At 39.7% G+C, this 1,039,336-nt stretch overlaps 3 protein-coding genes and 1 pseudogene across 5 annotated transcripts; 1 reads left to right on the plus strand and 3 right to left on the minus strand.

Moving 5' to 3' along the window:
- Positions 1-5,808: 5,808 nt before the first annotated feature.
- LOC306670429 (sperm motility kinase Z-like) lies at positions 5,809-6,886 on the minus strand (annotated as a pseudogene). Its single transcript has 2 exons — positions 6,838-6,886; positions 5,809-6,741 (listed from the first exon to the last, which is right to left on the minus strand). The product of its transcript is annotated as a sperm motility kinase Z-like (transcript).
- Positions 6,887-60,287: 53,401 nt separating this feature from the next.
- MRPL3 (mitochondrial ribosomal protein L3) lies at positions 60,288-103,624 on the minus strand. Of its 2 annotated transcripts, XM_079101324.1 has the most exons (10): positions 103,350-103,624; positions 102,225-102,409; positions 101,148-101,239; positions 99,926-100,024; positions 92,833-92,932; positions 90,591-90,651; positions 78,968-79,076; positions 69,062-69,139; positions 65,280-65,357; positions 60,288-60,756 (listed from the first exon to the last, which is right to left on the minus strand). In XM_079101324.1, exons 1-10 carry the CDS (start codon positions 103,448-103,450, stop codon positions 60,604-60,606), a joined length of 1,056 nt encoding a protein of 351 aa, XP_078957450.1. In that variant the 5' UTR covers positions 103,451-103,624; the 3' UTR covers positions 60,288-60,603. The 2 variants fall into 2 exon arrangements, with proteins under 2 accessions (XP_078957450.1, XP_078957451.1); XM_079101325.1 differs by lacking the exon at positions 102,225-102,409 and having other exon boundaries at positions 103,350-103,623.
- Positions 103,625-121,218: 17,594 nt separating this feature from the next.
- On the minus strand, positions 121,219-680,445 carry CPNE4 (copine 4). The gene is made up of 16 exons (XM_079101307.1): positions 680,387-680,445; positions 565,199-565,379; positions 345,047-345,226; positions 319,961-320,032; positions 316,814-316,888; positions 308,543-308,626; positions 305,447-305,536; positions 176,083-176,181; positions 169,355-169,441; positions 165,958-166,017; positions 153,154-153,287; positions 141,566-141,620; positions 138,452-138,503; positions 136,099-136,232; positions 128,260-128,496; positions 121,219-122,880 (listed from the first exon to the last, which is right to left on the minus strand). Exons 1-16 carry the CDS (start codon positions 680,437-680,439, stop codon positions 122,746-122,748), a joined length of 1,728 nt encoding a protein of 575 aa, XP_078957433.1. The 5' UTR covers positions 680,440-680,445; the 3' UTR covers positions 121,219-122,745.
- Positions 680,446-936,949: 256,504 nt separating this feature from the next.
- On the plus strand, positions 936,950-988,512 carry ACP3 (acid phosphatase 3). The gene is given in 14 exon segments (XM_079101330.1): positions 936,950-937,138; positions 950,816-950,831; positions 950,834-950,890; positions 950,893-950,909; positions 953,679-953,765; positions 954,458-954,610; positions 959,058-959,126; positions 959,128-959,157; positions 963,393-963,485; positions 965,258-965,390; positions 969,458-969,540; positions 971,772-971,875; positions 975,878-976,047; positions 987,957-988,512. Coding segments are annotated over 14 exon segments (1,251 nt in total). The 5' UTR covers positions 936,950-937,018; the 3' UTR covers positions 988,076-988,512.
- The last annotated feature ends 50,824 nt before the right edge of the window (positions 988,513-1,039,336 follow it).

Below are 1,039,336 nucleotides of genomic sequence, written 5' to 3' on the forward strand. Positions count from 1 at the left end.
AATTCAGGGCCACCATCCCAGATGAATACAGAGCATGTACCAGGCTCTCTGAGCTTCTGGTTTCTCATCAGCATAATAGATACATCATACTTAACCTCATGGGATTAATGGAAAGATTAAAATGAGTTACAGATGAAAGATACTAGAGTAGAAATTCCAAAAGTACTGCAAAGTTTGGCCTATGAATCCTATTTTTCTTTTATTTTTTTTCCACCTCTGAGAATATTTTTTTAAAGTTTGGATTGATTTCCACTATTTAATAACTGTTTTGCAATCTAGGCAAATGACTCATGGTGGAATTGCAGCTGCTTTACCTCCAAATTTTTTCGCAAATTTATCAATTTTTCTCCATCTTTACCATCACAACTTCAGTTCAAGCTATTGCCACCTGCCCTGATTCTCAGAAGAATAACAAAAGGCCTTAAAGTATCTTTTTGTCTGTATATTCTTTATATCATGTTTTTAATACACCTTCAAATATGAGAGGTAATGAATTCACAGTTGCTGATTATTTTGTTAGCTATTTTTTAGTTCCAGAATTCAAGGAGCATATCCTTGAAGGCATATCCTTGTGTGTTAGATGGGGAGGGAAGTTAGGCTGAGCTAGTGGTAGTTACCAACAAATTAGCAGATGAAGCAAATATGGCGGCCATTGGCTTCTCAGAGAAGAGATTGTACCAGCGTTAGGAGAGTTGGGAGAGGATCATGGATGAGCTGATGCTCAATGTTTGGAGCTGATGCTTTCACACAAGTCTTGATTTCTGCTAGATAATCAGGCTGAGGAGGGAATCATGAATTTGCAGTTTGAAAATCACCTTCTAGAAAATCAATTCTGGATTTAACAACCATGAACAGGAAAGAAGCTCAAATCAGGAGCACAGACCTGATTAACTGGTTGACAGTCCCCTGTCTTTGTCCCTGCAAGGTAGCTCTCCTTGCATTTTAACCAGGCACCATCTGGCCTTGATAAAACCCCATCGTGTCCCTTTCCAAGGCAAATTTCTGCAATGCCCAAGTCTTGTTTAGTGTTACTGGATGTTTAACGCTTTGCAGTATAGGAGAGTTCCAGTCTTTCAAGCAGGTGCTCTCAACCTAAATAACAAATGGAGAGAGATTCTTTAAAGATTAAAAAGTTTATTTGGAATTCCAAAGCATTGCAATCCACATAACTTAGTAAATTAATAGGAGTGCATTCAAAGAGGTTTAAGCAAGGGGACATTTTTAAAAGCCAAAATAAGGACAATTACATAAGTTGCTTTGAACTGAACATTCTTGGATAAAAAGATCAATAGCAAGGTTTGGATCAGTCCTATGCTGGATGACATCCTCATCAAAGTATTTTCTGTGTAAGGTTGTCATGGCTTTCGTGCAACATTGTGGATGTGGCAGTCTTGTTATCAGGCATAGGTGTGTGAAACCCTTCCTGACCTCCTGGTTTTATATAGATATTTATTGTTGGGGTTTGACAAAAGTGACTCCATTTTTACTCTCAAAATGTTCACAGGGTTGAAGAATTTGCTGCAGGTGACAGCATACCCTAGGGTGCTTGCTGAAAATGCAGGCAATCTAGGACTCAGCCAGGCTCCAGAATCTCTAGGATGGCTTCTGGAAACCTGTATTCCAAACCAATCTGATACTGTAAATTCCACACTTAAAATCCTCCAATGACTTCCTATTGCTTTTAGGAAAAACAAAAACACAAACAAAAAATCTGTGTATGTTTCCCTGGCCTAATGGTTTGACCCTTGACTACCTTTCTTTATGAGACTACCCTACCCCTCCACCTCTCAGCTCAGAGGCAAAATTGGCTCTTTCTGTCCCTTGTGGCAATCTCCTTCCTTCCACAGAAACTTTGCACATGCTCTTTCTCCTCCCTGGAATGAGTCCGTCTTCCCACCTTGGGTTTTAGAAATCAGTGAAGACCATTCTAATGAAAATAAACAGAAGTTATTTATTCAGAGTTTGCTGTAGCTCCCACCCTGGTGTACCTGCAATGAAGCTCTCACCAGACTCAAGCTAAAGCCACCATGCTCTTGGACCTGCAATAATGTAAATTAAATAATCCTCTACTTTTAAAATTATCCAGCCTCAAGTACTTTGTTATAGCAATGGAAAATGTACTAATACACTTAACAATGACTTCTAGAGAACAGAACATGGCAAAAGTGATGCTATATGACTTTCAAGAGTGGGTAAAAAAGCGATAGAGTTCCCTTTCTTTAGGATGTGCATCTTTGGTGCCCTGAGCTACCATGGAAGAAGTAGGGGTATTCTGAAGTTGTGTAGTGGAGAGAGCATGTGTAGAATCCACAGAGAGACTGAGAGAAATGTCTAAGCAACCCTAGCTGGGCTAGCTCTCATCAGTTTGAACCTTCCCAGTTCAGACATATGGATGAAGAGGCCTTTGAGATGACCCCATGATGACCAACAGCTGATCATAAATGCATTAGAGACCCTGAGAAAGAACCACCTATCTTCCTAGTCAACCTCCAGACCTGTGAAAGATGACGAAAATAAATGACAATTTTGGTTTATGCCACACATTTGAGCTAGTTTGTTACCCAGTGATGGATTAACTGCTACAGAATCCTTGACCACTGCTGAGAAGAAGAAGCAGCAGGCTAGACTAGCTGTGGAGATTGGATGCCACCTATGTGGGACCTCGCTGCCAGACACATCTGCAGCCTCGCTGGGTGGCATGTCATTCCACTGCCTCTGGCCTTGGAAGATCAGCCTGAAATTCTTCAAATGTAAATGTCTTCAAAATACTAAACCCCAAGCCGGGTGCAGTAGTGCATGCCTGTAACCCCAGTGGCTCAGGAGGCTGAGGCAGGAGGATTGTGAGTTCAAAGCCAGACTCAGCAACTTAGCAAGGCCCTAAGCAACTGAGACCCTGTCTTAAATAAAATACAAAAAAAAAAAAAAAAAAAAAAAAGGCTGGGGATGTGGTTCAGTGGTTGAATGCCTCTGAGTTCAGCCCCAGTACCAAAAAAAAAGTAAACCCCAATAATTAACACACAGACCTTGCTAAGCGCCTATTCCAGGGAGGGAAAAATTTCAATGATGTTTGATTACATGTGGTTAAAATTCTAATTCAGTCAAAAAGGATAGGTCTAGATACAAGTGTTTCCCCCTATAGATATTATCTCATCTTTCTCTCCCATGAGATTACTAGATCCCTTTTGGAATCTTCAGTAGTTGAAAAAATTAGCCTTGGTAAATTAAGGAAACTTAAAGGTTACTTGGTTCAATTCCCATGTTTACTGACAAGGAAACTGAGTCTCAGAAAGGAGAGGGAATGCCCCTGAGTTAATGGATGGTGGAGCAGGGGTTAGAGGCTAGAATGTTAGACTCCCGGGACAGTGTGCTCTCTAAGGTGCCAGAGTTTGCTCAGTTTGTTACAACCCTTATAAAACACTTCCAGGGCAACACTAAGCTGCACAAATATTAACATATTTAGTTCTCATGCTGATCCTAGGAGATAAGTGCTATTTTAACCCTCACTTTATAGTGAAAGAGAAAACAAGTGCAGACAGTTTAAATAATTGGCCAAGGTCAGTACCTTTTTCAGACTGTGGACCTTGGGCTTTGGAGGGCCCCACTCTGGCCTCCTCTGGCCTCTTCCCTGCAGGATGAAGGCTCAGTGGGGCCAAATTGTTGGTCTAACTGAAGGCCCTGTCCTCCGGCAGTCTACCTTTTAAACTGGAGCCAGATCCTCAGGACCCATTTTATGAGGACTAGGCAGACCTCTTGGGGTTCTGCAGATCCAATTTCAGGGCCCTCCTCTTTCTACAGCGGTAGTTTCCAAAGTGTGATCTCTGGATCAACAGTATCAGCCTCATCTAGAAACAGGTTAGAGATGTAAATTCATCCCAGACCCCCTGAATTGGAAATTCTGGAGTAGAGCCCAGTCATCTGTGTTTAACAAGACTTCCAGGAGATTCTCATGTGGCTAAAGTTTGGGAAACATTGTTCTTGAGTACAACTGCGAATCTGAATGTTCTCTAAGAACGCTGCAACCCTGGGGAGATCAGCATGCTGGAAACAGAAAGGAGAGACAATGGGAAATGGTAGTGTCCTGGCAGCTCAGGGGTTACAGCATTTCCCCAAGAGTCAGCCTTACTTTACCTGTATTGAAGCCCATTGGTGGTTATGTTTTGTCACCAGCTGGAATTCTTTATGATCCTTTGGATTCCCAAGGCTGTGTTCCATTTTGGTCTCTATTTCAGCACCTCTTGTAAAGGAACATGAGCCTCTTTCCTCTCCTTCCTCATTTGCAATGGAGAATATCTTTTAAGGAGGATGAATCAGATTTCCAGCATTTGGCCTTTCTTCCCCCCTCTGCTTTCCAGCATAGTAATCTGCATGCTAAATAGAGCCCAGAGGGAGCAAATTAAATGCATGGAGAAGTAATGCCATTAAGGCAAACAGGAGTCCCAACCAACCTCATATGCTTATAATTGAGATGTTATGCAATCTTAGCAAAAAATTGCAGACATCTAGTTTCCTTCATGGCCAAGCATGAACTCCTAAGACCCTTTAACATTTTCCAAAACCATAATGCTAAATCTAGGACTGTAATGGAACCCTGTGCTGTTAGAATATGAGCACACGCCCCAAGTTAAAGTGGTGGGAAGAGAAAGGTTTTCCTCCAAAGGCTTGCCCAAGAGAGCCACTCCTCCCAGCTGTCCCTCACTCCTCCAGGCTGTCTGCTCACTGCTCAGGACCCCTTGGAAACTCAGGGTGGCTGAAGGGCCCATCCCTGGCTCAGGACTCTCAGGACCCTGTGGAGCTGCTATAGAAAGGACAAAGGAGGACTGAACTCTCTGCACCATACAGTCAAACAACGGAGCAAGCATCAGTCCCCAAGTCCCTCTGGGGAAGGCACCCCTGCTACCTGGACTGCCATCGTGGTCTGTGACATGGGGCCTCCCTGTGCTATTCTGGGTGTCTCCGCAGGATGAACTCCTGCTGAGGGCTCTCCTGTCAATGGTTCCCTTCTGAAAATGGCCATCGGGCACCATTGGTGTCAGGTCACACACAAGGTCCGCCTTTCTGCCCCTGGAGCAGTTCAGTCTTGTCCCGTTGGAACACTTTGAGTCACGCGTTGCCATTGGGAGACCTCCGCAGGGCTCTGCAGTCACACATTCCGGCTAAGATGTTACTACCCGCTCTTCCTACGCTGCCAGGAGGAGGCCAAGGAATGAATATCCCATCATGGATGGGGCACCACATTTATGAGATTTGTGAGAAACGGAAACGGAAACGGATTGAGAATGCACTGGGAAGCATCTTTACCCCAGAAACACGGGAGAAAGAGCAGAGTCGTATGTAACTAATTAAAACAAATTTTTAAAAAGTGAAAAAAAAAAGAGCAGGGCAGGGCCAGGTGTCCTGCGTCTGTTCCGGGTGGGGCGGAGGGCCCATGGTTTCCAGATGGCTTCGGGTGTCCTTCCTGGAACCAGTGAGGCCGCGGCCACGGCAGGTCGCACCTCTCCCTGCAGCAGCTGGTCCTCCCAAGTGAGACCCGGTTGTCATCTGTCTATCCATGCGGATCAGGGAAGGGGCCAGAGTGAACCACCCCGTGGTGCCCAGGTGGACCTAACCACACCCAGCAAGTGTGGAAGGTGCCGATTTGTCCTTTGGAAATGACATGAATCAAGGCAAACGTGAACTCAAAGGCAGCACCGCCCCACCTACTTGGCTCTGCAGGCATCAGCTATGTGCTGGCCAGGAAGCCACCCTGGTCCTGAAGGTTCTTCTGTGGGCCTGCCCACCATTGGGTGAAGTCACTGGGTGAGGGGTGTGTCAATGTGGCTGGTGGTGTGTGACATCCTGGCCAGAAGCCACTCTGTTTTGGCGTCTGGGGCCGGTCCTGGGGGCCTGTATGCAGCAGCACAGCCCACCCAGACAGGTGGCCATTCTCGCCTCCAGCTCCTGGCAGTGTCACCGTTGGGCCAGGGGTCCCGGTGCCTGCGGGGTGTTGCTCGGTGGAGTGGGAGCTTGGTTCCAAGGCCAGGGTCTTGGGGGACTCGCTCTGTGCCTCCGGCCCACTGCTTCTAGACCAGCAGCTGGGCAGAGGAGCCACAGGGCTGGGAGCAGGGGTGCTGGCCGGCATGCCGCATGTGGGAACAGCAGGTATACTGGCTCTTCTGCTGTTCCTCTGCCCTGAGGGCTTGTACTCCTCAGGTGGCTGTTGCTCACGAGTCTAGAGGGGCCAAGAGCTAAAGGCAGGCCCACTGGGCCCAGAGTCAAGCTGGAAGGGACAGAGGAGGATGGGCAAGGCTCTGCCTGCAGCCGCCTAGGCTTGGCTTCACCTTGCAGCCGGCCCCCTGGGTTGTCTGGTGGTGTAGCAGAAGGTAGGTCACCATGGCCTTGGTCAAATTGGCCCGTGGACACTGACACCCAGGTTTCCTGCAGCCTGTAACCCAGGTCCAACATGGCCAGCAAGATGGAGGTGTCCGGGTGCTTGGGGGGTAGCTCAGCGGGAGGACTTGGCAAGCATTTCTCACCCTGGCTCAGACACTGGTGCTCCAGGATCTGCTCAAGCGTGGGCCTGGGCACCAGCTCCACCATCAGCATCCCAGAGATGAGGCTTCGTGCTTCAGCTAACAGGTGGGAGGGGAGGTCCTACCTGGCCTGCAGCACCTGCTTCTTGGCCTGTGCAAAGGTGGTCCCAGTAAACGGGGAGCATGAGGAACAGGAGGACACCCAGGCTCCAGACGTCCACCGCAGGGCCTTCTGTACTCCTCACACTGTTACAGCTTCAGGGCTCAGTAGGGCCAATGCCACAGAGCACGTCCAGCTTCTGTTCTGCTGTGAACCTGCAGAGCAGACCATAGCAGTAGCCCAGGATGCTGGCCACCTGCCTGAACCTGCAGGCCATGGCCTCCAGGATGTGTGCAGAGGCTGACCCCCCCAGTCACAAGCTCCATCACATAGGAAGTGAAAGCGGTGTCATGATTTCCAGCAACCACACCACGTGCGGGTGCTCCACACCCTTCATGATGTGCAGCTATAGGTATCAGTCTGCCTCAAATAAGGTTTTTCAGTAATGATCTGACTTTTGAATAACTCCCTGGATTATTGTACAATCGTGCAGTTGGAGTGGTCTGTCAAAGGTAAAGTAAGTGGAAAAAATTTGTATGTGCAGGTTTGTCTGTTTTAAAGGTTCCTGTCAGTCCTGGTTTTGTGATCCTTTCTCGTCTGTGTCTTTTGTATCTGTTACTGTATCATGTTATCTAAGACATGGGCCACACGGCATTGATCTTACAGGTCGTCTCTTGAGTGGAGAATTCTTGGCTGCATGGGCCACCTATAGGGACAGGCCTATCTAAGAGAAAGAGGGCTTACTGTAACACAGTCTGGCCTTTGAATGGTTTTTCTGGATTATTATACAATTCTGAAGTTGGAGTTAGTCCATCAGGGGTAAAGTATATGAGTGTGTGTACAGGCATTTGTGCAGTTGCATGATAAGGGACCTGAATCGTCAGGAACTAAGTTGAAGGTGCCAAAAGGCACTGACTCTGGTATGCAAGGACAGAAGGATATCAGAAGAAAGGGTTAAAAAAGGTTTAAGGGCTGGGGATATAGCTCAGTTGGTGGAGTGCTTGTCTCACATGGGTTCAATCCCCAGCACAAAAAAAAAAAAAAAAAAAAGCCCAGGAAAACTGCCTGGGTTGTAGAATGACCGAAGAGAACATGGCCTCTGCATGGTCTTCCTGCCCCTTTTGCTCCTGGGGGTGGATAGAGGCTGTGGCCTCAAAGGGTGTGGCAGTAGGTTTCAGCACTGTTAGTTATGACCTGGAGACCAGAATAGTCTCACCTGTTAAGAACTGACATAACACCCCATTTAGCTAGGGGATATTCACTGGGGCAAAGCAATTCATGCTGTAATAGTATGCCATCGAACTGAAGGCCTGGGGAGGCTGGCAGAATAAACAGCTGCACCCAGAAAAGAAAAAGACAGAAACTAAGGCCCACCCTTGTTTTGTAGGCAGCCTCTGCAAAGGGATCTTGAAGGAAGCCCAAAGGAAAGTATAGAAAGGGCCTCCTCCACTGCATATCAATATGCCTAGTATAAGAAAAAGGAGCCTCTGGGTACAATTGACAGCGGGGAACTAACTTAAAGTTGATGGCATCATGATAACGATAAGGCAGACAGGCCAGGCTCAAGCATGTCCTGTGCTATAACCCTGGAAGGGCCACGTGGGAGGGAGAAGATTAAGACACAGTTTTGTATATGCCAGATTGTCTGATCCCTGTCCTGGGATGAAATTTGTTGTGTAAATTAAATGCACTGATAACATTCATAAGGTCTGTTTCAAAATATAAATTTAAGAAAGGGTCCCAAACAAGAAAAGATAAAAGAAAGTTATTGGTATAGAAATATATTTTTGTATGGAAAATTAGAAGGTAAAAGAAATGTTTCTAGATGAGAAAGTATTTTGTCTGGTAAAGTAATATTCTTGGGAGAAAGTCCAAGATGAAAGAGGACAAAACTAAGGATGTAAAGTTGTGAATGTCTAAGTCGCAAAAGGTTTTCAGAAGTTAAAGCTCAAAAAGTTTGTGTTTGTGATTAAATTGACTATAATTATTACAGTCAAAATTATTTTAACTTTAATGTATTTATATGAAGCAAAGTCTAAAACAGTAATCTGCTCTTTCCTATCAAGATAATTTTCTTGTATTTGCTAGGTTTTATTATTTGGGGAAACTAAGTCTTAAAGCATTAGGGTTTGTACCTTTTTTAAAGTCTTAAATGATTACTTTGAAACTGGTTAAACAACTGTTACTTAGGCTATTGCACTATAGTTGACATCCTAAATATATGCAGCTAGGTATATGTATGCATCTGAGAACTATATCTGTCTAAGCCTTGTCTCAGTGTTATGTAAAAGTTTATACTATGAACGTTTATGTAATAAAAACAGCATGATATTTGGCACCAAAACGGACACATAGACCAATGGTACAGATAAAAGACATGGAGACAAACCCACATAAATACAGTTATCTCACACTACACAAAGGCACCAAAAACAATTACTGGAGAAAAGATAGCCTATTCAACAAATGGTGCTGGGAAAAATGGAAAGCCACATGTAACAAAGTGAAATTAAACCTTTATCTCTTACCCTGCATGAAACTCAACTCAAAGTGGATCAAAGACTTAGGTACTAGAACAGAAACCCTGTGACTACAAGAAGAAAAAGTAGGCCCAAATCTTCACCATGTCAGCCTAGGATCTGACTTCCTTAACAAGACCCCTAAAACACAAGAAGTTAAATCAAGAACTGTAAGGGATCCCACAGAAACCACACCAGATACAGGAAATCACATAAGGGAGTTTATTAAGCGAACAAAGTGTCTCCCTGCAGGGTAAGAAAGAAAATGAGAGGAAAAGAAAGGGAATGAGAAAGGGCACATGCTAGAGAGAGTGGAAAGCGAGGAGAATAGAGAAAGTGAGTAGGAGAGAGAGAAGCGTGAGAAAAGATGGCGGGGTAGCTACAGTAAAGCAGTTGAATTCTGCCAGGCTAACAGGGGACCAATATCGGAGAAGGACACTTGCAAGCTGACTGATGAACCAATAGTTAGCTAGGATGTTCACAGACAGTAGTTGGGAGGCAGGGAAATGGCTGCAACAGAAAGGGCGGGGGAGCAGCTTTGTACATTACATTCCCCCGTTTCTGTTTTTATAAGAAAATCTTTTGTTCTCTAGTTCTTTCCAAAGCCTTCTCTCTCCTTCCTGCCTAAGTGACTGGGGCTGGTTTTGCAGGTGAGATGTAAAAAGTCCGTTCTCCTTCCAGACTTCCAAAGGCAGATGGTTTTCATGAACTTCATTTCCTCGATTTGACTCATCCACTATTTCTACACTAACTGCCTGTCCCCAATTCTGACTTCATTCACCCCTCTAATTTTAGGAACTCCACTGCTGTAGGGAAAGGGGGTGATGACCGGTCTGGCTTCCTCAAGCTGGAAGGGGGCAGCGTGGGGCAAGCAGTTTGGAGTTCCCTTTTTAGAAATCTGGTCAATTGAGGGGTCCATGGTAGAAGTCTGGTTGGGAAGAGCAGGTTGTAAAGGCATCTGGGGATGGGTGCTTCTATGAGAGAAGAACAAAAGACATGAGTTCAGAAATGAGATACAATATAAATGTTGCAGAATCTGGAACATGCCAATGAATATCATAAAGATGACAGAGGTCAATAATTTCTCACCAAGGGGTGGAAGAACTGAGAAGTTGTTCCCATAACAAGGCCTAGCAAAGGCTGGAGAGGATAAGGCCTTTATTTGGGAACTTTAACATTGTCCAGGTTATCGGGAATGTAAACACAACATTTAGTAGAGATCTCTATACTTCTGTTACTAGCAAACATAGATTAAGCCTACCTGTGTCTGTAGGCCTTAAACTGACTAAAACTTCTGACTCTGGCAATTTCTCTTGATAGTTATTAGGCACATTTGCCTAAGAATCTCTCTTTTGTAGCTTTTAGTCTTTATTCTAGTGGGCTAACACAAGTGTACATCTTAAGTTACATTTAAGTATTATTTCTTTTAAATGAAATGATTTAATTTTAAATGAAATTATTAATTTTAAATGAAATGAATGATTACTTCCTCCACACCAGGGTATGCAGGACCTTGTGGCAGGGGGACTAGGCTGGGCCAGGGAATGGAAGCAGAAACAGCTGAGTTGAAGTTGGAGGAGGAGGAGGTATTAAGAGGGGGAGAAGAAGGACGTATTTGCAGGAAGAGCATAGAAGTGCAAGAAAGAAGAGACTGAAGATAAGGAATTCCTTTCCATCTGCCCACTTGCTCACAGAAGCTGTGTGCCACTACACAAACAAATTTTGGTGGCTTTAAGTTGAGGGTCGGGCAAAGGGTTCCCAGGGTTGAATCTGTCGGATTGGAGGACCCAGATTCCATGGTGGGGACTGATACAGCCGAGTCTGTGCCCCGGCATCCCAAGGCCACAAAGTAGTCGACTGGAGACGAGAAGGTGGCACATAGATGGTGTCGTCACACAAACATCCATGTGGGGCCAGGCAAAAGCCGAGAAGAGTTGAGGACCTGATATCAGGGTTTTCGATTGTGAATGCGAGTATGAGATGATCCTCAACTCTGAGAGAGAATCTCCACCATAAAATCAGGAATCCACCCAGCATATAAGACCAACTAAGGGGCCAGCTGTGGCTGGGGGTGAATCGGCCTACGGGACTCCGCCTGGGGGACTCACCAATCTGAAGTCTGGTGATGGATGCAGAGCAGAGCGTCCAGGCAGGATGGAAGGTGAGTCTGTGTCTGGGGGGCACTGGGGCTCAGATGGGGTTCCACTTGCTTAAGAGACAGTGGAAGAACCCATCCGAGTCATGGCACCAATGTAAGGGATCCCACGGAAACCACGCCGGATACAGGAAATCACATAAGGGAGTTTATTAAGCAAACAGAGTGTCTCCCTGCAGGGTAAGAGAGAAAATGAGAGGAAAAGAAAGGGAATGAGAAAGGGCATGCGCTAGAGGGAGTGTGAAAGCGAGGAGAATAGAGAAAGTGAGTAGGAGAGAGAGAAGCGTGAGAAAAGATGGCGGGGTAGCTACAGTAAAGCAGTTGAATTCTGCCAGGCTAACAGGGGACCAATATCGGAGAAGGACACTTGCAAGCTGACTGATGAACCAATAGCTAGCTAGGATGTTCACAGACTGACAAGTGGTTGGGAGGCGGGAAAATTGCTGCAACAGAAAGGGTGGGGGAGCAGTTTTGTACATTACAAGAACCAATAAATGGGATGGATTCAAATGAAAAATCTTCTCAGCAAAAGAATCAATAATGTGAAGAGAGAGCCTATAGAATGGGAGAAAATTTTTACCACATACACCTCAGATAAAGCATTAATCTCCACAATATATTAAGAAATAAAAAAAAAAACTTAATACACACACACACACACACACACACACACACACAAATAACCCAATCAATAAATGGGCTAAGGAACTGAACAGACACTTCACAGAAGATACACAATTGATCAACAAATAAGTGAAAAAATGTTCAACGTCTCTAGAAATTAGAGAAATGCAAATCAAAACTACTCTAAGATTTCTTCTCACTCTAGCCAGAATGGCAATTATCAAGAATACAAGCAACAATAAATGTTGGTGAAGATGTGGGAAAAGGTACACTCGTACATTGCTGGTGGGACTGCAGATTGCTGTGACCATTATGGAAAGCTGTATGGAAATTCCTCGGTAAACTTGGATTAGAACCACCCTTTGACCCAGCTATCCCACTCCTCCATTTATACCCAAAGGACTTAAAATCAGCATACTACAGTGACACAGCCACTTCAATGTTTATAGCAGCTCAACTGATAATAGCTAAACTATGAAACCAAACTAAACGCCATTCAACAGATGAATGGATAAAGAAACTGTGGTATATACATATATATATAAAATATATATGTATATATATAATATACATTTATGTACATATGTTTGTGTGTGTGTATATACATATATATATATGATGGAATATTACTCCACCTTAAAGAAGAATGAAACTATGACATTTGCTAGTACATGGATGAAGTTGGAGAATATCATGCTAAGTGAAATAAGCCAAACCCCAAAAGCCAGACTGAATGGTTTCTCTGATACAATAAGGCGAGGGAGGGCAAGGGAAAGGGAGAAATAAAGGTACTTGGGATTAGACAGAGGGTAGTGAAGGGAGGGGAAAGGGTATGTGAATAGGAAGGAGAGTAGAGTGAAACAGACATTATTACCTCATGTACATACATGATGGCATGATTCAACAGTATGTACAATCAGAAAAATGAGAAACTATACTCCACTTATGTATGATTTATCAAAAGGCATAAATGCATTCTACTGTCATGTATAACTAATTAGAACAAATAAAAAAGAGTGATCAAAAAAAGAAAGTTTATATAATTTTATGGGCAAGATAACCAATAAGTGCTCTCCTTTATACATTGTGTCTGACATAAAAGGGTCACACGGTCATTTGAAGATCTGTTTGCTTTGACAAAGTCAATTTCTGTTCATTAACACAGTTTCCTAAATGTATAAGAGTCAAGGCTGTCCTTCAATTTTTGCTAACTCATGCAGGCCTGTGATTATTGTTACCATACACTCTGGATTCTAAATTGTACTTTAAAAGTTAAACTTAGCTGAATGTAAAGCTTAGGAGAGCACTTTGCCACAGTTGGTGTTTTCCAAACTAACATTATCTGTAGCAAAAATCTTGGATTTGTATAGAAGTAACAAATTTGGTGGGTATTTATTCATGTCATTTGATGTTTTATAGTTGGATAAAGTAACCTTGTCAATAAGTCATATACACAATTTTGTGTTACTCTTCACACTGGCCTTGAAATTTAAATGTATTTTTGGAATACAATAAACAGAACCTGATCTGTTGAAAGGTAACATTGTAAAAAAAATGTAAGCTTTCTGCCACTTTTTCTACAAAAAGAAAGTTAACAGCTCTCTGAGCCTTTCTTTGATTCATGTTCAGACTTATGTTGTCTTGTGTTATTTGTGAAGAGCCCCACCTTACCTGAGATAAGGCTCTGCCTCCCACCTTCCTTCATCTTAAATGGCTACAAAATAGGCTAGACTTCAGCTCATTTAAAGTTATGTTCAAAAGATTGATTCTTGTTGTAAAGATTACTATGATCTCAAACAGGGGATATAATGTATACCTAAGTAAAGGTTCAAGATTATAAAAGTCATTTTTCTTGGTTCATAGCCATTACACAAACTGAATATGTTTTTGCTTTGTTAATTTCATTTTGTATTTTCCTTGTAAACTTTATAACTATTGCCTGTTAGCATTTTGCAGGGGTACTGCTTCTTAAAAAAAGGGGGGGGGGGCAAGGAAAAAGCAACCAACATTTTGGCCCTTGTCCTCTAAGGTCATCCAGGCCCCAGAGAACAACAGGACTACCCTCTGGGCCCTGCAACTCTGATGAGTCACCCAATCAGCTGATAAGTGAGATTGAGAGGACCCTAGAGAACAGGAAACCAACCAGTGCACATTCTGCAAAGAGGAAGGTCATTGGAGATGGAAGTATCCCTGATGCTTCCAAGAGAAGCCACATATGGTCAGCAGGACTCTGACCCATCCTGGCAGATGGCACCACTGGTAGAAAAAAGATAAAGGAGCCAAGAGGCTTTGCACATGTTCTCAAGAGTGATCTCTGAGGAATCTCAGTTGACTCTTAAAAAAAGATAGGAACAAGGTCAGTTTTGACCCACTTGGTCTTAAACACCTGGAAGAAGAATATAGCCTACATGTACATTTAAAGGGAAAAACAATGCTTTTTAAAATGTAACTTAAGATGTATGCTTGTGTCAGCCTTACCAAAGGTAAGTAAAGCTGGAGAATATAAAGGAAGGGCTCTTGTGTGAGAGTGCCTAATAATAATGATCACAGAGGACTCTAGAGTCACAAATTTTGATTCTGATCTCATAGACCTACAAATCTTCCTAACTCCTACATTGATAAACTAGATCTGTTTTTCACTGATAAGATTGTGAGTTACTGTCCTCATGGTTTTCAGAGACTGGCTGAAATACTAATTGCTTTTGTGCTGATTGTTTACACAAAAGTAATGCTTTGCTGTCTTATTATTGTCTTAGCATGATCCCTGTCCTATATATGCCTTGTCCAGTCACCTGCCATCTGCCACTGTGGACCTCTGAACTGCTCTGATGCTGAATACCCTGTTCATGTTCCACCTGATAGAGAACAAGGACTTTGGGTTACGTACCCCAATTTTGCCCCCTTTCAGCAGGAATAGGTTTGAAGATGTCATCACCCATTTTTCCATAGAAATGGAACGTAGACATTGACAGTGGGGAAATGTAATGGTGGTCCACTTTATGCTTTGAATATAGCCCTTGCTGCTCTGCCACTACAACTTATTTTTTAAATGGACATGTTTCTTTCTCTTCCTTTCTCCCTGCTCCTCCCTAATCTCTCCCCCTCCCTAATCTCATGTGAAGCAGGATTACCTTTTTTCCCCATCCTAGGCAAAGTTGTCTGTCCCTGAGTGCACATCCACCATAGGAATAAAGTAATCCAGACTTTGGGGATGGTACCAGAAGATCTCAGAAATGACTGTCTCCCAAAGTAACAGTGCTTTACAATTCCAGACAGGGAACACATGGAATATAGCCTTCGAGTCACCTCTTTAAAACTTCCTGTTCCTGCTGATGAGGAGAATCACAGCCTCTGGGACAGGAGTCCCCTGTGTTTCTCCTTTGCTTGCAAAGCAATAAGCCTTCTTTTTCCTTTTTCTCATTGCCAATCCAATGTGTCCACATTTTTGGATTGGAACTGGGGACAAGAAATGATGTTTTGGCAATAATACCACTCTATGCAGAGGAAATAATAAAAGTAATCACGAAGAGGTATGAGAGTGAAATGTGTCTGGGAAAGGGAAGAATTCTGTCTGCCTCCAGCCAAGGATAAATAAAGAGAGGCTGGGTATGATGCTAAGAGGTTTTGGATACAAATGTAATATTTAAGCCTTCTTATATTGAAAGGAGGGAGATCTTGAAGAGTTTTGAGCTGGAAAGTAATATAGTCAGAGCAGGAAACTGGGAGGTTTAATCTGTCTGAATACTGAGACCTGAAGGTAAGACTGTGCTAAGGAAGAACACTGCAAAACAGCTGGAATATTTTTAGTCAGGTGTTAAAGAATACTCTTCAAAAGGTTACATACATGACCTTCGTATAAAAATCAAATAATCATATCAAAGATTTTTTTTTTGCTCTCCTTAGGGAACTAGTAACATGATAAACCTAATTCAAATGATGATTTGAAGAACAGACTTACATAGACAAAAAATGCTGAAATGAATTTATTAATAAATGTGAAATTGGTTAATATCCCTCAGATGATAAGCTATAAATTTGTGTGTTATCTTTCCTCCAAATGGAAATCAGTTGCCTCAAAAACAGTCAAATTTTGCATTTCTCAAGCATCATTTGCATCGCTTCCAGATAAAAATCATTTGCATTGCTATAAATTTTCTACAAGTGAACCAGTAACAAGTAAAATGGCCTGATCAATAGAAAATCAATCAAAGGTTCTACTCTGAATATTGCACCAAGAAAACACTCAATAATCTCTTCTTCCTTTTTTCAAGTTTAGGATGCTTTTTCTTTGTGATTATAAATTATCTGCAAAGATACTTCATCATCCCAGAAAAGACTGTTCTCAAAAGATTTGGCCTGATTATTTAATAGATGCAGAGAGAGTATCGAATAATTGCATGAACTTCCATGAATTTGCTTGCAAATCTACAGCCATGTACTACTGATCAACTATATGATGCAGGAATCTCAAGTTGAACTTGGAAATTTCATGGTATTTTCTCTTCTGCCCTAAAGTATGGAAATGAAGAATCAAGCTTCTCTGCCAGGGAAGGCCCCAAGGCCCCAAGTTTGATCCACAGCACTGAAAAAAAAACAAAAATGAAAATAGGAACAGACAAACAAAAAAGCCCAACCAACCAACCAACCAAACAAACAAACAACATTAAAAAAAAAAAACAAAAAAAAAAAAAAAACAAAAAAACAAGCGAGAGAAGAGAGTGTCTCTACACATCCAGGTCTCCAAGGGCACCCCTTCCAAGGGTGTGGGTCCCTGGCTCCCAGATCGCTCATGCTCTTCCCTGGCTCAGGGGAAGTTTCTCCTCTTGCTACTTTTCTAGGGACTCTGTCCTCTGCCTCTCTCAGACTGGGCTCTTCGTTGAGTTCAAGAATTTCAAACAATCAAGAAGGGCTTTCCACTTCAAGCATATTTTTTTTCTCCCCCTAAAGCACTAAGACAAGAAATATTAACCACCTGGATACCAGGTTAGAACTGGAGGACAGTGGATTTAGGAAGCCCACATATTGATATCTCAATAAATAATCCTGCGCATGGGCTACCCGGGTCAGTACAATTGTGTTAATAGTCCCATCACATCCGTTTTTGACTGTAAAAAGAAGGCATTTACATAAAGACTAAATAATAATTAAATTGCGTCTTGAGTCCAGGGGAAACAATGTCCTCTTAGAGATCCCAAAGCAGCCCCTTTGGGACAGTCTATGGAAGCACCCAGAGCCCCAGTGAGTTCGCTCCTAAGACGATGCCATATGCCTCCAGACAGGGAGCATGAATAAGCAACGGCAAGGGGGTACTGAAAAGAGACCTGGGACCTGGCCGTGTGAAGTGTCGGTAAAGGTCTTGTAGCCATCTAATAATTTCACAACGACTGCTGACGCCAGCACAGCGTTTGCCACTGGGCCTGTGCTTGAAAAAGGGAAAATCTATGTGCATCAAAGGAAGTGTGGTTTGAGCTCTCTCTGAAGCTACACTGATGTCTCTTTTATTCCAGCTCCATCTGTACCCACCTTGCTGTGAAACAGCGTAATTACCCGTGGGTTTCAGAGAGCGGTGATAATTTCCCGCTTTTTCTCAACTCATTTCAGTCAAAATTTTAGCTTGAAATGTTTTCCTTCTCCCTTTGGCAGTAGCTCTCGGGAGTGAATTTTGCTGGAAGCCTTCTATTTTCATCACTCTGATTGCTTTATTTATGTTGCAAATCACTGATTTGATGTTTGGGAAATTGCCATGTTTGGGGCAGCAAAGCTTTTAGTTAATGGATTGATGATTTTTAAACTTGTTTGTAAAATAAATTAAAAAAAATCCTTAAAATTCCAATTCATCATTCCTTATGTTCAGGAGAGCAATAAACAGTAACCCCCCCCCCTTTTTTTTAAATTATTTACTTCAATGCTTGGCATTTAATCAATACTGAAGACCCTATTTATCTAATCTTTATTTAAGAACATCTTGGCACTTGCCTTAATAACCAGGTTTTGTTGTGGGAGAAGAGATGTCTCCAGAGAAGGGTTCAAGGAGTTCCTACAGAAGAGAAGGAATTCAGCTCAGGACCAGCAGGGCTCTTGGCGAGGTGTGGAAAAGACAAAGGCATAGAGGTTTATTTAGGAAGATAGATACACATTCAAGGAGAATGCAGCTATCGGCTATTGGTTATCGGCTGTCGCTAGAGTGAGAAGCAGCCCTGGCTTGGGCTGGGGGTCCTGTATTTATAGAAGGGCTATATCAGGGGCCAGATGGAGGTGCATCCAGGGTGGAGCTGCACAATTTCATGTCAGTTTTCCCTGCACTTGCATATTTCCCTCATTTTATAAGGGCATGTTGCTCAAGATTTACAACTGTGATTTCTGCATCTCAGTGGCTTGTGGGTGTTTCCTTTAAGATTCAGCATCTCTCTCTCTCTCTCTCTCTCTTTCTCTCTCTCTCTCTCTCTCTCTCTGTCCTAAATTCCTATCTCCGTTGTATAAAGCTTCTTCTCTCCAAACTTTTAGCATCTGCTTCCTGAATATCTGATCTTGTCGAATGGAATCCTCTCTTTGGCACTTCCTGTCTGGAAGATGACCAGGGCTACCTCCTCTGAATTGTTGGCAGTGGACAGCATAGAGCATTGTATCATAAAGCCATGTATTCTGGAATGAAATAGAAATCAACCTGCCTGCTGGTCTTGTCTTGACTCTGCCCTGTCTTGTTAAAGTCAACTTGTCTTGGCTTTTCTTGGAATCCATTTGTCTATCAATGAATTAGGGAAGTTGGTTTAAATTATTATAAACTATTTTGTTTGTTGTATTTAAAGTAACAGAGTTCTTCAAATAAAATTTTATTTGACATTCTGAAATATCTTGGTTTTCTATTGCTGTCTAACAGATCATCCCAAAACTTAATGGCTTAAAGCAAAAATAGTAATTTTTTATCTTCCAAAGTTTCCATGAATTGGGAATTTGGGGGTGATCTGGGTAGGTGAGGGGCAAGAATATGCTGCCCAACCACCAGGCATTTTGGCATAAAGATGATTTTAAGTAGAAGGTGATTGAAAAGAAGCAGGTACAAGAGACGCTCTCTGCCCTCTCCGGTTTGCCTAGAAGCGACACATAAATTTACAAAGGTGTTCCCCTCCCCTCTTTACCGGGAAGAACAAAGGCTGATCATTGGAAGTGGGTTTAGACCCTTATCACTCTGGAGAAGGCATCAGAGAAATCTATATAACAAATTTTCAAAGATGCATTTATCTACCATTAATTTTCCATAAATTTGTCTTCCCACAATTTGCACCCCAAAAACTTGAGGTCTTATTCCCTTGTCTTCTCTTCTCTAAACTGTAGCATTCTTTGATGAAGATGATATAAGCTGGAGTCCTAAGTCAGCTCTTTGGGAATTACTGCCCCTTGGGTATCTTCCATGTAAATATGAAGTATAGATGTTAGCACATTCCCATTTGTTCTTCTCTTGTTAATCTCTCTTTTGTTATAGGGGTCTTAGCTAAGAACTCAGAATGGAACAGGGGAAGTTATTTTTTCCTCCCCTATAAAGTGGAAGTCAGATGTCAGCATCTTATAGGGTGAAAGAGACCTGCCCGCAGAGCCAAGTTGGCCATGGGGAATCTGCAACCACTGGTTCTTTGTGATCCAGCAGAAAGCATTTTAATCAAGTCACCCTAGTAGCAAGCAGCAGTTTATTAGAAGGGAAAGGAAAAGGGAAAAAAAGAGACACCCTTAAGAGAGAAAAGGAGAGAGAGAGAGTGAGTCCTCTCAGAGAGCAAAGGGACAATGCAAATGCACCTCTTGCATCCTCTGTTTTTACTGGGGATCCCAGGAAAGTTTCCAGAGAATTTCACCAGGTTCATTTCTTGACTCTGACTGACAGCAGAATTGCATCAGACCTCCAGGTCCCCACAGGCACTCGAGTGAAATACACCATGGGGGAATTTTACTATTATGAAGACAGGTTAAGGATCCAAGGCAGCTCTGTGTCACTTGGCCTGTGCACTGTTTTTATATTTTTTATGGTTGGTGGACTTTGTTTCTTCATGAGTCCTGGTCTGTACTTTGGTCTGTACAAAGGTCAAAAGGCCCCCTGTACTCCTCTTATCAGCAGGGAAGAGTTCTGAGACCTGCATTTTTCCTCTCACAGAAATTGGATTGTTTACTGTGGAATCTGTTAGGTCGGAATTTGGGCGACTATATGAGGGAGAGCAGAGCAACTAAGGCAGAGGACAGTGTGCCACATGGCAACCAATCAAATGGGCAGGATAACTCCACTGACCCCTACCTCCACCTATCACTCAGCAGGACCCGCCCCCAACCCCTTGCCCATTCTGGCCTATAAAAACCCTGGGCAGCCAGGGCCACATTTGATTTTCTCAGGCTCTCTACCCTGACTTGTACCCTGGGGGGTTGGGAATTTCGCCCGAGAGCCAAATTCCAATAAAGCTTGCTTGGGCTGCTTTCTGTCCGATATTATTTGACCACTAGCCATGATCCCGAGCTTACAAAATGTAATACATCCTATTGACTTAAGTCAGGGCAGGACCAGGGTGGCCTTTGGTAAATTGCTTTTTAAAATAAAGTGTGTTGGGGTTCAGCAGAGTAAGCCCAGTTTATAGAGTTATCCCCCAGACTCATGTTCCTGCTGCTCATGTTGGTTTGCTACCTATCAAGCTGGGGTTATTGTCAACTGAGGGCTTGACAGGGCCAGAAAGACAGGAGGACTCCACTTACCCAGCTGGCAAGATGATGCTGAGCACATCTCCCCTTTCCCTAAGCCCACGTGGAGGGGTAGAGATTTTCTTCTAATCATCCCCTGATGCAACTGATCTTTGTCAGTGCCTTGGAGGCATCTGTGTCCCCCCCCCAGCAGTATAAGACTTTCGCTTTCTAGGAGAGAATGGTGCAAGGAGAACAGCTCTATTCTAGACAGTGAAACCAGCTCAGAGAGGTGTGCCGCCATGTTTCTGCTGACTTTGCAACCAGGCTCATGAGACTGGACTTCATTCTCATATCCATACATTACAACGATGGTTGATTCTAGGGGTCAGCGTCGTCGAACTAAGGAATACACAGAGAGCTGGAAAGTATTCCTGGGAATGTCTGTGAAGAGTTGTGGAAAATAATACTCCTAAAAGACAGCTCCCCAAGAAAAACAGAGGGACAGCGTGGCTCAGGAGGAGGAGGGGAAGTTGGTCAAACCTTAAACCTCTCCTAGTGCACCTTTCCCAATAAATTGTCTAATAAACTTAGATCTTTCCCCATCACAAATCAGCCCTAAATGAAGGCACAGCAAATAATGAAACTCTGGGAAACAATGGATCCCAGAATAAGAACAATGAGTTTCAATCTTTTCAACCACTCTTCTAAGTTAAAGTTTTAACCTGTGCAACTAGCTCCTGATGGTCAAAACCGCATGTACACAGCTTCCAATGATTACATCCCTCCATAACTTATGGCCACTTTCCCCATTCAGAAAATGGGCCCCAACAGTATCCGAGTCTGCACAGGAATAAAGGCTTCTCTGAATACGTCAAGGTCTGCCTCCCATCGCCTCCCATCCTTTTGAGCTTACAGTCTGTGAGGGTGTTTAAAGGAGAGACTGGCATTTGAATCAGTGTATTAATTAGGAAGGATCTGCCTTTATCCAGGGGCTGGGACAGAATCAATGGACAGAGGAAAGGTGAATTCACTTCCTCTCCTGGAACTGAGATGCCCATTTCTCCTGTCCTGGGTGTCAGAATGCCAGGTTCTTGGGCCTTTCAGACTCTAGGACTTGACACCAGTGCTCCCCAGTTCTCAGGCCTTGGGTCTTGGGCTGAGACTTACAGACACTACCAGTTTCCCTGATTTTCAGATTTTGAACTTGAGCTGAACTACATCATCAGCTTGCAGATAGAATATCGCTGGACTTCTTCAGCTTCTGGGATCACAAGAGCCAATTCCCCAAATAAATCCTCTCTTCTATATCTGTCTATCACTTACCTATGAATCATCCACCTACTATTGAGGGAGATGTAGAAGGGCCTTGGCAGCCAGGCCAAGATGGTGAGTGAGGAGGTCAGGGACAGGGTCAGAACAAAGGAGCATGGAGAGGATCTTTTACTGAGTTCAACTTCCTGCTTGGTGAAAGTGTTTGTAGACACAAGCAGGGGACCCAACCAGATAGACATGTCCACACTCACACTCCTAAGCAGGGGATCCAGTAGATAAACTAAAATACATGTGTGGACACAAGAGGCACCAATCAATAAAAATGAGAAGAGCGTAGACCAAGAGTGTAATGTACAAAGCTGTTCCCCTGCCCTTTCTGTTGCAGCCATTGCCCCGCCTCCCAACTACTGTCAGTCTGTGAACATCCTAGCTAGCTATTGGTTCAATAGTCAGCTTGCAAATATCCTTCTCCGATATTGGTACCCTGTTAGCCTGGCGGAATTCAACTGCTTCACAGTAGCTACCCCGCCATCTTTTCTCTTGCTTTTTCTCTCCTACTCACTTGCTTTCTCTCTCCTCCTCGCTTTTCCACTCTCTCTAGTGCGTGCCCTTTCTCTTCCTCTCATTTTCTCTCTTACCCTGCAGGGAGACACTTTGTTTGCTTAATAAACTCCCTTATGTGATTTCCTGTGCCCGGTGTGGTTTTCATGGGATTTCTTACAAAAAGGAAATAAGGGAAGGAGGAAATTCCAGACACCATAAGAAGAACAGGCCAAAACTCCACCACCAGACTCCTGGCCAGGGCCCCTTCTCTTTGGAGAAGTCTGTTACTGTCATTTTTACAATGAACCTGCTGCTTGCTGCTACTCTGTATCCTGTTCTTCAATTCTTTGCTGAGAGAAGACAATGAACCCAGCACCCCCAGATGGTAACACTATCGTCTATCTCCTATGAGTTCTCTGGACCTCCCTGATGTATATATACATCACTGGGTAAATTTGGGGCATTTTCTGCCCTGAAACTCTGAGAAAATTGGGATCTACATGATGGGCAGAGGAGGCAATTCTTTGTTTAGATATCCCATTAGTTTGCTGTTTTGTTTTAGAAAAGTCCTTATCTGATTCATGGGGCTTGCAAATATTTATCTTCCTGCACATCTCACTATGAGCCTCTGGTATCCCTTTTCTAGTTGACTTAGGGAAAGAGAAAATTGTGAAGGATTTCGAATTCTTGAAGAGGAAATGTAATCTACTGTAAGGCCCCCCAAAAAGGAAACCCCAACTCTGTCCCATGGATGGACGGCAACCCCAATCAACCGCAGGAGGCGTCACTTGATGCAAACCGCAAGAGGTGTTTATTCCAGCGCGCTGGGACCCAACTCGAGGAGTCGAGTCCCTAGCAGAAAATCTTGTAGGTTTATAAAGGCAGAAACCACACATCGGGAGGGGTCGCACATGAAAGGGAAAAGGGGGACAAAGCTGCCGGGAAATTTCAAAGGGGGGTCTGGGTTTGCTGATAACATACAACATGTTTCACAGTGTTTTACAACAGGGCGTAGATTCTGGTCAATAGTTTCTGGTAATCATTCTGTTTGATCACTGTCTGGCTATCTGGCTCAATTTACCCTTTTATTCTCTGTTTGGGGCTATTTCTTGGAACAGCTTTAAGGAATTTGTTCCCATTCCTGGGAGGGTGACCTTAGGGAGTTGAGATGACTGGGAAGGTGACCTCAGACAGCTTAAAAAAAATGTCCATTCTTTCACTACCATCTGCTAGGCACCTTCTCTGTTCCATTTATGATGGTTTTTCTGTTGCCAAAATCTCAGTCCTCATTCCTGATGTCAATCCAATAATGAGGATGCGATTTTGAGAAAAAGGAAAAAGAAGGTTTATTGCTTTGCTAGCAAAGGAGAAACACAGGGGGACTCCTTCACCAAAGGCTGTGATTCTCCCCATCAGCAGGAACAGGGGGCTACATTCTGCTGAAGTTGTAATTCACTTGTTAATTCGAGAGATAGTCATTTCTGAGATCTTCTGGTACCATCCCCAAAGTCTGGGTTACTTTGTTCCTATGGTGGCTGTGCACTCAGGGAGAGATAGCTCTGCCTAGGATGGGGGAGAAAGGTACTCCTGCTTTCCCTGAGATTAGGGAGGGGCAGAGATTAGGGAGGAGCAGGGAGAGAGGAAGAGAAAGAAACATGTCCATTTAAAAAATAAGTTGTAGTGGTAGAGCAGCAAGGGCTATATTCAAAGCATAAAGTGGACCACTGTTACATTTCCTCTTTAGAACTCTCTTGTGAGTTCAGGATAGGAAGGAGACAGGCATCAAGAAGTGGCTCACCTGATGGATGCTGGGGGTAGGCTTTGGACCCAAGTTTGTCTTGCCTTTCCATTATGGACTGCTGCTCCCTATACCTTGGGAAATTAAATTAAAAGGTGGATTAGGCTAGTGTTTACTGTGAGCAGTGGGGTGTAAAAGAACCCAGGGGCCCATCACAGCTGCTTCTCCTCTCCCAGGCCTCTGTCACTGCAGAGACTGGCAACCAGGGGAGAGGTTCTGCTTTGAGGGGGGGGGGGGGGTGACCCAAGAAGGTCAAGCCCTTTCCCCACGCCCCTGCCCCCAGCAGCACAGAATCACTGAGCAAGTTCACTTCTAGGCAGGGTTGGGAGGGCCTCCTTGTCTGGCTTGGAAGGCCTTTTGGGGGATGTGGTCTCACTGGTGGACAGTTAATAACTTCCCCTAGCTTTCCTCCCTCCAGGTGGCTCCTCTACAGAGGTTTTCATTAGCATGCAGAGCTTAATCTCATTAAGTATTGATGTCAGCAGCATTTATTTTTACTGCAGTTGGAGAAGGGAAAAGGTTAGGTTCTTGTGGAGCCCATTCATATGCATGACTCCCTCCAGCCCCAGCAGCTCTTTCTTAGGCTCCCCCTCTCTTCTCAAAAGCACTGGGAAACCTTGAAGGCTGCAGCCTAAGAAAAGGGGGAGGAGGCACCAGCCCTGGGCCTAGAGGATCCTCCTCCCTTCCTCCTACTCTTTGCACACACACTCACATGTCCCAGGGTGGGTCAGCTCCTCTCCTTTTAGTAGGTTAAGAGATTCGTTGGGAGGAAGTCCTGGCTCTGCAGGTCTTGGATCCTTGCTCTGCTAGTGCAGAGACGGTAGCGTAGACATGAGCAGAGGCCGCACAGCTTTGTCTCCAATCAATCTGACCCAACACCACCAGGATGTCTCATGTTCTCCAATACCCTGGCCTCCCCTTATCTGGGGGTGTTGAAGCCAGAATTGGGGACAGGCAGTTAGTGTAGAAATAGGGGATGGGGCAAATTGAGGAATTGGAGGCCTCTGGAAGTTGGAGTCTGCCCCTGGGAGAAAGGAATGTCAAGGATCTCCAGAGCCCATTGATTACCAAATTTACCTGCCCTTATCAAGGACGGAAGGGAAGGAGCTGCTAATTAAGGCCCTCTGGGCCTTTACCTGGCTGAATCACTTTGGCCCTCCTCCTGCCCCACCGCTTCTCACTTTATGCATCTCACCTGCAAAACCAGGCCTAGTCACAGGCAGGAAGGAGAGATAAGCGGGGAGAGAACTGGAGAACAAGAGACCTTAACCTATAAGAGATGTAGGGTGCGCTCACTTCTTGGGACTTCAGAACATCAGCCATGGCCCCCTTCTCTCCCTTTGGAGAAGTCTGTACTATTACTACTTTTAAATAAAACCTGCTCGATATGCTTGCCTTGGAGAGCTTCTCTAGTGTTCAAACTTCAACAATAGAGGGAGCAGAACTCGTCACCGGTAAACGATGGTATCAGTGTCACACAAGAAATCCCCGCCCCCCCCCCCCAAAGGGTCCAGAGGAGTACCTACCTGAACAGAAGGGGGAGGTTGACTCAGGACTACTGGGTTTTTGGCATAAATGACAGAAAAGAATTTCAGTATGCCCCAGTTAGAGGCACAGGCAGAGGTTTATTTAGGAAAGCAGAGGCAAGTTCAAGGGAGAATGTGGGCTAGCTTGAGAGTGAGTAGTGGCATCTCATCGGTGTGCGGTGTTGATGTTCACGGAGGGATGGTTGCTGGAGGCTGGACTAGGGGTGGAGTTGGGGCAAAGGAAAGCAACTGCGCCAGTTTCCCTTTTTGTGGACGTGGGCATGGTCAAGGGTGCTGGCCAAGAGCACAGAGCTAGGTTGCTCAGGAGTTGCAACTGCTGGTGGTGTCCTCTATTTCAGTGAGTATGTAACTCTTATGTATGAAGCGGATTAGACCACGACACTTTGTTGCCAAGGGAATAGATATAATATTATTAATAATAATTACCATTATATATGCCAGACACTTCACCTGCATTAACTAATTTTAGTTCACACAATTACTCTCTAAAGGAGAGATTTTTATCTGCTTTTCAAAGATGTAAAGATTCAGTCCTTTACTTGAGGTCACCAACTGGAAAGCAAAGGATTCCTACGAGGTTTGCCCTCTGTACTGTGTGTCTTCCTGTCTGTCCACACGAGACCAGGAAAGAGATGAGAGAGGTGGATTTTCCTGCAGCAGATGCTGAGCTGGACTTTGGAGCACAGCATGCTTATTAAAGATGAATACCTCTAGAAGACAGGGGCAGAAAGAGGGATGGGACAGAGGAAGGTGAACAGAGATGCAGATTGACGAGGCTTTGGAAAGCCCTATGGGGCACTGTGGACCATCTGTGACATCAAAATTGGGTGTAGGCAATAAAGAAACAGTTTTTGGTATGGTAAAACTGAACCTATGTTATCATGGGATAAAGATTCAGGGATGTAGTCTCAGGAACTATATTTGGCTCAGTATCAGAAACCATTCTTTTTCCCAAATCACTTTGGGATTGGATTTTGCTCTCCCACAAACAAACTGACCCTGGAGGTCATGAGTATGAGATTTCTGCACATGAGTCTGTGATATCACAAGAGCTCTTTCCTCTTCTTTAGTGTAACAACTCCCTCTTTGACCAAATCCTCGTCAGGCTTCTTTAAGCCCTTTTTGACTGGGCTTCGATTTGGGTCCCCATCCTATCTTTGATGTGCCCAGTTCAGTCTGTAATGTATAAAGCTGCTCCCCTGCCCATTAGGTGCAGCCATTTCCCCACCTCCCAACCACTTGTCAGTCTGTGAACATCCTAGCTAGCTATTGGTTCATCAGTCAGCTTGCAAGTGTCCTTCTCTGATATTGGTCCCGTTAGCCCGGCGGAATTCAACTGTTTTACTGTAGCTTCCCCGCCCTCTTTTTCCATTCTTCTGTCTGTCCTACTCACTTTTCTCTATCCTCCTGGCTTTCCACTCTCTCTAGCTCACGCCCTTTCTTTTCTTTTCTATTTTCCTCTCATTTTCTCTCTTACCCTGCAGGGAGACACTCTGATTGCTTAATAAATTTCCTTATGTGATTTCCTGTGTCCGGCGTGCTTTTCGTGGGATTTCTTACATCTGGTGCCATGACTTGGGATGGGTCCTTCCACTGTCATGAGTGGAACCTCATCCAAGCCCCAGTGCCCCCCGGACATGGCTCCACCTTCCATTCTGCCTGGTAGCTCTGCTCTGCATTTATCACCGGACTTCAGGTTGGTAAGTATGCTGGTTTATCTGCTGGGTTGATTCCTGATTTTATGGTGGAGATCTCTCTCAGGGTTGAGGCTCATCTCGTTCACACTCGAAAACCCTGATATCAGGTCCTCAACTCTTCTCGGCTTTTGCCTGGCCCTGCATGCTTGTGTGACGACACAATCAATGTGCTGCCCCTCATCTCCAGCCCAGTACTCTGGCCTCGGGACGCCCTGGCCACAGACTTGGCTGCATCAGTCCCACCATGGAATCTGGGTCCTCCAATGTGGCAGGTTCCACCCTGGGAACCCCTGGTACTTAAAGCCATCAAAATCCGTTTGTGTAGTGGCACACAGCTTCTGTGAGCGAGCGGGCAGATGGAAAGGGATTCCTTATTTTCAAGTCTTTTCTTTCTCACTTCTTGGCTCTTCCTGCAGGCTCAAGCGCCTCCAAACCTAAATTAAGAGGAACATTTTAGCCTCTTTCAGATTCAGATCTCAGTCAAGGCTTACATTGAAATGTAAATGGAAAAGGCGCTGTGGGAAACCAGTCTGAAGCCCAAGGAAAAAAAGTGTCCGTTTTAAATTTCTCCTGGGCTACAACTCAGAATTCTTTTCTCCCTTTCACCTTTACTTTCCTTCTCATTTTCTCATGCTTTAATTAATGACCATTATCATTTTTCTTCTAGGACTTTTGTTTTTCTTAAATGCTATATTTTTGAGCTCAAAATTTTGATCCTACATACCTAGGTTAATGATTTTTGATCAGTTTTTTTTATCCAACTCTAGAGTTATTTTTGAACATCCGTTAGATTGCAATGGAGATAAATATTACAAGGCCTTTGCTTTTGTGTTAAATATAAGCGCACATAAAAATTAAAATTTAAAAAATGGATCAAATATTTTTAATTCACGTGATTTAAAAAGGTTCAATTTAAATTGGGTAAACTAATAGAAGTAAAATGTCCTTAAAATTAACTCACAAGTCTCTAGGTGGTCAAACTAATAAAATGTTAATGTTTATAAAATGTCTAACATCAATTTTTCTAGGACTTTTCTTCAACAGGAAAGAGACGGCAAATACTGTTGGTACACTTGTCTGATATCTTGGTTTTTCTACAATAAGATGAGTGAATTAGAGTCGACATGTATGGGATTACTCGAATGTGTTTGTTAGAGACATCTGATTAATTTATAAAGTTATTCCATGGAGTAACATACTTAAAAACATTATTCTTTGTATATTAAATGTGTTCATAGTTTCCAGGTATACAAGCCTTTAGAGCAGAAAATTTATCAAGCTGCTGCTCTCCAAATTAAACTTGTCTGTAATGGTAAACCTAACATTTAATGTTCTATTATAGGACCTGTCATCAATAGGGTAAAATGACATTTAAGAAAGAGTGTAATGCGCAGTAGCAAAAATGGGACAACAGTGACTGAGATTGGGGTCTCTGATGACCTCATGGCTGTGGCATGCCTGGTGCCTGGGAGTGCTCCTGTGCAGGGGCACAGGATGCCTAACTGCTGTGGCAGTGCATTGATCTCAGGCACACAGCTCCTGGGCAGGAAGGAATTCTTTTGCTAGGTAACCAGTGTTTCATCAGCTCCCTTCTCTGGTTCCTGCCCACCTACAGTAACTTTGGAACCTAACATTGCACATATATAAAGATTGCTGACATAACTCTTTAGATCTGCATTTCCATCAGAGAACAGAGCTCCATCTGATCTCAGCTTAATCTTCAAAATCTGTGTTTATAACCCTTTATTTTCTAATACTCCTTTGCCCCTCACTGAAAAGCCCCACGTTACCTGAGATAAGGCTCTGCCTCACAACCCTGCTACACATTACAATGGCTCCAAAGTAAGCCTGACTTTAACTCATTTAAAGTTGTGTTCAAAAGTTTGATGTTTGTTGTAAAGATTACTGTGATCTCAAACAGGAACTCAGCCAAAATTCAAGATAGCTATTGCACAAACTGAATGTTTTACTGTTGGTGATTCCATTTTGTATTTTCCTTGTAAACTCTAATTGTTGCCTGATCAATATTTTGCAGAAGTATTGCTTCAAGAGCGAACATCATAAATTAACTTGGAATAGTAAACCATAACCTATAGGACAAATAATGTAAACCCCAATTAGATAAAAGGGGGTAAATAACTATAAAGTTATAGACATTGAAGCTAAAGCCCAGTACTCTTACTTTATGACTGGTGAGATTGGCTTGCTTGATGGTTAAGATCAAACTTAGAGATTGAGATTAAACACAGAGGTCAAGAAAAGTCCATATTTGGGTCTTGCCCTCAAAGTCAGCCTGAACCCAGGGAACAAGAGGACTTCTCCAAGGAGCTTTGCAACTCTGGGTCACACAACCTCCTGACCAAGGAGATTGATGAGACCACTAGAGAATGAAAAAATCACTCAGTGCATCTGCTGCAGAGGAGGGTCATGGAAAAAGGGAGACATCCCTGGTGCTTTCAAGGAAAGCCACCTCATGGAGGAGACCCTGCCTAACCAATGGCACTAATGGAGCTAAGACGCTGCTCTTAAGTTCTCTATGAGTGAACCCTGTGGGAACTCAGCTGACTCTTTAACAGACAGGAACAGGTCACTTTGACCAGCTTGATCTTAAACACCTAGCAAAACAGTTAAAACCAAATATAGCCATTCTTGGGCATTTCAAAGATATAATACTTAAATGTAACTTAAGATGTACACTTGTGTTAGCCCACTAGAATAAAGACTAAAAGCTACAAAAGAGAGATTCTTAGGCAAATGTGCCTAATAACTATCAAGAGAAACTGACAGAGTCAGAAGTTTTTAGTCAGTTTAAGGCCTACAGACACAGGTAGGCTTAATCTATGTTTGCTAGTATCTCTACTAAATGTTGTGTTTACATTCCTGATAACCTGGACAATGTTAAAGTTCCCAAATAAAGGCCTTGTCCTCTCCAGCCTTTGCTAGGCCTTTTCAGTTCTTCCACCCCCTGGTGAGGGATTATTGACTTCTGTCACTTTCATGATAGTCATTGGCATGTTCCAGATTCTGCAACATTTATATTTTATCAATCTCATTTCAGTGCTCATGTCTTTTGTTCTTCTCTCATAGAAGCACCCATCCCCAGATGCCTTTACAACCTGCTCTTCCCAACCGGCCTTCTACCATGAACCCCTCAATTGACCTGATTTCTAAAAAGGGAACTCCAAACTGCTTGCCCCACGCTGCCCCCTTCCAGCTCGAAGAAGCCAGATCGGTCATCACTTCTTTTCCCTACAGCAGTGAAGGAGTTCTTAGTGTTAGAGGGTGAATGAAGTCAGAATTGGGGACAGGCAGTTAGTGTAGAAATAGTGGATGAGTCAAATCGAGGAAATGAAGTCCATGAAAACCATCTGCCTTTGGAAGTCTGGAAGGAGAATGGACTTTTTACATCTCACTTGCAAAACCAACCCCAGTAACTTAGGCAGGAAGGAGAGAGAAGGCTTCAAAAAGAACTGGAGAGCAAACGATTTTCTTATAAAAAAAGAAATGGGGGAATGTAATATATAAAGCTGCTCCCCCACCCTTTCTGTTGCAGCCATTTTCCCCGCCTCCCAACCACTTGTCAATCTGTGAACATCCTGGCTAGCTATTGGTTCACCAGTCAGCTTGCAAGTATCCTTCTCTGATATTGGTCCCCTGTTAGCCCTGAGGAATTCAACTGTTTTACTGTAGCTTCCCCGCCATCTTTTTCCATTCTACTGTCTGTCCTACTCACTTTTCTCTATCCTCCTGGCTTTCCACTCTCTCTAGTGTGCGCCCTTTCTTTTCCTTTCTATTTTCCTCTCATTTTCTCTCTTACCCTGCAGGGAGACACTCTGATTGCTTAATAAATTTCCTTATGTGATTTCCTGTGTCCGGCATGGTTTTCATGGGATTCCTTACACAGTCCTTAGCAAGAATCTTGCTAGTCAGTTTGGAGAGAATCCCTTGATATCTGATCAAGTTCTCACCCCACCTTCAATGCCTCAGTCTTAGGCCCATTTAACAAGAATCCTCCTACCTTGCTGCTTTTGGTTAGTGAGTTTCTACCCATGGATCCTTCCTCCTGCTCCTTGGCTGGAATTCCCATGTGCCCTGCTGTATTTGGAGTTACGTCAGTTCTCTCTCCACTACTGCAATAGTTTTGAATAAAGTTTTTCTTATTGTTTTAATAAGCGTTAAAATATTTTTTTTTTCCTTGAACAGCTCCTAGTCTCTGTTGTCAAAGTCCCCTTGATTTCTGCTGAAGCTCCATCTATTACATTCATATTTCAGGAAGGATGTAGAAGCAAAGGAGAAGGGTTAAGAAACTGTGTGCTCCACTGAACCAGGCTCCTTGAAGAACACAACCAAACACACCTGCCGATATTTTATAGTCACTGCCAATTGCAAAGGAGGCAGGGAAATCCAATATTTTTTAGTTGTGTGATTTTTACCTCTAAATTGGTGTGCTGTTAGTGACAAAGAAGAGAGCTGATGTTGGGGAGGCTGCCAGTGGTCCCTGACACAGACCTGGACCCAGATATACCCATGTACTTGGTCTATTTACAGTTTACACATGTTGAAATCTTCTAAATTTATACTTTTAGAGGGAAAAATCCTTCTAACTCATGAAATATCTTCCCCCCCCCCCCAATGTTTTCAAAGCAATTAAAAAAAAATTTCAGTACTGGGGATTGAACCCAGGGATGCATTACTACTGAGTTACATCCTCAGCCCTTTTTAATTTTTATTTTGAAACAGAGTCTCACTAAGTTTCTGAGGATGGCCACTAATTTGTGTTCCTCTTTCTTCAGCCTTCTGGGTCCCTGGGATTACAGGCATGCACCACCGCACCTGGCTTCAATTCAGTTTTAAATAATGGTTTGTACAGAGGGATCTTGCTACTCCTCATTTTGAAGTGATGTGTGCACTGTTAAAGTGTGGTCTCAAGACAGCTCTTCCAGGTCACTAAGTGGTTTGTCTCATCTTTTGCTTGTCTAATATTTTAGAAGAGGGTACAGTTCTGACTTTAAAGAGTGTGGGTTCTGGAGTCTGCTTGAGTTTCAATCCAACTGTGTCACCAATAACTTTGTAAATTGGGGTAAATTACTTAAGCTTCAGGCCCCTCATTTACGCAGTGGGGAAATATAAGACCTTCATTGTGCAATCATCGAGATGAAATGAGGTGACTCATATTGACATGCTCTCCATATGAGGAATGTCACAGAGGGAAACTGGTTAGGGAAAGTGTGTTTGTGTTCCATTTTCTTTCTAAAGCAGCCAGGATCTAGTGTTCAGACATTTGCGCCTTCTCTTTTCAACAGCATTTTAACAGCATTTTCAATAGTATTTGCAAGTTATACATGGATGTTTGTTGTGATACAAACCAAATAGCCTTTCCTTTGCCTTTGATTCTGCTCTTGTTGCAAATAGCACTGTTTGAAACAGAATGATATCGTATGATTTAGGACAGCATCTACTTTTGTATTTGGAAATTGTAAACAAAGAACAAAGGACAATGTTATTACTTATTCTGCATTTGTAGCATGTCCATTGCTGGTGGCTATGCAGATTTAGGGCATGCAGTCTCTATGTAAAAACTTCTACATTCTCAACTGTGAACTCTATAATTGCCTGAACTATAAATAATTCCTTCTGTGAAAGGAGTGATACAAAAATGTGTTTTGCAGTTTATCAAGTAATAATTTTATAATTAAAATTTTGTTTAGCAAATTATTTAATAATTCTTTAGTAATCATTCTTGTAGCTACTTCATGGTAATCTTAAAAGCTCAATATGGTGACATTTAATTTTATAAAATAGAGAAAAACCGGTACTCTACATAAATGATCTTCCTTAACTCTTTTGTTTGGGGGAGATACCAGGGATTGAACTCAGGGGCACTCAACCAATGAGCCACATTCCCAGCCCTATTTTGTATTTTATTTCAAGACAGGGTCTCACTGAGTTGCTTAGCACCTTGCTTTTGGTGAGGCTGGCTTTGAACTCTAGATCCTCCTGCCTCAGCCTCCTGAGTCACTGGGATTACAGGAATGTGCCACCACAACTGGCCTTCTTTAACTTTTACCACAAGTGAAGGGAGAAGATATCAGTCTTCCCAGCCTCTGGGATCATCATGACACAGAGGCACAGAGAGGTGAAGTTACTTGCCCAAGGTCTCACAGAATTGTGATTTGAAAACAGATTAATCTGAGGATACAACCCAGTTCTGTGTACAGCAGCATACCACTTCTGATTTCACCGGGGCCTGTCTCAGCTTCCTCCCTCTTAATCCACTTTTGCCCTGGGGCTTCTCCAACCCCCTTGACGTGCTTTTTTATCATATTTTTAACGTGTGGGTAAATGTAAAGGGTGATTTCTAAGAAGAAAGCAGGACTCTCTCTCCCTCTTGTGTTTTCACTCTCTCCACCCACCTCTTACACACACTGATGATTGTTATGGGTGAGTTTTTCTTTTTGCATGCTGATAAAATTATGTAAAAGAACAGAGAAAATTTTTTTTTAAAGAAGTACAGTCAATTCTTGTTATTTGTCGCGTTCATGGTCCACAAAACCGTCGATCCTCCTACTTCAGCCTCCCGAGATGGGATTAGAGGCGAGAGCCACCAAGCCCAGCCATGTATTTCTGTTTAAAGAAAAGTTGGTTCATTAATGTTGAACTCACAGTCAATGGCACTATAACTCATGCCTGTATTAAACTAACATACGTATTTCTTTCTCTGAGGCACATCAGCAGCTATCTTAGACCGAGGACCACTGGAGAGCATTTAAGCACACTGCTTGGGGCCAATTTCTACAGCAGCATCACGGAGAAAAGCACATACACGTGGAAATGTCCTAAATCGAATGGAAACAGCCTTGTTCCCAGAATGAGGGCGGAATGAGGCGGCAGAGCACCCCCTAGCTCGACCTCAGGGTTTTGCGCTGGGAATGTGCGCACCTGGTGAGGCAAGGCTTTTGCTTTGCTGCTGGGGAGGCACGCTTCAGCAGTGACCTTGAAAGCCTGTGACTATCGGCCTTGAGGTTGCCTTGACATTTGGTGCACATGCAACGACAAGTAACAGAATCTTTGGATAGTGAGAATCAACCGTCAGGTCCGAGTTTTCACATTAGCCACTTTGCATCAAGAGTTGGCATCTTTTATCCAAATTTTATTTCTACCATCTGTGACATTGTTCGGTCCCTTCTTCCTGGATTCCCCCCTATCATGACCTTACCTAGACTGCAGGTCAGGAAGGAACTGGGATGAGCAGACCAGGAGCAAAGCCAGAGTGGAGGATGCTGGGCAATCAGGCTTTTGCTTTTGTTTTTCAGAAGAAACTACATATTAATCATATTTTCTGCAGGCTAACAACTAAAGAGGCATAAGACAAATATTCGAGATACAGCATTAATAGAAAAGGGAACATAATGAATGTATCCTTCCCCAGGCTTGTGTGGACGGAAAAGAAAAATGAAAAGCTCCCAGAGTGTGAAGCCATGCGGTGCCCCAGGGGAGTCTCAGATCTTAGAGCCAACAATTCTTCATCTGTTTTTTAAAGAAGTCTATATTATTTGCCAGATTTGGTGGTGCTGGCCTATAATCCCAGCAACTCGGTGCCTCAATTAAGTCACTCTGCAGATATTTATGGGTGGTGCCGGGCATCTAGGGCAGGGCACAAGACAAAGTCCCTGGAGGAGCCCTCGATGTACAAGGAAGCAACAATGTCACCCAAGAAGGGCATGATGAAAATAAAAACTGGTTAAGTGCTGGAGAGCCAGGAAGCCGGAGCCCCGTCCAATGGTGTGTCAGGCACCAGCTCTCTGCAGAGGCGATGGTGGGGAACTGTAGACCTCTCTGACTAGTTTTCTAATAAGGAAACTGGTGCAAAAGAAAGACAGACACATTAACCATTGGTGGAGGCAAACAAACAAACAAAGAAACAACAACAACAACAAAAAAAAACCCAAAAAAAAGTGGGCATATCATTTTTTTTCCTTTCTATTCTCCATTTTACAAATTTTCTATAATTTAATTTACAAATAATAACTTTTATTGGCATCAGATCTGCTATTTTGCCGCCGCCATTATTCTGCCTCCCCCACATCACTTTTAAACACAGATTGTTAGCCCGCGAACCTCCTAGTCAGTCATTTATCTGTTGCTATTAGCCAGCAAAATTCCACTACTTAAGAATAGCTCCCCCGCCATTTTCTCTCTCTCTCCTCCTGTCTTTCACTCTCTCTCCTCCTCACTCTTGCTCCCTCTCTTGTGCGTGCTCTCTCTCTTTCTCTCTCTTACCCTGGGTCCAGACACTCTGCCTGTCCACTTAATAGAATCTCTTGCGTGAGTTCCGGCGTCCAGAGTGGTTTCTGGGTGCTTTCAACTTTAATATTGAGACAGGATTTGGCTTACGTTGCTGAGCTGGCCTTGCACTTGTAAGCCTCCTGCCTAGGCATCCTGCATGGATGGGATTACAGGTGAGCACCACAGAACCCAGCAATCATGACTTAAAGAAAAAGAGAGAGAATTGTTTGTTGAAAGACCTAACCCACCTCTTAGGCATAGCATGGCTGCCACACTCTGGAAGATTTTTGTTTTCCTTTCTTTTCCATCCACACTAGTCTGGGGATGGAGTAGGTCTCAGACAAGAAACATTTTTATTTGGTTGAAAACTTTGATCCTGGGGCACCTGTCGGACAACACTGGAGTGGGGTGAACTCAGTGATCATCTCAGAAAAGAAAAGGGCTTTCTGGGAAAGGTTTCAGCCCCTGCTGCTTCCGGGGCCTTCTCAACAGTCCTCTGGCAGTGTGAACTCACCTGGCCTTCCCCTCCCTCCAGCCCGGGCTTTATGTCTGTTGGAGTGAATGCCGGAAGTTGGCACAGGCCCTGACATTTCAGGAAAGGTCTCCTATCCCCGAAGGCATTCCCTGAAAACTTTGCCTACTCCCCAAGTGCCCCCAATCCAAAGAAATGCTAGTTTGTAGGTGAGGGCATTGGAGTTCATTTGAAGCCTTGCAGCTTCTGCCTTTTCTTGGGTGGAGACGCCCTGTCACCGGGGACAGGGCCGGAGTGGAGAGGCAGGAAGCCTGGCAGAGCTGGCTGGAATGGCCTCCTCGCCACTGCATGCGGATTCACCTTTCTGTGTCCAGCCTTTACTCGTGAGCTCCAGGGCAGGTTGCTCACCAGCATCCTCTACTTTTGACCCCCCTGGGCAGGATGCTTCTGGATTGTTCCTGCTGCAACTTGTGGAAGCCAGAGCCAGGAGAAAGGGAGTGCCTCCCTGGGTTGGTTTTCTAGGGTTGCTCCAACAAATTATCACACACAATCCTAGGGCACAAAAGTCTGAATCAAGGTATTGGCAGAGCTGGGCTTCCTCTGGAAACTCTGGGTGATGTGTTCCTTGCCTCTTCTGGCTTCTGGCAGCTGCCCACATTCCTTGGCTTGTGGCTGCATTGTTCCAATCTTGCCTTTGAGGTCATTTGCCTTCTCCTCTACAGTCTGTGAGCTCTCTGCCTTCTTAGCAAAATACACATGATTACATTTCAGACCTTCCTGGATAATCCTCAAATTCCTTCATTCAATCACATCTGCAGAAGTCTTTTTGCCATGAGAGGTAGTGTTCACGGTCCCAGGGTTTAAGGCATGCACATCTTTTCTGGGCCGTTATTCTGCCTACCACCCTCCCTGTTGTGGTGTGGAGAAGAGGGCTCTCCCCAAAGCACCTGTGTTAATTTGGGAATATTCCGAGGTAAAATGATTAGAATATGTAATCAGTCCATTCTAGCTTGAATGGACTGGCAGGGTAGCAACCGTAGGCAGGTGGGTGGTGGCTGGAGGAGGTGGTTGTGCCCTGGAGGATTCACCTTCACTGAAGTCCTTCTGCTTTCTCTCTCTGCCTCTCAGCTGGCAAGAGCTCAGCAGCGCTCCTCCACCAAGCCCTTCTGCCACCACGTTCTACCTCATCTTGGGCCCAGAGCGACAGGGTCAGCTGACCACAGACTGAACCTCTGAAACCATGGGTCAAAACAAACCTTTTCTCCTCTAAGTCGTTCCTGGCAGGTATTTTGGTCACAGCAATGCAAGGCGGACTAGCATACTCCATGAGAAAGAAGGCTTCCCACGGCTTCCCAGGGGCTCCTACTCGTGCTCTGAGACTTGCACTTCAGACAGCTGCTTCCCTGCTGCCTCTGCAGTCCCCGAGGGACTGGGGAGCTGGAAGGAAAGTGTCTTGGGAAAGACTCCACCATGGCCTCAAATAGGAGAAGCAGAGATATTTTAAGTCATGGAAGAGACGGGATGAAGGATGAGGCAGAGGACAGTGGGTCAGGAGAGGAAAGAGTCCATGCCCGCATAGTTGTCTGGAGTGATAATTCTGGAGGAATAGCCAGATTCGATCACTATGGGATTCTCCTCCCCTGCACGCAAAACTCGCTGGTATTGCTTTTATCTTAAATAAACCCCATTTAAAAAATATTGTAGAAGGACTTAGAAATGCAGCAACTCGGATGTGGATCATGCCCCAACAAGGGATTTGTGCCTATTTCTACCAGAGGCATTTAAATGGCAGTGTCTTCCCCCGGAAGTTAATTCTTCCTCGGCTGATGTTCCCCACTCCTGCCTCCTCTTTGCTTTGTTTTTTCCCCTCACATTCCTCAGTTCCATCTCAAATTCTTCTCCCCAGCCCTAGATTTTGACACTGCTCAGTCTCACCACCAGGAAAATATCCTGCCCTATGTGTCCCATGAGTCTCCCAGGTAGGTTCGTGGACTTACACGGAGTGATTTTCTCCAGGGATGCTCGGTGGCTGAGGGCAGGCCGTGGGAGATGAGGAGCCTGGCTTTCCTTTCAGTAAGATCAAGGCACGCCAGGTGAGAAGGATGGGAGGGGGTGCACAGAGAAGTGTGCAGGGCAGGAATCTGGAGGTCTGTTCAGCAATTGTGTCTTGAGTGGCCACTACGCGTGCCAGGAGGATCCCAGGACTGAGCTGGCTCAGAAGGGGGGAATAGGCCAGGCCACGGTTGGAAGGGACGAGGCAGCAGCATTGCTCACTGAGCCTGGGGTAGGGATGTTTGTCCTTCCATGCTCATGTTTTATCTGTGTTCCAATGTGATTATAGAGTAGTTTTGTTCTGGTCTTGACCCTTCCAGGTCACGGGCTAACCTTCACTGACATTGCTGCTCTGGGAAAGTGTTGTCCTTGATGGGAGAACAACAAGGCCAGGTGACAGCGCTGGGCCAGCTTCCCAGTGAAGGGAACAGTTTTTCTCTCTCTCACCCCAGACAGTTGACCAAACATTAAGCAAAAGAAAATTCCAGCTTTAAGTAAACTGGCCGTGCATGTCTGACATTCAGGAGAAACACAAAGAGTCAGGGTTAACAAATTCCCTAGGCTCCCAACAGCGGACATACAATGCCTTTTGAAGAGTAATTAAAATTTCATGTTAAAGCCATTTGAATGCAAGAGCAATGAAAGCATTCAAATTTCTCTTACTATAGGTACAGTCCAAAGACACATGGTCCCTGAATCTGACCTACTTTAGAACTGTGATAATCTTTGGGGGGCGGTTATCTGGAGGATGCTAAATAATTTACTTTTAAATTCCATTACAGTGTTTTGTTTTGTTTTCTTTTTAATAACAACCTACTTTCTATTTTCATGACCTTGAATGTATTGGTTTTCTTCTTCACCCACATGACTCTATTTTAGCAAATAAATACTTCTGGAAAAAACACGATTCTCATATCATGCTATTTAGGAGACAATTAAATAATGAAAAGATGATGCTGAAAGGAAGAAATGGAGGTCCCAGCATCATCTGCATCGTGAAGTGAGAGGGAGCAAGGCCTCTGATCGTCAGTTCCTAGACTTCCTGCTTGGATTGGACAGCCGATGCCTCCTCTCGGTCCCCAGAGAGTAAGCTCTGTGTTACAGAGACATTTTCTGCCTGTGTCATTGCTGGGTCCGTAGCAACTAGTAGAGTGTTCAGTGAACTATAGGGACTTAATAAATGAATAAATAAATTACTTTTTTTGGTAAATAGAGAAACTAAGCACTTTTCTAGAAAGGCAGTGTTTTGGAGCTGCGAATTTTAGAATTTTAGACCCTGTTGTTCAAAATGCTGTCTGTGGACTAACAGCGTCAGCATCACCTGGGAGCTTGTTGGAAAAGCAGAATCTCAAGATCCACACAGAATTACTGAGTCAGAATATGCGTTTTAACAAGATTCCCAAGTGATCCATGGGGATGTTGAAATTGGATAAGTGCTGCTGTAGACATCAGCTGTTTCTCAATCTTGGCTGCCTAACCATGGGAAGATTTAAAAACTCATGAAGACTTAAGCCCCATCTCCAGGGAGTCTGATGGGCAGTGAGGACTGAGGACCATTGACAGTAGGCGCGTGTGATCTTGAGTGAGTTGTTTAACCCCTCCCTGTTTGTTTTCTTTTCTGTTAAATGGGGTATGTCGATACCCCTCAGTCCAAGACCATCGGCAATACACGGTCACTAAACAAAATTCTTTTGGTGGCTTGCGACACAGCACATCCCAAGGGGTCAGGGGCATCTCAGAAACAGCGATTTAGGAGGGGGTTATAGGATTTGAACTTGTGTTAGGGAACTTGGGAAATAATTAAAAAAAGTGTGGTTTTGCCCTGGATTGGGTGCAGTCTGCAAGTGAACAATTTTATTATACCTCAATAATTTGTATGTAGGAGGTGAGAGGAATAAAGCAGGGTAAAAGCTATAATTTATGAAGAAGTAGTCCCCGTATGAACTAGGAGAGGGAGACGCTTGGTCATTTTTATGGTTTGAGTTGTGTTCTCATTTGGTCTGTGTTTGGACACAGCTTCAAGTGGTCTCGTTTTGTGTTGCTCCATCACGATCATAGAGTAGCTCTGTCTACTGCCGAGTGCAAGAAATGATGTCCAGTATAGAATGATCAATGGATAGTTAACTTTTTTTGCACTAAGTTTTAGAACTCCAGTGTACATTTTATGCCGACCTCACGTCCCAATTCAGACCAACCGTGTGTCAGGTGTTCAGGAGTCACACATGGCTGGTAGCTACCATAAAGCACAACCACGGAAAATTGGCTGAAGATTAAATTTGGAAGCAAAGTAATTATCCTTTGGCCTGAATCCATAGATGTGAGCTACTGTCATTGTCACTGATGCAATAAATGATAGGAATCTCATCTAGGGCAGTGCTGGAATCTCACCTGCAGCAGGGAGGCAACTACCAGAGCATTCCTAAAAGAGTCCAGAGGAAGTTTTGTGCTGTTAGGAAGTAGTAGTTCCATAAATATTCATTAAACATGTTAGCTGTGTTAATTCTTCTATATCCTTATTGAGTTTGGTCTGTCTTCCATCAATTTATTTTAACATACCTGATACAAAAATGTTAAAAGGTCCTACTTATGGAAATTTTACTTATGGACCGATGATTTTTCTTTGTAATTCCATGTGTACTCTTTACATATTTTGAAGTTAAATTTTTAGATGCTGTCGGGGGCCGCTGCCCTGTAGGGCCCACAGTGGTGGCTGGCCTCACCCTATGGTGCCGAGAAGCCCAGCTGCAAGTGCTTTCTATTGGCTGACTGATCTCCTCCGCGTCCGTGCTTAGCTCGTGATCAGTACAGGTCCTCATTACCCACCATTAAGTCTCCACGAGCCAAATGCCTGACCCGTTAAGGTGATTGGCTGTTATATTCCATAAAGCTGCGTATTTTGCACAGCGGAAAAGAGCAAGAGCAAGGCAAGGAGGGCAGGCAGCAGCTGCGGGACGAGAAAAGAGGAGAGGCGGCCTCGGCGCGACGAGAGAGGAAGAAGAGAGAAGTGACAGCTGCACGAGAGAAAAGAAGGAGAGAGAAAACTGCACAACAAGAGAAGAAGGAGAGAGAGAGCTGCACGACAAGAGAAGAAGAAGAAGACGGCGGCGGTGGAGGAGGAGGAAGAACCAGGCACTCGGCTCAGAAGCTCTCCCATAAAAATAAAGACCTTAAAACTTCATTTAGAGCCGAGTCTTCATTGTACTCGCTGGACGAGACAGATGCATACCATTTCATAATATTTATATTTTCTTTGTAGTTTTTTCTTTTTTACCATTAGTGTCCCTCTCTATTCCTATTAATGGTCTTTGCCTTGTGGTGTTGGTAGTGTTACACTAGATTTGTTTTTGTTAATGCTTTCTTGGTATACATATTGTTTCTTTCAAAAAAATTTAAACCTTCTTTGTTTCATCTCATAATCTCTATATTTTAGAGACAAACTTAATCCTCTGGCATTTATTGTAGTTTACATAATTTTCTCAATAGTATCTTCTGCTTTATTAATTTTCCTTTTAATCATCTAATGCTTATAGCAAGTATTAAAATTTTCATTTCTAGTAGTTTAAATGAATTCTTCTTCATAATAATTCATTCTTGTTTCCTTTCTACGTAGCTCTATTTTGTAATATCTTGCCACATTGAATGGACTTTATAGTTCTAGTCACCTCTTTCGGAATATGTTCTAGTTTGTTCCTATTGCTATAGAAAAATACCTAAGATTGAGTAATTTATAAAAAACAAATTTATTTTCTCACAGTTCTGGAAGTGGGAAAACCCAGATCAAGGTGTCAGTAGATTTGGTGCCTGGTGAAGGGGCGGGGCTCTCTTCTTCCAAAATGGTGCTTCCTGTTGGGTTGTCAAATAGGGGGAGGGGGAATACTCTGTTGCCTCCCTTTTATAAGGGTGCTGATCTCATATAAGGATTCTGCCTTCATAACTTAATCTCCTCTTGCGTTAGGTAGCTTTATATCGCTGTGACCAAAATATCTGACAATAACAACTTAAAGGAGGAAAATCACATTTGAGCTCATGGTTTAAGAGCTTCCAGTCCATAGTCAGCTGACTCCATTGCCTGGGGCCTGAGGTGAGGCAGAACATTATGGAGGAAGGGCCTGGCAGAGGAAGGCTTCTCAGGTCATGGCAGCCAGGAAGGAGAAAGAGAAAGGAAGGGGCAGGCAAGATATAGTCTCCAAGGGCATGACCCCTGTTACCTAAATCCTCCAAACATACTCTGTGTACCTATAGTTTCCACCACCTCCCAGTAGTCCATTCAGTTATCCATAGATTAATCCACTGATGAGGTCAGAGCCCTGACGATCCAATATTTCCCAAGAGTCCCACCTCTGATATTCCTTCACTGGAGACCAAACCTTCAACACAGGAGTCTTTGGGAACATTTCATATCCAACCCATAACACCTCCTAAAGATTCACTTCTCAATATGATCACATTGGCAATTAAGTTGTAACATATGAATTTGGGGGGAGCAGGTTGAGATCATAGCAATACCCTAAACTCATTTATTTTAAGATCTTTGTATATTTTAATTTTATTTTGGAGGTATTTGTTCTGATTATTGATTGTATTGGCTCTTAACATTTCTTATTCTGTTTTGGAATTTTAATTTCAAATAGAAAATTGTTCTCATAAATCTAAAGCATTTTTATTCATAAGGGATGAATCCTCTGAAAGAGAAATTAGGAATACTACCCCTTTCAGAATAACCTAAAAAAAAAAAAAAAAAAAAAAAAAAAAAAAACTTGGGAATCAATCTAACAAAAGAGGTGAAAGACCAAAGATCTCCCATGTTCTTGGAGAGGCAAAATTAATATTGTCAAAATGGCCATAGTACCAAAAGCACTATACAAATTTAATGCAGTTCCTTAAAATCCCAATGGTGTTCCTCATAGAAATAGAGAAAGCAATCATGAAATTCATTTGGAAGAATAAGAGACCCAGAATAGCTAAAGCAATCTTTAACATGAACAGGGCAGCAGGTGGTATCACAATACAAGAAATTCAACTATACTACAGAACAATAGTAACAAAAATGGCATGGAATTGGCACCAAAATAGAGAAGTAGACCAATGGTACAGAATAGAGGACACAGAAACAAATCCACATGAGTACAGTTATCTCATACTAGACAAAAGTGCCAAAAACATACAATGGAGAAAAGATAGCCTGTTCAATAAATGTTGCTGGGAAAACTGGAAATCCATATGAAGCAAAATGGAATTAAACCCCTATCTCTCACTCTGCACAAAACTCAAAATGGATCAAGGACCTTGGAATTGGACCAGAGATCCTGCATCTAATAGAAGAAAAATTAGGTCCAAATCTTCATCATGTTGGCTTAGGAAGAGACTTCCTTAACATGATTCCTAAAGCATAAGAAATAAAAGCAGAATCAGTAATTGGGATAGATTCAAACTAAAACCTTTTTCTCAGCAAAGGAAACAATCAACAATGTGAAGAGAGAGCCTACAGAAGGGGAGAAAATCTTTGCCACACACACCTCAGATAGAGCACACCAGAATCTATAAAGAACTCAAAAAACTTTACACCAAGAATACAAATAACCAATAAATAAATGGGCTAAGGAAATGAGCAGACACTTCACAGAAGAATTTCTATAATCAATAGATATATTGAAAAAATATTCAACATCTTTAGTAATAAGAGAAATGCAAATCAAAACTATCCTAAGAATTCATCTCACCCCAATTAGAATGACTATTATCAAGAATACAAGCAACAATAGGTGTTGGTGTGGATGTGGGGGAAAAGGTACACTCATACATTGCTGGTGCAGTTGCAAGTTGGTGCAGTCACTCTGGAAAGCAGTATGGAGATTCCTCAGAAAACTTGGAATGGACCCACCATTTGACCCAGCTATCCCACTCCTTGGCCTATACCCAAAGGACTTAAAATCAGCATACTACAGTGATGCAGCCACATCAATGTTTATAGCTGCTCAATTCACAATAGCTAGATTGTGGAACCAAACTAGATGCCCTTCAATAAATGAATGATAAAGAAACTGTGGTATATACACAATCGAATATTATTCAGCCACAAAGAAGAATAAAATTATGGTATTTGCAGGTAAATGGATGGAGTTGGAGAATATCACGCTAAGTGAGATAAGCCAATCCCAAGAAACCAAAGGCCAAATGTTTTCTCTTATAAGTGGATGGTGATACATAACAGGGGGTGGGAGGGAGGCAAGAATGGAGGAAGGATGGATTGAACAGAGGAAAATGAGGAGTGGGGAGGGACCAGGGGAAGGAAAGATAATAGAATAAGACAAACATTATTACCCTGTGTACATGTATGATTACAGAAACTGTGTGACTCTACTTTGTGTACAACCAGAGAAATGAAAGTTGTACCCCATTTGCGTACAATGAAGCAAAAGGAAAAAGAAAAAAAAGAAAAGGGAATGATGTTCCATGTATAATACTGAATGTAAAAAATACATGAAATTGTATCTATCAGATAACCCTCAAAACATGAAATAAATGAAAGGAAATGAAGATATATATATATATATATATATATACATATATATGTAATATATATAAAAAGTACAAATATATATAGTTTTAATATTTTATACTTATGTATACATATAGACAGACACACATATATATTATTGGAAAGTATTTAATTGAGAGCAGTAATTAGTTCATGATAATTACAGGTGGTTTTTATTTCCTTTTGTGCTACAATCCTGTTTTCCAACTTTGCTAATCTTGCATGTACATTTACCTCTCTCATTTGAAATAAAGTTAATTTCATTTTAGAAAAAATCTATTTTGTTTATTTACTCCTAAAAACATATTTCCTCTTTTTTTTTTAACATCAGTGCTTATCCGTCCTCATGTGATGATTCTGTAGTTATTTCTACTTGACTCCTGGGCCTTCAGCAGAATGGTCTTAGATCCTTGACCTTTGATGATGATGCAGACTTTGCAAATGCAGTTACTGAGCCCGTAGTAAGTTGGTTTATCTTTTGGTTGCGACTTTTAGATTCTGATATCTTACATCCGCAGGCCAGCAAAGGCCCGCACAGCAGCACAGTAGTTCATTCTCGTCTGTATTTGATACAGATATTGAAATGTGATAGTCTCCTGAACTTCTGGATTCATGTGACTAGTTGCCTTTGGCTTCCCTCTTGTTGGAAGCATGTTCATCCCTTCGAACCCACCGCTTCCATTTTCTTTCTTAACCATGTCATACGAATCTTGGGCTTCAGTTTGTTCTCTGATTCATGGTTTTGTCTTCCTCTTCTATTTCATCTTGAGAAACATAGCTATGTCTATTTATGTTTTTTTTTTGTGTATCATTATTATGATTTAGACAGAGGAGGTATAAAGAAGAATGATCTTATTGACTTTGTTGGCCCCAAATCCCAACTTGCCATTTTTAGAATTGCTTTCTGCTGTGTAACCCTATGGACACGAGCTCTTGGAGGGCAAGGGCTGTGAGTAACATGTCTTGGTCTCCCCAGAGTTAGCACAGAATCCAGGACATGGCTGAGGCTTCTCCACATATGCTGGTTTAACTGAATGTGTTGAACTCAGCGCCAGCCTTCTGTATTTTGGTAGTAGGGATTGAACCCAGGGGTGCTTAACCACCTATGTGGAGTCACATCCTCAGCCCTTTTTTGTATTTTATTTAGAGACAGCACCTCACTGAGTTGCTGAGGCTGGCTGTGAACTTGCAATCCTCCTGTCTCAGCCTCCTGAGCTGCTGGGATTACAGGCGTACACCACTGCACCAGGCACCAGCCTTCTCTTGAAGACTCATGTTTTGAGAATCTGTCACCAAAGTCCTTTTCAAAAGCCTCTCTTCAGAGAGATAATATGTTCTTATTTATTTCTTCATCCCATAGATAGGACTCTTTTCAGTTCTATATTTGTGCATTAAAAACAGGACCAAATTGGTCTCAAATGAAATCTCACAGACCCCAGACTTTACATAAAGGATCACAGAAGAGGCATCAGGTGGAACTATGCTATGCACTTATTTTCCTCCCCAACACCTACATTTCCTTGCACGCTCCGGCTCCAGGCTCCTGGGGCTCTCTCCTGACCAACACCTCTGCCAGTCCTTCTCTGACTTGGAATTTGATGAGCTCGGAAGATAAAGCTGTGCCATTCTACCATTCAAGGAACTTTAGATTAGCTATTACATCTGCGAAATTTCTGAGATAAACTTTGAGGAACAGTTTTCTTTGCCACCATTCCATTATCCTCTCTGACCTGCCTGTGAGCCCCTGGGTCGTCCACCACTTCCCATTTCCATTCTTCCATACAAAAGTCTTGATCTCAACACCATCAATAAAAGAAAGCTTAAAGTCTACCACTTAGTTGAGGTCTAACACACATAAGTGCACGAATTTCAAGTGAAGCGCTTCGTACACTTTTCACATAAATGTACACACTCACAGGCGTCGCGCCCCCATCAGGAGCGCAGCATTCTCCTGATCACCTCCGGTTGCGTGGGGTCCTTCCCAGGCCACATCCTCTCCTTCCACCGTGGAGGTAAACTGCCAGCCTCGATTTTGATATCTAGCTCTCTATATTAGTTTTGCTTACTCTTGAGTTTCATAGAAATGGAAACATGACTATGTATCCCTAAAAAATTGCCTGGAAATAATTTCAAACTCACAGATAAGTTGCAGTTGTGGTACAAAGAACATCCAAAGCCTTTTACCCATATTTATCTACCAGTGAAATTTTGTCCCCATTCGCTTTACCAGCTGTCTATCATCTGTCTACGAATCTATCATCTATAAGATTTTCTTTTCTGTAACTACAGCAGGTTATTACAATTTAAGCCAACTTAACATTTTATCTGAAGTTCATATTCAACTGGCCCACTACAGGATCTAGTCCACCTTCAGGTGTATATTTAGTTGTATGGCTCTTTAATATCTTTCATTTTGGTATATATGTCTTTCATAAAAGTTGTTTTTTTAAAAATTTTTATAGACTGAATTTTGATTCATTGTACACAAATTGGATAAAACTTTTTGTTTCTATGGTTGTGCACGATGTAGATTCATATCATTCATGTAGTCATACATGTACATAGGGTCATGATGTCTGTCTCACTCCACCATCTTTCATACCCCTGCCCCCTCCTCCCTCTCATTTCCCTCCACCTAATCTAAAGTTCCCCCATTTTTCTCTCACCCCCATCCCCACCCCCATTATGTATTATCATCGACTTATCAGGGAAAACATTCGACCTTTGGTTTTGGGGGATTGGCTTATTTCACTTAGCATGATATTCTCCAACTCCATCCATCTATCTGCAAATGACACAATATTACTCTTCTTTGTGACTGAATAATATGCCATTGTGTATGTATACACCACAGTTTCTTTATCCATTCATCTTTTGAAGGGCAACTAGGTTGGTTCCACAATCTAGCTATTGTGAATTGAGCTGCTATAAACATTGATGTGCCTGTGTTACTGTAGTATGCTAAGTTTAAGCCCTTTGGGTATAGACCGAGGAGTGGGATAACTAGGTTAAAAGATGGGTCCATTCCAAGTTTTCTGAGGAATTTTCATACTGCTTTCCAGAGTGACTGCACCAATTTGCAACTCCACCAGCAATGTATGAGTGTGCCTTTTCCCCCACATCCTCATCAACACCTATTGTTGCTTGTGTTCTTGATAATAGCCATTCTAATTGAAGTAAGATGAAATCTTAGAGTTGTTTTAATTTGCATTTCTCTTATGACTAGAGATGGTGAACACTTTTTTTTAATTACCTGTATATCTTCTTCTGTAAAGTGTTCAGTTCCTTGGCCCATTTATTGATTGGGTTCTTTGTATTTTTGGTGTAAAGTTTTGAAAGTTCTTTATAATTTTGGAGATTAGTGCTCTATCTGAAGGGTGTATGGAAAATATTTTCTCCCACTCTGTAGGCTCTCTTTTCACATTATTGATGTATCCTTTGCTGAGAAGAAGCTTTTTAGTTTGAATCCATCCCATTTATTGATTCTTGCTTTGTTTGCTTATACTTTGGGAGTCTTGTTAAGGAAGTCTGGTCCTAAGTCTACGTGATGAAGATTCAGGCCTACTTTGTCTTCTATTTGGTGCAGGGTCTCTGGTCTAATTTTTAAGAACTTAATTCATTTTGAGTTGAGTTTTGTGCAGGGTGAGAGATAGGGGTTTAATTTCATTTTACTGCATATGGATTTCCAGTTTTCCCAGCACCATTTGTTGAACAGGCTATCTTTTCTCCATTGTACGTTTTAGGCTCATTTGTCTAGTATGAGGTAACTGTATTTTGTGGGTTTGTCTCTTTGTCTTCTATTCTGTCTGCTTGTCTATTTTGGTGCCATTACCATGCTATTTTTGTTACTATTGCTCTGTAGTATAGTTTAAGTTCTGGTATTATGATACCTCCTGCTTCACTCTTTCTGCTCAGGATTGCTTTGGCTATTCAAGGTCTCTTACTCTTCCAGGCATTGGGATTTTAATTGGAATTGCATTGAATCTGTATAGCACTTTTGGTAGTATGACCATTTGACAATATTAATTCTGCCTATCCAAGCACATGGGAGATCTTTCCATCTTCTAAAGTTTTCATTAATTTCTTTCTTTAGTGTTCTGTAGTTCTCATTGTAGAGGTCTTTCACCTCTTTGTTAGATTGATTACCAAGTATTTTTATGTTTTTGAGGCTATTGTGAATGGAGTGATTTTCCTAATTTCTCTTTCAGAGGATTTCATCACTTATGAATAGAAATGAATTAGATTTATGCATATTGATTTTATATCCTGCTACTTTGCTGAATTCATTTCTTAGTTCTAGAAGTTTTCTGGTGGAGTGTTTTGGATCCTCTAAAAATAGAATCATGTCATTGGCAAATAATGATAGCATGAGTTCTTCTTTTCCTAGTCTTATCTCTTTGATTTCTTTGGTCTGTCTAATTGCTCTGGCTAGTGTTTCAAAGATAATGTTGAATAGAAGTGGTGAAAGAGGGCATCCCTGCCTTGTTCTAATTTTTAGAGGGAATTCTTTCAGTGTTTCTCCATTTAGAATGATGTTGGCTGTGGGCTTAGCATAGATAGCCTTTACAAGGTTGAGGTATGTTTCTACTATCCCTATTTTTTCTAGTGTTTTGAGCATGGGGTGTTGGATTTTGTCAAACATTTTCTCTGTGTCTATGGAAATAATCATATAATTCTTAACTTTATTGATGTGATGAATTACATTTATTAATTTCTGAATGTTGAACCAACCTTGCATCCCTGGGATTAACCCCACTTGATCATGGTGTACTATCTTTTTAATGTTTTTATATGTGATTTGCCAGAATTTTGTTAAGGATTTTTGCATCTATGTTCATCACGGATATGGGTCTAAAATTTTCCTTGATGCCTCTTTGTCTGGTTTTGGTATCAGAGTGATTCAAGCCTCATAGAATGAGTTTGGAAGGGTTCCCTCCTTTTCTATTTTCATGGAATACTTTGAGGAGTATTGATACTAGTTCTTCTTTAAAGGTCTTGTAGAATTCGATTGAGAATTCACCTGGTCCTGGGCTTTTCTTGGTTGGTAGACTTTTGATGATTTCTTCTAATTTGGTGCTAGAAATTGATCTGCTTAAATTGTGTATGTCTTCCTGATTTAGTTGAGAAGGATCATTTGTCTCTAGAAATTTGTTAATGTCTTTGATATTTTCTATATTGCTGGAGTATAGATTTTCAAAGTAGCTTCTAATTATGTATTTCAATTGTGCCTGCCATGATCTTTCCTTTTTCATCACAAATTCTAGTAATTCGAGTTTTCTCTCTCTTCTTTGTTAGTGTGACTAAGGGCTTATCAATTTTGTTTACTTTTTCAAAGAACCAACTTTTTGTTTTGTCAATTTTTAAAATTTATTTTTATTGTAAACAAATGGGATACATCTTGTTTGTCTGTTTGCACATGAAGTAGAGGAATACCATTTGTGTAATCATACATTTACATAGGGTAATGGTTTGATTCATTCTGTTATTTTTTCCTCCCCCCACCCCCCACATATCTTTTCCCTCTATACAGTCCCTCCTTGTTTTGTCAATTTTTTGAATTGTTTCTCTTGTTTCAATTTCATTGATTTCAGCTCTGATTTTAATTATTTCCTGTCTTCCACTACTTTTGGTGTTGTTCTTTTCTTCTTTTTCTAGGGCTGTGAGATGTAATGTTAGGTCATTTAGTTTTTGACTTTTTATTCTTTTAATGTATGAGCTCACTGCAATGAACTTAGTACTGTTTTCAAAGTGTCCCAGAGATTTTGATATGTTGTGTCATTGTTTTTGTTTATCTCTATGAATTTTTTTATTTCTTTCCTGATGTCTTCTGTTATCATTGCATCATTCAAAGCATATTATTTAGTCTCCAGGTGTTGGAGTAGTTTTTGTTTATTTTATTATTGATTTCTAATTGTATTTCATTATGGTCTGATAGAATACAGGTAGTAGCTCTATTTTTTTGTATTTACTAATGACTTCTTTGTGGCATAGCTTATGGTCTATTTTGGAGAAGGATCCATGAGCTGCTGAGAAGAAAGTGTATTCGCTTGATGATGGATAAAATACTCTATACATGTCCATTGTCTATATCATTGATTATATTAATTCTATAGTTTCTTTGTTCAGTTTTTGTTTGGAGGATCTATCCAGTGGTGAGAGCAGTGTGTTAAAGTCCCCCAGTATTAATGTGTTTTGGTCTATTTGATTCTTGAAATTGAGAAGGGTTTGTTTGATGTACATAGATGCTCCATTGTTTGGGGCATAAATATTTAAAATCATTATGTCTTGCTGGCTTATGGTTCCCTGAAGCAGTATGAAATGTTTTTCTTTATCCCTTCTGATTAGCTTAGGTTTGAAGTCCACTTTATCTGATATGAGGATGGAGATCCCTGCTTTTTTACTAAGTTCATGTGCATGGTATGTTTTCCCCATCCTTTCACCTTTAGTTTGTGGATGTCTTTTTCTATGACATGAGTCTCTTGAAGGCAGCATATTATTGGGTCTTTCTTTTTAATCCAATTTGCCAGTCTATGTCTTTTGCTTAATGAGTTTAGGCCATTAACATTCAGGGTTGTTGTTGTGATATGATTTGTATTCCTGGTCATTTCGGTTTATTTTTGGTTTTTAACTTGACTTGGTTTCTCCTTTTATTGTTTTTTTCTTTAGGGTAGTTTCTCCCTTTGCTGACTTGTATTGTTGTTTTTCACTTCCTTCTCATGAAATATTTTTCTGAGAATTTTCTGTAGTGCAGGCTTTCTAAGTTCTTTTAACTTTTGTTTATTGTGGAAAGATTTTATTTCATCATCAAATCTTAAGGTTAGTTTTGCTGGGTATAGAATTCTTGGTTGGCATTCGTGTTCTTTCAGAGCTTGAAATATATTGTTCTAGGCCCTTCTAGCTTTTAGGGTCTGGGCTGAGAAATATATCTGTACTGGTTTCCCCTTATACGTAATCTGATACTTTTCTCTCACAGCCTTTCAAATCCTATATTTATTTTTTATGTGAAGTATTTTCATTATAATGTGCCTTGGTGTGGACACATTGTAATTTTTTGCATTTGGTGTTCTGTAAACCTCTTGCATTTAATTTTCCATTTCATTCTTCAGGTTTGGGAAATTTTCTGATATTATTTCGTTAAACAGGTTGTTCATTCCTTTGGTTTGTATCTCTGTGCCTCCCTCAACCCCAAGAATTCTTAAATTTGTTCTTTTCATGATAATTCTCAGAGGTTCCATTCATGATTTCTTACCTTCTTCTCAGTTTGGTCAACTTTATTTTCAAGATTCAATATTTTGTCTTCATTATTCCAACTTCCACGAGATCTATTCTGTTGGTGATGCTTTCTTTTGGGTTTTTTATTTGGTTTATTGTTTCTTTCAAGTATTTCTGTTTGGAGTTTTTTCAGAATCTCTATCTCTTTATTGAAGTGCTCTTTTGTTTCCTGCATTTGCTCTTTTAAATGTTTATTGGAGTGATTATGCATTGCCTGCATTTGCTCTCTTATCTCATCTTTTGTTTCACAGATCATTTTAATTATGCAAATTCTAAACTCTTTTTCTGTCATTCCTACCACCATGGTGTCATTAGATTCTATCAAAATAGCATCTTGGTTTGTTAGGGACACTTTCTTCCTGTTTCTTCATATTGTTTCTGTATATTCCCCTCTAGCAGTGAAGATCTGAGGTATTGCAGCTTCCCCGCTCTAGGTTTGTTGTAACCTGTACATTTCCATTACCTTTCCTTTGAGGGGGAGATCAATATTAGCAGTATCCAATACAAACAATAGGCAGTCCTAAACCAGATAGCCCCTATGAAGACATTAATAGTATTGTAAAAAAACATATAGGATGAGTTCAGTTATTATCTAACAGTATAGCCAATAGGCTTGCAATGAGTTCTACAACTTCTAATGGTGGATGAAGTGCATGGGGAAGGGCATAGGATGTAACTGTTAATGGGATAAGAAGTGAGTATACAGAGGTCCCAGATCAAGGGAAGAGTGAGAGCAGGATCAAAAGAAGTTGGTCTTTAGTATGAAAAATGGGAGAAAGAGACTCTGAGGAAATAGGTAAATACAAGGAAAGTAGAATAAGAAAAAAAAAAAAGAAAAAAAATGTCTATGGTTCATAGTCATCCACCACTCAAATCACCCAGTCCTCAATATCTGGATGCGAATGTGGTACCTGTCAGTCTCCTGCAGGTGTCTCAGGAAGGGAGTTGTCACATCCAAAGATGGTGGCCATGCCCTCAGGGATAATTCAAAATGTCTACACCAGGCTCCAAACTTGTTGGGGCATCCATGACTCAGGCGGGTGCTGAGGCAGGGATTCAGAAATGGTGGCGGGTGGGTGGTTGCGGTCTGGGGTCTGGAAGCAGAAAGCTGATGTTTTTGAAGAGTACATTCTCTTTCTGGTGGGATCTACCAATGTTTCTAATGGTAGATTTAGGTGATGCATTCCCAAGTGGGATATTACATAAGTGAGTTATCTCTTCGGTGGATCATATTTGGTGACATATGGCAGTTGTCCGTTCCTCACAGGTCATGCTAATTTTGACCACCTGGTAGTCACACTATGGTTAGTACTTCTCCCTTTTAATAATAAGCAATTTGTGGGGAGACATGTTAAGACCTTACAAATAGATGTGCTGCTTCCCAATAAAACTCACCTGTCCTTTCCGCTCAATTTAGTATCCATTGATGTTTCTTGTCTGAACCAATGTTTACCATGATGGTTGAAAAATGACACAAAGTTATTAATAACTCTGAATTTTCCAACTCTAGTGCTCCTTTGATATATATCCAACTACTGTAGCCAGCGGCCCTCCTTCTCCCTCATTGAGTTGTTACTATAGGTATAGGCCCATGGATTTCCATTTTCTGTTAAAATTAGTAAGCTGACTTTTAAAAGTATGTTTCCGGATTTGTTCGAATTTAAAAATCTACTTATTATTGCCTGTACCACATGAGATTTGTTCATTCTTACAGCGGTGTCTGGTTTACAGTCTAGAAAGATGAGTCTTCCTCCTATGGCTTTATTACTCTGGATGAATTTTACATTTCACCATTTTAATAAAATCATACTCCCACGCTTTTCATTCTCACTACTTCCCTCAATGCTGGTGGGATTAGATTACAATGGATCTGCAGTGAATCTACAAACTTACAATGGGCCATTTTTATAACATGTAGTCTTTTCACCAGCAGCAAGTTTGCTTTCCATTTATTCAAGTTTCAAGCTGACCAATAACATTTCTAATGGGCATAGATTCTGTAAAAAGCAGAGTATACAGATGTGCTATTTCTCTGTGGGATTCTAGAATGACTAAACCTTCACAAGGACATCACTGTGGTTCTGCCATCAACCAAGAGCAAAGCAAGTGAAATAATCAAGGAAATGGAAAAAGAAAACTAAAAGGTTTTTTAATATGTTCGTTTTATTCACCAAATAGACCTTCTGGAGTTCCTACATATCACCTGCCAGGCACTGTGGTAGACAAAGGGACATGAGTGGAAAACCAGATCAGAGAAAAGCAAACAAGATAATCAGACAGACAGAAGAATAGAAATAGGAAGCCACACCAGGGCTGAAGTGCTGACTGGAAAATGAGTCTGATGATGTGATTTGATAAAATGAAATACTGTTAATTCATGATGTGTTAATGTACAGGCTGGGGAGATTTGTTTTTATTTATGCTAGATAGGAGCACATAAAGCAGAAAAAAGGTATGTCTGACTTTTTACCTCATCACGAGTGCTTCCCTCTTTAAATCCAGCCCCACTGAACAGAACTGCCTGCAAAGGGCAGAGTCGTCCAGTGGTACCATTGGAGGGTGTGCAGACCTTTGCTTTCTGCGCTCTGCAGTGAACAATTAAGATCACCAGATAACACTGGCTGCACAAGGAATGGGTCTCAGGTGCGCTCAGCTCCTTTCTTAGCCTTTATCAGCTTTTCAGCACCTTTGGGAATCTGTCAAGTCTGTTTAGAGACTTCAGTTTGTGTTACTGTAAATGCTGGCAGAATCGGGGGCCCTGGGATGTGGTCGGGATCACTCGCATGTCAGATAGGCTGCAGCCTTCAGGTGCAAGCCTCGTGCGTCTGGGAGGGAGAGGTGGCCTGTGTAACAGCTCTGCAGTGCCAGTTCTGGGCTTCCTCCCTTCACCCTCCCTTCATCCTAACTCTACCTCCTGTGCTCTCCCAACTTCTCCATTTGTCATCAGTGAACAGTAATATAATGAACATTTATTATGTCCACATCGTTCTGGATAAATGGAAGGGAAATAAAGGAAATCTAAGTGGAACCTAGGACTCAGTTCCAGTTTCAAATTAGTCACTCACAAAAGCCTCCATCCCTGCCTTCCTCCCCAGTCTTTCCTTTCTTTTGAAAGATAGCATGACCTACCATAAAAGCCACATACGTGGCAAGACTGTATATACCTGAAAATATACACAACTAATTATTTTATTGCTGTGCAATAAAGATAGGAAAGATGGAGTAGGGAGAGATCCTGAGTCCACAAACCAGGCTAGAAATAGTTTACAGTTTTGGGGAGTAAGGAAGACATATAAAGGGTTCAGTGTCACTTGATTTGAGCAAGCATGTTCTGACAGGAGGGACAAGGATCTTCCAACTCTTCTCCCTGGTGGGACTGTCATGCAGCCCCCTGGGTACTGAATGTCCTCTGCAGCAGGGCCGTGACAACCCCTGCCCTCTCTTGACTTCACACAGATACACACAGTTGTGGTTGTCGAGTGTTGGTGCTGCTGCAGAACTGCCCCACGAAACACCCATCGACAGCAGGCGAATCCTCAACCTTCTTCCTCTTTGAGGATGGTGAAGAGTACTGACAGACATAGATTTCACCCAACTATAAACAGGAATGTCGTGAACCAGTTCCACATTCCAGTGGTCAATTGCCCCACATTCAAGTCCGTTCTTCCTCACATTCTCTTGGGAGTCTAGGTCCATCCCAGCCCTTCAAGATTCTGGAAATAATGGTCTGGGGTCTTAGAAATTGTGGCGTTGTGGCATGCAGCCAGAGTGGACAACTTTGCTAGGTGAATGTTAAGACTTGCCTTTGTGAACCTGTGTGTCCCATGTGCTCCCTTCCTTTGTCCTCTTGTTTGGGTGGGTCTAGCTCTGAAGAGGGTCAGCTCTGGTAAACCAATCTTGCAGCTCCCTTTCCACTGTAGGTGATGGGAAGGAGGTGGGAAGTGGAGAATGTAACTTTCATGATTCTTTCAGATGCATGAAGAACTCCAGGAAAATGTGCCTAAGCCATGTCTACTGGTGTAGCCCTGGGGCAGGAGACTCCTATCTCCCCACAGCTGAAGAAAGGGCTTTTCTCAGTGGTTGTTCACCAGAATGAGTAGAAAATCTGTGCAAATGGAAGCTGGGGCTCTGCCCTGAATGGGTGACTTGGAATGCAAAGGTGACCTTCAGTTCTTTTTCTAGATTAGCCACTTGCTGTATATTTGGAAAAATCACATAATCTCTAAGTCTCAATGTGCTCATCTATAAAAGAGATAACAACTACGGAGCAGGGTAGCTGGGGATTACATGAGCAACTACATACAAAACATTCGATACAGTGAGTACACCATAAATGCCAAGTGGGTTAACTCCTACCTTCAGGTCATAAGGGAGGGCCCGACTGAGGCCTGGGAGGGAGGATTCAATGCTTGAGTCAACTCTGAGGATCTGCTGGTGTAACTTCACACCAGCTTTTCTTAAGATGTCTAAAGCATGTTGGCTACAAAAAGAAAACAGTAGTCTTGATCTAGCCTAATTAATAGAAAAAGGAGTCAAGTTACAGAGATTATTTTTCAATTTTTCCTAAACTTTTGACACTTGCTGCAAGTGCAGGACAAGAAAAATAAATAAGAGTAAATAAAAGATAATGCTAACTTTGAAACTTCAGGCAAGTTAAGATTGCTTGTTTCATTGGTGATTTTATCATTGATTCAAGATATTGAAGTATAGATTAACACATTTCTAAAGCAACCAAAACCAATACAACACATATTTAGGTATGAGATTAAATAACACTTCAAAATAAAAAGGTTTTATCAGCCACTAACAAAACCTTAAAAAAAAAAAAAACAAAAACTAGCCTAGTCCCTTTCCTCTGCTTGTTTTGTTCTAACACACTTGGTGATACCTAACACTGGTTTAGTTTTATAGGATGTTGAGCATTTTCCCAAGAGAATATTCTCACACAAATATAAAAACACCTTAAATGCAAAGTACAATATACCTAAAAAATGTTACTCATTACATTTTTATAAAAATTTCTCCAGTTTGAGTTGCTTTAGGGAGATTCCCAATGAACTGGCCTGGGTTCCACAAATGACTTGTCTATCTGTACAGCATGTTGATTTAGGTGGGTGGTCTGTACATTGGTATTACCTGAGGAGGTTTAAAAACCAGAATCTGGATCCCTCCCCAAGATTCTGGAAATACTGGCCTGCAGTTTCAAAAGCCTGTGAGGTCTTAATTTGCAACCAGTGAACTGTGCCAGGTGAAGGTACCACTGTGGAGATTACCTGTGCCTGGTGTGTTCCCTTTGTCTTCTCTTGACCTCATCATAAATGTGTATCTTAATGGCTCCTGGTCAACAGAAACTTGGTCCTCTCTTTGTGGTATGTGGTGTCTAAAAGAGGGTTTTAGATCAAGTCAATCTCATAGCAGAGCCTTCCTCACTGCTTACTGGCCAGGGAAAGAGAAAGGAGCCAGGTGAGGAGATGCTGACTGTTTGGTATGCAGGAAACTTAAGTTTTTATACAACAGATCTTTTCCCTTCAGTGCTGGGACTAAACTCTGGATCTTGCACACACTAGGCCAATGCTCTACCAACTAAGCTGCCCCACCAGCCATCTTACTTGCTCACTCTTGCTGATATATATATATAAATATAAATATATATATATATATATTTTTGGTCTATTCCCTCAGCTTTGATTCATGTTTTCCTAAATATTGATTCCCTCTGTGGATATTGTCACCTGTTCTTTCATTGTTGGTGATATTTTAGCAGCAGGCTGGCTGTTATTAGCAACCTGTTAAACTGGGGGAGGGGAAGATCCACAGAGCAGTGAGGTATCAGACAGTTAGCAGAATAAAATGGACAGTCAGCCAATGGCTTTGATGCCATCTTTGCTTCATCATTTTAACACCACTGCTTTAGATGCTCACAGAATCCATTTATTATTGTTCCCTTCTGACACAGTCCCATTAATATAGTCATCCATGTTTCTTTGTCAGGAGTTTTGTGATAGAGTGTTTAGTTAGTTCCTTCCCAAATAAAGCAAATTCAGTGCAATGTCAGAACTTGATGGATGCCTTATCTTTTCTTTTTCTTCTTCAAAACAACAAACAAACTTTCTAAATGCCCTAAAATATACTTGGTGCTTAGTCTGCTTCTGGAGAATCACGATCACAACCATCACTTCCTCATGCACCTCCTATGCCAAGATTCTTTTGCCAGTTAAAAATCAGATTTGCTTTTTTGATGATACGAACTGCATTCATTAAGATTAATTTGGCCCATCTAACTTGAGCAGACCACCTCATTAATCTAAAAAGAATAAAAAACAACGCGTGACACAGACTGCTGTAAGTTCTTTGCAAATATCACCTAAAAGTAGAAAAGCAAATGAAATTGAGGCTGGCAACCCTGCGTACTCACATCTCCAGCTTTCTGGGGGACAAGGACACTATGAATACTCTCATTTCAGGGAATCCTAGGAAATTGCTGGAGGCAGAAACCGAATGGCAGTCATGGTCTGTCTGGTAAGGCATGCCTTCAGAGACTGTCATATACAACAATAAAACTGGAATGGTTTGTTGTGACCCCCTGGACAGTGTCTGTTCTGTTGTGAAGATCTTCCTATACAGAAAACAGGTAGCCATGAAATGGCACATATCTGCCCAAGGCAGCCTTGGAGCCTGGCAACCTACTTCTGCCTGCCCATCTTCAAATGTTTCTTGGTTCAGCAGTTTAGCAAAACAGGTATCAGCAACATGTCCTACCTCATCACTAAACTGCTCCACTCTAAATCTATTTATAAAAACATGGTAAGTAGCACAAGTCCACTGTCGCAGCTACAGTTCTACAAAAGTGGGGAGAACTTCCAAAGAGGAATTCAGGCAAAACAGGTAGCAGTGGACATTTTTGGAGTAATGTACAGTCTACCAAGTAAATCAGCTATGGAGAAGCAAACAAGGTAGATGGTGGGAGGACATCACACTGTAGAGTAGGAGGCAATTTTCCAAGACTGGATGTCATAAGAAGCTGAGGTTGTATTTCTACTTTGAGTAATACAAACATTTAAAGGTACTCACAGTATTTGTCCCCGGTCCCAACAATAGATGCAGGTCAGTAATCTGAATGGGGCTCTTTCCTCCCACACTGGGTTTTCACTGCAACACAGTGATTTAGGATGAAGGTCCAGCTTTGCTGGAAACAGGAAGGGCTCTCATTTTGACACATCTGTTTTCAAAGACTGGTTCTTTCAACTACTGAAACAATCAAAACAAAATAAGCTGCTGAATGTGAATACTCCTGCAGACTGGTGGAATTTACTTTGCATATCAGGAACCCTTAATTGCTTGTGTGTGATTGTGTTCTAACACTCTTTACACTAAAAAAACAAAAACAGGCCACAGTTCAGGTTTCATTTAAATTTACTTCTGGGAACAAGCCTTGGAAGTCATCCTTAGATTCTAGTCCTTGTTTGCACTTTAGTATTCAAGTTTTCAAAAAGCACCCCTATTGACTTTGAAATGCTTCTTAGAATGTAAATATACCCTTACATTTGTCATGTGTAAGAAATGCTTTCACTGAGAGTTTAGTGTGACAACTGACATTATCAGATTCACCACTGCCCGTGCCCTTGTGGAGAAAGGACAAATCAATATTAGCATTTAGGTTTCTGCTACCCCAGCAGGTAGTGGAGGCAGGAAGTTCCTGGAAAGGAAGGATTATGAATACTTAGTTTAACTTTAAAGCAGGCGTCTGATCTCTTGGTTTGCCCGAAGCCTACGAAATTATATAAGGTTCAGCATTTTCCCTATTTTATTATTTGCAGTTAACACTAAGTATGTTGGAACAAATGTCTAATTGAATGAAGTTCAGTTACAAAAAGGTTCCCCACTTCAAGACAAAATCTGAGGTCATAAATTAGGTTCAAGTGCAAATCAGAACTTGACCTGAGAGGGCTCTACCACTGAGAAATGAATTGTCTCTACATTCCAAATTGCTCAAGAGAAGGTATCCAGCATTGCCCGTGCTCAAAAGAGGTAAGCAGGCCAGTGCTGGTACTATGTATTCCCTATCCATAGTCGTGATTTATAACAGAATTGTTTCTTTAATGTAAATAAAAATCTCATTTTCTCCCTTTAAGGCTCTAAAATGTATAAGAAAAACAAAAATGAGTTTTAGGAAAAAAATTTTTTTTAATCCAAATAGGTCACACCATAGTCCCCATATGTTTTTCTGTTTCATAATCATCCCTTCACAAACAATGACAAACCTTTAATGAAAGTTAAATTTATAAACACCTTAAGACAGCTCAGGAAATATGTAAAAAAAAAGGAAGTCCGCAAATTAAAAATATTTTGCTAATATACAAACTGTCAATTTGGCAAATGCAAGCTACTTAACTGGTTTATTTAATGTGCGGGAATTTTTCTAACAAAACTCAGTTGGGGTAGGTGATACAAGTATGCCCTTTGACAGGTACAGTATTGTTGAGACTATGAAAGAAATATATAACATTATTGTTCTGGCTCATTAAGGTTCACAGACTATGAAAGGTTCTGCCAAGTCCAATGGGTTAGGAAAACGTAATAGAAGGTGCACTGGGCTGACACACATCTTCATCATACAAATCTTCTGGTAGTTCTTCTTCATCTCCATCAGGAAAATACGTAGGGAATGGTAGATTTTTACTGAAATCCTTATAGGCAGGCAGATGAGAATCTCTGACCTGGGGGAGAAGGCAAAAATCTTAGTAAGTGCTACCAATTAAGCTACTTAAAGGTAGTCTAATGGGGATGTAGCTCAGGGGTAGAGTGTTGCCTAGCATCAGCAAAGACCTGCCTTTGGTCCTCAGTACTATGGGGAGGTGAGAGGAAGTAGCCTATTTTATCTATTATTTATAACCAAAGATTATTGGTTCCTACATTTTTTCTATCAAATGACAAGTATTACATATGCAGAGTAAAAAGAACTCAGTTAATGCATTCTTTTTAATTCCAATAAATTTGGTTAGTTCAGTGACTTTAGAAAACAATCTCACTCCAGTTAATCAGCTACCTCATCAGAATAAAATCACCTATTATCAATTTTTATTTTATCATAACATAAATTAACTGTCCAACTGTCAAATCATATTTTAAAATTACTACTCAAATACAAATTAAATCCAGGTTCACTTTTCAAATATAAAGAGATGATACAAACTATAAACATGGTACCTAACAATTATCCATTTTAGTATTTTCTTATCTATTTTTCTAACTTTATTTTCTACATTTTATAAATTTTTTGAGCTGAGATTTAAAAACAAATTTTACTAGCATTTATGTTAATCTTAACTCTAAGAACAATTAAAAACATTACCTTCTATTTAGGAAATTAGCTTACATTTAGTAAACAGCATTCTTATTGAGAAGTTAAAGAGAATAATATTTAGTAAAAACAATAATAAACCAATAAGTCTTTATAATAGCTGTTAACTCTGTATGTTCTTAAAAAATCCTAATTATGTTTGTGATTTCATAGCCCAGGGAATTTAGCATTGATATTGATATGATCTCAAATGTTTGGTTTTATTTTTAGAAAAATTATTGGGTTCTTCAAAGCTTCTGACTCATTCCATAGCCTTTACTGAGAAAGAAATTTTTAAAAAATGTAATTATATACACAAAATAAAATAAAGCACATTCATTTTGGCAATAAGAAATGAATAATTTAGTTGAAGTAACTACACAACTGCTCAGAACAACGAAGTATAGAAAAATTGGTGTATTTTAATCTCTTACTAAAATTTTTCCAAGAAATGATCAGTAAAGTTGCCCAGAAGAAAATAAACTTGTTTATTATTTTCCAATTCACTAATTTTGGGTTGGGCCTTAAGTAGGAAAAAAATCCAGTGATACTTAAACTTTCTGTGCTTATTTGATACATAAAAATTATCATAAATGATCCAAACAGTTAATTTTCTATCGTAACCGGGGAATATTTGGGACAACAAAAGCACTGATAATATATTTTAAGTGTAAACGCTATAGTACTATCACTCATTGATCTGAAACATAATGTCTCATCTACATATTTTTGTCTTGGTGATTCTAAAGTTAAAAGCCAAGTCTGCAGTCAATCTTTAACAAGTGTGTAAGACTGTATGGTATGTGTTTTTCTATAATTTTACCTTGGCTTTATTATCTCCCTGCCTTCACCAAGAGTCCTTCAACTATCTACCCCATTCATTTTATATTTCTGTCTTCTGGCAACCTAGTTCACATCCTTTAAAACCATGCGTATATGAAAATAAACCCAAATTCTGTATTAGGACATAAGATCAAACATAAATAAGTAGTATTTAATAACATATACCACATTATGCTGTAAACAATACTTCTTTAGGTTCTCTTAATACATTTAGTGAATCCAAACAGCAAATAGAAAGCACTCATGCTAATTAAATAGGGTGGTCATTCCTAAGACTATCTTTATTAACTTTAGGTTCTCAATGTGTCTGCCTCCAGCCAATGGCTCAATCCCCATTTGCAAGGGAGGCTCATTCACCTGCTCTCACTGGAAGAATGGAAACAATGGAGTGAAAAGATTCACGAAGCAGTTGATATTTAAAAAGCAAACCCACCAGACACTCCCCTAAACCCACATCTTAAACTTTGGGACAGACATTTGTTTAAGGTTACAAAAGACAGTTATTTAGGCACCATATATTCAAAGTTTATTTTTCTTATTTTTTATTTTGTTTAATTGAAAGAGGGTTGTTGGTAATATACTCAATAGTGTGTTACTATAGACTAGACATTTCTCTGATGTTCTAATTTCTCAAAATACATTTAGACTCTTCTTTCTAGTCTTCAGTGTGCCTACTGAATATCTTCCATAAGAACAAACCATCATCGGTTAATAGAGAGGATAGAGTTCTTTGAAGCAATCATTTATTAACATGGATAGTAAGTATGAATAATAAGTATTGCTGGTTATAAACCATTTATAACAACCAGATCACAATAGCATTGTATACTCTACACTTTTTCAAGAAAATTGACTTATTCTTTCTGCTGGTGCCAAAGGGGTTATGCAGCCTAAGAAGTCCCAGCAGGGCTAAGGGTCAGCTAGAAAACCAGTGGAGAACCTGGTGTGTAGTCAATGGGCAAAAAAGGAAGCTCTGACAACATTTAAAGATTAATCTGCTATTCAGTATGATTCTATTGTGGAAAGAAATCTTTTTTTTTCCTCCTGTATTAAATAAGCTGTGGTATTCATATCCAGTAACGAATCTGGAATGTGGTGTAGAGAGTGGTGACAGAATGGGAGAGCAGTGACTGAGACTGGGGGTCTCTGATGACCTCATGGCTGTGGTATGCGTGGTATGCCTGGTACCTGGGAACGTTTCTATGCAAAGACATAGGATGCCTAGCTGTTTTGTTAATACTCTGCATGAGGAGGCTCTATGCAAGAATCCTATCAGCTTTGACCTTGATTTCAGGCACAGAGCTCCTGGGAACAGAGGAATTCTCATACTAGACAACCACAATGTTTCACCAGCTCTGCTACTCTTAAGCCTACCCACTTAAGTAACTTTAAATAATGGACCTTCTTGATAAATGTTTTTAAGTTTCTGTAACTTTCTGAGTACAAAGAATAATGCATGCATAGTCTTTAACCTGATAAGGAGACAAATATAAATAAAGATTGCTGGCCTACCTCTTTAGATCTGCTTCTCTCTTTAAAGAGCAGCACACTACCTGATCCCAGCTTTAATCTTCAAAATTTGAGTGTGTGAGTCTTTGTTTTCTAACTCTTCATCGCTCCTCGCCAGAACCACAAGTTTGGCTGCATAGGACGTGGCAATGTGAGCTAGGGATACACTGAATTTATGAAGTCTAGAATGTTATGTATGACTGGATTGCTAGGGCCTGGAAGCTTACTGCGAAATATGAAAACTTAGGCGGGAAAAAAAACTTGTAGAAATTCATCAAATACATTTCTTTCTTTAAAATAAATGAGAATAATCCAAGTAAGAAGAGAAGTATTTCAGAAAAGGAGTTTTAAAAGGCAAAACTTTTTAATTATTGTAAGACTTAAAAATATATATTTTATGCTATTAATGGAACCTACTTTAGTAATGACAGAATACATAATGAAACGCCCAATTTATGAAAACTGAGGTTTATCTGGGCACTGTGGCACATGCCTATAATTCCAGATACTAGGTTGACAGAAGTAAGAGCATTCCAAGTTTGAATCCAGCCTGGACAACTTAGTGAGACCCTGTCTCAAAATTAAAGAAAAAAAAAAAAATAAATAAATAAATAAAATAAAAAGGACTGGTCATATAGATGTTCAATCACCAGTATCACCAAAAAAAAAAAAAAAAAAAAAAAAAAAACAACAACAACAACAAAAAACCTCAACAAATTAACCCTGAGGTTTCATTTTTCTTTTTGTGGCTACTGTTAGAAAATCAATGAAGAATTGTACTTCTGGGATTAGCTGACATCACTTCTACTACAAATATATTTTCAGACCGGAAGACTCAAAACTCAGAAGTGATAGAATTTGTATTACATTGGCCTAAATCCCAGATGGAATAATTATTTTGCATTTTATTTGATGGGAATAAGTCCCTGAGAGTTTAAGAATTTTTTCCTTCAAATCCATCTGCACAACATGTTTGTTTTCTTTCTTTCCTTTTTGAATTTTTCTAAAATAAAAATACTAAAATATTTTAGGAAAACACTTAATGGTGTAATCAGCAGTGCTAGCACTAACAATAAAATGTCATTTTTGAAAATGTTCACTTGAGCCACCTTTCTGAATGGACTCTGAAATTCTCACCTCACACATTTCCAGTTTTTCTGTCAAAGTAAAAAAAAACAACAATAACAACAACAAAAACCAAACCAAACCAAACCCTTTTTTTTTGGGGGGGTGAGGTGGGGGAAAAGTCAGAAATACATTGCTATTTTGGCAACTGTTTAATCCCAATATCTTCTTTATAGTTCAAAAGATCCTTCTGTCTACTGGCTCTACCTCCTTCACAGTTCTTGTTTTTACAGGCACAGGACTTAAGATTACTTTGTAGTACATTTTTTTCCCTCCCTCTCCTCGGGTACTATTAAGAAGCAGAGGAAATTTGGAAAACAAAACAAAACAAACAAACAAACAAAAAAACACCCCTCTACTTGGGCCAAAGGAGAATTTATGGCATATCTATGAACAAGAAAAAATACATATAGTTATACATACCTTTACTAAACAATTTGTATGTCCAGGTACAGAGCCATTTACATAGATTATATTATGTTTTGTGTTTATTCTCCACACCTAAAATATAAAATGAAATCAACCTTTAAGAGTTAAAAATTTAACCAGGCTGCCTTGCCAGGGACAAGAGAGAGACATTTTGACCATTTCTGCATTTGAACTCTCCAGGCACACAATAAGATGAAGGCTCAAGGAAGGCACAGGTGGCTCACCCTAAATAAGCACACTTCTTGCAAGACATTTGTGAGGTCATATACTGGGTTCCCTCCAACCTCACCTCTGTGGTTCAAGCGGGGAGAGACGTGCTTGCTACTAGCATTTTTTAGCTGATAGACTTTCTAGGTTACAAGGTATTGGGTGGTTTGGTTTAGAGAAGGCCCCTTGATATTTGGAGGAGCCTTCAGGCCATTTCCTGGAAGAATCTGGAGGACCTTTTGCCAAGTTTCTAGTAATCTGTCCCAGAAGCTAAGGATCAGAATTTCCTGACTGTAGTAAAGGCAAGGATCCCTAAGGAGTTACACCTTCAGTGTGAGCCTCACAGACTGAAGAAAGCAGCAGTGGGTTCCTGAACAGAGAAGACGGGTTTTTTTGTTTGTTTGTTTGTATTTTTCATGAGGGGTTGGGGGCTATCTATTGAGTTGTTCTAAGGAGGGACAGATTGCCAGATGCTATTTTTATGGACTGGAACTCCTTGGATTTTTTTTTTTTTCTTGCATCACTGGAGAATTTCATATTTTTGTAAGATATGCAGATACTTTTTTTTTTTTTTTTGCGATGCTGGGGATTGAACCCAGGGCCTTGTGCTTGCGAGGCAGGCACTCTACCAACTGAGCTATAGCCCCAGCCCAGATACATATTTTTTTAAAGGACAATCTATAGGTCTGGATTTCCATGGAGATTTGGTTTTTGCTGTTAGCTGGGTTAAAGAGTTAACCCTGCATAAGTGTGGTAATAAAATATCATTCAAGTTTTGAAAAAAAAAAAAGTTAAAAATTTGAGAATATGCTTATATTAAAATAAGCATTATGTTATAAAAGCTGAGAAAGTAGCCTATGAAAGTGTAATAATATTAGCACATCAAATGTTGAGTAAGAACTGAAAAACTTCAAATGCTATCTGATGATTTATAATATAAGATCATAACAGATATGTCTTATAGAAGAAATAGAAAACTCTCATTTAAAATAGAAATTTGGTCAGATGTAGTGGTGCACACCTGTAATCCCAGCCATTCACAAGGATGAAGCAGGAGGCTCACAAGTTCAAAGCCAGTCTCAGCGACTTACTGAGATCTTAAGGAACTTAATAAAACCCTGTCTCAAAATAAAAAAAAACAAAAAGGGCTGGGGATGTAGTGCAGTGGTAATGAGTCCCTGGGTTAAATCTTGAGTACCAAAAAACAAAACAAAACAAAGCAAAACAACAACAAAAAAAGACATTTGACTGAATGATCAAGACTACTTGAATATCTCAATGCACTCTGTTGGAACCATTAAGAACAGCAAAGTGAAAATTCAATTTTGTTTTTAGTTAATACTAGCCTGCTGCAACCAGAAACTAGGAGTTCACAACTCACTAGATCTAATTTCTAAAATAAGTGGGATGAGCAACAGCCTTTAAAAAGATCTTCACAATGACTTTATGGCATTTGTGGGTACATGGATGGATTTGGAGACTCGTAGCAAGTGAAATAAGCCAGTCCCCAAAAGTCAAAAATTGAAGGTTTTCTTCAATATTTAAAAGCTAATCCAAAATAAGAGGGAGAGATTAAAAAAAATAGAAAATCAGCAGAGTAGATGAAGGGGAATGAGTGAAAGGGAGAAGGGATGGGATTGGGAAAGAGTGGAATTAATCTGACCTAACTTTGCTGTGGACATAAATGAATATACCCCAGTGAATCTCACCATCATGTACATCCACATACACTCATTAAAAGAAAAAAAAAAAAAAAACTATAATTAAATAGCAGAGAGACCTTGGAGGGAAGGGAACAGGGGGTGAGAGGAAGAAGGGAAAGAGGAAATATTGGGGACTGAATCAGAACGATGCTTTTATAATTAAGTCATAGTACATTGTTTTGTCCTGTATAACTAAAAAAACCCAATAAACAAAAGATCTTCAGGTGGAGAAAAAAATTACATGAATAGAAAAGAATGACTGATCAAGAAATGATACTGAGAGGAAATCAAATTTTACCCACACCTGATACATAACAATGGCTCAGTGTTAAATACTATAGAAACTAAAATCACTCACACACACGTGCATACACAGTGACAAACCGATGGGCTTTGGTAAGTATAAAAGTAAAAGAAGAGAATAAACGTCTTAGATTTATCTGATGGTTAATTTTAGGTGTCAATGTGGAGTACTAAGAGAACTGGTAAACCATTACTTTTGGGTTTATTTGTGAAGATGTTTCCAAAGATTTGTGTGTAAGTGGGTGGACCAAGTATGGAAGATCCTCCTGCCCAACATAGGTGAGCACCATCCAAATGGCTGCATACCCACCCCATCCCTCTCCAGACCAAAAAAAGGCAGAGAAAAATATTTCCTCTCTCCTACAGCTGGGACACTGCCTGTACGTCAGAACCCAGAGCTTGTATCAGCACCACTGCCACTCCTTCACGTCTCCCTGCCTAATTCTCAGGCTTTCTGTCTCAGATTGAGGTTCCACCACTGGGTTCCCTGGTTCTGAGGCTTTGCCTGGTTCTGAACTAAGCCAGGCTACAGGATCCCAACAGCTCGACCTTGCAGCTGGCCTGTTGTAGGACTTTTCAGACTCAATAATCATGAGAGTCAATTCCCCTCGAATATCCTTTTATGAATGTATCCCATCACTTATCTATCAGTCTATCTAACCATTCATCCATCCATCTCTCTCAGGAGAACCCTATACAGTTTAGTTATATAAAATTTGAGAACAAATTCATACATAAGAAGTATGTAGAACAGAGACTGGAAGAACGTGTACTGGTTAGTGATTACCTTTGGGTGTTGTTTCTGTGGGTGCTTATTTTCTTTGTACTTTCCATGTTTTGAAATATATGTGCATACATATATAAACAGTAATTGTTTGTTTTAATAAAAATTAAACTATATAGCACCCACTATAGTACAACTCATAATCATTTAGATATTACATACACTTATCAAGTTCGCAGAGAACATAACTTCCCCTCTTTAAAATACACAAAGACACATACACACATATAAATGTATTTCTTCGCAATCCTTTTTCGGTACTATTTTTTCCCCTCTATTTTGATTGTCTCCTTACTCAAAACCATCCATCTACCCACACTTCTGACATATAATCTGAGACAACCTGGTATATAACCTCACCCTTTTTGGTGATTATATAATAATAACATAGCAAAATGTTAATAATAACATAAATAATAACATAGCAAAGTGTAGGAAGTTTTTGCTCATTTCTTTATAAAAAGAGAGTATTAAACCTAATTTTCTGATTCTTACTCTTTTTTCATGCAATATCTTATGGAAATCTTCCAGGTCAAATAGCAGGTCATTGATTTTTTTCTGTTTAATGACTGTATAGTCTATGGCTTGGATGTTAAATGAATAAATACTACCAGTAGTACTACCATGACAACCCACGCCCACACAACTCAATCATACATCCTCCACCTCTTAATAAAACCTACTGTAGTATGCAGTATGCAAATACACATTAAATACGTACTCTGATGCCTCTGCGTTTACTTAATCTGTTCTTAAAGGGAGTCATTTTACAAACTTACTTTCAGTCCATATGATGTCCTATCTACGTTTCCCATTTGTCCAGGCATTTTAGTTCCAGGCCAGACTCTGGCAATATCCTAAATGAGAGAAACAAAGTTTTTGATTTCAAACAGTATTGATCAAATCATAATGTAAACAAAGACCAGGAATTATTACATTTTATTTTTTCTCCTATTCTGATAGGCCTAGTAAGGAACTGATAGAGACTGAAATGTACTTACTATTAGAGGATTTCCATTCCAAATTTGATTATACTGACAAGTATGTACTAAGGAACAGAATTAGGAGATGAATTCAATCATTAGAATAGTAACCTAATACTGATTAAGTAGAGATAAATAAATAAATAAATGATGAAAAAAAAAAAATAAAGGACATAAACACACATCAAATCACTACTCAAAGAAAAAGAAAAAGTCTGCCTGTCCTTTTTCAGGTAATCTTCTGTGACTGACTTAATGGATTTCATCCGCACCACTGCTGCTGGAACGGTCCTACCCCTCCTTGCTTTTGATGTCGCTTTCCTTACCAAAATGCTTCAAGGACAGAATTAGTTACTGGAATAGCTTGTCTTGGTTGTCTCTGATTCATATAAATCAAACAACTTCACACAGACTCTGATAATGGATAATAATTATACATCTAAGGAAACAAATTTGAATTACAGCTAAAATGGAAAGCTTCTCATGACATGAATTCTTAGACTATAAATATACTTCCATCAGCTACTCTCACAGGAACAGGTAAAACTCCCAATGGAAGTGACTCATCATAGTATTAGAGTTGGTTACTATGTAACCAACATAGCTCAAAAGACAATTCTGAGTATAACAGACCAAATATTACTTGTTTATTCTACATATATATGCTTTGATGAGCACTGTACTTAACGTTACTAAAAAAGGACTAATTCAGCCTCCCTAGTAAAATTTATACTCTCACTGAAAGTATAACCTCATTCTTAGGATTATAAAGTCATTTATTGGCTAATCCTTAAGAAAAAGTACATAAATAGTACAGTATTCCTGATAAATAACTCACTTTAGTCATAAGAGTAGGTTCCTCTATATGCCTAATTTTTTAAAGAGCTTTATTGAGGTATAATTCACATACTGCACATTTCACCCTTTAAAACTGTACAATTTGATGTTTTTAGCATATTCAGAGTTGTATATTACTCCAATCAATTTTAGAACATTTTCATTAACCCAAAACAAAAATTTCATACCTATTAGTGGCCACAGCCTTGTGCAATCACTGACCTAATTTTGTCTTCATAGATTTGCTAAGGTTGGATAGTTTATATAAGTGGAATCATAAAATAATGCAGTCTGACTTCTTCAACTTGGCATGTTTTCAAGGTTCATTCATGATACAGTATGCATCAATGCTTCATTCCATTCCATTGCTAAATAATATTCTATTGTATAGATAAACCAATTTAAATTATACATTCATCAAGTGATGAATATTTGGACTGTTTCTACTTTTGGAGAATTATGAATACTGATACTATGAATATTCACATATAAATTCAGTGTGTATGTTTTCATTTCTCTTGATATAAACTTTAGGAGTAAAAGTGCTAGGTCATCATGAAGCCAGCACTCCAATGAATGTTCAAAGATATGCTACACACAGAGGAACCCAAAAATGAAGCCCAAAGTTCCCAAAGAGATGAAGATCACTAGAAGAGCAACCATCAAAATGAAATCAAAACAGAATTAAGTACAGCAAACAAACCAAAATGGCAAGAAACAATAAACGTGTATCCGTAACACTGAATGTAAATGTCTCAATTCCCCCATTAAAAGACATAGATTAGCAGAATGGATTAAAAAGCAAGATCTAATTATATGCTCTTTGCAAGAGACTCAAATTATAGGCAAAGAAGCCCACAGGCTAAAAGTAAAAGGATGCCAAAAAAAAAAAAAAAAAAAAAAAAAAATCCATGCAGTGGAGTATGAAAACAAGCAGGGATAACTATTCTTATATTGGACAAATTACAATAAAAAAATCAGAAATGCTGATTATGTCTATAATCCCAGTGACTCGGAAGGCTAAGGCAGGAGGATCTTAAGTTTGAGGTAGCCTCAGCAACTTAGCAAGGCCCTAAACAACTTAGCAAGATCCTGTTTCAAAAAATAAAAAGGATTAGGGATGTGGCTTAGTGGTTAAATGTCCCTGGGTTTAATCCTCAGTATCACCCCCCAAAAAAATTAATCAGAAGAGACAAAGAGGAAAGTTACATATAGGTAAAAGGAACAATCCAACAAGAAGATATAATGATAGCAAATATATATGCCCAAAATATCAGTGTACCTAATTATATATATATAAAATGTACTTCTTGACATTAAATTCTAGATAGATCCCGATACAATAATATAGGGTGATTTCAGCACATCCTTATCATCAATGGAGAGGTCATCCAAACAAAATCAATAAAGATATTTCCAAACTAAACAACACTATAAATCAAATGGAACTAACAGACATCTACAGAACATTTCACCGTAAAACAAAGAAAGAATTTACTTTCTTCTCAGTAGCTCATGGAATTTTTCCAAAACAGACCATATTTTAAGACACAGTGAAAGTCTTAGAAGATACAAAAAAAAAAAAAAAAAAAAAATCAATATAATTGCATGCACTCTGTCAGTTAATAAATGGAATGAAACTAGAAATTGACAGCAAGAAAAGTACAAGAAACCACATAAAAATAGAGATTGAACAATACTCTTTTAAATGAAGAATGGATCTTTGAAGAAATGAAAGAAGAAATCAAGAATTCCTTGAAACAAGGAGAATAGAGATATAACATATCAAAATCTCTGGGACAGTGTGAAAGCAGTTCTAAGAGGAAAATTTATAGCACTATGTGCCTACATTGGGTAAGAAAAAAACAAACAAACAAACAAAAAAAGCGGATCCCAAATAAATAAGCTTATATTTCACCTCAAGGCCTTAGAAAAGGAACAAACTAATTTTTAAACTAGTAGAAGATGGAAAATAATAAATATCAGAGCCAAAATTAATGAAATTGAGAATAAAAAATATAGAGGACCAGTGCATCAGAGTTGGTTCTCTGAAAAGATAAAATTGATAAATCCTTAACCAAGAGCAAAGATCCAAATAAACAAAATTAGAAGTAAAAAAGGAGGTATCATCACAGATACTTCTGAAATAGAGGATCATTAGAAATTATTTAGAAAATTTATACTCCAATAAACTGAAAAGTCTAGTAGACAACTGACAAATTTCTAGACACATATGATTTGTTCAAATTGAACCTGGAAGATACAGAAAACCTAAAGAGACAAATACCAAGTAATGAAATTGAAGCAGCAATTAAAAGCCTTCTGAAAATGAAAAGCTCAGGATCAGCTAGATTCTCAGATGAGTTCTACCACAGCTTTAAAGAAGAACTAGCATAACTTTTTCTCAAATTATTTATGAAATTGAAAGAGAAGGAACACTCCCAAATACATTTACTAAGCCAGTATAACCCTGATACCAAAAACAGACAAAGGCAATTCAAGGAAAGAAAACTACAGACCAATATTCCTGATGCACACACATGTAAAAAAGCCTTAATAAAATAGTGGCAAACCACATTCAAAAACATTGATTAGATAATATACCATGATCTAGTGGGTTTCATCCCAGGGATGCAAGGTTGTTTCAATATACGCGAATTAAAAAAATAGAATTCTCTACATAAAGAAATTAAGGACACGAATCATATGATCATTTCCATAGATGATAAAATTCAGCACTTATTTATGTTAAAACCATGAAGACCAAGGACAGAAGGAACTAACTCCAACATTATAAAGGCATCATATGACAAACTCAAAGCCAATATAACAGTGAATGGAGAAAAACTGAAAGTGTTTCCTCTAAAATCAGGAACAAGACAAGGATTTTCACTCACTACTCTTGTTTCATATAGTTCTTGATACTCTAGACAGAGCAATCAGGCAAGAAAATAAAATGGATACAAATAGGAAGAGAAGAAGTCAAACTATCTCTGCTGATGACATGATCCTATATCTAATGACTCAGAAAAACTACCGAAAGACTTCTAGAGATGAGAAATGAATTAAGCAAAGTAGAAGGATCAACATTCATAAATCAATAGTTTTCCTATTCTCTAACAATGATTCTGCTGAGAAAGAAATCAGGAAAACTATTCCATTTACAATATTCTAAAAGAAGAAGAAGAAGAAGAAAGTTTCAGAATTAATCTAACCATGGAGGTGAAAGATTTCTACAATGAAAATTACAGAACAGTGAAGAAGATCTCAAAAGATGGAAAGACCTCCACCTTCTTACATGGGCAGAATTATTGTCAAAATGACCATACTACCAATAGCAACTTACAGATTCAAGGGGATCCCCATCAAAATACCAATGACATTCTTCACAGAACTAGAAAACAAAAACAAACAAAAAAGCAAACAAAAAACCCCAAATGGTCCTAAAATTCATTTGGAAAAATGAGAAACTCAAAATGGCCAAAGCAATCCAGACCAAGAAGAGCAATGCAGGAGGCATCACAACGCCTGATCTTAAATTATACTAAAGAGCTATAATAACAAAAGCAGCATGGTATTGGTACCAAAACTCACATGAAGATCAATGCAACACAATAGAAGACACAGAGACAAACCCACATACTTATAGTCATCTGATACTTGACAAAGGTTCCAAAAATATATGTTGGAGAAAAGGCAACCATTTTAACAAATGGTGCTGGGAAAACTGAATATTCATACGTAGAAGAATGAAATAAGATCCCTAAAAAAAAAAAAAAAAAAAAAAAAATCCCTATATGTAATCCTGTACAAAAGTGAAATCAAAGTGGATCACAGACTTAGCCATTAGACCAGAAACTTGGCAACTGCTGTAAGAAAACACAGGATCAACAATCAGATAGGTACTGACTTCCTTAAAACTCCTAAAGCTCAAGAATAAAACCAAGAATAAATAAGTATAATGCCGTCGAATTAAAAAAAGCCTCTGTACGGCAAAAACAAAACAAAACAAAACAACAAAAAAACCAAGAGCATGAAGAGTGTTCACAGAATGGGAGAAAATCTTGGCCAACTACTTCTCTGACAGGGGATTAACATTTGGAACATATAAAGAACTCAAAACACCTAACACCAAAAAACCAAATAACCCAATCAATATAAGGGCAAAACCCCCAAACAAACAAAAAACAAAACAAAAAGCCCCACAAAAAAACCCTAAACAGACATTTCTTTAAAAAAGAAACACAAATGGCCAAACACGTACAAAAAAATGTTTGACATCTCTAGCAATCAAATAAATGCAAATCAACACTACTTTAAGATTTCATCTCACTCTAGTCAGAATGGAATACAAATAATAATAAATGCTGGTGAGAATGTGGGGGAAAGGTAGACTTATATATTGCTGGTGGGACTGCAAATTAGTACAACTACTCTGAAAAACAATATAGAGATTTCTCAAAAAACAAGGAATGGATTCAGCTATCCCACTCCTTGGTATTAATTGAAAAGAACTAAAATCAGAATACAGTAAGATATAGCTATTTCAATGTTCAATGTTTATAGCAGCACAATTCACAATAGCCAAATTGTGGAATCAGCCCAGATGCCCATCAATAGGTGAATGGATTAAGAAAATGTGGTATATATACATAATGGAGTTTTACTCAGCCATAGAGAAGAACAATATTGTGGCTTGCCATGGATGGAATAAGAACATCATGCTAAGTAAAATAGGCCAGACTCAGAAAATCAAGGCTCAAACGTTTTCTCTTTTAACTGGAAGCTAGAGTAAAATATGGGAAAAAAAGGAGAGGGGAGTGGATATCATAAAGGAATTTTCAGTGGAGTAGAAGGAGACTGAGAGGGAGGGAGGAGGGATGGGAAAGGGGAGGAAATGGGGAATGAATTTAACAAAATTACGTTATGTGCGTAAATAAATATAACGCAATGAATTCCGTCTTTATATATAGAAAGGATCAATCGAAAATAAATAAATGAGTTGGGCATGGTGGTGCACTCCTTATAGACCGATGACTCGGGAGGCTGAAGCAGGACTGCAAGTTCAAGGCCAGCCTCAGCAACTCAGCGGTGCCCTAAGCAATTTAGTGAGATTCTGTCTCAAAATAAAAAATAAAAAGGACAGGGGATGTGGATCAGTGATTAAATATACCCCTGAATTCAACTGCCGGAATCAACAAACAAGCAAGCAAATGAGTTAAAGGAAGATTAGTAGAGGAAGGAGACCAGGGGGAGGAAGGAGGGTGGGAAAAGAGGTGGGGAATCAGGAGTAAAATGGAGTAAATCGGATTCCATGTAAGTATGATTTTGTCAAAATGAACCCAACTACTATGTATAACTGTAAGGCTCTTAAAAAAATGCTAGGTCATATAATAACTCTATATTTAACCTTCCTAACAAGTGGTAATTTATTTTCTTACATTCCTGTGCATTCCTGAATTCAATGTATGAGGGTTGCAATTTCTCTACATCCTTGTGCTAACATTTGTTATTATAGGTCTTTTAAATTATAGCTATCCCGGGATATAAAGTTGTAATCTCACTGTAGTTTTGATTTCATTTTCCTATTGTTTAAAGATGTTGAACATATTTTCACATCTTATTGGCCAATTATGTATCTTCTGTGACGAAATGTCTATTCAAGTCCTTTGCCCATCTTTTAATTGGGTTACCTCTGGACTATTGGTTATAAGAGTTCCTTATATATTTGGATACAAGTATTATCAGATACATGATGTACACAACTCTTTTATTCCATTCTGTGAGCTGCCTTTTCATTTTCTTGATGGTATGATTTGCAGCACATTTTAATTTTGGTGATGAAATCTAATATATTTTCCTTCATTTGCTTGTACTTATGGTCTTGTATCTAAGGTTTTGCCTATTTCAGGGTCATGAATATTTACCTGTCTTTTCAAAACTGTTTTATGGTTTTAGCTCTTAAATTTATGTCTTTGAGCTACCTAATTTTTACATGTATAATTTTATGATTTCAATTTACAGAGTGGCAACATGAAAAGAATTCTCATACTTTTTAACCCTAATTTACCATTTGTTTATACTGTCCTATTTTGCTTTACTATCTACTCTCTCTGTATATATTTCCCTGTCATTTGAAATTAGGTGACAAACACCAAGCTCATTTATTTGTATTTCCTAAGAACAAAGACATTCTTTTTTTTTTTTTTTTGGCGGTACTGGAGATCAAACTCAGGGCCTTGTGCCTGCAAGACAAGCACTCTACCAGCTGAGCTATCTCCCCAGCCCCAAAGACATTCTTTTATGTAACCATAGTGCAATTATAAAACTCAGAAAAGTAAACACTATGGTCATGTCTATTCTAATTTTGCTATCTGTTCCAATAATGTTCTTCATCTCACTATGTTGCCTATGTTTGGTTTTGAACTCATAAACCTCTTACCTCAGCCTCCTGAGAGGCTGGGATTATAGGCATGTCCCACTGGGCCTGGCTCAATAATGTTTATAAGCTATTGTTTTCCAGTTAAAGATTCACTTTGGAATTACAAATTGCACTTAGTTGTCCTGTCTCTTGCCTCTTCAAATCTGGAACAGCTCCTCAGCCTTTCCTTGTCTTTCATGACCTTGAACATTATTAAAGGCCATAAGCCAATTATATTTTGTAGAATATTGCTCACTTTGGGTTTGTCTGATGTTTTCTGACAATCAGATTCGGGTGGACGCATTTTGGTGGGAATCAACAAAGACATGATGGTGTGTTCATTTCTAGGAAACTTATCAGGAGTTATGGTTTGTCCAACTATGGTGATGTATAACTAATTACCTAGTTAAGAATGTTAGGTAGGTTAATCCTTTCCAAGGTTATTAGTTTTGAGACTATGTAAATACCTAGTCCCATTAAGCTTTCACCATTTGTTTTAGCATCTACATATATCTGGCTGAATCAATTATTTCTATAATGACTGGCAAAAATTGATACTCTAACCATATTATTATTCCTACTATGTTAGCTGGCATGACACTGTAAGAAAGAGCATTCCTCATTTATCCTATTATTTATTTACCTATTCATTCATTTGGTTACTATCAGTGTGGACTCATGAACTCATAAACTCTAATTTTATTTGATGGATTCTTTTACTATATTTCTTTTAGTTTTAAGCCCAAACAGTTCCAGTTTGCCAAATAGTAGCCTGTTTAGGCTGGCTTCTATGTCCTTTCTGTGTGTCTATCATTGTTAAGCACTTTTTTTTTTGGACAAGATGTTTTGGGTTTGTCTTGTGTTCTTCCAGTCCCAGGCATTATTAAATAAGTCAGTTATTCAAGGACAGTGGGGAAAAGTGTTTAGAAATCAAGATTTGAGCCCTAGGTATACTCATTGCAATGGAATACCTTTGCTTTTAGATCATTCTAGCAGAAAGAGCTAAGATATAAATAACAGAATCACATCTATTTCTTTTTCTTTACATACACAGAGAGTAAATAAATATATAATGATACCTATAATCTAAAATTGAATTTGAAATTCAACACTATAGGGTTCACTCTAATTACCCCCTTTTCATGCCTTAAATGACCACCTTTAATATACTGAAAGAAACCTGGTTCCTATATCAATATATTTACTTAACTGCTCAATCATTCAATTCACAGAAAATTGCTTCAGAATTGCTAATTGATACCACAGCAAAAAACAAACCTAATCAGAATTTAATATTTTACAGAGTACATTTTAAAATTTAGACTAAAGGTATATACCAAACTACTATGCTCAAAAGTAATTGAGTTAATAGGATTTTTTTCCTCCTCCCTCTTCAGTGTAGTTGTTATTCATTTGAAACACTTAAGTCCATCTTCTGGTTATGTTTCCTCTTCTATTTCCCCTCTTAAGGTCTACCCAGGGAAGTGTCATTCCTGCCACTCCTAGGCCCTTCCATACTACTTCTATCCATCCCTGTAGCTTCCAATTTATCTTTAGTTCCTAGTTTATCTTCCTGGCCCTTCTTTTTGCAAAAATAGAAATTCCTAGTAAGTAGGATTGATTTGACAAGTATAAATGCATGTGTGGTTTTATTAAATACTGTCACATTTTCCTTCTTAAAGGCTGCATTGTTTTGTAGTCCCATCAGGGATGTATGACAGTATCTGTTTTCTTACATTCTTGTTAACGTATTTTAACATGTTTCATTAGACAATATGACAAAAATTAAGCAGCTTGATAATACAATCTGCTATGTGAGAACACAGTATCTCAGGGTAGCTTTAAAAGAAACAGAATATATCACCAACATTTAGAGGCTGACCTTGAATGACTCTGGGGCTCCAAAGAAGAACAAAATCCCCTTAGGTACTTTATGCTATACCTCTCAGAGAACGAGACTGAATTAGCAATATAAAGAGTATTTTCCCAGTTTCTTCTCTCTTATTACTTATTTCTCCATGTATTCTTTATGGCTTTTCTCCTCACCATGGTACTGTCCTTGACAATCTTTCCCAACTGTTTTCTTTAAGGTGAAAACAATTGTGTGGAGGAAGCAGTGACACCAGTTAGGAAGGCATCCTTATTTCTGCAGCTGGCTTCAACATCTCATACAGAACACATGGAAGGGAATGGGAAAGTAGAGAGGAAGGTATTGATAGTACTGGTCATAAGTATGGGGAACAAAATGAAATAATTCAAGTTTGTCTCTGGAAAATAAGTGAGGCCAGGATCCATAAAAGGGTGACCCACAAAAAGGTAACTCCACCTGGAGTCAGATTAAAATTATGTGACTTGATCTAAAGCAAAGACTGAGCACCATATGTACATTAAATAACATTAATAAGAGCAGTTACATTAAAAAGGACACCACTCGTTATACTCACACCAGTTGAAATAGCTCCAGGTCTCCTATGGGTTTTCGTTTGACCATGAGTGGCAGGCTGGCCTTTAAATCCCCATCTTTTCATGACACCTTGAAAACCTTTACCAATACTGAACAAAACAAACATTAGAATTTACATAAGAACAGAGTGTAAAACATTCCCAATTGTACACTTTCTTGATAGAACCTTAGAGTTTGAACAAAGCTTCTTATCTAAATAACTAGAAAAGGCTACTCTACAAGCAAAACTGCAAATGAACATTCTTTATCACTGACATAGTTTGTACCCTCTCCTGCAGTCTAATTCTATATAAAATGATTAATTTAAGATTATGAGACAACAGCAAGCTAAGCACAGCAAGTTTTATCTGAACAATGAATTTTACCATCATAATCCTGTGAAGATGATAAAGTAAAAGCGATGAAGTTCTAGAAGTTTCAATGTCTATTATACACACGGCAAGCAGCCATTAAGATGAACCCCATGAGTACCTCCTGGTACTCATGCCGTCACTTAATTCTCTTCCCCCTGAATCTGGGTAGATCTAGCGACTCATTTCTAATGAATAAAATATGGCTAAAGTGATGAGATGTCATTTCTGAGATTTGTTTACAAAGAGACTGCAGCTTCCATCTTGGTAGCTCTTGCTTGTTAAGTTGTGAAGGAAGCTAACTGCCATCACCTAAGAGAGATGTGGGACAAGTATGGTTTCAGCCAACAACTGAGGACCCCAAGGCCTGCCAACTACCATGTTAGTAAGCTTGGAAGCAGATTCTCCCTGAGTCGAACCCTGAGATGATAGCAGCCCTGGCTAACTCCTTGATTGTACCCTTGTGAGAGACAATAACAGAGACACCAAGGTAAGCTGTACTAGGATTTCTGACCACAGAAACTATGAGGTAATATTTATTATTTTAAGCTATTAGGTTTTATGGTTATATATTAGATAGCAATAGATAACTAATATAATAAAGCACTAAATAAAAAAATGAAAATGCTCTAAATGTTAAGGCTGTTGGTCTTAGGGTTAAACAGGAAACCAATGGAGAGACTCAGAGAACAAAATTTCTTATTAAAAACTCATTTTTAAATGTAATTATTTTATTTCCAAATTCTGTTAGCTAGAGAAACATTATGAGATGCAGGTAGAGAGTAAACAATACTTAAGTTCAAGAATTATTAAAGTGTATCTCTCAATGTCAAATGCGTCAATACAAATGATACAATGCCAGAGCTAGAAGGAACCACAGACTGTACCAGAAATGTTTTTATATACTCTGAAGATGAAGATTTTTTTTTTCACCTTTCATTATATATGTCAACATATTTTTAATGCAGTGCTCTTCAATCTCACCAAAGTTAGCTATGATTAAAGGCCTATTACAAAAAGGACCAAAAGAAAAAGATAATGAAAACCATGCTATGCTATGCATTTGTTAACAGACTTATCAGAGGATGGACTGAAGAAAGCCCACATGGATAAAACGGTCTGCTTTACATAAGCCAAGAATTCAACATGAAACAATTACAAACTATGTGTAGAACCCAATAGGTACACATTATCAAATAACACATCAAAAGTTGTTTGTTTATAAATGTAGCTTACACCACTTTCTTTGTCAGTCAACTAAACACACTCTGAAACTATGCATATTTTTTTAAACTAAAAAAATTCAAAATAATGCTTATTTCTGATTAAAGACCGAAAGTAGAAATGTAACAGATATTCAACAAAAAACAATATAATTTTATAAAGAGATTAACATGTAAGAAGAGAACCCAGAGAACCCATGGTAATTAAACAATTTACTGAAATTATGCTTCAGAAATTTAACAAATATTTCTAACAATGAATTCTGAGAGCACACCTGGAAAGTAAAAAGCTTGGTAACTAAAAAAACAAACCAAAAAACTAAAGAGTCATTGGACCTATGCTATCATTTGGCAAATAACACTTAAAAAAAAAGAAAAAGTAGAGAGCAATACCATTCTAAAATGAACATTTAAAAAAAAAAAAAAGCCACATTTGAATACTGGTCACTCTTGCTAGAAAGTTTGCTAGTTTCTCTGAGTTCTCAAACTGGTTATTTCTTACTTGGAAAGATAGCATGAATGCAATAAAATGCATGCCGGGTAAATTACAGAAGAAACAGCTCATTTTAAGAGTAAATGATAATAAGATGAAAGTGGCATCCTAAAAAAGTACTAATTATCTGTCGGCTAATTACAGATTGTTTTTCAATCTAGTTCTAGGATACATCATGTAGTTATAATGTGTACAATGGGAACCTCTTCAGTAGATAACCTTTAACCAAAGGGCAAAACACAAATGACATGACAAATTACTGGTTTAATTCAGTGTAGGGAGAACAGAGTGCACCTGTTGATCCATGGGTGGTACAGGTATCTATACTATTATTTCTCTCAATTGCCACCCAACTTAAGAACAAAAATAAAACAGAAATAAGAAATGAATTAAGCTATATTTAGCATTCCCAGGCACAATACAAGTATAACATTTTCAAATGTCATTTAGAATAAACTCTTCATTTTACTGAAAATTACATACAACACATACTATCTTCCTCTTTACCAACTGCAGTTTTTAATTAATGGCTGCAGAAATAAATCAAATGAATGAAAATTTAGATTTAAAAGAACACAATGTTAGAAATCTCAACTTTGGTGAGATTTATCTGAAGAGGAGGAAAACATTTAAAATGTATTTTTGAGCAACTATACTTGTTAAACCAAAAATTAATAAAAAAAGAATCAGAAGAAGCATTTAATTTAGAAAAATTTATTGCCCTTGCTTCTCAGCCCATTTCTCCTTAGTATACTTTAAATCCAAGTATCGGGCATTATTTATTTCCATTTCTAGCCTAGAAAAGTTAGCATAAAATCTGTCACAGGGAAGATTAGTTCCCTTTCTTTTGTCCTATAGTCTCCAAATGTTGTAAAGGGGTATGCCTTTTGGTTTAAAAACATGGCATGAAGTAAAGGGGAGGAGTGCCTTAAATGTATGACCATAAGAATCTTCCAGAAGGGAATGCATAATTTAATGTTTCCCAATGCAGACTATAAATCTCTAGAAATTACTACTAAGGAAATTTCATTCCTTAGTCATATTGTGACAAATACCCACACATCAACAGCAAACACATACGTTTTGATACAAATCCAACGTGTTCTTTACTTTGTGGGACAATACCTTTCATTGCATGATTCTGGATATACTTGTGTACAGGAACAAAATAAGATGTCCATGAGGTGAGCAGTGAGCATACACATGCTCCAACACACATCCAAGTCCTCGGAGAAGGCACTCAGAAACTCCCATCTGGGAGTCTCCTCCTCACCACCGGCTTCTCCTATCTCCCTTCTCCTCGTATCCCTCTCCCTCTTTCGGAAGAAACTGCTTCTCCTCCATCTACTACCTGCCCTCTGAGTATGTCTGCCTCTCCAATTACTGTTTGGAAATCACTGAGATTAATTCCCTAATCCAAAATGCAAACCTTCTATTAAAATAATTTATATCATGAAACTTTTAAGACATATTAAGGAGCAGAGAGTAGTACAATGAACTCCTACACATTCATTATCCACTGTCAATTACTGCCTCAAGGCCTATCATATTTCATCTATTCTTCTCCTGCAACTCCAATTTTGAAGCAAATTTCAGATAATCTATCATTTCATTCACGAATATTTCACTATGGAGCTCTAAAAGATAACGATTCATTTAAAGAACAAAACCACAATGCCATTATCACCTTAAAAATTAGTAATTGTATTTAATATGAAGCCAGTGTCACTTTCGTGGCCTCTTTTAAAATAGAATCTTTCCACAGGGTTGTCCTCTACCTCTCCTCTTCTGATCCCCAGCCCCACGGTCACCATTTGCTCTCTATTTTTCTGCTTCCTTATGCTCTTTGAAAAGTCACTTTCCCCTTATTGCTACTTGAAAAGATGATCTCAGAATCCTGCCTCTGATACTCTTTTCACTGTGGGTCAAACCAAGGGTTGTCAGACTGACTGCCCTGGCTATCTGTTTCACTGGAACACAGAAATGCACATTCACTGACACAATGTCTAGATGTGCTTTAGAACTCTAACGGCAAAATTGGTAGTTAGAACATAAATTACAATGTCTGTAAACCTGAATATTAATCTGGCTTTTAAGTTTGTTGACCCCTGAAGCTATTACTAACAAGGTGGAGTTCCACCAATCTATCCCTCTGACAAGAATTCTGCTACCATTCCATTCCACACATGTACCAAGTATATCTAATCAGAAGTGCCTCAGTCATTCAATTTCTGTGTTTCAGAAACAACCCAAACATCTCCCCTTCTCATGCTATCCTTCTTCACAACCACTGGAATGAATTTCCCGAGATGATTATCTTATCACATAGGTCTGTCCTCTGTTTTGTAAACTGAAACAGTACCAGGTTGGTGGTGGACACTATAATCCCAGGTACTCTGGAGGCTGAGGAGGAGGAGGATGGCAAATTTGAGGCCAGTGTGCGTAATTTAGTGAAACCCTGACTCAAAAATTAAAAAGAGCTGGGAGTTTTGTTCAGTGGTAGAGCATGACCACCCTGTCTGGCAGCATTTTATCTCTGTCAGTAACTTCTCATTTAACAATACACTCATGTTATCTACTTAATTTCATCTCCATGTATTTCAAAGATATATAGTGTCTCTACCTAAAATTCCTGTAAAGTCCGAGTCTTACTTCTACCCAATTCAGTGTTGCTGTGTAAACTTATTTGATCAGCGATGAACAGCTCTTGAATCCACAAGTGAGTCATGGCGAAATTTTCCAGTTGCTTTGTGTTCCAGTCACATTTAGTTAGAAGCTGGCATGGAATATTTCTGTGGCTTAACTTTCTAGGAAAGTTTGTGACAGAATGACCTGAAATGCAAGTATTTGGATTCTGTCCCCAAACTGTAAAACTCCCATCAATACTGGGGAACACTTTTATCAATCAGAGTCTGCTTCAAGTACATTGCCTATAGGTTTTCTGATGTTATAACTGCTCATCTGAAAGTACAAAGGGCCAAATGTGCAGTGGTTCCTTTGATTTCCTGGCTGTCCTAAATAAACTCAGAACATAATATGTGCTACTCTGAGTGCAGTCTGCTTTTCATTGAATAACCAATTCCTTAATATCATGAAAGGACAAAAATTTTCTGAAGAAATTCAGCCACAGAGCACAGAAAATGACATTGCCCCATGCTATGAAACTGTTACATTATTTCTTCATTAATAATTGATAATTGATAAGGATGACGTATGTGACTTGGAAAACTAAGGGATTTTTTTTATTTTTTGGAAACAGATTTTTAGAATTGAAAGAAACCTTAGAAACTATTTAACACTCTCCCTAAGGTCAAAGACAATGAATTTAAATCCGGACAAGTTAAACCACTTGCCCAAGATCAAATCCCTGGCAATGAGAACATCTGGTCATACTTTGAACCCAGGTCATAATGTCCCTTGAGAAACAGATTAGAACACAAATATAAAAATATCCCAGCAACATGAAGCTATTTCAAGGGTATCCTCATTAGTCTAAAAATTCTAGATGTAATAGATGGTGTGTGATTTTTAAAATCACCTCGTGTTTTATAAAGTTACTACATTGCTATATACAGTCTGATGTGAGAAGGTAATACGTGATGTATGAGAAAACACCAGAATTTAATTCCTAATGCCTTCATGTTTTCTGTTAATTAAAAAAGTATTTCCTATTGAGAACACATAAAACTTTCCTTATAAAATTTAAGCAAATTAAAAACAAGTGATAGTGGCCAATAATCCTGAGCATTTATTATCTGCCAAGCCTTGAACCAAGAACTTACCATGCATGATCTCAATCAGATATTAAAAGATTGTGAAATAGGTGCTATCATTATTCTTATGTTAAAGATGAAGTAATAAAGAAGTGAAGAAAGCTGGCTAGGTCACAGAGTTACTTAAAGGTTAATTCTTTTAGCTACTACAATAGATTGCCTCCTACTTATTAGGTCTTTAATTTGTTGACCTTGAGGGGGAAAAAACTGTTGCTCTGTAGAGTTAAGCAGGAAAGAAATTAAAGATACTTACTCTAAAAAATATTTAAGTGACAATACAACAAAATGTCACTCTAAAACATTACTCTCCAAACTCTAGCTTTTATCTCAAAACAGACATTTACTTTCACTGATTGAAGAGGGAATATATTTCAAAGAGATTATCTCTCTAAAAATCTAATCACTTATTTTGAAAATTGTTTCACTCATATTTTTATAGACTTACTACTCTGAATGGCTAGTAAACATTTACTAAAATTAAAATAAAACTAAAAATGTACAGTACCAGTCAGTAATTACATATTGAAGGCAGCACATACCTTGTTTCATTCAGAGTTCACAGCAAATATCTACAGGCAGAAGAACAAGCCAGTTGGGAGGGTTTCTGATGGTTTGTAGGCAGACTTCCTGAATGATACACACAAAACCCAGGGAGTTCTTGCCTTAAAAAGTCCCCTGACTTTTTAACCACCTTTATGGCTTTGATGGGTAACAAGACTTCTTTATCCATTTTGATATTTTAATGAAAAAGTCCAAACTAAATGAATCTCAATAAATGTGCAAAGGTCCCGTGGTATCAGTTAATCTCACCTACCCCATCTCCCTTAATTTTTACTACACAGGAGAACACTATCAAGATGAATAGCTATTTTTCTATTTTGATATCAAAGGGCAATGAGAATTTAAAGGGCACCAATCCCTTTAAAATAGTAAGATTACACTGGGTGCAGTGGCACATGCCTGTAATCCCAGGGACTTTCAAGTTCAAAGTCAGCCTCAGCAACTTAGTGAGGCCCTAAGTAACTCAGCGAGATCCTATCTCTAAATAAAATATAAAAAGGGCTGGGGATGTAGCTCAGTGGTTAAGCAGTTCTGGGTTTAATCCCAGTACCCCACCCCCCCCCCCAAAAAAAAAAAAAAAAACAGATTATATCTGAAAATACATGGATTGTTCCAATCAGCCCGGGCTTGTAGACAAGATCTTTACTTTATCCTTCTTCCACAAAGAAAAACAGCCATTTAAGTAATGGAATAAGCTACTTCTGATTTCAATATTTAAATAATAAATAAAAGAATTCCAGACAACCAGGAAAAATTTACTTCAGGCATGGCACTGTCATGAATTCAAAGTTTAGTAAGACGCCAGCTGGGAAAGTGCCCCGTACTGTGTCCACTGTTAGGGATGCATCACCAGCATTTCTGTCCTTCAAGTCCTTTGAGACAAAGACATAACATTTTCCCCCCAAAAAAGCAGAATGCGTTTTTAGTTTTATCTGTTCTTTACTTCATTCTTTTCTCATTTCTTCTTTTTTTGAAACTACAAATTATAATAAGCACTGCTAGAACACAATAGGAAAAAATGGGCTAAATGTCCTATGCTGGGAATAGAATCAACAGCCATACCTCATCTCAACCACTATTTATATTTGTTTACTACCTATAGCTATTGCCGCCTCAAAACTGAGATTAAAAAGGGGGATATTAAGACTCCAAACTATCTTCTAATTCAGAAAGTACCATGAAATATATTATTACTTCTATTAGAAGATACAATGAAATATATTATTACTATTACAGAAAAAGAAAATAAACTTTAAAAGTATACTGAGGTGGGGGATGGAGGATATGTACATGTGAGATTAAAAATTTTACTAAGTATGAATTACGTACAACAGTCACAGTTCAAAGACTGGGCATTATTATCTATTAACAGTATGATAAAAATATATAAAACTATTCTGCTAGATGGTTTTACATATTAGATGTAAAAATTTTTTCCCATACGATCAAAATTCAACCTGTATTCTCTGACCCTTTATAGGTATAAAAGCTTTTCTGGTATTAAAGCCAAAATTAAAATGAATTCTAGTAAATACATATACACCTCACATCCCAAAATGATACTGATAAATGTACCTATTTATACAGAGAACTATAACTGAATTGAGTAAATTATCTTCAAGAAAAAGCTGCTACTGTTGGCCATTGATCCTGTTTAAAAAAAAAAATGCAGAAAATTTCTTTCCTGAGGTAAACAGATTCTATACTAATATACTAACACTAATTTTTTTTGGAAGCAGAGTATTTTCTCCTTTCAACATTTTAAAACTGAGGATAATAGCTTAAAAAAAAAGCTGAAAGTCAAAATATAAGTAGAGATTAATAATTAAAAATTTTTCTAATGAAAAGGAGATAATGAAGCCTATAAGCAAATAATTTTCAATTTTATGCTAAACTGTAAGAAGTATACAGGCAATGTTATTTGAAATTGGATAAATTTAACTTGTGTGTTTTAAACACATTTGAATGTTACAACTTGACCAGAGTTAAGGAAAGAAAGGCATTTTGAATTCTGTGCTGGGTAAAGAAGTGAGGAAGAAAAGCTGTTTAACTGATGAGCTCAACAATTTTCTAGGCCAGTGGTTCTCAAAGTGTGCTCCTGGATTAGCAGCATCTGCATCACCTGGGAACTTGTAAGAACTGTCAGAAGTTCTGTGGAGAGGCCCATCAGTCTCCTTAACAAGCCCTTCAAGAGATTCTAAAGCCCACTCGAGTGAGAAAACCACTGCTTCAGCCTGTAAGTTCACGTCCCCTCATCACCCCTCCCCAACCACGACACTGTACAAATTTTTCCTCTAGTGTATTTGCACTTGTAACAAGATTAATAATCAAGAGGATGAAGCTTAGGTGTCTCAAAATTTTAAAGCCAAGGAAGATGAGGTAGAAAACCTCTGGCCCTAAATGAGTCACAGTGGTGAAGAACTGAGAAGACACAGAGCCTATAGAAGAAAAGCGAACAAATGCATATAAAAGGACGTTGGCATGGGGGCACATGCTACAATCCAGGAAAGTGGGTGGCAAGGAGGCAACAGTAAGTAACTAGGACTGTGTGCAGCTCAGGAGCCAATGCCACAGAGGAATTCAAATCAAGCTCCACATGAGAACAAGGTATCCTCTACGTTTACAAGCACTTGAAAGCATCTTAAATGTAACAACATACCAGCTATAAGAGCTGTAGTCACTGGAAACATTTAGCAAAAAATCCAATTCAATCTGACCCCAGTAAATGCAACATGAAGGTATGTACACTAGAATACAATGTACTTCTATGTGGGGTAACTCTCCCAACACACTGTTAAAGTTAAACAAAATACTGTACTGAAGCCAAAGCAATAGTGAGGATCTTCTCATATGTGTGTAGAGGGTCCTCCCTTCTCCAGAGTTGATTATTACTATTTAAATCCCTGGGCTATTCTTTCAGCTCTTAGCAGCTCTTTAGTCTGGCGACTGGGACACAACTTTATACACTTTTATTTTCCAGGAATACAAAAGAACTTTCCCTTTCACTCTGTACTCACAATAGGGCTAAAGTTTTGAAAATAACTTTTAAAATAAAAGAAACCAAGGAAACTCAATAGCAACATATGAGATGAAATATTTTCCTGAACATAGGCATTTGTCAAGGTAGGCTCTAATTCAAGCTGCCCACAAATCCAGCCATGAGACATCTGCTAACAAAAGCTCCTAACTTTGCATGGCTTCTCAGAAGATCCCATATACCCTGTAAAACATATAATGAAATTCACACAACACGAACTATGTGTAAACTAACAGAATTATTGTGATGTACTTTATACACTAATTCAGAATTTAAAAAGTAAAATAATCTGTGCCAGGCATGGTAGCCCACACCTGTAATCCCAGCAATTTGGGAGACAAAGGAAGGAGGATTGCAAGTTCAAAGCTAGCCTTAGCAATTTAGCAAAACTCTCAAAACAGAAGGGGCTGGAGCATGGCTTAGTGGATTAATGCCCCTGGGTTCAATCCCCAATACCCCCCCCCCCCCCCCCCCCCCCAAAAAAAAAGTAAACTAATCTAACCAGGTGTGGTGGCACATGCCTATAATCTAAGTGACTCAAGGAGGTAGTAGGATCACTTGGAGGTCAGTTTCCTTGGCAACTTATGGCGACCCTGTCTCAAAACAATAAGGGTTGGAGATGGTAGAGCACCACTAGGTTCAATCCTAGTTCCGTAAAATATAAATAAATTAAGAAATCTAATAAAAATCATCTGATTTACAACAGACACCTCAACTAGCCAAATCAAAGCTCTAGAGCATCAATATTTCAAGTTCTTGAAAAGGAAAGCAGAACAAAGTTACCAAGAAACATGTGATTTCTTGGGACAAGACCATGACAATTAGGAAGGGAAAAAAAAAAAAAAAAAAAAAAAGGAACAGGTTCATATATCTCTCTAAAAAGATAACTCACCCTTCCAATCTATCCTGCTTCATTTCTAAATAGCTGAACTGAGGTAAAGTAAAGGTATTAGCAGCTCTGGTAATGGCCCATATTGAAAATAGATGATGATGGTGTGGAAATGAAGAATATATCTGATCCTTGGAGAAAAGCTTTCTGTTGGGACTCCAATACCACAAAAAAAAAACCAAGAATACCCAAAGCAAAACATAACAACAAAAATCTGTTCAACCACTGTGATCGCAAGACAACTCCTGATCACCTGTTTTTTTCAAAGGGTTTCTAAGTCAGAATATCCTTACGGATGTCATTCGACAATGAGGCACAGAAGGGACATGATGACCTATGTGAGGGAAGAGAGGAATAGACAACAGCTAATGCCTGGAGTTTTATTTACTCTAGGTCATTTGAATTCCAGCAACTTATACAGAATAATTTCTATAGAAACATATATAAGAGCTTGGTTGTTTCCTCCCATAGTGAAGTAACATTAACTAATTTTTGAAAAGTTCTAAAATTTGTGAAAAGATCTAGGTGTTTCTTGGAGCTCTTCTAGTCAGTACTAAGCCATCTGGTAGGAATGTTAAGATATGAAAAAGCTACAGTACCAAAGATACCACTGTCCAGTCTAAATATGACTCAAAGTCAACATTTGTTAGTGACAACTAAATGTTATGTCTACCAAATTAGACTCTTGTTAACATATTTAAAAAGTTTTGTTTTCAAAGAAATATCACTTTTATATCACTGAGGAACAAAATGCTGCTGAGAAGATTAAGATGTGATGTTACTTCTTCTAGTTTCTGATAAGCTTTAAACACAGTTACAAAGTATTTTTTAGTTATTCTGGGAGACACTTAAATGCAACAACCACTTTTTGCAAACAGTATAAAATGTCACTCAGTTAATTATTTCCTATAATTGGTAACAATAATCTCAAAAGAATTCAATCAGCATTGCTCAGGTGTATTTCACCATCAAACTGTACATTGTCTTTGGTTTTCAAGATAGAAGTGGGCTCAACTCACAAACAATCTAAGCAATGTGACTGTCCTCTTAGCTTTATTTCAAGAAGAATACATCTCATCTAAAAGCTGGGCTCTGATGTGAACTCTTCACATACAATTAATTCAGTGCAATTTCAAAACCTGTACAGTGATATTGAAGACTGAAATTATGAGGATTTAGCCTTTATTCACTGACTTGGAAGACTGTACCTTCACTCCCCCTATTCGTTTTTAATATAGGAAGAAAAAGAAGTAAAAGAGACTGCTATGAGGACCTACGTTTTGGCTGTGACATCCACATACTGTCCTGGACGAAAGTGAGCAGCATAAAGAGGAGTGCCTTTGTGAAAAGAAAATGAAAAATCAACATGAAATGTGTTAGTTTGGAAACTTTTAAAACAAAGTACAGCCAGGAAGCCTCCTAGCTATTAGATTTCAAAAAAAGAGGAAAGTCTCTTCTACAATTATAAATGTTAAAAATATCCAAACAATGAAACTATTCAACAAACATATCTTTTAGTTGGCTAAGTGCAGGCTTAAGAACATGGTGGCCCAGCAAGAGGGACATGGTGCTGGAGTCACAGTCACAGGCCAAAGTGGAAGTGGTCAAAATGAGAATTTCCATGACTGCTGGTGAACACACGAGTTTGAAAATTCTTGGTTGTTTTGGTAAATAAGTATAAGGAACTAGGATATATTATCTATTTCACAGAAAGAAAATAAGAAAAGAACTAAAAACATATTGGGGCTTGATCAAGTCTTTAATCACCCATTGGATAAAAATAAAAACTTTACCTGAACCCAGGACCCTTATGCTAGGTAATGATTATGTATGTATGTATGTATAATATCCATAAAAAGCCCATACGTATCAGACTTTTGGTGTACTGATTATTGTTTCAATAAAATACAGTTCTCCCAGCATGTGCCCCAATATCTGGAATAGCAAAAAATTTGTCACTATAGGTATTCCTAACTCTATATAGAAACATTTACAAAATGTCTATACACATTTAGTTATATGTAAATAATATACATTTAGTTATATGTAAATAAAATCTTACTTTAAATATACTTGGGAAATAAGTTACTAAGTAAATTAAAATTCTGTGATAAAAGCTTCCACAATATTTTATTTATATAAATCAAACATTAACATTTATGAAAACTATTTAATTTGGTAATTATTAAAAATACTTATAGGGCATTTACAAACATATACAACTAGAAATGCAAAAGTATTAAAGATGGCCCCTAACCTTAAGAAATTTATCATCTTGCTAAAGAATCAACAAGATGCCATCAAAAAAAGAAATAAAAACAAACAAAAAACCCAGGAACCAATGTAGTAGACAATGTAACTGAAAGCTAATTTCAGTTAAGTTTGTTTAATAGTAGTAAAGTACAATGGAATTTCAGAGGGTAGTTTTCTTTAAGGTAGGACATAACCTGGATTTATATGGGAAAAGAAAGACTTTGAATTGAGAAAAAATAGGAGTTTAATCAATCCACATTGCTTACATATATTAAAACATCACAATGTACCCCACTAAGATATGGTTAATCATCTGTCAATCAAAAATAATATTAGTTTAAAAAAAGGAAAATTGGGGCCATTCCAAGAATATTACATAAAGTACATTTCCATGAAGCTGAACAACTTGAACCGCTATTTGATCATTTTTGACCCACAAAAACAATAATTTCATAAGGTTAGAGCAACAGCAAAAGTTGGTGTGGACTCAATTTTTATCTCTACCTTAAATGTACACAAAGGATTTAAGAAAATTAGATGTGTTAATGCCAAAGAGAATTATTTAAAACCATTTCAGAACAAATTGTCTATACATTATTTTAGAACTATCCTTTTATTTTTTAAGTGGAAAATGCTCATTTTTATACTATTCTATTCTACCCTATTTTTATACTCATTAGTTTAATTCCATTTACTTTTTGCCTTCAAGTTATAAAACTTAAAAATGTCTACAATCTTGTTAGAACTCACATTCAAAAAATCAGGGAACTTTTCTGAAGTTCAGAAGTTGTATTTTGTTAACTATGGTGACCAATAAGATCATATGTCAATTTCTAATTTTTGACACTCCATGGATCAGGAACTTTGGAAACTTTAAATAAGAATCTTAATGTCAAAGGTCACTCTCCTGTTTCAGGCTACATTTTCTCACTAAAGGAGAGCCTAGTTATTCTTCACCTAACAGAATGCCAGCTTGCAATGAACCTTGAATTTTAAAACTTAGTGTATTTATTTGAAAGTGGCTTTTTCAAATAAGAAACTCTACACTAAAAACAAAAGAGCTCCTCCCTCTCTCAGAAAACAAAGGGTCCCCCACAGTTTTCTCCACTTAGACAAGGATCTGTTTGTTCCTAGTGATTAAATCAGATACCATTTAAAGTGTTTGGGACTTTGTATTTTAGATTCAGCTTTATTGAAATAACTGACATTAAACAAGTCATATAATTGGGTATTTTTACCTCCCTCCTCTCCCCGACCTCAGATTACCTGGTTTAATTACAGCATTATCTGTTACATGAAAGATTTTAGTTTTCTGTTTTGGTGGCAATCCAAGTTCTCGGTAAAATTCCAATACAGATGTAGGTTTCTAGAGGAAAAGCAGTGCATATTAGTAACATATTAAATATGAAAAGTGGAGATGAATGCATAGAGATCCAAGTCAAGTTACTAACATGTCAAGAAAAAAAAAATGAAAGCACACAATTTCCCTATTGAACAAAGAACACCCACTTCCCTTCATTCTAAGGGAGGTGAGATTTAGGTCTATGATCCATTATAACTCTAGAAACAAATAATCCAACTGCTTAGGATCCAACCATCTGTACGTTTCAAAACTAGTATGCTGTAAAGATCTTTGTTCTGTAGGAAAAGAAAGAGAGTTGTGCCCTGCTCATATTCGATTTTTTAAAGACAAGATCTCCCTAAATTGCTCTGGCTGGCCTTGAACTTGTGATCCTCCAGCCTCAGCCTCTTGAGTAACAGAGAATACACATGTGTATCACCACAACTAGTTCTGCTCATATTTGAATTTCTGACTAGAGACTGTATCAAGGACCCCAACCCCAGGAAATCAGCTATTTGTCTACTCTGCACCTGTTCTAAAACAACTGGAAGAAAACACAATAAGTCACATTTAAATGTAAAATTAAATTTGGGACAACTTCAAAGTAAGTCCCAAATGTGGTCTGACCAAACACATTTCCCTGGCTAAATCTTTCTTGCACACTCCAAGGCAATTAAGTCTGTTATGGTTTAGGTATGTGGTGTCCCCCAAAAGTTTATATGTGAGACATGCAAGAAAGTTTACAGATGAAATGACTGGGTTATAAGAGGCTTAATTAATATGATCAGTGAATTAATCACCTGATAGGGATTAACTGAGTAGAGGAGGGGTCACTGGGGGCATGCCTTTGGAGTTTATATTTTGTCATGGTGAGGAGAGTTCTCTTTCTGCTTCCTGGTGCCATGCTCCCAACTGTTTTGTGCCACCACACTCTTCCACCATGATGTTCTGCCATACTTTGAGCCCAGAGCAATGGAGTCAGCCATCTATGGACTGAGACCTCTGAAACTGTAATCTCCTCTAATTGTTCTTGTAGGTCTTTTGGTTGCGCAGCAAAAAAGGTGACTAAAAACAATGACACATCCTCTTTGAAAATCTCCAGCACTGTTCCTTAATTCTCTTCCCTCTGAGCTGTTCCATAAGAAGAATCAAGAGAACTTCTTCAAATAAGTCAAACTCCCTGCCCCAGAATTACTGTACTGCTATCCTCCTACCCCACTCCTTGTTGCACATGAAATGCATTTGGGTGAGCTTTTAGAAAATGTCACAGTCCTCTGCTTGGAGACTAACTTCACTGCTCTACAGTGGAACGTAGGCACCAGTAATTTTTTATAGTACCTCATATAAGCTATAACAACCCAAGGTTGATAATCATATTGAAAAATGGACAAATTGTCTATGCTCTTATTAAAAGCATGGGTTCCCATCTCCTCACTCATTCTGTATTTCCTCCTGAAATGGTCTCACTCTTTTCTAAATCAACTTCTCCCTTTCTACTGGAACGTTCCTATTAATGTATGAACATGTCACAATAACCCAAATATTAGAAAAAAAAAAAAACCTTTTCCTTGACCATATATTCTTCAGGTAATTTTTCTGTTCCTGCTTACAGCAAAGATCCTCAAACAACTTGCTGAATCTACTTTCTCTCTATCTATCCTCTGACCCCACTTTAATTAGGTGCTCTCAGCCTCTAACATTCAATAGAAAGAAGCTTGCAAGGTAATCAATGATCTCCACACGGTCAAATACACTGGTCAATATTCAAATTCAATGGCCAATACTGATCAGGGATAGTCAGTAACAGGTGACTACTCCCTCCATGAAAGACTTTCACCTGGCTTATAGTCATTACGCTTCTAGTTCTCATACATGTAAATGTCTTCACATTTCTAACTTAATTTCAAATTCTGTTCTGAACTATTAATTCACATGTCCAATTGCATTATCGCTACTTCAACATCAAACAGCAATTCAAAGTTAACAACTAAAATTGACTCAACTTCCTCCCAAGATTGCTCTCCCTTAGTCTTCCAAATCTCAGTAAATGCCAACATCTGTTGTTTGGGTCAAATTTTGTGGTTACCCTTGGCTCTTTTTCACATGACATGTCCTATCTATTAGCAATCCCTATAGGTTCTATTTAAAAATACAGCCCACACCAATGACTTCCTACCTCCCCTCCCCTTCATACCACAATCTTTTGCTGGTCCATGTTTCCATACTCCTGATTCCCTGGTCCATTCTCAATTCACAGGGTGCCATGATCATTTTAAAACTTAAGCTGAATCATGTCTGTATTGTGCCTTCCACCTCAATGCAGAATCAAGTCCTAAGACCCTGGTTTATAAGGTTCTACACAATGACCTCATCTTCTACTCTCCTCTTGGCTCACCCTGCTTCAGAAGAAATGAACTCCCTTACTGATCTGAAAGCATCCAACACTGACCCCCAGGTCCTTTATGTACATGATTTTCCCTGCCTGCCTGAGCTTTACTACCAGAATTTTAGGTGACTTGCTCCATACTTGTCTTCCTCTAAATATCAATTTGCCTTTCCTGAATTACACTATCTAAAATGGCACCATTTTTGTCACTTGCCACCCACTCAGTTGATTTTATTAACCTTCAAAGATTTTAAATAAAGATTTTATTTAATCTTCAAAATGACACACTTTTAAAAATTGTTTTATCCTCTATAGAACAGCTTCCCAATCCCACCAATATGTAAGCTTCCTGAAGGCAGAGACTTGTTTTAGTTGTTGCTATATCACCAGCTTCTGGTAGATCTTATTGTCTGCTCCTCTCAACCCTAACTTTCCCCCTGCTACTGGGAATATAACTAAAATCAATAACCCAGAAAATAAAACTTAATGGACATCTCATTTACTTATAATAATGTTCCAGTTTTCCAACCTTCCCTTAATTAATTTGAAACTCTTGATATAGACTGCTATGGTTTGCCTAAAAACGTCATACCATTTTATGTTTTCTGACATAACGAGTGCCTCCTTCATCAGAATATAACCACCACGGGTATATCTATCTCCCTGCTGTTTCCTCTTCCTCAACTTTCCCTCTAATTATAAAAGGACCTGCAGGCTCCACTATGGACTATGGTATGCTATGTATCCATACCTGTGTCTGTCTCTGCCACTCTTGACTTGTAATATCCTTCCCACCCTGCACCTCCAAACGAAGCTCATTAAAACTATGTTAACTGTTTCTCATCCCAGCTCCAGTTAAAGTTCCTGTCTAAATCCTTCTCTGAACAGCCTTGCTAGAATGTATTGCTCCCTGTCCATACCAACCTAGAACCTGCATATATTATTTTTCGAATCACTATCACTTATCTACTTATATGTCTGTTTGCCTGTCTGCTGGCCTGTGAGTACCTAGATGATTTTATTATCTGCATCTCTAACTTTAGATCCAAGCACGCACCGACAGGTTAGACAACAAAGTATACCAAAAAGTTTGTGAGAAAAATTATTTCCTTGACTTAAGAACTAAGGTAACATCTACTTATTATGATTTTTCAATTTTAACAAAATTAAATAGTTTAATTTTTTTGTTAAAATCTTAATATTACAAAACTAATTAGGTCTCAGTCATGAGAAAAATGCTCAAGTTAAGTTGAAACCAGAAACATTTCTTTTTTCTTTCCTCTTTTTAAAGTTTCCAAATAAGTGATTTCAAAAGGCAATTTAAAAGACTGGCAGCATCGTCACACTTGAATAATCCCCATTGATGAGATCACATGTCCCCCCCCTTCAACGTTCTCTGTAATTATCCTTCCCACAATGAAAATGCTTCTCTGCTCTTAAGATGAACTGATTAGATCAACGTGTGAAACCACTTAACTTCCTTATTCAAAAACAGTATCTACCATATTAGTTTTTATTTATAAGATACAAAAATAGCAAAAGCAAAGTAGTCTACTTCCTTAAAGGCACAATTCCTAAAACAGTTCTAGCTCTATTATAAATGAAACTGATGTGTTAAACTTGTTTTTGAGTGCTTAACTATTTGATATTTTATATTCATAGACCTTGCTTTATAATCTATTGATTATAGAGGTATAATCAATCTATTTGCACCTTTATTTTACTTTATAGAATCTATTTGCATAAAATATGTAAAAGAATGGTTATATACTTTAAAAATCTCTTGTTTTCAAATAAAATTATTTTATTTATAAAGAATTCTGAAACTTTATATTCACATCCCATCCTAAAGAAAGGTCACTTATAGAAAAGCTTTTTCTTAATATTGTAATAAATGTCCTCTGGATCTATAAAAACTATATATTGAAGAAATCACATAAGGTCCTTTGTGGTGCTTCCTATACTGAAGAAGTGAACAGTTTTGAAAGTTCATGTAAGGAGAGGGGCAAAATATACAACACAAGAATACCAACATCCCAGTCACCATGCTGTGAAGAAGATAAAGCTATAAGAACCATGAGAAAATATATGGGGACCAAGCCTTGAGTATGAAACTACAGTATCATTTCTGTAGTATTTTAATTACTAATACATTATCTATACCAATACTACTAATATTATTTCATAAAATCTTATCTATAACACGTCTTCAAAACTAAGTAAGATAGAATAAATTAAACTGAGCTCCCAATCATATTTACTTTGGAACTTTTTTTTTTCCCCTGAGAACTAAAATTCAAAGAACCAATGTGAGACTTCCACAATTAGAAGAGGATTTAGAGATCAAGTCCTATTTCTTGCTTTATTGGAAAGAAAAGGGATGTTCAAAAGATGAGTGAAGTGAGCTAATGACAGAATGCAGGACTGGAACTCAAGTTTACATCCACTGGTTTTCCCACTATCTCCTACTTTGAAGGAAGCAATGGTCACAAATCTGTTGAAGCAGAATAAATGATCCCAACCCAGTGTTTGACTTCTAGAGTGAGGCCATAAAGTTATGAATTTACAAAATTGATAATGAAAAAAATTATACTAATTAGTATAATTTTTGTAATAACTACTACAAGACAAAAACAAAGTAAAATCAATTAGAAAGCAGTAGTATTATGTCAAACCAAAGAATTATTCACATGATGCCTGATATACATTTATACAACTAAAAAATCCGAACACTTGATATTTTTAAAGCTTCCGCAAATATCTCATTGCGCTACTAATTGAAACCTAAGTTTAATATAATTAACAGTCAAGAATTAGTAGCAGAATAGATATTACCACAAAACTCAAATTTTAAAAAATGGACTATGCTACCATAATACGCAAAAACACCTAACTTCTCTAACACGCAACAGGCCAGTTTAATAAGACTCAACTGCTACCTAAGTATTTTTCATGTGCACCCACTCCTTTTTCTTTTTTTTTTTTTTTTAAGAGTACCAGAGATTGCACTCAGGGGCACTCAACCACCGAGCCACATTCCCAGCCCTATTTTGTATTTTATTTACAGATAGGGTCTCACTGAGTTGCTTAGCACCTCGCTTTTGCTGAGGCTGGCTTTGAAAGTGAGATCCTCCTGCCTCAGCCTCCTGAGCTGCTGGGATTACAACCGTGTGCCACCACGTCCAGTTTACCCGGTCCTTTTGAACCAAGGCATTTTCACTGAAAGGAACACATTCTAAAGGACTGGGTGAGTCAAACTGTCCTAGTTTCTTAAAACAACTTCCTAAAAGTACTCCCTAAAACTAGACTCTTCTAATTGTAGTTAACCAAGATAACAAAATTTGATCACATTACTTTCTTGGTTAAAAAATTCAGCAAGTTCCTTGAAGTCTAAACTCCTTCACACTCATCTTGACAGCTACCTTGCCACTCTTGTTCACTGGCCCACGCCTGTATCTGCACCCACACACTAAGATGCACTCATATCATGCTTCTCTTCCTAAGTACACATGACCCACTTGTCTCTGGAGAAACCACTCCCACTAGCATGCCTTCAGCATTATTTTCCTTTCTGGTTTTCTCCATGTGAAACCACTTGAGATTTTCCCTAATAGCTATCTCCAGTTCTGTGCTCCTTGAGTTTATAATATTGTACTGAACTGGCTAATTTATTTTTTCATCTCTCTTACCAAGAAATAGTTAAATACATAGAATTCTGGAATCTGTCACTATTCCTCTTATTAATGGGTTGCCCTCAGTGGTTTATTTAACTGCTTTAGCCTAAGAGGCTGAAAAGGTTACTTAAGATAATGAATGTAAAAAACTTAATGCTTATGTAACTAGCACATAATAAATGCTCAATAAAAGTTAACTACGACAAGGAAATAGTGGGCAAACAAACATTTGCTAGTACCCTGTTCGTCCACCTTCATTTCATAAACAAGTTATAATGAAAAAGTGTTTGCTTAGAGATAAGCAGTATGTTCCAGTAAATCTAAAGATGTTCTGTTAGTGAAAACCATCACTATCTAGAAAGGTCACACAACAGAGATTACTAACTGGGCAGGTTTTTTTTCTAATTTAAACTATAGCCAACATTCTATTAGTTTTCTACTTAGAAAAAAATGTTTTATTAAAAAAAATCTGATGAGGGTCCCTATACAGCTTTCTCCCAAGAACTGAAAGTTCCTTCTAAAAGACAAAAAAGGAAGTCTCACATGCTGTTGGTGTCAAATGCTGTCAATTTTCAAGTGTATAGCAGAATAAAACAACAAAATAACCTAATGTATTGAGTGCCTGTTATATTTCACACAAATTTGAAAAACCTCATTTAATCCTTGTGACAAACATTATCAGTTAGGCAGTTTTTTATCTCCATTTTACAGATGTACAAATACTAAGCTTGGAGAGGTAAATCACTTGTTCCAGATGAAGGGGGAGGGACCATTAACTAATTCAAATTCCCTCAGACTTCTGAGCAAAATGGACCCGTTAAACTGCTTCCCCCCAAACACACAATTTTCCTCATAGAAAATGCAAATTTGTGGCTATAGAGTGATCTCAAAACATGAAAGCATTTAGATCCAAAATTAATGAAATGTACTAGTCTAGGAAGGAAAATATATCCTTACATGGAAGCGTGATACAGTTTTTCCTCCTACAGTTAGGGCTGCGGTTTTTCCATTATGGTTTTCTTTTGAAGTATATTTTAGAACATGGCAATCTTGTACCTTAAAAAAAAAAAAAAAAAAAAAAGTGTCAAAATACATTTTAACATAACACACCAGCCACATTGAGGATCTAGGATAATTATGAATTCCCCAAAGTTATTTAATTCATCATCCCTCTAATGCCAAACACAATTTTAAAAAATATACAACTAAACTTTTAAAAAACTGCCAAATACAACAAACAGAAAAGCACATAAAATATAAATACATAATGAAATGAATCCTTATAAAGATAATATAGAACCAGTACTGAGGTCAAGAAGTAGGATCCCTAAAGCTTCTGTGTCTCTCCCAATCATCTCCCTCCCTTTTCACTCTACAGCAGGGGTTCCCAAGGTGTAGTCCCCAGACAACTCACAACAATTAGGAACCTGCTAAAAGTGCAGACTCTCCAACTCCAATTCAGACCCATTGCTGTATAAGACCTCCAGATGAATCTGAGGCTCGCTACAATTTCAGAAGCAGTGCTCTAGAAATAACTATTTTTTTTTTTTTTTTTGGTGGTGCTGGAGATCGAACCCAGGGCCTTAGTGCTTGCAAGGCAAGCACTCTATCAACTGAGCTATCTCCCCAGACCTAGAAATAACTCTTGACATTTATGAATCACTTTGGTCTATAATTACTATCTCTGGGAGCACTGCCTAATAATAAATCTAGTGTTGTCTGTTTCAGACTGTATACACTCTCATGTCTTCTGTCACTCAAAATCATTTTGTAAGGCTCATCTGTGTTGTGTGCAACTCTATGATATTCATTTGCATTGCTGTATAGCATTTTTATTTTGTGACTATGCAATGATTAACTTACCCATTCTACTGCTAATGGACATTTGGGATACTTCCAATAATGAATTAAACTGGTAGGTCTGTGAGAAGCTAGGTTTGCACTTTATCTCCAGTGAACAGCTCCAGTTATCCCAATATCAGTATCCAGTCACTGCTCAGGCAAGACTCAAAAATTCCTTAAACCATCATAAATAAAGTTCTTTAATATTATCAATGTTTGACATTATTCTTTTCTTTACCACACAGTTACATATTTCAGAATACAAAAAATGCCCATGAAAGTTTGAACAAAGACATCTTGACATACTAAAATCACTTATAAGCTGTTTCTTTCTTACCTGAAGTAATGTGACTGCATGTTTCTGACCATCCTTAGTCCACAGAGGCATCATACCCAGTTTCACAGCAATAAGGCCAACTCTAGAAGAACCTAGAAATTAAAACGAAAATTTTCAACATTTGTCAATATGGTCTAATAGTCTTTCCAAAAATCTGGTTTTGATATAAGGAGCAGGCATATAAAAAATATGCTAGCATATTCATGAGGTAAAACAAGATTGACCCTTACAGATGCAATAGATGCCAGACTTTTAACTATGCCTGGTATAATATATTGGTATTCAATAAATATTTGTAAAATGAACAAATGTAAGAAAATTGTACTAAATGAAAAAAATATGTAGGCTGGAACATTCCAGTTTTTAAACAATTGCATATACATAGGGCACATAAATCCATCATTATGCTTATGTAGTATCAAGTCATGATCAACTTTATTAACTAAAAAACATCTACCACTTAAATTCTAAGAAGTTATGTTACAACTAGTCATATTACTAAAATATGTTAACTTCCATCTCAACGCTTACATTTGTTGCATAAATTGGCAAGTTGCTCCTCTAAGAACTTCTGGCTACTATACAATTCAACTGTCACAATGTACTCAAGCAGAGACCACCCACTCAATGGGAAAGGCCTTACTCTTCTTGGTCCGGCTACACACGGGCTTAATATCCCACCAGATACAAAGAGCTAGAGCTAATTTTGGGGTCATTTTTGGCAAACCCAGAGTGTCAGAACATTCCAACTGAAAACATCTTTGTGACACATTTCAATTTTTACATCATTTTCTTCCACCCTTTCTTTACTGGTTCATTTTATATTCTTTTTATCTGAAGAAAATGAGAATGTACGCACAATGAGTCTCCTTTCACCTCAAAACAGTTTCTCAAGGAGGTGTTTCACTAACAGATTAGGAAGCTAGAAATAAAGTTGCAAAACAAATCACAATGAAACACACAAACTAAAGATGTGAAAATTAATTCAAGACATGAAAAATTTATCCAGTGGTCCCTATAATTTTAAAGATATCTAGCCACTCAGAAATTAGAACTCATCAAATAAAAAAGAATCACCTGGTTCCCAAGGATGTATAGGCCATGGTTCATCTTTCAGAGGACTCAGTTTACTTGCTAATTGGGCTTTATTTTCTTCAGAGACCAACTGCTTAACAAATGAGGCATTTTCTTCAGAAAGATGCTCATACCACCAAGTACTACTCTTGCCATGGAGACTTCTAACAAAAAGCCAGATGTTTGTTCTGTAAAAATGAAAAATAATCTAAATCACGGTTTCCCCCATTTAAGGTAAGGGAGGCCACATGCTAGAAAATGTAGTCACAGCCTGAGGAAAGGGTTTGAATTGTGTATCCCCCCTCCCCATAATCTTTATGATCAAAATGGAGCTCACATCTTACCATAAATGGTTTCCCTGGAGGAAAATTTCTTAATCTCCTCTGGGATAAACCAATTCCTAACAAAGTAGTTCTACCTAGACACGTGAAGTCACTAATCCATTTGATGTGTATTTTAATAGTTTTTATATCCAGTAGAGGTGGCAAGATGCAGCAATGGCATGGCCCAGACTCACAGACATGGAGAAACTGGGCGTCACAAAGTTAAAAGACCCCAAAAGACAAAGCCTCTGAACAGGTGAACATATCATGAAAGGCCTTAGTGGGTGAAGGTCTGGAAGGAGGTGTGTTATTCTTACATGGAGGCAGGCCAGAATAGAAGTAAAGCTTTTGGCAATCTATTACCTTTTGTAGTCAAGTAGAGCCAAGCTAGAGTCGCGATTTTCCACTATATGTTGAATGACTCTGGGCAAGTTGCTTTCCCTTTCTAAGTTTCAGTTTTATCCGTAAGCCGTGGGATAGTTTGCTGCTCACATAAGGCTACATGGTACACTACAATGAACACAGCGACTGGCACACATTACATGCTCATTTGTTAGAAGATATTATTGCCACCAATAATATTCGCCGCTAGTAGCCGGTTCATAAGCACAGGGAAAAAAATCACACCTCCAATCCCCTAGGAGATGCTAAGTTAACGCTCTTTATTATTCTGTGCCTCACGTCTGGACTGAGCGCGTTGCTCCTCTAGCCAGGGCAGGCCCCTCCGCGCCAGGCCATGACACTGCTCAAGGACGCTGTTGTGCAGCTGCACCACCCCCACACCCCTTCCCTTGCTGGTACCTACCTATACCCCAAGCTCAGGTTAGCACCCAGGCCGCCGCCGCCGCCGCTGGCGCAGTCCAGCACCTGGGCGCCGGCCTGAGCCAGCAGCCTCCAACCTGGCATGAAGCGGCCGAAGAGCACTCGTTTCCCGACACCTCCGAGCGCCCCGCCACTGTATTTTAAAAGCGTCCACACTCAAGCACCATGCGTTCGTAGCTGCCCTGGGGTTGGAGGAGCCGTCACAGCTACTGTCCGCTAATGTCCTAGGTGACGAAAAGAGAACCACGGAGCCACTTCCGGTCGGGAGGCACTTCCGGTCCGTTTCTCAATGAGTTCCGGGCACTCGGGTCAACCCCCAGAACTAGGGTTCCTCTTCGACAATAGTTCTGAACTATTGGGTCTGAATAGAGTGCGGTGCAGAAGGAATAGACTCACGTATCCGGGGCGGGGGAGAGGAAGTATGTTTAGAATTTAACTTTTAGAGGAATGAGAAGAACAAAGGACAGACTTTCCGAGGAACTAAAGAACGAGAAATCACTTCTAATAGTGCTCGCTGTGGGACAACACATTGTGCTAAGCAGTGCTTTGATAATCTTGTATTGGTTAATCCTCAAAACACTTCTAAAAGGAAGTTGTTATTTTTATATTATAGATGAAGGGACACAAATTTAAAATTTAGGTGCGGGTCCAGAACAACACATCTGGCAGATGGGCAGAGTTGACACTAAACCAGGGCTGGCATATGTTAACAATAGAATATGACCAAAGTGAAGTTGTGCGACTTCAGGGCTGGGTCATAAAACCTATTGCTACTTTTTTCTTAGTCTTTTGGACTACTCCCCTGGGGAAAATCAGTGTTCATGTTCTACAGACACTCAGACAGCTCTGTAGAGAGGCCTGTATGGAAGGGAACCCCCTTGTGAACCATGTGTGAGCCATGTAGGAAGTGGATCCACCAGCCCCAGGCAACCTTTCAGATGACTGCACCTCATGAAAGCCCTTCAGCCTGAACCATCAGCCAAGAAGTTCATGAATTCCCAACCAGGCACAATTGCTTGAGAAAATTAATGCTTAATACTGTTGTCACTAAATTTTAGGGTGATTAAAGAGGGATTAGGGTGATTAAGAGGGAGCTAATGTAACTTCTGCACAAACCAATCTCTGGGTTCAGGATCTAGCCTAGTCAGTATGGATATACATTGGATATTCATTCTATTATACTGTAGTCAGGTTCCTTATTTGTCAGATGAGTGTAGAAATTAAGAAATACCTTAAAAGTTTAGCTTTTTCAGTCTCCTCTTTTTTTTTTTTTTTTTAAATTAGAGATCTGGACAGTCTGTCTTGCAAGGTTCAGGCAAGGATTAGTTTGTAGCTACTACTTGAACTTCAGTAAGTCTCAAAATCTTTGCCTTTCCATTCCATCCTTTGCTGTTGCAGTTACCTTGGAAATTTATCAATGACACTTTAGACCATGGAGAAAGTGTATGTCTCTTCACCCTACTCATTCTGTCTTCACAGTTACTTAAGAAAGGACCTTCATTCAATAAACATGTATTGAAATGTGTTACATTCAATAAGTTGAGAATGAAAAGACTTCCCTACTACTGACAATAGCTAGCATTTCTTGTGCAGACAATGTGTTGTAACATGTGCTCAGTGTTATGGTAGCCCATCATTCAGATACCACTGGGAGAATACATGAAATCATACAAAGTTAAGATTAACAGTATGTTATAGTAAGAAGGAGCATGCACCTAGGGATGTCGCTATGTGAGTGAGTTGGGAGGGGCTTTTATAAGATTTGGACATATGCTGGGTGATGATCATGGTACCAACAGGGAAAGAGAAACTTGTTTTGAAATGGATGCTATCAAGAAACAGTGGTAAGTTCAGCAATTAAGCATCTCAATCTTTGTTCTGGAGACAAGAAAACCAGAATGGAATTGAATAGATAAAGAATGTGCAATTACTCAGAAGAAAGAATTGGTAATCATTTTGTAGCAGTAGTGTGGTATAGTATGTTAGAAATATTATGTTGATATTCTATTATAAACACTACATTATTGTTGCTAACAGGATTCATTTTCACTCTCTTGGTATATTTTCTCAATCTTCATAATAACCCCATGTGATAATACTATAAGTATGTCAACTTTACTATTGAGAAAATAGGCAGGAATAGATTACCTAACTTAGATAAGGTCATCCAGATAGTGTTAGAGCAAAGATTTAAATCTGGGCAATGTGATAATAGAACTTGTGCTCTAGAAATTTTGTTTCTCTATAACTAATATGTTGCCATCCTTGCCTTGAAACTTCTAAGAATAAAGAGGAAAACTGGTAAGTTAATATATCAAACATAATGGCCATAAAGATTGATGAGGCAGCCATTCCATATAACATTTGCCTCTATTACCAAATCTCTCCTGGTCCAGAATGGTGACCTTGAAGAAATGAAACTCACTGTTGAACTGAATCAAAGCAAACCTTGATTTGTCTGCTGTCATGAAGTACATGTCTCCTGATTGCCACGTGGGGCTGTGAGGTGTCATCATATTTTATTTAGTCCCTGTAGTATGCTTCTAACTGATGAGTACTAGTCTTAGTTGCTGAAGAACACAGCCTAAGCTTCCCTAGTATACATAGTGCCTGATCTGGAGCTTCCCATCATTTCTAGAAATTGCCTTAGACTCTGGGACCACTTTGCCTCTCTAGGACTTCAATTGTTCATCGGAACTGTGTTAGATTTCTGTTGCTGTGGCTCACATATCTGATAATGACAATTTAGAGGAGAACATTTTATTTTTGGCTCACAGTTTCAGAAGTTCAGGTCATGGTTGGCTGACTCCACACCTCTGGGTGAGGTGAGGTGGAGCATTTTAGCAAAAGGGCATGGCAGAGGAAAGCTGCTCAGCTTATGGCAGCCAGGAAGCAGAGAGAGCATGCAAGTCATCAGGGACAAAATATAAAACCCATGGGACTGCCCCTGTGACCTCCTTCCTCCAGCCACACCCTACTTACCAATGGTTGCCACCCAGTAATCCATCAAATTACTAATCCATCAAATGGGTTAATACACTGATTAAGTTATAGACGTGTGGGACAATAGAAAGGCCCAGGGATGTAGTGGCTTCTAGACAGATTTTCCCCTAGGCCTTCCAGAATGGAATGTGACCCTGCTGACATCTTCACAGTAGCCCAGTAAAACCCATGTCAGAATTTTTACCTCTAGAATTGGAAGATAATGTTTATATTGTTTAAGTCACTTAGTTTTGGGTCATTTGTTATAGCAGCAAGATAAAACTAATATCGACCATTAAACCCAAAGTTCAAAATGTAACAGCCTTGATTTTGAGATGTGACATCAAGATCAAAACTTAACTCTTCTATATTCGAGTTTCCTTTTCAAGTTCTGAGAAGAATAGTTCTTAGTAACGAGGCTCATATCCATTAATAATCCAAATTCATTGCTGTTTGCATGATTTAAAAATATATTTAAAATATTTATTGAACATCAATATGAAATATATAGTTCTCAATAGTAGGTGCTTAACAAAATATTGGTTGAATAATCAAATGAATTTGAATCACACTGTACTAAATGTGGGAAATGTTAAAATAATCATGATAACACCAGTTATTTATTGGGCACTTTATATGTCAGGCACTTGGCTCAGAATAGACACAAAGTTTCTCCTGATGATGATGGATATGTTCACCATTTTACATATGTGATTACCCATAACTCATAGAGTAAGTCACTTTCCTACTCAGTTAATAAACTAGCCCAGCTGGAATTGAAAAATAATTATGTGTGACTCTAAAATCCCCAATTATTCTGTGATTTTGCTTCTACTCAAAAACATCAAGACAAAAACCCTCAGTGCTCAAGGAACTCACAGGGTAGCAGGGAAGACAGAGGAGGTAAACAGAGAAAATGGCAAAGGCAGAACAAAGCACCTGGACTTGATACTTATAGATGAGGTAGCATAATTATTCTTTGAGGGAAGGGGATGATTGCCTAGGCATAGAGTGGAAAAAGAGCATTGTAAGTAAAAGGAACACATTCGCAGCAAATATTGCAAAGGAATAAAGCACTCCAAACTTTTGGGCATGGGACAATCACCATTTTATTTTCTGTGTGGATTCTCTTTGCCAGGAATTCAGAAAGGACACAGTGTTTCTGCTTGGTGATGCCTGGTGCCTTACCTGAAATGACTTAAAGATGGGGATGGTATCAGCTGGAGGCCAAAATCATCTGTAGGCTTATTGACTCTGTGTCTGGTGATAGATGCTGGCTTTCAACTGATACTGGCAACCGCATGTGGTCTCTGCACGTAGATGCTGGCTGCTTGAGCTCCCTCACAACGTGGCTTCCAAGAGCAAGCATCCCAAGAGAATGTGTGTGGACTGTGTTACCTTTTATGACCAAGCCCTGGAAGTCACATATCACTTCATAACAATCACAAACAGGCCCAGTTTTGAGGTGAAGGGACACAGACTCAACTGACTGTGAAGGTGGCAAAGACACATTGTAAGAAGAGCATGTGGGATGGAAGATGTTGTTGCCCTATTTAGAACCACTAATATCATGTGTATGTCCATGTGAAGGAAGGGAGTTGCACTTAGGTAGCAGGATTGTACTACCAGCAGAGTTATCCCATGAAATAGCTTCCGATTATGCCTGGCTGGCTCAAAGGAGAGAAAATAAGATTTTTTTTTCTATGTTTTCTTTTGTTCCTAAGTGCAGTTTCTGGACAAATATCTAGTATCTCCTCCATTCAGAGAGGCAAAGTTCAGACCTGAAGAATTTCATGTATCTGAAGACTTGTACATGCCCAGAGGACATGAGGACTTGACTATGACCCAACATGCACAACCCAGTCTGGGACAAAAGGAGACAGTCACCATCAAACAGGATGAACTGCTGACCTTAAGCTCACTTCCAACTGTGCCTGTGCACCCCAGAGGCAAGGACTGGGCAGATAAGGTGGGTCTAGGAGAAAAAATGGGCAAACTGTAAAGGGCAGGGAGGGCACTGCCAGGCTGCTCAGGGGTCATGCAGTGACAATGGTTCCTCCATCTGTGGTATTTAGACTCCAAACAGGCCTAGCAGGATCGTCATGGCAACTTGCCCATCTGCACTGCTGAGCTGAGACAGGATTCCCTTAGTAACTGAGGAGCCAGGGAGACGATGCTTAAAATAATCTTTTATGCCCAGGCAAAAATGGCTTTGCTGTTTTATTAACCATGAAGCATCATGGGGCACGGCTTTCACTCTCACTTTATTTCAAAATGGGACAAAATGGCTTTTTAAAGCAGAAATTTCCAACCAGGGGCTAAACGCTGTCTTCACTCCACAAAGCATACATCCCACAGAAGCCAATAAGCATTACACCTGAGTTTCTGAGAGTTGCTGCTGGTCACTATTATATAAATTACTTTCAAATAGAACAGGCGATCTCTGGCTGAAATCACTGGGCTTCATCTAATCTCTTTTCTATTTCCTATTGAAGTCCCAGCAGTCTCTCAGTAGGGAAAATAGTTATGCTTGACAAGAGTTTAACACTTGGGTCATTTGGCCTGACAGTTCCTTGCATCTGATGGTCCTCCCTGCTCATACATTCTCTCCGATTTTCCCTCATCTGCAAGGCCTACCTCCTGCATGAGGACTGCCTCGTAATACATAACCCTGGCTCCCAATTCCTCTCCTCTCTTACCTCTTATTGTATGTGTATACATATTCTTACATGGCATCATTGTCTTTTATCATAGGTAGAGCAAAGACTTGAGTTTATAAACTATGTCTTCTCAATAAGAATTTAAATTCTTTATAGGCAGAGTCATATATTTCCTAAGCTCTCCCAGAAACCATACATTTATAACAGCTCCAGAAATACTTGGAAATCTTAATTGTGATGGTTGCACAACTTTGTGAATACCCTAAAAACTGCATGTTGAAAGGATGACTTTTAAAAAATTTTAAGAATTTGTTCTTTTTAGTTATACATGACAGTAGAATGTATTTTGACACAATACCTGAAATATAATGTCCCCAAAGGATGACTTTTATGATATGCAAATTATATATCCACAAAAACATCAGAAATATCTAGAAATTGTGAAATATTGAGAAAGTCATCAGAATTACCATACCTTATCTTCACTTTTGCTGACTTTTTCGTATTAGAAATGCAACATATGCATATGTAAATGGAACATATGCAAAATAAATGTTTTCATTGTTTAAAAATAGTCTTATAAGCATCAACATTAACACCACCACCAAGGAGGCAGGGTTATTTTTCTAGATCAGGTGCAGTATGCTAAGCACACTTCCCTTGCTTCCTTCAGTCTCTTTCTTGCTCCTTGGAATTCACAATTTCCAGTCTAGGATCATTGCAGAGAATGATAGGTATGAATGCAGACTTTGCCTTAAAAGGAAACAGGTCTTTTGAGTGAGCCCATCTTGATGGGAATAATAATTTGTTTGAGAGAATATGTACTCACTGGCAAAGAAATTGATTATACTTCAACAGTAGTAATAATAGTAATAGAACTACTCGTACAATTTTTGAGTCTTTTATATAGTGTCTACTCTTATATTAAGTGCATTGCAAATATTATTTAATTTAATTCTCACAACCATCTATGAGGGAACTACTGAGGCTAGAGATGCTAGGTAAATTGTCCAAGGCCACAGATCTAGTAAATGTTCTTAAGAAAGCTAAATATGCAATATGTCCTAATTTAGAATCCAGGTCCCCTAGTTCCTTATCACACTTTTTCCTACTTTGCATGATGCTCAGCCTTTGATTTTTCTATTTCAGACAACTGAAAGCAGCAGTTATTTATAAAATAGCTCTTTGCTTAAGTTATAGCCAGCAGAAAAGGGGAAAAATGATTTTAAAAATGAAATATCAACTAGATTGGAAATATCTGAATGCAAAATGCCATTATGAATCAGTAAGTCCTTCTGTAAAAGGAAGTTTGGGACCTGATTATATGAGAAACTAAAATGTATCAGACATTGATTCTTAGAGAAATAGACTTGGTCACCTCAACTGGACTTTCTCCTTTGATCTCAGGGGACAGTCCCATCACTGGGCACTTGGGAGGTCTCAAAAAGTAGAAAAGTGCTGATTATAATGGATATTCCATAGATTCTAAAACAGAGTAGCTTTTCCTAAGGAGGAAAAAGAAGCCAGTTTGTGGGACAAGAAGATGTTTTCCATTAAACTTTCCTTAGGTCTATCCCTCAGATTTGCAACAAATTCAGAAAAAAACTTAATCACTATGTCCTTCCTGCTTCTGAGAATATGAGAGTTCTGTTTTGAATGTCTCCATTGTTTCATGCATATGTGTGAATTATCTCATTTCAGAACCTGAAATTTAATAAAATGTAACATGCCATCACATAATGGACACCAAGGGACAATAGCAAGGAGTGGTCAGTGGAGAATATTGGGGAGGAACACTGGGCTCCCAAATGTGGAAGAGAGAAGGACACTAAACTGACCTGTCCTTTTGACATCTCCCTGAAGTAGCAACATGAATAATTGCTTCCAGGTTAGAAGGAATGGTCTGTATCTCCTCTACTTCATTTCCAGCTCATATGAGAAAATGAAATAGATGTTGGTTAATGGGCTGTATACTTGTTTCATATACCCACGAACACATTCTGTGCTCCAAATCTTATGTTCTCTCTGCCGTCTATGTGTTATCTGATATCTATGTGCTAAACCCTATGGGGAACTAACTCAAAGATGAGCCTGTTCTCTACGGTCCTGAGCAGAACACTTATAATAAAATATTAATAGATAACTAGTATCATTATATTAATTTAGGGACTTCTCATCCAACAAAGGTTCAGGGGGCAGGAATGAATGCAAGGGAATGGGAATTCTATGTGGCTGATGAAGCTGGAAGAGGAATGGCTATAAGGAGGGGGAATGGACATTTCTCCAGAGGAGGTGAGCAGAAATGGTACCCCTCCTCTACCCCAGTCCTCGATATTTCCTCTCTGCCCAGGGCCAAGCTGTATCAGTCAGAAATCTTTGGTTATAAGTCACAAAAGTCCAACTTAAATTGGATTAAGCAAAAAGAAACTGTATAGGCCTATGTAGCTGAAATTTTTTGTAGGTAAGACTGGATCCAGAGCTGATGGAGACTACCGGGATGTTATTTTACTCTCTTTTTTCTTCTTTCTTCTCTAGTTCTGTTTTCTTCTATTTCAGGCTCAGACCTATGAGGCAGCGGGATGGCACTTTGCACCTGCAGATTTATGTCCTCACAGTGTAGGAATTATCTTCTGAGATAATTCCTTCTGAGATAACTGAAGAAGTTATCTTCTGAGAACCCCAGCAAAAGTCCTGGGTTTGGATTATCTGACCAGTCTCAGGTCTCAGCCCTACCTCTGAACCAGTCACTGTGCTGAGGGTCATTAAATAATATAGGATTTTTGCATTTCTCTCAATCCTATGCATTTTTTTTGACCAAGCTTTTGTCTCCTAAGCCATCTCACTTGCCCATTTATGCTTTAAATAACAACTTATAGATCCCTTACGATTTGCCACTCCTTGATCTAAATGCATTAAAGCTGTTATCTCAAGTTCTCACAAGAATTCTAAGAGGTAGGTAGTATTGTCTCCATTTTACAGATGAAAAGTTTGAGGGTCAAAGAAGCTAAGTCAACTTACATTTTCTGGGAAACATGTTTCAACCGGACACAAAAACTCTTGCTCATAACCATAATTCTGCCTTCTTATGGGAGTTAGGGCAACTTTTTGTTCATTCATGTTAGAATGAATAAATGCACTTCCTAGAATGGTCTGCAATCTGCAGAATGACAGCTCAGCTGAGCTCATTTTGAACCAAAGGTTTTAAACAAAGAGGCAGAACGTAATGGTAATTTCTGGACTGTGGCTGAATTTAATGTTATTTCTAGCCACTTTCAATTCATTTGCTTCATATTAAATTCTAAATGAATTAGTTTAGATTATAAAATTATTTTCTCAGCCTAATTCAGTTCCTGTGGGTATACATATTTTTAATATTCCTCACTCCAGTCCACCTGGGTTTGACATTTAGTGCTCTGATTGTTTTCCACGATGTGAGGATTACAATCCCAGTGGATCCTACTGTTGCCATGGATTTACCTTTGTGTTGTTAATGAATGCAGGAAGTCCGTTTTAGCATTTTTATGTTACTTGGAAAAAATCGTTCATTTTGCAAGAGGAAAGAAAAAAACTTCCTTTTGAAATGTACCAAACTTTTAAATCACCAGCAAAACAAATGGTTTCTTAGAAATCTTACTTCAAGATCAGAATGGGAGCAATAATGGAGAAAATGGTGTCTACTCATCTTTTAGTGAGCCACAAATTCAGTTTTGCTGTTAATTTAAAAAAAGCAAAAACCAATGACTATATGTGCATAGATGCATAAGAGGACACTGTATCCTCAAGGAAACCAACGTAGTTTTGAATCTCTTTTCTTCATAAATTCCTGGGTGAGACTAGAGAAATTATTCCAGAGATGGAAGCTGCATTTACTTTTCTGGTGAAGAGCATCTTTGTTCCATGAACCAGGCTACAGTTTTAGGAGCCTGCTGTGTTCTCAGAAGTGAACCTGATAAGAATCAAATGGCGGCTTGATGTGTCTCTATGAATTCACACTGGGCTTTTAAAATTAAAAACCTGTGTAAGTTTAATCCAAAAGAATATGCTTATAAAACATCAGTGTTCTTGAGTGAGTTTCAGAATTATATTATCCCTTTTAAAGATGCAGAAAGATAAGGGTCTCATGAAATTACAAATCCCATATATATATATATATATATATGTATATGTATATATATGTACATGTGTATATATATATGTATATATTTGGTGATGATCTGTATAACTGCAAATGGCAGAAGAACTTTTAAACTAAATAGTATGAGGAAAGCATGGGTGTATTTTGATACTGAAGAATGAATTTGGGATAAATGTGTTTTTGGCAAATATGAAAATTTTTAAAATTTTTTAATGAAACATTTTATAACTTATGATTTAAAGCAAATACAGTGTCCAGTTTGAAGTCTATCTCTTTTGTATCATAGTTTGCTTGGTTCACTACCAAGGTTTCAGGAAAAACTTTTTTAAACACTACTGTCTGATCTTGGCACTATTTGGGGGAATTAAGCAAGAATACTGTCTATGGTGGGGACAGGTGTAGTGGATAGTAAATTGTAGTTCAAAAGAAAAGTGGAGACTCCTGGCAATCTGTTAATGAGATACAAGGGCAGGAGGTGATTAGCAGAAGAACCTGGAGCCACATAAAAAACAAAAGCTGAGAGTGGATTTGCAAAGGGAACTAGATGAGTGACTGGTTTGTCTGCTAATTTAATGAACTGGGGTCTGAGAACATTTTATTGTGTGTGTTTTTTAATTGAGATGATAGTCACATAACATATACAACAAAATTACCCACTTAAAAGTAGAAATTCAGTGGCATTTAATGCATTCACCGTAAGAACCCAGAAACCACTCCGGACACGCGCATTCACATAAGACCGTTTAATAAGCAAACAGGCAGAGTGTCTCCCTGCAGGGTAAGAGAGAAAATGAGAGGAAAAGAGAGAGAGAGTGTGTGCCCAAGTCAGAGAGTAAAAGCCAGGAGGAGAGAGCATGAAAGCGAGGAAGAGAGAGAGAGAGAAAATGGCGGGGGAGTCATTCTTAAGCAGTGGAATTCCGCGGGATAACAGGGGACCAATAACGGAGAAGGATACTTGTAAGCTGACTGATGAACCAATAGCTAGCTAGGATGTTCACAGACTGACAAGCTAGGTTGTAAGTTGGGAGGCGGGGAAATGACTGCACCGTAAAGGGCGGGGGAGCAGCTTTATATTCATAATGTTGTAAACCACCTCCTCCATCTGGTTCCAAAATCATTTTCATTACCCTGTGGGGTCTTCGATGGAGGGCTATAGAAATTTCAGGGATGAATTGTGTGATTACATCACGTAAACCTTGGAAACTGGTGACATTCTCTTAAATTATGTTTGTTGTACTTAAAAGTGTTTGCCCAGAAATCTTTGTGCTAAACAGAATTTTGATGTAAGACAAGTTAGTGCACCAGATTTTGGTTAGCAGCTTAATTTCTTAGAAGACTGCAGTGAGGTTTTATGTTACAACTGGCTTTCTTCTCATAGCTTCTCTTACTGATCTTTCCTTCATGCTCTAATCACGTATAAAGGACCAATGTAGAAAGATAAAACAAGGCTCTGCTCTTTGGAGGAATATAATGTTCTAGCTGGGGAGAGGTTTCGACAGAGGTATACACGGGTGAAAGAGGAACCCATGGGAGGAATACTTGGCCAAGTCTGGGACAGAGGAGGTTCAGGAGGGCTTCTGAGATGAGTTGACACCTGAGCTGAGACTTCAAAGCTAAGTAGTCGTTAACTGGGTGAAGCGGTGGTGTTTTAGTCAGCTTTTTGTCACTGACTGAAATGCCTGACAAGAACAACACAGAGGAGGAAAAGTTTATTTTGGCTCATGGTTTTAGGGGTTCAGTCCATAGTCAGCTGACTCCATAGCTCTGAGCCTGAGATGAAGCAGAACATCATGGCAGAAAGGTGTGGAGGATGAAAGCAGCTCAGGACATGGCAACCAGGAAAGAGAGAGAGAGAGGGGGGGGGGGGGAGAGGAGAGACATTATCCACCCCAAGGGCACATCCCTAGTGACCTACTGCCTCCAGGCATACCCTATCTGTGCACAGGTACTACTTAGTTAATCCATTAGTGGATTAACCCACTAATCAGTCCACACCTCTCATAATCCTATCATTTTACCTCTGAAAATCCCTGCATTGTCTTACACATGGGATTTTAGGGGACACCTCATATCTAAACCATAATGAAGCCTTGTTCAGCAAATGTCATGCTAAGAGGCTGGCGCATAGCAGTGTTGGGTAGAGTAGTTAGAGGTAGGCAGAAAAAGTGGGCAAAGATCAGATGATGAAAATCACATGCATGTTTGGTTGAAGGTCAAGAGTTGGGACTTCATTCTGAAGTTGGTGGGGAGCCACTGAAGGAGAGAGGCTCCGATTTGTTTCTAGGCAGGGAGAAACAGAGATGCTCAGATTTTTTTCACCCATGGTAGCAGAAAGGAGAGCAGATTGGGTAAAAGCAACATAGATTAGGCAGCAGTAAGACAAAAGGTGATAAGGGTTAAACTAAGTTGGGGCAGTGTCTAAAAAGAGAAGTATAAAAAATGATGACCATAATAATCGTAAATTTCTCAATGTATGGAATACTCGCCATATGCTGGTGTCCTGTGTCAGCACAAAGTGACGGAGACAAGTGCATACCTCACAAACTCAGCAGAGCCTTTATTCAGCGGTGGAATCAGGCCCTGGGGGCTCACTTCTAGGTAGAAAATGGCCTTGGTTACAGGGCAGGTATGGGCTTATATCGACTACACACTGGGAGATGACTTGACCATGGAGACTTTATCAGAACATATCAGTCTGGGTACTCAGGAAATAGTTTGTGAGAATTTGAAAAATTTGTTTTTACTGGGCCAGGATGGAGGGTCTGGAGTTCGGCATTCAGCGCTTATGTCTTTTCCTCCAGGGTCTATAGTACTGTCACTGGGAAAGGATTTATTTGGGGAAGGATCAATGTTTTGGATTCTTCCTGACACTGCCATTTTAGGGTTGATGGATAGCTCCTTCCCGGGGATTGTCTTGTCCTTGGGTGATGTTCGTTTCCTTCCCAGGGATCCACCTGTCATGGGGAAAGGATGCTTTGGGGAAGGATCAGTGTTATCACTGGTTCTCCTTCTTCCTCCCTCCCTCTTCCCAGGCCACTGTATTAGGGGGTGTCATTTCCATATCCTCCATCATGGATGTTGAACTGTGTAACCAGATTCTCTTCAGGTGTGAAGAATTGATTCCTCCAGGTACTGAGACATAGAATGAGCTCTTTTGAAGTTTCCTCAGTTCAAGAGAGATGCCTTACCCTAAACAAACCTTGAGACATCTGCTGGCTGGTCTGTGAGGGGCATTTAGGCTTGGTCCCTTTTCCCCAACTAGGGGTGACATTGAAGGGCCACCCTGCTTCAAAGCTCCTTGTGGTCTCTTTCCCTTCTATTTCCTTGATAATCTGCCTGCACCCTGATCTTGGTCTTAGAGTTTGCTTTTCAGGGAACCCATTGTGCTAGATGCTCGCACACATTATTTCAATCCCTCAGAGCAATAGAAAAAAAATGTTTTTTTCTTCATTCAACAGATGAATAAATTGAGGCTCATAGGTATCATCCCACTCTTAAGTAGCAGGCATTGGATTTGCCTCCAATTTGCTCTTTCTTGGCATTTCTGCAGTACCATTCTTAGCAAGAGCTGAGTAGGATGGAAAATGGAAGTATTCAAACCAATTTGGGATAAGCTTTCCTGGGCAGAGCTTTGAAATCAGCAGGTACTTTTTAATACCACTCCTTGACCTCAGCTATATTCTTCTTCTATTTTCAGTGGAAACCCATTCACAGTTCTTCAACACCGCATGTTTGCTTTGAGAATCATCCAGCAATTTCTTCCATCTCTTCCGGAGTGGGAAGAATGGCACCACAAATCCATCTAAGCCCAATGCCTGGAACCCAGTTCTGTCCCACCACGCAAGGGACTTTGTAGATGTAGTTATGGTTACAGATCTCAGGATAGTGAATCTTGGTTTATCAGAGTGTCCAATCTAATCAGAAGAACCTTTGAAAGCATAGGACTTTCTTGGACTGGAAACAGAAAGATGCAGTGGCAGAAGTCAGAGAGATCCAATGTTTGAGAAGGACTTGACTGCAGAAGACATGTTTGGGTAACCCTAAGATGGCGGCTGGCGTTGAGCCAACAGGTGGCGCATAACTACTGTTAACACGGCGTGATCTACTTTTACCTGATTAGTTAATGTCTCCTCTGCGCTAGTGGTCAACAGATATTTCTCATTCTTTCTTGATTGGTACCGTGGGGCGTGCTTCAATTGTGCTAATCCTAAGCTGATTGGCTGCCTTAGGTATATAAGACACACACCTATAGGAAGCACAGCAGATAAGCAGCACCTCAGGTTGTAGATCGCAGAACTAAGCCACACCTCTAGATCCCTGGGTGGAAGATAAGCAGCACCTCAGATCACAGATCGCAGATCGCAGTATGCGAGCTGCACCGTAGACACACCTTTAGTACGTACTTCTAGCACATACCTTTAGGACACAGGATGTAGGATGCACCTTTAAGAAGAAGCAGCAGAACTTTAAGAAGAAGTAGCATCTCTGAAAGTGTAGCCTCTCCGATAAGCAAAGACTCTCCTTTAAGCAAAGCCTTTTCTTCCTCTCTCTCTTCTTCCAAAACTTCCTCTAAAACCAAGTAAGCCTCTCTCTATATATAAACTAACGAACAAGCAAGAAAGCAGCGCACTAAAGAGAAAGATAATAGAAGTAGCTCAGTTTCCAGTCCACCTCCAATAAATGCCCGTGCAATTGTTGCTGCAGGTGGTAACAATATCAGCGCGATTGTTGCCGTGGGCGGCGACACTTGACCCACCAACGCTGGAGGGCGCCAGGTTAACCACCTGTGAAGGAATATGGGAAGCTTCTCAAGAACACGATATTGCCCTCAGCTGACAGCCAGCAAGGACGCGAGACCTCAGTTCCACGGCCACAACTGAGGGCCTGAAGAGGCTTGGAAGCAGATCTTTTTAGGGCATGGAGAGAGAAGTGCAACCCTACTGACATGCTGATTTCAGCCTATGAGACCTTCCCTAGAGGACTCAACTGAGTATTTTGGATTTTTGACCCACAGAATCTGTGAGATAATAAACAAGTGTTGCTTTAAGCCACTAAGTTTGTGGTAATGTGCTATGCAGAAATAACACACGCTTCATCAAGTAGTCTACAGCAAGTGGTTCTCAAAGTGTGTTCCCTCGAGGTTCCTGACACCCTTTCAGGAAATCTGTGAGCTGAACCTATTTTTGTAATAACACTGAAATGTTTTTTGCCTTTTCCAGTATACTGACGTTTGCACTATAGTGCAGAAGTAATGGTAGGTAAAACTTCTGGAATCTTAGCTCACACCAGAAAGTGGGCATCACACTATGCTAGGGACCATCATATTTTTCATAGTAACTCATGCAGTTTCACTTGATGGAGCAGAAAAATTCTTAATTTCATTAAATCTTGACCTGTGAGTCAGCATGCTTTTTATATGCTGGGTGACAGGTTGCAAAAACACCAGTAAAGTGCTTTTGCTGCATTTCAATCTAAAATTGTTATTCCAAGGAACAGCACGTGTGTCATTGTGTTTTGAGATGAACTAACTGCTTTCCCCCCCACAGAACATCATTACACCTGTCCTACAAAAACAAACGAGCAAACAAACAAAAAACAGCAACTAAAAACTGACAGAGCAGAGACACTCAGGCCTGAGTATTTGGGAGATATTTTCTTGAAAATGAGTGAAGTGAGCCTGTCACTTCAAGAAAAACATCTGGCAGTATTTGTTGCTGCCAAAGATAACATCTGAACTTTCTAGAAAAGATTAGAATTTTGGAAAACCAAATCTGCCTCCAAAATTTAGCAGATTCTCAATACTTAAAAGACTAGTTGATTTTAAATGGCAATAAAGCATGATTTTTTTTTTGATGTTGTAGACAGTATAAGTATTTGGAGTATCTAATACATCTGAGTGGTTCAATATTTTCCAAATGACTGTGACACAATGTTAAACAAAATCCTACATGGGTTAATGAAGAGTTGAAAATGCCAGAGAAGTTTTATTGATGATTTCATAATCCACATTCAAAAAATAACTGCTTGTTAAATTTGGAGGCAGTAAAAAAAATAAGTACAATTATCTGAAGATGCTAAAAACAACCTTTTCTTTTCCAGCTATGTAACCATGTGAGATCGGATTTTCAACACTGCATTTCAACCAAAACTTCTTGCACCTGTTGACCAACCCCTCCCCAGTCCCACCCCTTCCCAGCCTCTGGGCACCACTTTTCTACTCTCTACTTCTATGAGATCAACTCTTTTAGATTCCATATAGAAGTGAGATCATGCAGTAGTTGTCTTTCTGTGCCTAGCTTATTTCACTTAACATAATGTTCTCTGTGCTCATCCAGGTTGTCTCAAATGACTTTCATTTTTTGTGGCTATATAGTATTCCATTATAGAAATGATAGATGTTGAAAGTGATAGGTATGTGAATTACCCTCATTTGATCATTACACGTTATATACATGTATGGAAACATCACTCTGCACCCCATTAACATGTATAATTATTGTGTGTCAATTGAAAATAAAACTTAAAAAACAATCTCACAACAGGTTGAGCATGGAGAAGATTTGAGAATTCAGCTGTCTTGTATGATTCAAGACCCTGAAGATTTGTAAAATTATAAGACAATGCTGTTCTCACTATTCTTTTGAAAATAGTTTTTCTATTAAAATATTTTATTTTTCTCTTGAAAAGATATTTTTATTAAGATATCTTTTTTGTGTTAACATTTTCAGTTTCAATTTCTAATACATCAAATATCAATAGATACAAACCACAGAAAATAAAATCTTCTTAGAGTCCTCAAGAATTCTAAAGAGTGCATGGTATCCATTGAGAACTGATGGAGAGTGGGCCACATGTGGACATAACTCAGAGTTTCCAAATTTGCACCCCTTAAGTCCAGAGCTATTTCACACGACTCATACTTTGGCCCTTGCAGGAATTTAAAAAAATTTGAACTTGATTGTATTTTTGTATTTGCAAATTAACAAGTTTTATGTGAAATAACAGATTCTTCATTTATTTTGAAACATTAGATGGACTAACCGTGTGAGGTCCACACCCTCGTATGGCCCTTGGGACTGTGTAGCAGCTGCCCTCCTCTGGACAAAGGCTTTCCAGCCCCTCCATCCCTCCCACTCGTCTCATCAGTTCCTGTGTCATCACATGGCTTGCTCAGCTCCTGGAAGCCTCTGTATTTGTAGTGTCTGATTTATACAGTATTGTCAGAGGCAAGAAAGGTGGGAAGAGCTGTACTGTGAGAATCTCCTACTGCTCCCAGGGGGATATTGTACATTACAAGATGCCAAGGACCCACAACAGAAAGCTGAGATCATCAGATGAGGCCAATATTTCTGAATTTGGGGCAGGAACCAAAAGACTGACACCTTGATCCTAGAGTACCCTGACTCCCAAACTGTGAGAAAAAAATTTCTGCTCTTTAACCCATCCAGTTTGTGATATTTTATTATAGCAATCTGAGCTAAGACACCCTTCAATAATTATTAGATATTATATTTATGATTCCTTTGAGCCAAACTTCGAGTCTGGCTTTGAAAAAGGTAGTAAACTGCCTTAAGGATTTGCCAAGCAAACTGGAGTCAGTCTTTACCATCTCATCTCACAGATCCTGAGTATTCTGACATAAACGTGGAGATCTCAAGAGATGTTTGAGAATGACATGGTGTTTGTGGAAAGTCACAGACACTAAACCTGTTAAGTCTATAATGGATTAGAGATTGATCATAGGGTACATTAACATCATCCCTGCATTCGTTAAACATCTGTTGAGTGCTTATAATGCAGCAGGTACATAAACATGGAAGTTCATGCTCTGGTTTGGTGTTAGAAATGACCATCAGATATGTCTGTATTAAAACCTGAATATTTTAATTCCTGTTATCAGCAATGATCCACATGTTTCCATGGGACTGTGAAAGAGCTATTCCTAATCTAAGGCAGCCTCACCTACATGAAACAAATTATTGTTAGGAAATTGCCTTGAGAAACAAGACCACAACTCTTAGAAAATTTTCTGTAAGTACCCAATTTATTCATAAAACAATACAGTTTAAATATTTATGATTTTCTTCAGTCATACACTTTTTTCCATCATTCCCAAAATGTTGTGCATTTGGTCGACATGTATTTGCAAGATTAGGATCTATAATTAGAACTCTGGAAATCATACAAGACTTATTATCTTCTTATTCATCTTGCTCTCCCTCAAACACACAACAAACGCATTTATTTTATCTTGTGATGTACTTCATCTCTCTGATGAAAAAAATTCCTCTTTGTGCCTTTTATGCTTTCTGAGGGAAGATTAGACAAGTGAAACATTCATTGTTTTGTTTCAAGACGAACCAACATACTCAAACAGAACACTTCCATCCTACACAACAATTCCAGGCATTTCTGTGTGTAGAGATTGCTCCCAGGAGTGATAAAAAGAGGCAAAAAAGAAGCCCCACATTAAGCTCAAAGACCAATTTCTGGGGATATTAAGTATTGCATGTCCACTTGCTATGGACAAGATTCCATCCTTGTGGCTGCAATGAAGACTCTGAGGTTGCTCATTCCCAGGGACAGACATAAAAATGGAACCATTCATGCAGTGGAAAGTGTTGCCTCTTTGAAGAGAGCAGGAACAAGCCAGGGGGAGCATTCCCTAGTCTTGTTTAAGGAAGAGGTATGACTACAAAGCAGTGAGACTGATTTGAGATGTGCAGCTTCTGGAATCAGTCTCGTTACTTTCTACTCTCACCTCCCAGACAGGTGGGACTCTGTGCTATTGGCAGAGAAGGGGTGCCATTCTCGAGCAGACTGGTGAGAGCTGCCCTATTTGGGATGGTCTCTATTAGGACACCCTACAGTCTAGAACCTCACTCGCCTTAGGCATTGGCATTACTTGGGACCTTGCGGAATCTTGGGCTCCACACAGACTTACTTCATTAAAATCTGAATTTTAATAAGACTCTCTGGAGATTTGTGTGCATGGTGAAATGTGAGAGGTGCCAGGCTGCATGCCCAGACCCAGTTTAAAAAGACTATCTCTAGGTGGGTAAACTTCATTAGTTAGAGAGACCATTCTCAGCAGGGAGAAATTATAGATAACAACTGCAAAAACAGTGTGAGGGTTTTTTATTATTATTATGATTATTTTAAACATGCAAAATACAGTCCATGCATCTGCCATTTTGAAAAGTCTCTCATCTTGTGACAGATAAAACCAAAATTTGTTTTGGCTATCGACGTTCAATAAATGTTTCAAAATGCTTTACAGTGTAAAGATAATAAGAAATTTAGCAAAATTTGAACAAACCTGTATAAAAAACGGATACATATACCATTTTATTTCAAGGCGACATGCTGTAAAGAGTAAGTTATTATTATCTGTATTTCTTTGTAAAAAGTCTTTAACAATACAAGGGCTTAACAGATCCAGGCCGTGGGGCTACACATGCAAAAAAAAATTGTCAGTTAGTTGAAAATCACCAAAACGTGCTATTTTAAAATGTGTATTATTTTTTTTTAATACAGGTGGAGTAGAAGTATTAAATATTAGCAGGAGTAATATTTCAGAACTCTGTAAAAGTGTGTGGAGTTCATGGTGCTAGTGTCCTGGAAGACTCATATACTTCTGATGAACATTTTGGTTTAATTCCTTTGCCATTGTAATAGTCCACAACTTGGTTTGGGACTTCAGCCAACACACTCTTTGCAAGGGCAGCTGGAGATGCCTGCAGAGAAGAAGAAATTACCATGACTTTGGTTCTTGGTCACTCAGACCTAGTCTCAAAGTGTTGAGTCCTTCCCTGAGCAGCTAGTCCCTCCCTCCATCCATCCATCCATCCATCCATTCATCCATATCTGTTGGGAGTCTACTCCAAGCAAGAGTTGTCAGATTATTGGCAAATAGATCTTTAATTTCATCTTTCTATTTTTTACACTCATCTCTCAAAATATAAAACTCTTCACATTTGATGACAGGGGAAATTTGGCAGAATGAATTGTTCTGCCGTTTTGATTCTGATTTGCATTCAATTCTAGACACTTATTTATGTTCTGTGCACTGTGCTAGGGTTTATGGATCTATGATTCTTGCATTCAGGAAAGCTGTAATTGTGTGAGGGGAGCGTCACATCATAAAAATTAACCCTGCTGGGAGGTAGAATGGGACACAGGACACAGACCAGTAGCATCACATTACATGGGAGCTGATCAGCAATGTAGACTCTCAGACCCAACCCAGAGCTCCTGAGTCATAATCTGCATTTTAATATGATGCTCTGGTGGTTCTCATGTATATTAAAATTTGAGAAGTGCTGCTATAGGAAGTCATATACTGTGAACAGAGTACAGGGAACAAAGAGACTAAGTTATCTTGGAGGAAATAACAGCAGGCTTCCAAAAGGAGGTGGTATTTAAGTTAGATATGTTTTTAAAATGTAAAGAAAGGGTTAAGGGAATAGCATTTAATCATCCTAGGGACAATGACTCATCTGATGGGGAAGAAGAGTCTGTGTGTGTGTGTGTGTGAGTGTGTTTGTGTGTGTGTGTGTGTGTGTGTGTGTGTGAGCTGGGGATTCAGGATTAGTGGGCCTTGAGTTAAAAAATGAGCTTGGAGTCAGGATCTTGAATACCACTCTAATTTATGGTAATTCTATTGGCGTTATGGATCTGCTGTAGGATTTGGAGGCTGGGGCGCAGGACAATGTGATCTACAGTGATGACTCTACAGCATAAAAGTACTGAGATAAATAGCAGGCAAGGACCCTGGAGTCGAGTAGGACTGGATTCTATTCCTGGTGCTGGCGTTTTGTGCCATCTTCGCAAATCCTGGGCAAGAAACTTTAATTGCCTCCTATTAGTGAAGAGGTTGAAAGTTTGGGCAGAGTGACTAGTCAACAAGTGTTCAGAATTCCCAAGTAAAGAGGACTGGCCTAAGTCCCCAGGTGACTACATTGCTATTTCTTGTTTCTTTCCTGTATAGTTTGCCACTTAGTCATTCATCTTGCTAAACTCCAGTGCTCTCTGAGGTAAAAAAGGAAGGAAAGAGAATTCATTTTATCAAAGAGAGTCTCAAAAGAAGACGCAACTGTTTGGGAAAAATCTAAAAACACCAAGGAGTTTTTTCTAAAGCTACCTGTTGCATTTTGAAGATGTTCACGGCGTGTGGAAAATTTGACCTCCCCAGACTCTTTAACTTCACAAACAACTGCTCAGGATTATGTGTTAGATCATGGTCCACGTGTACACTAGGGTGGATACAGAAGTCATTACTGACCTCTCCTTGACCATCTCTCACGTAAAGTTTAGTAAGCCAAATACATGATCTCACAGCCTGTTCTGTGTTTGGGGATGGTTATGTGACCCAATTTCACCATTCGAGAGATGAATGGAAATTTCCTAGAGCATGTTTCTTGGAACTCTTTTCTTCTTGGTTAAAGGGGACAGACATGGTTGTCTCAAGTTCTCATTCCCATTCCTTTCTCTCTTGAATTAGATTGTGTTTATCATTGAGGGATCATGAAAGGAAATCATGAAGTGCTGACCCTCATACTACTGAGTCACTGAAAAAAAAATTGCCCACAGCTACCAGCCCTAACTTCTAGTTATACAAGAAAAAATATGTTTGCTCCATCTTGACACTGTTGGCACTTTGGACTGGATAAGTCTTTGTGAGGGACTGTCCTATATATTGCAGGATATTTACCAGCATCCTTAGCTTCTATCTACTAGGTGCAGATGGCACTTCACATTGGTCACTGTTGAAAATGTCTCCTGATACTGGGCGAAATGTCTCCTGGGTTGTTTTGTCACCTCTGGCTAAAACCCACTCATTGATTCCACTATAAGATGGATTCACTATTTCTTGCAGCCAAAATATTCCTAAAAGGGGCTGTCAAATGGAACCTTCTGTGATGATGGAAATATTCTATCTGTGCTGTCCAGTATGGGAGTCACTAGACACAGGCGACTACTGAGCCTTTGAAATGTGGCTCATGTGACTGAAGAACTGAGTTTTTAAAGTTTTATTTAATTTTAATAAATTTAAATTTAAATAGCTACATGTGGCCAGTGGCTACTCTATTGGAAAGCATAGTTCTTAAGTGATCGTTTTTGCATATCTGTGCTAGTGACAAGCACAGAAGGCTGTGGGGACATTAGCTGGATAGGGTAAGGGCAAACAGGTGAAATCAGCTGGTAATAACAGTAATAAAAAATGTGTACACTAACCCCCTCCAGGCACTGTGCTAAGCTCTGTATAGACTCCTACCTTTAGTCTTCCAATGTGTGCCACATTTGCCTCATTTTACAGATGAAAGTTTGTGGCACAGAGAGTTTCAATAACTTTCCTAGAACCACAAAGCTTGGAAACCATGTCTTCTATCCTTTACAGTTCTGACTTTTCAGGCGAAGCAGAAAAAGAGAGGCAACTCAAGAGTTACTGGCTTATATGAAATGACATCAGCTCCTCACCTTCCCATTTATTGAACTCTGAGCAGATTAGTTTGTATAATGAAATGATTTTCAAAATCTAATTCGAAATCCATGAAGATAAGGCAGGTGAATATGCTCCTGGTCCTCCCCTTAGTCACCCCAGAGCCACGGGGGATACTACGCAGCACCCCTCTTCCTTGCCATGCTTAGGACACTTCCTGTTGACAGAGCATCTCCAACTCCTGGCTCACCAAGGCTCTGCCCTTCCCCAGATAGCAGCTTGAGCTCTCAGGCTTTCCTCATGGTACCGTCTCTCTGCTCAGAGGTCCCACAGAAACATTTTTAGCACTTCTCAACCACCCATAGGTCGCTTCATGTGTTGTCATCTTTGTTTCCATCATATAACTTTCCAGAAAATTCCTTGAGACCAGGATCCATGGTTTTATCATCTCACTGTGATCTCAGTGTCTAGTGTGTGCTATGCACAGTTGTCCCTCCATGAGCATTGCTTGGGGAAGAGGATGGAGGCTTGGGGTAGGGTAGCTCTTTTGAAGGCTCCATGGCATTGTTCTTGCACATATGTGTGTTTGCACACATGTGCACATGTGGTGGGAAAGGGTGGTTTGGGAAAGTTCAGGAGCCTCCTAGGGTGTGAGATTTCTGATCTCTCTTTACTCAGGCAAAGTTATGAATGTTAGGTCACTCCTTGCTGTCCACATGCAGACAACGTGAGTGCGTGGAGAGCCGTTTTCATTTAGTGAATGAATTTATTTGTAAATCTCCTCCTTGGGAAAGAGGAAGATGGCATATGGTGGCACTATTAACATGTCTGTTGCCCCAGGAATTTGTGGGGGAGATGAACTGCAACTGCTGTTACTTAAAAACTCTCTCTGCACTCCAGTCTGCAGCCAGGGATTGATCTGCTCCTTTAATGAAGCCTCCTTAAAAGGAGACTGGTAATTGTGTGCCAGTACGGTCATGAAGAATCTCATCATTCAAGGTGCCCTCGAGGGTGCGGTGACTTCCCTGTGAGGTCCTGACAGGTCATGAAATCTAGGGTTCAGGTCAGGCCGTGGGGCTGGAAATTTATCTGAATACTCACTGTAAAGCCCAACCCAAGGAGACGGCAGAACGAGCAGCCATTTCTGAAGAGCACATGCACCCAGGATCAGTATAGCTGGGGTCCCAAGTGTGAACCCAAATTGAAACTATGCCTGAAAATGAGTTTTTGACCCAAGGAAAGGGCTCTTCCAAATAGGCATCAGGAGGGAAAGATTGGAGGAGATGCCAAGGTACATGTGTTTCCTCACCCCTACCTAAATAGCTGACAAGACTCAGTCCTGTGAAGGCAGGGGCTACAGCAGAAGCTAACAAAGATGCCCCTTGCAGGGACTCTTGAGATATGGGAACACAGACTTCCCTGAATTAATGGTCCAGGTGACAGAGAACACACTGCATGTTGGTAAAGGAGGGGATATTTTTTTTCTTGCTCAAGAAGACTAGGAAGCACTTCAGGACACCAGGAATTTGGTGATTCCCTCCTGCTGGGGCAGCTCAGGTGTGGTGGCTGATATGGCTGGCAACACCAGCAGGGCAGAAGGCAAGGTTGTTGTGGGCAGCCAGAGCCACAGGTATGCTCTGCTCTTGGGTCACTTCACAGAAGGATTGTCTGTGACCACCCACCCCTATGGACTCTCAGACACAGTTGGAGAAGGCTTGAGAGGAACTTCCCATAAATTAGAGAAGGGACCCCTCTGGGTGATCCTAGCTCTATAGGTGTAGGGGTTTGTGGCAATTTTGAATGCATTCCTTTCTTCCAGGACTTAATAATTATCCAAAATTCAGAAATGCAGGATTGTTACTGTGTAATAGGCCAGGTTCAGGGATGTTGGGGGATGTGATACTGCTTTACTACTTATTATTGATAAAGATCCAAGACTATAAAGTTAGATATTAATTTGTAGAAAACTAAAAGGATGCAATTTCTATCAATTAGAGAAGGTCATTCAAAGATTATGGTTTGTTTCTTCCTTTCTCCTTCCTTCCTTTTTCTTTTCTTTTTTAGCTCTGTTGATCATTAACAAGTCTACTTGAGCAAATTTATTCTATCACTTCCCCCTCACTGATCATACTCAACTGCTTTATACATTTCTTTGAGCTAACTTTGTCATCTTGTGCATGAACATGTTAAATAAATCATTGATACTGCTTATTATATATTTACAGTGGATTTAGGTTTCTATCAAAACATACTTGAGCAAAGCAAAACAGACTTGTGCTAGGGCATGTGGCTTGACAAGCAAGACCCAGGCTGATTTTCAGCTTATCCTTGCTACTTAGTTGGCCACCCTTGAGCAGCTGCCCAACTGTGCCTGGCAGCAACGGGTGCAGCAGGTGCTAGAGACCCTAAATTGTATGAATGCGGGCAAGCATCAGTAACATTTTGGCTACCATAGTTAGCACGACTTCTTGTCTATGAATCAATTTACACTTCTTACTCCAAAGTCATGCTCTACGTATCCTTGCTGTGGGAGATGGCCTGGCCCAGGCGGGGATAGCTGGCGTTTGCTTCAAGAATGGCAGACCACGACAAACACTGGTGAACACATGTGGGAGGTAAGCACGCTTTGGTTCTCTACTCCCACAGGAAGTGCCCCCATGACATATATGCGTACGTGTTTGAAGTTCCTGAAGGGCACAAACTGGACGATGTCTCGAAGGACAGGCTCTCCCTTGGGCGACCTCAGAATGCCATCGTCACCATCCAGCATCTGCATGTCACTGAAGTCAGCATTCCCCACTCCGACGATGATGACCGACATGGGGAGGTGGGAGGCGTGGACAATGGCCTCCCTGGTGTCAGCCATGTCTGTGATGACACCGTCCGTCAGGATCAGCAGGATGAAGTATTGCTGCAGTCAGATACCAGGTGATGGGGGTGGGAGGGAGGGGGAGACAAGGACAGTACAATACCAGTTAGGCACTGGGGTGCTTCATTGCTCAGTGACCACAGCAGCAGTGATGACGGCTATTTTTTGAGTGCCTCTTTGGGGCAGCCCTGAAGTCTTAAGGTTATGGTGCATGGAGCTTACAAATGGTTATAGTAATTATACCTTAATTATAATAACCACCTTCCTGGCAGGTACCAAGCACAGTGTAGTACAAAGGGCGGGAGACAGAAATTCAGGAGAGTGTCTTCAAAGCCTCATTCTTCTAGACCCCAGGAAAATTCCTTATTGCCTCTAGGTTCCAGCATCTTCATTTCACAAAGAAGGAATGGGATGAGATCATGTATGTAGTCCTCTTCAGTTGGAAAATTTTTAAGAATCTAAAGCCATGCTGTCTAATACAATAGACACTAGCTCCATGAGACTACTGAGCCCTGGGAATGTGGGTAGGGCAATGGAAGTCCTGAATTTTAAAATTTTAATGAATTTAAATTTCAGGTTGAAAATTGATATCCAATTCAGTTATTGGCCACTTTTTAAGTGTGTTTGGGATAACTCAGGTACATGAATCTATATTTTCAGCTATCAACTTAATAATATCTAAATGAAGATCAAATATTTGTGATAACTCAGCACCCAAACTGAGATGCCATCGTATAAAATATGCACAGACTTTTTAAAAGTTAAGTACAAAAAAAGGAACAAAATATTTAATTCATAATTTTTATATGGAATAGATGCTTAAGATGACAATATGTTGGCTCTTTTGGATTCTAAATAGAGCATATTATTAAAATGTATTTCTCTATTTTTTTCTTTCAATTTTTAATGTGGCTACTGGAGAAATTTAAATTGTATCTATGATTTGCAATGTATTTCTATTGGAGGCACTGGTCTAATGCCCACCAGGAGGGGTCAGGGTCATGAGCCTGAAGGTCATGAGCCAAGGACACGGCCTTTCTCTAGGCACTCATGCAGAAGGTTGCTGTGTTCCTTTGGCTTCCTGCTCTAGGTCCTGCTTTAAGACCTGGCTGCTGGCCTGCAGCCTCCCTGACCCTTTTTATCTGGAGAAGCTCAGCTGAGAAGGATATTGGAGGAAAGGTTCTGCACCCATCAGCACAGAGAGAGCTTGGGAAGTGTGTTAGTCTGGAGAAAAAAAGATTCATTGGAGGTAAGAGGCCCCTTGCTGACCTTTACTGATGGGAGAGGTTAGGGAAGAAGATCAGTGAGATGTGGCTCCTGCCACACTCAAGAGAACTTCCAATATAATGCCTGCAATATGCTCAGCATTTTCAGGGAATAAAGGTAAAAAGAGCAAAACATTCTGGGCTGGGGGCATGGCATAGTGGTAGAGCACTTGCCTAGTGTGCATGAGGTCCCGAGTTTGACTCCCAACATTGAAAGAAAAACTAAATTGTCACATTTCAAAGGAGAAAGTCTGGATACAGAAGACATTTTGAAAACATCTCATTTGGAGACTCACACACTCCAAAGGTTGCAAATAGGTTGGCATAGTTAAAGAGTTTCCTCTTTTCTCTTTTTCTGTATACCTGAAAATGTTTTCTTAAACACAAAAATATGAACTAGAGATAAATGAAATTCATACTCTGATGAAGACAGCCACATGCCCTGAATACTTTCTGTATAATTTGAAGCCAAGACCAATTTTGTTCCATGTCTACTCACTAACCACCCACCCCTAGTCCTAGCCTAGTCCCCAATTTACAAATTCATTTGAGTTATACATTTTCACCCATATCTATGCTCTTCTAATATGCTCACAAGGAAGCTGGCCTGGGAGTTTAGAGGAGGGTTTTTGTAGGATGATGGGATGGAGGAGCTAGGGAGGTGCAGAAAGGGGACAGAGGCAATTTGGGCAGTTTGGGGATGAGGAAGGTGTATGCAACACACCAGAATGATGTCAGCCTTGCCCGGTGCATCTTGGCAGGCGAAGGCAGATGGCACACGTGAAAAGAGGCTGCTTCTGACTCATAAGCAGGGGCCCTTGAGTGAATCTCCTGTGTCTTCTCCATTCTCTGCCCTCCCCTGACACCTGTCTTATCTGAGCTTCGCTAGTTAAGGAGATGGATCTCCCCTCCCTGGTTCATGCCTCAAGGAAAAATAACAACAATCCCTGACGACACACACCACAGCGAGGAGCTTCAGAGCTGTAATGGTCCAGAGCAGGGGTTGGGAAAACTGTTTTCTGTAAAAGGATATTAAACATTTCAGGCTTTGCAGCCATTATGGTTTCTACTGCAACTAGCTGATGTTGCCGCTGTAGTGTAAAGATGGCCACAGACAGAATCTAGAACAAATAGTGGCTGCATACCAACAAAGTTTTAAAATAAAGCTTTATTTATTTATGGACACTGAAATTCAAATGTCATTATTTTCATATGTCACCAAATATTTTCTCATGCTTTCATTCAACCATTAAAAAAATATAAAAATCATTCTTAGCTGGCAAGCCATTGAAAAACAGGCTTTGGGGTATTTCTTTTGACCCTTGATACAGAGCAGTGTTTCTTAGTCTGGTTCTATGGACTCCTGAAAGACTTTAAGCAGTTTTTGAACTTCAGGTAAATTATATTTTGATTTTTTACTAATCTTTAACTGAAATTTATCATTTTTTCAGTTATAAATGGAATCAGCAAATCAGATTAATATCAGTTGGACTTCTGACTTAGTCACCAATGAAAATCACAGATGTTTTCTTATTACATTACAGATATAATATAGATATTTCATTGTATCAATTATATCCATTACTACTCAGAAATTATGGAATTATTAGACTAGCTACTGGTTCTCATAATTTAACATGTAAATAAAAGTCTGTTTATCACTATATTTACAATGCTTCCATGTTACATTTAAAAACAAGTTTTCTAACTGCATTTCAATATAGTTCTTTATAATTTATTTTGTGTACTTACAACACTTTTGAGAAAGGGGTCTATTGGCTTTGAAGCAAAAAAGTTTGAGAACCCCTGGTCTCAAGAGATTGCCAGGATTCTAGAATCTGACCATTCTAAAGATAATAATCTACAGACTGCTGCATTAAAACCCTGATGGAAATTTCCACTAAAGCTAGCAGTAAGAGTTTCTTCCAAAGTCAAGTTGGGAAAATGCTCATGGATGAAGTATTAGAGCCTTTGAATATACCTGAGATCATATTTAGATAAAGTGGGGATTTTTATTTTCTAGAAGAGTTTCACAAAAATCAGGCAGAAAATCCTTTAACAATTGCCTCCCTGGAACAGTTTGCCTGAGAGATTCTGCTCATGACCCTAAGAAATCTTTGATAACAAGGGACTCCGGACCACAGACTGTTCAAAGAACAGCAGAAACCTCTAGAAAGAAGCACCTGTTCCTGGCCTGGAGGGGTAATTTATCTGGTGAAATGTGGATTGGACACTTCTTGCATATGGTCCCATCTCTTGACCTGTCCTTTCCGAGCAGACCCACCACCCCTGAAGAAATGAGTGATGACCAAAAACCCATGTGGTTTATTCCAGCTCCAAGTCCAGGCCTCGGTCAGTGCTGTTCTTTTTTACTCTTGCGTGTCCTGGTGTACCAGAGGAGAGGGTATCATGCAGGTTTTAAACTGAGCTCCAGGGAGCTCTAGGGATGTTTTAGATACTACTTTGAATAAAGGGGATCAAAGAGACAGACAAATTTTCACCTTACCCCTTAACCAGATTTGGCAAGAATAGTATTTGTTTTTTTTTTTTTTTTTTTTTTAAATCTGTTTTATGTGTTGGTTTTCCAAGCAAGGTATCATTTGAAGAATGGGTTTTGGTGCTAATAGTAAAAAATAAAATGAAAAACTGATTCTGTCCAACACTTATCCCTAAGTCTTGCATCTATGAAGATTACATTTGCACCAAGGCCTCTGTGATTGAGGGAGAGGGGAGGGCTTGCAGGGTCCGTGTATTAGTGGAGATGTCGCTATGCAATGTTAAGAAGCATCAGTGGTTTCTCAGGAGAAGTGGAAACATGAGCAGGGAGGAGGCATGGTTTTCTGAGCTTTCACATTCAGAAGAAACCTGACCTGCATCAAGCCTTACGCATCTCTGTTAGTTGAGATCCCTGCTTACAGAGGGGCTCTGCCCATGTTAAAGGCCAGCATGTCTCTGGTCACTTACCATTTTGAACACATTATCCAAGGAAACACAAGCTCTGCCTCACAGGGGTCAGAAATAAACTGTGTAGGGTCTCCAGGCCCCTGAGTGGTAAGACAATTGATTAGTGATTTCAAAAAAATGGTATAATGATCATGGTAGGTGAGAGGAGATTCACACAGATCAGCCCCTTTGTTTCTTATGGACAACTCTGCTCACGTCATGGATGTTGGGTAGGGCACTAAAACTGGGGTCAACTATATGAATAAAAGGGTATTTTAAAAACTTACTAGTCTAAAAGTAAAACTTTTACATATAGTAATTGCTGTGTGTCACTACGTGACTCATGACTGCAAGAGCTGAAGATGCTACTGAGATGATGGGAAGAGACAGTGGACTGAACCAAAGGCACGCAGTGACTATCATTCCTCCAAAGGAAATGATATGAAGTATAGATATATGATATGAAATACAGAAGGTACGAACAAATTTTACTAAAGAAAATTTAAAGCACTTTTATCATATACTTCAGAAAAGTAATTTTACATTGGTTTCATATTCATCCTTTATTAACCATGTGCTACGTGTAGGCATTATTTAGTGGACTGGGGAACTATAAGTGGACAAGGTCTTCTCATTTCAGAGCCTCTGTACAAGAATAGAAGAGCTGTAAAATACTCAAGTAAACAGACATACCTAAAGTATTCCAGATAAGAGATAGTGCTACAAACAAAAGCAAAGCTGGGACATGATAGGGATGGGTGAATTGGCTATGGGAGGGACTTTCAGAAGAGTTGATAGAGGAGCAGAGACCTAATGAAGGCAGAGAATGGCTCATGTGGAGGTTGAGGGTAAGAGAAACTTCAGCAGGGAAAAGCAAGAGAAAAGGCCTGGAGCTGGGAATGTGTTTGGTGTGTTTAAAGAGCAGCAAGAAGGCCGGTGTGACCAGAATTGGGGGCAAAAGAGAGTGTGAGGAGAGTTAAGATCAAGAGGTAGGCAGGCAGTAGGTCACACAAAGCCTTCCAGCTCGTATTAGGGGATTTAAATGTTATTCTAAGCATGATAAGAAGACATTGGAGAATTTAAAGCAAAGCAGTAACATGACACTAATTATGTTTTAAAAAGCTGGGTCTAGTTTGTGTGTGAAGCATAGATTGCAATGGGAGAAAGATGAAGAAGGGAGACCAATCAGGAGATTTTTGCCTCTTTTCAGGTAGAGAAAGTTGGTGACCAAGAGTAGCTATGAAGGTAATGAGAAGTGGCAGCATTTGGGATATATTTTGAAAATAGAGTGTTATAATTAGATGATAGATTGGATAGTGGGTGTGTGGCAGCCAGGCTTCAAGATGGCACCCAACAATTCTCAATTCCTGGTTAATGTCTTTATATAGTTTTTCTGACACTGAATTGGAAAGCCCCAGGTAACCAATAGGGAATTATGGAAATGAAGGAATGCTACATCTTAGGCTAAATCATAAGATACAGTGTGACTTTTGCTTTACTCCTTCTTGGGTCACTAGCAGCCCTTGCAGTGAAGCCCTGAAGCCTCTGGCCAAGGATGAACAGCAACACGACAGTCAGGTGAGTGAACCACCTGGGTAGCAGAACTTTCATTCCCAGGTCAGCCTTCAAATGACTCCATCCCTGGCCAACTACAACCTCAATCAGGTCGATTGTGCCTGAATCTCTGACCCACAGAAAATGCATGAGATAATAAATGCTTTTTTGCTGTCTTAAACTGACAAGTGTTGAGACAAATACTCATGCAGCAAAAAAGTAACTAAGACCGGATATGAGGGAAAGAAAAAATGAAAAACTACTTCAAGATTTTGACTTAGTGAATGATGGAATTATAGAGACTGGGAAGTCAGAGTTGGTATGAGGGAGATGGTCAAAAATTCTGATTTGGATATGCTACATGTGTGCTATTGATATCCAGATAGAGATGTTAATAAACAGTTGAATGTATGAATTCAAAGTTCAGAGACAGGCGGGGTTGTAGATACACAATTGGGAAACAGCATATATATGGTAAATAAGGCCATGACAAGGAACAGATCACCACAGACTAACCGAAGAGGTTCAAAGCCTGAATTCTGGAGGTCTAACATGTGGAAGTCAAGAGAAGGAGATAGGGGCAGGAAGAGATACTAACAAAGAGTGGTCAGTGAGATAAGAGGAAGACCAGTGGAACATGGTATTCTGAAAGCCAAGGTATTTCAAGGGGAATGTGATCACTTGGATCCAAAACCACTGATAGTTCAAGATGAAGACAGATTTGGCCAATGTGTTTGGTAAGACAGAGGTGCTTTTCACTTTGACAAGTTTTACTGGAATACTGGAGAAGGAAGTGACTGGTACGGATGGAGGGACTAATGAAAAAAGAGATGGCAGCGGTGAGTATTGTCAACTTCTTCAGTGAATTTTGCTCTGAGAGGCATAAAGGTAGGGACAGTTGCTGAAGGATGAAGTGGGGTCATAGGAAAGATAATTAATAAACAGGAGGCACTATGGAATGCTTACTTGCTAATGGGAATGAGTCCACAGTAGAAAGGAAAAAGTAAATGACAATCAGAAAGAGTGGGAATTTATTGAGTCAATGTCCTTGGATAATTGAGAGGGTATGTGCCCAAGTACACAAAAGCAAAGGTTGGCATTTGGTAGGAGTGTGGTCTTCAACCCATCTGAACACGAGGGAAGGCTTGGAACATGGGAACAGTGCAAGTGGGTTCCATAAGTTAATGTAAGAAGATGAGGGAGTACAATCTCATTTTCTTTATGCAAATGTAGCATCCTGGAACCCAGGATGGAATTACACCGAGAATTTCAGACATCAGTATTATTCTACTAAATCTGAAGAAAAGTCATAAAGCTGAAGTCAAATATGTTAATATCATTTAAAATAATAAATGCAAAAGTTATTACGGTAATATGTTTACTTCTAGGATATTAGGGAAAAGGCTCAAATTCCTTTTGGCCCTGTAGTCTTAGTTCGCATTTTTCTTAAGGCAAAAAAAAAAAAAAAAGAGAGAATCTGAAACAAATCTTCATTGCACTTTGCCACTAAGAGGTAGAATCACCTACTGTTTTAATTTCTTAGAATGAGTTCATTGGACAGCAAGCTTATTTTGGAATCCCCCCCTCCCCACCCCCAGGACAGGAGGTGGGTATGACATCTTGCAGTGAGTACAGTAGCTTCCATTGTTGAGAGTCTCCTGTGTTCAGGCAATACACATTTGATATGTGCCATCTCTAAGCAGAGATGGGTTTGATCATCCCCATCTTTTAGATGAGGAGATTGAAAATAGGGAAGGTTAAGTCACTTGTCCAAATTCACACAGGTAGAAAATCTGGGATTTATTGTCAAACTGGGCGGGGTTGAGGATCCACATGAGGAAGGGTAAACTCCTGGGAGCAGGTGGACTGCCCCTCTCCTTACCGAAGCCTCCTTGGTGTTGGTCTCTTCCGAAGCCGACTTGGCGACCTTCTGAATGATGGGGGCGATGTTGGTGGGACCATAGAGCTGGAGCTTAGGAAGGCAGCTCTGATAGGCTTCCACAACTCCTTGGATTCCTAAGGTGGAATAAATTGGCAAAGATCAACAGTTTCATAAAAATATGGAACTGTTCCATATTTTTCATCATATTTACACACACACACAAACACACACACACAGCATTAAATTCCTCCAAATAGTTCTTGTCAACACCACATTTATGTTCTTAAGGTAAAAAGGAATACTGGTCACTGTTGTTGCTGTCTCTTCTCATACTGAAATCATTTTCTTCTTTGAAGGGTAAAGGTCAAAAGTTACTTTATGGTATGTACCAACGGGGCCACCTAAAGGAGTATGTGTACATATGACCAGCTCTCCAGACATAATTCCTTATGGGCAAGAATGGTGACTTACTCATTTTCATATTCCCACAAGGAGCTCGAGGCAGGGTGCATGTGGTGAGTGCTCACCAAGTGTGTGATAAATGAGCAACATGGTTGTTATATTCATGTCCTGGTGATTGTAGCTCAGATGAATGTTGTTCATCATTATGGTCAACCTCTCATTGAAAGGGGTGCTTTCACCCTGAGACCATGTGAGCCCAGGAAATAGTAAAGGATGGGATTCTGTTGGGAGAGGCAACCCTGCCTGTGCAGCTTCTCCAGCATGGGATGAGTCTCATCACATTTCTTGTTGCAATCCTGATTCTATGGTAAGAGTACGATCACGAATAACTTGTATTCACATAGATCTCCTTGGTGTCTGTGCCTGTGTTCCTTCTTGTTCTCCTTTGTTCCAGCTCATCCTCCTGTCCCTTTCTACCCTGAAACAGCACACTGCTCCTGATTTTGGCCAGAGGGATTCACATAAGTTCTCCTCAGATTGTTCTTCATAGCCACCAAGCACTGTGCATCAGCTTTTGCCTATTTTTGGATGAAAGTTCTGTTCTGTTCCATCTTATACTCATGCTTTCAATCTTATTTAAAAAAACTCTTGCACCTGTTTTCCCTGCCCCAGATACAGACTTCTGTTATTTCAACGACAGAGACCAAATTATTATGCAGCTTGGTTATGAAGTTAAGTGATACTGAATGGAAGTTCCTTATGTTTTTTGGTTCTCAAGCCTTTGCCTTGGGCTAGGGATATAGCTCAGTGGTAAAATACTTGCCTAGCATCTGCCAAGGCCCTGGGTTCAATCCCCAGGACTGCAAAACAATCATGTTTTTGCTCAAGATAAGAAAGTTTGATTTTTCTTTAAGCAATAACAGGCAGATAGATTCTAAAAGTATGACACAAGTAAACAGTAGGATATGTGTTTCATTCTGCCTTGGTGGAAAACCCCTCTTACAGTTAAAGAATGGGAATGACTGGTGAAGAGGGACCTAAATCATAACAAATGGCAGCAGGTGAGGAATCCCTGGAGGGAATAGCAGAGTGAAGATCAGATCTCAGAGGTTACTATGATACTGATATTATATTTTTGGGCAGTGAGTGTGAAGTGTGTGAAAGAAGCTTCTGGATGCTCTTCACACTCCACTGGATCTGAATTAACCCTGGTGCAGCCCCTTTCCTCCTTCACAAGGAGAAGGAAAGAAATATGGACATTTCTACTCTAAGAATGTCTTAAGATCGTCATAGCAATGCTTATACTGGGTTCTGTTTGTTATTCAGAAAACAGGAAGAACAATGCTAGAATGAGATTTATGATCATAATAATCATTATAGTTTCAACCTCATTATTTTGTGGAATCTTGTTGAGGAACTTCTGGATGGGGATAATGAAATATGGACCAGACAGAGCCCTTGAGAAACTTTTTGACTCAAAACCATGAAATTACTCGTTCAGAATCACTGAGGCCTTGCCCCTTGCCAACATGTCCACAGGGTCAAGTGATGTCCATCACCCCCTCCTTATAACATAGAGAAGAAGTTGTGAAAAGCAAACACTTGAAAATGTGCAAAGCAGAAACAGGGATATCTCGTCACTGCCCACCAGGTGAAATCCTCCCCCCTTTTTTTGTTTTTAGCCAGAGGAATCCAGGATTGAGATCGATATTCTTGCTACAAACTCAAGGTCTCTCATGCATTCTGTTGTGTCCAGTTCTTATTTCTTTCTGCTCTATTATTGTTGTTTTCTGCTGCTTTTAGAGAAGCATGGTATATTTGGATCCAGAAAGCTCACTTTTCTGCTGCAGACCGTCATAACTGATGTGCTACCACAGTGGAGAAAAAGTAAAATGGGAAAGGTGTAAAGGGAAAGCAAAAAGACTCTGGCTTCTTTTACGCTGGGATTTACCTGCACATTCTGGGTTATCTTCATTAAAGTTGATTGCAAAGTCATGAGAGACCTAGACACCAATTAACATTTAAAAAAAAAAAAAAAAAAAAAAGGAAGAAAGAGAATTACAACTTTAATCCAGTAAGGAGGCACTGGGGTTTAGAGTTTGCAAACAAATGCCCTTACATTCATTATGTGTTAAGCAGCAGGAACCATTTTAAGCCTTTACACAATCAATCTGAGACGGAGGGTGAATTCTAAGCTCCCTGTGGAGTTGAGGTGACAGGAAGATTTTCCAGAATCAGATAAATGCTGGCTTGAGGGGGAAATAAGGCACATAAAAAAATCCGAGAAAAGATTTCAGAAAAATGTAACTCCAACTAGTTTTTAGTTAGAACCGGCCAGAGACTGGAGGCTTAAATCTTGGTAAGTTCTATTTGAACCTAGTGATATTAAAAAAAAAAAAAAAAAAAGACAACTCCATTTGCCCAAGCTGTCTGCTCAACAGGGTGATACTTACAAAGACCCAGTTAAGCTGTGACATTTAAGAATCATTCTAACGTAATATGCAGAAATATAGGGCAGGAGGATTTTTCATAAACATACAGGTAAAATATACTATGTTCTAGTCTTGAAAAATGAAAAAAGGAATATACCTTGTAATCTTCCAACACAAATCCCTCTACCTGGCAGGACCTATGCATAAGGTCAAATAGTATATAGTTTACATAAATCTGATTAAAGAAATGGGATGTTTTGGCATCTGGACATTTTTTATTGAATCACTTGAAATTTCTCTGATAATTCCATTTCTTTTCTTTTCCTTTCCTCCCCCCCGCCCCCATCTCTCTTCTTTGTCAGAGAATTCCATTTCAAAGGCTATTTCTAAGCACTGGCTCACTTGGGTGTCTTAAAAGACACCTTCTAAGGCACGTCCTGTCATAGGTGATGGCATTGGTGCCTAGCTCACAGTCCCTTGTCCTTAGTTTTTCCAAGCAAGTTAGCTGACTTCCAATCATTACCTGCTTTATTTACTTTAGGTTTTTCTCTAGCCTCCAGAGCCTGCTTTGCCTGCCCAAGTGACCGACTAAAAGTGTTGAGGAAAATGTCCCTTAGGAGCAGCACTTTCAGTGATTGGCATAAGATGATATATAAACACGAGCTCCTCTATCTCTTGTGGGCTGTGTGTGCTCCACATTGTCTCCCAGGGTATGCCAGCAGGATGAAACTCCAGTTGTCCTCAGTGGTAACTGGCTTGACCATATGCCCTATATTGATTTCCTCGTTTCCTCACTCTGTTGAGGTTTCTTCCACCTCTCAAATAAACTACTTGCATCCAAATCCATGTCTCCAGTTCTGTTCCTGGGGGAGTACAAATGAAGACAGAGGTGCTTGTGTCTCAGTTTCAATGCACATTCTGAGTTTTTCCTAAGGAAGACAGAATGGCCTCGTAAAACTCTCTGGGGGGCACATTGGTTGCTCAGGTCTTTAGTATCTATCTGGACCAGAAGGGAAATGAGGAATGGAAAGAGGGTATTTGCATGGCTTTCTGGGACTAGAAGTGGGGAAACATGAGAGATGCCTTTTGGGACAGCATGATGAGCAAGGTACCTGGGAGGAGGGATGAAGCCAAGAGATCAAGTACATGTGAGGAATTCAGAAAATAGCAAGAAGGGTAAGTTAATCCAGGAAGAAAACCAGGAAGAGGTCATGGAAGACACAAGGAAGGTCTGGAACAAGCTGCGCTGTATGGCTGTCAGTCCTGCTGGCCAAGTCACTGGATGACTACCTGGTATGGGTGGGGTGGAGGAGGCTAATGCACCTCTCATCATTGGGCTGGTGGTTCTTGGTGTGCATTACAATTTTGAGGACTAGCATCTCCGTGAAATAGGTAGGTGCCCAACTGCCCATGTTCTGGAACTGACACCCCATCTGAAGGGGTTGTGTCTGCTCAGATCCGGGTTATTCTCACATAGATCATCTGATAAATTTAATCATTCTCAGACTTTTCAGTTTTTCAAAGATCTACTCTTTTATATAAAATTACTTAATTCTTTAATAAACAAGCATGTTAGAAATACTTTTTGGCTTAAGTGATGTCCTTCCTACAGGTCACCCAGTCAATAACTTCTATATTATTCTTTCCCATGTGCTCTAATTTCTAACAAATCCTTCTTGAATTTTGTAGCTATGCCTAGCAGGGAGCCCAGTGTGGAATACAAAGCAAATAAGAAGGGGGACAGGAGACCTGCCACTCCACTCACCGCTTACCCTAGCAGTCACAGGGAGATTGGCTCTTTCAAAAAAGGACACAGAAAGGAAAAACTTTTCACCTGACAGTTCTGCAGAAGGAGCAAGCATTGGCATAAACCTCCTGACCTGCGGCTCTGATGGCGCTGATGACTGGGAAGTGTTGCTTGCACTTAGCTTGGACTTGAGAGGAATTGGTGAGGTGGATGCTGGGGCAAGGATACGCTGCCTCCTGGGCCTTTCCTGCACAGGAGGGATGATTTCTCTGTGGACAGTGTCCCACAGGAGCATCTGGTAGACCACAGTAAGTGCCTTAACTCCCTTGTAGCAGACACCTTTCTACACATCATCTTTACCTCCTTTGTGTCTTTGAGCAATAAGTATCAAAACCAAATAGAAATCCAATGTCCTCATAAGAACTTTCCAGTTTTGTAACTGTTCACACCACAATGCTCCTCTCTTCAGCACCTCTTTGTATCTCACATATAAGACTGGTACTCAGAGACGTGGAATGAAGAAGTGGGTAGACTTCATTTCTATAGAATTTCACAGGTGGCATTGTCAATAGATTTTTTTTTTTTCCCTGAGAGATCTGGATAGGCTTTGAGCCCTTGGAGCTGACAAAGAAGAGAGATTGTTTTCTCAATATATACAGAAAGTTAAACAGGAAAACCCTTTGCCTGGACCATTAGAAGACGTACCCAGAATACATGGGATTCCATCAAAGACAGGTCCTAAGAGCTAATTTCACTGATTATGAAGACCGTTTCCAACTCTTTGGGCCCTACTAACGTAGTTGTGTCAACAGCTCAAAGAGTGGGACTACTGTAAAGAAAATCCAAATCACCTGTGACTAGAGCAAAGTCATTTTAACTCACTCACCGTATACTCTGGTGGTATCCGGGCGCCAAACCCAAAGGCTGGAAACATTTTGTCACTGAAATTAAAATTAAAAAAAAAGAAAAGAAAAAAAATTGCTTCATTTGTTCATCTAATGAGGAAGAGAAACATGAACCTGCATATAACCTCATTAGGATGTGTTCTATGCCAAGTGCTGACTCATGCTTCTGAATTTTGTGGGACTGGGAGATAGCAATACAGGGATAATTAACATCAAGCAATAATCCTCTAAATTCATTTCAATCCTTAGTCTATAATTTCTTTCTTTCACTTTTTGCTAGATTTGATATTGAAAACTAAAGTAATCCCAAAATTTATACGCATCTCTATCCCTGTCCTTTCTGTTTCCTTTGAAAAGTGATCATGGATTAGGTAACTTCCACAGTTGACTATATTAGGAATATATATATATATATATATATATATATATATTCTCTTAAAAAATTCATATATAGGAATATATATAAATGTACATTTTATATATATATATATATATACATATATATATACTTTTAAAAATGTTAACTGTGGGGTTATTACTTTCATTTTGCACATGGAAAAACACCATGAAAGGTAATGTGACTTGCCCAAGATCGTATGCTAATTAGAGTCAGTGTTCAAATACAGAGGGGCATGAATCCAAGGGGATATTAAAAAGCAGTGGGAAGCTGGTCAATCTTGCTACTTGAGGGATTCACTTACCCCCTTATCACATTCAAGCAGTAATACATCATTTACATATCTTTTCTTATTTCCTAAACTCAAAGGACCTTACCTTTTGTATTAGTGTCTTTATATCTCCACTGCCCTCTGTCCCTAACTGTCCTCTGCCCTGCCTTTATCATTCTGCCTGCCATAGAAGTGCTCAATGACTAGATAATCCATTAATTTAAATCATTAAGATGTGGCTACATACCTCAATACTGTAAAGGCTATCTATGCTGAGTCCAAGGCCAACATCATTATAAATGGAGAAAAATTGAAAGTATTCCCTCTGAAAACTGGAACAAGACAGGGATGCCCTCTTTCACCACTTCTATTCGACATAGTTCTTAAAACTCTAGCCAGAGCAATGAGATGAAAGAAATTAAAAAGATACCACAAGGAAAAGAAGAACTCAAACTATCACTATTTGTTGATGACATGATTCTACATTTAGAGGATCCAAAATATTCCACCAGAAAACTTATAGAACTAATAAATGAATTCAGCAAAGTAGCAGGATATAAAATCAACACTCATAAAGCTAATGCATTTGTATTCATAAGTGATGAATCCTCTGAGAGAGAAATTAGGAAAACTACTCCATTCACAACAGCCTAAAAAAATACTTGGGAATCAACCTAATAAAAGAGGTAAAAGACCTCTACAATGAAAACTACAGAACACTAAAGAAAGAAATTAAAGACAACCTTAGATGATGGAAAGACCTATCATGTTCTTGGATATGCAGAATTAATATTGTCAAAATGGCCATACTACCTAAAGTGCTATACAGATTCAATGAAACTCTAATGAAAATCCCAATGACATACCTCATAAAAATAGAGAAAGCAATCATGAAATTCATTTGGAAAAATAAGAGACCCAGAATAGCTAAAGCAATCCTTAGCAGGGAGTGTTGAGAACAGGGTGACATCTGTGCAGCCATCTTGTATAAACAAGCCATTTCGTGAACTGGCCTGTAAAACCTCCCCCAGGAAAGGGCGTGCAAACACTAAGGAATGAGGAATCACCAGGATGCGGGCAGCTACGACAGCACCCTCAAGAGCCAATACAGGACAAACAGGACATGCTGGGCCCCCGGGGTTATCAAGGCTGTTAAGAGATACCTGTCTGAGGAATGTGCAGCTGCCGGGGAACCTTATCTATCAAGGACAGTGGGGACTAGCCCCGACTCATCTCCTGCATAGTTCACCCCTTCCCTCCTCCCTTCTTCCTCCAGGACCTTTCAGTTTTGGCGGGACCCAATGAGATTCAGATAAAGTGGTGGGACCCAACCAAAGAGGACAGATGTTTAGCTCTTCAAATGTTAACCAATAATATACAGGTCCTTGTGTGTGAATGCTTGAAAATCTCTTAAATAGAGTGCTTTCTCACCCCTCGGGGCCGCTCCCCACTCAGGCATTGTAGTGGTCTGAGAGGCTGGTCACGGTCCTGGCTCGAGCTTGCTTTAAATAAAACCTTGTTGTGTGATTTGCATTACCGTGTGTGCGCTTTGACTCTCTGGGGATCGGTCGATGTTGGACCCCAACAGAAGAGTGAAGCAGGAGGTACCACAATATCAGAACTTAAACTATACTACAGGGCAATAGTAACAAAAACAACTAGTACTGGTTCCAAAATAGGCAGGTAGATCAATGGTACAGGATAGAGGACACAGAGACAAACCCACATAAGTACAGTTATCTCATACTAGACAAAGGAGCCAAAAACATACAGTGGAGAAAGATAGCCTCTATAACAAATGGTGGTGGGAAAACTGGAAATCCATATGTAGTAAAGTGAAATTAAAACCCTATCTCTCACCCTGCACAAAACTCAACTCAAAATGAATCAAGGACCTAGGAATTAGACCAGAGACCCTGTGCCAAATAGAAGAAAAAGTAGGCCCAAATCTTCTTCATGTCAGCTTAGGACCAGACTTCCTTAACAAGATTCCCAAAGCACAAGAAATGAAATCAAGAATCAATAAATGGGATGAATTCAAACTAAAAAGCTTTTTCTCAGCAAAGGAAACAATAATGGGAAGAGAGAGCCTATAGAATGGGAGAAAATCTTTTCCACATGCACTTCAGATAGAGCACTAATTTCCAGAATTTATAAAGAACTCAAAAAACTTAACACCAAAAATAAAAATAACCCAATCAATAAATGGGCTATGGTACAGAACAGACACTTCACAGAAGATCTACAATCAATCAACAAATAAATAAAAAAAGTTCAACATCTCTAGTTATTAGAGAAATACAAATCAAAACTACCCTAAGATTCCATCTCACCCCAATTAGAATGCCGATTATCAAGAATACAAGCCACAATAGGTGTTGGAGAGGATGTGGGGAAAAAGGTACACTCATACATTGCTGGTGGAGCTGCAAATTAGTGCAGCCACTCTGGAAAGCAGTATGGAGATTCCTTAGAAAACTTGGAATGGACCCACCATTTGAACCAGTTATCCCACTTCTTGGCCTATATAACCAAAGGACTTAAAATCAGCATACTAAAGTGACACAGTCACATCAATGTTTATAGCAACTCAATTCACAATAGCTAATTTGTGGAACCAATCTAGATGCCCTTCAATAGAGAAATGGATAAAGAAACTGTGGTATATACATACAAGGGAATATTACTAAACCATAAAGAAGAATAAAATTACAACATTTACAGGTAAATGGATGGAGTTGGAGAATATCATGCTAAGCGAGATAAGCCAATCCCATAAAACCAAAGGTCAAGTGTTTTCTCTTATAAGTGGTTGCTGATACATAATATGGGGACAGCGGGTTAAGGAAAGAATGGAGGAATTTTAGACTGTGCAGAGGGTAATGAGGGGAGGGGAGGGGGCAGGCAGTGGGAAAGATGGTGGAATGAGTCTGACATCATTACACTATGTACACGTATGATTCATGAATGGTGTGACTCTACATCATGCACAACCAGAGAAATGGAGAGTTGTACTCCATTTGTGGACAATGAATCAAAATGCATTCTGCTATCATATATAACTATTAGAACAAGCAATAATTTTTTTTAAATGTATGGGAGAAAACAAAACAAAAACAAAAACAAAAAGATGTGGCTATCTAAAGAAGGGAGAATTCTTGTGAAAATTCATGAGTCACATATGTGACCTGGGTTTGGTTTCTTTTAAGCACACTGGAATTTCTCTCCCAATTATTCATTCATGTATATTGTTTCTTAACTCTGACTTTCACTGTAGTATATGTAAGAGAATGGTGAAGAGAAGATTTAACGTTAATTGACACACACGTATCTGCATGATATTAGGATATCTGCATGCTTATTTAATTCTCACACAACCTTGGAAGTTCCACCTAATTATTATTCCCATTTTACAGATGATTAAATGGATCGACAGGAAAGCTAAATGGCCCACAGGGATTACCAGGGAGTACTGTGTGATTCCAAGGTTCCTGCCTTTTCTGTTATACCATTGTAATTTAGTGGTTATATATAGTATTAAACAGGATTTCCTCTGGAATTTCAGTAACTGGGTCCCTTACTAGTCAGTGTGCTCTCAGGCAGGTATTGCAATGGGGCTCTGGAATGTTGCTCCTGACAGAAGGCAAGTCCTGCTTATGCCTTTACCTTCGATGTCCTCTCCCATTAAAAACATGTCAGAGGTTTGTTCTAAAAGCAATTCCTACACCTAAGCTCTTGGTAGAATTAGTCAAGGAGAAAAAGAAATTCATAATAGGGCTCACTTCTGAATAACTTCTGTAAGTAAAAGGGGACATCATCCTTTCCCCCCAGCCTGGGTGACTTGGACAAAGTCAGAGTAGCAAAGTTGAATTCTCACCCATTACTGCCTGATTTGGAAGTCTTTAGTAATCAATGATGGCTTTGACAGAATGTTGCCAAACACCTCCAACTTGACAAATTTTGGGTTAGAGATACAAGGAAGCCAGAATTCTTTGAAATCAGTCTAACTTCTGGAGGGATCCACCAGCTGCCCCTTTTTCTCATTGCCGTATCAATTCAGACTGTGCAGTGCATTGTATCTAGCATGAATTAGAGAAAGCATTAACACTGATAAACAGAGATTTCCAACAGCTTATGAGAAGGATTATCCACAGCTCTGAGAAAATATTCTTCTGGTCCTTGAAAATAATGAAATGCTTTGCCTTAGTAATTCCTCAACCAAAACAAGAGCCATGAGAGCCAGGAAAAACTTTTCAGTTACATTTGAAAGAAGACTTTCCTGGGTGGAGGATGAGTTCTTCCAATTCAGAGATGGCTCAGAATCAAAACCCAGAAACCTGGGAGGCTGTGCAGCCTTTATTTTCTTCTTTGATGAGTTTAGGAGGGGTGAGATCTAATATTCTGTCCATTTCTAAATCACTGACCCAGTGTCCCAGCCTTGATGATGTTCCTTTCATACCTTCTAAGCTACCCCTGGGGACTTGCAGTTTGCTGAGTGTGATGCACTGTTATGTAATTGAGTTTCAAGAGTAGGAAGGCAGAGAAAAAACCTCACCTACAAGGGGAATAATTAATGAGTCAGGAGGGATAAATCCTCTGAAGTTAGTCACCACAAGACCTCTAACTAATAAACATACTAAAGAAAAAAATTCAAGCTTAAGCACAATAGATTCCCATTCTCCCTGTTTAAAAATAAAACCAGGCAGAAAGGAGACTTATGCAAGAAGGAAACACACAAAGGAAAGCATCAGCATGCCCACACTTCAAAGAGCTCAGGATGAGATCTATTCTGCATTAAGCATAAGGGTCATTTAATAACAATTAGGAAAATGTCCACCAAAGCCTGCCAGTCTGGAAAGTCAGGAGCCTACTGCCACATTGGTAAAGGCAGTGCTTCTTATTGTCAGAGTAAAAGAATATAAAGTATGATCAAAGAGCCCAGGTTCTTCCATGATGAGCTGTCCTGAACCTACCATGGAGCGACCATGGTCAAATAACCTCCAGATTCATTTGTAACCACCATTTTTACTCTCACTCTGAAGGAAAGCATCGAAATAAACAAGAGGTTAATCGATGTAAAGACAGATTACTTGATCTACAAAGAAAAGGAGACTAACTCAAAGCACTGTGCATCTCAGTGAACCTCCACATTTAGTAAAGACTATTCTCTCAAAACGAAGGTGCATGGAAATGCAAAGTCCTTCTGAGGATATGAGAAATAGCTTTTTTTTTTTTTTAAAGGGAAATTGGTATTCTGTTCTTCTACTTCCATGCATATTCTCTGCTGAAATTGATCTTCTGTGATGGAGAGACCTGTTTTCCATTCACACCTTTCCTTTCACAATCACCCTTTCTCTTTACCTATTCTGAATCTTAACCACCATGGTGCATAGCTTCAGATACACACTCTGCAGCATCAAATAAGGGAACAGTTCTAAACATGAATAATTCTCTAGGAAACAGTCTTTTTGCAAATCAGGTGATTGCCAATTTTTGCTTTAAAAATTTTTAGGAAGTGCTGTGTCAGCTGATAGATCGTAAAAAATATATTTTAATGATGGATCATTACATGATTTGAGGGTTATATAATTTAGAATTGAAAGAATTGAGTAAGACTGCTGATCAAACTTTCTCTATTTCCATATATTGTTTATAAGAACAAATTTTCTCAGTATTCATGTTAACAAATACAAAAAAATGGATTAAATTGACACTAGTTTCTCCTATCTAGTAATAAATAACTCTTATCCAAAGATATGTAAGCTAATTGAACCCCGCCCCCCACTGTCTCTTCTATTCAGAGTCAATTTACAATAAGTTTTTACTTCTTGTAAGTATTCTAATTAAATACTGAAATTCTTGTAAATATTCTAATTAAATACTGAAATTCCCAATAGATGTATGTTATTTTGATCAATTATTCACTAATGATAAATTGTAGTAAAAATTCAATCTAGAAGATATTTTTAAATACTCTGAATATTTTCATCATAGAAAAATCGAAATTAGGGGCTGGGGCTGTAGCTCAGTGGCAGGGCGCTTGCCTAGCATGTGTGAGGCATTGGGTTTGATTTTCAGCACCACATAAAAATAAACAAATAAAATAAAGACATGCTGTCTATCTTCAACTACAAAAAAAGTTTTTTAAAAAGAAAAATTGAAATTAAAAATGAAATCTATACAACTTTCATATTTTTATTACAGAAATATATGATACAGTGATCAATAAAAGGATTTCAAACCAAATTTATTAAGATACACTAGGATAAAATTATGTGGGAGAAGAGAATGGAAAATAAATCAATAAAAAAAAACAATTAAAATTCTCAAGTGAAACTGAAGAGCTCATTCAGTATATATTAAAGAGATAATGGTGGATATCAAAGAGCTATGACAGCTGGATTCTACTGGATAGTCACAAGAGCTACATAGGAGTTTACTTTTTATCATGTATAATTAACAAGAACAAATAAAAATATATAATACAAAAGTTTACTTTTAAATATCTATATTTACAATACGATAAAATTTTCATGCTTCATCAGTATGTAAACTCATGATGAAAAATGTTACATTTCAATAAAAATGCTTGAGGATTATGCATTTTTATAAAATTCTTTTCAGTGGCAAATGAGTAAAAAGAAATAAACATCATTGGTTCACGATGAATTTAGAACTGACACTACCATCCTTTCTCCTTTTGTGTTCAGGGCATTTTTTAAAAAATAAATTTAGGGAGTTAAAGATAATGCTTTCCACAGGCAGAACCTGTGCTGGCTAGCCACCGCATAGTGGATCTTTATAACTGCTCTGCAAAGGAAGTTAGATACACCTTCAATTTGCAATCAAAGAGACCAAGGCCCAAAGAGGTAGCAGAGTGAGGATTTGAATCCAGTTCTGCCTGTCACCAGTACCCCGTGATCTTTCTATCACTTCTGTTGACTGTCCTCTGTAGGAGGCTGATCTGATCTAATGATTCAGAATATTACGTTCATCTATCTTCTGATAACACAAAGGGGCGAAAGTGACAGAATTGTGATCAGCTAAGGACCACCATCTTTAGGAGTCACACCTTGGCCCTGCTTCTTCCTGCAATGATAGAGCTAAGCCTTTCCTCCTTCTGCCTTTCCCAACCTTTCATAGGGCAAGGTTGCCTTGGCCACGTTGGGCTGTGACGTATTTACATGACTTTCTCTCCCATGAGACTATAAGCTACCCGTGGGGACAGGAGGTGGTGGGGGGATCATGCTTTATTAAGTTTCTATCTTTATAGCACCATCTGAGGTGCCTGGCACTTAGTAGATGCTGTAAAGGAAGGTCCTCAACCATTTCACCTGACATATCAGTTATTTTGAGGCTTTCCAATTGGTTTCAATGTGCTGCCAAAGCCGAGAACCTCTGACAGAGTGGAAAAGGTACAGCGGTGATATGAACTCACCTTCTGATCACTAACCCAACACTCTACACTTGAAAATCCCTGTTAGATTGGGTTTCAGTTTTAACCTTGTCTCTACACAGTACCCTGGATGCTGTGGAGGAAAACTCTTGCTCAGTTTTTGATATCCCCTTCCCATTCTGAGAACATTTATAAGTGTTCTTTATAATGTTCTTTAAAATGGCAATCTGTACTTCCAATAAATGTATTCAAATACCAGATTTCCATACTCTTTTCATGGCAGATAGGCCAGTCTTTTAATGAGAGGACATTTCAGGTTGTTAGATACTCACATTCTTGCTGGTCCCTAGGAGTGGATGTCACCTTGGTCTTGAACAGTGCAGAGACAAGGATTCTTATAGGAGCTGGGAAAGTGCCCCACCAGCAGGGAGTGCATGAACTTGTGTGGGCCTGTGAGTGTGTGTGTGCATGCACGTGTGTGCTTGTGCGTGCGCACATGCACAAGTGTCTGTACGTGGGGAGGCAAGACAGAGGCAGGGACAACAGATCAAACAGGCAGGCAGGATTGTCTTTTGGACTTGAAGACAGCTATTTGTGTGGAGGCTCCCTTTAACGCCACCCTGAGAAGAGCTTTATGCATCTTTCAAGCTGTTCTACTTCATGGATCACCTCATAATGACCTGGTAGCAATGACTGTACAAGGCAGAAAGAAAACCCATAGCTGTCAGAGGCGGGGAGGAATTTCTAAGGCTCATGGGGATTAAAAACCTCTGTGTTGTTTCAGGAGGGGGAACGATGCCTTCTGTCAGTTTTTATTCAAGTGTTTCTTTATGGGCACCAACCTCACTGACTTTGATGAGAGAATAAATTAATTCCGGGGCCCTGACTTGAAATTTCCTGACTCTGCCTGTCTATTGTCTATCCACCCACACAAAGAAGAAGCTGCGGAACCTTGTCAGTTTTCAAGAGAGCGGTTTGCATTACACATTTTTCCAGGGAGTCTTTTATGAGAGCGTTGAGGTTTTTCAATCTTATTTTTTTTTTCCCTCAGCATTTGCCCATTTTAATGTTAAGCCACCTTATTTATATCTTTATACAAAAAAGAAAGAAAGAAACAAAGAAAAAGAAAAGACTCCACTGAGCTGCACAGAGTTGATTTTCTGGGCTAGTTGGAGTAGGGACTTATCCTATTAAAATTTTTAAAGAAATTATTTATGGCGAATTTTCATGTAACTCCTAAGATATCTTATTTTTATACTGAATCTGCATTTTTGAAGTGATACAAAACACTCCCCAGACTTTGTCTAGCTCATGTTCTAAAGGGATAAAAGTTTTAAAAGATGCACATGTCGCTATCTGTATTTTGCATGTGAGATAACCAGGAAAAGGAGGCGCTCAGCAAGGAGCTTCCAATAAATGCTCCTAATAATAGATGAACATCTGCATTATCCAATAAATCTGCTGCAGAACCACCATGAGAGTGCTGAGCGTTGGCATCTTAAATTCTGGACGACTTATGAGTCTTCTCTTTGGAATTCATTCTTGGACTGCCTTCTCTGCAGATTCAGTCTTCTCTTTTTTTCTATTAAGCATTTACTGTATGATACATATGTTGAAAGATTTTTACCTATTTTATCTTGTAACCTTTTTCAAAGTGGCATTTCACTCTGTTGCCCAGACTGGTCTTAAATTCCTGAGCTCAAGTGGTCTTCCTGCCTCAGCCTTCTGAGTAGCTGGGACTACAGATGTGCACCACAGAGCCCGGAAAAAATTGCCTTTTTTATGTGCATTTCAAGATTTAAAACTTAGGAATCTTGAAAACAATTCCTCCTTCCTGTCTTCCCTTTTAACATGGACACACATTTTTACACCACATTATTATTATTATTGCACACCATTATTACACCAGATTATCGGTGTGTCTGTGTGTGGGAGCGGAAGAATGGAGGCAGTGACTGTTTTTGTATCTTGGGGAAGTCTGAAGAAGTTTCTGATATAGTGGATATTAATATCATTCTTTCCTCTCCCTGGTAGAAACCTCCATCTGATACAAACCTCTCTAGGAATCTTATGTGTTTGGAGCCTGAAGATGAGAGCTGAAACTCAAGTTATCTTCACAGTCAATACCTCAAGGTTAAGTATAAGAAGTGGCACTTCAACAAGGTAATTTAAAATGACTATTGCCTTCTGCCCTAGATCTAAAGGAGGGGAAATGTCAGCGAGGGCCCGGATGTTTAAAGCTCTTTGATTTTACAGGGTCTGTGTATTCATTCCCCAACTGCTTTCCTGCCCCGTTTGAGTTTAGGCTGATGATCAAGCAGAATCCAGACACAATAGCAGTCAGGAGACTGATGGGTCAATTTCCAGAACCCGTCCTGTTTCTTTTCCTGTGCATTCTGGTCACTGGGATGTGTGTACAGCAGGTTTTTAAAATATGGTTATCACGAATTACAAAACTTGAAAGAACACAAATTATGCCCTCCTGTATGATTTCTCTGAAACCTGAAGGATAGAGTTGCTTCCTTTATTTTCCATACTTTTAAAGGTCAATTAGTCACTGCTCATTACTAACTAGATTTGTTTTATAATCACACCAGGGAATAGACTGAGATTTATACATATTTATATTTACATTGGTTCTCCCTCCAACAGCCTTCTTAAACAAACAGCTGAGCTCCTTCACCTCTGTCTGGAAACACTGAAACAGCAGAATAAATCCAGTTTCATGTAATTTATGTAAATCACTTCTTACAGGGAATCCTCTTGGTGGAAAAGGTCAATATTTACCATCAAGGAGAAAGAAATAATGCTGATCCAATCACAAACCTTGTTTTCCATCTGTATGTGCAAACACACGCACACTTGCACAGTCGCACATGTGCGCCCAGGCAGACTCACGCCCCTGCTAAGTTACTGGTTGCTTTTGAAGTCAGTGAAACATAGTGATGATGAACTTAGACATGGGTTGAGTTAGGTCTGGTTTGCATCCTGCCTCTGGCCATGAGATGGTGTACAAATTACTTAATCTCCTTGTGTAGTTTTCTAACTTTTAAAAATGACTAAAGGGTTCAAGCAAGGATTAGATATAACAACATCTTAGTAAAATCATGTGTTGAAACTCCAAAGTACGCACAAATCATACAGGAATTTTGTTAAGATGCAAATTCTATTTTGGTAGTTCAGGAATGATTCTGGTTCATGAAAAAACTTTATGAGTAGTAAACTACATACTAAGACATCATAAAATGCAGACTCAAATCGCTATCTGGTGATCTTGCAAGGCAATGAAGAGAAGAAAGCTGAGAAAAGATTTTGTTTGGTGACAAAAATCAGCATGGCACTAACTCAGTTCCTCTAGATGTAGAAAGGATGAAGTATTTGGGATGAGATTTTATTCCGTTCTTTCATGAGGCTCTGTATGAAGAATTACTAGACTTAATTTCCATTCTTTTGCTAAGGCCCATCAAGGGTCATCTGAACCCACTCGAGATATGAAGTCTCTTACCTGTCATAGTCTTGGCAAATCTCCCCAACAGCCACCAAGGCCTTCAGGTATTCGTTGGGTTGGTAAGGGTGGATATAGTGCAAAGAGCAGCTGTTCCTGGGGTCCCCATTTGAGGCAGTGAAATCTATAGCTACCTGGAAAAGAAACATAGAAAAATAAGTGGAGTTCCAATGAATGCATCTCCCAGGAATTGTGATTAGTCATGAGAGGCATATGGAAAAAAAAAAGTAGCACATTATATACCATGCCAATAAGAAAAGTATGAAAAGGAATTAATTAGCATCTTGAAAAACCACTAATTTGGTGGAGGTCATTTCTGCAGTTTTTAATACTCCAATACTTTCTCTTCTTCCTGTCCAAAATGGAACCTGAGATTAACATATAGGTGAGAAAGCCTAGACACTCTTGATTCATGTCACCAGGCAGCAAATATAAGGGTAGGATGTCTGTCTTCCAATTTCACAATTCACTAAGAAAAGACTTCTATGCTTCTTGGGCTGAACAATTCTATCTCGAGGAATAGGTAAGATTCCTTAAAGCCAAATTCTGTGTTGGAAGTACAGCTTTCCATAACAAAGCCGTCGTATTTTAGTGAGTGGCCAGTTTCAGATATGCATTGAAGTGGATATAACAATTTTTCTGCAAGAAGCAACCCTATATAAGGCACTCAAGTTTTTGATTCCCATTTATGCAAGAACTTCTACCTGTAACAGAAGGCACCTGAATATTTGGTATTGGTGAGTGGGAAGAAGAGAATGTAAACTTTGTCTTGTTACCAAGTAGTCCCTATACTTCAGCTTCTTAAACTTTTCTGATTCCCGACTCATAATCATCCAAATAAAAGTTACTCACCAAACACTTCTGAACAACAATAAATGCTTAAGTTGGAAGGTGTTAAAACCAGAAGGAACATTTCCTCTGATTTCTAACAGTACCACCATCTAAATAAATATCAACCCAGCCCCTCCCCTCCAAAATGCTCAAACCTGCATAAACGTGGGGAGTGGGGGTTAAAAAGAGGAGTCTTAGGGAAGGAAGTAAATGTTCATTGTTGCAGCTTTTCTTTCCTTCCAAGCACAGTAGAATATACCCTCTGTCTTATGACAAGAAGGCTTGAATTTCTTATATGATCTCCAGGAACAAAAGATGGGAAATGTTATTTGAATTATATTTGGTTAATTTCATTATAACAAGTAAGTGAAATGTCCCATTGGATTTTTAAAAATGGGATATTACTTCTGGAAGGATGAAGAAAAGACAACATGTGCTTTCTCTTTGCTTCTTAAAGAATAAATTTGATGGGAAAAAATATTGCCCATGTTGGATATTGTGATGCTGCATTCAGATCAAAATGACTAGAAAAGAAAAGCAATCTGCTAATAGTAACTCACTCACAACCTCTTTTTCTTTCTTTCGTGAAGTTGTTTTTTCACCACTAATTTGTTTTTCCTTGTCTTCCTCACCCTTCTATCGGGCTATTTTGAAAATTAATTTGGTACGATTCCAACTCTGCTTTCAGAATAGCCAGGTATTTTCAACAAAGGATGCCTACTGACCAAATGCGAGTACTAACTGTGTGAAAAGTCATGCGAAAGAAAACCGCAGTTCCACTCAAGATGGCTTACAGAGGGAAGAAGACAGGAATAACTTCTGTTAAAACCCTTCTCGGTGCCAGGCACTGTGCTTTACAAGCATTATGTTATTTCATTTTCATAGAAACCCTGTGAGGTAGAGATTGCTATTCCTTTTTATGGATGACACTGTTGCTCAAAAGTGAAGTTCGCACACTTAATAGGGGGTGAGTTGAGTTTAAACCCAAACCTTTATGGCTCCAAAATCTATTCTTTACTATTATAGCATCATACACCCCAAAGAACATGTAAATCTGAGACTGACCACAGCAGGAAGAGACCAATGAAAAATGGAGGTGTTTGGGCTGGAGGTAGGGAGACCAGCTCGGAGGCTGATCTAAGGAATGACTTCGACAGAACAGTTGCAAAAGGTAGAGAAAAGATGATCAATATGTGAGAGCATGACTGCGGGTGACCCAGAGGGCCAATAAAATGCCCTGTCTTCTGAGATGGCTTTCATACTCAGGGTAAGAGCCGATCTACTGGAAAAAAAATAAAGGGAGACTAGAGGTGAAGACCCCTTGAATCGAGGACTGTGATGAAAAGCTAACAATGGAGAGGAAACTAGTTGTATTCTGTGCATAAGAAGGAGGTATAAATCACCCGAGGATCCACCCCGAGGCCGACCAGACAGAGGTCAAGATTCAAGCAGATGATTCCAGGAGAAGGTCTCTAAGAGGAACAATTGAGAAACGCTTGAGAGACAGCGTCTGACGCAGTCACGCTCTGGGGCGCCCAGAGCACTGAGTTCAACAGGCACTGTTTTCACACATTTACTTTTGAGGAGACACGTGTAGGAGTGCACCTTGCACACATGTGTATAGTGTTTAAAAGGTAAAAGTACGCACCTACAGAAAAGGGGAGGGAAACCAGCAGAGCAGTGGAAGGGGATCCAGGTGGAGGGAGGAGGGGAGGGAAAGGGGAGCTTCTGGGGATGAAATTAACCAAATTATACTTTGTGCACGTGCAAATATACCAGAGCAAACCCAGTTTTGTGTTTAATTATAATGCACTAATTAAAAAAAAAAATAGAAGTGAGACCAGTAGAGTAGAGGCAGAGGATCAGGGAGAGGGAGGACTGGTGGTAGGGGAGGGAGGTACTGAAGAATGAAACGGGTCAAATTATGTTATGTGCTCATGAGGATATGGCACAGGGAATCCCACTGTTGCATATAATTATAATGCACCCATAAAAAAGATAAAAGCATGATATTCTCCAATTCCATCCGTTTATTTGCAAATGCCATAATATTATTATTCTTTATGGCTGAATAGTATTCCATTGTGTATATATACCAGAGTTTCTTTATCCATTCATCTGTTGAAGGGCATCTAGGTGAACATAGCCAAGCCCAAAAAACCGAAGGCCGAATGTTTTCCCTGGTAAGTGTAGATGATATATAATGGGGGTAGGGGTGGGGAATGAGAGAATAATTGGGGAACTTTAGAATATGTAGAAGAAAATGAGAGGGAGGGGGTATGAAAAATGGTGGAATGTGACAGACATCATTGTCCTGTGTATATGTATGATCACACGAATGGTATGAATCTGCATTGTGCACAACCATAGCAATGAAATGATGTACCCCATTTGTGTACAATGAATCAAAATGCAGTCTGTAAAAAATTAAAAGCCAAATAAAAATAATAAAAAAAAGAAAAAAAAAAAGGTACAAGCAGTTGAGAAGGCCAGGAGTAAAGCTACTCCTTTCTCTCCTACTAAGGAAAGGAAAGCATTTTAAGCTCTGAGAAATTCTAGAAAATATGGAGATGTTGTGGGGATACTATCTTGATGCTACTCTGATTTATCTGAAAAAGCAAACCACTGGCAAATGTTGACGTTTTATTACTACGTTTATTCTTTATGGTGCTGGGGATGGAACCTAGGGCCTCACACGTGCTAGGCAAGCGCTGTACCTTGAGCCACACCCCAGCCCTGAGACTTTACATTTAATAACGAGGGTCTTGTGGCTCACCTTGCTCCTGACGCCCTCAATCATGGGTCACCACATCCTCATCTCTGAAGACATCCTACCTGTGTTTCTTCATTTTTTTTTAAATCAATTAGCCCTAGAATATATTTTGACATTATGCATACATGGAGTATAACTTCTATAACTTCCCATTCTTGTGGTTGTACATGATGTGGAGTTACACTGGTCGTGTATTCATATAGGCACATAGGAGAGTTATGTCTGATTCATTCTACTGTCTTTCCTATTCCCATCCCCCCTCCCTTCCCTTCATTCCCCTTTGTCTAATTCAGTGGATTTCTATTCTTCCTTCCTCACTCCCTTATTGTGTTAGCATCCGCATATCAGAAAGAACATTCAGCCTTTGGTTCTTTGGGATTGGCTTATTTCACTTGGCATGATAATCTCCAGTTTCATCCATTTACCAGCAAATGCCATAATTTCATTCTTCTTTATGACTAATATTCCATTGTGTATATGTACCGCATCATTTGTTGAAGGGCACCTAGGTTGGTTCCATAGTTTAGCTGTTGTGAATTGAGCTGCTATAAACATGGATGTGAACACTTCACTACAGTATGCTGATTTTAAGTCCTTTCTACCTGTGTTTCTTGATATCAAAACTGACAATGGGCTCCATGTATTGATGACCTGCCTGAGACTCCTGAAGGGTCAAGGATATTACATGATGACAGATGGGCTGGTGTCTTCGTAGAGAATCAGAGAATGAAACCAGGTATTATAGACCAGGGGGGAAAATCCATATGGAAAAGTGGCAACTAAAGAAGCACAGTTGCTCCTTATTCTCCCTAGGCATGGGCAAGATCTTCCAAGCATGCAGCCACCTGGGGCCAGCCAGCTGAGCCTAGGTGTATCAGTTGGTTGAGGATGTTAAGATATCCGGAGGTCTGGATAAGCATGCATATGTTTTTCAAGAATATATTTAAAAATAATTTTTAACAACATATCTTAGAACTGGGACTAGGTAAATCGAAAGAGGTGGCTAGGATGTAAAACCCAAGGAGACACTCATTGTCAGCTGACCAGGCCATCCAGAGACTGAATGCCTCTTTGAATTTTGTAGCCCTCTCTTGCCTCCTGCTCCCGCTCCTGGCTATGGAATGTCATTTCATTTCTATCAAATCTTCATCCTCAGACTTGGAATAAGCTCTTAATTTTTAACTAGGGTGGGACAGAGATGATGTTGAGATGGAGGAATGTAATTGAAGGCATTAAGGGTAGAAGTGAGAAGGATCTGGTGATATATTTAATGTGACGTTGGATGACATTTAGGGAAAAGGGGCAGATTTTGGAAGGCATAGAGGATGACGATACCACTTGAGGATCATGGAAGAAGTGAAGCCAGATTTAGAAGATCAGTATCGGTGGCCTGTTCTTGGCGGTGCTGTGTAGACTTACAAGTGTGGCTGCTGGAAGCTTCCCTTTCTCCCTGCAGGAGGCCTCGAGGTTTCCAGTGTCCCCATGGGAATGGACCCTGTGTCTACAGCACTTGGAGAGGCTGTTCCAGCTCAGGAGATTCTGAAATAGGTCTGGGGGAGGTATCAACTTTAAAAATTAACTGACGAAAAAGCAAATAAAACACTGATCTTTACCTCTTAGTCCTTTCTGTAATTTCCCATGGCTCATTAAAAAATATTTTCTCATGTGACTCAATTAAAAAAGAACAGTTTTAAGTTCAGGGCAGCTAAAAGATTTTTCTTTTTCCGGCAAGTGATAGTTTCTAAAATCTCTTTCATGAAGCCGGAGGTAAAATATCTATCTTCAGGAGGCAGCCTTCTCCCAGGAATTCTCTGTGCTCTTTAAAGTTAGCATTCGTGGAAAGAGAACGGAGTGAAAGGTTAGATTTATTTTAGAAAGCAACAGGGAGGCAGTGAACGATGGGATTAAGTTGAGAATAAAAGCAAGAAAATGACTGAAAAATGCCAGTTTTGTGGAGGTGGCTACTGACGCTCAGACTTGAGAGCTGGAGAGGCTGCAGAATCACCACATTTTCATTTTGTGATATGAAGCATTTATGAAAACCTGTGGTTCTCGTATGTGCTCCAATCTTCTCAGCGGGCAGCCCAGGAACAGGAGCTCATTGCTTTTTCCTTCTGCTCAGGAGGCCACTCTCATTATTAAGGAAAGCTGTGGAGCAGTTTTGCCAAACCTTGTAAAGAAAGTAAAATGCTCCCTTCATGCCACCAAGTCCTCGGTGCATGGAGCCGTTCCTGGGAAAAGGCTGTAAGGAATGACGAGCGTCTTTCAAAACCCTGCTCCTCAGATCCTTTGCCTTCATGTGACTAATGGGTCATTTGGGAGCCTGTTAATGTTTTTTAGGGCAGACACTGTGAAGCAACCTCTATTAGTTGCTAAATCTCTTATAACGTGCAGTCAACCTTTAAGACATCATATTCTGGGGTATCTTTTTAAAAATAAGTTTGTACACAATTTGGACTCACACAAAGAGCCTTGCAGGTGGAGATATTATTTACTTTGAGCCATGTGTTAGCTTTTTATCGCTGTGGCCAAAATACCCAAGACCAATCTAGAGAAGAAAATGTTTATTTTGGGCTCATGGTTTCAGAGGTTCAGTCTCTGGTCAGCTGGTTCCATTGCTGCGGGCTGAATATGGGGCAGAACACCATGGCAGAAGGGCATGGTGGAGGAAAGCTGCTCATCTCATAGTGAGCAGGAAGCAGAGAGAGGAAAGGAGAGGAGCCAAAGGGAAGATGAATCATTCCAGTGAACTTCCCCAGTGACTCACCTCCTCCAGTCACGCCCCACCTGACTATAATTACTACCCAGTCAGTCCATTCAAACTAAGATGGACTGACCAGATCATACTTCTCATAATCAAATCATTTAACCATTGAATTTACCACTGAACATCTCATATTCTAACCACAATAGGCCGTTTTTTAAATGATAGGCTAAATTCTTATTTTAATAAGAATTTATTTCCACAAGAATTTCCACAAGAATTTATAAGGAGGCTAGAAAATAGGAAAATAGAGACCTCTGAGTTCATCTGGTTCATTTCCTGCCTCTTCAGCCCATTGTGTCCTGGCTTCACCTACAGGCTCAGGAGGGCAGGACTCTCCTGTACTTCTGAGAGTCCATCAGTGGTTAATCTGGGATATAAAAGAAAGATTTGAAAACTTATACTGGGACATGGTGTGGACATGAGATGCCCTTAATGTGTTAGGGTTAAAAAAGATTTCCCAAAAGAGCCTTTAATATGTAATCTGAATTTTAGGCCTGAAGGTCAGATGGGAGAAGCCACATTTAGCTTGTTCTATTACATCACATTATATTATTAAATGAAGACAGAGATCATGGAAATAGTATCATTTTTGAATTTTTAGAAATTGTAAATGGGACAAATGTCACCCATAAGTAAGAAAAAAAATTACCATTCAGGATTCTACTAACAGGGTAAGTTTTCTTTCTTTTCCTTTTCTTTTCTAGCTATTTCACACATATTGTCTTCATTGATTTTGTGCTGCTGTAAACAGAATAACATAGACTGGGTAATTTGCAATTAACAGATTTATTTGGCTCATGGATCTAGAAGTTGGAAAGTCTAAGAGCACAGTAGTGAAGCCGTTGTGCTGCACCATGCCTGGACAAAAAGCAGAAGAGCAAGGGAATGTGAAAGCCAGCAGAGACCGATCTCTCAGACTCAGGCCCTTTTACAATCAATATTCAAGACAGTGGAGCTGGCATGACCAGAACACCTTCCATTCAACCCCACCACCCAACACTGTTGCTTTGGGAATTAAGTTTCTAACACATGCTATTTTGGAGACATACTCAAATTTTAGTTTGTGTACTATAGTGTGTACAATATTACATAGCAGTCATCACAGAACAGCTCTTCTTTATATTTTTTTCACTTAACACTATATCATAACCATTTCCTCATGTTATTACCTAATCCTTGTAATTATAATTAAAATGACTTTATCATAGTCCATTTAAAGAAAGCACAATAGTACTATAATTCACAGTCATTATCTTTTTTAAAAAAAATTTTTAGTTGTCAATGGGCCTTTATTTTATTTATTTATATGCAGTGCTGAGAATCAAACCCAGTGCCTCATACACACTAGGTAAGTGCTCTGCCACTGAGCCATGCCTACAGCCCGCCATTATCTTATTGTTGGACATTTAAGTTGCTCACAGCTTGTCTCTGTGAAAAACATCTGTTACAATGAAGATTTTTGTGCATCTGAAAAAGCAATATCTTTCAAAGGAAACCTTTAATTCTTCTACCATTTTTTTCCCCCAAATACCTTATGGCGTCTGTCTCTTCTGTGCGGTCTATAATTTTGTACCTTGTGTGTGAAATTCTAGTATCTGATTTTATTTTTAGCTGTGGTGCCATGTGCCGAACCCAATCTCCTTCCCTGTAGTCTCCATTTCACCTGACTCACTCTCCCAAGTTGGAGATTTGACATTGCTCTAGAGTTCTTATGACCCAAGGATTCACATGACGTAGGAAAGTTGTCCTCAGGGGTGCCCTTGATGTCCCAAAATTGCATGCAAAATTGGGTGTGTGCATTTTCTAGCAAGAGGATGCAGGTGGGGTATCAGATTCTCAAGCGTCTAGGTGGCCAAAAATAATGAGAATCATTGTCCAGGACTCTTTAGCATCTTTTCTCTTTTCCTTCACTGTGCACTCTCCTTGTTGAGGTCAGATTCGTGCCTGAAACCTTCTCCTTTTGAATCCTCAAACTGCCATCCTGCTTCTCCCTCTTGCCTTCCCTTTGCCTTCGCCTTTCTTGAACTAGCAGTGAGACCTGCTGTATTCACGTCCTTGCCTTCTGTTTACACCCTAACTCCAGGGTCTCAGCTATCTCATTCTGCTGAAATTGTTCTCCTGTTCTTTAGATGCCGTGTGTCATCTCATCGTATAACCCAGTCATGGCTTGCTATTCTTTAGCACATTGGGATTATTGCCCTTGATTTTTCTTATAACTTTTTCCTCCTGGGCATCTGAGTTACTGGTTCCTCCTAGACCTTCTGCTCCACTGGCATCTCTTCTCTTTCTGCTTTCCCCCGACCCCCGCCATCAGACGGAGGTCCTTTACAATTTCCTGTTATTAAGTCCCTTGTCTTCTGCATTCTTCTTCTGGCCATTTCATCCAGACTCATGTATGTACAGTTCCACCTCCTTCCTGAAACCTAGGTCCATATTTGTAAGTACCATCTGCACTGGGATACCCGAAAGTACCTCTAACGTGTTCAAAACCAAATTCATCTTCTAGCTCCTCTGACTTGTATGTGTACATGAATAAGACTGCCATGTTCTGTCACTAAGGCAAAAAAAAATCTGTGCTCCATCCTGGACTCGTCACGCTCCTTGGCTTTCAGTCTCCTCATTGTATGATAGATCCGGGGCTTACCGTCTCCCTTTCCATGATACCTCTTCCTTTGGTGCCATACTGCTTTAGCCTTTCCCCCCTAACCAACACCAGGCCTGTTGTGGTGGGCTTGAATCTCTTCTTGCTTCATCTCTCATGCTCCCTTGACCATCACCAACACTTTTTATCAAACACTCCTAGATTTACTTCTCTAAAACATTTGCCAGTTGCTTCAATACTGTGTTCACCATCCTTCTGAACATTCCATTAGCTACCAAATGACCTCAAAATTCAAATCCCCTCAAGTTCTGAGCCCAAGATGCTTCCCAACATTCCCCTAAATATATCCTGCTTGTTCATATTAACCCAAGTAAGGTTTTGGTATTTGTCTTGGAATATATAAGTGCATAAATGCTTAAGTTCATGAAGATGCTTTTAAAAAAAGCCTGGTATCATGTTTACCTATCCAATTTGTTTCTTTCCCTACAATTTACCTTCCCTTGAAGGTTTAGGGTTTGATTGGTTACAATTCAACAGAAGTATTCTGAACAGCCTTGCATCTAAAGACAAGGATGTCTCATCCTTAAATAGTCATAAGTTGAACTAGAAGCACCAATATCTACGGGAGAGGCAAGGGCTTTCTTTTAACCCCTGCATGTCCTATGTGCTGGTCAGAGTCTCTACAGGAAACAAACCACCCACTCAAAATAGATGATTGAGGACAATTAAGGTGAAACCAACCAGAAAGGTTAGGAAGGAGCAATGATGAAAACTCAGCAATTATTAGAACTATCTGCAGGACAGGGAAACTGATGGGAACTGTTATCTTCTTCAGGGGAAAAAGGCTACTTCCAAACCACAGCTTGGCAGGCAGAAAGCTGGGGGAAGGACTATTCCCAGTTGTCTCTCCTATTTGATCTCCGATTGGTTGCCTCTTGCTTGTCAAACCTGACCAAAGGCTAAGAGCAGGAGAGACTGGGAATTATATCCAGAGTTCAGCCTCCTGGGGCAGAGACAGAAGAGGTGGAGGAGGAGCAAACATCCAGAACGACATGTTACCTCTAACCCCTGAAGGTCTTCCTCCAGGAAGACAGAAAGTTTGTCGTGGCTAAAGCTACTGCGTTTGCTCAGGAGCCGTGAATTGTATCATGTGCCAATGGGAATTTTTGGCTCAAGAAGAATCAGAGGACCCAGAGTGTTGGCACATGCCTACAATCCCAGCAACCTGGGAGGCTGAGGTAGGAGGATTGCAAGTTCCAGGCTAGCCTCAGCAACTTGGTGAGACCCTGTCTCAAAACAAAAATAAATAAATAAACAAACAAATAAATAAATAAATAAGGATGTAGCTCAGTGGTAAAGCGCCACTCTGGGTTCAATTCCCAGTAGAAAATAACAACGACAACCTAGAGGTATAATCACAGCACAGCAATCCTCTCTCTCTCTCTCTCTCTCTCTCTCTCTCTCTCTCTCTCTCTCTCTCTCTCTCTCTCTCCTCTGCCCATTTCCATGCTAGGAAGCCCTCTTCTCCTCACTTCTCCTTTCTGCCATTTCCTTTCATGTTGCCAGATGGCTTCAGTAGAATTACAGGGAAGAAAACAAACACTCTAGACCAAATTAAATATGTTGATTTCTACTGTTTGCATTATAATTTATGTTAGATTGTACTGCTTGAGCAATAAGATTTATTATGAGAAAGCAGACTTTATTTTGGAGGAAAATGACATTGAGGTGGGTAGTATGTTTCCTTTCATAGGACACTCAACATAGAATACCTAGCAATCCTCTTTTGAGTCTCCAGCCTGGATGAAAAGTTTTATGGGAGGAACTATTGATGACTTGTCTCCTTTTTCTCAAAATTTATCTGCACATTCTTCTCCTCTTTTCATTCCTTGCTCCAGACTGCTCTCTCCACTCAACTGCCCCTCGGGTCCCTCAGTTGGCACTTGAAGAGATGAGAATCCAGGACTGGGCGTACTGTTGGGGGCAAACACTGAGGTGGTACCTTCTCATTTGGGGACAGTCAGCAAAGTGAGAAAGGAGAGAACAAAGGAGGAAGGGCAATATACTACATAAGGCAGGTCACAGGTATATCCAAGACTCAGGGTATGGAGCTGGGAACTCTTTGGGATTAAACTTCAGGGGTTTTGGGGGGTGCTGATTCCTTGCAGCACAATTCCAAGGGCAAAACATGTCCTTGAAGGTTGAATAAAGAGTTCTTCAAGAGCACAGGAGCTATAGAACCTAAAACAAACTGAAATCAATAGAGCTTTCCCCGAAAACCTATAAATAGTTTTCTGAAATCATTCCTTTGCCTAATATCTTGGGAAACTATTTCCTGGAGTTGTCCTTCATGACCTTGCTTCCTTCCCTACTTCCATTTGTATAGACCTGGAACTGCAGTGAACCTACAGAAAAGATGGGTGTGTGTATGTGTGCCCACAGGGAACATGTTCACTACCTTCCATATGTGCCTGTGTGCATGTAGGAGGGATGGGCTGCTGGATCTTAGATAAGGACCAAATAATTAGCTCCTTTAAAGTATTCAAGAGTAAGTGAGGGCTGGAGTTGTAGCTCAGTGGTAGAGCGCTTGCCTAGCCCATGTGAGGCATGGGTTTGATCCTCAGCACCACATATGAATAAATGAATAAATAAAATAAAGGTATTGTGTCCATCTACAACTTAAAACATTAAAAAAAAAAAAAAAAAAAGAGTAAGTGAGCAGTGCCCTGAGTTTAGTCAGGTCATAGGTAGATTTTTCTAAGCAGAACAGATAAGCATCTAGCTAGGAAGAAGCTGGTCTATCAAATGACCATGTGTCCCATCCTATGTGATTTCCTCTTTTAGTCCTTTGAACACCACTATCTTTGATCTCAGGAATGTATTGGTTTCCTTGACTCTCTTGGGCCCAAAACTGTACAAAAAATTTAAACCCATTTTCCACACCTTCCTCACATGTCTGAGGCAGTCTAGGGAACTAAATGCGAGTGCTTCTGTAAGTTGAGAAACGAACACTGTACAAATCGCATCTTATTTATATTCAGGTTGCTTTCCCATGGGTTTTAGCTCATCTATATTTTGCCATCTGGTTCCAGAGATTTTTCTTTCTGGAGGTTACATCTGCCCCAGCCTAGGAATATTTTAAATATGAAGTTAATGAAAGCAAGTTGTTCCTGGGCAGATGGTCTTACAACCTTGACCTCGAACTACCTTTAAAAAGACCCAGCCCACTATCCATACACATCAGAAGTATGTGAACCCCATGAACTCACAGGTTACAATTAGAAGATCATCAATTCACCTGTTGAGACTAGATGCTCATCCTATTTCTCAGGCTGATTTCAACCGAGTTCCCCAATCTTTGGAATTCACCTTTCCATTGACTGATGAGCCTTTTGTGCGAATCCTCAGGTATGACACTGGTGCTTGAGTTCTGGTCACTTGACACAACTTAGGCATCTGCCTTAGTTCAGTGAAACTTACTAGCGTGACTCACTTCCTACCCATCCTTCTCCCCAAGTGTCAAAATCTGGCAACCTACATACCACTTTATTCCTCATACGGTTACTGTGGGAAGGAAAAGCATTAGAAAGGTTCCTCAAATCACCTGAGGTTGCATGGCAAGAATCGTCCTAGGATGCCAAGAACCATATGCCCTGGAGAAAACAGGAGCATGAACTCGTTTGTAAAACATGATTCCACACCCTCCATCAGCAAGGAGACTTGAACAAAGTTGACCCTGGGTTTTAATAGACTTTTGTATCTTAATAGCCCTAAACCAGTACCAATTCCCTTTCTTTACCCCAAAGAAGAATGAATAAGCAATCAACTTACTGTAAACTGGATTTGACAGCCACCCATGATGTAGTCCAAGAAGGAGTGCATCTTGTGGATCTGCATAGAAGGAGGGGAAACCAGCTTAAAAACAGCACCATCTTTTTCCTTGCAGTTTGAAGGCCTAAACTTTAGGGATAGGCTGCTAAACCAGAAGAAAGAGCAAAAAGAAATCTGTGGGAAGCAAATGGGTCAGTTGATACTGTTCCATTCGAAGGGAGAAAGAAAGCAAGGTCATACTCATGAGCCTATGAGGGCTGCAAACCTCCATCCCCTATTCTTTTCTTTTGGTTTGTGTATGATTTTAATCAACTTCTGCCTCTGGGGTGAAACCAAAACTATATTTTTTAAAGGTTACTACTGTTTTGGAATCAATAATGTCTCATACTTGGTTTCAGTTTTTCTTCCCTGTGCCTAAGTCCCAGTCCTGATAACATTCTTAATGTTCAGGTAATCGAGATTGGTGGCTTGACAAGATTCAATTAACTGAGAAGGCTTTTATTAACAATTTCCTGTTAATTAAACCCCTTTCCTGCCATAAACAACGACAACAATGACTATCATTTATTGAGTACTTAGTGTGTACTAGGCACTCAACATCTTTTATTTCCTTTCATTCTTAGTATAGTCCTATGGAGATTATACTATTATTATTATTTTTTTATTATTAGACCCATTTTATAGATGAGGAAACTTAAGGCTAAGACCATATAGCTAGTAGGTGGTGGGCTTGGGATTCACCTTATGCAAGTCTGGACTGCATCATTCATCCTTTTGACTCCTGTGCTAGAACTCAGCAGGACTGTTGCTTCTGGCCAGCTACCATCATTTGTGTTCTCATGGGCTTTATTGACTTCTGGTCTTAAAGTTTGCTCCTTTAAGATTCTACTGCCTTACTCTTGGTAAGTACCCACTAGGCTCTAGGTGTTAGGGACATGGTGATGGTTGGTAGCTGCAGTCAGGGACCTTATAGAATGGATCCTTTTACCCAGACAGCCAATAACTGATTTTCTTCCTTTACTTCTCAGATTCCATTTGATGCTGAGGGAAGTTTCTCAGAGACTAACAAAATCCTGTGTAGGTCTCTGTAGATCCCACCTCTAGGTGGCACACACCTATCTATGGGCAGACTTTTCCCAGGGTTGATGTTCACTGAGTCCTCTGTAGAGTGCCTGCTCTGGGCTTTCTTATGGCTATGCTTTGTCTGACAAAGAATCAAGGAAGTAAGAACCTGGGCATGACTGAATATGGTGGCATCTGAGTGCTGTAGTGTCAGATCAACTTGTGGAAGATCAGAACAGATAATATACAGTCACCTTAAGGAGAGTGATAACCACTGAATTGGTTCATCTGTATTTTTCTCCTGCTTCTCTGTGCACAGGCATTGTCACTTGGCTGCTTTGAGTGTACCCAGGATTTGATTTGTATAGGTATGATTTCATGAATGACATAGAGACTTTGTAAGAGTTTGTCACTCACAGTTCCCCAAAGGGTAGAAGGTATGTTGTACCACAAAGGAGGGCCACGTGGGCAACACCAGGGTCAGTCAGGGAGCAGAAAGAGTGAGATGAAAGATTGGATAAAAGACTTCATTGTGGGGCTGGGGCTATAGCTCAGTTGGTAGAGTGCTTGCTTTGCTAGAACAAGGCACTGGGTTCTAATCCCCAGCACCGCAAAAAAAAAAAAAAAAAAAAAAAAAGGAGAGAGAGATTCATTCTTCATTGTGATTTTTCACTGGATGAGGCAGAGTTGCATAGTTTGAATCTTTCCAGGAGACTTTGAACTACAGGTTGTCTCTAGTTATCCGGCACCTGTCCCTGTGGTGATATAATGCACGGGGGTAAGCATGACATGTAAGAGTTCGCTAAGGAGGGTGGTTGAGAGTATGGACCCCAGACTGGTTAGTTTGCATGTCAAAGGCATGTTAGGCAGCAGGCGGTGTGCTGTGTCTAGGAATTAGCTAAACCTGAGAGAAGCAGTTCCTCCTTGGATCCATCCACAAGGCCCCAAGATGCCAAAGCAAAAAAAAATAAATAAATAAAAAATAAAATAAAAAAACACCAGTAAAACAATGACTCCAGGTGTCATTAGTTCCAGTGATAGGGGTGGCATGTGACCTCAACCAGACCAATCAACCTTTTCCTTTACTATCTTGTTATATAAGGATGTGGTCCTGCAGCATTTGGCTGCCAGGAAAAGACCATTTCAGGAGAAGCAACCTGATATACACACAATCTCTCATTTGTAAGGATTCATCTTGTTATGTTTCTTACTCCATGAGGTTCTGAAAGTGATATGCATTCAGTGGAAATCATACTTTGAGTTTTGACATTTTCTGGGCTTAGGGATATGCAGTATGATGTTCTCTCAGTGCTGGGTAGCAGCAGAGAGCCACAGCAGTTGGCCACAGGACCATGAGGGTAAACAACCAATATTCTACAGTGTACTATGTTATTAAGCTATATTTGATAGTTTATGTGTATTAAGTATTAAATGCATTTTTGACTTCTGTTATTTTCAACTTACTATGAGTTTTTTGGGGACATAACCCCATTATAAATTGAGGAGCATCTGTGTGTGAGTGTGTGTGTGTGTTCATGTGCATATAGTAGAGTCAGGCAGACATGGGTTAACATCTCCATTCCTAAATTTACCACTTGCGTGACTCTGGGCTACTCGTATTACTTCAGTTGAAAGGCTTGTGATGAAAGTTAAACAGGCTTTATTGAAGTTACTCTCACATATTAAGTACCAAACTAGCAGCAGAATCATTCTTGGATGTAACTTAAGAGATTTAGTTATTAGCATCTGGAATTTTCTGCAGAGTTGAGCCTCTTTAGGAGGAATTTCTTTAATCATCTTCCATTGTCCTTTTTACATGGTCTCTTTAAGCATGAATGAGGTAGCACATATAAAGCACTGAACACTGTGACGGAACATAGTAAGTGCCCTATGGATACTGGCTGTCTATTTGAGTAACTTTCTGAACAGAGAGGAGCCTGACCAGTGACCAGGGTTCTCTTGGCTTTGGGGGCAGGACTGTCCTTGGGGGTGGGAATAGTGACATTGGCACCTATGATTTTTTCCAAGGTACCTACGATTACATTTCTTTTTGTATATCCATTAAGATTGACTTTCTGATTTTTGTCTTTTTTTCATATTTTTATTGGTGCATTACAGTTGTGCATAAAGGTGGGATTTTTTTACATATTTGTACATACACAACATATAACAAAATAACGCAGTCACTATCATTCCTCAGAATTTCCCCTTTCCTTCTCCTTGTCTTAAAAAAGATCCCTTCATTGTGACACACTCTCCCTCTGACCACACAGCCTGTACTCTTCCTTCCAGACCACCCTAACTTCACACTCCTGGAAGAGGGCTGCATACGTACCTTGCACTGATTCAGAATCACAATGCCTGAGTTCTTGTAATTCTTCTTCTTGGCTTTGTACTTGGGATTGATGCATTCCCACTGCACCTGCAACGAGAAGGCCACAGCCTGAGAGGCTGCTCAGGAGGAAGTCAAGTCATTTAATGAGGCTGAGATGTTGGGTGCTTCTGTGGACACACAGGTGGAGGACTGATAAGTGGTCTCTAGGAGGTAACACTTGCATTGAAGGGAGCAGTAAAGGGGAGTGACAGAGTGAGACTCCAGTATTACTGCCTGGTTCAAATTCCAGCTCCTTCATTTCCCAGCTGTGTGACCTTTAGCAAATCACTTGATTCCTCTATGCCAACATCTCCTCTGTAAAATGGAGCTTATAATGATATCTATCTCATTGGATTATTGTGATCTTTGCCTGATTAATCTATGTAATAATTATAGACCAGTGCCTGGCACACATAAATGCTTAGTATTCATAGGGTTAAATTAAGCAGCAGAGAAAATAAGAGATCTGCAGACACACAGTTGAGTGATGCTCAAGAGCTAAATCTGGGAATTGGCTTAAAAAATAGGAAAAGTGAGGGGCATGGAATGTGGGCCACAGATGTTAGAGAGAACACAGATGAGTTTAAACAAGACTTCACTGAAGACAGAAATAGTGGAATCATGTATGTTACAATAGTGGCATAAGTGATCTCCAGAAGGACTCCTCCAAGGGATAAGATTGGCTGGTACCTGAGAAGTTAGCTGGGAATTAAGGGGAAATCTAGAAGAATAGTTCTCAACCTTTCCAGCCTACAGATTTCATGGAACAAAAATCAACCATGAGACACACATTCGAGAATTATTAAATGGTCCAGCCCACCATCCTATGGGAGGTGGATCCTGAGATTTCCACCAAGGAGACAAAATTCCACTCCTTGACAATCAGAAGTGTCTGAGAATGAAGTAGTTTATGAGGCAGATGTGAGAGGTACAGACTGACACTGTAGTGTCCCCCAGTGATCCACTCTTCTTGGTGTCTGTGCATTCCTATAATTCCCTCCCAGAATGAGGCTGACCTTAGTCATGTGACTTATTTTGATCAGTGGGACATTAGTAAATGTGATATAAGCAGAGGGCCAAAAAGCATCTGTGTCTTGCTTCTGGGAAGTTTTTCCACTGTGTAGAAGAGCTTATGCTGGTCTCCTGGAGGATGATAGAATGCACAGAGGTTCCAGCCATCTCAGCGACTGAGGCGCAAATGCCAGTCCCATGTGGAGCAGAGAGGAAGTGCCTCAGGTAAACTCGACCAAAATTGCCAGCCCAGAAAAGGGTGAGGAAATAATGATTGTTCTTTTCATCCAGGAAGTTTTGAGGTCATTTGTTATCCAGTTACAGAGAATGAGGTGGTTTCTCAACACTGGGGAAGTTCTGGCAGGGACTGTAAACATATAACAGTTTGGAAGATAGGAATCCTGAACTGGCTAAGTGTCTCTATGACTCCTTTCAAATCTGGGATTTGTCAACGGAAGAAAGAAAAGAGTCAGAATGGAATCTGAGATCAGAAGATATCCAGCACTGTGTTTTGCTAACGCCCACGGCTCTCCACCATCATCAGGGGTCTCTTTTTTTCCCCTTGTTATAGGTTTTCTTTTCATTCACTGGGCGTCACTTGAGAAGCGAGGCTACTAGCCCACTTCAAAGTATATTTGGTATTTACAGACAAAGCCTCACAAGTCCCTCCCAAATTCATCAAAAATGAAATTGCTTTTTTCTTTCAAAGCTTCCTCTGATATTACAGTATGAACAACTGGCTTAGGGATTTAATCACCAATTGGAAAGAAAAGATCCTAAAATTAGCTATGCGGATTCTTTTGTCATTTTCAATAATAGCTATTAACCTCAATTTCTTCCATCAAGTAGGACATAGCAAATGGAAATGTGAATGAGCTAATCATTCTGAGTTCTATATTTTTTTAAAATTAGAGAATTATAATTATACATGGTGTTTGGGTTCATTTTGACAAAATCATACATGCAAGGAATTTGATTTCAATCCCCATTCTCCCCTCTACTTCCTCTCCTCCCTCCTTCTATTCTTCCTCTACTCAACTGATCTTCCTTTCACTCCTTTATTTATTTATTTATTTACTTATTTTGGTGTTTTATACATATGCATACAGGTGCAATTCCCTTTGGTACATTTATATAACAGGATTTTGCTAAATTCATTCTGTATTTGGGGCCTGCCCTTTTCCTTCCTTCCTACCTCTCTGTCATTCTCCTTCTACTCCATTGATCTTTCCTTTATCTTAAGGATATTGGATCCCCTCCCCACTGCCTTCTTTCCCTTAATTTGCTCTTGTTTCCACATATGAAAGAAAACATTTGAACCTTGATTTTCTGGGTCTGCCTTATTTCACTAAGCACAATTTTCTCCATTTCCATCCATTTACCAGCAAATCCTGTTACTTCATTCTTCATGGCTGAGTAAAATTCCATTGTGTATATATACCACATTTTCTTGCCATTCTTCGACTGACAGGCATCTTGGTTGATTCTATAATCTGGGTGTTGTGAATTGTGAATTGAAGTGGTGGAATCACTATAATATGCTGATTTTAGTTCTTCTGGATGAATACCAAGGAGTGGGATAGCTGGGTCATGTGGTGGTTCATTTCTAGTTTTTTAAGAATTCTCCACATTGCTTTCCATAGTGGTTGTAGTAATTTGCAGTACCACCAACAATGTATGAGCATACCTTTTCCTCCACAACCTCATCAGCATTTATTGTTAATTGTGTTCTTGATAATTGCCATTCTTACTAGAGTGAGATGAAATCTTAGATTCTGCATTCTATTAAGAATTATAATGCTCATCCATGAAAAGTGCACTCATTTTTATCTTAGGCCAAGATAAGCTGGTAGTGTAGGACGGGTTAGCTGAGCCAGACAGGGGCTTCCAAGGAAGCAGAATCAAAACCTGCAGGTACCTGGGACCTTTGTACCTGTTGGGGGGTAGGGGAGTCTACTGCATTGTCTGGGGATGAAACTGTCGTGTAACTATGGGTTTTCCACTTTACTTCTACAATCCCATTTAATTCTTCTCGCAACCACTTTTATGAGCCCAACACGAGGCTCACAGAAGAGAAGCAACTTGCCTGGGTCATGCAGGTGGTGACTGCTGGCTCTGGGATTCACATCCACATCCATGTCACTCCAAATCCTGGCCTCCTGACCCCAATGTCTCCTCTAGGAGGGTCTCATGGGGCCTCCCCCATTTGGGCTTGAAAAATTTCCCCTGGGCTACTTCAACCTAAGGGTGCTTATGAAGGGTACTCAAGGATTAATCAAGATCAATCAAGAAAAAGTCACCCCGTACCACCAGAGCCGTGGCCCACACAGGAAGCTCGAGTGAATGATGCTGCCTTCTTTTTCTCCCTGATGCTGCTCGCTCAGGTTCCTCAGGGCTTGAGCCTCCTCTGTCCTCTCTTCTTTCTTCTCTCCTGGTTATTCATCCCTTCTGTCAACTTTAAATAGCCCTCCTTTGTCGGCAGCTCCTAAAATTCACTTACAGGCCAGTTTCTCCCTTGAGTCCCAGCTTTTCCAGAACCTAATTCTCTAATTTTCTTCACAAACTGGACATCCCTGCCACACATCTTCCTAATTTCAGGATCATGCATCTTTACATTATCCTTTTTCTCCTTCCCTTTCTCCCCTGGTATCCCATTCCTCAACAAATTTTATGGTTCCCATCTCCAAAATGTGTCTTAAATCTCTCTACTTTTCTCTATCTCCATTACCATTTATTCAGCCCTGACAGCCTCCTAACAGATCTCCCTGCCTCGCTTCTGTGCCACTCTTTAATTGATTATCTACACAGTAGACGGAACAATCTTTCAAAAAATTAAAACCAGTCATGCCACCTCTAACTTAAAATCCTTTGAAGTGCTATCCACTAGAACTGTCTGTAATGATGGGACTATTTTGCATTTGCACATCCAAGATTGTAGCTGCCAGTCACATGAGGCTTTTGAACACTTGAAATGTGGCTACTATGACTGATGAATTGAAATTTTAATTAATCGAAATTTAAATAACCACATGTGTTAGAGAGCATAACGTCAGTGTGCCCTCACAGCAATCAGAAGAATCTACCAGAACTTGGTTTTCCTGGCCTCTGCCCTGATTTGACCACAGCTCACGCATGGCTCCCTCACTCTCTCTACTCCAGATACACAGGATTCTTTCCATGTGCTCGACCACACCAAGATCTTTCCTGCCTCCACATTTCACAGTGCTCTGCCCTCTGCCTGCACTGCCTTTTTCTCACTTGATACATGGCTTGCTTCTCTTCATACTTAAAGGACCTCAATTTCAATGTCGCCTTTTCAGATTGTATTACACACTTTTGTATCTAAACTGGTTTTTTAAATAAATTTGCCACAAATTTTAATTGCATCTTATTTATTTTTTTGTGGATGTGATTTGCATGTGTTTATGTTCCACTCCGACTCCCACTAGTCTGTAAGCTTCAGAGACAATGTCAAGGTGGTCAGTCAGGGGATAACTAGAGCCTACCACAGTTACTGGAGTTTAGGTATTTCCCAGTAAGTATTGTAAAATCAATAAAGAATAGTTCCCACTCTGCAAATGTGTCAAAACATGGGGTGGGTGGCTGAACTACAATTTTCTGGTATCTCAGTGATATATTGAAGTGTAGTAGCATCGGGTCCATTTCTTCAGTGGGACTTAAAGATTTACTTCTGTTTGAAAGCATAGGCTTTAGTGGTTTTTAAACATGATATATTGTTATAATCCTACTTTTAAAACCCTTTTAGGAGCCCAAAGATGAAATGTTTCCCATATTTATTGATTTGACTATTTCTATTTATAGAGGCAAACGAGGCAGAACTTTATAAAACCCCTTAGAACTCTAGCAGGTGGTATTGATAAACTGTCATTGGTTTATTAGCTCAGCAGGGCCTGGTACAGCCATACATTAATTGGAGTAACAATTTCTCTGGTAATGTTCCTTATTATCCTGAGAGTGACTTATAACGTAGTGTTGATTGTAATTGTGGCCCTGAAACTCTGCAAGCCTACTTGTGGGAGGTCTCTGCATGTTTGACAAGTTTCTTGCAATGTATGGGACGCAAGAACATACATGGGAGCCATTGCAGGAGCTCAGTGGAAAGCTGCCCTTGAGTTTCCAGAGCCAAGGTATGCATTCGAGAAGTGGGCTCATTCAGGTTCAACTTCTAATTCCAAAGGACATCAGTCAATTTTCATCAAATCTGATTTTATCCTGGCCTTACATCTGAAAAAGGGGACTCAAAAAATTAACTGGGGTAGAGTGCTTGCCTAGTATGTGTGAGACTGTGGGTTCAATTCCAAGCATTGCCTCCCAACCCACCCACCCCCCTCTCCCCAAAAAGGAAGAACAATGAGTTGGGGAATCATCTCTAATCAGGACTTCTGACCTGTCAGTCATGTGGTCTTAACTCTAAGGAAGAGCCCTTTCTCACAGTCACTGAGCTCTGTGCTCTGATGCTACTCCTTTCTGCTCTGTTAGGTCAGTAGACTTAGTGTAAGAATGGCAGGTGTCTTGGGTTGAGTTCCCCCAGCAGTAAACTCTTAGGCAATGATGTAAGTGAAAACAGGTCATCTGGCAGGTAATACCAGGACACACCTACACAGAGGGGAATTAGAGGAGGTAGCCATGGACAGGTATACCATCAAGTCAGTTACACTGTGGGCACCTAGGGTGTTTCCTGCTGAGGAACTCTGGAAAACCACATAGAGCGCATGCCTCCGAGTTTTGCTCCCTGAAGGGCAAGAGAGTTGGGATATTTACACCCCAGTTCCCATTAGCTGTTTGTGGAGGGCTTCCAGAAGGTGTTAGATCTCCCGCCATACTTTCTGCCTGCTTCGGGCCTGGGCAAAGCAGGTTACAGCAGTCAGAGAAAGCCCTCCGGCAAAGAGATTCAGGTACTATAGCTGGAATATGGGAGACACACACTGGATAGTTACGAGAAGTTGCATGGTTAGGGCCCAAGCCACACTAATTAATTGATGTTTAAGATGCGTGTGTCTGAGAGAAATAAAGAGGGATTTATCTTTCTATGTGGTGCAATGTGTCTCTGTGTTGTGTGGCAGTGTTTGGGTGCATGTCTTGATATCAAGTGTGTAATAATGAAATTAAGGAAACTGGGCCTGGTACTGAAAATTTGGAGGATTTAAATAATTTCTTCAAAGCATTGAATGTGTTATCAGTACCACCAAATCATGGATATGTAGAAAAGGAAAGAATAATGTTATTAGTAGGTATTTTGGAAGTGTGGGCTATGGGATAGGTGCTCTGCTAATGTATGACATGGATTGTCATCTTTAATTTTCACAAAATTCTACAAGAGAGGTACAATTATCACCCTCATTTTTTTTCCATGTGAGAAGAAAGAGGCACAGAGAGATTAAGTCACTTTTCCAAGATTACCCAGCTAAAGGAAGTGAGAAATTCTGTCATTTAACCTGTTCATGGAGAAAATGTACCCTTTAGGGGCAGTGTCTTGACCAAGGTCACACAATGCTTTAGGTTGGGTTAGTTATAGACTCAAATTCTATCACATTCCCTTTTCATCAGACTTAATCATACTTGGATGCCTTGTCTCTGGCATGTTCATTTGTAGTGGAGTGCCAAGGAAACATCACAGACGGTGTCTGGGGCCACACCCCAGGTGGTTTGCCACGTACCTGTTTCCCTTCCATCGCGCCTCTCATCTCCTTGAATGTCGAGGTGAATTCTCCAATGAAGTCATGCTTGCCGTTGGAGTCCCAGTCCCAGACTATGCACTGCAAGAGACAGAAGAGTTATTCTTCTTATTATTTTTAAATTAAGAATGTTTCCACAACAACAGAAGGAAGGGTGAACTTTATGAGGAAGAGTAGATGAAAGACATTTGTTCTCGAACCAAAGCTCAGCAGCAGGGAGCATGTGGGGTATCATATCTCATTGGATTCCACAGCCTTTTACTTGTTTTTATCCTAACCTCTCCATACAGCTCTATGATGCAGCAACATCTGCAATAATTTGTCCCCTCTTTCAGATCAGTCAGGAAGATACAAAGAGGTAAGTGACTTGCTAAAGGAATCATCTAGTGAAATGAAAACTCAGGACTTGAAGACAGGTCCTGCCTCTAACCCTGATGCTCTTTTCCCTATCATAGACAGCCCCTGGGTTACAGCTGGGCCGGGATGCCCGAGTGCTTCCACAGTGGGAGCTTCTGCTAGTAATATGAATGGGCCCATGCTAATCACATTTTTCTCTTTCCGTATAATTTTTTTTTTGTCTGATGGCAAAAGAGAATTGCCAACAAAAATGAGTAAGATGGAAAAACAGTGAAGCCTATATAACTGCACCCACAAGAAGAATGGATGAAAGATGGGGACCCATAAGCTATATTGGTAAATATGCATCCATCACACACAAGAGGCAATTGTTCACTTCTAACGAGAGGGCTCCTTCTAACTCTGTTAAGGCTAAATCCTGGGAGTCCAAGCAACACTTTGTAGAGTGACTAGATCAAATCAGCAGAGATTCCTTGCTTGGTCTACATGAAGACAAAGGTCCCTACGTTTTTCAAGAGTGGTGGCTGGACTAAAGTCTCAAGCGCTTAGATATCACTTCTACATTTTAAGACAATGATGTGCAGCAAAGAAGTCTCAGACTTCAAATGGGATAAAGGCAGCAAGGGGGAACTTTTACATACAGTCTTCCCCACAATATCAGGGTTCAAAGAGGCAATTTTGTCTTTTTCTCAAGGATGCACATCCTATTGTCCAGTCCTGCCTGAAAGACCTAATTATAAATCTGTTCCCAGATCATGTGGGATGCCCCACAGACCTACAATAAAGTCTGTTCAAAATGAAACAGAAAAATTTCCCCTAAAGCTATTTCCACTCATTTATTTTCTGCCACAGTGAATTGTACCAACACTCATCTCATGGCTACCAACAGAAAACTGGCATCGTTCCCAATAATCCTCTTTCCCCTCACTCTCACACATTGGGTCCTCTCCATTCTGTCTCCTAAATATGGCTTGACTGCATCCTTCTCTTCGTTCCTACTGTTCCTTTTTAATCTGTGTTACAACAAACTCCTGGTTGGTCTCTTCGCCTCTCTTGGACATTCTCTGCCTACAATCCACTGATTATGTTAGTTACCTGCCTCAAATAAAAATGAAGATAAGCTAATAGGTCTTCAAAGACATATCATAGTCTGACTTCCTCAACAGTCCCAAATTGACTCTTTATAAACCATGCTTACAATATTTTAAAGCATTTTTTAAAAATATGAGGTTAGTAGGAATAAAAAGCTGGGACTTTTCTTTTTCTTAAAGAGAAATGCATTTCTTGACTGTTTCTCTCTTTAAATGTAGAGAATTTGTTAGACAATTATTTCTTAGAAAACATTAATAAACCCTTTGGTGAGGAAAGAATGCACTAGAATAAGTCAGAATGGAAGAGATTAAGATGAGCGGAGTTAAACGGCTTTGCTAAAAATCAGTAATGGCTAAGTTGAGTATTTTCTCTGATAACTTTGAGACCCAGGGGTGGGGGTTAAGATGAAATCAGTCTGGATCTTGAATGTGCCCCAAGGGTCATGTGTTGGAGGCCTGGTCCCCAGCCTGTGGTGCTGTTGGGGTGGTGGAACCTTTAGAAGTAGGGCCCAGAAGAAGAAAGTTAGGTCAGTGGGGGCATGCCTTTGAAGGGAATATTGGGACTCTAGCCTCTCCTCTTCTGTTCTCTTTGCTTCTGGGTTGCCATGAGTTCAACAGGCCTTCCCTACCATGTGCTCCTGCCATGGTATGCTGCCTTGACATAAGCCCAAAACTCATGGGCTAACTGACTGTGACTGAAAGCTTCAAAACTGTGAGCCAGAATAAACCTTTCCTCTTACAAAGTTGATTATTTCAGGTATTTTGTCACAGTAATAGATAGTTGACTAATACATGGATTCAGCATCAGAATGGAAGGAGGTGAGAGATAGGTAAGAAACTTTAAAACTGTGATGTCTAATTTTCTTCTCTATCCCCACCACTTACTTCCCCCCTCCTATTAACCCTGAGATACCAGTAAGAGTGCAGTACAAAAGAATATTATGCTGATTGTGACTTGGAGAATAAATGGGAGGACCATGTTCATATTTTGGGGACAAGCAGTTCAGAGGACTGTGCGAGATGACCCACAGCAAGACAGAATTGAGTGAGGCTGAGGACTGCGGCGGAGCAAGAGCTCAACAGCTGATTCCTAGGAGTGGAACACCACAGAATGGCTGTGGAGGGCTGTCAGCTTCTGTTGTAACACTGAATTAAAATTCAAGTTCTTTCATTAAGAATTTAAGAAAAGTTTGACAGTAGAAAATCGCATAATTACAATTAACATTCAGTTACAATCATTACTCAATTTAAACTAATTTTTTGGTCATTATATGTTTATTCAATTGGCAGATGCTAAAAGCAAATTATTGCCATGTGAAGTTCTCAAAATTCTTTTGGTTAAAAAATTACTCTTGAGCTTATAAAATTTGCTAATAGTGCTGTGACTAAATATATCTGGTTTTCTTTCCAATTGCATAATAGGATTGCATTTCTTTGTCTCCTCAGATTTTGAGGTAGCCCATATAACTTGTATGGGCTGGTGAAATATAAGGAAAAGCTATTTGAACACTTTCAGAAGGAGGTTTTGAGAGCTGGAGCATGATTTACAAGTTTTATCTTTCCCTGTGCCTTGGTGATCAACAACATAGCAGCCTTTCTGTCAACCCTATGAGAGGGTAACATTCAGCAGAGCTCTCAGATGACCCATGATGGACATATGCATATTTAAGAAACAAATATCTGTACTACAACATAACCTACTCTAAGAATCATTTAAATATTTAAAGCATTGTCATATGAAAAGATATTACAATTTACTTTGTCTGACTCCACAACCGGGAAAAACAGAATTTTGAGAGGAGGTTACAAAACAATAGCAAAGAAACATTTACTATAATTAAATCTGTTAAAAAACAAAATAATATAAAAGAGTATGTTTTATTGCTGAAACTGTTCAAGTGTAAGCTGCAGGACCACAAGCATAATGAAGAAAGTCAAGTGCAGAAAATCTAAAGGACTTTATGGAACATTGATGTATTTGAATTTCCTTCTAAGTTGGAAGTGCTGAGATTAGTTCCAGTTGCACAGGGTTCAAAATAAAGTCAATGAAAGGATTAGTTCAATTTGGTTGAAAGGCAAAGCAATGCAATGTGGCTTTGGTAGGAATTGTGAGACCCTCTTTTTAATTCAAGGTAGAATGAAGTTCCACCTTTCTTTCCAATGGACAGTGGAACAAATCGATGATTTGGTCATTTGGATATGCCTCACAAGCATATCCTCCTTACTGATCTTGCTACTCACATTATGTAGAACAAGAAACAGAAGAGAGCTTGCTGGGCCTGGACATAGAAAGAAGGGCGGTTTCTAAGATCTTTCCCTTAAGGCTCGAAATTTTGCTCATAATAAATCCAGCCCACAGAATGCTTCAGTCTGACACTCAGAGACTTTCTCTTCTACAAATAAAAAGGCAAAGTAGGCAGATGCAAATAAGAGCAAGGAAGTGGAAGCAGCCTTAAAAAACATTCCCCTGCATTGAAAGAGCAGTAGTCCTCTTCTTTAGGGGAAGGGGCATAAACCACATGGAAGTCCTTCTTTGCCTTAGATTCTCCACTGTGCTTAGATTAGTTACCCTCCCTTCTTCACCTGTCGGGATGTTTGTAATGTGCTCTTTAGGTGGGAAGAAAGGAAGGGACCACTGAACCTCCCTGAGCTGAAAGATGAGTTGTGCTTGACACATCTCACATCAGGTCTTTCCAGCCAGGCACCACAGCTTACGCGGGCCCTGCTTCTTCAATCAGCTGGCATTTCTCATTATGGCAGTTGCAGAATTTCATTTTGACCTTTCTCAGTAGGGATCCCAAAGGGAAGAAGGCATGGTGAAGCAGACAAATAAAAACACCGTCTTCCCTTTCTCCCTGCCACGAGGCTGGATTATGAGCCCTGATGAGGCTGACAGAACGTATCTTGGCAAAAAGAAAACAGATCAACCACTCTGTAGAAAAACTGAGACAGAGAGAGAGTTCCTGGTGTGAATCCACAAGGAGGCCTTGACATATCTGTGAGAGCTCAGCATCTCCAAGCTTCCTACACACCAGAAAGCCTTCTCAAGTTCTTACATCTCACAAAGGAGTTTATGCACAGAATTTTAAAATGTCTAAGCTTGACAGATGGTCTGGTCAACTGCCTCAAAGGAAACCCATGGCAGAGACATGACTTCTGCAAGTTCATCCAGTACAGTGGGGACCAAAACCCAGGTCTCCTGCCTCCCTGACTTCACCAGTACCACACAAAGGTGTAACAAAAATCCAAGAATTCTTACCACGTGTCAGATACTGTTCTTATCCTTTCAGATATATCAAAGCTGGATATCTGCATGTAGGAAAATGAAATGGAATATTTATCTCATCTTATAACAGAAACCAGCTCATCATGGATCAAAGACTTACTCCTAAGACCTGTAGCTACAGAACTCCAAGAAGAAAACACAGGGGAGTGCCTTCTTGCCATTGGTCTTGGCAATAATTTCACGGATATGACAGTAAAAGCACACAGGTAACAAAAGGAAAAGTAGGCAAGGAGAACTACATCAAACTAAAAATCTTCTGCACAGGAAAGGAAATAACCAACAGAATGCAAAGGTAACCTATGGAATAGGAGGAAATATTTGCAAACCATAGATCTCCTAAATGGTTCATTTCTTAAGTAAAAAACTCCTACAACTTAATAGCAAAGCAAGGAAACACTCAATAATTTGATTTTTAAATGGGCAAAGGATTTGGATATATATAGGTACATAAAAGATTTTCAGATCATTAATTATCAAAGAAATGTGAATTAAATTATAATAAGATATCACCTCATACTTGTTAGGATGGTTATTATAAACACACACACATAAAAATAGGTACTGATGGGGATTCAAAGAAATTGGAACCTTGTTGGTGGGAGCGTAAAATGATGCACCAGTTATGAAAAACAATTGAAGGATTCTTCGAAATTTAAAAATTGAAACCCAATATTATCCAGCAATACTACTTCTGAGTTTTTATCAAAAAGATCTGAAATCAGGTTCTTGAGGGGATAACTAATAGCCAAGATATGGAAATAATCTTAATGTCCACTGATGAATGAATGAATAAATGAAGAAAACATGGCATATGCATAAAAAGGAATGTTATTCAGCCTTAAAAAGATGGGAAGACTGTCATTTTTGACAGAAAGGATAAAACTGGAGGACATTATATTAAGTGAAATAAGCCAGTCATGGGACAAATAATAAGTGATTCCACTCACATGCACAATAGACAAACTCTTATAAGCAGAGAATACAGTAGTGGTTTCCAGGAGCTGGAGATGGGGAATTGGTGAGTTATTGTTCAATGGGTATAAAGTTCTGTTACACTAGATGAATAAATTCCAGAGAACTAATGTACAATATAGTGCCTATACTTCACAATACAGTATTGTAGATGTGAGATCATTAAGTGGGTAGATCTCATGCTGTTTTTACTACACACACAAAACAACAATAACCCCCTCCCCTCTCCCCCCCCCCCCCCCCCCGCAGAATTAAAAGGACACAAGAAAACTTTGGAAAAATCTGTGGCCCTGACTGTGGTGCTGGTATCATGATTGTTTACGTGTGTCCACACTCACCGAATTGTGCACACTAAATACATGCAGTTCTTTATAAAACAACTCTACCTCAATAGAGATGTGAAAAAATATATTCTCCTCAATAGTTTAGGTGGACTGGATACAATCCATTGTAAAGAAAGCCTTAAGAGGAGATGTGAGGCTTCCCTAAATAAAATAAAATTTTGCTTGTGAACTGAAATATCTGCTTCTACCCTAAACTTTCTAGCTTGTTCCCACAATCACATTAGCCGATTCCTTGAACCAAATCTCTTTCTCTCTCTCTCTCTATATATATATTTATGTGTGTGTGTGTGTGTGTGTGTGTGTGTGTGTGTGTGTGTATCTCCATCCTCCTGGTTGTGGTTCCTGGGTGGAGAACTGACTGATAAAATGAAAGAAGGTCCAGAGGACAAATGATGGGGTTGTTAGTGTCTTAACCCAATGGGTGAATTAATCCCCTGATAGGGATTAACTGAGTGGTAACAAAGTGGTGGGATGTGGCTGGAGGAGGTGGAAATTAGGTTGTGGCTTTGGGGTATGTATTTGTGTCTGGCCAGTGGAGTCTTTTCTGCTTCCTGATCATCATGTGAGCTGGTTCCCTATGCTATACTCTTCTGCCGTGATATCCTGCCTCACTTTGAGCCCCAAGGAATGGAGCCTACAGTCTATGGATTTAGGCCCCTGAAACTGTGAGCCCCCAAATAAACTTTTCCTCCCCTAAAATTGTTCTGGGTCAGATCTTTTAGTCACAGCAGCTAAAAAGCTGACTAAAACATCTTCACAATACCTGTACCACTCAGGAACTATAGTTATCACCTTCCCTTAACAGATGAGGATATGGAGAGACAGGGAGGTTAATTAACTGCTGCTGTCATAGAATATTCAGCGTGTTTAAACTGCAACAGATTTTGACTTCAGGGTTCCCAGGGTCTGAGTCTGGTCCAGTTTGTGTGGGGAAGATATGAGCTGTCCAACCCATGGCCATAAAACAACCTAACTGCCTCCATTGCAGCACAATCCTCATAAAGGATATTTATTTTTCTTACTGGGTTTAAAACCATTTTTTAAAAACATTGCAGCTTGTCATCGGTCCAGGTAAAGCAAGAATCAGTCAAATGTCTCCAGGTTCCCTAGTCATGCCATCCCCTAAGCTCCCTCTGCAGTCTCTTTATATTGACTTTATCTTCAACTTTGACAATTGGCCTACAATTAGATATCTACAACTTAAAAGAAATTTATGAGAACTGAGAATTTTTTTTTAAAATCAGGATTTAACATAGTTTTTGGGTGCAAGAAAGAACTCAGTTACAGGTTTAATGGGTGAATTTTGGAAAAGGCCTTTCTTCATTTAATTGAGGAGTATTTGGCTCTGCAAAGATGCCTTGAGAAGGGAAGGTATTGTAATAATCTGGTTAATTATTATTAAAGGAAGCAAACAGTTGTAGACATGGTCACAGGTCCAGGATTGCAGAAATGGAAGTCTTGACACAGTTTTAGTGATTATAGACACAGGCTGCTTGGACCTGGGAAGCAGGAGACCTGAGCTCTAGTCTCAGATCTTGGAGACCTTGGTGAATTTCTAAACCTCTTTGTGCCTCAGTTTCCTCCTCTATAAAATGGATGTCTTGGAGTAAAAATTGGAATGTGTGCTTTCTAAGATCTTTTCCAAATCCCAAACTCCTCAGTACATGGCATTGTATTATTGCATTATTATCCCCTTTTAAATCTTCAGTTCCAAAGTCTGAGATTATCAAATTAAATCAATAAAATTGTTAACTGTCATGTTCTGAATATGAGGTGTTCCCCCCCACATTCCTGTGTTAATGCAGAATTGTTCCGAGGTCCAATGATTGGATTGCAAGAGCTGTAATTAAATCATTCCCATCCTAGTTTGAATGGACTAGCTGGGTAGTAACTGCAGGTAGGAGTTGGGTCACTGGGGCCTGTCTTGGAAGGGCTCATTTTTCCCGGGGTTCCTTGCCTCTCTCTTTATGCTTCCTTGCTGACATGAGTGAAGCAGTTCTCTGTCTCATCCTTCTGCCTTGATGTTCTGCCTCATCTCAGGCCCAGAGCAATGGAGTTGACCAATATGGACTGAACCTTTGAAAATGTGAGCCAGAATAAACTTTTCTTCCTCTAAGTTGTTCTTGTCAAATATTTTGGTCACAGAGACAAAAAACTTGACTAACACATTCATTATCAATACCCAATCAACACGGCACTACTCCCTTTGTTTTCTTTTATTACGTATCTTTATAGCCCTTGAACAACTAGAAAGAGACTTGTTTATTGTTCCGTGGTGAGCCTCACAAGAACTCCATGAGATGGGAAGGTCCAGTTTTATAGGTCATGATTCTTAAACATAGTGAAGCCACTGGAGGTCACTTATCCCAAAACACAGAGCCAGCAAAAGTTGAATCGGATTGTGCACCTGGCTTTATTTCTTTACATCTGAGGACCTTTCCATTCTCAGCTTATTTTTGCTGGGTACCTTTCTAGTGGTGGGTCTTTTCCTTTTTCCTTTTTCCTTTTTGTAAATTCATTCAAGGATATCTGACCTCTCTCAGGGTATGAATATGGAATTTTACGTTTTAAAATTTCTCTGTGATAAGATGCACTCTAAAATTTTCCAGAGTGATTAATTTAGAAAGAGCCTTACTAACTCATTTAAAGGAGGAATTGCAAATCCAGAGTATCAACATTAAAATGTGAACAGGGTCAGTAATGTGAGAACCAAAACATGTCCCCATATTGCTCAGTGTAGATCATCCTTCTAATTGCAGTTTTGGGGAAATTAAGAAATATCCTATCAATTTTATGGAGTTTTTAGGACAAAACATAAATCTTATTTCTGCCTATTATTAGGGATTTATGAGAATTGCATCCATAATTTAGTATTTAGGATGACTTCTTTTTTGCAAAAATTCAAAGATAAACTTTGACACAAAATATAGTGGTTTACATATGGCCAAAAATATCTATGAAAAGAATATCAAATACTTGTATCATGGTAGAGGGCAGACTCTGGGAAATTCTGTAGAAATTTATGTAGGAAATTATTTGGGACCCAAAAGAATGGGAGAGTTTCTCAAACTAAGATTGTATAGATACAGCAGCAGAAATGGCAGGCAGGCTGGGGTCTCAGTCATGTCTGTCTCAGGGATTTGCCTTCATTGGAGTGGTGGACAGGACTTCTAGAAACCTCTCTATGTAAGAGCCCCAGGTCTTCTGCAGGACTCATCCCAATATGAGGTGAGAGCAGGCTGAGGAGATGGGACCCTGAATGAAGAATTGGATGCTGGCAGGGAGAGAATCTGATGACAATTATTTGGGTTGGTACCCAGGCTCTGCCCCATGGGCTTATGTCTCAGTTATAGGGGGCTACAAATAAAAAGGCAGCTAAAAAGATCTTTTTCCACAAAATATCAGGTTTCACATGGGTAAGAAAATAGAAGGGGAGTCTTTGATGCACCTAGAGCCCAGGATGCAAGTTTGAGCATCTAAAGGGCTGAGGTGCATCTCCATGCAGTGGGGGTGTTGCTTAGAGGCAGAAGATGCAGAGGAGGCGGGGGCAGTAGTACCAGGGACGTCTGGAAGTCACACGGGGCATGCAAATTCATACACTTAGGTATCCATGCAGCAAGGCAGCAGCAACAGAGTAAATGATGCTGAAATCATTGGAATGCAGGTAATATGATTCCTCCAGGTTTGCGGGTTAATGCTTCAGGTGAGTTTCTGATACAAATAAAGTGGGGAAGAACCCTCAGCTGGCTTCAATTGTAGTAGAAGTAGGAGACAAGCCCAAGGTGAGGGGCATGGCCCATGAAACAGAGTAGGTGAAGTGATTTGTGGATGATATGGGCAAAAAATATGTTTGACATTTGCAAAGAAACAATGGAAAGCTTGACTTTAAAGAGGGGTTGGAAGTCCTGCTTCAGTAGATGGGGCAAGACCAAGTGGAATGTGGGTTCTACCACTAACCTTTGTTTTAAGGTTTATTCTAAATATTATACTTGTTCCTATGTTTTAATTCCAGGCAGACACTGCAAGGGAGTTTGTGTACAGTCATCCACCAGCAATTTTCCCTTCCTGGCCTGCTCTCACTGGCTGATCCCTGCCTCAAGAGGAAGCATGGAGCATCTAGGGCATGAGATTTCAAAACTGTTGGGGAGAGCTCTGTGCTCTTGTGGGGTTAAACCACCTTCCTTACTAGCAACATGCATCCAGACCCATGAAGCTTCTTCCAATCCTGAAACTCAGCTCATGTCTGCAGTGGGAGGGGCTACGTATTGAAGGATAAGCTCCCTTCACAAACTAGAGGCAGCACCATTTATCTTATAGCTTGCTCTGTCCATAAATTCTGGAATCTCTGGCTGTGGAATTTGCTACTTAAAAAAAAATTCTGCTCCCAATTTATACTTTGCATTTATCTTACGAGGTTTTCATTAACGGGACAAAACTTCCTTTTCCAAATTTAGAGAATTGGTGAAAGATGTCAGCCCCTCCAGGAGAGGGAATATTTTTTATGGTGAGAGGGAACTCAGAAGTGGTCTGGTATGGTGGAAATAGCAGCACTTTGAGTCATTCAGAATTCCACACCTCCTCCTCCTTTTCACCAGATAACTGTGTAATCATCTCCAACTCGCTTTGCCTCTGTCTACCCTGTTTCTTTGTCTCTGGGGTGGGGAAGACAGTCCTTTCTACTAACAAGGATTTGTTACACACACACACACACACACACACACACACAGAGTTTATCAGTTGCAATGGATTAGGAATTGTGCTAGCAATGGGGGTCTTCCCTTAAGATGCTGATGATAGAGTGCAGGAACTAGATATGTAAATAAATAAGAATGATGCAGAGTGGAAATAGTAAAAATGGAAGGTTGCACCAAAGGTGATCTGGGAATATTCACCACAGATAGTCAGGGAAGGCTTCTGAGAGCAAATAAGAAAATAGCACCCGGTAAATGGCATATGCAAATAAAACATTTCTCCTCTTATTTACACAGAAGAACAAATGACTAATATCAGACCTTCTCCTGAGCATAAGGTAAGGACAAATAGAGCAGAAGGACATGCTGGGTACCTGAGGGGCAATTGGATTATGCAGAGATACTTTCTCTTCTCTTCAGTTTACATATGAGCCTCCACAGAACTGGAAGGTAATTTTCCCAGGTGACTCTCTCCTCTCCCCTCTGATTATGTGCCCCAGAGATGGTGCCAGCATCTTAAAGCACTTCTCTATAGGATCTCGTGCTGTGCCATGATAAATGCCCCAGCAGATGAGGATAAGAACATTATGGAGAGCTGGGCATGGTGGCCCATGCCTGTAATCCCAGTGGCTTGGGAGCCTGAGGCAGGAGGATCACAAGTTCAAAGTCAGCCTCAGCAATTTAGCAAGGCCCTAAGCAACTTAGCAGGAAAAGTCTGACTTGGTCTCCTCTACCTTGCTTATAGTGAAGTTAATTAATAAACCTTTCTCATTCCTAGTGAGTTCAAAGAGGAGAAATAGTCATAATATAGACGTAGTGAGAGGAAGCTAATACAAAAAGCATAAATGGCTTGCTTTAAGGGCAAGTGGCTCAATTAATACCAGGCAAAAGCTGGGAATAGTGGCCAAAGGAAACAATAATGAATGGGAAAGGCTTAAAAAGAGATAACCAGAGATTGCTCACTGTCAGGCGTCTATCATCCGCCATTTGCCTGCCTCTCCTATCCATCACCCAACGCTCGAGGTTCACTTCCCGATCGTCGGACAACAGTCAGCAAACTGATCACCAATTGCCAGTGGAGCACCAGCTGCCTGCTGCTGCCTGGAAGGTCACTGTTACAGTACCTGAGGTTTGATTACACGTGGCTGTCGCCATTTTGAGACAATAGCCAGGCCCCGTAGGACCCCTGGCCGGACTGACTGAGTCCTGTCTCCAGGATCCCTCAGCCCAACCAATCACTCCCTGCCTCTGGGCCCCTCACATCGACTGACTGCTCCCTGCTGCCAGGACCCCCAGACCAACTGACTGTGCCCTATCACTGGGACTCCAGACGGACTGATTGCGCCCAGCCTCCTGGATCCCACAACCACACCAAACACACGGGACCTCCAGGACCCCTGCCGGACCAACTGCATCCCATCTCCAGGACCTCCAGCTGACCACGTCCACCCCTGAGCTGCAGCTCCCCATTTGCCAACACATTTCGAAGCCAGAGTGGCCATCTTGAATAATCCTGGAAGCCTTAGCTCTGATCTTTGGATGGGGCAAATCCCATCCTGAGACGCCTGCTGGAGGCTTGAAGCTCATTGTCAGGTACCTCTCCTGCATCAGGCTACTGAACACTGGGAGGTTTCATTAGTATATGACTGTTATACAGTAGATTTTCTTTTTTCTCCTTTTTAAAAAATTTAAGTTTTTATTTCTTTACTTTTCTTGCTTTCTTTTCCTTTTGTTTACCTGTTCCCTCAGAGTCTCTTTCTCCCTTTTTTGCATGCTAACATCCGATTTCTTTTGATTACACTCTCACCCTTTCTATTTTCTAGAACTTCTGATATTCTTTTCTTATCCCATTAACAGCCACATTCTACATCCCTCTGCATCCTCTTTGTCCTCCATTAGAAACTGCAGACCTTATTGTAAACCTGTTTGTTTTACTGAAGATAATATTTGAACTCACTTTGTTTATTATGACAATTTTGTTATTATCCCCATAGGGGCTATTTGGTCTAGGATTGCATAGTGTCTGATTTGGGCACTGCTAATATTGATCTCCCCTTAAAGAAAAGGTTTTGGAAACCTATAGGATCACTATAAGCCTATAGGGGGAAATCTGCAATACCCCAGATCTGCAGTGCTAGAGGGGAAGATACATGAACAACATGAAAAAACAGGGGAAGAAAATGATCCAAACAAATCTAGATTCTATAGTAATAGAATCCAATGACAGTATGGTAGACGAAATGTCAGAAAAGGACTTCAGATTATACATGACTAAGATGATTCGCGAAGCAAAGGATGAGATAAGAGAGCAAATGCAGGCAATGAATGAAGAGATAACCATATCAGACAAAGAGGAACCTAGAGATCCTACATACTGGCTGTCCTCACAAAGGACAGCACAACTGGACTGAGTACGAAGGTGCTGCAACCTGCTTTAACTCTGAATCTGAAAATAAAGTTCCTATAACTGTTGGGTCTCACAAAAGCCCAGAACAACAATCTAAATGAGAAAGTGCAGAAACCTCACAAGTCAACCTTCCCAGCCCATATGTAGCCCAGTGACAAGTGTTTATACAATATGATTGATTACCCTGCAATTTGCTTTGTCAATCAGTCACAGAGTTAATTACACGTTATTCTTGGGCACTGTTATACATGATGGTATGGCAAACAGTGCTAAATTTAATGGTCCTTAGCATTCAGTTCTTAAATTGATGACACAGCCACATTGGTATTGATGAACATGGACCTTCTCCATCAAGGATAATTTATGTCACTCAGTGTAATGGGCTATCCCATTCCCCTTTTTGCCAAGCCATTATTCACATTGATAGAGGCAATGAATCTGTCAATAAAGGAGGAATAAATATACTTTGTTTTGTACTTTAAACAATTCCTCTGTAAATGCTGATCATGAGGAAATAATGGGTTTTATATCACTGACATAGAGCTTAAAGGAAATATGAGGATCAGTATAGAATATACCAAAATGGAAGAAGATGAATTTAGGAGGCAACCTGCACCACTGTGGCCTCTCCAGGAGATTGGATTGTGCTGTCTGCCTTTCTAGAACACTCTCGATTTCCTCCACTCTATCTATCTGAAGGGCTCTACTCACATGTCAGACATTGTTTTAGGTGGCATCTCTTCTAAGAAGCCTTTCCTGACTTTCTGGACTGGGTATGATGGCTATCTTAGTTTGTGCCCTCCAGAAGCCAACCTGAGATGAGGTCTCCTGTGAGAGCGTTCCCAGGAATACCTGATAGGGCAGGGCAGAATTGGGACCAGAGAAGGGAAGAGGGAAAAGGTAGGATAGCAATTAAAAAGTCACTAGAATTTTGCCAGAGATATCTGAAAACCATGTAATCACATATCAAAATTGGAAAGAGTTAGACTTCAGTGTGTGCCAGTCACAGATTAAGAGCTGCCCCAAGCACTTTAAGACATGCAGTGAAAACAATCTGACCAGCCTCGAGACAGTCCTCCAACAGAGACCGGGGAGCTGGGTGTTGACAGAGAAAAGAAATCAGGAGGTGGTGTACCCCCAACTTGTTAAAAAATACAATATGATGTGGGTGGGACAGATTGGTATTTTCTGCTACACTGGCCCTGAAAACCATTCTCCTACATGCTCTAAGAGAGCATTCACCATGCTGTATTGTAATTGCTTTGTCCATTGTCTCTCCAGTGATTTGCAGGCTTAATGATGGCAGAAGCTGTGATTTGTTTACTGTTTTATTGCTGGTGAGGAACAATTTGGCCCCTTAGTATTCAAAAATTTTTTTTGTGAAAGGAGGGGGAAAAGTAAGGAAGAAAGGAAAGAAGGAAGTTTAAAGGAAGGATTACACGCGTATAATGCCCTGCACACAAAAAGGAAAGCAAGTCTCTTTGAAGTACTATTTCTAAAGGAATTATGCAGACATCGCTGCACTCATTCTGAGCATGGGAACCTTGGCTCGAAAAGTTGGACGATGTCCATCCTGCCCAGGAGTTCATTTTTAATCATCCATTAGAGGCTCTTAAATCAACTGGATGAGAGGAAAATAGTCAAACTCATGGTTTGGAGTTAAAGCTGGAGTCATTTTACTATACGGTTAACCTGAAGGAAACACACACACACACACACACACACACACACACACACACACACACACACTATGGCATCAAAGTTTCTATTAATTCTCACCTCCTTTTATTAAGATTTATAAATCCTTAGCTATCTTGGCTAGATAACCAACTTTCAACTTTGTCCCAATCAGATACAGATAGTGGGTTTGTTTGTTTGTTTGTTTTAATTTTTATTTGTTCTTTTTAGTTATACATGACAGTAGTGTATTTTGACATATTATATATAAATGTAGTATAACTTCCCATTCTTGTGGTTGTACATGAAGTGGAGTTACACTGGTCGTGTATTCATATATGAACATAGAAAGTCATGTCCAATTCATCCTACTGTCTTCCCTGTTCCCAACCCCTCTCCACCCCTTCATTCCCCTTTGTCAAATCCAAACTATTTCTATTCTTCCCTCCCTGTCCTTATTGTCTGTTAGCATCTGCATATCAGAGAGAATGTTTAGCTTTTGATTTTTGGGGGCATTGCTTATGTCATTTAGCATGATACACTTCAGTTCCATCCATTTACCAGCAAATACCATAATTTCTGTCTTCTTTATGGCTAAGTAATATTCATTGTGCATATATACCACATTTTTTTATCCATTCATCTTTGAAGGGCACCTAGCTAGCTGTTGTGAATTGAGCTATTATAAACATTGATGTGGTCGCATCACTATAGTATGCTGATTTTAAGTCCTCGGATATATACCAAGGAGTGGGACAACTGGTCAAATGATGGTTCCATTCCAAGTTTTCTGAGGAATCTTCATACTGCTTTCCTGAGTGTTTGCACCAATTTGCAGTCCCACCAGCAATGTATGAGTGTGCCTTTTCCACCATATCCCTGCCAACACTTATTGTTGCTTGTATTCTTGATAATTGCCACTCTGACTGGAGTGAGATAGAATCTCAGGTTAGTTTTGATTTGCATTTCTCTAATTGCTAGAGATGTTGAACATCTTTTCTGTATTTGTTGACCTTCTTCTGTGAAGTTTCTGTTCAGTTCAGATTGTTTTAATCTTCATTCATTCCTTTACATGCATTATTTATATATTTTAAAAACTGAATTCTCAGTGGCTTAGTTAAATGTAGATCTATTTCCCAGTCAAGGAAAATCAAATTAATTGGACAGCCTTCATACTATGATTTGAAGATCCAGTCTTCCAACACCCTCTAGCTTCCTCATTCCATCATCTTGATGGATAGGAAAAGATAATGAAGAAAGCATACCTCATTTTCAACTAGTTCAGTCCAGAGGTGAAGCACATCACACTCCTTGGTGGTAACTAGTCACATGGCTAGTCCATTCAACAGTGACCCTACCTTACACAAATCTAGTAGATAGCTAATCAACTCTGCCAGTCATCCAACAAGTATTTTTACTAAGCACCTAGAATTCACAAAGGTCCATGGTAGCTGTTGGTAATAAAATAAAAAGTGAAGTAGAAGTGGTGATACCCCATAGACTAACTCACGGTTTTTAGAGGAGATAGAAATTAATCAAATAATCATGAAAACATAATCCCAAATGTGTATTGAAGGAAAAATACAGGGAGACAAGTGTATAACAAGCTAGATCTAGCTTGAGTACCCAAGGAAGCGGCATTTGAACAGATATCTAAAATTTGAGGAAAGATACACTGGAAAAGTTGAAAAGAAAAAAACATTCCAGGCCGAAGGAACAGCAGGTGTCACAGCCTTGGAACTAGAGGGAATAGGAAAGACTGACTCTGTGGTTGAGCCCTGGCAGTGAGAGGGGAAGGGAGGAAATGAGGCTAGAGAAGTAAGCAGAGGCTTTCAGAGACCCGTGAGCATGGTGAGGACTTGAATCTTCTTCCTAGTTCTGTGGGTTTCTGACTGTGTGAGTTCTGCAACGTTCTGGTTGCACACCAATCTATGGAGGGTGTTTACATACACGTATTTATACAATCTTTTCAATACATGCCCTCAATTCTCCACTATTATGAACCTCCTTGACACACTTTCTTTAAGGATAGTTGACTTCAATGGATGTTTTCTCTCCTACCCACCCCCACCTCCACCTCCATCTCAACAGGCATGACCAGGCAGGTCCCCAGACAAGCTCTGGGTTCTCCTACCACAGTACACACAGCATACATTTGCCATTCCTTGTACCTCGAAGATTTATCACCCTCTCACACCTCAGGATCAATTGCAATCATCTTCCAAAACTAAGCTTCCCCATTCAGCTCCACTACACATCTTTAATTGAATTTTCCCAAACTCCCCACCAAACCAGGTGCCATCTATTCTAATCCCACAGTACTCCATGTTAATGCAACCTTGCGTGTGGCACTGACTTAAATTGTACGGCTGGTTTATTAGGGCTGATTTTTTCCTACTGTATTTTAACATTTGAAAGAAAGGGACAGCTTTCACTTTCATATCCTCTGTGCTTTGCCATTATACAGCACATGGTAGACACTCAGTAATATTATGTAAATAAGTGAAAAAATAAATTTATTTCTCAAACTTTGTTTTGCAAGATACTAACTCATAAAATGTTTATCTAAATGCAAACACACATGAGTGTGCACACACATGTACACACACACACACACACACACACACACACGAACACACACAAAGTTAAGTTCCTTGGTCAAAAAAGTAAGAAAATATTGTATATTATGCCCTAATCTTGAAAAAAAAAAATACTCGCAATGCATATTAACAGAACCTGACAGCCACATCAATGTTCATAGCTGCTCAATTCACAATAGCCAGATTGTGGAACAACCTAGATGCCCTTCAATTGATGAATGGATAAAGAAACTGTGGTATATATATACAATGGAATATTACTCAGGCATAAAGAATGATAAAATTATGGCATTTGCAGGCAAATGGATGAAATTGGAGAATATCATGCTAAGTGAGATAAGTCAATCTCAAAAAACCAAAGGACGAATGATATCACTAATAAGTGGATGATGACACATATGGGGGGAGGGAGGGGTTAGAGTTACAGTTAGGGAGGGGGGCAAGAATGGAGGAAGGAAGGACTGTATAGAGGGAAAAGAGGGGTGGGAGGGGTGGGGGGAAGGGAAAAAATAACAGAATGAATCAAACAACATTATCTTATGTAAATTTATGATTACACAAATGGTATGCCTTTATGCCATGTACAAACAGAGAAACAACATGTATCCCATTGTTTACAATAAAATTTTATAAAAACAAAAACAAAAACAACAACGACAACAAAAAACAGAACCTGGGCCAAAATAAAGCAGAGGCAAATAAGGTGAAAAATTTGTGGAAAGTCCCTTTTGGCTTCCTGCACTTGCAGGACTCTCAGAATGAACACCTCCTTAAACCCTGTTTTCCTGGTAGATAGTTTATTTCACCCTCATAATGTGCCCTGCACATGAGCATTTCGGAATCTTTCATGAGAATTTCCTGCAATTAGAGAAAATGACTTAGCTTCTGTTATCCCAGGGTAACCCAAGCTTATTTGAGGATCCACTTCTATTTTTTTTCATTAAGACCTACTAACCTCCCATAGAACTGGTGTTCTATAAAATAGACCATAGACCTAATGCTCTGGGAAGTGAATTTTTAAAATGCTTTGCTACTACTATACATATGGATTAACAAATTTTGATTTTTTGATGTTGCAAATGATAACCTCGATGTGGAGAATGGAATTTAGATGGAACCTTGGGTTCATTTATCAAAACCCACTTTTGAAAACACGCTGAATGTTATGACTGCCAGAATAAATGTCTAATTAGATTCCAGTACTTTTGCTGGCCTCCCAAAGTAGTTATTGATGAGGCTGTTATAAGGAGGGCCATTCCCATCAGTGAGTGGATGGGTTTACACTTCCAGGTAAAAAAGATCTCTTTCATCTCCCCAAAGACAATAAAGCTATTGGTCTGTCCAGTCATGGAAACTGAATGAGAAGGAAAGTCCAATTACTTGGGTAATAAGCCTGATAAGATAGGTCAGTGACCCTGCTTAACACTGTCAAAATCGGAGCTCTGTGCTTGTCCATCTTGTGAATGTGTGTCTGACTCTATCTGGATGGAGAGAAGGGGATGTCTTCCTGACTGATTCATAGAATCGAGTTCTTCTATCTCTCAGGAAAGTGTTCAGCCCCAAAGTCTCTCCATAGTAATTATTGTTTAGAAGTGGAGAATTGCTTCTTTTTTAAAAAATAAATAAATAAAGTGTCACTGGTAGCGATTTTTGGCAAACAACTTTGGGTAATTTTTTGTTTTACTCATTTCATCCAGGAGCTTCCAAGCTGTTTTTGTCATCTTAGATAAATAAGCATCATAACTCAGTGAGATTGGTGCTGAATGGCTGAATCTAAGCAGAAAGGCTAAGTGATATATATAAAAAAAAAAAAAAAAAAAAAAAGAAGCAGAGCTTCTAGTAACACAGAGGCACCCCCCCCAAAAAAAAAAAAAACTAAATAAAACATTTTTAAATAGAAATATTGGATTATCCTAGACGTGGCTTCTAGTTATTTAGAAAATGGTTAGAATAAATCTACGTAAGACTCCAGTCAGCTTTAAGTGAGGAGCCAGGATCCAGACTTGGATCAGATGTAATTTAAAAATAAAAAAAAGCTGTAAGTGATAGAATCCCAAGGTTAGGAAAGTCCTGAACTTCAAAGGTCAGATGCTAATATGCTCAAGGATAAGTTAAATATACAGCAAAGCAAGCCAAAGAAACAGACTCTAGAACAGAGCAGGAACCAAAATCAATAGTAGTGATAAAACAGGGGTCTTGAGCAATTTTTGTTGATCTGACTGAAATGCCTAAGTTTCTTTTTTTTTTTTTTATTTATTTATTTATTTATTTTTTTATTGTAAACAAATGGGATACATGTTGTTTCTCTGTACATGGCGTAAAGGCATACCATTTGTGTGATCATAAATTTACATAGAGCAATGTTGTTTGATTCATTCTGTTATTTTTTTCCCTTCCCCCCACCCCTCCCACCCCTCTTTACCCTCTATACAGTAGTTCCTTCCTCTATACTTGCCCCCCTCCCTAACCCTAACTCTAACCCTTCCCTCCCCCCCATTATGTGTCAACCTCCACTTATTAGCGATATCATTCGTCCTTTGGCTTTTTGAGATTGGCTTATCTCACTTAGCATGATATTCTCCAATTTCATCCATTTGCCTGCAAATGTCATAATTTTATCATTCTTTATGGCTGAGTAATATTCCATAGTATATATATACCACAGTTTCTTTATCCACTCATCAATTGAAGGGCATCTAGGTTGGTTCCACAGTCTGGCTATTGTGAATTGAGCAGCTATGAACATTGATGTGGCTGTATTTCTGTAGTATGCAGATTTTAAGTCCTTTGGGTATAGGCCAAGGAGTGGGATAGCTGGGTCAAATGGTGGTTCCATTCCAAGTTTTCTAAGGAATCTCCACACTGCTTTCCATAGCGGCTGCACTAATTTGCAGCCCCACCAGCAGTGTATGAGTGTACCTTTCTCCCCACATCCTCGCCAACACCTGTTGTTGCTCGTATTCTTGATAATCGCCATTCTAATTGGGGTGAGATGGAACCTTAGGGTGGTTTTGATTTGCATTTCTCTTATTACTAGAGATGTTGAACATTTTTCCATATGTTTGTTGATTGCTTGTAGATCTTCTTCTGTGAAGTGTCTATTCATTTCCTTAGCCCATTTGTTGACTGGACTGTTTGAATTCTTGGAGTAGAGTTTTTTGAGTTCTTTATAGATTCTGGAGATTAGTGCTCTATCTGAAGTATGATTGGCAAAGATATTCTCCCACTCTGTAGGCTCTTTCTTCGCATTGCTGATAGTTTCCTTTGCTGAGAGAAAGCTTTTTAGTTTGAATCTATCCCAGTGGTTGATTCTAGCTTTTATTTCTTGTGCTATGGGAGTCCTGTTAAGGAAGTCTGGTCCTAGACCAACAAGATGAAGATTTGGACCTACTTTTTCTTCTATAATCTGCAGGGTCTCTGGTCTGATTCCGAGGTCCTTAATCCATTTTGAGTTTAGTTTCGTGCATGGTGAGAGATATGGGTTTAGTTTCATTCTGTTGCATATGGATTTCCAATTCTCCCAGCACCATTTGTTGAAGAGGCTATCTTTTCTCCATTGCATATTTTTGGCCCCTTTGTCTAGTATGAGAAAATTGTATTTATTTGGGTTTGTGTCCGTGTCCTCTATTCTGTACCATTGATCTACCTTTCTATTTTGGTACCAATACCATGCCGTTTTTGTTACTATTGCTTTGTAGTAGAGTTGAAGATCTGGTATTGCAATACCCCCTGTTTCACTCTTCCTGCTAAGGATTGCTTTAGCTATTCTGGGTTTCTTATTCTTCCAGATGAATTTCATAATTGCCTGCTCTATTTCTGTAAGGTACGTCATTGGGATTTTAATTGGAATTGCATTGAATTTGTATAGCACTTTAGGTAGTATGGCCATTTTGACAATATTAATTCTTCCTATCCAAGAACATGGAAGATCTTTCCATCTTCTAAGGTGTTCTTTAATTTCTTTCTTTAGTGTTGTATAGTTCTCATTGTAGAGGTCTTTCACCTCTTTTGTGAGATTGATTCCCAAGTATTTTATTTTTTTCGAGGCTATTGTGAATGGGGTAGTTTTCCTAATTTCTCTTTCTGAAGATTCATCACTTATGTATAAAAATGCGTTGGATTTATGGGCATTGATCTTGTAACCTGCTACTTTACTGAAATCACTTATGAGTTCTAAGAGTTTTCTGGTGGAATTTCCAGGTTCCTCTAAATATATAATCATGTCATCAGCGAACAGGGATAGTTTGAGTTCTTCTTTCCCAATTCGTATCCCTTTAATTTCTTTGGTTTGTCTAATTGCTCTGGCCAGAGTCTCAAGAACGATGTTGAATAGAAGTGGTGAAAGAGGGCATCCCTGCCTTGTTCCAGTTTTTAGGGGGAATGCTTTCAGCTTTTCACCATTTAGAATGATATTAGCCATGGGCTTAGCATAAATGGCCTTTACAATATTAAGGAATGTTCCCACTATCCCTATTTTTTCTAGTGTTTTGAGCATGAAGGGGTGCTGTATTTTATCAAATGCTTTTTCTGCGTCTATTGAAATAATCATGTGATTCTTGACTTTAAGTCTATTAATATGGTGAATTACGTTTATTGATTTCCTGATGTTGAACCAACCTTGCATCCCTGGGATGAAACCCACTTGATCATGGTGCACTATCTTTTTAATATGTTTTTGTATGCGATTTGCTAAAATTTTGTTGAGAATTTTTGCGTCGATGTTCATTAAGGATATTGGTCTGAAATTTTCTTTCCTTGATGAGTCTCTGTCTGGTTTAGGTATCAGTGTGATATTGGCTTCATAGAATGAGTTTGGGAGGGTTCCCTCCTCTTCTATTTTATGGAATACTTTGAGAAGTATTGGAATGAGCTCTTCCTTAAAGGTTTTGTAGAACTCGGCTGAGAACCCATCTGGTCCCGGACTTTTCTTTGTTGGTAGGCTTTTGATGACTTCTTCTATTTCAGTACTTGAAATTGGTCTATTTAAATTGTTTATGTCCTCCTCATTCAGTTTAGGCAATTCATATGTCTCTAGAAACCTGTTGATGTCTTCGAAATTTTCTATTTTGTTGGAGTATAGATTTTCAAAATAGCTTCTAATTATGTTTTGTATTTCCATCCTGTCTGTAGTGATATTTCCTTGTTCATTCCGAATTTTAGTGATTTGGGTTTTCTCTCGTCTTCTCTTTGTTAGTGTGGCTAAAGGTTTATCAATTTTGTTTATTTTTTCGAAGAACCAACTATTTATTTTGTCAATTTTTTGTATTGTTTCTTTTGTTTCAATTTCATTGATTTCAGCTCTGAGTTTAACAATTTCCTGTCTTCTACTACTTTTGGTGCTGTTCTGTTCTTCTTTTTCTAAGGCTTTGAGCTGTAGTGTTAGGTTGTTTATTTGTTGAGTTTTACTTCTTTTATTAAATGCGCTCCATGAAATAAATTTCCCTCTAAGTACTGCTTTCATAGTGTCCCAGAGGTTTTGATATGATGTTTCTTTGTTCTCATTTACCTCTAAGAATTTTTTAATTTCCTTCCTAATATCTTCTGTTATCCATTCATCATATAATAGCATATTGTTTAATCTCCAGATGTTGGAATAGTTTCTGTGTTTTACTCTTTCATTTATTTCTAACTTCAATCCATTATGATGTGATAGAATACATGGTAGTGTCTCTATCTTCTTGTATTTGCTAACATTAGCTTTGTGGCATAATATATGGTCTATTTTAGAGAAGGATCCATGTGCTGCTGAGAAGAAAGTGTATTCACTCTTGGTTGGATGGAATATTCTATAAATGTCCGTTAAGTCTAAATTATTGATTGTGTTGTTGAGATCTATGGTTTCTTTGCTCAATTTTTGTCTGGAAGATCTGTCCAGTGGTGAGAGCGGCGTGTTAAAATCACCTAGTATTATTGTGTTGTGGTCTATTTGGTTTCTGAAATTGAGAAGGATTTGTTTGACATACATAGATGAGCCACTGTTTGGGGCATAGATGTTTATGATTGTTATATCTTGCTGATTTATGCTTCCCTTAAGCAGTATGAAATGACCTTCTTTATCCCTTCTGACTAACTTTGGCTTGAAGTCCACATTATCGGAAATGAGGATGGATACTCCAGCTTTTTTGCTGAGTCCATGTGCATGGTATGTTTTTCCCCATCCTTTCACCTTTAATCTATGGGTATCTTTTTCTATGAGGTGAGTCTCTTGCAGGCAACATATTGTTGGATCTTTCTTTTTAATCCAGTCTGCCAGTCTATGTCTTTTGATTGATGAATTCAGGCCATTAACGTTCAGGGTTATTATAGAGAAATGATTTGGTTTCCCGGTCATTTGGTTCATTTTTAAAATTTTGTTTATTTATTTGTTTGACACAACTTGTTTCCTCCTTTATTTGACAATTCCTTTAGGATAATTCCTCCCTTTGCTGATTTGCTTCTTTGTTTTTCATCTCTTCCTCATGGAATATTTTGTTGAGAATGTTCTGTAATGCTGGCTTTCTTTTTGTAAATTCTTTTAGCTTTTGTTTATCATGGAAGGATTTTATTTCATCGTCAAATTTGAAGGTAAGTTTTGCTGGGTATAAGATTCTTGGTTGGCATCCATTTTCTTTCAGGGCTTGAAAAATGTTGTTCCAGGCCCTTCTAGCTTTTAGGGTCTGGATTGAAAAATCTGCTGATATGCGTATTGGTTTCCCCCTGAATGTAATTTGGTTCTTTTCTCTCACAGCCTTTAAAATTCTGTCTTTATTTTGTATGTTAGGTATTTTCATTATAATGTGCCTTGGTGTGGGTCTGTTGTAATTTTGTGTATTTGGAGTCCTGTAAGCCTCTTGAACTTGATTTTCCATTTCATTCTTCAGATTTGGGAAATTTTCTGATATTATTTCATTGAATAGGTTGTTCATTCCTTTGGCTTGTTTCTCTAGGCCTTCCTCAATCCCAATAATTCTTAAATTTGGCCTTTTCATGATATCCCATAGTTCTTGTAGATTCTGTTCATGATTTCTTACCATCTTCTCTGTTTGTTCAGCTTTGTTTTCAAGGTTAAATATTTTGTCTTCAATGTCTGAGGTTCTGTCTTCCAGGTGTTCTATCCTATTGGATATGCTTTCTATGGAGTTCTTAATTTGGTTTATTGTTTCCTTCATGTCAAGGATTTCTGTTTGGTTTTTTTTCAATATCTCTAACTCTTTATTGAAATGATCTTTTGCTTCCTGTATTTGCTCTTTTAACTGTCGATTGGTGCGATCAATCAATGCTTGCATTTGCTCTTTCATCTCATCATTCAATGCTTGCATTTGCTCTTTCATCTCCTCGTTTGCTTCTCTGATCATTTTAATTATGTACATTCTGAACTCCTTTTCTGTCATTTCTTCTGCCATGCTGTCATTGGGTTTTATTGATGTAACATCTAGATTTGTTTGCAGCATTTTCTTTCCTTGTTTTCTCATGTTGTTCAGATATCAGTGGACCGCTGAGATATTGCAGATTTCCTCTGTTGATTTACAATGACCCTGAAGATTTCTATATATATCCCCTCTTAGCCTTCAGTAGGCTGAAGTCTTGGAGGAGGTTGATAATGCGGTGCTCCACAAGGAAGCTGCCTCTCTAGGAGTGGTGGCCTTCAGGTGGGGTATATTCCCTGCTAGTGGGCAGAGGTGCCTCCACTTGTTGACCAATGGTCATCCAAAGGGGACCTAGGCTGTGGGCTGAGGCAAGGCCTGTTTGGGCCTGAGCCTCTGGTTTTACCGTCCTTGTGGGAAACCTCACCCAGCAGGGAAGACTCACCCGGTGGGGAGGTCTCGCTGGTCAGTTTCCTCCTAGAGGTTCCCCTCAATTTACATCTACTGCCTGGGCTGGGCTGCCTTCCTCTGCAAAGTTTCCAGGGGCCCGGCCCTACCTCCTGGGCCTGGGAGCCTCACCCTTCGCAGATGAATCTCCTTAGGCTGCCCCTCCTCAGAGAATTTGCCCATAGGCCTGGAACCTTCGCTCCGCCCTAAGCCTGTCTCTGTGCGGCTCTTCCACCCAGAAGCCTCCTAGATCCTGGGACCCTGTTCTGCACCTAATCGCCTGGCTGCGTGGCCCCTCCTCTGAGCAGCCACCTGTGGCCCCGAACAATCGCTCTGAGTCCCAGAGACCCGCCACAGGCCTCTTCCTCCAGACAGCCGCCCAGTATGCCGGTGCGGTCACTAGGAGTCCAAGAAACTCACTTCGTGCCTCCTCCTCCCACCAACCACCCGTAGCCCGGGGCAATCAATCACTCCGAGTCGAAGTGACCCTGCCCGTTCCTCCTCCTTCTCCAGATAACCCCCCGGGTGTTCAGGAGCAGTCCCTCTGAGTGGCTCTGAATCCACGTGACCCGCTGCACGGGTCCTCTGGGCACCACCCGGAGCTCTGGTGTGGTCCCTCAAGACCAAGCGTCCCACCACGCTTCTCCTCCAGGCAGCCCCCCTGTGTTCAGGAGCTGTCACTTTAAGACCAAACAACTCACCACTCGCCTTCTCCTCTGAGCAGCCGCCTGGAGCGCTAATGCAGTCACTGCGAGTCCAAAGGACCCGCCGCGCTCCTTCTCCTCCTTCTCCTACTCCTCCGGGCAGGCCCCGGGGTTCAGAAGTGGTCAGGGTCCAAACAGCTCGCCACGCAGCCCCTTCTCTGGCAACCGCCTGTAGTTCCCGTATAGTCACCCGAATCCAAGCGGCCGCTCCTCTTCCTCCTCGTCCTCAGGGCAGGCCCCGGGGTTCAGAAGCGTCGTTCTGATTCCAAACAGCTCGCCGCGCGGCTTCTCCTCTGGCAACCGCCTGCAGCTCTGGCGCAGTCTCTCCGAATCCAAGTGGCCACGCTCCTCTTCTCCTCCTCAGGGCAGGCCCCGGTGTCCTGAGTCCACACAGTTCTCCTCGCCACTCCTCCCCCGGGCAGCCGCCGGAGCCCCAGTGGCTGCTCCGAGTCCCAGCGCTGTGCCAAGCGGCCTCCTCTATGGCGCTCCAGCGGGGGGAGGGGCGTCTCGCCGGCAGTTCTACTTCACAAAGTTTCCTGCGTTCCGGGACCCCCGTCCCATCCGGGATGCCCCCCCAGGGGGTGAGAGTCACCCGGCTACTTTGAGTTGGTCCCAAGCGTCTCAATATCTCCTCTCTTGAATCCTGAGTTCTGGAGCAACACGTAATGCCCTAAGTTTCTTTGATATTGTCAGATGGATGGATGGATGGATGGATGGATGGATGGATGGATGGATGAATGGATGGATGGTTGGTCTGATTTGATCATTCACTATTGGCTTGGACATGGCAATAGTGTTTTAGTGTGTGTGTAGTAGGCGTTACTGGGGATCAAACCCAAGGGTGCTTTACCACTGAGTTACATCCCCAGCTCTTTTTCTTTTAAATTATGAGACAGGGTCTCCCTGAGTTGCTGAGGCTGGCCTTTATCTTGCCATCCTTTTGTCTCAGCCTCCTGAGTCTCTGGAATTGCAGGTGTACACCACCACACTGAGGCAAACTTTTATGTGGTTTGTATGATTGGTTAGGAGTGACTAATTTCCCCCATGCTTCTAGGTTCTGATTTGCTCCCCCCTTTTTTTTAAACCTCTAAATCCTGAATACCTATAATGGTGGCATCAGGCAATAACTAAACAAGAGAAGCAAATAGATGAGCTTATGTTAGAAGCACACAGTAATCAAGTTGCCTGGCTGTGCCAAAATTTCCTCCTGGCTGCAAATTAATCCAACATTGCAGTTTGTGGTTTCCAGACTGATTAAGCCATACAAATGGAATCATCTGTTCTTTTCCAGTCTTCAAACTTATTCCTTCACAAGGACCCAAAGGGAGGTTGTCCCCAGACGTCAAATTACAGCAATCAATACACCAGGAGCAGTGTGGCTCATCAGAAACGGAGGCACAGGCATTTTGCTAAAAGAAACAATGATCGAACAATGGTTAACTATTATGGGTTCAGAGAATCCAGGTGTTTATTAGAGGTCAAGAAAGTGGAACTCTTCACAGCCAAGTTCTAAACTATCTCTTGGCCCTCAAATCCACTCTTTCCTGTGATTCCCATCTAGGTGAATGGTTTCCCAAGCCAGAATTTTGAGGGTAATACTCAGTGTCTTCTTCCCTTTCTTCTCTGTCAGCCCCAACATTAACTTGGTGATTGAGACCTATAATTTCAACTTTCTTAATACTTCGATAATCTTTCCAGTGTCACAGATTTACCTAAAGACCCCATTGGACTTCAACTCCCCTTGTCCCCTTATTTGTTCTCTACTTAACAACTAGAATGACCTTTCTTAAATTGCTGTCTGATTATGCCTGTCCTCTGCTTAAAATATTTTGCATCTCTGAATTGTCTGTAGACAACTAATCCAACAAAGGAATTTTGTACAGTGCTCCGGGGCTTGGTAAATATTGAAGTGGATTGACTTCACAAAAACATGGTGCAATAGTGGTCTGTCTCAACTGACATGTAATCAATTTCCAGAAAGTTGTACAAAGTATAGAAGATACTCAATATAAGTTATTCAGTGGTGAATAAATAGACAATGTGGAGCACAGACAAGCACAGAATCTTCCAAGAGATCAAAGTTTAAATCTCAACTTTACCACTTTCTTACAACCTCAGGAAAGTTACTTAACATCCTTGGACTTCAATTTCCTTTGAAATGTGGTTACCAAATCCGACCTTAAGGGTTTGACATGAGGATTAAAAGAGACACTTAGAGGACTTAGCTGATGACTTCCTGGCACAGAAATGATTCAAACACTGACTATATTAGCAACGGAGAAATTGAGGGGCCAAATGGAACTTACCTATTAACCATCGCCTATACAGGGTAACTTACAAGGCAATTAGGGAGTCGTGACCTCTAACCTCTAAGACTGGAAGCCTTCATTAAACACTTCATCCCCATTCAGTCAGTCAAAGGGCATTTGCTGAGTGCTCATCATTTAATGGTAGTTCACCTTTTTTCAACAGGGTTAGGAAATCTTTCTCTCATATCAAAACAGATTTTACAATTTTAAAAGTTTAATTTACCAGGAATGGTGGTGCACGCCTGTCATCCCACCAGCTTGGGAGGCTGAGACACGAGGATCACAAGTTCAAAGTCAGCCTCAGCAATGGCCAGGCACTAAGCAACTCAGTGAGAGCCTGTCTCTAAATAAAATGCAAAAAAGGGCTGGGGATGTGGCTCAGTGGTTGAGTGCTTCTGAGTTCAATCCCTGGTACCAATGACAACAAAAAAAAAAGTTAATTTGATGTTTCCAGAGGAGAGATCAACACCAGTTGAAGTTAGCTCTACTTTAAGTAGAAATGAAATAAGGTAATTCTAGAAATTGCTGCCTAGTAGAATTTACCTTGTTGCGTCTCACCACCCAGAAAGGAAGCAATGACGGGAGAGTAGGGGTTTAGGGGCACGTGGTTCTATTAATAAGAAGTGTGGTGCAGTGGTCATACCCAGTTGATTGTGATCCTGCTGCCAGGTGGGAATGACACTCCTTAAGGAAAGGGAAGTCACGATTTTTTTCAATTATTTTAAGAATAGGACAAGAACTTGAAAGCTATTGGATCTATCCTTTCTATCTCTGGATGAGATAATCTTGAGCCCCTGGAAAGTGAAAAATTCTCCCCACACAAGGTAGTGGTCATTCTGAAATCAACACCACCCCCTTCTGAGGATTACACAGAACAACTGTTCATGCAACTCAGAATACTGAGATGGTTTTCTCCAAAATGCCATCTTCCCTGCATCTTTCCAATATGAGATGTGGATAGACTTCCGTTTCATTTCATAGCACACATTGTGGACACTGTGTCCCAGATTCTTGAGCTCAAGAAGTCTTATAACTCTGAGGTTATGAGGCCATAACCTAAACTAGATTCTAAATGAAATGGGGATTTCTATATCAGATCCTACTGAGACTCCAAAATATTTGGAGAGATTTATTACTTAGCATTTGGGAAAAGCACTCCAAGACCCTTGCACAAAAATGCCTTTACACTTTGGTTTTATTCACTCATTCATTTATCAAAACAATGCTTATTGGGTTCCTATTACGTACCCACTTTAGTTTCACATTTTTTCTTATGTGATTAATGTCTGATTTCCCCACTGGACTGTAAGATTTTACAAGGAAAGATCGATCCACCTATCTTTCTTGTCTTTTTCTTTATTGCTCTGAGTGCTATACTTATGTATCTTTGTTCCTCTAGGTCACGTAGCTCATTTCCTGATGCAGTGGAGGGGTTCAATAAAGGTTTAATAACAAATGAAAAGTATAAAGTGTGGGGGAGGAGATTCACAATAATTTTTCTGCTTTCTGCTATAGATTAAATTGATCCAAGTAAGTCAAAGAAATACACTGAGAGGTGGAGACATAGATAGAGACAGAGAGATGGAGAAGAGGAAGGAGAAAGTTAAGGATGAAGGAAAAAAACCTCCTCATAGCTGTGCTTCCTCGGATGTTCAAAGCAGCATGCATCATATCCCAACAGCCGACTAGACTGACTCATATTATTGATTATCTATGAAATAACTAGTGATCGTATTCACATTTGCAATTCATATCAGGATGTTTTCTTGGTCCATCCATCTGCCAGTCCCCAGATCAAATATCAGGTTCTCAGATAGGTCTCACACCTGCAAATTTAGTAGAAAAGCACAGGACTAGGTGAGCCAGTGCAGAGTGACTCGGACCATGAAGCTAGAGATTTCTCTGAAAGCTTGAGGCAGATGTCACTGTCAATGCCCACCTCCTCACTCGGCCCACAAAACCACAGGAGTCTCAATCTTCCTAAAGAGTAGCAGGTGTGAAGTTAAAAAGGTTTGGACAAGCATCTGGGAGGCTTTGAAGCTGATCTGAACTAACCGAGTCTTCCAAGGCCATAAATCTCCAACGAAAGCTTCCAAGAGTGACGCACTTCATTGTGGAGTATCTCTGAGCTTGGCTGCACGAGCCAAGAAAAGCACCAAAGTGTGAACTATCAAAATAATCCTTCCCTCCTGGGCACCTGTCAGTCTAGATATCGTGAGTGTAACATGTCAGGATTCTGGGTGCCTATTTACAACCATTGTACATGAAATGATCATTAAGTAGCCAGGATGGCGCCTTGAATGTGGTTTCTGTCTGATTTTTATTGAGTTGAGGAAGACCTTGTGAGCCAGGATATAATTGTAATTACTAACATCATAGTCACAGACCATGGGACTCCTGGATTTTCTATCCAGTGTTTCTCAGTGTCTAGAGACCACATGCATCTGAACTAGCAAATTTCTTACTTCAAAGGCAAATTCTTAGAAATAAATAAAATAAGTTTTTAATTTGTTGTTTTTAGATATACATGACAGTAGGGTGTATTTTGACATATTATGCATACATCAGGTGATATGTGAATGCTAACCCATAATGAGGAAGGATAGGGAGGGGAAGAGTAGAAGTTCATTCGTTCGATTAGACAAAGGGGAATGAAGGGAAGCGGGGTGGGGGATGGGAATAGGAAAGACCATAGACTGACTCAAACACAACTTTCCTATGCTCATGTATGAGTACACAACCTGTATTACTTCATATCATGTTCAACCTCAAGAATAGGATAAAGTAAAATTTTTTAAATGTAAATTCTTGCGACCCATCTGAGACAATTGAATCAGAATATCTGAATTCGGGCCTGGGAAGCTAAAATTTTGCAAGCTCTTCTTAGGCATACTACATTTCTAAGCCTCAAAATTTTGATTACTATTTCTCCAATGCAAGATAGTCATTTTCAGATGAGGGCTGAAGCCCAGAGAGGTGAGATAACCTGCCCAGGTTATTAACATCAAAGGTCACACGGGGACTTAAGCTTGGGCCTTCCCAGGTCTGTATTTCCTCTCCATAACTTTTTTTTTTTTTTTTGGTTCTGGGGATTGAACCCAGGGGTCCTCAACCACGGAGCCACATCTCTAGCCTCCAGCCCCTTTTATTTTGAGACAGGGTCAAAAGGACTGGGGATGGAGCTCAGTTGGTAGAGTGCTTGCCTCACATGTGCACAAGGCCCTGGGTTCAATCTCCAGCAACAAATATTAAAAAAAAAAAAAAAAACAACAAAAAAAGGACTAGGAATGTGGCTCAGTGGAAAAAGCACCCTGGGTTCAATTCCTGGTACGAAGTGGATTGTTTATGAAGTCGATGGTGGCCTAGAAGGGTCATATGCTCTGCTTGTGATAGCTACCCATACCTTCTCCAAGTTCTGTGTGGCCAGAACAACTACTGGAATCATTTTGGAGGGGAACATGGAAAGTCTGACTTATTAATGTGAGTTTCTTCTGTGTGAACACTGAGACTGCCATGTGATACTCTAACATGGTTGCCTATAGAAATTGGGGCCCTGTGATTAGGTGAGGGGTCTTCTTTGAAGTGTGAGGAACATTATTTCAAGTATCCCTCATGGAATAGAAATCACGTCCTTAGAGTTGTGAAAGAGAGGATTCTGTACCTCTGTATGGACGTCTCTCTGTGAGGCTTAGACTAGGATGGCAAAGGCATCATCGTTCACCCCCCACACACTAACTCTTGCCCGTCTTGTTATCTTTGTCCATGGCAGACATCATCAATCAAGCACAGTCGTTCCTCACTGATAAAACCTTAGCCTCTTCATTCCAGCATTCCAATCACTGTCTATTGATCAGAGCTGGAATAAAAATTAATACTGATTTCATGCTGTTGTTCTCAATTCTGATGCGTCAGGATGCATGCATGTTTGTGAAGGACAGTGACCGCGGTATGGGTGCGGGGTGGGGTGGGGGGGCGCCGCCATCATCTCATGCACTGGGTCAGAGCTGCAAGTGTGGAGAGTGAGCCTTATCTCTCAAATCAGATCATCTTAGCTCCCTACGACCTTTGGGTTTATTTTCTTTGTTCTCCCTAGTCTTCTAGTGATATTTGGTTTGAATGGTCTGGTCTTGTCACAGCTGGGCCACCGAGTACCTAGAAGAGTCTATGGTTGGGTCAGAGTTAACTGAGAAACTGGGTTACCTTGAAAACAAAGTACAGTGACTGCTAATTAGGAAGTCTAGGTCCTATGGTTCAGCAGCTCTCTCTTGCTGCAAAATTCTTCCTCCTACTGATGATGTTAGTGATCTTGAGTGCTATTTTATTAAAGAAGGCAGCTTTCCTTTTTGCCACTTTGCTACTACTATTAAGAACTCATAATGAGACAGCCGGAAACTACTTCATTCACAGAAATTTCCATCCTGGCTTTCTCTCACCTCCCTTTTTTTTAAAACAAAGCCATACATTTTCCATGGCAGGTCCTTTAAGTTTTATATGTTGCTAAAGTCACATGATCAGGAAGCAATTGCCAAAGTCACCTGATGATGACTCAAGGCCCCCATATCCCATGAACAAAATGCTGATGATTTCCTCAGCCCAAGTTTCTAAGACAGCCACAGGAATCTTGTCTTCTTTTCCTTCTGTCTTTACCTAGAAGCGTAGCTTTTAAGAGGCTCTATGCTGCTTTGATCTATGAAGTGCAGCAAATTGGCAATCATGGGCTTTGAGAAATGTTGTTCATATTTGCGAACAGTCACCTTGGCAGGCAGGTATGTGCTTTGTAAACTAAGTGTTCCTTTGACGTGTGACTCGAAAAGGAATCTGTAAGCAACCTTAGGCAGGTGCTCTTGGAAAGTTATAGTTTGGCATGTAATGTAGTTCAGATGAAAGATTTGAATACATAGTCATGGCTAAACAGACCATCGCTGTCCTCTTGTCTCTCTGGTCGTGTGCAAATCAATTGCTTGGCAGTTTCTTTGTTATCCCACTAATTGAGGGCATCCGATTGGTTCTTTTGGCCCTGAGTCAGATTCTTCTTTTTTTAAAATTTTTATTTATTTTTTAATTATTTTTTTATTTTGACAGACTGCATTTTGATTCATTGTACACAGATGGGGTACATCTTTTCATTTCTATGGTTGTGCACAATGTAGATTCATACCATTCATATAATCATACATGTACATTGGGTAATGATGTCTGTCTCATTCCATGATCTTTCATACCCCCGCCCCCTCCTCCCTCTCATTTTCTTCTACGTAATCTAAAGTTCCTCCATTCTTCTCTCACCCCAGACCCCCTCACTCCCATGATATATCATCATCCACTTATGAGGCAAAACATTCGGCTTTTGGTGTTTTGGGGATTGACTTATTTCACTTAGCATGATATTCTCCAATTCCATCCATTAATCTGCAAATGCCATAATATTCTTCTTCTTTATGACTGAATAATATTCCATTGTGTATACATACCACAGTTTCTTATCCATTCTTCTGTTGAAGGGCATACAGACTGCATTTTGATTCATTGTACACAAATGGGGTACAACTTTTCATTTCTATGGTTATACACGATGTAGATTCACACCAGTTGTGTAATCATACATGTACATAGGGTAATGATGTCTCTCATTCCATGATCTTTCATACCCCCGCCCCCCCCCCATTTCCCTCTACGTAATCTAAAGTTCCTCCATTCTTCTCTCACCCCACACTCCCACCCCCATTATGTATCATCATCAACTTATTAGGGAAAACATTCGGCCTTTAGGTTTTTGGGATTGGCTTACTTCACTTAGCATGATATTCTCCAATTCCATCCATTTACCTGCAAATGCCATAATTTTATTCTTCTTTTTGGCTGAATAATATTCCATTGTGTATATATACCACGGTTTCTTTATCCATTCATCTGTTGAAGGGCAACTAGGTTGGTTCCACAATCTAGCTATTGTGAATTGAGCTGCTATAAACATTGATGTGACTGCATCACTGTAGTATGCTGATTTTAAGTCCTTTGGGTATAAAGTGAGGAGTAGAATAACTGGGTCAAAAGATGGGTCCATTCCAAATTTAAGACAGGATTCTTAAAATTTTTTTCTTCAAAACCCAAGCATCATCCCAAACAAAAGCAAGGAGGGAATAAAGGCATACTGTTTAAAATTTATTTTTAACAGAAATATAACTATCAGTAAGCATTACTGGGTATATAGTCAAAGGAATTAAACTCAGTATGTTTAAGAGATATCTTCAGTCTTTTTTCTTTTTGATACTGGAGATTTAACTCTAAGCACTCAACCACTGAACCACATCCCCAGCCATTTCATATTTTTTATTTTTATTTTGAGACAGGGTCCACTAAGTTGCTTAGGGTCTTGCTAAGTTGCCGAGGCTGGCCTTGAATTTGAGATCCTCCTGCCTCCACCTCCTGAACCTCTGGGATTACAGGTGTGCACCACTGCGTCTGGCACATCTGTAGTCTTATGTTTATCGCAGCACTATTCACAATTGCCAAGACATAAAATCAACCAAGGTATCCATCAATGAATGATGGATAAAGAGAATATAAGATGTATATTGTGTCTACTAAAAATAAAAATACCATATAGAATACCAAATAGCAGGATAGAAGATACAGAGATAAACCCACATAAATACAGTTATCTCATACTAGACAAAGGAGCCAAAAAAATACAGTGGAGAAAAGATAGCCTTCTTAACAGGTGGGGCTGGGAAAACTGGAAATCCATGTGCAGTAAAATGAAATTAAACCCCTATCTCTCACCCTTCACAAAACTCAACTCAAAATGGATCGAGGACTTAGGAATTAGACCAGAGACCCTGCACCAAACAGAAGACAATGTAGGCCTGAATCTTCATCATGTTGGCTTAGGATCTGACTTCCTTAACAAGTCTCCCAAAGCACAAGAAATGAAATCAAGAATCAATAAATGGGATGGATTCAAACTAAAAAGTTTTTCTTAGCAAAGGATACAATCAATAATGTGAAAAGAGAGCCTACAGAGTGGGAGAAAATCTTTTTCACCCACACTTCAGATAGAACACTTATCTCCAAAATTTATAAAGAACTTAAAAAACTTTACACCAAAAATATAAAGAACCCAATCAATAAATGGGCCAAGGAAATGGGCAGGCACTTCACAGAAGAAGATATACAGGTGATCAACAAATATGTGAAAAAGTGTTCAACATCTCTAGTAATTAGAGAAATGCAAATTAAAACAACTCTTAAGACTTCATTTTACTCCAATTAGAATGGCTATTATCAAGTACACAATAATAGATGTTGGTGCGAAGGTGGAGGAAAAGGCACACTCATACGTTGCTGGTGGAGTTGCAAATTAGTGCAACAACTCTGGAAAGCAGTATGAAGATTCCTCAGAAAACTTGGAATGGACCCACCTTTTGACCCAGTTATTCCACTCCTTGGCTTATAACCAAAGGACTTAAAATCAGCATACTACAGTAATGCAGTCACATCAATGTTTATAGCAGCTCAATTCACAATAGCTAGATTGTGGAACCAACCTAGTTGCCCTTCAACAGATGAATGGATAAAGAAACTGTGGTATATATACACAATGGAATATCATTCAGTCATAAAGAAGAATAATATTATGGCATTTGCAGATAAATGGATGGAATTGGAGAATATCATGCTAAGTGAAATAAGCCAATCCCAAAAAACCAAAGGATGAATGTTTTCCCTGATAAGTGAATGATGATATATCATGGGGATGGGGAGAAGAGGGCTGAGAGAAGAATGGAGGAACTTTAGATTACGTAGAGGGAAATGAGAGGGGGGAGGCAGAGGGGGTAAAATAGATGGTGGAATGAGACAGACATCATTACCCTATGTACATGTATAATTACATGAATGGTATGAATCTACATTGTGCACAACCATAGAAATGAAAAGTTGTACCCCATTTGTGTACAATGAATCAAAATGCAGTCTGTAAAAATAAATAAAAAATGCATTTTCAATTGCATAACAACTGTTCTATCTGAATAACCTACTTGTACCTTGAAATCAGCATGAGCAAACCCAAATTTATTACTTTGGCTCCAAAATCAGCAATCCTGTTGATTTGCATATTTTAATTAATGGCACTTGTAGTATTTGACTTTTCTGGAATTAAATCTCTGATATATCTTTGAAAAAAATCAAAAATATATTTAAAAAGAAAATTTAAAATGTATTTAAAATGAAAAAATATTTTTAAAAAGAAACATGTAATTCATTTTCCAAAATTTTTTTTTGGTTTTGAACTTAAGGGTTTGGTGAATTGGCATTGGACTGGCTGACCTGGTGCTTTTTTGATTCCTCCCTATCCCAGCCTGGAGAAACATGGATTCACTTTTGTTCAAAAGGGTAGTCTTTGGGATTTTATTGTTTTCATTCCAGGGAAGTTGGCATAAGGTGGATCAAAGGGGAAAAGAATAAAAGAGAACCTTCCTATGAAGGTGTAGAATCTATTTGATCCATGTCTGTACATAATTGCTACCATTTTCTATTCTTTCAGCCTAACATTTGTTCTTGGCATGTGCAAGGCAGGCTGAGAGGAACCGTGCTATCTATGAGAGAGTTTATATACATAGTCACCCCCCTCAAGAAGCTACCATCTAGTAGAGAAGACAAACATATACTTAGTCCTAAAATGGAGGTGGAGTTGTGTGAGAACTCCTTAGGAATTGCAGAGAAAAGTTTGAGTGAAATTAAAGGAGAGGGGTATGTCCTCATTAGACACAAGCACAGGAAGTATTTTTTATTTGTCCCTAACTTTTGCTGGGAAGAAAGCATTTGTTTAACTAATATTTGATGAATGCAATTGAGAGGGAATATAGGTGGCTTCCTGGAGGAAGTCATTTTTGGAAGGGGATGTGAAAGGAAGTGTGGAGTAAACTCCACACTTGATAGAGAGGAAGCAGGAGAAAGTTCTGTGTAGGAAACTGAAGGAACTTGGGAGGAACTTAGGGGGTGGTGGTGGTGGGGTAGCCTGTCAGAGGACAAGGGAAGGACAAAGAAGAGGGAAAAAGAATCAATGTACATTGACGGCATTCATCTGGGCTTCTTCCTAGATTTGACTCCCAGTCAGATAACTAGAAATATAATTCTATTCCCATCCTGAAGTAACCAGAGGTAGGATACAGCCTCTTGTTCCCAAGTTATGGGGATACTGCATTGTTCTCATGTGTAATGGAGACTCCCTGAGCTTCTAAAGCTCACTCATCTTAGGTCAGTGTCTCAGTATTAGCATGCACACAAATCACCCAGAGTGTTTCTCAAAACACAGATTTCTGGGTTCCCCCCACAAAGCCTTTGATACAGCAAGTTTGGGGTAAGGTCTGAGCATCTACATTTCTAACAAGTTCTAAAGTGATAATGAAGCTTTAGTCCTGAGAGCATAGTTTGAGAATGTTTTCACTATTTCCCAAGACATGGAGAAATCAAATGTCATAAGTTGGTAGTGATGAGCAGAGCTTTTAAAAATGTTTATTGAAGGCAGCTGTTTCAAAGATACTGGTGTTAAGTGATATAAGACCCCTGGAATAAAATGTCATTAATTTTCCAATATATAAGTGATTATGTTCTTCATGTCCCATTTGTTAATCAGGTGTTTGGGACTCAGAATATTATTTTCCTGAGAGCAACAATGTGTAAATAGAATTTAGGCCTCCAGTCCACCACAAAAGCCCAGGTCATCTTGAATATATTCAAAGCTCAGTTCTGCAATAGATAGTCACAGAAAACAACACCACGGCAGTACCACTAGTTAAATCAAATATAGTCTTGAAAGTGAGTACTTCACTCTGTTCAACAGACGATCCTTAGAACTTATATGACTACTAAATTTTTTATCAATTTAATTGAATTTTAACACATTAGGAATCCATTAACTAAATGACCCTTAATCAAAGAGTGTAGAATAGCATAGAATGAATTATATAATAATGAAATGGTACATCAATGAGTTCTTAAAACATTCATGTTTATGAAAATGCAAGGACAAAGATGTTCACATCAGTATTATTTGTAATATACCCAAATTAGATACATCAAAATTTTCAATAGCAACATGAATAATATGATTTATTTGGACAATGAAATGAATTGCTGTTGCTCAGTAATGAAAATGAATGGCACATAGCAACATGAGTAATAAACATGATATCACAAAAAGCTCTATGTATTTTTAAGTAAGAATTTGTTTTATAGATCACGTTTGCTATATTTCACAGGAAATTTGGGTCACATAGGCATCTCAGGCTCTGTTGTGGCACTGACATTGAGCCCTTTTCTGGACAAGAGGCTTCAGAGTGTGTTTCCCCCACCATCCCCTTCTGAGCGGTTGTCTCCACCTACGTCACCATATGGTGCATCACACCCATACTCCCTGGACTGCAGATGAAGACAAGTAGTGGGCGGCTTGTCTAAGGACAACCAAACTGAAGGATGGATGGAGTCTATGAGGTGACTCCATGTCATGGACAATGGAGATCAAATGGGCAAACGTGAGACAAAGAAAAAGAATAAAATAGTTGGTTGCAGACATAGGAGCTTGAAGGGCACAGGGAGAACAGCTGAGTTGTCATCATGGTGAAGCATGAGAAAAAAGCAGAAATGCCTGCTGTTTAGGAGGTTGACCAGATGGCCCAGTTGCCAGGGTAGCCCTGATTTGTGAATGTTTCTTAGGGTCTTGGACTGCTTAGCAAGTTCTGTGAAGACCTGGCTGTTTAGCTGTTCCTGGAATCTTGGCAGTGTGGCAAAATTCCCATTTTCGCCTTTTTCAGGTGAATTTTTACATAACATTCCCAAACTCGAAGTAACCCAAATTTCTTTTAATAGAAATAGCTTGACCAACACAAATTCCCATGTAAAGTCCCCTGTGGCAGATTTGACACACAGTTGATGCTGCTGAGTGTCTTTATTTGCCAGTCTTCATTTCAGGTCTCTGTATACTCAGGGTCATTGTTCAGAATTGCAGAATTGGGATAGTACTTCTCTCCTTCCCCTTCTGATCCCTCTCAACAGATGGATCAGTCAGGTAAAAGCTGCACAACTTTGAATTTGTCAGAACTGAAGGCGCATAAAAATGCAAGGAATTAAGGAACAGACAGAACATAAAAGAGAAAGAAAGAGTGAGAGAGTCAGGGAGATCAGCTCTCACCACAAAGAAAAGTGTGAAACCTTTGATGAGCTACATCTATAAATAATTAGTTTTGCCAACTTCAGTAAGGCTTTGGACAAATTGTCCAGGTCCATCAGGAATATTGAGGGCTAGGGATGTGCTGCCAACAAGCTCAGCTGTAACATAAGCTAGAGGTCAGTGAGTTTCAGATAGCCTGTGCTTCTGTGTTGTAGATTTATGGAGTCTGAACACTATTTGAATGAATGCCCCAAGGAGGCTGGTATTCTTAGATTCATTAAATGGGAATTTATCATGCTTTGTCTCAAGTTGATTATAGAAATCTTATATCTTATGCTCAATGGCAATTTTTAGATAGCTCCACCCTGGATCTCCTTAAAGATAAGAAAACTAGGGTTATAGAGGGAGAAATCATTTAACAAACACCACAAAACTTATTTGATTTTAAAAACTTGCTCTCTCTGCTTGTAGCTCAGAGTCAGCAAAAACTTCATCTTACTGACCTATTTAATCATGTATTTGTGGTGTCATTTATAATAGCTTCTGTGCTGACACATATCTCACTTGATCCTTTCAGTAACCTCTTCCTTTCAATAACCTCTTCTCAACAATCCAGGCAGATGGGCAGAAGTAGTTCCATTTTACCAAAAAAAAAAAAAAAGGCTAAAGCTCAGAAGGATGATACCACTATATTTGGAAAACTGGATACTCTGACTTCTAATTCATATGCCTTTCCAATGGATAATATATTTGTAAACAATTTGTAGACTAAAAATTGTAATAGATATGCTTGTATTTATCATAAACCACACCACATCCCCTGGAGTCTAGCAAAGTTCCACGTACTTTCAGTTCTGTGCACAGCACTTTATAACTACAGATATTCTCAGATTAAGTCAGAATTTCCAGTGGGTTATAAATAAGTTTCTTTTGAATGGTAGTAACTTTCTTTGGTTTCCTGTAAACCATTTTCTTCATGGAATCAAAGGTTTTCGTTCTGATTTTTTGCTTGATCATTGTGACCACTTTCTTTAAAGGCCTCTGCCTGACACCATCATTAACCCACCACTGTTCAAGCTGTTCATTCATTCATCTATTCAACATGTACATACACAACTTTCTGTGTAATCATTATGCACCAGATAACTGTGTTAAATACTCATGGTACACAGACAGTAAGGCATTGTACCTATTTTCCAGGAGCTTAAAATTTCATGTGTGCGGGGAAAGTGAGGTTGGGGTATGGGAGATATCACTCTGAAATTGGGTATCAGTTAAATCCTGGAATCTGGACTGTCAAGCTAAGTGAAATAAGCCAATCCCCCCAAAACCAAAGGTAGAATAACCTATGATATGTGGATGGTAACCCACAATAAGGGAGGGGGAGGAGAGGAATAAGAATTCAGTGAATTACACAAAGGGAAATGAAGGGAAGGGCAGGGATCGGAATAGGAAAGACAGCGGAATAAATCGGACAAACTTTCCTATATACACATATGAATATATATGTATATTCACAACAGTGAAACTCCACATTATATAAATCCACAAGACTGGGATCCCAAATAGAATAAGATATATTCCATGTTTGTATATAAATATACTAAAATAGATTCTACTGTCATGTATAACTCAAAAGAACAGATAAAAAATTAAAAAAGAGATAAATATTGGAGATGAAAAGGATTTCTCAATGGGGTGCACAAGAGGAGATATTGGATAACCAGGGTATGGGAGGGTGAGTGTCATTGTGGTTTGGGAGACACAGGCAGCACTAACAGCATGGAAAGGGACGATTCTGAAGATACATTTAACTCACTTTTAGAACTGATTTTTTAATTGACAAATAATAATTGGGTATTTTTATGGAGGTATAATGTGATATTTTGATCTATGCATAAATTGTAGAAAAATTCAATCAAGCTAATTAACTTATTCATCCCCTATGGTTTTTCTGTGGAAGAATGTTAAAAATCTATTCTTTTAGCAATTTGAAATGTATTATTATTAACAGTGGTCACCACGTACACAACACTTATTTCTTTGCTTACTATCCTATGTGCTTGAGAGAACTATATTAGTCCCTTAGTTTTCCACCTGCATGTTCTACAGTAACTGGGGCTTTTTACAGCACTTCTAAGATATTCTTGGAAAGAGAATGCAGTCATGGTAGAATATATTTTCTCTGCATCTGCTCCAGACTTCCAGGAACATGTTTTATTTCCACCAGAGATTAGGTGTTCAAGTCTGAGACATTTCTTAAAGACTTTTCCAGTGCATAAAATACACATCAAACCCATATATGTTCAGGAGGGTTCACCGTCGGGGTGGCAGGAAGCAGGAGCCCCTGTCCCTAAGGAAGAAAACACCATTGGCCTACAACCCCTGGCTGGTTGAACAATAGAGTGCTTATGTAACCCAGGGTTTAAGGACCATCTGCACTCAGAGCGATGTTAGTGTGGGGACAATGGAAATGTCTCATGGGAAGCATTATGATGTGAGCTTTGAGAAACAAACAGTGTGACCTAAACGAGAAGAAAATGTCGTGGATGAGGTTGTGAGGCGGTTGCCCATGGAAAGGGAGAAAAATGATCTAATGGAACAGGGAGTATGATTGCGAGAGACTAATGTTGGGGAAAGGGGTGTAATTGTAAGTACAATGGGGAGAGGAATTAAAGAGACCAGGGTAGAAGATCTTTGGAATGAACATTCCAAAATGTTTGGGAAAATCCTCTAGTCCCCACAATAGTGCACAAAGCCCTGCACTAGGTAGCCCACCATCCGCGCCTGACAGTGTCACTTACTGCCTGGTTACTCACTCTGTTCCTTACTCTTCCTTGTTTGGAATGTGTCTACCTTAGGGACTTTGTACTTGGGTTTGCTCTGCTTAAAACACCTTTCTCACAGATTTTGGCACGGCTGTTCCCTTCTCTCCTGATGTGTGCTAATATGACACTTTCTTAGGAGAACTTTTCCTGTCCACCCTATGGATAATCATTTTCTTATCTGCTCTCTTCATTTCTCTTGCCTGTTTATTTTTTTTTCATGAGAATTATCACCATCTTATACGCCAAAGAGTCTGCTTAATTATTTGGTTTTTGTAGGTTTCCCTTATCAGAATTAAAAAAAAAAAAAAATGAAGGGAGGATTTTTTTGTTATTGTTAACTGCTACATCCTCAGTGTTTAAAAATGTCTGAACTTAATAAATATGTTCAACAGAATTTTGTTGATGAAAGGAAGTAAGTGGGAAGGAAAGAAAGAAAGGAAAGAGAGGAAGAAAGGCTGTGAGTATTTTCACTTGGTAAGAAAGCTTGACAAGGGAAATGCATGGAACATTTTTGGAGCTGCTGATTTCTGCCTTCCTTCTTCCTAAGACCCCCCACTAAGGAGGAGCTTAATCTGTGGTTAATTTGCTCCTCTCCTCATTTCCCATTTGTGGGAGAGGTTGATAGGTTGTTGACTGGCAAAATGTCTACAAAGATGAAGGGAAGAAGGAATGAAGAGAAGGGGGACAAAGGGAAAGAAAGTGGGTGTTATAGGAAGAGTATTGCATATAATGTCTGCTTTTAAGACGCAGCTCTGCCACTCACTAGCAGTGTGACTTTAGCAAAGTCATTTCCTTTCTCTAGGTCTCAATCTCTTCAATTGTAAAAAGAGACCACGGATAGCCAATGTCAGGGAAGACTGTTATTGGGCACATAGGCTACTCCTATCCCTTTGCAGACTCAGCAGCACACATCAGTACTTCACAGGGCTCTTCCTCATTGAACTTGGACATGACCTCAGCACACTGCTCAACACGGCGGCCAGTGTAGTCCACTATACTGACTTGGAACTCTCACAGTGGAGTTGACATCACTGGATCCTTGGGTAGAGCATCTCAGCTCTCTTCCCATTTATTGAGCTTATTACATGTCAAAATATGGGGAGAAGGTATGAAGAATGAGACAGTACCTCAATGTTCATGGGAGTGGGGAGAAGAAAATCAGAGGAAAAACAGAATCAAAATCAGGTGAACTGGATGTGGGAAAAACACCCAAGCATTCTACAGACAGGTCAGCAAGATTCTCAGTACTAAAGCTTGCATGTGTTGTGAGGTTACTTCAAGGAGACAGCTGATAGGAGAGGACTGTAGTACAATGCATCTCAAACACAGTGCATCTGAATCAGCTAAGGCTTTTTAAAAATGGAGATTTCCGGGCCTCATTCCAAGAATTTCTGATTCAGTATATCTGGGATCGTGGCTTGAGAGTCTACATTTCTTACAGGTGCCAGGTGCTGCTGGTGATGACATGTTGGCACTTTGTCAGTGTCAGGAGTGGGAAGGGATAGAGAGAAAAGCATCACGGTGGTTTGGGCAAGAACTGTCTCCAGTAACCCCGAGTGGAGATCCTGATCATCACTCTGAATCTGCTACTACCACATTAAGAAGGAAAGGTGGGTTGGGACAGGGGTAAAGGAAGAGGAGAGGAAAACAGCATAAGATCAGCACTATCCCCAGAGTCTTTGGAACCTCTTAGAATCACTTTCCAATTCATGTGGAGTCTAAAATTACCAAAAAGGAAATGTACGTGGTCTTTAAAATCTAGCAATTCCCCCAGCAAATGTTAAATGTATGCATCACAATCACATACAGCACGTGGCTTGTGGCATGCAGTATGTATTCATGTGACGACCCTGCCGCAGGGAGACACACCTTGAAAGTGGTAACGGGAACTCTGGCCAGCGGGGGTCCCTGCCCAGGATCCACTTCTAAGATCACATGCTGGGTAGTACAATTGTCATGCTTCATCCCCCCCCCCCCCCAATGAGTCACTTCCTGAAATCACTTCCTAGAGCCATGGTTGACAGAGCTGTGGGAGAAGATGAGCTTTCTTTGTGTGGCCAGGTGCTCTGAGAAAGGGAAACCTCTGTGGACAGTTCCTTGGGAATGAGAAGGGGCTCCGCAGCAGGGAGGGCTCTGAAAGCCTGTGTGACTACAGGATGAAGCTGACCACTGTGGACAGGGAAGCTCCTGGCAGAGGGACTGACCAAGTGGTGTGGGTGGTCTTGCTATGATGTTTGCAGTCAGCCAACATCCCTCAGCCATGAGAACCACAACATGGCAGGTACTGTTGAAGAGACGTGAAGGGCAGAGAGCCAGAAGATGATTGACAATGATGGAACTCTAGTCTCTGTGCCTGCGGTGAAATGCACACAGAAGCCTATTCAATTCTCCAGTCTATGAACTCTTCATCTTACAGGTTCAGAGTAGCTAAGAAACTCGTTCAGATTCACTAGCCTGAAATACGTTCAAAGTGTGTTTAATTTCAAAGCTAATTTCTATTTTATCATGCCAGTCTTTCTCAACCTTGCCTGATAATAAGAATCTCTTGAGGTCGTTTGATTATTCATGTAGTTTACCAAGGCTCCTGCTGAGAGTTAGAAAATCAGAATTTCTAAATGAGGAGCCCAGGAATCTGCATGTTGAATAGACACAGTCTAGGTAGTTCTTACAATCGAATCGTTTAGGGAAACCCTGCAATCTATCTTATTGTCTTGACAAGTGGCAGGAGGTTGGAGAGGGAGGTGGGAGGGATGGAGAGACCAAGGGTAGGCTTGACTGTGATTGCAGGAGGAGTAACATCTTCAATCTTTGATCAGCATTTATGTCCAGAGTCCATAGTTGTAGAGTTCTGCCTCACCATAAAATTTTCCTCTTGGACAAAAGCAGTGAATGGCCATTCTGCCATGTTCCCTGGGGTGTGAGCAGCTCAGGAGAGTTTCAGCCAGGACCCGGATGCATGTGGTTATACTGCTCTGATTACATAATGTGTTGGAGATGATTTTCATAATACTCATAGGTGAAAAGAATTGCAAAAGAATTTCTGGGACAGCAGCCAACTATCATGTCCCTGTTTTCAGAACACAAACATTACTGTAATTGTTTGGCTGATTAAAAACATAATGATGATGATGTATTACGAGAAAGTGATTTAAAGAGATTTCTTGGAATAAGAAATTGTGTTAAAGGTTTTAAAGGTTTTAAATTGGCAAAATTGTGTGAGGGTAAATCCTGTTTCTTTCTGCACATTGGACCACTTTTCCTGAGCTCTTTGGGTCCTAGGTTACCTGCCCCTTCCAGATCAGATATACGCTCATGTTTTGGCCTTCAGTGAGGATAACATCTATGGTAGGCAGAATAATTACTTTTCAAGTACATCCCATTTCTTAAAATCCCTGGAACCTGTGAATATGTTACCTTACATGGCAAAATGGACTTTGCAGATGTGATTAAGTATCTTGAGATAGGAATATTATCCTGGATTATCCAAATGGCCCAGTATAAGCATAAGAGACCTTATAAGAGGGAGGTGGTAGGGTAGAGTCAGAGAAGTTGTCATGATAGGAGCCGAAGTCGGAATGACAGCTTGGGGGTTGGGGGGTGGTCAGAAGCTAAGGGCTTGGAAAACCTCCTAGATATGGAAGAGGAAAATAAATTTGATTTCTCCCTAGAGCCTCCAGAAGGAATGCAGCTCTGTTAATACTTACTTTAGCCTACAGAAGCTCACTTTGGATTCTGACCTCCAGAACTATAAGATAAATAAACACATACTATTTCAACCCACCAACTTTGTGATAATTTGTTACAGCAGCAATAGGCAACGCAAACATCATTACCAAGTGGCTTTGTTATTACCACTTTGTGGCCAAGTGGGATCTTTAGGAAGATCCAGTACGGGGTCTCATTAAGACTCAAAGTCAATGGTGTTGACCCTGAGTTAAAACTAGCACTGGGCAGATAAGCCCTAATTTATTCCCTTCCCTTCTTAATTTAAGGGCAAGGAGTTTCCGTTCCTTACAATTGCCAGTGAGAGTGTGTCATCTCTATGCCTTTCCTGTGGTTGCTTTCTCTCACCTCTCTTTAATCTGCCACTTCAGGTGTCTTCTAGGCCACTGTCCCTAAGAAATTGCCACTTTCATGGCTAGCTTCAGAGATCTTCCTGTTGACACTTCTAGTCTGTAAATCTTATTCTGAGGAAATGAGCATAAATATTTCATAGAAATTCTGTCCTTAAATGACACACGCCTTGGTGTCACATTCCAATATCTCCTTCCCTAACAGTAGTCACCAGACTTCTGCTGAGGCCTATGTCTCGTGATTCCATGTCCCAGAGAATGTTTTTTATTTGTAGCATTGGCCTGGCTGTGTTTTGGTTTCTGGCTTCACACTCTCAGGAAGCTCCTCTAACCTCACTTCTTTACTCTCCATTTTTGTTTGAGAGAGTACAGTCACGCCCTACAGAGAAGGTGATTTCACTTGCTCTACACACTTGGAAGAGTGGCAGCTTGAGTTTGCTCAGCTTGTGAATAAATTAGAACATCCATCGCCCATGCAGGACCTTAAGATTGTTATGCTATGAAACATATATCATGGATCTTGTCCTAAAGCGTGCCTCATTTGGAGGTCTTGACATACAGACATAAGCAGTTGTCAGCTGATCCATCGTAGCTGAGAGAGACTTAACAAATGGGGGCAGGTGACCAGTGTGGAACAGTTTAGGAACTCTCCATTTTGGATAAATCATTTGACATATGGAACTTGAATTCTTGGAATATATATGGTAATACCCATGGAAAGGGAGATGTTGGTTTGTATATGCAAGCAGATCAGCCGATTCTATAACATAAGGAGGCATAATTATGGGAAGGGGGACACTTTACAAGGCAGGTGAGAAGTGATTGTCTTCTGCACAGTGACAAGGGGGAGATGGTCTGCAATCCTCCAGGGGGTTTGCTTCTTTCCACAATGCTGAAGGTTCTCAGTCCCAGAACACAGATTCTCATTGTGGCTCAAGTTGGGTTGTGATTTGCTTACCACACTGACAGATGTCCGGAATAGACAGGAGGGTGCTACAAATCTTCCATAAACCCAGACCACGTGCTACACTTCATAGAGGACAATAGTTACAAGGATAGAGGAGAGACAGGTATTTAATGAAGACTCCAAAGAGTTAATGCAGTAATTCTCGGTCTGCAAAGTCTATAGAGTTCCTATTTCTACACTCTTGCCACATAATCATCTCTATTTTTATATCAGCTTTTTATGTCACTAAACTCTACTGTGAGGATATATTTAAACTTAAAAAATAAACCTGAACTTTTATTTTTATGCAGCAAGACAGATGGAGTGTGCTGCAATGAAACCTATCATAGGATGATGATTTTTGTTTAGGTTATAAAAAGTTGTGATGGCTACTGTGAATAAACAACTTTACAACTTCTCCCCACCCCACCCACCCCTCGAAAAAATCTCATGTGCAATTCTGGGCCATCAAGAGCTCCTCTTGCTGGGCTTGGGGCTATTAGCATTCACAGAGAATTTCTCAAAGCACTCCTCTAAAGGACAGTCATACTGCCCCTAACTTCAGCCCCTTCCTCCTCTAGCCTTCCCTCTTGAAATTGATTATGCCTTAAAAATGTATATACTCTGCTGAGTCAAGGCCCAAGTTATCCAAATTGTGCTACGGATGGGTGTGATCTGTGAGTGGACAGCACTGTAGTTATGGGTGTTTTAGAAAGGCCGTCTCTGTCCTCATTCCAGATCTACTGAACCAAAGCATTCCTTTGAAGACGATCCCCAGGTAATACGTCCATGCCCACTAAAGTTTCAGAGTCAGTGGTCTGGGATATCAGTTGGTTGAATTAGAAAGGCCTGTCTCCAATATTGAAATCTATTTGCTGAGCCTACTCATTCATATAACAGGTGATGACCATAAACTCTACATTCAGCACTGACCTCGGACCCCTGGATAAAAGGTAAAGAGGGTATAGCTATTTTTCTTTCCAGTTGCCCTGGCATTTGTTCAATCCTTTCCTCACTACCCTCCTTAATTTGGGGCACCTGGCTTTGTTTTACTCTGCTACAAAAGTCCTGCTGGGTTCGGCTGGTCAGTTTGGATTGCTGTTCCCTTTGTTCTGCTGTGAGTCCATCTGGATTTTCTAATTCTCATTGGAGACATCTTTCTGGCCTCTGCTACTTGTCTCGTATATCAAGTGTGTTGAGGCTGCTCCAACACCGGCTTTCTTCCCTGTGGCCATGTCCCATGGATACATCTGCCTTTGGAACAGAGTTTGTTTGCTCATGTCATGCACATTACCCTAGTTGCTTTTAAGATCTGTGTCCAGGTTTCTAGGAATTGTGGCTGCCCCTGGAGACTTCCAGAGTCATAACTTGGGGAGAAGTGACTTGTCCTTCATAGAGGAAAACAAAAGGCTTATTTCCTCACCACAAAAATATCCCCTTCCCCCAGAGCCTTCTTTTGTCCCTTCTTAATGGTCTCTTTTTAACAGCAGGTCAATGAGCCACACGTAGAATAACAAACAGCTGTGTTTCCTAGAAAGGTTGTTAACTTTCCATATTTTTCCCATTCTCTTTCATCAGTGATAGGACCTAGATACACATAATTCAACCCCAACACTAAATAGATTTAATTAAGTTGAGAAAATTAGAATTGAACCTGCAGATCTTCATGTGGAACTTTTTTTTTTTTAAAGAAAACAAACATCATTTGTGCTTTCTTAAATGAAGTAACATTTTCCCTTAGACTGAATTCATTTAAAACACACTCTTCCTCCCTACTTTACCTTATAGCACTCTATCATCTTATCTGATGCTGCAACAACTCTGAGGTTCATAGGGTGTGCCATTGTTACTTGGACTTCAGAGACACATTGCTTGTGCACAGAAGCTCATAAGAACATTCTTAAAACAGTGTCTTTGGCTTCTGGTCCTTACCCTCTACCTGCAGGAGTGGTCTAGTTAAAGATGATGTCCCATTCAATATGGTTTGCCATTTCTTTTCTGACAGGATTCTGACTGAAAAACTAATTATTAAGCCTCTCTCTGTCTCTTCACCTTGTGGGGATCTCATGTCTACTTGCTCTCAAATCTCCCCTTTCCTCCAACCACACAAAAAAGTGCATTGAACCCCCTCAAATCATTTAGGGGACCATGGAACCATAATTTTAAGAAACATTCAAATTCTATGGAATAAGAACATTCTATTCTTTATTTCCTTGTATCTCTTTCAATAAATGTTTATTAAGCCCTACGATGCATCAGAAATTATATTACCATATTGCATTGGCTCTATTAGTACTGATTGAAGGAAGCACCATTATTTCAGCTCTCCCAATGAAATTAAGAACATGCAAGATAGGGAGTTGTAACAAGAGTCTTCTGTGTTAGCCTCGGATTCCATGGAGTTACCCTCTGAGGGTATGAGTAAATGAGAAAAAGGCCTGCCATGCAGAGAGGAAGAGCAGGAAAAGGTACATAGCTCAATTCTGGCATTGATTGGAGGGAAAAAAAGAAAAATCTCTTATGAGAACTTGAGCTAAATCTGATATTCAGGGGTCCAGCCTGGATTCACAATAATAGGCACTCACAAAGCCTCAAGCTGAGAATTTAATTTTAAGGAGTCTCAGACTAGTCATTCCTTAGGTGAGTGGAAGAAACAAATGTAAATCCTTGGAAGAGTTTGATATGTTCCTCTGTTGACCAATATGGTAGGCCTTAGACACGTGGCTATTTACATTTAAAACAATGAAAATTAAATGCAATTTAAAATTCAAACATTTGGTTGCAACAGCCACATTTCCAGTGCTCAGGAGCCATCTATGGCTGGTGACGACCACGTTGGACAGAACAGACATAGATGTCCACTATTAGAAAGTGTCCTTCTGAATGACACCAACACAATAGTAACTGACTGATGACTGATTTCCAAGACATAAAAATGTGAACTAAATATGTGTTAGGGCCAATAAAATAAAGTAACACAAAGGTTGGGAGACAAAAGTTTCCCTTGAGGTCTTGGCAGATGTGAGAATCAGGCTGCCTGAGGGTCACCTGGGACTGAGTCAAGGCCTCCAGAAGTTCTCGAGTCATGTATTACTCTTCAGCTTTCTGAGCTGCTCCAGCTCTCAGGAGCCACTTGGGCTGAGAACTTTCTGTGTGTGACTAACTGGGGAATTAGCACAAAATCTCATTACTTGCATGACCTTCCAGGCCCCTTGTTCTGTGGAAATTAGAACTGAATGCAGAATGACACATTTTTCTGATATCTTTTTTCCACAACATGGCTACCTTTAACCTTTTGAAATTAAATTCATTTTTTATAATGTTACTGTGTAATCATTAGAGTAATATAATAATTTTCTGAGTCCCAACAGAAGATAGAACCAGTGGGAGATCCCCAAGTAAAAGCTTTTAAAGAGTGATTTTCCACGTCTCTAGCTTTCCCTCAGCCTCCATCCTTTGACATATCTCTGATGAGTTTTGGTTTTGATTAAGAGTTTGGTATATAATAGTTTTATGTGGGGAAATGTGTGGAGTTACAGTATGTCTAGAAGATTTAGCTCCTGTTTTGAGTTTGCAGGTTCAAAACTACAGAAAGACTTAACACAGAATTAAATTCAATGGTGGGATGTTTTACTTCAAGAGAAATTGCTTTGTGACTCTGTATAATTTTAACTGCTACTTGTTTCTCTCCTAGTCCAATGTATTGCCCTTCACAGAAAAACTAAAATTATTAACACTATTCTTTTTCTTCAGTTCATAATAAGGGATAATTGAAGAATGATCTCCATCATAAGTGTGTTTTAATGAAAGAATTGTCCCCATAATACTTACTAGTCCCTCGAATGTGATAAAGTATTGAAGCAGTAATATTTTGTATGTGAAAGAGGTGGGAGGGGTATTCGTGAGGCAAGAGGTTGTAAATGAATGGAAGAGTAATGGAAGGAGATCTTAGATTTATTGAGTGCTTACTAAGGGCAAGTTTGGTGGTATATGCTTTATATACAATTTTCACATTTTCTCATACGACTCTATGAGTGAGGAAATAAAAACTCAGAGAGGCTAACTACCTTGCCCACAGTCACTTAGTAACAGAGTCAGAATTTTGCCAACATTACTCTGCTAAAATTACTCTTGTCAAAGACCCCACAATGATAAATTCAATGGACAGTTGGCAGTCCTTATCTTGATGGGCCAAGCAGCAACATTTGATGTGTTTGATCATGCCCTCCTCCTTAATAGATGATCTATACACTTCTAGGGCATCAACACCATCTTGAACTTCTTCCAGTTTTACTAGACACATATGTTTCTATGATTGTTCCAACCATATCTCCTTGAACCCATAGTAAGGATGCTCTAGGTCTTAGTCTTTGAATACCTTTTCTTCTCCTGTGAAGCTCAGGTTTTCTCAATCTCAACATCACTGACATTTTGGCTCAGATAATTTTAGGTTGTGTGGGGTTATCCTCTGCATCCTAAGTATCTGGCAGCATCCTTAACATCTACCCACTTGATACAAAGTAGCACCCACCTCGGTTACCCCAGTTCAGAACCATAGTCTGTGGTGGTCTCATATAGCCAAGATTTCCCCAGATTCTGTCTTCAGTCCAGACCTGTCTCTTGAACTCTGGTTACTGTGGGTATTTGGGTCTCCTTTCAAGTCTTCTCTCCCAATCTTGCTTCACTGCAGTCTTCCCTATCTTAGTTCATGGCATCCTCACATTTCAGTTGTTCAGGCTAAAAATTCTCTTTCCCAAACTCCACATCCAATCCTTAAAATATGGCCACAACTCCATCCAATTCAATTCCAACTCAACATCATTATTTCTTAGTCTATTCCATCATCATTTCTTTCTTAAATTATTGCCACAGTCTCTTGTCTGGTTGGTCTCTTTGATTCGACCTTGGCCCCTGTATAACTTCATTCACCTTCCTACCTCACCCATTGTATATTTTCTTTAATAGTTGCTCAAATGGTGTGTGTAGGGGGAGGGGACAAGGTGACAATGATCATTAGAGCAAACTATTCCACCATCTTGATTTACCCCTTCTCCCTTGATGTCTAGCTACCCATTCTTCTCAAATATATAGGTAATCATTAAGAAAATTCACCTGTGATTAGGGCTAGGTTATAGAGCAAATCTCCAAAAAACCAAAGAATTAGTATAATGCAGACCACGTCCTATGGCCTACACTATTAAGCTCAAAATTAAAAAAAAAAAATCAACAAGATCTCCGAATACTCAACTTAATTTTTTTAAAAACAGGACAGAGCAAACCCAAAGGAAGTAGAAAGAAGGAAAAAATTGTCAGATGCTTTTAGTTCACTTCCTCTTTTGTAACACTATTTTTTTCAGAGACACAGATTTATTTAGGAAAGCAGATACACATCAAGGAAGAACGAGGGCCATCTCCATAGGGAGAGATAGCCTATAACATTATTTTTAATGTTAATGCACTCAATGTTTAACTCTATTATTGTAGTTATTATTCACTTATGATGATCATTCACTTATAAATATGAAAACACATAATTATTTCCACAGAAAAAAATTAAAAATAGAATTGTGAGGCTAAAAAATTTTGCTCATGCTTAAGGGCTTTGATATATTTGGGGATTAGGATGGTTAGTCATACTGACTTCAATTTGTGTTGAGATTATTCCCCAAGCCTAGGTAAATTTAAGAAGGATTTACTCCTATCCTTGGTCTCCCTCTTCTTGTGGTGTAACAATGCATCCTCAGTATCAAGATGCAAATTTATGCCTTGGATACTGGAAACATTTAGTATCTCATGAACTCCGTATACACTGAGCACTCCTTAACTGACTTACTGCTGTCAGAATATAGAAATGCCAAGATTGGCAAACAGTTGGCCAAAACTTTATCAATAGAAAATCTAGATGAGAAAGAGTTCTTTACTTTGAAACATTTCCCCAGATATAGCTGTCAGAATCAATGAAGAAAGTAAGTAATCATATTCACTTATTATCGCAAACCAATTTTGTAGCACTTCAGTCAGCAAAACAATTCTCAGGACAATTAAACCTGAGTCTGCAGTGATGGGGTCAGTAATATTTGCTAATTTCACAGTCAGTTCTTATTTGCTTACCTCCATTCTTGAGGTGAATATTTTAGATGGGGTAAATATTATTACCTCTGTGTTAAGCCTACTCAGACCTTTAATACTGCTTTTCTTGAGCCCAGTAATACTTTTTTCTGGAAGTGAGAATAGGAAAGAGAAGGTAAAGGTGAAACAATGTGCTTTCTGAATTTCATGACTCTATGAGAAACTGAGAACCCTAGCTCAGTTTTAAAAGAGACTATTTTTGAGTTTTGTGTCATGGCTTTGTAAACTGAAATCATCCAAAGTGAAGAGTAAGGGGAGTTGGCATCCTTTCTCTTGGTCTAGAAAATTCCTGGACACTTAGAAATATCTGGAAAAATCAACTGACAACAATCAAATGATACTCAGATTTGGTTACATATAAGCTTTTAAGATTCAAATTATTTTATTGGTAGGTTATTTTTTGAAAAACTTGATAATGAGAACTCTTCAAAAAGTGACTTATTGTTTAGTCATAAAAAGAAAAAAAAGAATTTCTGTTTTTGGAATACTCTTGTATGATTTCTCTTGAAGAACTGTTATCTGTATATTCCATGATTTCTCTCACATTAGGATCCAGTAACCTTTTCTTCCCATTTAAAGTGGATTATTGAAGAACCGAAGTTGTCAAATGTCTAAGAAAGCCTGCTGGTCTTAGAATGACCTGCAACCTTCATGAACAGAGGTCTCCTCCTAACTTTGTTAAACTATCCTCATAATTGATTCAGACACAATTACTTTTGGACTAGCTCCCAAAGTACCCCAATCAATTTTAGAAAACCTGTTCTAGACCACCATCTTTTAACTTCTCTAAATATTCTTCTAAAGTGTACAAACACCTTTTCACTGAATGAATTGTTGTGTAAGATATTAGATCAATATATTTAGACCTGTGTTATCTAGTGGTAGCCACTAGCCACATGTAAGTTTAAATGCTATTTAAATGTGAACTCATTAAAATTAAATACAATTTAAAACTCTGTTCCTGATGGTAGAGTGAAACAGACATCATTACCTCATGTACTTATCTGACCGCATGACCAATGTGATCCTACAATATGTATAATCATTGCATTCTACTGTCATGTACAACAAATTAGAACAAATAAAAAATATTTTAAAAACCCTATTTCTGTCTTATCACTAGCCAACAAGTACTCAGTCCCAACACCTGTCTAGTGGCTACCCTACTGGACAGAACCAATACTGAACATTCTGTAGAATGCACAAAAGGACATTACAGATAGTTCTACTGGGAAGTGTTTCCCATCAATCTGATATCATGCAAAAAGAGTAAATCGTATCACAAACCCTATGATATTTGAGGGTATTATGTATTTATAACCCTAGGATAGTCAAAATCTTATTTGAATTTGGGTAGAAAACACAAATATCTTGGAAGACCAGAAAGGTAGTATGCATACGCAAAGCATCCCATTGTAAGATTATAAAGAAACTTTATGCCCCCTTTGCATTGGAGTATATAATAAATATGTAACATCCAGAGAAATACCTGCCTGCATCTGGCAGTATCTCTCCTGGATCCTGCATTTTTAAGTCAGGCCTGTGACAACATTCGGCTTTACTTAAATAAAACCTTGGACCTTGAAAAGTGTTAGTTTTCCTTGTCTTCCTGGTAAAACAAAAGACTTGAAATTCAAACCTACTTGTGAAATCCCCAAAAACAATTTCATGCATTAGTGGCCATTTAATGGCTGCATGAAATCAAGGTATACAACTGTGGCATTGTCTGTCCAATTGATTCTCAAACATTAGCACACATAAAATTATGGGGAGGCCTGAATTCCTGCTTTTAGGTGTGGGATAGAGCATGAAATGTTATATTTCTACCAAGTTCCTAGGTGATGCTGATACTGCTAGTTAGAGGACTGAGAAATACTAGTGTATGTAATTGCTATTAGTTCTTTTCAATGTAGGCCATTTTCTGTGCCTGGTTTTTAGATGTGAATCTTATTTATGCTCTTGGGAGAACAAGCCATCCTGGCAAGCAGTAAAAGATCCCAAAGTCAGTTTCATCCTCTGGGTCTTAGGAGAATAGAAGAGGCCTTAAGGATACTATGGAGTCTGGACAAAATTATCAGGAGTCAGCAGAGTATAATCACGGAAGGTAAAGGAAAGCTGGGCACAATCTAAAGGCTTGATGGCTTTCCAATAACGAGCAGGAGTAAAGAAACAGCAAGTCATTTTTCTAGCTTTCGATAACTCAATTGCAATCAACAAAAGACAGTTTTCAGGTAAGGAAGAAGAGACCCAGAACAACATTAACAGGAAAACCTCTGATGAATTGAGATTGGGATTGATTGCCACGAGAGATGGTGGAGGTGCCAAATAATGTCTGCTTAGAGGAGAAAATGGGAAAGCTGGAAGACTGAAATCATTCTGGGGAGAAGTTCTCCAGGCTGACAGGACAAAACATGTAGTAAATTATATTTCTGTTATTGCCTCTATCCATCTGTGTTGTCTAGATGAATATTGAACCTACCCTGAAATGGCACTAGGCCTTCAGAACTAAGAGCTGGAGTTATCTCTTCAGGAGTCCTCTTGGTTACGATTACAATTAACACCTCCTCATCTTTGAGATTGAGCCATTTATTCTTGGAAACCCTGAGACTCATTTTAGGAGTGGCAGGTGCTTCAGAGAACACACTTGTATTTCACTTCATTGGTGTCTGGCCCACAAAGCATCTTAATGAATGATCTATCATTTGGTCTATTCCAAGGAACTTAGCTCCAGCTTCTTTATTATTTACTACATGCTGAATATGTAGCCTGCCTTTCCCCTTTAATCCTTAACATTCTAGGATGTGGGAACTCTTTATATCCATTTTATTAATGATGGTGATCCAGAGAAGTATCTTCCCTAGAGTCACATGAGTTTTAAAAGATTCAGTTTCAAGTATTCAGTCTTTAAAGTATACAATAAATTCAGTTTTCATTCTTTGAAGTCTCAATTTTGTGGCACATGTCTGCCTACCTAACTCTGGGACCTTGACTCTAAAGAAAGCACTTTTGAGACCACAGATTCATAACAGAAATCCAAAATGATTTTTAGACTTTCTTACTGACTTTAAAAAAAAAAATGTCATTGAGAGGTGGGAGGGGGCGGGCATTGCCATTGTAAATTGTAGGTTGTACAATTTAAGCACAGAAAAGATTTTTTTTTTTTTTTTTTTCAGAATCGTGAGAGGAACTCACATCTTGACCTTGGAGAGGGACTCAGGTAACTCAAGGATCTGCCCCAAAAGGACTTTCTTTCCAACAGTTGCAGGGGATCCAATTTCTGATGCAAGGGTTACTTTGCACAGAAAGTGGTTAGAATCTCACTATATGTGACTCATTCTGGACACAAACTCTAAGAAAAGGTGACAAACTATAAACAAATAGGAGAAAACTAATAGGGAATTTGTCATTGCATATCAGTCTAGGGTACTGAAGGGTTCGGTTATATTTCTCAAAACATACAATACTCCAAAAGGAAATGCTCTACAAGGCATTTTTTCCCCTTTTCATATCAACATATTTCTTACTGTAAAGTGAATCAAAAGGAAAATAAATTTTTTTTGATAACTTTCACACTGCAACCACCTATTTCATTAAACAAAGAAAATTCTTTCCTTTACATATTACCATAGCAGAAAACCTCACAGGGTCAAATTCTGTCCTAGGAAACCTCCTCTGAAAACCTCTTCCACATCTCCCAGGTCCAACAGAGGTCACAGGGCTAAATTTAGAGATTCCTCCTGAAGGTAGTCATAGTGGATACACTAGGAACCCATCTCAACCCTGGGACATTACTAATCTTTGAAATTTTCATTGGCAATTTGGAGCCAAAGTTAATGGATGGATTGAACAAAAAGACACACATGAGTACGTCAGGATGGAGAAAGTGATGGGCAGCCACCTGAGTACCATCTCTGGGCTCCATTGCTGCTTAGCAATATCTTTGTTACCTTGGAAATCATCGTTGAAGATGCAGAGCTTTGGTACACAGATGGCAGGTGCCTAAAAGATACTCAGTTAGTTGCTTAAACATTTAAAATGGAGATGGTTGTCAAATTCTGGTTTTGATCCCCGATTACAATTTCTTCATGTAGATGACTGAGGCTGTTTTAGATGTGTTAGATGAATGAGAGAACGAATGGATGAATGAGAGAATGAATAAATGAATGAAACAACCCTGTGAAATACAGGCTTATTTTTATTATTTCCACTTGCTTAATGAACAAAGCAAAGCTCCAAAAGGGTGATACTAAACTGACCCAGTCGTCTGTAAGTAGGTGGTAGAACCAGGCAGGTCTGCCTGCCTGCTATTCTAGTTTGGAAAGAAAACCTTAGTAGAGTAAAACAGCAGGTAGTTTGGCAAGAATGGAAGCTAAGCATTTTCTTCCTTCACTCTGTGTTCCTGGATTTGGGTTGGTGATGGGTTTTCAAATCCTGGAACCGGGAAACATATGGACAACAGCTGCTAGGATGGCTGTGCCCAAGCGAAAAATTGATAAAGCAGCAGCTTTGGCACGCAGTTCCACGGCAGAATGAAAGAAGGTCATATTGAATGGCTTCTCTAAACTCCAAGCTCCATTAATATCGAACCATTCAACTGTCTGCAGTCTGCAGTCCGGTGTCTTCACAGCTCCGACAGATGGTTCCCACACAGCCTCCTTCTCCCGCGTAACAGCTACGCACAGAACCTACTGTCACCACCGAAAAGATGCAGGCCCCACAATGCATCAGGTCTGAATTCAGAAGCCACTCACGAATAGCATGAGTGAAAACCCAGCACTGGCAGGAGAGGGAAGTGCCCTAGAATTAGTTTTGTGTTGTGGTACACTCTATGGCCAGTTGGTTGCAACAAAGACAAAGCTAGAACTTTCTTTATTCTCAGGTCCAGGCTGGGCTTTCAATTTCCTCGCCTTTCAGTGTTAATGATGGGATGCAGGGAAAGTTGCTTAATCCTACTGAATCTCAATTCCTCATTCTCAAAATGGGTACAAATATATCAATTCCTCCAAGGTTTGGGGGAAGATGAAATGTGAGATATTTTTGTATGTAACATGCTGAGAGAGTGCCTAGCTCCTGGTAGGTGTTCAAATTCTTTCATTAGAAACAAAGGTGAGGGTGGATCTCCTAAAAATCAAAGGGAGATCAGTAGAGGAAAAGGACTTGGGGGGTGGGGGAGGAAGGGGGGGGGGAGCTGGGGAGTGATTTTGGCCGAATTCTATTGTTACATTATGTGCATGTATGAATATGTAACAACAAATTCCATCAATATGTACAAGTACAATGCACCAATTAAAAAATGAGGAAAGAAAAACATCTTTTCTAATACAGTTCTTTTATTAGAAAATAAAGTGCGTAAAACCAAGTGGGCACAAGAGATCATCCACTGTGTATTAGGGTCATTGCTAGGTGACAATTTACCACCGAAGAATACCCATCTGTTATCTCACAATTTCTGTGGGTCAGGAGTCCGACATACCTTACCCAGATTCTCTGTTCAGGGTCTCACAAGGCTGAAATCTAGTTGTTGGCTCCCAGATTACCATCTGCATGCTTGACCGGGAAAGGATCTACTTTCAAACTCCCTCAGGTTTTTGGCCATAGTATTCACTGCAGCTTGCTTCTTAAAAGCCAGCAGCAGAGAGACAGAGTCTGCTGGTTGGAATCTCTAACTTTAGGGAAGACTCAGGCTGTCTTTTAATGGTCTTACATGATTAGGTCAGGCCACCAATACAGTTTCTCTTGGATTAAGTCAAAGTCGATTGATTAGAGATCTTAACTACATCTTCACCTTCACTGTCTAAGGTAACATAAACACAAGAATGATATCCCATCTCCTCTGTCAAATCTACTGGCTAGAAGGTCAGAGGTCCTGCTGATAGTCAAAGGGAGGGAATTACACAAAGATACGGAGACTACAAGGTAGGAATCATGAGGGTACTAGGGTGTATGCACCACAATTGTGAGGAAGGAAGGAATTATCAGCACGTTCATTTATATTCATTGTTGCTACATCCTTTAAAAATTCTATTACTGTATCAAATTTAAAATATACAAGCAATATAGGAATATATAATAAAATACTGTAATCCATTCTAAGCAATGGCTTTCTTTCCTACTTTCTCTTTTTTTAGATTTATTTTTAATTTTTATTGGTGTATTATACCTATATATAACACTGAGATTTATTATGCCATACTCATACATGGACATAAGCACAATTCAATCACATTCGCCAGCGTCTTTCTTTCCAAACTTCTCTTCCCAATTCTGCAAGTTATTTATGAAATCCCATGCAGATTGCTTAATCTGTATCTTCCTTCCTTCATCCGTAAAATGGGAATAACCATTCCTGCCCTGACTACCTCCTGGGCGAGGCTCTGAAGAGGAAATGTTGAGAAGTGCTAGGAAATGGTAGAATACATACAACGTAGATAGAAAAGAAAAAAAAAATATTTTCGATCATTTTTAAAAGAAAGAAAAAAACTCTCTAAGGTACCTTCTCCTTTCTTCCCTTACATAATTTCTCCCACATAGATGCAGTGTCCTCCTGAGGTATTAAAAACACTTTACGTCTCCTGGGCTTTTGTAACAAGCTTAGAACAACTCTTGAGGTTCTGTTTCCTGGCTGCTCAAAGCTGAGGGCACTTCACCTGAAACACGATAGGTGCTATTAAGCCACTGAAGGTTGTTGGCACTTCTCTTCTTCTGTCCTTCATTCACTGAGGATGGTTGATTCAAAGAATCTGCCAGTTGGTTTTTCTCTTGCCTTGGGACATGGATAGCACCTCCTCCTCCACTGAGCCCTGGCATCAAAATGGTAGCTCTAAGGAGGCAAAGTGCCCTGATGGAAGGGCCCAGGGGTTTTAGGAAGCTTTTAGGAGGCACCCTATGGACTTTAGAATCAACCAGATTTTGGCTTCAGGTTTTATCCCCAAGAGGTTTGTGAATTCTCAGGAGCTTACTCTACTCACTCAGCTTTGGCTTCATTGTTAATTTTGTTGCATGGATTTGAGGGGTTACTAGAACATCCCTGTGCATGGTACGACATTTAGTGAACTTCTACCTACTTGTTGAGAGTAGCCTCTCCCAGTTGTTACAACCAAAAATGTCTCCATACACTGCCAAAGGTCCCCAAGTAAGGAAGTGCCTGACATCGTTTCTGGTATACATCGGGGGTAGGATAATGACTTCATGGTTTTTGTTTTTTCTGTAAATCCATATTCAAGTCTTGTTCTGACTTCTAATCAGCCTTGTGGTCCAGGGAAAGTCATTTCTCTTTTCTGATTCTCTGGTTTTCCCCGACACCCCGACTCAGGGAAGATTAAGTGGTTGGAATCCCTGAAGGACTCTATCATGTGGTTCTGAGGAATCCCAGGCTTCACATCCCTGCACCACTGTGCACAGTTTCACAGCATCTGGGAGAACTCTTGCAGGTTTTCCATGTAGTCTGACTGGCTTTGGAGTGAGCACTTGCATCATCATTCCTAGCTCACTCGTTTTTAAGAGTAGTCGATGAATCGTTGGCCATGGGCTTTGCAAAGTTAGATGCTATAGCTACAGTCCCAAATATATACTTAAAAACTGTGGTATAGGTTGTCTTTGTCTTTTTTCTTTTTCTTTTTTTGTGGTGCTGGGGATTGAACCCACGGTCTTGTGCATGCAAGGCAAGCACTCTACCAACTGAGCTACATCTCCCGACCTAGGTTGTCTTTCTGAAAAGAACAACCCAGGAATGTGGTATATGACAAACTCATTTTCGGAAAATAATGGAAATTGAAAGGGATGGCAGCCTTTCTGTTTGTTTGAGTTCATATCACCAAGTAGTCACTCTATTGCCAGGTTGCTTTAAGCCTACATAGACACTGGAATTTAAGAGATGATAAGCCAGATTGATCCATAGTCTATTCCTAACTTTTTATAATGTCACCATACAAAAATAGAATATGCTTGCCCATCACCAGCAAAACCCGCTGGGACTTTAAAAATAGTTGTTTCAATTCTGAATGTTTAAGTAAGAACCAAAAAGGTCTAAGCAAATATAACAAATTGGCACACATATTAAAAATGTGTGTGAATTTCAAACCAGCGTTTTCATTTTTCCTTATTGCAAATGTAGCACATCAGTAAGGTAGAAAGATTTTTAAAACAATCCTAAAAAACAAGTAGCTTTATGATTTAACCACCAAGAAATGTATACTGTTTCCTGTGTGTTTGCATTATACACATGAGCACTTAGATGTATGTCTGCACACATGCTTTCCATCTATTGATTCTTACATTTATTACGCAGCTCAGCTCTCTCCTCTGAGAGTCAAATTCATGTAGCCAACTGCCATGTTGTCTAGCTGCACTGGTTGGCCCAGGACTGAGTGGTGTCCTGAGACATGGGACTTCCTGTGCTGAATGTGAGATAATCCTGGGTCAATGTGCCCACTGAATAGTCCATAAGCGCCTTAAATTCAGTAAGGACAAAACTGAGCTCATCTTTCCCATCCCAAACCTCCTGCTATTTCAGTGGCCTCATCTTAAGGTATGATACCATCTTCCATCCATGTGACCAAGCCAAGAATCAAGGACTAAGTTTTGAGTCTTCCCTCTTTCTCTCTCCATATGCAGCAGGAATCTGGCACCAAGTTCTGGTCATCCCACCTGGCTTATTGCTATGACTTCTAACCAGATCTCCTACTTCATTCAGTCTTATTCTCATTCAACACAAGTTCCATGAAACATGCACAGCATCGTTCCCAAGGATTCAAACATTGTCACATCACTCTCCTGCATAGAACCCATCATTGCAGCCTGTTGCTCTTGAGATAAAAATATGAGCTCCTTAGCATGACCCACAAGGCTCCTTAGCAAGACCCACAGTCTTGGTCATCTCTTATCCTTCCCTGAGGCCTCTTTCTCAACACATTAAAATGCCACATCATTGAGCCTATTAATCACAAACTTCTAGGGCTCTGCAGATACTTTCCAGAACCTAGTTCAGATACTACATTCTCCTAGGAAGCCTACTTTGAAGCCAACATACGTTATGCTCTTTCTAAGAAGTTTATGTGACTTATACATCAGAAGAATTTTGAGGACTAGTTGGCTGAAAAAAGTCTTAGGAAACTTACTGGAAACTCTTATTTCAGTCTGGCTGGTTGTTTTCTTAATACTCTTAAGAAAAATATCCCAACAAGGAGGCCAACTGTGGTGATACACACCTGTAATCCCAGCTACTTGGGAGGCTGAGGAAGGAGGTTCTCCAATGTGAGGCTAGCCTGGACAACATAGCAAGACCCTGTCTCTTATAAGAAAAATAATGGGGCTAGTGCTGTAGCTCAGTAGTAGAGCACATACCCAAGGACCTCAGTTCAATCTCAGCATCTCCCTGTCTCCCCAGACCCCAAGGGATTGTTTTTTCTCAGTCTATTAAATTAAGCAGTGGTCCTTCATTTCAACTAACATTAGAATCACCTTGGAAGCTTTTAAAAATTTCTGATACTTTGACCCTTTACCCAGAAATTATGTTTGTTTGAGGTGGGGTCTAGTAATGAATACTTTTAAGGCTCCCCAGGTGATTTTAATATGTATCCTAGGATGAGAACCACAACATTAGCTATGTCACTGCAGTCCTGCCTGGTATGTATACAGATCTTTTCTTCCCAGCCTAATATTGCCTATGGGCTTCCTCACTTATTGTTAATGACACACCAACCTGAAAGTCCCCCCCCACCCCCAGGGAGAAACTTTCCTACCTGTGCATTGGGGGCCAGCTTTAGTCACAATAAAATGATACTTTGATAGCCATGTTTCTGAATTGTGTCCCTATTTCCCTATCAGTCCAAATTCAGGAAGGGACACAATGCATTTTAACCCTTCAGTCACAACAAAGAGGAAGAGACTAAAGATGCAATTGACTAAAGTAGTGGTTCTTATCTAGGGACAATTCTACCCCACTGGGGACCTTTGGCAGTGTATGGAGAAATTTTTGGTTGTAACAACTGGGAGATGCTACTCTCAACAAGTAGGCAGAAGTTCACTAAATGTCCTACCATGCACAGGGATGTTATAGACTGTCCTAGGATGCACAGGTCCATCCCCACCCCATGCCTCCGGCTGCTGCAAAGAATTATCCAGCTGAAAATGTCAGTAGTGTTGAAGTTGAGAAGCCCTGATTGAGACGTGACTCCAAAGCTTCCTTCTAGCTTTAAAATGCATTTGTCAATGACTAGCTAGGAAAGAGTCCTTGAACGATATGAGAGACTGGTGTGAAGTAGGCAGATGAATGTTGGTTTGGGAAAGAAAGAAAGAGTGGTTGCAGACATAAAGCAATTTTCAGGTGGAGGTGGGTGAGCTGAGGGAAACATGCTGTGGAGGTTGTCTCTTAATTAGTTCTACAGTATTTATTCTCTTACATGAACTCTGGACCAGCAGCATCAGAAGCATCCAAGAACCTGTTAGAAATGCAAATCCTCAGGCCTCACCCTCCATCTACTGCATCATGAACTCTGGGGATGGGACCCAGCAATCTGTTTACACAAGCCCTCCAGGAGATTCTGATGTGGCTGACATTGATGAGACTGTACTAGATCACATGCGGACCTTGTCCTGATGTCTGTTGTGGTTTGCCACATTGCATGCCCTCAGGAGTCACTTTCATTATTGGGAGTATCAGGGTTGAGGGAACTGTAAGAGAGTTTATGAAGAGAGCCAGCTGGTCTGCAGGGGAGATGAGCTGGAGGTAATGCTTCCCGACAAGTCCATTTAGTGATTTTATTCTTTCATGGGATAGCTGTCATAAAGTGTTTTAAATGCCAGTGCAATCAGGCATGGGTGGTCAACAATGGTAATGTCGGGCAGAGATTTTATTGCCAAGGGAAAGGCAAGGGGGAGGGGATGTAAGTCAATTGCTGGAAAAGTTCGGAGGATCAGAATTTAGAGGATGGCCCTTTCTTTTCTTACACACTTGGAGACTTAATTGAATCCTGTTTGTCTCCCTCACCCCTACCTCCCTCTTGTGATTTATTCCTTTGAAAATCTCATGGCTTAAAGGTAAGCCAGGATTTATCATTCTTAGCTCTGGACTTGGTCCTTGCTATTTCAGAGACTGTTCAAAGGAAGTCAAGTACTAACCCACGAAGTTATGCCAGTGAAATGAAAGGGACTTGACATTTGGAAAATCCACACAGCTGCTTTCTTTCCTTTTTCTTTTCTAAGAAAAATTTAGTCCCCTTTGTCCTCTGAAATCTCTGCTGTGAAAGCCAGCTATGACCAAGATTCTGTTTCTTCTTTTTGTGACTTTCCTTCTGGCCCCTCATTCCCAAAGGGATGTTTTTCTTGTTGGCTTCTTCCGCATCAAGACTCTTCCCTTCTGTCCTTTATTTCTTGTAACCTGGGGTTGGTGGAGGGAAATAAATTTTGACCTAAGGGGAAAAACTGTAAGGGGGATATGCTGATAAAGAGGCTCAATGGGGGTGTTCTCAAAGAGAAACAAAGAGGGGAAAAAGTTTCCATGATGAATCTAGACCCTGCCTTCAATGAAAGGAGGTGTCCCGACCAGTAATGATGTGATGGAAATATTAAACTGATGAGTAGATCATTATATGCAAGGGTAAGGATAAGTAGAAGACAGGGGTATTTTTCCAGGGGTCTAAATAGCAAAACCTGGCAGGGATGTCTTCATAAGATCTGGCTGATGTAACTGTGAGCTTGTGCACATAACCATCCATCCATCCATCCTCTAAGCAGATATTTATTAAGAGCTATTACATACATGCCAAGCACTGTTTTAGAGCTGAAGATGTACAGGTGAATTAGATAGTCCAGTTCCTTTCCCTTAGGCCTTGGAACTTACATTTCAGTAGAGGAGACAAACCATAAACATGTAAACAAATAAACAAGATGATTACAGATGATGGTAAGGGCTGTGAGGGAGATGAATAGGGTGGTAAATTAGAGAGTAACTGGAGAAACACAAGTATGAACGATCTCTGGGAAGACACCTCTGAGTGACTGAGTTTTGAGCTGACAATCTGAAGGTTAGAAATGTGCCAACTATACAGGGATGGGGAGAAGGTGTAAGGGACAGACAGGAACTTCAAGCTTACAGTGGGATCTAGAAATGTGAGCTGAGTGGGCTATTTCAGCCTGCCAGGAGAATTATCTACAATTCGGAATTCAGTCCAAGAGTAAAACTGCAGGTCCTTTCAATGCCACACTGAAACTGTTTCACAGGCCCTTTCAAGGATGACGTATTTTCCTGCCAGAATGTACCATTGCTTTGTTCTGCTTTTTACCATTTGTTAATCAGACTCTGTAAAATTATGCATGTTAAACTATATGTTCATATATATATATATATATGTATATAATATGGTTATATAACGTAATGATTTTTGTCTGAAAGCAAAGATAACCCTGAAGTTTATGGTGTGTTACCCTGAAGGACAGGAACCAGTTTTGTATCTAGAAATCTTAGTCCTATTTAAAAGAGAAAACGACTATATAGACTGAATGCCTCAAAAACTCTCTGAGAACAGTTTTATCATCTCATTGGTTTTCTAATTAATTAATGAGTTGAATAAAATTTTTGACACATGTTCATTTGGTAGCCCAGTGAGAGTCATGCTTTTTAACTTTTTTGAAAATTATACTTTGACAAGACTAACTATGGCACAACTCAGGAGTCTACAGCCCACAATTAGCTTTAATGAATCCATGAAGGCCTAGAATTTTCTGCATTTTAAGAATACATATCTTATGAATCTAATCTGATTCTCCAGATTCTTGAGATTCTGAGTCAAAACTGCTGACCAGAGTGGAATCTCTCAAGGCTCCTTATAGGCCTTTGCCCTGAAATGTCCATGCTCACCCAGGTAGTATTTTGGTTGCTAATTCTGCTTCATAAGTGTCAAGATACAGGAAAATGTTCATGGTATGAAGCATGGGGATTATAGTTTTTGTAAATCCATGTGAAGTGTATTGGCTTCCTGGCTGGGGCACCTGCCTCTTGCATGAGTTGATTCTTTCCAGTCTCATCAAATCTGAGTGATGGACAGAGCTGAGTTCCTGTATTAGTAAAGAAGTTGGAGACCAGGTCAAGTGAAAGGGGAAACATCTAGCACAAGCATGAGCAGCTTCTGCAGGCAACTGGAGATGGCATTTCTCCATCTCTTGCTTTCCATCCTTCAAATAGTGTGGGGTAGAGGTGGGAGTGGTCATTACACTAATTTTCTTCTCTTTACTGAGATTGTCCAAAAATCATTTGTGCTCTTTTGCAGCAAGTTCAAGGTTACATATAAGAAGGTAATTCACATGCTCTCTAAAAGAAAATAATTTCCTAAGAAGCAACTTGCTCTTCCTTGACATTTGTTTCATGTACTCCACACAAACAAAACCCTGTCCTTCTGCAGCCCCTTTCTGGAAGCCCAAGCATTTTTCAGACAGATGGGGTCTCCTGAGGAAATGCTGATACCTCCTCCTGATCCTCAGGAAGGTCTCTAGGTTTTTCTCCCAGTCTCCCAAGAAAGGGTTATTTCTCTTGGCTTCAAGGACTTTCTGTTTTTTAAAGCTGAACTTCTCATGTTCAGCTCTGAGGAGCTGAGAAAACTCTCTTCATGTTTTTTTTGATGATTTTATTGAAAATAAATACTTTGCAGAAAGAAATGCCCAAAATAGATGGATTGGGATATTTTTTTCAAGTACCCTGTGTAATGTTTAAAATGTGGGAGAGAAGCTGCATGCTCTGCAGATGCTGAATCAATGCAAAGGCCTCTTGGGAAGTCAACCCAGTTTGTGAAGATCCTCCTATTGATAAGGCTACATTAAAAACAACTTTTCCAAATGTGCAGAGATAAAAATCAAGATCTCGAAGCAATGTTTTCAGTTTCAGTGTTAAAAAAGTGGCACAATAAATAATGAAATAGCTCACATAAACACAAGTAAGTAAAAAAGAAAAAAAAAGGTCAATAAATAAATGCAAATAAGAGCAATCAGCATAGCCAGTGTCAAATAGTATGGGGCACTATTTGAACAAAACTATGAGTCCCACCAGTTTGAGTTATTCTACAAAACTGTATTAGGGAATTCTCAAAATTTCCACTCAGAATATTCCTCCCATTCATCATTAATCTTCATCCAACTCCCCATTTTTTCTTAAGCATCTTCCCAAGAACTGGTTACTTACCAATTTTCAGTGCAGAACTGGACCATAAGTATGGTTAAATAATGTGAGGAAACTGCTTCCAATCACAGGGATGGAGATTTGTTCAGATGCATGTTCTCTCTACTGGGGAGATGTTCATCTAAATGACAAGAGGACTCCCACCCTACTTTCATCTAGAGAGCTCCTCAGGGGACTGACTAATGTTCATTTGGTGCTCCTAATTCAGAATTGAAAGTTGTTTTCCAAAGGTGATTTCTTAAAAAAACGATTTTGAACCAAAGACTGACAGGCAGACTCTCTGTCTTGACAGCTAAATACACAGCATGACCATGGACAAATTTCACAATAAAATTGTCCAGATTGTGCCACCTCTTCTGTGTTCTTTTTTCATAATGCTTGGGCAAGGAAGGACCTCCCCCGCCACCCACAAAGATCTCTGAAACTGAGGAACTGAGAATCAGAAGGAATCTCTCAGGAGTTGTCATACCCCTATGCTAGGTTACTGAGAGAACAGGAGCCATCAGAGGTACAGCCACCAGATTGAGACAGAAGTCACACATTCCTTCGTACAGGGTCAGGTAGCCTCACAAGGGGCAAGTTTCAAGTCATATTAACAGGAAATATTTTTATTTATTTACTTTTTATGGTGGTAAAAGGTACATAACAAAAAATTTACCATTTTAACCATTCTTAAGTATACTCTGTGGCACTCAATGTATTCACAATGCGTGGAAACATTACCATGCCTATTACCAGAACTTTCCATTTTCCTCACTGAAATTCTATATCCATTAATGCATTAAAAACTCCCAAGATTCTTTTCAATCTAAGACCAGCTTGTTTGGTTTCCTGGAAAAAAAAGCAAAACAACAGTACTTGCTTTGGCAAAGTATGCTCTCTTTTTAGATGTTGAGGAAATCAGACCTGATTCTCACAGTCTGACCCCATTTGTAGAAGACTATTTTGTCCCCTTTGGAGTCACTGAGGACTGGAAGAAGAAGGTCCTCGCTAGTAGCAGCGTCTTGGCACACGAAGGGGTGGGATTTTCCTTGATAAGTGAAAAGGATGGTGTTTTTGGAGAAAAGGGATGGGAAGCTGAAAATAAGAAGGAGGCTTGAAGAGAAAGGGGAGAGATAGGGAGAGAAGTGACCGGGCTATATGTGGGTGGGGTCACTCTTCAGAACAGTTCAAAGAGAGAATATTTCTATCATCACAGAAAGACTTATTGGACAGTGCTAGTGTGGAGTTTAGGTTCTAAAGTCAGACAGACTTGACTATGCTCATGCCACTTATAAACTCTGTGAATTCAGTTATTTCACCTGAGTCTCAGTTTTGTCATCTGCAAAATGGGATCATAAAAGTCTCTCTCTGTGGAAGAGGCAGCTAGCTGATCGCACACACATACACAATCTGTTTTTTTTTTTTTTTGGGGGGGGTGGTTGTTTGTTTTTGTTTTTCCTTTGTGGGCATCCACATAGACCAAATTTCGCAGTTCCACTTGCAGCTATGTGGCTATGTGACTGATTTCTGGTCACTGGAAATATAGGCAGCGATGCCAATACTGTTTTCAGCACTAAAACTCCTAGAGAGGCCCTCCTCCACATTTTTCCCTTCTGCCTGTTGGATGCAAACAAAACCGAGGCCCTAAGGTATGGACGAGACACAAGACAAAAGAAAGCTGGGTTTTTGAACCACTCATAAAGGAGAGGCAGACATTGATTTGGAAATTTTACCTTGGATTGTTATGTAAGCAATGAACAAACTTCTATTATGGGGGCTCTTTTTTTTTAATGGCAGAATTGTTTAATTTACAATAATTAGACAGTTCAATGAGGAAATTGAAGCATAGTGCCTAACCCAGTTCCTGATACCTGATAAAAAGCTCAGTAGAATTCAGAGCAGAGACCATGCAGCATGAGAGTCCTGAGTTTAAACTCTGACTGTGCTAACTTGGCTGTGTAATCCTAAGCAACTTTCCAAAATACAGAATCTTGAATTCCTGTAAAATAAGGGGATAATATTAATGAAAAGAATTATTAAAATGAAGAGAATATGTAGTTTTCCTCTCAGTTCAGAAACCTCCTTGGTTCCTGCATGATTTAACATTCTTTAAGTCAGTCTGCTCTTCCAAGCAGCAATATTGATCATAAGATCTCAGGAGAGGTGGCCTGATGGCCTCAGGGGTGCCATTTACTTAAGTGGAGTCAAGAATTCCTGTGCCATAGTTGATCCAATATAGAGACACTTTGATGAGTCTGCAATCCTCTTGTGAATTCCTGGACGTTTAAGCAGAGTGAACTATGGACAGGCATAAAACCAGCAGCCCCCGATTCCAGAAGATTGAAAAGAAAGCACTTGGATTTCAATAGATCTCAAGAAAACTTAAGAAGACCATAAACCATCCAATTTTCCCCCTTCACAATTATAAGGTAGTAGAGAGGGAAATAAAATTGCTTTCAATTGTCTGAGAATCAGGTTCTCTATTACAGGTGTTTCCAACAATCCTGGAAATAGTTGCTAATGGACTCCTCAATTCCAACTGCCTGTGTTTTGCACCAAGAATCAGCAATTGTTGAAATAACCCATGGGTTATCTAATGATTGAAGCCCCTTCTATGAATTTGGGGGATGATAGGACTGAGCCACTGTCAGGGATTGAGATCTGGGCGTAGGAACTGGGATGGGTTTCTTCCTTTCTAAACAGTAAGAACCAGAAGATTTGTTAGAGAAAATAAGCATGAAAGAGGAAGGAAACAAACATAGCAACTAAATCTAAATGATCAGAGAAGAATGAAGGAACTTTGGATGGTGTAGAGGAAAATGGGGTGGGAGGGGTGGGGGATGGAAAGAGTAGAATGAAACAGACGGTATTACCCTCTGTATATGTACAATTATGTGAATGGTGTGAATCTACATGTGTACAACCATAGAAACGAAAAGTTGTACCCCATTTGTGTACAATGAATCAAAATGCAGTCTGTAGAAGTAAAAAAAATTTTAAAAAAATCTAAATGATCAGAGACAAAATTATAGGCACATAGGGATCCAGAAGTTAAGAATGTATAGGGCTGGGAGCAAAGAGGGCAAGATTCAAGGCAAAGAACACACTCGAGGAGTCAAATCCACTTGGTGGTTGTGCATCAGTCTGGTTCAGAGTGTCCAAACCAAAAACCATGCATTTGTGGAGAAAATGTGATTTTAATTCAAGAGGGCCTGGTCACACATGGGAAAGGAAAACCATGGAGAACTGGATGTAATTAAAGGAGAAAGGCTAAGGATTTTGTATTAGGGCAAGAACAGAGTACACATATGCAAATACTTAAGATGGTAAGATGAGAAAAAAAGATGCTGAACTACCTAAGGGAGGTACCTGCAGTAAGTTGGTTAGGCCTGCAGAATCAGTAAGAGGACAACATTGCTCAACGCATGCAAACACCTTGCACCAGCTTCTTTGATGAGAGTTGTTCAAAAGAGGATGCCAGGGTCACTGGTCTGGGATTTTGATTCAATTGGGCACTTTTCTGATTGACCAGGGGTCCAATTTGGGAATGACAGAAAGCAACTCATGCATGTGGCTGTTTTAAGTCAGTCAGGCATGGCAGCTCAAGAGGAAAGGCAGAAAGACAAGCAAGATAAATTGTGAGTGAAAATGTCATTTGTTGATTGCTAACCTGTATTGGTCTTTATGGGTTCCTGGGTTTTACTTGCTTCTACTTTGGTTTTAGGGAGCTGCTTCTCTTTCCCTTCTGCTACTTCCTTCTGCCTGGTTGTGTCTTATTTGTCCCACTCCACCGTAATCTCACTTAATAACCCTGACCTCTTCCCTGCGTGAGGCACAGGGGCCAGGGGACACAGAAGCAACTGTTCCCTGCCAACTTAGTTCCCTCTTCAAGACATCCAGCTTCAATCAACCTTATTCAGAGAATGCCAGATAGACTCTGTATAGGGGAGTCGCCAAATTACCTGTGTGGTTCGCATGTTAGAGGAGGAGATGGAAAATGGCCCTGTGATATATATATGATGAAATGGTCTCAGGGTGCTTGCATGGTGTTCTGACAGGAATATTCCCCCAGTACTGGGCACAATTAGGGTGCTAATCAATGCTTACTAATGGTGCCCTCTCACCTTCTTCAAGACCCCGGCACGCCATCTGGAAGAATCTATTTTAAACACCAGCATTGAATCCTAAAAATATGTACTGGTTGTTAACAATGTGTTGATTAAATCAAAGGGAACAATTAAGACTGTATTTCATTCAGTCTCAGAGGTACATGCTTTCTTAAGAATCACACATTCATAAGAAAGCATTATGTTAGTTTTATTGACACCACTTCTTTCCTTTATGTTTCATCAAATAATTAATAGTGTCTCAGACTTTCTGTAGTATGTTACATACAGACAATTTTCTCTGTTAAATGTTAGGATGACAGTAAATAAAACATTTTGGTCGAAAGAGTCATGGGATATACTTATCAGGATGATTTATTTTCTAGAAAGTGAAATACAACAAAATTGAGGTGCCACAACCTGATAAAAAGAGCATTAAATCTGGAGTTTGACAACGCGGGTTTTTAAGCCTCAGTTTCCAAATCTATAATATGAAGATAATGGAAATTACATCACAGTGTGGTTGGAAGTAAATGAAATCATGATTTTGATAAAGGCTTTATTAACTCTGATATTTATTGACTCTGATATATAATGTCATTAAATTGTTAACATTAAATGTAACCCTAAATCTATATATGAAGTTGTGTCATGTCTTTTACGTAGTTTAGAAGACATTTTGCAAGGTGTGATTTCTTTACAGGGTTGCCATAACAAATAAGAATCCTCTCTGAATGTTGAAGGTATTTAAGTGTGTCTATATAAAATCACAGGAATTTCAGGCTCAGTAGACATGGCTGAGAAAACACGAAACCCTGACACCTTCAGAATCACTTAAAAAAACTATTCTCTGTCATTGTAGGACTTTTGATGAATAAGACAAGGAAGCCCTCTCTCTCCACTACTCCTTAACACTCTAGTGGGTGTACTTGCCCACGCAATTAGAGAAAAGAAATAACTAGAGCCATTAGAGGTAAGTAAGTAGGGAAAAAAATCTTGGAAAGACCCCCAAATTAATAGAAAAATTATGATAAACACTAAGAGAACTTAATGAAATAGCTGTTTAAGAAAACAAAATTTGGTGACCTCTATGTATGCAAACGATAGAGGGTCTAATGGAAGACTCCACTTATAATAGCAGAATAAATAAATAAACAAACAAATAAGTAAAATAACTGGTCAGAAGCTTAAAACTTAATGTTCTAAACCTGTAAGAGAGAAACATCAAGTACTTTTGCAACACACAAAGACATGCTTGGACAAATGGAAAGACATGCTATTTTTGGGGTAGAAAGACAGTATTAAAAATAGGAAATTCTGTCTAATTTAAAAATTTATTTTTTTTTTTGAGATTTTGGACATCTTATCCACCAACATTTATTTATTTTTTTTTATATTTTATTGTAAACAAATGGGATACATGTTGTTTCTCTGTATGTACATGGCGTAAAGGCATACCATTTGTGTAATCAGAAATGTATATAGGGTAATGTTGTTTGATTCATTGTTATTTTTTCCCTTCCCCCCACCCCTCCCACCCCTCTTTTCCCTCTATACAGTGCTTCCTTCCTCCATACTTGCCCCCTCCCTAACCCTAACTCTAACCCTAACACTAACCCTTCCCTCCCCCCCATTATGTGTCATCATCCACTTATTAGCGATATCATTCGTCCTTTGGCTTTTGAGATTGGGCTTATCTCACTTAGCATGATATTCTCCAGTTTAATGCAATCTCAATGAAAATACCATCAGGACTTTTTTTTTTCTCCTAGATAAGGTATTTATAAAGCAAAAGAGATATAAGACACAGGTCACATGTCCAGGAAAATGCTTAAAAGACAGGGAACACAGAAGTGGAAGGGATTAGTTTTCCAAGGTATTAAAATACACTATAAGATGATTACCAACAAGAAAAGGAATAAAAGGTGGAAGGAACAGGAACAGAAGCTACCTTTCCTAAATATACTTTGGTAGTTTTGTCGTTGGAACCATGTTACCAGTTTTTTAATTATGAAAAAAATTAAATTAGAATAAAAATTGCCCCCAGATGAAAACAAAATGAAAGAAATGAATCTGACAGTTCTGTGAACTAGAATATTAAATGGGAAGGAATTAAAACATGAGTCAATATCTGTGGAAAGATATATACTATGGATAAAATTGCAAAATTTCATAATTCATGAATTTCAAAAATGCCTTCCATAAAGCAAGGAAACTATTAAGCACTTATACCAGATTTATGTCAAGAGAACTCAAGGGTCAACGTAAAGGGGTTTTCATTGGTCAAATAAGGAACAATTCAATATTTCGTAGAAATAATAATAACTGAAGTAGATTGAAACACTCATAAAAAAAAACATGAATTCAGTCGACAAATGGGCTAAGGAAATGAATAGACACTTCACAGAAGAAGATCTACAAGCAATCAACAAACATATGGAAAAATGTTCAACATCTCTAGTAATAAGAGAAATGCAAATCAAAATCACCCAAAGATTCCATCTCACCCCAATTAGAATGGCGATTATCAAGAATACGAGCAACAACAGGTGTTGGTGAGGATGTGGGGAGAAAGGTACACTCATACATTGCTGGTGGAGCTGCAAATTAGTGCAGCCACTCTGGAAAGCAGTGTGGAGATTCCTTAGAAAACTTGGAATGGACCCTCCATTTGACCCAGCTATCCCACTCCTTGGCCTATACCCAAAGGACTTAAAATCAGCATACTACAGAGATACAGCCACATCAATGTTCATAGCTGCTCAATTCACAATAGCCAGACTGTGGAACCAACCTAGATGTCCTTCAATTGATGAGTGGATAAAGAAACTGTGGTATATATATACAATGGAATATTACTCAGCCATAAAGAATGATAAAATTATGGCATTTGCAGGCAAATGGATGAAATTGGAGAATATCATGCTAAGTGAGATAAGCCAATCTCAAAAAGCCAAAGGACGAATGATATCGCTAATAAGTGGAGGATGACACATAATGGGGGGGAGGGAAGGGTTAGTATTAGGGTTAGAGTTAGGGTTAGGGAGGGGGGCGAGTATGGAGGAAGGAACTACTGTATAGAGGGTAAAGAGGGGTGGGAGGGGTGGGGGAAGGGAAAAAATAACAATGAATCAAACAACATTACTATGTAAATTTATGATTACACAAATGGTATGCCTCTACGCCATGTACAAACAGAGAAACAATATGTATCCCATTTGTTTACAAAAAAAAAAAAAAGAAATAAAAAAAGAAAAAAAAACAAAAACAAAAACATGAATTCTTAATAATACTAGGGCACTGTTGCCAGAAGACAGACCCTGAATCTGATCAAGTCTCAACTGCCATTTTTTGGGAAACAGAGACTGTGAGAAATTTACAAGACAAACCAACCTGGTTTCTTCATTAAGGAAACTGCAAAAGAAGAAAGTTAAAAGAGGGACAGACAACTAACCAATAAAAAAATACTTCTGAGACATATTCGAATTCAGTACCAGGACCTTGTTTAAATCCTAACTTAAAAACAAACAGACAAAACCAATTAAAAAATGAGAGAATCAGGTAAATCTAAATAGTGGCAGAATTTAAGGACATTTATTTAATATTTTCAGGTATGATAATGGTTTTGAGTCTATGTCTATAGAGATTCTTTATCCTTTTAGCAATACATACTGAAGCATTTTTTATTGAGATTTGTTTCAAAATGATCCAGTAGTGGGGAGAGAGATGGGAATTGACTGCTCGGGGAGTAGGTGACATAAATGTCAATAATGCAGCAGTTGAGAAACTCCGACCCATCCTTTATTCCTTCCCTCTTCCTTCTCTCCCTCTCTTTTGTCTCCTTCCATTATTCTCTCTCTGTCTTCCTCTCTCACTCTTTATTTTCTGCCTTTCTACTCTGTCTCTGTTTATCGGTCTGTTCATCAGCCTACTCACCCACCCATGTCCTTTATTGCCCCTTGTTCTTATAGAGACATTAGGACATCCAAAAGGCTGCAAACTGCTCTTTTTTATGCATTTTTATTTATTCAGTTACAGAAAACCTTTTAGCCACTTAATAACTCCCCATGACAAAACTGATCCATGGCTAAAGGAGGTATTCTTTTACTTCTGACCAAAAGCGGGCATTTATCTCCCTGGGAACAGGATAGTGCTGCTCAGAGTACAGGTGAAAATTTCCATGCCATGCCTAAAGCTGTAGCTCTTGGCCATCTTGCATAGGATCATCCACCTGAAACTCAAATGGCCAGGAGTTTCAATTTTGGCATAAAACAGTTTCCAGCAGGAGTCAAGTCTCGAGCTACCTTGGCTTTTACAGGTGATATCAGATGGAATTGACTTGCTTCTCAGGAATATGGAAGTAAATGTGTCCATTGAGAGTTCAATCCAGGGATTCACACACAATGGGTTCAAGCAAAGACACATAAAGTCATCTTAAAGAGACTAGGAATAACCAACCAGATGAGATTCTAACCTGGTTGAAACATGGACAAATCAAAAGAACTTTATCCATTGGAACAAGGACTGTGGGGTGAAAGGAGTGAGGAGAATGTAAAGTTACAAAGGCAAACGTCTCACACTTTCTGGGGAACAGGTGCCCTTAAAGGTCAATGTGAGTGTTTACTCTGCCTGATGGACCATTATTCCCATAGTGGAGGTAGATGCCCTGGCTTTCCAAATCTGAAGTCATGGACAGTCTCAATTATCTAACATCCCTGGGTGCATATTCAGGCTCTAAGAGTCACCTTCTGACAATTGTCTTCCGTATGATTTTCCCACAACAAAATGCCAGGTGGAGCTGATTGATTACCGAGTCTGCTTGATAGTCATGTTTGTCAATGAACATTAATCAACTGTTTTTTCTGGCTTATAGTCTCCAGTGAGTTACTTAATTATCATGAACTGATAGTATCAACTCTGGCATTAGCAGCCTGGAGGTTCTGGACTTCCAAGGTAACTGGATCATGAACCTTAATGGGGAATATCTCCTGGAGTCTGCTGCTGGTGTAGCCCTTCGTCTTTCTTTGGTAATTACCGACCTTCCCAATGCATCTTTTCTTCCAACTTCTGCGTTCTCATAGTGCTCAAAAAAATGTTTTTTGGTACTTTGAAAAAATACCCACAGTCCTATCAAAAAGAGGGGTCTATCTCCTCATCCTTGAATCTGGAATAACCACATGACTTGCTTTGGTTTATGGACTATGGAGAAAGTGACCCGTATAAGTTCTGAGCCTAAACTTCCAACAGGTCTTGCAGCTTCTGTTTTGTCTTCTTGGAACCCAAAGGTCACTGCATGAATAAGTCCAAGCTAGCCTGTAGGATGATCTACCAGTCATTTCAGATGTCAGCCAGCCAACCCCTAGAAGCACAGCCAACCTGCTCATGGGCAGTGATTGCAAATGCCTGAGAGTCCAAGCAAGAACACCTGAGAACCACTTAGATGGGTTCAGTCTAGTTTGCTGAAGCACAGAATCATAAGCTAAACAAATGACTATTATTTTAAACTACTAAATTGTGGGCTAGCATGCTACATGACAATAGACAATTGATACGGAAATATTTTTTTAAAAATAACTCCTAAGTATAATCAGAAGTTATTGTCACAGTTTTGTTTCTGAGAAGCCATAGGTTTTATCTTTTGATATACCACAATTAGGATTTACTTTATTAGATCATTGTATAAGCTTCAATGGTTTTAACAGAAAAATAACCTCTCTTTCCTCCATTAAGATACTAAAAGGTGGAAGCATGGGTGAATGAAGCAGAAAATTTGGGGTGTGCCAACATTTATATGAGGAGAAAAAGGAAGGTTATTATTTTAAAATTGAGTTAGGTTTCTGACCTTGAGCCGGCGGTCTGGATCTCCACTGCATAGAGAATTTACTGATACTTTGAATGATTTCCAGGCTGGGCTTAAGTTATTCATCACAACCTGGGAAAAGAAAGAGAGGCCTGGTGAGGAGGGGAGCGCATGAGGGACATTTTTACATTTCAGCATGTAAACTGCTGGAGAAACCATTGTGATGCTTATGAAAAGGACAGTTGTCTGGAACAGGTCGGTGCCTGAAGGAAATTTGGAGTAACAGATCTTTAAGGGTGCCCGCTAAGCAGGTCATTTATGGGCAGAACTCCTCTGGTCACTGGCCTGGCTGTTTCATGAATAATGACAATAATGTCATCCAGCGTTTGGATACTAAGGTTGATCCCTGCCATATCAAAAGGACTAGGATTAAGGAGGTGAGGCTGCTTCTGACCATTGGTGAAGGACCCCCAGTTCTGTAAGACTGCCAGGCCTGTGGCATACATTTCTTTCTCTTGGTATAGGCAGAGGTAAAGATTTGGTAAAAGTGAAGGTTATGCAGGACAATTCTGCTTCTAAAGAATTGGATGATGTTTGAGTCATGTCAGATTGTAAGAGAAGTTTCTAGAAGAAAAATCCTAGGAACATTCTGACATAGCTCATCACCATCTCAACTAGAATATACCAAAAAGGCACAACCAGGTGGTTCTTCAGATTATAAAATCTACAACATGGTAACAAGCATTTCAAAGCAGCTAATAATCATGAACTTAGCTAAACCCCACCCAAAAGCTCATAAAAACAAAGTCAAATCCTGCCATCATGATGGTACAAAAACATTCCGTTTGGTTCAGCATGCAAAAGGGGCTGCTCCATATCTACTTTAGGGTGGGGTTCCCAGACCAGGTGCTATATCCCCTGGGGACTGAAAATGGAAAAGCCTCTGCTCCACCCAGTCCCACTTGTACTCTGCTGGGCAGGTCTCTTAGGTGATTCCGATGCATAAAGTTTGAGAACCACTGTTCTAGGGGATGTACACATAAAGTTAAATGAAGCTGTCATACTGATTTTTCTTCCTATGAAGTTTATAGTTAGTGGAAGTCTTAGGGTTTAAAAAAAATTCTCTATCCAAATAACATATTTTGTAAATGGTTCCTTCTTTCTTCTACTGGATTCCTTAATATAATATGAATTATTGATTAGCTCCTGGGCTCATTATTAAATTTATTTTAATGCATTAGAGAAATCATGTTCCTGTGTGACTTTGTCTTGTCTCCTGATACCCTGAGGATGATCAAAGTGATAGTGAGAAGGAAAATTAGATAAAATTGTTTGGGTTCATTTCAGTTTCTCACCTTTTTAATAAAAATGCAGAAGTGAGCATGTCTCATGGCAGCAGTTTTGAAAAAAGTCATTAGTAGATCGGAATTTCAGCTAGAAAGTTCATCTCAAATTTAAAATCTGTGTATGTGCTTATGTACATGTGTGCCTGTCTGCACATAATGTGTGCCTTCCCTAAGAGAATAGTAATCCCGGGAATTTATTTTCTATCTACTGAGTAAGCAAGAGGAAAGATCAATGTTATGTTACTTGGCCTATTGAAAGTTCTATAATCAAAATATCTCATGAGACTCCATGAATCCTTCAGTTTTAAGGTAAGGGGGTAGTTCTAGAGATTCTTGGGAAAAGGAGAATTTACCAATATCAATCATGCTATCAGGAGAAGGAGGATCTTGTGAGAGAAGAAATTTAATAATATGGTAGACATGTACTTTCTCCCTGGTTGAAGCCCCTATTCATGATTAAATCAAAAGCATGAATGAATAAATACCACTACTGACTCCATCCAAAGTTTACTTCTCCCCAAAGTTCATGTCCCCAAAGAAATCTTTGTGTATGAAAGGGGCTCTGATAGGTGGTGGTGGTGAAGGATCACTTTTGGCAACTGTGTGAGCCGTACTTTAGTCCCTTCTCCAGGGGTTAAGTTCCACAGAATCTCATTGTTCTACAACACGGAGCAGACATATTATTTTTATCCAACTCTGCTCATTTTTTTACTTTTATTAAATATATTTTACTAGATGCTAATGATATAATAGATGATATCCATAGCCATCCAAGATTATTTAATTCTTGTCCCCTAAGAACAACAGGAAAATCCCCCTAATAAGACCTGCAACTCTGTTACTTCAGGAAAACAGAGTTGGATTTACAGTTTGGGGGTGGTGAGACTGGTACTCGCACCATATCCCATGAAGATCATGGGTTTCTTCTTTGTTTACCCTGCCACTGGTATACACACACAAGAAGATCTTCTCTGAGTTCCAAGTTGTTCACCACAATTGTTCCATTTCCTTCTTAGTGAGGCACTATAGAATCCCTTCTGGACTGGCTTGTAAGTCAAAAACAACAAATGGAGAATGGGATTGGTTACTACCTGTGCATATGAGATGGTGTAGTAGGGATTAGGCTCACGAGGGATGAGCTTTAGGGTTGTTTGCACAAAGAAGAGGGAAGGTGGGTAAGAAGTAATATAGCTTGACCAAGTGGTCCTTGGGATAGGGCTGCTATTCACATGGCAGGTCTGACATCAGTCCAGGGGAGGTACTTTCCCTGGTGAAGTAGATTGACTTCCAAAACTTCAGTGCAGCTCAGAGCTGAACAACCTCAGTGAAAACTTTATCTCTGCCCCTTGCTAACTGTAAGACCTGGAAAAATGATAAAACCTCCCCCAAGTTTGGTTTGTTCACCTATAAAGTAGGAGTAATAATAATAATTCTATCAAGGGATTATTGTGAGAAGTAAGTAAAATAATGCATGTAAATCACTTAATACAATGCTTGGTACCTAGCCATCCTCATTAAATGTTAACTAGTTTTCATATTTTGCTAATAAGTTGCTGGCTATCTCTGTTGAAGATCAATAATGGAAAATCGGGGCTATAGGGGCTCTTCTCACTGAACACAAAAATTGAGAATAAAGAAACCAAACTAAAAAGGCAGAGACATCTTGGGGGCATTGCAGTCTCCAGGTCTCAGTGCATATTTACAGAGAGTAAGACATAGAAGGTGCTTCTCAAAACAGTCAATTTATCGTCTTAGGATGAAACAGCATAGCTGGAGATGACTCTTCTTACCTCAGTTCGGTGCACAAGCTGCTGGGTTGCATCGTCATTCATACGAAAAATTTCCAGAAATGGGTCAGATTTACTGAAGAAATCCTAAAATAGATCAATAGCAACGAAAATTTTTTTTTTTTTGCTCTTCATTTATTCTATCTCTGAACAGTTAGAGAGATTAGCCACCTGAACTCCTCCCTGATATTCTACTGTCCACATGTGGAATGGGGGCCAGCTCCTCATCTCTTCCCGAATCCTGCTCCTGTCCCACCCACGCTCTCCTCTCCTTGCCCTGTGACAGTGCACAATGCCTTCTCTTGCTTTGTTCTTTATCCTTGTGATCCGCTCCTGGCTAGAATAAGCTGCATCTGAACTCCAAGTCCTTTGTGAAATAAGTTCTTGGTTGAAATCCAAAGTAATCTTCAAAGATCAATGCACACCCCAGTTCCTTGAGAAGCAACGTATTTGTTGTTTTAAACACATTCATCATCGTTCTCATAAAGTCTACGTCTGATGACTACAATATCTGCATCACCTGTGGGTCTGTTTCTATTATCCGCTTTTGTGGTATGCTTCATTTTTGATTAAATGCACACTGTGTGAGAAAGGTTATAAAGATTTTAGATGAGTCTTTAGTTTCTAGGAAGCTATTGGAATGTGGGGGAGTCCCTTGAATCCAATCAGGATTAAACTATTCAGAGGTTGGATTTCTTCAGAAGTCCTTAATAAAAGGCCCAATCTATTTCTGATTCCTTTTCTCCTTAGGTGTGGTCTTAGAGTGTGCTAAATGAGTACCTGAATGTTTGTGAGAGCTGTTCCACCTTGGTAAGTCCTTAGTGCTGGCTTTGGCTGTGAACCTCTCCAGGTCTCTCTTATCCCCATTTGCCTCCTGGTTCTAGATTTTGGTTCAGTTTCTCTCTATGCTGCTATTTACTAATTAGTGAATGTCTTAGGAGGATAATCCACTCAGATGATTGAGCTACAGCCTCTCTGAAGCGTCTCTTAATTGCCCTAAACTTCAGTTATTCTTTCCCAGTCCCAGTTTCTCTGTTTCTTAGTAGGTATTTTCTGGTAGACTTCCCAAACTCTAAATCCACAGTGCTTTAGGAATCAGACGTGGATGGAAAGTCTGCACAGAATGTCTGAATCCCTTTGATGACTTTCTCCAGAATCTTGGCCCCTCAAATCTGTACTATCTCACGACCCTCAAACAGATGTCTCTTGTGTCTTTTCTAATGCATAAAGTTGTTTTCAGTGGGAGAATGATGTAAAGCAAACAAATAACCCCATCAATAAATGGGCTAAGGAAATGAGCAGACACTTCACAGAAGAAGATCCACAAGCAATCAACAGATATGTGAAAAATGTTCAACATCTCTAGTAATAAGAAAGATACAAATCAAAACTACTCTAAGATTTCATCTCACCCCAATTAGAATGTCTATTATCAAGAATACAGGCAATGATAGGTATTGGCAAGGATGTGGGGAAAAAGGTTCACTAATACATTGCTTGTAGGATTGCAAATTGGTGCAGCCACTCTGGAAAGCAGTGTGGAGATTCCTTAGAAAACTTGGAATGGAGTCTCTACCTGACCCAGCTGTCCCACTCCATGGCCTATACCCAAAGGACTTAAAATCAGCATACTACAGTGACACAGCTACATCAATGTTTATAGCAGCTCAATTCACAATAGCTAGATTGTGGAACCAACCTAGATGCCCTTCAATAGATGAATGAATAAAGAAACTGTGGTATATATACACAATGGAATATTATTCATTCATAAAGAAGAATAAAATTACGGCATTTGCAGGTAAACGGATGGAGTTGGAGAGTATTATACTAAATGAAGTAAGCCAATCCTAAAAAACCAAAGTCCAAATGATTTCTCTGATAAGTGGATGATGATACATAATGAGGGGTGGGAAGGAGGCAAGAATGGAGGGAGGATGGATTGTGTAGAGGAAAATGAGAGGTGGGGAGGGGGTGAGGAAGGAAAAATAGTAGAGTGAGACAGACATCATTACCCTGTGTACATGTATGATTACACAAATGGTGTGACTCTGCTTCATGTACAACCAGAGAAAATATGGTTGTGTCCCATTTATGTACAATGAATCAAAATAAAAAAAGTTAAAAAAAAAAAAAAAACCAGGTGTGCTGGCAAACGCCTGTAATCCCAGGGGCTCAGAAGACTGAGCAGGAGGATTGTGAGTTCAAAGCCAGCCTCAGCAACAGCAAGGAGCTAAGCAACTCAGTGAGACCCTGACTCTAAATAAATACAAAAATAGGGCTGGGGATGTGACTCAGTAATTTGGTGCCTCTGATTACAATCCCCAGTACCAAAAAAAAAAACAAAAAAAACAGTGCTTCTTAATTGCAGGCAGAACCTATCTACATCCTTTCCTCCTTGTAACTTTATTTTTTACTCAATGGGTTATAAATTTTGAGAGAGGAGGAATGAGGTTTTACTTTGCTTCATATTTCTGTTACTTCCTCAGCATCTTCCAGAACATTTGGATTTTAGCACTTCATGGTATGTATTGGCTGAATGAATGAATACATAAACGAATGGATGAAGGACACAAATATGTGGTGTAGGATAGCAAGCTATTTGTGCAATTGCCTTATTTATCAGACTCTTATTACATATTTCACCGGGTGTTGTTTTAGAAATCTAAACTGGAACAAAACAGAATTAAGTCTATATTTGCCTTAACAGTTATCTTTTATCCCTAAAAGTTAATAAGCTAGAGTCAAATTCATAATTTCCTTTGGTGCAATTTTTTGGCTTCTACTTCTAAGTATTTCCTCACAATCCATGTCTTTGCCAGCCATCCTAGTCTTGAGATCAGCAAAATATCTGCAGGTTGTATTGTAAAACTTTCATGCTTAATTTAAGATATAAGGAGAGCTAGACCCTTCTCTCAGTCCTGCAAATACCATCCAGTTTGGTGGTAAGACAGGTATTCAAACCAACATAACCCAGGGCTAATAATGAATAAATCAATGAACAAGGAATCTTTATGGAAGAGAAGAGAGCTAATGAATTTTGGCTGGAGAAGATGGTTGTAAGGAAGATACATTAGAGAGAGAACAGCCTGAGTGAAAGTGTGAGAGTGTAAACAGTGAGAGTGATACATCAAGTCCCTTAACTTGACTGCAGCCCAAGAACACGGTGGGGAGGAGCTGGGGGCAACGTTGGCCTATCGAGGAAGCAGGCAGCCCTCTAAGGAGTCTAAGCAGGAACACAATATGATTGGCTCTGTAGGGGAGAATATCAGCCCAGGATATTCCAGAAAGAGAAGAGGTGGAAGGTGGGGGTTACTATCTTCTCTTTTGCTTTCCTCTTTACCCAAGAGGAACTGAACACCAGGCTGCACAATACCTAGTTGTATCCTTCTGTTCTGCTTCTGAAAGTACCAGAAGATCACAGCCTTTCTCTTGTCAAGAACACACAATGTCTGTGTCCATCATAAGCCTGCTCTGTAAACCTAGTGTCCTCCCTGAAATGCTCCATTTCTTTCCCAGACATTCTTCCAGCTGCTTTCTTTGCTATGAATTTGTTGAGACATTTGCCTATTTGTTTCAACACTCATCTTAAAAAATTGGAACTCCCCCTTCTCTCCCCTCCCTAGTGGCTGTGGGCCACCCTTGCTTGTTCCTGTGTGCCCCTAGGCTCCCTCTCCAGCAGTTTTGTATCCATGAATAATGTTGGATCCTCTGGGGATGTGTTTATTAATTATACTTAAAAACTGCTGACCCCAATGGAAGAACTCTATCCATTATTTTACTTTTTCCTTGTTATAGAGAATTTAAACTTTTGCTACCATTTTTATTTAAAATTGTAGCATACAGAAAAATAGAAAGAGGACAAAAATGGAAAGAAGGAAAAAAAAATGACCCATAACCCCACTTGTAATTCCATAAACATCAACAGGTATTTTTGTAAATCTTTTTCTAGAATCTAGACATTATTTTCTCGCTTCCTTTTAAAATATACACATATATCTGTAGTCATACTCTATAATTCAATATCCCGTTTCTTCCACTTGTTAGTATTTTGAAATGCTCTGATTTATTTCACATTCTTTTAAAATTACTATTTAGGGTTAGCATACAGTCTATCTTCAAATAACTGAAAATCCAATATGCAGTCATTGGCTTTAACAATGCTTTAAAATACCAACTCCCTTCCAAGTTTTCTAAGGAATCTCCATACCTCTTTTCACAGCCACTTAGATTTTCAGTTAGTTGAAGACTGAGACTATATCTGATCTTTATTTTTTTTGTCTTATAGTACGCTCTCCTGACAACTCCATGCTAACCTAAATAGTAATTTTAAAAGAATGTGAAATAAAATAGAGCATTTCAATATACCAGCTATCCCACTCCTTAGCCTATACCCAAAGGACTTAAAATCAGCACACTACAGTGATGCAGCCACAGCAATGTTCATAGCTGCTCAATTCACAATAGCTAGATTATGGAACCAACCTAGATGTCCTTCAACTGATGAATGAATAAAGAAACTGTGGTATATATACACAATGGAATATTACTCAGCCATAAAGAAGAATAAAATTATGACATTTGCAGGTAAATGGATGCAGTTGGAGAATATCATGCTAAGTGAGATAAGGCTTTCCCAGAAAAACAAAAGATGGAATGATCTCTCTGATAAGCGGATGATGATACAATAATGTGGGGTGGGAGGGAGGCAAGAATGGAGGAAGGATGGATTATATAGTGGAAAAAGAGGGGTGAGGAGGGGATGGGGGAAAGGAAAAATAACAGAATGAGAGAAACATCATTACCCTATGTACATGTATGATTACACAAATGGTGCTACTCTACTTTGTGTACACCCAGAGAAACAACAGTTGTACCCAATTTGTGTACAATGAATCAAAATAAAAAAAATTAATAATTAAAAATAAAATTCCAACACTCCACATATAATCTGGCTGTCCTTAGGCAAGATATTAACTTCTCCAAATCTCAGTTTCCCATCCATTAGTGGAAAGAGTATCACCCTTTGCCTTGGCAGGGTGAGAGAAGAGAAAAGATGGTACTTGTGAGTCCAGTGCATGGCCCGTGCTAAGTAAGCACTTGAAAATGTTGGCTGCTATGATTATTATCAACAGAAGATTGAGTGCATGAAGATCCTTTTTAAAGAACTATATAAATACCAGGATGATCACTATTAAGGAGGCATCTGATTCCTGGAAAACCACTCAAAAATATCTGCTCAAAAATATCAAGTGTACGTTCCAGATATTTGTAGCTTTTAAATAACAATTCTAGGTCTAATCGTATGGTCACTTTAATCTGGAATTCTCAGCTTTCTTTGCTTGATCATCAGCCATAAGATGGTCCTTGGACCATCTTAAGTCAAATACAATGGTCTGTGTAATGAACATGAATGAATTAGGCTTTTTACTGCAGTTTTTGCTATGGGGATATTCTTCAATATTCTGAAGGCCATATTACTCTGCCCTATAGTCCAATGTGGAAGAAATTTAGTTAAAGTGAAAGGGTTTAACAGTGATCACCTGGAAATAGGAAGGGACTGGGGCACAGAAAAGGTTAGATAATAGGTTCCAAAATACAGATAGGTGGAGGCACTAATTCTGGTGTTCTACAGCTGAGTAGGGTAACTGTGCACTTAATTATATATTCAAAATAACTAGAAGTGCCCAAAAGTTCCTAACACAGAGAAATGAAAAATGTTTGAGGAGATGAAAAATCTGGGCTGGGTTTATGACTCATTTGTAACCAACAAATAGTATAAACCAGTTGTTAATGTAAGTTACTGGGCTCGCGGTGGTTTTCTATGTGTCCTTGGGTGATCATCAGACCTAACTGAGCCTTTGCTTCCTGCAGAGGTTGTGTGAGGTCATCTTTATGGCCTCCTCTTGATCCTCCATTCTTTGCCCTCTTTCCACCTGAGTCTGTTCACGTTTCAATCCAAACTGGAGCAAAGTACCTCTACTTTGTTCTCTGGATTCCTAAGGAATCTGCATAAGACACAGTCACATTTCAAAGGAACTGGGATCTGCAGTACTGGGTCATTGAGGCTCCGCAGTGACCCAGGACCCTGGACAATCAGTGCTGTTAATGGTGGGAATGGTCATTTAGGACCACATTAAGTGCTATGGAGGCTCATTCAGCTCTGTGAGCAAGTGTTCATTTGACTAAAGGGAAACTGTTCAAACACAATGGGTCCCTTCCAAACTCTCAAGTCCCCTTGCACTGTAATGTAAGTCAGTTAGAGGACAAATAGAGGTACTTAAGAGACTACATAAATGGACAGAAACCATTAAAAGCCATTAAGTGAGTAGCTTAAAATTGTTACCTACTGACCCAATGGCTCATAATGGCACCCAGGGTAGACATGGCAGATCAGTTCTGTGAACTCTTCTGAAATGTAGGTAGATGATACAGGAGAAGGAATACAATAGTGGAAAGGGAGTGAGGGTTTAAAAGCTCGCTGCCAGCTGACCATGCAACCTACAGACCTCAGCAACTATCTCGTGCAAATGCCAAAAGATAGCAGTTTCTAAAGATTTCACACAGTCTGCTCAGGACATTAAAATATCAAAATGTGTTAAGTTTATAAGGGTAAAGTATTTCTGATGTTCCCAGGCAGAATCAATTACTTTTGCCTGGACACTCCTTTTATACATTGATGATCATATTCTAACGTGGCAGTAACATTTTTGTTTTTTAATTTATGTTTTACATAGATGATGAATTCCAGGTGGTGGTGGGAGAATGGCGTTTCTTTTTGAGTATGCATTTTCCCCAGGACTTCGTGCATAATAAACTCCTAACACAGTTTGGCAAATGAATGATGAATGAGTGAATAAATCAGCAAATAAGAGAGTGAACCAGTGAATGCATAATGGGCTGAGTACCTTTTCTAGGTGGAAAGTGAACGAAATAGGCCAAGATACAAGCTGCTGCTTAAGACGTTAAACAGTTCTTGGAGAGATTACTTTACTGCTTCAGGTCTAAAGCCATAAATCAGTCTTTCAAGAAAGTGCTATGGCATCCCTAAATCCCCAATTGTTTAGTCATACTCTAGGAAAATGGCGATCTATGAGAATATATTTATTGATGTGATGTGATTTTTCTCTTAAGGACATATATTTGGTGGGAAATCATAGATATCACGTGGTAAGGTTGGGGAGGACCCCTCCACCTCTGTTTATGGTGTGGATGGCTGCAATTTAAGGTGTGTGTGTGTGTGCACGTGTGTGGTGTAAGCATGTGACTGACATGGCCTGTGATTGGGTGGAAGTTGCATTAGAAAGAGTGCAGTCGGAAATTAAACTGACATGGGATTGAATCTTCAGTTTTACCACTTACTAGCAAGATCATGAAAATGTGCCTTGCAGACCTCCAACTGTAGGGAAAATACCTGTAGGGAAAATAATTCCAGGCCATTGATCTCTGATATCCATCCCTGCATTTGCACTGTGAACAAGCTTCCTAAGGCAGCTCCTGGCCAGTAACCAAGGGCACAGGGATGCTAACTAAGGCAGGTCCCTTTCTGGAAGTAGCTGACTGTGGCCCTAGGACTTCCTGACTGCCTTGCTGAAACTTCCTGTCTGCCTGGTGTTCCCGACTTCCACCTGCATTTTCCTTCCTCTTTCCTCCATTCAGCATCAGACTTTCATCGTGGCCTATTGGTTTTCCCTACCTGTCTCTGTATGTTCCCCACACAGGCATTTCTACCATTAAAACCCTTGCCTATTTAATCCTGTGTTGGTGTCTGCTACTCAGAAGATCTGGAATAACATACAGCCTGACCTTAGGCAAGTTATTTTATCTTTGAAAATCTTCCCTCTCCTGAAAAAGTGTTAATAATATTTGTTACATGGAAGTTATGCAAATGACTAAATAAGACAATGTATGTAAAGCTCTTAACCCTGTATCTGGCAAACACAGGTACTTAATAAATGTCACTTTTCTTCCCTCTCTTAGAATATTCCTGACAATGGGGTTAAATCATATTTTCCTGTGCACATCTGACCTGTGGCATCTGGAAATAAATGAAGTCTTTGTGTAATGAGATTATCCTGTTTTAATTACAGTTCCATCCCCTTCTCATTAACTGCTTCTCAATTTGGGGAGAGAGACTTACTTTGAAGACCTCGCTGAAATCTTTGATCTGTTTAATAATGTGGGTTGAAAGGGAAAAATAGCTTCGGGGAGAAATCTGATTAAACTGTGTGTGCTAGCTTTATTAGTTCCCTCAATAAGGTTAATGCCAAACACTTTACCTTGTCATCCAGTTTTCGTGCATTGAATGCCAGTTCCACATAGTCATCATTGCCAGATAATTCTTCAGCGATCACCTAGAGGAAAAAGCACACATCAGCTGCAGTGGAGGATCCACCTGTTAGCCCAGGAACCCACGGGCAAATTTAACTCATGCTTGGTCTGAAAATCAACAAGAACAGACGTTGGGCAAGGAGTTTTTCTATAACTCTGGTAAAGGTGGTTTTCCCTTCGACACCTAGAAATGGTGTTGAAGGGAAATTCCTGGAAAAGACAGCAGTAGACAACTAGATTACATTTATGCTGAGTCTGAGACCCATACTGGAGGAAGAAATATCAGGGATAGCAATTTGGAAGAGCTTCTTTCTTTAAAGGCTTCTTCCTAGATTTGACTCCCAGTCAGATAACTAGAAATATAATTCTATTCCCATCCTGAAGTAACCAGAGGTAGGATACAGCCTCTTGTTCCCAAGTTATGGGGATACTGCATTGTTCTCATGTGTAATGGAGACTCCCTGAGCTTCTAAAGCTCACTCATCTTAGGTCAGTGTCTCAGTATTAGCATGCACACAAATCACCCAGAGTGTTTCTCAAAACACAGATTTCTGGGTTCCCCCCACAAAGCCTTTGATACAGCAAGTTTGGGGTAAGGTCTGAGCATCTACATTTCTAACAAGTTCTAAAGTGATAATGAAGCTTTAGTCCTGAGAGCATAGTTTGAGAACGTTTTCACTATTTCCCAAGACATGGAGAAATCAAATGTCATAAGTTGGTTGTGATGAGCAGAGCTTTTAAAAATGTTTATTGAAGGCAGCTGTTTCAAAGATACTGGTGTTAAGTGATATAAGACCCCTGGAATAAAATGTCATTAATTTTCCAATATATAAGTGATTATGTTCTTCATGTCCCATTTGTTAATCAGGTGTTTGGGACTCAGAATATTATTTTCCTGAGAGCAACAATGTGTAAATAGAATTTAGGCCTCCAGTCCACCACAAAAGCCCAGGTCATCTTGATATATTCAAAGCTCAGTTCTGCAATAGATAGTCACAGAAAACAACACCACGGCAGTACCACTAGTTAAATCAAATATAGTCTTGAAAGTGAGTACTTCACTCTGTTCAACAGACGATCCTTAGAACTTATATGACTACTAAATTTTTTATCAATTTAATTGAATTTTAACACATTAGGAATCCATTAACTAAATGACCCTTAATCAAAGAGTGTAGAATAGCATAGAATGAATTATATAATAATGAAATGGTACATCAATGAGTTCTTAAAACATTCATGTTTATGAAAATGCAAGGACAAAGATGTTCACATCAGTATTATTTGTAATATACCCAAATTAGATACATCAAAATTTTCAATAGCAACATGAATAATATGATTTATTTGGACAATGAAATGAATTGCTGTTGCTCAGTAATGAAAATGAATGGCACATAGCAACATGAGTAATAAACATGATATCACAAAAAGCTCTATGTTTTTAAGTAAGAATTTGTTTTATAGATCACGTTTGCTATATTTCACAGGAAATTTGGGTCACATAGGCATCTCAGGCTCTGTTGTGGCACTGACATTGAGCCCTTTTCTGGACAAGAGGCTTCAGAGTGTGTTTCCCCCACCATCCCCTTCTGAGCGGTTGTCTCCACCTACGTCACCATATGGTGCATCACACCCATACCCTGGACTGCAGATGAAGACAAGTAGTGGGCGGCTTGTCTAAGGACAACCAAACTGAAGGATGGATGGAGTCTATGAGGTGACTCCATGTCATGGACAATGGAGATCAAATGGGCAAACGTGAGACAAAGAAAAAGAATAAAATAGTTGGTTGCAGACATAGGAGCTTGAAGGGCACAGGGAGAACAGCTGAGTTGTCATCATGGTGAAGCATGAGAAAAAAGCAGAAATGCCTGCTGTTTAGGAGGTTGACCAGATGGCCCAGTTGCCAGGGTAGCCCTGATTTGTGAATGTTTCTTAGGGTCTTGGACTGCTTAGCAAGTTCTGTGAAGACCTGACTGTTTAGCTGTTCCTGGAATCTTGGCAGTGCGGCAAAATTCCCATTTTTGCCTTTTTCAGGTGAATTTTTACATAACATTCCCAAAGTCGAAGTAACCCAAATTTCTTTTAATAGAAATAGCTTGACCAACACAAATTCCCATGGAAAGTCCCCTGTGGCAGATTTGACACACAGTTGATGCTGCTGAGTGTCTTTATTTGCCAGTCTTCATTTCAGGACTCTGTATACTCAGGGTCATTGTTCAGAATTGCAGAATTGGGATAGTACTTCTCTCCTTTCCCTTCTGATCCCTCTCAACAGATGGATCAGTCAGGTAAAAGCTGCACAACTTTGAATTTGTCAGAACTGAAGGCGCATAAAAATGCAAGGAATTAAGGAACAGACAGAACATAAAAGAGAAAGAAAGAGTGAGAGAGTCAGGGAGATCAGCTCTCACCACAAAGAAAAGTGTGAAACCTTTGATGAGCTACATCTATAAATAATTAGTTTTGCCAACTTCAATAAGGCTTTGGCCAAATTGTCCAGGTCCATCAGGAATATTGAGGGCTAGGGACGTGCTGCCAACAAGCTCAGCTGTAACATAAGCTAGAGGTCAGTGAGTTTCAGATAACCTGTGCTTGTGTGATGTAGATTTATGGAGTCTGAACACTATTTGAATGAATGCCCCAAGGAGGCTGGTATTCTTTGATTCATTAAATGGGAATTTATCATGCTTTGTCTCAAGTTGATTATAGAAATCTTATATCTTATGCTCAATGGCAATTTTTAGATAGCTCCACCCTGGATCTCCTTAAAGATAAGAAAACTAGGGTTATAGAGGGAGAAATCATTTAACAAACACCACAAAACTTATTTGTGATAGCATTGGTTTTAAAAACTTGCTCTCTCTGCTTGTAGCTCAGAGTCAGTAAAAACTTCATCTTACTGACCTATTTAATCATGTATTTGTGGTGTCATTTATAATAGCTTCTGTGCTGACACATATCTCACTTGATCCTTTCAGTAACCTCTTCCTTTCAATAACCTCTTCTCAACAATCCAGGCAGATGGGCAGAAGTAGTTCCATTTTACCAAAAATAAAAAAGGCCAAAGCTCAGAAGGATGATACCACTATATTTGGAAAACTGAATACTCTGACTTCTAATTCATATGCCTTTCCAATGGATAATATTTTTGTAAACAATTTGTAGACTAAAAATTGCAATAGATATGCTTGTATTTATCATAAACCACACCACATCCCCTGGAGTCTAGCAAAGGTCCACGTACTTTCAGTTCTGTGCACAGCACTTTATAACTACAGATATTCTCAGATTAAGTCAGAATTTCTAGTGGGTTATAAATAAGTTTCTTTTGAAAGGTAGTAACTTTCTTTGGTTTCCTGTAAACCATTTTCTTCATGGAATCAAAGGTTTTCATTCTGATTTTTTGCTTGATCATTGTGACCACTTTCTTTAAAGGCCTCTGCCTGACACCACCATTAACCTACCACTGTTCAAGCTGTTCATTCATTCATCTATTCAACATGTACATACACAACTTTCTGTGTAATCATTATGCACCAGATAATTGTGTTAAATACTCATGGTACACAGGCAGTAAGGCATTGTACCTATTTTCCAGGAGCTTAAAATTTCATGTGTGCGGGGGAAGTGAGGTTGGGGTATGGGAGATATCACTCTGAAATTGGGTATCAGTTAAATCCTGGAATCTGGACTGCCAAGCTAAATGAAATAAGCCAATCCCCCCAAAACCAAAGGTAGAATAACCTATGATATGTGGATGGTAACCCACAATAAGGGAGGGGGAGGAGAGGAATAAGAATTCAGTGAATTACACAAAGGGAAATGAAGGGAAGGGCAGGAATCGGAATAGGAAAGACAGCGGAATAAATCGGACAAACTTTCCTATATACACATATGAATATATATGTATATTCACAACAGTGAAACTCCACATTATATAAATCCACAAGACTGGGATCCCAAATAGAATAAGATATACTCCATGTTTGTATATAAATATACTAAAATAGATTCTACTGTCATGTATAACTCAAAAGAACAGATAAAAAATTAAAAAAGAGATAAATATTGGAGATGAAAGGGATTTCTCAATGGGGTGCACAAGAGGAGAGATATTGGATAACCAGGGTATGGGAGGGTGAGTGTCATTGTGGTTTGGGAGACACAGGCAGCACTAACAGCATGGAAAGGGACGATTCTGAAGATACATTTAACTCACTTTTAGAACTGATTTTTTAATTGACAAATAATAATTGGGTATTTTTATGGAGGTATACTGTGATATTTTGATCTATGCATAAATTGTAGAAAAATTCAATCAAGCTAATTAACTTATTCATCCCCTATGGTTTTTCTGTGGAAGAATGTTAAAAATCTATTCCTTTAGCAATTTGAAATGTATTATTATTAACAGTGGTCACCACGTACACAATACTTATTTCTTTGCTTACTATCCTATGTGCTTGAGAGAACTATATTAGTCCCTTAGTTTTCCACCTGCATGTTCTACAGTAACTGGGGCTTTTTACAGCACTTCTAAGATATTCTTGGAAAGAGAATGCAGTCATGGTAGAATATATTTTCTCTGCATCTGCTCCAGGCTTCCAGGAACATGTTTTATTTCCACCAGAGATTAGGTGTTCAAGTCTGAGACATTTCTTAAAGACTTTCCCAGTGCATAAAATACACATCAAACCCATATATGTTCAGGAAGGTTCACCGTCGGGGTGGCAGGAAGCAGGAGCCCCTGTCCCTAAGGAAGAAAACACTATTGGCCTACAACCCCTGGCTGGTTGAACAATAGAGTGCTTATGTAACCCAGGGTTTAAGGACCATCTGCACTCAGAGCGATGTTAGTGTGGGGACAATGGAAATGTCTCATGGGAAGCATTATGATGTGAGCTTTGAGAAACAAACAGTGTGACCTAAACGAGAAGAAAATGTTGTGGATGAGGTTGTGAGGTGGTTGCCCATGGAAAGGGAGAAAAATGATCTAATGGAACAGGGAGTATGATTGCGAGAGACTAATGTTGGGGAAAGGGGTGTAATTGTAAGTACAATGGGGAGAGGAATTAAAGAGACCAGGGTAGAAGATCTTTGGAATGAACATTCCAAAATGTTTGGGAAAATCCTCGAGTCCCCACAATAGTGCACAAAGCCCTGCACTAGGTAGCCCACCATCCGCGCCTGACAGTGTCACTTACTGCCTGGTTACTCATTCTGTTCTCAACATGGCAGCCTCCTTACTCTTCCTTGTTTGGAATGTGTCTACCTTAGGGACTTTGTACTTGGGTTTGCTCTGCTTAGAACACCTTTCTCACAGATTTTGGCACGGCTGTTCCCTTCTCTCCTGATGTGTGCTAATATGACACTTTCTTAGGAGAACTTTTCCTGTCCACCCTATGGATAATTATTTTCTTATCTGCTCTCTTCATTTCTCTTGCCTGCTTATTTTTTTTTCATGAGAATTATCACCATCTTATACGCCAAAGAGTCTGCTTAATTATTTGGTTTTTGTAGGTTTCCCTTATCAGAATTAAAAAAAAAAAAAATGAAGGGAGGATTTTTTTGTTATTGTTAACTGCTACATCCTCAGTGTTTAAAAATGTCTGAACTTAACAAATATGTTCAACAGAATTTTGTTGATGAAAGGAAGTAAGCGGGAAGGAAAGAAAGAAAGGAAAGAGAGGAAGAAAGGCTGTGAGTATTTTCACTTGGTAAGAAAGCTTGACAAGGGAAATGCATGGAACATTTTTGGAGCTGCTGATTTCTGCCTTCCTTCTTCCTAAGACCCCCCACTAAGGAGGAGCTTAATCTGTGGTTAATTTGCTCCTCTCCTCATTTCCCATTTGTGGGAGAGGTTGATAGGTTGTTGACTGGCAAAATGTCTACAAAGATGAAGGGAAGAAGGAATGAAGAGAAGGGGGACAAAGGGAAAGAAAGTGGGTGTTATAGGAAGAGTATTGCATATAATGTCTGCTTTTAAGACGCAGCTCTGCCACTCACTAGCAGTGTGACTTTAGCAAAGTCATTTCCTTTCTCTAGGTCTCAATCTCTTCAATTGTAAAAAGAGACCACGGATAGCCAATGTCAGGGAAGACTGTTATTGGGCACATAGGCTACTCCTATCCCTTTGCAGACTCAGCAGCACACATCAGTACTTCACAGGGCTCTTCCTCATTGAACTTGGACATGACCTCAGCACACTGCTCAACACGGCGGCCAGTGGAGTCCACTATACTGACTTGGAACTCTCACAGTGGAGTTGACATCACTGGATCCTTGGGTAGAGCATCTCAGCTCTCTTCCCATTTATTGAGCTTATTACATGTCAAAATATGGGGAGAAGGTATGAAGAATGAGACAGTACCTCAATGTTCATGGGAGTGGGGAGAAGAAAATCAGAGGAAAAACAGAATCAAAATCAGGTGAACTGGATGTGGGAAAAACACCCAAGCATTCTACAGACAGGTCAGCAAGATTCTCAGTACTAAAGCTTGATGTGTTGTGAGGTTACTTTAAGGAGACAGCTGATAGGAGAGGACTGTAGTACAATGCATCTCAAACACAGTGCATCTGAATCAGCTAAGGCTTTTTAAAAATGGAGATTTCTGGGCCTCATTCCAAGAATTTCTGATTCAGTATATCTGGGATCGTGGCTTGAGAGTCTACATTTCTTACAGGTGCCAGGTGCTGCTGGTGATGACATGTTGGCACTTTGTCAGTGTCAGGAGTGGGAAGGCATAGAGAAAAAAGCATCACGGTGGTTTGGGCAAGAACTGTCTCCAGTAACCCCGAGTGGAGATCCTGATCATCACTCTGAATCTGCTACTACCACATTAAGAAGGAAAGGTGGGTTGGGACAGGGGTAAAGGAAGAGGAGAGGAAAACAGCATAAGATCAGCACTATCCCCAGAGTCTTTGGAGCCTCTTAGAATCACTTTCCAATTCATGTCGAGTCTAAAATTACCAAAAAGGAAATGTACGTGGTCTTTAAAATCTAGCAATTCCCCCAGCAAATGTTAAATGTATGCATCACAATCATATACAGCACGTGGCTTGTGGCATGCAGCATGTATTCATGTGACGACCCTGCCACAGGGAGACACACCTTGAAAGTGGGGGTCCCTGCCCAGGATCCACTTCTAAGCTCACATGCTGGGTAGTACAATTGTCATGCTTCATCCCCCCCCCCCCCAATGAGTCACTTCCTGGAATCACTTCCTAGAGCCATGGTTGACAGAGCTGTGGGAGAAGATGAGCTTTCTTTGTGTGGCCAGGTGCTCTGAGAAAGGGAAACCTCTGTGGACAGTTCCTTGGGAATGAGAAGGGGCTCCGCAGCAGGGAGGGCTCTGAAAGCCTGTGTGACTACAGGATGAAGCTGACCACTGTGGACAGGGAAGCTCCTGGCAGAGGGACTGACCAAGTGGTGTGGGTGGTCTTGCTATGATGTTTGCAGTCAGCCAACATCCCTCAGCCATGAGAACCACAACATGGCAGGTACTGTTGAAGAGACGTGAAGGGCAGAGAGCCAGAAGATGATTGACAATGATGGAACTCTAGTCTCTGTGCCTGCGGTGAAATGCACACAGAAGCCTATTCAATTCTCCAGTCTATGAACTCTTCATCTTACAGGTTCAGAGTAGCTAAGAAACTCGTTCAGATTCACTAGCCTGAAATACGTTCAAAGTGTGCTTAATTTCAAAGCTAATTTCTATTTTATCATGCCAGTCTTTCTCAACCTTGCCTGATAATAAGAATCTCTTGAGGTCGTTTGATTATTCATGTAGTTTACCAAGGCTCCTGCTGAGAGTTAGAAAATCAGAATTTCTAAATGAGGAGCCCAGGAATCTGCATGTTGAATAGATACAGCCTAGGTAGTTCTTACAATCGAATCGTTTAGGGAAACCCTGCAATCTATCTTATTGTCTTGACAAGTGGCAGGAGGTTGGAGAGGGAGGTGGGAGGGATGGAGAGACCAAGGGTAGGCTTGACTGTGATTGCAGGAGGAGTAACATCTTCAATCTTTGATCAGCATTTATGTCCAGAGTCCATAGTTGTAGAGTTCTGCCTCACCATAAAATTTTCCTCTTGGACAAAAGCAGTGAATGGCCATTCTGCCATGTTCCCTGGGGTGTGAGCAGCTCAGGAGAGTTTCAGCCAGGACCCGGATGCATGTGGTTATACTGCTCTGATTACATAATGTGTTGGAGATGATTTTCATAATACTCATAGGTGAAAAGAATTGCAAAAGAATTTCTGGGACAGCAGCCAACTATCATGTCCCTGTTTTGAGAACACAAACATTACTGTAATTGTTTGGCTGATTAAAAACATAATGATGATGATGTATTACGAGAAAGTGATTTAAAGAGATTTCTTGGAATAAGAAATTGTGTTAAAGGTTTTAAAGGTTTTAAATTGGCAAAATTGTGTGAGGGTAAATCCTGTTTCTTTCTGCACATTGGACCACTTTTCCTGAGCTCTTTGGGTCCTAGGTTACCTGCCCCTTCCAGATCAGATATACGCTCATGTTTTGGCCTTCAGTGAGGATAACATCTATGGTAGGCAGAATAATTACTTTTCAAGTACATCCCATTTCTTAAAATCCCTGGAACCTGTGAATATGTTACCTTACATGGCAAAATGGACTTTGCAGATGTGATTAAGTATCTTGAGATAGGAATATTATCCTGGATTATCCAAATGGCCCAGTATAAGCATAAGAGCTTATAAGAGGGAGGTGGTAGGGAAGAGTCAGAGAAGTTGTCATGATAGGAGCCGAAGTCGGAATGACAGCTTGGGGGTTGGGGGGTGGTCAGAAGCTAAGGGCTTGGAAAACCTCCTAGATATGGAAGAGGAAAATAAATTTGATTTCTCCCTAGAGCCTCCAGAAGGAATGCAGCTCTGTTAATACTTACTTTAGCCTACAGAAGCTCACTTTGGATTCTGACCTCCAGAACTATAAGATAAATAAACACATACTATTTCAACCCACCAACTTTGTGATAATTTGTTACAGCAGCAATAGGCAACGCAAACATCATTACCAAGTGGCTTTGTTATTACCACTTTGTGGCCAAGTGGGATCTTTAGGAAGATCCAGTACGGGGTCTCATTAAGACTCAAAGTCAATGGTGTTGACCCTGAGTTAAAACTAGCACTGGGCAGATAAGCCCTAATTTATTCCCTTCCCTTCTTAATTTAAGGGCAAGGAGTTTCCGTTCCTTACAATTGCCAGTGAGAGTGTGTCATCTCTATGTCTTTCCTGTGGTTGCTTTCTCTCACCTCTCTTTATCTGCCACTTCAGGTGTCTTCTAGGCCACTGTCCCTAAGAAATTGCCACTTTCATGGCTAGCTTCAGAGATCTTCCCTGTTGACACTTCTAGTCTGTAAATCTTATTCTGAGGAAATGAGCATAAATATTTCATAGAAATTCTGTCCTTAAATGACACACGCCTTGGTGTCACATTCCAATATCTCCTTCCCTAACAGTAGTCACCAGACTTCTGCTGAGGCCTATGTCTCGTGATTCCACGTCCCAGAGAATGTTTTTTATTTGTAGCATTGGCCTGGCTGTGTTTTGGTTTCTGGCTTCACACTCTCAGGAAGCTCCTCTAACCTCACTTCTTTACTCTCCATTTTTGTTTGAGAGAGTACAGTCACGCCCTACAGAGAAGGTGATTTCACTTGCTCTACACATTTGGAAGAGTGGCAGCTTGAGTTTGCTCAGCTTGTGAATAAATTAGAACATCCATCGCCCATGCAGGACCTTAAGATTGTTATGCTATGAAACATATATCATGGATCTTGTCCTAAAGCGTGCCTCATTTGGAGGTCTTGACATACAGACATAAGCATTGTCAGCTGATCCATCGTAGCTGAGAGAGACTTAACAAATGGGGGCAGGTGACCAGTGTGGAACAGTTTAGGAACTCTCCATTTTGGATAAATCATTTGACATATGGAACTTGAATTCTTGGAATATATATGGTAATACCCATGGAAAGGGAGATGTTGGTTTGTATATGCAAGCAGATCAGCCGATTCTATAACATAAGGAGGCATAATTATGGGAAGGGGGACACTTTACAAGGCAGGTGAGAAGTGATTGTCTTCTGCACAGTGACAAGGGGGAGATGGTCTGCAATCCTCCAGGGGGTTTGCTTCTTTCCACAATGCTGAAGGTTCTCAGTCCCAGAACACAGATTCTCATTGTGGCTCAAGTTGGGTTGTGATTTGCTTACCACACTGACAGATGTCCGGAATAGACAGGAGGGTGCTACAAATCTTCCATAAACCCAGACCACGTGCTACACTTCATAGAGGACAATAGTTACAAGGATAGAGGAGAGACAGGTATTTAATGAAGACTCCAAAGAGTTAATGCAGTAATTCTCGGTCTGCAAAGTCTATAGAGTTCCTATTTCTACACTCTTGCCACATAATCATCTCTATTTTTATATCAGCTTTTTATGTCACTAAACTCTACTGTGAGGATATATTTAAACTTAAAAATAAACCTGAACTTTTATTTTTATGCAGCAAGACAGATGGAGTGTGCTGCAATGAAACCTATCATAGGATGATGATTTTTGTTTAGGTTATAAAAAGTTGTGATGGCTACTGTGAATAAACAATTTTACAACTTCTCCCCACCCCACCCACCCCTCGAAAAAATCTCATGTGCAATTCTGGGCCATCAAGAGCTCCTCTTGCTGGGCTTGGGGCTATTAGCATTCACAGAGAATTTCTCAAAGCACTCCTCTAAAGGACAGTCATACTGCCCCTAACTTCAGCCCCTTCCTCCTCTAGCCTTCCCTCTTGAAATTGATTATGCCTTAAAAATGTATATACTCTGCTGAGTCAAGGCCCAAGTTATCCAAATTGTGCTACGGATGGGTGTGATCTGTGAGTGGACAGCACTGTAGTTATGGGTGTTTTAGAAAGGCCGTCTCTGTCCTCATTCCAGATCTACTGAACCAAAGCATTCCTTTGAAGACGATCCCCAGGTAATACGTCCATGCCCACTAAAGTTTCAGAGCAGTGGTCTGGGATATCAGTTGGTTGAATTAGAAAGGCCTGTCTCCAATATTGAAATCTATTTGCTGAGCCTACTCATTCATATAACAGGTGATGACCATAAACTCTACATTCAGCACTGACCTCGGACCCCTGGATAAAAGGTAAAGAGGGTATAGCTATTTTTCTTTCCAGTTGCCCTGGCATTTGTTCAATCCTTTCCTCACTACCCTCCTTAATTTGGGGCACCTGGCTTTGTTTTACTCTGCTACAAAAGTCCTGCTGGGTTCGGCTGGTCAGTTTGGATTGCTGTTCCCTTTGTTCTGCTGTGAGTCCATCTGGATTTTCTAATTCTCATTGGAGACATCTTTCTGGCCTCTGCTACTTGTCTCGTATATCAAGTGTGTTGAGGCTGCTCCAACACCGGTTTTCTTCCCTGTGGCCATGTCCCATGGATACATCTGCCTTTGGAACAGAGTTTGTTTGCTCATGTCATGCACATTACCCTAGTTGCTTTTAAGATCTGTGTCCAGGTTTCTAGGTATTGTGGCTGCCCCTGGAGATTTCCAGAGTCATAACTTGGGGAGAAGTGACTTGTCCTTCATAGAGGAAAACAAAAGGCCTTATTTCCTCACCACAAAAATATCCCCCTCCCCCAGAGCCTTCTTTTGTCCCTTCTTAATGGTCTCTTTTTAACAGCAGGTCAATGAGCCACACGTAGAATAACAAACAGCTGTGTTTCCTAGAAAGGTTGTTAACTTTCCATATTTTTCCCATTCTCTTTCATCAGTGATAGGACCTAGATACACATAATTCAACCCCAACACTAAATAGATTTAATTAAGTTGAGAAAATTAGAATTGAACCTGCAGATCTTCATGTGGAACTTTTTTTTAAAAAGAAAACAAACATCATTTGTGCTTTCTAAATTGAAGTAACATTTTCCCTTAGACTGAATTCATTTAAAACACACTCTTCCTCCCTACTTTACCTTATAGCACTCTATCATCTTATCTGATGCTGCAACAACTCTGAGGTTCATAGGATGTGCCATTGTTACTTGGACTTCAGAGACACATTGCTTGTGCACAGAAGCTCATAAGAACATTCTTAAAACAGTGTCTTTAGCTTCTGGTCCTTACCCTCTACCTGCAGGAGTGGTCTAGTTAAAGATGATGTCCCATTCAATATGGTTTGCCATTTCTTTTCTGACAGGATTCTGACTGAAAAACTAATTATTAAGCCTCTCTCTATCTCTTCACCTTGTGGGGATCTCATGTCTACTTGCTCTCAAATCTCCCCTTTCCTCCAACCACACAAAAAAGTGCATTGAACCCCCTCAAATCATTTAGGGGACCATGGAACCATAATTTTAAGAAACATTCAAATTCTATGGAATAAGAACATTCTGTTCTTTATTTCCTTGTATCTCTTTCAATAAATGTTTATTAAGCCCTACGATGCATCAGAAATTATATTACCATATTGCATTGGCTCTATTAGTACTGATTGAAGGAAGCACCATTATTTCAGCTCTCCCAATGAAATTAAGAACATGCAAGATAGGGAGTTGTAATAAGAGTCTTCTGTGTTAGCCTGGGATTCCATGGAGTTACCCTCTGAGGGTATGAGTAAATGAGAAAAAGGCCTGCCATGCAGAGAGGAAGAGCAGGAAAAGGTACATAGCTCAATTCTGGCATTGATTGGAGGGAAAAAAAGAAAAATCTCTTATGAGAACTTGAGCTAAATCTGATACTCAGGGGTCCAGCCTGGATTCACAATAATAGGCACTCACAAAGCCTCAAGCTGAGAATTTAATTTTAAGGAGTCTCAGACTAGTCATTCCTTAGGTGAGTGGAAGAAACAAATGTAAATCCTTGGAAGAGTTTGATATGTTCCTCTGTTGACCAATATGGTAGGCCTTAGACACGTGGCTATTTACATTTAAAACAATGAAAATTAAATGCAATTTAAAATTCAAACATTTGGTTGCAACAGCCACATTTCCAGTGCTCAGGAGCCATCTATGGCTGGTGATGACCACGTTGGACAGAACAGACATAGATGTCCACTATTAGAAAGTGTCCTTCTGAATGACACCAACACAATAGTAACTGACTGATGACTGATTTCCAAGACATAAAAATGTGAACTAAATATGTGTTAGGGCCAATAAAATAAAGTAACACAAAGGTTGAGAGACAAAAGTTTCCCTTGAGGTCTTGGCAGATGTGAGAATCAGGCTGCCTGAGGGTCACCTGGGACTGAGTCAAGGCCTCCAGAAGTTCTCGAGTCATGTGTTACTCTTCAGCCTTCTGAGCTGCTCCAGCTCTCAGGAGCCACTTGGGCTGAGAGCTTTCTGTGTGTGACTAACTGGGGAATTAGCACAAAATCTCATTACTTGCATGACCTTCCAGGCCCCTTGTTCTGTGGAAATTAGAACTGAATGCAGAATGACACATTTTTCTGATATCTTTTTTCCACAACATGGCTACCTTTAACCTTTTGAAATTAAATTCATTTTTTATAATGTTACTGTGTAATCATTAGAGTAATATAATAATTTTCTGAGTCCCAACAGAAGATAGAACCAGTGGGAGATCCCCAAGTAAAAGCTTTTAAAGAGTGATTTTCCACGTCTCTAGCTTTCCCTCAGCTCCATCCTTTGACATATCTCTGATGAGTTTTGGTTTTGATTAAGAGTTTGGTATATAATAGTTTTATGTGGGGAAATGTGTGGAGTTACAGTATGTCTAGAAGATTTAGCTCCTGTTTTGAGTTTGCAGGTTCAAAACTACAGAAAGACTTAACACAGAATTAAATTCAATGGTGGGATGTTTTACTTCAAGAGAAATTGCTTTGTGACTCTGTATAATTTTAACTGCTACTTGTTTCTCTCCTAGTCCAATGTATTGCCCTTCACAGAAAAACTAAAATTATTAACACTATTCTTTTTCTTCAGTTCATAATAAGGGATAATTGAAGAATGATCTCCATCATAAGTGTGTTTTAATGAAAGAATTGTCCCCATAATACTTACTAGTCCCTCGAATGTGATAAAGTATTGAAGCAGTAATATTTTGTATGTGAAAGAGGTGGGAGGGGTATTCGTGAGGCAAGAGGTTGTAAATGAATGGAAGAGTAATGGAAGGAGATCTTAGATTTATTGAGTGCTTACTAAGGGCAAGTTTGGTGGTATATGCTTTATATACAGTTTTCACATTTTCTCATACGACTCTATGAGTGAGGAGATAAAAACTCAGAGAGGCTAACTACCTTGCCCACAGTCACTTAGTAACAGAGTCAGAATTTTGCCAACATTACTCTGCTAAAATTACTCTTGTCAAAGACCCCACAATGATAAATTCAATGGACAGTTGGCAGTCCTTATCTTGATGGGCCAAGCAGCAATATTTGATGTGTTTGATCATGCCCTCCTCCTTAATAGATGATCTATACACTTCTAGGGCATTAACACCATCTTGAACTTCTTCCAGTTTTACTAGACACATATGTTTCTATGATTGTTCCAACCATATCTCCTTGAACCCATAGTAAGGATGCTCTAGGTCTTAGTCTTTGAATACCTTTTCTTCTCCTGTGAAGCTCAGGTTTTCTCAATCTCAATATCACTGACATTTTGGCTCAGATAATTTTAGGTTGTGTGGGGTTATCCTCTGCATCCTAAGTATCTGGCAGCATCCTTAACATCTACCCACTTGATACAAAGTAGCACCCACCTCGGTTACCCCAGTTCAGAACCATAGTCTGTGGTGGTCTCATATAGCCAAGATTTCCCCAGATTCTGTCTTCAGTCCAGACCTGTCTCTTGAACTCTGGTTACTGTGGGTATTTGGGTCTCCTTTCAAGTCTTCTCTCCCAATCTTGCTTCACTGCAGTCTTCCCTATCTTAGTTCATGGCATCCTCACATTTCAGTTGTTCAGGCTAAAATTCTCTTTCCCAAACTCCACATCCAATCCTTAAAATATGGCCACAACTCCATCCAATTCAATTCCAACTCAACATCATTATTTCTTAGTCTATTCCATCATCATTTCTTTCTTAAATTATTGCCATAGTCTCTTGTCTGGTTGGTCTCTTTGATTCGACCTTGGCCCCTGTATAACTTCATTCACCTTCCTACCTCACCCATTGTATATTTTCTTTAATAGTTGCTCAAATGGTGTGTGTAGGGGGAGGGGACAAGGTGACAATGATCATTAGAGCAAACTATTCCACCATCTTGATTTACCCCTTCTCCCTTGATGTCTAGCTACCCATTCTTCTCAAATATATAGGTAATCATTAAGAAAATTCACCTGTGATTAGGGCTAGGTTATAGAGCAAATCTCCAAAAAGCCAAAGAATTAGTATAATGCAGACCATGTCCTATGGCTACACTATTAAGCTCAAAATTAAAAAAAAAAAAAATCAACAAGATCTCCGAATACTCAACTTAATTTTTTTAAAAACAGGACAGAGCAAACCCAAAGGAAGTAGAAAGAAGGAAAAAATTGTCAGATGCTTTTAGTTCACTTCCTCTTTTGTAACACTATTTTTTTCAGAGACACAGATTTATTTAGGAAAGCAGATACACATCAAGGAAGAACGAGGGCCATCTCCATAGGGAGAGATAGCCTATAACATTATTTTAATGTTAATGCACTCAATGTTTAACTCTATTATTGTAGTTATTATTCACTTATGATGATCATTCACTTATAAATATGAAAACACATAATTATTTCCACAGAAAAAAATTAAAAATAGAATTGTGAGGCTAAAAATTTTGCTCATGCTTAAGGGCTTTGATATATTTGGGGATTAGGATGGTTAGTCATACTGACTTCAATTTGTGTTGAGATTATTCCCCAAGCCTAGGTAAATTTAAGAAGGATTTACTCCTATCCTTGGTCTCCCTCTTCTTGTGGTGTAACAATGCATCCTCAGTATCAAGATGCAAATTTATGCCTTGGATACTGGAGACATTTAGTATCTCATGAACTCCGTATACACTGAGCACTCCTTAACTGACTTACTGCTGTGAGAATATAGAAATGCCAAGATTGGCAAACAGTTGGCCAAAACTTTATCAATAGAAAATCTAGATGAGAAAGAGTTCTTTACTTTGAAACATTTCCCCAGATATAGCTGTCAGAATCAATGAAGAAAGTAAGTAATCATATTCACTTATTATCGCAAACCAATTTTGTAGCACTTCAGTCAGCAAAACAATTCTCAGGATAATTAAACCTGAGTCTGCAGTGATGGGGTCAGTAATATTTGCTAATTTCACAGTCAGTTCTTATTTGCTTACCTCCATTCTTGAGGTGAATATTTTAGATGGGGTAAATATTATTACCTCTGTGTTAAGCCTACTCAGACCTTTAATACTGCTTTTCTTGAGCCCAGTAATACTTTTTTCTGGAAGTGAGAATAGGAAAGAGAAGGTAAAGGTGAAACAATGTGCTTTCTGAATTCCATGACTCTATGGGAAACTGAGAACCCTAGCTCAGTTTTAAAAGAGACTAGTTTTGAGTTTTGTGTCATGGCTTTGTAAACTGAAATCATCCAAAGTGAAGAGTAAGGGGAGTTGGCATCCTTTCTCTTGGTCTAGAAAATTCCTGGACACTTAGAAATATCTGGAAAAATCAACTGACAACAATCAAATGATACTCAGATTTGGTTACATATAAGCTTTTAAGATTCAAATTATTTTATTGGTAGGTTATTTTTTGAAAAACTTGATAATGAGAACTCTTCAAAAAGTGACTTATTGTTTAGTCATAAAAGAAAAAAAAGAATTTCTGTTTTTGGAATACTCTTGTATGATTTCTCTTGAAGAACTGTTATCTGTATATTCCATGATTTCTCTCACATTAGGATCCAGTAACCTTTTCTTCCCATTTAAAGTGGATTATTGAAGAACCGAAGTTGTCAAATGTCTAAGAAAGCCTGCTGGTCTTAGAATGACCTGCAACCTTCATGAACAGAGGTCTCCTCCTAACTTTGTTAAACTATCCTCATAATTGATTCAGACACAGTTACTTTTGGACTAGCTCCCAAAGTACCCCAATCAATTTTAGAAAACCTGTTCTAGACCACCATCTTTTAACTTCTCTAAATATTCTTCTAAAGTGTACAAACACCTTTTCACTGAATGAATTGTTGTGTAAGATATTAGATCAATATATTTAGACCTGTGTTATCTAGTGGTAGCCACTAGCCACATGTAAGTTTAAATGCTATTTAAATGTGAACTCATTAAAATTAAATACAATTTAAAACTCTGTTCCTGATGGTAGAGTGAAACAGACATCATTACCTCATGTACTTATCTGACCGCATGACCAATGTGATCCTACAATATGTATAATCATTGCATTCTACTGTCATGTACAACAAATTAGAACAAATAAAAAATATTTAAAAAACCCTATTTCTGTCTTATCACTAGCCAACAAGTACTCAGTCCCAATACCTGTCTAGTGGCTACCCTACTGGACAGAACCAATACTGAACATTCTGTAGAATGCACAAAAGGACATTACAGATAGTTCTACTGGGAAGTGTTTCCCATCAATCTGATATCATGCAAAAAGAGTAAATCATATCACAAACCCTATGATATTTGAGGGTATTATGTATTTATAACCCTAGGATAGTCAAAATCTTATTTGAATTTGGGTAGAAAACACAAATATCTTGGAAGACCAGAAAGGTAGTATGCATACGCAAAGCATCCCATTGTAAGATTATAGAGAAACTTTATGCCCCCTTTGCATTGGAGTATATAATAAATATGCAACATCCAGAGAAATACCTGCCTGCATCTGGCAGTATCTCTTCTGGATCCTGCATTTTTAAGTCAGGCCTGTGACAACATTTGGCTTTACTTAAATAAAACCTTGGACCTTGAAAAGTGTTAGTTTTCCTTGTCTTCCTGGTAAAACAAAAGACTTGAAATTCAAACCTACTTGTGAAATCCCCAAAAACAATTTCATGCATTAGTGGCCATTTAAAGGCTGCATGAAATCAAGGTATACAACTGTGGCATTGTCTGTCCAATTGATTCTCAAACATTAGCACACATAAAATTATGGGGAGGCCTGAATTCCTGCTTTTAGGTGTGGGATAGAGCATGAAATGTTATATTTCTACCAAGTTCCTAGGTGATGCTGATACTGCTAGTTAGAGGACTGAGAAATACTAGTGTATGTAATTGCTATTAGTTCTTTTCAATGTAGGCCATTTTCTGTGCCTGGTTTTTAGATGTGAATCTTATTTATGCTCTTGGGAGAACAAGCCATCCCGGCAAGCAGTAAAAGATCCCAAAGTCAGTTTCATCCTCTGGGTCTTAGGAGAATAGAAGAGGCCTTAAGGATACTATGGAGTCTGGACAAAATTATCAGGAGTCAGCAGAGTATAATCACGGAAGGTAAAGGAAAGCTGGGCACAATCTAAAGCCTTGATGGCTTTCCAATAACGAGCAGGAGTAAAGAAACAGCAAGTCATTTTTCTAGCTTTCGATAACTCAATTGCAATCAACAAAAGACAGTTTTCAGGTAAGGAAGAAGAGACCCAGAACAACATTAACAGGAAAACCTCTGATGAATTGAGATTGGGATTGATTGCCATGAGAGATGGTGGAGGTGCCAAATAATGTCTGCTTAGAGGAGAAAATGGGAAAGCTGGAAGACTGAAATCATTCTGGAGAGAAGTTCTCCAGGCTGACAGGACAAAACATGTAGTAAATTATATTTCTGTTATTGCCTCTATCCATCTGTGTTGTCCAGATGAATATTGAACCTACCCTGAAATGGCACTGGGCCTTCAGAACTAAGAGCTGGAGTTATCTCTTCAGGAGTCCTCTTGGTTACGATTACAATTAACACCTCCTCATCTTTGAGATTGAGCCATTTATTCTTGGAAACCCTGAGACTCATTTTAGGAGTGGCAGGTGCTTCAGAGAACACACTTGTATTTCACTTCATTGGTGTCTGGCCCACAAAGCATCTTAATGAATGATCTATCATTTGGTCTATTCCAAGGAACTTAGCTCCAGCTTCTTTATTATTTACTACATGCTGAATATGTAGCCTGCCTTTCCCCTTTAATCCTTAAAATTCTAGGATGTGGGAACTCTTTATATCCATTTTATTAATGATGGTGATCCAGAGAAGTATCTTCCCTAGAGTCACATGAGTTTTAAAAGATTCAGTTTCAAGTATTCAGTCTTTAAAGTATACAATAAATTCAGTTTTCATTCTTTGAAGTCTCAATTTTGTGGCACATGTCTGCCTACCTAACTCTGGAACCTTGACTCTAAAGAAAGCACTTTTGAGACCACAGATTCATAACAGAAATCCAAAATGATTTTTAGACTTTCTTACTGACTTTAAAAAAAAATGTCATTGAGAGGTGGGAGGGGGCGGGCATTGCCATTGTAAATTATAGGTTGTACAATTTAAGCACAGAAAAGATTTTTTTTTTTTTTTTTTCCAGAATCGTGAGAGGAACTCACATCTTGACCTTAGAGAGGGACTCAGGTAACTCAAGGATCTGCCCCAAAAGGACTTTCTTTCCAACAGTTGCAGGGGATCCAATTTCTGATGCAAGGGTTACTTTGCACAGAAAGTGGTTAGAATCTCACTATATGTGACTCATTCTGGACACAAACTCTAAGAAAAGGTGACAAACTATAAACAAATAGGAGAAAACTAATAGGGAATTTGTCATTGCATATCAGTCTAGGGTACTGAAGGGTTCGGTTATATTTCTCAAAACATACAATACTCCAAAAGGAAATGCTCTACAAGGCATTTTTTCCCCTTTTCATATCAACATATTTCTTACTGTAAAGTGAATCAAAAGGAAAATAAATTTTTTTTGATAACTTTCACACTGCAACCACCTATTTCATTAAACAAAGAAAATTCTTTCCTTTACATATTACCATAGCAGAAAACCTCACAGGGTCAAATTCTGTCCTAGGAAACCTCCTTTGAAAACCTCTTCCACATCTCCCAGGTCCAACAGAGGTCACAGGGCTAAATTTAGAGATTCCTCCTGAAGGTAGTCATAGTGGATACAACACTAGGAACCCATCTCAACCCTGGGACATTACTAATCTTTGAAATTTTCATTGGCAATTTGGAGCCAAAGTTAATGGATGGATTGAACAAAAAGACACACATGAGTACGTCAGGATGGAGAAAGTGATGGGCAGCCACCTGAGTACCATCTCTGGGCTCCATTGCTGCTTAGCAATATCTTTGTTACCTTGGAAATCATCGTTGAAGATGCAGAGCTTTGGTACACAGATGGCAGGTGCCTAAAAGATACTCAGTTAGCTGCTTAAACATTTAAAATGGAGATGGTTGTCAAATTCTGGTTTTGATCCCCGATTACAATTTCTTCATGTAGATGACTGAGGCTGTTTTAGATGTGTTAGATGAATGAGAGAACGAATGGATGAATGAGAGAATGAATAAATGAATGAAACAACCCTGTGAAATACAGGCTTATTATTATTATTTCCACTTGCTTAATGAACAAAGCAAAGCTCCAAAAGGGTGATACTAAACTGACCCAGTCGTCTGTAAGTAGGTGGTAGAACCAGGCAGGTCTGCCTGCCTGCTATTCTAGTTTGGAAAGAAAACCTTAGTAGAGTAAAACAGCAGGTAGTTTGGCAAGAATGGAAGCTAAGCATTTTCCTCCTTCACTCTGTGTTCCTGGATTTGGGTTGGTGATGGGTTTTCAAATCCTGGAACCGGGAAACATATGGACAACAGCTGCTAGGATGGCTGTGCCCAAGCGAAAAATTGATAAAGCAGCAGCTTTGGCACGCAGTTCCACGGCAGAATGAAAGAAGGTCATATTGAATGGCTTCTCTAAACTCCAAGCTCCATTAATATCGAACCATTCAACTATCTGCAGTCTGCAGTCCGGTGTCTTCACAGCCCCGACAGATGGTTCCCACACAGCCTCCTTCTCCCGCGTAACAGCTACGCACAGAACCTACTGTCACCACCGAAAAGATGCAGGCCCCACAATGCATCAGGTCTGAATTCAGAAGCCACTCACGAATAGCATGAGTGAAAACCCAGCACTGGCAGGAGAGGGAAGTGCCCTAGAATTAGTTTTGTGTTGTGGTACACTCTATGGCCAGTTGGTTGCAACAAAGACAAAGCTAGAACTTTCTTTTCTCAGGTCCAGGCTGGGCTTTCAATTTCCTCGCCTTTCAGTGTTAATGATGGGATGCAGGGAAAAGTTGCTTAATCCTACTGAATCTCAATTCCTCATTCTCAAAATGGGTACAAATATATCAATTCCTCCAAAGGTTTGGGGGAAGATGAAATGTGAGATATTTTGTATGTAACATGCTGAGAGAGTGCCTAGCTCCTGGTAGGTGTTCAAATTCTTTCATTAGAAACAAAGGTGAGGGTGGATCTCCTAAAAATCAAAGGGAGATCAGTATAGGAAAGGACTTGGGGGGTGGGGGAGGAAGGGGGGGGGGAAGCTTGGGGAGTGATTTTGGGCCGAATTCTATTGTTACATTATGTGCATGTATGAATATGTAACAACAAATTCCATCAATATGTACAAGTACAATGCAACCAATTAAAAAATGAGGAAAGAAAAACATCTTTCTAATACAGTTCTTTTATTAGAAAATAAAGTGCGTAAAACCAAGTGGGCACAAGAGATCATCCACTGTGTATTAGGGTCATTGCTAGGTGACAATTTACCACCGAAGAATACCCATCTGTTTATCTCACAATTCTGTGGGTCAGGAGTCCGACATACCTTACCCAGATTCTCTGTTCAGGGTCTCACCACAGGCTGAAATCTAGTTGTTGGCTCCCAGATTACCATCTGCATGCTTGGACCGGGGAAAGGATCTACTTTCAACTCCCTCAGGTTTTTGGCCATAGTATTCACTGCAGCTTGCTTCTTAAAAGCCAGCAGCAGAGAGACAGAGTCTGCTGGTTGGAATCTCTAACTTTAGGAAGACTCAGGCTGTCTTTAATGGTCTTACATGATTAGGTCAGGCCACCAATACAGTTTCTCTTGGATTAAGTCAAAGTCGATTGATTAGAGATCTTAACTACATCTTCACCTTCACGGTCTAAGGTAACATAAACACAAGAATGATATCCCATCTCCTCTGTCAAATCTACTGGCTAGAAGGTCAGAGTCCTGCTGATAGTCAAAGGGAGGGAATTACACAAAGATACGGAGACTACAAGGTAGGAATCATGAGGGTACTAGGGTGTATGCACCACAATTGTGAGGAAGGAAGGAATTATCAGCACGTTCATTTATATTCATTGTTGCTACATCCTTTAAAAATTCTATTACTGTATCAAATTTAAAATATACAAGCAATATAGGGAATATATAATAAAATACTGTAATCCATTCTAAGCAATGGCTTTCTTTCCTACTTTCTCTTTTTTTAGATTTATTTTTAATTTTATTGGTGTATTATACCTATATATAACACTGAGATTTATTATGCCATACTCATACATGGACATAAGCACAATTCAATCACATTCGCCAGCGTCTTTCTTTCCAAACTTCTCTTCCCAATTCTGCAAGTTATTTATGAAATCCCATGCAGATTGCTTAATCTGTATCTTCCTTCCTTCATCCGTAAAATGGGAATAACCATTCCTGCCCTGACTACCTCCTGGGCGAGGCTCTGAAGAGGAAATGTTGAGAAGTGCTAGGAAATGGTAGAATACATACACGTAGATAGAAAAGAAAAAAAAAAATATTTTCGATCATTTTTAAAAGAAAGAAAAAAACTCTCTAAGGTACCTTCTCCTTTCTTCCCTTACATAATTTCTCCCACATAGATGCAGTTCCTCCTGATGTATTAAAAACACTTTACGTCTCCTGGGCTTTTGTAACAAGCTTAGAACAACTCTTGAGGTTCTGTTCCTGGCTGCTCAAAGCTGAGGGCACTTCACCTGAAACACGATAGGTGCTATTAAGCCACTGAAGGTTGTTGGCACTTCTCTTCTTCTGTCCTTCATTCCTGAGGATGGTTGATTCAAAGAATCTGCCAGTTGGTTTTTCTCTTGCCTTGGGACATGGATAGCACCTCCTCCTCCACTGAGCCCTGGCATCAAAATGGTAGCTCTAAGGAGGCAAAGTGCCCTGATGGAAGGGCCCAGGGGTTTTAGGAAGCTTTAGGAGGCACCCTATGGACTTTAGAATCAACCAGATTTTGGCTTCAGGTTTTATCCCCAAGAGGTTTGTGAATTCTTAGGAGCTTACTCTACTCACTCAGCTTTGGCTTCATTGTTAATTTTGTTGCATGGATTTGAGGGGTTACTAGAACATCCCTGTGCATGGTACGACATTTAGTGACTTCTACCTACTGTTGAGAGTAGCCTCTCCCAGTTGTTACAACCAAAAATGCCATCATCATAAAAATTGTCTCCATACACTGCCAAAGGTCCCAAGTAGGAAGTGCCTGACATCGTTTCTGTATACATCGGGGGTAGGATAATGACTTCATGGTTTTGTGTTTTTCTGTAAATCCATATTCAAGGTCTTGTTCTGACTTCTAATCAGCCTTGTGGTCCAGGGAGGAAAGTCATTTTCTCTTTTCTGATTCTCTGGTTTTCCCCGACACCCCGACTCAGGGAGATTAAGTGGTTGGAATCCCTGAAGGACTCTCATCATGTGGTTCTGAGGATCCCAGGCTTCACATCCCTGCACCACTGTGCACAGTTTCACAGCATCTGGGAGAACTCTTGCAGGTTTTCCATGTAGTCTGACTGCTTTGGAGTGAGCACTTGCATCATCATTCCTAGCTCACTCGTTTTTAAGAGTAGTCGATGAATCGTTGGCCATGGCTTTGCAAGTTAGATGCTATAGCTACAGTCCAATATATACTTAAAACTGTGGTATAGGTTGTCTTTGTCTTTTTTCTTTTTCTTTTTTTGTGGTGCTGGGGATTGAACCCACGGTCTTGTGCATGCAAGGCAAGCACTCTACCAACTGAGCTACATCTCCCGACCTAGTTGTCTTTCTGAAAAGAACAACCCAGGATGTGGTATATGACAAACTCATTTTCGGAAAATAATGGAAATTGAAAGGGATGGCAGCCTTTCTGTTTGTTTGAGTTCATATCACCAAGTAGTCACTCTATTGCCAGGTTGCTTTAAGCCTACATAGACACTGGAATTTAAGAGATGATAAGCCAGATTGATCCATAGTCTATTCCTACTTTTTATAATGTCCCATACAAAAATAGAATTGCTTGCACCATCACCAGCAAAACCCGCTGGGACTTTAAAAATAGTTGTTTCAATTCTGAATGTTTAAGTAAGACCAAAAAGGTCTAAGCAAATATAACAAATTGGCACACATATTAAAAATGGTGTGTGAATTTCAACCAGCGTTTTCATTTTCCTTATTGCAAATGTAGCACATCAGTAAGGTAGAAAGATTTTTAAAACAATCCTAAAAAACAAGTGCTTTATGATTTAACCACCAGAAATGTCTACTGTTTCCCTGTGTGTTTGCATTATACACATGAGCACTTAGATGTATGTCTGCACACATGCTTCCATCTATTGATCTTACATTTATTACGCAGCTCAGCTCTCTCCTCTGAGAGTCAAATTCATGTAGCCAACTGCCATGTTGTCTAGCTGCACTGGTTGGCCCAGGACTGAGTGGTGTCCTGAGACATGGGCTTCCTGTGCTGAATGTGAGATAATCCTGGTCAATGTGCCCACTGAATAGTCCATAAGCGCCTTAAATTCAGTAAGGACAAAACTGAGCTCATCTTTTCCATCCCAAACCTCCTGCTATTTCAGTGGCCTCATCTTAGGTATGATACCATCTTCCATCCATGTGACCAAGCCAAGAATCAAGGACTAAGTTTTGAGTCTTCCCTCTTTCTCTCTCCATATGCAGCAGGAATCTGGCACCAAGTTCTGGTCATCCCACCTGGCTTATTGCTATGACTTCTAACCAGATCTCCTACTTCATTCAGTCTTATTCTCATTCAACACAAGTTCCATGAAACATGCACAGCATCGTTCCCAAGGATTCAAACATTAGTCACATCACTCTCCTGCATAGAACCCATCATTGCAGCCTGTTGCTCTTGAGATAAAAATATGAGCTCCTTAGCATGACCCACAAGGCTCCTTAGCAAGACCCACAGTCTTGGTCATCTCTATCCTTCCCTGAGGCCTCTTTCTCAACACATTAAAATGCCACATCATTGAGCTATTAATCACAAACTTCTAGGGCTCTGCAGATACTTTCCAGAACCTAGTTCAGATACTACATTCTCCTAGGAAGCCTACTTTGAAGCCAACATACGTTATGCTCTTTCTAAGAAGTTTATGTGACTTATACATCAGAAGAATTTTGAGGACTAGTTGGCTGAAAAAAGTCTTAGGAAACTTACTGGAAACTCTTATTTCAGTCTGGCTGGTTGTTTTCTTAATACTCTTAAGAAAAATATCCCAACAAGGAGGCCAACTGTGGTGATACACACCTGTAATCCCAGCTACTTGGGAGGCTGAGGAAGGAGGTTCTCCAATGTGAGGCTAGCCTGGACACATAGCAAGACCCTGTCTCTTATAAGAAAAATAATGGGGGCTAGTGCTGTAGCTCAGTAGTAGAGCACATACCCAAGGACCTCAGTTCAATCTCAGCATCTCCCTGTCTCCCCAGACCCCAAGGGATTGTTTTTTCTCAGTCTATTAAATTAAGCAGTGGTCCTTCATTTCAACTAACATTAGAATCACCTTGGAAGCTTTTAAAAATTTCTGATACTTTGACCCTTTACCCAGAAATTATGTTTGTTTGAGGTGGGGTCTAGTAATGAATATTTTTAAGGCTCCCCAGGTGATTTTAATATGTCTCTAGGATGAGAAACCACAACATTAGCTATGTCACTGCAGTCCTGCCTGGTATGTATACAGATCTTTTCTTCCCAGCCTAATATTGCCTATGGGCTTCCTCACTTATTGTTAATGACACACCAACCTGAAAGTCCCCCCCCACCCCCAGGGAGAAACTTTCCTACCTGTGCATTGGGGGGCCAGCTTTAGTCACAATAAAATGATACTTTGATAGCCATGTTTCTGAATTGTGTCCTATTTCCCTATCAGGTCCAAATTCAGGAAGGGACACAATGCATTTTAACCCTTCAGTCACAACAAAGAGGAAGAGACTAAAGATGCAATTGACTAAAGTAGTGGTTCTTATCTAGGGACAATTCTACCCCACTGGGGACCTTTGGCAGTGTATGGAGAAATTTTGGTTGTAACAACTGGGAGATGCTACTCTCACAAGTAGGTAGAAGTTCACTAAATGTCCTACCATGCACAGGGATGTTATAGACTGTCCTAGGATGCACAGGTCCATCCCCACCCCATGCCTCCGGCTGCTGCAAAGAATTATCCAGCTGAAAATGTCAGTAGTGTTGAAGTTGAGAAGCCCTGATTGAGACGTGACTCCAAAGCTTCCTTCTAGCTTTAAAATGCATTTGTCAATGACTAGCTAGGAAAGAGTCCTTGAACGATATGAGAGACTGGTGTGAAGTAGGCAGATGAATGTTGGTTTGGGAAAGAAAGAAAGAGTGTTGCAGACATAAAGCAATTTTCAGGTGGAGGTGGGTGAGCTGAGGGAAACATGCTGTGGAGGTTGTCTCTTAATTAGTTCTACAGTATTTATTCTCTTACATGAACTCTGGACCAGCAGCATCAGAAGCATCCAAGAACCTGTTAGAAATGCAAATCCTCAGGCCTCACCCTCCATCTACTGCATCATGAACTCTGGGGATGGGACCCAGCAATCGTTTACACAAGCCCTCCAGGAGATTCTGATGTGGCTGACATTGATGAGACTGTACTAGATCACATGCGGACCTTGTCCTGATGTCTGTTGTGGTTTGCCACATTGCATGCCCTCAGGAGTCACTTTCATTATTGGGAGTATCAGGGTTGAGGGAACTGTAGAGAGTTTATGAAGAGAGCCAGCTGGTCTGCAGGGGAGATGAGCTGGAGGTAATGCTTCCCGACAAGTCCATTTAGTGATTTTATTCTTTCATGGGATAGCTGTCATAAAGTGTTTTAAATGCCAGTGCAATCAGGCATGGGTGGTCAACAATGGTAATGTCGGGCAGAGATTTTATTGCCAAGGGAAAGGCAAGGGGGAGGGGATGTAAGTCAATTGCTGGAAAAGTTCGGAGGATCAGAATTAGAGGATGGCCCTTCTTTTCTTACACACTTGGAGACTTAATTGAATCCTGTTTGTCTCCCTCACCCTACCTCCCTCTTGTGATTTATTCCTTTGAAACTTCATGGCTTAAAGGTAAGCCAGGATTTATCATTCTTAGCTCTGGACTTGGTCCTTGCTATTTCAGAGACTGTTCAAAGGAAGTCAAGTACTAACCCCACGAAGTTATGCCAGTGAAATGAAAGGGACTTGACATTTGGAAAATCCACACAGCTGCTTTCTTTCCTGTTTCTTTCTAAGAAAAATTTAGTCCCCTTTGTCCTCTGAAATCTCTGCTGTGCAAGCCAGCTATGAACCAAGATTCTGTTTCTTCCTTCTTTTGTGACTTTCCTTCTGGCCCCTCATTCCCAAAGGGATGTTTTTCTTGTTGGCTTCTTCCGCATCAAGACTCTTCCCTTCTGTCCTTTATTTCTTGTAACCTGGGGTTGGTGGAGGGAAAATAAATTTTGACCTAAGGGGAAAAACTGTAAGGGGGATATGCTGATAAAGAGGCTCAATGGGGGTGTTCTCAAGAGAAACAAAGAGGGGAAAAAGTTTCCATGATGAATCTAGACCCTGCCTTCAATGAAAGGAGGTGTCCCGACCAGTAATGATTGATGGAAATATTAAACTGATGAGTAGATCATTATATGCAAGGGTAAGGATAAGTAGAAGACAGGGGTATTTTTCCAGGGGTCTAAATAGCAAAACCTGGCAGGGATGTCTTCATAAGATCTGGCTGATGTAACTGTGAGCTTGTGCACATAACCATCCATCCATCCATCCTCTAAGCAGATATTTATTAAGAGCTATTACATACATGCCAAGCACTGTTTTAGAGCTGAAGATGTACAGGTGAATTAGATAGTCCAGTTCCTTTCCCTTAGGCCTTGGAACTTACATTTCAGTAGAGGAGACAACCATAACATGTAAACAAATAAACAAGATGATTACAGATGATGGTAAGGGCTGTGAGGGAGATGAATAGGGGTGGTAAATTAGAGAGTAACTGGAGAAACGCAAGTATGAACGATCTCTGGGAAGACACCTCTGAGTGACTGAGTTTTGAGCTGACAATCTGAAGGTTAGAAATGTGCCAACTATACAGGGATGGGGGAGAAGGTGTAAGGGACAGACAGGACCTTCAAGCTTACAGTGGGGATCTAGAAATGTGAGCTTGAGTGGGCTATTTCAGCCTGCCAGGAGAATTATCTACAATCCGGAATTCAGTCCAAGAGTAAAACTGCAGGTCCTTTCAATGCCACACTGAAACTGTTTCACAGGCCCTTTCAAGGATGACGTATTTTCCTGCCAGAATGTACCATTGCTTTGTTCTGCTTTTACCATTTGTTAATCAGACTCTGTAAAATTATGCATGTTAAACTATATGTTCATATATATATATATATATGTATATAATATGGTTATATACGTAATGATTTTTGTCTGAAAGCAAAGATAACCCTGAAGTTTATGGTGTGTTACCCTGAAGGACAGGAACCAGTTTTGTATCTAGAAATCTTAGTCCTATTTAAAAGAGAAAACGACTATATAGACTGAATGCCTCAAAAACTCTCTGAGAACAGTTTTATCATCTCATTGGTTTTCTAATTAATTAATGAGTTGAATAAAATTTTGACACATGTTCATTTGGTAGCCCAGTGAGAGTCATGCTTTTTAACTTTTTTGAAAATTATACTTTGACAAGACTAACTATGGCACAACTCAGGAGTCTACAGCCCACAATTAGCTTTAATGAATCCATGAAGGCCTAGAATTTTCTGCATTTTAAGAATACATATCTTATGAATCTAATCTGATTCTCCAGATTCTTGAGATTCTGAGTCAAAACTGCTGACCAGAGTGGAATCTCTCAAGGCTCCTTATAGGCCTTTGCCCTGAAATGTCCATGCTCACCCAGGTAGTATTTTGGTTGCTAATTCTGCTTCATAAGTGTCAAGATACAGGAAAATGTTCATGGTATGAAGCATGGGGATTATAGTTTTTGTAAATCCATGTGAAGTGTATTGGCTTCCTGGCTGGGGCAACCTGCCTCTTGCATGAGTTGATTCTTTCCAGTCTCATCAAATCTGAGTGATGGACAGAGCTGAGTTCCTGTATTAGTAAAGAAGTTGGAGACCAGGTCAAGTGAAAGGGGGAAACATCTAGCACAAGCATGAGCAGCTTCTGCAGGCAACTGGAGATGGCATTTCTCCATCTCTTGCTTTCCATCCTTCAAATAGTGTGGGGTAGAGGTGGGAGTGGTCATTACACTAACTTTCTTCTCTTTACTGAGATTGTCCAAAAATCATTTGTGCTCTTTTGCAGCAAGTTCAAGGTTACATATAAGAAGGTAATTCACATGCTCTCTAAAAGAAAATAATTTCCTAAGAAGCAACTTGCTCTTCCTTGACATTTGTTTCATGTACTCCACACAAACAAAACCCTGTCCTTCTGCAACCCCTTTCTGGAAGCCCAAGCATTTTTCAGACAGATGGGGTCTCCTGAGGAAATGCTGATACCTCCTCCTGATCCTCAGGAAGGTCTCTAGGTTTTTCTCCCAGTCTCCCAAGAAAGGGTTATTTCTCTTGGCTTCAAGGACTTTCTGTTTTTTAAAGCTGAACTTCTCATGTTCAGCTCTGAGGAGCTGAGAAAAACTCTCTTCATGTTTTTTTTGATGATTTTATTGAAAATAAATACTTTGCAGAAAGAAATGCCCAAAATAGATGGATTGGGATATTTTTTTCAAGTACCCTGTGTAATGTTTAAAAATGTGGGAGAGAAGCTGCATGCTCTGCAGATGCTGAATCAATGCAAAGGCCTCTTGGGAAGTCAACCCAGTTTGTGAAGATCCTCCTATTGATAAGGCTACATTAAAAACAACTTTTCCAAATGTGCAGAGATAAAAATCAAGATCTCGAAGCAATGTTTTCAGTTTCAGTGTTAAAAAAGTGGCACAATAAATAATGAAATAGCTCACATAAACACAAGTAAGTAAAAAAGAAAAAAAAAAGGTCAATAAATAAATGCAAATAAGAGCACATCAGCATAGCCAGTGTCAAATAGTATGGGGCACTATTTGACAAAACTATGAGTCCCACCAGTTTGAGTTATTCTACAAAACTGTATAGGGAATTCTCAAAATTTCCACTCAGAATATTCCTCCCATTCATCATTAATCTTCATCCAACTCCCCATTTTTTCTTAAGCATCTTCCCAAGAACTGGTTACTTACCAATTTTCAGTGCAGAACTGGACCATAAGTATGGTTAAATAATGTGAGGAAACTGCTTCCAATCACAGGGATGGAGATTTGTTCAGATGCATGTTCTCTCTACTGGGGAGATGTTCATCTAAATGACAAGAGGACTCCCACCCTACTTTCATCTAGAGAGCTCCTCAGGGGACTGACTAATGTTCATTTGGTGCTCCTAATTCAGAATTGAAAGTTGTTTTCCAAAGGTGATTTCTTAAAAAAACGATTTTGAACCAAAGACTGACAGGCAGACTCTCTGTCTTGACAGCTAAATACACAGCATGACCATGGACAAATTTCACAATAAATTGTCCAGATTGTGCCACCTCTTCTGTGTTCTTTTTCATAATGCTTGGCAAGGAAGGACCCTCCCCCGCCACCCACAAAGATCTCTGAACTGAGGAACTGAGAATCAGAAGGAATCTCTCAGGAGTTGTCATACCCCTATGCTAGGTTACTGAGAGAACAGGAGCCATCAGAGGTACAGCCACCAGATTGAGACAGAAGTCACACATTCCTTCGTACAGGGTCAGGTAGCCTCACAAGGGGCAAGTTTCAAGTCATATTAACAGGAAATATTTTATTTATTTACTTTTTATGGTGGTAAAAGGTACATAACAAAAAATTTAACCATTTTAACCATTCTTAAGTATACTCTGTGGCACTCATGTATTCACAATGCGTGGAAACATTACCATGCCTATTACCAGAACTTTCCATTTTCCTCACTGAAATTCTATATCCATTAATGCATTAAAACTCCCAAGATTCTTTTCAATCTAAGACCAGCTTGTTTGGTTTCCTGGAAAAAAAAAGCAAAACAACAGTACTTGCTTTGGCAAAGTATGCTCTCTTTTTAGATGTTGAGGAAATCAGACCTGATTCTCACAGTCTGACCCCCATTTGTAGAAGACTATTTTTGTCCCCTTTGGAGTCACTGAGGACTGGAAGAAGAAGGTCCTCGCTAGTAGCAGCGTCTTGGCACACGAAGGGGTGGGATTTTCCTTGATAAGTGAAAAGGATGGTGTTTTTGGAGAAAAGGGATGGGAAGCTGAAAATAAGAAGGAGGCTTGAAGAGAAAGGGGAGAGATAGGGAGAGAAGTGACCGTGGCTATATGTGGGTGGGGTCACTCTTCAGAACAGTTCAAAGAGAGAATATTTCTATCATCACAGAAAGACTTATTGGACAGTGCTAGTGTGGAGTTTAGGTTCTAAAGTCAGACAGACTTGACTATGCTCATGCCACTTATAAACTCTGTGAATTCAGTTATTTCACCTGAGTCTCAGTTTTGTCATCTGCAAAATGGGATCATAAAAGTCTCTCTCTGTGGAAGAGGCAGCTAGCTGATCGCACACACATACACAATCTGTTTTTTTTTTTTTTTTTGGGGGGGGGTGGTTGTTTGTTTTTGTTTTTCCTTTGTGGGCATCCACATAGACCAAATTTCGCAGTTCCACTTGCAGCTATGTGGCTATGTGACTGATTTCTGGTCACTGGAAATATAGGCAGCGATGCCAATACTGTTTTCAGCACTAAAACTCCTAGAGAGGCCCTCCTCCACATTTTTCCCTTCTGCCTGTTGGATGCAAACAAAACCGAGGCCCTAAGGTATGGACGAGACACAAGACAAAAGAAAGCTGGGTTTTTGAACCACTCATAAAGGAGAGGCAGACACTGATTTGGAAATTTTACCTTGGATTGTTATGTAAGCAATGAACAAACTTCTATTATGGGGGCTCTTTTTTTTTTAATGGCAGAATTGTTTAATTTACAATAATTAGACAGTTCAATGAGGAAATTGAAGCATAGTGCCTAACCCAGTTCCTGATACCTGATAAAAAGCTCAGTAGAATTCAGAGCAGAGACCATGCAGCATGAGAGTCCTGGGTTTAAACTCTGACTGTGCTAACTTGGCTGTGTAATCCTAAGCAACTTTCCAAAATACAGAATCTTGAATTCCTGTAAAATAAGGGGATAATATTAATGAAAAGAATTATTAAAATGAAGAGAATATGTAGTTTTCCTCTCAGGTTCAGAAACCTCCTTGGTTCCTGCATGATTAACATTCTTTAAGTCAGTCTGCTCTTCCAAGCAGCAATATTGATCATAAGATCTCAGGAGAGGTGGCCTGATGGCCTCAGGGGTGCCATTTACTTAAGTGGAGTCAAGAATTCCTGTGCCATAGTTGATCCAATATAGAGACACTTTGATGAGTCTGCAATCCTCTTGTGAATTCCTGGACGTTTAAGCAGAGTGAACTATGGACAGGCATAAAACCAGCAGCCCCCGATTCCAGAAGATTGAAAAGAAAGCACTTGGATTTCAATAGATCTCAAGAAAACTTAAGAAGACCATAAACCATCCAATTTTCCCCCTTCACAATTATAAGGTAGTAGAGAGGGAAATAAAATTGCTTTCAATTGTCTGAGAATCAGGTTCTCTATTACAGGTGTTTCCAACAATCCTGGAAATAGTTGCTAATGGTCTCCTCAATTCCAACTGCCTGTGTTTTGCACCAAGAATCAGCAATTGTTGAAATAACCCATGGGTTATCTAATGATTGAAGCCCCTTCTATGGATTTGGGGGATGATAGGACTGAGCCACTGTCAGGGATTGAGATCTGGGCGTAGGAACTGGGATGGGTTTCTTCCTTTCTAAACAGTAAGAACCAGAAGATTTGTTAGAGAAAATAAGCATGAAAGAGGAAGGAAACAAACATAGCAACTAAATCTAAATGATCAGAGAAGAATGAAGGAACTTTGGATGGTGTAGAGGAAAATGGGGTGGGAGGGGTGGGGGATGGAAGGAGTAGAATGAAACAGACGGTATTACCCTCTGTATATGTACAATTATGTGAATGGTGTGAATCTACATGTGTACAACCATAGAAACGAAAAGTTGTACCCCATTTGTGTACAATGAATCAAAATGCAGTCTGTAGAAGTAAAAAAAAATTTTAAAAAATCTAAATGATCAGAGACAAAATTATAGGCACATAGGGATCCAGAAGTTAAGAATGTATAGGTCTGGGAGCAAAGAGGGCAAGATTCAAGGCAAAGAACACACTCGAGGAGTCAAATCCACTTGGTGGTTGTGCATCAGTCTGGTTCAGAGTGTCCAAACCAAAAACCATGCATTTGTGGAGAAAATGTGATTTTAATTCAAGAGGGCCTGGTCACACATGGGAAAGGAAAACCATGGAGAACTGGATGTAATTAAAGGAGAAAAGCTAAGGATTTTGTATTAGGGCAAGAACAGAGTACACATATGCAAATACCTAAGATGGTAAGATGAGAAAAAAAGATGCTGAACTACCTAAGGGAGGTACCTGCAGTAAGTTGGTTAGGCCTGCAGAATCAGTAAGAGGACAACATTGCTCAACGCATGCAAACACCTTGCACCAGCTTCATTGATGAGAGTTGTTCAAAAGAGGATGCCAGGGTCACTGGTCTGGGATTTTGATTCAATAGGGCACTTTTCTGATTGACCAGGGGTCCAATTTGGGAATGACAGAAAGCAACTCATGCATGTGGCTGTTTTAAGTCAGTCAGGCATGGCAGCTCAAGAGGAAAGGCAGAAAGACAAGCAAGATAAATTGTGAGTGAAAATGTCATTTGTTGATTGCTAACCTGTATTGGTCTTTATGGGTTCCTGGGTTTTACTTGCTTCTACTTTGGTTTTAGGGAGCTGCTTCTCTTTCCCTTCTGCTACTTCCTTCTGCCTGGTTGTGTCTTATTTGTCCCACTCCACCATGATCTCACTTAATAACCCTGACCTCTTCCCCGCGTGAGGCACAGGGGCCAGGGGACACAGAAGCAACTGTTCCCTGCCAACTTAGTTCCCTCTTCAAGACATCCAGCTTCAATCAACCTTATTCAGAGAATGCCAGATAGACTCTGTATAGGGGAGTCGCCAAATTACCTGTGTGGTTCGCATGTTAGAGGAGGAGATGGAAAATGGCCCTGTGATATATATATGATGAAATGGTCTCAGGGTGCTTGCATGGTGTTCTGACAGGAATATTCCCCCAGTACTGGGCACAATTAGGGTGCTAATCAATGCTTACTAATGGTGCCCTCTCACCTTCTTCAAGACCCCGGCACGCCATCTGGAAGAATCTATTTTAAACACCAGCATTGAATCCTAAAAATATGTACTGGTTGTTAACAATGTGTTTGATTAAATCAAAGGGAACAATTAAGACTGTATTTCATTCAGTCTCAGAGGTACATGCTTTCTTAAGAATCACACATTCATAAGAAAGCATTATGTTAGTTTTATTGACACCACTTCTTTCCTTTATGTTCATCAAATAATTAATAGTGTCCTCAGACTTTCTGTAGTATGTTACATACAGACAATTTTCTCTGTTAAATGTTAGGATGACAGTAAATAAAACATTTTGGTCGAAAGAGTCATGGGATATACTTATCAGGATGATTTATTTTCTAGAAAGTGAAATACAACAAAATTGAGGTGCCACAACCTGATAAAAAGAGCATTAAATCTGGAGTTTGACAACGCGGGTTTTTAAGCCTCAGTTTCCAAATCTATAATATGAAGATAATGGAAATTACATCACAGTGTGGTTGGAAGTAAATGAAATCATGATTTTGATAAAGGCTTTATTAACTCTGGTATTTATTGACTCTGATATATAATGTCATTAAATTGTTAACATTAAATGTAACCCTAAATCTATATATGAAGTTGTGTCATGTCTTTTACGTAGTTTAGAAGACATTTTGCAAGGTGTGATTTCTTTACAGGGTTGCCATAACAAATAAGAATCCTCTCTGAATGTTGAAGGTATTTAAGTGTGTCTATATAAAATCACAGGAATTTCAGGCTCAGTAGACATGGCTGAGAAAACACGAAACCCTGACACCTTCAGAATCACTTAAAAAAACTATTCTCTGTCATTGTAGGACTTTTGATGAATAAGACAAGGAAGCCCTCTCTCTCCACTACTCCTTAACACTCTAGTGGGTGTACTTGCCCACGCAATTAGAGAAAAGAAATAACTAGAGCCATTAGAGGTAAGTAAGTAGGGAAAAAAATCTTGGAAAGACCCCCAAATTAATAGAAAAATTATGATAAACACTAGAGAACTTAATGAAATAGCTGTTTAAGAAAACAAAATTTGGTGACCTCTATGTATGCAAACGATAGAGGGTCTAATGGAAGACTCCACTTATAATAGCAGAATAAATAAATAAACAAACAAATAAGTAAATAACTGGTCAGAAGCTTAAAACTTAATGTTCTAAACCTGTAAGAGAGAAACATCAAGTACTTTTGCAACACACAAAGACATGCTTGGACAAATGGAAAGACATGCTATTTTTGGGGTAGAAAGACAGTATTAAAAATAGGAAATTCTGTCTAATTTAAAAATTTATTTTTTTTTTTGAGATTTTGGACATCTTATCCACCAACATTTATTTATTTTTTTTTATATTTTATTGTAAACAAATGGGATACATGTTGTTTCTCTGTATGTACATGGCGTAAAGGCATACCATTTGTGTAATCAGAAATGTATAAGGGTAATGTTGTTTGATTCATTGTTATTTTTCCCTTCCCCCCACCCCTCCCACCCCTCTTTTCCCTCTATACAGTGCTTCCTTCCTCCATACTTGCCCCCTCCCTAACCCTAACTCTAACCCTAACACTAACCCTTCCCTCCCCCCCATTATGTGTCATCATCCACTTATTAGCGATATCATTCGTCCTTTGGCTTTTTGAGATTGGCTTATCTCACTTAGCATGATATTCTCCAGTTTAATGCAATCTCAATGAAAATACCATCAGGACTTTTTTTTTTCTCCTAGATAAGGTATTTATAAAGCAAAAGAGATATAAGACACAGGTCACATGTCCAGGAAAATGCTTAAAAGACAGGGAACACAGAAGTGGAAGGGATTAGTTTTCCAAGGTATTAAAATACACTATAAGATGATTACCAACAAGAAAAGGAATAAAAGGTGGAAGGAACAGGAACAGAAGCTACCTTTCCTAATATACTTTGGTAGTTTTGTCGTTGGAACCATGTTACCAGTTTTTTAATTATGAAAAAAAATTAAATAGAATAAAAATTGCCCCCAGATGAAAACAAAATGAAAGAAATGAATCTGACAGTTCTGTGAACTAGAATATTAATGGGAAGGAATTAAAACATGAGTCAATATCTGTGGAAAGATATATACTATGGATAAAATTGCAAAAATTTCATAATTCATGAATTTCAAAAATGCCTTCCATAAAGCAAGGAAACTATTAAGCACTTATACCAGATTTATGTCAAGAGAACTCAAGGGTCAACGTAAAGGGGTTTTCATTGGTCAAATAAGGAACAATTCAATATTTCGTAGAAATAATAATAACTGAGTAGATTGAAACACTCATAAAAAAAAAACATGAATTCAGTCGACAAATGGGCTAAGGAAATGAATAGACACTTCACAGAAGAAGATCTACAAGCAATCAACAAACATATGGAAAAATGTTCAACATCTCTAGTAATAAGAGAAATGCAAATCAAAATCACCCAAAGATTCCATCTCACCCCAATTAGAATGGCGATTATCAAGAATACGAGCAACAACAGGTGTTGGTGAGGATGTGGGGAGAAAGGTACACTCATACATTGCTGGTGGAGCTGCAAATTAGTGCAGCCACTCTGGAAAGCAGTGTGGAGATTCCTTAGAAAACTTGGAATGGACCCTCCATTTGACCCAGCTATCCCAACTCCTTGGCCTATACCCAAAGGACTTAAAATCAGCATACTACAGAGATACAGCCACATCAATGTTCATAGCTGCTCAATTCACAATAGCCAGACTGTGGAACCAACCTAGATGTCCTTCAATTGATGAGTGGATAAAGAAACTGTGGTATATATATATACAATGGAATATTACTCAGCCATAAAGAATGATAAAATTATGGCATTTGCAGGCAAATGGATGAAATTGGAGAATATCATGCTAAGTGAGATAAGCCAATCTCAAAAAGCCAAAGGACGAATGATATCGCTAATAAGTGGAGGATGACACATAAGGGGGGGGAGGGAAGGGTTAGTGTTAGGGTTAGAGTTAGGGTTAGGGAGGGGGCAAGTATGGAGGAAGGAACTACTGTATAGAGGGTAAAGAGGGGTGGGAGGGGTGGGGGAAGGGAAAAAATAACAGAATGAATCAAACAACATTACTATGTAAATTTATGATTACACAAATGGTATGCCTCTACGCCATGTACAAACAGAGAAACAACATGTATCCCATTTGTTTACAATAAAAAAAAAAGAAATAAAAAAAGAAAAAAAAACAAAAACAAAAACATGAATTCTTAATAATACTAGGGCACTGTTGCCAGAAGACAGACCCTGAATCTGATCAAGTCTCAACTGCCATTTTTTGGGAAACAGAGATTGTGAGAAATTTACAAGACAAACCAACCTGGTTTCTTCATTAAGGAAACTGCAAAAGAAGAAAGTTAAAAGAGGGACAGACAACTAACCAATAAAAAAATACTTCTGAGACATATTCGAATTCAGTACCAGGACCTTGTTTAAATCCTAACTTAAAAACAAACAGACAAAACCAATTAAAAAATGAGAGAATCAGGTAAATCTAAATAGTGGCAGAATTTAAGGACATTTATTTAATATTTTCAGGTATGATAATGGTTTTGAGTCTATGTCTATAGAGATTCTTTATCCTTTTAGCAATACATACTGAAGCATTTTTTATTGAGATTTGTTTCAAAATGATCCAGTAGTGGGGAGAGAGATGGGAATTGACTGCTCGGGGAGTAGGTGACATAAATGGTCAATAATGCAGCAGTTGAGAAACTCCGACCCATCCTTTATTTCCTTCCCTCTTCCTTCTCTCCCTCTCTTTTGTCTCCTTCCATTATTCCTCTCTCTGTCTTCCTCTCTCACTCTTTATTTTCTGCCTTTCTACTCTGTCTCTGTTTATCGGTCTGTTCATCAGCCTACTCACCCACCCATGTCCTTTATTGCCCCTTGTTCTTATAGAGACATTAGGACATCCAAAAGGCTGCAAACTGCTCTTTTTATGCATTTTTATTTATTCAGTTACAGAAAACCTTTTAGCCACTTAATAACTCCCCATGACAAAACTGATCCATGGCTAAAGGAGGTATTCTTTTACTTCTGACCAAAAGCGGGCATTATCTCCCTGGGAACAGGATAGTGCTGCTCAGAGTACAGGTGAAAATTTCCATGCCATGCCTAAAGCTGTAGCTCTTGGCCATCTTGCATAGGATCATCCACCTGAAACTCAAATGGCCAGGAGTTTCAATTTTGGCATAAAACAGTTTCCAGCAGGAGTCAAGTCTCGAGCTACCTTGGCTTTTACAGGTGATATCAGATGGAATTGACTTGCTTCTCAGGAATATGAAGTAAATGGTCCATTGAGAGTTCAATCCAGGGATTCACACACAATGGGTTCAAGCAAAGACACATAAAGTCATCTTAAAGAGACTAGGAATAACCAACCAGATTGAGATTCTAACCTGGTTGAAACATGGACAAATCAAAAGAACTTTATCCATTGGAACAAGGACTGTGGGGTGAAAGGAGTGAGGAGAATGTAAAGTTACAAAGGCAAACGTCTCACACTTTCTGGGGAACAGGTGCCCTTAAAGGTCAATGTGAGTGTTTACTCTGCCTGATGGACCATTATTCCCATAGTGGAGGTAGATGCCCTGGCTTTCCAAATCTGAAGTCATGGACAGTCTCAATTATCTAACATCCCTGGGTGCATATTCAGGCTCTAAGAGTCACCTTCTGACAATTGTCTTCCGTATGATTTTCCCACAACAAAATGCCAGGTGGAGCTGATTGATTACCGAGTCTGCTTGATAGTCATGTTTGTCAATGAACATTAATCAACTGTTTTTTCTGGCTTATAGTCTCCAGTGAGTTACTTAATTATCATGAACTGATAGTATCAACTCTGGCATTAGCAGCCTGGAGGTTCTGGACTTCCAAGGTAACTGGATCATGAACCTTAATGGGGAATATCTCCTGGAGTCTGCTGCTGGTGTAGCCCTTCGTCTTTCTTTGGTAATTACCGACCTTCCAATGCATCTTTTCTTCCAACTTCTGCGTTCTCATAGTGCTCAAAAAATGTTTTTGGTACTTTGAAAAAATACCCACAGTCCTATCAAAAAGAGGGGTCTATCTCCTCATCCTTGAATCTGGAATAACCACATTGACTTGCTTGGTTTATGGACTATGGAGAAAGTGACCCGTATAAGTTCTGAGCCTAAACTTCCAACAGGTCTTGCAGCTTCTGTTTTGTCTTCTTGGAACCCAAAGGTCACTGCATGAATAAGTCCAGCTAGCCTGTAGGATGATCTACCAGTCATTTCAGATGTCAGCCAGCCAACCCCTAGAAGCACAGCCAACCTGCTCATGGGCAGTGATTGCAAATGCCTGAGAGTCCAAGCAAGAACACCTGAGAACCACTTAGATGGGTTCAGTCTAGTTTGCTTGAAGCACAGAATCATAAGCTAAACAAATGACTATTATTTTAAACTACTAAATTGTGGGCTAGCATGCTACATGACAATAGACAATTGATCGGAAATATTTTTTTAAAAATAACTCCTAAGTATAATCAGAAGTTATTGTCACAGTTTTGTTTCTGAGAAGCCATAGGTTTTATCTTTTGATATACCACAATTAGGATTTACTTTATTAGATCATTGTATAAGCTTCAATGGGTTTTAACAGAAAAATAACCTCTCTTTCCTCCATTAAGATACTAAAAGGTGGAAGCATGGGTGAATGAAGCAGAAAATTTGGGGTGTGCCAACATTTATATGAGGAGAAAAAGGAAGGTTATTATTTTAAAATTGAGTTAGGTTTCTGACCTTGAGCCGGCGGTCTGGATCTCCACTGCATAGAGAATTTACTGATACTTTGAATGATTTCCAGGCTGGGCTTAAGTTATTCATCACAACCTGGGAAAAGAAAGAGAGGCCTGGTGAGGAGGGGAGCGCATGAGGGACATTTTTACATTTCAGCATGTAAACTGCTGGAGAAACCATTGTGATGCTTATGAAAAGGACAGTTGTCTGGAACAGGTCGGTGCCTGAAGGAAAATTTGGAGTAACAGATCTTTTAAGGGTGCCCGCTAAGCAGGTCATTATGGGCAGAACTCCTCTGGTCACTGGCCTGGCTGTTTCATGAATAATGACAATAATGTCATCCAGCGTTTGGATACTAAGGTTGATCCCTGCCATATCAAAAGGACTAGGATTAAGGAGGTGAGGCTGCTTCTGACCATTGGTGAAGGACCCCCAGTTCTGTAAGACTGCCAGGCCTGTGGCATACATTTCTTTCTCTTGGTATAGGCAGAGGTAAAGATTTGGTAAAAGTGAAGGTTATGCAGGACAATTCTGCTTCTAAAGAATTGGATGATGTTTTGAGTCATGTCAGATTGTAAGAGAAGTTTCTAGAAGAAAAATCCTAGGAACATTCTGACATAGCTCATCACCATCTCAACTAGAATATACCAAAAAGGCACAACCAGGTGGTTCTTCAGATTATAAAATCTACAACATGGTAAAAGCATTTTCAAAGCAGCTAATAATCATGAACTTAGCTAAACCCCACCCAAAAGCTCATAAAAACAAAGTCAAATCCTGCCATCATGATGGTACAAAAACATTCCGTTTGGTTCAGCATGCAAAAGGGGCTGCTCCATATCTACTTTAGGGTGGGGTTTCCCAGACCAGGTGCTATATCCCCTGGGGACTGAAAATGGAAAAGCCTCTGCTCCACCCAGTCCCCACTTGTACTCTGCTGGCAGGTCTCTTAGGTGATTCCGATGCATAAAGTTTGAGAACCACTGTTCTAGGGGATGTACACATAAGTTAAATGAAGCTGTCATACTGATTTTTCTTCCTATGAAGTTTATAGTTAGTGGAAGTCTTAGGGTTTAAAAAAAATTCTCTATCCAAATAACATATTTTGTAAATGGTTCCTTCTTTCTTCTACTGGATTCCTTTAATATAATATGAATTATTGATTAGCTCCTGGGCTCATTATTAAATTTATTTAATGCATTAGAGAAATCATGTTCCTGTGTGACTTTGTCTTGTCTCCTGATACCCTGAGGATGATCAAAGTGATAGTGAGAAGGAAAATTAGATAAAATTGTTTGGGTTCATTTCAGTTTTCTCACCTTTTAATAAAAAATGCAGAAGTGAGCATGTCTCATGGCAGCAGTTTTGAAAAAAGTCATTAGTAGATCGGAATTTCAGCTAGAAAGTTCATCTCAAATTTAAAAATCTGTGTATGTGCTTATGTACATGTGTGCCTGTCTGCACATAATGTGTGCCTTCCCTAAGAGAATAGTAATCCCGGGAATTTATTTTCTATCTACTGAGTAAGCAAGAGGAAAGATCATGTTATGTTACTTGGCCTATTGAAAGTTCTATAATCAAAATATCTCATGAGACTCCATGAATCCTTCAGTTTTAAGGTAAGGGGGGTAGTTCTAGAGATTCTTGGGAAAAGGAGAATTTACCAATACAATCATGCTATCAGGAGAAGGAGGATCTTGTGAGAGAAGAAATTTAATAATATGGTAGACATGTACTTTCTCCCTGGTTGAAGCCCCTATTCATGATTAAATCAAAAGCATGAATGAATAAATACCACTACTGACTCCATCCAAAGTTTACTTCTCCCCAAAGTTCATGTCCCCAAAGAAATCTTTGTGGTATGAAAGGGGCTCTGATAGGTGGTGGTGTGAAGGATCACTTTTGGCAACTGTGTGAGCCGTACTTTAGTCCCTTCTCCAGGGGTTAAGTTCCACAGAATCTCATTGTTCTACAACACGGAGCAGACATATTATTTTTATCCAACTCTGCTCATTTTTTTACTTTTATTAAATATATTTTACTAGATGCTAATGATATAATAGATGATATCCATAGCCATCCAAGATTATTTAATTCTTGTCCCCTAAGAACAACAGGAAAATCCCCCTAATAAGACCTGCAACTCTGTTACTTCAGGAAAACAGAGTTGGATTTACAGTTTGGGGGTGGTGAGACTGGTACTCGCACCATATCCCATGAAGATCATGGGTTTCTTCTTTGTTTACCCTGCCACTGGTATACACACACAAGAAGATCTTCTCTGAGTTCCAAGTTGTTCACCACAATTGTTCCATTTCCTTCTTAGTGAGGCACTATAGAATCCCTTCTGACTGGCTTGTAAGTCAAAAAACAACAAATGGAGAATGGGATTGGTTACTACCTGTGCATATGAGATGGTGTAGTAGGGATTAGGCTCACGAGGGATGAGCTTTAGGGTTGTTTGCACAAAGAAGAGGGAAGGTGGGTAAGAAGTAATATAGCTTGACCAAGTGGTCCTTGGATAGGGCTGCTATTCACATGGCAGGTCTGACATCAGTCCAGGGGAGGTACTTTCCCTGGTGAAGTAGATTGACTTCCAAAACTTCAGTGCAGCTCAGAGCTGAACAACCTCAGTGAAAACTTTATCTCTGCCCCTTGCTAACTGTAAGACCTGGAAAAATGATAAAACCTCCCCCAAGTTTGGTTTGTTCACCTATAAAGTAGGAGTAATAATAATAATTCTATCAAGGGATTATTGTGAGAAGTAAGTAAAATAATGCATGTAAATCACTTAATACAATGCTTGGTACCTAGCCATCCTCATTAAATGTTAACTAGTTTTCATATTTTGCTAATAAGTTGCTGGCTATCTCTGTTGAAGATCAATAATGGAAAATCGGGGCTATAGGGGCTCTTCTCACTGAACACAAAAATTGAGAATAAAGAAACCAAACTAAAAAGGCAGAGACATCTTGGGGGCATTGCAGTCTCCAGGTCTCAGTGCATATTTACAGAGAGTAAGACATAGAAGGTGCTTCTCAAAACAGTCAATTTATCGTCTTAGGATGAAACAGCATAGCTGGAGATGACTCTTCTTACCTCAGTTCGGTGCACAAGCTGCTGGGTTGCATCGTCATTCATACGAAAAATTTCCAGAAATGGGTCAGATTTACTGAAGAAATCCTAAAATAGATCAATAGCAACGAAAATTTTTTTTTTTTGCTCTTCATTTATTCTATCTCTGAACAGTTAGAGAGATTAGCCACCTGAACTCCTCCCTGATATTCTACTGTCCACATGTGGAATGGGGGCCAGCTCCTCATCTCTTCCCGAATCCTGCTCCTGTCCCACCCACGCTCTCCTCTCCTTGCCCTGTGACAGTGCACAATGCCTTCTCTTGCTTTGTTCTTTATCCTTGTGATCCGCTCCTGGCTAGAATAAGCTGCATCTGAACTCCAAGTCCTTTGTGAAATAAGTTCTTGGTTGAAATCCAAAGTAATCTTCAAAGATCAATGCACACCCCAGTTCCTTGAGAAGCAACGTATTTGTTGTTTTAAAACACATTCATCATCGTTCTCATAAAGTCTACGTCTGATGACTACAATATCTGCATCACCTGTGGGTCCTGTTTCTATTATCCGCTTTTGTGGTATGCTTCATTTTTGATTAAATGCACACTGTGTGAGAAAGGTTATAAAGATTTTAGATGAGTCTTTAGTTTCTAGGAAGCTATTGGAATGTGGGGGAGTCCCTTGAATCCAATCAGGATTAAACTATTCAGAGGTTGGATTTCTTCAGAAGTCCTTAATAAAAGGCCCAATCTATTTCTGATTCCTTTTCTCCTTAGGTGTGGTCTTAGAGTGTGCTAAATGAGTACCTGAATGTTTGTGAGAGCTGTTCCACCTTGGTAAGTCCTTAGTGCTGGCTTTGGCTGTGAACCTCTCCAGGTCTCTCTTATCCCCATTTGCCTCCTGGTTCTAGATTTGGTTCAGTTTCTCTCTATGCTGCTATTTACTAATTAGTGAATGTCTTAGGAGGATAATCCACTCAGATGATTGAGCTACAGCCTCTCTGAAGCGTCTCTTAATTGCCCTAAACTTCAGTTATTCTTTCCCAGTCCCAGTTTCTCTGTTTCTTAGTAGGTATTTTCTGGTAGACTTCCCAAACTCTAAATCCACAGTGCTTTAGGAATCAGACGTGGATGGAAAGTCTGCACAGAATGTCTGAATCCCTTTGATGACTTTCTCCAGAATCTTGGCCCCTCAAATCTGTACTATCTCACGACCCTCAAACAGATGTCTCTTGTGTCTTTTCTAATGCATAAAGTTGTTTTCAGTGGGAGAATGATGTAAAGCAAACAAATAACCCCATCAATAAATGGGCTAAGGAAATGAGCAGACACTTCACAGAAGAAGATCCACAAGCAATCAACAGATATGTGAAAAAATGTTCAACATCTCTAGTAATAAGAAAGATACAAATCAAAACTACTCTAAGATTTCATCTCACCCCAATTAGAATGTCTATTATCAAGAATACAGGCAATGATAGGTATTGGCAAGGATGTGGGGAAAAAGGTTCACTAATACATTGCTTGTAGGATTGCAAATTGGTGCAGCCACTCTGGAAAGCAGTGTGGAGATTCCTTAGAAAACTTGGAATGGAGTCTCTACCTGACCCAGCTGTCCCACTCCATGGCCTATACCCAAAGGACTTAAAATCAGCATACTACAGTGACACAGCTACATCAATGTTTATAGCAGCTCAATTCACAATAGCTAGATTGTGGAACCAACCTAGATGCCCTTCAATAGATGAATGAATAAAGAAACTGTGGTATATACACAATGGAATATTATTCATTCATAAAGAAGAATAAAATTACGGCATTTGCAGGTAAACGGATGGAGTTGGAGAGTATTATACTAAATGAAGTAAGCCAATCCTAAAAAACCAAAGTCCAAATGATTTCTCTGATAAGTGGATGATGATACATAATGAGGGGTGGGAAGGAGGCAAGAATGGAGGGAGGATGGATGTGTAGAGGAAAATGAGAGGTGGGGAGGGGGTGAGGAAGGAAAAATAGTAGAGTGAGACAGACATCATTACCCTGTGTACATGTATGATTACACAAATGGTGTGACTCTGCTTCATGTACAACCAGAGAAAATATGGTTGTGTCCCATTTATGTACAATGAATCAAAATAAAAAAAGTTAAAAAAAAAAAAAAACCAGGTGTGCTGGCAAACGCCTGTAATCCCAGGGGCTCAGAAGACTGAGCAGGAGGATTGTGAGTTCAAAGCCAGCCTCAGCAACAGCAAGGAGCTAAGCAACTCAGTGAGACCCTGACTCTAAATAAATACAAAAATAGGGCTGGGGATGTGACTCAGTAATTTGGTGCCTCTGATTACAATCCCCAGTACCAAAAAAAAAAAACAAAAAAAACAGTGCTTCTTAATTGCAGGCAGAACCTATCTACATCCTTTCCTCCTTGTAACTTTATTTTTTACTCAATGGGTTATAAATTTTGAGAGAGGAGGAATGAGGTTTTACTTTGCTTCATATTTCTGTTACTTCCTCAGCATCTTCCAGAACATTTGGATTTTAGCACTTCATGGTATGTATTGGCTGAATGAATGAATACATAAACGAATGGATGAAGGACACAAATATGTGGTGTAGGATAGCAAGCTATTTGTGCAATTGCCTTATTTATCAGACTCTTATTACATATTTCACCGGGTGTTGTTTTAGAAATCTAAACTGGAACAAAACAGAATTAAGTCTATATTTGCCTTAACAGTTATCTTTTATCCCTAAAAGTTAATAAGCTAGAGTCAAATTCATAATTTCCTTTGGTGCAATTTTTTGGCTTCTACTTCTAAGTATTTCCTCACAATCCATGTCTTTGCCAGCCATCCTAGTCTTGAGATCAGCAAAATATCTGCAGGTTGTATTGTAAAACTTTCATGCTTAATTTAAGATATAAGGAGAGCTAGACCCTTCTCTCAGTCCTGCAAATACCATCCAGTTTGGTGGTAAGACAGGTATTCAAACCAACATAACCCAGGGCTAATAATGAATAAATCAATGAACAAGGAATCTTTATGGAAGAGAAGAGAGCTAATGAATTTTGGCTGGAGAAGATGGTTGTAAGGAAGATACATTAGAGAGAGAACAGCCTGAGTGAAAGTGTGAGAGTGTAAACAGTGAGAGTGATACATCAAGTCCCTTAACTTGACTGCAGCCCAAGAACACGGTGGGGAGGAGCTGGGGGCAACGTTGGCCTATCGAGGAAGCAGGCAGCCCTCTAAGGAGTCTAAGCAGGAACACAATATGATTGGCTCTGTAGGGGAGAATATCAGCCCAGGATATTCCAGAAAGAGAAGAGGTGGAAGGTGGGGGTTACTATCTTCTCTTTGCTTTCCTCTTTACCCAAGAGGAACTGAACACCAGGCTGCACAATACCTAGTTGTATCCTTCTGTTCTGCTTCTGAAAGTACCAGAAGATCACAGCCTTTCTCTTGTCAAGAACACACAATGTCTGTGTCCATCATAAGCCTGCTCTGTAAACCTAGTGTCCTCCCTGAAATGCTCCATTTCTTTCCCAGACATTCTTCCAGCTGCTTTCTTTGCTATGAATTTGTTGAGACATTTGCCTATTTGTTTCAACACTCATCTTAAAAAATTGGAACTCCCCCTTCTCTCCCCTCCCTAGTGGCTGTGGGCCACCCTTGCTTGTTCCTGTGTGCCCCTAGGCTCCCTCTCCAGCAGTTTTGTATCCATGAATAATGTTGGATCCTCTGGGGATGTGTTTATTAATTATACTTAAAAACTGCTGACCCCAATGGAAGAACTCTATCCATTATTTTACTTTTTCCTTGTTATAGAGAATTTAAACTTTTGCTACCATTTTTATTTAAAATTGTAGCATACAGAAAAATAGAAAGAGGACAAAAATGGAAAGAAGGAAAAAAAAATGACCCATAACCCCACTTGTAATTCCATAAACATCAACAGGTATTTTTGTAAATCTTTTTCTAGAATCTAGACATTATTTTCTCGCTTCCTTTTAAAATATACACATATATCTGTAGTCATACTCTATAATTCAATATCCCGTTTCTTCCACTTGTTAGTATTTTGAAATGCTCTGATTTATTTCACATTCTTTTAAAATTACTATTTAGGGTTAGCATACAGTCTATCTTCAAATAACTGAAAATCCAATATGCAGTCATTGGCTTTAACAATGCTTTAAAATACCAACTCCCTTCCAAGTTTTCTAAGGAATCTCCATACCTCTTTTCACAGCCACTTAGATTTTCAGTTAGTTGAAGACTGAGACTATATCTGATCTTTATTTTTTTGTCTTATAGTACGCTCTCCTGACAACTCCATGCTAACCTAAATAGTAATTTTAAAAGAATGTGAAATAAAATAGAGCATTTCAATATACCAGCTATCCCACTCCTTAGCCTATACCCAAAGGACTTAAAATCAGCACACTACAGTGATGCAGCCACAGCAATGTTCATAGCTGCTCAATTCACAATAGCTAGATTATGGAACCAACCTAGATGTCCTTCAACTGATGAATGAATAAAGAAACTGTGGTATATATACACAATGGAATATTACTCAGCCATAAAGAAGAATAAAATTATGACATTTGCAGGTAAATGGATGCAGTTGGAGAATATCATGCTAAGTGAGATAAGGCTTTCCCAGAAAACAAAAGATGGAATGATCTCTCTGATAAGCGGATGATGATACAATAATGTGGGGTGGGAGGGAGGCAAGAATGGAGGAAGGATGGATTATATAGTGGAAAAAGAGGGGTGAGGAGGGGATGGGGGAAAGGAAAAATAACAGAATGAGAGAAACATCATTACCCTATGTACATGTATGATTACACAAATGGTGCTACTCTACTTTGTGTACACCCAGAGAAACAACAGTTGTACCCAATTTGTGTACAATGAATCAAAATAAAAAAAATTAATAATTAAAAATAAAATTCCAACACTCCACATATAATCTGGCTGTCCTTAGGCAAGATATTTAACTTCTCCAAATCTCAGTTTCCCATCCATTAGTGGAAAGAGTATCACCCTTTGCCTTGGCAGGGTGAGAGAAGAAAAGATGGTACTTGTGAGTCCAGTGCATGGCCCGTGCTAAGTAAGCACTTGAAAATGTTGGCTGCTATGATTATTATCAACAGAAGATTGAGTGCATGAAGATCCTTTTTAAAGAACTATATAAATACCAGGATGATCACTATTAAGGAGGCATCTGATTCCTGGAAAACCACTCAAAAATATCTGCTCAAAAATATCAAGTGTACGTTCCAGATATTTGTAGCTTTTAAATAACAATTCTAGGTCTAATCGTATGGTCACTTTAATCTGGAATTCTCAGCTTTCTTTGCTTGATCATCAGCCATAAGATGGTCCTTGGACCATCTTAAGTCAAATACAATGGTCTGTGTAATGAACATGAATGAATTAGGCTTTTTACTGCAGTTTTGCTATGGGGATATTCTTCAATATTCTGAAGGCCATATTACTCTGCCCTATAGTCCAATGTGGAAGAAATTTAGTTAAAGTGAAAGGGTTTAACAGTGATCACCTGGAAATAGGAAGGGACTGGGGCACAGAAAAGGTTAGATAATAGGTTCCAAAATACAGATAGGTGGAGGCACTAATTCTGGTGTTCTACAGCTGAGTAGGGTAACTGTGCACTTAATTATATATTCAAAATAACTAGAAGTGCCCAAAAGTTCCTAACACAGAGAAATGAAAAATGTTTGAGGAGATGAAAAATCTGGGCTGGGTTTATGACTCATTTGTAACCAACAAATAGTATAAACCAGTTGTTAATGTAAGTTACTGGGCTCGCGGTGGTTTTCTATGTGTCCTTGGGTGATCATCAGACCTAACTGAGCCTTTGCTTCCTGCAGAGGTTGTGTGAGGTCATCTTTATGGCCTCCTCTTGATCCTCCATTCTTTGCCCTCTTTCCACCTGAGTCTGTTCACGTTTCAATCCAAACTGGAGCAAAGTACCTCTACTTTGTTCTCTGGATTCCTAAGGAATCTGCATAAGACACAGTCACATTTCAAAGGAACTGGGATCTGCAGTACTGGGTCATTGAGGCTCCGCAGTGACCCAGGACCCTGGACAATCAGTGCTGTTAATGGTGGGAATGGTCATTTAGGACCACATTAAGTGCTATGGAGGGCTCATTCAGCTCTGTGAGCAAGTGTTCATTTGACTAAAGGGAAACTGTTCAAACACAATGGGTCCCTTCCAAACTCTCAAGTCCCCTTGCACTGTAATGTAAGTCAGTTAGAGGACAAATTAGAGGTACTTAAGAGACTACTAAATGGACAGAAACCATTAAAAGCCATTAAGTGAGTAGCTTAAAATTGTTACCTACTGACCCAATGGCTCATAATGGCACCAGGGTAGACATGGCAGATCAGTTCTGTGAACTCTTCTGAAATGTAGGTAGATGATACAGGAGAAGGAATACAATAGTGGAAAGGGAGTGAGGGTTAAAAGCTCGCTGCCAGCTGACCATGCAACCTACAGACCTCAGCACCTATCTCGTGCAAATGCCAAAAGATAGCAGTTTCTAAAGATTTCACACAGTCTGCTCAGGACATTAAAAATATCAAAATGTGTTAAGTTTATAAGGGTAAAGTATTTTCTGATGTTCCCAGGCAGAATCAATTACTTTTGCCTGGACACTCCTTTTATACATTGATGATCATATTCTAACGTGGCAGTAACATTTTTGTTTTTTAAATTTATGTTTTACATAGATGATGAATTCCAGGTGGTGGTGGGAGAATGGCGTTTCTTTTTGAGTATGCATTTTCCCCAGGACTTCGTGCATAATAAACTCCTAACACAGTTTGGCAAATGAATGATGAATGAGTGAATAAATCAGCAAATAAGAGAGTGAACCAGTGAATGCATAAATGGGCTGAGTACCTTTTCTAGGTGGAAAGTGAACGAAATAGGCCAAGATACAAGCTGCTGCTTAAGACGTTAAACAGTTCTTGGAGAGATTACTTTACTGCTTTCAGTCTAAAGCCATAAATCAGTCTTCAAGAAAGTGCTATGGCATCCCTAAATCCCCAATTGTTTAGTCATACTCTAGGAAAATGGAGATCTATGAGAATATATTTATTGATGTGATGTGATTTTTCTCTTAAGGACATATATTTGGTGGGAAATCATAGATATCACGTGGTAAGGTTGGGGAGGACACCTCCACCTCTGTTTATGGTGTGGAGGCTGCAATTTAAGGTGTGTGTGTGTGTGCACGTGTGTGTGTGTAAGCATGTGACTGACATGGCCTGTGATTGGGTGGAAGTTGCATTAGAAAGAGTGCAGTCGGAAATTAAACTGACATGGGATTGAATCTTCAGTTTTACCACTTACTAGCAAGATCATGAAAATGTGCCTTGCAGACCTCCAACTGTAGGGAAAATACCTGTAGGGAAAATAATTCCAGGCCATTGATCTCTGATATCCATCCCTGCATTTGCACTGTGAACAAGCTTCCTAAGGCAGCTCCTGGCCAGTAACCAAGGGCACAGGGATGCTAACTAAGGCAGGTCCCTTTCTGGAAGTAGCTGACTGTGGCCCTAGGACTTCCTGACTGCCTTGCTGAAACTTCCTGTCTGCCTGGTGTTCCCGACTTCCACCTGCATTTTCCTTCCTCTTTCCTCCATTCAGCATCAGACTTTCATCGTGGCCTATTGGTTTTCCCTACCTGTCTCTGTATGTTCCCCACACAGGCATTTCTACCATTAAAACCCTTGCCTATTTAATCCTGTGTTGGTGTCTGCTACTCAGAAGATCTGGAATAACATACAGCCTGACCTTAGGCAAGTTATTTTATCTTTGAAAATCTTCCCTCTCCTGAAAAAGTGTTAATAATATTTGTTACATGGAAGTTATGCAAATGACTAAATAAGACAATGTATGTAAAGCTCTTAACCCTGTATCTGGCAAACACAGGTACTTAATAAATGTCACTTTTCTTCCCTCTCTTAGAATATTCCTGACAATGGGGTTAAATCATATTTTCCTGTGCACATCTGACCTGTGGCATCTGGAAATAAATGAAGTCTTTGTGTAATGAGATTATCCTGTTTTAATTACAGTTCCATCCCCTTCTCATTAACTGCTTCTCAATTTGGGGAGAGAGACTTACTTTGAAGACCTCGCTGAAATCTTTGATCTGTTTAATAATGTGGGTTGAAAGGGAAAAATAGCTTCGGGGAGAAATCTGATTAAACTGTGTGTGCTAGCTTTATTAGTTCCCTCAATAAGGTTAATGCCAAACACTTTACCTTGTCATCCAGTTTTCGTGCATTGAATGCCAGTTCCACATAGTCATCATTGCCAGATAATTCTTCAGCGATCACCTAGAGGAAAAAGCACACATCAGCTGCAGTGGAGGATCCACCTGTTAGCCCAGGAACCCACGGGCAAATTTAACTCATGCTTGGTCTGAAAATCAACAAGAACAGACGTTGGGCAAGGAGTTTTTCTATAACTCTGGTAAAGGTGGTTTTCCCTTCGACACCTAGAAATGGTGTCGAAGGGAAATTCCTGGAAAAGACAGCAGTAGACAACTAGATTACATTTATGCTGAGTCTGAGACCCATACTGGAGGAAGAAATATCAGGGATAGCAATTTGGAAGAGCTTCTTTCTTTAAAGGTCATTTGGCATTGTATGGTACCTCCATATATAGTGATATGTATATTTTTCTCTTTGGGGAGTTATGAAGAAGGAAGGGCAATCATATTTCTCTACTATTCGGAGTCAGATCAACAAGGGAGGAAGGGATAAATTTGTCTTTGTGTCCGTTGCAGACCCTGATCGTCAAAGACATGTTCTAATTCCTATTTTTCACGAGATTGTCCCTGGGCTTTCTGAAATGAAAAGAAAAAGAAAAAGAAAGAAAAAATGAAAGAAAGAAAGAAAGAAAGAAAGAAAGAAAGAAAGAAAGAAAGAAAGAAAGAAAGGAAGGAAGGAAGGAAGGAAGGAAGGAAGGAAGGAGGGGAGGAGGGAAGGAGGGAAGGAGGGAAGGAAGGAAGGAGGGAAGGAAGGAAGGAGGGAAGGAGGGAAGGAAGGAAGGAGGGAAGGAGGGAGAGATGGGAAGGAAAGGAAGGGAGAGACGGGAAGGAAGAAAGAGGAAGGGGAAGGGAAGAGGAAGCAGAAGGGGAGGGAAGAGGAAGGGGAAGGGGAGGGGAAGGAAGAGGAAGGAAAATAAAGAGAAAGAAACAACTACACTTTGACAAAGATTTGCAAAAATGAGAATATACTCCTGTCCAATCGGCTCTTTCATAATGTCACTTTCCAATACCTACTAGCCCGTGACTCTCAAAATCTTAGAGCAGAAGTTGGCGAAAAAAGTCAAGAGAAAAGCAGTAACAAAAAAGGCAACAAAAATCTGGGGGCCAGGCTGGTTGCATATGACATTTATATGCTAGGATTCCACATGTACTCAGGAGCCACAGCACAAAATCATCCTTATCAAATTGGTTATTTTGAGACACTGAGATTTAATTCGATTTTAACTCCATTTTATCTGAGCTCAACTTTTCCATTAGGACTTGCTCTGAATACTGACTGGGAGCCTCTGGAAAACGTGAAGTTATTCACATCTAAAATTAAGGCTAAAAATGTTGTTGAGAGTAAAAGGAATGGACCCCAAAAAGTGTGAGCAACTAAAAGTTGGAAACACAAGTTTATGGGTATACAAGAAAAACTCAGGTATATGGGGAAAGTCTCAAGTCATACAGGAAAAACTCCAGAACTGCTTGGTAAGTTGGGAATCATATCTATATTTTTATTTGGTTCACTTTTGTCCCTTACCACCCTTTACCTTTTGCACTCTATCTGAGTGGTGTTCCTTACCTATTTTGTGGTCACAGATACTTTTGGGAAGCCGATCAAGGTTCTGATCTTTTCTATCTGCAGAGACCTCAAAAATTTCACACATTTTTTAGGTGTTTTCCAGGAGCTACTAAAGCCAATGTTTTAGGCTTAAAAAAGATTCCAAGATTAAAGGAACTATTTAAATGTTTAAAATTAAGAAAACGATTAAGTTTTTCTGGGATTTATGGAGGAAGAACATCTTCAAGACATCTTAGAGAATAGGTGGGAAGATGAGGTTTATTCTTCAGGGAAAGAACCACAGCAAATTTTATACCTGGGTTCACTGGGTTTGCAGCCTTTGGGAGTGAACCCTTGGCTTTTTAGAGCATTACTGAGCTCTTCAAAGACCATTTGATTCATTATCCATTATAGCAGAAAGAAGCTTTGACTCGACAGTGTCATTTAAAATATTCAAGTCACAGGGGTTGGGGGTGTAGTTTGGAGGTACAGTGTGTGTTTAGCATGTATGAAACTTGGGTTCAACCTGCAGTACCAAAAATAAATTAATTAAATATTCAAGCAACAAACTCAGTTAAAAGTTCTTAACATAATAACCACAATTCATAAAGGGACCCTTTTGAATTTTTCCCTTTTAAAAAACTGCTTTCTTCTTTCAGAAAATGAGCAAGTCACTCTCAAGTTAAAAAGCAGTAATCGAAATAAGTCAGGAGCTTTGCCTCCTTGCAATTTGCCTTCCTGGCAATTTAGATTTTCTTAGTACTTTTTTTGACCTTTCTCTTTCTTTTTATCCACACAGTTAAATGGTTAGACAACTTTCTCTACTTTTCTCAAAGACTCAAATATAAGATGTCAAAGTTTCAAATTTCAGGAGTGCTATATGAAAATTCCCACTACTATTTAGAAATACTTTCAGCATTTTACAAAAGAACATTCTGCATTGATAAAAATATCCTATAATTTGCACTATCCAATAAAGTAGCTGCCAATCAAATGTAACTATTGAGCATTGATATATGGCTAGTGTGACTAAGGAACTGAAATAGTAGCATTTATTTAATTTTAAATAATTTGTTTGTTTAAATGATCACTTCTAGCAGCTACAGAATCAGATTGGACAAATTAGCTCTAAACTATAATATCAAAGAGGGTGTTAAATGCTGGGCTATCTGCTTCTCAGGCAACAAATCCAATCTTGGACTAAATGCTACGAAACACAAAGCACAAATTTTAATTCTAAATCGAGGGCAGGGGTGGGTAGCTTTGATGATTTGAAAACCCAAGACAATTCCATATTATTACTGTGTTCAGCAGTATCAACTTTCTCCTCTACTAAAACCTGTATGGCAATTGCAGAAGTGCTTAGGAGAAGTGAGTAACCTCATTTTCAAATCCTTTTTCTTCCCCATTTCCCCTAAGGGTAGAAGGATCAAAACTGCACTGTCAGGAAGGAGAAAGAAGAAAAAAAGAAAAAGGTAACTTAGATAGCTCAGCAGTTGTAGCCTCAAATGCCCAGTAGGCAGAGGGTCTATTTCCCAAGTGTTCGGTTTGCTTGGGCAAACCTGGGCCTGGGGCTGCCCAGGGAGCTCTCACCGTGATGGAAGACTTCCCTGCTGTGTTCCCGTGCTTCAGCAAGGATTTGGACAGCTTTCTCTGGGAAACAATCTGCACAAAAGGAAACAAAATGAGAGATGCTAGTCATGGAACTGCAGGTCTATTTAAAAATTTTTTCCCTTACAAAATTCTGCATTCACAGCTCTACTTGAAATTATGCTATTGATGTCCATTTATATTCCAAGGTTCTTCCATGAGTTTCTTTTAATACAGGTTACTCCTTTCTTTTTTTCTTTCTTTTTTTCACCCATTGTGGTAGGTAGGCATCTTCTATTTAAGATGGTCCCCAAAGATCCTAGCTTCCTGGTATTTATGTTATTGTGTAATCCCCTTCCCTTGAATGTGGGATGGATCCACTGACTTGCCTCTAATGAACAAAATGTCACCAAAATAATGCTATACCACTTCTGAGATTGGGTTATACGATGCCCATGACTTCCATCTTTCTCATTCCATTCTCTCTCTCTCTCTCTCTCTCTCATCTCTCTGAGACTTTGTTCTAGGGGAAGCATGCTGGAAGTAAGTTAGTCCTATAGAGAGACTTGTGTGGAAAGGAAACGATGTCCCCAACCAACAGCCTGTGAGAACTTGAGGCTGCCAACAGCTATATGCACAAACTAGGATGGAGATCTACCCCTAAATTGAGCCTAGAGATAACTAACTGCACATTATTTGCAGATCTAGAGGCCCAGGAAAACTGTATCCTGATTTTTTTATTTGTTCTAACTAGTTATAAGTGATAGCAGAATGCATTTTGACACATCATATGTAAATGGAGTATAATTTCTCCTTCTTCTGGTTGTATGTGATGTGGAATTATGCCGGTCGTGCTTGATGCACAGAAATTGTGAGATAGTAAATGCTTATTTTTTTAAGCTATGAAGTTTTGGTGTATTTTTTTCAGTAATAGAAAATAATACATAGTCACAGGAAAATTGGAGAGAAAATCATCATGCCAGGCAGGGAAACACACCCATTCAATATTTTCATACTACACATTTTTGTCTCCGTGTTAGAGCAGCGAAAACATCAAGAGCATTTAAGTGCCAATTGCAGAAAGCCCAGAAAACCTGCCTAGGTCAAGCTGACTTAAGGATCTGAAGAAGAAGAAATTTTTGTATAAAAAGTCACCTGGTGATGATATGATGATGATGATGATGAAGACGATGATGAAGATAATGACAACCTCCATGGTAACAATGACGACCTCTATTTAAGGAGTACATATGGCAGATGTTTTATTCAACTCCACAAATATTTGCGCAGTCTCTCCGGTGTGCTAGACTTGATGCAAGACACTTAGTGTGGAAGCAAACTCAGATGCACCATCTGGCCTCATGGAGCTAATAGTTTCTCTCTATGGGTCTTTCATTAAGTGGATTGGGAAGACACATGAATAAATGACAAAGTAAGGTTCACCTGGAAGCAGGAGCCAGGCCAACGTCTGAATAAAATGAGGCAACATATCCCATTTCCAAAGTAGAATAGAAATATTTCTTTCTATTGTCTTGGTGTTTCATTGCTTACCTACCCATGACTTCACTGATGCCAACAACCATCTCTGTACTGTCATATCCCATTCATGAGCTTGCCAGGTTTGGGTCGACTATTTTATAAGCCATCTTACAAGATCCACATTATCATTCCTCAAGGAAGGACTTAGCCTGAGAACCTGGATGGCATAGTTCACTCTCCTCTTATCTAGAAACACCAACTTTTCCGTTTACAGGGTGGGAAGAGAATGCTACCATGACCAGCTCCTGCCATTTGCAAGTGCTAGGAAGATAAGCAAGTTACCCAGGACATATTCCTTCTTTGGAAATGGCTATACAAGTGGCTAAACAAACTTGCTTTGTAGTCTCCAAGCCTCCATCTCAACTCTAAAGAATGAGTAAATAATGAGGGTTTCAAACCTTTCATTGCAATAATGATGGACAAGCACAGGGCTGCCATTGGTGTTGCCAAAATAGCAGAGATGCCCAGCTGGAGCCGTGATCTATGGAGAAAAGCCTCTTTGTTGCAAATCTCGCTTATCATGTATGCTTTGTTGCTTCTGAGCTGCACCAGCCTGAAAAAGACCTTAGGTCTTGTGAGAGAATGAGGAGAGTGACAAGGACTCACCCTGACCTCAGCTGACATAAGAGGCCAACAAATAGTAAGGTCTGCCTGGCATCAAGGTTAAAGGGGATGCATTTGTCAGAAATCTTCTAATTTGATTCTTTTCATGCTGTACTAGGGTCGCAGCTGCAAACCTCAGCATTCAGCAAGAGGGCAAAGTGTAGAGGGAGCAAATAGAAGTTGAAGCATTCTTTTTAGCAAGGTTGGACCAGAGGGACATTAGGACCTGGAGGTCCCTGATCTATATCCCACATAGACTTGGGGATGGAGGCAGGTCTTCTCCCATGGACAACAGCTTCTGATAGCATAGATCCTCTTTTTTTCTTTTTTTCAGAAAAGCTCAGAGTTTCACTTAAAAGATGTAATGAAAGCCAGTATTTAAAAAAAAAAAAAAAAAAAAAAAAAACACTTTTTTTAAAGTCAATATTTTAACAAGTATATATTCAACTGTTTTTTTCCCCCAAAGTCTTCAAAATAATTAGATTAGAAAATGATTTTTCATGAGGCTATTGTTAATAAAAATATCTTCAGAATGCTTTTTGTGGAATTGCTTTACAACTGTTGCAATAACATATTTATTGAACACCTTCTATGTGCCAGGGACAGGGTGACAGAAACTGATTGAAAACCTCTTTACAAACTTCACAGTCACATCTCTATTAGCTTGAACTGGTATTTCCCAACTGTATTATAGAAACATTCACTTTTTTAAAAAGGTGAGTACTTATTAAATGAATAGTCTTTGTGTAAATAAAATTGGAGCACATAGAATTAAAACAAGCTTAACATCTCAACGGCAGGATCTTGCAGAGCTTTGGTTGTAAATCCCCCCTGGGGACATGTATGTATGTACATTCCGTACGAGCATTTGACCTCAGGAACTTTCTGTCAAGGAGCATCTCCTGTATTCTGTGAACTAGAATTACACTTACTATGACCACCATCACAGAGAACAACTAAGAGGTCCTGGTAGCTCATTGTGGCAGACAGGAAACCCGCCCAGAACCTCTCAGGCCTTCCTCTTACAGAGCTGGTCTGGTTTCCAACAGTTTTCTCTGGTATCCATGCTTCTTGTTACAGGCAGAGCAAACTGGAAGTGAGGTTTTGGGGGAGATTAACATCCCTTGGGAACAGACTTCGACCAATGATTGATGGGTTCTGGAGAATAGATACCCCAGTACCTATGTTCTAAGACTTGAAGTGTTTGTTCTCTGCAGATGCCCAGATTTTTGCTCACAGGGGTGATTCGTTAAGTAACGTACCTCTTATTTTATTGACTACTTTCTCTTTTTCCATCTCATTTCTCTGCTTTTCTCCTGCCATTTCCTTCACCTTTCCAGTGATCTACCTACCCTCCAAGGCTTGTCTGTTTCTGGGGAACACAACCAAGACCCTTGCTCTCTGTGTCAGAGAATACATGGGACATTCCTCATGTGACAACATTTCTTGTCATTTCATGAACAAACTCTCTTCTTCCCAAGCAACTGGGATGAAGGAAGCGAGGCTTAGAGAAGTTTAGGAGTTTGTTTCAGGGACTACAGTGTCATGCACTGAATCGTGTCCCTCCCCAAATTCATACATTGGAGCCCTAACCTTCAAAGTGACTATTTGGAGATGGTGCCTTTAAGGAGATGATTAATGTTAAACAAGATCATAAGGGCAGGGTTCTAACCTGATAGAATTAGTGGCCTTATAGGAAGAGGAAGATGCATGACACACGAATGAGCTCTCTTTTCTTCCCCTCCTCACCACCTTCCTTCTCCCTCCCCCGCTTTCTACTTCCTCCCTCCTCTCCCCTCCACCCCCGCCCTTCTTCCTTCATTCTCTGTCCCCCTCTCCCTCCCTCTTTCTTCCGCTCCCTCCCCCTCTCAGGGTGCACTAAGCTAGGAAAAGAAACCTCAAAAGATGCCACCAGGGGTGGCACAGACCTGTAACCCCAGCTAATCAAGGCTGAGGCATGAGGGTCACAAGTTCAAGGCCAGCCTGGGCAAAATTAAAAAAAGAAACAAATAAAAACAAATATTTAAAGGGTTGGAAATGTAGATTCCCCCCTGGATTCAATCCCCTCACCGCTCCGAAGAAGGAGGAGGAGGAGGAGGAGGAGGAGGAGGAGGAGGAGGAGGAGGAGGAGGAGGAAAGACAATTCTGATAGCACTTGATCTGGGACTTCAAGCCTCCAAGGCCGTGAGAATATAGATTTCTGCTGTTTGGTCACCCAATCTTGGGTATTTTGTGGCAGCAGCCTGAGTTGACTCACACGCCCAGCCTGCAGGAGCTGAAGCCAAGATCCACTCCCTCATTTTTACTGAACACCTATTATGTGCTGGGTGTTGAGATTGAAGTGATGACACAGAGCAGTCAGGGACATTGCCTCCCAGAGATAGGTCAGGTTCCAACTTGGAAAGGAGAAGCAAGGTGGTGCCCTGGCCTAACCCACCCAGAAGATCAGGGAAGGCATTTCTACCGGAACTGCCTGAGTCCTGAAGTCTCATGGAAGAGCACTGAATAGTCAAAGAAGGATAGGAGGAGGCTCTGCTTACAAGAGCTGCAGGCACAGAGGGAAACAGGAGCACGAGGAGCAGGGAGCACATGAGGGACAGAGAGGAGACCCTTGATTTATTCTGAGACCAGCCTCTCCACTCTGTCGAACTCTGCAATGTGGTTCTGATGAGCTAAAGCTGACAAAACTCACATCTTCCCTGGGATATCAAAGCTTTAATCCCTGAAACCGGCGTATAAAACCTATGTGGCAAAACAGAAAAGGTCTTTGCAGCTGTGATGAGGTTAAGGATCCTGAGACAGGAAACTGTGCTGCTCCCAGTGTCCTAAGTGCCCTTATAAGAGGGACCCGGGGAGGTAATGTAAAGCTGCTCCCCTGCCCATCAGGTACAACTATTTTCCCTGCCTCCCAACCACTTGTCAATCTGTGAACATCCTGGCTAGCTATTGGTTCATCAGTCAGTTTGCAAGTATCCTTCTCTGATATTGGTCCCGTTAGCCCTGAGGTGGGTGATCTGGCATGATATCATAGGTAGTGATATCCACGGTAATCTATTGGCTTGGTCTTCCTGTCTTCAGCTTTCTATTAAGCAGGGTTCTAATTACTTCAAGTAATTAAAGGCCTTTACCCTTTCTCTGACTTCATTCGCAAGAGATGGAGTGAAGAGAGAGCTTCCGAGGGGGAGGGAGGGATTTAAGGATGGCGCGTGCAGTAATTATCCACCGTGGCCTCAGCTCTAGGGTTAAGCCTCACCACCACTGCAAATGATCCGGCTCTGTGATTAGTCAAGAGGCCACCTGCCCCCTCACTCCAGCCACCCTCTGTCTGCTCCCCGAGTCAAGCCAGGAAAAAGAGGAAAGGACGCTTCTCTAAGGTGCCCAGTGTCCACCCAGAGCGTTTTGTCAGGTGAGGGGCACATGGCAGTTTTTGACGACGACCTTTGGTGGCTTGTGCCTTGTCTACAGGGAGGCTGGTAACCAAATATCAGCAGTCCACAGAGCAGAGGGGCAGTGAGGGGATTCGCTGACCATTTTTAAATGGAAAGAGCTAACTCTGACTTTGAGGAAGACCAAGTATTTTCATTATTACCAGTTAAAGATCTGGCAGCTGTTGGAGAGTCATCATCAATACTGCTTTGGGAGCGCTTGTTATGTAGTAGCTACGGCTCTCAAGTGCTTTACCTGCATGGATTCATTCAACCCTCATGGCAGGATCATCATACGGCCATGTGCAGATGAGAGATGAGAGGTGCAGAGAATGTATTCGTTCGCTAAGTCTGCCAATAACAGACTACCACAAACTGGGCAGTTAAGGACAACAGAAATGTACTCTCGGGATTCTGGAGACCAAATGCCTGAAATCAAGGCATTAGCAGGGCAAACTCTCTCCAGAGGAGATTCCAAATCTTGTCTCTTCCAGATTCTGGAAGCTGCCCTCTCTGTTTTGCTTGCGACGGTCTCATTCTACCTCTATCTTCCCGTGGCCATTCATCCTCTGTCTGTGTCTCTCCTCCATGCGTCTCTTATTATAAGGACACTTGTTGCTGGATTTGGGTCCCACCTGGTTAATCTACGATGATCTCCTCATCTTGAGATCTCTCTTTTCAATGGGTAAAGACTTTCTCCAAATAAGGTCACAGTCACAGGTTCTGGTTCTCAGGCATGGACACACCTTTTTGGAGGCCAGCACTTAGTCCATGACAGAAAGTCTAGGTGACATGCTCAAGTTTTACACCAGCAAGCAGCAGAGCTGGGGTTTGAATCCAGATGGTCTAGCTCCAGACTGCCAAACTCTCCTGCCTCCCATAAATGACAGAAGTGGGACTTGACCCAGGCCCTGGACTAAATCCTACCAGGTGTGCAAAGTGATCCAAACTTATACTTGGCCTCAAGAAGGGGGAGAATTTCATTTCATGTAGGCTGCTGCCATGTTCACCCAGCTGGACCCCTATCTTCCCTCATGCTACATAACCTAGATTAAGAATCACATGCAAGGTTGGCCCTGGAGTGGGCCTTGGACAGCTAAATCTCTGGGCACTTCGGTTTCCTCACCTGTGAAATGGTGATAATATCATCTTCCACTTGTGTTTACCATGCACAGTATGAGTATTAAAATGGCAGCATTAGGCATACACGGGTACTTAGGAAATGCTACTTTCTTCCTCTTTTCTCTCCCGTGGAATCAGTCCCCACTTGGAGATAGTTACAGGGATCTATTGACTTGGATTGGGATATTGGCAATGAAGGGGTTAAGATACTGGAGATATTTAAGACGCTGAATTGATGGGACTTCATGATTGACTGATGGGCAGGGGTGGAGAGTGGGATGAATGCCGGAAGTTTCCCAGGTCCCAGAGCTCTGGCATCTGGCAGGATGGAGGCACCGTTCTCTGAGTGGGGCACACTGGAGGAGAGGCCAATGGAAGGGCTGTGGGAAAAGCAAGAGGAAATGGCGTGCTTGGGTCGAAGCGCTGGATTGGAGATTTGGTTTGGATCTGTGAGTTATCCAAGTGGAGCTAAGATCCAGTTACTGCTGTATCCATGAGTTTCGGGTTCAGAAGAGAGTCCTGACTTGGGGTTCTCTAAAGCATGGATGATTAGTGGAAGGGCAGGGGTGGTAGGGAGTCTATGAGGGAAAAAATAGAAGCAGGTCTGAGAGTGAGGCCGACTTCCAGGCCGAGGCCCACTTTAGTGTCTCGGTGCCTGACTGTCACCTCAGCCCCGGAACAAGCCCTCTGGGTGTGGGGGGCCCTACTTCCAGGGCCATGAGGCGACTGAGCATGAGGGGGGATTCAGTCCTCCGTGTCCTTCCTGTTCATCTGGGGCTAGAGCAGGCTCTGTGGGGGGACATCCAATTCGGGACCAGGGCTGTCTTCCTGTCTGTGTGGCGACTGAAGCTTTGACCAAATTATGCTACGTACTCATATGAACATACCACAGTGAATTCCACCTTTATCTACATCCATTTAATAAAGCAATGAATAAATGGATAGAAGAGAGACCAGTGGAACAGAGGAAGGGGAAAGGAGAGGAAAGAGGGGAAGGAAAAAGGGAAGTACTAGGGACAAAAATGAAGCAAATTATGTTCTATGTATGTCAAATAGAAAAAAAAAAGACACACAATGCAAAGTTGGAGGTGTTACTGAGGATACAGCTAATACCTCTGCACTGTGCACCATACTAGGCTGGGTTAAGTTGCTAGAGTGTTTCTATACAAATATATGAATATTTAGCAATTTGTATAAAAGACCTTAAAAGGCTTACATGGACTTCAGTTAATAATAATGTATTGATGTCAGTTTATTAATTTAAATAATTTGGAATGCCAGATGCTAATAATAGGGAAAACTGCATATGGAGGGGGCATACATTAAACTTTCCATACTATATGTTCAATTTTCCTGCAAATGTGAAACTTTTCTTTAAAAAATAGAATAAAATCCTTTTTTTAGCATTGGAAAAAAAAGGTGTACCCAAATATTCCACTGTTAACTTATTCTAAAAAATAATAATATTCCACGTCAGTGGGGCAGAAGGTGTATTCAATAGGCTCATCAAAAAGTTTATAATTCTTGAAAACTGGAAATGTTCACAGTAGGAGACATATTACATGAATTTTGCTATTATGGAATACCATGTAGCCCTTAAAACAAATAATGCAGAAGAAGTATATGCATGAACATTGAAAGTTGCTTACTATATATTTTTGTTTAAAAAGCAAACAATAAAAGCATGAATAAATAAGTGACCATATGTTTATTTTAAAAAGAAGTATATGTAAAAATAAAGTGAAAAAAAGGAGTATATGTATCTGTATCATAAGAAAAAAATCTGTAGGATTATGCACCAGAGTGTTTAGTAGTCATCTCTCAATGGTGGGATTAGGGGTGATTTTATTTTTTCTTTATATTTCTAAATAGTTTTTGCAACAATCCCATATTGCCTGCACATACAGAAAACCAACAAAGCCATTTCCTGAAAGACATGCAATGGAGGGATGGAAAGTCTGGCTTGGCTCAAACTCATGTCATATGGAGGAAACCCTGGAGTGTGAGGAAGAGGAGCCAGACCTGTGGCCCCTGAAGCTCCACAGAATGAAGGGAGGGTCTTGGGAGCAAGAGATTGCAGCAGCTGTCACAGTCCAATGTCTTTTGAGCTTGGGGACCTGAAGACATAAGACCCCACCCTGTGGACCCTGACGATGCAGGCTTGACAGATGTGCTTCCCAGTGACCAGCCATTCTTTGTATCTTGTGTTAAAAGTGCTGGTAAAAATGTTGTTGCAAACTGGCCAAGGCACAGGATTGCTTAAAAGTCAGAAAGTCTGGATTTAACTTGGGGTTTCCCCACTTGAAAATGATGTGCGCCTCATATACCAAAGGACTTAAAGTCAGCATAATACAGTGATGCAGTCACATCAATGTTCACATCAGCTGAATTTACAATAGTTAAACTATGGAATCAACCTAGGTGACTTTCAACAGATAACTGGATAAAGAAAATGTGGTATATACACAATGGAATATTATTCAGCCATAAAGAAGAATGAAATTATAGCATTTGCTGGTGAATAGATAAAACTGGAGACTATTATGCTAAGTGAAATAAGACAATCCCCCCAAAAATCAAAGGTCAAATGTTCTTTCTGATATGCAGATGCTAACACACAATAAGGGAGTGGGGAGGGAGGAATAGACGTTCACTGGATCAGACAAAGGAGAATGAAAGGAAGGGAGAGGTGATGGGAATAGGAGACAATAGAATGAATCAGACATGACTTTCCTATGTTCTTATATGAATACATGACCAGTGTAACTCCACATCATCTACAACCACAAGAATGGGAAGTTATACTTCATGTATGTATAATATGTCAAAATGAATTCTATGGTCATGTGTAACTAAAAAGAGCAAATGAAAAATTTTTAAAAAGAAAATGGTGTCTACCTAAGTAACTGGAAGTAAATTATCTCAAGATTTAGGTGACTAGCAGAAAAATGAGAAAATAATGGCACTTACCCCTTGGGGGTTTTGTGAGAATTAATTCAGATAATTGGCTCAAAGCTTTCAGCAGAGGGTCTGGCAGTAGTATTCCATTATTATTATTATTATTATTATTATTATTAATATTAGAGTCATCATCATGATGCAATAAGTGCATTATTCATGAATTAGATGAATGAAAGAATACATATCACAGACATATTATTGTTGTCCTCAATGGCTAATGAGCAAAATAGATTCATGTGAAGAGAAGAACAAGACCTAACTGCTATGAGTTGCTTAGATTATTTGCTCCAGAAGTATTTCGGATAAACATTCATAAATGGATGGCCACTTGCAAATGGGTGTCACAGATCCTTCTGAGCTGAGAGAAAGACTTTCCAGATCGAGGCATCGATTTAACACCTTGTGGGGAAGGATGCTTCATGCTGGACCTCTTGAAAGCAGTTATTTAATGATGGCATTTAGGAGGAATCACTACTCTGCTTTTCAGATCTACAAAGGGTTGTGAGAATGCACTTTGACAAGCAATGTGGTGTAATGGGAAGGCAGGTGTTCAGATCAGATTAATTTGAATTGCAGGTCTGCAACTTGCAGTCAGTGTGATCTAGGGGGAATCCATTGCGTTCTCGGACTTTATCTCCTAATCAAGTGGAGTTGCCTCATTTAACAAGTATCTGGAATGCAACAAGGTCCCTGAAAATCAGTCTCCTCTGTTCAAATGACCACTGATGAGGAAGTCGGTTGGAAGAGAAGACTTGGGGGTTCTGAAAGGGCATCTTCTCATTGAGCATATGAAACAGAGGCCCAGAGGCAGTGCAGCTCAGGAAGAGCCGCTGAGTGCTCTGTGAAGCCAAAGGCCTGGTGTTGAACTTCTGCTGTGCCACTGGCTTGTCATCTTAGCTTATTGAGGATGGTGTTGGTATGGTTGATAGCACCAAGCTCACAATACCTGACCTGTGAGCAACTCTTAGTGGAGCCGCCCTAGGTGACCCTTCTAGAAGGGGCGACACTCCTGTGCTCAGACAGAGGTGTTTAAGCAGGAGCCAGGAGTGCCAGAGAGCAGTACAGGGACTCCTGCACTGGTTGGGTAAAGTCAGCACTACTTTGTCTTCTTCCTCATTTCAAGCTTTCCTGAATCCACTGGGGCCCTGTCAGCACATTAACACCAGCTCTCCTGGTTTGAATCTCAGTGGGGAGAGAGAGGTTTGGAGGATTTCTGCTCCTTTGTTTCTGATGACTGGCGAGGGGGGGTGCCTGACTTGAGTCTCCTCTGGACACCTGCACCAGGAAGAGGGACTGAGGCACAGGGATCAGCTCCCTTGGGCCCCCCTCAGGGCTGGGCTCAGGAGTAGGTACCTTTGCTGATCTGCGTTGGTGTACGGAGGAGTCTCAGGCTCCTGTTCCATCTAAAACAAAGTTAATTAATTCAAACCTGGCCTCATTTTGTCCTTGGATCTGAAACCAAGACTCTTGGGAATGATTTTGTAAACTAAGCAGTTATTGTTTTTCTCCATCTAAACTTCATTAAGATAATTCAAGACACAAATAATCTCTTTCTGAATTTAGGCTTAAGCTGGTCCTAGGCTTTGGGGGGATCGCGGAACCTCTTTGCAGATTCAGTGGTTCTCCCCTAACTTCTCTGTTATTAGTGCTCCATGCCCTCCGAGGTCTCTTCTGTCATCAAAAATAATATTACAGAAAATGAGAATCAGATTAGCCACGCCGACTCTCCTCCCCGTGGGCAAGGAGTGAACACTGAGGCTTTATCCGAAGTATCTGCAAAATGGCTTTTCGAAAACCTCAGCAAATCCCTCACCCAAAAGGATTCCTCACAAATTTCCCAGATTGAAATGCCTTGCAGGTTTTCAAAGTTCTAAAGTTGAAGAATTTATACAATGCATGTATGCCTTACTCCTTCATTTGAGGGTGAGTGTTTTGAAGTCAGTCACACGGGCCTTATTATGATGTTTTTACTACAATTTTTTTTCTGAGCTTAGATGTGATAAAATGTCCTATGGAGAAACACAGATGTGACCCTACAAATCACCCATAAACCTACAACTTAGATGTCATCACTATGAACATAAAAACAGCCTTCTAGGCCTTTGACCTTTGAAGAAGTAAGTATTTTAATAGTTGGTACCATGTGTTTCTGCCCTTTTAGAAGACTATTTTATATTCACAAAAGTTTATGGTTATTACTCACTAAATTTCATATACAGCCTAAACAAACAAAAGTAATTCAGAAATCTTCACAATGTAGTAAACATTATAAGTAGTTGAACAATCTTATTTTCAGTAAATAGAAAGATTGGGTAGAGAATTGGTTTGGGATCAAATTCATTATTTGATGACTAGGCTTTTTGGTTAATGAACTTCTGCAAATATGGCACATTGATATAGTTCCTTCATGGTACTGTAGGGTCTCTGCCCTAGGGCTGGGACAAGGACAGGATATTTTTATCTAAGACAGGTGGGATACTGGTCGTTGAGTAGGTGCAGCCAGACTGCATTTGTAGAGAGAGGTGAGACAAGGCTGCTCGGTGGGAAGGGTGTGAGCCAACACTGTGGAGACAGGGATCCAGGTTGGATTTACATCCAGGAGTTCTGAGCTGGGTGGAAGTGAGATTGGAATGAAAGTTGGTTGGAAACAAGATAAGTGGGAGCTATGATGGGAGTCTCAGGCAGCTGCCTTTAATCCCAGGTGGCTTGTGTGGGGTAGGCTGGGGACCAAGTATCCTGCACCAGCCTGGCTTAGAAGGTTAAGAACAAGGCAAATACTGAGAGCTGCATTTTAGCATTGACATAGTAGGTCCTTCAGTGCCAGCTCTCTTGCCCTCCTCCCCTGCACCAATATGAGGCTAAGAGAGAGATTGTATAACTGCCCAAGCATGTGAAATAGGGCCTAAAAACAGGGCCCATTTAAATTGCTACTGAATGTATCTTTTCACAACTCTCTTTGAAATCAAATAGGGGCAAGGATTGCTTTCCCTAGGGGGAGTGCTGAGGTAGGAGGATACCATCTGTGATTGGATGACATCTGTTTTTTAGCCTGAGGGAAATGCTAAGTATCCTCATGTTAAATCATAGATGAGAAGGGATGGAGGGGTGGGGAGCATCCTGAAAAGGAATGGGAATATAGGAAAAGATGCTTTATTTTAGAAAGGTAAAAGGTAAGAGATGGATGAGAAGCACTAATTATTAGATCTGAAAGGAATTCAGAGATGAACTCATCTACGGGTAAGGCGACCATATCACAAAGAGGTTAAGTAAATTGTCCAAAGCCACATAGGGAGTTGGTGGTAGATCCAAGATGTAGGACTCAGGACTCCAGTTCAGAGAGTCTAAAGGAAATTTAAAGGTATAAAAGGAGAACTTCAGGGAAAGCAGAGAGAGTTTCCTGGGATCTGATCATAAGAGGATTCTTTGCCTGCCAAAGGTAGCAAAGCCAAAGGTAAGAATATTCTTCTTGGAGAACTGGGGAACTGGTCACCTTCAACTACTCTATACCACCTGTCCATGAGCAGGAGAGTAGAAAGTAGCACTTCTTCCTGGGATCCCCGGGCTTAGCCATAGGAGTGGAGATGATGTGGTTTACTTATGATATCATTCATCACACATGTGACTGTTGCTTGCAGTGATTCTGCAAAGTCAGGGAAAGCTTTACATATGAGAAGCTGGAAGGAAATGAGTTGCCTGCTATGATGTGTAAATTTGACTTCCCTGGACCATCAATTTCAAGCCATGAGGGTATTAGATATCATACAACAAAATGCTAACCTTGGAATCTTGCTGTGGGCATTACATCGAATTTAGATAGTACTCTTGGCATCATTATACCCCCAGTGCCCACCAATTGGGGTCATATTGACCCTAAACCAAAGTCCCATTGATCATGACAGCATGCAATCTGCTAGTCCTTTTAATGGCCCCTGGGTTGACATAATCCTAACATTCATCTGCGTCAGGAAAGAAACCAATGGTCTGGATAATAGGTGCATCCAGCTACATTTAATGGAATGGGAAAACAAACCTGGGCAATCAAGATTTCCCTCAAGAACATACGCTTCAAGCCCTTGCAGGACTGTAAACTTTATGAAGCATTTTTCCCCTGCCTTTAGAAGTTTTCTTAGTCCTCCTTAATTGCTCCAGAAAATTTCCTAAATCATTAGTTCTTTTCAAATGAAAACAAGATACTGAGTCCACCGTTCATTAGTAGGCCCAGGGGTTTCCAAAATATGGTCTCTGGTCCAGCAGAATCAGCATCACCTGGGAATTCAGAAATACAAAGATGGAGTCCTTCAGCAGATCTTCTGAATCAGAAACTCTGGGGGCAGACCCAGCACTCTGTAGTACAATGTTTCCACGTGATCCTGAGGCGTGCTAGAGTTTAAGAACCACTGCCTGGAGGGAAGATGGTATGTGAACCCTCCTTCATGAATAAGGGTCAGAGTTGCTCCAGACCGCCTGATTCCTCCAAGGGTTGCAGATTTCTCTGCTCCACTTAACATGACAGAAAGCAGGAAGATCTTGGTTTTAACAGGTGTCCTCAGAACTTTGTAGAAAATACACTAAGGAACAGCCCCAGGGCAAAGAAGAAAAGGTTTATATAGTTGTAACTATCCCTTGAACTTTGGAGAAGAGAAAGTACCTCCAAGAAAAGCAGTGTTGAAGCTCTGGGGCTACTACTGGTCTTAGATAATGGGTTCATTTGACACGGTTGAGGTTGAAAGGAAGGTCAGGAGGGGACACTTCCTAGACACTGAGTTCGAAAGGTCCTGGTTTGGGGAGGTTGACAGTTACACTGATACTTTTTAAGAAGCCACATCATATTTTTAAAGCAAATTCAGAATACAAACCCTGAGGGAAGATAACCAAGGCTATTTCTCGGCAAGAAGATGTTAGGTTGCCTCTATTATTTCTGTATAAAACAAAACCAAAAAAGAAAAATCAAGGGAACAAAATCAATAAAACATGAGCAAGGTCAACGCCAATTCAGCTTTGCATTAAAAATGCTACTTTGTAATTTACACTGGTTAGTGATAAACTATGGGAATAAATGAAAAAGCTCATGGGGGGCTTTGGAGCTGGGCAGATCTACATTGGCGTTCCAGTTCTGCTGCTTTCTAGCTAGTGATGTTGGATAGCTTATCTAAGTAGCCATGGAAAGTCATTATTTTTATTATTTATGACTCAACCTCCACTGGTTTTGGTGGATAACGGAGTGTGACATCTTGGGAATGTACAGAGGAGTTAATGAAAGAGAGGCTGAAGGCGGCATCTTAAAGTTTGGCGCCCGTTCTGGAGAGCCAGCAGTCTCCTCTCTCCTTGGCATGCCCACTGTGGGGTGTGGCGCAAGAGGGGCTTACCAGCTGCCTCCTTTTGGGCAACAGAAATCCAAGGAGGGCCTCTGCGCTCACTCAGAAGGAGGACACAGCTTTCTGAGCACCCTGTGTCCCCAGCGTCACCCCCCTCATCCATCTGCTGAGAATGTGGAGTTCTGCCTCCAGTCTTCTCGAGGACACCGACCTGCGTTTGCTTCATTTGGCATTTTCCGCTCAGTGCGGAGTGGCTTGCTGTGCTCGTACCCAGCGTCACGGCCAACTCCAGTTTCTAGCACGCCTAGGGCTGCTCTTTTCCTTTCCTAAGCCAAGAGCCCTGCTGTTCCACAGGGCAGAGGGAGGCTGGGACAAACAGATGAACAGAGCCAGCACCTTAGACACCGGAGGCAGGCGGGCTCTGCACGTGCGACTTCCTGCCTGGTTGGGCGGATTCACCAATTCACCTTCGCTCACCTTTGGGGCCTTTTTTTAACGGCAAGATAAAGATTGGAATAGCTGCCCAAATTATTTCAGAGACCTGATTTACGAACACTGTTACATCAAAATCATCTCAGAAGAGCAACTATTGGGACAGACACCTGCAGGAGCGCACGCTTACACTTTGAATCGCTTGGACTAAATAAAACACTCCACAAATTCGAGGCAAAATTCCAAGTTGTGTTTTACTGATTGCCCCGGAGGTGGGTGCTCCTTCCTGATCTTTTCACCTTTTTTCTGTCCACCTTGGCTCTGAAGATAATGCTGACTCTTCTTACAATTTCCTGGATTCTCACCACCTTGACAAGAACTTCCACAAGGGCCTCAGGTAACACGGAGTGCTCCCTCATGTCAAGGACCCTGCCAAGCACTTTCTATGCACTATTCCACTGCATATCCCTGAGGTCATTGCTATTATGATCCCCGTTTTGCAAATGAAGAAACCAAGGCTTCAGGAGAGGCAGGAATTTGCCTCTGGACCAACAACTTGAGAGAACTGAGCAGGGATGTGACCTCAGATCATCAGGCTCCGTAGTGTTTTCCCTTGCGTGTTATGGAACAGCCTCAGACCCTGACCCTGCCCGTCCCAGGCCACACCCTGCCTACCTGCACACAGGAGAAGGAATCTTCCCTCACCACTACGGTTAGGAGGAAGGGAAATGTTGACGGTTTTTCATCTGCTTGACCATACTACAGAGAACAGCAATTTAGAGAAAGAAGAAAAATTCCTACTTATGCTCAAGTGTTACAGCCTGTGAAACCCTGAAGGGTACAGGAGTCTGCACGCTCACTAAGCTTCCAGGACAAGTGCATTTGCCTGGTGTGTTTTTCACCCTCTTACCTGAAACTGAAGAGAGATGGCCTCACCTACTCAATGATTTTTAAAGACCCACTGTTTTTCCACATATGTTATGTTCAATAGGTTTCCTTCCAAAAATAAAAATAAAAGGACCACATTTGTGTGCATCTGTGGGGTGTCAGATCCTAAATCAATATGATCTACTTCAGATCCATGTGGTCAGCTGCCAACTGGAAACCTCCTCTGATTTCTAGGCAAACATCCTGAGCGTAACAGGTAGGTATCACCTGCTGTTTCTCACCCCCACTCCCATACGATTTCCCTGAGGGACCACCCAAGGGTTCCTCCAGGTACCTAAGCCAGACCCCTGCAAACACCTCCTCCCCCACCTGGTCTTCCAGGTTTGTTGATTCTGCTCTTGAACAGAACAGACTCTCCTCTGGAACTTCCCTGCCTCCACACCTGCCCTCACCCGTCGGCCCTTCATGGGAACGCCAAAGTGCTCTTTGCACCTGTAAAACACACATCCCATTTTGTCCTGGCCCCAGTGACCAGGGCCTCAGTGTATCAGTCCCAAGCTCTGCAAATGTGAATGCCTCATGGTCTGGCTCCTCCTTTCCAATCTGGCGTCCTCTATCCTCTTCCCGCACTCCCTGGACCACCCATCCATGCTGTCAAAGAGTGCTCTGCCGTTGCCTTCATGCCCCTGTGTCTTGTGTCTTTGCATTTTGTTTTGCATGCCAGTCATTCTCCCCCAGAGTCCTGTTTCTTTTCTCTGCTGGTGAATTCCTATTCATTCTTCAGGATCCAAGTCCAGAGTCCTCTTTAGTTGTGAGACCTTGCTGGGTCCCTCTAGGCAGAAGTAGGTCTCCCCCCCGCCCCCCACAGCTCCTAGAATGCATTTCAATTGTAGTGCTAAGTAATATGCCCTTTGATTATTTATTTACAGTTCTGTGTCTCCCAACTAATTATAAGCTCCTCGGGGGCAGGACCTCTGTCTTTCATCTTTTTGTCTCTAGCACCTAACACAGTACTTGGCATATCCAGGGCACTTGGTGAATGCTTGTTGAAAGGATGAATAAATAAAACTTAATCATGGTTAAAAAAAAAAAAAAAAAAAGTTACATGATCTTCCTTGAACCAGTCATGACAGTCATAAAGATGGAATATTCTCATTGAATTAAATTAGTTCCCAACCTTGAAGTGTGGGAAAGGCAATTCCACCAATCAGTTGGTCAACGAAATGAAAACATTGTTGCCAATCAATATGCACAATATCCAGAGAGGCCGGCATATAACTTGGAGGTAGAGTGGTGTGACTTTGTAAAAATGGCTCCGGCTACACCAGAGTCTAACATAGGGCTCATTTGCTTCGTCTAAGCTACAACCTTAAGACTTCTCAGACCAAGTAGCCTCTTCACATTTCCTTCTCTAGGTCATGTCAGAAGACAGTTCTGAATTAAGAATCAAAAGTTCCTACACGTGTGGCTCAGTGGAAGCACGCTCGCCTAGCACAGGTGAAGCCCTGGGTTCCATCGTTAGCAACACATAAAAATAAATAAAGATCTTGTGCCTACCTACAACTAAATATATATATATATATATATTTTTTTTTTTTAAAGTTCCTACATGCCATAAACATACATTGGAGAAAAGATAGCCTCTTCAACAAATGGTGCTGGGAAAACTGGAAACCCATATATAGCAGAACGAAATTTAACCCCTATCTCTCACCCTGTGCAAAACTCAACTCACAGTGGAGCAAGGACCCAGGCATTAGACCAGAGACCCTGCACCTACTAGAAGAAAAAGTAGGCCTAACTCTCCATCATGTCAACTTAGGAACTGAATTCCTCAACAAGACTCCTAAAGCAAAGGAGTGAAATCAAAATTCAATAAATGGGATGGTATCAAACTAAAAATCTTCACAGCAAAGGAAACATCAGGAATGTGAAGAGAGAGCCTACAGAATGGGAGAAAATCTTTTTCACCTGCATCTCAGATACAGCATTAATCTTCAGGATATATAAAGAACTCAAAAAACTTAACACCAAAACAAACAAACAAACAAACAAAAAATCCAACCCAGTCAATAAATGGGTAAAGGAACTGGACAGGGACTTCACAGAAGAGGAAATATGAATGGTCAACAAATATTTGAAAAAATGTTCACTATCTCTAGCAATTAGAGAATTGCAAATTAAAACTACACTGAGATTTCATCTCACTCCAGCGAGAATGGCAATTATCAAGGATACCAGCACCAATAAATGTTGGTGAGGATGTGGGGAAAAGGTACACTCGTACATTGCTGATGGAACTGGAAATTGGTACAACCACTCTGGAAAGCAGTATGGAGATTCCTCAGGAAACTGGGAACAGAATCACCATTTGATTCAGTTATTCCACTCCTTGGTTTATACCCAAAGGACTTAAAATCAGCAATACTACAGTGATGCAGCCACAACAATGTTTATAGCAGCTCAATTGACAATAGCTAAGCTATGGAACCAACTTAGGTGCTCTTCAACAGATGAGTGGATAAAGAAAATGTGATATATATATATATATATATATATATATATATATATATATATATATACAATGGAATATTACTCAGCCATAAAGAAGAATGATATTATGGTATTTGCTGGTAAATGGATGGAACTATAGATTATCATGCTAGGTGAGATAAGCCAATCCCCCCAAACCAAAGGCCAACTGTACTCTCTGATATGTGGATGCTAAAACACAATAGGGTGGGTGGAAGCATAGAAGTTCATTGAATTAGACAAAAGGGAATGAAGGGAAGGGAGGGGGTATAGGAATAGGAAAGACCATAGAATGAATGTCACATGACTTTCCTATGTTCATATATGAATACACAACCAATGAAACTCCACATTATGTACAACCACAGAATGGAATTGGATGTTATATTTAATGTATGTATAAAATGTCAAAATATACTCTACTGTCATATATATCTAAAAAGCAAATAATTTTAAAAAGAAAGAAAAGCAGCAGTGGAAAAACATCACTACCCTCTTCCTGGTATTAGCAGGAAAGCTTTAAATTTCTTAGCACTAAGTATGGTTTTGACTGTAGGTTGTGTAGATGTTCTTCATCACATTGAAGAAATCAGTTTCTATGATTATCTGGCTGAGATGTTCTGTTATGAACGGGTGTTGAATTTTACCAAATGCTGTCCTGCATATATTGATAGGATCCTGTGGTTTTTCTTCTTTTGCTTGATAATGTGATGGATTATATTCATTGATTTTCAAATGTTGAACAGGACTTGCATTCTTGGAATAAATCCCACTTGATCATGGTACATAATTATTGTTATTAAAAAGAAAAGAATCAAAATTCCTGACTACTAGTCTTGGCTCTGTCAAGACACTGAATCTTTCTGATCCTCGGTTTTCTTAACTATAAACTGTAACAATGACACTTGCCCTCTCAACACTGTCAAGAAGGTCAAATAAGAGTCTCAGCATGGAAACTCTTTCCAAAGTCTCAAAACATATTTAGAAGGACTGTTTGCAATTTCCTGCTCAGTGCTCACTTTTACATGATCTTGATAGATTAAGAAAATTAACTGGTTTTTCTCATCTGTAGAAGCTAGACCAAAATAAGGGGGGAAAAAAGGAAGAAAATTGTGTATGTGTGTGTGTGGGAGGGAATTCCATGAAAATAGTAGAGGAAGGGGAGCGAGGGGAAGGGAGGAGGGAATGGAAAGGTAGGAGCAGTAGAAAGGAACTCTCCTATGTACTTGTATGCATAGACTACAGTGAGTTTCATCTTTATGCATATTCATAATGTACTAATTTAAATAAGAGAATCTCCATACTGCTTTCCACAGTGGCTGCACCAATTTGCAACCCCACCATCAATATATGAGTGTATATTTTCTCACTCTGGAAAGCAGTACGGAGGTTCCTTAGAAAACTTGGAATGGAATCACAGTTTTGACTCAGCTATCCCACTCCTTGGCCTATATGCAAAGGACTTAAAATCAGCAATATTAGAGTGACGCAGCTACATCAATGTTTATAGCAGCTCAATTCACAATAGCTAGATTGTGGAACCAACCTAGATGCCCTTCGACAGATGAATGGATACAGAAACTGTGGTATATATACACAATGGAATATTATTCAGCCATAAAGAAGTATAAAATTATGGCATTTTCAGGTAAATGGATGGATTTGGAGAATATCATCCTAAGTGAAATAAACCAATTCCAAAAAACCAAAGGCCAAATGATTTCTCTGATAAGTGGATGCTGATATATAAGGGGTGGTGGGGGAGGTAAGAATGGAGGAAGGATGGATTGCATAGAGGAAAATGAGGGGGAGAAAGGGGGTGGGGGAAAGAAAAGATAATAGAATGAGACAAACATCATTACCTTGTTTACATGTATGATCACACAAACTGTGTGACTCTACTTTGTGTACAAACAGAGAAATGAAAGTTGTACCCCATTTCTGTACAATGAATCAAAATTTTAAAAATAAATAAATAGGAGAAAAATCAAGAGAGTAGATGAAAGGGAACAGGAGGAGAGAGCAGGGAGAGAAAAGGGAAGTAATGGAAAGTGAATTGGAGCAAATTATATTCCATGCTTGTATGATTATGAACCTAATATTATGTATAACTATAATGAGCTAATAAAAAAAATTGACAAAAAAAAAAAAAAAAAAGAACATTAACTGGAAAACCCAGTGTCCCTCTGTTTGCCCCACGCCAGCCAGCCTGGTCTTGTTTCGGTTTCTCATATCAATCATGATGCTTTCAGCTGAAGGAATGGAATGTCACAGCCAGATGGCTTCAACAGCAGAACAGTTCACTCTCCCAGAACAAGGAGCCCGTGGTTGGAAGGGCTCCGGGTGCCGCAGGTCAGGCCTGGGCTTCCAGATCCCTCCCTGGGCTCTGATCCTGCTCAGGGAGGATCCCATCCTCCGCCTCACTGCGAGATGGCTGCTGTGGTTCCTGCAGCAGAGCCATTTCTTCATGGGTCTCTAACCTACGGACTTTTCAAGGAAAACCCTCAAGTTTTATTGATTAGAACTCACCATAAGTGCACCCATTAGCCAATCTCTGGCAAGGAAGGATGGAATCTGTGATTGACTGAGTTATGCAGGACTTGTTTACATTTTTTTATTCTTACAGACTGCATTTTGATTCTTGTAGACAAACGGGGCACATCATTTTGTTTCTATGGTTGTACACGATGTAGAGTCATATCATTTGTGTAATCATACATGTACATGGGGTAATGGTATCTGTCTCGTTCCATGATTTTTCATACCCTCCTCCCTCTCATTTCCCTCTATGTAATCTAAAGTCTTGAGCCAGAGATGGGGCAATTTTCTACAAGACTATGTGGTAGAAAATGATCTCAAAATGATCAGGAGCTGACTGCTAAGAGAACAGTTTCCTGGGTATGATACAGGCAAAATACAGGTGCTATTGGCTCTGCTCATGTCACCAGGCCCAATGAATCTGGGTGCACATGACTGCCCACATAGTCAGCCAGGACTGTTCCTACCCTGGGAATCCTCCGTCAAGGACAGATGACAGCATGCATAGCCCCAAGGTTACACATGCCCTGATTTCCTCATCCTAGGACGAGATAATTCCCTGGGGTTTGCTCTGCCCTGGCTCCTGGAATCTCCTCAGCAGAATTCAGCTCCAGTTGGCCATCATAGCATCTGGCTTGACCATACACCCGGACTGGCTGCCTTTCTTTCCCTGTCTCGCTTTTCTAGACATTTAGGGTGTTTCTTTCCCCTCTTTTGACTTCCAATCTCAGAGCTGGCTTCTTGGGAAAATCAAACAAAGATGCTCTGCACCATATGTCAGACTCCTTCCTGAATCCTGAGGCTTTGTGTATAATGTTCCCATCTGCTCAGAATGCGTTTCCTCTTTCTTCTCACCTGCCGTTCTCTCACGCTCCCTTCACGTTTCAGTGTAAATGTCACTTTCGTTGGGAGGCCTTCTTTGACCTCCTTTCAGCTGGGGCCAGTCTCCCAAGGATCACTCTCCTGTCCTGCACTTGACCATGCTACGAGAGCTGCAGTTTAGTCGTCTGCATTATGAGTTGCTTTCCATCTTGAATCCAGCTTGGCTGTGAGCTGTTTGAGGATGTGGACAATGTTTTTTGGCTCACCAACATATTGCTGGCATTTAGCACAATGTCTGGTACAAAAGAGCGAGCCAAAGACTTGTTGGCTTTTGGAAAGATGATCCTTTTCAAAGAGAGACTAAAGATGTAAGTTTGGGGGTCAATCATATATTAAAATCACCTATTAAAATTATTAAAGTTTTGGATGGAAAATATTAAAGCTATGACTTCTACATAGATCTACATTTAGTTCTTGTGACAAAATATAACGTTTCTCTAGGAGGGATGCCTACTGTCTGAGGGAGAATTTTGGTGTGGCTCATTTATATCTAAAGAAGATATTAGCCAGGTGCAGTGGTGCGTGCCTGTAATCCTACCAGCTTGGGAGGCTGAAGCAGGAGAATTGCAAATTCAAAGCCAATTTCATCAACTTAGTGAGGCACTAAGCAACTCAGTGAGACCCTATCTCTAAATAAAATACAAAAAAAGACTAGGTTTATACCCAAAGGACTTAAAAATCAGCATACTACAGGGATGCAGCCACATAGCAGCTCAGTTCACAATAGCTAGATTGTGGAACCAACCTAGATGCCCTTCAAAAGATGAATGATAAAGAAACTGTGGTGTATATGCACAATGGAATATTATTCAGCCATAGAGAAGAATAATAGTATGGCATTTACAGATAAATGGATGGAATTGGAGAATATCATGCTAAGTGAAATAAACCAATCCCAAAAAACCAAAGGCAGAATGTTTTCCCTGATAAGTAGATGATGATATATAATGAGGGTGGCAGGGGGTGAGGGTGAGAGAAGAATGAAGAAACTTTAGATTATGTAGATGGAAATGAGAGGGGGGTATCAAAAATGGTGGAATGAAACAAACATGTATTATTACACAAATGTTATGAATCTACATTGTGCACAACCGTAGAAACGAAAAGATGTACCCCATTTGTGTACAATGAATCAAAATGTAGTCTGTAAAAATTAAAAAATAATTTTAAAAAAAGGGCTGGGGATGTGGTTCAGTGGTGGAGAGTCCCTGAGTTCAATCCCTGGTACCCTCCTCTAATTATATTTATAGAAGATATCATTTTAATCACATTTTAGCTTTTTAAAATAGGAGCAGGATTCCACCCTAAATCCATACATACACTGTATGTACCTGGCAAATAGAACTATTTGCCACCAACTCTTCTCAATATTCATTAGGGAGAGTATATTAATGGAGAATATGCTAGGTTCTCTGTTTCTCTCTCTGTACCCCCCCAGCTATATTTCTATATTGGGATTTTGGCTTTCATTAAAGAAACAAGGAACAATCCTATTGAATCAATCTCTGTATTCACTGGAAAAGAGCAACCGAGGACACTGTCCATTTTGTCACTCAGTACTCACATGGGAGAAACTTAGTGGTAAGTGGCCTGAGTACAAACTAGCACATCAACTCCTATCCTTGCCATATCTTTACCAGGTGGGTTCTATCTTACAAATCCCTAAGCTAGACTCTTCCTTCAGTGGGGCGGGGGAGTGAATCTAGATTTTGTGGGGTTTCAGCCTTATACAATTCCAAATCCCTCCGTGAGAAAAAATAATGACAAAACTACCAACAAAAATGAAACGCAGAGCCTTGGAAGGTGCCCATGTGACTGAGGGGCACTGATTTCACTGGACCTTGATTCAGTGAAACTGGTCTCTTCCTGCTGCCTGCCCTGGATATGCCTGTCCTGATCCCTAGGATTTGTTCACGTGCTTTATTACTCGGAAAGCCTCCCTCCTCCTTCTTCTTCAATCTGGGGCCATATTGTTTCAAAGTTGGCTTCCACAGTGCCTTCTTTGACTCTTGCCAGCTGAGAAGATCTCTCTTCCTAAAGGCCCTCGACCCCAGGCATGGAGCCCAGGATATTTTGTCATGAATTGCTCCATTTGAAGCACACATATCATGCCTTCTCCAACTAATTTGTCCACTTTCTGGGAATGTTGACTGCTTCTTTTTGTTTTTCTGTTTTTCCATTTAGATCCCACGTCAACACTTACCACAGTTCTGGGTTTAGCAGGAAGGGAAGGGAAAAAAGGGAAAGAAAATGAAATGAAATGGTTTGGAGTCAAGCAGGAGCGTGGGGCCCTGGCTCTGCTATTTATGAGTGCAGGGTCTTCAGCAAGTCTCTTAACCTCTCTGAGTCTGATTTCTCATTGATTAAATGGACATAATAATATTTATTTCACATTAGTGTTAGGATTAAATTAAAGCATCTATTCATTTGCCAAGTATTCATTTAGCCCCTACTTTGGCACCAGAGACTTGGAAAAAACATGAATGAGAAACACTTCCTGTGAGAGCGTTTTCACAGTTGAGTTGGGAGGTGGAAATTGGTAAGAGGACAGAGTAAGGCTGTGACAGACACATGAACAGAGCATGGAGCCGCACATATAGTAAGTAGCTAAATGAATTTGAATAAAGGACCGAAATAATGAGGGCATTCAGTGGAAAAAGTTTTTAATTTTGCAAAATAGGTTTGTAGGATCATCCCTACATAGATGGATATGAAGACAATACCCGGGATGTCGTGAGATGCTAAATGTTAAAAAAAAAAAAGTAAAAAGAAAGCCAAGATTAGACAAGGGCGGGGGGGAGGAACAAAGTCCAAAGGAGCCAAGGAGGAAGCAGCGATCTCCGTGGCCTCACCTGGCCCAGCGTGCACTCCATGCCTCCTAGGAAGTCAGCCTCCTTCAGCCCATTATGGTTGCTGCTGATGTCATGGACTTCAAACCGCAGGCGCTGAACCTCTTCAAAGTAAAAGTCCACAGTAAACAGTTTTGAGTACACTGGGTTTATGCAGGTACGGATCACCTCTGTCCTGTCAACCTGCAAGGAGAAAGAAAGAAAAACTCTATCAGGGATTAGGGCTTTTTTCTTTTTATCCTTCAAACAAATTAACCTTGTAGTGCGTCCTCTTCTTTCAAACCATCAATTATGGTCACAAAGTCACCAGAGTTGGCATTTTGAAAGTTCACATTTTGGCTACCTGCTGAAAATGAGCCAAGGTTCAAGGTAGAAAATCTTATTAGACATAATAAAGAATCTGAAGTTTGTATTTGCAGATTTAGTACATATTATATTATCAGGTTACAGGGCAAGATGGATCAATCATTGGCTACCTGGACCATTTATGCAGAAGAGTTCGAGGGCACATCTGAGCTCAGGGAGGAAAGAAATCTGTGATCTGTTAGTGATGTCTGATGGGCACAATAAAGGAAAAATGGCAGGGTAGGTGTCTCATTGTAGGCGACTCTAGTAGGAATGTCCTAACTAATGAAGTAGAAAGGCCGTGAGGGGAGTGTGAAGATAACACTGCCTCTGGTTTCAAGTATGCCCTTACTTGGGTACATAATGTCTACTCATTTCAAATTCCTTAGACATCAGTTTCTTCATAAGCAAAATAAAAATTAGAAGATTAGAGGATGAAAAGTCACTTCCTGCTCTAACATTTCATGAGCTGTGACTCCTTCATCTTCTGTGATAACTTCTGTGATAACTCGTGTTCTCTTCTTCCAGATCCACATCTGCCACCTTGATCCTACTCTGAGACCCAGGAGGCTGACCTCTATGGGCTGAATTTCCTGGGCTCTCTTGTCCTCTGGGTTCTGGTTGGAGACAGCAGAAGATGAGAGACTGGGAGGACAGGGAGGAGCAGGCACCCCTCCACACATGGACACTGCTAGCAGACTGCCTTCCACCAAGGGAGCATTTGCTGGACTTGGTTGCACAGTCCTCCCCCCCTCTCTCCACCCTTCAGATTGAGGGGTGGCCATGACTTTCTGTTGTTGCTATCCCTGAGGTTTCCAATGCCTCACTTGTCTTCGTTGGCTCCCTGCCCCTGTCCCCATGAAGAATTCCTCCGTAGGGAGTTTAACCTAAAGGGTTAAGCCATCTGTTTTCTGCTGGGATCCTTACCACTAAGGTTCTTTTCCTCTGTATGTTACACATAAAAATACACAAAACCATTTATATTCTAAGAGACCTTTAAGGACCAAGTGATAGAAAATCCAAGATCCTATTGCGTCATTCAACTGGAGACACCCATCCTGTATAGTTTACCAATCAGCTGGAACGTGTATATTCTATTGGCTTTCAAAAGGAAATGGAGTTTCTTGGATACTTCCCAAGTGCCATTTGTTAGCATACCTATGAAGTCATTTCTCTTACTTTCAAATGAGTAAAGGGAAACAGTCTCCCAATAAAATAAATAGAAGGCAGTCCTTGACCAATCATACATTCCCATGTTGCCCAGTGAAGAAAATCAGAGCCTCCAGCCTCCCCCAACACTCTGAAGCACAATGTTTTCATTCTGACTCTGGCCATTCTCATTGGTATGTAGAGCTCTGTGAGAAGGAACTGTCCTTTAAAGAAACACCTGGGGGGCAGGTGGGAAGAGACAACCCAGGTTCTAAGGAGAAGAACATAGTTCCTATTATGTCCCTATCCAAACCAGGCAGACAGAAAACCACCTCCAGTCTGAAATCCATTCTCCAGCCTACTGTTGATTAGGATTTTGAGTTACTGTTCATAGCAATAGTTATTAACTATCCTGGCTTCCCATGAAGACCCAGGCTCTCTCTTTTAGCTAATTTTTATATTCATATATAAAATTATGTATAAATATATAATATTAATTTGGTGGGGGCGGGGCTAGTCCCAATTATGCTTCTGGCTGTGTGAGTACCAGGATTTACTGCATTAACATAAGTATTTTTTTCAGTTGTTTGGAGAAGGCAGTTTTAAATAATGGTATACATCAGAGGTCACAAACTCATAGTCCACAAGTATAAGTCGACTTAGAAGTATCTCATTTACCTTAAATAGTTTTTTCTTAATTTGCCAACACATAAAGGGGTGTTTCAATAGCCCTACCTTTGGAAATAAAGAAGAATATCTGGCAACTTGGGCTACAATCCTACAGGGCGACAATTGGTGACCACCCCACTCAGATAGAACAGCCACTCTGTAGTTTCCTAGTTCCTTCCAGACCCTTCTCTCTCATTGAACTCCCCCACATTCCCCCGAGGCATTTTTGCACAGCTGGTCCAAATGAATGGAATAATGAGTCAAATAAGAGATTTAATTATATTCATGTGGTGCCTTTTGATAGAGGATTTCAAAATAACCCCCAAGAAATAAGTTATAAGTGGATTTGACATCCTCAGGACACAGAAAATATATCTTCTCTCCTTGTGACTGACAGAAGAGAGTCCTGGGAAGTTTCAAATGATAAGAGGTAGGAGATAGAAACTACAGTCTTTGTTACTCTGCTGTAACTACCCCCAAATGGCACAAATACATGATGTGCACCAATTCTGCTGCTATCCTTGATTTTCAAAAGGCATTCCCACATAAATATAAAGTTCAGGTTGTCATCAAGCCTCATGCTATCCAAGGTGAGTTGCCGGCATGTAGGTTTTTTGTTGTTGTTGTTGTTTTTGCTTTTATTATTATTATTATTATTATTATTATTATTATTTAGGAAATGAGAAGATGGAAAGAAATTAAGCAATACACATTTGTATTACCAAGACAGACAATATCCAAGGATAATCTCTGGCCAGTAAGAACCCTAAGAGCGTAAGTGCTCAGGAAAAGAACAAGTGCCAAGGAAAGGAGAAGGAAGGGACTTGGGATACCATGAGCATATTAAGATGTTTCAAAGTGTTCCACATTCCTGTCATTAGGGGAGATGCCCTGTCTTTCACTGCAGGCTGAAGCCAGGTTTTGTTGAATGACAGACGAGGACGGCTCATATTTCTCATTGAGAGGTCTCAAGGTCAAGACAGTTCCTTTCAAAAGATCTTCCACTTAACTGGTGCTACCAGCTGCAGCAGAATCAACCGGAGGAGCTTTCTTTCTTTCTGGTCTTTTTTTATTGGTGCATTATAATTATATAAAATAGTGGAATTCATTATTACCGCTTCAGACATGCACACAATATAACAATAGAATTTCGTTAATTTCATTCCCCAGTACCTCAACTTTTCCTTTCCTCCTCTCTTGGGGGAATTTTCTTTAAAAATCAATTCCTGCTGGGGGTGGGCATGATGGCACATGCCTGTAATTTCAGTGGCTTGGGAGGCTGAGGCAGGAGGATCATGAGTTCAAAGCCAGCCTCAGTGACTTAGCAAGGCCCTAAGTAACTTAGTGAGACTCTGTCTCTAAATAAAATATAAAAAGGACTGGGGATGTGGCTCAGTGGTTAAGTGCCCTGGGTTCAATCCCTGGTATCAACAAATAAAAATGAAAATCGATTCCTGTTTTCACCCCCAGATGATTCTATTCAGTGAGTGTTTTAGTTGGCTAGGCATCGCTGTGACCAGGATCTTACAAGAAAAACTCAGAGGAGGAAAAGTTTATTTTGGCTCATAGTTTCAGACATTCCCTCTGCCACTGGGCCAGAGGGGGCGCAGAACATGATGGAGGAAGGCTGTGGCAGAGGAAAGCATCTCAAGGCAGGACAACAGGAAGCCGAGAGAGCGCTACCCACCAGGACAAAATACAAACCCTAAAAGCACATGCCCAGTGACCTACTTCCTCCAGCCACATCCCACCTACCTACTATTATTACCCAGTTAATCCATATCAGTGGGTTAATCCACCGATTAGGTTCCGACTCTCATATTCTACTCATTTCACCTCCGAACCTCCTTGTATTGACTCACACATGAGCTTTTGGGGTATAGCTCATATCTAAACCACAACAGTGAGTGAGTATAGGGTAGGGATATCAGTCTAGGAAAAATAAGAAACTGTGGGGTCTACCCCTTGCTCCTGTGTGAGGTGAGGGTTTTTTGGTTTTTGTTTTTTGGTCAAAGTTTATTTTAATCTTGCTGGCCCTCTGTTACCCAGTCTGCAAAAACCATGAAGCATATCTCTTCTCTTTCTTAGTCATAATGAATGAGATGTTCACTTTGCTTTATAGTTTGCAGAACATGCTTGTATCCATTTAAAAAGTTTAATTCTTAGAACATTCATGTGGTGTACCTTTATATTATTTTACATATAAAAATTCAAGGTCAGCACAAGGCACTGGATGTCAGAGTGTGCCCTTGAACTCAGGCTTCTGACCTTGAAGCCTGGCTGTTCCCCTTAATTCCTATTTATTCATAAACATCCTTAGAAAGAGAGGGGGCTGAAGTAGCAGTGTTATGGTGGGATGGTGATAGAAGCTATCATTGAATATTGCTTTGGGTGAGATGCTGTTTTACAAAATTTATTTAAAATATTTTTGGTACAGTGAGAACATTTATGATAACTAATACTTTCAGAAGACACTCACTGAAAAAATACGATAGTATTGAAGTATAACTGACATAACCTACACTTTTAAAAATTCAATATATTTTGATATGTGTGCATGAAACCATCACCACAATCAAGACAGTGAACATATCCAACCCCCTCTCCCAAGTTTCTTTGCTCTTGTTTATAACCCCTTGCTCTGGCCCAACTCCCCCATTCGCAAGAAACTATTGATTTGCTTTCCGCCACTATAGATTATTGTTGATATTCTCTGTATCATTGTATCAATGGTACCTCGTGTATAGTCCTGTTTTGCTTTCACTCAATGTAATTATTTTGAGATTTATCCATTGTAGTATATCTACAGTTCATCACTTTTATTGCTGAGTAGTATTTCACTGATGGACATTTGGGTTGCTTCCAGATTTTGCCTATTACATGTAAAGTTACTGTGTATATTCACCTATAAGCCTTTGCATAGACATATATTTCCTCTTCTCTTGGGTAAATTCCTAGGAGTGACCTAAGTGTGTTTAACTTTTTAGGTTCTGATAGGGATGAGATGGTATCATGGTGGTTTTAATTTGTATTTTCCTAAAACCAATAATGTTAAGAATCTTTTCATATGCCTATTTGCCATCTGTATATCTTAATGATGAACTGGCTATTCAAATCTTTTGACAGGCACTTAATTTTCATCCTTATGGTGACACTACCAAGTAGGTACTTGTTTATCTCCTCCTACTGGGAGATAAAAATACTCCATAACTTTTCCAATTTGAAAGTAGCTGAGGTGGATTTGAACCAAGCAGTTTCACTCCACAGCCTACTTGATTAATCCCCAGGTTATATCATCATGCAAATTTGAAGCTTTTCCTCGTAAACCCTGATGTTCAAAGTAACACATAAGAGAGCAAACAAAATGTGGAGCTGTAGGGGAAAGTCAATGAGCAAGACTGCAGTTGTGTCTCTGGAGATCTGGCTTGTCCACTGGACACGTTGGAAATAGTGAGGCCCTGAACGCTGCCCACAGAAATTAGGTGGTGTGTTGGACAAGGTCCCTGGGCCACCAATGACCAGTTCAAGACCAGGCACACAATGGGCACTACCCTCTAGGACTCTCAAGGGCTGGCTCTGCCACAGGTGAAGTGGTAAGAGAAATGAGGGCTAAATAATGCAATGCTATTAATGGGGAGGCACTGGAGGGAGGAGCCAGAAATTGGTGCCAGTCACTGGACACTCTGAGATTTCCTGGAGAAGTACAGACCCTCATCCCAAGGGTCCCAGGGTCCTGGTGAAGAATGCTATCACAGGCCAGAGAAATATGCCCAGGCCCTCCAGGCAGGATCATAATTAGATATTCCTTCAAACTGATATTCTTCAAGCATTTCTTCAATATATATTTAGTAAGGGTGGAAAACTAATTTTCCCTGAATAAAGAACAGATAACTTTATGTTAAAAAATAAAGGATTTATTACAGGCAATTTTTCAAATCATATAACTTCCAAGAAGACCTATGAAACCATATAAAGCTTAGATAATAAATCACTGAGCCAGCAGAAAAAAAATTACTCAATTTCTGGATTTCATCTGTGTGTGGCACTATGTGACACACAGAGTTCAGACGTTTAGCCTCCACAAGAGTGAGAGAATAATTTTTTATTGTTTAAGCCACCCGGTTTGTGGTACTTAGTTATAGCAGCTCTAGCAAACTCATGTACCTCCTGCCTCTCATGAAACATCCAGCCAGGAACCTCTCAGGGACCTATCTCCAAAAAGGCATTCTTGGCCCACCATGGAGTAAACCCCTCAAGCACTCTAGATGAGACTAAACCCAATTCAATTCATTGAGCCCTCTCTTGATCCTGCAGTGTACTTAACCTGGTTCTCCATAACAGGGCTGCTGGTGCCAGTGGGGTTCCCTATTTTGGAGCCCTAGGATCAGCCCACTGGAGGACCTGGAGCTCATCATTCCTTTCACCCCTAGACAGAGTCTGGGGCTTGTGTGGTCCAAAGCAAGCAGCAGAAATGCACCACCCTGCCTGAGCATGTTGTTCAGAAGTTAATGAAATGAACACCGCCCTGTTGGTGCCTTTAGAGAGTTCTCCAGAGCCAGCCATGCGTTCTAAGTCTTCTACTTCCTTCAATGACTTTCCTAATCCCTCTAGGCTGCTGTCTCCATCCACGCAGAGGCTGAGCCAATCCTGACTGGACTGGCAGATAGGCATGGGTCTCAAATATGTCTTCCAGTGCTGGATGCATCATGTCCTCTGCAGGGGTTCCTTCCCCCCGGTGTGAGCATTCAGCTTGTAAGACTGAGGTTCCTGATTTCTGCTCCATTTTTCTACCTTAAGCCCAAGACATTTAGTTTTGGGTTCCTACCACAGACCCAGTGCTGTATGCTAGGACTTTCCAAAATGTTTTGCATGATCTAGATGGTAGCCACCAGTCACTTGTGGCTATTTAGCACTTGAAATGTGGCTAGTTGGACTGAGGAACTGAATTTTAAATTTTAATTTCAATAGCCACACATGGACAGCACTGTTTTAGCCTTTGTCCACTCTATGTCCCTGCAATGAAATCTTGTATGGTATGCACATGATTATTTAAATAGTCTGGAGATTCCTAGCTGATTTTAATATGTACCAGTACTTCTCAAACTTTGATGCATATTGAAACCACCTGGGAATCTCCAGACCCCAAAAGAATTAGAATCTCTGTGGGTGGAACATAGGCATTGGCATCTTAAAAATCTACCCAGATGGGCTGGGGAGATAGCTCAGCTGGTAGAGTGCTTGCCTCGCAAGCACAAGGCCCTGAGTTGGATCCCTGGTACTGAAAAAAAAAAATCTACCCAGATGATTCCAGGGCATAGTTAAGTTTAGAACTGGTGACATTATTATTACTAACTGTTATGACTCAGCTCCAAGTAGATGGCGGCCAGGAACCTGAGCCGTACCCCAATCTCTGAACCACATTGTGTCCTGCATCTTTGGAAGTTGTCATTTTGCTGCTCACCTCAACACTGGACATGATGACTGAATGACATGACCACATAATGGAAAAGGTTGGTTTGTTTGGATGTTTTATCTAACTAAGGACTTCATTAGCTGGCCCACACCCTTCTTGAGAATTAGTAACTGTGGTGCATCTCCTTTGCATCTCCAGATATTTCTACTCCGCTGTGTCCCAGATGACTGGCCTGCAGGGATTGTTTTATTCAGGTTTCATTGCCAGTTCTCCCTCCTTCAGTCAATGGGGAGGCACAGGAGATCAGAGGTGCGGAAAGAGAGACGCTGGTGTAATTTTCTCTCTCTCTCCCTGCCCCATGTTATAATTTCGGCAGTGACTATGTCCCTCCACTTACAGACCTTCCTAGCTGCCTTTTCTGCAAAGTTCCAGCTCTTGCTAAGTTCCAGGATATCACCTCTGCCTGCCCACCAGACCCCACTAAGAGCAGAATCCCACTGTTGCTAGTCCCGGGGCATCTTAGCATCCCCCAATGATCCCTTCGATCTTGCCCATGTATCTATATGGGGGCACTTCACCAACATCTTTTTTCCTGATAGAACCTTGACTGTTTCTGTGATGTTCTTTAAAATACTCTCAGATATTAAAAAAAAAAAAAAAAAAAAGACAAACTAGAAAAGTCTTCTATATCCCAAGGCAGATGAAATTGTGTCTAGTGTGGTCACCTGTGATTAATGAATTATATATAGGCTTTTAAGATTTTGAAATCTGGCAAATCATATGTGATTCCTGTGGCAAATTCCCCTTTGCAAGAGCACCCTATTCCTCAGCCATGTTAATGACTCATAAGGCACACCTACTGAGTACCAGACACTTCCAAACACTTCACTTGACATCCCAACAGCCGTAAATTACCACTATTCCTATTTTACACATGAGGAAACTTAGGCTCATGTGCCTCTTCCCCAAAGTCAGTCAGCTATAAAGTGATGGAAACAATCAGGATTTCCCATAAAGCTCTTTCCTGGGACATGGCACCTCTCCTGAAGAGGACAAGCCTACTCAGCTAACATCTCACCAGAATGATTTCAGGCAAGGCCACTCTGAACACGCAGCACTCTTAAAGCTTTTTGAGAGAACACCAATCTGTAACACCCTCAGCTGCACAATAGAACCTGAAAAGTCTTTTCAGTGTGACTATTGAATATCCAACAAAGCCTTTCCCAGTCTCCAAACTTTCTCTTCTTCCTCCTGTTATGTTTTGTTCCTCAAGTTCTTTCTGCTGAGCTAGAGTCCGTTTAGAAGGGCTCAGAAGAAATCTTGAGGTTCAGTCCTAAATCAAATGCCTTATAAGCCAAGCAGAGCTCACCAGGATTAGGAGCGGGAAGGTGTTGGATTGCAGCCACTCTAAGTTGTAGTCAGATCCTAAGCATACAGGAGCTTGGAGGCCAATATCACATGAATATAAAGCAGTTTGCACTTCACCCAGATGTTGGTTATTGATAGGATGTTCCTACCATCTCTCCTCCCTGTCACAGCTGCAGAGTTCTCCAGAGAGGTCGTCCAAGGATGGAGAGCCTTGGTTTTCTTAATAATTTATGTTTGAAAATAGTGCCGAGAAACTCATCTGCAGGATGCTGCATGTGCGTCCCAAGTCTGCCATCTCCCCAGCCAGCAGGCTGTGCAGGTGAGCTGCCTGAGGCCTCTCAGTCCTCCTCACCATAGGTGTCCCCATGCAGGGACAAAGTGATGGGAGTTATCACATGGCTTGGGATCAGCTTCCCTAGGTTCCAACTTGCCCTCTCTTGATTCCTTCAGAATATTCAGTGGCCATTCTGCATATGAGTCAATCCCCAATTGTCCAAAGGATCCAAGTGGACCTTCTCAAAGGCCATAGGGAAGGGAGGGAGGAGCACATCGGCCTTACGCCCACTGCTTTCCCCCCCAGCACTCTGTCGTTCATGAGGGAGTGCTCACCTCTCCCTGACACTTTTCTTCTATCAGGAAAAAAAAGGTAGATCTAACTGCATGTGCTGACAGCAATCATCTTAGGTTTTACCTTCTCAGAGTTTATCAAGCCTGGGAATGGCAGCAGGTTCGTCCTGCCTTTCGGTTCTGAGTGACAGAAGGTTCTCTTGGCTGCCTCTAACCTTGTGGGAAGAATGCTCACCTTAGCAAGGCCTGCCCTGCAGGCAGGAGGGGGATGAGTGGCTCTTTCATCACATATCTGTCATTCCTCATCTCCTCCTGTATTTTGAGGGAAACCGAGGTCCACGGGTGTTAAAATGATGTTCTCAAATTTCTGTGGATACACACTAGCAGTTGATTGCTGGATCTAGCTTGGTCCCGATTCCTGGTGCAGTTCTTCATGCCACCACCCAAAGTCCAGGACATCCTACGTGTGTGCCTACAAGATTCAGGGCTCATACATACATATATCGATATTCAGCCTTTATGTGTGTATACGTGGTTGTGTCAGTGAAGCCTAATCCCTTCCAACACTGGAAGCAAATTCTAAAAACCAAAACAAAACGAGCACGAACAAACACAAGAGAATAACAAAATTCCATTCAGGAGGCAATCCCATGCAAAGATGCCATGATGGAAACTGGGATCTCAGGGACAGGACTGGCCCAGCTCCTTACTACTTAGGCATCAGTGAAGAGGACCTGAGGCTCAGCCAGCCTGGCACGGCCAGCTAACAGCAGCCCATCGCACATCACTGCCCGTCCTCTGTGTGGGATGATTCATACTCTGAGATAGCATTTCTTTTCAGTTCATGAAAATTGGCTCTACAAGTAGCTCCTGGAAGTATCTTCCCACTGAATCCTTTTCTTAGAAAGTTATAATGCAGAGTACATATTAAAGACTCTAAAGAAGTCACACAGCCAATAAATGTGTTAGCTCCTCTAATATTTTCCAAACTTTCTACGTTTTCCTTTTCTATCTCATGAAGTATGCATACATGAGTATGTGCCAAATATATTATAAAGTATTAAAAAATTAGACCTCTCCATTAAATGTCTTAAAGACACTTTCTTTGAGAACAAGAAATGTCCAAATACACATGGGGAAAGTTGATTTACATGCAACATACTTTATGCAAAGTAACATAAATATGTACATACTGTGTGTTTGGTATTTGTATATCAAATTAGTAAAGGAATTTTTAACTCATGAATGTGTTTGATATTTTGTACAATTTCCATAGGCCCTGCCTCTATTCTTTCTTGATGTCTCTCTCGACCACTTCTCTCCCCTAACATCTTACTAAAATGTTAAGCTTTATCTGAAGCCAGACCCATGTGACCACAAATTCTTATTATCATGAAACCCTAGCTCAGGGGCTAGAAGACAGAATGGCAGAGATGCCTAGGTTTCTTTCAGACTGGGGTGGATTCCAATATGTGGCACAGGTCTCCTGCCTTCTCTCCGTGTCAAGTGAGGCCACACGGCTTTGTTAGGCCTTGCCCAGACACAGATCTAGGGTGTCACCTCTGTGATAGTCACAAACTACATAACACACCTGGACTTTCTTCCCACAGGTGGCTCAGAACCCAATACTTACTCCTTTTGCTCCAATTTCCAGACATTTTGTTCAATCATTTTCCAAGTTCCTGAAAGAGTTCCTTTGGAAATGAAAGAATTTATAATACTTTACAACAGTTGCTAATTTAAAAGTTGAAACTGACTACATAAGGGTAGGGGTAGATACCCAGAATTAGGAGTCGCACTTTCTTTCTTGAATCCTGATTGTGGGAACCTTGTGTCTACCCTGCAGTAGGCTGAGTGATAGAAGGTTCTATTCCACATACCACAAAGCTTTCCAAATATAGACTCCCCCCCCCCCTCCTATTTTTGCTTCTTCCTATGTAAACATCAGAGAGAGTTCCTGACAAATGAAAAGCATTGGCAAACAGGATATTAATCTGAATGGATTTTCAATTTGTGGATGACCACTTGGGTAGAAGGAATCATTGTGGCAATTACCCTAAGATTGTTGTTTCTAGATAACGTCTTTATTATAAGATGTGAACACCCTTTCAAGTGTTTTTCTCCTTCCCATTCTTAATTCTACTTCCTCTGTCTTTAATACATGCATACATGTGGCAATAGACCTCTTTTATGAAGGAACAAGACTTAGAGGCATCTCCCACCGCCACTAATTCTGTAGTACACTGAGGAGCTCATGCTACCAGGTCCTTCTTAAGGTACAACCACCACCAGTGGGTTATGGCCAAATCTCTAAGAGGCAAAATTTCCCCTCATCAACAGCACCATTACAATAATCATCAAGCAATCAATATTTATTACACACACACATTTCACAAGCACTGGGGCTCTGCAAACTCATGATTACAAAGCAGCAGCAAATCAATACTAGCTAGAGAGTTTTGAGAGCTTCTGCTAAATCCTCAAGGTTCATTGTCATTTTGAAGCTATAAAACAGGTCTTCTATGTTGACCCCTTGCTCAAGAGATTAAAGAGTTCAGGAAATATCATCTAAAATATATTGCTTCCTTGTTACAACATCAGTGATCTCAGTCCCTTAACTTGGCCTTCCAGAAGATTCTTTTCTTTGAAGAGCAACCAAAACTTTATTTTCTTATTTTTTAATCCAGCTAATGTAAACATTTGCAAAATGTTTCTGATCAGCAGTCTGTACTAATTTCCATGTCGTCACTTATTCACCGAAGGAAGATTTAAGCGAGTGCCCGTGATTTTCCCAGCACTGACTAAGCCCCAGGAGTTCAGCATTAAACTTGATACATTGCCATGCATCCCAAATCATGGAGTCCAATGTGTGACGTCCTACTCAAGGTTCCTATTTATTCTGCTGAAAACCTCGGATGCACCTGAAAGACAGTCTTGCGTGGCGGTGGCTGTTGGGCACATGGGTGCCTTGCTCAGAGAGAGACAGAGACACATTCTCATCCGCCCCAGCTCAGAGAGAGACAGAGACACATTCTCATCTTCAGATGTACAATGTGTGTGACAAATACAAGTGGCTCTTCACTGTGGCCATAAATAGCAGTTCTGCAAGCCCATCATATACAATTTACCTCATTCTGGCTGCTGTTCTGGGAGTTGGGCGGGCTGTGTTTTGTACTTGTACAATAAGACATCAGGTTCTTTAGGCATTAACAGGCAGAGACCAAAAGCAAGCAGATGCTGACCCCATAAAGAGAAGAAAAAAGAAAGAAAGAAGACACAGGCAGGAAGAAGAGATTCAAGCAACAGGTTAGGGAAGGTGAAGGGAGCAAGACTGTAGACATTTTTCCCCCTCATTCTGCCCCCGCCTCATACACCGTTTTACAGTCTAGATTGTTAACTTCCTCATCAGTCATTGGTTGGATTGGCCTGTGAACTTCCACTACTTAGGAATAGTTCCACTTATCAGGGAAAACATTTGGCTTTGGTTTTTTTGGGATTGGCTTATTTCACTCAGCATGATATTCTTCAATTCCATCCATTTATCTGCAAATGCCATAATATCAAATGTTTTCCCTGATAAGTGGATGATGATATTTAATGGGGGCGGGGGGTGGGTGGTGAGAGAAGAATGGAGGAACTTTAGATTACGTAGAGGGAAATGAGAGAGGGGGGGTATGAAAGATGGTGGAATGCGACAGACATCATTCCCCTATGTACATGTATGATCACACGAATGGTATGAATCCACATCGTGCACAACCATAGAAACAAAATGATGTACCCCCGTTTGTGTACAATGAATCAAAAAGAAGTCTGTAAAAAATAATTAATATATCAAAGAAAAATATTTCCCCTGCCATTTGCTTGCTCTTGTCTCACTCTCTCTCTTTTGCCCTTTAGGGCAGACGCTCTGTCTGTCTGCTATTAAAATCTCTTGTTCCCACATCTAGAGTGGTTTTCTGGGTGCTTTCAGAAGGAACGAGGAACGAACTAAAATTCTTAGGGTTCCTTCCAAACTTGGAATTTTAACTGTATAACTGAATCCAAAGATGATTTCTTAAAACATACTGGCTCTGGGAGCTAGAGAGTGGATCGTTTTTAATTACCCACTGGATATGTCTAGGGGTTATGGATTGTCTATGGCTCATTTTCAGTTCCTGATTTTGCTTGGTCCCATGTGAACCATCTTTCTTGGTCCAATGCACATGTGCAAACTCACAGACAAAATAAAATATGTGCATTAGTCCAACTTTTTATTTGCTCTGTTTTTTCATATTTTGGCTTCCGAGGGCCTTGCTGTTCCTGGAGAATTTGCCCCGTCAGGGCCAGCCAATGCTAGTGATATAATTATCTTTGTGTGTGACTTTCATATGCAAACCAATGACGTAGAGCCCATACCCAAACCACCTTCTTTATCCAGCTTTTACCCTCAGGCCCACTGTTCTCCTGCCCCAGTTACCCCAAGGCCAGGGAAGGAAAAACAGTCCTTTGGCCCTAGAGCCCTCTGAAATTACTCAAACGAATCCTACACCTCCCTACTCTGCCTCACCTATTCCTTCCCACAAAAAATGACAATAAAACTCTTGCTCCTGTCTCCCCTTCTCCCTCTGCCTCCTGACTGACCCTGGTGGATCTGCATGGTGTGCCCTGCTTCCTGTTTCTAGGGAACTGAGAATAAAAATAAATTTCTTCTTTCATAACAGTTTCCATGTCTGCATGTTTTACCATACCTGATTAAAAAAAAAAAATTCTGGGTAGCCTTAAAAGAATCTGACTACAGGAAGGTAGATAGTTTGATAGAGAAGGAACAACTACAATAGGAATTCCTTGGTGGACTCAGATTTTGTTTCCCTGCCCCCTGTGGTTACTAAAGAAAGAAGCTTATGTTTATTGAGCATCTACTACATGCTACCTTAATTACCTTATGCCACTTACGTTTTAGAACTCAACACCATTGCCAAGGTAGATACAATCAATGACTTCATTTTAAAAGCAAAGAAAATGATACTTGAGGAAGTTAAGAGACCTGCCCAGGTTACACATTCAGCTCCTTGCACTGCTGAACCTGGAGTCGGGTTTTCTGCTCCAGCCTTTATTTGCTTTATCCGTCATACCCCAGTACCTCTCTCCACATCAACCATGAATGTCAAAGTTGCCTGCCCTGATTCTGCTTCAAGATAGCAAGCACAGTCAGGATAGGAAGGGATTCTTCTTATCTCCCACCCACGGAGCCAAAGGAATTCTTGAGAGGAAGCATATTTACACCTGATGAATGGAAGAAGCACATTTATATCCAAGTCATAGGAGGATAAGTCTCCAAGGTAGTGAGGCTCAAACTGTCCCTGTACGTCAGATGGAGCTGGCCTGTGGCTGATGGGAGCCGTGTTCCTGCTCTGGTCTCAGGAGAGGAGAGCTAAATGCCTTAGCTCAGCTCTGCATGTTGGCCTCATCCGAGGCTTCTTCTTGGATTGCTTTGTTTTCTCTGTGTAGGGCAGTTCACTCAATCTCATGGTTGTAAATAAATGCACAAACTGATGACTTCCAGACTGGTCTCTCAGGCCCGGATGTCTTCCCTAGCAGCTACCTATCTCTTAACAGAGCTGTCTCTACCCTGTACACAGGTTCTGCCCAACGAGAGAAACGAGCTGAGGAGGAAAACCCTGCCTGGGAGGAATGGTTTTTACTTGAAATAAACTTGGAGACGTTCTTATCTAGATGCCTTGTCACAGCCAGGGAGGTTTTGTTGAAGAGCAATGAAGAGAGGGCTGGCAGTCCCCACGTCACTCAGCAACAAGCCACCTGGTAGAGCAGCCAGATGTTCTAACAGAGAGGACCAGGAGGAGGAAGGGCCAAGAAGACCCCTCCAGGATGCTCATCCCCAGGGACCAGGAAGGCTACAACCTGCATGCCCCACTCAGGAACAATCAGAGCAGGACAGGGGCAGCCCCAAAAGCACCCCCAAGGCACTCAACACAGACACCAGCAAAACAGGGAGGCCTTGCTAGCTTCCCTACCTCAGGGGGAAAAGTAAGACTTCATACCAAACACTGGCTAAAATATAAGCTCTGGTGGCCTGGGCTTGCCTCCCAGGAAGTCAGGGCCTTACAAAAAAACAAGTCACGTCCGACGGTAGGCACCCTCTTCTGACTGGGCTGGAAAGAGAATCTGAGAGCCACTGTCCTGTTGCTGAACACTTGTCACAGGATGGTGTGAGAATGAGCCCGGAAAGGGAGCTTGAAGCATGCACCAGACTGTCCACCGTCCCTCTGACATTTTGTGGGCACCAAAACCTTACATGTCAAGACAGCTCCTGGGAAGCCCTCTGTCCTAAGCTCCCACGGCTGCCCCATCCCAGCCAATGCCCACACCATTCCAGCTGCTAAAGAAAAACCTGGGGGCTGGATGGGAGACCTTCTCTCCTCACATGCCAAATCCAACATGTGGACACATCCTGTCTTCTCTTCAAAGTAGACACTGAATCTGGTCACTTCTCACCTTCCTCACTGCTGCCACTCCCCCCCACCCCTCAGATTATTAGGATACCCACTTAACCATCATTTTCCTTTACCTCCCCGTCCCTCATAATCTAGTCTCATCACAGTGATCCTGTTACAACTCAAGTCAGATGATAATTCTTCTCTTTAAAATCTTCCAACAGTTTCTCGTGTTACTCAGAATTTCCAGTGTGGTCCTTCAAGTCTGACCCTCGTGCCCACCAGACCCACCTTGCCATCCTGACATACTGGAACGTAATCCGACCCTTGCCCCCATTCGCTCTGCCCTCCTTGCTCTTCCTCTGAAAGCCCAAAGTGCACTCTGACCTCAGGGCCTTTGCCTTTGTTATTGCCTCTGCCAGGAATGCTCTTGCTCCAGATATTCACATAACACCTGCTTTGGCTTAAATAATGTCCCCCAAAGTTCATGTTTTGGAAACTTCATTCCCACCACAACACTATTGGGAGATAGGGCTTAATAAGAGAAGTTTGGGTCATGGGGGCTGTGCACGGATTCATGTTGTTTCAATGGCGGTGGTTAGTTGTCATGAAAGTGGGCTTATTATTAAAGCGAATTTGGTTGGGTGTAGTGGTACATGCCGGTAATTCCAGCGGCTCAGGAGGCTGAGGCAGGAGGATCGAAAATTCAAAGCCAGCCTCAGTAACTGAGAGGACCAAAGCAACTTAGTGAAGATCCTGTCTCAAAAAAAAAAAAAAAAAAAAAAGGAAAAAAAAAAGACTGGGGATGGGGATGTGGCTCAATGCCCCAGTACTGAAAAAAATAAAGGGGGATGTAACTCAGTGGCAAAGCACCCCTGGATTTAATCCTGGTACCTCCACCCCCCCAAAAAAAGTGAGTATGACCTACTCTTGTTCTCTTGCTCTCACTCTTTCTTGCCCTTCTCCCTTCCACCGGGGATGATTTGGCTCAAAGGCCCTCACCAGATGCCAGTACCGTGCCCTTGCACTTCCCACCCTCCAGAACTGTGGACAGAGTAAACTTCCACTCTTTTGAAACTATTCAGTCTCAGGTTGTGTTAGTCAGTTTTCCAGCCGTGGCTTACCTGCCCTCAGTTACCACCCAGTTAGTCCATTCAAACTAGGAGGCAGGATTAAGTTGTAGCTCTCATAATCTGATCATTCCACTTCTGAGTATCAGTACATAACACAGGAGCTTTGCAGGGTGCGGGGGGCAGCTCATTTCCACACTGTAACACAGGACTTGTTATAGCAAAAGGAAACAGACCAAGACAGGACCTGCTCTCACTTCTGTCACATCTGTACCCTGACTCTTCTCATGGAAGCTCTGTGATGCTCATTCTTCTAATAGTTCTCATTTCCAGTTGTTGCTTCAATTTTTCTCCTTAGCACTTATCACTATCTAATATATTATAAATTCTACTAATTTTCTTGGTTTATTGTTTGTATATCCCAGTGGGATATAAAAAGTACATGAAGACAGTATTTAAAACAGTTAACATAACCTAGATGCCCTTCAACAGATGACTGGATAAAGAAAATGTATGTGGTGTGTGTGTGTATGAATATTACTCAGCTTTAAAGAAGAATGAAATTATGGCATTTGCTGGTAAATGGATGGAATTAGAGAATATCATGCTAAGTGAAATAGGCCAAAAATCACAATGGGGGTGGAGAGGGAAGAACAGAGTTACTTTATATTAGGTAGAGGGGAGTGAAGGGCAGGAAGGGGTATGGAGGTAGGAAGGAGAGTAGACTGAAACAGACATTACTAGCTCATGTACATGTACGACTGCATGACTGATGTGATCCTGCAATACGTACAAATCAGAAAAATGAGATTATACTCCATTTATGTATGATCTATCAAAATGTATAAGTGCATTCTACTGTTATGTATAACTAATTAGAACAAATAAAATAAAATAATTTAAAAAATAAAAAATAAAAGACTTAGCAAGTGAGTCAGTGAAGGCATCACCCAATCAAAGCGAATGCTGGCCCAGTCAGAATGGATAGTTGCCTTAAGCAACCAAGATGAGTAAACTGGGGTGAACTGACTGAATATCAGATCCACGTTTATATCCAAAAATCTTACAGTTGGAATGAGGTAGGGTGAGAGCAGAGGATTCCAAAGTTCTCATGTGAGGAGGAAGGAAAAAAATCAGGGAAGTTTTCTGAAAATCTTTTTTTTTTTTTTTTAAATTGGAGTAGGGGTGGAAGCAGGGACAAAAAGCATACTGGGCATGGGCAGAGGCAGAGAGTAGGAAGGCAAGCAGGAGTCTTGGCAGACACTCCTGGTTGTGTACCCAATAACCATTCCTCATTCTTCTTACTGCTGATCCGGTCTCCCCTAGGGAGACTCACTATCCCAGCTTCTCTCAAAGCCAGGGCCTGTTCATACAACCCTGTCCTGGCCAGTGGAATTGGAGAAGATAGCTACTGGAAGCTTCTGGAAATAAACATTTCCTTCCTTCATAAGGAAAGGGTACAAGGGTACACGTTTTTGCCCTCCCTTCCTTAGGACTTTGTCGTGTGAGGATGTGATGTTTGAAGGTGAACCTTCACCTTGAGGGGTGTAATGTTTAATTCTGTGTTTATTTGCCTGGGCCACAGGGTGCCCAGATTTATGATTAAGCATTTTTTTCTGGAGTGTCCATGAGGTTACTGGATGAAATGAATATTGGAAACGGTAGAATAAGTAAAGCCAATCACCTTCTCCAGTGTCGCAGGCTTCATCCAATTCCTTGATGGCTCAAGGGAACACACAGCCTGAGTAAGACAGAATTCAATCTTGGTGTGTCTTCAGCTGAGACATTGTTCTTCCGGCGTGAACTCAGGCTTGGACTAAAACTTGCATCCCAGGATCTCTGGGTTCTTGGGTCTTTGGGCTCTGACTGCGACTAACACGGTCGAGTCCTACTTGCCAGGTCTTTAATGTGGACTGGAAGGACCCCATCATCTGTCCTGGGTCTCCAATTGCCAACTGAAGATCTTGGGACTTCTTGGTCACCATGATTTCATGAATCGATTCCTTATAAAAATCTCAGTGTATGTGTGTACTTACATAATACGTGTGTGTGCGCGCACACACACACACACACACATGTATAGATATATATAATATATACACACAAAGATAAAAGAAGTATATGTAAAAATAAAGTGAAAAAAAGGAGTATATGTATCTGTATCATAAGAAAAAAATCTGTAGGATTATGCACCAGAGTGTTTAGTAGTCATCTCTCAATGGTGGGATTAGGGTGATTTTATTTTTTCTTTATATTTCTAAATAGTTTTTGCAAATCCCATATTGCCTGCACATACAGAAAACCAACAAAGCCATTTCCTGAAAGACATGCAATGGAGGGATGGAAAGTCTGGCTTGGCTCAAACTCATGTCATATGGAGGAAACCCTGAGTGTGAGGAAGAGGAGCCAGACCTGTGGCCCCTGAAGCTCCACAGAATGAAGGGAGGGTCTTGGGAGCAAGAGATTGCAGCAGCCACAGTCCAATGTCTTTTGAGCTTGGGGACCTGAAGACATAAGACCCCACCCTGTGGACCCTGACGATGCAGGCTTGACAGAGTGCTTCCCAGTGACCAGCCATTCTTGTATCTTGTGTTAAAAGTGCTGGTAAAAATGTTGTTGCAAACTGGCCAAGGCACAGGATTGCTTAAAAGTCAGAAAGTCTGGATTTAACTTGGGTTTCCCCACTTGAAAATGATGTGCGCCTCATATACCAAAGGACTTAAAGTCAGCATAATACAGTGATGCAGTCACATCAATGTTCACATCAGCTGAATTTACAATAGTTAAACTATGGAATCAACCTAGGTGACTTTCAACAGATAACTGGATAAAGAAAATGTGGTATATACACAATGGAATATTATTCAGCCATAAAGAAGAATGAAATTATAGCATTTGCTGGTGAATAGATAAAACTGGAGACTATTATGCTAAGTGAAATAAGACAATCCCCCCAAAAATCAAAGGTCAAATGTTCTTTCTGATATGCAGATGCTAACACACAATAAGGGAGTGGGGAGGGAGGAATAGAAGTTCACTGGATCAGACAAAGGAGAATGAAAGGAAGGGAGAGGTGATGGGAATAGGAGACAATAGAATGAATCAGACATGACTTTCCTATGTTCTTATATGAATACATGACCAGTGTAACTCCACATCATCTACAACCACAAGAATGGGAAGTTATACTTCATGTATGTATAATATGTCAAAATGAATTCTATGGTCATGTGTAACTAAAAAGAGCAAATGAAAAATTTTTAAAAAGAAAATGGTGTCTACCTAAGTAACTGGAAGTAAATTATCTCAAGATTTAGGTGACTAGCAGAAAAATGAGAAAATAATGGCACTTACCCTTGGGGGTTTTGTGAGAATTAATTCAGATAATTGGCTCAAAGCTTTCAGCAGAGGGTCTGGCAGTAGTATTCCATTATTATTATTATTATTATTAATTATTAGAGTCATCATCATGATGCAATAAGTGCATTATTCATGAATTAGATGAATGAAAGAATACATATCACAGACATATTATTGTTGTCCTCAATGGCTAATGAGCAAAATAGATTCATGTGAAGAGAAGAACAGACCTAACTGCTATGAGTTGCTTAGATATTTGCTCCAGAAGTATTTCGGATAAACATTCATAATGGATGGCCACTTGCAAATGGGTGTCACAGATCCTTCTGAGCTGAGAGAAAGACTTTCCAGATCGAGGCATCGATTTAACACCTGTGGGGAAGGATGCTTCATGCTGGACCTCTTGAAAGCAGTTATTTAATGATGGCATTTAGGAGGAATCACTACTCTGCTTTTCAGATCTACAAAGGGTTGTGAGAATGCACTTTGACAAGCAATGTGGTGTAATGGGAAGGCAGGTGTTCAGATCAGATTAATTTGAATTGCAGGTCTGCAACTTGCAGTCAGTGTGATCTAGGGGGAATCCATTGCGTTCTCGGACTTTATCTCCTAATCAAGTGGAGTTGCCTCATTTAACAAGTATCTGGAATGCAACAAGGTCCCTGAAAATCAGTCTCCTCTGTTCAAATGACCACTGATGAGGAAGTCGGTTGGAAGAGAAGACTTGGGGGTTCTGAAAGGGCATCTTCTCATTGAGCATATGAAACAGAGGCCCAGAGGCAGTGCAGCTCAGGAAGAGCCGCTGAGTGCTCTGTGAAGCCAAAGGCCTGGTGTTGAACTTCTGCTGTGCCACTGGCTTGTCATCTTAGCTTATTGAGGATGGTGTTGGTATGGTTGATAGCACCAAGCTCACAATACCTGACCTGTGAGCAACTCTTAGTGGAGCCGCCCTAGGTGACCCTTCTAGAAGGGGCGACACTCCTGTGCTCAGACAGAGGTGTTTAAGCAGGAGCCAGGAGTGCCAGAGAGCAGTACAGGGACTCCTGATGGTGTGGGTAAAGTCAGCACTACTTTGTCTTCTTCCTCATTTCAAGCTTTCCTGAATCCACTGGGGCCCTGTCAGCACATTAACACCAGCTCTCCTGGTTTGAATCTCAGTGGGGAGAGAGAGTTTGGAGGATTTCTGCTCCTTTGTTTCTGATGACTGGCGAGGGGGGGTGCCTGACTTGAGTCTCCTCTGGACACCTGCACCAGGAAGAGGGACTGAGGCACAGGGATCAGCTCCCTTGGGCCCCCCTCAGGGCTGGGCTCAGGAGTAGGTACCTTTGCTGATCTGCGTTGGTGTACGGAGGAGTCTCAGGCTCCTGTTCCATCTAAAACAAAGTTAATTAATTCAAACCTGGCCTCATTTTGTCCTTGGATCTGAAACCAAGACTCTTGGGAATGATTTTGTAAACTAAGCAGTTATTGTTTTTCTCCATCTAAACTTCATTAAGATAATTCAAGACACAAATAATCTCTGAATTTAGGCTTAAGCTGGTCCTAGGCTTTGGGGGGATCGCGGAACCTCTTTGCAGATTCAGTGGTTCTCCCCTAACTTCTCTGTTATTAGTGCTCCATGCCCTCCGAGGTCTCTTCTGTCATCAAAAATAATATTAAGAAAATGAGAATCAGATTAGCCACGCCGACTCTCCTCCCCGTGGGCAAGGAGTGAACACTGAGGCTTTATCCGAAGTATCTGCAAAATGGCTTTTCGAAAACCTCAGCAAATCCCTCACCCAAAAGGATTCCTCACAAATTTCCCAGATTGAAATGCCTTGCAGGTTTTCAAAGTTCTAAAGTTGAAGAATTTATACAATGCATGTATGCCTTACTCCTTCATTTGAGGGTGAGTGTTTTGAAGTCAGTCACACGGGCCTTATTATGATGTTTTTACTACAATTTTTTTCTGAGCTTAGATGTGATAAAATGTCCTATGGAGAAACACAGATGTGACCCTACAAATCACCCATAAACCTACAACTTAGATGTCATCACTATGAACATAAAAACAGCCTTCTAGGCCTTTGACCTTTGAAGAAGTAAGTATTTTAATAGTTGGTACCATGTGTTTCTGCCCTTTTAGAAGACTTTTATATTCACAAAAGTTTATGGTTATTACTCACTAAATTTCATATACAGCCTAAACAAACAAAAGTAATTCAGAAATCTTCACAATGTAGTAAACATTATAAGTAGTTGAACAATCTTATTTCAGTAAATAGAAAGATTGGGTAGAGAATTGGTTTGGGATCAAATTCATTATTTGATGACTAGGCTTTTTGGTTAATGAACTTCTGCAAATATGGCACATTGATATAGTTCCTTCATGGTACTGTAGGGTCTCTGCCTAGGGCTGGGACAAGGACAGGATATTTTTATCTAAGACAGGTGGGATACTGGTCGTTGAGTAGGTGCAGCCAGACTGCATTTGTAGAGAGAGGTGAGACAAGGCTGCTCGGTGGGAAGGGTGTGAGCCAACACTGTGGAGACAGGGATCCAGGTTGGATTTACATCCAGGAGTTCTGAGCTGGGTGGAAGTGAGATTGGAATGAAAGTTGGTTGGAAACAAGATAAGTGGGAGCTATGATGGGAGTCTCAGGCAGCTGCCTTTAATCCCAGGTGGCTTGTGTGGGGTAGGCTGGGGACCAAGTATCCTGCACCAGCCTGGCTTAGAAGGTTAAGAACAAGGCAAATACTGAGAGCTGCATTTTAGCATTGACATAGTAGGTCCTTCAGTGCCAGCTCTCTTGCCCTCCTCCCCTGCACCAATATGAGGCTAAGAGAGAGATTGTATAACTGCCCAAGCATGTGAAATAGGGCCTAAAAACAGGGCCCATTTAAATTGCTACTGAATGTATCTTTTCACAACTCTCTTTGAAATCAAATAGGGGCAAGGATTGCTTTCCCTAGGGGGAGTGCTGAGGTAGGAGGATACCATCTGTGATTGGATGACATCTGTTTTTTAGCCTGAGGGAAATGCTAAGTATCCTCATGTTAAATCATAGATGAGAAGGGATGGAGGGGTGGGGAGCATCCTGAAAAGGAATGGGAATATAGGAAAAGATGCTTTATTTTAGAAAGGTAAAAGGTAAGAGATGGATGAGAAGCACTAATTATTAGATCTGAAAGGAATTCAGAGATGAACTCATCTACGGGTAAGGGACCATATCACAAAGAGGTTAAGTAAATTGTCCAAAGCCACATAGGGAGTTGGTGGTAGATCCAAGATGTAGGACTCAGGACTCCAGTTCAGAGAGTCTAAAGGAAATTTAAAGGTATAAAAGGAGAACTTCAGGGAAAGCAGAGAGAGTTTCCTGGGATCTGATCATAAGAGGATTCTTTGCCTGCCAAAGGTAGCAAAGCCAAAGGTAAGAATATTCTTCTTGGAGAACTGGGGAACTGGTCACCTTCAACTACTCTATACCACCTGTCCATGAGCAGGAGAGTAGAAAGTAGCACTTCTTCCTGGGATCCCCGGGCTTAGCCATAGGAGTGGAGATGATGTGGTTTACTTATGATATCATTCATCACACATGTGACTGTTGCTTGCAGTGATTCTGCAAAGTCAGGGAAAGCTTTACATATGAGAAGCTGGAAGGAAATGAGTTGCCTGCTATGATGTGTAAATTTGACTTCCCTGGACCATCAATTTCAAGCCATGAGGGTATTAGATATCATACAACAAAATGCTAACCTTGGAATCTTGCTGTGGGCATTACATCGAATTTAGATAGTACTCTTGGCATCATTATACCCCCAGTGCCCACCAATTGGGGTCATATTGACCCTAAACCAAAGTCCCATTGATCATGACAGCATGCAATCTGCTAGTCCTTTTAATGGCCCCTGGGTTGACATAATCCTAACATTCATCTGCGTCAGGAAAGAAACCAATGGTCTGGATAATAGGTGCATCCAGCTACATTTAATGGGGGAAAACAAACCTGGGCAATCAAGATTTCCCTCAAGAACATAAGCTTCAAGCCCTTGCAGGACTGTAAACTTTATGAAGCATTTTTCCCCTGCCTTTAGAAGTTTTCTTAGTCCTCCTTAATTGCTCCAGAAAATTTCCTAAATCATTAGTTCTTTTCAAATGAAAACAAGATACTGAGTCCACCGTTCATTAGTAGGCCCAGGGGTTTCCAAAATATGGTCTCTGGTCCAGCAGAATCAGCATCACCTGGGAATTCAGAAATACAAAGATGGAGTCCTTCAGCAGATCTTCTGAATCAGAAACTCTGGGGGCAGACCCAGCACTCTGTAGTACAATGTTTCCACGTGATCCTGAGGCGTGCTAGAGTTTAAGAACCACTGCCTGGAGGGAAGATGGTATGTGAACCCTCCTTCATGAATAAGGGTCAGAGTTGCTCCAGACCGCCTGATTCCTCCAAGGGTTGCAGATTTCTCTGCTCCACTTAACATGACAGAAAGCAGGAAGATCTTGGTTTTAACAGGTGTCCTCAGAACTTTGTAGAAAATACACTAAGGAACAGCCCCAGGGCAAAGAAGAAAAGGTTTATATAGTTGTAACTATCCCTTGAACTTGGAGAAGAGAAAGTACCTCCAAGAAAAGCAGTGTTGAAGCTCTGGGGCTACTACTGGTCTTAGATAATGGGTTCATTTGACACGGTTGAGGTTGAAAGGAAGGTCAGGAGGGGACACTTCCTAGACACTGAGTTCGAAAGGTCCTGGTTTGGGGAGGTTGACAGTTACACTGATACTTTTTAAGAAGCCACATCATATTTTTAAAGCAAATTCAGAATACAAACCCTGAGGGAAGATAACCAAGGCTATTTCTCGGCAAGAAGATGTTAGGTTGCCTCTATTATTTCTGTATAAAACAAAACCAAAAAAGAAAAATCAAGGGAACAAAATCAATAAAACATGAGCAAGGTCAACGCCAATTCAGCTTTGCATTAAAAATGCTACTTTGTAATTTACACTGGTTAGTGATAAACTATGGGAATAAATGAAAAAGCTCATGGGGGCTTTGGAGCTGGGCAGATCTACATTGGCGTTCCAGTTCTGCTGCTTTCTAGCTAGTGATGTTGGATAGCTTATCTAAGTAGCCATGGAAAGTCATTATTTTTATTATTTATGACTCAACCTCCACTGGTTGGTGGATAACGGAGTGTGACATCTTGGGAATGTACAGAGGAGTTAATGAAAGAGAGGCTGAAGGCGGCGTCTTAAAGTTTGGCGCCCGTTCTGGAGAGCCAGCAGTCTCCTCTCTCCTTGGCATGCCCACTGTGGGGTGTGGCGCAAGAGGGGCTTACCAGCTGCCTCCTTTGGGCAACAGAAATCCAAGGAGGGCCTCTGCGCTCACTCAGAAGGAGGACACAGCTTTCTGAGCACCCTGTGTCCCCAGCGTCACCCCCCTCATCCATCTGCTGAGAATGTGGAGTTCTGCCTCCAGTCTTCGAGGACACCGACCTGCGTTTGCTTCATTTGGCATTTTCCGCTCAGTGCGGAGTGGCTTGCTGTGCTCGTACCCAGCGTCACGGCCAACTCCAGTTTCTAGCACGCCTAGGGCTGCTCTTTTCCTTTCCTAAGCCAAGAGCCCTGCTGTTCCACAGGGCAGAGGGAGGCTGGGACAAACAGATGAACAGAGCCAGCACCTTAGACACCGGAGGCAGGCGGGCTCTGCACGTGCGACTTCCTGCCTGGTTGGGCGGATTCACCAATTCACCTTCGCTCACCTTTGGGGCCTTTTTTAACGGCAAGATAAAGATTGGAATAGCTGCCCAAATTATTTCAGAGACCTGATTTACGAACACTGTTACATCAAAATCATCTCAGAAGAGCAACTATTGGGACAGACACCTGCAGGAGCGCACGCTTACACTTTGAATCGCTTGGACTAAATAAAACACTCCACAAATTCGAGGCAAAATTCCAAGTTGTGTTTTACTGATTGCCCCGGAGGTGGGTGCTCCTTCCTGATCTTTTCACCTTTTTTCTGTCCACCTTGGCTCTGAAGATAATGCTGACTCTTCTTACAATTTCCTGGATTCTCACCACCTTGACAAGACTTCCACAAGGGCCTCAGGTAACACGGAGTGCTCCCTCATGTCAAGGACCCTGCCAAGCACTTTCTATGCACTATTCCACTGCATATCCCTGAGGTCATTGCTATTATGATCCCCGTTTTGCAAATGAAGAAACCAAGGCTTCAGGAGAGGCAGGAATTTGCCTCTGGACCAACAACTTGAGAGAACTGAGCAGGGATGTGACCTCAGATCATCAGGCTCCGTAGTGTTTTCCCTTGCGTGTTATGGAACAGCCTCAGACCCTGACCCTGCCCGTCCCAGGCCACACCCTGCCTACCTGCACACAGGAGAAGGAATCTTCCCTCACCACTACGGTTAGGAGGAAGGGAAATGTTGACGGTTTTTCATCTGCTTGACCATACTACAGAGAACAGCAATTTAGAGAAAGAAGAAAAATTCCTACTTATGCTCAAGTGTTACAGCCTGTGAAACCCTGAAGGGTACAGGAGTCTGCACGCTCACTAAGCTTCCAGGACAAGTGCATTTGCCTGGTGTGTTTTTCACCCTCTTACCTGAAACTGAAGAGAGATGGCCTCACCTACTCAATGATTTTTAAAGACCCACTGTTTTTCCACATATGTTATGTTCAATAGGTTTCCTTCCAAAAATAAAAATAAAAGGACCACATTTGTGTGCATCTGTGGGGTGTCAGATCCTAAATCAATATGATCTACTTCAGATCCATGTGGTCAGCTGCCAACTGGAAACCTCCTCTGATTTCTAGGCAAACATCCTGAGCGTAACAGGTAGGTATCACCTGCTGTTTCTCACCCCCACTCCCATACGATTTCCCTGAGGGACCACCCAAGGGTTCCTCCAGGTACCTAAGCCAGACCCCTGCAAACACCTCCTCCCCCACCTGGTCTTCCAGGTTTGTTGATTCTGTTCTTGAACAGAACAGACTCTCCTCTGGAACTTCCCTGCCTCCACACCTGCCCTCACCCGTCGGCCCTTCATGGGAACGCCAAAGTGCTCTTTGCACCTGTAAAACACACATCCCATTTTGTCCTGGCCCCAGTGACCAGGGCCTCAGTGTATCAGTCCCAAGCTCTGCAAATGTGAATGCCTCATGGTCTGGCTCCTCCTTTCCAATCTGGCGTCCTCTATCCTCTTCCCGCACTCCCTGGACCACCCATCCATGCTGTCAAAGAGTGCTCTGCCGTTGCCTTCATGCCCCTGTGTCTTGTGTCTTTGCATTTTGTTTTGCATGCCAGTCATTCTCCCCCAGAGTCCTGTTTCTTTTCTCTGCTGGTGAATTCCTATTCATTCTTCAGGATCCAAGTCCAGAGTCCTCTTTAGTTGTGAGACCTTGCTGGGTCCCTCTAGGCAGAAGTAGGTCTCCCCCCCGCCCCCCACAGCTCCTAGAATGCATTTCAATTGTAGTGCTAAGTAATATGCCCTTTGATTATTTATTTACAGTTCTGTGTCTCCCAACTAATTATAAGCTCCTCGGGGGCAGGACCTCTGTCTTTCATCTTTTTGTCTCTAGCACCTAACACAGTACTTGGCATATCCAGGGCACTTGGTGAATGCTTGTTGAAAGGATGAATAAATAAAACTTAATCATGGTTAAAAAAAAAAAAAAAAAGTTACATGATCTTCCTTGAACCAGTCATGACAGTCATAAAGATGGAATATTCTCATTGAATTAAATTAGTTCCCAACCTTGAAGTGTGGGAAAGGCAATTCCACCAATCAGTTGGTCAACGAAATGAAAACATTGTTGCCAATCAATATGCACAATATCCAGAGAGGCCGGCATATAACTTGGAGGTAGAGTGGTGTGACTTTGTAAAAATGGCTCCGGCTACACCAGAGTCTAACATAGGGCTCATTTGCTTCGTCTAAGCTACAACCTTAAGACTTCTCAGACCAAGTAGCCTCTTCACATTTCCTTCTCTAGGTCATGTCAGAAGACAGTTCTGAATTAAGAATCAAAAGTTCCTACACGTGTGGCTCAGTGGAAGCACGCTCGCCTAGCACAGGTGAAGCCCTGGGTTCCATCGTTAGCAACACATAAAAATAAATAAAGATCTTGTGCCTACCTACAACTAAATATATATATATATATATTTTTTTTTTTAAAGTTCCTACATGCCATAAACATACATTGGAGAAAAGATAGCCTCTTCAACAAATGGTGCTGGGAAAACTGGAAACCCATATATAGCAGAACGAAATTTAACCCCTATCTCACCCTGTGCAAAACTCAACTCACAGTGGAGCAAGGACCCAGGCATTAGACCAGAGACCCTGCACCTACTAGAGAAAAAGTAGGCCTAACTCTCCATCATGTCAACTTAGGAACTGAATTCCTCAACAAGACTCCTAAAGCAAAGGAGTGAAATCAAAATTCAATAAATGGGATGGTATCAAACTAAAAATCTTCACAGCAAAGGAAACATCAGGAATGTGAAGAGAGAGCCTACAGAATGGGAGAAAATCTTTTTCACCTGCATCTCAGATACAGCATTAATCTTCAGGATATATAAAGAACTCAAAAAACTTAACACCAAAACAAACAAACAAAAAAAAAAATCCAACCCAGTCAATAAATGGGTAAAGGAACTGGACAGGGACTTCACAGAAGAGGAAATATGAATGGTCAACAAATATTTGAAAAAATGTTCACTATCTCTAGCAATTAGAGAATTGCAAATTAAAACTACACTGAGATTTCATCTCACTCCAGCGAGAATGGCAATTATCAAGGATACCAGCACCAATAAATGTTGGTGAGGATGTGGGGAAAAGGTACACTCGTACATTGCTGATGGAACTGGAAATTGGTACAACCACTCTGGAAAGCAGTATGGAGATTCCTCAGGAAACTGGGAACAGAATCACCATTTGATTCAGTTATTCCACTCCTTGGTTTATACCCAAAGGACTTAAAATCAGCAATACTACAGTGATGCAGCCACAACAATGTTTATAGCAGCTCAATTGACAATAGCTAAGCTATGGAACCAACTTAGGTGCTCTTCAACAGATGAGTGGATAAAGAAAATGTGATATATATATATCTATTATAATATATATATATATATATATACAATGGAATATTACTCAGCCATAAAGAAGAATGATATTATGGTATTGCTGGTAAATGGATGGAACTATAGATTATCATGCTAGGTGAGATAAGCCAATCCCCCCAAACCAAAGGCCAAACTGTATCTCTGATATGTGGATGCTAAAACACAATAGGGTGGGTGGAAGCATAGAAGTTCATTGAATTAGACAAAAGGGAATGAAGGGAAGGGAGGGGGTATAGGAATAGGAAAGACCATAGAATGAATGTCACATGACTTTCCTATGTTCATATATGAATACACAACCAATGAAACTCCACATTATGTACAACCACAGAATGGAATTGGATGTTATATTTAATGTATGTATAAAATGTCAAAATATACTCTACTGTCATATATCTAAAAAGCAAATAATTTTAAAAAGAAAGAAAAGCAGCAGTGGAAAAACATCACTACCCTCTTCCTGGTATTAGCAGGAAAGCTTTAAATTTCTTAGACTAAGTATGGTTTTGACTGTAGGTTGTGTAGATGTTCTTCATCACATTGAAGAAATCAGTTTCTATGATTATCTGGCTGAGATGTTCTGTTATGAACGGGTGTTGAATTTTACCAAATGCTGTCCTGCATATATTGATAGGATCCTGTGGTTTTTCTTTTTGCTTGATAATGTGATGGATTATATTCATTGATTTTCAAATGTTGAACAGGACTTGCATTCTTGGAATAAATCCCACTTGATCATGGTACATAATTATTGTTATTAAAAAGAAAAGAATCAAAATTCCTGACTACAGTCTTGGCTCTGTCAAGACACTGAATCTTTCTGATCCTCGGTTTTCTTAACTATAAACTGTAACAATGACACTTGCCCTCTCAACACTGTCAAGAAGGTCAAATAAGAGTCTCAGCATGGAAACTCTTTCCAAAGTCTCAAAACATATTTAGAAGGACTGTTTGCAATTTCCTGCTCAGTGCTCACTTTTACATGATCTTGATAGATTAAGAAAATTAACTGGTTTTTCTCATCTGTAGAAGCTAGACCAAAATAAGGGGGGAAAAAAGGAAGAAAATTGTGTATGTGTGTGTGTGGGAGGGAATTCCATGAAAATAGTAGAGGAAGGGGAGCGAGGGGAAGGGAGGAGGGAATGGAAAGGTAGGAGCAGTAGAAAGGAACTCTCCTATGTACTTGTATGCATAGACTACAGTGAGTTTCATCTTTATGCATATTCATAATGTACTAATTTAAATAAGAGAATCTCCATACTGCTTTCCACAGTGGCTGCACCAATTTGCAACCCCACCATCAATATATGAGTGTATATTTTCTCACTCTGGAAAGCAGTACGGAGGTTCCTTAGAAAACTTGGAATGGAATCACAGTTTTGACTCAGCTATCCCACTCCTTGGCCTATATGCAAAGGACTTAAAATCAGCAATATTAGAGTGATGCAGCTACATCAATGTTTATAGCAGCTCAATTCACAATAGCTAGATTGTGGAACCAACCTAGATGCCCTTCGACAGATGAATGGATACAGAAACTGTGGTATATATACACAATGGAATATTATTCAGCCATAAAGAAGAATAAAATTATGGCATTTTCAGGTAAATGGATGGATTTGGAGAATATCATCCTAAGTGAAATAAACCAATTCCAAAAAACCAAAGGCCAAATGATTTCTCTGATAAGTGGATGCTGATATATAAGGGGTGGTGGGGGAGGTAAGAATGGAGGAAGGATGGATTGCATAGAGGAAAATGAGGGGGAGAAAGGGGGTGGGGGAAAGAAAAGATAATAGAATGAGACAAACATCATTACCTTGTTTACATGTATGATCACACAAACTGTGTGACTCTACTTTGTGTACAAACAGAGAAATGAAAGTTGTACCCCATTTCTGTACAATGAATCAAAATTTTAAAAATAAATAAATAGGAGAAAAATCAAGAGAGTAGATGAAAGGGAACAGGAGGAGAGAGCAGGGAGAGAAAAGGGAAGTAATGGAAAGTGAATTGGAGCAAATTATATTCCATGCTTGTATGATTATGAACCTAATATTATGTATAACTATAATGAGCTAATAAAAAATTGACAAAAAAAAAAAAAAAAAAAGAACATTAACTGGAAAACCCAGTGTCCCTCTGTTTGCCCCACCAGCCAGCCTGGTCTTGTTTCGGTTTCCATATCAATCATGATGCTTTCAGCTGAAGGAATGGAATGTCACAGCCAGATGGCTTCAACAGCAGAACAGTTCACTCTCCCAGAACAAGGAGCCCGTGGTTGGAAGGGCTCCGGGTGCGCAGGTCAGGCCTGGGCTTCCAGATCCTCCCTGGGCTCTGATCCTGCTCAGGGAGGATCCCATCCTCCGCCTCACTGCGAGATGGCTGCTGTGGTTCCTGCAGCAGAGCCATTTCTTCAGGGTCTCTAACCTAGGGACTTTTCAAGGAAAACCCTCAAGTTTTATTGATTAGAACTCACCAAGTGCACCCATTAGCCAATCTGGCAAGGAGGATGGAATCTGTGATTGACTGAGTTATGCAGGACTTGTTTACATTTTTTTATTCTTACAGACTGCATTTTGATTCTTGTAGACAAACGGGGCACATCATTTTGTTTCTATGGTTGTACACGATGTAGAGTCATATCATTTGTGTAATCATACATGTACATGGGGTAATGGTATCTGTCTCGTTCCATGATTTTTCATACCCTCCTCCTCTCATTTCCCTCTATGTAATCTAAAGTCTTGAGCCAGAGATGGGGCAATTTTCTACAAGACTATGTGGTAGAAAATGATCTCAAAATGATCAGGAGCTGACTGCTAAGAGAACAGTTTCCTGGGTATGATACAGGCAAAATACAGGTGCTATTGGCTCTGCTCATGTCACCAGGCCAATGAATCTGGGTGCACATGACTGCCCACATAGTCAGCCAGGACTGTTCCTACCCTGGGAATCCTCGTCAAGGACAGATGACAGCATGCATAGCCCAAGGTTACACATGCCCTGATTTCCTCATCCTAGGACGAGATAATTCCCTGGGGTTTGCTCTGCCCTGGCTCCTGGAATCTCCTCAGCAGAATTCAGCTCCAGTTGGCCATCATAGCATCTGGCTTGACCATACACCCGGACTGGCTGCCTTTCTTTCCCTGTCTCGCTTTTCTAGACATTTAGGGTGTTTCTTTCCCCTCTTTTGACTTCCAATCTCAGAGCTGGCTTCTTGGGAAAATCAAACAAAGATGCTCTGCACCATATGTCAGACTCCTTCCTGAATCCTGAGGCTTTGTGTATAATGTTCCCATCTGCTCAGAATGCGTTTCCTCTTTCTTCTCACCTGCCGTTCTCTCACGCTCCCTTCACGTTTCAGTGTAAATGTCACTTTCCGTTGGGAGGCCTTCTTTGACTCCTTTCAGCTGGGGCCAGTCTCCCAAGGATCACTCTCCTGTCCTGCACTTGACCATGCTACGAGAGCTGCAGTTTAGTCGTGCATTATGAGTTGCTTTCCATCTTGAATCCAGCTTGGCTGTGAGCTGTTTGAGGATGTGGACAATGTTTTTTGGCTCACCAACATATTGCTGGCATTTAGCACAATGTCTGGTACAAAAGAGCGAGCCAAAGACTTGTTGGCTTTTGGAAAGATGATCCTTTTCAAAGAGAGACTAAAGATGTAAGTTTGGGGGTCAATCATATATTAAAATCACCTATTAAAATTATTAAAGTTTTGGATGGAAAATATTAAAGCTATGACTTCTACATAGATCTACATTTAGTTCTTGTGACAAAATATAACGTTTCTCTAGGAGGGATGCCTACTGTCTGAGGGAGAATTTGGTGTGGCTCATTATATCTAAAGAAGATATTAGCAGGTGCAGTGGTGCGTGCCTGTAATCCTACCAGCTTGGGAGGCTGAAGCAGGAGAATTGCAAATTCAAAGCCAATTTCATCAACTTAGTGAGGCACTAAGCAACTCAGTGAGACCCTATCTCTAAATAAAATACAAAAAAAGACTAGGTTTATACCCAAAGGACTTAAAATCAGCATACTACAGGGATGCAGCCATCATAGCAGCTCAGTCACATAGCTAGATTGTGGAACAACCTAGATGCCCTTCAAAAGATGAATGATAAAGAAACTGTGGTGTATATGCACAATGGAATATTATTCAGCCATAGAGAAGAATAATAGTATGGCATTTACAGATAAATGGATGGAATTGGAGAATATCATGCTAAGTGAAAAAACCAATCCCAAAAAACCAAAGGCAGAATTTTTCCCTGATAAGTAGATGATGATATATAATGAGGGTGGCAGGGGGTGAGGGTGAGAGAAGAATGAAGAAACTTTAGATTATGTAGATGGAAATGAGAGGGGGGTATCAAAAATGGTGGAATGAAACAAACATGTATTATTACACAAATGTTATGAATCTACATTGTGCACAACCGTAGAAACGAAAAGATGTACCCCATTTGTGTACAATGAATCAAATGTAGTCTGTAAAAATTAAAATAATTTTAAAAAAGGGCTGGGGATGTGGTTCGGTGGAGAGTCCCTGAGTTCAATCCCTGGTACCCTCCTCTAATTATATTTATAGAAGATATCATTTAATCACATTTTAGCTTTTTAAAATAGGAGCAGGATTCCACCCTAAATCCATACATACACTGTATGTACCTGGCAAATAGAACTATTTGCCACCAACTCTTCTCAATATTCATTAGGGAGAGTATATTAATGGAGAATATGCTAGGTTTCTCTGTTTCTCTCTCTACCCCCCCAGCTATTTCTATTGGGATTTTGGCTTTCATTAAAGAACAAGGAACAATCCTATTGAATCAATCTCTGTATTCACTGGAAAAGAGCAACCGAGGACACTGTCCATTTTGTCACTCAGTACTCACATGGGAGAAACTTAGTGGTAAGTGGCCTGAGTACAAACTAGCACATCAACTCCTATCCTTGCCATATCTTTACCAGGTGGGTTCTATCTTACAAATCCCTAAGCTAGACTCTTCCTTCAGTGGGGCGGGGGAGTGAATCTAGATTTTGTGGGGTTTCAGCCTTATACAATTCCAAATCCCTCCGTGAGAAAAAATAATGACAAAACTACCAACAAAAATGAAACGCAGAGCCTTGGAAGGTGCCCATGTGACTGAGGGGCACTGATTTCACTGGACCTTGATTCAGTGAAACTGGTCTCTTCCTGCTGCCTGCCCTGGATATGCCTGTCCTGATCCCTAGGATTTGTTCACGTGCTTTATTACTCGGAAAGCCTCCCTCCTCCTTCTTCTTCAATCTGGGGCCATATTGTTTCAAAGTTGGCTTCCACAGTGCCTTCTTTGACTCTTGCCAGCTGAGAAGATCTCTCTTCCTAAAGGCCCTCGACCCCAGGCATGGAGCCCAGGATATTTTGTCATGAATTGCTCCATTTGAAGCACACATATCATGCCTTCTCCAACTAATTTGTCCACTTTCTGGGAATGTTGACTGCTTCTTTTTGTTTTTCTGTTTTTCCATTTAGATCCCACGTCAACACTTACCACAGTTCTGGGTTTAGCAGGAAGGGAAGGGAAAAAGGGAAAGAAAATGAAATGAAATGGTTTGGAGTCAAGCAGGAGCGTGGGGCCCTGGCTCTGCTATTTATGAGTGCAGGGTCTTCAGCAAGTCTCTTAACCTCTCTGAGTCTGATTTCTCATTGATTAAATGGACATAATAATATTTATTTCACATTAGTTTAGGATTAAATTAAAGCATCTATTCATTTGCCAAGTATTCATTTAGCCCCTACTTTGGCACCAGAGACTTGGAAAAAACATGAATGAGAAACACTTCCTGTGAGAGCGTTTTCACAGTTGAGTTGGGAGGTGGAAATTGGTAAGAGGACAGAGTAAGGCTGTGACAGACATGAACAGAGCATGGAGCCGCACATATAGTAAGTAGCTAAATGAATTTGAATAAAGGACCGAAATAATGAGGGCATTCAGTGGAAAAAGTTTTTAATTTTGCAAAATAGGTTTGTAGGATCATCCCTACATAGATGGATATGAAGACAATACCCGGGATGTCGTGAGATGCTAAATGTTAAAAAAAAAAAGTAAAAGAAAGCCAAGATTAGACAAGGGCGGGGGGAGGAACAAAGTCCAAAGGAGCCAAGGAGGAAGCAGCGATCTCCGTGGCCTCACCTGGCCCAGCGTGCACTCCATGCCTCCTAGGAAGTCAGCCTCCTTCAGCCCATTATGGTTGCTGCTGATGTCATGGACTTCAAACCGCAGGCGCTGAACCTCTTCAAAGTAAAAGTCCACAGTAAACAGTTTTGAGTACACTGGGTTTATGCAGGTACGGATCACCTCTGTCCTGTCAACCTGCAAGGAGAAAGAAAGAAAAACTCTATCAGGGATTAGGGCTTTTTTCTTTTTATCCTTCAAACAAATTAACCTTGTAGTGCGTCCTCTTCTTTCAAACCATCAATTATGGTCACAAAGTCACCAGAGTTGGCATTTTGAAAGTTCACATTTTGGCTACCTGCTGAAAATGAGCCAAGGTTCAAGGTAGAAAATCTTATTAGACATAATAGAATCTGAAGTTTGTATTTGCAGATTTAGTACATATTATATTATCAGGTTACAGGGCAAGATGGATCAATCATTGGCTACCTGGACCATTTATGCAGAAGAGTTCGAGGGCACATCTGAGCTCAGGGAGGAAAGAAATCTGTGATCTGTTAGTGATGTCTGATGGGCACAATAAAGGAAAAATGGCAGGGTAGGTGTCTCATTGTAGGCGACTCTAGTAGGAATGTCCTAACTAATGAAGTAGAAAGGCCGTGAGGGGAGTGTGAAGATAACACTGCCTCTGGTTTCAAGTATGCCCTTACTTGGGTACATAATGTCTACTCATTTCAATTCCTTAGACATCTTCATAAGCAAAATAAAAATTAGAAGATTAGAGGATGAAAAGTCACTTCCTGCTCTAACATTTCATGAGCTGTGACTCCTTCATCTTCTGTGATAACTTCTGTGATAACTCGTGTTCTCTTCTTCCAGATCCACATCTGCCACCTTGATCCTACTCTGAGACCCAGGAGGCTGACCTCTATGGGCTGAATTTCCTGGGCTCTCTTGTCCTCTGGGTTCTGGTTGGAGACAGCAGAAGATGAGAGACTGGGAGGACAGGGAGGAGCAGGCACCCCTCCACACATGGACACTGCTAGCAGACTGCCTTCCACCAAGGGAGCATTGCTGGACTTGGTTGCACAGTCCTCCCCCCCTCTCTCCACCCTTCAGATTGAGGGGTGGCCATGACTTTCTGTTGTTGCTATCCCTGAGGTTTCCAATGCCTCACTTGTCTTCGTTGGCTCCCTGCCCCTGTCCCCATGAAGAATTCCTCCGTAGGGAGTTTAACCTAAAGGGTTAAGCCATCTGTTTTCTGCTGGGATCCTTACCACTAAGGTTCTTTTCCTCTGTATGTACACATAAAAATACACAAAACCATTTATATTCTAAGAGACCTTAAGGACCAAGTGATAGAAAATCCAAGATCCTATTGCGTCATTCAACTGGAGACACCCATCCTGTATAGTTTACCAATCAGCTGGAACGTGTATATTCTATTGGCTTTCAAAAGGAAATGGAGTTTCTTGGATACTTCCCAAGTGCCATTTGTTAGCATACCTATGAAGTCATTTCTCTTACTTTCAAATGAGTAAAGGGAAACAGTCTCCCAATAAAATAAATAGAAGGCAGTCCTTGACCAATCATACATTCCCATGTTGCCCAGTGAAGAAAATCAGAGCCTCCAGCCTCCCCCAACACTCTGAAGCACAATGTTTTCATTCTGACTCTGGCCATTCTCATTGGTATGTAGAGCTCTGTGAGAAGGAACTGTCCTTTAAAGAAACACCTGGGGGGCAGGTGGGAAGAGACAACCCAGGTTCTAAGGAGAAGAACATAGTTCCTATTATGTCCCTATCCAAACCAGGCAGACAGAAAACCACCTCCAGTCTGAAATCCATTCTCCAGCCTACTGTTGATTAGGATTTTGAGTTACTGTTCATAGCAATAGTTATTAACTATCCTGGCTTCCCATGAAGACCCAGGCTCTCTCTTTTAGCTAATTTTTATATTCATATATAAAATTATGTATAAATAATATTTTAATTTGGTGGGGGCGGGGCTAGTCCCAATTATGCTTCTGGCTGTGTGAGTACCAGGATTTACTGCATTAACATAAGTATTTTTTTCAGTTGTTTGGAGAAGGCAGTTTTAAATAATGGTATACATCAGAGGTCACAAACTCATAGTCCACAAGTAAGTCGACTTAGAAGTATCTCATTTACCTTAAATAGTTTTTTCTTAATTTCCAACACATAAAGGGGTGTTTCAATAGCCCTACCTTTGGAAATAAGAAATATCTGGACTTGGGCTACAATCCTACAGGGCGACAATTGGTGACCACCCCACTCAGATAGAACAGCCACTCTGTAGTTTCCTAGTTCCTTCCAGACCCTTCTCTCTCATTGAACTCCCCCACATTCCCCGAGGCATTTTTGCACAGCTGGTCCAAATGAATGGAATAATGAGTCAAATAAGAGATTTAATTATATTCATGTGGTGCCTTTTGATAGAGGATTTCAAAATAACCCCCAAGAAATAAGTTATAAGTGGATTTGACATCCTCAGGACACAGAAAATATATCTTCTCTCCTTGTGACTGACAGAAGAGAGTCCTGGGAAGTTTCAAATGATAAGAGGTAGGAGATAGAAACTACAGTCTTTGTTACTCTGCTGTAACTACCCCCAAATGGCACAAATACATGATGTGCACCAATTCTGCTGCTATCCTTGATTTTCAAAAGGCATTCCCACATAAATATAAAGTTCAGGTTGTCATCAAGCCTCATGCTATCCAAGGTGAGTTGCCGGCATGTAGGTTTTTTGTTGTTGTTGTGTTTTTGCTATTTTATTATTAATTATTATTATTATTTAGGAAATGAGAAGATGGAAAGAAATTAAGCAATACACATTTGTATTACCAAGACAGACAATATCCAAGGATAATCTCTGGCCAGTAAGAACCCTAAGAGCGTAAGTGCTCAGGAAAAGAACAAGTGCCAAGGAAAGGAGAAGGAAGGGACTTGGGATACCATGAGCATATTAAGATGTTTCAAAGTGTTCCACATTCCTGTCATTAGGGGAGATGCCCTGTCTTTCACTGCAGGCTGAAGCCAGGTTTTGTTGAATGACAGACGAGGACGGCTCATATTCTCATTGAGAGGTCTCAAGGTCAAGACAGTTCCTTTCAAAGATCTTCCACTTAACTGGTGCTACCAGCTGCAGCAGAATCAACCGGAGGAGCTTTCTTTCTTTCTGGTCTTTTTTTTATTGGTGCATTATAATTATATAAAATTGAATTCATTATTACCGCTTCAGACAGCACACAATATACAATAGAATTTCGTTAATTTCATTCCCCAGTACCTCAACTTTTCCTTTCCTCCTCTCTTGGGGGAATTTTCTTTAAAAATCATTCCTGCTGGGGGCATGATGGCACATGCCTGTAATTTCAGTGGCTGGGAGCTGAGCAGGAGGATCATGAGTTCAAAGCCAGCCTCAGTGACTTAGCAAGGCCCTAAGTAACTTAGTGAGACTCTGTCTCTAAATAAATATAAAAGGACTGGGGATGTGGCTCAGTGGTTAAGTGCCCTGGGTTCAATCCCTGGTATCAACAAATAAAAATGAAATCGATTCCTGTTTTCACCCCCCGATGATTCTATCAGTGAGTGTTTTAGTTGGCTAGGCATCGCTGTGACCAGGATCTTACAAGAAAACTCAGAGGAGGAAAAGTTTATTTTGGCTCATAGTTTCAGACATTCCCCTGCCACTGGGCCAGAGGGGGCGCAGAACATGATGGAGGGGCTGTGGCAGAGGAAAGCATCTCAAGGCAGGACAACAGGAAGCCGAGAGCGCTACCCACCAGGACAAAATACAAACCCTAAAAGCACATGCCCAGTGACCTACTTCCTCCAGCCACATCCCACCTACCTACTATTATTACCCAGTTAATCCATATCAGTGGGTTAATCCACCGATTAGGTTCCGACTCTCATATTCTACTCATTTCACCTCCGAACCTCCTTGTATTGACTCCACATGAGCTTTGGGGTATAGCTCATATCTAAACCACAACAGTGAGTGAGTATAGGGTAGGGATATCAGTCTAGGAAAAATAAGAAACTGTGGGGTCTACCCCTTGCTCCTGTGTGAGGTGAGGGTTTTTTGGTTTTTGTTTTTTGGTCAAAGTTTATTTTAATCTTGCTGGCCCTCTGTTACCCAGTCTGCAAAAACCATGAAGCATATCTCTTCTCTTTCTTAGTCATAATGAATGAGATGTTCACTTTGCTTTATAGTTTGCAGAACATGCTTGTATCCATTTAAAAAGTTTAATTCTTAGAACATTCATGTGGTGTACCTTATATTATTTTACATATAAAAATTCAAGGTCAGCACAAGGCACTGGATGTCAGAGTGTGCCCTTGAACTCAGGCTTCTGACCTTGAAGCCTGGCTGTTCCCCTTAATTCCTATTTATTCATAAACATCCTTAGAAAGAGAGGGGCTGAAGTAGCAGTGTTATGGTGGGATGGTGATGATAGCTATCATTGAATATTGCTTTGGGTGAGATGCTGTTTTACAAAATTATTTAAAATATTTTTGGTACAGTGAGAACATTTATGATAACTAATACTTTCAGAAGACACTCACTGAAAAAATACGATAGTATTGAGTATAACTGACATAACCTACACTTTTAAAAATTCAATATATTTTGATATGTGTGCATGAAACCATCACCACAATCAAGACAGTGAACATATCCAACCCCCTCCCCAAGTTTCTTTGCTCTTGTTTATAACCCCTTGCTCTGGCCCAACTCCCCCATTCGCAAGAAACTATTGATTTGCTTTCCGCCACTATAGATTATTGTTGATATTCTCTGTATCATTGTATCAATGGTACCTCGTGATAGTCCTGTTTTGCTTTCACTCAATGTAATTATTTTGAGATTTATCCATTGTAGTATATCTACAGTTCATCACTTTTATTGCTGAGTAGTATTTCACTGATGGACATTTGGGTTGCTTTCCAGATTTTGCCTATTACATGTAAAGTTACTGTGTATATTCACCTATAAGCCTTTGCATAGACATATTTCCTCTTCTCTTGGGTAAATTCCTAGGAGTGACCTAAGTGTGTTTAACTTTTTAGGTTCTGATAGGGATGAGATGGTATCATGGTGGTTTTAATTTGTATTCCTAAAACCAATAATGTTAAGAATCTTTTCATATGCTATTTGCCATCTGTATATCTTAATGATGAACTGGCTATTCAAATCTTTTGACAGGCACTTAATTTTCATCCTTATGGTGACACTACCAAGTAGGTACTTGTTTATCTCCTCTACTGGGAGATAAAAATACTCCATAACTTTTCCAATTTGAAAGTAGCTGAGGTGGATTTGAACCAAGCAGTTTCACTCCACAGCCTACTTGATAATCCCCAGGTTATATCATCATGCAAATTTGAAGCTTTTCCTCGTAAACCCTGATGTTCAAAGTAACACATAAGAGAGCAACAAAATGTGGAGCTGTAGGGGAAAGTCAATGAGCAAGACTGCAGTTGTGTCTCTGGAGATCTGGCTTGTCCACTGGACCACGTTGGAAATAGTGAGGCCCTGAACGCTGGCCCACAGAAATTAGGTGGTGTGTTGGACAAGGTCCCTGGGCCACCAATGACCAGTTCAAGACCAGGCACACAATGGCACTACCCTCTAGGACTCTCAAGGGATGGCTCTGCACAGGTGAAGTGGTAAGAGAATGAGGGCTAAATAATGCAATGCTATTAATGGGGAGGCACTGGAGGGAGGAGCCAGAAATTGGTGCCAGTCACTGGACACTCTGAGATTTCCTGGAGAAGTACAGACCCTCATCCCAAGGGTCCCAGGGTCCTGGTGAAGAATGCTATCACAGGCCAGAGAATATGCCCAGGCCCTCCAGGCAGGATCATAATTAGATATTCCTTCAAACTGATATTCTTCAAGCATTTCTTCAATATATATTTAGTAAGGGTGGAAAACTATTTCCTGAATAAAGAACAGATAACTTTATGTTAAAAATAAAGGATTTATTACAGGCAATTTTTCAAATCATATCACTTCCAAGAAGACCTATGAAACCATATAAAGCTTAGATAATAAATCACTGAGCCAGCAGAAAAAAATTACTCAATTTCTGGATTCATCTGTGTGTGGCACTATGTGACACACAGAGTTCAGACGTTTAGCCTCCACAAGAGTGAGAGAATAATTTTTTATTGTTTAAGCCACCCGGTTTGTGGTACTTAGTTATAGCAGCTCTAGCAAACTCATGTACCTCCTGCCTCTCATGAAACATCCAGCCAGGAACCTCTCAGGGACCTATCTCCAAAAAGGCATTCTTGGCCACCATGGAGTAAACCCCTCAAGCACTTAGATGAGACTAAACCCAATTCAATTCATTGAGCCCTCTCTTGACCTGCAGTGTACTTAACCTGGTTCTCCATAACAGGGCTGCTGGTGCCAGTGGGGTTCCCTATTTTGGAGCCCTAGGATCAGCCCACTGGAGGACCTGGAGCTCATCATTCCTTTCACCCCTAGACAGAGTCTGGGGCTTGTGTGGTCCAAAGCAAGCAGCAGAAATGCACCACCCTGCCTGAGCATGTTGTTCAGAAGTTAATGAAATGAACACCGCCCTGTTGGTGCCTTTTAGAGAGTTCTCCAGAGCCAGCCATGCGTTCTAGTCTTCTACTTCCTTCAATGACTTTCCTAATCCCTCTAGGCTGCTGTCTCCATCCACGCAGAGGCTGAGCCAATCCTGACTGGACTGGCAGATAGGCATGGGGTCTCAATATGTCTTCCAGTGCTGGATGCATCAGTCCTCTGCAGGGGTTCCTTCCCCCCGGTGTGAGCATTCAGCTTGTAAGACTGAGGTTCCTGATTTCGGCTCCATTTTTCTACCTTAAGCCCAAGACATTTAGTTTTGGGTTCCTACCACAGACCCAGTGCTGTATGCTAGGACTTTCCAAAATGTTTTGCATGATCTAGATGGTAGCCACCAGTCACTTGTGGCTATTTAGCACTTGAAATGTGGCTAGTTGGACTGAGGAACTGAATTTTAAATTTTAATTTCAATAGCCACACATGGACAGCACTGTTTTAGCCTTTGTCCACTCTATGTCCCTGCAATGAAATCTTGTATTGGTATGCACATGATTATTTAAATAGTCTGGAGATTCCTAGCTGATTTTAATATGTACCAGTACTTCTCAAACTTTGATGCATATTGAAACCACCTGGGAATCTCCAGACCCCAAAAGAATTAGAATCTCTGTGGGTGGAACATAGGCATTGGCATCTTAAAAATCTACCCAGATGGGCTGGGGAGATAGCTCAGCTTGGTAGAGTGCTTGCCTCGCAAGCACAAGGCCCTGAGTGGATCCCTGGTACTGAAAAAAAAAAATCTACCCAGATGATTCCAGGGCATAGTTAAGTTTAGAACTGGTGACATTATTATTACTAAACTGTTATGACTCAGCTCCAAGTAGATGGCGGCCAGGAACCTGAGCCGTACCCCAATCTCTGAACCACATTGTGTCCTGCATCTTTGGAAGTTGTCATTTTGCTGCTCACCTCAACACTGGACATGATGACTGAATGACATGACCACATAATGGAAAAGGTTGGTTTGGTTTGGATGTTTTATCTAACTAAGGACTTCATTAGCTGGCCCACACCCTTCTTGAGAATTAGTAACTGTGGTGCATCTCCTTTGCATCTCCAGATATTTCTACTCCGCTGTGTCCCAGATGACTGGCCTGCAGGGATTGTTTTATTCAGGTTTCATTGCCAGTTCTCCCTCCTTCAGTCAATGGGGAGGCACAGGAGATCAGAGGTGCGGAAAGAGAGACGCTGGTGTAATTTTCTCTCTCTCTCCCTGCCCCATGTTATAATTTCGGCAGTGACTATGTCCCTTCCACTTACAGACCTTCCTAGCTGCCTTTTCTGCAAAGTTCCAGCTCTTGCTAAGTTCCAGGATATCACCTCTGCCTGCCCACCAGACCCCACTAAGAGCAGAATCCCACTGTTGCTAGTCCCGGGGCATCTTAGCATCCCCCAATGATCCCTTCGATCTTGCCCATGTATCTATATGGGGGCACTTCACCAACATCTTTTTTCCTGATAGAACCTTGACTGTTTCTGTGATGTTCTTTAAAATACTCTCAGATATTAAAAAAAAAAAAAAAAAAAAGACAAACTAGAAAGTCTTCTATATCCCAAGGCAGATGAAATTGTGTCTAGTGTGGTCACCTGTGATTAATGAATTATATATAGGCTTTTAAGATTTTGAAATCTGGCAAATCATATGTGATTCCTGTGGCAAATTCCCCTTTGCAAGAGCACCCTATTCCTCAGCCATGTTAATGACTCATAAGGCACACCTACTGAGTACCAGACACTTCCAAACACTTCACTTGACATCCCAACAGCCGTAAATTACCACTATTCCTATTTTACACATGAGGAAACTTAGGCTCATGTGCCTCTTCCCCAAAGTCAGTCAGCTATAAAGTGATGGAAACATCAGGATTCCCATAAAGCTCTTTCCTGGGACATGGCACCTCTCCTGAAGAGGACAAGCCTACTCAGCTAACATCTCACCAGAATGATTTCAGGCAAGGCCACTCTGAACACGCAGCACTCTTAAAGCTTTTTGAGAGAACACCAATCTGTAACACCCTCAGCTGCACAATAGAACCTGAAAAGTCTTTTCAGTGTGACTATTGAATATCCAACAAAGCCTTTCCCAGTTCTCCAAACTTTCTCTTCTTCCTCCTGTTATGTTTTGTTCCTCAAGTTCTTTCTGCTGAGCTAGAGTCCGTTTAGAAGGCTCAGAAGAAATCTTGAGGTTCAGTCCTAAATCAAATGCCTTATAAGCCAAGCAGAGCTCACCAGGATTAGGAGCGGGAAGGTGTTGGATTGCAGCCACTCTAAGTTGTAGTCAGATCCTAAGCATACAGGAGCTTGGAGGCCAATATCACATGAATATAAAGCAGTTTGCACTTCACCCAGATGTTGGTTATTGATAGGATGTTCCTACCATCTCTCCTCCCTGTCAACAGCTGCAGAGTTCTCCAGAGAGGTCGTCCAAGGATGGAGAGCCTTGGTTTTCTTAATAATTTATGTTTGAAAATAGTGCCGAGAAACTCATCTGCAGGATGCTGCATGTGCGTCCCAAGTCTGCCATCTCCCCAGCCAGCAGGCTGTGCAGGTGAGCTGCCTGAGGCCTCTCAGTCCTCCTCACCATAGGTGTCCCCATGCAGGGACAAAGTGATGGGAGTTATCACATGGCTTGGGATCAGCTTCCCTAGGTTCCAACTTGCCCTCTCTTGATTCCTTCAGAATATTCAGTGGCCATTCTGCATATGAGTCAATCCCCAATTGTCCAAAGGATCCAAGTGGACCTTCTCAAAGGCCATAGGGAAGGGAGGGAGGAGCACATCGGCCTTACGCCCACTGCTTTCCCCCCCCAGCACTCTGTCGTTCATGAGGGAGTGCTCACCTCTCCCTGACACTTTTCTTCTATCAGGAAAAAAAAGGTAGATCTAACTGCATGTGCTGACAGCAATCATCTTAGGTTTTACCTTCTCAGAGTTTATCAAGCCTGGGAATGGCAGCAGGTTCGTCCTGCCTTTCGGTTCTGAGTGACAGAAGGTTCTCTTGGCTGCCTCTAAACCTTGTGGGAAGAATGCTCACCTTAGCAAGGCCTGCCCTGCAGGCAGGAGGGGGATGAGTGGCTCTTTCATCACATATCTGTCATTCCTCATCTCCTCCTGTATTTTGAGGAAACCGAGGTCCACGGGTGTTAAAATGATGTTCTCAAATTTCTGTGGATACACACTAGCAGTTGATTGCTGGATCTAGCTTGGTCCCGATTCCTGGTGCAGTTCTTCATGCCACCACCCAAAGTCCAGGACATCCTACGTGTGTGCCTACAAGATTCAGGGCTCATACATACATATATCGATATTCAGCCTTTATGTGTGTATACGTGGTTGTGTCAGTGAAGCCTAATCCCTTCCAACACTGGAAGCAAATTCTAAAAACCAAAAACAAAACGAGCACGAACAAACACAAGAGAATAACAAAATTCCATTCAGGAGGCAATCCCATGCAAAGATGCCATGATGGAAACTGGGATCTCAGGGACAGGACTGGCCCAGCTCCTTACTACTTAGGCATCAGTGAAGAGGACCTGAGGCTCAGCCAGCCTGGCACGGCCAGCTAACAGCAGCCCATCGCACATCACTGCCCGTCCTCTGTGTGGGATGATTCATACTCTGAGATAGCATTTCTTTTCAGTTCATGAAAATTGGCTCTACAAGTAGCTCCTGGAAGTATCTTCCCACTGAATCCTTTTCTTAGAAAGTTATAATGCAGAGTACATATTAAAGACTCTAAAGAAGTCACACAGCCAATAAATGTGTTAGCTCCTCTAATATTTTCCAAACTTTCTACGTTTTCCTTTTCTATCTCATGAAGTATGCATACATGAGTATGTGCCAATATATTATAAAGTATTAAAAATTAGACCTCTCCATTAAATGTCTTAAAGACACTTTCTTTGAGAACAAGAAATGTCCAAATACACATGGGGAAAGTTGATTTACATGCAACATACTTTATGCAAAGTAACATAAATATGTACATACTGTGTGTTTGGTATTTGTATATCAAATTAGTAAAGGAATTTTTAACTCATGAATGTGTTTGATATTTTGTACAATTTCCATAGGCCCTGCCTCTATTCTTTCTTGATGTCTCTCTCGACCACTTCTCTCCCCTAACATCTTACTAAAATGTTAAGCTTTTATCTGAAGCCAGACCCATGTGACCACAAATTCTTATTATCATGAAACCCTAGCTCAGGGGCTAGAAGACAGAATGGCAGAGATGCCTAGGTTTCTTTTCAGACTGGGGTGGATTCCAATATGTGGCACAGGTCTCCTGCCTTCTCTCCGTGTCAAGTGAGGCCACACGGCTTTGTTAGGCCTTGCCCAGACACAGATCTAGGGTGTCACCTCTGTGATAGTCACAAACTACATAACACACCTGGACTTTCTTCCCACAGTGGCTCAGAACCCAATACTTACTCCTTTTGCTCCATTTCCAGACATTTTGTTCATCATTTTCCAAGTTCCTGAAAGAGTTCCTTTGGAAATGAAAGAATTTATAATACTTTACAACAGTTGCTAATTTAAAAGTTGAAACTGACTACATAAGGGTAGGGGGTAGATACCCAGAATTTAGGAGTCGCACTTTCTTTCTTGAATCCTGATTGTGGGAACCTTGTGTCTACCCTGCAGTAGGCTGAGTGATAGAAGGTTCTATTCCACATACCACAAAGCTTTCCAAATATAGACTCCCCCCCCCCCTCCTATTTTTGCTTCTTCCTATGTAAACATCAGAGAGAGTTCCTGACAAATGAAAAGCATTGGCAAACAGGATATTAATCTGAATGGATTTTCAATTTGTGGATGACCACTTGGGTAGAATGAATCATTGTGGCAATTACCCTAAGATTGTTGTTTCTAGATAACGTCTTTATTATAAGATGTGAACACCCTTTCAAGTGTTTTTCTCCTTCCCATTCTTAATTCTACTTCCTCTGTCTTTAATACATGCATACATGTGGCAATAGACCTCTTTTATGAAGGAACAAGACTTAGAGGCATCTCCCACCGCCACTAATTCTGTTAGTACACTGAGGAGCTCATGCTACCAGGTCCTTCTTAAGGTACAACCACCACCAGTGGGTATGGCCAAATCTCTAAGAGGCAAAATTTCCCCTCATCAACAGCACCATTACAATAATCATCAAGCAATCAATATTTATTACACACACACATTTCACAAGCACTGGGGCTCTGCAAACTCATGATTACAAAGCAGCAGCAAATCAATACTAGCTAGAGAGTTTTGAGAGCTTCTGCTAAATCCTCAAGGTTCATTGTCATTTTGAAGCTATAAAACAGGTCTTCTATGTTGACCCCTTGCTCAAGAGATTAAAGAGTTCAGGAAATATCATCTAAAATATATTGCTTCCTTGTTACAACATCAGTGATCTCAGTCCCTTAACTTGGCCTTCCAGAAGATTCTTTTTCTTTGAAGAGCAACCAAAACTTTATTTTCTTATTTTTTAATCCAGCTAATGTAAACATTTTGCAAAATGTTTCTGATCAGCAGTCTGTACTAATTTCCATGTCGTCACTTATTCACCGAAGGAAGATTTAAGGAGTGCCCGTGATTTTCCCAGCACTGACTAAGCCCCAGGAGTTCAGCATTAAACTTGATACATTGCCATGCATCCCAAATCATGGAGTCCAATGTGTGACGTCCTACTCAAGGTCCTATTTATTCTGCTGAAAACCTCGGATGCACCTGAAAGACAGTCTTGCGTGGCGGTGGCTGTTGGGCACATGGGTGCCTTGCTCAGAGAGAGACAGAGACACATTCTCATCCGCCCCAGCTCAGAGAGAGACAGAGACACATTCTCATCTTCAGATGTACAATGTGTGTGACAAATACAAGTGGCTCTTCACTGTGGCCATAAATAGCAGTTCTGCAAGCCCATCATATACAATTTACCTCATCTGGCTGCTGTTCTGGGAGTTGGGCGGGCTGTGTTTTGTACTTGTACAATAAGACATCAGGTTCTTTAGGCATTAACAGGCAGAGACCAAAAGCAAGCAGATGCTGACCCCATAAAGAGAAGAAAAAAGAAAGAAAGAAGACACAGGCAGGAAGAAGAGATTCAAGCAACAGGTTAGGGAAGGTGAAGGGAGCAAGACTGTAGACATTTTTCCCCCTCATTCTGCCCCCGCCTCATACACCGTTTTACAGTCTAGATTGTTAACTTCCTCATCAGTCATTGGTTGGATTGGCCTGTGAACTTCCACTACTTAGGAATAGTTCCACTTATCAGGGAAAACATTTGGCTTTGGTTTTTTGGGATTGGCTTATTTCACTCAGCATGATATTCTTCAATTCCATCCATTTATCTGCAAATGCCATAATATCAAATGTTTTCCCTGATAAGTGGATGATGATATTTAATGGGGGCGGGGGGTGGGTGGTGAGAGAAGAATGGAGGAACTTTAGATTACGTAGAGGGAAATGAGAGAGGGGGGTATGAAAGATGGTGGAATGCGACAGACATCATTCCCCTATGTACATGTATGATCACACGAATGGTATGAATCCACATCGTGCACAACCATAGAAACAAAATGATGTACCCCGTTTGTGTACAATGAATCAAAAAGAAGTCTGTAAAAAATAAATTAATATATCAAAAGAAAAATATTTCCCCTGCCATTTGCTTGCTCTTGCTCTCACTCTCTCTCTTTTGCCCTTTAGGGCAGACGCTCTGTCTGTCTGCTTATTAAAATCTCTTGTTCCCACATCTAGAGTGGTTTTCTGGGTGCTTTCAGAAGGAACGAGGAACGAACTAAAATTCTTAGGGTTCCTTCCAAAACTTGGAATTTTAACTGTATAACTGAATCCAAAGATGATTTCTTAAAACATACTGGCTCTGGGAGCTAGAGAGTGGATCGTTTTTAATTACCCACTGGATATGTCTAGGGGTTATGGATTGTCTATGGCTCATTTTCAGTTCCTGATTTTGCTTGGTCCCATGTGAACCATCTTTCTTGGTCCAATGCACATGTGCAAACTCACAGACAAAATAAAATATGTGCATTAGTCCAACTTTTTTATTTGCTCTGTTTTTTCATATTTTGGCTTCCGAGGGCCTTGCTGTTCCTGGAGAATTTGCCCCGTCAGGGCCAGCCAATTGCTAGTGATATAATTATCTTTGTGTGTGACTTTCATATGCAAACCAAATGACGTAGAGCCCATACCCAAACCACCTTCTTTATCCAGCTTTTACCCTCAGGCCACTGTTCTCCTGCCCCAGTTACCCCAAGGCCAGGGAAGGAAAAACAGTCCTTTGGCCCTAGAGCCCTCTGAAATTACTCAAACGAATCCTACACCTCCCTACTCTGCCTCACCTATTCCTTCCCACAAAAAATGACAATAAAAACTCTTGCTCCTGTCTCCCCTTCTCCCTCTGCCTCCTGACTGACCCTGGTGGATCTGCATGGTGTGCCCTGCTTCCTGTTTCTAGGGAACTGAGAATAAAAATAAATTTCTTCTTTCATAACAGTTTCCATGTCTGCATGTTTTACCATACCTGATTAAAAAAAAAAAAATTCTGGGTAGCCTTAAAAGAATCTGACTACAGGAAGGTAGATAGTTTGATAGAGAAGGAACAACTACAATAGGAATTCCTTGGTGGACTCAGATTTTGTTTCCCTGCCCTCTGTGGTTACTAAAGAAAGAAGCTTATGTTTATTGAGCATCTACTACATGCTACCTTAATTACCTTATGCCACTTACGTTTTAGAACTCAACACCATTGCAAGGTAGATACAATCAATGACTTCATTTTAAAAGCAAAGAAAATGATACTTGAGGAAGTTAAGAGACCTGCCCAGGTTACACATTCAGCTCCTTGCACTGCTGAACCTGGAGTCGGGTTTTCTGCTCCAGCCTTTATTTGCTTTATCCGTCATACCCCAGTACCTCTCTCCACATCAACCATGAATGTCAAAGTTGCCTGCCCTGATTCTGCTTCAAGATAGCAAGCACAGTCAGGATAGGAAGGGATTCTTCTTATCTCCCACCCACGGAGCCAAAGGAATTCTTGAGAGGAAGCATATTTACACCTGATGAATGGAAGAAGCACATTTATATCCAAGTCATAGGAGGATAAGTCTCACAAGGTAGTGAGGCTCAAACTGTCCCTGTACGTCAGATGGAGCTGGCCTGTGGCTGATGGAGCCGTGTTCCTGGCTCTGGTCTCAGGAGAGGAGAGCTAAATGCCTTAGCTCAGCTCTGCATGTTGGCCTCATCCGAGGCTTCTTCTTGGATTGCTTTTGTTTTCTCTGTGTAGGGCAGTTCACTCAATCTCATGGTTGTAAATAAAATGCACAAACTGATGACTTCCAGACTGGTCTCTCAGGCCCGGATGTCTTCCCTAGCAGCTACCTATCTCTTAACAGAGCTGTCTCTACCCTGTACACAGGTTCTGCCCAACGAGAGAAACGAGCTGAGGAGGAAAACCCTGCCTGGGAGGAATGGTTTTTACTTGAAATAAAACTTGGAGACGTTCTTATCTAGATGCCTTGTCACAGCCAGGGAGGTTTTGTTGAAGAGCAATGAAGAGAGGGCTGGCAGTCCCACGTCACTCAGCAACAAGCCACCTGGTAGAGCAGCCAGATGTTCTAACAGAGAGGACCAGGAGGAGGAAGGGCCAAGAAGACCCCTCCAGGATGCTCATCCCCAGGGACCAGGAAGGCTACAACCTGCATGCCCCACTCAGGAACAATCAGAGCAGGACAGGGGCAGCCCCAAAAGCACCCCCAAGGCACTCAACACAGACCACCAGCAAAACAGGGAGGCCTTGCTAGCTTCCCTACCTCAGGGGGAAAAGTAAGACTTCATACCAAACACTGGCTAAAATATAAGCTCTGGTGGCCTGGGCTTGCCTCCCAGGAAGTCAGGGCCTTACAAATAAAACAAGTCACGTCCGACGGTAGGCACCCTCTTCTGACTGGGCTGGAAAGAGAATCTGAGAGCCACTGTCCTGTTGCTGAACACTTGTCACAGGATGGTGTGAGAATGAGCCCGGAAAGGGAGCTTGAAGCATGCACCAGACTGTCCACCGTCCCTCTGACATTTTGTGGGCACCAAAACCTTACATGTCAAGACAGCTCCTGGGAAGCCCTCTGTCCTAAGCTCCCACGGCTGCCCCATCCCAGCCAATGCCCACACCATTCCAGCTGCTAAAGTAAAAACCTGGGGGCTGGATGGGAGACCTTCTCTCCTCACATGCCAAATCCAACATGTGGACACATCCTGTCTTCTCTTCAAAGTAGACACTGAATCTGGTCACTTCTCACCTTCCTCACTGCTGCCACTGTCCCCCCACCCCTCAGATTATTAGGATACCCACTTAACCATCATTTTCCTTTACCTCCCCGTCCCTCATAATCTAGTCTCATCACAGTGATCCTGTTACAACTCAAGTCAGATGATAATTCTTCTCTTTAAAATCTTCCAACAGTTTCTCGTGTTACTCAGAATTTCCAGTGTGGTCCTTCAAGTCTGACCCTCGTGCCCACCAGACCCACCTTGCCATCCTGACATACTGGAACGTAATCCGACCCTTGCCCCCATTCGCTCTGCCCTCCTTGCTCTTCCTCTGAAAGCCCAAAGTGCACTCTGACCTCAGGGCCTTTGCCTTTGTTATTGCCTCTGCCAGGAATGCTCTTGCTCCAGATATTCACATAACACCTGCTTTGGCTTAAATAATGTCCCCCAAAGTTCATGTTTTGGAAACTTCATTCCCACCACAACACTATTGGGAGATAGGGCTTAATAAGAGAAGTTTGGGTCATGGGGGCTGTGCACGGATTCATGTTGTTTCAATGGCGGTGGTTAGTTGTCATGAAAGTGGGCTTATTATTAAAGCGAATTTGGTTGGGTGTAGTGGTACATGCCGGTAATTCCAGCGGCTCAGGAGGCTGAGGCAGGAGGATCGAAAATTCAAAGCCAGCCTCAGTAACTGAGAGGACCAAAGCAACTTAGTGAAGATCCTGTCTAAAAAAAAAAAAAAAAAAAAAAAAGGAAAAAAAAAAGACTGGGGATGGGGATGTGGCTCAATGCCCCAGTACTGAAAAAAATAAAGGGGGATGTAACTCAGTGGCAAAGCACCCCTGGATTTAATCCTGGGTACCTCCACCCCCCCAAAAAAAGTGAGTATGACCTACTCTTGTTCTCTTGCTCTCACTCTTTCTTGCCCTTCTCCCTTCCACCGTGGGATGATTTGGCTCAAAGGCCCTCACCAGATGCCAGTACCGTGCCCTTGCACTTCCCACCCTCCAGAACTGTGGACAGAGTAAACTTCCACTCTTTTGAAACTATTCAGTCTCAGGTTGTGTTAGTCAGTTTTCCAGCCGTGGCTTACCTGCCCTCAGTTACCACCCAGTTAGTCCATTCAAACTAGGAGGCAGGATTAAGTTGTAGCTCTCATAATCTGATCATTCCACTTCTGAGTATCAGTACATAACACAGGAGCTTTGCAGGGTGCGGGGGGCAGCTCATTTCCACACTGTAACACAGGACTTGTTATAGCAAAAGGAAACAGACCAAGACAGGACCTGCTCTCACTTCTGTCACATCTGTACCCTGACTCTTCTCATGGAAGCTCTGTGATGCTCATTCTTCTAATAGTTCTCATTTCCAGTTGTTGCTTCAATTTTTCTCCTTAGCACTTATCACTATCTAATATATTATAAATTCTACTAATTTTCTTGGTTTATTGTTTGTATATCCCAGTGGGATATAAAAAGTACATGAAGACAGTATTTAAAACAGTTAACATAACCTAGATGCCCTTCAACAGATGACTGGATAAAGAAAATGTAGTATGTGTGTGTGTGTGTGTATGAATATTACTCAGCTTTAAAGAAGAATGAAATTATGGCATTTGCTGGTAAATGGATGGAATTAGAGAATATCATGCTAAGTGAAATAGGCCAAAAATCACAATGGGGGTGGAGAGGGAAGAACAGAGTTACTTTATATTAGGTAGAGGGGAGTGAAGGGCAGGAAGGGGTATGGAGGTAGGAAGGAGAGTAGACTGAAACAGACATTACTAGCTCATGTACATGTACGACTGCATGACTGATGTGATCCTGCAATACGTACAAATCAGAAAAATGAGATTATACTCCATTTATGTATGATCTATCAAAATGTATAAGTGCATTCTACTGTTATGTATAACTAATTAGAACAAATAAAATAAAATAATTTAAAAAATAAAAAATAAAAGACTTAGCAAGTGAGTCAGTGAAGGCATCACCCAATCAAAGCGAATGCTGGCCCAGTCAGAATGGATAGTTGCCTTAAGCAACCAAGATGAGTAAACTGGGGTGAACTGACTGAATATCAGATCCACGTTTATATCCAAAAATCTTACAGTTGGAATGAGGTAGGGTGAGAGCAGAGGATTCCAAAGTTCTCATGTGAGGAGGAAGGAAAAAAATCAGGGAAGTTTTCTGAAAATCTTTTTTTTTTTTTTTTTAAATTGGAGTAGGGGGTGGAAGCAGGGGACAAAAAGCATACTGGCATGGGACAGAGTTGGTATTTTATTCCTGAATAAGAGAGACACATGTGTCTGAGTAGGAAGGCAAGCAGGAGTCTTGGCAGACACTCCTGGTTGTGTACCCAATAACCATTCTCTCATTCTTCTTACTGCTGATCCGGTCTCCCCCTAGGGAGACTCACTATCCCAGCTTCTCTCAAAGCCAGGGCCTGTTCATACAACCCTGTCCTGGCCAGTGGAATTGGAGAAGATAGCTACTGGAAGCTTCTGGAAATAAACATTTCCTTCCTTCATAAGGAAAGGGTACAAGGGTACACGTTTTTGCCCTCCCTTCCTTAGGACTTTGTCGTGTGAGGATGTGATGTTTGAAGGTGAACCTTCACCTTGAGGGGTGTAATGTTTAATTCTGTGTTTATTTGCCTGGGCCACAGGGTGCCCAGATTTATGATTAAGCATTTTTTTTCTGGAGTGTCCATGAGGTTACTGGATGAAATGAATATTGGAAACGGTAGAATAAGTAAAGCCAATCACCTTCTCCAGTGTCGCAGGCTTCATCCAATTCCTTGATGGCTCAAAGGGAACACACAGCCTGAGTAAGACAGAATTCACTCTTGGTGTGTCTTCAGCTGAGACATTGTTCTTCCGGCCTCTGAACTCAGGCTTGGACTAAAACTTGCATCCCAGGATCTCTGGGTTCTTGGGTCTTTGGGCTCTGACTGCGACTAACACTGTCGAGTCTCCTACTTGCCAGGTCTTTAATGTGGACTGGAAGGACCCCATCATCTGTCCTGGGTCTCCAATTGCCAACTGAAGATCTTGGGACTTCTTGGTCACCATGATTTCATGAATCGATTCCTTATAATAAATCTCAGTGTATGTGTGTACTTACATAATACGTGTGTGTGCGCGCACACACACACACACACACATGTATAGATATATATAATATATACACACAAAGATGTGTACATGCATACCATATCCTCATTGAATAGGAGTCATTTTTCTTTATGTTCATTAAGCAGTAATGTACATTAGCTCGATAACTAGCTACTAAGTTATCCTTAAGAAAGGTTAAACAGTGGGATTTTATAGGACACATTCTGAATGCAACTAAATAAAAAAAGAAATGAAAAATTTTTAAATTTTTACTTCAATGAAAATGTTTACTTATTTTGAAATTTTAAAACAAACTTTCTTAAAAATTATTGTTTTAAAGAAACAATAAAAGTGGAAACTTCAAATCATCTTGTAAGGCAACTGAAGAAATGCTTCCCAGAAGAACCTATGGGACTCAGTGACAATTCTTCTCTTTGGAAAAAGTATAGCCTTAAATGTCTTTACTACTAAAGAATAAAAAGTGAAATCATGGCAAATTAGAACCTAGAATTATACAACAAACCAGAAGAAACTGTGAAGAATTAATAAAGATAAAAGGTTATATCAACAAAATAAAATAAACACAAACAAATATTAAAAGGATAAATAAATCCAGGAGGTGGTTCTTTGAAAAACAAAATAAAATAGACCAACATTTAGCAGTCTGATAATAGATAAAAGAGAACAATCACAGATGCAGGAAGGTTTGAAAAATATGCTAATTATTTTTCAAAGGGAAATTTTTTTTTTAGCAAAATATAAATTACTCAAACTTATCTAAGAAGTAGAAAGTGTGGACAGACTTAAGTTTGAGTGTCTGCAACTATAGACAAAGCGATAAAGGTCATTAGATCTACCACTGCAGTTCACAGCTAAGACTTACCTAACCTTTACAGAACAGATAATTATGTTATTTCAATTGTTCCAGGCCATAGGGAAAGTTAGACAGCTCACCAATTAATTTCATGGTACAGCACAAATGTATTGGCAAAACTTGACAAAGAACAGTAGAAAAATAGAAAAGTATATACCAACATCATTTAGTAATATAGATATAAAAATTCTAAATAAAACATCGGCTGAAGAATCTGGCAGTGCATACAAAATACACTATGATCAAATAGAGTTTATTCCAGTAATATAAACAGAGTTAAATATAAGGAAATTTCCATGTGATCATATCTATAGATGTTGAAAACGATACGGAGTAAATTAGGGATGATGAGAAACCACTCAAAATAACCAAGAGCAAATCAAATCTAAGTGGAATAAATAAAGCAACAAAACGATTGTAATTAAAATCAGTAATAGAGTCAGATTGGATAAGAGTGCCTATTAATATTATGGTTTAGTATTGTCTAGAAAGTCATTTGAAAGCAATATGACGAGAAAATTAAAAGAGAACTGGCAGATAATTAGAAAATATAGCTAAAGTGCCTTTTTTTTCTTTTGCTAATTATAGGATTGTAAATCTCTAAAGAACACTCAAATAAAGTCAACCAGTATTGCAAATTAAAACTACACTGTGATTTCATCTTATTCCAGTCAGAATGGCAATTATCAAGAATCCAAGTAACAATAAATGTTGGTGAAGATGTGGGGAAAAGGTGCACTCATACACTGCTGATGGGACTGAAATTGGTTCAACCACTCTGGAAAGCAGTATAGAGATTCCTCAGAAAACTTGAAATGGAACCACCATTTGACCCAGCTATCCCACTTATCAGTATATACCAAAAGGACTTAAAGTCAGCATACTACGTTGACAAAACCACATCAATGTTTATAGCAGCTCAGTTCACAATAGCTAAGCTATGGAACCACCTAGGTGCTCTTTGACAGATGAGTGGATAAAGAAATTGTGGTATATAAGCACAATGGAATATTACTCAGCCATAAAGAAGAATGAAATTATTGCATTTGTGAGTAAATGGATGGAACTGAAGACTAACATGCTAGGTGAAATAAGTCAATCCCCAAAACAAAGGCTGAATGTTCTCTCTGATATGCAGACACTAACACGCTATAAGCAGGGTGGGGAGGGAAGAATAGAAGTTCATTGAATTAGACAAAGGGAAATGAAGGGAAGTGGGACTAGGAATAGGGAAGAGAGTAGAATGAACTGGACATATTGACCAGGTAATTCCACATCCTATACAACCACAAGGATGGGAAGTTATATTCCATGTATGTGTATGTCAAAATACATCCTACTATCATGTATAACTAAAAAGAACAAATAAAAAAAGTCTACCAGAATTAACAAAAAACAATTGTAAGGGTGTTTGAAAATAAAATAAAAGGATTAAATAGAATTTTAAAAAGCTATTGGTATTTATTTTAATACCAAGTACAGCAATAAGTCCATCAAAGATGGAAATAGGGAAGCAGTATGCTTATTAATATCAAGAAGATATTTTTAATCTCACAAGTACATTTATTTTTTTACTTCAACTTTTTATTTTGAGTTAATGGTAGATTTTCATTCAACGGTAAGAAATGACACAAAGAGATCCCTTCTACGCTTTACTCAGTTTCCCCCAAAAGCAGCCACTGGCAGGAGCACAGGCTAGCATCAGAACCAGGAAACCGATATTCGGACAGCATATCCGGTGGACCCCTCAGCTGCACCCTCACATCTCCACCCTCTTCTTATCTGAGGCGTCTACTTATTTGTTCTCCACATTCTCCATGTTATTTAGACTGACAAGTACAGTATGTTTGCTTTGGGGATTGATTTTTTTTCTCACACAGCATAATTCTCTGGGGATTGATCCAGGTGAATGTGAGTGTGTATATCAGCAGTTTGTTCTTTATCACTAAGAAAAATGCCACAATATGCAGGCACCACAGTATAACCATTTATCCGTTGAAAAACATCTGTTTCCATTTTTGCACTATTTTAGATAAAATGTTATAAACATTTGTTTACAACAAGACTTGTAAACACAAATCTTAGTTTCTCTGGGATCAGTGCCCAGGAGTACAATTGCTGAGTCACATGGCAGTTGTGTGTTAATTTTTACAGATGCTGACAGACTGTTTTGGAGTGGGCCCTTCCATTTTGCATTTCCATTAGCAAAATGTGAGTCATTCGGTTTCTGAAAATCCCCTGTCGCTTCTGTTGTGTCATTTAAAACTTTTTTAGCTATTCTGATAGTATGTAGTGATAGCTCATTGTGGTTTTAATTTTCATATCCCTAGTCACTGGTGATGTCCCGAGTAGCCAACACCCTTCATGTGCTTAGTTGCTGTCTGTATGTCCTCTTTGGTGAACTGTCTCCTCCTATATTGGGTTGATTTTCTAATTGGATTGTTGTTGACTGTTGAGATTTGAAAAATTTTAAATATATTCAAGATATTCGTACTGGGTTGGATATACTCTTTGCAAATATCTTTCCTCATCGTTTGCAGTTTCTTTCTTCATCCTCTTAAAAGGGTCTTCGGCAGACCAAAGTTTTTAATTTGGAGGAATGACAGTTTATCAGTGTTTTGCTCTCATGGATTGTTCTTTTTTTGGTGTCAAGTTGAAACTTTGGATCCCCAAAATTTCCTTCTAATTTTTTTTTCTAAAAGTTTTATAGTTTTAGGTTGTACATGGTATAATTGTAGCTGTGTTACATCTGTGATTTTTCTGAGTTAATTTTTTAATAAGATGTAAGACTTTGATCAAAACTATTTTTGTTGTTGTTTTAATATGCATCTCTGCTTGCGCCAGAAATACTATCTGAATTGATTTTGTACCTTTGTCAAAAGTCAGTTGGTGGAAATTCATACGTAGCAAAATGAAATTAAACTTCTATCTTTCGCCCTGTACAAAATTCAACTCAAAGTGGATCAAGGACTGAGGCACAAGAACTGAGACCCTGCACCTAATAGAAGGAAAAGTAGGCCCAAATCTCCACCATGTTGGCAGAAATTGACTTCTTTAACAAGATTCCTGAAGTGCAAGAAATAAAATCAAGACTCAATAAATGGGATGGTATCAAACTAAAAATCTTCTTACCAGGAAAGGAAACAATCAATAATATGAAGAGAGAGCCTACAGAGTGGAAGAAAATCTTTACCACCTGCACTTCAGATATAGCATTAATCTCCAGGATATACAAAGAACTCAAAAAACTTAACACCAAAAAACCAAATAACCCAATCAATAAATGGGCTAGGGAACTGAACAGGCACTTTACAGAAGAAATACAATCAATCAACAAACATATGAAATATGTTTATCATTTCTTGCAATTAGGGAAATTCAAATCAAAACTGCTCTAAGATTTCATCTTACTGCAGTCAGAATGGTAATTATCAAGAATACAAGCAACAATAAATGTTGGTGAGGATGTGGGGAAAAAGGTTCACTCACACATTGCTGGTGGGACTGCAGATTGATGCAACCACTCTGGAAAGCAGTATGGAGGTTCCTTAGAAAACTTGAATGGAACCACCATGTGACCCAGTTATCCTGCTCCTCAGTATATACCCAAAGGAATTAAAATCAGCATACTACAAGTGATGCAGCCATATTAAAGTTATAGCAGCTCAATTCACAATAGCTAAGCTATGGAACCTACCTAGGTGTTCTTCAGCAAATGAATGGATAAAGAAATTGTGGCATATGTACACAATGGGTATATTACTCAGCCATAAAGAAGAATGAAATTATAGCATTTGCCAGTAAATGGATAGAACCAAAGATTATCATGCTAAGCAGAATAAATCAATCCCAAAGAACCAAAGTCTGAATGTTTTCTCTGATCTGTGGATGCTAGTTTACAGTGGGGTTGGGGCTAGGGAAGAATAGAGGTACTTTGGATTAGACAGAGGAGAGTGAAGGGAGTGGAGGGGTTGTGGAGGTCGGAATGACAGAATGAATTGGAGGACATCATTATCCTATGTGCATACATGGTTGACTACACTACTGGTGTAAGTACATCATGTACAACCAGACGAATGAGAAATTATACTCCATTTATGTATGATGTGTCAAAATGAATGCATTCTACTGTCACGTATAACTAATTAGTACAACCAAAAAAATCAGTTGAAAAAAAAGTTGGGCATATTTCCGTGGTTATGTCTGGGGTTCTTTGTTCTTTTCCACTGTGTTATGAATCTGCTCCCTGGTCAGAACTACACAATTCTTATTCCTGTAGTTGTATGAGAAAGTCTTGAAATCAGGTAGACTTGTTCCTCCCATCTAGTCTTCATTTTCGAAGTTGTTTTAGTTATTCTAGTTCTTCTATCATTTAGAACAATCTTGTCCACATCTACAAAAAAAGTCTTGCATATATTTTGAAAGGAATTGTGTTAAATTTGCTTATCAATTTGGAGAGATTTGACCTCTTTATTATGTTGAGTCTTTTAATCCATGAAAATGGCATGTTCTCCATACACTTAAATCTTCAATTTCTCTCATTTTCTTTGTATGGTTTTCAGCATACACATTCTGTTCATGTTTTGTTAGATTTATAGCTAAGTATCTCAGGGTTGCCCCTCATTGACTTTCTCTTTGCTTTTCTATTTTTATTTTATTCATTTCTGATTTTATCTTTTTTTATTATTGCTTTCCTTGCTTTGGATTTATTTTGATATTCTTTTGTAAGTTCTTGAGGTGGGAGTTTAAGTTATTGACTTGAGACTTTTCCTTTCTTCCAATATATAGTTTAGTGGTCTAAATATTCAATTCAGTCCTTCCAAAGGACACGCTGCATGTTTTAATGTTACATTTTCATTTTTATTTAATCCAATGTATCTTTTTATTTTCTTCGCGATTGGATTGGTATCAGGATAATACAAATTTCCGCCCATGGATTATTTGTAAGTGTGTTGTTTGTTTTTCAGTGCTTCTTCCTGTTGTCTGTCTGTTATTGCTTTCTAGTTTGATTTGATTGTGGCTGGAGAACAAAGTCTTCTTTCAATTCTTCTAAATTTGTTGAAGTTTGTTTTAAGGCCCAGAATATGGTCTCAGTATATGTTGTGTGGACAGTTGTAAAGACACTTGTATATTTTGCTCTTGGGTGGAGTGTTCCATTAATATCAATGAGATCCTGTCTGTTGATGATGTTGAATTCTTCCGTACCTTTGCTGGTTTTCCATCTCATTATCTATTAATTACTGAATGATGGTCTTGAAGTCTCCAGTTATAATCATGAATTCATCTATTACTCCTTTCAGTTTTTTTTCTGATTTTTCACATTATACTTTGAAGTTCTGTTGGTTCAAAGTCATTATGTCTTGTGGTGAATTGACATTCTTATCACTATATAGCAGTCCTCTCTGTCAATTTTCTTGGCTCTAAAGTGTATTTTATCTGATATTAATGTAGTCACTTTAGTTTTTCTTTGATTAATACTTGCTTGATACATCTCTTTTCACTCTTTTACTTTTAAGCCATTCTATTATTATACTCAAAGTAAGATTCTTACAGACAGCATGTAGGTAGGTCATGTTCATTAATTCAACCTGTCAATCCTTCTCTTTCAATGAGTATATTTAAACTATTTGTATTTATTGTAATTATTGGTACATTGGAATTTAAGCTTGCTAGTTTGTGGTTTTCCTAGTTGATCTCTGTTTTATTTTTCCTGACTTCCAGTGAGTTGCTTGAACTTTTTTTTTTTTTTTTGCTACAGGGGATTGAACTTGGGGCACTCGGCCACTAGGTCACATCCCCAGCTCTATTTTGTATTTTATTTAGAGACAGGGTCTCACCGAGTTGCTTAGTGCCTTGCTTTTGCTGAGGCTGGCTTTGAACTCATGATCCTCCTGTCTTAGCCTCCTGAGCTGCTGGGATTACAGGTGTGTGCCTCTGCACCCAGCTGCTTGAACATTTTGTAAGAATGCTATTTTGACTCATCTGTGTTTTCTGGTGCAATTCTTTGAATAGCATTTTTAGCAATTGCTTTAGGTATTATATCATATATACATAACCTATCACAATCTACTGGTATTACCCTTTTACCAGATCAAATGACAAGACAGAAATTTCACTTTCCTCTGTGTCCTTTGTCATCCTGTCCATAGTATAATTATCTTAAATATTTTCTATGTACTTAAAAACCATATCAGAGATATTCATAAGTTTTGCCTCAACCATCAGACACAATGTAGAATTCAAGAGGAAGAGTAAAACCTATTGTATTGTAGAGTATAGTTTGTGTAACTATTGTATTATAGTTTATAGTTTGCTTTCTTCCCAATGCGCCAAGCTTCTTTATTTTTTACTTTCCTTCTATTCAGAGATCTTTTAGCCCCGTTTTAAGGGCTACTGGTAATGTATTCTCTTAATTTTCCTTATTTGAGAATGACTTTATTACCTCTTCATTTATGGACATTTTCCCTAGGTATAGAATTCTAGGATTATAGGTTTCAGCCCTTTTTCTCAGAACTTGAGCAATATTGTGTCACTTCCTTTTCTAAGTCTTTTGAAGATAAATTGTTGTTATTTAAATTATTGTTGCCTTATAGGTGAGGTATCACTTTTCTCCAGCTGCTTTGAGATTTTTCTTCATTTTCTTTGCTTTTCAAAAGATTAACTCTGATGTCTCTTGTCAATAATTTATTTGGGTTTATCGCATTTGGAGTTCATTTAGCTTCTTGAATTTGTAGGTTTATATCTCTCTAAATTTTCTGCCTTGTTCTCAAGTACTTTTTCAGTTCTGGGTATTTCTCCTCTCCTTTGGCTCTGATAAAACCAATGCTATATCTTTTGTTACATTTTCACTGGTTCCTGAAGCTTTATTAATTTTTTCAATCTATTTTTCTTTCTATTTATCAGTCTGGGTAATTTCTGGTGTTCTGTTTTCCAGTTCACTGATTCTTTCATCTGTTCCTTCCATCCTGCTGCTGAACTCATCCACTGAGCTTTTTATCTCAGTTGGTACATCTTTTAGTTCTGGAATTCCCCTTTGGTTCTTCTTTAGATCTTTATTTCTTTGCGTAGGCTTTTAATCTTTTTATTGTTTTAAGTGTATTTGTAATTGCTCTTTGAAGTTTTTTTAATTATGGCTGTTTTAAAGTCATTGCCAGACAATTTCAGCATCTCTGCGATTTTAATACTGGTATCCATTACTTATCTTTTTAAAATTTGGTTTGAGATCCTCTGGTTTTTGGTATGACAAATGAAACTGGATATTTATCTACTATGTTATGAGACTCTGGATCTAGTTTATAATATTTTGTTTCACTGTTTTAAACTTTTTTTCCTGACACAACTGTGACAGGTGGTGGGCACTGCCTCATTACTGCCAGGTAGAGGGAGAAGTCCAGATCTCTCTCTTGTTCACTACTGACACCACTAACTGTGGGTTCCTTATTATTGTTGGACAGGGATGGAAGTTCTGGCTGTCTACCTGGTCTTCACTGACACTATGGTGGGTTGGCCTTATTGCCACTGGGAAATGGTTACATTCCTGACCCCATACTGGCCTTTTCTGACACCACCCCAGTAGGGAAGAGGAAGGTGCCTATCCTTTTCCACTGTGGGAGGTGGAAGTCTACAGTTAAAAAAAAAATCTGGACACTAAATATTAAACAAACATAAGTCTCTAAAAGTTGAAAAGTAAAAGGCAGATTGCACCTGAAAAAAATCAACCACCTGGAAACACTGAAGTATGTAGACAAAAAAGTTTATTCTCCCTACCCAAAGGACCAGGAAATTGGCAACCAAGCAAGAGAGAATAGTTACAGACAATATCCACTTTTCTTCAGCTGAACACCACAGGAAAAAAAAGGCTATATCCTTTCTGTGCCAGCAAAAGCCAGGTGGGCAGCCTTGACTTCTACCTTCCCAAGGCTGCATTGAGCTTCCCCAACAATCCCTGTAGGATGGTGTCAGAGACTCTGAATAGCAATCTGATAATAGCTCCCAACTGCAGTGGGATTGAAGACCTGTGTTAAGTGCTTAAACAACTTATAGGGAAGATAGGAAAAAAGTACCTCTATGTCTTCTTGAAAGTGTAAGTCTCTCTTGCAATTAATTTTAATGTAATAGATAACAATAGTTTAGTAAAGAAAAGTATATAACTTTTGAAAGAACAGTGTGCATTTAGAGTTTTGAATGGGAAAATTTTGTGCCATAGTATGACAATTTTCCCATAACTAATCCGTGAATTGAATGCAATTCTAATATGAATCTCTATAGGTCTTAGGGGAGTTAACATAATGGTCATAGAATTCATACTGAATAAGAAATGCCCAAGTCTGCTCAAGAAAAATATGGTAACAAAATACCAGGAGAAATTTCCTTTATCAGATATCAGAGTATATTACAAAACTAATGTTGCTGAAATAAAAATGGTCTTAGTATTAGAATAAACTGATATGATAATGAAATAGAGAGTTTGGAAAATTTTGCCAACACTTATGGTAATTTATTCATAAAAGTCCATTTCAGTGGAAAGAAATGAATTATGTAATAAACCTTCAACTAATAGCCTGAGTAAAATGTAGAACCATTTCTTACACCATATTAAAATTTAACAATAATGTCTAGAGAGATTAAATTCTTAATTGTGATGAAAAAGTAAAATAATAGAAAATATTTCAGGAAAATCTATGTAATTCCACATGTTTAATTTAGGAGAGAAGAAATCCTGCTTAATTAAGAGGTTCTAGAATGTAGACCTATTTGACTATATAAAATATAAAAAGATTGTTTGACCAAAAAATATCATAAGGAAAGTCAACAAATAAATTATAGATTTAGAAGAAATTTAAATGCCAGATAATTCAGATGATGAAAAGTTAATACCAGTCATGTGTAATGAAATGTTGCAAATTGTTATGAGAAAAGCAAACAAACCAGCAGAAAGTTTGATAATAGTTTCATTTCTGGTATTTCCCAGAAATGAAAATCCAAATGGTCCACATATTTTAGAGTGCTCAAATTCATGAGTGTTCAAGAAAACTGAAACTGAAACAAGAACAAGATACATAGCCCTTGATTTCCACCAGGCTGGTTAAAATTCGAAGAGAAGAAGTACCCATTCTGCTTGAGGTATGGCAGCAAAGAGCCCTCACACACTGTTGGTTGGGAGTGTGAATATTATGGCCTCTCAGGGCAAGCTATTAAACAATGATGATTTTAAAAATTTAATATAAATATGCCCCTGGATCTATAATTCTATACCCGAGAATATATCCTTAAGAATAAAAACACCAGTATGTAAGAAAATATCAACAAAGCTGTGAACTGTAGCACCAAGCTGGGCATTGGCAGGACAATGAACTGTAGTTCATCCACACCATGTGATATTATGTAGCCATTTGAAAGAATAAACTAAGGCCATATGAACTGACTTAAATGGACTTTCACAAGGTAGAAGAAACATGCCATGCGTAATGTGTCCCCAGCATGGAAATCAATGACCAGTGTCCACATCACTGTGTTTATCAATACCTGTAGAAGACCACATGAGTAAAGAAGAAAACCTTGGTTATATTCTGAGTTATTTACATTGAAATAAGAATAAACACTGAGGGAGAGGAAGATAAAGGTGGAACCAAGCAAGAAAGTACAAGAATAAAAGAGAGTGCTCTTTTTTTTGGCAGGGAGTTCTGGACTATTGAAATCAGGAGCACTTGACACTGAGCCAAATCCCCAGCTCTAGTTTGTATCTTATTTAAAGACAGGGTCTCATTGAGTTGCTTAGTGCCTTACTTTGGCTGAGGCTGGCTTTGAACTGGAGATTCTCCTGCCTCAGCCTCCCGAGCCACTGGGATTATGGGCGTGTTCCACCATGCCCAGGGAGTGTGCTCTTAAGAGAGGTGAGGATAGAGCCACACTTAAGTATTTATGCAACATGATGTGCTTGTGTGTGCATGTGAGTATTGTGCATTTGAAAAAAGTTTTAAAATTAAATGTATACCTTAAGTCACCACCAAATATACCCTCCCAGAAGTCAAACACAACTCACTTTTCCTCCCATGTTGAACTAGATTCTGATTCTTTGTATGAGTTCTATTGCATTAGTTGATATACATTTAGAGACCATGCTGTGTTAAAAATATGTAACTTTGAAGACAAAAATAGTTTCCAGCAACAAGAATTTAAGTGAACTTGTATAAGATAGGTGCTCCTGTGGTATGAAGCTATGGGCCATGGCTTTAAACTGCATACACAAAGATACGCTAGGGCATCCCAGTGAACTCATATGGCATATGGACAACACCAGACACTTTCACGAAAAACAAAACAAAACAAACAAACAAACAAACAAAAAAAAAAACGGAGATATTTGGTATCTGCTGGACATCTTGGAAACTACTAGCTTGAAGTTATTCACATTTTCAGTATTACATTCTGGTAATACATCTTTTCAATGACATGCTATCCCTATGAAGCTAGATTTTTGACAGTTTAAATGTGGAAGAAAAAATGAGGATAATGGGGTCCAGTATGACCTCAGAGTCCGGAAGTTGTACAATGTTCAATAGGCATACATGTTCCATTATTAAGTATGATTATTAAGGAGCAAAATTAAATTTAATTTTTTTTCTTTTAAATTTAGGTATACAAGTTTTTCAAATGGCTTGGTCAATTATTTGAATTTTACTTAGTAGATGAAATAGGTAGGTATTTCTTTAAGCCCAGATACATGTAAGAAAATTATTGAGCAAGCACGTCATCTGTTTTAGGATAATACTAACTTAACCCCTGACTGAGGGAAAAAAGAGGTCATTCCACAGGGGAAGAGGTGATGATTATAGGTACTGAGATCGTGATGTGGACCTATAACAGATGACCTTGCTTAAATAAAATAAACTCTTTCCTCCTTATATGTAAAAAACAAAATCAAAATCCTAAAAGTGCTACCACTGACTTCATTCATATTTACTCCAAGGGATTAATTGATATTCCATCCACTGTCTCCATTACAACCTGCAGGGATGAAAGAACACAAAACAATTACAAATCGATTACTGTTACACTGGGTTTTCAAGAGCCATAAATCTGAGAGCTGCTTTACAGGGAGACGCAGTAAGTTTGACAAGTTTCTTAATAATCAGACGCCAGGCATCAGACCTAGTCTGAATCTGCACATTCTAGTGTTGATTACTTCCTTTGTGTGTTTCACAATGGGAATTGTTAAATACAGAGGCCACATGTCTACCTCATTATATTATTATTAAATAAATCATCTTAGGATCATCCGCCCCATTGCATTAGGCTGGAGATGGCCATGGTTGCTCGTATTTTGAAGTTTGTTACAAGGGAGACTCTCTAATCTAAAGTCAGAGTGCAAAACTACTCTGTCACATCTAGGAGAAATTCTTGAGAGTGTGCTTCTATAAAGTCTCCGTTGCCTTCTGAGAGAACTCCAATAAACCCATCTCAATCTTCCTGATCCAATTATATGTCACCAGGAATGCTTTCAAGGGCACTGTACCTTGTGCCAAGTGTGATGCTAGGTTTTGTGGGTGGCTATAGTCAGTGGGCAAAAAGGAACAGAAAGCTTTGGCACTTAAAACCCTTGACATCTCACTTGCCAAACACAAGAAGTGTTGATGTAGTCTTAGTGATTGGGTCCTCAAATCCTCCTTTGTGCTGAAGTGTTAATGAGCTAAAGATTAACTATATTTTACCCACTCAGCAGCCCCTTATCAGGTGCTGAGAAAAGACTAGGTGTTTCTCAAGAGCATCTGTTCTTCTTAGTTAACATTCTTATTTTCACTTTATGAAATGTAAAGCTTCATGGTCCACCATGACCTCACGGGAGCCCACCTAGACAGGGGCCTCACCATCCAGAGCCAGAATCAGAGAGAACCTTCATGATTGGAGCTTCTTGTCCTTTGCTACCACCCCAGTCATTCCAAAGTGACTCCACCTAGAAAATGGAATTCCATTATCACAGACCCATGCTCTGCCTTGGAAGATGGAAAAGATAAATGGTTCAAGGCAGTGGATTTACCTCAGGGGCCAAGTTTGGCCTGGAGATTGAAAGAGAGGGCCATCTCACTGGAGAAAGCCACCCTGTAGGGGACCCCATTTGACACTGAGCTATCAGTGACAGTTCTCAGGGATTTGGTAAGTTCAAAACAAAGGCCTGAGTTTGAGGCTGAGGATCAGGAACTGAAACATACCCAACTCAGAGAGATTCAAGCAGGTTGGGCTACCAATGGGAATCTAGTCAGACCTCGTTACATGATGGAGATGCCTGCAAGTAGGAAGAGCCAAGCAAAAAGGAGGGGAAAAAAATCAGAAATGATGGTCTTAGCATAGGTCACTGGGCAGTAAGAAGCAGGTTAGATGAATGCACCAAAGACTCTGCACTTGGCTGGGCCTACGGACAACAAGTGGGTTTTGGAGACAGAGCCTGAAGTTACCAGGGTAGGTTTGTATTAGGGTAGGTTTGATGCCCCAAACTCTCTGCCAAGATGATCCTCATCAGAATCTTTACTACAACCCAGTCTTCCTCACAAAACATGTTACTAAAAGTCCAGAAATTTGAGTTCTTGAAACCTTCCATTCTCATGTTTACTGTGGCAATGCCAAGTTACCAGTTCTTTCTCATTCCCTTGCCTAATGGTAGAATCCATTGTCCTTCCTCCTGCCACTCAGATAAGCAAATGAACATGGAACTCTTGACCCAAGCAAGAAAGAAGGTAGATTAAATCCCTAAGAAGCTATTTAATATGGAAAAGAAAAAGCAAGAGAGGGAAGAAAATGTGACACCGTGATCAAGTGTCCATGCTGTATTTGTGGGGCTACGTCAACTGCATTGTATTGCTGAGATAAAGAATAGAGAATTGCTTAAGGGCTTAAGGAAAGTTTATAAGCTCTTTAAAACATATCTATAGGGAAGTTCTTTAAGGAAGCAATTAGCATTAATGAGGAATCAGAAACTTCCAGGACTATCCCTCTTGCAAATGTGAATAAATCTATAAGGTAGTTCACAAGCTAATAACAGTACTTTAGTGTACCTTAAGTGTTGTAGAGGGCAGAAGGTCATTGATACCATGACAATATCAGGCATCCATTTCACAGGACAGACTCTAGAGAACTTTGCCTCTTCTAAAATAGCACTTCCTCTATCCCAAAGAAAATGCCCTGGTCACTGTGACTTGTTAGGATACCCACTCATCCACGACTCTTACTAACATCTTTAATGCATCTTGGTCAGAGTGCAAATAGTATGAATTTCTTTTTAAGGAGTCAATTCCATCAATCCTGGAACTGCCACCATAGCTATTACCTCAAGAGCAATTTTACTGAAATAAAATGCATGATGACAAGGCTTGCCTATGTTATGACTGTAGAGTGTGTCTGGACTATGAGAGGAAAGGGGACTGACATTATTTGAGACTTTATTTCATGTTTTTGTAATTTAATCTTCATAGCATCTCCATTAAGGTGGAAATCCTTCCCACTATTTCATAGATGAAGGAAAGGAGGTTCAGGCAGGATGTTTATGTCACTGTGGGTATGTCCTTGAAAGGTATAACCTGCCTCTGAACCCTGCTTATCTCTTCCTTTCTGCTTCCTGGCTGCCATGAAGTGTGCAGCTCCATTCTGTTAAACGCTCCCTGCCATGATGTCCTGCCTTGCCACAGACCCATAGAAACAGAGTCAAGCAACCATGGACAGAAGCCTCTGAAACCATGTGCCAAAATAAATCTTTTCTCCTTTAAGTTATTTTTCTCAGGTATTTTGTCACAGTAATGGAAATCTGACTAACACAGTGGCTAACTTTCCTCCAAATGTACCAGAAAGCCTGAACCTCCTTCCATTTAATTTCCCCAAATCACCTGAATCACCCTCAAATTATGGAGTGCATGCCCATTTGCTTTTCTTATGGGATAGGATAAATCATTTTTTTTTTTTACAAGGATGATTTGCTAAGCAAAGCTTTGGAAGTTCTCATTTGCTGAACAACCAGAAGTTTCATACCCAGGAAAACAAATATGTGACAATTTTTTTTTTTTTTTTTTTTACTTTTAAAAAGGCAATTTGGAAATGTACAATTATAGCAGCCCTTTTTCACAGATGGAAATGACCAGTTCTGTCCACTGATGTCTTGGGGCAGGGCGATTGGGATAAAGTGATGGTGAGTGAGATGGGGCATATGAGCTTAGTCACAGCATTGGCACCTTCCTTGATGAGATGATGCCTAGGTGATTTCACTCTGGGATTGAAGCTGAGCCTTCAGGGTTTGAGAGAGGATAGAACTGTTATGCCTGAGACCTGGAGTAAGGCATGCTTCTTTCTCCAAAAACAGAGAAAATAGGAAGAGGAAGACAGGGCAAGGAAGGAACAGCACATGAACTAATGAAAGGCCTCTCTTGCCTCATTTTCTACCTCCAACTTTTAATCATGTTACCAAAGTCATAAAGTGCTTGAGAAAAATATAAATTTTCTAATGGAAATTCATGAAAAGGCTGAGCATATTGCCTGGGATGACAGAAGGATGGTATAAGAAAAAGACTGGGGGGCACAGAAGCCCCATCTGTCATCCATAAGAAAGTATGCTTCTGAAAACTTTTATTGACTGGCAGGTGGTGAGGAGGACTCTAGACTCCCACAGGCCACAAGACAACCTGGGTGATTTTTAAGCAGACACCTGAGGCAGGGGACACTGCCCTTAGTGCCTTTACAATTCTGTGCTCTTGCTGTTTCTAATTCCACTTGCTTTTCTTGGGATCCCAGGACTTTCAGCCCCCTATCCCACCCCACGTGATGTCTCAGGTTAACTTTCCATAACACTGTGAAGGGAAAAAAGCAAAAATAAATTCTCTAGCCAAGAAGAGATGAAGATCTGTATTAGCATTGCTTTAATGCTCACAAGAACAAATAAGGCTGGTTTTTTTTTTTTTTTTTTTTTTTTTTTTTTTTTTTTTTTTTTTTTGAGCAGAAATAAATGGCTGGGTTACATTTTATACTCCATTAATTAGGGAGCAAAAATGATAGTATTCAAATGCAGCTCCCTGCTTGGCAAAACAGAAGGGGCGATCCATCATGATGCTCATTTTATTAAGGATCTTTCCAGCAACTCTGGTGCTCCCTTCAAAAGGGAACTCATATTTAACATAAATGACTCCTGTCTCTTCCATCAAACACTCATTCTCCCCCTGTGGTTAAATTTGCTACTTATCCTCAGTAAGGAAAGCTTTAGTTGCCTTGAAACTGCCCTTTCTCTCAGTATGCTGAATATTAAGGAATATCCAAGAAGACAGTATCTAAATCTATTTTATAACCTTTCTAAAATCCATTTAGTGCACCTAAGTGGATACTCAAATTAATAACTACTGATTATTTTCCTGGTTCCATGCTACGTATTTTATATACCTGATCTCATTCAATCATCACAAGAGCCCCAGATGAAGGTAATTTTATTCCTAACTTGAAGATGAAGGAACTGAGGGTCATAGTGCTTACAATACCCAGTTCACTCATTTATTTATTCCTTCAATGACTGTTTATAGAGTGCCTACTCTGAGTCAGGCACCAGTCTTGTTGCTGAAGTCACAATAGTGAATATAACAGAAAAAGTCCTTAGACTCTTAGAATTTATATCTGAGGGTGATGCAGACAATGAACTAAACATGTAAGGTATACAATATGTTGATTGATTACATTATTATAGAGAAAAGTAAGGCACGAATAGGGAATAGGAAGCATTAAAGAAATCACGATTTTATGTGGGATGGACAGGAAAGACACGTAGTGAGCTAAAGAGCTTGCAAATTCTTCGACACTCTTATTAAAAGAAGGGGTCTATTTACACCTTTCCCTTGAATCTGGGTTGTTCTGTGTCTTCTTTAGCCAACAACATTTGCCAGAAATTATGCTATGAATATTTGCAGGTCTAGCTTTAAGAGGACAGGGAACTTCCACTTTGGTGTCTTGGAGCTCTGAGCTGCCAAACCAAAAGTTTTACTACTTTAAGATGCCATGCTATGAGGAAGCCCACGTTATACACAGAGAGAAGTATACAGAGCAGGAGAGAAAGAGAATGAACCCCTGCCATGTTGACCTCTGTTCGAGCCATCCCAGCTGAGGCCCCAGACATCAGGACCAAAAGACAAGTTGTCCTCTCTGTGCCCTGTGTGGTTTCCTGACCCACAGAATCCCAAGCTTTAACAATAATAAATTATCATTTAAAGCACTGATTTTTGAGGCAGTTCATCACACAGTGACCGATGATCAGAACAGAAGGTAGCTTATCAACATGCACGTTTTAACTTTTTTCTCAGGGATTAACAACTTCAAAGGCACGTGCAGGGGTTAATCAGAAAAGAAGACAGCTAACATCTGGATGGTATTAAGCAAGAACTAGATAACCACTCCTAGAAATGAAAAAGTCTGATAAATACAGCTTCATTCCTTTTTGCTGGAAGTCTCAGGTCCCATAAAAGAATATCAGATGGTTTCCCTGTACTTGGTATATGTATATATTACTTTTTCCTTGACCAACTTACCACCACACAGAGGTTTATTAAGGCCTTCTTGTAATTACAAGTTAAAGCTTGTATATGCCAAGGCAGGAAAAAAAAAGTCAGTACCACATAAGTGACTAGGCCAACCCCACAGAATTCCTATGGGGAAGGAGGTAAGAAAGTATATATATAGTATATATAAAGTATGTATGTATATAAAGTATGAAGGAGGTAAGAAAGTATATATATAGTATATATAAAGTAAGTATGTATATATATAAAGTATGTATATATAGTATATATAAAGTATGTATGTATAAAGTATGTATAGTATATATAAAGTATATATATAAAGTATATATAAAGTATATATAGTATATATAAAGTATATATAGTATATATAAAGTATGTATATATATAGTATATATAAAGTATATATAGTATATATAAAGTATATATAAAGTATAGTATATATAAAGTATATATAAAATGGTTTTGTTTAGGAAAAAAATAATAATTGATTCTATATAGGACGTGACCATTTAGGATCTCCTTTAGAGAGAATAACATACAATCACCCAAGAAGGTCTGGGTTGTTGCATGTGTTTAATTATGAAAAAAGTGCCAGCATTTGATTCTCTTGTACAATGCATTTCTTCCCTTTAAACTGGACATGTAGTAAAGTATTATGTTGAATGTGGTTTAGAAACTGACTTAATAACATAACATGAATCACAGATGCTACATTTAACCTTTGTTTGATGGAGCTGATCTGCTGTTCATACCTCTCAAGTGTCTGTTATGATAAACCTGTCCAGGGCTCACTGTGCTTATGTGTAGTTATAATAAATTAGATTGTCATTCCCCCAGATCTTCCATTTATTTCTAAAGATGTCTCATTGTAATTTAGCTCAAGTTAATGATAACTGTAAATGCAATATTACTAGCTATTATTTCATACTTTAAAATAGTACCTAAGTGGATGATGTTCTCTGGTATGAAGTCCTAGCCCAGCTAATAAGGAGATTTTGATGGAGGAAACAAAAAGGCCTCAGGAAATTGTGCCTCTGTCTCTCTGATCAAATAATGTTTACCTCTGAGACTCTGCCTGTCTCAGGCAGGCAAAGGACCTAAAGGAAATTATTTGCTAACCCCAAGAAAGAACTAAGTGCTCACCTACAATGCGTATGGTCTATACTTTTTGGAGGAAAATTTAGCAATATGTAACAGAAACCTTAACCATTGTATGTGCTCTTCAATTTAATATGACAGAATTTTTCTTAAGAAATGTTCAAAGCAGGATATTTTCTGTAATAGAAAAAAGGAAACAACTGAAACGACCAACAATATGGAACTGATGATATAATGAGAGTACAACCATTATTGTTCCTAGCAGAAACTTACATGGTGCATGCAATGTGCCAGACTCTGAAAGTTATCAATTTTAATATAATTAATCTTTACTAAAACCCTATGAGGTAATATTATTATGCTCAATGTTTCACAGATGAGTAAATAAATCACAAGGTTTCTATAACTTGCACAGTCACATGACTTCTACAGGACTGACCTGGCATTTGATCAGGCATTTGAAGTCAGTGCTCTTGACCTCTATTTCTGCTGTCTAATACCAGTGGAATAATCTTCAGTAAGTATGACAGATGGTAGGGATACATATTATGTCATAGAAAATGTTTAAAATTTGTGGGTGAATGAAAAAGCAGGTTATAAAATAGGTTGAAGAGTTTGACCCTGGCTGGTGGTGTTTGTTTGTTTTGTCTTTCTGGTTCTAGGGATTTGGTACTGAACTGTACATCCCTAGCCCTTTCAATTTTTATTTTGAGATGGAGTCTCACTTAGTTGCTTAGGCCTTCCCTAAGTTGCTAGTCTCAAACTTGCAATCCTTCTGCCTCAGCCCCCTGAGTGACCCTGGTTTTATAGAAGAAAAAGAATATATTTCTAGAAAGAAAACTTAAAGTTCTATCACGATATATCAAACTATTATAGATATATTAACAAATAACCATGGTTGTTTGGGAGTAGCATCTTTAGATGCTTCTGAATCTTTTTTTTTTTTTTTCCCATCTCGTAGTTCTCATCCTGTTACAAAAACCATGCGTTCAAATTTTAACCCTTCTTAGAAATCAAAGTAGTAATTTAAATATGAGAAATAATATTATAAGTATGCACGCAAATATACACATATACAGTTGGAACCAGGAAATCTAATGCTAGTCACATTGTGGTGAAAACAGTACATTTCTGCATTGCTGCCACCAGTATAAATTTCTACAACCCTCTAGAGAAAGTGATCTGGCACTTTAAATCAAGAGCCAGGAAAATGTTCATGTTCCACTATCCCGTAGTCCCACTTTTGGAAATCATCTTGTCATGGAAATTCGAAAAGAAGAAAACTGCCCCCTGTGTGTAGTAAGAACTACATAGCTGAACTACTTACTCATGCCCATGGCTGGAAGAAGTCTGAGCTGGGCAGGGTTACCAGTTCCCATCTGCACAGCCTTTGCAAGGTTCGTGAGGAAATCAGTGATTACAGACATGTCGAAGAGCACTGAGATCGCTTAACCAAGGCCTCATGTGAGTGTCCCAGGAATCCCTTCAACCAAGATATGCACCCAGGAAAATGTAGAAGAGATCTAAATTCAGGACGCCAATCCTCCAGGATGGTCAAGGAGAATGAGTCCTATCTGGCTTATGATAGGGAAGGGGTCTTGACAGCCTTGGTCCTCAGGGAGTTCATTTGTTTGGGCTCAGAGCTAGATTTATAGGACTGCTACTCTGTACACTGTAGCTCAGAGGATGATCTCTGGTGTTCGCTTGCCAGCATTTGGACCCTGGCCCTGCCACTTATCAGTTGCCTGGCTTTGGGTAAGCTCCCTGACTTAGGTCCAATTACACCAAGTTTCAATTTTCTCATCTATAAAATGAAATTACAAATCATAATACCTACCATGCAGCACTATTTCGAGGATTAAATAATGCAGTTGACATATCAGACACCTGGTAAGTACTCAAAAACTGTCACCCTTTATTTATTATTAATTCATCATTATTATAAATTCCCATGGTGGAATTCTTCCAGGATTCTAGAGGGGAAGTTTAGTCAAAGATACTCATTATGGTACTATTGATAATAGCATACATGGAGTGCTGGTAAATTTGTAACATTTGCCAATTTTCATGTTTTCATGGTATAAATACCCCCACCATAGTCAATTCCCAGTTACTAATTTGAAGTCACTGAACTTGGAGTAGGGAAGAGAAATACATACTTGGCTCCCAAGAGCTGGTACAAGCTGGCTTCAGCATGCCACTAGGAAGAGACTTAACTATTTGCCAAAGCAGAATAACCAGTAGAATGTCCTTTGATGACGTAATATGATGAAAACTAGAATTGTAAAGACTAGATGCAAAACTCAAAATAAAAGAAAACTCTCATATCATGAGGTGGTGGGTCACGTGTTCCTTATCTTGCAATCATGAAAACATGATGCACAGTTTTCAATTTTGCTGGTTTTCTATATTCATGATCCATTTTTACCATTGCTGTTAATGCTCTCTCTCTCTCTTTCTCTCTCTCTCTTGTTCCAGGAAGCTGTTAATAAATCCATGATGCTCTCTGTAAGTGATTCTGTTTGAAACTCAAGGATAAAGCCACCTCAAATGCTGCTAACACTGGGAGAGGACAGAAAAGGAGGAGTACAAAATGAAAACAGTCAGATTTGTTGTTGAAGCAGCGCTGCAAGTAAAATTTTCCCTGCATTTGGATGCCTGCTAATATTGTATGCAAAATAAATCATAACAGAATCATCAAATTAGAATCTAAACTTGGGCATTAATGCATGTGCGCAAAGAAGAGGAAAAATTTCTCCCTGTTCTGTTTTGGTCTTTGGTCTGCATCTGATGTGTAACGTTCTGATTATGGGGTAGAGCAGACTCACGGAGGGCGAAGTGCTCAGTGTGAGTGAGTAAGTGTGTGTATGTATGTGTATGTGCACACATAAGGGATGAGGTCAAACAACTACAAGACCAATCGGAACAGCAGAGATGAGAACTAGCCAATTCCTAAAACGGTAGACTTCCTGGTTTCTCCTTCTTTTAACTCCTCTAAGGCTCATTTTTCTTGTAAAAACATTTTTCTCCTGCTTTGTTAACCTTATGCAGAAGCAACTTCTTGACAAGGTGACCCATCTAGCCCAGACCATCTCCCAAGAATATGCAAAAGCCATTCTCCTCCTTCACTCACAACGTGACTCTCCCGAGACCCATAAGGAAGGAATCACCCATGACGATGTCAAAGTTCCCTCCCTCTATACCCATCTCAAGCCACGACCACCAGGACTAGGAGCCTAAAACACCTCCCACCTCCTGTTCCTCTTCCAGATCTCTGACAGGGGATCCCCTACTCTGCCCTTCTCAGAAGGAAGTAGCCAGATAAAATGACATTTCCCCAACTCATACTCCTTACAGAGTCTGGAATGAAGGATATGGACAATAGGCCCCAGGGAACTTCCCGTACTGTTCCCCTACCTGCCCTCCTGCCCTGCCCTAAATGAGCCCACCACCAAAATTCCTTCCATGACCTGGCCCTGCTAAACCCTATAAAACCCAGACCCTTGTCGCAGCCTGCCACCAATTTCCCTCTCAAAACTGTGGCCCTCCACTGCTTAATCCCTGGTCCGTTGAGGTCTGCCTCCATTTCCTTTACCTTTTTGTGCTCTCTTTCATGTGCTTTCACAGATACTACCGTGTTCTCTGTTTAGATATTTAGGAAAAGATCTTTCATCACTTTGGTTTACTCTCTACCCAGGAGTAGTAAACCATATTGCAACTTATATAACTTGTATTTAGAGCTGGCCCCTTTCATAAAAAGAAAAACAAAAAACAAAACTGAAGACAAAGCATTCCAGATGACTCATTGCCAAACAAACAGGATTCCATAAGAAGGACTGGACGTGTCCAAATCCCATAAATGGTTTTTTTGGCATTTTTTTCATATCAACATCCCAGTTGGCTCCCTTCAGTCTATGTAGGGCACTGATGGGGGTGTTGGGGAGATAGCTGGGACCCTTTTCCCTTTTGGGCAAGGAGAAAGCACTGCCTATGCTTTGTCGTACATTAAAAAAAAAAAAAAAAAAAGTCATACACAATTTTTCTCTCTGTTTTATCAGGAAATATTTCTTCAAAACAACAGCTTCACATCCAATCTGCCTACCCAAAAGATAGCTTCGAGCTAGAAAGACTTTTAATTCCCCAAATCCTCTGTCCCCAAACACCCATACTCGGGCTTCATGCTTTTGATTTTGTTTTTAGAAGAAATGGGTTTCTAGGATCTGCATCTCAGAAGTCAAGTACCCTTAGCGAACAGAACCTGCGCCTAGTGTTCTATCTGGAATCCAAGCATCTTGCTTACAGAGTATCTTGGTCTCAGATTTTCTGATATCTTGCTGCTTTATATCTTCATTCGAGTCTAGCTCAGAGGAACGGGGGTGGGGGGAAGGAAAAGTCCCTTGATGCAGCCAGGTGCTGGGATATCTGGGGTCTGAAGCTTGGTGGAGGAGGAGCTGATATTTATTGTTGAAATCAGGCTTAGCCAGCTTTTCATGAACCCAAAGTCCCACTGTTCTCTTGCTCCCACCGTATCTGCAGAAAACCAAGAGCATGTTTTCAGGAACATTAGCATCCACTCATTCCAGAACCAATTCTGATTCCTGGTGACTTGTACAGATCACCAAAGATGCCCATAAAGAGAGATTCTGATAGAGCCCAAGAATTTCAATTTCTCATGTTGCAAGGAGAGGTGGAAATAAATTCAGACCCCTAGGCAGGCTAAACTGGATACACCAAAGATAAGAAAAAAAATCCTATTATAAATGTAATATCTTGAGCCCAGAACGAACCCATCCATGGGGATAGAAATTGAATCAGAAATCCTCCGTTGTGTAAATGCCCTTCGTGTTGATCTTTTCTTTCCATCCAGTGCTGTTTTTGTATCAAACAGAATCTCTCAATTAAAAAAAAAAAATTGCAGCACTTAAAAGACCTTTCACTGACTGAAATTTGGCTAACACTGTGCAAAACCTACTTGTATCAGAAGGGTTCAAAGGGATGTTTGCCGAACAACTCCCTCTCAAGAAGGATGGGAATGGCTCCCTCTAATCAACTGCAGGAAGGCCTAGGAACAGCGGAATTGATTTGTTTCTGCTGTTGTGGATGATTTTTGCCTTGGTTTTTATTCTCAGCACCAGGAATTCAATGCCATACTTCCCTGCAGTAAAACCAGATTGGACATGAATACTGAATGAGACCCCTGGAAAGGGATTTAGGCCCCAAACTAGGCCATGGTTCAAGAGAAAGGGTACCTCCAACCCCCTCAAAGCTGTTTTCTTATTCAAAGAAAATTCTAAGCGCGTTGCATCTTACGCTAGAAAAAAGATGTTTTGAATATTTCATAGCCCCAAGGACTAGACAAAAATTATTATAAATTATATTTTAATGTAATATTAAAATTGCAGCTTGAGGGTGTGGTTTTTCATCAAATGTCTGCGAGCCTTGATCCTCATCCAAGCTCATGTTCATCCTCTGGTGCTATTGGAAACTACCACATTCTGTTTCCTATGCGATTTTCCGGTGCTTATGGATTTCCCAGTGGTAGGTGAGATCGCTTGCTTTACTTCAACAATATTCCTTGAATATGCATCCTCAGAAGGAAAACTCAGAGATAGGGTTTGGGAAGCTCTAAACTCAATTTCCTACACAAGTGAAAATAGAGACATACAACTGGTGGTTATTTCCCTCCAGGTTGTGGGAAGATGTGAAAACAAACAAACAAAAAAACAAACAAAAAAACTCAAGTGCCAGGTTCCCTTCCTCTGACAAACTATGAGACATGGCCATCTGTACGTGAGAGTGTATGCTTGTGAGAAGAATATATGTGTATTAAATGGAACAGCTAACTTTGTAAACAAGATGGCTAACTGCTGGTTGGTCTGCACTGAAGAGGAAAGATTCAGACTCTTTCCTATTCATTAGTAAGGAGCTTAGACCTGAATGATGTCCAGAGGGAATTGAGTACTTGAGACTCCAAACCACCTGTTTGAGGAGGGGCAATAAAACCCTTCTCCTCAGGTGGTCATGGAACAGCTGGAAAAAAAAAAAAAAAAAAAAGAAAGACAAAACACAAGAGTAGGATAGATTGCATGTTGAAGGAAACTCTTTCTTCGCTCCTATCTTCTTACTTCGACTTCAAGGAGGGGGAAAGTTGTTTCCCTCCCCACTTTGAGTTAAACTCTGAACATTATGTGTCTGCCCTATCTTATAGCCCCTTATAAAAAGTCAAATAATTAGAATTACATTATAAGATGAACCTTGCTTATTTATTTATTTTGGCTAAGAGGGCCAAAGCTAAGGCTTCAATTTATTCTCAGAGTTAAATTGTTCTTGGCCTAGGCCCCAAAACACTCAAGAGAAGCTAGCACAGTTCATGACGCACTCACTTCAGTAACAAAGCAAGAACCTTAAGCCTTCAAGTGACTTCAAGTTATTCAACGTCTGGAACATGAGGTTTTGTTTGTTTTCACGATATGAAATGTTTTTTGTGCCCCGACCCAGGCAGCATGTGGACTCACAAGCAGTTGTTGAATTCCTAGTTTGTGGTAATGTATTACAAATCTGAAAAGATTCCTGTTGCCCTGGAATTATTGAAAGCTGAGGACACAAATATCAAGTACCCCATATTTTAAAGGGAAGAGTAAATTTGGGGACAAGCAACCTCTTTGAGGATACAACCCAATCTATAATCACAGCCTCCAACAAAAGCTAAATACTAGGGCCGGAGTTGTGGCTCAGTAGGAAAGCGCTTGCGTAGCATGTGTGAGGCACTGGGTTTGATTCTCAGCACCACATATAAATAAATGAATAAAATAAATATCTAAAAAATATATTTAAAAAAAGCTAAATAAAGGGAAGGGTGCTGTGGTAACTTCCCATTCCCTTCAACAGGACAGACTCTAGCAGAGGAGTTGCAGGAGAGCCCTCAACAGAGAAGGCTGGGGCTGGTGGGAAGGGGAGAGGAGTGTTAAGTGTCATCCTGTGTGGCTGAGCACCTGCTTATGCATCTGGGCTTGCTAAATTTCTTTGGTGTCTATTTAAGCAGGAAGGAAAGAGAGTTGGAGGGGAAATCCAGGACATGGAGGACCTCCACCATTACATAAAGATGGTGGCAGAGGTGAGTGACTGTCCTGTTGGTCAAGTGGCTGTCCTAGGAGACAGACAGCATTGAGCTGTCTTGTGTATATTCCCACGTTGAGGGCTGACACCTGGAGGAAGTGAAGTTGGGATGGTGGGCGGAGGACAGGGCTCCTCTACCCAGGGCCTACAAACACCCGATTACCTGTAAGTGTGAAAAGGCAACTTCTGGAGTGGATATTCTGAGATCTCTGCCTCCCGAGAACCAGTTTAGGCTGTGTTCTTGCCACCGAACATTCTCATCTTGGCAAACCTCCCTGACCTGCCTCCCTCACTGGGTTGTATGCTGTGATCTGGATCCATGAATCCAAACTGCACAGAATGCACATCACTTGAAAGCCGAGCACTGGAGTTGTCACCTGGAAAAATATGGAGCGGCCACATACCTTTTCAAAAGTTGGTGTTTTCGTTTTATTGACTGAATCAAAATACACAAAAATCTGTTCATAAAAGTAATAGTTAAATGCAATGTCCAATGACCAATATAGACCTTGATTATACATATGTGTTGATTATACATTGTATATTGACATACATGTTCAAGTTTTGCCTCCACTGAGTTTTAAGCTCCATGAAAATGGGAAGTGGCCTGACTTCTGTATCCCAATGCTATCCTAATATCTAGTGAAGATTCTTCCTCATAATAGATGCTCAATAAATATTTGTTGGAAAAACAACAAATAGATCTGTAAAATGTCAGAAATGGACATGTGCATATTATAAGGTATATAGTATGTATATATATATATATAACCAGGGTTGAAGAAATTTGGTTCTGGAATCTTATCGATTTTTCAAAATCTCCATTCTAATCCTAGGGTGATACTATCCAACGTGGCTTCATGTGCTCCTGCATACTTAGAGATGAGCACTGGGCTTTATTTTTCCAGCACACAATCATTCTTTTCCATGGCCTACAGTAAGTTCAACTGATTTTAAGAGAGTTATAGCCCGTTTCTGAGCCATCACCAACACTCCTCATCATCAGTAGGCACATGAACAGGCTACAGATGGAGGGAGACTCTGGTGAAGTTCCTTGAAGGAGATGTCCTAGGAGGTTAAGCAGGTTTCTTATCCCTCAGAGTGGGTTTCCCTGTTCTATCACAGGAGTTGGGCCACTATGCATAGGAACATCCTAATTGCATTGCCACTGCAATTGAGAGGAAGAAATGTCAAAGAAAAGAAGAATACTTGGTCTATACGTATATCACACCAAAAAATTGTCCAGGGTAATGTAGGTGATGAACAGATGCATGTTATGTGAATGGATGGATGGAATACATTTTATTAAAGTTACCGCTGCTAGTGAGAAGCTAGTGAGACCTCAAGCATCTTTCCACATGTGGGTAAACATTGTGGAATCTCTGCTGGTGTCCACAGAGCATGTGAACTATGGGGTGACATCTCTGCATTAGTCACATGTCAGGAAGTTCCACCTGGGGTTCCTCGACAGCCTCAGAATCACAAAATGCATTTCCTCCTCTAGTAGATTCATCAGACAGCCACAAATGCCATAATTTCCCACTGAAATAGAAATTATTGATGTGAAGTCACCTGGTCCTTCCACTCTGATTTGTGAAACACAGATGGTCTGGTAATGCCCTGTCAGTCGAAAGGAATGAGCGCAGTGGGGAAGGATGTTTATCCCAGATCTCACTGTGCATGATGCATTAGGACATTTCTTCCATTTATGTTCCTGTTGGCATCCTACTTGTGATTTCTGGGCTTCATCATTCATGTGTATAGGAAAGCCTGAACTCAGAGCTGCCCAGTGAAGGCAGGGCTGCCCTTGGATTCATGTGCTCCTGCTTATACCATGAACAGGCAACCATGAAGGACAGTGTTTTCTCAAGTCCTAACAAGTGATCACTTGTCTAAAGGTGTATTTAAACCTTTTTAGGATGTATTCAGTCTTTTGGACCTAACTCAGGATAAATTTTCAAGGGTGTCTAGTACTGCTTAAGCAGTACTAGAATCCAGTGTAGGCAAGAGATCCTTGACTCTCAATTTGGGAATCTCATAAGTCTGAAAGAACAAGTCATGGTTTGTTAAGCCAGCATCGTAATCTTTATACAGAAAATATAGGGAACTTTAAGGAGGATTCCGTAGCTGTTGTCAGCAAGGACACACTTGTTCTCTTTTAATATACAAATTAATGTTTGTTTTTTAGAATGATATCTAGCACATGATTATTAATGATTTGGAAAAGACTGAAATGTGAAAAAACAAGCTCAATCATGAACCCACAGTCACTACAGAATTTTGATATCTTTTATATCAACTATTTTATAAAATCCCCTTAAGCGAGGAATGCTATTCAGCTCTTGATTTTTAATAGTTGTACAATCTTGTGTTATGGTTTGGATACGAGGTATCCCCAAAAAGCTCACATGTGAGAAAATGGAACATTCAGAAGTGAAATGTTTAGATTGAGAGTTGGAAACTAATCAGTGCCTTAATCCATTGATAACAGATTAACCAGGTGGCAACTGTAGGCAGGTAGGGTGTAGCTGGGGGAGGTAGGTCACTGGGGACCTCTGATATATATATAATTTGTCCCTGGTGAGGGACCTTCTCTCTGCTTCCTAACCATGCCCCGGGCTGTTTTCCCCTGCCATGCCCTTCTGCCATTATGTTTTGCCTCCCCTTGGGCCTGGAACCTTGGGGTTAGCCAGGTATGGACTGCAACCTCTGAAACTCTGAGCCAAAATAAATTTTTCCTCCTTTTAATTGTTCTTGTCAGGGTTTTTGGTCACAGTGACTCAAAAGCTAACTAAAACATCTTACATACTGTTTTCCTTCTTCAGGTTCTAATGTGAACATTTTAATTCACTGTGAACATTTTAAATATTCAAAATGGCTAATATTCTGTTATGTGGCTTAACCAAATTTACATAGCAATTTTATATTGCTCGACATTTTTAGTCACTTCCAAATGACTCCTCTTTTAAAAGAATGGTGTGATGCATGCCCAGTATTTTCCCACATTTTGGGATTATTTCATTGGAAATAATTCTCTGAAGCATAATTATTGGCTCATAAACATGTAGCCAAACAACTTTCCAAATAGTCACACAGGTCAATGTTTATATCTCAACCTGCAAAACATGGGAATATGGGGCCTGAAGTCCTTCTGCTTTCAACAGTTATAGAGAAAGGGAAATATTTTTTCCCTCCTCCTCCTTATTCCCCCCCCCCCCCTTTTTTTTTTTTTGTACCAGGGATAAACACAGGTATAGAACCCAGGGGTGCTTAAGCACTGAGCCACATCCCTAGCCTGAAAATTTCTTTCTTAAAGTATTAAGCAAGGAAGATACGTTGAATAATTCACATCCACATATTTACTCAGAAGTGTATTTCTCTTTCAAATGTTGTCACTGATACATCATGGAGAGGTGTGGTAAAGAGGGAAATAAAATGCCTTTTCTTGAAAAGGATTGCATCCAGTAATGAAGTGCACTGAATGAAATGGTTTACCTTGAATATTTCTTGAAAACATTTTTTTACTAAAATAAGGAATATTTGTAAAATCTCTGAAACCATATTAGTGTAACTTCACACATTTGATATTTTTAGGATAATTCTGATTTCATGTGACTTTTAGTCCTTTCAGTGAGAGAAGTCTGTCAAATTTATAACTAATGGGGATTTTAAAAACATTTATAAGAGTAGTTCTATAAATTCAGAAAATTGAATAACCTACTCTCTTTCAGGATAAGTCCATTATACCACGACAACTTAAAATCAGAACACATGGTCTTACCAGCGATCACAGCAGCATGAGCAAACCTATCAGATGAAAATTGCCTTTTTGCTTGGATTTTTGTCCCTGAAACTAGTGGGCTACCTTTCAGGTTAGTTTTTGTAAACAAGTAATTCATGAAGGGTGGAACTGTTCTGAACTTAATAAACTGATAACTCAGTCAACCCACACTTGAAGTTGTTATTCTGAGGGTGAGTGACTTCATTGGAATTTGGATGGCAGAAGATAGCACACCTTATGAGAAAGATGCAGATGAATTTCATGCACAAAGACATAGTCTTTACTTAGTCTTCCAGGAAATTCCAAACTTTACAGGGAATAAGAGGTCTAAAAATATCTCTTCTGAGCATGTTAATGACTTTATCTTGCATTGGTCTTTCAGCGAGCATGTGAGATAGGTTTTGCTTCCTCTGTTTTTCAGAGAGGAAACTGAGGGTGGGGATCACCAGATACTAGATTGTCTGTCCAAAAGATATTCTTCTGCTCCTCCTTGCTACCAGGGTATTCTTCCCCTCCTCCTTGCTATCAGGGCTCCAGCTTTGTCCAGCAGGCAGGGTGGTCATGGAAAGGGGGTCCCCCTCCCAGAAGTGAACCATGAGAATCTCCAAATGATAATATCATTCTCTTTGGCCAGTGGTTGCTTCAGAGGTGAGCCTCTATCTAGTTTTAGTCACAAATACAGTGGGGTCAGTCTGGTGAGGAACTTTTACTCTGGAAAACAAAAACTAAAACAGATAATCAAATAGAAAGGACCTCTTTTCTTCTGGTGGACATGGGAAAATAACACCTTGTGTTGTGACTACCTTCTTACTACTATGCAGAATTAGTGTGAATGTAAAAGCCAGCATGTCTGGGGTGGAGGAGCAAACAGATGAAAGAACTTTGGTTCACAGTAACATTAATAATTAATAATAAACACTTAAATATTCTATTACTTGCAGTCAAAATCATTCTAGCTGGGAGAGTGACCAAGATAAGATTTAAACCCAAGCCTGATGGACCACCAAGTCCAAGAAATGACCCAGTTCATGGTGGCCCCTGGAAACTCTTCTCTTTGGTGTTTGAGGGACAGCTACCAAGAATAGGGGGAAACCAAGCTAAAGAGACCCCATGCCACCCCTCCTGGTCCCCGGTACTGCCACTGTCCCTGCTTTAGCTCAGAGATTCTGAGTTAGTTATTGCTCCTAAAATGCTTCTCCTAATTAAAAATAATAGAAAACCACAGTGCTTTGAAAATAATTTTATTTTTCATGTCAACTCTAAGCCAGTAGTTGTCTTTTGCTTGAAAGAATCTCTCTTAAAATCTTGGTCTACTGTTTGCTTCAACTATTTTTAGTTGATTCAGGATGGGGCAAAAAGGAAGGAAAGATGAAACCCAAAGGCAATTCAGAAACTGTTCTTTACTTGACCTACTCTGATTTTTTTTTTCTTACCTAGATCTTGGTTTCCCCAGACTATACAATAAGTAGCCAAATCAGCTTGTTTTCTATCCTAGTTTTTTTTTCTTTTGCTTCTGTCACTTTTCGCTCATAGGGATGACCCTGAAGAGGAGTTGGATGGCCCTGGGTCCTGCAGGAGGGAAGAGAAAGGCGGTTGATACTGAGGTTATAAGGCAGGAGAATTTGTGACTAACAGCTCAGAGCATAGATACAATATGATTCTTCTTAAGACAAGTTTCAGTGATCATTTTGTTGTTGTTTCAGGAAATTAACCATCTCTGGTGGGAAAGCATTTCATTCATATATAATGAATGCTAAAAAGATGTTAGGGAATGTGAATGGGGAGAGAAGAAAGGGGAATGGGAGGAGGAGAGGAAGGCACTCTTGTTTCCACTCTCTTCATCAGCTCAAATGCCTGTTTTAGTCAACATTTTCATGGCTGTGACCAAAAGACCCGACAAGAACAATTAGAGGAGGAAAAGTTTATTTGGGGGCTTATGGTTTCAGAGGTCTCAGTCCATAGAAGGCCAGTTCCATTCCTCAGGGTTTAAGGTGAGGCAGAACATCATGGTGGAAGAGTGTGGTGGAGGAAAGTGGCTCAGGGCATTGTACCAAGAAGCAGAGAGAGAGTTCCACTCAACATTGACAAAATATGTACCCTAAAGGCACACCCTCAGGAACCCATCTCCTCCAGCCACACCCCACCAGCCTACAGTTACCATCTAGTTAATCCCTATCAGTGGATTAACATGCCGATTAGGTTAAGACTCTCACAACCCAACCATTTCATCTCTAAGCTTCTCGCATTGTCTCACTCATGAGCTTTTGGGGGAACACTTAATACCGAAACCATAACAATGCTATTGAATGCGTACTTGGACATGGAAGTATGGAAGGTTGTTACCTGATTTCTAGTGAAGCATTCTGGGATACAGGTGAGAGATGCAGGGGAGAGATAGGAAGGATAACAGAATGTATCTAAGCCTAGAATCTTCAGGTACTACCTTCTGAGGGTTAGCGTTCCTTCTGTCAGCTTGCACAAGACTAGAGAACAAATTGGGGGGAAAAATCCAGAAATCTTACAGCTGTAAAACAAGGAGAGTTCAGGTCTATCCAATTTCCTTTTATTCTGTATTTGTCTCAAACTGCAATCTGAAGTTTCAGAACTAAAAGGGGCAAGGAAACAGTGCAAATGTTATGGCTTCTCTGCATTTGGGAGAGATGCCTTCATGAACAAAGCACAACCTGAAAATCAATGCATAGCAAATGCACCTGTCTAAACAGGCCATGAGCTTCCTAAACCTTCATGCACAAATGTGATTCAGTGGTAGATAAGGCAACGCACCCAGGCTCTGGGTCCAGGTATCCTCTTTTTGGCCTCAATACCCTTTTTCATGCTTACCCCTACTCCTCCCTGGCTTATTCTGAAATTATTTTCTGATACGGTCTCTGTCTCACTCCTATTCCTACTTCCCACTGGTTTTCCAATGTTTTCAAACCAAGTAAGCATTTTATTCAGGTAATGATGGTACATTCTCTCTCTCTCTCAGCAGAGCAGCAAGGGTTATTCAAAGCATAAAGTGGACCACTGTTACATTTCTCCACTGTCAATTTCTACATTCCATTTCTATGGAAAAATGGGCAATGGCATCTCCAGACTACTTCCTGCTTGGTTCCTGAAGTAACTAGAAGTCCTTGTTTTCTCTCAGGTGGGAGCATGCATGGATACATTGTCTTTTAATATATTTGCCTTGGACCTGATATCAGTGCCTCCTTCAATGAGATTGTCTTCCTTTTCATAGGTCAGAAAGCCAAAGTTCAAAGATTTCAAGAAAGTTTCTCAGAATTTCACTGAAAGAACAGTCCATGGAGTCCAGAACCTGTGCTCTTTTCATAACCTGAGCACCCTTCAAAGCCCTGATGGGATGCTCTGCAAAAGGAGAGGGAGGAGGTTGAAAGCATCTTTCCTGAACATTCACCTCAGCATCCTGTCACCACCCACAAGGGATAAGGAGAGAGTGTGATAATGGGAACTTTATTTCAGACAAAACCATTCCAGCTTCAAATTGATGTATTGAAGCCAAGCAAGAGAAGTACCCCTAGAGATAAAGCAGATGCCAATTTGGGGAAGGCCCTGAACAAAAGCACTTAGACTGGAAGCAATCAGCATTTCCAAAAGCCAACATTTTTTTAGACAAACCATTGAAAATGGGGCTTGCCGCATGTAATACATGGCATCTATTGCATCTTTTTGGACAATGCCTTTAGTTCTTCAGGAACTGACAGTTGACTAAAGGCCTTTCTTTGGGGAGAAAATTGCGCCCCTCCTTGCCCTCTGCCTGCCACACAAATATTTAGGGAGACCTGATAAACATTAAGAAACACAATGAAGCAAGTGTATAGACTGAACTAAGAAGTGACAGGGTGATTCATTGAGTTTTATATCAGTAATTCTTGCCCCTATACCTCGTAGCTCAGGAAGGCTAGCTAGAGGTTGCTGTATTTTCATATTTTCTGGCTAGGGATTCATGTTATCCCTGTCCTCAGACATACAGCCCTTGGACTATATCCCACCCGCAGACTTTGCCTTATCCTAGAAGATTCAAATTGCACACATTAATCTTCCTGAAAAGGAATTCATATTACAGTTAAAATGCATCTTTAATATGGAAGTGCTAGTACCTTATGCAGTTCTGTTGATGCAACATCCCTTCAGCACCCCTAGAGAATCTCAAATTCCTCAAGAACAAGTTGTGGAACAAGAACTAAGGATGTGGAATGAAGGCACCCACCATCTGTTCTTGGGTGAGGCTGAAAGGAACCACATAGAGATCTCCTCTTGAGCTGTTCTGGAAGGAAGCTCATTCCCCTTCCTCATAGCACTTTGAGGAATCATCAAAGCACCGTCGATGTAGTGATGATGCATTGAGGGAATTTCAAAGCTCTGTTTTCAGGGGAGGGTCTCACATTGACTCTGTATGATTCTGTCTCAGTTGTCAAAACCAAAGTCCTCCAGCATGATGGAGCTTTGCTCCCCAGTGACTGTTTATCCATCTTCACAGACTGCTCTGTGCCCAGGAAGCCTGCTTTGGTCTTTCTCTGTTCTCTGGGGGTAGAATCTGAGTCTGAACTCCAAAATCAGGCTTCTCCCCTGGAATCAATGACAGCTTTACCTTTGGCAACTGGAGCTCCTCATGTTGTTTACTCCTATCCTTCTCCCAGGGACATTACACTGACTCATGCTGGACCTTCCAAAAACCAGCTCCTTGCCTGATACCAACCAGATACCATCACCCCTCCTCCCATCGTATGGCCCTTCCAGAAGCAAATGACTAGTTCGGGTCTCATGAGAAGCAGCCTGTCCAGGGCAGAGCATGAGTTTGGAGTAAGGTTCAAAACCTGATCTGGCACTTACGAGTGATGTGACATTGGGAAAAATCATAGAATCTTGAACCTCAGCTTCCTCATCTGCAGAGTGGGGATTACAATCTCTACCATCACAGGAAATAGATGGAAAGTGCAGTTTCTGGAATAAGAAGGGGACAGAAATGGCAGATCTTCTATTCCTCTCCATAGTCAGCTTGTCTGTTTCAGTATTTTTGTGTGATATATCGGAACTTATTTCTTTTGTAGAATGTGCCTGCCTCTGAGCAAGACGGGAACATTTCCAGGGTGGCCAAATCCTGTGCACAACAGGATCTAGATGGTTTATCCCCTTTCTAGATTATCTTTCCTCTTGTGAGCTGGGGCCTAGCCCTGAGGATGCACTGGCAAGTCATAGAGATGGACGACCATTCACAGCCAGGGCCCAGGGAGAAGCTCCCCAGAGAAAAACTAAAGAAGCTAAGATCAGTCCACAGAACCAAAGCGGGAGGTATGGAGCCAGTACCTAGAGGCATAGCCTGAGATCAGTGGGGAATGACAGGGCCTTTTTGCTCAGGTGTCTACTAAAATTACCGAAACAAGCCTGGTTGGATATTTTTCCGAGGTGGGAGTGGAGTGTAACAATTTACCCTGTCTGTTGGATAAAATGAAGTTGGGTCTAATTTTGGTTCCACTCTTACCAAGAACTCAAAGTCCCTGACTGAGAAGCAAAACAACATTTTCCCTGGTATTTAACATAAATTGTCTAGCTATGGCTGGAAGAAGGCAGTTCTCAGAACAAATATCCTGAAAGAGCAGAAAATCTGTTGAGAGAGACATTTTTGTCCTGCCTCCCATAAGAAAGGATTTCATCTTGAGTTTAGCAGAGTTAAAACTTCAAACTTTATCCCAGGTATTAGAATATTAAGTGAAAAAGACCAGGAAAGAAAAATAACCAATGAAAAACAAGCAAAGGCCATTTGGAATCTTAATGGCTGAGCAACATACAGGATCCTTCTAAATAAAAGACCTGAAGTGACTGAAATTCAAAGCATCTTCAGACAAGATATGCAGAGCAGTTCATAGTCAAGTTGAACAAAGCCAAAGAAACACACTCATTGGATAAGAACACACTGGAGGAAGTTCACTGCACATTCTTCACAAGTAATACTTCCCCTCTGAGTCATGACTGGCTGAAAAAATCAACATTTTGGCTGGACACAGTGGTGCATGCCTGCAATCTCAGCAGCTCAGGAGGCTGAGGCAGGAGGATCATAAGTTCAAAGCCAGCCTTGGCAATTTAGTGAGGCCCTAGGCAACTTAGTAAAACCTTGTTTCTAAATAAAATATAAAAAAGGGCTGGGGATGTGGCTCAGTGGTTAAGTACCCCTGGGTTCTATCCCTAGTACTTAAAAAAAAAAAAAAAAATCAACATTTTGGGTTTATATGCCAAGTGAGACTCCTATGAAATATATCACCTTAAAAACTTTTGGGGGCTGGGGAGATAGCTCAGTCGGTAGAGTGCTTGCCTTGCAAGCACATAGCTCTGGGTTCGATCCCCAGCACCGCTTAAAAAAAAAAAAAAAAACAAAAAACAACTTTTGGGCTTCTCATTGAAGTCAGGGGGCCTGGTTAAAGTTTCAGCCCTTTTAGACACTCACGACTTGTTTCATAGCTAAGGAGTTTATTCTTTTAAAGTCCTCTTTTCCTCCCTCAGAGCCCTCCGAAAGACCTCACCACGCTTTCCCTAATATGGGAGCTTCGTAAAGCACAGGTGGGATTTTCAGATCTCCTCCTCCTCTCTGGCACAGAGTGGGTGCTCAGTAGTGGTCTGTGAAATGACTGAGTGAATGAGGAAGCACAGGAAGGAGAACAAGGGCTTTGAAATTGTGTGTTTTAAAGATATATTTCTGATATATAGATAGATAGATATAAAGATATATTTATACACACACACACACACACACACACATATATACATATATTTCTGCCATTCTTTATTTGCTCCATTCAGTATGTTTTAAGCATCTTCGGAACCCTAAGAACTGCAAACCAAAGAGCTCAGACTCTGCAGTATGTGAAAGGAATGATCAGTTTGATTGATTCTGATCAAAACCATAACAAAAATTGTATTAGTGGAAGAAGTCCAACACAAAATGTTTTCATGTATCAGCATAGTTTCACCTCTACTAAGATTTAATGCTCACTAAAAACATTTTACAAATACTTTATAATTATATCCAATTACATCAACGTGTTTAATAATTTAATCCATATCCTTATGCATGTGTTTTAGTCAGCTTTTTTGCCACTGTGACTAAAGGACCCAGCCAGAACAATTGTAGAGGAGGAAGAGTTTATTTGAAAGCTCATGGTTTCAGAGGTCTCAGTCCATGAAAGGTTGTCTCCATTCCTTGGGGCTCAAGGTGAGGCTGAACATCATGGCAGGAGAGGGTGGCAGAGGGAAGCAGTTCATGTCATGGTGATCAGGAAACAGAGAGAGACTCTGCTTATCAGATATAAATACACAAAACCACACACCAGCTTCCACCTTCTCCAACCACATCAGACCACTTCAGTCATTCCTCAGTTAATCCCTATCAGGGGATTAAATCATTAATTGGGTGAAGACTCTTACCACCCAATCATTTCTCCCCTCTTCATGCATTGTCTCACACATGAGCTTTTGGGGGACACCTCACATCCAAACCGTAACAGCATGCAATACCCTTGGACACATCTGAATAGATTTGTTTCATCTAGTTTAAACAATACATAGGCATGCAGTAGAATTCACTGTTCCTAGTTGTTTTGAAAATTAATTTCATTCCAAAGATGCTACACATGCTTTCTGGAATTAGGCAACTGGACCCAAAATGTTCTGTTGAAGAATATAATTTGTGAGAAAAGAGATGGCAGCTAGAGGGTAAAAGTCCTAGGCAGAGAAAGATGAATGGAAATGCAGATCCCTTGGGTAGTTTTCTGTTCTTGTTATTTCATGCACTGCTGAAATTCTCCCTAGAAGAAAATGGTAAAATCCATTTCTCTCAATGGAAGTGAGCCTTCAAGGTTTTAACAGATATAGGAACCTCCCTTTGGAGGCTGCTAGGTGTTTGATCTCATGCTGTTGACCTTAGATAAGTGGGTGATGATAAGCAAAAGGCTTGAGGCCAACTCTGGGATGCTCAATTATAGTTTCCAAGGAAACAATCTCCTTATGGTCTAGGGGTCCTGGCTGGGAGAGGAAAGTATGATGCACACTGCTTAGCTCCAGTCATCCTTGGTGACAATCTCACTAAGAACCCATAAGGCAGAGGAACAGAGGCCACTTCTCTAAAGCTGAAAATCAGAATGACAAATGCAGTCTACAGAATTAAGACTTGTGGCCTTTTCTCTAATTCCTTTGTCTCATGATAAAAATGTAACCTCCATTTCATAAGCAAGTGCTTATAATCCTCTCAGTCACCCAATGAGATTGACCTAGTAGTGAATAACAAGCATTCCTTTGGCTGTCCCACACCTGAACTCCCTTTCTATGTTCGGCAACCCACAAATCTTGTTGGGAGCTTTCCCAGCTTCCTTTGAAGGTCAAAGTGGGCATGAGACCAGGGTTCTGCTAATCGAATGACCTGGGCTCAATTTTTGTCTCAGGTTCAAGTAGACTTCCCTTTCCTCTGGAGGTGATGGCAGTAGCAGTGGTCACAATATGGAATTTCCAGCACATACTAGCAATGATGCAAAGCAGAGTGTCTAATGCTTCATGACTGTGATTTCTTTATGATACCACTTCTGCAATCTGATTACAGAAATTGTTGGGTGCCTTAGCTGGGTTTCTCAGCTCTTCAATTTCTCTGAGTAAGAATACGAACATTCCCTAAGTAAGATCAAAGTTTAATCAAAGCCAACACCATCTACTTTCAAGGTCTGTGCTCTTAAACCTAATGTAGTGGTCCTACAATAGCAGAGTCTCTTCACCTAGCAGCTTCCATTAGGGCCAGGAAAGAGGCATAAAGCTTGATGGAAGGCAAGTTAATGCATTTAGGCAAAGACATTTCCTCTTGCTTCTAGCACTCTGGCCAGACATTCTGGTTAAAGGACAAGTGAGCTGACTCCAGTGATCTCCTAACCCACAGACTTGTCCAGGAAAAGCAGAAATCACTTTTTACTTCAGATAGTCCAACATGATTTAGTTCTGCCCATTCAACTAATGTATGGTGAGAAGTCCTGGAGTTTCAACTCAATAAGAAAGCAATTGATATTCTCAGAGAATTTTTGCTCAGCAATATGGATTTTTAAAATAAACTCTATTGGTGTGAAAGTTTTAAGGTTTCATCTTTCATTGGTGCTGGTATTTCAGACAAGGAATATACATTTAAATTATATATTTAATAAATCCTCAATGTCATGAACTGCCAGGTTTGGAATGTTCTTAAAAATGATCTGGTCCATCCACATGACCAATATCAAGCTCCTGACCAGTGAGCTTCCTGCCTGGCATTTTTAATGATGGAGTCAAATTACTACCTGAACCACTGTTCCATGTTTGAATGTTTCTGATTACCATACAGGTTTTCCTTTTAATAAGTTCATATAGATTTCTAGGTGATTCCTTCTTCAATGGTTCCTACACCTGTACTTTGTAGGAAAAAAAAGTATATTAAACTAGCTTTTCACACAGTAGCTTTAATAGACTTTTTGGTACCCCCTGCTCTAGTCCACCTGATTTCTCCTACAGTTAGAGTAGACAGCCTCAAGCCCTGTTGAATTTCTTTCTCTTTTCAGCCTCTGAATCCTCTCTGAAGTTATGGGAGCCCATGTAAGAAGACAACCGGAAAGTGGGTGAATTGTCATTCCTAGGAGGAATCGTAAACCAGTGAAAGTCCAGAACTGATGGTTGAATGTCTCAGACTTTGGAGAGAAAATTTTGAGGTACATTCTACACAGCTGCTCAGAAGTCTCCAATGGGATGGGCCCCAGTTGCCCACGGTGATAATAACCTTCTACTGTCTTTCATTCTTCTGTCTCACTTTCCCCCTTCCTTCATTCTTATTTCCTGGCATCACCTCCCCAGTCAAACATCTTCATTCAAATCTTTGTCTTCGGCTCTACTTAAAGAAGAACCAAAACTACGACAGCATTCACCATTGATGTATTTGGTTTGGGGATAAGAAAATAAAATAGAATTACAGTAACTTGTGATGTACTCTACATCTGTCTCTGCATTTGGCTTCTTCACATGAAGACCACAGAAAGACCTTGGGCTTGGAGACAAAGGGCCCATGTTTAAGTTCAAGTTATGCCTCTTATTAGCTTTATGGTCAGAGTATTTAACTTCTTAAAGCCTCGATGTCCTTATTTGTCAAATGAAGATAGTAAATCCCAACAGACTTAGTGTGAGGATTAAATAGCAGACATAAAGTATAATTCCACAAGAATGACTTGTTTTTTAAATTTTACCTCTGAGAAATAGATAATTCCCATTCTACAGTGGAGTCAAATGGGGTTCAGGGGGATTAAGAAACTTGGCTTTCCTCCTTAGCCCCTTCTGGTTATACCCACATCTTTGTTGTCCGTACGTAAGCCAGACACAGTCCTACCTGACTTTCTTTGTTCTCCAACCCCTGTAACTCTCCTCCCAGATTCTTGCTTGACTAACTCCTTCATGTCTCTACTTATTTTTCACTTCCTATATGATTCCCACCCTGACCACTGCTTATTACAGTCTTCTTTCCCATTGCTTCTTCATTCTCCAGAGCTTCTATTTCTATTCTGTCTTATTTTTGCCTTGGTGTTTCTCTTCCTTTAGCTTAATGCCTATTTTAAAAATATTTCTTTCAAGTTTCTTTTGGATTGTGCTGATACTTCTAGTTCTTTGGGTACAAATTTGACAGTGTGTTACATCTGCCAACTCTCTCTCATGCTGTCTTATCTCCCATGTTTTGTAATTTTTACTGTGAGCTCATCTTCAGGAGGAATTGTGTTCCTTGTGAATCTGAGTGTTTTGGATTTGGTGCAGTCCCTAATGGATGGGTTTTAAGTTTGCTTCTGCCAAAACCCTAAAGGAGCCATAAATTTTAAACTGCTTGTTTTACATGTTGATGTCTTTTGCATGTTTAAAGTAAATCGGAATCATTAACTATTTTGAGAGGACTCTTTTTATTTGCAACTTTAGTATATGACCAGTTTTCTGGATTCTTCTCCAGGTTCTCTTTTTTCATTCTCTAATCAAAGTACTCCCAGATACATGTAGGAACTGAACTGCAAGGTCCAGAGCCTCTTCTCTTATTCTATATGTGAGCTAAAACACTACCTCCCCTGGTCTTAGAGCTGAGGGTTAGGCCTTAAAGCAATATGAACTGATCATCAACAGCTTCTGCCCAACACTCTTGATTTATTCCCTTCTTTGTTTCTGGCACTGCAATTGCCTGGTCTTTCTTACAAGATCAGCTCTGTATTTACTTTATACTTTCTGTTATATTTCATCTATGGTTTCTTTGTGTTAGGAGGATAGGGTTCTCTCTGCATAAGATCAACTTGCCAGAGTTATTGGAAGTCTCTAAGTACTTTCCTTATGTAATCCCTTATCAGAAATGAAACATGCTCTAGACAAGATGAAAATTCATATGCTATGGTTTGAACATGTCCCTCCAAAATTCATGTGTTGGAAACTTAATCCTAATGCAATGATGTTAGGAGGTGACTGTGGGAAGGCTCTGTCTTCATGAATAGATTGATGTTGCCAAAAAGGTTTGTAGCATCTTTTCTGCCATGTGTGGGCCAAAAGTTCATCTCTCTGATCCTTCTACCTTCTGCCATGTGAGGGTATAGTAAAACATATCAACCTCAGATGCCAACCTCTTCATCTTGAACTTTCTAGTCTCTCGAACTATGAGAGAATAAATTTCTGTTCTTCATAAATTACCCAATCTCAGGTATTGTGTTATAGTGGCAAAAAAAAAAAAAAAAAAAAAAAAAAAAAAGGGAATAAGACACCATGCCAGAACTTAAAAAATAACAAAAAAGACACTGGTTTTCGCTCCCTCCCTCTCTCTCTCTCTCTCTCTCTCTCTCTCTCTCTCTCTCTCTCTGTGTGTGTGTGTGTGTGTGTGTGTGTGTATGTGTACTGGACATTGAATCCAGGATCTCATGCATGCTAGGCAAATGCTCTACTGCTGATCTACATTCCTCCAAACACTGATGTTGACAACTGACATTTATGGAGAATTTGTTTTGTGATAGATAAATGTTAGAATGTGTATAATCATCCAAGCAACTCTGAGCTACACACTACTATGCCTATTTTTCTTTTAAAAATTTGTTCTTTTTCGATATACATGACAATAGAGTGTATTTTGACATATTATACATACAAAAAGTATAATTTATTCTAATTAGGATTTCATTATTGTGGTTGTACATGATGTGGAGTTTCACTGGTCACATATTCATAAATGAACATAGAAAAGTTATGTCCAATTCATTCTTCCTAATCCTTTCTCCCCTCCCTTTCCTTCATTCCTCTTTGTCTAATCCAATAAATTTCTATTCTTCTCTCCTCCCTCCTTATTGTGTTAGTATCCACATATCAGAGAGAATATTCATATTATGCCTATTTTTGAGAAGAAGAAAGTGAAGTAGGAGTAACTTTCCAAGGTCACATAGCTGGTTAGTGATTGAGGAACCTAGAATAAGGTAGTGCTGAGCTGCTGGGGCATATATCCTGGCTCCATCATATTCAACGTGTATTACATCGGGCAAGGTATCTCTTAAAGTACATATGACACTAATAATGTCCATTGTGAAGATTTTTTTCAATGTGAAAATATTTTTAGAAAGTACCTAGTACAGTGCTTGACCCCTAGTATGCCCTATAAATGTTAGGTATTGTTACACAGCACCCATTTAGAAATCATATTTGTTTTGCACAGAGAAGAAAGAAAATTTTCATTTTGGACATGAAGGGATGGTGCTTTGCTTCGTTCATCACATCCTGAGAAGTTAGCACCAGCATGCGTTCTCTCTGACTGCCAGGCGGTTCCCTGCACACCTTCTGTGAGCACATCAGTTATTACTGACTTGAACTTCTGCTCTCTATTTGTATCCTCATACATTTTAATTTCAGATTTCTTGCTAATTGATGCACCCATCATGCTCCAACTCATTTCTTAATATACCAAAGTCATTTGTAAGATTTCTCCAGGGTCTCCAGAATTAAGTTTGTACAGATACCTTGGAAGGACTGATTTGCCAAGTTGGTCCAGACTTTGAGGAAGGAAAAGAGAAGGGAATGTCACAGATTAGGCTTTCCACAAATAGATACTGAAGTGGGTTTAGGTATAACAATGTTTATTAGGGATTAGTGTCTGTGAGAAGGAGGAGAGGAAATGCAATTCAGTAAGGGGAGGCGGAACTGCAATGTAGGGCTTGGCCAATGTAAGTCTTGGCCAATCTGGTGGAAGAGATCTTGAGCAAATATGGCTGGTCAGAGCTGTCCTGGTCTGGGTCACTCAGTCACTGGATGCCCCAGGAACATGGTTTAATTTATTCTGCCACCAAATCTATATTGAATGTAAATTCCATTTCTCCAACCTGTGTCAATAGTAATATCTTTTCAAAATCTGTCTTTTAAGTCCATAAAAATCTTTCCCCTCAGTTTTAAAATTGTAATCCATTGATTAAGGAGGCTAAATTTTTTCTGTGTAACTCTTAGTCAGTTGACTTTTTTCTTTTTGAAATTATATATTCATATTATTTGCCCCTTTTTTCCATTAGGGCATTTTTATTATTCTAATTAATCTGCATAATTCCTTTTCTTTCATTTTTCAAATATTTTAAATTTTAAAAAAATTTTAATTTGTTCTAATTAGTTATACATGATAGTAGTATGCATTTACGCATTTGATAAATCATACATAAATGGAGTATAATTTCTCATTTTTCTGATTGTACATATTGTAGGATCACGTCAGTCATGCAGTCATATATGTATGTGAGGTTTTCCTTATGTAACAAGAAGTCTTAATCTGTTCCAAACACTTGCAATTGCTCATTTTCCTTTCTTTTCTCTGTCTGTGCTGGGCCTTTTACCCATGCTAGGCATGCTTGGGTGAGGTAATCTGCAGTCCAGGCAGACCCTGAAGGATCTGACAGCTGAAAGCTCTCTGATGTCCATCCTCCTGCAGTTGGACATCAGCCTTCCTTGAAAGGGGAACTGGGTAGTTCATCTCTGGATGGAGAGATGAAGCTACACATGAGATTTCATTAGTTTTCTAATGGAAACTTTAGGTCATTATCAAGATGATTGCTTTCCCCCTCCCTGTCCTCTTGTATGAAATTTAACATGGTAGCTAAACTCTCCCACATTTGGTTATGAGTTCCTGGAGGGCAGGATCTGGGAATGATGCATCCATAGACTCCAAAGCACATTTCATGATCCCTTTGGATCCCTTTGGATCATGAAAGTGGAGCTGATTTTTGTTAAATTAAAAAAAATTAGGTGAGAACTACACTAGGAACCATAGAGAAAAGAACAGTTCACTATGTAATTTTTGAGGCATTATTTACTTTAAAAAAAGTTAATTAGCATCTACATCATGCCAGCTAACAAAATGAATGGCAAATGTATTACAATTATAAATATAAAAATTGAAACCATATATCTAAGATAATATAGCTAAATAGGTCTCTGATTTTGAGGTATTCATATTTTAGAAGCAATGGAGGAAACCATGAACTAAATTCATAGCATACTTATATAATTTTAAATTTTCCATGTGTAAGAAAAACTTTTAAAGACAAATGAGCAATTGGAATTAAAGATTGAAAGGCGTGAGGCTGTGGATGTAGCTCAGTGGTAGAGTGCTTGCCTAGCACCCTCCAAAAAAAGGATAAACAAGAAACTGGAAGAGTGTAAGAGATCAAGTCTTATTACTACATAAGTTAATTATGCAAATTGATTGGAATAATAAGAATACCCTAATGAATAAAAGGGCAAATAATATGAATGTAAAATTTCAAAAAGGAAAATATCAACTGACTAAGAATTACACAGAAAAAATTTAACCTCCTAATAATCAATGGATTACAATTGTAAAACTAAGGGGAAAGTTTTTCAAGTCCCAAGAGACAGATTTTGAAAAGACATTACTGTTGACAAAGGTTGGAGAGATGGAATTTACATCTAACATAGATTTGGTGACAGAATAAATTTACACAACTCTTCTTGAGGTCATTTTGGCCATATGTGTAAAAAGTTTTTGATCCAACCATTCTATTTTGAACATTTTCTCATTTTCTCTACATAAATTATCTGAGACATAAACAATGATAAATAGCAATAGGAGAATCCAGATTAAATAAATTATAGTTGATTCACTTACCATCCAGCTATTAAAAATCACACTGTTAAAAGAGTATTTCGTGACATTAGAAAATTCTCAGGTTAAAATGTTAAGTGGGAAAAGTCAAATATAAATGGTGTGAGTCTAAACTTACTTATAAATATATTTATCTATACATATACACACAGGCATACATGCTAAGTGAATATAAATTAACAAATCATGTGTCTGAATGATGATAATTATGGCTTTTCCTTATTTTTAATTTCAAAATGTTCATACTGTGCACATATTAATTTGGTATTCAGAGAACTCAACCAAATACACATTCTCTCTCTCTCTCTGTGTCTCTCTCTCTCACGCATATACACATACATACACACATTCACATACTTTTAAATAAGTGACTAGTAACAGAAGAGAGTTCAGCTTAGTCCTGCCCTGCCCTGACCATGTATCTTAGGCAGCTCTCTCTACATCCCTGAAGAAAGGATACCTTAACCCTCTCACCTTCTTCAAAGTAATTAAGATAACTATTTTTATATTGAGAATGTACAAATTGCTCTGGAGTGTAATAAAGATGAATTTGGAATTGTACACATTTGAATCTAAATCCCAGATCAGGCAATTGTGTGTCTTGGGCAATTCCCTTGCACTTAAATAGACTCCCTTTGCAAAATGAGGTTATAAATACCCACCTATAGTATTGTGGTAAGAACAGCACAGTGTACCATTTAAAACACAAACTTGGGAACCATATTGGCTTGGTTTAAATCCTAGCTCTGCTACCACTTGCTATGGAAATATAACCAAGTTATTTAACCTTTATTTGACTGGGCACTGTGTCCATGTCTGCTTTCATTTTCTAATCCTTTCTCCTTCTAACTACCTTGTCTTGTCAAATTTCCAAGTGGAGATTTTGTAACATGAAACTCAACTCACTGTGAATCAAAGACTTGGGCACTAGAACGAGACCCTGGGACTACTAGAAGAAAAAGTAGGCCCAAATCTTCACCATGTTGGCCTAGGATCTGACTTTATTAACAAGTCTCCTAAAGCGCAAGATGTTAAATCAAGAATCAGTAAATGGGTGTGAAAAATGGTGGAATGAAACAGACATCATTACCCTATGTACATGTATGATTACATGAATGGTATGACTCTACATCTTGTACAATCATAAAAATGAAATGATGTACCCCATTTGTGTATAATGAATCAAAATGCAGTCTCTAATATAAAAATGAATAAGTAAAAAAAAGATAACCTGCATTCTCCCTTGATTGTACATTGCTTTCCCAAATAAATCTCTTGTCTGTGCCTTGGGGAAAAAAGAAGAATCAATAAATGGGATGGATTCAAACTAAAAAGCTTCTTCTCAGCAAAAGAAACAATGAATAATGTGAAGAGAGAGCTTACAGATTCAGAAAAAATCTCTACCACGTGCACCTCAGATAAATCATTAATCTCTAGGATATATAAAAAATCAAAAACTTAACATCAAAAAAAATCCAATCAATAAATGGGCTAAGGAACTGAACAGGCACTTCACAGAAGAAGATAAATAATCAATCAATAAACATATGAAAAAATGTTCAATATCTCTAGCAATTAGAGAAATACAAATCAAAACTACTCTAAGATTTCATCTCACTTCAGTTAGAATGGCAATCATCAAGAATACAACAACAACAATAAATGTTGAAGAGGATGTGAAGAGAAAGGTACACTCATCCATTGCTGGTGGGCCTGCAAATTGGTGCAACCACTCTGGAAAGCAGTATGGAGATTCCTCAGAAAACCTGAAATGAAACCACCATTTGACCCAGTTATCCCACTCCTCAGTTTGTACCCAAAGAACTTAAAACCAGCATACTACAGTGATACATCAATGTATATAGCAGCTTAATTCACAATAGCTAAACTATGGAACCAAACTAGATGCCCTTCAACAAATGAATGGATAAAGAAAATGTGGTATATATACATGATGGAATATTACTCAGCTTTAAAGAAGAATACAATTCTGGCATTTGTTGGTAAATGGATGGAGTTAGAGAATATCATGCTAAGTGAAATAAGCCAAGCCCCAAAATCCAAAAGCCAAATGTTTTCTCTGATATTCGGAAGCTAATTCACAATAAGGAGGTGGGAATAGGGAAGAATAGAGTTACTTTATATTAGGTAGAGGGGAGTGAAGAAAGGGGTGGGGTATGGGGGAAGGAATGATAGTAGAGAGAAATAGACATTATTACCTCATGTACACGTATGACTGCATGACCGATGTGATCCTATAATATGTGTAATCAGAAAAATGAGAGATTACACTCCATTTATGTGTGCTCTCTCAAAATGTATAAATGCTCTATATTGTCATATACAACTAATTAGAACACATAAAGTAAAAAATTTAAAAAAAATAGAGCAAATTAGAAGCATGCTTGTTCTTCTCCCCAGTTCCACATACCCCTCCCAATTTAGGCAGCCTGGCAGTATGACATCAACTTGTACTCATACATGTCCACTCTGGCAGTCCAGGGTCCTTTCTCCTGTTCCCACCAACCAGAGAGAGGACTTATGTATACTTCTCCATGAGTTGGTTTGACCTTAGTGATAAGCTATGCTAACCCCTGTGCATAAAATAAGTAAATACCCATATCTTGCTGTCACAGTTTTAGGAACACAAAGACATCTGAGAATTAGTTCAGCCAAACCTCACCTTTCCCTGGGTGTTTCTGTGTTCTGAAGCTGTCTGGTTACCCCTCACACTAAAATAGCTGGTTTCATTCGCCACTCACTCCTTGCCTGCCTCTAAGTGACATTGTTCTTAACAGAATGTCAAATTTAGAATGTCAAATTTCTCCAACACAGGTCAAGACGAGGGCTATTTTGGAAAGTTAGATGCTCCCTCTGACTAGAAATTCTTTTCTTCATTTTGCTAATTCCAATTTGTCTTCTAAGATTGCTGACCTTTTCTAGATATCTTTTTCTGGCTCAATTAAGTGCTCCTCAGCTTCCATCATCAGAACTTACCTTACTGGTAACACTTGGAATAATTCTCTGTCACAACAGGCCATGAGTTTCCTCATGGTGATGGCTTGGTATATAGTAGGTATCTAATCAATGTTTGATGGATGAATGAATGAAAAAAATGGACTTCCCAGAAAGATCAGATACATAACTTAATATAAAGGTAATAGAAAAAGTCTTGGGCACAGGAAAATCCCACAGCTCAGACACTGTCTTGGTCTGTTTCTCCAGGGAGTCGAAGAAGAGTTCTCCATCTTTAAGAACTGAGCATATAGCTCACCTCCTTTGGTAAAGGCATCCAACCATCTCCTTTTATTTTATATTTTATCAGATAAGGAATACATGATTATTGCAGGAGTAAAAAATAAAACAAATAATCCAACCTCTGCTAGCATTTTTAAAATCAAATTCTTCCTGAAACCTGACTGCTAGGAGACATTTTTCACATGGGACTTTTGAGGCAGCATAGAGTAAACAAAACTCTCAATCAGAAGTATACGGAAAATAAGGTAAACAGTTCCACATGTCTAGTTTTCTTTTAGCAACCATCAATAAGTACAACTTACAGACGGTAAATATGTGAGGCACTAAATAATTTTTAAAACCTGTTTCCATGTTAGTGATATTTCTACCACAATATGAAGGTGTTTAATGCCACAGAGCTGTACACTTGAAGATGGTTAATATGGTAAATTTTATGCTATATATATATTTTACCATATATATATATATATATATATATATATGTATTACACACACTCACACACGTGTAATTTCTGGTGATCCTTTGGAATTAGTCTGAATTAAGATAGCAATGCTAATACTCAGTGGCCCAAGAGTAGCCTCTTGGAATGAAGATTTGTGTCCTTGGCCTAAGAGGAAATGAAATGGCCCCTAAGAATATCTATCACAAAGAGTCATCTTCTAACTTTTTTGTTCATATGCCCCCCCAAAAGAATTTAAAAATCTACATACCCATTTAAACACTCCTTGGCTGGCATCTAAAATATTTCATCGCAGGTTTTCAAAGCTCCAAAGAACATAATATTTAACGTATTTTAATTCTACCATCTTAAATCTGTTCGAGATCGTAAGAGGTGGCAATTTGCTGTCACTGTGATTTAATGTGATCATCTATTGAAAAAAATACAGTCAAGCTAATTTTTAACAAATTTTATGACCTTCCTTTTCTCCCTTCAAATTGTATTTCCATTTTACTTCCCTTATAGGATTTTAGCCTAAAGAAATATAATTTTATACTTTAAAATGTTGTATTGATCAGTCTCTCATATCTCTCTGTGACAAAAATGTCTGTAAATGTAAAGATTTTTAAAAATACCACACACTTGTTACCCTAAGTTAAAGACTTTATTTGAATTAAACTATCATTACAATTATGAGTGAAAAATTTATCAAAACCATAGATTATGTTCAAAATTTTGATAAGTAATTCTTGATGCTAAAATTATAATTCAAAATCGTGTCTTCATGAGATGACTGGCTGCTCTTCCTACAAATCGCTTCATGTATCATGAATGAAAATAACCAACCGCTAGAAAAAATGAGAGTCAGCCATAATTTCATTTCCATTTTTCATTTTTATAAATGCTGAGAACTGAGAAACTTTTCCTTGTAAACAAATAGACACAAATGGAAATTTGGTAATAAGGGTGTCACTCAACTTTTTGTACTCCCTCCAAGTTGTATGTCAAAATCATGTAGTGATTTATCATCAAAAATTATTTCTAATCATCCAGCAGCTGACAAGCTAATTAGGTCCGCCTTCAATTTTGTGGAAAGCACTAAACTGGAAAAACTGGCTTTTGGGAAGATTTATTGATTACTGAGTCAAGTTAGCCATCCATTTTCTCAACGCCTACGCTATTTAAATGTGCCCTTGTTTCATCTGGGAGGTTTTTGTAAACCACAGGGTAGGAAGCATCCCAGTGCTGACAAATTCCCTTTATTCTACAAAGTGGGAAAGCTGTACTGTTCTTAGTTCAATCTCAGTAAACGGTTCAGACAGAACCTGAAGAGTTCCACCTTTGGAAAATCGTCATGCTTCCTCAGCAGTGTGTGTCCCTAAGACTGAAGACTGCTGTTCTAAGTCAACTAAGGCACAGGCCACTTAGGTCTGGGAAAGGCACCAAGCACGGTGGTGCACTTCTGTAACCCCATGAGAGGCTGAGGCAGGAGGATTGCAAGCTTGAGGTAACTTAGTGAGACCCTGTCTCAAAATAAAATCAAAAGGGCTGGGGATGTAGCTCCATGGCAAAGCATCCCTGGGTTCAATCCTAATACCACCAAGAAGAGAGAGAGAGAGGAAAAGAGAGGGAGAGAGAGTGTTTGGTAAAGGAGATGAAGAGATTAATTACTGATATAACTTCTGGAATAGAGAAACTCGAGAGAGAGAGAGAGAGAGAGAGAGAGAGAGAGAGAGATTGAGATTGGGAAAGGAGATGAATTACTGATATAACTCTCTGGGATAGAAAAACTCATCAGGATTCTTTGAGAAGCCCCTTCCCCATGGCCACAGGTGACCTGGGTCCATTTGGATGCCTGATTTCTTCTGTCTTGGGTCATCTACAGCCATGCTATGTTTTCTCTACTATTTCATCCATTAATCCTGTAACAACAGGAGTCATTTTTATTATTAAGAAAGATATGATTAGAGATATCATTAAGTTATTTGGGATATCGAACTATAATTATTTCAGTAACAAAACTGGCAATTTTCTGCTTGACTCAGAATTAAAGGAAAGAAGGAACGGAAGGTATGGAGGTATTCCCTGCCAGGGAGAACCAGCCTAGGGTGAGAGGCAGGGAGGATTGATGATAATGATTTACCTGGTAGATTCACCTTTGGCTGTCGTAACATAAAAGGATTCAGGGCTGTTGTTATTGAAAAATTTATTCTTGCCCCCACCTCCACACCATCTATATCTGTTTCCATTCAATTTCCTTCTTAAGAGAAAAATCAATCAACAAGAATTCATATACAATGAACTGTTTGGTTCTGTATCTTTCTACTTCAGATTCTTTTCTTTCTTTTTTTCAGTAAAGATATTTTAATACCATGAAGAGGTATTCTGCACAGAGCCATTATTCTCAATTCTAATTCACTTCAAAAGTACTCGTTTGCCCTAAATTTTACCATACCCTCAAAACTGTCCCCACATTTGCTCTTGAGGAAATCTCACCCTGTGGCTTGAAATACCAAAGATATTTAATGTAAACTTATGTACTTCTCTGCATAGCCCTAATCTTTTTTTCTAAATTTCTAGTATGACTGTATGATTGATGATCAGACAACAAAACCTGAAATCTCACATATGTCTTCAACATCATACACTGGAAACACAATTTTTGTTTATTCCACTCCTCCACCTCCCCCCAAAACTTGGTCTCTTCTCAGGATCCAGTTTCTATAACTGTCACAATACACACTAAGCTAATTCAACCAAAAATCTATCAGTCACCCGTCTTTTCCCATACCCTCAAATGCAAATGAACATTTCAGGCAATGTTGTGAAAGACGATGCCTTCACAACTTTCCACACAGCAACCACTTCTTGCTCACGAGTTAAGCCTCTGGGGATATGTTCCACAGCTTTTTGATAGATTCCCTCTTTCTTGCCTCCCTCTGTCCTTTCCATCCATTCTCTACACAGGAGCCAGAAGAGGGGCACTCTAACCATGGAAAGCGTACCATGTCACCCCCTTGCTTACAATTCTTCATGGTGCCCCATTGCTCTTAAAATACATTCCAAGCTTCTCACCATAGCCCCTAAGAGTCTGTATCAGTGATTTTTAACCTGTGATTAGAATCACCTGGAGAAGCTGAAAATAACAACAAGAGCAGCAGCAACAGTAACAACAACAAAAACCAAACATCAAGGCCTGGGCTCCACCTGAGACTAACCAATCATTATCTCTACAGGTGGAGCAACTTCTGATATGCAGAAATATACCTGACATGATCAGACCTCCCTCCCCTGCTCTGGGGGTTTCTCCAATCACTGTCTCACAACTCAAACATGCTGAGCTACTTCTTTTGTTTGTTTTCTCTTCAGCGTGCTAGATTTGTGACTGCCCCAGGACTCCTGTTTCCTCTTTCTGGAATGCGTTATTTCCCAAACTGCCACATCGACGGGCCCCTTCCTCATTCGGTCTCACCTCAAATATCATATTTTCCAAGAGGGGAGGGTGGCTGAGAAGAAGACAACAGATTTGCACATCTTCAAGTTTATACATGTGAGATCAGAGTCCGCCACTCAGGAGTCCCCTCTTGTATGTGCCAGTCACTAACACCCCACGTCCCGTTCCTGGGGTCAGTAGTTGGCCTTTGATTTCCTTTCCTATGCGTGGAAGACTCTGATACCAGGGTCTCTGCATTTGAGTGTGATGCTTGTGTCCTATAAAAGCAAGCCTGGAATGAAAACTTGGGGAATAAAATCCAGCCACACCCCAAGCCAGTTCCCTGCCACAGGGTATCTTCAGCCCAGAAGAAAGGGTGTGTTTCTCAAATTCAACCACTAGAGGGGGCATTTTTTTTCATTTCTGCAGAGGTACCATCTGTGGTGGCAGTAGTCCTGCAAGTACTATTATTTTTGTTTGTTATCTGTCTTTGTTTTTTTTTTTTTTTTTTTTTTTAAGATGACAACATTGCTCAAAGAGGGGAAGTACCCTGTCCCAATATAAATTCTTCCAGGTAACCAGAAATCTGTTAGTGAGTTGATGAAAGAAGTTCAGAACTTTTCTCATGATCACTTGAAAATAAATCTGCCTCTTGCTTTGGGATGATCCCTGGTTTGTAACCAAAGCCTTCAGGCTACTGGTTGGGTCCACAATTTCTAAGTGAGAGGCATAAAAACCAAAGCACAGAACGGAACATTAATATAGCCTCCAACTCCACAGGGTTCTTTTAAACTACCAGGGTTCCTTCTCCTTTCTTGGAAAGTGAGGGGGTGGACTCCACACCAGGTAAGTTGGGCTCTAATATCTTTGACTTAAGGAAGAGACAGAGAGGCTTTAAAATGGAGCACCTTCTTTACTTTTTCTTCACAGCTGACCAACATCATGTGAATCAAAGCCATCTTGTGAGAAAAGTTCTGCCACATTAAGTCATTCTGGAATCATCTTCAGCTTCGTGAACTATATAAGAAGGTTATTTAGACACTACTGACCTCCCCTTTTAGCAAGCTTGCTGTTGTACTAAAACCCTAACTTGGAGTTGTCCAGGTGTCTTGTCCCCAGGAACATATAGATACACTCATTGATTCTGTATAGAGACACTCAGGTCAACAGCACACAATGACCCCATAGCTTCCAATAAAGAGGACATGTTTTCCAAGTCTTATGCCTGTTGTCTCTCTGGAGGAAATAATGAAAGTTGGAAGAAGGATGGAATTAAAAAATATTTTCTCTAAATCAGTTCAAACTAAGTCATTGCTATATACCATCTGCCCTTCCTCCCCAGGCTGCCCCCTCTACTCCCCCAGACCCTCCCTCAGTAAATGGATTTAACCTCATTTGCTGCTCTCTAGGGAGAATGCATTCAACCACAAGCTTCCCAAGGTGCTTCCTTTCCTGGTACAAAAAACTGAAAATGTCATCGCATTTGCAAATGAACAGAAACCTCCCACTCAAAGAGCATCAGAGCCACTGTGGCTCACTGAAGCAGACGGCAGGAGCCTTCCTCTGGCTGCTGTAACTTTATGTTAGAATAATACACAAATATTCTTTTCATCTAATGATGTCCAGCAAGTTTAACTTTCTTTGCAAAGATAACAACTTTTTACCTCTAACCAGAAGACTGCTCTCTCTTTCTTTGGAAAGGGGCAGAATGGTTCCTATTCACTCCCCACGGGGGGCCCGTCACCTCCAACCTCCAGACATGTCTCCACTTCAGCTTCACCTGAACTGAATAATTCAACTCCACAGGCCACAGTGGGTTGGGTATTCTTGAACTATGGAAGTCTGAATTCTGGAGAGACAGTCTGGCCCCTCCCAGTCCATCTTTTCTGGCCTTCCCACTTATCAAGGAGAGGTGAGCTGAAAACAAAACACTTTCTGACCTTCATGAGTTGCAATGACCCAGGGCTTTGATATATTTTAAAATTTCATATTTAAATCTGATTTAATATTTCCTGAACAAGGGTCTCAAGGTCTGGTAAGACGAGGTATTTGGGTAAGGCAGTGTAGGGTTTTTCCAATTTCCTGGGCACTTGTCTTTCATTTCTTGAGCTTGAATGAACCATCATGGTGCCTAGCTTCATGCTACTGGCTAAATCCAGACTAGTAGTTCATTCTATCATAGAGAGCTCAGTCTGTGTTGCTCGGACATACCACATCACTGCCTTTTACATTCAAACTCACTGGATGAACAGGGTAGAGAGAACTGACTCAGAAAATAAAATTGCCTAGAGTCTTAGTCAGCTCAAGCTGCTATAACAAAATGCCAAGATAGGGGTTTAAACAATTGAAATTTATTTTCTCACAATCTGGGGGATGGAAAGTCCATGATCCAAAATCCAACCTGTCAATTTGGTTCCTGGTAAGGGTTCTCCTTCTGGTTTAGAGACCTACTTCTTGCTGTGTTCTCATATTACTAAGAGAGCTCAGAGTTTGTTCCTTTTCTCATAAGGGGCAACAACCCCATCAGATTAGGGACCCACCGTTATGACCTCACTCAACTTTCACAACTTTCTCACAGGTATTATCTTCAAATACCTTATATTTGGGGTAAAGGCTTTAACATATGAATTTTAAAGGGATATATTTGGTTTATAACATACAGTGAATGGAGAATTCAAGAAAATATGACCTCAGATGCTCTACCTCTGCAGTAATTATAAGAATACTCTTCAAAGGCATCGTTCCTAGACTTCTGCCAACAAAAATATATCTGTGGAGATGCTGACAATACTCATTCAATAACTATCAATAACCACCTACTTTCCTTCATGACACAGATGTTATAGAGACAGACAATTGCAAACAAAAAAATAACGGTCTGTTTGATGTTAAAGATGCATACAGAGTGATGTGCAAATTAATGCCCAGGGACATCAAGTACCCAGCCTAAGAAGGGCCGATGATAGGATGCTTCCCAGAAGAAGTGATCATTGAGTTTGATGGCACAGTTTTTTGGGGTGTGTGGGAGTCTGAGGAGGAAATTCTTCAACCTTCCAATTTTCTCTCAACTAAATAAGTGTTGAGAAGCAAGAAGGCAGTTACTTCTTATTTTCTTCTCAGTCTTATCAAATAATTAGTTGAAGTGTGACACACAAATGAACATAAAGTTGTGTCAGGTCAGTGATATTTTGGTAACACGACATTAGTGATAATGGTATCATAACTCAAATCACGCAAAGAAAAGCAATTGCTTAAAAGTTTGTATTTTTCTTTCTGTTTCTTTTTTAAACCAGATCTCCAAAAGAAATTAATAAGATAAAATTGTTCAAGGTTTAACTCGATCACACTTTGGAATTTAAATTGAACTTGCGTGCCCCACATTCAATTAAAGAGACTTCTCTCCAAACTCTCCTGAAAAGGCATTTCTAAAGGGCTTCAGATATATTTATTCACTTTCTGGAGTTTTGAAGACTGACTCTCAAGTAGAAAATGTCATGAATGTGACTTTAGGTGTGTTTTTAACTTTTTAAAGTTGTCTTGAGAGAGATTTGATATAACTGAGTTTGAAAAACAACAATTAAAAACAAAAACCAGAGGACTGGACCAGGACTTTTTCTCAAAGTAAAAATAAATCATTAAAGGTTAGACGTGTGTCTTTAAGTCCAAGACAAGGAGCAGAGATGCAATACCAGATGGGACCATCATGATAAACTCATCCAAGGCAGGCACCCAAAAAATCAGGTTAGGCTCATAATCCTGCCCTGTTACACTGAGCCCGTTCTTTAGGCAAGACTAACTGCTGCAGTATTACATTTTATTTTATTTTATTTTTTTAAAGTTTTTGTTGCTACTCTCTTTGGTCTCTGAATTTAATTATGAAAGAAACTGGAATAATCTTCTTTAGCAATGTCTTGCCTTTCCTCCATCCCTTGGCTCAGGTCCTATGACTGAGGTTTCATCACTAGCACTACAGGGGCATCAGTCACTGCTTTAAATGATAGCCTGGAACTCTCTTCACCTAGTACTGGTAACACACATGGGGAGTGATAATTCAGTGGCTTGCATGTGTAGAAAATCCTAGGTTAGTGAAGAAGAGGACAAAGTGCCAGCAGCTAGGGTTACCACCTTCTCTCTACCATCAAAGAACAAATTCAAGATCTTGGAATGGAGCAACCTTTCGTCTTCAAGAACCTTCAACATTAGGTCAGAGTCTCCATAAGAACCGTTTACATTACTCTTGTGTGGTTATTTACTTTATATATCTCCTCCTCCTGGAAATCTTCCTAACCACCCAAGAGAGTTCATGCCCCCACGTAACCCTTCAGATTATCATTGCAGCTCTTGTAATGCTTGTAATAATTCATAATTACAGACCCATTTACAGGATTCAACCTCTGTTACATAGCAAGCTGCTTAAAAACCTATATATCCTCATTATTTTTTGGCAAATGCCTAACATAGAGTGGTTGTTTAATAAATATTTACTGATGATTTGATGGATATATACATGGTAAAAAGGTGTTGCTTTGAGGGTTGTAGTCTAACAATGAAAATTTTTAAAAAGTTGTATAGAACTGACTATTCTGCTAATTCTGTCACATTCTGTCAATCTACTACGAGTGGAAAAGGAGGAATCAATAGTATTTTGATTTTAAATGTACCAATAAGTCAAATTCATAGATGCTCAGAATATCAGGGTTGGACTGGTTCTGAACTATTACTTGCCAAAATACTTAATGGGTGAGAAAACAGGGTATCATTCCATTCTGTTCAGTGCAATAAATTTTGTGGGATACTGAGTCTGTGTGAGACCCTCCCACTGTGTGTCTCCTACTGATGTTGCCTGTGAGCATGTTGGGAAGGCTGGGTTGGAGATAATCTAGAAAAGTAATTTTAAGGTTACAGTTGTGAAGGCTTTGAATGTTATACAGAGTGCGGCCCTAAGTTCATAATGAAGATTTTAAACAAGTGAGTGGTAGAATCATATATATGTTCTTGGGCACCCATGATAGCAAGGGAAGAAGGCCAAGGTCAAGGGTGGACATATCTAGTAGGAACTATTCAGTCCTCTATGAGAAACATCAAATGCTTGGTGAGAGTGAAAAGAAAAAAGAACATAGGATTGAGAGCTATTTTAAGGATGAACACATCAGATCATTATATCAAGAAATCATCTAGAAAGATTCCCAAAGAACTCCCATGTTAGTTGTAAAAAAAGGAAAGTAGATATGACAAAAGGGACAGAGTTTAATGCACCAGCAGGGGCTTATGTCAAGTACAGTAAGCATCCAGAACCCTGTACTATGATGTGGAACATGAACATATACTTCCTCAGGTGGCACTTGCAGGTGGTCTCCATCATTGTGTTCAAAGGGCCTGGAAGAAATGACCTGTTTCTATTAGTAATGCCCCAAGCAGGCCAATCAATCAGTACTCAGGCAGTGCCTTGAATTTTGTTAAAAGCTCATGCTGCTTTCCTGATTGAAATGGGGTCAGGTTTATTTTTGTACTTCGCTGCACTTTCCAATGAATTCCTTTCCAATCACTCCAGACCATATATGCCACTGCCAAAGAGCTGACTCTATAAAATTCAGGCAAAAATGTTGCCCTGTAACCCTAAACGAAGCAAAAGTGGAATCAAACTCAAATGCCTCATCTGTTAAGGTCTCTAACAAAGTCCTATGTCACCGGAAGACAAACCGGGGGCTAGAGAGCTCTGGGTCATTACTTCTCACTGAAGGCATGACTCCACCATAGATTAACTCTTTCAAAAACAGGGAATCATAGTGCTAAACTTTCCCGGGCATAAAAGGTAATGCACTGAATAAGTATTTTTCAGACTTCCAAGTGTTGATAAAAATTTGGTAAATGCTCATTATCAGGATGTATTCTGGGTATATTGACTAGTGGAAGCAATCCCAAGGTATGCTAGGAATTAAATAAGAACTAAGCCAGAAGCCAGCTGGAATGTAGAGAAGGGGGCACATTGCTAGGATTCCCAGCTGAGATGGCAATAATTCATCTTCCAGGTCAAGTAAATTGGTAAATAAATAAATAAATAGGATGAGAGAAGTTCAGGGAAGAGATAAAAGAAGGGCACACTTCATGCCAAACTTTATAGAAATAATTATACAAAGTGAAAGAGAAAAAGAATAATATAGAAAATGGCTCAGAAGGGCTCGAGTCCTTCTGAGCATCAGTTGGACAATTGGTTGAAGTAGGGTATAAGAGTTCCTTTCCAATGGACACCAGGGAATCAAAGCCTTTAGAAACCCAGGGTGTCCAAGACAGAAAAAAACCAAGTGTACTAAGGGCTATCATTCAAATGCCTTGAACCTCTCCTGGGTGTAGAACAGCAGACTATCAGAAACTCTTCAGATTTGCACAACAGAAACAACAACAACAACAACAAAGTGTTCACAAAGTGCCCAGCTGCTCCTTCTGGGATCCAAAATTGCAGTAAAGTGGGGCAGTCAGCAGATACTGGATATGCATTGAACTTGGGATGGGCTAGGATAGTGCTGTGATTAAATGGAAAGACCTAAGTCACAAGCACTGAAGTTTTCCCAGCAAGCCTGTGAATGACAGATCTAAGATGAACCCCTTAGCAGCATCCCCAAACCACAAAGTGCTCCAAGAGGGAAAACCTGAAATCTCCCCCCAAACTGTTAATGTATCCAAGGACTCAGAACAGAATCAAGCAGTAAATATAGAACATTTATGGACATGGAGAGAGATGTTATTTCTCCCCCAATAATTTTCAAAGAGAGACCAGGTCATGATAATAGAAAGCTCAAAATTACTGTATGACAGGTCAGCAGCCTGCAGAAACAATCGTCCCTGAATCAGCAGGCACTTCAAGCTGTTGCCTTGGGTTTTAAGATCCTGGTCTCATACTGAAAATGTGAATGAATTGAGGAATGGGATTGTAAGTTTTTCAAGTACTTTGTTGGAGCATTTTCTAAATTATAGATCCAATTTGGTTCTCAAGGAAGTAGTGAGAAAAAAAAATATAAGAAGTGCTTTTAAGTCAGACAAATTTTAATTCAAATCCTGGCTCTACCATTAGCTAGATGGGTAACCTTGCACCGGGAAAGCTGAATAATCATTCAGAGGCTGGGATTTTCACTTGAATACATGCATAACTGTACCACTTGAAGATGCCATGAGAAGATATAAGTATCATGGCTGGCATAGTGCCTGGCACGTGGTAGGTAGTAGAAAATGTTGACTCTCTGCCTCCTCTCTCTCCAGTTTTCAACTATGATCAGTCCCAATCAAATTTAGTTCCTTGTCTTCTCAGAGAACAAAGTAAAAAGAAAGTTGGGAGATAATTGTTAATATCAGGTATTTCACACTGAAAATACACTGGGCATGTAGATTCATTCTCCTTAAAGGAAAGGATTGGACAAGAGTACGCCAAGGGCTTTGTCATCTGGGAATCTCTCCTGAGTAAAGAATTTAAAATATGAGGAAAACTCTATCCATTAAAAAAAATGTTCAACTAACCTTGCTAAGCACCTATTCTGTGCTAGGTACCATTATGGGCACCGGAGACAAATAGATGACTTTCCACCTTCTTGAAGCCTATACATAAGTGGGGAGAACCTATTGTGTTTGGAGAGGTTTACTGCAGCATGATTTCTAATGATAAGAAACTAGAAACAACGTTAGTGTTTAGCAAGAGGGAAACGGTTAAGTAAATTACATACTTCTAATTGCCAGAATATAATGCAGTCATCAAAATGACAGCTAGAGAGTAGACACCATAAATAAGAATTGCTTCTTGGGCTGGGAGTATAGCTTAGTGGTACAGTACTTGCCTATTATGCATGAAGCCCTGGGTTCAAACTAGTAAAACACACACACACACACACACACACACACATAAACACACACACACACACACATACAGAGAGACAAAGAGAGAGAGAATCAATGAAAGAAAAATAATTAATAAATTGATAAATTTAATAAGAGGTTAAGGTTCTTGTTAAGGTTTGACTCCATCTCTGAGCATCTGGGTTTATAAATATGGTTCCTGGTACAGTAAATATTTTTTTTTCTTAATTTATTTTTATTATAAAAAACGGGATACATCTTGTTTCTCTGTTTGTACATGAAGTAGAGGCATACCATTTGTGTAATCATACATGTACATAGGATAATAGTGTTTGATTCATTCTGTTATTTTTTCCTTCCCCCCACCCCTCCCACACCTCTTTTCCCTCTATACAGTCCTTCCTTCCTCTATTCTTGCCCCACTCCCACCACCCATTATGTGTCATCATCCGCTTATCAGCGGGATCATTCGTCCTTTGGTTTTTTGAGATTGGCTTATCTCCAATTTCGTCCATTTGCCTGCAAATACCATAATTTTATTATTCTTTATGGCTGAGTAATATTCCATTGTATAAATATACCACAGTTTCTTTATCCATTCATCGACTGAAGGGCATCTAGGTTGGTTCCACAATCTGGCTATTGTGAATTGAGCAGCTATGAACATTGATGTGGCTGTATCTCTGTAGTATGCTAATTTTAAGTCCTTTGGGAATAGGCCAAGGAGTGGGATAGCTGGGTCAAATGGCGGTTCCATTCCAAGCTTCTAAAGAATCTCCACACTGCTTTCCAGAGTGGCTGCACTAATTTGCAAACCCACCAGCAATGTATGAGTGTATCTTTTCTCCCACATCCTCGCCAACACCTATTGTTGCTTGTGTTCTTGATAATCACCATTCTAATCAGGGTGAGATGGAATCTTAGGGTGGTTTTGATTTGCATTTCTCTTATTACTAAAAATAGTGAACATTTTTTCATATGTTTGTTGATTGCTTGTAGATCTTCTTCTGTGAAGTGTCTATTCATTTCCTTAGCCCATTTGTTGATTGGGTTATTTGTATTCTTGGTGTAGAGTTTTTTGAGTTCTTTATATATTCTGGAAATTAGTGCTCTATCTGAAGTATGAGTAGCAAAGATTTTCTCCCACTCTGTAGGTTCTCTCTTTGCATTGCTGATAGTTTCCTTTGCTGAGAGAAAGCTATTTAGTTTGAATCTATCCCAGTTATTGATTCTTGCTTTTATGTCTTGTGCTATGGGAGACCTGTTAAGGAAGTCATGGTGAAGATTTAGACCTACTTTTTCTTCTATAAGATGAAGGGTCTCTGGTCTGATTTCAAGGTCCTTGATCCATTTTCAGTTGAGTTTTGTGCAGGGTGAGAGATAAGGGTTTAGTTTCATTTGATTGCATATGGATTTCCAGTTTTCCCAGCACCATTTATTGAAGAGTCTATCTTTTCTCCATTGCATATTTTTGGCACCTTTGTCTAGTATAAGAAAATTGTATTTATTTGGGTTTGTGTCCGTGTCCTCTATTCTGTATCTTGATCTACCTGTCTATTTTGGTACCAATACCATGCCATTTTTGTTACTATTGCTTTGTAATATGGTTGAAGTTCTGGTATTGTGATACCCCCTGATTCACTCTTCCTGCTAAGGATTGCTTTAGCTATTCTGGGTTTCTTATTCTTCCAGATGAATTTCATGAGTGCTTGCTCTATTTCTGTGAGGTACATTATTGGAATTTTAATTGGAATTGCATTGAATCTGTATAGTGCTTTTGGTAGTATGGCCATTTTGACAATATTAATTCTGCCTATCCATGAACATGGGAGATCTTTCCATCTTCTAAGGTTTTCTTTAATTTCTTTCTTTAGTGTTCTGTAGTTCTCATTGTAGAGGTCTTTCACCTCTTTTGTGAGATTGATTCCCAAGCATTTTATTTTTTCGATGCTATTGTGAATGGGGTAGTTTTCCTAACTTCTCTTTGTGAAGATTCATCATTTATGAATAAATATGCATTAAATTTATGAGCATTGATCTTATATCCTGCTACTTTACTGAATCCACTTATGAGTTCTAAAAGTTTTCTGGTGGAATTTCCTGGTTCCTCTAAATATAGAATCATGTCATCAGCAAATAGGGGTAGTTTGAGTTCTTCTTTTCCTATTCATATCCCTTTAATTTCTTTGGTCTGTCTAATTGCTCTGGCTAGAGTTTCAAGGACAATATTGAATAGAAGTGTTGAAAGAGGGCATCCCTGCCTTGTCCCGGTTTTTAGGGGGAATGCTTTCAGTTTTTTACCATTTAGAATGATATTGGCCATGAGCTTAGTGTAGATGGCATGTACAATGTTAAGGAATGTTCCTACTGTCCCTAATTTTTCTAGTGTTTTGAGCATGAAGGGATGCTGTATTTTATCAAATGCTTTTTCTGCATCTATCAAAATAATCATGTGATTCTTAACTTTAAGTCTGTTGATATGGTGAATGACATTTATTGATTTCTGGATGTGGAACCAACCTTGCATCCCTGGGATAAAACCCACTTGATCGTGGTGCACTATCTTTTTAATGTTTTTGTATGTGATTTGCTAAAATTTTGTTGAGAATTTTTGCATTGATATTCATTAAGGATATTGGTCTGAAATTTTCTTTCCTCGATGTCTCTGTCTGGTTTAGGTATCAGGGTGATACTGGCTTCATAGAATGAGTTTGGAGGGTTCCCTCCTCTTCTATTTCATGAAATACTTTGAGAAGTATTGGAATGAGCTCTTCTTTAAAGGTTTTGCAGAACTCGGCTGAGAACTCAGCTTTTGATGACTTCTTCTAATTCATTACTTGAAATTGACCTCTTTAAATCGTGTATGTCCTCCTGGTTCAGTTTAGGTAATTCATATGTCTCTAGAAACCTGTTGATGTCTTTGAGATTTTCGGTTTTGTTGGAGTATAGATTTTCAAAATAGCTTCTAATTTTGTTTTGTATTTCACTTGTGTCTGTTGTGATATTTCCTTGTTCATTCCGAATTTTAGTAATTTGAGTTTTCTCTCTCCTTCTCTTTGTTAGTGTGGCTAAGAGTATATCAATTTTGTTTATTTTTTTCAATGAACCAACTATTTATTTTGTCAATTTTTTCTATTGTTTCTTTTGTTTCAATTTCATTGATTTCAGCTCTGATTTAAACTATTTTCTGTCTTCTACTACTTTTGGTGTTGCTCTGTTCTTTTTCTAAGACTTTGAGCTGTAGTGTTAGGTCATTTATTTGTTGATTTTTTCTTCTTTTATTGAATGAGCTCCATGAAATAAATTTTCCTCTAATTAGTGCTTTCATAGTGTCCCAGAGATTTTGATATGATATATCTTTGTTCTCGTTTACCTCTAAGAATTTTTTTTATTTCCCTCCTGATGTCTTCTGTTATCCATTCATAATACAATAGCATATTATTTAAATCTAGGTAGTGGAGTAGTTTCTGTTTTTTATTCTGTCATTTATTTCTAATTTCAATCCATTATGATCTTATAGAATACAAGGTAGTATCTCTATCTTCTTGTATTTGCTAACATTAGCTTTGTGGCATAAAATATGATCTATTTTAGAGAAGGATTCATGTGCTGCTGAGAAGAAAGTGTATTTGCTCTTGGTTGGATGGTATATTATTTATATGTCCATTAAGTCTAAATTATTGAGGGTGTTATTAAGATCTATGGTTTCTTTGTTCAATTTTTGTTTGGAAGATCTATCCAGTTGTGAGAGAGGTGTGTTAAAATCACCCAGTATTATTGTGTTGTGGTTTATTTGATTTCTGGAATTGAGAAGGATTCCTTTGACGTACATGGATGAGCCACTGTTTGGGGCATAGATATTTATGATTGTTACATCTTGCTGATTTATGCTTCCCTTAAGCAGTATGAAATGTCCTTCTTTATCCCTTCTGACTAACTTTGGTTTGAAGTTCACATTATCTGATATGAAGATGGATACTCCGGCTTTTTTGCTGTGTCCATGCACGTGGTTTGTTTTTTCCCACCCTTTCACCTTTAGTCTGTGGGTATATCTTTCTATGAGATGAGTCTCTTGCAGGCAGCATTGTTGGATCTTTCTTTTTAATCCAGTCTGCCAGTCTATGTCTTTTGATTGATGAGTTCAGGTCATTAACATTCAGGATTATAATTGAGATATGATTTCTATTCCTGGTCATTTGGCTCATTTTTGTTTTTTTTGACATGACTTGGTTTCTCCTTTATTTGGCTGTTCCTCCCTTTGCTTATTTGCATCATTGTTTTTCATCTCTTCCTCATGGAATGTTTTGCTAAAAATGTTCTGTAATGCTGGCTTTCTTTTTGTAAATTCTTTTAGCTTTTGTTTATCATGGAAGGATTTTATTTCATCATCAAATCTGAAGGTAAGTTTTGCTGGGTATAAGATTCTTGGTTGGCATCCATTTTCTTTCAGAGCTTGAAAAATATTGTTCCAGGCCCTTCTAGCTTTTAGGGTCTAGTTGAAAAATCTGCTGATATCCTTATTGGTTTCCCCCTGAATGTAATTTGATTTTTTTCTCTTAAAATTCTGTCTTTATTTTGTATGTTAGGTATTTTCATTATAATGTGCCTTGGTGTGGGTCTATTGTAATTTTATATATTTGGAGTCCTATCAGCCTCTTGTATTTGATTTTTCATTTCATTCTTCAGATTTGGGAAATTTTCTGATACTATTTCATTGAATAGATTGTTCACTCCTTTGGTTTGTTTCTCTAAGCCTTCCTCAATCCCAATAATTCTTGAATTTGGCCTTTTCATGATATCCCATAATTCTTGTAGATTCTGTTCATGATTTCTTACCATCTTCTCTGTTTGGTCAACTTCATTTTCAAGATTAAATATATTGTCTTCAATATCTGCAGTTCTGTCTTCCAGTTGTTCTATCCTATTGGTTATGCTTTCTATGGAGTTTTTAATTTGGTTTATTGTTTCCCTCATTTCAAGGATTTCTGGTTTTTTTTTTTCAGTATCTCTAACTCTTTATTGAAATGATCTTTTGTTTCCTGCATTTGCTCTTTTAACTGTTGAGTGGTGCAATCATTCAAAGCCTGCATTTGCTCTTTCATCTCATCATTTGCTTCTCTGATCATTTTAATTATGTACATTCTGAACTCCCTTTCTGTCATTTCTTCTCCCATGCTGTCATTGGACTTTATTGCTGTACCATGTAGGTTTGTTCGGGACATTTTCTTCCCTTGTTTTCTCATATTGCTCAGGTATCTACCCCTCTAGTAGTGAAATGCTGAGATATTGCAGATTTCCTCTATTGTAATCCCTGTAGATTTCCAATAACTCACCTCCTAGCCTTCAGGAATCTGAAGTCTTGGAGGAACTTGATAGTGCAGTGCTCCACAAGGAAGCTGCCTCTCTAGGGGTGGTGGCTTTCAGGTGGAGTATATTCCCTGCTAGTGGGCAGAGGTGCCTCCAGCCAAAGGGGGTCTAGACTGTGGACTGGGGCATGTCTGGTCTGGGCCCCTGTCTCTGGTTCTACTGCCCTGGTGGGAAATCTTTACCCAGCGGGGAAGACTCACCCGGTGGGAAAGTTTCACTGGGCAGCTGTCCTTTGAGAAGTTCCCTTCAGTCCAGAAGTATTGCCTGGGCTGGGCAGCCCTCCTCTGTGACGTTCCCAGGGGTCTGTACCTACCACCTGGGCTGGGGAGCCTGGCCCTGCAAGGGACTCTTTTGCTGAGCGGCCTTCCTCTGCTATAGTCCTTGGGGAGCAGACCTACCACCCAGGCCTGGGACCCTCACTCTGTGTAGAAGCCTCTTGCTGGGCAGTCCTCCTCTACAATGCTCCCGGTTTTCTGGGTTCACCACTCCAGCGGGGGAGTTTCACTGGGCCACTCTACTCCATGAAGTTCCCTGTGTTCCGGGACTACTGCCTCATCCAGGGATCCTCCCCCAGTGGGAGAGACTCACCCGGTGCCTCTGTGTTGGTCCCGAGTCTCTCAATACCTCCTCTTCTTAATTCCTAAGTCCTGTCAAAGGGCCTCCAGTCTCCTGTAGGTGTCTCAGGAAGGAAGCCACCCTTCCCATGATGATGGCCACACCCTCAGGAATAATTCAAAATGCCTGCACCAGCCTCCAAAGTAGCTGGGGAGCCCCAGCGAGGGTGTGCTGAGTCAGCACAGAGGCAAGTGCAGTGTTCCTCAGCAGGCAGGCTTAGCGATGGCGTCCGACCTCGGTGTGGAGGTTGGACAGGCTGGTTTGCCCGCTGCCTTGCTCCACAATGGTGATCGGCCAGGCTTGGGAGTCGGGCGGGCACAGTAAATATTAATTCTTCTTTCATATCATGTATTCCTCACAATACCTAGAGTCAGTTAGTCTAAGTCTCTGTTTCTCATACCCACATAAATCATTTTTTGAGGTGGGGTACCAGGGATTGAACTTAGGGGCACTTAACCACTGAGCCACACCGCCAACCCTATTTTGTATTTTATTTAGAGACAGGGTCTCACTGAGTTGCTTAGTGCCTTGCTTTTTCTGAGGCTAGCTTTGAACTCTGGATCCTCCTGCCTCAGCCTCATAAGCCACTGGGATTCCCCATAAATCATTGTTAATTAATCAACTCCAACAGAGAAGCAGTTGGTTGAAATCAACTTCTATCCACTAAAGGTTTGTGATTCTCCTTTTCTACTATCAGGTATAAATTCTGAGAGTTAATATTACTTCTGCCTTCTCTGTCCATTCACATTGGATTTTATCATTACTAGAATTTATATTCTGTAGAACCCATCTACTATAAGCAGAGCCCAAATGAAATTGAATTACAGGAATGGATTTAATGTCAAGGAGTTGGTAAAACTCAAAATACAAATTGTAAATATTTGTGGAATATGTGATTTGAAAACTACTCATAAATCCAGTTATATTTCCCCCAAGTATGACTTCAGCCTGTGAATAAATGCCTAGCATAGAGCTATATTATCAGGTTTCCCTACATAACCTGATCCATAGAGCAAGCAAAATAGTCAACCAAGACCAAGGACAAGTGATTGCAAAAATAGATTTATTCACTCCCTCTCTCAGTGTCCAGTCTCCTTTACAGTATGAATTTTCAACTCATCTCATGAAAAGGCCTAGTATATTTCCCTATCCTTTGTATCTGGACTGGCTTTATAACTTGCTTTAAATAATGGAATGTAGTAGAAGTTAGTGTGCCAGTCCAAAGCACAAGCCAGGAGTAGCTTGAATGCTTCTGATCCATCTCTTGGAACTGTGATACTTCCATGTGCCTAAGCCGTGGGTAACCAGTAGGAGAAGGAGCTTGTGACCAGTTATCCCCATTGCCCTTGCCATTTGCCAGGATTTACATGCAGTTGAACACAAATGCACAAGACATTCCATCTAAGACCAGAAGAACTGCATGGTTAAGTACAGCATAAACTGCTGACCCACATAATAGTGAGTTAAAGAAACAGTAGTTGTCTTTAGATGGTTTACTATTTAAGGAAAATACTTAGAAACGGATTAGATTTTAAAATGAGCAGATCCTGAGTCCTTCCCAGGTTCATTTGTTGCAAGTGCAGCCAAGAGAATTCTCATTGCCCATTCTGTGATTTTCCTATCCTCATTCTGATCTAATCAGTCTGTGACTGAATCACAAGCTACCTGCTGCAAAACCGGAAAAAGTGCATAGTGCATTCCCCCTGGAAGGGCCATTTCTTGCTTTCCTTGTTGCTCTGGGGAGATGCAGGAGATACATCATTCTGGATAGCTAATTGGAAATAAAATTTTGCAGAAATAAATGTGGTAGGGAGCTTTTATACTTTCCAAGTATTTGTGGAAAGATGAAGAAGTGAATGAGAAATAAATTAGCATCAGTAAAATGAAAAGCAGGTGATTTCATCAACTTTTATACTTATAATTGAGGATTGTTTTTGTCCCTGGGCCAGTGGGTTGTTCTAGCTATCTATAGCTTTCCAAAAAGAAAAAGTAAAAAAAAAAGGCATCATTGTTATCTCACAGTTCCTCCTGTATGTGGGGTAACTGGCTTAGCCAGCTGATGCTCACTGAGGGTCTCATGAAGTTGTAGCCAGATGGTGGCAGGAGGTGGAGTCTCCTTGAAGACTTCCTCACTCACGTGTCTGGGGTTGATGCTGGCTCTCAGCCAGAACACCTGCGAGTTGCCTCTTCATGTGACCCACAGCAGGGACTTGGTACCAGAAGCAAATGTTCTACGATAGATCCAGGCAGAAGCTGTTCTTCATTGCTTCATAAGTCAGAATGTCTGTTGGCTAAAGAAGTCACAGGGGCATAAAGGTATCCCCAGATGCAAGAAAAGGGAACAGAGACTCTACTGCTTCTACCTATGACTATGGAAGGTCACACTTTAAGAGCATGTGGAATACAAGACATTATTATGGCCTTCTTTGGAAAATATATTCTACCAGATGTGCATATAAATAATGGGAAATTGCAAAATTCTAGTCATTTAACTTTTATGAACATGCATCTGGAATCATGCTGGCTAATGATTTAGCTATTAAATACTGTTTGGCCATATTGAAGCAGGTCTTGGATATAATTAGATACTTGAAACTTTATCTGAGTCTTCCTAAATGCATCTTGGCAGTTAATGAGGATTTTTCTGTTGGCTGGATGCCATCCTTCTACATATAACTAAATGGCATTTAATTTAAAATATGAACTTCACCTTAAAATATTAATTAGAATATAGCAGTTTTACAGTTATTAGCTTAGAGCAAGAAAACAGAGTCAACTTGGTCTGCTGATGTTAAGACCCAGGTGTGGGAAAATAGTGAAAATTCAAAAAAATTCATAGACATTTTAAAAAGTGACAAATTATAACAAAGCTATTCCCTCATTCTCTTACTCTGAATTTTAAAAGGTGATCTACTCTATGTCCTTTGTAGGGTCAAGAGAGACAGGGCAGAATGCAAGCCTTCTTGGAGTTGTTTCCAAAATGATGATGACGATGATGATGATGATAATAATAATAATAATAATAATAATAATAAGGTCTATGTAGAGAAATGGGGGAGGAGGGAAGAAATTTGTGATTCTCAAAATTTGTTCAACAAAATTAAAAAATTCTATTTTATTTAGTCCACATGTGTACATGCATATGCATATATTTTGCGGGGGGTACCAAGGATTGAACTTGGGGCACTCGACCACTGAGCCACATCCCCGGCCCTATTTCATATTTTATTTAGAGACAGGGTCTCACTGAGTTGCTTAGCATCTGGTTTTTGCTAAGGCTGGCTTTGAATTTGTGATCCTTCTGCCTCCGCCTCCTGAGCTGCTGGGATTACAGGCATGAACCATGGTGCCCAGCTCTATAGAAATTTTGAAAATCAGATTTTGTATATTCATTGGTAAAATTTTAAATTTTCTGTGCATCTGAATCCCAAAGTTACTTTTCACATCTGAGTTTTAGATACATGCATGTTTGATTTTAATTACACATATTTAAAGAAACTGTTCAACAGAAGCAAGAGGTAAGGTTCTTCTTACCTACACTAGAGGTTTCCCAGATTATGAGGAAAAGAGAAGAGAAAAAGGAAGGTGTGTATAACTCCAGACCAAGGGGACCTCTATTCCTCACACTGATGGAAAATTCAGAGAGGTGTGGAAGAATTTAGAGATTAAGAATTAGTATTCTATGCTGGCAGTGCCCTGGGAGGTTGAGCACACAGCTCATTTTTAGGGAGAACTTGCTACGGTGGGTTTAGTTAAGGAGGCAATGGAAGCATTGAATAAAAGTTTTTGTTGTTTGTATGTTTGTTTTGTTTTTGTCCCAGATCAAACACAGAAACCTGATTAAGACATGAGTCCTGAGCCCAGGGCCTCTCTGGGGCAACTTCATAGGTTTCCAATATAACGTCTTAAAATGTGTATTGCATATGTCATTTTACACCTTTTAAAAAACAGTTTGTCTTGGAGCTATGTAGGTCACTACACACTACCTCTGCTGCATATTCTTTCACAGTGTGGGTATGAAATAGAATATATTTTCTTCTTGATGAACATTTATTTTCCCACATTTTTTTTCTCTTAAAAAAATGTGGCAGTGAATAATCATATGGCAACCTCCCTGTAATCATGTGCATTTAGTCCTTTAAGGTGGGCAAAGACGTGAAATCTAAGAATCACAGGGGATTTTTTTTAATTTCAACGATGTATAATTATCCTATGAAGTGAATACGATCATTAATGTTAATCTGAAAAACCTGAGACAAGTTATTTCCTCATTATTACTTTCTATTATGACTTCAATATATTTTTAAAATTTATGCTGCATTTTTAAAGCAAAGGAAATAGTGTAGAATGTTCAAATATATCTTCCATGAGAACAAGAACGTTGCCACTTTTCTCTTTATGTGATTAGAATGGTGTGTGACACATGATAGAAGAGATTTTTTTTCAGGATTGGTTGAATAGATGATTGAATGATTATAAAGGAGAAATTTACCTTTCTGAAATCTTCATTGAAATGTGAATTTCTGCCCAGGTTGCTGAAAGCTGGAAAGAGTATTTCTCCTATCCTAGCAAACAGAAAGAGCAGATAATCTAAAAATGCACAACTTTTCTTAAACCCACCATAGGACTGAGGTCACAGGTCATCATCAGCCTGAAATCTAAGGAAAGACAAGTGTCTGCAAGGAGAGATAGGGTTCAAGCACTAGCACATCAGTAGGAAAAATAACCAGAAGAACACAGGTAAAGTCAGGTGTGTTGGCACATGCCTGTAATTCCAGCAGCTTGGGAGGTTGAGGCAGGAGGATGACAGGTTCAAAGCTAGTGTCAGCCACTTAGCGAGGCACTAAGCCAACTAGTGAAATTCTGTCTCAAAATTAAAAAAAAAAAAAAATTACAAAGGAACTGGGGATGTGGCTCAGTGGTTAAGTCTCCCTGGATTCAATCCCCAGTACCAAAAAAAGAAAGAAAGAAAGAAAGAAAAAACAAGAACCACACAGTTAAAATTTTAATGAATTACCAAACACATGTGTGGACTTGGGAAAGATTAAGAACATGGTACCCCATGAAGCACAGATAGAAGCAGAGTTCACACCCATTCAAAGGTTCTTTTCCTGAGCCGTTGTTGGTTGCTCACGAAAATAACAGAAGGTAGCTAGGATGAGGAAGCTCCCTTCAGTGATCCAAGCCTGGAGGAGAGGACTCAGCACTGTGAGAAAGGCATGAATCCCCACCGGAAACTTCTCTTCAATGAAAAGGGGCAAGCCCTGTTACCCTCAAGACCCTTCTTCCAATGGGGTTAGAAGAAGGAAAAATTTTGAAAGCAAACAACAAAACCACCCCCCTAATATCTATCTTTGGAAAAGGTATCCTGGGACAGGATCATTAGCAGTCTCTCACTACTGAGTGGGGCGTGATTCCTGCCAACAGCCCACTTCTGAGAACCAGGAATCTGGTCTGCTTTGACTGAGGCTGGACTGACAATTGAGAACCATTTCTCCCCAAACAGATTAGCAATTACAGGTAACATGCAAAAGCCATCCTTCACTGGGGAGAGGAAAGACCATGCAGGGGATCCTCTTTGAGGGAGAGATGGAAGGGAAAAATGAAGGCTGAGGACGAAGGAGAAAGAAAACCCTCAGGCACACCAACCTCTGCTAGCTATAAGATAAGGCTAGGGGGATTTGAAGCCAGTGGTGACCATAGCAACAACACTGAAACCCAGACCAACTTCTACCTAGGAAGGACTTCCCTCTCCACACTAAATGCATAGCAACGGAGGAGGCATGCGCAGGTATCAATACTCTGTCCTTCAGAGCCTACTGTCCCACACATGGTGGCTATCATTCAGGTAGAAACTACGAAACACATTACAAAGAAAAATGTAATCCACTGTTAAGAGACACACTGATCAAAGTACCAGACTGAGAGATGACCCAATATTAGGACTATTCATTAGAAAAGGGATTGAAAATAACAATTGACTGATATTTTAAGGACTCTAATGGAAGAGATGGACAATGTGCATGAGTAAGGCATTTCGACAGAGGGATAGAAACTATGAGTCAAATAGAAATTTTATAAATAAAAACCACCATCACAGACAGGAGGAATGGCTTTGATGATGTCATGTACTGACTTGATGCTGAACTTGAAGATAGATCAATAGAAACGACTCAAACTGAACACACACAGAGGAAAAAAAAATAGATAAAAGAGAATTCTTCATTTAAAAATGGTCATCAAAATTGGTGACAAGCCTATTTTACTCTACTTCATTTGAACTTTTTTTTAAAAAAAGCTCACTTATATAATATTTAAGATATTTTAGGTAAAATTATTTCATGTGTCATTTGTGAAATTAGAAGAAAACAGTAAAGAAATCTTCTGGGAAGAAACTGATTGAATCAACTTAGTATTGAGTTTCCTAGAATCCAGAATAAGAAAGAAACATGATAATTTGCCAGTGTGAAATATGAAATTGCAGGGAATAAATTTCTTTTTTGCCTAATGTTTTCAGATTAGTGGAGGGCAGGGCACTATCATTAAAGTGTGTAATTTTTTTCTAGAAGGAAAGATGTTTCCTCCAGAAAAAAATGAATTTCTTCATTCTGAACGGACAGAACTTGAATCTTGGGTAAAAGTAAAAGTAACTTGTAATCTTTCCAGTGGTGCAAATCATCTTTCCAGAGAGTGTATGCATGTACCCATGTGCACGCATGTGCATGTGTGTGAGGGGGGCGGTTAATATGCTAGGTTACAGAGCAAAGGGAGACTAAAGTTGAAGGAGGAATTTATGCTGCTAATCACTTAATGTTTCAATAGGGAAATTATTTTGGATCATCTTGGTGGCCCAAAGCAATTACAAGGATCCTAAAAAGTAGAGGAGGGAGGAAGAAGAGTAGGTCAGAGTACTTTGCTCCAACTCAACATTAGGAGAAGGAAGCCATGAACGCAGTATGCAGGAAGCGCCCCCTGACTCCCGAAGCTGGAAAAGATTAGGAAATGGAGTTTTCCTTAGATCTTCCAGAGTGGACACCGCTCTGCTAACACCCTCATTCCACCCAGTGAGACTTGAATCACACATATAATGTACAGAATGTAAAATAATCCATTTGCGTTATTGCAGATTTTGGGGAATTTGTTATAATAGCAGGAGAAAATAAATATATCCTCTCCCCTCATCCACAGAGCTTCAATAAATACCTAGAGAAAGGTGAGGGTTTCTGTATAAAGGGTCAAATCACAACTGTGTGGTACAAAAATCAGATAGGATTGAAATTAAAATACACTAGGGCTAACGAAAATCCAATAAAACATGTGCTAATAAGAAATCAGATGTGGCCAAATAAATCATAAGCTACAATGTTTACTTATACAAGTGAGAACAGGCCATATCACCTGATAGATTAGAATAGAGATTCGCAGACCCTAATACAAAAAGGCAAGAAACAACTTCAATTGGACCATTCTGAAAAAACAAACAGTTTCTTAAGGGTCATCAAATAATTATCTTCTTGGTCTAATGAATCAAGATTTTAGATTTCATTCTTTCATTGCCCTACGATCATCATCCTGTCTAATGTGAGTGTACACACACACACACACACACGCACACACACACATGCACGCACACACACACATTGAAAAGGAGTCATGGGAACAGGGAGAAGACAGTGGAGAAGAAGGAGGAAGTGAAGAAGGGGAGGAGTAAGAGGAGGAGAAGGAGAGACAGGGTGACAAGGTAAAAATACATAAAGATGTTACTACGTTAGAGGTGAGACCTGAAACCATAAAACTCTTAGGAGAAGACTGAAGAAAAGTTTCTTGGCAATGGATATTTTTTTGGATACAACAACAAAAACATAGGTAGTAAAAGCGAAAATAAGTAAGAGGGACTATCTAAAACCAAAAGGCTTCTGCACAACAAAGGCAGTTAATAAAATTAAAGGATGGTGCATAATGGACCAAATGGAACAAAATAGTTGTAAACCACTTATCTGAGAAGGGGTTAGTACCCAAAATACACAAGGAACTCTTAACTCATGTAACTCAAGAGCAAAGCAAAAAACCAGAACAGAACAAAATCTGACTGAGACATGGCAATGGACATTTTTACAGAAAAGATATAAGACTGATCAAAAGACATCTGAAAATGCACTCAATGTCACAATCTTCAGGAAAATGCAAATCAGAATCCCAAGAAGATAGCCATATACCTGTTAGCATGGCCATTAGCAAAAAACAAAACAAGCAAAAAACAGAAGCCAGCAAGTGCTGAAGAGGATGTGGAGACAAGAGAACCCTTATACATGGTGGGTGGGAACATAAGTGGGCTCAGCCTTCATGGAAAACAGGATGGAGGTTCCTCAAAAGACTAGATGTACCATGAGTCAGCAAGCCCACCACTGGGTGGCATCCAAAGGAACTGAAATCAGCATCTGGTGGAGAAATATGCATTTTCATGTTTATTGCAGCATTACTCACCATAACCCAGACTTGGAAACAACCTCAACATACATCCAATGAATGGGAAAAGTAAAAGTGGGGTGTGTTTGCTTATGTACATATGTCAGAGAAAGACAAATACTGTATGACCTCACTTACATGTGGAATCTAAAAGAGTCGCGTTCATAGAAGCAGAGAGTGGAATGCTGGTGGCCAGGGGCTAGGAGGAGGAGACAGGGAGAGGTGTCCCTAAAGGGCATAAAATTCCAGTCACATAAGATAAGTAGACAGCATGGTAGCACAGCACCTGTAACTAGCAACACTATCTTGTGTACTTAAAACTTGGTAAAAGGGTAGCTCTTAGGCTGAGTATTCTTATGGCAAACACAAAAATTAATCATAATAAAGGAGGTGGGAGGGACCTGGGAGGTGATGGATATTCATGACCCTGATGGTGGTGATGGTCTCACAGGTTGTATGCTTTTGCCCAAACTCATCAAGCAGTATACATTAAACATATGCAGCTTTTTGTATGTAAATCATACCTTAATACAGTGGAGTAAAGTCTATAACAAGATGATCAGACCTGGAAATAAATTAAATATGTTGGGCTGGAACACTGGCACGGAAAGAGAAATAACAGGAGACAACTCAATGATGGGCTCATGTCCAGCTGGAGGATCTCCTAGGACAGACTGGACTGGCTACTGTCCATTCCAAACTGTTCCCCAGAAGTCCACTTTTCCATGTTTTCTTTCTGTCCCAATGCTGCCTCTAATTCTTTCTCTGAGAGTGTTTTTCAAATTAGCCTTTATATAAAAGTTCTTAGTCCTCTGAGTGTCCCAGAGGGAGGTTATTATGTAGATTTTCTCGAGTTAACAATTACTATAGAGAATCAAATGCACACATTCCGAAATAAAGAGGACACCATTCCAAAATAAAGAGGACAAGGGATGCCTGAGGTCATGTCAGCACTGTGTTAAAAAGCTTAGATATTAAATGTATCGTCTCATTGAATCCCCTCATTTTTTATATGGTAGATGTAAGTTTCCAGGTCAGAAAACTGAGTCTCAAGGAGGTTAAGCATCTTGATCAAGGTCACACAGCTATCAGTTGGCAAAAGTAGAGACCTGGTTTTACAGAAGGCTGTGTTGAAGGGTGCTTGATATTCAGGTATGGGAGAGTGAGCTGTCTAAGAAGGAAGTCTGGAAATCAATAGCGCTCACTAGGAATTTCAGTGTGCTGCCTGCCTGGTCATCTTTGGGGCTATAAAGAACAGATGAGAGCATTTTATTCCTCTGCCCTTGCAGTCTAAATCATCTAGGACCACAGTCAGAATCCAGCGTTTGTGGTTCCCTGAGAGGAAATAAACAAGATAGAAATTAAACTGGCCAAATTGAAAGGAAAAAACCATGAAGTTTGGGGAGTACAGTTCTATTAAAAGAATCAATAAAGTTATAAATATTAAGATGAAAGCAAAGAGATTTAATGTGGAGAGGGGAGCGGAGGTGCAAAACAAATACTCAGGAAGGGGGGAAAAAGTCAAAGATAAATATTTAGCTTGTATTTGCTTAATGCAAAGCAAGGTGAATCTCCAGTCAAGGTAGAAATCTGTGCTCAGGGACAAAAACGAAGATAACAGAGCCTGCTGTTTTGTCAATTGGCCCAAAGCACACTTTCCACCTCTTCAGATAGAAACAGAAGAATCTGAGCTTTTCTAAGCTCTGCCCTGAGACCAACAGCCCAGGTGAAAAATATCAAATGTCATGGGCATGTGTGCCTGAGAATATGCACCATCTTTGATTCATTCTATCCTACAACACACATTGAGCACTTACTGAGTTCCAAGCACCACTGGCACCACTAGTAACCTCCAGGATTGTATCATACAGCTCTTGCCCTAGAAGAGCTCAGAGGCCAGGAAAAGCAGACAAGTATTGAGAGCATTTTCAGCACTTGCGAATCCAATGGATATGATATAGATACAGTAGTATCTGAACCTATGATGTGATCTATTCAAAATAGGCACTTTATTGCAGAAGAGTCTTTATTGCTGAAATTCTTCCCAAAGAGGAAACCATTTGAGCTGGATATGGAAAGATACATGGGAGTTCACCAGAGAGAATAAAAGAGAGAATAAATATTTTAGGCAGTAATTTCACATCTGAGACTATACACTACAAAGGTAGTTTTTAGAATAAATGCAAATGAATATTTAGAGCAAATTCATTTTAAGGAAATCTGGAAGTAATCTGCATGTTTGACCACTGAAAGAGTTTTAAAATTTTCTTTATGTTGATTCAATTGTCTATTTAGTTATACATGGTCATTTCATGTCATTTAACCCAATAGAATTTCAACCTAATGAAATTTCTTTCAATGAAAATAGGAGAAAATCTGTGAAAAATATGTAGAACTGGAGAAAAGAAGCCATTAAATAATGGGAACCAAAATTTAAAAAGCAAAAGTTCCATGTATGATATAAATTCAAACATGTAAAATATGTTTCCAAATTTATAAAGATTAAAAAGAAAGGAGAGATGAAAGTGGTTACAATGGAATAGCAGATGCAATGAGAATATTAATATAGATTCAAAAAAATAAATATAATGCACACAGGTATATAAACATGCATGTAGAGTACATGAGACAAGGAGATACTATGGTAAAAAAATTTAAAAAGTGGCTTATTGGGTTATCTAATATATCCCATTGTATCTAAGTATGAAAGAAATATTTCATTTCTCCAGGGGGAAGAGAAATTTATCAGTCCTATTCCTAAAGAGAATTATCAAACAGTGGCACTTGAAGGAAGTATTTGTATGCTGGGAAGCACTGGGTTCTGGCATGAGAACTCTCAGAACACATATTTCTGCTGCTGTCACACTATCTGAGTCTAAGATGTGATGTGCTTAATTACACCTGACATAACATGGCATTGAAAATCTTGTGGTGGGAATACGGGGACACTTAAATTTTTCTGTTATCTTGGATCTCCGTGTCTTTGGCGAAAGCTTCTAAGTGTGCTACCTCTTCTGGGCTGATTTCTGTCTGACTGATAAATGGCAAGTGTTTAGGTCAAGGTACCAACTTGATATGCCCCTGTATCCAGTGATCTGCAGTGTTCGTACACCCCAAACTGTATTATAACCATCTGCCGCACGTACCGGAGATTCCTCTATACAAGGGTATATGCTGGAGTTGTAGGGTACACCAGGTATCCTCCATCAGTGAGACAGACAAGGCTATTCCTCAAAAACAAACAGATCCCCAATCTCAAAGGCTCAAAATGCCTAGAGTACATTCTTGTTCTTGTTACATGGACAACATGGCGGGTGAGAGGGTCTCAAGGAAATCAGACTAACAGAGTGGCCATTATCTCAAACATTAACAGCTACTGTTCAGAGGAAAAGACAGCACTCTGGACAGCACTCTGGATAGTGTTTCCCAGATCTGGTAGTAATTCATCAGCCAGAGTTCATCTGCCAGAGTTACAGTCACAAAGCCCACCAATAATAGGGCCCAGGAAATGCAGTTCTACTGTGTTTCTAGTAGGTAGAGAACTGGAAATAATTGACAAACATCATTAACGACTTCTACATGATTCTTTCTTTCTGCACTGTTTATTTTTAACTGAGGCATGAAATACTGAGATGAGATTTTTAGCAATGCCTTCAAATGTCATCTCAGCGAGACAATCTGCCAGAGCACAGGGCATCAACAATCAAGAGGAGGTCTAAAGAAGAGCAACACAATTTTAAGAGACTGGTGGGTCTTGTGGATAAAGAAAGATTAGAAGAATTAAATATGTATCGTTTGGCTGAGCAGACCCAGTTGGGAGCCACGGTGGGTGGCAGAGGTGGACATAGTTGCAATCTAAAAATATCCATAAGATATAAAGATCTGAAGGAAGAATTATTTAGCATGAAAATCAGAAAGTAACCACAGATATTCTAGAGAAAGATATGAGGTATTAGGCTCTGGGATCATGAAACTGGACAAACTGATAACATTGTAAATAAAATGAGAATTTCATGGAGAATGTGGTGGGTGGCAGGGCCCAAAGGCTGAGAACTGGCAAAGGGGTCGACTTCAGGGATGCAGATGAAGAGCCCCTGGGATAAACCAGATCTCCTGAGTTCATGCTGGAGAATCATGTTTGCTAGCCAGAGTCCGGCTTGAGGAAGCAGGACAGAAGCGAATACATCTTCTTGATGATATTTCTTAGAGCTTAGTGCAAGTGAAATTTAATTAAACCATGGAACACTGAATAATGAGCTCTCCTTCTCTTCCATTATGGGAAGATTTCAGTACCTATCTGTAGAGAATACCTGGAGTATGTTTGGAAAAAGTTCCTAAAATTCAGCATAATTACAGTTACTTAAGGTGCTTCCATAGGTATTTTAATAGTTTTTCAAACTTAGAGCCATAGTTTTTAATATTCCAGGACTAACCTGGATACTTAGGTACTGACAGATTTTCTTAGACCTTCATACCAACATGGACACTTCAGAGGTAGCAGAATTTAGGTCTGTCTTCTCTTTCCTGCAGTTATTTCCCTTTTTGACAGCATTACTCTCACATCTGAGGTTTGCCTGATTCATTTGGAAACATTTTAAACTGAAATTTCTTTGGAAGTTATTAGTACGAGGAGAGTTGTCATTTACTGTTTTTCCTCACCTATTTTAGAAACAGGAAACATGAGGTTCTTTTTCTTTCAGATGAAAACAAGATGCTTTCAGAGTCAATAGAGTCTAATCCCCATCCCCTTGTGGAATCAACTCTCTTCTGAAGAAGATACAACTAAACTGACATGAAATTTTCTGGTCTTTGGATTTCTAGATGAAGAGGAACTCTGCACAAAGAAGTCAGCAAGGACAGACCCAACATCCTGAGCATTGCCAGGCATGTGCTCAGAGCCAGAGGGAGTGACTTGCATTATGTAATTTTTAAATTATCGATCCCTTCATCCACACTATTTTCCAAGAAGAACTTTACCTTCCTAATACCAATACCCTATACTCTCAGCCCACCTCATACCAGCCTCATGACCAGAGGTTGATGGTTAAATTCTTTTTTCAAATCCAGTGTATGGAGGTATAATTTATATATAGCAAACTGCACCCTTTAAAGTGCATTGTTTAATGGGTTTGGGTAAGTGTGTATACCTAAGTAGTCACTACCCAAAGCAGATAAAGAACAGTTTCACCCTTTCTTTAGGAAGAAGTCTTTCTGCCGATTGGAAATACTTACATTTGCCTAATGTGGGAGGAAAGGGCATTGTCAGTCAAAATCAGCAATGTCAGGAAGGGGGAAGGATGTGAGGGGTTATTTTTACTGGAACTGTATCTCACTGCATCTGAATAGGTTATAAGGCCTGTGGGAAAAAAGAAGTCAAGCAGGGTTGGGGGTGGGTGGATCAGGAATGTGGCCATGGAGGTGGTCATCATTTGCAGTTTGCAGAATTAAATGAATAGTTGTAGCAGGTTTCATTAAGGAAGGTAGACTTGAAAGAGAAGAGGGAGTTACCGGAGTTGTCCTGGGTGGGTGCAGGGGCAGAGTTTAAGGAAAAGGAAACAGTCAACAGCAAAGGCCCTGAGGCAGAAATGTGCCTGGTATATTCAGGAACCAGTAAGGAAGCCCATGTGGATGGATCTCAGTGAAGGCAAAGAGGAGAAAAGAACAGAGAAGTTATGGAGGCGCCAAACCATGTTGGGTCAACCCTGCTGCTGAGGGACTCTGGTGAGCAGTGTGTGTGAGCGAGCCTAGGGCCAATTTTCCAGGAAAAAGTGGGAGGTATGTATCAGTCTTGGTTCAAGATCCAAAACAAGGGAGCAAAAAGAGCCAGCAGAGAATGAATGACGGAAGAGGGGGGCCCGAAGAGCACAGAAGTTCCAGCAAAGCTAGGAGACATAAAATGGTGTTGCTGATGTTTGCATTAGAAGTTAAAGAAAGAAACACTCCCTGGTCACTGAAAAGGGATGCAGAAAGGTCCCTTCTCACATAAGAAGCATTTTTACCACATACCCTAGAAGAATATAAATAAAAGAAACACCACCTACCCACATCTGAAAGGTTGCCAACTCCTGCTTTGTAAAAATCCCAGGATCTCTTCAGCAAGGGGTTACATTCTAATCTTAAAATGCACAATATCCGTGTACACAATTGCAACCACTTAGGTCTCCTAAGCCTTTGAGCCACAACTCCATTTTCAAATGAATACCCCAAGTCCACTTAAAAAAAAAAAAAAACAAAAACAAAAAACCAGACATCAGATGAGTGAATCAAAAGGCAAAAAGCTCTCAATGCCATGCTGTCAGTGTCAAGAAATTGATTTCTTTTCAGTGAAACATGATTTTGCATTATTAGTTGAATATATTAAAATGCCCCAGGATTTATGTTCTTTCCCCAACACGGGCTTAGGTAACTCCCATTAGTAGCAGCAGGAATGGGAACAGCCCACACAGGGAAAAAAAAATAGAAACTTCACAGGGTAAGGCTCCAATAAGCAGCAGACACCCAACAGAGGTCATCTGTGGACACTATGAGTTATGCTGGCCTGAGCCTTAGTTTCTCTATCTGGCAACTGTGTGTGAATTCTTGTGCTCTTCCATCCACAAAACATAGGACAGGGACCAGTTAAGGCTCATACTAATAGTTTCAAATGCACCGATCACATATATGTGCCCCGTGGTAGTCTAAGTTCTCACTACTCAAAGTGAGGCCAGCAGCATCCACATCACCTGGGAACCTGTTAGAAATGCAGAACCTCGGGCGCTCTATGACTCACCTGTTGAATCAGAGCCTATATTTTAACAAGACCTCTCTGTCTTCTACACTAAAGTCTGAGAAAAGCAGCACCTGGCTAAATTTATTTAAAACCCAATTTAACATTTGCAGCAACTCTACGTGATAGATAATCTCAACCCCATTTTACTGATTAACCTGTTGAGACTGAACCCACAATTCAAGTAATTGGCAAAACTAGGTTCAGACTCAGAAATACGCGATTCCAAGAAACACGTGCTCTTGCGGTCATACGTCATGACCACATAATACATGTAACCAAGAGAACCAGGCTGAGAGAGAAAACGGGAGAAATATTTGTACTTTACCTCCCCATCATCCTCAAAATAAAAGAGGCCACCATTAGCATGGAGGAAAAGCCATTTACATGTATAAGAACACAGAGATCTCAACACAGGCCAGATCTAGTAGAAGGAATTAAAACTGAAGAGGAAAAGTCAGTGTTCTGAAGACCACAAACCAGGACCCTTCTCCAATGTGTCCTGTACAGTAAAAAACCTTGTGTACACACACACACACACACACACACACACACGCACTTTCCTTAAAACCAAACCCTGCTTGGCATGAATATGTATAATTAGATGTTCCTTGGAAGTGAGAAGTAGTAATTAATTCAGTGTTAAACATCACAATCTATTACTTGAACTCCATGGCAACCATGGTTGCCAATAGAGAGAAAACAAAAATTTTGGAGCCTATTTTTAAATAATTACATTGAAATTTTTGAAAATGTGTATAAGCTGACACTTTCTATTTTTAGGCTAAAACAATAGGCATTGGCTCAGGGAGTAGAGAAGGATGCTAAGAAATAAAGACAAAAGGAAAGGAAATTTCATCTGTAACAATCCAAGTAGTTAGGTGGACAGTAGGATTCTGACCCTTCCCCAAAGCACAGAACCCAGCTGCTCACTCTGGGAGAGAACATTGTTTTTTAAGGCCAAAAAAAAAGTATATTAATAATCTCTTGAGAGACTTGGTCTTTGCAACCAAACTGGACTGGATCTGAGTCCCAGCTCTGTTTACTTAGACAATTTTCTTGATCCCTGAGTCTCAGCTACTCCGTCTGTTACAATAGGGGGAAAATAGAAACCTCATAAAGTTCTAAAAAAGAGTCAATGTGAAATGCTCAATATGGGATGCTGTTGCTTGGGTTCCCCTGGAAGCAGATTCTGACTTTAGCATCTGGGGCCTTAATATCTGTGGAAGGGAAGAGAAGGGAAGGAAGCAGGACCCGGCTGAAGGAGAAGTCACACAGAGATAAGGACTCCACAACAGCCTTGGCGGTCCTGGGGGAAGCTCTGGAGCTAATATGGCTTGAGAGCTGCTTGACAGTGGACTGAAGTGGCCAGGACATTTACCCCACCTGTCAGTCAATACATGTGGGCTGCCCATGGAAGGACATGACCCGGTGCCAGGGGGCTACCTGTAGCTGAGGCAATCAATCCCCGAAGGGCTGCCAGTTGACAGGGTTCTCAACTGCTGGGCCACACGTCCTTTGAAATGCTGCATCGCTCTATCCATCACATACAATTCAAATAATGTTTGCCTTATTTTCTTTAGGTATTTAGTCCTTACAAACATTTCTTACTAGTAAAGATTCTGGTATCCAGAAAAATCCCATTATGGTTCTAGGCTCTGAAGTCCACACCGATTTAAGCTTCCCAGAAATTCTGAGGTAGTGTTTATTTCGATTTGACAATTGAAAAAAATAAATGCAGAAAGTAAGTAGAAATAGCCAGTTGTGGCCAGCAGTCGAGGGTGGAAGGACATTATATTGGACAGGTTTTCAATGTACCTCTTGCCACACCATGCCTGTGTTTGTCCAACATCAACTCAATCTATCAACAATCCAGCAACAGGGGTCTTGGGGACTGTGTTCCCTTTCTTCCCATTTGTTGGGAAAGGTGACTCATATTTTGCCAACTCACTTAACCTTTATGTCACAATGTTCTCACATTTTAAAGTGTAATCAACCCATGTCTCGCCCCCAACCCTGCAGAGAACTGCAGGAGGAGGAGGAGGGAGGATTACTGGATCTTCAGAGTCCCTTTTGTCTTGAGAATTCCCCTCTGATAGTGTAAGACATTAATTGATGGGGTGTAATATACTCTGAGACCAGCTTAGAATCAAGATCTAGATCAGTTATGGTCTCTGGGTTATAAGCAATAGAAACCAGATTTGCCTAATCTGCACCAAAGGGCATTTGTGTGAATTTAGGGAATCCATGGAAGGCCAGAGGACTGGGTTGGGGAACTGGCAGAACCACACATCCCCAGAGAGCCAGCAAACAAGAAGCCAGCCATTTCTTTTTGGGGAGAGATCTGGACAGATGTCCATTCTGTGGATGAAGGCAGAGTAATGAATGACTCCCAAATACCCCCTCCCTCTCCATCCTCCAGAGAGGACAGAAGAGCCTGATCCTGCAGGTTTCCATGGTAGATAAGGGCACATGGAATTTTTCTCTCACTCTGGCTTCACAGACTAGGGGAGAGTTCATTTCATAAAAGGAAATGGAGATGTGTTAGGGAGGAGAATGCAGCTGTGCACTACCATGAACACTTCCACACTTACAGCCACAGCTTGCTTATTCATGTTTTTTTAATAATTTCATTGTTTCATTTTTTATTTGTTCTAGTTAGTTTTACATGACAGTAGAATGCACTTTGACACATCATACATAAATGGAGTATAATTTCTCATTCTTCTGGGTGTACGTGATATAGAATCATACCAGTCATGTAGTCATATATGGGGTATTAATGTCTGGTTCCTTTTACTTTTCTTCCTACCACCATATCCCCTCCCCTCCTTTCATTCCCCTCTACCTAATCTAAAGTAAATCTATTTTTTTCCCCTTATTGTGAAATTAGCACCTGCATATCAGAGAAAACATTCAGTCTTTGGTTTTTGGGGATTGGCTTATTTCACTTAGCATGATATTCTCCATCTCCATCCATTTACCAGCAAATGCCATAATTTCATTCCTCTTTATGGCTGAGTAATAGTCCATTGTGTATATATATACCACTCTTCTTTATCCATTCATCTGTTGAAGGGCACCTAGGTTGGTTCCATAGGTTAGTTACTGTGAGTTGAGTTACTATAAACATTGATATGACTGTGTCACTGTAGTATGCAGAGTTTAAGTCCTTTGGTATAGACCAAGTCAAATGGTGGTTTCATTCCACATTTCTGAGGAATCTCCATACCACTTTCCATAATGGTTGCAACAATTTGCAGTCCAACCAACAAAGTATGAGTGTACCTTTTCCCCTACATCCTGGCCAACACCTATTGTTGCTTGTATTCTTGATATTTGCAATTCTGACTGAAGAAATATGATTGATCAACAAATATATGAAAAAATGTTCAACATCTTTAACAATTAGAGAAATGCAAACCAAAACTACTCTAAGATTTCAGCTCATTTACTTTTATGCTCACAAACCAAATCAGCTTATGTTTTGCATTCCTATGCTGCTCAAATCCTTTCAGAACCCCACTTTTTACCAGAACTTTATGTTTCCTCCAAGGTTCTTATGCCTCCCATTTATATTTGATAGGCAGATTCCTCTGGAAAATTGGAAAACGTGATACAATCCTGAACATCTCTTTAAGGGATTGCCTATTTCTCATTATCATAACAATGTGATGTTAAATACCACTTCCAGGAAGTAAGAAGAACTTGGTCAATATTCCAGTACCATGGGAAAATTAATATTTTACTTGTACTCCTAATATCTCAGATAGGGGAAGCAAATTAATTCTAAACTTTAATAAATTTAGAGAAACTGGATTTACCAGTCAATGGAGTTCAGGCATGAGCCAGCAATGTGGAATAAAGCTTTTCTTTCAAGTTCTAAAGCAAATTACTTAGATTTTTAATCTCTAGACAGACTATAACAAAAGGTATTTGGTTATACCTTCATGGGAGTCATTCCTGAGTCTCTCTGTAGGTTTCAAAATTTGGAATTTGGTTCTTCACACACACACACACACACACACACACACACACAATTCCCCAAGAGGCTTTTTATTTTGTCTGTAAGGTGGTTGGCCTGATCCTTGGAACATCAGAGACCACTGACTATAACCCAGCCTTAGCTCAGATAGATCACTTTCCAAAGTGATGAATGAATAACAGAAAATAATCATTTTCTCCCTTTTCTCTTTAAATATCCACTCCTCTCCATATCCTGGGTAATTCAGAATTCATTAACCAGGAGGAGAGAATTTGACCATGAGTTTGCTGTTGAGTTATCAAAATCGATGTCCTTGTCTGCTTTGGGAAGCTGCCTGGCTTCTGCACCTATGCAGGGAACTAAATGCCTGCCCAGCTGCCCTTTGCAGAGTCAGCAGGTATTCAGGTCGCAGAGATGTAACACATCCAGGTCACCGCCTCTCTCCTGCAGTCCCAGAAAAAATCCATCTACCTCAGATCATTTGGACAGTATCCCTGTTCCATATACTTAAACTTGTTATTTTTATCCAGTACAGGATTTCTAAAATAATTTCCCTATTCCTATACATCCCAAGTTTTCTGATACAGGACAATGAAGAAGGAAATTAAGATTTACTGAAAGCTTCCTGTGTACCTTGCACAGCAATAGATGCTTCGTTAATTATCCACATAACTATGCAGGAGGCTGTATGATAGGCTGCTGGGCTATTTTCACTGAAGCAATGTTTGGAAAAGTTAGTAACCTGCCTGAGATCCCAAAGCCTGGAAGTGGCAGAGCTGCATTTGACATTGTTTGGCATTGTTCAATGCCCTTGAACCTTCCACTGTGGCTCTGCCCTGGAGCCACAAGCTTGGCAGTGCCACTGTCCAGAAATTGGCCTTTGGAGTTTGTCACATTGATACAGATACCAACACCCTGAGCTGTTAGGACTGAAATGTACCACATGTTCTGAATATAGGCAGGGTCAGGACTTTCATTTTCACTAAGCTCGTGGCAATTAAAAACCTTCCTGAAAGCAAATGATGGAGGATGAGTTTTGGAGTATCATCGAGGTAACTTCTGGTGAATACGAAAATAACTGGAGTTGTAAAATCATGTTGTAACCACAGTCTCCTTTAAGGCCAGGTATAAAGGCCAAGTTGCTTCCATCATTGCATTATTGCAAAAATATTCACAGCATATATTTTAGAGTTTAAATAAGATGATACATCAAAACAATATTGTCTCCAATCTGGTATTGAGTATAGGAAGTCAGGTATTTCTTCTCTTATTTAATGAAAAAGAAATAAAAATATTGGTGTGCACACTGAAACTTGGACTGAGAATATAAGATTTTGGTTCAGAAAATATTTCATGATCACTTGCATAGACACCTAGCCCAGAGATTACAATAAATTCTTGTTAAATGAATGAATGAGAGCTTGTTTTCTTAACCAGAGGGCAGAAGACAGAACCTAACACTAAGAATCTTTAATACATAATACAATACATAAGCTCTCTGTTCTGAAGACAGAAACCTTAATAGCTAACTAGTTGGGCAAACCATTTAAACTCTCTTGGCTTCAGTACTTTAGATGTTAAATAAGAGCATGTGCAAACCCCCATCTAACCCTGACTCCATGATTCTATAAAATCAAAACTCGAAGTTCTTCAGTTCATTCTCTCTGCTATTTTTAGCATAATGGTAACTTAAAAAGAGATACAGAACTCAACGATTAGAGAAAGAAATATGGCCACTATGGAAATCAATATGAAGGGTCCTCAAAAGGGCTAGGAATGGAACAACCATAGTATCTAGCTACCCACTCCTTAGTATTGTTCCAAAAGAAATAGCATATTATGGTGATGCAGGTATCCCCATGTTTATGGCAGCACAATTCACAAACTAGGGACCCTGTCTAGGATGAATGGATTGAGAAAATGTACTATACATACACAACTGGGTTTTACTCAGTCGTGAGGAACAAAATCATGTCATTTGGCGACATAAAAGGATGGAACTGGAAAACATCATGCGAAGCAGAATAAGACAGATTCAGAAAGTCAAGGGTTGTACGTTTTCGGTCACATGAAGCCAGAGAGACAAAAAGGAATGAAAAAGGGATCTTTCAAAAACAGAATGGAGATCTGTAAAGTATGGGACTAGAGGGAGGGAGCTGGTAAGGGGAAGGAAAGGCACTAGGGAATGAAATTGGCCAATTTATGTTATGTGCATGTAAAAATATATCACAATGAATTCCACTATAATGTGCAATTATAATGCACCATTTAAAAAAACAAAGCTATCTTCTGGTCACAGAGGCACACACCTGTAATCCCAGCTACTTGGAAGAGTAAGGCAGAAGGATTGCAAGTTCAAGGCCAGCCTGGGCAATTTAATTGAAACTCATCTTAAAATTAAAAAGTGCTGGGGATGTAGTTCAGAGGTAGAATGTCCCCTGATTCAATTCCCAACACTGGGAGGAGGGTGGAGGGATGGGGAGAACTAGCCATCACTTGAAAGGCATCTTACCTAAAGACCCTTCAAAGATCATCAAAAGATAGAATTTTAGTCTTTATTGGATGCCACTGACATTTGCAAATACAACATGACCTGTTGCCTAATCTCACCCTTTTTGTTGGGTATGGTGGAAAACAGGGTAGGATTGATAAACTTAATACTAGTCAGGGATCTGCAGGTCTTTTAACATCTTTGGGTCCCAGTTTTATCATACTTAAGTAAATCTGCATAAACTTCTCTCAGGGGCAAAACCAAGTCGTGTAAGGGAAAATGGATTAAGCCTGGGAACACTTCAGGAGAAAACCTGTTTGAGTGTCTGAGTCAAATGACTTTGCTGAAGCAGGACCCTATCAGGGACCATGAAGTGTCCTCAGTAGTTTGTGGTATCATAGTGACGAGTTGCCCAAAGGTAATTCAAAGAGAGAAATGGAGACTGTGTGAGAAATTATTATATTAAATCCTTAAAAATGAGCCTGAAAGATAACAGCAAAATGTTGATGAAACCATTTTCACTGTTTCAAGGTCTAATCAACAAATAAAAAAAGTCATAACTTGTGTGAGTAACCAAATCTAAAGACAGAACTTTGCCTGAAGAAGTATATGAGAGTAAAGAAATTGACAAGAAGCATTCTTTTCTCACCAGCATCAGCTGCTCAGGGCCCTACCCCCATTTGCACTGAAGAGTGTAATGTGCGTATTAGCACAAAGTTCAGCATAAGGTAGGGGATAGCTACTCAGTGGAGCCTCAGGTGAGGAGTGGTTGCAAGATCCTTTCCTGGCTGGTGACTGCAGATTCAGGTTGCCAGAAGAGGGCTCATCAAGGTCCCTGGGCTTCATAAAGGTTAGATCAGCGAACTCTTGCTCATTCATTCAATATTGCCCAGTCTCAAAGGGCAAACCTGAGGGTCATCTGCCCTTAGCATGGCAGAGGGCTCTGACTCAGAGCCCAGAACCTATGCCCCAAGTCTCAGTGAAGGCTTTCATAAAAATGAAGAGTTCTTCAAAAGCTTTGAGAGAATTTGTGTTGAATTTGTTTTTTTTTTTTTTTTTTTCATTCCTGAAGGAAAAAAATACTTGAATTCATATTTTTGGACACTAGAATTTAATAAAATCTCAAATCCACAGTGTAGAGACAGACACATAACAGATACTCAATACAAATCCCGGATTTCATATATAAATAAACAAATAAATAAATAAATGAGGTTAGTGAATACTTCAGGGATTTGGAATAGGACAGAAGGAGAGACCATGGGTTCTGGAATATAGTCCTATAAATCTTTATTTTCTCCCCCTGAAGCTGGGGGAGGCGAAGCCTGTTTTACAGGGTGGTGGTGAGTGGAGATGAAGTAGCGCGCAGGCGCACACGTGCCTGCGAGCACAGCGGAGCGCTTGGTCTTCGGGAGACAGTCCAGATGCGTGTTGTTTGGGCCCTTGGTGACCTAATGGAGCCTGAGGAAACCTAGGGAACTTTTGGCGAAGACAACACAGAAGCAAAGGATGCAAACTAAGCTACCTGAGGATGGGCAGGGGACAGCTGGGAAAAGAGGAGCTTTGGGGATCATTTTGTAATTGAGAAAGATGAAAGCCACAGTCACAGAAATTCAGGGCAGTTTGGAAGGAAATTTAGAAAAGTCTCATTTTTCTGTTCAGAGATTTCCACCTCCCTGAGTCATCCACATCCCCACCACAACCCCAGCCCACCTCTGAGGCCACTTCTCACCCCGTCTCTTTTACCATTTGGGTCAAAATAAGAGAAAAGTAGCCAAATGGAGCTGGTCACTTTCTCAGAGAAAATTTCAAAGCAGCTTTTAGATTCAATACGTGCAGGGCCTCTACAGTTTCCCTGTGGGTGAACACCTCTGCGACAGATCACTCAGAACAGAGGAACTTCACGTAAAGGAAGAATTTTTTTGTCACCTCTTCTTTGAGCTCCCATTCTTTCCTAAACCTCTTCATAATTGTTTTCATCCAATAGGATCCTTCTGTGAGCTCTCAACAGCTGCCACAGATGGTTGTATGTACTCTGAAGTCATAACGTGTTATATCTCACATTAAAAGAGAAGAATTTGAATTAGCCTAAGAAATCTTCTTATTGGATTCAAACCAATGTATCTAAAACTTCAGTCTCAGAGACGTGTATTTGAAAGAATAAAGGAAAATGTCTGATAGGATCATCACTTTAAAGAAAAGCACCATTATGCCCTTTCAGTTCCCAATTGCTTTTGTGCTCAAAGACACTGGATTACCTAAAATGTGCTGTACTATACAATCAGATGCTATATTGTAAAGATGATCGACTTGCAGCATACTACTGTGACACAGCCTCATCAATGTTTATAGCAGCTCAATTCACAATAGCTAAACTATGGAACCAACTGAGGTGACCTTCCCCAGATAAAGACCCAGTGGAATATTACTCAGTCATGAAGAAGAATGAAATTATGACATTTGGCAAATGGATGGAACTGGAGACTATCATGCTAAATGAAATAAGCCAATCCCCAAAATCCAAACACTGACTCTTCTCTCTGATGCTAATGTACAATAAGGAGTGGGGGAGGGGAGAATAGAAGTTCACTGGATTAGACAAAGGAGAATGAAGGGAAGGGAGGAGGGTTGGAAATAGGAAAAATTGTAGAATGAATCAGACATAACTTTCCTATGTTCATATATGAATACACAACAGTGTAACTCCATATCAAGTACAACTACAAGAATGGGAAGTTATACTCCATGCCAAAATATATTCCACTGTCATGTATAATTAAAAAGAACAAATAAAAAATTAAATAAAATAAATGATCGATTTATTCCAAAATCTCATTGGCTGCACCAGAAATGGAAACCTGCCTCACTACACATGTAACTTAAATGTGCACATACTCAAGGATAAAACACTATAGTAAAACAAGTAGACAAAGTAATACAAAGTAACCAGTATGGAGGCTGCTGTGACAGTCTCACAGTCTCACCTACAGTACAAACCTCTCACTTTAATTCTACAGAAAAAAGACAACAGTGGACAAATGGAATATAGCCAGTAGCACTGCAAGACACAAAGCATGTTGCAATTTAAACACAATAACCATAACACCAAACACCCTGCAAAATAGAAATGAGTGACTCAAATCCACTAGAAAATTTTTATATTTTTACCACAATGACTATTATGTTTTCGAGCACTTCATTTTTCAGTCTTGAGCCTTTTTAAAAAATATATCATAAGGAAGAATGTTAAATTGAGACTGAAATGAAGGAAGTATGCTTTTGAAGTTAGATTTGTGATAGAAACAAATGGGGAATTAATATGAAAAAAGAAAGGATCAAACATGGACAGACATAGATGGGGCAAGGTATAAGTACAGGGTGGCTCTAAGAACAAGCCCTGCAGGAGTCATATTGTCACCGTGGTTCCTTGTATGATTTTCCTAGGATGATAACATGAGAGGTTCCAGGATGATTCTTTGAGACAATCATTATGCTCTCCACAGAGGTAAATTAATGACTCCTTCCTCCAAGGAGCTCATATTTCAATGCAGAGAAACAGAAGCAACAACTAAAATTAACCTAATGCAGTAAGTTATATATATATATATATATATATATATATATATCCATCCCCTATATATATATCCTATGTATGTCCTATATATAGTGATATATATATATGACTATATATATAGTGATAGTATCCCTCTTCAGTCTAGAACAAACCAATATACCATTGTACTGATTACATTCTAAATGTGATTAATTAATCTAATTTTCTGATTGTACGATTCTTAAATTTTATTCCCCTCACTGTTCTTTACTTTTTCTTGAAGGTATAATTTACCTCCAATAAAACACAGATTTAAAGAGTACAATTCAATGAGTGTTAGCAAATGTATATACTAATATAACCAAGAGCATAACCAAAATATAGAACATTTCCATCATCTAAGCATGCTATCCCCTCTACTAATTTATATCCCTTTAACTCAGTTTTGCTTGGTTTTGGATCATGTACATGGAATCATACAGCATATACTTTTAAAATATTTGACTTTCTTTAGTAAAAGAAAGCCTGTGAGCTTTACCCATGTCACTGTATGCATTCTACTTTGTTCTTTTAATTGCTGAGTGGTGTTCCATTGTATGCATATTCTAAAATGTGTTTATTCTCAAGTTGAAGGCCATTTGGATTGTTTCCAGTTTGGCTGTTGTAAGGAAAGTTGTCATGAGCATTCTTCTATGAGTCCTTGTGTGGATATGTTTCTTTATTTTGGATGAATGCGAAGGAAGGGAATTGTTGAGTTTACACCTTGTCTCCTTGAAGGCTTATTTTAATTTTTCTCTTATTGGTTTGGACCCTATCTTTGAATGCTTTTGCTAAAATGTTTGATTAATGATATTTCTTGAGAAATGGTATATTTCTTGAGAACTTATGCAGCATAACTTTGTTTCTCTCATCCCTGTTAATGCCATTGCTCCAGAACAGATTGTATCAACATTCATTTGGAATTCTACACCAGCAGGTAGGGACAGTATCTGTATCAGGACCTCAATGCCTGGCACACAGACAAATAAAAGTGAATACTTGTCATTCAAAATGTATGCTTTTGCTGAACTGTCCAAACTGACATTTCACTGGTATAGTTTATTCACTTTTATTCACAACCCAATCTCATTAGCACAAGATGAAAAGTTATAAGAGCCAGGAATTAACATCCAAATTCCCAACGGACCTGATGAGGCATCTAATGCAAGAAAAGAGGCCCAGAATATCAACTATACAATTCTATAAAATGGCACTGTAACTACATTATTTAAAAAAAGTCAAACAAATTAATGAGTGAAGAGCCCAGTGGGACACTGTTTGACAAATGCTGAAGATACAAAGATAGAATAAATCATAAGTGACACCACTTTACAAGTGGAATGGGAGAAATTGATTGGATTTATGTGTCAGCTGTCATTGAAATAACTTGATACATATCACTGCCATCCAGACTGTTTATCAGCAAAACATGGTGTTGCATTTCAGTTAGACCACTAGGTGACAATTTTTAGAGTCGAAAATTAGCAAGATCCTATGTGCATGCAAACACAGAGACACACACATACCACCTTGAAAAGAAGTGATGGTCATCATCTAAGCTTACTTGGTTACACAGGCAAAATCCAAGTATTTTACAGATTATTTTTTCTTCTGAATTAACTAAGTATTTGGAGCTTAGAAGAGGTACCTCATGAAAACAGAAGGAAGATCAGCAGAGTTGAGAAAGGGAGCTGGGGAGGGAGGAGGGGGCATAAAGGGGAAGCACTAGGGAGTGAATTGATCAAATTATGTTATGTGCATGTATAAATCTATCATGAATCCACATTAAATATTAACATACTGTACCAAAAAAGACCATCCCCCCCCCCCAAAAAAAAAAAAAAACATATATATCATTGTATAAACCTCAGTCAGTAAACCAACATGCCATCCCTTCAAAGGGAGGCCCTGGTGGCCTCCACTGAAAGGGAAGGAGGAGAGCGGAAGAGAAGCGTGTGAACACACATATACGTGACCACCCCAGAGCAGGCCTGGAAAAAGGACAACAGAAATTGTTTATCCTGGGTGGCATGTCTTGTGTTGCCAGGAAAGGCAACACAGAAGCTGTCTCACATCTGAGCTACCTCATTAGAACCCATACCTGCTGGATGACCTATTAGCTCACCAGAACTGACCAGGCCCAAATCCTGTGCCTTCTGACCCCAAGGTCTGTTGATTCTGTCCCACTCAGCAGCATGACTTTGGCATTTGGTACACACCAAAATTATTTGCTGGAAAAAAAAGCTGTCATATCCATTCTCAGAAAGTGCTTCAAGACCACATCTGACCTAGACAGGAACTCAAGATCTAACTGTATCTACCATGATTTCATTCTGCCTGAAGGGGAGACTTCCCCGATGCGGACAGGGGTTATCAGATTTGATGTTCTCCAGCCCAGTCCTCTCTCTTGTTCTGCTTACTGCCTTTGGAGTCGTAGCCACCATGACCCAGGAGAGAACAGGTGTTAATTGGAGCAAACTAAACTTTCTTCTGGAAACTCTAGGAGCCTAGTCATGCTATATGAACCATATAGTGTTCAAAAACTGCTCATGAATCGCATCCTCCAATTAACAAAAATCAATAATGTTGTGATCAATACTGATGTAAAAAATATGGTTGCTGAAGGGCCAAACACTGGCTTTGAATCCATGCCTTTGCTACACAGGGATCCCTTCCCAGATATTTCATCCTGCACTGTCCTCTCCTTGATGAAGTCTCTCACATTCTGTACCCAATTTGTCAAGAAATTTTTCACCACTGGGGACAGTGGTGTGTGCCTGTAATCCCAGTGGCTCCAGAGGCTGAGGCCCTCAGCAATTTTGCGAGATCCTGTCTCAAAATAAAAAAATAAAAAGGGCTGGGTATGCTGCTCAGTGGTGAAGTGCTCCTAGGTTCAAAAATAAGAAAAGAAGAAATTTTTTAACTACCATATAAATCCAGAACATGACTTTTCATCCAAACTTTTATTCACCTCCACCCTGGTCTAAGTCACTGTCATTCTTGCCTGTATTACTACAACGCACTACGACTTGATCATCCTGCTTTCATCCATAATTCTCCCAGTTTATTGTCTACCCAGCTGACAGTGTGATTCCTGTGGAAGACGAGATCGTTGCCACTCTGCTACCTTCCAGACACTTCACATCTTTGCACTCTCCATTCCAGCTACTCAGGCCTCTCTGATATTCTGGAACATTCCAAGCATACTCCTCCCTTGGGACTGTGATGGAAGTTCCCTTTCCTTGCTCTTACTCACGACCTTCAAATCTTTACTCCAATGTCACCCTCTCACTGAAGCCTGCCTTGACCACTGTCATCAAATCCCAATACCTTGCTTCCCCATCTTCTGTATCTCAAAGTCCTGATCACATTCTAGCTTTCTATACTTATTTATTTATCATAGATTAGTTATTGTCTCTCTTCTCTAACTAGGTCCACAAAGGCCACCCCCTATGAATTCTTATCTATTTTCTTTATTGATATATCCCAAAAGTGTCTAATGTCTACTATACAGTAGGAATAAATAATTGTGGAAGAAATGAATAACCTTATATCAAAGGTATCTGGGAGTGAAGATCTTCCTTGAGGTAAGCTTCAGTAAGGAAAAATTTACAAAACACACAGGAAGATATTGCTAGAATTATTGTTCCAGGTCAAACTTTAAATTCCAGGTAGAACTCCAAGTAGAAGTCAGTCTCACATGGGCTTGGAGGAAGGTTTTTCAAGGAAGAAAACCCACAATTTACTTGGCAGGTCAACTAGTATATAACATTGCTGGAATCGCCTCAAAATCCAGAACAATGAGCTTTTCTTTACTGTGCGGGAAAAAGCATTCTCATGTTCTGGCATTGCTATTTTTCAAATGTAGTGTCTAAGGCACAGGATGAATGCTGAGAATTCCTTAAGGAAGGGCTCATACATCACATCGTTCAAGCATTAACACTGTTCTAAGAATTTATGAATCACACCTGCAACAGCATGCTTCCCTACATCGATCTTTCCCATACCACTAATGGTTGTACATAGATGTTGCTTTTTCTTTAAAGTCACACATGAATAATTACATATATATAATATAATATGTATATAATGCTGAAACTTTGCATAACTACCACTGATGAAAAGGCTTTTCCACTTGCCATAAAGAGAACAATAAACACACATACACACACACACACACACACACATAACAAAAAGTTGTAAAAGTGTTAAAGTACATCTAGATACTGTTGCCAGGCCAATGCTCTGAGTCAGAGGTATATTCTTGTTGAAAACCGAGAGCACAAAATGTTCAAAAGGGATGAAAACATATAACTCCCAACTACCTTTTTGCCATCATCAGGATAGAAAGGAGTGAGATTCAATATGTCTGGGTTTCTCCTAAAATCTTCTGCTGTGTCACTGGCACCATATGGCAGTTAGCGTGCCCTTCGCTGTCCAACATCTGGATTTAAATGCTGACCACCTTGCTTACTGACTCTGTCACCCTGAGCCAGAGGCAATCTCCCCAAGTCACATTTTCCTTCTTCTGCGACGTGAGACCAGAAGTGCCTCCGTTATAGACAGATCTGACAATCACAGGACAACATGTGGAAACACACAAAGCAAGCATTTTGACGTTAATCCCCTTCTCAGTCAAAAAAGATTCTTGGCCATTAATTTCAATGACCCAAATCCTCCCTGATCAGTCAGGCTATCCTGAGTCTTCACTGTCAAGAGTTCGAGGTTTTCTCGTGCACAACCATAGAGAGGAAAAGTTGTACCCCATTTGTGTGCAATGGATCAAAATGCAGTCTGAAAAATAAAAATAAAAAATAAAAAAGAGTTCAAGGTTTTCTTTAATGTGTTTATGGTTTATACTTTGTAATCACCACATATTAGATGTCATCATAGTTTTATAGGGGTTTGTGGTGGATATTCTTAAATGGCAAGTGTTGTGGACTGAATGTTTGTGTCCTGCTGAAATGCATATGCTAAAATCAACCTTAAATGTGATGGAGAGGGTAAGGAATGAGGGAGAGCTGTTAGATTTCCTGAATTTTTACAGGAGAACCATGGAGTTAGTGTACTCTTCTTCAAGCTAAGAGAAGAACACCAGGAAGGTCCACCTCCTGGGTTTTGAAAGGGGAAACCACGGCCTTGCTTTCAACAAGCCAGTCTCTTCCCAGAGGTGTGCAGCAGAGTCCTGGGGACATGGAGGAGGCCTTAGAGGACTGGAGGGCAAAAACGGAGACAAAGAGGGTTTCTCTGGCCACTTAGGGATGTTCAGATTTTGCTTTGGAATTTGGACTCACTTGGATTCTTTACCTCTTTCTTTTTTCCCATTTCTTCCTTTTAAAATAGAAATGTCTTCCTTCCTACCTCTGCCCACTATTGTATCTTGGAAGTATTTATTCTGATTTCACAGGTTCAAAGTTGGAGAGAAATCTGCCTCAGGATGAATTGTATCTTGAGACTTGCCTCTATCTGATTTAGGTGAAATTAGATGAGACTTTGAATTTTAGACTTTGGAGTTGATATGTCTGGAGCTGTTTGGACGTAACCAATGTATTTTGCATGTGAGAAGTATGTGAATTTGAGGGGTCAAATGCAGAATACTATAAATTGAATTTTGGGGTCTTTTCAAAATGTATATGTTGAACCAGGCATGGTGGCTCTGGAGTCTGAGGCAGGAGGATTGCTGGTTCGAAGCCAGCCTCATCAACTTAGTGAGGCTGTAAGCAACCTAGGGGGACCCTGTCTCAAAATAAGAAATAAAAAGGACTGGGGATGTGGCTCAGTGGTTAAGCACCCTTGGGTTCAATCCCTGGTACCAAAAAAAAAAAAAAAAAGAAAGAAAAAAAATTATATGTTGCAATCCTAACTACCAAAGTATTAGGAAGTAGGGCTCTTTATAAATGATTCATGAAGGCATAGCCCTCAGGAATAGAACTAATGTCCTTCTAAAAGAAACCTCAGAGGGCTTCCTTGCACCTTGAGAACTCAGCAAGAAGGTGCCCTCTGTGATCCAGAGTGCTCCCTCATCAGGCACTGAATCTACTATTATCTTGACCTTGGGCTTTCCAGTCCACAGAACCGTGAGAAATAAATTTCTGCTGTTGACAGGCCACCCGGTTTACAGTATTTTGGTATATCCTCATGAATGCACAGAGACAGCACGCCTAGCCAGTTTTGAATGGACAGTGGCAGTAAGGACAGGAGCTGGATGAAATTTCTTTGGGAACAGAATGATCCTCAATTTCTATAGCTAGAAATGCATCTACACCCGGGAGCGCTGGCCGAGAATCAAGATGTAAAACTTGGTTTGGGCTGACTGACTCAAGGAAAATTCATCGAAATTGGGGAGATTTACAAAGGTCACCACTGACTCATCAAGAACACCCAGCATTTCCAATTATCCCCTGTAACCCACATTTTGCCATGCACCCTCCTTCATGCATCCTGGCAGGAGGAAATGGACATTCCAAGTAAATTTCCCCATCTGTGCAAAAGCAGGGGCAAAACTGAGGGCTAATGTTGTCTTTATATTTACATAGCTGTTAAAGTAGTCAATTAAAATTATTTAAATAATTCAGTGGAAAGAAGAAATATCTGCAAATTAAGAAAGACACAATTACTCCTTCTTGAAACACCTATTTTATAATTCCATATTTTGAAAAGATAAGAGGACAATAAATATTTATATGCTTCACGTTTTTAAAAGAAGCAAAAGCGAGGGAGAAAAATACACACTACAGTGAAAGCCTGTGGTTTAAATTCCCTTTTTAGATTTTACAATAACCTTTATCTTCCTGCATTTTCTCCCTTTATTAGTATCACGGGACAGCCAGTCTTAATTATCTCCTTCTAAATTATGTTTCTTGTTTCTTTTGCTTGGTTCATTTACTTGTTTATTCCTTTAGATGTGGATTGATGTGGGCAGAGCGGAAGAGTGGAGACAAGGAGGTTTTTTCCCTGGGTCACCTTTTATGAAACAAGTTACATTTTATTTTCTTATTTAGATTCCAAGAGAGAGTTTGTTGGGACTGAAGGTGTGGGTGGCAGAGAAATTCTTCTTTGAAGGAGAAAGGGCTTATTCATTCAGTAATTATATCTGTTAGTGAAGAAAGAACGAATCAGTAAGTAAGCAAGGACCCTGGGACAATTAACTATTTAGAGGTGAAAAAAAATTAAGTTACATCACCTCTCACCACAGAATATAAATAAATTCAAAACGGGCTGACATTTAAATATAAAACAAGTAAAATGGAAGAAGAAAAAAATGCTTATCTGATCTTAGGACATAAAAACAAAAAGTCACAGTAAAAAAAAAAACAGCTCTATATTTACAAAAAATAATAAAATTGCAAAGACAAAAAAACTGGTGAAATTACTTGACAATAAAGAAATTATAAACAAACAGAAAATGTAAATATATGAAGTGTTCATTTTAAATATTATGAACTACATTTTGGTATCATTTGAAATTTGCCAAAGGACATAAACAAGTAACTAAAAGAAGAAGTAAAAATTAATAATACACACAGAAAACAAATTATATCTCACTAGGAATAAAAGTATAAGGATAGGTTCATGTAATGGTTAAGATGGTAATGAGCACATTATTCCAGTCTACTTCTGTTAATTTCAACTAAAATTCTGGATCTACATAAAACAAATTTCTAGAAGATTCTGAAAGATGGACTCAAGAAATTTATTGGGTCATTGGCAAAGGAAGATTTGGTTGTGAGTTTCTTACATATTTTTGTTTCATATATATTTTGATCTAGGTGCTGCAGCTGCCTTGAAATTACCAAAGGGTATGGAAAAAAACAATCCAGGGAAGTCTGCTTCCTCTTTCCATAGGACTGAGATGGGGAGGCTCTGCAGGGAGGACCCTCTTACCCCACCTGCCTCATTAACACCTCAGAAGAAGCAATTTCCCTTTCATTCCTCCTCAACACAGCTATGTCATAAAGATGGTGCCCTTTCCTTCCCGGTCCTCAATGGCTGTACCCTCCAATGGGTCTATGCAATGGAGTACTTCCAACCCATCCCCAACTGCAGGGGGCAAATGCCAGTAAAATAGAGGTGACCCTCCAGCTTCCCCTGGCAGAGTGGAGTGGAACTCTATAGGATGATCCAGCCCTTCAAGAGCCAATGTAAACAGGGATAGCATCTCTCCACCTCCCTTCTGGATCCTTCTTCCCTCAGCTGGACGGTGGGGAAAGGATCATTGAGAAGAGGAAATTAGAGGAAGGAATCCTTCAATCTGTATGTGAAATCCTATACATATACAGTGGTCCATGCATGAAAATGAGCACAATCAATACAGCAAAAACGTTAGAGCTAGATTATACATAAAACATCACCCAGGCATCAGATTGGTCTCTGGGTACTGCACAAGTTGGGTAGAGCAGAATAACACTTTAAAGGCTTTGAAAATAAAACTGACATTTAAGCCACAGTCCTTATGATCATAGATACAAAATTTATCAACAAAATATCATAAATATATAATGGGAGTAATGTACCATGACCAAGTGGGGTTTATTCCAGGATGAAAGTTGGTTCAATGCTCAAAAATCAATGAATGCAATTTGCCATACTTAGAGTCTAAAGAAAAAAGTCCATATGAGCATATTAACTGAAGCAGAAAAATCTGATAAAATTTAATATCCATTCAACACTAAAAATGCTCACCAAGGTAGAAATAGAAGGGAATTTCCTCAACATGACAAAGAGCATCTATTAAACCACCTACGGGTGACATTCTATATAATGGTGACAGACTAGCTTCTTTCTCTCTAGGATCAGAAGCAAGATGAGATGGCTACTATCAACATTCCCACCCAACAAAGCACTGGGTGTTCTAGCCAGAGCCACAGCGTGAGCAGAAGAAAGACAGTAGGAAGGGACAAATACATTTTTTTCCTTCATGACTAGGTTAGGCCAAGAATTCTTAAACATGAACACAAAAGCAGGATCCATAATAGAAATAATTGATAAATGAGACTTTATTAAAGCAAATATCTATCTAGCTATAGATAAATAGATAGATAGGTAGACAGATGGATAGATAGCAGATTGATATTTGTTCTGCTAATGGCACTGTTAGAATTAAAAGACAATCTCCAGACAGGGAGAAAATATATGTAAACCACATGTCCAACAAAGGACCTGTACCCGGAATAAAGAATCCTCTAAACTCAGTAGTAAGAAATCAAGCTATTCAATTTTTAAATGGGTAAAATACTTGAACATAGACTTTCATTGTGAACGAGCACTTGAGAAAAGGGTCAACATCACTGGACATTAGAGAGATAAAGACAAGGTGAGGTATCACTGCACACCTATTAGAATTGCTAGAATAGCAAAATATTGGCAATGCCAATGAGACAACAGAACAACTGGATCTCTCAGACACTGTCAGAACAAATGCAAAATGGTACCATCTTTGCAGGAAATCATGTGGCCCTTTCTTATAAATCAATCCATTATATAACTGAGCAAACCCACTTCTGAAGGTTTGCATGAGAGAAAGAAAAACTTATATGTACACAAAAATCTGTATATAAGTGTTAGTAGCCACAAACTGGAAACAACCCAAATGTCCTGCACCAGGTAAATAAACTGTTAGATATCCATGCCATGAACTATTACACAACAATAAAAAAGGATAAACTATTGATATATAATAACTTGGGATGGGGGGGGAAATCCAGTCTAATGTGGGTTACATAATGAATGAATTCATGTTACTTTATAAACAGCAGAACTATAGTGACAGAGAACAGATGTGTGTTTGCCGGAGTTATAGATGGGAGTTGGAAGCAGCAATAACAAGACAGTACAGGAAGTTTTTGTGGAGGGTGATGGAACAGCTTTCTGCTCTGCCTATGGTGGTGACTGTACAAATCTATGCAGATAATAAAAATCATAGGACCACATATTGTTCCCCAACACCAAGGGGGAATAAAGGAAATAAGAAAACAAGAGGAAAAATGGAAGTGAGTGGGAAACCTGGTAAAATCCAAATAATGTCTGTCATTTCAGTTTGTACCAAAGTCAAATTTTGGTCTTGATTAAGTGCTAAGGTTATGTATCTATGATATTATTTTTAAGAGAAACAGAATGAAGCACACATAGGAACTCTCTGCACTATATTTTTAAGAGCGTTATCGAAGTAAAATATATACAACATAAAATTAGCTCTTTTTCAGTATATAAAAGTTTATAGAACTTGCAAAACCATCATCACAATTTTTAAACATTTTTATCACCCCCAAAGATATCACCTTCTCGTTTAGTATCTCCTTCCCATCCTCAGTTCCAGGCTACTTTCTGTTCCTGTTGATACGCACTTTCTAGTCTCTGTACCATTTTTTCAACTTCTATATTAGTCCAAAATTATTTCAAAATAAAGGTGTTCAAATTAATTTTAAAAATTGATGAACTTAAGACTTATTTTACTAAGAAATCTGACAAAATCTTCAGATATTCATATCAAGACTTTCTAGGCATATTTAAGGGCTTCATATACAATGTATATTTGAAAAAAACACAAAATACAGGATTTTGATGTACTTTTGTTAATGCTTAGAAGCACTAATCTTATTAGAACATGGAAGATAATTCAACACAGAACAGAGAAAATTCAGTTATTGCTGGTGACATATTTACCCCACAGGGACCAATAAGAAATAAACAACCTGCAAAGCATTTAACAAGCTTCTTTCCATAGGTGATATAACAAAAAATAATTCCTACAAACTTTGAAAATCAATGGTAATATAAGGAGAACAGATGAAAATTTCAGAGTAAAATTACAATAATGATCATTTGATTAACATGGAAGTGTTTAAGACTTTTACCAAAAGAAAATTTAGGTAAAAGAAAAATCATTATAAGATTCTCATGGAACTAAATAAATAAATAAAAACTCAGGCGATAGGACATTATGAAAGTACTTCAAAACTGCTATAAATTACAAAGTTATTATATGTTTGTTTGCATATGTACAAAGGCCATCAAAGCAACAAGACAAGTATTTGTGTTAGTCTATAAATTTTGTAAATAAAACATGATGATTTAAAACAAGCAATTTCAGAATGGAAATTTAAATAAGATCAAATAGATAAAATATATTCTTAGTTTGCAAAAAAAAACTAATATATTTTAAAATAAAGCAATTTGAACATAACATTAACCTTGTAGAGAGTGGGTTGAAAAAATTTTAAGTCCACATAATGGTTTTTAAGCTAATATTTAGAAGTCATATTGGTAGAGATGGCATAAATTCATTGAAAGATGCTTAAAACATAATGCTAAATGAATTTTAAAACCAGAATACAAGATTATACATATGTATACACTATCTATAAAGGTATTTACATTTTATATAATTTCTACTAGCTAACATATGTTTAATAAGATAAATATTTACAAATAGATTATGTAATCTGTACAGTATATTTTTATGCATCAATGTTATAATGTCTATTACATATTTATACATCAATATAATATTGATAGTGACTATTTTGGATTAGCAGTTACCTGTAGTTTGTGCTTTATATTTTCGTCACAGATTAGAGACATATTTGTATGTAACATATGTAAGCATGTAATTATGATCAGGAAAAGATCATTGGCTGGAGTGAGGAGATCTGGTTTCTTTGTTGTCACTACCATGTAACTTGAAGCAGATTAGGAAATCCTACTTCTTAATTCTGTCACTCATCCATGGAGGAGTTAGATCATGCCATTTTAAACTTCCTGTAGCGCTGTATTTGACAGCTCAATTACCCAGCATGCGTGAGGCACTATACAATACAAGACAGATAAGGCAGGCTTAATCTCAAGGACCTGAATGCCTAGTCAGAAGGAAACAATCACACACATAGACGAACACACATGAATACACGTGTCATGTGGGCAATCTGGGTGGCTGCCACCAGGGGCTCTGTTGGTGAAGGGTGAAGTGGCACCTGGCAGGGCGAGTGGAAACATTTTCATGAAGGAGTTAGCGTAATCAGCCTTATCTCTTCCACTCCCAGTTCAGCTGATTTTCTCCTCTATAATTTTCTCAATTGGTTTCCAATTTTATTACATTAGTCGCTTGGATCATTATTAGTTTTTATTTCAGTTTCCTCTACGGTAAGCCCTGTCAGCAGCCAAAGAGTGACACAGAACTAGTGAATTGGAATCCAAAAGAACAAATCAACACTCAGTTAACAAATATGTTGGCTAAATGCCGGACTCAAGTAGGAAACAGTCAGCCAAAATATTTATCAACAGGATTTGAATTCTACAGTTTGATTTAAATTTCTGCTCAGTTGAGTGTGTGGTATATCTAGATGGTTAACTCTAGATTTCTAACCACAAGGCCATCAAAGCGGCAAGACAAATATTTGTGCTAGTGCCACAGTTGCTAACTTCAGATGATACGGCGTTTGAACACATTCAGACAGCACTCTAAGTCCTTGGCAGCCCTTAAAGAAGTCTCTTAGGGTATTTATTATTTGTTATTAACTAGGTTTTTTTAAAATTATATAGTTTCAGCTGAATATTCTTGCATCCCCTGTTGGGCTTTTAGAACAAAAATCCTGACTTGTTAAGGATTGTACCATGGTAGGAAACGCACTTGGAATTGTTTTGCAATACTAACAACACAAGCAGGCATTCACACCACCTCAGGGGGACTCGAGTGGATGTAGGGCCCCCTGCTATGGCATCTCCTTGGGGAGACTTCTTCAGGAGTGGAGTGACTTCCTCTAACCTTTATTTCTCTCTCTGAAGCCTCCCCTGCCTGTACCCACCCACACATTTCTCCAGAACATAATTCTTCCCCAGACCATCACTGCTTCTTAAGGAGGAAAAATACTGTCCTTTCAGTTCCAGAAACAAATGTCGCCCCATCACCATAATGAGGTTGAAACTACTGAGCTACTGCAGAAACAGAGGGGTTACACATTCAATATCAATTTTTTGTGTATCAACCTCTGGTTATGGAGGAAAATATAGAGAATCAAGTTTTGGCTTAGATTCCCATGGAGAAATGATTTGTTCCCTCCCAAAGGAGTATAAACTGCCCCTCCTCTCACTGACACGAGGCAAAGAAATTCCTGAATAGGAAAAGAGCATAGGTTATTTGGATGTAAACACAGTGTTTAAAGAATAGGGCCAAATTACATCACTAAGCAAATATAGAAATCTTCCATCATTCTAATGGACATGGAGTGGGACCACCCAGACCTCCCATCCTGCTTATTGTCCCAGCAGATGCAAGTGCTCTGAGGAGACACCCTGAGATGTCCTTAGATGGCACATCTCATCACCTGAGGATCACCTAGTTGCAAAGTTAGCGATAAACTATAGAGAAGGAAATACATTATAAGAAGCTGAAGGTGGTTTCCCGCCATGTTGGAAGGACTTGAGAGTTCCGCCTGGGTTAGGGAAGCCGGGAGAGGTGGGAAAGAGAAACATGGGTGCTGAAACAAAAGATGAGGCCTGATCCCTGCCACTCTCTTCAGGAATAGGTGGAACAGAAACCTTAGATGGGCTTGGGCTTGGGGCTCTCCCAGAGTGGCCAGGCCAACTGGTCTATCGTAACAGGACAGAAATGATAGAATGGCATAATGAAGGAGAGGACAGGAATGAGAAAACACATCTCAGCTTTCCAGGGGCCGAATGTGATCTGTGCAAATTTCCATAAAGCCATCGAGGTGACGGAAACCCGTACATGGAATAAGGGGGACAGAGAGAGGAAATTGGCAGGGATCATGGACATCACAGCAGGTCCTGGAGTTCTACCAATGACCAGAAGGGTTCGTTTCCAAGAACACTTGGTACAGTGTATTCAAGTATCCACTCAGAGGTGGTCAGCATATGTGAGAGCTGAGCAGCCTTCCTCTGATGTAGAGTTACACAAGTGCCTTCTGAAACTAAGCGTGTTGGAAAGAGGACAGAAAGATGAGGCTCCTTGGAAGAGGGGGATCACTTGGATAAGAAGTGTGAATTTAAAACTGACTCCATTCAAGTCCTAAACTGACTATTTACACCCAAATGATTACATTAACCTGGAAGAATCTGTAGTGAAAGGAAAGCGACATAGTTACTTCCAACAGGCAAGTTGGGTCTTCATCACCACTATGAAGAAATTGGGACTCAGAAACAGGTTATGTCATGTTGTAGAAAACAAAGCCGTATCTTTCCACACCTGAATTATCACTGAAATACTGAAGACATGTATAAACAAATGTGTGTGTGTGTGTGTGTGTGTGTGTGTGTGTATGTATACACATAAAACATTATGTTCTGGTAGACATATACCTGAAAAGGGTCGCAGGATAAAAAGAACCAGTAAGCATGTTTACTCAGGGGGCAAATAAGATATGTAAGAACAAAGCTTAAAAATCTAAACCCTGAATCCTATACTGGCTCGTGTAGGGAGCCCTATACCCCTCCCACAAATATGCAATGGTACCTTGGCCTACCTTTAAGGATCTTAGCATCTCAATTTGCCCATTGGCAAAAGTAAGTAAAAGTCAACAATATTCATCACAAAACATATTAAGAAAATGCTAAAAGACAATAATTAGATTCAGAGAAAACAAATCTTTTCTCTTCCATTCCCATTTCCCTATACCATGCCTGAGAGATTCTGAGAGATTTCTGGAAGGCAGTGGCGGGTGGAGGGTGCGGGATTGTTGGCAGAAGTCCAGACAATCAGCAAATTATTTATGCAAAAACTGAGTGGGACAGGGCTTGCTATTTGAATTATGCATGCTTCTGTTTTATCAAATCCATTCCACCCCCACACATATTATAGAAGTTGTCATCTCTTATTTACACACCGCAGGGTACATTGCTTAAATAAAGAGGGCAAAGCGATTTGGTGCACATAGGGGGAAAAGAAAGAGTGTTTACATTGAAAGTATGAGTGTTCATTAATCAATTCAACACATTTTAGATACATTTGAAAAAGACGAAGAAATGTGTGTTGACAATGTCCACAGTGAAAAGCAGCTATTTTCTCTTTTGCTACTCAGCAGGCTGTTTGGACCGGCAGCACACTATTTCTACACTGTCCTTGGAAATTTTTGCACTAGTTCCTGATTTTGATTTCCCTGGTCTCGGTTTCATCATGTGCAAAGTGGGGACAATGAGACCTGTCTTGCAGGAGTGCTGTGAAGATGAAATAACACACATCTGGGACTATAGAAGACCTGTCCCCTCTGACCCTGGGTCAAAGGGGACCCTCCGTCTATTTTCCCAGCCCTGTATTCTTAGAGGAATCTAAGGGGATTTTCCCATGAAGCCTACAAACATGGATTGTTTTTCCCTGACCTGATCTGAACACAGCCTTAACACGCACTGACGAATATCCCTGAAATAGAGCAGTTGGAAAATGTGGAAAACATAGGGGAAATGAGCAGCAAAGAAGTAATATAAAGGTGTGGGGGGAAAGCTAGTTAAACAGAAGTTGTTTTCCCCTCCATTTCCTTATCTTTGATTATGGCCTTTGTACAACACCCCTGCACAACGTCCCCTGTGTGGTCCCCATCTGTTTTCCAAACACAGCACAAGCAAATGTCTGCTCACTTTCTGAGGCCTCCATCACATTTAATTTGAGGCTTTAAGACAGATAAAAGCAACTCCTTCCTCTATGAATGAGTCCAAGATTTTTTTCTTTCTCCCTCCATGCTTTGTTCTCATTGCTTATCTCGAGTCCATTCATATGAACCAGACTATGAGCTCTTGAAATCAACCTGCCATTCTAATACTATCTGTTAACACATTATTTCTGTTACTCTATGCCAAACAAATAGTTTTAATAGATAATAACTAATATTCATGCCAGCTGTCAGTTTATGCATTACTATTATTCACTTTGCATGGATAGCTAATGGAGGCTCTGGAAGGATTGATGTACTGAAGGTCAATAGAGATATGAAGGAAAAGAATAGTATTTCAATCCAGGTTGTTAGTTCACAGGCCTAAGCTCTTCATAATTGTGCTACGGAGTTCATATCTCATGACTCTTTCCACAATAGAGACCCTCATGATGCTGGGTATCCAGTAGAAGCTCATTCATGATGGTTGCCTGATTTCAACCTTGGAAGAATGAACAAAATAAAATATGGGAAATATAATCACTTCCTCTTCCATTGTTTATTTTTAAATGTCAGAATCTATATGCATGCTATAGTTTGGATCTGGAACATCTCTCAAGGCCCATGTTTTAAAGGCTTTGTCCTCAGCGTGGCACTACTAGAAGGTGGTAGAAACATCTAAGCAGTGGGGCCTCACAGGGGTCTGAGGTCATTGTGGGTGTGCCCTTGAAGGGGACTGTGGGACGCCCTCTTTCTCTTTGCTTTCTGGCTGTCATGAGTCATGCGCTTCTTCTGCCATGTGCTCCTTCCACAGGCCTAAAAGCAATGGGGATGGTGGATTATGGATTGAAACCTCCAAAACCGTGATCCAGAGTTAACCTTTCCTCCATATGAGTTTATTATCTCCTGAATTGTGCTGCAGTAGTGGAAAGCTGACTGACAATGTGTAACCACATGGCATCTTCTCTGACTTCGACCTCTTCTCTCTTTTGAAGTTCTTTAGAAATGGCTCCCATTAGACCCCTTTTAAAGCACTTTCTGTGTACTATACAAGCCACACTCTTGAAAAAGCACAGATTCTTTGAGTTGTGGCTTTCCTCTCGTCTGCAACCTCACTTTATGCTTTCACGATATAATAATCATTTGCCTTATTAGTTCATTCATACTGCATTTCAACATCAGGGGAGACAAAAAGATGATTTGGGAAAACACCCAAAGAACAAGAAAAATAGACTCAATGTCTATTCTGTTTATGTGTACTCAACAGAATAGACTTGCTGGGACGTCTTATAGCATTGACTTAAATACTGAATCCTCACTACATATGACTGTAGCCTGTGGAAATGAAAGCTGAATATAGCCAAGAAGCAAAGAGGAAGTAACCCCCACCAACTTATATTGAATATTAATTCTTTGCCAGGAATCACGCTCAACCATTGGAATATATTACCCCACTTTACCTTCCCAACAACCCAACTTTATCTTATTAACTCCATTTCACAAACAGGCCACCAAGGTTTAAAGGAGATAAATATCTTACTCAAGGTTGCATCCAAGCAGCAGACCCAGTACTCAAACCCAGTTCTCTCTGCTATCAGTTTTTGTTCTGTGCTGTAGAGTTCTGCCTTCCAAAGTTCACAATGCTCCCCCATTTCATGATAGTCAAATCTTCTGAAGGCTAAAGTTAACAGTAACATAATTCTGTTAATCGACTTAACTTCAGCATGAAGAACACATTATACTTTTGAGAACTTACAATAGTCAAGAGGGGAAATGGAATGCAATCCAAGTCAGTTAATGGTATTTTTCTGCTACTTTCATGTTCTGTCTTTAACAGAATAGACATGCATTAAAAGTTGATTGATTGATTGATTGATTAAATGTATGAATGAATAATCAGTGAAATAGAAATTTGACCTAGGAATAAAATTGTTGGTCCATAATCTTTCTGATTCCTAAGGCTATGTAGATGTTGTCCAGTTATTCTCTAACATTTAATGTGGCAGAGATTGGACACTAGCTTGATTTTGAGTTCCTTTTAGGACAAAAAAACCTTTTTGGATGTATAGAACCTTTGTATTGTGACAAAAATTTAGTCTCAATGAGTTGAGGACTTAATCTCCTTTATTTTTCACTGAAATGGGTTAAACCTTTTCAGTTTGGATCATTAAGTCTATTCGAGTTCTGAAAAGTTAACTGAAATTAAATTAAGTACTTGAACCTGATAGCATAGAGGTCAACAGCATGGGGACTGGGGCCAAAGTGCTTACATTCTGATTTTTACCAGTTGTGCAATTGGGACACAACACTTAACCTCTCGGTGCTATTTCCTGGAGGCAAAATGGAGAAAATAAAGTACTTAGCTCATCAAGTTACGGAAATGAGTTAATATATGCACAACACTTATTGTTCTTGACACTAAGTAAGTCTGTCTTCTTCAAGAACAACTAGTACAGTTTTCAAAATCCAAGAAGTATTTATTTAGTACAAATCCTCTAGAATGTGAGCTTGTATCTTCTGCTCTACTGCATTTCCTTCCTTCCTTCCAACACTCATGAAAGAATAAATTAACAGAAATCACTGCATGTCTAGCTTCCTGAATATTTCCTTTCCCCTGCATTTGTTATGCTTCATTGTCAGAATTCTATCAGTAAAATCACTGTCTGGCTCCAGCTTCCTCAGCACAACCTGCAACCCCTTATGCCCACTCTTTTTTTTTTTTTTTTCTTAATTCTTTTTGTTATGAAAGGCATATCTATTTTTTTAATTGGAAGCAATGAGAATATTTAGGAAGAAGTGATCCTTTTTATAGTATTAGTTTTTTGCCTTTCCTTATACGTGTTCTTTTTTTTTGCATTTTTTTGTTCTTTTTAGGTATATATGACAGTAGAGTGTACTTTGACATATTATACATACATGGAGTATGACTTATTCTAATTAGGATCCCATTATTGTGGTTGAACATTATGTGGAGTTACACTGGCCATAGATGAGCATAGGAAAGTTATGTCTGATTCATTCTACTGTCCTTCCTATTGCCACCCCCCTCCCTTCCCTTCATTCCCCTTTCTTTAATCTCACAAGCCTCTGTTCTCCCCCCAACCCAACCCCCCTTATTGTGTGTCAGCATCCATGTAACAGAGAGAAGATAAGGCCTTTGGGTTTTTGGTTTGTTTGTTTGTTTGTTTTTTGTTCTTAAACTATTGAAAAGGAAAATCAGCATTGAGTGGTGCTAAGGGCCAAGTTTCAGGAGGTATAAAAAGGTGAATAAAGTATACACACACACACACACACACACACACACACACACACCCCTATCAGGTAATGAACCAGACTAGAACTCTTTAAAAATATTTACAGAAGGAATGGCAAAGACAGAATGAACCATCTTCTTCATGAGCCAACGCCCACATAATGAAAGAATGAAAGCTTGGTTTTGGGGTTCAGACCCTGGTAGAAAAGTGAGAAAACATTTCCCTATGTCTATTGGCTGACCCCACTTGTGGCCTCTGCATGTGGCTGCTCCAGCTTCCCCACAGCATGACAGTTAAATTCCCAGAGTGAATTGCCCCAGAAAACCAGGCCGATGTGGGATCTCCTCCCATGATCTTGCTTCGACAATCCCGAAACGTCACACTTGCTGTCATCTCAGCTGACAGCTCGGCTCTGCCCTGGGATAGCTGGCCACCTGTGCTTTGCTTTGCCCATGGCGCCTGTTCTGCTCCGTGTCAGTTTTCTATCATGCAAGTTCCATACATGTGCCCATCATCTCCCTGTTTCTTCTCCAGTTTAAAAAAAAAAAAAAATCAAATTCCCATTATTTCCATATATTTGGTTATAAATAGTATACCTAGTTCCAGAAACTAATGTTTCCCAAAACTCCAACAATACTAGGCATATATGATTAATTACCATTGAATGCACTGCTGCCCCTGTCTACTTAGAAAATCTGATTATTTTCTGACTTAAAGCAGAACTAGAAAGAGAACTGGGGGGTCAGTAGTAGTTATTCTCAAGGATGCTGCTAACCAGGTATTAAAATGCCAAAATGATAGGGGTTCACTCAAATCTCACCTAGCCTGAGTCTGTCCAGGTGGGTGCAATGAGTGTTAATAACCAGCTCAGGAGCAAGGACATTACAAGTCTGCTGTAGAGAGCCCATTGTTTAACAAATGGCACTATTTCAAGAGTACAAAAGGATTTAAATGGTGTGAGAAAACAGATGTTCACTGCAGCAGATGGGCTATTAAACAAGTTGTAAGAAAGAAAATCTTAATTTTTAAGACCATGGTCTTAAAAATAGAATTTTTACTTGATTATTGAACACTGTTTGGAATATACCAAAAATAATAAAGGAGGAAACGGAAACCTCCATTTGTTCATAACCTGGAGACAAGAGTATACACATTTTAGTGAACTTTTCCTTCTGGGAATTTTGTGTATAATACAACATACTTTTTTTTTTTCATAATTTTAACAGAAACTGGATCATATTACCCCTACAGTGTTCTTCTTTTTAAAGTGACATTATTTCATGAGTTATGTCATGAAATTTTGTTTTGCAAATCACGTTGTTAGTGAATGAGCATTACTGACTTTTTTTCTTTTTCCTTTTTTGTTTTCTTTTCCCTCTCTTTTTTTTAATTTTTATTTTTATTTTTTTCGGTGGTACTGGGGATTGAACCTAGGGCCTCAATGTGTACTAGGCAAATGCTTTACCACTGAACTATACCCACTGCCTGCATTATTGAATTGAATGAATATAATTTATACAATCACTTCCCTATTGTAGTACATGCAGGTTGCTATCACTGTTTTCATATTTTCACTATTCTAAACAGCATTGAGAGGAGTAACCTCCTTTATACATAAGGTATACATATTCATTAGCTCCGGCAATCATAAGGGGTTCAGAACATCTCTCCCTTGCATTCTCAACAATACTGGATATTATAATTTGTAAAAACCTAGGTAATTAAGATAATTGAAAAATTGTATCCTTTTAAAATTCACACTTATTTGATTATTAATAGAGTAGAGCACTTTTATGTATTTAGCAGTCACTTAAGAGTTTGCGTTAGGAATCATCGTGGGACTATTCATAGCTTGTGCACATTTATCTGTTGGGGTCTGATAATATTGGAGGCATGGATTTATATATCAGTCAGGAATCATAATCTTAAGCAGAGAGAGACAGAGAGAGGAAAAAAGGACTATGTTAAAACGACTTGAGTTAGTTTACAGGGTCTTTAAGAAGGCTGGAAAACAAATCTTGAGGCTAAGCAGACAGGAGAAATGACTAATGATTCCCTTTTCAACTAATTCTGGGGATGAAATTACCAACCTGATGACAACTGCCACTTCTGAGGAAGAATCCCTTGTCCCCTGTGCCTCATCTGACTATCTTCTGAGTCAAATCCAGCCCTGGCCTAAGTAACCCAGAGCCTGAGACTAATGGGAAAAAGAAGACTGTAGTCCTTTGCCCAACCTCATAAGACGCGCATTTCTTAAATATAGAAAGGAGCTTGGAAGGCTGGTAGCTAGAACAAATAGGAAGAGTCTGCTGTGCTTGGAGGGCAGATTGTACCCCTTCACCCTCGGCTGGGCCCACAATAATAAGATGAATAGAAATCAGTGATGTGGGTTCACCCGAAGGCAAAATTACCTGCAAGGATGATATCATTCATGACTCATTATAGCCATTAACTGAGCAGAAGTTCCTTCTGGGCAGCCCACCTGAATCCCCCAAGGATGGTCCTTGTGGAACAGATGAGTAAGAAGCACAAATCCAGAGGAAACACAATGCCACAAATGCTTCTCTTGAGAAAAGGTCTCTTGTGGCTCCAGACAACTTTCTCAACCATGCAGGCCAGCAGGCCGCTAAGTCTGCCAACGTGGCCAGATGTGCACAGCTGAGAACACACATTCATGCTACCAACAGAGTTGTGGGATTTGTCATTTGTTGTGAGACCAGGAGCCCCACTGGAAATAAAAACCCACCCCATAAAGACAAACGATTAATTTGCTTTTCCTCTTACCCTCTGGCTTCTAACTGGCTTTGGCTGTGAATGGGGACACCATCAAGGGGCTGGAGGAAAGGAGGAGGTGAGGTCAGTGCTGATTCTCCCACTCCTTCCTGCATTTCTCTGTCCAGCGGCCTCTCCCACACAGCCTGTCTCCAGTTCCTAGTAAGCACTCATTCCTTTGCTCCTCCAGGCCCCAGAGTGTTATTAGTGTCACTACCACTTGCCTTGACAGTACCGTCTCTGTGAACTCTATCCAAATTTCCCATTTGACATGTCACCTCTCTTCCCATGACCTTCACTGCTCTATCAACTAATAATGTAAGAATATATGTTATTCAAGAAATAAGCTATTTTTCTTTCAAAATTCTATTACCATGTCTGCAATTATTTTTAATGCCTGTATAGATGGACTAGCAGATACAATGCAATAAACCTACATAGCAGTTGTACAGAAATGCTTTGCCGAACGACTTCCTAAAAATCAAGAGATTAAGGGAATGAGGAGGGACACTTGCTTGATTTGTTTATTCTTACCCAAGACTTTTGGTTTTATAGGCTAAGTACCACACTCCATGACAGTATCAACACGGCCATTTTTCAGTATGTCCGTGGGTGGCCCGAGGCCCTGGTCACAATAGAAGTTGCCAGGCAGCACTGTGTCTCTCTAGGGGTGATGAGAATGGATACTGGGACCTCTGCACCTCTGTCTTCTCCCATGGCTGACTACCACTGACAGGCCCACCAGACCACAGGAGAGTTCTGTGATAGCAAAGAGCAGGTACGCTGATGCTTTAGAGGTAATCTCCCCACACTGATAAAAGGAGCAAGCCAAGGAAGGAGCAACAGAAACGCAGGACCCAGAAGAAGAAGGAGACAAGGAAGAGAAACAAATGCTATTGCAGAGTCTTAACATTTTTGAAGAGTATGAAACACAGGACGTGAAAGCATGTCAACTTGGCACTCAGCCTGGGCTAGAAGGACAGCGATCACTTATGAGTCATGTTATATAGGACATGTTCTCTGTAAGTAAGCCTTTCTGAGCCTCTAGTTCCCCATCTGGAAACTGAAAAACCACCACCTACATCACAAGATTTTCTGAAAAGGTTATTTTAAATAATATATTAGATGCCAATACAATGGCTGACACATAAAAGATGCTTGGTATCTACTGTCACTCAGATATCAGCTGGGATCTCACTGCCCATAAAAATCGAGGGTTCTAAGTCCATATACTATAAATGCTAAAGATCCCACCACATTTTCTAACTTGTGTGTGTTTGTGTGTGCTCATGGTGCTCAAGGTATAGGGACAGGGAAGAGATTTTCCTCAAAGTAGATTACAAAACAATGTAGCCTCTTTTCTACTAACTCATTCTCAATTTTGGAAGAAAACAAGCACATGTCAATAAAAAGGAATACTATTCTCATTAAAATAAACTTTCCAGTTATTTCCACATCTTTGGGTATATACTGTTTTTTTTTTTTTTCTTTTTAAATATTTTTTATTAGTTGTGATGAATCTTTATTTTTTAAAATTTATTTATATCTGGTGCTCAGAATGGCACCTAGGGGCCTCACCACCTGCTAGGCCAGCGCTTGTACACTGAGCCACGACCCCAGCCCATGGGTATCTCTTGTCAACACAAGTCAAATTCCTTATCAAGGCTGCCTCTCACTTTTTCTTTCTTTCTTCCTTTTCCTTTCCTTTCCTTCCTTTCCTTTCCTTTCCTTCCTTCCTTCCCTTTCCTTTCCCGTCTCCCTTTCTTTCCTCTCTCTCTCTCTTTCTGTTCTGAGCCAGGGTCTCGCCACGTTACCATGTTAGCCAGGCTAGTCTGGACCTCCTGGGTTCCCTCCTCATACTCCCAAAAGGCATGTGGCACCATGTTCTACCACTTCTCTTATTTGTCAAGGAGTCTTCCCAGCCCACACCCCAACCTTTCTACAAGCACGTCTGGGAGCAGGGGGACACTCATGTGCTCCGGGCAGCAGGGAAGAACTGTCTGGTCACGTGCCACCCTTTGTGGTCTCTGCAGAACTTGAGGCTGAGAGCAGCTCTTCTCACCCAGGATTAGGGAGTGGGTGTTTGACTTTGGTGCATCTGCTGCTCTGCACAGCTGGTGTCACCTGTGGCACCTTAGATTCCTAAACTCTCTCCCTCCTCCTCATCCTACTAAGGACTTCCATGTTCCCTTCTTGTCATGCGCACCTCCCCTATGCTCAGAATGTGGGTCTTCTCTATACCAAGGTTCAGAATAAAATACTACCATCACTGCCAGACAGACTGATATGTAAGGAAAGATTCTACAATTTAGGAGATCCTTTTACTCTTCAAGGGCAGTAAAAGTTGCACATTAACTCTGTTATTGCTTTATGGCTTTAATAATTCCACATTTCCTTGAGGCAAGGGTTTCTTCTAGGTGAATACTGAGGTCACAAGCAAATAAGAAAAGGAGAAAGTATATTAATATATTCCAAAATATTCTCATGCTGCCAATATCTCCTTGGTTGTGTCTTATTTCATTCATTCCCCACTCTTCTGCCCACTTCATCTCATCAATGAATGACAATTGTCATTTAAGAGAGCATTAGCTCTAAGCAGACTTCCTTTCAAGCCTACGCCCTGTGAGCAAAAATGACAAACACAGAGACAAAAACTTGTTGTTAAATATGCTACAGGAAAGGGGGAAGAATACCAAGCCAATGAGGTGCAGTTTGCCAAGGAGGCTTCTAAATCTGTTCTGCTGTGAAATCAAACCGGGACACTGGGAACTTCACATCTTGGCCACTTTCTTAGGCAATTAGTAATTAAAAGTGCATCAAAAAAAAAAAAAAAAAAAAAACCAAAAAAAAAAAAAAAAATCCCAGAAAATTTGTGCCCAACCTCTCTTTGGCTCATCTGAACACAGAAATACTTGTGAAATGCAAAATTCTTTAATCACTCTAAATTGCCCAAGCACAAACCAGGCCAAGAGCATCAATTGCTTCCGAAATAAGATGCAGGTGTTCTGGAAAAAAAAAAAATCTACACACTGTCTGCTCATTTCAAGCTCCTCTTTGTTTGCTGCACCCAGAGGAGAGGGAGGATGGAAGGGGTATTTTCCATCACAGTTTTAATAGTGGAATGACATGGGGGTGAGTCAAAGGGAAAAGAAAAAGGAAAAATTAAAAGAAAGAAAGGAAGGGGAAGAAACAAACAGGTGCCATCCACCTCTGCTCTTTGTTTTAGCTGCCCAACCAAAGTTGGAGGAGCAGCCGCCCATCCTCAGGGACACTCTGACCACAACCCGAGTGGTGGGTTTTATCGTGGCCCCCATTTTCCACCTGGCCTGAATGCATGTGCTCTGCTGAATGATTCTGAAGTTCCTCCCACTAGAAGTAGAGTGTATTTCTCCACACCTTGACTTTGTATTTCTCCACACCTTGGCTCAGAATGAAGCAGGAGGGACAGTGTGTTGGTTCTGAGCCCAGGTCCTAACAGGTCTGTGTGATTCTGAAACTTTTGTCATCACCACAGGTAGAATATGGCCTGGCCATCCCTCTGGTCCCAAGAGCAGGATAATCACCTAACAGAGCTGTCACGGCCCAAGAGAATGTGAAGGAGGCCAGCCTCAAGCATTGATGCTCTCCAACCAGACACCTGAGGCTAAATAATGCCCTCTCTATTCCCAGCCCACAGTGTCTGTGGTTATGGGTTCCACAGGACCATTGTAGCAGTAGCATACTGATACACAAACTGGGCATAAAGAGCTAGGTGGACCCCATTCTTAGTTTGTTGCTACAAATGTATCCTTCAGTGTGAATATTTGTGCTAATTCTACTGCATATTAATACTAGAGTATCACTTTGGTTACAGCAGTCTGCCCAATCCATCCTGTTTTCCTGAATTTTAAAACACTTCTTAGATTTTTTGGCTAAGATCCAGGATTCCTCTCATTAACTTAATGCTACCTAGATCTTAAGGTGGTACCCACTTTGAACAGAATGCTTTCTAAGAGTCCTTGATGTAGGTTTATAATATCACCAGGAAATATACACCTTGCCCCACAGGAACTAGGCCTATGGGAACTGCCAATCTTCTGCTGTCAGGGAGTGCATAATAAGGCAGACTCTGACTTCCAATTCAGACTTACTAACTCTGTTTCCTTGAATGAGATACACAGTGTCTCTGGACCTCAATTATTTGATATATAAAATGGGACCCTGTAGGGCAGTTAAAGAATGCAGATTATCCAGCATGGTTCCTGACAGATGCCAATAGCAGACAGTCAATAAATGGTTATTTCTTCCCTGCTTCAACCCTTATGTAAGGAGAAACGGCTATGTGGGAGAATAGCTATACATGATTATGATTATTTAATAAGGACTTACAGAACTCCTGATATTTGTCATCCACAGAACATTACTAGAAACGCAATATAAGTGAAACATAGTCCTTTGCTTCAATGAACTGAAGACACTCTAGGTGCTATTTCAAGTGCTTCACAGGTATCATCTTATTTATCCTCCATTTGTGGAGTGGTTAACCTGACCCAAACTACACATCCAGGAGACAGCAGAGCAAGAATTCAAACCTGGTCTAATTCCAGAGTGCATATTTTTAACCATTCTGCTATGATAATAGCTGTTAAAATTAAATATGTCCATGCCCCAAGATAATATTTTACCTTCTTTCACTTCTCCATGTACTTGTTGATGAGACAACATAAGAACCTTTGCTGCAGAGTAAGAACTTTGATTCAGCATAAGAAACTTCACTGCAGAATAATTTATGATATTGATAAACTGTAACAAGATAATGATCTGATGAGGGAATGTATTTATTATGTACATTGCATGATATCATTTGTTAGTATTTAAAATTCCTTTAGGTTCATGTAGATATGACACAAAAATATATAAAAAGTCACCAAATAGTTAATCGCATGGGAAGTGACCAGGAAAGAAGGTGGGTGATTCAGGATTTAGACATTATTGGTAATGTTTAAAACTTTAAAAATGAGACTGTATTTGTATATTACTTGTTCAATTAAAACTTAGTATTTTTTTCTCCTTAACAGAAAACTAAATGAGAAACTCCAAAGGCTAATTAAAGAATATTCTCTGAAATTAGCACCAACTGTATAAAAGTTGGGCAAAGAAACTATAACAAGATGAAAAAAAAAAAATTGGACTAGAAAAAAAATAAAACATAGGTAGGGTTATTACCCTACAAACAAATCATAAACACAGACAGGGAGTTAACAGTCAGCACATAGAGGTTTTGACTTCCACTCTCACATTAATGAAGACTGGCATGATAGACCTTACAGTTATTCCTTGGGAATTGGTGATGGAAGAAAAGAAAAACAGATATTCCTGTGCTGAATAATTTTACTAAACCTCCAAACAACCAGCAGAAAACAGGATTAGAAAAAGGAAGGCAGAGAAATCCAGTGGAACAAAGAGAACTGGTTTCTCTTCCTGGCTTTCCCTCATTTCAGTCACCACTTCCAAACACAGACTTGTGTACACGGAAGGGCCTTGGGAACCATATAGCTTTGTTACTTCACAGACAAGGAAACAGAGACATGGGCAGGGAAAGTGGGTTGCCCAAGATCTCTTGTTAGCAGAGATCGAACTAGTACTCTCTTATCATTGCATGATGATGATTCCTCCATTTACAAGTGAAATGGAGTCCTAATAACACCTGTCTACACCATGACACACATCTGTATAAGGCACTCTGACCTATGCAAAGGGGAAGATGCTAAGCCTGAATATTTTATTAAGCAAAACCTACTCTCAAGACACACTGGAGAATCAAGGCATATCCCTTAATTTGCTCATTCATGAATTAATTTTTTTTTATTGTAAATAAATGGGGTACAACTTGTTTCTCTGGTTGTACATGAAGTAAAAGCATACCATTTGTGTAATCATACACTTACATAGGGTAATGATGTTTGATTCATTCTGTTATGTTCTCTTCACCCCACCCCTCCCACCCCTCTTTTCCCTCTATAAAGTCCCTCCTTCCTCCATTCTTGCCTCCCTCCCACCCCCATTATGTGTCATCATCCACTTATCAGCGAGATCATTCATCCTTTGGTTTTTTGAGATTGGCTTATTTCACTTAGCATGATATTTTCCAACTTCATCCATTTGCCTGCAAATGCCATAATTTTATTCTTCTTTATGGCTGAATAATATTCCATTGTATATATATATATATATATACATCACAGTTTCTTTATCCATTCACCAATTGAAGGGTATCTAGTTTGGTTCCACAATCTGGCTATTGTGAATTGAGCAGCTATGAACATTGATGTGGCTGCATCACTGTAGTATGCTGATTTTAAGCCCTTTGGGTATAGGCCAAGGAGTGGGATAGCTGGGTCAAATGATGGTTCCATTCCAAGTTTTCTAAGGAATCTCCACACTGCTGTCCACAGTGGCTGCACTAATTTGCAATCCCACTAGCAATGCATGAATGTACCTTCTTCCCCACATCCTCGCCAACACCTGTTGTTGCTTGTACTCTTGATAATCGCCATTTTAATTGGGGTAAGATGGAATCTTAGGGTAGTTTTGATTTGCATTTTTCTTATTACTAAAGATGTTGAATATTTTTTCATATATCTGTTGATTGCTTGTAGATCTTCTTCTATGAAGTGTCTGTTCATCTCCTTAGCCCATTTGTTGACTGGGTTATTTGTATTCTTGGTGTAGAGTTTTTTGAGTTCTTTATATATTTTGGAAATTAGTGCTCTATCTGAAGTATGAGTGGCAAAGATATTCTCCCACTCTGTAGGCTCTCTCTTCACATTGCTGATAGTTTCCTTTGCTGAGAGAAAGCTTTTTTGTTTGAATCTATACCAGTTATTGATTCTTGCTTTTATTTCTTGGACTATGGGAGTCCTGTTTAGGAAGTCTGATCCTAGGCTGACAGGTTGAAGATTTGGACCTACGTTTTCTTCTATAAGATGCAGAGTCTCTGGTCTGATTCCAAGGTCCTTGATCCATTTTGAGTTGAGTTTTGTGCAGGGTGAGAGATAGGGGTTTCGTTTCATTCTGTTGCATATGGATTTCCAGTTTTCCTAGCACCATTTGTTGAAGAGGCTATCTTTCTCCATTGCGTATTTTTGGCACTTTTGTCTAGTATGAGAAAACTGTATTTATTTGGGTTTGTCTCTGTGTCGTCTATTTTGTACCATTGATCTACCTGTCTATTTTGGAGCCAATACCATACTGTTTTTGTTACTATTGCTTTGTAGTATAGTTGAAGTTCTGATATTGCAATACCCCTTGCTTCACTCTTCCTGCTAAGGATTGCTTTAGCTATTCTGGGTTTCTTATTCTTCCAGATGGATTTCATGATTGTTTGCTCTATTTCTGTAAGATACATCATTGGGATTTTAATTGGAATTGCATTGAATGTGAATAGCACTTTTGGTAGTATGGCCATTTTGACAATATTAATTCTGCCTATCCAAGAACATGGGAGATCTTTCCATCTTCTAAGGTTTTCTTTAATTTCTTTCTTTAGTGTACTGTAGTTCTCATTGTAGAGGTCTTTCACCTCTTTTGTGAGATTGATTCCCAAGAATTTTATTTTTTTCGAGGCTATTGTGAATGGGGTAGTTTTCCTGATTATTCTTTCCAAAGATTAATCACTTATGTATAAAAATGCATTAGATTTATGTGCATTGATCTTATATCCCGCTACTTTACTGAATTCACCTATGAGTTCTAAAAGTTTTCTGGTGGAATTTCCTGGTTCCTCTAAGTATATAATCATATCATCAGCAAATAGGGATAGTTTGAGTTCTTCTTTTCCTATTTGTATCCCTTTAATTTCTTTGGTCTTTCTAATTGCTCTGGCTAGAGTTTCAAGGATGATATTGAATAGAAGTGGTGAAAGAGGGCATCCCTGTCTTGTTCCAGTTTTTAGGGGGAATGCTTTCAGTTTTTCACCATTTAGAATGATATTAGCCATGGGTTTAGCATAAATGGCCTTTACAATGTTAAGGAATGTTCCTACTATCTCTATTTTTTCTAGTGTTTTGAGCTTGAAGGGGTGCTGTATTTTATCGAATGCTTTTTCTGCATCTATTGAAATGATCATGTGATTCTTAACTTTAAGTCTGTTGATATGGTGAATGACATTTATTGATTTCTGGATGTTGAATCAACCTTGCATCCCTGGGATAAAACCCACTTGATTGTGGTGCACTATCTTTTTAATATGTTTTTGTATGCGATTTGCTAAAATTTTGTTGAGAATTTTTGCGTTGATATTCATTAAGGATATTGGTCTGAAATTTTCTTTCCTCAATGTGTCTCTCTGTGTGGCTTAGGTATCAGGGTGATATTGGCTTCATAGAATGAGTTTGGGAGGGTTCCCTCCTCTTCTATTTCATGAAATACTTTGAGAAGTATTGGAATGAGCTCTTCTTTAAAGGTTTTCTACAACTTGACTGAGAACCCATCTGGTCCTGGACTTTTCTTTGTTGGTAGGCTTTTGATGACTTCTTCTATTTCATTACTTGAAATTGATCTATTTAAATTGTGTATGTCCTTCTGATTCAGTTTGGGTGAATCATATGTCTCTAGAAACCTGTTGATATCTTCAAGATTTTTTAAAAGAAAGATCCAACAATATGCTGCCTGCAAGGGACTCATCTTATAGAAAGAGATACACACAGACTAAAGTTGAAAGGATGGGAAAAAATATACCATGCACATGGACTCAGCAAAAAAGCCGGAGTATCCATCCTCATATCAGACAATGTGGACTTCAAGCCAAAGTTAGTCAGAAGAGATAAAGAAGGACATTTCACACTGCTTAAGGGAAGCATAAATCAGCAAGACATAACAATCATAAATATATATGCCCCAAACAGTGGTTTGTCCATGTTCATCAAACAAATTCTTCTCAATTCCAGGAATCAAATAGACTACTACACAATAATACTAGGTGACTTTAACACACCTCTCTCACCACTGGACAGATCATCCAAACAAAAATTGAACAAAAAAACCCCATAGTTCTCAATAACACAATCAATAATTTAGACTTAATGGACATATATAGAATATTCCGTCCAACAAAGAGTGAATATACTTTCTTCTCAGCAGCACATGGATCCTTCTCTAAAATAGACCATATATTATGCCATAAAGCTACTGTTAGTAAATACAAGACAATAGAGATACTACCTTGTATTCTATTAGATCATAATCAATTGAAATTAGAAATAAATGACACAATAAAAAACAGAAACTACTCCAACACCTGGAGATTAAATAATATGTGATTGAATGACACATGGATAACAGAAGACATCAGGGGGGAAATTAAAAAATTCTTAGAGGTAAATGAGAACAAAGATATAACATATCAAAATCTCTGAGACAGGGGGGCATTTCAAGATGGCGGACTAGAGGGTGGGTGCATTTCATGTTGCTCCAGGACTCAGGATTCAAGAAAAGAAGATATTGAGAGACTTGGGACCAACTCAAAGCCACCAGGTGAGTCTCTCCCATTGGGGAAGTGTCCCGGAGGGGGCGGTAGCCCCAGAACGCAGGGAACTTTGTGAGGTAGAGTTGCCCAACGAGAAACCCCTCACCCTGCTGGAGCAGTGAATTCGGACAACTGGGAGCATCGTAAAGGAGGCTGCTCAGCACGATCCTGTGACTCGGAGCAACCCACCGGGGCTCCGAGCAGCTGCCCAGAGGAGGAGGTGTGTGGCGGGCTGTTTGGACTCAGAGCGAATACCCCTGAACACCGGGGGGCTGCCCGCAGGAGGAGGAGGAGTGCAGTGGGTCGCTTGGACTTGGAGTGACTGTACCAGGGCTACAGGCAGTTGATGGGAGGAGGAGGTGCACAGTGAGTTGCTTGGACGCCTAGAGACCGCACTGGAACACTGGGTGGCTGCCTGGAAGAAGAGGCATGCGGCAGGTCGCTGGGACTCCGAGTGAGTGTACGGGGATCCAGGTGGCTGCTCAGAGGAAGGGCCGCATAGCCAGGTGATTAGGTGCAGAGCAGGGTACCAGGACCTAGGCGGCTTCTTGGTAGAAGAGCCTCACAGAGACAAGCTGAGGGGCGGAGCGAAGGTTCCAGGACTGTGGGCAGATTCTCTGAGGAGGGGCAGCCTAAGGAGACTCGTCTGCGAAGGGCGAGGCTCCCAGGCCCAGGAGGTAGGTCCAGGCCCCTGGGAACATTGCAGAGGAAGGCAGCCCAGCTCAGGCGGTAGTTGTGGATTGAGGGGAACCTCTAGGTGGGGAACTGACAAGTGAGACCTCCCCACTGGGTGAGTCTTTCCTGCTGAGTGAGGTTTTCCCACAAGGATGGTAAAACCAGAGACACAGGCCCAAACAGGCCTTGCTTCAGCCCTCAGCCTAGTTCCCCTTTGGATGACCATTGGTCAACAAGTGAAGGCACCTCTGCCCAATAGCAGGGAATATACCCCACCTGAAGGCCACCACCCCTAGAGAGGCAGCTTCCTTGTGGAGCACCGCATTATCAACTTCCTCCAAGACTTCAGGCTACTGAAGGCTAAGAGGGGATATATTAGAAATCTTCAGGGACATTGTAAGTCAATAGAGGAAATCTGCAATATCTCAGCGGTCCACTGATACCTGAACAACATGAGAAAACAAGGGAAGAAACGCCCCAAACAAATCTAGATGTTACATCAATAAAATCCAATGACAGCATGGCAGAAGAAATGACAGAAAGAGAGTTCAGAATGTACATAATTAAAATGATCAGGGAAGCAAATGATGAGATGAAAGAGCAAATGCAGGCATTGAATGATGAGATGAAAGAGCAAATGCAGGCATTGAATGATTGCACCAATCGACAGTTAAAAGAGCAAATACAGGAAGCAAAAGATCATTTCAATAAAGAGTTAGAGATATTGAAAAAAAACCAAACAGAAATCCTTGAAATGAAGGAAACAATAAACCAAGTTAAAAAACTCCATAGAAAGCACAACCAATAGGATAGAACACCTGGAAGACAACCTCAGATATTGAAGAAAAAATATTTAACCTTGAAAACAAAGTTGACCAAACAGAGAAGATGGTAAGAAATCATGAACAGAATCTCCAAGAAATATGGGATATCATTAAAAGGCCAAATTTAAGAATTATTGGGATTGAGGAAGGCTTAGAGAAACAAACCAAAGGAAAGAACAATCTATTCAATGAAATACTATCAGAAAATTTCCCAAATCTGAAGAATGAAATGGAAAATCAAGTTCAAGAGGCTTATAGGACTCCAAATACACAAAATTACAGCAGACCCACACCAAGGCACATTATAATGAAAATACCTAACATAGAAAATAAAGACAGAATTATAAAGGCTGTGAGAGAAAAGAACCAAATTACATTCAGGAGAAAACCAATATGGATTATCAGCAGATTTTTCAATCTAGACCCTAAAAGCTAGAAGGGCCTGGAACAACATTTTTCAAGTCCTGAAAGAAAATGGAAGCCAACCAAGAATCTTACACCCAGCAAAACTTACCTTCAAATTTGAAGATGAAATAAAATCCTTCCTTGATAAACAAAAGCTAAAAGAATTTACAAAAAGAAAGCCAGCATTACAGAACATTCTCAGCAAAATATTCCATGAAGAAGAGATGAGAAACAAAGAGGCAAATCAGCAAAGGGAGGAATTATCCTAAAGGAATTGTTAAATAAAGGAGGAACCAAGTCATGTCAAATAAATAAATAAATATAATTTAAAAAATGAAGCAAATGACTGGGAATACAAATCATATCTCAGTAGTAACCCTGAATGTTAATGGCCTGAACTCATCAATCAAAACACATAGACTGGCAGATTGGATTACAAAGAAAGATCCAACAATATGTTGCCTGCAAGAGACTCACCTAATAGAAAGAGATACCCATAGACTAAAGGTGAAAAGATGGGGAAAAACATACCATGCACATGGACTCAGGTAAAAAGCTGGGGTATCCATCCTCATTTCAGATAATGTGGACTCAAGCCAAAGTTAGTCAGAAGGGATAAAGAAGGACATTTCATACTGCTTAAGGGAAGCATAAATCAGCAAGACATAACAATCATAAACATCTATGCCCCAAACAGTGGCTCATCCATGTATGTCAAACAAATCCTTCTCAATTTCTGAAACCAAATGGACCATAACACAATAATACTAGGTGATTTTAACACGCCGCTCTCACCACTAGACAGATCTTCCAAACAAAAATTGAACAAAGAAACCATAGATCTCAATAACACAATCATAATTTAGACTTAACGGACATTTATAGAATATACCATCCAACCAAGAGCGAATACACTTTCTTCTCAGCAGCACATGGATCCTTCTCTAAAATAGACCATATATTATGCCACAAAGCTAATGTTAGCAAATACAAGAAGATAGAGACACTACCTTGTGTCCTATCAGATCATAATGGATTGAAATTAGAAATAAATGAAAGAGTAAAAAACAGAAACTACTCCAACACCTGGAGATTAAACAATATGCTATTATATGATGAATGGATAACAGAAGATATTAGGAAGGAAATTAAAAAATTCTTAGGGGTAAATGAGAAGAAAGAAACATCATATCAAAATCTCTGGGACACTATGAAAGCAGTACTTAGAGGAAAATTTATTTCATGGCACGCATTCAATAAAAGAAGTAAAATTCAACAAATAATAAATGACCTAACACTACAGCTCAAAGCCCTAGAAAAAGAACAGACCAACACCAAAAGTAGTAGAAGACAGGAAATAGTTAAACTCAGAGCTGAAATCAACGAAATTGAAACAAAAGAAACAATACAAAAAATTGGCAAAATAAATAGTTGGTTCTTCGAAAAAATAAACAAAATTGATAAACCTTTAGCCACACTAACAAAGAGAATATGAGAGAAAATCGAAATCACTAAAATCTGAATGAACAAGGAAATATCCACAACAGACACGATTGAATACAAAACGTAATTATAAGCTATTTTGAAAATCTATACTCCAACAAAACAGAAAATTTCGAAGACATCAACAGGTTTCTAGAGACATATGAATTACCTAAACTGAACCAGAAGGACATACACAATTTAAATAGACCAATTTCAAGTAATGAAATAGAAGAAGTCATCAAAAGCCTACCAACAAAGAAAAGTCCAGGACCAGATGGGTTCTCAGCCGAGTTCTACAAAACTTTTAAAGAAGAGCTCATTCCAATATTTCTCAAAGTATTCTATGAAGGAGAAGAGGAGGGAACCCTCCCAAACTCATTCTATGAAGCCAATATCACCCTGATACCTAAACCAGACAGAGACACATCAAGGAAAGAAAATTTCAGACCAATATCCTTAATGAACATCGACTCAAACATTCTCAACAAAATTTTAGTAAATCGCAATAAAAAACATATTAAAAAGATAGTGCACCATGATCAAGTGGGTTTCATCCCAGGGATGCAAGGTTGGTTCAACATCCGGAAATCAATAAATGTCATTCACCATATCAATAGACTTAAAGTTAAGAATCACATGATTATTTCAATAGATGCAGAAAAAGCATTTGATAAAAATACAGCATCCCTTCATGCTCAAAACACTAGAAAAAATAGGGATAGTGGGAACATTCCTTAACATTGTAAAGGCCATCTACGCTAAGCCCATGGCTAATATCTTTCTAAATGGTGAAAAACTGAAAGCATTCCCCCTAAAAACTGGAACAAGGCAGGGATGCCCTCTTTCACCACTTCTATTCAATATCGTCCTTGAAACTCTAGCCAGAGCAATTAGAAAGACCAAAGAAATTAAAGGGATACAAATAGGAGTTGAGTCATTCACTGTTGGACAGGAAATGTTTCCTCGTTTGCAGTGCTCCTAAAAACAAGTTGGTGGAACCCTAGGGTTGTCTGGCTGAGCCACAGGATTCAGTGGAAAGATCAATGAACTGGAACTTAGAAAACCTGATTAGCTTGACTTTGGGAACACTTCTCCGTTCATCTGAGCTTTACTCTATTTTACGGAAAAGGTTTGGTTATTTAGATATCGAGAACTTCAGATAGAATATTCTATGGAATTCGGGCTGGTTGACTTCAGGACAAGATGTTCTTTCTGATCCCTATTTTCTGGGGAAGGGTCAGTGAAGGAAATACTCTGCAGGATAGCAAACAGAAACGCTGGTGTGGCTCTCCACGCCTCCCAACCTCTCTGCTACTCAAACAGTTACACTCCTGAGCTGATTATGTTGTAGAATCCACTGAGAAATCCAATACAGCTCTCATTTCTCCTAACAACACAGCAATTTCCAGCAGGTGTTAGGTGGTTAAAAAAATTAAAGAATAGTGAACAAACTCACACCAGATGTAGCCCATATAAATACTACCACACAGGTGTTGGAAGGGGAGTAAGTTCTCCAAATTATGCAAATCAATCTCTTTTCTTGATACCCTCAACTTTTTAGAACAGTTATACAGGGATTTAAAAATTAATTTTAAAATTTCAACTGTCTGTCTTTGTGAGTTAATTCACACAATTGTATCTTCAAATTCCTGTCACATTCTTGAAGTTGAGAAAATTAAAGGTCTATTAATTGTTCTCAGAGGAAGAAATTGCATCACACAGATATTGTAAAAACATCATGTCCACCCCAGCTTCCTACTCTCCTCAACCCTGTCACCACATCTATTAATAACAACACAGTTGAGTCTCTCCTTAGGTATATTGTTCTGTCTTCTGATGGATTCCAATGAATTACTGCCCAAAATAAAAGCAGCCCCAGAGAAACGACAATAGAGAAGCACAGACTATCTGTGCAGTACTTTAGATTGGAGAGGTTGATTGTATTCACAAAGAGGCAGTGTTTGATATTTACTGGGGACACCAGGAGTGATCTTTTCTTCCTTGTCATCCATGGAGACCATTTTTCAAATGGGCATAGAAGGAATCCTAAGGTAATAGCAGAGGACTCTAAAAGTTTTATCAAAGGGCTTTTAGATCTTGTCAAAGGCCATCACATCGATGAAACACTAGAAACCATCTCTGTCAAGCTCTTCTTAAGGCTATGGCAACTTAAAGCCCATAAGCCCCTAAACTATCACAAAGAGTTTTAACAGCAAATGGGTAAATTATATGGAAGACTTGTGACTGTAAAGCAATGTCCCATTCACAAGCCACCCAAATCTATCTTTATAATACTGCTATTTGCTACCAGTCAACTCTTCACAAAAGGTTGCTGATGTTTTTAGCGTGAGTAACCCTTTCCCCATTAAGAAATGTTTCTCAACCATGGCAGCAAATTAGAATCACCTAGGAAGCTTTAAAAGAAGAGTGGTCATAGCTGAATGCTTCCCAAAGCTGTGGCCACTTCAAGGCCATGAATCATCACATAACAGTCACACAGTTTAGCAGCAAAGGTGTAAATTACAGCCATCAGACCAAAATCTGTATCTCCTGGGGATAAGGACCAAGATATTAGTATTTTTACAAAGTTCTCTAGGTGATTCTAATGTGCAACTAATGTTGAGGCTAACTATCTAAAGAAGCTGGTGGGAGATCCAAACACTAACCATTTCCTACTTACTAAGGACAAGTTTACACAAGACAAATGACATTAGTACCAGAAATCATAAATGAGATTCAAACCAAGAGCGGCCATACATTCTACTTTGTCCATACACCAAATCCTGGTGTCTGCATGTGGTTCCATGTAATAATTAAGAGTACACTCTTTCATTTTCACATACACATGGTTTTGATGATAATTTATATGGTAGCCTCATTCATGAACCTAGCCAGAAAGCAGACACAAATCTCTGCTGGGCTCCTTATCTCACCCACCCTTCACACCGTGGCACTTCAGTGGTCCTCAGGATGATTTCTGCACATCAGAAAGTCCCAGGAGAGGGGGTAAGTCTACCAACATCCAGGCTACACCCAGGCTACTAAAATAGAACCCCTGGGGGCAGAACTTATGTGTTAGTATTTTTTATTAATTTCTCTAAGTAATTTGAATGTATAACCAAGATTGCAAAATGATGCTGTCCAAGTGATTCCAATTAGCACACTGAACTCTGTGCACTTCAGATTACAGAAATCTTTGGATTCTATGATTCTGCCGATGCTCAAAGTCTTTAATTTCTCAAGGACCTTATAATGGAAGGGAGTTCTTATGATAGTATTTAATGTGAAAAGATGCAATGGGAGGCACTGACCCTACTTGAAAATATTGCAATGCTATCGACCTAATGGAACCTTGGCCAAAAACTAATAACTATTTCAATGCAAAACCATCCGAGAATGGCTCCACCATTCCAGATTTTCTCACTCCATAATAACCCCTCAATTCCTTTTTCTTTATTTCAAACAAATCACTTTCTCCTGGGGTTCCTCTGTCTTTCATGTAATTAGAATTAGGAGAACCTCAAAGGCATTATTTTGACTAAAGTACTTGGGTCTTCGTTTATCAGTGTCTTTAAAATTATTTTGGTGTTAGCCCTTCAGTGTCTTTAAAGTCATGTTGGTACATCACTCCACAAACATGACAAGTGCTGGAATTACATTTGGGAGAGAATAATGGTCATGAAGAAGACCCAAACCAGCAGAGTTAGTAGCTGCTGATGCTGTAGATCTATAAAAGTAAAAGTACTTCTAAGTTCAATGACTATGTTTTGAAAACAGGTTAGATATTTACTGAAGATTACTGGTTGCCCAAAACCCAAGGAGAGGAGGAATAAGACACACTCAAAAATGCCAAAAACTTAATTGAAATTATTTTAATGAACACTATAAAACAAAAGAAAGAAATGCCAGGATCTGGAATGAGAAAGATTGAGACAAACTCAACATAGTCCCCAGCATCCTGTCCCTGGGATATCTACTGCTCAGAGAATTAAGACCTGTGAGAACTATTTTCTTTCCATACTGAGGCACATTTCAATAAGGCACTTATTGGAAACACTGGGCATGTTTGAAAGCATACAGGATTTTAGGTCAGGCAGACCAAGGTTTTAATCCTAGGTCTAGGTAATGTGACAAGTCAATCAAACTCAGATTCTTGGTTTCTCTTTCTTTAAATGAAGGTTATATTGCTTATACCACAGAAGCATTTGGAAGATGCTAGGAGAATAAAATGACTAGTATCTTCAGTGTGTCAAGCAATGAAAACAGACAATAACACAAATAAAGTGCAGTGCTAAGCACACAGAGATACTCAAATTTGACATATGAGTCCTGACTTGAAGTACATAATGCCTGTTTAGTATTGCCTTTAAACCCAAAGAAGAAACCCTGTCCAATTTCTGGACATAAGCAGCATTAACTAGGCTGGTACTTCCAATATATGAATCCCATGTCTAGTATGCCCTGCTCTCTCAACACAGATTTTCTATCAACCTCATATAAAAGTGAGGCTAGGTCTAATTCTTAAGAACAATCACAAGTATTTTAACATTTACATTCATCTTAGCCTTTATGGAACATACACACACCAAGTAACCATTTGCAGAAAACTTGGTGGTCACTGGAATCAGGTGATCATGGTACATTACTTATTCACATCCATCTGATTCAGTTCAACGAAAGGTTATTCGGCATTTACGCCTCACTAAAAATTAGCTGATTTCAGAGTTTATAGAGTAAACACTTAGGACTGAGTTTGATTATTCTGCAGAAAACTCTCCTGATTCAAAACTCTCCTGATTGAAGTCAGTCAGTCACCTTCTATTACTCTCAGTTTGAGGTATCCCATCTCGTTAGAGAGAAATAAGAGTTTAGAAGTTGAAGACTTGAGAAAAATACTACATGTCCTTTAAGATGATTAACAAAGGAGTATCAAAAGCATAGAAAATGGGCAAACTTTGGCCAGAAAATGCATGAAAGGATAAAATCATAAAGCTAGTCTAGAATTTTCCAGCATAGAGGAAGTTATACTTCATGCTAAAGAAGAAAAATAAGTACACCAATATTTAGACATCACCACACTACTCAGGATTAAGCAGTATTTATTCAAGTCTCACTAGACACAAGTTTCCTGGGAACTCTTTCCTTTGCAATTTTTTCATATACACCCTCTCTTTGAACAACATTGCCCAAATGTATAGCTTCCAGTAAACATTTTGGTAAGTTATAAACCTATGTTTGCAGCCCAGAGATGTCTCCATACTGTAGAAGTCTAGTCAAGCTGTCTTCCAGATGTTTTTGCTATCTCAAATGCCTCATGAACCCTAGCCTGACTCTTGAGGGTAATGTGACTCCATCTTCTCAGCCAAAATTCTCAGGCACCTTTGATTCCTTCCTCTTCTCTACTGTCCTTGTCAAGCTAGACCCCTAACCTGTTAATTCATGCACAACATTTTCTAAACTTATCACATCCTTTCTGCACTACGGTTATTGTTCTAGTATAGTCTGCCACGTTGTGTTATCTAAATATCCCACTGTTTGGGGGCTATGCCATGCAGACTACACCAAGATGGCACCTGGCAGCCAGCCAGAAGTTGTTTGGATCGCATCGGCGGTGAGGAGCTCGGTTAATATAAGCACCAGGTGATGCGTGCACAGGTGTTTCTGAGGGCTCCTGCTCGGGCCTGATCGTTTCAACTGGTGTGGACCCGCCCTCCACCTCCTGGAGGGAACATAAGCGGGCAGTAGGCAGAAGGAAGGAAGAAGCAGCAAGCAGAGAGACGAAGCAGCTAGCAGAGAGAAGAAAGATGCAGCAGATAGCAGTAGGCAGCGGCAGAAGGTAGATCATAGAGCGGAGAACTGAGAACACACCTCTAGGTCGTAGATCACAGATAGATAGCACCTAGTTCACAGGATGCAGGACACACCTCTAAGAAGAAGCAGCAGAACTCTAAGAAGAAATAGATCTGTGATAAGCAAGTTTCTCTTCCTTTAAGCAAAGTCTCTCTTCCTGATAAGCGTAGAAGCCCATCTTTCTCTAAAAACTTCCTCTATAAGCAAAGCCTATCTTTCTCTCAAAGTCTCTCTTTCCTCTATAAATTAATGAATATAGGAAAAGTAGTTTATTTCCAGTTCCCCTCCGATAAATACCCGCACATTTGTTGCCACGGGTGGCAACATCCCACCAAGTTCTTCAGTGGTTCCTTACCTCTGGTCCCTGACTGTGATTTACCATGTATATCACCACTAATTGATCTGTGGACAACCCTGAAATTTTCATTCAACTCTAATCCAAACAAATATTGATGACTTCCTAAAGACTTGTATAATGTCTCCCACTATCTGGCCTCAAGTCTGCTTGTACTGGCTCATTCCCTCTAGTACCAGAAAAATCATTGTCTTTTAAACCATTCATGCCCTTTAAAGCTCTTACATTTAAAAAAAAAATGCATGCTAATCCTTTAAACAATGCTCTTCTCCTTCTGTTTTGAATGGTGAACACCCACTGCATCCTTTAAGACTCCTCTCAGTCCTCACCTTCTCTGTGAGGCTTTCTCTAGCTCTTCCAGGCAACTTTTCAATCAATCCTTAAGTTCCCATATAACCACCCTTATAATTATACTCATCATCCTAAATAATAATTATTTATTTATGGGCCTGAGCCCCCTCTAGACTGGGGCTGTTTCCAAATGAGGACTGTGTCTTATTCATCTTGTGGTCCTAATATCCACCAACCAGCACCAATCAAGCATAGCAAAGAGCCCAGTACTGACTGGGATTCTAATACACATCTGTAGATGGAAAAGCAACGTATTAGGTTGTCACAGCTTGGGTTCTTCCAGAAGCAAAACTGGAAACAGATTCTACAGTGCATAGGTGTTTACTGGAATATGACTCTGAATCGGTACATGTGGAAGGGAATAACAGAAATCAGGAGTGGGTGAGAAAAATGTCATACTGGGATGTGGGCCTGGTGACAAGCCACTGATGCTTCTATGAAGAGGTCCTAAATGGTCCTTTGGAGGTTGTCTCAAGTTGGGTCAATATGTGCATGCTCACATCGAAAGGGCATGACCTTTGGGTGACAAAGGCCTCTGCAGTTGAGGCAATCCCTGAAGGAGCTGAGAGCTAGGGTCATCTGCTGACAGCACTGTCAAACACCGAGGCATCAAGTTCTTCCTTGTATGGGATTCAGATGGCATGTCACAGGGTACACCAGAGTCTTCACTCATTTAGTTATAATTAGATGAGTTTGGGAACTGCAATTAATTGACAGTGGCAGAGTCCCCCATGAGAGTGGTGTAAACTCATTGGAGGTTGTTGCTTTTCTTTTAAACAGTAATTCTGGGAGGTCATTTGGTGTCCAGAATTCAAGGGCTGAGGTCTCCAACATCTTCTGGGCGTTTCTTTCATGGTTGAAGAATGACAGTGGAGCTTCACCCATTGTGTGCACATTCCAGGAAGCAGGACTGAGAGACCAGGAAGGAAAGGAAGCCAAGGTTCTTCAGAAACCCCTCACCAGACTTCCGCTCATATCTTACCAGTGGGAACACTATTACATGGTCAGCTCTCGATGCAAGGAAGGTTGGAAATGGTCATTTTATAAATGGATATAACTGTCCCTTCATCACATGCATAGTTCTGTTAGTAAGAAAGGAAATAATCAATATTATATAGGAACTCAGAATTTCTGCCATGTAAGTTTAGGAATCCAGGTGCTAAAGAAAAACAAGTGACATGGAATAGGATTGGATAACATGGAGACAGGACAGATTCATAAAGTCATGGCTGTTTTGTAAAGTGGCTGTTTCCCACTTAGCATAGCAAAATTACACAACTTAATAAACCCTGCCCGAGGGGATTAAGGAAAGAGGGTGGCATAGAGCCTGAGAATGCAGAAAACAGACTGCTAGAACCAAGAATTAAAGTCGCCTTGAATTAAAGAGGGCAAAGAAAGGAACGACACAGAAAGGGCAAAACAGGAAGAAGAAACCACTTAGAAAAGACAAAACACCAAGCATTAAACACAAAGCACAAACATTTCAGCAACACTCCTTAGAACAACAAGCGCAAAGTCAAAAAAGGCAGCCCGTGTTGCCGGTCATGTTGAGAGCTTGTTGCCAGCGTTCACAAAGGAAACTAAAGGTCACATTCTGAAGACAAAAATAGGTTTCCTTGCTGTGGGGACTGAGATGAAAAGAGGGCTAAGACCCTTCGGGGGAGCTGACTCTCCCCACCATCTTCTTGGAACAGCTATTACAAGAGCGGGTAAGAAAAGCTACCATAACATAAAGCACCAGGAGCTGATAAACTCAGCGTCCCTGAATTCAGAATCCTGCAACCAAGGAGCAAGTAAATGCTAAACAGCTCTTGAGGACGAGGTAAGAACGAAGCCATGGTGTAGCCAATGGGTGGTCAATATCCACTCCACAGCTGAGATGGAAAGGAAACAGGAAAGATGGCTGAACCACCATGAATTTTCACTGCAGTCATCAGGAAAAGCTGGGGTTTGAGGTCACCTCAAGAGGTCAACTAATCCAGACCTCGTGCGAATGGAGGTCCCACCCATGCTCAGAAAAGTCTGACAACACAACTTTCTCGGCTCGCTTCATCACCCATTACTTTATCACTGATTTTCATTTGGGGAAGGTAGGGTCCGTGCGGTGGACAAGATATTGAATATTTCACCAAGGATCCTGAGTTTTAATTCTGGATCTGCCCCTAACCAGCTTTATAACTTTGGAAATAATTTCCCTTCTCTGGATCTCATTTTCCCATTTGTAAAATGAGAGATGGATCATCTGTCTCTAGGTTCCCTTCAGCCTCCGTGTGGATGGATAACGAAGGAGGTATTTCCGATGCAATACACCTTCATAATAATACAATACAATAATTCTCCAGAACAAAACTTTACCTCAAAAGCACCCTGAAATGGGCATCACTAATTCCTTTAGTCTTCATTTTTTTTAATTTATACCCATAAAAATAATATCAGTGACATTTTAATAATGAAATCTTTGAAAGATATAGGATTTAACAGTTTGTAGGAATGAATTTATATAAGCCATCTCCCTTACCTTCACAATTCAGGTGTAGGAAGGTGACCAAGATGTAAATTGGCTCCTAAGGTCCCTTCTTCTTTCAGAGTGTTTGGTCCCTAGTTTTTATCCTGACCCATGAATACCTGAATTAAATGCTTTCTTTCCTAACTTCCTATTACAATTATGTGTGAGGCCTCTCTCAGTTCTGGTAGAAGCAATATTATGACTTCCAGAAAGAGAGGCAAAACTGCAAACTCCTTTCTTCCTTCCTCATTCCTACTAGTTGAAATGCACTTCTATTGGCTTAAGTAAATAATTTACACCTATTTGGCTTAAATAACTAATTTTGGGGGGGTGGGGGCAAGCACTGGCAATTGAACCCAAGGGTGCTTAACCACTGAGCCACATCCCCAGTCTTTTTTTAATATTTTATTTAGACACAGTATCTTGCTAAGTTGCTAAGGCTGGCTTTCAATTTGCAATCCTCCTGCTTCAGCCTTCAAAGCCACTGGCATTCCAGGCAAGTGCCACTGTGCCCAGCCCTAAATAATTAATATTTTAATTACATCACTGGGACCCAGATAAGTCTGAACTGAATAAGGAATTATGAACTTTATATTACAGATTTAATAATTTGTTGAAAACTTCACTAGAGCTAACAATTTGAACACTGGACAATTTTAAACACGTAAACCCAAGACACTTTCCATTTCTTTGCAAATAGATAAAAGTAAACTTAGCACATATAAAGTGAAAGACAACCCTCTAACACAGGACTAGAACATCTCAGGAATGGCTGCTGTACCCTCCAGGTGAAAAAGCATCTCTCTGAGAAGTTAAAGAGGGCAATCGAGAATGAAGTTGAAGATAACAGATAATCCTCTATGAAGGATTCTCATTCTACTTGAAGAATCTAAGTGTTGACTTGGAAACGAGAACACCCTATCAGAAATACGTGGTAAATTAAAACAAAACAAAACCACCCACATTTTACTAAGATGCATTTCAAAGGCTTTGAGACATAAACTAGGGCTTCAAGAAGAAATTTTCAGGAAAGAGGAAAAGAAGGGTTCCTTTCCCTCCCCCAACCTCTCCACGCCAGCTCCCCTCTGGGGTGGGGGTGGGGGTGCCTGGATAAACCTTATCACTTCCACAAAGTGAAGGCGTGAAGAGGCCGGTCTTGCTTCTCTCTGCACTCAGGGACTCCACAGGTTTCACAGTGTTGCTTTCTAGAACGGTGTTCTGACGGCCCCTCGCAGCTGAAGCTTAAGGAACAGGAAATCTTATTCCAGAATGGGTTATATCAGGACTATTAATTTCCTTTGTCATTTCAGATAAAACTTTGCCACCTCTCTCATGGTAATGATGTTCTCCTCTGAGAAGCAGATGAATGGCACCCATAAAGCTCAAAATAGCTGGGAGAGTCCATTCACAATGAAGAGCAGAGGCGACTGAAGCCCATCAGTTAGCACAGCTTTACATAATTCAACAAAAACCTGCCGGCCGTGTATCCTCCACTTCTGCATATTTTATAGTAATGGAATATTTTTAGACAAAATCATAAATAAAAGATGCTGCTGGGTCTTTGAACAAGGCATTGTATGTGCTATATTTTATTGTGGTTTTATCTTTTTATAGCACAATCATAGCTACACAGATGATTAGACTTGTATGATGGGAAAAGAAAAGCGAGAGAAGACTATTCTAAGATCCATCGGAAAGTTTCCCGCTTTAATTAAATCGCTCACACATACTTTGATTCACATTTATTGAGAGCCTGTGGTAGACCAGGCGTCTGTCTGGCACCAGCAGCACAGTGAAAGCAAGGTACATGTGGACCTTCCTCTTTTGGGGCTGGTAGTTTGAAGGTGAATATAGATAACTAACCACCAACAGTAAAAATAATGTCAGCTCCTATGACATGAGAAGTATAAGGGAACATGCACAGTACTCCTGAACTTGGTAAGAAAGGAAGAACAAAATTTGTGAGAGGGACTTAGGGAAGTTTTCTCAAGAAAATGACAGCTAAATTACAACCTTCTTACCATGAGTGGTAGATGCCCAGAATGATGGAAATGGGGTCTTCAGCAGAATGAACAACAGGAGGGTTTTGGTGAGATGATGTCAGGATACCATACTGGGTCCCCCATGGCTGCCTTACCCCAAAAGGGAAAACAGCACTTAACTAATAATTTGTGTAGGCATTCGGTTGTTAAATGTTCACTGAGCATCTACTATGTGCCATATGCTGTACTACAGTTCTAAAGCTCAAGAGGATGAATAAAACAGAATCCTTACTCTCAATGAACAACCAGTCATGTGCGCAAAGCAGTCCTTCCATCAATTGATGATATGAGGGCTTTAGTTGCTAATAATCAGGCATGGATGGAGCATAGTGCAGTCAATAAAGGACAAATAGTTATAATTCCAGAAGGACAGGATAAGAAGGTGATGAACAACAGGATGGAGGGATAGAGGAAGGATGTCAAGGAGAAGAGAAAAGTCTAATAAATTTCACATGAAAAGTTAAGTAGGCGGAGACTGCACTTTTTTCTCTTTTAAACCAGTCAACTTCTAAAACTTCATTAGCTTTGTTGGAAGCACATTGTTCTCCCCAACCAACTTCTTTTAGATGTTCTGAAAAAGGGATGCTAATTAATTATGGTGCTACCAGAAGGTTTCTATTTAGAAATCATTTGACTCAGGGGTAGCAGGCATCGCATTAAAACCATGTTAGAGAGGTATAGGGAGCCACCCTCTGGGGAGGTGGGATCGTTCAGCCTGGAGAAGGAAAAAGTTGAAATGTAATTCAATAACTGCCTTCTAGGAGATCCAAATATTTGTTCAATGCCCTCTATAAAGAGGTCCTATTGATGTTAGCATGATAGAGGATAGGGAAAGACCATAGATTGGAAGACCAGCATTAAATCACTTCAATAATTCAGGGAGAACATTCTAAATATATAGTGTTGGGGGCAAAGGAGATATGGAGGAAGAATACTATAGAGACATAAAACGATCCCTGGATAAAATAGTAATACAAGGCAGAAAGACCCAGCAACATTTAAAATATTTTATAACTTGTTTCTTTCCAGTCAAGGGTGTTAATGGTCTTACAACTCCATAAAAACAGAACAGAAGGTTATGCTCCCTGTGTCCTAGAAGGTCAACTGGGTTGGAAGATAAGACTCTGTTAGGGTTTGTCCCAATTAAAAGAGTTGATGGTGACTGAAATAAGATATTCCAAGAAAGGTTAAAGAGTCTCATTGGAGATATTTAAAAATAGAATTGTATTATCAGATGTCCGCAATGAGAATGATCTTCAGAATTTTGAAAACATCTTTCCAGTTACTTGGAATCCATCAGAGACAACTGTCACCTGTAAAAATATTTTTTCTGATCACCCCCCCTACCATAACCTCAGGCTGAGTAACATGCAGAAGCTACACCAGATTGCATTTTTAAAGATGGCTGCACCGATATATATATATTCCACCCCACATGCTCTTCTTACAATGTGATATTGACACTTCTCCAGTAAGGGATCTTTGTTTCCCTACTCTAAGCTGCATGGACTTTTATAATTGCCTTAAACAAAACAGCAGGACAGGAGAACCTGATTTCTGTGATGTTAGGGTTCTTGAAAGAAACAGAATCAATTGTGTGTGTGTGTGTGTGTGTGTGTGTGTGTGTGTGTGGTTGTGCGCGCGCCGCGCGCGACATATTCATTATAAGGAATTAGCTCATCTGATTATGTGAGCTGGAGATCAAGGCAGTCAGTGGTGCAGTACTAGTCTGAAACTGAAGACTTAAGACCTGGGGAAACCAATAGTGAAGTTCCAGACTGAGACTGACTGGATCAAAACCTGAGAAGAGCTAGTGTTTCAGTTCAAATCCAAAGACAAGAAAAAGTTGACGTCTCAATTTTAAGGCAGAATAACTTCTCTTACTTAAGGGAAGGTCAACTTTTTTGTTCTATCAGGCTCTGACTGATCAGACGAGACTCATCCAAATTAGGAAGGGGAGTTTGCTTTACTAAGTCTTCCAACTTAAATGTTAGTCTCATCCAAAAATACTCTCACAAAACACCCAGAATAACATGTGACTGAATATCTGGGCACCCTGTGCCTTAGTCAAGTTGACACTTAAAATCAACTATCACATGAGAATAGGCAATACAATTTTCTGCCTTGTTCTCCCTCCCCTTCACCAATAATTTCCTGGGGAATCCAACTGCCATATTGTGAGGCAGCGCAGACCAGATGAAGAAGGCTCATGTAGATGCTTTGAGCAACATCACCAGTCTATGCTCTTAGTAACTACATCACACACTGAGGGACGAGTGAATGAGACTTCAGATAATTTCATCACTCAACCTTCAAATTTTCTAGCAAACTTTCCAGATATCATAAGGAAGGACAGACTATCTTTGATGTGCTTTGTCTTGATTCTTGAACAAGAAGAGTGACATGATTTTCCTTCCTTTAAAGCACCAAGGTATGAAGGAAAGTTTTGCACAGTAACAGAAAATGAATAGAGATGCTATCTTATACAGTCCTATAACATCAAGTTTTAATAAAATCATAACTCATCACATTATGTTGTCTCTCCATTTGCTTTAACTATCGCAACACTGGGAATTCTCATAGGGCTGAGATTAGGCCTTTTTTTTTTTTTCTGTATATCTCTGGGCAATTGATACATATTTGCTGGGAAAATGAATTTCCAGAAGATTCATCTCATTCCGCTCTCTCTACCCATGACACCCTCCACCCTGTACAACTCAAAGATCTACGTAAAAAACACAAATTAATATTTACTGAGCTTTTATTCAACATCAGAGCTGTCGTAAGGGTTTTCTATGCCTAAACTGATTAATACACACATCAGCCCTAGTCATGCGAGGGAGATTCTTTACTTAAGAAGCTGAAGGAACTGAGTCGCCGAGGCAACGACTCTTGCTCACACAGTCAGTAGCTGAGTCAAGATAAAAGCTTAGGTAGATTCAGACTTCCAGAGTCTATTGTGGCCTGGGCTTTAAACACTTTAATATTAAAGATCCACAGGGTAAAATCTCAGACAAAAATAGGAAGTCCACTCTTGCCTACCTAGAACTGCTGGTAATAAGAGGATAAAATCTAATTATTTAAGCATTAGTGAATAGTAAATGCTGGGAACTTGCCTGTCTTGTACAATGAACTGCACGTGGCTCACGCCTCTGACTAGGAGAGCGTCTTGGGAAGGTAGATGGGCATAGGGATTATTAAAGTCTTGTTTCTTGTTTCCCAAGCCTGCCCTTCTACATTATTTTATGATGCTGGAGCTGAGACCCAAAGTCACTTTTGCTTTGGCACTGGATCCCTGGTAGGCTCTGCCAGTGGAGGTCACTAGGTATAATGGCCAGAGGAGGATTGTTCTTCGCTCTGATGTTTCTTCCTGCACCCATGAGCACTATCAAACTTCCTCCAGCAACACTTCACCCAGAAATGGCGCTTTGTTCCCCTGGGAGCTGCTGATTCTGCTTTGCAGAGGACCAGCCTCCTTGCCCTCCTTCAGAGACACAGTGCAGTCCCCTTCTCAAAGGTATGAGTTTTCATTAATAATTCCAACTTTTTTGCTTTTTACTTTCAGCCCCAAGGGCAGAAGCTGCTTCCTACAACTGCTATCTTTGTTGATACTTGATATCTCCTGTTTCCCTTTTCACATCTTTAATTCTTTAATTCCTAGTAAAGAATGCATTTTTATCAAATTTTTTTTTCTCTTAAAATAATGTGCTGTTTGTTTTCTGACTGGACTCTGATGGATATGGTGGAAATGGAAATGATTTCCTCTGGTACAAAGACAGGTTCTGAGATTCAGCCAGAGAAACCTATCTTCAGGACACTGGAATACTTCTTAGAATGGATGTCTCATCTGCATATCCTAATCTTTTAGATCAAAGAGGACCTCTCTGGCTCTGTGACTAGGCCTCCAGAGCACACAGAGGCACCTGCTGCTCCTGGAGCTGAACCAACAGAGGACAAAATTCTGTTGCATGGGAAACACTTAATGCATCTGTGTGCTTCCTTCATGGCCCGAAGTACCTCTGAAACACTGCCTTCTGGGCTGAGTGCTGGGAATTCAGTAATGAAGATGCCCAGTTTCTGCCCTCTTTGGAGGCTGACTGAACTATACATAGGCCATCTCTATGCAGCTTGGCAAGTGCTATGAGGTATGCACTGGGTATACCTGCAAGGTGATGGTGATCCTTGCGCCTTCTCCCTGCCTCCTCAGCTTCCTCTTTCACTACCCAGTCCCTTTTTTCTCCTCTCAGGCCATTGTTGAGGGAATGGCTGGCCCATCAGGCTGTGGGAACATGAGTGATAAGTAGGTATTGACTCTATCCAAATAATTTCTGTCTACTGGGGCTTTGGCATCCATAGTACAGGGGTTAATAGTGTGAAATGTACCATTTCATCATTTAATCTTGATTTTAAAAAAACTACTTTAATAGCTTATGGCCTAGGATTCATTTATTCATTCATTCAATTTTTATTTCACAAGTGTTTGTTGAACACCATCCACTAGGCACTGGGCTAAACACTGGGACTCAGACAAGGAATGAATTATGGTCTCAGCCCTCAGGATGCTATGGTACACTTATAAATGGATGTTTTGAGAAATTACACACCTTTTCCTTTCCCAGGGTACACAGGCTGCTGTAGAGCTGGAGGTAACCAGACCTGCTTCATTGGCTGCATAACCTTGATAAAATCACAAGGTCTCTCTGAGCTTCGGTTTCTTTAGCTATAATGAAAGTAATACCACGATGTGGCAGGATGTTGTGGAGATGAGATGAACATATATTTATGAAAGTACCACATTCAGAGTGGATTGAATTCAAAAGAAAATGATGCTAATTCATTTCCCTTGTTATATTTAATATGCTCACTTAATTTACAAAGTTGTTCCACTGAAATGATTGAAATGCAACTTTATGGTAAATAATTACATTCAAAAATTCACGTCTGGAGTTCCTTGAAACAATGGGAGAAATTGGTAATGATTCTGGTTTTAAACTCAAACAAAAAAGGAAAATTACCTGTAAATTATTGATGAAGGTTTCTCACATACCTATCTCCAATGTTAGACCCACACTTTCAACAGAACATATTGTGAGATCTTTAAATGACATTTAAGGCTTCTTCTATCTGGTCTTGCATAAGAATATTTGACAACACACTCCTTAATTGTCAAAGAGAACATGTTAAATGGACATTGGGTTAGTCAGCTTTTTGTTGCTGTGACCAAAATACCTCACACAGGCAACTTAAAGGAGGAAAGGTTTATTGGGGCTCACAGTGTCACAGATTTCATTCCATGATCAGCTGGTTCCATTGCTTTGGGCCCGAGGCAAGGCAGAACATCATGGTGGGATGGCATGGCAGAGGAAAGCTGCTCAGCTCTTGGCAGCCAGGAAGGAGGAAAGGGGTTGGGGAGGAGACACACCTGGGGATAAGAAAAACTCTTGCAAGGTCTGCTCCCAGTCACCTACTTCTCCCAACCATGCCACACCACCTATGATTTCCAGCACCCCCAGGAGTCCATTCAGCTCTCGGTGGATCAATCAATTGATGAGGTCAGAGCCTCCATGACCCACTTACTTCTCAAAGTCCAACCTCTAAATATCGCTGCACTGGGGACCAAGCTTTCAGTAATTTGGGAGACACTGAAGATGCAGACCACAACAGACATTGTTCCTATTATATGAATAAGAACACTGGAGGCTGAGATGTGGAGCAACCTGCCCAGACTTAATTAATGAGTATGTAGAAGACTTAAGATTCCACCTTTAGACTGTTAAACCCTGAAATCCTTGGCTTTTCTTCACAGTATATGGCATCTAACACAAAAGGCACTAAATAAATACTTTATAACTTAAAAAAAAAAGATTAAAGGAAGAACAGTACATCTGAAAAAGATAATATATTTAAGAAAACATTTTACCTTTTATCATTTAGAAATTTTACTGGGGTTTTGAATAGGCCCTTGGGTTTTTGTTGGTTGATATATCTATCAGTACAATTACAGTTAAAAATACAAATAAGCTACCTTTTCTATAATTAAACAAAGTTCCACATTGATCAACAAATACCAAAAGCAAATAATATTCATCTAACTTATACAGTATTCCAAGTACAACCAAGTGGAAGGCATGCCCTTTATTTTTTTTGTGAGAGCTGTTTATCGTGAGACATTGTTTTTCTATTACTCGCTGTGGGTTCATGTGTGTGTGTGTTCATCAATTCTACTAAAGGTTAATCTGTGTGGTAACTGACAAAACATGGCAGAGACTAATGAAATGTAAGCATAACACCACCAATCAGAAAGGACAGCGAGGGACAACACAGCAAGTGCTACCTAAATCCCAGTCCAGCACCAGGCGGAAGGTGCTCTGGCAGAAGCAAGGGGTACCACTTTTACACAAGCCATCTGAGTGGCATTGTCCCCCAGGCTAAAAGGGTGTTGCTGTTTGTAAGCCTACAGTAGACACTCTATGTTTGTCCCCTTGACTCTGAAAACATCCTTCTCCCTTGCCTTCCTCTGCTTTAGGAGTTTCAAAGCCAATCACTAATCTCCCTGCCTTCCTTGCAGCTAGTCGTAATCAAGGATGCAGTGGCCATCAAGTGATCATCGAGTATAAGCAGAAGTCAACTGATCAGTGTTCTGGAGACAAAACCTTGTCCATTAAAAAAGGGTCCAGACATGAATGGTATAGCTTTCTGCCCGTTCCCATGGTTTTCTGCCTGTAATGTAAATACAATATTGAGTGATTCAGCAACCATATTATGTCCACAGGGCAACAACTCTGAAGACAAAAAGGCAACATGTTAGCTAAGGATGGGGTAAAAAAATGCTAAAAACAAAACCAAAAAAAACCGAGATGGTGATATAGAGCAAGTGACCGAAGACTAGGAACTTCTTATGAGAACACTTAATGCTATTTGTTTAAGATCCTTTAACCCAGTTTTCTGCACAGCTGTGTTGTGAAGTCACTATGGGTGATTATTATAACTATTAAGTAATACTTATAAGTCAAGAATAACATTTTGAATAGAAACATATCAATAACAATATAAATAATAAGAGTGGAGAACTGAAAAATAAGAGTATTGGCAAAATGAACTTGGTAGCTAAAATTAAAAGTGCATCCAATCATGACTCTAGAGATGAAATAGTTTAGAAAGAGAACAATTGTTGGGGTGAGGACACAGAATGGAAAGCAATGGAAACAAAAATCCTTAAATTGTTTATCAAAAAATAGGATACTCAAGTGCTCCGTGAATATATGAAATTGTTCATCTTCTTATTTGTAAAGAACATATAGACTAAAACCCTAATGGAGCTGGGCATGTTGGTGCAACCTCTAATGCAAGTAACCCAAGAGGTTGAGACAGGAGGATGGCAAGTTTGATGTTAACCTCAGAAATTTAGTGAGACCCTCTGCAATTTAGTGAGACCCTGTCTCGAAATAAAAGAAATAAATTAATAAAAAGGACTGGGGATGTAGCTCAGTGGTAAAGTGCCCCAGGGTTCAATCCCCAGTACAAAACCAAACCAAAGCAAACCACCCCAATGGGAGAAGCCAGGGGTGTAGCATAGTGGTAGAGAATTTGCCTACCATGCATAAGACCCTGGGACCTACTCCAGCACTGCAGAAGAAAAGAAATCCTAGTGGAAACCACTACAGACCCACCACAATGACTAAGATGAACAATATAGATAATGCCAAATTTCAGGGGTCCCAGGAGTAACCATAAGTCACATATTACTGAATGTATCTTGGTATAAACATTCTAGAAAATTATTTGGAAATATCAAACAATGCTAAGCATATCCTCATTATATCATTCAGCAATCATACTCCTAAGTATTTATGCAAAAGAATAAAAAGGATCTATAGGAATGATTGTAACAACATTATTTCTAATAGCCATAAACTGGAAACAACCCAAATGTACATCAGCAAAATAGTACATTAAGTGCAGTATGGCCGTACAATGGAACAGTATGCAGCAATGAAAATGAATGGACTGGACTACATGGAATAAAATGAATCCCACAAATAAAATGTCAAATAAAAAATAAAAATAAAAAAAATGAAATAAAATGTCAAATAAAAGGTGCAACAAACTAAATGGTATATACTATATGATGTATGTTTTATAAAAAGCACAAAATATTCAAGACCATCTATTCTATTAAAAGTAAAAGACTCTTTACTTCTGGCCCAGATGGAAAGTCTAGTAAGCAGAAGTGGGCACGAGAGTGATTTCGGGAGTGCTGTTGATGTTCTGCTTCTTAATATGGATGCTGGTTTTATAATCATATTCATTTCCTGGAAATGTATTGAGCTGTACAGTTAGGGATTATAGGATAAAAAGTTAATCAAAAAATATTTATCAGAACACATTAATCTAAAGGAAGATTTGGGCAACATTTCTCACCAATAAGATGATTCAAATGAAAAGACATATTTTCAACCCATTTGCTATCAAGAAGTAAGACAGTCAGTTAAGAGAAGTGCTCCAACTAGTCAGGCAAGCCTCCAAACCCCAAAGACAGCAAGAGGGAACCTCATTCATCCATACGGTCAAGTACTTACCTAATGCCAACATGGGGCCAGGAACGGTTCCAGAGACAGGAAAGTCGGTGACAAAGGCCTTGACCTCCTGGAGTTACCTTGACCCACCCTTAGTTCCAAAATAAAGGACTCCTGGGAAAATGACCTTTTAATTCTGGAAGTTTCCATCAAAAGTACAATGGAAACTGTTTCCTTTTGCTTTGACTCTCTGCATCTGTTTCACTCAGAAAGTCCACGAACAACTATGAGCAGTGGGTGAGGGTGGCTGGGTTGAGAGACACCTGAGGATGTCTGCTGGAGCTTACCAGTGGACTTACTCAAAGTCTACAAAGTGGGTGAGATTGTCTGAAAGAGGCAGATGTGTTGACGTGCACGGACAGAGTGACTGTGGAACACTGCGGGAGATGCGCAAGTGAGTGTGTGCCTGACGGGGCTGAATCTTGTGAGCAACCTAAGTCTGCTTCCATTAAGGAGCTCTCCTTAAGCCTCTCCATCCTTCCCCAGTGTCTCGTGATGTAAAAGAAGTCAGCTGTCTCACCTGACACGACCGTGTTCTGTCTTCTGTGGTGAATTCGCAGGGAAAGGTCTGCATAGAAGCGATCTGATTTAATTCAGGCTCCAGGCTGCATCTACTCAAAGGATCGGACCCTCAAAATGGCAGTTCCTCCTGCAATGTCCCCTTCTCTCCCCACTGAGAGCCGTTGAGCACCATCTGTGCTAAAGAGGCTCGGTGACTCAAAACCCACTGGGGTCCCCAAGATGACTGTGACTCCCTTTCTCAAAAGAGCTTTAAAAATAGAAGGTATTCTCTTCTGGGGTTAAGGCTTAGGTAGAGCTTTTCCAAGAAGATGTGGTCCCTTTATAAGATTCTATCAAGAACCAATCATCATCAGAATTCTTACTGGGGACAGGGCTTCACCTCCTGCTGAGGTCAGACTTTTGCAGAGTTTGTCCTTTTAAACAAGGTCGTTCCTGGCCTTGCATACCAGGCAGACTCATTACCTACGGCCTGGTTCAATGGGTATCTCCTCTATCAAACCTCCCCTGGCTCCTCTTCTCAATCTGGAGTTGAATATACTTTCCTCTGACTTCTCCATCCAAACGTTTAAAGACGATTTTAGTTTACACATCTCTCTGTCCCTTGAGGACCCAAACTGTTCATTCCCATATCAAGTGACAAGGAAGGTACATGGCATACTGTTGGGATTCAAAAACTGTGTTGTTGAGTGAATGGTAATGACCAGATGATACTTGCAAAATGAGACTTTTGGAAAATGATGACTTTTCCCCAAAATACAACTAACCAGAACCTGGCTTAAGAAATGAGTCAGAAATGAAGGGATCCACCTTACCTTAAGAATTAGAAATATTCCCTTGACTTGTTTCCTTGTAAAAACACTGCCCTGTCTGATGGACTCAGGGTATTTTTTCAGGTAAGAGGGTATTAAGTAACAGATGTGCAGGATAAGCAAGTCCATGGATCTAACTAATGTACAGCATGACTATCAGGGATAAAATTGTACTATACTTGGGAGACATGAGAAATAAGTAGATTGTAACTGCTCTTGCCACACACACAAAAAGGGTCACTATGTAAGATGATGTATGTTAACTTGCCAGAATGTACTAACCTTTTAAATATGCATATATGTATATAACGTTGTGTTGTATACCTTAAATGTATACACAAATTTTATTTTTAAAGAGCTCTCAATAGAGGAGGTGAGTAGAGACTTGACTAACTTCCAAAGACTTCATGAGATTTTTCTGTCTAAATGATCAGGGAGATTCAGTGTTAAACAAAAAGGAGAAAATTTAACTTATAGAATGTATATAAATCAAACACCATAAATAACCATTCTGGGAAATAAAAGCCACTTTAGACACAAAACTATTGTTATGATCTATTTTTTAAATTTTCTTTGCTAAGCCAAGAGCCTGGCCCATTGTTAAGATGTTTTTGAAGTGTAACAGCTTAACTTGTGGGTTTCATGCCACAAGAGAAACATGGCTGCTGAGATCTGGGACCAACTGGCTGCCATCATCCTGGCCTTGTGCTGCTCACAGCTGGCCTGGCCCCACAGCTCAGCTCAGCTTTGTCCTGTGGAAGAAGGATAATGTCCCCAGCACACTGGAGTAGGACAAGGTTACTCTGTGTCCACCATGGAGCTAGGGGAAAACTAGACTCTACCATAGTCATGTCTGAACTAGACAAAAACATAAACACTGTCCAAGCCACAAAAATGTCCAAACTTCTCCCTATCTTGAAATCCACTCCTTTTCCCTCAGTCCTGGCCTGTTTTCTCCTCCTGATAATATTTACAAAGGTTCTCAATCACAGGAATGTCTTAGCTTCCCGATGACATCCAATCCAGAATAAAGCCACCCTTCCTCAAACCCTTCCTAAGAGACCTATCCATAAGCCAGCTTCTGTGTGTCTCTTACTAAGGTGCCTCACAGTTCCCCCTGGGGTGCACCTGCCCCGTGGCAATGAGCTATGACAAACAGGACTTACTCCACTCTAGGCGTGTCCTTGAGGGGAGGGGGGGGTCTCTAGATGAAAGGTTTGGGCCATTCTCTAGTCATTGTTCGCTTGAGTATAAACTAACTTCTCTGGGATGCTGGAGTTCACATCAAGGTATTAAGCTCTTTTCCATAAACTCTACAAGTCTGCTATTATTATAATATTTTGTTTTGCTGTCCCACCACTGTTGAAAAGAGCAGTTTAGAAATTTTCAGGGAAAATGACAAGAAATATACATTGTTTTAAGGAACAAGAAAAGGGAGGAACAATGGAATTTCTGTTTCCTTACTCTCCTCACATAAGAGAAACAGTCATGTATATGGCGGAGCTCCATGGAGCAGTGGTCACTCTTACTCCAGGGAAGCAACATATTTCCTAGCATCCTTGACTCGTTGCCGGAATTTCCACCAGTTCTCTCCACACAAAGGTTTCTCCACGAGCTGTCACAATATTGTTCTTCCCACAAAGAATAACAGAGTGGTTTTTTTTCTTCTCAGTTCTTCATGTGTTGTATAATATGACAGGTTATTAAATCAATTTCTCTTCCTCTCTTTAAATAAAGCAAAGCATCAAGCACCGCAATCCTTCAGAATTAAAGATGACAACCTAGAGATGTTTGGATTCATTCTTTAGCTCAAACACACACAGTCCCAACCCACATGGCTCATGCAAAACCACACACACTGTATATAAGGATATGAATTAGTTAGGTTTAAATTATGCTAGCATTTTTATAATATCATTGTTATATTAATAATATGCTTATTAATATAAAGACGATTTTTGAACGAGTAGGACAGAAATGCAATTAGAATCACTTAAATGAATGTAAGTCATGCCCAACCATGGAAATATGCATTCTGTGACTGGGGTAGGAATTGGCAAAGAGTTTGGGGGCCTATACATTACACTTTAAATTTTTTAAATGTTCTTTAAAGAACTGCCTCTATTGCATTGCATATATTGCTGGTAAAATATATTGGTGTCATCACTCCTGATAAGCATTTGTGTAATTTTTTAAAGTTTTTAAAAAGTGCATACCTTGAGAAACTAACACTCCCCCTAAGAAGATAATCATGGGTTCACATAAAATATTAATGATAATATTGATGGTTAACTGCTAGGCAATGTTCAGTGCTAGGCACTATCATGTGATTCATTTTTAGAACAACTCTATCTTGTAAGTAATTTTGTGTCCCATTATATGGATGAGAAAATGGAGATAATTTATATGTATAAGATTTTAGAACTGGCAATCAGTAGAGCTAGAATTCAAATGTAGACAGTCTGTGACAGAATTACACTGTACCAGTACACGGCACTGTCTTCCAACATTAGAAGCATGCTCACTGTAGAATTACTGCTACAACCCCAAACTGGAGACAACCCATTCCTCCCCAGTACTACCCACCCTCATTCACACTCTTGTTGATACCTCTAGAATAATTCTTGACTTTTCACCTTTTCACATCCCCTACTTCCAATCCGTTGGCAAAGTCTAAGGGGTCTACTTTTAAAATGAAGTTCATTTGCACATACTCTCCTCTTCCCTATGGTGACTCTCTGATCCAAACAGCCTCATCAGGCCAAGTGTAGCAGCCTCCTGAGTCCTCTCTAGGATCCACACTTGTCTCTGTACACTGGGGTGAGCAGACAGTGTTATTTTATTTTATTTGGTACCAGGGGCGCTTAACCCTTGAGCAACATCCCAGACATTTTATTATTCTTTTTTATTACTTTGAGACAGGGTCTCACTAAATTGCATAGGGTCCTGCTAAGTGGCTGAGACTGGCCTCAAACTTGCAATCATCCTGTCTCAGCCTCCTGAGCTCCTGGGATGATAGGTGTTCATCACTGTACCCTGAAACAGTGTTACTTTTAACAATGTAAATCATTTCCCTGTTCTAAGCCCTCCAATGACCTTGGAAGCATGTCATATATGGAATATCATATATGGAATAAAACCCCCAAACCCTACCATTGCCCACAGACATGACTCTCAACTGCCTCTTCAAAATCATTTCTTCTTATTCTGAACTTCTGATTTCATTGCCCTCCAGTCACCCTACCTCCCAGCCCTTCTTTGTTGTTGTTATTATTATTATGATTAAAACACTTAACATGAATTTTAACCTCTTGAGCTTTCAAGTATATGGTACTATTAACTAAAAGTGCAGTGTTGCACAGCAGGTCTCTAGGATTTAGTCCTCAGGCAGCACTGAAACTTCATTCCTTACATAGTCAAGCAAGTACCTTGCCTTGGCCTTTTTGTTTCCCTGTGTTGGAACATCTTTCCCTATATCTAGATGGCTCAGTCCTTACCCATTCAGTCTCCCGTATAAGTATTATCCCTTTGGTCCCTGAGCAAACTTTTTTTTACTATTCTCACCTATCATTCCTTCCTCCCTACATCATTTTTCTTCGTCGCACTTGCTATCATGGAGTAGATGATACACTTAGTATTTATATTCTGTACTCCCCACTAGCAGAAAAGCTGAGACCATGTTATTCCCCACTGTATTCCCAGCCCCAAGAAAAGTGACACTTAATAAATGTTTGCTGAGTGAATCAAAAGAATGAACCATTTACACATGCACTGTGAGTGGGCTGGTCGGTGAATCGTGGCTTACACACACATAGCACAATCTGCTTTGTGTCACTGAATTGTACCAATTCTTTATTGGAATTATAAAATGTTGTTGGAAAAATCTCAAGGCAGTAGATGGAGAGTAGACAAGGAAAGGACCAAATATCAAAGAGATGGAGATGATTGTGTTTAGATTTAGCACATTCCACAGCCATACTCTGCAAGGGGGCAGGACATGATATAGTGGGTACCAGCAGGAGAAGGTTCACAGTATAACCAAGAGATCTGAAATCCAAAGTCAGGATTCTAGAGACACTTTCCACCTACACTGCCCATGTGATCTTGGAAGGGTTAATAGGCCATTGCTGAATTGTTCCCTCATTTATAAACTGGAGATGGAAAATATAGTACTGACCTCAATAGGGCTATTATGAGGAATCATTGAAAAATACAGATGTGGAAGGGTTACACAGATACTAGTTGCTTTTATTTCTCGTTCTTTATTATGTCTAGTGACAATAGCGTATATATGCACTTTCTTAAAACTGGTATTCAAAATCAAGAGAGACTTCAATTCATCTTCCCTTCCTGTTGTACTTCTTCAGGCTATGCATGACCTAGATTTAACATTCAGGATAGAAAATGTTTCTTTTTGCCAATTCCTACAATTGCATCTTTCGAAGTTTCAAGAGAGTTTCTTTAACAGGAGGTTTAAATGTGCATACATTCTTCCTATCATCCTTTAAAAAAAAAAACAACTTTATTTTATTTATTTATTTTTATGCAGTGCTTAGGATGGAACCAGGCATCTCACATGTGGTAGGCAAGTGCTCTACCCACTGAGCCACAACTCCAGCCCTCTCCTACTGTCCTTAGAGGTAATCGAGGATCATATGGTAATGAGATGGGCTACTGAGATAGCTCATGTTTCCAGCTCCAGTTCATGGCTTAGCTATGTGGCAAAAAGTAGGCCAAGAAGTTCTTTCTATGAAAATCCAGGTCCAAATCCTCACCCTGAGACTGTCACGTGTGGAAGGCCACATGTAGGTGACCCAATAGAAAAATCCAAGTCTCACCTAATTGTGTGAGTGAAAATGGCTTCAGAAAATTTAAATCGCCCCAGCCTTGTAGTCCTCCCAACTGAGGCCCTAGACAACTTGCTACAGGAATAGGCCAGCCCATCCCATCTGGGCCCTGACTAAAGTCCTGATACAGAAGCCATGTGTTTAATTAAGTGGTTGTTTCAAGCTGCTACGTTTTGGGGGTAATTGTTATAGAATGGTAATAACTGCAACAAAACAGGGATGAAACAAACCTTCAAGAGGGAAAGGCTAAAGTAAGTTCCCTCAGTGTACTACCCAGTTTCTCAGAAGTTGTTTTGAAAAAGCTAACATTTGACCAAAGTAGGGGAAAAAGTTGTCAAACTTTCTTCGTTTGATATACTGTGATCTTTCAACAAAACCTAGTCTGCACACTCAAAAAGAAAATATCTAGGATTTAAATTCTCAGATGAGAGAAAGTGCTTGAAATATTGAATATTTGAAAACAGACTATCCAAGATACGGAGTTGAACATTTCTGAGCTTGAATCAAGATAAAATATTTAATTAGCCTATAAACTGACCTTGAGAACATCTGGAGTTTCCAGGAGGAAAGAATTTTCTTGTCACTTCTCTTCTAATTCTGCCAAACAGTAGGGGCTGATGTTGGCACGGAGACAAAAATGGGAAGGGGAGGCTATCAGTGTGGCCTCCCTGAGATTCCGAGTTTATAGATTAGAGAACACAGACAAGTGGAACAAACTTGCTCCAATCATATCCACCCTCTTCAAGATGCAGAGAGTGACGAGGACAAGGAGATGTAGATAATTCCCCACTAGGGGAACAGAAACAGATCAATCAAAGTGGTTAAGTCAGAGACTTGGAAGACACTTGGAGACCTGTTAAATTTTCCTACTTAACATTCTTAGAATGCATTTTGATACATCATAAGTTAACGAAGGACAACTTCTCACTCTTCTAGTTCTACATGTTGTAGAATGACATCAGTCGTGTAAACATATATGCACGTAAGGTAATCATGTCCAGTTCATTCTGTATCTCACTCCAGTCAGAAAAGCCATTATCAAAAATACAAGCAATAATAAATGTTCTTGAAGACATGGGGGAACAAAGGTCTACTCACACACTGCTGGTGGGACTGCAAATTGGTGCAACCATTGAAGTTCTTATGTTGTACACAGACAAGTAGAACTATGAATACTTCAGCTGGGGCAGCAGACCAACAACTTGACTCTGGCACTAAACACATAATTATAGGCATCACATGAAAACTTGTTCCATATCTAGGCACTAAGTAATTGCAACCACATTAGTTTTGTGTACATTTCTTTCTTTCTTTTATTTTTATTTGTTCTTTTTAGTTATATATGATTTCTTTTGAACATAATAGCATTCAACATTTTTTTCAAGTGCTTACTATATGTCAGGTATAATGATAAGTAATTCTTAAGCATCATCTCATTTCATCCTCACGATAAACCATGGAATAGGTTCGATTGTTACTTTCATGTTATAGATTATAAAAAAGCAAAGGGAAATTGAGGCATTTGCATAACCTTATACAGATAGACCAAATGGTCTGATTCCAGAGCCTACACTATCAGTCATTTCATCAACCTGCCAGTCAACTATTCAATCTTCACAACCATTTATAGATGAGATAGTATGAGAGGCTCAGAGATGATAAGTGACTCTCTCAAGTCACACAGTTAACCCAGGGTGAACCTCTGATCAAGCTCACTCAAGATCTAACCTCAGACTAACCTCGGATCAAGCCAAGGCTGCTCTGATAAACTTCCTAAATTTACTGGCAGAGTAATTTCAAATTGAATTGAAATCTGGCGGGCCCTGCCACAGACAGTTTAGTTTGATTATGGGATGAACTGGCTCGGGTTTTATTTTTCTTCTTATGGTACTCTTTCTCTGGGTTCTCAGATTTTTTTTTTAGAGAAACTATTTTTTTCTTGTAAGCCAAAATCTTATATAGAACCTCAACATTCTTCATAGAATGATACTTTATTAATGTAACTTTGAATTTCTAACACTTGCTATAGTGTCAATCAATCAGTACAATCTGAAAACGAGCGGTTTCTAATGTGTTGCAATCTGAGCATATGTGTTGCCACATCTCCAGTTAGCTGATCTGTGACGAGGGTGCCAAGAACACACAATGGGGAAAAATAATCTCTTCAATAAATGATGTAAGGGAAACTGGATATCCACAAGCAGAAGAATAAAACTGGGGCCTTATTTCACACCATAACTAAAATCTCATAATGGATTAAAGACTTAAACATAAGACCTGAAAGTATAAAAAGACTAGAAGAAAACATAAGAGCATTGATCTGGGCTATGAAATTTTGAATATGACACCAAAATCCAAGGCAACCAAAGCAAAAACAGACAAGTGGGCCTGTATCAAATTAAAAAGTTTCAGAACAAGAAAGGAAAGAGTCAGTGCAAAGGGAAACTTACAGAATGGAAGAAAATATTTCTAAAACATACCTGACAAAAAACGAATTTCCAAAATATATTGGGAACTTCCAAATTCTGTAGCAAGAAACTGAAAACCAAAACAATAGACCAAACCAAATAATAGCCTGATTTTAAAAAATGGGCAAAGTACTTGTTTAGACAGTTTTCCAAAGAAGATATAAGAACTGTGAGCAGGCATATGAGAAGGTACTCGACATCTTTAACAATCAGGGAAACACAAATCAAAACCATATTGAGGTATTGCCTAACACCTATTAGGATGACTACTATAAAAAAAGAGAAAGATATTGTGCACTGTTGGTGGGATTGTAAAATGCTGTAGTCACTATGGAAAAAATTATTGGAGGTTCCTTGAAATTACAAATAGAACTTTCAAATGGCCCAACAGTTCCACTTCCATGTATACATTCAAAAGAAGTGAAATCAGGATCTAGAAGAAATATTGATACTTGGGTGTTCACTGCAGCATTATTTACAATAACGAGATAGATATAGATACAACTTAAATGTCCATTGACAGATAAATGAAAAAAAGAAAATGGAGTACAAACCTACATCATTATAAAGAAAGGACCTTTCAGCATTTGCATCCTGGAAGGTATTATGGACCTTATGCTGAGGGAAGTAATCAGTGACAGAAGAACAACTGATCACTGCATGACTTATATGAGGATTTCAAATAGTCCAATAAAGACAAGAAAATAATATTTATTAGACAATAAAATAATAGTTATCAGGGGGTGGGAGAAGAAGAAATGGGGAGCTGTTTTTCAATGTACATAAAATTAGTTACACAAAATGAGGAAGTTCCAGAGATGTGCTGTGCCATGCAATACCTATAGTTACACAAGATATTATGTATCTAAAATTTTGACTTTAAAATATTGTTGAGAGGGTGGATCTCATGTTAAGAGTTCTTACCACAACAAACAAAATCAAAGGGACATGAGGAAACATGGAGTCGATGTGCGTATTTACCACTTGGATTGTAGTAATATTAAAATGAGTACATACATCTAAACTCACCAATTTTATACATTAATTATATGAAATATAATGAATGATAAAAAAATTCATGATTTTTGTTTAACAATTATATCTAGTAAAGCTGGGGGTGGGGAGAAATTCAAGCATGTGTGTTGTTTTCTGTTACAAATTTCAAGAACTAAAATATATTTTAGAACATATTCATTCTTAGTTGAGATAGTGATTTCACAGGTGAATACATTTGTCAAAACTCATCAACATTTAAAATCTATACATTCGGGCTTGGGTTGTGGTTCAGTGGTAGAGTGCTCACCTACCACGCGTGAAGCCCTGAGTTCAGTCCTCAGCACCACATAAAAATAAAGGTATTGTGTCTACCTATAATTAAAACAAAATATTTTTAAATGGATATATTTAATGCATCTTCCATGTAAATTAGAACACTAGCGTTGACAAAAAGCAAACAATTACATTTACATGTATATTTCTATTTCAAACAAATATTTGCACTATCTCTGAAGTAACAAAGTTTTCTGCAGAACACTGTTGGGAAACACTGAAATTCAAGCAAGACTTTGGGTGACTCAAAATAGAAAGCTAAGAATTGTCTGTGTCCTGAAGTTCAAATAAAGACATTGAAGAACTCCAATTTTCATTCTAGGAAATTCAACTTCTAAAAGCCTACCTAACCCCAGAGAGCCAACAATGAAAATTTGCAACCCCATGGACAGTCAGTTGATTTTGTAGGAGACAGAGACAAAAACTAAGTGAATGTCAGCTGGGTTTCAGCAAATAATTTACTGTTTTCCTCATGGTCTCAAGGAAAGAACCGAGGAGTAGAATAAACTCAATAAACTCAGATCCTAGGGTGGAGAAGAAAAGAGACCAGGGGGCCTCTTTCTCTCCAAAACTGACCACAGCTACAGGGCTCTCTGTGTTTCACTCTCTCCCAATGGAAAAAAGAGAGAGAAAGGGAGAGAGAAGAGGAAAATGTATAAGTTAGGATAAAAAAGGACTTATGATAGAAAAATTAAAGCTCATAGAACCTGGTTAGGAGCTATTTACTCCACAGTCCTTGTCCCTGAGTTGCAGGAAATATAGTAACTGTTCAACATAGTCACAATTGCTGTATGCACAATTTAAATACAAACTGAAGCTCTTTTAAATGACACTTCTTGCCTCAGGCACCAATAATCCCACTTCCGTGAAAGGGATAAGTCCAGCAGGATAAATGCATTCTATAAGAGAACAGGATGGTCCTTGAGAGTCCAAGTGTCTCTGGAGGTGAACATGGGGACATGGACCAGGAAAATGGCATCTACCTAACCACTCAATGGTGAGCATCCTCCACCGTGCCAGGTGCTATGGTGGACACTGAGATGCAAAACTGAGATGCACTTTACCATCCCAGAATTCACTTCCCCGGCGACCTCCAGATCAATTTCCACTCCTCTGCCACTAGCTGTGGAATTCTTAAATCATCTTAGTCCTCAGAAAAGTTGGAGACTGAACAACATATCTTTATTTAGAAAGTATTTTTCTCAAAAAAAAAAAAAATAACATGAGCAATAATACGTTCAATAATAGCAGCACTTAGGAGCACTTTCTAAGTATACTACTTGTACTGACTTAACCCTAATTAAGTAGGTAACATTATAATACCCATTTTACAGAGGGAACAGAGGCACAGACAAGTTTGATTGATTTTCCCATTCACATAGTTAATAATGGTTTGATACCATCTGGTGGCACATTATAAGAAGCATGGGCGCCTTAGCTTATTTTGCCACCCTAAGATCAGGGGCCTTCACCATCAGCACTGAGATCTTCTCCTAATTATCTTAAAAAATTAAACATAACTTTTCTCTACAAAATATTCAGGAATCCTTAATCTAAAATCCATAGCCAGGAAAATGAATTTCTTTTTCTTTACTTTAGGAAAGATGAAGGAGTCCAAAGATAAGCTTGATAGAAATGAATGTTCTCTATGAGAGAAGGCAGATTCTTAAAGCGTAGGAATACCAACACCATCTACAGCTGATCAATATTTAGTGCATGATTTAGATGAGGACAATGACAAAAAGCAACAATTTGAATGCCTATCTTTATAGGAGAAGAAAACATGTTAATTTTAAAGACTAGGGGCATTTGGGTTATTATATCTCCACAAAGAAGAAGATGAGAGGGGTGGAGTGTTGTATAGCTAACATGGGCACTGGAGACACAAACATCTGAGTTCAAATTCGAATACACTTCTAATCTTTTGACCTTGAGCATGTACTTTTCCTGTGTCAGTTTTCCCACCTGTTAAATGGGCAAACATAGTCCATCATATAACCTTCTCATAAGGATTGCATGAATGTGTATGTAAAGACTCACCACATGGTGCACAGAAAACACTAAACTAATGGTACCCAGTATTCTCAGAGGAGGGCCGCAAAGGCTAGTGAGAGCACAATTTGTGGAGTCAGACTGAGTTCAATTTGCCATAGTCCCTCCACTTTCTAATTGTGTGACCCTCAAGCAAGTTACATAACTTCTCTGTTCCTTGATACGATCCATAATTTTTCTTTGTCAATTGTACTTGCATAAAGATGGGAAAAATAAGATAGAGAGAGCCCAATTTGTAAGGTTGCTTTGATAATAAAATATGATCATACATATAAAGTGTTTAGGAGAATCCCTGATACATTGTATAAATAAATACTCTCAATATATTTAAGATATCATTAATACTAAATCACTTTCATCATTAATTTAAAAAGATAAAGCAGACTGAAAAAACAAATGAAAGATCATTTTCTGAAGGGTAATTATTCATAGTGAGTCCAGTTAAACATTACAGGCACCCTTTGAGATGTCAAAAATATATCAAGGTGGAAACAGCGGCCTTCTAGTTCTTTCCTCAACCTGTAATTCCATCATTAAAATGAACAGCATGTGCACATAACTATATCAAGATACACTATGAAACTCCTTGGTGACCAAAGCTCATTTGAATGCCCAGAATTCAGTTTGCCAGTTCTTTGGGCTAAGGAGGCTGGGAGGCCAACCTCACGGTGATTTTCTCTCTGTAGGTGACCAGATATTATCCTTTCAGCTGATAAAAGTATCTTCAGAATAGACATGAGCAGTGACAGCCAACACAGATTACAGTTTAAATGCTTTTTTCTCATTCATAGCCTGAATTCCCCATATTGTAAGATTCCACTTTCAGATATCATGACCTTAACAATTTTGAGGTTTTAATTATAAGACAGCCAATTAGTCACACACTATACAACCCCAAAACTCTTTTTTCCCTTTGTCCAAGTGTATCACTTATAGGTAGAACCTCATGGATCTGTCAGTCTGATCACAGGAACATGAGCTCAGGCCATGGGAGGACAGATCCTTTCTCTTTCCTTCCTAACTTCTTTGCTTTCTTTTCTATTCAGTGCTCAGAGTAAGAATTCTATTATCACTAAAATCAACTTTCTTTTACATTTTCTTAAAGAGAAGAACTTAGTAAGGATGTGTTAAGGGGGAGGTGGAAAGCAACATCAAAGTTTTCCCAAATGGGAGTTTGATGCAAAACCACAGTGGAAACTTTGTGAATAACTGCAGAAAACTGTTTTGCAGAAAACTGTTTTTTTTTTTTTTTTTTTTTTTTTTAATCATCTGTCATGGTAGGTGTTAGCCATCCAAATGTTGCAAGTCAACAAGGTGTGAACAGAAAATCTTTTGAGAAAGGAGCTTGTCTGTGATATCCAGAGGGAATGCTTTAATTGACTTAATTTTCATTTTTCAGCACTCATCTGAGTCCAAAACAGAGAGGTTAACTGTGTTTCAAAGACCTGGCTACAGTGGTGCAGAAGTATATTCTAAACCCAATGCCTCCAGGGCCCATCCAAGTGGACAAATGAGTAAGGTGGGCTGCCTAGTGGGAACTCAGAGACAATCCCCTTACTCTCCTAAAGAGGGAAGCAGGTAACTATCTTCAGCTCATTGTTGCCAAAGGATTAAGTCTCAAGTTGCCAAATTTTCTGGTTACTCAAGGAAACCAGAAATCTATAGTTTCATGAAAAAACACCTAATCTTTTAGTGTTGGTAATCAATTCAAAACTTGTTAGAACACAATGAAAAATCAGACGAAATATGTCTACAGGCCAGAGAGAGAGGCCTCTGGTAAAATGTGAAGAGCAAGGATTTTGAAATCAACTAGAGTGCAGCTTTACTACTGACTAGTTACATGACTAGGGTAATTTATTAACTCAGCCCAAGCTATGGTTTCTTTATCTTGTTAGTAAAACTTATACTGCAGAGTATGATGATTAGAAAGAGTACATAGGAAAAATATACATAGGTATAGTAATATATATACATCTATATCTATATCTATATCTATAAGTTAACTGGCATGAACACTGATTACTTAAAAGTTATTGCTTCAATATTTATATTGCCTATCCCATTTTTATAAAAATTCTTGACTTTGGAGAATGGAAAATTGAGTATCTGGAGTACAAGTAAAACTACTCTTTTGTGTTCTGCTGCCCAGGACACATACTTCCTCTTCTGTTGTGCCAGCAGGGATGCTAAGTCATCCAGCAACCAATCCCTACATCTGGATAGGTGGGAACCGAGTGGGAGGAAAGAAGGTAGAGAGTAATAAAGATAGGGAAGAGTGGCTGATTTTTATCTCCAACCCACAGAAAGGTAACCTCGGCACCCTCAAGCTGGTCTATCCACCAAACATTCAGGGATAGGAAGAAATTTAAAGCAAGACCTTGCTTTGAGCTCTTTCTCAAGGTCACTTGACTGTTGGACCTTCTGGCCCTCTGTCTCTAAGATGGAGTGAATTCTGCAGTCATTAAGAAAACAAGTCATGCTTTGTATGTGGTGTTCAATATGGTCTCTGGTTGCTTTCAACGTCTTTGCGGCCTTTGCTCAGGGCTGTTATGAGCAGCAAATAAAATAATGTAGGTAGATAAACTCTTTGAATATGAGGTGCTCTATGAATATACTATTATAAATAATAATCATCTTGTATCAGAACCCATTGATAATTGATGTGTTATACATAATCACACTAATTACTCACCAAAGCCCATGATTCATCAAAACTTGTTTTCACATGGAATTGATCCAAAGGTAATTAGTTCTCAAAATTACTTCGAGCTTCCTAGGAAGGAGCTCAATAATTGTGTGTTAAAATTAAATGGAAAAAGATAGAATTAATGGCAATGAGAGCAACATCCTAAAAGTCCATAGTATGATTTGAAATTTCCCAATGAGGACAAGTACTCTGCCATTCACAGACTGTGCCAAGGCCCACAGACCATGAGCCTGGCTCTGCTCCATGGATAACATCCAACCATGGCTGGTGGACAGAATAAAAGTCTTTAGTCACAAATATTTCCTTTTAAATCTCTGAGAAGTTTACATTTATCCCACTTGGTTAAGATGCTTAATTCCAGTTCCTAATGAACTTTCTACTTCTCACGAGAAGATAGAAAACATTCTAAAATTATCATTGTGCTTAACTGTCATCATATACTGTTATCATTATATAACAAGAAGTGAGTACAGGGAAGATTTTTAAAAATGGGTATGATCCTAAATTATGGAAATTAATGAGTAGGTCTGAAACTCTCAGTTTGGAATGTATTTCTATACTGCAAGTTTTCTGTTCTGTCAATAAAAAATTATGGCCATCACCAAAGACTTAATGGAAGTTTTCACCCAATAAAAATATCAGCCCATCCCATTTCCATATTCGGGAAGAAAAACAAAAGCATCTTCTCTGAAGTTTGGGTCCTCAGACACGTAAACATAATGCTGATCTGCAAAGAGCAATCATGTGCTGAGGTTCACAACAATTGATTTCCAATAGTTCAATTGCACACTGGCTCATTCTCCTTGACCCTTAATACTGTTACCAGCATAAAAGGTCAGATCAATGTGTTCTCCTCCTGTGGGAAGCCAGCTGAAGTGGTTATAACCACTACAGTAGTGACATGAGTTGTATCCCAGGGCATCAGAAGGCCCCGTCTCTGCTGGAGTTCCACTAGGAAAACATAGTCTAGCAAGTAACAAACAAGGTATGTCAGTTTTTAGCTAAATCTTCCCCTCAAAATCTAAGCTGTAAAATTAAAAGGTAACATTTTTACAAAATGTATACATGGTAACATTTTTATAAATTATTTTCCTTCTTCTCCCCACCCCAGCCAAATGCCACAACACACCAAAAATGCCCTGGAATCACATTAGCTATTGAGATTCATGTCAATTTAAATAAATGAATTAAAATTAAATGACCAAGAATTTATTTTTTAGTTGCAGGAGTCACCTTTCAGGTGCTCAGCTACCACATGTGGTTAGTGTCTTCCTAACGGGACAGCACAGGTCTAGAACATGTCCATCACTGTGGAGAGTTCTGCTGGACAGTGCTGATCTACACAAAGACTTTCTTTGGCCAAACTTTAAAATCCTCTCTAACAGATAAAGTCTCCTGGCTTTTCCCTCTCTCTTGCACTGACACTTCTCAAGGATCTCTTTATTAAGCAAATCAGTTTAGCCTCAGTTTTTTTTACCCCTATTTAGTTAATTTTCAGATTCCCCATAACAAAGTTACTGAGGAAACTGATACAGACAGATGAATTCTCTTATGTAAGGTTTTCTCTCAATTCTGTAATTCTGTATAGAGAAAAATCTCTCTAGAAATCACTGGGAGGAGCTGTTATCAACAAACATAATTTTAAAAAAAGAAAATCTCTCTAAAAATAGAAATGTTTTCTAGGAGGTGTATACAGAATAATGCATACATCAATTAATCTAGTCCCTGTGCACTATGAATTGTGGTAGCTATATGGTTTAAATAGACTGACTGGTGCTTCCAGCACAGGTGTGGGGTGATAAAGATCACTCACTGAGCTTGCATCAAAAAGTAGGAGTTGTCACTAAATAAAAATGCACTACTTGATTACTCAACAAATGACTCTCCAAATTACAGTGAGTTGTTAGAAGATTTAGGTATTGGTCGTTTACCTCTTTGCTTTCAAATGCATTCTGTATCTTTTTCCTGCAAACTTTGCCAACTGGCTTTCAGCCAAGTTTGCCCAATGGAAGGCACTTTTGGGAGATGAGACAGCAAGGAAAATGGAGATGCCAGGGCATCCCCACCTGCCTTCAAGCACTTCCGACCCTATCTGCATCTTTTCTATCTTTCCCCCTCCATGGATCCAGCTTCTGCTAGATGACCAGCTCTTGGGTTCTGGCATGACCAGCCCCTCATTTTGTCCCTTTTGTTTATTGGTGTGCTGGCACATCTTTAACAACTGACTTTCTCTCTCTCAGGGGGAAATGAAAGCCTGACTGAAATGTTTGCCAATGCTTATGGTATAAATATACCCTGGTTTGCAAAATTCCTGAATATGTAAAAATGGGATCTCAGGAGACTATCTAGCATAATTACTAATTCAAAAGGAATATAATAACTAAAGGAAATAATAGCTTCCTATTGTTAATCTCTGAGATCCCTCATCATTCCTATTTAGTTTCAACTCTTTTGTTGCTAGTTGCCCAAATTAAATTCTTTGTAAGAGCTACCAGGCATGGGCTCTGTTTTCCTGACTAACCAAACATACATCCTTAAGAGAGTAAAAATTGCTAGGAAAGTGTTGCTCAAACTATCGGACTATAAATCAGCCATATGATGGAGCATGTGAGAAATTAAGGTGATGTTATTGACTATAAAGCGTAAGAGGTCCTACGAGAAAGAAGCAGTGAACCATTTTACATTTTGAAATAAGTTTCTATTTTATTGTGAAGTTTATGGATCGGTAGTTGTGTGTAGACCACACTTTGGGTAATGCAATAGGGTACTTAGAAAAAGCAATTTGGCAATGTGTATCAAAAGCCTTGAAAGTGTCCTATCTTTTATCCTGCCAGTTCTACTGTACTAGACTCTCTTGTAGGAATTCATCCAAAAAGAAGGGGAAAATCTTATGCACAAAGATGTTCATGGCAGTAGTAGTTAAAATCAGATATTTTTGGAAGCAATTTCAAAGTGAAAAACTTGGAAGATAAGTCAATCCATTTGATGGAATACTATGTGCTTTAAACTCTATAATTATCAATATTGTACTACTATGTAAAATGCATACACTACTGGCAATAAAATAAGGGAAGAAAATTTTATATGCATAAGAATCATATAATAGTACATATGCCAGAAGGAAAAGACTGAAAAGAAACATATACAACTAATAGTCAAATTATGAAGTAAAGGAAGCATTAGGAGGCAAATACTTTCCCCTGATGTTCAGAGTGATTTTTTTAAAATTGTGAGCTGTGCAGTTAATTTTGTTAAATTAAAATTGAAAAAAATAGCCACCAACAAAGTCAATGAGAATATTTAGAAGTGAAAAAAGATATTACATATTAAGATACCTGTGGATCACTCTTTTGTTTAATATATAAACCTGGACCAGCCTGGAGTTAAGATCAAAACTCTGCCTGTCATAGATTCTATATGCACACTGCCTCCTCACCTGAATTTCATCTGCTCACCAACAGCTATCAGAACTCACTTTCAGAGAAGTGGCTAATGTCACATGTATGTGTAGGTAAATGTGCTGCCTCTCAAGTGGAGTCTTTGGATCCTCTTTCTATCATAGATGAACTGCCCTTAGAGGACCTTCCAGCTGCTTATAAACAGAGGAGAGAAGTAGTGAAGGTCTGAAGAGCTGCTCTGGAGGGATCCATCTACTCTTGCTCTGCTCAGCATGGTTCAGACCCCTTATCCAAATTCCACTGAGGGCCTGGTTTCCTTAGGAAGGGTTACACCTGCTTGCTCTGCTTTACCCTCGTCTCCTGATCACCCCATCTACCTTAGATCAGACCTTTAAAAACACTGTTGATTTAGACCAGGTACATAGCAGCAAAATCCAATTTATTTTGATTTATAAATACGCAAATAAAATCCAACTGCAGAATTCAACCTGCAATACTTCCACACAAACCATCAAGGATGAAACACCAGTATCCACCATGAGCACAAAGTAACAATAAAACTATCACTTCCTGAAACTTGACTTCCTGGGTTTAAATATTAGACTTTCCATTTAGAAGCAGAATGGTCTTGAGCAAATCCTTAATCTTTCCATCTTTCAGTTTTCTCATCTGTAAACTGTGGAAAATATCTCAGAGGATTGTTGTGAGGACTAAATTAGTTATTTCACACACAGCATTTAGAAAAATTACAGGTACTTGATAAGCATCTGAAAACGTTTAACTAATATTGTTTTAAGCTTCCACTCAAAAGAATAAATATTGTGTGATGTGTCCTTTGTGAGGCAGTCCCTCCTGCCCTTCTCTAGGTACTACCAGGTCTACATAAGCATTAGTCAGAGAAGCATCTGCCAAATATAGCACAGTTGATAGGCCCACTGCATTTCCCATAATTTTTCTCCATTGAGCTCCCCATGGTTTGGAATCTACCTAGCAAAAAAAAAAAAAAAAAAAATTTACCAAAAAAAACTTGAGATAAGATACCAAGTCATCATTTGACAATTTGGGAGCCCACCGCAATACCATTTCATTCATGCCATTCGCAGTACCATTTCATTCATGCCATTAACCAAGTAAGCTGTCAAGCACAAGCACAGCAAAGGGTATGTATTAAGACACTGACTGGATATCCTACTGGTGAGTCTTTGAGAATGTCTGAATGTGGTCTGCCCACCTTCCAAAGCCAGTTAAAACCGCTGGCCAGTGATATGAATTTATAGGCATCCTGCTCCCATTTCTGCCACCCGAATCTCTCTACTCATGATTTCCACAGGCAGTATTCCTCTCTCCCCAGTTCCCAACAACTCAGCCCCACCAACCCATGGGGCTTAGAAGGAGTCACTCCTTCTGTCCTAAGGACTGTGTTTCATCACCATTTTTGAGTTTCCATGTGGCTCTCTTGAATTCCTGGTTGTAGATCAGCAATCCTCCTTAGAACTTATGTTTCTCCATGGACAATTCATCCGGTACCTGCTCCCCTCCTGCCATCCTATTTGGGCTTGATCAGAAGACTAACCACTGGTCATGCTCCTTAGTCTTCATTCAGGACAGCTACCCTGGACAGCAAATACCCCAGCCCAGATCTCAGGACCAGAGCTTGCTCCCTGCCCCAACTGCAAACTAGTAGCTAGGGCTGACTTGCTCATACCAGTCCTCTTAGTTCCCTCTCTCAATTCAGGACCTACAGGAAAACCAAACCAAACCAAACCAAACCAAACACAATCCTTTACTGTGCTAATTCCATCTGAGTAGTCACTTCTCTCCTAATGCCCCATATTTGTTTCCTCAGAGCTACCATTCCCAGAATTGTAATTAAATCTAATGTAAATTCTGCCTTAGCCACAAGCCTTTATCTCTGGAACCAATTTTTAGAACATCAACTTTCTCATCCTGGCCCAGCCTGGGGACTGTTCCTGTCCTGCTTGCTGCGGATTACCATTTGCCAATGACTGTGCACGAGACAAAGAATGTATTATGATTACATCTTGGAAATTGACAGAACACCCTAAAAGTATTATGCTCATAAATTAAGGGTAAATGTCCAAATATCCACAGTCAAAACAGTTACATCAGAACATCATGCTAGAAACAGAAACATAATTGTATTTCTTTGTAAGGATTCTTCCTCTTATCAGAATAAAACACTTTAAGACAGAAAATATAAAAAATTTGTTTTGAACCAATCATCCAGGTGTTTTGTTTGTTTGGCTGGACACGCCTACCTCAAACCACTGTCCATGCGACTGCATCTTGAGGATGACGCAGGGGTCTGGTTTGGAAAGAGCATCTCTGTCGGAGATGCCTTTGCACGCCACACGCAGCTCAACTTTGGTCAGGCAGGGGCTGTTAAAGATTCCCAGCGTGTTGGCTGCTGACTCATAAATGTTGCTCATCTTCTTCATTCTGTTTGGGGCAAGAAAAGGAAGAAAAAGAGTATGTGCCGATCAATGGGATATTTGCAAAGAAGGAAGTCTCCCAATTGCCATTTAGGAAATTTTCAACGGACAGTTTCAAAGACTGAAGGTATTTATTATCTCACTTTCCAGAGGAGTGGCACAGTGTCAGGGAAACAAAAAATAAAAACAAACACATAAACAAAAAAAAAATTTAAAAAAAAACATAAAAACCAGATGACAGCACACTTGGCGAAGGACCCTATTCTCCTGTATGATTTGCATAGATTTGTAGAGTAAACTTTCAGTCTGTGACATAAAATTAATGAATTAGTGCAATAGACTGCAAGCTGTAATCCAATTCTATATTAAATAGATGGCTTGTGTGAAAATTTACAGAGTTGTTGGCTATTCAATTTAAACAAGTTTTTATGACTCCCTAAAAATTCAACTCCTCCTATGTGATAAAACAGAGAAGAATATTGTCCTACCTGAAAAAAAAACAGTCCAAATGTCCCACTCCTAACTCTTGGCCTACCTTGTCAAGAAGTCTGCAGCATGCCAGATCCAAGAGAGCTACCACATCTGATTTTCCATTACAAGTGCCTAAGTTCATTCTCAGCTTTCCCTTTTAAGTTCCAACTTGGCACATCAGGACTCAGAATCCAAAGGGGGCAATGAAGTAAGAAGAAATACAGGAAGACTCTAATTCTGAACTTGGAAACAGTAGCCACAGATAAATAAATACTGGCCGGCCCCTGCCCACCCCATATGATACAATTTACAATAACACTTAGCTTATCTAAAGCACAGGGCCGCAGGGATTCACCAGAGTATACTAATGCTGTTCTCCTCTCTGAAGAGAACGAGACCTGCAAGGACACTGGAAGTTTCTCTCAGGAATAAAATTCAACATCCTTCTTATAAAATTCTATATTTTCATAGATTGATTAGGAAAATCATCAGTGACTTCCTCAACTTCAGATGGCATTTGTTTTAGTTAGCCCTTGTGATGCTGTGACCAAAATACCTGAAAAGAACAATTTAGAGAGGAGAAAATTTATCTGGGGGCTCACAGTTTCAGAGGTCTCAGTCTATAGATGGCTGACTCCATTGCTTGGTGCCCATGGTGGGGCAGTGCATTAAAGAGGAAAGGCCCAGGGGAGGAAAACTATTGGAGGTCAGAAAGTGGGGGTGGGAGGGACACAGGGAAGAGGCACCCTTTCAGGACAAGCCTTCAGTGACCCACTTCCTCCAGTCCTGCCCCACTTGCCTAGAGTTACCACCCAGTCATTCAAATTAGGTCAGACTGATTAGATTACAGCTCTCACAATCCAATCACTTTATCTCTGAACATTCCAGCATTAACACAGGAGCTGTGTGTGTGTGGGGGGGGGGATACCTCACATTCAAATCATAATAGCATTTGTGGTTTTGAGAAAAATTACTTTATCTAAAGGCTGTAGATGACAAACTCAATATCATAGTGAATGGGGGAAAAACTGAAAGCATTTCCTTTAAAATTTGGTATAAGACAAGGATGTCCATTCTCACTACTCTTATTCAATATAGTACTGGAAATTCTAGCCAGAGCAATTAAGCAAGAGGAAATAAAGGAATAATAACAGGATAGGAAGAAGTCAAACTATCACTGTTGGTCAATGACATGATCCTATAATTAGAAGATTCAAACGCTCCATTAGAAGATTGCTAGAGCTAATAAACAAAGTAGCAAGTTACAAAATCAGTGAATATCAATAGCTTTCCCATATACCAATAATGAATTTGCAGAGAAAGAAATAAAGGGAATAAAACTAGGAATAAATCTAACCAAGGATATAGTTTCAATGAAAACTATAGAACACTGAAGAAAGAAAATAATGGAAAGACATCCCATGTTCATAAATAGGCAGAATTAATATTGTTAAAATGGCTATAAAACCAAAAGCAATATACCAATTCAGTGCAACTCCCACCAAAAATACCAACGACATTCTTCATAGAACTTGAAAAAACGGTTCTAAAATCTGTTTGGAGGAATTAAAGACCCAGACTAGACAAAGAAATTCTAAGCCAAAAAAGCAAGACTGAAAGCATCACAATACTCGACTTCAAATTATACTACAGAGCTATAGTAACAAAAACTGCATGGTAGTGGCATAAAAACAGGGACATAGACCAATGGAATAGAAGACACAAAGACAAATTCACACAGATACAGTCATCTGATCTTGACAGAGTTGCCAAAAACACACATAAGAGAAAGGATAGCCTTGTAAACAAATGGTGCTGAGAAAACTGGTTATTCATATGTAGAAGAATAAAACTAGATTCTTATCCCTTAAGTGGCACAGAAGTGAACTACAGATGAATCAAAGACCTAGGAATTAGTCCATAAACTTTGAAACTCCTAAAAGACAACATGCAGGGGAAGGCAATAACTTTCTCAATAGAAAGCCTAATGCTCAGAAAATAATGCCAAGAGTTAACAAATATGACAACATCAAATAAAGAAGCTTCTGCACAGCAAAAGGAACAATTAGAAATGTGAAGAAAAAATCTTCAAAATGGGAAAAAAATCTTTGCTAGCTACTCTTCTGACAGAGGATTAATATCTAGGATATATAAAGAACTAAAAAAGCAAATAATCCAGTTAATAAATGGACAAGTGAATTAGACACTTCTCAAAAGAAATACAAATGACTAACAAATATATGAAAAAATGTTCAACATCATTAGTAATTAGGGAAATGCAAATCAAAACTACACTGCAATCATCAAGAAAACAAACAGTAATAAATCCTGGAAAAGATGTGGAGAAAAAGGAACACTTTTACACTGTTGGTGGGATTGTGAATTAGTACAACCACCACGGAAATCAGTATCCAGGTTCCTCAAAAGACTAGAAATGGAACCACCATATGATACAGCTATATCACTCCTCAGTGTTTAACCTAAAGAATAAAGTTATCATACTATAGTGATAGATGCATATTGATGTTAATAGTAGAACAATTCACAATAGGAAAACTCTGGAACCAACCTAGGTGTCCATCAATGGATGAATAGATAAAGAAAATGTGGTATATATACACAATGGAGTTTTATTCAGACATAAAGAAGAATGAATGAAACAGTCATTTCCTGTCATTTACAGGAAAATGGATGGAATTTGAGAACATTATGTTAAGTGAAAGAAATCAAATTCAGAAAGTCAGGAGTTTTCTCTCAATATGTAGAAGCTGGAGAGGAAAATAGAAAAGAAAGGTGGGACATGCAATCTCATGAAGATTGAAGGGAGATCAGTGGAGTAGAGAAAGGAGACCAGGGGATGGAGGAAAGAAAGGAAAAGGGGAAATGCTAGAGAATAATAGGGGCCATATTATATTGTTATGTTGTGTGCAAATATGTAACAATGAATCCTACTACTATGTATAATTATAATGCACTGATATAAAATGGGGGAAAAAAGAAATTTCTTTATCTATAAAGTGGGGCAACTCCTCTACCTCTTTTTCCCTTCCTCCACAAATATTTTGTTTCTCAGTGGTGCTCAGCACCATACCAGTTCAAATGAGTACACCATGCCACTTCTTTTATAGGGTGATGGCTGTGCCTTATTATCTCTCTCTCTCTCTCTTCTCTCACACACACACACATGCACGAACACACACACATATTGCATACATTTATATATTATCTGTGGTTGTTTTCACTTTCTGGCTGAATTGAGGAGTTGCAACCAAGATTCCATGGCCCACAGAGCCTAAAATGTTTGCTGACCCCAGTTCTAAAATATTAGGTAAGGTGAATATGTCATTGAGAGGAGTTGCAATTCTATCTTAGTTAAGTGCTGTGGAATTCATGTGAGGATGAGAGTGGCTTTATCTTCAACCAAACTGAACATGAAGAAGGACTTTGGGACATGGTTTTTACAAATTAGAAAATCCAAGCTCAGAGAGCATTGGTGGTCCCCATGTCACAGAAGTATTCCAGTAGCAGAGCTGGGGTTGCCATGGTTGTTTTTATCTCCCAGCCCAGTGCTATTTTTACCCACGTTAAACCTTCAGCCTGAGAGATGTTCAAATCTCCCAAGGAACAGGGGATACGACAACAACCTTGATTTATTTCAACTTCCACACAGAGTCATACTTTCTTTCTATTTTTAAATAAATGTTATTCAAATATAAAAAGGCACAAATCATAAATCTACAGCTTAATAAGTTATTGTCCCTCTATTTTTATAAGTTGTGAGCAATACAGGAGACAAAGCAAACATGAGATGGAATTTATAATAAAGCAAAGAGAGGGGAGGGAAGGGGATCAACTAGGAAGATGGCTTGTGTTGGAAGTGTTCTGTGGACTCTCTTCATTAACTTTTTAATAAGAACAGCTTATTCTTCCACCAGTGTCTTCCTGCACTGTTTACCCAGTGCATTGGCCAATTCCTTGGAGTCTGAATTGCTCTTCTGCATTCAGAAAGTTCTCCTATCTCTAGGAAACACCCTCTCTCTCCTATCTGTCCCTACCCTTGTAGGCTTGTGTCCATGCCAATCACCTTCTAGAGGACACGAGCTCTTTCTACCTAATGGGGAATCTTCTCCAACGCCAGTCATAATTGTGAGGCATAGTGCCAAAAAGTCTGTGTCAAGGAGACACATAGAGCCACGTTCAAATCCTGGCTCCTACACTGACTAAACATGTGACACTGAGCAGGGTACTTGACCTGTTTAATAGTAATACCTACCATGAAGACCTGTTGTGAAGAATACATAAAAAATATAAATAATGTGACTAATGCAATGCTGGGTATATAGTCAATGCTCCCAAAGTGGCAGTTATTATTATTACAAACTGACTTTGCTTAAGATGAAAGCATTCATCTCCCACTGCCAACTAGAAATCTCCGCCATGTCTCACCATTACTTTAAGACCAAAGTTCCACTTGCTCTTTAAATGCCTTCTGCCTTTGATGCTCACACAATCTAGTTATACCACCTTCTCCCTAGGAACCTACATTCACTTCTCAAATCAGCAGTTTATGTGAAGATTCATATACATGAGCCAGTGCCTCTCACAGGTTCACAAGCAGACAGTAAAGCAAGGGTACCTGTTCTGCTAATATTGGGAAGATGCCTTATCAACATCCTGGGATAGGGATGGGTAATGTGTTTCAATCAGTATTCTTCTGGAAGCATCATCTGGCTCCCTGGGAATCACATATTGCATATATATGCATATAGCAGTCCTCTCTTGGTCCATATGACAGATGGTCACACATCACGTGTGGAATTCATAAGGTGTCTGATGGGACCTGAAAGAGTCCCTAAATGCAGAAGGATCATCTCATCTTCCCTCAAATATTCATTTTCAAGTTTAACAACATGTTTACTTCATGTGTACCTGGTGAAATGGACTTCAGATGATAGTATCTAGTTTTAACTATCACTCCTCTACAACTGGATAATTGCAAAGAAATCTCTTATCAAATATAATACAATAACACAGACAAGAAAACACCATGAAATGCCAGAGAGGACATGTCTGAGGTTTCCATCAGACATTTTACTTGCTTTAAAACTGGGGTAATTTAATCACATTTGACAAAAGTTGCCTGAAACAATTGAAAAGTATCAAGGCTTCTTAAAACACAGAGTGACACAATCATTAATCGTATATTTTCCATTAAGCATATGTAGTGCCATGAATTATTGGTTAATGATAGGAAATTTAAAAGTTTATAAATGGGTCAACAAATGAACTGGTTGCACAGGCTCAGAGATTTTTTTTTTCAATCAATGGAAAACATAATCCAGAAAGTCTATGGATCAGCCCTTTAAGCAGTGGAAAACAGAAATGAACACAATCAAATAGACTAGACGCCCACTACAGATAAGTCTGTCACCCATATGATGATGGTTATACCCGAAGAGGGAAAAATGTTTGTGCTTGTATAAGGTCATTAGGTTGGTCAATAATGGAGGAATGGTCCTCCCCTCCCCATTGATTCTACTTCCTTTCTTCTGCTCAAGGTCCTAAAAGATTGACTTCCATTGATTACCAGCACTTTGTTGGCAAGTTTCCTGTTGGGTTTGGCTAAAGGGATGCCAACTTGGAAAAAGGAAGGAAAGAGAAGACAGCATACTTCTTCCCAGCTCCTGCCCTGGTCCTTCACAGAAGCCAAGTAACTATTCCCAAGGCTTTAGCTCTCCCTGAGTCATAGCAACATCCTCCCCTTCCTCCTTCAGCCTCCAAGGTAGTAATAGTGTCTCGCCAGTATTAAGATGGGCCTCCCGAATTAGAGATCCAGATGCACTTGACTGATTGAACAGAAGAGAGAAAGGAAATGAGGGAAGTAAGGTGGTGGGCTCCCCTGGAGTCTGGCATCAGTCTTGTTGTATGAAGGGCTCTGGAACATAATTTCTTCTGCAGGATTGATTCCACCTTAAGGAAAGGGGTTCAGCCTCTTCTAGCCCCATGTGGCTCAGTTGTGCAAGGAATGGGAAAACATAAATCCAAATCTGGTACTCCTTCCCCTGATGAGAACAATCAGGAATGCTCTGGAAAAAGAGTAAGCATGAGCCATTAGAAGTCAACCCTCACTGACCTTGGTGGATGGATGCAGTAATCAGATAAAAGGCATCTGAGTGGAGTATTAACAGAGTTTACTTCATCTCAGGGGTTAGTCTCTGGGAACCTTCCATTGGTCTCCTTAACTCTGACCCTATCACTATAAACAACCTCTTATGAAAAACTTTATTCAACAAAGATGATTCTATTTCCTCCCTGAAAGAGACCCAAACTAGAGAACTAAAGTTGGAACAAAAATCAGGAGTGATGTGGTAGACAGAGCTGAGATGGCCTCATCCTGTCTATGTGCCCTGTGTAACCCCCTTCCTTGAATGTGAATGACGCCTGTGACCTGCTTTTGCCAAATAAAATGTGACAAAAGTAATGGAGTGTCTCCTTGGCGGTTGTGATACACTAGAGTAACAGCATCTTGCTGAGGGTCTCTCCCTCCATCACTTTGAAGGAGTGGCCACGTTGGGGAAGCCAGGAACAGGGAGTGGCCCTTAGTCAATAGCCAACAAGAAACTGAGACCCTCAGTCCCAGAGGCTGAAAGGAAATGAATCCCATCAACAAACACATATGTTCACTTGGAAGTAAATCATTTCTCCTCAAGCCTCAGATGATACACCAGTCTGGGCTAATTTGTAACCTGGAATCCGGTAAGACCTTCAAACAATAAATGCAGCTAACCTGTGACCCTCAGAAGCTGGGGATAAGAGGTGTGTGCTGTTTTAAGATGCTGATTTTATGACAATGTTGTTATGCAGCAGTAGATAACTAACAAAAACAGATTCAAGAGGTACCCTGGGGTACACACACACATATGCTTATATGTGCATGCATGTGAGTACATATACCCACATACATTCCTTTAAGTCAGGGACTATGTCTTATAACTTATTGTATACCTAATAGTGTTGATCTGATACTACTTGCAGACTGGTGATGGAACCAACCAACCTAAACCTTCATCTCCAGAGGGATAGGGTACAGGAAAGAAATAAAAGCTACTGGAGATAAAATTCCTAACTTCTTGTGATTATACTCAAGGTCTCTGACTTAGCTCCCTGTCCATGTATAAACGAAAACCCCAGTCAGATATATTGGAGCTCATGAGTTGCTGTGCCTGCCCAGAGGGCACAGCCATCCTGCCCTTGACTTTGGAGGTGGTACGTAGGCCAGAGAATTCAAATTGTTTGGCTTTGGCCCAGCTGAAGCTCACTGCTGAAAAGGGATCACAAAATATGGCTCTGCCAACGAGTGATCGGCCACCTCCATGGCTCCAGATAAGTGGAGTAAACAAGTAATTTCACACTCTGTTAGAGAACAGGATTAATATGGCCAGATTATCAATACATTTTCCATGGCCTATTTAAATCCTCTTTGTTGCCTCTCATACAATACCCTGATTTTACAGAGACTAATGTCTGCCGAGAATTATTTTGATGAAAACTGACTTTTGGCCAATTTTAGAAGTAAATTATAATTGTCCTTTCACTCAGATAATTTAAATTATAAAAAAAAAAACCACCACTTCAGCATATCCACACTCTCTAACGGGACAAATGGATCCTGAAACTTAATTAGTTTCTGAATGAGTTGCAAACACCACCAAGACAATAGAGGGCTCAAGAGGGAAGGAAATCAGCTTCACAGGGGAACCAACTGAGCACAGCTTGTCTTAGAACTGTTAAGAATAAGTGCATAATCACTGTTCTGCCTGCCTTGGCATTACTCAGCCTTCTTAAATGTCGCAGTACATCCAGGGAGGGCTCATGCGCTGGATGTCTCCATCACACCACGATTTCTATCCCCATTCAAAAAATATGGACAAGGAATCTGCCTTGTGTCTGGTGCTATGCTGGTTGGTAGAGATGCTGTGCTGGATAGGGGAGGCACTGAATATCCCCACTCACTCTTTCAAAGATAAAGTAGGTGTTAGTCCACTGGTACCGAGTAGATCAACATCCCTTGATGTTAGACCAAGAGTAGATCTACTCTTAAGTTTATTCTTAGGTGGCGAGTACTAAGCTGGACACCATAGGGATGGCTGTACCAAAAGACGAGATGTGCACCTACCTAATGATTCATATTCCAGAGCAGAGCTTCTCAGAGCTGACTGTGATCATAAACCACCTGGGTAGTATCTGTACAGCAGTACCTGTTTCAAGGGTCTCAAGTGGGCCTGAGGTTCTGCTCCCAGATGTTGATGCTACTGACCTGTGGACCCCACCTTGGATAGCAAGGTGAGTATAAACCAAGTGTTAGGGGTAGATGTGGCTTGTTGATAGCTCCCAGAAAAACGCTCCCCAGACACGAGATCTCACAAAAGGGACTTTATTTTATGCGGACAATTCACGTCCGCTCGGGAAAAAGAAAGAAGAAAGAGGGAACATGGCGCATGGCTTCTCCCAGATATTGGAATTTCGCGGGCTGGGAGGAACCAATCTGGAGGAGAATTCTTGCAGACTGACTGATGGACCAATAACATGTTAGAACGTAAAGTGGGAGGCAGGAGGATGAGGCAGTGTAAGCCGGAAATTTCTGTAATGTAAGAGGCAGGAAGAACGCAGACTGACAGCTGATGGGGAGGCCAGAAATTCCTGTAAAGGGAGAGGCGGGCAGAATGCAGATTGACAGGTGGTTGGGAGGCAGGAAATTCCTGTAACGGGAGAGAAAGGTGGCTTTATACCTTACACCAAGCATCTGTACAACAAGGACAACTGGTCCAGTGGTTGCTTATTCTGGTATCCAACACTCACACCTGAGATGCAGGAAGACACAGGAGATGAGTGTGGATCTGGCATCGGAGCATCTGGGTTAGAATCCCAACTCTAGAACTCAGTTGTTGTGTGACCCTGGGCAACTGACTTGATTTTTATTTAATTTAATTTATAGTTTTATTTTTTGGTACCGGGAATTGAACCCAGGGGCGCTTTACCACTGAGTCACTTACCCAGCCCCTTTTATTTTTTATTTTGAGACAGGGTCTTGCTAAGTTGCTGAGGGCCTCTCTAAGTTGCTGAGGCTGGTCTTGAAGGATTATGGAAACTAATATTACTATAAGACAATTCCCCAAGAAAATGGAAGGACAGTGTGGCTTGGGAATAGGATGGGGAAACTAGCCAAGCATTAAGCGCCCAGTAAATCCTTTCCTCATAACAAGGGCCCTGAAGGAAAGGGGCGGATTACTGAATGCTGGGCCCTGGACTTTAACCTTTCCCATTGCAAATTAGTCCTAAATGGAGGCACAGCAAGTATCGAAACCCTGAGGAACAATGGATCCCAGAGAAAGAAAAGCAATGGACAAGATTTGAGTACTCATCCCTCCAGATCTGGACTCCTATCCCCCCAGATAACAATGAATTTCAACCTTTTTACAACTGCCTTCCTAAGTTAAAGTTTTAACCTGCACTAGACCCTGATTGTCCAAACTGCACGTCCTCAGTCCCCATTGAAACTATAAAACCCAGACTCCTTCTGTTATGTGGGAGCCATCTTCATACCCAGAAAAATGGGCCCTCCCATGCCTGATTGATTAACTTCACTGCAGAATAAAGGAAAGCTTGCTGATCTGAGGTTTACTCCCGTCTCCTGCCTCTGTCATTTCTAGGCCCTGAGCTTTCACTCCTGATCCTCCTGACTCAGCCTCTTGAGTCACTGGGATTGCAGGCATGCACCACTGTACCTAGTTGGGCAACTGGAATATGTGCATCAACTTTACATTTTAAAAATGGAGATAATTATAGTTCCTACTTTGTAGAAGTGTCTTCAAAATTAAATGAATGAATCCACATAAAGTTCTCAGAAGAGTTCTGGGGCCATAGGGAATACTTAATAAATGCAAACAGTGTTTGTTGTTGTTTTAGATTATACCACTAAGTTCATGTAACATTTATCAAGCTCTTACATATCTGCAAAGCAGGTGACGTTAAGTCATCAGAGCTTCAGAATAATCCTGCAGTGGGTTCTATTCAGATGCTCATTTCACAGCAAGGAACTGTACCTTAGAAAAGGGCGACAACTGCAGGTAGCCATCCAGCCACCAAGTGATGAAACAAAGACTCAAACCCCAGGAACTTCAGGTCTTTAACCACTCTGCTACTCTGTCTCCCAAAAGCTAGCTGCTTAGGAAGACTCAAAAAAAAAAAAGTGGCAGTGGGAACTCAAACCACATCTCCCCAAAATTGACTCACACCCATGAATATCATATGTCGGCTACCTCTCCTGTCTCCATTTTCACCCCAAAACTTCCAGCACTCTTTTCTCTCTGTCCTCTAGACTTTCAGTCCCCCTCCCTTTTCAAATTAATCCTTTATGAATCCATTTGCCCTCCAGATTCCCTTCTTCTCGCATCTTTGGTCTTCACTCACCCAGTATAACCCCCCTCATCTCTCCATTAAGTGGTGTGAACACTGGCTCTTTCAAGAGGGCAGGTAAGGGAGAAAAGTGTGAATTTTTATATTCTGTCCTCATTGAGCATATCATGCTTCATTCATCTTTTTAAAAAATATTTTTCTTTCCTAATCAGTACTATCAACTACCTAATAACAAACTGCAGAAACACTGCTTCATTTAATGCATATACAACCTCTTGAGATGAGCATTGGCAGCTCTATGTCACAGATGTCCAATATGAGGTTCACAGTGGTGAAATAATTTGCCCCCGTGTCACAGTTGGTAAGTGACAGAGCCAAGAACAAAGCCTGGGTCTAGCAACCTCCAAAACCCATGATTTTGACCATTTCTTATGAAATGATTTATCATTTGCTTAACAATTTCTTTTTAGCTCATGCAAAGGCAACCTTCAACCCTATTTCAGTCTTAAATCTCTAGGTGTGGTGTGTGCATTAATGAGATTCTGCTTTAACAGTCCTTCACAATTCATTTCTCTTCTATCCCTTTACTCCCAAGGCAGCTTAAGTCACTTCTGAACTCTTTTTGTAAATATAGGTGCATCAACAAGTTCAGGGGGCTGGGAACTCAGTGTCCCTACTCTGATTATTTCAAACACTGAGTTACAGATAAGTTACAGATGGTGGAGCTATAACATCTGACAAACACAGCATTACAAACCATATGAATCGCAAAAGAATATGACTTTAATAAAGAATATAGCAAGATGTTGAATTGACACCATGAAAATTATCATATGCATTCAAAAGTTACCATATGCCCTATGAGAACGTTTCTTTCTGGAATATACCACATCCGAATCACTCAGACACAATGAATTATTATTTCAAGCATTTCCTGAACTTTCTTATCTGTGACCACAAAGAGACCAAAAGAAAAAACACAAAAAATCCAGCAGAGATTCCATCTCCTAAAAAAAACAGCATTCTTGGGAAAATGTGCTTAAGATCTATTGATGTTCATAGGAACTTCCGGGCTCACAATTTTGGCTTTAATAGTGAGTCATAAGGATGAGATTTTTCTAGAAAGCAATTATGTCCATTGCATCACATTTATATTAATTTTATAGCACTCAAATGTCACCCATTTTTAGGAGAAGAACTGCATGTATAAATTTAACCAGATAATTATAAAGGCTGACAGAAACTTTTAAAAGTAAAACAGGAACTAAATATCAAGGGGAAAGATATGAATGACTTTCTCCTCCCTGCCGCAGCCCCTCCTTTCCCATTATATCAAAGGCAACTAGAGTTCCTGAATGAGAGAGAAAAAGCAAATTCAGATAATGGTTGATTATTTTGGCACCTGAAATAATTTCCTCCCTTTTCTCAGGCGACTAAATTTACCCAGTAGAAAGATCAAATTCCAGCTTTCCTTTGCTCTGTTATTTTCCCTTTTTAATATAATCACAGGTTGGGTCCTTCTACTAATGTCATGTTAACAGGAAGCAAGGGCTTCACAAAATGGATTTTGTGCTTCTCGTCTCGTACACGTGGCTAAACTTAAAAATTAAATAAAAGAGCAAGATTATTTTTATGTTCAACAAGAGAAGCTACAGACACCATATGAAGCCAGAAGCCAATTTCCTTGAGAAAGCATGATAACTGATCTACTTATGGGTCTCGTTCTACTCCTACACCTTCTTCCTTTAAGACTTGCTTTGCCTGCTTTTAATTACATCCTGGGGTTATCAGGCTTTTGCTCAGTAGGCAGGAGATGACAAGGTGTGTTTGGGGAAAAAAGAGGGGGTAGGGGAGAGAAGAGAACAAAATGTAAGAGAAGTACCTGTTTGGAACATAGAGCACAATCTCTAGTTCAGCACTGCCCACGACACACATGTGATGATGGAAATACTCTGTATCGGTGCTGGCCAATAAGTGACTTTTGAATACTTGAATTGCAGCTAGTACAGCTGAGGAAATAACTTTTAATTTAAATTTAAATCGCCACCTGTGGCTGGTTACAATTGTATTAAACAAGCACGAGCATACCATTTTGGACTACTGTTCATAACATTTTTCTTTGTTTTTCATAAAGAACAAAGAAATTTGCTAAAACAGAATGGTCTTTTTTTTATAAGAGAAATATGTCATGCCACTGTTTGGTGGAGATTGTTTGGTGCAGAAGTGCTAAAAGGACTTAACAGGCCAGGCATGGGCATAATCCTTGAGGCCTAGGATGCAGAGGTAGGAGGACCACAAGTTTGAGTCCAACCTCGGCAATTTAGTGAGGCCCTAAGCAACTTAGAAAGACCCTGACTCAAAATAAAACATTAAAAGGGCTGAGGATATGACTCAGTGGTTAAGCACCCCTGGGTTCAATCCCCAGTACCAAAATAATAAAAAATAATTAAAGGAATGAAGATGTCCAAGGGAAGTTCATAAACTTTTCCTTACCTGCTCTCACCAGTTGATTGGTAGTGATTGCCCAAAGTCCTATGTGCAGAGACAGTGTGAGAAAGAGTGACGTGATGAACTTGCAATGGCTGTCACCGCATCCATGGAAACGAGTGACAGTTCATGAAGACTTTGGGGGTAACACTAGAGTGAAGTTCTCCTTAGAGTGTCTTCCTAATGTAGCATTAATTTATGCCTAATGTATAATGATATTTCTACCAAAGATTTCAAAAGAGCAGAACCTAAGATTCATCCTCACTAGAACAGTTATGGATGAAAAAACCAAGAGGAGATCAGAATCTAGGCTGAAGTAGCATGTGTACTGGGTGTGGGGCAAAACGTGTTAGAGGTCAGCATCCTGTCGTATTGACCATGTGACCCATCATGGACACAGGAGTGATACTGCCACCTCCTCCCACCCCTGATTTTCTGAGTACCAGAATACTAGGTAGAGCTGGCGGTAGAGTTACTTTCATGTAATGGTGTAAGAAATTCATATTCGGGCTGGGGCTGGGGCTTAGTGGTAGAGCACTTGCCTAATGTGTGAGGCACCGAGTTCGATTCTCAGCACCACATATAAATAAGTGAATAAAATAAGTTCCCTCAACATCTAAGAAAAATATTAGGAAAAAATATTTAAAAAAATAAAAGAAATATACATTCATTGGACAGGTTGGGGGAAAATAGGTAGGAAAAAATGGGGCCCTCCCATGACCACAGAGAAACATTGGGGGCCTCTAGCCACAGGAAAGGATATCAGTTGAATGGATCAAGTTGGTCTCCCTAGGCAAGATTTTATGGGAGATATTATCATACAGGGAAGAAATTTGGCCAATGTTATACATGTGGCACCTGAAAAGTTGGCGAATTTCTAATCCTCATCAAATGTGAGCAAAATTCTAATATAAAAAAACCAGCAGTCTCCAATATGGGCAGAGATAGATGAAAAGAACAAGTGCCAGACATTAAATACGAATGGCAACAGTAATATCAACTATAATGAGTGTTTGGGGATATTTATGTGTCTGTCCCTATACTAAACATTTTTTGCTGGGCTATCACATTTAATCTTTCAAGAGTTATGGGAAGTAGTTCTATTCTTTCAGTTGAGTAAATAAGGAAAATGGGATTCAGAAAAATCTAAGTGCATGGCAAGTCACATATTCAAAAAACAAAGGAGGCAGGATTCAGTCAAATTCTGTAAATTCAGAAGTCAGAAATGTTATCTGTAATGTTGTTCTGCTTTCTCTTGCACCCCTAAAGATCTAGGTTCTGTTTCTAGTTCTATTTGAGCCCCTTAATGCTGGAAGTCCCAGAATGTTATATCTCATTCATTCATTCATAAAATATTTATTGGACACTTCAAGTATGTGCTGGGAACCACGCTGAGTGCTGGGAGATACAGAGATGAAAGGAGGGAGGCTGCCTTCCCCCTGCTCTCTGGCTGAGGGGGAAAATGACAGGCGACCAAATATTTACAATAGATTAATTTTGCTTGTTCTGCTGTCTGCTGTATTCCCATTAAAACAGGCACTGAGGGACTCAGAAATTGGTGATAGCAAGGAAAATAAATGCGTGGGATTCCTCTGTTCTCCGTGGAGCAATATGCTATAGAACTATTGTTCTGTGAGGTGCTAACAGATATCCTCCTTCTAAAATCTACCATAAAGCAGATTTGTTTACAGCAGGACATTTCAGAGTCCTCAGGATGTGAAAATGCTCTGTGAATCTCCAAAAAGGAGGCATGATATAGAATATTTCCCAACCTTATATAATCACAGAAAAAAATTCATAGGACACATTAAAATATAAATGATTACCAAAGAAAATAAAAGCTCTAGAAAAATGGCAGAAGTTAAAGGGCAAGAGATAGGTGCATGCTATATTTGAGGATATTTTGTTTCCCATGTAAAATTTTGGGAACAGAGAGAAAAATAATCCCAGAAGAAATACAATATGGGAACTGCCATCTTTTACTATGAAGAATGGATACTGAGGTCCTGGCTAAGTCAGAGAGCTCCAGCCCTGCATGGAGACCTGCCCTAAGCACATGCCTGCTGGGCTCAGCAATGGAAGCCAGGGGTTCCATATCAAGGTGACGTTCAGATAATCAACTGAGATTGAAGATGCTAGCAGAGTGGACGGTGAGGAGCATTAATGATAACGCCACTAAGCCTGTCAACTGGCAAATGCCAGTCTGGATAGATTTCTTCCCAATCCTGAATGAGCAAACAGAAAACAACAGCAGCAACATGTGTTCGAAGAAAAGGATGAAGATAACTAAGCTCTGATCAATTCCCATGATGGGATGCCACATGCCAATGAAGTAAAGGACCCTTCAAAACACACATCAACATGGATGACTCTCTTCTACACAGTGTTGAACCAACAATATGCCAGATACCAAAGGGTATATGCAGTGCTATCCCAATTATTATGAATTACAAAAAAGTTAATTATAGTTGATAGAAGTCAGAATAGCAGTTATCTTTTATGTAGGCAATGATGGGAGGGACAAAAGAGAGGCACCATGGTTCAGAAATAGTCTATATCTTGCTTGGGAGCGTTTGCTGTGTAAAAGTTCACCACGCTGTAGATGTACCGGGTGTGCACGCTTCTGTACGTTTGTTATACTTGGATAACTTTTTACTTAAAATAAATAATAGATGGTGGAAAAAAAGGTCATTATCATATCTAATGTGTTAGTAATCATAAAGAAGTTGAAACTCCCTTACTGAATCACTTAGGAAAGGAGTGAGTGAGTGGATTTATGGATAAAGAAAAAGTAGAATTAATAATAGTAATAGTAATTAGACAAATAGAAGCTATGAGGGGAAAAGACCTTAAATGAGATAATGAAAGTCATTTCTTTCATTTCTCCCGACCTGGACCTCATTGCAATGCAGGTGCCAGGTGCTCAGGAATATTTGCCAAATCGCTCAACTCAAATTTGATCAGGTGATTCTGATCCAATTTAGGTACCCCCATCTGTGGGTACCTAAATTCTACAGGCTAAAACACACATTTCTCAGCCTAGAATCACCAGGTTTCTTTTATCTACCATTATGCTCCAGTCACATAAAATTGTTTTATTCTTATTACCTCTTTTCACACTTTCAAGTCTTTCTTGTTCCTCTCCTAAAATGCTCAGAAAAAAATACATACTTTTTTTCACATGAAAAATTCCTACTCATTTATTTTTCCTTCATGGCCCCTGACAAAGTTTCAAAATGTCCCTCGAACAGCTCTTTTTCAGTGCTTCATTTGTGCTCCTATAGCCCGGTTTAGAATTCTCTCACATCAACTATGACATATATGAAATGACTACTAGCTTAAGAGTCTGCAAAGTCCTGGGGGGTGGGGATCAAGGACTGCAACAAACACTCAAAGTGGAACAGACTGGGATTGGAGTCTCCTAAACCAAATGATGACTGACCTCCTGGGTACAAGGCCCTTTAACAGGTAGCTCCCATTGTGGAAGAATAAATCTCCAGAATCCAAAGGAGGACTGGGGAGACATCCAGATCCTCAAAATGTCAGATGACTTAGAAACATAACCAGTATGAGCTAAGCTATCGTCTCAGAACCAAATATGACATCTGGGTTAGACTCCATGCATTCTCACCAAGAATTCTCTTCCATTTCCCCTCACTCTGCCCTGCTTTATGCTTCTCACTGGTACTGCCTCAAACACAGACATAGAGTAAATGTCTGAGGAAAGGGAGATCTCTAAAGGTCTGGAGCTCTCACAGTGGGACTGAGTAAGCAGGAGTTGTCCCAAAAGCCAGAACAGAGGCTTCCTTTCCATGCCTGATAGACCGACATTGTTGACCCCACATAGTTGACGCTCTCAGGCTGTGTCAAAGGGTGAGGATTTCAACAGTGACAGCATTGTCTCTGCACCTCAGAAACTCAATTCCCTGAGAAGAAAGTATGCCTGGAATAGATCATTGATGCTCTCCTAATTCTATTATCAAATAAATTTGAACACGTGGTCACATTCCCTAACTCCCAGGTCCCTCAGATCCTGGTCTTCCTTTTTTGTCTATTTTGCTGGAAGCTAAAAGCTGAGGCAGCAATCAAGGTAAATTCTCATAATCATAGCCCACTGAAAAGAGATGCTGATGGTCAGGAATACTCTCCTTTTATCCTTAAGACCCCTAAAATTCATCTTGTCAAATAATTATTGAGTACACCATATGCCTAATACTCCATTGCATGCTAAAAGGGGTGCGGAAGTAATGAGATGTGGTCTTTGAAGAGCTTTCACTGTGACTGCCTACAAGGAATATTTACTCAAGAAAAGTACAAGAGTGAGATATTTAAGTGTGTAGGATTTTGAATCTGACAGCCTGGGGTTTGCATTCAGAATCCACAATTTACTAACTCCAACTGCAGGCAAGATGTATTTCAGCTTCCTCTTCTGCAAATGGAACTGATAATAGTATCTACCTTGACACCATTGAGAGGATCCGTGAGCAATAATGCAGGCATAGACCACAGAGTTAGTATGAAGCAATCATGATGTTACCCAGGCTGATACGAGAGAGAGTTCTGAGTGGAATCTGATGAATTATCAATGTATTTCTAAAGATGAATTAAGTGATCCTATAGCGTAGACAACACAGAGATACTTCCATCCTAATTATGGCAAAAGGAGAAAAAAGCCAAGCAGCCTTCCTTATGCCAAAACAGGTACTTTATGCTTTACATTGAACTGTCAATACCTAGCGGTGAAATGGAAAAGGCGAGTCTTAAGTTAAGCCCAAGAGCCTGGTCTGAATTTGAAGAGGCCAAGAAAAGAGGATAGAAAATGCCAATCTGTTTGGCCAGGCATCAAAAAATGACAAAAATGTAAATCCACATGCTGTGCCTAAAGGTCACAAGTGACTTACGCATCACTGGGTGGGGAATGGTAGAATGAAAAGGGCAGTAGAGACCCAGGAACTTTGAGATCTAGTTGTGCCATGACTTTTCTGAGGTTTTCATTCCAAAGAAGATGATAATAGCTGCCTCTTGGGGTTATTATGAGAATTAGAGAAAATAATAGCACAATATAAAAAACCAAGCATAATAATCAATACAGCAGATTCTCTAAAAATGTTATTTATGTTTTTATTTCTCCTGTCCTATGGTCCTGAATATAGCAAACATAGAGAGATCTCCATGATAAATTTTCAGATCATTTGAGATAGTTATGACTTAAGGATAAATCATTAGCATAAATTAAGACTCTAAATTAAAAATCCATTCATGTTAAAAGTTATTCATATATTTTATTTGAGCCAAACACTTTAGAACAGATAGGTTCAATTTAAGTTTAACTGGTTCATTGGATGTATGGGGCTTCATTGCTAGTTTTGTAAAGAAATTAACTTGTAGGGTGGATTAAAAAAATTAGCTTCAGTCTTAATTGAAGGTCAGAGTTTAGTTTAACTAAAAATTCTGTTATAAATAACTTTTTCTTTATAAAAGTTCTCTTTCATTTCCATAGTTGGGCCAAAGAAGCAGAGGTGTTAAAATATGAATATGCATGTGTATGTGCATCTGTTTGTATTGTAAAATCCTCTCAGCAAACATTTCATCTGCTCACTCAGCACAAGGAAAGTTAGGCAAAGCCATGTGATTCCTAGTTATGAAAAGTAATGGGCTCAGGGAGAAGGACAGAAAAGCCCGTTTTAATCCCTCTAGCCATCCTTTCCTGTGCCAGCTTGACCAAAGAGGAAGTTGAAATAGTGAAGCAAAATCAATGCACCTGGAATCAGCTGGCTAGTGAAAGACTGCAGCTCTAGGGAAAAATATCTGGACTTAAAAAGGATTTTGTTTATGAGAAAAAAACTTGGGCTTCGTGGTTACTGCAGTAGATATGTTTTGGTCAGCTTTTTCACCATTGTGACACAAAGACCCGACAAGGACAATGTTAGAGGTGAAAAAGTTTATCATGGTTTTGGAGGTCTCAGTCCATAGACGGCCAACTCCATTGCTCTGTGCCTGTGATGGGGCAAAACATCATGGGGAAGAGTGTGGTGGAGGAAAGCAGGTCAAGACATGATAATCAGGACACAGAGAGACTCCTCACCAGGGATAACATAGGTAATCCAAAGGTACCCCAGCAACTTATCACCTCCAGCCATACCCTACCTGCCAAAGTTACCACCCAGTTAATCTACTCAAGGGGACTAATGCACTGATCAGGTTAAGGCTCTCATAACCCAATCATCTCACCTCTAAACTTCCTCACACTGTCTCACATATGAACTTCGGAAGGACACGTCATATCTAAACCATAACACTAACCTATCCTGATCAAGACAATAGCCAGAGCCATTTCTTTTCTTGAATCAAACAAAACGTGTGTTGGACGGGGTTTTACCAGCTCTGATTGCTAGACCTATCTCTTAGACCTAGGTGAGGGTCTTCCATTATACATCATCTATAATTACAATTGAATGTCCCATCAATGGTTATTGATGGTTATTCCTAGAATGACTTTTATGTGGAGGGGACCCTGGAAATTCAATGCTTACCTTTTGTTAATCCATGCTTCAAATTTTTCTGTGATCTGTGATTTTTCTATAAAAAGCTACCAAGTACCTGTCATCCCACTATCACAAATATCTACACCATCTTCCCATGGATATTGCCTAATGTGCCATACATAGTCAAACCTGTCTCTAAATCCAATTTTATTTTATAACATTTTTTTCAGAAACCAGAAAAGTCAAGTTTGTGATTTAAAAATAAAAAAGACTGAACTTGAGGGAAACAAAACTATTTATAATTTTACAGCCCAGAGAAAAACCACCATTATTCCTTGAGTATATTTTATTATAGCTTTTTTATGTTTATCATTTTAAATAGAACCAGGATTTGTTCATAGTTTTCTGTACTGCTTTTTAACCTAATGATATATTAAAGAGTATATCTCAGTATCATTGGCTTTTTCTGTAAACATGTTTTAATGACTAATATTCCATAATACTGACATGTTAAATTTATTCTATTCATCTCTATGGTGTGTTGTTGTTATTTAAATATACTTTAATGGGTATACACATCATTTATATCTGAGTGCTCTAAAGATCACCTTTAGTGCAGATATCAAATCGAAATATTATAAATTACCAGTTCCTTAAAGCAATAGGACACCTTTGCTTTGTACTTATCAATGGGGATAAGAAGCCATCTGGCCTGTGAGAAACCAGCGGAAATTCAGAATTCAAAAACCCTAACAGGACCAAAGGGAGGTCTTGGGAGAAAAGATGTCCCAGGCAGGTGAAAGGTTCATGCTAGTTAAGCATCAAGTCCCAGGGAAAATGGTTTCCAGTTCACCTCCAGTCTTTCTTTCTAATCCTCCTTTTTCCACCAAGAGTAAGGCCCAGGAGTAAAGGACAAAGGGACAGAGGGGTCAACTGGATGAATTTCGTCTTCTTTCACTTCAAAAGACCAAAGCAACCCTCCTGATTCTTCTGTGGTGCAGTTCAATTCAACAGAGTGGAAGACTAGAGATGTATTTGGGTCAAGATCACACTGTGACAGTGTTTATTTACAGGGTCTTTCCTATTAGACATTTCCTGGAGACATATCAGGCACACCGAAGGAAAAACAGTCCTAAACCATTGCATCAGATACAGCTAACAACAGTAACCACATGACACATTTTGTCTCCCTTATAGCTGCTAAATCCCCATTTGTTCCTTTCCTTGGACAATCATTCAAATTCATCCTCTACACCAATGTCCAACCTTAACAGATAGGGCAGAGAATAAAAGGATGTGAAGGAAAAGGCAAGAGAGGTAGACACTTGAGTCTACCACTTAATTCAGTCATGAACTTAGTTCAAACACTTCACTAAGTATCAACATCACCACACACACACACACAAATAGATTGAAAAGTAAAAGGTTCTGAATATGAAGAAATGACCAAATTATCTTCAAATGTGCAGATCAGTGGTTTTCAAAACCTTGCTCTACCTGGGAATCATTTGGGTAATCTTTATGAAAATACTTACACCTGCATTTCACCCCAGACATTCTAACTTTATTGGAGATTTGAGCAGTTGATATCTTTTAAGAACTCCTTAGGTGACTCTAATCAAATATTAACCAAAATTTAGAAACCACAAATGTAGTAACTTATGTTACAGAAGGATGTGTCTAGACCACTTATATTGTTTTCATTCCCTGGAAAGGATAAGAATGGTGTCATGTGCTCTATTTGGGGGCTATATTGAAGACTAAGTCCTTGAACAAATGCATGTACCAGTCATGATAGAACGCTTGATGACTTAGGTGTCTTTGGGGTTCACACAGCAGGATCATAGTTACAACACCCCTATGCTCCCTTTTGGCTCCCACCTGAGGTCAGTCTTCCCTGGCTTTCACCATGACCTTGTTGGTGTCAACCATGAAGCATAGTCAAGTCAGCCCCAGATGCTATTTTTCTGACACAAACACCAAGTGCAAGATTTTCTCTTCACATGGAACTTTTCTGTGAATTCATCTTCACCAGGAATAGGTATTCTGATTTGGGGTGATGAATTATCATGTAGTTCTGTGCTTATTGAGAGTTTCATGGAACCTAAAGACATGTGACCTATCTTCCACCTTCCAGAACAGGTAAGTGAGAAAGTTAGAAACAGGGTTGGTCCTTTCCCATTTGCACATGGAATTAAGAAGAGACAATAATGACCTTCAGGCCATGGGAAATTTTACCTCCATATGTCTCAGTAACTGAGATTTGCTCAGTTCTGATGGGTTTTAATAGCAAATCATTCTTTAAGGAAAAAGGGAAAATAATTAGTTATCATAGTGAAGGATTAGTAGAAAATATATGGGTTCCTTCTACACACATTTAAAGCTTATTATAACCAAGTTAAAATAAAATATGAGGTACTTAAGGTAATAATAAGATGATCAACTTGAATGAGCTGTTGGGATCTTTTCATTAGAATTAACCGTGACAAAAATATACAGGTATGGATTAGAGGGATTAAAAAAAATCATATATGGTGAAAAACCTCCAAGGGGAGAGAAAACAAATGGAGAAAAACTTTTAACTATTTCAGCTGCTTCTCCTCCAAGTTAGCATGTGACAAATACTGTAAAAACAAAAATGGGGGCTGTGGTTGTGGCTCAGTAGTAGAGCTCTTGCCTAGTATGTGTGAGGCACTGGGTTTGATTCTCATTACCACATATAAATAAATGAATAAAAGTCTATCAACTGCTGAAAAAAAATTAAAAAGACAATAGCTAACAAATATTTGTTGATCAAAGCAGAATTAGTGGAACAGCTGCATCAAGAATTTAAAATGGATAATAACAATACTTGCAAACATACTTGAACATAATGATATGAACTATATGAAATATGAAAATAATTATAATGAAAAGGAAGAATTAGAGATCTTAGAGACAAAAGAAGACAAAAGTATCAGTAAAATAAGAGAAAATTTTCAAGGAAGGAAAGGAGGAGGAGACCCAGAGAAAGAAAGATAACCTGATAATGTTCCATCCACACACCTTCCTCCAGGGAAGTACAAGCTCACTGTAGGTTCAGTTATTGTTTTTATTATTTTAAAATTTTTTATTTATTCCAATTAGCCATACATGACAGTAGAATGCATTTATGCATTTTGATAAATCATACATAAATGGAGTATAATCTCTCACCCCTCTGATTGTACACAATCTGAGCAGGATCACATGAGTCATGCAGTCATACATGCACATGAGATAATAATGTCTGTTTCACTCTACTATCCTTCCTAGCCCCATAGCACTTCCCCTCCCTTCACTCCCCTCTACCTAATCTAGAGTAAGTAATCTTTCCTAGCGTCCCTCCCTCCTTATTGTGAATTAGCATCTGAGGTTTGGCTTATTTTGCTTAGCATGGTATTCTTCAACTCCATTCACTTACTTGGAAAGCCACATGTAACAAAGTGAAATTAAACTTTTATCTCTCACCCTGCATGAAACTCAAAGTGGATCAAAGATTTAGGCACTAGCACAGAGACCTTGCACCTACTAGAAGCAAAAGTAGGCCCAAATCTTCACCATTTCAGCCTAGGATCTGACTTCCTTAACAAGACCCCTAAAACACAAGAAGTTAAATCAAGAATCAATAAGTGGGATGGATTTAAACTAAAAAGTTTCTTCTCAGCAAAAGAAACAATCAATACTATGATAAGAGAGTTTACAGATTGGGAGAAAATCTTTACCACATGCATCTCAGATAAAGCGTTAATCTCCAGGATATATAAGGTACTCAGAAAACATAACACCAAAAAGACAAATAACCCAATCAATAAATGGGCTAAGGAACTGAACACACACTTCAAAGAAGATATACAATTGATCAACAAATATGTGAAAAAATGTTCATCATCTCTACCAATTAGAGAAATGCAAGTCAAAACTACTCTAAGATTTCATCTCACTCTAATCAGAATGGCAATTATCAAGAACACAAGCAACAATAAGTGTTGGTGAGGATGTGGGGAAAAAGGTTCACTCACACATTGCTAGTGGGAATGCAAATTGGTGCAGGCACTCTGGAAAGCAGTATGGAGATTCCTCAGAAAACTTGGAATGGAACCACTGTTTGACCCAGCTATCCCACTCCTCAGTTTATAGGCAAAAGAAAATAAGCATACTACAGAGGTGCAGCCACATCAATGTGTATAGCAGCTCAACTCATAATAGCTAAACAATGGAACCAACCTAGCTTCAGTTATTTTAAGTGGCGATGAATTATTTTAAAGTTTGTCTCTGCAAACCTCACTATGCAAAATGTCAGAGACTGTTAATTTCATTCTTTCAAACTCTCAATTTTGAGTGAGAAATTTTCCATTTCTCTCCTCCTATCTCTAAGCCTCCTGTAATAGACTGGAGAAGGACTTGGGTCAGGGCCTGAAGGATGGGACACAACTATTAAAGAAAGAGGAAAAGAGAATGCCAGGGAGATGGAAGAGCTTGGGCAAAGGAGCGGGGTCTGAGGATGGGATGGTGGGAGGAGAGGGCCAGCTCTGAGTTAGTTTGTGGTTAGAGCATAGAGTGTGGGGAAGAAGAGGAAGCAGGCTGGACCCACAGACTCTGCACACCTTGTGACTAACAATCGCTAGCGCCATTCACTCACCATCTAGTAGGTTTCATCAACTTTGCTTCATGGTTTCATCTCAACTTCACAGGTAGTTATCATCATTGTCATTTATAGCTGTAAAGTTGAGGCTCAAAGGATCTTGGTTTGCTTGGTTTTTGATTGTTTTGCCTTTCAGAGGACCTAGAGGCTATTTTTGAATGTCAAAAAATATTTCCAACTCTGTTGGCCAAAATACAGAAGTAATCATTTTATAATCACCTTTTATAACCCCCCCGTGGATCCCAGGCACTTTGAGGATTAAGAATAGATTTCTTAGCTTGGCACATATCTTCTCCCACCACACCCATCTCCACAAGAGCCTTTCACACCTACACTGTTAATTTCCCACACACTCTGGTGGCTCAATCACTATTCTTACATGACATCTCATTGTCACTCCCATTATTTATGTGGTTCCTATCCCAGAGTAGGTGCTCTTGAAGGTCAAGAGTGTGTCTTATTGTATTTTTATCTCATTGCCTGGTACCTGACTCAAAATGAGGGCTCAGCCAATGTGTGTTACTGAATGGATAAATGAATGAATGTTATCTATCAAAGAAATCACCTGGGTGATCACCTATGAAACAATTTTCCAACCACATTCAGCTGGACCAGTTCATCCTCTGATCTAGTCATTAACCGGATTCCATTTTTCTTCAACTGTTCTTATTTCCCCACTTACCAACCATGACTTTCTGGTTTTATCTTATTAGGAGGAGGTAGAGACAGTGAGGTTGTGTTGAGAGAACATTCATTCAAGGACAACCTTGCACATAGACCAGGAAAGTATTTTCCTTTTCTTTTTTATTTGCATTATTGATATCATTAGCTATCTATGTAAAAATCATGCAAGAAACACTGGATATATGCATAGGATAAAACTCTAAAAGAAAACATACTGCAATGTTAATACTTATTTAAGAGTAATGGGATTATAGGGATTTTAATTTTTAGTATTGCACAGTTTAGTATTTTCTAAATTGTAGGTAATGAACATGCATATATTATTTTTGTTACAAAATCAATAGGGATTATGTTTTAAAATCATTAAGCAAAGTGAATAGATGTGAGCTCTTGTATAATAGTGGATGTTCAAAATCTAAAACAAGCATGTATTCATTATACAAAACATACTATATCAGAGCATTTAAAATTTTTAACAGTCTGATTTTCTTATTAAAAATGCAGATATAATTGGAAATTGTATTTAACAAAAAAGCTTTGTGATTCATTCTATAAACCTGCTTGCCCACGAAATCTTAGAATTTCATCCTGAAAGCAGTCCGAACCTGTTCAAAGAGCAAGCATTTTAAGCCTGTGAACTCACTGCCCTCTTCCTTGTCATTCAGCAATACAAGTCCCCATCTATTACAGGTAGGATTCTGAATAGGCATCAACAGCCTGGCAATGCCTGGCTATAAAAATCGTTCCCAAGTCTGCCTCAAGACCTGAAGCTATACCCAAGTGAGTGTGCCTGAGACATCCCGGGGGCAAAACCGTATTCTGCCCATGCCTTCACCTGGTCATACTTGGGCAAAGAAGTGGCAGTCTGAGGTTGGGATGGAGATAGAGGAGGTCCTCTATGGGGGGTTATCTATGGGGAAGAAAAGGGAGCAGACTGGTCCAGTAGACTACGTACACCTTGCAACTAACAATAGCTAGTGCCAAACATCCTGGAGTGACCACTCTGCTGTCCACTTTCAAGCCAGGCCACACTGGGACAGATGGAGGAATGTTAGGTCACCTGACATAAGCCAGGGGAACCTGTCATTTAGGTACTTTCATTGACTTGGACAAAACCGGAAGGGAATGAACAGCAGCTAGCTGCTCTGCCAATCAAAGCCTGCCTTCTAGTGTGACAGGGAGTAATGAGGTGCTGGTTCTGGTCCAGCAAGAGGGCCACTCCTAGGATTAGCTGAGGGGAAGCAGAGCTAAAAGGTCTTTCAAACAACGGCTGCCAAGAAAGTCACCTGCTTTCTAGGTTGTCCATCAAAGAGGTCCTGAAGGGAGAAGCAACTCCTCCAGCCTCTGGGCTGATTAAAATTTTCAGTTCAGCCAGATTTGGATGTAATATATTCTACCATACTCTCCTTTGCTCACCAATTGGCAGCACCCAACTCATCCTCACACACCTAGATTTGCTGTGTTCTGAAAGACACCAATGAGCTGAGGGGTACGTTTGATGGATGCTCATTCATTTATGCCAGAAAAGCAGCATAGACATCACCTTGGGGCAAACACCAAGGCACCCACAGACCAGAGATCTCAGGTAAAAATCAGGATTCAAATGATCTTTGGTAGCACCTAGATGTCCAAGCTCCTACACATCAACATTCTATGAGTTCAGAGGTATTCACTGAGAATTGAACAAAAGAAAGTCTTTGCCCTCCTACAGTGTTAAAGCACCGAGTTTGATGCATGGTAGGGAGGAAGCAGTCAATGAGCATTTACTGAAGTAATCAATAAAGCAACTATAACCTTGATTCTGTTGTTAGTGCATTATTTTCTTCAAGTAAAGCATTGGTTAGCATCAGCAAGAAGCCAACCTTGACATTCAAAGTCAGGTTAAATGTCCCAGCCTCCTCCTTTTCCTTTCTTTCTTTTCAGTGCACCCTTAGCACACTTATTTACTCTCTCCCTACAACAGCACAAACCATCTTGTCTGATAATTAACTGTTCACTAGTCTCTTTCCCTTTCTCCCACTTTCAGACAAACTGCTTGAGAGAGGAACTTTGAATGCTCCTTCATATAGACCCAACATCTCCTTCAAGTCTTAGCATGTGGTAGACTCTCAAGAACTATTCATTAAGTGTATAAATAACAAAGAGCACCCACAAGATGGTTTGGAGATGCACAGCAGGATCAGTTCCAATCAAACCCAAGACTCAGTAAGATTTTTCTGGCACTCTTCCACTGACTGTTAATAGTGCTCCTTTCTGCTCTTTTTGCATAACAGTGATAATAATTATCATGCATAATATAGAGAGAGCCTTAATATGAGGTTGGAGTGGTGCTAAGCATTTGAATCAATTTCTTCCAATTCACAGCAGACTAAGTACCAAGTACAGATATGACAGTTTATTCTTAACCCCCTTTCCATGGCTCTGAATTCTACTGCATATCACCTTTCCCATTCCATTCCTCTCTTATTCCTATTTAACCCATGGTTATGGGAGCTGGGTTAGGGATGACACTAATACAAGTTCCAGGGGCTACTAGGTAGCTCCTATCATGACCCTGGTCCCAATTAAAGGGATAAGTAATTAAGGAATGGGTTCGCACCCTCTAAAATTTTTCCATTCCCTTCTATTCTTGCCATCTCTTTCATGGGAACCCTCTTCAGTTTGTGGACCTGCTGATGATAATCTGCTCTGAACTACTGCTAGAAATTGCAGAGAAAATCAAAGTGGTTCTTTATGATATGATGGACAAATTAAACTCTAAACCATAATTTTAGTCAGCTTTTTCATCACTGTGACTAAAAGACCTGACCGGAACAATTTTAGAGGAGGAAAAGTTTATTTAAGGGCTCACAGTTTCAGAAGTCTCCCTCCATAGACAGAAGACTCCATTTTGGGGACTCAAGGTGAGGCTGAAATCATGGTGGAAGAGTGTGGTTGAGTGAAGCAGCTCACGTGATGATCAGAAAGCAGAGAGAGAGAGAGATCCCTGCTTACCAGGTACAAGTATATACCCCAAAGCCATGCCCAATTCCCACCTCCTTCAGCCACATCCTACCACTTCAGCTACCACTCAGTTAATCCCTATTAGTGGATTAATTCACTGATTGGATTAAGACTCTCACAGTTCAATCATTTCTCCTCTGAACCTTCTTGCATTGTCTCACACATGAGCTTTGAGGGACATCTCACATCTAAACCATAACAGCCAGGAAGATGGTTTGCAAGAAATCTATAGTGGCATCCAAAGCCCACCAGGTAGGTAGAGACTGCAGTTTTGTCCTGCGTCTCATTTCTACCTCTTTTCCACACCTGTAAATGCTGTTTCTCTGCACATTCTACCTCCCTTATCAAAACTAATCCCTTCTATGTCCCATTGTCTCCTGCCTAGCTAGCATTTTGGAAAACTCACCAACTAATTAGCCTTTCCATCAAACACTTGACAGGGACATCTAATATTTAACTGACCACTCCTGGAGATGCCAAGCCTCTCTGTCATTGAATGAATCAGCATCAATGTTACTGGCTGCCAATGAAGTCCTTGTAGCAGGGAAACACTCATCACGGGAAATGTTATTCTCTGGTGTCTCCATGGGCACCTCCTGTAAGATGTACATGTTGCACAGGTCCTCTTGGCTACCAGTGCTATTGTAAAGGTGTTGTGGAGAATTTGTGGTGCACCTGACATGCACCACTCTGGAAGTTCTTGCCAGTGCCTTCATTTAACTCAATAGTTGTGCAAAAACATTAAGTCTTTTCAAAGGGTGTTAATAAGAGATAGAGGAAAGAACCTTCACTTTCTAGTCAGAAAGGTTCATCTTGACATCTAACCTGTTGACTCAGAAAGCAGATGGCACATTCAAATTAGAACAAGTGTAGAGGAACACCAAGGGATACTGCAGTAACTCTTTGGTACAAAGAGATAATAGAAGGAGCTAGAACACACACACACAGAGGGAGGGAGGGAAGGAGGGAGTGGGGGAGGGAGAGAGAGAGAAAAAGAGAGAGAGGAAGGAAGGAAGGAAGGAAGGAAGGAAGGAAGGAAGGAAGGAAGGAAGGAAGGAAGGAAGGAAGGAATAGTGAGTGAATGAGTGAGTTATGTAGAAGTGGGTGTCTTGAGATCAGTAACATAGCCAGCCCAGGGTGACTTCTCAAGGAAATGTATACCCTGACCTCATCCTTTTATTTTTTGATCTCCTGCTGGGGCTCCCAATTAAAAAAACATTTAGAAGACAAAGCATTTATTTATTGGTGTGATTAATATAAGTTGGTTCTTTAATTGTGATAATAAACCTAAGGATTCCTCACTGCAGAATTTTTGGTGGTACATTTTACAGAGGCTGCAATGTGAATGATGTCCTCTGGAGTCCTACAATATGGCAGCCCTATTTAGCACCTTGTCCCATACTTGGCACAGCAAGTGCTGAGTGAATAGGAACTCCCTTCCCTCTTACAACTGGGACAAACTCAGTTGACGGTTCCCAATTATATGTGGGTCTTTGGGCTCCTCACATACAGAAACATAAAGAACAGAGATGCACCCTTTAGATGACCTCTTTCCCTTAAGTAGCAAAGGGCTTACATCATGATGAGGAGTTCTCAAACTTGACTCCTATATTTGCAGAATTTTCAGAAACAGGTGTTTTCAAAATTCTACTTTCTGTATCATATGCCTTTGCCTCCCCCAAGGTGAGATGAGGCAGATTAACTGCTGCAAGGTGAGAAAGAATGAGCTCATACACAGGATGCTAAGGGTGTTGATTAGAAATATTTCCAATCAACACATGGGCCAATACTTCATACAGGAAATATCACTACCTGATATTTTAGCAAAAGCAACTTACACTTACTCACTCCCCATAAATTTCAGGGAAGTTCAATCATGGTGGGAAGGACAGCCAATGAAACTTGCTCCACTGATTACACTGGTAGAATCTTTTTGCAATGTGCTTCTGTAATTCAACCACCACTGGACAAAATCCAGTCTCAGGGTAGCACCAAATGTCTCAAGAAAGGAAATTGAGACAGTAAAGAAGAAATCTAGGGGCTCATTTAATTAAAAAATCAGGAAGGAAACAGAAGGGCGGGGGAAGTGTTAGGGGAGTGATACTGGCCAAATTATATTGTTATATTGCGTGCCTGTACAAATATGTAATAACAAATCCCACCATTATGTACAAATAAAATGCACCAATAAAGAGGAGGGAAAAATCAGGGAGGAAGTGAGCTCTCCACAAGAAGGTGAAGAGTTAATTATATTTTTCATTAATGATACTCTTTTTTGCCAGGCACGGTGGTTCATGCCTATAATCCCAGCAACTCTGGAGGCTGAGGGAGGAGAATTGCTAGTTCAAAGCCAGCCTCAGCAATGGCAAGGTGCTAAGCAACTCAGTGAGACCCCGTCTCTAAATAAAATACAAAATAGAGCTGGGATGTGGCTCAGTGGTTGAGTGCTCCTGAGTTCAATCCCTGGTATGCAAAAAACAAACAAACAAACCAGAAAAACACTCTTTTCCAAGAACAATTGTATCCAAAAGAGATCAACCTTCATTCCTATTTATCTCAATGGTTAGCATAGTATCTGTGGACCCAGTGACTGTACTTCAGGACCTCCACCAATGTTCAGGTCCATATGACTTCTGAGGACCTCTTCAATTTTGAGAGATGAAGAATTTCAGTCTTACCCTCTAATCATAAACAGCGTTAATTTCCCCACTCCCATTTCATCTCCACCTTTATTTTGTTCTAACATTTTTGCAAATGGAAAAAAGCCTTCCAAGAAATACAATCTAAAGTCAGCTGGAACATTTTTTGTCACTAAGATAAATGCAGGGTATAGTGAACAAAGAGCTCACACAATCGTTTAATCTTAGAAATCACTTTACTACTCTATGCTTCAAATTGTGTATCCATGCAAATGGGTTTGGATAAGCACTATAAGGTATTTACTAATTCTAACATCCTGTGACACTAAGAAAAAAAAATTCTCTTGGTTCTTACATGTCAAAGCTTATTGGCTTTTAAAATCTACTTTTTTCTTCTATTATCTTGTCACCGTGCTACAAGTGAGCACCAATCAGATGTAGCTATAGTCACTACAATAAAAAGACAACATCTCCAATGTAAACGGGACAGGGAAAGTCAAAAGGCTTTCTGAATGACGTGGCTGTGAATATCAGAAAGAGCTCACATGACAGATAATGAGTTTGGACAGGAGTACAAAAGATCTCTAAGCCAGAGGTCAGCAGTGTCAACAGGAATGCATACATGCCAATCTGAAAGGCTCGTTACCATAATCACACTATAAGGGTTCTATATGACAGATTAAGCTACCAAGTACCTCAGTGTCAAAGCAAGATCTAAACTGAATTCCCTTCCATTAAGTCCACAAATATCTATTGAGCTCCTGCTTTAAATCATGTTCTAGGTGTTACTGATAAATTAGAGAGCAAGACTGATATGGGGCCCACCCTCATGGAAAAGATGGACATTAAATACAGAGTATAAGTTTACAAATGTATACCTACACACTTGAATATGAAGAAAGGTAAATACTGTGATGAGCTATTGTAAGAAGAATATCTTTTGAGGTCAGAGAAGAATTGTCCAAGGAAGAGATAGTTAAGTTGAACCTGGTAGCTAAGGAGAAGTCAGTCACATAAAAAGTTGCTAGGAGAACATCTAAGCAGAGGGAAGATATATGCAAAGACTCCAAGCTTCCTGGTGTTTGAAGTTGGTCATTGTGGCTGAGACATAGACAGCAAAAAGAATATGAAGACTGAGAGGAAGTAGAGAGTCAGGTTATGTCTTACAGATTATGTTGAAGGTTTTGGATTTTCAAAGCAATGGCAGGTGACTTGTCACCATGCAGGTTCACAGAGTTACTCTTAAATTCTGTAAAGAATGGATTGGGGAAGAGCAAACACAGAGTGAACAGTGAGGAGGGCATTATAGCAATCAAAACAGAAAATAACGAAAGCTTGGATTGAGGTAATAGAAGAAGGAGAGAAATGGGCATAGTTGAGAAGTATTCTAGGACAGTGACAAGCTTTGTGAAAAGTGGGAAATAGGATCAGAAAATGAAGGTGATGGCAAAATGATGCTAATGTTCACAGCATGAGAAGAGACACTGGGGAGGAAGAGATACAGAAACCAGAGATGGAAATCCAGCATTCTGTTCTGATAGAACTATGTTAAGTGCTGCTATGAAGTAATTTAAGATAAAGGCTTAAAAGTGACTATTTGAATTTAGGCAGACCATTGGTCACTTTAACAAGATGAGCGTGGAGAGAGTAAGGGGTGCAGAATCTGGTTGAGGGCCCAGTTCGTGGCTGGTGTTCATGAACTGGTGATGATACCATTCTTTCTCCAGAACTCTTGAGCTAGCTCTTTGACTGTGAGCATGTAATTAGGCTTATTTGGGTTACAATCAGGGGCCCGAAACAGGTGGAAAGAAGAGCAAGGAAGTTGAGAGGGTTTGCAAAAGAGAGAGAGAAATTAAAATGAAGGCCCCTGGCATACAATATGGATAGGATTGAAATGAAACTATCTAAGTTTCATTCATGAAGGGGCAGATGGAGAAACTGGAGAACTCAATAGCCTGGACAGATGAACAAGGTCACAGAATCATTGTGTAGAGGCCACCAAGCAGGGGGGATGGTTGAATTAGCAATACTGGACATGAGGCACATCGTACTTGTGACTGTCAAGAGCAGGAAAGACAGATGGGATAAATGAGATGGAAAAGAGCAAACTGTCCTTAAAAATAGGAAAGAGACCAGGAAATGAGAGAGCAGAGTCTTCTTTGGGGTGTCCAAATAGATGTCAACTTTTCTAGGATGAGAGCAGAAGGTGAGGAGTTGAGGAAGACTGAGCCCAGCCTTCAGTGATTGAAAGGGGGTGACCAGGAGTTAAGCAGAGAGAATAGTATAACATAGCTTTAAGAAATGGCCTCTTTTGATGAGTCAATAAGGAAGGTACTATCCTAGCGCTTTAATCAGATGTCTTTCTAGGCAAGGTGGAGGACAGAATATTGGCAGAAGTTAAAGATTTAGAGAAGTTCATTGTTCAGAAAATTCTGGGGAACACCAACTTGAAGTCCTGTGTGTGTGTGTGTGTGTGTGTGTGTGTGTGTGTGTGTGTGTGTTTTGAGAGGGGATGTGTGGATTGATTGCGGGGTGTGACTTGCCCTTCATGTATTAAGAAAACCCAGGGATGATCAAGGCTAGACAGCCAATGCACAGTCCAGGACTATGAGTCCCCTGTTTTGCTTTGTTTGTTTTGTTTGGACAGAAATAATGTTCAGGGCTTCTGATGTGATCATGGCTGCTTAAGTCAACACTTTTACTCCTCTCCTCATGAAAATCATATAAAAGTAACAAAGAGAATAAAAAGAAAACTGTCAAATTCCATTTTTAGTGAGACCAGGAGACAGATTGAATCCTCAGAGCCTCAAAACATATAAAAGAGCTGCCAAAGCTGCTGAGAGCAAAGCAGAAGCTGTTCTGGGAAGGGGGACAAAAATGAATAAACAGAGTGATGAGAGAACTCAGCATTGACAGCTTTCAGAAGGGATCAGCGAAATTCACTTTAAAGTAAAGGCTTCACCTGAAGGGCAAAAGGTGTACTTCTCCTTTACAACAGTGATGTGGGTGGGGTGACCAGGGGTGCCAGCAGAAGTCCTGCTCTTCTCAGTCTGGCTCCAAGAAGATGAGAGGGGTTGAGAAGCACCAGGATGAGTCACTCTGTGCAGTAACAGAAAAGGAAAGAACTTTGGGCTGGGATGCTTATAAATTTACCCTGAACCCTCGCCACCTCAAATAAAAATTTCCTGTGCATAACTTATTCAGGAAAATCCAATTTGTTCATGGAAGAGGAACAAAAAGTGAACTGGCAGAGACAAGATGCAAAGAAAATATTTATTTTAAATGTGGAAAAGAGCATAAAAACACAGACAATGCATAATTATTGGAGACTACCAAGGGCTCAGGAAAGTCGTGATGAAAATATTTTATCACACGTTTTTTTAATTTAATGAAATGATCCTATCTACTAAGGGAGACCATAGAGCAGAAAGATAAAGTATCAGAAAGAAGATAGGAAAACCAAGAAGAAAAGGAAAGAGTAGAAGCCAGGAAGCAAACAGAAATCACAGACGAAGGTGAAATTTGAAAGGATATTCAAGAGTAGACATCACAGGAACCACAGGTGGAGATCAGAAATGAGAAAAAGGAGGAAAGGGGCATATAAATAAAGAGAAAGAAGGACTAGATAGGTGACCAAAAATGTAAGAAAAAAAAGCAGTGGGGTCTAACCTGTGAACTCAGATTTCCCAATGAATAAAACTAAATGAACCAAATAATGTAATAAAAGAAAATAGAAAACATAATCAAGAAAACTTTCCTGAAATAAATGCATTAAACAAGCTTATTGAAAGGGTACTATACATATATACAGGAAACTTATTCAAAAACAGTCAGTTCTAAGACCCTCCTGTTAAAGTTTATCACACTTCAAAGAATTATTTGAGCAACTATGCAAAACCATGAGAGATAAATCAGATCAGCATCAAATTTTGCTTTGGAGAAATTCCACACCAGAAGACAATATAGAAATGCTTACAAGGTTTTCAAAGAGTGAAATAATGAGCTGGGGATTTAAAAGTGCAGTCCAGCTGTCCTTCATATAAAAAGTCCACTGACCGATGTTTTTGAATTTACAGGAATGAAGGGTATATTGTACTTATGAGCCTTTCTTAAGAAAATACAAAAAAAAAAAAAAAAGAAGAAAATACAAGAGAACAAACTTCAGTCAATTTGAGATGACTGAGGAAACTAAGGCAAAGGAAGAGTGTACCAAATGTACCCGACTTTCAACCAAGACTAAAATCAACATGAGCTTTAGGGTAGCAGGGCATAATGAACGTGTGTTCATATCTTGATCAAGTGCATGCTCAAATAGTAGAAATTAGAGAGGGAAAGGAGGAGAACATTTAAGAGATGGAGCGAGATTGATGAGTGAGTTCTCACACAAAGCATCTAACAGCCACGTCATATTATTTAAATCTGATAAATCAAATACTGCAAATGGAGTCATATTTAGCAGCCGAAGTTAATCAGCAAGACACATACTATTGATTAAAATCAGATGGTAAATGAGAGGGAGAAAAAGAGGGAAAAACTGAGGGCTTCCTGATCACTACTAATTGATTCTGGTCTGATACATAGAAGATGAACTGCTGCATAAATTTATAATTATCAAGATATTATGAGAATAACAATATGGATCCTCCTAAATATCACAACTCTCAGGAGGGAAAGGAAAGGATCACATTGTAAACATGCTTTTAAAACTTGACAAAATATCAATTGGGAATATATGGAGACAACTAAAAATAATCTCAAAAGATAGCACCAAGCTTAATGGGCAAACTCAGGGGACATCTCACTGAAGTTGGGAATAAGACAGTGATGTTCACTGTCACAAGTGCTCTGTAAGGGATTATGAAATTCAAACTGCATCAGAATGCCTGTCAAGTTACCAGAAACAAAAACAAAAGGTCTGTTGTCAATGCTGTGGAAATGCAAGTTGGTTCAAGGTTTACCCTGGGAGACTTAGCAATGTCATTCAAAATTGCAAAGGTATAAACCCTTTGACCCAGCAATTGTACTTTTCCATATCTATGTACACAATTATTCATTGCAGCATTACTTGAAGGAACTAAATACTACAAATAACCTAAAAGTTCATCAGTAGACAACTGGTAAAATAAGTTAATGATATATCCAAATAATAGAATACCATGCAAAAGAAAAAGCATGAAACAGGAATGTATGTCTGTGTTGATATGGAGTGATCTTTAGGATGTACTGTTTTTAAGTGGGAAAAAAAAAAAAAAAAAAGAGCCTCTAACCAGTGTGTAGAAAATGCTGTCTTTTATGTAAAGGGGAGGTAATTAAAGAACGTGTATTTATATTTGCTTGCACATTCATAAAGAAACTCTAAGAGAATTTTTAGGAAATTACTAAATGTAAAAATTTCGGGAAATGTTTGAAAGAGCGGGGTAGATGGATAGAGTAAACTAGGATTGTCCTGACTTGACCCAGATGGTCTTGGTTTATACCTGTTGTTCAAGTTAAATTACTGATAATGTCCCTTTCATCTTCAAAACTTTCTCAATCTGGATAATAAATTATAGGTTTAATAATTAATTCATACAAGAGCTGGAGCTAGTGGTAGCAAACACTTACATTACTCTTATTTTGTATCCGGCACAGTTCTAAAGACTTGATATGCATTTAAGCTGCACAGTTCATCCTCTGGACTACTGCTTTTATAGTGAGTGGCTCATTCCATCATGGTTTCAAATTGGCAGGATTGGGCAAAATAATAATAAAATCAATAATAGAAAATAATAGTAACTACCTTTCATAGGGTACCTATTGTAAACTCTTTGCATTTTGAATGCATAATCTCATCATCTAATCTGATTAATAATTCTTCTAGGTAGGTTTTAAAAGTATTCTCAGTTTATAGGTGAGGAGACTGAAGTGCAGAGTGGAAGTAACTAACTTGTCCAAAGTAACACACCAGGCTGAAGTTTTCGCCCAGGTTTTCCTGTCCCCAAGACATGTGTGCATGCAGTGTGCTTGTGTGTGTGTGTGTGTGTGTGTGTGTGTGTGTGTTTGAATCCCATACTTAAAGTTTAATATGAGCAATAATAGTTTGAATTGGCAAGTTTAATTTCTCATAACTCAATTATGAAATCAAGAGATTATGGTGTTTTATAGAAAAAAAGGAAAAATAGGTAGATTTATGCTTTTGATGAAACATTGCTTCCAGCACTCATAAATAATGTGTGAATCTTCTAGATTAATTATGGTTATCAAAAAATATCCATGATGAATACTACAGTATAATACCATCTATGTAACTCACACACACAGGAAAAGAGAATAAAAGGGGACTGTGACCTTCTCTGAGTTGAAGAATTATGAGCAACTTTGTTTTTGTCTTTATTTTTTTTTTAGAATTATTTCATTTTTTTTACATTGACCATGTGTTTACCTTTTGTAGTTCAAAAAGAAAAATGCTATTTATTTTTAAAGGAAAATATAAGGACCTCACTCTGATACACATGGTCTTGCTGGCTTATAGTTAAAAATAAATAAAACAGAAATGACTAGATCAAAATCAGTGGAATGTATCTTGCTTCCAATCTACCCAGAACTCTCCCTTGAAGTTGAATAAAGCCACAGTTTGATTCTCTAATGAGATGGGTCTCTTCCAGGTCAACTGTAGGATAAGGAAAACTTGTTGTTGATTTAGAGGAAAGGGGCAGTGGATATCAGGCAGGCAGGTAGGTCTCGTGAAAATGAACAAATGTTTACAAGGACAGATGAAGACACCTACATCTTCCTCATATCCAAGCTGACCCTTCTCAGAAGACTGACGGAGAGCAAATGACTCACATCAAGCTTTCCTGAATATTCTCAATAATGCATCAAGCTAATTTGTCTTTGGAGATGGTGTTAAAACTAGAGCTGTTGCCATGGACTCTGAGGAGGAGAATGGAGCTTAATAAAACATGAAGGAAGTGGAGACAAAATTAAGATTTATGGAAGACCTATGATGTTCCAAGCCCTATCAGGCATTAATGATTTTCTTTTAATCTTGATAATACCTAGTGAGTGGAATGTGGAAGCTGGCTTGTCCTGGCTCCCAGCACCAACTGCTAAATTTTCAGAAACCTTGCAAGTTGGCTATTAAGCAAGATTATTATTAAAATTAGATTATATAGATTTTAAATTGTATTAAAAATAAAGGTAATAAATATTCAAAGGTCATCACTTCTTAAAAGATTTACTACATTTTACCTTTATTTGTGCTCTTAAGATTACTTACATCCGTTGTACAGGTAGAGGGAGGAAATGCTGTTATCATACTTCAGTGCTACATGGGTGGCTTGAAATCACCCACAGTGGGAATATTAATACCACAGAAGTTAGAAAACATTACAAATCAGAGTTCTTTTTTGTTGTTGTTGTTTTGTTTTTTGTTTTTTTAGAGCTAGTTGTTAAACATTTAGCAGCATAACACCAGGCACACCTCTAATAAAAATTAGATCTTATTACCCAACTACACCTGAGAAAACTAAGGCCCAAAGAGAAGCCATATTTGAAAAAAAAAAAAAATAAGCAGTCCATCTGTTGCTAATGTTACTTTAATGCAAAATGCTATAAAGGTGATTTGATGAAAGGGTGAAGAGAGTTAAAACTTCTGATTCAGAAGATAGAATATTTTAAAAAGCAAGATTAAGTCAATGACTATCAGAGTCCCTTGATCATCCTGGCACATAATTAGGTGTTCACTTCAAAAAACCAAATGCTGAATGTTCTCTCTGATATGTGGATGCTAACCCATAATGGGTGGGCAGGGGTGGGGTGGAGAAAAGAAGATCAGTGGATTAGAAAAAGGGGAATGAAGGGAAGGGAGGGGGCATATGAACAGGAAAGAGTGGAATGAATCTGACTTAACTTTCCTATGTACATATGTGAATACACCACAGTGAATCTCAGCATTGTGTACATCCACAAACCTGGGATTCTAATTAGAATAAGACATATTCCATGCTTGTATAAATATATATATCAAAGTAGATCCTACCATCATGCATAACTAAAAAGAACAAATTTTAAAAAATAAACTCATAAAGAGAAAAGAAGACAAAAATAGGTGCACAGTAAAAATTACCCTCTGTGATTTACAGATGTTTTGTTTACTCTTAATGTTTGTAAATATAATCATATCTTGTTTGAACAAGAAAAGACATTTGTTAACATTAAAATCTAATACAGGTAAAATTTCGTTATAATAAGCACTAAAAGAGTTCCTAAATTCTCCTATATTACTAGAATGTTATATACTAAGTATTGCTTTATTTTCTTCCTTTAAAAAAATTTATGGCAATAAAATGGATAACCACACCTTAAACATTTTAACAAAAGTCCTAGGAAAATATGAAATAATTCCAAGTAGTTGACAAAAATTCTACTTTCATACTTTCTAGTATTCATGAGTCCTTAGTGAAGGAAATGAAAAAAGTAGTCTATCAATTAAGAAAATCAACACATTTATTGAATACCTATTTACAAGGTACTTACTGCCTCCTCCCAGCTCAAGATATAACACCTGTAATAGAAAAATTTAAAAGCATATTACCTGCCGGACATGGTGGTGCACACCTGTAATCCCAGTGGTTCGGGAGGCTGAGGCAGGAGGATGGCGAGTTCAAAGCCAGCCTCAGCAACAGCAAGGTGCTAAGCAACTCAGTGAGACCCTGTCTCTAAATAAAATACAAAATAGGTCTGGGGATGTGGCTCAGTGGTCGAGTGCCCCCGGGTTCAATCCCTGGTATGTCCCCCCCGCCCCGGCAAAAAAAAAAAAAAAAGAAAAGGAAAGGAAAAAGCATATTACCTATCTATGAAAGTTAGGTAATGTGCCTTTTTGTGAACAAAGATGGAAAGGTTCAAGAACCAAAGTCAAAACCATCTATAATCTTGCCGTCCAAAATCCACCACTGCTAAAAAGTTGACATAATTCCTTCTAACCTGTGTGCCCATGAACACACATTTGCAATTCATTATTTCATTTTGCTGGGCTGGACCTGGATTGTATCCTAATTCCTCTGACTGGAGTCCCATGTCACTGAGCAGCTTGAAAATCTTTTACCTCTACCTAAAGAAACTCCCTAAGCGCACAACCAATCTCCATCCACAGAAATTTCCTCCCCTAGCCTATTATCTTTTTCTGTGGCCGAAAGGTTCATTTGAATAATATCTTTTAATATCTATAAAGCATAAAGCAGTTTCATACCCAGAGGAAAAGAAAAAGAAACAACAGTTGTCTTGTTGATAAAATGATTTCTGGGATCTCTTTCTGCCAATCCAGGCAGAGTGCAGGCTCAGGGCTGAGGGTGCAGGCTAGATTATCATCCTGGCTCTGCTACCACTTAGTTGTGCGTTTCTGGAAAATTACTTACCCTCTCTGTGCCTCCATGTCCAGAGCTATAAGTGGAAACCACAAGCCCACGATCACTTACTGGAAACCCTTGGGGTCAGATGTGTTATGAAAGTCTATAATCTGTGGAATTTACAAAGGTAACAAAGTGGATATAAAGTATAATTTCATACACCACAAAAGGCATTATATCATCTACTGTATTTTTTTCATGTCCCTCAGAAGGGTCTGGGGCAGCACGGGGCACTTAGACACATTTATATTGCTACATCAAAATGTGTGGATATACACATTAGGTGATGCAAATAAAGCCTATAAATAGCATCCTGTCATTTCAGGTCAGATTTTTCCAACAAATGAGATCACAAGTCTGGTCAAGTTTGACTGAAAATGAGTTTGGAAAAAATCTTTTGGTTTCAGGATTTTAGAAATTTCAGAATAAGGGACTGTGGGCCTGTAATACCTCCTAAGGTCATCATACATGAGAAGAGTGCTCACCTGTCACAGGGCCCGGTGCAGACACAAGAGCTCAGTTTTAATGTTACCACAGCAATAAAACCAAAGAGTTATTACTATTGCTCACACTGCTGTTATTTATTGTTACTATTATTTCTTATTCAAATGCAACCTTACATTTTTTCCTCTCCATTGCCACTGTTATTTGCATTAATTCTTATCTTCATCATTTCTTGGGCTCCTGAACTCCTCTAGAGGCCTCCTAATCCAGTTCCCAGTCTGCAGGCTTTCTCCCATTAGCACAGGGTCATTCTCAAAACACCAAAGTGACCTCGAATCTACCCTGCTTACTTACTCCCTTACCGTGGCTTCCTGTCACTGAGGTGAGTGACATGAAGTCTAAGTTGTTTGGTATGATCTACAAAACATTCTTTCTTCATCTAACACATTCCTTCTTGTCCTTCACATCCAGTGATACTTGTCACGGTCTTTCAGACACACCCACTGATTCCCATTTCCTGCCTTTGCAGTTTTTCCTTCACCTGTCATTCTAGCCACTGGTGAGTCCAAAATTAGCATCTGAAGTTCCCCTTGGCAGCCTTTCCCGCTGCCCTCAGGTACCCATCACACAACACACACCCTGCACCATTGTCCTCTCTGTTCACTCTGCCACACACCATTTTAATTCTACCACCATGGTTATTACTGTGGGTTGGAACTTGTTTGTTTCTAAGTCTTCCTTTTTGAAGACAAGGACCATTTTTCCCACACCAGGTCTCTAGCACCTAGCCATTATCAGTACTAACAATGTGTAGAGAACTGAATTCCAGGCCTAACCCCGTATTATAAGGTTAACTGGGTGCCAAAATTTTATCTCCTGAACATAGCAAAGCTGAACTCCCTTCCTCCCCTGAACTAGAAAAGGGTCTGTATAGGAAAGCCCAGAGAAGACAATTGAGTGTCACTCCTTCTGCAGTAGAAGGTGACAAATGACTCCAAGGTATGGGCACTTTGAGGTAGGAAGGGACAGGCTGGCTCTGTTCTCAATTAAAATTAGTGTTAGGGTTAGGGTTAGGGTTAGGGAGGGGGGCAAGTATGGAGGAAGGAAGCACTGTATAGAGGGAAAAGAGGGGTGGGAGGGGTGGGGGTAAGGGGGAAAAAAAAAAAGAATCCAGCCTTTAGACACCCAAGATTTTAGCCCACTAATAACTGTGTTGGATTTCTGATCTATAAAACTATTGGAAAATACATTTTTTCAAACCTCTAAGTTTACGAAAATGTATTACAGCCGTTACACAGAAAACTAATGCACCTCGGATGGGTGCTTACCTACAACTGAAATTTGCTTACCATGTTCTCAGTAATTAATTATATTATTCAATCTGTCAAAAAAAAAAATTCAGAAAAGCAGGTGATAAATGGCTGAGAAGCCACAGGGTACCATGTGACTTTAAGGTCTTCCCTGCCCATAGGTTGCTCCTGGCTATGAATATTGTTAATATTTTCCTCTCCACAATAGCAGAAGAAGCAGGGCAGATGTCATGGCTAGGACTTTCCTCAGGCCCTCAGCTGGCCACCTGCCATGATGCCAAAGTCCCAAACATGGAGCAGCTGCCATTCCTCTCCTTCCCTTCAGATGACACAGGAGAAAAGGAGCCATTTCCAGTCTGACTGTGTCAACTTAGTGGGTTTGTGTGGTGGAAATGGTGAGATTTAAATGAAACCAATTTACATCTTAATTTGTTTCCTCCTAAGATAGTGTTTTTCAGAGATGAATATTTCAGTGCTAGAAATGTTATAATCCTTCCAAAAGCTCCAAATGCCAATATGCATCTAATGATGAGAGACGATGCTTGGCACTTCTCCCTGATGTGTCAATGGAAAGTAGGAAATGAGGAAATTAAGTAAAATCCACATATGTGCACACACAGGGCTGGCAGATGTTTCTCCGTGGACAGCTTTATGGAATAAAGAGTGTTCTTACAGTCCCTAGTTCCAAACATGGGGAATAAATTCTTACATAAGTACATGCTTGAATGGAACATGTGTTGGATGTAGTCAGGCTGAGTTTTAGCCTTGTCCCTGCTCCTGACACATGACCCACAGGTTGCTCTTATGCATAATGGGAAAGAAAACAGTGTTCAGTCAATTATGTTCATGCCACCCTCAATACCAGATAATCTTATATAACTTAGTCCTCCCAAAACCAGGTGATGAAGATGACATTAATTCCATTTTGCCAATGAGGCTCAGAGATGACAAGACTTGTCCGGTACCACACTGTGATGACCATGGAGGTGTGCTACTCAAATCTTCCTGGAAAAGAACCTGTTGCAGGAAGTATCATTGGTGGACAACCTCCAGCTGCCATACCTTCAAATCCACAGTAGCAGTCATCACTTGAGGCCACACTCTTTCAGGGTCACTCCCAGCCAATGACAGAATGGATTGGGTGTTAGAGATGAGCCATTCCAACACAATGCAGATGCCACTGAAGAGCAGTCTCTGCTCTTGAGCTCCTCATTGCTTAGCTGGACGTTCTCAGAGCTGCACTGAAGTCTGAGGTCCTTCCTTCCTTTCTTTTCCTAAGTGGTGGGCCTGCATCACAACCTGAAAGCTCTTCCTCTTCTACTCTCTTCTCCCTGCCTGCATTTATTCTTTCCAGTCATTTTCCCCAAATTAACCTCTTGAATATATAATTCTATATGCCTTTCAAAAGCCTATGCTCTTCCCCAAAAAAGCGGATGCTTTCTGGAAGACCCAATCTGACACACACAGTGAATATGACCACTGAGTCAAGTCTTATGAAGGTTAAAATAAGATAGAAATGAGATAATGAGGGAAGTGATATTTAAAGGTGAAACATCTAAGGCATTCATTTAATAAACATTTATTCATTACCTACTATTTGCTAGATTCTGAGTCAGGAAAAAATAAAAACATCTGCTACCCTAATGACGGTTCAATAAATTCTAGAAGTTCTACCTTATGAAATAAAAAGAGAGGATCATATTGTTATTTATGCTTTTGTAAGGCAGCATTCCCTGGCCAATATATTTAAAAATTAAAAGTAATCCACCCCTCCAGGACTCACTTGCTACTACTTTCCTTCTCTGCTTTATTTTCTATTACAATACTTACTGCCTTTTAACATAGTATATAGTTTACGTATAGTTTACGTAGTTATTCTGTTTATTGTATATCCCTCCATTAAAGTTCTAACTATGAGAGTGTTCCATTGAAAAGAACACCATGTATTCATCCTTTCCCCTCCTGAAGGGCATTAGGGTCGTAGGCACCATTATAAACAACGAACACTTTGATATGTGCCCCCTTGAACATATGTTAGTTTCTCTACAGCATACACAGTTGATTCTTGTATTTGCAGTAGTTATGTTCAACATAGTCACTGTAAACACTAAGTTAGCTATACTGAACCATCTCTGCTAGGGGAAATATGGGGTTAGCACCTGGCAAACCTCTTTTTTTTTTTTTTTTTTAAAGAAAATTTCTGTTGGAAGTTTTATTGGAGATACATCAATATTACAGGTTAATCTAAGGAAAATTAACATCATTAAAGTATCTCTTCTTTTATATGTTTAAGAAATGTTTTGCAATCTTTTTTTCATTTTTTTTTTTATTTTTACAGACTGCATTTTGATAGTACACAAATGGGGTACAACTTTTCATTTCTATGAATGTATACAATGTAGATTCATACCATTCATGTAAACATACATGTACACAGGGTAATGATGTCTGTCTCATTCCACCATATTTCATACCCCGCCCCCTGCCCCTCTCATTTCCCTCTACATAATCTAAAGTTCCTCCATTCTTCTCTTAACCCCCTATCCCACCACCCCCATTATGTATCATCATCCACTTATCAGGGAAAACATTCGGCCTTGGTTGTTTGGGATTGGCTTATTTCACTTAGCATGATATTCTCCAAGTCCATCCATTTACCTGCATTTACATTTTGGGATTAAATTTATTCCTAGGTCTTATACAATTTTGTATTATAATTTGTATGCTTACTTATAACCTTTTCTAATTGTTGCTCTATGGTTTCTTACTGAATTTTTTGTGTTAATGATTTATCTTGAAATACTCTGAACTCTCTTATGATTTTAATTATTTCTGATGAATTCTATTGGTTTTATCCCATATAGATGTGGCAGAAAGTATTAATTATAGTCACATATCCATTGCCACATTCTATTTGGACAGGGACATTCTTTACACAAATCAGTTTTAGGTGAGCACATGTCCACCAGCTAGAGATTATCATTCTAAGTGAAATAAGCTAGTCTCCAAACCTAAAGACCAAATGTTTTTTTCTGACATGTGGAAGCCATTCCACAATTAGAGGCAGGAATTTAAAAAAGAAGAGAAGTTCAGTGAAGTAGACAAAAGGGACTGGAGGGATGGAATAGGGAAAGAGTGAAATGAATCTGACCTAACATTCCTATGTATGTATATGAATATACCACAGCGAATCTCATCAATTTGTACATCCACAAGAAATTAAAAAATAAATTATGGGTAAATGGCAGAAAGATCAATAGAGTAGAGAGGAGTGTGCAGGGGGTGGAGGGAAGGGAGGGGAAGGGGAAGGGGAAATACCGGAGACTGAATAAGAAGAGATATATTCCATGCTTTTATAATTATGCCAAAATTAATTCTACCATCATATATAACTAAAAAAGAACCAATTTTTTAAAAGTGGCATAACCTATCTCCCTTGTAATCACATGATTAAGGGCTGGACTTTTTTGGTTTTGCCATTTATTTATTTGATACCACAGACTGAACCCAGGGCCTCACACAGACTAAGTTCATGCTCTACCACTGAGCCATAGCCCCAGTCCCAGCTTTTTGTTTTTAAGTAGTAAAGGCCAGGATCTCCAGTACAAGGTGGAATAGCAGCGGTGAAGGTGAACATCCTTGTCTAATATTTGACTAAATGAGACTATCTCTAAATTTGTGTCAAGATGAAATTTGCCATAGCATCTAGATAGATTTATTTGCTCATATTGTAGAATGTTCCTTTTTTCTTAGTAGGTGAAGACAGTTTCTGTTTGTTTTGGTTTTTATCATAAGGGCTACATTGCAGCCAATGCTACTTCTGTGATGTATTGCACATGTATTGCCTATATGTTCATGGTGGCCTTCTACATTTCCCTGAGCTGCCTCTTTCTTCTCTCTCTTGGTTGGTACTCCAACTTTCTGAATTTCCCTTCCATTCCTGGGCTTAAGTGAAATGCTGCACAACAGGGCTTAGAACCTGGCTTCTGGTGCAGTTACCAAGCTTCTAGATATATAGAAGCATTAGATCTCGGTGGAATGAACATTGGCCAATAGGAAACAAGAGTCAGGAGGGAACTAGAAAGATACATTTCCTCTCCTTTTGCCCTTCTATGTGGGCAGTCTCCTTTCATCTTGGAGATGTTCCCATCAGTTGAGGGAAAAGGACAGAGGATCTGACACTGAATGTCTCTACCACTGCTTAGAACTGGTGGCCTATGTAACCATGCAGTTATTTCACATTTTTCCTCACCTTATATTGCCTGTTTTCCTCAAACTCACTACTGGGACTTGTACTTCTCAAAATGTCAACAGGTCATCCATGTCTCTGACTGTTTTCCAGTTGAAATAGCCTGGGGTCCTCAGGATAAAATGTATTTTACCTATTAAGACAATGTTAACACTTTTCTATTTTAATCCTATTCAGAGATTACTAAGGCTATGTATATATTGATACACCAATTTATTCTTCACTCCTCATACATTTTAATGTATAAACTCTTCATACATTTTAAAAATAAAATATTTTTAAAAATACATACGTTTTAAAAATATTTTTAAATGCTAGTATTTTTTTAAATGCTGGCATGTTTTAGGACTTATTCATTTATGACCCTAAATGAGATTAGTCATTAGAATTCTTTTATTTTACTGTATCTGGTTTTAATAACTAGTTAATACCCATCTATAAAATGAGCTAGTGGTTTTTACATTTATTTTCTGTTCTCTGAAATATATGTAATTATCAGTTCAGTGAGGCTTGATGAAACTCACTTTCAAGTTTTATTGGCCAGATGTAGTTCGTATATTTTAGAGATATGGGATTGATTGGGCATAATTCTGATGACCAAGTCAATTTCTTTAATGTATATTGGCTCTCCGAGGTTTTCTGTCTCTATCAGTCAATTAAATCTTACATATAAAAATGAATTACATAAACATGTAGGCTGAAAATTACATAAAAATGTAGGCTGAAATGTGCAGAATAGCAAGCATACCTGTGTCCTGTGATCCAGTAAAATCATAATTTTGTGTAGTTTTTAACTGAAATTAACATAAATGTACAGAAATTTTGTATGGGTGGAAGATCAATAAAATATTTATTATAAAACCAATAATTTGAAAACTATATAAATATCAAAAAGCAGGATTGTTTAAAAGTACATTATATCTACCCAATTTAACACTTATGTAGCCGATAAAAGCTATATTCTTTTTCTTTCTTTCTTTTTGTTGGGCGGGAACCAGGGATGGAACGGATTGAACCAGGGTGCTTAACCACTGAGCCACAACCCAGTCCTTTTTATTTTTTATTTAGAGTTAGGGTCTCACGAAGTTGCTTAGTGCCTCACTAAGTTGCTGAGGCTGGCTTTGAATTTGCGATCCTTCTGCCTCAGTCACCCAAGCCACTGGGATTACAGGCATGAACCACCATGGCTGGTTAAAGTTATATTCTTGAAGAGTATTTAGAGATTATGAGAAAATACTTGGTGTGGGAAAATATCTGTATTTCTATTACTTAATTTTGTTTGTAAGTAGAGAGGGACAGAAAGGCAAAAGACGGAGCAGGGAGGTAGAGAAGAAGGGGACAGGGAGGGGAGAGGAGGGAGAAAATCAAAGACTTCAAAGTTTTAACCTTGTAGTCTTCACAAAATTTTTACATTTTTTAAATGTTACTTTTGTCATTAAGAACAAAACATGTTACACACATTTTTTTTTCAAGCATTTTTAAAGTCAGCACTATTTTCTACAATGCGATAGGGCCACACTGATCTAGGATGGATGTTAGATCATCTGCTTGCAAGGCATTCTCTCCCAGTTCAGGGCCATGTCCTACTTAGACTGAGCTGGGATGCAAAAGAGCCCCACACTGGAATGCTGGAGAAACTGTTGACATCCACAACTGCTATCAGAGCACATCCCACTGGAGCCCAACTCTTGTAGGAATACCTCTAGGGCACCCTCCAAACTGCAAAACAGCAGCCCATACCAAAGAATAATATCCATGCCTGATCCTGGGACAAATATAATAGCTTCGCAAATGGAGTCAAGGGGATATTGAAAAAGAAAATCCTCCCCAGTGTACGCCAACCTGGCTTATGCTCCATTCCACACCAGGTTCTGGGGAGGGAGACCCGTGCAAAAAAAAAAGATAAAGAAGAGTATATATACATAGGGCCCTGGGCTACCAGCTTTGTTATCAAGCTGTTGAATGAGAGATCATTTGCCCAGGCGAGTGTATATGTAACTGAAAATGTATGTATTTATGAGTTCATTCTAGTGCACACTTTTAAGTGAGGCTGAACAAACCCCTGAAGGGGAAGTGATCTATCCCAGGTGGCGGGACTCCTCTGACCTTCCAGATCCCTCACTTAGACATTCACTCCCCTGGTATTTGTCAGAATGCTGCTAACTGTGGGAGGCATCTTTGCTCCACAGAGGAGCAAAGATCGGTTGCACACAGCCCCTCACTTCAGGGAATCTATTCTAGAAGATTTCTGAAGTAAAATGATTCTAACTTGGTCGTCTGTGCCAGAAGGTGGACATGCCAAAAGACAGCTAGAGATTATTAAAAGCCAGAAAGTTGGAAGTTTCATTTTATCCATGTAGAAATGGAAGCTTCTAAACAAGGCACTTTTGGTTTGGGGGAGAAAAACATGTGCTAGGGGCAGTAATTTGCTGAAGGAGGAAAAAAGACTACTTCAGAATTCCACAGAAAGTGATGTGGGTAGAATAAGCAAATAATGGAACCTCAGAAAAAGAACATGGGCTGTCTCAGAGCCTGAGGAGGACTAGCAAAGTCCTAAAAGTATAATTTGGTAAGAATAACAATGAGTAACTTTATAGAGTGATTTCTAGATTCCAAGCATTCTATGGGGCATGTAAAATACTTCATCTCATGTATACCTGCAGCTCGATGAGGCAAATATAGATGAGCAATAAGAAACTCAGAGATGAAGTGGCTTTCCCCCAGTTCTTGCCCTTACTGAGAATGAGAGCCAGTATTTGAATCCAGGAAGCCTGATGAGAAATCCATTTTTGTACACCACACAGAGGTCTCAGTGCAGTCCTTAGACCAGCTGCATCACCATCATGTGGGAGCTTGCTAGAAATGCTCGTTTCCAGGCACCCACCCCAGACCTGCTAATTCGGAAACTGTGGCAACAGGTCCTGGGAGCTGCTTTAGCAGACCTTCCAAGGGACTCTGATGCACTTGATGTTTGAGGAACACTCACTATTCTAGACTCTTAGAAATAAGCGATCTGGAGTGATGTCCCAACTCGACTGCAACTCTACCTGCATGGTCTTGACAATTTATGTACCTTTCTAAGCTTCAATTCTCCTATATAGGAAATGGAGTTAATAATAAGGACCCTGTACTCCCCAATTCTGGAAGGTTTTCATAATTAATAAAATGCAAGTGAGGTATCCAAAGCAGTGAAGGACCATAAATTACCCTTGGAGTTCAATTGCAGGCTGCACAATGATCACAGGCTGTGAATCAGGCAAAAGCCCTTTAATCTAAACCAAAAGACCAACAATTTAGAAAACAAGATTGGAGGAATTTGGGGTAATGAGTCTCGAAGTCCAGAGGAACTGGTTATGACTAAGCAATGAAGAGACCATAACCACCAAAATAATAGGAAAATGAGTCAGCAAACATTATGTCAGCAGGGGACAGGGATATTAGGTAGCAGGGGACAGGGAAGAGGCAAGCTAATTCTAATCAAAACCCATGAGAGAAAACTCAGCAGCATGAATTACTTAGGATCAGGATTCAAACACCATATCTTCAGAACAGACGACCAATCACCCAGGCCAGCATGCCTGAACTGAACAGAGGTGGCACCAAGATAGAGATACCAGTTTCTTGAATGCTCTTACCAATAGCCATTGTGTAATTGTCAACACACACCACCAGTCTACCGAAAAGTGGGAAAATCGAAAAAACCTGTTTAAAAAAAACACACCTACATTTTAGTCTAGCTTATTTGTGCAACTGATTTTGACACTGAAACACAAAGATGCCTCTCTGGAAAACAACAGAAGGTAGCAACCACCTGGTTGCAATTTAGGATGATCCCATTTTATTCCCCTGACTCACCCCACTCTCAGCTGTCCACTCACATGCAAAGTCGCATACATTAAGACATAATACAGTGCCCTGAAATACAATGACATGAAGCTATGAATATGAATGTCCAACAGAACTTTCTTTCTTTTCAATGAATAACCCAAGTATTTTAAAAAGTATATCATCCAAATACTAAAACCCTATCACAAATTCAAGTAATATGCCATACTGCTGAGTACTTCTAAAGAGTCTAGTTATTAAAATGACTCAAGAATAGCCTTGAAAAGAGAAGAATTATGAGCCCTATAGTGCACTGTGTTATGCATATGAGACAGAGAGAGACATTTATGCTAAGTAGCATATAATGGATATATAATCATATTATTCCACAAACCCTTATTGCTTGGAAAATGTTGATAATATCTTCTGACAATGTTTATTTTCATGATATATTTATCTTACTTTTCAATACAGAGTTGATTTTTAAAAATTCAATCTCATTACCAATAATTTATATCATGAGAACAAGATGTGAAACTTATAGTAAAAACTTTGCAGATAGGTGAGACAAACTTAGATATCATTAAAAAGAAGGGTCAGAAATATTCCATGACTGTTCTAAGACCACAGAAGTGGTCAGAGGCAGAGTTTCATTCTCCCCTACATAAAAATGGAATTAATAATAAGGACACTAACAATGACCAATCCTGGAGGGTTTTCAAGTAATAATATGGGATAAATGTAAGTAAAATAGCTAGAGAGTGAAGGTTCCATAAATTAAACCTGTAGCTAATTCCCTGGCTAAACGCCTCATCTTTGCACCCTGGTCTTCGCCCAGGGTACTTTCCTCCATATAAAATATTTGTGCAGAAAGAAGAAAAACAAACAAAAAATGGAAGTAAAAACTCTCTAGTCATCTCATAGAATAATGTTTTGTATTGGAATTTTAATCTTATATCCTAGAGGATTGAATTTCAGTAGCTCCTCTGTGAATGCAAGCAGGTCACATGATCACTCTGACCTTAGTTTCATCACTAGTTACAAAGTAGTAACTCTGGTTACCTCCCAGTGATGCTGTGAGAACACACCTGAGTGACAATGGCTGATGCAGGAATCCACACAAAGCAGTGCTCAGCAAATGGGCAAGATCTTAAGGCCAAAGTACAGGAGTTAGGTCACCTACATGTGTGTACACTGTTAGAGTCCTTCAGTGAGTAACCTCTGGTTGAAAGAAAAAGTCATTGGAATATTCATTAAATATATTCTGCCATTACAAACGGTCCTCCAAACATATTAGTCCTTCAAAAGTATTCTCTTATGCCTTCTCAGCCACCTATTCCTCACTCTTATGGTACAAATCATAAGATTTGATTAAAGGCAAAATGCATAGAGTTGAAGGGGACTCATGACCCCTCATTGGAATCCTCAAACTATGGCCCTAAAGAAAGAGCAGCTGGTGCCTTCACCTGAGTAGAGATTACAGAGGTGACCACACCAAGAGTCACACAAACTCATCATCACCAATTTCCCATTTATCTCTCCCTTATACCTATCCAAGTTCTACCCATTCTACTTCCAAAATGTTCCTCAACTCATCTCCATTCCAACTGACCAAATCTAGAGTATCTCACTTATTAGTCATTCATTCATTCACCTAGCAAGTTTCTTGGGGTTCCTCTTACATATTAGGCATGGTAACTGGTACCAATGTTGGGATGGGGGACATTCGTTGATAAATATCCTCTGTAGGAGATGTTCCACAGGAGAAGCTCACTTTGGCTACCGTAGGTCACTTGGCACTATTCTCACTGGTGTAATCCATCCTTGATAGACAGCATTATTATCTTCCAACTCAAAGAAAATAATTAAAGGTACTGGCCTCTTTAAAGTTATCAAAATTCCATACAGATGCCATCATCCATACCTTTGCTGTTCCCCTTTGATGAGACTTCTCTTGTAACCTGGAAAACTCTTTTGCATTCCTCAAGGTTCTGCCTCTTCCAGTGGTCCCATAGCAAGTTGTGCATGCTTCCATTACAGTAATTTCTGTTTTCTCCATACCTAACAAGCACCTAGTGCTCAGCAGGTGCTCAGTCAAGAGTAGATGATATGACATCTTTCCTTTCCTCTGAAGTATTTATGTTTCCATGACCACTGTAATGGCCAGATCTGACAGTTATAATCAGTTCATTGTTTTATTTTCATTCGACATTTGTTTGGTCTTCTCTTAGCTCCTCTGGGTCCTGTTTATATGCTATGAACAACAACAAAAATGTGCTCAGATGCCCCTGTGAAAAGATCATCTTTCTGAGTGATAGCCACCGAGGAAAACAGAATGGATATGTCTCAAATATCCCTTCTTTCTTTTCTATTCACTCAATGAACAATATTTATTAGGTGCTACTCTAAGATCTTAAGCATTGGTAATTGAAAGTTTACCTAACCCATGGAATCTTAAACAAATGGATGAGCTTGTGGTAAGGAAAGCGTGTGGAGCCTCTTAAACTACATTAAAAAGAACCCCCAGTGTGTAAAGATTTTTTTCCTATGAGAGGGAAGGACTTTAGCAGATTCTCAGAGTCTCTAATTCAAAATATTCGCTATTATAAACTGCTCCAAATCCTGGTCAGAATAACATATATTTATACCCAAATTCTAAGAATTGCTATTTGTTATATAAAAGAAATCTTTAATTTTTACAAAACACCTTGTTCAAGCATCAAGAGATGCACCATGGTGTTAATTTACAAGCAGACTCTAAGTGTTTGCAGCCTTTTCTTAAAAGGGTATTTGTCTCTCCTATCTCAGGGTATAATAAACTCTACAAGGACACTGGAGCCTGTTTCCTGATTGTTTCTTCTCCTTGCAGACCAAGAGCAGCACTCTGAACACAGTGGGGACCCTGTAACTTACTAATCATCTCAGCACACTTCAGAGCACACGTGTGAGGAGGAGCAAAGTGGCTTATTAAGATGAAAGTGACCCCAAAATACAAATACAATTATTAAAATCTCTTCATTTCCTTTTGTTATTTCTAGTTCTAAAATCACATGGGCATGCTTAATAAGCACCATGTCAAAGAGAAAAGAAAAAAAAAAAGAAAGAAAAGAGCAAGCACTTTGGAATCAGACCTGAGGAACTGGGTTTCATGCTTTTCTCCAATTATTAGTTATGTGATCATGGAATGTTCTTTACCTCTGTATTCTATCTATAAAATGGATTTTTATTAGGGGCTGGAGGTATAGCTTAGTGGTAAAGTGCTTGTCTAGTATGTGTACGGCCCTGCGTTCAATCCCTGGCACTACAAATGCCTAGCAAAGTGCCTGCCCCATAATAGATACTTATGGTCATGATTGGTGCTGCTCACTAAGGATTTCTAGTTCTTCCTTCTTCCAGTCAAACTTCCTTTTCCTTTTCAAGTTGGATGGAGGACCACGTAACATGTTTTTGTCATTGCAGTGGTTTGGATATGAGGTGTTCCCCCAAAGCATCTGTGGTCATACAGGAGTATTCAGAGCTGAAATGATTACATTGTGAGAGCCCTAACCTAATCAGCCCATATTAGTTTGAATGGACTAATTGGGTGGTAACTACAGGTAGGTGGGGTGTGACTGGAGGAGACACACTACTCTTACATGCACAGGCTAGACCTGCAGTCATAAGATGGGTTGGGGGGAATAAACTTTTCTTAAGTCACTGATATTTGGGGCCTAGTTGTTACTGTGGCAATTAAATCCCAATTCTGAACAATACTGTGCTTAGTGAATATCAGTTCTCTGTCTCCATTAAATCTCACTAGGTGTGCATCAGGTTTGCATTTTTTGTTCTTAAAAACTGGCCTAACATCAGAATTTACTCTAACATGAATACAATAATTAACTTGCTTTCTTAATGCATTTGGGCAAGAAGAATATAATTTTTAGAGTTTCTTAAAATTAAACTTTTATTCAAAGACATGTTGAGGTGATGAGAGTTAGATTCTTTCCTCAAGTTGCACTTCCTAGATTCTGTGGAGATTTTTCTCTTTACCACCTTCTCTACTTCCACAAATCAAAATGTCTTCAGTACTCAACAGTTCCACATTAGGACCAACTATCTAACTAGAACATTTATCACAGAAGACTGAAGTTGTATGTGTAGGTAACGGTTAATGAAGGGTTGGTAACTTCCCATGTTGATGTGGATATAGGATGAATGGAAAGAATCAATTTGAGAGGGTTAGAACATTTTCCAATTATATATTGATACTTAACAAACTTCCCCCAAACTTAGTGGATTAAAATAACAACTATTTTACATCTGATAATTTTGGTAAATCAGGAATCCATGAAGGGCTCTGCTGGATGGTTCTTCTGTTCCATGTAACATGGATGAGATCACTCAGTCCTGTCCATTTGGCAGCTGACTGGTCTGGAGAGTCCAAGATAGTTTCATTCATATGTCTGGCCCCTTGGTGGGCTACCTGGAAGGTGGGTCTATAAACTAGCTGTGTCTATAAACTGGAATACCAAGATGGTAGCCTGAAGGCACACGGATTTCTGACAGGATAGATCAAGGTTCACAGAGAAAGATTCTAAGATTAATCTGCAAGGCTTCTTATGACTTATACTCAGAAGTTCTATATCGTTTCTGCAGCATTTTTTTGGTCAAAAAGGACCAACTGGGTTATATCCAAGTGAAATGGAAGGAAGAGCAAACCTATGCCTCAATAGGAAGACAAAGCATTTTCAGCCATCTTTCTTTTACCATGGAACAGCAATCTCTTGACTGCTTCTCTCATTCTCTAAGACATTATTTGATCCCAAAACCTCTGCCACTACATTAAGCTTAGAGAAGAAAGCATTAATTAATAATTCCCTTGTAAGTTTAAATATCTTCCTTTTGGCCAAAGAGGGTTATCTGGATTCATTTACAAAACTCTACTGTGCTGAATACCTTCTTTGCCCCTTCAATTGCATTCTCTACTCTTGCTATATTCCTGAAAAGTCTGAGCTACATGAGTTACATTGGTACATCATTTGCCCTTAGGTTTGTAGTTAGGTTCAGTCAATAAGAGGCACTGGCAGGGAAGTAAAGACAAGAAGAGAATGAGTAAGGGCATATCCCCCCATTTTTTGGATCATTATGGTTGCTCATGTGCTTATAGCTGAGCTGAGGACACAGCTCCTATCAGGCAGGCCTCTCTAGAGTGACATCTATTTTCTCTTATCCCAATAAACTGTCTTGCCCCTTGTCCCTTCAGGCTGAAGTGTGATTTGCAGTTGTTCCCTCTATATTAGCTCAGTGCCCAGCACTTGGTAAATGTTTAATGAATGCTTTAGGAAGAATAGTTGAATGAAGGGATAAAAGAAAGAATTGCAAAGGACATGTATTTAAGAGAAGAAAAACTATATAACAACCAATTCTCAGAGTTAAGATTGAGGAAACTTCTGGTTTTCCTATCCCAGGAAGGATAAGACACAAGAAAAACACAAAAAAAGAAATACCTATCCTTCCAGAGGATAGTAAATTCCATTCTCTCAGAAACTTTGAAGCCAAGAAAAATATTAAAGGTTATACACTGACACTCTTCTGGCATGCCAAGTTCTCTCTGCCTCTAACAAGTATATGCTCCAGTATGAGAGAGAAGTCTATAGCTCTCTGATGAATCCCCCAAGTTCAGCTGGCCAACTTGGGAGCCTTATCATGGCATTCCAAGTCACAGTTCCTGTCTGAGGAAAAGTAAGTACTCTGAGGAAAAGTAAGTCCCCAGAGCTAGAATGAATGTCAACCCACAGTGATCATTTATTTCCTTTTAAATAGATAAGATGTCATCACTGAGAACACGGAAGTCTGGTTTTTCCTACTAGAATTCCAAAGAACAAACATTGGGCACCACAGGAAGCTGCCGCTTTAATAGAGCAAAGAACATTCCTCATGTTTGAGAAGAATTCTCTATCAGTGTCAATGTGCTAAGAAATCATATCTGTAGCTCAGACCAGGACTTATAGAGGGTGGCAAAGAGAGGAGGCCCAAAGGTACTGAAGATACAAGTCTTAAACAGTTCTCCTTCTGAAGGTAGCTCTAGACTGGACCAGGATGCCTGCCCTCGCTTCCTAGGTGATCTTGGAAAGCTACTCATATTTTCCAGAATTCTTTCTCCTCCTCCATAAATAGAAAGATGGGATTAGATGTTCCCCATGAACTCACCCCAGACCTACCAGTCTGAGATCACAGGTCTCAAAAAAAGCCTGGCCTCTGTGCACTAATACAATAAGTTTGACTCTTAATCCTTACGAGAAAACTGAAAATGTTTTCCTATCCTTTTGAAAATAGAACTGAGGCATAACAAAGTTCTACAACCCAGGTTGTCTCCCATTTCATTTCCAGCCAATGTACACACACTCCTTAACTCACCTCTTGGCTTCAAAATCCCACTGGTTCCAACAGAAAAGTGTGATGTAGCACAAATTCAGTGCTTCTGGTGACTTGGAGAAAAGTCATTACATAAAGCTGATCAATAGTATCACAGTCACATGAAAAGCTACTAATTTCTGGAATTCAAGAGAAGAAAAGGGAGGCTGGAAAGTCTCAGATGTGTTCAAGATTTCTAGGCGATCTTGAAAAATTGTCTGTCCTCCCAAAGTTCTATCTAGTCTCTGTTCTATAGCCTTTCTTGTTTTTCTTCTTTTTCCCCAGAGTCTATCTAAGAGTAGGACAGAAAATAAATACAAATTTTTTACACAACAAGAATATAATAATCATAACAGAAATAGTGATGATGATGATAGTGGTGATGGTGATGGTGATGATGATGATGATGATGATATTTATGCAACCACCAGTAGGAATTAGGCATGAATCTAAGGGCTTTAAAATATTAATTAATTTATTTTTCAGTACAGCCCCAGATGATAGATGCTATTGTCATCCTTGCTGGCAGACAAGGAAGCTGAGGATCAAAAAGGTTAAGTAATTTTCTCAAGGTCTCCCAGCAGAGATGGTGGCAGAGCTGGTACTCAGACTTATGCAATTTGATTTCAGCATTTATGTCTTCCACTCATATGCTGAATGGCTTCCCCTACATGGGGATGTACTGATGCCAAAGAAACCTGAAAGTATGCTCGGAACAGTTTTTAAAGTGGAGGAATGAGCATGAATTTTTATTTCTAAGCCCAATTTAATCTGTTGAATCAATTTAACAATTACCTGGGAATACTAGGGATGTCAAAAACATTTATCTTGTTAAAAAAAAAAAATGGTCCACTAAGCATAGCATTGATTTTTTTTTTTAAAGAATTGAGTACAGATTAGCAAGATATCACACCACAAAAATCTAAATTCCTAGGCTCCTTACCCCCACTCTTCAAAATATGTTATCCCAAACTGCAGGGCTGGGCCAGTTGCTCTGAATCACCATAGCAACCAGCATCAGTGGAGATGCCCCCATAGAAACAGTCAGGGGAAGGGCTGTCTTTAGAATCCCATTGTTGTAGAAAGTGGATATTTGAAGAGAAACTGCCCTACTGAAGACCTTTCGTTTTAGGAAGAGGAACAACTTTGCTTTTGCCAGAACTTTCTGTTCTCAGATCTTAATACAAGTTGTTTCTTTTTCTGTCCCTGGAAGAGATTTATGTAAGTCCTTAATTTCTGCTTTCTTTCACAATTGCACATTACAAAATCTACTATGCATATATATGTGTGTGCATATACATGTGTAAACATACCTGCATTTATTCATGCATAGGTGCTTATATGTATAAACACATACACAGTAAACACATATGCGTCTAGATAGATAATATATCCTTACATACCTAACATACAAACACGTATTCACTAACTTCCCAATTTCTCATCATTGGACTCTCAGCTTAAATAGCTCTGACAGATGACCTGCTCATCTGGAAACAGATTTAGCTGAGAAAGGACACCAAGCAGTATCTCTCCCCCTCTCTCTCTCTTTCTTGCCTCTAATGAGCAAAGGGCCTACTCAGATGTGATCTGATTCATTAAGGGCAAAAAAGGTCTCTGCTTGCTCATCCCCTGACCCCATGCTATGTCAACAGGGCCAGCCAGGCCTGTCTGCCAGTTGTTTCCCCATCACTTCACACTGTTTAAAAGGGATGCAAGGGAGAGAAATAAAGATAGGGAACAGGTATTTTTTCTTTCTTCAAAAGTTGTATCATTAATTTTTAGCAGTGGCTTTGAAACCATCATCAAATTGAGATTGGGGTCTTAGAGAAGTTGGAAAAATCTTTGCTGCAATAGGGAACTGCCATCAAATTTTACTAGGCTCTGGAGGTTGAATGAAATGGATTTTAAGTGTCCCTTTCAATTCTAAGTCTACAAGTCAAAAAAAAAATCTTGGCTAAGGTCATGAGGACAAATAATAAATGATAGGGGAGTCAGCCTGTGGGAAATACAGACATGAATGCACAGGTTTTTGTGGTGTGGTAGAAAAAGCCCTAGTTGGTGAGTTTGGAGGCTCTGCCCCTCACTTGAATGAGGGCTACAGTTTGGATCTGAAATACCCCCCAAATGTCCACATGTTAAAGTCCCTGAATTAATTGGCACTGTTGAAGGTGATGGAAACGTTAAGAGGTAAGGTCCAATGAAAGGTCTTCTGGTATTGGCATCATGCCCCTGAAGGGAACAGTGGGATCTCAGTTCTTCCTCTTTCTCCCCTTCCTGGTCCAGTCGTGAGGTAAATGGTTTACTATACCATGCTCTCCTGCCATGAGGTACAGCCCCCGACCAAAGGCGCAAGGCAGCAGGGCCAAGCGAGCCTGGACTGAAACCTCCAACACTGTGAGCCAAAGTAACTCTTTATAAGTTGGCTATTTCAGGTATTTTGCTACAGTGATGAAGAACGGACTAACCCAGTGAGTCATGTGGGCATGAGAATGACTTCCCTGAGATGCTCAGGCCCAACTTCGAGAAGAAGCATTGAGTTCAATTACCCCAAGTCCTCTTCCATTGCTTCTGTGCAAACATTTGATTCTAAAACTACCACAAGCCTCAGTGCTGCTGGCTCCAACCTCCAGTTTGCCTCCTATCTGGGGAAATCTACTCACACTACTTCTGCAGGTACCGAGTGCTTCCACTGCACAAATAAACACTCTGACGCCTGCATCCACTGAGGGGAAATGGAAGTACCCCTGAAAGGAATGAGGTAGCCTTGCACCCATCATGATCCGAAGGCACTTTGTAAAGCAAGGGAATCATGTTCCAAGTGCTTCTGTTGTTTATGCAAGTTGTTAGTTACAAGCACATTTCTGCACGCATGGTCAGGCCTGTCCAGTGTGCACAGAGCTTAGCCAACAAACATACCAGGTTGTGAGGAAATGGCATACAAAAAAGGATAATCACCACAGCATGGCCTGTAACAGTGAAATCAATAAACATAAATTTAAAATGAGATGATTTAAATGTCCACTGAAAGAGGGCAGATTAAACAGATTATAACACATCCATCCTATACTGCTGTGACAAAGAGTGAAGTAAATTTCTAAGCCAAAAAAAAAAAAGAGTCAGTAGTCCCTAATAGTCTTTTTTTTTTTTTTTTTTTAAACAAAGGAAGGTTCTCTCATTCTTTTCTCTCACCCCTCTCCTTCTCTTATACTGCAGTGTTCTGTCCTCACAGAACCTCTGAAGGGTCCTAATCAACTGGTATGAGCTCATATCTGGGGAAGAAACCTGAGGTAGAAGGAAGATTTCCTTCTGAACAATTTAAGTATTTTTCAATACTACGATCATGGTTTACTTTTTCAATTAAAACATCTGCCTCATATAAGAACAAGCAAATCAAAATCCAACAATGAGCCAGGCACGGTGGCATACTCCTGTAATCCCAGCAGCTCCGGAGGCTGAGGCAGGAGGATCACAAGCTCAAAGTCAACCTTAGCAAGTTAGTGAGGCCCTAAGCAACTTAGTGAGAACCTGTCTCAAAATAAAACATAAAAAGAGCTGAGGATGTGGCTCAGTGGTTAAGCACCTCTGGATTCAATCCCTGGTTTTGGAAAAAAAACAAAAAACAAAAACCATGACAACAGAAAACTTCCTTACTTTCTTAACATTTACCTAGCTACTTTTCCTTGAAAAGATCACACTATGAGGCAATGTGGGTTTGAGGCCAAGAGAAGAAAAGCTTTTTGGCTTTGTTTGTTTGTTGTGGTGGTTTTTAAGAGAGTGAAGAGGGAAAGCAAAAGGGAAGAAGAGAAAAAAGCAAGTCTCTTCCAAACTAGCCTTCTGTTGAAAAATTATGTCTAGCATCAGACTGTGCAATACTCATGAGGAAAGGCAATTAAGGGAAGCTCAGAGGGGGGAAATCATACACATGATCAAGGAAATTACTTAGGGCCAAAGGAAATGACCTGACTGTATCATGACTGGGGAAGGATTTGGCAGTTGGCTCCTGGGTATCCAAAAGGGATAAATGTTCAACAATTAAAATCACTAAACACTAAAACATTAATAGATGTTAAAGTAAAAATATCAATCTTGATTTATCCATTTTAGGTGAAACAGGCTTTGTAAAATTGTAAATCAAATATAAACTATTTCTACTGAGCAGATATGGAAGTATCTCAGCGTTAAAGGGGTAAAAGTAGAAGAGATTCAGAGAAAGATCCTAAAGATCAGCATCTCCTCTTCCACACAAGAAACTGACAGCAGCAGAGATGGATGAAAAAGCACAAATTTCCCCCAAAGTTACACTTAATTTGTTTATTAAGCAGAACAACTCACTGAGAAGAAATCTTTACAACTTAGTGGGTTAATGATCAGTCCAAGCAAGACACCATTTTGTTGTTACAGTAATAAATGGCACACAGTCATAATTAGCTATCACAACACTTTTCTCCTTTCAGGACTGTGAAAAATAGCACAAGATTGAAGAAGTTCGCATCTCAATTAGAGCATGCAAAAGTGGCATCTTATGCTGAAAATCCAGTAAATTCATATTTGACATTCCCCCGAAGAAGACTATACTTAATCCGTTTCCACCACCTCCCCAGGCACGCTGACGGAAACTGGGGCTGCACTATTGAGTTTGGGGCATCTCCGCTAGATGGTTCCTTTTAAAATAGAAGAAAGGATTTTGAATGTTTTCACCATAAAGAAATGACAAACGTTTGAGAGGAGAGAGAGGTGCTCACCCTGACTTGAATGTGACATAGTGTACATAGGTATTGAAATGTCACATGGTATTCCATAAAGGTATCCAATTTTTATGTATCAATTTAAAAACTCCATTTATGGTTTCTAAGAGCTCTGCAAACCTGCTAAATCTATCTCATTGTCTTCATTTACCAACGTATCCTACAAGATAAATTGACTTACTACTAAAGCTTTATCATTCAGATCTCTTAACAGATTAACTATTTTAAACTAATTAAAAATTCTGGTTTATATAATTTAGTAAAAGCACTTAGATACAAATATATTTGTCACAAGAGATAAGCTAATGAAAATATCAGAATTCAAAAGAGCCCAGTTTGTAGCTATTCACTATAGTTTTCCATGCACTGAATGCAAACATATATAGGTCCTTTAACTTGCAAAAATGAAGTGCTAGATTTAGAAACTAAAGCCACATGAAAGAAGTAATGTGTTTCTCAGATGCAATTATTATTTGCTGAATTATTATAAGCAAGTTTTCCTTCTCCTTATCCCTTTACGAAGACTAGAAATTCTGGCTAACAAAGGGTCCTAACTTTTACTTTATTATTCATGTACTTTATTGCTGAGATGATTGATATACTACATTATTGGTATTTATTTGTATGAGTCTTACTTATACATAAAAAAGGACATGTTTGGGATGTGGGTGTAGTTCAGAGGTAAAGTGCTTGCCTAGCAAGGGCCTGAGTTCAATCCTAGTATCACGCATGCAAACACACAAACACACACACACATACACACACACACAGAGAAAACAAAAAGCACATGTTGATAGAGGAAAGACCAAAATTCATTTCATATAACATTCAGTAAATTAGTAAATTTTGACTTGGCTTGTAATAAAACTATTTACTGTGTATATATTTATATGTAAATATACACACACACAATCTAGAAACATTCTACCCACACTATCTTTATGAATGCTCTGAAATTTATGCTTCTGTTAGAGTGATAGACGATGCTGACTTGAGCAAAGGAAACCTTCCAAATAAAAGAAAAAGATGAGAGAATGATTTCCTGTATCTTTAATGGCCTCATCATGCTTCTTTTATAACCATTTCATCACTTTTTTTTCTACAAATTAAAACTAGAAAATACCAAAATACCTCAATATTGAATAATATTTTGGTAAATTTTAGATTTTTCAGATTAACAATCCTTGAACTGTAAATACCTACATTCTCAGGTACTTGAATTCAGAGTGTTAGGAATTAACTCTGGTTAACTCTAAATTTGTCTAAATTTATATTTTAAAAAGAGATAGTTATTTTTCTCCACCAGTAGGATGATTCTTACAACATATATAATTTTGCACTGCAATTTAAAACACAAAACCTGGCAGGACTAATTTACATTTATATCATCCTGAGAGTGTTTAATTGCTAGAATGCCACATTGCATCTTTAAAATATGTACATATTATAACTATCTTGATGTGGAACTACTAGAAAAAACTTACATTAGATACACTAATTTATTGGAAAAGAGCTCTTTAAAGTTCACAATATGCACTAAATTCTAGGAATTCCAAAGTCTTCACTTAAATATTTACCCAGTTATAATTAGTTCAGTGATTCAAAACCAATACCTTGTATGTGAGTGGAACCTAATTCATAGCATGGTAGGCGGTCACTAAGCCCTACAGTGAGTACCAAATCCTGCTAAGGCACCCAGAAGCACCTTGCTCTGTTGACTGATGGAAGATCTGGCTGCTCCTGGGTGGATCTCAGCATCCAACACCATCTCTTTTCAAAGCACTGCTTCATGTCTCCAACCATAAAATAACTAGACAGACAATTTTTCCTTTCAGTGGTGATTCAGAGAGATTGTGTTTCTTTCAGGGGCTACACAAATGGAAATTGACTAAGCCAGACTCCACAAAGATCTCCTAACCCCTCCACCTGTGGTTATTCTGCTTAACTGTACTGTCTAGATAAACCTAGATGGTGCTGTTCCCCATCACTAAAGTAAAACTGAGTGAGGGTTTCCTGTGATTTTAATCTTCAAAAGCAGCAATATTGGGGCTGGGGATATGGCTCAGTTGGTAGAGTGACCCTGGGTTCAATCTCCAGTACCACAAATTAAAAAAAAAAAAAAAATCAGCAATGTTTGTACATACAAAATATACACAGGCATAAGACATCTGTGAATATTAGAGCTTAAATGAACCTTACGAGAGGAACTAACATTCATTTAACTATACTACCCTGCCTTTCTCACAGTAATTGATGCCAAACTAGCTTCTGCTATGGGAAATTCTTCCATGTACAGCCATGACTACTGAGTGTTTCTTGAGTTACCACAGATGTCAGAGCCTGCCCGTGTCCCCTTAAGCCTGAACTATTTCTGTGCACACCAGCCAACCTTTCAACAGTCACCACCTACATCCCTCTGCTTGAGAGCTCACTCTAGACATTGGATCCTGCTCTGCTCACATGCATGGAAGGTTATAGTTCTGTGGAATAAAGAACCAATGACTGACAGGAGTTACTGGTTTAACATGCCAGCTTCCTCTGTTTTCTAATGTGATAGCTCTCAGATCCATCTTCTACATTGTTTCTGAGAGTTCTCCAGTGGGATTAAGTTCCAACTGTTCATTGCAAATTTTCCTGCTAATGTACATTTTATTAGTTTCCTTCACTTCCCTGTTTCACTTCCCCACCTTCCCACCAGTATTTCCTGGGATCACCACTGTTGTAGTTTGGGCTGCTATAGCAAATCATCCTACACTGGGTGACTTACAAACAACAGAAATTTACTTCTCACGGTTCTGGAGACTGGAAGTCTGAGATCAGGGTGCCGGCACGGTTGGTTTCTGGTGAGAGTCCTCTTCTGAGTTGCATATGTCCAACTTCACATTGTATACTTATGTGGCAAAAAGGGAGCTAGAGAGCTCTCTGTGGTGACATTCATTAGTGCACTAATCCCAATGATGATGGTTCTCACCCTCATGACCTAAATTACCTTCCAAAGTCTCCACCTCCTAATCACCACATGGAGGGGTAGGATATCAACATGTGAATTTGTGGGAATACACATTCAGTCCATAACAACCTCTCAGATTACTTGCACCCAACTCTTTGTCTTCGAATCTGTTCATGGTGCCCCAACTTAAGACACTGTTTTAACTATGTGTTAGTCTTTAAATTTAGTCCATTTTCTGTTTTAATTAATCCTCACAACAATTTCACAAGTACTTTTAATAATCATTTTACAGATGCAGAACATGAAACTTACAGATCATCTTCTGAAGAGCCAGAATACAAAAACAGAGCTGGAGAGAGCTCAAGGTCTTTTTTAACTACAGAGAATCATTAAGTCCTTTATCAGTGCTACCTTACAGGTTTACATACAAAACTTCTGCAGAATACCTTGAATCACTTTGTAATCAGTAGAATTCAGTGGCCAATAGAAACTAAATAAGTCCAAGACTTGCAAATACCCAGGTTAGGTAAGTGACTCTAAGAGAATACTAGGTTTGCTATGGTTAGGATATGAGGTGTCCCATGAAAGTTCCAGTGTTAGTGCTGGAATGTTCAAAGATGAGATGATTAGATTGTAAGAGCTGCAATCTAATCAGTTCATCCTGCTTTGAATAGACTGGGTGGTAACTGTAGGCAGGGAGGGTGTTATGAAAGGAGATGGGTCACTGAGGGAGTTCCCTGGAAGGGCTCATCTTCCCTGTAGCCCCTTTCCCCTTCCCTCTCTCTATTTCCTGGCTGCCATAAGGGGAGCAGCTTCCCTCTGCTAAACCCTTCCATCACCATGTGCTGTCTCACCTTGGGCCCAGAGCAATGGACTCTGTGACCATGGACTAAACCTCTGCAACTGTGAACCAAAATAAACTCTGGTTGCTCTGCTGCAGGAACAATTCCAAAACCAGCTTAGCACATTGTGGGCATAACATAAACCACCTGTTAGAAATAAAGGCATTTTTATCTATTAAAAAATGCAGAGTTTGAAAAAATAAGAATTCTGGTAACTTATAAATTCAAGAACTTGAGAATCTAATAAGCTAATTAATAAGCTAATTAGAAGTAAGACCAAATGTTACCTCTGGGGAAATACTAACTGAAAAGAGGAAGCAGGAAAGCCTCTTGGGTACATTTGATCTGGGAAGAGTTGTATACTTAAGTCAACAATAATCTGTGCATTTTGTTGCAAATATGCTATGCCTATTAAAACAGTCATTCTGGTGGGGGGTGGGAGATACAGAACCAGGTGGGTCCCAAGTGTCAGCAATGCTATTGCTATTGGTCTGATCCCACTTTGAGATCCTGACTAGTGTCAGGGTGACTTACAGTCGATTTGCTATGCTTACCCAGTCCCCATAATGTGCCACACAGGGCTGGGCCTTATAGGTGCTAAACATCATACCCATGACCAAGGGCCCAATGGCATATACTTCTTTAAGGCAGTCACAGTCCACTGCAGTCAAATAATTAGCATAACAATTTAATTTACTGATCACAAACATCTCAGTGAGTCTCTGCTGTGTGCCATAAGCAAGTGACCAAAACCTGAACAAGTTCAGGAAGATACCTGTGAGATCACAGGTCTCCTGAGGTAGGTAGATATTAGATCATGAAGTGCGTCAATGTTTACTCATCCCAAATGAGACAAATGCTACAAAAGCAGGGTGAAGTTGAGTTGCTGGAAGAAGGTCAATGTGTTTGGAAAATGAGGAGCAATGGTAAATGAGACTGCTAATCCAGGCAGGAGCCAGAGAAAGCTGGACCTGGGGAGTCCCAGTAAGATTCTGGTCTTATCTTAGAGCAATGGGAATCCTTTGAAAGGTTTTAAGCAGAGGGGTGGCATAATCAGATTTGCATTTTTAAAAAGATCACTCCACTCAGTATGCCAAACTTGTTGGAGGGGGGCCAGAAAGAAGGCTAGACTAGTAGACCAAAGAAGAAATGATATCAGCTTGAACAAGAGCGACAGCTGGAGAGTCAGAGATGGACTTCGTTAGGAGAGAACAGGGGCGGACCTTGATGATGGATTCACCATGAGGGTGTTGAAGATGACTCTGGGTTTTCCCATGTGTACCCCTTTAAACTGCATGTGTCATTCACAGAAATGGGGAACACTGACCCATACTCTCCAGGTTTGCCAAAATAATCCTGATTTCATGAAAATTTATTCTTTGTCTTACATAGCTCACCAAATAGGAGACTATTTCTAGAAATAAATTTATAAATAAAAAAAAATTTGACAGCAATGTTATTTCCTTTCCTATGGTCAGCATAGCTGTAGAAGAAATAGTCACATAACCATGAATCACTGTGCTGCCAGGTGCACTTATTAGGACATAAAGCCACCAAAACTCAAAAAGAAAATCCAAATTTTCCTTCTCTAAGTATTTCCCCTCCTTCCCTTCAGCACCCATAAACTAATAGTTGACTACTGTGTGTGGAGACATATGGCTTAGGAGTCTGCAGTATGCTGATTTTACTTCCCAGAGTAGTGCATTTCGAAGGTGGCTTCAAAAAGTCCCCTGCCTGAATGATTGCCAGCACCCTGCATAGTGTAGCAGAGGATGACCATGACCTCTAGAAGGCAAGCAGCAGACCTGGATGCATTACTGTGCTTCTACAGCAAGTGGAACCTTTGAGTGGCTCTTGAGAGTAGGCTGCACACCAAAACTGGAGATTGAGAGTTGACGGGGGTCCCTAAAGATCAACTAATTGCCCTGATGCAGCCAAGTAGTGTAAGTTGTTTCAGGAACAAACTGCCCCTGTGGAATACAAACCAGAGTTCTCACCAAACGTTACTGGTGGGGCACCAGAGGCTTTGATGATAAATATGCTTATTTTCAAAAATACCTCTTGTATGGTAGGAATGAGCAACACTCCAAATTCGGGGATTCATAAGCCATTATGGTGCCATAACCTACCAATGAGACAGACATGGGAAGAACAAAAGAAAAATCAAAATAGGATAAAATTAGCACTAAAAAAATAAAGCAGAGGAATATTTCTCTTACTATGGAGATAGGAAGGATAAAGACAATAAAACCTGAAGTGGTGGTCTACAAAATAACATTTTTTTGTTCATAAAACACATTCTTCCAAAGAGAATACTATGTCCAAAGCATCAAGAAGCAAAATTATATTTAAATTTTTGGAAACAGGCAGGAGTCAGGTGTGAATGAAGTTCTGGTAGCACTAGGGTGAACACTTAGAACCAAGTATGGAAGACTGAGAATCTTGGTCTACAGAGGATGGAATGTCACACCTGGGCTTTAGAAGCCATTGAAGGTTCTGAAGCAGGAGAGTTGCTGGACTAGGGAAATCATGCAGAGTGGTTTACTGTGGATTTATAGTCAAATTCCTACTCTCCCCAGGAGATGTGATGCTCATGGTTTCACAGACAACTTTGTATATCAAAGCGACATTTAAAATTGCATATCTTCATTTATCATTTTGTGTTTATCATGCAAGTCTCTATAGGCTTATGTGACAATATCCCCAAGAGGCAAGAATTAATCTATATTCAAGTTTCTAAAAGGACAAACACAATCGGTAGGTTTGGTTTTGTGAAAAAATACTTTCAACATTTAAATTGTGATTATGCATGTTTTTATTTTCCTTTTAAAATTCTTAGGTTAAGAACTGAGTTGAGTTTCAAGTTCTAGTCAGTTTTTTAGTGACGAAGCCCAAATGGGCACGGTTACACAGAAGTGACACAGTTGTTGACTATGCATGTCATGCTTGGAATAAGTGTTGTTTTAGGTTCTTTGTCTCTTTAAAATCTTCCAGCAAACACAATAACATTTATAATGTACAAAGCTTTTCAAGGACATAGGTAACAAGCATTTTACTTGACTTTACAACATAATGCAAGTTTAGATAAGAATGTGGAATGAGGTCATCATTTCTTTGATCCTTCATAATGAAATAAACATCTGATTTGGAAATTCATTTTTCAAAATGATTAGAATAATCATTGGTGTCTTTTCTTTTCCTGTTATAGTGTAATTTATTTGTCCAGAATGTCCACTGATAATGATAGAAAAGCAGGCAAATGAGGTTTGAGAAGATGATGAAGCATAAATCACATGGTAGAGCTGAAGAGGACCCTTTCCAACAGATCTAGATTATAAAAAATTGCATTACCTTGTAATGACAAGGCAGGCCCATACCAAAAACAAAAGAGTTTTCTCTTTTGTACTGCCATGAAAGTGTCAAGCATAGTACTATGTTCTAAAGGAAGAACACATTTAATGTGTTCCTTTACTATGAGAAGCTAAGCAAATGGATAAATGCTACCCAGATTCAAGACCTTTAAAAAGGGTACAAGGACAGTATTTCATGGTCGTTTTTTTAAAGGAGAAGATAGTCACAGAGAAATAGTGTTAGAGCTATGGAGGAGTGGCTTGCCCAAGCAGAAAACACATATTTTGTATACAAGAATGACGAGGAGACCTGGCTTCAGAAACTGAAGTTCTTGCATTTCCTAGGAAGGCTTTGTCTGTGAAAGCAGGCATGCAGGTGTGAACTCCAGCATCCTAAAGTACAGCAGAAGCAGAAACAAAACGCTCAGTTAAAAGATGAACCCTGGAAAGGTTTCTATACTACCAGGAAAACTGTCCTTTGTAGTACAGTAACTATGAAAATAATACTCAAAGATAAGTTATAGATAATGGACCTTCAATTTAAGGCAGTAACCTTAGACTTCTTTGAAACTGCTCCAATGAAACTCCAAGCTTTAAAAGAACCAATAGGGCTTTCTTATTCAACATCACACTAGAGATCTTTACTATTACAAAACGGTAAGAAAAGAGCATATGGGATTAGAAAGGGAGAAATAAAGTTGTCTCTATTTTCAGATAAAATGACTATTTCCCTAGAAAAATCTCAAAAGTCTACTCCCACCCCCCAAAAAACACAAAACAACCAAAACAACAAAAAAACAAAACTATTGAAACTAATAAGAAGTGAGTTTGGCAAAGTTGCATAATACAAAGACCGTAAATGAAGACATTAGCATTTCTATATATTAGCCTTGGAATAGGAAATGAAAAATTTTCAAAAGCACTATTTATAGTGGCACTAAGAATACAGGGTCTAAATCTAGATGAAATTTAAATTTAGATGAATCTAAGTCTAGCAAGATATGCCCAAGATTCACATGCTGAAACTGCAAAATATTAACATGAAAAATCAAGGACCCAAGTAAATGGAGAAAGATATCCCCATTTCCTGGATTGGAAGATTTAATACTGAAGTGCAGATTCAGTGTAAACTCAACCCAAAAATATCAGTAAGGTGAGTTTTGTGGTTATGTGTTGAAAAGTGTAATCTTATATAAGAGAAATTAAAGATAACCCCCAGCTGCAAGTGCAAAGGGATCACAGTTTGAAATGTCAGCTCCGTGCGTCTTGAAGTGTGGTTTCTGGACCACCACCAGCCGCAGCTGCACCATCTGGCAGCTGCTTCAGACCTGCTAAGCCAGAATCTGCATTTTAACAAGATCCCCAGGCAATTCAATTCATATGCATGTTGGAGTTTGAGCTTTATTTCTGTGATTTTCACTTCCAACCTTTCCCTAAACAAATTGCTTTTAGGCAAAGACTTTTTCCTCTTGTAGGCAGCAAAGTGAAGGTAAAGGAAATTAATTAAGGTCTTTGAACATTTGTTTGTCTTTAAGAGAGCCCCAGGTAGTGGACCCTACAGCTATCTTTAAGGTCTGAATAAGTTAAGGCAAGTAATTAGCTCTATTAGCACCTACTCTTCCTGAAGGGCCTAAATTTCAGAGTAGCATATTCACTGGACTCGGGCAAGGATCAAACAAGTTTTAAAAACCTTTTCGATAATGACACTGTCGACTGTGTCTGAAAACAGTTAATTTTATAAAAGAAGACAGCCATAGCCAAAAGCACATGCTACCTACAAATTGTTGCATAAAAACATATGGTCCTAACTGGGCCTGGTGGTGCACACCTGAAATCCCAGCAACTCCAGGAGCTGAAGCAAGAGGCTCACAGGTTGGAGGCCAGCCTTGGCAACTTAGCAAGACCCTGTCTCCAAGTAAAACAAAAAGGACTGGAGGTGTGGCTCAGTGGTGGAGCACTTGGCCTAGAATGTGTGAGACCCTGGGTTCAAACCCCAGAACTGTCACAAGAGAAGGGTCTGAGGAGCTGAAGGGGAAACTGGATTCAGAACTAGTCCCATTGGTGGCCTATGCAATGGAAAAGAATTTCAGCTCATGCCCCTCAAAGCGCAGACAGAAGTTTATTTAAGAAAGTAGATTCATATTCAAGGGAGAATCTGGGCTATCTCAAAAGAGACACCTTTGGGATAAAGAAAGGAATATGCATTCAAGGGAGAATGGAGGTTTTCAGAGGGAGAGACAGCAACCCCTTGGTGTGGGAGTTAATATTTATAGAGGGTTACTAGAGGCTGGCTACACAATTTTGCACCAGTTTTCCTCGAGCTTGCATATTGCCCTCATGTTACAAGGAGTCAAGGGTGGCAGCCAAGGGCATGCCACTCAGGAATTGCAATTGTTCATGGGTGCTTTCTGCATTTCACTGGTTTGCAGACATTTCCTTTGGACTCAGTGTCTTTCTTTTGATTCCAAAACTCCTATCTCAGTACCACACACACAGACATATAGCATGGCCCTCTTTACTGCTCAGCTATCAAGATGCCACTCTCCCTTACCTTTGACTCACAGTAATTTTCTCTAAGGTAGAATTTGTAATTTTTTTCTCAAAGCAGTTTCTCTCTCTCTCTCTCTCTCTCACACACACACACACACACACACACACATAGTTTTTCATCTGAGTTAGTTTCCAAACCACAGCTGCTTCATGGGTTGATCCATGACATTTGAGGCCATGAGGCATTAGATGTTTTCTGTAAAATTACTCCAGCATTTTTTGGAGTTAGTATGTGTGTTTATTATTTCTAAACTCGGGACCTGGGTCTTTTCTCCTCACAGGTCTCTGAATGATGTTGCCTCCCATTATAAAAGTTCTGTTGATTTCATCCAGGCTGAAGACACTTCTTCACTTAACTCCAGAAAGTTTATTCACAAAATAGCAGATCCAGCTATGACGGCAAATCCTGAGACCTGCACTTTCGTGGCCACTACCTCAGCAAGATGCCTCAGCAAAAGAGAAGATGGCACACAGTGTGACCACTCCAGAAGTAAACCAGCCCATCTTTTGGACAACCTGAGAACTTGTAAAAATGAACCATTTAGCCTGGCAACTGTCCCGCAGCTGGGCATCAGGGAAATCTTCTCGGCCTCCTTTGAGAATTGCCTATTCCTGAAGCATCATCTACAGCAAACATGTTGACTGCTTTCTGAGCATTTACTAGTAAAAGAGTCTCATAAATTCATTACTGTGACACAATCTGTAAGAGAATCTCAATTCTCCAATTTACCAACCAGATTATTTCTAACAAATGAATTGCCCTTGAGGCACGTTTAGCAAGCAAGTGCTCAGAACTCACAATATTTCATTATGTAAAAGAAACATTATAAAGAAACAGCACCACTGGTCAATCAGTAAACTCTGTCACAATCACATGCGTCACAGTTGGGACTCCGTGGTTCATGCTGCTGAATTGGGAAGTGTCATTCCTGTCCAATATCTGATATTCATTAGCACACTGCTTTTTTTTTTTTTTTTTTTAATATGCTGTTGATTGAACCAAACCTCAGCTTTCTTCCTTCTTGAAGTAATTGGCTGTGACTCATCCATTTGCACAGGACACCATAAAATGCTCTCTGTGTTTTGAAGAAATTAAGTGCCTGATTTAATCCACGTGTCTTCCTTTGGAGTTTTAATTATTCATTTCTCCATGAGAGCAAAAGGTTGGATGCCTTGGGTTATTTATAGCTGGGAGATTGTGGAAGAACACAGAGAGTAGGAGGAGAAAGAAGAGAACCAGAGGAGAAAATTCCATTAAAAATGAAGTCAAGTCAGGCAGGAAGGCAGAGAAGCTGGAGATGAAAAAGTCAACAAGTAGAAGGGAAAGGAATCACTGCACATGATTAAGGCAGAAGGAGAAATGAACTACTATCAGAGTGAAATGGAGAAGTGAAAGAGGGAAAGGAGAGAGAACTCACAGATGGGCACATAACAAAATCCTCATAGCACCAAGCCTGCGGGAGCAGCAGGGAGGGTACTGAATGCAGCCTTGCACTTCCAGTTTGCAAACCCAGATGTGAGATGATCAGGTTTGTCGGACAGGTTATGACTATGAGCAGAGCCCACGGGACCATAGTAACTGTGGAATCCCAGGCTCATGGGATTGTTCTGAGACAGCCTGCAAAGCAGGATCTGGTTTCTGAGTTAGGAGGGGATAAGGGAGGAATGGTTGTATCTCTTTGACAAAGTGCCTTAAGCCTGTCTCAAAGTGGAACAGACCAGAATTTCAGCAAACCTGGAAAGCTAGCACCAGCATTTTTGAAATATTCTAAAATGTACAAAGTATCTACTTTAAAAAATTATAGGAACCTACATGTTGATGAGAATAACCAAGCTATACCAAGAACATGGAAATAATAATACAGTGATAGACCTGGAGTGGAGAGGTCATAATAAATGCAAACACTAGCTTTCTTACTGAACATGGTCCTTCTAACTCAAGTAAGGTAAGAATCCCTCTCCACCATGGTTTTGATAAAGACCTCTGGATTCTAGCACTCCTCCAATTTTCTAATTCATCTGCTTGGAAAAATAAAAATATATTTCCGAGGATAATAAAAGTCTACTGTTAACCAACAATGGAAAGGGCAAACCATTTGGGAATGAAATGTTCAGACATTCCAATAGCTACTGTTACTCAGAAATACAGATCCAGTTTTGCTGAAACAGTCCTCTCTCCTCCCTGTTGCATATACTGGTCCCCACATTTGAAGATGCTTAAAGCTGCAAACCTGGGCAGGCAAGGAGGCTCCTGAGAAATGGTCTACTTAAGGATGCAGCGAGTATTTATTTATTCTTCCTCTAGTCCTCACCCTGCTTTCTGGAAGCTATGTGATGTTGATCAAGTTTGTGAAATTCCATAGGCTTCTTTTTTTTTTTTTTAATTTATACAAATAAAATGAAAGTGCTGTCCTAAAGGAGAGAAAGGCACGTATTTTACAAAGTAAAATAACTGCGCCTTTAAGGACCTACAGCTAGCATTAGTGGAACTACTATACACCCCATATCTTTTGTTTTAAGCTTGGGACCAGAACTTTTCTTCATGACATGCAAAATGGAGACATTTTTATGGGTACGAAAGTTAGCTTTCGTAGAATGGTCTAGAATATCTAGAATGGTCCAGCTATGACTATTTAAAAAATTAAGTTGCTGGCAATAAAATGGCCAGGTTTTGCAGGGTCTTGAATGCTAGGCCATGGGGATCTTGCAAACAGCTGAGAAAGACAGAAGGTTTAAGAAGGAGAGCGGCATAATGAGAGTGCTGTTTCATGAATGCAATTTGCATTTCTGGGATAATGGTGATATCAGTGACAGAACATTAGGAAAACAGCTGGTTTGCAAATGACAACATGAGTTTGATTTGCTGCCTGTTGAGTATAAAAGGTGGTCAAGCCATACACAGAGAAACACTTTTTAGGAAATCTGACATACTAAAATCAGGTCAGGACTTGATATACCAATTCAGTGCTTGTATGAATATATATAAATAGCTAGGCATTTAACTTGTAAGAGTCCTTTAGTTGCAAACAACAGAAACTCACTGAAATTTTGCTTAAAGAAATTTATTAGAAGGATGTGGACTTGATGACAGAATTAAATATCTGTCAGAACTCCCAGTTTGGTTGGAAGGACCAGTTGAGTAGAAATAAGATCTGGGTTCCTGTCCTGGCTATTCCACTATTGCTTTAGAATTTTGGTTGATTTATTATTTCTATTTTCCCTGGTCCTTAAAAAAAGGAGAGATTGGACAGATGATATGGAAAATCCATCTTAAGTCCGTTTTTTTTTTTTTCAAATATTCCAAATTCCAAGAAGATTGAAGGAAAACTCAAAAGTTATTTGTTTTATTTTTAATTTTGTAACTGTTATGGTTTAGATATGAGCTGTCCCCCAAAAGCTCATGTGTGAGACAATGCAAGAGAGTTTAAAGGTAAAACGATTGTGTTATGAGAGCCTTAAAGTAATTAGTGCATTACTCCACTGAAGTGGACTAACTGGATGGCAGCTGTATGCAGGTAGGGTGTGGCTGAAGGAGGCAGAACACTTGGGTTGTGCCTTTGGGGTCTATATTTTGTCCCTGGTGTGCAGAGCTCTCTGTTTCCTTATTGCCATGTCCTGAGTTGTGTTTTCTCCACCACACCTTTCCACCCTGATGTTCTGCCTCACCTTGGGCCCAGAGCAATGGAGCTGGCCATCTATGGACTGAGACATGAAACCATGAGCCCCAGATAAACTTTTCATCCTCTACATTATTCTTGTCAGGTCTTTCAATCTCAGTGACAAAGAAGCTGACTAAACAGTGCACATTATGCAGTGGTAGTATAAGTAGGGATATCAATTTGTCTTCAGATTTCTATCTCAATATATTACTTAGCATTTTTAAGTCACATGGTTTTTTTTTTAAATCTAGGAATAATAACTTTTCAGAAGAGTTAACTACAAGCATAAAAATCCAAATTTCCCATAGATGTTATTTCCATTATGTTCTAGCTTCTAAAGTTGCAGATGAGAAATCCAAGGCCAGTTAATTCTTTTTTTTCCTTTGCCAGCTTCTTCCTGCTCAGAAGCTTTTGATAGTTTCATCCATATTTTGGAAAACTAGGAGCTTAAAAGCCCAAGTGTATGTCTTTATCTTTTTTTCCCTTTAATCCTGCTCAGAATTCAGTGAAAAACTTCAGTTTACAGATTTCAGTTCTTCTTCAAAGTAAGAAAATTTATTTTATTGTTTTTAAAAATAACTGCCTCTGTTCCATCTGTTCTTATGTGGACCTACTGGAATGCCTACGTTAGGGTCCTGGGAACCTCGAGGTATTTTAGCATCCCTCATTATTTTAATATTTTAATGCCTTTGCTCTGTGCTCTGAAACCTTTCTTATTATTCATCTTTTCGGATCAGTCTTTTCAGTTCTTAATTTTAATCATTCTCCCTTTCAGCTGAACTATTCTATTTTTAATTTAAAAAATAATTTCCAATACAAATTCAAGCAACTTTTTTATGCTGTAAATAAATCTTCCTAAATACTCTTATTATCATCATCACATCTGTGTTAAGCATCCTGTTTGGCTCTCCTACCTATGGTTTCACTACTATTTCCTTTGACTAACTATGACTTACAGTCATTCCATACTCCACCTACCCTCCAGCAATTCGAGAAGAGTCACCCTAGATGGAAGTTTCCTTACAGACACTTTGCGTGTGTGTGTGTGTGTGTGTGTGTGTGTGTGTGTAGTGCTGGGGACTGAACCCAGGGCCTTGTGCTTTCAAGGCAAGAACTCTACCAACTGAGCTGTATTCCCAGTCCCAGAGTCACTTTTGCAATGAAGAACTGACCGCAACCAGCTGAATTGTGTTCATCCTCTTGGAAGAAGCCTTTCTGTTTCTAGAACTTCTAAGCTGCAAGAAATGGGGTGTTGCAGCCTCAGGAACCTGGAAGACTTCATCCAATCCACATAAACCCCTTGCAATTACTTAGTGTCCAAGAAGATTCTTCAGGATCTTCAAAGCCCACCCTTGGATTCTTTCCTTTGAAGATGTCCTTTTATCTCTCCTAGGCCAATCTTTGGCCATCTTTACTGGCCTCTTAGTCTCTGAATTTCCTAGACCCTGTTTGGCTCAAAGCTCAACAAAATCTTCAACTTGCTCTCTTATCAAGAAATCCCAGGAAAAGTGACCTCAATTATACCCTGTGACCTGTCAGCTTATCAATCACAGCTTCCACTTGTCTTTGCATTTATGGTTTAGATATGAGCTGCCCCCAAAAGCTTATGCAGGAGGCAACAGAAGTATGTTCAGAGGTGAAATGATTAGATTATGAGTGCTTTGATATAATCAGTGGATTTATCCACTGATAAGGATAAGGGGGTGGGAGGGAACCATAGGTAGGTAAGTGTGACTGAAGGAAGTAGGTCATTGAGTCATTGGGCCTTTGCAGTTTCTATTTTGCCCCTGGTGAGCAGAGCTCTTTCTCTGCTTCCTGGTTGCCATGTCCTGAACTAATTTCCTCTGCCACACCCTTCTGACATGATATTCTGCCTCACCTTGGGGCCCAGAGTAATGGAGTCAGCTGACCACAGACTGAACCAAAATGAACTTTTCCTCCTCTGTCCTTGTAAAGTCTTTTGGTCATAGTAATAAAAAGCTGACCAAAAAAAAAAAAAAAAAAAACCCTGCAGAAGTAGTTAAATGAGAGTCGGAATGGGATGATAGAAGTAACCTTCATGCTGACATCTTCTCAGAATTCTCTACCTCAAGATGTCCTTTAAACCTGGATATTTTAAATTATGACTAGTAGATCGAAGTCCAAGTTTCTAAAAGATATAAAGTAAGGTGACTTATTGGCATTACAGGATAAACTCTATTTTGTAAAATAGTATATTGCAGAGTAGCTAGCCTCTCCTTAGAATTCTAAGATGTTGCTGTGGTTCTGAGCATCCTGGATAACAACAGCCTGGTTTACAAAATCTTGAGGAATGCTATGCCTACCACAGAAAGAGAGGCCCTCAGAAGCTTTTTCCCATCATCCCTCTGCTCTAGGTTGTCTAAGTGCTATACATGTACCTCTCTTTCATTCCAAGGGAATTGCCACAGTTTTGCTCAACTTGTGCACTGAGGAGGGTGTTCATAAACATAAGCCATTTCCTATTAACAGAAGAGAAACAAGCATTGAGCTGACAGTGAAAAGCAGGATGGAAGGTGGTTGCTGGAGTCTGGTGTCCAAACAAGTCGGGTTCTCCCCTAGGCATTGTGGCAGAGGACCAGGGTTGACAGGGAGGGCAATGGTTTGGGAGCTATGCATAACTTCAGGTACAACTTCTACTGTGCCTTTTTTCTTACCTGTTTATAAGATTCAGCACACACGCTTACCAGTGACCAATGCAAAGAGAAGTTGACACTGGGAAGATTACCAACCAATGCCCACCTCGGCTGCCTATTTCTTTCACAAGGTTTTGGAAAACTCAGAGACCCTTCTCAACTCACATGATGGGCAGGTCCAGTTCTCTGATTCTACATAATACAAAGTCAACTTACTTGAGAAAGGAAGGACCTGGACAAAGATATCTCTGGACATTTTCTTGCCCCTCACTACAACACTAGGAATTCTAAAAAAGCAAAGAAATACTGACCTATCCTGCCCATGAACTTCAAAGGTCCCCTGTTGCTGTGGTTCTAAGTATCCTGGATAACAATCCATTATCAAGAAAAGAAAACTATGTCCAATTGCAAACCCCACTGTGTGTTCTAATGACCCCACAAGGTAAGTGCTCCCTCCTTTGCCCTTACCCCCTTAGCTAGGATGACCGCTAGAAACCAAGTTTAGAAAAACGCATTTTGGCACCACTAAAGGGAAGATTCACAGGACAATCTGTTCATAAGAGTTCACAAGTGAGTTTTCCACTTTGCTACCAGCAAAACACATAGGATAGACACTTCCATCTCCAGCTGTGACCCATTTTAACCCAAGTACTGAACATGTTTAGGAATTGGATTATCCACCTTCAAATGACAAGAAAGCAAAGCAGACATTTCATCATCTTAAGAGTTTATGACCCACCTAGAAACTGTTCTCATTTATTCATCTATCAGACACACAGTGAACACTTGACATATGCTGGCTCCTAAGGATACAGTAATGAATAAAATGGGTGGGATTCTAGCAATTTGGGATTTCATTTATTCGTTCCTATATTCACTCGTTCATCATGTATTTATTGAGCACCTACTTATGTATCATGCTATTTTTGACCACAGAATTATCTGAACGATTTAAAACTCAATTCTCATACGGCATTTTAGATTATGGAATGACAAAAGAAAAGCAGGCAGCCCCTATCCTAGGTTATATTATAATGATAGAAAAATAAACTGTATCTGATGGTGAGAAATCTTATGCAGATAATCAAAATATATCCATGTATTAAAGAGGGACTGTGGAGTTATTTTTAAGTGGGTGGCCACAACTGACATGAAGGAGCTCCATGATGCTAAGGAGTGAAGTATTTCATACACAGGACTGCGTCCAGACAAAGGAAAGAGGGGGAGCAAATGCTGCCGTGCAGGAAAAAGCTTGTTGTATCTGAGGAGCAGAAAGAAGGGCAGTGCACTCTCTGACCCAGAAATCTCCATCCTAGGTGTTTACTGAGTTGAAAAAGAAGCCTTTGTCCACACCACATGCGAACGGCAGCCTTGCTCATCATGTCCATTAATGTCCATTAAGTGGTGCGAGGACAAAGGGATCGCGGTGCATTCACACAATGGATCCTACTCAGTGCAAAAGGAAGGAGAGCATAATAGCATGGGTGAATCTCTGTAATGCTGATGAGTGAACCGTATGCAGAAGGGAATGCATACTGCTTATTTCCATTGATGTGAAGTTCCAGAAGAGGCAGAAGAATGCTGTGCGGGAAAACAATCCAGAATGGTGGTTGCAACACTTCACTTTAAAAAATAAAAACATTTCAGATGTTGACAGACCTTCCTGTTACTCATTTATTTATATGTGGTGCTGAGAATCGAACCTAGTGCTTCACACATGCTAGGCAAGTGCTCTACCACTGAGCCACAACCCCAGTCCCACAATGCTTCACTTTAATCCAATATATATGCTGATGTGGTTAGGGACAAATGTACTGATGTCTACCGTTTGCTTTGAAATGCATTAAAGTATAAGATGGATTAATAGATATAAGGGTGGACAGATGGACAGAATGTGAAAAATCAAAAATTGTAATGGTAAAACCTAATTGGTGAGTACATGGGTGTTTACTGTAACAGTTTTTAAATATTTCTGATAAAGTATTTCATTGTAAAATCCTGGACAAGAAAATAAGGTCAGGGCAACTCAAGCAGCCTAATGTGATGGAGAGAATCACTAATCAAATAATTTGCTGAAGCAAAGAGGTATGAGTTATTTATTCCAGCTAACAAAAAGCTTGCAAAAAAAAAAAAAAAAAAAGTTGGAAAGATTGGACCAACTCATAAGAAATAATCAGAGAACAAGATAGGAGAGAGAAAAGATAATGCTATCATAAAAATGGGATTTAAAGAAGGAAGAGACTGTCAGAGGAATTTGGGTGCAAAAAGATAAAATTAGATTTAACGATAGAATTTTGTTAATAAATGAAAGAGGGCAGTGTGAGGCCTCCATGTCACAAGGTGATACTTATTAAGTACTTACTATGGGCTTAGTGTGCTAAGCACAGTACATAAATTTTAACAAATGTTTTATCCCTAGGTGTTGGTACAAAATTTTGTACAAAGGTACAAAATTTATTGATCTTATGGTCTACTGGTTGGGGAAATGACCACCAATAAGCAAGATAATAAATAAAAAATATCCAGTTTATGAGATAATGATAAGAACTACAAACAAAGAGGATATAACGTGTTAAGAGGGAGGTAATATTTTAGACAAGGAAAATTCCTTCATTAAGAAGGAAATTTTTGAGTAAAAATCTAAAGGAAATAGAGAGCTCATGATCTGGGTGTTGGAAGGAAAAATCTCCAGGCTTGGTAGACTAAATAAGTGCAAAAGTCCTGGGTCAGCAGGATTTCAAATATGTTAAACAATTTTCAGGAAAGGGGCAGTATGCTATTTTCTCCGTCCCTGCGGCTCTCTGAGCTATGTACTGGAATCACCCACATGTCACGGATGGGGACACCAAGGTACAGAAATGTCCAGACTTTGCCTACATCTGATCACAACAAAACATGGGCAAAACCAGTCACAGCTGTGTCAAAACAAAGCTGCTTTAACACAATTCCAGTCTCTCTACTATGCTCCTTGTAGATGGATGTGTCACAGGAAGGAAAAGGCCGTGGCTCTGAACAGTATCTCCTGATCACAAAAGCAAGACAAATTCAATTAAATCCTGATTGTCCAATGATTTAGGCTGCTGGCTGGAGAGCAAGAAGGTCAACCAGGTCGACCAAAAGATTACTTGATTTGAATGGATGATGATTATGATTAATCTTAATTCAGAAGAACAAAAATAAAACACTTCCATAAAGGGGCAGAAGGGAAATCTTGTCTGAGTCTGATGAATAGATAATGTCAGTAATGCGGTTATTTTAATCAATATACCACGGATGAAATGATAAAGGCAATCTGGTTGTCAGGGAAAACTGTAAATGTATCACAAATAGGAAGAGTGACTGTTCCTAGAAAAACTCAGAGCGCATTGGCCTGGACAATCAGAAATGCCTAAATCTTCTATTTATTTAAAAAAAAAAAAAAAAAAAAAAAAAAAAAAAAAACAAAAACCACCTCTCTGGGCCCAGTGGCACACCCCTGTAATTCCAGCATCTTTCATGGTTGAAATAGGAGAACTGTAAGTTCAAGGTCAACCTCAGCAATTTAGCAAGACTCTATCTCAAAATTAAAAAATAAAAAGGGCTGCAGATATAGCGAAAAAAAAAAATTTCTTTCATAGTGAGTATATTATGCCAAGCAAAGATTCTTGAAAATGTCTTCAGTCCTCATGAAGAACATGGAAGACTGAAAGACGGGTCTTAAGGCTTTCTCCTTCCATCCATTCCCCAAATGAAGAGATTCCTCAAGATGCTGAGGCTGAATCAAGGCTAAATGTCTATCCAGGAGTGACACCACTGAGTCCATCCAAATTATATAAGCTTATCTAAGTTTTTCCCAGTGTAATAATCATTTGACATCCACTCTGGTAATCAATAGGCAACCGAATTCATTGTTCTAGCTTCCCACCATCAGTTGCTACTGAAAAGATTTTTCTTCCCTTTTGTGGTCCTTTCTAAAAGCTTTCATTTTCCTTAACCAGGTTATGTTGTTCCCAGTGAGTCCTGGGCTCCTTTCTGAAGGATGAGATCATCACAGACACAGCAGTACCAGCTAATAAAAGTCTGTAAGGCTGACAATCTTGTCATCACCTTTGGCTCCCACACCACTGTGGTGACAGCCCCGCACGTCTACTCTCCTGACCTCTCATATTTGCCCCATCCATCATCTTAAAAGCACACTATGGTGTTCATAGTGCAGTCACAAAGGTCAAAGACCAATTGCTGTGGAAATGGGGATATTAAATTAAACCTATGCCCTGGAAGAAAGCCTTCGAGGACGCAAAGGCGAGTGACAGGGACTAAGGCTCTCATTAAGGTCTTACCAGCTTGTCACTTTCTCAGGACTCTGGCAAGTAACCGAGCTCTGATTCAAGCAGGAATACAAGGCAGTGCTGTTCCAAAGCAGTTTCTTCATTTTTTCTTGCCACATCGTACTCAAATGCATGATTTTTTCCTTAAGTTCATTCTAATGAATCACAGTCGAAAAAATGTGGAGAATGACAAGTAAGACTTTATTAAGCACTTGTCTGCTTTGTCCTCCAGAAGTTTACAGTTTAAACAACATGAGGCAGGGTTAATGGGAACAGGTGTGTTTCTGTTAAGCCTGCGGAAAAGCAGGCAACCGTGTCCATTTGAACTTGATTTTCAACTTTTAAAAACAAGATTAACGATTTCTTTCAAAAACAAACACCACAAATCAATCCCTTCCAAAAGTTATTTGTACATCAAAGTGTACATAAAAAATAATTATCCTCGGCAATAAAAATTTAAGTAGAAGAATATACGAAGAGGCCAATCTTCCCCAATACGTTTCTAACAGGATGGTGACCCCAGTAAAGGCAAGGGCTGTCAGTTGGGTCCTCCCAACTCAGAGTGTGGTCCTGGGATGAGTAGCCTCTGAATTACTCAGGAACTTGTTAGAAATGCAGAGTCTCAGTCCCAGCTCCAGCTATGCTAAGTTAGAACCAGCATTTTAACAAGGTCCCCAGGTGATTTATATGCACTTTGGGTTTTAAGAAACACAGTTACATGAATTAACTGTGGGCTCTGAATGGAAACCTTGCTCACTCATCTTTGACCAGCGTGAGCTGGTGTGGCTTCCTTCTGCAGTGAACATACACACCACACCCGGAAGTACTAGAGTCCACGAGGACAGCACAGGTGATGTCATGGGCTGCCACTTCAGGGAAACTTTGCAGTTGAGGGAGGACTGGAAAGAGTGTCACAGTGAGTGACTTCTCAGTCTGTTTTAAATGATGCTGTCTTGACAGGCAGGCTTTGAGGTATTGGTCTGATCGGCCTCTTCACAAAGCATCCATCAGACAACTCACCATCCTGACCTCAGGACCTTGCCCACCTAGATGATTCCTTTCTGGGGAACAGGTGAGTGAAGTTCAGATCTCCTTCCTCTAGAGATTCAAACAGCAAGGTGTGGGATGACCTTTGCAGTTCCTCAGCCCTGTCCCCAAGGGAAGCCATCTACACCATCTGCTTCTGGGTGATGGGACTTCTGCCCACCCAGGGCACCCTACGATGGATGAGGAGTCCGTGGAATCGAGACTCCAGCTGGGATGCTGTCCTTGCATTGCATAAACCATCCTAATGTCACCTTCTTTGGTATATTTCCTGAGTGGAAAATGATTAAAATTCAACTAATGTCTCTCTCAATCCAAGTTCATTGGGATCTGGGAAAGTAAAAAGTGACTTGATGGAAGAGAGCAACACAGGTCCTGATTAAAAAGACATGACGGCTGACGGCTGGGGGCCACGGAAGCTGCGATGCTGAAACTTGCCAGCACCAGCATCTTAATTGCAAGATGGCATTCATCAGAAGATGCCCCAAATTAACTAACCTGGGAGAGCAGAAGCGGGGAGTGAAGAGGGGCGGGCTGACCCTAATTAAATTGGCTTCTGTGATGGAAATGATGGTTTCCTCATCTCTGAATGGCATCTCCCTCCCTCCCTTCCTTCCACACCCTTCTTTAAGCATTTTCTACAAGTTCTAAGTGGTTTTGTAAAGGAAGCAGATAATCTATAATGAGCATCATTTAATTCTCTTCTGTGAGGATTACATAAAAGTAGCCTTAAATATCTATTCTATAACCATGTGAAATATATTTTTTTCTGATTCTAATAGAACAAAGCAAAAGAAAGGTGAATCTTTAGTATAAATTCATTTTAACAATTATGAACAAAGAAGAAAATAAAATAACCATTAATCTCAGAGATGAGAGCTGTTAATATTTTGATATATTAATTGACATTATGGTATGCACCCTGTGTGTTAGAGAAGTGGGAAGGTGGGAACAAAGGGAGAGAGACAGAAAGAGACTGAGAAATTGGGGATCATAATGTGTGTACTTTTTTTTCCTGTGGTACAGGGGATTGGAACCTAGGGCCCCACACAAGCTAGGCAGTTACTCTAATATGGTACAAGTCAAAATTCCCCTTCTCCACCTCCTCTGTAGCCAACAGGGCCATGTGACTAACTTTAGCCAGTAGGATGTGACAAGTGATGTGTGTCTCTTTGGTCCTCTTTTATTTTAAGATAGGGTCTCACTAAGTTGCCCAGGCAGGACTCCAACTTGCAATCCTCCTGCCTCCGCCTCCCAAATAGCTGGGATCACAGGCGTGCTCCATGGCACCCGACTTAATGTGTATATTTTTATATCATTAAATTCACTTAGCATTGTATTATGAAGAATCTTAACATTCTGCTGAAAAATATTTTTACCCTGACATCGAAAAAAGCAAAATCTCAAGTCATGTCATCTTTTGAGAAATACTAAGAAAAGGGAACAATTCCTGAACTAAAACATTCCCGATGGTTTGGAAGAAATATCTTAAAAGAAAGAAAAGAAAAAGAGAAAATGCAGCCATTGGTATAACCAACATTGAGAAATTTCAAACAGACAAAGTTGGACAGAAGATTAATATGGTTAAGCAAATGAATTTAAATTAACATCATAGGCCTAATGAAACTGCCAATCTCTGAAACTGTTCTGAAGAAATCTCATGCTGTTACAACCATTGTTTGAAATCCTGTGATTCAGTGGTAGCAATAAAATGAAGGACCAAAATCACAGAGTAGAGTCTCTGGAGCTCACTCATATAAATACTCTTCCCCTTCTAAGCACAAGGGAGAATTCCCCTTCTCCACCTCCTCTATAACCAACAGGGCAATGCAACTAATTTTAGCCAATAGTATGTTACAGGAAGTGATATGTGTCTCTTCATGACTGATACAAAACAGACCCAGCACCCAGTTCTGCTGTGATGATCTTGAAGGAAGCCTTGTGAGGAAATGGCAGAGCCAAAGACCTAAGCAAGCTCTCAGCCTGCTGATACGAAGCACAACTGCCCAGGAAAGCCACCCAGGAAAGTCACTCAGTGATGTTAAGCCATCAGGGTTATCTATCAAGTGAGCGTGACCTATCTATTCTAATAGAATCACCCAACAGCAAATGAATGTGCCATTTCTATCTCAAATACATCCTAACCATATGCTGCTAGGCCTCACAGAAGGAAAACAACAATCTACTCACATGCCTTTCTTCTCCATCTGTCCAGCTGATACAACAGAGTTGGTCAGAATGTGTGAAGGGACCAAAGCACAGGTCATAGAGGCCAGAATCCAGGATGTTGACATTCATCATTCAGTGTACTTCAGGGTCAGTTGACATTCACCTAGTCAGTGTTTACTAAGTACCTACTATGGGAAAACCATTTTTCAGGAGGATTTAGGGATCAAGAAGCTAATGAGAAGCACTGCCTTCCTTCTACAAATTTAAAACCTAACAAAAGAAAACCATAGAAGTACAAAGACAGGGTACTGGGGAAGCCATTTCTCTGACTGGACCTTAGCTGGTCATCTGTCAAATGGGGATTAAAAACAGAACCTTCCCCACCGAAGCATAATACCAGACACAGAGTAATTGTTCATGAAAGGCCTTTGTTTATTTACCTGCAGGGTATATTATAATTGACACAGAACTTGTTCCTCCTTCTATTTAAGTAAATTGGTCCCTCACTAACTTTCAAAATATGTTATTGTAGAAATGGCATGAGCTATGCAGAAATTATTCCAGAGATAAAAATCTTGGACATAACACCCTGGAACATGTGATTTCTGAAGACCTCTATTTCCTCACCAATAAAATTGAGATAATAGTTTCTCCCTTGGGAAGAGTCAAGGAAATCAAGTATACAACTCAGAAACATAAATCTCTCCCTCACTCCTCCACGCTTTAAGAAAGATGAACAGCACCAAAGGTGTAAATCCTGTTTACAACTGTTAAGTCAATTATCTCTAAGTATATACAGGCTCTGAAATTCCAGGAGTCATTCACAGCATATGAAGCCAGATGTTTTCCAATCAGGTGTGCCACCTCCCTCTTTTGAAATCATATAACTCAAAATCCTCTGTTTCCTAAACAGAGGATTGTTATCCATAATTTTTGTTTATTGGCATAAATACCTTTCCTTCACTTTTTGTAGCTCTGAGTGAGGTTATTTTGTTAAAATGGTGGTTGAGAAATAAATTGCCTTGATGAGCAATAAGCAATCAGAAATGACTGGATTTCCCTAGTTACCTTGGAACATGACCTGCCCAGACCTCAGAGGGTCAGTGTGGGACTGGATTTAGGATTCCACCATCAACTAAACTTCAGATGCCAACCCGACATTGTATTTATCCCATTTACTGCTGACTCAGATACAAAGAGGCATTAAGAATGAGTTAAAAAGCAAGAGCACATCAGAACTGGATGTAATTCCCCACTGAGAAGCTGATCGAAGGCTTCAACAACTGCTTTTCACCTTAGCTGTTCCCCTTATTTTTGTTAATAATGCATATGGTGTGCCCAGCACCTCAAGTGGGTGGGTTTTCCTGGGATCTTTGATCCAGTCTTTTCTTGTAGAGAGGAGGAAGAAGAGCTAAGAGCATGATGGGTTTCAAGTGGGACAAAATAGGAGAACAAAATAGGAGACTTTGTGATGTGGAAAAGTACTCATTTCAGTGTCTCCATGTCTTCCTGTCGAAACTTGGTTCCAAGACAAGACTCCATCAAGTTTAATCTTTGATGGACTGTTTTCTCATATGCTCCAAGCAGGAACTTTCCATTAGATGCATCTGCATTCTAATTGAGGGTCTTCCTCACTGACTCACTAGGTAAGTAACAACCTCACTAAGTCTCAATGCCATGCCTATGAGGAAAATACCACTTAAACAGAGTATTGGAAGGATTATGAAAGATAGAGAGTGTGTGTAAAGTGCTGGGCAGAGCTACTGCACTTGACCATACAGGCTACACACCACCTCCACAATCTGAACTACAAGTTGTGCAATATGACACCTGCCCAGCCATACATGGCAGTCCTTTTCTTCATTCAACAGTTCATTCATCCACACATTCACTTACTTATTCCAGGTACTAGGCTCTTGATTTTCCTTAATAAACCTCAATGAATTATTCATACAAAAATTTATTCTAAAAACAATTCTTGGATCATCATGGCACCTGTCATAATTTTGTTTTCCACCTCACAGCCAATTGCTCATGTGTCATTACCCCACATGCCCACCACCATTGCCTTATCCCAGTGTATCTGTTCATCACTGTATCCTGTTTCTCCAGCACAGAGCAGGGCACAAAGATGGTTCACAATGGATGTATCCAAAGCTGAATGCCAGACTTCTTTCCTGGATGCATGGTAGAAGCACATTTGACATGTGAACTCCCAGAAGGCAAAGTATTTTCTGTTTCATTTATGAATCCCCCAGACCATAGATCAGTGTCTGGCACACAATAGGTACTTCATAACTCTTTGTGAAATAAATGAATCCTGGGAGCCTTTACAGATGCTATGTGAACATAATTCAAATTTCTGGAATGTGACTCATTATTCTTTGTTGAACAAGAATTGAAAGAAAGTATATCAAAATGGAAAAACATCTAGCCCCAGTGAAATCTACCTCCAGGAGTAAAATGGAATGAATAACAGGTGTAACAGCCTGACTGCTGAAGAGTAACCTGAAAATGTTCACCCTGTTGCAGACTCGCTACCTGCATTTCTCAAGGTTCGTGAGAGGATACTGTGTTGATAATAAGTGCCTTCTGTGCTTTGTCACTCTGAACACATCATCCCTAACCTTCACAATGCCATAGTGCTGTTATTCTCTTTTAAGGATCAGAAAACAGAACAAGTCCTTAAGTAACTCATTCACACTTTACCTGCAGGAAGTTACTGAGAAAGAATTTAAACAGCTTATCTGCTCTGAAACCCAATTTCTCCATGTGGAGAAGATATTGTAGGTGCACATTCACGCACAGACACATGTGCAGTGTGCACTGTCAGCTGTGGCTCAGGATATGCCCACAGTTCCTTTCCTGAAGAAGGGGTTGTTGAACTTGACTTCTAAAGATTTTTCTTTCTGATTTTATTTATCTCCAAAACTTATGTTCCCGAAAATAAATCCCACAAAAACGTTCTTTATCTATATCCCTTGATGATAGCACCCAGAGGGAGAAATCTCACCAAAAATTCTGAAAATTCATAGGCAGTATACTTTGGGGGTCAAATATGCTGATGATCTTTTCCTGCCCTGTGCATTCCGGGGTCAGTAAGCCAGGCTGCTGATCCAGTTTAATTATTTTCTGATGAATACGATGACGATCATCATGGAACAGATGATAGGCCCTACCCTCAGGAGCCTGTGCACACAGAATGCAGTGGGTCACTGCAGAAAGGCCCATATCCTCTCACCCAGAAGGTGGACCACCGCAGGGTGCCCACCTGGAGTCAGAGGAGGGGCTGGTGCTGGGCCACATAGTGCTCTAGGTCTCTCTCTGTGGCAGATGTCAGGGTCTGCAGGGTGTTTTATTAACGAAATAAAATCCAACAGCTTCAAGGCACCAGCCGTGTTCTGCACAAAGCTTTGGCCCATGTGGTGTCAGGATCCCTGAGGAAACTTGGTCCAGCTTCTCCTGGGGGAGAGGAGGTCCTGTTCTGCAAGCTTTCAGAGCTCAGCACAGCCTGTCCCCCTTCCCTTCACGCTTGTTAAATGCCCAGCATGGCTTTTCAGGGGCCAGGTTGATGCCATATGCTCATGCCACTGAAGCATTTTACTGCCTGAGCAGAGGCACTTAGCAGAGGAAAGAGCACACTGTTTTCATAGCTGGTTGGCTCTTAATACTTCTTTAGGAGGCACCAGGCTTCAAAGAGAAGATGTCTGGGAAATTTGGGAAGATGCCAGGAAGGTGAAGTGTTCCCAGTGACACACTCCAGGATGTCAGCCAGACAGGGAGAAGGGCCCAAGTTATTAATAACAGAATTCTTGTACAAAAGGAAAAAAAAAAAAAAAAAAAAACAGAGGACAGTAAAGAAATTATATAGGCAGAGATATTTTCTTTAATGGCAAATTAACATTTGGGTTACAGGAATGGTTCTCACTTAATCAAGGCCAATTCTGTCCTCCAAGGGGCATTTGGCAAAGTCAGGAGATATTGTAGGTTGTTAGAACTGAGTGGTGGTGTTGGGTTTGAGAAAGCTGCTACTGGCATTAAGTGGGTGGAGGGGCCAGGGATGATGCTGAACGTCTGACAATACACAGGACAGCCTCCAATAGCAAGCAGTTCTCTGATCCAAAATGTCAATAGGTTGAGAAACCCTGGGTTATGTTAACTCTGAATAGATAAGGAAGCACTCTCTAGGGTATAGCCTTGTTGCTAGTAGCCATATTAGAGGGATGGGTAAGGCACCCTCACCTGGGTATAAGATCTGGATTTGAATTTTAGTGCAGAATATTCTAGCTCTATGGCCTTGAGCAGACTAGCTGACAGCAGGAAGCCTCAGTTTCCTTGTTGGCCAAGTGCAGTCCTAACCTGGTGTTAAGTTTAAAGCACATGGCATGGTAAGATGGCATTGTTTGCCCCCAGGTCTATACACAACTCCAAATCACTGAGCACTGATTAAGGCCCAACAAAGTTGGAGGAGGGGTGTGGGGAATTAATGGTTTTTCAGAGAAATTTACCAAGTGCTTAGTCAAGCTGAGAGGACCAATGCTTGAGTTTGCAAGATCTCATGTACTCAGACCCGATGCCTCTCTGCGTAGAAGGTTCTTTGACTCTAGTCAGGTGAACCTCACCACTGTGTGCACTCAGCGTACAGCACACCTCAATGACCTTCCTCAATTACTATTGTCCCTTTGCTCAGCCCAGGTACCTGGACACTCTTGAGTCCTGGTCTTTATTTTCAGAGGCCAAGCATAACCCCAGTCATACCCTGGTCGGAGAGAAGCACTGTCAATACACAATACTTAGGCACATGTCACTGTTCTCCTATGACATGAAGTCAGAGGGGCTATGGCCTCTCTTCACTGTTCCAAAGCTGAGCAAAATAAGGCCACACATGCCTGTGGTCTCTCCCACACATACCCTTTTATAACTAATATTTGCCTTGATGCTGTCACCTCCAGCCTCAAAGCCCTGTCCTCACAGCAACCCAAGAGCTCCCTTCTCTTTAAGCTCCATGGACTTCCTGGCACATGGCTTTCCCTGCTGGCTTCAAAGGCACCTAGGCAGGGGAGCACCACAGAGCATTGTTTAGCCAGCCCACACAGACTGCCTCAGAAGGCCTTCGAATCAACCAGCTAGAAGATGCCTTAGAAATCATCTAGCTCAGTCCAAGCTGGTGAAATGGAAACTCAGAGAGAAGGAGGGGTAGGACCACTGCTAGGCATCCTCTTGCAAATTATCAATGCTACCTGTCTAGATGGGGGCAGTTCTGAGCCAGGTAGAGTCACCTGCTGAGTACAAGTGTCCCAGTCCTCAGGCCAACAGACAGAATACTTTGTATTCTAGGAAGAAGTTTGTTCCAAATCACAAAAGCAAGTTAGCATAGAACCAAGATCACCTGGACATCTTTTAGCACAAATAGGATTAGCCACACATGGAAAATAAATACTTCCTATATTCTCACTATCTTTGCAAAACAAAGCTTGTTGGTCAAAAAACCTGGATGTCACACTTTACTTTCATAGTTTTCCTTGTGGCCCCTTTCATAATGCAAAGGGGATTGATCAAAAACTTGCCACGGGTGGCGATTTCCTGGAGACATTTTACACATAGCTGGTGGCTCAGAAAAAAAAAAAAAAAAAAAAAAAAAACCTGCAAAGAAGCTAATGGGTTCTGGTATCTGGAGAAAGGGAATCTAATCATCCAGTTCAGAATCAGTGCTTAAAGATGCAAGTTCAAATCCCAAAGGATGTTTTGTTCTGAAATTGTAAAAAGCTAGCATGTGCAGTTATTATGTGAAAACAGAGTCACATTTCAAAGAAACCCATTCAACTTCCCATCACTATAGTATTCCATAAGACTTCTGTGATGAAAAACATATATGGCAACTTCAAGTTGGAATTAGAATAGTTATTGCAATCTGCAGCTTAGGCAACAGAATGGGCCAAAACTTCCAGTTAACACTTCATTCATTCCCTTTATTCTGTCATCAACCTTATTACTCTCATCCCATTTTCACACCCTGAACTTTCCTATCCATGGAACCTCAGTGAGTTCTGCCACTAGATGACATTGGAAGGGCTTCTTCCCCTTCCTTATGCCATTGACATGTCTAATCTTTAGGTCAAGGGTCAACATACTTTTTCTCTAAAGGGTCGGACAGTACATTTGGGTCTCCATCATTGTAGCACACAAGCAGCCCCAGACTATAGATAAATTCATGGTGTACCTGTGTTCTGATAAAACTTTATTACTAAAGATGGGTGGTTGATGACCACCTAAAAACAGGTGGTAGGCTAGATTTGGTTCCTTGGTCACAGTTATGCTGACTCTTGCTCTAAGTGGTGCTGGGCATGTGTGGGCAGAATCTGAGCCTAGTTTACAGACACAAGCTGAGAAAGCCACCATTAGGTAATGCTCCCAGAAAAACAGAAATTAGGCTGGGCATGATGACAGACACCTGTAATGCCAGTGGCTAAGGAGACTGAGGAAGGAGGATCGAAAGTTCAAAGCCAGCCTTAGCAATTTAGTGAGGCCCTAAGCAAATGAGCAAGATCCTTTCTCAAAATAAAAAATAAAAAGGGCTGGGAATGTAACTCAGTGATGCTTAATTGAATGTGGATTCAATCCCTGGTACTAAAAAAGAAAAGAAAAGAATAGAAATCAGGAGCCAAGATGGCAACGGTGGGAAGTCTTTCCTCTGATCATCCCTCCTTTGTCAGGAAGTTTGGAAGAGGATTACATGAGAAGATTGGTATCATGTTGTAAGAGGAGGGACTTATCCGGACATGAATGCTTCTTTCTGAGATACACCTCCAATGCTAGCTTCCATGACATTTGTCCAAGCATCAGGACATTAATGGATTGATAAAAGATTCTGCTGCTCAGGCTGATCTCCACATTTTCACAGGATACTAAATGGGAGACCACCAAAACAAGGGTCTTAATAACAGTGGTACATTTAAGAATTCATGTTCTGTTAATCTGCTTTGGAAACTATAATGTGCTAAATAAATGCAAGGCAACATTGTGGATTTTACCTGGCTGGCATTGCAGGTGCCTGATAAAGTACTATTAATAAAAAAAAAAAAAAAAAATCACGTGGTGGAGTCAATTTAGGCAATTACATGAAATTATAGCTGAATAAACAAAAAAAAAAAATTGAGTTGGATTCCTCAGGGGCCCATGATCAGGAAGGCATTACATGGGTTAGATGCTTTATCCTTTTCTGGGAGACAGAGCCTCCTCTTCCTCCCTGCCCAAACATGTTCTGTTTCCCAGATTAGACTGTGATTCTCCAGTGTCATGAAGGCGTTTTGTACTTCTCAGTATTATTATACTGATCTCAGTACTATTATACAGTATCCGGGCAGTTTAAACTAATATATAAATGCTAACATTTGAGAACAATTAATTACTCCATGCCAGGCACTATTCAAATAAGTTAAAGTCCTTCCCATTTAATGATCTTACAACAACCTATGAGCTGCGAACTATTTTTATGATCCCCCCACTGACAAATAATGGCACTTATACACGAGAGGTTGGATAACTTGTCCCATTTCATGCAGCTTCACGCAGCAGTGCCCAGGTTTGAACCCAGGAATCACAGCTCCAGAGCCTGCGCTGTTAAACTCTTCGTAACACTGCTTCCAATAAGGCTACCAAGATAGGGGATCAGTGCAGGTTTGGGGTTGATGCCAGCAATGACCCAGAGAGGTAGGAAATGAAGAACAAGATCTGAGCCGAAGCTGAGCCAGCTTTTGCCTGGTTTTAGTTGCCAGTCACACTGTACCACGCTCTCCTGAGGTGGTGAATATTAAACTAAGGGGAAGATGGGCTCTCAGAGTGCTATTGGAGGAGCCATAAAAACACAAAAGACATGTCTGCAGCCCTGTAAAGAAAGCCCCTTCTTCAATTTCCTCGGACTGGTAGACCCTGGAAAGATGCCTACAGCTGGGAAAGGTGCATCTTCTCAGAGCAAGTGGCCCCAAGGCTGGCCCCCTTTTCCCCAGCCCCATCACCTCTATCTGTCCTTTTCTCCAAGATCCTGTCTGGAAAGTGCAGAGATCAAGCCTCCTGAATTTCCTACTGACTGGGGTGAGGTTGAGGAATAACTGAGGAGAAGGAGGAAGAGACACTATCGAACTTGGACTAGAAATTATGACTGTGTTCATTAGATCACTTGATTTTTCCTTCACCAATAACCAGATTCTTTTCATTTTTTTCTTTGTCTTAAAATGCTTGTGATTAAAAAAAAGTTTTTAATTCATAAACTATTTTAATCTCTTTTTTTTTTCTTTTCTAACATTGACATTTGAAAGTAGGCAAAGTAGTTTCATTATAGTTTTAACTGCATTCCACTTTATAAGGATAGGATCATACTTGTATTGTCTTTTCATATATTGTGTTCTTGGCTTCTGTCATTCATAAAGCAATCATTTAATAGATTTTGAGCAATTGGATAATGTCTGTCTTCTTCTTCTCTACCTCCAGAGTCATTGTGTCACTTTACAGAATGTAATGTGCAACAAGTCTGACTTTAACCAAGAATATTTTAATAAAAGCTCTCGGTATTCTTGAAACAATTTTATCCCCTATTTAAAAAAATCCTTCATAATTCTGTTGTTACTCCTGATGAAATATGTAACAACACTGTTTGATTTACTCTGCTTATTAAATATTTAATTTGTTTATCATTGCCTTCTTTGTCTAACATGTTTTCATAATAGGGTGCAAAGATTTCCTACATCTAAGTCAGGGGAGTCAGAATATGTGTTCAGATCTTGTTTTATCTTTAATCTGCTACATCACTTTGGCTCAAATCATCTCACACATTTGGGCTGGGATTTCCCTTACTTATAAGATACAAAGCTGAATAAAATTATTTCAAAACTGCCATTTGGCAAAACCATTCGAGAATAGCTTCCAGTGAGGCTTATATTTGCCCTTCCTTCTACAAGGCAACACTTTCAACCAGGTTTCACCTGATAAAGGAAGGGTAGGAAAGTTCAGATGGGCCCCAGAAATCACCTGATGTTTTCAGAAGGAAAATGAATTCTTTTTTCAATTCCCTAGACACACATACCACGCCCAATATACATATCATGTGTGATATGTTGGAATGTGAACTTTTCAATAATCAATCACAATGTAGCCATGAGAACGTTTATATCCTAAGCAGCCAGCAAATATTTGATAAAGGGATTATTTCCTTTACTTAAGGGCAAAAATCAAAAGGTCATGAGCAGAGGGGACTTTAACTCCCCTATATCTCCCAAGCCCTGCTGCCGAGAGGGCTAAGCTGTCTGAAGGATCAGATGGAACAATCACAGGGAAATGCCAGCCTCAGAGGGAATAAACTTAGCATCTTCAACTTCCACAGCACAGAGTCTCAGCCAGATTTTGTGCAAGTCACTTTCAGAAAAGACCCAGACATGAAGCTAGGACCCGGGTGCATCCGGCACTGGATACTGTTTTCCGTGACTACACCATGTTGCATATTTTCATTACATCTCCAGGGGCAGTCTTCACTATCACAAGGGATTTGTACATTGGCTGTATACGTTTGACTCAGTTTGAGCAAAAATTCATTTTACAATGATACTTATAGCTGTCAATTTAACTTTCTTCCCACAGCATTTCCTTGGGTTATCAAGTATGCCACAATGACTCTGACTATACACAGAGGCACACACAATATGAAATACTGTCTCATCTATGGGCTTATTGATCTGTTATGTTACTAAGAAGATATTCCTTCATGGATTAGGATGTTGAAACAATATAATTCCAATTGGTTTCAGTTTATACTATATATCTACTATGAAAACATCAAGAATGCAGGTTAAATGTATATATCAATGAATCAGAAAAGCAGGATAATTTTCTCTTATGGACAACATAAAAGAAAAAACAATCCCAAAGATCTTTTCAATTCTAAACTGCTACAATAAAAAAAAAAATAAGAGAGAGAGAGAGAGAGAGAGAGAGCTATGGATGTGGCTCAGTGGTAGAGCACTTGCCTAGCATGTGTGAGGCACTGGGTTCCATCCCTTGCACTGGGGAGAAAAATCCCACCAAACAACAACTCAAAGGAAAACAAATATCCAATGATACGCCAGGCATGGATCAGCCAAACTAGAAATTCCAGCCCAAATCCTTGATTTCCAGGCTCCCTGAGATCTCTATTTTGCCAGACAATTCACTTTGTGTGCTTTGGCTCATCCAAGATCTGACAAAAACGAAAGGGTGGAATTTCAACCACCAAAGTAGGAACTCTGTTTCAATGTTCTCTCTGCAACACAGCCTTCTACTGCAGGCAGCTCTTTACCCGCAGCATGAAGTGACCAACGTACGGATCCACATAGGGTCTGAGATGAACTAGTTGAGTCCCCTGAGCCCATCACCAGCTGGAGAGAAACAGCACTTGAGGGAAACTAGAGAAGAGATGGCAATGCCCAGAAGTGGTGGAAAAGTCAAAGGAGCCCTCAGAGACAAAAATACTTCTCCTTGGAGAATGAAGATGACAAAAATAAAGACCATTGCCACTGAGCTTTCATTTACATCAGTTCCCTTTGTCGGGCTGGAATTTTCTTTCTACTTTCAATATTAACATCCTATTTGGAAAGCATTTCCTCTTTAGAAGACTTTCCCAAAACTCATACACCCTACACACACACACACACACACACACACACACAATTTGCTCCATTCTTGAAACACAAAAGGTTCCTCATTCCACTTACCTGGTAAGAATGCCCATCCTGTCTTATATCACCTCACATTCTTGTTTTGTGGTATCGTGTAACTATTACCCTATTATTTAGCTTTTTACCTACTTGTACCATGATCCCTAGATATAATAGTTACCTTCCTGAGACTGAAATCCATCATTATTTTAGCTTTCTTCTCTAAATAGCACATGGTAGGTGTTTGACATATGCCAGTTGACTACACGATTAAGGAGGACAAGAAAGGGAAAAGGATTTGGAGAAGGTAACAGGGCAGAAATGTTTCTGAGAAGCATGAAGAGAGATGTGTTGTGAAAGAAAATGTCACGCAAGCTAAGAACAAACAGTAGCTGGTAGGCAACTGAGAATAAGCCTGTTAAGTAAAGGGTGGAGGTAAGGAAAGAAAAAATGGATGAAGGGAGAGGAAGAGGAGATGAAAAGAAATGATAAAAGGGAAGAAAGTGAGAAAGGAAAGGACAGAAGAAGAGAGGGAAGGAGAAGAGAATTAAAGAAATGAAAGTAAAGAGAGAAAAAAGGCAAAAGGAAAGATGAAAGGAAGAGGATTTTTAAAAGGAAGAAAGGAAGGAATGGAGGACAAGTCTTACCCTTGCACTTCTGGATCTTCCATTTTTGTACTTGTTCTTTTTTCTATTTCCAAAATAGCTGTTGGTACTTTACAGGGAACTTAGCACAGCACCCAGTTCCAAGCTCACCGATGCACCTGCATAAAGCTCTGTGTGAATCACTTCCAATATTGATTTGGAGCTTCACTGGGCAGCACCCACCATCTCCTGTGAGGACAGAGCCACAGAGCTGGAAAGTCAGCCCCAGGAAAGCTACACTTCATGGCCCGGGCTGTGGAGCCCTGGAGAAGGCTTGGGCACCACTGGCCCTCCACCAGGAGTTGCAGAGGGAGATCTTCTACTTTTATTAGTCCCAAAGCATCACATGACGTGCCCAGTCCACTATCTTCCTGGGCAGCCCATCAGGGAAGCAGGGCTCAGAGGCTCCCTGGGGCACGGGTTGGGGGACTGCCTTTGAGGAAACTCACTGGTACACAGCCATGGCTCCCTCACCACCAGCACCTGCTGGCACTGCCCTCACTCCTTCTCTACCCAATCCAAGGACCCAGACACTGTACAGAGTGCCCCAGACAACATAAGATGGTTGGATGCCCAAAGGTTGGCAAGTGCACAGCTATTTGTGGTAAGTAAAAAACTCCAGACTGTTCCAGGCTTCCCCAAATGTCCCCAGCTCTACGGTTCCCTTTTCCCTTTAACAGAAATGCTACAATGTTGTGCATGTTGAAGTCCATGTTTTTTTTAAAAAAGAAGTTTGTCGTGGAGAACACATCCATAAGACCATGAAGGGGCTCTTGATGGGAAAAGGAGAAGGTCTATACTTCAGGGAGGTCTGTAAACCCTTGAAACTGGATGCACACTTATGTGCCTGAGTAGATGTGTTTGATTTTCAGGTGAGAGAATCTGTAGTTTTGAGCAGATTGTCCAAGGGAATTGTGACCCAAACAGGATTTTAACAGCACCCTTCTGTGCCCTGAGGAGAAGCAAGGCAAGTTGTCAGGGGCTCATTAACCAGGCAAAGAGTGTTTTCTTAGTTTGGCAAAGACAATTCAATTTCTTAAAAATGCATTTTCTAGAATTAACCTATTTTTGCCAAAATGACAACCAAATGTTAAAGTAGGGATTTTCTTCCCCTGCCACTTTTCATCTTAGAGGCGAAGTCATCTTTGTGTCTGTCTGGCTGTCCATGCCCAGCAGCTGTGCAGCCTGCATCTGCTAGAAAAGGCGATTTAAGCCTGTGACACTTCATTAAGCGTACTCCCAGCACCATTGCGGCTCTCTAAATTAAAGTAAACCAATTCCAAACGGGCCAGCCTTGGAAACACTACCACTTCTAAACATCCAGATGCACTCTACAGAAACAAAATGAGCAGTTGTATAAGAAGTTGTGGTCTTAATACACCACATTGTCGCCATGAAACATAAAATATCACTGGATGAATAGCCAGAAATATCTGTGAAATATTTAAGTAAGCCCCAATACACACCACTGGGACATGAAGAGTGATTTCATTGCTGCAGAATAAAATGAAGCCCAGAAAAATCAGGGCGATACACTTGAGCAAGCACCGAAACACGAAATAATGGGAAAATCTGCTTTATCACTTTATTTTTAAAAAGCAGTTTGCAGACTCTGCAGCTGTTAATCACTGTTCACATATGGCATGACTGTCACCTTTATGAATCATGTTTTATCTTGAAAAGATTTTCCTTTATTACCTTTCCTTTTGCACATCGCTGAGGAGTTGTGAAACAAGAAAATAGGAAAGGCTCTGTGGTTCATGATGCTGGGATCAACATTCACAAATAAAGCCAGAAAGAAAGGGGGTTACTGTTTTAAATTACGTCCGGTTTTGTGAGACCAAATATGAGCATCTTCATTTCCAAGCCGCAAAAGTGGTCCTCTCTCTCACAAAAAGGAACTTTGACTCTAGGATTTCATCCTGATTGCATATACAATGCCCTTTCTGCCCTTTATGATGAACAGCAGAAGTAGTCAAATAACTCTTGCTTTAGATAAAAATTTAAATACCTTTGATTCAAAGAAATAGGTTTGATATGGCATCTGTCTGTGATATGATACACCTGAAAAATAAATTTGATGAATGAAGATGTACATTAGGAGATATAGCTGTACACCTATATATATACCTATCTATCTATAATATAGTTACACTGATGCCACTTTTCTGAACTGTGACACTATCCTAACTTATGCAACTGATGAACTGACTATAAAAGCAATCCCTCTGCCTCTAGTTCCATGATGAAGATTTTCAGAAGTTCTAATAAGAATCAGGAGCCCTGAGAAACAAAAACCCCGGAAAGACACAATGGCTATGCCTTCAGCCGGGAGAACCAGGTGAGGTCTGTTCATACAACATGCCTTTGTCGTCTGTCTGTCTGTGCCCACCAGCCCTGTACATCTGTTGGGAAAGGCCATTTCAGCTTGTGACACTTCATTAAGCACATTCCCAGCACTGCCGGGGCTCTCAAAACTAAAGTAAACCAACTGCAAATTGGAGCTTAAAGGTACCGGAGTCAGAATACGGCACAAACTGCCCTCCGCCAGTGTCAGCCCCATCCTGTCCCTTCTACCCTTCTCTTTACAAGTAGGAAAGAGTGGCCTGGGTCCTGCACGTGCAAACGGAGAGCTTATGAGTGGACTTGCACTCGCCTCAGCCCAGGGCTCCACACAGCCAGCCTGCCATTCATCCTGACACAGTAAGTCACTTACCATGCGTGGGAGGCAGGCAGGGCTGCTCCGTCTAACCCCCAGTGCTCCGGAGCCTGGAGTGCCTAGGAGGAAATCTTGGGTACACTGGGATTCTGATGTAGAGGCTGGGGCTCTGTTTGCATCTCAGCACAGCCAGGGTGTCTCCCTCCCAAATGTCTGAATTAATAAATGATAACCCATGGTCAAATCTGTGTTGCTGAGCAGATGGAAACCCTGGCTGTCTCCTCAGGAAGAAGGGGCCGTGGGAACTCTGCTTCCTAAAGAGTGCAGAGCATATGCTTGGGATCAGGAATCGGCTACCCAAATCTCACTGCAGAATGAGAGTCTTTCTCCCAGGATGACATGTCTCATTTCCACCCCCAAAGGGGTGGAGGACAATAAAACCAGGTGATCATCATCTCTTCTGACCCCTTTTGTCCCCCCAAAATAATCAATTTATAGCTCTCCTCCTCTGTGTAATTTTGGAAACTAGTGGAAGTGTGAATTCCACCTAAGATTTTGGAATGTGAGTGAAGAGACCTTAGGCACTTGGGGTAGGGGATTATAGGGTGCTGTTAACCCAAGTTCTGTACATTTGTGAAGTGCCCAAGATTGTACTCACACACTTGAAAACAATGTAGAGTTGCTGAACACAAACAACAAATGTGTTTTTCAACTCCATCTCCATAAACCAACTCAGAACAAGCATCAAACATAATTTTGATGCACTCAATTCTTAAATCCTCTTGTTTGTCTCCAGGTAAGATATTCAATAGCACTGTGGCAGCAGATGGTCAAGATTTTTGCATCTGCCTAATAATTCCATCTGATACTTAATAAATTTGACGGATGGTACTCAAGAGACTGTGACTGTAACTTTGGTACATTGGAGCATAGAGGCACCTAGGGTATTTCTGTTTGCCTCACCTCCTCTCTCCCTAATAGTGTAAGATGAGTCATGTAAGAAGAGTCTTTAGAGATTAAATAAGAACCCTTGGTTTAAAAATGAAGAAAATGAACTTATACCACAAATCATTCAACTAGAAATATACATTCATACCCCAATCACCTACTGTGTGCATGATCTTCACAATGCATAGCAACAGATCTATCACTTAGCTATTCAGTCTGTATTTCAGAATAATATCCCCTTAGATAGTTTGAAAACTATTTATTTTTTCCTACATTGAGGAAATAGGCCCCAAGGACAAGGCTTGGAAAAGAGAGATAGCTGGGCCTTGCAGGCCATTTGATTTCTGTTGCAACTATTCAGTTCCACCACTGTAGTATGAAAGAAGCTGCATGCAATAACAGGCATAACTGTGTTCCAATAAAACTTTATTTACAAAAACAAACAAAAACTTCCTCTGTATTGTAGAAGCTAGAATTCGTCTATGAGCTGTGTAGTTCATCCCTGCCCTGATGGATCTCATTTGACAACGACTTTTTGGGCTACTATCAAGTTTGCCTTAGTCAGATCTTATATCTTATTTAACTTCTCTTAGATTCATTAAAGTTAAGTTGTGTGTGTGTGTGTGTGTGTGTATGTGTGTGTGTGTGTGTGTTTTAAACCAAGGTACTTAAAGAATATACATTATAACCTGCTATTGGAATTACTCATAAAATGCACAGGTACAGAATGGCGATTATATAAAAAACTGTTCTTTGACCATCTAAGCAAAGAGGGCCAGAGTTTCCATCTAAGTACCAAGCACTGAGCCTCCTTAATTGAGTATTAGCTCTTCTTCCAAGCTTAGGGAAGTGACGCTCACCTATCAGGCAAATTCTCATCATCCCATTCACACAGAAAATAATTCTCATTCATTCCTGCTGGAGGCACCAAGCCTATTTCCAGACTGCTTAGCTCGATGGCAAGCCAAATTCAGAGCAGACACATAAGGTCAGGAAGCAGATGTGGTCTTTCCTGAGCCCTGAGCCTAGGTGGGAGTGGGTGGGTTAAGAACAAGGGGACCCATCTACCTTTCATGTTTGTGCTTGCTTTAGAGAAAAACAAGCATCTCAAAAGCAGTTCTAGCAATCTGCAAAGTCAACAGGGTTCATTGTTTAGAGTGAGGAAATAATTTGCTCACAAGAGCCCACCAAGTCAGAATCGTTAGAATTCTGAGTAAGAAGTTCTCAACTGAAAAACGGCACAAGCAACTCAGCCAAAAGCATTTGCAGGAGGTGTCTCGTCGTGGGACACATCACAGACTCCTGCTTGATGTGATGTGAAAAGGAAGTGTGCCGTGCCAGTACAATCACTCGGACTCAGATCTTCCTGCAAGTGTCTCTCTCCAGAAGACACAGATGCCACACAAAGACACTGCTGCCTGAGGCCAGCTGGCAAAGAGACTTCATGATGAACTTCAGTGTTTACTGAAGATGACGAATGAGCACCTAACAGAACACTTTTGGGTATTTGTTTCTCTTGTTGATAGGTTGTGCCTCTGTGTCATCAAACGGTCAGATAGACATTTTTAAAAGATGCCCAGTGAGCCAGTGATTTCAGATACTTGGTGTCGAAAAGACCATAGTCAGACGGCTGTCTCACGCCCTCTTTCCTAACTTCTCATCCAAGGACCTGGTCCACCTAAGTAACACACTGATCCTGCTGCAGCATCCCCCTTCGTTCATTTGTCTCTACAAACATGAAGGGAGATTTGAATTCACTGATCATCAGTTGAGAATCATATTGAGTCGTGTCAGCTCCGATTTGGTTGATTTTACCCAGTAAAACTTAACGACACCAATAAAGCATTCAGAGTCAGCCGGGGCAGCAATGTGTCTGAACAACCACGGGCCATTACGCACCAAAGGAAAATATCTACTAGAACTTCTCATTCCCATTAGATAATGAATAAAAATGATGGGGAAGGGCCATATTTTAGTCGTTAACCCACGATTAAACATGATTTAGCCACCGACATTACAGAAAGGCCTCCAGGGCTGTTTCTTTTACTGAAATGAAGCTGCAGAAATGACCCCTCCGCCTGCCACCTTGGGCTTCCCTTGCAGTGTCTTGCACCCCAAGGGACCCAAACGCAATGCTTGCCACAAACTTAGATGAGCTGTTATCTTTCAAAATGCTCTCGGCTAGGATTGAAGTCCATCAATGAATAACAATCTCCACATCTGAATTTGGTCCAGGATTGACACTTTAAAGGTTGCTTTTCCTTTAAACAAACAAATAAATCTTTAAGTAATTTAAAAGGCATTTTCAAAGCAGATCAGCCTTTCCTTGAGGAGGTCACCATCAGCAGAAAATACAGGCTAAGTTTTAAAAGAGGCCCTCGCATTTCAAATATAAATGTGTAGGAGGAGATGAAAAGTTTCTCATCTTTCATGGTTACAAAAGTCTTCAAAACAAATTAAGGTTCAGAGCCTAGGAAAGATATTATAATTTATAGTGTGGTTTACGATAGCCATTTTCAAAGGGCAAATGGTTTTAATTGCTAATACAGCAAATATCAATAGATTAACACAAACAAAAGATCTTTGGGGTCTTCGATAATTTTTCAGAATGGAAAAGAGCCCTAAAACCAAAAACCTCAAGGGCTTTTGTTTTAGTGGAAGGGATGAACATGATTTTTAAGTTTGTTTTGTCTTCTCTCCCATTTGCTGTGTAACCATAGCCAAGTGACTCAGCTTCTCTGATCTTCCATTTTCTGTGGACCAGACTAATCACCCTTGTAATTATTTGCTTATACAAGGTTTCCCTTCTAAAATAGAATAGCCAGAAGGTCAAAATTATGGCAGACTTATTCATTCCATGTACCCAGCACCTAGCATAGCATATTCCATGTTATATGATAGGGTCTCAATAACAATAGGGAACTGATTGACAGAGTGATTGTGAGAATAAAATAGGATATGTGTCAAGTGGCCAGTAAGGTATCTGGCCCATGGTAAATGTCATAGGTACTCAGTAAATGTCAGATCCCTTTCTTTACCACAAATGTTGCTCTCAGTTGAGCCATACAGGAGAGAAAATGCACATTTGCTCTAAAGCAAGTAAATATTTAAGACTTTGACCCTCAAAGTGTTGTCTCCAAACCAGCAGCATCAGCACCACCTGGGAAATGGTTAAAAATACAAATCATTCAGCCAGGTGCAGTATGCGTGCCTGTTATCCCAGCAGCTTTGGAGGCTGAGGCAGGAGGATTCCTAGTTCAAAGTCAGCCTCAGCAAAAGCAAGGCACTAAGTAATTCCATGAGACCCTGTCTCTAAATAAAAACAAATTAGGGCTGGGGATATGGCCCAGTGGTTCAATCACCGGTGCCCCAAAAAGAGAAAATACAAATCATTTGATTGCTAGCCCCCAGAGTTAGAAACTCCAAAGACAGGACTCATTACTGTGTTTTAATAAGCCCTCCAGATTCATCCTAAGGTGTGAGAAACACTGCTTGAAGATAAGCATGGGGTTTCCAACTCCCTAATAAAGAAGAGAGTATTTTATGGTAGTTACATTTTGAACTTCCATAGCAGAGAGAATGCCCAATATGTTGTCTATTGCTGATGGCTTAAGATCCTTTTTGGACAAATGTAGGAGATACTTAAACACAATAAGTATCTGTTGCTGGTCTTGCAGAGTGGAGTGATTGATTTTATATTCAGGCTACATGCCCAAGGCCAGTGCTAAACATACCTTGCATTTGAAATATAATGAAAACCAGCAGGAACAGAGGAAGTGTTATCTTAGAGAAAGCTCAGCATAACCCTTGAGTCATCTTTTGTGGCTAGGAATAGGAACAGAGAGAGGGGTGAGCAGAGAGGGAGAAGGAAGGTAAATGGTTGCTTTTGAATCTATGAAAAGTATCCACTCTGTTGGTGAGTTCTACCAGAGTTTCATAAATACACCCTAACTTCTATAACTCCCCTGCAATGCAGCAAACTAGTACCACTGGAGTAATTAATTACTCAAGACTCTAACCTTTGAAAGATGCTGCCAGCCAATAATAGTTGAAAATTAAATAATTTCCATATGCCAGCAAGCTTCACAGATATCCTGGGCATAAACAATAGCATTATTCTCATTTTATATTTGCGGAAACTGAGCTTCAACAGGTTAGACAGAACTGGAATGTGTGACTCAAAATTTATGCCCCTCACTGATAAAATGATCCTACCTGGCTATGTATAACACAGTGCACAGTCTTACAAATATAATGGAGTGCATTTGAGGTGAGGGCTATGATTCAAAGTTACATAGTAATACACATGCATAGTCAAAATAATCTTTGGAAAAAGTCCCATACACTGTTCATCAAGCACAATATTCCACAGACACAACTGTGCATAGTAATAGATAATTCCACACATTTATTTAGATCATATCATATAGAGCCAATAGTCAAAATAAGAGTATTTTTAACAAATGAGAGGGGCCATGGAGCAGATTTTAAGTTAAATACATATTTGGCCTAGACACAGAATATTTACTGAGAGCATAGATGTGCACACAGGGTGACAGGGATGTATAGCTGGTCCTACACAGGCATAGGCTGAACCAACTGCAGATTGAAGATGTTTTTCTAAAGCTGTGTTTGTACTTAATGTGAGGAGACTCTTTCATCATTATTCCTCAAATAATGCAATAATTGGGTATAGCATTTCCATTGTATTAGGTATTATAAGTAATCTAGAGATGATATAAAGTATACAGGAGGATGTGTATAGGAAATAGGCAAATACTACACCATTTTATTTAAGGGACCAAGCATCCAGAAATGTTAGTACCCATCGGGGTCCTGGATACTGGGTGGATGACTATTCTATGTACCAGAGGGTTCCAGATCCTCTGGAGTCATATCAAGAAGCCATATGGTATAGCTGGTATAGCTGCTACCAGGAAGAGCTTGTGCTAGGAGAGTAGGCACATCAGTGCAACAAAGCCCATGATGCAAGGGCTAAGCATAGTCATGAGAGGACGTGAAAAAAGGAAGGAACTTCAACTTCAGAGTTCTTCGATTGTGGTGTCTTGGGATTATGGAGGGAGCACCCTAGATTTGGTTTCTTCTCCTTCCCACTTGCCAATGCTTTGACACTAAACAAATCAATTAATAAAACAAAACTAATCATATTTAACCCATAGAATATGTACATTTAATGACTGCACAGGAGTTGCTTTGAATAATTTCATTTGTAATGTAAGTGGTGTAAAACAATTTAAAAGTACATTTTAAAGTACAATATCAGGAAGAGCAGACAGCAGGAATGGAAAGCAAGAAAAAACAAGATGTCCTTGAGATGGTCAGGTCCCTTCTACTTCATGTAGTACTTTCTCCATTTTTATGAATGAGCAAATAAGGTACAAAGAGGTTAGATAATTTACCCCAAATCAAACAGCTGTTGAGTGACAGAGTCAGGGTTCAAACCAAGGCTGTTTACTTTCAAAGCTAATCCACTACCATAATAAAATGCCACAAATATTTGTCTTTTCAAACTGCATGGCGACCAGTGATTTTTTGGGGGGGGGGGGGGGCATTTCCTGAATAAGAATGAAAAAGAAAGAAACAGCCTGGTTTATTCAGTTCACCAAAATTTTTTGAGGAAATATTGGTGCCTGGCACTGGTTTGGGTTCAGCTCTGAATAAGATAAAGAGGGTCCTGGCCTCATACCACAGATGTAGGAAAGGAGAGATGGGTGGGGCATGAGCCAGAGGTACCCAGGACCAGGGGTGAGGAAGCCTCTACCTTTGCTGTCACTCTACCAGCACGGATGAGTCACCCCTATCTTCTCAGGTGGAAAGGGGGAGGGAGCATGCCTAATTTTATGGGACTGCCCAGCTCACACATTATCTGATTCCATACAAATCCCATCTCTTGAAAATCAAACCAGGTCAAGAGTTAGTACGAGTGCTATTAACTGTCCCCAAAATCAACTATTTCCACCCTTTTCCTTTTATCATCCCTTTTCTCCAGTAGGATTCACCATCAATAAAGTCACAGAATTTAAGGGGCACCAAGGAAAAGAAGTTCAACCACAGCTCCTCAGGAGCTCTGCAGCCTACCTGGCCAGACAACATTAACATACTTGGTCCCAGGTGTCAATTCTTGGTTTTACATCAACATAAAATCTCCTCGCTTTTTCCATTTTGAACTGGGATTTGGGGCTCTAGGTTACCTGGTGAGTCAACTTCACAAAAGATAACAAAGACATCAAATCAGGCATCCTGCACCCCAGTGCCTGCTAACAAGCTAAAAGATTTTTTTATGTGTCATGTTAATAATAATGATTAAAAAAATAATAATGATAAAACATGGTTTTTGCAATCCACTGCCCTTATTCTTTTTCATTTTCATTGATTTTGCATTAAATATACCTTTCAATATTTTAAAAATAGAATTCTAATTTGTTTCAGGCCCACCATTGAATGATCAGAATTCTTGGTGGTTGTGATTGTATTTCTATTACATTTCCTTCAAAATCATTTTCTTGTATAAATGCATTAAGCCAATTAGGCCTTTATTTTATTATGCTATTGATGAAATTAATACCCTTGGGACAATGGTACAAGTTGATTCAGATTTAAGAATCTCTATTAACAATGTTAAATGTATATTTAAATAAACCAAAATGCCTGCTGAATGAGATTCTACCACTCCCCCTTCCTCACCCTTGGAATTGCCCTCCACGGACCTGGTTCCTGGAAACAGGAAATGAAGAAACCCCTGATGTAACAGGATTTGTAAAAGGACCATTTTCCAGGTTCTTTGAGACAAAAGGAACTGGCTCCTGTTATCTCTTCCCGGAATCATTTGTTCATCTCTCTCTTTACACTTCCACCTTGGATTTTAAAGTTTCTTCTTATGTCACCAACTGTTCCTTAAGCCTGTGACATCAGGCTGTAAGAACTTCACACTTACCCCCAGTGCCAAGCATATCTTTGGGCAGAAAACTGTGGCCCATTATTATTCAATAGATGAATGAATGAGACCTTTCTGCTGAAGGAGAGGGTGTGGGAATGAGGGAGAGGCTCTGAGAAAAAGGAAAGGCTGAAGTTTTGGGAGAATTTGTTTGCAAGAGAATGGGCACAGGAACCAGCATTTGCTTGTCTGCTAACATGACGGACACTTTAAACACTCCATGGTCATAACCATCACCAGCCCCATTTCCACACAAAGACCTATAGCTTAAAAACTGTATGACTAAGATTCAAACCAGGTATTTCTGCATTCTGAGCTCTTCCTCTGAAATCAGTATAAAGAAAGAAAAGAGCAGTCAAATTCCAAATAGATCTGTCAGTTCTGAGAGCAGGCAGGCTGTCCATCCACTGAGCAACCTAGCCAGGCACAAGAAGAGGTCCACGGACATCCATCTGGGGTTCCATCAATACCCCATTCCTGGGCACATTTTCTAGGGTTCCAGCAAGCCTCCTGGTCCCCCGGCGGTGGGCTCCATCGGTGCTCCGGCGCCCTCTAGCGACCGCCTATTCCAATGCTAACTCTTTCTCCTCTCCTAGACTCACCAGCTCTTGAGGCTTGCCTGCCTTGTGCCCGTCCAGCCTGCTTCTACTCCTCCTCTTCTTCAAGAAGCAATGAGCTGCCCCACAGAGGTTGGGATCTTTTGGATAAGGACGGTCTTTTGATCAATTAACCTTAAACCTGAGAGGGTTAAACGGAAATTCTGTATTCCCCCCAGTCCAATGTTTCCAAGGAGAAATTTCACTAATTTTCTAAGTAATGAAGAAAAATAAAGTGAGGTAACTTTTGTGTTATGAACCAGAGATTATAAAATAGCAACTTTTGAGGAAGTCTTTTCTTTTTCAAATGGACCTTTAATTTAAAAGAGAGTAAAGGATTCCCCCTGTGGATTCTTGGGACCGTAAACACTTATAAAATCTCTTTGTTTACTTTATTGACTTAGTTGTGACATTTAAAATAGAAAGCTAAGATTGTGCATGGGAAATTCTTCACGGAACAAGCACACTAACAGAAATGGCTGCAGACAATGAGTTTGTACAAATTTAATCACATCTATTGGATAAATATTGTACTGGCTCCAGGAGAGAGAATGTAATAATCCCCAATGCTGCTATTCCAAACATTCCAGGGGAGGTGGGAGTCCCCTCTCCTGCCCCAGTCATTTCCAACTCGCACTCCATAAAGAAGATCAGAACACATGGCGCCACCACAGAAATTATCTCCAGGGAACCTGAGTCTCTTTAGGAAAGAGTCATCCACAGGGTTGTTGAATAAGTCTCCTGATCTTGAACAAGTCACTTCTCTGAGTCTCAGTTTCCACATCAGTCAGATTAAACAGCTAGAGTCAATGGACTACCCTCAAGCTCTGGCCCAGTTCTGCAAGTCATAGATCCAAGGTGATGAAGTTGCTACTCACTGTTTAGAAATGAGTCCCACCAAAGATCTGCTTCAATGGGGCCACCCATCCCTGTGTACTAAAATCACAGGGCCAGAATCGACCTTCCCTAGGAAGACCTCATTGTCTTCAAGACCTGCCCTCGGTCCTTCAATATTTACTGAGGTAAAAGCTAGTGGCTCTGAAGAGGCTTTCAAAGAATACAGCAGACAAATAAAGGACATCTCAGGATTTGCCAATTCAGGGAAAATACATACACTATACATACATATTTAGTAGTTCATAGAAAAAACAGAAAGCTCCCATATAAATTAAATTTCTAGTACAGAAAAGGGTGAGAGGCACTACTATGTTTTTATTATGCAGTCACAAGTTTTAGCAGATATTGACTGGGTGAACTTAATGCTAATTGAGCCCTTACTCTAGACTATCTATTTCAAATAGCATCGAAAAGACAGTGCATCTTATTTGACACATTTATTGAGCTTGATTTTGAACTTAGGGTGGACCTCCACATAAATACCTTATGCAGAGATTGAATTTATAACCCCAACCTAAATTATTTCTATAACATGCTTCCCTCAAAAAACACATTGTAGGATTTTTTAGGACATCCTAAAACGAATTAAAATCTACAATCAGTTCTTTACCATCTGTAGTAAACCAGGACAAAGGCAACTCTGTTATTAAATGCTGGAAGGTCAGTTTTAATGCACCAAAGGATGGTCTTGAACCATGTGACATTTTATTCTGAACGCATTTAAAATTTTCTGTTTTGATATTTTGAAACTGCAGCATACTGGCTACTGTTGCCAAGGAAATATGGCTTTGGGTTACTGCATGGATCCAAGGGGGGATTTGTTTGTTTTGTTTTAAAATATTAACAAGACGAAAATGGAAAAATCAAATATAGGGAACAAATTTAGTCTTTTTCCTCTTCAAAATGCCTGAAATGTAGATCTTCTTGCCACATCTCTGATTTAAGAACACAGAAGACTCACTAAGTGATTTTTCCAACTACTGTAGAGATGAATACCCGCTTAGTCAGGTGGATATCATCAGATACTCTTCTCACTCTTTGGATCCAAACCCCTCTGAAAGTGTGGGGCACGGATTACACATAACATTGACTGTTGGTTTCCAATACATTTACCTCTAAGTGGAAAAAAAAAAAAAATCTTGCTTAATGTGAGTAAAGGTGGCCCTAATGGTCAGAAAATTTGCAAAACGAAGATAGAGGAAGACATGGTGTAAGCCCTATGGATACATTCAGTTGAGTTCCAGAAGATTGTAATGCAAATGGGAATAGATTCCACCATTAACTCATTTTCCCCTCAGTGATCATTATTTATAAATCAGATAATCTTTAAGTTTTCAGTCATGATAATGGACTCAAAACAATCCAGTGATGAGAAGAATCAAAGTTCTCTTCTATTTTTTGAATTGTTATATAAAACTTCTCTGGAATCAGAAAACACCTTTGCTTCCTAGTAACTAAAATGAGGTACTTTGAATCAAAAATCCACATGCAGATCAAGAAATACTTTACAAGACACCTTTTAATTAAAACCTCTAAAAGCAGAATCCCCCTAAGACAAACTGATAATTCAAACAAAATGTCACGTCCCTACTACACACCTGGAGATAAACAGGAAGTCTTTTCATTTCTTTTTGCAATTAAGAAACAACTCACAAACCTCAGAGCAACTGTTCTTAAATAAATATTTGGAACTTCCAGTAAGGTGGTTATTTCATGCTGGGAAACTCATTGCATCCCTCTGTGCCTGTTCCCACTAATGTACGCTAGGCATGTGTCTGGAGAACAAAACCAACGTTGACCACTCATAGGAAAAGCCCAGGTTTGACAACACATGAGTAGACCTTTGATTTCATTATAAGCAAGTTTTTCTCATGCAACCACTGAAAACAGTCCAGGATTCAACATCCACTCCTGCTATGGACCAATATATTCTTTTATGTAACGCTCACGGGGAATCACCTACTTCTGACGTGCTTTCAATTTGAACATGCGAAACCATCAGAATCTTTCAATCAGAGATAAATGAGGAAATTTTGGCCTTTACTGGGATGTACTATTAACACAGGTATCCTGGCTATATTTCCCAACCCTCCCTCTATTTTTATCCACTTCTCTGCATGTGAGAACCTTTGACCAACTCTGAGCTTAGAGCTCTCATCTGCTAGATCAACTTTGTCAGGCTCTTTAAAAATGGGCAGGCAAATCTAATGAGTTCAACCCAGAAGCAGCAGCTCACTAAAGGAAATGAAAACATCAGAAGTCATCTAATCAGAGCCAAAGACAACGTGAGCTCTGCCTTATCCCCTGGTTAATAAAAAGAAATGGAACCTTTCTAAACTTGAAGGGCATCAAATAAAAAAGATGTTTCTTGCCTCTGACTTATGGGTGGATATATAACAATTTGAACAGTGAATATTAACTACAAAACATTGTCATGGATTCAAAACACCTATATCTTAGGAAAGTTTGGGGGCTTTTTACTATTTGTTTTGATGCAAAGAAAAAAGCACAAACACCTTTGAGAACAGAGGTAGTTAAGGTAGTAGAGGGTATGAGTAGGGAGAAAAGAATACTTCATTAGAAGCTAAGGTAGTATTGGTTGTTGTTGTTTAAGGGCAGGGTTTAGTCTCAGTTAAAGTACAGTTGAGTGCCTTTATAGCTCAAAATGCTGTTCAGGAAACAGAAAAACAAGTGGGACAAGAGAAAGGAGAACAGTGCTTTAAAAATCTCTGCAAAGCAGTAAGAGGATGAAAGTTAGTTTTATACAGTTTCGAACACAAAGTGCAAAGGTGCTGAGACATCTCCTCCAAAAAGCACTGAACTTCTAAGGGACCGGTAGGTTAGTTGTGCGTGGGGGTGATCAGAGACTCTCAGATACTTCTCTTGCAAAGTTTTCCTGGGTACACTCTCCCACCCTGCCCGCCCCTACTCTACTGGTCCTTCATGCCTCTGCTGCCTGAACCCCCACATTGAGTCCTTCACAAGTTTGGGGTACAGGGATCATCTCTGCAGCCTGATTTTTTTTTTTTTTTTTTTTTTTCCCTTGGCTTTTTGGTTTTGTTTTTCTTGGAGCCTGGCAAGTTCAGGGACTAGAAGCCAGTCCTGCAAGACCACCCACGGCGGTGAATCTGGAGGGCAGAATGAACACTGGCGTCTTAAAGCCCACTTATTTTAAGAGAAAGGAGGCGTTCATTGTTTAGAGTACCCCTGAGGATTCAGCCTGCTCCCCACCCGAAGGTAATCAACACTCACTTGATTTGGCGTGAGCCACCTCCTAATCATCTCCCCCAGATTCAGTCCTGACAATCCTTGGTCGTCTGGAACAGCGCGCGGAGCCCTGATCTGTTTAGCCAGCTGTGGTTTGGCTTCAGCGATCCTTCTAATCCCGTCCCCCTTCCCCTTTTACCCCTGGCTACTTTATTTAACAGAAGAAGGAATGCTGAGGGGCTGGACTAAATGAAGGCACTTGCCAGCCTATTGATTACTTTTAAGCCTGACAGTCCTGGATCCAATTAAATATGGGACCTCGTGGTAAGGGAATGGGGAAGGAGGTTGGGAAGCTGAATCCAAACTGCAGGTAGGTCAAGCATTAGATAGCATTACAATGTCTCACAGCTTTCTCTCTGCAACTTCAGCCAGGACTCGCTTCCCCTCCCCTTCCCTGATTTCCAAAACAGTAATCCTCCTCCCCCCCCCCCCCTTAGGACTTCCCTGACCGGATCCTGACCCAGTGCGCTGGGGTCCCTCTCCGCGGTCTTCCTTCCAGTACCACTCGCCCCACCCCAGTTGGGTGAGTTGAGTTTATATCGGAAGGCGAGACGTATAGGATGAAAGTTCCTTTGAATTAAAGACTGCTTGCAGCTGCTTCGTAAAACAACAGCAATGGTAAGCAAGCAAATCTGAGCGAAAACCAGTGCATCTCAAAAGTTGGTCTTGCTACGCAGCAACCCCAACTTTGCAATCACAGTGCCCCAAGAACATAGGAATCAAGAGTTGGCATTTACTCACCTGGGTGTGCCAACCTCGAAGAGTAGAAAGAGAATTCAGCCCGGGATGAGGTCTGTCCCGCCCCCAAGATGCAAAATCCGGCTTTGGAGTGGAGGTGGTCGGTGTAGTAGTTGTACAGTGGTTTAAGAAGGGTCAGACTTCCCTCCCCCCTTGTCCTCTGGGGCCAGTTTAGCAAGAGCGGATGGAAAAGATGCTGAGAGGAGAGTTTGGTCTCTCTGGAAACCCTGACTCCATTCTTGGTGATGGGGGCAGGGGAAGAGGGTGAAAATGTTGAGGGTAGCAGCTCAGCTCCGTTAACTCGCAGAGTAAAGAGGGAGGAACTGGGGAAAAGGGGAGGGAGCGAGGGAGGAAGGAAAGGAGGAAGGAAGGAAGGGGATGTGAGCGGGTGGCGGGGAGATGGCAGCTTCTCACTGAGATTTCCACCTTCTGACGAAACCCATGCGCCCAGCCACCCGGCGAGATACTAGTTCGGAACCTCTGCGCGAGCGCCCCCTGGGGGGTTCCGGCGGATTCAAGCAATGCCCCAGGAAAGCGACTCCGCGGCCCCGCCCTGGGCTTGGCTGGGCGCTGACCGTGGTCCTGCCGCGCCCAGAACCAGGGCTTCCTGCTCAGCTCAGCTGTCTCTGCTCCCGCCGCGCTCCTGGAAACATTTGACTCAGTTGGCCAAGTACCTGGACTCCTTTATTCCATGTAAAGCAGCAATATCGCGGGGGTGGAAGGAAAGGAATGGGAGTTACACTTTTTTTTTTTTTTTTTTTTTTTGCACACGTTCAAGGAAACTTCTTGGATGCTTAACCATCACCAAAAATGGTGAAGGTATTGCTCACCTAGTAACTTCCATGTCTACAACAGGATCTGGTACATGGCAGAAGCCTGGTAATTTCAGTAAATAAATGCATGAATAAATAAATGAAAACTAGTCCTTTCTTCATCTCATAATGTCATTCTGGATACATCCATCTCATGAATAAGATCAAGAAATGCTTAGGGAGTACCTATATTTAAAAGTAAATATAAGCATACATTCTTATATAAGGGGTAACCACTGCCACATCTTATGAAGCACTTTAGAAAGAAATAGTGACTTTTCCATTCCAAACTTATTCAAAACCAAATTCACACAAACAAACAATGAAGGGATGATGTGCATTGTTTTTTATTGTTTCTGCAACCCTTTTTAAGCTAGACAACTAAATTCTCTCAGCTTATAGGTATTGTCAGACTCACAAATTGAACTTTAGAATCCATAAAGTAAAATGCATAAGAATACACTCTGGGATGCATGGAGGGTGTTACAATTTAACATGGACAAGGCTATATGGAGAAGGGAGGGTCTCCCCCCCTACTCTCTTAAAACACTATCTAATAAGACCTCTATTCAGGTGCAGGGGTTATCAGCCTAGGGTTATTCACCAAACGAGAGTTTCCAATTTCAAAGACCAGAGAAGAAATAATACAATATGGAGTGGGACCTCATTAATGGTTCTGTGAAACCATTTAGGAAAATCTTTGGGAAGCAGAGGAACGGCTTCAGTAAGGAAAAAATGACATTTTTCTCCCTCTAGTCACCTCTCAAACCCTTCTGAAATAGAATAATACTAAATGCAAAATCTAGAAAGATTCCAAGGAAGTCACCTGTACACTGAAACTCCAACATAAATCCATGGATTTGCTTTGACTGAAAAATACCTGGTCATAGGGCCATGCACATGCCAATTATTAAGGCACTGAGATATTGGATTACAATATTAAACCAGGCCTTCCATAGTGTCCAGGAGCTTGCAGTGTGCCCCTAGGACTCCTGAAACCAGGGTGGAGCTCAACTGGACCACACATACTGTGAGTGAGGAAAATGAATGGTTCTCTAGAGAATACTCAGTATTTTCCCACCAGGAAAGGAAGAAAGTCAAAACCATCAGGTTTGCTAATTCCTTCCAGGTTTTATTAAGAAGTGATCTTAGATATAAACTTGAAATTTGTGTTGGGCTAAACTTTTGAAAGAAGAAGGAAAGAAAAGGGAAAGTCAGCATTAATTTCTTGGCAGGTTGATGGAGAACTCTTAAAATTAAAGCTGCAGGGTGGAAGGTGACGTTCACGGCTATCATCCCAACACCTAGGAAGGTGTCTGCAACTTGGCAGGTAGTCAATAAACATTTGTTAAATTAAAAAGACTTTAAATAATCTTAGAGATCATTTAATATAAACTCTTATTTTTTAAGTGACATAAAAGGAGTTAAGATGTGCTGAGTATATACTTCTTCTAGGAATCTGTTAGGTACTCTACTTACCTTTGCTTAATTTTTTCAATAGCCTGCCCAGGTAAGTTTTATTATGTCTACAAAAACCCTGGGGTTTAGATGATCAGAATGATTAGACCAGAGATATAATTAGTTATTGGTAGAACAAGGAGCACTGTTTGAAATAGACTCTGAACTGAAGGGTCAACTAAGAAGGGATAACATGAACCATAGAGCAGAAGTTCCAAATTCCGTAGAGGAAAACCCAGTACTTTGCTCCTCCATGATAAAAGCATAGATGTGCAAACTAAACACAACACCACAACTTGCGACAAATATGGTTTCTGCTGCCAGCAGGCTTCAGCTCCTTAATTAGAAACAAACAGTTGCCTGTAAGCCAGTGTTCAGAACACACGTGCAGCTTTAGGCCAGGTTCCACCGCCCCCACCTCAAGGCGTGATCTGAAGGTAAATTCCAAGAGGCTCTTTGCAGAGCACATAAACAGAATTTACTCCCACCTCTAATACAACATCCACAGCATACGCACAAATGAAGATTTTAAACTATATTCTCAATCACTACCCCCACCGCAAGTTGCCCACCAGCCAGAGCCCCCTTCAATAATTGCAAAATCAAAATCCCCTGATCTGCATCACTCACCTCCTCCCAACTCTCCTTCTCATGAATTCGGAGCTGCTGGGTTCTACAGCCATGGTCAAAATTATCTAAAGCCAATCCATACAGCCACAGTGGCACTGATGTTCCCAAGCTGCAAAGGAGGCACTCTGGATAGATTTGTTCGCTGGGTCTCTTGTTTGATAACATAAGGGGAGGCATCCGCTCAGTGTCCTGTGCCAATATGAAAGGCATCTCACCCATCAGTGTGACAAGTGAAATGCTGGAATGGAGCCAGGGAACAAAAGGGAAGAAATGTGGATTCTTACCAATGCAGTTGGTACCATTTTCTAAGGGCAGCAGATGATGAAGGGGAAAAACAGGCATAGAGTCAGTGCCCTGAATCAAAAACCTTGGATCCTTCTCTGAATGAGTCAGGGTGAGCATTTTGTTTTGAAATTTCTGTTTTCTTTCTTCTTCCTTTTTTTTTTTTTTTTTTTTGAGCTGCAGGATGGTTACATACTCAACTAGTCAAGGGGACTGCTGTAAATAACAGGATTTATTTTTGAGACTGTGGATCAAATAGAGACCTTGAATCTCACCCCAGGGTTATTTTTAGCTTTAAAAATGTGTTCTTTTTTTTTTTTTTTTTTTTTTTTTTTCTATTTCATGTGATTTTGAGAATTGACAGATAGGTCTTTCTCTGGTATTTCTGGATATGCCTGAGGTGGTTGTGTTACTGGAAAGCAAAAGGGAACATTCTAAGAAAGCCTTTCTAAGACACTAATACTCAAGGGAGAACTAATACGCATGTTCCAAACCAAGAGAGGGATTACACTCTCTACTTTCTGTCATTCTTTTATATGACCTGTGATGCTTCCAACACTTAGTAACAAGCTATGCTATGAAGAGGTACCTTATACTTTTGTCTACCAATAGGTGGCATCAAAATCTCTAGGTTTTTCTTCCCTGCATTTAAAAAACCATAGGCAGAGAGCATTTTCTTTCTGAGATTTTTACGCTTTACCGTGGATGATGCCTGAAAGACCACTAAATCAGCTCTAAATTATTTCAGAGGAAATCATTCCATCATTAATGAAGACTGTCAGTCACTCCTCTAGGTCTCAGTTTCCAATGTAAAAAGAAGGCACTTGAATAAAACTCGAGCTCTAAATATCGTGCCATTGTAATGCCTATGCCAAACGCACAGGACTCCAATCATTTGGCTCAAGGACTGTGAACATGAACCATCCCTCTATTGCAGAGATGGCTTGCTCAGCCCATATCCATTGCGTTTGATTTTCTTTGCTAAGAACATTACACTTTTGAGAGAGGCAGCAATGTGCTCAGCCTCAATCCTACATTTTACAGGGGCAGTAGTCACATGACCAAGGTCTAACCCTGCACTCTTCAGTATGGCAGACACTGGACACCTGTATTGATAAGTTTAGTAAAATTAAAAATTCATTTCCTCTGTACCCCTAGCCACACTTTAACTGTCCAACAGTGACCAAGGCTAGTAGCCAACATCATGGACAGTTCAGATCTAGAGCACTTCCCTCACTGTAGTGCTATTCTAGAGCAGTTTCCATGGGAGTCTCAAAAAGGAGGGAGGTAACTGCTTCAGTGGGCATGTAACCTTTATTCCTTCACCCTTACCCTTCTTTCTTCCTGAAGATGAAGGTAGGTCACACATCACATGACCACAAAGAAACATTTGCCATGGAAGGCTAAATGGAAAGATAAAGGGAACCTGGGTGGTCGATAGCATAAAGGTAACCATATGATCACTGGCCTTATTGAGAAAAATAAAATCCTCACTTGATTCGAGTCATTTAAAAAGTCAGCTTTTAATCAAACACCATTACCCTAAGTAAATGTATGATTACACAAATGGTATGCCTCTACTTCATGTACAGAGAAACAAGCTGTATCCCGTTTGTTTACAATTTGAAAAAAGCTTTTTATGACTATCAGTCAAATATTATATTTAATAGATATACTCTTAGAAAGTTACCTAGATTATTTTCTGTTAATGGTTTTGTATAAACACATTTCTTCCCAGTTTCCTTTACTTTGGAAACAGCTGGGGACAAGTCTGAATGAAACAAAATAATGTATACACCACAAGAGGTGATTACTGATCCTTCATTTCAATATGTCGAATGGGTGGAAAAGGGTGCAGATGGTCATTAATGATGCCCAACTGAATAATCTCCTATTTTATAGTTTGAAGAGCAGCTTTGCATTTTTCTGGAAAGAAGATTGGTGGGTGTGGAGAGAAAAGTGAAGTAACAGTTATGTCTGTGCTAGGGGCTAGAAACTCAGCTGAGTAACTTGAAGGTATTATCATATTTAACACTCATGACCATTCATTCAATACAGTAGATATTCATACCACCCATTTTTTTCTCAGAGAGGCCAAGCAAACTGAGGTTCCAGAATTTTTTTTAGTAAATCGACGTAATTAGTTAGTTGTAGAAATGAGTTTCAAATCAAGATCTGATTGGTTCTTGCCATGACTTCCTGATGAAATTCTACTGGTGAGTATTCCAAGATTTTGACCCATACTTGTCCATTTCAAGGATCCATTCATTATATTACTTTTTTCACAGGTTTAGCTCTCTTCTACCACTGAATGATGTGTCCCCTCATCTTCATGAGTCTAGGAACGCTCTCAGTCATCATCCAATCCATCCTTCCTCTGACAACTTTGGAGACCCTCAGAGCTTTTGTAATTTCCAGAGATGGGCTGTTTGAATAGGAATTATTCTCTACTTTCACACAAATTCGACGGGTGACATTCTTACAGAAGTCTGGGATAAGAGCAGAGAACAACTTGGTGAACATAAACCGTAAAAGTTGGAGAGATTATTTTAAATTCAAAGCAAAATCAAATAGCTTCTTCTCTTGAAATTCATAGGAGAAAACAAGTTTCCTAATTTGTTTATAAGTTCATTCTAATCCATGAGCTACTTCTAAAATATTAAGAAGGAGAAAGTGATATGGAAACAACACCGTGGCAGAATGACCTCAACATTCTACAAAAAGCAGAACTAGCCGTGCAGAAAACAGAGCAGTGGCAAAGTCAGAGATGCTTACAGTGACCTGAATTTTTATAGAGAATTTCATGTTTCTTTTGAATTTTGTATTAATAAATCAAGCAATATATTTTGTAAATGCTTTTGTGAATACAACTTATAAAAATGGATAAGTTACTAGTTGGAGGTCAACTGGTCACTAAGATCAGCCTGAATTTAAGAGAGTGGATATAAAAATCTTTAGATATATTTTTCAGTCACCCCACCCTCAGCTCTACAAATGCTCAGTCCTGTCCAGAAACCTATTTCTGATGCCCTCAGCATATTTAAAGTACATGAGAAGGATATGAAAGCACGATATTCCAGGCCACTGTATATTTCTCAGTAGAGGTTGGGGATTCAGCCAAAATTTCTGCTTGGTCTCCTTCATTGAGTCCCAAGGCCTCACTGTGCCCCTTCAGTACAAGTACAGGTTCCTATACCAGCCTTTCTCCCAAGTTTGTAACCTGCCTTGCTTGCTCAAGAGTACCATTCTAACAGCACAAAGAAGAGAAGAGACTTCATCTCAAGAAGGCTTAAAGCAGAGGACCATATAGAAGGGAACTTCAATCTTGCTTTTTCCTTTCCCTTCCCTTGTATTTCATCAGGAACAGGAGATTCTCCACAGGCCCATTCTAGTGCCTCACCTACCAAAGACAGCAGAGAGAAATTTGGACAATCTAAAATTCTCTTCTTTGCTTTTCCTATTTATTGTCCCTAGGTCCAAGTTTGCCACTATAACAAAATGTCTGGTCATTTACAAATAATAGAAATTTATTCCTCACAGTTCTGGAAGCTGACAAGTCCAAGATCAAGGTGCCAGCAGGTGTTGTGTCCAGTGAGAGCTGAGTCTATCTGCTTGTAAGATGGCACCTTGTTGCTGCATCCCTGGAAGAGGATGAATGCTATGGCCTCCCCTGATGGGAGAGAAGGAAGAGCAAGAAGTATTGAACTTTGTAGGATTGAACTCCCATAAAGGCCTTAATCCCATTCAGGAGGAGCTCCCAAATCTAATCACTTCCCAAAGGCCCCACCTTTTAACATTGCTGCATTGTAAATGAGTTCCACATGAATTTCGGCTGAACACCTTCAGACCATAGCACTGTCCAACATCTAGCACAGCCTCTTCCCCCAGTGAGTTTATGTCTAACTGGGAGACAAGGAATAAACAGCTTCAGCCCAACATAGCTGATCAAAGAAGCCAACAGAAATAAAGAGGAAAAAGACCTACATCTGTCTAGAAGTGTCAGACCTTGAAAAGCAGGTGATGCAGGAGCTACTTTAGAAATTATCCAGACAATTGCTCTAGCAAAAGGCTTTCCAGCCAAGAAAGTGACATAGACCAAAGCTCCAAGTCCAGAGCAGGCATGGCATGATCAAGGAAATTCAAGTAACTGAATGATTCACTATACCTGGGGCCTAAAAGTTGGGGTGGGGAGGGAAGAGCAAGGTCAACAGGCAGGCAGGCAGGGGCATAAATACACAGACCTTTGGAAAACTTACGGAGATTTTATTTTTTCCATGAGTCATTTATCCCCAAATACTGAATAAAGATCCAAAATTTTCTTTAACTCATGGTGAAATTTTTTTTAAAAAAGGAGTTTTTATGGAGTTGAATTACGTTTACAGATGATCTCTTTATTCATGTTTTCATTTGCATTCTTGTTATCAATTTTCTTCATGAATTTTTTGTCTTTAGTGCTAGGGATCAAATCCAGGGCCTCCTTTGTGCTAGTAAAGAGCTCTACCACTGAGCTGCACCACATTCCCAGGTCTGTTTGTTTGTTTTTAACATATCCTTACTTGGTAAGATAAAGGTACTTATGCACCAAAGAAAACCCAAGAAATGTGTTTTGAAATTAGTTTTTTGAAATTTAAACATTTGAAAATTTGACAGCTGGAAGTCATGGGAATACATTGAAAAATTTTGAGCAAAATAGTATGATGAGCAGATGCTGATGTTAAATTGAGGACAAGCTGGAGGGGAAAGCAGAGTCAGGGAGGTGAGTAAGCTGTCTCTTCACTAAGTTGTTTTATAGACATTTACTGAATACAGCTCTGGCATTGGGGATACAATGAAGGACAACACAGGTAATTGCTTGGTTCTGGAGGAGTTACCTGTCATGCCAGAAGGACAGAAAGTGACAGAAGAAAGAAGAAGATTGGGAATCATCAAGATTATAATCTGTAGATTATAATGCATAATATGAAGAAAATACAAAAGGTGTTGTGATAGGAAGTAACTGGGAAATCCCTCTTCAGAGGATGGTCAAGAAGACCTCTGTAAAGAAGAGCGCACTTGAACTGAGAACTAAAGGAAAAGAATGAGACAACACACAAAGACCAGAGGGAAGAACCCTCAAGGCAGAAGGAGCAGCAGGTACAAAGATCCCGAGGTAGAAAAAGTCCTTAGTGATCAGTTTGAATAATTTGAACAAAAGAAAATGAGGCAATTATGTCATACTAAACTCCTCAAAGAGGAAGAAAAAGGAAGAATGAAGGGGATGGGGGAGGCTTCAATATCATGGAAAACTTGTTCATTTCATTAATCAAGCACATTTTGAGCATCTAGTGTAGGCAAAACACCCTAGATACGGGAGTTGACAAAATGTTGTCCCTGTTCTTCAGGATATTATAGTCCAGTACAAATCATAGCAAAGAAAATGAAACCCCTGGTTGAGAATTCACTTCCATCCATAGACGAGAGACAAGATCGGCTCCCATTGACATCAGTAGGAAGGAAGGCCTCTGGGCTGGGAGCCCAGGCAACTAACATGCGGAAGGTTATTTCTGGAGGAGGAGTCCATATGTGCACAGAAGAGATTTAAAGGAAGAACAGGATCTGCCTCAGTGGATTCCCTTCCCCCAGATGACCTGCTGTTCCCATCACTTCTGTTTTCTTGATGATTCTTCAGGTTTGCCAGCATCTATTGTTAACTTTTAGGAAAAAAAATACTTTCATAGATGTTATTTGGTTATATGTTATTTATTCTTTGCAATAAATTTAGAAGTACCATTGACCCCCATTGTATAGAAGATGCCTTTGAAAAATATGCAGTCCTTCTGATACGAGGCATTTTTCTGATGTGAGTAGATTGCCTCAGAAAAGCTATACTGCTTCCTGGACCACACGGTCAGCCCCTGTATGGCCATGGACACTGACTTCTGTGGGTACACTGCCACACCAGCCAGGCCATGGGGAAGTCAGGGGCAAACTTAGGGATGAAAGTGTCTTCACTACAGGGTTGAGGTGAGGCAAGTGTGCAGTTTTCAGACCACACCTACACACAGATGTTTCTAATTATTAAATGAAATCTTATATATTCTGCTTTAAAATCTGCCTTTTATATCTACAAATATGAATGTACTTCATAATTTATAATGACTAGAAAATATCCCAATGGATGGATGTAGCAAACTACACACTAAACTCATCCCCTGTTGTTGAGCATTTGTTTCTAATGTCTCAATGTCGTACACAGTGCCTTTTTGAGCATGCTTTCATATCAGGGGTACCTGATATCATGTGAAAAGAATATCCAGAAAGGCACTGCAGTGGTATTCATTCCAAAAAATCCATAACCCCAGTCTAATCATGAGAAAAACATCAAAAAGCCCAGATTGGGGAACAGGCTATAAAATATCTCACCAGCGCTCCTCAAAACCATCCACATCATTAAAAACAAGGAAAGACTGTGAAACTGTCACAGAGCAGAGGATACCAGGGAGACATGATAATTAAATGCAATGTGATGCCCTAGATTGGATCTCAGAACAAAAAGAGGACACTTTTGGAAAAGCCGGTGACATTGAAATAAAGTCTGGGTTTGGCTTTTGCTTAGTAGGAATGCACCGCTGTTGGTGTCTGAGTTATGACAAATGTTCTATGGTAATGTAATCTGTTAACACAGGGGAAAATGTGCGATGAGTATATGAGAACTCTCTGTACTGTCTTCCAAACTTTCCCTTAAATCTAAAATTATCACAAATTAAAAGTTAAAGAAAAACTTTTTTTCACTTGTTTCCTCAGGATAAAAATTTTAGATAGTTGAGTTGAAAGCTATGCATAATTTCCGGGTTTTCAATACATTTTGTGGAATCACCAGGATGGTAATTAAATTTAATGCATCATCTTTTGCCTACTTTTTTTTTTAAAGTAAAAACTGTATTTTGTCTGGTTGGCATCTTTAAATCAAATGACTTCTTGGCAAATTACACAGGCATTCCTCCCGCCCCCCCCCCATCAGTTAACTCCTGGCAGAAGTCAGGGAGAATATTGGTGAGAACTGCCAGAAGAACAGAACCCAGTCGACCCTTCTCGGACTGACTGACTCTCAACAGGCAAAGGAATTAAGAAGTGATGACCAAAAAAAAAAAAAAAAAAAAAAAAAAAAAAAAAAAAAAAACCTCCCAGGAAACAAGGACAGAAAGACAGAGGAAGCCATTTTTACATAGTCATTTTTCTGATTGCAACTCTGCTTTCTGCACTTTTCCAGCAGTGCTGCCTTTAAAGTGAATCACCGGTGATCAAAGGCTGACGAAAATAACGCATTGTTCCTCTACAGAAGAGAAGGTGAAGTCCTATCATTCTGAGGGTATTCTTGGGGAAAAAAAGAGAGAAGAGCAAGAGAGAGACCACATCGCCTACTTTTTCTGAAAGCAAGGCCTATAATTTTGCTCTTTTGAAAATCTTTTTTAAAAACACTTGCCTATTGAAAACCACGTAAGTAATGCTGAGGCACACATATTAAAAAGTTTATCCGTTCTGTTTTTATAAACTCCTCTTGTTGAGATGTGCAGCGGATGATCTCCATTGTGTCTGGTCTTGCTGGCAGCATTTATAGGGATGGATAAATTGACAGGTCTTGAGCAATTGTGCATCAGGCACTGTCCTAGGCACCTTCAAGTATATTCTTCATATCAAACTCCTCCAACAATGCAGGTTAACCCTATGGAAGGTTCTAGAAATTATCACTATTCTCCCCCCACCCATCCCCATGTCCACACCCCTTGCAATGTGCCCACGCAGTTTTTCCCATCAAGTAGGGAAGCCTGTCTCTCCACCCTTCATGATTTGCTTTGATCAATAGAAAGCAGCAAAAAATGATGTTCTAACAGTTCAGAGCCTAGCCTTGCAAAAGGTCTGTCATACTTCCATCCAACTACCATGGGAACAGACCCATGCTATCTTGTGGGAGGGTGAGTGATGGGCCAGAGATGAATCATTGCAGCAGAAGTCTAGAGATGCATACAGCTCTGGCAAGAACAGCAAACCAGTCCCCAGCCAGCCCTCAACTGACCATAAACAGGAGAGTGACCCATGTCCCAAACACCTGAGCCTGGGCAGAAACAGGAGCTAACAACTGCTTGTTTTTTTAAGTCACTGCATTTTGAAGGTGATTTGTTATACAGAAATAGCTTATTGATATGGCATAGTCATTTCTTTTTAAGAAAAGAGAAAACTAAGGCATGAAGAGAATACATGATTTCTCCAAGGCTCTACAACCGCAAGCTGGAGTAGCCAGGATTCCATCAAGGACCATATACATGTGAAGTCTCTACTCCTTCCACTACTAGGACCACTGAACAGAGACAAGAAGAAAAATGAACTCAAGCAAATGTCATAGCTATTTCAATGTGCTAAGACTCAAGTCACTTTCCTGTCTTCTAAATAGTTTGTAATATGTGTACATATGTACTTATTTGTAAAGAACGATCAATTTAATGGAGAGAATGAGCTAAGTAAGAAGAAAGCCACTTTTTAAATCCAAACATGGTCTAAATCAAACTCATTCATCTTGGTGTCATTGGTTCATGATGACAACTGGCTTTATTCTGACAATCTAATCAGTTTCTGCCTTCAAAGCTAGGTCACTGTCACTCTGGAGATAACCATTCAGCGTTCCTTCTCTTCCTCCCCATGTCTGGATCTCCATACTCCCTGTATGCTATGGGCCTCTCCTAACGTTTTCCCTTTTTGCTGCCATGCTCATTCTCTGGCTTTGTCTGTCTGTCAAAACCTGTTTAATAACAGTTTGGTTAATCCCTGATTAATTTCCTCTGATTGTATAGTTTTGATAATGTCCTTTCCTGGTCTTGAATTTTTATCATTCCTCTACTTCATTACTTTCAAATTGTCTTTTTGGATCAATAAAATGGTGAAGGAGCTAATGTTATTTCTCTGTTTAAAAGCCTTCAAACGTTCCTATTGTTCAAAGGATGGTCTGAAATCTTTAACCCAGCCTGCAAGGTCCTACAGGAGCCAGTCCTTTCTGTGTTTCCTGTTTGGTCTCCTACGCTGACGCCCTCCAACATCTGAGCATCCATGCTTATCCAGACTATACTTCTTTCAGAATTTCCACTCCTATTTCCAAGCTTTCCACATGCCATTTGCTCTGTTGAGAACCCCCTTTATGTGCATGTGCTTGTATATAGATGAACCATACTTATTTATGTGTATATGTGACATACCATTTACACTGTATGAGGTATTGTAGTAATCTAGAGATGATTTAAAGCATATGGGAGGACGTGCAGAGACATTTTCTATAAGGGACTTGAGCATCCCTGGTTATTTGTATCTGCAGGGGTCCTGGAAACAGTCCCCTACAGATACGGTGGGACTACCATATGTGTGAGCATATGTGTGTATAGACAGATAAATAGATACCATCTGTAAATATATAATTCAAACACCTGCATAATTATGTGCATATATATTTGCCTATAAAATGCATTATAAATATAGTATATATGTATTTGTATGGATGTGTATATATGTGTATGCATTCCTGTATGTGCATAGGGTAAATGCATATTATATATGAGCATAAATATAGATGTATATGTAGGCATGTACATTCATGTCTATAACAGTTTATGTAGAGAAGAGAGAACACATATGTGTCTGTATACATGTACACACAAACACCTTTTGGGTTCATTTTTCAACTCTTAAATGAAATTTCCCACCTTCTGGAAGCCTCCCCTGAAATCTCATAAGCAAGGTAATATGCTCTTGTTACAGCGGCCACAGTAGCCTATATTATCTTACTATTACATATGCCAGTCTAGATTGTATTTTCTGACTGAATTACCTGTATCCTTTAACTTACTATTTCATTTACCATTCTATACCCAAGACTAGAAGGGAGCCCAGTAGCCCTCTCAATAAACATGTACTGAGTGGATGAATCTTACATTATTCTTCCTGTGTTCTTTATTCCCACAATAATTTTTATAATTATCAGTTCTCAATATCCAAGGCAGCACATTTCTTGTGGGTTGGTTCTCCTGGGATCACTTAGGTCACACAGCCAGTAAAAAAGACAGTGCTGGGGCCAGGATGATATAATATGCTGATGACTTAAACATTCCACTCCCCAAATGAGTGGCTGTGTGGGGGAAGTAGTGGGTTATTGAATGTAATTTGGGGAACCACTAAGAAAGAGGCATGGGTGCTGGCTACAGCTAATAATGACTCGGCATTTGTCAGCACATAGTTTTCCAGGATTAAATTCACAGTGATTTAAATGGCATATGTTGTGTGCCCAGATATTAATGGACTGTGTGGGTTAGAGATAAGATACCACTTCTGCCCAACAAGAACTTGAGTTCCAGCTGACATAACTCTCCTACTACCCTTTATTATAGATGCAAGAAGTTGAAGTGGGGTTCTATGAGGGGGTGGGGAGGAATTGCTTGTGCAGTTCCAAGCCAAATATCTGAAACATTTTGAGTGTGGATACAATGTTCAAAAAGTTTCCGACTTTAGACTTTAAGAGTAGGGATGCTCAAGTAGTATAGTCCATGCAAATATTCTAAAAACAAAAGGCAGACAATTAACAACAACTACAAAGTCTAAAATAATTCTGGGCTCAAGCATTTCAGATAAGGAATATTCAATCTCTATAGCTCCGTGGCTATATAGCCCCATTTGGGGCTTCAGCCTCATTGAACAATATTCATACTATCCTTATAACATGGATGCTGCAGGGGCTGGAAATGTAGCTTAGTGGTAGAGTACTTGCCTAGTATGCATAAGAGCCTGGATTCAATCCCCAGCACATGCATGTGTGTGTGCGTGCGTGCGCATGCACACACACACACACACACACACACAGTGACTTTATGAAGATAATGGAAGAAATATTTGAGTTTAATATTTGAGTATAATCAGAACCTAATTACAGGATGAAAACCACATATGACTAATCAGCAGCATTTACAATACATGTCACTGCTCTCAAGTTTCATTTCTTCCCTTCCAGAAATTGCAAATACCATTTGGTAGGCATAAACAACTGAAATTTGTTGCTCATATTATACAGGTTCTAATGAACTTCTTCTCAATTCCATTCTGTGATGGGACATTCCTCATGGCAGGACTGCTTTAATCTGGCAGAAAGTTCTTAGTGTCTTCATTGAATACCACTCAAAGTTGAAATTTTTAATGAAGGTCTTCATCAACCATTTTTAAGAGCAGTTCTTTAAATATGATCTACTAAGTTCTCCTGCTGGTGGCTCATTGCTTTGAGAAGATCATCTCTCTTTTTGTGCATAAAAATCCAGGACTGTGTGCATAAAAATCCAGTTTTTTATTCCTGTATTCTTATTACAGGAAGCTTCTGTATTTCATCTATTCAGCATCAGTTGAAGAGTTTTTGACATTCTGCTCTTTGGGAATAGAAAGAATATCTTTCAGATTAGGCCCAAATTAGAAACAGGTCTCTGCTTTAGGCAGAAACATGATTCTTTTGTGTGAGTCAATTTCCCCTTACTGTAACAAAATATCTGAGATAATTAACTTCTAAAGAGAAAAGGGTTGTTTTGGCTCGTGGTTCTGAAGTTTCTCATTCAAGATCAGGGAAGAGTGGTGGGGTGAACACTGTTTGTAGTGGGGTGAACATTGGTTTGGTTCCATGTTGAGACAGAACATCATGGTAGAGCATATGGCAGGGCAAAATTGCTTATATCACAAGGCAGGGATAACAAGGGAACAGGAGGGGTGGGATGTCCCGCTATCCCTTTCAAGGGCATTCCCACAATGGCCTATGGACCTACACTAGGCCCCACCTTCCAAGGGCTCTGCCATCTCTCAATAACATTGCCCTGGTGATCCAAACCTTTAACACAGGACTTTAACACAGGAATCCATACCCTAGCACCTTCTATATTGACCACAAAACAGCATTTCCGACTTTATCATCGCAGATATTTTATTATTTAACCCTTTGATTCCCAGCTTTGCAAAAATAGTCAGTCCAAGTCGGATAAAGGGATTTGTTGGTCAGCTCATTTAAGAGAGCGATTCAGGTCAAAAATTTGTAGAGAGTGGCCCAACACATTAGAATATCTTTGATTTTTGTAGACCTCAAATCAACTGGACATCACACCTTGTCTTTATAAGCTAAGTATTTCCCATTCATTAAATAAGCAGGGACCACTACCACACAGACACTGTGTTCCACAGCCTTTAATTAAAATTGCCCCAAGTATCAAGTTGATTTATTTGAGATTTATTTTTTTCTTCCTGGAAACTACTTTTAGGAAACACAGAAGAACATAATCTAAAGTAAAAATTGAATATTGCTTATTCACTCAACAAGTACATACTGAGCCTCTGCTATTGAAGATATAAAGCCAAAAAAGTAAAAAAGATAGACTGACATTTTAATGGGTGACATACATGAAACAGCTAACTCTAAAATACTGTGGGATGATGATAGAGAATCTGCAGGGGGCTGTGGAAGCTTAAGGCCTGGGAGATATTCTGGGTTAGGGAAAAAGAAAAGTTTTCTGAAAAGATAATTAGGTTCAGACCTGAAAAGTCAATATAAGTTGGCAAGGAAAAAGGGAGTGAGGGAGAAGGAAAAGGCAGAGGAAGGACTGTGTGCATAAAAATTCAGAAGTAAAAATGGTCAGGGAGACAGGTAGAAGAAAGAGGCAGGAGGAGGGTTGAAGTGGGGCTGGAGATGGAAAAGAAAGGTTGGTTGATTCCATGATATAAGTCAAATGGGAAGGAGCTGAAGAGGTAAGCAGAAGGCAGACCATGGAAGGTCTCATAAGGTCATTGAGAGTGGACTTCTACATCACGTATAAAAATGAGATATTATAATCCATTATCTATGATGTATCAAAGTACATTCTATTGTTATATATAACTAACTAAAACAAATTCAAATTTTTTTAAAAAAGAGTGGACTTCAAGGAGTCATTGGAAGAGTTTTTTTTTTAAAAAAAGACTGCCATGATTTTATTTTCATTTTAGAAGACTCCCTCTAGCAGCAGGGTGGAGAAATGATTGAGGGCAAGCAGAACAAGAGGCAGGGATGGGGATCTAGGTGAAAGATGATAGTGGCCTATAGCTAGGTAGTGACACTAAAGATGGAAGAACTGGACGACTCCAGAAATATTCATGAGGCAGAAGTTCCTTTGGCATCATTAAATGTGTGGATCTCAATGAGCTCGACAGTTCAAATACATGGCCTCATTTTCCTCTGGGTTTTACCTAACTGAGGCAAATGCTACTGGCATCCTCCCTTCCCAAATATGAAACCAACTGCAGACAGTTGCCATGCACACAAATTCCTGCCAGCATTTGTGTCTCAGGAACTTCTCCAGCCACTAGCACTGAGCAGACCAGAACATGAGTAAATCAATACCTAAAGAGTGACCCTCAACCAAAGAGGGATGGAAACCTGTGGATGAATATCCCAACTTCCTTACGCTTTCATGGGTCCACTCTACGGCATGTTCTATGTAGTTCCAGGGTCCTCACTGAGGCTGAGCCCCAACTGTCCACACTGATAACCGCTCATTATAAATCTTTATTGACTTCCTAAACTTCCCGGTCTACTGCTCTGTCTCTTCACTTCTGCTTCCTAAGATCACCTGTCAAATAAAACACTTGACCAAAATTCTTGTCTTAGGGTCAACTTTTGGGGGAACATAAATTAAACCTTAGATGGCAGCTAGATTTATGAGCTCAAAGAGCATTTTTAAGACACCCTTAACGAAGTTCTGCTCTCCCACTCTCTCCAACAGCACCATTTGGTCTTCCATCATGTTAGTGCTTGCAGATTTAAGTTTTTAGTCATAAGTACAAGCACTATATTTTAAATCCTTATTGTTCTTATGGTCTGATGTTATCCACCCAATACAAGATTCTCAATTTCCTGATGGAAGTGATATAAATATAAGGAAGCAACCACTTGCAGGAAATTGATATTTAAAACAACGTATCTTACACATTAAATGGAATGATGTCTCACTTCCGTCCCAACCACCCAGACCCTTCACCTATTCGCACTTCCTCACAACTTTCAATTTCCCTCTCCCGCACATTCACACTCAGCCACAGGGATGAAGAGACACATTTTAGAATGGCTACCAGAGAGGATAGATAAGGGGAAAGGAAGGGAGAAGGAGACAACTCCAGAGACGTCCGCATGAGAGGGAAAATTGGAAACTTGGTTATATTAGTTTGCTAGGAATACTATTAAAAAGTACTACAGACCAGGTGACTTAACCACAGAAATGGAAGGCCTCAGTTCTGGAGGCTGCAAGTCTGAAATAATGATGTCCTTCTGAGAACCGAGGGCAGGATCTATACCAGGTTTTCTCCTTGGGTTATAGATAGGCATCTTCTCCCTGTGTCTCTTTATATCACCTTCATTCTGTATGTGCATGTCTGGGTCCAACTTTCCTCTTCTTATAAAGACCTTAATCGTATTGGATCAGGGCCCACCCTAAAGACCTCATGTCAACTCAATTACCTCTTTAAAGAACCCATATCTAAATATAGTCACATTCTGAGGTACTAGTGGTTAGGACTTCAACCTATGAATTTTGGGAGTAAAAAGTTGAACCCATAACATAAGAAAATACAAAATATTTCTAAGGTTATGTTGTTATGTTCTAAGTCCCATACAGTTTCCTTTAACACTTGGCACCTTTGACAATGTCAATGCTGAGAATGTTTGTTCAGAGTGAATTAAGAATCAAATAGTCAACAAAAATGTTATGTTCCAAGTCATAAACTTATGGAAGGAAGAAAACACATAGTATAGAATCATGTTTTGAAATCATATGAGGTTATCTGGGATCCATTGATTAATCAGAAATGTAATTAGGTAGACCCCAGAGGCATTCTATTAATGAAAGTTGTGCTTACTGTTATCTGCACAATGATTCTCCCTAAGACTCCCAGTTCTTCCTCTGGGTAACAGTGACCACACAGAGCAAGAGCATTGTTGCCACATCTGGTCCAGTTTAATCAGCTTCCAAAGACAGGGGCAGTGATGGATCTACAGTAATTCATCTTGAGTCGGCTCCACAGCCACAATCTGTGCATCCTGCAGCACATCCATCCTTCTGGGAGGCTTTCAAGCTGTTCCTCTCATACAGCAGATGTTGTCATGGCCAGGTCCCACTTAGACACACCTCTCAAGGGGTAGACAAGTAGAGTGCTAGGTTCTGGCCCAGTCATGCCCCTGCCTTCCCTGGCGATGAGAAGACAATGCCTCCAAAAGTGACATTCAACCACTCTCTTTCTGAAAATCTCTTTTCCTCAAAGGTGACAATCAGAGGGAAGTATATCTACTATGAATCATCTAAAATCCAACACCTTGGCCTTAAGTACCTACATTGCAGGAGTATGTATTCAGCCTTGTGGGCCTTGTCAAGTGCCCTCCCCCGGAGAACAATGAGTTATTATATATAATCACTTTTGATAATATCTTGGATTTCACACACATCAAATTTTAAAGGAAAGCAAAACCCATTGTATGAGGATGGATCGGAAAGCAAACACTCTACCACCTGCCATACTTGAGCTCATCCCATCCTCTTTCTGTTAAAGGAGATCATGTTACAAGGTAAGAAAAGCATCTATGAAAATTAAGATGTGTAGTAGGCTCCCAGACTCATTGAGAAAAGTGATCTCTATCCTATTAGATCAGATAAGATGGCAATATTTGCCGATAAGGAAGGAGGGTTGGGAGGGAAAAGATGGGGGGAAGGGAGAGTGGACCTACCATTTCCTAGAACCATGCTTTGAATATGCCATCTCACTTAATCCTCCCCATAAGCCTGAATAATGAAGTTTTTTTTTTTTTTTTTCATTTACCAAATGAAGAATCTGAAGCTTAAGGAGGAGGTTAAAAAATTTGACCAAAGTCACACATTTATGTGGTAGGAGTTGGATTTATAACCCAAACTCATTTGACAGAAGAAGAAATAAGAGCTCATGCCTTTTCCACCATATCTTTTGATTTCAAACCATTTTTACTATTTTATGTGGATATTCCCTAAAGGCAGAGAAAGTTTCAGCTAGAAACTTACTGTTAGAACATTTCCTAGAATCTGGGCAATCCCATAGGGGACTATGCCAAGAACACTATTGTTAAACCCCTTACCTTTTCTCAACCCAAAGCTAATGCAGCATATCAACAAACTAATGTTGTTACTTCAAGAAGCCAGCTAGGAACACCTCTAAAATTAATAACAATAAAACTCCAATCATTAACAACAGGAAAAGGGCTCTGGCAGGTAAAGACAGCAGGTCCTAGCATCCACCCCACCCCCCACGGAAGACACAACAAAAATAATACTTTATTTAAAAAGTGAAAATTATCACTACAACTAACAATATGATATGAACTTATAGAAAGATAGTTGAGGTAGTAAAGGAGAAGATTCTGCAGCTTAGCAAACTCTATGCTGGATAAGAATATGAATCAACAAACCTGAGTATTATCACTAACAGCTCCCAAGTGTGCACAGTGTGGGGAAAGTTATAGAAACTCTCCCAACTCCTACATCTATCACCATAGGAACCCCAAGAGACAGGGGGACTTCCTAGTACTCCACTTGGGTATATCCAGACTGAATCAAGGAAAAAGAAGGTAAAATGGCTTGAATAACCCAGACCTAACCAGCCCCAATAATATCAAGTCAAAAAATGTGCTTTTAGGTATAGGTAGGTACACCAAGAACTTCAGAGAAAGACTTCTCCCTCAGAACTAAAAGAGGAGCCAGATCCTCTTCTGTTTTGTTTTTCTTCTTCTGTCAAGGAAGAGATATAGCTACAGGAGAAAGACAGGTGAGTGGAAACAGTGATAACAAACAAGCAGGATTACTTTCTGAAGTAAGTTTGGTTGTTGATCACGTTCAAGTTGGCTATAGTTAGGCTCCCTCGCTGGGGCTTTGGACTGGTTCTGTGTGTATGTGGCCAAGGTCATGAACACTCTGATTCAGCATAGGTACTCAAGGTCATAAACATTTGCCTGTAAGCATGTGCCCCCTTATGTAACCTGCATATAAAAAAGGCTACGGAAATGGCTTGATAGTGGGATGGGGAACTGACTAGGGGCTGAAGCTGGAGCTGGGGGCTGGTTAAAGTCTACTGTCACCTCTATATAAGACATGTCTACTACTCCAAACTGTTCAGAAACCTAGCATAGAAGAAAATTTCTTGACAGTATTTTCTACAGACTTCAATAGAAAATGAAATGAATAATGCTACAAAAGATAGTAAAACAACAGAACAAGATGAAAATTGCAAAGATCCCAAAAACTAAAACAATCAATCATGGAACATGGGACATAATAGACACAGCTGAAAACAATTTCAAATATATAAAGAGAATTTAATCATAGTGAACATAGAAGGAAAAACAGACCAAGATCCAAAACTAATAAGAAAAAAGATAATAGATGCAAAGAACAGAAAAAAACCAACAGTGATGCAACATGAGGCATATTACTATTATAGAAAATTCAATGAATGGGATGGAAAATATATTAAGTTATAGTAAAAAAGATTTCCTTTGAAATAAAGAAAAAAAAATACATATTTTATGGATGCAGAATGGTCCAGGAAAAATCAATAATTAGGAAAAAGTACTGAAATCATAGTTATGTTATTGAATTCCAAGGTTTAAATAAAATTCTTATTTAATAGGAAAAGAGCAAGTCATGAAGACAAATAAAGCAGTCTGGCTTTAGAATTCCTGTAGGACAATTGGTGACAGAAGTCGGTGACTAATGTCTTCAGAATTCTGTGTTGAAGAAACCCACCCAGACCTGCCACCAGACGTCCACTCACTGATCACCTGCCCTTAGCCTAAAGACCATGCACAGGCCACTAGGGAATCACCTGCTGTCCACTGTTGCCTGGAAGCCCATTGTCATAGTACCTGCAGGTGAGGTACTAGAAGCCTTCAAGGACACTGTAAGACTACAGGGTAGAAACTGTACTGTCTCAGTTTCATACTGCTAGAGGGGAAGACACAAAAACATCATGAAAAAACATGGGAAAAAGTGCCTCAAACAAACCAAGTTATTCCAACAACAGAATTCATAAACAACACAGTAGAAGAAATGTCAGAGAAGGAGTTTAGAAGATACATTGTAGGACTAATCATTGAAATAAAGAATGGTATTGAAGAGAAAATACAGGAAGTAAAAGACTACTTCAATAAAGAGGCACAGATTATAAAAAGGGATCAAGCAGAAATCCTTTAAAATGAAGGAAACAATAAACCAAATTAAAAATTCAATGGAAAGTATCACCAACAGACTAGACCACTTAGAAGGCAGAACCCCAGACAATGAAGACAAATATATGCTCTTGAAAATAAAGTCAACTATACAGAGAAGATGGTAAGAAACCATGAACAGAATTTGCAAGAAATATGGGATAACATGAAAACACTAAATTTAAGATTTATTGGAATAGACAAAAGTGTGGAAATACAAACCAAAGAATGCACAATCTTTTCAAGGACATAATATCAGAAAACTTCCCAAATCTTAAGAATGAAATGGAAAATCAAATGCAAGAGGTTTACAGGATCCCAAATGTACAAAATTGCAGCAGAGCCACACCAAAGCACGTTATAATGACAATGACTAACATACAGAATACAGATAGAATTTTGAAGACTGCAAGAGAAAATAATCAAATTACATATAGGGGTAACCAATTCAGATTTCAGCTGATTTCTCAACCCAGACCCTAAATGCCAGGAGGTCCTAGGATAACAGATCAAGCTCTGAAAAAAAAATGGATGCCATCTGAGAATTTTATATCCAGCAAAATTAAGCTTCAAATTTGAAGATGAAATTAAAAACCTTCCATGACAAACAAAAGTTAAAGAGTTCACAATTAGAAAACCCACACTACATGAAGAGAAAATGAAAAAAAAAAATGAAAACCAGCAAAGGGAAGAACTACACTAAAAGAAAGGTCAATCAAAGGAGAAACTAAATCAAGTTAAAAACCAAAACTAAAACAAAACGACCAGGAATACAAACCATAGCTCCATAATAACCCTGAATATTAATGGACTAAACTAACTCATCAACCAAAAGACATAGACTGGCAGATTGGATTTTAAAAAAGACCAAACAATATGCTGTCTTCAAGACACTCACCTCCTATGAAAGGACATCCACAGACTGAAGGTGAAAGATTAGAAAAAACATATCAATCACGTGTACTATGTAAACAAGTAGGGGTTTCCATCCTCATATCAGACAAAGTGCATTTCAAACCAAAGCTAGAAGGGATAAAGAAAGACATTTAATAATGCTTAAGGGAAACTTACATCAACAAAACATAACAACCATAAATATATATGCCCCAAACAATGGAGCATCTACATACACTTAAACAAACCCTTCTCAATTTCAAGAATCAATGGACCACAACACAATAATACTGAATGACTTTAACATACTTCTCTCACCACTGGATAGATCTTCAAAACAAAAACTAAACAAAGAAACTATAGAACTAAATAATACAATCAATGACTTAGACTTAGCAGATATTATATAGAGTATTTCATCCATGATCAAGTGAATATACTTTTTTCTCAACAGCACATAGGATCCTTCCCTAAAACAGATCAAATGTTATGCCACAAAGAAAGTCTCAGCATATACAAAAAAAAAAAAAAAAAAAAGAAATACTACCCTGCATTCTATCAAATCATAATGGAATGAAACTAGAAATGAATGATAAAATAAAAAATAGAAGCTACTCCAACACCTGGAGATTAAATAGCATGCTATTGAATGATGAATGGATAGCAGAAGAAATCAGGGAGGAAATTTAAAAAATACAGATAAATGAGAATACTGGTACAACATGTCAAAATATCTGGGACACTATGAGGCAGTATTAAGAGGAAAGTTCATTGCATTGAGCTCATACATTAAAAGAATAAAAAGTCAGCAAATAAATAACCTAACATTACATCTCAAAGCCCTAGAAAAAGAAGAACAAATCAACACCAAAATCAGTAGAAAACAGGAAATAATTATAATTAGTGTTGAAATCAATGAAATTGAAATGAAACAATTGAAAAAATTGACAAAATGAGAAGTTGGTTCTTTGAAAAAAATAAATAAAACTGATAAACCCTTACTTATACTAATGAAGAGAAACAGAGAGAAAACTCAAATTAGTAAAATTTGTGATGAAAAAGGAAATATCATGATGGACACTACTGAAATACAGAAGAAATTAGAAACTATTTTGAAAATTTATACTCCAATAAAACAGAAAATCTCAAAGACATTGACTAATTTCTAGAGACATATGATCTACCCAAACTGAATGAGGAAGACATACACAATTTAAACAGATCAATTTCAAGCAATGAAATGCCATCAAAAGCCTACTGTGGGGGTCCTGCATATCCAGCATAGATAAGGGAAAGGATTCTGTCAGAGATGGTGTGGACTATTGATTAATCACCAAGAAACTTATCTAATCAAAAAACACAAGAGTCAAAAACACAAGAGTCTTTTCAAATTGAAGGGGGTGTGACAGATCAGGCCATGCCAAGATCTGACTTCCAACAAGATGGAGGAGCCCACCTTCATCTTTATTTATAGTCCCACAGGTAAAGGGGCCAGGACCAGGAGGGGCTTCTTCTGTGAGGAACAGGATGGGGTGGAGTTAAGGAAGCCATTTGCTTAGAGAATTAGCATTTCCTCAGATGGTGAGCCAACTCTGTACAGGGCCACCTACCCCAGGCTATCTGCAACAGTCTCTCATGACCGCCAGTTCCTGGGAGTCAGACCTCTGTATCCCATGGCTCAGCCAAGCCCGATTCTGCTAAACATGGATGGCTTCCCACAGTCTACCAACCAAGAAAAGTCCAAGACCAAATGGATTCTCAGCAGAGTTCTATAAGACCTACAAAGAAAAACTAATACCAATACTCCTCAAAACATTCCATGATAGAGAAAAGGAGGGAACCCTTCCAAACTCATTCTATGAGGCTAGTATCACCCTGATACCAAAACCAGACAAAGAGGCATCAAGGAAAGAAAACTTCAGTTTCACTGATGAACACAGATGCAAAAATTCTCAATAAAATTCTGGCAAATTGCATACAAAAACATATTAAAAAGATAATGCACCATGATTGAGTTTGGGTCATCCCAGGGATGCAAAGTTAGTTCAACATTCAGAAATCAATAAACGTAATACATCACATCACATCACATAGACTTCATAGACTTAAAGACAAGAATCATATGATTATTTCAATAGATGCAGAAAAAGCATTTGACAACATACATACTCCTTCATGTTCAAAAACTATAAAAAACTAGGGATAGTAGGAACATACCTCAACATTGTAAAAGTTATCTATGCTAACCCAGGCCCAACATCATTCTAAATGGAGAAAAACTGAAAGCATTCCCTCTAAAAACTTCAGCAAGACAGGAATACCCTCTTTCGCCACTTCTATTCAACATCCTTGAAACTCTAGCCAGAGCAACTAGACAGATGAAAGAAATTAAAGGGAAAAGAGCACAAACTATCACTTTTTGCTGATGACATGATTCTATATTAGAAGATCCAAAAGTTCCACCAGAAAACTTCTAGAACTCATAAATGAATTCAGCAAAGCAGCATGAAATAAAATCAATATCCATAAATCAAATGCATTCCTATACATAAGCAACAAATTCACTGAAAGAGGAAATTAGGAAAACTACCCCCTTCACAATAGCCTAAAAAAATAAAATAAAATAGTTGGGAATCAATCTAACAAAAGAGGTGAAAGATCTCTACAATGAGAACTACAGAACACTAAGGAAAAAAAATAGAAGAAGACCTTAGAAATGATGGAAAGGTCTCCCATGCTCTTGGAGAGGCAGAATTAATATTGTCAAAATGGCCATACTACCAAAGGTGCTATACAGATTCAAAGCAATTCCAATTAAAATCCCAATGACATTCTTCACAGAACTGGAAAAATCAGTCATGAAATTCATTTGGAAAAATAAGAGACCCAGAAGAGCCAAAGTAATCCTTAGCAGGAAGAGTGAAGCAGGAGGTATCACAATACCAGACCTTAAACTATACTACAGAGCAATAATAACAAAAACTCCGTGGTGTTGGCACAAAAATATACAGGTAGACCAATGGTACAGAACAGAAGACACAGAGACAAACCCACATAAACACAGTTATCTCATATTAGACAAAGATGCCTGAAACATACATTATAGAAAAGATAGCCTCTTCAAGAAATGGTGCTGGGGAAACTGGAAATCCATAGGTAAACAAAATGAAATTAAACCTCTATCTCTCACCCTGCACAAAAATCAACTCAAAGTGGATCAAAGACTTAGGCACTAGAACAGAGACCCTGTGTCTACTAGAAGAAAAAGTAGACACAAATTCCCACCACGTTGGCTTAGGAACTGACTTCCTTAACACAACTCCTAAAGTGCAAGAAGCAAATCCAAGAACCAATAAATGGGATGGATTCAAACTAAAAAGCTTCTTCTCAGCAAAGGAAACAATTAGTAACATGATGAGAGAGCCTACAGAATGGGAAAAAAATCTTTACCACCTGCACCTCAGAGAGAACGTTAATCTCCAATATATATAAAGAACTCCAAAAACTTAATACCAAAAAAAAAAAAGATCAATAAATGGGCTAAGGAATTGAACAGACACTTCACAGAAGAAATACAATCAATCAACAAACAAAAAAATTTCACCATCTCTTGTAATTAGACAAATGTAAATCAATGTAAATCAGAAAGGTAATTATCAAAATTATAAGCAATAAGTGTTGGTGAGGATGTGAGGGAAAAGTACACTCATACATTGCTAGTGGAACTGCAAATTGGTGCAACACTATGGAAAGCAGTATGGTGATTCCTGAGAAATCTTGGAATGGAACCACCATTTAACCCAGCTATCCCACTCCTCAGTTTATACCTAAAAGACTTAAAATCAGTATACTACAGTGACACAGCCACATCAATGTTTATAGCAGCTCAATTCACAATAACTAAACTATGGAACCAACCTAGAAGCCCTTAAATAGATGAAATGGATAAAGAAAATGTGGTACATATTCATGATGGAATATTACTCAGCCTTAAAGAAGAATGAAATTATGGCATTTGCAAGTAAATGGATGGATATAGAGAATATTATGCTAGGCGAAATAAACCAATCCCAAAAAAACAAAAGCAAATCTTCTCTCTGATATGTGGATGTTGGTCCATAATGGGTGGGGGTGTGCTAGGGGAGAATGGAGGAACTTTGGATTGGGCAGAGGGGAATGAGGGGAGGGGAGGGGAGGGAAGGGTGGGAAGGATGGTGGAGTGAGACAGACATTATTACGTTATGTACATGTATGATTGCATGACCGTGTGACTCTGCATCACATACAGAGGAATGAAAAGTTGTGCTCCATTTGTACAAAATGTATCAAAATGCATTCTGCTGTCATGTATAACCTATTAGAACAAATAAAAAAAATTAAATTTAAAAAAAGAAACTGACCCAGATATGGGAAACTCCCTAATCTTTAATTTCTTAGAATGGGTCTATGAAATACTTGTACAAAATAGTAAGGTTATTAACGGCAAAAATAAACTACAAATTCACAAGCACAAAATATTGATCAAGAGTCCAGTTTCTCAATGTGACTCCCCAAGAAATATGTTTTGAAGATCATGATGGTCTCCAATGATGTTAGCCATATGGAGTTACAGAATTCTGCTTAAATATCCTTCCCCCCCCAATAACTTTGAATAGAGCTGTCACTGATAGTTATGTCTACTTTCTGGCTCTACTTCTTCTCGTTACAAATCTCATGTTTACTGCCTGTTGCCTGAAATCATTCCTTTTTCTTTTTCAGTGATCCTAGAATTGACTTTTCTGATTTCTTAGAGGATTCAGTGACCAAATTCATTTATGACTTTTCATAGCCTTTGATATTTTACAGTCCCTATTCTTACTCTACCGCAAACTTACACAAAAGAGACTTTAGTATTCTAAGTCCTTGTCCTGAGACCTCCAATTCTTTCTGGTTCATTTTAATTCTCCTTTTTTACGTGTATTTTGCAACACTGCTACTTTACATTGTTGGACACATTTAGCTGTTAAGTACGGAAATATCTTCTCCCACGGTCAGTGAATGCTTCACAGGTGACTGGCTTCCAACAGAAAATAAGAGAAATAAAACATTACCAACTATGAACTCTCAAATTACATCTTAACTTCAGAATCATCTCCCATCAGTGAATGAAAAGACAGTAAAGAAAAACATCCGTAACAGTGAGCCACCATGGCCCAGCCTCAGTGGGGAGAAGCTTGCAATGGAGTCTGAGGACTGCATTGGAACTCCTTTGGGCGTGTGGGGAGGGTAGGGGGAGGAAATAGGAATAAGTGAATAGATGAGCCATGGGGATTATTTAATAAGAATTAGCAAAAACAATGTGCAATCAAAGCATCTAGAAACAGGGTGAGCAGGGAGGAGGATTTACAATCGAATCATGAGATGGTTCTCCTCAGGTGTGACTCAAGAGAAGTTATGACCTCATTATTAATATTACAAAACTCTAAATCTTAATGTCTTGTGGATCCTCCCAATTTTGATGTTTTCTGAGTCTATTTCCCTGGAAAATGAGGTATCGGAAAACATTCTCTTCCAAGAACTGCAGCTGTCCTTTGGCTATATTCACCACCCAGCCAACTGCAAGCAGTCATTGTCTCCTAAAAGACTTCTGTTTGCTTTCACCTGGACATTGGTTCCCACCAAGAAGCAGCCGGATGAGACAACTATGTCTGAGAGAGCAGTCGGTTTTGTTCTAAGTTTTACATTATTTTTAACTTTCACTTTTTTTCTGGCTCTGCACTTTCTGAAATTCACTGGCTCTTTCTTTTTTCTGGCTCTTTCACTTTCTGAAAGGTAGCCAATCTTCCAAAATTATCTTTACCTGTTCCCTATAGGAACTCTTTTGAACAAGAAGAGTTGATTGCTCTTCAGCTATCTCTAGCATGTCCACCTCATCCATTGACCCTATGTCCTATTATATGTCCTATTATTGTTTGATTCTGGAAAGTTGGCCATGCCTTTTCTTGACTGGTCTGCTTACTTGATACCCTGATCAAGTCTGGTCTGTTACCCCAAATAGGTTACAGATGGAAGCCTGGGTATATGCCACAGGTAGCCTCTACTCTCTTCTTTGACATCTTATGAACATAACAATTTTCACAGACCTCTTTGCTATTAAGATAATCTCCTGAAAAATCTGTCAGCCTTGACAAACTAACGGAGGTGTAAGGAGTGTTTCCAAATGGTATTTACCAGGAGGTTCTAAATTAAAGCAGCAAGAAGCATCTTGGATTTGGAATGGAAAGACCTGCATCCAGTGTTATTTTCCACCTCTATCTAAGAAACCATATAACTGTAGGTAAACAGATACAGCCTAGGGATAATCCAGCACCTGTATTTGACAAGTGCAAACAAGAATCCTTAGGGCTAGGGAGATAGCTCAGCTGCTAGAGTGCTTGCCTTGCAAGCACAAGGCCCCGAGTTCGATCCCCAGTACCGCAAAAAAAAAAAAAAAAAAAAAAAAAAAAAAAAATCCTTAAGTCATGCTCTCAAAGAACATTGGAGAAGCTGGAGTGAGCTGTCAAGGGTGGAGGTGCTTCAACATCCACAAGTTCCTCTGGGAATTAAAGGGACGGTTTGTCAGCAACTTCATTCTGTCTCCCTCTGAACTCTCTTTGTGAAACTTAAGAGGTTAGGAGGGACATGGGTGGGAGAAGACCCCCTGCCACTTCTCAGGTAACAGGAATTTTTTATTCATTTAACATTGAGGATCTCTTGTGTCTTACTCAGTTTGGGCTGCAATAACAAACTCCTGTAGACTGAATGGCTAATACATAATTTAAATTTATTTCTCTAGTTCTGGAGCCTGGCAAGACCAAGAGCAAGCCATGGAGGATCCAGCTCTGGTGAGGGGCTGCCCCCTGAGGCACAGCTGTCTTCTTGCTGTGTTTCCACAAAGTGGAAGGAGCAAGGGAGCTCTCTGGGGTCTCTTTTGTAAGGGCACTAATACAAATTAAGGGCTCTGCTTTTAGGACCTCCTAAGAGTGTCATGTTGGGGGACAGGATTCCAACATACGAATTTCTTTTACTTTTTTGCCATGCCACGAGGTGTTTTATTTTCATTAATCATACAAATAGTTTTCTATAATGTCCCAGGACAAACTGGAGAATTTGGCAGTCTGACTGGGGGTGCCCTGAGGGAACAACTGGCCGGTGGCTTCAGCGTGGAGTGCCTGAGTTCACAGGGCAGCTTGTGGCTCGTGTCCATCTTGCCGGTGTCTCCTTCCTCCACATCATGACGAAGGTCTTGGAGATGATGGGGGTAGGAAATTCTCTAGGCTCTTAGGAAATTCCACTCCGCTTTTCCTGCTCAATGGTCTCTTTGGTGGCAGAGTGTTCTCCTGCATCTCGGTTTTCTTCAGTTTGGCCTCATCGAAGCTGGTGATTTCCTTCTCTGTCATTTTCTTAAAACAATTCTCACTCCAAACCGAGCTCCAGATGTTCCCACTCCCGTTGCTGCAGCAAGAGACAAAAGAGTGGTGACCACCTCATCTTATATATGCCGAGTCCCCAACATATGAATTTTGAGGGACACAAACATTGAGTTTAGATAATATTGTGCATATGTTGCTGAGAGCAACAAGAGCAATTAAGATCTTGTCTTCTCTCAAAATACTGCAAGTTTAGGGAAAGACACAGATGGGAAAATAGATAAGTACAATAAAGTGTGACAAGCACTGTGACCCAAATGTGCATGAGAACTGAAAGCACTAACCCAGCCTGAGAGGTAGACACCAGGAAGACTTCTCAGAGGTGTCAACCTGAGGCGAGACTCATTTGCCAGCAGCAGTCCCAGTATACATCTCTGGTCCTAGAACAATTATTATTCAGCCATCTTTCTATCAAAAATATCCCAATTTGCCTATAATCCCAGCAATTTGGGAGGCTGAGGCTGGAGGATCACAAGTTCAAGGCCAGCCAGAGCAATTTAGTGAGATCCTGCCTCAAAATAAAAATAGATTTTAAAAGGGGGCTGGGATGTAAGCTCAGTGATAAAATGCTTGCTTAGCAAGCATGAAACCCTGAGTTAAACAACCAATACCCACCCCCAAGAAAACAAGTGTCCCCTTTTGAACAATATGATTGTGAGTATACATCTCCTTGTCCTATACAGAGAGAAGATGGGGATAGTGTGATAATTCTAGAGCTCTTTTAGAAATTATGAATTTTATTTATGGAGCACAATAAAGTTGTATTGGCTGACTTTTCTTTCACTTCCATAAAGCACCCAGAGCAGAACTAGATAGTACATAGCATACAGCACTCTTTTCACGGCAGAAGTCATTAGTTGATCATGCTGCTCCCTGCCTGAGCCAGTTCAAATACCTTCACATAATGTTTCCCAACACACTGCTCCAGGCAGACACGACCCATCAAATCAAGGTGAAATCTCTTTGTCTTTCCTGCCTTAGGGTATAAAGCATGGCTCCTTTTCACCAACTCATACCTTGGTTGGGAAGACGAAGTAAGTCTAAGTCATTCTAAAGTAAGTCTGCCTGTGATGAGTAGTGCAAACAATAGATAAGAGATTTTATTGGAAAATTTTCATTCTCCAAGCCTCCTTTAAGAAAAGCATGAGAACTCACCAAGTGGAAAAATCACATAGAAGTACTTCATGGTCTCTTTTTTTAGAAGTTGAAGAGATTGAAAAATGTCACCTTAGCAAGGACAGAACAATTGAGTTTAAAGATTTGGTCAGTCAACAGGAGTATTCTGAAGGCATATTGCGCAAAGAGCACTGAGCTAAAATTTGTGAGAGACAGAATTTCTGCGCTGAGTGAAGGCAGATGTCAGTCTTCCCAACACCCATCTAGGCCAGGTGCCCTTTTGCAGTTTCCAAAAAGTTCGAGTCTACACCACTTTCCTGCGAAGGAATCTACAGCTAGTTGCAGGATGAAAAGCAGACAGCAATCGTTGTCTTTTATCTACAAAATTAGTTGACCCCTGACCTGACATACCTGCATAGCTCCTGTGGATTGCCTCCGGTGTGCCAAGGTGGATAATGTGTTGGACTAGAACATGATACCCCAAAGCATGGCACGTTGGCATGGGCAAGCACTTTAAACTGAAGGACATTGGAAAGGCCTCAGAAGTGAGTCACTCCAACCTTCTCACATCTCTCTTCCTCTCATGTAGGGGGTGACAGAAATCACAATTCCTCTTCCCCGAGACAGACAGCAGAAACTAGAACCCCTCTTTCTCAAAGCAAGCCATAAAACCTCAAAAAGTGACTCTCAGCCTTCCCCCTGGAAGACCTTCATCCTCTTTGCAGGAGGAAGGAAGTCTGCAGGGACAGGTAAGAAGGCTATGATCAGGCAGGCCTGTCTGGGTTTCTGCCTTCAGTCTGTTGCCATTAGATAATTCTCCTTTGTCCGATCCCGTGTTGGCATAGATGTCCATTTCATTGAACCTAAGAATAAAAACAGTGTTCTCTGGGTCTCTAGGTCCTCATCCTGAACACTCCCATGTCACATCAAAATTCTTTGTTTGGATCATAAATGTGCTCTGCTTCTCTCTTATTCACCTTTTATTATAGGGATGACAGTGTGATCTTCACGATTGATGAGGAAAGATATGAGACCTTTCCACCCCGGCAATGTGTCAAGGACCACTCATCAAGGCTCTGAGAGCCCCTTTCAGTCTTATGACTTAAACAAAATAGTGCTCTCAGGAGTGAAATGATTTTGTGTGCAAGGAAAAAAAAAAAAGTGTGTTGATGATCTTACCCAAGCAACCCCGCCACCACACAAAAGCGCAAAGCTTCTGCCTCTGAAGGCCCACACCTTCAAACCTCCCAGGAATCACCTGTGATTTCATGTTCAACAAGAATTTTGAGAACCCCTCTCCTACTTTTCTATGGGAAGTCCAGTCACTACATTGCTCCTGACCACATTGTTCCCTGCAATATTTCTGAGAATTGCCATACAATTTAAATCTGACCCTTTTCATTTTTGAAAAGGTGAAAAAGATTGATAAGCCCTTAGACAAACTAACAAAATGAAAAACAGAGAAAAATCAAATTAATAACATTAAAGATGAAAAAGGAGAAATCACCTCAGACATCACAGAAATCCAGTGAATCATTAGGAACGATTTTAAAAATGTATACTCTAACAAATTCAAAAACCTACAATAAATGGACACATTTCGAGACAAATACAATCTGCTAGAACTGAAACAAGAGGACATAGAAAACCTAAACAGAACAATAAGTAGAATGAGATAGAAACAATAATAAAACAATAATAAGAAACAAAGAAGAGCCCAGGACCAGATAGATTCTCCACTGAATTCCACCAAACCTTTAAAGAAGAACTAATGCCAATATTCCTCAAATTATTCCATGAAATAAAAAGGAATGGAACGCTTCCAGATTCATTCTATCACACCAGTATCACACTTATACCAGAACAATATCCCTGATAAGCTTAGATGCAAAAATACTTAATAAAATATCAGCAAATTGGATTCAACAACATATTAAGAAGATTGTACACCACAATCAAGTTTATTTTATTCCAGAGATGCAAGGATGGTTTAATATATGCAAATCAATAGATGTAATTCATCACACTGACAGAATAAAATACCAATGAAGTTCTTTACAGAACAAGAAAAAAAATAGTACTAAAACTCACTTGGAAGAATACAAGACCCAGAATAACCTCAGCAATTCTAAACCCAAAAAGCAATGCTGGAAGCTTCATAATACCTGACTTCAAATTATACTACAGAGCTATAGTGACAAAAACCACATGGTACTGACATTAAAACATGCACATAGACCAACGGTGCAAAATAGAAGACACAGGAACTAACCCACATCTATACTCATCTGATCCTTTGACAAAGGTGCCGAAAACATACACTGGAGAAAAGATAGCCTTTTTAACAAATGGTGCTGGGAAAACTGATTATCCATATGTAGGAGAATGAAACCAGTATCTCTCACTCTGCACAAAAATCATCTCAAAATGGATCAAAAACTCAGGAATTAGATCGGAAATTTTGCAACTCCTAGAAAAAAACACAGCATCTAGGCACAGGCAACAAATTCCTCAATAGGACACCTAAAGCTCTAGAAATAATGCCAAAAGTTAATAAGTGGAATGGCATCCAATTAAAAATCTTCTGCACAGCAAAGGAAATAATTAGATATGTGAAGAGAGAACCCATGGAATGAGAGAAAATTTTTGCTAGCTACTCTCTGATAGAGGATTTAATATCTAGAATATATAAAGAGCTCAAAAACAAAACAAAACAAAACAAAAAACCCAAACAGATAACCCTCTTAATAAATGGGCAAATGAATTAAGCAATTTTCAAAAGAACAAATACAAATGATCAACAAATATATGAAAAAAATGTTCAACATCATTATCAATTAGAGAAATGTCCATCAAAACTACACTGAAATTTCATCTCACACCAGTCTGAATGGCAGTCATCAAGAATATAAATAATAATAAATGCTAGAGAGGATATGGAGAAAAAAAAACACTTTTACACTGTTGGTGGGATTGGAAATTAGTACAATCACTGTGTAAATCAGTGTGAAGATTACTCAAAAGACTGGGCATGGAACAACCATATAACTCAGCTAATCCTTTCCTTGGTATTTATCCTAAAAAATTAAAGTCATTGTACTATAGGGATACATGTATACCCATGTTTATAGCAGCACAATTCACAATAGCCAAACCATCAAACCAGCCTAGGTGTCCATCAACAGATGACTGGATAAAGAAAATGTGTATATATACACACATTTTATTAAGCCATAAAGAAAAATGAGATTGTGTTATTTGCAGGAAAATGAATGGAACTAGGAACTATTATGGTAAGTGAAATGAGTCAAACCCAGAAGGTTAAGGATCATAGACTTTCTCTCATATGTGGAAGATAGAAAGGAAAAAGAAAAGAAAGATGGGGCAGACCTCATGAAAATCAGAGGGAAATCAGTAAAAGAAAGGGGCCAGTGTAGGAGGTGAGAGGGAGGGGGAAAGTGCTAGGGAGTGATGTTGTCCAATTATACTGCTGTATTGTATATTGTGTGTATGTATGAATATATAACAAAATCCCATCATTATGTACAATATAATACACCAGTAAAAATATGAAAAACTATGAAGTCCTAGTAAAAAATTTAATGTTTATGATATTTTTTAAAGAATGTGAATAATGTATTTTATGTTAATATATATATATTAGTGTCTGGCCTAAAGCAATAAACTCAATAATGAACCCTAAAAAAATTCAAACTTGCCCTCAATGTGTTAGGTTTATTATGCAGTGAAATACTGAAGTCCCTTATTTATCCTTGCTTTTGAGATGATGCCCCAGGAGGAAGCAAGCTCAACTTCCACTCTCAAAGAAGCCATCCAGAGAGATTCTTCAAGTTCCACCTCCTTTGATGTAAAATAAAACCCTCCTTAGACAGCAAAAGTGGCTACCTTCAATTTCCCTTCTGTTTAAAATGGTAATTTTCTTTCTACAGTGGAAAAAAAAAAGAGAAAAAAAAGAGAAAGAAATTGGTTTCACTATTAACATAGCATGCTCCCACTTTCCACACAGTGATTTTAGGGAATTCCCAGAAAAGAAGCATTACAAGTAAAATTCTCTAATTTCAATGGACAAGTTCTATACACACCTAAAAATAGCTGTGTGTGTCCTATGCCACAAACACATTTCTGGTTAGAAAATTTTTTCACACTTCTATTATTCACTCTGTTCTTGCAAGATGGGAAAAAAAAGTGAGTCCCAATAATATCAGTAAACAGAGAAAACAAGAGAATGAAGAACTGGCACCAGAGCCAACATGTAGAACTGGGTTCTGTTCTTAGACTGCTGTAGGTGTGTAGGGGGAGGTGTATTTGGCTTTGCATCATAATCTGAAGTTAAAACCAGAAAAAAAAAAAAAAAAGATAAAATTAGGACATGCCTCTTCCTTCCAAAGGTGTTTTTCCAAATTCTGCCACTTAACCTTTATGTCTCCCATCCCTGCCTCACTATCAGCCCCATCCTTACCCCCATTCCCAAGTCCAGCAACACACAACAAATCCTGCACACAATTTCACAGACATCACACAGTCTCCCTTTGTGAACAATCTTGACAAATCCAAGTGCAGCAGGCCAAACAGTGAAGGAGAGAACAGAGGCAAAGTCCTAGTTGACTTGAGAATTTCCTGTAGTGTTAGGTCACTGGGAATGGGGACAATATCTTGAAGATTTATTAGAAAGATTCAGACTGAGTATTCCTGAGTCTTAAGTGTCACTAAAGGAACACTTAAGAAAGGATAGATTCGGGGACCCAACACTGTCTCATCCTTTCCCCATTCATTAGAATAGTAATACATTTGGGCTAAGTTGCATCCACCTGCTATTGACAAAGTTATGTGCTGTGTTGCTTGGTAGATAACGTTTATCCTCTACAATGAACCCGTGAGATATAGACATACCATTAGGTATGTTATTATTTGTTTGACTATTTGCTTACACAATCTAAACTTAACAACAGCCATGAATAGAGGAAGTTGTCCAGGGGAAATCCCATAGCTGGAGCCTGAAGCAGGAAGGGAACTTGAAGTTCCTTAGTAGTTAGGAAGCAGTACTCCATCTCAGGCAGCTCTTACATGTTCTTTGTTCTACAAGAACCAAAGAGTTTATGATTATCAACAATATATAGATGAAAAAACTGCCTGCTGAGGACTTAACCATGTTGCCCATGACCTCAAAACTGGCTTGTAGGATTTGAACTGAGCTCTAATTCCATTGTACCAAATATCTGGAAACAGAAATGCAGAAAACCATAATTGAACAGCTAGTTTTCCTATGTCCTATTGTGTGATAGGGAAAAGACAAATGTAGTAAAAACATAAGGAAACATAGGTTAAGGAATAATTCTATGAAATAGGCCCACTGTGATGACCCCCACAACCTTTCTTTTTTAAAAAGCAATTTACCTGCAGCCCTGCCTGGCTTCATTGGACAGGATGTGTTACATCCCTCCACAAACTACCTGTCACCTGCAGGAGAAAGGCAGGCCTGAAATGCTGATAGAACCCAAGTTACACTGAAGGAGGGGACTTTTGTGATCCTTACACAGACCAGATCCCAGGAATCAGGGAGATAAGGATAATTCCCCCTAACCAAAAAATCTGTAAGAACGGGCTCCAATTAGAACTGGTCAGCATAGGCCAAAGTGACCTATGCTGTAAGATATCTGTGCAATGGGACTTGAAAGTCTGGTGTCATCCTGCTGTCAATCAAGAATAAAGAGGTGAACCTAGGTGAAACTCTCTGGAAAATTTTCTGGGACCCCCAATAAACCTGGAGGGCAGGAGAGGCACACCATTTCCCTCCTTTGAGACTGTCCCCTTTACCCTTTTCTTATTCCTTCTGTTACACTCATGTCTGCTACTCTGAGTGACATGTCTGAAATCATTCTGGCCTGATTACAAGAAACAGGGTTAAGTGGGGGAACCTCACTGCTTAGTTTCATGGAAGGCCCATGCCCTGAAACATTTTGGACAAAAACCAAAATTTGATCAATGTGAAGTCCAAGAGCTTGGGGTCCAAACTTACATTCTTGTATTTGGTTTTAACCACACAGGTCTAGACTAATAAGGAGCCCAATCAGAGTTACTTACAGAGTGCCTCAATTCCAGTTTTCTGGAAGACCAGAGAGTGTGCTGAGTCTATCCTGCTCTGGGTCCTGCCTCTATTGGAATAAATGGAACATTCCAAGAGTTCAGATGGGAACTTGCTATCTTCTTAAACATCCCCATAGGATAATAGCAGGAAATCACAAAAGAGGAAACAAAATAAAAGAATCCGTTATGGTTTGGATGTGAGGTGTCCCCCAAAAGCTCACATGTGAGACAATGCAAGAAGGTTCAGAGGAGGAATGGTTGGTTATAAGAGTCTTAACCCAATTGGTGAATTAATCTCCTGATAGGGATTAACTGAGTGGTAATTGAAGGGTTAGGGTGTGGCTGGAGGAGGTGGGAAATGGGGCATGGCTTTGGGTTATGTATTTGAATCTGGCAAATGGAGACCTCTCTCTCTGCTTTCTGATCACCATGTGAGCTGCTTCCCTCTGCCACACTCTTTGCCATGATGTTCTGCCTCACCTTGAACCCTGAGGAATGGAGCCTGCCACTTACAGACTGAGACCTCTGAAACCATGAGACCCTAAATAAACCTTTCCTCCTCTACAGTTTCTGGTTGGGTCTTGTAGTCATAGTGGTGAAAAAAGCTGACTAAAACAGAATCAGTTCCCAGAAAACCTATCCCTGGATATAGAGCCTTGCCACTTAGAGTCCCACCCTGATTTCTGCCCCAGGGTAACTTTTCAGAGGAGGGATGCCCTGTTTTTCCTCTCCCTTTGGATTTTGTCTTTGCCTTAAACTCCTGAGTCAGCATGCAGGCACCTGCTCATAAGACACCAACACTGCTTTCCCAGGTGGAATTATAAATAGCTGTGGGAGAAACAACCAGATTTATTTCACCACATGATTTGAACAAGCCATAGCTTTCAGATTTAAGACAAAGGGATGTGTGTGTGTGTGTGTGTGTGTGTGTGTGCACGCACACATGTGTATGTGCAAATTTGTACATATGTGTGCCCTGGTTCCTTGAATTTCTGTTCTCTTTTGAACAGATCTCAGGATTCATTTAGCAGATGACCTGCCAAGAGGCTGACGGACCCTAACCTCCCCCATCACATGTTCGATCAAGGGTGGAGCAGGAATAACGCAGACAACTCAGAAAACTTCAGAAAATTACTGAGCCCTTTCTATTTGAAATAGCAGCTAAGAACATTGATTTATAGTACTCTATGGGTGGCAAAATACTTTCAATCCACCATCACACTTGACCTTCTCCACCACCTATATGTGTGGATTTTTATATATATATATATATATATATATATATATATATTTATAATTAATAGATATAATATATAATATATAATATATTATTATTTTTACACATAAGGCAAATGAGGATCAAAGGATGGTCCAGAATCTCATAGTTTCTGAGTGGAAAAGAGAGCATCCCCTCACATCTTAATCATCTCACTTCAAATTTCGTTTCCTTCTGCTACCGCCCCACACTGCTTACCCCTGTCCTTCCAAGAGGCACAATGAGAATAATGAAAGGAACATACAGTCCTCCTAGATAGAACTTTTCACCCTCCAAAGATTTCAGTGCACATAAAAATTAAAATCAGATAGCGTTCTTCCCACATGGTAACATTTTTTTTCCCCTCTTAAACTGATTTTTCAAGGACCCAGGACACCTGTAATAGAACAAATCCATAGAAGCAGAACAGCAAGTAAGAACAGACCCATTCATCAAAGGTTGTAGGAATGTCATCTCTCCCCAGTCAGGGTACATCAGGATGCTAGGTATCATAGCTGGAAAGCGCTAAGACAACTTTTCTGCCGGTGCGGGAAACCTGACTCTGATGGGTGGCAGAGGTAAGAAAGCAATACGAATACGTAGAATTTCTTCTTTGCAACTGTCCATTTAGTCCAGCTGTGTATTTCTTCTCAATGCCCATCGTGAAAGAATGAAGATAGGGACCTCTGAGTAAACCAGGTAGACCCAAGAAGTGTAAGGACTATTCTAGGAAGAGAAATCTGTATGAGGGCCAGTAACCAGAAGAAATAGTCTTCCAGGATTCCGTTATCACAGGAGAATAAATAGCAGTCTCAAGAGGAAGGTGACTTCAAGGACTCTGAAAGCCCTTCTAATGTCAATGTTAATGAGGCCTAATGAAGTAACAAACTGAGGACAAACACTGGTGATCACAGACTGATGGATATAGTACTGGGAGGGAGGTGTTGGGGGGGTGGCAGTCAAAGCTAGAGAAAGGGCCGAGGGAAGGAAGAGACAATATCGGAATTTACAGACATGAGATTCCCATTTAGGCAACAGACATATTAGTGCCCATGAAAGCATGTGCTCTGTGGAGGCAAGAATGAGCTACTCGGTCTGAGCCAGACACAGTGGCACACGCTCCTAATCCCATTTGCTATGGAGGCTGAGGCAGGAGGATCATAAGTTCAAAGCCAGCCTCAGCCACTTAGCAAGGTCCTAAGGAACTCAGCAAGACACCGTCTCTAAATAAAATATATAAAAAGGGCTGGGGAATACAGAACACATAAAAGATAAAGAATCAGCTGATTGAATCAGACTAACATCAATCACAGGTCTTATCAAGTAGTACAAATAATTTCAATCAAAAAGACAACCACGGGGTACAGGCAAAGAAAGGAGAGGCCTCTGACCTTATGTGGTCCCCCAAGTCTTTTCTTACCACATCAGATCACACTTATACAACATGTCATTTCTTGCTCCGATAGTGGAATGGCTTACTTGAACATTCCAAGGAGACAAAAATCCATGTATCCATAGATCCAAGTTTGTTTATAATAAAAGTCCTAGAATCCTTCTAGAATCATTCTATTGATAAAGACCAAGCTCACTTTCTAAGAAGTCTGTCATATTTGCCAGATTTGACCGAGTCTCTCATCTTCCTTCTTTTCCAGAAATATCACCCTAAGATTGAATTTCAGGCCTTCTCCTGCTAACTCTTCCCTTTCTAGCACATGGCCACATGTGAGATGGCTGTAAACAGTCCTTGTAATTGACCTTGACGTAACTCTGGTAATTGACACTTACAGCATTTCTCTGCTGGCGGTTTGATTCTGGACAGGGCAAGAGTTAGAGGTGGAGGATCAACTGAGAGGGACAAAGATTCATTATTTAAATCACTTTTCACTTGATAACCATCATTTTTGTGTAACATTTGCACTCTACAGAGCATTTCTTCTTGCTTTATTCAAACCAGCATGTGAAACAATCCCGAAAGACAGGTAAGGCAGATACTGGTTTTAAAAGGAGGAAACAGGTATTTCCACTAACAAGGAGTAGAGCTGGATTCAAATCCAGGCATCCTTTTATTAATTGGGTTATTTTTTATTTTTTGGTGTTAAGTTTTTTGAGTTCTTTATATATCCTGGAGATTAATGTTCTATCTGAGGTGCAGGTGACAAAGATTTTCTCCCATTCTGTAGGACCTCTGTTCACAGTCTTGATTATTTCCTTTGCTGTGAAGAAGCTTTTAAGTTTGATTCCATCCCATTTGTTGATTCTTGATTTTACTTCTTGCACTTTAGGAGTCTTGTTAGGGAAGTCTGTTCCTAAGCTGACATAATGTAAATCCGGGCCTACTTTCTAGCTTCAGTGAAATACTTGAGCAGATCAATTTTTAACCCTCAATGGGTCTACTGGAATCAGACCCAGCTGGGACCTGCCTTGTGCCTCAGGAACCTGAAGGTGGAAGTTGTTTCACTTTCCATCACTCCATCTCATTGGAAAAAACAATTAAAGGTTGAACTCTGACCCAATTAATGAAGAGAATAACTAAGTGGCATAGAGTATCTTTTTAAAAAAATTTGTGTGAAAGTGGACAAGTCACATTTTTTATTACATATTTTTTCATTTTTCCTTTTTCATATCTTCATTTAGTTTTTTGTTGTTGCTCTAATTAGTCATATGAAATTATGAATTATGACATATGCTGGTAAATGGATGAATCTGGAGAATATCATGCTAAGTGAAATAAGCCAAACTCAAAAAAACCAAAGGCAGAGTATCTTTTGACAATAGTATTTGGATGTTTTACCACTGTTAATTAACCAATGTTTGGTTTAATTGTGTTTTAATGTGTTTTTCCTGTCTCAATGGTGATTTTATATTGATATTGAACTAAAAAACATATACACACACAGATTAATTAAAAAATATTATGGTAATTGAAGGACACACACACACATACACTCACACAAATCCAGGTGTGCCCCAAGTGCACGCTCTGTTCACTGCATAACACTGTGTTTTGTTAAATAGTCAGATTGCTTGGCCAGGGAAGGGAGAAAAATAACAGTCTCCACATTTCTCCTAAACTCAGGGAGGTTTTCCTTAAACTCTGCTTGCACAACTTTTCTAACTGTGTCCTGAATGTGGTAAGTGCTAAGTGTCCTGTGGTAAAAGATGGCTCTGGTACCATGAATCAGTTTCTTAATCACATCGGAGTGGAAAAGGATGTGGGGCTATGGGAATAGCCCCCAGTGACCTCTGGACGGGCATGATATTGGTAAGGGGAATTTGATGTGCTTGCTTTCTCAGATCTCTGTCTTCATCCTCCTCAACAGGGCATTGGTGATGGGCTTCTGGAAGAAAAACAAGAAAAGGGAAAATAAGAGAAATGGATGAAAAACTTCTAATCGGCTTGTACATTCAAAAGACAGGATGTTCTGCTGATCCCAAACAGGGACAAACACATAAACGGCCTCGTCTGGACTGCCTTCGTGGTCTGGAGTGAGGCCAACCTGGCTCCTGATTCCAGCACACTGCTTCACCCCACAGCGGGGCCTCCTGACCCCTTGATTGCCAGCTTATCCTATGATTAAGCCAGTTCTGAGCCAGGAGGCTACAGCTCTTGCCCAACACTCCATTTCCCAACTTTGTCACCTGAGCTGTAAAATAGCTCTGACTTTGAACTCTATTCAGGTTACAGACCTCCTTTTTCTTTCTTCTTTCTTTCTTTCTTTCTTTCTTTTTTTTTTTTTAATTAAACTGACAGCCTCACACCCTGTCTTCTGGTTAACAGGCCTCTGCCCTTTTGCCTGCCTAAGATCCCAATCTTTGCAGGTCCAGGTAGTTAAGAGCTAGAATCCTGGTCCCAAATCATGATGTCTGGACACTCACAATCTTCTGAAAGCCTCCCCAAAATATTGACGGCATTGGTGAGATCACTACAGTCATCTGCTTTCACATTGTGTGGCATCTGCCTCTTAGGACATCTCTCTTATGTAAAACCCACCTCATACACCTCCCAGTATTATCACATGACCTAGTGCTTATTGCTATATTATTTGTGGCCCCAGCTGTATGTTTTTCCAACTTCCACCAGCAGTTCTCGCCCCACACTGCTAGTTCATCCCAGTAAGCAAATAATCCCAGACATAGTCCTATCTCAGCGGACCTTACTTCACAGTCCTCAGTTCAAAACCATGGCTGGCTGTGTAAAACCGTGGCATAGGAGATCCATTGCCAGTAAGGAAGTATTCACCAATCTTCAGGGAACTGAGAAATTTTGCTTCATGCATCTGATTTAACAATACTTCCTTCTCTTCCCAAAGGTTAAATAATAGGTAATTGCCTTTGAAAAAGATCTCATGACACTACTGGAAATCACTGAAGACACATGGAGGTATTACCCAATAGAAATCGGGACTCTTCTTGAAGTCCATTTTAAGTCAGGGTCAAAACACTGAATGGGTAAGAAAGTTGTAATAACCTGTCCTTTCCCAGGTCCTAATCAGCAGCCCAAGATATATCATACCCCCAAATATATACTCTGACTTTTTCTTCTGTCAGAAGGAGAGGAGAGCAATCAGCATGTCATCAAGACAAGTGTCCTGAGGGGGTGAGGGTGAAGAAGTGTATGAGTCATTCATAACCTCTCTTGGCAGCAAGATGAAGTCACATCAGAAAAATGCAGAAGGTAATAAGAGATTTCTGGGCACCTGAGTCACTGTCTGCATCTTTCTCAGGGAAATATTCAGAAATAGGTAATAGACATTCGAATTCAACCTAAGGCTGTTTCTAGCCTTCAATGGATAATCCAGTGATTAATTCAAAAGTGGAAAAAGTATTAAATAATATGCACTATCAGAGAGAGAACTGTTTGCCAATCACTTTTATACATTGCTGATCAAGTACATTTTGGTTCTTTCCATCTGAAAAAAAAGAAGAAAAAAGAAAACTTTTTGGTATGAATCAAAAGGCTTAACAAGTTAAAATCCCTAGATCCAGAAGTTCCTTGAAGAATCAATCTAAAAGAAAAATCAGAGATGCAAACAGCATTCACAGAACAACAGTTTATAATAAATTAAAAAAAATTAATAACATGGTTAAATAAATTGTCATATCCCCCAAGTGGAAATCAGATAGTCACAAAAAATAATATTCTAAAAATATTAATAATGTGGGAAAGTTTTCAGGATTTAGGTTAATGGGAAAAAGTCCTAGTACAAATAGTACAGATATAGATATATATAATATATAATGTACAAATATATATAAACTTATTTTGTATGTAAGAATATACTTGCAAATTAGATTATAAGTAATATAAAGCTCTTTAGACTCGTTTGTATTTTCTGAATAGGAAGACAGTTAAGACCCGGGGCAAACCAAGGGTTACACTCCCTACTCAGGGCAAACCAAGGGTTACACCCCCTGCTCAGTAACTGTCTTGTCTTTTCAGCAGGGAACTCCTTCCACATGGACTTCACTCAAGTGCTTTTGCTGCCTCCACAAAAGCTCCAATTGCACAAGGCAGCTGACTGTGAGAAAGAGAAAGTGAATCTGATTATCCTTGCAATTTCTCAGCCACCATCATGGTTTGAAAATGAAGCTTTCCTGTTCATACCCTTGGCCTCACATCTGGCCACAGTGTACAATGCTTACTTTTGGACATGGAATGGCTAAAGAATTTCAAGGAAGCAGAAGAGATCTGTTAGGCTGGGTTCCAGTCACGTGACAGGTATTTAATAAATGTATGCTAAATGAGAGAATGGATGACTAAAGCGAACCATCCGTTTATCAGTGATGTGGGGTTTCTGCCACACATCTGAGTCATTCAGGGCACTAGGATAAACCTCTCACCTGCCAGTCATTCCTCCTGTTTTGAAACTTCCAGTGATGAGCGGTATTCACTAACTCTCGAGAACCCCAGGATCTTGGCATCATTTAAATTTGGCCTCCTGTCTTCTAGCCCAGTCCCTTTCAGGCCTGGACTCACAGTCTCCTCTAGTCAGTGGCTACTTGCCCCACCAGTGTGGACAGTGGGTGGATCTCTGAATACCATCTCCCTCTGGGGAGAACTGTGACTGACCCAGCTGCTGACAAGGGACCTTCAGGCATCATAATGAACAGTGGGACTGTTACAGAAAATTCTGAAGGGAAAAGGTAAGGTTTTAGCACAAGGCAGTCTAGCTACTAAGCCCTTGTCCTAAAGGCCAGAGTGAGATCAAGTTACAGAGAACGCAGCTAAGGAACCTTAAAAAAATCAAGAACAGACAAATGGTAGGAGAAGGGACCGAGGGGAAGCTCTAGGGTGGTGGCTATGAGCACACACAGTTGCTTTAGTTTTTAAGTGTTTGGCTGAACCTGCCAGGAATTAAGGGCAATAGGAAGAGTAGACAAGAAACATCGTGGGGAGGAAGGGTTGATCAGGGAGTAAGAACTCTCTGTCTTGGTCCCTTACACAGTGCAAAACCCCCTGGGTTAGGAATCCCACTGTCATTCTCACTGGTCAGGCAAAGACTGGGATTTATGAGCCAATTGTAAGAAAATATGCAAACAGAAGCTCCTGGGCAAATCCCAAGTTTCTCTCCCAGAGCTCTGTGGCCCTAAGTGCTTCCTTGTCTGTAAGCACAGTGCCTGGCTCTTGGTCAACCCTTAGCTTGCTGTGTGGCTGGAGATTATTTGTTCATTTGTTTGTAGTACCATGATGTTAATTAGGATCCCAGAGAAGAACAGCCCAAATTATTTCGTCTTTGTATATACATATGCATGGTGGGAATGAGGTGGGAAACAGCCTGGAACTGCAGAATTCACAGGACCTCTGCAGCCGTGGGGAAGAGCTAGGCCTCCTCCCCAAGACCCCACCCACCCTCCTTCTAGGTTCCCTCTGGCACTTACTCTGTTCCCCTCACTTGACTGATTTTCCTGTTTCAGAGTGTCCACATCTTTGGACCTTGCAACTCCAAAAGGCCATTACATCCTCCCCAGGACCCCTCTCTGCTTCTACTCCTGCTGTGAAGTTGGCTCCCCTCCCCCTGACCCCCGCTGGCCTCTCTCATTTCTTTATTCCTAAGGGTAAATATCAAATGGGTTCAGCTTATCTTTGGCGTCTATGAGCAAACCAATATCTACCTTCTAGGACCATATGGTGAGGATCAAATAAGGTGAACATGTGTGAACACACCTAGAACGTTGCTCTCTCTTCTTTCTCTTTCTGTAGTCCACTGAACTAAATTTTAACTCTGAATTTTCCTCAGAGTTAATTCCTAGTCTATTTGGTGATGTTAACAATGTCCTACCTCACCTTGGAGGTTCAGTTTCTAGGTGAACTTGTTCATCTAAAAGCCTACAAGATCCCTCTTCCCATTTTCAAAGCTGTTCCACCCACGATAAGTACCTGTCCTGGGTACAGATGAGGACATGTAGGCAAAGGTTAAGTGAACTTTTTCACACAGTAAGTAGAGGAAGCTGAGATCCAACTAAACCAAGCACTTTCCTATTTTAATTGGACCATGAATGGCAATAAGATATTAATATTAGAAAGAGAAATTGTATCTCTCCTTGCACAAAAGAGCCAAATCAAAATAGAGTCCTTCATTAATAGATGCTTAAGTTTTGTACCCCAGGATAGCTTCTGACAGGAAGCCTGCAGATCAAGGGAAAACCTCCAGGACAAAGTTATTGCCTGAAGCACGTGAAGAAAAAGTATAAAATCACAAAGTGTGATATCAGAAATCGATCCACATTGAAAGCTTAGGTTGTTAAATCATAGCTAGTCCAGCTTGTGGAATTCCCAAACTTTAAATAAAGTATTATTCTTTTAGGGCAGAGTGAAAGGATGAAACAATCTAAAACAAAATCATTTGACTTCTCAAATGTTCCAGTTTACTTACATAATGAAGGCAGTAACCTCACTGAGCTATCCAATTCATCACTGCCTCACACTCAAATCAATAGTCCACAGATAGGAATTGATACCATTTCTTTCTTCCCTTTCGAAGATTGTTTCCTAACCAGGGAGCACACTAACACACTATTTTTGAATTATTTAGAATCTGCTCTGAGTTTTGTTTTTTTTTTTTTTTTAACTATTATGGTTTGAGATTATCTTAATCTAGTAATCTGATCATTGTGTCTGGCATAAGCCAGTCACTGTGATCTAATTCTCTAAATACATCCAGAGAAAGAAATTCCCAGTGTGCCAATGGCCCTTAGGTTGCAACCATTGGTCCACGTTACAAATGATTTCCACTGACCCTGTCCCACCGCTGCTTGGGGAGTCAGATTACAATGAAATACACTGTATTTAGAGAACAATGGTTTCAAGAAGAGAAGAAATATGTCATATCAAATGTATGCATAGTGTATCTGGTGACTCCATAAAGCAGAGTTTATGGTGAGCAAAGAGGACATTATCCTGGTCAAGGAATTTAAGAGGGGATCCCAACCATTCTGCTATTTTCACCTATATACAATTTATCCAATATCTGACCTTGAAGGAATCAGAAGTCATACACTGTTATCATATTGAAGTAGTAATATGGTTGACAAGAAAACTTTGAACAAGATTTAAATAAAGAATGTAGTCTGTGGTGGGAGAAGGGATGACCCTTCATTGAGCTCTTATGGGTATTACATACTACAAAAGCCACTTTTCAACAGGGTTTTTCAACCTTGGCACCATTAATATTTGGAGCCAGATAACTTTTTGTTGTGGGGAAGCAGTCCTTAACAGCTCGCCTCAACCCAGTAACTGCCAATGGCACTATTCCTCAGCTGGAACAAAAATAGCTCTAGAAACTGCCAAATGAAAACCATGGCTTGACAAAAATAATTGTTATGCTTTGAAACTGTAATGTGGCCCCCAAATCTCACATGTTCAGCATGCAAGAATGTTCAGAGGTTAAATGATTAGATTATGAGAGTGATAACATTGGTGGATTAATCCATTTGATGAGGTAATAATTTGAATGGGCTAACTGAGTGGTAACTCTAGGAGGTAGGGTGTGGCTGAAGGAAGTAGGTCTTTGAGGGCATGCCCTGGGGGATTATATCTTGACCCTGGCTCTTTGCTTTCTCTGCCTGCTTCCTGGCTGCCATGAAATGGGTAGCTTTCCTCCACCATGTACTTCCTGCCTCACTCAGGCCCAGGGTTATGGTGTTGATCAACCATGGACTGAACATCTGAAACTCTGAAGCCAAAACAAACTTTCCCTCCACTAAATTGTTCCCATCAGGTATTTTTGTTTTGTTTTGATTTATTTATTTTTTATTTTTACAGACTGCATTTTGATTCATTGTACACAAAAGGGGTACATCTTTTTGTTTCTATGGTTGTGCATGATGTAGATTCATACCATTTGTGTAATCATACATGTACATAGGGTAATGATGCCTGTCTCAGTCTGCCATCTTTCATACCCCTGCCCCTTCCTTTCCCTCTAGGTAATCTAAATTTCCTCCATTCTTCTCTCACCCCCTACACCAATTATATATCATCATCCACTTATCAGAGAAAACATTCAGCCTTTGGTTTTTTGGGATTATTTCACTTAACATGATATTCTCCAGTTTCATCCATTTATCTGCAAATGCCATAATATTATTCTTCTTTATGGCTGAATAATATTCCATTGTGTATATATACCACCGTTTCTTTATCCATGCATCTGTTGAAGGGCATCTAGGTTGGTTCCACAATCTAGCAATTGTGAACTGAGCTTCTATAAACATTAATGTGGCTATGTAAAAAGGTAAACATAAAATTAAAAGTTTAATTCCAATGTTTGATACGTAGTAAACCCTGAATAAATGTTAGCAGATATTATTGTGTTAGTCAGCTTTTCATCTCTGTAACCATCTCTGTAGCATGCTAATTTTAAGTCCTTTGGGTGTAAACTGAGGAGTGGGATAACTGGGTAAAAGGTGGTTCCATTCCAAGTTTTCTGAGGATTCTCCACACTGCTTTCCAGAGTGGCTGCACTAATTTGCAACCACCAGAAATGCATAAGTGTGCCTTCTTCCCCACATCCACGGCAACATCTATTATTGTTTGTGTTCTTGACAATAGCCATTCTAATTGGAGCAAGATGAAATCTTAGAGTTGTTTTAATTTGCATTGCTCTAATTGCTAGAGATGTTGAATGCTTTTTCATGTATTTATTACATTGCCTGTATATCTTCTTCTGTAACGTGTCTGTCCATTTCCTTGACCCATTTTTCAGGTATTTTGGTTACAGAGATTAAAAACTGACTAACACAATAAAATCAGCTAACATTTATTCAGGGTTTACTACATATCAAACATTGATTTAAACCTTTACTTTTATGTTTACCTTTTTATTATCAACTATATCGCCTATTTAATAGTTCATAAAAATGAATACCTTAATGATTTATCAAATAGAGAATATCTACATAAGTACTAACCAGGTTAAGAAAAAAATTAAGAACATTGTCAACTTTAGAAGGTTCTATTAGGTCCCCTTCCAACAGGGAATAACCATTATCCTAAACTTTATTTCTTACTTTATAGTTTTACTACCTAAGCATGCATCTATAAAGCTATAGTTTACTGTTTTGTTTTGTCTTGTTTGTTTGGTACTGGGGATTGAACCCAGGGTCACTTTACACTGAGCTACATTCCCAGCCCTTTTTACTTTTTATTTTGAAAGACAGTCTCACTAAGTTGCTGAGGCTGACCTCAAACCTGCAATCCTCCTGTCTCAGCCTTCCAAGTTGTTAGGATTACAGACGTTTGCCACCACACCTGGCTATAGTTTACCTTTCATGCAATCTTTCTCAAGTATTTACAGGTGGATGTGATATTATCAAAACAAAGTAGAAAAACAACAAGAGAGTGAATTGGGGTTCGGGCAATAGGGCAAACAATGCTGAAACCCCCAAGGTGATGGGAAAGGTCATCGCAACAGAATTGCAACTGCTTCCCAATGCAGAAGGCAGCAAGTCCATATTAGATCAAGGAAGACTGATCTGGGTCAGATTTCTTCAAGAAAATAAAATCAATAGAAGTGCCTGATGCATCCGAATGTTGAGAGATAATTTGGAGAGTTGGTGGAAATTGGGGGACTTAATATAGCAAAGAATGTATGTCAATTTAAGCTAGTAAACAAAGGAGAGTTCATCATGGAAAACAAAAAAAGTAGTGCAAAAAAGTGATCCAATCATACTCCATGACACTGTTCTAAATTATTTACATTGTCAGACCATAAACACTGAGTGTCGCACTGATCTTATCATATATTATGACAGAAGGGGAAGGGTAATGAAGAGAGGCATGGAAATTCAGAGCTAAATCTCTCCAGTCAGGAAGTCAACAGATAATGCCAAACAGGAGAATGTTCTTTTAGCAATATATTGGTAACTACCACAACAATCCACTACAGAGTGGAAATATCATCCCTGAGGAAAGAGAAATGTGGGCAGAGTAAGTAATACTGTTTTTCCTATCAAACACTCTTTGACTCTTTAAATCAGGTGCAGGTAGACCTTTGATGAAAATGAGTACTTTAAAAACCGTAATTATGATGGAGGTGAATCCATAAGTAGAGCTTGCAGCAAAATGAATAGAAAAGAGGTTCGTGTATTCATAAACTTTAGATTTTATGTCATTTTCTTGAATGATCATCTGCAAACAGGTAATGAGATCATTTAAGACGCTCCAAGACTGAAATGAATGCTCTCATTCCATTCTAGCAAAGATTCTGGGCCATGCATCTGTCGGATCCAGAGCACCAGAGTGCACTGAAGTTAAAATAAATGTTCAGGAAGAAAGCTCTTCTTCCCAGTGAAATCAATATTTTACTCATCTTCTATAATTTAATATAGCCCTTGCCATCCTAGGGCACACAAATAGGAAAGACAACCATCGAGAATTTGACAATTATTTCAATTATTTCAAACCTGAGAATCCCTGGCACCCCAAACCTCCAAATCCTTTATCCTTCCAAGGAAGGGTCTGAGATCTTCAGTGGTCATTGAAAATTTTCACAAGGATACATGAGGCGAGTATACTTGTATTATTATACAAGAATAATTATTCTTGTATTTCAGTTTAAATCCCAGTTCTCCTCTTAATAGGTGTCTGATCTTAGTAAAATTACTTAATCTCTCTTAATCACAGTTTTGACATCTAAAAATACAAGGCTGGTAATGCCTACATTGCTTAATGGTTCTCATGATCAAAGAGATAATTTTTATAATTCCTTGGCACATGGTTCTCTAGCAAATTTAGCTAATGTTATAATTATTGTCATTGTTATAATTATAATAATAATAGCTATTATTATTACTAATGCTGTTGCCAATGGAATCACATCAGATCCAGTGCATTGTGGCTTTTTAAAGCAGCTGCTGCTTCCTTTGTCTCATCCTCCATGGATTCTGACCTTGATGAAACCACTGGTATTATATAAATCCACCCCAACTCAGCTTTCTCCAGCATAGCTCCACCAATAATGCTCCTATTAAGGCCTCCTCTCCAGGGCTAAATCCAATGGTTAGTTTTAAGTCCTCCTCTCCCTTGATCTATCAGCAGCTGTGAACACAGGTCCTCATTCACCATACTCTGCCGGCTTTCCTCCTACCTCTCTGATTGTGGCATCCTAGGTGGTTTCTCCTTTTTCTGACCTTATAATGTTGAGGTGTGCCAGAATTGAGGCCTTGGTCACCTCTTTCTCCCTTCTATACGCTATCTGGACAATTTTGTCTAGTCTCAGAAATTTGAATATCAATAAATACCATGGCAACTTTGAAATTTACATCTTCGGTCTAGAACTTTCTCCTAAATTCCAGACTTTAACATCTTGTTTTTATTTAACCTCACTTGAATTTATAATAGGCCTCTCAAACACAACAAGTTCAGATCTCAACTCCCAATTTTCCCTCCTAGAACAGCTGCATTCGAATTTTAACACTCTCAACCAATTGCATATCCATCATACCTATCGTTCAGACCAAAACACACTGGAGTTATCCATGACTCCTCTCTTTTTATCATACCATAATTCAATCCAAAAAATACACCCAGAATATCTTACCACCTTTTTATCTGTTTCTCCCTCTGCCCTCTTAGAATCTATGCTCTAACAGTAGTCAGAATGATCCTTTTTAAATATAATCAAACATATTATTCCTCTATCAAATACCCTTCTGTGATTTCCTACCCTAATCAGAATAAAAAGTCGATTCTTTTTTACAAGGTAATTGTAAACTTGCCATTTCTCTGATCTCCTCTCCTACTTCCCGCTCTTCCTCCATGGGCTCTTCTCTGCTCTGCTGCATCCTCCGTGGGCTCTTTGCCATTCCCCACGCATGCCAGACACACTCCCACCTCGGGGTCTTTGCACCAGCTGTCCTCTCTACCTAGAATACTCCTCCCCCAGATCCCACACAGCAGACTCTTCCTGCTTCAAGCCTTTGCTCAAATGTCGCCTCTTCAACCAGCACTGGGCCCTGACCTCTCTATTTAAAACCACGTTCTTCCCGTCTCCCACCAGCAGTAGTCCGACTCTGGGTTTTTTTCCATTGTACTTCTACCATTTTACCCCATGGTATACCTTAGCTATTATGTATGTTGTTTCACATCTGTCTCCCCCAAACCATGTTGAATCCATGCCAGCAGGGATCTTAAACCACTTTTGTTCACTGACTTAGGCCAGCTGCCTGAAAGAATACGTAGTAAGCATTTAACAGCTATTTGAAAAAGGAAGGGAGGGAAGACAGGGTGCAGCTTTCTGGTGTTCTCAGACAATTCAGCTGCCCGCTCTGGGCTTTAGCTTTCATCCTGAAATAAAATGAAGCCATTAAAACAGATGAACTCTAAGATCCCATCTACTGCAATGTCTAATGATGCTGACTGTGTGAGTCCAGGGAAGTTTCCAAAAGATGTGAAGAGCAGTTGGGCCTTTTTAGGGTACAGAATCTCGGAGCAGGCAGCAAGTCTGGTAGACTATGGCTGAGCCTCCTTCCTGCTCCTCCCCAGCCTGCCGTGAGCCGGTCTTGGCTGAGTCACTTTAGCCCTCCTCCAGATGAGACCGATTCTGGAGAAGCTATAGCATCTATCCCCCGCCACCCCCTGATATGCAGGCTACACAACCAAAGGCTTCTTTGTGAGATCCTAAGACATAGATCTGCCAAACGGAAGTAACTAGCAATTACCGCTTGGCGTACCCTGGTTAGACTGTGAAAGCTACGCTTCTGCCTTGACCCCATCCCCCGGTTGCCCTTGGGTCTGCAGAATTGTGGCAAAACTCCTCCTTTTCTCCACTGAATTGTCAGGTTGGTAGACCATAAACTGCTCCCATGGTGTCTATCAGCAGAAGGCCCTTTAAACCTCTCTGCTCTTGTTCACAGAGTCCCTGGACTAGGAACTGCTGCACCTGCTCTCCTCCCCATAGGATGGATGCCATTTCCTCAGAGAAGTGTAAATGCTGAGCTGTAGGAAACAGGGGCTCCTAGCCTTGTGGGACATTCACTAATGCAGAAAGACAAGGCCAGCATCTGCTAGCTGACTCCATCTCTCCTGTCGGGGCAGATGGAGACTTGGCAGGGAGGGCCCAGATCATGAAGAAGCCAGCAAGATATTGTAATGTGGTATCAGGTGCAAATGTGTCTGAGGTCTCTGACCTGTTGTCCCCGAGTCACCCAGGAAAGGAAATCTTTTGACAACAGTAGAGTTGGAGCCTGTACTATTGCCCCCCACCCTTCTCAAATCTGACCTCCACTGCTCCAACCCAGACCAAGCCACAGAAATCAGAGTGGTTTGGTAAGTCAAGACAAACCATCAAGAATTTGAATATAAATGTCTATTCTTTGCCTAAGGACAAGAAAGCATATTTTTTTCCTGAAAATTAGTGACTCATTTGCAAAAGACTCATTAAGCCAACAAAAACATGACCTATTTCTCAGAGCTCGCCAAGGGACAAATTTGTTATGGACAATGAAATGCAGCCAATGCTTCTTATGAAGTCCTATCACCTCACTTGTCTGAGGAAGACAAGTTCTTCTTCCTGAAATGTCTTTCACCTGCTTCTCCGTCTAGAAATCCCCTCCCAATCCTTTAAGACCCAAGGAAAACTTCCTCTATGAAAACTTTCCCCATCATTCCCAGCCTACATACACACACATACATGCACACACACAGACACCAACAAATCAATACCTTCTCTATGATACCTCAGTTCTTTATTCATAATTTGGTTATTCAGTCCACAAATACCTTAGATAAATAGGCCTATACTAAAAATGTTTAATTACGGTACCCTCTCATCACCTTAATCAAACAGATTATATATATTTTAATGCTATCTGATCATGTACACCCATAGTAATAAAAGTAACAAAATAAATTTCCACAGCAAACAATAGCTAATACACATACACGTGGCCATTTCTCTTTAGCCCTCAAAATGAACTATTCTTACTTGCTTCTATATAAAGTTTTTCAGTCCCTTCCACAAGAAATGACTGAGAAAAAAAAAAAAATGCCAGACAGTGTAATGTAAGGTGACATATCTTTCCAGTTTTTCCCCCTTACTTTACCCGATGAAAATTACTTTCCTGCTTAACAATTTTCAACTTTTCCTCAAACAGAAGCTGCCCACACTTGCAAGGAATATAGATATCAGAGGTAGAGACGTCCGCCACGTCAATGCTGAATTCTCACTCCAATCAGTTTTCCAGCTTGAAATCCCTTCTTCTGTCACTGCCATTTTGAAGACTGGAGAGAAGAAAAGTGCAGGAATGTTCAGTCCAGCTGTCTGGGGGATAATGAGGCAGCCAATCCCTGCAGGGAGATGAAATGCAACTCCCACAAGCCCACAGTTATTGGTGGAGATCTATCAATATTACCAATTAGAAGCTGTGGATTCAGCCTATACCTAAGTGATTTTTCTCTAATCTGATCTTCATAGACAGTAGAACAGTCTCTTTTTATGAAAGACACTTCTAAAGAGAAAGGGGTCTTAGATCATGAACAAGAACCAGAAGGCAGGCCATGGGAGGAGACAAAACCAAGCCTAGCATGTTCCTGTGAGCCAAAGATTGACACATTTTATTACAAAGGACCATGTGCTAAATATTTCCAGCTTTGCAAGTCTCTATTGGGACTTAACCCTGCTGTGATAGCAAAAAAGCAATAAAAAATGAATGGATTTAGATGTATGCTAATAAAACTTTATTTATATAAACAGGTAGGCAGCCAAAGTTTGCTGACCCCTGCTCTGGGGACATGGGGATACCAGCTGATTTTAGGTAGCTCACAAACTAATAGTCTACATCTTAAATTGCTTGTGATTTAATGTTTTCTAAAGACAAACATAAAACTATCTTTTCAAATATGATTTCACAAATATTGTTGTGTAGGATAGAGCTACATTTAAGGAGTTGATTAAAAAATATAAGAAGTTAATAACAAGAGGATAAGATATTGACACTGCAAAAATCTATAGGTAGTATACGAATAGCCAAAGCCAGAAAAGAGTGTTCTAGGCGGCACTTACATGCTACCCACTGATTGGAGAGGACCTTACTTCATCTGTCACTATTATCATCATACTGGGTCAATGGAAAGGCCACTTGAGGCCTCCAGACTTGACTTTCTGTCTGGAAATTGTCAGTCCTGACAAACTGGTTCACAAGAATAAACTAGGATTTATTTTTTTCCCTTTTACCATATTTTTATTGTTGTATTATAGTTGTACGTAATGGTGGTATTTGTTAAATATTCATACATGCACAAAATATAACAATATAATTGGCCAAATTCATTCCCCTATATTTCCTCTTTCCTTCCTCTCCTTCCTCTCCCTGGTTGTTTTCTTCTACTCTACTGATCTCCCTTCCATCTTGATGAGACCCATCCCCCCCACACACACTTTCTTTTCCTTTTTCCTCTCTAGCTTTCACATTTGAGAGGATGCATATGATCCTTGACCTCTGAGTTTGGTTTATCTTGCTTAATATAATGGTCTCAAGTAGCACCCATTTTCTTTTTAATTTTTTTTTACATGTACATAGGGTAATGATGTTTGTCTCCTTCCACCATCTTTCCTTCCCCTTGCCCTCTCCCCTCCCCTCATTTTCCTTTACATGATCCAACATTCCTCCATTCTTCCCTTACCCCCTCTGCCCCCTTTTATGTATCAGCATCCACTTATCAGAGAAAACATTTGGCCTTTGGATTTTGGGGATTGGCTTATTTCACTTAGCATGATATTCTCCAATTTCATCCATTTACCTGGAAATGCCATAATTTTATTCTTCTTTATGGCCGAGAAATATTACATTGTGTATATATACCACAGTTTCTTTATCCATTCATCTATTGAAGGGCATCTAAGTTGGTTTTGCAATCTAGCTATTGTGAATTGAGCTGCTGTAAACATTGATGTGGCTGCGTCACTGTAGTGATGCTGACGTTAAGTCCTTTGGGTATAAATGGAAGAGTGGAATAACTGGGTCAAATTGTGGTTCCATTCCAAGTTTTCTTAGGAATATCTATACTGCTTTCCAAAGTGGCTGCATCAATTTGCAATCCCACCAGCAATGTATGAGTGTACCTTTTTCCCCACATCCTCGCCAACACCTACTGTGGCTTGTATTCTTGATAATGGCCATTCTAATTGGAGTGAGATGAAATCTTAGGGTGGTTTTGATTTGCATTTCTCTAATTACTAGAAAGGTTGAAATTTTTATATATTTATTGATTGATTGTATATCTTCTTCTGTGAAGTGTCTGCTCAACTATGTCTTTAGCCCATCTATTGATTGGGATCTTTGTGTTTTTGGTGTAAAGTTTTTTGAGTTCTTTATAAATTCTGGAGATGGTGTTCTATCTGAGATGAGTGTGATAAAGATTTTCTCCCACTCTGTAGGCTCTCTTTTCACATTATTGATTGTTTCCTTTGCTGAGAAAAACGTTTTTAGTTTGAATGCATCCCATTTACTGATTCTTTGATTTCTTGCACTTTGGGAGTCTTGTTAAGGAAGTCAGGTCCTAAGATGACATGATGAAGATTTGGGCCTACTTTTTCTTCTATTTGGTGCAGGGTCTCTGGTCTAATTCCTAGGTCCTTGATCCATTTTGAGTTGTGTGCAGGATGAGAGATAGAGTTTTAATTTCATTTTTCTGCATATGGAATTCCAGTTTTCCCAGCACCATTTGTTGAAAAGGCGTATCTTTTCACCATTGTTCATTTTTGGTGCTTTTGTCTAGTATGAGATAACCATGTTTATGTGTGTTTGTCTCTGTGCCTTCTATTTTTTACCATTGGTCTACCATCTATTTTGATGCCAATACCATATCATTTGTTAATATTGCTCTGTAGTATAGTTTAAGGCCTGGTATTGCGATACCTCCTGCTTCACTCTTCCTGCTAAGGATTACTTTGGCTATTCTGGGTTTCTCTCTTATTCTTCCAAATGAATTTCATGATTGTTTTCTCTATTTCTATGAGGTATGTCATTGGGATTTTAATTGGAATTGCATTGAATCTGTATAGCACTTTTGGTAGTTTGGCCATTTTGACAATATTAATTCTGCCTATCCAAGAGCATGGGAGATCTTTCCATCTTCTAAGGTTTTCTTTAATTTATTTAATTTCTTTCTTTATAAACTAGGATTTAATATCCTAATATTTCAACTATGATATGACCACATCTAAATTTTATTTAGAATAAGTTTTATGATGTTTATAAAATAGACATATTATATATACATAATTATAGACATAATTATATATGTAATTATAATGTTAAAAAAGTTCCACATTTGCTATGAAAAGGAAAATCAAGATCATTATTGTAACTATTGTGACTACCAAGAGGCTTGAAGAGATAACTTTTTTAATATTTTTAGTTCTAGGTGTATTAGTCAGGGTTCTCTAGAGGAACAGAATCAACAGGAAGTATGATAATAAAAAGGGGATTTGTTAGATTGGCTGACACAACCCACAAGCTGGATAGTCCACAATAGCTGTCTGCAGGCTGAAGAGTTGAAACCAGTAGCTGTGCAGTCCAAGAAGCTGAAGCCCCAGAACAAGAGGGATCAACAGTACTACCCTAGTCCAAGACCGAAGGCTTCTGGACTCCCTGGAGAATCACTGGCAGAGTCCACTTTGGGAGAGTGAAGAAGCAAGAGTCCGATATCCTCAGATGATCTCAGCAGCAATCAAGAACCCATTCAAGAAGAATTGAGCTTGCATCTGCATCTGCTTCCTTTTTATTCCATCCAAGCCACTATCCTATTGGGCAGAGCTGCCCATGCTTAGGGAGGGTGTCCACTTCATCTCACTATCCTACATTCCAATCATTCCAATCCATGAATATGGAATTTCTTTCTATTTGAGTGTTCTTTGATTTTTTTCTCATTGTATTTTATAGCTCTCATCATACTGATCTTATAATGTGTTTTTAGACTTATGTCTACATATCTCATTTTGAGAGCTATTATAAATAGTATTATATTTTAAACAGGATTTATTTAAATTGTTTGCTGCTAGTATGTAGAAATGTGAGTTTTAAGAAAATTTACAGTGATATTTTTCTAAACTCACTTCTAAGTTATAGGAATTTGTTAGTAGGCAATTTTGTCATCCAAAAATAAAGATGTAGATGTATTTTCCCCCTTTATTTTACATATTTATTGCCTTTTCTTCCCTTCTTGCTCAGACTTTTGTTGAATATGAAGTTTCAACTGATTTCTTTGCTTTATTCCCTGCTTAGGGTGGGTAACATACATTCTCTTTCCATTGCATTTTAAGTTAGGTTTTGCATATTGGATTGAGAAAATTTCTTTTCATTTCTCTTTAACTAAGAGGTTTTATCATGGTTGGGCATTGTATTTGTTCAATTGCTATTTCTGCATCTGTTTATTTGCATATGAGGTTTCCCTGCTTTGTTACAATTTGCATTGATTGACCATTGAATGTCAAGCCAGCCTTGCATTCCTGGAATAAATGCCTCTGTTTCATTTCTAATATTGGTAATTCGTGTATTCTCTCACTGTCAGTATTGCTAATGGTGATTTTGCAAAACTCTGTTTTATATGTGTATGTATATAATGTTATAATTGTTGATTATATAGTTTATGGTCTTGTTTTTAACTTTTCAACTTGTACTCTTTTCTCTTTGTTATTTTCTCTCTTTGGCTTGTTTTGTGTTCTCATTTTCTAGTTTCTTAAGATAGCTTTTTTTCTAATATAAACATTAAATGCTGTAAATTTCACACTAAGTACTACTTTAACTCTATCTTAGAGATTTCGATATGCTGCATTTTCGTTATCTTCAGTTCAATACATTTTTATTTCCCTTGAAATTTTTTATTTGAAACTTAGATTGGTTAGAAAGTGTGTTATTTACTTTCCAAGCATTTGGTGCTTTACCTGTTATCATTCTGTTATTGATTTCTAGTATGGTTATATTATGGTCAGAAAACAGGGTTTATATGATTTTAATTATTTTAAGTTTGTGGTAGTTTCCTTTATGACTCAGTTTTAATCCATTTTGGAGATTATCGACATGTCCTTAAAGAGAAACCCATTCTGTTACAGTTTGGTGTAGTGTTGGGATAATTTCAGTTAAATCCTGCTAATTTTTCTCTTTGTGAATTTTCTGTCTAGTGGGTTTATAAATTACTGGGAGGAAGATTTAAAAGTCACCAAGTATAATTGTGCATTTCTTAATTTCTCCATTCATTTCTGCCAGTGTTTGCATGATATATTTTGAAGTTCTGTTGTTTGATGCATATGTGTTTAGGATTATTAAATCTTCTTGGCAAAGTGATTATTTTATCATCATGTAATGACCATCATTTTCCTACTAATTTTCTTTGCTGTGACATTCACTAGGTGTGATACTCATATATCCAATTCAGCCTTCTTTTGATTAGTATATACATGTTATAACTTTTTCCATTATTTTTCCTTAAATATACTTAAGTCATTGTATTTTAAGTGAGTTACTTGTAGAGAGCATATAGTTGGACCATGCCTCTATTTGCTTTTTTAGTCTCTTTCAATTATTGCCTCTTGGATAAAGATTTAATTTTTTTCCTTAAAGGGCTACAAATAAATATCTTAGGCTTTCATTCCTTAGATATGGTCTTTGTTGCATAGTATTCTTTGTTTTGTTTAAACTATCCTTTGAACATGTATTTAAAAGAAAAAAGAAACTCTGGGAAAACTAAGAATGTAAGGAGCTTCCTCAATTTCATAGAAAGCATTTGCAAGAAACCCACAACTAACATCATTCTTGCTTGTGAAATACTAAATGCTTTCTCCTTAACTTTAGGATCAAGACAAGAATGTCCATTCTTATTATTTTATTTCATGTAGTATTGGAAGTTGTAAAAAAGAGAGAAATGAAGAAATAAATAAAGATGAAAGAAAGAGATAAAGACACATATATTAGAGGAAAAATAAAATTTTCCCTATTTTTAGATGATCTAATTGCCTATGTAGAAAGTCCCAAGGAATCTACAAAAGAAATCTTCTAGAATTAATAAGGGAATTCAAGAAAGTCACAGCATAGTAGATCAACAGAGGAAGATCAATCAAATCTTTATGTACTAACATGAAAACTAAAATTCAAAACACAATGTTATTTATAACTTTTCTAAATAAAATTAAATATTTGATTATAAATATTACCAAGTATGCACTGTATGCTGACAATTATAAATTACTGATGTAAGAAAAAAATCACAAAACCCTAAATAAATGGCATAATTTCATGTTACTGGAGAGGAGGACTCAAATAGTAAGCTCAATTCTGCCCAAACTGATCTATAGTTTTCAATACATTTCAAATTCCAGCATATTTGTATAGACAGAAACAAGTTTATTCAGAAATTTAGGGGAAAATCTTGGGGAGTGATAGTAACCAAATTTTATTGTTCTATCATGTGCATGTATGAGTAATACCACATCCCATCAATATGTACAACTATAATGCACCACTATAAAATGAGGAAAAAATATAATAATAAAAATTTTTCCAAATGTTGGTTAAGATAAAGAAAAAGTAGATCATTCATTCACTGTTGATGGGAATAAATATTGTACAACTACTCCAGAAAAGTGTACATCAGTATTTTCCAAGATTAACATACAATCCAACATTTGTTCTCTTTAGCATTCATCACAAAGGAGTGAAAACTTAAGTTTACATAAAAACCTATATTAAAATGTTCATACCAACTTTATTTTAAATACCCCCAAAATGAAAAATAAAAAAAAAAACCTGAATTTCCTTCAATGAATGTATAGTTTTTCTGTGGTACATTCATGTCATTAATGCTACCCAGCAATAAAAGAAGAAAACTTTTTAAATGTACAATGACTGGTATAGATCTCAAAGAAATTCTGAAGAATAATGAAAAGCCAATTTCAGATAGTTACGTACTCTAGAATTTCTTCATCTATCATTCTTGAAATGACATAATTATAGAAATGGGGAATGGATTGGTAGTTACCAGAAAGAAGGCCAGGAAAGAAGCTGATCATGGTTATAAAAAGCTAGTCAGTGATGGAACTGTTCTGTATCTTGGTTATCAGTGTGGCTGCATGAATCTACACAGGATAAAAGTCACATAGAATCACAGACATACATACACACACAAATATACATGTGAGTACATGAAAAATTTATACAATTTGAATAAGGTCAGAAGATGACATCAATGTCAATAATACAGTTGCAATATACTATGTTCATAACCTGGTTGTAATACATTATAGTTTTTTATGATCACTATCGGAAGAATCTAAGTAAGGGCATATGGTGGGATCTTCTGTATTATTCCTGATTCACATGCATGTGAATCTTCAGTTATCTCAAAAAAATTCTAAATATACCAAAGACAATAGCAAAACATATTCTTCACTCCTGGGACATTCAAAAACAGACTAGAGTCAATTCATTCCATGGGCTGAAATTACATTTAATGTCATTTCATTAGGATTTAAGTGTGCCATTTTTAGTATTTGTTTTTATGTTTATTGCTTTGTTTTCTATTCCTCTGTGTTCCCTTTCCTGACTTCCTGTAGTTTCTGAAACACTTTTTAATATTGCATTTTAATGATTTTTGTTCGGTTTTAAAAAATATACCTGTGTGTATATTTAATTTAATGGTAGCTCTAGGGATTATGATATGTATTCTTAATTGGGCTAATAATACTAACATTATATTACTTATAGTGGAAAGTAAGATTACTACCACCACCTGCATCCCTTTGTCCCCCTCCTTTATCTATTCAATATTATATTTATAAGGGCTGAGGTAGTGGGCTGGGTTGTAGCTCAGTGATAGAGCACTTGCCTAGCACGTGTGAGGCACTGGGTTCCATCCTTGGCACCACATATAAATTAACAAAATACAGGTATTTTGTCCATCTACAACTAAAAATATTTTTTAAAAAAATATTGAGGGCTGAGGCACAGCTCAGTGATAGAGTAAATGCTTATCATGAGTGAGCCCTGGCTTCCATTCCAGCACAAAACCAAACCAAAACACTGAAATTACATTTAAGAAATTACATTTAAAGTAAATTTTAAAGTACATTTAAAGTAAAGTACATGAAGAAATTACATCTTAAATTACATTTAAGAAAACATGTTAAAAATGTTTTAATTGTTCTTTCAGCCATCAAACACAATTCCTGTAACTCAAAAGAGAATAGCCCATTATATTTATCTGTTCCATTGCTCTTCATTCCTGATGTTTGAAGTTTCATTCTTTTTGTTTTATTTCCATTGAAAAAATTATTTTCCGTTTTGAGTGGCTTACAAAATTTCTGAAGAGGAATCCACTGTCAATCATTATTATTGATCCTTGTAGGTTATAGCTATTAAATTTTAGCTTGTAATGGAAATGTTCTGGCTGTCTTCAAAGTCCTTTTCTTTCTTTTCAACATTCAGAAAAGTGATTTTGATGTGACTTGAAATGAATTTCTTGAGTTTTTTTATTTTTGTTTTTTTGCATGGTGTTGGGAATTGAACTCAAGCTTCATACATACTAGAGGAATACTCTACCCCTGAGTTGCACCCCAGTTCTGGAATGGATTTCTTTAGATTTATCTTGGGGTTTACTAAGCTCGTTACACATTTTGTTTGTACTATTTGCAAAGTTTTAGAAGACTTGAGCAATTATTTATTCAAATACTCTTCCAGCTCTACATTCTTTTACCTTTCCTACTGAAACACCAATGACAAAAATAAAGGATCTTTTACTATGGACCCAATTATTTAATTGTACTTCTAACCAGTATTCAGATTTGATCATTTCTATTTAGATTTGATCTATCTTCAAGACCATCGATTCTTTTCTCAACTTCACTCTCCTGATAATGGGTCCATCTTGTTTTTTTTTTTTAATTTAAAAATTTAAAACTTTTTTGGCTTTTTTTTTATATCTTCTATTTTCTTCCTGATGTTTTCTAATTTTTCATTGGTTTTAAATGCATTGAAATTATAACTTTCCCAAAATATTTGCATAACTACTTTAAAATTATCATCTAATAAATTTAACTTCTATGTTAACTTAGTGTTTACACCTGTTGGTTGTGTTTTGTTTATTTGTTTGCAATCTTGGGAATTGAACCCAGAGTCTTTTGCATACTAGTCAAGCACTCTGCCACTGAGCTGCATCCCGAAACCTTATTGATTGATTTTTCTAATTCAAGCTGAGATTTTTCTGCACCTCAATATGATGACTAGACTTTAGATTGTACATAGACATTTTAAGTATTATGATGAAACTCTTGCTCCTATTTAAATCTTCCTATTTAGTTTATGTCAAGAATACATATCCTGGCCTTTTTCTGGGATGTAATTTGAATGTCAATTTAGATTTCAAAGCCTTTGTGGTGTTGTTTTGGATTGTCCTTGCATGATACTCAGAGGCCAGTTTGAAACTTAAGAATTGTCCACAGATTATTTCAACTCTCAAAGCTCTTGTTGAATTGATTCTGGTCAGCTTGATTCATCAGTTACTCAATAGCATGCCCAGAACTTCACAAACAGGTTTAAACAGTCCCTTTCTCCTGTTTCCCCTTTCATTACTCTTTCCCCCACTCTCCAGTAAGGAGGAAAAGACGTGCCATCTCTTTGCTGTTGTTTGTATAATATGGAGCAGTAATATCTGCAGGGCTCCTCATCACAACCCCAGCAACAACCGATGGGGTTGGCGACGGCAATGCCTCCTCTTCCCACAGCTACAGTGTTCATAAATGCAAACACCAGAAACAAGCAAAATAATATTGAGCAAGAGAATGGAAAAAGATTTCAGGTGGAAGCACGTGACAGAATACTATAAATATTGAAAATGAATGAGTTATATCTACATACATATACATGCATGCACACATTGTTGAGTAAAAACGGCAAGTTGCAGAAGCCATGTATAGTAGATCTCATTTTTACGAAGCTCGGAAATAGACAAAAACTAGATTACATCATTTAGAGAAACGTACATTTTTTTTTAAGAAACTGTTTGATCAAAAGTCAAAGAAATCACAAGAATTCAGGGTAGCGCTTCATATTACTGGTAGTCATCTATTTCTCGACTTTGGTAGTAAGTTTGCAGAATTGGTTTTATTATGTTAATTATGTGTATGTTACATGTTTTTGTTGATCAATTATTATGTATCTATCTCACTGATAGAGATTCTGTACAGTCAGCACTCCATGTCCGTGGGTTCTGCATCCTTGGATTCAATCAACCCTGGATCAAAAACATTCAGAAAAATATTGTGTCTGTACCAAACATGTACAGATATTTTCCTACTTGTCATGATTTCCTAAACAGTACAGTAGAACAACTATTTACACAGCACACTTTATTAAGTATTACAAGTAATCTAAAGATAATATTTATCTTATTAGGAGGATGTGAATGGGTTATATGCAAGTACCACCACATGTTACATAAGTGCCTTGAGCATCTGTGGATCTGGGTATTTGTAAGGGGTCCTGGAACCAATCCCCCATGGACATCAAGGAATGCCTATATATGCTTGTATGGAAAAGTTTGTAAGAGGCATTATGTAAGAGCCAACCAGGGCAGAATATTATGTATGGCATAGTCTTATATTTAAAATATGCTATAAATACTTACTTAAACATAATTATACAGAAAAGCACAGAAAAATTCTGTAAGGCTACATCAAACTCTTAAGAGTGGTTAAGTGTAGAGGGTGGAACAAGGTAGAGGTAGACTTTACCTAAGAACTTTATTAACCATTATTCTTCTTAGATTTGTAATAATGGGCTAATATTTTTATTGAAAAATTTAAGAAAGAAAATGGAAAAAAAAACAATGTCAACCCCCATCACGAAAGACTCTGAGAAGTCCTAAGAATCACGGTGTTAGAGGTGACAGGGTTTCATCTCACCCATGTGGTATTCCTCTCTGGAAACACGTCCACATTCACTTCAAAGCCTGAGGAGTAGCTATTGGAGGTCTCACCACTACAGCCAAGACTGAAATCCACATTCCCTGAATCTGGGTTTGCCTCTTGACCTTGTAGAACATGGTGACCAGGACCTGTCTAGCTTTTTCATGGAAAACTAAGTGCATTGCAGCATCCTGAGGCAACAGCAGTCCATGGAGTCTATGTCACATACATAGTGAAAATCAATCGTCTTCACATAAAGCGTTCATTTCCCACTAATCTCTAAAAATACCAAAATATGGCAATACTGAGCCTGTATTCTCGCATGGCAAATATCTACTCAGATGTGTAACAGCTGCTTCTTTTAATGAGGCATTAACTTTTTAGCTAGTCACAGTCCCTACCCTTCTCTTTTGTCTCTCTCACCCTGAGACTGAGCACCACTTTTCATTTACCCACTTGTGATGCCATTTTTATTTGAGTCAAAAGTAAATTATTCCTTGTCTCCATATCTCTAAGTTGGAAGATTTTTTAAAAATTCAAACAAGTTCATGTGTTTCAAGAGAAACCATTTTTCTTTGTTGGAGTGGTTTCGTTTCTTATGGGCCCAATTGTTTTTTATTAAGTTTTTTTTTTTTTATTGTAAACAAATGGGATACATGTTGTTTCTCTGTTTGTACATGGCGTAAAGGCATGTTTTTAAAACATGAATTTGTATTATATAAATGTAATTTAAGGTAATCCAGCAAAACAAATCATAATCAGGATTCATATCTGAACAATTCCAGATATCTGAGTTTATAACTCTGGATTAGAGGAATCTTTGGACAGTTCCCTCTAATAATAATACCTACTGTTGTTTCTAACTCAAATTACTAATGGTTTCTGTATTTGCCTAATACGATATGAAAGCCCTCTTACCATCTCTTCCCTACTTTGACTCATCTGGTTGGGCTAAGAGAAAACATGCCATTTATCTAACAATACATACCAAATATTCTTAGTCACCCACTCCAATACACTTTTTGAATTCCCACATGTTGAGAGACAATGGAAAAGAATAATAATTACCTATGTCCTCAAGATTTTTATGACTTATTCTAGTCATAAATAAGGCGAATTCTCTTAGGATTTTGGGTATGAAATGAATGTTAATGTATACAGGCCATATATGCTGCATTTGAGAGTGTAAAGTGGGAAGCTTCTGTGAAATACTTTCTTGAGTATTCAGAAATGTTTTTAATAAACGTGCTAAAATTGTGTCCTTTCAGAAGACTGTTGGCAGAGGAATGTGTCCCCTACTGCCACCCCCCAAAAATATTCTGCTCTTGACATGATTGCTAGCTACATGCTAATCCAGGATCTAATTAGTTTCCTTGATGATTTCAAATGGAGGTAGAAAAAAAAAAAAAAGAAATAGGAAAGGAATTTTGGCAAAATTTCAGGCGCTGGTACCAGCAGTAGTTAACCATAGGAAATAAACTAATTTTTGTCCCATTTTATGGATGAGAAAACCAGGGATTAGACTGATTAAATAAATTGTCTTGAAACCACACAAATAGTAAATGACAGAACCAGAATTTAAACTCATGTCTGGGTGCAAAACCTCTGTTCTTTCCACTGCCAGAATTCCAAGAGTATGGTCTCCAGCCCAGCCACCTCAGCATGTCCCGGGAGCTTATTAGAAGTGCAGATTCTCAGTCCTATCCTAGATCATCTGAAACAGCAACTCTGGAGTTGGGACACCAAAGTCTATGTTTTAATGAGCTTCTGGGTGATTCTGATGCCCATACAAATTTGAGAGCCACTGCATGGTGCCAGTTCACAAACTGGGAGGACACAGGCTTAGTGTTCAAAGGAGACGTGGCATGAAGCTGAGCAGGCTGTTCAGGGAGAGAGAGTTGGTGTTTAGCGCAGTGACTTTTCTCCATTATTCTGTACTGCGTACTTCAGATGTGCTGAGTGAATCTTAAAAGTTCTCACCAAACCCACAGAAGGTAACCATGCGGGGATGGGGTGTTCGTTTGACTCTGATAATGATTTCACAAAACATCATGTGGACACCCTGACTATGCACAATTTTAATTTGGCAATTATGCCTCTATAAGGTGATGAGAGAGAGGACAGACACTCAGTCGCCTCTCGTTTGGACACTGGAATTAGCCTGGGAAAGTGACTTCTACTTATAAATATGCTTTGGGAACAAGACTTAGAGGTAACAGAGCTGATGTCCTAAAAGCAGGGGGAATAATTGAGCTGTTTACTTTCTTAGCATTTTAAAGCTGGACACCGGTAAGCAGTCCGGTTACAAGACTCAGAAAAGTGAACTATTTTCCTCCAAATCACACCACCAGTTGACTAGAAGCAGAGACAGAAACAGAGCACAGGTTTCCAGCAGCTAGTCTGTGCCTGTTCCCCGGGGCCTCCTGTTCTTTTCGTCCTTGCATCCCTCCAAGTCTGATCTTCACATGGACTTTTGGATAAAACACTGCATTTTTCTCTTCCAGGTCGCAACATGGAGTCTGAGATGATTCTAACTTGGAAATTCTGAAAAGTCATTTCCATTTTAAAACGATGTTTCTACTTCATGGCTCTGGGCCAAGAAAGCTGGCCACCTGTTCTTAACTCATCAGCTGGAGAATAACTGACCAGTGGTAACCTGGTCCAGAAATAAATCATGGGAACCCCTGTTAAGGAAGCCACAGTAGGCAGGAAAATTGTAGAGACAGCTGGCAGGCAGAGATGGAATCAAGAATAAAGACACACCAAATGCTGGCTATAACTGTTTTTTTTTTTTTTTTTTTTTCTTCCCTAGGTTACTGACCTCATTATAAGATAGCTTTCTTGGAAAGAGGCAGAATAGAGAAACTAAAAATTGGATAAAGGGACCAGGAATGATGTTTCCAGTGACAGGAGTATAGAGAACAGGGATAGAAAATAGGTCCAAAAGAGCAGAAAACAATTAACTAAAACTCTGATCAGCAAGGTCCCTGACAGAGAAGGATGGGAGCACAGAACTTCTGTGGCTACAGAGACTTTCCAATAATGAAAGGGATGGGAGAAACCAGGGAACAGAGTTCATGCAAAGCTGAAGAACTATAAGAATAATATGAAGAGGGAGAGAAGCTATTTATCCAACTGCAAAGCAAAAGCAAGAGAAGGAATCTGACTTGACTTCCTGGATGTGGCTTGGAGAGATCATATGAGACAAGCAACAAGCTGCATTAAAGATTCAGTGTCAGTCTGAATTTTTTTTTTTTTTCTTTTAGTATTGGGGATTGAACCTAGGGGCTCTTTACCACTGAGTCACATCCCCAGCCCTTTCGATTTTTTATTTTGAGACAATGTCTCACTAAGTTGCTTAGGGTCTCACTAAATTGCTGAGACTGGCCTTGAACTTGCAATCCTCTGCCCCAGCCTCCTCAAGTCACTGGGATTAAAGGCGTGTACTGCCATACCCAGGAGTCTGTCTTTGTTACAGATGATTAAAATTTGGACTAGAAGCAATGGTAGAGTTGTGGTTTTATTCTAAACAGACTTACACTGTTTGTCAGACTGTATAAAGTTGGTGGGGAGGCAATTTAACCTTCTCCCCCATAAGGGCTGGTGCAAGGTGGTGCAAAATAGGGTTTGAAACTCAAGGTCACTTCAAACGCAATTCTCTGTTATATTGGCTTAACAGTATAATTCTGTTATATGGATATGTTTGTGAGCTGTTAGGCCACAAGAGGGAAAATCTCAGGAATAATACTTTTAGGACAGAGTCTAAATCCAGGCAAACAGAGTGAAAGTTCCCCTTATAGGGCCAGGATTTATATTCCCATTATCATAGCCACCAACTGTTAGATTAGACTTTCTCTTTACTTTTTCCCACCAACACAACAGGAGGGTTGATTTTTTCACTTGCAAAATAAAGCATGCACCCCCATTATAGTCTCTGACACTGCAAACAGATGAATCTCTCATAGTCAAGCACTCTCTTGTAATTTTTTTAAGACAGATGAAAAATAAGCAAAGAGTTTATCTTACCTCCAGAACTCTTTGCTAAACTACCCCCTGGATTATAAACCCTGAGAGGAGGAACGAGGTGTGCTTTATCCACATCTGTATGTGCATACACAGGATGGTCCCTAAGATATGTCTAAGCAAAATCTGCCCACTTATTCAGCCACAGAGGCAATAATAGAAGGCATGTCTATTCTATTTTTTTTAAAACTCCTACTGATTGTCATCTGACATGGACAACAAATTTTAGAAAGTGAGCAAAAATAGAGAACATATTGCTGAAATTACTTGTCAAGTAATTCCTTACATAGACCCTGTCAATTATCTGCCAAACAACCATGCCCCTCCCTCCCAGGGTCTACCTGCTCCACTTCTTCCTTACTAACCTGATTTGTTCAGGATAGCAATACAGCCACCTAAAAATATGTGACTTCACCATCTCCCTGTAGACAGTGATAAGGCATTGTAAATGTTCGACCATGTATGAAATATAGGCAACAGTCTCTGAGGCCACGTCTCTGCTGGATTTAGAAAAACATGAAAACTTTCTGAAAGGATTCTCCTCCACCATCCACCATTCTTTCTGATCATAAGGCAATCACGAGACCCAGAAACACAGTCACCATCTTTCACGGGGTACTGATGGGCATGAGAATGGAGGGCTACCAGTGAGGATAAAGGATGGAGACAGAGCCTGAGTCCCAGGAACATCCCTGGACAACGGCACCAGCCTTCCACGGCCTTTCTCTGGACTCACTGCTGAGAGTGACCAACCCCTTGTTTGAACTTCCCTCAGTTACCCTTTCTTTTATTTTCAGCTGAACATTTCTGACTGACGAGAGAAACTTTCTGAGGGGTAATGGGACTTACAACCCATGACAGCTCCTTTATTAGGACAAGAGTAGTGAAGCTGGGTTACAGGCAGTAAGACTAATAAAGAAATCACCCGGTGCATCATCACTGACGTAAGTAGAAAAGGCTAATGGCATTTTAAAGGCAGCAAATGATGGGCATGACTCTTGCAGGGTTGCTCAGTCTATTAGCCTATGAATATTTGCTGAGTTCTGTTCTGTGCCCAGCATCCCTGTCCACCCCACTCCTTTGGTTAATTCTGTTCTTTGGAACTCCAAGCCTCATCACTGGGGATAAAGGAAGTTCTCCTCTAGGGATGTGTGTGTGTGTGTGTGTGTGTGTGTGTGTGTGTGTGTGTGTTTATTGGTTCTTTTTAGTTATACATGACAGGACAGTAGAATTCATTTTGACTTAATTATAAAAGCATGGAATATATCTTCTTCTAATTCAGTCCTCTAGGGATCTTAATATACTTTGGCAATATCCATAGGGAGAAATGTCCTACTCTGATTTACTGAGAACATCCTCTAAGTCCCACTGGCTCAACAACCTGGGTAGTACAGGGATACATGTCTCTTTCAGTTGGTTCTGAACTTCTACTTATTTTTATTCCATATGGGCAATAAACTTTGAAATCTAAACAAAAGTGAACTGAGTTTCTAATCACACACACATCTAAACACACCTAAATCTAATCACTATTCATAATCATGTTATGCTGAAGGATAATTGTACTTTAAAGATAACTAATACACATGAATAATGGCAATTACTTGTATACAAACAAAACACTTTCTCCTATTTCTCCTCATTTTGTTGGTTTTCCAACATCCACAGTTAGCAGTAAGGTCCATGGAAGTATTATTTTTCCATCTCAAACATGCACACACATATCCTACCACAAAAAAATAAAGTAGATCAAACGCCTGAGGCAGGAGGACAGCAATTCAAGGCCAGGAGCAACTTAGTGAGACTCTGTCTCAAAACAAAAAGTAAAAAGGACTAGGGATGCAGCTCAGTGGCCGGGAGTCCCTGGTTCAAACCACAGCACTGGAAAAAACAACACTAGACTCTCTGCATTTAAAACATGTCATGAATTTTCTTCAAGAATCCTAACCCATGTAAAAAACCATATGTTTTGGTCAGTTTTTTCACTGCTGCAACTTAAAGGTCTGATCAGAACAATTGTGGAGAAGGAAAAGTTTATTTGAGGGCTCACGGTTTCAGAGATCTCAATCCACAGACAGCAGACTCCATTTCTGGGACTCGAGATGAGGCAGAACAACACGGCAGAGTGTGTGGCAGAGGGAAGCAGCTCGCATGGTAATAAGGAAGCGGAGAGAGGTCTCCACTCACCAGATACAAAGATATACCCCAAAACCACACCGCCAATGAACCACTTCCTCCAGTCACACCCCACTTGCCTCCAGTTAACCACTCAGTTAATCTCATCAGGGGTTAATTCACTAATTAGGTCAAGGCTATAGCCCAATCATTTCTCCTCCAAACCTTGCATTGCCTGACATGTGAACTTTTGGGGGACACCACATCTAATCATATCACCATATAAGACTCCCTCTGTCTTCCAAAGGTAAAGACATACCACTGTGACACCACGGTTAGTATCGTCTCAGTTCTTCCAAACAGGCTGATGGACTAGAGATAAAGACCCTTTATTTTATTTTATTTTATTTTATTTTATTTTATTTTATCTATTTTGCAGTACTGGAGATTGAACCTAGGGGCACTCTACCACTGAGCTATATGCCCCACAAACCTTTTTTATTTTTAATTTTTATTTTGAAACTCGATCTTATTAAGTTTCCCAGGATGGCCTCAAACTTGCCATCCTCGTACTTTGACCTCCAGAGTCACTGGGATTACAGGCATGTGCTACTATGCCCACACAGGGGGAGCCCTCTGAAATAATATGATGGTCAATATGTGAGGAAGGTGCAACAATTATAAACAAAATAACTCTACTAGCAAAAATTTAGAGTATATGAAGCAACTCATAGAACGAAAGAGAGATATGCAAATCCCCCTTTAAAATTATAGTTGGAGATTTTAACTCACCTCTTCATTTTTTCCACATTTTTATTGGTGCATTATAGTTGTTCATATTGATGGTATTTATTGTTGTATATTTATATGTGCACACAATATAACAATATAATTTGACCAATGTCACTCCCCAACACTTCCGCCCTCCTTCCCCTTTCCTGCTCCCAGGTCCCTTCCTCTACTGATCTCCCTTTGATTTTTATGAGACCCCCAACACCACCTTTCTTTTCTTTTTCCTCTCTAGCTTCCACATATGAGAGAAAATAGATTACCCTTAACCTCCTGAGTTTGGCTTATTTCACTTAACATAGTGTTCTCAAGTTCATCCATTCTCCTTGCAAGTGATATAATTTCGTTTTTTCTTTATGGTTGAATAAAACTCCCTTTGTATATATACTACATATTTTTTATCCATTCATCTGTCGTTGGACACCTAAGCTGGTTTCATAGTTTAGCTACTGTGAATTGTGCTGCTATACACATGGATATGCATGTATCACAGCAGTTTGATGACTTTAATTCTTTAGGATAAATACCAAAGAGTGGTATAGCTGGGTTATATGATGGTTCCATTCCTAGTCTGATTTCCATACCGATTTCCATAGTGATTGTACTAATTCACAGTCCCACCAACAGTGTAAGAATGTTCCTTTTTTCACATCTTCTCTAGCATTTCTTACTGTTGATAATCTTGAAGACTGCCATTCTGACTGGTGTGAGATGAAATCTCAGTGTGGTTTTGATTGACATTTCCCTAATTGCTAATGATATTAAACATTGTTTTTCATTTATTTGTTGGTCATTTGTATTTCTTTTGAGAAGTGTCTGTTTAATCCATTTGCCCATTTATTAATTGAGTTATTTATGGGGGATTGGCATAATGTTTTTTGAGCTCCTTATGTAGTCAAGATAATACTCTTCTTTGTCAGAAGAGTAGCTAGCCAAGTTTTCTTACACTATCTAGGTTCTCTCTCTTCACATTTCTAATTGTTTCCTTTGCTTTGCAGAATATTTTTAATTGGATGCCATCTATTTATTAACTCTTGGCATTATTTTCTTGATCTTTAGGTGTCCTGTTGAAAAAAGCCATTGCCTGTGCCAATATACTGGAGTTTTGACCCTATGTTTTCTTCTAGGAGTTGCTTCTGGTCTAATTCCTATGTCTTTGATCCATTTTGAGTTGATTTTTGTGCAGGGTGAGAGACAAGGGTCTGGTTTCATTCTTCTACATATAGATAGTGAGTTTTCCCAGTACCATTTGTTAAATTGGTATTGTCAAGGATCAGATGACTGTTGATGTGTGGGTTTGTTTGCCTCTGTGTCTTCTATTCTGTACCATTGGTCTGTGTGCATGTTTTTATGTTAGTGCCATGTGGTTTTTGTTACTGTAGCTCTGCAATATAATTTGAAGTCAGGTATTGTGAGGCACCAAATTTTGCTTTTTTGATTTAGAATTGCTTTGACTATTCTGGGTCTTTTATTCCTCCAAATGATTTTTAGGATTTTTTCTACTTCTGTGAAAAATGTCATTGTTATTTAGATAGGATTGCATTGATTCTCTATGTTGCTTTGGGTAGTATGGCCATTTTAATAATATCCCTGAGCATGGGAGGTCTTTCCATCTTCTGAGTTCTTCTTCAATTTTTTCTTCAGTGTTCTATAGTTTTCACTGTAGAAGTCTTTCCACCTCCTTGGTTAGATTTATTCCTAGGTGTTTTTTGAGGCTATTATGGATGGAATTGTCTTCCAGATTTCTTTGTCGGTAGATTCATTATTTGCATACAGAAAATTTATTAATTTTTGTATGTTGATTTTGTATTCCGATACTTTGCCAAATTTATTAGCTGCAGCAGTCTTTTGGTGGAGTTTTTGATCTTCTAGATATAGGATCACATCATCTGTAAGCAGTGATGATTTGACTTCTTCCTTTTCTATTTTTAGTCCTTTTATTTCCTTCTCTGGCTTAATAGCTCTGGCTACAATTTCTAGCACTATGTTAAGTAGGACAGGTAAGTTGAATTCCTTTTCTTGTCCCAGATTTTAAAGGAAATGCCTTCAGTTTTTCCCATTTACTATGAGGTTGACTTTGGGTTTCTCATATATAGCCTCTATGATGTTGAGGGAAGTTCTTCCTACCTTAGTTTCTTCAGGGTTTTTATCATGAATGGGTGCTGAATTTTGTCAAAGGTGCTGCTTGCCGCTTGCTGCCGACCCGCAGGACAAACGACACGTACTCTTCAGAAGTTCATGAAGCAGCTTCCACTTTATTCGGATAACACCCTCAATATATAAGCAGTCTCATGCATATGCAATTGTAACCAGATACATCCATCCAATCCTATTAAAGGTCAAGTGATCACGAGCTCAAGCATACATGTAAGATATATCTGTCCACATGCTAGCGGCTGAACTAATTATCATACAGCCAATGGTAAATGCTTCCTGTTTTTCTCAAGGCGCATTCAACACGCCCTTTGGCTCTCTGCCAGTCGCCATCTTTGGATGCATGTGGCATAACCCTGGGCCCCAGGTCTCGCCCGCCACATTTCCCCCTTTCTGTTTATAAAAGAGACCGTGCCTGTCTTAGGTTGTCCACGGCAGAGCAACATCCTTACCTGTCATTGGACAATGAGGCTCTAGCCTTCATTCCCTGTCTTAGGTCGGTATGAGCTCCCCATGAATCTTACCTGTCTTTGACTACCGGTCCAGCATATTTAACCAGACTTGGGGGGATGAGACAGCATCAATTGCGATGACAGCTTGGCAAATAATAGCTGTTTCTCTGCGCCAATGTATATGCATTTTGTATAAACACTATATGCACAGAACAGATACAACACACAATAGACCTCCCACAGACAAAAACCCAAACCATTCTTTTCCCCATTGAACAGTGGACTGAAGAAATGTGGCCAATTGTTGTAAAAATAGGAGGATATAGAATAAGGGGAATAGGATAGGGCCATGTCTTTACTATCCCCCATAGTTCACGCAAGTCTCCTCCATTAACCTGGCGAGAAATCGCCAGCACCATCAGCGGGAGAAGCCTCCTCATCTTCTTCCTGTTTTGGGGTCTCTGTTGAGGCCTTGACCAATCTCTCCGGCACCCAAATTGGCGATTGTGCATCCTGTGGGAAAACACAAACAGACCCTCGGGTCCAGATTAACACCGGATCCGGGCCTTTCCATTGTCCTGATAATGTCCTTCCAGAGCACTTGAGGTAGATGTTTTTTATTAGGCTCTGAATGACGGTCAGCAGCCGATCACCCCTCAGAATCAAGATTTAAAAAATTTAAGATGAACAAGGCAACAGATAATTTGTCTTTTGGGGATCTGTATGATGCCCCTATTCCCCCTTTTTGTTTATAAAGCATGTTTTTAAGTGTTAAATGGGCATGCTCAACAATGCTTTGTCCAGTAGGATTATAGGGAATTCCTGTGACATGTTGAATACCACAGGTGGAATAAAATTGTTTAAAGGCCTGGGACGTATATCCAGGACCATTATCTGTTTTAATTTGTTTGGGGACCCCTAGGATGGAGAAAGAGTGTAAACAGTGTGTTATTACATCTTTGATTTTTTTCTCCAGTAATATCACCCAAAAGTTTTTGAAAATCATTTAAAGTTCTAAGTTTGTCCACCCAAATGGTAATTTTTATGGGTTTAACCATAGTTGCATTTATGATAGATCCCAGGAAGTTTTTGTTGTCTGTCATTTGTACTTTATTAATGGCAATATGTAAGCCCCATCTTTCCAGTGACTTTAGTAAGGAATTATAACATTGCTCTAAGACAGGTTTTTCCTTATGAGCTAGCAAAATATCATCCATATAATGATAGATTAAATGTTGAGGGTTAATTTTGTTGATAACACCGGGGTGGAAATTAATCTGATTACTTTGCCCTTCATATGGTCCTTGGCCTGTCAGCATGTTTAGATTCCACTGAGGATTGCCTGCAACTGCATTATGTCGGGCAGTATCAGAGCATAACTCCTGGTTAACCACCTTCCATTTTAATATGGCTGTGCTTTTGTTAGGATTGGAAGCCTTACCCAATCCCCTTAAAGTCTGATCTGCCTGTTGAAGTGGCCAGGCTTTGGGCCATTCTGTAATTTTGATAATACTTTTGTCAGCCTCAGTATCTAATAAGCCCTCAAAACTTTTGCCTTCTATCACTAACTTTGTCATAGGTCTATCTTTTAAATCCAATGTTAACATGACCATATTTTGGCCAGTAGAACCTAATCCTTTATTTCCCCTAATAATATCCTTTGATGGATATTGATCATGGCAGCTGGGTAAGACCAACAATTGTGCTATGCGATCACCATGAGCTATTATTTCTACACCTCTTGGTGAAGAAGCAAAGATTTTTATTTCTCCTGTAAAATCAGGGTCTATAACTCCAGGGACAATATTTAATCCTTTTAAAGCAGAAGAACCCCTCTCCAGAACTAGTCCCACTGTTCCTTTAGGTAATGGGCCGACAACCAAAGTTGGTATTGGTTGTACTCCCATCTCTGGAGTTAATACTGCTCTGGCGGAGGCACAGAGGTCTGAACATCTACTTTCTCTTTCAGAAGCTCAACTTGATTGTTCTTCTTTTACAGTTTCTAATATTTTTTCCCCTTCTCTTAACTGTTCTTGAAATTTTGGTTTTTTGGAAGTCAGACAGAAACGAACTATTGTCCATATCACCACAACAACAACAAACAGAAACGAAACAAGAAAAGGTAACACAAATAACACCTTACACATATTAATTTACTACAGGACATTGCTGTCTCTTGGGACAGCCTTTCAATACATTCCCTCTGTAGGGGAATCTTCCGTTAACATTCCCTCACTAGGGGAATCTTCCGTTACACTCCCTCTCTAGGGGAACCTTCCGTTAAAACCTTAAGGCAACCATTTCCTCAAATAGGGAAACCTTCTCATTAATTACACTAGCGAAACTGTCTTTTACTTACCTGCGTGCTCACTGCTCCCCGTACGGGCCACCACTTGCCGCTTGCTGCCTATCAGAGGGACAAATGACACATACTCTTCAGAAGTTCATGAAGCAGCTTCCACTTTATTCAGATAAAACCCTCAATATATAAGCAGTCTCATGCATAAACAATTGTAACCAGATACGTCCATCTAATCCTATTAAAGGTCAAGCGATCACGAGCTCAAGCATACATGTAAGATATATCTGTCCATGCGCTAAGCGGCTAAACTAATTATCATACAGAGAATGGTAAATGCTTCCTGTTTTTCTCAAGGCGCATTCAGCACGCCCTTTGGCTCTCTGCCAGTCGCCATCTTTGGATGCATGTGGCATAACCCTGGGCCCCGGGCCTCACCGGCCACAAAAGGTCTCTGCATCTATTGGGATGACTAAGTGATTTTTGTCTTGAATTCTATTCATGTGATGAATTAGATTTATTGATTTATGTATGTTAAACTATTCTTGCATCTCTGGAATGAAACCAACTTGGTCATAATGTACAATCTTCTTAAGATGTTGGTGAATTTGCTAATATTTTCTTGAAGATTTTTGCACCTAAGTTCATCAGGGATATTGGTCTGTGGTTTTCTCCCTTGATGTGTCCTTATCTGGTTTTGGTGTGAACATGATACTGTCTGCACAAGATGAATTTTAAAGTGTCCCATACCTTTCTTTTTCATGAACACAACTTTTAGAACATTACAGAACAAGGAGATTTTTAAAAATCAGGGAAGATATAGAAGAATTGAAGAACTGTTTTCCCTCCTCTCATACCATTGCCACAGTACTAGAGGACACACCTGCTGTTGGTATTTGAAGATAAAATAATTTTCAAATGCTAACACACTGGTCTATAGCAATAGAAGTGCCAATTGGATATGAATTCCTTGAACAAGAAGGATGTGGAAAACTGAAAACCCCTGAAAAGGGATGGAAAGGAGGAGCTTCTTAGACTGAAGAGGCCATATGAAGAAGAAGCAGAATCCAGTATATGATTTAGTTCATTTGTATAAAGTTCTGAATTTCATCAATAGTGTTAGGAGGCAGGATAGTGAATTCTCTCAGGAGATAAAGACTAGAAAAAGGTGTAGTGTGGATTTCTTGAATAGTGGTCATCCTTTGCAAGTCAATCTTGATACTGGTTTTGTTACTTTGTTAAATTTGTGAAAATTATGTAAGCCACACCATAAAAATTTGAACACTTTATTTAATTGTTCTTTTTTTATTATTTTGATTCATTGTACACAAATGGGGTACAACTTTCATTTCTCTGGTTGTGCACAAAGTATATTGTTCTTTAACAACAAAAATTCTGAAAACATTCAGAAATCAATAAATGTAATTCATCACATCAATAGACTTAAATTTAAGAATCATATGATTATTTCAATACATGCTGAGAAGGTGTTTGATAAATACAGCACCCCTTCATGCTTAAAACACTAGAAAAAATAGTGAGAGTAGGAATATATCTCAACATTGTAAAGGCTACCTATGCTAAGCCCATGGTCAACATCATTCTAAATGGAGAAAAACTGAAAGCATTCCCCCTAAAAACTGAAACAAGATAGAAATGCCCTCTTTCATCACTTCTATTCAACATCATCCTTGAAACACTAGCCAGAGCAATTAGACAGACTAAAGAAATTAAAGGGATACGAATAGGAAAAGAAGAACTCAAGCTGTCACTATTTGCCAATACCGTGATTCTACATTTAGAGGATCCAAAAAACTCCACTAGAAAACTTCTAGAACTAATAAATGAATTCAGCAAAGTAGCAGGATACAAAATCAATATGCATAAATCTAATGTATTTCTATTTGTAAGTGATGAATCCTCTGAAACAGAAATTAGGAAAACTACTCCATTCATAATAACCTCAAAAAAAAAAATAACATGGAAAGCAATATAACAAAAGAGGTGAAGACCTCTTCAATGAATTCTATGGAACACTAAAGAAAGAAGTTAAAGAAAACCTTAGAAGATGGAAATATCTCCCTTGTTCTTGGGTAGGCAGAATTAATATTGTCAAAATGGCCATACTACCAAAAGTGCCATACAGATTCAATGCAATTCCAATTAAAATGCCAATGATGTACCTCATGGAAATAGAGCAAGCAATCATGAAATTCATCTGGAAGAATAAGAGACCATGAATAACCAAAGCAATCCTGAACAGAAAGAGTGATGCAGGAAGTATCACAATACCAGATCTTCAACTATACTACAAAACAATAGTAACAAAAACAGCATGGTGTTGGCACCAAAACTGGCATGTAGACCAGTGGTACAGAATAGAAGACATAGAGATAAACCCACATAAATACAATTTTCTCATACTAGACAAAGGTGCCAAAAACATGCAATGGAGAAAAGATAGCCTCTTCAACAAATGGTGCTGGGAAAACTGGAAATCTATATGCAGCAAAATGAAACTAAACCTCTATCTCTCACCCTGCACAAAACTCAACTCAAAATGGATCAAGGACCTAGGAATTAAACCAGAGACCCTGCACCTTATAGAAGAAAATGTAGGCCCAAATCTTCATTATGTTGGCTTAGGAGCAGACTTCCTCAACAAGACTCCCAAAGCACACACACACACACACACACAAAAAAAAAAAAAAAAAAAAAAAAAAAAAACAAGAATCACTAAATGGGATGGATTCAAACTGAAAAACTTTTTCTCAGCAAAGGATACAATCAATAATGTGAAAAGAGAGCCTACAGAGTGGGAGAAAACCTTTTCCACACACACTTCAGATAGAACACTAATCTCCAAAATTTATAAAGAACTTACAAAACTTTACACCAAAAATACAAAGAACCCAATCAATAAATAGGCCAAGGAATTGGACTCTTTACAGAAGAAGATATAAAGGTGATTAATAAATATATGAAAAAGTGTTCAACATCTCTAATAATTAGAGAAATGCAGATTAAAACAACTCTAAGAGTTCATCTTACTCCAATTAGAATGGCTATTATCAAGAACACGAACAATAATAGATGTTGGTGTCGATGTGGGGAAAAAGGCACACTTTTACATTGCTGGTGGAGTTGCAAATTGGTGCAGCCACTCTGGAAAGCAGTATGGAGAATCCTCAGAAAACTTGGAATGGACCCACAATTTGACCCAGTTATCCCACTCCTTGGTTTATACCCAAAGGACTTAAAATCAGCATACTACAGTGATGCAGTTACATCAATGTTTATAGCAGCTCAATTCACAATAGCTAGATTGTGGAACCAACCTAGATGCCCTTCAATAGATGAATGGATAAAGAAATGGTGGTATACATACACAATGGAATATTATTCAGCCATAAAGAAGAAGAATATTATGGCATTTGCAGATAAATGGATGGAATTGGAGAATATCATGCTAAGTGAAATAAGCCAATCCCAAAAAACCAAAGGTCGAATATTTTCTCTATTAAGTGGATGATGATATATAATGGGGGTTGGGGGGTGAGGGGTGAGTGAAGAATGTAGGAACTTTAGATTATGTAGAGGGAAATGAGAGGGTTAGGGTTATGAAAAATAGTGAAATGAGACAGACATCATTACCCTATGTACATGTATGATTACACAAATGGTATGAATCTACATGGTGCACAACCATAGAAATGAAATCATGTACCCCATTTGTGTACAATGAATCAAAATGCAGTCTGTAAAAATAAAAATAAATAATAAAAAAGAAAAAAATTCTAAAACGACACACTTTATGAACTTCATGTTTTAATTTTAGTCCTTGGTTTATCTTCATGAATGTGAGTTGAAACAGGGAAATAACACATGCAAAGACATTCATTATGCTTGACTATATATAAATTCCAGGGAGACATCAGCCCTCAATGCAGTACAACAAATCACAAGATGGCCTGCAGAAAATAATAAATAGGAATGACATCTAATATTACAGGACTTCAATAAACTTAGGTCTCTTTTTAATTCCTGGCTGGGATAATTCGCCTCAATTCTTCATCCTGCCTTATATTCATGCCTTATGCTATAAGACTTTGAAAAAAATTTTCTTCCTGTTTTATTTTTTACTTTTCTATATAATTGTAAGAGGAGACTTAGTAGACTGACATGCTCAGAGACTAAAGAGTACCACTATAGCCATCTAGAGACTGGAGAGAAGGGGAAACAAGTAGCTGTTCAGTCTGAGAAGCTGGCTACTAATTATGTAGCCCTAGTCTGAGACCGAAGGCCTGGAAGCCCCTGGACAGGCACTGGTACCAGTGTGTGTTCAAAGGCTGAAGAATCTGGAGTCTGATGTCCATGGGCAACAGCAGCAGAGTCAAGAATGTGCACACATGCTAGCCTCCCCTTCAGGAAGTGGTTACGCCTCTCCCACCTGATGCAGGTGAACCCCATCCATTAACCTTCCAGGACAGCATAGATACATCTCTTTAATGACATCTCATCAGGATACCTTCCTTAAATTTCCAAATTTTTATCACTTGCTATTTATTTCTTCAGATTTTTTTTCTGTGGTCTCTGTCTTTTTTTCCTTGGGGACTACAATTGTCCATATAACAGGCTGCTTGAAACGGTGCCACAGTTTTCTTAAGCTCTTTTCTTTTTTTTATTTATTAGTGCATTATAATTATACATAATAGTGGGATTCATTTAGACATATTCATGAATGCATATAACAGTTTTCATCATTTCCCCAGTACTTCCTCTTTCCCTCCTCTCCTCTCTTACCCTACTCTCTTACTCTACTCGATTGGTCTTCCTTCTATTTATTTTTTAATTAGTGCATTCCTGCTGCTTGTATTAATGGAGTCCATTTCCTCAACTCTTGCCTTTGGGCTCAATCATTGACTTTCTTTAGCCAATTATACATGGCAGGAAAGACAGTGTGCCAATCCCAAGCCTAGGCTTTGGAAGACTCACGTATTTCTATTTGCCCTTTAGTGTTTGTTACTACCTTGAAAAAAGTGTCCCCTAGGTAGCTGCTGTCCCTTCATCCTGAACCTCGAAATTAAACAGATGGAGCAGACCTTAGCCATTCAGCCTCTCAACCTGAAACAGAGACATCCCACAATAAACACACAGATATATGAGCTAAGTAAATACTTACTGTATACAACTGAGATTTTTGTAGTTGTTACACAGCAATAGCTAATCAATACAATATCTAATTGGACAAGGAACATTGTACAATTCTGCCTGATTTCTTCAAGCTATAAGAACTATTCATAAACAATGTAGCCTTTACCAAATTTCTAAATCATGATCATAATAATGACTACTCTAATAATAACCATAATTATAATTGTGATAGTTAACTTCATATGTCAATTGAGGGGGCCAGGAGATGCCCAGATACCTTGTTAAACATTTCTGGGTGTGTCTGTGAGAGTGTTCTGAAAGATTACCATTTGTGGATCAGTAGATGAGTGAAGACCTTCTCTCACCAACACGGGCAGGAATCAACCTATTTTTCTTTTCTTTTCTTTTATTGAGCTGGAACTATCATCTTCTTCAAATACTGGAGCTCCTGGTTGTCAGGCCTCAGTTTCAGACCAGGTCTAACACCATTGGGTCACCTTGCTCTTGTGGTTAAGACAGATTGAATTACCACTGACCTGCCTGCAGATGGCAGATGGTGGGACTTCTTATCCTCCATAATCAGGGAACCCAATTCCCATAACAGATCTCCTATGAGTTCTCTTTCTCTGGAGAATCCTGACAATACTGTTGTTGTTGCTGTTGTTGTTGTAGGCTTCTGGTGTTCATGCCTGATTCACAATCTTAAAATAGACCAAGGGCAATGCCCAGATTAAAACTGGAGAACAGTATCAGGTAAGAAGTGCAAAGAAAGTCTCTAAATGGACCACAGAGTTCCTGAGTTTCTCAGCTTCTGACTTTGTGGTCTAGTTACAGTTTTTGTTTTTGTTTTTGTTTTTGTTTTTGCTTTCTGAAGCCCTAAACAAAGACTTCTACTGTCCAGCAAATCCTGTGTACTATATTCCTCAAAATAGGCCTCACTTCTGACCTTGAGTCTGACCCTAACTGTGGATGTTTTGGCCTGGAAAATGGGTACCAAGGAAAACTGAGCAAAAAGAGCCCCTGGATACTGGCAGGGCAGGACACTTTTTCACATAAGGCCTGATGAGAATTAACCCTCTTCCCACGTTGCTCTTTATTCTCCTCCTTGAAAACCACTCTAGTCCTCTGGCATTAGAACCCCAGCCCACATCTGCATCCTGGAGCTCCTGAGGAAGTCACTCAACCTCTGATCAGTCCTTATGTCCAGTCAATGTGAGTGAGCTCTGCCTTGGCAAGCCCTTGAAGCTCTTTGGTTTTAAAATCTTAAAGGGTACCTTGAGAGCTTGAGCAGCCGGGGCAACAGACAGCACATCAATAGTCTGGCAGAAGTGCTGTCTTCCTGACATTCAGCAGCTCTTGGGAAAGCTTCATTTGCATACTGTCACAGGACTAGGCCTTGCAAACAGAGTCTAGCATTTGTCAAAATAAGAAGACGGTTTAGAGTACCTGATAGGAGTCTGAGAAGGAGGCCCAATTTGGAATCAGATAATGACACCACACATATGTGGCTTTCCACCTTCAGAGCAACCCACTTTTTCTTGTGAGGAAATAAAAGTTACTGAGGGCCTAAAATGTGACTGACAAAGTGCTTGGGATTTACAAGTATTATCTCATTTATTCCTTGAAACAGTCCTGCAAGATCAGCATATCTCTATCTTTATTTATATCTATACACTCTCTCACACACACACATACACACACACACTACATATATATATAATTTTTCCCATTTATACAGGAGGAATTGGAGGATCAAAAAGTTTAAATGACTTGCTCAAGGTCATGCGGCTAGTAAACATGTGAGTGCAAACTTGAACCTGGATCTATTCCACTCTGTTCTTACAACCCCAAAGGCAAGTGTGACTACAGAAGAGCTTAAATAAGACATAAGAAAGGTTTCAATGATAGGCATTTTGTCAAAAGTTTATAACCGGTTTATCTAACTGGTAAAGGTAGGGTAGGTACAAATCTGTCCCCAGAATCCAAGCTCCATCTTTCAGTTTCTGTTAGCCACAGGTGCCACAGTCGTGGCACGTTATGTTGGATGAACTTACTTCAGGCAAAAACAGAGAATTCGCTCCCTGGAAGGTTTCTGGAAACCCGCAGGTCATACTGTAACTACCCAAAGTCAGAACTGTTGCGACAACACAGGCAGGCAGCATTGTCAGGATACTTTGAGTGGCAGTGGGATAGGTACAGTTTCACTAAGACACATCTAAACACTGCAAACAAAATTTTGTGACGCTCATTTGCATTTTGCCTCTCTGATTCCAGAGCCTAGACAAGAGCTTCTCTATGCAGTTCGTTAGGATCTTGAATTTTGATTCCAATAGAAGTACTATTTGCAAGTATTAATTCTGTGTCCATCCCTACGCAAAACATCCCCCAAGGTTGTCTCATTTCTCATTTATCTTTCTTGTCAACACTGGGAATGAGACCTCATCATTGCCTGAGAAAACTGAGATTCAGAGATTTTGAGCATCTTTTACAGTGCCACACAGGTAAGAGTGGCAAAGCAGAATTTCAACTTGGCTCTCTTAAAGAGTTCAAATTTCTTAGGTCCAAACTAATGGCCGAAGTTATAATCACTTGGATTTTTCATAATACAAAATAGTAAGAGTCCCACAGTATTTTGGACAAGTACGTCATTATAAGAAAGATACGACATCCAAAAGGTAGGAGGTTTGAATGATATCTAGACTGTATCTAAGGACACCATCCACATCTGGTTCTTCTTAATAAATATTCTTAAGTGAATGAGTGCTTTTTGAGAGACATAAAGCATGGTTTACACATCACTTTCTTTATAAATATTCAGTGTTGGTTGATAAGGTTCATTCTTATCATTGATCAGTCAAATGTTGAACCTTAAAGATCCTTAAGTACAGAAAAAAATGCTCTGGACTTTAGGGAGGGTTTTAATTCCTTTTAGAGAATTAGATCTACACTTAGTAAGCAGATTGCTAGGAGTTCTCAGAGATATGTCATCAGCATTTTACCCTCAAACATTTAAAAATCTAATGGAAATGCTATGTTCTAGGATATGGCCATACGGACCACGGATCCATCAGAATCATTTTAGCTGAATGCCTTGGCCAGCAGGCAGAGAAATGGGTAGCTATTTAAGTGTACTAAAATTGGAAAACTAATTATCACCTACTCACAAAGAGTTTCTAACTTTACAGTTTGATGGAAAAGACAAAAAGATGAATTAACACAAAAAAGAAAATGAATAGGCAAATCACAAAAGCAAAAACCCCAAAACTGTCATTACTAATCATAAGAGAAATATAAATAAAAAATGATATGTCATCTTATACTCATCTTATTAGTAAATGTTAGAAAGTCAGATGTTACCAAGTATTGGCAAGGTTGTGCAGAAATGGGAAGTTTCCCTACTGAACTGGAACTGGGAGCCTGCATAGCATTTGAAAAAAAGAAATCTGGTTGTCGTTCATAAAAATAAGAACGTATGTTCTTGAAATCCTGGCAACACCATTTCTAAGTGTATTTCCTTAAGAAATCCTTGTCTGGGTCTCAAAAGGCTATTCATCAGATTTCTGCCTGTGGGAGCAGGGAATCAAATGCATCCTGATTTAACCATCATTAGGAAAAAGGATAAATAAATCATGGACACGAACTGTGAAATATTCTGCAGGAAGCAGAAGCAGAATGAACCAAGTGTGCATAGAGCACTATGGCTAAATCTCCAAAAGTTAGTATAGAGTGATAAAAGTAAAAACCAGAATAAAGGCTGTGGTGAAACACCACGTGTTAACTTTAGAAACACACACACATGCTTTATTTTCCAAGAATCCATATGTACTCAAGAAAATATATCTGATACCTAAGAAGTGGTGCCTGGGGAGGTTCAGGGCCATAGATAAAGAAAGAGAATGAGGATAAGCATGAAGGAGAAAAAAAGAAAAGAAAAGGGACTGGAATGATGTTGTGCCTGAACTGAATGCCAATCATAACTCTATGAACCTGAAGGTCAAGTAAGTAAAGTATGGATTGCATGGAACTGGGGAGAAGGAGCATGATATGAGGCTCACGAAAACCACTGACATTAACAAGGAAGAACAGTCTCTTCCCATCAAGATCTCACCTCAAGGGTTGCAGGAAGCATTGACAGATGTTCCATTCAGTCTTTTATCTCTGCTGAAGAGCAACAGGTGTCTAGTGGGACCCTGGAACCAAGCATAAATTGCTTTTCTATAAACAGAAAGGAGAAAGAGACACCCTGGTTAGTCCTGTGGAGGAAAACAGCATCTTCATTAGCCGTCAGTAGTAATCCATTGCTCTACCTCTGCCATCGAAGTTAGCAATAGCTCAGTGGTGGCTTTCAAGTTATCCCTAGAAGAGGTTAAGAAATTCCAGGAAGTACCACGTCAGAAAAGATGCAGGTCCTCAGAAAGATAATTGGAGGTAATTAGTTTCCTGCATCTCCATCCAGACTGTAGGCTCCTCTTTGCTCTTAAAAAAACAAGCAAACAAGAAAGCAAATAAATAAATTAGAAGTTATTACATTTGCTGTCAGTGAGCAGTAAGGAAAAAGTCTCCACAATTGAGCAATATTTTCTAAGACACCAGGCAAAACAACAGTGGGAGAAATTGTGCTGAGTTGTGCAAATAGTGGTTCAAATATGAATCAGTAGAAGAGTCCAATCTATAAAATATAGAAGTTGCAAGGACACTAAGACATACAAGAGTCTCAGAGGTTAAATACTTACTGGCATCCACACTCACATTTAAAATAAGGCTCCAGACATTCTTTAGTTAACACATAGCAGTTACATGGCAGCCAAAAGAAAATCTAATTGCTATGGAGAGAACATTTGTAAATGTCACATGAGAAACTCATTTTCAGGCAACATACACGTTTTTAAATATATTTTTAAAAAGCGAGGTCTGGCTGGGTGCAGTGGCACTTGCCTGTAACCCCAGCAACTTAGGAGGTTGAGCGGGGAGGATTACAGGTTTGAAGCCAGACCTGGCAACTTAATCAAATCCTCTGCAATTTAACAAGACCCTGTCTCCAATTAAAAATAAATACAGAGGACTGCAATGAAGCTCAATAGTAAAACACTCCTGGGTTAAATTCCAAGAGGAAGGAAGGAAGGAAGGAAGGAAGAAAGGAAGGAAGGAAGGAAGGAAGGAAGGAAGGAAGGAAGGAAGGAAGGAAGGAAGGGAGGGAGGGAGGGAGGGAGGGAGGGAGGAAGGAAGGAAGGAAGGAAGGAAGGAAGGAAGGAAGGAAGGAAGGAAGGAAGAGATCCGAACTTACACAAAATAGAATGAAAACTCAGGTCGATTCTTAAAGCTATTGTCAAATGATAAATATATTTAAGTAAATTTAAGATTCCTGTGATTAAGGGATGATGACGATAATTTCCAAATAATCCACAGGTGTAGGAGAATCTATACTACATATAACTTTGTGAAGTACCTTTTTATAACCAAAAACCTTCTTCTTACAACTCCCCATAACAGTATCCAAGCAACACAGCTAGCTCATCCTTGTCCCATTCAACTACTTCAAAAATTTAGAGATACTTGTTTACATTCTTTTCTGATGGACTTTCATTCTTTAGATGGTAGTGGATTCTAACACTTTGCAGTCAAACTTCTCTAGTCCCCTTTCTGCAAATACGTATTGTGAAATAGTAATTTATATATATATATATATTTGGTACTCTTGGTGAATGAGAATCAAGCTGATATCTACATGAATTCCTTAGGGACCAAAAGTTCTGTGCCGTGAGCTTTGACTCTGATGGGGAAGAAGTTGAGATTAAAGGGAGGGCAACACAGTACAATGTGAGGAATAATAGGGCAGCAATACTTATAGGACTTTATGGGAGACCATCAACCATACTTGGAAAGAGAGAAGGAAGTCAGACATGGCCACCTGGAGGACATGATGTCTAAGCCCAAACTAGAAAACCATGCCTGAGATTGACAAGGAAACTACCATACACAAGGAGTCATCGTCTCGATTTTAGGTACCCAAACGTGTTGATACCCTGGAATGTATGAGATCAGCATGAACGTATGTGGAGCTTTATAACAGCAGGCCAATCACTTGAGGATCTTAACATTGCATGGATACTTAACAAGTGCCAGGAGACCCCATATGACTTATGTCACAACCCATCACCCCACACCACACTGGCTGTCACTCATTTTCAGAATCGCCCTTCTAGAAATCTGCCTGTCTTTGGTTTCCTCTAAGAAACTTTCGTAGGTCCCTGCACCCTGGATCAGCAGCCACTTCCCTCCTCTAGAATTTTTTAAAAAATAATGTAGGAAATCAGTGGTGAGTATAGTACTTTCTCTATCCACCCTCAGACTCAGCCTTACTGCACAGAAAGGAGAACACGAACAGGAGTGTTCAAACACTGGTTTGAGGTAGTGGTTACATCGTTGTATAAATTTACTAAATCATTGTATTGTGCCCTTCCAAAGGACATATTTAAGGTAAAAAATATTTATAAAATGTAAAAATTAGAATTTTTGTACTAATAAATCATAACAATATAGTATACCTAAATGTAGAACTTCTAAAATTGATGTATTGTTTCATTTTCAAAACCTTAGGGCCCTGCATGTTCCGGAGCATTCCTGTGTACCTTATCTACGAAAAGCCTCAGCCTTGCCTCTGTGCCCTGGTTCCCACCCAACCAGCTCTGTGACCTCAGCAAGCAGCAGAACCTCTCTGAAACTCACTCAACTTACTCAGATTGAAAAATTGGTTTCCATATAATTTGCACCTCGACCTCGTAGGGTAGGTTGAGGGTTAGATGAGAAAGTGCAAGTTCAATGCCAAGCAGGGCTTAGTATTTAATAAAGGCTTGAAAAACAGTCATTGTCTTCCTTGAAATATAACATTTGGTAACCAATTTGCTCACTGTGACAATAACACCCCTTCTACCCAGGGATCTGTCGCCCTGCCTGAGGAGCGTGTTCCACAGCCGCGACTCACCGGCAGTCGTGGTCGGGTGCAGCCCTCTACCTCTCTGATGGACAACTGGCCTGGTCTGGGGGCTCCTGTCTTCCAGAGAAGCACAAAGTCCTCCCAGCTCCCTTTGCCAGTGGCCTTCTAAAAGTCAAACCACTTACTTTGCCCCTTTGATTTAAGACATAAAAACTGGTTTCAGGCCATAGCAGGGGTTCAGAAAGCTCCAGGATTCTTAATAGGTCATAAGAGAGAAAACTGCCACCCAGAAAAGAATCAGCTAGCTGCCTCTCCCCTGGCAGCATGCGAACTTCACCAGCTTCCCCTGACTGTGTACTTAACGCCTCACCCGGAGAACAAGGGGGGAATTAAGATGCCTGGAATGAGCAGCAGCTGAGTGGAGAGCTTTGGCCCTGACACCAATTGTTGCTGAACCCTGACATTCGGCTGTGTGTTTTTCTCCTCCTGTGACTCATTTTGGCAGATGCTAAGAACCAGTCACTCTTCCCCATCAAAAGCCTGGGTCAGAGACTGTGGCCATCCAACACGCAGGCAGCTCCAGGCTACCTTTCCTCTGTGGGGATTAAATTAAGGCAAGATCTCTGCTTTCAGGACAGATCTTTGGGGTCTCCTCTCTTACCTTCTAGGCCCCCTTGCCCAGTAAAGGCTGGTGCACTCGCCCTAAAACCTGATACGTCCCATCACTTCTCTCTCTTCTACTTTTAACCAGTTGGCCAATATCTGGAATTCCTGTGAAAGACATTCATTCCTTTAGCCTAAGTATTTCACTCTCAAAAGATAACTCTCCTAGCCAGGCGCGGTGGCTCACGCCTGTAGTCCCAACAGCTCAGGAGACTGAGGTAGGAGGATCAAGAGTTCAAAGTCAGCCTCAGCAACTGTGAGGCACTAAGTAACTCAGTGAGACCCTGTCTCTAAATAAAATACAAAATAGAATTGGGAATGTGACTCAGTGGACTATTGCCCCTGAGTTCAATCTCGGTTACACACACACACACACACACACACACACACACACACCCCAATACAACTGTCCTAGGGCTGGGGATGCAGCTTAGTGGTTAGTTTGATGAGCAAGAGCAAGGCCCTGGGTTCAATCAGCACCACCCCAATCAAAAACAATAATAATGTGTGTGTGTGTGTGTGTGTGTGTGTGTGTGTGTGTGTGTGTGTCCTCATTTAATAGACTCTCACTAACCTATTCACCTCCCAATAGGAAATCGCCATTCTGGGTCTTACATAAGATAGAAAGAAACTTTTGTGTTATACCCTGAAATGTGGAAGTTTAATTGTAAACGAAGCTGGTACTGTCCTAACACATATAAGTAACATCTCAGGACAGAGTTCTGTCTGGATGGAAGAAATGTTGGCTAACTACTTAATGCAGACATAAAACATTCTACATCCTTGCCAGCCGTTTGGAACATTCAGAAACAGCAAACGTCCAGATAACTAAGAACCATAAAAGGGATAGTGTTAGCCTTACGCTTTGATGCAGAGAAATAGTGAAAATGAGCATAAAAGCTTCCTCTTTTTTTTAAAAAATAGCACCCAATTTCTTTTGTATTTTAGCACCATAACTAGTCAAAGGAGAAAACCCTCAAACAATACAAGTTCTGAAACCAAACATGATATTGACAGTAAATAAAATCTAAAACCTAAAACTACAGCTACTATCGAATTGAAAATTAACTGCTTACAAATCAACTAAAAGATATAAATATAATTTGTGAAAGTACATAAAATCATCTATATCCTTACTCTAAAGGTTTCTTTATGTCATGCATATCCACTTTTTTCACAACCAAACTTTCTATCAAGCTTATGAATCAATTGCTATAGATGATTTCCACTCTTCAGCAATCAAACACTTAGCAATCAACCAAGGAAGATGAACAATCTGCTCTATATTTATTCAAATGCAAAACTCCAAATCTATGTACAGAATAATGTAGGAAGAAAATGCAAAAAGATTTTTTCAGGAAAGAACTACAGAAACAAGCTGGAAAAAAAGCTTTCAGCTGCAAGTAATAGAAAACCTAACTTTCAACGGGCTTAAGCTATAAAGGTGCACATTTAATGATTAAATGTACAATTAGGAAAATGTGAAATTATACTCCATTTATGTATGATTTATCAAAATGTATAAATGCATCCTACTGCCATGTACAGCTAATTAGAACAAATAAAATTAATAAAAAATACATTTAAGGTGGCAACAGTATAAATGTATGTATTCATGCATACCCAAGTGCATGTAGGTATGTGTAAGTATACTGAAACAAAAGTTTAATGAAACAAAATATACTCGATGCAATGTACTACAATATTTTCTATTCTGCTTTAATTTAATGTTTAAAAGTGACCAGTGAAAAATAACCCAATTAAAAAAATAGGCAAAACACAACAGAAGATACACAAATGGTCAGAAAGTGTATGAAAAAAATAATCATTAGAGAAATGAAAATAAAATCCACAGTGTGATATGACTAACACACATTAGAATAGATAAAATAAAATCCTGACAATACTAAATGTTGGGGAGAATATAGAACAATTGGAACTTTTACACATAGCAAATAAGAAGGTAAAATAGTACAGATATTTTGGAAAACAGTTTGGCAGATTTTTATTGGGTGAAATACACACTTAAGACCCAGTCATGCATACTATTTACTCAAGATAAATATAAACACAGAGCCTTGCATATAAATGTTCATAGCAATTTAATACATAATTCAACCTCCCCTCCAAAGTGGAAACAACCATCCCCTGTCCATCATCTACAAGTGAATGGATAGCAGTGGTATCTAACAAAGGAACACAGCCCAACAGTTAAAGAAACTACTATTCACACATACATAGACACACACACACACACACACACACACACACACACACACAAATGAACCTCACAGACACTATGCTAAGTGAAGGAAGCCAGGCAGCAATAGTACACACTATATTATTCTAAAATTCTAGATAAGAAAAATTTATTCTTAATAGCAACCACACCCACAAAATGTCTATGGTGCCTGGGAACTGGAGAAGAAAACTGACCACAAAAAAAGCACAAAGAAAGGCCATTTATGCTAAGCCCATGGCTAATATCATTCTAAATGGTGAAAAACTGAAAGCATTCCCCCTAAAAACTGGAACAAGGCAGGGATGCCCTCTTTCACCAGTTCTATTTAACATTGTTCTTGAGACTCTAGCCACAGCAATTAGACAAACCAAAGAAATTAAAGGGATACGAATTGGAAAAGAAGAACTCAAACTATCCATGTTCGCTGATGACATGATTATATATTTAGAGGAACCTGGAAATTCCACCAGAAAACTCTTAAAACTCATAAGTGAATTTAGTAAAGTAGCAGGTTACAAGATCAATGCTCATAAATCCAATGCATTTTTATACATAAGTGATGAATCTTCAGAAAGAGAAATTAGGAAAACTACCCCATTCACAATAGCCTCAAAAAAAATAAAATACTTGGGAATCAATCTCACAAAAGAGGTGAAAGACCTCTACAATGAGAACTATACAACACTAAAGAAAGAAATTAAAGAACACCTTAGAAGATGGAAAGATCTTCCATGTTCTTGGATAGGAAGAATTAATATTGTCAAAATGGCCATACTACCTAAAGTGCTATACAAATTCAATGCAATTCCAATTAAAATCCCACTGACGTACCTTACAGAAATAGAGCAAGCAATTATGAAATTCATCTGGAAGAATAAGAAACCCAGAATAGCTAAAGCAATATTTAGCAGGAAGAGTGAAACAGGGGGTATCGAAATACCAGATCTTCAACTCTACTACAAAGCAATAGTAACAAAAACGGTATGGTATTGGTACCAAAATAGAAAGGTAGATCAATGGTACAGAATAGAGGACACGGACACAAACCCAAATAAATACAATTTTCTCATACTAGACAAAGGTGCCAAAAATATGCAATGGAGAAAAGATAGCCTCTTCAACAAATGGTGCTGGGAGAATTGGAAATTCATATGCGACAGAATGAAACTAAACCCATATCTCTCACCATGCACGAAACTAAACTCAAAATGGATTAAGGACCTTAGAATCAGACCAGAGACCCTGCAGATTATAGAAGAAAAAGTAGGTCCAAATCTTCACCTTGTTGGTCTAGGATCAGACTTCCTTAACAGGACTCCCATAGCACAAGAAATAAAAGCTAGAATCAACCACTGGGATAGATTCAAACTAAAAAGCTTTCTCTCAGCAAAGGAAACTATCAGCAATGCGAAGAAAGAGCCTACAGAGTGGGAGAATATCTTTGCCAATCATACTTCAGATAGAGCACTAATCTCCAGAATCTATAAAGAACTCAAAAAACTCTACTCCAAGAATTCAAATAATCCAGTTGACAAATGGGCCAAGGAAATGAATAGACACTTCACAGAAGAAGATCTACAAGCAATCAACAAACATATGGAAAAATGTTCAACATCTCTAGTAATAAGAGAAATGCAAATCAAAACCACCCTAAGATTCCATCTCACCCCAATAAGAATGGCGATTATCAAGAATACAAGCAACAACAGGTGTTGGCGAGGATGTGGGGAGAAAGGGACACTCATACATTGCTGGTGGGGCTGCAAATTAGTGCAGCCACTCTGGAAAGCAGTGTGGAGATTCCTTAGAAAACTTGGAATGGACCCTACCCTCCATTTGACCCAGCTATCCCACTCCTTGGCCTATACCCAAAGGACTTAAAATCAGCATACTACAGAGATACAACCACATCAATGTTCATAGCTGCTCAATTCACAATAGCCAGACTGTGGAACCAACCTAGATGCCCTTCAATTGATGAGTGGATAAAGAAACTGTGGTAAATATATACAATGGAATATTACTCAGCCATAAAGAATGATAATATTATGGCATTTGCAGGCAAATGGATGAAATTGGAGAATATTATGCTAAGTGAGAGAAGCCAATCTCAAAAAGCCAAAGGACGAATGATATCGCTAATAAGTAGATGATGACACATAATGGGGGGAGGGAAGGGTTAGTGTTAGGGTTAGAGTTAGGGTTAGGGAGGGGGGCAAGTATGGAGGAAGGAAGCACTGTATAAAGAGGGGTGGGAGGGGTGGGGGGAAGGGAAAAAATAACAGAATGAATCAAACAACATTACTCTATGTAAATTTATGATTACACAAATGGTATGCCTTTACGCCATGTACAAACAGAGAAGCAACATGTATCCCATTTGTTTACAATAAAATTTTAAAAAAAGCCCAAAGAAACTTTGGGGTGATGAAAATATTCTGCATGAATTGTGGTGGTGGTCACATGGGTGTCTACATCTGTTGAAACTCATGAAACTGTAGAACTATAGACTTAACAGTGAGCAGTTTAGGTTCTCCTCATGGATCATGAGTTATTGATTGGGAAAACACTTAGTAACTTTATCACTCAAATAATATCAAACTGCTATCTAGCATCCAAGTTACTAATAAAGCAATTCAGTAGTCTGCCATTTTGCTCATTACTAGATTAACCATTGTGTGATAAACAGACGTGAGACCTGATACACAAAAATTCTAATTAGCTCAGGACTTCAGAAATCTGTTTTCATTCTTATTTTAAGACTATAAAGTGCTTTAGTAAAAAATAACTTTGGTATTTGGAGAGAACTCTTATACCTAGCAAGACATATTTTTTTATTTCTCATTTACAGTAGAACTGAAGTTTAGAGTCACAGAGGTAGTAGACACACAGGTGGACTAAAATTCATGTGTATCTAGTCTCTTTTCTCATCATATCACAAATACCTTCCAGAGCACTGAATCATTGGCTCTTGACTTTTGGTTTTAATTTCTTTGTTATTAGGACACCCAAGCACCAGAAGACATATTTTGGCACATCTCGTTTGCTTTAAAAAGACAGAGTTTAGCTCTACTGCTATCATTCCAACCCACAGATCTATGTGTTCTATAGGATCAAATGGAAGTCACCTGAAAAATGCAACTTTAAAAAAAGATGTCCTTTACCCAAGCATTTCCATTTTTCTTCCTTCAAAATGTTGAATACTCTTTCCTCAACGGATTTGGCTAGTTAATCAAAAAGAAGAAATCAACGAAGAGGGGAATCTATGACCTCTTTGTCAAGGAAATTCAGATTATTCAATGCCAAGGAAGGCTATATTTTCTTTCCTCAGATCTGTGGATTTCTTTAAAGGTCAGCACCATGGAAGTAAAAGGAGCAACTGTTTTCGAGGTGCTCCTACAAATCTCTTTCCTTTTGATAGTCTCATGCAGGACTCCACATTTTTGGAAGTCAGTTAGCGTGGAAGGTTAGAACGTGGTTATATGGTGGAAACAAGGGACTACCCGTATACCCGGGGAAGGCCACAGTAATAGCTTTGCCTTGTTTTGGAGCTACCCAACCCACCACTGATAGGGTAGGTCCCGAAAGTGTAGGTGAGTCTCTTAACTCATCTGCTATTGGTAACACAGGCCAGTAGCATCCTCTGGGCAGTTAAAGACAGAAGCTGAGCATGTTTACTTTATCCTTACAGCATGACCATGAAGGCCAGCTCTCAGGAGGTAATAAGGGCAAAACATATTTAGTTGGCTTAATGCAATCAATCACCTTAAGCTGTAGCAAAGGAAATCTTGCAAAATTTACTCACTAATTCTATGATCATAGCTGAATCAGATTGGTTCTGAGTCTCACTTTCTTCATCTAGAATACAAGAATGGTCATTCCCTATCTCATTCACCAAGTTGTGAATTTTAAATGGAAAATGAGAGAAATAAATGAGAAAATAAGTGAGAAATCTGTAGAAATTATAAAAGCCCATATGAGCATCCAGGGTCATCCTGTTCTTTATGAAAATCTCACTTTTGTTAACGGAAACTGTTTTCTGCCCAGTATCTTTGTTGATTAATTCAATGAAGTTTTGTTGAGTGTCTCCTCTGTGCCAGACTATGATCTGTTCATAGAAAATATAGAGGAAACACGAGATCCTTACCCTCAAAGACTCTATAGTCTGTGGGGTAGAGTGGGGACCCTAAGGATGGGAAGGACTACAGGCATGGAAGGTGTGGTAGATACTGTGATGTGGCATCCCAAAACTCCTTTGTGGAAGAACTTATTCCCCAATTGCTGGAAGTGCCGTTAGCCTTTTGGAGGAAATACCTGAGCTGAAGAGTCACCTTGTCCCAGGTCATGGACTCTTCCTGGGAAATTTATATTCAATAACTAATTGACTTGTGAATACAAAGGACAATCCTTTGCTCCAAACTGGCATGATTCCTCCTCCTCCTCCTCCTCCTCCTCCTCCTCCTCCTCTTCTTCTTCTTCTTCTTCTTCTTCTTCTTCTTCTTCTTCTTCTTCTTCTTCTTCTTCTTCCTCCTCTTTCTCCTCCCCCTCCCCCTCCTCCTCCTCCTCCCCTCCTCCAACTCTTCTTCTTCTTCTTTTTAAATCAGGGATTGAACCCAAAGGTACCTAACCACTGAGCCACATCCACAGTCCTTTTAGTTTTTCATTTTGAGATAGGGTCTTGCTAAGTTGTTTAGGGCCTCACTAAGTTGCTGGGGCTGACTTTGAATTTATAATCCTCCCACTTCAGCCTCCTGAGCCACTAAGATTACAGAGGCATGCCACCACATCCAGCTCAAACTGGCACAATTCTGATGGATCATTCCTCTTCAGAATTACCCATGGGACTGACCGACATTGGTATATATCACTGTTCAGCTCCCCCCTCTATTCATTCCTGCCCCTTTCCCTTCCTGTCCACAAGTATTGGCCCTCAGTAACTCTTTTAAAAACCTCTTGCACACCACTTTTATATATAACTATAATGTACCAACTAAAAATCAATCAGTACATAAAAGGAAGAGCAATAGAACAGAGGAAGGGGATCAGAGAGGGAGTGAAAGGGAAGCAAGAAATACTGTGGACTGAAATGGAGCAAATTAGGCCACATGCATTTGTGAATATGTCAAAATAAACCCCATTTATGTATAATTATAATGCATGAACAAAACATTTTTCAATAATAATAATAAACCAAAGATCGAATATTTTCCCTGATCAGTGGAGAATGATATATAATGGGGGTGGGGGTATGGAGAGTGAGAGGAGAATGGAGGAACTTTAGATTATGTAGAAGGAAATGAGAGGGAGGTGGGCTATGAAAAATGAGACAGACATCATTACCCTGTACACATGTCTGATTACACAAATGATATGAATCTACATCGTGTATAACCATAGAAACGAAATGATGTACCCCATTTGTGTACAATGAATCAAAATGCCGTCTGTAAAACAATTTAAAAATACATAATTTTAAAAAAATACCCATCTCAGAGACAAACTCTGAATGGTTAATTTTATGTGTCAACTTGGCTAAGCTGATGTACCCAGTTTTTTAACCAAACCAGTCTAAATGTTGTGAAGGCATTTTTAAAATGCGATTAACCTTTAAATCAGTAGAGTTTGAGTAAAGCAGACGACTCTCCATAATCTGGGTAGACCTCATTCACAGTTTTAAGAAAAAAGACTGAGGGTCTCCAAGGAGGAAGATATTCTACCTCTGGACTGCCATTAGACTCGAGACTGCGACATCAGCTCTTTTGGATCTCCAGCCTACTGGCCTGCCCTGCAGATAGATTTCAGACTTGACAACCCCCAGAATTGTGTGAGTCAATTCCTTGAAATAACTGTGTGTGTGTGTGTGTGTGTGTGTGTGTGTGTGTGTGTGTAACACGTGTATGTGTGTGTCTCCCATTGGTTCTGTCTCTCTGGAGAAACTTGATGAATACAACTTCCTAGACAACTCAACGATGATATCCAACATTTATGATACAGAGATCAATGATTTGAGCAGCACCAGGAATGGCCTTGTGGGCATGTGACCTGTGCAGTCAAACAGGTCCCTCTGCTCAGAAGGTTCCTGTGTATATGCTCTTCAGTTGCTGCCTTGGAAGTCTTCATCATCTTATCTTGTGGTTTGTAACATAGGAATGGACGAGAAGAGGAAATATGTGTAACATGCATGTTCACTGTTCCCTGCCACCCCACTTGCATATAGCTCTGGATGATTTAAAGTCAGTCAGGGGCAGAAAGCAGATAGTAGTTGCCTGTAGACAGGGAGAAAGGTGGTAGGGAACGGAAGAGGGAGAGACCACAGGAAGTTGCCAGAGGGAAAGATTACAAAGGTGTATGAAAGATCTTGGGGTAACAAATAGATATTCATTATTTGTTGACAGTTGCATCATGGTGTGTGTGTGGGTGTGTGTCTCAAAACTTTTCAAATTCTCCACTTTAATATGTATAGATTCTTATGCACCAATTATAAATCCATGAAGTTTTTTAAAAAAAATTGTCATCTGCACTCTTTTGTCCACTTTTGTGTATGTCTAAAGCGTTCCAAAATAAAATGTTGAAAAGAAACATTATTGTCTTTTTGGTGCAATAGAGTCACAGTCATGGTATTAGAAGTGGGCTCCAGAGAATTTTTATCGACTCTCCTCCCCCATGGGGACGGCCCACAGTGATCTCCTTCTGCATGCTACAACCTGGTGTTATTGCTAGTGTTTCAGGAGCATGCTGGGATTGCACAAATTTAATTTGACCCCTAGAAGGAACCTCTTCTATTCCCTTCATTTTCGCTGTTCCTGCATCAGGCCAATAACTGTCTGTCACTCTTGACCATAAAGTTTCCTGACTCCCATGAGAACAAATAGAAGTGCAGAGAAAAGTGATTCAAAATACATATTTGATTGCACAATCAGCTCCTATCTTTCTCTCAGGTGGCTCTGTCTAATTTAAAGTCAGGAGGAGGCTGAAATGACAATCAGGCTTGATTTCTCATCCCTGTTAACTAATATATAACCTTGGGCAGGTTGCTTCCCCTCTCTGTAGCCAAAGCCATTCTCTGCAATGTGAGTACTTTGTCTCTCCAAGGTCTCTTCCAGAGTAAATATTTACAACCTTGCCTTTTTGATATCCTTAAAGAGCAGTAAATCGCAAAATGAGACTCATCAAGGATCTTACAATATGGGCATCAAGCTGTGACTGGTGAGGGCTGGGAGGAGGACTGTTTTGAGACCAACGGGTCTCCTCTGGGTTATCATGGCAGGTTCGTTATATGCAAGTTTGGAACATGCATCTTGTTTGGGCATGGTTTCATGAAAAGACTCTTGTCTTACCTGGTATTTCATAAGCCAATAGGAAATTTTCTAGAAATTGCATAAATTTCTTAGAACTGAAATGGATGAAGCACAGCTAGGTATTACAAGAGGTGGACACTAAAGACCAAAAATCCATGCATAACGCTTACGAGAGGTGGAAACTAGGGACCCAAAAAATCATGCATTGCATTATTTACCAAAGCTCCCTCACTCCTGTGCTCTTGTACTCTCACCCACATAATTGTGCTCCCTCTCCTACACACACACACACACACACACACACACACACACACACACACACCACTGACTAACTCCACAAAGGACTTACTCCTGTCAGAGCAGTCTTCTATGCCTCAGAGGCATAGGATAGGTAAAGGCTCGACATGACCTACCACTCCAAGACCCAGAGTCACTTAACTAGTCTTTCATTTGCAATTCCATCTTCTCTGGAGGGGAAACTTCAGTGAAGTCAGTTTAAGTGAAGTACAAGTAGCTGAAGAGCAGTGATCCTAATAGCTGAGATCTCTGGAACATTACAGATGAAGAACTGAGGTCCAGCTAGTTATGGCGGAGGTGGATCAGTTTCCAAGATGAGTTCTATCAGAGGCCTCTTTTCACATCCAGGATTGGACCACTGCAGTAAGAATCAAGTGCCAGGAGGAATTTCTGGTTATGATGACTCAATCATAAAAAGGAAATGAGCATTTGTGATAGAACGAGTTTTCCATGTGCTACTCTTACACCCTGACCTTGGTATTTTTCCAAGGAATGGAAGGGTCTATGTCCCCTCCACTTGAACTTTGTCAGAACTTTGTGGCTTCCTCAATCAATAAAGTAGGAGTGAACCTGCGGGGTTTCTGAGGCTAGATCACACAAATACCCTGCACATCCATCAAGTTCTCTTGGGACACTTACTCTTGGAACCTAGCCATCCTACCTCAAGGAAGCCCTGACTATACCACATGGGGATGCCACATGTAGACATTCAATCTAGAGCCCAGCTGAAGTCTCAGAAAATAGCCAGGATCAAATGATAGACATGTGAGTGAAGAAGCTTCCAGATGATTCCAGTCCCCAAACCATTGAGAAAATCTCAGAGCTTGAATGCACGATCCAGATGTCAGGAAGCTGTCCTAGCTGTATTCTGTCTGGATTCCTGATCCACAGAATCCATGAGTATGCCAAGGTGGTAATTTTGTGCCACTGAGTTTGGGGCTGTTTTGTTATACAACAGTAATAACTAGAACCACACTGGTAAACATCTTACATCATCTACTAGCAAAACCTTTGGGCCTTAGAGATAATTTTTCCTGGATATCTTTATCCTGTTTATCATTTTAAGAAGAAATCCTTCCATTGTATTATTACTGGTTGCTTGATTTTAAAAAGAAAAAAGAAAAAACTGCAACAGCAGCAATACCTACATTAAACTCAAATCCCGTACCTGTGGACACTTGATTCACCACCTGTCGCAATAATCAATTAGTACTCCCAGTGTCTCCTATTTGCTATAAGCAGGATTCCCTTGTGACTTGTTCAAAGATTGTCTCAATTCCCTGTTCTTCATTCTTAGAATCTTTTTTTTTTTTTTTTTTTTTTTTTTTTTAGTTATTACCAACTTTTCCTTGCAGTTTTGGTAAAGTTGAGAGATTCTGTTTCCTTCTAAACATCTCCCCCAAAGGCCCACATTCCAACACTATAACATTGGATTGATGCAATAGTCCATGAGAAAAACGTCAGTACTAGTTTTAGAAACTCCTGGAAGGTTCTTAGTGTCCAGTTCCATTAGGTTTAAAAAACTGGGCTCCCATAGCTTCCCTTCTTACTCCATGCCTAACTCCTGTTCTGGCAGCCATGTTGGCCCTGGTTTTTGGCTCTCATTGCCATTTTCCTATGACCTTCAGCCATGCCTCACTTTGATCTGATATGGTCTGAATGTATCCCCCAAAATTAATGTGTTGGAAACTTAATCCCCAGTGCAATAGTGTTGGGAGGAAGGACTTCAGGGAGATGTTTAGGTCGTGAGGTCTCCACCTTTGTGAATGATTAATGCTGCCATGAAAAGGTCTTGTGGGGATGGGTTTGCTCTCTCTTTTCCCCTCCATTTACATGACAGGAGGCTGTAGCAAGACACCAGTATCTTGATCTTGGAGTTCAAAGACCCCAGATGAGATAAATTTCTGTTCTTTATAAGTTACCCAATCTGTAGTCTTCTGATACACCAGCACAAATGGACTAAGACAGGCCCCATTACTTAGTCATATTCAATAATTGCACATCCACAGAGCACAGGTGTGATTGCAGAATAATGCATGATCATACTTCCATTATGAATTTTGATCATGTGTCAGGCCCTATGCTGAGGCCCTAGCTGGAGACAAAGGCGATGGAGATACAGGTCATAGAGGCTCATGGTCATCATCACAGAACTTGTATCTTCCCTTCCATCAGCTGCCTGCAAGGGTCTGCTGCTCTCCCCATTCCATTTTCCACTCCCAATCTCTGATTTTCAAAGATAAAGGAAAGTAAAGCTGCCACCAACTAACCTGTGAAGCTGGGGAACATTTCTTCACATCACCATGTCCCAATTCTTTTTCTGTGAGATGAGAATGATACTACGTGGTATGTAGGTTGTGGGGAAAGTGAGACACAACATAAGACACTTAGCACAGGTCAGAGAAACTCAGGAAAGGCCGTCTTTCTTTCCCGCTAACTTCATGCTACTGTCCCCAACGTACTGTTTTATGCCTTGAGTCCCTTTTAGACCCCATTCCTCTAGCTGTCCCTTCTATAACTTGAAGGGACTTTCTTTAAAAGTAAAAATGGCAAAATGAATAATAAAGACTATAAACTTGAAGTTCAATCTACGTCAGGCTCAAAGTATTTTGAGCCAACTGGTCCCATCCCCTCGTTTTACAAAGGTAACTTCATCTCCTCCCCATTCCCCTGCCTTTTATGAATTATACTCAATTTTTATTTATCAAATACTGAATTCTAGAAACTTAGCCCGGGTTAACAAAAAACTAAGTTTTTAATATATATTTACAGACTTTAAACATAATGAAAGGAAGTACTATTTTACAAGGTGGTTCATTTTGAATCTTTTTGTGGTTCATAAAAACGCAAATCTGTGCAGCCTTGGCTTGTTTTAAGACAAGCAGGTTTGGGGAATGTCCCCCTAACTTCTTATTTTTTAATTTTATTTTTTCTTTCAATACACATGACAGTAGACTGTATTTGATATATTTATACAAACATGGCATATATCTTACTCTAACTAGGATCCCTGTCTTGTAGATATGCACAATGCTGAGATTCACTGTGGCATATTCATTTACTGACATAGAAAAGTTATATCAGATTCTTTCCACTGTCCTTCCTTTTCCTATCTCCCCTCCCTTCTCTCACTTCCCTTTATCTAGTCCACTGAACTTCTATCTTCCCTACCTCACCCTTGTTGTGTGTTAACATCCACATCTCAGAGAGCATTCAACTTGTGGTTTTTGGGGATTGGTTTTCCCCTTTCACTTATTCCTCTAAACCACCCTCCTCATTCAGTAAATCCAACCACTATACACTGTTTTAGTCAGGTGGAGAGTCACTGTTCTTTTAATTCTCTCCATGTTTTAAATTCTCCTCCAAAGCAGTGATTCTCAACTGGAGGGTGTTGGGAGGGAGGACAGTGGAAGCTACCATAGTTCTAAAGATAGAGAGGAAGCAGGTGTAATGTTTAAAAATGAATATTATAATGAAGTTTCTGAAAACAATTAAGGCATTTCTGATTTTTAAAAGCCTGTGCTAAATCTTGAACAAAAAATGAATATAATTCTTCATATTTCCGTGTATCCACATCTTTTGCAATGTGACTTTGGGGCTTCTCCCAGACTTCAGACCCAAGATCATTGTCCCACATGAGGCCATCCTATCCCAGCCTACGTCCTGTTGATCCCCAAACATGTGAGAAAACACAGCCATGATGTGTTTTCACTGGATGACCACCAACCCACAGCTGAGCACAGCTGCATGAGTAAATTCAGCTGAGACCAGAAGAAGCACAAAGTCAACCCCTAGAATTGTGAGTGAAAATAAAAGCTTGTTGCTTGAAACCACTGAGTTTTTCAGTATTTGTTTTGCCATAATAGCATAAAATGTTATAAAAAAATATTATATAAAATAAATTCATATAAAATAATATTTATATAAAAATATTATAGAAAAATAAATCTAAACAAAATCTTATTTGATGGTGGTTCTCAAAACACTGGGAGATACATGGGTGTTTGCATCTCTGAGAATTGGGAAGAATGAGATTTTGAAATTCTTCATTTTCTTTCAAAGGGAACATCAACTAAAGGAACTGAAAAATACTGCTCTTAAATTATGAAGTCTTAAGTGACCTGAATGTTCAAAGAGTCTGCTTAAAATTGAATGTTCATTCACCTTTTGACTGGCATCTGTTGTTGGAAATAATTAGAAAGTGAAGCAGGGGTGATTAGGCTAGACATCTACTTACATTACCTTTCCACCAACGCCATTTCTGAAAATTGCTCCTTTGGACTGTGAGTTCAAAATGGGCATTGCCAATTTTTTTTCTTGCCTCCCTAGCATCGGATGCAGACCCAGCAGAATCCTTCCTTGAGATTTTAGACATTAAAACCAAGTGGAGAGTAAGAGGATGTATACTCTTGTCAATCGGCTGAAGAACAAAGAGGTGAGTGCAGGGTGGCTACTCTTTCTAACACTCCCCAAGAATCCCATCTTACGATGAGGAGCTGAGATAAGAGGCAGTGTCCATGGTGGAAGCACCTGAGTTTTTTATTTCCGTCACTTCTGGCCTCTCATTGTACGTTGACATGAGCAATAAATTCCTTTTTCTCCTAAGCAAGTTTAAATTGTTCTCAAACTCTTGCAACCCAGAAGACTCCATGAGTGAAATGAACAGCAGACAATGTCTTGTTTTTGTAAGACAGCTTTGAAGAAAAAAAAAATTTTAACTAGAAAAAGATAAGTTACATGTGGCAGGCACAGATAAGCACTACTCAACTCCTCCTTCAGGAGAGAACTCACTGTCCAGCTGGAAGGACAGTGGTTGATTGACAGCCTCCAGCTGTGGGCACACTCACGTTTTCCTTCCCTTTCAAGTCAAGGGCACGCTATTCTGGGGATCAGCCCTGAGCCAATAGCTGACCACAGCAAGGGTAGTCGAGGTCTTGCTGTCCTGGGATCAACCCCAAAACAATGATTAAGAAAAGCACATGGCATAAGGACTAGCCATTTCCATCCAGTGCAGGACTCTGCTAGTGGACAATCGCCCCCAACCAGATTCACTGTTTGGCTAGCACAGACTTCCTCAGCTCAGTGTCAAAGTCTAGGCCCCTGCCTAACTGCACTCCCTCCTTTCCTCTTTCAAAGGTGTTGCTTCCCAATAAATTTGTATTTCTAATTCAATTCTAATATAGGAAGACCTAAACTTAGTGTTTAATGGCCTATCCCCAGAAAACTGAAAATAATATAACAAAGATCATGAATATTTTCATAGACGTCTTTTCTAAAATAAAAAAGAGTACTTTCTAGCAGCCTTGAACAGGGGGAGATGACAAATGTCTCCCTCTTCTTTAACCCCAAATGTCTCTGGTTCCTATTTCTTCCCACCATTCCAGGGTCACATTGCAATGGTGTGGATAAATCAGGACCAAAAATCAGGAGAGTTTTCCTGATCCATCTGTTGTCCTTGTAGTATCCAGGGACTTATCTCCAGCCCCCTGTCTCCTGTCCTGCAATGGCCCCTTCCTCAGCCTCAGCTCCTACCCCATCTGTGGAGCAGGAAATTAATTAATGAATTGTCACTACAAATGATATAGACCTTGCACACTTCCGAGCCATTTATTTTGAATGTTTCTCCTCATATCTAACCTTGAAGTTCTCAAAATATGATAGATGACTAGAAATGAATCCGAACCTGATCTTCATTTTATTTATTACTGTTATATTTAGAAAGATTTGTAATGGGAAGAAATTACAACTGGTTCACATTTTTACATAGGTTGTCACTGGTAGAACAACTGGCCTTCAAGTTGATGCAAACCCCAGCATGACTTCCTATCTCTCCAATGTGATTAGTACATTCACTTAGTATTCAAGAATCAAACATTTAAGCATCACTTAGAAGTTTTACAGATACCACTTCAACTACATGCAATCTCAAAGTTATAATTATCAGTTTGATAATAGATAATAACAGTAAGGAGTCTTCAAAGATGGCTACCAACAAAACCTTATGCTTGCCTTGAACCTGGAAGGGCCCTGTGGGGAACCAGTGTTCTGAGAGTTCATGGCCCTGGACTCAAGAGTACTGGCAGCTCTGCTGCCTTTCCAGAAACCCATCTGCTCTTTTCTGAAGGCCAAGACATAAAAAAGACTACCAGCACCCACCAACAACGGCGGCCACATGAGTGAGCCATCTCAGTCTCTCCAGCCCGGCCTGAGATCCCCAAGAGCTGCAGCCCCTGCAGATATTACAAACAGAAAACTTCCCTGCTGAGTTCAACAAAGCTATAGAATCATGACAGAGAATAAAATGGTGGTCATTTCAATGAAGAGCAGTAAGTTTTTGGGCAGTTTGTTACCCAGCAATAAATGAATTAATGATTTGTAGATATTCTGTACAAAGTAAAATGAAGGTGTGGGAAACAGACATTCTCACAATCTGCTGGGGGAAGTATAAATTCATACAGATAACTTGGAAGGCGATTTGGCAGTATTTATTTATATTAGAAAGGTGTGTGCCCTATAATTCAGCAACTCAACTTCTCTTATCTGTTCTAAAAGTCACCTACACAGATGCCAAAGAGCAAGAATAAACATACTTATTTTAGTGTATTTTTTCTTTTTTCTTTTTTTACACTGTATTGAGAATGGCATTCAGGAGTACTCTACTACTGAGCTACATACCCAACTTTTTTTTTTTTTTTTTTGAGACAGGGTCTCGCTGAATTGCCCAGTCTAGCCTCAAACTTGTTAGCCTCCTGCCTCAGCCTCCAAAGTTGTTGGAATTATAGGCAGATATAATCACAACCAGCTTATTTCAGTTTGAGAGAGAAAAAGAGTGAGAGTGAGATAGAATATCCATCAATGTAGAAATAGCCATATGCTTGACATGGAATATTTCATAACTATTAAAAGAATAAGGTACATCTATATGAACTAACATAAAACTTGTCTCCAATGTAGTAAAAATAAAAAGTTACACTACAGTATACGCAGTAAAACAATATTACTGGCAAAAAATACACAATAACATTATATACTCCTAATTACCTACATATCTTAATGTCTTAAAAATCTGAAGGAGTTAACTGTATTTATAGTCATGATAGAATGAACTGTGTTATGATAAGTGACACCAAGATTTCAACAGCTTAACGCAACAGAAATCTATCATCACGAGAAGTGTGATATGTGGCCTTCAATGTGGTTCTCCTCCAAAAAGTGACTTAGAGATCGATAACATAGTTTACATAATATGGTATGCGTGCCCTTCAGGATATGTGCACCAGGGGAGAGGATGAAAAGAGGAGACACGTTGGTTCATAACTGTCATAGCCTAAAACTGACAAGTTATCATTGTTTACAGTCTCTTAGCCAGAACTAGTCATATGGCCCCCAACCATACAGTCCCATTTTGAGACATTTACATAATTCCCATTATTTTTCACCATTATAGGTAACATGCCCGTGAAATAAGCCACATTGCTTTAAATTTTTAGGTCACTTTTCACATCCATTATCTCAGCTGAAGTTACATAAAAATCCAATATGATAAGTGAGTTAGGTATAATTCTCCCCATGATACAAACTGAGAAATTGAGGCCTAGAGAACCATGGCTAGGCCTCATGACTACAAAAGACCTGAGACCCCAAATGAATTCTCTGATGCTCCAAGTTCTGTTCTCCTTCCAGAAGAAATAGGCCAAGCAACTTCCTGTCCTACATCATATCTTTTAAGATGGCCTCAGTATCAATGAATTAAAAAGAACCAAGTCAGAGAATAGACAAGGATTTTTAGGACATGAAAGAAATAGCTGTTTAAAGAATCTGGGTCAGATTTTGAAAAATATTTTTTTTTCCATGTGTCTCCTTGACTAGAATGTGACTTTCTAAATGAAATTGGGCCACACTCACCTCCACAACCTCAATGTCTGGCAGAGGGCCCAACTATGCTGAATACTAGATAAGTATTTATTGGATAGATGGATGGATGGATGGATGGATGGATGGATGGATGGATGGATGGATGGACGAGCAGGTGGTGACGAAACTATGACCTCTGCATCCTCCATCATAAAATCATAGCCCCTCAAGTGTGGTTTCTGAAGCAGCAACGCCTAACTCATTGGGAATGGGTTAGAACTGAAGAATCTCAGACCTCACTTCAGACCTGCTAAGTTAAAAACCTTCATTTTAATAAGATCTCAAAATGATCATAAGTACTTTGTAGTTGAGTAAATTGAAAGGCAATGGTCTTGGTTTACCTTTCTTAGTGTAGAGTCAGGGAAGTCCTGCAGATTACTGGCAGTCTCCAAGATGCCCCAAGCCTTGGGTGGAAGCCAAGCATAGTTCCACACCTCTGATCTCTCCGATCTGGTGCTTCTTCATACCACACCCTCAATGTTAAAGAAATGTACAGGAAATGGAGTTTGTATAAATTCAGTGAATTTAGTATCTGTGGGGAGGTAGGGTGGGAGGATGTGGTTTTTAATCCCAAAGCTGGTATATTATCGTACTTATAGAAAATAGGAGATTGAGTGGAGCACAGGAAGCAGCACCCCAATGTCACACGTAGCTCTTCCTTTTCTCTCCTAGCATCCCCTTTCATTCTCCAGGACCTGCTCTTCAAGGCCGATGCTGGTTCTCATATTTTACCATCAGTACTTGAAGTTGTTCTGGGCAAGAGCATGCTAAAGAAAGCCCAGAAGTGGATGCCAGAAAAGGAAAATAAACTAATACTGGCTCAGACATTTTCGCAAAGGTGAGTTCCCATAATTCTTACATAAACCAATGGAGCTGGTATTATGTGCACACCACAGAGAGAGAAAATGAAGCTCAAGGAAGGTAAGCAACTTGACTAAGTCAGGCTGTAAATGCAGAATCTTTGTTCACAATGTCTGAGATGGCCTCAGATGAACCCTCCTAGACTGGCTCAGGTGAAGCAAAGTCAGTGTGGTCAGCAGTAATCGTTTTCCCAGTTTAGGATAATGCAATGGGGGCAGAGATCAGTTGGCTTTAGGATACTAGTGTCTGGACCCCTTTGAAAATACTGGCAGGAGGTATTGGAGAACGGCCTGATTTTCTGCCTCCTGGAGGTACTCCAGCCATAATCAGAGCCCCAGAGTCCTGAAAGGCTGTACTGAACTCCTTTTAGACTGCAAATAGCTCTTCTCCTCCCATGGAAACATAACTGATCTCCATCATATCAACCTTATGACTGTATAGAGCAAGCATCACCACCGGCTCAACATGATCAGCACAAGGTGCAAAAGTTGCCAGGAAGATAAGAGCCCCTAAGAGTTCTATCTGATTCTAACTGAATTTACATCAGGCAAGATTTTCCAAACATTGGATCCCCATTTTTGCTCCATGATACACAGGGCTGGGAGATGACTTCAAGTTAGAGGACATGGACATGGAGAAGCTTTGTTCCTGCAAGGAGAAGCAACACTGGATTTGATAAAACAATCACTGCTCAAATCAGAGGTTAAAAGTCAAAGACTTTTCCAAATCTGAGAGTTAAAAACCAGAGATGTAAAGGGGTTGAGCCAAGGCTACACAGCTGGTAAGGTGCCAAGAGAGAATTAGAACCTGGATCTTATTCATTCTTTTCCCATTTTGTGAGATGCTCTTTGCCACATTTATAACTGCTTGAAGGCTTTCTCCTTTTTTTTTTTTTTTTATCTTTATTATTTCCCTCTGTGATCTCTTCCAGTCCCCAAACTGTGAAAATACCCATATGCTACAGACTTCAGTATTCATGCTTCCAATCCCTACCTCAGTCCGGAGCATCAAGAGTATTCAACAGCTTACTTCGTATCTCCACTTGAATGCTAATAAACATCTCAAACTTAATTATTCCAAAAGAGAACTCCATACAAATCTCCTACGCAAACTTGTTCTACCCTCTGTCTTCTCCAGTTAGAGAATACACCCTTCTTCACTTGCTTGCTTAATTCAAAAATTTAGCAGTAACATTAAATCCTTTTTCCTTCCTGCCTTATATCCAATTCACTAGCACATCCCATTGGCGCTCCAAAATGTGTCAAATCAACCCACTTCCATCACTGACACTGCTAGCACCACCCTCTCTCACTTGAATTTCTCCTAATTTGTCCCCTTGCTTCCTCTCCTCTTACCTCCCACCCATTTCCTAACACCTAGAATGACATTTGAAAGCAAGCATCAGCTCATGTTGCTGCCCTGCTTCAAACCCTCTGAAACCTTCACACTGTGTTTAGAATAGTCCAAATGCTGAATCATGGCGTCTAAGGCCTGGTCCACCCAGACCCTGGCTTCCTCTCCTGTTGATAGTGGATAGACAGATGTGAGTGGTGGGAGTATGAGTTCAGGTAATAATCCTATAGAATGGGCCTACTGTGCTGACCCCCCTGTTTCACTTTTAAAAAGCGATTTACCTGCAGCCCTGCCTGTCATAAGTAGATAGGGTAAGTTACATTCCTCAGCAAAATACCTGTCATCTGCAGGAAAATGCAGGCCCCAAAAAATTCCATTAGGAGGAACACAAGGAATCCTAAAGTGGAACTTTTGTGATGCTTTCACAGACTGAATCCCTGGACTCAGGGAGATAAAGACAATTCCCCCTAACCATAAAATCTGTAAGAACAAATTCCAGTTAGAAAGGCCAGCATGGGCCAAAGTTGATGAGAGTGTACACTTGAAAGTCTAAGGTCATCCTTCTGTCAATCGAAAGTCAAGAGATGTGCCTTGGCCAGAATCTCTGGAAACTTCTCTGGACCCTTCAATAAAACTGGAGGCCAGGAGAGGCATGCCGTCCCTCCCCTCTCAGAGAGGACCCACTCTCTCCGTGAAAGTGTTCCCCTCTCCCCCATCCTAGCCCTTCTAATAAACTCATGCCTGTTACTCTGAGTGACATGCCTGAAATCTTTCTGACTTGATCACAAGAATCAGGGTTTGAAGAGGGGGGGTGGCTTTGTGCTGCCTTAGTTTCCTGGAAACACTGGATAGCCCTGTAACACTATCAGACTTATGAAATCAGTCTTGGAAATCAGGATCTGGGTCCTCATTACCCTGGTGTTGAAGATTAAACACCTGAATGCAGAGGCAAGAAAACAAGTTTTATTTAAAGATAAATAAACAGAAAGAGAGAGACTCTGGAGGTGGTGCCTGAGGGAGTGTGGGTGTCTCGCCCCTAGATAGATTTCAGGTTTCCATTCTTCTCAGGCCCCCTCCTCCCATTCTGCCAACATGATCAAAAGTAACCAAAAGGCCAGGGGGGTGATTGTTTGTATTGGAAAGTGTGATCCTTCCCCTCCCCCAGAGATTGTGAGCAACCAGTGGATGTGAAGTGTTAGCTACCCATTTCCTTTTTTTCAATAATCAGTTACCAGTCCTTTGCTCTGGTCCCATTTGCTCTCACTACTCTATTTCATTCAAAAAGGTCTTTTGTCTGTACCTCCAATGCACCAACCTAATTCCAGAATAGGCCTCTGTTCTCGCTGTTCACTCAGCTTCTAGGACTTTCCCACAGATCTCCTCATATCCAGCCCCTCCCTCCAAGATATCTGTTGACAGGCAACTCCCTCAGGAGGGCCTTCTTGACCTTGCAGTCTTAAGCAGTTCTCCAGTCCCTACCTCTTCTCTAGAATATCTCTTGCTTTTTTAACCTAAGAGCACTTGGCAATGTATTTTATTTGCTTCTTTATTGTCTCTCTCTCCAGCACCACATCTCCTCCAAAAACGTTTGCTTGTTAATTAGACTCTGAACTAATGTATTTCCACTTATTAAAAGCCGAAGTCCATAAACTATTTCTATAGAGAGCTTTGTCAGTCATGTAGCCTCTGCAAATATTCACTCGACCATTGTAGCATGAAAGCAGCCACAGATGTCATGTAAGTACATGAGCTTGGTTGTGCTACAATAAAACTTTATTTACAAAAACATGTGGTCAGTTGGAGAGGGCCTGACAAAACAGTTTGTCAGATGAGTGTATGGCATATACAAGATGCTCAGTAAATATTTATCAAGTGCATAAATTACTGAAAGATCTAAACAGAATGATCTGTGGGAGGAAGCACTAAATAAAATAGAAGAGAACATAAATACTCAGCATAATGTCTTTTGTATACATCTGCAATATCTAACAGAGCCTAATTGTCTCTTATGCACTTACCACTAAAATTTAATGCTTCTGGCTCTCTGAGAAATAGCAAAGAACTGAGAATATCCTTTACACTAAGATTGATTGATTAGTTAGACTCCAAGAACTTAGGAAACATTTGAAATTCAGTTTAAAGACCCCTTCTCTGCTTTGATCATAGAGGCCCTGAATATAAAGGATGGTGTGTCCCACTGTCTGATAATAAAAATGATCCATGATTTCCAAAAGATGTTCAAGAAATTGCCCACCACCAACATTTTTCTACAACTCTGCTGTTCATTCTTTTTTTTTTTTTATTGTAAACAAATAGGTTATAACTTGTTTCTCTGTTTGTACATGAAGTAGAGTCATACCATTCGTGTAATCATACATTTAAATAGGGTAATGGTGTTTGATTCATTCTGTTATTTTTCCCTTCCCCCCACCACTCCTACCCCTCTTTTCTCTCTATACAGTCCCTCCTTCCTCCATTCTTGGCCGCCTCCCACCCCCTATTATGTATCATCATCCACTTATCAGTGAGATCATTTGCCCTTTGGTTTTTTGAGATTGGCTTATCTCACTTAGCATGATAGTCTCCAATTTTGTCCATTTGCTTGCAAATGCCATAATTTTATTATTCTTTATGGCTGAGTAATATTCCTTTGTGTGTGTATATATATATATATATATATATATATATGTGTGTATATATATATATATATATATATATATCAGTTTCTTTATTCACTCATCAATTGAAGGGCATCTAGGTTGATTCCACAATCTGGCTATTGTGAACAGAGCAGCTATAAACATTGATGTGACTACATCACTGTAGTATGTTGATTTTAAGTCCTTTGAGTATAAGCCAAGGAGTGGGATAACTGGGTCAAATGGTGTGTCTATTCCAAGTTTTCTAAGGAATCTCCACACTGTTTTCCAGAGTGGCTGCACTAATTTGCAACACCACCAGCAATGTATGAGTGTACCTTTTTCCCCACATCCTCACCAACAGCTGTTGTTGCTTCTGTTCTTGATAAACACCATTCTAATTGGGGTGAGATGGAATCTTAGGGTAGTTTTGATTTGCATTTCTCTTATTACTAGAGATGTGGAACATTTTTTCATATATCTATTGATTGGTTGTTGATCTTCTTCTGTGAAGTGTCTGTTCATTTCCTTAACCCATTTGTTGACAGGGTTATTTGTATTCTTGGTGTAGAGTTTTTTGAGTTCTTTATAGATTCTGGAGATTAGTGCTCTATCTGAAGTATGATTGGCAAAGATATTCTCCCACTCTGTAGGCTCTTTCTTCGCATTGCTGATAGTCTCCTTTGCTGAGAGAAAGCTTTTTAGTTTGAATCTATCCCAGTTATTGATTCTTGTTTTTATTTTTTGTGCTATGGGAGTCCTGTTAAGGAAGTCTGATTCTATGCCGACATGTTGAAGATTTGGACCTACTTTTTCTTCTGTAAGATGCAGGGTCTCTTGTCTGATTCCAAGGTCCTTAATTGGAATTGCACTGAGTTGAGTTTTGTGCAGGGTGAGAGATAGGGGTTTAGTTTCATACTGCTGCATATGGATTTCCAGTTTTCCCAGCACCATTTGTTGAAGAGGCTATCTTTTCTCCATTGCATGTTTTTGGCACCTTTGTCTAGTATGAGAAAATTGTATTTATTTGGGTTTGTGTCTGTGTCCTCTATTCTGTACCATTGATCTACCTATTTTGTTGCTAATACCATGCCACTTTTGTTACTATTGCTTTGTAGTGTAGTTGAAGTTCTGGTTTTGCGATATCCCCTGCTTCACTCTTCCTGCTAAGGATTGCTTTAGCTATTCTGGGTTTCTTATTCTTCCAGATGAATTTCATGATAGCTTGCTCTATTTCTGTGAGGTACGTCATTGGGATTTTAATTGGACTTGCACTGAATCTGTATAGCACTTTTGGTAGTAGGGCCATTTTGACAATATTAATTCTGCCTATTCAAGAACATGGAAGATCTTTCCATCTTCTAAGGTTTTCTTTAATTTCTTTCTTTAGTGTTCTGTAGTTCTCATTGTAGAGGTCTTTCACCTCTTTTGTTAGATTGATTCCCAAGTATTTTATTTTTTTTCAAGGCTATTGTGAATGGGGTAGTTTTCCTAACTTCTCTTTCTGAGGATTCATCACTTATGTATAAAAATGTGTTAGATTTATGAGCATTGATCTTATATCCTTTTACCGAATTCACTTATGAGTTCTAAAAGTTTTCTGGTGGAATTTCCCAGTTCCTCCCAATATATAATCATGTCATCAGCAAATAGCAACAGCTTGAGTTCTTCTTTTCCTATTCGTATCCCTTTAATTTCTTTGGTCTATCTAATAGCTCACCACTGGACAGATCTTCCAAACAAAAATTGAACAAAGAAAACATAGATCTCAATAACACAATCAATAATTCAGACTTAACAGGCATATATACATATATATATATATATATATACACCATCCAATAAAGAGCAAATACACTTTTCTTCTCAGCAGCACATGAACCCTTCTCTAAAATAGACCATATGTTATGCCACAAAGCTACCATTAGCAAATACAAGAAGATAGAGATACTACCTTGTATTCTATCAGATCATAATGGATTGAAATTAGAAATAAATGGCAGAATAAAAAACAGAAACTATTCCAACACCTGGAGATTAAATAATATGCTATTGAATGATGAATGGATAACAGAACACATCAGGGGGGGAAATAAATTCTTAGAGGCAAATGAGAACAAAGAAACATCATATCAAAATCTCTGGGACGCTATGAAAGCAGTACTTAAAGGAAAATTTATTTCATGGAGCGCATTCAATAAAAGAAGAAAAAATCAACAAATAAATGACCTAACACTACAGCTCAAAGCCCTAGAAAAATAAGAACAGAGCAACACCAAAGTAGTAGAAGACAGGAAATAGTTAAAATCAGAACTGAAATCAATGAAATTGAAACAAAAGAAACAATCTAAAAATGACAAAATAAATAGTTGGTTCTTTGAAAAAAATAAACAAAATTGATAAACCCTTAGCCACACTAACAAAGAGAAGGAGAGAGAAAACTCAAATTGCTAAAATTCGGAATGAACAAGGAAATATCATGACAGACATGAGTGAAATACAAAACATAATTAGAAGCTATTTTGAAAATCTATACTCCAACAAAACAGAAAATCTTGAAGACATCAACAGCTTTTAGAGACATATGAATTACCTAAACTGAACCAGGAGGACATACACAATTTAAATAGATCAATTTCAAGTAATGAAATAGAAGTCATCAAAAGCCTACCAACAAAGAAAAGTGTGGGACCAGATGGGTTCTCAGCCAAGTTCTACAAAACCTTTAAAGAAGAGCTTATTCCAATACTACTCAAAGTATTCCATGAAATAGAAGAGGAGGGAACCCTTCCAAATTGATTCTATGAAGCCCATATCACCCTGATACCTAGACCAGACAGAGACACATCGAGGAAAGAAAATTTCAAACCAATATCCTTAATGAACATCAACGCAAAAATTCTCAACAAAATTTTAGCAAATCACATACAAAAACATATTAAAAAGATAGTGCACCATGATCAAGTGGGTTTTATCCCAGGGATGCAAGGTTGGTTCAACATCCGGAAATCAATAAATGTCATTCACCATATCAACAGACTTAAAGTCAAGAATCACATGATTATTTTGATGGATGCAGAAAAAGCATTTGATAAAATACAGCACCCCTTCATGCTCAAAACACTAGAAAAAATCGGGGTAGTGGGAACATTCCTTAACATTGTAAAGGCCATCTATGCTAAGTCCATGGCCAATATCATTCTAAATGGTGAAAAACTGAAAGCATTCCCCCTAAGAACTGGAACAAGGCAGGGATTCCCTCTTTCACCACTTCTATTCAACATTGTCCTGGAATGACATTCTTAGCAGTTTTCCACTTCAACCCCAACCCCCAGATTATCCTTTATAAAGGAAAAAAATTGGATTAGAACACTATTATTCATTGTGTCACTGTACCTGCCAAAGATAGGATTATTCAATTACTGAAAGAAGATAGAGACACAACCAAGACTTGGGCTTGAGGGGAAAGAATTCTGTAGTTTGAACATAGGGAATTCCTGGAGCTCTGGATAGGGAGGAGGCTACAAGTTGCCCCTGGGAGGATAACTGTCCATCTTTGCCCACCAAAGAGTAACAGAGCACAAGGGCCTCTGAGATTCCCCTCATAGCCCAGGATCACAATGAGATGAGTCACTGGTGTTAGAGGAACTATTTCAGCCTCTATAGCTCACCAAGGGGAAAAGAACTTAGAATTCATTCTCCATGGAAACAATGATATCCATGGTACCTAGACTTTATTGAAATACACTGGGACTCTGAACTTCAGGAAGGATTTTATGGGCACCTCACCACCATTTCTGAAAACACCCATTTCAAGGAGAAGAGGACATTGAGTTATAAACAATGACCTCCCCATAGAAATTTGGGACCACATTGTGTTCAGAGAGGGAAAGGGGATTGATTCAGAGCCCCTAAGTGGGAAAGAAAATAAAATGGGAAAGAGGGAGAACAATCATTCTCTAAATATTTGAAGCCCCCTGACCCACTCTGAGCCCTGGAAGATTCTGAGGGTAACATAATATATAATGAAAGCAGGTTAATAATATTAAGGAAAGCAATTGCCCCTCCTGCCTTTTGAATTTTTATTTCTGAGACTATTTCTGAGATTTCTGAGGGTGATGAATCAGGAGACTATCACAAATGTAACTCTTCATAAAGTTCTAGTCTTTCTAAAGTCTTGAAACTCAATAGCTTCCTGAAGTTCTTTTGTTAAAAGTCAAGGTTTACCTTTTCCAAAAAGTGGCTGGAGAAGCACCAAGACCCACGCCCCATGCTGTCTACCGCCCGCACTACAGCTGGTCATTATCAACACAGGGGTTCCCTTTGCCTACAATTATTAATTATTCCTGACCTGGAGGTAGTGGGACAGCACCCTTCTTGAGACACCACATCAGGCTACTGAAAAATAAGAGGTTTGAACAGTACAGTATAATTTTATTGCAGAATTTTTTAATTAGTAGTATTATGATTATTCCTATTATACCTACTATATTTCTTCTTTTTTCTTTTATTAATATTTTCATCAGTCTATTTTCTTCTTATATATCTGTTTCCTTGGAGACACTTTCTCCCTTTTCTCATGCTAACAACATATTTCTTTTAATTCTGCGTTCATCTTTCCTATGACCTAATACCTCTATAGCCTCATTTCTTATCTCATTAATGTTATATCCTACACCCCACCTCATCCTCTTTGTCCACCATTAGAAATTGTGGTCCTTACTGCAAACCTATTAGTTATACTGTAGATAATATTTGAACTCGTCATCTCTGTTTATTAAGACACACAGTTAATATCTTAATAGGGACTATCTGAGTTAAGGACACATATTGTTTGTATGGTGTGCTGCTAATATTGATCTCTCACTTCAAGGTGAGGTATTGGAAATCTTCAGGGACACTATAAGTCTATAGGAGGGAAACTGCAATACCTTGGATTCTCACTGCTAGAGGGGAAGATACATGAACAACTGAGAAAACAAGGGAGAAAGTGTCCCAAACAAACATAGATGATATATCAATAGAACCCAATGACAACATGGCAGAAGAAATGTCAGAAAGGGAGTTCAGAACATGCATAATTAAAATGATTTGAGAAGCAAACGAGATAAGAGAGCAAATGCAGGCAATGAATGATCACACCAATAAACAGAAGAGCAACTGCAGAAAGCAAAAGATCATTTCAATAAAGAGATAGATATTCTGAAAAAACAAACAAACAGAAATTCTTGAAATGAAAAAAACAATTAACCAAATTAAAAACTCAATAGAAAGCACAACCAACAGACTAGAGCACTTGGAAGACAGAACCTCAGACAATGAAGACAAAATATATAATCTTGAAAACAAAGTTGACCAAACAGAGAAAATGGTAAGGAATCATGAAAGGAACCTCCAAGAATTATGGGATATCATGAAAAGACTAAATTTAAGAATTATTGGGATTGAGGAAGGCTCAATCAGAGATATACCAACCAAAGGAATGAATAATCTATCCAATGAAATAATATCAGAAAATTTCCCAAATCTGATGAATGAAATGGAAAATCAAACACAAGAGGCTTACAGGACACCAAATGTACAGAATTACAATAGATTCACTCCAATGCACATTATAATGAAAATACCTAACATACAAAATAAAGACAGAATTTTAAAGGCTGCAAGAGAAAAACATCAAATTACATACAGGGGGAAACCAATAAGAATATCAGCAGATTTCTCAGGCCAGACCCTAAAAGCAAGAAGGGCCTGGAATAACATATTTCAAGCTCTGAAAGAAAATAGATGCCAACCAAGAATCTTATACCCAGCAAAACTTACGTTCATATTTGATGATGAAATAAAATCCCTCCATGAGAAACAAAAGCTATAAGAATATACAAATAGAAAGCCGGCACTACAGAACATTCTCAGCAAAAAATTTCCATGAGGAATAAATGAAAAACAACAATGTAAGTCAGCAAAGGAAGGAACTACCCTAAAGGAAATAGACAAAGGAGAAACCAAGTCAAGTTAAAAACCAAAAATAAGCCAAAATGATCAGGAATACAAATCATATCTCAATAATAACCTTGAATGTTAATGGCCTAAACTCATCAATCAAAAGACATAGACTGGCAGATTGGATTAAAAAGAAAGACCCAACAATATGCTGCCTTCAAGAGACTCAACTCGGGCTGGGGATATAGCTCAGTTGGTAGAGGGCTTGCCTTGCAAACACAAGGCCCTGGGTTCAATCCCCAGCACCACAAACAAAAAAAAGAGAGACTCAACTCATAGAAAAAGATGCCCACTCATGCCTTAAACTTATGAGAAAAAGATGCCCACAGACTAAAGGTGAAAGGATGGGAAAAAAACACCACACACACAGACTAGTAAAAAAGCGGGGGTTTCCATTCTTATTTCAGATAAAGTGGACTTCAAGCCAAAGTTAGTCAGAAGGGATAAAGAAGGACATTTTGTACTGCTTTAGGGAATCATAAATCAGCAAGAGATAACAATCATAAACATTTATGCCCCAAACTATGGTGTACCCATGTATATTAAACAAATCCTTCTCAATTCCAGGAACCAAGTAGACCAAAATACAATAATATTAGGTTACTTTAACACACCTCTCTCACCATTGGACAGATCTTCCAAACAAAAATTGAACAAAGAAACCATAGAATTCAATAACGATCAAAATTTAGACTTAACAGACATATATAGAATATTCCATCCATCAATGAACTGAACAAATACACTTTCTTCTCAGCATCACATGGATCCTTTTCTAAAATAGACCATATATTATGCCACAAAGATACTCATAGCAAATACAAAAACATAGAGATACTACCTTGCATTCTATGAGATCATAATGGAATGAAATTAGAAATCAATGACAAAATAAAAAATAGAAACTACTCCAACACTTAAAGACTAAATAAAACACTATTGTATGATGCATGGATAACAAAAGACATCAGGGGGAGATAAAAAAAATTCTTAGAGGTAAATGAGAACAATGATACAGCATATCAAAATCTCTGGGACACTGTGAAAGCAATACTAAGAGGAAAATTCATTGCACAGAGCACATTCAATAAAAGAAGAAAAAGTCAACAATTAAAAGATCTAACATTACAGCCCAAAGCCTTAGAAAAAGAAAAAAAGATCAATGCCAAAAGTAACAGAAGACAGCAAATAATTAAAATCGGAATTGAAATCAATGAAATTGAAACAATAGAAACTATACAAAAAATTGACAAAACAAAAAGTTGTTCTTTTAAAAAATAAACAAAAGTGATAAACCCTTATCCACACAAATGAAGAGAAGGAAAGAGAAAATTCAAATTACTAAAATTCATGATGATAAAGGAAATATCATGACAGACACTATTGAAATACAAAAAATAATTAGAAACTACTTTGAAAATCTATACTCCAACAAAATAGAAAATCTTGAAGCTATCAATAGGTTTCTAGAGACATATGATCCACCTAAACTGAATGTGGAAGACATATACAATTTAAATAGATCAATTTCAAGCAATGAAATAGAAGAAGTCAACAAAACCCTACCAACTAAGAAAAGTCCAGAACCAGATGGATTTTCAGCCGAGTTCTATAAGTCCTTCAAAGAAGAACTCATTCCAATACTCCTTAAAGTATTCCATGAAATAGAAGAGGAACGAACCTTTCCAAACTCATTCTAAGGAGTTAATATCACCCTGATACCAAAACCAGACAAAGACACATTGAGGAAAGAAAACTTCAGACCAATATCCCTAATGAACATAGATGCAAAAATTCTTAACAAAATTTTAGCAAATTCACTACAAAAACATATTAAAAAGACAGTGCACCATGATCAAGTGGGTTTCATCCCAGGGATGCAAGGTTGGTTCAACATCCAGAAATCTATAAATGTGATTCACCACATTAACAGGTTTAAACTTAAGAATCACAAGATTATTTCAATAGATGCATAAAGAGAATTTGATAAAATATAGCACCCCTTCATACTTAAAACACTAGAAAAAATAGGGATAGTAAGAACATACCTCAACACTGTAAAGGCAATCTATGCTAAGCGCACGGCCAACATCATTCTAAATGGACAAAAACTGAAAACATTCCCCCTAAAAACTGGAACAAGGCAGGGATGCCCTCTTTCACCACTTCTATTCAACATCATCCTTGAAACTCTAGCCAGAGCAATTAGATAGACTAAAGAAATTAAAGGGATGCAAATAGGAAAAGAAGAACTCAATCTGTCACTATTTGCCGATGAAATAATGCTATATTTAGAGGAGCCAAAAAATTCCACCAGAAGACTTCTAGAATTCATAAATGAATTCAGTAGTATAGAAGGATATAAAATCAACACTCATAAATGTAACACATTTTTATTCATAAATGATGAATCCTCTAAAAGAGAAATTAGGAAAACTACACCATTAAAAAGAGCCCCTCCATTCCATCTCACCCCGAGTAGAATGGCGATTATCAAGAATACAAGCAACAATAGGTGTTGGAGAGGATGTGGGGAAAAAGGTACACTCATACATTGCTGGTGGGGCTGCAAATTAGTGCAGCCACTCTGGAAAGCCTTGTGGAGATTCCTTAGAAAACTTGGAATAGACCCACCATTTGACCCAGCTATCCCACTCCTCGGCCTATACCCAAAGGACTTAAAGTCAGCATACTACAGAGATACAGCCACATCAATGTTCATAGCTGCTCAATTCACAATAGCCAGATTGTGGAACCAACCTCCATGTCCTTCAATTGATGAATGGATAAAGAAACTCTGGTATATATATACAATGGAATATTACTCAGCCATAAAGAATAATAAAATTATGGCATTTGCAGGCAAATGGATGAAATTGGAGAATATCATGCTAAGTGAGATAAGTCAATCTCAAAAATCCAAAAGGCAAATGATCTCACTGATAAGCGAATGATGACACATAATGGGGGGTGGAGAGGGGCAAGAATGGAGGAAGGAGGGACTGTATAGAGGGAAAAGAGGGGTGGGAGGGGTGGAGGGGAAGGAAAAAATAACAGGATGAATCAAATATTATTACCCTATGTAAATGTATGATTACACAAATGGTATGCTCTTACTCCATGTACAAAACAGAAACAACATGTATCCCATTTGTTTACAATAAAAATAAATTTTTTTAAAAAAGTGAGGCACTAAAGCAACTCAGTAAGACCCTGTCTCTAAATAAAAAATACAAAATAGGGCTGGGGATGTAGCTCAGTGGTCAAGGGCCCCTGGGAGTTCAATCCCTGGTACCCGGTCCCCCAAATAATCTATTGGACAGTCTTTTCCTTTTTCATACATTTATTTATTTTTTCAGTACGGAGGATTAAACTTAGGATACTCTACCACTAAGCTATATTCTCAAACCTATGTATTTTTTATTTTGAAATAGGGTCTTGCAGTGTTGCTCAGGCTGGCCTGAACTTGCTATCCTGCCTCAGTCTTCTGTTTTTTAAAACAATACCACTTGAAAAAGGAGACAATAGACTTTGGAGCACTTTTTCTTTCCTTTGTGGCACTGGGAACTGAACTGAGGGGTGCTCTACCACAGAGCTTTATCCCCAGCCCTTTATATTTTATTTTGAGGCAGGGTCAACTGCTTGAGGGCAGCAAGGATTTGCTGCTTTTCACTTTTTAAACCTTTGTCTTTAGCAGAGTCATTTGGTACAAAGTAGATATTTAATAGATGCTTACTATGTCAAAGAACATATTAATGCTTATAGTTCCCATTACTTAGGGATAAAGATATTTCTTACTTTGAGGACCATAGGGCTCATCATCATTTATAAGAACTACTAGCCTCTTCCTCTCCCTGACAGAAGACAGGGAAGGGATGGATTTATCCCAGCTTTATGGCTTCACCAGAGATTTACTATAAATAACCTACAATATACATAAGAGTACAATATAAGATGAAGATCCAATAAAAACTACATTTTATCGATATAAAAAAATAGCCCCCCCCAAAAAAATATTTGGGAATCAATCTAATGAAAGAGGTAAAAGACCTCTACAATGAAAACTACAGGACAGTAAAGAAAGAACTTAAACAAAATCTTAGAAGATGGAAAGATCTCCCATGTTCTTGGATAAGCAGAGTAAATATTGTCAAAATGACCATACTACCAAAAGCAATATACAAATTCAATGCAATTCCAATAAAAATCCAAATGATGCTCCTCATAGAAACAGAGAAAGTGATCATAATATTAACCTGGAAGAATAAGAGACCCAGAATAGCCAAAGCAATCTTGAGCAGGAAGAGTGAAGCAGGTGGTATCAAAATACCAGAACTTCAAATATACTACAGAGCAATAGTAACAAAAACAGCGTGCTATTGGCATCAAAATAGGCAGGTTAGACCAATGGTACACAATAGAGGACACAGAGAAAAACCCACATAAATTCAGTTAGCTCATACTAGGCAAAGGTGCCAAAAACATACAATGGAGAAAAGATAGCTTCTTCAAGAAATGGTGCAGGGAGAACTAGAAATCCATATGCAGCAGAATGAAACTAAAACCTGTCACTCACCATGTACAAAATGCAATTCAAAATAGATCAAGGACCTAGGAATTAAAACAGAGACACTGAAACTAATAGAAGAAAAAGTAGGTCCAAATCCTCATCATCTTGGTTTAGACAAAGACTTCTTTAACAAGACTCCCATAGCACAAGAAATAAAAACAGGAATCAATAATAGAGAGAGATTCAAACTAAAAAGCTTTTTCTCACCAAAAGAAACTATCAACAATGTGAAGAGAGAGTATACAGAGTGGGAGGAAACTTTTGACACACACACTTCAGATAGAGTACTAATCTCTAGAATCTATAAAGAACTCAAAATTTACAACAAGGAAAAAAAAGACCCAAACAATAAATGGGCTAAGGAAATGACCAGACACTTCACAGGAGAGGATACACAAGCAATCAACACCTGACCTACTACACTTAATGCCTAGTTATTCCACTGAAATTTGGATGATATAATAAGTTTACAATTCCCACAGTCTAACACTATCACCACTGAACACATCTGCATGAACACAGGAGATTTGAGGGTCCCTCGTATTCATACCGTGACAGGCAATCGGCCTATCTCCTCTATTTACTGAAGAAGGTCTATCACATACTACTGACCAGTTTCAGCAACTTAGAAAAAGTTGTCTCAAAACAAATACATTAATACATAAATAGATAAATAAATAACTGGAGATATACCTCAGTGTTACAGTACTTACCTGACAGGTGTGAGGACCTACAACTAATCACCAATACACCCCCTCTGCCCCCCGCCAAAAATGCTTCAGGAATAGAGTTCCCTCCTTCCTCCCCTTGCATCATGTGAGGATTTGCCAACAAAATGCTTCGATCTTGAACTGGGAGATGTTTAGTGCTGCTAATAAACTACCTGGTCCAAAGTATTTTGTTACAGCAGGAAGAAGGGACACATTACTCTGGGAATACCTCCTTGTCTACCCGCTTTGGGAAGGACACTATGGCCAATTCTGGGATCCGTGGTTTCCATATTTGGTCCCTTATCACTCTGATTATATCAACTCACTCTTTTATGAAATCCACATCTTCTAAGGAGACATCCCCGAGAGGACCCTGTGTGGAGACTATGGTGAAGCCCTCCTCCCACCTGATCCATACCTAGGTGTTGAGGCTGGGCTCTGCAGTGTCATAGGGAACGAGCCTTTGTTGGAGTACCACAGTAGGAGTGAGGTGCTACCACAAATTTAACACCACATTCTTTTGGAAGGAAAAGGGACTGAATACCTTGAGTGGAGGTATGATAAGGTGTTCCAAAGCCCAGAATGAGTAGAGTTGTTTTTACTTGACATGGCAAGTCCTTTGGAGTACTGTCTACATTTTAATTTGTAAAGAGTCTCCATAAGACACAGAAGGAAAAGAGCATGTGCAGTCCCTTTGAATTCTTATTCTGAGGATGGAAAACGTTGCAGAGGTCCAAATGGGAGATGACCACTGGGGCTTATGGCCAGGCAAGACAGGGTCATTTCTTGCTCTGACCTCACAAGGAGCCATTGTGAGGCGTTTTCGAAGGGCAGGTATATAAGAAGGTGGGCTGAGGCTGGGTTTTTGTCCACAAGTACAGGAAGCTCTTGGTGGTGACCTGTCGGACTCCCAGCTAGTTAGTGCGTTTGGTGGTTGGCGTTGGTGGCTGTGGTCTTGGGATATTGGTTCTTTGGTTTGGGTTTGTTGTTTTGTCTTGTTTTGGTGTTTGATTTTCATTTGTTGTTTTGGCTTGTTATTTTTTTTTAAGCTAGCATCCTTAGGTGGTGTTCCTGCTTAGGATGTTTAGCCAGAGTAGTGAGAGTGAGAGTAGTGTAGCCTCATTGCGGGGGCCTGGCCCCTGCAGTGAGTGCGCCTTCACGGACCACTACGAGTTCGTGAGGGTCATTGGGCATGGCGCCTATGGCCAGGTGGTCCTGGCCCGCCATCGCCCCACTGGGGCAGAGGTGGCGGTGAAAGTCCTGGACCTGGTGCTGGACAACATCCCGGTGCTCTCGGAACCGAGCGTGCTGATGAGCCTGGAGCACCCCAATGTGGTCCAGCTCTTCCAGGCCATCGGCACGGAGAAGCACATCTACATGGTGATGGAGCACGCAGGTGGGGGACAGCTACTGGAGCACATCGCACGTGGCATGCAGGAGGAGGAGGCCCGCAGGGTCTTCAGGCAGATAGTGTGTGCCGTGGGCTACTGCCACGACAGGGGCATCGTGCACCGGGACCTGAAGCCAGAACATCGTGCTGGACGCCAGAGGGGACATCAAGCTCATCGACTTTGGCGCCGCCGCCAGGTTCCGGGCCGGGCAGAAGCTGAGGAGGTTCTGGGGTACTCTCCCCTACCTTGCCCCCGAAACTGTCATGCAGGAAGAGTACGAGGGCCCCCCAGTGGACGTCTGGAGCCTGGGGGTCATCCTGTACTTTATGTTGACACGGACCCTCCCGTTTATGGCCTCCACCGCCCAGAAGCTGCTGATGCTCATCGTCCTGGCAAGGTACCATGTCCCTGGCCGTGTGCCCGTCACAGCCCGAAGGCTCATCCGCAGCATACTGACGGTGAAGCCCAAGCAGCGACCCACGGTCCAGAAAATCTCTCAGCACCCGTGGCTGAAGCAGGGTGAGGAAGACTCACCCCGTCCCTGTAGGCAGGTGATCCCCACACACCCAGACCCCGAAATCATGACGCTCCTGCTGGACATGGGTTTCGATCCCTACCAAACCTGGTTATCGCTGGTCCAGAGAAAGTTTGATGGGGCCATGGCCACCTACTTGATTGTCCAGCACCAGAAAAGCCAGGGGGTCGTGTGCACGTTCCAAGGGAAGCCTGTGCCTCCCAGGCTGAGGCTTCCCCCACGCGCCGTGGATCCGTCTGCTTTCCCTGGCCTCCCAAAGCACAGCAAGAGTGAGCCTGCCCTTCACCACGTGCCCTCGCCCTGTGAGCCTCAGCTGCCCAAGGAGGCCAAACGGCCAGGGCGGGAGCGCACCAGAGGGGCCAGCCTGCCCGCTATCCACATCGGCTTCCTGCCTCCAGAGGACCCCACTCCCAGCCCAGCCTCCCAGTCTGACTCTTTGTCCTACCTGCCCAAACGCTGGAGGATGCTGCTTAGGCTGCTCGGAAGAGGGCACAGAAACTCCTCCCAAGATTCATCCCCACACAACAGGAAGGGCTGGACTGGGAGGATGGCCACCTGTGTCAGAAGACTCTGCTGCTGCCTGCCACGTGCCAGCAATGCGGTTGTTCCAGTGGAAGAGGCAAGTGACGTGCGGGACCCATAGACAGTGTGGCCAGGCAGGGGCCAGTGGAGAGCTGAGCCACACAGAAGCAGCGGACAGCCGAAGGCCCTGTGCCCCCACCTGCCAAAGACACCACAGACTGTTCTGCCCGGGACTCTTGTCCTGCCCTGCCCCTCTCTATCCTTTCTCCCATTCTTCTGAGATGTTTCTTAATAAATTCCTTTCAAACACACTATATCATGACATTTTTGTTCCAAGGGTTAAAAAAAAATTGAGTGGTGAGCTCCATCTACTGGGCATTACCCAAACTCTGTTCAAGATATTCCAATGTACTTTGCACGGAAATTCAGGACTCCTCTTGCACAATGGTCTTTTGGACAATTTAAGGAAACTATTGAGGCCCCCCTACACAGTCACTTGGAGTGCTCTGCAAATATTTTGTTAATTCTTCCTAAAGGTATTAAAGTGCGGTTAGAGGTTTAATGTCCAGGGGAAAAGATACAAAATGGCCCCCCCTTCAATAAGAAAGCCTTCTGTGAATCTGTACAAGAGATATAGGGTTTAGGGAATTCTAATGGGTTGAGGGTTGCTGTCCAAGCAAACTTTCTTTCTCTTCTCACTATCGTTCATATGGCTGAAAAGATTGACTCACCTAAGAGAATATCAGATTGTCCTCAAAATTCTTTTGTCTTGACAAAACAGAATCATAAATGTTCAGTCTAAATTAGGTCCTCCATTTATCAATGGCTTCCATTATCTAGCTAATAAAGGAATAAGCATGTGCGTATGTGAAACCATAATGGTTGATCTTTCATATTCTTAATGCATTAAATTCTGGTTGTATGCACTGATTAAAAATGCGGTACTCCTAGGAACTCCAACCAAAGCTTCGTTTCCGGATTTCCCTGAGTTAAGCTTCTTCTGTCCATGCAGTACTGAAGATTTTGCACCATCACTTCTGTTTTTCTTATAAATCCTTCATGATGCCATTAGTCTCCTAGGAGGTTTTCTGAAGTCTAACGAAAATCTGAGTCACAGACCAAAAGTTTTCATATGAAAGGACAGCAACTGTTTAATTTGACCAAGGGAGGATGGGGTTTTGCTAAGAGTGAGATGAACTCCAGCCTCCCACGTAATAGAGAGATGACTGTGAACAAGCCCGAATCTCTGAGTCTTCATTTCTTGTTCTGTAAAAGGGGCTAATATGATTTCACAAAGTTATTGTGATAGAATGAGATCTTGTTTTGTAAGTTGTCTGGCATCTATTAAGTAACATATCATTTTTCTTTCTCATTTTCTTCTTTATAGGGTCCTTGTAAATAGATGTGAGAGTTCCTCTCTGGGTGTCTCATCAGAATTCAGAGAGGTTATCTCTGCTGTTTGTTCTAGGAGAATCTACAGCTTATTATTGCAGAGTCAGCTCATAAAGTATGCATGAGCTCTCTCCAAACGGTGTTTTCACCCAAGAAAAAAAAAAAAACACTTCACTTTAGGTGTCTATAAATAAACAGGAAAGATATCCAATTACATTTTTGCATGTGCTGAATGTATACATCTGCATTTCTCAAGGGAATTGCTGGAAAGATATTAAGAGAAAAAACTTACGTATGCAGCTAAGTCAAAAATCACCAAATGCCACCCTAACAAAATCAATTTATATAAAACTGGCAAAAGTTTAAGAATAAAGTTTTGCTTCTACCATTAGTTTTCTTGATTCATAAATAGCAGCTCTAAAGGTGTTCTCAAACTAGCAAACACACGAAAAATATTCCTATAGTATTGATTGGTATTTGGTTAGCTAAAAATGTTTTCAAGTGATACTAGCTTTTAATATCAACAAGCTGAAATTTTAACAGTAGCGAAAACCTTCCATTCTTCATTCACCTATTGATTCATAGAATACTTACTGAATGTTTAACCCAATCCAATTTTATCCCCAGTGTACTAGGTGCTGGGGATAAAACCATGAATCAGATAATCAAAGCATTCCTGCCTTCATAGAGTTTAACATCCTAATGAGAGGAGACAGATACGGAAGATGAAAACAAATAAATATGATAGAATTTCAGAGAATAAGTACTATGAGGAAAATATATTAGTATAACAGATTCTTAGAAGTCAGCACTCTTAAGCTTCTCTGAAATGGAAAATCTGAATGAAAAAAAAGAGCCATTAAAATAATTGGAGTGGGGGGACAAAACTGCCAGGTAGAAGAGATAGTAAATGCAAAAGTCTTGAGGCAGGAAACAAACAGGCATGCTTAGGGAGCAAAGCCACGGCCATTGTGGCAGGACAGTAAGGTCAGAGAGGTTATGGGCTGTGCTTCTCAAACCTGACTGTGAATAAGAATCACCTGGGAATCTTGTCTAACTCAGTAGGTCTGGGTTGGGGCCTGAGGGTCTACATTTTTCTTTTTTTTAATAATATATATATATGTGGGTAATTTTTAGGCATAGTAAAACGACTTCAGAGTCCCCAAGTTTCCTTTTGGAGGGGTGTGAAATAAGAAGAAAACTTAATACATGATCATTATAGTGCATACACTCTTTCTGTCTGAAACAGCAATGCTGTTATAAACCCTTGGTGGATGATGAACCCATCTCCCATTTCTAAGATACCAGCTTGCTTGTGATTGGCAATTATTTTTTTCTTTTTGTGGTGGTACTAAGAATAGAACCCAGGGTGGTGTGCATAATGGGTCAGTGCTCTACCATTGAACTACATCCCCAACTTTTTAAGTTTTATTTTGAGACAGTGTTTTGTTCAGTTTTTTTTTGTTGTTATTGTTGCTTCTGTTTGTTTGTTTTGGTTTTTTTTTTTTTGCTACTGTGACAAAAAGACCTGAAAAGAATAATTTTAGAGGAAGAAGAGTTTATTTGGCAATGACAGTTTCAGAGGTCACAGTCCATAGATGGCCAACTCCATTGCTCTGACCCTAAGTGAGGCAGAACATCATGGCAGAAAGGTAAAGAGGAGGAAAACAGCTCAGGACATGGCAACAAGGAAGCAGAGAGAGTTCTGCTCACTAGAGACAAAATTGAAACCCCAAAGGCATGCCCCCAGTGACCTACCTCCTCCAGTCACATCGTAATTGTCTGCAGTTACCACCCAGTTAATCCCTATCAGTGAATTAAAACATCAGTTAGATTATAGCTCTCATAATCTAATCATTTCTCTTTTGAATGTTTTTTGCAATGTCTCACACCTGAGTTTTTTGGGGGACACCATGTAGCCAAACCCATAACATTCTGTCTCTGGCCCCCAGAATCTCACGCCCATCCCACAATACAAAATATACTTAGTCCATTTCCAAGAATCCCCATAGTCTTAACAGTTCCGGCATTACCCAAAAGTTCAAGTCCAAAGTTTCCTCTGAGGCTCCGGGCAAACTCTCAGTGTAAACCTGAGGGTCTACATTTCTAATAAGCTCCCAAGAGATACTGATGCTGCTGGTCCATAGAGCCCACTCTGAGTAGCAAACATATAGGCCCTTGTAGGCCATGGGGAAATAAATTGCCTGCTAGTTACAAGAGGAAACCACACTTACCAGATGCTCTTACATCTAGAGTCCTCCTCAGCTACACAAAGTTCTTATACTCCTTTAGATACACCTCACACAAAGCCAGCACTTGGTAAATTCATTATAATTGCCTGGGTTAGATAATAAGAATGATTATCTAAACCCCGTTTTGTGGTTTGCCTGGTGTTAGAAAGAGTAACAAAAACAATGCTGGACTAGGGTGAAACAAGAAATGGTGAGTAAATGGAAAAGATTCTACAGGGGCTTTGAATCATGTATTTGTAGATTCAAATCTTACATTAATATCTAGAAAATCTGGCAAATTGTTCAACTTCTCTGACTGAGCCTTGCTCTTTTTTTAATAAAATAATTTTTAATAAAATAATTTTTAAATTAATAATTTAAATTTGATTAGGGCACTGTGAAAATTGTATGTAATAAAAGGGAATAAGTTTCTTGCAATAGTAGGTCCTCAACGATATTCATTCTCTTTTCCTCTCCTTTCTCAGATGCACCTGTAAACACACCTTGGCATTTATACCAAATAGCATCATAAATCTGTGAACTTTGTAGAGCACACTGATTTCCAAGTTATGAGTTCAAGGCCCACAGTTATTTAAATTAACTGATTGCTGCTATAACATTTACTTGTTGATGCTTTAAAGACAGATAAGCATAGCTTCTAGCCCTTCCTGTTTTACTAACTTGCTAGACAATTTTTACTCAGTGCCCTGTTCGTCTGTGAACCCCACTCATTCATCTATTAAGCAAAGTTGTTGGAATGCATGGTCCCCCTCAACCCTGGCATCTTCTGACTGTCATTAATCACCTTGCATCTGAGAAGGTTGACATGTCTCCCAGGACATGTCATGGCAGGACCTTGTGGCTGAGCTCTCTGGGCGATGAGATCCAAATTCATCAAGAAGACTGGATGGAGTCCTTATGTATTAACCTTGGCCAACAAATAGGTTCATCCTCTTCCCTCCAATCCCAGGATTCCAGGAACTAGAGTGCCAGAAGTCTTAGCTCATCCTCACTGGCTCTTTAATATTTTTAAAAGCAACGGACATCACGGGAAACTCGAGAGCAAGACTTAATGGAATCAGACGTATGTACTTGGTTTTGTCTGTGTCCCATAATAATACTATACTTCTTTATTCCTAAAAATATCTTTGAGGCTAAAATAAATCTAATTATAAAATAATTTGGGCTGGGGTTGTAGCTCAGTGGTAGAGTGCTTGACTAGCATGTGTGAGGCACAGGGTTCAATCCTCAGCACCACATAAAAATAAATAAACAAAATAAAGGTATTATGTCCATCTAAAAGAAATTTTAAATATTTTTTTTAAAAAAATCTAAAAATAATGAAGTAATATTTTAACACATGAAAATTTTTTAGAAGGTTTAAGGGTTTATATCTGTTCTATAGTCACTATCTACTCCTTCACGCCTCCCTCATCCTATCTTGGAAGTTTTACTGGCTTTTATTTATCTACTTGGTTTTTATTGTTGTTGTTGTTTTCCAAGTAAATGCAATAAAAGTAAAAACCAGCTCCGACAGCAAATGCCTCAGACTCTAGGGGATTCCAACAGCTAGACAGGATCTTAAACACCTTTCTAAAAGTGTATATTTCAGAGAAATGGTTTTTCAATGAAGACATAGAAACAAGCAGAGATTATTTCTTAAAAGGTCAGATACTTTCTCCCAACAGAACGTTCTCCACATCTTTCAGAGGAGACAAGTTACTTTCAGATGTAACAACTAAAGTGTCCCGTCCCTTAGACCTAGTCAAAAGAAAGGATCTCTTTTTAGCCTAATGCACCGTCTACCTTAGAGGCTTTTGTAGTTAACTTCTTTATCCTGATGGTTTTGAAGACATGGAGGTTGAATAAACAGGTCAAAGATCTAAGAACCAACTAATGGTGATCTGCAGTGTGGTTTCAGCTCACAGCAGCCAGATCACATGGTGCTTAAGGAAATAAATTGTGTATACCAAAAGTATATGCTGTGTCCTCCAAATTTTATGGACTTCTAGATCCGCAGGTCCACAGAGCGGGCAGATGAGCAGGTGCTGCTTACCAAAATCATGGGCTCCTTGAGCATTGTCTCTGCTCTTTCCCACCAAGGGCACCCGTAATTACCTCCTGCACGCTGAACCCTCAACCCCACCAGGCTGCACACACGCCTGCTGTTGAAAATTGTATTGGCAATTAATTTGTCAGGAAAATGCTAGGGGACGTGAACACTGGTAATTTTATACCATAGATATTCAAATTAAACCTCGAGCCTGAGTATTTTGGGTGTCAAATTGTAGAATAGTTGCAGAAGAAGAGAGAAACACAACCATCCTCCTATCTCCTGATGAAAGGCGAGAAAGAATGTTCTAAGTGGATGGTAATAACCTCGGCTCCATCTGTAGGCTTGACTCGGGAACATTCAGAACAGAAACACACTAATTATGGGTGACACTCCTTGTGTTCCTCTTCAAGTAGAAGGAGACGGGTGGTGTTTGTTCTGTACCATTCTTCAAGTGCCAAGAACCTTTTTTTTTGGCGGGGGGGGGGGGTTACTGGGGATTGAACCCAGGGGCACTTGGCCACTGAGCCACATCCCCAGCCCTATTTTGTATTTTACTTAGTGACAGGCTTTCACTGAGTTGCTTAGCACCTCGCTTTTGCTGAGGCTGGCTTTGATCTCCTGATCTTCCTACCTCAACCTCCCCAGCCACTAGGATTACAGACACGCTCCACTGCACCCGCCAGAGAACCTTTTCAATGAACAATTGTGTCAGATGCAGATAATTTGCAGGAACCCCCTCTAGCTCTGCATCTCATTTTCCCAGGATCACGGGGTTTACAGTCCTTTGGCCAATGGGCAGCCATAAAAGCCCAGAGCATACGGACATCAGCAGAGCACCAATGGAAGGTCCCCCAACCCATCTCAGCAGAGAACAAAAGCCTGTGGAATGTGCAAACTGACTCAAAGACACACTGCCTCAGATTCTCCTGGGGTGATAGTTTTAAAGAGCTGCTTCATTAATTCTTTTAAAGAAAGAAAAAAAAAAAAAAAAAAAACTAACACTGTCTACTTGGGGTCAAATGCTGACATCATTTAATCTTTTATTGGAAGTGGGGGATGGGGATTGAACTCAGGGGCACTCAACCACTGAGCCACATCTCCAGCCCTATTTTGTATTTTATTTGGAAGCAGGGTCTCACTGAGTTGCTGAGCACCTCACTTTTGCTAAGGTTGGCCTTGAACTCAATCCTCCAGCCTCAGCCTCCAAGTCTGGAACTACAGATGTGCACCACCGCACCCTGCTCATTTAATCTTTACACCAAAGCCATTAGGAATATGTTCTCCATATTCATTTTACAGATGAAGAAACTGAGATTGATGGGTTAAGTAATTACACAACTCAGCCAATATGTACCTTTGTGGAATTCAAATCCAAGTCTTCTAGTGTTTTCCCTACTCCAAAGGACTCAAATCTCTACTTCAAGAACTCCATAGGGTTGGGTGAGGTACACATGGGTTAGCCCATGAAATTCTTTGAGAAGGTCTCCTATTATATGGAAGTTAAATAAACAATATATTGCACACATATACACACTAATGCATTTGAATATTCATAGATGCTCTTGGGCCTAATGAAATACAGATGTATTTAAAAGTGTTACGAGGACAACTGGTAATGGTAGATTCACTTCCATTGTTTACACTTCTATGCCCAGGCCTTAAGGGAAGGTCAGTTTTTTAAAAAACCAAATAGTGTCTTCCTTCCTGTCTCCAAATACATGTCAAATAAGAAAGAAGGGTGTTTGTTCTTGTTTGTTCTTCAGCTTTGTCTTTGCTCAGTAATACAGTCAAGCAAGTTTGTTTCCAAGTGAAAGCTAACACAGCATTTTTGTTTATTTCAAATTAATATAATTGTATTATTTGTCATTCATACTATCCATTAATACCACACTATCCTCTGTATCAAGTAGCCCAATAGAAATATACCCATTTTGCTCTTTAAAAAAACAACAAAAAAAGTGTTACTGAACTCATCTCCCCATTATTGCATGTGCTTTCCATATGTAGATACCCATGGAAAACATATCCATGTCCCATGGATATGATTATTTTTGCCATTAGGGATCATATTCAAGATTCTAGCTCTTTCTTGAACCTACTCTTTAATATACAATATAAACTGAACGCCACAGAAATAAATGATAGTATTATATGGCAAGTTTACGTGAAAAAAGGAAACCATGAAATACCCAGTTTTAAGCTCAGGACAGCACTGCTTCACCATGGAATAGACAACCATTTCTCAAGTTGTGACTTTAGGCACTTGAGGGACTTGATTTTTAAAAATCGTCTTCCTAGGCACTAACTCAGAGTAAGTCAAATTCTCTGGAGATGACACCCAAGCAATTGCGGTTTTTCGTAAGCTTCCTGGAAGAATCTGTTATCCATAAAGTCTGAGAACAACCCATAAAAACTGATATCATGAAATAAATGCTGACTCAACTGTACACTACTGCATCCAAATAAGATTCATGGGGTTAGCATAAAATTATACAGGGTGGAAGGCCTTAAACATGGTAGTCCTTGTCCCCTGGAGAACACACACCATGAATTGCTAACACATTATAGCCAAGGAGATTTTTAACCCTTATACTAAGATGTGTGGATATATTTCCAGACCAGATCTGAGAACGTTTTTCTTACTCCTTGTTTCTACTTTTTAATACAGCACAAACATCATTAATTAATATTGATACAACCCCTTTCTTTCCTGTTGCTGTTTGATATCATTCTTTTCGCAGTCAGACATTTTTTCCTTCATTTATGCTGGAAATTGGGGATGAGACCTGATCTCGTTGAATCTACTAAGATAACTGTTATCAGGAGCAACGCATGGGCTTCAGGAGCTGTAAGGAACGTAGAAACCCCAAGATGAGGAGAGGTATGGAAATTTGAATTCTCACAGTCCTCAGACTGTGGCAAGAAGTTTCTGTACTGATTGACATGGCCGTCTGGGCCCTGCATTGAGAAAGATTCTGAGACCACAGGGTCAAGAGCAGGGAAATAGTGGAATTGATAATAGACTATGTGGGAGCAAAGTTCTAGGCATTGGCTACCCTTACTCTTAGTCAATGTTTGCATTGGAAATGGCTTCCTGGTTACCCAGCACCCAAAATCAGAAAATTCTGGGAACTTCCCCTCCTCTATACTCCACATTTAGTATTAAAAAAAGTGGGGTCTAGAAAGGATAAACTTCCCAAAGATACATAACTCTTGGGTAACACAGACCAAGACTGGGAACACATTTTCATTTCTCTCCCTGGCCTTCGTTTTCATACCCATGGAGATGTCTCACATGAGACAAGTTTCCTTTCACGTTAGCATGTCTGTTATACAGCTTCTGGAAAGAAGTTGAGAAAACCTCCAATATGCCAGGTCAGTGGCAGTTCTGAGTGGCAGGTTGTGACACCCCCACCCCTATATAGCAAGTTGACTCACAGTCAGGAAACAATCTGAAATAGTCCCACCATAGAAGATCAAGCCAGTTAGTGATGACTGGTTCTGTTCTCCTGAGCAGGTACATTTCCAGGAAAGTTGGCCAGGGGTGTGGTGGGAAGGAAGGGAAATGGGGAGTAGGGTCCTCCAAGGATGGAGTCAGCTCTGAATGAAGGCTACATGGGGTTCGTGCTTTCTCCCCTGGAATCCACTGGGCTCAGGGAGGAAGTCTAGCCCTGCAGGGGTGTGGTTACATATTCTCATTCCCAAATGCACTCCAAAATGCATCCTCAGAGTCAGTAATTAAGGAACTGGATTCCTCCTCATGGACTCTCATGGATAGAGATGTTCACAGCATTATAGCTCTCCCAGTTAGATCAATTTCACCAATCCAGACAATTGAGCCTAAAAGAAAAATTAGCATTTCAGCACTTTCTTTCTCTTGAAATCACTAAATAGTTCCCTTTCATTTCTCTGGTCTTTCCTTTAAGGATCTTTAGTGACTTTCCTTAAAAAAAAAAAAAAAAAAAAAAACTCATACAGAATATGCCTCCCATTTCTAGGGCCCCCATTGGTGCCCATAAGGAAAGCCGCACTTCCTAGGAGGAGCCTTAATCAGACTCATCCTGGAGTGTGTGAAGGACAGAAAGCAAGGAATGAGGCCAGAATGCAAGGATTGAGGCCAAGCCAGGGGCGACCCCCGCATCTGTCCGCTATGATGCCTGGCAACAGGAAATGAGACCAAAGAGAAATGTACCTCATTCCCCAAGTGAGAGGCTTTCCCCATGCGCCACTTCTTTAACCCTGATCAGGTATGATTAGCGGTAAGAGGAGAGAAGCGAAAAACTGCAACAGACACTTGTGGTAGGTTTGCTGGCTGAATCCACTTCTGAGCCCCTGCTAGCTTATTCGGGGACTTCCTGCAAAGTAGAGAAAGACACCCGTCGCTCAAAACATTTTACTGCCACCTGCTGCAACGTTGTCAGAATTCCAACTTAGGGTGACAGGGAACGTGGAGGTGCGCCCCTAGGGCTGTACACCCCAAACGATTGTCAAGTCAGATTGCCTTTGGAGGGAGTCAAGTCCAGCGGGGTAAGAAAGGAAATACCAAGACTGCCAAAGCATAGTTGTGGACCAGAAACTATCCGACACCGGGAGAACACAGCCTGTGGTCAAGTTTAAGGCGTAACTCAAGAGGGCTCCAGCAGGAGGCTAGCGCAGGGAGACAGGGCGCCATTGCCTCCAATGTGAGGCTGGTTCCAACGTGAGCCAGCGTCGGATGGAGGCAGAGGCAGCCTGACAAGCATAAGACCGGCCCAAACTCCAGCCAGGCTCAGGGAGTGGAGCAGACCCCAGCTCAGAAAATCAGACGCAGATCTTCACAAAGTGACCGTAAGTCTCAAAGGCTGAGGGAGAAGTTGAGGCTCCAGGAAGAACCATCCAGCCTCAGTGGTGAAGAAAGAAAAGTTACAAAGACTCGGGTGGTGGCGGAATTCGTTAGTCATTCAACAAACATTTATTGAGCATCTACTGTGTGTTAAGCATCATGCTAGATGAAGAAGCCACCAACGTGAATCGTAAGCATGGGGCCACAGTCATGATCCTTACCCCCAGGAACTTATAATCTGATAAAAATCTACCAAACACATATGAAAACTCACTCAAAAGATCAATAAATCTTTAATGTACCTGCTACATGTCTTGCCCTATAGTAAGTACAGGATACATCTCCGGGAACTAGTTCTTGCCTGCAAGGAGCCTATGAACAAGTAATCACAGCATGAGGTGTGCCAGCACCCCTTGGTAGGAGTTAGCACTATGGACTATAGAAGCCCATAAAAAAGTGTGCTAAACTCAGACTTGGAGAACCTAGGAAGGGCCCCAGGAGCAAGTGAGGTGAGACCTGAATAGGTCACAATTCCTGACCTGAAGGGTTTTAGGGAAGAAGTCTGACCTGTCCACATTGAGCACTTGAAATGTGGCCAGTGCCAGGAAAAAAACTGTATTTTTAATTGCATTTAATTTCAATAAATTTAACTTTAAAAAGTAAAAGGTAAAGCAATGCAATTTTTTTTTATTTTTTACAGACTGCATTTTGATTCATTGTACACAAATGAGGTACATCATTTCGTTTCTATGGTTACACAATGTAGATTCATGCCATTTGTGTAATCATACATGTACATAGGGTAACGATGTCTGTCATACCCCCCTCCCTCTCATTTCCCTCTACGTAATCTAAAGTTCCTCCATTCTTCCATAATTTTGTTTTTTGATAGAATCACATTGCCCACATATTATTGTTGTAATATATATGCACTTTTACCTTTTAGAATATTTTAAATTGCACACGTGGCTCTAATTGTACAATAACACTGCCCTAGATCAAAGAGAGTCATATAATTAGAAAAGTTAGGCCAAGTATTTTTTTCTAGTGCTGTGATAGAATCATGCACACCTACTACCTGTTATTGCCTGGCAATCTTAAAACAAAATGCTCTTAGAAGATCCGAGATGGCAAAGAAAAGAATACAGGTTAACATAATGGGGGGGGAGGGGGCAAGAATGGAGGAAGGAGGGACTGTATAGAGGAAAAAGAGGGGTGGGAGAGGTGGGGGGTAGGGAAAAATAACAGAATGCATCAAACACATTACCCTATGTAAGTGTATGATTATACATACACTTTACTCCATGTACAGAGAATCAACATGTATCCCATTTGTCTACGATAAAAGTAAATTTTAAAAAAAGAAGAACACAGGTTAAAAACAAATGAAAGCAAGCTGAGTTTATGAAGAAATGGGTAGTACAATATATTTTAGAGGAGCACTGCATAATTTGCTTTGGGACTGGATCCCTGAACTAGCATAAAATCCCTAACTGTTACGAATGTGGAAAATGATTTTAAGGTGCATGACATAAGTCAGTGTGCATTAGGCTGCAAAAACATAAAGTAACAGACACTGGCTTAAACGTTAAAGGACATTTACTGTTTACTTAACAAGCTCAGGGGTCAGAGCTGGTTCTGCAGCTCAAATATGTCTTCAAGGATTCAGCAATTGCTGTTCTTCCCACCACCAATCCATAGACTCCTCCCCCTTCCCTCTTATGCTTTCCACCTGAAGGTTCCAAAACAAGAAGCAATAGGGGTGGGAAAAACCATGTTAGGGAATCATTCCTTGAGCTCATTAATGATCAGCGTTCTAGCCCTAGCTTCCAGGGAGGTAAAGGAAGCAATCCTCTGGCAGAGGAAGTCAAGAAAGCGCAGAAACATCTGCATTAATCACAAGAGTTCTGCTGGGGCTGATTATATTGCAGCCAGGAATTAAAGTGGGGTTCTGTTAGCAAGGATAAGAGGAGGTAACTCATGATGTCTACCATGTATGCCAACCTTGCAATGTTTATTTCATGATACTTAAATATGCCATCGTCTGATTCTTAGCAAGTAATTGGCTAAAAGATACTCTGTTAAATGAGAAAACAAGATTTTTTTTTATAACCGTATGGGAAGGAAGAAGGATCTGAAAGCTCCAGCCAAAACAAATCCATAGTTACCCAATGGCAACCTGCCTATGATTCTTTATTCTCATTTAGGAAAAGTGGTGGCATCTCAGATCATTATCTTCACTGAGAAGGACAAGTGTGGGATTCACAGTGACTAGAGAGCTTGTTTATGCAGAGAAAATAAATTGTTTTTAGTATTGCAATAAAGAGATGAGAAAACTGCATATTGTTCAGCTTTCTTGAGCCAAGAACACATCATTTCTCAAATTTATCCAAGTAATAAAGGCCATAAATTGGACCCTGTAGGCAGTGACTTTAAGATGAATTTTTATAGAAAAATATGCGAACAGCAGCTATAAAGCAAAGACTACAAAGTGAGAGGCAACAGCAAATAGCAATAATGTTGGCCCTAGAAGAAAAGGAATTTCCCACAACCCACGTGGACATTAAAACGCACTTTGACCACACACTTCATAGCATGCCTGTAAATCACGCTCGTGGAATGCATCCCCACCAGGATAGGCCAAAGAGCTCACCCTCAGCAGGAATATGTCAGTCCATAGAAAGGAGGGTTAGATTCAAAAATCAAACAAAATTGAATTATGTTTAGTAATTAGCCTTTCATTTCTAAAGGTATTGTTATGGTTTGGATGCGAGGTGTCCCCCAGAACCTCGTGTATGAAACAAGGCAACAAAGTTTAGAAGTGAAATGATTGGGTTATGAGAGTCTTAATCTAATCAGTGCATTAATCCCCTGATGAGGATTAACGGGATGGTAAATACAGGCAGGTAGGGTGTGGTGGAGGAGGTGAGTCCCCAGGGGCGTGCCTTTGTCCTTGTTGAGGGGAGCTCTCTCTCTCTCTCTCTCTCACTCTCTCTCTCTCTCTCTCTCTCTCTGCTTCCTGTTGTCATGTCTTGAGCTACTTTCCTCTACCACATACTTCCGCCATGATGTTCTGCATCACCTCGGCCCCGAAGAATGGGGTTGGCCATTCAAGGACTAAAATCTCTGAAACTGTGAGCCCCCCAAATAAACTTTTCCTCCTCTAATTGTTTTTTCAGGTCTTTTGATCTCAGCAGCAAAAAAAAAAAAAAAAAGAACTGACTAAACCATATTTACCATCCAGTTCATCCTCATCAGGGAATTAATGCACTGATTAGATTACTTTCTACTCAGTTCTGGACACGGAAGAAGGACCTAGCAATAGAGAAGCAAAGAGCTCCAGGCTCTACACACTCTGTTCAAAGCCTAAGGGGAGAGGCAAACAGGATCATTTCCACTCATCAGAACAACAGGCCTTTATGAATAGAGTGCTTCGGGAATGTCCCATGGAGGAAACCATGATTTACTTGAGTTTTTAAAATGAGTAGACATTTTCCAGGAAAGCAATGAGCTAAAGGGGGTTCCTAGACAAAAACACAAAGGAGGCGAATTGAAGAGCAGAGTGCTGTTTGGAGAGGTAGGCAACTCATTCCACAAGAAAAGTGAAAGGTAGCGTTGGGCTGGCTCTGTCTGAGGTACAGGGGAGGATAAGACCGCAGCTCTCAGTGAAAAGACCTGGTCTGGGTCTCAGCCCCTTCACTACCAGCTGGGTGATTTTGAATAAGACATTTCCATTTTCTGAGGCTAAATTCTCCTCTTTATCTATAAAAGGCAGGTAATAAATACTTCCCAGGCTTGGGGTTCATTTATTTTCTTCTTTTTTATTGGAGATTGAACCCAGAGGTGCTTTACTACTGAGCCACATCCCCACCCCTTTTTATTTTTTATTTTGAGACAGGGGTCTCAGACTTACAATCCTCCTGCCTCAGTCTCCAGAGTCTCTGGAATTACAGGCCTGGGCCACCACATCCAGCTTCCCCAGGGTCTTGTGGGATGTGTTATGGTTTAGATATGAGGTGTGCCCCAAAAGCGCATGTGTGGGACACTGCAATAATTATCAGAGGTGAAATGGTTACGAGAGGTGTAACTCAATCAACAAATTAATCCACTGGTGTGGATTAATTGAGTAGTAACTATAGGTAGGAGGAGATAGGTCACTGGGGGCATGACTTCAGGGTTTATATTTTGTCCCTGATGAGCAGAGCTCTCTTCACGCCTCCTGGTGCCATGTCCTGAGCTGCTTTCCTCCACCATGCCCTTTCACCATGATATTGTTTCACCTCAGGCCCACACTATGGAGTTGGTCGATCATGGACTGAACCTCTGGAACCATGAGCCAAATAAGAAACTCTTCTCCCCCTACATTGTTCTTGTCTGGTCTTTGGGTCATAGGGATGAAAAAAAAACAATAAAACAAGATGAATGTGAGAACAATTATAGAAGTGTTTGAACTGTAAAGCAGCACATGGGCATCTGTTATTGCATTGACCACTATGCATGCACTGTTAGGCTGGGTATAACAGCAGGACAACATGCATTTACTTTACCATCTAGGAAAAATGGTGGAGACAAAAGGGCAGCATACCAGCTTTGGCATGAAAACTTAGGACTAGCTGAAACAATGCTACTTTACTGGGACTACAGTGGTAGAGAGCTGCTAAAGACTACTTGAGACAGCACTGAAAACTTAGTAGCTGAGCCAACTAATTCAGTAGTGATTTTACAAGAACCTTTAACAGAGATGTTCCATTTCCCTGTGAACCTGTTAGCTGCTGGGCATGTTCCCATGAAACAAGATCGGAGCCATGTTTGGGGAGGCAATGATCATACATATTGGCTACATCTTCACCACCATGACCATCATCTCACTTGTGCCTGGCCACCATGGCAACTATTTACAAATACTCCAAAAGGGCTTTTCAAAGCTCTCCTGGAGTATGAGGTGGCGACCAAAGCCAGCACTGACTCAGATAAGCAAATCTGAGCTCTAGCCTTGGCTTTGTCACTAAAATATTCCTCAGGGTTGGGAAGTGACCTCAACTCATTAGACTCTGATTTCTCCCTGCCTGAAGAAAAAAGGTCGGTGTCTCTATTTCACTTATGTAAGGCTGTGAGAGCACTCTCTCATGCAAATGGATACTGCGTGCTGGTGCTTTATAAGCAGGATAGTCTACCAGGAATCAGCATGGCTATAATTCCATGTCTCCACCAAGGTGTTTGTGACGGTTTCCTTCAGTTTCTTTGTTCTTTTCAGAGACACCCAAGTGAATTTCTCCACCAAAGTTAATACTTTTCAGAAAGATGCAGTTCCTCTTTCCCTCCCTCCCTCCTTTCTTCCTTCCTTCCTTCCTTTTTCTTCCTTCCTTCCTTCCTTTTTCTTCCTTCCTTCCTTCCTTTTTTTTTCTTTCTTCCTTCCTTCCTTCCTTCCTTCCTTCCTTCCTTTTTCTTCCTTCCTTCCTTCCTTTTTCTTTCTTCCTTTCCCTCCCTCCCTCCCTCCCTCTTTTCCTTCTTTCTTCCTTCCTTCCTGTCTTCCTTCCTTCTTCCTTCCTTCCTTTCTTTCTTCCTTTCTTTCTTCCTTCCTTCCTTCCTTCCTTCCTTCCTTCCTTCCTTTCTTTCTTTCTTCCTTCCTTCCTTCCTGTCTTTCTTTCTTTCTTCCTTCCTTCCTTCCTTCCTTCCTTTCTTTCTTTCTTTCTTCCTTCCTTCCTTCCTTCCTTCCTTCCTTCCTTCCTTCCTGTCTTTCTTCCTTCCTTCCTTCCTGTCTTTCTTTCTTCCTTCCTTCCTTCCTGTCTTTCTTTCTTCCTTCCTTCCTTCCTTCCTTCCTGTCTTTCTTTCTTCCTTCCTTCCTGTCTTTCTTTCTTTCTTCCTTCCTTCCTGTCTTCCTCCCTTCCTTCCCTCCCTCCCTCCCTCCCTTTCTTCCTTCCTTCCTTCCTTTCTTTCTTTCTTTCTTTCTTTCTTTCTTCCTTTCTTTCTTTCTTTCTTTCTTCTTTCTTTCTCAGTACTGGCTACTGCAGGCATTGAACCTGTACCACTAGCTATATCCCCAGGCACCACCACCACCCTTTAGTTTTAAAAAATTGAGACAGGGCCTTGCTGAGTTGCCCAGGCTGTCCTCGTACTCACGATCCTCCTGCCTCAGCCTCCTTAGTAGCTTGGATTGCAGTCATGCATCGCACACTGGACATCTCTTGAAGAGTGAACAGGGCTGACAGAATTGTTTCATAGACTTCCAAAGAGCTCTGCTGCAGAAATCATTAGACCAAGGCCCCACGGCCAGTGTGCCAATATGCCTAACAATGCCAACATCACTTATTGGTGCATTTCATGTGGGAAAAGATGGATTTTGCATAGGAAGAGCTAGGTTTAAAGTTGTAATTCTTTCATTTGTCATCTCTGGAGTAAGTCACTTAATTTCTCCTCTGCTATTCTTACATCTGAAAATACTATCTCTCAAGGTTGGCGTTTCATTCAAAAAAGATCTAGTATATGTGAAAATGATCTATTGTTACTTTCTCACACATGCCAAGACTTCCTCTTCACTGACTAATTCTAAAATGGTACATGGTTGGCATCAAGATAAGGTATGAGAAAAGGGACTGGTCAAATAGCCAGAACCAGATGAAGAAAGGTAAAAGAAAATAAGATGACTGCACTGAAAACAATACATGACCCATGACTGGGAGGGAATTCCTGTCTTCAAACTTTTAAGGGTCTATCATGGGCACGCAGGAAGAGAATATGGAAGAAAGCAGGAGGAGACTGTGACATGCAGACTGTAGCATTTCACAATCGTGAAACAATATAGTAATATGACTAATCAATGAGGCTTTGGAATCTGAACTGGAGTCATCTATGAGTTCTGGGCTCTTTCTAGATGACCTCAAGCAGTTACCAAGTCTCAGTTCTTTTGCCATTACCATGGAATGGCGAAACAATGGTACCTGCTTTATAGGTTTGTTGGAGAAGTAAATAAGATGAAGGATGTAGAAGGTTTAGCAGAGTCGATGGCTTATGGAAATTTTTTTATAAACATTAGCAATTTTTATTAATGGTGAGAGGTATAGAAGGAAGAAGAAGATAGACTAACAGGTGGAAGTTTCTAGAAGACAGCTTCAACTCCGTAGGAAAGAAACATTCCCAGAGATTAAGGCCTTCCTAGAATGGAGAGAGTAGTAGTAGGAGTGCCAGATGTCAGATAGGTAAATTAAAATGGGACCACGGGGAGAGACCCTTAGCAAATGGAGACCTCTGATAACATGACAAGTGATGTTGAGCTTCCCTCCCTAAAGGTAGATAGAACATTTGATGTATGCTTGTAAGATATCAGACATATTATTAATTAAGATGTCATCTACCTGAGGAACTCACACAATGTTCCCACAAGTAATTAACGACAGGACTCTGTGACCAAAGAAGAACATTCTGACCTCCAAGTATGGAGTGGTTGCCATGAGACTTGATCTTCCAGAAAGTTTGTAAACATTTTCCAAATCAGCAAAATCTAACAATGAGTCACCTGCTTGGAATCCTACACCACCAACAACCCCAAAACATTACATATATAATCAGAGAGCTCAAACCTGAGCATGTCACTCATCTGCTGTCCTCTGAGTGTGAGTTACTTTGCTGTCCTTAAATAAATCTTTACCTGTACCTTGCTTACCGGTGCATTCCGTAATTCTTCTGTGACTAATGTCAAGATGGTTCCAGGTTGAGGTCCTCCTCTCTTAGGACCTCCTTGGACACCCTCCAGTGACAGAATCTACACCAATTAAATGATCTTCACCCACACAGCTTGGTCTAAGGGTGAAGAGATGCCTTTCCTTTATTTGAGAGCTGAGATGTGTAAAGTTGAAAGGAAAACGAAGGAGGCAGTAGTGCCTTTGGAAATAACTAATTCAAAATCCAATAAATTATTGCAAATTACAAAACCAACTGGAATTGGACAGAGGGAGGATCTCAGAAGGAAACCAACAAAGAAAACCATGAAGGAAACTGAAGTTATTCTTCACCAACCGGGAGCAGCTTCTGGGATCATTTTTATTTGTTTGTTTAGTGTACATGTGTGCGTGCACGTGCGCATGCACCCAGAGCTAAGCAGAGGGGCTTATTGAAGCAAATGAAGACCCAGTCAGGTGCAGACGTCCTCTCAAAGTACTAGGTTCCCGGGGTTCCCATTTTTCCATACTAGTAGGGAACCTGTTCTATCACTGGCAGAAAACTTGGTCTATACATATGAGTTTTCCAGATACATTTCCAATTCTGAGGGTTATAGGTTATAAGACCTCATTCAATTTTTCCCCATGTAATTACTTTCTTTCTTCTTTCCCTTTCCATACATTTTAGTCAACTCATATTTATTGAGGACCTACTGTATAGCAGATGCTGTGTTAGTTATTAAAAAAAAAAAAATAGCTTCTCTACTAAGGAAGCTTAGCATCTGGAGTGCTATCCAATAGCTATAGAATGTGTGATAACATTTTCTAGTAGCCATATAAAGAAAAGCAAATAAATAAATGAGGAACTGAACATGTCTTATTTAACAAAGTCTATCCAAATTATTATCATCTGGCCAGGTGTGGTGGTGCATGAGTTAATCCCAGAGACTCAGGAAGCCGAGGCAGGAGAATCTCAAGTTCAAAACCAGCCTCAGCAACTTGGCAAGGCTCTAAGCAATTTGGTGAGACCCTGTCTCTAAATAAAATATAAAATGGGCTGGGGATGTGGCTTAGTGGTTGAACACCCCTGGGGTCAATCAATTCTCAGTACTCTGTGTGTGTGTGTGTGTGTGTGTGTGTGTGTGTGTGTGTAAAATCTCAATGTGTGGTCAACATTTTAAAAACTCATAGAGATACTTTACATTATTTTTTCCAAATTAAGTCTTTGACAATTCAGTGCATGTGTTAACACTTATAACACATCTACCTCCATTCGGACTAGTCACTTTGCAAGAGTTCAATGGACACGTGTACCTACTGCTCCCATGTTAGCACAAGTTTAGTATAGAAAGCAGTTATTTTCTAAAGTAATAACTATATAGACTGCCAGCAGAGAGAAAACCTGTCTTGTGGGGTTAGCAATGGTGCACTGGTGATTTTTCAGTAAGTGGTAAGGAGGAGGGTGCATAAAATGTAACATTTGCCAATTCCTATGGTTCCTTAACCTAAATATTGAATTGAACAGCGATGATACCTTCCTTTGGGGTCATGTAATTGTTCTTCAAGTGCTGAGGAAATGAATGTTCCTCTCTAAGAAGGTGACTAAAAGAAATAAGTAAGAGTATTCCACTAGAATGTGGCTTGATCTACTGGCCGGGTGATCTAAATTCTAATCTTAGAAGAGGAACTACCTGAGAAACCCTTTACTAGCTATTGCTGTGAATCCACAAAGGAATAAAAAGTACAAAGGAGTCTTGCTAGGAGCCCTACAGATACAAAGTTTCATGACTGACTTTTACAAACTTCAGTGAGCCTTTCAAAATAGATATTTTTAACTGGCCAGCAAAAAATGGTATATATTCATGGCATTCATCGGACATATTTATGTTTTGACACATGTTTACATTTGTGAAAAGCTAGTCAGCGTATGGCTTACTTCACGTCCATCTTTTGCGATGAGAATATTTTAAAGCTACTGTTTTCACATTTTACAGTACAATGTTGTTAACCATATTCACTATGTTGTACAGTAGATCTCAAACTTACTTCTCCCGCCTAACAGAAAACCTGTGTCCTTGGACCAAGTCCTCCACAATCCCTCCTGCCCCTCAGTGGGTTTTTATTAAAAACCTGCTTCTCCACATAGTCGGGACGGGCCTTTGCTACAGGAAGGCCGGTGGCCCCTTTGAGGCCTCAAGGAAGCTCCAAACCTTCATCATCGTACTGGAAAGATGAAGAACAACTGCCGCTACTGAGACAGCCCAGCCTCTTCCAAAACATGTGCCAGTTGTCCAGGTGAAGCAGCTTCCTGGAAAGATAATTAAGACATAGTAGCAATTTCTACATGTCTCTGTGGCTCTAATTATTAATAAAAGTGGAGGGACATAATTTACTTGTGGTTGTAATTATCACAAGTAATGCAGTTTCCCAAAGAAATATCATCAACTAATTGCCATCAGTCATACTCCCCAAAAGTCCCAGTTGTGATTAATGGGTACTTTCCATCAAAGCTTCTCACACCGTGGAACCAGAACAGATGGTTCCAGGTGATTAGTAGATCCAGATGATATAGGGGCAAATATTAAAAACTACCACTATTTATCAGTGCTTCCTTGAGCTAGCTTCAGCCACAAAAGCTGGTATATTCTCACCTGTCTATTTAAGTGGTAAGAATTATAATGATGCTCTGGATTTGAGCCAGGTAAGAGCCCTCCAGATGGTTTCTCCTCATCCATTAAGCAAAGCAGCCTCATTATAACCCCTACTCCAGAGCTTAGAGTTGGAAGACTCTCCCTTATTATACTGTGAGAACTCTGAACTCAGGGTAAGTTGTTACTGATCTTCTGATTTGAACACAGGAGATAAACCCAACCACCAAAATGACAGGCAAAATGTCCAGGGCACAAAGTCACAGGGTAGAAGAATCTCAGAAAGGGAGGTAAACAGTTTAGGGTTCTACAGGACATCCATGTAGGACTTGCATTAACAAATTATTGGTCATTTACATGAAATGTAAATTTAACTTGGTGTTCTGTATTTTTATTCCCTACATCTGGCAACCCTAGGAAGGATACCTTCCGGGTTAAAGGCACAATGATTAGCTAATCTGTTCCATCTCAATTAGTGAGATCCCCTCTCATCTCTTGCACTAGAAAAAGGAATTTCCTTTTTTAAAATTTGTTCTTTTTAGATATACATGACAGTAGAGTGTGGAGTTTCATCCATATACTGACAAATGCCATAATTTCATTCTTTTGTATGGCTGAGTAATATTCCATTGTGTATATGTACCGCACTTACTTTATCCATTTGTCTATTGAAGGGCATCTAGGTTAGTTCCATAGCTTAGCTACTGTGAATTGAGCTGCTATGAACATTGATGTAGCTGCAACACTATAGCATGCTGATTTTAAGTCCTTTGGGTATATACTGACAAGTGGGACAACTGGGTTAAATGGTGGTTTCATTTCGAGTTTTCTGAGGAATTTCCATACTGCTTACCAGAGTGCTTGCACCAATTTGCAGTCCCATCAGCAATGTATGAGTGTACCTCCTTCCCTACATCCTTACCAACACTTATTGTTGCTTATGTTCTTGATAATAGCCATTCTGACTAGAGTGAGATGAAATCTCATTGTAGTTTTGATCTACAATTCTCTAATTGCTAGAGATGTTGAACATTTGTTCATGTATTTGTTGACCGATTGTATTTCTTCTTCTGCGAAATGTCTGTTCAGTTCCTTTGCCCATTTATTGATTGATTTGTTTGTTTTTTATTTTTTGGTGTTAGGTTTTTTGAGTTCTTTATTATCCTAGAGATTAATGCTCTATCTGAGGTATGGGTGGCAAAGATTTTCTCCCATTTTGTAAGCTTTCTATTCATGTTCTTGATTGTTTCCTTTGCTGTGAAGAAGCTTTTTAGTTTGATACCATCCCATTTACTGATTCTTAAGTTTACTTCTTACGCTTTAGGAGACTTGTTGAGGAAGTCAGTTCCTCGTTGACAAGGTGGAGATTTGGACCTACATTTTCTTCTAGTAGGCACAGAGTCTCTGGTCTAATGCCTTGATCCCTGATCCACTTTGAGTTGAGTTTTGTGCACAGTGAAAGATAGGGATTTGATTTTGTTTTGCTATATATGGAAGAAAAAGGGATTTCATGTCATATATATTAAACGACTAAATTTTGTATTTTTGAGGTGACCCATGTTCTGGCTTTTCTTTGACTTCACAAGAACAATAAAATGCTCCCATGTTACTATGGGCTAGAATGGTGTTTTTCTTTCCCATTATTTCAAGACCTCAAGGGCCATGGTAACTAAATATTGGTCTGACACTCTAATGTTCATTACAGGCCACATTACCCACAAGCACTTTATATGCACCAATTATCATTCACCACCAGTCCACAAAGAAGGTGTTTAACATCTCTAGGGAACACACTAAATGAATGAAATTCCATGGAACTTGAGCACCATGCTTGGGTTGCACAGGTGTATAAATGGCAGAGGTAGATTCAAACCCAGTGGGACTCCAGAACCACGTGGGGATGCATCTGGTATAAAATGAACCCAGAGATCACCATTTGAGAGCCTTCCTTTTAGAAATTGTAGAGATATTCTGGAAATAAGACTGTGCCACCTTCTCTGTAAGGTGGTCCTTCTTCAAAGAAAACAAGCAGATCTGCTGGATTTTTTTATATCCATAGACAACTGGGCTTCATTAATAGAGTAGCAGGAAGCTGAGAGTAGTCAATCCACCATGGGCTTTGGGCTGTCAGAACAAGACTGAAGGACACAGGGCCCAGGAGAGAGAGGCAGGGGGACATGATTGCAGGATAGGAGCCCAGGCTCAGAGGGGGGTGGAAATGCCTATGTCATCCTCTCCCAGATTGTTCCCCAACCTCTCTAGACTCAACTCTGAATTATAGGGAAAGAGACCTCAAAAAAACAGGTGAGTAAGTGTAATGTTGTTTGTTTATAATCTCCTCCTGTCCATCTAGAAGACTTTAATAGCAAGGTCTCTGGTAACGGGACACCTCAGCTTTGTGCCAGCAACCTTTGGACAGGGATGGCTCCAAAGAGGCAGTGACAACTTCATCAGGCAGTGTCAGGAAAGAACCTGGAAAGAGTCACCCCAAAGGCAGTAGAATGAATGAAACATAACTTTCCTGTGTTCACATATGAATACATGACTAAAGTAACTCCACATCATGTACAACCACAAGAATGGGATCCTAATTAGAACAAGTTATACTTCATGCATGTACCAGAATACACTCTACTGTCATGTATACCTAGAGAGAACAAATAACATTTTTAAAAAATATTCAAAAGGAGGAGGAGGAGGAGGAAGAAAAGAGGAGGAGGAAGGGAAAGGGTAGGGAAGGAAGAAGAAGAGGAAAAAGAGGGAGGGAGGAGGAGGAGAAGAAGGGAAGAGAAGAAGAAGGAGGAGGAGGAGGAGGAGGAGGAGGAGGGAAGAAGAAGGTCATCATCACCCCAGCAGACCAGAGTGTTCAGGACAAAGACAAAGGGCAGGCTCATTGGAGGAGTGCAGACCCTGTGTAAGATGTGCAGCAGAAACTTCCAGAACCCTTTCAAGGACCAAGAGCGTACAGAAAGCTGGGGCAGAGGTGAGAACAAACTGATTCCTGGTTATTTTTATAAAATATTCTTAGCCCCTGACTGATTTTCCCTGAAGTAATCAGGATACATTGAAAACAATAGGAAACTCACTTTTCACAGAGCTTTCAAATTCAAAACCAGTCACCTCTCTCCATCCTAACAAGATAATGAGAAAGAAAATAAAAGAAATAACCCATATAAGATGTCTCAAAATGTACATTCTAGAACATCTCTCAACATGTAAACCTATGCTTATATGATACTAAGTTTTCCTTGTGGCATTAAAAATTATTAATTCCTCAGCAGGTCTAATGTTAGGTTTCCCTAAAGAGAATGTATTTTTTTAACCCTGTTTGGTATTCAGTGATCCTTTGTGGGAGCCAGTTTTTAAAACACTTTTGAAAAATCTATTTTTTCTCATTTCTTTGAAAATCATGAACACAGAATTTCTCCCCTTGCATTTGTTTTGTGCCTTGCCAATTACCAAGAGCTTACAAAATCACTCTGTCACTTGAATTCATATCAGTTCTCTGAGGTATGCATAGTGGCATGAGTTGGTAGTCCTAAGTACATTATCATTTATTGAGTCTCCATGAAGAGTCACTATAAAAGTGATCTACTATGAAGACTAGCATCTGTCAAAGACTTATTACATTCCAGGCATAATTCCTCTGAATTATTTAATTCAAGATTCATGATATAGACCACAAAGCCAGGCTTAGCCATTGATGAGTCCTGCTTACTGGGGTCAAGAAACTACAGGTCATCTTCCCAGAAAAAGACTAAATCTCATGGTTTGTTCCCGTGTCTCACTGCACACCCCAATTGCGACTCATCCCTTTATCTAGTGCTACCAGAAAGATCCTGGCAGCAGGCTGACCCAGAACCAGGTGACCCAGGCTATCAAAGAGGCCATATGGGTGTTGATTGACTTAAACGCAATCACAGGCCTGAACAAGTAGAGTCCAGTTCTCCCTTGTTTCTGGGGTGGACAAACCATTTCTTAATTCAGGGAGGTAATAGGGACAACATCTTGGTGAGGGAAGGGTGAAATGCTGGGGGATGATATGGGTCAAATTATATTGTCATACTGTGTGCACATACAAATATGTAACAAAAAATCCCACTATTATGTACAACTATAATGCACCAATTAAAAATGTGAAAAGAAAAAGGAAAAAGAGAGAGAGAGAACATCTTTAGCTATACAAGGTTTAGTCCTCTTTGGCTCAAGTCAAGAAGCAGGGATAGATCTGAAATCTTGGACTTTATCTCACCAGGATTCTGCCATGGGGCAGTTCACACTGGGATTCCCAGGCCAGACTGAAGGATGCAAGGGATGAGCTGTCAACAAGATACTTAGGTCATGGGGCTCAGCACTGAAAAAAGCAGGTTGCATTAATCACTTTAAAAAAAAAAAAAATTCTATATTTTATGATTCTGTGACATTTTGTGATCCTGGGAAGGAATGGCCCCCCCAGGGTGAGCTAATTCCTAGAAATAGCAGATCGCTCACCTGAGAGTGCGCCCTTGATATGCAAACAAACCAACCCTGAGCCTACGCCCCCATCCTTCTCCTCTTATGGTTCAGGACACTACCCCTTCCTTACCCTTCCTAGGGCCAGTTATTACACAAGAAGGGGCAGGTACTGTGCGCCAGACTCTGATGAGAAGATTCCAACTAACCACCTGAAAATCTGTCTACTCTCCTTACCCTTCCTAACCCATGCTTTCCCATGAAAACCACAGTAAAGTTCTCACTCAAGCTGTCCCCATGTCCTTCTGCCTCCTGATTGACACTGGTGCTTCCCCATGTGGCCAACAACAGTTTCTGGGGATTTGTTAAGAATGACATTCTTCCTTCACAGCAGTCTCCTCTCTGCAGATATGTCTGATACCAAATCCCAGGTGCATTTTAAGAACTCAGGAAAAAAAAAAAAAAAAAAACACCGAAAATGGAGGAGCTAGAGTCAGAAGAAAAACAGTCTTCACAGGGAGCAATTTCTCCCAGGTGTACAATTAGGAGTAGAATTTCTGGGTTATATGGTGACTCTGGTTAACTTTTTTTTTTTTTTTTTGGGGGGGGGGGTGATACCCAGGTTTGAACTCAGGGCACGTGGCCACAGAGCCACATCCCCAGCCCTATTTTGTTTTTTATCTTTTCCTTTTTCTTTTACTTTTATTTATTTATTACATTATCTTTTTTGACAGTGATAAGTATTGTTGAAAAAACATTTTTTTCAGACATGTATATAAGGTAATAATGTCTGTCTTAATCTACCGTCCTTCCCATCCTCATACATCCATCTCCTCACTCCCCTCTGTACAATCCAAAGTTCCTTCATTCTTCCCTACCCACCTCCAACTATGGATTAGCATCCGCTTATCAGAGAAAACATTTGGCCTTCGGTATTTGGGATTGGCTTATTTCACTTAGCATGATATTATCCATATCCATCCATTTACCTACAAATGCCATATTTTCATTCTTTGTTAAGTCTGAGTAATATTCCGTTATGTATATATACCACATTTTCTTTATCCAGTCATCTGTTGAAGGGCATCCAGGTTGGTTCCATAGTTTTACTATCAAGAATTAAGCTGCTATAAACATAAATGTGGCTGCATCACTGTAGTATGCTAATTTTAAGTCCTTTGGGTATAAACTGAGGAGGGGGATAAGTGAGTTAAGTGGTGGTTACATTCCAGTTCTTAGGAATCTCCATACTGCTTTCCAAAGTGGTTGCACCAATCTGCAGTCCCACCAACAATGTATGAATGTATCTTTTTCCCCACATCCTCACCAACACTTATTGCTTGTATTTTTTATAATTGCCCTTCTGACTGGTGTGAGATGAAATCTTAGTTTTGATTTGCATTTCTCTAGTTGCAAAAGATGATGAACATTTTTTCATATGTCTGTTGGCCAATTGTATTTCTTCTGCGAAGTGTCTGTTCAGTTCCTTAGCCCATTAATTGATTGGGTTATTTGTTTTTTTGGTGTTAAGCTTTTTGAGTTCTTTATATATCTTGGAGATTAGTGCTCTATCTGAGGTGTGTGTGGTAAAGATGTTTTTTTCCATTCTGTAGACTCTCTCTTCAAATGATTGGTTGTTTCCTTTGCTGAGAAGAAGCTTTTTAGTTTGAATCCATCCCATTCATTGCTTCTTAATTTTACTTATTGTGCTTTAGGAGTCTTGTTGGGGAAGTCAGGGCCTAAGTCAACATAATGAAGATTTGGGCCTACTTTTTCTTCTGTTAGGTGCAGGATCTCTGCTTTAGTGCCTAAGTCTTTGATCCACTTTGAGTTGATTGTTGTGCAGGGTGAAAGATAGAGATTTAATTTCATTTTGTTACATATGGATTTCTAGTTTTCCCAGCACCATTTGTTGAAGAGGCTATTTTTTCTCCAGTGTATATTTTTGTCAACTTTGTCTATTATGAGATAACCATATTTATGTGGTTTGTCTCTGTGCCTTCTATTTTGTATCATTTGTCTACATGCCTATTTTGGTGCCAATACCCTGCCATTTTTATTATTATTGCTCTGTAGTATACTACTGAAGTACAGATGATAATTAGAAACTATTTTGAAAATGTATACTCTAATAAAATAGAAAAACTTGAAGACTTCGACAAATTTCTAGAGAAATATGATCTACCCAAACTGAATCAGGAGGACATACACAATTTAAACAGATCAATATCAAGCAATGAACTAGAAGATGCCAGCAAAAGCCTATCACCCAAGAAAAGCCCAGGACCAGATGGAATCCCAACTAAGTTTTATAAGGTCTTCAAAGAAGAATTAACACCAATACTCCTCTAATTATTTCATGAATAGAAAATAAGGGAATCCTTCCAAACTCATTCTATGAGGCTAGTATCACCCTTATACTAAAACCAGACAAAGTCACATCAAGAAAGGAAAACTTCAGACCAATATCCCTGATGCACATATGTGCAAAATTTCTCAATAAAATTCTGGCAAATCACATACAAAAATATATTCAAAAGACAGTGCACCACAATAAAATGGGGTTCATCCCTGGAATGCAAGGTTGTTTCAACATATGGAAATCAATAAACATAATACAACACATCAATAGACTTAAAGACAAGAATCATGATTATCTCAATAAATTCAGAAAAAGCATTTGATAAAATACAGCATATCTTTAAGTTCAAAGTACTAGAAAAACTAGAGATAGTAGGAACATACTTCAACATTGTAAAATCTATCCATACTAAGCCCCTGGCCAACATCATTCTAGATGGAGAAAAACTGAAAGTATTCCCTCTAAAACTGGAACAAGACAAGGATGCCCTCTTTCCCACTTCTATTCAACATCATCCTTGAAACCCTAGCCAGAGCAATCAGACACATGAAAGAAATTAAAGGGATATAAATAGCAAAAGAAGAACTCAAACTATCACTATTTGCCAATGACATTATTCTGTATTTAGAAAATCCAACAAATTCCACCAGAAAACTTCTAGAACTCATAAATGAATTCAGCAAAGTAGCAGGATATAAAATCAATACCCATAAATCAAATGCATTTCTATTCATAAGTGATTAATCCACTGCAAGAGAAGCTAGAAAACTACCCCATTCACAAGAACCTCAACAAAAATAAAATACTTGGGAATCAATCTAACAAAAGAGGTGAAAGACCTCTACAATGAGAACTACAGAACACTAAAGAAAGAAATTGAAGAAGACCTTAAAAGATGGAAAGAACTCCCATCCTCCCATCCTCCTGGATAGACAGAATTATGTCAAAATGGCCATACTACTCAAAGTGTTATACAGATTCAATGCAATTCCAATTACAATCCCAATGACATTCTTCATACAAATAGAAAAATCAATCATGAAATTCACTTGGAAAAATAAGAGGCCCAGAATAGCCAAAGCAATCCTTAGCAAGAAATGTGAAGCAGAAGGCATCACACTATCAGACCTATTTTTATTTTATTTAGAGACAGGGTCTCACTGAGTTTCTTAGAGCCTTGCTTTTGCTGAGGCTGACTTTGAACTGTCAATCCTACTGTTTCAGCCTCCTGAGCCACTGGGATTTCAAGCATGTGCTACTGCACCCAGTTCTGTTTAACTTTTTGAAGAAATGTCAGACTGTTTTCCACAGTGACAACACCAGTTCACATGCCCACAGGAAGTGTACTGGAGTCCCTATTTTTCCACCTCTTCAACAATCCTGTTCTTCTTTTTATTACTTCCATCCCAGCAGGTGCAAAGTTGTGCCTTATTGTGGTTCTGATTTAAATTTCTATGATGGAGAACATGTCTAGCCTCTTTTCACGTGTGTGCTTGTTGTTTCTGCAAATTCTTTGGATAAATGTCTTTTCAGATCCTTTTTCCAGTTTTTGATAACATTGCTTTTTTATTATTGAGCTGTAAGAATTCTTTGTTTCCAGATACAAGTCACTCATTACGCGGATCATTTACAAATGTTTCTCACATTCTGTGCTTTGTCTTTGCATGTTCTGGATAGTTTTCTTTGCAGCACAGCTTTTACTTTTCATTAATTGAACTTACTTTTTCTTTTGTTAATTGTGATTTTGAAGTCATATTTAAGAAACCAATACCTAATCCAATATCACAAAGATTTACACCTATGTTCTCTTCTAACAGTTTGTGCTCTGTACATTTAGGCCTTTGTCCTATTTTGAGTCAATTTTCGTATATGATGTAAGAGATTTTCTCTAGCAATTAGAGAAATGCAAATCAAAACTACTCTAAGATTCCATCTCACTCCAGTCAGAACAGCAATTATCAAGAATACAAGTAACAATAAATGTTGGTGAGGATGTGGGGATAAATGCACACTCATACATCGCTGGTGGGACTGCAGATTGGTGCAACCACTTTGGAAAGCAACATGGAGATTCCTAAGAAAACTTGGAATGGAACCACCATTTGACCCAGTTATCCCACTCCTCGGTTTATATCCAAAGGAATTAAAATCAACATACTACAGTGACACAGCCACATCAATGTTTATAGCAGCTCAATTCACGATAGCTAAATTATGGTACCAAACTAGATGCCCTTCAACAGATTAATGGATAAAGAATATGTGATATATATATATATATATATATATATATATATATATGATGGAATATAAAGAAGAATGAAATTATGGCATTTGCTGGTAAATGGATAGAGTTAGAGAATAAGTGAAAAAAGCCAAACCCAAAAAACCAAAGGTCGAATTTTTTCTCTGATATGCAGATGCTAATTCACAATAAGGTAGGGGATAAGGAAGAATGGAGTTACTTTATATTAGGTAGAGAGGAGTGAAGGGAGAGGAAGGGTATGTGGGAAGGAATGATAGGAGAGTGAAACAGACACTATTACCAACTCATTCTTTTGCCCATGGATATCCTCTCCTCCCAGTGCCATCTGTTGAAAAGACTACTCATCCTATCATTGAATGGTTCTGTCGTTCTTGTCAAAAATCAATGGATCATGAATGTCAATATCACATTTTCTTGATTACTGTTGCTTTGTAATAAATTTTGAAATGGGGACAGATGCGTTTCCAACTTTTACTTTTTCAAGATTGTGCTGGTTATTCTGGGTCCTACCAGTTTCCAAATGGACTTAGAAACATCTTATTGACTTATACAGAGAGGTGAACTGAGATTCTCACAGTTGTTATTGATTTCTAATTTAATTCTATTGTCATCAAAGAAATTATTTTGTACAGAATTAATTTTAAAAGAAGTATTTTCTCTAAAATTTATAGTCCATGAAATGACTTCTTACTTTTAAATGCCCCAAAATGTGGAAAGAGAACAAGAAGACCCGAAGTATATCAAAATGGTTTTGCTCTCTGAAAAGGTGCAAATTTTAAATCCACTTACATACTTTATCTCCTAGTAACTAGCACTGTGTCTTCCATATGCTAATTACTCAAATAATAACTTAATGAGTCAATAAGAAAATAGATAAATGAATGACTTCATAAATATGTAGCTATATAAAGAGAGAAGGGGGGAGACAAAGAGGAAGAGGAGGTGGGGGAGAAGGAGAAAGAAGAAAAGAGGAGGAAGAGGAGATTATAGTGCCATGTTGGGAGAAGTCAACATCTAAAAGATTTGGCTTATATCATTTCTAAAAAAAAAAAAAAAAAAAAAAAAAAATCTGTCACAGCACAGAAGAAACTCCTGGTGTCAGAATTCTGTCCTCATTTCCTCTCCCCTGAGTATGTAAGTCCATCTAGACAAATGTTTCCCCTTGCATTGTACTGTAATATAATAGCTGCTATGAAAGGGAAAAATGAGTTCTTTTCCCAAAAAGTTTAGGAAATCCTAAAGGGCACAAAGGTGAGTTAATATCTTTATCGATGAACTTCTTAGATACTTTTCTATGCCAACATGTACGAGAGATGAGAGACACAGTATGCTGCATTTTCCAGTCTTCTTTGACCAGAGCGAGTTTGGAGAACTCGTGTGGAAAACCTTGGCCTCCATGCCTAGCAAAGAACTGGCACTCAGCATATACTTGTTGGTTTGGCAGAGAGAAGTTCCCCAAGTCTTGAGCACAAAGGTTTCTTCGTTTGAATTTTCTCAGATGCAAATCCTGAATCTGCGACAAGCAGAATCAAACTTAAGTGCCATGTATATCTAAACAGAACAAATAATAAATAAATACATAACATTTAAGTAGTTATTTTGGAGGTGAAGAAAAGACAGTGGGGAACGGGGAGGAAGGGAAAGTAAGATTGCCTGCGGGCGCATCAACAAGCAGCTGTCCCATGCAGGCGACTGGAGCTCAGCCTCAAAGTTATCCTGCCAGTTATGGGATGAGGGAGCTCCCACATCCACCAGCTCCCATGGCCATGGGTGAGGACCACTCTCAGGAGATGTTAACTCCCTAGCACCTCTGGCTTGCTCATAGGTGGGAAAGAGAACTCTAGCAGCCAGAGAAAGCCCTCAGGCAAAGAAATGCAAGGGCCATCGGTTGGATGGATGAATGGTGAGATGGGGGTGGAGTATTTAGAAGAGATCACCAGCACTTTCTGTAAAGTCCAAGAAAAATCTCCTAGATCTCATTTTCCAGAACCAAGAAAGGAGGAATTTCAGCTGATTCATATATTAGATTCATACACACTTTCTGGTTTGGGATTTCATATGCAATAACTGTCAAACCTAGAGGACACGAAAAAAGAGAAAAGAATAAACCAGGAGAACTGCGTAGAGCAGGTACTCACAGCGCTGATATCTGTGACACTTTGAAGCAGCCCTACATCCACACATAGATGTTGCTCTGTACTTTCCATGTTATTTTAGGGGGAAACCATCTTGCAACAAGTCTGACTCTGTGATCGAATCCCACCATTCAGACAATGTTACATTCACGTCCTTTTAATGTTTGAGATGGTCTGTTCGTCTTGTGCTGCTATAATTCTACCTTTGTCTGTAGAACAATGGCAACCACCAAATATCACATGGGAAGCACTAAATTGTATCAACCACAGGAGAATTCTGGGGATGAAATGAGGTACCCCACGCCATGCCCCAAGCAGAACTTATGCAGCTAACCCCCCCTCTTCCACAATGCTGTAGGAGGAAGCACATAGAGTTCTAGAATCCTACTAACCCTGGCCAAAGACCTCACTCATCCTTTAGTTCTGAATCATATCAACACCTTGAGCTTCAGAATTCCTAATAGTAGGACAGGGATTTTAAAAATGCCAGCCATACTGGCTGGCCATGAGTAGGAAATGAGATAATGGTGGCCAAACATAAAATGTTACATGAACATTACTCATTGTGGTCTTAATGCTTCATAGAACCACTACCTTGCCCTCAGCCAGTGTGCAGAGGGCATATTCCACTAATCCAATGAGAAATAACAAGAAGAAAGAAGCTTCTATCCACTCTACTTCTATGGGGAGGGAATTAAACCTGCCCCGAGCTTCCAACCTTTTATTTTGCTTGAAAAAGGGAACAGTATGCTTCAAAACACACTCCTCCCATTTCTGAGTGAATCATGTTGCTATCACCAATAGTAAAAATCAAGTTCAAAGGGAGGAATGCATTTTTTTTTTCCTCTCCAGCATTTGAAAGATGAAGCATTAATTATGCATTCTGTAATTAGTTTGCAATTCTCAAAAAGGCACAGGGGGAATGTTAATGGTGGCTGCGTGCCATAGGAGAAGGACACAGCATGCTGGATATTCCAGGGTCACCCCATGGAAGGGGATCCCTGAGTACACTGGGATCATCATCTGCTTTGTGTATGGATGAGAAATCCTAAAAGCACACTGGCAAAGTGACAGTGAAGGAGAGAGCCAACATTCCTTGCAAATTAAGGTTTGCCAAGGTAATCGCCTAGGGAGTTGACTGCTTAATTACCTCAGTTGAGGTGGACTGTTGGTCAACTCCCGAGCAGGAGATCAGGGAGTAGTGTTGAGTTGACATTTTTGTGTTGGACATTCCCAGAAGTCACCGGGCTTGATTGCCTCCTTTGTATTGTTCCTTTCTGTTAGTGTTATACATTCTTCCCAGAAATGGTTCCCTTGGGTAGCAAGCAATTACCAAAAGCATTTCAAATATGAAGGACTACAGAGCATGCTCAAGGTAATCAGGGCCAAGAAGCCTGCTCTCTAGGTCTAAGACCAAGCTGCAGGAAAGTAATCACTGTGCTGCCACCAATTCATTCAGCAGGTGCCTAGACAGACATGGCCCCTGGGGAGGAGGAGTTGATTTTCCAAACAAACTATGAAGTATAACTTAGCTTCCACTTGGTTGGACTCTGCCTGCTCACAGAATCAGGACAATTGGCAGATGGTTTGCAAAAGTGACCCCAATTATGCCCCCCTTGATTCACACCTGTTTGCAATATGATTTTGACTTCTTCCCATCAAAATCTGTTTCTCAGCCTCTTGAGTTTGACCTGGTTTTGAATGAAGAAAGCTCTGTCTCTGCTCTGATACTGATCTAAAACAAGAACAAGGTTTCGATAAGAAGGAGGAAGAGGAGGAGGAGGAAGAGGAGGCTTCATTGCTTTGCTAGCAAAGGAGAATACACAGTGGACTCCTATCCCAGAGGCTGCGATTCTAACTGCTAGGAGTAGCAGAGGGCTTTTAAAGAGGGAATGCAAAGGCTAGACTCCAGGTGTGCCCTATCAGGAGTCATATTTCATGCTTAGCCTTGAGAGAGAGCTCTTTCTTAAACCCCTGGTGCCGTCCATGAAGTCTGAATTTCTTCATTCCTGTGGTCAGTGAACCAAAGAACAGAGACTGGGCCTAGGAAAGCAAGAAAATCAGTCTTGCTTCACCCATCCCCCTGTGGTTAAGAAGGTGCAGAGGGAGACAAGGAAGGAGGAAAAATGCCACTTTTAAAACAAGCCACCAATGGTAGAGCAGAAAACATTATGGCCCAAGCATGACCCAGATACCTGTTTCATGACTTGTTTTGACCAATACAATGCAATAACAGTGACGTCGTGCCAGTTTTGAGCCTATACCTGAGGAGACTTTGCACTCTTTCTTTAACCCCACCTGGTCACCATCTAAACACAAACAAGCCCAGGATAGCCTGATGGCTAAAGAGACAAACGGCATGGTCACGCTATTGGCTCAGCCAGAAGGTAGCCAAACCCCAGAAACAGCTGGCCATAGACACATGCATGAGCCTACTTATCCAATCCAAAGAATTGTGAGTTAAATTAATGGGGAGGGGGCTTTCTACCCCTAAGTCTGTGTGTGTGTGTGTGTGTGTGTGTGTGTGTGTGTGTGTGTGCGCGCGCACGCGCGCGCCCTGTGGATTGAACCCAGGGATGCTTTACCATTGAGTCATATCCCCAGTCCTTTTTATGTTTGATTTTGAGACAGGGTGTCACTAAGTTGCTTAAGGCCTCACTAAGTTGATGAAGCTGGACTTGAATTTGCAATCCTCCTGCTTCAGCCTCCCAAGTGGTTGGGATTACAGGCATGTGCCACCACATCAGTTTTATTCTCCTGCTTTCTGATCTTTGTCCACACCACTGGGTTACTAATGGCCTCTTCACTCCACACCACTGTTCATCCCAAGGTTACTAATGGCCTCTTCCCTCGCTCAGTGGCTTGTCTCCAATTTCCTCTTATTCAATATAGCTGCAGTATTTGACACTATTATCTACTGGTGTGTGTGTGTGTGTGTGTGTGTGTGTGTGTGTGTGTGTGTGGGCGCGCGCGCGCGTTGTTGGTGGGGGTTGCTGTTGTTTTGTTTTTTAACATGGTCCCACTATGTTATCCTAGCTGGTATCAAACTCATGGACTCAAGCAAGTATCCCACCTCGGCCTCCCAAGTAGCAGGGACTACAGGTGTGTACCATTGCATGCAGCTTCTGTGACCTCCTTTAGAGAAAGCCAACATGAAAGCTTCCAAAGAACCTCATTGTAAAGACTTTTTTCATTCAAGAAAATCTCAAGGTTTGAGCATGATCATAGTGAGGGATGTGTAGTGTCAGAATCATTTCCAAAGGACAATAGTATTTCCTCCTCTAAAGAAATGGATACAACATAAAAACAGTGGAAGAGATACAGGAGTGTATTCTTCATGCTCTTGTGACAGGGCTGGGGCCTCCTGGGAAACTGAGGGAGCATGAAGTCAATCCCCCTTCAAATCCTGATTTTTGCAATCAAGACAGAAAGATTTCAGGCATGTTGCTCAGAGTAACCAGCATGAGTTTATTAGAAGGGATAGGACGGGGGAGAGGGGACACTCTCAAGGACAGAGTTTTATTGGGGGTCCCAGGGAAGTTTCCAGAGATTCCAGCTGAGGTCCACCTCTGGACTTTTGACTGATAGCAGGATGACATCAGACTTTCAAGCCTCCAATGCCATCATTCTAGGTCACTTTGACCCATGCTGACTGATACTAATTGGAATCTGTTCTTACAAATTTTATGGTTAGGGGAAATTATCCTTAGCTCCCTGAGTCCCAGGATTCCATCTGTGAAAGGGTCACACAAGTCCCCCTTTAGGGTACCTTGTGTTCCTCTTAAAGGAATTATTTTGGGCCTGCATTTCTCCTGCAAATAACGGGTAGTTAGCTGAGGAATGTAACATAGCTGTCCACTTAAGGCAGACAGGGATGCAGGTAAATTGCTTTTTAAAAGTGAAAGCATGTGGGGGTCAGCACACTGGGCCCATTCTGCAGCATTATCCCCTGACCTTATACTCCCACCACTCGCGTCTGTATCCTGTCACTCTTAGCATATTCCAGGTCAGCTTTATTTTTTAAAGGTCCTCATTATGGAAAAAGACAGGTTTCTCAAAAGAGCATGGGAATAGGACTCAGGAGTTCAGTTCTGAACTTACTAGCTCTCCACCTTTATAAGCTACTTAAGATATTTAAACCATAGTCTTGCCATCTGTGAAATGGGAAAAAATGATCAGCCTGTGAACTACTTACAGGTTAGAGATTCTTTATATACTTCTTTGTATACCCACAGAGTCCAGTACATTGCCTATAACATAGTAAGTGCTTGAAAAATGCTTACTGAGTAAATTTTAAAAGACCTTCAGTTTACATATACAAAATCATATACTCCAATGATACTACCAGCACATCCCTCCATTGCCAAACCTACCAGAATACAAATCCCTCTGTGTGATCATATCCCTCTCCGAATTGTTCTCCACGACCATGTAAACACTGTTTTCATATACAGAGTTGATAGCAATGAGGCAAAAGAATGAGCTAACTCACTGGTCCTCAAATTTGTGTACAACAGAATCACCTGGAGAGTGTGTTTTCAAAGTCCAGATTGCTGGTCCCACTCTGACAGAGTTTGATTTGGAAAGATTGAGTCAGGGTCCAAGAGGGGATTTGTTGTTGCTGTTGTTGTTTGTTTTTTGTTTTGTTTTTTGAATCAAGCCCTCCTGGTGATTCTGATGGACATGGTCTTTAATCTGGACTTAAGAAAAGCTGCAGTAACCCTGCAAGATGCTTACATTTCATCCTAAATCTTCTCTCCCACTGCCCTGTTGAAAGGTTCATGGATGGTCATCCATATTCCAAGCATCTTAGATTTTTAACTCTCTCAGCCCAGAACCAAGATTTCAAATGCATTTAACTGCACTGCTGCCCAGAGGGAAACGAGTTTCTGGTCTCCAGAGGTGGCTGGGTTCTGTCCTAAAATAGTAAATTCAGAGTTCATGGAGACCACAGTCAGACAGGCTCAGTCCCCTATGAAGTTATGAGTCAGAACATCTTTTTCAGACTTGAAAGTGATTAACAAAGCAGAACAGAGTCTTTGAAACATTGTTTTCCTCTGCAACAAAGAGACGAGCATGCATCTATTTAAGTTGGGGACGTTGTTATAGAAACTACCTATTTTAAGTGAATGATAAAGATCCATATACTCCACCAAAATGAACAGGCTCTTACTCCAGCTTGGGAGGTCTCATTTGTTCTAAGCGCACATCTTGGCTGGCTGACTGGTCATGCAGTTGTGTTTTTCTCTCACCATGGAGACTTTGGGCCATGGCTTCTCTGGGGCCCTCTCCTTCCCTCTAAAAGGAGCCTTGGATTCCAAGATATCCCAAATCCTTTATTTCAGAGGCCCTATGTAAACACAAGGGAGACTAAGGTGATTGGCCATTTTTCCTGTGACAAATGAGTTTAAAATATGAAAAATGTAAACCTCTCACGAATTGAATCTCCTTTATCACCCCAAAGGGGTCCATCCCAAGAGCAGCGCCCAATAAACTTTCTGCCTTCAAATGTCAGAGTCTGCCTCTCAGAGAATGCAACCCAAGGCAACCACTGTCCCTCTTTCCCATGTGGCCAGGTTTACTGACTTCCTGCATGGGCCACTGTGCACGTGGCTAGCCAAGAGAATTCCTCCCAGAACACATTTCCATCACTCTGCCCGTTTCACAGCCACTACCACAAACATGGGTGCCGTCATCATTGCCCACTCAGGACAGTGGCCTACAGGTGACTCAAACTGTGTCCTCCTAGAAAAGGGCCTCCTGATGGATAATGGGCCACAGCAGCTCCAGGGTGGGGCCTGAGCATCTATCTATTTAACAAGAACTAATAAGCACCAGGAGTAATTCTCAAAATGGCATTAAGAAATTTTGAACTGTACTTTCCAAGCACATAATAGCTACATCAGAAATATTAATCCTATGTTTCCTTCAACTCAAGCCCTGAGTCAAGAACACTTACTCCTATGCCCTGTTGCAATGATAGTCTAAAGATATTTCTTTGGCTTTGTAAAGAACCTATGTCCTACTCTGAACTCATGTGGGTGGCCAGAAGGAATGCAATGAGTTGACTGGCTTAGGCAACCTTCCTTTCTGGAACTGGAAAGCAGAATTTCACCAATAAAATCCCCAGTGTTTGTACTAAGAGTAAGATAGACAGAGAGGTGCCAAAACAAAGAAAGGCAATGAAAAAGACCTTGTGAATTCTTTAGATGCAATATGTTATACACATACATAAGCTGCTTTTAAAAGCACATCCCTGCTAATAGGCTTATTAGGTCACACAAGGTATTACTCTCATAAAGATGCAATTGAGGAAGCAATTATAACCATCACCTTGTTTAGGTCATTTAGAGTCTCTGACACTCAACACACACTGTCCTATTTTTTTTTGTTTGTTTGTTTTTTTGTTTATTTGCTTTTATCAGAAAGTCTCCCTGTTTTAAGTACTGAAAGCAAGAACAAATTCAAGAAAAATGGACCTTGGGTACTGTTCGGGGTTCTTTTAGAACTGAGAGACTCATTTGCATCCCAGCTGCTCGGGAGGCTGAGGCAGGAGGATCAAAAGTTCAAAGCCAGCCTCAGCAAAATCAAGGCACTAAGCAACTCAGTGAAACCATCTCTAAATAAAAATACAAAATAGGGCTGGGGATGTGGCTCAGCAGTCAAGTGCCCCTAAGTTCAAACCCCAATACCCCCACCAAAAAAAAAATTGAAAAAGATACTCATTTTCTCCCAACTGGGACTGTTACCTGTGATTTTTGTTTTTCATTCCAGAAATGGCTTTGCAGATTTTAAGAACACCAACTGATAAGCATGAACCCAATCCCATTCATTAGGCAACTAAATGAGAATTTTCAAAAGCACATATAACCTGGGGAGAAAAATCAGACAGAAAAGTGTCTAACTTTATCTCTAAAGTTCAGGAGAGCCAATAGGCTAGAATTTTAGCTAGAGATTTTTAAATTAGCAGCCAGAATGTTCAGCTTGCATTCTTCATCTCCCCGAGACTCTGGAGAAACTGCTCACTATTGAACTAAGGGACAGTGGTTCTAGGACCTGTTTGCCTTTGCAAGCCTGAAAATGAAGCCACTGGAAAGGCAGAAAAATGCAGCCACATGCTGGTGACAGTCAAACCTCTCCCCTTGACTCTGACTGTTTCTTCAGGAAAGTTTTGCGGTTGCCTGATGGGTGATCTAGGAAAGCTGACAATTAAGTGCACCACGAACAGCAGGCAAAAGTTCTTGTGCAACTCTGTTTCAGCTCACTTAAATGCACTACCTGCTGTCATCCTACAAGAAGTGGTGGCGGCATGAAACTTAGGAAAAAGGGAAGAAATCTGGGCTGTGTTTTGAGGTACTGTCATTAAAGTTTCAAATGCACAGAAATGTAGGAAGGCTATGGTGCAGATGGTGTGGGTCTCATTAGTGTTGGGTTGAATCCCTAGCTATCCCTCTTGCCCCACAACAATACAATTGTGCACACGGTACAACAGCATCTTTCTTCTCAGTGATGGTTATCTTGCAAATGTAAGTTGGCCATTTTTTTTTAATTAGTCAAATTATAATATTTAATTGCTTCCATTTATTTTGCTCCTAAATTTTTTCAACCTTCTCTCTCTTACAGAAAATTCAAGAGTAAATGTAGAGCTTCTGCAAAATGGTAGAAAAATTATCCTGGATCCAGCTTTACCTCATAAGACCAACACCCATTATTTTTTGTCCTGCATGTAAAAAAGAGATAGAAAAAGAAGGCATAAACCCCAATATTTGCAAATCCACAACTTTGTGTCACCAGATCATGAGCAGGATATACAAAATGGAAATCTCAGAAGCACGCATTGTCTTTATGATACCTTTTGGTTGGCATAAGGAATCATGTTATGTTAGCTGTATGAAGTCATTTGCCAAAGCAACAGACTATGGCTTAGGAGCCAAAGCCAGTAGCCTGTTTTTGTAAGCAAAATATTATTAGAACCCAGGCACACTCATTTATTTAAGTATTATCTATGGCAGCTTTCAAATTACTGCAATAAAGATAGTAAATGTGATAGAGACTACATGACCAGAAAAGCCTAAAATTCTTACTATCTGACCCTAGAAAAACAGAAAACATTTTTCCAACCCCTGTCCCAAAGGTTAGAAGCCAATGACCTCTTTGGTATCCTTATCTTAGTATCTGAGCTGTATCACTCCAATAGTAAGAGCAAAAAAGAAAAGAGAAACCCAAGAACACAAGTCCCCCAAAAGGAAAGTGGGGTATTTCTCCTTGAGACCTGTTGAAAGCAGTGAAATGTCACTCATCCTAGGCCTCCCTGAGGCAGGAGTCTCCTCCCAGTGAGGCAGCCACTTCATTTCAGCTCTCCTGGGAGAAGGAACATGATGCACTAGAGACAGAAAGGACCAGTGACTGGAGGGCATCGGATTACTTTGCTGACACATGTCATTCTTCTAGTCTCACATTCCTCACAGCTGGATATCTTCCCCACCCCAGAGAGATGATGTATTTTATCCATGCAATAATCTTTTTCATGTCCATCTCCCAAAGAATTAGTATTTGCTAAAGATAAATTAACGGTGACGTGCCTGAAGATAAAATGTGGAGCTCCCTCAACAATTTCACCTTTCTCCTCTCCACGTACAAAATTATTCTTCCTAAACCCTGCAACCCAATAACCATCTGGCTTATAAACCATCATATTAGGAATCTTTTTCAGGATGGACTTGTGAGCGTGCTACCTTAATGGCTCTCCCCCAAGAGGCCAACTCTGGTCATATCTCTACCTGCCTTGTTATCATACAATGATCAGAAAAATAAAGGTCCAGTAGGGAATGTCATTTGCTCCAATCATCTTAAAGATGTGCTTAGAACACTAAGGTAGTAAGGTCTCGAAGAAGTAATGCAACAGAGAAACCTATTTAACTTTGTTTAACCCAGTATATTAGGCAGCTATTGACACAATAGTGCTGCTTAACAAACTCCCAAGCTCCATGACTTACAGCAAACATTTGTTCTCAAACTCACAAATCATGGGTGAATCTAATTTAGCTGATCTAGGATCATTTGTGCTGGGATTTGTGTGAAAGAAGCTCTTGCACGAACATGCTTTAAGCCCCTGCTAATGTCAGATCTACTAACATCTCATTGGCCAAAGCAAGACACATGACCAAACCCAAGTCGAGGACCAGGCAAATCTATCTCACTAGTCATAAGCCCATGGCACAAGCATGGGTATGTAATTCTATTACCTCGTGACAAGCCATCGGCTTTCTGGCTTTCCTCTATTCTACATTGACCCCTCCAATATTATCATTACCATTCTCAGCAGTTCTCAATTTTTTCCAACCACAGGACTCTCTCTATCTCAGGATAGATGTGATATCTATCAAAGTTAGTTCCACAGAACACACTTCCCATTTTACATTTTTTCCTACACAATTGGCTGTAAGCATAACCACAGAATGAAGCTTGATTTTTCTAACACAGCGCCCACAAAACTTTCCACTGTAAGGAAATTGAGGAAAGAATCCAGACTTCATTCTCTCTATTTACATGCTTTATCTTTGCAATATTAACAGAAAAAAAAAATCTGAAATTGTTAAAACTGACTGCATACAGAATTTGAAAACTTTTTCCTAGGCTACACCAAGCAATGACACAGCAGTCCTCTGCAGACTCTGTGTCCTCCTTTTGGGTTCACTAAGCCATGTCCTTGCCTCTTTCAGCTATCACCCAGTGATCCCTGTTAACTCCCAAGGGTAGATTTACTGCAGTAACTGTCCAACCCTCCTCCAGTCCACAGGAGTCTCAGGAATCCAGCCTGAGTGCCTGAGCTGGGCTGTGGGTGAGAGATGCCAGTTTCTTGATCATCTGGTTCTCCACATCAGGGAGATTTAAGAGGCTGATAATGAATTAAGAGAGAAGCAGTGGTGTCGAATGAACTGGCTGATCTGATAGGCAGAAAACTAATACTGGATACAGAACACTGGATATATCAATGCCCCTCAGCTGGGTCCAGGACAGGGCACAGAGATAGGGAAGGCATTTCCTTGAGGAAGTTCAGTAGATCCAACAGCCTCTTTGGTGCATAAAAGGAGCCCTGGATCAGTTTGGAGCCAGTAGAACTTGGGGACACCACAGCAATCATTTCACACTTGATATAAGGGGTTTATTTTAGATTAGAATAGTATCAAATGTACCAAAGAACACAATTTCCATGGTATGCTAATGGATATTACATTAAATTGTGTTCCAGGGTCACATGAGTTTTGAAATCTCTGCTGGATAAGGTTAGATAAATTTCTTGCCAGGATTTTATAAAAGCTTTATCATGATAATGTCTATTGCAAGTCTCCAAGAGGAATATATACTTCACAGCATTTTCCAAACTAATTTGCTGATGAAATATTCCCCTAACTTAGAGCATTTTGAAACGTATTTTAAGAAGCATGGCTAGAATGACACAAATCAATGAACTCTGCTTCCTGCTTACAAACTGAACAGTGCTGGCATGTGACATACAAGAAAAACTTGTGCGTAATAAATGATATTGTGACCTACTTAACCATTTTATTCATCTCTTATAGGTTTTCTTCAAACTGTAAAAGGAATAATATTTTGTTTTGATTTAGTAACTTTCTCTTTTGCATTTTCTCAAACTTCTCATAGGCTATCAGAAATATCTATTTCCTTTGGGAAGATTAGTGAGTAACACACCAAGACTGCATGCAACAAGAAAAACAGTTAATATTCAGCTTCAGAATTCCAAGATAGGATTTTGTAGCAATTGAATGATTTATAAAAGCAAGGTTTTTCAGGGAGGAAAAAAAAAAAACAACAGAACTTCTAAATCTCTTTCACTCTCTTAATAAGAGCTAGGTCTAATTGACCTAGATCATAGAGTTTCTTCTGCACCTGTTTCTCAAATCTCTATGGCACATAAGCCACCAGGAAATATTATTTAAAAATACAGATTTTGGTCCATTAAGGCCAGTAGGGCCTGAGACTGCATTTCTTATAAGTTACCAGGTGATGCTATTGCTCTAGTCCATGGACCTCATGTTGAATGAAGAAATATCATAATTAGGCTACTCCTGGTATATTTTATGGCTCACCATCAGGTTCACTACCCTAAGGTAGAAAGAAGATAATATGTAGAGGAAAAGAGAAGCTCAAGTTTCTCTCTGCCATCCTGCAAGAGGGTAGAATTAACAGAAGAGGTAGAGGGCGTGTCTTAGTGTGCCCTCTTTGGATTAGAGTCCCAGATATCAGCAGTGTATTAAGAAGAGGTGAAGGGATTTCTAAAAAGGAAAAGTCTTCTGTTCACTAGAATGAACATACTCCTTAGTCTGGCCCCAAATCTAATTTGATGATGAGAAAAAAATAGAAAGAGAAAAGACCTAGGCTAACTCTCCAAAGCTGTCTTCTGGCCCCATGACCCAGCAGCATCCCAAAACTCCTGAAAATCATTCTGGGGAGTTTCACAGTAGTGGAATCTCAGCCAGACCATGGGGGTACCCACCACACAGCAAAAGTGAGGCAAGGTAAGTTAACAGGGAAACCTCACTCGTGTTCAGAGAGGCCAGAACTTTGGGGTACAGAAGCAGAAGATGTCAGCAGCAAACATCAGCCAAACACCCCTCTGATGGAACTCACTGACCTTGGACTTCTCCAAGACCAGGAGCAGCCCAGTTTGGCCCCTCTGCCACAGAGATCAGAGTGCTTACAGAAAACGGTTCACAGCCTAAGAATCCCATCCCCACCCCATTAGGCAAGGTCATCTAAGCCTCACTTCTGGTGCAATGCCACTACTTTGAAGAGGCACGTGGGTGGGAACAGGAAGAAAGTGGATATTTCATTGGAAATAGAGTAAGCACAGGAACTGGGTTGTGGCTCAGTGGTAGAGTGCTTGCCCAGCATGTGTGAGGCAGTGGGTTCGAGTCTCAGCACTATATATAAGTAAATGAATAAAATAAAGGTCTATCATCATCTGAAAAAGGTTTTAGAAAAAGAAAACAATCACAAACCTATAAAGATTATTTACATTTCTAGGCTGGACTCACTAAAATTGAGTTGAACTGTGATTTCAGATTTATTAATTACTTGTAACAACTCTCAGTTGGTTGGAGGTATAAAATGCACCCCAGTAGTCAAATTCTAAGTTTTTCATGGAGCTTCAGACAATTAACCCTAACTATTTTCTGTACCTCAAATAATTTCATATGGATGCACTGACACACTGAGGAATATCCTAAAAGGAAATACCCTCTTTTTAAAAATATGTAACCCAATATCAGGCATTCAACGATTAAATAATACTCATTCCAAATTCCCTGTAAACTTGTGCTATTAGGAAAAAAAATTAGAGGCATTGTCCAAGAACCGTCCTGGCATCTGTGGTACTACCCAGTGAGAGGCAGGGTTTCATCTTGAATCCCACATGACAAGTGATTTAACCTAACAAAGGCATTCACCAAAAGGATTTATAACACCCCTCCCAAACCAACAGCAGAAAGATAAAGACCAATGACCACATAACACACACACACACACACACACACACACAGAGCTATCCTGGATCTTGAAGTTATAGCCATGCCTCTCAATTCAAAGCACCTCAGGAAAGGGGAGAGAAGGATTCCTCAGGATCTCTGAGATGTCCCCCTTGGTGATGGATATGCCCTTTCCAACTTCATCTTCAACTTTGTCCATTCCCATGAGAATCACTACCACAGAGAGCCACTGTTACTAATGGGAAAGTTACCTTTCAAGTTGCTCAGACCCAAGAACAACAATAATAATGTTGAGAAAAGCCCTACATCAGGGAAGAAAGCTGCTGTGTCACCAACCCAAATACAAGCTAGTGCTTTGCAGAGTGTCATGGAAGGACATGAGAACTTTTATAAAAATTACTTGAAAAAGATGATATTTTAGACAAGGACAAGAGCAAAGACAAAAAAAACTTATCGGTGATTAGGAATGAAAAGCAAGATGCTAACATCTCAAGAAAGATGGGATCTACAAAGGAAGTCTATACACTGACTCATAACTATTCTCTAGACCATGATTATCAGGGACAATTACCAACCCATTAGTGAGTAAGAAGATGTGTCCATCATTATATAACTGCATTGTTAACTGTACCTGATTCTCATTACAGTATTCTCAATAAAACATTTGAATGTCTTTGTAAAAATCTGGGTTTATTCTTGTATACAAAGAAACTGAACAGATCCTACCTATTCAGGGTCAAGACCGTGGTGCCCCCCTGAAAATAGTCAGGCATCATCTCCCCAGGCAAACTGGCTCATTGTGAGCTACCTATTTCAGATGCATGAGGCATTGATGTGTACTTCTAGGTGAATGATATATTCTCATTCTTAAAAAGCTGGACTCTGCTCCTTCAGAACATGTTGGAAACTATCCAAACAAAACTAAATTTATCAAAGGTCAAACAAGTGCATTTATACTGCAGTCATTACGCACTCAAGGCATCCTGGATGCAGATGGGCAACTTCCTCACAGGCTTCAAACAGGCGGAGCTGCTTGCTGGACTCCCTGTGTGTCCTCTGGCTTTCCTAAATCTTACTCATCCGTTAAGGCTCAGATCCGATTTCACTTCCTTAAAGACTTCCTTGCCCATTCAAACCTTCACTGATCACCCGTTTCACTGAAACTTCTTGAGTATTGATTACACCATAATTGCAGTATTTAATCATGCACTGTCTTGTATTACTGAAATTGTGGGGCACTTTCCATAAAGAATTTGAAGTTGTCACTGCCAAAGGTTTTTCAATAAGGGATAAGATTCCAAGCTTTTTAATAATCATAATTAATTTAATTATAGTTTTGTTGATACAGTTCTTTGTGGAAAACCCTACTGCTTCCTGATCTTATCAAGGGCAATGGCCCCCTTGGATACTGAGTCCAGATAACTACCTCAGAAGAGGCTGGTGCTCCCTGAGAGCTCATTAGCTTCCTGATGATCCCACTCTGACGCACTGGCCGCTCAGCCCTGCTCCTGACTCACCAGGTTGCCCTCCTGACTTCGGCTCTTTTTTTTCCACCCACGAGCCTGGGCATTTTCTTTTCTCGTGAAGGGTAACTGCCTCTGCTTCAGATTCCATTCTCCTCATTTAGGTCCATTTCAGCCCATCCGGGTTAGACATGTCCTTAGCAGACACTTCCAGGGTAGTCAGCTCTTTCTTGGCTGCTGATCCAACCTCCTTCTAATTGCTAACCCTGGTTCACCTGGCTCCAGGACTCGTTGGCAGCTCTCTTCTGCCCCCTGCTGGCTGCTCATGGCACTAATGTCAAATCTTTCAAGGAACTCAAGCCAGCTGGCTGTCTTAACTCTTAAAATTCTAAGTAAATCCTGTAGGTTTGGCATGCCTGATGACAAAGGGTCACTTAATATCACATCAAGTCTAAATAATGTCTACTTACCTGTTTTACATTCAGCCACTCGTGATCAGCTAATCCTGCCTTTATTACATACTAAAAGACTACTAGTAGATCAGATAGGCACCCCTAAAGACACAGGCATCTATGCCAGCCACAGATGCAGATGAGAAATGCAACTGTATGTGGCACAGTAAATTTTAACCAAGATATGCTCTTTCTCTCTCTGATTCTTTATCCATACAAGGGTTAAATTTGATGGTATACAGTGAAAACTCACACAGATTAGCTCACATAATATTTTACTGGTAAATTTTTAATTTTAATTTTAAAGATTAAAATTTCTGAGTATCACACTCACCCAGAGACCTTGTTTCCAGGCAGGTCCAGAGATCTACATTTTTAACCAGCACTATTAGGTAATTGTAATGCAAGTGGCCCATGAGAAACATTCATTGACTAACCAACTTCCATCCTATTATTCCATCCTTTGATTCATTCAAAATCACCTACTGAGGCTTAGAAACAGGACCAGCCTAACAAGGACGTGGGGGTGGGGGTGCTCCTGTGAATAAGCATTTTTTGTAAGCACTAGAATCATAAAAGATTCTCTCCACTTCACTGGTCAGGTGATGCTTGCGGTGCCCAAAATATACCTAATACCAGCATCTGAGGTTAAGGGAAAGTGTTGTTATTTAATAATTCTCTACTATTCCATAATTTATCACACAGGAACTTGCAGCACAAAGAGATGATATATAACGAGTCAACAAATATTTTAGCACCCTAGACACAAGGACTTACCATTTAAAACATGCTGTGGTCTTTCATCAGGCCTGGAGACATGAACTTGGAAGAGGCTTTTTAAACTATTGGACTAACTTGACTTTCTATTTTTTAACTGAAAAGAAGATATTTCAGTCAGCTTCCACAGCTGCTGCCTTTCAAGGGTAAGTTTCAGCTGCAGTTCTCGAATTTTTATGTGCTCTGGGGTCTCTTGTTAAAATGTAGAGTATGCTTCAGGAGGTCTAGGATGGAAACTGAGATTCTGCTTTTCTAACAAGTTCCTGGTGAAACCAAGGAAAAGCCTGAATAAACCCTTGCTTTTTACTGTCTTGATTTATTGCCAATTTTAAAGGTCACCTGGCTAAGTATTATATTCCCATTAGCTTTGCTGTCGATAGCACCTTTGACGTGTGGGTCACAACAGTAATGGCTACCTAACTTGTTTTTCAGGAACTGGTAGGTGACTCAGACCTTTGACACCACAGAGCCAAAGCTCTGCCCTTGGAGCACACTCACACCATCCTTTTTAAACATGCATTCTATAAAGGATGAGATTTGATTGAGCATGTGCAGATCCCCAATTACTTCACTTTCCCTGCCTCTAAGCATCTTCTTCCACCCCTCAGACTGCCCTGCTTCTTCATCCCATAACTACTCCTAAATTCTGTCCTCAAAGAGGCAGATTTAAGGCTGGCTTTCCCATCTCCACATGATTGATTGCCTCATGAATTAACTCTTTCTCTTTTGCAAAACTTGTTTCAGTGATTGGTATATGGCATTACGGGCAAAATGGGCCTGATTCAGTGAAATGAAAGACCCCAACACTGCTTGTCTGCCAATCATACTTTGAGTAGCAAGGCTTTCTTTAGGTTTCTCCTCTGGAGGCCACAGTCTGCCTTCTAATCCTGGTGTGGACAATTATTGACCATCTGATTCAAGGCAAGTTGTGCTTTAAGTCCCAGTTTCGTCATGTTTAATGAATACCTCCCTCAAAGGGTTATTGTGAGAAAATAATCACAGGAAAGCAGCTGGCAAATAGAAACATCCTTCACCTTATCCAACACCTGTCTGGAACATCAGAGGCATGGTTAAAGTCATCTCCTCACCAACCCCCAACTTCAGAAGTACGAGTACAGTTCTCTGAGCTCAGTGTTATTTCTATTGAACCAAAACTCTACAGTATAGATGCAACTATATGCTGAAAGTGAATGGAAGCAGAACCATTTCTGACTTGCTACTGACTAAACCTTCTGTTCCTACTATAAGCTCCTAAAAGTAGCAAGTCATTAGAAAAGGAAAAGAAAGGAACATCGGTTGGTTGTAGTTAAGGAAACTCATCAGAGAGGCTTCATATACTGCAGAAGGTCACACAGTAAGGATGCCTCTTCAGTTTTACATAACCAGAAAGTTTCTATTTAAGTGGTTCTCACAGCATACTTCCTGGACTACAAATAACACCTCACCAGGAAACTTGTAGAAATGCAAATTCTCCAGCCTTGCCCCCAGACCTACTGAATCAGAAATTCCAGGGGTACAGCTAAGGATCTGTCTTTTAATAAGCTATCTGGGGGATTCTGTGCACACTGAAGTTTAAGAACCCTTGTACTCTGTCATGCTGCTCTCAGCATCTTCAAACTCACGCCTAGGAATACTAAAGTAGTTAAAGGACCTACTAATTATCTTAGAAAACATAAACTTTCATGATGCATAAAGCTGGGAGTAAAGAGAGGAAAGGTTATTTCTCACAGAATGAAAGTTTGAGAGAAAGCCCAAACTGACCATCTTGTTCTCATCCCCAGCCCCTCCTGGCACCCCTGGGCACCTCCCACTGTCCACTCTCATGGACAACTGGGCACAATGCAGAGTAGAGACCTGGAGGCCCAGAAAGGTGTGGGAGTTGGAAAGAAGTTGTGAGCTACAGGGATAATCTGCAGGGGAAAGGGTGAGGGATATTATGTTGGGAAGGGAGAGTATGCTTTTATGTTCATTATTTTACCAGAAGAGACTGGTGAAGAGTAGAATCTTGACCACAGACGAGATTCATGCTATGGTCTTGAGTGATTCACATGTTAAAACCTAATCCTCAGTGTGGTGGAGTTAAGAGATGGGGCATTAGGGAAGCCAGTAGGAGCCCTAATGAATGAGATTAATGCCCTCATGAAAGAGGCCCAAAGGGAGCTGGTTTACCCCCTGCCATGTGAGGACACAGCAAGAAGGTTCTATCTGTGAACAAGAGGTCTCATCAGACATGAAATCTGCTGCCTCCTTGATCTTGGATTCCCAGCCTCCAGAACTATGAGCAATAAATTTCTGTTGTTTATAAGTCACCCAGTCTACGGTACTTTGTTATAGCAACCCAAACAGTCTAAGACAGCATCTACTTTAGGACAGGAAAGGAAATAAAAAAATTAAAGGAAACATAGTATCTAAATATGACAAGAAGTTTGGGGTTTCCTTTAAAATATTCCTGGAAAAATAAAGGAGGTAGGAAAACTAGATGAAGCAAGATTGGCAAAACATTGACAAATGTTCAAATGGGGTAGTAGAAGTGAAATATCATTCTTTTCATATTTGTGAGCATTTGAAAATTGTTCACAATAAAAATTGAAAATGTATATTTGTATGTAGTCACAGTGCTATACATTTAGTCACCAAGCTTAAATGAGAGGTAAGAAAGAACATGGGAACACTAGCATGCTAAGAGCATTTATTGAAATAAGAAAGAGGCTAGAAGTGCCAAGACCAAATAATGCACCTAGCCCATGACTTTGGTCTCAGGATATGAGCTGCAATCAGCTTCATCTATAGGTTCTGGAATATTGGCTAAACAATCCATTGTCCCAAGAAAAGAAAAATCCCCATGTTCTCACATTTAGCATTGCTGTGCAATTTTTGAATGGTATGTACTAAAAAATTAATGATTATCTAAAGATCCAACTTAATTGCCATACTGGGGATTAAACCCAGGGCCTTGTGCTTGCAAGGCAAACACTCTACCAACTGAGCTATATCCCCAGCCCCCAAGTTTATTTTCTACCTCAGTCTATTTGGATTCTTTCTCTTCTCCCTTTCCAGTATATTTTCACTCCTTTCTCTTTCATAGTGTCTGCATCTTATGATTAGTTCTTCCATACTAAATCTACTTTTAATTCACCCAAATCAACAGAATTTTTTCTCAAAAATGTTACCAGTTGATGACAAACCTGGATTCCAAACAAGCAAACATCTCGTTGTGGTTGACATGTTCTGAATAGTTGCAATTTTTTTTTTTCAGTACTAAAAACCAAAAAGTCAAGAAATTAGGAAGCTCAAGGAAGAAAAGTTAAAAGAACAGCCTTGACTCCTCCCAGCTCCTACAAGAGAGAAGGCTATTTTTAGTTTAGCTGTTTACACTTGAGAACTGAATCTAGATAATTAATCATTTTTTGAAAGAAAAAAACAATTTTATTTTGCAGAAAGTTTAAAAAAAAGAGGAGAATCAAGAGTAAGAGATATTAATGCACAAAGCTCTTCGACAATGTTTTATTAAAACAAAGAATTTCACAAGTGTTCTAATGAGTCTGTAATCCCTGAGAGGGTAAGTGGTGTGACACCATAGAGATTTACAAGAAAGAAAGGAGCTCAACAGGACTGCAATTGTTTGGGTGAGTGTCCCCAAAGGCTCAGGTGTTAAAATGTGCTCTCCAGACTTGTGCCAGCGCTGGGAGGTGGTGGCATCCTGGGGAGGTGGGACCTGGTGGAAGAAAGTTAGGTCATTGGGGGTGTGTCCTCAAAGAGAGTATTGAGAACCCCGCCCCTTCTCCTTCTGTTTTCTTCCCAGCCACCAGGAGGTGATTGGGCCTCCTCCACCATGTGCTCCCACCATGATGTACCACCACAGGCCCAAAGCAACAGGGCCAAGCAACCATGGCCCAAACCAAGAGCCAAGTCTTTCCTCCTTATAGGTTGTTTACCTCAGGTCACAGTGAGGCAAAGCTGGCTACTAGAAGGGCAGAAGGACCAACTGGAGCGCCAGTGTTAGGGTTTAGAGTGTCAGGACACATCAGCTGTGAATCTTTTGTTTGCAGGTCACAGAAAACATGACGAAAGGAAATTTACTCAGTCTTTTAACTGAAAAGTCCAGGAGTTCCCTAGTTTCAAGTGACTTGCTGCAGAGTGGGCAGGGCTAAACCTGGAAGTCGGACTGGAAAGGAGTCAAGCACCCTGCAGAGTCACGATCTAGTAGGAATATTGACCTTCTAGTCTGGCTTCAGAGAGACTGAAGTTCCAGAGGCTAAACTGCACTAATCAAGTTGTTTGGAGCTGCCATGGACACCAAGCAACAAAGTAGAAATCACATTATACTATGAAGTCTCCAAAGTCTTAGAATGGGGCCCAAGATAAGGGACCAAAATCAGCACTGGAGCTGGAGAAGTATTCCTTACCTGTAATCCAAGCTACTTGGGAGGTTGAGTGGGGAAGATCATCCAAGCCCAGGAATTCAAGACTAGCCTGGGCAACACTGTCAGGTAGGACCCAAGGGGCTGGCTCTGTAAGAAAAAATCTGCCGGGTCAAGTTAAAAGCTCAAGTTAGGTCTGCGGTCTCAAGCTTTAATATGTATCAGTATTTCCTGGAGAGCTTTGTAAAGCACAGACTATTAGGCCCCACCTCCAAAATAGTTGATTCAGTAGGTCTAGTTGATTGTAGTAGGGGAGGGGGGGCCTAGCAATTAGCATTTCTACCCAGTTCCCAGGCAATGCTGATAATGCTGATTCACTTTGAGAAGCACTGAGCTCAAAACTGTTGGAACTCAGGTAAAAGAGCTGGGATTATGCAAGGGTGTGGGACCAGGTCAGTATGAGTAGAGGAAGCATTTTGGAGCAGAGAATCATTCATGTTCCCTGAGTCTAATTGGATATCTACATGTCCCACCCCTATAACCTCCTTCATGTTTCTTAGGTCCCACTTTTTGCTCTAGATTACTCCTTTCACCAGGTACAATGAATCACTGTAAAATAAGAATAGTTATCACTTATAGGACAATGACTATGTACCATGTACTCTATTGACATGATACTTAATTCTGACATCAAACTCAGCAAGAGAAAAATTATTACAATCCTTAATGTACACATAAAAAGAACCCAGGGCTCAGAGAAGTTAGTTAACTGGCCTCAAATCATTTCAGGGGACTGGAATAAAACTGTAAAAGTCTTCCTAATTGTACTACAATGAAACAGCCACAGTCCTGTCAAAGCAGGAAGCCTAATTTGCCCCAGTCAAACAAAATTCATCAGGTACTACATAATGAGTTTTAGTTGTCATTTTCAAAGAAAAGATGTACCTTGTTTAATGGAAGCCTGGGTGTGATTCATTTTCTTTTAAAGTAGAACATAATTGAGAGTCCATTGATTTTTCTTCAAGGACCCCTGCTATATAGCAACCTTCAAAAGACATCAAAGTCAGTAGAAATCTCCACGTGGATCATTTCCTTCCCACCACATGCACAAATGACCCATCTGTGGCTTATTAATGTGAAATCCTGACCCGGGGAATAAAGCTTTTCTAGCTCCATTGAATGCAAGGTAAATTTCAGTTGGACCAGAAAATTGGCCACAACAGAAATACCCAACACATTATTTACATAAATTGTGATAATCCATATGACAAATACCATGCAGCACTCATAACTCATCTATTTTAGAAAGGTATTTAGAATATCTAAGGTTGTTAACAGGATATATTGTTAAAAGAAAAAAAATGTGCTTATAACTGTTTTCAAAATTATGTCTTAGGCTGATTTCTTGATTTGTGTTCCCAGAGATGCAGACTGAATCAAGAATTCAAGTACAAGTTCATGTGGGAGGTGACTGCTGCACACACTGGCAGAGGAGAGGGGAAATGGGACAGGAAAGGGAAGTTGCTAATAAAGTTTGCATCATTACTACTGTGGGAAAACACACTTCATCCCACTGGGGAATAATGGAGCCAATCTAGATGGCACAGCAGTGCAGGATTAGCTCTCAGAAGAATCAAGAATCTGGTCATTTGAACAGCAACTTCTGTCAGTCTTTGTTCCAGGACTTCTCCCATAGGCCATTAATTCTGTGGAAATCCCGCCTTGCCACAAGCAGGTGCAGAATAGGCTCTGGCTGCCCAAACAACCTTCAGGTAAAAAGAGATGAAGGAGCTGGCATTCAATATCCGGCCAATCTGAGCTATTGTAGTTAAGGCCAAAGGGAAGATTGGCAGAGCATCCCATTGGATTGGCGGAGAGCAGTCAGTTCACAGTGTCTGGCACACCCGAGTACCCCAGACCACAGTGCCTGAGGCTGAAGCCTGTGTGCTGCTTTGTTTTCAGAGAGTGCAATCCCAGGGAGCAGGAAGAAAGTGAGGCAGAAAAAGAAAGCTAAGTCAGCTCAAAGCTATAGCTCCAAGTTGACCATCATTTGAGAAGAATGCCACTGATTGCTTAATTTCATAAATTGTCACTCAAGAGGATATACGCACTAAGGCAGACCAGAACCAAGGAAAAGAATTCTGCCTCTCCTGGGAAAGGTTTCCTCCAGGGTGCATGAACTCCTCAACACTTCCAGATTCCAACGTGGGACATCGAGTGGGTCTCATGGTCTCTCACACGGAAAAGCAAGAGGGAAGCCAAAAATGAGAGGAGAGGCATCACCAGGGCAGGGACCATAGTGTTTTGCCTGTGTGAAGTTGGTAGAACCCATACATATTTGATTAATCCAGTGGCAGCCAGGATAAAGAAACAGGCCAAAGTCCTCAGAAACAGTGAAGGCCCAAAGGATGAGCGGTGATACCTAAGACATGCCCTAATACATACACTCCAATTTTTGTTTAATAAATACTTGTGTACACACATAAAACACCCATTCACTTGCATGAACACAATTACATTTCTAAAGGACAACCATTTTTTTCAAAAGACAATAATAATGATTCAGACAAATTTATTTTCTCCTCTGTTCTTTGATTTATGTTTGAAGTTTTACATAACAAAGATATTTTGAATTCATAGCACTAAGCCATCACATGGAAAGTTTTAGAAAGGGAAGGAGAGACATTAATAAATGAGGGCTCTACCCCAGTGATAGAGTGCTTGCCTGTCAGGCACAAGGCCCTGGGTTCCATCCCCAGCACTACAGAAATAAATAAATAAACAAGTAAACCGTGTTTTTGCTGATAGACAACAAAGATATTTCTTCAATAAAATATTGAATCTTTTAAGGGATTATTTAGAACAGCAGCAATAAGTTGTTTTCTAACCATGAGAAGTCTAACACTTTTTGTCTTATAATAAAATTAGTTTCTAATTAATTTAAAATACACTTTGCTTATACATCTTGTATCATTCATTTATGCATTCATTCAATTAGCCAATAGTTGTGATTCACCAAACATTTTCTGAGCCCCTACCAGTTGTTTGATGGTAAGAAGACTCTGAAAGAGATGCCACTATCAAGCCAGGTATGGTGGCATATGCCTATAGTCCTAGTGATGTGAGAGACTGAGGTAGGAGGATCCCTGGAGCCCAGAAGCTCCAGACTAGCTTGGGCAGCACAGTGAGACCTCATCTCAAAAAAAGAAAAGAACTGCCACCATCTAGGGGCCTATATTGAAATGGGTAATGTGTTATGGAAGCAAAAATTAATATTCACAAAGGGTCCAAATGCTATCCTAACTTTCCATTATTCCTCTCCCCAGCACCCCACCCCCGCAATTAGGTTGGGACTGTGATGGGCTGACAGATCTGACTCCATGAGAATGTTAGAGGCCAGACTCTAAGGGAAATGACTAAACAGACTCCATTTTGCTCTGAGACTCCATGTTATGTAGGAAATAAGCTTCTCCCATGAGAACACCCCGCCTCTGTACCCATCATCAGTTACTTAGTGTGACATGTTTAATAATATACAATGGCAACTCCTATGTAGTAAAAAAAATTGCTCTCTTTTGATTCCTATTGCGCCTAAACAATGTACCATGTGAACAGTGATTGTGTGGATGTTAGTAACCATTCTTTAGTTTGTACCTAGGTAAGGGCCATTTTGACCCACTTCTCCCTCTGTTGATGATCTCATGATGTTAGTTTGTAATTTTGAATCGTAACAACAGACACTTATGATTGATGTGATTTTTGGTATAAGAACCCCTACAACCCTGTGGTCGGGGCTGTTCTCCCAATAGCCATTTTTTGGGGGCATTGTGTGAGACAGTCAGCCGGCCGGCTTAATAAAGACTCTCAAATTTGGACTTCTCAGTGGTGATCAGTCTGTTCTTAAGTTGCGCCCCATCACAGGACCATGTGACCAGCTCTGTACAATGAACTGTGAGCAAAAGTGATAGGTGTCACTCCTGCGCTATAGCTATGAACTGGTGTGACTGCTCCAACTCTCTCCATCCCTGGCACAATGACCTTAAAAGCCCCATTTTCCAGATGGCAAAGCTATAAAAGGGACAAAGACCACCAGATGCATCAGAACTTGCCCAAATAAAATACTAATAGCTGCTGCATTCAGCTACAGAGATTTCAGGGTTATCGATACACCAAAATAAACTTTATACTGACTAATGCATAGATATATAAAAATTGACGTAAACCCTGTGATAACTGATCAGAGGTAAAATCAATGTGCTATAGAAATAGAGAAAAGGTGAATTAACAAAACTGAAGTTTCCACATGTGCATTCTTCTTATTTTTTAATTTGACAAATAAAAGTTACATATATTTATAGTTTATCACATGATGTTTTTAAAAATGGACACATGAGAATGGCGAAATCAAGCCAATTAAACCTATGCATTCCTTCACCATGTTAGTCAGCATTTTGTCGTCGTGACAAATTATCTGAGATAAACAACTTAAAGGAGGAAAGATTTATTTTGGCTCAGTTTCAGAGATCTCAGTCCAAGGTCAGCCAGCTTCATTGCTTTGGGCCTGAGATGAGGCAGAAAGAATATCATGGGGGAAGAGCATGGTGGAGTAAGCTGTTCAGCTCAGGGTGGTCAGGAAGCAGAGATTACAGAGAGGCAGGGACTAGGAACATGTGCCCCAGTCATGCCCACAATGACGTACTTCCTCTAACTAGGCCCCACCCCTAGTTTCCATCACCTCTCAGTACAGTCATCCAATTATGAATCTATCAATGGATTAACCCACTGACGAGGTTAAAGCCCTCATGATCCAATCACTTCCCCAAAACCCCACCTCTGAGCATTGCAGAACTGGGGACCAAGCCTTTGACACGTGAGACTCGGGAGAACATTCCAGACTCAAACCATAATATTCAACACTCACATTCTTATGTGTGTGTGTGTGTGTGTTAAGAACTCTGAAAATCAAATAACAGAATGAATCAAACAATATTGCCCTATGTAAATTTATGATTTTTAATTAAAAAAATCTTTAAAAAATGCGTTGGAAAGTATCAGAGGGAAAACAACAATAAATTTGATCCATATATCTTGGTATTCTAAGCCTCTATCATTTTATATTAAGGAATCAAAGTTTATTGAACAACAACAACAACAAAGGCCATCTGTGATTTGGGATGTATCTCATATATCTCAATGTATTATCATATATGGTAAGCAAATTTATAACTGTTCAATTTTTCTTCTTTCACATTTGTTTTATTACAAAACTAAATATATTTAGTTTTTCTTTTCAAATTGAAATACATTTTCAAAACATCAAAAAAAAAAGAACTGAAAATCAATCAGCAATTCTCTAGTATGTAATACAATGTTACTAAATATAGGCACCATATTGTACAACTGATTTCTTGAACTTATTCCTGTCTAACTGAAATTTCGTAACATTTGACCAACATCCCCCCTCTAGTAAAGGCAGCCCCCCATTCTCCTCTTGGCTTTTAGACACATACCTTCCGGTGCTAAGTCAGCACCCAAGTGGAGGATCAGCTTTCACCATAGCCTGCACGTACTATAGATATTTTCTTGCTCTGTAACCCACGAAGAGCCACAGTATTATGGGTTATCATTATCTAGGAAATGTACTAGGGAAGCATGTCCAAACACATTGACACCCAAATCCATAAGTGATATGTCTCATTCCATGTTGTGGGGGTTTAAAGTATAGCCCTGTGGTTATCACTTTGAGAAGTATTTCCTGAAAAGTTCCTAAAACTTTTACCAACCTAACAAATCCTTAAACTGTTGCAATGTTTTCCTTCTACTCCTAGGTTACAGTGAAAAGTTATCCTACCCATGTAATATTTTTCCTAAAAATTCATTACCATAGTCACGCACTGTGACACATGCCTGTAATCTCAGAGACTCAGGAAGCTGTGGCAAGAAGATCACAAGATCAAGACCAGCCTCAGCAATTTAGTGAGACCCTGACTCAAAATAAAAAATTAAGAGAACTGGGAGTGTAGCTTAGAGGTAGAGCACCCCTGGTTTCAGTCACCAGGGACACACACACACGCACACACACACACAAGTCCAGTTCAATCATGAGAAAATACCAAACAAAGCCAATGGGTAAAGGACATTCTGCAAAACACTGGACTGAGATATTTTGAAGGTGTTAATGTTATAAGAAAGAGAGGGAGGGAAAAAGTAGGAAGGGAGGGAGGGAAGGAAGGAAGGGCTAAAGACTAAGAAACTGTCAGAGTTTGCAAGGGACTAAAGACATATTAAAACTAAATGCAGGACTTGCAGATTTAGCTCAGGGGCAGAGCATTTGCCTAGCATGCACAAGGCCCTGAGTTCAGTCCTCAATCCTGGGGGAGAGGGGCAAAGAACTAAATCAACATAATATCCTGGATTGGATCCTAAGACAGACAAAAAAGAAAAGCATTAGCAGAAAAATAAATTAATGAAATTTGAGTAAATATCTGTGGTTTCATTAACACTATTGCCCCAGTGTTTATTTCATTTTTTGATAGGTTATTTTAAGAGGATAATGCTAGAGGAAGGTGGAGGAAAGGTGTCTTTACAACTCCTCTATAACTCTGAAAATTACAAACTTTTCTGAAAGATGTAAAATAGAGAAAAAGGAAAGAGAGAGAAATGTCTGCACGCACAGAAAAGGAGAAACAAGCTATGTATGAGAGAGAGAGAGAGAGAGAGAGAGAGAGAGACTGTGTTTGAGTATGTGCTAGAGAAGGATGAGTTTACATGAGCCAGTAGCTCTACTGTGAGGAGAGGAATGAGCCTGAGATCGCATGAGCCTTGGAATAAAGGCCCCCTTAAGTTTTGAGCTCTAGACATCTTGCTTGCCTTAATTCAGTCCAGGACTTTTAATGAGGCTGCCAAGAGGAGCAAAAGTATCCTCTAGGGGGCACCTGGATTTGAACCAGGGACCTCTTGATCTGCAGTCAAATGCTCTACCACTGAGCTATACCCCCATGATGATGGGGAGCTTTGTATAAGCATGTATTCCACTTCTGTGACCTACATACATCACACCTCATAAATACCTTTGTGTCTGAGATTCCTCTAGGACTTAAAATCATCCTCTGTTCTCTTCTAGCCACACCACCTCTCTTCTCCTCAGAGCACACATGCTTGTTTTATTATTCCCAGTACCTAAAGTTCAGAGCTACCTGCTCAGTCTAATTTTCCAGCTTTTAATATATATATGCTACCAACTGCTTCTAGATCTCTGGGCAAATCAATGAATGTTTTGAGCTTAGGAGCTACCAGCAAGTCTTGGACAATGAGGGATTCTTAACTGGGTATCCTCAAATGGACTTCAGAAGTTCGTGGTTTGCCTCTGAAATTAGAGGCAAATACGGTACATGGGCATGTTTTTCTATATTATGCATATTTTCATTGGATTTTCAAAGGAGACCTCATGCAGGGCCATTAGATTCATTTTACAGTTAAAAACAAAAACAAACAATAAAAAAACCCTAGAAGTTCCAAAGTCCAAAATTCACCATGTAGATCAACTCCCTTGGATATTCCTTCACAAAAAACTCCAAGTCGCGTATGATTCCTGTTCTCTTGAGTACCAATCTGAGAACTCTTAACCTGTGTATTTTCAAGACTGGGAGAGAAAGTCAAGGAAATCTCTATAGCTGTAACAAATTCTCCACCACAAGGCCTGTCAGCCACCGTGGGACCAGGGCGTGAACAGCAGCCTGTGCTCGGGTTCACAAGCTCTCTGAGGGCCCCAAACACCCATTCCCAGCCTCTCCATCCTGTAACCCAACAGGAACCTCAGATCTCAAACCCAGTGTGCCTAACCTAAATTTGTCATCTTCTTGCCCTAACCTACATCTCCGCCTCTTTTGCTTTGTTGTAATAATAATAGCTCAAATGTGTCCAGCATGGTAATAAAAGTTCTACCCACACCTCCCATATAATCATCATAAAAAAATAAAAAATAAAAAAATAAAAGAGGTATTATTGTTAGCATACTGATTTTTCAGGTTGGAAACAGAGGCACAGAGTGGGTGAAGTATCTAACTCAAGGTCACACAGCTGGCAGGTGGGGCTGGGATTCCAGAACAGGCTCAGGGCTGAGTGCAGGGTCCACCTGCTTAACCATCAAATGCCTCCTCCCTGTCTTGGTTGGTGACACCATTGTGTGTTTGGTCATCGGTCATCAAGATCAAAGCACTGAAGTCGCCTCTAGGATCCTCCCACCTCTTTCCCCAGCCCCAGTTAATCACACAGTGCTACTAATTTCAACTTTGACGCTGTTTAAGTCCATCCTCACAGCTGCACCATGAGAGTCCCCATCCCTTAAATAGCCTCCCAGCCTCCACCCCCACATCCCACCGCCTCCGCTCCCAGAGCAGCCAGTTTGAAAATTCTCTAGATCACTCCCTTGTAAATGCCTTCACAACAAACCCCAGGTCCCTCAGGACACAGGCAAAGTCCTCCTCGTGTGTTGTCTACCTGTCCCTTCAGGGTCCTCTTCTGATTCTCCCACATCACATTTGCATCCTGGCTGCTTCCAGTTGCATCCATCTGGCTCCAGCTCTGCCCATGCTGTTTCTTCTGCTGGAACTGCACCACCCTTCTCCCCCACCCCACCTCCATTCCCCTCTCCATCTGTGAGGTATTATTCATCTCTGAAACCCTGATTGGCCATCAGTCACTCTCTGAAGTCTGCCATAACGTCCTCTCCTCTAGACGGAAGGAATCACTGCCTCTTCTGCTTTACTGAACCTGGCACAGCTCATGTCCCTCTGTTGTCTTATTGCACATGCTATGTCCAATTGAGAGCAGATGGAGATCAGGGGCTGTTTCTCTTCATTTCTGGGTTTGTACATTTCATGATTCTAGCACATAGTAGATGCTCAGAGTATGTTGTTCAAACTGACTTAAAGACTCAGTGTAGCTGTGCTGGGCATGGGAGTTATACCAAACTAGGACCAGATGCTTAACCCCAATCCTTGGTCCTAAATGAAGGTACCCAATGTGGGGAACTTGGCTCCAGAGAGGGAAAAGGGTACAGTTCCTTAAATTTCATGCCAAATTCATGTTTGCCCCCAGAAATGTTCTGCAGGGTACTGCAAAGCATGGGCAGCCAGAAAGTCCTAAAACTGGGTGAACAATCCTAGGACCTTGAGAACACTGCTTAGTAGCTTTCTGTTACAAAGTTTTTAACATTAGAAGAGTATAGGTAGCATAATAAAGTTATTGAGAGCATGTGATATGAATTCAAATCCTGAACCTGCCCTTTAGAGCTTTTTGACCTTGAGCAAGAAGCATCTTTGAGTCTAAGGCTCCTAATGTAAAATGGAAATACTGACATTATTTATCTTGTAAAACTTTGGAGAAATGAAGGGGATAATAAATGTTAAGAGTCTGGACTGGTGCTTGTCATATACTTAAGAATGCAAGGGATATTAACTATTATTCAATTAGCCGTGACACAGAAGATAATATATGAGGTGAGTCAATCCATATTCTTCTAAAGCAAAAACAAAAATGAGCAGGGGGCACCTGGATTTGAACCAGGGACCTCTTGATCTGCAGTCAAATGCTCTACCCCTGAGCTATACCCCCGGTGAACTGAATTTGTTTTTCTAGTGTATCTGTCTCTCAGCATTCTGGTTCCTAAAAGCTTCCATGACTCAGGGGAGCTATAATTAGAGAGAATGTTGCCTGGATGGAGTCTGGGCATTACAAGTCTTAGAAGAGGTTTATAATGAAAAAAATACGGGATTCTTAAGAACTAAGCTCTCAGAGCCAAGAAATTCTTCTTAGACTCGCCAGTACACAAAGTCTCAATCCCATCCACCATATTTCACAGAAAGCAGGCTTCAGCTCTAGGTAAAAATCATCAGGCTCTCCACAAATGGCAACATCAATATAATGTGGATGATTGGATTCCTCTCATGCTTTCCTTAGCCAAGTCTCCTAGCAACCGAGATTCCCATTCCTCTTCATGACCTCACAGAACTGAGCTCATAACTGGCACTCAGTAGATATTTGTTGCATTAAATTGACTCTGGAAAAAAAAATATGTCTAAATAACAATGTGTGTGAGATAGCTTTTCCAAGCCATCCCTGTAAGATGATTTTAGTCAGATAAAAACAGATGGTCAGTGAGCTATACTCCAATGTAACATAACTTGCCTGAAACTTGGAATATTGTCAACTCTGAAAGGTCATTTGATAAAGAGAACCGAGGCTCCAGACGAGAGCCTCTTAATCAAATAAGTAAATTATTTACCCCAGTCCTACTACCAAAGATTACTTTATGACTTCCAAGCAGCCATAATTGCAGCAACCTGCATTTCTTGACCTCATAAATGTGTTTCACCCTAATAAACTGTGTGGGTTCTTCATTTGGAAATCTCACAAGTTTGGGCCCCTTGAAAGACTGTCTCCTGCCAGTTTCCCAGACCACATACCTTAGTTAGACTTTTCCAAAGGACCCTAAGTTTGGGGTGGTCATTTTGTGTCAAGGTTGAGGTTAGTTGGATGCCTAGGAGAGAGGAGAGGCTGCATTCCATTCTTTCACTCCTCTGCCTCAAAGCTAAGAATCACAATGTGCACTTTTCTCATTGTTCTTTTCTCATCCTGGACATTAGTGGGAGTTGAGATTTTAGCAGTAACAGATGTACTGTGTGCTTCATACCCCAGAACCACAGTGCTGGAAGGGTTTAGACAGCATTTATTCCAACCATTTCTTTTGCAGATTGAAAGATGGGCTGAAGAGGCTTTCTTAAAAATCATAGGCATATCAGTGGCAGGATCCAGACTGGGGTCCACTCGACCTGAGGTTCTTAAGGTTCCTGCCTGTAACAATGTTGGTGTTCAGAAAATGTTTGTGGGGTTAATATCAGACTATAGTTATGTACAGGGTCACAAACCACACCGGTTTTCTGGGAACTCCCAAGTTGTAGGAGTAAATATCCTGCATCTGAAGATGTAATAAATCCCTCAGAAAACTAGATCAAATGTAATGTTATGGTTTAGAAGTGAGGTGTCCCCCAAAAGTTCAAGAATGAGATAATGTATGAATTTCAGAGGTGAAATTAGATTATAATCAGTGATCTGTAGATTAATCCACTGACATGGATTAACTGGGTGGTAGCTGGTAGGCAGGTAGGGTGTGGCTGAGGAGGCAGATCACTGGAGGTGTACCTTTGGAGTTTATATTTTGTCCCTGATTAATGAAGGTCTCTCTCTCTCTCTCTCTCTCTCTCTCTCTCTCTCTCTCTCTCTCTCTCTCTCTCTCTCTCTCTCTCTCTCTCTCTCAACCATGCCCTTCCGCCATGATGTTCTGCCTTACCTTAGGCCCAGAGCAATGGTCTTGGCCATCTATGGACTGAGAACTCTAAAACTGTCATATAAACTTTTCCTCTTCTATGTTATTCTTTCTCAGTCCTTTGGTCTCAGGGACAAAAAGGCCGATTAAAACATTATCCTAGATATCATCTTATTTTCTTCTCATCTGCAGTGTTTCTGAAACCTATCACTCCCTTTTTCCTTGACATGATTTTTACCATTCCCACATACCTCCTAAACTAGTATTTACTTAATGTTTGTTTTGAAATCAACCCACTGTTTTAAAATTAGCCTCCTCATAAGCAAAAAAAAATCCTTGAAATCATGCCAGTTGTGTTTCTTTCTATTGAACATCAAAATGCATACATAACTGTTAAAATACATTAAACTTATACTTATTTCATGTTGCACTTACAAGTTGCCAAGATGCTTCTAAACACTTGGCTACTATTTCATTTAATCCTCAAAACAATTCAGTGAAGGAGGAACTATTTTCACCTTTATTTCAAAAATAATCATACTGAGGCACAGTGAAGTTAAATATCTTGCCCAAGGTCAAGCTAGTAAGTGGGTCCACATATCCCCAAAGTCATCTTAGGAACCCTCAGTGGAAATTACAGTGTGATGGTTAATTTTGTTTCAACTTGATGGGCCATGGAGAGTCCAGGTATTTGGTCAGGCATTATTTTGAGTATGTCCATCTGGGTACATCTGGATGAGATTAATATTCGAATCCTAAGATTAAATAAAGGAGGTGTTCCTCCCTAATGTGGATAGGGCTTATTCAATCAAGGTAAGATCCAAATAGCAAAAAAAAAAAAAAAAAAAAAAATACTGAACAAGAGGGAATTTAATTAAAGAACACCTGACTACTTAGACTTGGGGCATCCACTTTTGGTGTGGCCTCTGAACTCAAAATGAAACCTCAGCTCTTTCTGGGTCTGGAGCAGGACAGCTTTCCAAGTGGAAGTATAGCATCAGCTCTCCTGGGGTCTCCAGCTTACTAACTGCAGATACAGGGACATCTCAGCCTCTGCAACCGCAGGAGTCAATTCCTCATGATAAATCTCTTTCCACATGCAAATGTGTGTGTGTTGATGTATGTATACACACACACACACACATACACACACAAACACACACATTTTATTGGTTGTTTCTCTGAAGAACACTAACTAATATATACTGCATATTCTGGAAAGAATAGTCAGGTCTTCGCTAACCTGGAGGATCCTGCCCTTGTTTACTGGGACTTTTATACACCATGAAGCCCAGGCAGCACTTGCCACAAGACAGGAGCTGAACTATTCTGCTCTCACATTCCTGACACTCTGCTTCGTGATGTCACTTGGGCGAATCTGCTCTCAGTGTCAAAGCATAAGCAAAGGGAAAGTTGATGTGCATCTTAATTATAAGGTATATAAGCCAAATAATCTGTCCTGCATTCCAAAGTCTAACCCTCAAAGATGTGGTTTTGATTTGCATTTCTCTGATGATTAGTGATGTTGAACACCTTTTCACGTACCTGACAGACAATTCATATGTCATCTTTGGAGAAATATCTACCTTAAGTCTTGGTCCACTTTTTATTTGAATTATTTGGGAGTTGTATGAGTTCCTGATATATTTTGGATATTAAGTCCCTTAACCAGATGGATGGTTTGGGAATATTTTCTCCCACTCTGTAGATTGCCTTCTCATTTCACTGATGATTTATTTTGCTGTACAGAAGTTTTGAAAAACTTAAATTCAAGTTCTCATTATGGAAGAGTACTATGGAGACTAAATATATTAAGAAGATTCAATTTCTAAAGCTCTGCCATTGAGTATAATTTGAATAACTGTCACAGTTTTTCTAAGGCCGCTGAAAGATACTGTAATCCCTTCCTTTTCAGTAGCTCTGAAGAAAATTAGGGTTCTGCAGAGAACCTGCACAAAATGTTTTTCCTTATAGGAAAGTTATTTGTTTGTTTGGCCTGTTTGTTGTGATACTGGGCATCACCCTCTGGGCCTCATGCACAGTAGAGGAAGTGTTCTGCCTCCAAGCCACACCCCCAGCACCATTTTTCCTTATAATTCATCTATGTTTCATGAAAAGTTACTCAACATCACTAGTTATAAGCAAATGCATACCAAAACCACAATGAGAGATCATCTCGCACCCATGACTACTATTGAAAGAACAGGAAGTAACAAGTGTTGGTAACATGTGCATAAATTGGAACATGCATCACTGGTGGGAATGTAAAATGCTGCTGCTATTGTGGAAATCAGTATAGAGGTTCCTCAAAAAATTAAAAATAGAACTACCATATGATCCGGGCAAACCCGCTTCTAGGTATGTAGCTAGAAGAACTCAAAGAAAGACTTTGAAGAGATATATGTACACCCATGTTCATTGCAGTATTATTCGTAGTTGCTGAGAGGTAGATGCAACCTAAATGTCCATCAATAGATGAATAAAGAAAGTGTGATCTGTACATAAAATAGAATATTATGCAGTCTTAAAAAGAGAAATGTCATCCCAAGCTACAACATGGTTAGATTTAATGTTGTGTGTTTTTAATGACAATAAATGAATCAAATCATTCTCCTTATTCTCCCAATAACCTTATAGTGACTGTGCTAGTCAAGGGGTTGGCAGGTTAGCATTTTTCAGAGATTCTTGGGAAAACTTAGAAGACAGGAAATGAAATGGTTTCTGGTCTCCTCTCTCACCATGTTACCCTTGCTATCTCTGTTCTACTTCCTCTCTTCCCTGTGTCCCTTTCTGTTCATTCATGAACTTGATACTGCTTGTCTTGTAGGTATAGAGTCACTTTTTACCTAAAATCAGACCTATTCTCTACATAGCAAATCATAATTTCTTATGGCAAAAATAAAGGGTTTTTTTTCCTTTTCTCATTAAGCTTTTAGTTAGCTATGACTGAAAACTTCAAATATAATTGCTCCTTTATGGTTTATCCTTTATGGTTAACTGGACTAGCAGTCAACTTCAACTCTACCCAATCAATCTGACCTTTATTCAAGACCCTAAATCTCTTTAGTCCCTCCAGAGAAGGACTCAAGACCCCTCCAAACCACAAACATTCCTCTCTAAATAAATCTTCTAAATAGCACCCTACATATACTGAGACCCTTTATCTATAAAGGAGCTGGAAGTAAATATTCCCAGAAGCAAATACTTAGATTTTTGTATATTTTCAAAGACATTCCAAACATAGATACAACTGAATGAAAACATATTCTGGAATGAAACTCAGGGCAAATTTAATATTCAATCACTAATACTAAATTAACTCTAATTTTTAGCATACTTATTTAGTTAGTTAGTTTCTGGTCTTTTATTTATATTTTGGTAATTTTTAATGCATACTTCTTCTATCCTCTTTGGAAGAAGATGAAATAGAAACTGTAAGGAAATCATTAAAATATTCTAGTAGCTCTGAAGGAAAACTACCACAATTTAAAACTCATGATGTCACCTTGAAAAGCAAGTTAATGCATTACCTTAATGTTGCTGGGAAGAATTTCAGCTCTAAAAGGGAACTGAGCGGGCAGGGTGAGGGGAACTAAGCATAGAGAATTTGTTGATTGGACCAAGCTCACACGGAATGAAATAGCTTTAGTCTTTACCTGGTAGGCAAACTCTCTGCTATCTGTGTTCTCTACCATACTTGAGCTAATGATTACCCAGGCCCAGGTCCTCATTTTGTGTCTTATTATAAGGACTGGGACTGTATGTCTTACATGACCAATCTCTATGCCCCAAAAGTACCAGATCTCTGCTCCAGAAGCAAACCCAGAGGCAAAAGCTCTGATCCTCATAGACAGGTGGCCTAGATACTGGATGTCTCCTTTTCCAAACCTCTTGATATTACCTTGAGTCTCTATTTTAAGGAGAAAGAAGGGAAACTCAGAGAGCAAAACTAAGAGTCCAGAAGGCAGAGTCAGAACCATGGAAAATCATTCTCAGATAGTATCACTGGACCTTAATAAAGGCATTAGTCACACATGCCTCACTGTGTTTTAGAATTGCTGTGCACCATTGACTGCTCTGTGCCTCCTATCTTCCTCCTTTGTGAATGGACTTGTCTATTGAAGTTCTCATGTGGTTGCCCCACCACTGTGGATCATTAGTCCCTTATGTTCACAGGTCTTCAGACTGGAAAGGTTCAAGGGCATGGATATGAGGAATTACACACCACGAGCCTTACTTACACCTGGCCCTTGAATCTGAGTCTGATTTCATAATGGGATAAGATCTCTGTAGGATCTTTGGAGGAGTGAATGTATTTTGCATGTGAGAGGAATATAAAAAATTATGGTCAGAGGACAGGTTATATTATAAAACATGGCCCCTGGATTTCTTTAACACTTCTTTCACCAAAAACAGTGTCTATATTCCCATCCACTAATCTGATTCTGGTCAGAGACTTGGGTCTTCTACACCAAACAGATATGTGATTTTTGAGGCTAGGGCACAAAGGAACATGCAGCTTCCACCTGCTTTGCTTGGAATTCTTGCTCTTGGATTCCAGCCACCATGCTATGAGGAAGCCCAAGCTGCCCCATGGAAAGGTTACTCAAGTCATGAGGCATCCTGAGTGCCAAGGGCTGTGGATCTCACTATCACCTGCCTCTGTGTAGGTACTCAGGCCAACTGAGTCCCAACTAGGGTGCAATAACAAAGTGTGAGCGAATAAACTTTTAGGCCATTCAGCCCTACTGGTCAAGTCACCTGCAGCCTTCAGTCTTTCCAGCAGTTATCACAGATGACATAGAGCACAGACAAGCCACTCTCAGTATGCCCCTGACACACAGGATCAATGAGTATAAGTCGATTGCTCACTTATAGCTGTTGTTTCATACCACTAATTTGAGAATGGTTTATTATGCAGCAAAACATAACTAGAACTATCCATCTGTATTCCTTGTCACTGTCGTACCCCTTGGGCATTCTATCACCTCATCTCTCAAGCAGGACAGGGGATCTCAATGTCCTTGAACCTGTTCCTTGTCTGTCTTGCTGATTATCCCCAACCACCGTCAGACGCTCTGTGCTAAGACCCAGACCCTGCCCCTCCCCTCACCTGCTCTGACTTGCATGATAAACTCCACTGCTTTATGGGTGAATCTCAAAATAGCATAAGCAGGACAGTGAGTAACATGACTATGAATAGGGAATAAATAAGAAGGAAACCGTAGCCTAATACTTGACACTTGGCTGACATATGATCTGGCCAGCCAAGCCTGAGGTTTGGGGACTTTGCCTTGAAGTTATTCTTATTTGTCCATGCACCAACTACTAGCCAGTTACATTATATCTCCAGCTCCCTGTCAATCTAGCACAGGGGCCTATGACCAGCAGATGACATGCTTTTGGCAAATCTCCAGCTTCATTTGGTAAAACTCCAATCCAAATATCACTGCTTCCGATTCCTCTCTCTGCAAGCCGGGATTCCCTGTGAGAAGAGGATCGCAGCTAGGAAGGACACCTGCTCATCTGCTCAGACTTCCTGGTCAGCACCTGCCACTCCTCCTACGCACTCAGTCTCTTTGGGGTCTGAAATCTCAAGGCTTCAAAGAACTGAGATGTCCCCCCTCTCCCAGAATACAGCCTGGCACCCAGCCCTTGTGCCTCCTTCTTCCAACCACCAACACTCCTCTTCCTGAAAAGCCTCTCGTGTCTCTTGCAGTACTAGAGTGGTCTTCAAAGTAACAATGGCAATGCCAACTGGGAGACCGAGGCGTGGGAGAGGGCTGCAGGACTCGAAAAGAGCCACCTGATGGCCAGCAGATAAGGGATGTGGTGGTAACTGCGATGCTCAATGTCATACCTTAGAATCCAGTGCTCTGGCATCTGCGGAGGGCAATGTGGCAACCCAGGCAGTGGGTGGTGAGATCAGGAAGAAAAAAATGGAAACTGACAGATGGCGGAGGCTGCAGCTGAGAACTGACTCTTCGGTTGACGTGGTTGGCATACAGATTTTAAAGGGAGCTTGGTAAAGGTTATTTTACCATCCAGGCCATTGGCTTCTAGAAGGTCCTACATTTTCCTTTACTTTGCTATTTCTTTACTTTCCAGGAACCTCAAAAAAAGGTTAGCATGGGCTAGGGGGGTTGAGGGAGGGAGCAGCAGATCAAAAAGTTTAAGTCCTAGATCTAAACTTTGAAATCTCAAATATTTTCAGTTATGAAAGATGGCCCACTTTCAGAACTCAGTTCTATAAATAGTTTTCCGAAGTCAGGCGACTTGCAGAGATTTAATTCACTTGACAAAATTTTCACTGGCCTCTTTCATTTTTCCTAGTTCCGCTCTCAGTGGTTTTCAATGCCTAAAATTCTAGCAAATACGGTCAGAGTTGCACTGCCACTGCTAATTTATGTCATAAATCAAAAGAAGGAAAAAGAAGAAGAAGTGAAAAAGAACAATGTGGCCATAGCTTGGAAGTTCCAGGGCCTCTCCCAGCTCACTCCCCTCCTCCAACCGCCCATCCCACCCCTCCTGCCATGTCCCGATCTAATGTCATCATCAACTGCCAAACATACATAATGTGAAGCATAAGCCTCAATTCTTAGGTTTATAATCATTCAAATATCACCAACTTTTTGTCAGAAGAGAAAATACAAATAACAAACACTGCATTCAAGGATTCTGAACATCTCCAACCATTTCAGCCACAACGAGCTTATAATAAGGAGAATCCTATGCAATCTGGACAGGCTGGCTCCTGGCCTGGTGGTCCTCAGGTCTCCTGAACTTGGTTCCTGCTCTAGACCAGCGTCTTCTAATGGAAATAGAAACGTGAATTATGAATGCAAGCTACATATGTCATTTTAAATTTTCTAGTAGCCACATACAAAAAGGAAAAAGAAAAAGGCTAAATTAATTTTTTATTTTAATTTTGTTTTGTTTAAATTTTTTAACTTTTTTTAATTAGTTATACATGACAACAGAATGCACTTTGATACATCATATACAATGGAGTAAAATTTCTCATTTTTCTGGCTATACATGGTGTAGAATCCCACTAATCTTATAGTCATATATATATATATATAGGGTAATAATGTCTTATTCATTCTACTATCCTTCCCAACCCCATCCCTTCTCCCCTCCCTTCACTCACCTCTACTTAAAGTAACTCTAGTCTTCTCTAGCCTCCCCTCGAACATTGTGAATTAGCATCCAAATATCAGAGAAAACATTCAGCTTTTGGTTTTTTGGGATTGGCTTATTTCTCTTAGTATGATATTCTCCAGTTCCATACATTTACTGGCAAATGTCATCATTTCATTCTTCTTAAAAACTGAGTAATATTCCATCATATATATATATATATGTATGTATATATATATATGATGGAATATATATATATAAAAGATATATATATATTATAAAATATTATATATATTATAAAAGATATATATATATTTATATATTATATATATAATATATATATAAAAGATATATATATATAAGATATATATATAAAAGATGTGATATATATATATGTATGTATATATATATATATATATCACATCTTTTTTATCCATTCATCTGTTGAAGAGCATCTAGATTGGTTCCATAGTTCAGCTATTGTGTATTGAGCTACTATAAATATTGTTGTGGCTACATCAACTATGATATGCTGATTTTAATTTCTTTGGGATATCCCCAAGAAGTGGGATAGCTGGGTCAAATGGTGGTTCCATTCCAAGTTTTCTGAGGAATCTCCATACTGCTTTCCATAATGGTTGCACTAATTTGCATTCCCACTAGCAATGTATGAGTGTACCTTTTCCCCACATCCTCACCAACAACACTAAAGGAATAGTCACTCAAAGGAAAACTAAATCAAATTAAAAACCAGAAATAAAGCAAAATGACCAGGAACAAAAAAATCATATCTCGATAATAAACATGAATGTTAACAGCCTAAACACATCAATTGAAAGACAGAGACTGGCAGATTAGATTAAAAAACAAGACTCAACAATATGCTGTGTCAAAGAAATTCACCTCATATGCAAAAACATCCACAGGCTGAAGGTGAAAGGATGGGAAAAAATATGCTACTCACTGGGTCACATAAACAAACAGGGTTTCTACTCTCATATCAGATAAAGTGGACTTTAAGTCAAAGTTAGTCAGAAGGGACAAAGAAGGACATTTCATACTGCTTAAGGAATTATACATCAACGAGACATAACAATCATAAAAATATTTAGGCCCCAAACAATGGAGCATCTACATACATCAAACAAACCCTTCTCAGCTTCAAGAATCAAAGAGACCACAACACAATAACACTGGATAACTTTAACACACCTCTCTCATTACTGGATAGATCTTCAAACCAAAAACTAAACAAAGAAACTCTAGATCTAAATAATACAATCAACAATTTAGACTTAACAGACATATATAGAATATTTCACCCACCAATGAGCAAATACACTCTCACCAGCACATGGAATCCTCTCTAAAATAGACCATATCTTATGCCATAAAGCAACTCTTTGCACATACAAAAAAATAGAGCTAATACCCTGCATCCTATCAGATCATAATGAAATTTTAATAATAGTTTTTAGGTCCCTGCCACTGCCACTGTGCAGAATGCCTTGCCTGGCTCCCCATCTACCAATGCAGGGCTTCCCCAGCCGCCTCCATCTTGGCACAGTGCAACTGCCATCATAGCTCCACCTTGGGACACTGGACAGGGCCTGGAGGTAGCTGCCTGTGCAGCACTGCCCATCACTGTGCTGCACCTACAAACAAGCTGCCCAATGCCACTGTACAGCCCACCCTCACTGCCCTGTCTCTGAAAGCCACTGCCTCCATCTTGGGACACCTCTGCCACCATCTTGGTTTACCTCTGCTGCTGCCATCACCATCTTTAGTTGGGGCAGCCTCCATCTTGGGGCACCTCTGCCACCATCTTGGTTTACCTCTGCTGCTGCCATCACCATCTTTAGTTGGGGCAGCCTCCATCTTGGGACACCTGCTGGGGCCCGGAAGCCCAACATCAAGGTACCTACAGATTAGCCGCCACCACCACCACCAACTAGGGACGCGGTTGCTTCCATCTAGGGACAATAGTCAGGGCCTGGTAGACCATCACCAAGGTCCCCACAGGCTTGGTTATACCTAAAGTCTCTGTTAGCTGTGCTAATAGCCACCAACTTGCTGCAAAGGAAAGAGAGAGCCTTGCATGGGGTCAGTATGTTGGAAGAGGGTGTGAGCGCACCTTGATCCCAGCTCACCCAGTCAACTGGCCTGGCACCAGCAAGGTTCCCAGGGCCAATTCGGGCTGTACTTGCTGAGACCCGACACCAGCCTGGTCCCCAACTCCTTCCCCAATCCAGCATCCACTGATCACTCCTTCCTGCTGGTTTGGCAACCAACAGGACCCTCCAGCTCCCCAGTCCCCAGTTTCCCAAAACCCCTAGCCACCAACCCAGCCCAGCACTTGCAGCCACATGACCAGCCCACAGCTCTCAACACCTGGTCCTGATCTGCCTGATACAGAGCAGCTCTCCACAACAGGCCCATAGGCCCAACACTCAGCCCTCAGGACCTCCAGAGAGACAGGTTCCTGACTGGGAAGTCAAAAGGGGGAGGCAGATACAGTTTTGGGGGGATTTTTTTTATTGTAAACAAATGGGATACATGTTGTTTTTTGTACATGGAGTCAAGGCATACCATTTGTGTAATCATAAATTTACATAGGGTAATGTTGTTTGATTCATTCTGTTATTTTTCCCTTTCCCCCACCCCTCCCACCCTTTTCCCTCTATACAGTCCTTCCTTCCTCTATTCTTGTCCCCCTCCCTAACCCTAACCCTAACACTAACCCCCCATTATGTGTCATCATCCTCTTATCAGCGAGAAGGCAGATACAGTTTAAAGACTAAATTAGAGACCAGGAATTGTGGAGTCCACAGGCACTGTAAGGGGCTAAGACCAGGCTCCCACATCACATGAGTGAACCCTAAAGGAGATTCCTGGGGTGCAGTCTTCCAAACGGGGACAAAAAACTGCTATACCCCGCCTCCAGGAGTTCCACCTCCAAAACTAACCCTCCTACCCTAGTAACCTTCACCAACCTGTGAGTGGAGATACCAGTGAAATGCAGACAACCCCATCCATTGGATGAGAAAGGAAACGGGAAGATATTAAATTCCAACAGAAACGATCGTTTAATTTTCCTTTGAGTTTTTTTTACTTTTCCTGCCAAAACTGTGAATGTCTTTTTTTTTTTTAGTTGTTGATAGACCTTATTTTATTCATTTATTTATATGCAGTGCTGAGACTCGAACCCAGTGCTTCACACATACTAGGCAAGCACTCTGCCACTGAGCCATGACCCCAGTTGCTGTAAATGTCTAAATAAGAGCTATTTAGTTCAAGGCTGCATATTGTTTGCCTGGGATGCTGTTAGTATTGATCTCCCCCTTAAAGGTGAGGTATTGGAAAACTGCAGGGCCTGTAAGTCTACAGGGTAAACTGTAATACCTTGGATCTGCACAGCTAGAGGGAAAGACATACAAACAACATGAGAAACAGGGGAAGAAAGTGCCCCAAACAAACCAAGATGCTATAGTAATTGAATCCATTGACAGCACAGAAGAAATGTCAGAGAAGGAGTTCAGAATGTGCATAGTTAAAATGATCTGTGAGGTAAAGGATGATTTAAGAGAACAAACACTGGCAGAAAAAGATAATTTCAATAAAGAGATAAGAGAGAAAATGCAGGAAGCAAAAGATTACTTCAATAAAGCGATAAAGATTCTGAAAAAAAAATAACAGAAATCCTTGAAATGAAGGAAACAATAAACCAAATTAAAAATTCAATAGAAAGTATCACCAACAGACTAGATCACTTGGAAGACAGAACCTCAGACAATGAAGACAAAATATATACTCTTGAAAATAAAGTTGATCACACAGTGAAAATGGTAAGAAACCATGAACAGAACTTCCAAGAATTATAACATGAAAAAAAACAAATTTAAGATTTATCAGGATAAAGGAAGGCACAGATATACAAACCAAAGGAATGAACAATCTTTTCAATGAAATAATATCAGAAATTTCCCTAACCTGAAGAATGAAATGGAAAATCAAATACAAGGGGTTTACAGAACTCCAAATGTACAAAATTACAACAGACCCACATCAAGACACATTATAATGAAAATGCCTAGCATACAGAATAAGGATAGAATATTACAGGCTGCAAGAGAAAAGTATCAGATTATATATAGGGGGAAACTCGGATTTCAGCAGATTTCTCAACTCAGATCCAAGTTAGGAAGTTCTGGAATAACATATACCAAGTTCTGAAAGAAAATGGATGCCACCCTAGAATCTTATATCCAGCAAAATTAAACTTTAGATTTGATGATGAAATTAAAACCTTCCATGGTAAACAGAAGTAAAAAGAATTTACGAATAGAAAGCCTGCACTACAGAACATTCTCAGCAAATATTCCATGAGGAGGAAATGAAAAACAACAATGAAAGTCAGCAAAGGGAGGAACTATGCTAAAGGAAAAACCAATCAAAGGAGAATGCAAGTTAAATTAAAAACCAAAAATAAGCCAAAATGGCTGGGAATACAAACCATATCTCAATAATAAACCTATGCTAATGGCCTAAACTCATCAATCAAAAGATATAAGACTAGCAGATTGGATTAAAAACCAAAAAACAAGACCCAACAATATGTTGTGTCCAAGAGACTCACTCATAGGCAAAAACATCCACAGGCTGAAGGTGAAAAGATGGGAAAAAACATGCCACTCACAAGGATCATGTAAACAAGCAGGAGTTTCTATCCTCATATCAGATAAAGTGGACTTTAAGTCAAAGTTAGTCAGAAGGGACAAAGAAGGACATTTCATACTGCTTAAGGAATTATACATCAACAAGACATAACAATCATAAATATTTATGCCCCAAACAATGGAGCATCTACATACATCAAACAAACCCTTCTCAGCTTCAAGAATCAAAGAGACCACAACACAATAACACTGGATAACTTTAACACACCTCTCTCATTACTGGATAGATCTTCAAACCAAAAACTAAACAAAGAAACTCTAGATCTAAATAATACAATCAACAATTTAGATTTAACAAACATATGTAGAATATTTCACCCACAATGAGTGAATACACTTTCTTCTCAGCAGCACATGGATCCTTCTCTAAAACAGACCATATGATATGAGACAAAGCAACTCTTAGCAAATACGAAAAAACAAAACAGATATAATACCCTGCATGCTCTCAGATCATAATGAAATGAAATTAGAAATCAATGATAAAATAAAAAATAGAAACTACTCCAACACCTGGAGACCAAATAATATGCTATTGAATGAACAATGTACAGCAGAAGACATCAGGAAGGAGATTTAAAAAAATTCTTAGAGGTATAGGAGAACACCAATAAAACATTTCAAAATCTCTGGGACACCATGAAAGCTGCACTAAGAGGAAAATTCATTGCATTGAGCTCATTAATTAAAAGAAAATCAATGAATAAAAGACCTAATATTACATCTCAAAGCCCTAGAAAAAGAAGAACAAATCAATATCAAAAGCAATAGAAGATAGGAAATAATTAAAATCAGAGCAAAAATCAATGAAATTGAAACAAAAGAAACAATTGGAAAAATTAACAAAACAAATAGTTGGTTCTTTGAAAAAATAAATAAAATTGATAAACCCTTAGCCATACTAACGAAGAGAAAGAGAGAGAAAACTCAAATTACTAAAATTTGTCATGTAAAATATAATATACGGATACAGAAGATAATTAGGAACCATTTTGAAAATTTATACTCCAGTAAAATAGAAAATCTTGAAGACATCGACAAATTTCTAGAGACATATGACCTACCCAAACTGAATCAGGAGGACATACACAATTTAAACAGATCAATCTCAAGCAAGGAAATAGAAGATGCCATCAAAAGTCTACCAACCTAACAAAGAGAAGACGAGAGAAAACCCAAATCACCAAAATTCGGAATGAACAAGGAAATATCACAACAGACACGATTGAAATACAAAACATAATTAGAAGCTATTTTGAAAATCTATATTCTAACCAAATAGAAAATTTCGAAGACATCAACAGGTTTCTAGAGACATATGAATTGCCTAAATTGAACGAGGAGGACATACAAAATTTAAATAGAACAATTTCAAGTAATGAAGTAGAAGAGGTCATCAAAAGCCTACCAACAAAGAAAAGTCCAGGACCAGATGGGTTCTCAGCCGAGTTCTACAAAATCTTTAAAGAAGAGCTCATTCCAATACTTCTCAAAGTATTCCATGAAATAGAAGAGGAGGGTACCCTCCCAAACTCATTCTATGAAACCAATATTACCCTGATACCCAAGCCAGACAGAGATAAATCGAGGAAAGAAAATTTCAGACCGATATCATTAATGAACATTGACGCAAAAATTCTCAATAAAATTTTAGCAAATCGCATACAAAAATATATTAAAAAGATAGTGCACCACGATCAAGTGGGTTTTATCCCAGGGATGCAAGGTTGGTTCAACATCCGGAAATCAATAAATGTAATTCACCATATCAATAGACTTAAAGTCAAGAACCACATCATTATTTCAATAGATGCAGAAAAAGCATTTGATAAAATACAACACCCCTTCATGCTCAAAACACTAGAAAAAATAGGGATAGTGGGAACATTCCTTAACATTGTAAAGGCCATCTATGCTAAGCCCATGGCTAATATCATTCTAAATGGTGAAAAACTGAAAGCATTCCCCCTAAAAACTGGAACAAGACAGGGATGCCCTCTTTCACCACTCCTATTCAATATCGTTCTTGAGACTCTAGCCAGAGCAATTAGACAGACCAAGGAAATTAAAGGAATACGAATAGGAAAAGAAGAACTCAAACTATCCCTATTTGCGGATGATATGATTATATACTTAGAGGAACCAGGAAATTCCACCAGAAAACTGTTAGAACTCATAAGTGAATTCAGTAAAGTGGCAGGTTACAAGATCAATGCTCATAAATCCAATGCATTTTTATACATAAGTGAGGAATCCTCAGAAAGAGAAATTATGAAAACTACCCCATTCACCATAGCATCGAAAAAAATAAAATACTTGGGAATCAATCTCACAAAAGAGGTAAAAGACCTCTACAATGAGAACTACAGAACACTAAAGAAAGAAATCGAAGAAAACCTTAGAAGATAGAAAGATCTCCCATGTTCTTGGATAGGCCGAATTAATATTGTCAAAATGGCCATACTACCAAAAGTGCTATACAGATTCAATGCAATCCCAATTAAAATCCCAATGACGTACCTTACAGAAATAGAGCAAGCAATCATGAAATTCATCTGGAAGAATAAGAAACCCAGAATAGCTAAAGCAATCCTTCGCAGGAAAAATGAAGCAGGGGGTATCGCAATACCTGAACTTCAACTTTATTACAAAGCAATAGTAACAAAGACGGCATGGTACTGGTACCAAAATAGACAGGTAGATCAATGGTACAGAATAGAGGACACGGACACAAACCCAAATAAATACAACTTTCTAATACTAGACAAAGGCGCCAAAAATATGCAATGGAGAAAAGATAGCCTCTTCAACAAATGGTGCTGGGAGAATTGGAAATCCATATGCAACAGAATGAAACTAAACCCATATCTCTCACCCTGCACAAAACTCAACTCAAAATGGATTAAGGACCTTGGAATCAGACCAGAGACTCTGCAGATTATAGAAGAAAAAGTAGGTCCCGATCTTCAACATGTCGGCCTAGGACCAGACTTCCTCAACGGGACTCCCATAGCACAAGAAATAAAAGCAAGAATCAATAACTGGGATAGATTCAAACTAAAAAGCTTTCTCTCAGCAAAGGAAACTATCAGTAATGTGAAGAAAGAGCCTACAGAGTGGGAGAATATCTTTGCCAATCATACTTCAGATAGAGCACTAATCTCCAGAATCTATAAAGAACTCAAAAAACTCTACACCAAGAATACAAATAATCCAATCGACAAATGGGCTAAGGAAATGAACAGACACTTCACAGAAGAAGATGTACAAGCAATCAATAAACATATGAAAAAATGTTCAACATCTCTAGTAATAAGAGAAATGCAAATCAAAACCACCCTAAGATTCCATCTCACCCCAATTAGAATGGCGATTATCAAAAATACAAGCAACAGGTGTTGGCGAGGATGTGGGGAGAAAGGTACACTCATACATTGCTGGTGGGGCTGCAAATTAGTGCAGCCACTCTGGAAAGCAGTGTGGAGATTCCTTAGAAAACTTGGAATGGACCCGCCATTTGACCCAGCTATCCCACTCCTTGGCCTATACCCAAAGGATCTAAAATCAGCATACTACAGAGATACAGCCACATCAATGTTCATAGCTGCTCAATTCACAATAGCCAGACTATGGAACCAACCTAGATGCCCTTCAATTGACGAGTGGATAAAGAAACTGTGGTATATATACACAATGGAATATTACTCAGCCATAAAGAATGACAAAATTATGGCATTTGCAGGCAAATGGATGAAATTGGAGAATATCATGCTAAGTGAGATAAGCCAATCTCAAAAAGACAAGGGACGAATGCTATCGCTATTAAGTGGAGGATGACACATAATGGGGGGAGGGAAGGGTCAGTGTTAGGGTTAGAGTTAGGGTTAGGGAGGGGGGCAAGTATGGAGGAAGAAAGTACTGTATAGAGGGTAAAGAGGGGTGGGAGGGGTGGGGGGAAGGGGAAAAAATAACAGAATGAATCAAACAACATTACTGTAGGTGGATTTATGATTACACAAATGGTATGCCTTTGCGCCATGTACAAACAGAGAGGCAACATGTATCCCATTTGTTTACAATAAAATTAAAAAATAAAATGAAATAAAAAAAAAAAAAAAAAGTCTACCAACCAAGAAAAGCCCAGGACCATATGGAATCTCCACCAAGTTCTACAAGACCTTCAAAGAAGAATTAACACCAACACTCCTCAAATTATTCCATGAAACAGAAAAGGAGAGAACCCTTCCAAACTCATTCTAGGAGGCTAGTATCACCCTAATACCAAAACCAGACAAAGACACATCAAGGAAATAAAACTTCAGACCAATATCCCTGATGAACATAGATGCAAAAATTCTCAATAAAATTCTGGCAAATCACATACAAAAACATATTTAAAAGATAGTGCACCATGATCGAGTGGGGTTCATCCCAGTGATGCAAGGTTGGTTCAACACATGGAAATCAATAAATGTAATTAAGCACATCAATAGACTTAAAGATAAGAATCATATCATCATCTCAATAGATGCATAAAAGGCATTTGGCAAAATATAGCACCACTTCATCTTCGAAACACTAGAAAAACTAGGGATAGTAGGAACATACCTTAACATTGTAAAGGCTATCTATGCTAAACCCAAGGCCAACATCATTCTAAATGGAGAAAAATTGAAAGCCTTCCCCCTAAAAACTAGAAAAAGACAGGGAAGCCCTCTTTCACCATTTCTTTTCAACACAGTCCTTGAAACTGTAGGCAGAGCAATTAGGTAGATAAAAGAAGTTAAAGGGATGCAAATAGGAAAAGAAGAACTCAAACTCACTATTTGCTGACAACATGATTCTGTACTTAAAGGATCCAAAAATTTCACCAGAAAACTTCTAGAACTAATAAATGAATTCAGCAAAGTAGCAGGATATAAAATCAATGCCCATAAAACATATGTGTTTCTTTTATTTTCTTTTTTTTTTTTTTTTTTTTTTCCTTTTGTGGTGCTTGGAATTGAACCCAGGACCTTGTGCTTGTGAGGCAAGCACTCCACCAACTGAGCTACATCCCCAGCCCTAGTAAGTGTATTTCTATACATAAGTGATAAATCCTCCGAAAGAGAAATCAGAAAAACTACCCCATTCACAATAGCCTCAAAAAATAAAATTAAATAAAATACTTGGGAATCAGCCTAACAAAAGAGGTGAAAGACCTCTTCAATGAAAACTACAGAAAACAAAAGAAATTAAAGATGGAAAGATCTCCCTTGTTCTTGGATAGACAGAATTAATATTGTCAAAATGGCCATACTACCAAAAGCATTATGCAGATTTAATGCAATTCCAATTCAAATTCCAATGACATTCCTCATAGAAATAGAAAAAGCAATCATGAAATTCATTTGGAAAAATAAGAGACCCAGAATAGTCATAGCATTCCTTAGCAAAAGGAGTGAGGCAGGAGGCATCACAGTATCAGACTTTAAACTGTGCTACAGAACTATAACAACTCAAACAGCATGGTATTGGCACCAAAATAGGTAGACCAATGGTACAGAATAGAGACCACAGAGACAAACCCACATAAATACAGTTATCTCATACCAGACAAAGGTGCCAAAAACATACATTGGAGAAAAGATAGCCTCTTTGACAAATGGTGCTGGGAAAGCTGAAAATTCATATGCAGCAAAATGAAATTAAATACCTGTCTCTCACCCTGCACAAAACTCAACTCAAAGTGGATCAAGGATCTAGGCATTACACCAGAGACCCTGAGCCTAACAGAAGAAAAAGTAGGCCCAAATCTTTGTCATGTTGGCTTAGGATCTGACTTCCTTAACAAGATTCCTAAAGCACAAGAAGTAAAATCAAGAATCAATAAATAGAATGGACTCAAACTAAAAAGCTTCTTCTCAGCAAAGAAACAGTCAATAATGTAAAGAGAGAGCCTACAGAATGAGATAAAATCTCTTCAGATAGAGCACTAATCTCCAGGATATATAAAGAACTCAAAAAACTTAACACACACATACACAAAAATGACCCAATCAATAAATAGACTAAGGAACTGATCAGACACTTCACAGAAGAAGAAATACATTGATCAACAAATATATGAAAAAATGTTCAACAACTCTAGCAATTAGAGAAATGCAAATCAAAACTACTCTAAGATTTCACCTCACTCCAATCAGAATGGCAATTATCAATAATACAAGCAACAATAAATGTTGGCAGGGATGTGGGGGAAAAGGTTTACTCATAACATTGCTGGTGGGACTGAAAATTGGTGCAACCATTATGCAAAGCAGTATGGAGCTTCCTTAGAAACTTGGAATGGAACCACCATTTGCCCCAGCTATTCCACTCCTGGGTTTATACCCAAAGTACTTAAAATCAGCATATCACAGTGATGCAGCCACATCAATGTTTATAGCAGCTCAATTCACAATAGTTAAACTGTGGAACCAGCTTAGAGGCCCTTAAATAGATGAATGGATAAAGAAACTGTGATATATATACACAATGGAATATTACTCAGTCTTCAATAAGAATGAAATTATGGCATGGCAGGTAAATTGATGGAATTAAGAGAATATCATGATAAGTGAAATAAGCCCATCCCAAGAAAAAAAAGGCTGAATGTTTGATAAGTGGATGCTGATCCATATGGGGGAGGGGGTCACACAAGAGAAGAATGGAAGGATTTTGGATTGGGGAGAGGGGAATGAGGGGAGAGGTGGTGGAATGAAACAGACATTATTACCCTATGTATGTGTATAATTGCACAAATGGTGTGACTCTGCATGGTATACAACCAGAGAAATGAAAAGTTGTGCTCCATTTGTGTACAATGAGTCAAAATGCATTCTGCTGTCATGTATAACTAATTAAAACAAATTAAAAATAATATTTTTTAACCCAGCATATCCAAAATAATCCCAGGAATTATTGGTGAGAGAGTTTTCATTCTCTTTTTCATACTAAGTCTTCAAAATCAACTGCCCACAATTCAGACTAGTCCCATTTCAGATATTCAGTATCAACATGTGGCTAGTAGCTACCTTAACAGACAGCATGGTTATACGTAGATATGCCTATCCTTACTTTTATGGTTAAATATGTTCCTTTCTAAAAGAAAATGCCTTCCATGGTTTAGATAACTGAAATGGGAATCTCCATTCCTGAAAGTAAACTTGCCAGATAAAATACAAGACATCTAGTAAAATTTGAATTTCAGATAAATAACAGTTTCTTTTTAGTATAACGATATTGCATGGAACATACTGACACTACAAAAATTATTCATATTGTATCTGAAATTCAAATTCAACTAGACACTCTATATTTTTATTAGGAGACTCTAGCAACCCTGCCTGAATTCAACTCTGTAGAATTGAGTCTTTAGCTAAAGAAGTGTCCATGTGACCCATTGGGTCCACAGTTAAAAATACAGGAAGAAGGTTCATCAGATAGCCAGTGGCGGGGAGGGGTCAAGATGTGTCCTACTTTGATCTAGCAGAGACAGCAATGTACTAGCAATCCCTACAAGGAAGAAGCAGAAAGAGGAGGAAGTAGGAAAAAATATCACAGCTGTTCTAGGCAGCAGCAGGAAGCCAGAGGCAGGCCCACGGGCAAAGCCAGGGTGCTCAAAGCGAGAATCACCCATTGTTAAGGGCGAGTAATGAAGGCACCCACCAGGAAGGCCCCAGACTGAGAAGAAGGTGATGCTGACTCTCTGGAACCTGTGCCTATCCACTCTGTCTTCATTTTCCCTTTCCATAAATTTTACCAAGATATCTATATAAGACCTTGGTCTTAATGTGCTGTCTGCTGCTTTACATTTTGCTCTGGACTTTCTGTACTAATAAAAATATCTTTTATGTCTGTTTTTTGTACTGCAAGCTTTTGCAATGGGTGAAGGGAGAAGCATTGAATTTATTCAATTTACTGGATATTCCTTTTTGTGCACCAAGTGAGAAGGGGGAAGTCCACCTCCCCAAACTTCCTTAAGTTCTAAAAATGGAACTAAGGGGCCGAGGGACTACAAAAATTTAGGGGGAATAGCTAAGGTTCTGAGTAAGACCCGGAGTTTCTGATCCCACAGGTCAGGGGAAGAGCCAGAGAGCTTACATTTCTCAGTTTCATGAGTGATGTTCCTGCTGATGATCCAGAAGTGACAGTTGGAGAAGCACTGCCTTAGATAATGAGAGCTTCCATGGAATGCAAATAGCACTTGTTGAGGCTCCCTTGCAATGTTCTACAGTTAGTCGTTCTTCAGATTAAATCCCCAGAGAGCAGTGGTCCTTCAGGGCTTGCGGCTTCTGCGGTTGCTGTTGATCATGCAGTTGACTGATGGATTTTTCCCATCGTGAGTCAGATTGTGTGTTTACAACTCTGGAGGTTGCAGGAAGAAGTGACTCAAAGGTGATGCTTTGAGAATGGCTATTCCAAGCTAGACTTTCCATTCTCTGGTCACCTCTGCCCCCTCCACCCTCCACCTATTTTGCATCCTTTTAAGCAGCCCTGAACTTAGTCTGTCCTTTGCCTCAGCCTCCACTTGGTGGCATCATCTTTTGTTCCCCCAAAATGACCAGGAAGCTACTTTCCTGACCATATCAAACATATCTGCCCCAGGTACATGAGGAAGATGGAATTCTACATTAGGGCAATAACAATGAGGTCTGGAGAGATATTTAACATCTGCCAAACACATTCCCATTTGTTACCTGTCCTGAGGCTACACCTCCATCTCTAGGTCCTTTCCATCAGCCTCCTTCCCAGCAGACTTCTGGAAGGAGTTGGTTGCCCTTTCCTCTTCAGAACTCTGCCGGACCTTTCTCCCCAGGGCCCCCTTGCCCATGCCATCCACCCAATAAGGACCAAACACTTCATTTGAGGACTTCATGACTAAATTAAATGGAAGAATAAGGCAGTCCAACATGGAACTTAAGGAGAAACCCCAGGAGTTCAAAACACCTCATTGCCTCCCTGGGCTCTGCCTGCTTTATTCCAAGTGCCGCAGACACCTCTTTGCTCTCTTATATCTATAGAAAGAGGCATAGGAGAACCTCTTCCTGCCCTTGAAGCAGAACCCATCATTTTGATCAGAAAGGAAGTTTGGGGTGGATCAATAATGGTGAATTAAGAGAACATGGAGTTGTCTCCTCCTGTGGAGTGGGAAACATTCCTGTGGAGAACTTGTAAAGGATCTTTGAGAGCCAGTGAAGAGGCGGCCCATTGTCTGCAAATAAAATCTCGGTTTCCACTCAGTCTCTGCTTAGCATTTTACAGAGAGCTGTGGCCTACTCCTGCGTCCAATTTATTGAACTAACCTAATCATTGCTAATCTATGTGCGGTGCAAATGAAATAAACCTTAAAGTGCAAGCAATTATTTTCCTCTTAGTATTCTTAATGAGGTCAGCCCATTTCCACATGCAGTGGCTAAATTCTGGGATCCATTTGCTTTGGATGCAAATTTCTCTGGACATCTGACTAATATTCACTTTGCATGTTCCTTTTCTTCTTTTGAAAGGGAAGTGATCGGGAAGTCTTCCAGCAGCCTGACTTCTTCTTTCTTATTGCTTTCATAAACTAGAATTTCCAGAACTGTGGTCAGTGGGGACACTTGCGTAAGAAATATTTAGAATGAATGTCAAAAATGCAAATTATTGGCCTCATCTGAAATTTACTTGAATGGAGTTGGAACTTGCTCAGAGAAGCTTTGTTTCAAAAAGCTCCTTAGGTGATTCTCGTGCTCACTAACTTTTGAGAAACACTCTAATAAGTGCATTCTATATTTTTCTTGTAAGTGTTCTAATAGGCACCAAGGTACCTAGATGGCAGTTGGGGGGGGGGGGAGGTTTGACCAAACTGTTCCCTTCCTACAGCTCCAGTTATTCTCCTGGTTTAATTATGGAAAAAAGCACAAATGTTTTGTTTGTTTTTTTTTTCTAGATAAGAGTCAACATTGGGTCAAAAAAGGCCTCTCTATTTTTTCTTAACATATTTTGCTCTTTATTGCTTCTTCCTCTCTTCCATTGTCACCGATTCAGTCAATACTTCCTTACTTTTTCATGTCACCATTTTATTTTATTTTATTTTATTTTATCTGTCTTTCTTTTTTTTTGGTATCAGGGACTGAACCTAGGGGGTGCTTAACCCTAAACCACATCCTCAGCCCTTTTTATGTTTATTTTGAGGCGGGGTCTTGCCGAGTGGTTAGGGCCTCACCAATTTGCTGAGACTGGCTTTGAATTCGCAATCCTCCTGCCTCAGCCTCCGGAGCTGCTGGGATTACAGGCATGTGTCACCATGCTCAGCATCATCATTTTCTTGTTACCAAACATATCTTCTCTGACAAGGACTTTTGAACAAATACAGATTCCATAACATTAACTAAGTGGACATTCCTCATCCTGCCAAAAACTCATCTTCCAGTGCGGTAACAACAGTGTTTAAAGCACTTGGGGATGCAGCTTACCACATTTCCTTAAGACTGTAAATCATCGTGTCTCCTTTTCATAAAGGCCTGGGTTAAACTGATCCTTGTAAGTCATCCTAGATCTTCGTTTCTCTAGTTAAATGAACCTATTGCCTTTCTCTGCACATACTTCAAGCACCAAATTTATCTTCAAGGTAGAGATACTTTATTAAGCCTTTCTTTGTGCTGACTTTATACTTTCAACACACTTTAATTATACTTATCAATCATACTGCAATGTAATATTTGTTTGCCTGTTTCTTCTACTAGATAATGGATTCTTTCTGGGCAGACATCTGATTAATTACTTTGCTATCTTCAATACTTAGCACAGTATATGATAGGTGTTCAGTATTATCTATATTGAATTATGCTATTCTCAGACTTTTATGGGTAAGACACTATCTCATTTAATGCTGTCACATAAAACAGTGATTTTATGCCACTATTCATCCTCAGAAATATTATTATATATGTTCTTCATAGATAACAGTGTTTACTATACATATTACATCTGAGTGGTGAAATTAATGTTTTTCTTATGGTCGAATTACTGTTAGAGTCTAGAAAATTCTAATAGAATTTTCTGAAATGATGGAAAGAGTCCATGTTTACACTATACAATATGGCAGCCTCTACTAATGTAGAACCAATAAACTCTAAATATGGGACTCAGGAAGTGGATTTTAATATTATTGCATGTTCATCTACTTGAATGTAAACAGCCACTTGTGGCTATTGACTCCCTTATTGAATAGCATAGGTCTAGTGTTTGCTAATACAATGCTCTCATCCAGAAATTTCTGAGGCAACCAAACTGTGCTTCTTTCATTGTGGACCAATCTGGCAATCTGGTGTTTGCTTGGCAGTGGTGTTCTGAGTGGAGAAGAGGAGTGGTCAATTGAATAGAGAAGTGTTTTGTCACTGACACCGTTTAGAATTTCTGGTGCATGATGGTAACAAAAGTCAGGCCGATTTTCAGTCTGATTGTTTTTAAGCTCTTTATGAACACTGCAGCCACTTAGTGACCACATCCGCAGGGGACTACGCCTACCTCTGCCACCCTTGTTGGGTCTCTTTCTTTAGTCATTGTCTCCATCTGTCCTCATGTTAGGTCCCAGTGAACACTTCTCACCCATAACAGATGAGGAGAGGTCTGCCACTGGTTGTGTTGAAAGTGAATCACAAGTGGCAAGGGAGTTATGGCACTGAGTATTAAGATACGAGTTTTAGACAGCTCAGGTAGTCTTCAGTGAGGTGGTGGATATCTGCCCAGAATCCATCAGGGAATCTTCACCAGGAATAAACATAATTGGAGAACAGTAACCTAAAGGAATTTGGGCCCCAAATTTTGGAGATTCATAAAGAAGCCAAGGCAGTTACCAGAGCAATTACAGAAAAGAGTCTCCAGTGGGGTCATTCTAGACCAATGTATCTTGCTCTTCTTGCTTATTTGGTTGGGCTCCCAGATCCAGGAACTCATCTCATGCCTAAACAGGGTATGCTGTACTTTTCCATCAACCAGCTACCATGACCCTGAATGCCCATCTAGAAGAGGTAAACTGTGTACCATGACATAAATCAGTGAATTTTGCTGAAGAGAAATTTGGTAGTAATATAGGTCTCATCTTCTACAGTAGCCTGTATACTTATGAAGTAGCATTGAAAATAAGTTACTACTTAATATATATGTCTACTTTTTACCGTGGAAATAAATTCATCATATGATAAAGGGAAAAATAATAGCATGCAATAGAGTATGTAGACTACTATCCTGAACATCTGCAGGTGTGAATGTGTGTGTGAGTATGGTGTGTATGTGTCTATACACAGAGAAAAAGAAATTGAGAGAATGGTAGAGAATGCATCCAAAATGTAGCAAGTATGTCCATATAGTAAAATAACAAGTAGTTTTATCTCCAACTTCATAATAAATGCAAGCAAGAAATGTTCCACAAAAAGCTTGGAGGAAATAAGAAAAACATTATTATTTTTAAATGTCAGCATATTCAAATCTTTTAGGTATCAGGATTACCTTATCTGACAGTTTTCAAATTCTCAGATTTAGGTACTGGTTTTTTGTTTTCTTACCTTAGTTTTGTCAGAATCCTCTTCTATATCTTCCCCACACAGATGTAAGTAGTTTGCATTAGCCAATGAAAGGATTCATGCTCAGTTTTCTCCTAAACAGCTCTTTGTCATTGAACACTAGTTTAGCATTGTCAGTAAAGTCATAGTCGGGTGCATTTCCTCTTTACACAACTGCTCTTCGATCTTGCATTTTATTTAGGATGATCTGGAACCATGACTCTCAATCCTTTTCTCAACTCAGGGACAAAGGTAAAGTTTCCATAAACACCCACCTTGTCTATTTATGCTTTACACTTTTAGAAACTGGACATGTGGCATTGCTTTCAACTAGATACCAATAAGGTGAAACTTTTTTTAATTTGGTAGTAAATTGGATTACTGTTTTAGTCCCCAAATCAAAACATAGGCACTTTACAATACTAAATGAAATAGCTGCCTGAGAGAGCCAAATGGTTTCAGGGATTGTCCAGACTGACAATTCCAACCTTCTAGAGAGCACCTCTATTGCAGGAGGGGATAGTGAGATCAGATGCATCTTACATTACAGATTGAGATCTAATGCAAATAAAAACCAACTTCTGTGTTTTAAATCAGATATAAAGTGATTTCACCAAATAAGTGATTCTAAGGCAATTAGAAACTGAGGTTGCCTGATTGGAAAGTTGACCAAGCACCAAAACAACCTTGACAAAAGCTCTGAATGAGGCAATTCTGGACTCCTGAGTTGAAGTATGAGCTGTAGGGCCTTGGATGAGCTAGCTGAGCTCCTGGAGACTCGCATTCCTCAAATAAAATGTAGACCTCACTGCCTACCTCCCAGGCCTGTTCTGAATATGAAATGAGTGTATCTGAAAATAGAAATGCAAGTGATTTCTATGAAAATACTTGATTTTTTATACTTCTTCTCGGAAGGAAGAACAAGTAAACAGGATGCTGTCAGTCATCTTCATTACCGACAGGTTTCATCATTAGTAATGACAGGTAAGAAAACATTTCCTGTACCAAGTAGACTGATAATGCAGTGAGAGCTACCTATCTAGGATTCCTCTAAGATGTAAATCACCACATGGGCATCTTTGGAATTAACTGCTGTTCTGCTCAAAGTGAGCCTTTCAAAATTAAGAGAGGAATCGACTCTAGACATCTTCCTAATGTCATGTGCAGAGGACATGATAGGAAGTGCAAATGGAGGGAAGAGAAACTGACAAATGACTTGTCTGCAGGATGAAAATAGAAGATAGGAAGGCGTGAGGATTTGGAAGAACCAGCTAAGAAAGGCACTCAGGACAACAGACAGGGACATGAAGGCGAATCCGTGTTCATCACTTTCCTGCGTGTGATCACCCAAGTCCACGTCTCAGGAGAAAAGAACAGTCAAAGCCTCTAGTCACTAATGAAATAAGCACAACAAAATTAGAATACCATATGTTTACAATGCCTTTATCTAATGTTAGAATAAAAACAATGAGCATCTTTGTTGTTCTCAAAGAACAGGTGAGGTGAAGAGATGCCCTTCGACGCTGCCAAACAGAGGTCAGATTCAGGAAGTGTGTCCTAGTGGGAAGAGACGGTAAGCAGGACAGTGTGCCGGGTGGGTAGACAAGAACGTGGGGACAATCTACACTCAAGTCTAAATTAACAGAAGCGACTGAGACACAGAAGTCACCTCTAAAGTGCAGTCGTTTACAAGCCGAGGAGAAAGGTTTTCTGAAAAAACCAACCTCATGAATGCCTTGCTCTTGGCCTTCTAGCCTCTGGAACTGTGAGGAAATAAGTTCCTGTCATTTAAGCAACCCACCCCGTGGTACTTTTTGTTATGGCAGCCCTAGAAAACTAATACATATATCAACCTTGCAGAGTGTTTATGAGGATTAAGCTAGAAAAAAAAAGTTTTTTAAAGGCAGGAAAAAATAGACATTAGACGGTTAATCTTCCCTCCCTTTCCTGGTTAAAACGGTGCTTAACCTGAAAATTGTCTATTTGGTCAGAAAAGAGTCAAATAAACAAGAGGGTATATTTTAACAAAAGTCCAAAACAGGAGCCTCTGGGCTTCAGAAAACTACTCATGCTATAGATTATGAGTAACCTAGGAAATACCAACACATGATGTGGAGATGATTTCACAAAGAGTATTATTTTCTAATGTCATAAGTTATACTAAAAGTTTTTGATTCTCTAAACTGTTGATTTGCTAAGACCTCTAAAAAAAGGCTTGTGTATATTATTTGTGTTTCTGCAAATGAATAAATTGTAACTGTTGAACTACACTAACTAGTGTGGCAGAATTAACATTTTGGAGCCAAGACTCCATGAACTTTTCAATCTAACCCATTTCTGGAAAAACCACATTTTTATCCAGGGGAATCATTCATTCTTTCATTCATGAGCATTTAGTGAATACCAACCACAGACCAGATCTAGTGCTGAACTCTGTGTCTATGAATGAAATATGAAAAGTTCATATTTCATGATATTCCCAGAGCTCTGGATCCAAAAGCAGGAGCAGGCCCATAGCTGCCCAAAGTTTAGTCCTTTAGAGTAACTGAGAAGACAAGAGTGTCATTTTTTAGTGATTCTGCAGAATGCATTTAGCAGTCAAGCAATCGTCCTCTCTTAAAGGACAGTTCCCAGGAATGACCCATAGATGGCACTCGTGGGCTATAAGAAATCGAATTTCGTTAAAAATAAAAAATAAAAAACTTTGTACTAAAAAAAATTTCAAGCAAATACAAAACCTCCAAGTGCCACCGCCCAGCATCAACAGTTATCAATAAATCCCCCAAACCACCCCCAGTACTCGGGCTAACCCCCAAACCCCAGTCCTCACCTATGCCAGTCAAGTGTTCTACCACTGAACTACAACCCCATCCCTTTTTAAATTTTATTTTGAGACAGGATCTCCCTAAGTTACTGAGACTGTCCTTGAACTTGAGATTCTCTGGTCTCAACCTCCAAAGTAACTGGGATTACAGGTGTGTACCCTCACGCCCTGGCTAGTCAGTGGCCAGTCTTTTTTACCCACCCCACCATTTATCTCACCCACCGAATGTATTTTATTGACACAAAAAATTTGTATGTATTTATGGGGTACAACTAAATGTTTTGATCTATGTACACATTGTATAATGGTCAAATCAGAGTAATCAATATATCCATCATTTTAAACACTTGGTTGTGAGAGCATTCAAATCATGTCTTAATTTGAAGTATACCATGCACTATTATTAACAAGTCATTCTACTATGCAATAGAGTGCCAGATTTATTCCTACTATTTAACAGTAATATTCTTCCTATTGACCAAATTCTATCTCCCAATGCCTCTGTTCTCTCCAACCTCTGGCAACCACTATTGTACTCTCAACTTCTGAAAGATGAACTTTTTTTTTTTTAGATTCTACATGTGAGTGAGATCAGGCAGTATTTATCTTTCTATACCTGGCTTGTTTCACTTAACGCAGTGTTCTTCAGGTTCATCCAAGTTGTGACAAATGAGTTCATCCATTTCATGACTAAACAGTATTCATGATACCACATGTTCTTTATCCATTCCTCTGTCCATGGGCATTTAGGTTGATGTCAGGTCTTGGCATTTGTGAATAATGCTGCAATCAACATAGGAAAGCAGATGCAGATGTCTCTTCAACATACTGATTTCATTTCCTTCGGATTTATACCAGAGTGAGGTTGCAGGATCACATGGTAGTTGTATTTTTAAATGTTTAAGGAATCTTCATACAGTTTTCCACATTGACTGCACTGACTTACATTCCAACTGACAGTACGCAAGCACTCTTCTCCCTACATCCTCCCTAACACTTTTTTCTTATTTTTTTTATTTTTTTAGTTGCCAATGGACCTTTATTTCTTAATTTAGTTTATATGTGGTGCTGAGAATTGAACCCAGTGCCTCATATATGCTAAGCAAGCACTCTACCACTAAGCCATGACCCCAGTCCCGTCCCCAGTACTTCTTATCTTTAGTTTTATTGATAGTAGCCATTCTCACTGGAGGGAGGTTATATCTCATTGTGGTTTTGATTTGTATCCCCTGACAGATAGTGATATCAAGCACTTTTTAAAAATATACCTGTTGACCATTTGTACGTCTTCTTTTGAGAAATATCTGTTCAGGTCTTTGACTCCTCCCCCCACCCTCAGGGCTGGGCGTCCAACCCAGGGCCTCAACATGCTAGGCAAGCTCTCTACCACTGAGTTCATCCCAGGTCTTTAATTGGATCATTTGATTCTTGCCATTGAGTTTCTTAAGTTCCTTACATATTCTGGATAGTAATCTTATATTTTCTCCCACCTGGAAGCTCTCTCTTCACTCTGTTGAGGGGTTCCCATGCAGAAGCTCTCTAGTTCAATGTAATCCCATTTATTTATTATTGGTTTTGTTGCCCATGCTTTTGGGGTCTTGTCTAAAAAATCCTTGAGCAGAGAGATATCATGTTTCACTTCCCCTATGTTTTCTTCTAGGAGTTTCATAGCTTGAGTTTTTACACTTAAGTCTTTAATCCATTCTGAGTTGATTTTTGTAACTGATGACAAGTTAATCCTTTGCATGTTGATATCCAGTGTTCCCAGCGCTGTTTATGGCAGAGTCTGTCCCCATATCAGTGAGTGTTCTTGGCGACTTTATCAAAAATTAGTTGGGTATGAATGCATGGGTTTTATTCTGGATTCTCTGTCCTGTTCCATTCATCTCTGTGTGTTTTTATGCCCATGCCATGCTGTTTGGTTTACTATTGCTTGGTAATATATTTCGAAGTCAGGTAGTGTGATGCCTCCGGCTTTGTTCTTTTTGCTTAAGATTACTTCAGCCATTCAGGGTCTTGCTTCCAAACAAATTTTAGGTTTCTTTATTTCTTTTCTTTCTTTTTTTTTTTTTTTTTTCTATTCTTGTGAAGAATGACACTGGAATTGTGATAAGGATTGCATTGAATCTACAGATTGCTTTGGGTAGTATAGACATTTTAACAATATCACTTCTTCCAATCCGTGAACAGAGGCCCACTGGATTTTTTTGAATCAAATCTCAAGCATCATATCATGCCATTTGTAAATATTCTAGTATGTATGGATTAAAGTTAAGGGCAAGATAAAACTTTAGCCAGACTGCAATGAATCCAGATTTTATATTTATTTTTACTTATTTTCTTTAAATCTCCAAAGTTTCAGTCACAAAATTTTTTAAATGAAACAATTTATACTGCTGTTTTATTTCAGTGACTTTTAACTCAAAGTAGAGCAATTCTTTGCTTTCTTTTCCTCACTGAACAACCCCTCCCTCCTCCCCCCCACCCCCCACACACAAGCCTTGTTTCTCTTACCTCTGCTTTTGCATATACCCAGGTCCAACAAGTGATCATAAAGTTACAATGGAGACTGATCTTACTCAGGCAACTTATGGTTTTTCCAACTTTCATCACATTTTTTGTTATTCATAGTGAAGAACATTAAGACATGAACCAAGTAGAACAACTATATTTCAAACTAAAACTACAGGTTCTGTTTATGGGGAGTTATTAAGTGAGTTTTGGGTTTCAAAACAATAGCCCATCACGGTTTTCCATCCCGAGGGTTTTATGAGACACTCTCCATAATGAATCAGGTTCTGACTCAAATTCATACCCACCTTAAGCCCTGACCACATATTCAGGCTGGAGAAGATACAGGGGCTGGAAAATAGCAGACTTTGAAGAACAGTGTGAGGGTGGGAAGAAACTGGATGTGGAGAAGATGTAGACTGGGACCTTAATCATTGTAAGACTCTGAATAGTCACCCAAGTGCTGTGTGTTCTTACTCTTCTACACCAGGGGAATAATTATATGCAGTCAGCATAATGCAACAGTAACAGAGATGGAGGGAGATACACATGATGTGCATCTCCATCCAGAAGATGCTGCACACACTTGTGAAGTTAGGCAGCATGGCATGGTGGCCCAGAGCAGGGATTCAGGTGTCAGTGTGAATCCTTGAGATGTGTGATCTCGGGCAGGTGCCTTTTGCTTTCCAAGTCCCAGTTTCAGCACCCATATGATAAAGATAACTATAAAACCCATTTGGTAGGATTATTTTGCAGATGAAAAGACCCAATGTGCTTAGCAATGTGTTTAACGTGCTTCTAGGTGGAAGGACCCCAGGAGATCCTTTCCTGAGAGAACTCCTGTTCATTCAAATTCACTTCTCTATCCTGACATCAACTCATCCCAGAGCTTCTTTAAACTTCTCCATGGGGTTTTCACAGAGTCCTTTAGAACAGGCCTCACCCCCTCAAGGGATGTTCTAGTTAGAACTGTATTCCCAGACTAAAGAAAAGGGAAATAAGCTCCTGGGCCGAAAACTGGAGAATCCTTCCCCAGCCTTCTTGTTATCTGATGGGCCACGTCAAGCAGTCATGTCCAGGTATAGCTTAAAGAAAACAAGGATGGCTGCTGTCACAGGCAGCGATGCGTTCAGATGCCAAATTCCATGACTCACGGGCTCCTAACTGCATTCACCTACACGTGGCTCCATCCACAGCTGCCTGATTGGGGGTTTCCCCAAGCAATTGGCCTCCCCTGTCTCTAGTGGGAGTCACGTGGGAAGGAACAGATGCCTTAGTGTAAATATGGATGCGGTTCTCATGAAATTCTGTGGGGTTACCACAAGGGACTTAACGTCAGTCTGATCTGTTCTCTCCTCTGTTGTTTTAAAATCAACCTCCCGCTTGGGCGTGATATTTCATACCGTCAATGCTCTCAAAACTGGGATCTTAACCGAGAAGAGCTTGCAACAGATGTATGACTACTGTTCAAAACATCGATGAGTCACTCGAAGGCCCAGAAAAAGTCTTGTGTTTGGCTTATAGTATTTCTGAAAGCAGTGGAATGAAAGACAGTTCCTCCATTCATGTCCTATAAAGTTCCCTGTAAACAAATTTACACCAATGCATAACAGACAACTCCTCCTGTTTTGTGACAGCAGTCACCACCAGGGCCTTCGCCATTCATAAAGAACCTAAGGTCTAAGCACTTATGAAATGTACGGCGTAATTGGGAAGAGAGAGAGAGAGAGAGAAAATGAATATCCTGGTGTAAAGAGAGGAAGACAGAAATGTGGTCATCAGGAATTATTGCTTTCCCAGCCACAGAAGAACCCAATCCAACTAAATGATAGCAATAAGCTAATAAATTATAAAACAGATGTTACGTGATACAGTATGTCAATGATTATTATGCAAAATAAGAGGATTCCTTGTTTAAAATAAATAAATAAATAAACTCAAGAAATACCAGAGTAAATGCAATTAACCACTTAACTTCAAATCTTCTCAGAGGCTTTCATTCACAGTGCTTCACAAATATATTTCCATGTAAAGCTTTATTCAGAGCTTAGGTAAGAAAATTTCTCTAGACCTTTATTTTATTTTTTAAATCCCATATGTCCAAAGCATAATGCTACTCTACAAGGGCAAAAGATAAACATTCAAATAGAGACAGAAGCAACCTTCTCTACAAGAGAGAGTTTGCATTCTGAATCTACCTCCTTCTAGTCAGGTGCCTCCCCTGCTCTTGTTCTTTTAAAAAAAATCATACATGGGCCGGGTGTAATGGTGCACCCATAATCCCAACTCAGGAGGCTGAGGCAGGAGGGTTGTAAATTCAAAGTCAGCCTCAGCAACTTAGTGAGGCCCTAAGCAACTTAGCAAGACCCTGTTACAAAATAAATTTTTTAAAAAAAAAAGGCTGGGGATGTGGCTCAGTGGTTACACATCCCTGGGTTCAATCCCTGGAATAAAAAAAAAAAAAAGCACAACATCATGAACTTGCCTCCAACTTATCACCCCTCTCAGCTTCCACCTCCAGCGTCATTAAAGGAAGTAGTTTGTAACCATCTATGTGAGTTGAATTGTGTGCCCCCAAAATTCATGTGACCCTGTTTGGAGATAAGGTCTTTAAAGAGGCAATCAAGTTGAAATGGCATTAGGTTGAGTCTGATTCCATATGACTCTTAACCTTATGGAAAGGAGAAACCTGGATACAGAGAGATAGAGGGAAGACAATGTAGAAAGGAAAGACAACCATCTAGAAGTCAATAAGACCTAGGGCAGCTCCTTCTCTTGTGGTCCTCAGAAGGCATCAACCCTGCCAACACCTCAATCCTGGACTTCCAGCTTCCAAAGCTGTGGAACTGACCTCCTATAAGTGAGTCAAGTGCTATTGTTTAAGCCACCCATTTGTGCTACCTTGTCACTGCAGCCTTAGCAAACGAATGTGCTATCTTTACAACTAGGTTTCACTCTACCTATTTATTCATCCAATTCCTTTTCCAAGACTATTCTAGACACTAAGAACACAGTGGTGAGCAACGACAGGTATCTGCCCTGCCATTATAGACCTCACAGTCTAGAGAGGGGAAAATAAGTAAAATCAGATCATCTCTAAACATGCAAAATTACAAAAAGAGAATAACTCTGAAAGAAACTAAAGAGACAATGGAAATGCTACATCACCCACATAACCTGGAGCCTGGCCTAGTTTCGGTATCAAGAAAGCTTCCTTGGGAAAGTGATACATGAGCTGAAACTTAAAGGTTTAGTAGGATTCATCAAGTGAAAGGAGGATGTGAAAACAGTGTTCCCACCAGGGGGAGCAGAATGCTCAAGAATAAAGCGAAGTTCAAATGGGTAAAAGGAGGCCACAAAGACTGGGGTGGTCAAGGCCAGATCGGTGCTCAAATAGGTGCTTGGACTAGTCCAGTTGACCTCATGCAAGTGAACAATTCCACTCCTAGGAATATACCCAAGAGAGCTGCAGACGGATGACCCACCAAAATCATGTATGCAATGTGTACAGCCACATTATTCATGATGGCCAAAAAGTAGAAAAATCCCCAGTGGCCATCAGTAGATGAATGGATAAACAAAAAGGGGTATATACATATAAAGGAATATTATTTGACCATGAAATTGAATAAAGTACTGATAATATGCTATAACGTGGAGGTTATAGAAATACTATGCTAAGTGAAGTCAATCACAAAAGACCACCTATTATGCTATTTTTTTTATATGAAATATCCACAATCGGCAAATCCACAAAACAGACAGTAGACCAATGTTGGCCAAGGGGTAGGGGAGAGGGTTGGAGAGTAACTACTGAAGGGCATAGTGTTTCTTTTAGAGATGATGAAAATATTTTGGATTTAGATAATGTTGATGGTTATACAACCTTGTGTATGTACTAAAAAAAAAAAAAAAAAAAACACTTGGTTGTACACTTCAAAAAGACTGAATTTTATGTTAAGATGAACTATATTTCAGTAAAAACATGTAAGAGAAGAACAATGAGATACACATCTGTTTCTGGCAGTGAATACACTAACACTCCCAGTAAAAACTAATGATCCCACTAAAGTATTCAAAACACCTGTTAAATATATTGATTAACTTGCAAGAAACCAACGAATATCCAGAGGCCTAAAAATAAATTCTCAAAGAAGTAAACTGAATAGTAAAGTTTGCTTTTACTTGGAAGTCATTTTTCTAGCCAAATTACTTACCTCTATTCTCATAGAACCACAGGGAATGAAGGATAGTTGACAAAGCCCATGGTCCAGGCAAGGCGGCTCATCTAATAGCAAACCCTTCCACATAGTGCTGGGATTCCCCCAAAAGCACCCCCAGAAGTAATTTGAACATAAGGGTTAACAATCAGATTGAACCGTAAGACATCGCTAATATTTGACTATTTTTGATTTATAATGAAAGCAATTCCATATGGTTCAATGTACAAAAATTAGTGTTCACCAATAGACCTATCTAACCCATTGGACACTGTGAGGAAAATTGTATCTTAAAACTTGATAATGAATGGGGGGGGGAAATAATTCCCTTGGGGAATAGATGTTCACTGGAACTATATACTTAGGGAAAATATTCTTGAAGAACATGAACAAATAAAGACATTCTCAAACATCTAACTGATGGACTGACAGTATCTCACTAAATTTTAAAGGATGGCCAGGTATAGTGGTGCATGCCTGTAATCCCAGTAACTCTGGAGGCTGAAACAGGAGGATCACAAGTTCAAGGGCATCCTTAGCAACTCAGGGAGACATTGTCTCTAAATAAAAAATAAAAAGAACTAGGAATATAGTGTAGCTGATTAGTAAAGCCCTGCTAGATTCAATTCTCAGTTTTAAAAAAAAATTATAAAGGCTGTTCATCCTACAGAAGGAAAATGATTACAGAGAAAAGAACTAAGATGAGAAAAATCAGTATTTACTAACCAAAACAAAACCAGTAGAACTGCATTATTGTTCATCAGAACAGACTTTTATACAAAAACAAAAACAAAACACAATATGGCCAGAACATATTACAAAGACTTGAACACTCCAGAAACAAATATCAATTCTAAATCCTTTCTAATAAAATATTTTTCAAAAATAAAAAAATTCAAAAAAGAAACAATGTTTTTCAAATACGTTAGCAAAAACTGGCAGCAAGAAAAATAGAAAAACTTCATATTATAATGACAGTTTAGTACATTTTTCTCAGTATTTCATAGATCTAGAAGACAAAAATCTAATTAGAAGATTTGAATAAACAATTAGGTAATTTAATGGAAACTAGTCAGACATATTTAGAACACTGCAACCAAACACTTCAAAACACAATCATTTCAATCACACAGAGAATGTTACATACTAGACCAGAAATCAGGTCTCAAAACATTTCCAAGAACTAGTGTCAAACAGAGCACCTCGGATCACAAAGTGACGAAGTTTAAAATCCATACCAAAAAGAGAGCCACAAACCCCTTAAATTTGAAATAGACATACCTCTAAATAATTCACAGATTGTAGAAGAAATCTTAATAGGATTTACAAAATACTTGGTAACGAACCATAATGAATCACCTCATTTTACAATTTTTGAGATGCAGCCAAATTGGTACTGAGAGGAAAGCAGATAGCCCTAAACTCACTAGCTGGGGTGGAGAGATGAAAATAAATGAGCCAAGTCCCAGATGACTTTCGTTTTGCCTCTCTAGATCCATTGGTTGCCCTTTTCTCCCTTTCTGTGTCCCTAAAAGACTGACCTGTAAGGGCTGCTTTCTCCCAGTTCCCTTCCAGCTGACTTCTGGTTGGGCTTACTCTGGGCGCAACACAACAGAGGTTTGGAAGAGACAGGGGATTCCATTCCCTGCTCCCTGCTCACTGAGCCAGGGTTCGGTAAGAGACTTCACCTAAGGTAATAGGTTTGCTGGGGCAGCCCCCTCCCAAGGCTGCCACTCTTGTCAGGGGTCTGCAGAGGATCTACCCTCCCTCCCAACATAGGTGTGACAATGGCTTCCTACTGTTGCTACTTCCAGGCAATTCATCTCTTTTAGGTCTCCTTAGCCCAGACATCTATGTAAATTCTCTTCTCACTAACCTCTCTTAAGTGAAATATGCTATTTCCTGCCAAAATCCTGGGTGACAGAGCACCCAGCTTAAGTTAGGAGGAACAACGAAAACCCAGAGAAAGTAGACATTACTAACTATGGATAAGTAAGAGTATAATATGAACAACTGTGTGACAATAAATTGGAAAACAGATGAAATGGGCAAACGTCAAGGGGGAAAAAGTAACACTATTTCCAATTAAAAAAAAAAAAAATCACTGCAGACATATGCTTGCCCTGAAGCTATCTCAGACTAGAGATGATCCAGGAATCAATATTAAATTGTAAGGAATTCTGTGAGCTGATTGTTAAACTGTTGGTAGCTTGACATTGGCTTGACAGAAATCAGGTCTCAAAACTCCAGAAGTCAGTGAGTACTACCATCATTATGGAATTCAAATAATTTGTTAAAAATCTACAAGAATCAAAACCTCAGACTTCGAGGGTTTAACCAGCAAGTTCTATCAAACATTCATGAAGCAAATAATTTCAGTCTCACACAAACTTGCAGGTAAACACAATCATTTAGCATAACTTTGATGTCCAATCTGTAAAATACATGTCAGAAAAATCCTGGATCAGTCACACTCATGACTACAGAAGCATATCTGTTAAGGGGAAAAAAAAAAAAAAAAAAGAATGAAAAATACTGCTAAGCAAAAAGTTAGAAAAGATAATTCAGTAATGTACATAAGATAAATCAGGAATAAAATGGGATTTCCCCAGAAAGGTATTGATTGCTTAACATTAGAGAACTTTTTAGCATAATTCTTCACCTTATTAAACCGGTATGATCACTATACGACCATCTCAATAGATAAAAAAAGAAATTTTGATGAACTCCAACAACAATCCTAGTGTTTTAAAAAAATAAAAAAGACAAAAAACTCACATATCAAGACTAGAAGGGAATTTTCTTAACTAACAAAGATTATTCCCCAATCAGCCACCTCCCCCAAATAAGACCAAACGGTAACACATTGAATGCATTTCTTACAGTCAGAAACAGCTCAAAGACATTCCATTACTTTCACGACTTCTACTCGACATTGTGGTGGGGTGGGGGCTTTAGCCTTTTAAGGCATGGAAAAGAAAATAACATGTATGAAATAACAAGGCTTGTTGCAAAATACAGCGTGGGAGAGGTAACTTGGCGCCGTTCTCAAGGGGGTAATTTAAAGCAGTATCTGTATTACAATAAGCCTGGGAGGCAGAGAGAGAAAATGTACAGGAAAAGATCCATGAAGCCAGGCAGTTTGACTCCGTGCTCTTACACGATGATTCCGCTGACAGGCAAGGCCACCACCAGCAGCCATCTGTTGGCATCCCCTGGATCTCCCCAGGTACCGTGGCATCTGAGAGCATGTAGACAGGACATCTCTTTCCATCAGTCTGCTCCTGTCACTGGTAGCCAGCACAGGGCCAGGCCCTTGCTCCTTCTCTCTCTGGACACTGAAGCCCCCACCCCATCCACCTTGCACCACTGGTGGTCTTCAATTTGAGTGTCCTCTGGTGCTGCTTGCTTGTCCTGTGATCCACAGGCTGTAGCAGGTCTGCTGTTGGTTACTGGTCACCAAAAAGAACAGTCCAGAAAAGAAGAGTAAGCAAACAGAACCTGTATAGTAACCTGACATGAGACATTTCATGTTTGTTTGAATCTAATAACAATATTTTTAAATTAGGGCTTATACTTGCAAGTCTTTATTTCCCTCAAGTTTATTTTTCTGCTAATGTATTTTTATATATTTTTAAAATATCAAGGTTTAAAACAAAATAAAAAATCTGGTCCTTCAACTGGGGTACTTTTTCAATTCTCAATGCCCAGGTCACACCCTACAGCGTAACTTTTACCCCAGAATCTCTGTGGTAGCGCATGATATCATTTTTTTTTTTTTTTTAAATCCAGGCTGTTCTAGTGTGCAGATAAGTTGGAGGCTTGCTCCTCAAATTTGCCAATAGACCAGGGCATTGGCATCCCCAGGACCCCACCTAGACCTCGAAATCATAATTTGCATTTCAGCAAGGAGACTTGTGTGCCTCATCAAGCCTAAAAAGGTCGAATTTAGGGAAACAGATTATAGATTTTGGTTTGCCTGTTGAGAACCCAAGACACATAGACTTTTTCTGGAGAGTCAGGTTGAGCTGAGCTATCACTAGCATTAATATTCCCACAGGGTCTCCCTGCTCCATCCACCCTTCCCTCTGCTGTCAGAGTAACTTTCCTGAACTCCAATCAGTCACTGTTCTGTGACAGCCTAAAAGGTGAAGTGCAACCCCCTGGTCATCCTCTCCCCAATCTGCAACATTTTGTCCCCTTTGTATCTGCCCAATCTCCTTGCAGGCCTCCAATACACACACACACACACACACATACACAAACACACACATACACACACCACACCATAGCACATATGTATCTATCACATCACATGCATACCACACACACTACACAACACACACATGCCATACTGTACACACGTACACACAAACCACACACCACACCGCTCAAGCATGACACACATATTGGGTACACCTTCATGCTTCTGCTAATTCCCCTCCCTTTGTCTGGAATTCTGCCACTCTCAGCTCAGGTGTTAACCTCACACTCTTGCCTACCTAAAGAACTCCTTTCCTATGCAAATCAAAACTACACTAAGATTTCATCCCGCTTCATTTAGAATGGCAATGATCAAGAATATGAACAACGAATGGCATTTGCAGGCAAATGGATGAAATTGGAGAATATCATGCTAAGTGAGATAAGCCAATCTTAAAAATCCAAAAGACGAATGATCTCACTGATAAGCGGATGATGACACATAATGGGGGGTGGGAGGGGGGCAAGAATGGAGGAAGGAGGGACTGTTAAAGGGAAAAGAGGGGTGGTGGGGGAGGGGGGGGAGGAAAAAATAACTGAATGAATCAAACATCATTACCCTATGTAAATGTATGATTATGCAAATGGTATGCTGTTACTCCATGTACAAACAGAAACAACATGTATCCCATTTGTTTACAATAAAAATAAATTTAAAAAAAAGAATATGAACAACAATAAATGTTAGTGAGGTTGTGAGGGAAAAGGTACAATTGTACATTGTTGATGGGACTGTAGACTAGTTAGTACAACCACCCTGGAAAGCAACATAGAGATGCCTCAAAAAAATAGGCATGAAACCACCAAGTGATCCTGTTCTTCCACTCTTTGTATTTTCCCAAAAGATTTAAAATCAGCATACTACAGAGACACAGTCATCTCATTGTTTATAGCAGCACAATTTACAATAGCTAAATTATGGAATCAACCCAGATGCCCATCAATAGATGAATGTATTAAGAAATTGTGCCACATATATACTATGGAGTTCTACTCGGTCATTAAAAAAAAAAAAAAAAAAAGAATGAAATTGTGGCATTTGCTAGTAAATGGGTGGAAATGGAGAATATCATGCTAAGTGAAATAAGCCAAACTCAGAAACTCAAAGTTCGAATGTTTTCTCTCACATGAGGAAGCTAGAGTAAAATAAAGGGAAGGGGGAAGGAAGAATAGGATGACATAAATAACCAATCAAATATAAATTAATAGATGAGCAAAAGGAACTCTAGCAGAGTAGAGGAAGGAGAATGGGAGAAGAGAGGGAGAATGGAAGGAAAAGGGAGGGAAGAGGTGGGAATCATGAACTAAAATCTATTTCCATGCATGTACGAATTTTTCAGGATGAACCCAACTACTAAACTACTATGAATAACTAAAATCTAAAAGAAAAAAAGAACCTCCTTTCCCTATGAACCCGCCTGAAAAAGTCAGGCATTTCCTCCTCCAAAGCCCCACAGCTCCTCCTATGACAGTTCAAATATAGCTGTGATTACAGAGCGGGAATTGTTGTTTATGTGTCTGTCTTGCTCATGTCTCCGTGCTCTTAAAGGCAGGGACCATGTTCTCTTTACCATCATCTACCTCTAGCATTCAACATCAAAAGAAATCCTGAATTTTTCAAGTCTGTCAGCCAGGGCTCTAACTAAATCCCATTCCCACCCACACCTTCATCCCTGGCTCAAAATGAAGATATACGTGGGCATCTTTTTCTCAAAGATGCATAATCAATTCAATATATGCAGGAAACACTTAATAAATGCTGCCTGAGGATGCAAAGGTGAAGACCCAGACACCTTAAGTGCATCTCCACAGCACTTGACATTCTATCCTCCATTCCCGTCCAGGAAGTGCTCCCAAACGGTCACCATCCAAAGGAATTCTGGGTAATGTACTCTATGTTTTCAGCAAAACTTTCACGAGTAAAGAATTAGACTGAAATATTTATAAACCCGACCCCTGGAGTGAATTCTAAACCATCATTTCTCACTATTAACAGTGATTAGGTTCTCTGGAAATTCAGGGTTCCATTGCTGGCAGCTTCAGATCACATTTTCATCACTGGGGGAGTTGGAAGAAGTAGTCTGCACTAGGCTAAAGATATTCCCGCCTAGGCTTTATATGGTAGGAGTTTTTCTTCTTTTTTTAAATTTTAAATATTGTTGAAGTTCATGAAAGGTTCTTTTTTATGTACAGAGATGATGACCTCAGTTCATTAAGGTGGAAAATTACACTAAAACCTTTTCTAATGTTAAGTCATTCTTAAGTTTCTGGGAAAAAATTTCATTTTGCTCCTGTTGTATTTGATACACATTATTGGATTTGCTTTTCTAATGTTTTCTTCTATAGTAATGGCTGGGATTATTCTGGAATGTTCTTATTCAGACTTGATCAAAGTGGACATCAAACTCATTGAATGATAAACTCATCGAATGATTCTCTGCTTACCTGAAAAAGTTTCTGTCAGGCAGGAATTATTTCATGAATAGTTGGCAGAGCTTGCTGGTTAAACCCAGAACCTGTGACCACGTACATTGAATGACTTAAATTTTTCTCTGCTCTGCACATGCTTATTAGTGACCATGAAAGCACAATAGTATTGATTTGAGGATTACTAAGCATATTCACAAATGTAAAATCTGTGAACGGTGAGGACTGACCACATCTAACAAGTGAATCAGAAGAGATTCAAACCACATTATTTAAGGTCCTGGGGGCTCCCGATATGCCAGGCAGGAGCACTCTGATTGCGGGGTGCTGAGTCATGGGGAGAACCCAAAAGAAGAACTGAGCAACCAGGATGGCACAGGAACAGCTATTTCCCAGCCCATTAGGGGATGAATTACAACATCTTATTAATCAATTTGACCATACTCATGCTTTCTGATGCCAAAGTAACACTAGGCTGAGAAATCCCAGATTTCTCCCATTACTCGTTATTTTGCAAATCTGTTTGACTCACATTGGAAATTTTTATTACCCTTCCTTCAAGATAGAAAAGTTAATCATAACTTAAGAAGGAGGGAGTTCCCTGACACTTAAACAATTTTAATACCAATCTATTACCTACTAGCAAACTGATTATGTCTTAAATAATATCACCTCCAGCCTTCAGAGACAAGAGCAGAGCCTGCTCTGCAAGAAACCTTGGTGTTCTCCAAGTTTGCAAAATGCCTATTCACGATGGCGTCACACCAGCACAGAGGAAGTGGCAGGGAGCAACCTGTCAGCATGCCTCTGTCCTCTGATGAGGGAGATGGGAGGAGTCACAGGCTGGCACTGGCTCAAGGCTTTTCATGACACAGCTCGGTCGGAAGCAGTGCTTCACAAAACTTATCATGCCCATGAATCACCTGGGAATACTGGTTCAGTAGCTTCGGAGTGGGGCCTGAGACTGCATTTCTAACAAGCTCCCAGGGGTGCAGCTGTTGCTGGTCGAGGGAGCACACTACAAATATCAAGGGTCTCAACTGAAGTGATGGTTCTCAGTCACTCTTGGGCGTGGATCAGAATCCACCCAGAGGTTCAGATTCAGTAGCCCTGAATTAAGGCCTTAAAATCTTTCTTTTTACCAGGTTCACTAGTGACGATAATAAAGCTAGTCTGGGCATCACACTTTGGGAGTTACTGGTCTAGACTAGCAAATCAGACCCTTAGAATCTGCTCCAGCATATCTTCAGCCCGTAATAATGCTGTCTTTCATCATGTTGGCAAAGAACTTCGACTCCCAAAAAGACAGAACTCTAATGACGAAACTCTCAAGGGTAGGGGTCAAATCTTATATTCCTTTGATACATTATGAGTATGGTTACAGCAATTAATACAGTCTGAATTGATGGCAATTAAATAATAAATTTTACTATCTGATGGAACCTTTCAACCTCCTAAGTGCTTTCTGTCTCAACTGGCACAAAGCTAATTACCAGCTGCCAAATCTTACTATCCATTTGTTTTTACCTATTTCAAACACCCTCTCTCTTCTGTCTTTTCCTTTTTGTGAGGGAAAAGCCTTGGAAAGAAAGCATCCGGGAGCAGGGGCGGCAGGGAGCTATGGTTCCTTCGCTTTCTATTCCTTATGCCTAAAACCGGACCTGTCAAAACATAAATGCTCTGTAAATATTTGAAGAAGCAAAAGGAAGCAAAGAGGGGAGAGAGGGAGGGAGGGAACTTCTACACTTAGTTCAATGTGTAGCTTGCTCTTTGCATGTCTTCAAAATGACTACACTACCTTGCTAAGGGCAGAATTTTGTTTACTTTTAGTTGGGTCCTTATTCCAAGCAAAGTCCTTCTAAGAGTAAAAATTCAAATGATTTCTTGAAAACAACAATGATCAAAAATTTTGAAAGTCAGTATTACAATATTATTGCTTACACAAACCATTTGGTAACTAGGTCACTGGGGAGTGCATAACTGTTGTCTGCTCATCAGGAAACCAAGAACACTGTCTTTCTTCTAACCACACTGATTTATTAGCAGATTACTGTCTCCTGTACAAAACAGCAACTACCAGCCCCTTGCAGTCTTTTACCCAGCTGCATAGCTTGTCCTCAGCAAGCCAACTGTCCCCTCACCCAACAACTTGGTGAGGTATGGCTGCCTGTCCTGGCAAGAGTCAGGGGGAGATCAGAGGAGAATTAGATGCAATTTAGGTCTGCGATAGTTCACAGTTTACCTGAAGAACAAAGAAGGTAAATCAGTGACTTTATGTGATAATAGAGGTATGCACAAAGGCTGTGGAACAGAGGAAGTAATGTCAGAATCGCCCTTTGGTAAAGTCAGGAAAGACTTTTAGAAAGGGTGATGTTCATGCTGGCTCTAAAAGGAAATATAATAGTGAACAGGAAAGAAGGACCCAGAACATTCTGGGTGGAGAACAGCATGTGCAGATGTATCCCAAAAAAGCACTCTTACAGAAAAACAAATGTTGTCCAACCAGTGAGGGGAAGGGGGTTAGCTGGCGTGCCAGCTGCAGCACCTGTCTCCTCCATCCACCTGGTGCGAACAGCTATTTATAGCAGCAGTTGTAGGTACTGTTTAACCCAGGACTCTAGGACAACAGTCACGATTCCTCACTAGACTGAGCCCAAAGGGCAAAATGAGCACTGGTTACTCCACAACTCCAAGCCTGTGAAGAAGGGCCTGGTATCAATTTCCAACTTCCCTTCACAAAGGAACTGATAAAGGTCCTTAGCCACTGGAACTCCTCTGCTCCCAGTTTGGGGTCTTCTTTTGTTCAAATCTCCTGATTCACTTTCCTCAGTCTCATGCTGTTTTCATCCCATTTCAATCTGCCATGTTTTCTTGGACCAGAACCTGTACTCGGAGGGTCCGTCTCAGCACGTGTTCAAAGGGCATTTCATTTTCCTTACAGACACCATGCCAATGTTTCTCCATCAAGAACTTTCCTGCTCATTCTGAGTTGTTGGCCCACAAATGGCTTCTCTCCTTGGTGACAAAGTCATGAAGTTTTCTCTTCCCCTCTCTCATTTTGACTATTTCATTTGCAGAGCAGCTGTGTATGTGTGTTATTAGAGACAAGCAGTTTCCTATTGTGGGACAGGGGACACAGATTCTGTTTCTTGGGGTAGAAAGAGTACTTTCCTGAGCGGATTTGATCTGAAAATGGTTCTTTCATTAAGGTGGAGTCTCCCACTGGGAAAGAAAATGTAGACTCACTCATTCAATGATATTTATGGTGCCATGTGCTGAAAAATGATGATTTGAAAAGCAGGCAGAAATCTCTGCCTAACTGGACTCCAGTACGCCCCGTGTGTAATTTTAGAGGGATTTAATCTCCAACCTCTAAACCATTCTGAGATGATCATCATGTAGGCTACACAGAGATGCAAAGAAACATGAGAACAGGATATAATCAAGGAGCTGTGGAAAATCATATCTGCTGTTTATATACTTCTTACACCTAACACAAGTGCCTGATATTTATTGTTTTATTAAATAAACATTTATGGAGCACCTACTATTTACCAGGCATCTGTATTCCAGAACAGTTCTTCTCAAACTTTAACATACATATGAATCACTTGGGGATCTTGATAAAAATGCAAATTCTGTGTCATTTGATGCGGGTGGTGCTTAGATTCTACCTTTCTAACGGGCTCTCAAGTGATGCCAATGTTACGGGTCCATGGAACCACTTATATCCTGGTGAAAGGTAGGCAAATCCACAGTTAGGAAACAGTGAGTTAATATATAGAAAACATGGGGTAGCAGGAGGACAGAAGGGTAGCCAGAGTAAGAACTAAGCATGGGGAGAGTGTGATCACATTGGTCTTTTGAAAATATGATTGTGAGTCCAGTATGACCGGTAGTCTAGGAGATAGCAAAGGAGAGACTGAAGACTTAAGTTAATAATCACCCAGTAAGTTAGCATTTACTAGGTACCTACAACATAATAAACACTCTAATGCACTTTATAGGGACATCTCATTGAATCCTCTCAATAATCTATGAGGTAGTTTCCTGTGGCAAGTAGAACAGTGTCACCTAAAGAAGTCCATGTCCTCATCCCTGGAACCTGTGAATATAGCAAAGGACAACTACAGTTGCAGATAAAATTAAATTTGCTTATCATCTGACCTTAAACTAGAGGGAATATCTTGGATGATCTAAATAGGTCCAATATAATCATGAGACTCCTTAAAGTGGAAGTAGAAAACAAAAGAAGAGTCCACGTCAGAGTGACATCCTATGAGAAAGACACAACCAGCCACGACTTGCTTTAAAGACAGAAGCAAGCCACAAGCCAAGGATGGCAGGAATGGAGAAAACAGAGACATGCAGTTTCCTGTGAGCCTCCAGAAGAAAGGCCCGGCATCTTAGTTTTAGCCCACCGACACCTCTTGCACACTTACGTCCTCCAGAACCATGAAACAACACATTTTTTATTGTTTTAAGTCATCAAGATGGTGGTTATTTGTTATAGTAGCCATAGGAAACCAATACAGTATCCTTTAGAGATAAGGACATGGTTGCACAAAGAAGCTCATTGTCTTCGTAGTAAGTGGCCAATTTGCTGTCAACTCTGGGAATATAGATAACACTATTAAACAATGTCAATCATTAGTTAACGATGGAATTAACATTATACGGTTAAATTCTGGATTTAAGAAGTAGGATTGGCTTTCGGGGCTGCAAGTCGACCCAGCATGAGGGTTTCCACTCAAACTTTGAGTCCACTTGCTTCAGCTTCCCCAAGTAGCTGCGGTGTGGCTCCAAGTGGCATCTTGTGGACAGTTATATGCCAAAGAAATGAATCCTGGGGTCCTAAACAGCAAGCCTCTCTAGCCATGGGCACAGGCCCTAGCTAGAAAACCATAAGTAGAAATAATAGAGTCTGAGTTGTTTGGATGTGCTTCATATTTCTATTACTGGATGCACATTTTTATCTGGATGACATGATTGGGTCCAGATTGGAGAACTTTTAAATAAAGGTACAAAGAATCACCTTGGGTACGAAGCAACATGCAAGAAATTTTAAGCAAAGGAGTGAGGTTGGGCATGGTGGTATGTGCCTGTGATCCCATCTACACTAGCCTGAGGCAGGATCATCACCTGAGAGCAGGAGTTAATGGCCAGCCTAAGAAACAATGAGAACTCTTCAAAATTAATTCATGATTGGAGAAGTGCAGGTGTGTGTTACATCCTGAGAACTTGAAAGGCTTGTGGCAGCTGCAGGCATATCATTTAACCTTAAAAAGGCCGCTGAAGGGATGATCTTGGGATAGAAGATTGAACATGTCATCACTTTAAGTTTCTGCAAAGATCTGAGTATAGTTTTGGAGGTTGGGCATTGACCCTATGAAGTGTGTTTCAAGTAGAATGGGTTAAGGGAATAAAGATGATTAATACAAATCACTAAGGAAAAAAGAAAAAGAAGTAGGATGGACAGGACTTGGTGACTATTTAATATGCAAAGATTCAGGAGATAAATCTAGAATAAGACCAACGTTTCCCGTTTAAGCCACTGTTGAAGAAGCTATGCCATTGATTGATAGACAAATATAAATTAAATGTGCAATAAACAACTACAGGAGAGACTGAAAACATTTATGTGTAATTTGCATACTTGAATCCAGGTTAGGTCAATAGTCAAACTAAACTATGATAGTCTCTCCAAAGAAACAACACCCTCAACATCCTCAATGTGACCTTCTCTATGTCTCCTCGTTGGAGTTCAAGGGATGCAGAATTGGGATGGGAAGAGAGAAAATGGGCACATGAGAAAGCTTGTCAAACAGGGTCAGCCTTTATCTCTTGAAAGATGACTTCTCAGTGGTGTGAGAATTATGGGATCGGCACTTATCTTCAACATTATGAACTTCTCTCAAAATCAGCTTATAAAACAGCTGCCTGTCGAACATTCCTAATCCCCTCTTCTTCAACCCACAATACAACATGAAGGCTTGAGGAACCTCCTTTGGGAGACATCATTTAAGTTCAAAGGAAAATATCCTATTGAAAAGTAAGGCAAAAATTCCTGCCAGAGGGAAGCGATGTCACAAGCAGAAACTCATAGGCTTTGGAGTGACAATGATCCGATTCTGCTGGATAGTATCTGTGTGATCTTAGGCAAACTATTTAACTTCTCTGAGCCTTTTTTCCTCATCTGAATAATGAAAATATAATTCCTATCTCAAGGGGTTATTATAAGAATTAAATGAGACACATATCTAAAGTGCCTAGCACATGAAAGGCACTTAATTAATATTTCCTTCAACTTTTTTTTTTTGGGGGGGGGAGGATACCAGGGAACTCAGGGGCACTCAGCCACTAAGCCACATCCCCAGCCCTATTTTGTATTTTATTTAGAGACGGGGTCTCACTGAGTTGCTTATTGCCTGACTTTTGCTGAGGCTGATTTTGAACTCATGTGATTCTCCTGCCTTAGCCTCCCAAGCTACTGGGATTACAGGTGTTTGCTACCCGTGCCCAGCTCCCTTAACTTTTATTTCTTTTTTTTTTCTTTCTTTCTTTTTTTTCTTTTTTGTAGTTGTAGATGGACAGCATGCCTTTATTTTGTTTTTATAATTTTTTTTAATGTGGTGCCAGAGAATGAACCCAGTGACTTACACTGAGCTACAGCCCCAGCCTCTCCCTTAACTTTTAAGACAGAAAAATCTAAGATTAAAAAAAGGAAAGGAAAATGATTTGCCTATAATATATCATTACCTATTGTGGGAAGTCACTTTTGCATGGTACACTTTACCACCTCTAAGATGTGACTCAGTCTTGGCAGCTACTTGCCAGGTAAATGGGAGATCTCTGATATCTACCACATAGCTCAGCTAGTTTGCTACTCAGGTTCAAATTCGGGGCTCTCAAGCTCAGCAGAGCCTGTGTGAATGATGGTTTTACTTACACAAGGAAAGATGGAACCAAATTTCCACTGCTCCTTGAAGGTCACTCAACCCAGTCAGCTCATCAATGACAATAACCCAAGAGGTCCAGTCTCGAAACATAGTTGTACTACAATAAAGTTCAGCTAGAAACATAAAATGGAGAAATCAAATATTTCCCTCTATTTCTAGATCCTCTTTCCTCCATAGCTACTCACAAGCTATGCTCTTCTCTCAGAAAGTCACGTTTTAGCCCTTCCTTTATTCAAGTTTCAGCTGCCCAAGAAGCCCTCCCAGCGTCTTCATTTGGTATCATCATTTGCTCCTTTCCCTTTATCCTGCTTAACTTTATTAAACATATTACTATCCAAAATTATAGCATAGGTTTATGTTTATTTAAGAGTTGTCTGTATTTTCTAGTCTCATGCAAACTCCAGGAAGAGAAGGTCTTTATTTGTTATAATTGTTATGGTCACAATTCGCTGCTGTCTACCTCACACTTAAAACCGGTCTGGGTACATGGCAGATGCTCAATAAATTTGGTTAACTAAATGTTAAAGGATCAGTTTTTCTAGGACAATAATACATACTATTTATATTACCTATTGAATCAGATCCCCCCAGATTCTAAGAGTTAAGCACTATCATTATCATCCCCATTTTGAGGAAACTAAGGTTTCATAAGCTTGAGGAGCTTACCCAGGACACACAGGTTGCAAATGATGGTATTACGAGTCAGCTTACACCTGTGTCATATTTGCTATACCACACCCTTCCCTGGAGAGCTGAGTAGACAAGCGATCAGACCAAAGGGGCTTTAAGGTCACCTGCAATTTGTGGTGCCATTAAGTGACATGAAAGCTCTCTATAATCACACAAGTTTAAAAGTAAAGCGTTTTAACTATTAGGAAGTAAGTTTTCCAGCCTATTGCTGGAGACTCAGAAAGAAGGGGCTATATAACGCATGTAGAGGGGCAAAGAACAAACATGTTAGAGCCCACATAAACTGACCCTGTAAGGGAACAGGAGAAACACCTTCTCCTCCACACCCGCTCCCCTGTTCCTGTCCAAAAGACACACAGAAGATTACTATCTGTTCATACTGAGAGAGAGAGGGTGAAAGCAGGAAATCATTTACAGGCACAAAGGCCTGTAGTCATGTAAGGAGGGCACTCTCCAGTTCTGGGGAAGGTTTGTTAGAATTAAAGTAGGGATTCAGAGGGTAAGGGCAGAATATAAGTTTAGAGCTAGACATGTGCACAGTCGATTCCCCTTTTCAGAGCACTATGGGCATAACACCTGTTAGATAATTATTGGTTCATCTGATTTTACTTGCCTCATTCTGAAATATTTCCCAAGAGTGATTGTGCTTTGCTTTTGTCTGTTTCACCAGCACCTATCATGGTATTTAGTGTATTTCAGATTTCAACAAATATTGGAGAGAACTTTTCAGGGTTGTTGTAAGGAGAGTGCAAAGTCCTCATCACAGGGTCTGATAATAGAACGCTTTCAATGAATGCTACGTATAACCTTTAGAAAATATTCTCATTCAATCTTCTGGATTTAACCTCCTGAACCCAGAATTGAGAACAGGCAGTTAGTGTAGAATAGGGAATCTGGTCAAATCAAGAAAATGGAAGCCATCTGTGTTTTGAAAGTTGGAGACTGCCCCTGGGAGAATGGAATGTCAAAGACTTCCAGAGCCCATTGATATCAAATTTACCTGCCCTTATCATCCTTTTTAAAAGACTGTAGTCAAGAAGTTGTTAATTAATGCCCCCTGGGCCTCTACCTGCCTACATCACTCCATTTGGCCCTCCCCGCCTGCCCATCTGCTTCTCCTCTTTTTGCCATCTCACCTGCATCTCCTGGGCCTAGTCAGGTAGGCAGGAAGGAAAGAGATAAGGGGGAAGGAACAGGAGAACAAAGAAATCGCTAAATCTATAAAAAGGGCAAGATTTGCTCACCCCAGAAATTCTGGCTTTGGGTTCCCTTCTTCCACCCGGGAGAAGTCTGTTCTACTTTTTTAAATAAAGTTTCTTACTTTCTACTCTACACTTGCCTAGGTGTGCTTCTCTGGTATTATACTTCAACATCTGAGGAAGCAGGACTCGTCAAGGTAACTGGCAGTATCACTTCCACTGAGCTTTGTTGACGCTCTAGTAAATCACTGACTGTTTTCCAAGTTGAAATAAATTTAAATTTAAAAATCAATACAGAAACTATGCAACATTTAGTACACTTTAGCACGTCAAAAAGAATATCAACAAATTAAAACAAATGACAAACTAGAGAAAGCATTGCAATAAAATAAATTTTAATATTTAAAGAGATCAATAATTGTTATGACAATTGTTTAGACCTTGTAAAAAAGGTCAATAATATTAACACAATTCACTGAAGAAGAAATTTAAATGACTACGAAACCAGAAATTGAAAATAAAGCTTTCATGCTTGTCTGTTATTGAAGAAATACTTAACAAAGCAATAGACAATTTTTTGCATATCACATTATAAGAATGAGACAGAAAAAGAGGAGAGAAGAAAAGGGAGACGGAAGAAAGGAAAGCTGGTGAGGAGAGAGGGAAGGAGAGAGAAAAAACATGAGCGTGGAAATCAGACACTTTCACCCGGGATTTTATATACAGTCTGGTCAATGGTAACATAAAATGAAATAAATTTTCTAAAAATCAATTTGGCAATACTAGGAAGAGCATTTTTAAAAAATTTATGTCCTTTGATCACTAGCTTCAGTTCTAGAATCTATCCTAAGGAAACCATCCAATTACATAGGATTTATATTTCACGATGTTCATTTCAATGTAATTCAAAACGAAAAAAATGGAAAATGCACAAATGTTCAAGTATTACACTGTAAGAAATGCAATCACTAAACATTTTTTTAAATATATACAATATCTTAAGAAGATATTTCATCCAGTGCTTGGGAAAAATAGTTTACAAAAATACATTTAAAATTTGGCATATTTTTATGATTTGGAACATTTGTGATTCCAGCTATTTATGATATCTGTGTGTGGGTGTGTGTGGGGGTGTGTGTGTGTTCACTCTATTTCATTATTTCTAAAGTATGCATTTCTCATATTTTTAAATTAGGTCTCTTCTAAGATCAACAATATCTTCAATTCAATGAAATAGGGTCCACTTATGATACCGTTATCTCTAAACCACTTGGTGGTATTATAAGTAGGCTTTATCTTCTTTTTTTATAGTTTTTGTTTTTATAAATCCACAAAGATTTTATTGTTATTAAAACATTTAGAAAATAAATAAATGTAAATAAGTAACTGCCCAATTGATCAACCTATAAGAATGCTAGGGTGTAAAAACAAAAAAATCAAATAGTCAAAAAAAAAGAGGAAAGAGACCTGTAGTAGTAGTAGTAGTAGTAGTAGTAGTAGTAGTAGTAGTAGTAGCAGCTGTTGAAAGCATTGGTTGTTTTGCTAGAAAATGGGGGAGTTTATGGGTTGGACAGTATTCTCCCAAAGATGTAGGAACTCTAATACCAGTATTTATGAATGTGACCTTATTTGGAAATAGGGGTTTTGCAGATTATCAAGTTAGTATAAAGTTACTAGGGTAGGCTCCAATCCAATGTGACTGTGTTCTTATGAAAGGGAGAAATTTAGACAGATAAAGACACACTGGGAGAATGCCTTCTGAAGATGAAGGCAGAGATTAGGTGATGTATCTGCAGGCTAAGGAATGCCAAATGGCCAGAAACCATCAGAAACTAGGAGACGGGCATGGAACAGATTCTTCCTCACAGCCTCAAGAAGGAATCAAACCTATCAATATTTTATCATAGGATTTCTAGTCTCCAGAACTGTGAGACACTAAAATTCTGCTGTCTGAGCCACCCAGTTTTTGGTATTTTGTTACAGCAGCTGTAGGAAACTAATACAAGAGGCAAGGCCAGAAGGGGAAGAGGAAGGGAGAGGGAAAAGATAGCAACTCTTGTCAGCATAGTGAATTGAGAGTGTCTGAAAGGGGAAAAGAGGAAATATCCTCTTAAAGTTAATATGTTAGTTAATATCTCTTGCTGATATAGGCATGTCATTCCTGAGGAGGGAATGGATGGGTATAGGCTCCATGGAAGACACTGTGTTTCTCTATGCATTAGAGATGTACTTGAATGGCAAGGTATGGGGTAAGATAAGTGATTTGAGTGAAGGAAGGATGCTAAGCATTTGCAGAGGGCAAGAAAAGATCTGAAATAAGGCACGAATCAAAAGAGTATTGTTCTCTTCGCAGCTCCACACAGAGATGTCCTGTGCGGCTATGGAATCATGGGTAAAGGGTCCTGGGATTTTAGCTCATGCTCCCTTGTGAGGCCAGGATCTCAAAGTCAGCAAACAGTGTAAGACCAATGAGTTTTATGATTCTTCAGGATTTCAGCATTTAAATCTTAGCCATAGCCCTTTTCTTATGGATGTGGTTTTAAAGGGGCTTCACAGACCATCTTCAGCAATATCATTTGGGGTATTTATTTGAAATTTTCATTTTTGTCCCCACCTGCCCCTCCGAATCTTGAGATTCAGGATTCCTAGGAGCTGAGTCAGGAACCCAATTTTTTTTTCCACGGGTGACTCTTTATGAACAACTGTAGGACCCAACTGCCACCTCCTGCTCCCTCTTATCTGAGTCAAAAGTTTGTACGTTTGATCAATTGGTTGGTTTTATGGGGAATACATGCCTGCAGAGTCTACCTTGTTTCATTTGTGCTAATAAAGGATCTAGAGACACCTGGAACAAAAGCATTATAATTGAGACCAAGGGTCAAATTGTAGAAGTTATGAATTCATATGGTTGTTGATTATGGGATGTGCAGTGTTCTGATGACAGATGGGCTCCAAATGGGAAGAAAACTAGAACAGGTATTAGAATAGAAAGAAAAGTCTCAGCTATGCAATAACTGAGGAAATTAACCACTTTCAGAGAAAAAAATACATAAACATGGTCCTTATATCAAGATAGAGTTCAAAATAAAGATCTAATTATTATGATTTTTTATACAGCAAATAACATAGGATCTAAACCCAAAGTCACAACTTCAAAAACCTCAATGAGAAATGGGCAGAAAATTCACAGCTTTGTTATGAACCAAAAAAAGGTTCAGCTTTCAAATCAAGATATTTTAGGAAAAAAAAATCAAAAGTAAATCAAAAGAAACAACACAAAAACAAAAAAGAAAAGCAGAAAGCAATGGATAAAAAGAAAAAAACAGAACTAATGTATTTAGCTAAGAACAAAATCTTGGACAAACAACAATGAAATGGTTAGTTTCTCGGCCTAACACAAGTTTTTAACGGGGAGCACAAAACTATACAAGTGCTAAAATATAAGGGGAATTTTTTAAATATTATGAGATATCTGGATGGAGTAGATTACACTAATATAAATTATCAAATTTGTATTACATATAAGTTAAATATTAATGTAAATTATCAAAACTGCCTGGAAAAAAAAAGACGGGAAAAAAAATAAACAAGAAAACTAAATACCACTAAGAAACAGAAAGTTATGAAAGGGAACTTCAACTTCTGCCAAACCTACAGGGAACAAAGATTTCCACTGCTTTGAAATAGTTCCAAAACATTAAGGAAAAAAATGAGAATATCCAAATGGCATTTACAAAGCGCAGCATAACCAAAACCTGACCACAGCAACACAGAAAACTACAGACCATTATTTTATAAATGCTATCTGAATATCCAAAAAATGGTAGAAATAGAACCCAGCCGTGCATTGAAAGACAAGTGCCACATGATCAAGAGGAAGCCACTGAAGAAGTTTAAATTTAAAATTCAACATATTGAAAGATCACAGGAACAAAACATATAATTCTTGCCATCGAGGTTAAAACAGAATTTGTAAAAATTCTAATACCTATGCAATATGCTTTTTTGTAGAGACAATAAAGCAGGACTAGAGGGATATTTTTGGTGCTGAGAACAGAGGGATATTTTTAATTCTAAAAACGTGGGTATGGGTGTACCTGTATCTGTGTGTATATGTTAAACAAAAAATGCAATTTCATTCTTCATGTTGAAGCAGTAAAGTATCTCTTTAAAGTTAGAAATGGACTTTGTAATGTATCTATATCATAACTATGACATGAGATTACTTTTTAAAGGTGTGTCATAATTAGAAAAGAGAAATAAAAGATATAGAAATTATAAATATATTCTTAACCATCTTGAACATATTGAATATATATGTTATATTGTGTGCATGTATGAATATCTAACAACAAATCCCATCATGTGTAACTATAATGCACAGATTAAAAATGTGGAAAGAAAAAAAAAGAAAAGGTAAAAAAGATCAATAGATAAAGCAATCTGAATAAGGGAAAGCTGCAGTAAGATAGCGCAGACCTCACTGCCTGGGAACTGCACTGCTCGTTCATTGCCAAGTTCACTTCCGCACTAGCCAGGACATATGTTTTCCAACTCCTTGGTCCTGGAATATTTAAATATTCCCCACCCTCTTTAACTTCACTTCCTCGAATGATATTGTTTTTTATTTTTTTACTGACAGTGTAGAGGACCACAGAAGAGTACTAGATCCTTCTTCTTTACCTTGCCCTTTCCCTTGCATTAGAATGGATTGAACCACTTCTTCTCCCAGGCCAACCATTCCATTGCATTCTGGATTCCATTCCCTCTCTTTATTCAAGGACTTTCCTCTGTGCTCTGTATTGCATCATCATATAAACTCAATACTGAACACAGAATATTTCACATCTCCTCCATCTACCTCCCCATTTTCAGCTCCCTTTATTCCTAACTTTTTTAAGTTCTTGGTGGTTGCTGCTTCTCCACCCTCACCTCCCACTCCCTTCTCAGTCCATTCTTATTTTACTTCCATCTCCATCATTCTATAAACACGGGTCTCTACAACTTCATCTTGCAAAATCCAGTGGTCACTTCTCTGTCTTTTCTTCTAACACTGAGGACTTTCAAAACAGTTGACCACTTCTTTAAAATACTCTCCACCCCCAACTTCCGCAACGCCACAGTCTCCTGTTTCTCTTCAGTCTCTTCATCACATGTTTCCAGGTTCCACCTCCTCTGGACTCTAAATATTAGAGTGCCATAGGACTCTGCTCTTGGTTCTTTTCTTTTTTAATTTTTAAAAACATTATTGAAGCTGGGTGCAGTGCCACACACTTATAATCCCAGCAACTCTGGAGGCTGAAGCAGGAGGATTGCAAGTTGGGGCCTGCCTCAGCAACTTAGTAAGACTCTGTCTCAAAATAAAAAATAAAAAAGATGGGGAGCCAGGCATGGTGGCACATGGCTGTAATCCCAGCAGCTCAGGAGACTGAGGCAGGAAGATCTTGAATTCAAAGCCAGCCTCAGCAACTTAATGAGTGAGACCTTGTCTCTAAACAAATTCAGTGAGATCTTGTCTCTAAACAAAATATAAAAAAGCACTGTGGATGTGGCTCATCATTTTTCAGTACCTAGGTTCAATACCTAGTACTGAATAAACAAACAGAAAGGATGGGGATAAGGCTCAATGGTAAAGTACCTCTGGATTCAACCCACAGAATCCCCTTCAAAAAGAAATTATTGAGATCTAATATACATACCACAAAACTCACACTTTTTTTAATTTTAATTTATTTTTATTGTAAACAAATGGGATACATGTTCTTTCTGTTTGTACATGGAGTAACAGCATACCATTTGTGGAATCATACATTTACATAGGGTAATGATGTTTGATTCATTCTGTTATTTTTCCCTTCCCCCCACCCCTCCCACCCCTCTTTTCCCTCTATACAGTCCCTCCTTCCACCATTCTTGCCCCCCTCCCATCCCCCATTATGTGTCATCATCCACTTACCAGTGAGATCATTTGTTCTTTGGTTTTTTGAGATTGGCTTATCTCACTTAGCATGATATTCTCCAATTTCATCCATTTGCCTACAAATGCCATAATTTTATTATTCTTTATAGCTGAGTAATATTCCAGTGTGTGTGTGTGTGTGTGTGTGTGTGTGTGTGTGTAAATATATATATATATATATATATATATATATATATCACAGTTTCTTTATCCATTCATCAATTGAAGGACATCTAGGTTGGTTCCACAGTCTGGCTATTGTGAATTGAGCAGCTATGAACATTGATGTGGCTGTATCTCTGTAGTATGCTGATTTTAAGTCCTTTGGGTATAGGCCAAGGAGTGGGATAGCTGGGTCAAATGGTGGGTCCATTCCAAGTCTTCTAAGGAATCTCCACACTGCTTTCCAGAATGGTTACACTAATTTGCACCCCCACCAGCAATGTATGAGTGTACCTTTTTTCCCCACATCCTCTCCAACACCTATTGTTGCTTGTATTCTTGATAATCGCCATTCTAATTGGGGTGAGATGGAATCTTAGTGTAGTTTTGATTTGCATTCTCTTATTACTAAAGATGTTGAACATTTTTTCATATATCTGTTGATTGCTTGTACATCTTCTTCTGTGAAGTGTCTGTTCATTTCCTTAGCCCATTTGTTGATTGGGTTATTTCTATTCTTGGTGTAGAGTTTTTTGAGTTCTTTATATATTCTGGAAATTAGTGCTCTATCTGAAGTGTGAGTAGCAAAGATATTCTCCCACTCTGTAGGCTCTCTCTTCACATTGCTGATAGTTTCCTTTGCTGAGAGAAAGAAAGCTATTTAGTTTGACTCTGTCCCAGTTATCGATTCTTGCTTTTATTTCTTGTACTATGGGAGTCCTGTTAAGGAAGTCTGATCCAAAGCCAACAAGTTGAAGGTTTGAACCTACTTTTTCTTCTACAAGATGCAGGGTCTCTGGTCTGATTTCAAGGTCCTTGATCCATTGTGAAAAACTCACACATTTTAAGTGTATTATTCAATGATTGTTGGTAATTTATGGAGCTGTACAACCATCACCACAGGCCAGTTTTAGAACATTTCCCTCACCCCAATAAGATCCCTCCTACTCATTTTCAGCTAATTCCAGTCCCAGGCCACTGCTAAGAAGTTTTCTGTCTATTTAGATTCACTCTCCTTTTTTCTATGGACACTCTCTTTTATAGGTGATTTTTACACAATCCTGTACTTTGTGCATTATCTGTATGCCCAAAATGACCAGATTTATGTCAGTCCCAATCTCCTAAACTCCAGACACACATGTTCAGTCCACTCAGCATCCCTACTTGGATTTCCATTCGGATCTCAAACACTGCTAAACTGTTTTGTACTGCTCCCTGGAGTCTCATTAAGAGCATGACTTTCAACTAGATTTCAGGGTTTGAATCTTGGCTCTCACAAATTACTTGTGTGACTTTAGGCAGGTAACTTAATCTTTCTGGGCCCTAATTTCCTCACCTATAAAATGGAGTTTAGGAATACAGATACTTCTCAACTTTCAGTGGGGTTATGTCCTGAAAACTCCATTAAGTTAAAAATATTTCAAGTTGAAATGCTTCTCCCATCCTATGGAACATTACAGCTTAGCTTTGTCTACGTTAAATATGCTCATGTTAAACATGCGTATTGCTTTCACACCATTGCAAAGCCAAAAAGTCCCAAATGGAAGCATCATAAATTGAGACCTATCTCATAGGATTGTTGTGAGAATTAGGCCAATCTTAACATCTATAAAGCATTTAAAACAGTACCAGCCATAGAGTAAATGGTTGGTTCTCAGCCTTTTGAAGCACTGTAGAATTCCTTTTGGCAACATTTAAAAATGTGCTCAGCCTATACCCGATTGCAATTAACTTAGGATCTCTAAAAAACTGCCTAATACCTAATTACACATACACGTAGAGTTTTTGCTCCTCAGGTAATTCAATGCAAGTTTTTTCTAGTTGAAAACCAGGGCAGCAAAAACTACACATATATATATATATATATATATATATATATATATATATATACACACACACACACACACACATACATATAATACATATATACACACACACATACATATAATACATATATACGTATATATATATACATATATATTAAATAGGTTAGATTAATCTGTGTCTCTCTGAATCTTCACCATCTGTATCTGAATATCAACACACTCTTGCTAAGAACCTTTGTTCTGGTACTAATCATGTGTTTCATGGACTAGGCCCTTTCCCAACTCCAGATGATGGGAAAGGTGTTCTTTTTTGACTAAAGAAGCAAACAGAAGGAAACTCTCTCCTTTTTCAGCACCTGGTGGTTGCTACCTACACGCTCTGGTGTTATAGTTGTATCATACGCACAGCTGCTGTGATATTGGGAGATAATAAGAAATGTGTTTTTGGCCTCTGACCCCAGCTCCTGAGCCAGAGCTCCTAAATCCCTTGCAGATATGGGTACTAGGAGAATATTTTGTTGTAATGTTTGGTCTTTAACCTCAGTTTCTAACGCAGACCTCCTAAGACCTGTGTAATTTCCTGAATGGTAGGAGTGTCTGACACAGAGCTGCTAAATCCCTTGGGATTTCCTGGGTGCTAGGAGCACCTCTTGTCTTAAAGAGACAATTCTTGACAGGCCCTTAGATAGCTTCAGGATGGGGGCTGGTTGCCTGGGGAGCTGATGTGATTAGATACAGCTCTCAGCCCCCGAGAAAAGGGCTGAAGACTGAGTTGGTCAACAATGGCCAATTCTGTAATCAATTGTGTTTATTATATGAAGCCTGTATTAAAAAATGAAGGACAGGGTTTGGAGAGCTCCTGGGCTACAGAGCCATACAGGTGCTTAGAGGTGGTACACCCAGAGGGCATGGAAGTTCTGTACCCTTTCCCACACACCTCACCATATGTATCTCTTCCATCTGGCTGCTCATCTGCATCTTCTGTAATATGCTTTATAATAAATTGATAAGCATAAGTAAAGTATTTGAATTCTGTGAGCCCCTCTAGCCAATTATTTCAACCCCAGGAAGGATTTGAGGGAAGCCCTGATTTATAGCCGGACAGTCAGAACTATGGGTCACAACTTGTGGGTTGTGATTGACACCTGAAGTAGGAGGTAGTCTGGTGGGACTGAACCCTTAACCTGTGGGAGTCTGACATTATCTATGGGCTGACAGGGAGTAGAAAAACCAAGCTTCTTTTCTCTGTTTAGTCAAACAACACAGGATTTCTGCGAGCTCAAAAGTTGTCAAGATTTCTCTCCAGTAGCAAATGAGCAATGATTGTAAGCATCAGACCCCATTGGGACTTCAGTCTCCCAAGGCGTCCCCCATCTCAGGTCCCAGTCATAACCCCAAGTTGTTTTATTTGTGCTTCTGAACAACTGGATATAAACAAAGATTCCCACAACTCCCACTTCAATTTCAATGACTTGGTATAAGCAGCTCACAGAATTCGGAGTCACACTGACTTAGTTTACAGATTTATTATAAAGGATATTGCAAAGAATCAGATGAAGAGATGTGTAGGGTGAGGAACGGGGTAAGGAACGTGAATCTTGATGCCCTTTAAAATTGCACCATCCAGGAAGTTCCATGCATCCAGCGATCTGGAAGTTCTTCCAAGCCTGTCCTTTGGGCTTTTGATGGAATCTGGAGTCTTCATCGCCAAAAGACTGGGTGGGGGAACCCAGCAGGGCCTGACTCTTCAGATTCTTCTTGGCCTCTCTGTGAAGCATTCCTTCCTCCCAGGCATAAGGTAAGATCCCTTCTGAAATGAGGGTCCTGTGATCTATGATCAGACAAAGTGTGTCAAAGAATTTCAAAGAGCTAGCACTTCTATAACCCACTTCAGGGAGGAGAAATTCTAGGGGAAATCCTTGTCTTGGGGAAGGAATTATGATCCAAGAACTATGAATGAAAGCCAAGATATATTATTATAATTATTATTGACATATCTTATATATATGAAATCAATATTATTATTGTGACATGGTAATACCACAGAAAGCATCAGCATCAGTGTCCCCCAGAGGATGGGTTGTTGGTAGGGAGAAATCTCCAAACATTAGTGTGCTCAGAAGGGAAGTGTTCTCAGCTGAGATGCCCATCAATGGATGAATGGATAAAGAAAATATGGCATATAAAATCAATGGAGTTTTATTCAGCCATAAAGAAAAATAAAATTATGACTGAATGGGTGGAACCAGAGACCATTAAGTTAAACAAAATTAGTCAAACTCAGAAGGTTTAGTATCCTGTGTTTTCTCTCATATGCAGAAGCTAGAGATGAAAAGGAAAAGAAAGGTGGGGATAGATCTCCTAAAAATCAAAGGGCCAAGGGGTGGGAAGCAGGGAGGGAGTGGTGAAATGTTGGGGAGTGATTTGACCGATTTATACTGTTAGATTGTGTGCATGAACAAATACATAACAACAAATCCATTCAATATGTTCAACTATAAAGCATCAGTTAAAGAAATGCAGAAAAAAGAAGTGAACTGTTCTGTGTTGTATTGACTATCAGAGGAGGAAAAGCAGCTTGGATTTGCCTATCTCTTACAGTTTAAAGGTTTTCTTCACCGACTGAGCCACCCAGAAGAACACATTCTCCTCTATTTGCATCTGAGGGATTTCACCTGCATGCTACAGTGTTACGACTGCATTTCAGGTATAGCAGCTATGTCTAGAAGGGTGGAAACCAACTTGAGATAGTGGATAGAGCTGAAAGGTTGGAAACCATAGCTTGAGTTCTTGATGACATGTAAATTAACTAACCCTGGAATCGTCTATCCCTGGGCTACTTTTATATGCAAATTCAGGGTGTTTCTCAACAATTCGTGGTCCCAAACATCCTGACATATGACTAAGCAATAGCACAGCCATTTCTCAAGCCCACAGCCTTAAAGTCGTCCTTGAACACCCCTCTCTCTTTCATCTCATACCCAAGACAGGTCAATTCCTCCTCCCAAATACACATTTTTCAATTCCATCTACTTTTTTCTGTCTCTCCAATGCCCACCCTGATCCAAGCTACTACCATCTTTCTCCTGGTCACTGTAGCAGCCTCCTGGCTGAACGTGAGCTCTCTTTTTTGTTGTTGTTGTTCTCCATTATCCATTGAGGAAGGACCCTTTCTTCTTGGGTGAGGGTCAGGACAGTCTTGGTTCAAGTTTCATGCTGGTGAGCAGGTGATTTGAAAGGCTGAAGCCAAACTGGAGAAAGAGAAGTGAAGATGGAGTAGATGAATTCCAGCAGTAATTTTGTTCCAAGTTCTTATTGATCTTTTCCCTTCCTTTTGTTCATTCAGTTACATGAGGCCAAAAAAAGAAAAAGAAAAACTAACTCTTGCTTTCCCTAAGATGAATCAAATTAGAGTTCTTTCACTTGTCACTAAAAGAATCCTGAATACTATAGATTATAATAGATTTTGAAGAAAGTTCCAACACGGAAGTTTCAGATGGGAAACCAGTTCCTGGACTGAGTCCTCACCATTTTCCCATTAGCACAGAGTCAAGTTGGGTGGGAAATAATGCCTTTCACTGTCCGAAGAAGTGGCAATGTCAACTATAGATGCTCAGATCTGCCAGAAGTTCCAAGGAGAACAGGAAGCCCATAGCATCTGCTTCAAACGCCTTTGGGATCCACTCTGGTGTTTGAGCTGAGGTCACATTCTTCTCTGGCAACTCCACACAATGACTGATCATGGCAAGGAAACCTGGACTCTGCCCAACTCAGAATGCCTCTATGACCCTGGAGTCCCCACTTTGCTGATAGACACTTTCAGGATCACACCAGAGACAGACTGCTGTGAGACCATCGATTCCTGCTGCCACCTTCTCAGGTCCAGCAGCTTGTGTTCTTGTTTCACTGTGACACCACTCTAGCCACACTATTTGTCTGTTTATTTACTGTCCTCAGATACCCCTCCCTGTTCTATCCCCTGGTAAACTCTCTAGTCTTACTTGAGAAAATGAAGAGGATAAGACTTTTGGAGCTGGATAGACCTGAGCTCGTGTTCTTGCGCTGTGCTACTTGGCCATCTACCTTCCACGTCTGTTGAAATGCAATGTGTCACAAGACCAGCACATTCATAGCATACAGGAGACACTTCTTAAATCTTAGTATCTCGGTTTTTTTCCCTCGTTCCCCTCTGAGGGGAAACACCTGGTGTTCACTCCCTGACCTTATCTTCACAATCACCATTCATTGCTCTTGTCTGAGCCCTTGCACAATGCCGCCCCTCCAGCCCACACCACCTCCCACCCACACACCCCCAATCACACCCACAACTGGAGTATTACAATTCCCCACCTGTCTCAACCAGGATGTCCTATATTCTTCTCCCTTCAAAAGTAACACCATAATTAACAATGTACTACAATTACATAATGGATCCAATGGTGTGCTGCAGGCAGCTCATATTGACTTGCAAGAATCAATTCTTAAATTTTCCGGAATAATGCTGGTTGGTTGTTAAATGAAGTCATTAAAAATTGAACTAGATTACCAGACATGGTGACCCACACCTGTTAATTCCAGCAGTTCAGGAAGCGGAAGCAGGAGGACTGCAAATTCAAAACCAGCCTCAGCAACTTAGTGAGGCCCTAAGTAACTCAGTGAGACCCTGTCTCAAAATAGAATATGAAAAGGGCTGGGATGTGGATTAGTGGTTAAACACCCCTGGGTTAACCCCTGATTCCAAAAAAGAAAAGAAAAAAGAAATTCCAATGATTACTCATGAGAGTTTGAGGGGCCCCAAAGTACACACTGAGAAACAACCTCTGACCTGGATTAAGTACAGTGGATTTAACAGAAGGATGACAATTTAGGCTTTATCATAGCAGCTGTGCCTTAGGGATATCTTTGAGAAAGATGGGGTGACATCCATTTGGTATGAATCATTGTTTTTGTGGATTCAAAAATGAGATTTTGTAAAGTGATACAGTGGTGCTTAGAAAATTAATCAAATATAGATATTTTTATAGGACTTCTCTAGACTAAGACTTTTAAAATACAAGTAATTAGCACTTTGAGCAATTGATATTTTTGAATATATCTTATAAATCTTTACCTTATTTTTTCATAATGCTAATAACAACTAACTATAAAATCCTTTAGCTACAGAGCCCTAGTCTTCTGTTAGGTTTCCTGGACTGAGAAACATTATTTCCTTTGAATCGAATAGTATTTGGATGGAAAAAACCTTGTAACCTATAAACGGATTGAATCCATTACTATGTATACATTACCACAAAAATTTCCCTGAAGTTTAATTTCATAGAGGGAAAAGAAAGTTATTACTTCATTGTGCAAAATGAGACTATAAAAATCTCTTTCCTTTATCTACATGATATCTAAAAGTCAGGTCAGATTAAAAAAGTATTTTAGTTTTTCTCTTACTAATAATGATATTACTGTGTTTAACATTATTTCCATTAAGTAGTGTCAGATACAAAGTATTTCCATTCTTGTTGCCAGACTCTAATAAATTTATTGAGAAGTAAAAGAGAATGAGCTGGGAACAGTGGCACATGCCTGAATCCCAGCAGTTTTGGAGGCTGAGGCAGGAGGATTGCAAGTTCAAAGCCAGACCCAGCAACTTAGTGAGGCCCTAAGCAACTCGGTGAGACCCTGTCTCTAAATAAAATATAAAAAAGGGTTGTGGAGGTGGCTTAGTGATTGAGTGTCCCTGGGCTCAATCCTCAGCAACAAATATATATATATATATATAAAAACATAAATATATAAATATTTATATATATATAAACAAAAAATATATAAAATAATGTCAAGGATGAAAAGTGCTACCTCAGAAATAGAACAAGTTCACATAATAGAGGCAGTTGGGGAAACTGCTGGCTGGACCAAGGTCATCTAGGAAGAGAATCAGTCCATCTAAGGGAATAGTGTTCCATCAATGCAAAGTGCATGAAGTGGAAACAGATGTGGCTTTTGAGAAATAAGGAGGTCGATGTGGCTGGAATAGAGGGAGAAGGCAAGAGTGGCATGATACGAATTGAAGATGGAGTAGGAGCCAGATCAAACAAGACCTTGCAGACTGTGGGGAACTTTGAATTTTATTCTAAATGAGGTGGGAAGAAATGAAATCTTCTTTGTAGACCTGATTTAATTCAGGAAATTCTTTTTACAGTGTTTTTATTAGAGCATTATTGTTATACATAATAGCCAGGTTCATGTTAACATAGTCATACATGCATGGAATATAATTTGCTCCATTTCAGTCCCTAGTACTTCCTCTTCCCCTCATCTCCACCCACCTCCTGTTCTACTTCCTCTACTTTACTGGTCTTCCTTCAATTTATTTATTGCTTTCTAAATTGGTGCTTTATTGATCACATAAAGGTGAGTGTGGTACATTCACATATGTACATAGCATAATTTGGTCAATTTCATTCCACAGGTCCTCCCCTTACTCATCCCTCTACCCTCTCCCTCTATCCCCAAAACACTTAATACCAAAAAATTATAACAGTGACAACCCAATCAATGAATGAGAAAAAAATTTTTTCTCAAAAGAAGAAATGCAAATGACCAAAAAATGTATGAAAAAAATGTCCAACATCCCTATCTATCAAGGAGAAGCACATCAAACCTACATTGAGATTTTGCCTCACTCAAGTTAGAATGGCAATCAGCAAGAATACAAATAATAAATGCTGGTGAGGAGGTGGGGAAGAGGTACACTCATGCATTGTTGGTGGAACTATGAATTAGTACAATCACTTTTGAAAACAGTATTGGAGATTCCTCAAGAGATTAGGAATGGAAACACCACATGACCCAGCTATCCCACTCCTCGGTATTTATCCTAAAGAACTACAATCAGCATACTATCGTGATATAGGCATCAGTGTTTATAGCAGCACAATTCTCAATAGCAAAGTTGTGGAACCAGTCTAGATGCCTGTCGAAAGATGAATGGATAAAGAAAATGTGGTACATATACACAATGGAGTCTTTACTGTCATAAAGAAGAATGAAATTATGGCACTCGCTAGTAAATGGATAGAACTGGAGAACATCATGCTAAGTGAAATATGCCAGACTCAGAAAGTCAAAGTCAAGTGTTTTTTTCTCATTTACTGAAGCTAGAGAAAAATAAGAGGTAAGCAGGTAATAATAAGAGGTAATCCATGATTTAGGAAATTCTTAAAGACAAATTGGGAACATTTTAAATGGGCTTTTTATTACAAGAAGTTGTGGAATCTCTTTAAGATATAATATACCAAAAGAAGAAGGAGGCAGAGGCTGGAGAAGAATGAAAAATGTCTCTGCTCAGTAGCTTTTGAATTATCCCAAATAATGACAGATAAGTGATGCTATAAATTGAATTACCTTCCAGGCCACTTTCTACAACTGCAACTACAACTCTGATAATGGATTGGTGCCCAATAATCAGGTAACCCCATGCCAGAATCAGCATGGAGTTAATTCTAGACATTTTAAAATTTCTGATTTTGATGAAAATATCTGTTCACTGTGAATAATTTATTGGTGAGACTGTATTAAACAGCCTGGTTGTTTTGGTAATAGAATGTTCTAGAATGACATGCAAAGTGGACTATAGCAAAACACAAGGGCCTTACATTTCCTACCAGTACTTGAGCAATTGAAGCTCATTCGTGGATGACAGTTTCAGAAATACAGAACACTAACCCTGTTGTTCACCATTCCCTTCTTGATCATTTCACTGTCAGCTCTATTATCTCAGGTGAGTTGAGCCTGTGAAAAAGAGCAGTTTTACAAAAAGGAAGGCTTATGAAGGGGATTGACCCTGGGCAAGAAATGAAAGTCTAAGGATTAGTTGGAAGTCAGCTCTGTGCTGTCCAATTGACCACAGATTTGGTTCCTTTAAGTACCAGAAGCCTCAGTACCATCACCCAACCTGCATTCCCTTGTAGAGAAAAATCAGAGGAAGTTGGATCATTTCAGCTCAAAAGAAAAAAGAAGTAGTTCTGTCCAGGCTTCCTGTTCTAGAGTCACAGCTAGAAATAAAAAGTGAGGTGGGTGAGGCACTCACTTTGGGTACAAAATTTAAAGAGTGCCAAAAAATATCACCAAAATCAAGATAAGTAATATTTGAATGCAATGCTTTAAAAAATAAAAATCAATGTTAAACAATCCATGATTAATGAAATACCAAACTGTTAAGACAGAACTGATATTGTTGATTTTTCTCCTTTTACCTCAGGTACCATTAAATCTTGGCAAGGCATTGTACTTATCTAAATCTCCTGAACCAGAATTTCTGGGAGGGAAACCCAGGCATTGGCATTTTTTTTTTATCTTTTAATATCAACATGTGAATTTTATTTTGTTTCTAAATCTACCAAATGTTAATTGGCATAATAAAAAGAACTTTACAAGGTGAATGATTACATTTGATTATAATAAATGTTGGATCAATAACCTATCTTCCTAATCAATAAAATAAATTTTGGTACTCAAATTTCTCTACATGATGAGTTAAAGATCCCCAAAGTGTTTGAGGGTAATACAGTTTCAATTTAAAATATTTGTATTAATTGTTTTTTTGGTTTTTGTTTTTTTTTTTTTTTGGTACCAGGGATTCAACCCAGGGTTACTCAATCACTAAGCCACATCCGAGTCCTTTTCATATTTTATTTTGAGACAGGGTCTCACTAAGTTGCTGAGGCTGGCTTTGAATTCAAGATCCTCCTGCCTCAGCCTCCTGCACTGCTGGAATTACAGAGTATACCACCATGCCTAGCTTGTATCAATTCTTTATCACATATTTTAAACCGGAATCACACACTAATATTGTAATTCAATATGCCAAATAGAAATCTGAAGCTTTATGAAGCTTTCCAGATTTTTTTTTTTTAAACATAGGATAAAGTTCAACAACTACTAAAAAAATAATCACTCCTGTTTTTCTACTGCCTTCTCTGTTTGCGTTACTTTGATGAGTCAGGCAGCCACACTGGAGGGACACAGACCACAAGGAACTGAGGGCAACTTGCCGGGGACACCTAGCAACTCAGGAACTGACACCTTCAGTTCAACAGCTTGTAAGGAACTGAATCCTGCCAAGGACCACATGAACCAGCAAGTGACCTTGGCCTGGCCAACGTGAACTGCAGCCTTGTCAGAGACCTTGAGCAGGACTCCTGACTCAGGGAAAATGTAAGATAATAAAGGCATCTTCATTTAGACCACAGAGTTTGTGTTCCATTGTTTTGGAGCAATGGGTAACTTTAATATTCTAGGTGTTTATATATTAATAGATAAGTTTCCAAACTTGTTCAGTTATGATCTCCATCAATGTTAACATACATAAAATAAATGTTTTTGGTTAAGGATAGATTTCTACTATTATCTTTTATTAAATACTAGAATATTGACTGTGTATTAAATTATTTTCGTATCAGCTTTATTGAGATATAATGAATATGCTGTATAATTAATCTAAAGTGTACAGTTTAATGGGTTTTAGTATGCTCAGAGTTATGCATCACCACAATTTTAGAGAACACTTAGCCACACAAAAATAGACCTTATACCTTTTAGCCATCACCCCCATTCTTCCTCCCCCTGCCCTAGGCAAAGACTAATCTGCTTTCTGTCTCCCAAGATTTTTCTATTCTAAACATTTAATATAAATGGAATCTATATGTGGCCTTTTGTGACTTCATGTATTAGTACTTTGCTCCATTTTATAACCAAATAATATTTAATTTTAAAATACTTCCTTGTAAAATAAATTTTGTCGTAAAGCTTTTATCCTTATTTCTAGGTAAAAAGATAGAAATGAAAGTTCTAACACTTTCTTTACCTTTGAAAGTGTTAGCCCATTTCAGGAACCCCCTAAGGTATACACAATTTTGGAGAGGTTCAGGGACTTGAACCCAGGAGCCCAATGGCACTTAACCACTGAGCTACATCCCCTGTCATTTTTATTTTTTATTATGAGACAGGGTCTCACTAAGTTGCTGAGGCTGATCTGGAACTTGCAATCCTCCTGCCTCAGTCTCCTGAGTTGCTGGAATTGCAGTCATGTCTACTACACCCAGCTACATACCTTATTTTAATGGTAGAGTAATTTATTATGTGGGGGTATATTGGTCTAAATATTAAGCAATAAAATGGTTATTTTATTCCATGGGCAAAAGAAAACACACATACCCACACAGAAACACACACAATGATAGAATAAGAGAAGAATTTTTATTATAAACCCCTCTTATATTAGATTTTGCCCAAGAGTAGCTCATATTATAACAAGTCTCTGATACAATAATTGGCCTTTATATTCAGGGTTGGCCAATCAGTACTATTGAGTATCCAGTAGTCCACAAGACACTGAGAGTCAAATAATACTATTGTGAAGACCACAGAAATCCAGGCGGGTAAACAGACTTTCCTGCTGGTGAGCAGCCATATACCCATTGATGGATCTAACTCAGAACTTACAAAGCTTTTAATCTCCATGGATCATGATTTTTTTTCCTATATATGTTTTTTCATTGGCAAGAATTCTGTTATACCTCCCAAGTGCCCGCTCGTGTACTGAAGAATTCATTCTCCCCAGATTTGGAGAGTTGTTGTTAGACATCCCTCGGTTGGCAAACCCTTTGAGAACTGCCTTTCAGAAGAGAGCTACCTTCTCCTTACCCACAAGCAGACTGAACCCAATGACTGGCTAATGCTGGGCCAAAAGGCCTGGCTCCTCCACCCCAATTCAGGACAACCAAAAAGTCACCCCTTCTCCAGAGCGCCCAGCAGGGTCAGCTAAGCGTTGTCATTAGCAATTCACACGGCAGTCCATCTTCTCTCTCTGCCCAGCCCTGCTTATTTTCCTTCCCCCTGCTGGAAAAGTGTTGGAGAGCTTCCCCTGAGAGCACTCCCCATTAAACTTCCTACATGCAAATCTCTCTCTCTCTCTCTCTCTCTCTCTCTCTCTATTTCTCTCTCTTCAGGAGTTTGCTTTCCAAAAAACCCAATCTGCTCCAAATATGGAATTTTCATTAAACATTTCATTAATTAGGGTTTGAGCACTTGACCTATGAAGGAAAAGTGCTACAAGAAACAGGTGATTCAGCCAGTAAGTTCTACTAGTCATGGAAAATTATCGACAGCCTTTACTCTCACGTGGAGACACGCCAGTGTTTTTCAATGTCACCTTTTGGTTGTTGTTCTGGTACCAGAGATGCTTAACCACTCAGCCACATCCCCAGCCCTTTTTATGTTTTCTTTTGAGACAGGTTCTTGCTAAGTTGCTTAGGGTCTCACTACATTGCTGAAGCTGGCTTTGAACTTGCAAACCTCCTGCCTCAGTCTCCTTAGTCACTGGAATTACAGGTGTGCACCACCACACCTGGCTCATTGTCACTCTTTTTTTGGTACCAGGGATTGAACCCAGGGGCACTTAACCACTGAGCCACATCCCCAGTCCTTTTTGTATTTTATTTAGAGACAGGGTCTTGCTTAGTTGCTTAAGGCCTCACTAGATTGTCGAGGCTGGCTTTGAACTTGTGATCCTCCTACCTCAGCCTCCCAAGTCACTAGAATCACAGGCGTGCGCCACCACATCTGACTCAATGTCACCTTTTTATAAAAATTGTATTTATTTTTATTTTTCAATGTCACTTTTGATATTACTATTTTCATATGTTTATCCCAGATGACACTTAATTCTTTGCAAAGACTTTATGAGCTCAAGGCTCAAGAGGCCACGGAAGATTCTAAACTGGGTTTATCTGAATAGAGGATCTTTCAAGGTCATGGTGTTCAGGTTTTTCAGAACTCTGCCTTTATGATACTATAACTTGATGATTAAAGTAAAAACCAGGATGATGACTGAGATAAAAAAGAAATATAAACCACCCACTTAATTCAACTGAAATTAAATTTGAATTGAGTTGTGTTCAATTCAAACCACATTTTTCTGGTTCACCCTTGGGAAACATGTACTGTTGTTATTATTCACTGGGGGGCTAGAAAAGCCTAGAGGAGAGGTACCACTGAGGAAAAGATGCTCCAACATGCAGCAAAGTACAGGTAGGCTAGAGACACAATCCTAATCAAGAAGGGCAAAGAATGGAGCTAAAACAGATTTAGGTGTCAGTCCAAGGGTGAACCAGGAAAAGAGAGAGGAGAAGAAAGAGCCAGGCTGAAAATGGAGAAAATAGGCCACTCAAAAGAATCAGGCAACTGGGGCCCTTTAAGGAATATGCCTCAGGATTGAGGTGTATCCATCAGGCAGCGGTGCAGCCGCTGTGTGTCTACTCGGGACTGGACAATCTCCCTGATCTTCTTTCCTTCTCCTTGCACCCATCTCCTCAGAATCTCACCCACTGAAAATGACAGTGGGTACTGACAGGTGAGGATGCAACTCTAAAGGTCTCATTCTACCACACACACACTAATTCTGTGCTTTTATTTCCCCATACCAGAAGAACCACGGTTCTCCCACACACCACATTCCAGGGCATCCTATGATCACATAACAACAGAAACTTCCAAGTGTAGTGGACGAGGGAATAGGTTGTGGGAAAACCATTGTTCTCCCTCGGCCCTTGGTATGTAAACACCACAGTGCTGCCTGAATCTCCTGCAAAATCTCATCTGTGTGCAGGGTCTGTGTTGTTTTAACCGAGGAGGGGTAGACGGCCTGGGGAAAATGGAAAGCTGAGTTCCATCAATCCGGATCATCTTCTTTTGTAGCGTCCCTAGTGAGATCATGGCTGGAGAGGTAAGGGTGTGGTTCCCCAAATGAAAGGCGTACAGTCAATGTCAATCACTGACAACGCAGTTGTAGGTTTGTTTGGTTTTCGGTGTTTCTTTTTAAAGCCGTGGCAGGGTCAGAAGGGGACTTCGGGTCCTAATTTCGAGATGCCACAGGTGAGCTTCGAATGTCTGAAAGTATAACTAAAAGTTTTCCACATAAACTTCTTTTCTTCAATTTTAAAACACCTCGAGGCTGCACGAGAGTTTAAGAAAACCAGATATCATGTTTGGCACAGGAATAGACCCCCAAACATGTCCAGACGTGTCAGTTCCCTCCAGATTTTCTCTTCCTACCCTTGTGGATTCCCAGAAGATTAAGAATTGCTGCCCTAAGGTTTCTAAAGTCAGGGCAGACCCTTTTCTACAAAGGGTCACAAAGAGCCACAAAGAGCCACAAAGCCAACTCGTATCCCAATCCATCTAAAGAAAAGAGAAAGATAAACTGCAAACAAAAAAATGAAAGAACTGATAAGTACTGTGTGACCTTGCACAACAGCTTCTCCTCTGAACCTCAGGGTCCTAACTTAAATGGAGGAGACCGTGATCGCCAATTCAAAAATTATATGACATTATTTATATGCCAAACCCCGCCCAAAGCTTCCTGGAAATTTTACTATTTATGAGTTTGGCTCCTCCTTCCCTTTCAATCCCTTGATTAAATAGCTTCCCTCCTGAAGGCTTTTGAAGTGGGAGCAGCACCTCCGGGCAAGCAGCTCTCTCTGACATGAGCGTCGCCCCTGTCCACATGGCCAGGGTGGCCAGCCTCAGCCTTGGTGGTCTGCTTCTGCTTTCCCTTCTGCTGGACCGAGGTGTGCTAGCCAAGGAGTTGAAGTTCGTGACATTAGTAAGTACACTCTTATTGCTTTTTCTTTGCAACTATGTTAGCAGCAGGGTCTTGAAAAGCCAAGGATCAGGTTTCATTTCACCTTTCTGTTGTCTCTGGGAGACCAGGGTCTGTTCAAACTCAGAAAGCAAATAATCGAGTTTTGCAAGTTCCTCTTAATGAAGACCTAACAATGTGCCCTGACAAAAAAAAAAAAAAAAAAACCTGCATGCTGACTTTTTATTTTTTGTTTTCCGTTCACCTTTGCTGGTGTTACTCATTTACTCACTTCCTTTAGAACTGCCCTGGATTCGGATTGCTTTTGACAGCCCCGAGAAGCAGAAGCGGCAGTTGGTGCTGTTTTATACCAGCAGCTAACCTGGCTTTGTTCAATGTGATGATTATTTGTTTGCAAACTGAAAAAAAATCGTCATTATCTGAACTTAGCAGCTCCTTCCCCCTTTGTTTGTCAGGAAAAGGGAACACACATTTGTAAACTACTTTGTTTGGGGTGACTTCCTGATATACAGATTTAGTTGGCCATTTAAGTGGTACCTTTCCCCTAGCCACCGTCTGTGTGACCAGTTACCCAAAGCGGGGGAGGGGTAGCCAGTGCATGGTGTCAGGGCAGGAAAGCAGACTGCTGGCATTGTTTAGAAGTACATGGAAAGCGGGTTTACAAAGGAAAGGGGATTCACCACATATGTGGAAATCTGGGATTTTGTGTCTTTTCCCCCACCCGGTTTTACTGTCTCTAGGCCTCTCTTGCTCTTTCGCACCCCTGCATTTTATTTATTTATTTATTTGTTTGTTTATTTATTTATTTTTTTGATACAGTGAAAGTCAGCAGATGAATAAGCACATTTTTTTCTGTAAGAAGGCTTCGAAATTATTTTTTATAATTTAGAGGAAAATCACCTTTCGCTTAAAACTTAAATTCAAAGTTCCCATTCTCTCAGGATGGTGTATTCACAACTTTCTGCTTTGCTTTTTATAGAAAATCTAAATACCACGTTTATGTCAGTCATGATTCTTAGTCCAATAAATCTTTAGTTAGTCACCAAACAACATGATAGAAAAACCAGAGAAACCTATTGTCGGTTTGTGTACAAACAATTGCCAGCTGTCAGACTTCAGTGCTGAAAGCCAGCAGATCGTGCACCTTCTGTAAGGAAACCTTGCAAGCTAGACTTTTATTTATATTCACCGTTTCCTTGCCAACGTGTGCATTAGAAAAGTATAGGGACTATGGAAAAATTACTGCATTCTGTCATTCCTGTCATGCTATAAGCCTGGGACAAGCTGGTTGAATAGCAATCTTTGTTGAGATATTATAGTGGACCCCATATAGCAGAGTCAGTCCTATATTTTACCCATAGCTCAGGGTAACTTGCGTTTCCCCTCCACTCTTGCTTAAAGTACACTAAGGAACTATAAGTTAATTCTTTTCTAAGAAAAACCAAAATAAAGGGAGTAAAAAAATTCCCAAACATTGCATGAAACTAATGTTAACTCTTTTTCCTACGGTGGCTTCCTTCTATTAATGGTAAATGAATTGCAATTTAATGCATCTTCCATGGCCCTTAACAAAACAACTCTCTAATGATTTAAACCAAAAGCTACCACTTTCTTCTTTTTATTGACTATAGAGAATTTTGACTATAAATGGTTAAATTGTTTAGTGACAAAAATCCTTAGAAAATTATTAAGAAGCTGGGCGTGGTGGCACATGCCTGGCATCCCAGTGACTCAGGAAGCTGAGGGAAGAGAATTTCGTGAGTTCAAGGCCGGTCTCAGCAACTTAGCAAGGGCCTACGCAACTTTGTGAGACTCTGCCTTAAATTGAAATATAAAAAAAGTGTGGGATGTGGCTCAGTGGTTAAGCATCCCTGGGTTCGATCCCTAATACCAAAAAAGAAAGAGAAGAAAATTATTCACAGAACCAGAATAAAAGAAAGGTGCCAATGACTAAAGTGGCAATGTTAATAATAAGATGCAATAGTTAACTGAGTACTTACTACATTCAACATGTGTTATGTCACATAATTCCTTCAACGATTCTACAAAGTACGATTTCTAGATAGAACACAGGAAGACCGGTTAAATTTTAATTGCAGATAAACCAAGGTAATTTTTTTCAGCATAAGTATGACTCATATATTTGAGCATCTTATATTTTTACTTACTAAATCTGGCAATCATTCCAAACTTATTCTTATTTTATAGATAAAGAAATGAAGCCCAAAGAGGCCTTGTTCACGGTCACACAGTCAGAGTGTTGAAGACAGGATTTGAACCCAAGCGGTCTGACCCCAGAGACCATGCCCCTAATCATTAGATGTAATCTGCCTCTGCTGTTTATATATAATCCCACAACGGAGCTGGTATGAGATACCTATAAGGTTTACTATATTTGCCTGACTCAGAATGAGTAGATGATTTCCTTTTTCTCTGTAATTAAGAAAAATAAATCTTCAACTCTGAAAAGCTGATCTTGGCAGAAAAAGCAGGAAACTGTCCTTGGTTCTTGTTCTCACCCGTGAACGGTCACAACGTGATCTTTTAAAACAGATTCACCAAAGCGCGTCCCATAGAATGCTAGTTCGACCACTTTGAACAGGTATTGCATGAGAAAAAAGAACAGATTTCCAAAGTCAAGTCAGCAGGCGGGTTAAACTGTGCTAGAAGGTCTCTTTCATGCAGTACTTCTCAGTCTTCTGTATGCACTGAGGCTTTCAAGGAAAGGATCTAGAAAATTGTTCCCTAAAGTGACTATGGCATCCACCTCCCCTCTTTTTCCCCCAGAGTATCCTTCAGAACTGCTATTTTTAACTTTATAGAGAATAACAAGTACTGTGAGTTCCTGTGTTCTCGACCAGCTTCGATAATGATCACTCCCGGCCAATCTCGTTTCATCTATATGCCCACTCATTTTCCACACACACCTATTGCCTTTTTAAATGTAATCTCATGCATCACATCATTCCACTGGAAATGGGAAAATGCCATTTAAAAGCACAATCTCTCCTTTAAGCTGGGGGAAAAAACCATAAGTTAGATGATCTTAGAGAGAAAAATTCCATCCCATTCCACTGGGGTTTTTCCAAAGAAAGGGATGGTGAGTCACAAGGTCTATTCTCTTTTCATTCTCCATGGTTGACATTCACGCAGAATTGTTATTTGAATTCATAGGACGTCCTTGATGGAAACAGCCTGGGCACATTGTCCCTTCCCTGAAATGAGTAACTTCCAAATCATGGTTGGACAAATTCAAATGATGCCAGACACTACACATTTCAAAACCCAAGAGATCTTCAAGTTCTTCCTCACTCCTCCTTCCCAGGCAGGCAGCCCAATCCTGTTATTACTTTTCTGATGCTATTTGCTAGAAGTTGAAGGCCACACTTAGGAAAATATTCAACTTCCATTAACTCAAGCTCCACCGTCATTGATCGGGTTTGGGACCATAGACAGGTCACTTAATGAGAAAACAAGCTTCAGTTTCCCCAAACTTAAAGTTAGAAATAATAACCATAACTATGCTTCCTATTTGACAGAGTAGTCTTCAGGATCAAGTGAGTTGATTGACATGTAAAAGTGTGACCTACCTACGTAAGGTGTCGCTGGGAGCCATCAGTTCGAAATGGAACCTTTCCAACTTTTGGATCCCTAATTATTCCTTTATTACAATGGTGGTAGAAAACATAGAACTTACTATCTTAACCATTTTGAAGAGTTCAGTGCAATGGTATTAAGTATATTTGTGAGTGTACTACCATCACCTCCGTCTCCAGAACTCCTTTCATCTTACAAAACTGTAACTCCATACCCATTAAATAATAGTTCCCCTTTCTTCCTCCTTCTAGCCCCTGGAAACTGACATTCATGTTCTGTCTCTGCGAGTTTGGCCAGTCTCAGTGTTTTTTTTATTGTTTTTTTTTTTTTTTTTTTTTTTTTTTACCTGCTTATTTTACTTAGCATTGTGTCTTAAGGTTCTAGATGATCCTTCTTTATTACAGAACTTACAAATTGAATAAGAACACATAAAGGAAGCAAAAAAAGGAAAATAGAAGCATTAAATAGTCATCATCTCTCCTAGAACCTCGGACTCACTACTTAGCTTTCTGCACTCAAGTCTTCCTGGTCTATGTATTCTAACTTCTTTTTTTCATGGTAGAGACACAGTTCTGGGGGTCCAGTATGGCTTGAGAAAGAGAGAGGCTGGAGGGGAGAACAAAGAGGGGCTGTGACCATAGTTCAGATAAAGCATGGGAAGACCTAAGTTGGATCAGAAGGAAGCAGAGTCCCTGCAGGTTGAATGTGAACAGTAAGGAAAAGGGGGAAATCAAAAGGATCTGTGTTTTCTAACTTGGGTTACTGGAAAGAGTGATGCTGTGGAGATAGAATGCATAAAAGATGTCAAACATAGGAAAACTTAAGGAATGTGAGGTATAAATACCAAAGAAATTGATGGTACTCTTGACTATACAATACAATCTAGCACAGCAGTTAAGAGAGCAGGCCTAAGAATCACACTACCTGGGTTTGAATGGCAGCTCAACCCCTCACAAGCTATGTGATTTTAGATGAGTAACTTGACCTGTATGTGTTTCAGTTTCATCATCGATCAGATAGAGATAATAGCACCTGGTGGAGTTACTGTGAGGCTGGAATAAGTACAAAATGTACTTATCAGCCTATCTGGTAAATGCTCCAGACATTGTAACTGAAATTAATATGCATATACCCACACTATTTCCTCATATGTGTTTTATGATAGTCATGTGACCAGTTAATTTAAATGTGGGGGGGTGGAATTTAATTACTTATTTGGTATTGGAGATTGAACCCAGGGGCACAACCCTTGAGTCCCTTCCCCAGTGTTTTTTTATATTTTATTTGAGACAGAGTCTCACTAAGTTGCTTAGGGTCTCACTAAGTTGCTGAAGCTAGCTTTAAACTTGCAATCCTTTTCTCAGCCTCTTAAGCTGCTGGGATTACAGGCATGCGCCACTATGTCCAGCTAAAATGCCAGGGATTTATGTTTTTGTTTTTGTTTTCTGTAGCTATTCTCTTTATTCTCAAAAGCATGAGTTATTTACACATCTTTCATTTAAGTTTAATCAGTTTTCTTCCCAGCATTGGGCCTCTGGCCAGTAAAAACTGGAGAAATATGTGACTCCAAGAGTTAAGTGGATTTTATACATTGACTGACTGACCCATTGAGTTCTTTCATGACTTGGCCGGAACAGACTACTGATTACTGTGTTTTCATTCGCCTTCATCTTCATTGTTCACGTTTGAACAGTGCTTTTGGCCACAGGTGTGAACTTCTCAAGATCTGTTAAGTCCCACACACACACTTTTTTTTTTCACTTCCATTAAAGCAGAATTGCCATTCTAGCTAAGATTGTGAGCATCCACAGATGCCAGGCTTTCTTTCTTTCTTTCTTTCTTCTTTCTTTTTCTTTCTTCTTTCTTTCTTTCTTTCTTTCTTTCTTTCTTCTTCTTTGTTTTCTTTCTTTCTTTCTTTCTTTTGTATTTTAAATCTTTACAATTACTGATAAGGCACATAATAATATTATCTTAGTATCACTTAAGAGTAACATAAAAAGAGCTGGAATTTACCTTCAGTGGACTGCATTTTGTTACTTAGCTTTTTGTTGCTGTGACCAAAACGCCTGACAAGAACAACTTAGAACAGGAAAAGTTTGTTTTGGGCTCATGGTTCGGAGAGTCAGTCGTGGTGGGCATACTCCATTGCCCTGGACCCAAGCTGAGGCAGCATGCCATGGCCAAAGGTCATGGCAGAGGAAAACTGCTCAACTCATGGTGGCCAGGAAAGCAGAGAGAAGGTGAGGAGGCAGGGACAAAATATATTTCTCTAAGGTCATGCCCCCACTGACATACTACTTCCTCCAGTTATGCCCGACTGTCTAGATTAGTACCCAGTAATCCATTCGAATTATTAATCCATCAAATGGATTGATTCACTGATTAGATTACAGCTCTCCTAACCTAATTATTTCACCTCTGAACATTCCTGCATTGTCTTGTCATAGGAGCTTACTGGGGGTCACCTCATATCTAAACCATACTGGGGACTCAAGATGTAACTTCTGTTGGCATATCTAGATCATCTGACTTGGTTTATAAAAAGTTGCATCATGTGAAACTTTCCACTGGAAGTCAGAAACCAGGCCTTTCATCTTGCCTCACAAATAGCCCTACAGTCTCTCTTCTCTGACTTGTGACTCCCTAATCATCGGAGCCAAGGAACAGCACAGTCGTCTTTGGAACGCTGTAGGTTCTTCAGAGATATTTGCTGAGGACACCATAGTGCTGAGTGTTGGGCTGGGCCAGAGAGGAGATCAGTTCAGTTTGCTTACAGGAATTTCTCCCCAGTTTTATGCCTAAGTATTTTGCAAATTTTCAAGATAGTGAATTCATTAGGAAAATTGTATTTGGCTCATGACATTTCAGCCAACAGGGGTGCCACTGTGGGCACTTCAAGATTTCAAAATGTCCTAAATCTTAAGTAATAACTAACAACTGCTCTTAAGTAAATGTAAGTAGAGGAGAAATAGTTATAAATTAGTGGGCTGGGGAGATAGCTCAGCTGGTAGAGTGCTTACCTTGCAAGCACAAGGCCCTGAGTTCAATCCCCAGTACCGCCAAAAAAAATAAAAAATAAAAAAAAAAAAAATAAATTAGTAGAGGTGTTTCTTAAAGGAGAGTACTGTTTCCATTTGCTCAACAGGTACTTCTTCTCATTTGCCCTATATGTTACAACATATTGCCAACAGGAAAGGAAATATATAGACTCGATAGGTTAAATAAGTAATAGAATAACAAAAAAATAGTAACAAGTGTGAGTAATTAGTTCCATATATTAAATGCCTCCCATGTGCTCAGTACTATGCTGATGACCTCACATATATGACACATTTAATTTTCATGTTGTTCCTGCTTGGTAAAAAATTATTTTCTTGTCATACAGAAAGGGAAATTGAGGTATGCAGAACTTGAATCATTAAATCATTCTCCCAGGTCTCTCAGCTAGATGTTAACACAAGTATTTTAGTCAGCTTTTTGTCACTGTGACCAAAAACCTAGCAAAAACAACTTGGAAGAGAAAAAGTTTATTTTGGGCTCACAATTTCAGAGGTTTGAGCCCCTGGGTGGCCAACTGCATTTGCTCTGGGTCTCCATCATGACCGAAGGTGTGATGGAGAAAAGCTGGAGGCAGAGAGAGAGAGAGAGACCGAGAATAAGTGCATGACCTGTCAGGGACAAGAAGATATAGTCCCCCAGGATATGTTCCTAATGACCTGTTTCTTGCAGTCATGTCCCATCTGCCTACAGTTATCACCCTAGAGTCCATTCAAATTACTAATCAAATGCATTATGAGGTTACGCTCTCATGATCCTGTCTTTTCACCTCTGAGCATGGCTGCATTGCCTAACACGTGACAATTACAGATTCCAATCACAACAGCGAGGGTTTGACACCTGGCCCAAGTGACCGGAAAGTCAGAACTCTTAGGCTATATTATTACAAAGCTCGCACACAATGTAATACACAATTGTCACCACTTCCCTTTCTTGCAGGCATCTTGTTCTTCCTGGGTCCTGGATAGAAGTCCTGCTAGTCTTGTCCAACCTCCTCAAGGAGAGTGCAGGATGTTTCTCATGCCCATTCCTTTCCTAGCCAGTCGACTTGCCTTCTGGAGTGGCATTCATTTACAGGAATCATCATGTTTGCCCAAACTATTCTACTTCTTTAATCCTCTTTACCAAATGAATTTCTTTCTCAGTTCCTTAAAGAAGAAAATAGACTTTTTTGCATGGAAATCTTTGTGCATCAAAAGATTTTTTAGATTGAGAATGTGCCTTAATAAAATAGGGAAAAGAATTTAATATCAAGAGCCAAAGTCCCTTTTGGGATTTCCGGAGTCATCCCCAAGTTTATGGTGTGTCAGGAGTTCCCAGCCTGAAATGAAGGCATGATGGTTTATGAGACTCCAGGCTAGGGCTAGGGTCAAGGACTCACTAGTGGTTCTAGAAATCAAAGATACAAATTAAGGAGAAAGAAGGGAAAGAGGGAGGGAAGGAAAGGAAAAAGGAGATAGGAGTGCACTTTGCTGATAAGTGAGTGATGAAAATCAAAAGCCCTTGTGACATGGAAAGGCTAGAAAGAAAGCTGTCAGGTGCCTGGAAGAGAGCTAGACCCAACCCAGGATTCACACAGGCCTGTGTGTGTCTGTGTGTGTCTACAGAGATCTACAGAGCTCCTGGCAGCTTTCAAGGATTCCTAGGAAAAAGGAACCAATTTTTTTTTCTCAATTTTTAATAAAAACAAATTAAAAAAAAAAAAAAAGAAAAGAAAAGATTGGGGATGAAAACATAACAGTGAGATGAGCTAGAGACGGAGCAGGACTTTCTTTATAATGGATGAGCCAGGAAAGTCTCCCTGCAGAGGTCATGTTTCCCAGGGCAGAACTGAATTTAGTGAGTGTGTGCGCTCAGAGAAGTAGAAGTCAACAAAGCCAACAGAACATTCCAGGCAAAGGCACTAGGGCTGGAAGAGCAGGAGGACCCGTGAGGCTAGGCATACCTAGCCAGAATGTGAGGTGAGGATGTTCAGGTTAGCAGAGGCCAGTTAGGTGGGGACAGTGGGTCTCTCGTAAGAATCCAAATTGTATGCAAAGCAGAACGTGCTAGGATTGTCTAAAAGTGATGAGGGTCTGACACACTGAAGGTCTGAACCTTGGAGTCAGTGGTGGCCTTCCAGGAACTCATCATGGAAAAGCTCCACTTTCCTACATCCTTAAAGTTCCCAGGAAGGAACCATTTCAATACAATGAGAGAACATGAGGGCATCTTAATTCATCCAAGTGAGACTCTGATTGACATTTTGTAAATGAGCATGTGACTGCTTCATGGAGAGAGAAACCGGACTTGTCTTGACTATACTCACCAGTGTCCCCACACCCCAAGCCACACACCAAATTCGTTCAGCAGATTCCAGCAGCAGGGCCAATCATGGGGACATGGTAATTTACAAAGGTAAGCAAATGTAATGTGGTGGGAAACCAATGGCCAAGCAATCATGATCTGGACAACTCTTTCAATCTCCTTGAGCCTCAGTTTCTGGTGTGGCTGGGTGCCACCCTGCCCTCCTACAGGGGGTGTAAGAATTAAAAGAGATAGCAGAGGAAGTAGTCTACAAAGCATGAAGGGTTGTGCAAATGTAAGGTGTTGTTATTATCTTGGGTGGCTTCCTACTTCAATTACTACAAGTACTACAAAAGCTCCTGACTGCTGATAAGGTACTTTTAGGTTTCTAAAGGATTTCACAGAGTAGAATTGTCAGACTCAGACAGAGATAATAAATCCGGTAGAGCAGCGGTTAAGAACATTATCCTACTACAGCATTAAGAATGCTTAGAGAGCCAGATGTGGTGGCACATACCTGAAATCCCAGTGTCCCTTGAGGCTGAGGCAGGAGGATCACATGTTCAAGGCCAGCCTCAGAAATTTAGTGAGGCTCTAAGCAACTTAGCAAGACCCTGTCTCAAAATGAAAAAATAAAAAGGGTTTAGGATGTGGCTCAGTGGTTAAGTGCCCCTGGGTTCAATCCCTGGTACCCCCCAAAAAATAAATAAATAAATAAAGGATGTATAGACATACTTCAAAGACTGCAGTTGGCTTGTGGAACTCCAGAAGCTCAAGGAGTGCCCTCTGTACACACGGAAGCGTTTACATGTGCACGCACTCTCTCCTACACACATACACATGCTCTGATTCCCAGCCCTAGAGGTGGGGATGGTTTAGTAGGCATTTCTATAGGAATTCCTCTCCAAAGAGTTTCACAGCACAGTTTGAGCAGCTACCTCAGAAACTCTCAAATATTACTGAATCAGAAGGGAGTGCAGTTACTTCTGAACACAGGTCAGCGTGAGGAAGCTTGCTCAAGTCTCATGATTATGCCCCTGGTGCTCTGCCCTTTAAAACACACCCTGCTAAAATGACCAGGCCATTCTGCCATTTGGATGCATAGCCTCAGATGGATTTATGCATTTTCTGTGGTGCTGGCTACACAAGCACTCTTTCCCTGAGCTATACCTCTAGCCCTTTTTTTAAGTTTTCAAAGAAAAAAAATTTTTAAGTACTGGGGTGCTTAACTAATGAGCCACATCCCCATTCCGTTTGGTTCATTTTAAGACAGGGTCTAAGTTGCTTCGAGCCTTGCTAAATTGCTGAAGATGGCTTTGAACTTGCAGTCCTCCTGCCTTAGCCTCCCAAGCCATGGAAATGACACACATATGCCTCCACACCCAACTCTCATCTCTCAATTTCATTTTTAAAATAATGTGCATAGTTCGTGGTGCCTTTGGGATTGTTTATTTTGGATTTGTTTTGGTTTCTTTGATGCAGTGTGTGGACACACACATACACGGACACACACACACACACTGACTCACTCATACTCATGCGCATGCGTACATCCCAGTCTTAAAGGAAAAGCGTACATTTAGCAGTCTATAAAAATTTCCCAAGTCCCAGATCATCCAGATCATCTTAGGAAGTCCAAGGAGTGTACCTGGAGCAGCTATCCTCCCTCAGCAGTGAGTAAACACATGGTGTGGAAGACACACAGCCTGTGTCTGATCAGCACTACCACTTTCGTGCTAAGTGAGTGTGGGCAGGTCCCTTACCTAAGGTCAATTTCCTCATTTGTGAAATGTAAATAATAATAATAATAACTGCTTCATAGAACTGATGGGAGGATTAAATGAAGGAGAAGCACCCTGGCATGTTTCCAGGACAAAGCAAGTTTTCAGAAAAGGTTGAGGAGTTGCTAATGTAGTGTTTGAATTATGTTGAATTATTTCAGTACTAGGTGTGTCATCTGACTTCTCTTTGGCTGACTCTGGCTCTCAGCTGAGGGTGATTTTAGTTTTTAGGACTGTCATAGTAGAGGAATATTTGCTGTCATCTAGTGGGTAGAGGCCAGTTCTACTAAACCTCCTATAACACACACGATAACCTTGACAGCAAAGAATCATCCAGCCTGCAACATCAACAGCAATGAGGTTTATAAAACCCTGAAATGCCTAATACAGGGCTAGGAATTACTGACACCATATGGCAACTTTAATTACCCAGATCTGGGAATGTATGCTACCCAATTATTTGGGATCTAAAAAGTCTAAGGGTGCTCTGATGCTGAAGGAGAAGCACTAATGGAAATTTGTGTCATGATCAAGTCCCCCCCAGAAACTAGTTAAGTAGTGGTCAGTGCTCACAAGCAACCTGCGGTTGTTCCTCCTGCCGGAAGGTTGACCATTCACAACCTGTTTCCTGATCTGAATGAAATGGTTTTGTTACAATCCACTGCCACAGCTGTCCCTTTGTTTCCCGTAGCCTGTTCCACTGGATTTTCATTTCTCACTGGTTATGGGGCCAGTGGACTTTCTTTGATACCAGAGAGACACAACCCAGGTCTTCAAGAAGCACCCCACCACCGCCCTGTCCTGGATTCCTCCTCAAAGATAACTAACGAAACAGTCAAGATAGTTTGACTTTTCCTGTTAGTGATATTAATCTTTTTCTTCTGATCCTAACAGCATTAAATAGAGATGAAAAAATACTATAGTATTTATTTATGTCCCCTTCCCCAAAAGTTTATGTGAATTATTTTACACAGGTGAGGTTATTTGCAGTAATCACAGGTTCCAATGGTGATGATGCATGGTCATGTTTTGAGACTTTGTTATGATTCTTTGTCTAAGAATTCAAGTGTAGGTTTAACAATCTTTAAATCTGTTGAATAGGGTTTTCCGTAAAGTGCTGGAGGTCTTATTACCAAACTGGTTGTAACGAGTCACTAAGACTAGGGTAATAAATTGTACATGTAGTGAAGAAAATACTGAAAGCCTCTCCTTGACTGAACTTGACAAACCTAAGGAACTTTTTTTTCATTCAAAGGAGTTATTTTGAAGTGAAGATGAAAATGTATTCATCTTGATTGTTTTTTTTTTCAAATTTGAGGAAATGGATTATACTGTATTACAGGCAAGTGTGTATAGAAAAGGGTGGGAAATAGTAGCATACTGAGAGTGTGTTTGTATAGTTTATGCTTTTCCAAACCTGCCGTGTTCTTGACTTTGAACAGTACTATCCCACCAGCCACAGTCATTACTATATCACAAACCACAACTATCTTTCAAGAGGCTTTGTGTTCACAGTGAAAGGAATGTTGACTTTGAAATTATGCATTTATATTAATGTCACTACAAACCAACGGGAATAGTAATTTTTAAACAAACTTGCTAAATATTGAGAGACTAAAATACTAAGTTAATAAATTATATGTAGCACTGTCGCTGTTCTCTAGATGGTGTCTCACAATGGATTTCTGTTGCTTGAATATTTTCTTAGTGAACGTTTGAACTAAGGTAGTGACTGGGATTGGTGATTTTGGCTAAATATTTTGAATCTGTGGCTTAGTGTTAGCAGGGAAATAAAATACCATTTTTTTCCTAACTCAAAAAAAAAAAAAAAAGATAACTAACGTTTTAGAGTGTTGCTTATTCTGCATCTACTGAATCGTTTTACAAGATTTCAGAAGAACAGCCTCTTGGCTTTTCTTCAGTGGAACATCCGAGCCAGGTAGTATAAGAGACGGGTTCAGGTAATCTCAGATAAAGCAAAGTGTTATGCAGATGCAACCTTCCTCTATGTTAAAAATATTTGCTGGCATCAGCATAGACTTTGTCTTGTACTTCTTGAGTGTTTTTCTTTTTTTCTTTAACTTTTTACTTACAAAATATCTTTGTTTTTGGCATGATATGCTATTCCGAAAGCATATTAGAGTCCAAGTGCCAAGGTTCTGAAACTCCACACTCTCCCCAAAGAGAAATATGCCATGAAAATTATGGGATGTGCACACAAATCCAGAAGTGTGTTGTTACAAAGTTTTGATAATCAACTTTCCGAATCTCCTAAAAACTAAAATGTTCACAAATTGAATGTGTCGCTTAAAAACCACTATTTTTATTAAATGCAAAATTTTAACACCATCATTTCTGTAATCATAATTAAGGGAGGAATTTCTCATCAGAGTCTTTCTGCAATAAAGTAGTTCTGTGAGCTTTGTGTTCCTTCCTACCCTATCTGACATAGAGACCTACTTCTGTGTGTGTATTATCTACCTTCGGCTGGCTAACATCCTGATTCTAACATTATCTTGAACTTAAGAAAAGTCTTAGGGAACTTAGAATAGTGTTTCTTTTTTAAAAAACATTTTTAGTTGTAGATGGACATAATATCTTTATTTTATTTATTTTTATAATGTGCTGAGAATAGAACCCAGTGCTTCACATGTACAAGGCAAGCACTCTACCACTGAGCTACAACCCCAGCCCCGAGAATAGTGGTCTTAGCCTGAGATTTACTTGGAAAGATTTTTTAAAAATTCTGAAGCCCTAGTTAAACTCCAGACTAATTAAACCAAAATCACTAGAGGTGGTTTGGGTTTAATTAGTCCCTCAGAATTTTCTAGAACTTCCCAGGCAATTCCAGTGGGACACCAGTTGAGAACCAGTGGTTTAGAACAAACTATTAAGACAAACAGAAACAAAATACCCAAGTGGAATTGTTTAAAAACGACTGTCTCACGTGTATTTTCAGGTATTCCGGCATGGAGACGAAGTCCCATCGACACATTTCCTAATGACCACATTAAGGAATCCTCCTGGCCGCAAGGATTGGCCAACTCACCCAGGTTGGTTGGATGCCCCAGCTGAAGGTTGTTGCTGAGTCTCCAGGGTAAATGTGTAGAGGATTGTCACTGTTTTGATGCTTTTTACCCTTTTGGCTTTACGCAAGAACAAGAGATGGATGTGGACAACAGAATGTGGAATTTAGCAATGTTGAAAAGAGAGAGAGGGAAAAAAATCTTCTCATCAATAAACTGAATCTGTTCCTGGGTTCTCTTCTTCTCTATCAGAAGAATCAGTTAAAGGGACAACTGTCACAGGGACAAGAATCTTTATCGGTACCTCTTGCTGGAGGAGAAAGGAGACACAGCATTGACCCAGATCAAAGAAGGAAGCTAGTTTTTAAGTCTGTGTAAGGGCTGCAAGGGCAGACTAGAGTCTAGGAATTTTAATGGCTTTGCGGACTATTTTTCTAATGGTGTTTCTTTTATTATTTATTTTTATTGGTGCTTTATAATTATATACATAATAATGGAATTTATTATGCCATATCCACATACATGAACATAACTTGATCAGTCTCATTCTCCAGCACCTTCCCTTTCTCTCCCCTCCTTCCACCCCAATCCACTTGCTCTGCTCTACTGATCTCCTTTTTATTATTGTTGTTATTGTTAATTTAATTAGTGCATTATATATAATACACATACTTTATAAAATGGGATTTATTGTGGTATATTCATACATGGACAGAGAATAAATTGGTAGATTTTGTTCCCCAGTCCCTCCCCATACCCTCCCCCCTCACTCCCCTTCCTCTGCTGGTCTCCCTTCTGTTTTCCTGAGGTTCCCTAAGGTGTTTTCCTGTGGGTCCCCTGCAAGCACTTCAACCTTGAGCGGGGCAGTCAGTCTAGAGCCAAAGACTGCATCTCTCCCTGTATAATCTTTTCACCTTGTGATAAGAGTGAGTCGCTGCAACTGTAAGAAAATGCATAGGTGGGAATGGAAGAAAATACAAATCATGGGAGCATGAAGTTAAGCGTCCTGAGAATGTGCTGTTTTAGTGACTTCTCAACAGCGTTGTCCTTTATGTTGTTTGTTTTTGGAGAATCATGGCAAGGGGATCCTGGCTTTCATAATGCAGCTGGTTTCTGAGGTTGATAAAACTGAGAGTGAGTGAGAGGCTAGTGAAAGACACCATCATGCTCTTAATAGTTAACAAGCCAAAGTTAAGGTCCCTGGGGTGCATTTGCCCTTTTGTGAGAGTGGGGAGGGTTGACTGGAAGTGATGACATTAGAAGCTGACATTTTGTCAGCTGGATGTATTGGGATAGATTCTCAAGCTTTCACGTGCAAATGATTTTGTTAAAATGCTGATTCTAATTCAGCAGGTCTGATGTGAGGCCTGAAATCCTTCACGTCTAGCAGACTTCCAGACAATGCCAGTGGTACTAGTACATGGAACACTCTCGAAGTAGTAAGGGTCTAGAGCTCCAATTTCTGTCTTTGGCCAGGAACTTCTAATTGGCACAATGATGTGATGATGAATCTCTAGATCAATGACTCTTAAAGTATGGTCCCTGGACCAGCAGCATCACCACTGCCCAGTAACTTGTCATAAAGGTAAATTCCCTGGCCCTGCTCTATAACCGGTAAATTAGAGATGTTAGTGTTAAAGCCTAGAAATCTATGTTTTAATGAGTCCCCCAGGCGATTCTATGTGTCATGCCAAAATGTGAAAAAACATTGCTCTATCAGGAGATGACTGTTTCCCCAAAAGTCAGCTGGAAGAGCACAATGAGACCCCCAAATCCCTGCTTTTTCAGTTACCCAGGTCATGTACCCAGGTCGTTCTTTCCCCACATTCATCCTCATGCTAGATGGAAGGTGATAATAGTGGTGGTCAAGAGTGACAAGCAATTGAGCAGGTACAGCCAAGCAGCAGCCCAGTGGCCATACCCTGTCTGACTCTTGAAGATTTGATGAGGCTCTGGATTCAAGACTGATCTGCAGGCAGTATTCTCAAAGCATGGTGCTCTGCTACCTGCATCTGAATCAATTGGAGTACTTATTAAAATGCTAATTCCATGGCCCCACCAGGATACAATAAGTTAGAACTTGGGGGCGAGCTGCTGGGAAATCTGTATTTCAGCAGCACTTTCTAGGTAGTTTTTATTCCTGGTGCTCGGTAATGCTTGAGGACCACTGAGCTAATGCAAAGCATCTCAATGTTTGCTGTTCCTTAGAAGGTCTTAGACAGCTTGCTGAAAACTTATTGAGCAGTCAAGGGTGATTTCTAACATGATCCCAAGTGATGACAATATTTCTTATTCACAAACCACATTTTGAATAACAAGCTTTAGTCCTTTATGAACCAGTCATAAATATACTGTTTGGATAATAAATCATTCATTGCACCCAAGGGTTCAAAGGCACCTTCAGATTCATTAAGCCCACCCTCATCAGATGGTTGAAATTCAATCACAAAATCCCCACCTAGTGGTCAACCAGTTCCTTGGAATATTCTATCAAGGACCCCACTACCACACCAGAGATGAGTCATTTACTTTAATCAGATCAATCACCAGCTATCAACTAAGCCCATACTAGGTACACATTCCAGCGTTAGGTGCTAAGGAAGGTGAATGAGTCTTCTCAGGGAGTCTGAGAGTCCTGACTAAAGGCTGCACCTGTTTTTTATTTTCATGTAAATAAGTGTTGTTATCGTGGGACTACTGAGGCACACCTTATTCATTCCACATATACAATTAGGAAGGAGGAAGCAAATTTCACTTACTTTCACTAATTTTTGCTTTTATTTTTTTCCCCCATAGATAGGCATGGAGCAGCATTATGAACTTGGACAATACATAAAGAAAAGATATGGGAAATTCTTGAATGAGTCCTATAAACATGAACAGGCAAGTTGGGGGTATAGTAGGAACCTTGACCCTTGAAAAAATCAATTCTATGTATCTTTAAGTGCTCTGACTGTTTTGTTTTGCAAGGTACTTATATAAGTCAGAGATTTTGTTTACAAATATACCTGTTTATAGGATTTTTTTTCCTAAAACTGTATAAATATGAGTAAGTTCAAGTTTTTATGGATATTTGTCTCAATAGTTTGACTGGCAAGTAGCCACTGCTTACCTGGTGACATTTGTCAATTCAACTATTGTCCTTCCATGTGGCTTTGTCCATGGTATGCTCAGAATATTGCTCATTTCATAACATAGTATGATGGTGATGCTACTACAATGTCTGCTCATAGTCTAGCGTGACTGTCCCCCTCTTTCTCTAACACCCTGCCAGCTCCCACAGTAGTGTTGCAGGGAACCCTCATGTTTCCTCTAAATTGGCTTCTGCCGCCAGGCATGGTGGTACACTCCTGTTATCTCAGTCACTTAGAAGCCTGAGGCAAGAGGATTGCAAGTTTGAGGCCAGCCTCAGCCACTTAATGAGGCCCTAAGCAACTTAGCAATATCCTGTTTCAAAATAAAAAATAATATGGGCCAGGGAGGATGTGGCTCAGTGGTAAAGGGCCCCGGGTTTGATCCCCAGTGCCAAAAAAAAAAAAAAAGCTCTACTTTCCTTTTCGATTTTCCCACTCTAGGTTTATATTCGAAGCACAGATCTTGACCGGACTCTGATGAGTGCAATGACAAACCTAGCAGCCCTGTTTCCCCCAGAGGGCATCAGCATCTGGAACCCCAGCCTACCCTGGCAGCCCATCCCGGTCCACACAGTTTCTCTCTCTGAAGATCGGGTCAGTATACAGAGGGGTCCAGGGGATTCCACGTGGCCCTGGAAGGAGGAAAGTGGGCTGGCTGCTCAGGACTGTGGATTTGGGAGTCTGGACACACTTTGGGCTGTACAATTTTACTTTTTTTCATTAAAAGAAAAAAAAAAATCCAAGGGACAGTCAATGCAGGACATGGAAAGCCCTAGGCAAGGGACAGTCAATGCAGGACATGGAAAGCCCTAGGCAAGAAAGAACAGGAACTGAATTTTTCTCTACCATCCGCTTTGCTTTCGACTTTGGGAAATTCGTCCCTCTGTCTCCTCTCTGTCTCTCGGTCTCTCTTCCTTCCTTCCAGGGCTCTGTTTTCAAGTTCCAGGCTTTGGGTACCAAACACAAGTTTTCTTCTCCATATCCCCAGATTTCCCTGCTTAGTACACACTCCTCCTTCCAAGAAAATCTTCATTCCTAGGTAGGAGAAAAAAGAAAGACCTGAGTGCATAATTGGTCCCCACACTTTATATACGCCATCGTATTTACCTCTCCTAACAACCTGGGATGGACAATCGTATTGTTCTTTTATAGCAAGGAGAAAAAGTACTCAGAGGGGTAAAATAACAAACAAAACTGGTCCAAAGCCACAGAGCTGGTAAGCATGACTCCTATGACCAAAACTAGACCTATCTAGTTCTGTTACCTGTAAAATAGCGATTCTCAAACTTGGTAGGTATATTAGGAGCTCCTGAGGAGTTTTCAAAACTCACTCTCCATAACAGAGTCTCCAAGGGGTGGAACCCAGGCATTGGTATTTTAGAAATAATCTCCCTAGATGATCCCATTGGCAGCCCAAGTTTGAGAACTGTAAACCAAGTACCTCAGTGGGGACTGTGTGAGAGAGAAATGTTCAACTTATTTACCCAGGGTGGGACTGACCAAGAACAATAGTCTTTTCAGAGGATTTGATATTAAAAAAAAAAAAATACAGTATAAATATATCTAACTAATCTTCCAGTGTGGAACTTAAGGCTATATGCAGGAATAGTTTGGGACAAGCAGTTCTTCCTGATTTCCTGCAGTTACATCATAGGCATAATCTGTCTTAGGCCACTTCTGTTACTATAACTGAGCAGCACAGACTATGTAATTTATGAAACAAAAAAAAAAAAAAAAATAGAGGCTCTCTTAACTTATAGCTCTAGAGGACAGGAGCCTAAGAACATGGTACCAGCTTCTGATGAGAGCCTTCTTGCTGGGTCATGACATGGAAGAGGGCATCACACGGTGAGATGAAGCAAAGAGTACTTGATTTTATTTAGAAGGAAAAAAAAATAAAGTTAGCTGGGCATGGTGAACACCGCTGTAATCCAGCAGCTTGGGAGGCTGAAACAGGAGGATTGTGAGTTCAAAGCCAGTCTTGGCAATTTAGCGAGACCCTGCTTCTAATAAGATATAAAAAAGGGATGGGATGTGGCTAGTGATCAAGTGCCCCTGGGTTCAATCCCCTGTACCAAAAATAATAATAATTTAAAAAAAACACTCCTGTAATAACCCATTAATACATTTATTCATGAATTAATGGATTAATCCATTCATGAGGGCAAATCCCTCATGGACCAATCACCTACCAAAACTCACACCTCTCAACACCACTGATTTGGGGACCGAGGTCTCCAACACATAAATACTGGGGGACATTTCAAATTGTAGCACTACCTCGTCTCTCTATGACTGGGCTTAGCGTGGACCACAACTTTTCAGTGACTCCCAGAATACATTACTATCCTTTGTCCTGCCAGTACTCCTAGGGATTTGACTTAATAGCTACATCTACTGACTTAAGAATTTTCTCCAAATGCTTCTTAAAAACAGCTCTCCACTGTCCACCCTACTCAAGGTAAATCTATTCTAACCTCTTCTGTGGTATTTCCTAAAAAGTCAGAGTGGCTTATGTATGCCTTTTTCCTTTACAGAATCAGTAGTGAAGTATTACATTCTAGGTGTTCTTAAATTTTTGTGAATATTTTCTTCCAAAGAGAAAAAAAAATCACTTCTTTTCCCACAGGCTTTTCTGCAGAGATAAAGACTGAATAGGAGCACCAGATTTAGCCAACACAAACCCGAACAGCTACTTAACCTGTAATCCAGAAAGACAGTAATTAAATTACATGTAAAGAGAATTCGGGTGCTCTTAGAAAAGGAAAAACTCAGAGTGAGGGAGAGGGAGAGAAACAAGCAAGATTATCTACTGTGGCTTCCAGCTATCTGCTCACTAAGACAAACAGTGTTCTTCTGTCAATTTTGAAGAAAAGCTGTCAATCAACACAAGGTTACTCCCAGAGCTATGCTGAGTGCTATAGAGAAATGTAAGAGAAACACAAGGCAAGTTTCTTCCCTAACTCATGATCTGTTTGATGAAAGAAAATTACCTTGAGTGAAGCATGTAGAACACAAGATGGTAGACAGTGACTTCGAGGACAAGCTGTACATGCTGGAACTCCCACAGGGAAGTGATTTGGGTCTGCCTAGGGTGAGGACTTGAACCAGATCTGAGAGGTAGGAAAGGTGAGGGGTGCGTGCATACACTCTTCAGTATTATGTGCATGTGATGAGTGGCACTTCGAGGCACCTGCTCTGAGGATAATTTAAAAGGAACGACGTGGAGCCTCGGACAAAAACTGTTGATGCAATCAGGAAAGAGGATATGAAGACCTGAAATAAGATGGTAAAAGATGTTAGAGGAAAGAAAGCAAGACAAGGTCACATCCAGGAACAGAAATGACAGACAGGAAGCAACTTATAAACATTTTCTGAGGAGCTACTCACATGCCAGCCCTGTTCTAGGAGTTGACAGTATTGCAGTGAACCACTCGGACAAGAGGCTGGTTCTTTTCAGGGTCTACATTTCTTTAATTTTCTTTTTTTAGTTGTAGTATGGACACAATACCTTTTATTTTATCTATTTATTTGTATGTGGTGCTGAGGATCAAGCCCAGTGCCTTCACATGTGCTAGGCAAGTGCTCTACCACTGAGCCACAACTCCAGCCCCTGGGGATAATATTTGATAGGAAATAGAAAATAAAGAAGTAAGTAAAATAATTTCAGATGGTGATAAGTATTTTGAGAGAAGTAAACAAGTTAATATGACAGAGATTTAGGCAGGCTGGTTTCAGAAGCCAAGGTTAGCGTAGGGGGTGAGGGGGTCTGTTCCAGGGAGGGAAGAGTCGACGCAGAGCCATTCAGTCTGTGTGTTTAGAGGACAGCAAGAAGGCCCACGGTGTTGCTGGGCAGGAAAGGATGGCCGAGTGTTTACTCAGGGCCACCTTCATGCACACTCTTATAAGCTATGCTGAGTTTGGATTTTATTCCAGGTAAAATGAAAAGTCAGTGAAGGTTAGGAACCACAAAATAACCTGATCTGATGGATGCTTTAAAAAATAAAAATAAAGAGCAACAGTATAGCTACTGTGTGAAGAGTGAATTGTGAAGGCAGAAGAAATGGATTTCAATTGGTCAAATAGGAGGCACTCACAGTACTTGAAACACAGATTATGGCGGTATGGACTGGGAGGGGATGATGACCATAGAGAGGGGTTTGTTCAGGTTTATTTTGAAAACAGACAAACAACAGTGGTTTAAAAGTGAAGGGCCTATTTTAGATCCATTTTGAAAATAGACCAAAAAGGGGATAGTCTAGAAAACAGAGTTGTAGATTTTGCCATTGAAATGACCAAGAAGAAATGGCCAAAAGTGGGGAAGTTCGGACAGGTTTAGTATATGTTACCTTAGAGGCCCCCCTTCAGCCGTCAAGGAGAAATATACAAATAGTGTTGTCTAGAAATACAGCACAGATGGAAAGCTAGAGCAACAAAATGAACTTGGGAGTCACCTCCCCATAGATCACAGTTAAAACCCCAAGAGGTTGTCAGATTCAAACTAATTTTAGGATGATCATTTTGTCCTCCTACTAGGTTTTAAATTATATTTTCCCATACATTAATATATACCCTTATTTAACAGTCTGCAAATTTGCAAGAACTGAAGTCAATGAATGGTTAGTTGATCTCTTAAGATTCTTTCCAGACCTCTAATTTATTTTCCATATTCCTGGGGGAGAAGGGTACATACAGATGTGCACCCTAGTACTCGGAATGAAAGGGGCAGGGGAAAGAAGCAAGATAACAGTAATTCACAGCAAGCACGAATATTTACCAACAGCACATTCCAATTTAGGCAAGTTCATGGAAGGAAGAAAATGATCCTAAAGGTTTTTGGATATTGGGTACATAGCCTGTGGTTTTCAGACCTGCAAGCTACTTTTTTTGTTTCTCTGATTTAGAATTGAGCACACACTAGCATATTTGAATCTTAATTTATTAAGGTTTATTTTGACAGAACAAGGCTTAAAATATGGGTGCAGCTCCCCTGGCAAGGTCTTCTGGATAATCAGGTCTTCTCTCTTTCTCTTGTCCTCAGTTGCTCTACCTGCCTTTCAGGAACTGCCCTCGTTTTCAAGAACTTGAGAGTGAGACTTTGAAGTCCGAGCGAATTCCAGAAGAGGCTTCGTCCTTACAAGGTTTTTAAAGTGGGATTATTTGATGAAGTCTGTGCTTCTTTAAAGTGTGGGATGAACGTGTCTGTGGGTGGGTGGTGATAGCAAGGAAAGTCATCGCTACCTGATCCTCTTCCCTGTGCCGGAGCCACAACCAGTGGAAAGGCCAGTCCTTTCCAAATCCTGTACCTTGTCCCTGGCAGGAATCAGGTGCACAAGGGTAGCTGGACGAGACTGATGGAAGTCTAAAATCACGCGCTTTCTGAGGCCGAGTGGGTCTGCCTTCCTAACATGCACGAAGGGTTTTTTCGTTTTACGAAGGTCGCCCCCATTTCAGGATGGCACACAAGGTAGATGGAAAGCTTTGTATTTTAAAAATAACCTTTTGAAGGAATACAGTGGACAGTCTCTCAATAATCCCTCCATTCACTACAGGCCTTATTTTCTCATGGAGTCTTTCAGTTTTTTATGCTCATACCAACTAATACATGTATACTCTTGCAGTTTCCCCCTTGAGTCCACAAAAGGGATGTACTGTTCATAGGACTGGGCACTTTGGCTTTTGTTTTTGTTTTCTCATTTAATAAAATATCTTAGAAATATTTTTCGATCTGAACATAAAGAATCTCCTCTCCTTATCCTCTCATTCTTTCTTTTTTTTTTTTTTGTTTTTGTTTTTGTTTTGTTTACAAATGTGCAGTATCTGAATTTATGGACATACCAACTTTCATTTATATCATTCCCTAGGAATGGAAATGTGGGTCATCTCCACTCTTTTCCTGTTCCTGTCTGAACATCTTGTGCATCTAAATAATTTCATATCAATATCCACAGGAAGATGTCTCAGAAATAGACATTCTGGTTCACTTTGAAATAGTGTCAGATCACCCTCCAAAGAGGTGGAACCGATTTCCACTCCTGGCAGCATGGCCTGAGAGTGCTGTGCGTCTGGGGCCTTGCCAACAGTGTGCAGGCAACCGTGGCAATACGTGCCAATCTGATGAGGGGAAAATGGAACCCCTAGACACATCCTCCACAACGAGGAACGACAAGGAAGCCCACCGTCATCGCTGTTACTTGACACTGTGATCCAGAACTTCGATCCTGAGTCAACTCCGGCACCTCCATCTGGTTAACTGCCACTGTGTCTCTTTCCTCTCCTTTTCACTTGACCATTTTTATGTGGAGTACTGGTTTTCTTTTTTCTTCAAAGTGTTAGGATTTTTCTCTCTGTATTTTAATAGTTCTGTGATGTGACTGAGGTTTATTATGATTGTTTGCCTATTGACTTGGTTTTTCATGTCTTTACCATGTGGATTGTAAGTATATCCATGTACTCTTACGTATCTTCTATATTTTGAGTTGTATTTAGAAAAGGCTTCCTTGGTCCTAGATTATTAAGTGAGTCTATAATGCTTTCTTCTAATTTTACTACAGCTTCATTTCGGCATTTGTATATTGCACCCATTTACAATTTATAGTGGTGTTAGGTGGGACATTCACATCCTGCCTAAGTTTTTTTTTCTGATAGTTTATCTAATTGTCCCACTGCTATGTATTGAATAGTTTTTCTCTTTTCCCACTAATTTGAGCTATTATATATTGAAATTCCCATATACATGGAGAGTATTTCTGGAATTTTTATTCTATTCAATTGTTATTATGGACCAAAAAACATGGTTTTAATTATTAAGACTTTATAATGTGCTTTAGTATCTAACGTGCTAGTCACCCTCTTCGCTCTGTGTTTTCTGTTTTCATGGTTACATTTTTATTGTTCTTTAGAGTTATACATGACAATAGAATTTATTTTGACATAATAATAGAAGCATGGGATGTAACTTGTTCTAACTCAGTCCCCAGCACTTCCCCTACTCCTCCCTTTCTCCCTTCACGTTTCCTTCCTCCACTCCATTGATCTTTCTACTGTTTACCTATAGTTTTTTTTTTTAAATTAGTGTCTTGTAGGTGTACATCATGGTGATAGTCACTGTGATATATTCATATATGTACATAGAAATGTTAGATCAGATTCATTCCAAGTCTTTCTCTATCCCATCTCTTCGGCCTTCCCTTCATTCCCCTTTCTCTATTCCACTGATCTTTTTTCTATTCTTTTTTTAATCCCCCTCCCCCTGACCTTATTTTGTCTTAGCTTCCACATATTAGAGAAAATATTTGACCCTTGACTTTTGGAGACTGACTTATTTCACTTAGCATAATAGTCTCCAGTTCTATCCATCTACTGGTAACTGCAATAATTTCGTTCTTCTTTATAACTGAATAATATTCCATTTTGTGTATATTTACTACATCATCTTTATCTATTCATCTGTTGAAGGGCACCTAGGTCAGTTCCATAGCTTGGCTACTGTGAATTGTGCTGCTATAAACATTGGTGTGACTGCATCACGGTAGTATGCTGATTATAAATCCTTTGGATAGATACTGAGGAGTGAGATAGCTGCGCTAAATGGTAGTTCCATTTCTAGTTTTATCAGAAATCTCCATGCACTTTCCAGAGTCATTGTACCAGTTTGCAGTCCCATCAGCATGTCCAAGTGTACCCTTCTCTCCACATCCTCACCAACATTTTTTGTTACTTGTATTCTTGATAATTGTCATGGCTATATTTTTAATTTCTTTGTGAAATTTAGAATCAGCTTGTTTAACTTTTTAGTGTTTTAACTGAGATCTTGTTAAATCTGTAAGTTAAGGAGAATTCACAACTTTCAACATTAAGTCTTTCTTTTCAAGAATATGTATGTTATTCTTCCTGTTCTTACTTTAGGGTTTTATTCATATATATATTTATACCTTTTTGGTGAATTTATCATAAGGTATGCAATATCTGAAAATAACAATGACTTACCTCTAGTTTTCCAATATTTACACATGCAATCTCTTTCTTTTGCCTGCTCGCACTGGTCAGTACTTACAGTGTCAAGTTACATGGTAGAATTGTCAGTGGGCATCCTGGTCTTATTACAGATTTAGATGTTTTCTCCTATTAAGTATGCTACTTTTGAATCAAAATATAGTAGACATATTTTTATCATGTTAAGGATGCATCCATCTTTCTTATTTTCTTGAGTGCCTTTAAAAAATCAATTTCGATCATTTAATCTTTTGAATGATCTTTTTATTTTACAAATAATCAGGTTATTTCCCTTGAATCAATTACCATGATTAATTATATTTCTAGATTTACTAATATTGAACCATCTTTACATTTCTCAAATATATTCCCTTTCTTTTAATGTGACAGAATTCTTTGCTGATATTTTACTTAGGACTTTTGCATTGTAAATACAAGTGACATTGAAACTATAGTTTCTATTTTCTAGGCAGTCTTTGTCAATATTGATGTTATAAATAACTCGTGAAGTGTTTTTTGAAAGCTTTCTCTGTTTCAGAACAGTTAAATAGCATTGGAATCATTTATTCTGGAAAAGTTTGGTAGAATCCCTCCATAAAATCATTTGTTTGGAGCGGTGGCAGTGAGGTCTTTAACAATCATTTCTACTTATTTTATGGAAATATGTTGGAATTAATACTGGCAAATTATGTTTTCCCAGAAAATGTATACAACCAACAATGTCTTTCAAAAGACTTCCTGTTTCAGCAGATTGCTGGATTTGGGTCTCATTATGACAATTCAAAAATAATATAGAGCCTAAGGAAGTGTTTGCATTTCATCCAGATTTTATGTTTACAGCCAGAGACCAGGTTCCACTGTGCTTTCCTGGGATGCTTTGGCCTGAGATATGCTTTCTCCTCTCACCCTAGACATTCATTTACGTATGAGTTGTACTTCACCTACTTCCAAGAGAATCTGAGGCAGAGCACTTCAATTTCATTGCAGCACAAACCTGAACCATGTGGCAGTAAGCCAGCATTCATCTGCAGTTTTAATGTGCTAATGAGAAACAATAAATTAATGTGTATAAAATTATTTGGTTGGCATATACCATAACCAGCGTTACTGGTGCACTCTTCTGTGAAGAACAGAGGTTCTCGGTGGTGGTAGTGGGGGGGCCTGATTTGCCTCACAGGGAACACTTGGCAATGTCTGGAGACATTTTGGGCTGTCACACTTGGAAGATGAAGAGTGCTGCTAACGTGTAGTGGGTAGAGACAAGGATATTGCTAACCAGCCTACAAACGTGCAGGACAGCCTCCCACCGTCCAAAATATCAAAATATGCCAAAGACAGGAAACCCTGGTGTAGAAATATTTTCTCTCTGTTTGTGTTCCAGGATTTCATAGAAACCTTGCCAGCACTTTCAGGATTCCATGGCCAAGACCTTTTCGGAATTTGGAGTAAAGTCTATGACCCTCTATATTGTGAGGTAAAAGAAAAAATATATCTATATATAGATAGATAGATAGATAGATAGATAGATAGATAGATAGATAGATAGATAGATAGATAGATTTGCTAGTTAGTTTTATGCTTTCTGCCTATAGATGAAAGTAGATGAATACATTTGGATTTTTTTTACGGAGTTTTACTTGTTATTGCCTTTGACAGTGAAACATAATTCAGATTTTTCTTATATTTTCTTGAAAATCCTGACTTCCCTTTTCTCTCCATTATTTATGGTTTTACTCTTTAGAAAACTGCAAACAGAATTGTTTTTCTTCTATACATTGACACTTATCTCCTCTGCAGTCATTCAGGAATGCTGGACTCTTGTCACGGGTTTTAATGAAAAATGAAATGTTGTTATACAGAAAGAAGGGAGAAAACTTACCTGGTCTCTACTACATAAGCCAACTATAAGCCAGGCTATTGAAACTGGCTTATCAGGAAATGTCTTCTTTACTCTGTGATGCATTTGAATTCATCTTTGCAGCTAGATGAGCCACTTCTGGCTTTTTTCAAGGTTCTTGTGGTATTTTTCACTCACCAGTCTCCACCTTCTGGCCAAAAGGAGTGTTTTTTCTCCTCCTGTTTTTCCAGCCAGTTCACTAAATCTAGGGTACGGTTCTGATCACTCACCTGACCATCCACTTCTGATTTTGAGTGCATTCTGGGGGTGTCGGACACAGCAATTACTTTTACAGTTCCATCTCAGTAACAGACGACACCGTCTGCCCCCTCTGGGATAGTTAATTCACCCAACTACATGCTACTCTTTCAATATTTTCATTTTATCATCAGCAACTGTTTTAATGAGATTTGTTAGACTTGTAAGACATCTTCAATGGAGACAAGCACCAACCTTTCAGTTCCAGTCTTCATTTGTTTTCCTTTCTCACTCTAGTTTTATTTTGGTTCTTTTGGTGATGGTTGTTTTGGGGATTATATGCAGGGCCTCAAGTATACTAACTCCATACTACAGTTTGATCTGAGCTACTCCATAATGAGACCATGTTACATGGTATCTTTCAGATCTCTCTTGCTTACTTCTGTATCATTTCACTTTGTTCTGCTCTTTCGTGATCTCTCTCTTTCTCTCTCTCTCTCTCTCTCTCTCTCTCTCTCTCTCTCTCTCTCTCTCTCTGAAACTAGGGGACTCCTCATTAAATTTTTTCTAATGGGTAATAAATACTGACACTTGGTCTCCACCTGCACTACCTGAAGCTTATTCATGCTTAACAAACATCTACCCAGTACCTACTGTGCCCCAGGTACGAATTTTTAAGTTCATAGGGATGGGTGTCTATTATCAAAGGTTCCAGAAAAATACATTGCCTATCCTAGCAGGCCTCTCCAACAGCTCATTCAGCTTCAGAGAAAATATCATCTTATCCTGTAAGCTTTTACCTTCCCCACAGGTTCATAGAAAGATTTCTAACCCTTTCATGAAGGAAGGAGGTACACTCTTGCCCTGTTGCACCATTGTTCTGCAAAATATGAATCACACATTTATCCAGAATCAAGTCAAAAGTTATAAACTTGGTAGAAAAGGGACATTTAGTTTCTGTATTTTTTTCTTCTTTCTGAAAATCAATATCACTATCCATTGTGATATAAAAATTCTTTAAAAGAAATGGCAGGACAAGAAAAATTGGCCCCAGTGGTTCTTGTGGGGTGAAAGAGGAATAAAAAATCAACAAAGAGGGTAGTCATAAATAACAAATGCACAAACATTTTCTTCCTTTTTCTTTGCCACAGGGTGTCCACAATTTTACTTTGCCCTCCTGGGCCACCAAGGATACCATGACTAAGTTGAAAGAATTATCAGAATTATCCCTTCTGTCCCTCTATGGAATTCATAAGCAGAAAGAGAAATCTAGACTCCAGGGAGGTAAGTATTTCTGAAAATGAGAAGTGTTTTGGATTTGTGGTTGTGGTCTGTGTCACAGTCCTACCACTGATCCACCAAGTGACCTCAGACAGATCCCTAAACCACTCTTTCATCAATAACAATAACACCTGCTTCACACGCAGGGTTAAAATGAATGTATATATTCAAAAGGTTTAGAACAAACAGCAGCTGGTACATAATTCACTGTCAGCATACACTGTGTTACTGTAATCATCAATATTATGCACTCTAGGCCTTAATTTTCCCATCTAGAAAATGAACGCTTTGGGCTAAAGCTAAATGGTCCTTTCTGTTCAGATCTATCTATTCAGATGAAATAACCAAGGATTCTTATCTGAGTCCCAGGAGAAGCAATTGTGCCTGGTAGCCTATAAGCCATTGTTAAAACTAAGAGAACATATTTTGCAGGATCTGTATTTTTTTTAAGTATTACAACTGATAAGTTTATGACAGCTTGAATTGTTCTACTGGTGTTGAAAGGGGTCAAGATGTATTTGTCAGTGATGCCTCTTCTCAGTTAGAATTGTCTCTTCCCAGCACAGGATACCCTGCCATCATCAAAGTAGACCCAGGCAGGAGGTTCCTGGATCCCTGTAATGAGGGTAGGTGAGCAGAGGAAAGAAGCAGGGACCAGGTGGGTTGGAGACAGAGATTGCCACCCGTGAAGGCAGCTAGGTGGACACACCAAATCACCAAGTGGGGTGTCAGGCTCAGATGTGGTTAATGTGGGGATACGTATATTTTAGTCATTTTGAGGAAACTGGCATAGTCATATCAGAATTCCAGCCAGATGCTCTTTCCCACCTACCTGATCAGGACAGGTTCATTAGAACCCCAAGAGAATGCACAGCAGCAGAGCATTCTGACAATTATAGCTATGTATAGAGAGTCAATTGTAGCTGGAAAAGCAGGGCTGAGTGAGACAAGCTGTCACCAAGAGAAGAGCTAATATGAAACCAGGATGGTCAGGAGAAAATTCATGTGAGATGAATGTGAGGTGGGGGCTAATAATGCAGGACAGTGGTCTCTAATGACATAAGGATGTTGCAGACCTGCTGTGACAAAGTCCCCACAGCACAGTACTGAATCAGACCCAATGGAAATGTTCAAGTCTTTACTCCACATTAAAGGCACAGCCCTTGAGGAAGAGGGCGCATCCATAGAGAAGTCTTAGGTGAAACCTCTAATGTTGAAAAAATGACCAGGCATGGTACAGACTGTGTGTAGGAGCAGAACCCAGGAAGAGGTTCAACCTTATGTGCTTTACAGCAAAAGACACAGAGAGTCCCACTGGCCACATAAGCACCAGGCCTCATTTCTGATGCACCAAAATCAAGATTTATTTCCCGCAGCCTCATCATGATGGACTCAGGAATCCAGCCTTTCACTAGTCCAAGTGCAGCCCCTGGTCCTGCAACATCCCATTACCTGACAGCTGGCTGGAAGTGCAGAAGCTCAGGCCCCACTCCAGAACTGTTGAATTAGAATCCACAGTTTAGTAAAATCCCAATGATTTACACCAGAAAGGAACTGACAGTAGTCTAATACTATGCAAAGGTTTATATATATATAAATAAGAAATGGGGTTTACCCTACAACTTGTTCATCTTTGCTCCTCCCTCGTGACCCCCAGCCCTCTTTGGCTACTAGAGGGTTTTATTGGCGGAAGCCACTTCCTCTCTCTGGGTGTCAGTTTCCACCCAGGGAAATTAAGGGGATTAAACTCGATTCTGTAAGTGTCCTTCCCTCAGGTATTCTCTGGTCATGGATTATAAGGTTTGGCACTTGTGGGAACCCACTTGTCCTACTTCCTTCCAGTGCCACTGATAAACCAGAAAATTGTTTCCTGCATGGTTCTTCCAAAACATGAGCTCAGCCCCATTGTTCCTCTCTGACTAAGCATGAAAGACTTGTCAACTACATGCTTATTGAATGATGAAGCAGCTGAACACAATCATGCACAGAAAATATCCATTGTCTTGCTGACAGAATGCAAGAACATCGGCACTGTGGCCAGCATCTTCTGACGTTGACAGGAGTTTCTGTTCCATCAACTGGTTTCAGGAGTGACACTGTTCAGTGATATGCACACATACACACCCCCCAAAAATTCCCTAGACTAATTTTGGAACAAATATCTACTCTTGATGTGGACTAGAGGTTGGCTAGCTACTGCCTGTAGGCCAAATCTGGCTCACTGTCTGTCTTTGTAAATAGTTTTTTTGAAGCAGCCACATGTTCATTTATGCATTGTCTAGGGCAGCTTCATGCTACCACTACAGAGTTGAAAACTTGCAGCAGATCGAAGGGCCCACAAAGACTAAAACATTTAACCATCTGATCTCTTAAAAAAAAAAAAAAAAAAAAAGTGCCAAACTTTTCTGTAGCCCCAGAGTGAAAGAGGTGAAGTTTGTGTCTTCTGATCAATGGTGTTTCATCTAGTTCTGCAGATTTAAGAAAGGATACCACAGGGAATTTAGAAGTTTGCTTTATGTGATGTGATGATTATGAACAAGAATTTCCATATACTGGGTTCAAAACTCAGGCTTTCTGTTTACAAGTCATGTAATCTTGGACAAGTTGCTGAGTCTTTCTAAGCCTCTGCTTCCCCACCTGTAAAACAGAATATTATCATACCAGAGTCCGGAGATAATTTGATAGGCACCCCTAGTTACTCCTGGGACTTGAGAATAATCACCTAGAACTAAGAACTGATACCATACTTGTAACAAAGACTGCAGCCTGCCCCAAAGGCACAGGTTGTCAAAGAGCAAGGCACTTATTACAGATGACTGTCATGACTCCCAGAAACTTGGCAACAGAGTTTAGTACCAACGTGGCATGAAGACCCAGTTCCTAATGTATACCAGAACACAACCTTCTCTTGGACAGAGAGATTGAGACCTGTTAGAAAAGCAGCATCCAGTTTCTTCCATTCCAGTAACTGCCAGCATCTGCAGAAAGAACAGACCACCTACCTCCTTAATTAACCCTCTATTGTGCTAACTGGTGTTCGGGCCTATATCTTCTCAGTATTTCACAATCCTGCTCTGACTCACCTAGCACAGTGTCTGACCCAGAATAGCTGCTCAGAGTTAGCTTGCTGAGTGGACTCCAGAGTCTGGGATCATCGTCTGTTAATGTCAGTGCCTGCTCATTACCAAAAGCAAACAAACCCCATCAGTCATTCATGAGTCAGGAGAACACATGCACAGCAGAGCCACCAACCAAGACACAGGAGTCTCTTTTGAGACTCCTCAACAGAGTTGATCATGCAAGTGTGTGAAGCAACATGTCCTCAAAATAGAATCGGGCACCGGGAGGTACCCCACAGCTTTCAGCCTCTGCAAACGGGACGGAGATTGTGCTTTGTGCATCTGCCTTCTGTCACCTCAGGAGTAACAAGAGTCAGCTCATTGGATATGAAGGGCAGAAAGGTCCCTTCTACTGATGACAGATAGTATGTGAGAGCTGAAGATTCTGGGTGCTCCCCAATAGTGACCCCCAGGGCAATCTGGTCCACAGAAACAGCCCATGATCTGTGCACACATCTGGAGAGCTGCTTTCTCCCAAGGCCTCCCACAGCCTGACTGCCAGAGAGTGGAAAGGGAGCTGAAGACAGAAGTATATGTCATGCTGTCATTTGAGTTCTGCTCTGGAGAAGATCGTTGGCTAATAACTGTATTGTTAAGATCTGAAAAAAAGTCCGAAATTGCTTCCAAGTTTATCAACCTCCTAAACTGAAATTTAACAAAACCTGGTATAGGAGAGTCCCAGAATGCCAATCTAGGTCTCCTTTCCCTACTGCGTGAGTCACTTAATGTCTCTGGGCTCCAGCTTTTTTAGCTATAAATGAGGAACAAGACTGAAAAAATCAGTAAAATAATGTGTATAAGTCATGCTACCCAGTACACAGCAGATACTCAACCAAAGTTAGCCTCTCTTGTTAAATCCTATCAGATAAAATCCCCATTTATGAATAAGCTCAAAAACTAAACTATAAGCCTTGTTTGGTTCAGCTCCATTGTTGATCTATCTCCTTTAAGGTGTCCTGGTCAATGAAATCCTTAATCACATGAAGAGTGCAACTCGGTCCCCAAACTACAGAAAACTTATCATGTATTCTGCAGTAAGTATTTTTGTCTTCATTTAACACCCATTTGTTTAAGTTCGTGATCTCTTAGAGAGAGGGACCTCAGTCTTCTTCATCATGACTTCCCCATCACCTAGAGTATGTTAGGCACCTGCACAAAGGATGTGAGAATTCGATGTGTTATTCTGGCCCTTGAGGAATTTACAATTTAAACGGTAATACTAACAAGAAGACAAACATATAAACACCAAAGCAGTGTGGAAATGCCATTCAGACGCCTCTGAAAGGCAGCCATCTTTCTGTTGCAGGAGGTGGGGAAGATAAGCAGGTAGAAGTTCTGGACGAGGTAAAACATCAAACATGTCAAGGTGAAGGGAATTAATAAATGGTTCCTCACTGGAGTTCAGGGCACATGAAGAGAATCATTAGGATAGAAGTGGAACATCACATGAAGAAATCGACACCAAGTCAGTAGAAGTTAACTTGCTGCCAGATATGGACCTCACAGCTACTTAAACATAAATTAGTTATAATTAACTACAATGAAAAATTAAGTGTCTTGGTTACACTAGACATATTCTGAGTGTTCAGTGGGCACATTTAGCCAATGGCTACTGAATTGGACAGCATGGATATGAAACATGCCCACCATCACAAAGAAGGTTGATTAAGCAGCCTGGATAGAGTCTCAGAATGTTTGAGCTGGAAGGCAGCTTGAAGACCATCTTGTGCTGCGTGCTTCTTAGGGTAATGTGTAAGGAGAGAAATGAAGCAAGGCGGACCCACCTCACCCCCCAAAAGGGGTTTGTTCAGGGAAGTCAGCAGGGAGGACAGGATAGGGGCAGTATTTCAGAAATTAATCATCCTGTAGAAAGACTGGAACTTGGGAACAGGATGGAGCCTAAAAAGGTTATGTAATATCTAGAAACATAGAGATGAGGCCTAAAAGCAGGGCAGCAACAGGACAGGAAGAGTTGTTTGCTTGGTTACAAAGGAAGCTGTGATTTGGCTGGAGAAAGCCATGTTTTCATTCATGCAAGAAGGCGAAAGAGGTAGCTGAAGATATAGGGAAGCTTGATTATTATATTATCCTCCATATGGAATAGACTAGAAAAGTGGCCCACCAAGGGCACTGAGGTGGTGCTTCCTGAAGAGAAGTAGCCTGAAATCAGCTGATTATGTGATTTTTTTTTTTTTTTTTTTTTTTTTTTTTTTGCTTCTAATCTGGTTTCCTTTTCCAACTGGATGTGTTACTTCTATCAAGTTCTATCTGTGGCTCCTTTTCTTTTTCTTTTTCTTTTCTTTTTTTTTTTTAGATCCGTCTTAACCCCTTTTGAATATGTGTACACTGTCTGACAGTTCAGGCGTGAAATGTTGTCCCCACTTTATAGATGTGGACGTTGAGGACTACCTAAGACTAGATAGTTAATCAATGCCAAACGCGGGATTGAAAATCATCCTGTATACCATCCAGTCACTCTGAGGCAAACATTTAACTTTAATTGTTTTGGAGGGTGGGGGTGTAACAGGGATTGAATCCAGGGGCACTTTACCATTGAGCTACATCCCCAGCCCTTTTTTTTTTTTTTTTTTTTTTTTTTTTTGAGACAGGGTTTCGCTAAGTTGCTTAGTGCCTCACTAAATTGCCTCACTAAATTACTGAGGATGGCTTCCAATTTGAGATCCTCCTGCCTCAGCTTCCCGAGTCACTGGGATTCCTGGCGTGCCCTACTGTGCAGAGCTACAATTATTTTAAAACTACACTCTCTACTTCCTTATATTTTGACCTCCATAAAACATTTATGACCTCATATACTCTTCCACAACTTTACAATACAATGATACTAATCTACAGAAAAGTATAATTTAGCATTAATGTGTTCTAAAATATCTTAAATTGTATTGAAAAATCAATGGAACAAGCAAAAGCGAAGATCTGCTCTACTGGGAAAAGACACAGGTCTTAGAAGACCTGATTCAAGTTTATTCTAGGTTTATTTGATAATAAGCAAGTTACTTAATGTCTCTGGATCTCAGTTTCTTCATCTTTTAAATGGGAATATGTATGTAAATCTTATTGCCTAGCACACAGCAGATGCTGAAGTAAAATTAGTTCTTTCCCTCTTTAATTATTAAGACATTGGGAGTAAGGGAAATTAAATTGAATGGGAAATCCTCATGATGCTCTACAAGTGCTAGTATCTAGTGAATTCAAATCTGAACCAGAGGTAAAATGATCGAAATTGATTTGTTCCGAATTTCTGTAGCATGACACTACTGTGAGTGCCCTGCAGATGGCGCTAGAAGTTTACAACGGAATCCTCCCTCCCTATGCTGCTTGCCACTTCACAGAATTGTACCTCGAGAAGGGGTAAGTGCCTGATGAGTGCTTTTGAAATTCAGCATCACCGGCCCCCAGGCTTTGTTATTGACGTTATTGTTGACTTAAGGGTGGTTGTGTCTGTTGGTTTACTTTTATATTTGGAGGAGAGAATGGTGTAATAGTATCTGTTAGTCATGGCTCTTTTGTTTTCTTTTCATGAAGTCTTATTTGATAATAATGTACATAACACAGTAGTTGGAAAAATTTTAGTGAACTGTCCTAAATAACAGAAATTAAATTTTTAAAAATCAAGGTATTCCCAAATGGATTTATTAATTTTTTAAATTGAATATATATTTTATTTTCATTGACATAAAGATTTTTTGTTGTTTCCAGATATAAAAATTTGATATTTTATGTATTTGTATGTAAAATGTAAATGTCATCTGATCGAGTTGGAAAAAAAATTAAGGTATTCTAAGTTTGCCAACATTACATGGTTCTCTTGATAAAAACAGCCTTTAACCCTAACCCTGATAGAAGACTTCATAAGAAAAATAAAGTTGCTTGGGGCTTATACAACTGAAGTATTTAAATTAAAAGATTTCGAACACACCCCTGTAGCTCCTGGTGAGTCATATCCACTAGTAAAGATTCTTCTGTCTGGTGTTTACCTCTTTGTGCCTGGTGTGGCCTTTTCCAGATGGTCAAGCCCTTGTCTGAACCCAGTAGAAAGATTAGATTTTGAGAGGCCAAATGTCACAGTTTACCCAAAACTGAGAGAGCTCCCAGAACGTGGGAGTTTCATTTTTAGTGGAGCAGGTTGGGGCAAACAAGGAAGAGTTGGTTAACATAGACAAGATCGCACCAAAACTGTATCATTTGGGAGAGAAGAAGTTGTTTTCAGCAAGTCACCAGAACTCATGGGATATTATTGGAGGAATAAAAGCAAGGAAGGGGCCAAGTTAAGACAGTGACCCCAGAGCTGAGTTTCAGGGTTGGCTGGGAAGATGAATTGTGCCTTCCATTCAAGATACTCTCAGCAGCTGCAGGCAGGACCAGCCAGACACCAGGCCCGAGCTCAGAAGACCTCATGTTTGTCTTGATGCTCTGCTGTTGCCATTTTGAAATTCTCCACAATCTTGGAACAAAGAGCCCCGAACTTCATTCTGCTAGTTTCATAGTCCTGGATATAGGTTTATGGTCCCCCTGAATGTGTAGAATAGGAAAGTCACAATACAGAGACCTAATTCTCAACCAATACCTTCAATCCTTGTGAAGAAAGTGAGTCGCACACAATTAGGTAAGGGTAAATGTTTTCTTTATTGAACCTCTAACTGGGTGACACCTTGACGAAGTCAAACTATAATGTGGTCTTAGCTGATCTTGCTCTCAAATATCTTGGGTCAGGGTGGAAAGAAGAGCCACACAATGGAGACTTGCAAACAGCAGAACATGAGAAAGGACTTAGTAATAAACCCTGCACAGATCTCACCCTCTGAAGACCACCTCTGGACACATAGTTAATAAATTGAGACAAAATTCTAGGATCAGCTCTAGGCACAGGCACTGTCTCTACAGGGATAATAAATACAAGAAAAGCTACCGACTCTTCTCAGACCTCCCTCCTCTCTGGTTTCTGCACCCCAGGGTCCTGAGCTTGCTCTGTTAGGGTGCCATAGGACTTTCTCCCCTTGAATCACTTTCTGTCACCACCTTGAGAAAATTCATCCTGTAAGACAAGTGCCGGGTATTTTTTCAACTGAGAGATCTGGACACAGACAAAAATAATAATATTAACCAAGGGCCGTGCACAGTCAAGTTTGTTGTTTTACTAGGATTTTCTTATTGGCACTCCAGAGAAGGATCAAAGGTTAGACTTGATTGCCTTTAAGATAGGAACAAGGAGGATTTGAGCTAACAAATACTATAGATGCCTGCTTATAAGGTGATCTTGATTACAAAGTCATCCACATCTTCCTTATAAGCTAAGGAGACAGACAGGGAGAATGCTTCAGATCTCTAGCCATCTTAAATACACAAACCATTAAGGTTGTAGGAAAGGTAGTTAAATATATATTTAAAAGATTTAATTTTTAATAAGTACATAAATTTAAAATCATAGGCTATAAAATAATTCATCACATAGAAAATACTACTTTTTTCCATTTTTACATTTTATGGAACAGTTTTATCAAACTCTTTGTGTCTTTAGCATGTGTCTTTGCCTCTAGAGCCAACTTTGAGTCCCCTGAAACTGTTTTCCAGATATATTAATTAAGAGGGGTAATTTTGCCTTCTGTGCAAATGAATCTCAAATTCTTAGGGGCTTAACCCAATGGAAATTCACCTCTCCCTTATCTAACAGGCCAGTGCAAGTGTTGCTGGTTAATAGGTGTTTTAGTCAGCTTTTTCACTGCCGCAAACAAAAGACTTGACAAGAACAATCTCAGAGGAGGAAAAGTTCATTTGTCGCTCATGGTTTCAAAAGTCTCCGTCCATAGACAGTCATTCCATTGCTCTGCGCCTGATCTGAGGCAGAATTCATGGTGGAAGGGAATAGATGACCCATAGTCTATCAAACCATGATTTTCTTTCCATTGAGTAGAGTCACAGATCAGAAATTACTCCATTCTCAGGTTCCCTTGCACCTAAGTGGCACCAAGTGACCAATCTTAGCACATCCAATGGCCCACCTCCTCCAGCCACACCCTACCTGCCTACAGTTACCACTCAGTTAATTCCCATCAGGGGATTAAGACATTGATTAGGTTCAAACTCTCTTAACCCAATCATTTCACCTCTACACTTTCTTGCATTGCTTCACACATTAGCTTTTGGGGGGATCCCTTTAAGCATAAAGATAGGTCAATGTAGATCAGGTACCTAGGCTCCCCTCTTCGAACCTATAGTTTCAAGAGTGCTGTGCCACCTGTAGATTGCTTGTAGAGTGGAAAGAGGGTGGGAAGACAACCTGCTTACCAACGACCTCAGCCCAAAAGGAGAGCTTATCATTTCTTCCCACATTCTACGGGCTAAGATGGGTCACTTGGTGCCACCTAGGTGCAAGGGAACCTGAGAATGGAGTCATTTCTGATCCATGACTCTATTCAATGAAAAGAAAATCATGGTTTTGATAGACTATGGGTCATCTATGCGATATCATCTTGAGAAAAAAGATGTTGCCAGTGGAAAAGTTATCCCAAGATGTATGTGTTCATTCATATGATATTAGAGAAATTAATACATATATATATATACATATCTTCTGAATAAATATTTGTAGTTACTGTGCTTATATGACTTTTAAAAGTGATGTTTTTAAAGACTTGTTTATAACAACATCCAGAAGTTGAAATTTTGAAGTCACTGCACCAAGAAAGATCACTAAATTCTACTTAAATTTTTCTCCTGCCTCTTTGGTTGGCAAGTACCTTTCATGGACAAATCATATTGGTTTTACTGAGACAGGTTTAGTTTTAAAAGAGTCCTCTCTAATATGACACAGGACTTGAATCTACATCCAACACCTCTGAGTGTTTTATAAAATCTTGCCATATAGTCAAGTACATATGTTACATATTGTTCAGGTTCATATTTATGGCCTGGTTAAGGAAAGGGAAGCTACATTCAGGATAAAGACTGAGATAAATATTAAGAGAGGAAAAAAGAACAGAGGAAGGCACAAATGAGAAGCACAAGATGAATAAATACATGAGGGGTAACCCATCACCCCCACATGCCCCTCATTTGTCATTCAAAGACTCATCAATGTGGTACCAGCCCCCCCCAAACATCTCCTTTCCACTCTCTAATTAAGCATCCTAGTTCCCATCTCCTATGCTAACAAACCAACCCTCCCATCCCACGCTAGATCTGTCTGGCTTGCCCAAGTCTCCCTATTCCTGCATATAAATTGGTCAAAATCTCATTCCCATAAGCTCTTCCACTGGCCCTTCAATTAGCGTGTTACATCCAGATGGAAAGAGGTTTGGTTGCAGTTCAACATGGCAGAACTAACAGAGCTCTCTCCCCTGCCTTTCCCTGCAGTGAGTACTTCGTGGAGATGTACTATCGGAATGAGACCCAGCACGAGGCTTATGCCCTCACATTGCCGGGCTGCACCCCCAGCTGTCCTCTGGAGAAGTTTGCTGAGCTGGTTGCCCCTGTGATCCCCCAAGACTGGGCCACGGAGTGTATGATCACAAACAACCACCAAGGTACTGAGAACAATAAGGATTAGTGTGCACACGGAACTCTCCTGAAAGAGCGGAGCACTCTTTCTCAAAGTAGATGGTGTTTTGAGAACGTACTTTGGCCATTAACCCCAGCTTAGAGGGAAATGGGCTTTGGGTGTTAGCTGTACGTTTCAGGGACCCCCAACTTCATGCAACTCACTCTCAATCTAGTCCTGCCCCTACTTACCATAAACTTTGACTTATTTTTTCCAGCATTACTGTGAAAGGGCACCAGTGCCCAAATATAATCGAGTATAAAACTTAGGTCATGGGGCTGCCGTGAGCTACATTATCAGCCACACAACACCTTCTACTGTTTAAAGGCTCTCGGTTTTGCCTGATCTTGATTAGATGAGGCTACGCTTGAAATTTCTGAAGTGGGACAGATTTCAAACAAAACCCACAATTTAGTGTGGAGAGCCAAGAAGGGAAGACTTTAATCCCAGGCTCATGGGGAAACTTACCCATCCAGTGTTCTTTCTAGGAGAGGCAAAGAAATGAGATACAATGACGATAACTGGAGAAGTTTTCTAAACTGGGACCCTGTCTGGTTTTATAGTTATGTTAAATAATACCAGGTAGCAGAACTGAAAAATAAAAGTTTGTGTCCTTTGGCCCTGGAACATTCTCGTTCCTTTGAAGAAGTCGAAATTGAGCTTTCCAGAAAGCTTTCAGTTCTGTAATGCCTGCAGCAGCTCTTGGAATATCTGCTTCACAGCAATTAAGCCATGTGATCAGAGCAAGCCATTCGGCACAACACTGCAGAGATGAGACACCGCATGGAGGTTCTCTGAAAGTCCCAATGGCAGGAGATATTGAATCTAAAGTTGATTTCAGAGAGAAGGATGACACATACGGAACTGGAACAAATTAGAAATGTGAGAATGTTCTAAGTCCTTCCATGTTCAAAACTTGCTGAACCATTCAGGGTATGGTTATGAAATCCATGCAGGGGACAAAAGGAATGTATAAGGCTTTGATTCTGGTATCTTCAGAAAACCTAAGCAAACTCACAGTTCCTGCTGAGACTGCTTGCTGTAGAAGAAATCATGTTCTAATGTGACTCTTTGGAGTCCCTTAGATTTGCCATGTAGCAGATGCAACACGTCTAGAGAACACCATGCTGTATTTCCACCATGGATAGAGATGAGACAGTGCCTGCTGGGTGCCAGCATCTAGAGCAAAGCCATTCCCTCTCCTGGTTGGTCACAGAGTAACTGACGCAAGACATCGAGTGACATGCTTCCTCGTGTAATTTCATCCCCAAGTAAAGATTTGTTTTGGGGGCCACCATCTATGCTTGTAACTTTCTTCTAGCAGTGAGCCAAATGTACAATAGTGAATAAAGTCATTATTAGGAAGTTCAAAAGCATTATTACTTTTATAATGAACTTCAAAAAGCTTGTGTGTTGTATTTAATTAGAATAAAATTCCTGCAGGCAGATTTCAGGGGTTCTTTGTTTTGTTGTTGTTGTTGTTGCTGCTGCTGCTGCTGCTGCTTGGGGGTTTTGTTTTAATGTCACAGAAGGAAATGAATTAATATAAATGGTTTGAATGGCTTGAATGAACATTTGACATTGAAAATATTGTATGAGCTTTGGCACTTCAGATAAAGGCTAAGCTGTGGTCCAGTCTCACCTATTTAAAATGGAACTTGCTAAGAAAACACCCTCAGAAAGTTCACGATGAACTAAAGGAGTACATATTATACAGAATAATAAGAATGATGTCTTATGGCTACAGAGGTTGCTACAGGACTGGGACTAAGTTACCCAGATTTGAAGGAAGACACAGAAAGTTAGAAAGGGAAGGAAGCTTTCTGCAGGAGGTATCAACTATACCACATGAAGTCAGGTTGGGCAGGAGTTTGTACTGGTGTGCCACAAGGTATCAGGAAGGTATTTATTAAATGTCCTGGTAGCTTGAAACTGGAAAGGATAGGGGTGTCAGCAGAAAATTCAGGCTTCGAAGAGATTCCCACAGGTTGCATTCAAGGGACCATTTCTGATAAGCTGTCATTCCACAAAAGCAAGGATTTTATCTGTTGTGTGCTCTGCTGAATCTTCTCAATACCTAGAAGTGTCTGTGTCAGGCATCAGTTCGTGCTCAATAAATATTTGCTCAATTAATGTGTAGTCAGTTTACCTTTCCTTCCTGAAGCTCCACCCACTATTTTGAGTGACAGCAATACCAGCAGCCTAGAATTAATTCTCACCCCCTGGGAGTCATTTTTATCCCACGCTCTCCTTCATTCCCCAGGCTCACACCTCCTCACCTCCTCTTGTCAAATCTACCTGTAGTATGTGTGCAGAATTCCTTTCCTCAAGACACCAATACTAACAATTCACTATTCAAGGAAAGTAAAGTATGATGAACCAGCAAAATATGTTAGCAAAAAGAAAATGTGGGCGTCATTGTACTGTAGTCAGTTCTTCACAAGTCTCAAGAGTAGAATATAGGTGCAGCTCTTCCCAACTCTGAGTTCGGCAATTTCACTTTGGTTACTTAAAGTTGGTCATAGCAGAAGCTGATTTCACCTCAGAAATCAGCAAGTGCTACAATCAGAGTTGTTGTTGTTGTTGTTGTTTTAATGCATATTACCAGCTCATCACTGGGAAAGGCTACAGAAAGCTTGGGAACAATCTACCATCTGAGGTGGGCTCCAAATATGAGTTCCATATTTGAACTTCTTCAAGGAAAAAAGGGCTAGATTTGTTTGATACAGTCTTCCAGGGTGATGGTAAGGACAGCTGGTAAAAGTTTCAAAAAGACAGATTGTCATTCACTGTTGGGAAATTCCTGAGACAGGATGTGACCATTGGGCTGGATGAGTTTGCCTTAGCATAGGCACTACAGAGCCAGCTGCCATGTGGAGGGTAGTAGGGGTGGAGGAATACCTTCTCAGTAGGACCACAGTCTTAGCAAATAAAAGTACCAGAATCTCAGATGCACTTGACAAATAGTTCTAATAGCTACGACAAATAGCTGAACTGTTGTGATTCATTGAAAAAAAAAAAAAAAGTAGAATACAGGACACTTAGGTTTCTGAGAAAACTGATGCAGAAGGCAAGACAAAAATCATTTACTACAGAACAGGGTCCTATATATAGGGGACACCTGGCAACTCTGCTCCTTAGGGTATTTCTACCCATGAAATGCTACCCAAACCATAAGCAGTGATTTTAGCTAGTTCTAGTATATCCGATTAACCAGATTGTACCAATTGAATCAACCAGTCTTTGCAAGAAAATCCATGATAAGTGCAAGTTTCATGCTGCATTACTTGAAAACAATAAAATTCTTTTTAAAATGCCTTTTAATTCCAAAGTTTTATTAACAATCACACTTCCTGCCTTAATATCTCCCTCCTCCTACCTTAATATCCTGCTTCAATTATTTTATAGGAGGGAGATTTATTGGTGAGAATTTCCAGTTTCCCCCTCATAATCTTTGTAAAACTGAAAATCTGCTGTACATATTCACATGCCCAGAATTCAAACATGAGCTTCTTAAAAGTGAGAGCCATACCTTTTTCCTCTTTGAATCTTTAGCCAGTAGAACCTGGCACCTTCAATCAAGATTCGCTGATGGAATATACATTCAACTCTCCATATGTAGCCTGACTTTCTCATGGGTAGGCTCAGATCTCAGAAGTCTGGAACAATAAGTAGGAAAGGGAAACTATGAATGAGTCTGGAAAGTGGCTCATCTGTAAAGACCCATAGCTAGCTCTACCTACTTACATACCAGCCTGTTACTTGACATCTGTTTACAGCGCAATCACCTTGACATTCTCTTGCCCCCCCCCATTGCTGTTAAGATCCCCTGATCAATGATATCTAGCATCATTCCTCCCTTTAAGAGGAGGCCATCTTATTAAAAACTTTTTCTCACCCCGTTGCCGTTGTCTTCTGTTTTCCAGGACAAATCTCACCATCCTTTAAAGACTTTGCCTTGGTCTGCCCTGATTGGTTCCTCACTCTTACTCCTGCCCTTTTACCCTACGCAACTCTGACAGCCGTCATCATGACCCAGCTCATACCCTGCCCACCACACCAAGGCCCAGCCCCCATCAAAGCAATCACACGATTTTTCCATTGTGATCTTCCCGGGAGAGCTAAAGAAAACGAAAGATGGGGCCTCTTGTGACTCTTTCAAACGATGAATGTTGAAATTTCTAGTCCAATCTCTGGTCTTTTGACACTGCTTGGAAAATGTATTCATCCTTTCTGGACCCTTCTCTACTCTGTTTAGAAGGTCTTTTCATTTTTCCCAAACTCCAGATTTTGTTTTGTTTTCTTTCTCTTAATGAGCTAGATAATCCGTGGATGACCTTTTTAAGTTCTCTTCTAGCACCCTCAAAATACGTCAGTAGCTTTATGCTTCCCCCTCGGCTCTTCCTCGGGGAAACAGGCTCCTTCTTGAGATGAATGACTTCTCACTGTGCATGTGATCCATTCTGCCAGTCTTCTTAGGACTTCTATGAATCGCTTATCCAGCCTCATTTTCTTCCTCTGCACTGGCTCCTTCCCTCCTACTTTGAAAACGACCAAGTATCTTCTCATCAAAACACTCCCAAAGGCCTGTTCCACCTCATTCTCTTCAGTCCTGATTTTCTTGAACTAAATGATTTTTCCCTCTCCAGCTATTTCCTCATCTCCTCAATTCTTAATTATTCTGTACTATTGTGTCTAGTGTTTCCTCATCTCTTTTTCTACACTTCCCTTTTAAAAATCAGCAGTGCCCCATTCAGCAGTCTCTTGTCCTTGCCTGTTTTACAGAGAAGAAAACTGAAGCTCAGAGAATAACATATCACAGTAGTAGGGTCAGGAGTCAAACCTGATGCTCTCTAATACCATTTTTCTAGGCTCTCATGTTCTCTTCCTCTCTCTTTTATAGACTGTTCCTCTAGGGCAATTTCCCAAAGTAGGATTGGCAGATCAAGGTACATGAATATTTAATAAAGAATAGATGTTTATTGAGTACCTGTTATATGCTCAACATGTGCCTGGGTACCAGGCATTAAGTTTGCTGAGGAAACAGCAGTAGAGAAGCAAATTGCCCCCGTGTGGGTTGCAGACCTTGGGAGACAAGGATGGAAGGGGAAAAAAGGACAGGGAGATAAAAAAAAATTAAAACCCTACAGATAAGGGATCATGAGCACTATGAGGAACATACAGGTAACATGAGGACATAAAGCAGAGGCAGTGAACCTAAGTCTAAGGGGCCAGAGAAGGCTTCTCAGAGGGGTGATGTTTAAAGGGAAACCTGAAGGAGCAAAGGACACAGCCAGGTGAATGCAGGTGAGAAGAGAGGAGGCTGTTAACAGAGAAAAGAAAGAAGACCAGGAGTCTGAGGATAACATGGACATTTTAGGGACTGGGAAAAAGGCTGTGGAAGGCTGAGGCTGGAGAGGCGTGTTCAGTACTTCGTAGGTCACCTTGAGTAGTCTCATCATTGAAGATTTTAGGCAGAGGAAAGATGCTGTAACTACATTCTTGTTTCAGGAAGACTCTGGTGTCAATGGGAGAATGGAATGGAGGAGGGCTAGGAGAAACTGGAGGCTGAAATGGTAGTCCAAGGACTGGCGTGAAGAGAAAGGCAGGCTTATCCAAAGGGTGAAAAGAAGGAGGGCAGCTGGGACTTCAGGATTCATGGAAGAGGGAGAGGCTTTCCACACAATTCAGACAGGTTGCAGCAATCCATACTGCCTTCAGCGGTGTTTGTCCTGGTGTAAAGGGACATCTTCTCAGTCACTGCCTGCGCTGGACCTCTTTGCATTAAGATACAAATGATGACTCTCTCTTTGCACAGCTTCTAGAATATTACTCTGCCAAAATCCTAAACTCTTTTACCGTACAAAGAAGCACATAGAAGTTGGGCTGGGGCTGTAACTCAGTGGCAGAGTGCTTGCCTAGCATGTGGGAGGCACTGGGTTTGATCCTTAGCACCACATAGAAATGAATAAATAAAATAAAGGCATGCTGTCCATCTACAACTACAAGAAAAAAATTTTTAACAGGAGCACATAGTTTTAAAATGAATAAGTACAAATCAGAGAGGGAGAGAGCACCAGCTCTCCACAATCTTTCCTTTCTTCTCAGGTTCGATCAGTTTCTCCAAGATAGATACCTTCCACCAATCCCCTAAATGATGATGTCCCAGGATCCCGTATGCTATTTCCTCATTCCATACTCACCATGAGCCAGTATGCTCAGACCTTTGTCTTCTGTACTTGCAATCCTTATTTCCACATGTAAGTGAAGAATTCTAGACCTGTTTTTATTTTTCCAACTACCTATTGATTATCCCTGTCAGGATAATTACCCATCTCAATCTCACCAGAAAACAAAATCCATTCCCTTCTCTACTCCAAACCAATCCTTTATTGTGGTCTCTGTCTCAGTTCACGACTCACTCATCTTATCAGTCACTCAAACAAGAACCTAGGAGATTGCCTTGCCCACAGCTTCTCATCTACCAGTATATTTAGTCTGTCACCAATGGTTTCACCAGAGTCTGCCAATTCTACTGCAGGAGTACCCCTGATATCTTTCTTTTTTAATTTTTTTATTTGTTCTAATTAGTTGTACGTGACAGTAGATGTATTTTATACATTTTGATAGATCATACATGAATGGAATGTAATTTCTCATTTTTCCGACTATACATGTTATAGGATCACATTGGTCATGCAGTACATATTAGCAAAGATGTTTCAGTACTTCCCTGCTAAGCTTACCATATTTCCTACTACCTATATTTTCCATAAGTTTTGGGGTTTTTTTGTTTTTTGTAAACACAGAATGGGCGATGTTACCTCCATGTGTTATAATCCCTGATCACTTCCATTTGCCCCCTGAAACCAGACATCTGTAACTGGGCCCTGATCTACATGTCTGGTCTACCCTCCCTGAAGCCCATGCTCCAGTCACTAATAATGAACTCCAGTAACTGCTCATTATTTCCCAGACATATCCTATGCAACTCTTTCTGTCTCATGGCAAAGTCCTATTTATCTCACAGGCCAGCTCAGAAGACTTTCCAAACTCTTTCTCTGTCAAATAAAATACACTCTATTGATTGCAACTTGCTCCCTGTTCCAAAGACCTAAGTTTTACATCTCCATTTCAGTATTTGTCACATTATCTCAGAACTGCCTATTTGGTTCTTCCAATACACATTGAGCTCCTTGAGAGCAAAGGTTATGGAGCCTATGCACTGAGCACGGCCTGCCTGGCATATGATATGCGCTCACTGCGTGTCTAGGAAGGAAAGAAGGAAGGATAAAGAGTAAGAAAGAATATTCCATGGAACTGTTGTGACAACCAATGAAAATAACTAAAAGTAAAATTTTAAATAGAGAAGATCAGCCATGGAAATGATTTTTTAATTTTTTTTTTTATTTTTACAGACTGCATTTTGATTCATTGTACACAAATGGGTTATATCTTTTCATTTCTGTGCACGATATAGTTTCATGCCATTTGTGTAATCATACATGTACATAGGGTAATGATGTCTGTCTCATTCCACCATTTTTCATATCCCCTTCCCTCTCACTTCCCTCTACATAATCTAAAGTTCCTCCATTCTTCTCTCACCCCCTCCCCCACCTCCATTATATATCATCATCCACTTATCAGGGAAAACATTCGACCTTTGGTTTTTTGGGGATTGGCGTTTCAGTTAGCATGATATTCTCCAATTCCATTCATCTATCTGCAAATGCCATAATATTATTATTCTTTATGGCTGAATAATATTCCATTGTGTATACATACCACAGTTTCTTTATCCATTCATTTGTTGAAGGGCATCCAGACTGGTTCCACAATCTAGCTATTGTGAATTGGGCTGCTATAAACATCAATGTAGCTGTGTTACTGTAGTATGCTAATTTTAAGTCCTTTGGGTATAAACCAAAAAGTGGGATAACTGGGTCAAAAGGTGGGTTCAAGAATGACTAGTGTCTCTCTCCCTCCCTCATCTCCATGTGGTCCCTTCTTTCCTTCTTCAATGTCATTTAATTCCCTTCAACTTTATATTAGCACCTTCTGCATTTCTAATGACACTGTCCTTTGGGGTCTAACTTTATTAATATTCGCCTTCTCAGGATCCTAAAAAAGCATCCTGGTATCAGGAGAAAAACACTGGATCAGGTGGCAAACTACGAGTGCTAGGTTATTTTTTCCTAGAAATAGGTATTAGCATCGACTGGTCCTACGTACTGTTCTAAATGCTTGCATACATCTGTGAACAAAAAACACAAAGGTTCCTGCCTCCTTGAAGTTTATATTCAATTACGAGAGGGACAGATAATAAATAACAAACAGGGTTGGGGATATAGTTTGTCGCTGGCTCTTTGCGGTTCCAAAATCCGTGGATATTTGTCACCGCCTGCAGCAACAACTTGCATGGGTCTTATGGGTGGTGGAGTGGAAACTGAGGCACTTCTATCTTTCTCTTTAGTGCACTGCTTTCTTGCTTGTTTACTTATAGAGGATAGAGGAAATGAGGTTTACTTGCTTTGAGAGGAGAGAGAGAGAGAGAGAAACTTTGCTTATCAGAGAGAGAGACTTTGCTTAAGAGAGAAACTTGCTACGCCTTAAAGTCCTGCATCCTGTGAACTAAGGGTCCGTCCACCCAAGGTGCCCTAGTGATTCATCTCAGTTCTCCGTTCCGCGATCTGCCTTCCGCTGCTGCCCCTACTCGCTGCTGTGTTCTTTCTTCTGGCTTTTCTGCTAATGGCTGCTGTTGCGTGATTTTCCCTCTGGCTGCTTCTAATGGCTGCTGTGACGTGTCTTCTTCTGCTGCTGTTTTTCTGCTGCTTCCGTCTCATTCCGCCTACGCTTATATCACGTCCAGGAGGCGGAGAGCAGGGCCACGCCTCTTACGCAAAGATTAGGCGAGAAGCTCCGAGCAGGCAATTAGTGCTCGAGAACACATGCGCATACATTGTGTGCGTGGACCAGAAAATCACCTGAGTGTGCTTATGTCAATCAACCTCCTCGCTGCCGATGTGATCAGGCGCCATCCTGGCCCCGCCAACATGGCATAGCCCCCAACAATAGTTCAGTTGGTAGAATGCTTGCCTCATATGCACAAGGCCCTGGGTTCAATCCCCAGCACAACACACACACGCAAAAGGCCAAATAAATAAAACACATAATAAAGTGTTAGATGAGCCACACTGACGGAGGGAGTATGGGAGGTTGTATAAATTGTACTTTTGAATGGGAAGGACCCTTTGAGAAGATAAAACTTAAGTAAAGGAGGTAAAGGGGTGGCCCAATCCAGGGACCTGTGGAAAGAGCAGTGAAGCAATGGTAGCCACTAGAACAGAAGCGCTAAGGGGGAATGCGCATGTGCGTTTGAAGAATAGCAGGAAGGACTGCGTGGCCAGAAGAGAGTGAGTGACGGGAACCAGGTAGGACAGAAAATCATAGGGAGCCTCATGAGCTGTCATCGTCAGAACTTTAGCTTGTACTCTGATTTAGATGACCATCCAGTGCAGACTTCCTTGTAAGCCACAGGTGGCATGCTCTGACTTGAAATCGTCTGAGAGCTGCATTTAAAACAGACCATGAAGGAGAAAGGGCAGAAGCTACGGAGCAAGTCAGAAGATAGTGGCTCAAAACAGGGTAGTACTGGAGAAGGGGAGAAGCCACTGGTTTCTGGATATATTCTTTGGTAGAAGCAACATGATTTCCTGGCAGATCAGGTACAGGAAAGTGAGAGAAAAGATTCAAGGAAGACTCCAAGAGTTTTGTCCAGAGGCAACAGAAGAAGGGAGGTTCCATCAACTGAGATGAGGAAGTTTGTAGGTAAAGCCGATTTGGTGTAGGGAATAAAATGGAGGTTGGGAGTTCAGTTTTGGATTTGTTGAGATCGAAATGTCCATTAGATGTCCAAGGAAATACAACAGTCCCCCTCACCATGGGGTATGGTCCTAGATCCCAGTGGATGCAAGAAACTAGATAGTAGAGAGCTCTATGTATATTGTTTTTCCTGTATGGATTTAACTATGATAAAGATTAATTTATAAATCAGGCATAGTAGAAGATTAACAATAATAATCAATAGTATAATAGGACAATTATAATAGTATACTGCAATAAAAGTTTTGTGAATGTGCTCTTGTTTACTCACACGCTTATTCTCAAAATGTCCAACATCACTACTTTTGCACTTTGGGTACCATTAGGAAGTAAAATCAGGGTTAGCTGAGCACAAGCACTGTGGCACAGTCACTCTGATGACCAGTGTGACTCCTGAATGACTGACGGGCAGGTAGCATCTGCAACATGGATGCACTACACAAAAGGATGACTCACATCTCAGGTGGGATGGAGTGCGATGGCATGAGGTTTCATCAGGCTACTCAGTCCAGGGCACGATTTAAAATTTGTGAATTGTTTACTTTTCGAATTTTCCATTTAAGACTTTCAGTCAATGGTTGACCACCATGGGTAACTGAAACCACAGAAGGTTGAATCCTGAATAAGGGGGAACTATTATATGCCAAGTATATATTGGATATAACAGTCTTGCGCTTGAGAGAGAGATCAGAGCTATAGATATAAATTTGGAAGTCGTGAGTGAATAGATGATTTTTTTAAATCATGAGACTGATAACATCCCATGTATCCAAGCCAGATCAAATTATCTGCTTAACCTTAACTGTATTATCTAATTTCTGTGTTTCTTATTTTCCTCCTGTATACTAACTCAGTGACTTTTATCTGTCTCTGTGGAGCTCTAGGGTTCCATAGAAAGACCTATCTGAGTCCGAACTGCTGCCCAAATCATGAATTCTTTGCACAATTAAACTCTGCTATATCTAATTTAATTCAAAAAAAATTTTAATGATGAGCAAACTGATGAAAAGATAATCAACCGGGCATGGTGGCACTTACCTGTAATCCCAGCAATTTGGAACGCTGAGGCAGGAGTTCAAAGCCATCCTCATCAACTTAGCAAGACCCCAATCAATTTAGTGAGACCCTGTCTCAAAATTATAAAAAAAAAAAAAAAAAAAAAAAAAAAAAACTTTTAAAAGGGCTGGGGATGTGACTCAGTGGTTAAAAGTCCCTTGTTCAATCCCCAGTACCCATCATCATCATCATCATCACTATCATCATCATATCACTTGATACCAAGAAAGAAAGAAAGACTCATCTGGATCTGAGAAGTCTGTTCCCCACTTCCTAAGTCACAAAGTAATCCCATATTTTTACACTGATAAGACATACATTTAGAAATGAGACAAACTGATATTTATGATATGTACACTGTAGTGGATTAGGGTGTAGAGGAGACTTTCTGGACAAATTAGTGTTATATATATCTACATATATATACACACATATATATGCATATGTCTATATACAGTACGTTTTAGAAAGGAAACTTTGAACATATGTGAACTATATATATAGTGATTATTATATAGTTAACATACATTCAAGGTTTCCTCTCTAAAACATATTTACCTGAAAATAAAATTGAAAAATGAAAAGATTCCATTTCCTTTAGATTCAATTGGTTGCTGTTGAGTATTCAGAATTTCCTTTGTCCTTGTAACCAGAACAATTGGTAATTTAACTCTAGAAAAACACCCAAAGTCAGCACCATAAGCGGACCTTAGAAATACTTCAGTTGATTACCCTAACCCTTTACAATGGGGAGCTGAAGCCCAAAGGTCAAAGGTCATGCTAGAACTGCAACCTAGGTCCCCTGACTTCTTGTCCTGTGCCCTTTTTACCACAATATGCTGACTTCGGTGCTGCTTCAGATTTATAATAAAGTCAGAAATCAACACTGAAATGTAGTCTTCATATTTTCTTAAGACACAATTTTACATTAATGCTCCTCCTATTTTCCCACAGTTCTAAGGGTCATCCTTGCCATCGCCTTTTGCCTGGTATCCGGTGTCCTAGTGGTGCTGCTGTTTGTCCTCATCCGCCACGGACCTTGCTGGCAGAGAGACGCCTATCGGAACATCTGAACAGACGGCTGAATAAGAGGAGACAAGCAGGACCCAGCTCCTGAGATACAGCACTGGCAGCATTCCTAAGCTAGGCTTTCCCGTGGTGTGGGCATTGCACTGCCCACCTCTTCCTCTTGAACCTGCCCAGAGCGCAGTCTGAACTCACAGGGACAGCTGCTTGACTCATAGCTTATTTAGTTAGTTCTTAGCCCTGAGCAGTAATGCAGGCTGCTCATGTGGCTAGAAAGATGCTTTTCTGCAGGGGACAGTTGTATTCGCTGAAACAGAAGTCCAGAGAAAAACAAGGAGTCAAATTCCAATCCACCTTTCGTCTGCCAAGAGCAAAGGGTGAGAGAGTGAGACAAAGAGTAGATTAGACAAGACTGGATAATGAGAGTGTTAGACTAGACGTAGTATTATACAAAATGATTCCTAAGAAAAAAACACAGTAAGAATTATGAACATTTTCTTTATTAAGGTAGGTGTTACACACACACACACACACGCGCGTGCGCGCGCGCGCACACACACACACACTCACACACATACGCACACACCAAGAAGCAATTCCTATACAGTGTTTTATGGCTAACAGACTTCTGCATGTTTGCCTAACATACATTTTACATTTTAAATGCCTTGAAAGAGTTATTTAATTCCCAGAAACTGTAATACCAAAGTAACTGGAAAATCCATGTGGCCATGCTTTTTTTGCTGTTTTAGAGATTAATCCCAGGACTGCACACATACCAGGTAAGGGTTTTACCACTGATCTACAGTCCCAGCCCACAGGATTCTTTTTTTTTTTTTTTTTTTTTGTGGTGCTGGGGATTGAACCCAGGGCCTTGTGCTTGCAAGGCAAGCACTCTACCAACTGAGCTATCTTCCCAGCCCAGAATTCTGTTTTTTAACCTCCATTATCAGAGCTGGAATGTATACAGTTTGAATTTCTTTATTTCACTTTAAAATTGTGAGATCTTCATTGATAAGGGTTATTAGTGGCCATGATGAAATGATAATGTGTTTTAATTGCCACAATATATATATATTTTTTTCAGAGCTGGGGCAATCCCAGGGCCTCACACATGCTAGGCAAGCACTCTACCTCTGAGCTACATCCCCAGCCCTATCTGAATTTTACAAGTGGTGAGGTAGAAAGAAAACTGGGCTGAGGGCTGACAAACTGCTGCCTCAACTCTGCACTGACTTTGGGTCAATAACCAGGAAGAAGTTCTTTTATACCTTAAGCCTTTGTTTTCTGATCTTCAAAGGAAGCATCTGAAGCAAATGATCATAGAAGTGACATCTAGTTCTTGTGTTCTGTGAACAATTTCTTTTTTTCATTTTATGCTATGGATGGGTCGTTGCCAAAGCAAGTACTTCCATAGATGGTACCACTGTTAAGTTACTACGATGAAATTACTAAGATTTACTCTGAACAATTTTATTCTGCTCTGAATGTCCAACCATTCAGTTGATGAGAAATTCAGGCTCATTCCTTAATACATTTCTCCACCTCTTCAAGTTTGACTAAAGATCCCAAAGAGTAGTGGGAGAAATTGGACTACACCTCTGTCCACATTGGTCTCCAGTAAGTTCACTGTCCACATGGACAGTGGTCTTCTGAAGACAGGCAGAGGACACCTGTATCACGGCTCCCATAACTACATCCTTGGAGTTCACCATCCTGGGACTGTCATACCTGGGATGCTGGATCTATGCCCAGCACAGTGGGGATTGAACTCAGAGCCTTGGGCAAGCTAGGTAAGTGCTCTACCACTGAGCCACAACCCCAGCCCCAGGAACTGTTTCTATTACCTGACAACTTCTGATTCCTGCTGCAACACAAAGGCCACCTAAAAAAGAAAAAAAAAGAAATTCTGGCTTCACCTTTGCTTGGGAAAGGGAAAAACATCTATATCAGCAGGAACAAAGAACTTGCTGTCTTGCTAGAGTAGCCAGCTCTGTTGGTAAAGAAGTCATAATAACTCTGCTAATAAGTGATGAGATGTTAAAAATAGAAATATAAACAGAGTCACAAGTCATGGATTTTCTCATTCAACAAACATTGATAGAGGACCTCATTTTCTACTCACGAAGGTAGATAAATTGACTCTTCGGATTGGATTACTGAGATACTTGGCTCCAGTGACCATCTCAGAATTGGTAGAACATAAAAGTTTTCACAACTCTTTCTACATATCATCTTGTAATAGTCTCCATGGCTAAAATTAGGACTTCTACTTTCCATTGGTTCTAAGGGATTTCCCCACATCCTCCATTTCTCCTCCTTCTACCATCTCTTTAGATTACTCTAAAGAAACGTCTCAGGATCAACTTGGCTGTTTCATAACTTCATGTCAGAATGAAAAATCACAAGTGACAGATGATCTATAGTGATAAAGCAAAGAACCCTAATGTACTGTAAAGTTTCTCAGGAAGCAGGCTAATCATCCAACTTCAAGAGAGGTTCTAACTCTTTCAACTGATAAAAGTTAATCTTTCAGATAGATCAGATAAGATCAGTCCAGTTGCCCCATGATGATAAGTATTGTTTGAAAGCCAATCACTAGAGCCAAGATCACCTCTGCTCTGAGATACATTCCTTGCCATTTAAACCACCATAGAGGACTTTGAACAGGATTCAATCATTTGAATGCAGAAAAGTGCTAAGGAAGAGTTGCGGTGGGATCCACCTAGCAAGAATGGCATAGCACAAAAAGTATTAAAAGAATATGATTATAAAAAGAAAAAGAATAATCGGTGCTTTCAAAGAGTGCAATAGAAGCAAACATTTTACTGGAAATCATTCAACCGACAACCTTTTTTATATTAAAACTGGCATTTCTTCACCCAGAATTCAGTCCTGTTTTGTGTTCTCCCAACTTCCTGTTCCTTTTCTGTCTTCTAATATTGTTAGCATTGATTCTTTCTTCAAAGCCAGGAAAAGAAAGAGAAAGTGTTGATTGTTTTTTCTTTTTAAAATTTCCTTTACAGAAGTTCATTTGAACATTTATGGATATGTGTAACATTTGGGTGCTTTAAATCAGGGATGTCTGAAAGAAACAATGCAAAGCACACACACACACACACACACACACACACACACAGCCCCATATGTGATTTTAAATGTTCTAATAATCATGTTTTTTGAAGGTAAAATTAAAAAGATGAAATAAAATCTAGCAATAAAATTTTTAACTCAATATATCTTAAAATAGCATTTTAACACATAACTGATACTTAAATTTTTTTAATGAGATATTTAATTTTTTTTTTCTGGTACTGGGGATTTGAACTCAGGGATGCTCTGCCACTGAACTATATTCCCAGCCCTTTTTATTTTATTTTGAGACAGGGTCTCAGTAAATTGCCCAGGCTGGGCTCAACCTTGTGATCCTCCTGCTTCAACCTCCCAAGTCACTCAGTATTGCAGGCATGCACCACCATTACACTAAGTATTTGAAATCTGGTGTGGATTTCACCTTTGGAGCACATCTCAATTTGGACTAGGCTATATTTTGAGCCTCATTTGAGCCACAGACTCATGTGACTAGTAGCTACCATATTGAATAGTTCTGCTTAAGACAATTAGATGATAAAATTTTTAAAGAACATAAACTGTATTATCTCTTTATTTTGTAAAATCCACCTTCAGAATATTGTGAAAAGAATAAAAAATCATCTGTATTATGTGTCATCTTATTTTTGTGTGTGGCTGAATTGATTAAAGATTTTTCTGAAGTGTTTTATTTGTAAACCTGACAATGGTAGCAGCCCAGACCTTTCCAAAAATCATCCTAAACTAAATAAATTTTTATTCATTTTTTTCTCATTAAATATTTTAAGAAAAAGTTTGAAATCAAACTTAGAAAATAAAAATTGCTAGATTTTGAGAGGATTCCTTTTAAAAGCTTATTTCAATTTTTGGTTATGAGTAATCTATAATCAAAACAAAGATGAATGCAGATAATAAAAAAAGAGTATAAAATACAAAATAAAAGGCTTTCCTCTCCACTTTCAATCACGAAATAATAATGACAATAAATGGTTTTAGTTCTCTACTGAGTAGCCTTTTTAATTTTATGGAATATATATTTCCTGAAAATTTCACATTTTTCTCTACTTTAATGATCAGTAAGGGCCTCTTCTATTTCTTTTTGTTTTCATTTTCTTGTGGTAATTTTTAAAGGATTCATGAACAGCACGCTTTTTAATTCTAACATGTACAAATATATCTACATCGCTCTCTCCTTTACCACTAGCTGGGTATATTTGAGTTGAAAATCATGTCCCCCAAAGAACTTTAAAGCAGTATTCTGTTGTGTTGTAGCATCCAGGATTGCTGAGAAACCTGATAACAATCTGATTCTCGTTCCCATGTAAGTAATCTGTTTTATGTTGCTTCTCCTGAATCTTTAAAGATAGGTGCTTTATACTTGGAGTCCTGAAATTTCACAGAATATATTTAGGCATGGGTACTGCGTATTCATCCACTTTCTATTTAATTGTATATGGCTTACATGTGTCCTTTCAACCTGAGGACATTTGCTTCTCCTCAACTCAGGGAGACGTGTTCTGAAACTTCAGTTTCCTGGAACTATCTTCCATACCTCAACTTTTCTCTCATATTTCTTACCTTTTTATTTTATTTCTTTGCATGCTAGGAAACTTCACTTTTCTGAGCATCAACTTGGTGTTCAGAAATATTTTTTATTTCCAACAATTTTTTACTATTCCTTTTCAAGAGTGGCCTGTTATTTTATTAATGCAATCTTCTTTTCAATGTCTTTAAGGATACTTACTAAAAATTTTTTCAAGTTCCACTTCCTTAATTATTTTTCCTCTGGGCACATTATCATGAGTTTATTAATCTTGTATTTTCTTTTTCATGCTCTAGATTTTTCTTGAGTTCTTGTGAAATGAAGAGCTTCAAGGATTAATTGAGATGTTTGATGTTAATTTCCTTTTTAGTCATGTATGTCTGTTTCTCTAACAAATGTCTCTTTCAATAACTACTTTAAAATCGTCATGTGCTAATTGCAACATTTTAGTCATTTTAGCCCAGTCCTCATTCATTGACTTTTCTGCACAGTATGTGTTTTTTTCCTGTTTCTTTTTATGTAGAGAGATTCTATTATGTTCTTTTTTAAGAAGCCAGTTAAAATGTCTGAAAAGCAAAAAACCCTCCCCAGTGATAAGCAGTAGCTCAAACCTCTCTTCAGTTTTCTTTTGTTGTTATTGTTGTTGTTGTTTGTTTGGTTTTTTGTGGTTTGTTTTGTTTTGGTTTTGATTTTGGTTTTGCCTTCATTAGCTGCTTGGAATCCTCTCTTGGCTAGTTCTTCTTTGAGTCCACCTTCATCAGTTCAAGTTGTAGAAGTCAGCCATGGAATTGGGCAGAGTTTATATACAGAATTTGAGGGTCCCTTTCTTTGAATTTCTATTTTTGGGGATTTCCTTCTCACTTTCAGAGAATATGGATGCCCAAACTCTGTCCTCTGGTATTTCTTTCTTTTTTTTTTTTTTTTTTTTTTTTTTTTTTTTTTAAGATGTTGATAGATCTTTATTTTATTCATTTATTTTTGTGCAGTGCTGAGATTCAAACCCGGTGCCTCACACATGCTAGACAAATGCTCTACCACTGAGCCATAGCCTCAGGCCTGTCCTCTGATATTTCTATCAAGTAAGACTATGGAATTATTTTATCTGGATTTTAGCTATCCACCTACTCTCTGCCTCTACCTGGCCAAGACTAGCCTGCCCTCATGCTAAAGGACATAAAAAATAAAACAGTGTAATTTCCTTTTCCCAAAGGTTGACTTCCTCCAGTACCCACTTTCGATTGCTCCCAGGTGCCTTCCACTAGCTGTATTTTATATTTTACCCAGAGTGTACAGCTGTTATCTGTGGAAGAACTACTGTGAAGGAAATATGAAACCATTATCAGCAAGGGGCCCTTGGGCTGGGGAGATAGCTCAGTTGGTAGAGTGCTTGCCTTGCAAACTCAAGGTCCTGGGTTCAATACCCCCAGTACCGCCAAAAAAAAAAGAAAAAAGAAAAAACAATAGTTGGTCCTCTCACGTGAAAGAGGTGGGCAGCTTTGGGGTTCTGTGGGGTTCTGTGTAGGGCTGGAGTTACAGCAGCAGAGGCCCAGTAGTGTGACAGGAGGGAGTGGTATGCCAGCTAGGGACACATTAAAAAAAAATAAAATAAATTTTTCTTGGCTGGTGTTTTAATCAACTTTGTGTCACTGTGACCAAAATACCTGACAAGAACAACTTAGAGGTAGAAAAGTTTATTTTGGCTCACGATTGCAGAGGTTCAGTCCACAGTTGGCCAACTCCATAGCTCTGGGCCTGGGGTGAGGCAGAACATCGTATCAGAAGGGTGCAGCGGAGGAAAGCTGCCCAGTTCATGACATCCAGGAAGCAGAGAGACAGCATCACTCACCAGGGACAAAATATAAACCCCAAAGTGACACCCCCAGTGCCCTACTTCCTCCAGTCACACCCTGCCTGCCTATCACCATCCAGTTAATCCATTAGTGGGTTAATCCCCTCATTAGGTTACAGCTCTCATAATCAAATCATTTCACAACTTTTGAATATTCTTGCAATGTCTCACATATGAGCTTCTGGGGGGACACCTCACATATAAACCATAACAGCTGGTCTTAGTGTTTCTGTGTGTATATCTACTGGATGGAATGACCTTAAAAAATGTTTCCCTCCACATCTGTGATGTTAGTCCCTCAACATCTGTTTCTCCCTAAGAACCACCCTTTTATTAGGAATCCTCACCAAAAAGTACCCCTTTTCCACAGAGAACACTTGTCCAGATTTTATCTGGGAGTCAGCCACTCTGCATTTGGAGGTAGGAGTAGGATAAGGGACTAATAGATGCATCCTTTGTATAGCTATCCTGCCAAATACTCCATAGTTCCCTAACACTGTGTATGCTAAGCCAAGACCCAAGCTTGGCTAACTTCCTAGGAAGAGCCACATTCTTCTCTGGTGGGTTTGACTGTCATTCCCCCGCATGACTTTTCAAGAGTTCGATCATATCTGCTTGTCTTTTGAAGAATTCCTCAAGTTGTATTAGTCTCTCTAGCACTGGCATTTTTTTTTCCTTCTTATTTTGAAGATCTTTCCTATTATTTCAGTAAAACTCTGGGAAGAAAGGAAGTGAGGTGCAAAGCTCTTTTTCCTCTAAATAGGAAACCCTGAATTTGTTTTTCTACCAATTGGGTCTATAATTGTGTTTGTCAAAGTTAAGAAAAATAGTCAAGTCATTTGGTGAAGGGAGAGAAACAGACATAATACTGTGTAAACAATTTAACTTACTCTCACAAGTATCAGTTTAGTTTTTACTTTCTGCTTTTAGTCTTCAGGAGAATCTACAGTTTCTATAATTTTTTTAACATAGAGGATTATTTTACTATTCAATAAAAGAAAGAAAAGTGGGCAACATAAAAAATACATAAAACATCAGTAATCAAAAATACAGCTGAAAATAAGCAGGACGTAAAATTCTTTCCTCAGATGGAAAGATGAGAAAGAGTGATGGATACAGCACAGATGAGGTCATTAGGAAATGGAAATTCTCATGCCCTCCAGCAAAGTTTGGCAACTTCAAAGTTTTGAATGCATATCCCCTTTGACGTAGCAGTTTCATTTACAGAAAAACCTCTTTAAATTTAACCATAAATGTACAAAAGGATTGAGCTACACGAAACATTCATTACAGCATAGTTAATAATATGTAATAGAAGGAGACAGAGAGCAGAGGAGGGGGATTAGGAGGGAGGGAAGAGGGGAGGGCACAGGGAAGTAGTGGGAAATGCAATCATCCATGTGAATGTATGTCCACGTCTGAATAGAACACAATGAATCCCACTTACCTATATTTAATGATAAAGCACTAATTAAAATCGTAACAATAGAAGGGAGAGTAGGCAAGCATATGTGGGAGGAGAGCGCAAGGAGAGAACGGGGAGGCACTGGAGAATGAGACTGATCAAATTATGAGCCTGTGCAAATATGACTTAATGATTCCCACTGTTATGTATTCTTCACATTTTTCAAAGAGAATGTTAATTCACTAAAAGTGTCATTATTTGGCACAGGGAGTGCAACATTGAATTTCTTATAACCCCTGCCTTTACAGTTGTTACAACTAAATCTCTTTAACTGAGGTTTTCACTTTTCACATATATCAATATTTAGATTACTTCAAGGATTTGATCCTTCCTCTCTATAATTACCACCCAGTTTTGCTTCTTAACACCACATTTCTGGTTTTAAACCACATGGTCTCCCTTTTTTCCAGTTAATTTTGCACAATATTCTTAAGACTACTTTCTGGTCTTTGTTCAATAACATAGATTTGGGGGCTGGGGATATAGTTCAGTCAGTAGAGTGCAAGGTCCTGGGTTCAATCTCCAGCACCAAAAAAAAAAAAAAAAAAAAATATATATATATATATATATATAAGATTTAGTTGTAACAACTGTAAAGGCAAGGGTTATAAGAAATTCAGTGTTGCACTCCATATATATATATATATATATGGCAACTTCAAATAAGCTCTCTATGGTTACTCGTTGGTGAATCCGACTAATATGACTGTTGCTGTAAACCATATCAGCTCTGGGCAGTTTAAAGCTGGAGAAGTTTTCATTTGGAAGCCCCACCTTAAATTCATTGGTTACAGAGATTCTACCAGAAGTTATACCTAAACCAGCAGTTTAACTGTAACTAAATTCAAGCATGCACAAGAATCTCCTAGGATGCCTGTTAAAGATCCTCAGGCCTCAATCCCAGAAGTTCTGATTCGGTGAACCTAGAGTAAGCTCAAGGATCTGTCTTTCTTAAACAGATCACATGGGGGAAGAGAAAAAAATAACAGAATGAATCAAACAACATTACCCTATGTAAATGTATGATTACACAAACGGTATGCCTTGACTCCATGTACAAACAGAGACACAACATGTATCCCATTTGTTTACAATAAAAATAAATTTAAAAAATAAATAAATAAATATTAGATATTATTTAAAAAAAGAGAGATCACATGATTCTGCTGCAAGTCATCCCTGCCCTTGTTTTGAGACATCGTGCTGTAAACCATGCAATAACTCTGGGGTGAGTAGAGCATGCAGGTTTGCCCACTTCCCCAAGATCTGTGAAGCAGTGAGGAGGTTTAAAGCTACCTCGATTCTGTAGGCGTTGGAATGGCTTTTGATTCTCACAAAGAAGTTGGAAATGAGCTCCAATCCTGAAATGTAGTTTTAATAAGTCTTCCGTGAAGAAAAGAATTAAATCTTGTTAAAATGGTTTTGAAAGCAGTGATAACTTTTCAAGTAGATCAACAATTCATAACTTTGTTTGGTTCCCCAAACAACTCACTTTATTATTAACAAATAGAAATATACTGTGATTCTATTTACCAAGTCCAAACATAGGAAAAATTAATTTGTACTGTAATGAAATATTTGAAACAATAACTGCCCCCCAAAACCTAGGGCAAATAGTAACTTTGTCTTCCACAGAAAATTGAAAGCCAGACTTTAATATGTGACCCTCTGTTGTTACATCTTCCCAACTATGTGTTATTGGCACTTCTGTTTTCCAGCTCTCTTACAAAAGCTGTACAGAGTAAATCATACTTGAAGTAAATAAAATGAAGGGGGAATAAAGCTTGTATATCTCTCCTTCAGTCTTTTTTTTTTAATTTAATTTAATTTTTTTATTTTATTGTCAACAAATGGGATACATGTTGTTTCTCTGTTTGTACATGGCGTAAAGGCATACCATTTGTGTAATCATAAATTTACATAGAGTAATGTTGTTTGATTCATTCTGTTATTTTTCCCTTCCCCCCACCCCTCCCACCCCTCTTTTCCCTCTATACAGTGCTTCCTTCCTCCATTCTTGCCCCCCTCCCTAACCCTAACTCTAACCCTAACACTAACCCTTCCCTCCCCCCATTATGTGTCATCATCCACTTATTAGCAATATCATTCGTCCTTTGGCTTTTTGAGATCGGCTTATCTCACTTAGCATGATATTCTCCAATTTCATCCATTTGCCTGCAAATGCCATAATTTTATCATTTTTTATGGCTGAGTAATATTCCATTGTATATATATATATATATATATATATATATATATATATATACCACAGTTTCTTTATACACTCATCAATTGAAGGACATCTAGGTTGGTTCCACAGTCTGGCTATTGTGAATTGAGCAGCTATGAACATTGATGTGGCTGTATCTCTGTAGTATGCTGATTTTAAGTCCTTTGGGTATAGGCCAAGGAGTGGGATAGCTGGGTCAAATGGAGGGTCCATTCCAAGTTTTCTAAGGAATCTCCACACTGCTTTCCAGAGTGGCTGCACTAATTTGCAGCCCCACCAGCAATGTATGAGTGTACCTTTCTCCCCACATCCTCACCAACACCTGTTGTTGCTCGTATTCTTGATAATCGCCATTCTAATTGGGGTGAGATGGAATCTTAGGGTGGTTTTGATTTGCATTTCTCTTATTACTAGAGATGTTGAACATTTTTCCATATGTTTGTTGATTACTTGTAGATCTTCTTCTGTGAAGTGTCTATTCATTTCCTTAGCCCATTTGTCGACTGGATTATTTGAATTCTTGGAGTAGAGTTTTTTGAGTTCTTTATAGATTCTGGAGATTAGTGCTCTATCTGAAGTATGATTGGCAAAGATATTCTCCCACTCTGTAGGCTCTTTCTTCGCATTGTTGATAGTTTCCTTTGCTGAGAGAAAGCTTTTTAGTTTGAATCTATCACAATTATTGATTCTTGCTTTTATTTCTTGTGCTATGGGAGTCCTGTTAAGGAAGTCTGGTCCTAAGCCGACATGTTGAAGATCTAGACCTACTTTTTCTTCTATAATCTGCAGGGTCTCTGGTCTGATTCCGAGGTCCTTAATCCATTTTGAGTTTAGTTTCGTGCATGGTGAGAGATATGGGTTTAGTTTCATTCTGTTGCATATGGATTTCCAATTCTCCCAGCACCATTTGTTGAAGAGGCTATCTTTTCTCCATTGCATATTTTTGGCCCCTTTGTCTAGTATGAGAAAATTGTATTTATTTGGGTTTGTGTCCGTGTCCTCTATTCTGTACCATTGATCTACCTTTCTATTTTGGTACCAATACCATGCCGTTTTTGTTACTATTGCTTTGTAGTAGAGTTGAAGATCTGGTATTGCAATACCCCCTGTTTCACTCTTCCTGCTAAGGATTGCTTTAGCTATTCTGGGTTTCTTATTCTTCCAGATGAATTTCATAATTGCTTGCTCTATTTCTGTAAGGTACGTCAGTGGGATTTTAATTGGAATTGCATTGAATTTGTATAGCACTTTAGGTAGTATGGCCATTTTGACAATATTAATTCTTCCTATCCAAGAACATGGAAGATCTTTCCATCTTCTAAGGTGTTCTTTAATTTCTTTCTTTAGTGTTGTATAGTTCTCATTGTAGAGGTCTTTCACCTCTTTTGTGAGATTGATTCCCAAGTATTTTATTTTTTTCCAGGTTATTGTGAATGGGGTAGTTTTCCTAATTTCTCTTTCTGAAGATTCATCACTTATGTATAAAAATGCGTTGGATTTATGGGCATTGATCTTGTAACCTGCTACTTTACTAAATTCACTTATGAGTTCTAAGAGTTTTCTGGTGGAATTTCCAGGTTCCTCTAAATATATAATCATGTCATCAGCGAACAGGGATAGTTTGAGTTCTTCTTTTCCAATTTGTATCCCTTTAATTTCTTTGGTTTGTCTAATTGCTCTGGCTAGAGTCTCAAGAACGATGTTGAATAGAAGTGGTGAAAGAGGGCATCCCTGCCTTGTTCCAGTTTTTAGGGGGAATGCTTTCAGTTTTTCACCATTTAGAATGATATTAGCCATGGGCTTAGCATAAATGGCCTTTACAATGTTAAGGAATGTTCCCACTATCCCTATATTTTCTAGTGTTTTGAGCATGAAGGGGTGCTGTATTTTATCAAATGCTTTTTCTGCATCTATTGAAATAATCATGTGATTCTTGACTTTAAGTCTATTAATATGGTGAATTACATTTATTGATTTCCTGATGTTGAACCAACCTTGCATCCCTGGGATGAAACCAACTTGATCATGGTGCACTATCTTTTTAATATGTTTTTGTATGCGATTTGCTAAAATTTTGTTGAGAATTTTTGCGTCGATGTTCATTAAGGATATTGGTCTGAAATTTTCTTTCCTTGATGAGTCTCTGTCTGGTTTAGGTATCAGTGTGATATTGGCTTCATAGAATGAGTTTGGGAGGGTTCCCTCCTCTTCCATTTTATGGAATACTTTGAGGAGTATTGGAATGAGCTCTTCTTTAAAGGTTTTGTAGAACTCGGCTGAGAACCCATCTGGTCCCGGACTTTTCTTTGTTGGTAGGCTTTTGATGACTTCTTCTATTTCAGTACTTGAAATTGGTCTATTTAAATTGTGTATGTCCTCCTCGTTCAGTTTAGGCAATTCATATGTCTCTAGAAACCTGTTGATATCTTCGAAATTTTCTATTTTGTTGGAGTATAGATTTTCAAGATAGCTTCTAATTATGTTTTGTATTTCAATCCTGTCTGTTGTGATATTTCCTTGTTCATTCCGAATTTTAGTGATTTGGGTTTTCTCTCGTCTTCTCTTTGTTAGTGTGGCTAAAGGTTTATCAATTTTGTTTATTTTTTCGAAGAACCAACTATTTATTTTGTCAATTTTTCCGATTGTTTCTTTTGTTTCAATTTCATTGATTTCAGCTCTGAGTTTAACTATTTCCTGTCTTCTACTACTTTTGGTGCTGGTCTGTTCTTCTTTTTCTAGGGCTTTGAGCTGTAGTGTTAGGTCGTTTATTTGCTGAGTTTTACTTCTTTTATTAAATGCGCTCCATGAAATAAATTTCCCTCTAAGTACTGCTTTCATAGTGTCCCAGAGATTTTGATATGATGTTTCTTTGTTCTCATTTACCTCTAAGAATTTTTTAATTTCCTTCCTAATATCTTCTGTTATCCATTCATCATATAAGAGCATATTGTTTAATCTCCAGATGTTGGAATAGTTTCTGTGTTTTACTCTTTCATTTATTTCTAACTTCAATCCATTACGATCTGATAGAATACATGGTAGTGTCTCTGTCTTCTTGTATTTGCTAACATTAGCTTTGTGGCATAATATATGGTCTATTTTAGAGAAGGATCCATGTGCTGCTGAGAAGAAAGTGTATTCACTCTTGGTTGGATGGTATATTCTATAAATGTCCATTAAGTCTAAATTATTGATTGTGTTATTGAGATCTATGGTTTCTTTGTTCAATTTTTGTCTGGAAGATCTGTCCAGTGGTGAGAGAGGCGTGTTAAAATCACCTAGTATTATTGTGTTATGGTCTATTTGGTTTCTGAAATTGAGAAGGATTTGTTTGACATACATGGATGAGCCACTGTTTGGGGCATAGATGTTTATGATTGTTATATCTTGCTGATTTATGCTTCCCTTAAGCAGTATGAAATGACCTTCTTTATCCCTTCTGACTAACTTTGGCTTGAAGTCCACATTATCGGAAATGAGGATGGATACTCCAACTTTTTTGCTGAGTCCATGTGCATGGTATGTTTTTCCCCATCCTTTCACCTTTAGTCTATGGGTATCTTTTTCTATAAGGTGAGTCTCTTGTAGGCAACATATTGTTGGATCTTTCTTTTTAATCCACTCTGCCAATCTATGTCTTTTGATTGATGAATTCAGGCCATTAACATTCAGAGTTATTATTGAGATATGATTTGGTTTCCCGGTCATTTGGTTCATTTTTTAAATTTTATTTATTTATTTGTTTGACACAACTTGTTTCCTCCTTTATTTGACAATTCCTTTAGGATAATTCCTCCCTTTGCTGATTTGCTTCTTTGTTTTTCATCTCTTCCTCATGGAATATTTTGCTGAGAATGTTCTGTAATGCTGGCTTTCTTTTTGTAAATTCTTTTAGCTTTTGTTTATCATGGAAGGATTTTATTTCATCGTCAAATTTGAAGGTAAGTTTTGCTGGGTATAAGATTCTTGGTTGGCTTCCATTTTTTTTCAGGGCTTGAAAAATGTTGTTCCAGGCCCTTCTAGCTTTTAGGGTCTGGATTGAAAAATCTGCTGATATCCGTATTGGTTTCCCCCTGAATGAAATTTGGTTCTTTTCTCTCGCGGCCTTTAAAATTCTGTCTTTATTTTGTATGTTCGGTATTTTCATTATAATGTGCCTTGGTGTGGGTCTGTTGTAATTTTGTGTATTTGGAGTCCTATAAGCCTCTTGAACTTGATTTTCCATTTCATTCTTCAGATTTGGGAAATTTTCTGATATTATTTTATTGAATAGATTGTTCATTCCTTTGGTTTGTTTCTCTAAGCCTTCCTCAATCCCAATAATTCTTAAATTTGGCCTTTTCATGATATCCCATAGTTCTTGTTGATTCTGTTCATACTTTCTTACCATCTTCTCTGTTTGTTCAACTTTGTTTTCAAGGTTAAATATTTTGTCTTCAATGTCTGAGGTTCTGTCTTCCAGCTGTTCTATCCTACTGGATATGCTTTCTATGGAGTTCTTAATTTGGTTTATTGTTTCCTTCATGTCAAGGATTTCTGTTTGATTTTTTTTCAATATCTCTAACTCTTTATTGAAATGATCTTTTGCTTCCTGTATTTGCTCTTTTAACTGTCGATTGGTGCGATCATTCAATGCCTGCATTTGCTCTTTCATCTCATCGTTTGCGTCTCTGATCATTTTAATTATGTACATTCTGAACTCCTTTTCTGTCATTTCTTCTGCCATGCTGTCATTGGGTTTTATTGATGTAACATCTAGATTTGTTTGCAGCATTTTCTTTCCTTGTTTTCTCATATTGTTCAGGTATCAGTGGACCGCTGAGATATTGCAGATTTCCTCTATTGACTTACAAGGTCCCTGAAGATTTCTATATATATCCCCTCTTAGCCTTCAGTAGGCTGAAGTCTTGGAGGAAGTTGATAATGCGGTACTCCACAAGGAAGCTGCCTCTCTAGGAGTGGTGGCCTTCAGGTGGGGTATATTCCCTGCTAGTGGGCAGAGGTGCCTCCACTTGTTGACCAATGGTCATCCAAAGGGGAACTAGGCTGCGGGCTGAGGCAAGGCCTGTTTGGGCCTGTGTCTCTGGTTTTACCGTCCTAGTGGGGAAACCTCACCTGGCAGGGAAGACTCACCCAGTGGGGAGGTCTCGCTGGTCAGCCCGCCTGGGCTGGGCTGCCTTCCTCTGCAAAGTTCCCAGGGGCCCGGCCCTACCTCCTGGGCCTGGGAGTCTCACCCTTCGCAGATGAATCTCCTTAGGCTGCCCCTCCTCAGAGAATCTGCCTGCAGTCCTGGAGCCTTCGCTCCGCCCCTAAGTGTGTCTCTGTGGGGCTCTTCCACCAAGAAGCCTCCTAGATCCTGGGACCCTGCCTGCACCTAATCACCTGGCTATGCAGCCCCTCCTCTGAGCAGCCACCTGGGGCCCCGTACAATCGCTCTGAGTCCCAGAGACCCACCACACGCCTCTTCCTCCAGACAGCTGCCCAGTATTCCGGTGTGGTTACTAGGAGTCCAAGCAACTCACTGCGTGCCTCCTCCTCCCACCAACCACCCGTAGCCCGGGACAATCAATCACTCCGAGTTGAAATGACCCTCCCCGTTCCTCCTCCTCCTCCAGGTAACCCCCCGGGTGTTCAGGAGCGGTCGCTCTGAGTGCCTCTGAATCCCCGTGATCCGCTGCACGTGTCCTCTGGGCAATCGCCCAGAGCCCAGAGCTCTGGTGCGGCCACTCGAGACCAAGCGACCCACCGCGCTTCTCCTCCAGGCAGCCCCCCTGTGTTCAGGAGCAGTCGCTTTAAGTCCAAACAACTCACCACTCGCCTCCTCCTCTGAGCAGCCGCCTGGAGCGCTAATGCAGTCACTGCGAGTCCAAACGATCCGCCGCGCTCCTCCTCCTCCTCCTCTTCCTCCTACTCCTCCGGGCAGGCCCCAGTGTTCAGAAGCGGTCTGAGTCCAAACAGCTCTCCACGCAGCCCCTCCTCTGGCAACCGCCTGTAGGTCTGGTATAGCCACTCCGAATCCAAGCAGCCATGCTCCTCCTCCTCTTCGTCCTCACGCAGGCCCCGGTGTTCAGAAGCCATCTGAGTCCAAACAGCTCGCCACGCAGCCCCTCCTCTGGCAACCGCCTGTAGCTCTGGTATAGCCACTCCGAATCCAAGCGGCCACGCTCCTCCTCCTCCTCCTCCTCAGGGCAGGCCCCGGTGTTCTGAGTCCACACAGCTCTCCTCACCGCTCCTCCCCTGGGCAGCCACCAGTGCCCCAGTGGTTGCTCCGAGTCCCAGCACTGTGCTGAGCGGCCTCCTCTCTGATATTCCCAGTTGTCCGAGTTCACTGCTCCAGCGGGCGAGGGGAGGGGTGTCTCGCCGGCAGCTGTACTTCACAAAGTTCCCTGCGTTCCGGGACTACCGTCCCATCCGGGACGCCTCCCCAACGGGAGAGACTCACCCGGCTGCTTTGAGTTTGTCCCAAGTCTCTCATTATCTCCTCTTTTGAATCCTGAGTCCTGGAGCAACATGAAATGCAGCCACCCTCTAGGCCGCCATCTTGAAATGCCCCTCTTCTTCAGTCTTTAAAATGTAGTTTGGGGATTTCCCACTCCACTTTTGGCAATTTCTTTTCATTTGTGTCTGGTCCACCTATTATTAAATTTTTAAAGGGGGGCCAGATCTTTTAAGGTAAATTTTTGTCAAGTGCTTCTGTGTTAGCGGTAACATTTTAGTGAAGTGAGAGATGGGGAATTTTATTTGACAGCATTACCTCTGTTGGGGTCAATAACAGTTTTCATTGTTATGATTTGAATGTGATTTGTCCCTCACCAAAACTCATGTCGTGGCTTGATTCCCAAGCTGACAGGCACTGGAACCTGTAAGAGATGATTAGATTGTGAAAAGAAATTAATGCTTTCTTCTCTTGAGAGTGACATCTCACTCTTGCAGGACTGGAGCAGTTAACATGACAGTGATTTGTTATAAAGCTGATTCTTCCCCCCACCACCACCACCACTATCACACACATACATGCTTTTCCATACACACCTGCTCCCCCTCTATCATAAGGCCCTCACCAAAAATAGAAGAGAAATTGACATCATGTTCTTAGACTTCCAGAACTGTAGGCTAAATAAACTCTTTCTTTCATAAATTACTCCACCTCAGGTATTTTGTATAACAGAAAGTCGACTAAGGTGGTCACACACAGAGAACAGACAAGAAAAAGATAGTAGAGTCAAACTGCCTGGGTTCAAATCCTGGCTCAGCTACTTACCAGCCATATAACCCTTGGCAAGTTACTTAATTTCTTTATTCCCCATTATTTGTAAAATGTGGATAATAATAATATCTACCTCAGAATCTTATTGTGAGAAATAAATAAATTAATATTTATAAAGTGCCAGGAGCAATACCTGGCCCAAAGAAAACATTATATAAGTATCAGTTAAATAAAATATTAAGTGAAGAAAAGGCAGAAATGTATCAGTTTCAGCCAAAAACATTATTATTCTGAATTTTATTGTTAAAAGAAATAAACATGAGATGTCATATTTTTCATTACTCTCTGTATACCCTGAAAAGTGTGGGGTCTTTTTTCAATATTCTCATACTATCTTGTGAATTGACAACTATTATTAAAATGATGGAAGTTTCATTTTGTGGAGCAACAGGAAGACAAGATCTTATTAAAGCCATGGCTTTGATTGAGAATTTGTTTCCGAGAGAACATAATATTCTTGACATTTTCCTAAAAATAAAAACACAGCAACTAGATTTCATCACAAGGTCAACTGTAATAGGATGCTTAAAAATATAACTCATTAAATTTGAGAGTCTACAGTGGAAAAGGCTTAAGTTATTGCCAATTTAATCTAGATGTAGATGCTGCAGAAAGAATAAAAAAGCAAAGTATTGGTTTTATAAAGATTTGTTATCTTGTTAATGATAAAACAAAAATAAATAAAATTGAATGTAGATGGCAGATATCTTTCCCAGTTTCTTTAGTCTCTTGCTATATGTCGGCTTGTTTCTCACAACAATAGAAGTTGTCCCTGGGCCCAGGTGTCATTGGTCTCAATGAAGCTGGCATAGCAATGTCTCCAAAACAGAACTGGCTGCTGATGAGCAGTTCCCCTTCAGTAACTGGATGATTTTAAACACTGTCTGGCTATCCACGTGAAGTCAGAGATATAGCAGTTTCTCCAGGATGGGATGCATGCATTCTCTTTCCCACAATCCAACAGCGATTCATGAATGGCCCTTTCTCAAAGCACATGAATCCAGAGTACAGAAGGCTAGAAATTTCTTTTAGTTCCATAAACAGTCACTTTGTTCATTTCCTTTCTCTTTCCTACACAGAGAATCTGGCCTCTCGAGGGCACCGTTCAGTTCAGGGCATTCAGAATAAACAAAACTCTCTCCCTTGGTCTTCTGAAAGATTGTTAGAGACACATTGAAATGAGAAACAAATTTATAATGATTTTAATGAAATAGGGTTCCAAGGAAAAGACATATTAAGAAACTACTGCTTTCCTAAAAGAAGAAACTATTATTTCCATGATTTAATTATTCCACTACTTATAATTTCTCAAAAGTGTCTCCACATCAAAATGTGAAAAAGTACCCACATGGATAGGAATTTAGGAACTCAGAACAACCTTATTTCACTAGGAAAAGTAATGAAACATTCCTATGATTCACAGATACAGTTAGCGTATTTTAACACGTATACATCACTTTTACTATGTGTTAATTCGGTGAGGCAGTTAGTAATAGTAACTCCGTTCCTGTTTTACGGATGGGAAGACTGAGGCTAAGTATTTTGCCAGCAGTCACATAGCTGGCAGGTGACAGGAATGGGATCTTACCCCAAGCTTTCTCCTTCTAAAGGCTACAGTGTTCAATCACTAAGCCACCCTGCCTTCCTTTGAGGTAAAGGACTTTGATAAGATTCTCACAGTTAGAAGATCACATCTCATTCTCATTTTATTTTGTCGATCGTTTTCTATCTGAAATGTCTATCACTTGTGTGATGTTAATTCCTCGAAAGAAAACAACCACTCAGATGATAGTTGCCCATCCCAGTACAGTATCATTTTATTTTGGTAATTTCAAGCTTGATGCCTCTTACAAAAGGTGAATTGATTTTCTCTACTTTACCCAGGTAAATGACATTTCTCTTTGGCCATTTCAAAGACATATGTAGCTGAAAGATTAGTAAGTAGCTGCATGTGCATGAAGTATCTGCATCTCCTGATTCAGTTAGTACTGCCCTGATTACATAGACATAACCTCCATTAAAATCCAGATCGTGATTTTAATGTAGATGTAATAGGAGGTAAAAGTAAGAATTTGATACTCCCGTAATTTTTGTGAATGACATTTTTGCAGCTAAACTATCCCAGTTAACAATCAAATATGCTGATACAGTAGTCAGTTAAAGATTCATGTCCTCCCTTAGTGCTAAAACAGTGTTGCCAGATCCCCCCACTGTATGCTGCAAAGTCACTGCAAAATATTATAATCTTAAGTGAACAGTATAGAAAATCCATTATAAACTCCTCAAAAGATGCTTCAACCTTGAAACCAGAAAATAAAATAGGATGAAGTTCCAGAAACCAGAGCATGTGTCAATAAGAGCATTCAATCTAAGGAGAACTTACTTTTACCAAATTAACACAATAGTTTTCGGATCAATGTTTTGCACACCACAGTTAATGATCCTTCCCAGGGAATTATGCTGAAATGAAGAATTACAGCTTGTCCCATTAAAGACACAGTGCCCTTTTGGAAGGCAAACATAAATTTTAAATAGTATTATCCGTTTAAGAATGCTCACATGTAAAATAAAATGGATTGCAATGAAGACCTGCTAGAATTTGATGCTGGTTCAGTGAACATGAATAGATGACTTCATTTTTCTATTCCTCTCTTCTTTGCAAACTCCTAGATTTGCAACTCCTAAATGCCATGATCAAGTATTTTAGTTTCATCTTCACCATTTGAGGCCTAGCTCTATTTATGACTTAATAGATCTATTTGTGGCTTAATAGATCTTAGAATTTAACTATAAGATATAATTAATATATCTTTTGTATCTTATACTCCCTTTTAAAATGGTACCCTATATTTTGTCGGAACTCAGAAATGCTGGTTATACATTTTCTAATGCACATTAAACTTAAACTACTATGATTTTGTAAAGTTTATGTGTGCACCATCTGAAATCATGTGTGGCACACATGTATTTCAGGAATTACCTAAATAACTCAAGAATTAATGAAGCCAGGCACAGTGGTTCATGCCCATAACCTTGGGAGGCTGAGGCAGGAGGATCACAAGTTGGAGCCCAACGTGGGCAACTAAGTGAGACCCTGTCTCAAAATAAAAGATCAAAAAGGGCTGGGGGTATAACTCAGTGGTAAAGTGCCCCTGAGTTCAGTCCCTAGTAGAAGAAGGAGGAGAAGAAGAAGAAGAAGAGGAGGAGGAGGAGGAGGAGGAGGAGGAGGAGGAGGAGGAGGAGGAGGTGGAGGAGGAGGAAGAAGAAGAAGAAGGGAGACAGGAGGAGAAGGAGAAGGAAGAAGAAAGAAGAAGGAATAAGGATGAAGGAGGAGAAGAATGAAAGTAATTTAAAAATGAGAGAGAGATCCATTTGGTCTTCAATGGGAACTACATGTACCGAGCAATATTCTAGAGGTATTAACTCATTTAAACCTTGCTATACTAATATGAGAAGGATGACATTTTATTCTTATTTTACAGACATAGAAACTGAGGCACAGAGATATTAAGTCACATAGCAGGCCCTGTATCTGAGCTAAATTTCAATCAGCGTCTGTGCTCACAACCATGATACATGGGTCTGTCTCCTGACTCAATCTAAAAATACATAAGCACAAAAATTGCTTTCAGTACAATTACAGCATTTAAATTCACATCTTCTCATAAACTTCTCCTATTCCTTCTTGGGGAGAGTGTAACCTCTGAGACTGGGAACCCTTCCAGGAGTCAGTCTTTGGGGAGGATCTTGGGACTAATCTCCAGTCTTGGAAAGCAGGCAGGTCTGCCTTATAACCATAAGTCAACCATTACAAAACATACTTTGATCCCATGAACCCTGTGATTCTTCACTGATACCAAAAAACTATACAAGCCTCAATATCAATAGTTCCCAAGCCCTTCTTTTATGTCAATTTGCTAATTAATGTGAAGGATACAAAAGACACGCAGAACTTGGCCGTTGCCCTCTGTCTTACCCATTGCAGTACAGTTAACTACCCTAGAACTCAGGGGCTTAAAAGAAGCATTTCAATTTGCTTGCAGTTGTATGATTCAGAAGTTGTGGAAGAGGTTGGAGGGGCAGCTCACTTCTGATCTACATCGTGTTAGCTAGGGCAGCCAGGAATAAAAGATCCACTTCCAAGATGACTTCTTCACTCAGGTATCTTGGGTTCCTTGAGCTCCTTTGCTCTCCACATGAGCCCAGGTCTTTCATTTGGCTTATTCTTTTCAGAGCATGGTGGTCTCAGGATGTTCTTACATGAGCTTTTGCTTCTCTAAGGAACAAAGCAGAGGTCGACAGATCAGTTAAAGGCTATGCTCAGAACTGACTGTTGGTCCTATCAGTCGAACATATATCCTGTCAGTCAAGGCAATCACAGACCCAGCAGTTCAAGGGGGAAGAGAAACTGACTCCATCTGTTGATGGAGGAGTGTCCAGGTCATACTGAGAAAGAGCATATGAGGGTGGGAGTTATTGATGACTCCATCTTTGGAACATGCAGTCTGCCACTTCTCAAAGAGTTTCTACTCTAAGTCAGGGATTTGCAGATGTGAGTTCATGGATAAGATTAGGAGGTCTGTGAACTTAGAAGGAAAATATTGTATTTTTATTTTCCCTAATTTCTAATTGAACTTTAGCATTTGTCCATTTTAAAGGCAGACACAAACTACAGCACTTTTAGCAACACTTGCGATTTTGTGACCAGTAAAAGTCAGCTATTTGCAAAGCATATCCAGTGGTTGCAAATATCTCAAAATATCATTTATATTCATCACTACTTTGAAATTATAGTAGCTATAAACCCTACAGTGGATCTTATTGTTTATAATGTTAATGAAGAAACAATGTATTACTCTATTATAATTATTTTTTTTAACATTTTGACAATGATACTTCAATTTAACTGGGTTACTTTATATTCCTGTTTATTTTATTTTAGACATTTAAAAATACTACTCTGGAAAGGGGATTTATAGACAGCATCAGAAAACCAGATACTTTCATGGCCCAAAATAATCCCTGCTTTGGATGAAAATCAAAATGTTAAACATAAACACATAAAAAAATTAGAGAAACCATACATAATGGTATAATCTAATGCTGAATACCATAGCACAGATTTTAAGCACTATAGGATTTTTTTCTTCCTGATAATTCAATTTGAATCAATATGACACTTTTCTTGATGACTTTTGACAGTTGTATATACTCATATAGCCATGGCCACAAGAGGAAATTTTAAAAAGAGAAAAGAAAAGAGAAAAAAATCTCAAACAGAGGAACATCTTCAAGAAATTTTCAGAACACATTGGAAATGGAGAACATCCTAAAAGATTTCAGAGGAGGGAAGTATGTCCTACAAAGGAAAAAGGATAGAATTTCTTAATAGAATCTCTGACACCATAACTACAACTTTATGAGAAAAGTAACTATAAACCTAACATTTATACTCAATGAAAATGTCAATCAGGTGAAAGGGGAAAATAGTCACTTTCAGACATGTAAAAATTCTGAAAGTTTATCTCTCATGTACCCTTTCAAGAAAGGTGCTCTCCAATCAAAACAAGAATAAAATCCAAGCAAGATAAAGACTTGAGATCCAAAAACACTGACTTCAGACCAGGAGCAAAGTGGAAGAAAGTCAGGATGACAACTTGCCATCTATCCCAGAGAGCAGGTAGTCCAGAAGCAATAAGAAGTCCCATGTTTCTGAGGAACCCATCTTCAATAATTACATTGCATGCCTACCATGGATGGAGTATGTGTACAGAAGATAAACAATCATAGTGACTTGATGAAGTCTTATAGTAAAAATAAAATAAAAATACTTTGAAATCATAGGATAATGAACAGTGTTAACACACTCAAAATTGTGGGAGTAGATATTGTTGATGTTAGATTCAACCAATGGGCGAAATATGCAAGTATTAACTATGGTTACAGGAAAGATGATGAGAAACCTAATTAGAATATGATATTACTCCACATTTGTATAAATATGTCAAAGTAGACTCTACTACCATCTATAACTAAAAAGAACAAATAAAATTTTTTTAAAAATGAAAGATGATGAAAGATGCCAAAAGTTGTGTGTCTGGGGAAAAGAACACAGGTAGGAGAGTGGAAAAGGGGGTATAAAATTTACTCATTTATTAATAATATACATTATTAATATATTATATTACATATATAATTTTAGAATAGGAAGAGCTTTTCAAGGCTTTTTAAACTTTAAAATTATAGTTGACAAGATTGATGAACAAAACTAATATGTATCAAAAATTGGAGCATGAACCTCTTCAACAAATAGTGCTGGAAAAAGTGGAAATCCATATGTAGTAGGTGAAATTGAACCCCTATATCTCACCCTGCACAAAACTCAAGGACCTTGTAGATCAAGGACTTTGGCATTAGACCAGCTTCCCTGTGCCTACTAGAAGAAAATGTAGGCCCAACTCTCCATCATGTTGGCTCAAGAATGAACTTCCTCAATGAGACTTCTAAAGCACAAGAAGTAAAAATCAAGAATCAGTAAATGGGATGGTATTAAACTAAAAATCTTCACAGCAAAGGAAACAATCAAGAATATAAACAGAGAGCTTACAGAATGGGAGAAAATCTTTACCACCTGCACCTCAAATAGAGCATTAATCTCCAGAATATATGAAGAACTCAAAAAACTCAACACCAAAAAAAGAAATAAACTAATCAATAAATGGGCAAAGGAACTGAACAGGCACTTCACAGAAGAAGAAATATGAATGGTCAACAAATACATGAAAAACTCTTCAACATCTCTAGCAATTAGATAAATGCAAATTAAAACTACACCAAGATTTCATCTCACTCCAGTGAGAACAGCAATTATCAAGAACACAAGTAAGAATAAATGTTGGAGAGGATGTGGGGGGAAAAGTTTCACTCATCCATTGCTGGTGGGACTGCGAATTGGTGCAACCACTCTGGAAAGCAGTACAGAGATTCCTTAGAAAACTTGGAATGGAACCACCATTTGACCCAGTTTTCCCACACCTCATCTTACACCCAAAGGACTTAAAATCAGCAGACTACAGTGATGCAGCCAGGTCAATGTTTTAGCAGCTCAATTCACAATAGCCAAGCTTATGGAACCAACCCAGGTGCCATTCAACAGATGAATGGATAAAGAAAAAAAAAAAAAAATATATATATATACACACACACACAATGGAATGTTACACAGACACAAAGAAGAATGAAATTTTGGAAACTGCTGCTAAGTGGATGGAACTGGAAAATATCATGCTAAATGAAATAAACCAGTCCCCCAAAACTTTTTTCTCTCTAAAATGTGGATGCTAACCCATAACAAGGGAGGGTACGGAGAGGAAGTATAGAAGTTCATTGGATTAGACAAAGGGGAATGAAAGGAAGGGAGGGGGGATGGGAATGGGAAAGACAGTAAAATGAATCAGACATCACTTTCCTGTCTTCATACATACATATAGGACCAGTGTAACTCCACATTATGTTCAACCACAAGAATGGGATCAAAATTGTAGTGGGTTGCACTCCACATATGGATAATATGTCAAAATACACCCTGCTGCCATGTATATCTAAAAATAACAAATAAAAAAATTGGAGCATGAAACAAAATATTGTAAACAAAGTTAACACACAAATGACATATCAGGGAAAAATGGCAACACTCATGACAGTGGACTGTTTTGTTATTAGGAATGAAGAAAAAGGCCAACAATTCAATACAAAAACCAGCACAGGACAGTGCATAGAAGACAATACAAATCACTTCTGATTGGAAACCTTCCTGAATGATCTTTGTTTGAAGTACAGAACCATCCAGGGAGTTAAGAATTTTTGGAACATATTAGACTTGACAGTTGAAATAACATTGATTACTCTCCTGAAAGAACTTTTAGGGATTTGGAAAGATAAAGCAAGAACCAATGGGATTATGAACTGTGTCAGTCAGTTTTGTGTCCCTGTGACTAAAATATCTGACAAGAACAATTTTGTGGAAGGAAAATTTATTTTGGTTCATGGTTTCATAACATTCAGTTCATGGTCAGCTTATTCCATTGTTCTGGGCCTGAGGGAAAGCAGAACATCATGGCAGAAGAGATGGTGAAGGAAAGCTGCTCAACTCATATCAGTGAAGAAGAGAGAAAGTGGGGGATGGGGAGGAAGGGGCCAGGGAGAAGATGAGCCCTTAGAGAGCATTGCCCCAGCAACCTACTTCCTCCAAAAAGGTCCTTCCTCCAACTAGGTCATACCTAGTAATCTACCCAGCTATCAATGGATTAATCCTCCAAGTGGATTAATCTATTGATGAGGTCATAGACTTCTTGATCCAATCATTGCCTAAAATCCTTACCTCTGAACCTTGCTGCATTGGGGACCATGCTTTCAACACACAAACTTTTGGGGGACATTCTAGATCCAAACCACATGTGAACTAATGACTTAAGAAAGTAACCACATGAGAGATCCAAGATGGTGGACTAGAGGAAGGCTGTGTTCCTTGTCACTCCATAACTCAGGTTTCAAGCAAAGGATATCTGTTTCTTGCTGAGGCAGTTTTTGCTGCTTATCGATCCCCTGCTGTTTACCCCATCTGTCTACTGTGATCACCTGCAGTCTGCCAGCAAATCGACGCCTTTTTTGAGTGCAGATTGCTCACTGTCAGGCACCTATCATCCACCATTTGCCTGCCTCTTGCCTGTGCATCACCTGCCTTTCACCTACCCATCACCCACCGCATGAGGTTCACCTCCTGATCGTCCAACAACAGTCAGTGAACTGACTGCCAACCTCCAGTGAAGCACCAGCTGCCTGCTGTTGCCTGGAAGTTCACTGTGACAGTACCTGCAGGTTTGATTACACGTAGCTGCGGCCATTTTGAGACAACAGCCAGGCCCTGCAGGAACCCTGGCCAGACTGACTGAGCCTCGACTCCAGGATCCCTCAGCCAGACTGATCACTCCCTGCCTCCGGGGCCCTCACATCGACTGCTCCCTGCCACCAGGACCCCAGACCAACTGATTGCACCTGGCCAACAAGATCCCGCAATCACACCAAACACACCCGACCTCCAGGACCCCTGCCTGACCAACCGCACCCCATCTCAGGACCTCCAGCCACCCGCATCCACTCCCCAAGTTGCAGCTCCCCATTTGCCAACACATTTGGAAGCCAGAGAGGCCATCTTGGATAATCCTGGAAGCCACAGCTCCAATCTTTAGGTAGGGCAAATCCCATCCTGAGATGCCTGCTGGAGATTTGAAGCTCATTGTCAGGTACCTCTCATGCATCAGGCTACTGAAGACCAGAAGGTTTGAATAATATATGACTAATATACTGTAGATTTTATTTTTTCTCCTTATGGAACAATTTTAAGTTTTTATTTCTTTACTTTTTTTGCTCTCTTTTCCTTTTGTTTACCTGTTCCCTCAGAGTCTCTTTCTCCCTTTTTGCATGCTAACATCCAATTTCTTTTGATTATACTCTCACCCTTTCTATTATCTAGAACTTCTGTATATTCTTTTCTTATCCCATTAACAGTTACATCCTACATCCCTCTGCATCCTCTTTGTCCTCCATTAGAAACTGCAGACATTATTGCAAATCTGTTTGTTATACTGAAGATAATATTTGAACTCATTCTGTTTATTATGACAATTTTCTTATTGTCCTCATAGGAGCTATTTGGTCTAGGATTGCATAGTGTCTGAATTGGGCACTGCTAATATAGATCTCCCCTTAAAGAAAAGGTTTTGGAAACCTATAGGGCCACTATAAGCCTATAGGGGGAAATCTGCAATACCCCAGAACTGTACTGCTAGAGGGGAAGATACATGAACAGCATGAAAAAACAAGGGAAGAAAATGATCCAAACAAATCTAGATTCTATATTAATGGAATTCAATGACAGTATGTTAGAAGAAATGTCAGAAAAGGACTTCAGATTATACATGATTAAGATGATTCATGAAGCAAAGGATAAGAGAGCAAATGCAGACAATGAATGATAATACCAATAAGCAGTTGAAAGAGCAACTGCAGAAAGCAAAAGATCATTTCAACAAAGAGACAGAGATTCTCAAAAAAAAAAAAAATAGAAATCCTTGAAATGAAGGAAACAATAAACCAAATAAAAAACTCAATGGAAAGCATCACCAAAAGACTAGACCACTTGGAAGACAGAACCTCAGACAATGAAGACAAAATATTTAATCTTGAAAATAAAGTTGCCCAAACAGAGAAGATGGTGGTAAGAAATCATGAACAGAATCTCCAAGAATTATGGGACATCATGAAAAGACCAAATTTAAGAATTATTGGGATAGAGGAAGGCACAGAGATACAAACCGAAGGAATGAACAACCTATTCAATGAAATAATAGCAGAAAATTTCCCAAACCTGAAGAATGAAATGGAAAATCAAATACAAGAGGCATACAGAACACCAAATGCACAAAATCACAACAGATTCACACCAAGGCAAATTATAATGAAAATGCCTAACATTCAAAATAAAGATAGGATTTTGAAGGCTGTGAGAGAAAAGCATCAGATTACATATAGGGGAAACCAATACGGATAGCAGCAGACTTCTCAACCCAGACTCTAAAAGCTAGAAGGGCCTGGACCAACATATTTCAAGCTCTAAAAGAACATGGTTGCCAACCAAGAATCATATACCCAGCAAAACTAACCTTCAGATTTGAAGATGAAATAAAATCCTTCCATGATAAAAGTTAAAAGAATTTACAAATAGAAAGCCTGTGCTACAGAATGTTCTTAACAAAATATTCCATGAGGAGGAAATGAAAAACAACAATGGAGGTCAGCAAAGGGAGGAACTACCTTAGAGAAAAACCACTCAAAGAAGAAACCAAGCCAAGTTAAAAACCAAAAATAAGCCCAAATGACTGGGAATACAAATCATATCTCAATAATAATCCTGAACGTTAATGGCCTAAATTCATCAATCAAAAGACATAGACTGGCAAAATGGATTAAAAAGAAAGACCCAAAAATATGCTGCCTGCAAGAGACTCATCTCATAGAAAAAGACATGCACAGACTAAAGGTGAAAGGATGGGAAAAAACCTACCACGCACATGGACTCAGTAAAAAAGTGGGGGTTTTCATCCTTATATCAGATAAAGTGGACTTCAAGCTAAAGTTAGTCAGAAGGGATAAAGAAGGACATTTTATACTGCTTCAGGGAACCATAAATCAGGAAGACATAACGATAGTAAATATTTATGCCCCAAACAGTGGTGCATCCCTGTTCATCAAACATATCCTTCTCAATTTCAGGAATCAAATAGACCACAACACAATAATTCTGGGTGACTTTAACACGCTGCTGTCACCACTGGATAGATCTTCCAAACAAAAACCAAAGAAACCATAGAACTCAATAACACAATCAATAACCTAGACTTAATAGACATATATAGAATATTCCATCCATCAACGAGCGGATTCACTTTCTTCTCAGCAGCACATGGAACCTTCTTGAAAATAGACCATATGTTATGCCACAAAGCAGCCCTTAGGAAATGCAAAAAAATAGAGATACTGCCTTGTGTTCTACCAGATCATAATGGACTGAGAGTAGAAATCAAGGACAAAATAAAAAACAGAAATTACTCCAACACCTGGAGACTAAATAATATGCTATTGAATGAAACATGGATAACAGAAAACATCAGGGAGGAGATAAAAAAAATTCTTAGAGGTCAATGAGAATGACAATACAACATATCAAAATCTCTGGGACACTATGAAAGCGGTACTAAGAGGAAAATTCATTGCATGGAGTGCATTCCAGAAAAGTCAACAACTAATTGACCTAACATTATAGCTCAAAGTCCTAGAAAAAGAAGAACAGAATAGCAGTAAAAGTAGTACAAGGCAGGAAATAATTAAAATCAGAGCTGAAATCAATTAAATTGAAACAAAAGAAACAATTCAAAAAATTGACAAAACAAAAAGTTGGTTCTTTGAAAAAGTAAACAAAATAGATAAACCTTTAGCCACACTAACAAGGAGAAGGAGAGAGAAAAACTCAAATTACCAAAATTCGTGATGAAAAAGGAAATATCACGACAGACACCAATGAGATACATACCATAATGAGAAGCTAGTTTGAAAATCTGTATTCCAACAAAATAGAAAATACTGAAGACATTGACAAATTTCTAGAGACATATGCTCCTCCCAAACTGAACCAGGAAGACATACACAATTTAAACAGATCAATATCAAGCAATGAAATAGAAGAAGCCATTAAAAACCTACCATCCAAGAAAAGCCCAGGACCAGATGGATTCTCAGACAAGTTCTACAAGACCTTCAAAGAACTCATTCCAATACTTCTCAAAGTATTCCAGGAAATAGAAAAGGAGGATACCCTACCAAGCTCATTCTATATCCAGACCAGGCAAAGACACATCAAGGAAAGAAAATTTTAGACCAATATCCTTGATGAATATAGATGCAAAGATCCTTAACAAAATATTGGCAAACCGTATTCAAAAACATATTAAGAAAATTGTACACATGATCAAGTGGGGTTCATCCCTGGAATGCAAGGATAGTTTAACATCCGTAACTCAATAAACGTAATCCATCATGTCAATAAACTTAAGGATAAGAATTATATGGTTATATCAATTGACACAGTAAAAGCGCTAAACAAAATACAACACCCCTTCATGCTCAAAACACTAGAAAAAATAGGGATAGTAGGAACATACCTGAACATTGTAAAGGCTATTTATGCTAAGCTCATGGCCAACATCATTCTTAATGGAGAAAAACTGAAACCATTCCCTTTAAAAACAGGAACAAGACAGGGATGTCCTCTTTCACCACTTCTATTCAACATTGTCCTCGAAACTCTAGCCAGAGCAATTAGACAGATTAAAGAAATTAAAGGGATACAAATAGGAAAAGAGGAATTTAACTGTCACTATTTGCTGATGATATGGTTCTATATTTAGAGGATCCAAAAAACTCCAGAAAACTTCTAGACCTCATCAATGAATTCAGCAAAATAGCAGGCTATAAAATTAACACTCATAAATCTAAAGCATTTTTATACACAAGCGATGAAACATCTGAATGGGAAATGAGGAAAACAACTCCATTTGCAATAGCCTCAAAAAAAATAAAAATTAAATACTTGGGAATCAATCTAACCAAAGAGGTAAAAGATCTCTACAATGAAAACTACAAAACATTGAAGAAGGAAATTGAGGAAGACCTTAAAAGATGGAAAGATCTCCCATGTTCCTGGGTAGGCAGAACTAATATTGTCAAAATGGCCATACTACCAAAAGTGCTATACAGATTCAATGCAATTCCAATTAAAATCACAATGATGTACGTTACAGAGCAAGCAATCATAAAATTCATCTGGAAGAATAAGAAACCCAGAATAGCTAAAGCAATCCTTAGCAGGAAGAATGAAACAGGGGGTATCGCAATACCAGAACTTTGACTATACTACAAAGCAATAGTAACAAAAACAGCATGGTATTGGCATCAAAATAGACAGGTAGATCAATGGTACAGAATAGAGGCCATGGACACAAACCCAAATAAATACAATTTTCTCATACTAGACAAAGAGGCCAAAAATATGCAATGGAGAAAAGATAGCCTCTTCAACAAATGGTGCTGGGAAAACTGGAAATCCATATGCAGCAGAATGAAACTAAACCCCCATCTCTCACCCTGCATAAAACTCAACTCAAAATGAATCAAGGACCTTGGAATCAGATCACAGACTCTGCATCTTATAGAAGAAAAAGTAGGTCCAAATCTTCAACATATTGGCTTAGGATCAGACTTCCTCAATAGGACTCCCATAGCACAAGAAATAAAAGCAAGAATCAATAATTGTGATAGATTCAAACTAAAAAGCTTTCTCTCAGCAAAGGAAACTATCAGTAATGTGAAGAGAGAGCCTACAGAGTGGGAGAATATCTTTGCCACTCATACTTCAGATAGAGTGCTAATTTCCAGAATCTATAAAGAACTCAAAAAACTCTACACCAAGAATACAAATAATCCAATCAACAAATGGGCTAAGGAAAAGAACAGACACTTCACAGAAGAAGATGTACAAGCAATCAACAGATATATGAAAAAATGTTCAACATCTCTAGTAATAAGAGAAATGCAAATCAAAACTACCCTAAGATTTCATCTCACCCCAATTGAATGGCGATTATCAAGAACACAAGCAATAATAGGTGTTGACGAGGATGTGGGGAGAAAGGTACACTCATACATTGCTGGTGGGGTTGCAAATTAGTGCAGCCACTCTGGAAAGCAGTATGGAGATTCCTCAGAAAGTTTGGAATGGAACCACCATTTGACCCAGCTATCCCACTCCTTGGCCTTTGCCCAAAGGACTTAAAATCAGCATACTACAGAGATACAGCCACATCAATGTTCATAGCTGCTCAATTCACAATTGCCAGATTGTGGAAGTAACCTAGATGTCCTTCAATTGATGAATGATAAAGAAACTGTGATGTATATATATGCAATGGAATATTACTCAGCTATAAAGAATAATAAAATTATCATTTGCAGGCAAATGGATGAAATTGGAGAATATCATGCTAAGTGAGATAAGCCAATCTCAAAAAACCAAAGGACAAATGATCTCTCTGATAAGCAGATGATGACACATAATGGGGAGTGAGAGGGGGGCAAGAATGGAGGAAGGAGGGACTGTATAGAGGAAAAAGAGGGGTGGGTGGGGTGGGGGGAAGGAAAAAATAACAGATTGAGACAAACATCATTACCCTATGTAAATGTATGATTACACAAATAGTATGCCTTTACTTCATGTACAAACATAAACATGTATCCCATTTGTTTACAATTTGTTTTGTTTTTTAAAAAAAGAAAGTAACCACAAAGGATCAAGTGGGAGGGAACTGGACAAGGCTAGTTGTCACCAGCCAAGGAATGATGAACCCAACCCAAGAAAGACTTCAAGATATAAAAATGTGGAGATGGTATTAAGAAAATCAGGTGATTAACTGTGAGCTTCAGACTGGATAAGGGAAACAGAGGTGGTAGAGATGTGGAGCTGACGCAAAGGAGCAGATGGGAAGATCAAGGAGATTAGAGGTCTTGATGCAGTTAAACAGAGTTCAAACATGAAAGAGCCAAGAGAAGAGAGGGTTTGCTCAGTTACTGGAATGTGTGATTTTGATTCCTAATATGGATCAAACTCCTGATTACGAAGTGTGACAAATCTGTGGATAACTGAAGTGGAGTGAAAATAAAGTCATTGGAGTTGAATTCAAACAAGAATCATATTTTGGATAAATCATCCACAAGACCATCCAAAGTCCATAAGGTAGTGACAGGAACTGAGACAAACAGCTGACATCGTCAGAGAGGTCAACAGGTGACACAGAGAGGGCAGCTATCAGCAACACAAACTTCCTTGGAGCAGAGCAGGGGTGAAAATCCTGGGTTTTACAAGGTCACAGTGTCTAGGTTATCAGAACTGAACTTTAGCTGCAGAATTTCAAGTTTCTAGTAGATAATGTTTCTAATTACAATATCTATTTTATAAGTCTATTGTGATAACTTAGTAAGATGACATGTATAAATAGCATAGTGCCATAGAATCTAGCATTATATTTAGTATAATTCACCTTGTTGGATACTCCTGAGAGCAGAGAAGAAGGAAGTAATCACATTCCATATTTTCATTTGCAAGACAGGATACTGGAAAACAATCCAAGGGAGCTGCTGAATCATGTCACTATTTTGTGATAGGAAGACCTTTTGCAACTGTTTCCTTACTTTCAACAATTAAATTTGGTTCATGCTGAACAATACAAATTGCATTTTTAAAAAACTCTCTAAATGAATATGGCCAAAGATAAATCTGTTTTCAGGTTTGCAGGCAACAGAAAATATCTTAAAGACAATGAATAAAGCAAAACGAGTACTTGAATAATTTTAGAGAAATTTAGTGATTACTATAAGCTAGGAAGACTCGGCTCAAAATTGTTTTATTTGTCAGTCTTAACATCTTGATACACAATGCACTAATGGAAGCTTACAAAGAGCAAGACTATGACAGCGAAATTTAGTTACAGATTAAAGTGGGTTGGGAGAATACAGGTTATACAGATACTAATTGTGTGTCCATTAATTAAGATCTTCATTATTAAATTAATTTGTTAATTAATTTTTGCAGAATTGCAATTACAGCTTTTCATTTTCATGTGATAGACCTAGTTCATGATCCCAATTGTATATGAAACAGGCAAATACTTATTCATATTTCAACAAATATCACTCATTTTTATTTTATCTTTATTATTTTATTTATTTGGTACTGAGAATTAAACCCAAGGGTGCTTTACCACTGAGCTACATCCCTGGCCCTTTTTATTTTTTTTATTTTGAGAAAGGGTCTCACTATGTTGTTTAGGGCCTTGCTAATTTGCTGAGGCTGGCTTCAAACTTGTGATCCTTATGCCTCGGTCTCCCAACTTACTGGGATTATAGGCATGTGCCACCTTAGCCAACATTATTTATTATTTAAAGTATAAGGATATATTATTCAACTACATGTCAATGGAAGATTTTTTTTCTTAGACTCATTCAATGGTATCTTTTTAGTGGAATAAGGCAGAGAGCTGAGTGAAAGTCAATGATTCTAATTGGGAAGAAAGATAATTTGGCTCCAACCTCCTTCTTCTTGGCTTTTGAAAGGAAGAGACCTTGTTCTGCAGAGGCTCAGACCATGGGAAACAGAGTCAGACTCCCTGCAGGTGAAAGAAGATGTGAAGCACAGCTGAAATAGTAGGCAGGCTTTATTCAGAAGCCATAGCAGTCCCCTGAGTCACTCCATAGGCCTTTCTTTATGTGCAGGCCAAAAAAGAAGGCAACGGGTTACATAAGTGAGCACATGCTCACAAGCAGGTGTGTATGACCTTTAGTACATATGCTAAACCAGGGAGTTTATGACCTTGGCTATATACTATAACATAGCTGGCCAGAAGTCTCAGCAAGGGAGGGTAACTATATAGCCATCTTGGGCCTGTCCCTCACTCCACCCTTTTAAGGTTCCTCACTGTACAATCTATGAGATTAATGTTTTCTGTAATGATCTCTTAGCGAGAAGAGCAGAACTGTACACCCAGAGATTAACAGCAGTACCAGTTGCAGCAACATACAACAAGAAGACAAGCCCCACCACCTAGGATTACTAAAAGCCATTACCAGTTTCATCCTATATTGAAGTGGCAATGAAAGTCTTTTCCAGTTCAGTTGTCAAGGGACATAAGCTGTATTTGTCAGGGTAACCCAGGAGTAGAACTCACACACACTTTAGTGCATACTAGCAGGTAGAGGTGTTTGCTACTCTGGTAGGTGTGTGCCCAGTTCATGATGGTGTTGGTGAGGACACACCTACAGATGAAAGTACAATGCAGTTACAGGCACTAGTAAAGGTAAATGACATCCTTCCAGGAGAATACAAGCCAGTTTTGAGTCCTAGGAAAGCATGGTCACCACCTACAGTGGCTTCCCTGAGCAGTGATACCATATTTGTACAGCGTGGTCCTATACCTCAGCAGGCTCTGTGTGTACCAGCACCAGGCAATTCATAATTGGCCACAGGGAAATGACAGAAGTGTCCTTTAAAATCTGTGTCCCACTGTGAGACTTGGCCAAGTAACACCTATGGTGAGGGGGTGGCATTCACTTGTCACCCAGGGTGTCACAAGGAGATCATATTCCAAACTTCTCCCCCATTAGGCCAAGCGGGTCATGTCCAATCTACTCCACTGGGAGCAGGCAAGAGAACATTTCCTTGCTGTGCAAACCCAGGCTCAAGCATCACATCCTTTGTTGTCACCTGGATGTGTGCAGGCCACTGTTTGGTGCAGCAAAGCCTCCACAGGAGCTGGTCCCCCTCATGGAGCATGCTCATTCAGAGCTCTCAACTCCCCACAGACACTATGCCCACCTCTTTATAGAAGGTGGGTTGACTAAAGTTTTAAGTCCTTGCTGAAGCAGGAAAGAATTATCTTCCTATCATACCTGCAGCCTGTGGATGATCCAGGATGTGCAGCCATTGAATCTGTAACTCAGTTGCCCATTGCTACACATCCTGACCCATGAAATGAGTGCCTATTGTGATAGGAAGACCATACAAGGCCATTAACACTGTCAGAGTGCAAATTGTAGTATCCTGATTCATTTGATCACTAGACCAGGCAAAAACAAGCCTGTGGCCATATCCATTGCCATCAACGTGAATGTGGCCCCCTCTAACTTAGACAGAAGGCGGCTATAGTCAAGCTGCCATTATGCCAAGGGGTTGCATCAATGCATTACCTGGCCATTGAAGGCTCCAAGGCAGGGAGGAAGCAGATATTCCTGAACTTAAACAGGGCCCTCTACCATTGCATTCTGTGTTAAAAGCAGGCCCCATTGTTTGACTGCATTCCACATTGTTTTCTCATCTGCATGCTGCAGGTGGTAGTGCAACCAAGTCCCTTCCAGGTCGGTGGAAGGTGCACTTTCCAACCACAGCACCCTAGCCAGAGCATCTGCTTCATCAGTCCCTGGGTTGTCAGGGGCACATGGCCGGTAACGTGCCCTATAGTCACCCATTCCTGGTGACCTACCTCCCAGAGATCTTGCCATAGAACTTGCCACCAATACACAACATAGATGCAGTACATATCATATGGGAAATACTCCATTTACTACAACCATCTAGTGTGGAACTCAGTTCACTGGCTACTTTGTCCTGTACCAGGATCAAGCAAGACAGTGTCTGTCTCCAGCTCCACAGTCACCATCATCCATGGCTGGAGCCATCAGTGAAGCAAGCATTGGACAGTATAGGTTTCTTACCTCTGAGGTATGGACTTGTTTCTGGTTCATCTAAATAGGAAACAGGTCTTAGCACCTCCTGAAGTCTCTCATCCCTTTCGGCTCCTGGGAACTCTTGGTCTTTCTACATGCCACCATGGTGTTGACTGTCAATCTCCACTGTAAGGAGAGGTGCTAACCTGTCCATTTTTAGGAAACTACACACAATGCCATCCAGTCTTAAATCTCACAGGAGTAACAACAAAGTTGCCAGGGGCTCTTGCTGCTTCTGTCTAAATTGCTGTCCCAAGTCCACCAACTCCACTTGACAGGCACCTCTTACCTCCATGGTATCTTGCTGACTATACCAATTGTCCTGCTGGGGCTCAAACTTCCTGATTGATAAGCTTAGGTTGATGCTACTCTGAATTCTGATGTTCTTCTTCAATCTACTGCTGCTATTTAGTTTTCAGAGCCTTTGAGTAATTGTTCTTGCATTCTAACCAGGTTTGATGCTTACCTTCAGTTAGAAATAAGGTGTGAAGCAGGCTTGCTCCATCTCCCTGCAAGTGGAACTCTGGGCTCAGTTACATTAGAGCTCCCCTTAAATCTTGGGATCAGACTCCAAGTTTGTGATTGCATGTAAACATTCCTTTCAGATTACAGAATCTCAGATTGATTATTATTCCAATATGCTTATATAATTATATTACTTCAATAATTTTTTAAAAAGTCTCAGGAATTGTCAGGATAAGCTCACTCTTCCTAGCTCTCTGCTCAGTCTCAGAAGTTACCCACAGTCTGAAGACTCTTGAGGTCAACATTCATGACAATGTAGACTTTTCTAACTAAATCAGGTTAGCAGACAGCAGATTCCACAAAATTGTTCCATTTATAAAAATGTCATTTTGATGGCTTTATTGCCTTCTTTTATTATGCTCGAGTACACCAGATATTGTCTTTCAATCTACAAAATACTGAGGACATCAAAGACCCCTACTCTACCCAGTTTTCTTCAATAATTTCAGTAACAGAAAAGTGTCAGTGTCTAAAAGATCCATATATGATAGATACATCAGACAAGATAGAGTCTGGGATGTGTTCGTCACTAAAATATTATCTCTCAGGGACCAGAGTCTCTTTAATGTCTAGTTACTGTGAAAGGGCGACTTCAGTGAGATCAGCATATAGAAGCTTCCAATGATTCCAATAACTATAAATATCTTTGTTGTACCCTTTAGATGGTCTAATTACTATGATGCAATATGGTTGGCTTCATCTCTAAAATACAATCATGAGTTGCATAATGATGTTTCAGTCAATAATGGACAGTATATCCAATGTTGGTCCCACAAGATCCAATGGCCCACCAGATTTCAATGGAGCTGAAAAACTCCTGTCACCTGGTGACACAGAAGCTATCACAGCATCACAGTGCAATGCATTACTCATGTGCTTGTGGTGAAACTCTTGTGAACAAAGCTACTGTGCTGTCAGTCACATAAAAGTACAGAGCACACATGAATATGTCATACTATCAAGTACATACTTAATGATAATAAACAATAATGTTACTGGTTTATGTATTTACCATTGTAAACTTTTTATTGTTATTTTAGAGTGTACTCCTACTTTTTAAAAAGCATGCTGTAAAACTGTTTGCCGAGTTACCCTGTCTCACTGTCTCGTGTTTACTGCACCTCTTGAGTGCATCCTTTTCCCTGTGTTTGATTTAATCTCCTGTTGATTCATTCCTCGTAGTTCTAAAGCACACAAATTCCACTGTTAATTTTGCCACTAAGAGGGTACATGGAGTGATTGGCCCCAAAGTGAAATTCAAAGTGATTAAGGATGACGAAGGTAGAAAAATCAGTAATGGTTGACCCTCCCACCACCTCAGTTAGACGTGTCCTATGCCACCCTAACCATGATCTTGAAAACAGGAACAAAGTGACAAGAGTTTTAAAGGGATCTTCTTCATTAAAGGCAACAAGACTAACAAATATTTGAGAAAGGCCTGTATCAGATACAGAGAAACTTCTAATGACCTGGATTGAAAGACAGCAGACTGTCACAGTCATAGCCAAAACAAAATGTTTATCTGTGAGGGTGAAAGAAAAGGCCGGACTCAATGCCAATGTTGAATTTACTTCTTAGTTTTGGGTGGTTAAAACGGTTCAAGACACTTCACTCCTTACATAAGGTGAAAGTGAGTGGTGTGAAGGTGGGTAAATGTGGTTAACTCCAGAAAAATTGATTGTAGAGGAAAATTACTTGTTGTATCAAATTGTCAGTATAGATGATACCTCCCTATTCTAGAAATGGATGCCTAAAGGGGCTTTTTATCCATCAGGAAACCAAGTCAGTAACAGATTTCAAGGCTTTCATGGACAGGGGAACAATCTTGCTGGTGGGGCAGGGTGGGCAATGTTGCAGGCTACAATCTGAAACCCTTTGTGATCTGATACAATAAGAACCCCAGGGCTTTCAAGTATATCAATTCCAGGAGCAATGAGAAGTCATGGAGGACCCAGCTCCTCTTCCGAGACACTCCCCTGAAATCTATGCCATCAAACTGGAGAAGTACTGTTTGAAGTACCTGTCAAGATTTTGCTTATTGTTGATAATGCTATCATAGATCTTCCTTTTAATGGTGATCTTCATCCCAATGTCAAAGTGGTGTTTCTTTCTCCAAATATCACCTTTTTTGTCCAACCAAGGGATCAAGGAATTATAGCAGCTCTTTAAACCTACTAGCAGAGGAGGACCTTTGCCCAGGCTACTGTTGGAACCAAGAGAGACTCTGAGATGACACTGATGCAATTCTGGAAGAATTGCAACATGAATGACTGCATCAAGAACTTAGTATGGACATTGAATAATGTCACTAAGGAGCATATGAATAACATTTGGAAGAAAACACTGAAGAGGTTGAAAGGATTTGCCATTGATAAGGAGGTTACAAAGTCAGTAAGACTGGTTGGGATGGCAAACAACTTTCACCGGGGTGTACGTGAGGAGGACGCCACTGAGGAGCCCCTAGAGGTATTTCCTGAGTGACTGACTGTATTGAGACAAAGAAATAATAGGAATTGCTATAGTTGTGTGTTATGTAGTAATAATAAGCTGTATTTGATATTTGCCTGGACTTGTAAAACTAAAATCATAAAAGGCGCCTGGTGACAAACTTGCTGTGTGGCAGGCAGGAGGACATTCCTGAACAATGCCAATATGAACCTTTATCTATGATTTGAGTGGTGGCTCCTAGTCTAGGCGTGTTCCGGTCTTTATCAATGAAGACCAGAGCATGACTGGGCTGAAAATCACTACTTAAACCCCTGGACTTCTGGAGCAAACTGTCAGCAGCACCGTGACCAGAGGACTCCATGTCGCTTTGTCTCTTGACTGCCCTGGCTGCTGTCAACTCCATCACTGATTGCTGATCGACCGTTGTTACCTAGGCCAGACGACTAACCACCTCTCCCGCAGCAAAGACTGCCATCCAGCCTCTGGCTTATCGGACACCCGAGGACATCTGAAGACATTTGAGGAGCTGAGAGAGGCTACGGCTGAGAAGAATCCCCTCAGTCTTATTGACTGACTTCTTGGCTAAGAGACGTTACATTGAGTAAGTCCATGGGGATTGGACTGTAGGTGAACAAGGGAGTGAATCTTCAATGTATTTGTGACTTGCTATTGTTAGGAATGTTGACTGTGTATTGCATGAATAAAATCCACTTGTTGGAACCAAACTGGATTCCCCTCTTACTCACTGCTCACGACACTGACTGAAGAGGAGTTGTTGGAACTGGAACAAGAATGTGTAGCTGAAAAAGAGGCAAGAGAAAAACTAGAGGGAAGTAGAAGAACTCCCAAGACAACCCACACAGGAGGGTTTATCAGAAGCTCATATAAACCTCACCTAGCTCTTTAAAAAGTTTGAAAACATGGACCCCGTCACCACAAGATTTTCATTAATACAGAAGAATGTTCGTGATGCATTATCTGCTTACAAGCAAATCCATAAAGAACAAAAGAAAAATATCAGGCAAGCCACAGGGAGATACTTCTGAAAAGAGTCACACCTCCTCAAGAAGAGCTTCACGCAGATCCTTCAGGAGAGATCCCGGAAGGGACTGTGACCTGAGAAGAAGACAGCTTCATGCATATTATTGCCCTAAAGATTTTCCAGTGGAACAAGATATGGAGGTGGAAGACAGTGATACTGATGATCCTGAACTCGTGTAATTCTAGGCTTATGTGTGTGTGTGTGTGTGTCTTATTTTATTCATTTTATTTGGAATTGGGGATCTAACCCAGGAGTGGTTAACCACTGAACCATACCCCAGTCCTCTTTACTTTTTATTTTGAGACAGGCCCTAGTTAAGTCACTTAGGCCTTGCTAAGTTGTTGAAGCTGACATCACAATTGAGATTCTCCTGCCTCACTCAGCCTTCTGAGTTGCTGGAATTACAGGCATGCATCACTGTGCCCAGCTGTCTTAACAAAAAAACGATAACAAAAAAAAAAAAAAAAATTAATAAGTGAAAAAAAATTTGAAGCTTAAAAAGCATATAGAATAAGGATGTGAAAGGAGAAAAAATATATGTTTGTGTGTTTCCAGTGTTATTGCAAAAAGGGTCAAAAAAAGTTTTAAAAAATTAAAAAGTTCATGAACTCAAAAAGTTTCAGTAAGTTATGGTTGATTTATTATTGAAATTTTTTTTTTTTTTTTTTATTTTTTTTTTTTTTTTTTGGTTGTGCTGAAGATTGAACTCAGGGCCTCATACATCCTAGAGAAAAATATTTTTCTGTAAATTTAGTATGGCCTTAGCGTGCAGGTTTTCTAAAGTCTACAATAGTGTCCATCAGTGTCCTAGGCTTTTGCAATCTCTCACCATATACTGCTGTCTCACCAAGAGCAATTTCCAGTTCTGCAAGCTCCATTCATACGAAGTTTCCTGTACAGGTGCACCATTTTTATGTTTTATACTATATTTTTACTTTACCATGTGCATATTCAGTTATGTCTGGATACACAAATATTTATCATTATATCATAATTGTTTAGAGTACTCGGTATGGTAACCTGCTGTGCAGGTGTGTAGCCTAGGGATGATAGGCTATACTATTCACCTAGGTGTGTGGTAGACTGTCATCCAGGTTTATGTCAGTGCACTCTATGATGTTTACACAATGACAAAATCACCTAATGATGCGTTTCTCAGAATGATCCCAGTCATTAAGCTATCCATGACTATGAGACTGAACCCAAGTTTCAGCCACTAGTTTGTAGGCGTAGTCTGCCATCTATTGTCCATAAATGGCCCTTTGCACCTCCATTCTCATGGCAGTTTTTAAATATGGTTCCAAATGCAAATTTTGTTTTTTCTTTAAATAAGGAAACAGATACTCTTTTCTTTAATGTAGGGTTTTTTTAACCATCTCTACCCATTCTACTCAGTATGTTTATGCTTCTTACGAATGAATAATCTGAATTTCTAATTCAGTTTGATGACCTAACTCCTTCACCACTTTAAATTCCCTTAATATTGGGCCAGATTTTGACTTTTATTGATCTGCAGAAAGAAATATTATTAAGCTGGGCACAGTAGTGCATGCCTATAATCCCAGCAACTAGGGAGACTGAGGATCACAAGTTCAAGAAATTCAAAACCTGCCTCAGCAATTTAACAAGGCCCTGGGCAACTTTGTGAGACCCTCTCTTGAACTTTGAAACAAACAAAATTTAAAGGGCCGGGGATGTGGCTCAGTGGTAAAGTGCCCCTGGATTCAATCCCAGGTACCAAAATTAATTAATTAGTTAATTAATTAATTAAAAAGAAAGATGTTATTGGGGGAGTGGGTTATATCAGTCTAATTCTGGTACCTTACTACCTATGCATTGACAGTTTGAGGTTCAAATAAGATCCCAGCCGCTGGGGCAAGGTAGCGGGGGAATTTTTCCTCACCCGGTTTTTAATTCTCTGGACAGAACTGCAGAAGGAAAATTAGAAGAAGAGTAGAGCAGGCCTTTGCAATTTTCTTTCTTTTTTTCCTGGAATCTCATCCCTCCCCTTGCCCCACATCTTCCCCAAATTCCTTCCTTTTTGAAATTCAGATCTCCACTCAGATATCACCTCCTGGAAAGACTTCCCAGCAGTACCTGGGTAAAGCAGTCACTCCACCCTCCCTGGCCCCATCTCTGTTTTCATTTCTTCATAGCAATTATCACAAATTGAAAGTATTTAACTCACTTATCAGCCTCTTTATTGTCTTTCTTCCCTCTCCCACTCCCCCACCTTAGGTAAGGCATTTTTCTTATTCATTGGTACATCCCCAGTACTTAAAACAGGACCTAACCCATGATAAGTGCTTTAAAAATATTTGCTGAAAAATCAATAGATATAATTATTTGATGACATCGGTCATTTGCTACCCTAGAGATTTGGTTTGGTTTGTTATAAAAGTCTGCAACAGGAACGCTGACCTCAAACATCTCGGAACTCTGGGGTTCTGTGGGGAACGAGGCAGTAAGCTAAGAACTTTCTGAGAAGCCTGTTCTGGCAATCCTTGAGAGTACTTTTTAATTGTCAAAGGCAAATGCTTGCTAAATATGTTGGAATAATAATAAATTTGAGATTCTATGATCTGATAGGAACATTAACAGTTAACTCAGAAACTTGAACTCTTGTCCCCAAAATTAAGTGGACCTCTAATATATGCCCAGAGTTCCACTTGCAGGTGAGAGGGTGCAAGCCTTTGTCTCCCACTGAATATAACCATCAAACCTGTATGGAATGTAAGAACGACAACTTAAAGGCCCTGGAAAGTAAACAGCAACAAACAGATTAGAGAAGAACACCAGAAAGGGCAGTACCATCCATCTAAATCCAAACATGTCAATCAGAATATTAAGGTGAGCCTGGTAGAAATAGGAAAAAAAAAAAAAAAAAAAGCCAGGTGTAGGAGCATACACCTGTAATCCGAGCAGCTCAGGAGCCTGAGACAGGAGGATCTCCAGTCCAAAGCCAGCCAGTCTCAGCAAGGCCCCATCTGTGAATAAAAAAGAAAAAGGACTGGGGATGTGGTTCAGTGGTTAAGTGCCCTTGGGTTCAATCCCTGTTACAAATAAATAAATAAGGAGAAAAAAAAAAAACACATACACACACACAACCCAATACTTGAGATCTCTTTTAACTCATAAAGGCCCACAGGTTAAGCAAGATTTCCAGGAAAAACAGTTAAGTAGAAATAAAGTGGATAGAGCAAAATCAACTGAATAAAGGATATATCATATGTCATATATGATAAACAAAGGATAGATCATATTCTTCATTGGAATTATTATATACTTTATCAGGTATTCCTTTCTTTTTAAAAATCCTGTTTGGCCAGACATAGTGGTGCACACCTGTAATGCAAGCAGCTCAGGAGGCTGAGGCAGGAGAATTGCAATTTCAACCTCAACTTCAGAAACTCAGAAGGCCTAAGCAACTCAGTGAAAACTTGTCTCAAATTTAAAAATAAAAAAGGCTGGGGATGTGACTCAGTGATTAAGCACCCCTGGGTTCAATTTTCAGTACACACACAAAAAAGATTGTGAGTTAGTACCTAAAAATGTGAAGAACATGACTTAAAGTTAGATTTTCAATATATAGTGGATGAATGAATGTATAAGTAAATGATATTATATTTATTTGACAGGAGGTGCATGGTATTTGTAGATTGAGAAACATTAAGCAGAACATTGCTACACTCCTAGAATATTAATAGGAAGTACTAGCCATGTGCCAGACACTGTCCTAAGTGCTTCACAATATAACTGATTTAGTCTTAAGAAACAAACATATGAAAAAGCTATTATTATGAGCTTTCTTTTACAAATGAGGAAAACTGAGCACAGAGAGTTTTAATAACATGCTTAAATTTGGCATTCTTAAAGAATCAGTAAATTATAGAACTGGGATTCAAATCTGTGTACACTGGTTCCAATGATCAGTCTAAATGTGGTGCTTCAGTACTAGTTACCAAAGTCAAATGTGCATCAGAATCACCTGGCAAATTTTTAAAAACAGATTACTAGACCCCAACCACAGAGAGTCTCATTCAGTAGGTCTACCTAAAGGTCTAAGACTTTTTGCCTAACTAGTACTCAGGTGATACAGATTCTTCTACTTTCAGGAGCTGGAGCACGTTTGAGAGGGAAATAAATTGCCCCTGTGGCTCTTTCCCTACCTAATCCACTCTTGCAGAAGAAAAAGTTTCCAGATCCTGGCTAGATGGTGCTCAAACCTCTCTTACAAACTGTGAGATGTCGTGGATTATAATTTAAAATATAATTAAACATTCTTTAAATATTAAAAAATATTTAAACTATAATTTAATATTCTTTCTTCCTACTATGTGATCCTATATATATTTTCTTCTTTGTGGTGGTAACAGCATCATGCCTAGATTCTGGTCCTTATTCCCAAATGAAATGCTCTCAGCTGATAAACCATTGGGACTTTCTATTGATTTCTCCCTCGTTACCCCTGCCCCTTTGATTTTACCTAAGCAACTAGAAAAATTACAATATTCTGAAATATATTTCTTGCAGTTTCATTTTGTTCCAGATCAAAAATTTTGAAAACATAGAAAAGCATAATGAAATGATGACACATTTCTTGTTGTACCACCACAAAATGTTAACTTTGGTAAAAATGTTGTTATATATGCTCCTTTTTCCATTCATATTGTTTTTTCCAAAAAAGATAAAATGAAAAATTGGATTAGTCATGTTAAAGAGTCTCAGCATGCTGGGGATATAGCTCAGTTGGTAGAATGCTTGCCTCACAAACACAAGGCCCTGGGTTCAAATCCCCAGCACCATTAAAAAAAAAAAAAAAAAAATGGGTTCCAAAGAGTCTCAGCATATAGGTTTCTAACATGTTGGTCAATTACCCTCTTCTTCAAAGCTTTCTCAATGGTCTTAATGTAGTAAATGAGAGTTACTTTCTAGCCAACTAAACTTCTGAAGTCTCTCTAATCTCAGTTTTCTCATCTGTAATGTGGAGATGATAGTATTGATTTCATAGAATTTGTTGAATATTAAGTGAATTAATGCCTGAAAAGCTCGAAGCAAAATGCCTGGCACATGGTAGACACTCAATAGTGATTAATATTTATAAGTAACAATAGGGATTACAACTCCTGACCCATTTTCAGTTTCTGAGAAGCAAGGTCAAAGTTTATAATTGTGTGGTTAATTCAATGATTTGTAAAAACAGATGAATTAAATGTGCACAAAAAATTTCGCTTTGTTGCTGGGTGTAGTGGTGCATGCCTGTAATCCCAGCAGCTCAGGAAGCTGAGGCAGGAGGATCGAGAGTTCAAAGCCAACCTCACCAAAAGCGAGGCACCAAGCAACTCAGTGAGACCCTTTCCCTAAATAAAATACAAAAATCAGAGTAGGGAGTGGCTCAGTGGTCAAGTGCCCCTGAGTTCAATCCCTGATACCACCCCCCCAAAAAAGAAATGTGCTTTGTAAAGGAGAACATGAGGTTATGCAGAACATGAGGATATGCAGTATTTTTCAGTACTATTATCCCTATGCCTTGGTTCTAGATCTTTAAAAGTCTCAGAATAACCATGGAGAAGGCAAACAGAGGCAATAAATAATAGTTCATGAATGGCATATTTAAGTAATATATAAAATAATTTAGAAAAATAAGATTGATTTTAAGATAATTATTAATACTTTGTCATAAAACAGAGCAATTCCAGATCTAGGTGTCTACACCAAAGCAATGAAAAAAAATGTCCAACCAAATATTTATACATGAATATTCATGGAAGCATGTTTCATAATCACCCCAAACTGGAAATGCCTATCAAATAAAACTAATAGAAAGAGTTTCCAAAGAAGAGTGGACTCTCAGCATTAGAAATCACTTTAAACATCATGTGCTTCAACTGGTCCCTCACCACCTCTCATTGTTGAGTTCAGAAACAGGTGCATTCAAAATGAAAAGAACAATAAAGTAAAAAAGTCAGTGTTAAATTTATAAGCTTAAAAATGTATTTTCTTTATAAGGTGAAGTTGTTAGAAGTACTGAAAGAGAATACTATTTGTATTCCATATGAATCTATACGTATGATTTGAATCTATATGAATTGAAATGTTTCCTTTTTATAAAATAACTAATACTACTATTTCTCTCATAAAGTTATTGTGTTAAATAATGTAATGCATGCAGAATGTTATTAGCAGGGCTGAGAAAAGCTGGCACGTAATAAGTCTCAGCTGCTATTTTTATTTGAGATTTTTGATAGTGATGTATAAAACCAAATCTTAGCAATGCCCACTGTTAGGTTTTGGATCTTAAATGCCCCCAAAAGTTTCTGCATTAAAGGCTTGGTTGCCAGTCTGTGATGCTATTGCAACGTGGTACAACCTTTAACGGATGGGGCCTAGGGCAAGAGAGTGAGATTACAGAGCGTGCCCCTTAGGGTGATATTGGGACTTGGCTCCTTTTCTTTCCTTCCCCTCCCTCCTCTCCCCACCCTTTCCCTCTATCTCTCTCTTCCTTCCTGGCCACCATGAGGTGAGCAGATATGGCCTACCCCATGCTCCTTATCAGGATGTTCTGCCTCACCACAGACCCAAAGCTAAATGACCATGAACTGACACCTCTGAAATCATGAGCCAAAGTAAATCTTTTCCTCCTTGTAAGTTCATTTTATCTTGGGTATTTTGTCACAATGATGGAAAGCTGACTTACATGCCCATCATCAAACTAATGGTGTTTCTCAGCCTATCTCATGCTTCTCTTATTTTTCCAATGCAAATTCAATATAATCTTTTTTCCTAGGAGTTCAAATTTGTATTTTGCAACAGTGGATGTTTCTACTGAACTCCTCAGCATTCCTTTATGTCTGTGAGAAATTCCCTGGTCTTCTGAATGTTTAGAATAACTTACTTGTGTTTAAAGAGAGCTAATAGGAAAAATAAATCCTCATTTCTGTAGACATAAACAGTAAAAGATATGAGAAATGACCAAGGAATTAGCCAATAAGTCCAACTCCAAGATAACCTGAAAATCCAGGATAAGACACTTAGATCATAGGAATAAAAGAACACCAAAACTGACTTTAGTTGTTTACAGATATTTCTGCTGCATGCTTGGAATATGCAGTAAATAACATGTTATATTTATTAAATATATTGTATATACACATCACAAAATTAAAATAACTACAGGAATACTCTTCCAAGTTGAATAAAAAAATCAAGTATTTAAAACAACCTGTCTCTGAGGATGTTCATTTCAAGAACCTTGTTTGTAAAAGCAAAAAATTGGAGGCAACCTAAATGCCCATCAGTAGAAAATAAGTTAAATTATGGTTAATGTGTATAATGGAATAATTCCCAGCCTTCACAAATAGTGAAACAAATTATATACACCAATTTTGAAGATATATTCATGGAAAATGGAAAACACTGATTCATGAATATAGTTTGCTATCATTTGTGTAAAACATCAATGCTATATTACATACACATGTATATATACACACACATCTCCATTATGTATACATACATACTTATGAATACATATAAAATACTTGGACACACAGAATAGTTGGTGCTTTCTAGTTCTCATTCTTGTAGTATCCAAGAATAGTTGGGATTTTTAAAAACACAAATCAAAGAAAAATTTAAGCAATATCACATCTTTCAACATCTTCTTTTAGGGAGCCAAGTTTAATCTCATTGGTACTTCAAACAAATTAGCAGTACTATAAATATTATCAGTATTTACTGAGTTCTTACTAAGTTCAGGTACTTTTTGTACACTTCAGATATGCATAAAAATCTTTATCACAACCCTATGAAGTATGTAATATTTTTATTCATTTTAAAATGAGGAAATTGAAGCACAGAGAAAAGGGGTAACTTGCTTAGCTCTCTCTCTTAAGTGAGGTGTGGACTGACTGAGTTCTCCGCTCTTCAAAGGGAAGTGACAGCCAGTATCATTGTTGTCACAAAGCTCTGTTCTGATTTCAGAACAAGATGAACAAGATGAATTCTTTGGTCACTCAGATTAAATGTGGGACTTAAAATACCTGCTTTATCCTACTTCAGACAGTATTAATGAGTACTGAGATGTGAGCATATGTGAAATGTGTTAACATCTATTAAGAAAAATCAAAACATTTAGTGGTTCTAATAGGAAGGTAGACAAGGTCTTTAAAATCCCAATACTACTATTTATCTAGCTGATTTGGATCTTGTGAATTTTAGAAAAGCTATTTCCCTTTTCAAAGAAGTCTAAATAAATTTCCAAAGGAAAACTGTAGTAGAGATCCTAATAGAGGACATGAGGACATCAGAGATGATAAGGAGTAACTGAAGAAACAGAAAAAGATGTCAAAAAAAAAAAAAAAAAGCAGTAAGAACTCTCACTGACAAGTTACAGAAAAAAATCTATCCCAGACAAGCAGTTTTCTTTAACATAGAATTGTTTTCTTTAATGTTGGAATTGTTTCAGAACAGGCATAGTTCTGAAAGTTTCACTCCAAGAAAGCAAATTGACAACCACTTATCCCCTAGACAACCCTCCTGCCCAGAGCATTAGAGGCTCTAGAGGAGACTTTGTCCTTTGGTTTTTGTCCAACTCTTTTTCTTAAAGAAAAGTGGGCTCGTAAAGAACTTAGTACGGATACTTTAGCAAAATCGATGGTAGACTATACCATGAAAGAGCAATGAGACTCACTTCTGGAAGGCTTTTTCTCAGCACTGTGAGCTCCAAACTATAAACCAGGACACCACTGATGGCAGCATGAAGGTTTCAGAGCAGTTAAGTCTTTGTCCTCTCTAAACAGGCTGGTTTAACTGTATTGAGCAGATAGAAATGCGAAGCAGAATGGGAAGATAAGAGGGTCTGGAGCGGAAAAACATGGGAATCAATGGCTGGGAGAAAGACAAGTATCAGTCATCCATCCATCCATCCATCCATCTATCCATCCATCCATCCACCTACTTATCTACCTATCCATCTGTCTTTTGGATTTGGGTTTTAAACTTTTTAGTTATCAGAAATATAGATCAGTTTTCAGTGTGGCTACTTGAGATCCCTGATGCCAGAAAAGAGGGGGAAAAGGAGGAGACACCTCCCTTTTGGGATTAGAAATAGAAATGTCAGCAAAAGGTATTAGTTTGTTTTCTTTGTTCTTTTTAGCAGCAAAGCCAGTATGCTGCTATTGTTTGCTAGCCTAACAAAAATGAAATCAAGGCTTTCACTGAACAGTCTTCTATTCTCCTGCCAAATGCTAAATTGACAGTTCAGCTTCTGTAACAGCTTCCTTACTGATGCCAGACAGTTTCTGTTCATATACTGGGTCACAAGGAGAAAGAGAGTTAACAAAAAGCAGGATGGAACAGAAACTAGATTAGTGCTTTGAAGGCGATTTAGGCTGGCATCCAATCAGTTCTCCAGAAGGCAGAACAGGAATTATTAGCTTCCTTCTAAATGTTTTGTAGTTATTTCATGTGTTACAGTAAAAATTCATGCTTTGTAAAATGTCCATCCCGCTTACTCAGCAAAGTGAATTCAACTGTTTTCAACAAATCCTTCTGTGATCTTCAGACTTTCTCTGAGAATTTTGATTTATTGATTCTAATAACTGTGGACATTCTGACAAGCACAATCCAGGTTCTGATGCAAAATCTGATAAGTGGCCTCTGGTCCAGAGGCTCATTAAGGTCTGGGGTGCTATGCATTTCACTCTTTCCCCCCTGACAGACAGGACTAAAGTTTAGCCCTCACAGTCTGAGTGAGACCCTATGAGTTAACAGTGGTGACCTGTAATAATGGTCAGGGTACTCGCAGCTGGCCAGTGGAGAACCATGCAGAGGGAGTCAGGCTGTCTTTTGGGACACTACTCTCTCCCTCTCTGGTTTGTAGTACTGAACTCACTGTCTTTCAAGAAACCTGTAGTGGAAGATGTTGAAGGGATAATCATGAAGGAATGTGAAGGAATGGTCAGTTGCCTTTCTCAATGAATACCACTCTAATAATCAGACATTGTGTAACTGAAATGCCACTAAAGTCAGCAGATTCTTAAGAACAACATTGAGTGGGGTGTTTTGTAATAAACACTGGATGAGTGATGAACTGATTCTCCAGGAGGTCTCTTTAGTTCTTGATGGCTGGACACTCTTGGTCACTCTCTACTCAATGCCCCTTTGAGTGAGGTGGGGGTCCATAAAGATGAAGAAAAAAGAAAAAAAACCTAAAGCTGGAGGAAAAGTAAAAAGAAAGATGCCAATTAAACATTTTTGGAGATAAAACCAGCAAAACCTATCCATGTTTTGTATAGATTATCTCCACTATTAACTGTACATGTAGTAATATATATACCTGCTCCCTTCTTAAAATGTTGGGAGATTGTTCCCAATGTTGACTTAGATTTTTCCTTCTTTCCAAGATATCATTTACCAAATGGAGGAAGAGGTGAGAAAAGGGGTGAAATTAAGGGAAATAAAGGAAAGAGACAGCAGCTTCCAGGATCTGGAAGTCTTCATAATGCCACACAGACTCGGACTCCTGATCCACTTCAACAGATAATGTAAAAAATTAACTCAATCACTAAGACACAACCATTTTACTTTAAAAAAAAAAAAAAAGAAATAGGAAAAATCTCCACCAGCTTCAATCCCACATGGTTTAATTTCAGTTGATTTTAGATTATTTTTGCAGTTTCACTTCCCCTTTGTCCTGTGATTTCACTAGAAAGACAATTTACTTTCCATTTCTTTTACTCCTGATTTAGGCTACAGATGGGTCAGAACTAGGAAGACTGCAGATATGGATGAGTCTATAGGCTAAATTTTCATAAAAAGATAATATAATATTATAAACTGATATTGATAAGAATAAAATACAAGTTGTAGGCCTTGCCTAGTCTGAGAAAATGCACTACAAG

The sequence above is a fragment of the Sciurus vulgaris genome (assembly GCF_902686455.1).
Source record: "Sciurus vulgaris genome assembly, chromosome: 10".
Lineage (NCBI taxonomy): Eukaryota > Metazoa > Chordata > Mammalia > Rodentia > Sciuridae > Sciurus > Sciurus vulgaris.

Excerpts from the sequence above, each read along its gene's own strand:
- MRPL3 (XM_079101324.1), bottom strand. The coding sequence starts at position 103,450 with ATGCCAGGTTGGAGGCTGCTGGCTCAGGCCGGCGCCCAGGTGCTGGAC. Across the intron at positions 90,652-92,832 it reads TAATGCTGTAATTAAACCAG|GCACTCCTCTTTATGCTGCT; the intron begins GTAATCTGAGGT and ends CTTTTCACAAAG. Across the intron at positions 65,358-69,061 it reads GGACATCATATGGACTGAAA|GTGTGGAGAATAAACACAAA; the intron begins GTAAGTTTGTAA and ends TTTATATTTTAG.
- CPNE4 (XM_079101307.1), bottom strand. The coding sequence starts at position 680,439 with ATGGCTGTAGAACCCAGCAGCTCCGAATTCATGAGAAGGAGAGTTGGG. Across the intron at positions 345,227-565,198 it reads CGCATGGACAGTGGTTTGAG|GTTGACAGGACAGAGGTGAT; the intron begins GTAGGCGTGTCC and ends TTCTCCTTGCAG. Across the intron at positions 305,537-308,542 it reads AGCTTGTGCACCGAACTGAG|GTTGTGATGAATAACTTAAG; the intron begins GTAAGAAGAGTC and ends TTCTTTTCCCAG.